Source organism: Arvicola amphibius, chromosome 4 (genome assembly GCF_903992535.2).
Source record: "Arvicola amphibius chromosome 4, mArvAmp1.2, whole genome shotgun sequence".
Classification (NCBI taxonomy): domain Eukaryota; kingdom Metazoa; phylum Chordata; class Mammalia; order Rodentia; family Cricetidae; genus Arvicola; species Arvicola amphibius.
The window spans coordinates 109,962,113-111,115,545 of NC_052050.1; the positions used below are offsets into that span (position 1 = coordinate 109,962,113).

The following is a 1,153,433-nucleotide window of genomic DNA, read 5'->3' on the forward strand; positions in this document are numbered from 1 at the left end:
GCATTTCATCACACAGAGCATCTTTGTGTGCTCTGGGATCCAATTCCTGCACAGGAGACGCCGGAACAACTGAGCCATGTCTTTCCACCACACTTCTTCAACAAACTACAATTTATGGATGTGCAAATCCAAACAGTAAGGTATTTCCCACCAACTGTGCCCGGGATTTAGATATTTCACCACAAGAAAGCAGTTTTTGACCTTAGGACATTAGGACAGTTTGACATAATGTGTCCAGGCCTCTGACTCACCAATGATTTTTAACTGGATGCGTAACAGCACTGCCAGGGTTATTATTAGAGTATCTCAAACTGTTCACATTCTATAATTTCATGGTTACTATCACAGGGAGGGGAATTCAACTGAACCCTCTTGTCGGGGATTACAAAAGTTCCAGGGAGGATCTGATACGTTCTGGCCTTCTGGACACCTACGTGTACATAGTGTACCTGTATACACGGACACACATACACACTCTAAATAAATAGTTAAGAAAAAAAAGATTCCCCAGAGACAGGCAGATCTACGTGAGTTCAAAGTTAGCTTAGTCTGTAGAATGAGTTTCAAGTCCAACCCGAGCTGGTGAATAGTAAGCCTGTGTCTCAAATAACAAACAGATATGAAATTTAAAGGATTATTCAAAATCTCATCCAGTTTCCTCATGCAGCATTAAGTCATAATTTCATTGTGATTGCCTGTATTTTCTTTCAGGCATGGCTTCCTTCACCTGGCAGAACACCTCTCCCCCCACATATCAATTTATTAAGAGTGCTATGGAGAAGCAGACTTACAGATACAGGACGAGATACAACCAGTTGCGGAGTCCTTCTGTTCCACCCAAGAAAGCTGGGGACCGACCATTGGCTGCTTTATGCCATCTGACTCGGCCTTCACCACCCAAGGATTGTGTGACCTCTTAATCTGTCCTCTTAAGTGGTCACATCCGAAGACAAATAGCCACATGCTAAGACTGGTACCCCAAAGCTATAGTCAGAGTGAATTCCCACAAAACACACACACACACACACACACACACACGCACACGCACGCACGCACGCACAGCACACGCACGCACGCACCACTTGGCAAAACTGCATAAATGGGAGAACCTTCTAACTGCCTCCATGGGTCTAGATAGCTCACCTCTAGCTACTACACAACGAAGAATACACCTCTTTTTAAGATTTGGTTTTTAAATTTCTGTGTCTCTTTCTTTGTGTGTATGTGTCTGATTATGTGCAAATGCGTGTGGCTGCCATCCTGTGCCAGAAGAGCTGCCTGATGTGGGCACTGGGAAGCCGGCTCCGGTCCTGTGAAGGGAAAGCAAGCGTCCTTGACCACTGAGCCTCCTTTCCAGATCCCCAGGCTTCTATTTCTAAAAACCCACTTTGGAGATCTGCTGCAAGTGAGGGAATCTCGGGTTTGTTAGTCTCTTCCCACAGGAACACAGCATACCCCACACGCTCAGCTGAATGTTCTATATTTATTTTAGTTTTCTACATAAATGCAACTAAAAGAACAAAACAAGATTAGACCACTTAGCAGTTTTAGATGCAAAGCTATGGAGTCCAGTTTGCTTGTTTTCTCGTCTGTCATGTCCGTGATCTCAACACACGCTTCGATACAAAGCACAAAGCGAAGAGCGGACGGCACCACTGTTACAGCCGTCGTCACTGCTTTCGCTTTTAATGGAAAATGGTCATTAGGGGATATTTGAGCAGATTTCCCTACCACCTTAGTAAAAGCCAGGGATGTTCTGAGAGGAGAATTGAAAGGTGGCCTTCACTCACATGCCCACACTCTGTTCCAGCCAAAAGTGAGGTCCCTTGTATGGTGCGTGTGGAATAAATCATCAATGAACTTCCACGACTTTCCCTTCATCTCCGACTATGAGGATAATTTGGACACTGGTCTTATGTGGCAAATTTAAGATTAGTTTTTCTAGCTTTAAAAGTGGTCCTTGACTTTAAAGTCCTTTTTTATTTCAAAATTTTGAGATCCAAATAATAATAATAGAGTTACTCTCTATTATTCAATTGCTTGAATAAAAGATATTGTTAGCAGCGATTTGACAGAATAAAACAATTTCATTGAGAAAGTTACCGCTTGGAAATGTTTAGAGATTTTAGTGGTCCTTACTCTGAACTCACTGTGTGGAGTGGATTCATCAAGATCCTGTTTCCCAGATGAAAGCAGATGCAGAGATCTACAACTGACCACTGGGCAGAGCTCCCACAGTACAATAGAATACAGGGAGGAGCGATGATATGAACAAAAGGGACAAGACCATGATGGGGAAAAGCACAGCTTCAGATGACCTGAGCTAGTGGGAGCTCATTGATTCTGGACTGACAAGGAGGGAACCTGCATAGGACTGAACTAGGTCCCCTGAACGCAGGTGACAATGGTGTGGCTTGGGCCATTTGTGCGGCCAATGGCAGTGGAACCAAGATCTAACCCTAATGCATGAACTGACTTTGTGGAGCCCATTCTCCTGGAGAGACACCTTTCTTAACTGAGACAAGGAGGGAGGGCCTTGGTCCTACCTCAATGAAGTAATGGGACAGACTTAGTTGACTTCCAACAGAGGTCTTTCCTCTCAGAGGACCCAAAGGGAATTGAGGTGGGGGGAAAGATTGGGGAAGCAGGAGAAGGGAGGAGGAACTGGAATTGATATGTAAGAGAAAAAAAGTCATAATAAAATTATTATAAAAAGGAACCTGTTCCCATAAGCAATATGTTCCAAGATGGAAAAGCGCCAAGAACCACAGACCCAAATCCAGGTGTTTCTTCCAGCAACTCTCCGATTGTCCTCCATCCTCATACGAACTCTCTACTGAGTCCATCACAAGAACTGTAGTCCCTCTCACCTCCTTTGGGTGTTTCTGTTGTCAAATCAATTTCTCCTAGGCCCCCGGACCTCTTCCAGCTCTGCAAAGCTACCCTTCTCCCACAGTTCCATGGGGTTTTGCTTTCTCTGCATGCAAAACCAGCTCTGCTATTCATTCCCCTGCTCTTGTCTCTGGATACTTGCTAATTCTGAAAAGTGCAAAGGGTCACTGTTATTCCAGTAGAGAAGAAAGAGAGAGGTCTGAACGCAGCCAAGTATGGGACTAGATCTCAAACAATGGGCAATCAACCAGCAACACAGAAATGAACACATACCCACTGGCCACTGGAGTGGCTGTCTGGACATCAGTAGGACAGCCTATAGATATTTTAGCCTCTCTATTTAAAAGGATTCTGATCTTCTCTTCATAGAAATTAAAAGACAACAACTCTAACCTATTCAATAAGCATGAGAAAGTTTAAGTCGAGGTTTTAATTTTGTCATACGTACTGTATCAGTACCTTTAAAAAGATAATATCAATCAAACGCTAGAAAAGTTTCTTAGGCTATTTTTGTTGGTGTTTGTCTTAGTTAGGGTTCCTATTTCTGTTAAGAGACACCATGATCATGACAACTCCTATAAATGAGAACATTAATTGGGCTTGCTTACAGTTTCAGTCAGAGTATAAGTCCATTATCTTTATGGCAGTGTGAAGGCAGACATGGAACTGGAGAAAGAGCTGAGAGTTCTACATCTTGATCTGTAGACAGGAGAAGCAACTGTGCCACACTGGGCAGAGTTTGAGCATATGAAACCTCAAAACCTGATTCCACAGTGACATACTTACTTCCTCCAACTAGGCCACATCTCCTCCAACAAGGTCATACCTTCCAACAGTGCTATTCCCTATGGGTCAAGTATTCAAACGCATGAGTCTGTGGGAAGTATTGCTATTCAAACCACCACATTCTACTCCCTAGTCCCATAGGCTTGTAGCCATAACATAATTCAGATATGCACTCAGTCCAACTTTAAATGTCCCCATAGTCTCTAACTTGTTTAAAAGTCTAAAGTCCAAAGTCTCTTCTGAAGTTCATGCGATTTCTTAACTGTACCACCTGTAAAATCAAAATAAAAAGGTAGATCACATACTTCCAACATATAATGGCACAGGATATTCATTATTGTTTCATAATGTAGGAAAGGGAGCATAGTGAGAAAATGCTGGACCAAAGCAAGACCGAAAACCTGCTGGGCAAACTCCAAACTAACTCTGCATCTCCATGTCTACTGTCAAAATGCTCTTCAGATCTCCAACTCAGTTTAGCTTTGTTGACTGGAACAAACTTCTTTCTCTTGGGCTGTTCCACCCCCTGTTAGCAGCTTTCTTCAGCAGGTATCACACTGCTCTGGCATCTCTAACATCTTGGGATCTCCAAGGCAACCCACGCTTAAACTTCTCAGCTTCACACAATGACCTCTCTAGGCCTCCATTTAGGGACACCCCCGACACACACTTGACCTAAAATCACGGAGGGTGATTCCATAACCCCCTTTTTTCTATCCTTGATTCTAAAGCCAGAACTACCTGGCCAAAGCTGTCAAGTTGTGCTGCATGCTAGGGTTGGAACATAGCCCCCCCCACCCCGTTCAATTACATCTTCACATGCTTTCTGTTTGTGTGTCTTAAGTGTGAGTCTATTCTGCCTGCTAGGCATTCCACCTTGTTTTAGAAGCAGTTCCTATGCACAGGAGAAGGATGAGAGTTAATACTCTCTGTACATCTTATTCAAAGTTAAAAGGCCAGAACCACTGGAGAATATCAACAGCCACAACAGCCACAATGCTCATGTGGCAGGAAGTGTGCCATGTACCCCAGGTTATCATGACTATTAGCTCATCCAGCAGACATGTTGTGCTAGTTTCTAATTCAATTTGACACAAGTTAGGGTCATCTGGGAAAAAAGATTCTTATTTGAGAAAAGGCCTCCACAGGATTGGCTTGTAGGCAAGTCTGTAGGATATTTTTAAATTTGATGAGAATGTGGGAGGGCCCGGCATATTGTGGGTGGTACCAACCTTTGGCAGATGGTCCCGGATGGTATGGGAAACCAGGTTGAGTAAGCCATGATGAGCAATTCAGTAGGCAGCACTCCTCCATGGCTTCTGCATCAGTTCCAGCCTCCAGTTTCTTGCTTTGAGTTCCTGTCTTGACTTCCCTCAGTGACGGAGTGTGTCCTGAGAGTTGTAAGCTGAATAAAAAGCCTTTCCTCCCCAAGTTGTGTATGGTCATGGTGCTTTATCACAACAGTACAAACCCTAGCTGAGATGTGTGAGAACCTGCCTAAGGCCTCCCAGTGCAAAGTGCCATACCACCATGAGAGTTATTTTCTATTTAATTTTTTATAATCTTTCTACTACTCTTATTATTAAGACCAGTAGTCAACAGTATTTCTGTTTATTGTTAATCATAATTTTTAATATTAATTTGTGTATGCACATGCACACACACACTGATGCAATTGCAGAAAAACTAATGCAAATCAATTCTCTGCTATCACGTGGGTCTTCAGACATGGTAATAATTGCCTTCACATGATTAACCATCCATTAACCACAATGTTCTGGTGTGCATTAACATCTTAGTTTGGTTTAACAAGCAGCTGTAAACTATATTGTGTCAGAAATAACTGGGACGCAGGGACAGTATAGTCTCTGTCTTCCAAATCCTCAGAGCGAGAACCTGTGAAGTCAAAGCCTCAGGGAAATCTTCGGGGCTAGCACCCAAGCCTTTAACACATGGATGAGCCTTTAGAGGACATTTTAGATTTAGACTGTAAGAATATTTTAACAGAAGTGATCAGGAAGCCAAACCTAGAGAAAACAACTGAGAATGAATTCTTTCATGATCATAATTAATGACTATATCTAATGACCATATTGTCTTTTCTAAAGCACTTTTAGATATTTGGGTGTTTTGTTATTTTTTAATTGTATATGTGAATTTATGTATGTTTGTATGTGAGTGTGTGTGCGCGTGTTAGTGAAAGTGCATGCATGCAGAGGCCAGAGACGTCACACCGCTCTGGAGCTGCTGTTAGTGGAGGTTGCAAGTCACTCAGTATGAATGTGGGAACTGAACTCTGGTCCTCTGGAAGAGCAGTAAGTGTTCTAAACTGTTGCACTATCTCTTCAACTCCTAATTCCCATATTTTCTTAAAAAAGACATTTTCTGATAGTTAACACATCTTGCTGAAAGGCATTATGGGATTGAGATTAAGGGTGTGTCTCCGTCATACATAGAAGACACAATCTCACAGCAAACATCCTAGCCCCCTGGCTCTTGCAATCTTTCTGCCCTCTCTTCCTGGATGTCCCCTGAGCCTTAAGCATACGGGTTACATTGTGGATGTCTCCACTGGTGGAAATCTCACAAGACCTCACCCCAAGATGAGGAGCTACAGCAACTAATGGCTGCTGTCTTCTCTGGGGGACAAGCTTCCTGGTAAACTACTCAGTCCCAAGTGGTCAGCTTTAAATACATGTACACATGAAGAACACTAAATGAACTCGTGTGTGTGTGTGTGTGTGTGTGTGTGTGTGTGTGTGTAAAACAATAATAACTAAAGAAGTGATTTTGAGAGAGAGTGAAGAAGGCATTAGTAAAAGGAGTTTGGGGGGGAAGGAGGAAGGGTGGTGTAGAAATGATGTAAATATAGTACTCATGTAATTCTCAAAAAATACAAAAGGGTGTGTTTCTGAAAATGGAGCTGAATATTTTATTCTAAGTTCTACCGTAATTCAGTTAAGTTTTTTGTACTCTATGATATCTTCTGTAAAATGACGATAATTATTTGAGCATAAAATCTATAAAGTATTTTTGGTAAGATTAAATATGATCTAACTACTTAAAAGTAGTTAAGTAGCTTGGCATGTGTTCAATAAGTATCCCCTTAAAAGAACACTATTTAGTAGTATTATTTTATGAAGTCTTTGACAGTTTCACACAATGTGTTTTGATCATATTCACCTTCCACTCTTCCTGCTACCTCCTCTCAGAACCACCTCCATCTTTTACTCCCTCCAGCTTTGTGTTCTTTCTCTGTTCTTAAATAATCCACAGAGTCTAACTTAACGTTGTCATAGAAATCATGGACGTAGCTCCATCCACTAGAGTGCAGTTGATCTTTCAGGGTCCTTAAAGGAAACTGACTCTCCCTCTTCCAGGAACCATCAGCTATCAATAGCTGCTCACCTAGAGGCAGGGTCCACGACTCCCTCCATGTCCAGTGTTGACTGATCTGGGGAAGTCTTGTACAGGCAGCTGTAGCTACGGTCAGCGCATCAGTGAAGCTCTCCTGTCCTATCTAGAAGAAGACACTGTTTTGCTCCAGTCCTCCCTGTTCTCTGGATCTTACTTTCCTGCCTCCTCTTCCGTGAATGTTCCTGAGGTTTTGGTGAGCATGAGTGGAGGGGAAGAGGATATATATGTTTCATGTATGGCCAAGCACTCTGACACTTACTCTCCGCCCAGTTGTGAATCTCTATGTTAGCTATTATCTACTACACAAAGAAACATGTCTGATGAAGTGTGATAGTAGCAAAAATCTATGTGAATATCGACAGGGTTTGGGGTTTTTAATGTGTCTATGTATGAAATATGCATGGGGTTTACACACATAGAGGCTGGAGTCAGATGTGTCTCCTACATCCCTTTCTGCCTATTGCCGTGAGATAGGGTCTCTCACTGAAGAGAAGCGCAAAGTATTGACTAGGCTGGTTGTGACCCCACAATACTGGAGTCACAGGCATTTGCTCCCTTGCCTGGATTTTTACCTGAGTACTGGGGTTTCAAACTAAAGTCCTCTTGCTTGTGAAGCAAGTTCTCTTACCCACTGAGCCATCTCCCCAGCCCCATTGTTATTACTTTGTAATCTTATTCTGACCTGAGTTCCCTAGAAGAGCTGGAGAAATAGTCTCCGGTTTCTTTGTATATCCATGGTAAATGTACCCAAAGTTGGTGCATGACCTAAGTAGAAATTGTGTTTATTTCAAAAGGGGTTTGAAGTGCAGGGATATGTACATTTATCTCTTAGAGAAATAGAAGCCTTTTCAGTAAAGAGGCAAATAATATTTCAGTATTTCCAAAAGAAGTTAACTGCCCAATATTCTGATAAAGAATTAGCTATGGTTTGGGTTTTCCTTGGCAACACTGATGCCATCCTGAGCTCACTAATGTGGCTGGGTGCAGAACAAAGGGGAAAGAGCACATACATTTGAAACCCACACAACCCTGGCTCAAATGCAACTAATAAGCCTCAACTTCAAGCAACTGAGGGGGTATTAGTTTCAGAGTGGGTGTTTGAGTTTCGTATGCATTCATAATCAGGAGAAAATAGCTTCAGAATCGTTTAATCAAGTATGGTAGAGCCTGTGATCCAGACACCTCCAGAGCGATAGGAAAGAGGGGGAAATTGAGAACATGGGAGGACTAGACACCCAAAGATGTCAGATCAGAAGTTTCAAGTAAGGAGTACAGAAATAATACCCTGATCCTTGCCTCTCTGCCTTCTGAAAAATAAATTATCTTTTTAGCTTGAGTTAAAGGAAAGAAAAACCTGTGACATCACAGAGAGAGGCTCACCTTCTGAGCTCATAGCCGATAAAAACAGTTCCAGCATTTCTCTCGGCTGTGGAAATATTTATAAACTTCCTTCTGAATTGTCAACCATTTTCCTCTTACAGCTTTATGTCTTAGATCTCCATATCCCTGATATGAGCACTGTGAAAATTCTGTGTTTTAAAATGCACCAAGGCAGCCACTCTGACTTTTCTTTGTATCTATACATTATGCACCTTGATAGATTCATCCCTAATGGCTACTTCACTCACACTCCACACACACACACACACACAGAGAGAGAGAGAGAGAGAGAGAGAGAGAGAGAGAGAGAGAGACGTGACACGGTGCTCAGTGTGGAGGACATGAACGAGCACACATCCAAGCGAACATTGGAACCTACCCAATGTGCTTCAGCGTATAGAGCTATTTAGTATCACATGCTATGCAATGCAGAACGGAGCTTCATGGTGTGGAGAAAACAGCGTGAGAGCAGTAACAACAGAGAAACTGGCCACGCCGTGCGTTTCGCTCCAGGGAAGCCGCCCACACTTCTCAATTTGGAAATATATCTTCAGGGCATTTTCAGCAGATGTAATTTATGCTTTTCCATGTTCATATGCTCAAAGAACTGCTTCCTTTGCCCCTACCTCCATTTTACAGGTTATTTTCTAGCCCATGTTTGAATCCATTTTTTTCATTGGCAAAATCACTAAGTATTGATTATTTTCAGCATTAGAAAATGGATCTGACTGGGAGGGGGTTTTGATTACTGATTATTTCACAGTGATAGGATTGGAGCCCAGAAAAGATATGCCCTCAGCTTGGATGATGTGCTAGCTCAGATTCCAAGTTCCCAAGGCAATAGAATAGAAAGAATTTCAGTGACATTTTACCTGGGACCAATTTACTTACAACTGTTAACTGGAGCTCCAAGGAAAAATAAGCCAACACACACACACACACACACACACACACACACACACACACCCCACACAGCTATTTTAAAGACTCTGGAAGGCTGATCGGGTAGAACTTCATGGTTGGGCAGAGGTGGAATGTTATAAATCCAGAGGCAAAATGATATTCTGCTATTTAGTCTGCCCAACTCTGTGGCTAACCTGGTATCTTAGTTAAAACTTTGGGGGATGTATTACCTACCAATCCATCAGCTACTATCAACCCAAAGGCTTGGAATGACAACAGATCGCATCTGAGATACAAAGAGTTTCCCATAATTCACCTCCCTAATGTTCTCAACAATGTATTTAGGAAATACTTTGATTTAAGATTGTTTTTCTGTTCTGCAACTGTAAAAATGTTCATGAAAGCATTTCCATGTTGGGACAACTTTTCCGGGAATGCCTGAATCCATGCAACTGGGCCACACTTACTCGTATTTGGCTCAAGAACAGTGACCTCGGGCTGGAGAGATGGCTCAGCGGTTAAGAGCATTGCCTGCTCTTCCAAAGGTCCTGAGTTCAATTCCCAGCAACCACATGGTGGCTCACAACCATCTGTGATGAGGTCCGGTGCCCTCTTCTGACCTGCAGGCAGACACACAGACAAAACATTGTATACACAATAAACAAACAAACAAATAAAAAATAGTGATGTCTCATTTCTTTGGGGCGAGAGCTCTGTTTTGTGTTGACAACGATCATGACTGGAGTTTGGAGCAGGAAACAGAGGAGCAAAGAATCGCATACTGAACTACGGCAGTTTCCAGGACCTGGCAGTTGTGAACTGGGAGAGAACTTTTGGTATTGTCTGCTATGATCTTTCACGAGCAGATATTCATCTTCAAAATAAAAAGGATTCAAAGAAATAAATTGTTTGGGATAATAATCTTGGGATATGACTGAAAATGAATCAAAAAAGAAAAATTGTTGAATTGCTCTCCACTTTTAGGAACAAAATACTATGGCAATTAGAAACAAGACAGCACTGAGGGGATGATGGGTCAGCTGGCAAAGAGCTTCCTTTGCAACCATTCGGATTTAAATTCAATCTCCAGAACCTAAGAGGGAAAAGGCAAACAAAAAAGTTAGGTATGGTTTCCCTATGATTATAGTCCCAGCTCAGAGGAGGTGCAGCCAGGTGGAGACCTAGCTCCTTAGCCAGCTGACAAGCCCACTGGTGTGCTCCAGCACAAAAGCAAAGAGAGACCTTGCCTCAAAAACAAAGCAAAGTACCTAAGGAATACCATCTAAGGTTATGACCTCCACGTGCACACACATGCTCATGTGTATACACACACACACACACACACACACACAGACCCCCACACACAGCCCCCACACACAGACCCACACACAATCTCCTAAGCTATCTTCTCTTGTTTAGAGGTTTGATAGGTTATTTTAGGTCAGGGAAAATTAGGCTAACTTTGACGGCACTAGACTTCTCATGAGGGGCCTGTAATCTCAGAGAAAACAAAATGACAGTGTTAAATAGCTACACTCTGCCAAGTTGTGACATGTGTACACTTGTCCTTTCTCTGTCCAAACTTTCTCACGCAGCACGAGGTATGAGATGATGCCTAAAGTCTCCTTGCTCTGTAGAAACACACGTTTGTTTGGAATTAAGATGTTCTGTAGACTTTCAGTTGTGGGCTGGCAAGATGATGTTTAACTCTAGCTAGGGAGGAAATGACTATCATGAGACAGCACTACAAATGCATCAGGAAGGCAACAATTAAATTACACACCTGACGCAGGCAGCAATCGGCGAAGATGATCCAGACCCATGACACTGCTGAGCCTGTAAGATGGGGAAAGCAATCTGGACCACAGTTACATTATCTTATAAAACTGTTCATGCTCTCACAGTACAACTGATTACGCTGTTGACATTTGTTCCATTAAAACAGATAGCCTTATAAATAGTAAAATAACAGAATAACTCTGGTATCTTTTTGTTTGTTTATTTGTTTTTCGAGACAGAGTTTCTCTATGAAGCCCTGGCTGTCCTGGAAGTCACTCCATTAACCAGGCTAGCCTTGAATTCAGAGATCCGCCAGCCTCTGCCTCCCAAGTGCTAGGATTAAGTGTGTGTGCCTCTACTGCTTGGCATAACTTCAGTATCTTAAAAGAGTTAAGTGGTTAAAAAGGTAACATTCAGCCTATGAGATGGCATATGGGGCAAAACTGCTTACTTACTGTGAGTCAGATGCTCTGAGATTGATTTCCAGAGCAAAGATTTAAGGAGAGAAGTGACTCCTAAACGTTTTCCTCTGACCCCCACACATATGCCATGACACCCCCAGACCTACACATACCTCCCACAGGTATGTAATAAATGATAAAATGATAGCAAATAAAATTTCAAAGCCTGATGGCACATCCATACCAAAGAATACTAATCAATAGTGAAAGCAGAGTGCTGGCAAAGTGACTTTTGGGGTGAATATCCCAGAAATTAGTCGAACTATTAAAGGACCCCAATTGAGCTTGTAAGCAACGTTCTTGGAAGAATGTCATTTTAGGGTTTTTACTAGATCTTTATTCACAATCACTAAAATGTATGTAACAAATTGCAGCAATATTTTGTTATGAATCTACTTTTTTGAACATATGAATATATTATGAAATAAATATCCACATCTCTTTATGGGGTTAAAAAAATAAAGGTTTATTGAACAAATAAGAACAAGATCCCAATTGCTATATACTTTATCATTCTACGTATGTGTTATTCTTTAAGATAGAATTAGAGAATAGAGTTCTGGCAATCTGGAGTGAAAATTAAACTGAGATGGGGGAGACATTAGGTTATAAAAAGCCTGCAAACGTTACCATCATTGTGTAAACATAAGATGATTCATAAATGATTAAGTAAAAACACACATACAAATGTGTATAAAATTGCAGATTTTTAAACAATGTCAGTAGATTGCATTAATGCCAAACTCCTGATTGTGACATTGTACTAGAGCTACGGTCCATGATATATCAAAGGGAAACAGAATAAAGATTGGGAGTGGCGAGTAATTTCTTCTAGATACATGTGAGTCTCAGTTATTTTAAGCATGTTTAAAAGTTAAACTTAGGGGCGAATCCATAGCAATGGTCTTTCTTGGGGAGACTCTCTAGCAATGTTACACAGTGGAGTACTACTCGGGGGGGGGGGGGTGTGATATCTTGAAATTTGCAGGCAAAGGGAACTAGAAAAAAACCATCCTGAGTGAGGTAACCCAGACCCAGCAAGACAAACACAGTGTATACTCACTCATAAGTGAATATTAGACATAAAGCAAAGAATAAGCAGTACAGAACCCCAGACAAGCTAAGAAACAAGGAGGACCCTAAGGGAAACATTCATGGATTCATCTGGAAGGGGAAAATAGACAAGATCTCCTGAGTAAATTTGGAGCATGTGGAAAGGGGAAAGGGGCAGAGGGGGGAGAACATGAGGCAAAAGGATGGTCAAGTTGAGGGAAGGACAGAGAGGGAGAGCAAGGAAAGAGATATCTTGATAGAGGGATCCTTTATGGGGTTAGTAAGAAACCCGATGATAGGAGGATTTCCTAACCGAGCCACGCTGACGAAGCAAAAATAATCCCAATCAAGCCAAATCAGACCAGATGAAAAGATAATCCAGGTTTAATTAGATACCTGCATTCTCAGGTGGCCCTGAGGCTAAACAGGAAGCCGCCAACATGACCACAGGAGAGAAAGAAGGAAAAATCATGTTTTTATTTTTTGGGGAGTGGTTTAAATAGCTTGTGGGTGTGGTCTTGAACTTTTCTGGGGAGGGGTCAAGGTTCCAGGGGCACAGGGGAGGGGCCTCCAAAGATGAAGGCCGGAGGTTGGGATTACATTCCAGATTGTGTGTATAATGGGTGACAGGAAGCTGAGGTGATATTTATGACTAACATTTTAAGCACTCTTTGGAGAAAGGGGCATTGACTCAAGTCTGGCTACTTCCTGCAGGCATGGGGCAATGTGGGGGAAGGGACAGCTGGGTGTTGGTGGGTTTATGCTCAGCGAGAGGTGTGGCTGGAGAATGTACTTTATCCATGACATTTAATGAAGTTTCCTGCTAAAAACAGGCAGGTATGCCTCTTTAACAGGCGTCATAGTCCAAGATTAACAGGTTTTAGGTGTGTCTTCAGAGGTTCAGCATTTCCAATTTACTTTAATTGTCTTCTAAAATCTGTTCCAGTTCTCTTAAAGTTCTGCTACACTAACCCCAGTCAGTTTCAAGCATATTTTACAGGTCACTCCTGTTGCCTGGGACAAGAGCAACTCACAAAGCACTCTCCGGATAACGCCAAACACCTGCAATAACTCCTGGGACTTCACCATTGGTACCAACTCTTCTGGATCAAGGACACCTGCCAACTAAACTTTGGTTTTATCTGCTACTGTGTCCCATCCCGTGGGTAGCCCCATTTCATAGGACCAATAATAACAATATTTTTCTCCTAGCCGCCTGCCTTCTCATCTCCCTCAAAAAAGCAGCTGCCTAAGGACTCCAGGAAGACAGCAAGCCAGATGCCGCTTCAGCCACTCCTCTCACTGTGACTGCACCAACTCTCAGCTCTCCCCTCTCCCACATCACCCCATGCCCGAAGGAAGTAGCCAAACTTGAGCCAATGCCCCTTTATGCACAGAAAGCCTAAAATGTTGGTCATAACTATCACTTCAGCTCCTCCCTATATGCAAAGAGTCTAGAATGTAATATTAAGTTGGGGACATCATCTCAGCCCTCTTAGACCCCTATAATCCAAGAAGTCCTGGATGATTGGAAGCCCCTGGCCTTGGGGTTGCCCTGTCCAGACTCCAACTCCCAGCCTGCCAAGCGCTGACCCCTCCCCAAGGGAGGGTCAGGACCATGCCCACAGGCTATTGCCAGAAAAAGGAACACTTGGTTTCAGGTTTGCATGCATTTTCACCTCGCCATGCTGTCTCAGTCCACCCGAGAGTGCTGCATTTATTAAACACAGACATTTGTGTTTAATCTGGTTTGATTGTATCAATGGAGCGCTTTTCTTAAGATTAATTTATGATTATCAGATAAAGGGTTAATAATAGAAATATCGGAAAATTGGTGGGCTTGCTTCTTCACATTTCCAGGTAACTACCTCATGATGGACACTTGTTCTTTGAAGCCCAGAAATATTTGTGAAAAGACTCTGGAATCTATGTAGCTCTCAAAGCTTCATCACAATTATTTGGGAGTTTTTTTTTTTTTTTTTTTTTTTTTTTTTTTTTGGCTGAGAACTGGGAACTTCTGCCTCAAATTCTTCTCCCAATTTCTTGGTTCAAAAATGGAGCATGAAAATGAGAGAAGAATTTAAAAATACAGTGCTGAGATGATTTATTAAATCATTCTCCATTAGAAACTAAGGAAACCATGGGGACCAAAGTCACAGAGCTAATGCACTGTGTTGAGCCTGTGCTCAGAAGTAATGACAGGGCGGGAATTCTGATGGGCACTGGGCACTACAAGAGGGTTTTCATGAAAGCTTGGCATTCCTAGAGATGTAACTTTAAATATTTATTTTTGCTTTATGTGCATGAATGTTCTACTTCCATGTATGTGTGGGGGCCAGCCATGATAAGAACAGGTCACCCAAAGGAAGTTCTTTATTTCCTACCTGTAATGATCCGTTCTGTCTCTTTAAGAGACAAGCCATGCCCACTCCCTTCCCTGTCCACTGAAGCAGGTAGATCTTCCTTCCTGCTTGAAGCCTGAGTCTCTTCCTTTTTCCATCTCCCTATCTCCCTTCCCTCTCCTCTCTCTCTCTCTCTCTCTCTCTCTCTCTCTCTCTCTCTCTCTCTCTCTTTCTCTCTTTCTCTCCCTCTCTGCTCTTCTTCTCCCCTTCTCCCTTCCCCCTCCATAACCACTAAATAAATATCCAACCTCACTCTGCATGATGTGCTTATCTGTCTGTCTCTCACCCACTGCTACCATGTGACTGGCCGCCTGGGACCAGCTGCCTTCAGAGACCTGTGGCATGGAAACTGCACCATCCCTGCTTGGGAATAGCTGTTCTCCGGACCCCTTGCCCCCTGCCACTTGGGGACCTGCCGCATTTCTGCCATTACAACTACTTGGGGATCCACAGCATTTTTTAATTTTTCCATTACATAACCATTACCACCTGCCAGAGTAGAACTCAGCCCTCAATAAATTTAATAAAAGGTCTGAGTCTCAGTAGTTCACTCTAAGACAATGCCTGGCTGGAAGAGGAACCACAAGCTGAATTACCCAACTCCCACACAAGAACAGACCATTCAAAGGAAATGCCTAACATTCCAACCACTGTAGATAGGATCACCAGGCAGAGCACCTCACCAGGACACCCCTAGAGAAATGTCAGCCAATCAGAGGTCCTAAACCTCAGAGACCCCCCTCACCCCCATCTTTACTACTATAAAACTCTAATTGAGCTCAGGGCTCTCCAGCTATTCCAATATGTTGGACTTGCGGAGAGACTGAGTTTGCAAACTTCATTAAAATAAAAGCTCTTTGCTTTTACATACAGGATTCAGTTTCCTTGTTGGCTTTTGTGGGAACTTAGTGAATTTGGGCATGACATATGTACCATGTGCATCTAGTGGCCGAGAAAGCCAGAAAGGTGTTACAGAACTGAAGTTACAGATGACTATGAGGTGTCATGTGGGTGCTGGGAACTCATACCAGGTTATCTGCAAGAGCATGAAGTGCTCTTAGCCACCAGCTCTCCAGCCTCATTAAATATGTATTTTCAAAAAAACCCCACTCGGCCTGAATTTTAGGTAATAAATGGAAAAAAGAAGAAAAAGCCCACAGCAAGTATGGAGACTTCTGAATAATTCTGAAATTGAGTTGATTTAAGAATAGGAACCAAGAGGTGAGTGATTAGCCAGACAGCTGGGCACCCCACTCTCTAGGCCCTAGGTACTGGCAAACCTCCCAGCCCCTCCTCACCTGCTTCAGCTTCACTAGCCAGCCAGCAGGCAAACTTCCTGCAGGTAGGCTGCTCTAACACCCCACCTCCCTGCCATCAATGGACCCTGTAAGCTACGACGACCACCGTGCTCCCAAACCCACCCATCCCCTGCAACCTCAGAGGAACTCTGAAGCACAGGCTGCAACTGCACAGAGCAAACCAAGAGTGTGGGCTAAGAGAAACCTCAGGGGCAACCTGACACACAGACACTGCACCAGCAACTGCAAGGATTGGACCAAGAGGCAATCAATTGGATGAAGAGATGGAAAGGCGCCAATGCAAAATTTATGCAATAACCATAAAAACAACATGGTAATGCCAGAACCCAGTGGTCATACAACAGGAAGACCTGATCTTCATAACCTAGAAGAAGCAGAAAATGATCTTAAATATAACTTTATGAAGATAATAGAGATCCTTAAAGAAGAAATGAAAAATTCCTTTAAAAAAGGGAGGAAAAGACAAATAAAAATTGGAAGAAATCTATAAATCTCTTAAAGTAACCCAAGAAAACCAAGAAAAAGCAATCATACAGGTGAAGGAAACAGTTCGAGACTTGAAAACTGAAATAGAGGCAATAAAAAAAACACAAAAGAAGGGAATTTGGGAAATGGAAAATCTGGGTAAATGAACAGGAACTACCAATGCAAGCATAAACATCAGAATAGAGAGATGGAAGAGATAATCTCAAATGTTGGAGATATTTTAGAGGAAATAGATTCATTTATAAAAGAAATGGTCAATTCAACAAATTCTTAAAACAAAATATCCAGGAAATCTGGGACACCTTGAAAAGACCAAACCTAAGAATAATAGGGATAGAAAAAGGAAAAGAACTTCTGTAGTGATGAGACAAGCAGGCCTGCTTCTCATCCCACCCAGATCCCACACGGCTAGCTTTACACCCGAAATAGCAACACACAAATTGTATTCATTTAAATACTTCCTGGTCCATTAGCTCTAGCCTCTTACTGGCTAACTCTCATATCTTGCTTAACCCATTTCTAATAATCTGTGTAGCACCACAAAGTGGTGGCTTACTGGGAAAGATTCAGCATGTCTGACCTGGTGGCTGGCTTCATGGCAACTGTCTCACTGCCTTCTTCCTCCCAGCATTCTGTTCTGTCTTCCCCGCCTACCTAAGTTCTGACCTATCAGGCCAAGCAGTTTTCTTTATTAATTAACCAATGAAAGCAACAGATAGATAGAATACCCACCTATATCAAACTTCAGCTCAAAGGCACAGATAATATATTCAACAAAATCATAGAAGAAAACTTTCCCAACCTAAAGAAAGATATCCCTATGAAGGGTACAAGAAACTCAGAGAACACCAAATAAATTGGACTAAAGAAAAAGCCCCCTCACCATATCATAATCAAAACACAAATATACAGATTTAAAAAAGAATATTAAGAGCTGCAAAGGAAAAGGGTCAAATAACATAAAGGCAGACCTATCAGAATTACACCTGACTTCTCAGTGGAAATCATAAAAGCCAGAAGGTCCTGGACAGATGTGCTGCAGACACCAAGAGATCATGGATGCAAGCCCAGACTACTATACCCAGCAAAGCTTTCAATCACCATCGATGAAGAAAACAAAATATTCCATAACAAAACCAAGTTTCAATTGATTTAGGAATAGGAGTTAAGATTTTTGTACTTAGAGAAATTTAGGAATAATTCAACTTGGCTCACAAATCCACATTTTTTATTACTAGTCAAATGAAAACAAATCTTTTAAGATCTTTGCAAACTAATGCAGTGATCCTTATTTGTAAGTCCCTGCTTTCCAAACCACTGTTCTTATACATTACTTTTGGTTTATATTTAAGAACATTATAAACAGGCAATCTTTAGAATAACATGCTACAAGATAGTATCAATTGAATGTTTTTGAACAATTCATATTTTATTTAGAATTCCAGGCAATTTATTTTTGCATACCAGCCCAGCAAAATGATGTCTTTGGATCACAAGATAAAAGCATTTGCAAACGTAACCTTGCTTATTGTTATTTTGGTTATTTTGCATTATGTCGATGCTGCACTGTAAGAAACACTTTAATAAACAATCTTACATGTTTTATTGATAGGACAGGGAATTAGCTCAGTGTTGTGTAGTTGCATACACTGTATAATACACACAGAAATACACACAGTTCTATTCCCAGCACTGTAAATAAGAAAAGCTCATTGATAAGCTACTCTAGGGATGTTTCTCAATTGTTGCATTTTAATAAGTTATAAAATTTCCTTTCAAACATTTGTGAACTTCATAGAATAGAGTAGAATAGTGGTTGTCAGATTTTGGAAAGAGTGTGCGGGGAGAAGAAAATATGGAGAGAAACATTGAATAGGAGGACTGGAGAGAAAGTGTCTTTTCTGGTTTTCCATAGTGTGATAGGATAACTAATCATGAGCAATTGATGATATATTTCAAAACAGCTCAAAGCCTCCAAAATCTCCCAATATGGAAATGACTACTCTTTGAGGAGATGGAAGTAACTGTCACCTTGACTTTATTCTTACACATTATGTACACATGCCAAATGGTCATAGTTTACCCCATACATAAGAGCACATCATGCCTCAATACTACAATGAGTTTTTTTTTAAACTGGTCTCAGTATAATAAATAAGTGAGTTTCTCTTAATAAAATAAATGACTTTATTTTATGGACACAGAATATTTTTACTCTTAGTGACATTTACACCCCTTCTGTCAAATGTGCAGATTTTGTAGAGGAATTTGGATAATTACATTACTGTATCCCAAGCAAAGAAGATTGAGTCTTTTAGGGAAGGATGTCACAGTCCTAATTGTTCAGACATGGTACTATGTGATCATGTCCTTGGGCCTCTAGACTCATCACACTAGTAGTATAATGTGGTGAGTTTCTGATCTGTCAAATCAAGATTGGGAGCAGTTAGAGACCAGCAGCCAAAAGTAATGAGTGCTTCAGCCCCTCAGGAGATATTCTGCATGGTGTCTCAGATCAGGCACTATAAAAGCAAGCCAATAGCTACTTTTCTCAGTGTCTTCAGCCACTGAGAAAACATGTTCCTGGTTTTTTTTTTTTTTTTTTGAAAAACCATGGCAATACCCTTACTGATTCCAGATCTTCTGTTGGAACATAAACAGTTATTGACAGATGGCATGAAGTAAATAAGTTGTTTTGATGTTGTTGTGTTGTCTGGTTGAGATTGGGGATGGAACACAGGACCTTGAACGGGCCTGGCAAGCACTCTATCCCCAGCATGATGGACTTCTGCAAACACAGGTGAGTTGCATCCCCAGCACAATGGAATTCTGCAAACACAGATGATTTGTATCCCCAGCATGATGGACTTCTGCAAACACAGATGACTTGCATCCCCAGCATGATGGACTTCTGCAAACACAGACGTCTTGCATCCCCAGCATGATGGACTTCTGCAAACACAACTGAAGCATTTCTCTTCTTGCTTACAAATCTATGTTTTTGACTCATTGATTTGAGTAGCAGGAAAATAATGTAGGTTTAATAACCAATAAGAGGTTATTTGTGTTAGATGTCTGGGACAAAAAAATTATGATGAGGTCAAGTGGATGTTAGTTTAAAGGGGTTACAGGGCATAGTCAATTCATCAACTAGAAGTGCTTAGTGTTGGTTCATTAGCTAAAAACCATGAGACTATTTTTCATCCCTTCTTAATGGAAATTTATGAATTCAAGAGGAGTAGATTAGAATAGTCTTTATTAGATGTTATGAAGATAAACTGATTTGGGTGTAATGTCTGTTCTTCCATATGATTCAAACATGCAAAAAAGCAGACTGGTGGCTGAAGAGATGGCTCATTGTATAACATACTGTCACACAAGAAGGAAGACTGTAGTTCGGGTCCCCAGCAATTACATAAATGCTGGGTAGGCACTGTGACCTTCCTATAATGACAGTACATAGGGTTCTGAGACAAAGGATCTCTTGAGCAAATTGGCTGGCTAGAATAACTAAATCAGTTCAAGTGAGAAACCCAACTCAATGAATAGGCCAGAAACCATACAAAACAAAAAAAAAACCACCACTTGATGTTAATTTGGAGCCATTGCACACACACACACACACACACGTGTGTGTGTCCACACATATGCAAACAAAATACACAAATGCACACACATACACATGGAAATACTATTAAAACAAAATTAACAATAATGGTGAAAAAATATTTCCTGCAAAAGATAATCCAACATGAAATATCTTAATAGTTTTGGAAAGAGAGATTCCTTTGAAATTTCAGATACAATTTTTGGCTCCTTTCTCTTAAAAAAATGTGTACCAGAAATAGAAAATGCAATATTAAGAATCACACAGACACACAAAAAAAGCACTCCAGATAGCTAGAGCAATCCTGAGGGAAAAGAACAATGTTAGATGTAAGTACAGGGCCTGACTTGAAGCAATCCTACATTCATAGCAAAGAAACCCAGCATGTACCTGATACTGAAACAAACACAGGAATCAGTGGAGTGGAGTAAAGGACACACAGACAAACACATGCAGCAAGGGACACCTTGGTTTTTGTACAGATGTCAAAAAGACATACGAGAAAGAAAACTATTCAACAAATGACAATGGGGAAGCTGGCTTTTCAGGAAGAATGAAATAGGATACTTATCTCTCTTTCTGTGCAAAACTCAGACCAGATGGATGAAAGGCCTTAGTGTAAGACCTGAAACCCTAAAATTATTAGAGGGAAAATAGAACAACACTTCACAGCCTCTGCATAGACAAGAAATCTCTGAAAAGACTTCAAGGGCACACAAAAATTGCCAAGAACTGATAAATTAGATTTCATGAAATTAAAATCTCCTCATTGCCAAAGTAACAATCACATTAAGAGGGAGCCTGGTGAATGAGAGAACCTTTGCTAATGACATATCACATAGGATTAATATCTAGAATACACAGAGAAATGAAAAAAACTGAAAATGAGAAAGCAAACAACCCCATCAATAAATAAACTAATAAAACAGAGTTCTCAAAAGATAAAGTACAGACGACTAATGAACAAATGTTCATTCTTACTGGCACTAGAGAAATGCAAATTAAAACTACATTGAGATTCCATCTCAGCCCAGTCAGACCTGTAATCATTTAACAAACAAAAACAAAGAAACAAATTACAAGGGCTAATGAGAATGCAGAGAAAAAGGGAATCTTTAATATGTCAAGTGGGAGTGTTAACCAATCCAGTCACTATGGAGACAGACATACTTGAGGACCCAGGTAGAACCCTCCTGGGTATTTACCTAAAGGACTTCAGATCAGTATATGACAAAGATAATTGCACATTGGTGCTTACTGCAGCACTGTTCACCAAAGATAAGTTAGAAAATTGACCCAATATATGTCAACAGATGACTGGGTGAAAAAATGTGATTTACAGAAACTGTGGAGTTCTTCTTGGCCATAAAAGAAAATTATGGACACAGAGGTAAGATAGGCTGCCCTCTAGGCAGGTCTGAGGATTCCGGCAAGGGAGTGCTGGCTCCTTCAGATTGTGCTGCAAGGAATAGCTCCTGCTCTGGCTCTGAGGAGAGCCACCCAGATTCAGTCACAGCAAAGATTGGATCAAGACACCAAGTCTATCCCAGCTCTATTTGAAGAAAGAGATGGGCAGGTGCCAATGCAAGAACTACCCCAACAACCCGAAAGGCAACATGACATCACCAGAATCCAGGCTTCCCGAAACAATAAGAATTGTACACCCTACTCCAGAGGAAATAGAAGAAATCGACCTTAAACAGTACTTTATGAAAATAATAGGGGACCTTAAACAGGAGGTAAAAAACTGCCATAAAGAAATGGAGATGACAAACAAAAAGGTAGATGAAATAAATAAATCTCTCAAAGATACCCAAGAAAAAACAAGAAAAAGCAATCAAACAGGTAAGGGAAACAGTACAAGACCTGAAAAATGGAATGGAGGTAATGAAGAAAACACATTCCGAGGGAAGACTGGAAATGGAAATTCTGAGTAAACAAACAGAAACTACAGAGACAAGTATTACCAACAGAATACAAGAGATGGAAGAAAGAATCTCAGACTCTGAAGATACTATAGAGGAAATAAACTCACAGATTAAAGAACAAATCAAATCCAACAAATTCTTAACACAAAATATCCAGGAAATCTGGGACACCATGAAAAGACCAAACCTAAGAATAATTGGGGTAAAAGAAGGAGAAAAATTGCAACTTAAAGGCCCAGAAAATATATTCAACAAAATTATAGAAGAAAATTTCTCCAACCTAAAGAAGGATATTCCTATGAAGGTACACGAAGCCTACAGAACACCAAATAGACTGGATCAAAAGAAAGCATCCCCATGCCATATAATAATCAAAACACAAAACATACAGAATAAAGAGCAGATATTAAGAGCTGCAAAGGAAAAAGGTCAAGTAACATATAAAGGGAAACCGATCAGAATTACACTTGACTTCTCATTGAAAACCATGAAAGCCAGAAGGTCTTGGAGAGATGTGCTACAGACACTAAGGAAACATGGATGCAAGCCCAGACTACTATACCCAGCAAAGCTTTCATTCACCATCGATGGAGAAAACAAGATATTCCAGGACAAAAACAGATTTAAACAATACGTAGCCACAAATCCAGCCTTGCAGAAAGTAATAGAAGGAAAATCACAAACCAAGGAGTCCAACAATGCCCACAATAACTCAGGCATCTAGCGACCCTTCACCAGCACAACTAGAAGAAGGGAAACACATAAAGTCTACTACAAAAAAAATGACCAGAGTTAACAACCACTGGTCATTAATCATTAATATCACTTAATATCAATGGACTCAATTCACCTATAAAAAAGGCACAGGCTAAGAGATTGGATACAAAAACAGGATCCAACATTCTGCTGTTTACAAGAAACACACCTCAACCACAAAGACAGACATCTACTCAGAGTAAAGGGTTGGGAAAAGGATTATCAAGCAAACAGACCTAAGAAACAAGCTGGTGTAGCCATACTAATTTCTAACAAAGTTGACTTCAAACTAAAATCATTCAGAAGAGATGGAAAGGGACACTTTATACTCATAAGCAGAAAAATCCTTCAGAATGAAGTCTCAATCCTGAATATCTATGCCCCTAATATAAAAGCACCCACTTATGTAAAAGAAAAACTTCTAGAACTCAAGGCAGCCATCAAACCACACACACTAATAGTAGGAGACTTCAACATTCCTCTCTCACCAATGGACAGGTCAATCAGACAGAAACCTAACAGAGAATTGAAAGACTTAATGGAGGTAATGAACCAAATGGACTTAACAGACATCTATAGAGCATTCCACCCAAATAGGAAAGAATATACCTTCTTCTCTGTGGCTCATGGAACCTTTTCCAAAATTGACCACATACTTGGTAACAAAGCAAACTTCCACAGTACAAAAAAATATTAGTAACCACCTGTGTCTTATAGGATCACCATGGATTAAAATTAGAATTCAACAACAATGCTACCCCCAGGAAGCCCACAAACTCATGGAAACTGAACAGTCAACTACTGAACCACACCTGGGTCAAGGAAGAAATAAATAAAGAAATTAAAGTCTTTCTTGAATTTAATGAAAACAAAGACACAGCATACTCAAACCTATGGGATACAATGAAAGCAGTGCTAAGAGGAAAGTTCATAGCACTAAGTGCCCTCTTAAAGAAAACGGAGAAAGCACTCATTGGTGACTTAACAGCACACCTGAAAGCTCTGGAAAAAAAAGAAGCAGACTCACCTAGGAGAAGTAGAAGATTGGAAATAATCAAACTGAGGGCAGAAATCAACAAAATAGAAGCACAGAAAACAATCCAAAGAATCAATGAAACAAGAAGCTGGTTCTTGGAGAAAATCAACAAGATTGACAAACCCTTAGCCAAACTAATCAAACGGCAGAGGGAGAACACACAAATTAATAAGATCAGAAATGAAAAGGGGGACATAACCACAGACACAGAGGAAATTCAGAGAATCATTAGATCTTACTACAAAAGCCTGTATGCCACAAAATTGGAAAATGTAAAAGAAATGGACAGTTTTTTAGATAAATACCATATACCAAAGTTAAACCAGGACCAGGTAAATGCTCTAAATTGTCCTGTTACTCGCGAAGAATTAGAAACTGTTATCAGAAACCTCCCTACCACGCTGAGCTATCCTCCTGGATACTGGAAGTACACAAGATAGCCGGACAAAAAAAGGGGAACATAGGGGTGGGGTGGGATGGGGGGAGGGGGATGGGGCGAGAAAAGTGTGAAGTGGAGGATGGGAAGAGCTTGGGGGAATAGTATGGTTGGGATATAGGAAGGGTGGATATGGGAACAAGGAATTATATATCTTACTTAAGGGAGCCATTCTAGGGTTGGCAGAGACTTGACTCTAGAGGGGTTCCCAGGTGTCCAGGAAGACGCCCCCAGCTAGGTCCTTGGGCAGCTGAGGAGAGGGTGCCAGAAATGTCCAGATCCTATTGCCATACTCATGAATATCTTGCATATCACCATAGAACCTTCACCTGGCATTGGATGGAGAAAATGACAGAGCCCCACATAGGAGCACTGGACTGAGCTCCCAAGGTCCCGATGAGGAGCAAAAGGAGGGAGATCATGAGCAAGGAAGTCAGGACCGTGAGGAGTGCGTTTACCCATCGAGACAGTGGGACAGATCTAACGGGAGACCACCAAGTCCAGTTGGAATGGAACTGATGGAACAGGGGACAAAACCGGGCTCTCTGAATGTGGCTGACAGTAGAGGAGGACTGAGAAACCAAGGACAACGGCAATGAATGTGAACTCTACAGCATGGACGGGCTCACTGTGAGCCTTAACCTTCACCTGGCGATGGATGGAGATAGAGACAGAGAACCACATTGGAGCACCGGACTGAGCTCCCAAAGTTCTGATGAGGAGCAGAAGGAGAGAGATCATGAGAAAGAAAGTCAGAACCATGAGGGATGCGTTCACCCACTGAGACGGCAGGACAGAACTAATGGGAGACCACCAAGTCCACTTGGAATGGGACTGATGGAACATGCGACCAAATCGGACTCTCTGAAAGTGGCTGATGGTGGAGGCTGACCGAGAAGCCAAGGACAATGGCGATGGGCTTGGTCTCTATGACATGGACGGGCTCTGTGTGAGCCTTGTCAGTTTGGTTGCTCACCTTCCTGGTCCTGGAGGGAGTTGGGAGGACCTTGGACTCAACATAGTGTAGAGAACCCTGATGGCTCTTTGGCCTGGAGAGGGAGGGAGTGGGGGAATGGGTGGAGGGCAGGGGAGGGAAGGGGGAGGAGGAGGGGAGGAGATGGCAATTTTTAATAAAAAATAAATAAACTAGAAACAAAAAAAAAAGAAACCTCCCTACCAAAAAGAGCCCAGGACCAGATGGTTTCCATGCGGAATTCTACCACAACTTCCAAGAAGACCTAATACTTATACTCCTTAAGGTATTTCATAATATAGAAACACAAGAGTTACTGCCAAATTCCTTCTATGAAGCTACAGTTACCCTGATACCTAAACCACACAAAGACTCAACCAAGAAAGAGAATTACAGGCCAATCTCACTCATGAACATTGACGCAAAAATTCTCAATAAAATGCTGGCAAACAGAATCCAAGAACACATTAGAAAAATTATCCACTATGATCAAGTAGGCTTAATCCCAGAGATGCAGGGCTGGTTCAACATACAAAAATCTGTCAATGTAATCCATCATATAAATAAACTGAAGGAAAAAACCATATGATCATCTCATTAGATGCTGAAAAAGCATTTGGCAAAATTCAACACCCCTTTATGATAAATGTCTTGGAGAGATTAGGGATACAAGGGTCATTCCTAAGTATAATAAAGGCTATTTACAGCAAGCTGACAGCTAACATCAAATTATATGGAGAGAAACTCAAAGCCATCCCACTAAATTCAGGAACACGACAAGGCTGTCCACTCTCTCCTTATCTCTTCAATATAGTGCTTGAAGTTCTAGCAATAGCAATAAGACAACATAAGGTGATCAAGGGAATTCGAATTGGAAAGGAAGAAGTTAAACTTTTGTTATTTGCAGATGATATGATAGTGTACATAAGTGACCCGAAAAACTCCACCAAAGAACTCTTACAGCTGATAAACACCTTCAGTAACGTGGCAGGATACAAGATCAACTCCAAAAAATCAGTTGCCCTCCTATACACAAAGGATAAGGAAGCAGAGAGGGAAATCAGAGAAGTATCACCTTTCACAACAGCCACAAATAGCATAAAATATCTTGGGGTAATTCTAACCAAGGAAGTGAAGGATTTATTTGACAAGAATTTTAAGTCTTTGAAGAAAGAAATTGAAGAAGATACCAGAAAATGGAAGGATCTCCCTTGCTCTTGGATTGGGAGGATCAACATAGTAAACATGGCAATTCTACCAAAAGCAATCTATAGATTCAATGCAATCCCCATCAAGGTCCCATCAAAATTTTTCACAGATCTTGAGAGGACAATAATCAACTTTATATGGAAAAACAAGAAACCCAGGATAGCCACAACAATCTTATATAATACAGGAACTTCTGGAAGCATTACCATCCCTGACTTCAAACTCTATTACAGAGCTACAGTATTGAAAACAGCTTGGTATTGGCATAAAAACAGAGAAGTTGACTAATGGAATCAAATAGAAGACCCGGATCTTAACCCACAAATCTATGAACACCTGATTTTTGATTAAGGAGCCAAAAGTGCACAATGGAAGAAAGAGGGCATCTTCAACAAATGGTGCTGGTATAACTGGATGTCAACCTGTAGAAGAATGAGTGTAAATCCGTATCTATCACCATGCACAAAATTTAAGTCCAAATGGATTAAAGACCTCAATATTAATCGGAACACACTGAGCTTGATAGAGGAGAAAGTGGGAAGTACTCTACAACATATGGATACAGGAGACTGTTTCCTACGTATAACCCCAGCAGCACAGACATTAAGGGCAACATTGAATAAATGGGACCTCCTGAAGCTGAACAGCTTCTGTAAAGCAAAGGACATTGTCACAAAGACACAAAGGCAGCCTACTGACTGGGAAAAGATCTTCACCAACCCTGCAACTGACAAAGGTCTAATCTCTAAAATATATAAGGAACTCAAGAGACTAGATTTTAAAATGCTAATTAACCCATTTAAAAAATGGGGCTCTGAACTGAACAGAGAATTCTCAACAGAAGTTCAAATGGCCAAAAGACACTTAAGGTCATGCTCAACGCCCTTAGCAATCAGGGAAATGCAAATCAAAACAACTTTGAGATACCATCTTACATCTGTCAGATTGGCTAAAATCAAAAACACCAATGATAGCCTTGGCTGGAGAGGTTGTGTTGTAAGGGGTACACTCATCCATTGCTGGTGGGAATGCACACTTGTGCAACCACTTTGGAAAACAGTGTGGCGGTTTCTCAGGAAATTCCGGATCAACCTACCCCAGGACCCAGCAATTCCACTCTTGGGAATTTACCCAAGAGATGCCCAATCCTAATACAAAAACATTTGTTCAGCTATGTTCATAGCAGCATTATTTGTACTAGCCAGAACATGGGAACAACCTAGATGCCCTTCAGTGGAAGAATGGATGAAGAAACTGTGGAATATATACATATTAGAATACTACTCAGCAGTAAAAAACAATGACATCTTGAATTTTGCAGGCAAATGGACAGAAATAGAAAACACTATTCTAAGTGAGGTAACCCAGACCTAAAAAGATGAACATTGATGTACTCACTCATAATCGGTTTCTAGCCATAATTAAAGGACATCAAGCCTATAATTCATGATCCTTGAGAAAACAATAAGAAGATGAACCCAAATAAAAACATACAGTTATCCTCCTGGATGTTGGAAGTAGATAAGATTGCCGGGCATAAATTGGGAACTTGAAGGTGGGGTGGGATGGGGGCAAGGGAGATGGGGAGAGAAAAGCATGAAGGGGAGGATGGGGAGAGCTTGGGGGAAGGGGATGCTTGGGATATAGGAAGGGTGGATACGGGAGCAGGGAAGCATGTATCTTAATTAAGTGATCCATCTGAGGGTTGTCAAGAGACTTGACTCTAGAGGGGTTCCCAGGTGTCCAGGGAGATGCTCCCAGCTAGTTCCTTGGGCAGCTGCAGAGAGGGAGCCGAAAAAGGTCAGATCCTATAACCATACTCATGAATATCTTGCATATCACCATAGAACCTTCTCCTGGTGATGGATGGAGATAGAGACAGAGCCCCACATTGGAGCACCGGACTGAGCTCCCAAGGTCCTGATGAGGAGCAGAAGGAGAGAGATCATGAGAAAGAAAATCAGAACCATAAGGGATGCATTCACCCACTGAGACGGCAGGACAGAACTAAAAGGAGATCACCAAGTCCAGTTGGAATGGGACTGATGGAACATGTGACCAAATCGGACTCTCTGAAAATGGCTGATGGTAGAGGCTGACCGAGAAGCCAAGTTCAATGGCGATGGGCTTGTTCTCTACGACAAGGATGGGCTCTGTGTGAGCCTTGTCAGTTTGGTTGTTCACCTTCCTGGTCCTGGAGGGAGTTGGGAGGACCTTGGACTCAACATAGTGTAGGGAACCCTGATGGCTCTTTGGCCTGGAGAGGGTGGGGGTGTGGGTATGGGTGGAGGGGAGGGGAGGGGAGGGAAGGGGGAGGTGGAGGGGAGGATATGGCAATTTTTAATAAATAATAATAATAAAAAGAAATCTAAGAAAAGAAAATTATGTCACTTTCAGGAAAATGGATGTAAGTGGAGATAATGAGATTAAGCAAACTGAATCAGCCTCAGAAATATAATTTTTTTGCATTTCATTTGTGGATTCTAGATTTTACATAAACATATAAAATTATATGCATATATATGAGATGAAGGTTGATGTAAAACCACCTTGTGAAGAGGAGTGTGATGAGAAATGAGAGGAGGGAAAGATTTGTAAGTAAATTATATACATGTATGAAAATCCATATGAAACCCAGTATCATGTATGATAAATATATACCAGCTAAACATTGCAGTGGGAAAGGTACTATGTGCAAGACTCATGACTGGACTGTTGTTCCCAGGTTTAACAAGATGGCAGGAGAGAACCAACTCTAGAGATTTGTCCTCTGATCCACACAGCACACACAAACACACACACACACACACACACACACACACACACAAACAATACAACTTTTAAAGTTGCCAGAAAATTCTAGAAAGATTATGGCTTGAAGATGACTCTTCCAATTGTGTGGGATTCCCCTTTGTGTGCTGTGGTTACCATTAATGAATAAAGAAATTGCTTTGAACTAATAGCAGGGCAGAACTTAGGTGGGGGCAAACTAAGCTGAATGCTAGGAGAAAGGAGCTTGAGTCAGCAAAAAGCCATGTATCCCCACTGGAGACAGATGCCAGAACATTACTAGGTAACCCACTGCCACGTGGCAATAGACAGATTAATGAGAATGGTTAAATAAATATGCAAGAGTTAGCCAATAAGAAGCTAGAGCTAATGGGCCAAGCAGTATTTTAATTGATACAGTTTCTGTGTGAACAGATGGGAACCAACAAGCAGCCTTCCTCCAACAAATTGGCTTCCAATGTGGCCAACAAAAATTCTGAGAGGGCTTGGAAAGAAATTCTAGACACTAAAAAACAAAGTGTAGCCACTTTTTTTCCCGAATGGGCTTTGCCTGCTGGCAGCATGCTGCAGCTCCTTTAAGAGAGGTGCTCCTGATTCAGTGATAGCAGAAAAAAGCCATGCAATTTTGAAATGCCGGTTTTCTGGGCCGTTCTGCCAGCATTACCTCTGTCTCTTTCAGGAGACCTAGCATTTGAATGGGGTTTGTGAGCAATGTGCTGTGGCTTGCTTGGTGGCAAAATGAACCAGCTGTGTGCCTAGAGATGAGGCAGTATGCATGGCTCTTGGAGATGGCGAGAAGCTCTGCTATGCTGGACTATGCAGAACAAACAGGAAGTACCATTTATACTCTAATAATGCCGCAGCTTAAATTTTTAAGAAGCACATAGCATTTTAAGAAGTGCTCCTGGACAGTAAAAAGTTACAGATACACAATAGGACTGATTCAGACAAAAAAGACCTCTAAATGAGTCACAGTGTTGGATGTACATAGGCTTGGGAGAGAGAAGAATAGAGTAAGAACAAGCTATGTAAAGAAAGAGAATACACAGAAAGTCTGAATTATGTATTCTATTGTGTCATCTTTAAAATTTTTGACTGCAGAGAGACATTTGACTTCTAGGCTAAGCCCACATATATATTTTTAAAGTGTCTTGAATTCAAAATATGGGTCTAAGGATATGTTGCTTTGGAAAAAAGGTTCTTCTTTTGTTTCCATAGAGGATGAGAACCTGTGGAATACTCCCAGACTAATGTGCGTTGATGGACTAAGACCCCATTAAAGGTCATCTTGAACACCCCTCAAAAAATTACTTCATGCAATAAATAGCAGGAGGCAGTATGGAGAAAACTATGCCCATATTTCCAAATATTGTTTATAAATGTTTGTTTATATTTAAAGGGGGATATGCTATAGAGATTTGCATTGGTATGGATCTTGGTTTACTGGTACACATTTAAGATCATTTTTATATGTATATTTCTGTTCTTGTTTAAGGCATTGTGTTTGTGCAGCTCATTTATATTAGTCAAGCTTGTAGTCATGTTAGTTAGATTTTCTAGATGTACATAGATATATTTCAGTTATATAGGTATTCATCAAATCTTTCAGAGACCTTCAGAATATAGCATTTAAAATGTTTAAGAAGTTAGGACTTTTCATGACAGTGAGACACATATTCTCCTGGCAGCACCAGTCTACCTCAAGAGGATGATGGGCATCGAAGAGGCTCCTTATGGAGTAGGTTAGCCATTTGGGCAAGAAACTGCTCTTGCCTGGACTGCTTGATGAGCTGGACATGCAGGACCTGCAGAGAAAGGACTGCTGAACTTGCCTAAATATGAGAAAATACTTAAGGGTTTTTGCTTTATGAAGGAGTCTGCTACATATTCTGTAGGACACAGAAGAAAGTGAATGAGAATATAGGCAGAACTGTCTTTGAAATTTCTTGCTTCATGGAAAAGTCTGTTGGATATTGTGGGCATGTAGGCATGATGGATGCCCCAACAGTACAGAAGAACTTTGGGTGGCTTTCCAGGCAGTGAGATGTCTCTGTCAATTCTAGAATTTTGGAAGTTGCTTACAATGAACTTATTGTTTATTTAGGTAATATTATATCCTTTTGGAGTCTTTGATGGAGTTGAAGAATAGATAGTTATTATTATAATTTTCCTTAGTTATATAAAGGATAAAGTAGATATAAATATTGTAACTAATTCTTGCTTGATATGTAATTTTACTATGTTAAGGTTAAAACCTTTCTTTTTTTATTTAAACAGAAAAGGGGAGGTGATATGGGATTTCCCTCTGTATGCTGTGATTTCCATTAGTGAATAAAGAAACTGTTTTGAACCTATAGCATGGCAGAACTAAGGGAACTAGGGGAAAACTAAGCTTAATGCTGGAAGAAAGGATGTGGAGTCAGAGAAGACCCACGTAGCTCTTTTGGAGACAGACGCTGGAATTTTACCGGGTAAGCCATTGCCATGTGGCAATACACAGATTAATAGAAATGGGTTAAATTGAGATGTAAGAGTTAGCTAATAAGAAGCTAAAGCTAATGGGTCAAGCAGTGTTTCAACTGATATAGTTTCTGTGTGATTATTTTGGGTCTGAGCTACCGGGAACCAACAAGCGGCTTCCCTCCAACATTCCAATGTCCTCCAAACACTAATTCACAGCCTGAAAAACTCATTACCATGTCTTGACAGAAGTGGAGAGTGGCAGCCAGGCCTGGCTCTGCTAGGCTCCTGGGTGTGAGAGCAGCCTGTGTTATTTTCCCAGCTGGGTTGATAGGAAACTCAAGAAGAGAGGAAAAAGCTGGAACCATCCTGACCAGCCCTCAAAGTAAGAGGAAGATAGCTTTTCAGAGGACTTGAAAGCCTAACTTACCTCTTAGGGGTGAGATAGGCAGAGTCCTCACAACCTAAGAGCCTGGGAGATTTACAGAAATCAGGGTTGGCTCTATCAATGAATCTTGAAACACACCAATTACATTTTGGTTTGATAATATCATATAATAATAATTGTCAGAAGACATACCAGAGAGACTAACAAATCAAAACTAGCCAGGATGGTAAGTACAGTCACTTAGCCAAAACCCGGAATATCTAGAATTAAGAGTTTCAAAAGGTGTAATAAGGATGTCAGCCAGACTTCACCAAGGACCCCACTAAACCCACCTCATTGTAGATGCAAAACCCAAGGTACAGAGAGCAAAGAAGCCACCCAAGTCACACGGTTTCTACTCAGCGAGATGATGTGTGAACCCTCGGGGCAAACAAGACAGCTGAACAGCATAGCATTTACAGAGCTCAGGTTGCTCTGCGGTACCTGGGCAGCAGAGGCAAGTCTTTGGCTCTCCAGGTCTGAGATGTGTCATCCAGGAAGCACAGTGTGCAGGGTGCTTCATCCTCTAGTTTCTTCTACCTCCAGCATTCCATGAGAAGCTAACATCCTCAAAGAAATGAACATTACCTTTTGATTAAGTACTTTATTTTACATAGAGCAACCCAATTTGCATATTAAAAATAACACTACTATAAAAAGCTTTAATATACTTTTAAGCAAAATTAAAAAGAAAATCACCTTTTCTAAGTAGGTCAATGCAGTATTTGAAGTCATGTGACTACTCATGTCTAACTCCTATTTTGCTGTTCGTTGATGGGTACAATCACTGCCTTGAAAGAATAATACATATTGGGTTCTTTTGCGAAACAGTTCTTTATATCAAGAAATCTGAATTCACAGATCCACCACAGGGAAAACAAGCAAACCACGAAAGAGTTGAAACTAGAAATGACTTTCTTAGTCTCTTTCAGGACCCATGTCCTTTTGCCTAGGTCTGATGTGAATGTCTTGATCATGTTTGACAGATGGAATAAAATTAAAATGTTCTCAAACTGGCTGTTTGCTTTCTCCTGAAGAACAATATTAGCAGCAACAATACATATCATTGAAAAATATTCTGTCAACTCAAAAATTATTTATTTATTTGCTTTATCGAGATAAGGTTTCTCTGTGTAGCTCTGGCTGTCCTGCAACTTGCTTTGTAGACCAGTCTGACCTTGAACTCACCAAGATCCCTCTGGCTCTGCTGCCTGAATGCTGGGATTAAAGGTGTGTGCCACCACTGTCTGGCTTAAATTCTTTTATAGCTGGACACATGTACTTTTAAAAAAAATGAACAATATTAATGTTATCAAACAATGTAAAACACTGTGTCAAGGGTTTTTAAAAATGTTTTATTTGTTCTTTGGGAATGTGATTATATTCTTTTCATCCCTCACCTCCTCCAACTCTATCCACCTCCCTACAGTGTGAAGAAGGTTTTAGGTATCAAAATGTAATAGATGTTGTCCTAATTCAATAGAAAAAAATCTCTAGTAATTAATGACTCTCTTGTCACACTAATCACATGCTAAGAGTACCACAGGTTAGTAACCACGATGCTGGACAAGTCCTCTACCGCTGAAGTGCAATCCAAGTCCTCTATGGTCTCACTAAGTTGCCCAGGCTGTCCTCGAACTCATGATGTAGCCTAGTCAGGCCTTAAACTTAAGGTCTTCTTTCAGCATCTTGCCTCAGTGTTAACTGACCTCAGTGTCAACTTCTTTGTGTTGGAGAAGTAGCTCAGTGCTAGAAGACTTGCCTGGCATGTACAATGGTGCTGTGTGTAGCATCTCTTCCCACAGGAAAATGAACTTTTAACTTGGAAATGAGAGTAAATGGATGGAACTGGAAGACATAGTTTGAAGCAAGATAACTCAGACAGGCAAGTACCACATGGTCTTTTTCATATGTGGATCCAACTTGGTCTACTTTGCTCCTTTGCTGCTGTGATAGACACTGATCCAAAGCAACTTGGAGAACAAAGGGCTTATTTGGCTTACTGGTTAGAGTCAAGGAAAGCCAAGGCACTTGAGGCAGCGGTGTGGAGGTGGGAACTGAAGTAGAGACCCTGGAGGAATACTGCTTACTGACTTGCTTCACTTGGCTTGCTCATCTTGGTTTCTTAAGCAGCCCAGCCTCATCTGCCTAGGGATGGCACCACCCACAGTGGACTGAGCTATTTAGCTAACTGTCATTTGTATCTATGTAGAGTAAACGTGGGTCAAGTCTAGGAAACTAGAGAGAGGATCATGGGACTACACAAACAGAGACACAGAAAGGGAATAGAGGAAGGTAATAGAGCAATGTGAGAGAAGGAATACTGGCCATGGAAGGGTGCACTGGGCAAAGGAAGGCAAGGAAATGAGTTTCAAGTTTCAGGAGAGAATCAGTCAAAATGAAATATGTATGAAACCCCCATGTGAAAATCTTTTACTTTGTAAGCTAATTACAAAATAACTTTTAAAATTCCCAAAGTTGCCTTCCAACAACTTCTCCCCTGTCTCTGTCTTATATAGTTACTTGATCAACACTGGGAATTTGACAGTGTGTGTTTATAGTTCCGCCTTAAACCCAAGAAAACATGCTGCCAGTTCCTCATAATTAAACTCCCTTCCCACCTGTGCTTTTGACAGAAATTTGCTCTTAGGATTGAAATTTTAACAAGCTGAATCTGTTCTGGAATAATGGGCTTACTTCATGCTCCTGTTGCCGTATTTAGCTTTGCTTAAGATATTTTCAGCATTAGCTGCATTTTATCCTCATTTGTCCAACAGCCAGAAATCTATACTCTTTTTATAGGTAAAGTTGCTGTGGAATAAAAAAAAATACTTCAGAAAGCCATAAAACAAATCTTAAAAAACCTTTGAAATTAGTACTTAAAGATGTGTGCACTAAGATCAGAACAGGTATTCCCCATCTATTCTGTCTAAATCTGCATGGTTTTTCTGCTTAGCTGGTCTTTGCTCTCGTTTGCCTTGCCCGCTTTCTCTGCAAACCCTGGTGAGACGACAGGTCAGTTGAGCTTACTGTATTATAGTTTTTGGTGTTGAGCCGAATCGAAAAGGCAATGCTTGAGTTCCTCTGCCATGCTCAAGTTATTGACGTTGATCCAAGGCTCCCTCTGCAGTGTGGTGGGAAGGATTATGTTGCAGAATGAGCTCAGGCTAGACCTGTAACTTCTGCATCGATGCTGGTTTACATTGTGTCAGCTTGACTTTGCTGAGCTTGTCTGATTTTTAGCCCCCCAAAATGTAAGTTATAAATTCAAGGACTCTGAAGATTTGTTCTTATAACTTAGTATATCTCTGATTCTCCAATTCAGTCAGGGAATGCAAACTCACGTCCCAAAGCTAGAACTCCTCAGTGTAGGTTCTTATCAGCAGCAACACAGCTTCATTTCCTTGAGAAAATGTGACTGGTGTGCTTGAGGCATTATCAGTTGGTCTGGCTGAACGACAGGAGAATCCTTTCAGTTGTTACAGTGTGGTCCAGCCGGCCCTCTAACCTATGCACTCCCAGTCCTCTCTATGGCCTGAGCGATGCCAGGACGCAGGTAGCAGCAAACGGCAATTTCACTGCACATTTGCCCGAAGCCTAGCATAGCCGATTCTGTGTGGTGCGACAGGAACATGTGCTTGGAGTTAGACCACCTTTTATGGATACTTAAGTAGATCAGAACCGCAAGAGGCTGGAGGTGGGGTGGGTGGGGTGGGGGACTGGGACAAGAGTCTAAGAAGCACAGGTTTTCCCTCTCTGCTCCATTTTAGAATTCCTTGTGAATAAACGTGCTGCTCTTCACACTAGTGTGATGTCCAGAGGCAGGAATCAGAGCCTGGCAGTAAACCCTTCTTGTACGAAAGAGAAGGTAGGAGAGGGTGCGCAACTTCTTATCAGGTTAAGAAAAGCAAGCAGAGAAAATGAGCATCAGAATCACAGACCCTTGGATTTTACATTAGACTGTCACTGTGACCTAGTCGTTAATAAGCTGTGACATGCTGGTGGATAGTTGTCTACTTATCGCAACACGATTCACGGCAGTTCTTTAACATTCTCCAGTGTGTGATGGCTAACATTGATGGGCAACGTGACAGGCTATAGGGTCACGTAGGAGACACGCCTCTGGGTGTTCCTTTAAAGAGATCTTCTAAATTAGGCTGATTGCGGTGGGAAGACCTACCGTGAATATGGGCAGCATGGTTCCAGGAACTGGGATCTCCAGATGGCATAAGAAGAGATAAGGGAGAAGATGGGCAAGGAAGTCAGGATCAAGACGGATTGGTCCGCCCACTGAGACAGTGTGCCTGAGCTAATGGGAGCTCACCAAATCCAGTTGGACAGGGAATGAACGAGCATGGGATCAAACTGGACTCTCTGAATGTGGCTGACAATTGGGGCAGACTGAGGGGCCAATGATAATGGCACCGGGATTTGTCTCTACTGCATGTCCTGGCTTTTGGGGATCCTATTCTCTTTAGATGTGTATCTTCCTAAGCCTGGATGTAGCTGGGAGGGCCTTGGGCTTCCCACAGGGCAGGGTACCTTGCCCTCTCTTAGGACTGGAGGTGGGGAAAGGGAGAGAATGGGGGAAAGCTGGTGGGAAGTGGGAGGGGGGGGGGAAGTAGAAAGTTTGATTGGTATTATTTATAAAATAATAAAAAAATTAATTAAAAAAGAGAGCGATAAGGACCTGAGCAGCGAACTGGGATCTCTGGATCTCAGATCGCGTAAGAAGGAATAAGGACCTGCACAGCATCTGCCATCTTTCCAGCCTGACTGCAGACATTACACAGTCTCGAGTTCTCGCCCACTTACCACCCTTTCCCACCATGAATGCTGTGCCCTCAGACTGAGCCAAAATAAACCTTCTTCTCTAGATTGCTCTTGTCAAGTATTTTTGGCAGCAATAAGATAAGTAACTAATGCACCGTACAAATGCTTAATTTTTTCCTTTCCTAGCTGCATTGTTATCTGTGAACTATTCTTATTTTTTATGCTGCTGTTTGAGGAGAAAATCAAGGGAAAAACAGGCAGGAACTCAAGAGCAGCTCCTACTAACTAGTGGCTTATTAACTGAACACTATCATTGGCTAATTCTCCGTTTTTTTTTGTTTTGTTTTTGTTTTTGTTTTTTGTTTTTTTTTTTGCAGCACTAATTTAGCCCCCAGAAACTATGAATTGCTTTCCTTACACGGTTCTTATTGACTGTGCGTAGCAAACCTTTTCCTTTGGTCTTATTTTGATTTTTATTATTGTAGAGAAAACTAATTTGTAGTTCTCAAAATTTCACATTATTGTAACAAAGTTTTGAGGGGAAATGGTTCCCAAAGTAGAAATCAGTGGTATCTTTGAAAAAAAAAATGCTATTTCAAATACATTGTTTGATGTTTTTCTCAGCTCTTGCTTAAAGTGTGAAATTGTTCCCATGGATCTGGTAATGCTTCTTAAAGTTTTTTATTAAAACAAAAATATAGAAATCTGCAGAATGGGGAAAAGCTAACTTTAGTAAAGAATAGCTGATCTTTGATAGGACTGGTCAAACAGCTTTTAGATAACATGTCTAGGTTTTCCAAATGGTTCATAGAAATCCATAATACCCCAAACAGGAAGATTATTTTACATCGTTCTCTGTTTTCTCCAATACACGGGGCTTGAGGATGGCCAACCTAGCTAAACATTTACTGACTCTGTTTCAAAAAATTGATATCTATAGCCTGGGTCTTACTGCCATTATATTTTAATATCTGATAACAGGGACTTGCTTTTACTGTTCCATCATTTCACTTTTATATCAAAAAGAGAATAAACATTATTAATTTGGGTAAGTTCACATACATGATATAAAAAGTGGTTATAATGAGGTTGATGTGTCTAACTCTGAAAACAATTGCCTGTCTAGGAAATTTAAAAAATTAATGCTTCAACCCTACTTTGTAGAGCTTATCATAAAGTCATATGAAAGGATAGCTTGAAAATTCAATATAAGCAGTTTCATCTAATAAGTGCTATTAGTTTTAAGGAACAATCCCAGGTCCTTCCTATGGAAGGTAGACCCTGAAGTCAGGAAAGCTCAAATGTGACATGACTTTACTGTTTGTACCCATGTGACCATCAGCAAGCTATTTACACTTAAACCTGAGTTTGTTGTGATCGTCCTGAAGACCAGACAGATACGTTTTTAGCTTTATTATATGCTTGAAGAGAACAAATGAGACCATTCGTACTAAGATGCCATGCAACAGCTAACACACAGCAGATACAGACAGTGTTAAGTCCTATGGCATTTCTGTCCAATCCTACATTCTAGAACTGTTTGCTATGCTTGCCACATTTCTAACCTCATTCTAGAGATATGAGAGTCTGGATTTCTTTTATTGGTTTTATGGTAGAGAGAAGAGACAGACAAATGGCAGTTTATGGTAATACCCTTTATCTGAAGGTAGCCTTCCAAGATACCCTTCTTGTGCATCTATGTACTCTAAGTTGAAACATGCATTCCTGGGAAGAAGTCTTTTTGCCATTCTTTGACATTTGAAATTTACAAGGCTCAGGAAGTAAAAAAAAAAATGTACAGGTTTCAGGAAACTTCTAAAACTTACAGGAGTCACGATGTTCCTCAAGTCACCAAGGGATGCAGTTGGATGGGATCATGAGATGTCACCCATGCTGGGCTGACTTTCAGTGAGGCAGCTGCCTTTGGGTCACTCCTGCTCCTGTTGGTAACTCTTTACCCACCCTTCTGTCACTAATGCCACTAAACTCGTTGGTTCATATGTGATTGGAATGAAAATGGTCTCTATAGGCTTACAGTATTTGGCACTTTTAGAAGGTGTGGCCTTGTTGGAGGGAGTGTGTCATTGGGGGATGGCTTTGAGATTTCAGATGCTTAGGTCAGGCCCAGTGTCTCTTTCTGTTGCCTGCCTTTGGATCCAGACATAGAATTCTCAGCGCCTTCTCTAGTACCTTGTTCCCTGTATGCTATCATATTTCCTGCCATGATGAAATGGACTAAATCTCTGAGCCTGTGAGCCAGCCTCAGCAAAATGTTTTCCTCCGTAAGAGTTGCTGTTGTTGTGGTCATGCAGTCTCTTCACAACAGAAACGCTAACTAAGACAATTCACCAAATTAGATTTATCCATTATTGACACCGTATCTGAGGTGAATGAACATTGTACCTGTCTCTCCAGGAGGCAGGGAGAACAGACATTATAGTAATAGAAAAGGTTAGGGAGAAGGTAGCAAGATCTGGAACACTAAGGTTGGGGAACAAAAGGGTTTGCAGATAGGTATGACCTACCCAAGATGGCCAACTAAAAAGAAAGGCAGGGGCTCTGATTCGTGGTATGGGCCACCTGGATCCCCTGAAAGACCCTTTTCCTTGAGGGATATATGTAAAACGTTGTTCTTTAAAATATTCTTGTATCTATTGCAGCTAGTGACAGCGGACTCAATTTTTGAATGGATAGCTTCTAAGAAAAATCTATATACTACATAAAGGAGACAACTACCCCAACTCACCCCACTAGGAGCTATATATATGAAGAACCAAGGAAGACTGCATCTGCATCTTGGTAATTATGATAGAGTTGTCTCTCTGCCGTGGTGAAACTACAAGCTAGATATATAAATGTGAGAGCAAAGAGAACATAGCTTAATTGACAATTAACAAGATTCCTACAAGGTTGATGACTAGTGGGTCAACGGCTAGCACACAGTTAAGGTCAACAGCCAACAAAGCATAATTCAGACATGGGTGAAAGGTGATATCAACCACCCCTAACTGGATAAGGAATGTTTGACTAGTGTATGATCATCTCCCTAGTTAGGCATGGGTGGTATTCATTGAGTGAGCCTTCTTAATCGACTGAACCCCTAATATTTCAGAGAATCAATCAATCACATAGAAATTACCTTAGTAATTTCTATCAGGCAGGTAGCATTTCTGGTTTCTCCCATAAATCCTTTAACAAAAGCCTCTAGATACCTGTGTTGCTTTGAGTGAAAACGGTCCATGGACCCAATAAGGAGTGGCACTATTAGGAGATGTGGCCATGTTGAGTAGGTGTAGACTTGTTGGAGGAAGTGTGTCACTGGGGGTGGTCTTGAGGATTCATATGCTCAAGCCAGGCCCAATGCCACTCTCTCTGGCTGCTGCCTGCGGATCCAGATGTAGAACTCTCAGGCATCTCCCCAGCACCATGTCTGCCTGCATGCCCCTGTGCAGTCCACCATGATGAACTGCAAGCTATTCCCAGTTAAATGCTTTCTTTTATAGGAGTTGCTATGGTCATGGTGTCTCTTCACAGCAATAAAGCCCTAACTAAGACATCAACCATCTCATTGGGTGTTTTTCTTCCCTTGGAGTCCTCTCCAGAGCATGTCTTGCTTCCCAGGGTTCTGATGTCTGAAACTGACCTTTACTTTTTTCTTCTTTCTATAATAATAGCACTTCTCTTTAAAAATGATCTTCTGTCTGTGAATTTAATTCTTTAAATTCCTGAGACAAAGTCCTAGTGCTAACTCCCAAGTTTTGCACACTAAGATGAAAATGTCTCTTCCATCCTCAAGGACTCTCCCTTTCCTGTGTTTCACTAGGAGACATCACAAATGCCCTGTAGATGCTAAAAACTTCACATCTCAAATAGCACTGAGCTATATGTCCACAATATGTATTTCTTAAATGAGGTCTTTCTGTGTAGTTTTGGCTGTGTTGGAACTCAATATATAGACCAGGCTGGCCTTTAACTCATAGAGATCCTTTTGCCTCTGACAAAAGTGCAGGGGTGAAAGGCATGTGCCACCATGCCTGGTATAATGTGTACTTTATGCATGCATACAGAAAATTTATACTTCTTCCTTTTTAACTAAGCACTTAATGCCCCTTGCACATATTTTTGTACTTTGAGGTATATGGCAGCCAAATAACATGAATTTATTTTCCTTCTAAAGTTTCCTAAATAGAAAAGTTGTTCTTAGCGACCTCTGCCTACATTTGTTTCCTTTGTGTGCACGGCTTTTACCTTTTCACTTATAAGAAGCACTTGATTGTGTCAATTGGTGCCCTATGATTCTCTGCATTGCTGCTCTTGAACCCTGGGGCCATTATCAAGTAATACTTGATATAAGTTGTAGGCAAGCACTATGAGACAGTGGTAGTCGGTCTGGTAACCTCAGTGGCTAGATATTAAGTGACTATCAGGCAGGTAGCATATACAATTTTTAACACAAGAACAAATAGATGCTTCACATTCCAGTGGTACAGAATGGGGATAACCTGAGATTTCATCATGCTATTCAAAATGCTATGCAACAAAAAGCTTATGAATTTTTATTGCACTTTCCACTCCACTATTTCATAATGTAGAGTTACAGTTATCTGAAATGTGTTGGATAGAGGAGGATGCTGGGATAGGAAAGCATCACAGTGAAAGGTTATGGGTGCTCAACCTGGAAAGCGAGGTAGTGTTGATGTCTTAGGTAGCTGTGTAGCTGAACCTTCTTCCACTGGTACAGTATTTCAGAAATATTTCCCCATCTTTTTTTAACCTATACCAGACTTCCTATGCTAAGATATCTAAGAATAGATTTTGTGCTTCTAAAATCTGTGATTTCTTTGGGCTTTGAGGGTGCTATCTAAGAATTATTCTAGCTCTTATAATCAAATTGGGGGAAGTTAACTCATTTCCAGAACTACCAGCACATTTTAAGGGATCTTAGGTAGTCATACTACCCCATAAGTTGGAACAGTTTTTGGTGTGCCCTGTGGATTTGGGCTCTTGAGTTTGAATGGTGCCTGAGCCTTCCAGAGGCACCAGGGTACTGTGTGCAAAATTGTTGTTTTTATGACAAGGTCACACACACTATGTAGTTCTGGTTGTCTGGGTACTCACTATGTGGCCCAAGCTAGCCTTGAACTCACAGAGATCTGCGTGCCTCTGCCTGTCAAGTGCTGAGATTTATGGCATTCATCCCTATGCCTAGCCCAAGCAGTGGGCATTTCAAACTATCAATTTCTTCCCTGATGGGAAGAAAACCACTGTTTATTCTACAAAAAAAAATTGTGAGGAGTAAAGTGTTAAGTGTAAGGCATTTGCCAGGTGTCAATGGATAAATGAATGTGAGTTATTGTTGCAAATAGTTTAAGGGACCCCAGGCTTCTTTTCTTCCTGCAAAGTTAGCCTTCTAGTGTGTGTGGTGACCCATGACATGAGGCTCAAAATACCACACTTACATCTCCTGGTAGAAAGGAGGCAAGGGAGGTTTGGGGAAGAACACCTGCTTGTTATTTAGTTGATTTCTACTTCCTGGATGATGAAGGCTGAAGGATTCTTTGTCAGATGAAATGAGAGGCTGGTTTCCATTTACATTGTTATGACAGCTCTATTTTCCGTGTGCTCATTCATAATGTTCTCATTTGTTGTGTAAATATGTTCTAGTTCTGACATGATACATCCCAGATTTTATGACCAAATCTGTTGCCATGCTGCCCATAACTTTTTTAAAAATTATTTTAATACATCCATTGGTTTATCCTTTTATCGGCTTCTTCTTGTGAAAAGACCAGTGAGAAGCAGGCTGAGATAAATGGTAGGCCTTCTCTGGATATGAAAAGCAGCAAAGGAAGGAGCAGGATCCTGGAAAGGAGGACATGCCCTCCACAGAAATCAAAACAGGCCCCAAGCACAGGAGGTGGCAGGAGGTAATTCATACTAAAATAAACATGCTGATTAATTAAAATCCTGATTACCATGACTTGTCTGCTTGGCCTCCATTGTTAGTCCAACAGCTGTCCCACCACCCTCCCATTCCTAGATGTTATTGTATGAAATGTTTCATTTTGCTAACCACTCTCTACCATATGACAACATAAAAAATAGGTCCCAACACACACACACTCACATACACATGCACACGTATATATGTATATACACATGCACACGTCTGTATGTATGTACACACGCACATGCACATACACTTACTTACACATATGCATGGATGGACACACATGCACAGACACAAACACACATACACACACATATATATGTATACACACACACACAGATACACTCATCACAAAACCAGACATATGTGATCCTTTTCAATTATGAACCTCAAATTTGTTATGCTCTAATTTAGTAGTAATACAAATTTCATGGGCGATGTTCTGCTTGACTAAGATCTTTAATATGATGAACTATAAAATGCACGCAAAAAGTGTATAATAGTCAGTGAAAATAATAACTAGTAATTACAAAAGAATACACAATGACATTGCCATCCCACTCACAGATTCTTCCCCACTGCCCTCCATTCCAGATCTCCATGCCTTTCTTGCTGGCTTCAGGCAAAGACTTCACAATAATACTTTTCTACATAGTCTCCCAAATGAGTCCACATCTCTAGTTAGCTTTGTCACATTTCTGTGTGTGGAAGTCATGAGTTCCTACAGAATATCACTATGTGTGTTGACTTCCTTTGCTTAACAGTATCTGCGGAAGATTTGGGAGTAGAGCCAGGGTTTGTTTCGTTATATGGCTAGTGAATGTTTCTGTGTATGAATATATCAGAAATTATTTATCTTTTTCATGATCTCTGGACATTCGCATTATTTCTAGTTTGGGATAGTTAGGAGTAACAAGGAATCAGACATTCCTTTATGCATAATGTATTCTAGTCCATACCAGCCGTCAATGAGTTCTATTCCTGGGGTTTAAATTGTGGGTGACAATATGTGCATGTCTCGTTTCACCGGCTCATTCCGAGCTGCTTTCTAAGATGGCTTAGACAATTTACACTCCTCGCTGTGTGTTCAGTTTACCGTATTCTCAATTTGCCAAGACCTTACACATCTACAAAGTTTTTTATTATGGTTGTGGTTTGTCTCACATGTATCGAAACAATTTGAGTTTTTGAGTTCCTTTTATTTTTTTACGGAGTTCCAACTTAAATATTTCATCTTTGCCTCTAGAGTCCCTTCCTTTCTTTAGTCTTTTTTTCAAAAACGTATTTCCTAGTGCATTATAATTTAGTTTTCACACTCTCTCCTCAGTCCTGTGACTTGCATGTTTGTTGCAGACTGATGTAGTTGGATAAATGAGTCACTATTCCAGCTATTTCAATGCATACGAATTTATCCATTTTGTGTCTTAAATGTGTGGCGTTTGTCACTTCTCGTTACTGTGACAAAATAGCTTTCAAGGCAGCACAAGAAAAGGAGAATTTATTTTAGTTCATAGTTCAAGGGTGGGAAGTCACGGCAACAGAACCTGAGGCCTTCCATCTCAGCACCTTCTGTCAGGTGGTAGGGAACAATCCATGCCACTCAGCTCCCTTGCTCCTTCCCACTCAGCCCCAAACTCTGCCCATGGAATGCTTCTATCTGTCGGGTGTGCTTCTCCACCTGGTTGCCCATGGAATGCTGCTATCTGTCGGGTGTGCTTCTCCACCTGGTTGACCTAATCTAGAAGCCCTTTTACAGACATTCCCAGAGGCTTGTTTCCATAGTGACAAACCATCAGAATATGGAAGTATTTTTTAACTATGAAATATTACTTAACACATAATAAATCCCTGCCAAACCCCAAGTTTCTGAATACAGTTTCCAACAGTGTTGCAAAATTTATTTTATTTTACCTTTTATATTTAAATTTATAGCCCATTTTCAGGCTATATAAAGGCTTTGGCCTTTATAACTTAAAGATACAGTTTGTATCTTTTGAGCTTTCTTTCTCTCTCCTAAATCTAGGCACCATGTTTTTATACAGGTATGTACATTTAGAAGATCATCTCTTAATTCATTTGCCATAGTATGTCTGTAACAACAATGGCAACAATAATAGTAATAATGGCAGAAATATAATATTTTAAATCTTAATTTCATATACTCAGATATATGCACTGGAAACATCTGTTGGATTCTACCTCTGTGTTGTTTGTATTGTGTGTTTTTTTTCTTGGCTTTCCTGTTTCTCAACCAATATTATCTTAGATCTTGGTGGTCTAGGTTGTATAAGCTGTTTTAAATGAGTATAGTAGAAAGCATACTGAAAGTATTACAGAACAGGGAAAGCTAGATCTGTTTTCCTCGAGTTTCATAACTATTAATGATCAAGTGTGTGGTTAGATTGTACGTAGACAATTAAAATGTGGAGAAGCCATGATGGTCTGCTGTTAAAACCTGATAAACACATCTTGATAACCATCTAGTTTGAGAAGATAATTTATAATAAAGAATCAAATGGTGAGGTGTGGGGGTCCAACTCAGTTGGTAGCATACTCGCCTAGCAAATCATTTGCTTCCTCCATGTTGCAGCCAAATATCTGACAAGAAGAAGGAGGTACTTTGAATTAGAGTCTAAGCAGGGATATAACCCATTGTAACAGGGAAGGCATGCCATTGATTCGGGAATTAGTCATCAGAGAGTGGAGAGAAATGAAATTTACGATATAATGCCTCCATGGTCCACCCCAGTGATCCACTTCCTCCAACAAGGTTTCTCAGCCTTCTACACTAACTCCACCAGCTGGGTACAACATTTTCAAGTGCATGAATTTCTGGAAGATTATTTCAAATTCACAACCACAATACCTAGCATGCACAAGGCCTGGTTTTGATCCCCAGCACTACATAAACAGAATGTGGCTAAACATGCCTACAGTCCTAGTACTGGGGAGGAAAAGGCAGGAGAATCTTAGTTCAAGGTCATTTGTAGCCTGGTGTCTTAGCCAATAGTCTATTGTTGTGAACCATAACCAAGGCCACCTTTATAAGAGAAAGGATTTAACTGTGACTTGTCTATGGCTTCAGAGGTTTCATTCATTGTGATTATGGTAGGCAGCATGGCGGCACACAGGCAGTCATGGTGCTGGAGAAGAAGGTGAGAATTCTACATACTGATTCACAGGCAGCAGGAAGAGAGAGACACTGGGCCTGGCTTAGACTTTGAAACCTCAAAGCCCACCCCAAGTAGCGCACTTCCACAAAGTCACACTTCCTCTAAGAAGGCCATAGCTCCTAGTCCTTCTCAAGTAGTGCCATTCCTTGATGACTAGAATTCACACACATGAGCCTAGGGGGTCCATTGTTACTCGAAGTCCCAACCACACCTTGCCTAGAGACCTTGCCCCTTCCTCCCAAAGAATCAAACTGGGAAATAGTGGAGCAGTGGGTCTTAAACAAGGGTGCACATCAGACTGCGTTTTGAAATCTTTTGAAATTCACATAGAATTGTTTATTCCAGAATTAGTTTAGAATATGAGTCAGACATGGAAATTTCTATGTGGTTCTAGTCATCATTCATGGATGGCCCAGAACCAAGAAGTTAGTTTTAATTTCCATCGATTCACTTATAACTTTACATATACTACTTAAATTTTCAATATGTTCACCTACAATGGATAACATCTACTTTAATGGGTTTTAAAGATTCGTTAATTAATAAATCTCATTTCTCTTCCATCTGCAATCTAGGTTTACTAACTCTAAATTGGAAGCTAATACATTTTAGTGGGAAAATTTATAGGAAGTATCTAAATAAAGCTAGTTATAACAAAGAGTTTATGAGCTAAAAAAATTTTTTTAAATGCAAGGCACTTCAATGTAAAATTAAAGATAATGCTCTTTTTATTTTAATTATTATTTGTCTTGTTTTGTGTGTGTGTGTGTGTGTGTGTGTGTGTGTGTGATGTATATGTGAGTGCAGGTGCCCCAGGAGGCAGGAAACAATGGATCTGCCTGGAGATGTAATTACAGGTGGCTGACAAGGGTTCTGGGAACCAAGCTCAGGTCTTCTGAAAGAGCAGTACAGCCTCTTAACCACTAGTCTATATCTCCAGACCCAGATTTTTAAGTTGGTTATCATGTTAAGAAGATGCCAGGGAACAAAGATTGATGAATTTAATGAATATAAGACCCAAGAACAAACTCAAAGGGATTGAATCACACAAGCAAGACGACTGGAAATGACTTTTCTTTCTCTCACCAGGCAACTTATTTTCTTTGTGGCTATTGGCCAAATGACATAGATGACAGAGGATGTGTGGGAGGGCAGGACTCTCTAGTGCTGGGAGTGCATCATAGATCTCCCCATGGGACACTGACTGTCGCGGCCCACTTGTTGGCTTCCTGGTTTACTTTGGTGTTGTTTGGCATGCAGTAGCATTGCCAGAAAGCTCAAATGAAAGAGATAGATGTGAATAGTTTATTTTGCCACAAGCAGTGACTACAATGTCACTTGCAGTCTCAACACCATCCTGAGAAAGACTCTTCCTCCCAATAAACTAGCTCTATCCCCGAGCCAACTGTCAGTGTAGAAAGGAATTTGTTTCCCGGGAAACCAGAGTGTTGGGATATTTCCTACAAAGTCACTTCAGCGTTTCTGATGAGCATAGATAAGCTCCCCAATGGACACCTTCTCCAAGTCAGTATAAGTGTGGATAACAAGCTTGCCCCTCCAGCTCGGTCCAAAGTGATGTTTATGAACCAACAGCCATTTTCAAGAAGAACCATTCCGCATTGAACTGTGAAGAAGTAGGATTTTGGATGTGCTAATAATTTTTCTGAAAGTATGAACGTCATCCAAAGTTCTGTTTACAGTCATATTTGATTAATGGTAGTCCTTTTATCAGTTAAAATATTTCTCATTCTTATTGAGTGTTTAAAAATAACTTTTGAGCTTGAGGGTTGAGCTCAGTGATGCAGTCCTTGTCTAACATCGACAAAAGCCCTGGGCTTTATCGCCAGCTTAGTGAATGAATAGATAAATGACTTTATTTTGAGTGCATTCATTCTTCATAATAAAGACAAAGGAACAGAAAACAACAGAATCTCGACTAGTTTTGAAGTACATCATATACGTGACTAAATCAGAATTCTCTTAAATTCCTCCTAAGAACTTTAATTTACTGTCAAGTCTTCATTCAGATGATCCAATGACAGTCTTCAAGAATATTCTGCATTCCTATGTATCCCCCTAGAACACTATGAACATACACTGAGGGAAACACGCAACCAGCCTGCCTGCGAAGTGATGTATTTCTGTATGTTCGATTCCCCCCCCCCCCAGGGGCAGCCATCTCTAGCAGCCTGCATCACGGATGGGGTATAGCAGCAGCTGAGCTGTTCATTAAATGTCAGTTTGAGCAGACTCAACCTAGACTACATTTTGCTGAAACAGTCTTCTACTATTCTGACAAATGGATGGTGGGGTAAGCATGCGTGCGCTTCATAAAAATTGGACACCAGATGTCTATTTCTCCCCACATGAGCTCCAGCCAAGAATGCTGTTAAAGGGCTGGAAAGCCAAGTAGAGCCCTCTGGAAAGGGACTGTCTGTCTAAACTTCGGCTGGTGAAAGAACTAGGATGTCTTCAGAGGTTACATTGTATATAACCTCAGAAGTTTTATATATATATATATATATATATATATATATATATATATATATAACCTCAGAACTAGGATGTCTTCAGAGGTTACATTGTATATAACCTCAGAACTAGGATGTCTACAAACGGTACAAATGGGAACTCGTTAACGCTAGATTTTGCTTATTGGTTTGTCTTTTGTCTATGCTTGGCTCAAAAGAAAAACTATTTTAGTAAGACTGAGTTGTATGGCAGCTTGAAATGTAATTCAAATTTCATTATTGCCCTGAGGTTTTTGTTATTTGTTGATGTTTTGTTTTTGTTTTTTGTTGTCTTATTTTGTTTTTCTCTCCCCTGACTGATATTTGAAGATGAGTAAAAGGTAGAATATTTAGAATACTGTCATGGCTATTTACTTTAGATTATGTTTTCTTTTAGGAAAAGAGTTTTTAAGTTTTGACACATTTGTTGTATCCATATACATTTTTCTAAAAAGAAATAGGGGTGGATATGATTATAATACATTGTATACATACATGAAATTCTCAAGGAGCAAGTTAAAGAATTATTAAAAAGAGGTACATCTCAATGAGAAACAAAATATTCTAGAAGGCTTGTGAATTTCTACTTACAGAATTATGTTATGTTTATACCTAGCATAACACACGGGCCAATAACAATACCTTTAGATCAATTTTCAGTTCTTCAAATGCCTGCTGGGATGTGATCAAGCTGGTAGCCACGTGCACACTTTTATCTGTGGCTGGTGGGCATTGTGGTATTTCAGGATGAAGGAGATGTACTTGGGAGTTACCCAACTGCGAGGTGAAGTTCCCCTTCCACCTCACAAACTGCTAAAGGAACACTGGCTGTGTTATATAATTCCTTTGAGCTGCAACTTCTCATCAGCCAAACAGTACCACTGTGCTTCCATCTTGTGTTGTGCTAACTGCTCTCCTGGTGGCTACTAACACCGTGGAGGAGCTTGATTGCTGTTTCCTTGACAAACTGAGGGTTTCTTTTTCCACAGCCTCTTTTCTCCAATCTGAATGAGGGTGTTGGTAAAAACACTGCTGTTATTTTAAATTGTTTTCATATGTATTAATAGTATCTAATTTAGTATTTTTTAATTTCAAAATTTTTTAAAGGAAAGACAGGTTATACTCTTACTAATTTCTTTCTTTTCTTTTCCTTGTCTTTTCTTTTTCCTTCCTTCTTTCCTTCCTTCCTTCCTTCCTTCCTTCCTTCCTTCCTTCCTTCCTTCCTTCCTTCCTTTCTTGTTTTGTGACTCGTTTATGTCTTTCTTTCCTTCACCTTCATTGCAGCCTTCTGGCCTCCACTAGCCTATTTTTATAGTCCTTGTTAAGTCTAAATTTTACCTCGCATTTCGAGTCTATTACTTCGGTCAATCATTGTCCCCTCTTCAACAGTGTCTATATACATTTCTGAGTGTCTCATTCCGTTTTCTAATTGCAAGATGATATATGTCTTAAATGTATTGTGCACTTTGAAAACTGAGTACGTCTTCCAGAGCAGCTGCTCCACAGGGCCTCCCCTCCCTGCCTCGCTAGCCTAAGCTCCTCCACCAAACCTGCATCCTTTCCTCACGGTTCACTTCAGACCCCACCCCCACCCTTGCAGATAGCACAGGTTTCTGTCTTAATTTTCTCTACTAGATCTTTCCTCATTTTTAGGACTTCTAAGTAGAACATTCACCAGCAAACAAGTCTTGGCCAGGTATCCCCATTTTGATAGCTCATTTCCCCATTCCCGGAACTATGAAGCCAATATCGATCTTAGAAATCACTTGGGATAATTTCCTCATTATGCAAATGAAGGTGGGGGTGGGGGAGGGCGCTAGCCAAGCTGACAAAGTAAACATCTCATCTCCCGTCCTTTCTATTCTGCCACAACTGCTCCTGGTGAGCGAAGATTCCATTGTTTCATACAGCCTCATGCATCTACAACCTAAATATGTTTTAGTGCTGAGAACATAATAACTCTGTTAAACATACCTAACTTTGGAGGTTAACTATCAAAACATTGTGTTTTTAACAGACAATGCTAGGGGCCTAATGGGATGGCTCAGTTGGTTGAGGGCACTTGCCACCACGACTGACGACCTGAAATGGGTTTCCGGAACCCACATTGTGGAGTGAACAAACCACTTCCTGAAATTTGTGCTCTGAGCTCTACGTGTACACTGTGGTACACATGTATGCATAGGTGTACATGCACACACACATACAGACCCACACAAGAAATGTGCATATTTTTTTTTTCAATAAATGATGGTGGTAGAGTTTACATTCAGTGGGAGGTGACTTTGAACTCCTGCTTGTGCTGTATTTGTGGATTCTCCTACCAACACTTAGTTCAGTCTATTATTTGATAAAACTTAATTCCCACATTGAGTAGTGTGTGCTCCATTCAGAAAAGCGGCCATGGACTTTGAGACTGGTAAATCTGGACTGGAATCTATGCATTTACATACTCTCTTCCTTGGTTAACTAACTCCTAAGATTAGAGGCAGAAATAAATTACAAATAGCCACCAGCTACATGAGCCACTATTATAATCTGTAACAAAATTTTATTAGATATAACTGAGGGAGGTATGCATATAGATTAGATACAGCAGGCCTTAAAAGTTAACTTCTAAAGTGGAATAAGATTCTAAACAAAAGAAAATGAAACTGAAAGAGACTCCTTTCTTTTAGTGTTCATTCATTTACCTTGTTTTGAGGGTGAGTTGGGGGGGCAGGTACGTACGTGTGGTCCACCTTGCTTGTCTCCACCTTTGTTTTTGAGGCAGGATCTTTCTGTGTCCTTGAGATTATTGATCAGGGAGCCCCAGGGATCATCTGTCCCTGTCTCCCTGACTCTGGAATTAAAAGCACACAATGACATGTTCAGAGTTTTGACACAGGTTGCTGGATTGATTACCTGGCAAAGCACTTCCTGACTGGGTCTCCCAGCTCCAGTTTTGTTAATATTTTTTTTAAAGTCTTGAAATAGTAAGAGTCGAGATGAAAGAATAGCACGAAAGGAGTGGCAGCAAGAAGGCCAAAGATGATATTACAAAAGACAGTAATGTTCAGGTTTTTAAAAGACATACCTTCTTTTCCATTCTTTCTCTCTCTCTCTCTCTCCTTGCTCCCTTCCTTTTTTGTCATTTAGGAAAAAAATATTTTGCTTGATCACCTTTCCTCATTTTCCACTAGTAGTTTTGCTTGTATGAAAAACAGACAAAAATTATTAAACTGTAGGATGTTACTTGATTTCTTGCTTGCATTCAGGTGCAGTAGGAAATCCTTGGACTTAATAGTTGCACAGACCTAAATTTGACTTTTCTCTCATCTTTGACTATCCAGAGACAGCACAGCAGTGCCAGCATCTGCATCGGCAAGAGTTCTGGATCCAGATACTTGTTTATCACAATGTTCCCAAGAGACAATTTCCCTCAGCAAATGCTTCTCTTTTGCATCTCGTAGGAATGTAAGATGCAGATGAAAAGTCTACTAGGAACACAAGTGTGTGACTGTGGCACGCAGTCTCTAGGGGATACAGAATGCCAACCTAGCAAATACATATGAATCATGACACAGTGGCTCTTCCGGAGGAAGACGAAGCAAAGCACAGAATTTGCCCATTAAAGACAGCTAGCCATCATTGGAGTAATTTTATTCTGAGCGAGTTTAGGAATGCTTAGAAAATGAGGGAGGAAATTTGATAGGTTAGAGCTGGTAAGCCTCATAGCCAGACAGAAGCACCTGCTCTTGGCTTTGCACTTCTTGAGCTCAGTGACTTTGAGTGCTGCTGAATTTGTCCTCGCCTTCTCTTACAGGTCTGCAATAAAGAGTTTTTAAAAAAGTGATTTTGCAGATAACGATTAAATAAATTTTTTTTTTTAAAAGTGACTTTGCAGATTTTAAGGACCAGGGAAAGTAATATTATGTAAAGCTTGAGGAACATTGGACTTGCTCAAATATTCCTTCTGCTGCCTTCCTAAACTTTTTCTCCTTTTTAGGAATCATTATAAAAGTGAAGTTAAATTTGCATAATTCAAATTCCTCTCATGTCCTTTCCTCCTAGAAGCATATTTCTGAAATAAATTACAAAGGACCACCCACAGAATAAGAGGGATATTTGTGAAGAATATGTTTAATAAGAAACTAGTATCTGGACTATATAGGGAATTTCTTCATCTAAAATTTAAAAAGAGAAATCACCTGGTTTAAAAGTGGGCACAGGATTTGAATAAAACTTCTCCAAAAAGATAAAACATTCACTTGATGTCTGGAAAGCTATACAATGACATAGTAAACAGGAAACTGTCCATCAAGGTAACAGTGAGGTAGCCCTTCATATCTGCCTGAATGAGTATCATCGGGAACAAACACATGAGAAGCTGGAGCCTCCATTCTCTGCTGGTAGGCGTGTGAGATACAGAGCTGCTTTGGGAAACCAACTGGCAGGTTTTTATAAATTTAAACATGGACTATCTGACGACCTGCAATTCTACTCTTTGAAACACACACAAGAGTGTGAAGAACATACATTCACATATAAAAATACATGGATATTCAAATTGCCCACCCCCAGTTGTCCAGCAATATAAAAATGGATGAATGAAATCCTTAGATACTAAGTTCTTACTGTTTTTCTTTCTGCTTTTCTGTTCTAGATGTCTCTCTCATTTGACAGATCATCAAGCTTAGAGACTGTTCACTCATTCACATCTCTCTAGAGATCCCAGGGAAGTTGCTGTGCACTGATTTTTACAGTGATTTTACTCTCTATAGTCTGTTGCTGTTGTCATACTATTCTGTTTGCATCCTCAACCGCACAGCATTCTGCTTATTCCATCAGGCAGAGCTTTTAGGATGCTCCACTCTGGCATGATAATTCCAACATCCACACCTTACCTGAGCCTCCTTCTGATAACTGTGCAGTTACATTTGGTGTGACTTGCCATTTGTCCTGGATAGCTGCATGTGAGGCACTTTGTAAAGAAAAGGGCTATCAATGAATGTTGAATGATACTGTGGTGAAGTGTGAGGTGTGTGTAAATATTCTTTAGTTAGTTCCAAAATTTGATTGGACAATGAAATCCACAAATACTTCTTACCTGTTCTTCTCTCAGGTGGGCCAGGGTGGTAAGGAGTAGCTGACACTGGGCCACATGGTTTGTCTAATGGATTTGCACTCTGGTGAAACAGTTTCCTTTTGACAGTTAAATGCATTGAAATTATACCTACCCCATTACCCTCTGCTTGTCCTCTTTCTTTTCCTCTGAATCACTTCATCCCACCTAGTCTTCCAGTGTTAGAGAAAACAACACACCCTCCTCCAGGAACAATCGTTAGTTCCCCAGGAAGGATGAGGTCTCATCAACAGCTCCTGTTCCCAGTCTTGTTCTCAATCTTATGCAAGCGTTGTGCTTACCATAAATGAGGCTCTAGGGCCAGTCTCCATGACTACACAGGGGAAACTGAGGACAAAGGAGAGGGACAGGGAAAAGATTGGAAGAGGGAATAGGAGCTGATGCTGTGGCTGCTGTGTTCATGGTTATAATGGCAATGCCATGTGTTTTCCATGACACTGTCATCTCCCAGCTCTGAAATTCTTCCTGTCCTTTCTTCTGTGATGTGCCTTAGGATGGTGGTGGATATAATGCTCCATTTAAGGCTGAATGCCCGTCAGCCTTTTATTCTTGGACTTTGGTCTGACATGACTTTCTGTATTAACCATTTCATTTAAGAATGGGATGTTCTGGTATTCTGTTTATAGCTACCTCCCTTTCCTGGCCCTTGTCACAAATGGATTTCCCTGTTAGTTACTGTGAGACTACTCCAGTTTCTGCAGACAAAACTCATAGCAGTGGGGTCCCACACTGTGCCTTGCAAGTTTGTTTTTAGACCCTAGCCAAGGTTTCCTACAAGGCACTGGCTCACTGGAATTTTCCATCTAGTTTGCCTTGCGTTGTTGAGTCTCTGTGTTGGTTATCTCTCCTACAGCATGTGGAAAGTTCTCTGAAATTAAGAAGAGTTCTTGATTTCTCATTTGTCCAGTTTCTTTGCTTTTTTGAACAAAGTTGGAACATCTTTCAGAGCAGGCTAAGAAATTCAGGTTTCTTTTTAGAATGGTGAAAACATGCTGGAACTTGACAAATATGGCTGTAAGATAATATGAATGAACTAAAAGTCTCTGAATTACACCATTTCGAAATGAAAATTTTGTGGTATATTAATTATTCCCAATAATGAAATAGTAAAAACATTCGTAAGTCTGAATTCTTCACAATTTTTATAACTAATTACAAAGCAAATGGGAATTAAGGCCATAATATTCTTGACAGAACAGATATGTAACAACATATACTTTTAAAATGTTTTTATGTTGGAAAACATGGACAATAGAACTGGAATCACAACTTACTAGCTACTCTTCCAGAATACTTGAATTTGATTCCCAGTGTCCACACGAAGGCTCACAGCTCTCTGTAACGCTCATTCTTGGGGATTAGTCAGTCTCTTCTTGTGGGGTAAAGAGGACCAAGGAAAAAAAAAAAACAACCTGCCTCTCCCTAAACCCAAGATTAGGACCAAGGAAAAAACATCCTGTCCCTGACTTCACCCAGGACCAGGCCTTGAAACCCTACAAGGCCCTGAGCTTGCCCCAGAGTCAGGATGCAAAATTCTACCAATCCTGAGCTTGCTCCAGAATCAGGCAACAAAAATTCACCAATTCCAAGCCACCCTGGAAAGTTCTGTACTCACCCCCCCAAGAACCCCTATATTAGCTCTGTACTCTGTTCAGTTTGCTGCTGCCTTTCACTACAGGCAGGCACCTTCCTGGATTCTTTCTTCCTAATAAATCTCTAGGGTGAAGTTTGTTGTGCAGTGTGATGTTTTTTTTTCTGGAACAGAGCAGAGCTGTAACACTTTTGCTGGAGAAACTTCCCCTAGTGGAGTGGAGCTGTACCTCTTCTCCAGAGCAGACTAGAGGAGAGCTATAACAAGTTTGCTGGGGAAACTCTCCCCTGTATGAACAGAGTTGTTACACTTGCATTGGGGAAAATTTTTCTCTGTAGCAGAGCTATAAAGTGCTATGTGTCTTTGTGGTACTCCTTGGCTCCCAATGGCCAGAATACCTTTTCATCTAAGCTGCGATGCTTATATTTCTGGTACTTCACACATATGGTCCATAAACATACATGCAAGCAAAACACTCAAACACATACAATATTTTTTTAAAAAAGGAAATACAGACAATGGCTGTAAGAGTGCTTAGTGCAAAGTTTACAGTTTTATCAGATACAGTGCTTCGGGGTTCTACTACTGTTATTTTAGTTTTGTTGTTGTTGTTTGCTTTGAGTTAAATATTATTTATCCTTAGTCACCAGTTTTAACTGATAACCTTTCCCTCTCTCTCCTAGATAAGAGTCAGGATTCTAGAATCTGTTGGGCATCCATTCCTGTCCTGCTCTCAAAGATGCTGATTCCCAAGCCTTTGGACCAGAATATGGGTCTTTGTAGGATAATACTCTACTCCCATCCCCACTACCTACACACACAGAGAAGAAGCTTGAACTAATTAAGTTTCAAAGATTCAGAGACACACTGGGAAAATGCTCCCAGAAGATTATTAAAGCATTGGCTAGGAAGCTAGGAAGATTAGGTATTTTATCAGCCTTAAGAGCTGAGGAAATGAGAAAAGAAATGGGAGAACAGATTTATAATAACATCTTTGTGTGAATTAGATTCATGTCTCAATTCTGTAGCTGTACCTAAATGATCATGGCTAGGAGTTGGTCTCAGATATCAAAGGTTAGCTGTGAAAATGTTTACTTTTAAAAATGTGTCTGAGATCATTCAAGATTGTTGAAGAGCTGAGCCTAGTGGCCCAGGTCTATAATCCTAGCTATCTGGGAGGTCAAGGCTAACCTACACGGCTGAATAAGTTTAAAACCAGACTAAGTAACTCAATGAGATCTTGTCTCCAAATAAACTTTCCCCAAAGGGCTAGTGGTATAACTTAGGAGGTAGAAGCCTTTGCATAGCATGCATGAGGCTCTAGGTTCAATTATCACTGCCACAAAAGTGAAAAGGAGGAAGAAGAAAGAAAGGAGAAAGAGGATGATTGAGAAGATGAAGAAGAGAAGAATTCCAAGTGAGATTATGACAATAATGATAGCGGAGACATTGTTTGGTGGTAGAATCTGTGTGGATTCAAAACTGGACAGTGAAGAGGCAGAAGCGGTGGAATTCAGTTAGAGGGGGCCTGCTGTGCAAGTTTTCAGGGAACACTGTTTGAAAAGTCTGTCATAAGGCTCAGAAACTAACCTGCTCCAATACGAATCCTCACTCTGGAATTTACTAAGTTACACTGGCCAAGTAACTTAACCTCTTGTGTCTCAGTTCCCTTTTCTGTAAAAGAAGGAAAATAATACTTTATATAATGCTTTATGTGATAGGTGTTAATGTGAGATTTCTTTATAAGTAATAAAAAATGAACAAGGAAGCAAACCCACTTAAGAACTTCAAATGTTTGTCTGTTTATCATCTACTATCTATCTATCTATCTATCTATCTATCTATCTATCTATCTATCTATCTATCATCTATCTATCTATCTATCTATCACCTGACTACACATATGCACAAATACAGAGAAAAAGTGAATTGATATAGAACCAACTTACAGAAAAATACCTTTTCCATAACTTGTGTTTATTGTAGTCATTTATTCCTTCTTCAGCTTCAGCACAATATAAACACACATTCCAAACAATGTGTGGCATATGCTCAACTACTAACATATGCATACCAAACAAAAAATTATTATATTAACAGTTTCTGGAAAATTTTATTAGTTCACCCTAATAGAACAAGTTCTCATTTTACTAGTTATGGAACTGTAGCATTGCTTGGTGGGTTATAGAAACCTAGTTTAAAAAACACAGAATCTATAGAAGAATTTAGGCCACATTGGAAATCTGCGTTAACTGTAGATAATCCTTGCTTGCTGAACAAAAGCTACCCTGGACTGAAGAAAAGCCTGCAAGATGCCCATGACCACACTGAATTGCAGCAATGTTACAAGGGGGCAGACATGTCTTCAGAACCTCAGCCTAGCCACCTGTCGGCCACATTTATCATATGAGGAATTGTATTTACTTCTTTCTTTTTTAATTGAAAATAGATTCTTTTCTCATATAATATATCTTGATTACAGTTTCTTCTCCTTTTATTCCTCCCCACCTCCCATCCCATCCAGATTCACATCCCTTCCATCTGTCATTAGAAAAGAACAGTCTTCTAAGTTATAATAAGCAAACATGACAAAATAAAATGTAATAGGATAAAATAAAAGTTACCACAATGGAGATGGACAAGACAAACAAGAAAAGAGCTCAAGAGAAGGCACAAGAATCAGAGATACACTAGGTATCACTTGCAGGAATCCCATAGAAAATATTAAACTGAAAATACACACACACACACACACACACACACACACACACACACACGCACACACACACAGGACCTGATGCAGGCCCTGTGCATGCTGCCTCAGTCTCTATGAGTTCATATGACCTTTGATCATGTTGATTTAAAGGTCTTTGTTTTCTTGGTGTTCTCCATCACCTCCAGCTCTAATATTCTTTCTGCCTCTTCTGTAGAGTTTTCTGAGCCCTGGAGGGAGGGATTTGATGGAGACATCCCTTTTAGGGCTGAGTGTTTCAGGGTCTCTGATTCTCTGCAAATTGTTTGGCTGTGGATCCCTGTATTTGTTCCCATCTGCTGCAGAAGGAAGCTTCTCTGATGATGGCTGACCAACGCATGGATCTATGAGTACAGCAGAATGTCATTAGGAGTCATTTTGTGACTAGGCTGTTTCTTTCTTTGATTTTTTTTTTCAGATTAGTCTTTGGTTTGGGTTTTATCTTAGGTCCTTGAATTATCTAGTCTCTGGTTCTGGGTCACTAAGAAGTGTCAGATGTGGGTTCTATGGTGTTTGAATGTAATTGACCCACATAAGTTCATTGAGAATTGCACTATTGAGAAGAATGATTTTATTTGAGTAGGTGTGGCCTTTTTGGAGGACGTATGTCACTATGGAGACAGACTTTGAGTTCTCATATATGCTCAAACCACACCTAGGGTCTCAGACCACTTTTTGTTGTCTGTGGATCAAACATGTAGAATTCTCAGCTCCTTCTCCAGCACCATATCAGCCTGCACACCACTATGTTCCACTATCATTATAATAGATCAAACCTCTGAAACTGTAAGTTGCCCAATTAAATGTTTTCCCTTGTAAGAGTTGCCATGGTCATGGTGTCTCTTCACAGCAATAGAAACCCTAACTGAGACAGGTTCCATCTCATGGAGGGGGCTTTAAGTCAAATCAGATATTGACTGATTACTCCTCTAAGCTTTGTGCTACCATTGTCCTAGTGTATCTGGCAGGCAGGACAACATTGTAGACCAAAGGGCTGTGGTTGAGTTGCTGCTTATGTTTCTCTTTTGGTGCCATGCAGAAAACGTTTCTGCACCTGAGAGAACATAAGGATGAAGGTTCTTTGTAGACATCAACTCAACTTCTGTATGCTCAATGAGTTGTGTAGGTTTTATCTTCAGCAGTGGGCCTTTGATGTCAGTGTGTGGAGAGCATCTTATTTGTCTAGGCAATAGACTGGGCTATTGATTGTCCCCATGGGACACCTTTAGCCAACAACTCAATTAGATAGAGCCCTATCCCAATACTGGAAGCTTCCTTTCCTGATAAGAGATGGACAGTTTGGACTCTGCTCCCTCCTTATTTGGCAATTTCATTTTGATCCCCTTCATGTATGTGTATATTTTTGGAAGCTTCTACTATATTAGGTTTCCATTTTACCTCTCAAATGCCCTTTCCTTTTAGCTGTGTCTCCCTGTATTCCCTCCCTCAACCAACTCTACCCTCCACTTCACATGATACATTCTAGCCTCTCTCCATCCAATGCTATTCTATTTCCCTATCTGCTCCCCATAGTCCCTTACTCTATTCCTATTCTCTGTGGTTCTATGGATTATAGCTTGGTTATCATTGGCTTCATAGTTAATATCCGCATTTAAGCAAATAAATACCTTATAGTCTCTGGTTCTGGGTTACCTCACTCTGGATGATTTTTCTAGTTTCATCTATTTACTTGTATACATTTCACAATGCCACTTTTCAAAAATGATTTAGTGATAGTCCATTGTGTGAAAGTATGTTTTATGTGTAAAGGTATATTTTCATCCATTCATCTGTTGTTTCCAGTTTCTGGTTTTTATGACTAGAACAACAGTGAACATGGTTGAGCAGGTGCCTCTGTGATAGGATGCAGCATTCATCGAGTATATGCCCAAGAGTGTTATAGCTGATCTTGAAGTAGATTGATTCCTGTCATCATAAGGAACTGACACACTGATTTCCATAGTGGCTGCATGAGTTGGTACTCGCACTAGCAATAGATGAGTGCTTCGCCTATGTCACAGAGCATACATATTTTTATTGTAACTGTGTGTACATTATGCAGTCATATTTCACTAAGAATGCGTGAGCTCAAATAGGGGATGAGAATATCTAATCGACAGTAAGGAAATGAAATAAAGATGTATAATTTAATGATATTCTAAAATAGATTTCTCAAACTCTGAAGGTGATAACAGACACACACAGCTGCCGTGGGCCCCTCTCCACTCTTCTGTTTTATTCCATTCTTCTCTGAAAGTTTCGGCATCTCCTGTGTTGTTATTACCAGGGAATGTAAACTTCAAGAAAATGAGAGAAATATATTTTTTCAAGAAAAGGTCTCACAAAGGTAAGACTCCCCTCAAACTCACTATGAAGCCCAGAACGGCCTTCAACTTCTGATCCTCCTTCCCTCCACCTCCTGAGTGCTGGGATTCCACTCCTGTGCCACCACACTAAGAGTTCCATGCATGCCAGGCAAGCACCTTACCACCAGAGCTATACTACAGGCCTTCCAGATTACTTTATTGGAACCACAATTACAGGTCTGTAATTAGCTTAGTAGTGTGAGTTGCGTGTAGATTGCATTCCTGTGTCACATGTACTTCCCTGTGCGCTTTGTTTTCCTCTTGTGTAGAATGGCAATGACGTTACTCAGGACTTCCAGATCTGACATAGTGCTTGCTGGATTAGAGGTGTAAAACTCTAGTAATCATCAGTTCATCCAAGTTCATATAAGCTGTATTAATTGCACTGTGATTCTAATAGTCTCTTGGGAATTTAAGAGTCCAATGTTTCTATAGTTTGTCTTTAATGTAGTCTTTTATTTTTACTTCAAATCTAACACATTGGTGCTGGCTTTGACTCAATTGTTAACTCATTTACATATTTGGATGAGACAGAATAATTTGATATTCAGTTGCTTATGTATATGCATTTAAGGAATCTATAGTCTTGTAAGTATCCTAGAAATGGCCATCTCAGAAAATGTCCTAATGGAGAAACACCTGTGCGTTAAGAATGCTCCCCATAACACTTGGTTTCTAGGCACCTAAGTAGAGAAAGAGAGCTTCCCATTGGTTTCTTGGAGCATAAAAATGCCAAATAGTAAGAATCCCCAGGTTTCAGTTATTTTAAAGGTGATATTTTTCAATGAATTTTAAAACTGGTTCTAAACCAGATGGTGGTTGCACATACCTTTAATCCCAGCACTTAGGAGGCAGAAACAGGCAGATCTCTGAGTCTGAGGACAGCCTGGTCTACAGATCTACTTCCAGGACAGTCAAAGCTATACAAAGAAACCCTGTCTCAAAAAGCAAAAGGGAAAAGAAGCAGGAGAAGAAGGAGAGGAGAGGAGGAAGAAAAGAAAGAGGCTCTTGAATTTTCTCTCTTACCTGGGCAGATCTTAACATCTAAAAGGTCATTGCTGTTTCATTTGGGGGTAAAACTAATACATCAGAAGAGAAAGTGTCCCGTGGTAAAGAGGGACCTAAGGAGGAGAATCCAAGAAAATACCAAGATGCGAATCCGTGCGACAGAATGGATATTGAGATATTTTCCCTGCATTCATTAGCTTGTTTTAGAAATTATATATACATATGTATATGCATGCAGATATTTGCATATGTGTGGTATGAATGTGTGTGTTCATGAGTGTGTGGATGTGATTTTGTGCTGGGTGTGGCCTATATACATGTAGGCCAGAAACTGATGCTGCGTGTGCCTCTCAGCTGCTTTCCACTTTGCTGACTCCAGAGCTGGCTGGGTCTGTGCAGCTTGGCTCAAGGATCCTTGATCTTCTCCTTCCTGAAGCACTGGGACTCCACCCACCCAGCATTCACATACATGGGACACAGGATTGGACTCCAGACAACACGCTTGTACAGCTGGTTCTTCGCCTACTGAGCTATCTCGTCAGCCACTGAAATATATTTAAAATAACACTCTAATTACTTGTCACTGTGCTAAATGTACTGTGGGCCATCATTATTATGTAGTCTTTGCCTTTAGGAATCTTTCAAATCCAGAAAAGTAAAACAAATCAGCCCCCAGTGATTACAGAATAGACAGTCCCACCAGCAAATGGATACTGGGTACCGTGGAGATCATGTATCATGGAAGGGAAGCCATGAATAGGAAAATATGGTGTCTCAAGAGAAACACAAGACAGACTCCTCTGAAAAAGCCCAAATGATTTTAATATAGAAAGTGTTTGCCCTTCTAACATCAAACACACTTAACATTTTCTATGATACATGGAAACGGTTCTTCAAAATCTCTTTTCTGAGGCTAAGTCATGATTACAAGACATGTGAAAGTAAATGTGTTAGTATGACTCAGTACTCTACAGTATATTAGTACATGATTATAAAACTTCACATGTCACACAGTTTATACAAGCTAGGACAGGCTGGTTGTGGGAAAGTTAGGTATGGATACCTGCCAGCTGAGGTGAACATTCTTTTAACATCGTCCGCGCGTCCTCTGCCGTGAAGGATCAACGGTGCAGGTGAAATACTGGTTACTACGTAGGCACTGCTGCATGGAAAATGCATCTTATGTTTCTATGCAGTGTGAGCTGGAAACGCACTCAGAGTCCACATGTTTGTGCCAGAGATCTTGACAGTGCTGCCCGCTCTTAAACGAGGCAAAACCTCTCCACTATCAAGTCCTGTGGATACAGTTTAATTCTCTGCCGCAAGACTAATTTGCTTATTAAACTAATTACCCTGAAATGCTTTGGTTGTCAGAAATCAGGCAACTGCTTTGCCACTTCATTCATACGGGTTGCCTAATTCCCGGTGATAGTCACAGGTGAGCATGTGTTCTTTACATATCTTTATCTTACGTGATGCTCAATTAGGAGTGACAGATCCAGTCCTCTCGAGAAAGAGAGAGTGAGAGATGCTGCCAGATGGCATCGGACTCTCTTTTGGCTCTGGCACATTCTGAAAGGTGACTGTTGTATACTGTCACCCTCGTAACAGGCTGAAATGATGCCAGCATGGAACAAAGGTAGCCTGGTGTCCCAGAAATCTCATCTAATCTTGAAAGCCCCAAATCTTGAGCACATCAGGTGGCTACAACTTTTGAAGTGTGCTCATGATAATATTTATGTTATATGCATAATTTCACACACATGCTTAGAGAGACAGACAGACGCAAATACAACACACAGCACACACCAAAGAAGTCTAGTCAAAACTGTTGCCAGAAGATTACAAAGTCCACTTATGTTGGTCCCAAGTAATCATGGCAACCATAATAAAAAGCAGTCAAATGCAACACAGAGTGTCCCAGACTTTCCAAAGCCATTTCGCTCCATTCCCCGGGAGCACAGGTAATGAAAGCATGCAGCAGGAAAGCATGTGCTTGCTTTTCCACCGATATAGTCTGAGACCATATGTTCCGAGCAGCTTCAGATTTTTTCATTGTCATCCATATTGATTTTTTTAAATGCAACCGGGCTTGCCTGCTTCAAAGAAGTCTTAGACACATCTGTATGCATGGTAGACATGGCTATGGTCTCGTAGTCATCGTCTCGAGACCGGAAATCGCAGAAGTTGAAGAAGAACTGCAGGTCCCTCTGGAAATTTTTGTTCAGGAATCCATAAAAGATAGGGTTGACACAGGTGGAGATCATGGCTGTGAGGTGGCAGAGCAGGAAGAGCAGGTTGTGGTTGCAGGTAGCAATGATCTGGTGGTTCCAGTCGAACACAGTGTTGAAGATGGTCAGGGGCAGCCAGCAGACCGCGAAGGCAACCACAATGGAAAGCAGCATGACGTTGATGCGTTTGGTCTCGCTGGACCTGTACTTGCTGTCCCTCATCTTGTCCATCATGTTGTTCCTCCTTTTCAAGCGAATATAAATCTATGGAGGAAGACAGGGTGAGTCAGGCAGAGAGAGCATCCACCTCAAGGGAAAGTCTACACAGAGAAGGGAAGAAGGGAAGCAATGGGGGGAAGGGAGAATGGCTTTCTTACCTTGAAGTAGCATATAAATATGAAGCAGAGGGGCCCAAAATACTGCAGCACCAGAAGGAGGGTCGTGTAAGACAGCCTGTGAGAGTCTGATGGGAACTTGTCAAAGCACACATACTTGTCCTTGAAGGCAGCGAGTGTTACATTTTGGAAGGGCTCATCAGTCAGAACTTGATAGATCAGAAAGGGCAGAGAAGAAGCCACGGCGAGGACCCAAATGACAGCAATGCCTATGTAAGCGTGTCTGTTGCTTGGTCTCCACCCTCTCGGGTTGATGATCAACTGATGCCGCTCCACAGCGATGAGAACCAGGGAGAAAATGGACACCGTGATGGAGACGCACTGGATGAAAGGATTCAGTTTGCACATGGCCTCCCCGAAGACCCAGTGGTCCATTAGCGTGTACACAAAAGTGAAGGGGAGACACATGACGGCCACCAGCAAGTCTGAGAAGGAAAGGTTCACAATCAGGATGTTGGTGACATTTCTCATCTCCTTCTGTTTCAGGATGATTATGATCAACGCCAGGTTCCCAGAGACCCCAAGGATAATCACAGCTCCATAAGCAAGGGCCAAAGTGAATATCACAGCCAAGGGCAGGTGGCAATCATCATCTTCAAAAGCCAAAAGTGGAGAATTCTCTGAGCTGTTGTAGTGAAAAGAGCCATTTTCTACTCGGGAGAACATTGTTGAATTCATTGTTCAGGGTTTGCTGCTGTTGATTAGACAAATGGATTGTATGTCAAATCTTTGTAGGTCAAATCTTCAGGTTATTCTTATTCCATACATTGGAATCTATTCACCAAAATGCTTCTCAATTCTTCACTCCCTTGAACTGAATACTCCGTTAACCAAATCAAGGCCAGTTGTTATTAAGGACAGTCAAAATGAATTCTGTCTCACAGAATTCTAAAATTAAGGCACAAAAGCAAATAAACAATTATAATCTTTTATAAAATTATAATCTTTAAAAAATTCTCAAAAGCAGTGCCAACATTTTTTGTAAGACAGGGTTTCTTAGTGTAACAGTACTGGCTGTTCTGGAACTCACTCTGTAGACCAGGCTGGCTTTGAACTCATAGAGATCTGCTTGCCTCTGCCTACAGGGTGCTGGGATGAAAGGTATGTGCCACCACCACCTAGCTGTACTGCATACGTTTAAAATATTTAAAGTTCAACCATAATGTTTTTGAGACAGGGTCTCTCTCATATGGCCCAGGCTCCTCCTGAACTCACTTTTTAGGCAAGGATGATCTTAGGCTTCTGATCTTTCTGTCCCCACCTTCTGAGTGATGAGATTACAGGCACATTTGATATTTTAGCAGAGTTGAAGACTGAACCCAGGGATTCAAGCATAATAGGCAAGCACTCTACTAACTTAGCTACATCCCCCATCTCCCCAAAAATGCTATTCACCGGACTTGCTTATATGATGACTTTGTGGGGTCTACACATCAGTAAAGTGTTTGTAAACATCCTGCCTCCTAAGTGTTAGACAAATGGTGCCAACAGCAGATTCTCAGGCATCGCAGAAATGGGAATGTACAGGAAACAACATGATGCCCAGACAGAAACCTCTAACAACGCCACACCGTGCCGAAGAAGGTGTAATGGGAGCGTGAGTGCAGATATCAGGCTGCGGTAGCAGCTAACCATACACGGCACTGCTTTGAAAGACAGGTTAACAAAATCTTCACAAGGAGATGATCTGCACAGTGGAGCGCCAAGAAACATGGTCGTATGAAGGATGGCATTTGCAAAACCATATAATGTTTAATGCAGAGAATTCTTCAGACAATTGAGTTGTCTTCTCATATTTTAATGTATAGTCTATAGAGTATGTGCAAGCAAGTTTAGTTGTATGTCTAATGAAATTATAAGTAGGACCAAAAGGTATACATTATTTAAGAAAAAAAAAAGATTTCTCCATGAGGAATAAAATCTGAATCAAATGGAAGAAACTGCTTGCCAATGAAGCAAGAGTTTTGTCCATGAAAGGTCTGACTGCCTCATGAGGGTCTACCTGGAGGTTTTCCATTGTGTGGGAGATTCTAACTTTAAGACGCTATGATTTTGATTATCACGTCAGATTTTAAAGAATTTCTAACACCATATCTAAAGAAATATCCCCTCTCCTCAACCAGTTATGTGAGTGTCCAGAGCAGGTGTGTGATTTTCATTGTAATCTTAAATTTTCACCCCACTATGTAGTATAAACATACTTGTCTTACTGACAAGATAAATTATACCAACCTCACAAAGATCAGAAGCTACTATATAGAAAGAAAAGAGAAAGCTCTGATCACCTCTCCCCTTGCTAAGGAAATCCATGGAAAGGATCTCTTGTGCTAATTAACTAGCTATTGTGCCCCTGTTAAGAGGCTCCATTCTCTGTCTGTCTTTCTTAGAACAATGTCTCAGACTGTGTGGATTTACTTCTATTGAAAGGAAAATGAGGAATTTAATGTGCAGAAATGCACTTATTTTTTAAGTGACACCTCTCATAAACCTTTCTTTAAGCAATGCTGCTTTCTAGAACATGAGGTCTTTTCTATTGTGAAATCACAATTTAACTGGATGAGACTGGAGGATAAAGCTAAGGGTTGCCATCATAAAATCAGACTACAGCTTTAAAATGTGGGGATGGAATGACTTGTGCTGGCTAGTTTTATATCAACTTGACACGAGCTAGAGTCATATTAATGGGAAGAACTGCCCTGGAGAAAATGCCTCCATAAGATTGGGCTGTAGGCAACCCTGTAGAGCATTTTCTTATTTGGTGATTGATGGGGGAGGGCCCAGTCCATTGTGAATGACGCCATTCATAAGCTAGTGGTCCTGGGTTCTATAAAAGGGCAGGCTGAGCAAGCTAGTAAGCTGTACACCTCTATGGCCTCTGCATCAGCTCCTGCCTCCAGGTCCCTGCCCTGCTTGAGTTCCCATCTTGATGTCCTTCAATAATGAAGAATGATTTGGAAGCTTAAGCCATAGAAATCCTTTCCTCCACAACTTGCCTTGGTCATGATGTTTCATCAGAGCAATAAAAATCCTAACTAGAACAGACTTCGGGTGTGGACATTATTAGACTCTGATTCTCTCTTCTACGCTCCCATCTGAAATGACTTCTGGGATAATGCATTGTTTTCCCCTCAGGAATTCCAAAGCCCAGAGAGTGTTATTAATTTATGCCATGTAGGGTGGGAAAGAAAGCCTTGAAGGAGTGGGTAATGACTTTACAGTTTGGAAAGCTGCAACTTTCTTCAATAAGTCAGGCAAATGATGCCATACATCCTCTTGAGGCTACTAGTTGAAGACAGCTTGTCATTATTTAAAATAGCATTAGCAGAGCAACGAAGTGTATTCTTGCTGCCTGTGGCTTCTCTTGGGGTCCTACCCCTGAGCTCCACCGAGTGGATGTGTGAGGTACAGGAAACGTGGATCATTGTCACGCCTCACCCTGGAACTTCAAGCTGCTCTACGCTCTGTCTTCCACTCTTACATAGCTCCGGTGTGACTGTTCTGTCCTAAGAAAACTGATCTATCCCAGCCTACATCTATACTTCTGAATCTTCACACCTGCCAATCTTTCGGTGGGTGTTATATCTCAACAGCAATTCACATTTCCCCCCTTCATCCAAACCAATTTTATTCGCTGGTCTTATCAGCCTCCTTTGATTCCAGTGTGTCTTAAGGTTGGTGCTGTCAAAACTTCATCCAACAAGTATTTGCTTGACACCTGTTTCGTATCAGGAATACTTTTGGTGGAGGCAGCAGTGACCTTTTTCTTTGAGTTTCTAGCCTTATGGGCAGAGAAGGACAGGACAAAAATAAATTAGTCAAAAGGCCTAGTGCGATAGCTGAAAGGCGTCTGGGATTGATAGGGATTGCAACTTAATCCTGGCTGATGAGCAAAGACCCAGGAGTGCTGAATTAGGAAGTTGTGTGGGCGTCTCAGGGCTGGCATCCTTGGTGGGAAAAACAAATATAAAATTTCTAAGGCTGAAACACACCTGCTGTGTCATGAAGAGGAATGAGAAATGAAGGTGGACCAGAAGGAGCTCACTGGGAAGGTTAAATGAGATGGGGCTGCCAGTGGTGTTTATGGGGTTGGTAGTCCTTACCTTTTACTGTCAGACAAGAGGAGCCTTTAGTAAAACACATCAAGGCATGTGACTTTAGGAGCCAGTATGAGGATTCAACGGTTCATTCACTGCCAAGCCTAATGACTTGCGTTTGATCCCACTCCCCACGTGCTGCAAGGAGAGAACTACCCCCTGCAAGTGGTCATCTAATGGCACACATATCCCAGCATGCAGGCCCACCCCATCACTAAATAAACAAATGTGAAAATAAAAAACATCATGAGTCTGCCTGCTGCTTGCACCACATTTAAGAAAAGGCAAAGAAGCAAGGTTAACTTTTGCAATGATCCAGGGAGAGGGACGTGGGGCATAGGGCAACATGTTCACACGGGGAAGGAAGAACAGAAAAATTTTATATGAGACCTATTTTGACAACTATAGGAATTCACAAAACTGATACGTCATTTCTACTCATAGGCTGTAAAGATGGATCTCTTACGAATGAGTTGAAGTAAACATACTGCAACTCTATTCTGATACCTGTGAGATTCCATCTGATAGACTGGTCCTATGGGAATAGTTTCCCACCAGGTAGAAGCTAAGTTCTCTACACAGACAATGAATAGTTTACTTCTTTTGTTAAGTATGGGAGCGGTACTCATTCCAGTTGTGGGAAACAGTTTTGTGGTAGATGCAAGTTATATTTTGTGCACCTTAGTATAATTCTGAGAAAGAATAATGGTCAGGGAAGTGCCATTGCTGAGATTGTTTTCATTTGCTCTCCCAGGGTGTGTCTTACAACTCTATGCACTGCAGGAATTAGAGGCTGTGTCTCAGTACAGATGTCATGTACATTCAGAGACATTGCATGCAGTTGGCAAATTAATCCCCTCTCCCACGCTTCCAGGACAGTTCTTTTTCCTTCTTTCTTGTAGGAATGCTGGCCTTTCCTTCTCTGCTGTTTACAGAGCTGTTTCTACCACAAAAGACATCTCTTGGGCTAATCTACTGTGCTTTTTTCTTCAAATTCCCTCACTTGTTGGGGGGGGGGAGATCAGCCTTGCTATACACAGTTGAAGTTACTGCTAGCTTATCTAAATGACTTACATAATTCCCTGCTCCTTCCGGGGAATGGGGGAAGGGCTTGTTCACCAGACAGCCGCCTTAAAACAATTACATGGAATCACTAGTAAATGGGAGCCAGAAACAGCAGCCAGTCTTTGGGAGGGGTAAGGAATTGAACTTTCTGCAGAAAAAGCCTCTCCCCCCCCCCCCCCCCCGCTCCCCTCTCTGCCCCGTGTGTGTGTGTGTGTGTGTGTGTGTGTGTGTGTGTGTGTGTTGTTTCACTCCGGAGCCCACCCATCGCTGAGAGCTAAAGCTACTACTGTCAGCACTGACAGAGGAGCCCCAACCTCCTCCTGCTGTGTCACCTGTAGATAAGCTTCTTGGAAGACCCAGCTGGGCCTGGCAAATCACAGAGCACCAATAAAAAAGGAAAAAAGGAAGGGAGGAGGGAGGGAGGGAGGGAGTTAGGGAGGGAGGGAGGGAGTTAGGGAGGGTGGAAAGAAAGAAAGAAAAACAGTGGAAGTTGGAAACACACCTTGTCTCCACTCCCTCTCCCCACCCTCTAGGTTTTCTTGCTCTAAAAGTTAGCAGAGGGAATTCAGGTAGATTCAGTCAAAACTCCTGTTTCACCTCTCTTTTCTGTATTGTACAACTGTATGAGTCTTCTTGATTACCTTCCTTCCTGATCCACACACACACACACACACACACACACACAGCACAGAGGGGGGAAGGTGAGAGGGAGAGAAGGGGGAGAGAGAGAGAAGGGGGAGAGAGAGGGGGGGAGAGAGAGAAAGAGAGAGAGAGAGAGAGAGAGAGAGAGAGAGAGAGAGAGAGAGAGAGAGAGAGAGAGAGAGAGAGGAGATCTATCAGGGTACCTCTACCAAAATAAGTGACTATCAGAACAGAAATGAAGGAGCCCAAATGAAGCATGGCTCGAATAAGAGGTCAGTCTGTCTCTCTCATTTGCCCAACGTGGGTCTTTCAAAGGTTAGCTTCTCTTCAGTCTACCTGGGGAGCAGCAGGATATCCTGCTAAACCGTCTTGTTTCTAGTCCACCCTAACCTGTACCCAGCATGATTACCTTCCTAAAAGGAGTTGGGTGGTTAAAACTCCGAAATAGGAAGACAAGGTTCAAGTCTTGCAAGGGGAACGACAGCCGGAAATAGCTGGGCACAGGAGACTGGGGCAGGGGCATTACCACTCCGGGGTCTAGTGCCCGGGGCAGCCCACCTTTTCCCACGTCGTGGGAAGGACAAATGCTCCGGGATTCGGAAGGCTGGCGCCCCCACCCCTGCCCAGTGCATCCCATCAGGTTACCTAGGAAAACTCCTGGATCTCCATCAGGGCAGAGGCTCCGGGCTGCTACAGAAAAATGAGGAAGACTACCCGGGTGCAGGGAAGACAACCCGGGCAATTCCCCGGCCTTCTAAGGGAATGGGCGGGGGAAGGGGGCAGCCCCCAACCGCAGGACACCGGGATGCGCAAACTCTAGAAGTGGTACCCCTCTCCCTTTGAGGTCTCACATCCGTAATGTCCCAGACCTGTCCCACAATCTAGAACATTTTCTGCCACCTGCTCCCACTGGAAGCCAAAGCGAAAGACGGACTCCACAACCCGCTCAGTTCTCAGAACCCGGGCAGACACCCGTATTCTTCCTCTTATACCTCACCCCATAAATAAGAGATTTCTCAAAAGTCCCTTAAACCACCGACTTGAAACTTACCTTGTGGAGAATCCGTCTGTTCGCCCGTGTAGAAGCGGGAAGTGTCACCGGAGAGAGGAAAGCTCCTTTGGTATTTCTCCTGCTCAAACCCTAAAGACTGAGGAAGCTAGGAAGAGACGCCCCCTTCAAGCCGAACTCCACCTCATCCTGGATCATGTGATGGCACCCCACGAGGATCACCCAAGGTTTTCCCCACTGCCTCCTCCCAACACCGCACCTCGGATGCACACCTCGGAGGTGCGTTGCCTAGGAGTTCTGGAAAGAAAAGCAGTTAAACATAAGCCACGCTGCCAGACCCGTATGCACCGAGCTCTCACCCCTCTAGTCCATGACTCGAGGAAGGCTCTTTCACAAGCCTGTTTAAAAAGTCAGTGCCACTGCGATTTCCTTTGTCTGCAGGTCAGTGCCATCTTGTGGCGAAGTCCTTCTCTGAGAGTCCAAGCTTATGCCCGAGTGAGGATGGAGGGAGAGGTCATTTACGGGAAGGGAGAAAGATGCACTTCACCACAAAGCCTGGGCTAATGGGTTTGCTGGGCTTTGTGACACTCAAATTCTGTACACCAGTACCTAGAAGTTATTTTCTCCAGTCTGAGAGAACAAAAAGAAGACCTTGAAAAAGCAAAAGTAGCGGATCTCCGTTTGATAGTCTTTTTTCTCCCTCACTAAGAAAATGCATTTGAGTCAGTTTTGTTCCTGATGACTAGCTGCCTTTTTAGGGAAAGGGGGAACGGAGCCCGGAACTGGATGAAGCCAGCATTTTCCTGGTGGTCAGAAGAGTCAATGCAATTTCCCTGGTGATTTATCTGATAAGGAACGTTGTGGGTGTGCTTGGAGGACGTGGCGTTTGGTGGTTCAGGCTAATTGCTTGGACACACCGATCTCATATTTAGTTCACTTTGAAAAATCAAGGCTGAGTAATGCACACACAAACGCATAAACACGAATGCATGATTTACCTAGGTAAATTTCAATTCAAACTATTAAAAAGTAAAATCTTCCCAGTAAATGGGGGTTGCCTATAATGTAGCTATTTCATTCCGAAATAATCATGATTATTTGGCATTAAAATAAAACAACAACAGAATAAAATCCCATGACATGAAATAACATGAAACTTACCCCGTTAAAAATGATTTCCTTTTCTGAGGGCTATCTTGAATAAATTAACTAAAATATTTTTCACTGGATGTATTTTTATGTGGCTGGAAGAGGATTATGGTCAGATTATTTTAAATGTACAATGTTTATAGAACAGTAGGCATGCATGTACATTAAACTACTCCAATGATTTAACAGTAAAATTTCACACAAGTGGTCACAACAAGGATGGAAGTAGGAACAACTGAGGAATTACAATTCCTTAGGACTATCCCACTGATGCTGTGTTTTTACCCATCCTCCTGCCTGCTCTGCTCCTCTGTCACACTGTTCTTGGGAGTTTTCCTACAGTTTTCATCATCACTCCAGCTAGCTTTAGACTGCTACGAGAGAAACATGTGAGATGACTCTGTTCTTTACCAAGAATGTGTTTTCATGGGATATCATTTATGCTAGGAACTGTTTCGGATTTGAGACTATAATTTGGACTTGGGTACTTATGTGTTTTCCAAGAATATTAATGAAGTGTCCCTAAAAGGTCTGTACTGATATGGCCATTGCAGTTTATTGTTTTCTTACCTCAGCTTCTATGAAGAGTCCCCATAAAGGACATATATAAAACTGAGTTCCTGAGACAGTTGTAGTGATGAGGTGAGCAGGTCTGCTTTTCATCCTGCCCGGCTCCCACATGGCTAGCTTTATACCCAAAATAACAACACACAAATTTTATTCATTTAGACACTGCCTGGCCCATTAGCTCTAGCCTCTTATTGGCTAGCTCTCACATCTTGCTTAACCCATTTCTAATAATCTGTGTAGCACCACAAGGTGGTGGCTTACCAGGAAAGATTCAGCATGTCTTCACGGTGACTTTAAGGCTGGCTTCATGGTGACAATCTCACTGTCCTCTTCCTCCCAGAATTCTGTTCTGTCTTCCCTGCCTACCTATGTTCTGACATATCAGCCCAAGCAGATTTCTTTATTAATTAACCAATGAAAGCAACAGATAGATAGAGAGAAAACCCTCCCACATCAGACAGTAACCTCACAAAGAAACCTTTGAAAGATTACTGGGCTCAAGAGATTTTTTTAATGACAAATTTTGTGGTTCACAGTTTGGAAATGCCCCTCAGTCTGTTTACATAACTTTAGAAACACCCTTCATTGAAGACCATCTCCAGTTCATAATCCAGAGAGATTGCCATCCTCCTTTAATGTAATTTTATGAGAGAATTACAATAAGCGAAACAATTTAAATTTCTCTGAAGAGATGCGCTAAATTTTAAGATGATTTCTTCTTCTTTTCTATTTTGAGACAGGGTCTGGGTAGCCCAAAGTGACTTCAGACTCAATATGTAGCCAAGGACATTCTTGAATTTCTGACCCCCCCCCCCCGCCTCTGCATCTTGAGCACTGTTATTACAAGTCTATGCTATCTCATACCTGGTTCGTGTGGCCCTGGACTTGAAGCCAAGGCTCTGTACACGCTAGAGAAGCACTACCAACCGAGTGACTTCTCTAGCCCTCTTTTCCAATTCCCAAACCAACAATCAGTTGTCTCCTTTCCTAACTGGGATTGATAGATAAAAACACCGTCTTTGCCAGGGAGAGATAATTCTGTTTATTTCCTTCTGAAATTTTTGTAATAGACTGATATAATACTCTTGGCTAAGATAATGACCTATTCTAACATTCTCTTGGCTAACAGTTTCTCTCTGTCATATAAACTGGAAGATAAATTTTACTCATCAAATCTAAGCAAATATTAGTTTTATCACTTAGAAAACACAACATTTTAATAGGCTAGCCCAGTTTTAAAATTTCGTGACACAGGACTGGGCTGTGGCTCACTGGTAAGCCTACCTAGTATATGCGATCCTTAGCCCTGCAAATATATAATAATAGTCGCACCGCTGGATGCAGGGTACCACTGTCATCCAAACGTTTAGGAGAAGTCCGGAAGTGGTGCAAGGTGACTTTTCCACATTGGTCATTCAGAGGAATCTTAACAGGAATTAATACTCCATATGAACAATAAGGCACAGATGGATGATATTGATGAGAAATTCTGTGCATTAGGATAGAACTTCCAATGAAATGAGCAGGTGAATCAGTTCATACTGTATGAAGTGACTGTATCTGAAGCTTTCCTTCCTGGTATCTACTGAGTGCATAGATCTGAACAATGGGGCCCAAGAATGCAAGGTGCAGTATTATGCTGTTGAATAGTATTGCAGCTAGGAAAATATAGGGGAAAGCACCTACAACAGAGTTTTAAATGAAATTTAAGAGTATTAAGATTGAGCTAGGCATTGTGACTCATGCTTTCAATCCCAGCACTAAGCAGTCAGAGTCAGTTAGTTCTTTGTGTTCGAGGTCATCCTGGTCTACAGAGAGAGTTCAAGAACAGCTGGGGATACACAGAGAAACCCTGTCTTGAAGGGGGAAGATTAGGATTTTGGGGAGTTGAAAAATTCTGAAAAGTGTTAGAATTTTTTAGTTCACACATTAGATGCAATTAAATACAATAGATAGGCAGTTTGACTAAACTCATTAGTATAGTCAAATAGCTCATACCATCATTTTATTTATTTCTCTTTTTGAGAAAACTGACTAGCAGAAGCAGCAATTAACGTTAGCTTAGATAAAGAAAACATGAGTATGCATGTGCTAAGGCAGTCAGCTGAGACTCTCTCCTGTGAGGATGGTCTCTGTTCTAGTTTCATTTCTGTCGCTGTGATAAACAGGCAACTTAGGGGAAAAAAGTTAAACTTCTCAGCACAGCATTGGGGGAAGAAAGGGGAGGCACTTGAGCTGGAACTTGAAGCAGAAACCATGGAGGGTGCTGCTTCTTAGTGAGTCAACAACTTTATGCTGGTTTTTTCTATAAAGTTCAGGACCAGGTCCCCAGGGAATGGTGTTGCCCACACGAGGCTGGGCTCTCCTGCATCAGTTGGCAAGACAATGCCCCGCAGGTATGACGACAGGTCAACTTGACCTGATTTTTCCCTCCTCTGAAACTCCCTTCTCTGGTGATTCTAGTCTGTGTCAAGCTAAACATTAAAGCTAACATGTCTATATTAGTTGTATTTCTCATAGCTCACAAAAGTCACTTACAGGAGAAAAGGTTCATTGTGGATCATAGTTCAGAGAATTACAGTCCTTCAGAGCAGAGAAAGCATAGCAGAAAAAGTGGCTTGGTTAGTAGTCCCCACCAGAGAGCAGAGAAAGGGGAATGGCAGTGCTCTGAAGGCTGGGTCTTATTCCCTTTTCCAGTCTGGAATCCCAGCCAGTGTAATGACACCACCCATCAGAATGGGCTCTTCTTTCTCAGTGAATTCTCTCTGGAAATACCCTCACAGGCACACTCAAGAATGTGTCTCTCTAGCGGTGCTTCTTGATTCTATTAAGTTAACAATGGGAATTAACCATCACAATGTTAAAAATCAATTTGGTAATTTGTTCTTGATCTGAAAAAGGATGCTCTTTATTAAAGTTCTCAAAAACTTACTCAGAGAGCTACTTAGAGAATAATTTTCCATTTTGTCAGAAGCTTTTAGTAGACTCAAGATAACATCAACTCAAATAAATATATAATTGCTTTAAACATAGTCTAAGATAATTTTAGCTATTTGTAGTCTACCTACTTTCCATGTCCCTAGATTAAATATCCTTACTAATAAAGTGCACTAAACAATGATGGTCTTCTAACCTCTCTGAGGACCAGGCCACCCGGCTGTGAGACAAGGCCACCTAGTTATGCAGCAATTCTCTATCTTTCCTTCTCCAACAGTCCTTTTGTCCTCTCTTCCTTCTGAGTGGAAGTTCAGATGTCTCTGGAAAATCACTTGCTGAGACCTGCATCCCTCCCAAGAACTACCTAGATAATGTTTGTACCTTCCTTAGTCCTGTTTCCTCCTTGATTGACCCTGAAATCGCACTACATGTACCCAGCTTCCATTTCACTGTCAATACATGGTCATACTCTTTGCCATCAGTTATGCCCTTGTGTTTTCAAACCTCCAACTCTCTATCAGTTTCCTGGATCATTACCAGAACCCAAGCACTATCCGCGAAATCTCTCCCTTAGTTTTTTTTTTTTTTCTGGCCACCATGGCTGTGAATCACTCTGCTAGGGCTGTGTATCACTCTGCTAGACAGTTCTGGCTCCATTCTCCCCCCACCCCCAAGGTGTTCAGTAGCATCTCTCCAACTTAAATTTCCAATTACTCTCAATCTAGATATTTCAAGAAAAGTACAAATAGCCTTTTCAATCATATTCATTTTCATGATATGCACCCACACACAGAGACTGGAGTCATCTTGAGCCATTCATACTTTTCTGGATGGGACACTCTCCCCCTCAAAGTATTGGCCCACATCTTACTTGCCCACCGTCTCTGTCTTTATAATCCCTGAACTTCAGTTGAAGCCCCAACTCATCCCTGCTTAACCTCTTCTCAAAGCTGACTTTGCATTTATAGTTATATTCTTAGAGCGCAGTAGGGTTTCTTCCAGTGCAGGACTTACATTGTTTGCCAGTAATTGTCTGCATGGATCTACAACGACACTGTAATGTCTCTGAGATACTCATTTTTGTCGCTGCCTCTTTGAGCTTAGTGTGTAGATTAATACCTGACAGGTACCCCAATATAGAAAGTGTGTTGATTCTGTTTTTCCCAATATGTATAAGCTTGAATAACGGATGCTACTGCCTTTGAAAATGCTTACAATGTCTTCTGGGTGAAATGTCTCACAGTTTTTTTTCTGCTCACTGTATGACCTACTTTAAAAATCTGAACACTAGCAAGAACTGTGAGTAAGAACGCAGTGTGGTAGCATACGTTTTGGATGAGTACGTGACTCAACCATGTTAACTTTTACTTCCAGGCTAACACTTTGAGCGTGTCTCCAAACATTCTTTTTAAAGAGAATTCAAAACAAACCAACACACAAAACAAAACAAAAAACCCACATAAATAAATAGTTCCCCTTTCATTCCACTTAAATATAGTAAAGCCATATTTAGACTTCAAACTAGATTTAAAATAGTAACCATTGAAAATTTAGGTAGCAAATGGAAAAACTTATGTAGGAAGACTCAGTTTTAGAGGATTGTAATTGAGAGTAGGAGGTTTGCAAAAGGAAGAATGGTAGTTGGTATGTGGAGTCACAAGATACAATATTATGTCTCATAAGGAATCTCTGCACCATATGTAGATTACATTACCACAAAATTTTTTAAATAATATAATAATATAAGAGATGATTTGTTGACATGTAAGACACCCATACTTCCTTGAGAAAAAAATAAAATATACCTGTAAATTCTCAGCAACAGAAAGGATAGAAAATTTTATAAATGTAGTATCTTGTACCCTTTTGTCTTTATTTTTTTTCTAAAACATAGGGGAAACAGTATTCATGTAGTATGAAGCTACAAAAGGAAAGCATGTATTTCTAAACATGTCTATAATGTTTGCTTGTTAATGGGGTAAAGTCTTTAACTATTTGGTGCTCCAGAACTGCAAGTTGAAACACTTTTCCTTGCCAGACAAGAAAATAAACACTAAAAGTTCAAGTTGCTCGTCTGAAGGCACACAGTTAACTTGCTATAAAACAAGGCTACACATCAGGTATTCTACATGTCTATCTGCAAACACATATGGTGTATGATTATGTAGCTATATATATATGTATGTGTATCACATATGTATATGTATTTTTAAATGTGGAAAATTAACTTGTAAAGATCAATTGCAAAATCTCTCTGGAAGTCGTCAAAGGTATATATTGGCTTTAATGTGTTGCTTAAGAACATTACTTAGTAGGTGTTAATTAAATATTGTGGTAGCCTTTTTAGGCACTCAAGACTGTCACTGAATTGTTTGACAAAATGACTATGCAGAAACTAGTGTAGGTTAATATTTTCAAAACATTTTCCATAGATATAACTGCATTGTTTCACAACAGTATACTACTGTTTCGTTTTAAAGCCTAGATGTTAAGTTATATGTTATGACTGTTCCACAGATGCCAATGCAGAGAGAAGCATTGTCAAAAGTTTCCCAAAATGCAGACATTACCCTTCCAACATGTTTTAAGTATTCAGGACTTAAATGTACCACAGTTTACCATAGAAATGCTTAATCAATATAGTGACATTTTAGAGGAAACACTACTCACCAAGTAAAATGGTATTTCCCTAGCTTACTCACTCCACAACTCCTGAAGCTCATGTGTCAGAACTACGCCTCAGCTGAGAGCATGTCAAAGCATTTTAGGAGCCATCCTCCACAAATGGAAGCTATTATTAAACTGGATTGACAACCCTAACCTCCGAGAAGCCACAGACCCACAGACATGTTCCTCAGCACAATGGTACCCTGGGCACAGCTGTTCCCTAATTTGTTTTAGGACTCCCCAGTGATCCACGCCTCTCGCCCTTTCAGATCCGCTTTCCTTTAGAGCTGATAGTGAATCATGGGGTACAGGGAATTAGCCAGCTTCATCTTGTAACATGCATAAAATCCAACTTAATTTCCCAGGTGAGCATTTTATAATAATGCCTACAGTAGAGGTGGTCATTACTGTTTCTGTCCCCAGAAGCAGTGCTTCCTCTGCTGGAAAAAGAATCCATGCAATGGAAACAAATTTGCTCTATTATGTATTACAAATGTAATTATGATTAGTCTCCAGTTCTTTTGGGGACTGGAGGTAAGAGCCCTCCTACATTTATGCTGGCTTTTCTATACAGCACATGTCTGAAATTTTCAATTCTATACAGTCTTCCAAATGAAGAATTCTTAATAATTTGCTCCTTTCACATATTCTTAATATTTTATACCAAAAGGTGTTTTATATAAAGTGTTATTGACTTTGTGTGTGTGTGTGTGTTGTGAAAGGTGTTTGCATGTGCCTGCTTGCTTGTACACGTATGTGTACAGGCCAGAGATTGACTTCAGGTGTCTTCCTCTGTCGCTGTACACCTTAGTCTTTGAGAGAGTCTGTCATTGAACCTGGAGTCCACCGTTTCAGCTATGCTGACTCGCCAGTGAGCCCTCAGGATCCTTGTCTTATTATGTGTGCATATGGCATGCTCAGCTTTAATATGCCTGCTGAGGATCCAACCTTGGACTGTCATGTTTGTGCCTCAAGCATGTTACCACTGACCATTTTTTCTTATTAGGCTTACACATTTATGGACATCCTGGGAAGGAAAACAGGTAAGTTCAGAGTCATCTCAATGCCACATAAGTCTTAATTTTTTTTTTTTTTTTTGGTTTTTCGAGACAGGGTTTCCCTGTAGTTTCTAGAGCCTGTCCTGGAACTAGCTCTTGTAGACCAGGCTGGCCTTGAACTCGCAGAGATCCGCCTGCCTCTGCCTCCCGAGTGCTGGGACTACAGGCGTGCGCCACCACCGCCCGGCAAGTCTTAATTTTTGATATGCTAATATTATCAAAAAGAAAAACAAATGTATGAAAAAGGAAAAAAATTTGTAGTTATTATATTATCATGGGATGGTCATTATCCCATGCTAATATAAATATTATTGAATGGGATAATAAGTAATGTAGTGTGAACTTATTCACACTAATAATAGTAATGGCTAATAGAGTGAATACTTATGAGCTACTATTTATGGATAATTTACATTGGTATAGTTTTTTGTATATTGATACAAGTTCAAATTATATTTGTTATTTCTGTTTACAATGTTTGTACACCTATGCAAAGTTATTTGTCAGATTGTATACATGCATGTTTCTACCTCTGTTTAGGACATTTTGTATATAGATACAACCTTAAGGATATATTTTCATATTGCATTATATTTTATTCTTACCTCTGAACAAGATACTTATACACTGTTTACATTTTGAGGTCATTGTCCTCATTTGCTACACATTTGTTTACAGATTATTTAATATTCTGATATGAAGTCTTAGTCCTTAAGTTATATAGGTATTAAATATTACAGGTCAATAGTTGTTCATGTTTGTTTAACATATAGTCAGATTATTTAGGTTCTTCAGAGATTGTATTCTGCCTAGATAGGTAATCTTCAACCACTTCAAGAATCTGTAGAACATGGCACTTAAATAACTTAGAGTTCTGTTGACATGAGACATGATTGCTCCTGACAGCAGCAATCTATTTCCAAGAGAGTACTGAACACCAAAGACACTCCACTCAGAGTTTGTTTTCTTCTTGGGACAATTGGCCTCTGGGCAAGGAACTGCCCATTCCTCAACCACTGACAAAGTACACAGTATCGGGACTAGATAAGCAGGACACAAGGAAAAGGACTGCCAAACCTTGCCAAGACAGGGTAAGATGGGTCTGAAAATTTTTCTGCCTCTGAAAATGGTCTGTCAGTTATACTAGGCCTTAGCCAAAGTTGGTTGCTTCAACACTGCAAATGAGACTTTGGGTGATTGCTCAGGTAGCCAAATTGTCTCTGTCATAGACTGCTTGCTTTGGAAGCTGCTTGATTACACTTCCTGCCTACTCGAGTAATATTATTTTCTTTCTCAGGTCTTCGATGGGGTTGAAGATTAGATAGTCTTAGTTAGCTTCCTCTTATGATTTAGCCAAGTCAATTTCCAATACAAGACTTAGGCTCTTTAGAATACAATGTTTATTAAAACATTTATCATGTGTTCCTTGCTTAATATTGTTTGTGTTGGTTTTAATTTTATACTTGATATCTGTTCCTATTGTATATAGGTTTGTATTGGGTTTGGATAGCTCTTATTTAGACAAAAGGGGGAGGTGATGGGGAATCTTTGTCAACCAATTATCTTTTAGGTGGGACCAAGTTAGAGTGTAGTTTTCTGGGACCAGGGGAAAAACATGCAGCCCAGGTGCGCTTTCTCTGTGTGTTTCCCTTGCAGCATAGCTGAGCTTGGACTTCTCATTTCTGTTTTGTGAGTTTGCTCCTAATAATAAATAAAATATAATGGTTTTATCTTTTAGCTAGCCTACTTATTTCTCGAACCGAGATAATTCAGCACAGGAGCATGTAACATAACCTGCCTTTTTAGAAGACATCCATCAAGGATGCCACTAAGAAGCTGTTTGAAAACCACTGCTGGAGGGTGTGTGTGTGGCTTGCAAGGGACAGGGGAATAGATTTATCTGCCAACACATAGTACGTAACTACATACTAGCTGGCGTTAAGACAGCCTAGGACCAAGTCCTTGTTTGCTAAGCCCTTGTTTCCAAAAAGACATTCTTCTTAATATCTTCCCTCACTGCAGGACCACAGGACTCTGCTCAGGTACCTGCTGTGTTCAGCTACTGGGATGAATATAGTGTTTTTGAACTGGAGCTCAGAAGAATCAGATCATATGGTTTTGAAGTTCTTGGATCACTTGGGCTTATGGGATGGCATGTGCCACAGTTCCCTGAAGTACTGAATGTTAAATCAGCAGAAACAGGCAAAAGTCTCCTGACCTTTGCGGGAACAGCTAGCACCTGCAGCCCCATGGGTTAGATAACATGGTGCATTGTTCCCAAGGGATAAAAGTCAGCTTCAGTTGACACAATGCCTTCAGTCCTACAGTCCTGCCTGTAGCAGGCAATGCCACAGATAGTCATCACAATAGGGAGGGAAATACACTGTTAGGACAGGCTACATCCTACCACCATGCTGAGGAAGAAGCATACAGCGTTTGCTAACTGATTATTGGCCAAATACTAAGGCAATCTTGCTAAAATGATGCAGATCTTGACAGCATTAAAAGTGGAAATCAAGCTGTGATACAAAGGGTCTGACATGGTTTTATTTGTCTGTTTCTGTTTATTTTTATGTTATCTTTACGTTTTTTAAGACAACAATAAAACACACACACACACACACACACACACACACACACACACACCTTTCCTTTCCATTTCACCCCCATTCCCCAGGTTCCCCAGGTCCATGTCCTTTGCTCTCACCCACACTACCCTTGGAGTTGAAGTTGGTCCCATTGTCTGTCTTGCTTGGTGCATCACAGCGTGCTTCCCCCAGGTTTAAGTCAACGTCCCACTTCTCCTTGTGAGAGAGGCCAGAAAGAGATGTTCTGTTTGGAATTCGCGTTGCTTCCCCCTTTCCCTCCTCCCCCACCCCCCACACAAGCAATAGGTCTTAGAAAAAAAAAAGAATCCCATTCTCACACAGCTGAGAACAGGACTGGTAAACATCTGTGGGACCCCTAAGTTAACTCCTGGAACCAGAACACAGGGTGGCAGGACACATTCCGAACCCAAGAACTGATCCCTGGGGCCTCCGATTGGGATGTCCCTAAACCGGGCTATGGTGGCCCGGGAGCTAGCGATCTTGAACAGGGTCTCCGAGGTCTGGGGACAGTCACGTGTTTTCGAGGCGCTTCTAAAACCCTGACGGCTCGGGGCCCCTCCTTCTCACGGCCGCCTCCAGGTCCTGCTCCTGCCGCCGCCGCCTCCGCCGCGAGCAGAAGCCACAGCGCTCAGCCGCGTACCCCGGAGTCCAGGCACCCACGGCGGCTGGGGCATCCCGAGGTACCCACTCCAGGCCTCGCCTGCCTCTATCCGAAGCCCGCGTCCTTGTCCTGGGTCCTGGAGCATCTTGCCGTTTCCAAGAGGGTGGGGTGCGGACCCGGAGGTAGCGCGATTGGGAAACGGGATGGAGGTGGAGAAACCGCAGTTGTCAGGCGGGAAGGGAGAGCGAGGGAACGGTCGGTAGCAGCTGAACCCTTCCTTGTTTGGCAGGTTCCTCCTGAGCCAAACTCGCGGTGGAGCAGGCTCCGAGCCAGACCCTATCCGATCCTCTCGGGAGGGTCCCGAGGATGGGGAGGAGGGATAGACTAAGCGCTGTCCCCGGCTGGGTGCGTGCCAGGGGTGCATCCTGGTGGGCGTCTGAGGTGGGGGAACCACAGCCCACGGGGTGCCCAGGCTGGTTGTCAGACCTAGCCGAGCTCTGGTGGTGCTCAAGACGCAGCCTTCCAGCTCCTTGGGTGATCCGATGCCTCCTTGTCCCACAGCTGGCCACACACTGGGAGACTGCTGCGCACTTAGGTTTGCAAGGTGGACAGCAGGAAATAGCCATCCACACACCTGAATTCCAGAAAAGGGGATGCTTACTCCTGCGTTTACAGACCTGTACTTTAGAGATTCAAAGAACATCTTGTTAGATGGAACATCTTGTTAGAATTGGGGTGGGGGTATGCCATAATCTGTGACAACAGCTTGAGACTGAATGCATTTCCAATTTCAGATGGCTCAAGGAGAAAGAGACTGTGTTCTTAAGAGTCTAGAATGGGTAGAAGAGTCGTGGGTACCTGCATGTTTGTTAATTGAACAGGTTTATTTGTCTAGGGCCAATTTTTGCAGGATTTTGTCTTGCAGAACAACACACTATGAGTGTATGTTTAGACATGGAATTGTGTCATCTCTGCAAGACCACAGCAAACAGGCAGTTGATAGTTTATCACTAGATGGGATCTACATATATTTAATATTTCTGCATGGTTAATACCTTTTGCAAGAAGAATGATACGCATTGTATTAAGCAGGGAATTATTGTAGCAGAGAAACCTTGCTTACATGTATGAATCCGTCTCTCTCTATCCTTTGAGTCACTGTGGTTTCTCCTCTTGCTACTTTTAAGAACTTACTTATCTACTTTCTCAGCACCGTTAACGTTCATTCTGACTTCAGTGTGTCACATACAGATCAGTTTATGAGAAAATTGCAATAAATACTCACAGATATGACTTCTGTAAAGTTGCCAGAGTTTAATGAACACCCCCATCCCTCCTCCATTGTGTTACTCAGGAAACTGAACTTGAGCATTTGGGGGGGAAATTGGAATGGTGAGAAAGAGAACAGGGTAGAAATGAAGAACTCACGTGGTCTGAATTGCAATAATTCTTTCTGCAATAATATTTCTTTATGCAGTTGTTAAAGCATCCTGTTTTCACGACTTCCAGCATCATCTAAGATGAATTAAGACTCTCTTATGATGTTGCTTTCATCATCTATAAAATATTTATCTGCCTAAAGCCATGCTGTAAGGAGTTGATTATTGCACTGATGAAAAGCAGAGGATTGTTACGTAGACTGAGATTTCTGTGACTCATTTGCTTTTTTTTAAAAAAAATAAACAAAACAACAAAAAAAACAGGAGAAAGTACAGGGGTACGTGAAAGTAAGATCTTTGATTTGTTATTTATTATTTATTTTTGTTTCAAAGTAGCTTCCCGACTTCACATTTTCAGCTGTAAAACAGATGACTTCTAGCCAATGCCTAATGGTTAAACTGTCCTCTAAGTATAAGGAGGCAGTTTTAAAGAAACCAATTAATGTGTCCTCCCACACATGTTGTGGCCTCTATAATTTAGCTGTGAGAAGTCATTCAAGGAAGTGAAGATTTGCAGAAAGTTCTCCTGTTCAGAGTACCTGCTGTCATGTGTGTGGATGTGTCATTGTGTGATGGTGGATGGTGTGGCCACCTTCTCAGAACAGTGTACTCGGAATAGTGTGCTGACTGTATCCCATGTTCAGCCAAGGCTTGCTTAATGGCAAGGAGTAACGTCTTACTCAGACATCCGCTAAAGTGGCCTCTATCTTAAAATTATCTTTGGTGTGTACTTAAAAGAATAATTTAGGAAAGAAATGTTACTGTCCATTTCCCCCAGTGTCCAGTAAGTCCTTCATCTGGTATTTTTTTGATCTGTCATGAAATGAGTAGTTTTTCTGCTATTTGGTAAATGCACAGAGTTTTCACATATTCAAAAGCAAGCATGTTTTAGTAAAACTGTGTAATCTGGTGCATATCTTCACTTAGCTAAAAAGAATTGTAACATTTTGAGCAGTTTTAGTTTCTTATTGGTCATGTGTCTTTATCAGTGGAGATACTGGATTTGAGTAGGTGAAGTGCCAAACTATGATTATTGTCTATATAGGTGTCTCATGTCAGACTATTTAAAACTCCCAACTTCAGTGAGTGTATATATACATACAAATGTAGACATACAAACACATGGGCATAGTATATCCTGAGAATCCACAGAGCCATTCATTTCTATTATTGTAAATCTGGGAACATTAAGCTACCTGTCTAAAATGATTAGTAACAATATTTACTTAGATGTACTTTATTATACTTCTCACTATTGGTAAAATAATGAATAATTTCCCCATCTCTAATTTAGTCTAATCAAAAGATGGAATGTCATGTTTTAGCAATAATATGACTTTTGACCCCAGACTCTATACATGTATAGGCATATGTGAGTATGTACTTGTGCTGGATTCTGAACCTTGTGCCTCACACATGCTAGACAGACAAGCCTTCTACAAAAGGACTGGAGCCTCAGGCCTTCAAAATCATATTTTTTTGTTGCAGAAAAAAAACAGCTACATTTCTTTATTCTCAAAAAAATTGAAAGCAATTTTATTCTGAATGTTATATAGCAAGAAAGCAGAAAGCTATTGTAGATGTCTGTGTCCCATTTGTCCCTTATCCTTGCTTCTTCATTCATAGAAGAAAAATCCAATTAGTGACTACTGACCTACCACAAGTTTAAGAGAAAAGGGTTGATTCAAAAAAGTGAGTCAAAAGTACAGGCAGGCAGAGGAGTATTGTTACAAACAGCCCATGCACATCCTAAGTATAACTAGGATCATGAACAAGCCACAAAGGACCCAGCGGTCGGTCACCAGAACTCGGGAAATGGGGTTGAAGCAGCAGTCAAGGCCGCTTTCATTAGAAGCACACCGACTTCCCGACAGCGGTGGCTGGAAGGCTATTGTGTGGTGATTCAGGGGACCGTGTGAGTCACTGTTTGCCAGCTATCCTCTTTCCCTTGAGTTCACCCATGGGAACGGATGGTTAGGGTCTAAGACAAATGCACACAGTCTGGAGCTTTGGGTTTAAGTTTTCTTTGCAGGGGTGTGGTTAGTTTCGGAAAGTTGTTCCAGCAGCGTGGAGTCAGCTTTTGTTCACAGAGCATCCAACTTTCCTTAAACAGTAATAGCTACGTGAATATGGCTGTGAGTGAAAGCAAGTTAGTCTTGGTTTCAAATGTTATCTGTGAATACAAACATCCTAGTTCGTAAATGTATTGAATCAGGACCCGTAGGTCCATCAAAAATTGAAGAGAACATTGCCTACTACGACTATTTTAGTAAATTTCATTTACTACTGCAGAAATAAGTAGGGAAACATATGTTGGTACATAATAAAAGTCTTTCTTTACTATATGTATGAGTGTATATCTAACATCTATTTATCTATCAATCACCTATCTATTATCTACCAATCATCTATCAATGTATCTATCATGTATCTATGCATCTGTGTATCTACCTACCTATGTATCTATCTACCCATGTATGTATGTATGTAGTATGTATTCTATCTATCTATCTATCTATCTATCTATCTATCTATCTATCTATCTATCATCTATCTATCATCTATCTATCAATCTATCTATCTATCTATCTATCTATCTATCTATCTTTCATTCTATAGCACTATATATTTACCAGAGTTAATTAGCGATTGTATGAGTTTTCACTAGAAAATTGCTGTTTGAAAACAGAAAGTACCCCTGAGTATGTTACCATGTCTATACTCCCAGGACTTCAGAAGCTGAAACAGGAAAATGGGATTCTCAAGACTAGCCTGGGCAACATAGTGAAAATCTGTCTCAAAAAAGTTCTCAGTTATTTAAGAGACAGAGAGAGGGACAGAGAGAGAGAGAGAGAGAGAGAGAGAGAGAGAGAGAGAGAGAGAGAGAGAGACAGAGACAGAGACAGAGAGAGGGACAGAGAGAGAGATTTTTCCTTTTGCTAATGTATTAGAGGCTACTTATCCCTACACTGGGCAGTATCCAAATCTCTACTCTACAGAGATGAAGGGGTATGTAACACAGTATGACTGTCACTGCTTCATTTGATACAAAAATCATAAGAGGTCTCATTGGTTTCGCTTCTCTATTTAAAATTAAAATATTGTTCTTCCTGGAAACAAGATGAACTCATGGGATCTTTCTTGAGATGACATTTATGAGTAATTTTAAAAAGCAAATGGGCAATCTGTTTCCCAACAGCACTGCTGGTCAACCCACGGTTCAAATCCATGAGACTGAGAACTAATTCTGAGTTATTCGGTCAGCTTTTGGAGCCTTTGGTGAATGAATGTTGCATACACTTAGGATTTTTGGAATGATGCTGCATATGTGGGAACTTTAAATTTGAACACTGCACATACTAGCCCACATTTTGATCATTAGATTTTTTTCTCTGAGATTTTTTTATTCACACATAAGTATTTGAAAGCCAGTGATAAAACCACTGTGTCGTGTGATGTGGTAGGTGCCACAAAGAGTAAGGAGCAGCTGGTATTTACCATGGCTTGGAAGCAAATGCAGTAAACTGGAGGCATTATCATGACGGCGTGAAGCAGACTGCAACACCAGTGTCTGAGAGATGTAATCTCACTGTCGTGGGAATTCTAAGGAGATCACATCCAACTTAACAGAAAGGGGACACTTTAGGAAAGGTGACCTAAAAATATTCTTATTAGCGTATAGCAATTAATCATAACAAGGACATTCATCATCACATTTTCACACAGCTACATAATACATTTTGATCATGTTACTCCCAGCACCTTCTCTCTCCCCGCTTCCTTTTTCTCAGCTACCTCCACTCCAGTTTTCCATGATGCGCACGTGTGTGTGTACGTGTTTGTGTGTGTGTGTGCACGTGCATATGTATATATCCCAGTGAGTTTTCTAAGGCATGAGAGATTTCCTTACAGGGGAAGGGACATTTTCCAAGGGCTACCTCTCTCCCGTCAATCATTAACTGCCTAGAAATCCCGAGGTAGGGCTGGGGTTCCAGAAACCTCTCTTCCATCTTCAGCGGGGTATGGTCAGGCCCGTTTTTGGACAGAAAGTCATTGCTTGTACAGGTAATCATAGCTGCTAAAAGCTCAAGAGAGCAAAAACCATGACATGCTCTGACATCAATCAGCACTCCATACGACTCCCTCACTTACTCTTTCTGCCTCTTCTTCTACAATATTTCCTGACACTTAGAGACAGTAACATAAACTTTTGGTTTGATTTCGATAGATAGAAAATAATTTTGAAAGGTAGGATTATAGGCTAATATCACACTTTTGACATCTTGACCAGAGAATAATAGTATTAGGCTACTATACAATACGTATCTTAAAATTTTTCTCTGTATTTTTCTTTTTTGTTTCTTCTTATGTTATTTCTGAAATAAATTTGAACAACAAACTCTATGACTTGAGCAGAAGATAACAGTGTGTAAAACTGGTGATAGATTGAAGTTTTCTGTAATTAATCTTGCTGACTTTGTACCAAATTTAGAACCAAATCAAGGGTCCTTTATGCTCTTAGAGTTCTGTGAGGGAATGGGGGCAAGCTATAGAATTTTGTTTTCTTCTGAGGACTTGAAGTTAGAGTAGTGTTTGATTTTACTTCAAGCTGCTAATGGACATGGTCTTATTTTAAGCAGAACTGCAGTATGGAGTTTGAACCCGAAGAGCATCTTAACAAGACGACTGTCACGGAGAACAATACTGCAGCTACTCGGAAAGCTGCCTCCCCGGTCTGGGATGACTACCGAGGTACAGAGAACAATACTGCGGCTGCTCGGAATGCTGCCTTTCCTGTCTGGGATGACTACAGGGGCAGCGTAGACGATTTACAATACTTTCTGATTGGTCTCTATACATTTGTAAGTCTTCTTGGCTTTATGGGAAACCTACTTATTTTAATGGCCGTTATGAAAAAGCGCAATCAGAAGACTACCGTGAACTTTCTCATAGGCAACCTGGCCTTCTCCGATATTCTGGTAGTGCTGTTCTGCTCCCCTTTCACACTGACCTCTGTCTTGTTGGATCAGTGGATGTTCGGCAAAGCCATGTGCCACATTATGCCTTTCCTTCAGTGTGTGTCTGTCCTCGTTTCAACTCTGATTTTAATATCAATTGCCATTGTTAGGTATCATATGATAAAACATCCCATATCTAACAATTTAACAGCAAACCATGGCTACTTCCTGATAGCTACTGTCTGGACCCTGGGCTTTGCTATCTGTTCTCCCCTCCCCGTGTTTCACAGTCTTGTGGAGCTTAAGGAAACCTTTGGCTCAGCGTTGCTGAGCAGCAAGTATTTGTGTGTTGAGTCATGGCCTTCTGATTCGTACAGAATTGCTTTCACAATCTCTTTATTGTTAGTTCAGTATATTCTGCCTTTAGTTTGTTTAACGGTAAGTCATACTAGTGTCTGCAGGAGTATAAGCTGTGGATTGTCTCACAAAGAAAACAGACTGGAAGAAAATGAGATGATCAACTTAACCCTTCATCCTTCCAAAAAAAGTGGGAACCAGACAAAAGCCCCCAGCAGTCAAAAGTGGAATTACTCATTCATCAGAAAGCACCGAAGAAGGTACAGCAAGAAGACAGCATGTGTCTTACCCGCTCCAGCAGGACCCTCCCTGGAGCGCCATCCAACAATTCCGCAAAACCTGGGCTCAGTCAGAAGTCAGCTCTCTTCATCCACTAAGGTCATCCCAGGGGTCCCAACCTGCTTTGAGGTGAAACCTGAGGAAAACTCAGATGCTCGCGAGATGAGAGTCAAGCGCTCCATTGCGAGAATAAAAAAGAGATCTCGAAGTGTTTTCTACAGACTGACCGTACTGATACTAGTGTTTGCTGTTAGCTGGATGCCACTCCACCTTTTCCACGTGGTGACTGATTTCAATGATAACCTCATCTCCAACAGACATTTCAAATTGGTATACTGCATTTGTCACTTGTTAGGCATGATGTCCTGCTGTCTTAATCCAATCCTATACGGATTTCTTAATAACGGGATCAAAGCAGACTTGAGAGCCCTTATACACTGCCTACACATGTCCTGATTCTGTGTTTACTAAGGGAAGGAGAAATATTAAGATTGTCTAAAATACATCTGTACTAATGATGTATGTATTCATTTAAGCTACATGAAAGTGTTCTGGATCTTAATGCTAGTCCATAACGTTTGTAAGATAATTTTAATGTTATAATATGGTCAATTCAGTTAGTTGTACAGAGTCAATGTCAATGTAATCTGTAACATCATGTTCTAAAGTAGTTACATTACCTTCATGTCATTGGCGATAAATGGGTAGTACTTTTTGTTTAATGTAAAAGCTATAGCTAACTAAATTGATATTTTGTACAAAAATGTAAGGAGCCAAATGATTCTTACAAGAAAGAATATTTAATATAGATTTAAGGACTTTCTATTATCTAGATATCCTCATTTCTATTTCACAGGCTTCTTAATAATTTTTGTAAAAGTTAATACAAAATACAAAAATATTTAATATGCCCCCAAATTCTAAACTCTACTATAAATATATGCTTAAATCATGATTATAAATTTACAGGACAATGATTCTCTCCTGTTATTGAAGATTGGTGTAATTATCAATCTAAACTGGATGTACTACTATTAATAATTAATTATCAAATACAAATAGGTTTTAAATCTTGTTTAGATTTATATCACATTAAAAACTATCAAATAAAGGTTGCTTTCATCTACACTTTTTATGTTCCAAAATGTGAAGTCTCAAAAATGTCTGTATTTACAATTCTTAAATAACTTCTAAGACTATTCTAAAAGTTCACAGAGGATGTGATTAGTTAACTGTTTGTTAATATAAAATAAAAGTAAATAACAGATTTCATGTTATTTCTACATTGTGTGTGTGTTACGTATGATGCTGTCTCTCTAAAATGAAGGTAATCGCATTTGTTGATTTTTTTTTTCATTTGAGCTCATTTGATGATGCTACAGTTATATTTTTGGTTGGTTTTCTTTGCAAACCTGGGTATGGAATGGAAGGCCTTCTGCATGCTAGCAAGTTCTTTGCCTCTGATCCCTAGCCAGGGCTAAATCCCTATAAAAATAATGGATTATTTGCACCTGTAAGTCAGATGCATAAATAGTATTGATGTCTTCAGCACTTCTCATTGATTTAAGAATTCCCCTTTACTGATTCCTGTTAGCCACAAAGGAAAACAATAAAAACAAACAACCACCTACAAAAAGGCTCTTTAGGTTTGCAAGTAACAGGTAATTCTTGTGTTTATTCAATTAAAAATTCCCTAATTTTTCTGTCTGCACTGTTCTTCAATCCTCGAAGAGGTCCATGCACAGAAGAAACTTCTCTGCTTTGCTATGGTACGGAAAATGGTGCCAGGTCCCAAGGTGGTCTCTGATGGCTCCTGTTGGGCTGCAGCAGAAGTTTCTAGACTTTTTCTGTTATGTAATGCATGGTCCCTTAGTGAGGTTGGAGCCTAATCCTCAGCCCCATAAGCCACCTCTGCAACCAGAGGATAACGTTAGTCTTGAGTCTCAGCCACACTTAACCATACCACTCCAAGCTTAGGCTGCCAATCTTCTTTTAGAATCTTGCTCTGCAGTCGGGGTCCACACCCTTTGTCAAGTCTGGGAACTGTTAGGACACTTGACATTCATCCTTGAGATTCATGAGAACTAATGACGTTCTCACATGGGTCTCAAAGAACTGATATCGGCGGCATGGCTTCCTCGGGTCTAATGTCTACCCTACTGCCCTTCAGTATCTAGCTCATGTCTGCACGTCAGCATGCTGCACTCCTTGCTTCTCCTTCTGAAGACGACCACAGCCACACGCCATCTTAGTTTTCCTGTAAGCTATCTGGAGTTACCTTAAATGTCTTTCCCTGTGTGTTTGCACTACTACTGAAAAGGGGAGAAACCTAAGTTGGTTTGACTTCCTCCCCTTCCTCTTTTTTAACACTAAGGCTTCTGCTTATTTTTTTTTTTCCTGATCAGATCTCTCTCACTATATCTTTCTCCTTCTTTGTGCTGTATGTGGCTTATACTAAAGCTGTGTTTAGAACCACCAGGTTTGTCTTCAGAAGCCAGGCTTTTATCTTGCAGTGTTTGGATCAATTAAGGTCTCACTGTGGACAAAGAAGGGTCTTAGCAAGAGAATGAGCTCTCATTTAACGCACTAAATGTTCTCACTTTTTCCACGGTAACCAAGTTCAAGGTTTGCTGTTAGGTGAAATGGAAAACAATACCAGTAAGGCCAAAGATAAATCCTTGGGGACACATTCCATTCCCTTAGAGAACCCATAAGCAGAAGATGTACAGTAACTGCTACGCTTCTCCGAATTTATAGTTGTTGATTGATGAACTTGTTAAACTAAGTAAACTAATTTGAGGCTGGTAAACTATTGAACCCAAAGGAAGCGATTTATCTTCCCTGGCTAGGACTAAATGTTCTTAATAATTGAAAGTTAAGGAGTTTCAGTGGATTTCTGGCTAGAAGCCACTGAAGCTGGGACTCAGGGTTTCAGAACATTATCATGAGTGATAATTTCTCCCGTGAAGCCCTGCTTAGTGAGCTCAGCAATCTTCCTTCAGTCATCTCTCCATCGCTCAAGGGCTGATTACATTACTGTGTTTCGATTCTCCGCAGGATCTGGCATCTTTGCTGGTTCGATAGCATCCTCCTAAAACCATGACTGGGGAAGTAGATGGAGCTGAAATTATAAAACAGTCAACCTCATTACTTCTTAACAATTACTCAAAAATATTTAATCCAGGAAGCAGGTTCAATTGAGTTTTGTGGTTATTTCGATTACCCCTGCTGTCTGCTGCCCATTACAGCATGTAACAAAATGCTGCGTGGCAGAGGATAAAAGCTGAAGGGAGGGCAAAGAGCAACAGGAATGAATGAGGCGTGAGGAGCTCCAGATTAAGATTGTTCTAGCTAAGTGCATGACTACTAAAGACCTGCAGCCCTAGCCTCAGCTTAGCCTCTTTAACTCATGGGGGAATTTAATGGCCACTGTTTTAAGCTGTGGTTTATTAAGAGATTGTAGAGACCCTTCAGTATTTCTGGCAGCAGGTCAGTTACTCACACAAGGGAGTTATGGCTTCCTTGGTTTGACTCTCTGACTTTCGTGTGATCCCTCACCACATGACACCTTCCATCATATGGAGTGGCAGTGTGAACACTTTTGCCAGATGCCAGCACTTGGCAGTGCACTTCTAACCTGCACAACTGAGAGCAGTGTGTTTCTTTACAGTTATCCCTGTTTGGAATGACAGCAGCCAGACTGAAACATAAAGGGTTGACAGGCCTCTCCTGAGTGCTTGGGATGTGTAACTGTGTAATCAAATTATCGTTATTTAGTGGACCCTTGAACAATGGAGATATGACTGAGCAAAAGCAGTTTAACTCACAAAGTGGGTCTCCACAGAAGTCCTTAGAGCTCATAATATTTTTCTTAAACCATTAATCTCCATCTTATTGACTGCTCCCAAGAAGAACAAGAAGAGACCTAGAGAACTCCTGCTTATTTGGTATTTTCCTTCTGAGAAAGAGAAAATCAATGACAAGAAGTATTAAAAAAGAGAGGTCTTAATGGAAAGAGCCATTATGGGGCTAGCAAGAAACCTGGCACTAGGGAAATTCCAAGGAATCCACAAGAATGACCTCAGCTAGGACCCTAAGCAATTGTGGAGAGGGTGCCCGATCTGGCTTTGCCCTGTAGTTAGACTGACAACTACCTTAAATATCATCATAGAACCTTCACCCATCAACTGATGGAAAAGGGCAAAGACCCACAGCAGAACATTGGGCTGAGCTCCCAAAGTCCAGTCAAAAAATGGGAGGAATGAGAATACAAGCAAAGAGGTCAAGACCATGATGGGGATACTCACTCAAACAGCTTACCTGAGCTAATTGGAGCTCACCAACTCTGGCCTGACAGTGAGGGAGCCAGCAGAGGACCAAACTAGGTCCTCAGTGACGGTAGTATGTCTGAGGCAAAAAACAATGACCTCATTTGCATATACATATTCAAGAACAGTGCTGTTATGAAATTATGCACTACCTTAGGCCAGTGTTTTCTTAGGTGGTTATGGAAGTTTTAAGAGACACAAATAGGTTCTATTTAAGTGTTTATTAAAATGGTATTTATTATTTTTATCTCTTCTTTAAACAGAGCAGTTTTGTGAGTGCATTTGGGCACATTTTGCCAAAGATCATTTATAGTTAACACAATCCCAAAAATGTGTCAGCAAGCCAGCAGGGCCGCTAATAAAGCCTTTAGCAAGACATCTCAACCCACAGCGATACTTTGGACCACTGTGCATGGCAACAATGTAAGCCACTTTACATCTCTAAGGCTGCAGAGATTAGTTAAGAAATCATGCTGCTCTTTCAGGGGTTCTGATTTCGGTTCCTAGCACCCAGGTCAGGCAGCTTAACTGTAACTCTAGTGCCAGGAAGACAATGCATATGCATCACTCTCTTTTGGTACCCAGAAACTCACACACACACACACACACACACACACACACAAAAACCTAAATAAAATATATCTTTAAAAAGGCATTGACTAAATCACAAATTAATGAAGAAAGTATGGAAGTTGATAACTATAAAACTGGCTTATCCAAAAACTTTAATGAGATGAATTATTTAATTAAATCTTTGTAAATACAATACTGTGTTTAAGGTTTATTTTTGTATTTACTTCTTTCTGTGTGTGTGGGCACGGATATGCACAAGCACGCAGTGGAGGTCTGAGGGCAGCTTCTTGATGTCAGGCTCTCTGCCCACCATGTGGATCCCAGAGAGTGAGCGCAAGCCACAGGCTTGAGGGCAAGCACCTCTACCTGCTGGGCTATCTTACCGCTTCCTAAGAAAATATTGTTAAATATAGTAAGTAACTGGGCCATTTTGCTATTTGGTAATTGATTATTTAAATTCAAATAAAGCTTTCAGAGAGACGTTCTGTGAATGAAAGCCTGCAGTTCCAAGGTGTTTAGCTATTTAGAACTAAAATACAAAAGCATATCTTAAGATCTGTAATTATGTATGGGACTTAAAAGCTTCAAAAATTAGCTTGTGAGGCAGGTTTGTAGAAATATTTTAGCATATTATTTACTTCATAAATTCTTTTTAGCCTCTAAATATTCAGGTTAAAGCACATCTACTATCAAAGAGTATTTTTATTTGTAAACTTGTAACATTATTTCAACTTATATGAAGAAAATTCAATATCATGTGTAAATCTAAAAGCCATCAAAGTCCATTCAGAGTGGCAGTGCGTGTTGGTACAATGTACCACTTGAATTACATTTCCGTTGCCGTGACCAAACACCATGATCGAGGGACTTACTAGGATTCGTGGCCCCAGAGGAGAGTCTGTCATGGTGGGGGAGGCATGGCGGCAGGCAGCCCAGGCAGGAAGCCGCGAGAGCACTCTATAACTGCAGCTGTGATGTGAGAGTCATCTGGGAGAGGGTGGGACTACAGACTCTCACAGTCCACCTCCATCGACATCGTCCTCCAGCAAGGCTGCACCTCTTCACAGTCTCCCTGAACGGTGCCCTCAGCGGGGCACCCAGTGCACAATGCCTCTGGGGGCAATTCTCATTCAGATGGGGCCAAAATTCCCCCTGAGATGTAGGGAATATTGTTCAAAGTCAGTTCAAATATAATATCCATCCTTCTCAAACGAATACTTTAGCGTAGTAAGCTTCACCCTGGATAGTTTCTATAGACACCGCCGTTGTGCACATCTACCATAGCCCTGGATGAAGAGTTCGTGCGGCAATCCAGGGGAAAGAAGCAAAGCCGACAAAAGCCCTCACCATTCTGCCTGGGTTTCTACCCACTTGCTCTCAGCGTCTGCTCAGGACTGCTGGACTGGCCTTTCCACATTCGATATTAAGCATCTGGAATCCTCTTTCTCAATTCTCTGCCTTTGTCTCTTATACTACATTTTCCCCATTTTCCATGTCACTCTTTAAAAATTCCCTTTTACACCCAGAGTAAAACTGGGGCAAATGACTCATATTTTCATTTTGATGATTCTTAAGAAGAAGAATGGATTCTGATCAAAAGAGACTTGATTTTTTTCCATTGACCATAATGGAAAGATGGAATTCTGTTTAAGCCTGTTCTTTAGTTGAAGCACTGGCTTCTTCAGATCACGGCATTGTCCTGGAAAGAAAGAAGCAGCAAAGCTCTGAATTCACATTCATCTTCCAATTCCTGTTCCATATTGTCTACTTTTTCTGTCTTTATTACACACACACACACATACACACACGCACACACACACACACACACACACACACACTCACACATGCTCACTCACACACACACACCAAACATTTCATTTTGCTTTTTATATTCAATAGGATAGATCATTTTGGATATTAATATGGAGTCATTTTTCCATTCTATTTCTAGATATTTTACTGGCTGTAGCAATTTATTACTTAGTTTAGAGAAGTAGCGGAGCATTGGAGGTATAATAGAGTCATGAGATATAACACAGGGTTGTGGCTAAGTGATTTTGCTTCTTGGAGAAAGTTTACAACTTGCCGTTCTGTATTTGGGTTTTGTTTTGGTTTGACTTGGTTTGGTTTTTGATAGTTGTGTGGCCTTGGCTGTTTTGGAACTTGCTTTATAGACAGGCTACCCTTAAAATCATAGAGGTCCACCTGCCTCTGTTGGCATTAAAGGCTTGTGCCACCATTGCCTGGCCCCTGTAGGTTCTTAATTACATGGGTATTACTAAGCTGAGAAATCAGACAAAACAACAATGGAATGAGAAAACATGGCATGACCATTCCACCCACCCCGCCCCCTCTCAACTCACAGAAATGCAAAATATAGGGTGGTCAGTGTAAGAAGCTGGGATTTTCACTTTGTAATGTTCAGGTTACTACAGAAAGCTGCAGAATGCCTCCGAAGAAGAATTCCTATCATTTTCAGAAAGTTCATCTTACTCTTAACTCAGCCAGCTGCAGTCATTTTGATAACAGCTCTTTTGAGACATAAGTAACGTAGCACAAGATTGGTCCTTTTAAGGGTATAATGTAGTGTGTTTAGTGTGGTTATGAAACTTTAAACCTAGCATCTTTCCAATGCTAGAACATTTAGTCAACTCCAAAGCTCTGGAATTCATTCTGTCTCAGTGGGTCTTTCACGTAATTGGGGTTCTTTGTAACTGGCTCCCGGGGGTGCGGCCTGCTCAAGGCTCGTCAGTGCAGCAGCCTTTGTTCTTTGTCAGTCTTATCATCAGCACCCATTGGCACTTAGCTAGGTTGCAGCGTGATGTGGCTTCACTTGCAATTTTGATTTAGCACTCTCTGCTGCCAAGGGGGTTGAGCATTTTGCACATGGTCATTGAGCCTGTGTATCTTTGTCAACACTATTCTAATTGTCAGTCAGGTTTTAGCTGTGCTGTATTTCCTTCTATCATCGGGTTGGGAGGGTTCTTTATATTCATGGGGTCTTTGGAGATGACTCAGTAGGAAAATAATGTTTTGCACAGCGGAACGAGGATCCGAGCCTGGATCCCCAGCACACACACATAAAAAGCATGGTCGCACATACTTGTCATCCCAGTGCTGGGAGGCTGAGACAGGTAGATCCCTGGAGCTTGCTTTGCAGAATTGATGAGCTCCAAGTACAGGAAGAGACCCTGTCTCAAAATTTAAGGTGGGCATATCCACATAAGTTACTGAGAATCAGTGTTGACTGAAACAAGGCATTTACACCACCCCCCTCAGGCTTAGGAACCATTGCAGAAGCAGAAGCAGAAAGAACACAGAGCCAGGTGACAGGGGGAAGGGCAAGATACATCTACATGAGAACAGGCTCATTGACAACAGGCATGAATAGAGGAGGAGCTCAGGGGACTCCTCTCCTTTCCTGCTAAACTGATAGATTCTAGAAGAGAGGGTGTTCTTGTCTTCAGTGTGGACCACTAGTACCACCTCAGGCCCCAACTCTCTATTCCCAGTCACTACAAAATCAAAAGTTGTGAATGTGATAGAGATAACTGGAATTGTACTGTACAAAAGGAATAGACAGGAAATAAGAGAAGGCAAGTAGGATATAAATGGAGATAGAGAAACTAGAACACCTTATGTATATGTATGCATATGTATATGTATATATGACATATTAAAAAATTAAACACAAAACAAGGTGAGAGATAAAGGACAATCTCTGGACTTCATAAACATATATACAAGGAAATGCATCTACAGCACACACACACAAGAGAAAGAGACAGACAGAGAGAAAGACAGCAAGATACACACAGCAAGAGAGACCAGAGAGAGACATAGAGAGAAAAGAGAGAGACAGAGATACACACACATAAAGAGAGAGAGAAAGACACACACACAAAGAGAAAGGGATAGAGAAAGAAACAGAGTGCAAGAGACACAGAGAGAAACATAGAGAAAGAGACAGAGAAACAGAGAGCAAGAGACAGAAAGAAAAGAGAGAGAGACAGAAAATAGAAAGGAGAGGGAAAGAGACAGACACACACATACAAAGAGAGGGAGAGGGAGAGAAAGAAAAAGACAGAGAAAAGTAAGCTGTCGTTTCTTTCCTGCTCTGATCTTCAAAGCACAACAGTTTGTCATTTTGATGAAGTTCATTTTCTCCAACTTGCCACTGTCTCTTGAGCATGGCAGAAATCCAAAATCTTTCTTTTATTTTTTATTTTTATTTTTTCAGTTGTTTCAGCAATAATTATTAAGAAGATTATGATTTTTCTCATTGAATTGTCTTGGCCATATTGTCAAAAACAGAGTATAAGTCTGAAGGTGAAGAATTGCTTCCATCAGATTGACTTGTGGGAACATCTGCAGGCCTTTTTCTTTATTGCTAATTAGGAGAGTTCAGGCCTCTGCATCTGGTAATGTCCCTAGGCAGGGCCTGAGCTATGCAAGAAAGAGAGTTGAATATGAGACTGAGAAAGCCCATAAATAACATTCTTTCATTGGTTTTATTTCAAGTTCCTGCCTTAAGTTTCTGCCTGAAATGCCTTCAAGATAGACTAGAACCTGTAAAGCGAAATAAACTGTTTTTTACCCAAATTACTTCATCACGGTGTTTATCAGAGCAGAAGAAAACAAATTAAAACAAATACAGTATTAAGTACTGGTTGAAACTAGCTTGGGCTGAATAGTCACATAGATGTGCATTTAAATCTTAGCTGCACCAGTTGGAAAGTATGTCCCTATACAGGATGCATCCATCCCCACCAGAAACTCACTTAAAACTCAAGAAACGAAGTTCTTAGTTTCCTAAAGTGAAAAAAGAAATCATACCAACCTTATAAAGTTATATACTGTGTATATAAGAACTATTGCAGTTCTTGCAGAAGAAGCTGGCAGCCCCTGATGGTAACTACTGGATTATCACTGCTGTTGAGCACTGTGGGGATTAATCAAGAGCACAAGCCTTTTTAGGGCACCTAACTAGGAAGTAATACAGAGTTATTCCTGTCATCACATGCCAGTCATCACCATAATCCCTCCTAGAGGCCAACTCAGTGGCTCCAAACTTTCCAAAATCAGAATTGGACAGATGATAACAGAGACAGTGGGGACGTGTTCAACAACAACAACAAAAATTCTTGGAAATTTCATCGGGCTCATTCTCCACTGATAATGTCTCAATTTTCTTTTTCTGCTTTAAAGTTCAGAAATATAGGGCTTGTGTTTGCTATCTAAAGACAATAGTGTTTTGGCTTTTTTTTAAAAAAACAAACAAACAAAACAACAAGCACACACACAAAAAAGCCCTGCTAGAACCAGGCTAGGAGATATCCCTGAACCCAACAATGTGGAATATTGTCATTCAGTCATGCTAGTTCCCACACTTGTTTCTCTTCAGCATCTTCAACATCCTGGTGACTGTATCATGATGAGTCTAGTCAGCCTCAGTGCCTCTCCTTTCCCTGGTGTGAGACCTCCTCCATTTCTTTAGCAGAAGTACATACACATCAGTGACTTTTACCTACTAGGGTCCTTGAGTTATTCTCCTTAGAAACAGCTAGCTTCAGTATCTGAGTGAAGCACAAAGACTTCCTCTTCTTTCACGCTGTGAAGCTAAATGTAGTCCTCATTACCAGGAAGTTAGAAAAGGACTTATCCTTAACAATGACTAAAAGTGAGCTGGCCCTTCGGAGAAATAACACGTCCTAAAGAACATGGATAGGAACTGGAAAGTAGAAGATGTATCTTGTTTTTCTGGAATTACCTAACTATCCAAATAGCCTGATTTAAATCTGCTATGTAGTGACAAATTGGGTCATTTTGTCACTAGTGGGTAAGAGCAATCAGAAATACGAAGAATCCGAAAAAGACTAAGATAAATGAGGTATTGTAATTGGCTGCTGCAGTTAATTGTTGCAAACATATAATGGAGTCTTGTTCTGAGTTCAGAGGTGGGGAAGCTAAGGCTATTAAGACTGAATTATTTACAGAGGTAACATCTGGATAATGGTAGAGTTAGCATTTGTGAGTCAATATGGAATTTCAAAGTCACAGCTGTCTTAGTTCCACTGTATGTATTTTAAATTTTGCTTCATCCTTTTAAAAAACCCATTATTCTTTATTCTAAGTAGAATATGTAACTTTAATAAGCCCCTGCCCCTAACTCAGATTTAATGAAATTCTCTAAGTACAACAGGCACTTAGCAAATACCATAAAACCTCCTCACTTAACTCAACAGCAACTCTAATGCCCAGGCCGTACTTCTTTGAGAAGAACAACTTGAAACACTCCAGATCAAAGGGATCCCCACTCAATGCTCTGTTTCTTATATAAGAAGGTGTTCTTTCAGCAAAAGAACCTAAAATGGCTGAAAGACACTTAAGAAAATGCCCAGCATCCTTAGCCATCAGAAAAAATGCAAACTATAACTCTGAAATTCCATTTTACATCTGCAAGAATGGCCAACATCAAAAACACTGATGACAACTTATGCTGGAGAGGATGTGGGGTAAAGGGAACACTCCTCCATTTCTGGTGGGAGTGCAAACTGGTACAGCTGCTTTGGATATCAGTATAGTGATTTCTCAGAAAATTAGGAAACAACCTACTTCAAGACCCAGCAATACCACTTTTGGGTATGTACCACAAGGACATGTGATGATGTAAGTCACAAAACAATCCCACATCAGTTCAGAATTAGGAATAATAAAAGGGTTATTTATTTAAGGGTAAAACTTACAGATCACTGTCTTAGATAACAGTCCTCTGCATGAACAGGAAGACAGTCTTGCAGTCAGAAGCAGGGGCTGGAAGCGAGAGAGTGGGCGCACATTTACCACTGCTTTTACAGTATATTAGACCACACCCAAGTGGGCTGGTATCTTAAAGGCTATTGGCTGAAGGAGCAGAATGTGCTCCCACAGTACTTCCCCTTTTGTTTAAATAAGAGAGTTCCAAACCCAATACAAAATTATATACACTGGGAACAGATATCAAGTATATAATTAGAATTATAAGCAACAAAAACAATATTAAGGAAGGAACGTATGGTAAATGCTTTAATAAACATTCTACCCTATGGAGTCTAAGTCTTGTATAGGAAATTGCTTGGCTAGATCATACAAGAGCAGTAACTGCAACTACCTAATCTTCAACCCTATCGAAGGCTTGAGAAGTGAGATATTACTTGAGCAGGCAGGAAGTACAATCAAGTAGCTTCCAAATTGAACAATATATGATGGAAACAATTAGCTACCTGAGATTCTTCTTTTGTTTTCACAGAAGATGAGAACCTGTGGATTGCTTCCAGACCAACGTGGTTTCGTAGAATAAGAACTCCTGAAAGGTTGCTGTAAACACCCCCACCAAAAAAAATACTTCACTCAATAAACAGCAAAAAGAAGTTTGGACAAAACTATGCCTATATCCCCAAATATTGTTTGTAAATGTTTCTTTACATTTAAAGGGAGATACGCCATAGAGATGGATACTTTTGAATAATTGGTAAAAGTTTAAGGTCAATTTTGTTATATGTATATGTATTTCTAATCTTGATTATGGTATTGTGTTTGTGTAGCTCATTTAAAAATGTAATGTATAATTAAGAAATATAGGTTAGTGGATAATCATCTATTATGGTCAAGCTTGTAGTTATGTTAGTTGGATTTTTCTGGATGTATGGAGATATATTTCAGTTATATAGGTATTCTTCCAATATTTCAGAGACCTTCAGAATATGACATTTAAAATGTTTAAAAACTTAAGACTTTTCATGGCAGTAAGATACATCTGCTTCTGGCAGTACCAAGCTACTTGAAGAGGAAGATGGGCATTGAAGAGGCTCCTTATGAAGTTGGTTAGCATTTGGGCAAAAAACTGCTCTTGCCTGAACTGCTTAACTGGACATGTAGGACCTGCAGAGAAATGGCTGCTGAACTTGCCTAAAGATGAGATGATCCTTTGAGGTTCCTGTTTCATGAAAGAGTCTGTGAGACATTCTGCAGGATATAAAAGAAAGTGACTGAACTGTCTTTGAAATTCCTGCTTCATAAAAAAAGTCTGCATGATACTATGGGCCTGTAAACTGAAGATGGATGTCCCAATGGTATATAAGAACCTTGGGTAACTGTGCAGGCAGTGAGATGTCACTGTCATTTCTAGAGTTTTGGAAGTTGCTTACCATGTACTTCCTGTTTACTTAGGCAATAGACCTTTTGAGGTCTTTGATGGAGTTGAGGATTTATAGTGATAGTTATAGTTTTTCTTGGTTATGATAAAAGATAAAATAGATATAAATATTGTAACTATAATTCTTGCTAGAATTTTACTATGTTAAAGCCTTCCTTTTCATTTAAACAGAAAAGGGGAAATGGTGTGGGAGGTCCTTCTATCTGTGTGTTGCTTTTCTTGGTTAATGAATAAAGAAACTGCCTTGGCCTGTTGATAGGGTAGAATTTAGGTAGGTGGGGAAGAAGGAACTGAATGCTGAGAGAAGGAAGGTGGAGAGGGAGATGCCATGGATCTGCCACCAGAGATAGACATGTTAGAACTTTGCTGGTAGGCCATGACCATGTGGTAATACACAGATTAATAGAAATGTGCTAAGTTAAGATGTAAAAGTTAGCGGATAAGAATTTAGAGCTAATGGGCCAAGCAGTGATTTAATTAATACAATTTCTGTGTGGTTATTTTGGTTCTGGGTGGCCCTGACAAACAAGCAGGCCCTTGTCCCACAGACATGTGCTATGTTCATAGCAGCATTGTTTGTCATAGCCAGAAACTAGAAACAATCTAAGTGCCCCTTGACTGAAGAATGGATAAGGAAAATGTAGTATATTTACACAATGGAGTACTATACAGCAGAAAAATGACATCTTGAAATTTGCAGGTATCACATAGAAAACATCACATAGAGTGAGATCACCCAGACTCAAGAAAGACAAATATGATATGTACTTATTCATAAGAGACTTAGGCATAAAGAAAAGAAAAACCAGCCTACAATTAACAATCCCAGAGAACCTAGACAACAAAGAGGACCCTAAGAGAGACATACATGGATCTAATCTTCATGGAAAGTAGAAAAAGACAAGATCTCCTGACTAAATTGGAAGTATGGGGATCATGGAAGAGGGTAGAGGGGGAGGTGAGTGGAGAAAAATATATCGTTCAATAAAAACAAGAAAAAATTAAAAAGAAGGTGTTCTTAAAAATTCTTTTTATTTTGCGTTGTTACACCATATTTTTTGCCTTTTAGAAGCTTCTCAGTTTCAGGAGGCCCCATTTATTGATTATTGCTCTCAGTATCTGTGCTAATGGTATTCTATTTAGAAAGTGGTCTCCTGTGCCAATGCATTCAAGGATACTTTCCACTATCTCTTCTATGAGGTTCAATGTAAGTGGTTTTATGTTGAAGTCCTTGATCCACTTGGACTTGAGTTTCATGCAAGGCAATAGATATGGATCTATTTGCAATCTTCTACATGTTGACATCCAGTTATGTCAGCACCATTTGTTAAAGATGTTTTCCTTTTCCCATTGTACCTTTTTGACTTCTTTGTCAATCTTGTACAGCCATTCTGGAAATTAGTATGGAAGTTTCTCAGAAAATTGGGAATCAATCTATCTCAAGACTCAGCGATATTACTTTTGAGCATATACCCAAAGGATTCTCAATCATACCACAAGGACACTTGCTCAACAATATTCATAGCAGTATTATTCATAACAGACAAAACATGGAAATAATTTAGATGCCCCTCAACTAAACAATGGATAAAAAATGTAGTATATTTAAACAATAGAGTATAACTCAGCTGTAAACAACAAAGACATCACGAAATTTGCAAATGGAAGGAGCTAGAAAAAGAAAAAGCAAATCCTGAGTGAGGTAACCCAGAGTCAGAAAGACAAACACAGTGTGTACTTATTCATAAGTGAATAGAAGATATAAAGCAAAGCAAAAAATAATCAGAATGCAATCCACAGCTCCAAGAATTGGGAGTGTGGGGGTCAGGGGAGATGGTGAAAGGGGAGAAGGAAAAAAAGGGGAGTTGAAAAAATATATAGTTCAATAAAAACAATAAAATATCTTTTCATTACTAGTGAAATATGGTTCTGAGTTCTACATAGAGAGAGTAGCATTCAACTACTGTGCTTTATATGAAACGGTGCCTAGGTATTTAGTGTATTTTAGGGAATGATTTGTGGGGATTCTCAGTGATAGAGAGATGGTGCAGAGGTTAAGAGCACTGACTGCTCTTCCTGACATCCTGAGTTTAATTCCCAGCAACCACACAGTGACTCACAACCATCTATAATGAGATATGGTGCCCTCTTCTGGTATATAGACAACATACAGGCAGAACACTGTATACATAATAAATAAATAAATAAATAAATAAATAAATAAATAAATAAATAGTAGAAAAAGATTCAAAAATGAAAGACTTGTGGGGATTCTAAACATTATTATTTTGCATTTCCATAGTGTTGGATTCTTTATACGGATATGCCATTTTATATAGCTTATATAAGATAAATGTCATAATAATATGTGAGGTCTATGAAATTTAATTTAGTCAACAATGTTATTAAAAGTATAATTATGGGTTGGGGATATAGCTCAACAGAAGAATATTTTTATGCATTTTATATGCAAAACTATGGCATTTAACATGGGCACTTGAGCATCTATAGATTTTTACTATCTTTAAGGTCTCCTACAACATCCATGTAACTTCTGTGTGTGTGTGTGTGTGTGTGTGTGTGTGTGTGTGTGTGTGTAAAATATTTATATGATCTCAGAGTAAAGATAAAAAGGAATTTTGAAAAGTATTTCTTGTTTTGAATTGGTTTGTTTTTCTGAGAGTGGAACGTTTGGGATTCATGGTTTTGTTCAAGTTTGTGTCCATCTCCCAAGTCAAATCCTCAGCTGTTATGAGTCAAATGGTCAAGCTGTTAATGTCGCTTAAAGACCTCACACAAATGTCAAGTTTTCTTTAGCATCGCTGGCTTTCTTGACTATGCCTCTGTAAATACCACTCTCTATAAGCCTGAGTCATACGGATTCCCAACTCATGCCTAACTTAAAATCCATTTAGATAAAATAATTTCTAGGTTTGTCCATAACTGTTAACTTGTAGGGAAATGGTTGGGCTGGTGGTGGATCTCAAGGGTTAGAGGGCTTGACAAACTTTCTCAGGACCTGGATTCAGTCCCAAGTACTGGAAAAGGCAAGAAAGGGCAAGAAAAGCAGCGCTGTTGATGGTAGTGTGTCACTAAGAAACACCCTCTCTGACTCCTTCCATGTCCTCTTATCTAACTGTCTGTTTTATAATATTCCACAATGATCTTGTCAGGATAGACCCTTTCTTTTCCGTCTCTTGTTTTAGATTTTTGGATCCTGGGTCTGAAAATGATGTTGTCCCAATACAGCATTCCATCTGGCTTTACTTCTCAAGTCTCACAGTAGAAAACAGTCATCGTCTGTCTTTTAGGAGGTCTTGTTGTTAATGGGTGGTGCAGTGACCAGCTCAGGACCGAGAAGGACAGGTCAGAGCCCTTGAGCTGACTGACAGGGATGGTGACCATCGAGAGGGGCAAGGCCAGCACTGTCTTATCCGAGCACGACAGCCAGTTCGTGTGTGAAGACAGGGGTGGCAGGGGCAGGCTTCCCAAAGAGCGCTTATTGAGAACAGAAATAAATTATTTACTGGAATTTCTTTAAAATACTCCTAATGCTGTCTTTTGTTGAAATTACATTTTTTTTCCTCTTCATAGCAAAATTCAAATGCGTGTAAGGAAATCATGAACTGAAAATCTGTCTTTGAATCTGCATTTTTCTTTCCCTTGCTACTTAGTCAAATGTAATCATTTTAAGAAGAATTGTTTTTTAATATATACAGACCTATGCATACAATATTGCCGCTATCTCGTACACACATGCACATGCACGACAGTCATGTTTTCTGTTGCTCTTTACTTGACTTGGATGACTATATACTTTTAAAATTAAAGTCACATTTATTCGTTCACTCACTGTTGCCCTTCAAGTGATTTTGTTCCTACAAAAAAAATGCTAAAATTTCACAAATAAGTGTGGGCTCACATTTTACTGCTTTATTTTGTTTTATTTTTCTTCTAAGGGAAATGAATTGCCAACAGACTCTGGAAATGCACACCAGAATAAAACTAACACAGGTAACATTTAAATTAGATAAAAATTCATGGTTAAAAATCAACTTTCTATCTCAAAAGTTCAGCAAAACAGACGTCAATCAATTGTTTCCACCCAGGACTTCATGTTCATCGTGGTGCTTCTGTCTGTTTGGAAAAAAGTGATCAGAAATTACATCACAGTGCTCCATTTCTTGTGCTTTTACTCTTCTCAAAAAGAAAAAAGAAAAAAAGGAAAGAGATCAGTCTTTCTGACTTTCTTTCTCTTCTTCAGCGCCATAGCTTGAGGAAGTTTTAAAGAGCTCATCCATCACCCTAGCAACCTGGCTTGCAGGAAGTGAAGCATCCTAAGACACACTGAAGGACGGCAATCAGCTGGCAGACTCGCCACAGCTTGCCACTCTTCCCCAGTAGTCAAGTTGACCTGCTGAATGGTAATGCCAAGTCATCATGATGTTAGCAGTACTTCCCCAGAATACTGTGAGCACTTGCAAAGTCAGCTAATTTTTCTCAGAGGAACAGTACACTAGAGAGTTACAAATAAGTTAGCAAGAGCCACTATCTTTACTGCATAAGTACTATCCATCAAAAACAAAGTAGCTGTCAAAGTATTCAGGCTGCATATAAATAAGTATTATTTGAGAACCTGAAAGTCAATGCATGGAGCCCAAAAAGAAGTTAGGCATTGAGTGATTGCATTACAGTGTCGGTACAGATCTGTTATCCTCTTTGACTCATCGTTGAAAAGACGAAGCCTAACATAAGATGGCTACATGTATGCAAAAACTTGAAAGATGTCTTATTTCTTTATTACTTTTGTGTCTCATCTGTGGTACAGTATCCTGGGCAAATATGCATCTTCCTACCAGTGAGGCCTGGAAATCATGGAAGGTACCTTTTCCCTTTGTCATTATCAATTTCCTGCAAAAGATTGAAGAAAAAAGTGTTTAAGCAGGGGCTAGAGACACAGCTTAGTGATTAAGAGCACTTACTGTTCTCTCAGAGGACCAGAACGTGGTTTCTGGCACCCTGCTCAGAGCTGCCTTTGACTTTAGCAGCACAAGATCCAATGCCCACCTCCGGCTTTCATAGTTACCTGATCACACACACACATAAATAATAAATAGAGATAATGAAATTGTAAAAATGTTTGCATGCTTCTCACAAAATGTACAAAAGTTAGAAAGACTAACCAGAGCTCTTAAATAAAGTTAGAAACATTATTTGTTATTCCGCTATTATTTCTTCTTTTATTTCTCATAGGATTTCAGCCTGAACCAACAGAAAGAAGGAAATAAGCAAAGAAAATTTCAGGAGGAAGAAACAGGCATTTTGTATTTGCGACAGCCATCATGTTGCAAAGCTAGCAGGCAGCATCTCCTTTGTAGCTCTCTCTAAATCATCTCTGAGTGATAATTGCCCACTTTATCCCTAACCAAGGGGAAGATTATGTTATAGCACAGTCTACAATGAATTCCAACAGTAAGTCAGGTTTGGCCAAAAGTTAAATGGAATCTTAACCACTGTCTTACCTAAATGGCTTCATTACTGGCAGAACACTTCAGAAAAGGGATGATGGGAGACTCAGATTTGGCTTTTCAAAAAGCATAGTTCAAGAATGAGCCTTTCCTCATTTCCATAAAATTGCATTCTGATTATTATGCTACAGGATGAAACAGGAGAAAAATTTTCATAAAAATTCAAGAACATGATGAATTTGTAACAAGCATGTAGAACCTGTGCTCTGTACAATTGAAGAACCAATTACGTATCAATTAGTGCAAGACTTGGGCACTCCCTTTTGTCTCTGCACACCACATAAAATGCAATTCTGTATCCATCACCAACAATCCAAGCCTTCCCTACCATTTGTAATAAAGTCCTCTAACTACCACCTACAACACAGTCCTCCACCCACAACACAGTCCTCCACCCACAACATAGTCCTCCACACACAACACAGTCCTCCACCCACAACACAGTTCTCCACCCACAACACAGTCCTCCACTCACAACACAGTCTTCCACCCACCCACAGCACAGTCCTCCACCCACAACACAGCCCTCCACCCACAACACAGTCCTCCACTCACCATTTACAATACAGTCTCTAGAACTCTACAATATTCTTTAATAACCTTGAATATGTTTATTTTATTTGTTCATAAAATTTATTCTAAGTTATTTTCAGGCTGGCAAATTGCTCAGCAGGTAAAGGTACCTGCCTCCCCCTTTGATAGCCCTAGAGCAGTACCTCAAATCCATATAGGGGAAAAAGAAAATGGATCCTGCAAGTTGTACCGCAGTCTCTACTTGAACCATGATCTGCATGCACACACACATACAAACATCTGGACAAGCAAGTGAAATGTAATTAAAATATTTTTAAAATAGTCTAGTAGAAAAATATAAAAAAATGAACAAAATTGGTGATAGGATATTTATGAGATATTTTATTATTGAAAAGATGAAAATGATCCAAATGTCCATGAAATTATAATTAACTTCAGTGTTATCAGGAATGTGGTGGTAAAAAATATACAGTAGGTAAGAGGATATTATATTGGTAAGAAATCACTTTCATATTCTCACATGAATAAAATGAATATAAACACAGTGATTATATTTTGAAATACTAAAATCTAGGCAAATATATGTGTAGGAAGAGGCTGCTTGTTCATTCCTGGCCGCTTAGACCCAGAATAATTACACAGAAACTATATTATTTAAATCACTGCTTGGCCTATTAGCTCTATCTTCTTATTGACTAGTTCTTACATCTTAAAGTAATCAATTTCTATTAATCTGTGTATTGCCACATGGCTGTGGCTTACTGGCAAGGTTCCATCAGGTGTCTGTCTCTGGCTACATGGCTTCTCCTTGACTCTGCCTACTCTCTCTCTCTCTCCCTCTCTCTCTCTCATATATATATATATATATATATATATATATATATATATATATATCTTTTTCAGCTGGCTATATTCTGTTAAGCCATTGGCTGAAAGCAGCTTCTTTATTCATTAACCAATAAAAGCAACACATATACAGAAGGACTTTCCAAACTGTATATGCATGTATTTATACATATATATGCATATACATGTACACACATACACATATAGATATAAAAGCAAAAAACTAAATTCATAAACAAAAACTATAAAGTTATCTTAATAGATAACTTTATAGTTTTTGTTTATGAATTTAGATTAATCTTTAGTTTTATCTTTATTTAAATAGATAACTTTATAGTTTTTGTTTATGAATTTAGTTTAATCTTTAGTTTTATCTTTATTTAAATAGATAACTTTATAGTTTTTGTTTATGAATTTAGTTTTTTGCTTTTATATCTATATGTGTATGTGTGTACATGTATATGCATATATTTGTATAAATACATGCATATACAGTTTGGAAAGTTCCTTGAGCAGCTGAGGAGAGGGTGCCAGAAATGTCCAGATCCTATTGTCATACTCATGAATATCTTGCATATCACCATAGAACCTTCACCTGGCATTGGATGGAGAAAATGACAGAGCCCCACATAGGAGCACCAGACTGAGCTCTCAAGGTCCTGATGAGGAGCAAAAGGAGGGAGATCATGAGCAAGGAAGCCAGGACCGCGAGGAGTGCTTTTACCCATTGAGACGGTGGGACAGATCTAACGGGAGACCACCAAGTCCAGTCGGAATGGGACTGATGGAACAGGGGACCAAACCGGACTCTCTGAATGTGGCTGACGGTGGAGGAGGACTGAGAAACCAAGGACAATGGCAATGAACATGAACTCTACAACATGGATAGGCTCACTGTGAGCCTTGTCAGTTTGGTTGCTCACCTTCCTGGACTTAGGGGGAGCTGGGAGGACCTTGGACTAAACATAGTGAAGGGAACCCTGATGGCTCTTTGTCTTTGGAGAGGGGTGGAGTGGGGGTATGGGTGGAAGGGAGGGGAGGGAAGGGGGAGGAGAAGGGGAGGAGATGGAAATCTTGAATAAAATAATGAGAAAAAAAATACCAATGAGATCTAATATTTCATGAGATTAGGGATGAGATACACACAAAACTAAACCATATATTACTCTTCAGTATAGATACTGAGTTGCTTTTGAGTCAACTAATAAAAGTTGGTTCTACATCATAGATGTTATATATAAGAAGGCTCTGAAAACCAATAACTTGTTCCTGTCTCCTTAAAAAAGAAAGCAATCATTTAGAGAGAACAGAGTTTATGTTCTTCACCATTTCCCCCAGGAAATAAAATAGAGAAATTTTACATAGCTTACTACCTGTGAAAAATTGCTGCAACTCACTAAGTGACAAGTAGGATACAGTGCGTGGTTAGCAGAAAGAGTATCAGTTGCTTCATTTTCAGTGCACTTGTTCTAGAATGCATTTTTACTTATTATTTTGTTGACAGTGGTATGTGTGTGTGTGTGTTTGAGAGAGAGAGAGAGAGAGAGAGAGAGAGAGAGAGAGGTTTACGTGAAGAGCAAAGAAGACACCTACACAAGAAGGGGGAAAGGGACAGAGAGGTGTGGGGAAGATGGAGAGAGAGAAGAGAAGTAGGAAGGAGACAGTTTTGTCCAAGAGGTAAATATAGAACATGAGGGGATACAATGGCAAAGCAATAAGGAACAACACTGCCGAACACCGGCTCACAGGGATCTCTTCAGCTACTGACAACACCAAATGCTATCAAGGATACGGAGCAACAGGACTTTGTATTTACTACTGGTGGGGTTGCCAAACTGCACAGCCATTTGAGAAGAACAATTTACCAAATGACTTGAATAGTAACGCCTATACAACAAGGTGAACATACATAAATCCATAGTCTTTCGGGGTTCTAATTGGGCAGTCTTCTTCAAAAGCCTTCAGTATTTCCATTTTATTTATCCATAAATTGTATCCTAAGGTATTTTCAGTCTGGTAAATGGCCCAGCATGTAAAGACACCTGCCTCCAAAACTGATGGCCCTACTTTGTCCCCTGAAACCCATATTGTAGAAGAAAAAAATGGACTTCCATGAGTTTCACTGCGATCTCTACTTGAGCCATAATATGCATGTATGCGCGCAAACACACACACACGTGTAAACAAGCAAACAATATATAATGAAAATATTTCTAAAATATTTTCTAGTAGGAAAATATCAAAAAATGTACAAAACTAGCAATAATTTTAAGTACATGAATAAACATTTTATTTGTTTAGCCCATAAAATATCATTGAGCTGTCAAACCAAGACCTCATACGTATTCATGTATATTGCTAAGTCAGACGCTGATCTGAAATAATGTATTTAAATACCGTCTAACTTTATAGTGCTGGAGAAGATGTACAGAGAAAGTGGGGACAAAGTAACGAGTGGTTTTTAGGAGTTAGAGGCTGGCTGGAACAGGTGGAGCTCAGTGACTTTAGCGCCTTGTGAAACTATTCAGCACCGCCCTGGGATGATGAGTATAGGCTATGATACGCTTGCCAGCAGCCATTGTGTGTCACGTGCTCCAGGGGAACTCTCACGCAGCGGACTTCCGGTGATTTGTCAGGATTAGCTCATGACTGCATCAGTGCGGGCTGAGGAACGGGGTCCTGGTGGACGTGGGAAGCAGCAGATTTTAGAAATGTTTGTACATTCCACACAATTTCGCTGTAAATCAAAACTTTTTTGTATAAATAAAGGCTATTTAAAAGGAAACCATATCTAAGGAATGTTATGATGTTGAGAACATGATTTTAAAATTTTGAATTTAAAGGACGTAGCGTGAGCAGAGAGAAAGAAACGTTTCAGATGTGGAGATGGGACTGAGTGGAGGGAATTTTCCGTGTGAAGAAGAGGCTTTGGCGGCTGATTGCTATCAAATATTTATTTGTCTCAGGAGGCCCCACAGTTGCCCTCAGCGAATTTGATGCTGTTGGGCTGTATTTCCACGCCCTCTTTCCTGCCCTGTGGTTTTCCATGTACGGGTCCTGCTCTACACTGGGCCTCTCTGGTTTCTATGCGCTTTCATTACCTCTGCTCTCCAGGGAGACCTGAAGATGTGGGCATGTGACTTCCTGGAATTAATATGTCATTGTGGAACACTCCCCAAAAGTTTTTAGAAAAATTATGGCTATAGGTTCCAAAGCACATAAAAAGACAACCAAAACAAGAACATAAACACTCTTCTGGCAGGAAGGTATATGCTGCTGTTGGCTGTTTTGTTTCACATGAAAAGACCAGTTCGTTTAATAGGTAATTCCTATCAGAAAGTGCTAAAACCACAGCAGGATGCTATTCATTACATACAAAGGAATAGTTGGTCTATTTCCTCTTACTCAGAGAAAACAAGGAGAATGGAAATCACTTGAAAAGTTATCAGCTCTTATTTTAAGACAGGGTGTGATACTGATAGTAATACTGTATGATCCATGCTTTCTTATGGATGATGTCTGACTTCTGTCTTCTAATGCACAGTATGATGGATAGTATAAAATATTCAGAATAATAGAGCAACCCTTGGTTTTTCTCTGACCGTCTTAGCTTAGGGTGTGCAGTCATGTGAATGCGAACAGATGACCATCTGCATGGGTCAAGGCGTCACCCAGTATAGGATTCCTTTAGAGGCCATGGGGACAACTAAATAAGGCTTCTGCCAGTTGTTGCCTTCGAGAGTATGAAGAATTGAAGATGGTTAGTACCAACTACTCTATTGGGCTTTAATCTAAGGGATGATGGAGAAATAAGTTGTACAAAAGATCAGAAGAATTTTTTTCCAAAAAGAAATTACAGCAAATTGTCTTGATGGTAGGAATCACTCATCAGGAGGAGAAAAAAACACACGGGGAAGAGTGGAAAGAATTTCTGAAGCAATGTTCTTGAGCAAGCTAGAGAAAATTGGATTCATAAGTGGAGGGAGCAATCTCAAATGGAAGGCCATTATTAGGAACAACAGCAAGGCAGAGCATAGACAGATCAGGGATGCCAGGGTATATCATGGCTTAAGGGCAAACTGAAAATATACAGTCTGAGTCCAGGGCAAGACAAGGAAAACAATCTGCCCTTCTCTGGAAGTACCTGCCCCAACAGTGGGCCATAAGTATATTGGGTGGGATTCTAAATTTACAACATGGAGTTGGCCCATGTGATTACAGAGGCTGGCAAGTTCAGAATCTGCAGAGTGGCAGGCTGTCTGGCCTCCCAGAAGGAGCAGGTGCTGCAGTTTTATTCCAAAGGCAGCACGCTGACAGGAGTTTCTTTGCTAGACGTTGATTCATGCTTTGTTCTATCCATCCTGTCAACTGATTGAAAGAGGCCAAAATGCACAATTAAACGTTACATTAAGAAATTCCTCAGAAATCCAGAATATGTACACATATTCAGACATTTTGATAAAGCTAAATTGACACATATCACTATGGGTGAACCCCCAACCACAGAATTCTTCTAAGTTCTACAAACCTACTCCTTCATATGTGCTCTGTCTTGGGATGAGTGTGGGCTGGATGCCCTTGCCTAACTAGTTGCCTGTAAAATGAATAAGCAGGAAAACTGTCGGGCCAGCTACTGCTATGATTCTATTCAAGATGCTAAGGGACAGATGAGTAACCTAGACTGACTCTATCCTAGTGTCCAGGTCTTCCTGAAATATAGGGTGAAAACTATTAACCTTAGAGAGCCTATAGCACAGGCTGGAGAATGACAGTAACAACAGAAAACACTCAGGGTCTGTGCTGAGACACATAGGTTAGGGTCTGAGCGACAAGAGCACCATTTGGGTGAGGCCGTGACCTGGAAAAGGAAGATTTGTGAAGGTTTTCAAGATCCAAAAGTGTGTGGCATTGTCCTATCAAAGTTTGCTTACAAAACACAACTCAAATTTGTTTTTTATTTTATTTTAAGGCAGGCTCACAAAACATTAGCTCTGAAATGTGGGGTTTTAGATATGGATTCTTGGGAGACTGTTCTGGTCCCACATCGTGAAAGGCAATCCAGACCAGGTGGAGAGCAGGGTCCCTGATCACTTCTTTCCCTTCTATTGAAAGCAGATTCTTTTTCCCAATGATAAATCCTGATTACAGTTTCCCCTCCCTCTACTTCTCCCAGTTCCACCGCACCTCTCTTCCCACTCTGATCCACCCCCTTTCTGTCCCTCATTAGAGAAGAACAGTCTTCTAAGAAGTAACAACAAAACACGGCAAAATAAAATATAATCAGATAAAAACAAAAACCTTCACCTCAAAGTCAGACAAGGCAGCCCAACAGAAGTTAGAGAACCCCAAGAGAAGGCACAATCAGAGACCACTTGTTCATACTCAAGAATCCCATAAAAACGCTAAACTGATTTTTTTGGAGTTGATCTTGTAACCTGCCACGTTACTGAAGGAGTTTATCAGCTGTAGGAGTTCTTTGGTGGAGTTTTTGGGGTCGCTTATGTATACTATCATATTATCTGCAAATAATGAAAGTTTAACTTCTTCCTTTCCAAATTGAATCCCCTTGATTCCCTTATGTTGTCTTATTGCTATTGCTAGAACTTCAAGCACTATATTGAAGAGATAAGGAGAGAGTGGACAGCCTTGTCGTGTTCCTGAATTTAGTGGGATAGCCTTGAGTTTCTCTCCGTTTAATTTGATGTTAGCTGTCGGCTTGCTGTAAATAGCTTTTATTATATTTAGGAATGACCCTTGTATCCCTAATCTCTCCAAAACTTTTATCATAAAAGGGTGCTGAATTTTGTCAAATGCTTTTTCAGCATCTAATGAGATGACCATATGGTTTTTTTCCTTCAGTTTATTTATATGATGGATTACATTGATAGATTTTCGTATGTTGAACCAGCCCTGCATCTCTGGGATGAAGCCTACTTGATCGTAATGGATAATTTTTCTAATGTGTTCTTGGATTCGGTTTGCCAGTATTTTATTGAGAATTTTTGCGTCAATGTTCATGAGTGAGATTGGCCTGTAATTCTCTTTCTTGGTTGAGTCTTTGTGGTTTAGGTATCAGGGTAACTGTAGCTTCATAGAAGGAATTTGGCAGTGACTCTTGTGTTTCTATATTATGAAATACCTTAAGGAGTATAGGTATTAGGTCTTCTTGGAAGTTCTGGTAGAATTCCGCATTGAAACCATCTGGTCCTGGGCTCTTTTTGGTAGGGAGGTTTCTGATAACAGTTTCTAATTCTTCGCGACTGACAGGACGATTTAGAGCATTTACCTGGTCCTGGTTTAACTTTGGTATATGGTATTTATCTAAAAAACTGTCCATTTCTTTTACATTTTCCAATTTTGTGGCATACAGGCTTTTGTAGTAAGATCTAATGATTCTCTGAATTTCCTCTGTGTCTGTGGTTATGTCCCCCTTTTCATTTCTGATCTTATTAATTTGCGTGTTCTCCCTCTGCCGTTTGATTAGTTTGGCTAAGGGTTTGTCAATCTTGTTGATTTTCTCCAAGAACCAGCTTCTTGTTTCATTGATTCTTTGGATTGTTTTCTGTGTTTCTATTTTGTTGATTTCTGCCCTCAGTTTGATTATTTCCAGTCTTCTACTTCTCCTAGGTGAGTCTGCTTCTTTTTTTTCCAGAGCTTTCAGGTGTGTTGTTAAGTCACCAATGAGTGCTTTCTCTGTTTTCTTTAAGTGGGCACTTAGTGCTATGAACTTTCCTCTTAGCACTGCTTTCATTGTGTCCCATAGGTTTGAGTATGTTGTGTCTTTGTTTTCATTAAATTCAAGAAAGACTTTAATTTCTTTCTTTATTTCTTCCTTGACCCAGGTGTGGTTCAGTAGTTGACTGTTCAGTTTCCATGAGTTTGTGGGCTTTCTGGGGGTAGCATTGTTGTTGAATTCTAATTTTAATCCATGGTGATCCGATAAGACACAGGTGATTACTAATATTTTTTTGTAACTGTGGAAGTTTGCTTTGTTACCAAGTATATGGTCAATTTTCGAAAAGGTTCCATGAGCCGCAGAGAAGAAGGTATATTCTTTCCTATTTGGGTGGAATGTTCTATAGATGTCTGTTAAGTCCATTTGGTTCATTACCTCCATTAAGTCTTTCAATTCTCTGTTAGGTTTCTGTCTGATTGACCTGTCCATTGGTGAGAGAGGAGTGTTGAAGTCTCCAACTATTAGTGTGTGGTTTGATGGCTGCCTTGAGTTCTAGAAGTGTTTCTTTTACATAAGTGGGAACTTTTATATTAGGGGCATAGATATTCAGGATTGAGACTTCATTCTGATGGATTTTTCCTGTTATGAGTATAAAGTGTCCCTTTCCATCTCTTCTGATTGATTTTAGTTTGAAGTCAACTTTGTTGGAAATTAGTATGGCCACACCCGCTTGTTTCTTAGGGCCATTTGCTTGATAAACCTTTTCCCAACCCTTTACTCTGAGTAGGTGTCTGTCTTTGTGGTTGAGGTGTGTTTCTTGTAAACAGCAAAATGTTGGATTCTGTTTTCGTATCCAGTCTCTTAGCCTGTGCCTTTTTATAGGTGAATTGAGTCCATTGATATTAAGTGATATTAATGACCAGTGGTTGTTAACTTCAGTCATTTTTAGTAGTAGAGTTTGTGTGTTTCCCTTCTTCTAGTTGTGCTGGTGAAGGGTCGCTAGATGCCTGAGTTATTGTGGGCGTTGTTGGACTCCTTGGTTTGTGATTTTCCTTCTATTACTTTCTGCAAGGCTGGATTTGTGGCTGTGTATTGTTTAAATCTGTTTTTGTCCTGGAATATACTCCAAAAAATCAGTCGCCCTCCTATACACAAAGGATAAGGAAGCAGAGAGGGAAATCAGAGAAGTATCACCTTTCACAATAGCCACAAATAGCATAAGATATCTGGGAGTATCTCTAACCAAGGAAGTGAAGGATTTATTTGACAAGAACTTTAAGTCTTTGAAGAAAGAAATTGAAGAGGATACCAGAAAATGGAAGGATCTCCCCTGCTTGTGGATTGGGAGGATCAACATAGTAAAAATGGCAATACTACCAAAAGCAATCTATAGATTCAATGCAATCCCAATCAAGGTCCCATTAAAATTCTTCACAGAGATTGAGAGGACAATAATCAACTTTATATGGAAAAACAAGAAACCCAGGATAGCCAAAAAAATCTTATACAATAAAGGTACTTCTGGAGGCATTACCATCCCTGACTTCAAACTCTATTACAAAGCTACAGTATTGAAAACAGCTTGGTATTGGCATAAAAACAGAGAAATTGACCAATGGAATCGTATAGAAGACCCGGATCTTAAACCACAAACCTACGAACACCTGATTTTTGATAAAGGAGCTAAAAGCACACAATGGAAGAAAGAAAGCATCTTCAACAAATGGTGCTGGCATAACTGGATGTCAACCTGTAGAAGAATGAAAGTAGATCCGTGTCTATCACCATGCACAAAACTCAAGTCCAAATGGATTAAAGACCTCAATATTAATCTGAACACATTGAGCTTGATAGAGGAGAAAGTGGGAAGTACTCTACAACAAATGGGCACAGGGAACCGTTTCCTGCGCATAACCCCAGCTGCACAGACATTAAGGGCAACATTGAATAAATGGGACCTCCTGAAGTTGAGCAGCTTCTGTAAAGCAAAGGACATTGTCACAAAGACACAAAGGCAGCCTACTGACTGGGAAAAGATCTTCACCAACCCTGCAACTGACAAAGGTCTGATCTCTAAAATATATAAGGAACTCAAGAGACTAGACGGTAAAATGCCAATTAACCCAATTAAAAATTGGGGCGCTGAACTGAACAGAGAATTCTCAACAGAAGAAGTTCGAATGGCCAAAAGACACTTAAGGTCATGCTCAACCTCCCTAGCTATCAGGGAAATGCAAATCAAAACAACTTTGAGATATCATCTTACACCTGTCAGATTGGCTAAAATCCAAAACACCAATAATAACCTTTGCTGGAGAGGTTGTGGGGTAAGGGGTACACTCATCCATTGCTGGTGGGAATGCACACTTGTGCAACCACTTTGGAAAGCAGTGTGGCGGTTTCTCAGGAAATTCGGGATCAACCTACCCCAGGACCCAGCAATTCCACTATTGGGAATCTACCCAAGAGATGCCCAATCATACAACAAAAGCATATGCTCATCTATGTTCATAGCAGCATTATTTGTAATAGCCAGATCCTGGAAACAACCTAGATGCCCTTCAGTGGAAGAATGGATGAAGAAACTGTGGAATATATACATGCTAGAATACTACTCAGCGGTAAAAAACAATGACATCTTGAATTTTGCAGGCAAATGGATGGAAATAGAAAACACTATTCTGAGTGAGGTAACCCAGACCCAAAAAGATGAACATGGGATGTACTCACTCATAATCGGTTTCTAGCCATAATTAAAGGACATGGAGCCTATAAATTTGGGATCCTTGAGAAGATAATAAGAAGGTGAACTCCCAAAAAAAGATATAGTAATCCTCCTGGATATTGGAAGTAGACACAATCGCCAGGCAAAATTGGGAACTTGAGGGTTGGGCGAGACTGGGCCAAGGGAAGATGGGGAGAGAAAAATGTGAAGGGGAGAATGGGGGGAGCTCGGAGGAATGGGATGCTTGGGATATAGGAAGGGTGGATATGGGAGCAGGGAAGCATATATCTTAATTTAAGGAGCTACCTGAGGTTTGTCAAGAGACTTGACCCTAGAGGGGTTCCCAGGTTTCCAGGGAGACGCCCCCAGTTAGTTCCTTGGGCAGCTGAGGAGAGGGAGCCTGAAAAGGCCAGTTCCTATAGCCATACTGATGAATTTCTTGCATATCACCATAGAACCTCCACCTGACGATAGATGAAGAAAATGACAGAGCCCCACATTGGAGCACCGAACTGAGCTCCCAAGGTCCTGATGAGGAGCAGAAGGAGGGAGAACATGAGAAAGAAAGTCAGGACCGTGAGGGAACCTCCAGCTGGTGACAGATGGGGAAGGTGACTGAGCCCCACATTGGAGCACTGGACTGAGCTCCCAAGGTCCTGATGAGGAGCAGAAGGAGCGAGAACATGAGGGAGAAAGTCAGGAACGTGAGGGGTGCGTTCACTCATGGAGACGGTGGGACAGAACTAATGGGAGATCACCAACTCCAGTTGGAATGGGACTGATGGATCATGTGACCAAACCCGTCTCTCTGAATGTGGCCAACAGCAGGGGCTGACTGAGAAGCAAAGGACATTGGTGCTGGGCTCTGATTCTTCTGCATGGACGGGCTCTGTGGGAGCCTTCTCAGCTTGGTCGATCACCTTCCTGGACCTGGGGGGAGTTGGGAGGACCTTGGTCTTAGCATAGAGTGGGGAACCCTGATGGCTCCTTGGCCTTGAGAGGGAGGGAGGGGAGGTGGGGTGGAGGAGAGGGAAGGGAAGGGGGAGAAGGAGGGGCGGGAAGGGGGAGGAGGAGTGGAGGGCGGGGGAGGAGGAGGGAAGGAGATGGAAATTTTTAAATATAAAAAAAAATAAACCATGAGAAAGAAAAAAAAAAAAAAACGCTAAACTGCCGTAAAAATGTAAACTGTCGTAATACATGCATAGATGACCTGGTGCAGCCCCAGGCAGGCCCTGTGTATGTTGCTTTAGTCTCTGTGAGGTCATATGAGCCTTGCTCATGTTGTTTTACCAAGCCTTGTTCTCCAGATGTCCTCCATCCCTCTGGCTCTTACAAATTTTCTGCCTCTATTTCCGTGGGGATTCCTGAACTCTGAGGGGAGAGACTTGATGGATCCCACTTAGAGCTGTGTGTTCCATGGTCTCTCACTCTCTGAGTAGAGTCAGGCCATGATTCTCTATATTTGTTCTTGTCTGCTGCAGGAGGAAGCTTCTCTGATGATGGCTGAGCAAGGCACTGATCTGTTAGTCCAGCAGAATACCATCAGGAGCCATTTTATCACTACTCTCCTTTTATTGTTTTAAGACCAGTAGTCTTTAGTTTTATCCTTGGTCTCTGGACTATCTAGCCATCTAGTCTCTGGCTCTTTCTCACCCAAGCAGTGCTGGTTATGGGTTTCATCTTGCAAAGTGGCTCTTAAGTCAAGTCAGATATTGGTTGATTACTCCCACAAGCTTTGTGCTACCGTTGCCCTAAAATATTTTTCAGGCAGGACAGATCAAAGGTTTTGTGGCTTGGCTGTTTACATTTCTCTTTTGGCAGCCTACAGAATACCTTTGCATACCAAAGACACTAGAATTTAAGGGTAAAAGCTCTAGTAGGCTCCAGCTCTTCTCCTCTGTGTTTCATGAGTTGTGTGGGTGTTGTCTTCAGCAATGGGGCCCTGCTATCAGTTTATGGAGAGCAAGATATTGTCTTGGTAACAGCCTAGATTGTTTGGGGATTTCCATCAGACCACTTTGGTTAGCAACTCAGTTGGATGTAACCCTGTCTGGGAGTAGATTCTCAGAGAAGTGTATAAAGTGTTTTGGTTGCTTTGTTTGCTTAACAGAGAGATGATCAACAGAGGGAGAAAGGACAAGTGGTAGACTTGGTGCACAAATGAAATTAAATATTTTACAAAGAGTAGAAGAGGAAAGAAACATATTTGAAATTCTGGGAAGTTAAAGGGTTCCACTTATGTATGTTGCAAATTTAAGAAAAGACCAAGATGAAAGATAGTTGATTGTTCTGATGTGTAGGTGTCATGGGATAGTGTGAAGAGTCAGATTTAGCTAGGGTTGATATTTTGCAAACAAATACAATGAAGAAAGAGGTGATAAAGGAACATGGCAAAAATTATCAGACTTCCTAGTATATTCTGTTTTGAGTCAGATAGATTATTTCACTGTTTCATTTAACCACCCAAGGGCTATTTATTATGATTATTCATTTTTAGCCAACAGATATTTGTGGAGTTCCTTTTCAGTACCAGACACTTCTCTGTGCTATGGCTCCCTCACAAAGCAAGCCTGTTCTTCTGAGGAGTCAAGTAAATATTATAAATATAACTATATGCGTGAAAAACATGCAGGTGGTCAGAAGTTCTTTGAAGACAACATAATTGGGCCAGAAAGTGTAGACAGAGATTAGATGGAATATTGGCTAAGAGGTGAGGCCCTGGTAGAAAAACTGATCCTCCTAAAGGTGAAGTTGCAGTGCACACTCCACAGAACATAGGAGGAGAATAAGAGCAGCGGTAACGGAGCAGCAGGGGTGTCCACCAGAGCTTGACATTGGCATCCCCTAGAGGCAAGCTTGGCAAAACCTTCAGGTGCAATGCTAAAGGGGTTTCCTTCATGCTCAGAGCCTTGTCTGTAGAATTCTCTCTCCAGCTGCAAAGAAACAGTAAAGATGTAGAAACGATGGCGTGTGTGTTACATATCTGTAATTACCAGCTTTGCTTCGAGAAATTTCCTGTTCCCTGCCTGACACTTCTTCTCCTCTTCTGCTGCTGTGCTCTGATTCTTCTGCATGCTCTCTGTCATCCTTCCTCTCTCTAGTACCATTCTCTGTGAGCAGACAGATCATCTCGCTCTCTGAAGAAACCGCCTGGTTTCCATATCCACAGCTGCACGGGTTTCATCCAGAGAAGGCTCATCACCTACTTTACTGCAAGGCTTGGCTTCTCTTCACGGAGCTCTGCGACACCAACCTATTGCCAAGTTGGTTTCAGTGTTCTGATTGATTCCTGTTCTTTGGCAAGACACCCAGCGTTCTCCATTCTTTCTGTCCTGCTGCCACAGGGAGAGATTTAATTCTCTCCTCCATTATGCTGCAGTTTAGCACAAAGGAACATTTTCTGATTACATATGAATTGAAAAGAAATCTAAAGGGGGTAAAACATGAAACTTTAATAGTTTCCATATAATCATCTATATCCTAAATTATGACATGTTTTAAAATGTAATGGCCACTGTGTTACAAAGTAGAGAAATTCATACATTGAGGACATGGCTGTTGCTTGCAACAGTTCACAGCAGATGCAGCTATCTGAACAAGCTGTAACTGGTCAGAATTCCGGCTTGGATGGAGTAGAGGTACCTAGGCCCTACCTCTATTGGAGATGATACTGACATCTGCTTGGAGTTGAGGGAGGGTCATCCTTCTTTAGAGAAGTGGCCACTGGTAGGTTGGTCACACTACAGTGGATAGACGCCAATCATGAGCATATGGGGAGCCGATGAGGTATAGGAGGTTGTTAATAAGACTGTGAAAGAGGAGATGAAGCTAGGGGAGATATGAAGTGGGAGGCACTGGGGGAGGTGGAGGGATGTGTGCAATATACACTGTCTAGATGTATGAGCTTTCAAAGAATAAACACATTATGCTTTGTAAGAATGAGGAGGTACAGGCTCTGGTTCTGTTGCTGATATTTTATCAGCAGCCAGGAAACATCGTTGATCCTAATGTTTTCTTCCTAAGCCAGTGTGCTAATCTGGATTTAGCTACGGTGCTCTGAAGAACAAAGAGAGAACATAGTCATGAAATGTTTGCACACTGAAAGCAGTTCTAGACTTGAAGCATTACACAGTGAAGCTTTATGCTACCCATTTAGTTTGAGATTTCAGTTAAGAAACATCAACAATGATACAAACAAAATGATATTTGGATAAAGATGCATCTGGGACCACTCACACATAGCGCTCTCTCACAGAAGGAAAATAAGAGCTTGTTCTGGAAAACTCAGGAACTATCTAGGAGCTGGGGGAGGGGGGGTTAAAGATATTCATTGTAATTGATCTTTCTGTGAGTGTGAGTCATGAGAAATTGAACTGCGCTAATGTACTAATGACTTAAAAGCCTATGGACAGGCCGAAATATGTACCACACATGAAAGAGAACATCACGGCCCTGTGCAGGGCTGAGGTCACATTGCAATTTTGAAAAACACCCAAATGGAAGTCCCACTGCTGACTTTGGGTAACCCTGCTGGAGGAAGTTTTGTTTACACATTGTTACTAAAACAAGTGGATGGATATAAGGAAAGAGTTTTTTAAAAGACCCTGGAATGACAAACACTCAAGAAAAATATGAAAATCATTGTTTTTAAAAGCAAAATAGCTCTTTTAAGCGAAATGAATCTCAGGACTTCTAAGTAGTCGGCACTGATAAAGAAACAGATGGGGGTAGAAAGATGACCCAAGGGAGTGCTCTTTCTCTGTGCTGCTTCTTTCTGGGCTTTCCTGTTATTCCTACTGCATTGGCATGCTTCCATAGAATCCAACAGCCTTGCGATTCCTTAGCTTGCATCCAAGTCTCTGAAGCCTTAGCCTGGACTAACAGCTGAGTTGTTGGGATTTCAGTAGCTCTTTCCTTCATTGTTTGCATTCTTGACATTACTGACCACAGTACAAGGACAGTTGCTACTCCTTCCCTGACCTATCAGTTCTGCCCTGCCTAAGAGAGCACTTGTTCACACCCTAAGCATCTCTGCAGACTACTTCCTTTACTGTCTAAGCCTGTGAGAAGATAATCCCTCTAGGGTAGGGTTGTCACCTGTTGTCATCTAGAGTGAAAGCCGTTTTCATGTTCAGATATGATACCATATATGCTAAAATGCCTAAAACTAGAGTTCTTTCTTCCTTCCTTCCTTCCTTCCTTCCTTCCTTCCTTCCTTCCTTCCTTCCTTCCTTAAGTTCTTATTTAAAATTTTGATATATTTTGATCATTTCCCCCTCCTCTTCTAGATTCCACCCATCTGCTTGCTTACCCAACTTCAGGGTCTCTCTCTCTCTCTCTCTCTCTCTCTCTCTCTCTCTCTCTCTCTCTCTCTCTGCCTCTGTCTCTCTGTTTCTCAGAAAAAATCTACCAAATAGACAAAAAACCAAAGGAAATTAAAACAAGCAGAAACCCAATAAGACAAAGTAAAAGGAAACAAAAAGCCTACAAAATAAAAGCAACAACAAGCAAACAAAGAACAAACAGAAAGACCCATGGGGTTCCTTTTGTGGTGACCAACTAACTATTCCTAGATGTAGATTGGAGCGGCAGGGCTGTGTCCCGCCACCTGGCTAGCTTTACCCAAAATAATTACACGGAAACTGTATTCTTGTAAATACTTCCTGCCCCATTAGTTTCAGCCTCTTATTGGCTAATTAACCCATATTTAGTAATCCATGTAGCACCACGAGGTGGTCGCTTACCAGGAGAGATCTTAACCTGCGTCCATCTCGGAGAGGAGAGGCATGGCGACTGCATATGGTGACTGCCTGAAGCGTCTCCCCAACTCTGTTTCCTTTCTCCCACAATGCTGTTCTGTCTACTCCGCCTACCTAATTTTCTGTTCTCTTAAAGGGCCAAGGCAGTTTTTTTATTAATCAATGAAAGTAACACATAGACACTCCTCCATCACCTAGAGATGGAGCCCAGACTGGTGTCACTGGACATGCCTAGTGACATCCCATTCCCCATTAGAGAAACAAACAATTTCCTTTTTGCCAGCAAGTATCACTTACAAATAGAATATGTGCTAGGGTTGGGAGTGTCTGCGAAAAAAAATGCTGTTCTGGGATAGCTATGCCCTGATTCCCAAAACAAAGGCATGAGTTACCTTGCAAGGAAAACAGGTTTGTAGATGGGATTGTTTCTATGAAGGTGAAGAGATTACTGTGTATGAACAAGGTGGTCTAGAAATAATAAAACATCTCTTCAGAAGAGGAAGCAGTGCAGACAGAGCAGAGCACACATGACGACAGATGTGAATTCTGAAGGGCATGGAGCCACCGGGCACAGAGTGAAGATGGCTCTCAGGTGGAGATGTCCTGCCAGCTCTCTTGACTCATGACCTCCCAAACACATGATCAGAAATGGATATTGTGTCAAACCGCTCTGTGGGCAGTGATGTATTACATTAACAAAACCAAGTAATGGTAGGGTTCTGCTTATCTCTAAGGAACTCATTTGTCATGCAGGCTGAGCCCGAGTTTGCCTGCCTGGTGGAAAGAGAGAACCACCTCCTGAAAGTTGCCCATTGACCTTCACACAGATGCTATGGTACACGTGTTTGTACTTAAAATATTCAATATGCACACACATACAATAATAAATAACATTAAAATTTAAAAAGAAACAATTTGTGAGACTGAACCAGTAAAGTAGGAAATCCCTTGTCATTCATACAGTTACACGAATTGGTTGGTGTATATGGAAATAAATTGATATGCCTGGAATATTCCCCAGAAGGACTTAACTACTGTAGAGTCAGACTTGGAACCATCTCGGGAAAAGTTTTAATTCATCGTTCACCCTATGTGCTACTGGATTCATCCATTCACTCACTTAAGATGGTCAGCCCAAGCTGCTGTGTAGCAAGGATGACCCTGAGCCTCTTATGCTCTGGAGTGATGGTGTTCTAGGCATGTACCACCATGCCTAGTTTCCCACCATACTGGTAACGGCAAGCAGTCTACCAACTGGGCAACACTGCCAGACCTGAATTCCTTTTTTAAGTTAGTTATCGGTGTATATCATTTTACATATTTTGAGCATGTTCCAAAAAGGATGAAACTTGAACCAATTCATATCTAGTCACTTCTCAGAATATCTTCTCCCTCCACTAGTGGGTCATATGGTTCTGCCTTGGGAAAGTCTGGGTTTGAGACAGAAATGTATGGACGATTTGTTTATACCAATGCTCTATAAAAAGACAGCCATGTTTTCCACTCTGACACAGAAACATGAAGCATAAAACCACATAGAAGACCTAGCTATGGTTTTCACAATTTTTCAGATAACTTTTAGTCCAAATAATAAAAAAATCATAAAATAACAGTGTTCTGTTACACTTAGAAAAGCTAATAGCATTGAGACAATTTTTGTACTTCTGCCTGGTAGTGTTCATTTCTTCTTAGAAAAGGGTTTAAATCAGGAAAGAGAAGCAACACGAAGATTCATGAGTAATAGCCCAAAGACACAGACAGAGTTAAGATTTTGATGGAGAAGCTTGGTAATTGAGCACCTTGTGTTTTGTTTCGGTGGTGAGGGAGTGGCACGTGAAGGGGCAAGGATGTGGTTGTTTAGCAAGCAGCATATTTTCCTGATGCAGATCACTGAGCCCGCAAAGTGTCAGCACATCCATTCCATTACCAAATGATGCCACTGACGACACTCGCTGCAGTCACTGCTGAGAGGATCAGGGTGTTTGGCGAAATAAAATAATTTACAAGCGCCTTGTTTGCTTCCTGTGATGGGTGGACAGTTCTTTCTTGCTTTTTCAAACAGACTATTCTGATCATGGAATTGTCTTTTATCAGAAGCCACATTGCTACATTCTTACCTTTGTTTGGATTCCATACTTGGCTCTACACAGCACATTATATATGATAGTGCACGACTCCAGTCTCATTCGGAACAATCATGCTCATACAAATCTATCAACTGACTCCCTGTGGTCCCTAAATACCATTTTTTTTAAAAAAAAATCCCAAAGCCTAATTGATATTGCTGAAGAACAAAGAGTTTATGCCTTGTATACATTTAAACACTTCCTTTTTTGCTAGACAAAAACCTCATATCTTATAAAATGCTGGCTTATTTCTAAAACATAGGGAACACATTTAAATAAAAGGCATTTGTGCTTCAGTGCTCATTCACAGAATTTAAAAGCAAAAGGGATCTCTTGGAAACTTACAGAAGGCAGCCCAAAGAAGGAATATCTTGACTTCCCCATCAATATTAACTTTTCCACATTCCCCTCGGTTTTCATTTGAAACTGCTTGTACAGAAAGCTCTAATACAGCTCTTCCTTGCTGTTGGGCAGTAACTGGATCTGAAAATGTTAACAAGGGTTTTATAAAGAGTGTTTGATTCAAAAACAATACACCATCGTCGCCCGATTACAGTTGAATTCAAGGAAAAGCAAATAAAGACCCTAGGGCAGGACTCACTTGGGTGGGGGGCGGGGCTTTGAAGCAACTGGCTTCCTGGACTGGGGTTTGCAGAGCAGTCACCTGTGATTTTGCCCAGGTTGAGGGATGTTGTCCTCAATCACACCAGAGCTGGTTCTTCATTTCAAACACAGCGCAGCATTTAGAATAGTACCTTCAGACTGAAGGACCGCAGCGGATACCAGCGGGACACACTCTGGGCTTCTGTCAAGTGAGTAGATTGTGGCTGGTTTGGGGCATGCGTACAAGGGACACCCTGTGAGATGACAGGGATGTGACCTTGCTTCACTGCGGCAGCCATCCCACCAATGAGTGTGTCTACAATACGATGGGATGCTCTAAACACACAGAACAGACTTCCTTTTTAAAACTGTAACGGTTCTCTTTAACAATATCAATAAAATCACAGAATATTTAACAACAGACAAATATAAGAGTAGCCATGAAGTAATCCTGAAATAGTAGAAGTTTTTTAAACAAACAAACAAACAAACAAAACCATTGTTTTGGATTTAATTGCTAACTTATGTCATTTATATTGACAGAAATACATCTTAAAGCAACACTCTGTACTACTGTTTTCCTGCTCTGCCATCTTTAAACAAGATGATATTGGTGGCAATAGCTATTTGGGAAAAGGTAACTCTAGTCTATCTGTGGTGTACTCCCTACGTGTAATTAAGAATCAAATATCATCAAATGGGGTTACAGAGATTTCCATACAAAGAAATTAATGAGCATTCTATGTTGGATCCAGTGGTGTCCTTCTGCCCTTGTCTCACCCTTCATCTTCCTTCCCGTAGGACTGCAGTGTTGAAGATTCATATGAGGTATCATGTGCTCTTTCTGACGGCTCTCACAAATCGCTAGACAAACCACAGCTTAAGGAAAGAGCAGGTATCACTATGTCCTAGCCATAGTCAGCCAGTTTTCTCAGAATGAGAGTTCCACTAGCCTACGTGAGAAGACGGGAAAAAAATTCCAGGTGACAGAGCTCCAAATGGGCAATCTTTAATGAAAGACATCTGGCTTTGCAATCTGAGAAAGGCTTTGAAATTATGTATCGTTTGTTTTAATCTTAGACCTTAGTCTTTGAAACATTTAGAAACTGATGCTCCTAATGTAGGATATATAATTCAGCATATTAAATAAAAAATTTAGTTATATTTCAATCTTCTAATAAAAACTTTAGCTATGTATTCATTCTTGCGTGTTATGAATGCAGCTTTTCTCATGTCTTTTACATAGAAAATATATGAAGCATCAGAGATACCAAGTTTATGCCTGACCAGTGCCTGCTGCCATGATCTTCATTTTCCAATCAATGCAGACACGAGACAACCCTGCTTTGTTGTCATGATGGTTCTCTCCAGTAGAGGCTACATTAGTCCTTTGGATGCTGAAGCTATATGACTAAGAGTAGTGAAAAATTCTCCTGTTTACCTATCTGTTTCTCAGAACAGTTCCAAGGCGAGTTTTTTGATCCTGGCTTATTACACACACAGTCTGACAAACATGAATTTCCGTTATCACAACTTACTAAGCGCGATGAGCTCCCTACCAATCAACTCAGATTTCAGTTGACATAATATGTTAACAATAAGTGATTGTGTAAACTGTAAATGTCACTGCTGGCTCTTTACCTCAGATCTATCAAGAAGCAGATGTACATCATAGATAGTCATCAATGCCTGCCACTCAAAGTCTGCAGGTTATTGGTCTGTTATTCAGTTCTTGCTTGGACAGCAAACAGCAACTGTATTGCCTCTTTGTCTCTCATTGAAAAACATGTGATAGAGAAAGAAGGGAGAGGACAGATGGAAGGAAAGAAGAAAGAATGGAAGAAAGGAAGAGAGGAGGAGAGGAAAGAGAAGAGGAGAGGAAAGAGAAGAGGAGAGGAGAGGAGAGGAGAGAAGAGGAGAGGAGAGGAGAGGAGAGGAGAAGAGAAGAGAGGAAAGAAAGAGGAAAATATAGACAAGAAAAGACTTGGGCAACAAAGACCCATGTGCAGGAAGAAACATAAGATAGAATATGAAGTCAAGTTCAAATTAAATATGAATAGAGATATAGAAGAAACAGTCTGTTAAGGGTGTTGCAGTTTGAATGACTCCAAATCCAAGGCAGGAGAATCAGCATGATGAACTTACTAATGTAAATGAGGAAAATGGTTGTGACAAACACAGAGGAAGTGATGTTTGCAAAATTGTCACCTTAAACAAACCCTCAGATCCGAGTTGATGTCACATCCCAGTTACTGCAGCAACCATAACTCTGAGGCAGCAGGATCATGAGCTTGAGATCAGCATATGCAACAAAATAAGAGCATCCCTCAGAAAGAGAAGATGAGGAAGGAGAAGAAGCAGGCACAGCCAGAAGTTGTGGAGTACACCTGTAATCCCAGCTCTCCTTGGGCAATACAGGGCACAGAGACAAAAAGATTGTTACGGTTTTTCATTTCCCTACACATATATAACTAAAAGAAAAATACCTTAACTTTTTGACAGAAAGATTAAAGATCACAGGACGATTGTATTTTTTTTCTCATTGATTATTATTTTCACTTCTGTACTGCTCAAGGTCAGACCCAGAAAAATGCACAAACAGGAACTCTACCCCAGAGTTCTACCTTCGGTCCATCTATCAAAAGCCCTTGTGTGGGTATTCCTTCATGCTGTGATCCCTTTATGCTGCTGTAGTCCTGCACCATCATCGAAGCAGAAACCCTGGATTTTTATGTTTAATTTTCTTCCTGCATGGGAGAGTTGGTCCAGGTATTGTTTTAAGCATTGATAATCAGACTCAAAAATCATATTCCACCTTGGTACTTCAGATTATCCAGAGGTATTACACTGGATAATCTTGTTATTTTAATTGGCATGATAAAATGAATGAACCATAGAAGAAGCATAACTAATACCATTTTCAAGTAATTTCTCTCCTCCTAAGGACATATGATTCTGATAGGACCCAATTCGGTAGGCCTCACGTTATTCTTAGATGTTATCAGATTCACAACTAAGTCCAACTGCCTCAGCTGAGAGCCATGCTCTCTAAAAGAAACTGAAACCAAAGAAGTTCACACATCATTGCAGAATGTGTTAGAATCTTTCCTGAGCTTCCTAGTGATGTGATATTCTGAGAAAATCAGAATAATACATATCTAGGTATTGGGACAGGATGATTTTGACTTTACTGAGAGTAAGTGTGTGTGTGTGTGTGTGTGTGTGTGTGTGTGTGTGTCGTGTTCGTGTAGAAGCCAAAGGCTGACTTCAGCTGTCAATCCTCAAGTGCACATTGGTTTTTGAGACCAGGTATCTTCTAGGCTTGGGCATTGCCAAGCAGAATAGGCTTTTACCAGTGCATTCCAGGAATCACCTGACTCCCTGTCTGCTGCACTGGGATTACAAGAAAGTACTGCCACCCCCACCATTTTAAAAAATGCACATATTCTTATGCAGGCTTTGAGGGACTTAATTCAGATCCTCATACTTGCAAGGCAAACACTTTGCCAACTGAGTTATCACCCCAGGCTGGGGTCAGGAATTGGATTCCAGGGTCTTGAGTACTGTAGGCAAGAATTCTATCACTCAGCCATATACCAACCCTGATTTTGATTTTTTTACAATGTAGTACTATTAAAAACAATTTCATTTAAAAAGGATAATCTTTTTTTATAACATAGCATGGCTGGAATATACATTTTTATCACATAATTCATTTTTTTCTTTCTGTTCATCAATTAACCATGTTCCTGTCTCACTTCCCCAGTGCCAGAACAGAATATGTTATCCAGTAAAACAGAAATAAAATAATCTCTAGTTTCTTCTCATTTCCATTTCCTTTCTTTTAATCTTTATAAGACAAAGCAAAGGGTATTTTTTTCCTCTTGCAATCCAGCTTCTGGCATTTCCAGAGATAGACCACTGATCACTATTTTATTGAAGCCGTAACATTTATTTGGTTGACTCTGAATGCATGTTTAGATGAGAACCTTGGAAAAGATTACATACAAACCAATTTGCAGTAGCAATTTGGCAGTGGAGGTCACATGCTTTAACTTACGTGCCTGTGGCTCCTAGCTGTTGTTGTCTGAGCGGCCAGGAATGAGTTGTGCCAGATAGCGGTCACATACACAAGTAAACAAGGTCAGTCCAGCACAACAAAGCACAGAACTGCCTATGAAAGAATATTCAGAATGAATCCAACCATGCAGCTTCTGTGTTTTCAAAAATAGTCTCTGGGAAGAGTACAAGGTCTCATTTAATGTGAATTAAAGAAGTTGTTTTGCATCCCCCCACTCCCACCCCTCAGCATGGTACATATTCTTACACAATCTTACCTAATCAAACATAAATAAAAAATAAAGAATGGTATTTTAAATGTTTAGTTTTTACTATTTTTAGTCTTACTGCGTATGTATGTTTATGTGAGTGAATGCCATGTGTGTGCAGGTCATGGAGATCAGAACTGCCTGTCAGGGCTGAGAGTTACAGGCAGCTGTGATTGCCCAATATGCATGCTAGGACCTGAACACATGTCCTCTGGAAGAACAATAATGCTCTTAACCAATGACCTCTCCCCCACCTCTGAATTGTTCTTTAGTGAATTCCTTTAGTGCTAAATATCTCCAGAACTGGAGAATAAAGGATACTTTAGATTAAGCTATTAAACAACAGCAGATGAAAATTACAATGTAAAAATTAAAAATGTGCAAGGTGATATATATGCCTTAAATATAGTCTCTAGTTTTATAAATCAAAATTAAGTCAGCTGAGGTGTAGCTCAGTAGGACAGTGGGTGTTTAGGATGTGTCAGACCTTGGGGGGGTCAATTCCTAACACACACACACACACACACACACACACACACACACACACACGGCACATGAGAGTAACTGGAAGTCCTTGCTTGTGAACCTCCTTTTACTACCAATAGCTTACAGCTTAAATTAGGGCTCTTAGACACCGGACACTGAGCAGGGATTAGATTGTAACTTTCATCCTAACTTGGCCACTTGTTAGAGTTTCTACAAGAAAAGGAAATGGATAATTCTTTACCCAGGACCTACTCTGTGCCTTGCACTGTCTGACCCTGGCAACTCATTTAGTCTTTACCGTAAGAGGAGTGTTCTTGTCTTCATATTGCAACCAGCACTCAGACAGCCCTTCCCAAGGCACAAGCGCAGTTAGGGAGGGGTAAACACAGAAATGAAACTCTGATGTATTGTGAGCAGATGTTCAAGAAAAAAGGATAACATGGTAAAAACAGGATTTGATTCAAAACGACTGCAGCAAAGAAAGACACGCTTTAATTTAAAACTGTGTTCAATTCTGGATACAACGTGCATAGCCAAGGAACAGGACAGGGATGCCTTAACTGGAGAATCACTAAGTGAATCATGGGAAAGCAGGCGTGGCTATGAGCGCGGGCGGGATTCCTGCTGCAAGCAGTCAGGGTGTTAGACACACCCCCACCCCCCCATCCCCCACCCCCCACCCCGTAAGGCAGAGGAGATGAAACAGCAGACATCAAGGTCCACTGGGTTTCGGGATAAGCAGATGGCAAGGTTCTTGCTACAACAGTAAAATTTCCTAGTTTACTAGGAAGTACACTGAAGGCACACCAAGGAGCTTAGAGGCTTCAGGAGAAGCCGAGTTGAGCCAACAACTTTGTCAGCGATGTCTTTACCCTGCGTTTAACCTAAGCCTTGCTAGTCTACAAATAGTCTACCGTGCAGTGGGTTCTTTCCTACCAGTTTCAAGTGCAAATATAGAGATTCCTTCCTTTCATTTCCCACTCATGCTGCTTTTACCAGTTACCAATATTTTATGACCAGTATAACATCACTGAGTCTAATGCTTTTATTTTATTCTAAGCAAAACAAATACCTAATAACTTTTCTTAAATATTAATGAGAGGGTTGACTGAGATAATCAACAGAAATCTGTTTTTCAGGTTTAAGGGAGATATACAGCCTAAGGGCCACATTCATGTATGTATTACAAAACCTTTTGAAATATGCTTGGCAAATTTAGAGATGAAGCCAGTGGAGTGTGCAGTTGTATCCTTCACTCTGTATCAGGAAAATCCAGCAAACTGACCTTACATATGGTAAGAAGGATGCTACCTGTTCACAGTGTAAGACAGTTCTCTGCTGACAATGAAGCAAGAGATGCCGTAGAAGAGGGTGGGAGAATAAACGTTTACTTTAGACAACTTGAAAGCAGGGCTTCTTCCTCTGCCCATTTGGGGCTTATGCAACTCTTCAGAAAGCTAAATACGTCCCTTTGTAGGCTACAACTCAGAACTGTCTTTTCCAAGGACAGCAAGCAGGAAATGCTTACTGGGAATGAATCACCTCTGATGAGAGGAACTGGAATCACTGTCTGGGAAGGTGGGAACACACTTTCTGTCCTCCCTGACTTACAGCCATCACCTCTAACCAGAAAGATGGGAGACTATTCTTCCCTTGGATAAAGGTGGTCACTCCAGTTCGAACCACAGGTCACAAATGGTTTTGTCCATTCATTTCCTTTGCCTGGTGAGTGATTGTTTCTTCTTTTTCTCTTTATTCACGTGTGTGTGCATGTGTGTATGTGTGCAGGTGTGTACATGCGGAGAGCAGAGGATGACTTGCAGGGATGCGTTCTCTGATTCCATCGTGTGGGCTCCAGGGACTAGCTCAGGCTGTCAGACTTGCCTCCAAACTCAGCCATATCACTGACCCCTGATTCTTATAAACAAACAAACAAACAAACAAACAAACAAACAAATAAATAAATGCTTTGCGTGTGGGGGCAGGGGCAAAAGTGCATGCTATCACTGTCTCCTTCTTACCAGCCGTTACTTTCCTTTTTTGAAAAAACAAAACTTTCATATTCCCATGCTCAACACATCCCATTCATAGGCATCGGACCTCCATAGAAAATTTGGATTTTTTTTCTTAAAAGTCAAACCCTACATGTCTTTAATGATGAAAGAGATTTGAACTATCCTGTTCCAAGTGTGTTTCCTTGGCTCACTTTAGAGTTGGTGATTCAGGGTTACAATAGACTTCTGCAAACACAGGGACTTTGAAAAGTTGTCCCTTCATGAAAAGAAATTTACAGCTATACCCTAGTTAGTTTTTGTATTTTTTTTAAAACCAAGACAAGTGCAAACAGACCTTTTCTTGTCCGGTGACCCCCCCCCCTTTGGGTTTAGGAGAGATCTGTCCAGAAGTCTTGGGGTTTCACACCTCTCTCACAGACTGATACAGGTGATGGTTAGATGAATATCTACAAAAATGACAACCAGAAGTCTCCTTTTCTTTACAGAGGCCCTCAACAATGCTTGAGTTCCCCATCGTTTACCTCCCCATAGATAAAAAGTGCAGCTCTGTGGGCTTGTGAATTATATGAATTAAACTCTTGTGATGTTTCTCCAGTGCTCTGGTCCCCTTCCCACCTTTGCACATTAATAACACATTTGCCTTTTTTTCCTGTTTGATTTTTGTCAGTTTATTGTGAGATAACTTCAGGAGACCACAGGGAAATTACTTTTTGCCACAAGAGAGTAATGCAGTATGAATTTCTCCTAGGAGTGAGTCTTTCCAAATGTCCACTGCTGAAATGGGCATTGTTTCTTAGCTTTGTACTTGTGTCTTCTCTTGGTGTTCACAGCTCAGGTCTTATGAGGACTTCTGAACCTCTGAAGACTATTTTCTTGCATTTGTGGAACATAATTAGAAGAGCAATAATAATAATATTAAAAATAAGCCCGAAATCTCCTAGTTCTGGAAACCACCACATAAAGGTCAACGATAGAAACTAACCTTATTATTAAAGAAATATCACACGAGAATGTAATATATATCACAGGCAGGGAGCAAAGAGATTGCCCCCATTGGCAGAAAGCTCTTCTTTACAGTCAAGCAGGTACAAGCCATTACACACTTGCTCTCAAAAGAAACAGTAATCTGGCTTGAGGAGGTGAACGGTATTACCGAATGAGCCTGGCATCATGAATTTGACCTCCCAGAACCCACACAGAGGTGGAGGGAAAGAACTGGAACCCACAGAGAGGTGGAGGCACAGAATTGGAACCCACAGAGAGGTGTGGGGAGAGAATCATCAGAGCCACACAGAGGTGGAGAGAGAGAAGCAGAGTCACACAGAGGTGGAGGGAGAGAATCAGAGCAACACAGAGGTGAAGAGAGAGAATCAGAGCCACACAGAGATGGAGAGAATCAGATCTACAGAGTTGTTCTCTCACCTATGCTTGTGTCCCAGTCAGTTTACCACCCTCTGTGGAATGGTGGGTGACCCTGAGCTTCTGATCTCCCTACTCTACCTTCTGACTGCTGGGGCTGCAGGAATGATCCATCAGAGCTGGGGCTGATCAAACCCGGGCTTCACCATGCTAGGTAACTGACCTACATCATAACCTCTTCCCTTTTCTTTGGGAATTTCCAATTTATTATTGATTTCATAGAAACAACTAGACTATGAGAAGTCATTGAGTATAATGCTTAATAAAATATTAAAGCTCAGGGCCTAGAGAGATGCCTCAGTGGATAACAGAGCTGGCTGCTCTTCTAGAGGGCCAGAATATGGCTGCCAGAGGCCCTGTCTGGTGACTCACCACCAGCTGTCACTCCAGCTCCAAGAGACTCAGCACCCTCTTCTGGTCTCCAGAGGCTCACACCAACACACAGCACAAGCTCACAAAGACACTAGCAAATACATAAATAAGAATAGAATATATAACCATCAGAGAAATGCAAATCAAAACGATTCTGAGATTCCATTTTATACCTGTAAGAACAGCCAACATCAAAAACACTGATGACAACTTATGCTGGAGAGGTTGTGGGATAAAGGGAACATTCCTCTGTTGCTGGTGGGAGTACAAACTGGTACAGCTGCTTTGGGTGTCAGTTTGGCGATTTCTCTGAAAATTAGGAAACAACCTACCTCAAGACCCAGTAATACCACTTTTGGGTACATATCCAAAGGATGCTTAACCATGCCACAAGGACATGTGCTCAGCTGTGTTCATAGCAGCATTGTTTGTCATAGCCAGAACCTGGAAACAACCTAAATGCTCCTCGACTGAAGAATAGATAAGGAAAATGTGGTGCATTTACACAATGGAGTACTACACAGTGAATAAAAAGAATGGCATCTTGAAATTTGCGGACAAATGTATGAATCTGGAAAACATCATATTGAGTGAGGTTACCCAGACCCAGAAAGACAAATATCATATGTACTCACTCATAAGGACTTTTAGACATAAAGCAAAGAAAAACCAGCCTACAATTTACAATCCCAGAAAACCTAGACAACAAAGAGGACCCTGAGAGAGACATACATGGATATAATCTACACAGAAGTAGAAAAAGACAAGATCTCTTGAGTAAATTGAGAGTGTAGGGATCATGGGAAAGGGTAGAAGGGAAGAGGGAAGAAAGGGAGGGGAGTAGAGAAAAATATATAGCTCAATAAAAACATTTTTTAAAAAAACAATAAAATAAAACTTTTTTAAAAAAATTAAAACTCACTATATAACTAGGGCACATTTTGCGGTGTTACTGAGTTAAGGCCAGCACTGAAAATTCAGATTGTTTTCCCCAGTCCCATTTGATAGTTTAGAGAAGAGGAGACATTTGATCAATGGTAAGATGAAGCTGTTTCGCAGTTTGGTTCTGAGTTAGCATATGGCAACAGCACAATTCAAGGCTTCTGGTTAATGGGGATTAACAAAGCCAGCTGGAACCTCTGTCAGTCATTCAGAAAGAGACATCTGCAGGGGGAGCTTTAAAAGCTTTTTTTTGCTGTTGATTCCTGGATTTTTGCATTTCACCTGTTTTAAGGGAAATGGATTTCCCATTAATCCTTGAGGAATAAAATTGACATATGCCTTTCCTGGAATTACATGAATTAGTTTTCATCGAATCTAGAGCTTATGCAAGCATTTTCCAAGGTAAACAATAAATAAATAAACATGTTCTTTTCCACGGAGGTCAATTGTTTTCCTGCAAGTTTAGTCTTAAAAGTAAGAGACCAAACCATCTACCCCTGTAATCAGTGTGGCCTGTCAGACCTGAAACTCCCACCCCTCAATGCCTACCATAGCGTAGCTTTGCTAGTCTCCTGACTTCATTAGCATCGTCTTCTCAGGAGTTTCCTGTCTCAACACGATTTGACTTGGTGGTAGACACTGTGCAAAAGGCCAGTGCACTGTTCAACGGACACTGTCAGCATTTAGGTGAGCCTCATCTAAAAATCTGTGCCGTCTTCTCTTTCCTCCAGTCTAGGACCCTTCTGCCGTGTTCCAACCCCATCCCAATCTCATCCACTTCTTTCAAAGCCTTGCTGTAAAAACAACTTCTCAGTTTTTAATTCAGTTATTGTTGTGACTGACCTGATCATGCTCTGTTGGGAGGATCATGGAAGGACTTTGAAACTCTGGGCTAGAAAAGTCATTGAATGTTCAAAGTTTGGTAGGTTTTTCTGTGGGATCTTGGAAGACAATGTTGAGAACAATACAGATGATGGGCAGCCTGGCTTGTGAAGTTCAGGGGAGGTTTGAAAGTCACTCAAAGATTCTATCAGGGCTGTTTGCTCTTTTGAATTGAGACTATCTGCTTCTGGTTAGCAGGGGCTGAAGAATCAGCTGTACTTAAAAAGATACCAGAACCATTGAAAGAAAATGTTTGCTCTACAGCAACAATTGATGGTGGTCAGCTGGAGTTAAGATATTAGTGATGATTTGCGGGATGGTAGGAACAGTGGTTGCACACACCTTTAATTCCAGCACTCAGGAGGAGGCAGAGGCAGGCAGATCTATGTGAGTTCAAGGCCAGCCTGGTCTACAATAGCTGGTTCTAGGACAGGGTTCAAAGTTACAGAGAAACCCCTTCTCGAAAAACCAAAAAGAAAAAAAAGAAAAGAAGAAAGGAAGGAAGAAAGGAAAGAAGGAGGGAGGGAGGGAGGGAGGAAAGGAGGGAGGGAGGAAGGGAAAGAAAGAAAGAAAGAAAGAAAGAGAGAAAGAAAGAAAGAAAGAAAGAAAGAAAGAAAGAAAGAAAGAAAGAAAGATTAGCGATGATTAAGAAGAGACCAGAATCACTGAGGATAAACCTTCTGGAAAGTATTTCCTCAGAGACAGCACACAGAAGCTGTGTTTCAGAAGCAGACAGAGGAGCAAACAACTCCCCTTCATGGCTTCTACATTAGCACCTGCCTCCAGGTTCCTGCCCCATTTGAGATAAACCTTCCCTTTCTCAAGTTGCATTTTGCCATGGTATTCCATCACAGCACTCTTAGCTCTACTAAGACACCACTGAAAGGAAAAACAGGCCTTTCTTTTCCGTTATTGCGTTTCAAAAATGTCTGGAGTGTGCCCTACTGTACTCTCCTACTTTAATAGTAAGGAAATGGCCTGATAAGTAGCAAACGGCCTGATAAGTTAAATCTACCCTTGGTCACCTTAAAACCAGCTTGTCAAGTAAAGAACATGCACAAAAGACATCTACTCACCAGGAGGAGCCCTCTGAAATCTCAAGTTCAAAATCCTCCAGAATGAATAAAACAACCTCTTCACCAAAAGTCACACAAGAGGCATGAACAAACGAACTCCCAAACCTTCCCTTTTTCCACATCTATTCAGCTTCCCCTCTTTCCCACACTTTTAACCCCCCAATAACCACCTCCCCAATCAGGAAGGCAGAGTTAAAACATTATTTTTCCCTTGATCGTTTCCATCAAAAAGTTTTTTTATTGTTGTTGTTAAAATTAGATGCCATATTGTTGACTTGTCTGTTCCTTTGGGCTGGCAGACCTTGTGTGCTATAATTTTTTTTGAGTCCCAAGTATATTTTTACAGAGTTTGGGAGTGTTATTAGCAGTTAACAATTGTCAGAGAAGGAAGTGGCATTTTATTCAGTGATGTTGCCAGTGGTAGGTTGCCCATGCTCTGGTAAATACCCTCCTTAACTTGTGCAAGCAATTCTAATTAGTAGAAGAGGAACTAACTTGAAAGACAGGACTCAGCAAGAGGGAACAGGAGAATAGAAAACAATGGTGTGGGTACAATTAAAATGCACTATATAGATATATGCAATTGTTAAAAATGTAAAAAGAAAATAGGTTTAGTAAAAGTGGTACATTAGGAAGACAAATAGTAAGTCTTTTCATTAAAAGAAGCTCACATTACTAAAATGCCAGTAAGAAGCATATTGTCCAGAAAAAGAAGCACTGGAAACCAAGTAAGTAATAACTATCACTCAAATATTATAAACATATTTTTGAATTTTTGAATAAAATTAGACTTCAAAATTGTGGTTAAGTGCGACTTCCCTGTCCAAGACTACAGGAAGGCTTGAGTCTCCTTCACTCATTAGAAGATTGGAAAAGGTTGATGAGGAATGCATACAGGCATGTATCATCTTGACATCTCAGAACTGGATCCACAAAACTCAGACACTGCCGGGGACTCTCTTACTCCCCCACTTTATAACTAAAGGACTGACTGTTTCATTTCCAGGTTAAAAAATTTATGATGTACAAAATATTTTATTCACAAACTTTCCTTAAAGTGTAGGCATCGTGTCTCAATTGGAGATTTAAGAACTTTCATGTTCTATGCCTAGGCCCTCACAGTGTTATTTATAAACTTTATATTTCATCAGACAGCTTTCTTACCTAATCTGTTTGGTTTTCTCAGTATTTCAGTGCATGAAGTGCTATTACACTTACACTCCAGGAAGCTTTCAAAAGTACCTCAAAAATATGCTTAACACTTTTTAATGTGACCAAATGTCATTTCCTGATGATATAAAAGTTCCTGATGACTTTATCATGTAAAATTACATAATTAGGCTTAAAATGACCCCAGTAAAATTGATACTTCTAAAGCAGATGACAGTAAGGCCCTAGTAAGAGAGAAAATTAAGGGCTAAAACTTTGTAGATGAGATTGAACTTTACTCTATCAATTTGCTTAGTTATTTTTATTTTATATGCACCAAGTACATCCCTAGTACCTGTGGAGGCCAGAACAGAATACGAGATCCTCTAGGTCTGGAGTTGTAGATATGTATAAGTGTCCAAGTGGGTACCAGACACTGAAGTCTGGTCCTCTGCAGGAACATTAAGTGCTCTTAATTACCCTACTTCAAGTTTTCAAAACATGTACTTTCTATATTTCTCTAAAATCTCAAAGATGATTCCTTCACTTTTAAATAATGAAAGATTAAAATAAAGAAGAAAGGTATTGTATTATTTAGGGTTCTTTGAAGAACAGAATTAATGGGATTAATAGGATGAATCTCTCTAACATGAATCTCTTCTCTCTTTCTCTCTCTCCTCTCTCTCTCTCCTCTCTCTCTCTCTCTCTCTCTCTCTCTCTCTCTCTCTCTCTCTCTCTCTCTCTCTCTCTCTCTCTCTCTCTCTCTGAAGGGCTCATAGTCTGTGGTCCAGCTAGGCCAACAATGGTTGTCTACCAGTGGAAGGTCCCAGTATCTAGTAGTTGTTCAGTCCATGAGGCTGGATGTCTCAGCTGGGCTTCATTACATGCCAGAATCCCAAAGAAATAGTGTCTGATGTAAGTGGAAGAATAGACGTGCCAGGAAGAGTAAGGGCATGAAGTCAAAAAGAGCAAGCTTCCTTCTTCCACGTCCTTTATATAGGCTGCCAGCAGAAGGTGTGGTCCAGATTCAAGGTGTATCTTCCCACATCAAAAGATCCACATTCAAAGTAAGACTTCTCACTTCAGATTATCTAATCAAGACAAACCCCTCACAGGTACACCCATACACCTGAGCTATAGTTAGTTCCAGACACAGTCAAGCTGAAAAGCAAGCACAGCCATCACAGGGAAAATGTAGATTAGCATAACTAAAAGGTGAAAATCCACTCATGCACTAAGACTAGAAATTACCATTACACGATAAATATTTTCAGACACGAAATCCACCTTAGCAAAAGCATATTTAGGTATATATAATTTATTCTAGTTCAGCACTGAAGAAAGAGTTGGACTCCAAAGTCCACTTTGAGACTCAGGATAACTCTTAGCTCTGGAACCTTATGGGATAAAACTACAAGCTTCCAATATTCAAGAGCACCAAGTAAACACTTTCATTCCAAAAGAAAGGGATGAGGGCACAGAGAGAAGAGGAGCGACCAAAGGAAGACCAAAACTCAGTAGGACAGAAATTAAATCCCGGGGCCGCATGTCTAACATCTGGAGCCTTTGATACGGTATGAACGCCAGAATGGCCACCTGTCACCTCTGCTTACAGCCCTGTAGGACTTCTTTAGCCCTCACACCTTAATTTTTCCAACTTCTTCCTACAAACTAATTCCGAAGTGTTCTAGTTTGGATTTTTATTGCTGTGAAGAGACACCATGACCACGGTGACTCTTACAAATAAAAACTTTTAATTGTAGGGGCTTGCTTACAATGTCATAGATTCAATCTCTTATCATCATGGGTGTGGGACATGGCGGAATGCAGACAGATGTACTGGAGATGCGAGTCCTTACATCTTGACTCAGGAGCAACAGGAAGTTGATTGACAGTCACACTGAGGGAAGCTTGAGCAAAAGAGACTTCAAAGTCCACTCCCACAGTGACATACTTCCTCCAACAAGGTCACACCTAATAGTGTCCTAATAGTGCCACTTCCTTTGGGGGCTGTTTTCTTTCACATGGGGGCTGAGGACCACATGATGAGACTGAATCTGAAGCCATCACCCTATTTCTCTAGTACCGTTTTTTTTTCTGGGTAGCGCTCATCCATCACCTTGATGAAACATTGACGGGAGAAAGGTGCTGTTTTAGCTCAGTGTTTCAGATGTTTCGGTCCAGCATGGCAGGTAGTCTGTGGCAGAGAAGAGAAGCTGAAGGTGCCATACCAGGAAAGCAAATTTCTCCAGAGAAAATCTGGTCTATGAAACAAAAGGAAGAACCATGGTGAAATCTATACTGTGTTCAAATAGTTATTTAGTTAGTAATGTATCGTGTGTGTGTGCATGTGCTTGTGCTTGTGCTTGTGTGTGTGTGTGTGTGTGTGTGTGTGTGTGTGTGTACGTGTGTGTGCTTTTCAGAGGAGAATTTGTGGGAGTTAGTTCTCTCCTTCCATGGTGTGCATCCTGGGGATCTGAACTTAGATGGCTAGGCTTGGCAGTATGTGTCTTTTACTTGCTTATCCATCTTGTTGTCCTTGTGATCACATTTTTAACAAGGCTGCTTGGCAACAGTGCTTATACACAATCCCAACTCCTGCCAACAAATGTGACCTTGGTCATCTGGATATGGGCATCTATAACTGGTGAATACAGTGTGCATAGAGACTCGAGATGTACAATGTAGGGTTATTGTACTCAATTTTATGGGCATTTTATTGATTGTAAATAATTTTCTTTACCTTTTAGAATCATGTCACAGCTTCTGACAAACGTTTGCCCACAAAATAATTTCTACTTCCTGGAAATACATCAACTCTATTTGCTCACTACTGAGCTGTGCCCATCTCTGTCTTCCTTGGAACTCTGATTCACAGCTATCAGAACCTATGTCTACTGGATTGTGATTCCCAAAACCCCAAATAAAGCCCCTTGTTCTTTTATGATTTAACAGTTTGAATTGTGAAATAACATTCTAACGACGGCCAACACTTGTGCAGATAGTCCTTCTAAATTTACCATAGTTAAAACATCAAATCATTACTAACAGAATTTTTGTTTTGTTTCCTTTCTAATATGATAGTAATTTGACACAGAAAAAAAATTGTTTATGCTTAGTTTTTTTTTTAAAAAAAGTAAGAGATATTCAACTTTGGATTTTCAATTAAGCTTATCAAAAACGTTAATAGAAATACAGAGTTTATAAAAGCAAAGGCTTCACCATAGAACCTCCACCTGGCGATAAATGAAGAAAATGACTGAGCCCCACATTGGAGCACCGGACTGAGCTCCCAAGGTCCTGATGAGGAGCAGAAGGAGAGAGAACATGAGAAAGAAAGTCAGGACCGTGAGGGGTGCGTTCACCCATGGAGACGGTGGGACAGAACTAATGGGAGATCACCAACTCCAGTTGGATTGGGACTGATGGAACATGAGACCAAACCAGACTCTCTGAATGTGGCCGACGGTGGAGGCTGACTGAGAAGCCAAGGACAAAGGCGCTGATCTTTGACTCTTCTGCATGGACAGGCTCTGTGGGAGCCATCTCAGCTTGGTTGATCACCTTCCTGGACCTGGGGGGAGTTGGGAGGACCTTGGTCTTAACATAGAGTAGGGAACCCCGATGGCTCCTTGGCCTGAAAAGGGAGGGAGGGGGGCTTGGGGGGAGGAGAGGGGAGGGAAGGGGGAGGAAGAGGGGAGGAGATGGAAATTTTTAAATATAAAAAAATAAACCAAAAAAAGAGAAAAAATAAAATAAAAAAAAAGCAAAGGCTTGAGTCCCCAGTCTTCAAATAGCTTGTTTCATCTCTTCAACTCAGTGGGAGAAAGAAAGCTGGCACAGAAAATATAAAAGTCATTGCAGAGTCTGAAAATTATTCTATACTGTGTGTGAGGAAAGTGCAGCAAGGCTTCTAGTGTCTTCACTGCTCAGCCTTACTGACAGATGTAGCTTTCTTCGGGGATCTACTGAACCAGTGTGACTGCTCAGATCCTTAAAGAGACCAAACTCAATAGCTTAGTCAGTAAGCCTACTAGGAAGGTTAACAAGACAATGATTAATAATGCTGAGAATCAGTTACTGTTAAGTTGGGAGCATAGGCCCCAGCCCCTCACATCTATCCCAGCCCCCCAGGCCTGAGAGTTGTATTGGTCTGGACTCCAAATCCCAGCAGGCCAGGTCCTGAGACCACTTCCACAGAGTATTTAAATGAACTCCCAAAAGAGAAACATGTGGTCTCTTTTCCTTCCTCCCGGTGGTCGGTGGTTGCTTTTGCGGCCCCTTTGGGGCCACCAGAGAGCGCAGAACTCCCATTAAACCTGGATATTTCTTAGTTTGGCTTGTTTTGATTTGGCTTGATTGGGATTTTGTGTCAGCAGAGAGCTTGAGTTAGGAAAATATTCCTAACAGTTACATTGTGAGCATTGGTTGCAAGGAAGTAGAATAAAATCCCTTATAGGGGAGTCATCAAGTGGGGAGAAAAGTTTGCTACACGATAACATGCATCGAGGGGATATTGTAGTCCTAAGGAAAATATAGTTAAGATAACAAGAAAGAGCGTAGTTCAGAACTTAGCACCAGAAGCAAACAAGATTGACAACTGGTATCTTGCATCTTTACTTATATTCTCCATTAATAATAGTCAACTAATTTGAAATTATCCATGGACCTACCAGGATATGGAAGTAATCACTTCTGGGCCTTTATAAGTCATCTCTCATCTGACACAAAACTCTTTTAGTGTTTTAAATGGGCCTGAGCAGATAAAATCCATCATTACTTTTCCACTTCCTGATTTTGAATAATTGTACATTGTAAATTTTGACAAATTTAATTTGACACTAGCATATTAAAATATTCTTTTTATGCTTCCTGGATCCTGTGTCTACTATTAATAAATGAGTCTCACAAACTAGAACATCTATTTATATCTCTAAGAACATACGTAGTATGGCTTCAGTTAATGCACTCAAAGAATGAAGCCTGAACAATGAGGAAAGGGTAACTAATTTAACACTAATATTTGGTGTGTAGTGATTATGACATTTATTTGTTTGGTAGTTGTCTTAGTTAGGGTCTGGCTTAGCATATTAGTTGCTGGTACCAACTTCTGACTTAGTTAAAATTTCTATTGCTGTGAAGAGAGTTAGTTCTGGACCCAAATAAATCAGTTTACGATGGTGGCAGAAGCATGAGGCAAAGTCACTCACCATGCAGTGGATAAAGCAGGAGAAAGAAGAAACTATGTAGGCGGGTCTCCAGAAAGCTACTTCTGCTGGGTAAGGCCCAGTTCCTAAAGTTTTTAGCCCTCACAAAATCTATATGTGAACCTTTGAGGAGCATCTCATGCAGACTGTTACAACACATAATAAGCATCACGTCTCTACAGTTTAATAGTAGAAAGTTCTAGTTATATTTGAAATAATTAAACCCCAAAACTCTCATAAATTCACCCAACATGGGGGCTATGCTCTATATCTTTTATGAGAAAATTATTTGGAATTATTTGGATTAACATTTTTGGTGTTAATTGACTTTTGTGAAATATTAGCAGGAAGGCATTTTTTTCTGAAAAAATTCCCCATTTTTAAAGTGATACTTATTGACATTGTATGAAACCCAGAAGAAACAGTTTAGAAGCTGACAAGATGGTTCAGTGAGTAAGGATACTTGCTGGCAAAACTGAGAACCTGAGCTTAGCCCCTACAACCCACATGGTAGGAAATAAGAACCAAATACTGCAGATTTTAGTCTGACCTCGATATGAATTCTATACTGTCTTGCCCTGCACAGATTTTAAATAAGTAGATGTAGAATATTTTTAACCAAAGAAAGAGAAACAGTTTAGCAACGTATTTTAGAACATTTGGAATTTTTGATGCTAAGTTTAGTAGAGATTTTTAATTTCAATTTACTACTAACTATGACATTATTGTCTCAGACTCCAATATGGGAAAAGAAGATGGATTAAAACAAGGTACGTGAGAATGTTTGAAACTATCAAAGTCCGGATTTAACACATCTATTATCTAACACGGCCAAAGAATGGACTTCTTACAAAGAGATGAGCATAATATAAAGAATTCAGCTAGGGATGGCCCAGCACTTCATACCTACTAAGAGCAAAGAGCTGTTTCCCCACGCAGGCTTTGAGTACAAGAAAAGAGAGTGAAATGAAGAAGACTAAGGCACTGTGAACAGAGTGAGCTGCAGGGAGGCTGTGATGGAGGAATCCTACCAACTTGCAGCACTTAAGGAAAGAGGAAAGAGTGCTAAACATTTAATAGCTTCAAAACTTCTGTTACCTGCCAGTCTATGCCATTAACTGACTCTGATTGGAAGCCTTTGGGGCAAGTCTTAACAGCCATTGGTTTTTAGCACTAAGCAGACAACAAACCAAAGGTAAATATGTACCTAGAAGGTCAGGACCAATATTCACTGTGTTTGTAATATTCCTACTTTAACATTTCCTTTGATGGCAGTGCAGACTAGGGGACTCTTGGCTAGATAAGAGGCAGTCTTTTCTTGCTACTTCAGATAAGAGAAGATTACTTAACAGAGCCCTTGTGGGAGGTTGTGCCTGAGGCAGGATAATGGGAACTGGTACTGCAGGATGCATTTTTTTTTTTTTTTTTTTTTTTTTTTTTTTTTTTTTTTTTTTTTTGCAAGGCAGATGGGATAGGGTTATCTAAGCTTCTGGCAAATTGGCCAATTTGAGTAACTATATGCACTCCTGAGCACTGAACCTGTCCCTATCAATTTGGTATTTTATGTATGGTATTACATAATAATAGATTAAGAGGAGTAAATGCAATGTATCAGACTATAAACTAACCACATTTTTGAGTGTTTACTATTGACATCATTCATTTATTTACTAATCTATTTATTTTATTGTACTAGGAAGCAAAACTAGCACCTAGACCGTTACAGGCAGTGCTCTACAAATGACTGTATTCTTATATTTATACTTGAGTTGTGAAGCATCTTCCTTAGAGCTGGGACTATAAACATGCACTCTAACACCTGAGTCCCAGCTTCACTTTTGAAAGCCTTGGTGACTGGGTGGTGGAATTCCATCTGATAGGGTTGCTATTTTCAGGTAATTGAGCAGGCGGTCCAATGTTTTCTTGCTGGCATTGTTTCTCTAACAAGATTTGAATTGAAATCCCTGCCTTTGGTTCCCTGTGCTCTCTGTGGGGAGCATCTAGTTTTTCTCTGTCTCTGTCTCCCTGTGCTCTCTGTGGATAGCATGTAGTTTTTCTCTGCCTCTGTCTCCCTGTGTTCTCGGTGGGTAGCATGTAGTTTTTCCTCTGTCTTTGTTTCCCTGTGCTCTCTGGTTAGCATGTAGTTTTCCTACACATGTTTGTAAGATGGTCACTCTATTACTAATTTTGAACCTTGTGTTTTGTGTCCCGTTGAGGTATTTTTCCATGATTCCTGTGCTTGGGAAGTCATTACTCTTCTTGGATTTAATAGCTTGAGTCATACATCAGAACTGCTTCATAAAAATATTTTCACTAATGAGTTATGTGGTACTTTTCTTTCTTGAGAAAGCATTTTCCTATGTCCTGGCTGGCCTCAAACATGCCTGTGGCCATTACTGTTTCCACTTCCTATCTGCTGCTGCTCTGCCCCCTCACCTACAGGCTCTCTACAGACATGTATATTAGGTTATCCAAGACATTTCCTCAGATAAGGATTTTTTTAAACTTTCTTTTTCTATATATTTTGCATGGTTTCTATTTTTATATATTCACGTTTACTAATCTTAACTTTTTTAGTTATAATTGGCTTTTAACCCACTCAGTTTGCTTTTCCTTTAGCACATTATAATCTCCAGTTTGGAAAATCAGGTTTATTCTTTTCCATCACCCCATGTTCTGAGTGTTGTAAATATCTCAACTATAGCTTTAATAACTATTTTAATGTCCCTAGATCCTAATTATAGTGTCTGCTGGCTTTGATTGTTTTTCTCTTCAGCAAGGAACATATATTCCTCTCTCCCTTGAACGTGGTCTTGGATACGAGAAATTTCATGCTGTGGATATTTTCTACAAATATTCTTCATTGTTACTTTGGAATGTAGCAAATTTTTTTAGAGATTTATTTTTAGAGATTTTTTTAAAAATCTTTTTCTGATTTCTTGTTAGAACAAATCTACTCCATTATGGAGTCAAGACCTTTTCTGAACTGTGTCCTCCCTGCTCAGGGTCCACATGATATCTGTCTTGAGGTGTCTGAGAGCATCAAACCTCACTGCTTCCAGTTCTCTGGTGGCTCTTTTGCTCATTCACAGTCAGCTTTGTCATACACATGCACGGATCCTAACTGTGCAGTCATCAATAAAGAGTGTGAGCTCTGTAGATTGTCTTTGATATGCCTGGCTGTACAGCTGTCTCCTCAACTCAGGAGTCGGGCAAAGTCCACCTGGTCCCCCACACTGGACTTACCCAGGGTGTTCTTCTGTCGAGTCAGACTGGCCCAGTTGCTGGGATTTTGCCTCTGCTTCTTCTCTTTTCGGGTCATTGTCTTTCTTTGATTTCCACGGTCACGAAAACCATTGTTTCCTCTGTTTTGTAATTTTTAGCTGGTTCAGCTTTGAGAACAAAGCACATCACCATCATTTCATCGTGCTGTCCCTCACTCCTTCTCTTCCCATTCACCTGATGAGAAGATACAAGAGATTCAACCCACTGCTCTCTTGTAGTTTATAGTAGTTTATAGTAGCCAATCGTAAGCACTAAATTATGAAATTGAGCATAGGTGTTAATATTTCTAAGCTAAGTTCCATAAAAGTTAGCAAAGCTCATATGACACAGTGCTAGATCAAACAGTAGGTGCACAGGCGTGATGTTGTGCCATGTGTCAGCAATCTTAAAAATGAATTCAAACTGATGTGGCTTTTATTTCATTGAACACAGTCTTCCCGTTTTCTATAATATTTTTCTCCTTTCTCTCCTTTTGTCCCTTTTTACTTCTTTTTCCCCTTTCAGTTACCTTTTTTAAGGTATATGGGATCAAACTCACAGTCTTATTCATGCCAAACGCACACATTGCCTCTGATTAGCTGAATCCATATCCCTTATGTATTATGGTTATTGTAGACAATTTGTGATAATGCTTCAATGAACATAGCCACTGTAGTAGGCATTGGGCCTGTCCTTGACCCCAACCACTCCTTTCTGAGTTCCACAGTTACCCTGAATGTCTTCAACTGTGCCTTAAAAAATCAAATTAGACAGCATCTTTACCATCAAGCACATCTTGGAAAATTTATTGGAGCACTTATTTTATTACTGATAAATATCTTTCCTGTTTTAGATAAATGAGACATGTATTCTTTATTTCCCACTAAATGAAACCTGATAAACTTTAAAAGTAACTCTTTCAAACTTAATTAACTAGCTTGAGGGCTTTGACCTCTGAGAGGAAAGGAAAAGATATATTTCTTCTTCATCATGAAGCAGCTCCTCCCATCAAATATGCAGACCATGAATGATTCAGTTTCCAGTTGCTTCTGGTATGTGGCATTCTTCTAGTTCAGCTGCCAGTGCAGCTCTGCAGGGCTCACAGGTAGGCAGATTCTCTCAATGACAGCAATGCCATGAGCTGGGAACATGGGGAGTTTTAGAGACTCAGCCCATGTTTCATCATAGACGTTCAGATTTGATTCTGCCGATGGAATGCATTCCTGGTGCTAAGCTACCTGCCTTACTCATCTAGCCAGTTAGCTGGAGCTGAGCGGATCTCAGCCTTACAGCAGCAAAGAGCTGAAGGCTCACTGTTGCCAAGGGAAGCAAGAGATCCCTGCTTTAATGCTTTGAAAGTAAGCCCTTGGCTGGTAACTCTCCTCCACCTTCAGACAGTCTTCAGGTAGTGACCATGAAGAAGCAGTGTACCTATGGAGGGAGGAGATGATCAGAGGATATATGGAAAAACAAGAATATACAGAATTATAAGAAAAAAATTTTAATTAGACATTGATTCTATTTTGTAACTATGAAGCACTGGGCTCGGTGAGTGCTGTGGTTGACATTTGAGATAATCTAAAGCATACTTTGAAGATTTGAAGCCAAGAGCTTTATTTATCTAAGCTTCAAGCTTTACTGATTTCCAAAAACTGATGTTTTTTTTGTGCAGGGAGTGACTGGCTTGTAAACAAAATTCTTTCATGTAGAATTGCCTACCTCAGAATCACAAGTAAATAATTATTTTAAAAATCTGTGTTCCTGGAGCCCTACCCACACCATGAAGGAATGGGGAAGAAATATTAGAGGACTAAGGAATTCATACTTTTCCATTTTTCCTTTTACTGAAAACCATTTTTTTTTCACATAATGTATCTTGATTAGCACTTCCTCTATGTTTACGTCTGTCAGTTCCTTTCCACCTCTCCCCATCTGGATCCACTCTCTTTCTTTAATTAGAGGATGAACAGACTTCTAAAGGGTAGTAATACAATGCAATATAATATAATAATATAATACAGTATAATAATAATATAACAAAAACAAACCCATTGGAGTTGGCCAGTAGAAGTGAACAGCAATAAAGGAGCACAGGAGAACCAAGAGAAAGGGAGCCTCACTCCTTCACAACTCAGCAATCTATAAAAACACTAAACTGGAAGCTACAATACATACACAGAGGACTTGGCATAGCCCCCTGCAGGCCCTGGGCCTGTTCTCTCAGTCTCTGAGTTCATATGAGCTTTGCTCATATTGATTTAGAGGGCTTTGTTTTCTTCACATCCTCCAGCATCTGTTTTGGCTCTCACTCTTTCTGTTCCTTCTTCCACAGGGTTCTCTGAGCCCTGAGAGGTGGGATTTGATGGAGATATCCCATTTAGGCTTAAGTGTTCCAGGGTCTCTCACTATCTACATAATGTCTGTTTGTGGGCCTCTGTGTATGTTCCCATTTGCTGCAGGAGGAAGCTTCTCTGATGATGACTGAGCTAGTTACTCATATAAGACTATATCAAAATGTCATTAGAAGTCATTATATTACTGTTTTTGTTGATGTTGTTGTTGTTTTTGCTTGCCTTCCTTCCTTTCTTTTTTATGGCCAGTAGTATTTGATGTTACCCTAGGTCCCTCACCTGTCTAGTTTCTGGTTCTTCACCACCCAACCAATGTCAGGGGTATGAGTTCCATCTAGTGGAGTGGACCTTAAGTCAAATTTGATATTGATTGGTTACTCACACAAGTTGTATACCACCATTGTCCTAGCATATCTTGAAATTAGGGCAACATTGAATAAAAAAGCATTTGTGGCTGGCTTGGTATTGCAATTTCCTTTTTGATAACATGCAGAATACCTTCCTGTATCATAGTACTTGAACATAGAATAAAGGCTCTATGTAGGCACCAGCTTGACTTCTCCATGTTGAATGAGTTCTGTAGGTGTTATCTTCAACAGTGAAGACTTGTCAGTTTGTAAAGAGCATCCTACAATTTTGATAACCATCTGGATTGGTGAGGATTCCAGTGTGTTCTCTTTGTCCAACAACTCAATTAGATATAACTCAATCCCAGTACTAGAAGTGATGGGGAAGCTTGGTTAACCAATTATCTTTAAGAGGTAGGACCAAATTAGGGTGTAGCTTGCTGAGACCCAGAGAAAAAACAGATGCATCGCCCAGGTGTGCTCTGTCTGTGTCCCCTTGCCTCACAGTTGAGCTTGGACTTCTCGTTCCTGTTTTGTGAATTTTTCCCCTTATATACATAAAGTCTTAGTCTTTAAGTTATACAGGTATTAAACATTATAGGTCAATAATTGTTCATGTTTATTATACATATAGTCAGATTAATTAAGTTCTTTAGATACATAGAGATTGTATTCTGCCTAGCTACGTAATCTTCAACCACTTCAATGATCTGTACAAAAGGACATTTAAATAACTTAGGGTACTGTTTATATGAGACGTGATTGCTCCTGTCAGCACCAGTCTATTCCCGAGAGAGTGTTGGGCACCAAAGACACTCCACTCAAAGTTGTTTTCTTATTGGCACAATTGGCCTTTGGGCAAGGAACTGCCCATGCCTCAACCACTGACAAAGTACATGGTATCCGAACTGGATAAGCAAGACACAAGGAGAAGGACTGCCAAACCTTGCCAAGACAGGGTAAGACAGTTCTAAAAATTTTTCTGCCTCTGAAAATGGTCTGTCAGTTATGCTAGGCCTTAGCCAAAGTTGGTTGCTTCAACATTGCAAATGAGACTTTGGGTGATTGCTCAGGTAACCAATTGTCTCCATTATATACTGCTCACTTTGGAAGCTGCTTGATTGCACTTCTTGCTCCATTCAAGTAATATTATTTCTCTTCTCAGGCTTTCTATGGGGTTGAAGATTAGATAATCATATGATTTAGCCAAGCTCATTTCCAATACAAGGCTTAGACTCTTTGGAATAGAATGTTTATTAAAGCATTTATCATGTGTTCCTTGCTTAATATTGTTTAATTGTTTATCTTTAAGATAGCCTGGTTATTTGGGTTAACTTTTACACTAGAAGTTTCACTGATGACAAAAGATGATAATTTTTTGGTGATTACATTTATTTCATCTCCACATATGTATATACTTTAGGAAGCTTCTACTGTGTTAGGTTTCAGTACTACCTCTCAAATGGCCCTTAATTTTAGCTATCCATCCCATATTCCCTCACTTGTTCACTTCTCCACTTGATCCTCCCTTTACATCCACCCATAATATATATGTCCTATGTCTTTTTTTCTCATGAGATATATATGTATTCCCTAGTCCCTCACTTTCTCCACCTAATCTCTGGAGTTCTACAGAGTGCCACTTAGTTATCATTGATTTAACAGCTGATATTCACATATAAGCAATACATACCATATTTGTCTTTCTAGGTCTGGGTTACTTTCCTCAGGAAGAAATTAATATTTTTAAACAATATGACAGATTATCATTACTTTAAATTCCAAGAATTCTTATCCTATCCTATGAGTTTGTACATATGGTGGTTTTATACTGAAATACATTAAAATAGTTTTAGACCAAAAGTTAAGGACTAGATTTATAAAGATTGAAAACTATATATATATTTATATATATCTGTATGTGTATCTGTATGTTTGTATCTGTGGGTATATCTGTATCTCTCTCTCTCTCTCTCTCTCTCTCTCTCTCTCTCTCTCTCTCTCTCTCTCTCTCTCTCTCTTCTCTCTCTCTCTCTCTTCCTCCCCCCACCATGTGTGTATATCTATGGATGTAAGGTCAGAGTTCATCTTGGATATCAGTTCTCAGACACCTTCAACCATTTTGTTTGAGACAGAGTTTCTTACTACAATGGAACTTTGCCACATGGTCCAGGTTAGCTGGTTAATGAACTTTTGTTGATCCTCCTGTTCTGGCCTCCATCTTGAAATTCTGGGAGTACAGGCATGCACCTCCAAATTAAACATTTTTCTTGTGTAGTTCTGAGGATCCAATATCCTCATGGTTTCAAGCACTTTATGGTTTGAGCCACAGACGCAGCTCCCTTAAGTGGTAAAAATGGCAGTAATGTTTATGCAATTTAGATAATGGCACAACTTTTCAGGCCTTAAATCTTTTGTCAGAAATTAGTTTATCAAGTCTCTGAAAGTCAACAATCAACACTGGGTATATTCATTAGTAAGGATTTGTTTCCTCTGTCTGCTCCTAATCAGTTAGACTAAATGGAGTGTTCTCTGACTTGGTCTGTCTCACCTGCTTCTCCCTTCTAGAAGCCTACAGCTCTTTATAATCTTCATCAAACTCATCTACTTGTGCTAATAACATAGGTTTAAATTATGACTATCTAGAAAGGCTATGAATACACATTTTCTTATTATAATATTATCTTAATAATTTTTAGCAGGACAGATTTTTATTTAAAATATAAAATGAATTGATTCTGTCAGCATGAATCATTTTCTGAGGAGATAAAAGAACAACTTAGAAGTTAGAAGCTAGCTTGATGGGTTTTCATTATACTATTTTGAAAGCCTCTCTTAATTTAAAACAAGTTCTTTGCTTGCCAAACCTTCCAAAGGGAAGTTCATCTCCCATCTCCATTACAAGCAAGATTTATGTCTCTAGGCAACCTATGCAAGAAGTGTGGCTCACTTTGCTCATTGTCACCTTGGGGGAAAAAGAATTTGACATAATAGCGAACTATTATCTTCCCCTCTTCAGGTACCTAACACTCAGTCCCCAGTCACTGGAAATGCTGACTGCAGAGGCCGCATAGCAAGTTTCTCTTTAGAGATTGTTCCTACTTCACCTAAGGTGACATTATTTCCCCAAGGATGAACTTCATCAAATGACTGAGTGATTTGTGATGCAAAACCCCTTCCCTGTCACTCAGTTGGTAACAAATGTGAAAGAGTAGCTCTGTTTATGAGATTTATTCATGTACTTGGGACAAGCTTTCCTTCTTCCAGCCTCCCTCCCTCCCTTCCTTTCTTTCCCCTTTTATCCTCTCTTTCATCTTCCCTTCCCTTCCCTTTCCTTCCCTTCCATTCCTTCCTTCTTTCCTCCCTTATTACTTTTTGAGATGAGCTCTTACTATGCAGCCAATTCCTGGCCTTAGGTGCCTTGGCCTCCTGCTTCATCATCCTGAGTGCTGTAAAATCAGTTGTGCCAGTACCCCCAGGAGGACACTGAAGTTATTCCTTGTTTGACCTCTGTGTCTTCATTCACAGAAGAGCATTTCCCAAAAGACTCACGGCACAGAAAAATCCAGTTGTTTCCTAGGAAACCTGAACTGAAATAAAATATCTGAAACAGACAGCTTGTAATATTTGAAAAAAATCCCCCCAAATAATCATGTCCCTTGATATTTGATAACTTTAAATACTAAAGATTATCTTTATTAATTAAAATGAATCATCAATCTATATCTTAATCTGAAAACTTTAAACTTTCAGAAGAAAATCATGTGACCACGGACATAACACACATTATAAATACAATGCAAAAAAAGAGAGAGAAAATAAATGATTAAATTCAGCTACATGAAATTTGAGAATTTCTGACCTTCAAAAGGTACCATTAGGAAGATAATAAGAAACTCTAGGTTAGAAAATGTCTATTGTGAAGTATATCTCTTGCAAAACACCTTATACAAAATCCATAAAGAACTCTGAAAACCCATTAACAAAAATATAAAGAATCTGATAAAAAGGGACAGGAGATTTGAACACGTATTTCATCAAAGACAGTCATATGACAAACGAGCACAAAGAAACACAGTCACCAAGGTCTTGAAAATTCAGCTCCAGTGAGTTTTAATTCCCACCTGCTGCACCGAGAGTTCTGGCTCCTCGGAATTCTCATCAACCTCTCCAAACTTAGCAACGTCGGCGAAAGTACAGTGAAAGCTCACTGGAGTTGGATGGGCCAAGCATGAGTCAGCCAGAATCTTTTAGGTCAGTTACCTCAAATATTAAAATTATGAAATTAATAAAGTGTGCTGAAGGTTTATTTTTGAATATGTACCTGGATGAAAAATAAAATCTACTTCAAAATAGACCTTAAAATATATATTGATATAATTCTGTTGAAATACTTTACTTTATAAAATCAATATATGATATAATTTTTGAGATTATAATTACAGCATTTCTTTCCTCTCTTTCCTCCCTACAAACCCTCCCACAAATCCTTCCTTCTTTTCTTTCAAATTTATGACCTTTTTTCATTTTTTATTACATGCACACACGCACAAATACACACATGTATAGTCTATCCAGCCTGTATAATGTTACTCAAATGTATATTTTTAGTGCTGACCATTTGGCACTGGACAGGCAATTCATGTTTTCTTCCCTGGGTAAGACTATTTCTCTTGCTTTCACCATTTCTTAGTTGCCTGTTGTACAGGGTTGAAGACCTTTTGGGCTTTTCCTTGTCCACTTAGGCATGTCTATGTATTGTTCTTGTTCGGTTCATGTTTAGGAGGTCATGTTGGTAAGACTTTGTGGGTGTAACTTTTATACAGTGTTTTCTGTAAATATGTATTGGGAAGTATAATTAATGCTTGACCCAATTTGCAATAGCCATAAACAATTACTTTCAATATGTTAGTTTCAATAATTAGCTCAAAATAACTAATATTTAGTTGTTCAAGTCTAAAACAAAGGACCCAGGTGCCTGGCATCTGTAGATAATGGGTGTGTTGTGGAGTCTTCACTGGGAGGAAAGAAGAAAAGTGAAGACCAGCAGAAAGATGCAGTTAATGTGTGTGTGTCCATCTCAAAAGTAGCCATGTCATAGGCCACTGTCAACCACATGCCTTGGTGGACTTCAAAAATGGAAACTGGCTTCCCTCCATTAACATTAATGAAATGAAAGTAAAACACCAAAAATTATCATCCAGGGAGATCAGCAAGGGCAGAACCAGATGCCATTTTATTACTCCAAATGTCATTTTCATTATGTAGGGCCACGTTGCTTGGAATGAACCAAACTTGTCTTAACCTACATCCTCTAGTACTCAATGAATCATTGGGCAATTAAGACAAATAAGACAAATTGTGTCGTGTTTAAAGTATAACTTTGAAATAACTTGTGCCTGGAAGAATTTGCTTTTCTTCAATACCATCAGTGAGTTTCAGGTTAAGTTTCAGGCACGGATCTACTTAATTGTCTCAGTTGCTATCAGTCAAGCTCATTGTGTGTTCATTGTGTCTTAGTAAAATTTGTCTAGAGTGACATGAGTGGGAATCCCACTCTTCTACACTGAAGCCCACCATAAATGGCAGCCGTGATAGCTTTAAGAAAAAACAGTATCTTTTCATAGCACCTTTGCCCTCCAAACCCCAGCACTTCATTTTCGATTCTAGTTCATAAGCCTTCCTCAGTCCTATAGTGTCTGGTGTATGTCATGAGGTATATCTGCCCATTTCTTCCCACCTCTCTGTCTTACTTGTATGTGTATGCATATGAGCACATGAATGCTATGCACTTACAACACACATGTCCTTCAGTGTTGGCCACACACACCTCAAGGTAAAAAACAACAACAACAAACTACAAAATCCACTCAGGCCAGGGAAGAAGGTAGGCTAACTGCAGGCCTTCCCCTCAGCTTATGCTCCTCCAGATCCAATTCCTCACTCATCCCCAACTCTACAGAAGAACACCTGCTGCAACCTCCCCTCCCCAACCCTGCCCCTCTCTCCAGCTGATCCCACAGATTTCCCCCTCCCAAATCCCCCCTACTCTTTGCTTTATTCCAACCCCCAACACCAGCCAGCATTTCCTGGGAACCCACAGGTCACTCCTGTCAGGGAAGCATGTAGGTTGATTGCAGCTCCTCCCCTCCCTCTCCATTCCTCCAAGTCTAACTCCCCGGTCTCCTCTCCAGCTCTCTAGAAGACCTTCTGCTCTCCCTTCTCCCCATTCCTTATTCACTGGGGACTAAGCAGATCCTGGTGGAACACACAGCTTCCTCCCAACCCACCCCCATTCGTAAGTCTCAAGTCCCAATACCCAGAAATCCATTTTACCTGGAGCCCTCCTGTGGACACACCTACGACGACCCCAGATGATTATCCTACAGGCAGCAAACAGCTACCACACTCTCCTAAGAACCAGAGAGGAAACAGAAACCAAGGCCAAAACACCCACCCAACAAAGATTAAGAGCCGATAACAGCACCTAGAATTAAAATCTTTCCAATCCCAGATGAAAAAAAATTAGCTAAATGTTTGTATTTATGAGTCATAGGATGTTACTTTGATTGGGTGGCTATCTCTGAGTAGATCTATATTCTATTTATTAAAAATGTATATTCATCTTTTAAAAATAAAATTAACAAAATAAGTGATTTAATTATCTAGATAGTTTTTTTTTTTTTTTTTGCCTTGGAACTTTTGTTCATATCAAAGATTTAACTCAGAGGAAAGGTTTATGTATGGCCAACTAATTCAGCAAGCTTACTTGCCTTACAAGGAAAGGCCATGGAATCTTCATGTTGCTAATTACATATATGAACAGAAATGTAGTGTAGGGCTACATTGACAAGTTCTATGTCTTCCTGAAACCTCTACAGATACAACATCTCTACAATATCAATGGCTCATTATATACTGTCTTAGAATATTATTTGGTTGGGAATTTCAAAAGTTTCTAAAAGTTTGTATTTGTGTGATGCTTCTGGATAATTTCAAAAGTTTCTAAAAGTTTGTATTTGTGTAATGCTTCTGGATAATATATTTATTTCTTCTGTTTTATCTATAATAATTGGAAGCATGCCTTCACTGGAACATTTACTTAAGCATGGTTAGAAGGGGCTCTTTGAGAGCTTTAGTTTGATATATTGGAAGTCCTTTCTAATATATTACAGAATTTCAAAATGAAATTTACCTTGGCAAACTCAGAGTTTTGTTAGAAAACAGAACATTAAACATAAAGTGGACTTTAAAGAAATTAAATATCACCTTTAGTAATGGAACAAGAATACATTTGTAACCTTAGGAAATTCACTTCTTTTGGCAAGCTTCCTTTACTACTCAAATTCTGTAAATTTTGTTGTCATAAACTACAATTTTAATGCCCAAATACATATATGAATTAAGCACAGTAATGAGTTCACTGGGGCATTTTCACCATGTCTATGAATTTTGATCACAACAACTCTCATACCCTCAGACAGAGAATTTTTAATTTGTAACATTTGAGCGTCTTTGGCGCAAACGCCTAGTTCTTTGTCTCACTTGGCCATAAGCTCAGAGGTCATTATGGCTGTGTGGTTTATGGCTGTAGAGTGCTTATACAAATACTATGGTGGGTAATCAGACTAAATGCCTGCATAATGAATAACATGGCCACATTCGCATGTACATATCATAGACACAGACTAGAAATAACAAAAAAATTAATTACTTAAATCTATCTCTTTTACAAGAGTATGCTGACAAACTAACATGACTTTTGTTTAGAACATCACTAAAATATTGAGAACTGGATTAATTTACTACATCCAATGTCCAAACCTATTGGATATTTAACTAGCTAAAAAATGTAGATCTAAATTAATGCAGAGTTTTCCTCATGTGTCAATACATTTTGTTTGTGTCTCTAGATTTAATAAGAACAAAGAGAGAAGGTTTCTCCTCTTGTGCGACTATTTAGTAGACATGAGATTAAGTGGAAAAATACCTTGACCTTCTGTCTCTGCATAGATATTCATTATTGTTTATTGGGGCTAAAACTTCAGGAAAGGGGATAAAATCAGAAGAACATTCATTTCACAAAAATGAACACGAAAATTATTCTGTTATGAATCACATTTGTGAAGTACAGGTTTTGTCCTGTGATAACCTGGTTCATTTCTATTGCCATGGTGACCTAGCAAGAACATGAAATGACTGGATTAACTGTTTCACTCCTGGGTCAATTTTCAAACTAATAGACATGTGTTCTGTTTGTTCCTACTCTGGTTAACATTTACCAATGAGTGTGCATCAAATTTTAGTTATGTCTCTGATTTGTTTTTTCCCCCAGTAGATGACATGTGTAGGAAACCAGGATGGATCAAATTGCCTCTGACATTTGAGGAGACACTCCCTAAAGATAGTGAATACAGAAATTACTTCAGCTAAGTGATTGTACCCTGACGTTGAAAGATCTGTGAGACTGCTCGAGAGCCAAAGCAACTGTAGCATTCACTGTGGTTATTTATCTATGTGAGCTGTTGTCTGTCTGACAGATTGTCATCAGAGAATACATGTGCCACCCCCGATTATGGCTCAGAAAGTCTCCTACTCGCCTCCCCCATGCTCTTCCCTCCTTGTTGCTGATAGGAAGATAATGCCCTGGGTGACTTTAGATGTAACACATCAAAAATGCACAGAAGTTGTTAGTCTTATCAATAAAAAAAAATTATACAGGAAAAAGTCACTCTGCTGTCTTCCTGTCTGCCTGGAATCTTCGTGTTCTCCAGATTTCTGTATTAGGGAGTTTTTGCTATTGAAGCAAGCTTAGCCTGATTACTACTGACTTGAGACTTTACAGCAGAGATAAGCTTGCATGTGCTTCTCCTGCCAGTCAAAGTTTGAGCTGAAAAGAAATGTAATTAAGAACCTGGGTTGCCAAATAAAAAATGATGTATCTTTAAAAATCGAACTCGCCTTCTTAAGGGATCACGAGTGAATACAAAAATTATGTCTTTGGATTTTATCTTTTGCTTAGCACAAACTAATAATCCACTGAATGTAAGGGACTTAGGGTTTTGTCCTTTGATTCTCTATAAACTGGACCCCTCCTCTTGTGGAAATTTAGGGAGTTTATCATTATTTTGAGTTCTCTATTTTTTCATTAAAGTAAATCAATAAACCTATAAAAATTTGACTGATATTGGATTATTGTACCTCACATGAATTAAATAACACCATCAAGATATATTCGCAATTCCAAAGAGGACATTCATCATTGGGCATCTACAGCCATGTCAAAGCCATTGGCAACACACCTGCTGTAGGCGTTACAAACAGTTTGTTCTTCATTCTACATTATTCTTCATTCTCATATTTTATTAATAGCATTAATAGCATTCACATTTCACAATTGACCAACTGAGACTTGGAGAGAATTGACTTGTCGAAAGCCATATAAGAGTTATATGGTGGAATCAGGATTTGAACCAAGACTTGACTTGATGCTTACATTTTAATTTTCTAACTTAGAGAACAAAATAGCAAAGTCAGATTTCCAGGCATCCTTTGTAAAATTGCTTGAGCAAGATTTTCATTTTGCTAAGCCATCCTTGAACTCTTTAAGTCTTTAGATTTTGAAAACATTTCTTTTGAATCAACATGATTTTAAAATTATACAAATTTATCTCTGAAGCTATAACTTAACCTTTAAAAATATTAAAATTGTAAAGTAGTATTTTTGATTCTTCTGTATCTGCCATGAAAACCACATGTATCACAAGTTTTGTTTATACAACAGTACAATCCATTATTTAACTCCTCCTTTTAATTTCAGTTTCACACATCCAAGTGTAACCTGGATTCCATCCTTAACATTTCAATTCAACTGCTCTTAGAAATGTGCATACTCTCTCTCTCTCTCTCTCTCTCTCTCTCTCTCTCTCTCTCTCTCTCTCTCTCTCTCTCTCTCTCCTCTCTCTCTCACACACACACACTTTCTGCCAGAAAAGTTTTGCTCATCTCAATATTACCATCTGTGCTTTTAAAAAGAATTGATTGCAAATTAAGCCTACATTTTAAATTGTTTTGTATATATACCAATTACCTACAATTCCTGCATTGTGACTACTGTGATCTATGATCCCTTCACTAACAGCCTGTACATTATTACATGCAGGTAACTTCTATGTGATGGAATTGATTTTTTTGTTTGTTTTTGTTGTTTTGTCTTACAAGACAAGGTTTCTCTGTGTTTTGTTGTTGTTCTTTTGATAGACGAGAGCATTCAAATTATTTTTAGCAGCACGTTCTGTGAAGAGGAGGAAAGCAATTCTCCGGACTTAAGGGAAGATCATTCATAGCCATTCCTTTACTTTCTGAAATCAGTATTTGGGGGGGGGGGTAGACTTAGTAATGAGACCACTGAAGACACTGTGTTTATCACTTTCTATGACAATGCATGTCTTAGTGTGTAAAGAGATAGCTTGGTGTGGCAAGTACTATGAACCAAACATTTGTAAAATCCTAATCTAGCTGCACAGTGATGGCACGACCTTGAATCCAGCACTTGGGAGGCACAGAAAGGCTTATCTTTTTTAGTTCAAGGCCAGCCTCATCTACAGAGCAAATTCTAGGGTAGTCAGGACTACACAAAGAAGCCTTGTCTCAAAACAAAACACAACAAACACAAACAAAGGTTCCCAAAAGCCAACCAAGACATTAGAGACAGCCCCCGTTAGGAGTCCTACAAGTAGATGAAGCCATGCAACTGTCACATATATTTAGAGAGCTTATGTCAGTCCCAGGCAATCTCATTTGTTAGTTCAAACTCTGTGAGCTCTTGTGAGCCCAGGTTAGTTATTTCTGTGGGTTAGTTGTTTCTGTGGGCTTTCTTGTGATGTCTCTGACACCCTCTGGGGTGGTCTTACTCTCTTGGCATGGGTGTCAGATTGCATCAGTCATTGGTTGGTCACTCCTACAATCTCTGTGCCCCCCTTACTCCAGCACATCCCATAGGTAGGACAGACTGTAGGTCAAAGGTTTTGTGGCTGGTTAGTGTGCTAAACCCTCCATTGGAAGTCCTGTCTAGTTATAGGAGACGGCTAGTCCAGGCTATACATACTCCATTGCTAGGAGGCTTAGCTGGTGTTGGGGCAGCTGGCCCAATCCCTGCGTTCAGGGGCGTGGCTGCTCCAGCGGGGTAGCATTCCCCTTAAATAGGATCGGGGCGCCGGAAGGACTCCCGTTCTTTGCTCTCCGCCGTGTACCTTCTGCTCCGCTGGACCCTTGGTTCTGTAAGTTCCCTTTTCTCCCCTTGTATTAAAACTGAGTAATTATAAAAGGACTATCGTGGTTATTTCCTAACCCCTCCGACCGCTGGCAGCCGGCACATCTATGATGGAGGAGAGTTATCTGTCTATGTTTCTTTCATTGGTTAATTAATAAAGAAAACTGCCTTGGCCCTTTAAGAGACAGAAAATTAGGTAGGTGGAGTAGACAGAACAGAATTGTGGGAACAAGGAAGTAGAGTGGGGGAGACGCTTCAGGCAGTCGCCATAGGAGTCTCCATGCTGCTCCTCTCCGAGATGGACGCAGGTTAAGATCTCTCCTGGTAAGCCACACCTCGTGGTGCTACCCAGATTACTAAATATGGGTTAAAGGAAGATGTGAGAATTAGCCAATAAGAGGCTGAAACTATGGGCCAGGCAGTATTTAAAAGAATACAGTTTCCGTGTAATTATTTTGGATAAAGCTAGCCAGTGGCTGGGAGCTAGGCGGTGGGAAGCCGGCCCACAGCTCATCACTACAAGCTGGGGCCATTCTTGTAGATTATTTGGAGTTTCCCTTGCACCAGGTTCCTCTCTGACCCCCAAATGCCCACCTCTCCAGGCATCTCTCTTCCATCTGCCCCCAGCTCAATCACTCATGGCCCCATCTTCACCCGCTCCCAGTTCAGCCACAAGATCTCTTCTCTTTCCTCTTCCCAGGAAGATCCATGCATCCCCCTTGGGCCCTCCTTGTTACCTACTTCTTTTGTCTTTGGATTGTAGCATGGTTATCCTTTATAGCTAATATCCACTTGTAAGTGAGTACATACCCTGTGTGTCCTTCTGATTCTGGGTTACCTCACTCAGAATATTTTCTAGTTCCATTCACTTGCCTTCAAAGTTCATGATGCCATTGTTTTTAATAGCTTAGTAATAATCCATTATATAAATGTGCCACATTTTCTTTATCTATTCAGCTAATACCACCAATCAAGAATAAGACCACTACCACAGTTTAAAGCCAAATTTGAAGGAAGCGTTGATTAAATACTGGACAGGTTGATGATCTCTGGCCAGATCCATACCAAGGTTCCTAAGAAATGGCCCCATGTCACTGTTTGCAGATGCTTAAAAAGGGAAACCCACAATTCATTGCATTTCCCATCGGGTCCAATCAGGGGCAACTGCACATCCTGATGTGTACCTCCAGCCTACATCCAATCAGGTACAATATATTCTCATGTATTTCCTGTCTGGAAACCTCCTGCCCACATGTGAACAAGTACATCTGGTACAGATGAGTCAAACAAACTTCTTTAGTAGAGTAAAAAACACATGACTTGTTATCTCCCATAAACAGTAGTCTTGAGCATTTCAGGAACTATCTGACCTTGAACAAAAGGCTTGTAGATCAGAAACAGTCTTGTTTCATGAAACTTATGCAAAATAATTGAAATTTAAAACGGAACTTTGGCTCTTTTACTTCAGTTGAGGAACACCTAGGCTCTTTCTAGTTTCTGGCTATTATAAATAAAACTGCTAAGAACGGGCTGGAGAGATGGCTTAGAGGTTAAGAGCAATGGCTGCTCTTTCAGAGGTCCTGAGTTCAATTCCCAGCAACCACATGGTGGCTCACAACCATCTATGAGATCTGGTGCCCTCTTCTAGCAGGCAGGCATACATGCAGGCAGAACATTGTATACATAATAATTATATTAATTAAAAAAACTGCTAAGTACATAGTTGAGCAAGTGTCCTACCTTGTGGTATGATTGAACATTCTTTGGGTACATGCCCAAGAGTGATATAGCAGCATCTTGGGGTAGATTGATTCCTAATTTTCTGAGGAACTGCCATATTGATTTCCAAAGTGACTGTACAAGTTTGCACTCCCAGCAATGGAAGAGTGTTCCCCTTGATCTAAATCCTCTCTAGCATAAACTGTAACTGTGTTTTTGATCTTAGCCATTCCAACAGGTGTAAGACATTTTGATTTGCATTTTCCTCATGGCTTTGATGTTGAACATTTCTTTAGATGTATCTTTACCATTTGAGATTCTTCTGCTGAGAATTCTCTGTTTAAAGCTGTATCTCATTTTTAAATTAGATTATTTGGTTTGTTGACATATAGTTCCTTGAGCTCTTTATGTATTTTTGAGATCAATTCTCTGTTAGATGTGGGGTTGTGAAGATCTTTTTTTCATCCTGTAGGCTGTCATTTGTTTTGTTGACAGTGTCCTTTGCCTTTCAGAAGTTTTTCAGATTTGTAAGGTCCCATTTATTATCAATCTCGTTGTCTGTGCTACTGATATTCTATTCAGGAGTTGTCTCCTGTGCCAATGCATTCAAGGCTATTTCCCACTTACTCTTTTTTCAGGTTCATTGTAACTAGATTTATGTTGAGGTCCTTGATCCACTTGGACTTGAGTTTTATGCAGGATGATAGATAAAGATCTATTTGCATTTTTCTACATGCTAAGATCCTGTTATGCCAGCGCCATTTGTTGAAGATGCTTTCTTATCCATTTTATAATTTTGTATTCTTTGACAAAAATAAGGTGTCCATAGGTGTGTGGATTTATATCTGGGTCTTTGATTTGATTTCACTGATTAATCTGTCTACTTTTATGCCAGTACCATGCTGTTTTATTACCATAGCTCTATAGTAGAGCTTGAAATCAAAGACAGTGCATAAACTGTTCTCCTTTTATTTTCTTATTGCTCTAGCCTAGAACTTCAAGTCCTATAATGACTAGATAGGCAGAAAGTGAACAGCCTTGTCTTGTTCCTGATTTTAGTGGAATAAGCAAGCCACTTTCCTCTCATGATTCTACTTTCTTCAACAGAATATGTAAAAATGAGACTTTATGGCCTAGAAAATAAACCATGTGGTTAGGAAAGACCTCGAGATAAAACAGGGCTATTAGTCAAGTACTTTCAGGAAGATAAATATCTTTTTTTAATAATTTAATTTTTTAATTAAGATATAATGACCTCATTTCTGCCTCCCTTTTGTCCTCCAAACCTCTTGTGTCCCCTACCAATGCCCCCCTAACCTCATCTTAAAGTCATGGCCTCTTATGATTATTATTACATATATATGCATAGGCATATACATATAATCTGCTGCTTCTGTTTAGCATTTCTTGTATGTATATGATTTTAGGGCTGACTACTTGGTGTTGTATAACCAGTTGGTAGGCTAATCCCTGGGGAAAGCCGTTTCCCCTTTGCAGGAGTTCTAAGTTGCCTGTAGTTCTTTGTCTAGGGGTAGAGTGCCCTGAGAAAACCCCTTCTATGTTAGCTTGAGTTGTTTAGACAGCCATACTGTTGTAGCTTCCCTCTTATTTCTAGTTGACACAATTTCATAGAACACTTTATTTCCCGCTGGGTTTTTCAACATGACCCCCTCACTTCTATAATGTTTCCTGAACGTTAGGTAAAAGAGTTATGTTGTGGAAGTTGTCTGTTGAAGTTGAGCACCCCATGGCCAGTGTTTTTGACCGGTTTTGGCTTTTTTGATGGTCTCTGTCTGCTGCAGAGAGAGGCTTCCTTGATGAGAGGTGAAAACTACACTTATCAGGAAAAAAATTAAAAGATCAATATTAGAAATTTCTCTCAGTAAAGTTTTTATGTTTTCAGTTTCTGTGATACTTCAAGTATCTACCTTTATTATTAAGAAAGTTAAAAAACAAATTAGGTCTCAAAAAATTATTGCTAAAGCCAAGGATGTCTACTTGTTTGTAATTTTATTTGTGTCATCATATACCATGTGGTGCAGAGTTGTCTTTCAGATAAAGTATAGATGGATCAGGGAGAGACAAGAACAGAGGGAAAAGGAAATACAAAGAACTAAAGCATCTAGGCTCCAACACCAGTGGCTGATACTACTTACCACTCATTGCCTATTGTTTCAGTGATGCACACATCCATTCTACACATACTACACAGCAGACCAAAACACAAACAAACGAACGAACAAAACCTCTCACTTCTTGGTTGTAGAGTAAGAAGGAAAATCATGAGGTGTGGGTCTTCTGCATTCTGGGCTGAATCAAGGATACACATGAGTAAAGGAGTCTTTGGGAGACGAGTAAGGATGCTGACGAGTGTCGAGTGTTCCTTCTCTGCACAAGAGGTAGGCTTCCTGGTACTCTGCAAAAGCATTTAGGCCACACCTACCCAGATTTGTTTGTTTGTTTGTTTGTTTGTTTTTTTTTTTTTTTTTTTTGGTAGCATACCAATACTTAACTTTATTTTTTTTTTCTTTTTTTTTTTTTTTCCTCATGGTTTATTTTTTTTTATATTTAAAAATTACCATCTCCTTCCCTCCTCCTCCCCCCTCCCTCCCCTCCTTCTCCCCTCTCTCTCAACTCCTTCTCCCCCTTCCCTCCCCATCCCTCCACCCATACCTCCCCTCCCTCCCTCTCAAGGCCAAGGAGCCATCAGGGTTCCCCACTCTATGCTAAGACCAAGGTCCTCCCAACTCCCCCCAGGTCCAGGAAGGTGATCGACCAAGCTGAGAAGGCTCCCACAGAGCCCGTCCATGAAGAAGAATCAGAGCCCAGAGCCATTGTCCTTTGCTTCTCAGTCAGCCCCCGCTGTTGGCCACACTCAGAGAGACGGGTTTGGTCGCATGATCCATCAGTCCCATTCCAACTGGAGTTGGTGATCTCCCATTAGTTCTGTCCCACCGTCTCCATGAGTGAACGCACCCCTCTCGTTCCTGACTTTCTCCCTCATGTTCTCGCTCCTTCTGCTCCTCATCGGGACCTTGGGAGCTCAGTCCAGTGCTCCAATGTGGGGCTCTGTTTGTTTGTTTTTTGAGAGAGGGTTTCGCTGTAGTTTTAGAGCCTGTCCTGGAACTCGCTTTTGTAGACAAGGCTGGCTTCAAACTCACAGAGATCCTCCTGCCTCTGCCTCTCGAGTGCTGAAATTAAAGGCATCTACCCAGATTTTTAACTGAGCCTTTTGTTTTTGTTGTTGTTTGAGGACTGATTCTCTTGGTATGTAACCAAAGATGACTTTGAACTCTTGATCATCTACTTCCAGCTTGAGAGCTGTGATTACAAGCATTCATGACATCACAGTTTATGGAGTGTTAGGTATGGAAACCCCGCATCTGTACTGCTAGGCAATCAGGTAACAACAGAACTCCACCCCCAGGCTGATATCTCTCCATATTTCATTCGTTTCAATAGCTCCTTCATTGGCCACATGCCATCCTGACAAAAACTGACTTTAAAATGCTTCTATTTCAAGATCTGTTGCATATCACACATATTTAAGGATTGATAGTGTTGTTAACTGGAAGTCTATATTCTAGCAGGGCTGGAATTTTTAATGTGGGTTTAAGAATTATATGCGAGTCGGCACTGCTCTGTTACTCTGCTTTCAGGAAAAGATTCCATGGAATTCAGCAATTATTGTTAAATTATTTGAGGGGTTTCAATGTGAGGAATATACTTATATATCTTCTCAAATGTAAATTGGTTATTGGTTGAAATCTAAACTATAGGAAAATATCTATCATAATTTACTGTATCCTCATAAATAATGTAAGAGTTTTTGATATCTTTTAAAACATATTTAAATTTTCTAAGGTTTGGAAGTTAGCACTCTCAGTGTTTATGAGAGTCTATGCTGGCTGTCATTTAGCAACATTATTAATGTATCAGGCTAGAACGATAGCTCAATCAGTAAAGTGCTTGCTTTGTTGGAATGAGGATTTGAGCATCGTTTCCAAGAACCACTTTAAATCACTCAAACAAGCAAACAAATACCAAAATTGGGGCTTTCAGAGTCTCATCAGTAAATGTACCTGCTGCCAAGTCTGATAGCTGAAACTGAGATTCCAGGTGCTGAGTTTCAGCTATGGATCTCATAGGATGCATGGAGAGAACTGTACCCTGCGAGATGATCTCTGTCTTCCAGGAACATGCTTTGATTTGTACTCCCCCACCAAATAAATATTAGAAAAAAGTTAAAAGCCATGTCTGGTAATAAACGTTTGTAATCCCAGCCCTGGGAAGGCAGAGATAAGTGGATCCCTGGTACTTCCTGGCCAGTCAGCCTAGCCTACTTTCTGAGTAACAGGCCAGTGGCAAATCTTGTCTCAAAAACTCATGGTGACTGGCAAAATAGTAGCAGCAAAAAGGTCCTGTGACTTCCACAGGTTGGCATGCACACACAAGTACATCTGTGCACACCCATGAACACAATTCTTTCTCAATTTATTTTACATACTGACCGCAGTTTCGCCTCCCTCCTCTACTACCATTCCCTCCACATATCCACTCCCCCTCCATCTCTATTCAGAAGGGGTAAGGCCTCCCATGGGAGTCAACAAAGCATGGCATATCAAGTTGAGACAGGACCAAGCTCCTCCCCTTGCATCAAATCAGGGCAAGACATCCCTCCACAGGGAATAGGTTTCAAAGAGCTAGCTCATGCATCAGGGAAAGGTCCTGTTCCCAATAATAGGGACCCGACAAAAGACCACACTACACAACTGCCACCCAGATGCAGAGAGCTTAGGTTGGCTCCATGTCGACTCCCTAGCTTGCATCAGCTGTCTCTGTGGGTTTACCCATCATGATCTTAACTCCTCCCTTGCTCATATATCCCTCCTCCCTCTCTTCAACTGAACTCCCAGAGCTCAGACCAGTGTTCAGCATCTGCTTCCATAAGTTATTGGATGAAGACTCATGTTTGTCTTTTGGGGTCTGAGTTATCTCACTCAGAATATTTTTTTTCTAGTTCTATCCATTTGCCTGTAAATGTTATGGTGTCATTGTTTATTTCTATTGGGTAATACTCCATTGTATAAATATACCACATTTTCTTTTCCCATTCTTTGGTTGAGGAACATCTAGGTTGTTTCCAGGTTCTGGCTATTATGAATAAAGCTGCTATGAACATAGTTGAGCAAGTGTCCTTGTGGTATGATTAAGCATCCTTTGGGTATATACACAAAAGTGGTATAGCTGGATCTTGAGGTAGATTGATTCCTGATTTTCTGAGAAACTGCCATAATGATTTCCAAAGTGTCTATATAAGTTTGCACTCCCACCATCAGTGGAGGAGTGTTCCCCTTACTCCACATCCTCTCCAAAATAGGCTGTCATTAGCATTTTTAATCTTAGTCATTCTGACAGGTGTCACATAGTATCTCAGAGTTGTTTTGATTTGCATTTCCCTAGTAGCTAAGGATGTTAACAATTCTTTAAGTGCATCTCAGCCATTCGAGATTCTTCTGCTGAGAATTATCTTGTTTAGATCTGTGCTCCATCTCTAAAATGGGATTACTTGGTATGTTGATGCTTAGTTTCTTGAATTTTTTATGTATTTTGGATATCAATCCTCTCTCCAATGCAGGGTTGATGAAGATCTTTTCCCATTCTGTAAGCTGCTGTTTTGTCTTATTGACTGTGTCATTTGCCTTACACAAGCTTCTCAGTTTCAGGAGGTCCCATTTATTAATTTTTGATCTCAGTTCTGTCCTATAGATGTTATATTCAGGAAGTGTCTTCTGTGTCTGATGGAGGAGGGTCATCTGTATATCTGTTGTTTCATTGGTTAATTAATAAAGAACATAAATTGGTGGGGTAGACAAAACAGAATTGTGGGAGAAAGCAGAGTCAGGCAGATGCTTCAGGCAGTCACCATAGGCAGTCGCCATGCCTCTCCTCTCTGAGTCAAATGCAGGTTAAGATCTCTCCTGGTAAGCGACCACCTCATGGTGCTACACAGATTACTAAATATGGGTTAGTCAAGATGTGAGAGTTAGCCAATAAGAGGCTGAAACTAATGGGCCAAGCAGTGTTTAAAAGAATACAGTTTCCATGTAATTATTTTGTGTGTAAAGTAGCCTGGTGGTGGAACACAGCCCCGCCACTCCATCTACATGTGCCAATGCATTGAAGGCTAATTCCCACTTTCTCTTCTACCAGGTTCATCATAACTGGGTTATGTTGAGGTCTTTGATACACTTAAAAAGAAAACATGTTCAGGAATGTAGGTTACTCCTGGAAACAAGAGAAGACAAGGAACAGAATTACTCCCTTGAACTTCCAGATGGGAACGAAGCCCTATGTACTCTTTCCTTATTCTCCCATATTCTTGATGGAATTGGGATTTTCTTTAAGTATGGATATTATACACATTTGTATAATAACTTGGCTTTCCAGTTTCCTCACATATGGAAGGGCTATAAACATGCAAAAGACTTTTCCTTTAGGGTTAGATCATTTTTCAAGTCCTAGACATGATGAGTACATTTAAAACCCATGATTTGACTCTCAGGTCTTTAACTTGAGCTTCAGTCCTTGTTGTAATGTTAAACTCTTGTGTATGTATGTGAGATTTGCTTCAAGTAGGAACACCAGGGTCACACCAGGTCCCCACATTACTATTTTACCAAACTCAATTTTCCGTGTTCACTCTCAGGCTCTGAATCACCTTTGTGAACAGGTCTCTGATACAGCATGATGACTCAGTTTCATCATTGTAAAAGAAAGACATTACTGTCAACCCATTTAAATCATCAGGGCCAATTGTCCGAACAGGAAGGCAATGAACAAGGTAACCGGTATAGGAAAACCTTATTTGAACCACAAAATATGCCTAGTAACTATTCATAGTATTGAGAAAAAAATCAGGCTTTGAAATGGGAACTCATTGACTTCTGATAAAGACTTCTGTGTAATTGGGGAAGGTTTACACAAATCACTGTGTCTCACTGATCTTCCATGTTTGTTTCTGGTAAGATACTTCATTTCACCACTTGTTCAGGGGCTAGAGATAACATAAAATTATCCAACAATTCTCAACTAATATGAATTTTGTGGAGTTTTATTATGATAATGTCTAACAACTTACAAGTATTTAATAGGCAAAGAATCTTCATGTTGTGTGAATTTCCTTGGTAGGATGCAAACAAATGTCTATTCATCCCACATAGTCTACCAAGGTCAGAACTAAGTAAGAATTCTTCCAGAGTTCAATGGCAATGTGTCAATTGGGTTTGTGCAGAGAGCATAAATGAGGGATTATGCAGAGGCATGGAAGACTCAAAGGCAACTGTTTACAAAAAGTTTACACCAGCACAGGTGCTGAGTCACAACTGCTGTAGCCTAGAGCTCCCTACATTATCTGCAGGCAGCTCAGAGAGGAGGATACTCTCTACTCTCCAGAGATTGTTACTATTTGCATAACCTTGGGGTGAGGGTCATATCAATTTGTAACTTCTGATACTTTTAAGGTTTTTGGGTCTCTCTCTCTCTCTCTCTCTCTCTCTCTCTCTCTCTCTCTCTCCTCTCTCCTCTCTCTGTGTGTCTTTCTCCTTCTTTCTTTCTTTCTTTCTTTCTTTCTTTCTTTCTTTCTTTCTTTCTTCCTTTCTCAGTCTTATGAGCTCACCTTCTTTCTTCAGGAGTGAATGTTTAGAGGAAATGGCTGCTCAACACCCGAAGAGACTTTGAACACATAGACAAGCTTTTAGGCCTATAGTATTACAGTACAAATAATTATTGTGTATTAGGGATATCTAATTGAACTATAAAAACAAATAACCACAATAAAATTCCTTTGTATAAGAAAGATATAGACTGGAAATCAGAAATGTTATGTTTGCATCATGTTTGCACCTCTTCAGTAGTTTTTGCATCAATTTTTCAAAGGAATTTGGTTGGTGGAAATTAAGCTTTTATGCCACATTCAGCATCAAAATAATAGATTGAGAGAGCAAAAAGACATCGATGGTGTAATTCTTGCCAGTAAGCTATTTGTAGATGCATTAGGAGATAATGGAGACATTTCTAATAAACTCTAAAAGGAAAAATTTCACAAATCACTAAAGTGGTGATATAGGTGGAAGTTGGGGAAGAAAGTCAGAGAAGGAAAGGGTGGAGGGTGGTAGGCATGCTACAGTGTATGGATACAGAGAGCGGAGATGAGCAAAAGGGAAACTGAGTGGAACAGAGTAGCTGGGATTAAGCCTGTGGAGGAGGCAAGCCGGAAAGCAGCAGGGATAAGATGCATGGAGAACGTAGGGGACAGATTTACCAGTGCTAGTGGAGTGTTCCAGTACTAAAATGACATGTCTCTTTTCACCCTGTAAAGCAGTTAGAACAGTAGTTCTCAAGATGTGGGGCGCAACCCTGTTGGGGGTTGCACATGAGACATCCTGTATATCTGATATTTACATTACAATTCACAACAGTAACCAAATTACAGTTATGAAGTACCAATGAAAATAATTTTGTGGTTGGGGGTCACTACAACATGAATGTACAAATAGGTTGGAGCTTTAGGAAGGTTGAGAACCATTGGGTTGCAAACAATTATTTGAAACCAGACCATAGTTCAGAACCCTGTGCTAACAATGTTTTTGCAATGGAAACTTACCAATCTGTCTGTCTAGTTTCACATCTAAAATGTGTGGGAACGAATGGCAGTGTCAGAGAAGCCCTGCAAGCAGCATTAGCTAGTTCCCAAAATCGGTTCTTATAGGGAAGTATCAAAAAGCTTCAATCTGAGGGCAAAAGGAGGATGCTTGTGTTCAATATGAGATAAATGCATGTGGGGCATTACAGGTAGTTCCATATATATACATATGATATATATATATTTCACATATGATAGTAAATACAGATTTTTATGTTTCAGTGGTATGATTTTAAAATGTACTTGAAAATCAAGAAAGCAAATTTGACTTAGAAGAGAACTTTTAAAATCGAGTGGTAGCCACCGATCCTCTTAATTCTTAGCTCTGTGCCTCTTCCATTAAACTACTTTTAATTTGTCAAATATATGAGATCATAAATGTATTTACAACAATTTGGAAGTCAGTGATATAACAGAAAATCTTAGGAAAATGATTAAAATCTTGTGCCATATATTATTTAATTTTTTAGTTATTATTGTGTGTACATGCCATGGTGCAGGTGTGGAAGTAAGAGGACAATTTTGTACATTTGGTTTACTCTTTCTATTTCTATGTGGGTTCCAGGGATTGAACTCAGGCTCAACAAACCTTTTTACATGCAGAGCTACCTTGTTAGCCTCATTATTATATATACTATGCTTATATTACAGATTATTAACAACACACAAAAAGAATCACAAGCAAAATAAAGATTTGAGAAAGAGGAAATACACAAGAATTCTGCTCCATAACTTTAGCCAAATGTTATAATGACATATAACAATATTTAGAAAAGACAAGGCAGTCTATACAAGGCAATTAAATGTTGAGAGAGATTTCAAGGCACTGGAGCCATAATACTGTTTCAGGAACAGGAGCTATATTTATCACATTAAAGGTCTTGGAAAGGCTAAGGGAACTGCTGAACTCCTTTGATTCATAATGAGAAATTCCAGAGCCTTGGAATTTCTGCTTAGAGAAAAGAAACGTGTTTCAGGAGTAGAAAGCCATGTGTCCTTGTGGTTCTTTCACTTGAGAGACTGAAATATAGAGGTATCATGAAGAAGGTTGTCAGTGATAGAGTAGGCAGGGAGTTCTTGGGGGTCATGGCAAGGGCCACTGAACAGCCTTCTACCCAGAAACTTGCTTAGAGCAGCCTAAGCAAAAGGAAAAAACCAATCATGCAACACCCACGCAAGGGCACTGCCCCTGAACATCAAAAGGCTGACAAAACAAAAACCAGTGTTAGCTGGTTCTGGCAGCAGATGAATTTTGAAGCACTTAATATCTTATTCTAATATCATTGCATTGTATTTTTGACTCTTCTCCGTGCGTTTTCAGAGGATGGGACAGGGGAGAATACCCTAGAAAGAAAGACTGTATCTGCTCTGATTTGGGAGAGCATAATGGGTCATTTTACCTTCATGAATAAGATGTCCAATTCATGAATTATTCATGAAGCATAAATCCACAGCACAGAACCATTGTTTTGCCACCGTAACACTTCAGACAATCCTCTTGCAATATTTTTTTTGCTCACATTCTCTGCTTTGTCAAATAAACCTCACGTAAACTGAATTCACATCTTCATTGAAGTCTTTCTTTGAGAATGCAAGAACTAAGAAAAACCCTCACCAAGTACCATATGAGTAGGCATGGACCTTTGAACTAGACTGTAATTGGTTTATACTATTTGGAGGAACATAGCAAGAAACCCTTCAACAGCAGAGGCATCACAATAATGACAAAGTTGACATAAGCATCATGTACTCCCCAAGCTGAGCAAAGAGTTAGCAAAGTTCCAAGAGTCAAGAATATGACTTGCAGAAAGAAGGGAGCAGAATCATGTCAGGTATCACTAATGGGCTGAGAATACAGTGATTGATTCACACACCAGAAAGATGGAAGTAAACCTAAATAATGTGACATACATAGTCTCCTTCACTGACCTGGATCATATCCCACTCTGCAATGAAGAAATGCATCTCAAGCAGAAGTTTTCTATGTCACCTATGTTGAACCCCACCCAACACTTTACCACAGTCACACATGAGCTCTGTGAAATTTCTTATTTCCATCACATTAGTCTGTCCCAGAAATTAGGATTTGGATCACATCTTTGAATCATCTTTCAATTTGATCCTGATTGTTTTTCATGAGAAGATTGCAGTTTTCCCCAATTTCAGCAGAACACATTTCTCATCTACTTTTCTTTGAGTTTATTTTCTTTTACTTCTTTAGTTTTTGGAGTTTGTTTGTGTTTATACTCTAAATTCATGTGGAGTTGATGAACAAGCATGCATTTCTTCTCTCTCCTACCTGGAAATCATGTATCTTCTTCTATGATTAATGTCTGAGAAACTCTCAGTAAGCCAGAGATGGAATTTAATTTAATCAGTTTCAAAGCATAAAAATTTTTTTTCACAGTGTGTCAGTGACTGGGGAGGAACTTATTCTCAGAGTTTTAAAATTAATTCAAATCAAATTTTCTTTTTAATACCTCAGGTTAAGAATTTTTAATTACTCTGAAAGAAATTATTATAGAGAGATTAGTACAATAACCCACAACTACTTAGTTCTTATCACACTGTATATTAAAATATTTTAATATCCATAGCACACATGTGATATAAAAGGATGTACTCTTTTGGAGTTGCCTTTCCTCTTCTAAAGGTAAAGAGATGCTATGTATTTGACCTGTAAGGAAGCATTACTCAGGGGTCTTCTAATTTCCGCAATGTGCCAACTTCTTGGTAGCAGGTTTAGTAACTCGGTAAAAGAAAATACCACAAATAAGCTGAGTCCTTAAATGTATATTTCTCATCACAGAAATCTCCTAGTTTCATCATGACTAATGAATGTGTTAGGAATGCTAAAAGGACAGAACTGAGAGCAATCTATAGAGCTCCGTCCCAAAAAAACTACTTTCATTTTAATTGTGTCCCTTGGATAAAAGAAGTGGAAAACCTGGGTGTTGTCAACCAGAACAAATTATTAAAGAGATTAAGAAGATTAAAAACTAGGCTCTTGGTCCCTTTTGTTTCATTAGAATAAAATAATAAACTAAAAATTTAAACATCTTCTTTCTTGGTGGATTTTCCCCAAAAAATATTAATTTAAAAAAAATATTTTATTTTTCATAATCTATTATCCATGAGGAAGACCTATTTTCCCTCTTAGAAGACACTAATTGTCTGTAGGTCTACATCCAGGGATGAAGACTTGTGAGATTTCCATATCCATGCTGACATGTCAATTTGATGTGGTATGTTTTTCTGTATGTGTTGGTTTTATTGGCTAATGAATAAAGCTATTTTGGCCTATGGCAGGGCATAATACATCCAGGCTGTAAGAGATATGGGTGGAGTCAAAGAAACACAAGGTAGCTGCTGAAGGAGAAGTACAAGCCAGAACCTTAGGAAACTTACCAGTGTGCACAGCCTCATGGCAATACACAGATTGATAGAAATGAATTAATTTAAGATGTAAGAGCTAGCTAGCTAGGAATATGCTAGAGTCATTGGCCAACCAGTGTTGGAATGAATATATTTTCTGTGTGATCATTCATATGTGAGCTGCTGGAAATGAATGAGCAGTCTCTGACTGCAAAATAGCACCCAGCGAGGAGATAAAAAATGTTTAAGAAAAAAAGGGTTTCTAGACCCATAAAAGTGGGAGTCAGCTGCAGCTTCTTTGTATTGCATTGTTTTTTTTCAGATGGATTCTGTTTGCTGGCTGCAAGCAGAGGCAATGGCTTCTTTAAGAAATGGTTTGCACTGGCAGCACAAACTCTGCCTCTTTTGGAGGGGGCCCTAAACTTAAATGGGGTTTGTGAGCAAAGTGCTACTAGTTGCTTAATGGTGACAAAGACATCTTGTGTCCCTGGAGCTGGGGCAATGAGCATGGCTTGCAGAGGCAGTGAACATTCCTCTGCCATATTGGACTAGGCCAAGTAAACAGGGAAGATGGCAAAGTGATGGAGGAGTGTCTATGTGTTTCTTTCATTGATTAATAAAGAAACTGCCTTGGCCCTTTAAGAGGACAGAAAAATAGGTAGGCAGAGTAGACAGAACAGAATTGTGGGAGAAAGGAAGCAGAGTTGGAGAGGTGCTTCAGGCAGTCATCATAGGCAGTCGCCATGATTCTCCTCTCTAAGATGGACGCAGGTTAAGATCTCTCCTGGTAAGCGACCACCTCGTGGTGCTACACAGATTACTAAATATGGGTTATTTAGTCAATAAGAGGCTGAAACTAATGGGCCAGGCAGTGTTTAAAAGAATACAGTTTCTGTGTAATTATTTCAGTTATAAAGCTACCCGGGTGGTGGGACACAGCCCCGCTGCTCCATCTACAGCAAAGTTGGTCATAGTCATGATCACTTAGCATTTAAAAGTAAAGGTGTTCCTGTTCAGAACATGATTACAAGATATGCAATAAAGAGAGACTCAGACAGAAATAAACCTCTGAACAGAGCATGGCGTGTTTAAAAAATGTACATAGGCTTGGGAGAGAGAGAAAAAAATGAGTATAGACAGTTATAAAAGAAATAAACAGTTTTAAAAATAAAAAAGTCTTTAAAGAGACAGTAAAAGTAATTTAAAAGAGTACAGGCAATCATATATTAAAGGAGAAAAGAAAAATAAATCACATAAAGATGGAATATACACAGAGTCTGGATTATATATATCATATTTTTTCTTTGAAATTTTTTGACTGTGGATGAGCTAAGTACAGAAACATATTTCATTGTATGGATACTAAGTTAAACCAAGTTAAAGGTATCTTGACTTCAAAATTTGAGTCTAAGGATATGTTACTTTGGAAAAGAGGCTCTACTTTTGCTTCCACTGAAGATGGGAACCTGTGGATTCATTCCATGCTAGTGTGGTTTAATGGAACAAGGCCCCATGAAATGTCTCCATGAACCTTAAAGTATTTTGCCCAACAAATAACAGGAAGCAGTTTGGAAAAAACTGCACCCAAATTCCCAGAATGATTGTTTATAAGTGTTTGTTTTCATTAACAGGGGGTTATGATATAGAGATGAATACTTTACATTGGTATAGATCTTAGTCTATTGATACAAATTTATGGTTAATCTTGTTACACTATATATATATATATATACGTATATATGTATATACGTATATATATATATATACACACACACACATATATATGTGTGTTTGTGTGTGTATGTGTGTGTGTTTCTACTCTTATTTAAGGTATTATGTTTAGACAGCACATTTTGAAATGTAAGACATAATTAAAAATTAGAGATTAATAGACAGTCATCTATAATAGTCAAACTTGTAGTCACATTAGTTAGGTTGTCTAGAGGTACAGAAATATATTTCAAATGGATAAATAGTCTTCAAACCTTTCAAAGACCAATAGAACATGGCATTTAAAATGTTTTAAGGACTTGGACTTTTCTTGACAGTGAGACATGTCTGCTTCTGGCAGCACCAATTACTTAAGAGAAATTGATGGGCATCAAAAAGGCTCCTTATGGAGTTTTCCAGCCCTTTGGGCAAAAAAACTGTTTGATGAACTGGACATGCAGGACATACAGAATAGTTACTGCTGAACTTGCCTAAAGAAGGTAAGATGGGATCCTGCTTCACAGAAGAAACTTCCAGACTTTTTGCAGGACACAGAAGAAAGAAGCTGATGAACTTTGTTAGTACAAGACAGAACAGATCTTCAAATTTTCAGCTTCACTGAAAAGTCTGCCAGATATTATAGGCTGAAGACAGATGTCCCAATGTTACAGAAGAACTTTGGGTGACTGTCTAGTCAGTGAGATATCTCTGTCAATTCCAGAGTTTTGGAAGTTGCTTACAATGTACTTCCTGTTTCTGGAGTCTTTGATGGAGTTGAAGACAAATAGTTAACATTTTCCTTAGCTATGATAAAGGATAAATTAGATATAAAACTATACTCTCACAAAAAGTATTGTAACTGTAATTCTTACTTGATACCTGTTTTGTTATATATAATCTTACTATGTTAGAGTTAAAACCTTCCTTTTTAATTAAACAGAAAAGGGGAGATTGTTGTTGAAGGCTGCTCATTTGTTTTCCAGCTGCCCAGACTCCCGAAATAATCACACAGAAATATTTATTAATTAAAACACTGCTTGACCCATCACTTAGGCATATTGCTAGTTAGCTCTTAAATCTTAAATTAACCCATTTATATTAATCTGTGTATCATCATATGGCTATGGTCTACCAATAAAGTTCCATTTGACATCCAGCATCTGTCTCCTACAGTGGCTCCATGGCTTCTCTCTGATTCTCCCTTCTTTCTCCTAGCATTCAGTTTAATTTTCCCACCTAGCTCTATTCTGCCCTGTCATAGCCCCCAAGAAGCTTCTTTACTGATTAACCAACAAAAACAACAAATATACAGAAGGACTTCCCACGTCAGTAGATCAGTAGATGATGTGGGAAGTCCTTCTGTATATGTGTTGCTTTTATTGGCTAAAGAATAAAGCTGCTTTGGCCTATATAAAGTCAGAATATAGCCAGGCTAGAAGAGATATAGAAAGAGAGTAGGCAGAGTGAAGGAGATGCCATGTAGCTACCAAAAGAGAAGGATACACTGGAACTTTAGGAACCTTACCAATAGGCCACAGACTCATAGCAATACACAGATTGATAGAAATGGGTTATTTAAGATGTAAGAGCTAGTTAGGAATATACTAGAGTCATTGACCAAGCAGTGTTGGAATTAATATACTTTCTATGTGATTATTCAGAGCTGGGAGGCCAGAAAATGAACAAGCAGTCTCCAACCACATCAACTGGTGTTAATACTTCTGCCTCTGACTGAGGGACCAAGACCTCTTAGGGCCACTCAAGACACAAGCCACAGTGCTAGTAAATAGATCTTTTATGAAGCTAGAAATTCATAAAAATTTCTAAAGAGGCCGAACTGCTAAATATGCATTGAAAAAAGAAAGAAAAAAGAAGGAAGAAAGGAAGAGAGAGAGAGAGCAAGAGAGAGAAAGAAGAGAAAGAGAAGATTGGCAGTGCAAAAAGGAAAGAGAAGATACCTGAAGTCTATATCAAAAAATAAGTAGTGAAGATGAGCTATCTAAATCCTCAAAAGATGTTGTTTTATGTCATAGAATACTAAATATACTGCTTAAGGACATATGACTTGTGAGGTCCAAGTATTAAGACAGATCCTTTGTTATCATGAATACTATAGTTTGTGGAAAGTCTATCTGAGAGGCGGTAGTGGAGAAGCAGCTATGGGCTTAGCCTGGGAGTTAGAACAGGAATTTACTATCTGCTTTGTTCTTTGCTGTGAACTGTGTCATTCTGACTAACATCTCTGAAAAACCATGTAATGTCCTCTCACACTCGAACCTCTATCAGTCTATCTTGCTAAACTATTGTGCTTCCCTTCCACTAGAAAGAAAGTGTTTAGGACTGAATTAATGATGTGGACATGAGGATTCATCCTGGATTTAATAATCCAAATGTGTTCCCTATCCTCAGAAGACCCTTATAAAACTAAACAAGAGAATGTGTTGACAGAGCAGAGGCAGGGTGGTGGAAAGAAGGGGTCATCAGTCAAAGTATTCTGAGAGCATTTAGGATGTAGGCAAGAAAAGAAAATGAATGTTCCATATACATTTGAGTATAGAATTTTTATTTTGGTTGACTGAGATCTGTTTTGGACATTTAACCTCAGGCAACACAGCATAAGAAATGCATGTTGTCCTAAGAGAGTAAGTGTATAGAACTTTGTTTTAAAACAAGGCTGCTGCCTTGTAATCCCACCAATTATATTAAATCCCCCATGATGTACATGAGGCAGCATAGAGGTTTCATACAGGAACATAGTCTGGATTAAATGGACTGGTACTAAGAACAAATGCTTGGTTTTCCTGGAAACATTTCAGTACAAAACATTTTTAAGGTTTTAGCACGTTTGTTTTGACCTCACACCAAAATTAAAAGAGTGAATGTGTGTGTTCTGTTATTTGGAGAACTAACTGCTTTTCAGATCTCAGTCTCAATGTATCTAATGGCTGCCATTTGTACAAATGCCATTCTTACTCAAGGGTGTTTCTGTAAGAAGTAATTGATGATTGCTTGAGCATTATAATGCTAGCTTTTTTCAGGTAGGAAAATTCCAGGGTTCTGGTGCTCTGTGTTCAAACAGATTTAATAACTTAATAAAGGCAAAGATTTTTACCAAAATACATTGACCAATACATATAAAACCATGTGAACCACTGTGTAAATTAAGAGAACTGTGCAAATGACACTTCAAATGCCATATCTCTTCCTCTTACCATGTTGATATATCACAAATCTATAGCAATTCATAAAGCTTACATATTGGTAGGACATGATTTGCATTTCATGTCATGTTGCATAGAAATATACTTTTGTTTTAACCATCTAAAGATACAAAATGAAATTATGGGTCTCTTTTCTGCAAGCAGCTGGAAGAAATAGCACAATTCTGATAATGGAAATGTTTTGTTTGCTAAAGTAGCACTTTATTCAAACAGTTCAGAAGGAATTTAATCATTTGTAGACATCGTCTTCAAAATGCATGAGCTATTGTTGCTACTAATTCACTTGAAATCAAACTGTTCTGATAGTTGCTTCCCGTAAGCCAATGGTTTCCTTTTTAAATACAAACTGTGGGATAGAAATTACTCTCTAATGCACAGGTTAACTGTGTGTGCATAAGCTTTAAAACCATTACAGTAGATTTTGCATCTTAACTGACCTCGTCATAGAAACCTTTTTATATTCAAGATAATTCAAAGGTCACTTCATTGGTTAGAAAATAAAAGATTGGGAAATTATACTGCTGCTTGTTTTTATCTGAATGAGAGATTGGTTGACCATGGGAAAAATTCAAGAGCCTACAGAGTTAACCCATAGTCCTTGAGAGAAAATACTATCAAAGATAACTCACTCTTTGATACCTAGGAATATATTACTGTTTTGAATAAAAAACTATAAAAATCCAGTTAGCCAAAGCAAACAAAATAGAGTGTTCTGAGTCATGGAATAATTATGTTAACTGTGGAGATTAAGTAGTGCCATCACACCCACAGATTAAGAGATTAGAATGCACAGAAATTGTGGTATCCCTACAAATAAAAGTAACAAAGGCTAAATGTCTTTGGATGATGTATTCAAGCCATTCCACATGCTACCTTATCTTAATAAGTTTAGTCATTCATTTGATTCAGTGCCATCAGGTGTCCCTATGTGTCAAGTTTTGTCCTGAGTGATGGAAACATTCTTTAGTCCACTAATCCATCTCTTACTTCTTGAATAAACTTCCAGGGGGAAGTATATATCAAACTAAGCGGGTGAGTGCTTGTACCAAAGAGGAAGAAGGAACGGGGACAAACAAGAGCGAACACTTTAGCTGTATTTATTTTCTGAGCTCCCCACTTTCAGCAGGAGCTTCCATACACAATGTAAGTGCTCCCTTCCCTCTTGTCTCTTTGACAGAATAAATAGGAATTACTTGGGACCACAGAGTCTTCTGTTGAGAGGGAGACCAAAGATGTGGTTGAATAGAACTGTAGATAGAAGTTTCTGTCCCACCTGGTCCCTCAGCCTGGTTCAGTCACAAAGAAACACACAGAGGCTTAAATGAATTATATTTGGCCTAGTAGCTCAGGCATATCATTAACTACTCTTACAACTTAAAGTAACCCATAATTCTTATCTATGCTTAGCCACGTGACTTCATACCTTTTCTCAGTGCAGCATTTTCTTCTTGTTTCCTCTGCATCTGGGTGATAACTACTGACTGAGCCTATACTCTTCCCAGAATTCTTCTCGTTTGTTCTCCCCACCTATAGTTCCTGCCTGGCTACTGATCAATCAGCATTTTATTAAACTAACACGAGTGACAAATCTTTACAGGGTACAAAAGCATTATCCTATAGTAGGGAACACTGCCCCTTGCATAGCCTCTCCCCACCTGCTGGAGAAAGGAAAAAGGAAACCCATACTGGAAGTGCTCCTAGCAACATGAAACCCAACCTTAATCTCACAACTCCAGTTCCATGACATGCTCGAGACAGGTGGTGCCCACCATGTTACCTGAGCATCAGTCACAGTTGCCTTAATCTCTGCTTGAAGCCCAGGATCGTCCCTCTTCATCTACTAGCTTCTTATCCTCATTGAGTTATATACACAGCCCTGTGGGACACATAGTGAGTTTGCAGCAAATTAATCTCTGTCCACAAGAGTGCAGAAGTTTAGCTGTAATGTACACAGTGTGATTTCTAAGAGATACTTTGTCTTCCTTCATGAAAGGTAGAAATCTAGGCCTGAAGGTTGGTCCACAGGGTCTAGGCTGGAATCAGCCTTCCTGTGTCCTCTGTCAGGCACCCATTGGTAGAATATAAAACTTTCTCTGAGTTTTCTCTTTTCCTTTAAAAGAAACTTAGCTCTGTCCTGGTAACACACATCTTATTTAAGAGTCTGTTTTTCTCTGACTTGTTTTTAAGAGTTATCTTTACTATTTGAAAACCAACATAGTAAGGATGGCCACAAATTAAACACACACACACACACACACACACACAGAGAGAGAGAGAGAGAGAGAAAGAGAGAGAGAGAGAGAGGAGAGAGAATCGAGAGAGAGGAGAGGAGAGAGAGAGAGAGAGGAGAGAGAGAGAGAGAGAATTTGAGGACCAGCAGGCAGGAATTCTCAGTGGGTTTAGAGCTTGCCACAGAAGTTGGTGATCTAGCTCCATCCCAAGGACCTATATGACCTCAGGAGAGAACAGACACCCATAGGCTGCCCTCTGGCCTCCACAGGCGCACTGTGGTACACATGACACATACAACTATATATACACATACACAATCCATCAAAGTAGATTAAAAAAACATAGAAAGTTCATTTTGAAGTTGAGTGACAATTGCTTTCTTGTTACAAGAGATCTGTAACTTGGAGAAAACAACGAGGTATTTCCTTAATGAGAATTGTGAGGCAATTATTACTAATGATTTCTAGTAGACCATTCTAAAGATAGAACTAGTGTGGTGTGCCATGGCTTAACTATTGCCAAACAGTAGGTTGGTTCAATAACCATGTGTCTTAACATTTGCCTAGAAGGTAGAAGGAAACAGGTGGTAGTAGAGCCATAACTGCACAGAAGAGCAGCAAACACACATGCTCACAGGTCCTGCAGAATGTGGTGCTGGGCATTGTTGGGGGGCTGTACAATGTTCTTATGTTTATCTCTATGTTTGAACATGATTAAGGAATAGTCTTTTACTACTGATTGGCACAAAAGCTTCATTTTCTGGTCCTTATCCCCCACCTTATTGACCGAAGAAATGTCCTAAGATACCCACTTGAAGCTTGGAACCATAAACACTCATACCCTATAAACAATATTTTTGTTTTATATATACACACAAAGTTTACAGCTCTATATTTAAAAGAAGTACTCTGGCCTACCCAACCTCTTCCAGAGCCAACAGGCAAGAAAGGCCTGTCCACCTGCCCAACCTCCTCCAGAGCCAGCATGGGCAGGCCTGACATCTGGGAGCTCCGAGCGACTTCCAGTGTGACTGGAACCATGGCCCTGACCCTGCTGTGAGGAGCTACCATCTGAGCCTCTTGGAGGAGCTATCACCAGAATCACAGCCCCAAATACACCAATTTGAGGAGTACCACCAAAACAAGTGGCTCTACAACAGCAAGACTTGAACATCACAACACAGATGAAGCAAAAGAAAATGACCTAAAAAATACTTTAGGAAAATGTTTGAGGCCCTTAAAGAGGAAATGAAAAAAATCCCTCAAAGTAGTGGAGGAAACAGAAACAAAAAAAAATGGAAGAAATCAACAAATTTCTTAAAGAAAATCAAGAAAAAAGCAATCAAACAGGTGAAAGAAACAATTCAAGACTTGAAAATGGAAATAGATACAATAAAGAACACCTGAACCAAGAGAGTTCTGGAAACAGAAAATATGGGTAAGCGAACAGGAACCACAAGTGCAAGCATAAGCAGCAGAATACAAAAGATGGAAGAGAGAATCTCAGGCATTGAAGATACGCTTGAGGAAACAGATTCATCCATCAAACAAAATATTAAATATAACAAAAGCTTACATAAAATATTTAGGAGATATGGAACACCATGAAAAGACCAAACCTAAGAATAATAGGGCTAGAAGAAGGAGAAAAAGTCCAACTCAAATGCACAGATAATATATTCAACAAAATCATAGAAGAAAACTCCCAACCAAAAGTGGAATATGCCTATGAAGGTACGAGAAGCTTACTAAACACCAAATATACTGGACCAAAAAAATAAGTCCCCTTGCCACATAATAATCAAAACACTAAACATAAAGAATAAAGAAAGAATACTAAGAACTGAAAAGGCAAAAGGCCAAGTGATATATAAAGGCAGACCTATCAGAATTACACCTGACTTCTCAATGGAAACAATGAAAGTCAGAAGGTTCTGGTCAAGCATTAAAGAGACATTAAGGGAACAGGAATGCTAGCCGAGACTACTACACTAATGGAAACTTTCAATTACCATAGATGGAGAAAACAAGGTATTCCAATATAGACCCAGATTTAACCAATACCTAGCCACAAACCCAACTCTACACAAAGTACTAGAAGGAAAACCCCAACCCAATGGAAGTTAGTTACACACAAAACAACAACAACAACAACAAGAAAACAAACCAAAAAACAGGCAATAGATGATCTCACATCAGAATTCCAAGGAAGGGAAAAAGCATACACAATAACATCACCATCAACAAAAACAGGAACTAGCAATTACTGATCATTAATATCCCTTGATATAAATGAACTTAACTCACCTATAAAAAGACACAGGTTAACATATTGAATACCAAAACAGAATCTATCTGCATACAAGAAACACACCTCACCCCAAAGACAGATATCACCTCAGAGTATAGAGGTGGAAAATTTTTTCCAATCAAATGGACCTAAGGAAACAAGTTGGGGTAGCTATCCTAGTATCTAACAAAATATACTTCAAACTAAAATCAATCAATTAATCAAAAGAGACAAAGAAGAACATTTTGCATTTGTCACGGGAAAAATCCATAAAGAGGAAATCTCAATACTAAACACCTATGCCCCAAATACAAGGGCACCGTCATATGTAAAATAAACACTAATAAAGCTTAAATCACACATTAAGCCACAAACACCAATAGTGGAAGAATCAACAGCCCACTCTTACCACTAGACAGGAATGTCAGAAAGAAACTTAACAGAGAAATAAGGGAACTATCAGATGTTATGACTCAAATGGATTTATCAGACATCTACAGAATATTCCATCCAAACATAAAAGAATATCCCTTTGTCTCATCACTCCATGGAACCTTCTCAAAAATTGACCACATACTCAGAGACAAAGCAATCATCAACAGAAACAAACAAAAAATAGAATAACCCCCATAGATCACTATGGCTTAAAGTAAGAATTCAACAGTATCACTAATTTCATAAAGCCCACCAAACTCAAAAACACTAATGACAACTTATGATGGAGAAGATGTAGGGTAAGGGGAATGCTTCTCAATTACTTATGAGAATGCAAACTTGTACAGCATCTGTGGAAATCAGTATAACAATTTCTCAGAAAATTAGGAAGCAATCTACTTCAAGATCCAGCAATACTGCTGTTAGGTATATACCCAAAGGGTGTTCAATCATACCACCAAGGACATGTGCACAACTATGTTCATAGCAGCATTATTCATATAGAACTTGGAAACAATCTAGATGTCCCTCAACCAAAGAATGGATAAATAAAATGTGGTACATTTACACAATGGATTACTACACAGTGCTAAAAAAAATAATGACATTTGAAATTTGCAGACAAATGGATGGATCTAGAAAAAAAAACATATTGAGTGAGGTAACCCAGACCCATAAAGACAAATATAACATGTATTCATTCATAAGTGGCTTTTAGACACAAAGAAACAGAAAAAAACAGCTTGCAGTACGCAACCCCATAGAACCTAGACAGCAAAGAGGCCCCTAAGAGAGACATACATGGCTCTACATAGGAAGAAGAAAAAGACAAGCTCTGCCAAGTAAACTGGGAGTGTGCAGGTCACAGAAGAGGGTAGAAGGGAAGAGGGGAAGAGGGGAAGAGAGCAGAGAAAAATGTATAGCTCAATCAATAAAAGCAATAGAAAAAGACACTCTTTACACTCAAAACTGTCCTTCATTATAACATTATGATTACCATATTGTACTAAACATATGTTTAGTAATTCCAAATTTCTTATATAGCAAATTCTTAAATCATCTACATAAAAATTTCTTCAAGCTGCATCATCCCCAATTTGTGTCTTAACTATATCCCTTGCTATTTCCCCACATACCTCCTTTCAGGTTATTTATATTCAAATACTCCATAAAAGTCAACAAGTATTTGATAGGTCATCATAAAGTGCCAGGAAAGCTTGTCATTACTGTGATTCCTGCAGTGGATAAGGCCTTTGCCTTCGCAGACCTCAAAATCCAGAGACATAGTATGAAACACTACTATTACCTTGCCCTTTGTCCCCTGTGAGAAAATCCCTGATGATTCTTGAAGAAAGATAGTTGTTATAACAAGCATGATCACTCATTCCAATTTCCCCTTCTCCTAGTGTGCTTTCTTTACGGGGACATGTCTTCATAGCCCATCTCACTTAGTGTGTAGCTATTGATTTTACAAATAATGTTTTTCTTATAGCCAAGAAGCGAAGAACACCAGAAATGATTCTTGGAGGACAAGAGAACACTTTAGCTTTTAATCTCAGGTCAGTGTCAACTTGACTCTTTGTTATCATGTAACCAATAAGAACCTACTTCTTATCACCCCACAGAATATTTTATATATGGATGATATGTTAAGTGGACATGGAAAGAAGGAAATATAAATATTCTAGATGTTTTGGTATAATCATAGATGACAAAGGATGAAAAATAAATCTTAGAAAATTACAGACTCTATCATTTCTCTGAAGTTTCTGGAGACAGGGATGATATGAAGGTTCAAAATAATACAAATTTTAAGTCACTATAACCAAGGCTCAGGGAACATGGCCATGGAGCTGTTGCACTCACTATTAGCAGTGGTTACCAGTATAAGACCTGCAGGAGATCACATTAGCTGAAATTTCAGCACTCATGGAGCAAAAACACACAAAACACCACCCCTACGTGAAAAACTATTGAGAGTTTGCACGCTATCACTGTTCCTGTGTGTGGCTCCACACCTACACAGGTAGGATGGTTCTAAATGAACTTCACAATTATTTTAAAACAAAAGGAGGAGAAAGTAGAAAGGAAGAAGAGGCAGGATGAAGAGGAAGAAGAAGAAACTCGAAGGACATTGGAGAAGAGAATTAGTCGTAAAGGGAATTATGAACATATTTTACTGTGCATATGTATAAAATTCTCAAAATTTAAAAACAGACAAATAACATTACCTAACTAAGGACACATGGTTTTTGAGGAAGACCAGAAGTCTTAGTGTATAGAAACAAACATACATCCCACTTGTTGGATGAGCTAAAGACTTCTCAGTTTTAGTGGAGACTAGAAGAGGAAAGTGTCCAGGAGCTACACACTCAGGTGGGCAGGCTCTGCCACTTTTGCCTCTGTCAGATGATGTCAGAAGTGTGTATGCTGTCCTTGATGAAAGTCATCCAACTCTCAGAAGTCTTAGAAGAATCCACGCCCCTCCTGCTACAAAGTTCTGGGCTTGGATAGCTGGCTAGGAGGGCTAAGAACTGAGGTTTTAATTATGAGTGGAACATTAAGAGAATAATTCAAAATATAGATTACAGTTGCAGTTATTTATACAATTGAGTGTTTGTTTGTGTTTCATGAAGAAGGCTGTAGTTTAAATACAGCAGTGTTCTAGGTGAACTGGAATATATTTGTTGGAATAGATTCCAAAGGCCTGATGAAGTCAGGTACACAAGATTCTCACCCTTCTGCCAACCATGTTTGTAACCTACATCACACCTAAGTGTTCAAGAAAACTTGCCTTGACCAACTTTTGTTGAGGAGAAATAATTTGACCTGGTTTACAAAATTTTGTACATGATGTGTTGGGGTTCAGTAGAAGTCGCTCTTGCATCAGTCCTGACTGTAGATGGCCCTGCTCTTGAGTCAACCTAGGCCTGTTACCACTTCTGGTCAGCATTGTGAAAGAATTTCAAGTCTGTTCAAAAACAAAAAAACAGGTACAGGAAATAAATATTATAATAGAGAAAACTATTTTCTCAGATATGATTTTATGCATACAAAGTATTTGGAATTGACTTAAAAGTCTGTCAGAATTTCATAGTAAATTTAGCAAGATTTCAGAATACAAGGTTAACATAATAGCAACACATAACCATAAGTTGTAAACAGGCTTTTCTTTCCTGCCTGCCAGTTCCAAATAACAAACACCAAGATTCAATATTAATTACAAATGCTCAACTGATAGGTCAGGCTTGTTACCAACTAAATATTGCAACTTAAATTAACCCATTTCTATTAATCTACATTCTGCCACATTACCTTTCTTTCATCTTGAACTTCTTGTTTCCTGTTTGTATCTCTCTGGAGACTCTTCTGACTCTGTCCTTCCCAGTGTCCTTTGTCTGTATCTCCCATCTAACCTTATCCTGTCCAGTTTTGACCAGTCAAACACAGTGATGTATACTCATACAGTGTAAAGGAATATTCTACCTTCCCTTTTTGTCTAATTAAAGATGAAGGTTTTAACTTTAAAATGGTAAATTATGTACAACAAGAAACAGTTATTAAGAATTACAGTTACACTATTCAGTCCATTTTCATTTGGTAAATTTAGAGAAAATACTCTATTATTCATCTTATCTTTGTGAGTCCAAAGTTTTATAACAATTTACCTTTTATCATAACTAACAAAAACTCTATCTAGTCTTCAACTCTGTCAAAGACCCCAGAAAGGTGAAATGTTGATTAATGGCAGGGACATCTGGCTGTCTGGACAATCACCCTAGGTGTGTTTTGTAATGATAGGGGCATTTAACTTTGGCCTACATCTCTGGTATTTGACAGGACATTTGTGAGAAAGCAGGTGTTGAAGGGACTGTCCAACCTTGTCTTGGCAAAGTGTAGCAGTTATTTTCTGCTAGTCCAGTTTGGACAGTTTCTTTGCCCAAATGGTTAGCTTTTCCCTTAAGAAAAGCAAACCCATATGAGTTTTGTCAATGCCAATTTTCTTCTCTGAATGTAATTGGTGCTGCCAGGAGTAGCGTGTCTCACTATTAAAAAAGTTTTATGTCACTAAACATTTTAAATGCCACAATCTGCAAGTCTATAAAATGTTAGGAAACCATCTATCTATATAAATTAACCTTGAAACATACATAACCTTGACTATATATTTGACTATCATAGAAGACTATTTATCTGTATTTTTATTATATATTATATTTTATTTTTAAATTTTTTGTTTTCATTTGTTTATTAATTTTTAAATGAGTTGCATAAGCACAGCAATACCCCAAATATGAGTAGAAACATATAGTATAGTAAAAAAATAACTTTAAATTTGTATCAATAAACCAAAATCCATACCACTGTAAACTATTTTGAGATTAATAGTTTCTTCTATTAAAGTAGGTTTAATAACTCTACCCTTTTGTCCTATGATTCTATAATCCTCCTTTTCTTTTCAGAACAAGATCATTGAATCTAATCTCCTTTGTTCAGCTTGTTTTCCCTGAACATTACCAATAACAACTTGAAACACATAAATGATAATGACAACATCCATGATCCAATATTTGAGAACATGGGCAATCATTATCTAGACTCTACTTCCTGTTGTCTGTGGGTCACTGGTATCTTTGAGAACTGGGATAATAATTAAGTCATCACTGGAGTAGTTTGTGAGGTTGGGCCCATCTCTATCAACAGCCTTGAAATGATTTTGGATACAGAATTTTGAAGCAAACTGTAAGAGAAGCAATTGAAATGTTGGATCACCTGGGCCATCTGTTTTCATTGATGTTTGGTCCCCTTGTCCTGAAAATATGTAAACTTTTAAAGGTAACATACATTTCAAGTATGGGATATGCGTGTAATCAGTTAAGCATGACTTTTTGTTGTATGTTTGAAGAGACAAAATATACATTATATGTTTTGTAATTCTTCTGGGTTTATTTTTTTATGTTTGTAATCAGCATGGGGTACCATTTGTAGGTAAACTTTTCTTTCCTGCATACCAGTTAGCTAGGATTTCAGGGGGTCTTCCCTGATCAAACTTGGTTTTCTTTAACCTGGAATGAATCTACAGCTTCTCATTTCCTGTGGAAATAAAAGCATAACCTCTCTCCCAGAGCAACACACATTTTGACTTAAATTTTGAAGTCAAGTTACTTTTTTAAGGACTTTATTATTTTAAAACTATATATTTCTTTTCCATGACTGTCTATATCTTTTTTTTCTTTTCTCTCTCAAGCCTTTTTACATTTTTAAAACACACTGTAACTGGCTTTGAATTCTTTCCTATCCTTTTTAAAGCTTTGTCAGGTCTTTATGCAAAAATGCCTGCCCCACATTGGAATGCCATTTTGTCTTCTGGACTTTGTCTTTCCCACCTGCTGGTGCTGTGGGATTCCCCTCTGTATGCTGTGAAATATGTTTGTATTACATTGGTTAATAAAGAAGCTGCTTTGGGCCTGTAGCAGGGCAGAATAAAGCCAGGCTAGAAGAGATATATAGAGAGAGTAGGCAGAGTCAGAGAACACCATGTAGGTGCTGAAGGAGACTGAAAGCCCCAGAACTTTACCAGTAAAACACTAGCATCATGGTAAAATATAAAATATAAGAAATGGGTTAATTTAGGATATAAGAACTAGCTAGCAATATGCCTAAATGATTGCCAAGCAGTGTTTGTAATTACTACAGTTTCTGTGTGATTATTTCGGGTCTGGGTGGCTGGGAAACAATGAGCAGTCTCCCCCTACATGCCAGTTCCCAGATAACTGCCACAGAGACTCAAAATTAATTACAAATGCTTGGCCAATAGCTTAGGTTTTTTACTAACTAGCTCTTACTACTTAAACTAACCCATTTCTATTAATCTACATTCTGCCTTTTAATGTTACTTCTCTTTCATCTTGCATCTCCTGTTTCCTCTCTGTGTCTCTCTGACAACTCCTCTAACTCTGTCCTTCTTCTTCCCAGAGTCCTTAGTCTGGCTCCTCTTACCTACCTACCTGTCCAGCTATTGACCAGTCAGCTTCCTGATTAACCCAGTCACAGGGACATATATCTACAGTGTAAAGGAATATTCCAAAATGAGTAAATTTTTAAAATGAAGTTATTTACAGCAGTCAAAGCATCAAATTCCTAGGACAAAATCTAGCTCCAGCATGTGTTTCTCAAGCAGAAATTATTTTTCCCATAGGACTCTTTGGTGATGGCTGTAAATCTTTGGTTGTCATGGCTAATGGGAACATCTGGCAACTAGGAGATAGGGGTCAGGAAGCTGTTAAAAATTGTGATTCCTAGCCTTCTACAGCATGAGATGATCCATTCCATGCCAGTCATGCTGAGACTGAGAACCTACTAAATAACATAAAAATGGAAGACCACTAAACAGAAAGGTTATGTAGACAACCAACTAAAGAAACCTAAAATATCTAAATATGTGGAAAGTTCTAATAGCTCATTGATCACTATAATGTATAGTTTCTCTAAATTGATTCAGTATAACTCTTATTTAGGCTCTATCAGATCTATTATATTTTGGCAAAATAAACTCATTCCCAAAATTTCATAGGATCTAACAATAGCAGAAACAATCTTGATAAAGAGAAAATGCAGCACTTTTACACCATACACTTTGACCACAACCAATAACATTGGAGTGCGAGCAGAAAGGAAGAAAACAATACCCAATAAATAAGTTTACCACATACACTGATAGTTGGTTACAGTAGATATTAAGGTCATTCCCTCAAACAAATAAAATGCTTTTATTTTATTTTATTTTTTTTTTTGTCAAATGTTGCTTCACTGTAGCTGGGTATCTGGTGTCACTTAATAGTATTAAAGATAACCCCACAGATACCAAAATGAGCGAGTCTCACATTAAAAAGAGGAAACAAAGCCCGCACCTTGAATTCATATGGCCAAGAGTAACCATGTTTGAATTATTATCCACTTCTCACCCTGTGTCTTTAGTCCATGAATAGTTTTGTGGTTTCTGGCTACTCTGTGGGTCTGTCTGTTGGGCATCTATCCCGATCTCTGACTGTCCTATGGTCTGTATGTTTGTCTCTGTCATAGGGAAATTTGCTCTGTATTTTCTGAACAGCACAGAAAAACATGATATGAGGGAAGGAAGGGGGGACGCTTTACATTACTATTTAATAAGCTATTAATAGAGTTTTACAAGGATTGTTACTGACTCAGGTGACTCCAACTGACATTGAGAGCACAACAGTATTGCAAATTTTACCACTAACAAGCTGTCTCCACATTGTGTTCAGCATTATGGCAGTTATTCATGGTGTAAGATTGCTTCCAATCTGATGGCTACTTTCAGCAAAGGATTACCATAACACACACATACCCATATACATTACTCTGAGCCAGAGGCATGGAAGATTTCAGAATTAAGATAGAAGCTACGCATTAGCTTACATTGTAAATGTGGAATACTAGAAAATGTAAGCTAAGTAAGGTTAGTTATTACATTTTCTGTTAAAGGCAAGTTAACACAACAGCCCAGTGCACAGCAGGTATCAGGCTAAATCCTAAGTGGACTTCAGGGTATTTTACTTAACTTGGCTTGAGAGGCCCAACAAAAGTTTCCAGTCCCTTGAATATAAGAGATATTTTCAATAAAGCAGTAAAACAGCATCACTACAGATGCCTAATGGGGAAAATAAACCAACAGAAACTATCTTTTGGCGAGTCTCACATCAAGCCCCAAATTTATTTTGATATATATACATCATAAACATAATCATTAATCCAAGGACTATAAATATTCCAGAAGAAACTAAGAGAATGCTTTTGAGGCCTTGAAAATAAGAGAAGTCGTTAGACAAGACATAAATAGCACTAACAACTTAAATCCTGAGAATGAAACTAAGAACATAAATTAGGAGTTCTGCCTTTCAAATATACCATTACTGAAATAAACCTACGTCACAGACCAGCTTATGTTAAGGACTTGAATCTATAATGTATAAAGAACATGTACATTATATTAAAAGCATGATTATTCCTTTTGTGAAAACGAGTCAGATTTGAAAAAATATACTATGAGTATTCTATAAAACACACACAAGATAAATATTTAATGAGTCAAAGCTATCATATTTGGGCATAGCATCCTCTGACCTTGGTCAGGTAGTCAACTACCTTAGGTCAGGATTCTATCTCTAATTAGTTAAACCTTTCCTGGGATGACATTCCATACCGCACTAGAGGAATAAACTTGGAGTTGATTAATTCTACTGTCTGCTAATTAATACACGGAGAGTTGTTAGCGACCTGTAGAGCTTGTGCCTGCATTCTCGGGTCATAGTACCCACTGACACGTGATCTTCATTTCATAGATGCGAGTGACAAGAGTTGGAAAGGCAAAGAAGTTTAAAGTTTTAGAAACTTACATCAAAAGGTTTAATAATGTTTTCATTTTCTGGATTTGAACCCACATTTGCTAAGGCAACTGCACGGCCAGTGAGCTGGATCACCTGCATTTTCTTAGGCTTTCATTAGCCTAGTTTGGTTTTGAACTCAGAACTACAGAGCAAGTTCATAGTAAAATTTATGGTCTCATAGTTAATAAGTGATAGTCCTGAACCCACCCAGATAGCTGCTTGAATTTTCGTGGTAGCGTGCTTCTTACGTTCCCTAAATCTTCCTTTATATGCAATATACTCTATCAAAACAACCATTCACTTTTCCAGTATTTCACACTGGCTTTCCCGCCTCTGCTCTTCCTATAATGTCTTAACATTTCAAAGACATTGCACTGACATGTCAGAGTATTAGATTAAGATACACGAAACAGCTACAATTTACCAACTGTGAGCAATAAAAATAACAATTTAGTAAGTTCCAATGTGTAGTCTCATTTTGTACCTTGATTTGTAGTCTCATTTTGTAATCTTAATCCTCAAAATTTAGCAGGGTGTTCTTATACACACACTGTACATTTGGTAAGTGAATTTGGAACATGGAATTGAATGCAGTTACCGAGGCTTATGAAGTGGAGAGGCAGGTGTGTTGATCAAAGGATAATAAAGCAAGGCACTTTGAGAAGCTGAAATTGAAGGAAAGGCAATCACTGTACTATTTTCCTAAATTCTGAAGAACAAGCATCAAGACCTTTGGAAAATGTATGTTCAATTGCTGTCTTAGGGCTAAGTGCTCACTCAAGTTTGGGGAGTAAATGGCTAGCGGAGTAGTTCCTTTTCAGACGTCACAATATATAGCCATGCTGAAGGGTCAGAGTCCAAAGGAAGCAGCAGTTCTAAACGGCGAGAGATATGTTATACAATCTGAGTCAAGCCTCTCTTTATGAATGGTAAATGATGTCAGTCTTGGTCTTGCAAGGGCTTGGAAAGTGCACTTGAGATCAAACAGAAACAATGGTGAGGGGCAGAGTTTCCAGGAGAAAGCTTTCAGGGACTGCGTGGTGTTCCGCCTTTCTCTGTACACAGATGGCCTGGATGTGGCTAGTCTAAGTGGGAGTTTCAAAGACAGATGGAACCAGCAGCAGAAACTATTATCCATTAGTTTTGTGGGGGAAGAAAAGAATTCTTAAGATATGAGACTGGGTTGGAAGGATATATCCAAAGTACACTAATAGCTTGCATAAGAATGGTCTTATGCAACCCACTATGATATAATAAGTATTAAAAGATACAAACAGAAACCTGAAGGGATCAAAATGTAGATGTTGGATGCCATGGGCATAGGGGAAATTCTAATTTCTTATTTTCATAGTTTGTAGACTCTATGTTATGGGTATGAAGGGTCTTACAAGCCCTTGATGAGAAATGAAGACATAAAACGCGAATGTTACAAGCAATAAAAAATATACCTGCTTTGCGGACTACAAAACAAAGATATGTTTATGTTCCCCAAACAAAAACAAATAAAATATTCTTAAATTAAATGAATAAGTTTATTCTCAAAAAGCAAAATTAAAGTCATATCTATTTTATGCAATTCCTGAACACAATTTTATTAAGAAGAAATGCCAAATAAATGAAAAAGTAACTATGAGATAAAGATTTAGATCAACAACACAAAACAAATCTGAGGGCAGTCCAGAACAGGGGTCTAGATTTCTGTATTTTTATTAATACATTTAAAAATACAATTTCAAAGGTGACCTGATGCATCTCTCTACTTGAGAACTACTGGAGCAGCACTCTATTATGCCAGTGGATGCCTTTAAATTAGATGGCTGGGTATGCAGCCCACCAGCAGAGTGCTTGCCTAGCAAACTCTAAGCTCTACCTTTGAACCTCTAACTCTGCACAAACAGGGCCTGGAGGTGCACACCTGGAATGCCAGTTCTTGGACCTGGAGGCAGGAGGATCAGGAGCCTTCAGTTCTTTTTCTGGCAACAAAATGAGTAGGAGGGCAGCTTGGGATACATACAACGCTGATGGGTGGCGACAACAGAGATCATGAAATCACCATTAACAACAATATGTCATTGTTGCCTAATGTATTAGACAGAGACTGATCGATATGCTACAAAATATGTGAAGATAGGTAAAATACTTTTTCATGTTTCTCCTTTGGTTAAAACAGATAATGAGGGAACGTCTTAACACAGTTCCACAAAGTGTGAGATATTTCAAATATTGAGCTTAATATCATTTCATTTTTATAAATCTAGAACAAAGGTGGATATATCTTTCACAGGAAAATAAATTTTAAATATTACTTTAAATTACAAAATTACAAGCTTAGTATTTCCTGAAACATTAGCAATATTTGATTTATAAACCCTTATTTGTTTTTACTAGTCTACCAAAATGAAATTTCTTTCATTTTAATGATGTACAATGCAATTTATGAGCATCCTCTTAGATACACCTATTACTTATGCAATAAAAGCTATGGCTTCTCTAAATAATAGGCACGTGAACATGCACATATGCATTGGTAGTTTACTACTGTGTCATTTCAACCACAGGCCAAGAACCCCAGAGACAGAGAAACAGTCACCACATGGAAAGACATATTCTTTGCCCAAGTGGCCTTCAATGTCTTTTCTTTCTTCCTTCCTTCCTTCCTTCCTTCCTTCCTTCCTTCCTTCCTTCCTTCCTTCCTTCCTGTAACACCCGATTCTGTGTTACCCCCCTCCGTACAGTTCGCGCGCCACTGTACCTTATGCGAGTCGGACAAGGGCCTGGAGATTGAAAGAACACACAAAGAGACATGGGTCATTCGAAAGGAGATCAGCCGAATGCCGTTTATTTAGCCTTGGGGAAAATCTTATATACCCCACTCCTGCCCAAGGAATTCCACCCAGGCAGGTGGAGAAATTACCTTATCTAACTGCTGCACAAGGACTTCCACCTAGGCAGGTGGGAAATTACCATACCAACAATAGAGTCAACAATGCCCTACAACAATCACCAGGCGGGGCAGAGGGAGCACAGGAACAAACAGGATGCTTAGTCATCTGACCAGAAACTGTCCTCAAGATGAGCCCCAGGGACAAGGGCAGACCCGGGCCCTACACCTTCCTTCCTTCCTTCCTTCCTTCCTTCCTTCCTTCCCTCCCTCCCTCCTTCCCTCCCCCCCCCCCCCCCTCTCTCTCTCTCTCTCTCTATCTCTCTCTGCTCTCTCTCTCTCTCTCTGTTTTGTTTTTTCCTTCTCTTTAGTTTTTGAGACAGGATTTCTCTGTGTGACAGCTCTGACTGTCCTGGAACTCGCTTTGTAGACCAGGGTGCCCTTGAACTCACAGAGATTCACCTGTCTCTGCCTCCAGAATGCTGGGATTAAAGACATGTGCCACCACCACCTGGCCATCTTCAATTTCTTAATTAATCTGAGATTGAACTATATGGATAGAAATCATATCAATGACTAACATTTCACACAGATCATAGTCTCTGGCTCAAGGGAGACTACACCTTTATGTTCATTAGCTCCATTTTAAAATCACTATCCACACACGGTGCAGAAGGCCAGGACAGAACACTTGGCTTAATCTTTACAAGCGGTCATAGCTTTTACAATCAACATCTCAAGGAATTAGGTCAGTTTTTACTAGCTTTCCTTGTTGTAATGCCATGGCAAGCCAAGTTTGATAGTCGTCTTTAGTTCCAGCTGTTCATGGGACGAATGCTGGAATTCTCAAGTTAGGAACAGTCTAAGCAATCTAGGAAAACCCAGTAAAAAAGAGAGGAAAGGGGAAGGGAGGGGAGGGGAGAAAAAAAAAGGGGGGGGAAGGGAAGGGGAGGAGAGGAAAGAAGGAAAGGAGAGCAGAGCAGAGCAGAGCAGAGAAAGGAGAGGCCAGGAGCCTGTTAATGCTGAGGTATATATCCTATTGGATCTTTTAAGATCCTGCTCTTTTATCTGAACCCTAACTACACAACCTCATGTGACTCTCCATAGACCTCTTTGGTAGAATTCTTTTATTGATAATAACAAACACTGCTTTTTTTAAAAAGCCTTTTCTTCATTAAGCATGACATGGTGTTGTGACATGCCTCAGTAAAATATGATGTTCTCCCAAGCTGATATTGATATAATGAGTCTTGATGGAGGAGAGTTATCTGTCTATGTTTCTTTCATTGGTTAATTAATAAAGAAAACTGCCTTGGCCCTTTAAGAGACAGAAAATTAGGTAGGTGGAGTAAACAGAACAGAATTGTGGGAACAAGGAAGCAGAGTTGGGGAGACGCTTCAGGCAGTCTCCATAGGGGTCTCCATGCTTCTCCTCTCCGAGATGGATGCAGGTTAAGATCTCTCCTGGTAAGCCACACCTCGTGGTGCTACCCAGATTACTAAATATGGGTTAAAGGAAGATGTGAGAATTAACCAATAAGAGGCTACAGATAATGGGCCAGGCAGTGTTTTAAAAGAATACAGTTTCCGTGTAATTATTTCGGGTTAAAGCTAGCCGGCGGCTGGGTGGCGGGACGCAGCCCCGCCGATTCACACTACAGAGTCTTTTTTCCGTCTTACCGGCCAGCTCCCAAATAAAGGCACAGAACCTTCCTGTTAATTATGAGAGCTCAGCCTATAGCTTGGGCTTGTTCCTAAAGAGCTCTTATAACTTCAGTTAACCAATTTATATTAATCTACATTCTACCTCATGGAATTACCACTCTTCCATCTTGTTTTTTTTAATCTATTTTTTTTTACATTTTTATTTATTTATTTTTATCTTATGTGCACATTTGTCTTTGTGAGGATGTCAGATCTCCTGGAACTGGGATTATAGACAGTTGTGAGCTGCCATGTGGGTGCTGGGAATTGAACCTGAGACCTCTGGAAGTACAGCCAGTGCTCTTACACCCAATCTATCTCTCCAGCCCCCTCTCTTCCATCTTGTACCTCCTGTTTCTTCTGCATGTCTCCTGGCTTCTCCTGTATTCGATCCTCCTTGATTTCCTTTCTCTTCCCGGAAATACCCACTTTTACCTCCTGCTTAGCTATTGGCTGGTCAGCTTTTTATTGCCACCAATTACAGGAATGCACCTTCACACAGTGTACAAATATCTCATAACATACTGAAGTTAAAATGTCTCCAGGAGTCTGGAACAAAATATTTATGAATCAGAGTTAAGACAGTGAGGAAGATGCCAAAGAGAAGATATGGTTTCAAATTCAAGTTCAATGTTGGGGGTGGGGGAGGAGAAACTTGGGCTAAAAGTGATGATCTTGAGAGCTGTAATCTTCCCACTAGTTAGTAATTTACTGATACAAAGGGTTCAATTAACTAAATCAGTGGTCTTTAAAATATTCCCCCCACATCCTCACATTTCATTTACTGCTTAATTATTATTTTAAGTGTATACTTCTATCATATTAATTTACCTTTAAAATGAAATGATATATCGCATTATATTGCCCTTAATGAAGTTAGGCATATAACATATGAGGAGGATAGAATTAATTATGAGTGAAAGGAAGAGTTTTCTCAGAAGCCCAGGGCACTGTGCCCTGGACTATAATGAGAGTACATTTTGACCTGCACATGCTCTTAAGACTTTTGCTATGAGAGGGAGGTTTTTATCCAGTTTGTGGAAATTACGAAAAGCAAGACAGCAAACCAAAAGTAAATTCAGCACTTACAACAGATATTTTAGTGGCTGTCTTTTACATTTTTAAAAGTGTATATCATGTGTATGAATGTTTTGGCCACATGTATGTATGTATATATACCATGCGTGTGCCTGGTGCCTGTGGGGGGAGGAGGATGGAATCAGAGCCCCTGGGACTGGAGTTATTGCTGGTTGGAATCCATTATGTGGGTGCTGGGAACTGAATCCTGGTCCTCTGCCCAATCAACAAGCAAGTACTCAACTACAGAGTAACCTCCCCAACCGTAGGAGGCTGTTTTAAGTGCTTTAGACATAAGTAACGTTCACAACATATTGAAGTGAGGTTTGTTTTATTTTATTAAATAAAACAGTGTTTCTTTTTTATTGCATTTTTGTGATATACATTTTTCTCCATTTCACTCTCTTTCCTCTTCTTCCCCTCTAACCTCTCCTGTGACACCCCACACTCCCAATTTTCTCAGGAGAGCTTGTCTTTTTCTCTTTCCTATTTAGATCCATGTATGTCTCTCTTAAGCTAGGTTCTCTTTGTTGTCTAGGTTCTTTGGGGTTGTGAATTGTAGGCTGGTTTTTCTTTATTTTATATCTGAAAACCACCCATGAGTGAGAACATATTATATTTGCCTTTCTGGGTCTGGGTTACCTCATTCAATATATTTTTTTCTAGTTTTCTTTTTATACCCAGTAACTGCTTAGAAGAAGTGTATACCATAGAGATGACCTGGAATATTAATATCAGTCTATTGGTGGCACATGGGAAGCTGCCACCTAAATGAAACTACGTGACTGTAATTGTGACTGAATCAACGTAACAATAGGACAGACATGAGGATATGCTAAAGGGAGACACATGTGCATTTCTCTTACTGTCAAACCATGGAGAAAAGGACTAGGGATAGTGACTTATCTCTGTACCTCTAGCCTTGAAAACAGATGGATTAGTTAGGTAGTATCAAGAAGGAATCTGAGCTGAAGAAGATGAAATGAAGCTAAAGAGACAAAATAAAGAACCTGCCAGGCTTTCATACTTTGATAAGTTACCTTGTGGGCCCAAGTAAGGAGTCATTTTGTATGAAGCATAGCTTTTTAAATTTCTGCTACATTACTGTCAATTCATCTTTAAGATACAGGCTTTGGGGAGGTTTTAATATGTACAGCAGCCTCTGTATACATTACCTAACCACTCTTGAAAAGCCCAAGTTCTCAACACTGTTGTGTTGAGGATTAAAGATCACTCAACCCAATGAACTGATTGTGTGTATGTGTGCATTCTTGTTTGTGTGATCCATGTGGTTTCTTTCACTTAATTTCATCTGTTCCTGTTCTCTCTGAGTCTGGTCACTTCGGTCAAGTTAGAGGCCACACTGGTAATGTATTGCTATAGTTTATCTTTACTAAGTTTTACACTAAATTTAAAAAATATTATATGGAGTGAGATGAGTTAAATTTATACTATTTAAATAGGGAAACATGGGAATTGGCAAATATAAATGAGCAAAGAAAATCTTGAAGTAAGTTTTGAAACAAACAGACAAGTTACATGCTCTAATGCTAAATCTCACCATGTTGTGTAAAGGTGAGGGCAATAAAATACATATTTCAAAAATACTGCTGGAATAATATGATGCTTGGCTTTAAAAACAGTCTCTATAATCTGACAGATATATGACCTTGGGGAAATGATAAAAACTTATGGCCTGCTAAGTTTACTTTGGGCATACTGTGATCTGTAATCCACATTACTATAGTCAACTTTTTTTTTTTTTTTGAAATGCCTACAATCCTAGTACTTGAAGGAAGAGGAAGGGGGAGATTTTGAGATGAACTTGGATTACACGATGAATTCAAAACCACATGAAACTACAGAGTAAGAACTTTCCACAAAGGCTTGGGTTGAAGCAGAGTGATCAGAACCATTGGACTGCAGATTCAAAGTCCAGGGTTCAATGCCAGCATAACCACTACTGCCATTACTACTGTGACTGTGACTATCACTGCTACTACTCACTGTTATTATGGGGGGAAGAAATTGCTTAATTGGTAAAGTTCCTGTGGCCTAAGCATGGCGACCTAAAGTCAGAACCCCAGCAACTGTATAAACAGGAAGGCGTGGCAGTAACCCCAGTGCTAGAGAGGACAAAGCAGGAGACTCCCTGGGATTTCTTCACCAGCTTTTGTAGCTTAGCAGTGATCTCCAGGTTTAGACACTACCTCTAGAATCAAAAAGTGGAGAAGCATTTGAAAAAGACACTTGATGTCGACCTCTGGTCTCCACATGTATACTCATCCAAAACCATACACACACACACACACACACACACACGCACACGTGCACACATGCACATCCACACATCACAGTCATGTACAGTTACATTCACATATACACAGACTCACACAACAGTAATTTTTATTTGGGGAAGCACGTTCTTGATATAGGCTTGACGGGAAATTTTATGCAGGTTGCCCTCCCTTGAGCATAAGGAAGAATCTGGAAAACCCAAAGTCTATCAGAGAAGAATAGCAATTCAGATTCAGAGTTCTGTGGTCTTGTCCCTTCACAGAGTCATGCAGACACAACTGTGGCAAGTTGTTAATGCTTCAAACCTGTTATGGCATAGTCCTCTCTTCTTTAGACGCAGAATGACGACTAATGACATCAGAACCTGTTTGGAGGGGCTGTGCCAAACTGGCTAGTAAATATTTTGAATGTCATAAGTCTACCCTTTGCTTCTAGGAGTAAATGTGCACCTAACACCATTCGCCAAAGAGGCTATGGTATAAAGCAGGGGTTCAGTGGACTTACCCAAACACACTGCATGGCTGCCATTTGCCTTCTTAAAATGTTTGTGCATTTGTCATACTTGTGTCTAACAGATTGTCTTGATTCTGGTGATAAGATTTACCAAATTTCAGAAATATTTGCACATGTAGAATCAAGAAGTACTGTATTAGTCAGGGTTCTCTAGGCTAGCAGAACTCACTTAAAAAATACACGTACACAGGATTTATTTGAATCACTTACAGGCTAAGGTCCAACTAATCCAACAATGGCAGGCCACAAATGGAAAGTCCAAGAACCCAGCAGTTCCTCAAACCATGAGTCTGGATATCTCAGCTGGTCTTTAGTAGATGCTGGAATTCCAAAGAAGTAGACCCCAACACCAGTGAAGGAACAGACTTGCTAACGAGTTAAGAGCAAGCAGCCAGAGAGCAGAAGCTTCCTTCTTCCATGCCTTTATGTAGGCTCCCAGCAGGTGTGGCCCAGATTAAAGGTGTGTCTTCCCTCCTCAAGATCTGAATTAAAGACATGTACCTTCCTGCCTCAAAAGTCTGGACTAGAGTGGATTCAACCCCTTCAAACCAAGCAAACAATCTCTCACAGATGTGCCCTCCATTTCTAAATAGTGTTTCATTCCAGATGTAGTCAAGTTAACAGCTAAGAATAGCCACCACAAGTACCAAGATGCATCAACGCTTTTAGCCACCTCGCCAACTCTGGGAACATACTGTCTCCTAGTCAAGGAAGAGGACTGTCTCTGCTCTGCCTCATCCCCACCCTTTTCTGGTCTAAAGATATGAGAACGGACTTGGAGCAAAGAAAGGCAGAAGAAGAAAAACTTTCATTGTGAACACTGGAATTTAAGTTCCATATAAGTTTTATATACCATAATACTTTTCATTTTTTCCAGTTTTTTTAACTGTAGAACCAGTCTTAGCTTACAATCGTACAAAAGGAAGTGGTGATAGATTTTGCCAGCTCCTAAGGTATTTCCCAAACTGTTTTAATCCAACCATATAACACCAGGGTCAGGGAAGTAGGCCTATAGCCAGATAGGCCACAAACCTGGCAAGGAAATACTGTCTACCCTATTGTAGATAATCTGTGCATCCCCAAACAAAGGAATCAGTTCAATGCCCCTCCCTGCTACTATTCAGAAGAGGAAGGATGATGCCTCTGCAACAATACATTCATTTCCTAGTATGGCAATGCCCCTACCTACACATCACAGCAAAGACAATACTCTCTTCAAACCAGACTCTATAAGTAAACTCTGGAGAATTATTTCCTGGATATTCTGTGAACTTTGGGGGATTAGATTTCCTAAAGTCACACCATTATTATTTGTTAGATTTATCCAGGCCCCAAGATTAAACCTAGGTCTTAGGACATGGGAGGCAGATGCCATATTGTTGTTATAAACCCACAGTTCCTTTTAGTTTCTTAGTTCAAGACATAGTTATATTGAGTTTGCTGAGCTACCTGGGATTACAGGCCTCAGCCAAGAGACCCAGCATTGTTTGATGATCTTGACATCAGAAATGGCAAGTCTTTTGCCTTTTCTTTAAAAGGCTATCTTCCCCAAACAGATTCCTTGTTTTTAAATTACCTTTTAAATTCACTTAAAGTAAAATAAAAATTTCATTCTTGTTCTTTTATGAGTCACACAACTCAAAGCACGCATTGACTAGAAGCCACTTACCCTCTTAATTAGTATCTGGACATTCTTCCCCAACCACAAACAAGGCAGTTTTGATGTGATAGCTGTAGCTGGTCTATCACTAAGCTCTCTCAATAATCTAAACGACCTTCATCTAGGCAAGAATATGAAAGCTGAATCACTGTCCCCTTGCTTTGTTTAATGAAATTGTCCAGGGCACAGTGGCATACTCCTTAAGGCCATTTTGAGCTGTATTCTGAGCTACATACCCCAAGAATAATTAATTACTCCATTAAAAATTTAAAGTAAATTTTATAAAGAACAAAGAGCTTATTTTGAAAATTTTTTGAAAAGGAAATCAAGAATAATAAAAACTATTATCTTCAATTTTAGCAGTGAGTGTTTAGCATTAATAAAGTTGAGTCTCTAAGACTCCAAGGCTCTTGAGGATAGATTGAGTGCTACGCAACCATCATTGTGTAGCAAAATGGGACATAATTCTATATCATGGACTGCTGAGCATAAGATAAATGTCACCCCCAATCTTGTTATAAAATTGACCCCTTTGTCAATGTTTTCTGGGAACATAGCCTTTGCAGTATGGATTGAAGAGGCTCCCCACACTCCCACATGACCTGATGATTACTACCTCAATCTTACATTACCTGAAACTTTATGATCCCATTAGACATTTAAAAGTTTCAGATCTATGGTCACTATTAAATGCATGTTTTTGTATGTTTGGTCGGAAACAGCCCTCAATGATGGAGGAGAGTTATCTGTCTATGTTACTTTCATTGGTTAATTAATAAAGAAAACTGCCTTGGCCCTTTAAGAGACAGAAAATTAGGTAGGCGGAGTAGACAGAACAGAATTGTGGGAACAAGGAAGCAGAGTTGGGGAGACGCTTCAGGCAGTCGCCATATGCAGTCTCCATGCTTCTCCTCTCCGAGATGGACGCAGGTTAAGATCTCTCCTGGTAAGCCACACCTCGTGGTGCTATACAGATTACTAAATAAAGGTTAAAGGAATAAAGGGTTAAAGGAAGATGTGAGAATTAACCAATAAGAGGCTACAGATAATGGGCCAGGCAGTGTTTAAAAGAATATAGTTTCCGTGTAATTATTTCGGGTGTAAAGCTAGCTGGCAGCCGGGTGGCAGGACGCAGCCCCGCCGCTTCCTTCTACAGATTCCTCCCACATTTAAAAATAATGAAAGCTGGAAGAAACAAGTATATATCCCTAAACCAGCAACCTTATCTTGGTATTTTGTCTAGTTCACAGTTTCTGAACCAATCCTGTATCTCCACAAGGTAAGAAAGCTAAGAAAGAGATGCGGGTTAGCACTTACTCTTGGGTAAATGTGATATTTGAAGTCCAGATGGTTCTAATAGAGGGCCCACAGTTACAGATCACGTGTAAACAAATTTCTGAGGGGATGAAATGTGAATCAAATCTTCCCCATCTTTACATTCTCTGGAATTTATAGTGTTCTTATGATGGAGGAGGATCATCTTTCTATGTGTTGCTTTCATTGGTTAATTAATAAAGAAACTGTTTGGCATGATAGGTCAGAACATAGGTGGGTGGAGTAGACAACAGAATGTTGGGAAGAAGGAAGTCAGTCGCCATGATTCTTCTACTCTAGATGGATGCAGGCTAGAATCTTTCCCAATAAGCCACCACCTCGTGGTGCTACACAGATTATTAGAAATGGGTTAATCAAGATGTGAGAGTTAGCTAATAAGAGGCTGGAACTAAGGGGCCAAGCAGTGTTTAAATGAATACAATTTGTCTGTTGTTATTTCGGGGCATAAGCTAGCAGGCATCCTGGAGCCAGGCGGCAGGAAGGCAGCCCGCCACTCCTTCTACATTCTTATATTAACTATTTTTTTCAAAATGAGCTTAAAAATCTTATGTAAAGAAACATGATTGTCACAAGAGAAGAGACAAGGGGGTGGCAGTCTCAGAAGCACCAGCACTCTACTTCCCAGTTCCCAGCTTAGTGCTTTCTTTATCCCGTCAATACCTCCACCCAGTGCCAATTGGTCAGATCTCCCCGAGGACTGTTAGTCAGGGCAACAATGAATCCTGTGCCGCTGGAGAGCCTTTCAAATGCTGCTAGAGCTGAGATCTGAACTCAGCGTCCATGAGTCTTAATTTTTTAAAGTTTTTAAATTTTCTGGACTGGGATTTTTTTTTATTTTGCACCTCAAAGATATTATGAAGATAAAATTACAAATGCTTTTCAATTCATCATTTCCTACTAACTTATTTATCTCCAGTCCCAAACTCTTTGTCTTTCTTTCTTGTCTATGAGTTGGAGACAAGTTTCTTCATACCCACAGCCAAATCAGGGGAAGGCAGTCACATACACACAACAGACTTTAAACGGCTCATTTTAAAATTCTTTATCACATCTATTATTTCCAGCAGATGAATAATCAAGTTAACAACATAGTTTGGTTACAAAAAACTAAAAAGACAAAAAACACAACACTTTCACAAAACAATATTATTAATATATAATGCACAAACTAGAACTGGCCGTTTCTTTATAGAAAAGTGGAATTTGAGCGAGCGAGCTGTCCCTGACAAAGAGACATGAAGTGGACGAACTGCAAAGGAAGGTCCGTGGTCAAATGTCACCTGGAAAAGAGACAGATGGCATGGCAATGCCATTGTGCAAGTGCTCAAATTTGCTTCAGAATCTGGGCTAATGAAGTCTACAACTTAATTCAAGTCCCTTCACTATACACATCGATAACCCGTTATAGCTGCATTATCCTCATCCTAGTTAATTAATTATAGTCTTAACAAAAAACCTTGTAATTAGATGGTTTTGTTGTCTGTTTTGCAACTGAAAAATGTATAAGACACAATAACAACTAAAAAACAAGAGTGACATTTGTCAGTTTAACGGAAAGTTCAAGGCTTTTTGTTGATCTTATTATTAGAAATGAAGGTATTTGCCAGCAATTCTTTTAAAACAGCAGAGTGCAAGAGATGTTTTTTTTATAACAACAAACATCAATATAACACCAAGATACCAGTGTTTAAGACCAAAGCCAACAGCCTTGAAGAAATGGGCTAGTTCATTTCGTTAAGGTATCTCTCACGGCTGCCACAATGTGCCTGGCACTGACTCCATACATATCCAGCAGTTCACTCGGTTTCCCGCTTCGCGGCACTTCTGCTACTGCAAGCTGATGGACAACTATGTCAGGCTCTCTGGAGATGGCCGCACACACAGCTTCCCCAATGCCACCTTCTCGATAGTGATCTTCCACTGTGATGATGTGGCCTCCGGTGGCTTTGGCACTGCAGATAATGGTGGCAGCATCCAGAGGTTTGATAGTGAATGGGTCAATGACGCGAATAAAAATACCTTGTTGAGAGAGCTTGTCGGCAGCCAGTAGGGCTTCCTGTAGAGTAACTCCCGCACCAACAACTGTCACCTTGTCCTCTGCACTCTGGCGGATCACCTTGGCTTGTCCAACCACAAAGCTGTCTTGTGAAGTATAAATAACTGCGGTTTGGGGCCGGCTGGTCCGAATGAAGCACATCCCCTTCGTTCTGGCTGCCAGATAAACAGCGTGTTCTGTGGAGATCGCATCACTTGGGTAGAAAACCGTGCAGCTGGGGACGCTTCTGAACATGGCTAGGTCCTCCAGAGCCATCTGGGAAGGCCCATCTTCTCCAATGGAAACTCCGCAGTGGGAACCAATGAAGTTGATGTTGGCTCGAGAGATGGCTCCCATCCGGATCTGATCAAACGCTCGGGTCAGGAAGGCCGCGAAGGTACTAACAAAAGCCACGGTCCTTCCTCGCGCTGCACACCCTAGCGCTACACTTACCATGTTTTGTTCCGCAATAAAGCACTCTATGAAACGCTCGGGGTGTTCTTTCCTGAAGATCTCAGAAAAAGTCGAGTTTTTTGTGTCACCGTCTAGAACAATAACTCTCTTTTGAGTGTGACCCAATTTAGCCAGAGCCAAGCCACAGGCTTCCCGGGTAGCCACCTTGTCACCCAGTTTGTAAGCAGGTGCAGAGGTCATTTCTATATTGGAGATGCTGATCTGGGGTGAGTCTTCAACGGGGGGCTTTGGTGTGAGATGTTTGCTGGTTCGTATCTGACTCTCAATTAATTTGACAATCCCATCAGCACTCTCTTTCGGCATGGGCTTCCCATGCCAGTTTTCTGCGTCCTCAATACTTGGAATACCCCGCCCTTTGAAGGTCTTGGCAATCAGGGCAGTAGGTTTGTTCTTGACTTGAGTTGCTTTCCAAAAGGCCTGGCAGAGAGCTTCGACATCGTGACCATCCACCAAGTAAGTATTCCACCCAAATGCTTGGCAGCGCTTCTCATAGATGTCCGTGCAGTGCCCTAGGGGTGCAGTGCCGCTTTGTCCCAAGCGGTTCACATCAAAGACTGCCACGAGGTTGTCCAAGTTGTAGTGGGAAGCAAAGGCCAAGGCCTCCCAGACGGAGCCTTCTGAGGCCTCACCGTCCCCCATGAGACAGAACACACGGTAGCTGGCCTTGTCGAAGTACTTGCCGGTGTAAGCCATTCCGCAGGCAGCTCCCAGTCCTTGCCCAAGGGAGCCTGTTGCCACATCAACAAACGAAAGCCGAGGGGTGGGATGACCCTCCAGGTCGCAGTGGATTTTCCGCAAGTTCAGCAAGTCAGATTCACAGATCCCGCCCGCCTCCACCCAGACGGCGTAAAGGATGGGTGCAGCGTGGCCCTTGGAGAGGACGAAGCGGTCGTTGTCAGGGTGCTCTGGGTCTTTCTGTTTGTACCTCATGGTGTGGAAGAAGAGCACAGCCATGATCTCTGCCGCGCTACAGCATGACGTGGGGTGGCCCGAGTTGCTGGCGCACGTGGCCCGGATGGAGTGGATTCGCAGACGATTGGCCGTGTCCTGAAGCACTTGCAGGGTGTCTGGGTCCACCTTGGCACCGTTGGCCGTGGCCATGGCTGCAGGCTGCTCGGTTGCCAATGGGCAAGAAAAGTAGGGCAATGTCCTGACTGTCTCCTTTAACAACCCGTTCAGCAACCGTTGGGGAAAGTTTGCGCATGCGCCACTGGTCTGCATCAGTGCATGTGCAGTTGCTTTGTTTTGAGCTGTATCACAATGCCCCGGCCCCCAGCCCTAGATTTTTAACGTTTACCTTTTCACTTTCAGGTTCAACGTTATTAAAAAATAATTAAATATCACGTTGCCTCTCTCTAAGTTCAAAGTGGGATAAATGTTCTTATACCCATATATTATGCCTGGGGGGAAATATTTTAGATACTATTGCGCCCTTACACCTAATTCTAACATTTTAATTTTAAAACTAATTTGATTTTTACGTGCATGGGTATTTTGTCTGGTTGTATTTCTGTACACCACTTGCGTGGGAGGCCTTCAGTTCCTGGCACGGAAATTACAGGTGGTTGTGCGCTGCAGTCTGAGTGTTAGGACTCGAATCTAGGTCCTCTGGAAGACTGGCCGGTGCTCTCAGTTGTCAAACCATCCCTTCAGCTCCGACTGTCTCGGTTTTAAAGAGCACGGGTTAATATAAATAAAAGCAGTGACAGAAAATATTCTAAGACTTGACAAAAGAATGCTGAAGTTGGGCAAGTCCCGCAAAAGATCAGCTGTATTCAACCTTAGCTTATATTTTTAGGTAAATAAGAGAAAATCCAAGTACCATAGGCTAGGGCTGCAGAAAAGAAGATGGGCATTAGGAGGAAAAATGCAGCTTCTAGTAGCAACGCAAGCAGTGGTGGTGGGAGGGCGCAGGCAGGAGAGTAGAGAATGCGACGCTGGAAACTCGCGGTTAATTTTGCTGAAGAACGCCAATCCACACGCTGGTAAGCACTTTAGTACACACCGAACGACGCGGCGTTCCAGTAGTGGTGGTGATGGTGGGGGGAGGTGGTAAGAGAAATCAGAACTACTTAGCATTTCTTTCAAATTTCCAAATTCTTCCATTCGTTTCAATTGTGGCACAACATTTTCTAAGGTATTAAGTTTTTTGACATTTGCAAAGGTCAGCTTTCTTAAGCAAAGAATTTGGGCTTGGAAATTTAGTACCCTAGATAATGAATGTGGATTTCTCTTGTCGTTCTATGAAAATATATGGATTTTTCTAGTAGTACATAGAAAATAGCATTTCCTATATTATTTATAACGTTTTTATAAATTGGTCTGATATTTTTAAGACATCTGGAAAGTTTATATATAATATGAGCTATCCGTTATTTTCATTAGGCATTTTAATATTTTAAAATATATTTCAAAGTACATAATTACTGATCATTAAAGTATGAAGCATGTATATCACTATCTAATAATGGATTACCCAATATGGACATAAATATCACTTAGTTTAAAAGTCAAATAGATACAGGATAAATCCTTTTATTTTTCCCACTTTAGAAGAATCTGTCAGTGAAATGAGATAAACCAGGAACTCTAAGGGCAGCATTACAATAATTCGATTGTGTTGGTAAAAAGTGAGTGACTCATTTTAGAGATTGTTCGGGAGCCAGTCAAAGGTTTTCTACAAGTAGGAAACAGTTCTTTATTTACTTATGTTGATTTATGTGCACAGAGTAGTGATCAACAAACTTGAGTGGCTTTGGGTGGTCACTAGGAGTGCATAGGTGTCCAGACAAAATTGTAAACAAGGGTTGGTAAACAGTTCAGTACACCTCCAGTGTGGTGCGTTGGGAACTGGAAACCTCTGAACATCTGTTAAACAGTTCAGCCTAACCTTGGAGGTGAGCAGCTGTAGAGATGGTCAGTGAGTAAATCTGCATCCAGCTCTTCTGGAGGATCAGCGTTCAGTTTCCAGCATAAGATGCCTTTAAATCCAGCTCCTGGGGATCAACCGCCCTCTTCTGGCTTCTTTTGGCACTGCACCCGTGTGCATAAACCCACTTTTGGGCACAAACATGTACACATATCTCAACACAAAAAATGGTGTGGAAAGATGACTCAGCAGTTATGAGTGTTTTCTGTCTTCCTAAAGGACCCAAATTCAGTTCCCAGCACCCACATCAGGTGATTCACAACTGGCTGTAACTTAAGCCCCAGGAGATCTGATATTTTCTTCTGGGAGGCACACACAAACATCGTGTGTGTGAGTGTACACACAAACACACCAAACAAAATGCTTAAAAATAAACAAAAATAATAAAATCTTTTTAAAAGCCCAATCATCCATTTAACTTCTGTCTTAAAATCTGATAAAATGGAACAACACATTTCTTGCTTTTTCTTTGAAGTTATTATTATACTTTTTCCTCACAGTGCAGAAGTGCTTGCTGTGATGCCTACACTCCAGGAATATAAACCCTAGCAGGATCAATAGTACAAACAGCTATGGAGGGGAAGATAAGGAACAGAAATTGATCTTTGTAGGTTCTGCTGAGCAGCAGCATAAAAAACAGCACCTAGTTTCTAACACTCAGGGGGCTGAGTTTAGAAGGTGTAGAGGTTGAAACCCCTGAAGTCTTGTCCCAGCTGCTGAGTGTTCTTAAAGAGAATCTCATAAAAGACACAGAGGGCAGCTGCATCTGCTTCTTCCATTTGAATTCCATTAGCACAGAAGGCAGAATATGTGAGCTGGATAGATTCATTATAAAGCATTAAGATTCCTTTTGTGGGGCACGGGAAAGGTAGTGACATGCTTTACCTATCTTTCTGCATTCTCACTTTGATAGTTATTGTAGATATTACTGTTTTTTGCCTCTCCTAATTTTGTTATAGTTTGTAAATTATATTTTGAGGTATGGGTTGGAGAAGTCAGAAGAAGAATTACAACATATATAGAAAACTATGCCAAACTCCAAGCAGCAAAGGATAATCATAAGTGACCAGCCCACAAGTCCCTTCTCCTTTGCTAGTCACGGGGATCATCTTGTGTTCTTGTTCTGTGAAAGAAGAGAAATACAAGTCTGCTTTGCATGAGAATAATTTCCATAAAAAATCTAATTGACCTATTGGCCAAAGGGTTCCCATGGCAACTGTCCAAACAACCCAGGATAAAGGTTGCTCTCCACATACTGATGGCAAGGCCCTATCACTGAAGGCAACACTTACATGACTCACTGAACATGGAGAGGTTGTTCTGATGCCTACATAGAGCCTTCACCCTATATTCCAGCATCTTTGGTACAGGAAGGTGCTCTTCAAGCTACCAAAAGAGAAATGTAAACACCAAGCCAACCCCAAACTCTTTCATCTACAATGATGACCTGCTTTCAAGATATGCTAGGGCAATGATGGCACAAGCCTATGGGAATAACCATCTGATTTGACTTATGGTCCACTCCACAAGACGGACCCCATACCTGGCACTGCTTTGGTGACCAAGAACCTGAGGCTAGACAACATAGGGACCTAGGGTAAAACCAATTACTACTGGTCTAAAGTGGAAAAAGAAGCTGCAACAATAATTATGACTTATAATGGCATTCTATTTTATTTGGACATGATCAAAGACCCTTCCTCCAACAGCAGACAGGACTAAATACAGAGACCCGTAATCAGATATTATTCAGGGGGTTAGAGACCTTGGAACATTCAACCCTAAATGAGTTTTATACATCAAATCCCTCCCCTCAGGGCTCGGGAGGGAACCCTGTGGAAGAAGAGGCAGAAAGAGTATAAGAACCAGAGGGGATGGAGGATATCAAAAAAGCAAGGCCCTCTATGGTGATCTGAAACAAAATGGCCCCCAAAAGGGCATGACCCTATTAGAATGTGGCTTGTTGAAGTAGGTGTGGCCTTGTCCTAAGAAACGTGTCACTGTGGGGGCAGGTTTTGAGGTCTCTTTTGCTCAAGCTTCCCTCAGTGAGACTGTTAGCCAAGTTCCTGCTGTCTGAGAGATGTAGCAGTCTCAGCTCCAGTACCACGTCTGCATGCCACCGTGTTCTCCATCATGATAACGGACTGGACCTCTGAAACTGTAAGCGAGCCCATTAGATGTTTTCTTTATAAGAGTTGCCATGGTCATGGTTTCTTCACAGCAATTAAAACCCAAACTAAGACATCCACTAAATCAATATGACCAGAGCTCATATGAGCTCACCGAGATAGAAGCAGCAGTATACACAGGACTTGCAGGGGTCTGCAACAGGTCCCCTGTGTATATATTATAACTTCCAAATTAGTGTTTTTATGGGATTCCTGAGTGTGCAAACTAGTGAGTCTCTGATTCTTGTGCTGTCTCTTGGGCTTTTTTTCTTCTGTTTATTGTGTCCAAATTTGATGTGTTAGCTTTTGTTTTACCTTATTATATTTTATTTATTATTTAAAACAGTCTTAGTATTTATGAGATCTCCGGGTAATAACCTGGGCTTAGGTCAGTTAAAGAACTCAAACGTGACCACATGGAGTAGGTTTAGCAAGGTGACAATGGGTCTCTAGGATAATTTGGATTAGAATGGATTTTCATAAAAATTCCTGTCCTGCCCTAAAAACAAGGTTTATAAAAGATCGGATTTAAAACAAGGTTGGTTTAATGAGGTATTAAAGATGCACCTCCACGCATTCATGCACAGGGATACATCTTACAAGCAGTCAGATTTTGTCACCTAAGTGTAATACCCTTGGTATTGATTTTAGAGACACTGAATTCTTTACACTGCTGATCTGGAAAGCCATTTCTTTATCCACATCCTGCCCTCTCAGGAAATCTCTAACAAAGAAAAGGCACCCAAAACCAGATCCACATTCTTGGCAGTTGCCATGGCTCCTCTCCTAAAGTTGCCATGGACCCAAGACCCTGCCTAAAAATGTAACATACTTGGGCACAGATCCCGCTTATGGAGGATATATCAACACCCCTGTAGGGGTTGCCTACAGGGTATTTAAGCTCCCTGCTTTAGTTCAGGCACGTGACTCTCTCTCCAGCCCGAATCTATGGTACTAAATGATTCGCCTGACAGTTTCTTTGCTCAAAATAAACCTGTTCTTTTATTATTTTTATTTTAGGTCAGCTTGATCTGGCTTGCTGTATCATTGGAGAAACCTACTATCTGGGTACAGAAAGCCTATTAAGTGGGATCCCTCATCTGATCCACTTTCCACCTCTGAGGCTCTTCTCCTTAGTGCCCTGCATGTCTGCTGTCTCCTTGAGCTTCCCTTAGGGTGGTTTCTTCGCTGTCCACCAGTCCTCATTCTGTTCTGTTGCTGTGTCCCGCTGCTGAAAATCCCATCCACAGCATTTCCCATTTAAAATATTGTGCTTTACTCCCTAGGCTTTACAGTGGGCTCTTCTTCATATTCTTTAATCCACCGCATTTCCTTTCGTCCTCTGAGCAGAGTTCTAAAAGCCTTTTATGAAAAGTCTCTGTCTTCATTTCTGTCTCTCTAAATGTATTTGTATTAACTATTTTATGTAGGTGTTTGTATTTTATTGTATTGTAGTGTTTGTATATTTGTGCTGTTTGTATTATGTATTATATTATGTAGGTGTTTGTATTGACTGTTTTATTCTCTGGTAATGAATGGTGCTGCCTTGTCTTTAATGTTGGACTTTATCTTGGGATTTTCTGCTTTGCTCTTCTAAGAACAGTTGACCTTTTTCTTGGAGGTAACCATGTGGTGTTAGCGATGCTGGAGTCTGATTTCCTTCAGTGTTAGGCTAGCTTCCATAGAGACCATGCCCTCTCCAGTGTCTCTGTGGAAAGCAAGTGATTATCAAGAATCCTGTCCTTTGGCTGCGTTTTGCCCCCTGTGAATTCTGGGAACTACTTAGGTTTTACTGCTCTCAACTTAACATTTGTGTGGCCTTGAGACATTGCCTTCACACAGGGTAGCTTCTTAACATTGTGTGGCAAGCTCTGTCTAGACAGTTTCCTTCTGCTAAACGCTCTCCTTCAGTTTTGTACCCAGGGTCATCCCTGAGTGTAGGCCTATGCTCCTGTCTCATTGAAGCTGTGCATGACTCTGCCACACTTCTTGAGACACCTCCTTCTGTAGAAAAACACAGGAGGCAAATTTTCCCACTCGTGTGTCTGCTTTTATAGATGACTGGCCTGTGTTGTCTCTTGCCCAATGTATTGCAACTGTTGCTTTCTGTCTAGTTTGTAGTTGATATGCCTGGAGAATCTTTCTCATTGCAGCTTCTCCATCAAAACCTCAGAATGGTGACTCCAAATGTTTTGAGCATGAATACCTTACATATGGTCTTTAGATGTCTGCAGCCCCGCTTGCTGCACTGTCGAGCACCCCTCTGAGAAGCACGTGAGCTCTTGGAAGATTTTGGAAACTAACCACACTTATTATTACTAGCATTTTTGATACCATTTAATGATGTTCCTGTAAAAAATAAAGAATGTTAAAAAGCATTTTTTCCCGAGAAAAAGGAAGTTGAGGAGAAGCTCCATCAAGAGGACATACCATTCTGCCAAAGGACCTGAGTTTGGTTCCCAGCACCAGGTTGGAGAGCTCACAGCAGTCTTGAACTCTGGCTCCAGAGGATCCAAGACCCTCTTCTGGGCTCTGTGGGCACATGCACCCACACAGGCACAGACTTCTCCCCGCTGGTCTGCACATACACATACACGTCATTTTAAAAATAAAAAATAAATCTTTAAAATAAGCATCCAGAGAAAATTTCATCATTATGAGTAGCTAAGTTTTCCAGAGAGATTTTATTACTTCTCTGTTAAAGACAATGTCCTTTCAAATTTGAATGGTTTTTCAAATCCGTACTCTAAAGCATATCAAAGAGCTGCCTTTCTTCTCGCAAAGGTTACTTGAGGTATTAACCTTTTCTTGGATGACTAAGAGCTATCATTATAAACACTGGCTATTATGCTCTATTGGAATTCAATCAAATAAATCAAAATAACTATTCAGAATAGTTCCCAAGGAAGGTTATCTTCAACATCTTTGTTCAGAGTAAATGCTTTAATTTTATTATTGTACTTGGTACATTGTTCAAGGTATATGGCTGTGGTAAGAAAAAGACTAGGAGGAAAAAAGTGGGTTTGGCTCAGGAGGAATCCAGGTGCTTTTCTCTGTCCCATAAACATCCAGGGCATGGTGGGAGGTCCTGGCTTGTGGGTGGCTCTGTTTCCAGGCTCTGGGGTCCCATGTTCTTCCTGTCTCCTTCCCCAGTCTTTTGTGCAAGTCTTGCTCTCAGCTGTGAAACTGAAACCATCTCGTCCATCTGGTCCACCACTGGGAGGGACAAGAATACAAGAGAGGAACCTACTTCTTTTTCAGGAGTAACCCAGGAAGGTGCACACTTTACTTTTCGTACTCTGCTAGAGAAAACTCGCTGGCGAGCTGCACCCGGGATTGGTGGATTGGGAAGTGTGGCTACCTGGCTTCTCTGTGTTAACAGTTGGGGTAGTAAGTTGTGAAGAAAAGAAAATATTGATAGAAAATCCATGGTTGCTACTGAAAATGATTTTAGAAGTCAACTTCTCTACATTGTGTAGACACGGAGCTGTTTACTCATCGTCTTTTCAAGTTCACAACAGTTTGTCTCCAAAGCGATGCTTTCGTGTTATGGAAACGAATCCAGAGCTTTCGTTACCCGAGGAGAACTCACGTCTCCATTGCGTACTCGCGGATGACAAACTTGTGTGACGCTCCACAGAAATGCCGGGCATTCCCCTCGTCCTCCAGAGGAAGGGGCATGATTACAGACAGACCCTGCTCTTGGAGGCCAAATGTGGACAGGGAAGAGGAGCTTCTTCTCAGCTTCTGACCAGGAAAGTGTCCCTCAAGGGAGGAGGAAGTCTGCCTTAGCCTTGTAGAAGAGGCAGAATTTTGCTTGAGTCAGTGAGCACAGTTACAGAGGGGAAAGAGCGCTCCTAACCTGACAGGAAGGGAGGACTCATCCTGAGAGCCACTGAGCCCGAGAGCTGGAAGACAGACCTTCAAGAGGCCTTGAAAGAGAGCCAAGTGGCTTGTTTTGATGTTTTGTTTTGTTCTCTTGAGTTTGGCTTGAGGGCAGCGTACAATGGAAAGGTTTTTTTCTCCACAGAGCGTCTCAATCGTAGTCGTGTTTGGGAAAATTGTTCTCCTCATGTCAGGAGAGATGATTGGGGATGATGGATGCAGGGAAAATGGGGCTATCAGAATTGTGCATAATGTCGGATGATCAAGGGGAGTCTTTGTCTTGTTTTACAAATTTTTGAAGGTTGTTATTAGAGATTCCTGTGTGTCAAAGCTTTCTTTTTACCATTTTTGTGTGTGTCCTCACACACACACACACAGATTGAGATTTAGAGAGATAAATTGGGGGATATATTTGTATAACACGTGAATGTGGATGTGACCACAGGTGCCACACTCCATGGACGGAGGTTAAGAGGCAACCTCAAGTTAGTCGTGTCTTGCTACCTTGTTTGAGTCAGGAAACCTTTGTTTATCACGGCTGCGTATGCCAGACTCTTTGGCCTGTGAGTTTCTGGGAATGTTCCTGCCTCAGACTCCCATCTCCTTGTAGGAGCTGTGGTTGTAGGTGCACTTTATTGTGCCTGTTGTTTGCCGTTTTGTTCTTTTAAACTTACTGTTTATTTATGTGTATGGGTGAATCCCCCCACATATATCCATGTGTTTGGGTTCCCGTGGAGGCCAGAAGAGGGAATGGGGTTCCCAGAAACTGAAGGGTTAGCATGTATTTACATGCTTACACCCCAGCTGATTAGATATTTGGAAAAGATGAGGAAGGGTTGGGATTGGAGGAGTAGAGGTACTGGTAGTGGAATTTGAGGTCACAGAAGCCCATACCGAGCCTGTGCTCATTCCTTTATTCCTGCCTGCCTATGGATCAGGGTGTAAAGCTCTCGACTACTTCTCCAATACCATGCCTGCCTGCTTGCCGCCACATTAGCCACCATGATGAAAATGGGCCCAACCCCAAATTAAAGACTTTTTAAATAAGAGTCGTCTTGGTCATGGTGTCCCTTCGCAGTCATAGGACAGTGACTAAGATCCCCTCCCCCACCTGCTCACGCATCGTCATTTGCCTCAGCCTATCTTTAACCTGCCATGTTTGTTCACCTTGATGAGCAAACTCAACTGTTCTCCATCTCTTTTTCCATGGGAAAGAACTTTGAAAATAAGTTGTTTCCAAGCTCACACATTGCAGAAAAATATAAAGATCATTTCTAAGTACTCCTTCCTCAGCCCAAATCCTTTGGACTGATTTTTGCACAAAAAATAGTTTTGTTGCAATTGCCTCCAGATAGTTTGGGGGGCATGTATGAGTATCCACATACCTTTATCCCCTAATTTATTGTAAGTGGAATTTAGTCAGCAGAGTTTTATGCTTAACAAATCTATGAAATTTTCCACATAGAAGCACATAGATCTGATTAATAAGAACAGCAGCAAAATTTTGGTTCTGTTAAAACTGTTTGTGTAGTTAGTTCTGGAAATTTACTTTATGACCACAAGGTGGCGCGATGACACGGCTTATTGGGAGAAACTCTGGCCGATTGGCTTGTGTTAGGTAGGGAAAAGCCACTCAGAACAAGCATGACGCCTCCCTCCCTAACCCAAGTGGACTAGTGTGGAGATGGGAACATCAGAGAAGCTGTTCGGAGCTATGAGTCTACGGGATGACTCCCAGCAGCACAGTGAGAAGCACGAGGAAAGCTCTGAAGAGCTCAGTAGCTGTAGCCGTTTATAGCACAGCATTTTCTTCCCTATGGTATCCGTTGTTACCAACTGTTGGGTTCCTTCCTTGGGATATGTAAATAAGTCAGTTCTAAATGGCTAACAAATTACTTCCTTGTGCTATATTTAAATTATTTGGATTTGTAAATTTGGGGTTTGGATATTGGCATGCCTTTGAGCTAAATTTCTCATTTTGAACAAAAGTAGGCACAAGACCAATACACAGTATAAAATGTAGCAGCTAATTCCATATTAAATGACACCTTATCATTTCTCTCCAGAAAGCACAGGTCATAAACAAGTCAAAAGAAAAATTACTATTTTATATCACATGTAGGGTCAGGTTTATAAAAAATATCCAAACTTCTAAAACTAAATTAAATGACAGAGTAGACCAGACATTGCCAAAATCAATCCTGAAAAAAATTACTGAAGGGCTAAGCTGTTGAGAGTACGGTTGTCATTTCAAAATGCTTCCAGGAAGACTGAGCCGTGAGGACTAAGGGAGTGAGGCAGGTGGCCGCTCTGTTGGGTGGGAGGATCTGGAGAAGCTAGAACCCCACCTTGAGAGGCAGTACCCGTGGATCTCCGGGCCCGGCTAATGCCCAGGGCATGGAAACAGGACCAAGAGGAAGTGTTCTCAAGCAAGCGACAGCCTGCAACTCTTTACCAGCAGAGGGCGCGCTTTCTCGGGCGCTCTCTCCTGTTTTCAGACTCCTAGGAAGAATGCAGCTGTGGTAAAGGGGATCTTTTCGTAATACAAAGGCGGGGACTGGTAGTTGACTCCATCAACAAGATAAGTTTCATGTAACAGGGCCAAAGATAATAAGGCACAGAGCAGTGCCCCTGTGGCACCAGAAAGTCTTCAAAGAGGAAAAGTGTGTGTCCCACGCCTAACTGGAATAGACTCATCTGTTGATCCACCAATCTGTATACCAGTAACTATTTATCTAGTCATGGGTATCCGGAAGAGGAAAAGTACATATTGCCAACTTAGTGTCTTAGAGCCCCTGTTGCTATGACGAGACGCCATTGTTATCAGCAGCTCTTATAAAGGGAAGCGTGTTATTGGGGCTGACTTACACGTTCAAAGGTTTAGTCCGTTATTGTCACAGCAGGATGCATGGCGACACACAGACACACATGGTGCTGGAGAGGGAGCTGAAAGTTCTGCTTCTTCTGGACCGGCAGGCAGCAGGAAGAAAGAGACAGGGTGGCCTGGCTTGAGCATCTGATACCTCAGAGCCCACCCTCAGAGACACAGCTCCTCCAACCAGGCGACACCTCCACCATCGGGGCACACCTCCTACCAGCGCTACTCCCTTTGAGTTTAGGGGGCCATTTCATTCATTCACTACATCCGGCAAGGGAGAATAAAGTTACTTGTAAAATACAAATGGAAAAGATTACGTTTCGGGAAAGAAAGAAATGAGGGCTAGGGTGTTCTGCTCTAGAGGCGGTGGGACCTGGGAGAATGGAGCCAGCAAATGATGCAGAGTAAAGTCTCGAGCAATAGCCAGCGTTATTCAGAGCATCAGACAACCTAGATTATGGTGGTTAAGAGGAGTCACATGAGTAAGGTGGACAATACAAGGGAACACCACACGTGATAGGCAAGCTGCACATGCGGCTTGCTTTTCCATAGAGGCATATAAAGGTGGAGGCTTCTCTCCAGCCCCGGGCATCCATATATCCAAAGAGTCTCGAATGTTCGTGTGGAAACTCCACCCCAAGTCCCCCATTGGTGGTTCTGCCCCTGAGAAAGCCTGCCATCTGTGCCTCCACCCCTGAGAGCATTAAATATCCCCACGTCATGGCTTCCCCTCATGGTCTTCTCAACTTCCCCTGGGCCACCCAGGAATGCTCAGAGCAACCATGGATTTATTAATTCAGTTTGACTGGGTATTACATCAGCAGCAGCGGATTCCCAGTAAACTGAATTGATTCAGTTTAACAGTGACGGATGATCTGAAGTAAGCTCGCTCCTATCGCCTGTCTGCTGTCCCTGGCATTCCAAGAAGAAGTCCGTGTTTTGACGAAACTGAAATGACAAGACCTTTGTCTTGTTTTAGTGGACTTTTCTCCCACGCATTTAGAAATCTCACATGGCTCCACTCTTGGCCCATGTCCCAACACTAGATGAACACTTTGGTTGATACAGTGATTGCCATGCAAGCCTGGGAACCTGAATTTGATTAGCAGAACTGACAGAAATATAGACATCTGTAGGAGTCAGCCATGATAAGCTAAATGTGAACAGATCACCCAAAGGAAGTTCTTTACTTCCAACCATTATCACCTGTCAGTGTAGGACTCAGTCATCCATAAGTTTAATAGAAGCCTGAGTCTCAGTAGTTTACCCTGAAGCAATAGCTGTTAGAAGGAAGGACGGTAAACTAAGATTACCTGAGCACCACCCAAGAACAGACTATCCAAACGAAATGCCTAACATTACAACCACTATAGATAGGATCACAACGAGCACACACTCACCAGGAAACCCCTAGACAAATATCAGCCAATCAGGGGTCCTGAACCTCAGAAACCTCTTACCCCCACCTTTACTACTATAAAAACCATACTCTAACTTAGCTCGGGGCTCTCTGATTATTCCAATACATTGGATGTGTGGAGAGACCGAGTTTGCAAACTTGCATAAACTAAAGGCTCTTTGCTTTTACATATGGGACTCAGTCTCCTTGTTGGCTTTTGGGGGACTTTGCGGATTTGGGCATAACAACATCTATGTAATGCCAGCACAGGGAAAGTAGAAGTGGGCAGATTTCTGAGGCTCACTGGAAAGCCAACCCAAACTACTTAGCAACTTCTAGGTCAAAAAGAACCCTCTTTTCAAGGAAAGTTACTGGCTGTAGGAAGCATTGGAGAAACCAGAACTGCTAAGCTCACGAGTCTATTTCTTCAATGGAAGGAATAATGGCATCTGGTCACCTGAAAACTGAACTCGAAGTGGTCAACAACCTGCTGATCCTTGGCTATTCTAACAGGAGCCAGCATCCACCTGAATTTTCCCCAGATCCTGAGAATTCTTTAGGCCCAAGCCTGGCCTTTGTCTTTCAGTGAATAGAACTCACACCATGTAGTTTGCCTTCTCCACCAATAGAATCCATCATTCTTAGTGCATATTACAAATTCTTCAGTTACTCCCTATCCTTGAGCACTGTTTGCCAATCAATAGAGCTCATCCTTAGGATAAAGGTCTTGGGTACTTTGGTAGAGTGGCTATTTTGCAAGGGATTAAGTGTGTATGAAAATTAAACCATGGAATCAAACTCTTTAGAAGTTTTGATCTAGTCTGACTGATCAAGTCCAGTTGTATCAAGTTTTCCTTTTTACCTCTCTACAGTTGGCTTCCCTGATGGCTGTGGGTGCTTCAGGGGATCCGGCACATGAGAAACCACATCAGAGATTTTCCCTCAACTCCACATGCTCCTCCCCCTCCATGCACACACACACGAAGATAAAGGAAAGGCTAGAAGACAGAGAAGGCAAGATGTTCCATAGCCAGCTAATACAAATCCTACCTGGAAATTTAAAGGGGCCACAGAATATCAAAGATGAATAAGGGAATGCCAAAAGCCAGGAAACAACAGAAATTAAGAAATGATTCTACAATGAAATTGGTCTATCCACAAAGGAAAATAAACTAAAGAAAGATGATTGAAGAACCATTTCCACAATGGCTGAGAGTATTGAAAACTTTTTAAAAAATACTTATTTCTCTTTGAAGGCAGTCTGTTGACATATTTGCTAATTGGCAGTTTGGAGGCTTTTTGCAATTTATTTTTTGCTGTTCTTTATAAATTCTAGAGATTAGTCTCCCGGTTTGAAGCATAGATGGCAGATTTTTCTCCCATCCTGTCGGCCGTTTGTTCAGTTTGGCTTCCTTTACAATGTAGAAACCCAAATGTCATGTAGCCCAATTTACTAAATTAGTGGCACCTGTGCTCTTGAAGTCAAGATCAGAAATGTCTTGCCTAACCTACATCATGAAGTTTATCTGTTATATTTTCCTTTACTGGTTTCAGCGTTTCAGATTTTAAATTAAAGTCATTGGTCTACTTTGAATTGATTTTCATATCGTATCACTAGGTGACAATACGGGCCTGCTGTCATCTTCCAGAAGATGTAAGTACATTGGCATCACTGCCACTGTCGAATAGCTAGCTTTCTTTCTGTCCACTTTACTTCATGCTAACAGCTGTGTGGGATAAATTCTGGTCCTCTGTTCTGTTTCCCTGGTCTACATGTCTGTTTTGTGCCCGTACCATGTTCTCTTTGTCACAATAGCATTACAGTGTAATCTGAGGTTATGTATTGTGTTCTTTTTCTGTAGTGTTGCTTTGGCTATTGGTGATCTGTTATGTTTCTGTCCATGTAGGAATATGGAAACTCTTTCTATGTCTGTATCTTTTATAGTTTCTTTTGTCAGTATCCAGAAATTTTTACTGTAGAGTTCTTTCATTTCCTTGGTTAATGCTATTCCTGTTTTGCCCATATTTGCAAGGTCCTCTAAAATCAACAAGGAACCGGGCGGTGGTGGCGCACGCCTTTAATCCCAGCACTCGGGAGGCAGAGACAGACAGATCTCTGTGAGTTCGAGGCCAGCCTGGTCTACAAGAGCTAGTTCCAGGACAGGCTCCAAAGCCACAGAGAAACTCTGTCTTGAAAAACCAAAAATAAATAAATAAATAAATAAAATCAACAAGGAGACCGAGTCCCATATGTAAAAGCAAATAGCCTTTATTCTACACAAGTTTGCAATCTCAGACTTTCCGTGTCCAATGTACTGGAGTGATTGGAGAGCCCCGAGCTCAGCTAGAATTGGGTTTTTATAGTAGTAAAGGTAGGGGGTGAGAGATTTCCAATGTTCAGGACCCCTGGTTGGCTGATATTTGTCTAGAGGTGTCCTTGTGAATGTGTTCTGGCAGGTGATCCTATTTACAAAGGTTAGAACTTTAGGAATTTTCTTTTGATGGTCTGTTCCTGGGCAGTACGTGGGTAATCTCAGTTTATGGTCCTTCCTGCAATCAGGTGTTGCCTCAGGGAAAACTACTGAGATTCAGGCCTCTATTAAGCTTATCATGTCTGGGCCCTACAATTCCTATATAAGTGTTTTACATTTTGGGGGAGTTATTATGAAAGGGATATTTTCCTAATTCCTTGCCAGTGAGTTCATTATTGGTAGATATAAAAGCCCCTGATTGTTTTGGATGTCAGCTTTGTATCCTGCAAGTTTACTGAAATTGCTTCCACTAGATCAAAGAGATTTCTGGTAGAGATTATATGGTCTTTTAGATATGGATAATATAGTTTATCAATAGGAATAATTTGACTTCGTTTTTTACTTTTTTATACTTTCATATCTTCCTCTTTTCTTATTGCTCTAGTTAAGACTCCAAGTGCTGTACCGAGAAAGAGTGCCAACAATGGCATCCTTGGTACAGATTTTAAAGGAAATGCTTAAACTCCCCCATAGCAAAATGTTGTTTATATGTTTGTTGTACATATACTTTATGATTTTGAGATATGTTGTACCTGTTCCTAATTTCTCCAGGACGTCTACCATAAAGGCATGTTGGTCTTTGATAACTACATTTTTTTGTGGTCACGTGATTTCTTTAGGTTTATTTTTATAGTGTAATTGTGTTTTATTCACTGATAAGTGTACACTGAACCAACCTCGCATCACAAGAATAAAGCTCATCACTTAGTCGTGATGTACAATAATCTCAATGCATTTTAATTATATTGTGTATTTTGAACACATTTGAATTAAGTAATATATTTCGAGTTAGTTTAGTTTGCAATTATTTTGTTCACAAGTTTTGTAGCTCTGCTCATCAGGGAAATGAGTCTATAATTGTTGTGCCTTATTCCAGTTTTATTCAGGATAATACTGGCTTCATAAAATGAATTTGGTATTCCTTCATTTTCTATTTTGAGGAACAATTTCAGAAGTGGTTTTATTAGGACTTTTTTTAAAAGTTTGGTAGAATTCAGTCATGAGTCCCTCTGATCCTGGGTTTTTCTTTTGGGGAGACTTAATTTCCGCTTCAATGTCATTGCTTGTAACAAACATGTTTAATATATTTATATATTCAGAGTTTCACTTTGGTGTGTCAGACACGTTATTATCTCTTCAGAATATAAATTTCAAAGTATTCCTTAATGACCCTATAGATTTCATTGGAGTCTGCTGTTACATGTCTCCTTTTATCTTTCTTCTACTATTGGAAAAACTCTGGGACACGGCGCATTGCATCGTTAAGACCTCTAGGGGGCATCCAGGTCCCGTGATGTTTTCTCCGGACAAGGCTCTCGCCCCTGGAGAGCTGCCTCCTGGCAGATGCTCAGCACGGCCTTCCAGACAAAAACACGAGAAGAGAGAAATATGAGCATCCTCGGGCACGACTGCCATCTCTGGGCCAGTGTAACGACTGTAAATCCACGGCGGACGGAAAAAACCAAGTCTGCATTTCCGGGGACGTTTTAGAGAACGCACTGGCCCCGCCCCTTCCGGTCCGTAACGGGCTGCTGCTCCCGGACCCACGTGTTTGCACAGGGCTGAAGTTGGAGTTGCTGCCGCAGCAGTCCGTGAGGTGGTTGTGTCTGGACGCCACGGGGCCTCGGTGGCCAGGACATCGCCATGGTGAGCGGCGCGGTCGCTGGGTTGTCGCGGGAGGCTCTGGGCGGGTGGACAGGAATGGTAAACTCGGACCCGGGAGAGGCCGGGACGCGGAACGGCTGCCTGGGCGGTGCTGGCCGTGGGTGTCTTCCCTGAGATCCGAGCGCTTCCGCACCTCCCCGTGGGTGTCTGTCCTGGGATCCTAGCGCTCCCGCGCTTCCGCACCTCCCCGTGGGTGTCTGTCCTGGGATCCTAGCGCTCCCGCGCTTCTGCACCTCCCCTTGGTTGTCTGTCCCGGGATCGGTGTGCTCCCGAGCTTTCCCACCTCGCCTTGTGGCGTGGTCCACTTTCCCGTGTCTCCTTCCCTAAGAGGAAGCCCTCCACTTCTGCATCTTCACTAATACCACATTTCTGGGTCCACCCACCTCTGCTCTTGGGCAGATACATACACTCCCTGTCCTCACAGCCCCCCACGGGGTGGATCGGTCCACAGCCCTTCGGTGGCCCGTTCTGACCGCAGTCCTGCTTCTGCTCTTGCCTCATTCCTCCCTGGCAACAATGTTGTTTTGTCTGTATTTTGTCTGTAGTTAATTACGAGTTTTCATAAAGCATTTATGTGTATACTTATGAGTATAAAGGGCACATTCACAGAATCCGAATGTTAATCTTACAATTGATACTGTGTCGATTCAATTGAATCAGAATATAAGCTCAGGAGATTTTGTTCTTTGCATTAAATCTTGGTGGTTTTGTTTCTTTAACTTAAAATCTTTGAAAGCTGTAAAGCTGTTACATAATTTCATGCTCCTCTTACACTGGAAATTCTAAGGCTTTAAAAGAAAACTTGTGTGTAATTATCCCAGTGCGAACAAGGAGTGACAAAAATGGAAGTGAGTCCTTTGATAACTTGAAAACTGTTAAAAACATTATACACACCTTGATGTTCTTTGCTATATTTTTTCTTTTAGTATTTGTGGCAGATTTCTCACCAAACCCTGCCCTACTCTTGGTGTTGATATGTACAAAATCCTTATCATTAAAAGTGAGTCGTTGTGGGGCTGGAGAAATGGCTCAGTGGTTAGAAGTTTGGTTGCTGTGCAACTATGAGAACCTGCATTCAGATCCTAGAACCCATGAAACATACAGGTGCACAGCCGTAGCCAAACTGTTCTGCGGTCAGAAGCAGGAGGCTCGCTGGGTCTCTGTGGCTGCCAGGCTAGCCCAAAAGCAGAACGTCCTGCTGGGGGAGAGAACCACCTCAAAGAAATAGAGGAGAGCAATACAAGGGGATTCCTGATGCCCTCCCTCCTCTGGCCTCTGTGCATGCACCGCACAACACAACACAACACACACACACACACACACACACACCAAACATACTTAAAAATAAAGCAAGTCACTAGAAACATCTTACTCTCGGAGGGGATTGCATGGCTCGTTAAAATAGCCTACCACGTGCTGCAAAAGTTTTTACTTGATTTATGTTTCCTTGAAAAATTCTTAATCCCTTTTCTCATTTGCCCCTCCATCCTCAAGATATATAGAGCTACACAAAAGGATATGTGTGCTGTGTTTCTATGTTTTTAAAGTTATTTTTTATACATAGCCAACTTCCAGTTATACCTTGGATTTCGGCCTTGTACATGTTGATCTGTTCAGATTTATGGAAACGTGTTCAGAGAATTGTCGGAAGAATGAATGCATGTGTGAATGAAGACTTGATGGACATTTTAATCACTTGGAGAGTTGTTTTGGTGATTTTTTTTTTTTTTTTTGAGCTGTGTTTTCTCAAAGGAGAAGGAAGGGGAGGGCTATAGACAGATGACCAGAAGGTACAGGTTCTGGGTTGGCATGAGCTTCAGTAGGATGGGGAGGGAGAGCTGTGTGAAGGGTGAGGGGTGTGATGCTGGAGAAGAGAGTCGGGAAGAGATGAGCATCTGGGCTGCAGATTGGGGCTGGTCTTGTTACATAGGGAAGGAATCCTATACTAGATTAGCACTGTAGATGAGAGCCTGTGTGCCTTCTTTGTAAAAAGGTCTAACAGATGTGCCCTCAAAGTATCCTGTGCCTGATCATGAGGGTTGCATGAAGGTAACTGACCGTGTTGGAAAGATTCAAGAGCTACCTTGCTTTTAGAGGGTGAATATTGAAGAAACTAACACCTGTCCTTAATAGAGGTTTTTTTTTTCCTGTAGTGAACCACCCACCCCACCCCAAGATTAAAATTATATGTATTTTCTTTTCTGCAGCACTAAGTTTTGGTCTGTAGACAATGGGGATGGGGGTGGCTTCCCTGAGTTTTTCTTTTCTATGTATGGCTGGAGAGGAGAGCAGGCTTTTAACCCTCAAAGACTCTCTGGGAGTTTGTGGTCTAACAGGATCAGGGAGCCTGACTCCTTACTGAACCAGGAGAGCGAACTATTTAGTTCTTATTTTGGGTTCTTGTTATACAAGTCAAACCCAACTCAAGTAATAGGTGGGGCCAAAGTACAGGACTGCACAATTAAAAAGCTAACCTTTAATGTATAATGTCTTTGAGGACTGGATTCTGACTGCCTTACCTGGTAAGGCCTGAGTGGGAGAAATACTTTTCCCTTCTGTGTGTGTGCAGACTTTGAAGTGGTTTCTGTTGTTCCTAACTTCTTGGTTTGAACCAGCCACATTTGGTCAGTTTTGATTTTTGCTTGTGCCATTGTCCATTCTCTTCCATGTGACACAGTGAAATGCCTGTTAAAATTCTATGTTCTTCAACATTAGAAATGTCCTCAACCGTAGCCCGCATTTCCAGCCACGCTCCCTGTGTGGACTGATTGCGTTGGGGAATTTCTGAATAGCTCACTTCTGTGATGACCATGGGGGAACGAACACTGTCTGAATCTCTGAGATGTTTGGTTTAGCTCCTGAGTCCTAGTGTGATGTCTCTGGCTCGTTGTATTTCCTGAAGATCATTTTGTGACTGGACTCAATGTATCTGACTACTTGTGTTCTATCTTTTAGCCGAAAGGACTGAAAGGAAAAATTGTAGGTCGAGAAAAAAAAGTCATCCATCCGTACAGTAGGAAAGCAGCCCAGATTACAAGAGAGTCTCACAAGCAAGACAGGAAGGAAAGGTAAATGTCCAGTCCTGTTCGTGTTGTGCACTAGGGAAAGCTCCTCCATGCATCTACATGTCAGGCATGTTCCTCGGTTTCCACCCCTGTTTTTCCTCTGCTCTTGTACTGAGGTAACGGTAATGAAGCCTCTGGTCTTACAGAGCAGACCTAAAACATCAGTTTCAGTAGCAGTTCGTGGTGAGGATAGTGAAGAAGAATTAACACGGGTTTAAGGATAAAGAGGGAGAGGTTGTATTTTCTATTTTATAGGAGTCATGGAAGAGTCCCCAAGAGCTTGGTTAACATTTGAGCAGAGTTGAGAGGCAGAGGGAGGACGCTGCTGCTGAAGGCATTTCTGTCGTGCTGTGGGTTCCACATAACACAGGAAACAGTGGCGGTGTGGGTAGATGCCTTGGGTCTGGTGTTCAGAGACTGGCTAGAGGTCACAGGTTAGGGAGCAGTCAGTGTTGTGGGTCGGGTGGATTGGGACCAGGAGACTACATCACTGAATGTGTGCTGTAGATGGGAGAGAGAACGTAGCAGAGGCCCTAGTCAGCCTGGTAGCTGGCGTGTCATCTCAGAGTTGGGCAGAGTTTGGAGAGAAATCTGCCGTGGATACTAAAAGGAAAAATGTACTAAAGAGCATCAAGGTGTTTTTAATCTTTTTAACAGATTAAAGGCCCTTGTTTTGGATTTTTTTTTTAATTTGCATACACAGTTACAGGAGAGCGTCTGAGACTGAGGGGAAAGATACTGTAAAAATTCCATAAGTTAGATCAAATAGAAGCCGTGTCTGTTACCTAGCGTTGCTGATCCAGTGAGTATAAGCAGTGTCCAGATGGTGGCTGGAGGAACTTGTCCACTTTTATTGCATTTTAATACCTTACCTAAGGCTTAAAGCCTCTTGTAGTAAAGCTGGGCTGTTTTACAATGATTGGTTAGACGTTTCCTAGGAAAGACTCGGATAACATAGTCTAATTTTCTTTTTTGCGGGGCATGTGTCTTTTTTTATGTAAAGATGTATGGTGGTGTATATTTACTGTCTTAAAATAATAGTTTTTCAAATTTCAGGTGTTTATCACTTAGCAGTTTTGTTATTCTTTTTAATATGATTTGCTACATCTACACAGTGTAATTTTTACCATTGTCCACATGTGTATTTCTCAAACTTAATTGACCTGAGATGCTCATATTAGAGCAGTGTTTTCTGCTCCAGGGTTTCCCGCTCTGAAGATCGTCTGCGGGAGTGGGTTTGGTATTTCCAGGTACTCTCCAGGTGCTGCTGCTGCCGGCATAGTCATAGCCCAGTCAGACCTTTGTTGGCCTGAGCAGTACGGTCTTCTAGGCTTTCTCCAGTCCCTAGCATGCTGAAGCAACATTCTAGTGACATCTTATTCCAGTGATTTAAAAGATAATCATTCCATTCCATGTTTCTTGTTTTTAAAATTGACTTTTTTTTACTTACATATAAAAAATATCAAAGTTCTTTGGGAAGTTTTTCTTTCCGATATTTTGGCAGATTTCTAAGCCCCTGCTTTGGAAATGTCTAATTATATGCACCTTTTGGTTCAAGATTGAAGAATGAGAGGGCCTTGCGTCTCAACCTTATTGGTAAGTGGGTTTGGATGTTTGAAATTCTGACTACATACAGTAGAGTAAAATTTTGCTCTAAACCAATTTCGCTATTAATTTTATCCGATTTTTTAAAAAAGCTGGCTTTACTAAAAGAACACAAATGAACTGGAGCGAAGCACTTGACTTTCAGAATAAATTGCTAGTACTCCATGCAGTTCAGCTTGGCAGAAACTTCAGTCCTAGTTCACGTCCACATCCTAGCTCATGTTTAACCCCCTCTTCCAACAACCGAGGTTATGATGGGCATGGCTGTGTTAGCTCGCTGCCACCTCATCCCTAAGAAAGTTGGTTTCTAAAGAGGAAAAGGTTTGCTTTGGCATATAGTGGTGGGGGTTTCCACTATGTTGTTAGGACTGATAGCAGTGCAGAAGGCAGTGGCAGAGGGGCTGGTGCTAGTAGAGCAAGCTGCTTACCTCGTCCTGGCATCTCAGTGATGTGAGAGTGCCCACTGGGCTTCCCCTCTCAGAGGTCTCCTCATCGCCTGGTAGCACCAGGTGCTAGAGCACGTGTGTTTAAGACACGGGCCTCTGGGAACAGTGTAGACCCAAGCTACAGCAATAGCTTACATATTGTGGAGCAGCGGGTTCATGGTTAGTAGGCTGCATACGTGTTCATCCTTTTGGACCTCTGGGAAACAGTGTAGACCCAAGCTACAGCAATAACTTTAGGCAAATACTATTTTTATCATTGATCAAATTTTAAAATACTTTAAATAAGTTAGATAGTTTTTCTTTATAAGAACTTGGAATTTTATATTCTATGAATCCATCTTTCCTCTGTTCCCTGATGTTGGACAGGAAATGTCTGGGCCCTGGAGAGGTGACTTGCTGGTTAGGAGGGTAGGCACACTGCTCTTGCAGAGTTCAGGCCCCAGAGTCCACACAGGGAAGCTGGCAACTACCTACAGGTCCTGCTCCATGGCACCCAGTACCGTCTTCTGGCATCTGGACGCTGCACTCACGTACATAAACACATAACAACACACGGCATGCACCTAACTGAATAGAAACACATTGTTTAAAAGGAAAGAAGAGTACAGAGAAAAATATCACTTCCATCCTTGTCTCTTTCTTAAATTGCTGCAGTTTTATTTCAGACAAATTGGTTTCATTGACTCAGCTACACAGACACAGATCTTTCTATTTAGAAATGAGATAGTTTTGCTTTGGTTTTTAATGCTTTAATGTGGATGATTGTGGGGAAAGCCGTGTCTACATGAAGTTTTTGGTGCTAAATTTGTTTGGTACTTATTTATAGGTGACAAACTTCGGTGGTTCACGGTCATCTGGATACAAAAAAAACAAGATATTCAAAGAAGGATGCCTGTGAATTAATTGAAGGTAAACATTGGGCATATTGTGAACAAAGGGTCAGAAAAGAGAATCCCAGCCTGGTTCTCAAGAGATTGCTGTGCTCTGGATTGGATGTAACTGGATGGGCTTTTTAACAGAAAGACTTGAGTTTGTGACCCAGCTTGATCCCCTCTTAGCTTCCTTGGAGTAGGGAGGCTTCCTGGAAAAGCATTGTCTGCACTGCCCTGGGTGTTAGGTTGAGGTGAGGGTAGCATGAAAGCGTCTGCAGACTGAGAGATTGGTGTCCAGAAGGCCTCAGAGGTGGGGCCAGACGCTGAACGGTGAAAGGGCCCACCAGCGTTTCCTGTGACTGGCACAGCAAGCTCAAGGCTAGTGTTAACCCGTGCTGCAGAGACAGCTGGCTTTTAACAGCGTTAGTGACCCTCTGAGTTCGGACCTTATCTGAGGACATAGGGAGCTCTGGGAGGACTTTGCAGGAAACTTGTGCAGTCCTCACGCATATACTTGAGGTCACAGCCGTAGAATGAGGACGGCTGAGAAGGGCAGTGGTGGTGCTGAGGACTCTACTGCCGTCCTCTGCGTGGTTAGCCGCAGCCCGGTGGAGAGCTAGAGAGCAGCGAGGTAGTAGTAGTGGGGCTTAGGTTAGAGCAGGGAGAGATGCACAGAGAGGGTTCGTACCTCTGAGTCTCACGTGGAATGTCACACTGTGTCCTGAGGTGGGGAGCTCAAACGGTGGAGCAGGCATGATGCTAATGTCTATGATGGGGGGAGATGCAGAGGTCTGAGGAAGAAATCCAGTCGGTAATTCAGTGTGAGGGTCCTCAGTTCAGCAGACAGCTGCTGTGATTTGTTCACTGAAGTTAAGAAATGGTTGGATTATTCATGAATGTGGTCAGAAAGGCTGAGGAACTGAGGAATTTGATTATGCTAATATTCAAAGGACAGGGACACTTGGGCACCTACACTAAAATGAATTAATATAGACCTTGTAGCTCATCATTTTCATATTTTTCAGGTATTTGAGTCGATTCAGCAGTGAGCTGGAGCAGATTGAGCTACATAACAGCATCAAGGACAGACAGGCCGGCGGCACCACTCCCGGGAGACGGTCATCAAGCAGACGATGGAGCGGGAGCGGCAGCAGTATGACGGCTATGGCTTTGGTGGGTACTCTCTGACTCATTTTGCCTTTTGAAAATAGAATCTGATTTATGATGGACTTCAGAGGTTCACTCTATTGATTTATCTTGAGTCTCTTCTGGCTTTATTTCCTTGTGACAGTGACAGCTATGACAGTTGATATGTCATCTCCTGTGAGAGCTGCTTCTTCCTAGCACACATCCTGCTTGTCTTCTCCCGTCTCCAGACACTTGTCCCTCCTTCCCACCGTGACAACTCTTGCTCTCCAAGCCGCAATAAGACATTGTCCCTTGTTAGCCTCTGGCCACGTAACTCATTCCTAAGCATAAGTACAGTGCACTACCAGTTGGCAACACTGACGCTGACTGGCCAGCTCAGTAGGCTGAGCTGATGACCTTAAACTGGTGCCCATTCCGAGGTCAATACAGATAATGCAATCACTGTTTTTTAAAAATAATGATTTTGTGACAACTTATGCTGGAGAGGTTGTGGGGAAAAGGGAACACTTCTGCATTGCTGGTGGGAATGCAAGCTGGTACAACCCCTTTGGATGTCAGTGTGGCAATTTCTCAGAAAATTAGGAAACAAACCTTCCTCAAAACCTAGTAATACCACTTTTGGGTATATATCCAAAGGATGCTCAATCGTGCCACAAGGACATGTGCTCAATCATGTTCATAGCAGTTTTCTTTGTCATAGTCAGAACCTGGAAACAGCCTAAATGTCCCTCGATCGAAGAATGATTAGAAAAATGTGGTACATTACACGATGGAGTACTACACAGCAGAAAAAATAACGACAGTTTGAATTTTGCAGGAAAATGGATGGAGCTAGAAAACATTATTTTGAGTGAGGTACCCAGACCCAGAAAGACAGTTATCACATGTACTCACTCATAGGTGGTTTTTTAAACATAAAGCAAAGAAAGCCAGCCTACAAAACACAATCCTAAAGGACTTAGACAACAATGAGGACACTAAGAGAGACTTACATAGATCTAATCCACATGGAAAGTAGAAAGTAGAAAAAGACAAGATCTCCTGAGTAAATTGGGAGCATGAGGACCTTGGGGGAGGATTGAAGTGGGGAGGGGAGAGGCAGGGAGGAGAGCAGAGAAAATGTAGAGCTCAATAAATAATCATGTAAAAAAAGAAAATCCAAATAAAATGATAATGATTTTGGCTAAAGCCTACATCTGTGTGACTTAGGAAACCAGATGAGGGCAGCAGAGTCTCCGCGGGGAAGTAGTCTGTCCCTTGCAGAGGTTTGACAGTTGTCATGCCACCGTCTAAGTTCGTGTTTCTTGCCTGACCCTGGGGGCTTTGGTGTTTATGTTAAAATATCAAGTTTTAATATGAAGAGCATAAACATACAAGATCCCAAAGAACTCTGGAAAGTACTAGAAACTGCAGTGTGTAGACTTCCCCTTCACTGCGAAAACGTGTTTGTTAACCTACAATAAATAAAAAAGGGAAAGCGTATTTTTCAGAAGTAGACATATTCACACTTGATCCCTGGAATCCCACTGGAAAAGTGAACATCCTCATTTTCCCTCAAAATAAAAATAAAACAGATGAAAGGGGGGAGTGATAAGGAGGGAAGGAGGGCAGGGAAACTACAGCCTGGTTATAAAATTAATTAATGAATTAATTAATTAAAAAATAAATAAAGCAGGCCTGGTGACACACACCCTTAATCCCAGCCCTTGGAGGCAGAGGCAGCTGGATCTCTTTTGAGTTCCTGGCCATCCTGGTCTACATAGTTCCAGGACAGCTTGAGCTACATAGAGAGCCACTGTCTCAAAAAATATAAACAAAAAAGAGGACATATTCTCTGGTTCAGAAAGGTGAGGATTAGCTCAAAAGTCCCTGACATTATACAAGAGTGGCATCGTGCTTCGCTACTCCTGTGATGTTCATACACTTACTTCCTGTGAATATAAGATGTCGTGTGTGTGTTTGTGTCTTTTTCCTGTCGCTAAGACAAAATACTCTGGCAAAAGCAACAGAAGGGGGAGGCTTATTTTGGCTCACAGCTTAAGCCTGTTGTAGTGGTGAAGATACAGCTATAGATGCTGTTTGACTCTGGATCCACCATGGATGTTGGTGCTATGTGCTCCCTTTTCATTCAGTCTGCGATCCAGCCCAGGAAGTGGTGCTGCTCGGCACTCTTCAGTGAACCTGCTCAAGGTGCTGCCCTGCCCATGGGCATCCCTAAGCCCTTCTCCCAGGAGATTCTGGATCTCTGTAATTAACAATTGGGACTAAGGACCACAGTTCCACCCTTTGCCAACTTGACACCCAAACATATGCTTTAACATGCCTTCTTTCTCAAAGCCATCTTATGTTGCAGGTTTTTTTTTTTTTTTTTTTTTTTTTTTTTTTTTTTAATTTTTTTTTTTTATTTTTTTTTATTTTTTTTTTTTTAGCAATTTCAGTTCTGCTTAACAGTCCCTGTCTGAGACTCAAAGTCAATCTATTAACTGAGCTCCCATGTGAGTTACAGGGTAACTTGAATTGTATTGAACTTGTTCGAGGTCCTAATGATTGTAATTCTTTTTAATTTTTCATAGTTTTGAATGATGCGATTTTATTAATGTTAAATAATCTTTGAAATACAGTAAATTCTACCGATGTGACATGAGCTGTGTGTTTAATAACTTGTCTTCCATAGCAGTACATTATAGACACCCACGTCTGCTGTGCCGACAGATGCACCCTGTGTAACAGAGCTCTGCTGTCTTCCCGACACTGAACTCTGTTCCTTCCCAGCGTTGGTGTTTGTCTTGACCTGTATCAGTGCTTTGAAGGTGATTTTTGGGGGGGGGGGGGGGGCGACAGCTCAGCAGCCTACTAACCACCAGTTCAGGTGGTTCACAAGTGCCCTGCCCTCCAGCTTTAGGACCTTCCTACGCCTTCTGGACTCTGCAGGAACCTGCACATCCATGATGTACACCAGTCACTTTACACATATATTACAAAGGTTTTCTTCTTGTTAACATCAGTTACTGTGTTGTATGTGCAATAACAAGTGAAACTACAGCAAGCAATTTAGAAAGAAAATGCCTACTGGCTGTTACTTATGTTCTTTTTCAGAGATCCCAGACATTTTAGACACTAATAATCTGCAGACTTTTCGGTGAGTTTTTGAGATCCTTTGAAGTTGCATGTGAAATACACAAGCATGAACTCCCCTGGGTGTAGTGTAGATGTTAATAAAACATTCTGTAGGCGTTTCTTCCCCTTAGCTGTGCTCGAGTGTGCGCAGCTGCCGCTGTAGATGCTCCTTCTCTTTCCCAGAAACAGTAGGGACAGTAGAGCTGTCTCTCCTCCCCAATGCAAATTTTTATTTCTGAAGCTAAATAGCAAGACACAGAAGACTAAAACTGACGCCAGGGCAAGAGTCTTGTCACTGAGAACCTCTGGATTCTGCCCTGGTAACCGTGGAGACTGCTGAGGCTGGAGGAACAGATTTCTGCTTCTCAAGCACAGATTGTGCTTATTAGAAAAATCTTTTTTATTAGTAATTGTGGTCTTTTCTAAAGCATGTTAGGGAGCATTTTTCCTTCTGTTCCTCTGAAGAGGCAGGCAAGAATTTTCCTGTCTCCTCACTCAAAAAAAGAACATGTTAGGGAATGAATTTTTTTAGAATTGAAATTAGATAAATTTAAATCCAGGCCATACTCGAAAACAAACTGTGCTCCATGTTTCTGAGGCAGTTGTATTTCTGCCTCTTCCAAAGCCAGGGAGAGGAGATGAGCTCAGTGTGTTAACATTCCTGCGCTTGCTCTGCAGGCGAGCCAGCTTGCAGTGTGAGAGAAGCCACCTTCACTGACGTGATTCTAACTGCTGAGGGTATGAAACCTTGTAAGCCTGATGAAGACTTCCTAGGGTAGGGAGAAGAAGGGAAGCTCAGAGCCTACGATTTGTGTGGTGCATATGTGACGTTTAGAGTGTAGGGCTCTGCACAGGCAGCACCAGTGTAGCAGTATTTAAGCGAGTCTGGGGCTTGGGCTGTTGCGTGCCCCACCCCGCCAGCTTAGTGCTATTCCACACGCGTGTGAAAATCTATGGATGTGAGGTCTTCCTTCTGCAGGCAGAGTTCTAAACCTGGCTGCCCTGCTGTGCTGTCACTGCCCTCAGGTGCTTACACTTTTATTGTTTCCTTTTCCTAGAGAGTGGGATTTTGATCTGAGAAATTGCCAAACATCAAAATGAGGAAACTTGTGCTAATGATGCAATTCCTAGAAGCGCAAACAGAAACCCATTTTAAATATAGACAAAGATTTAGACAAAGATTTAGAGGAATTAGATCTAACTGGGGACCCTGGAGACTCTGAAGATGGGAAATTGGAACCAACAAGTGAAGCAAGTGATTCGGATGAAGAAATGACCCCGGTGCCTGCCTGCTCTTAGTGAAATCTCTTGAGACCCTCCTGTCCTGCTCATTGGTTATGCTGCATAATCATGGGGGTGGGGCTGCTGAGGTGGCTCAGCAGGGGCCTTGCTGCCAAGCCTGACTGCCAGAGTTTGAGTCCCAGAATCCATGGGTTGAAAGAACAGATGCTGTAAGTTTTCATCTAACTCCACATGCACACCATGGCATGTGTGTGTGCACACACAAATAAATTTTTAGTGATTATTTATATGTATTTGCTGCTTTACTCATTCTCAAATAAGTCACTTGCAGTTTCAAAATAGGTTTATGGTTTTTAAGAATAAAAGTTCTTTTTCTTTAAATTGCTTTTAAAATACAGATATTGTGTTAGTCTACTTTTCATTATAGCTAAATACTGGGGAACTCAGATGAGACTAAACAGTAACCAAGTGTGGTTTGTGGGGAGGCTTCTCTGTCTGCATCACGTCATGGCCACAGGTCATTGATGGAAAGCGAGACAGGGTTGTGCGTGCAGGGAGATGAGCAGCCCTGCCTCCTGAAGTCCTTCCTGCCAGCTCTGAACATTGCCATCAGGGGACAAATTTTTCTGGCACATGAATGGGATACATTAATCTAACATCCAACACAGCATTGACCTTCAAAGGCCATTTAACCTGAATTTTGCTGAAGGAAAAATTGGAAAAAAAAAATAGAGTTAGGAAGATAGCTTGTCAGTGAAGTGCTATAGAGGGGCCTGAGTCTCTTTTCTTAGCAGCAGTGTGTGGCAGGTTTCTAGTGTCCCAGTCCTGGGAGAATGGGAGGATGTGGTAAACAGTAGACAGGAACAGAGTGATCAGTCTGGCTCAGTAGTCCAGTGTGAGTCTGAAGGGTCAGTGTTCCCAACTCCCACTGCCACCAGTTGCCCTTGAGGCCGGACACAGCAAGGATGCGCTGATGGGCTTTGGTCTGGGTGGGCATTTTTTACTGTGTTGCCATTGTGTATTGGAATGGTTCTCAGAAGGAAATTTGGACTTTTGAAAAATGTTGGGACTATTCAAGGGCCATGGAGACTTTAGATGACTATGGTGTTTAACTAAGGCATTTGGGATACCCCATAGACTTGAGGCCAAAGTCCAGAATGTTGTGGTTTGATTTTGTATGTCCCCCACAAGCTCACGCTTGGGACATGCAGACTGCCACCTTCTGGGGCTGTTCTGACGGTTGTGGAGTATTTATGAGGTGGGGGTTTGGCTGCCCATAGGGGCAGGTCTTTGAGGCTAAAACCTGTCCTGGGTTTAGCGTGGGAGATCCTTCTATGTGCTTTATTGGTTAATGAATAAAGAACTGCTTTGAGCTTATGGCAGGGAAAGAACAGAACTTGGCGGGGAAAGCTAGGCTGTATGCTGGGAGAAAAGGAGGAACAAGTCAGACGCCATGGAGCACTAGAGACAGACGCTGGGAACTTTAGCCAGTAAGCCACAGCCACGTGGCGATACTTAGATTAATAGAAATTGGTTGAATTAATATGTAAGGGTTAACCAATAAGCTAGAGCTAATGGCCAAGCAATGATTTAATTAATACAGTTTCTGTGTGATATTTCGGAATAAACAAGTGGCCCTCTCTTACTACATGGGTCCAGTTCAGTTTCCCACCATGGGACAAGTTGTGTCCTTAAACTGTGGCAAACCGAAGTCCTGGAACTGAGCCACAATCACTTTTCCTTAATTGTTTTCCTGCTAGGAATTTAGATCATAGAACACAAAAGTAACTATTCCATCTTTCAGAGAAGAGCTGACACCAGATGGCTCTTTCATGGCCTGTTCCCAGGCAGCAGGTCACTGTCAGGAGAATACAGCACAAAAGGTAGCCCTGTTGCACATTGTAAGTTGTGGTACTAGCAGTTCTGCTTGGTGGTCTTACAGTTCCACTAAGTCCTTTTCTTACCTTTCAGATTATGATTTCATTACTTTTTCAGCGTTTCTAAATGATAAACACTAGTTTGCTGAATGTTCAACTGTTGGATCTATGTGTTACAGAGCCCTGCTGTCTTTGCTGTAATGTAATGGCTTGTGGTATCATTTTCATTCTTACAGGCAAGGAGACTGTACTCCGTATTGTTTTCTCTGAGACCTAAATCATGTGGTGTAAATCTCTCGTGTAATTCCACAAGACAGAACTCTTCCTATTAATCTACTCTTAAGCATCATATATAGTAAGTGACTCTGTAGACAGTGTCACTGGGGAAGCTGCAGGAATACAAGTGTGCATATGTAGACATGCTCATTGTAACACACTTAGGTGACCCCAGGAAAGCAGACATTGTACTCTTGGGTGGATGTGCCCTGCTCTGTCTGAAGCACCCTTTCTTTGCTTTTTAATGAGGCCAACTGTGTTGACTTGTCCTGAAGCCCTTTCTTTGATGGAGCTAGAAACTTGGGCTTTAGCAGCCTGAAGTCTGTGCAAACAGCCCCAGGCTGCTCGGTGAGGAGCTGTGCCTGTCCAATCTGACAGTAGAAGCACCGTGGGAAACTGAGCAGCTGGCAGGCTGGGAACTGCAGCCTTGTTCATACTGTGGGGACTCCTCAACCGTTTCAAATGGGTTTTGGAAGTTTATGTATTATTTCCTTTGGCTAATGTATATTTATTCTTATCTGTTTTGAAGGCTGGCATTTCTTCTTGGTCAAAAGAATGCGTCTACTCCAGGCCTGTTTGGAGACCTAATAGTCCAAGCTATCCAAAATATCAGTTAGTCTGATTGTTCTGGTCCGTCACCTTGTTAAGGGACTACCTCTTAGGAAGGCCAGTTCACTTTATTTCATGCGAAAGAGAGGAGGAATAATTATCTGTTTAGTGAGATAATGTACTTTTCTTCTTCTTAGAAAGCCATGCCCAGGTACAGTCAATATGAGCAGCCATGAAGCTCTGTTAGGTTTACACACCGCTCAGAAAAAGCTGTGATTTCTGTCTTCCCCGGTACGGCCCTGACCTTAGGCATGCTTTCCCTTACCCTTTGGACTCTCACTTTTACTCTGGAGCCTGCCCTACATGTCTGCGTGACTGCTTGTTCAAAATGTGCTAATGGCTGTTGTTAAACATGCTATCGTTACTCAGATTGCATCTGCAAAGTCTCGTCCTCTCTTCCGGTAGCTGCTGCGGATTTCCATTTTGTCCACCCTGTTGTGATTAAAGTCGAATAAAATTGTTTGCAGCTTCTTTCTGTGTCTGTTCTCAGTTATTTATTGACAAGACTAAGTACCTCTAAAGGGCTCCCCAGTTTTCTCAGTAACATGATATCCTAACGTGGGACCCCAAGTTGCCTGTAATAACACGAGATTGGTAACTATAGATTTGACCAAAGTTATGTTCAAATTCTATTTCAGACTCAGACCATTATGAAATCTAAGAATTCAAGGGTTCGGGATGCTCTCAATGCAACTCTAGGATCTCGTTACACAGGCAGGAAGTAGAGGAGCTACAGCCAAAGATTTGGAGTCATTTGTTTAATATACAAAGTCGTTCACAGACAGTTCCCTTAGTTTGTCGTAAGCACAATTACTCACAAATAGTAAATTGTTAGTGAAAGACAATTAGATAGAACTAAAGTACAAATGCCCAGTCTCAAAAATTGCACACAGTTAAAATACTTCCTCCTTGAGTGTTATCTCGGTTTCAACGTGGGTTTCTTCAGGTGTGGGAGATCGTGCGGCTGCAGCCCCAATGACAACAACTTGCTTTCATTGTGTCATGCATGAAATAGGACACCATTGAGCTGATGGAAGGACAGGACTTTATAACAGTTACAGTGTAGCTTTAGGTTCCCCAAAGTGTTAACGTTGGCAAGGCAGGGAAGTTATATCTGACAGGTGCCTTGCTGCTTCCTACCTGACACTGTGATTTCATGATGTCAGCTGTGCCAGTGACCTCATTTCGGCAGAAGAGTAAGTGTCTGAAGGGTTACCAAAGGTCCTTTCCCCAGAGGAAAAACTTAAGTACAAGGGTTCTTGTGGAATATCATTACCTATAGTGGCAGCTCTGGGTGGGGTTTTGATCTAGGATATTCTGAGAAAGACTGCCATGCAGTAGTCTGGGTTATTGGGACTCAAAGTTAAATTTTTTTATTTTTGTAGGGGTTTTGTTATTTTATATTTAAAGTTAAACCTGCTTGGGGGGGGGTCGATCACTTTTTAGGTTTGTTCTTTGTAATTATGTGTGTATCTGTCTGTTGTTGGGGCAAGGGGAGGGTACCCTAGAGCAGGTATGGTTTTTGTGAACTGTGTGTGGGTACTGGGAACTCACCAGGACCAGCTATGAGAGCAGAGAGTGCCCTAAACAACTGATCCATCGCTACCAAACTCTGAGCTCCACTTTTAAGTGTTTTAATTCTTTCTCAATTGAATATTTAATTATAACAAATGGAAAAGCAGGTTGCTTCATGAGCTCTAAGTCAGGTCACCAAGCCAAACGTTTTTGTTGTTATTAAGTGAAACCTCATTAACACTCCAGATGTGCAAAGATGTCTCAATACTGACTTTATTTGTGTAATTTTAAAGCTTGTTGTTTGTTATCATTTTGTTTTTTGGGAAAAAGTCTCATAGCCTAGGCTGGCCTCTATTTGGTACTCGCTGCTTGTAGCAAAGGTTACAAACCTCCCGAATGCTGGGATTAGTTGTGTACCTACCAAAATGAATTAGAGGAGAAATAGGAAAACTAAATATTTCTTGTCCAAAGTAATGATCAACCCATCCATTCTTTATTGTTCATATTCATCTTAATCTTTAAAATGGAAACTATTCAGTTACTTAATACAAGTTTTTATGTCCTTATGTCTTACAAATCCTTATTTGCCCCAGAGGTCTGGTCCAGTTTAGTCATGTTCATCATATTCTCCCTGCATTCTTAATGCTTGTCCCTCCCACAAGTTTTAAGAAAGATGAGTTTTTAAGTTTCTGATTCCTGACTGGATATTAACATTTCTCTTGTATATGTACATGAATATACACGTCAAATACCACACACACAACTGACATTGTTTACTATGTCTTTATTTCTAAGAATGGAACTAATTGGACCCAGTGTCAATCACTACAAATACCATACTCTCTTCTTCATTGAAAGATTCTTTTTCCCTTTCCTTTGATAATCCGAGAAAAGCAAACACTGATAATTACAAAGTGCATGGATGTGGTACCCAGCTTTGTGCAACATGATGCCCATGCTTTGGTTTTAATGGCCATCTCTGCCTTTTAAGGACAATAAAAATGACAGCTAACTAAAAAGTCACTTTTTAAAAAATTGTGATCTTTGACAGATAACTTTCTGTGATTATTTACCTAGCATCCACCTCGGTGTCCAGTCAGTTTATGTGAAACATGGTGCTCAGCTGTTGAACTGAAAACCAGCTCATCACTCAACCATAGAGTCATGAATATTCTACGGAGTACAAGAATGCGTCAGGTGTGAACATGGTTGAGATCCTTAGTTAAGTTTCTCACCTAGTACACTGATACTCCATATGGGATTTAAAACCTTAACACATCTGGTTTAGTAACAAGATCCTTAATTTTTTATTTCCCTCTCATGATTACTTTATGGGTAGCACACAGAAGTTAACTTCATAACATCGCTATAGATTGCACTGACTCCCCATATTTTTGTTCTTTCACCTCTTTGAGGAGTTGGACCTTCACTGAATTCAAGATGGAATACTTAATTTGATGAGTTTAATGCTTTGTAAATCAACATTTAAATGAAACTGCAGAACAAATAATGGATTAAAGTGTTGTTTTGAATGTTCAGCGGTTAAGCGAGACAGGTGTGGTTTTTAATGAGAAGGCTTTGCTGTCCAATATCCCTTATCCTAGATCCTGTCCAACATACTTATCTTCGTTCAGTATTGCAGTGTGTCATAAATACATGCTGGATTTTGAAGAGTGGTTCAAGAAAAAGATGAAAGCTATTTTAATATTCTTTTCCACTGATGACATAAAATAACCTGTATATATAATGTTGAATAAATTATAAAAATTAATTGACCTATTTTACTTTTACTAATGGGGCACACTAGAAGATTTCAATTTACATCTGCATCTGCAACTCATGTTATGTGTCTGTTGTTGAGCACTGTGGTGAGAAGGACCAGATAAACACGGCATGATAGTTGCTTTCAGAAACCGGCACTAGCTAAGCTCCACAATGCTCTGAAACTTTTTCTTCATGATTTAAATTGAAACAAAACTCCAAACATTTCTATCTTCAAATGTGTGTCGCATCCATTTCAAAACATGCATCTGTCAAAATAACAAGACTTCACAATAGCCAGAAAAAATCAGCTGTCAAAGTGTAAAAAACCTCAAGTCCTCCAAGCTCGCTTCCGAGTTGACAACGACTCAGGGTCGACGCACACAGTTTCAGGCTTAGGACCAGATGTGTGTCACTTCCAGTGGCGAAGGCTCACACGACAGAACTCTAAAGAAGCATATACTGCATCTGAGGTCTGTTCTGGGATTCCCTCTGCACTGATTGAAAGAGGATCACATGTCCGTCCAATCTTTCATCGCTGGAAGCCTTGTACCAAGCGTTCCTTACGAACTCACTCCTCTCAGACCCTTCACCTTTTCAGGTCCCACTGCAGGCTTTGCTTCTTGGGATCTTGCTCACTTGCTCATTGCTATTTTCTCCTCATTTCCTTTTTGCTCCAAGTCAGGATAAACAAGTCAGTAGGGGAACTGAGAAGACAAGGAAGCCACCAAAGCAGAAGCATTTCTGAGTGTTGTGGCAAGGGCTGCAAAGATCCTTCTGTGATTAAGTTCTCCAGTTCCATCAAACCGGTATGACTTCAGGCGGGGCGCCCTCTGCAGGTGGCAGTGAATTTGAACCTGTCTGTGGCACAGGCACAACCACGGCATCTTTGATTTCCGTGTTCACATTACATGAGAAGTTCTTCTCCAGTTTGTTGGCAGTGTCTGGGCAATTCTGCACAAAGATCACACGGTTGTAGGCCTTCAGCCTACGCCACAGTTGAACGTAGACTTTACACTGTACGTACATGAAGACGAGACCTCCCGTGAAGCCAATGGCCACCACAACCAGTTTTGTCCAAAATGGCCATTCCAGCACACCTGTGAGACAGAAAGAGCGGGAAATGTTATCAAGCTGGCGTGTCTCCGTTTGGTCTCCCCCACTATGATCCCTACTACACGTACTTTCCTGAATCATGCACGTTGTAGTGCAAGGTCAGCCAAAGGAAATAGGGTCAATTTGTGGTTCTCCAGATTCTGAAACAGTGGGCATCTTCAGTATGTCCAGACTGCTCAGGAAGCAATACTACTGATTCACTCACAGAGCGAGGCTACAAGAATGTCAATGAGCCCTGGGTATAATGATTTCTTTCTCTTGTGAACAATGCAAACTTTGAAACCCTGGCAAAAGCTTTCATATTTTCTATCCTATTGGTCATTTACAAAGCTAGTGTTTTTCTAACATGACTTCCCTGGATCTTTATAAGAAAAAGTATTCCTTAAGTGTGTAACTGCTTTTGGTTTGAAAATGAAACTTTTCCTTTGAAAACTTGTGGGGGGCAACTCTCTAACCTTAAATGGACTTATGTTATGGGAAGGAAACATCTCCCCACTGCTGCTGATGCCACCTTAATCTCTTTCTGACTTTGCTCACCTACATGTATTTCTATGCTTCTTTTGGTAATCAAATAGGAAGCTTATCTTTACAGTGGATTAGGAGTGTCCAGTAGAATTTACAAGAAGGTTTCTGCATAGCCAAGAAGCTCCCTTCAGCCACTTTCCTCCTATACTTTATCTAAAGTTCTATTAGTGTAATGTTGGAAACCCACTGTCCCCTGTCCTAATACAGGTTCAGGCTGCAGCATGGGCTGTCCCCATTCTCTTTATAAACTACCGATTCATTAGCGCCCACTCCAGTGTGAAGAGGATGCAGTTTGTGCCATGAGGTTGACAAACACTGCTTCAATTAGTGACATTACTTCCTGCTACTCTCTGTGAAGCTGCACGATCTCCATCACCGTAGCATTCTAGGTCACCCTTTAGTTTTGGCATCTAAAGAAAAACAATGTTTTTGCTGTCTGAAAAGGCAAATGCCGTTTTTCAAAATACTTCACATTATCTACGTAGAATTCCACTAGAAATGCTACTAATGTCGATTAATTCGCTTTGGAGCAAACAGAAGGAGTAAGAATATTAAATTGGAAGAGGTGCTGGAGACCGTTAGGACTTCCCGAGTCATGACTTTGGAGAAGTCCCGCGGGCATTATGGTCCCACGGGTCAAACTTAGGTCCCCCAGGCTTCACCACAAGCGCCTTTACTTGCTGAGCCATCTTGCTCCTTTCTGAATTCCCTGCAACTGTCATGTTAGGACCAACATGCTAGATCATGCTAGATGATTAGAACAATAACAAAAGCCAAGCTGGAGAGATAAGTAGCTCAGCTGTTAATATTTAAAGGGGCATGATCTCAGTTTGTGTTGTCAGAGCGCTTACATCTACTTTCCATTTTCTGTCCTTCAGTGTACTGGCATGCACACACACACACACACACGCACACACGCACACGCGCACACGCGCGCACACACACACACACACACACACCACAAATACTTAGAAAAATAGCCAAACTCCTACACAGTTTAACTGCACCTGCCATTCTAGCTAATCTCCTTCCATTGCCAGACAGGTAAAGGAACCTATGCTTGACTATGCAGCTGCTGGTTGGAGTGCCAGCTCTCTCCAGGTGCAACAACTGACTGTAGAGATCAGCTCACATGGCTCAGGCAGAACACATGCCTAACCAAAACACAGAATGAGGTGAAATAAATGGTCGCTGTTCTAAGTCACCATGTGTGGATGGATTAATAGAGCCAAACTGACACATTGCTTAAAAATGGGGATAAAGTCACGCCTCCCCATGGGGTTCTTGGTGTTAGCTCAGTGAATTAACAGTGTGGCTTGTCAACAGTCACTGTGGTGGCCAGAGTGACTTGTGGGTTTCATGTCTCTGGCTGGCTAAGCTGATCATTAAGAGCAGTGATTTCTGTGGTGCCCACACTCAGATATTTCTCACTTTTTGTAGGCTCCAACTTCTGGATGCTTCCAGAATCCAGGGGTCTGAAATCCAGTTAACTGCCAACCATGGCATTGGCACAGAGGCAGCTACATACAGCTTCACCATATGCACCCAACATCCCTAGCTAGTTTAATTCTTTTCACCAGAGGGACACCTCAAAAAGACCGCCAAAAATCAATGAAGAGGTCCTTACACAGAAGGAAGCAGCAGCCATGTGCACTGAATTTGTTAGGGAGTTCTTATATCAAGCTTCCAAACAAATGGCAGTGGCTTATGAATTGGGCCACAGTCCCTGGGCCTTGCAGATATGCTTCTTCCCTAGGAATTCTGTCTCTCAGAAAATGCATTTTCCTTGATGGCAGAGCCAGCTCTTTGTCCTCTCTGGCACACAGACTAGGATATCTTAAATATATCTATTCTCCCTTTAAGTCAAGTCAGAGAAATCAGAAGGCCCCAGATGGGCTTGTAATGTGGCTGTAGATCAAGCAAGTTAACATTTTTTTCTCATCTGTAAACCAATAGTCTATATCTTTCTTTTAAGTATGGTATTTCTTGGGGCTCTGTATATCGTGTCACATGACTGGAAACACCTAGGATATTTAAAGCCTTTAAATCTCTCAGCAGTGAAGGAGAGGGCCCAGAAGCTGCAGGGACACCGCATGTCTTGACAAAATATCATACCACTAAGCTGGCGCTTTGATCACACCCACAGGAAGTGTGCATGGCTTGATGCTCTCTGCTTTCCCCTTTACAGCTTCATAAATTAAACAACACAGTGTATATTTTTTCTTAATTTCTTTTAATATTCCAACTAAGTTCTTAAATAATATTAAAATTTAAAATTCAGTGTAAATAAACTATGAATGGTATGGCACGACACTTATCTAAACACAATTCAGTTAACCCAAAGCAAAAACCTGCTCCATGGTGTCTGAAAGCAAGTCATATCGAAAAACCTCTAGAAGTCACAGAGCCTAGCTTTCTTGGTTTCCCAAATGAGGAAGCTGTGCTTTGAAGAGATGATTTTCTTCAGCACAACTGCCAGAAAAGTGGCCAGGAACTGCTGGCCAGTTGTCTGTCATATTAGGGCTGTGCTGATCTCTAGAAGTCAGCTACAGTTATGGCCATGGCTGTGGCTATGACTATGGCTACAGCTATAGCTACCATTATCACCTTGGCCATGGCTACGGCTGTGGCTACCATTATCACCTTGGCCATGGCTACAGCTATAGCTACCATTATCACCTTGGCCATGGCTACGGCTGTGGCTACCATTATCACCTTGGCCATGGCTATGGCTGTGGCTACCATTATCACCTTGGCTATGGCCATGGCTATGGCTGTGGCTACCATTATCACCTTGGCTATGGCTACTGCTACAGCTATGGGCAGTGAACTGTTTTGAACTTCCACCAATGCCAAGTGCTCTCTGAATAATAAGACGTGGTCCTGACCTAGAGGAGCGACTGCCAGTATTTGAAGAAAGAAATTGAAGAGGATACCAGAAAATGGAAGGATCTCCCCTGCTCATGGATTGGGAGGATCAACATAGTAAAAATGGCAATTCTACCAAAAGCAATCTATAGATTCAATGCAATCCCCATCAAGGTCCCATCAAAATTCTTCACAGACATTGAGAGGACAATAATCAACTTTATATGGAAGAACAAGAAACCCAGGATAGCCAAAACAATCTTATACAATAAAGGGACTTCTGGAGGCATTACCATCCCTGACTTCAAACTCTATTACAGAGCTACAGTATTGAAAACAGCTTGGTATTGGCATAAAAATAGAGAAGTCGACCAATGGAATCTAATAGAAGACCCAGATCTTAACCCACAAACCTATGAACACCTGATTCTTGATAAAGGAGCTAAAAGCACACAATGGAAGAAAGAAAGCATCTTCAACAAATGGTGCTGGCATAACTGGATGTCAACCTGTAGAAGAATGAAAGTAGATCCATATCTATCACCATGCACAAAACTCAAGTCCAAATGGATTAAAGACCTCAATATTAATCTGAACACACTGAGCTTGATAGAGGAGAAAGTGGGAAGTACTCTACAACAAATGGGCACAGGGAACCGTTTCCTATGCATAACCCCAGCTGCACAGACCTTAAGGGCAACATTGAATAAATGGGACCTCCTGAAGTTGAGCAGCTTCTGTAAAGCAAAGGACATTGTCACTAAGACACAAAGGCAGCCTACTGACTGGGAAAAGATCTTCACCAACCCTGCAACTGACAAAGGTCTGATCTCTAAAATATATAAGGAACTCAAGAGACTAGACTTTAAAATGCTAATTAACCCAATTAAAAAATGGGGCACTGAACTGAACAGAGAATTCTCAACAGAAGAAGTTCAAATGGCCAAAAGACACTTAAGGTCATGCTCAACCTCCCTAGCTATCAGGGAAATGCAAATCAAAACAACTTTGAGATATCATCTTACACCTGTCAGATTGGCTAAAATCCAAAACACCAATAATAACCTTTGCTGGAGAGGTTGTGGGGTAAGGGGTACACTCATCCATTGCTGGTGGGAATGCACACTTGTGCAACCACTTTGGAAAGCAGTGTGGCGGTTTCTCAGGAAATTCGGGATCAACCTACCCCAGGACCCAGCAATTCCACTATTGGGAATCTACCCAAGAGATGCCTAATCATACTACAAAAGCATATGCTCATCTATGTTCATAGCAGCATTATTTGTAATAGCCAGATCCTGGAAACAACCTAGATGCCCTTCAGTGGAAGAATGGATGAAGAAAACTGTGGAATATATACATGCTAGAATACTACTCAGCGGTAAAAAACAATGACATCTTGAATTTTGCAGGCAAATGGATGGAAATAGAAAACACTATTCTGAGTGAGGTAACCCAGACCCAAAAAGATGAACATGGGATGTACTCACTCATAATCGGTTTCCTGCCATAATTAAAGGACATCGAGCCTATAAATTTGGGATCCTTGAGAAGATAATAAGAAGGTGAACTCCCAAAAAAAGATATAGTAATCTTCCTGGATATTGGAAGTAGACACGATCGCCAGGCAAAATTGGGAACTTGAGGGCTGGGCGAGACTGGGCCAAGGGAAGATGGGGAGAGAAAAGTGTGAAGGGGAGAATGGGGGGAGCTCGGAGGAATGGGATGCTTGGGATACAGGAAGGGTGGATATGGGAGCAGGGAAGCATATATCTTAATTTAAGGAGCCACCTGAGGGTTGTCAAGAGACTTGACCCTAGAGGGGTTCCCAGGTTTCCAGGGAGACGCCCCCAGTTAGTTCCTTGGGCAGCTGAGGAGAGGGAGCCTGAAAAGGCCAGTTCCTATAGCCATACTGATGAATTTCTTGCATATCACCATAGAACCTCCACCTGACGATAGATGAAGAAAATGACAGAGCCCCACATTGGAGCACCGGACTGAGCTCCCAAGGTCCTGATGAGGAGCAGAAGGAGGGAGAACATGAGAAAGAAAGTCAGGACCATGAGGGAACCTCCAGCTGGCGACAGATGGGGAAGGTGACTGAGCCCCACATTGGAGCACTGGACTGAGCTCCCAAGGTCCTGATGAGGAGCAGAAGGAGCGAGAACATGAGGGAGAAAGTCAGGAACGTGAGGGGTGCGTTCACTCATGGAGACGGTGGGACAGAACTAATGGGAGATCACCAACTCCAGTTGGAATGGGACTGATGGATCATGCGACCAAGCCCGTCTCTCTGAATGTGGCCAACAGCGGGGGCTGACTGAGAAGCAAAGGACATTGGCGCTGGGCTCTGATTCTTCTGCATGGACGGGCTCTGTGGGAGCCTTCTCAGCTTGGTCGATCACCTTCCTGGACCTGGGGGGAGTTGGGAGGACCTTGGACTTGGCATAGAGTGGGGAACCCTGATGGCTCCTTGGCCTTGAGAGGGAGGGAGGTGAGGTATGGGTGGAAGGAAGGGGAGGGAAGGGGGAGAAGGAGGGGCGGGAAGGGGGAGGAGGAGCGGAGGGAGGGGGAGGAGGAGGGGGGATGGAAATTTTTAAATATAAATAAACTGAGAAAAAAAAAAAATAAAACTTAGAAGGCAAAAAAAAAGTAAAAAAAAAATTTTGTTTGAAAAAAAAAATAAAATATCCTAGCTTTTTAAATTATACGGTCCTTCTCCAGTAACTTCAAAGGTAAATTCAGGATCAGCATTCACAATGCCTGAGGAAGATTAAGATGCTAAGAGCTCAGCCTGATGGTATCATCTCACAGTGTGTGTGTGTGTGGGGGGGGAAGGGCGGCTTCAGATGACTCTGCCAGATGTGCATGCTGCCCTGCCATATGTGGGGAAAGGCTGTCCCACAAGTGCACAGCTCTGTGGAGAACCACAGACTCTTCTGCTCCACAAAGACCTGTTTCCTAAGTGACCAAAGATACCAAATATAAAATAATACCAAAGAGAAAGAGTATCTCATTGTGGTTTCTGATAGGCAGCAGAAATAATACAAACACTATCTAATCTCTGCATGAAAGTCAAATCTGGATTACCACTAAACTTTTTTTTTAAAGAGTCTCATATAGCCTACACTAGCCTTCAATTCGCTCTGTAGCCAAAAATGACTGAACTTCTGATCCCTCTGCCACTTTGCTGTTCGCCAAGATGACGGGTGCTGCCATCACACCCTGTTTATGTGGTAATGGTGACCAACATCACGACCCTATGGTGACCAACATCACGACCCTATGGTGACCAACATCACGACCCTATGGTGACCAACATCACGACCCTATGGTGACCAACATCACCGCCGCTACCAGGCAGGCAGTCTCCTAACTGAGATACATCACTAGCACCAAGGTTTTGATTGGGAAATCAGACTTCTGTAGGGGTGTTTGCCGTCTAAAGTATTGTAGCTGGAGAAGTGACTCATGGCCCTTAGAGGTCCCCTGGAAGACTGTGAGTGTCCCAGATCATCGGGCACTGAGCTATTTACACTGGAGGAGTTGGCTTTTGGAGATCATGACTGTGCCTTCTTCCCTCTCGAAGAAAGCATTTGAGTTAGTTTGATTTTTACAGGAGCCCACAGCTGAAAGACTTCGAACTTTTTAAAGAGAGTTTGGATTTTTACATAGATTGGATATTTTTAAGAGACTGAATTTTGGCTGTGTTTGAATTTGTAAGAACTGTGCCTTTTAAAGTTATGTATGTTTTATATCATGTTATTACTATTAAGGTGCCATCTTGTGGATACATGAGGAAAGGAAATTTCTAACTGAAAAATGATGTTTAAGTGTCAAGTTGACAAAGGGTCAGTTGTACTGGCCAGTTTTATCTCAACTTAACACAAGCTAGAGTCATCTGAGAGGAAGGAGCCTCAATTGAGAAAATGCCTCCATAAGATTCAGCTGAAAGGCATTTTCTTTTTTCTTTTCTTTTTTAATTTAAATTTATTTTTTAAAACAATCTTTTCTCATTTTACATATCAATTCTAGTTTCCTCTCCCTCCCTTCCCCCTGCTCCCCCATCTTCTCTCCCCATCCACTCCTCAGAGAGGGTGAGGCCTCCCATAGGTAGTCAACAAAGTCTACCACATCACTTGAGGCAGGACCACGGCCCCTCCCCCCTGTATCTAAGTTGAATAAGGTGTTCCTCCATAGAGAATGGGCTCCAAAGAGCCAGTTCATGCACTAGGGATAAATACTGGTTCCACTACCAGTGACCCCACAAACTACCCAAGCCACACAATGGTTGTTACCTGGAAGTATAAGCTGAAATAAACCCTCTCCTCCACAACTTGCTTTAGGTCATGGTGTCCATCACAGCAATAGAAACCCCAGTTAAGACAGTGACCCATATAGAAATGAGAAAGAAGCACTTAAAAGAAAATTCTACAAGCTAAAGAGTGGGAAAACTTGGGTACACACTTCTGCACACTGTCCTAGACAGTGATGTGGTGAGCAGAGATAACACCTCCCTACACTGCTCCAAGCCTGCTTTGGGCAAGTCCAGGGGACAAATAAATGATGAGTTGAGTTAGTTGGGAGTCTCTTGGTGGGGCTGAGAGTCTCAGCAAGGCTGCATGACACAGTCACATAAGGAGTAAGTCTGGGTGTCCAGGGAGAAGCAGCAGGCTTTGCGATGTTAGGGAAACTCCATAGACAATCAACATTCTAGGAAAGTGGAGGCTCACCCAAAGGTAAGTGTCAGGGCCTGGGGTAACGCGCAGCAGGGTGGTGCCTTTTGGAGCTACATACCCTACATCAGTTCCTCATGCAGAGGTTAGGGGAATAGAGGGCTGGGACGTACATTTCCAGTGAATTCCCAGGAAACAAAGTGTTGCTGGGCCTGGGCTCTTTGAGTTGAGTTTCCTAGGAGTTAGATTGGGGATCTGTATGGGAGCAGTCTCTCACTTTTTCTCTGACTCTCTCTCTCTCTCTCTCTCTCTCTCTCTCTCTCTCTCTCTCTCTCTCTCTCTCTCTCTCTCTCTCTCTCTCTGTGTGTGTGTGTGTGTGTGTATGTGCGTGCGCGCGCGCACATACACACACACACACTCACACGCATGCACATGCTGGGCAAGAGAACCTGGAAAGAATTATTTTGCCACAGAGGGAAAAAGCTGAGCAGGAATTTAGAAAAGATTCTCAGGGAAAGAAAGATGTTTGATCCTATTGCTGACACATAGGTCCTCAGGGCAACAGAGTCCCCCAGAAGGAATTGGGGTTACATACTCACAATACTAAGTGGGCATAATGTTTGAATTATTAATTTTGTAGTAGTTAATGAACACGAGTGAAGGTGGGAAGAATGGAGACGGTCTAGGAAGAGGCTTTCTCTGTCTTTGTATAAAGACAGTTTTTCACACGAATATTGTTGGTGGGGGAAGGAGAGAAATGGAAGAGTCTAGGGATAGAGGCAGAATGCAGAGGATTGGGTGACTGATTTCAGGGAGAAGAGAGACTGGCCAGAGAAAGGAGGAGGATCCGGTTATTAGAGATGCCTTTCTTCTGGTGCTGCGGCTGGATGTGGGAGATTGTGTGGATACTGATCTGAGTCCCTGGAAGACTTCCAGAGATGTTCTCAGGAGGGAGGGAGAATGCAAGCTTTGGAGTATATTATGAGCAGAGTATAAAACTAGAGGGGGTGGTTATCAGCATGCAAGCAGCAGCTAAAGGAATAAGAACAGAAGGATGGCCACGGGAGCCGCAATTAGCAGGGGGACAGAAGAAAGGAGGGGTGTGGTTTCTTCTCCATGTGAGGACTATTCAACCTCCTGGTACTGTAAACAGTCACAACTCATGTGTCTCAAGCATCAGACAAGTGCAGTTGACTAAATAAGAAGGTTTCCCATGGAAACCCTTGTCTGCAATGACATAGTAAAATGAAGTCCTTGCTTCTTGTACATCACAATGTGGCCAAGTCAGGAGAATGTCTAGTCATGCACATGCGTGGTTCTCCAATGGGGGCTTTACTTGGCATCTGAGAGTAGGAAGTCTCCAACCAGGCATCATAAGATCTGCCTGAGTAGCTAGCATCACCCTTACTCCTCAAGGGGGAGAGTTGGGGTGATGTGAAATGGGGATGGTTAGCTTCTATTTAGGCACGGCCAGGTGTCTGGTACTTATCACATGCAATCATGTTTAAGATCCCTACCTGCAGGGATGAGAATGAGAACTATTAAATCCGACTTAATATGAAACCTTATGTGCAAAACTCTGGGGAGAGTCATAGTAGGGCCCAAAACGCAGACATTTGCTGTAGCGATACAATTATAAATGAGTTGATGTTACATAAATGAATTCTAAAAAATCCCATCCTACTCATTTCTCTTGTATTTAGATTGATATAGATTTTTCTTGTGATTTTGTTTCTTAGGAAAGGAGACTGGGATCTTCAAGACTGGCTCCATCGCATCTTCCCTTACACTACTGTGCACACCAAGAGTCCTGCAGGCCAGCAAACCTTCAAAATCCCTCCACTCTGGGAGTACAGGCAGGGTGGTGTGCACTGCTGCCCCCTAAGTGGACAAGCCTGGGAAGGTTTTAACCTTAAGAATAGGACCTGGACACAATCCTTCACAAACTGGGTTTGGCTAATTTTTCAGCTATAGTGCTAATCCCCTGCATCAATTACCCGTACATACCTGCACTACAGTGTTACTGTGAGTCTTCAAAAGAAGCAACAGGTAGGATGAATTAAATAAAACCTTAAAACCCTCTACCCCCCCATTTCTTTTCTTTGTTTCTCTGTGTAGTCTTGGCTCTCCTGAAACTCACTCTGTAGACTAGGCTGGCCTCAGACGCAGAGATCCACTTTGTTCTGCCTCTCTAGTGCTGGGATTAAAGCTATGTGCCGCCACGCTCGGAAACTCTCCACTTCTCTAATAGTTTGTGTTCTCATACTGACAAAGCTTGATGCTCCCCAAGCCTCTGGGAATTCCCAGGAGGTGAATGATAGCCATGCATCTCCGACTCAAAGGTTCCCTGGGACCTAACACTTCTCAAGTCCTACATGGGATCCCAAGTGGCCCATGCTTTTTAGACAGAGTTGAACCAAGGAGATAATTGGAGAAGACGCGGCTGCAGTGCTGGCCCTTGCTCAGGTGTCCTACCTGGAAACCTAACGGAAACCTAAACTTCAGCAGCAGCTCCCTGTCTGCCCTTGGGTGCCATCACAGGAAGCCAGGGGTAGAGGAGGGAGAGAGGCATGTCCTTACCATTACTATAGCAGCAGCTCCCTGTCTGCCCTTGGGTGCCATCATGGGAATCCATTGGAGGAGGAGGGAGGGTGGCATGTCCTTACCATTGTCGTTACCTTGCTTGATCTCCTCTGCCGTCCGATCGATTCAGACACATTACAGAGACCCCACACCAACAGGTGACGGCGATTGACGTGGAACGTAACGGAGCAGAATATTTTCCTTCTCTCACTTGTGGTCATCTGGAGCTTTTCCCACTGCAAGCAGAATGAGTCACTCACCAACCGTTGTTTATAACCAGAATATTTGGCTTTCAGTTTATTTTCCAGGCAGGATGTGCAGTGCCAAAGTCAACATCGTTATTTTCAGTTTTACACCATGTTGCCTGTATTTACATAAGTTTCTTGCATTTGGAGAGCTATGAAATCATACTGACAAAGGAAAGACAATTTAATTGTAAGAAAACAATGTCAGAGTCCCCTCGTATGCTGTGATTACCATTAAAGGAATAAAGAAACTGCTTTGGACTATAGTAAGGTGAGAACCGGGAAGGTTAGAACAGTTAGGTAGGCAGGGAAAACTAAATGGAATGCTGGGAGGAAGAAGGCGGAGTCAGAGGACACCATGGAGATGCCAGAGTCAGATGTGCCGAATCTTTGCAGGTAATCCACTGCCACATGGCGCTCTACATATTAATAGAAATGGGAAAAATTAATATAAGAGTTGGCCAATAAGAAGCTAGAGCTAATGGGCCAAACAGTGTTTTAATTAATACAATTTCTGTGTGATTATTTCCGTTCTAGGTAGCCAGGATGAAGAAGCAGCTCCCCCTCCTACATTTGGCACACCAACATAGTGGTGTTTTTTTTAAACCATTTCAGAGGATGTCCTAGTCTCCAAACAGATGACTTCAGCTCAAGGTGATGTTGTGCTCTCTGGCTTCCCTGGTAGGAAGGCACAGAGATACCTGGAAATACAAATGAACAATCTCTTTTCAAAAATTGGGACTTAAATCTAAAAGCAATTTTATGAAATAAAATACATTGTCTAACATCAGGGGTCTAAAAAAATGCCCAGGAGTAAATAGGGTAGGAACAAATCATTGGCAAAGATCCCTGTGCCGGGCAATAGGAGCTCAGAGGCTGTCACGTGTTAGTGAAATTAGAAGTGACATTTTAAGGAGAAGTGTAGGAAGGTCACCAACTTTTTCCACAGTGTAGATGCAGGACCACAGCACCCTCTGCCCTATGAAGACATTATTGCATGTGGGCCTTTCCACAGGGCCCTCCCAGAAATCAAGGCATTAATCAATTGTTCATGTCTGCTCAGGTCCGTGTACAACTTTTCGACAAAGCATGGTTGTAATGGCAAAATAGATGGAGGAAGTAGTAAGGGTACAAGATTTATTTAACAAGTTATGAAAGTACTGTAGTTAATGTTTTGCGATGTTGAAAACTGAGTCAGTAGCAAGCTGGCGGTAGTAAAGACTGAGGAATCTCATTGCCTTTGTCTCTCTCTCCCAATGCCATGAAGCAGTGTGTGACTTGTGCTCACATTCCCAGATTGCCTGGTGACACTTGGACATCTCCTGCAGAGGCTCCTCCGGTTCTCAGAGCTTTTCCCACTATCAGCACCAGGTGACCTGGTGGACCTGCACATCACCAGCCCCACTGGTAGGTTATTTTAGGCGGGGGTGTCGCCATGTAGCCCAGGCTAACCTTCGATTCACAATCCTCCTGCCTCAGTCTTTGGAGTGTTGATCTCACAAAGAAGCTGACCTCATCACGCCTGGATCCTTTCCCACATCTCTTTAATTCTACCACCATCTCTCTTCCTGTTGTACGAGTCAAGTTTTCCTCTCTACCTGAAACCACATCAACTACGGTTGGCCCAACAAACTGCCCTCTGTAGCTGGCATGGACTTTGCTTTCAGACTTTGCATGTCCCTGGTCTTAGGTCCTTGTTGTTTTTATCACCCTTGGCCTTGTTTCTCTCGTTGAGAAGACCAAACATCAAGCATTGAGCACAATTGTTTTATTCCTTCCCTCCTCCTCCTTCTCTCCCTCCCTTATCCCTCCTTTCTCTCTTCCTTTCTCCCTCCCCACCTTCCTTCTTTCCTAATTCTCCTATTTATCTCTCTGATTTCTAACATAACCCATAATTTCTAGAGACTCTATACTCTGATAGCTCGAATGGTGCTCCTTGGTGGCCACCAGTCTCTATGAGTTCTTAGCAGTATTGTGTTTTATACAGTCAGGGCTAGGAGTTTCCAGCCATCTGTTTTAACTATTGCCATAATTTCATTTGCATAAATTCAAAGCTGCATTTTAACTGTTTGGAATTTTCCGAGTCTTCTTGTATTATTACTGTGGAGTTTGTCATATACATCAGGTATGAAATGCATTGCCTTCTGTAGACACCCATAACACAATCCATCATGTGAACGAGAGTGGTTACACACACCTCTCAAAGGTTCTGTGGCATGACACACTAGAGAAGCTTCTCGAGGTTCCAATCTAGAGTGGCAGTTCTGAAGAGTGTTCCCCAGAACCAGTCAGGGTGCTGGGGAGCTTGTTAGTAATCCAGTGTTTGGGGTTCCACCTCACAGTTACCAAACTGGAAATTGTGGCAACAGGGGTCCTGTAATCTGAATTTTTTTCAATTATTTAGTGAGTGAGTAAGTGAGTGTGCACACCTGCCACAGGATGGTTGTGGAGGGTCACAAGACAGCTCTATCCTTAGACTGTGTGGGTTCTTAAGTTAAATGCTGGTGCCCAGGTTTGGCAGCAGGGCCCTCGAACCCACTGAGGCGTCCCGAAGGTCTGCGATCGTGGTGTGGGCTAGCACTCTGGTTACTGTGACACAGTTGAAAACCTGATTTTCCAATGAGGGTCTTTTGTAGAGTGGCCTTGGCGGAGTGCAGAAACAGTGCTTGTCACTCCCAAGCACAGACTAGGAAGGTGACAGAATCAGCAGGACTTGCCTGCTATAAAGCGAATAGATCATGCTGAGTGAAGGAAATCATATGACCGGTTGAATTTGTTTAGAATAAAGTGGTTGGCAGGCAGTTCACTGCTCACTAAAACAAGCAGTTCCATTGCATTTTTAGTTTTACTTTCTAAATTAGTGTTGAAGTGACAGGAAACCTATTAAAATAGAATCATGTTACAGTTTCAAGTACTTTTGGGAGGGAAGCCAAATCACAGAGTCTGAACATTTGCGAGGCATAACTTTTGAGATAAAAAGTCGCAGCTACACCTGTAGCCAATCATTTAAGAACACCAGAAGGAAAGTTTACCTCTTCAGATCTTTAGTGGAATTCCTAAAAATTTGAGGAATGCTAGGAAACAGGAAAGCCACCCTGAGGCATAGTAGCTGGCTGAGGTTACTGAGTGACAGAGGCAGTTAGTGTCAAGACAAGTCAGAAAGTGTCCCTGATGTGAGCCTGTCCTTACAGAATGACACCCAACGTCCAAATGAATGACCAGGCTTTGTTGCTGATAACTAAACCCTTACCTGTTTTATCTGTGAATATTGATGTTGCTTGGCACCTCTGTACATGGGCCATAGTGAAAGGACAGTGTGACTGGTGTGTGTGTGTGTGTCTGTGTGTGTGTGTCTGTGTGTGTGTGTGTGTCTGTGTGGTGTGTCTGTGTGTCTGTGTGTGTGTGTCTCTGGTGTGTGTGTCTGTGTGTGTGTGTGTGTGCGCGTGGGCGCACCGCGTGTGTTTCTAGTCCTCTGTTTATCTTGACAATAGAGACAAGAGGAAAGGTTTTGTATCATGGCATTGCAGGGAAACACATCCAAAGGAATTTGAATGGAAACAGGAAGAGATAGGCCACATATCCAGAGGCGCCTGTGAAATACCCAATCAAAATAGAAATATTGTTGCCATTTGAGGAGTTTGTACATGGGTTAGTTTAGGATTGGAGGAAGTCACAGGTATCTGGTTGAAGTAAAGATAATATTGCAGGCAGTTAGACCATCTTACTAAAAATGACAACTTACGTTACTCTAAAAAGAACAGTTGAGAATCTCAAATCAATAGCCTTGTGAGGCTAATGCTCAAATTGAGTCTCCTTTTGCCTTTTGAACTCACGAGTAACAGGAATTCTGCAAACAAGGCAGTGAATGTGCTCTGTTCTGGGAGGCTGCTATAATTCCAAGTAATTTTCAGCGTTAGTTGTGAGTAATCTGGATTGTCAATTGATAGGATTTGATGTCACCATGGAAACACATTTCCAGGTGGGATTATTTAGGTTCTGTTAATTAATTGACATGGGAAAATCTACTCTGAATATGGGCAGTACTATGCCAGTCTGGGGTTCCAGGAGGGAGGGAGGGACGGAGGGACGGAGGGAGGGAGGGAGGGAGGGAGGGAGGGAGGGAGGGAGGGAGGGAGGGAGGGAGGGAGGGAGGGAGGAAGGGAGACAGGGAGAGACAGACAGAGACAGAGACAGAGACAGAGAGCAAGGCACACATTGCTCTGCTCTCTGCTTTCCACCTCCCTTGCCACAATGAGCTGGATCCCCTGAGACTGTGAGCCCAAATCAACCCTAGCATTAGTTGTCACAGTAGTGAGGCAAGTAACTAATGCATCCAGAAGACAGAGCCCTGTGGACGGAGCCAGTTCTCTGCGCACATGTACAGGTCTCTAATCCAAGGAATAGTTAAGCAAAGATGGAAATTTCTGGGGTCAAATTCTAGCTCTGCCAATAAGGACTATATAACTCACCTGAGGTTATTTTGTTTATTTGTTTGTTTTTGGTTTTGCTTTTTTGCTATTTGATAGCCAGTAATTTGTTAACATTACATATGGTTCAAGAGCATTCAAATAAGGACTCAAATAAAATCAGATGTTCAAATCTTCAAACATCATAGCCAATGATGCCTTGCTTGCCTCTGTTCTCCCTGATATGAAATCACATCCATACCTCAGTGGCCACCAAACCATTCCGCACAGCTTCCTGAACTGTAAATTGTTTGAAGCTGTTTCAGCCCTTTGAATTCTCTGTCCTTTCATTTCCTCACATCTAAAGTGCTGACAAGAATGGCTGGCGCTGGTAAGTGCCAGCAAATGCAAATACTGAAGGTTACCCATAGGTTTAAAAGGATCTGGTGAAGCCGGGCAGTGGTGGCACACGCCTTAGATTCCAGACCTTCGAAGGCAGAGGCAGGCAGATTTCTGAGTTCAAGGTCAGCTTGGTCTACAAAGCAATTTCCAGGACAGTTAGAGCTGTTACACAGAGAAACCTTGTCTCAAAATACCAGCCAATCAACCAACCAATCAGTCAACCACCCAACCAACCAACCAACCAATCGGTGAGCATTTCTCAGTTATTATAATGTGGACTCTGTCGTCTCACATCCAAGTAGACTTTGATTGTCCTCACCCTCTGGATTAAGGCAGAATGTTGGTGCCATCCCTGAGGGATAGGGATCATATCTGATCCTGCAGAATTAAATCATCCACCCAATCAGCTTTGTAACAAGGGCTAAATTTTTCTGAGTATCAAACCTCATCATAATTAGTAGGATTTATTTTGTTAACTATAGAGACAGAGAGGTAAAGGTAGCTGCTTTGCGTATCGTAGGTGATATCGTCTAAAAGCTTATATGCTTTTGTTTTCTTCATCTGTTAGGAGTGAATACAATATATTACAGATTATCTCAAATGCCCTATTGTATGTTTTCTTTTAATAAAATGTTAACGGACTCAAACACCCCAAGATTGAAGGTACAGCTCAATGAGTCCTTCTCTGTCAAACATTCCTTCCCTAGCACTGATGAGACCTGTAGTTCAGGTCCATATACAAACATAAGTATCCCAAGGCATCAATGTGATGTGTTTGTGCAAGGTTATGTCTGCCATGGGAAATGTAGCACTTGGGCAGCAGTCTGGCGGACACCTCCCAGGGAAGCTATCCTGACTACCTCAGCAACAGCAGCGCTCTCGGTTCACGTAGATTTTTTAGAGACCTCAGACTGTTAAATTTCGTAATGTGTTTGACGCCCCAAGAGAGTATTTTCCTGTGAAGTGTTCCGGTTAGAGCTCACTCACGTGATGCTCCTGCACTCGGAACAGAGAAGTGGAGAAGCCAAAGTTGCCAAATGCGGCTTGTCAAAACCCCCAGGGGTCGCTAGAACACCATTTAAAGATGTAACATGAGACGTGGTTAGTTTAAAGTGAGAGCAGCAAGGGGATGCTGAGCAGATAGGGTGGTTAAGTTTGTACCAGGAACTGTGAAGTGTAGCTCAAGCTGTTACGTACATGGTGTACTCTGATGATGCGGAGAGGAGTGTCAGTTTGCAGAAGAGAAACCATCTGAAAGCAAAGATAATGGCAGAGTCTGGGACCAAAGAACATGGAAGACATAGAGTGAGAAAGGGGAGCAGAGAGGAGGAGCATAGGTCGGATGCATTCACCTTAACACCTCGGAGAGCCACTGGAGCCAATTTGATGGACACTCCTGAATCTGGAGCGAAGCATACACTGACAAAGAGCTTTACTTTACTTGGGGCAAGTAACCCACCCTCCTTATATCTCACTTTCCTCTTTGGTAAAATTGGGGAGCAATACCATCTGCTTTAGTTTGTGCTGTTGATGCTCAACCCAGCACTGCACAGATGCCAGGCACACACCAGACCACTGAGCTACAGCCACAGCTCTGCAATGCTGTCCCTTTTGTGGATGGGGCTGTGTCGTATATTACATACATATAAGCGGCACACTGTAAGCGAGTTAGCAAACTGGGCATCACAGCCGGCTTTTGAAATAAAGTTCCGTTAGGTGCGCGGTAGGCTTCAGACAATGGTAATAATTCTTTTATTTCATTGTAGCAAACTTGATCTGCCTGGGTCCCCATCATCTCTTTTATTATCCTGCTTCTATTTTCATAGACAGCACCATGTCTGTGGACAGCCAAATTTGTGAAGCTTCAAGTGGCTGAAAAGCCGACCGCGTGAAGCAAACTTGTCAGGAGTTCGGAAGTGAGCACGCCTCCAGTCTCTTAGGTGAAATGACAGAGTGACTGCCTGTCACCTGAGCATATTCTTTTGTGTACTCGAAGCCATCCTCATATGAACGGTTGTACCAAGAACGGATACAAGACCGTAGTATCCAGGGAATGAGGGCAACAAAGAGGGTGGAACGTGATCAAAGTACAGCTGCCCTTTTCCTGCGGATAATTTAGAGCCACAATTGGCGGGATGTACAAGTGACAGAAACGGAGCACAAAAGAGACTAAAGTTCTGTGTTGTCAACTTTTCCTAAAATTCCCTCCCTAAAATATGTGTACATTATATAACCTACACTATAGATTCATTCATATTTAATTGTGCATAAGCTTGATACTAGATTATCGAGATGTTTTCTTTTATACCGTTCCCCTCATCTCTCCATTGTTTTCCACCAAGCCTTTTGTGATGGGTTTTTCCAGCAACATCTTTGTAATTCAGGTGTAGGGGATAGCACAGCAAAATTTTCCACTAGAGGGTGCAGTGCTACCACGAAGGCGATTTGGGAGCTCAGAAGAGAAAGAGAAACATGCGTTTTTGATTAATCTATCTTGAGGGCATGAAAGTATATGCTACCCTGACACATCTGTGTGGGCCTGTTGGGTAGGCAATTAAAATGGCAAATTCCTAGGCTGCGTCATGGACTCATGGCTTCGGGTAGGAACTACGAGTCTGTATTATTAGTGTGAATTCCAATGATTTCGTGTAGGGAAAGGACTAAGAGTTACTTCTCAAAGAAAAGAAGTATTTAGAAGAATATTTTAGAGAGATAATGGAATATATAATAACAGTTTTGTACTAGTGATTCTATTTTTCCCTCCTTTTTATGTTTCCCCCAAATCTACCTATATTGGAGTTGCCATTTATCATGTTAAAAACATAAATTAGTTAAAGATCAATTAACAGATTAAACAAAGTTTTTTTTTTTAATATTGGTTATTCTATTTTCTCCTGGAGGTTCTTGGGAGAAATAGCAAATTATTTGCTTTGGAGAAGTCAACAGGGCTGTTTCACCGTGTTGATGCCTCAGCAAATCTATGGTGCTATGTTCATGGGGATGTTTAATTATGCACAGCAACTGTGTAGGGTGCACACAAAAGGAACCGTGTTGTGTTTCTGAAATGGCACAGTTCCTCTTCGCAGTAGATTTAGGGGCTCCTGTAATCAACACAGCCTTGTGTCTATCGACCAAGCTGCTCTCTGGGAAGCCATCTCATGCTGATCTGCCTGGGGTGTCTCGTTTGTTCCTCTTTAATGATTCTCCACAGCACATGTGGGTGCTACTCAAGCCAGATCGCTCTCCCATCGCTCAGTGATCATAACCTTGGACGGAGAAGTGTTTCTATTTGCCAAGCAGACTCACAGAGATTGGGAATATTAGAAGACAGGCTGTTTGTCTCTTGGAACAGAGTCAGTCAATATTGTCTTGACTGCCCTGAACCTGTGAATGTGACCAAGCTGGTCTCAAGCCTAATACGATCCCCCTGCATTCCAAGAACTGGGGTTGCAGGTGTGTACCTCCAGGCCTGGTGAGAAAGACATTATTTATTTGTCTATCTATTATTTATTTATTTGTCATTTATTAATTTATTTATTATTACTACTGGTCTTTTGAGACAGTCTCTCTACATAGGTCTGGCTTTCCTGGAACGTACTGTATAGACCAGGCTGACCTCAGATTCAGAGAGATTCACCTGCCTCTTGGCCTGACTGAAAAGATACTTTAATTGCTCCGTTTCAATCCCTCATTTTCTGGAAGAAGAAACAAAGGCCCAGAACATGAAACTGGGGTGACAGTAGATTTTTTAAAAAATTAATCTAATAAAGCAAGTACCATATTGTACAGGAGGCTGTTCTAGGTGTTGGAAAAGATTGCTGATTAGGGTGGCAGCTGTGGAATTTAAAGTGTTTATTAGATTAAGAGACTGTGTAATTGCACATCAATAAGTGATAATAGGCTTTGATTTTATAAGCACTTATGTTGCTTTTTCAATTGCATTTCATTGTGTCAGAAAATATCACTCTAGAATATTCCTTTAGGTGGCAGCAAAGAGAGAGAAAGTTTCTCCTTGGAACCCACAGTAAACTCCCTTCTATGGACAATCAATCCTTTGTCTGGACTTATTTCCTTGGATCAAAAACAGTCTTATCTTCTCAATCTGTCCCAACTCAATGCTATTCTCAGATCTCAATATTGCACAGAAAATTCAATTAGAGCTGAAGTTTTTAAAAACTGAGTCTTTTTTTTTTTTTTTTCAAGACGAGGTTTCTCTGCAGCTTTAGAGCCTGTCCTGGAGCTAGCTCTTGTAGACCAGGCTGGTCTCGAACTCACAGAGATCCGCCTGCCTCTGCCTCCCAAGTGCTGGGATTAAAGGCGTGCGCCACCACCGCCCGGCAAAAACTGAGTCTTTTAACCACTTTATTTTGAAACAAATCTGAAACATTTATATTGCATTGCATTGCAAAGGGAAGCAAGTTCAGTTTTAATGTATAACTCATGTGTTGTTTTAGAACTAGCAATACATTTAAATGAATAGTATCCTTGTTAAAATATCTGAAATCAGTTTTAAAAGTATTTTGATATGATGCATGACTTTTTAAACTTGACATTTTAATCTCTATTCTTTATTTTTTTTATTTTTCAAGAAAGGATTTCTTGTGTAAAAGCTGTGGCTGTCCTGAATCTCATTTTGTAGACCAGGTTGGCCTTAGACTCTCAGAGATTCACCTGCCTCTGTTTCCTGAGTGCTTCTACTCTTTATTGATGTGTACATACATAGAAGAGAGAGTGGTGGACATTTCGGGAAGTCAGAGGAATCTATGGGAGTCTGATGATTCCCTTTAATGTATAGGCTTCAGGGATCAGACTCAGGTTCTTAGGTTTGGTGGCAAATGTTTTTATGAGCTGAGCCATCAGACCTGGACCATGATGCCTGAACATTTATCCCAGCTTATCATACCAGAACCTGTTAGTGCCATTATGAGACATAGCCATAGAACTTCCTCCTGAATCTAAAGATAGTCATTTCTTTGTTTCTTTCTTTGTTTCTTTCTGTTTCTTTTTTTGTTTCTTTGTTTCTTTCTTTCTTCCTTTCTCTCCATTTTTATTTTTTCCTCTCTCCTTTCTTCTTCCTTTTCTCCTTCCTCCCATCCATTCTCTCTCTCTCTCTCTCTCTCTCTCTCTCTCTCTCTCTCTCTCTCTCTCTCTCTCCCTCTCCCTCCCCCCTCTCTCTCTCCTTTTCTCTCTCTCTTCCATCCTCTGTCTTTTTTCTAATTTCTTTCTTTATTTCCTTTCTTCCTTCTTTATCCTTCTTCTCCTTCTTCCTTCTCCTCCCCCTTTTTTTTCTCTCTCTTTCACTCAGAAAACACTGAGGTTTCTAAGCATGCACAATTTCCTCTTAAAAATTTTGTGCAGAATATTGTGTTTATATTTCCTGGGGATCAACCATAGTTTTTATGAGTTCTCTCAAAGAGAACTAATACATATCCCATATTAGAAACCTTTGCTTTAAACTGTACTACCATGACTTAATATAAATATGAGCTTGCAAAAAATAGGGAGGCATTGGACTGGGTTTGAGGTTCAGAGACTTGATGTGTTTGGAAAATAGAGTGTTTTTGTGACCACAACTGTCCAGATGTCCGCATTTTCCATGAGTACAATGGGTTCTACATCCCAGGGCTGATTCTCAGCTCACTTGGTAGTGGGAGTGATGGTTAATAATATTGTTACGTTACAGTATAGAATCATTGAAGAGGTAGACTACTGTGTATGTCTATGAGAGAGTTTCTCAATTAAGTGCAGTAGAAATACCCACACTGAATGCAATTGGCATCATGTCATAGGCTGAGGTCTTAGACTGAATAGAAGGAGAAAGTGGGGTTGGCGAGGTGGCTCGGTGTAGAGAATTTGCTGAGCAAAACTCATAACCTGAGTTCAGTCCTTGGAGCCTAGGTAGTAGGTTGAAGGAGAGAAGCAATTCAATAACATTGTCTTGCACACAATAATAATGCAATTGAAAAATTGATTGTTATGTGAATTCAGACTGTAAAAGCAATATGGCTGACTGCCCCCATGCTCCTGTCACCCTGCTTTCCCTGTCGGTCATCATGGTATTCTGTCACTTGCTCTGTCACCCTGCCTTCTCTGCCACTTTCCTTGTCTTCCAGGCTTTCTGTCACTTTCCCTATACTTTCAATTTGTAAACCAAAGCAAACCCTTCCCTTCTTAAGTTGCTTAATTTGTTGGAAATGATTGTCACAGCTACAGGAAGAGTAACAAAATAAGTCGTAGAAAATGAGACATGCTCATTCACATATGGGAACAGTCACATGTGTGGCAATATTGGCATCACTGAAGAGGGATTCTTTCCACCCTACCATACCCTGAAGGCTAATGTCTTCATGGAGAAATGGGCTTGGAATATGGACACCCCCAGGGGCCTCAGGCTCTAATTCAGGTGTGAGGATGCCAGAGTGATTTCTTGTTCATTAGGAAACTATGCCAGAGACTCATTTTCCTGCAATGGCCCCTTGGGTTAGCATGCTCTGTGAGGAATTGCTGAGACCTGGCAATACACACATTCTATACAGATGCCATTTTTCTGCTGAGTGTTTAAGAATATGAAGATATCATGGGGGACATTGCTCAGTAGAAGAGCACTGGTCTGGCACACACAAGGCCCTGGACTTAATCCTCAGCATGGAGGACGAAAAGGAAAACTCTTATTTTGAAGACCTATTTTGTAGTCTGCTACATTCTGTCCTTCCTATTAGAAATCTTATAAAAATAGGGTGGCCTTGCTTCTTTTTCTATACCCTTCATTACCAGTTATCTATGATTGAGGCTTACTCTTGATTGCTGAATTTACTAGATAATGAACTATTTTCTCTATTGTAGAATCAACTGCTAATTTCCTTGGAATCACTAGATCCCATTTGGCCAGAAGAAATTACTAAGTAGTCTGACATTAATCTCATTATCTCTTCTAATGAAAAGAAAACAACAACAACAACAACAACAACAACAGCCAAACCCAAAGAAATTGCATGAGGTGGTTCATGAACTTCATCCCAGCACTCAGGAAACTGGGGCAGCAAGATATTTCACATTTGTGGCCAGCTTGTACTGTATGTGAGCTCTAGATCAGCTTGGATAACAGAATGAGATGCTGCCTCACAAAAACAACCAATCATGGCCTGTGAGATGACTCAGTGGATAAGGGCACCTGCTACTGAATTGGATGACTGAAGTCCAATACCCTGGTCTCACATGTAATGTGGGATTCCCCTCTGTATGCCATGAATATGTTTTATTGCCATTGGTTAATAAAGAAACTGCTTTCTGCCAATGGCTTAACAGAATATAGTCAGGCTAGAAAAGATATATAGAGAGAGTAGGAGGAGTCAAGAGGAGATGCCATGTAGTCGCCAAAGGAGAAAGATGCCTGCAGGAACCTGCTGGAATCTTGCCAGTAGGCCATGACCTCATGGTGATGCACAGATTAATAGAGATGGGTTAATTTAAGATATAAGAGCTAGCTATCAATATACCTGAGTGATTGACCAAGCAGTGTTTTAATTAATACAGTTTCTGTGTAATTATTTTGGGTCTGGGCAGCAGGGAACAAATGAGCAGCCTTGGCTTACACACATGATAGAAGGAGAGAATCAATTTTCATGGGTTACCTTCTGACCTCCCTATGTGTGCTATGGCACATGTGTGAAAGTACATGAACACACACAAAATAAAAGAATTTTAAAAAAACAATCAAACTAATAACACCAACAAAGAGGCAAAGTTGTCATGAAACTGAAAATGAGGCCAGACTCTAATATTTCCATCTAAGTATCTCTTTTCTATTGAAGATCGTAAGTATCTTCTGATTGACTGTGCTATAAGGGGAAGGGGCAGGGAATTTTAGATTATCTTAAAATATGTAGTATTGTCTGGGACAGAGGTTTAGCTGAGGATGTGCACAAGGAAAAAAAGTCATAAGAAGAGAAAAAAGTGGCCAGGTAGTCAAGACTCTTGCTACTTAGTCTGAGTCAAGCAGTACAGAGTTTAGGATTGACACAGACTGGTTAGTGGGCAGAGAGAAATCGATGGCATTCCCAGAAGTCCTTCATGCAGTTGCTTGCAAAGTTTTACAATTACTCGACATAGAATTCAGTGCCATAAGGGACAAGGATGTAAGCTAGCCTCTTCTGGAGGAGAGAATGCAAATAGTAGGTCTGTCCTTCTGAGGAGACAGGGATGGGGGAGCAGAGAGAGGAGGAGCAGGATGAAGGTAATTTTCTGGTGCTGAACTCACCAGTTGTGAGGTGAAATCTACAATGCAGCCAGTCCCTGGGCTCAGATTCATAGGAACAGATGAGGGCCATCCTGAGCTATGCAGAAAGTGTAAATGAACGTCTGGCACTTGAAAGAGGCAGATGACAGACGTGGAAGTCCCAGGTCATGGTAGTCAGATGGATCACATTCACCAAATCTCCAGTTACTACATGCATGGAGTTTTTAGGGTTAACAAAAGGCCATTTGTGCAGCTATGAGGATGAAGTGGAGAAAAGGGAGCAGCTTCTAGCCCTACAGTACTCCAGAGGAGAGGGCCCTCATTCTGCTGTGACAGTAGGTCTCACCAAAGATGACTTCTGCTTTGGAGAACACTGTTACTCTTATGGGTAAATTCCCCTAACTTCCTGTCTTCAGACTAAGTACGTATTTATAACTGTTTCAGGCCTCTCACTTCCTTTCTTCTTATTTATGAGGACAAAAGGGCCCTGTAAAGTCCAAATCAATCATGTCCTGCAACTATTGACCCAACAATAATTTTCCATTTATTTTTACTTGTCTTTCTTGGTAGTGCCTTTCCTCCAACATGGGAATTTACTGCTACGTCTTTATATTTCATTTCACAATGTTGTCATTTTTAACAACTGCCTTTTCATTGGAGATAACTTATAAAATATAGAAATTTAAAACAGATAAAAATTATTCATAATTTTGCTGGCAGTTTTTCTTTTTTATATGTACATTCAGATCTGCTGGAATGTAAGCATTCAAACTTTTAAAAATGTAATTATAATTCTGTGTCTGTTTTGTTTTCTTAGCACTTGAAGGATAGAGTGGGGATGCAGGCAGTTGCTGATGATTTAGAAAGTGAAAACCCGCCTGCCCCCTTGAGGGCGTTCATTGTTCTAAGAGGGCAGAGAAAGGCAGGAGAGAGCTAGCACATCACAACAGGGGCGGGAAGTGGGGTGGTGATAAGGAGGCTGTCCCCTTATAGAGAAAGAACAATTGCTCAGGAAGCAGCTGGAGAATAGTCCAGCAAAGAGCCTCTGTGTGTCACAGGGTTGAAAGATGGCTGAGGGAGGACAAACAGGGAACAAGAGACAGCAATGGAAAGGGAAAAGGTCAGACGAATATGTCTTTTCTTTCATACACAGAGTCTACATTTAAAGTACACACATATATATGACATAAGAGATCAGGATGGGTGCAGCTGGGAGGAATGGGAGCAGCAAGGCAAGGAGCATGAGGGGTGAGGAGAGCACATGCAAGGTGCAGTTACAAGTCTGTGGAAATATCATAGGGAAACTCAGTATTTTGTACACCAATTAGAAAGAACTCAATAAAAATTAAAAATAAGACAAGGATAGGAGCCAAAAAGGGCCTGAACCCCCTCTAAAAGACCCCTGTCCTTTCCTTAAGACTGATCTGTGTTGTGTCTCATACATACCATTCCTCAGGAATGGAGGCTACCCATTGGTTGCCTAGCAGGGGTGTTTCCTTCCATGTTGTATACTGCTGCAAGTAGCTGTCTGCATTGTCAGAATGAGAATCCCTTTAGGATGCTCCAGAGCCTTTGCACGTACAGGGGCCAACATACAGGGCTATGCTGAGGAAGGTTGTGGAGATACCTTCTCTATTCTCAGGAAGGAGAAGCAAGAAATGAACACTGGGAGCCACCCACCCCTGCTTCCTGCTAGGTTAAAGACAACAACAGCTTTATTAAGATAAATTCCCACATGCAATGGACATATTTGAACTGTAAAAGTTTACAGTTCTTACCTGATAAGCATGTTTGGTTTGTGAAGCCAACAACACAATCTGGGAGACTAGACTACAGTCACTCTCTTTAGGCTGCCAGGAGACTAAACTACAGTTAACCTCTGCAAGCTGTGGGAGACGAGACTACAGTCACTCTCTGCAGGCTTTTGGAGGCTAGATTACAGTCACTCTCTGTAGGACTGTGGAGACTAGACTACAGTCACTGTCTGTAAGTTGTGGGAGACTAGACGACAGTCACTCTCTGTAGGCTGTGGGAGACTAGACGACAGTCACTATCTGCAGGCTGTGGGAGACCTTGTTTTTTTATACTTTCTACTTCTCATGTAGATTAGATCTATTTAAGTCTCTCTTAGTGTCCTCATTGTTGTCTAAATTGAGACAAGGTTTCTACGTGTAGTTTTGGAGCCTTTCCTGGAATTTGTTTAGTAGTCCAGGTTGGCCTCAAACTCACAGAGATCCTCCTGCCTCTGCCTCCCAAATGCTGGGATTAAAGGCATGTACCACCACTGCCTGGCATGCAGTAACTTTGGAAAAGATATTTTGGCCAAGTTTGATATATCAAATGGACGTTTTAAGCACTGTTTTTATTTTGAGACAGAATCTTGCATGTGGGTGCGCACACATTAATGTATGGCCATGAGTGCCCATGCATGTGGATGAAGAGGCCGGATGCCAATCATTTTCTCCTTTTGTCTTCCTTGCTGTTTTGAGACAAGGTCTCTTAGTAAACCAGAAATTCACCAAATTCACCATTTTGCTGAGACTGGATGGCCAGCAAAGTCTCAGGATCATCCTGTTTTGCCTCCTAATGCTGGAATTACAACTGGAATTACAAGCACACAGAGCTTATGCCTGTTTTTTTTTTTTTTGGGGGGGGGTGCTTAGCATTTGAACCCAGGTCCTCATGCCTGCAGAATAAATAATCTTACTCACTGATCCATCACTCAAGCTTCTCTTTTGTGGATCTTGTTTGTTAAAAATATTTGCCTAATACAAAGTCATAAAAGTTTTTTTCTTATGCTTTTTTTGTGGAAGTGGCACAGTGTAGGTTCTACATTTATTGAACAAAAATTATTGCTAATTTTTGTATGTGGAGTGAGATGTGCATCATAATTTGTTTTTTTCTCATTTGTTCGAGTTGCTTTTATATGAATATTTGTCAAGTCTCAGTTGATTGCACATGCGATAGTCTCTGTCTTGATTCTTGAGTTTGGCTCACTGATTTACTTGCCTGTCTTGATGACCATTCTATGCGGCTTGGGTCTTGCAGTCTTATATGCTTCAAGTGTTATTCTATGTGGTTTGGTCCTGCAGTCTTATATGCCTCAATCAGTTGATTGCATATGCGAAAGTCTATGTCTTGAATCTTGAGTTGGCTCACTGATTTACTTGTCTGTCTTGACAATCATTGTATGTGGCTTGGGTCCTGTAGCATTACATGCCTCAAGTGTTATTCGCAAAGTTGTCTGGGTATTCTAATTTTTTGACCTTTATACCAATTTCATAATTAATTTGGCAATGTATTTAGGAATCTTTATAGAAATTTTATTAGTATTGAATTCGGTTTTTGGATCATCTTAACAGATAGATTTGTCTTAACACATGTATTCTTCCAACTCCAGAATAAAGTTTGTCTCTCTACTTATTTACATCTTTAAATTAGTGATACTTTGTACTTTTCAGGGCATGTACCTTGGGCTTTTGTCATGTCTGTCTCTAAATACTTAGTTATTGGAAGGTTATTATTAATAATGTTTTACCTTCAATTGTTTATGTTTATTTAGGGTTTTGAGACAGAATCTTATTATATAGCCTAGGCTAGTCTCCAACTTTTGGGGGTTCTCTGCCTTACTCTCCTGAGGACTAGCATTACAGAGATGCACTGCTACATCTGGCTTTATTTAACTTTTAAATCACACTTTACAGTATTTTGTGTGTTTGTGTATAGAGACACATTTGATTTTTATATACTGAGCTTATATCTAGAAATCTTACTAAATTCACTTATTGGTTCTAGAAGTTTTTTGGTAGATGTCCCCATGTTTTTTAAGGATAAGGAAATTAACTGTGAGAAATGCTATTTAAGTTAATGCTTTCCAATCTGATTTTTTTGCTTGCCAATTGTCTTGGCTTTAGTCTTAGATAAATAATTTGCTTTTTCATAGTGATGAAGGATTTTATTTGCTTTCTTCTACAGAACATATTAATAAATTTCAGATATTGGTACTCACTGTTATGAAAAAAGTGTCAAAATATCATTATATACACCTACATATTTCATTAGTGTTTGTTTTATGTATTTATTAATATGTTATTACATACAAAATTAGAGACAAATTACTTGACATATTTAGACCTTTCTCTTTCTCTGTAGCTCTCTCTCTCTCTTTCTCTCTCTCTCTCTCTTTCTCACACACACACAGAGACACACACACAGACACAAACAAACATACACCAAGCTGTAAGAAAATATTACATATTTTCCATATTAGTCTGCATAAATTTTAGGATTTACGCAATGATAAACCAGTAAAAGACTATTTAAATGTTTTACTTTTTAGATTGCTAATGAAGTGGAATTGTGTTTATGTTTATTGTTTATGTGTTTTTTGAATTTTCTCCAATTTTCTATAGTATTTTTTCTGTTGCGGTCATCTTTTTCTCCAGGACAGACAACTATTTTCAGTTTCTAAGTTGTTCATTTTCTGTGCATTTAAAGCTGCAATTGTCTAGAATGTCCTCACCTTGGTATCTCAGTGGCAGCTGTGTTCCCACTATGCACATCCAATTTCAACTGCTGTCCTGGGGAAAAGAGTTCCTAACCCACCTTGACAATATGACTTCTCCTTACTCTTTTTTTTTTAGGTCATATAATATATTCTGATCATGATTTCCCCTCCATCAGCTTCTCCAAGCTCCTGCCCACCTCTCACTTCTCTACCCACCCAACTTCACATTCTCTCTCAAAAATTAAAGACGGAAACAAATGCACCCCAGCCCTCTCCAAAATGAAAATCAAAACAAACAAACCCCAAACCAGGAAGATTAAAACAGTGCCCAAATGAATACAGAAAACAAACAAAATCACAGACTTCTTTTTGTGTTGACTGCCCACCCCTGGGCATGAGGCCTTCCCTCAAGTGTGGCTGATGTACTCGATGAAACTCCATTGGTGAAAACTTATTTTTCCTTTGCAAGTGGTTAGTAACTGCAAATAACTTCTTGGTTAGGGGTGGCATCCATGTCTGGCTTGACTCTGTGCTGCTACAGTCTCATACTTGCATCCGGTCCTGCTGTGTTTGGAACACATTGCTTCCTAGGTGTCCTCCACCCCGTCTGGCTCTCATAGGCTTTCAGCCTCCTCTTTTGCATATATTCCTATGCCTTAAGGAAAAGGGTGTGATAAAGGCACCTCCTTTAGAACCCAGTGCTCCACAGTCCCTCATTGTTTGAGCATTGTACAGTTTTAGGACTCTGTTAATTCTCAGCCTCTCCCTCTTCTGGACCACAGAGGTGCTGTCAAGAAATTTACAACCCATGCCATTGGATATAGCAATCACTTAGGCTTGAATCCAGTTATTTCTGGGATGACAGTCTTCCTCTCTGCAACACTATGACCAGACCCTCTGGGCTGGAAAGAAGGCTCAGCAGTAAGCAATTTGTGCTGTTCTTCCAAAGGACCTGAGTTGGGTTCGCTTCATTCTCATTAGGATGCTCACAACTGTCTATAACTCCAACTCTGAGGTCCAGTGCCTTCGGCTGGCCTCTGTGGGCATCTGTACACATGTGCACACACACACACACACACACACACACACACACACACGTCTGCATTATTACAAACTGTATCTTAAAAAAACCCACACACATCAATTTGTCGTTCTGGGGAGGATTAAACAGGACTATGTACATAGCAAAGCAGAATGCAGGCATTAGTTAGCAATTGGGAGCTTCTGGCTAATGATTGTGACCATTAACATAATCTCCTTAGTTTACAGTTGTAAATGGTCTGTCCCTCTGCTGGGTTTATTTAATGATATCCTAGGAGGAGATTTCCCTTAGGATCTCAGGGACATGACAGTCTATGTATTTAGTGGTTCATTTATAGAAATGTCTCCAAACATAATTGTAACAAGAAAGAAGGCTTACTAATCATTTAATTGGTCATGCATTCATCTTTACTTTGGTTGTTCTTCCCCACCCAACTCCATAGAGGGCCCAGGTACACATCTTCCTCGTGGTTGATTTATGGTTTTACTTCCTGTTACCACAGCCTCCTTAATCAGTCACTTAAGTTTCTATATGGATTTCCATACCCACTGTGATGGTTGTTAGCCCTGATTGCTAACTTCTCAGAACCTGGAAATACCTAGAAGGCAAGCCCTGGGCATACCTGTGAGGGAGTTTCTTGATAGGTTATTATTTGAGGTGGGAAGGCCCACCACTATTGCCTAGGCTTGGATTCTGGACTTCATAGAAACTAGATTAACTAACCGAGAACCAATGCCAATCATTGTTAGGAACCGCACACATTCCAGAACCAGCCCTTCCCCCTTCTCCAGGGACTCAGTAGAAACAGTCACATGGTCACCAGCCTCCAAATACAGCAGTCATACTCTCTGAAATCCCTGCTCCCCACACACACCAAGACCTGATCAGTCTCCCATTCACCAAGGCACGCTTCCCGCTAACCTTAATATTGGTGCCTAGGACATCCGGTGTGTTTGCACTCGTCCCTCAGGGGTCTAAGCTGCACTAGGATCCTATCCCATATCTTCAATCCGCCCGCAATCGACTCACTTGGGCTAATCGCTGGGCAGCCAACCTCCTCAGCTTTAGTTTTAGTTTCCCCTTTGGTCAACGGAAATGTGTCCCTGGACCCGGGGTAGTGACCATTGATCGTCTAGTCCCCCCTCTGGTATTCTTAGAGGTGGAGGTGCCCCTAGCCTTGGTCTATAAATCTATGGTTGACCCTCTTCTCAACTCCTCCTTTGCCCCTTACCCTTGGGTGAGGCTTTGTTTCTTAGCTCTGCTTTTGCTTTTTGGTTTTATTTGAAAGTTCTTGTACCAGGTGACAGTCTCCTAGGGCTTTTAACCCTGGGCCCTGCCCAGTGTAAGGTCAATCTATTGAACAGTTTGTGTCTTCCTTGCTTAGTCCTCCTGACTCCTGGGGATGCCTTGGACTTCGGGCCTTGAACCTTTCCCTCTTCCTCACCCACAGAGTAGTCTCTCCACCTGGCACCAGATCTGAAAAGCTTCAAACTTATTTGTCTTTATACTGCAAGCAGTTGAGGGTAACGGAAAAGGATTCTACATCCCCTATTTCTTTTTCTATGCTCCAAGCTCTGACTGGTTTTGTCCGGTCTCCTCTGCCTCCCACACTGTGTAAATGTCTTGTTTGAAGTTGTGATTGATGGAATTGTAAGTTTATTGCAGAGTGGGAGCAAGAGTTGGACGTAGGAGGAGGGGAGTGGGAAGCAAAGGAGAGGCCGGCTGCAGCGTGGACGCGCCCAGCACACACCTTTGCTCCCCTGCCTCGCTGGCTCTTAACTAAGCTGCTGCCCTGACTCTCCTTAGGTATGTACGATCTTTATTTGTGACTTTGATTCCAGATTCTAGAGTCTGGTTTTCAACGGCTGCCTCCCCCTAGTCCGCTGTTCCCTGCATGTGGGCACCTATAAACTTGTCTGCGGCTGCGGCCTCCTTTTCGTTTCCTCTGCCAGAAGTATCTCTCTGGTTCGTGGAGGAGCCTGCTTCTACATTCTTGGTGTTAGCATCCAGGCACACCTAGCCCTGCCACTTGGGGACCTGACAGAGTGCATCACTCCTAGAAGCATGGCAAGCAGTACCCTGGCCTGTTGTGTGGTCTCTGTGCATATGCATTGCACCCCATACCCCATAATTTAAAAAAGCTGAACTCTGCTTACTCCTTTTTCTTCCTCTCCTCTCTTTGCATGTCTCTTCATCTCTCTCTCTCCTTCTCACACTCTCTCTTCCCCCCTGCACTCTTTCTCTCTTCCCTCTTCCCCCTCCCCCACTACCTTCTTTTCCTCCAATAAAACTCCCCAGGTAAGCTGGCCTGTGTCTCTCTCCCACCCTGGGGCTCCTTGGACCCAACTCACCCACCAAGGCCCAATCTCTCACCATATCATAACACTTGGGGCTCCCACGTGTTGGGGCAACTGTCTCTCCTGGCTCTAGCCTGCTACACCCACCCATATGGGTCTCTTTACTAAAAAAGCTTTCTGGTTCCCCTTTCCTCTGCGCTCTCCTGGCTGTCTCTGGCTCCAGCCTGTGTTCCCATAGCTTCAGCTCTCAGTTCCCTCTTGGAATTTACGATGTTCTGTGTTGGAACCCTCCCTCTCTCTCTTCCTCCACACACCCAGATTCCAGCACAACAGCTTTGCCTCAGTACAAATCAATGGCCGAAACTTGGCAAGCCTTGATTCCAAATTCCTTCAAACCCCAACAACTGCTGCTGCACAGACAAAGGATCCCCGAATATCTCGTATCTAAACTTGCTCCACTCGGCACTTGTGGGGGCCAGCCATAATAAGCTAAATATGGGCAGGTCACCCAAAGAAAGGTTTTTTTTTTTTTGTTTCCAGTTTATTTATTTTTTTATTAAAAATTGCCATCTCCTCCCCTCCTCCTCCCCCTTCCCTCCCCTCCCCTCCACCCATACCCCCACTCCCTCCCTCTCCAGGCCAAAGAGCCATCAGGGTTCTCTACACTATGTTGAGTCCAAAGAAAGGTTTTTATTCCCAACCCTTATCACCTGCCAGAGTAGAACTGAAGCAATGCCTGGTAGCAGGAAAACATGACCACCGCCCCAGAGCAGACCATTCAAGGGAAATGCCTAACATTTTAACCACTATAGGTAGGATCACCTGCCAGTGGACCTCACCAGGACACCCCTAGACAAATGTCAGCCAGTCAGGGGCCCTGAACCTTTACTACTATAAAACCCCAATTCTAATTGAGCCCGGGCCTCTCTGGTTATTCCAATACATTGGACATGCAGAGAGACCAAGTTCGCAAACTTGATCAAAATAAAGGCTCTTTGCTTTTACATACGGGACTCGGTCTCCTTGTTGGCTTTTGCCGGGACTTCACGGATTTGGGCATTACACACTTTCCCTACTTTCCACTCTTAAGACTCTCTTTATCTCTACAATTTCTTTGTGCTCTGCTCTCAAAACAAAACAAAAACAAAAACAGAAATAACAACAACAACAAAAATCTCTTAAGTTTATGTTGTAAACTCTATCTCAGGATTTGTATATTCCTTGAGCATGGTTTAAAATCTTTCAAATTTGTAACAAAATTTGGCTTTAAACTTACAACAAAAGACATAATTAAAATCTATATACAGATAATCTTAATTTGCTCCAACATATTATATGTGATTCAATTCTTGTTTAGGATATATTTATGCTTGTATATGTGCATAACTTGGATTCAATTTTCACTATAAATTAGATCTACTAGGAAAACAGATGTTTTTAAATAGCAACCATGTGGCTCTCCTCCATCTTGGCCAATAACCTCATCAAGATGTAAGTAGCCACATGGCTGGTAGCCATTTTTACTAAGATTAAAGAGTATATGCTATGTGACTTAACCACCATCTTTAGATGGCCATATGGCATAGAGCAACAATTATAGACCTTCTCAGTCCTAAGGAGCTCTCTGTTTATTACTGTGTCTCTTTTTAGGCTAAGGAAGCAACAACAAGTCTCTAAAGTATTTTGGATTAGTATGGATTTTTTCATGATGATAAAAATTTAAGGTTATATTTGCTATAACATACTATATACATGCTTCAACTCTGGTTTTGTATTTACTGTATATGATGATAAAAACTTAAGGATATAAAAGTCTACTCAGATTATCAAAAGTTGATTTAAGATAGCTACTTATGTCTTTGCTAACTATTCAACACCAAGCTGCTGGAAACTTTAGATACATAACAACATATGTTTGGTCAATAAGGTATATTTGATCATCAAGACTTAAAATTTCCTAAGGTTTACTCAGGTTCACAGTAATATTTGTCTAGCTTTTTTGTCTTTGCTTACCCTAAACTTTAGACATTTGGATAGACTAAGCCATACCAAAACAAAACAAAACAAAAAATAAAAATAAAAAAGATCTGCAAGATTTTATAATGGTGTACTATGAAAAAAATCAGTAAACTTGCTAGTCTCCTCATGGACTGTATCTAGAATAACAGTTTTATTTTGATATGAAAATAGCTTCAATTCAAAAATTGTTATTTTTAAGGTTTGAACTTAACAGGGATAAGGCTACAAAAATCCTTATCTTTCTTAAACTGCTAATATTTAAATTGTTAAGGACAATTAATATATGCAAGTTAATGGCCAGTTAACATATAAATGATCAAATTCTTTTTTTTTTTTTTTTTTTTTTTTTTTTTTGGTTTTTCGAGACAGGGTTTCTCTGCAGCTTTAGAGCCTGTCCTGGAGCTAGCTCTTGTAGACCAGGCTGGTCTCGAACTCACAGAGATCCGCCTGCCTCTGCCTCCTGAGTGCTGGGATTAAAGGCGTGCACCACCACCACCCAGCTAAATGATCAAATTCTTAATGTCTTCAGACATATACTTGTAGCCATGCTAAGTGCCAATGTAACAATTACAGGGAAGGAGATTTATTTAGCCTCCTGTATGTAACTAGAAACAAAGTTTGTTAAGTTTAGGTAAACTTAATAGAGACATGGTTCTCAAACTCTTCAGAGATCTGCTGAATATGGCATTTAAAATGTTTAATTTTAAAAGACGGAGGGACTCTTTCCACAGTAGACATGCCAGCTCTTTGCAACACTCATAATCTCCTCCAAAGAAGATGATGGGACAAGAAAGAAATCCAACCAGGAGCTTGCTTTAAATGTGGCAAGGCCAGCCACTGGGTGAAAAAAATGCCCTTTACTTCAACCACTGTCAGGACCTTGTCCAAATTGTGGACAAGCAGGATACTGGGGAGTCGATAGGTCCACTTTGCCTAGACAAGGTAGGACAGTCGCTCAAGTTCCTACTCCACAGGAAAAGTCTGAGTCTGGCAGCTGCAGACTGATGCTACCCTGGGAACTCTGCCCGCAAGGACCATGGAGGACCTCAGTGTGATTGCCCAGGCAGCCAGTGAGCCTCTGCCAGTTTTAATGGATTCAGAAGCTGCTTGGTCTGTACTTTCTGCTTACTCAGCTGAAATTTATCCTTCTTAGACCTCTTCACATGTAAACTGTGAGCCTTAGGCCCCAATTACCTTGAGCTATTACTAGATCTAGACACAGTTTACCTTGCTACCAGACTCTAAAAAGACAGGAAGTCATAAAACAGTTTTTCAATGTAACTTTTTACTCTTCTGTTATTCAAAGAAACTCACATTATAATGGCTTCTGTCAGTAGTCAATCACCCGGGTCATGTGGCAAATTATTGGATAGAAAAAAGTGTAAATTTCATGTAAGGTCTGAGGATACAAAAGCTTAAGTTGTAAGGATTGAGAAAAATGTTTAAGATATATAAATAAAAGTTATAAAGGTCTAAGAAGGCGTCTTAAGGTGTGTAAGTGCAATTTGTAAAGATATAAGAAAGAGATTTAAGATATATGTAAAAATGAAAAATACTTCAAATCCTTTTCTCTCTCTACATCATTGTTATGTTAAAACTTCAATAGTATTTTAACATTAATCAATGGGTTTTAATAAGTTATTAGTCTAGTTCTGGCCAATACTGACTATTATTATCATAGTTACAAGCTCAAGATTTTAAATTTGGTTGTTTTCTAAGTATAGATTTAAAAGTGCTTCTCGTTCTTCTAAAAACATCTACCTCATTTTATGCACCTAGAGTTATGATCTGCTGTTGGCTTCCCTGCCACTTGGGTACGTTGTTCCATTAAGCGATAAGCCCCACTCCACTCCCTTCCTTCCTTTTAACTTTTGGGTTCCCAACCTTCTCCTGTGACTCGGCAGCATGAATCTACTGCCTTTTCTACTATGTAGATTTCAGTACGGATTACAAACAATGGTAATGCTAACATATTTAAAATGTCTCTTTCTGTAAACAAAAAATTCTTGTAAACTTCAGGGAATCTACCTCTCAAAGGTCAAATGGACACCAGATAAGTATAGTCAATTAACAACCTGTTCCCCATCTGCCAATTCTGCCTATTTCTCTGTCTCTCTCTCTCTCTCTCTCTCTCTCTCTCTCTCTCTCTCTCTCTCTCTCTCTCTCTCTCTCTCTCTCTCTTTCGCTCTCTCTCTTTCTCTCTCTTCCTTAGATAAATTTTCTCTTAAGCTTTTTAACTTTACCTGGTATATCAGTACCAACAGATTTCATATCAACTGCAGACTGCCCCAGCACCAGCTCCAGGTTTTCCCCTCAAAATCTGTATCCTGGACAGCTTCAAAGTGGCCAGTTCCAGGTAATACAGTCTCAGAGCTGCCGCCTGCACACTCGTGAAAAAGCCTGCTCTCGGAGGACAGAAAGCTGGGAAGCTTTCTTGGGTCCCCAAAGATGTCAACACCCCTCAGAGAGCAGTAAACAGTTTAGAGAGCATGGTATCCCTAATTTCTGCCTCCACAGCTCTCTCTTCTTATTTTCTCACCTTTTATAATTAGCAAAAGGGAGGAATACCCAGCAACCCAGTAGCAGCAACTACATAATCACCAGTTACCAAATTCAACATGCATACCCTTGAAAGTCCCCCCATCATGGCCCACTCTCTCCTTCTGTCTCTCTCCTTCTGTCTTTCCCCACCTGCCTTGTTCCTGCTTAGAAACAGCCTTTCACCCCCCCAATAAATCTCTTGTGTGAGATCTGTTGTGTAGTGTGATTTCTACAGCATTTCTTGTCCCTGATCCACCAAGATTCTCTTGCAGCAAAACCCTGATGACTACTTTCTGCTTTCTAACTGTATATACAATATGACTAATGTGACTAGTTGTCTCTACTTTCTGACTGTATATACAACATGACTAGCTGTCTCTTCTTTCCGACTGTATATACAACGAGACTAATGTGACTAGTTGTCTCTACTTTCTGTAATTAATGTGACTAGCTTTCTCAGTCTCCTGCCACCATGAATTCTCTATTGCAATGGTCTGAACCACCCACCAAAACAAACCCCTTTTTTTAAAATTTCTGTCAAGTTATCTTAGCATCAGGAGAAAACAATTCGTCTAACAGTATTAAATTCTTTTTTGCACAGTATTTTAGCATTAATGCTTGGAAGGCTACAACAGGAGAGGCTGAATAGGCAACTCTAAAACGTGTTAAGTCTGATTGGCTTAAGTCAGTCAGCATTCTAACACAGAGGGAGAAGAGATTTACAAGCCACCATCCCTAACTGAGGAGCTATGCAAAGTTGATAGCTCCTGGGGAAGAGAGTTAGTTTTCTTTAAGGGTGTGGTCCCTGGAACATTGACCATACTCCATAGATGGTCATGCACCCAGGAGAAGATGGACAGCGTGAACTGGACTCAAGGGAATATTTTTTTAAAAATTAAAAAGAGCTCAAAGAGTTGGAAGGGATAAGGGTGGGTCTTTGATGGTAGAAGTGAAAGTGAATACCACCAAAATACACTGTGTATAATTTTAAAATAAGTAATAAAATATTTGCAAAGTATCAACATCCTGCCTGACCTTTAGAGACTCATCTGTCTAATACTAAGAAGTTAAAGAAAGTAAAGCCAGTTCCCCACAAGCAGAGATGTCACTTGGTACTAGCTTTTAATGAATACAATTGTTTGGTTTCTTGTAAGATAACTGCAGCTGAAGGAGCTGACAGGTGCGATGTGAAAGTGTTGTGACCCACCAAGTGTCATACAGAAACTTCATTTAGAGCCACATACTTTTCTTCGAAAACCTTTTTGGGAATTATAAAATTAAGCATTCCTGCCAATTTGGTAATTGACTTCCAAGCAAAACTGTAAGGGCATGGGAGCCTTATAAATATTTGAAAACATAACTGGAAATTTAGGTCAGTGGTCCTGGTTGACTAAGAATGGAGAATTACTTGGGATTACTGTTAAACAAAGTGTGGCCTATGTAGTTCATTGTGGAGATCCAGGTCTGAAAATAATCATTACCTCTTCAGAACTAAGTGAGCACCTCTTATTAGGGACCAAACAACAAGCACCAGACCCCTCTTCCTCTCCTTCCTTTGGGATTTCCCTTTAAAACAAGGAGGGTGCTGCTGAGATCTCTGGAGAAATGATTGCTTGTCCCTTGTACTGAAGAGATTCTCAGGTAATTGAAAAGTGACTCCATTATATGGAATAGGACTCTCACAAGGTCTTGACTCTTAAAACGGGCAAATATGTAACAAATGGAGGGTACTAACCTCTGAACTTACTTTCTTTCCAGCCATTTAATTTCACAAACCATGAGAAAGTTGTTGATGACAAATAATTTACATAGAAATTTAGTCAAAATATGTCGACATAGATATAGCAGTTTCAAAAAATTGGAACTGCAAGTAGCAAAGAATCTTGTGTATCCTGGGAATGAAGCAACAAGATGAAAATGCTATGGGATTATTTTAACTCTGGTGCTTTAATACACATTTTATCCCTCAAGTCAAATTCTTTCACTGTAACGACACAGAATATCATAAAAAAGTAACAGCTTTACACATAGAGGGGACATATCTGACCCTGAGTTTTATAAGGGATGATTGTGATTTAGGGTTTGCAATGTTGGAAATTGTTTTCTAGAGGAAAAAAAAAAGCAGGGAAGTTGGTTGCCTTGACAACACGGAAAGGTTTTTTCAAGAAATCCATGGCAGTGCAGGACATCTGATATGTCAACATGGCAAACGATTTACCAAATTAGGTTAAAAGAAAACTAATTCCATGGCAAGGCAATGTTACCTGACCTATGAAATACTAGTTCTCAGTTTTTATCCTGAGCCTTTTTAGACAAGATGGAAACTCTGCACAGCCAAGGTAGAAAGGAGAAGGGGAGTGAAATGTGTTTTCCCCAAGCCTGTCTCTTCTCTGTACACTGTACATCTACAGGACACCCAGGGCCTTCTGCACTTTCTCTGAATGTTGATTGTGCTGAGAAAAAGATGTCTTGCCCTGATTCTGTTGGTTTTTCCCTCAGTCTCCCTTTCAAAGCTTCTCCCCAAGGAATATCACTTAAGCCTATTGCATATTCGTAAATAAGGAGCATAAATAAGGATTACTGCTCCAAAGCTGGTTTTGAGTCACATAGGGAAAAGCTTGTTAAGATCCAGTCCAATTACTGTGGCATGGCCAAGGACAGATTTATCTGGGAAGCACCAAGCCTCAGACAGAAAGCCTGTTATCAAAAAGACAGGTTGTTGAAACAGCTTGCTTCCTTCCTCAGCAAGTGCCTCTTTGTAACACTGTTCAAAGTCCACAGCTCTGATTCTCTGCTCTAATAAATCACTATAAAGCAATTTTGAATGAGATTTTCCTGTCATAAAATGCTATTTCTTTTAAAAAATAAGAGTTATGCTCTTCTTTGGCTTAACATGATGTATGGGTTTTGTTTCCAACATAGCTTCATCATGTGATATAATCAGAGATGGTCCTCAGGGAAGGAGGTGTCCTGTGTAACTGTGTCTCACTCATTCCTATAATCTCAGGGGAAGCTGTGTGGACCTGCCCACATTTCAGAACCAGATGTGCCCCCGTCCCACCGGTACTCATTTCTTTATCAATTTTCCCTGGGAACTGAGCTTAGGGCCCGATTTCACATGTGCTAGGTGAGCTGTCTACTTCTGAGCTACATGCCCATGTTTTACTGCTAAATTTGACACGGCGTCTCATTAAGCTGCCGAAGCAGGCCTTGCACTTTTGATATTCCTGCTTCAGCCATTTGAGTAGCTGCTATGGCAGGTTCTGCCATCAGGCCTGGCTTTAGCTGCTGTCTGAACTATTCTTTCTTAACTAGTGATATTCCTTAGTGATTTAAGGATATTTATCATTCTTCAGGTATTATAAGATGGAAGAGAAAATCCCCCTTCTCTTTTGAGGAAGGTCATTATAACAAAGCTCTTGGTGCTGCAGATAATCTTGTTTTACCTGTGTTACATTATTAGCCGGGCAGTGGTGGCGCACACCTTTAATTCCAGCACTCAGGAGGCAGAGGCAGGTGGATCTCTGTGAGTTTGAGGCTAGCCTAGTCTACAAAGTGAGTTCCAGGACAGCCAGACGACACAGAGAAACCCTGTTTCAAAAAAAATTAATTAATTAATTTAAAAAAAGAATTAAGGAAGTGAGGTGTTCCTGTTTTATTCTCCTGGAGCTTGCTATTGATGAAAAATGAAACAAATATTTGTCTGGTTGTAGATTTCAGTAGCAAAGTTAATACAGAGCTAAGTGACTATTCCCATGACTAGAATAAAAATAGACAGTAACAGTTTCCCTGAAAAGTGACATTAGTTTTCAGTGAAAGAAACAGCTAAATTAATATATAGATACGCTTAGTAATAAAAAAGAACTGAACATTTGTTTAGTAGTCATTTATTTAGTCAGTGGTTACTTATTCAAAAATAGTTTGTGACAACCTCTATCAAATCCATCTCAGCTTCCTGATTCTGGTCCCAAGAGTCTGGGATGCCCAGTTATTAAGTGATACATCTATATTTGTATGAAGATCAAAGGAGGAAGAGATAGCCAGTTTGCTCCATGGTTATAGTTGTTCTTTTATGTTCCTTTGACTAGGATAGTTTACTAGATTATGCTTTTGGCTGCCAGCTTGTTTTGGGCTCCCTTTTTCCCAATTCCTTCTGGAGCAGATTATAGTCTCATATCCTTTCCCATTCTTCTCCACCTACATAGAGACTGTGGGGTTGCTTTGTCTTTCCTGTTGCTAAACCTTCCTGGCACAAGGTAGATTCTTAGCATATAGTATGCTGAGCAAATGCATGAGTTGGGCATCACTGGGTTTCTCCTGGAATGACTATACAGGCATGATTTACTGGTAGTGTGATTTCAAACCTGCCTAGAAGGACCATATGTATGTATGGACATTTCAGACATAAAAAAGAATTTACTGGCCAGAAAATATTTCTATTGTAGACAAACTGTTCTACAATAGTGATTCTAGATGACTATATAGTTATTTGACTGACTAGTGTTTTATTTGAAGACTTGAAGACACAAACCCATGAGACTAGACCCAACTGTTGACTAGAATGAGCTGCAAGGCTCCTGTGTTTTCCATCTCGTACTTTTCAGAAGACCAGTAGGCAATGTCATGGATTCACACTGCAATATTATCTTAAGTGAAATATTAATTGCAGTTATGGAGGTATCTGTGTGTTAAGGCAATATAACTAATAAAAAACTTCAATTTAATGGAAAAGTTAATGCTTCTATCAAGTTGAAGTATTAAAGAAGTAATCTTTGTGTTGTTTAGTAGGTTGCTTATTGTTTCCTGATTGTGACAACAGACACCAGCCAACCAACTAGACAACCCATTTTTGTGAATGGCATAGTGGAGGGTGCTCTTTGTATCCTGTCTGTGAGAGCCAGCCCACCAGACATGCCATTTCTGTGAATGGCACAGTGGGGAAGAAAGAGTAGCGTCTGACGTCATCATCAATAGACAGTGAAGAAGTTGTGAAAAACGTATCTGGCATTGGGACAACAGAAGTTGGAAAAGAGTGTTCTGAGCCCCTTAGGCTTCCGTCAGGGGTGTTAGAGTGATATCTGAAACTAAGTGCAAATCAGCAGGAGAACATGTGTGCATTGTGAATTAAGGTCATTGCAAGAAAAACAGAGAAAGTTCTGTCTGCACTGTATACTAGGACAGAGATAGATGTTCATGGCCTGTAGCTTTTTATGTGATGAAATAGAATAACAAATTTCCAAACCTGAGCTCAGTTGACAAGAGAACAGCTTCATCTGCTGAGTGCTTTCTTATCCTGTGATTTCAAGATTTTTGAGTAAAACTGAGAACTAAAAAGGGCGAGAAAAGGAACTTTGTAAACTCCAGAATGAGGCTCTAATGTCCCCAACACAAAAACTCTTGCTGGCCATCAAGGGAGAACCCTGCAGAAGGTCACCAGAGCTAGGTCCAGCCTTTGGTAAACCCGTCAGAGTAGCTCCCTTGCTTGTTATTATAGAACTCAGTAAAGAAGTGTGTCTAAGGCTGTCTCAGGAACAGAGAAATGGCGTTAGTTGCTGAGAGCAAGGAAGAAAGAACACATGGCAGATTGACAAGCTCAGAAAACACATTTTAAAAGACTGAGAAAAACACAGTGAAGAAAAAAATTTTTGAATTATTGCACCCAGGGTTTGGGTGTATATATAATGATGTAACTGAGCTCTGCTGGGACAAGGAGTCTGGGTAAAGTGTTTCTTCTAGACTGAAGGAGAAATATTCTAGAAAAAATGTTTTTTAGAAAGATTTCTTTTAAAACATTTCAATCAGAAATAGTTTAAGAAAAATGGAAGACATTCTGTCACTCAGCCTTTTAAGGAGAACATCTCCCTATGTTGCTAGGGTAGCATTCATCCCTTGATCCTTTGGCCTCAGCTTCTTGTGCCTCCATACCCAGAAAAACAAATGTTATGGTTCTTTTTTTATAATTAATTGTTATTATTACAAATTTTCACCTCCTCCCCTCCTCCCATTTCCCTCCTCCTTTCCCTGTTCCCTCTTCCCCTCCTTCTCCAGTCCAAAAAGAATCAGTGTTCCCTGCCCTGTGGGAAGTCCAAGGTCCTCCCCACTTCATCCAGGTCTAGGAAGGTGAGCATCCAAACAGACTAGGCTCCCACAAAGCCAGTACATGGAATAGAATCAAAACCCAGTGCCATTGTCCCTGGCTTCTCAGTCAGCCCTCCATGTAAGCCATGTTCAGAGAGTCTGGTTTGATCACATGCTCCATCAGACCCAGTCGAGCTGGCCTTGGTGAGTTCCCATTAGATCAGCCCCACCATCACTGTGGGTGGGCGCACCCCTTGCCTCCCTGACTTCCTTGCTCATGTTCTCCCTCCTTCTGCTCCTCATTTGGACCTTGGGAGCTCAGTCCAGTGCTCCAAATGTTATGGTTCTTAAAGAGAACTCAAGAGCTAGGGGACCATCATGTACCATGCAGTGAGTATAAAGATATTTGCATTGTGTGGCACTAAGTTTGATATGATGACTCTTTTCTTCCTATTTAAAATGGGATCCACATATTTACTCAGACCAGGCTTAATGTGGGTTGAATTAGTTAAATGAGATAAAAAAGTAGATACATTCTATATTTGTCGTGTGGTTCATATGCACATATATTTCAGGGCAGAACAGAAGTCATCAGTGGTACTTGCTGTCTCTGAGAACCTGCTTTATGTCAGAACCTGGCTTCTCATTCAGGGAGATTCAGTTTGGAATCCCAGACTTTAGCTTCAGAGTGGAAATTTAGTTTATGCTTCTTAATCAGCAGTGTGTACGTTTCCGGATTTCACTAGCTCAACACTGTGCTTTATTTGTGACTTTTTTTTTCTTTCCTGGGCTCTGAGAGCTTCTCCCGGCCCTAAGTAAGCTAGTTAATGGGACTCTTATTGATTGTCATAAAAGTAGCTGAGCTACTGACTTAATAATGATGGGGATTTGCGTTCCCTGGAATGAACCCTTCATTTTATTTTGACTTTAAAGATTTTCTTCTACAAACATTAGACTCCCTTGATGACTTTGCTAACTGTAGTTTTTGGTGTAGTAACGACAATCAATGAGGTAAGGATTTACTGGTATCTCTAGAGACAGTCAAGCCCCACGCTCCATCAGCCTATGAAGACTAACATTTTCTTTGGAGAAATTATTTCATCTAACCACAGACCTCACTTCCATTCACTGATGGTAGAGATCCAGAATCATTAGCTAAATTAATTGTTTCATGTACTTGGTATTTAGAATGCTGGAAAGTGTAATGTAATTACCGAGCTGGATGTACCTTAAATATATTCACACCAAACATTATGCATGGCATTCTTTACGAATACTCAAAAATGACCAAGAGAATATGCTGTTGAACTGCCATCCCATCAAAACACACCATCTAGAACAGCTTAAAATTCTTTTATCATGTTGTTTTGAACCACCTCACAATCTAAAACAATGCTGAAGGCACTGCCTCCTGTAGTCCTTGGCCGTGTTTCATATTTTTAGAGAGAGGAGAATGAGAATTTAGAATACTTCTTCCCATAGGTTTTGAATGTCCTGGAAGGATGGACAGGATGTACTCATGTCTCATGTCTAGGAATCCTGCCTTGCACAGGAATTGAGTATTCGCCTCCTCCTTCCAGTCCACAAGCTGTGCAAACAGAGGTGGTGCATGTGTGGGGGGACTTCAAGATCACATGGGAGGAATACCAAGAAGTCAAAAGCAGATTACAGTAGTAACATTCCATTGCCATCTAATCCTACCTCTGTAGTCATAAGGAATGTGGTTCCAGTCAAGCCAGGTGTTGTGATATACAAAATTTAATATGTGAAATATTACCCAAAATAATCACATAGTTAAGCTGATAACTAGTATTCAAGTTTAATGACTTATAAAAACACATTTGTAGGCTATCAAGGAGCCACATCTCTTGTTAGAAGTGAACTCTCTACACATTATGCTATCAAATATGAAGGATATTTAAATAATGTCTTTTGTCATTACTTATGATCAAAAGAAATGCTCCTTTTTTGTAAAGAAGTTATGCTGTTTTACTAATAAGCAGTTAGGTTACTGTTGAGTTGATCAACACATTCATTGTATGGATATACACAGATGTATTTTCTTATTCTGGTTACTGTTAATCCTGAGATTCGCCAGAGAAAAACCAGTTCTGCCTATTGGGCCAAATTAAAGCAAGCTTTATTAAAATACTAAATACTGAACAAGATGGAATTTGGTCAGAGCCACTCCCTGGAAATATCCCAGCTCAGTGACTCCAAGACATGTATTGTAAGGGCTTTTATGGACAAAACTCACAGGCTACTGTACTTTCCCATGAGGCTTTGTTGTTATTTTCCAACTACAAACAGGTTAGTTGTAGATTCCTGATCAAGGCATATTAAGAAAGATTCTAAGTCATATTTAAAGAGTTCCTTTGTTCAGATAGGTTTTGAGTTTTTTCCCATTACCATGTTTAATATGTTATGTTCCCTCTATAAATGTGTATGTGTGTGTTGGGAGGCTTAATATAAAAGAGACAACTTGAGTGTGTTATTTTTCTCGATTCTTGCTTTCAAATTCAGATATTATGCTTGACTAAGTTGAAATGAAAATGTTGTGTGGGTAGAGGATGGGCAAGGGGCAAGGAAGGCTATAGGCCTTCCTTGAAACAACTTATCATTCTCGGAGGGACAAGAAGAGAAAGTCAAAGATTCACAAGCGCGTCATCCAGCTCCTTTAGTACAGTTTCCGCTTAGCATATAGAGCAAGAGTGTAGAGTACCCATCATGTCCTACTTCTGCAATGATTGCTCTGGGGCCCAGGGAATCAGAGAGTCACTTTTTGGCATTTGGGTCATCCCAAGTTAAAAAAAAAATACATCTCCCTAAAGGTGATTTGTACATAGTTTTGAGATGTATACACCATTTACAAATTAAAAAAAATCAAGTCTACTGCAAAATTAGGGCATATTACTCTCCCTCCTTCTGATTTAAGGAATAAATGAAGAATTACAGTGGCTACATGGCTAGCCCCTCACCCCCATTAGACGCCTAGTGGAAAATCCTTGTTTGCGCACATCTCTTCTCATTCCGGAACTCCTTGCATTTATTTCCATGCATTGCTCTTTCTGTGTTAGCTCTGCATTTAATTTAAATAGAAAATCAGTCCTTGGCCAATTCATTACTTAGAATGCAGTCCCCAAAGTCCCTTTGGATATAGAGGCATCTATATACATAGACATGTTTTATATATGTGTATGTGTGTGCATGTGTGTTTGTGTGTGCGTGTGTGTATGCAAGGCTGCAGTTAGGCAAAAGATGAAATTAAATGGCAAATTCCAGGGCTTGAGGATGAACGAATGCAGCACATCACCTTACACAAGCCCTTGACAAGTGTTCTATTGGAGACTGTTAACTTTATTCTTGGCTCACAGTCTTACTACCATGTTCTATAAAAGAATTACCACAGATGAAGGCTTTGAAGATAAATCTTACAGTTTAAAAATATACTTCTAGTTCTGTTTCAACTTGATGAACCATATAGAAAATAGTGGCTTTCCTTGTACCCCCTCTAGTGATTCATCTAACATCTGACCAAGTGTTAAAAGAAATTATACATAATCTAGGCCATGTTCTATAGAATAAATCATTTTCTTATTATCTAATAGTCAGCCTTTAAAAAGTCAAGTGAGTTCATGTCATTTTGTGGATTTTATCATCTAACTTTGGATACTGACCTCAAAAGATCAAAATTCTCAAGCTTCGCATCAGTTACATTGAATTCTAATTGTATTTTTCATTTATACACAGTTAAATATTTCGCTGTGAATATATGTATTTGTACACCATTATAAAATTTAGAAGTCACACAATATAAAGCAGAATAAACTGATTTACCTGCAGACATGGCTGCATTTTGCCCATTGAGTCCACTGTAGGACAAACATCCCCCATAAACATTAGCATGTTGGCAGAGGAAGCCAGGTTTGAAAGCAAGCCTGCCCTGCATGCTCCTTCTCCCCTCCCTGTTCTGCCCACAGCCCACACTGTACCTTGCGAAGAGGCTTGAGCTTGGTCTCCATTATGAAGTCATACTTGCAGAGCTCACAGCATCGGGTGTCTGAGCTCTTGATCCACTGGTGGAGACATGACTGGTGGACAAAGCGCAAGGTTCCCGTGCAGCGGCAGGGTGTGATGAGTGGGCTCTCCTCATCTCCTTCGCAGTGACAGATCCTGAGGAGGGACGCAGCACAAAATATGAGTTCTCCCAGAGGACACTGCTCCTCCAGGAGCACTGCCTTGCCTATTTCGGGTTGTATTAGAAACTGTAACTTACAATCTAGAACACAAAACACAAACCATGAGTTCTCCCAGAGAACACTGCTCCCCGACGGAGCACTGCCTTGCCTATCTCGGGTTGCATTAGAAACTGTAACCTACAATCTAGAACTCATGGGCTTTTTACTTCAGCCTTGGTGGTAGAACCAAACCTGTGATCAATACCCATTTACTTTCACATGATAACTGTTGGACTCCAGCCATGTAAGAGGGCATATGAGACATTTGCACACCAGAAACACATTTCATTTGGACAGTGGAGCCATTTCAAGAACAAATTTTTGGGGCATTAGTCTGTTTAAAAGGTCACTGTCTATGGTGTTTTATATATAAAGGTCATGGCTTAGAAGGATCCCAATGAAGCTGGCTGTGGTGGCGCACACTTTAATCCTAGCACTAGGAAGGCAGAGGCAGGGGACCTCTTCAAGTTTGAGACTGACTTGGTTTATAAAGCAAGTTCAGGACAGCCAAGAAATTGGAGAGAGGAGAGAGAGGGAGGGAGAAGAGAGGAGAGAGGAGAGGAGAGGAGAGGAGAGAGAGGAGAGAGAGAGAGAGGAGAGAGAGAGAGAGAGAAACTGAAGAAGACACAATGCAAAGAATGTTATAGTTTGATGATGTCACTATGTTATTTTGATGCCACAATTAAAGGGTCACATTGTATAATTTACAAGTTTGAGATATTACTACTATGGAAAATTTTGAAAACTTCTAAAGTGAAATAAAATTATAAGGTTGATATTGTAAGTTGGGTCTGAATGTATCACCAAAAAACTTTTTGGTTAGGTCACAATGAACTGTCAATAATTATCATCATATAAAATTCTCAAAACTTCCTGCTCCCATAAAGTTCTAGTTTGGTAAATCCTATTGTTTGAAAATGTTAACATTTCTATCTATATATTTAGAGTTCTTTTAATTTCTGGGTTAAAATGAATTCTAGTTACATAGTTATAGTCTTTTAATTCTACATTACTTTCTTTTATTTTAATAAGTTTTCTTCTTGAATGAGACAGACCTTTTATTATGCTGAGAAGTGAATTAAAAACTTGGCCCTTGGCAGGAGAGATGGCTCATCAAAGAAAGTCCTTGCCCTCTAGGACTTCAGTTGGAAACCCCAGGACCCATGTAGAGCTGGGGGTGATAGTGAGCCTGTAACCCCAGCTAGGGCAAGATGGGAAAGCAGAGAAAGGGATATCCTAGGAAGTATGTGGGACAGCTGTGGCTAACAGCTAAGATACCCTGTGTCAAACCAGGTAAAGGTGAGGACTAAGGTCTTCTGACATCCACATGTGTACTGCACACATGTCCTGAACTCACACACATGAATATGCATGCATACACATGTACCTGAATCATATACATAGAACAAAAAAAATCTTAGACCTTCAATAATTTTATAATTTACCCCACTGTTGACAGCAGTTAATAAACTTCAATAAAAATGTTGGTATGTATTATTCAAAATACAAGCAGTGACTATAATATTTAAAGACCTTTTAAATCTGCATAATGACCCAGTGGCAGGCTGGAAGAACACATAAATCAGTGTGTTCTACTTCCTCAGAGGAGTGCACACTCGTCTCCAGGAGCAGGAGCTGTGAGGAGAGGATTAAGAATCTACTCTTAAATTACACTGTTTCCCTGGAGAGCTAGAGGAAGTGAGGCAGTTGCTCACACAGCAAGTACAGGAAGTTAGAGGAACTGAAACCCTATGATCTACCAACCTTAAGAAGAAAGACAGATGACAGAGCACATGCGTCTTTTGTATTTATTTCTTAGGCAAAAACAAAACCCAGGAGCACTGACTCCTGTACCTTGGGGTAGGCACTGATGGATGAGAACAAGTTCACAGTCACTACCCCCTTTTTCCTAGCTGAGTTAGAAAGTTAAATGTCAGCTGGGATGTCTTATATAAAAAGTCCGCAAGGTGGAGGAAAATGAAATTTTTTCTGAGTGCCCATTTTTAATGTCTAGTCTAATAATCTCTCCTTTATCCAGACCTAGAGCACAGAAACTGAGCCTGCCATTCTTTGTCCCACACTGACGTCAATTCAGTATCACAGGAGTATTAGGGATCCCTGGGTGTTGAATAGTTAACATGCCATCCTATAAAAACAGCCAGTGTTATTGTATGTGTGTTCTCAGTGCTGACCATTTGATATTGGACAACCGATTGGTGTGCTTTTCTCTGTGGAGGAGCACCTCTCCTGCTCCCAACTTCCATCACTTGCCTATAGTTGTGTGTTTGTGTGTGTGTGTTTGTAGGATTGAGGCCTAATGGGCTTCTCTCTATCCAGTTTGTTATGCCTATTGTTGTCATCCTTGAACTCACCAGGTTATATTTATATTTATGAATATGCATGTTTTTACAAATACACATATACATGAAATAACAAAAGAGGCCACGTATTTGAAGGAGAGTTGGGAGGGATCTATGGGAAGCTTTGGAGAGAGGAAAGAGAAAGGGAAAAATAATTATAATTTAAGTTACAATCTCAAAAATAATCAAAACCAAACAAACGAGCATCTAGTGAAAGAAAATGATTTCCATTGTGCAGAATTTGATTATAATTTTATTTTTGTAGTCACTAAAATTACAGAGAATAAGAAAGCACAGAGCACAGGAAGTGGTATTGTCCTGTCCTCCAGATTAGTCATTTAAAATTAGTATACAAAGGAAGAGTTTGACTATGCGTTCTTTCATTGTTCTTGATGATCTCTTGTGAATCCCCCTCCCCATCTCCGGTTTCCCATCTCTTCTCCCACTGGTCCCATTTGGGAGATACCTCCTTCTGCTTTCACGTCACACATGTCCTCTAGTCCTCTTTCCCCCTTTATCCTAAGATCTCTCTCCACTCTCATGTTCCCTGTCTAGTTTTATGTTGTATACTCTCTTCTGTGTATAGAACATTCACATGTTTTCCATAAAGATTAAGGTCTACGATCCATGTATCAGAGAAAGACTGTGATAGTTGCCTTTCTGTTTTGCATTTTTTCTCAACAATATGTATCAGTTCCATGCATTTTCCTTGCAAATGATATGATTGATTTTCTTTATGGATGGAAAATTAGCTGTGCATATGTACCATAATTTCTTTATCATTTCATCTGTTGATGGGCATTTGGACTGGTTTATTTCCTACCTAATAAACCAGTTGTATCTCTGTGGTATGATGTGGAGGAGGGGTAAAGCTGGGTCATGCGGTAGTCCCAAGTTTAGTTTTCTGAGCACTCTTTGTACTGATGTCCACAGTGAAGATATTAGTTTCACTTCCACCAGCAGTGAATAGATTCTCCATCCCTACCAGTGTTGTTTATACCCTTCATGCTGTTATTCTGACTGGGGTAAGAATTCATCAGTGTTGAGTATTGAAACCAGGTCCTTTGCAACAGCAATGAGTACTCTTACCAGGGATCCACTTCCTCAGCCCTCTAGAGCAGTTCAATGTAGACGTTTTGAGACAAAGGCTGAAGTCCCCTACCTTAACATGTTTGTGGATTGTTTTGGTGTTAAGAACAGTGTACAGCAGCAATAACAAAGTATGCCCTATAGATGAGTCATCCTAATCCCTTTCTTCAAATAACCAAGGAATTTAGGGAAAGAGTAAAAATAGAAGTAAAAAAAATCACAATGCAGATGAAATCTCATGGTGTGGTATTAAATTTCACCCTTTCTGTGGACCAAAGTTCTTACTTGAAAAAGAAAACGTAGGAGTTAATGCCATTTGATAATTCCTCATGGGAAAGGAAAGATTGTGTCAAATGCTCTACAGCTGCCCAAAGACTCAGGCTCCAACTTTTCCTGACACGGAAAAAGAAATTTATTCATAAGTATCTTTAAACAAAGACCTCACTGATTACTAAGTCAACATGACCTTGCCAGCTTGCTGATTTTGGTCCAACTTCCTATCTTAAAATGTCTCTCTTTTTAGAAAAATCACTTAAAATCTTTCCCTGAAGTAAACCAGCAATAGCCTTTTCTCATAAAATTAAAGTTATTTCCCACAGGGAAAATCAAAAGCTTGATTCATTTTCCTTTCCATTTTACACAATGTACATTTGCATGGTTTTAGTATTTTGAACTTTTTCTAAATTATCTAGTTCCAGTTGAACCCCAAGAGTCTTCTCAAGCCATGCTTAGATTGTTCTGAAAAAAATTTAAGAGCAAAATATCAACTTCAAACCTCTAATAAAAATAAAAAATAATGTAATAGTGCCATTAAAGAAATAAACAGTTTTAAAATTGATGTACTTCTCACAAATCATCATCGCTGCATTATAGATGAATACACGGCAATGAAGACTTTTGCCTAGAGAGTAATTGTGTAAAGAAAATTATGTCAATATGATAATAAAATTCCATTGTAAAATGTATGTACTGTGAGATATTTTATCTGGTGCGAGCTTAGAAGCCTGGGGAATCAGTGATTCTATGAGCTGTTCTTGACTCACATTATCTGACATTCAGAGAGAACAAGCATAATTCAGAGGCTTGCTTGACACTTTCGTGTTTTTTTACAATCCAGTCAGTGCATATTGAGACTCTTTTTATACACAAGACTTGAATTATTGAATACATCCTTATAACCTTATGTATAAAAAAGACACCAACGCTATGGGCCAAACTGCATTTTAGGTTTTTCTGTGTACAACGTCCGCTTTCCTTCATTGCTTTAGTGTTTGAGTTGAAAGGAAAGCAGCCAATATTTTTGATTTTATGTATTTTTAAAATTTTAAAAATCACCCATATGAATAGTATTATAATTACTATTATTATTAGCATGTGTGTGCGGGAGGTTGTGTGTATGTGTATGTGGAAGGGTTAACCTGTACCATGCCTTCCTGCGGAGGTTATGGTCAAGTTTGTGGGAGTTAGAATCTTCCTTCTACCATGTGGGACTGTGGGATTGAATTCAGGCTGCCGGTCTTGGCAGCAAGTACCTCTATCTGTTGAGCCATTTGAATGTGTCAGTCCTTAAATATCTTAAAATGATTTCTACCTTGCATCTACCCCCTTGCCAAGCCCTCTTGTCTCAGTCAGAACTTTTTTTTTGATAAATTGCAAAAACATTTAAAGTTATCTGTAAGGATATTAATGGTTGTGTAACAAAGTTTAAGTTCATTAACTTTGTAGTCAACCTAGGTGTTAACCTGCCAATTTTACACCGTGTTTTGTCAAATCTTTCTAAGTCTACCTCTGTGACTACTGTCTATTCCTTTCTCCAAATTTTCTCTAAAGGATTTTTAAACATAATAATAGAGATGCTTCTAGACTTGGAGAAGTTCAAACACAATCATTAAAAGTTTAGTATTCGTTTATGAACTCATTTTTCTAATTTTTAAGAGTATGCTTTGTGTATTGATTGATTAATTAATTAATTAATTAATTTGTGTGTGTACACACATGTGTGTGTCCCAGGCATTCAACTCAGGCTGTCAGGCTTGACAGCAGGCACACTGCCTGCTGAGCTGTCTCATCAACATCTGTACACTGGTTTTCCGAAGCCAAAGGGGTATTGGAAATATTTTTGGCTAGAAGCATAACGCAAAGCAGTGAAGCAGAGTTGAGGTGGCAGTGCTGAAGCAAATGACTGAAGGATAAACTTCTCTCTGAAGGGATAAGACACCTCAGTCCCTGTCTCCACTCCTGGGTGATGCAGCAGGGAGAGAAGAGGCTTGAGAAAGGTCTATTTTATTTTTGTTTTATTTCATCTTACTTTTAGCAGGAAAACTTTGTGCAGGATGGAGGTGCCACAAAGAATTAGACATTAAACTACAGATAAGGAAAGGCTCGGTTATTAAACAGCAGCCATCAAAAAACCAAAGTATTGAGAAAGAAGGGATAGAAACATCTTCGGACGAGTGCAAGAATCCATGGATGGGCACAGACACCTGAGAGCAAGAACTAGAGGAGAAAATGGCAGGTAGAAAGGAGAAGGTGGGGGAGGTAGCTGTGAGGGGTTCAGTTAGCTCTTGCTACAGAGGATACACCATGACTGCACACTCAACACAAGGGAGGAAGACCTAGGGTGAAGGCCTTCCACAGGCTGTAAAGAGTTAGAGAAAGCTGCCTGGAGAAAGTGATGGGAAGCTAGCCAAGCGTGGATGTAAGACTATGGCTCAGCCTTGAGGCCCCTGGGGAGATGAGAGGGCAGGGGTTTATAGTAAATGCTTCTAACACCATGGTGTGACTTGGCAGCATTTAGTATGGAGTGGAATCCTGAGGTGGGTAGCACAGGTCACTGTCTCCGCCTTACAGAGTGCCATAAGGAGGGCACAGAAAGCAGGGCTTTTGCACTTCAGGTGATACACAGTGAGGACTCTAGCCCAGATTGACTCTGCGCAGGTCCGCAAATGAAACTGACTCATAGTTACTACAATATGGGAAAATGTGAGCATGGTAGCCTGGAGGTCACAAGGCACAAGGAGTGTTGGTGGTAGAAGTAGCGACATTTGACAGTATCTATGTATATGTAGGATATTTTCATGGATAGTTTTATTCTTTCTGTTGTACTTGTTTATTACTATTATAGGAAAAAAACAGTATGCAGAGTTATTTGGTCCTTAGTTTCAGAAGTAAATTGGATCTGGATGACTTTAGTCTTTGTTCAATTAAGTTATGGAAATTCTCAGTTTCCTCATTTGAAAAGATAAGTTAAAAATAATGCTTAATGAGCTATTAAAATTAAATAAGAGCCTCACAAATCTTGACCCAAGGCTGGTACACAAATCTCTGCCTACTTTCCTTATTTATTTAAAGCATATATGATTTTTGCATGATTTTGAACTCTTAATTCTATTATGCCTAGCTATGGCATCCTAGTATCATTACTATTACTTCTATGCACTTGGCTTATATATGGAACCACTTTCAAGACTTCAGTTCTGAATGCTTTTAGCAGATAGATAGCTACAAACGCACACTCACGGAGACAAGGTTGTGAATTCTGACTCCAGACAGGTTGATTAGAAGACAATGTATTTGAATCCTTGAGCCAACCATGACAAAATCCTGGTTCAAAGAAAGCAAGGTGAACGTGAAGATTTGGGCTCTTGCAGGGACATTTGTAACTGAGCTTAGTTCTACAGTTTGCTCTAATGGACAGCTTAAGACCAGTTTTCAGAATTGGTTTTTCTCATTTGTAAAATCTTATAGGACTATTGGGAGGCCCGAGAGAGCTGAGAAAATACTATAAAGTATAAACATCTCCACAAAGCAAGGCACTACTGCTAACATATAATCAGTAAAATCAACAGAAATTGCTTCTAGGTACTGTAATGAAAGGCTTTACATGCCTTTTGCTTTTAAATCTTTTTAAAACTAAAAGCAATGTAATTTTCCAAGTCTCTACTGAGTATAGGAGCTTGTCACGTGTTACCTCAAAGAGCTGTCATGTCAGACAGGCCGACATTCCCTCAGTTGTCTTCGTATTGTGACTGTATTTCTAAGATGCCCACCGTCTTGCTTTATCTAAACCTAAGGACACACAGCCATATTCTCTCCCTCCCCATCCTCTCGCCTCTCTACGAGCTCCTACACTCTTTGCCAATTTTCCTCCTCGGAATGTTCTTCCTTTTTGCTTATGTCATTCCGCACCTATATCCCTATTCTTAAATCTGGGAAACCTAGAATCAGAAGGTACGTACAATGATTATAGCAATTGAAATAGTGACACTTACAAAGAGACCTGAAAATGTTGGGATTTTGGAGTCTAGAGGACACAAAATGATAGAGAATTTAGAATTCAATCTATCTAAATTCATATCTAAGACTATTGTATCTCAAAATTATAGGTCTAATGGAGGACCTTTTACAATGTGGTTATAGTAATTGTGAGCCAAACAAGATAAATCACCATGCATAACATCTCAGAGGAGGAAAGGCAGGAAAATCAGAGATGGCCTCATGGTTGTCTTCAAATATGCAAATGTCTTCTGTGCAAAAGAACAACTGTCTTGATTTTCTCTCACTGGCCAAAGTGAGTAGAACTTGGTAGACATAAATTTTCATTATGAATGCAAAAATGCAAATCAGTGAGTTTTTTTTGAGACAGAGAAGGAGGTGGCCTTCCCACAGAAAACCCATATAGTGGTTATTTGGCAAGTAATAGGAAATGAACCGGAATAAACAGGACCTCACACTTCTTTGCCAAGGCTGCTGCTCCCCTGCCAACTTTCAATGTAAGGCCACGGTTTCTCCTCCACTTTCCCTGTGAGCTTTCCGCATGAACCTCTCAGTTGTTCTTGACTTTAACTACCTTAATGTTGATCCTCGACTTGTGACCTTGAAACATTTGTGTCACAGCCCCGCCTCTCCAGTAACACACTAACTCCTGACTGTGCGCATTGGGATGCTTGCCTATCCCTACATCTCATCTCCAAGATGCCTTTCCCCTTTTCAAAAGAAATTATTTATTTTATATCCCAACCACAGTTTCCCCTCCCTCTTCTCCTCCAAGGCCCTCCCCTACTCCCCTCTGCCTCACTCCCTGCCCACAATCCCCTCCTCCTCTGTTTCTGTTAAGAAAGGGGCAGACCTCCCATGAGTATTAAACTATGCATGGCATATCAAGTTGCAGTAAGACTAAGCTCCTTCCTTGTATTAAGACTGGACAAGGTCATCCAGTATGAGGAATAGGATCCCAAGAGCTGGCCAAAGCAACCCTGCTCCCATTGCTAGGAGTCCCACACACAGACCAAGCTGTACAACTGTCAATCATCTGTAGAGGGCTTAGGCCAGTTCCACGTAAGCTTCCTGGTTATTGGTTCAGACTTTGTCAGTTCCTATGAGTCATATTAGTAGTTTTTGTGGGGTTTCTTGTATGTCCTTGACCCCTCTAGCTCCTAGGATCCTTTCTCCCTCTCTTCTGCAGGATTCCCGGAACTCAGACTGTGGATCTCTGTAGCTGTTTCTCTTAGTTACTGGATCAAAGCTCTCTGATGACATTTAGGGTATTCACCAATCTGATCTTAGGAGTTGGTCAGTTCAGACACCCTCTCCACTATTGCTAGAAGTCTTAGTTGGGGTCATTCATGTAGATTCCTGGTAATTTCCCCTTGTATCAGGTTTCTATCTGATTCCCCCAAAGCCCCTCACCCTTTCTTTCATCTCTTTCAGTGGAAGCCAGAATGGGGTTTCCTTTTTAAAGATCTCATTTCATAAGATCCCCACAGTCTCTGGGTAAATACCTCACTTTTATCTTTGAACCTTTCATGTACTGAAGATTGTGTTCAAACTGCCATCATCATGCTAAGATTTTTCTTCAGTATTTTTGAGTATGTCCTTTCTATCCCCACTGGCTTCTCTCTGGGTAGGTCTTTCTCTTTCCCTACCTTCCTGTCTTTTTCTCTCCTGCTCCTCCATGACTCTTCTCTCCTCCTCTTTTCTTTCCTCTCTTCCTTACTCTCCTCCTGTCCTGACACATACTAAGCACGTATTCTCTCCCTGAACCCCAAAGAACCCACACTCACTCTCTCTGTGGTAGTGTTGAATTGTTAACAGATGCAAAAGTTATCTTTAGGCAGTCACCTAGAAATTTCAGAAGCCACAACCAAGAAGTCTAAGTAACATGGCTGTTTAACATGATCTGAACAAGGACCATGCCAGTAGATATGCTAACACAGAAAGGGACAGAGCCCAAAAGGCTCAACCTCAAGACTTAATTATAATACTGAGAGCAGGGGAAATAGTCTTCACCAGGGAATTGCACACTGATTAATTTTCCAATACCAATGCTGAGCACTGAAAACATATATACAAGTAACATATTTGCATGAGCAAGTTGTGTTTAGGAGTACACACACGCACACACACACACACGCACACACACACATGCACTCACATGCACACACACACACACACACACACACATACTCACGAACCAACAATTAAGGAATTTGAAAGGGAACAGAAGGATGCATGCTGCACATGGAAGGGCTTAGGTGGAGGAAAGGGAAGTGTGAAATGATTAATTATATTATAATGTCAATAAATAAAAAGACTTCTTCCACTGGAAGACATTCTTAAAATATAGCTAATTGGAATCTCTAAAACACTAACTGGGAACTCAGCTCAGTTGGTGGATTACTTGTTGGCAAGAATGAAATCCTGGTTGCTTAGCAACACAACTCAAGCATGATGGTGCCTACCTGTAGTCCCAGCACTTACAAGGTGAGGCGAGAGGGTCACTGACATCTCTGCACAACAGCGCTGTATGGAGTTAACTCCTCTGAGTTTACCTGCGAGAAAGTGCTCTTGTGCAAATATCTCGGTTTCCTTAAGCTAGCAGCAGTGTACCAGTCCTCGCTGAGCTGTCTGTTCAGGGCAGGTGGTTCACAAATGTGCTACCATGTGACTGAGGTGAGAGCAGCATCGATGCTGAATTCATAGCCTTCTCTGTGTGTCCCATATGTGTTGAATTGCCTTATCTCATGTGTTTCAAGTTTTGCAGCTGTAAAGTAGGAAGTTCAAGTGTCTGTTTTATAGATCTTCAGTAAGAATTAGATTTCACCAACAAAACTTCTGGAATACTGTTTTCAACTAGCCTTCACCTTTTCTTTTGAGATGTGGTCTCACGTAGCCCAGGCTGGCTTAGAACTTGTTATGTAGACAAGGATGGCCTCCTACCTCTACCTCCTAAGTGCTGAGATGAGAGACTTGTGCTAGCATGCCCAGGCCATTCAGGGCTCCGAATAGAACTCAGAGTTTCACGCCTGCTAAGTGTGCCCTTTGCCAGCTCATCAGAGGTCAGACAGCTATTTTCTCAGTCTTCTGCACTGGGGATGTTCTCAAATCTGATTTCATATGACATCTTTCCTTTCTTGGTAACACCTCATCTTACTTTAAAACCATTTAAATTGAAGATTCATTAAAAAAACCCTAATTCTCAGATCTTTCATGGAACTTTCTCTATTTTCTCCTTCTCTGTGATGAAAGGACTCCATTTTTTGAGCTGATGTTGCTCTGAAAGCTTCTAATACCCAGACTCCAGCATGTCCCCATGTTGATTGTCTTATCTATGTAGGTAATAACCTATAATAATAGAATTCTTATAAAAATAAGTAGATTTATAATTATCAGTTGTGGGGTACTATGTTTTCATGTATTTGTATTTATATTAAGTGGAATGAGTGTCAACAAGTCAGGGTGAAAATAAGTAACCACTAGGCCATGAAGGAATTGATGCTGCCTGACCTTCATACTGAAATGTGAACAGAGCTGACACCAAAGGGGGCCTAGTCAAATGAGCCAGCAGTTCCCAGAAGTGGACTCCAGTGATCAAGCGGATCATTTACGGTTTGGGAAAGTTCATGCAGAGTTAAAGTGAGGAATGTGTAATAGTTACATATACCGTGCACTCTTCAATTTGCATTTGAGGAACTGAGCTGAGGTGTGTCCTATTTGAGCAGCAGAGGAAGTCCAGCAGGGTGATTTCAGCAGAAAGGAGAAGTAGCTCGGCTAAGAAGCAGAGGAAAAGAGGGACAGCACTCACCAACAGCTTTTACCAACAGCTGCTTCCAGCTCTGCTTATTGGAATGGAGCCAGCGTGCATTTGTATAATTTAAAAAAAGAGTTTAGAAACAAGATTTCTAAAATTTCCTTATCAGAGATGATGTTAAATCTAAACTACTATCAAGACTAAGATTTAAAACATTTTGAAAATTCAAATAAAAACTATTAATATTGCCTTACTTGTTACACAAATAAAAATGTTCTAGAAACAATAACAATGAGCATAGTTTTATGATCATAATTCTGGTCACTTTGCATGGTTTTTTCTTAAAAATCTACAACAGATGAGTGTCAGCTCCTTATACATAGTGATGTTTATAAAGTGTCTCATTTTCTCGATGCAGTATTTTCAACACACATGAGCTGCTATGTAACATGACCTCCTGAGTGTTATTTTATGCCCTAATTTGTCACCAGTGACTTGGTCAAAATCTCAGTCCATCTGCAGGGGACTGTGGGGCATGATAAACAACCAAGTCAGTGATCTAGCAATGCTCCTGGCTCCTCGTGATGTTCCTGGAACCAATTCAGAGCATCCGCAATCAGCTAAATTTTCTTCCTACCAGTTATCACAGAGAGGGACAGCCGTGGAGAAGATAATGATTGTCCTGCTGTTCCAGTGATGGAGGCAGAGAAGGCCAAGTCTCACGTGCATTCCCAGACCTTGGGTTCTGTAACAGATAGGGGAGGTTCTATTGGCACTGTTCCCTCTAGGCCCTCGCTCTGCTGGACATGTTATCTGCCGTCGATACTAGGAATTTAAATCCTAATTGTGTTGGAGGATTCAGAGAGTCCTGCATTCTTGTCTAAACTTAGTGATTGGTCTCACAGTGGAGATATTAGTTATGCTTGTATAGCTGTGACCACCTGCTTGGCAGAACCAGCTGGAGGGAGGGCAGGTTTAGTTTGGCGTTGGAGGGCTTCAGTCCACCATGATGAACAATGCATAGACTGTGCTGGAATTCATCTAATGCCCTCATGGACCAGGAAATGCAGTGGGCTCGAATCAGGATTGAGTGTAATCATCCAAGGCCAGACTTCTACCTGGGAGTATCTCCTTTTTATATAAAGGTTTATTATTTTTATGTGCGTGGGTATGCATGCCATAAGTGCAGGTACCAACAGAGACCAGGGAAGGCACCAGATTTCCTGAAGCTGGAATTGCAAAAGATTTTTAGCTGCTTGACTTGAGTGCTGGGCACTGAACGCAGGTCTGGAAAAGCAGCGAGTGCTCTTTTTTAAAAAAATTTTATTTTATTAAAAATTTCCATCTCTTCCCCTCCTCCCACTTCCCTCCCCTCCCCTCCATCCATACTCCCACTCTCTCCCTCTCCAGGCCAAAGAGCAGTCAGTGTTCCCTACACTATGGGAAGTCCAAGGTCCTCCCAACTCCCCCCAGGTCCAGAAAGGTGAGCATCCAAACTGACAAGGCTCACACAGAGCCCGTCCATGCCGTAGAATCAAAGCCCCAAAATGTGAAAGTAATGGACACTTTTTTAGATAAGTACAATATACCAAAATTAAATCAAGATCAGGTGAACAGTTCAAATAGACCTGTTAGCCGCGAGGAATTAGAAGCTGTCATCAGAAACCTCCCTACCAAAAAAAGCCCTGGACCAGATGGTTTCAATGCAGAACTCTACCCGAACTTCCAAGGGGAGCTAATACCTATACTCCTTAATGTGTTTCACAAAATAGAAACCGATGAGTCATTGCCAAACTCCTTTTATAAAGCTACAGTCACCTTGATACCAAAACCACACAAAGACTTAACTAGGAAAGAGAATTACTGACCAATCTCACTCATGAACATCGATGCAAAAAATTCTCAATAAAATACTGGCAAACTGAATCCAAGAACACATCCAAAAAATCATACATTATGATCAAGTAGGCTTCATTCCAGAGAGGCAGGGCTGGTTCAACATACGAAAATCTATCAATGTAATCCATCATATAAATAAACTGAAGCGAGTGCTCTTAATTTCTTCCAGCCCCATGTTCTGCCTCTTTACAGCTCAGCAGTCTTTAAAATCATATCCCAGTCTGAGACTCAAGGGCTCAGTGAATAAGCCTGTGGGACGACCGCAGACTTGAACTGTAGTGGAGGATGAGGCTCTCATAGGAGATTTCCTTTAATTCCTTTAATTTTTTTTGAGATAGGCTCTTGCTGTGTGGCTTAGACTGACAGAGAACTTACTATCCTCCTGCTCCACTCTACTTCTGGAATTATAGGTATGTACCACCTTGACCAGCTTTGAGAATTTTCTTAGGAATCTCATTGGGCTTGTATAATACATTGTATTATTTCCAGCTCCTTGTGTTGGAATATATAGCCCCATGGATAATGATACAAGGTATATGTAGCGTGGGAGTAGACCTCCATCAGCTTTAGAATTAACTACATTTGCCGAAATGTTCCACATGAAGGAGAGACAGAAGGCTGGGATGTAGTTTTTAGGATAATTCTTCCTCTGTGAAGCATCTATTTGCCCTACCTGTTATTTCTTAAGTTTGGAGAGTAACTTCCTTCCTGTGTGAGGAAAAGACACAGTTTTCCTCAAAGGTGTTTCTCTTTTCTGATCTTTATGATTTTGGCTGCTTCTCAATAACTAAATTGATGACATAAAATGTATATTCCCACAGTTAGGATTTGCTCTCTATTTTCTGAGACTTCATGAGTTGTCTTATATATACTTGGAGAACACTTAGGGATAGTTTATAAGACTGAAAAATTTAAGCTAGACACAGACATAATTCTAAACACATATTTTTAGTGTTATTCAGTCCAATTTTTATCATACTCATGACTCAATAAAAAGATAAGCAAAAAGACAAGACAAACTCATTTGACTTCCCAGCTGGATACAGTCAGAGGGTACATGCTGTAAGATGCAGCAGGTGTCTCCCACACATACAGGAGCAATGACTGCTTAGATACAGTCAGTGAGGTATAAGTGTTATTTACAAAAGACTGGTTCTAGAAACTCCAGAGTATTGCACACTACCATTGCTCTTTAGGTAACCCCCAGAAGTTGATGGTAAGACCCTATTGCAAACATTGGCCGCCCCTTCATTTGGTTTTGTGTTTTGCTGTCTCTTCTGTACACACTCATATAGCTCCTTTCTCCTTACACTCTAAAACATCCATCCTATAATCATCTCATTGCAGGATTGTGTGTCTTACTTGTAGCCCTATGATTCTCAGACTTTAGTGTACAGCAGACAGACACACATAGAGGACAAGTTAAAAGCTAGACAGCTGGATCCAGTTCCCAGACTTTCTGATCCAGTAACCTCAGGTTGGTACCTCTGTTTATTTAATGAATTTCCAGATGCAGACTTCATGTTTTCCTTGAAGCGTTTTTTTAACAATTGAATGGTATTTTATTTTTTAAATTTTAATTAACATATGATTACATCACTTTTCCCCTTTCATTTCCTCTCTCTAACCCCTCTCATGTACCCACTTCCTCTCAAATTGATGGTCACTTTTCTCAGTATTATGTATTTATATACACACATATGAAATTTATATACTTATAAACAAATGACTATGCATATATGTGCATATACACACATATATATGCTAATGGGTTTATTTGGTATTGCTTATGTGTATATGATATTATGACTGACTACTTTATATTGGATAATAAGTGAGGGAGCTCTTCCCTGGAATATACTAATTCTTCATCTCTCAGTATTCCTTAGTTGCCTATAGTTTTTAATCTATCAGTGGGTCCCTGTGAGATTTCCCTCTTCCCTGTTACCATACCTATTGTTATTGTCATTGTCCAGGTCTTGTTTAAATGACCATACTATTGAGGTATCATGGATGTAGCTTCCTTATTATTTCTAGGAGACACAGTCTCACAGCAGCCTTGAAGCGTTTTTTAAAAGTAAGTTGCATTATTCTATACCAACTTGTTGAAAAATTTGAAGTTTAATCCAAAAGCTAAAGTTAATTATGCTTTCTAATCTAACAATAAAGCTGCTCACATTGTAACTACTATCCTAAATTTTAGATGTCCCCAGGAGACGGAAGGAAGTAATTTTCACTTATTGATCACCATCAGGCTCCATTATTAGGTGTTTAGATTACATCACAAAGCCGAGGAGAACACCTCATAAATTTTTTTCCTAATTGCTTTTTAAAATTATTTCCTCTTCTTCTTTCTCTCCCCCTCATTTCTCTCCCATTCCTCTTTCTTTCCATACACACACACACACACACACACACACATGCATTTGGCCCAGGTTACGGTAACTTCTGTTTGAGAATCAGTCTTCATATTCTTGAAAATACTCTCATACTGAGACCTCCAGAGGGATCTGGAAACAGAAGTTTTTCCTTTAAAGGTCCCAGGTGAGTCTAAGAGCATCTTCGGTTGGGAATCTGTGAAATGCTGTTTCAGGTCTTTTCTAATGCTACCATGGAGATTATGAGGTTTTAAAATCCTACTGGAAGTAAGATGCATGGGGCAATTTCATGGTGTATAGCATGTATGTTATTGTTTTTTTTTCATTCTTTATTCCAGCTTTCTCCATTGTCACTCTCTTGGAGTATGGTATTTGGTTACATCTGAAAGAATTCTTGGCCTAGATTATATGAAAGAATTTCTAAAATAAACATGGCAGAATTTACAAGGTAAGGTTCAGAAGGGCAGCTAGAAAATGAAGAGATAGAAGTTAGCGACTTTGGTAATCACTTGTTGGGAAAGCCCATGGAGAGAAGAAATATCCCAGTATACTATCTCAAATAAAATCTAATTTTAAGGAGGCAGGAATGTACCTCAGTGGTAGATCATTTTTCTCCCTGGGCAAAGCCTTGAATTTTGTCTACAGGATCAGAACAAAAATTAATCATCTCTGTAAAGAAGAAAAGTCTCAGTAGACAGTCTTTAGGAAGATCTGTTCAGAACTCAGAGACACCTGTGTTCTGGCATCTTCAGCTCTACACATACTTGGAAGAGAGTCAAGGTAATGAAGAGTTTTCTCTTTGGATGCTTCTTGCATCTTGGATGGAGAGCACAGGTTGCTACAGAGCATCTGAGCGAGGTGGATGAAAGAAACTCACTGAGCTGCTGAAGCAGCATTTGAACCTGTGACTACACTAGACACTAGTATTTATATTCATCTAAACCTGAGGATTATTGCAGAAGACTGGGTGGGAATCCAATTGTTCTGCAATGGCTATAAGGAAGAGAAAACCTGAATATGGTCATTTAAATTGAGGAAATGTTCAAGCTTGTGATAAAAATCACAGACATGAATGATTTGGTAGCAACAAGTGCTGTCTCAGTGGCCGGATCACAACAGTGTTCATTTTCTCTTTGCCTGAGTATGTAGTGTGTCTAAATGTAGTGCACATGACTGTGTTAAAAATGCATTTGTGGGAGAGGCTTTTTATTTTGTTTTGATATTTAGGGAGGAGAAATTTTATGTTATCCAACAGACATAAATTCATCAAAGGAAACATAGATCTGAAAATAGCTATAATCCTGAATATATATTTTTTTAATTAAAGAAGTAGAAAACTTCATGTAATTGATTTTTCTTATTAAACATTTTTTATTTTGCTATGAGTATTTACCAAACTTAGTAACTAAAAAGCAAAGAAATAAAATAAATGTTACCCATTATAAAGTTGACTATTGCATGAAAACAAGTTGATCTATCTCCAAAAGCATCTTATATTTACCTTTGCCTGGGGTTTTCTGAGATTACAAATTACCCACTGATATTCAAATATACTTCAGTATGGTTTGGAAGCAAATAAATATCTACTTTTGTTTGCCCTTTTCTGAAAGCACAGCTTAAACAGCTGGCATATAGAACACATGCAATTTACAAAATTTGTGGGACCAGTTTAGCCAGATTACAAAGCAATTAATCAATGCAGGATGATCTGATTATATGAAATAATTCGCCAGTCAGATATAATAAGCATTATTGATGACACCACTATCTCATTACTGTGAAGATTATTACTAAAATTTTGAGTAGTTATAAAAACAACAGAACTCCAGCGAAGAACAATCTATAGCTCTGCCCCAAAGGATGGCCTCACACCCAGAGACTGCTGACCGGCCTTCCACAGAGGGATGGAGTGAAACTGTGAGGGGATTGTGGGGAGACAGGGCAGGATTGCAGGGTGAGATGATCATATTTCATTGTATATATGAATGAAATTCTCAAAGAATTAAAAGTTAAATGGCAAAGACATATCTCTTATTAAAGGCATATAAAATCCCATTTTACTAATCCTTTTGATTTATCTTTTTTGTCTTAATTATCTCAGTATCCTCATTGTTTCTTTTCATTCAAAATAAAAAATATTTTTGATAAATGCTGCAAGAATGTGATAAATAACACTAAACATTTGTGACATTACAAGTGTTGCATTACACATGTTCTCTGTTGGTGGAGAAATCTATGCTTCATGAAATAAAAAAAGCAGAGTGTCCATCTGAGTTTTTACCCAGGGATGGCAATGGATGCCATCATTCACTCCAATGAAGAGATCAGTTCTAATGCATCGGAGCACAGGAAAGGTGCTCTTGTGCTATGTGCACAGCTTGTCTTCTCCTGAAGTGACGTAAGCAAAGAGAGAGCCACTTCAGTTTCTCTAAGTTTATCCATCCTACGTGGAAGAGAGTCTAAGACATGACTTCTGGCTCTCTTGGGCACTTTTCCATGGATTGTAGCTCTGGAAGATCAGTAATGCTTATTTACAGCTGTAGTTTCTACCAACTCAACCGCTGTTTTATTTTGTTTGTTTGTTCAAAGCTGTATATTATGTAGTTCCTGCTGGCCCCAGCACTCTAAGTAGCTGACGTTAGCCTTGAACTGCTGTATCTTCCTACCTCCACCTCCCAAGTGCTAGGATAACAGGCATACACCCTTCTCTTCGTTTAGCTGCTATTAAGATGAACTGGATAAAAAGCGCTCTTAATGCCCCAAAGACTCAGTGACCCAGAGGCCACAACATAAGAAAGAGAACAAACCTTTGTACTTTCTTAAGCATGGTCTCTTAGGAATGGATGTTTCCCACTGTATCACACAGGATAACCTTTCTAACCTCAACACTACAGAGGGATCAGCTTCTCTTTTACCCATTATGGTGGATTGGATGAGAGCAACCACCATAGACTTGAATGTGTAAATACTTTGTGCCCAGCTACCGCAACTGTTTGGGAAGGGTTAGAAGTGGTGTAATTATTGGAGAAGGTGTGCCACTGGGGTGGGCTTTGAGGTTTTAATGGTCCGTGCCAATTCCAGTCTCTTGTCTCTTTCTCTGTCTCTGTTGCTTTCCTTCCTCCCTCCCTCCTTCCTGGTTTTGGCGTAGGATATGAGTTCTCAGCTACTGCTGCAGCACCTTGCCCGCCTGCCTACTGACATCATGATGGTCATAGACTCACCCTCTGAAACTCTGATCCCCAAGTAAACTCTTTTGTCTGTAAGATGCCTTAGTCATGTGTCTGTCATAACATGGAAAGAATTTTGACAAGAACAGACAGGCTCACTTGTATAGGAAGAAAGGATCCTAGTGTAAGAACAGATAGGCTCACTTGTGTAGGAAGAAAGGATCCCAGTCTACCACTAACTGAATCCGAACATAGGATCAACGTGTGAGAAAATACAAAGAGCTCTCTTAGAGTTAAGGAACCTTCTCAGAGCTAGAGACTAGGAAAGAGAGCAAGATCACCACTGAATAACATGCTTTGGAAGTACAGATGGCAATACATGCTGGTGTTCCCAGGGTCTTCACTGAGCAGGTAGGTGGAGAATCACCTAGGTGATGGGTGAACCCATGAAAAAAATCTTCTCAGTGACAGATAATTATTTAAAAATTTAAGGCGAAAGAATTTCTGTAGAGTCAGTGAGATGTCTCAGCCAGTAACAGTACTTATTACCAAGCCTGACAACCTGAATTTGAATTCCAGAAGCCACGCAGTAGAAAGATAGAAAGGACTCAAGCAAATTGTCCTCTGGATGCCACATGTGCACCCTGGCACACATGACACATGACACACACACACACACATACATACACACACGATATATAAAAAGCTTATATTTTATCTAACTGACTAGTGCAAAAATATTCACTGAAGTGTTATTTTACTTGAAAAAAATCTTACCTGCATCCCATTTGTCCCAGCCTTTATATCTCTACTTTACCTCATCATGCATATGTAAAGCTGGTAAATACCAAATGCTTTGTGATCTCATTCCCTTAGGCTCATGCTCAGTCGCCTTCCTTGGCTATGTCTGTACTTGAATGAGCTACTGCAGAGGCAAATCAAACTTCACACATGCTGTAGTGTCCGTACTTACAGTCATGAACTCAGACAGGATTTCAACAACAGTCTATGCTGTCCTAATTTGTCCTCACTCCCCTTTATAAAAGTCCAGAGGATGTCTATCTAGTTTGAAGTTCAGAGAAATAGTGAGAACTCTCTTAGCATTGCTATGTCCCAAGGACTACTTTATTTCTTAACTTGAATTCAAATTTTATTGGACGTTTGATTCTGTAACCAATACCGCTAATTTAAGAAGATCTACAAAGTCGCCAAATCAAACTTCCAGGCTCTGTAGATCTATATGTAGCCATACCTTTCATCTTGTCTTTTACTTGGAGAGGAAAGAAAGATATACCTATTTTAACTGCCTTAGCCAATGCTTCCAATTTGGTCATGGTTTAATTTTTAAATTGTATATTTATTTATTACATGTCTGTATGGGATTTGGTTCTCTCTTTCTACCATGTGGGTCCCAGGAACTGAACTCAAGAAGTCAGGCTTGGCTACAAGTGCCCTTACCCACTGAGCAATGTCATCTGCCCGTGCTTTACAAATTCCTCCTGATGTCTGTCTGAAAAACTAATGGCTGGGTATGAAGATCAATTTCAAATACAATTCTTTCAGACTCAGGTTCAACATTCAGATGCTATTTAGATTAAGTTTGCAAAAAGTTTTTTTTTTTCAAAAAACTTTTTCTTGTTGCTCTAAAAGTTTTCATTTGCTCCTCTTTGGCTTCCTATTTGAGACAGTCTCACTATGGAACCTTGGCTGACCTGGAACTTGTTATGTAGGCTAGTCTGGCCTTAAGCTTATAGATATCTGTCCTCTTGTCTCTGCCTCCCAAGCACTGGCATTAAAGATTTGAGTCACCATGCTTGGCCCTCAGACAGCTTAATAAAAAGAGAACATGCAGAACACATATGAAAGTTACAGCACAGTATGTTCTGATGCAAACCAACTCAAGTGAACCAGGACATTTCCAGATTTTCACCTTCAAAGAATCTGTGGAAAGAATTCAGTATTCCTGACTCATGTACAGTGTACATCCAGTTCTTGTTTGGCATCCCTATGGCTTGTGCAAGTCTTTCCTCTTAGCAATCCCTGATTATGAAAGCCATTTCAAAAGCGCTGCTTGAGCAATGCAACAATTGTGGTACGTGTTTGAGGGCATAAATAAAATGGATGCATGACACAGTACTATCTTCAAAGATCGCAGGGAGAGCAGGAATAAATGCCAAAGAGATTAGGGGAGTTGAGTGCTAGGCATGTGATATTCACCACAGGAATCTCAAAAGAGGGACAGATCATTGTGGGCCATGCTAGTTTGGAAAGGCTGCAGAGAAGAGGGTTAAAATCAGGTGAAAATTCAAGCATGTCTGAATCCGCATGTCTGGAGAGGACAATGAAGAGAAGGAAGACCACATTTAAAGATGGGGTAATTGAGTACTCTTGTAGTCTTCTAGTTTGTTTTTCTTTTTTCCTTTCTCCTAACTTTTTTCCACTTCTGATACTGATGCCGCTCGTTTTCTTTATAAATATCTTTCCCCAATCCATAAGACTTCAGAAAAGTTGATAGTTCCATTTTAAATACAGCTTTTCTACCCAAGGATTTCACCTCTTCTATCCCTGGTGTGACAGAGTCTAGGATGCCTGTGACCTAGGCCAGGCTTTTTATATTCCTTCCATGGGATTTATTTTCACGGAGTTGGGACCATCTCTTTCTTGTTCAGATCACTGTTAATGGAATGTAAACCAGAAGTTGCTTCTGTCTACACAAATTCCCCTTTGCAATGTACAGAAAATCAATCTTTAGTTAGAGAAAATGAAAACATACAGGCAGAAAGGCAGTCACATTCTCTGAGCCTCTCATGTTCCTGGAGTTTAATTATTTATTTTTGATTCTTGAGACAGGACATTTTTACGTATCTCAAGATGTCACTGAACTCAGGATCATCCTGCCTCAGCTTCCGAAGTATGATAAGCATTTGCTACCACATCCGGCTTAATGCATTCTTTTCTGCTTCCACTTACTCTAAATGAGTATTCATCACTTGGCGGTAGAGAAACCCAGATAGGAGTGAAATGAGCAATGCAGGTTTCTCTCTCTTTTTAAAAGCATGTATAGGTCCTGAGTTTAACTCCTAAAAAGAAAAGGAGATAAAGAGAACCTGATTGGAAGAGTAGAATTGAGAAGTATGTGACAACAGAAACCAGTCTGTGGCATGAAATGATGTGACTTGCTGAAGAACAGACACATGCTACATAGATGAAAAGAGAGTCTAAAGCAGGATTCAGGAAGCTTGTGGGCTGGCAGAATGCAATGGGGTTATTTGGGTGGAGGAAGTTTGCTTTGAGTGGAAGAGTTGCCTGACCAGGGTGGTTGGGTTTCTGGTAAAGAGTCAACTATCTCAGCCTATGACTGGGAAGAAGAAAGAAACGGAGTTAAGCTTTGTGTCGGAATTCAGGGGAATGTGACACAGATGTCCATTTTAGCCCCCGAAACTCATCTTTTGCTTCCCTTTCCTCCATTTTCTTCCAATGTAACCCACAAGGAGACTTACAACATAGAGCAACAATTCTTAGGACATAGTATTTAATCTCAAGCATCAATACCATCTGGGACTACCCCAGCAATATAAATTCATGGTCCCAACACCAGAGTACAGGAGACTCTAGGAATGGCCCCTGGCCTATGCTTTAGCAAGCCTTCTAGTAGATGTAGATTCTTATTAAGGTCTTAGAGCCACAGGAGTCAATAATCCTTTATAGGCAGAGTTTTAGAGTGGGCAAGGTCACCCAGAACTGGATTCTATGACTTTGCATAGTCAGCATCAATATCTTAAAATCCCATTTTTCTTAAATTTATTCCAAAACTGTTGAGCAGCTTGTACTATCTGCAAGGTGTTATTATAGATACTTTGGAAATGTCAAGGAGAAAAAGATGACAGCTAGCAAAAAATAGTTGCATTTTAGCAGTGAAAAATATGCTGTGTTTTCTCTCACATGTGGTATCTAAATTTAGCAGTGTGTGTGTGTGTGTGTGTGTGTGTGTGTGTAAGGCATAAGGCAAGCAACAAAAGGGATAAGTAATGGAGGAAAATGGGAAAGATTATCATGCATGAAGGGGAACAAAAAAGCAGAATAAAGTTACCTCTAAAAATGAATAAAAATAATAAAAAAGTCTGCTGTGGACCTGGCTGTGGAGGATCCTGAGTTAAGAGGTCAGTGGAATGTCATCGGAGAAATGACATTTTAACTGAGAAAGAGTGACTAGCAGTCAGTCTGGTGAGCATCAGAGGAGGAAGGTGTTAATTTAGGCCATGTGTAGAAAAGATCTATTTTCTTTTAGGGAATTAGGAAGAGCTCAGTGCAGGCATGTCACAGTTAATGGTGCATACCAATCCTGGAGAGGCAGATCTTATGCAGAGACAATGTGGACCCTCACACATCATTTTAAAGATTGTGTATGTCCCACTGAGAGCAATGTGCAAACCACTAAAACTTCAACAGGAGGCTAACATGTTCTCTTCTGTTCACTTTTAAATGTAATATTTCCATGAAGAGACTTTCCAGCAGCCCAGACAATGAAACTAACACGATGATTTGATTTCCGATTTACAGTTGGTTAATAGCAGTATTTTTCAAGTGTGTGAAAGAGGATATGGTGTCCACATGGGGACCAAATGCCAGGAACAGAAAAGGAGGAAGGGCTCAAGGGTCGCTTCTTCTTCGTGGTTGTGACTAAGGCTGGTCCTGCCTTTGCATGTCTGAAACAACAGAACTGCAAGTTCACAGGCATTTTCTGCCTCTCTCGTCCTTAGCTTCCTTCCTGTGCAGGGGAACCTGGTGTCTAAGGTCCCCCTGGAAGCATCTCTCCTACACAGACTGTGAGTAGAGATTTAATTTTCTTTTTCAAGTATCACTGACACCCCTCTCGGAATGATTCTCAAATCTTTGTATCTTCCCTGGCCTTGAGAAGAGCTTCCATGTTTAATAACTTTCTCTTGTTAGTATATCCTATTATTATACCAACCTGCATGAATTACACATATGCAGCTGTTTGGTATTGTAGTGTGTAGCTTACTAATTATTGGAAAATAATAATCAGTTCCAACTGTCCTGTGTTTCAATGACATACATATAATTAGTCTATGTTTCTAGAGTTTTAGACATGAGACCCACATCTAGATCTCTTCTGCTTATCCTCCCTTCCCCTCTGGTATCACCTTTTACAAAATTGTGACCTCTTCTTTAATTATTATTGTTACACATCTATACACACACACATGCACACATGTATATATAACTTACGGAGTCTGTTTAGTGATGCTTTATGTGCATGACTCCAGAGTCGATCAAAACATGCCTATGATTGCTTAATGGACAACTTGCTCTGGAATGCCACTGGGCTCTGAAACGTTCTACTTCTAATAGGATTCGCCACACCTTTCTCCAGTCAGTTGGCCTCTGATGTCAATATCAGTATCTCCCGTTTCTCAGGCTCCCATAGTTGCCATGGTATTCAGCAACTTTGTCTTAGACTCTCACTAAATCTAACAAATAAGGTGGTTCCTGTTCACGTTCTGGACTACCAGCATATCATTCATTCTCCCTTGCACTAATGGTTTCACTGTATCCAACTTAACTCATGGGCATATACTCTGCCCCTAGATAATCTAGGTCTCTGACAGTACATCACCAGGGGAATGGCGGCTTCTATGCAGCTCTTTTAGTCTACTTTATTTATCAAAATCCTTTCTGTATTTATTTTTGCGCTGGAACATTTTTATTCTTTAAAGAAATATGAAGACTCCTACGGGATACAAGAAAGTCAGTGATAAGCATTCTGTGTCTCAAGATGGGCTAAAGTTAGCACAGTACTTCTGACCAATCTCAGCTTTTTTTTTTCTTTTTTCTTTTTTTAGTTTTTCAAGACAGGGTTTCTCTGAAGCTTTTTTAGAGCCTGTCCTGGAACTAGCTCTTGTAGACCAGGCTGGCCTCGAACTCACAGAGATCTGCCTGCCTCTGCCTCCCGAGTGCTGGGATTAAAGGCGTGCGCCACCACCGCCCAGCTCCAATCTCAGCTTTTAAGGTAAAAAAAAGCCTCATGAGAAGGGAATGGTGGAGGAGAACTTGAGGGACAGAATGGTTGAGATGGGGGAAGGACAAGGAGGGAGAACAAGGAAAGAGATATCTTGATGGATGGAGCCATTATGGCATTGCCAAGAATCCTGGCACTAGAGAAATTCCCAGGAATCCACAAGGATGACCCCAGCTAAGACCCTAAGCAATATGGAGAGGATGTCTGAACTGGCTTTAACCTGTAGTCAGATTGATGACTATCCTAAATGTCATCATAGAACCTTCATCTAACAACTGATGGAAGCAGAGGCAGAGATCCACAGTGAAGCACTGGACTGAGCTCGCAAAGTCCAGTCCAAGAGAGAGACAAGCGATAATATGAGCAAAGGGGCTAAGACCATGATGGGCAAACCCACAGAAACAGCTGACCTGAGCTAATGGAGCTCACTGACTCTGGCCTGACAGTGGGAGGAACCAGCATAGGACCAAAGTAGGCCCTCAGAATGCGACAGTGGTGTGGTGGGGGCAGACTCTGGGGCCACTAGCAATGAGGCCAGAATTTATCCTTACTGCTACTGGGTTTTTGGAATCCATTACCTTTGGAGGGATACCCTACTCAGCCTAGATATAGTAGGGAAGGTGTTGGTTCTGCCTCAAGGCAATGTGCTAGACTTGAATAACTTCCCATGGGAAGGAAACCTTACCCTCTCTGATGAGTGGATGGAGGGGGGGGACAGGGAGATGGAGGGAGCGGGAGGAGGGGAAGGAGTGGGTACTAAGACTGGTACGTGAAATGTTAAAAGATAGGTTTTCTTAAAATAATTAATTAAAAAAAGCCCGTGGAGGCCATTGGGAAGTAGAGATTAATAGAACAGAGCTAAATCAAGGAATGATTCTGTATTTTTCCACAATTCTTTGAAAATTTTATTAGCCTGTATCATTCTTCCAATTTACCCACAAAAATTCCCAGGAACATCAGTGCAGACTGTTGTCTGACCTAGTGGCGTTTGCACCAGATTGAAGGTCTGCAGCTCCATTCATGCTTCTCTACCAAGCTAAAGTTCACTTTGCCTCGCTCCAGTTCCACCTCATCTGAAGGGATTTCAGCGTCATCTCAGAATAGGACAATATTTTTTCCCTCAGAAATTGAAGGATTTCTCTATTTACACTTAACCTTCACTCTCTGAAGTCTTTGTCTTTTCAGGTGTACATTCAATGTCTCCCACTTAGACAACAGACCAGCTAAAGGAAATGTCACGTCTCTTGATACTTTTGGTCCTCAGCGTCCAGTACAATACGCTGCCCATAGCAGTTGCTTTGCTGGTTATTTTGATAGCAGCATGCAGCAGCAAATAATACCTATAGAGTCTTTGATCTTCTTCTCACTTGTAGAAGCCTAAGCTAAATACATTTCTTATCTTTGGAAGTACCTCGCACCCAACACACAGACACACAAAGCAGGGCTTGTGAGGTTTGGGAACCTGTCACTCTGGCTCTAGCTGCAACTATTACTTTTCTCCTCCAATTACCAGGAAAACAGCATCTATGAGTACCACTTATTAAATAATATTAGAAATAGATTTGGGAAATGACAAGAGTTTAAGTGGGACCTTCTCAGTATAGATCACAAATAGTATAAGATTTCAGTAAAGACACATAATTATCAAATTCAAAAATTATAATAAACATACATTCATATGTAAATCACATGATGCCACTTTACTTGCAGTGTGTGTTTTATGTGTATCATATATGTATATGTGGGTGCCTATATATGCATGTATATGTGAAGTCAGGGATCTAATTTCTTCACCTATTGCTCTCCACCTTACTATTATTATTAGAAAACATGATTATTGCATTTGCTGATTTGTGTATTTATTTATTTGTGCATGCACGTGTGTGTGCGTGTGTGTGTGTGTGTGTGTGTGTGTAAAGGCACATGCATATATGTAGGAGTCAGAAGACAACATAGGAGGGTTGGTTCTGTCCTTCCATAATGTGGGTCCCAGTGACTGAACTCAGGTCATTAGATTTGTTGGTAAGTACTCTTCTACAATAAGCCATCCTGATGGCTCTTCACCTTGTATTTTGAGACAGAATCTCTAAGTATTAGCAGGAACTTACTGACTTGGCTAGCTAACCAGGAAGCTCTAAGAATCTTCCTACCTCTGCCTACCCAACATTGAGATTCTAGGTACAAGCTGCTGCTGCAGACATTTTGAAAACTTGTGCTCTGGATCTGAATTCAGAGCTTCATGCATTTACCATGGGAACCCTAACCACGGAACCACTTCCCTCGTCTTTCTCACTTCACTTCCAAACCTCTACAGTTCCCTAGAACGCTTTAAGGCCTTGGAAATTCTGACCCATTCTGCTTCTTCATCTGAATCTCTACCACCCGCTACTGGCACTCACCACATCCTGGCCACTGCAGCAGGCTATTGGTCTGGACTACCACACTCCTACCACGTCCCTCACTCCTCTTGGCTTCCTGTGGACAACATCCTCTGCAGGATGGGCTTTGTGCTTCTTTCTTTTATCAGGTCCCTTTGTCATTTGAATTGCCCTCTGATTTTTAGAGAAACGAGCTCCTGAATTATATATTTCTACATCCTCCATTGTGTGCAAATATGCACAACTGTGGAATAATTTTTGTGCTTATGGTCTTCACCCAACTAGAAGTGCTACCATAACAGAATCTATGCCAATACCATGCACTATAAACGTTCAACGCTTAGAATAAAGCCCAGTGCATAATACACTTAAACAATGGAACAAATGACAATTTCATGAATAATTGTCTGATACAACTTTCAGAGACCAAGTTGTCCTGTTATTCACAATCAGACCTTAATGCTTCTTGTTTTGGCTGAGTGGATATGGACTACATTGTCTAGTTTGTGTTTCCCATGCATGCACACAGTAGGTTGTATAAAAACAGTAACAGCATTTATAAAAACCAAGACCAAATAAACAATATGCAATGGAAATCTTTACTTGGATTCAGAATTCAGTATAATGCAAAAATTAGTTTGTTTTATGCCGTCAATAATAGAAATCTCATTAATTCTTTTCAACATTAAGTTATCTTTTTAAAATATCTACGTTTTGAGGTAAAAACCAAAACCAAACAAGCAAAAAACAGAACAAAACGGTCTTATTGATGTGAAACAGCCCCAGGGTTCAGAATCACCAGTGCATGATTGTCAGTGAATGAGGCTCCCTTTCCCCAGAGACTCTGGCACCCAGACAAAAGCCCAGGACCTATGTCCCTGTCCTTCGCCTCCTGAGTTACCCTGCTGAGTCAGACAACTGAAGAACAAATTACAGCTAACAGCAGAGAAGACTTTTCTGATGCAAAAACCTGACCTTTAAAGACCTCTGGCTTGAATATCTTTCTGTCAGGCTGCAGAAAATTGACCATATTTGAACTGAACATTTGCACACAGTCTCTCTCCTATAGCTTCCATCACCATGGTTTGAGGCAGAATGCAAAACTCAGTTGCTTTTTCCATCTCTAGTACAGAATAAGCCATTAACTAAAAGGTAGAGAATAAAGCTTATGCTTTTGTGCCTAGGTTCACAGCCTTATGCTTTCCATTTTATGGCCACTTCATAACGGTACAAGTGATTGTCATGCTTTGAGGGATGTACAAACACACACATCGAGCTCCCAGGCAGAACTGTATTTGGGTGCCATCAAGTCTTTCCTTTTAGCTACTGACCTGCACACTGCGAAATTATCAGAGCCATCATCACAGACATCAGTAGGCTTCTGAGCGGAGCTACTCACTCGGATCTCTGAGTCTGCCACACGCTCGCCCCCTTCTGTAGCTGCCAGCATTTCAGAATCGGAATCAGTTTCTGCAAATCGTTTTGTAATTGTTTCTTTTTCCCTAAGTGTATGCAAGAGCTGAGATTCTCTGGGGCAGCGTCTGCCTTTATTCCCTGAAGGGCTCCCTGAGGGTCTCTTCTCCACGGACCCCCTTGGCAGTGGTGAGATGCATCCTTGGTACTTTGTGAATTTTCCTCTACAGATGTTTAAAGAATGACTTTCACATTCCATCAGCTCTTGGTGCTGTTCACCTTTGGATCCCAGCTCAACAAGTTCGGTTCTGTCAGGCGTGGAGGACCCAGCCAAGCTTCCACATGACTTATTGTTACTTCTCCTTCTTCGAGACAGTCTGAATTTAACCTGAGCTCGTCTTTTTGCCTGAACCCAGTGACTCTCATCTGTGGAGGATGAATCTGAAGTGTTCGTATTAATTTCTCTCCACCTGGGACTTGAGATCTGGAGGTGAAAGTCCTTTCTTCTCCCCATTGCTTGCTCTTCTGAGTGCTCATATCTCTGAGAGACCCTCCTCCTCCTCCTAGGCTTCTGTTTTACTGGTTTCTGACCAGACTCCTTTCTAGCCTGGCTCAGAACCATGACAGGGCTGCCGTGCTCAAATGCATCTTCTGACATATCATGCAAGATGGAAGATCTAGACAAGGAAGACACCAGGCAAAGGGTGGGAAGTGGGAATGGAAAGGAAAGTCATGGGAAGACAAAGAGAGAGAGAGAGAATGATGAACATGACAGCATGTGCAGAAGGTGTTAAATAAAGATAGACCGAGGAAAAGCTAAGTGGGCGATGGGGCATGAAATCCACGAACAACACAAAGTAGAAGCAAGAGCCACTGATTCTCAGCTCACGAAACAAAACTACTACACACTGGTCTAAGAAATATCAAATAGGATCATTTACCCGGGACTTACCTGCAGATGTCCTGAGTAGACGGGCAGACAGACAACCTTGATTGGCTCCTGGGAGCTGTCCCTGTGGTTGGGCTGCTTGCCTGGAGAAACAAGTTAGATAATTTGGCATCTTGATTAAGATAATACATGGTTGATATTTTGCTTTTTTTCCACATATTTAAAAAATTACAACAAATGTGGCTGCTGGTCATGTTGCTCATAATGCAGCTCATCGAATGTGGGAAGTCAGAGGGCTTGTTTTGCAAAACTAAAACTCATTTGAGGAACTTGAAACAGCTGATGTGCTGTGCTGCTTTGCTGTTGCTTCATTTGTGAGAGAGGAAGATGATTCCACAAGTTTCTATTCTTTTTACTATGAGCACTGGAGTGGAATAGCTCAATTTGCCTGGGAAACAAATGAGTATTTAAAGGTCCCAATGAAGTCAAGGGCTACAGTGTCAAGATGTAAGAAAGGTCATGATAGGCTGGTAAGAGTGAATAATCAAATTGCCATCAGGTTGTTACATATTATATTGAGTTAGCAAGGTGGCCCCATGAGATCATATATTTGAAAACACCTTGTAATATTTAAAAGCCTGCAGCACTATTGTTGTGAATTCATTATTGAAGTAAATGAACCCATCTTTCAAGACATTGTTAACCTTTCTTACATTTTTGCTTTTCCCTTCAAACACTAAGTTTGAAGCTAAGAGCCTGAAATAATTCAGATGGGTAACACACAGTTAAGTACATGTCACCAAATTCTTTCTTTTGAAAGCCAACAGTTCTAGACTCCACTTGACTTCTTCACACTCATGTGCGTACTGCGGAAAATGCTGATGAACTAGAAGCAGGGATATACTGATGATTCACTGTTGGACTTACACTGTGGCTTTATCTAATCTTTACGATAATTTCACACATGGGAAATAATTGGCAGATTTGAGTTATTTAAAACCACTTCTGCATATTCAATTAGCACAATAAGTGTTTGTAGTAAACACTATAATTATTTCTAAGTACAGTTGAGGAAGCTGAGAAATTGAAGTAGCTCTTCATTAAGACATAGGAGAATGAATATTTAGATCAAAAACCTGACTTTGTTCTTCTATATTCTAATCACCAGAGATGCAGCCTCTCCCAAGAGAAACAAAGCCAATGACGGGTCCACATTCTGGTGTGACTGTAAAACACATGATTTCATCACTAAGAAAATAACACTGAAGAGTAGAATAATTGCAAATTTCAAAGTAAGTCGCAAAACTATTGTGTTAGAAATATGGAAATTGTCTCTCACTAGTGATTGTGTGATTCAGAATGTTCTAAGCCAAGAGGCAAGAGAAAAATTGTGCAGATCTTCATAGTTAGCTGAAAACTGGCAGTCTTAGAAGGTCTACAATCTGATTTCTGAATATTTTCTCTTCCCCCTCTCTCTTTAATAGGGACTCATGTGGTCTACACTAACCTTGAGTTTTTTGTAGAGCTGAGAATTACCTTTATGTTCTCTCTGTCTTCACCCTTCCAGTTCTTGGAGTATGCCACCACACTGAACTTCTAATCTCTGGATATTGTGTACGTGGTTCCTTCCATGATAAAGAGTCTTTATAAACATGACTAAGTTAGGGGTTTTGACAAAGAGAGATTTTGCTGAAAATTCCCAGCAGGTTTAATGTAATCCTAGAACCCTATAAGAAGAGGAAAGCAGTGGGGTTAAGGGAGAGAAAATGAAGGATGGAGATGGCCGAGGAGCCCCGCGTTTGGAAAGGTAAAGGCTCTGAGCTAAGGACTGTGAGTAGCTTGGAGACACTGGAAAGGGATAGAAAATGCATCCCTCCTTCGTGTCTACAGAAGGAATGTGAGCTTGTCGACACCATGATTTTATCCCAGTGGAATCTGTGTTTGGCTTTTGATGACTAGAATCATAAGACAATAAATTGTGTACGATGTCAACTAGTTTTTGTTGGTCTTATACAAGTTAGAGACAAATTACATTATTTCTTCCATAGTTTGGCTAAAATTAAATTGGGAGTAGTTTGGCTAACATTAAAAGACAAGTCGAAGTCATTAAAGAAGAGATTGAGACATTTCAGGGAGATCAAATAGTGTGCAGAAAGAATAACATTATGAATGTGTTCTCAGTCTGATACACATCTGTAGACTTCTGATTTATACATTTATATCATCTCATGAATGTTGTCTCTCTTAATCTTTGAATATTTTTCAATATCAACCCATGTTATATGGTATTCATTATCTACATAAAGATTCCTTTCAAGTTATTGATTTTTTTTTGCAAAATAACACCGTTTTGAGCTGCCAAGATGGCTCAGTTGATAAAGGTGCTTGCTGTTAAGCCTGAGGACCTGAAGTTAATCCTCTGGAACCATATGCTAGACAGAGCACTAGGTCCTATAAACTGTCTTCTCACCCCCTCACATGCTCTCTGGTGTAGACATTCCCAATAAAGATAAATAAAAAGAAAAGAAAGAAAGGCAATAAATAATTCAAATCCACAAGATAACATCTCTGTATTCTTTGAGCAGGTACACAGTCAACATTTATAAACTGTATTTCTGTTCATTAAATAACAAGTTTCCTTACATTTCTGTCTTATAATTCTCATCTATCCATAGAGATTAGTAGGGAGCTCTGAGCAGACTAGACACTGAGTGAAGATCATTTTTGAAGATTAATGCTTATTCACGTTAACAAAATGAATGAGGCCCCAAGTGTGCTCAAATTGCTGTTGATATTACTATGGATATGAGCGGCAGTAGGACGAGCACATATGTCTCTGAAGCTGTGCATAGATGTTGAAAGAGGTGTAATAATAACAAACTCATTTTGTAACCTCATGTGTCTGCACAAATACATGTTGTATTACAGGAAGCATTTATCAGTGAATAAATACACAAAACAGGAAAAACATGTAGCTGTTGTAAGAAGGCAACAGCTAGTTAGTTAGTTCCCGACTGCTCAGTTCCAAAATAATCACACAGAAACTATGTTATTTAAATCACTGTTTGGACCATTAGCTCAAGCTTCTTATTGGCTAACTCTTACATCTTAATTTAACCCATTTCTAGTAATCTGTGTATCGCCATGTGGCTGTGGCTTACTGGGTAAAATTATAGTGTCTGTCTCCAGTGGGGCTACATGGCTTATTTCTCACTCCACCTCCTTCCCCTCAGCATTCAATTTAGGTTTCCCTGCCTACATCTACTCTACCCTATCACGGGATCAAGACAGTTTCTTTATTCACCAATGGTATTCACAGAATACAGAGGAGGAATTCCACATCTCCTCCCCTTTTCTGTTTAAATAAAAAAGAAGGCTTTATCTTTATTATAGTAAAATTATTATAACAAAATAATTATAAAGCAAGAATTATAGTTACAATATTTATATCTATTTTATCTTTTATTATGACTAAGAAATGCTATATCTATTCTTCAACTCCATTAAAGACTCCAGAAAGATACAATATTACTTAAGTTAACAGGAAGTGCATTGAAGCAACTTCCAAAACTCTAGAATTGACAGAGACATCTTGTTGTCTGGACAGTCACCCAAAGTTTTTTTGTATCGGAGCATCCATTTTTAGACTACTGGCCCATAGTGTTTGGCAGACTTTTTACAAGCAGGAAATTTCATCTGTGTCCTATAGAATGTCTAGCAGATTCTTTAAGGAAGCAGGAACCCTAAAGGATAATTTTTTCTTTAGGCAAGTTTAGCAGTCATTTTTTTGTAGGTCCTGCACATCCAGTTCATCAAGCAGTCCAGGCAAGAGCAGGATTTTTGCCCAAATGACTAATCAATGCCATAAGGAGCCTCTTTGATGCCCATCTTCTTCTTGAAGTAGATTGGGGCTGCCAAGAGCAGATGTTTCTCACTATCATGAAAAGTCCTAAGTTCTTAAAAATTTTAAATGCCATGTTCTGTAAGTCTCTGAAAAATTTGAAGAATACTTATCTAACTGAAATATATCTTGATATAGCTAGAAAACCTAACTAACATGACTACAAGCTTGACTATTATAGATAATTATCTATGAACCTATGTTTCTTAGTTAAATATTATATTTGTTAAATGAACTTTACAATTACAATATCTTAATCAAGAGAAGATATATATATATACATACACACACACACACACACACACACACACACACATATATATATATATATATATATATATATACAGTATAACAAAATTGATCTTAAATTTGTATCAGTGTAAAGAAATATTTATAAACAATATTTGGGAATTTGGGCATTATTCTCTAGACTACTTTCTGCTTTTTTGGGGATGCTGTTAATCAGGTCTTTTATGGTGTATCCTGTGTACTAGGTTCATCTCAGTCAGCAGTTGGGTGAAGTAATTTTTTGAGGGGTATTCAAGGCAACCTTTCAGGGGGTCTTGATTTATCCAACAATATTAGTCTGGAAGCAATCCACAGGTTCCCATCCTCTGTGGAAACAAAAGAAGAACCTCTTTCCAAGGCAACATATCCTTAGACCCAAATTCTGAAGTCAAGATACCGTTATAAATATACATGCTGGTTTAGCTTAGCAGCCCATACAATGAAATGTCTCTCTGTACTTAGCTCTTTTACAGTCCAAAAAATTCAAAGACAGCACAATAATATACATATTCCAGACTCTCTATGTATATTTCATGTTTAAATGGCTTGTTTTTACTTTATTACTTTTTAATATTTGTTTTATTATCTTTACTCCTTTAATCTATGATTGTCTATACTCTGTCTCTATACTCTTTTTCTTCTCTCTTACTCCACCTCCTTCCTCCCAGCATTCAGTTTAGTTTTCCCACATTATGTAGGTACCTTTTATAGTTTGGGTCCACAGTGACACTGAATCAAGTAGTTTTTATATCTATAGCTTGTTTACTATTTTGTTACTAGAAAAATAGTCAATTTTCTATAAAGTACATTCAAATATCTCAAACCAACGATTATCCATGATCAGCTGGTTATCTTACTTAACAGATGATAACACCTGTGTTCTTGAGCATCCCCTGAGCTCACCTACATGCTGACTACTTCCCACCCTGTGATCTGTTCTTGTTTCTTTATCTGCTCTTGGTCTTCTCTGGTTAACTTCTTTCTTGACAGGAACCAAAAAATAAACGATAAGTTAATACTTCAGCGAGTAACTTCTAAGTGAGAGCCAATGGCTGAAAGTGTCTCCACTCTGCAGAAGGCTCAGTTCTAGGTCTTATCTTTTCCGTGTCTTGTTACTGTTGTCTTTTGATTGTTTGGTTTAGTTTATAAAAAGCTGCCTAAAGCCCACTAAGAACAATTAAGTGAGACTGTGTCTGCAACCCAGTAAGAGCACCTGTGTGAGACTGTGTCTATGATGACCTGTCGACTCTTCTCACAGAAACTGAGAGAAAAATGACCTCTAGCTTATTTCAGTTTTGATTTATTTGTTCAGGAAACATGAATTAATGGCCCATATAATACAACAGGAACTGTGATGCATTAGGAAACAGAATCTGAAGGATTTTTGGTTTCATATTTTATATGTGATTTATAGAGACTGCTGACAGGCAGTCTGAAGGAGGATGGCTGCTGTAGAGTGGAGCATGGGTTTTCAACTTCCTAGTAGAGTCAATATTTAACCTAGAAAGGAATAACAAGAGTAAAATTGGAGGACCTGTTCAGAGAAGGGTAAGAGTGTATAAGTGTGTAAAGTGCAAAAGTACGAATGGTCAAGAAAAAATAGAATATGCATGATGCATAGGAAGATGTATATAGCTAATTGGAACTAAGAATATATGTATTCATGCATGTATATATGAATGCATGCATGTATATCTATTTATCTATATCTATCTCTCTATCTTCTATTATTTAACTATTATTTATCTATCATCTTTTATCTATTTATCTACCAATGAATTATTTGGTATTCATTTCTATCTCTGTTTGTTTTCTGACTATCAAGTTATATATCCCTTAGTTTGTACAAAGCTGCATTTTGAGTAAGTTGGACATGGTAGGTTATTAACAGTGGTGTTGGAACACGATAAGGCACTTGGAAACTATAAACCCAGTCTACCTTATAAATTGCACTAGCTTAGGTGGATAAAAGATTTAAATATAAAAAACCACAACTGTATGGGAATGAAATATAGTTATGTATATTTTTAATATTGTGGAATAAGTTACAAGAATATGAAAGGAGAAATAGGAAACCATATAAACATGAGATTTAAAAAACAAAAGTTTCTAATTCACAACAAAGAAACATACAGTCAAATAGCAATATGGCCATAGGTGAAGCTTGCAGGGGATTTGTCACATTTTATAACACATATGTAGCCAAACGGCTAATTTGTCTAAGTCAGAGATCTCTCACAAATCATGGCATTAATTTCTACTGAGAACAATGAATAAGACACACAGACAGGTAGTTCACACTAAAAGAACTACAGATAACCAAGAACCTTGCTTATAATAATTTCAATTTCTACAGGCAAACCAGCGCAAAGGGAGTTAACAGTTAACTGCCTGTCACTGATCAGTATGTTCAAGAAGACTGATTGTCTCTACCAGGTGCAGATATGGACCAGTTGTGGTGGCACATGTCTTTAATCCCAGCACTTGGGAGGTAGAGGCAGGCAGATCTCAGGGAGTTCAAGGCCAGCCTGGTCTACAGTGTGAGTTCCAGGAGAGCCAGAGTTGCCACACAGAGAAACCCATAGACCTTTGTCTGGCATTTTAAAAGATTTTATTTTTATTTGTGTGTGTAGGTGCTGCTGGAGACTAGAGGAAAGCATCATGCCCGCTGGATCTGGAGTTACAGGTGGTTGTGTGTTCCCTGATGTGGGTGATGGGAATCTAACTCAGAGAAACAAACACTGTTAATTGCTAAGCCATTTCTCCATTCCAACCCCATGTTTTGACAACTTATTTGCAGGACAATTGTTAAACCTTATTGAAATAGGAAATATCATTATAATATAGAATAAGAATTCTATTCATCAAAATTAATTTTGCTAAAACACTCACCAAATTGTTCAAAGACAAATTTCTACAAGGGTGTTCACTTTAACTATTTATAAAAGTAAGAAATTAGAAGTAACCCAGATGTTTAATTATTGACTATGAATTATACAAGCTTCTAAACAAAATCAGGTATGACGTTCATATGCACACATACTCTTATGCCAAATTTTCATACTAATCTTAATTTGTTTTCACTTTAGGCTTTTCTTTTTGATAATCATTGTATATAGCACTGTGTTATATAAGGATGTTTAATTCACTTACATGGTATCCATTGAGCATGTTCTAGCCCATATCACCCTACTATATACACGCACTTTTGAATCTATTTTCAAGAGGAAGATTGCCTTTCAAAATTGTGTGCAGTGCACTCTTGCTTGAGCTAACTGTGTTTTGTTGGTGTGTATTTGTATACTCACATGAAAAGTCTGGAGGTTGAGAACTGGCCATTGGGAGTGCTCATCTCTGGGGTGGAATGTTATGGAAATCTTATTTTTCAATTGTATGTTTCTATAATTTAAAATTGCTGGTTTTAATAACAATAATTTTGTATCATATTGACAATTATTTATGAATTTCTCTGTCTTTTAATATATAAGTGATTATTATTATTATTATTTTATTTTAAAAAGAAGTTTATTTAGCTAGCAATTTAGGAAGTTTAATATTTAATATTAATAGCATGCCATCATTGTTTGCTCTGGTCTTGTGAGGGTCTTATGGAAGATGGCATTGCAATGGTGTGCGTGTGTGTGTGTGTGTGTGTGTGTGTGTGTGATGCAAAGGCAGAAAGGGAGTCAGAGAGGGGATGAAATTGCCCTTAAAATAGCTTATCCTCCCAGGAACCAGGAACTAATCCAGGTCTGGATTGGTAAGACCCACGTTATCCCCTTTCACCCTAGTGCCCTATACTGGAACTATACCTAAAGCATACGAACCTCTGTGGGACAAGGATTCAAACCCTGGCTCTATATTATAACTCTGGAGGTATGTCATCCTGGCTTCAATCCTCAGCATGCAGAAAATAAGGGAGAAAAAAAGATGTGGCTGGTTCATGGAAACAGCATAGCTTCTAAAGTGAAAACTTGCTGTCACCCATTTCCAATCATTTATAATTGATCACATTATGTAATCTTCCATAGCCCCAGTTTCTTCATGAAAATAGAGAAGTAATATAACAACTTTGCAAAATATTCTTGAAGAATGCATGTAGTAGGAGCCTCTTGTCTGTTCCCAGCTTCTCCGCCCTAAAATAACCACACAAGAACTGTATTAATTAAACCACTGCTTGGCCCGTTAGCTCTAGCTTCTTATTGGCTAGCTCTTACATATAAATTTAACCCATTTCTATTATCTGTGTATTGCCATGAGGCTGTGGTTTACCTGGAAAAGTTCTGGTGTCTGTCTCTGGCGGGGCTACATGGCTTTGCCTTGACTCCGTCTTCTTTCTCCCAGCATTCAGTTTAGTTTTCCCTGCCTAGCTCTACTCTACCCGATCACAGGCCTAAGATAGGTTCTTTTTTTTCCTCATTTTTTTTTTATTAAAGATTTCCATCTCCTTCCCTCCTCCTCCCCCTTCCCTTCCCTCCCTTCCACCAATACCCCCTCTCCACCCCTCTCCAAGACAAAGAGCCATCAGGGTTCCCTTCACTATGTTAAGTCCAAGGTCCTCCCAGCTCCCCCTAAGTCCAGGAAGGTGAGCAACCAAACTGACAAGGCTCACAGTGAGCCCATCCATGCTGTAGAGTTCATGTTCATTGCCGTTGTCCTTGGTTTCTCAGTCCTCCTCCACCGTCAGCCACATTCAGAGTCCGGTTTGGTCCCCTGTTCCATCAGTCCCATTCCAACTGGACTTGGTGGTCTCCCGTTAGATCTGTCCCACCGTCTCAAAGGGTAAACGCACTCCTCACGGTCCTGACTTCCTTGATCATGATCTCCCTCCTTTTGTTCCTCATCGGGACCTTGGGAGCTCAGTCCGGTGCTCCTATGTGGGGCTCTGTCATTTTCTCCATCCAATGCCAGGTGAAGGTTGGTTAGCTTTTCACTTAAATATAGTCATGACACCAAGTAGAATTAGAGCTAACATGATGAGGTGAATTCGTTGACCTTACAGCTGTTTTATAGAGATCCCGGAGCTGTAATGAGAAGCTAAGATATCAGGGCATTTTAATATTTATTTTCAGGAAGTCATGCTTGCCTTGATTAATGGAATCTGTCCTGTTTCCTTGAAGAATGTATGCAGCAGCCACAGGCCTATGGGTCTCAACCCCGGCTAAATTTGGAATTCTGGGGCAAGTCTGAATATAATCTTAAGTCTTTGAGGGATGAGATCCCAGCACAGGTGCAGAGATCAGTATTCTAAGGGCTCCACAGCGGCTCTGAAGCCCTTCCGGAGAGTGGGAAGCAGGCGTGTGACTGGGGCAGTGCCTATGAGAGACTCCCCAGGGTGTGTCAGGAAGGCACCAGGACCTGATCCTGAAGCCTGACCCTCCTTTCCATGTTCCTGTCAGTCCAGCATTTCAAACAGCACGGGCGCTGGCAGGTATAAGCAGCTGGAATACATGGGTTTAGCTTTGTGTTCTCTTAGGCCAACAGGAGCAAAGCAATCCACTTAGTCTGTATTTAGGCGGGAGTGCTCACCTACATAAATAAGCAGAGATCACCATAGCTAACGTATAATTTTATTACAGGACTATTGGAAAGGTTATCTAACAAAGAGGCCTGGCATTGCTGGTGAAAGACAAAACCTGAAATAGGTTGGAAATTGAACCTGGCTTAACCGTAATTGAAAAACTGGCCACCAGCTCTCCAGCTAAGAATACTTAAGCATCCAGTCTGTTAAAAATCTAGAGGACAAAACTCTATCCAGAAGTTCCCACAAGATATTAAGGTTGAAAAGAAGAAATCTTGAGGGATTGTTCAAGACTAAGTTGTGAGCTGGCAAGGACTGAAGTTTTTCTTTTGTTGTTGTTGTTTTGTTTTGTTTACCTTTTAAAATCAAGCATTTTCCACATCTGCAGCATTGGGAACTCAGGGTTTGAAATGAAGACCGAGATCATGTTTAGAAGTTCACATTTTCCTACCCAATTACAGAAAAATTACCTCGCAACATCCTGAAGGTTTTGTTTGATTCCTGAGAACCACTACGTAGCACTCAACTGTGTGTTTTGTTTGTTTGTTTGTTTTTTGGTTTTTGTATTTTTTTTTCAAGACAGGGTTTCTCTGTAGTTTTGGAACCTTTCCTGGAACTTGCTCTTGTAGACTTAAACTCACAGAGATCCACCTGCCTCTGCCACCTGAGTGCTGGGATTAAAGACATGTGCCACCACTGCCCGGCTAAAGTTGCTTTTTAAAATTATTTGGTTTTTGGTAGCAGGAAACAGAATGTCTCAAGGTCTGGGGACAACTTAAGGGAGTCAGGTTCCTTGCATCACGTGGGTCTCGGGATCACACTCAGGTTAGCAGGCTTGTCTACAGTGGCCTTTATCCGCTGAGTCGTCTTATACCACCTTTTCCGAGACTGGGTCTCACTGTGTAGTCCTGGCTGCCCTGTAATTCACTATGCACACCCCGTTTATGTTAAACTCACAGAGATCTGTCTTCCTGCTTCTGCCTCTTGAATGGTATAACTCCACACTTGACTTGAAGTTTTTTTTTATTATTATTTTTTATTTTATTTTTTATCCTATGAGCATTAATGAAATATAAAGGGAGAAAATTATGGAGCATAAGGAGTAGGAAAGAGTGGCAGATTGGGTGGTATTAACAAACCTTTGGTACATGTTATTTGCAAGGAATGGAGAGTCTTTTAAGGGAAAACCAGATTTGCCTTGACAAGTGGCATTACTAGGAGAGGCCCTCTTAGAACAAGACTGAACTCTTCTAGTAGATCATAAATAGAATACACAGTGAGCAATAGGGAATCCTAGCACACATTTCCTATTGAAACATAGAGTCAAATAACCAAAGGAATCAACTCTTGCTGTTTTGCTAAATGGCAAGCTGATCATGAAATGGTCATGCATGTCAAGCCACCTTTTAAATACTAACATGCTACAGATATGTGCTAGCTAAACTTGCGATGTCACTCCTGCACCTCAAGTGGATGCCAGTTATTTATTTTCTGGTTCCACTTTCACCCACCTGCCCTTTCATAAACCGGAGCAGGAGGGAGTTAATCCCAGCAGGGACAATGCTTAACAAAAATGGACAGTGGGAGGCTGTGCATTAGTGATTGAGCTCAGCCCAGGGGGAAACCTGAGAGACAATAGCTATTTCTTAGGAGAATTATTTGGATAATCAGAACCAGGTCTCCCTGAATTAACTCAAAATGTCCCTTTGAATTGACCACCATGGCATTGTATCATAGCCTTCGTATTTCCTTACTTAGAGTTCCTGAAACATTTCTCAAATGCTGTACCTGCAAACAAATTCTTGTCAAGTATATTTTTGCAAGTGAATCTTAAAATGAGACAATCGATGGGAATGAAGATGTAAATGATAGACTCTTGGGGACAGGCTACCTATAGTAAGATTTACAAGGAATCTTTGCTGAGTGCTAGTAGCACTTAGAGAGCTGTCACTCAACAGGTCCCAGGGTGGGTGAGATTTGGGTGGAAAGGGAAGTGCAGAGTGGTTCTGTGTTTGCAGAGGAAAGGTCAATGAGAATTAGCTGTTCCCAGGCTTTGTTAACTGCCCTGGAAATGTCTCTTAAAGAGAAGGGCAAATTCAGCTAAGCCAGCTATCAAAACTGCCAAAGCCTGCATACAATCATGCCTCTAAGTGTCGATAAGTAGTTGCTAGGCGACCTTAATAGACAGAAGCTAAGATGGAAGATAAATGTATCAGCTCCAGTCTTTCAATCCTGAAGCCATCCTTAGGTGGTTTCCCTGAACCAAACTCTGCTGCCACACGTGTGTCTTTACATGAGGTATTCTTTTAATTTCTGCTGTTATTACTTCTCTTAAAGATACAGTCTCATAGCTCAGGCTTTCCTTACTTTAATAATATCTAGAATTCCGGACTCCACTGCTCTGAAGAGCTGGGTTTAACAGTTGTGTGCCTGGTTTTATCCAATGCAAAAGTTTGAACTCAGGACTTCATGTACGCTAGGCAAGCACTCTTAGCTGAGCTATAGTCCCAGCCCATTGGCTTATGATTTGTTTCTGCCTATCCACCTTTCCCCCATCTCTCATTCCTGTTGCCTATGACCGTTTCCCAAACACATTACTTGCAAAGGCACTTGTATTAGACTCTGCTTTTGTGAGAACATAAATGCCATGTCAGAGGACTAGGGCAGCTGTGTTGGCCGGCAGTGGGCTGATGGATCTCCAGGACCATACATGAGTTGCACAGTAGGAGAATAAGTTGGCTGATGGCTGACATTTTCATATTTCCTTTTATGAACTGTTCTCATTCACCATGTGCCCAGTGTGTTCAGTCTGGTGTTCAATCTCTGTCCTACTGTACTGATATCAAGTCCTGCATCTGGACTTTCCTTAAACTTGTTATAGTTAGTTACTAAGAAAAAAATAGAGTTTTTACTGCCTTTTATTTTTTCTTTTATGCTCTGCATTCCAAGGATCTCTGAGATTTTCTTTCCCAAGTTACCATCCTGACCAATATACCTTTCCTTCTCAGAAGGATCTCAGTTACTCCTTATTACTTAGCAAATTCAGTACAACGACCAGTTTGGTATTTAGGTTCTTTTTGTTCTGGGTCTATCTAATTTTCTGGTATCGATTCACTCATTTCTCTTAGTTCCTGTGTTGCAGCAAAAGCTAGCACATTTGCAGTTTCTAAACACGCCTGTACTTTTGTTTCCACACCTTTATGGGGAGGAAACCACGAAAGCATGGGTGTGGAGTGTCTGTCAAGCCTGGACAGTCTTCCACGGTTTGTCCACACGTGTCTCTGAACTTCAAGGGCCTTCTTTAACCTCTCATAGACTCTGCAGCCTGCTTTCTTCCAGAATTTATTTTTATCAGCCGTACCCTCGTCTAGTCACTGAAAAGCCACCACAGGCTTCCCCAGCTCATCTTTCCCCTCTTCTCACTGCAAACAAAACTGAAGAGGCCGTGCCTACTCATCACCCAAATGGTGTCTCCATGGCTGAGCAGGCAGCCGATAGAGAGTTCCAGAGTACATTTGATCTTGGTAATTGTTGAATTCTGTTGGACTGAGCTTGGTGATAGTTGAACTGAGTTGAAATGTTCTAAGTAAATCCTGTCCTGATTGCAGGAGAGATCAAAATGACAATCATTTCACAATGAACACTGAAGAAATTCAGCCCTGCGTTGCAGAGAGAGAAATCCCATCACTTAACTGAGTAAATGAGCTGGGGTGAAAACGTTATTTAGATCCTGAGACCCTATCCTTGGAAACTGGAATCAAGAAGTGCATGAAATGAATGCCCATCGTCTGTTTTCTTTGTCATACATACATATTCCGATTTAGAAAATGACATAATTATAGCATGCCGATAAGAGCATGTGTTTTAGCGATTTTGAAACTGGCAGGGTCTGTTTAAAAGGAAAATGCAGTAATTGAGGATAAAAATGAATCAAAATATTTTAAATGCATGGTCTCATTCAGCAGCAATGTATTGTTTTAATTTGCTAGTTGGTACATTACAAGAGCTTGGGTAATTTGTGCATCCATTTAATAGGTGCAAGATTGAAATGGAGATAGGGAGGGGAAAACAACAATTGGCTGGATGAACAGAATAATATGTTCTTTGAAATGAAGCATTCTTTATAATGGATGTTTACTTCAGAAGATTACACTGTACAGCGCATTGAAATGGGAAAATCAAACAGCAAGCCAGCTGCATTAATTTTATCAAAGTTATTTATATCATCAGTATAATTAAAGGCAGTAATTTCAAATTAGGTTTTCGGAGAATCCATTTATAGGCAACACAAGGCAACTTGTCTCCACGGCATCTCATCCGTGATTGTGTTGGGGGGGCATTGTTAACTACTACTACCAACTGGCCTTGGCATTCTGAAAATTAATTATTGCTTCAAAAGATGCTGAAGTTGTTGCCTCCTGCTGCCCTGACCAGTTTTGATCCACTGCACAAGGAGAGCCCAATAAATAATTTAGGAAAATGACAAAAAATAATCATGCATAATCATTTACAAATAGCTTCTTTTATTTAGAGATACATTAATAATATACAAGAAGCAGCATTCCATAACTCCAGCTGGGAAAACTTCTTTTTTAAATATAAAAAAAGCCCTCATCAATTTCAGAAGGAGTACCTGAGCAGCATACTAAAGATTTAAATGTGAAATGAAATATTATACTGGGTCTTGAGAATAGAAATTTAGCCTAAAATTACCCAGAAAACTCTTCTGGTGATGAAAAAGATACTCCAATCATGTTAAAATGCGTGAATTTTGAGAGTGTCCTTACACAGTCTCAGGGATTGAGGGAATGAGGCCTAATTCCTGTTTAACACATGACGGCACTTGCAACAGGCGGTCCTCTGGCTCTTGCCTATCCAGCAAAGGGAGTTCATTCATTAGAATGTGCTCCGCAGCTCTGGGGTTGTGTAACTGTATGGATCTAGCGTTATAGTGGAAGCCCTCTGGTTGCCTGCATCAGCCTTGCTTTCACCTCCATTGCAGCCTCACAGAATTTGCTTAACAGTTGTTTCTGTCCAGTACAGAAACCTTTAGTGTTTATTCACCGTCACAATGATCCATACCCCCACCCCCGCAGTTGCTCCTTAGGTCCTCATTTTGCTTTATATAAATTGGAAATCCGCTTGAGTTTCATTTACTTATTTTTCATTTTAAAGTGTGTTGTATCTTTCTCTGTATGTGTGGATATTGATGTAGTGCACGTTCACATGTGTGTGTCTGTATCTCTGTGTTGGCATGTATATGAGTGATTTTACCTACAGGGGCCAGAAAGTGTCAGCTTTCCTGGAGCTTGAGTTAGGGTGGCTGTGAGCTGTCTGATAGGGGACTGGAAACAAAACTAGGGTTCTCTGCAAGAATAATATTCATTCTTAATCACTGAGCCATCTCTTTTGCCATTTATAAGGCGTTTTCATTTGAAATGTACAGGTGTAGAATATGTATTAAGAGATCTGAGTAGTAAAATTTATTAGAAAGACAGGAAATAGGAGACAAATCTTTACAGGAAGATTTCAGGCAATGTGGACCTTCAACGTACAACCATACAGTGTTGCACCTTGTTTGATACGTAATTAGTGAATGGTTTTGAGGAAGAGCTGAGAATGATAAGAAATTTACATGCAGTTGTATGATATTGTGGCTTAAAATTTGAAGATTGATGTTCTATAATATATTTTATATGCTTATTAGAATTTGAATATTCTTAATGGATTCAAAAATACTTAGGACACTTTTATCAAGTTATTTGTCTCCCTATTTCTGAGTTATATTAGTGTCAGCATTTTTGTACAATTTTTTTTACTTTATGTTCTTTACCCAAAGAACACTTAAAAGTGCAAAAGTTTTAAACCATATTCCACATAACTTATCAGCATCTTATTTTGTAGCTTGTGCTAACTGGTTTCATCTGGAGGTGACCTCTTCTTGCTGAAAGTCAGATTTCCACGTGTGCTTTACTCTAGTTTTACTCCTTAATCTTTGTGCTAAGATCTTTGTGCTAAGTTCTGAGAGCCAATCCAGGTCAGTTCAGTATGTAATAAAGGTTGGGATTCTATTTCTTCCTCAGCACTATGACTTTGTTACAATTGTCTTTGATAGATGAGTTGTATCTGGAAGCTAACAGTCCATTGGAAACTGGATTAAGACTACTATTATTTTGGGAAAGCATAGAATCTTGATGCATTGTGTCCTTACCCTAAGACTTTTTCAAAAGATGAATTTAAGAGTAATACACTGATTTATGTGTAATAAGATACTTTGAAATGTCAGATAATTCACAATATGACATCAATATTTGTTGACTGAGGTTTCTGTCCTGCCCAGTTCCTGCAGTCGTTAAGTCCCAAAGAAATCACACAGAGGTCTATATCAATTATAAACTGATTGGCTCATTAGCTCAGGCTTCTTATTAACTCTTATAGCTTACATTAGCCCATTATTCTTATCTGTGTTAGCCACATGGCTCAGTACCTTTTTTGCAGGGTAATCACATTTTCCTTCTTCTGTGTCTGGGCAGGACTGGGGAGGAATGGGCTTCCTCCTTCCCAGAATTCTCGTGTTCTGATTGACCCGTCTCTACTTCCTGTCTGGTTGTCCCACCTATACTTCCTGCCTGCTACTGGCCAATCAGCGTTTATTTAAAACATAATTGACAGAATATAGACAATTGTCCCGCAACAAATATTACTGGTTCCTTTTGCTTGTTTTTTTCCTTTGAGATTTAAGAGCAAAAGTAAGTTGAAAGATTTATCTAATTCATGGCCTAGTCAGGGAAGATGTGAGAAGAAATTCTGGGAAAGCATAGAAAAAGGGAATGTGGGTGAGCAGCAATTTGCTTATTTGCCAGAGAGATGAATGTGGATAAAAGGGAAGATGTGTTACTTACTTGCAGGTAAAGTATTTCAAAATTTCTGAAACTATGTTTTACATGGGTTTAGATGCACTGTTTTGCTAATGTGGAGAAGGCAGGGCTGTGGAGTCTTGGCATTTCACTGATTTGTAAGGTAGACCAGAAATGTCAAGGAAAATGATGCTGCAGCTTCTGAACCACTGCCAAGTCATGGTGGATCTGGTATACTTGTTGGATGGACATATACTAGAGAACCCAGAAATGTGGAGTAACAAGGAGTAGGTCACTTATCAGCAGAAAGCTTGACAAGCTGATGACATTATGTGCTGCCTCGGGGAGACTATCTGCACAGATGTGACTCCTCAGTCCCCAGCAGAGGACACCCAGAATGCTGCACTTGGACCTTTAGGTCTTGCTCTGATAGTCCTATTACTCCTTCCTGTTTCTCTATTCTTGGTTTTGGAATAGGAATAGTTATTGTGTACCTGTCACACTACTGTATTTTAGAAATGTATATATTGTTATTAGAAATGAATTACTTTATTTACATATTCACACCTAAAATAATTAGCCTTCAGCCTGATGAAACTTTGAACGTTTGAGCAATGCTAGAATTGTTGTCTATACAACTCTTAGGAATCGATGAATGTTGCTTGCAAGTTGAGATGGATCTGAAATTCTTCAAAGATGAAGATAAAATGCTGTGGTTTTGATAGAGGTTGGGTCTTAGTCATTGGTCCATATGATCCCTATGACTGAAGGCCTCATTCCTCAGTATGGCTGTATGGGGAAAAGGTGAAATCTTAAGAGGCAAGGCTATGTGTTTCTATATAGACCAGGTGTTCTTGAACTTATAGCCACTCTGCCTCACTCTTGCAAGTTCTTGGATTGCAAACATACTTTACAGCAGCCACACTCAATGTGATCATTATAATAAACCCTGAAGTGTCTGACACATGCCCATTGTTATATTCCAATGGCCTAATGTCAAAACAAAAGGCAGTGAGCAGGAAATATTTTGCTTTGACATTATGCCTTCATAAAATGAATATGGCTTGACATTTGTTCCTATGTTTGATATAAAATATTCTTAGCTACCCCTTCCATCTGGTTTTGTAAAAAGAAAAGTCTGTCAAGTATTTGTCAAGCTATTTGATTTGGCAGAGAGTATTGCTTAGTGAAGAAAATATAGTGGGATGGATTTTTTCTCCAAAGGAAACATCTGTAAAGGACATAGGATCAAATAAGAAAGTAGATTAGAGATCGAGCCATAGCCAGGCTGTTGAAAAGAGGTTTACTAGTTTTTGTGGGTGAGACAAAGGTGATCAGATCTTTAGTTAGTAAAGATGTAGGAGATAGAGACAAGAAATTACACCTTTAGAAACCCTTGTTATGTGTTAATTGTCCTGATTCATACCTCTTCCCTCTTCCTCACCCTGCCTCAATCCACAGACCACCGCAAAAAAAAAAAAAAAAAAAAAAAAAAATCAAGGCAGAGAGCACTGTGTTTTCAGAAGTTGAATTTGTACATTTTTGAATAATGGGCTAATCTTGTGGGAACTTGGAGAGTTGTGATGTTGAGACAGATGCAGGGAGAAAAAGCTTGCATCATGGTATTGCAGAGGATATCAAGGACTCCATAAAACAAAAACAGGCCACTCATGTGATATTTTGGTCAAGAATTTGGCTTTATTCTGTTTATGTCCTAGCATATGACTGAGGTTGGACTTGATAAGGAACTGCTTTTTCTTGGCAGAGGAAATTTCAAGATGGGAGCATTCAAACTAGTGCTGAGAAAGCAGTTCTAATGGTGAAAGAAGTCAGTGTCGATTTAGACAAAGGTCCAGCGTGTAAGGGGATCCATATTCACTGCAAGGAAGGTACCTTACTTAAATTGAAGAGGTTCTCTGCTCCTCACATACAACTGCCTTGGGAAGTGCAGAGCTAGGAGACAGCTGATTATACAGCAGTAGAGCTGGCATCCATTTGGTACTGGCTTTACAGGCATAAAAGATGCAAGACTGACGGGGTCACAGAGTTCTATTTATAGAGAGTGTTGATGCCAGGTAATATGTGTCAGACCAAAATTCTTGAAAGAATCCCCCGAGAGGCCATTATTTGTATCTTGGAAGATGAAGCCAAATTGCCATAGAAATTTCAGGATGCTGGGGATTCCAGGACTTTGGCTGTCCATCTTTAAAGCTGCAGACTTGAAGTGAGATGGAGAGAGTTGGGGGAGGGAAAGATGAAGAAAGAATGGGCACATTGGCAGCAGAGCTGGAAGAATAGGGATACCCAAACCACTTGGAGCCCAAATGATTACAGGAAGAGTCGCAGGTCCCGCATGGGTTTGCAGGAGTTGGTCTTTGTCCTTTTGTGATTTTCCTATTATACCTTGCTGTGCCTTTTCTTCCACATTGTAATGGAAATGTTCAGTCTCTTCCATTGCACCTTGAGATTATATAACTTATTTTTATTTTACAGGAGCTTACAGTTTAGAGATTGCCTTGAGACTTAGAAGAGACCTTGGCTTCTTAAACTGTCAAAATCGTTAAAGTCTTATAGGAAGTTTTGAACATGGGTTGTATTTTGTATTATAAAATAAATACAAGACTTTGAAGTTAAAGGATAGGTTTAAAGTTATACATTCGGGTGTTAAGTTGACAAGGAATAGAGTCGTGATGGTTAAACTCAGCTGCTAACTTGACGCATCTAGAATTACTTTGGAGATGGGTTTCTGGATATGCCTTTAGAGAAGTACCTTGATTAGGCTAATTGAGAGGATCTCCCCATTGTGGGCAGTATCATTCCCTGGGCTTGTATCCTAAACTATATAAAAAGGATAAAAATGACCTGAGCAGAGAATTCATCATTATCTGCTCCTTGACTGCAGATGGAATGCAGCTAGGTAGCTCAAGCTCCTGCCAGTGTGACTTCCCAGACACGATGAACTATAACCTCAAAACCTCTGCCAAAATAAGCCATTTCTTTCTTAAGTTGCACTTGCTATAGTATTTTATCACAGAAAATAGAAAAGTAACCATGACAATATCTAATTATATTTGTTCTGTTTTATGCAAAATATTTTTTCCCAAAGTCATCTATTTTTAGATAAAAGCCATCTGTTACATACAACTTAAGTAAATTGTCAGCTTCATACCTAGGTGACATAAGTTTGATTCTAAAATGGGAATATTGTCATTTTAGATCATAGTAAAAATTTGTAGATATTTGGTTGGAAAAAACAAAGCTGACATACTTAGTATCAAAGAATCCACAGAGCAGCTTTCAAATCTTGTCATTTTCTCTTTGATATTCATTTTTGATCTTCACATATCTTCTCTGTTTTCTACATGCTAGCTTCATCATCTTTTAATTTTAGAAAATAGATTATTTTCCAATAAAATACATCTTGATTATAGTTTTCCCTCCCTTATTCCTCCAGGTTACACCCCATGTCCCTCCCCTCTGGATTCACTCCTTCTGCGTGTCTAATTAAAAAAGAATAGGCACTAGGCAGTGATTAAAGGTGGTGATGTACACCTTCCATCCCAGCACCTGGGAGGTTGAGGCAAGCAGATCTCTGCGAGTGGCCAACCTGGTCTGTAGAGATAGTTCCAGGAAAGCTAGGGCTCTTCACAGAGAAACCTTGTCTTAAAGAAAGGAAGGAAGAAAGAAAGGAAGGAATGAAGGAAGGAAGGAAGAAAATAATAGTCTTCTAATAGACAACAGCTAAACATGACAAAATAAAATAGAGTAAGATGAAGCAAAACTTTCATATCAAAGTTGGACACCTAACAGGAGGAAAAGAGTCCCAAGAGCTGGCAAACATGTAAGAGACCCACTTTTTCTCAGAGTCAGAAGTGGCATTTATACTAAGCTAATAGCTGTAATATAGAAGCTGTAGAAGATTTGGTGCAGACTCACACAGGCCCTGTGCCTGCTGCTTCAGTCTCTGTGAGCTCATATGCACCTTGCTTAGCTGATTCAGAGGGCCGTTGTTTTCCTGGCATCTTTTGCCTCTTAGAATTTTTCTGCCTCCTCTTCCACAGGATTCATTGAGATTTGGTGGAGACTTCCAATTCTGACTCTCTCTACTAATGTCCAGTTAAGGGTCTCTGCAACTGTTCCCTTCTACTTCCAGAGGAAGCCTGATGATGGCTGGATAAGGCACTGATCAATGAGCATAGCAGAATGATATTAGAAATCACTTAATTGATTATTTTTTGTCTATTTGTATTTGGTTTTACCTTCGGTTTCTGGGCTATCTAGTTCCTGATTCTTGGTTACCCAAGCAGTGCTGGTCTGGGTTCTTTCTCATGGAGTGAACCTTAAGTCAAATCAGATACTGTTTCGTTGCTCCAACAAGTTCTGGCATTGCCCTAGCATATTTTGCAGGCAGAACAGGTAATGTGTCAAATGTTTTGAGGCTAGGATGGTGTCCATGTTTCTTTCAATAGCCCGAAGATCACCTGCCCACTCCAGAGAGATTAGAATGTAGGGAGTGAATGCTCCATCAGCTCAACCTGTTCGTGTTCAGTGAGATGCGTGAATCTTGTCCTCATCAGTGCAGCCCTACTGTCAGTTTTTGGAGACCAAACCTTTATCTTAGCATCAGCCTGGATTATTTGGCACTTCTATGGGGCTCCTTGTCCAACAACCAAATTGAATGTAATCTAGTCTCTTCAATGGAAGCCTTGCCTGACTACAAAAGATGGCCAGTTGAGACTTTGTATCTCCTATTACTTGGAGTCATTTTCATAGATCCTAAGAAGTTTTCACTGCACTAGGTTTCCATACCAGCCTCCAAATGTCCCCAAATTCCAGCCATACATCTCCATACTCTCCCCCTTTATCCCATCTCCTCTCTGTCACCTGATCCCTCCTGCCACCCATAAAGTCTACTCTATTTCCCCTCCCAGGAAATCCAGCATTCCCCAGATCCCCCCTCTTTATTTAATTTCTCTGTTCATAAAGATTGTACCTTGGTTACACTTTACTTAATAGCCAGTGTCCACTTATAAATTTGTCTTTCTAGTTCTAAGTTACCTCACCCAGGATCTTCTCCTAGTTCTATTCATTTGCTTGCAAATTTCATGATGTCTTTTAGCTGAGTGTGATTCTGTTGTGTAAATATACCACATTTTATTTATCTATTCTTCAGCTGAGGGGCATCTAGGTTGTTTCTAGCTTCTGGATATTATGAACAAAACAAAAATGAACATAGCTGAACAAGTGTTCTTGTGGTAGGATGGAGTGTCCTTTGGGTATATGCCCAAGAGTGGTATAGCCAGATCCTGAGGTAGATAAATTTCCAGTTTTCTGAGGAACTACCAAACTTATTTCCATAATGACTGAACAAATCTGTACTCCCACTAGCAATGGAGGGGTGCTCTCCTTGTCCCACATCCTTGCCAGCATGAGCTGTCACTCGTGTTACTGATTTTACACATTCTGACTTGTGTAAGATGCAATCTTAAAGTAGTTTTGGTTAGCCTTTCCATGATAGCTAAGGATGTTGAACATTTTTTGAATGGTTTCTCAGCCACTTGAGATTCCTTTATTAAAAATTCTCTGTTTAAATCTTTACTCTACTTTTAAATTACATTGTTTGTCTTTTTTCCGGCACCTAGTTCTTCAGTTTTTTATATATGTAGGATATTAGCACCTTGTCGGATGTGGGGTTGGTGAAGAACTTTTCAAGTTCTGTAGGTTGCCGATTTGTCCTATTGGTGTGTCTTTTGCTTTATAGAAGCTTTTCAGTTTCATGAGGTCCCATTTGTTAATTGTTGATCTTAGTGCCTAAGTTGTCAGTCTTCTGTTCAGAAGTCTTCTCCTATGCCAGTGAGTTCAAGGCTATCCCCCACTTTCTCTTCTCTCAGGTTTAGTGTCACCGGATTTAAGTGGAGGTCTTTGATACACATGGATTTGAGTTTTGTACATGGGGATAGATATGGATCTATTTGCATTCATCTGCAAACATTCAGTCTGACCAGTACCATTTGTTGAAGAAGCTGTCTTTTTTCACAATGTGTAATTTTAGCTTCTTTTTAAAAAATCAGGACCCTATATGTGTTTGGATTTATGTCTGGGTCTTCAGCTTGATTCCATTGATCAACATGTTTGCTTTTATGCCAATGCAATGCAGTTTTTATTACTATAGCTGTATAATACCGCTTGAAGTTAGGGATGTTGATACCTCTAGAAGTTATTTATTGTTTTTATTATTGTTTTCACTTTTCCATATGAAGCTGAAATTTGTCCTTTCAAGGTGTATAAATAATTGAGTTGGAATTTTGATGGAGATATCATTGAATATGTAGATTGCTTTTGGTAAGATGGCAATTTTTAGTATGTTAACTCTACTGATCCATGAACATGGATGATATATTTCTTTTTTCTGATGCCTTCTTTAATTTCTTCTTCAAATACTTGAAGCTTCTGTAATATAAAATTTCCCCCTTTTTTCCTCAAGATTTTTATCAAGATATTTTATATTACTTAGGCTATTAGGAAAGGTGTTGGTCCCTTATTTCTTTCTCCGTATGTTTGCCATTTGGGTTAGGAGGAATATAAATGTTTGTGATTTTTGAAAAAAATTTATCTAGCTACTTTGCTGAAACTGTTAGTCAGCTGTAGCAGCTTCCCATTAAAATTTTGGGGTCACTTATGATACTATAATATCTACTGCAAATAAATATATGATATATAAAATTTCAAGAAGTTAAAGGCTTCATGGACTGTGCTAATAAGAATGTAGAATGCTATGCCTTGTCTGAAGGTATGCTTGTGTTAGGGATTAGCTCATTTGAATATCCTTACTGCTGAGACAGTGGCTGTTGCCAGAGTGAGCTGAATCAGCCAGATTTAGGTTTTGAAGGCCTATTTTTAGAGGTTTGGCAAGAGAGGCTCCACCTCTCTGCTCGGAAATGATCAGCCTGCAACCATTCTTATCTCTGCATTGAACTGATCAAATACATCTGTAGTAAGCCAGATAATTAGCAAAGCAGACAGCCTTGCCAATGCTTGAAGTTCTGGGGTCTGTTCTTCCCCATTAAGTGACTTAAACTTTTCTTTTTTGTTCAAGACTCATGTCACTGATTAAATGCCTTACAACTTTCATCAGCATCCAATGAGCTAGGTAGATTTTTCCACTCTTTATTTTTGGAGAAAACTTCCAGACTCATTGAAGCTAAATGGCTTAGACAAGGCTACAGCTGGATGGTAAACTTGATTTCAAATCTAGTTCAGTTTTTTTAAAATCCTCGATAACTGACTGCTTCTCATGACACATGACTTTCGTATCCGATCATAGTTTTAATATCCTACTTGCCCGTCTGCATATATGGAGTTGTGCTGTCCTTTCCCCGAGCACCCCATCACCCTGTCTTCACAGAATCAAGAATAAGAGAACCTGTGAATATTCAGATCCAATTGTGCTAATTAAACATTTTATTTGAGACTTTGTCTCAGATAGTCCTTGCTGTTCTGTAATTAGCTGTATGGTTGAGCATGACTGTGAATTCTGATCTTCCTACCTTTGACTCCCAAGCTCTGCGATTGTTAGTGTGTACTGTTACATGTTTGTTACATAGCACTAGAAACTGAATTCAGGGCTTTATGAGTGCTAGGCAAGAACTGTCCCAACTGAGCCAAATCCCATCTCCTTCATGTAGATTTTCATGTTCCAATGCACTTCATTTCCTTTCTAAGTAACCCCGGAATCAGAAAGAGCCTCCCTCTCCTAGCTACCTCTGACCCATCTTTGCTGCCTATGTCCATTAATCTCCTAGAGAGAATAGCAAAGACGTGCAAGGGTCATGAGTGGAATTTAAACTGTGACCTCTTGCTTAGGATTGGAAGGTTTAATCTAGGAAGAAAAGCAAGCTGGAAGCTTCATATAGTTTCTCTATGCATTATGTACAGAATGAATACATAAAACACTCATTTGATAATTCATGTGAGAGAAGTGTTCCTTTCCAAACACATAAGAAATTCTATGCAAAAGGAGAAAAACTCAAGGGATAGTGTGTGCATGTGCCTACGTGCATGTTTTATATTATTATTAATGATTTAAATTATATCCAACTTTGTTTACAATATTTGCTGTTTTGATGATCTGGATTACAAGCTACAAATTAAAATCGTAAGACACCATGGAACATCTCTTCCTGTCCTTTCTCGTTATGTCCTTGAGGTATTGCAATGAACATTATCTCTAGAGAAGACAAATGTGAAGGCACAAGGCACAGGGCAGTTGCTGCAGTCAGCCTATTTTCCCAAGGGAACTGTACTCTTGGCTTTTTTCATATCATCATGCTTATAGAAGGCAAACAGTATATCTAAGTTGAAGGTGCAGCGCAACATCCATGGCTCACATGATTTATTTTTTCTGGAATATGCTGAACTTGACTTCATTTCTGGTAACTCATGCACCTGGTTCAGCACACTCCTGAAAATGAGTTTTTCTTTGAGTACAATATGCTCCATTAGCCTGGTGTTCCATTAAAACAAATGGATCCTATGCTCCGAAATGGGCTACTAGTGCTCTCATATTAACTCACATCATATAAACAATAAGCATTTTCCTGGAGTATTTTTAGAATTTAACTGTACCCAGTTTAATTTCTTCAAACCCCACAGGGATGCTTGATGCTATGATGGGAGAAATAACTATAGGCGGAGGGCGATAAATCAAAAGGCACTGCACAGAAGAAAAGGCAACTGGAAAAAAATAATTGGTGATAACTCATGTTTTTGTTTCCAGATCTATCCATCATGGAGATTGATCTGGTGAGATGTTAAATTGATTATTTAGTATGTAAATAGAACCCGAGATATAGATCCTGAGACTTTCTAGGCTCAAGTAATTGAGGGTGTTGAGTCTATCCGCACCAGAACACTTTGTTTCTTAATATAATACAATAGTTTCAAGACTTATGAAAAATCACTAAACCAAGCCTCACAAAGATGCCATCCAGTGCTGTCCCCACAATCACCACAAGCTGTCACTCTTCTGATCCTCTTATGATGGACTGCGGATTCTCTACTGGTATAGATGGTTCATCCCTCCTCCCCTTGCTTATTTTTATGATTCTATGGCTTCAGTTATCTGCTGCTAACTGTGGTCCAGAACTGGGAAATATAAAAGCTGAGAACTAAGAAACTTGTCAGAGTTACACTATGCATTGTCCTAAGAAGCATGATGAACTGTAAAGTGGACTTTACCCGGGATGTGAGTCATCCAGAGAATGTGTGTGCGGTGTGTAACAACCACTTTTAGATACAGTAACATTGCTGTTGTATTATATACAGTTGTGACCCATGGCTCAAGTAATATAGAAGTCATTCTTCTGCATTATTAGTTATTGTTATACTGTGACCAATTTAATCAATGAACTCAACTTTCCCACAGGAATTCCCATGGAGGTATAACACAGTCTGTGTAGAGTTGGTACTAACCATGGTTTCAAGCATGCCTTGTGGGTGTTGAAATACATAGAAAAAGGAGGATCACCACACCTAGTTCTTTTACTGTGTTCTGTGCGTAGTTATTTAGTTGCTCTACTCCTCAAAGGAGCAGAGAGCAGACCAATTGGAGAATAAAGGCAAAACGAGTAGCTGATTGAGTGCAGGTTCCTCTCTGATGTGTAGAGACAAACGGTCCCTCCCATTTACCTCCTCAAGGTCGTCTGAACAAGGAGTCTGGATGTGGGGAGGTCTTTCCTAAAGAGTGTACTAGTCATCTTTCCATCACCGTAGTAAATACCAAGATAACCACCTTAAACAGAAAAAAGGTTCATTTTTGTCTCATCATTTTAAGGCTCTAGTCTAAGATTAGAGGGGAATCATGTTTAGGCTGGTGACGCCCCTTGCTGGTTAACAAGGGCAGGAGACTGTCACGGAGTTAAACTGCTCATCTCGTGGTCAGGGAACATCAGTGGCTGGAGAGGGCCTGAGATTCTATTCTCCCTTAGAAGGACACAGCTCAAGAGTATGAAGATCTCCTATAAAGCCCCATCTCTTGAAGCCTTTACTATCTTCTGATAGCACTGGACCAAGTATATGGAGCTTTGTGGGACACCCAGGACCCAATCAGATTCTTGATAGGATTCAGGATGTAAAGAATGACCAAGGATTGGGGTGGTGGAGAGGAAACTGGGGTTCTTTCACATGATGGCTACTGTACCACTGATATCACCTAGTACTGTATAAATTCTTTACAATTTTTCATTTTTTTTAGTTTGGCAAACAAAGTAATGGGTTTCAATGTAACACTTCATATATACTTCATTCTTTCCTTAAAATGTATTTTATTAATCCTTTGAGAATTTTGATGACAGTCACCCTTCCACTCCTCTCCCTAACTCCTCCCAGATTCACCCTCACCTTGCCACCCCCTCCAAACTTTTTTTCAAAAGTTTTCAGCAATTCACAGAGTCCAGTTTGTGCTGCTCATCTACTCCTTGGTATGGGGTAAAGCACATGTTCACCCTACCAGGGACTGTACCCCTAAAGAAAACCGACTCTTCCTTTCCCATCAGACTTCAACTATCAATAGCTCCTGATGTGGGGTTGGCTGCTTCAGCTTCTCTGTCACTCCCATGCTTGAATGTTGACTGAACTGATCTTGTTCCAGTCTGGTGCAGGCAGCCACAGCTGCTGTGATTCACGAGTGTGGCGGTCCTCTTGTGTCCAAAGGACAAGTTCCACTCTGGCCCTTACAATCTTTCCATCCTCTCTTCTGTGTCGGGCACTGAGCCTTGTGTGTGTGGGGGGGGGGGGAATGACATGGATGTCTTATTTAGGACTCAGAATTCTAATGACACTTATCTTTGTATTTGGGTCAGTTTCAGGGCTCCTTATTAACCACTGCTTAACAAAAATGAAGCTTCTCTGATGAGGTCTGAGTGCTATACTAATCTGCAGTCAAGAGATGGATTTAGAGGGCAACTTGATAATATGCCTACTTTAGTAGAATAAGAATAGTAACTTCATTCCCCGGGCCTGTGAGCCTCCCCACCACGAGAGCTCTTTAAATTATCAGATTTAAAATAATAGGCATGAATTTCCTTTTGTGGAGAGGTTGGTTGGTTATGATCATAATATTTATTCCACTAATGCACCCATGAATGCATTTTACTGTGGCTGTCATTATTGAAGTTCACAGTGTTACAGATGGGTAAGATTATGAATGGACCTACATGCCTCTAAAACCTACATTGCTCCTTCTGGTACTGTTTAAGCCTTTAAAAAATATTTGTTTATTAGTTCATTCATTTATATATGTATTTATTTGTTTGTTTCAAGAAGGGTTTCTCTGTATAGCCATGGTTATCCTGGGCTTGATCTGTAGACCAGGGTAACTTCAAACTCGGAGATCTGTCTGCCTCTGCTTCTTGAGTGCTGAGACTAAAACCAAAACTGACTGTTTAAGTTTTTATATATGATACGGCACATGATTCAAACAAACTTATGAGGGATCATTCTTTAAGATGCTAAGAAATATGACAGCAAACCAAACAAATTATTAAAATTTCTTCACCCAGGCTTAATCAAATAGTAAAAGGTGTTAACCACTATTTATATCCTGTGAACTCTAATATCAGGCAAGACGTGCCTTCTGGTGCAATAGTAACGTGACTGTTTTGTGACTGACTACTTTTTGATTGAATGTGAGGTATGTCCCACAGGAGGGAAGCAATGCCTGGTATTGAAAGTGCAGTCAGGAGCCTGTGACTGAGAAAGTCAAAGGCTCTAGAGAACTAGTTACCGCTGCTGTGGTAAACAGACATGCTGGTACACTAACTGCTAAGTGTATGTGCTTTTGATCACAGATTAATGCTCTCTTTACCCTTTGCCTAAGCAGGTTTGGATAACTATGGAAACAATCAATACAGAGACTTATAACTGGTCAGGACACCAAGAACAAATGAGGATGGCGTGCTTGACTCAATTGGGACATTGATATCCTTTCTTATTAGTCTCTGGGACCACTGAGGAAGAGAGGGTGGACAGAATGTAAGGGCCAGAGGAGAAGGAGGTGTGGTGCAAAGAAACATCAGGACATGATGTGGTGGTTGTACCCATGAAGTCGCTACATAAGATCAACGTGAAATTAGGCATGTCAATCTCTTATCAGGGATAGGAGCATGGGTCATCAACCATTCCCAACAACACTGGCATTGTGGCTATCCTTGTTCAACTCACATTATGCTAATGTTGGTGAGGCTTTATGGGAAAGGCCATGAATTTGAAAGAAAGTAAGGACAGGTAAATGAGAGGATTTGGAGAGAAGAAAGGAAAGGGGGAAACAATGTCATAATCTCAATAAATAAAAAGTATAAAAATGGGTATTAACTCCCAGACTAGGTTATATAGAGTCAAATTTCAAATTTGCTAAAGATTTTTTTTTACATTATCCCAATTATCACTTTATTTGTTAGAGCTTTCATCCATAAAATAGCAATAAATCTTATATCTAATGAATTCAGTAGAGAAGAAGGGTAACTTCTTGGGAAGAAGAATTTAGCTGAAGAGAGGGAGGAATGAAAGAGAACAGTAGAGGTGACACATGACTGAAATTCGCTATGTATGTTTTAAACTCTTAAAGAATCATTTAAAAAGTAACTGTTAGATAAATAAAGGACAAAAAGCAATTTGATCTGTTTTATACACTTATTGTTAAAAATATAGATATTAGTACAACAGAAAATACGTCCGGAGATAGGAGACCATGTTGGATGGGCTTTGAAGACAGACAAACCCAAGTCTGCTTCCTGTTCTGCCACTCTCTGTTTACATAGTTCCTGGTACTTCCTGAGTCACCGAGTCTTAGTGGTTGTGACTGTGCCGTGTGTGTCTGGTTTCTTGTATCATGTTAATTTCCTCTCTGGGAATCTGCTGATGGAAATTCAATTACACAGAACATATGATGGCATCAAGTAAAAGCTTTCATTTATCCAACCTTTCCTTAATCTCAAAACAGTACTAAAAGACAAACTCTCAATGGATCTCTATGGGTTCCCAGCATTTACCGGTCTCTGATGACTTCATGCAATCATGAGTTGTCCAGCTGACCCCATCTAGTTTGTCCTTATACTTTAGCCTGACTTTGATTTCAGGACTTGGGGTCATAGTAACAAAAGTAGAAACAAACATTTACAATGTACTTACTATAGAACAGAAGTTTAAGATGCGAATTTGGTCTTACTAACAGTCAGCTGTGCTGAACATTTGTGTAGATCTGTCTTAAAGGGACATAGATGTGGGGGAAGAGCATGGGTCCTACCCAGAGTCACATAGACAATGCAGATTGTTGATGCCTATTGATCCTCTACAAAATATCTTAGTTTAAGAATCTTTTTATGATGCATTTAGACTTTTTAAAGATCTTCAAGTTGCACCAAAAATGTACTTTTTTCATTGAGCTGCTATTGACAGGAATGATGATTTATTTCCTAATGAAACAGTTCTCTGACTATATTCTGTGTTTCAGATAATAGTCAGCCCTTGACCATGACATCCAGGGACATGAAGCATGTCTTTGCGTTATAGCATCTCACTCAGGGCAACTCCCAGCCACTTCTCTCCTGCTCCTTCAATTTTCGGATCTTTCCTCTCAGCAACCTTGCATTTATTCCTTATTTTGACTTTTTCAATTTCTTTTTTTCAAATCTGCTTCCTAATCTGCAGCCCTAAACAATTTGATCTGGAAATTTACTTCTCTGTTAACATTGTGTATCAGCACCTTGGCTAGTATTTACCACTAATTTCACCAGAAGGGCAGAAATGTTTCAACATTTTAAAAGTTCCAGAAAGTTCTAGACATATTATGATTTTTAATTAAAAGAGAAAGAAATTGCTAACTTCAAATATGTATATGCATTTCTGAGTCTTATTTTATTTTTCTTACTCAAAATTTAATGCTTATGCAAGTTCAAATATACTGGTTCAGTAAACAATGAACAAATCTTTACTGCGGTCTAGTTTTGTTGCAAGTCCTGGTAAAGGTGGCTGAACTCATCTATGAGAGTGGGAGAGGATGGAAATGCGATGTTGAAATATTAAAAGAAAAAACCATATCATATAGTTTTCAGGACACAGAGAATACTATTTAGACAAACTGATCAGGACAAGAGGATAAAGAATCTTTAGTAATGGACATTAACATTAAAAATGTTTGTTTTTCTATCACCAATTGCTTTTGAAATTAATTTATCTCTTAAAAATGTATTCATATATGTAGATATGTTGGGTGTTCAAGGGTCACAGCACAGGTGTGTAGGTCAGAGGACAAACATAGGAGATGATTCTCTCCATCATGGGAGTCCTGAGGACTGAGGTCAGGTTGTCAGCTTTCAAGGCATATACCTTTACTTCTGACCTATCTCGCAAGGCCTTGAGTATTTGTCTTTGCTTTGTAATAAAACTTCTCAATTTCTTACTTTACCTGTTTCTGATTCTTCCTTTGATGGATACAAGAACTTGAGAGCACTGGTAGAGATCTCTATACCTATTTTTCCTCACAATCCACTTCTGAATTTGCAAAAGTTCTGTCTCTCTTAATATTCAACACCTTACACCATTATTCTCATTTTTTTTCATGGTGATGTCTTTTAAGATGCTTGCTTATCTTTGGCAGTGACGTGGTGACTTTGACTGTAACTAAGAGGGGCCCTAACTGTTGGTGTCCCTAATGAAATTTTGCCGTGATTCCAGTGTCTCTCTTTATATTCATATGAATCTCTTTATATCTCTCCTATTTTAGAAATAAAATGCAAGGCATGCATTTTCTAAACTTTAGTTTCTCAGAAAACACTTTTAAAATTTATTATTACCATGTGTATAATGTGTGTGTGTGTGTGTGTGTGTGTGGTTTTGTTTGCATGCATGAGTGCATATGGCAAGTCAAACATATTTGGCTACTCTTCATATTCTCATGCATTTTTAAATGAATTATTATGCATGCATGTTGGTGATGGGAGAGGCGCCAAGACAGAAAAGAATATTGGCTCTCCTGAAGCTGGAGTTAGAAGAATTGATGAGCTGCCTAATGTGGATGCTGGCAACCAAACTCAGGTCCTCTGGAAGAGTCCTCGACACCTCCAACCTGACCCATCTCCATGTTCTTAGGTCTGTACCATGTAGCTTTGCACTTTTCTATTTACAAAGTCTACCCTTGCCATGGGACATTGCATTCATAAGTTTTTGTGCCTGTCATGGTCTCTACTTTCTTTAAGTCTACTTCCTACCAGTCTTTCTTTCTCTTCTCCCTTCATTAAGCATTCCTCAGATAGCTATTCATCTCTGGACGTTGTATCTTACTATGAATGAGTTTCTGAAAAGCTAATTAGAAATTCCATGTGGATGTTTAAGAACGACTTCACAGTTTGTTCTCGCTCATACCTGACTCTGTGGAGGAATTCCCTGAAGTCGAAGTATTTAGAGGTTCTATATTTTCTCTGTGTGACAGTTTAAAAATATCCTCCACATGTGACCTCAGGGCACATGCTTGATGCAGTACCCTGGTTACAAGAGGGGAAAGAAAGCCCGAACTCAGCATGGGAACTGTCTGCCCTGTTGTGACCCCACATTTCAGGGAGATAGTATTTGCTTGCCGGGGCATCGTCCTTGGCTTAGGACAATTGATTCCCTAGACCACTCCAGCCCTGCAGTGTTGACTCTCTCAATGAGATGTGGAGTGCAGCAGACTCTACTTCATCTTCCTCGCTCTGTGGGTGTTGTCTCCCTACACTAATAGAGCCTTGCAATAGGATTGTGGAATCTTAAAAGTCTCTCACTTTGTTCAGTGCTGCTCGGCACAGACATGCAGCCTTGTGCTGTGGGGATCTTGACCCCTGTGCACTTGGTGGCCACAGCTTACAGAACCCAACACTCCTGCCACTCTCTCCAGTGGGTGTTCCCTTCTCCCATTCCAATCTTTGTAGCTTTTCCTTCTTGCTAGTACAGCTTGGCATGGAGAGAGTTTCCCCGATAGAAATTACGTGGTGTGGCCGGAGGGGATGGCTGAGCCAGACTAGGGCTTGCTGCACAAGCATGACCCCCTGAACATGGATGCTCCCAGGTCAAAAGCCAGACATGGTGATGTGATGCCAACCTGTATCCTGAGTGGTGGTGGTGGGAAGAAGTGGGGAAGAACAGAGATGGGGAATTCCTGGGGCTTGCTGATCAGTAAGCTCCAGACTCAGTGAGAGGCCTTGCCTCAAAAAATAAAGACTAGGTGGAGAGTACAGGAGAAGTCCTGACATTGGCCTCTGACCTCTACACATGGGCAGGCATGTGTACACATATACACACTGCATTGGCCTCTGGGCTCTACATACACGGGGAGGTATGTATACACATATACGTACAACATTGACCTTTGGCCTCCACAAATGGGGAGGCATGTGTACATATACACACAGCATTGACCTTTGGCCTCCACAAATGGGCAGGCATGTATACACATATATACACAACATTGACCTTTGGCCTCCACACATGGGTAGGCATGTGTACACATATACATAAAATATTGGCCTCTGGCCTCCACACACATGGTCAGGAATGTGTACATATATACACATAACATTGGCCTACATATACTCAGGAAGGCATGTATACACACATATGCACAAGTCATGAGCATTTCTATGTTTGTGTTTTAGAAGCAACTCTGGATCATTCCGATCATCCTCTCCAATGCGGTTACTCTGGTATTGTTGTCTCGGACTCATCGGCACACAAGGGACCTGAGGTTCTTAGAGCAGGGACAGCTGACCCAAGCAATAAAGAAGTGTAGAGCCCAGGACACCCCTATCCTGGCCCAGTTCCTTCACCAGCACACCATAGCCCTGAATTTCTTCAACTTCTAAAATGATTTTTTGACATACTAGGTGCATGGACTCCTGGTAGCACCTCTGGTCTGACATGCAGAAATGAGAACCCGGCACTTACACATTGGTAGAAGGGCAGTTTTCTCACTCTGAACTCGTAAACTGTTGCTAAGTTAATTGCTCCTAGGACTCTGAGCTGTAGCTACAGCTGGATGGAGGCAAGAATATACTTGCTAAAAATAGGGGCACTGAAAAGAAAAAAAACAGACAAGAACACTGCTTGCAGTCAGCTGTGATACATGAATTTGCATCATCCAACTGGGTTTGGACACTGAAGAATAACCAGCCCAGCAGCCTCAGTGTCTACTTCTCAAAGACAGTGAAGTCCACCAGTGCCTGCAGCGAGGTAAAAGCCCGAGAATAGTCCTACTCAGTTATGCTAAGGAACAAGATAAATCTGGGCTTCTCTCGCATCTGTTCCTTGGGAAATGATAAAGTGCTTCCCAGCATTTCTACTGGTGGCAGTGCTGAGTGTGCACCCAGGTGTGCAGACAGGGCGTGTTAGTTGAAAGGTATTTTTAAATACAGAGACTAGTTTCTATTTTACAAGTAGGTAGAGATTTCATAAATCCATGCTTAACTATTAAGGCTCCTCCCCCAGATCAAGTACCATAGAGTACTTTTAAAAGCAAATGGATAGATTAAAATAGAAATGCCGTCTTTGAAGGAGTGAAGAGGATTTCTTTGTCGTTCCTGTTGCCTGTGTCACTTGAGGGAGCTCAGTGTCCTGCAGTCACTGTAAAAAATGCCACCTTCTGCACAGAGGTCATCTCAACCAAGTCGTTTTTTTTGTTATCTTTCATGTATATGTATGGTTTATGTTCCTGTCCGTGTATATTTTTGTGTTAATTTGTGTGAGTGTGGACACACATGTACTTTGACATGCATGTGTTTGTGTTCATCTGTGTGAGTGTGAACATACATGTACTTCGACATGCATGTGTATGTGTTCATGGTCATCTGTGTGAGTGAGTGTGGACACACATGTACTTTGACATGCATTTATTTCTGTATATGTGTTCATGTTCACCTGTATGGGTGTAGACACACATGTACTCTGACATGTATGTGTTTGTTTCTGTATATGTGTTCATGTTCATCATGTTTGACACAGGGTCTGTCTTACCATTGGCCACTGTATATGCTGCCTGTGAGCTTCTAGAAATTTCCAGCTCTCTACCTCTGACCTCCCTGAGGAGATGGGGACACACAGGTGTGCTACTGCGTTCAGCCTTTATGTGGGTTCTGGGAACCCACACTCAGATTGTCACGTTTCTTTGGTAAATGCTCTATCCAGTCAGCATTTCTCTCACTTCATATTTGACATTTCAAGAGAAAATAGTAATTTATCACTTATTTATTTAATTATTTTTATTTATAATAGAATTTAGATTTATAGCCCAGACTAAAGTCTTTCTCCCACCTCCCAAGTAATGAGACTAAAAGTTTATATGAAAATGCCTCATTTAAGTTGTTTAAGTCTGAGGGGCCAATTTTAGGTAGATATATTTTAAAGTCCCATATTTTAATTATAATTTCTCTTAAAATCAGAAAAAAGTAACATAGTAAAAGCAATGTACAAAGCATGAATCCAGACAAGAAGATAACATCTGCACTAAATATGATCATAAATCAGAACTTTAGCTGGTGTTCAAGGAGAGCTTCCACCCAGGCAACAGTACCTTATGTTTGAGAAGCTCAAGACACCTGTTCTAATGTGGCTACTTACTGAACGTGATTTGTAGGCTTGATCCTCACAACTCCAGGACCTTGCATACAATTAAGAACTTACTCAAGCCTTACTATACAGAAACAGACCAAGTTGTTCTTGTGGACAGAGTAATTAGCAATATAGGCTAGCATACCCACAGAGATGCAAATTACAGTTTGAAAAATTGCTTGAGGTTTGGGCAGTGGTGGCACACACCTTTAATCCCAGCACCTGAAGCAGAGACAGGCAGATCTCTGTGAGTTCGAGGGCAGCCTGCTCTACAGAGCAAGATCCAGGACAGGCTCCAAAGCCACACAGAGAAAAAAAATCTAGAAAGGATATTCAAAGATGTTAACTGAACAAGAAGATGCTGAAGACACTGGCAGGAGTGGAATGTGGCTTTGGGCAAGAACATCACTAACAGATGCTTCTTCCTATAGACGGTAGATGCCATTAGATGCTGACGTGACAAGGTGTCTGGAAGGCTCACTCCTAGCCTTTCTATTTCCAGGGAGCTCTATTTTGAAGGTACATTGTTGGACAAAAATTGACTTGTGAATTTGCACTAGCATTACAGTTAACTATAGTCACCTTTCATTCCTATACTTTTCACATACATATCAAAATAGTCAAAAAAAGTATTCACCTCCTCTTGATGTTACCACCAGAAGGCTTACAACAATAGGGGCTCTCGTTTTAATTTTTATTTCTTATACAAATAGCTGATGTAATAAAATCAATGTATATGTTGATGAATCCAGATCAGATATTTACTTCTAAACCAACAAGACCACAAAGTGAAATTTAGTGTATATTTTAGAAACCAACTAACAAGTGTGGGCTCACTTCTTCCTACCCCAATTCCCTGCATTCTGACTTCTTTTTCTCTACAAAACAGCACAACCCTAGAAAACTGTTTGAAATAACGCAATTCACATTGTAGGCAATAATCAGGTGATTCTATTCTAATACAAACTCTATATAAGTGTGTCTGTCTGTCTGTCTGCCTGTCTAAGATCACAATGTCTTCAGCTGTCCCCTACCTTTCCTTTCATGACACAGTCCCTCAATGGCCTGGTACCTGTCACAAAACTTCCTCCTTCAATGTCTAGGGACCCACCTGGCTCTGCTTCCTCAGGAGGAAAACAAACAGACACCACAATGTGGCTTTTTAACCTGGGCTTTGGGGATTGAATTTCCATCCTCCTGTTTGCAAAGCAAGTACTCTGGCAATATCGGCAACCTCAGGGCTCCTGCACAGGGAACAATCAGATAGTTCTATTCTAATACAGACTTCTGATAACTAAAAGCTACCAGATGTGACTGGAGTAATAGTTTAGTGGGAAAAGTGATTGCCATGAAGTGTGAATGTGTGAATGAGTTCAAATTCCCAGAAGTCACATAAAAGTCAGAGTCAGTAGTGAGCACCTGTCACCCAGAGCTTCTACAGTCAGAGGGGAGGTGGACACAGGAGACTCCCAGAAGCTTGCTGAGCAATTCTCCTAAGTTACAGAGCTGAGCATCTGCTGCAACCAGGATGCAAAGTGGGAACTAACATCAGAGTAAGTCTTCTGACCTCTACACATGCTGTGGTGGGCGTGTGCAACCCACAGATTCAAAACATAATTACTAGTTTTCCTACTTCATCAAGAATAACAAGTTAATCTCCCAGAGGTTACAATGTTTCCATGACTGCTGAGGCTGTGCCCCAGGGGTTCAGCAGGGCATTCCTTTTAGAGCCCTTCAGATGGACTGTGATGCCTGTTCTGCATGCAAACACACTTAATAAACCTCACTGGGTAGAGTCTTTGAGCTCTCAAAATTACCTGCTGAGCATGTTTGTAGTCAACAATACTTTCAGAACAGATGTTAGTGAAAAGCCCAAGTCGTCAATGGCCTTCCTTCAGTTTAGCTTTTGAAAGCAGAAAGCTAGTTTAGCCAGGACATCTCAGCCATCATATCGTGTGTCTTTGGTAAAATGTGACATATGTCATCTGATAAAGTCACCTGGTTTGATAAAATTTTGGCCGTCATCATGCAGCTGTATATTTTCTGTCTCAGGAGCTTCAGTTGACCTGTGATTGCTTGAGCTGGCCATTTAGAACCTGTTCCCCATGCTGAGATGCCTTGCACAGCCTTGAAGCGGGGAAGGGGGGCTTAATCCTACCTCAATTTGATATACTTTGCTTTGTTGACTGCCATGGGAGTCATCCTGCCCCTCTCTGAATGGAGGAGGAGTGGATAGGACAGGGTAGATGGGAGGTGAGGGGGGCAGGGAATGCTTGGTATGTAAAATAAATGAGAAATTTTCATAAGAAAGGAGAAATATTTAATCAGTAATAGAAAATATATCTTATTCGATTGCCTCTTACCAAGTATTCTTTCTGTTATTTGAAAAACAGTAATTTTACAGAGCCGCTGGAACAAAGGTCATGTGGTATAGGCTTTAGTGCAAGTATTCTGCTTCTTGTATGTGTGGTCAGAACATCTTCAGGGAAGCCTCTTGGTGTTCCAGCTCTTAACTTGTTCAATCTCAAAATCATCTATCATGGTTTTCACTATCAGGTTTATTTGCAAGGAAAGAGTAGGTCAGATCACAAGACTTGGTGCTCAGAAATCTGCTTTTGGCCTGTTTTCATGGGCTAAAGGTTCTGCTTTATTCTTCCTGTTTCTAACCACCGGTATATGTTCCCATTTTAAAGTGCAGCTTAGAAAACAATTTAAAATTTGACTTTGCAAAGGTAAGTAGGAAGGACACAAACTTCTCTTGTTTTTGTCTCGTACTTTGGCTCAGGCTTTTTGAGAAGTGGGCAGCTTTTCCTCCTCCTGCAGCTAGATGCTGCCTTGTGGTTGTTTTCTTAAAATCTAGTGACTGAAATAGCAGAGGGGAATTTTCTAGACAAAATTTGTTCAGGAGATTCTTTTTAAAGCCATCTTTTGAAAAACATCGCAGGGGGTAAAAATGCTTGCTAAGAAGCCTCACTGCTTGAGTTTGATTTCCAGGATCCATACAATGGAGTGCTGTGTGTGGGGGAGGACTAACTCCTGAAAGGTGTCCTCTGTCGTTATACACACACACACACACACACACACACACACGTGCACACACACACACACAATCTAAAAATAATAATAAAGTATGCTTTCTTAGAAAGGAAAACGCAGCACTGCTGATTTTTGAGGCTATTCCGACAAGGAAGCAGGAAATGCTCCTGGACTCCAGGACAGGTTGAAGCTGACTTGAATGTGTGGTGAGCTCTGTTACCATAAATCTTTCCATGCTCTGGGTGTGGTTGAAGGTGAGTGAACTGGCCAGCCAAAGAAAAATATTTCATTTTCTACTGTTAATTATATTTAGTTTCCTTCTTATACCCAAGGTTTTAGTAACAATAACAAAAATGCCCATAAATAAAAAAATCATTGAAAATGGTGGAGTATTCATGTCATAAATCTTTTTCTTGATATCAAAATGCACGTATTTACTTTTCATAAATTTAAACTGAAATGGAAATTATATTAAAAATCCATGAATTTGTATGATATTCCAGAGGACAGCGGTAGCCATCTCAGAATGCTTGTATATGAAACATGTAGCTTTATCCATTACTGTAAAAACCTTTAGAGTGGATGGAAAATTATACTTTACTTTTTTTCTCTTTTTTTTCTCACCGCCATTTTGCTTTTTTGTAGTAAATTTTCTACATATAATATGTTTTGATCACATTCTTTCCCCTTTCTCAATGCTTCCCAGAACCTTCCCAGCCTGCACCCATTCCACCAACTTCATGCTCTTTCTCTTTCAAGAAAACATAAAAGAAAAACCAAAGCACTAATGTAAAAGAGACTGTTCGTTTCCCAGCGGCTCAGACCTGAATAATCACACAGAAACTATAAGAATTACAACACTGTTTGGCTAATGATTCTAGTGTATTCCTAGCTAGCTCTTACATCTTAAATTAACCCATTTCTATCAATCTGTGTATCGCTACGAGGCTGTGACTTACTGATAAGGTTTCCAAGGTTCTAGCAGAGCTACATGGCATCTGTCTCTGACTCTGTCCACTCTCTCTCTTTATCTCTGTTCAGATTTCTTGCCTGGCTTCACTATGCTAAGTCATTGGCCAAAACAGCTTTACTCATCAACCATAAAGCAACACATATACAGAAGGATATCCACAAATGGACTGTGATTTTCATTCTACTCTATGTGGTATGAACAGCCAGAACCTGAGGAGAACTTCACTACAGCTTTATGGGTATACTCAGAATGCTCAGACGCCCACAACGCCTCGTCTAGGTTGGAAATGAATTGGTGAATTTTGTTCAATAAAACGATTACAGTCCTAACCATATGCAGTGAGACTTGCCACAGGAAATGAACATTAAAGGATCGATCGTGATTAACTCAAGAAAGGTCAGAGGAGCTAGAGTGTGGGTTCAGAGGTTAAGAGCACTTACTGCTCTCCCTCAGACCCAGGTTTGATTCACAGTACCTTTGTGGTGGCTCGCAATCTCTTTAACTCCAGTTCCAGGGGATCCAAGATGCAACAGGCAAGCATGTAGTATTCAGACATACCCAGTGGTAAAGCACCCACACATACAAAATAAAATCTTAAACAATGAAGAGGAATTGTTAGAATTACTGGTGAAATGTGCATGGAATGAGTTTTCCCAGTGAGGGAAACCACTGTAGGGTCTTTACATGCTAGAGAACGGCACAGAGGCATGCTGATTCTAGGCAGGATGAGGACAAGCCAGTCTTGTGGAAGGTGAAGAGCTGAGCTCGATTTGGTAAGGATGATATTCTGGAGGCAGATGGGCAGCCAAGCAGCTTACTGTTGAGGTACAGCAGCAACAAAGACCTGGGTGGCAGGGTTAGGTAGAAATTGGAAGGAGCTATATCGTAGGATGCCATTGCAATTCTCCTTCCCCCAAGAGCTTTTAGTGAGAAAGGCTTTGGAGTGGTTTAGAAAGCTGACTGCAAACTGCATCCGGTATAGGTGTTTGCAGTTGAATGTGTGGCCTCACCTGAGAACTACCACAGTGGTTTTTTGGTGAGCCCTGTAGGTCTGTCTATTTCCCTCTGTACAATGAGGTAGTTTGTGGGAACCTCAGATAATTTCTGGAACACTGCAGAAGCAGCGCTTGTGAAGACTCCGAGAAGCCCTTGTTGGTGTCTTGTTCATGAGGCGCTTGTTTGTCTACGAGATTCCCAGTCTACCAGTCTCTCAGACCTTCCAGGGTTGGTAAAACTTACAGCCGTTCTGGCAAAGTCTCAACATCTGGACTATACAAAGCAGTTTCCTCTTTTCTGATTGGACCACACCTTGTCTCAGTTTGTTGCATTTGTCTATTTAGCTTTTCTTGGCCACTGTAATCAAAAGAATGAAGCTTGCTCAAATCCAGGAGCACGATGCCATTAACACTACAGAAACGCACAAGTCTTGCTCCAGAGACTGTTTCATGCCTCTTCTACTTGATCTTCATATTCAGCTTTTGGGTTCAGTCTTGAATAGTTGTTGAAAGCGAGATCCATTTTCTTGGGCAGTGGAAAGGTAAATCCATGACTCTGACCCTAGTTTATCTAGCCTTCAAGTGCCTATCCCTTACAAAAGCTGGCGAAACTCCTGGGGAAATATAGCCACAATATGGAACACCCCAGCCCAGCTACTTCATCATGCCCTGTTAATTCTTCAGGCTCCAAGGAGCTGAGTTTTGTAACTTTTCAGCTAACTCTCTCTGCTAGAATTAAGATCCATGATACTTTTGGAGTACGTGGAGAGGTCAAGGTAGGTGACATATTTACAATTGGATTGTGAAAAATGTGATTTCTTAACTGTAACTATCATGCATAATAACATCTAGGTTGTGTGACAGAGATCAGTATAAAAATATAACTGTAAGGTTTAAATAATTGGCATGTGATAAGGGCTTTCTAAATAGGACATCAAAAACTAGGAAGAAAAAATTAGAGACAAAAATTAATTCTTAAATATAAACATTGAAACAAGGTAAAATTATGAATTGGAAAAAGATATTTGGTGTATACTTAAATAAATAGATAAGCAAGTATATCTATAATGCTATGTCTTCGTCTGTACTTTTATTTTATTTTGCATTTTTCTGACTTTACACATTTTTGTTTTGCCTTCTTTTTCTTCTCTTGTTTCAGCTTATAAGTCTATGATTTTTATAGTTTGTAGATTCAAGAACTTCTTTTCATTTATAAAGGAGAAGAATAATTTCCTATAATGTTTATTCACTAATGTATTCAATATTGATTGGGTTACATAAATGCATCTCAAATCTTCATAGATTTGAGAATCTGGTGGTAAACAAACACAAGTGTTCTATCTGTTTCTGAGTCTCTTTCTGTTTATTAATCACTGGATAAGGAGAGGGCCAGGGTGACCAACACACCAGCCAGAAGACAGGAGCATTCTTAGACTCCTGGGGTCATTATTTGCTGGCTCAGTCTTCTCACCTGTTCTGACCTAGACCATCTCCTTCCCCAGGTCCATTTTGTAACATAAGGGATCTTTCTCCTTGAGAAACTGATGTCAGTGTAAACCCAAATGATCGCTACTTACTATTGCAAAGTGTGCCTTATTGCTTTCTATGGTTATAACCATTTCTCCATAAATCTACTGGCTTGGAAGGAAATACAGTCAACAAGAAGATGTTCCAGTGCTGGGAATAACCGAGAGTGTGTTGGCTTCTGACAGCTTCAAACCTATAAACCTTCACCACTGCTATGGCGGTGTTTCAGTGCTGACATCAGCTGGATACAGGACATTTAATATTCTGATAGCTTTTATTTATTTTTATATGTCTATATTTACCTTAGCTAGTACTCAGGTCAGTCATAGATGATGTTCTGACACCCCCACTCCCCAAGGTTAGGCTTTAGGTCAATTTCTTATTCTGTGTTTTCTAACACAGTTCTTCGTAATTTATTAGGAATTGTACTGATATCTTAATAGGCAACTCTTAGGTTTGGAAGTTCTGAATGAAATGCAATCAAACAGGTCAGGCTATGATTTTCTTTTCACACAATTACAGATTTGTGTAAAATCCTCAGCAATTTAGTCTGAAGGAAGAAAGGTACTTTTCTTTCTAAAATTAAATGACACTAGCCAGTACTTTTCTAAAGGCCATCTCAAAAAAAAAACTTTATCTCACGTTCTTTTTAAAATTCACCTGCTGTTTGTAGAGCTCAATAAAAAAATCATCTGCTGTGTGCTTCAAATGTACTCAAGTTTGTTGTTCAGGTAGAGAAAAGAAGAAAATAAATGTTTCCACAGCACAGCATCATGGTGGCTGCAATGTTGATTTGGTTATTCAAGGATTGGTTTTACACCCAGGATGAAGTGCAGGCTCCGGTGTCCAATTACTCAGCTTTAAATCTCTTATTAAATGAGTGGTCCTGGATTAGTTAACTTCCTAGGGTCTTAATCTTCATCTGTAAAGTAACAATAATATTATCTTCCTCAAGGAAGCTAGAGCTGGGATGACCCATGGATGTTTGTTTAAAAGTTTCTGGAGCACAAGAAGTGGTAAATCAATGCGAAGTATAGAACTTTGTAGTTTCCTTACTAAAATGAGCTGGCACCACTTTGTTTACTAATATAAAGAGCATGGCACAGGCACCTTATGTCATCAAACGTTCCGTAATATAACATTGAAAACTGTAAGGGCCATATTTTTCAAGTCACAGTGTTTTAACTTCTGTAATTTATTTGTTTTGTAAACTTTTACTATTAAACATTGGATAAGTTTTCTGTTATTATTTTATAAAACTATCACAATTAAGGGATTAAAAACAATTCAGATTCGTTTTCTTAAAATTCTGGAGCTCAAATCCCAAGTGGAGATGTTGACAAATTGTCTTCTTTCTCCAGGCTCTTGAGACTAGCTTTTCTAACTCCTGGTAGTCCCTTCAATCCCTTGGTTCACACCCTTTCTCTAAAATACAAAAGAATGTCTGGTTCTTTGTGACATGTCCTCCCCCCCCCCCCTTTTTGGTATATTTGCTGTCTTCCTTGGCTAATAACTCTTTGAACACATTGGGCCTACCCAGATAATTCACGAGAGTCCTTCCAGCTCAAAATCTTATTAGTCTTCCAAATACCCTGCCAAAGAAAGCAACATATTCACAGATTGCTATTATTAGGAAGTCAGTTTCCTTGGGGGCCTGTTACTCCATCAGCCACAAACAATATGCCAGATGGAAACCAGCAAGGCAAAGTAGGTTACATGTTCATTAAAAACACCTAGACAAAAAGTACCTGTCAAAAATTTTGCTTGATATTGGTCTACTCAACACTTAGCAAAAACCTACTGAATACTATCTAACTTACCCCAAGAATTTGTTAACCCGTACTTGGATCAGAATTTCATGACAATTTCATGCTATTTTAATGTTGAATATTTTGGATTCTATAAACCTTTTAATAATCTTTCAACATATGTTTTCATTTACTGAAAATAGGTATTTTTCATACCATATATTTCAATTATGGTTTCCCCTTTCCCAATGCCACCCAGATTTTTCCCATCTTCCTTCCCATTTAAATCCACACCTTTCCTTTTTCTCTCTTGTTAGAAAATAGACGAGTATCTAAAAAATAATAAAACAAACTGAAATAGGACAAAACAGGTAGAAGAAAATACGTCAAATAAAAAGCTTATGAAGAAAGTCTAGACACAGAGATTACACAGTCTTAAAACCAGGTTTTTACCTTGTTGTCTTCTACATCTCTTCTGTGTTTGTTTAGTTAGTTTTTGCTAATAAAATCTGGACCTTAGTATTTCCTATCCAAACAATATTGAATAGAACAAATATTAAGTAAGATTTACTATTTCTAAGTTCCTAAAACAGATATTCCTTGAATTCATAGAAAAGAATAGATGAGGTATTACCATATCTAAAACCTAAAATGGAATATACAGAGTTGTGATTTAATGAACAAATCCATAGGCAGTATTTAATGGGAGCCAAATGTGCTTTTACAGAGGCTATTTCAGCCATGGGTGGGCTTGATGCATTAAATATTCTGTTTGGAATCTGTTGTGAATATAATCATGAATTAGAGGTGGAGAGTGTGGACAATATTGATTTAAATAGGAGAAACGTGAGAAAAGCAGAGTGAGAAAACAAAAACCTACTCTTTCCCTGAAGGAAAAGCAAGTGTCAGTTTCTAGCCACGCCCACTCACTCAAATCATCAGTACAAGCAAAGGGCAGGAAGGAAATGAACCACCGACGTCATTTGACCCACTGTGGGCAAAGGCCATGGTGGACCCTGCCAGGGTGGGAGCTGATGAAGAAGGGCCTTTGAGCGGTTTGAATGCTTCTCATTGTCCTTTCCCTTTCCACGCCAAAGTCAGGTTGACACCCAGAAAACGAGTGCTTTAGGGAGACATAGGTTATAAAGAGATGCATAGAAAGAAAACAAAGGCCACAGGTCAAGGAGTGACAAAGGCCCACAGGCATGTAAAAACCTTTCCCTTCTCCCATCCTGAGTACCCCGGCTGTGAGGCTTTATTCTACCAGTCTGCTTTTCTGGTAGCTTCCTTGCCATGGGTCAGGTTGGAATCTGACTGCATAAGTTACAGATTTAGTGACGTCAAATGGAGGCTATCAACTGTAGTTCGGGTGTGTGGAACTTTTTGCACAATTTTCATTCCCACTCCTGCCTTAGCTTGCCCCTAGCGCCACCAACTGGAGGAAACTGATGCCTGCAGACAAATAGGAACTCCAGAAGGAACATGATTAATATACTGTTATAGAAGAATAGTAGAAACTGAACAATATATATCACCATAGGACAATAGCTGGAGATTTACTGTCAAATAAGTGTAATATGCACATTTATACTCAGGGGAAAGGTAAGATACCACTAGCAAGAATCTATAATAAATCACTTAACTGAAAACATTAAGTTTGAAAACACAAAAGCTGACAAAGAGTACACAACTGAAGGAGTAAACTTTCTCCCATAGGGCTTCTCCAAAGAAGGAGAGAATAGAAGGAAGCACATTCAATACAGATGCGCTTCAAGGAAGACCAACATTTGAGAGAACTGGTAGAGCGCTAAACACAAGGCAGAAGGAAACATTACCTAGACTCTGTAGCCAGGGTTAGCAAAGCCAAAGACAGCCACAGCATTCCAAAGGCATCCAGAGTTTACAGCCATTCTCCGTGAGCTTACAAATCAGTTTGTCACACAGGCGATGAGTGGCATGTGGTGGGGTAACAATTTTAGTGTGTGGAGGAATACCCGAATGAGTGATTGTTTAACTAAGGAAACATTCAAGTATTGTTAGGCATTTAAGATGTCAGGAATTTTGATGTTACATAATAATACACTTGGAATAGATGTTCCAATGAATGCAAACAAAGGGGAAAGGGACAGAGGTGCTCCAAGTGTCATGGAGAAAAGTTGATCAATTTCTCAGTAAATGTTATTGTGTTCAAGGAAAGAAAAGGAAAGAGGAGAAAAGAAGAACCAGGGCAGAGAGAGACAAAAGGGAAGAGAAAGGACAGAGTGAAGAGCAAGAGAATCCGAGACCTAAAGTTAGAATAGAGCAAGGGAGAGAGATACAGAGACATACACAGACAGAAAAGCAGGTACAGAGAGAAAGAGAACGAGAGGGAGAGGGAGAAGGAGAGGGAGAGGGAGAGGGAGAGAGAGAGAGAGAGAGAGAGAGAGAGAGAGAGAGAGAGAGAGAGAGAGAGAGAGAGAGAGAATGAGAGAGAGACAGAGACAGAGAGACAGGGAGAGAGACAGAGAAAGAGACAGAGAGACAGAGACAGAGACAGAGAGAGAGATACACACAGAAAGAAAGACAGGGCCAGAGAGAAAGAGAATGAGAGAGAGAGAGAATGAGAGAGAGACAGAGACAGAGAGACAGGGAGAGAGACAGAGAAAGAGACAGAGAGAGAGACAGACAGACAGAGAGATACACACAGAAAGAAAGACAGGGGCAGAGAGAAAGAGAATGAGAGAGAGAGAGAGAGAGAGAGAGAGACATACACACAGACAGAAAAACAGAGGCATAGAGAAAAAGAACAAATTGTTAAGATCCAGTTAAAATTAGACAATTAAAACAGCAAATTTAGTGTTTAATTTAAATTTTTTAAATTCTTAAAAAAATCAAGAATAAGATGGGAAAAGAATAACAAATGATATACGCATCCATAGGTTTTTATCATGGCAAATAGGAGGTTATCAGTAAATTGAGAAAATCTGATACCAAAATAAACATCTCAGTTCTTTGGTTGAGATTAATTGCCATAAGAACAAGGTAATAATATAGATTTAAATGAAAAGAGATAAATCAGATCTACCAAATAAAAGCAATAAAATTAAGTAAAAATTAAATGGCTATAAGAGAAGCAATTATATCTATGTATAATTAAAAATAAAAAATTACAGAGTTTCAGATGGGACTTAACTTTTAATAATATTTTATAGTGTTTTTAAAGCAATATTCCTACAAGATATAATTAAAAAATAACTCAGCATCATCATAAAATGAATTTTATGAGAAAAATAATTGGAATCAGATATTGTAATAATTTAATATATTTATGAACATTTTTACATATTTTGATGTACCATAGTCATAAATGTCAATATCCATTAACTTATTTATGAAATTAAAATAAAAGCAACTAGATATTCTAACAAAATATAATTCAAGGCAAAAATATTACATGAGGAGATGTAGATATAAATATGGGAAAAAGAAAGTTTAAAGAGGGCATGGCAGGCTCAGACCACACTAACCAGGATGGGTGAGTGACCCTTCTCTAGACCATGGTGTCCCAGCCTGCCCCTGTTCCCCTCTGCTAGGCCCTCTCCACAACCCCAGAAGACTTCTTCCGAGCAGACCCAGCTCAGAACACACCAGCCAGAATGAGTGAGTAACCCTCCTGCCAGCAGAACTGTACAGGGGTCTCCCTGGATTCTGTCCCCCTCAACCCTTCTCCAGGCCCACATCATTCTAGCTTGTCACTCACCCTGCAGCTGGGCACTGGCCCCAGCCCCAGGGAAGACCACACCAGCCAGAACTGGTGGCTGACCCTTCCGTCCTATGGCTGGCCCCCTCCTACCTTAGCACCACCATCACTGCTGGGTCCTGCCCCGACTCCAGAAGAATCACACTGCTCTGGTACAGCCCTCACCAGCCAACCAGCAGGTGAGTAACCCATCCGGCAGCTGAACTACTGGATTCTGCTTCTCTCAAACCCACACTGCCACCCAGCCCCTGCCACCTCATCATCTTCTCCAAGGCCAGCCTTTCCCCACAACTCTGGCAGACTCCATCGACTCAGGTACAGTCCACATCAGTGGAAAACACATTCCCAGCAGCTTTATCAGAGGCCAGGCTGGACCCAGGTAACCCAGAAGAACATGCAGTCTTTTCTGGGGGCTAGGCCAGATCTAGCGACCCAAAAGGACTTTGCTTTACCAGAGGCCAGCACAGATCAAGGGACTCAAGTCCCCCTCAAACTTCTGCAGAGAGACCATACTGGATCTGAAGACTCTCAGTCTCCAGAACCCTTCAACATTTAGGCCAGAAGACCAGAGAGGAAACAGAAACTAAGGAACAAAACAGCCATCCAATAAAGAGAAACACAGAAATCAACATCCAGACTTATAGTCATCCCAAATCCAAATGTCTAAATGTTTAAATGCCAGTACAAAAACATAATCAATAACAGAAGGGGCAACATGGCACCACCTGAAACCAGCTATCCTACCACAGCAAGACATAAATATTCCAATGAAACTGAAACACAAGAAAAAGGCGTTAAAAATAACTTTGTGAAGATAATAGAGATGTTTAAAGAGGTAGTGAAAAAAAATTCCTTGAAGAAATTGAGGAAAAGACAAACAAAAAATTGGAGGAAATTAATAAATTTCTTAAAGAATGCCAAGAAAGCCAAGAAAAAAACGAAGGGGCAAAGGAAACCATTCAAGACCTGGAAAGGGAAATAGAAGCGGTAAAGAAAACACAAACTGAGGGAATTCTGGAAATGGAAAACGGGCTAAGCAAATAGGAACTACAGAAGCAAGCATCACCAACAGAATACAAAAGGTGGAAGAGGGAATCTCAGATGTTGAAGATATAATAGAGGTAATAGGTTCTTCTGTCAAAGAAAATGTAAAATCTAAAAAAAAAAAACCCATAACACAAAACAGCTAGGAAACTTGGGACACCATGAACAGACCAAACCTAAAAGCAATAAGAATAGTAGAAGGAGAACAATCCTTGTTTAAAGGCCCAGAAAATATGTTCAATAAAGTCAAAGAAGAAAATTTTCCCAACCTAAAGAAGAATATGTGATAAAGGTACAAGAAGTTCTCAGAACACCACATAGAATGCTCCCTTATCATGTAATAAAACACTAAACATACAGAATAAAAAAGGATATTAAAAGCTGCAAAGGAAAAAGGCCAAGTAACATATAAAGGCAGACCTATCAGAATTACACCAGACTTCTCAATGGAGACTCTCAAAGCCAGAAGGGCCTAAACAGACATCTTTCAGACTCTATATGACTATGGATGTCAGCCTAGGCTGCTATAGACAACAAAACATTCAATTACCATAGGTGGAGAAAACAAGATATTTTGTGACAAAATAAAATTTAAATGTAGTGACATTTCATTTGTATTTTAGTAAATAAAACTAACCTGAAGGTCAGAAAATCAAAGTAGCTTGCCACTGGCTCTTACATTGATTCGGTTTGAAAATGACTATTCTGCCTCCAGGAATCTCAGAATAAGCCTGAGCCTGAGAGCTATCTCCTCCCATTTTATAATCCTCCCTTCTTTTGGGATCAAGAGCATGCTACCACCTGGTTTCTATGGCAAGTTAATGTGGCTACTGGGATTAAAGGTGTGTGTTATTGTAAGTCTGGCCTGTGTGGCTGTTTCACTTTTTTGATTTCAGTTTAGTTTTATTTATTAAAATACAAGTGAAATGTTACTACATTTAAACAATATCTATCCACACATCTAGCCCTACAGAAGCTACTAGAAGGAAAACAATCAATCCAAGAAAATTAGTTATACCCACAAAAGCAGGCAATAATCTCACACCAGCAAAACCCAAAGAAGGGAAACACACACATACACACACACACACACACACACACACACACACACACACCCCCACCCCCACCACCACCACCACCACCATCATCATCATCCCCAACAATAAATTAACAGGAATTATCATTCACTGGACATTAATATCTCTCATTATCAATGGACTCAATTTGCCAATACAATGACAAAAAAACACAGGCTAACAGAATGGATATGAAAACAGGATCCACCCTTCTGCTGCATACAAGAAAGACGTCAACATCAAAAACAAACATTACTCCAGAGTAAAGGGTTGGAAATTTTTTTTTTTTTTTAGGCAAATGGACCTAAGAAACAAGCTGGTATAGTCATTCTAATAATATGTAACAAAATAGACTTCAAACCAAGATTAATCAAAAGAAATGAAGAAGGACATTTCAAATTCATCAAAGGACAAACCCACCAAGGTGATGTCTCAGTCATGAACATCTATGCTACAAGTACAAGGGCAGCTACATCTGTAAAAGAAAATTGCTAAAGCATAAATCCCATATCAAACTCCACACATTACATTAATAGTGGGAGACTTCAACTCCTCACTCTTGCCAATGGGCAAGTCTGCCAGACAGAAGCTAAGCAGAGAAATAATGGAATTAACAGATGTTATGCCTCAAATGGACCTAATATATACTTATAGAATATTTCACCCAAACACCAAAGAATATACCTTCTCATCAGCACCTCATGGAACCTTCTCCAAAACTGGCCATATACTTAGTAATAAAATAAGTCACAAAGAATACAAAAATTAAAATAACTGCCTATATCTTATCAGATCACTATGGATTAAAGTGGGAGTTCAACAGTAACAACACAAACTACAGAAAGCCTACAAACTCATAGAAACTGAACAACTCTCAACTGAATTACCATTATCACTAGATCAAGAAATAAAGGAAGAAAGAAATTTAAAGACTTCCTGGAATTCAATGAAAATGAATTCACAACGTACCCAAACTTATGGGACACTATAAAAGCAGTGCTAAGAGGAAAGTTCACACTACTAAGAACCTGCATAAAGAATTTGGAGAAATCTCATACTAGCAGCTTAATAGCACACCTGAAAGCTATAAAACAGAAAGAAGCAAACACACACAAGAGGAGTATACTGCAGGAAATAAATTGAGGGCTGAAATCAACAAAATAGAAACAAAGAACAATATAAAGAATCAATGAAACAAAGAGTTGGAGAAAATCAACAAGATAGACAAAGCCTCATCCAAATTAATTAAAAAGCAGAGGCAGAATATCATAATTAACAAAATCAGAAACAAAAGGCGGGCATAATAGCAGACACTGAGGAAAAACCTGATCATTATTAGATCATACTTCAAAAAACTGCACTCCACAAAATTGGAAAATCTAAAAGAAATGGACAAATTCCTCGATAGACATCACATACCAAAATTAAGTCAAGATCAGATAAACAGTTTAAATAGGTCTATAGCCCCTAAGAAAATAGAGGCAGTGATTAAAAATCTCCAAACCAAAAAACAAAACAAAACAAAACAAAAACAAAAACAAAAACAAAACAACCCAGGGCAGATAATTTCAAGCAGAATGCTACCAAACTTTCAAGGAAGAGCTAATACCAATACTCTCAAATTATTCTGCATGATAGAAACAGAAGGAGCATTGCCAAATGTTTTTTATGAGGCTACATTCACCCTGATACCCAAATTACACAATGGATCAATAACAAAGGAGAATTACAGACCAGCTGAGTTGGGGAATTCTGCTGAAGAGAGAAAGAAATGATTGTGGGAGCTAGAGGGCTCAAAGACATCACAAAAAGACCCAGAGAAACTAACCTGGGTCAATAGGAGTTTACAGACCCTGAAACAACAATCAGGTAGCTTGTATGTGCCTAACCTAGGCCCTCTACATATATGTTGCAGTTGTATAGCTTGGCCTATTTGTGGTCTCCTCTAATAATGGGAGTAGGCACCTATCCTTAAGGCTTTGACTGGCTCTTGGGAACCTACTCCCATACTGAATTGCCTTGCCCAGTCTTAATACAAGGAAGGTACTTAGTATTAGGGCACTTGATATGCCACGATTTTGATGATAAACATGGGAATCTGAAAAAGCACAATTAATAAAAATTCAGAGAGAGAAATTGGGGTTCAACTTGAAAATCTGAAAAGCAAAGCAACCAGCCACTGGCTCTTACCTCAACCTCAGTCCAAAATGGTGATCTTGCCTCCAAGAATCTCAGAACGAGACTGTGACTGAAATCTGTCTCCTCCCATTTTATAATATTCTCTAGTTCTGGGATTAAAGGCATGTACTGCCTGGTTTCTACAGCAACTAGTGTGGCTACTGGGACTAAAGGTGTGTGTTACCACTGCCTGAGAGTAAGGTTGACCATTGCGCTGTTTTACTCTCCGATCTTTAGGCAAGCTATACTTATTAAAATAAACATAAAATACTACTACATTTCTCCTTTTTGTCTAAAATAAAAAAGGCTATAACTAATATAAGAAAAACTATATACAGTAAGTACAATAACTATATACAGGCCATAAATAAATCAACAATGTCTAATCTGTTTGCATTTAACCAATTCAGAGAAAATACTCCATATCTCCTATCTTTGTGAGTCCAAAGTCTTGTACGTAATTTACCTTTTATCATAACTTGCTTTCTGTGTCAGGTAAACAAGGAAAACTATAACTATCTAGTCTTCCTCCCCCTCAGAGACCCAAGAAGGAAATAATATTAACTGAGTAAGCAGGAAGTGCAAACAAGCGACTTCCAAAAAATGTGGATAATGACAGAAACAGCTGGCTGCCTGGACAGTCACTCAAAGTTCCTCTGTAATGTTGAGGCATCCATAATCAGCTTACAGGCCTACCATATCAGACAGACTTTTCTGTGAAGCAGGATATTTTGTGCCTTGCTTATCTAATTACAACAGTATACTGTCAACAGTTGAGGCAGGGGCATTTTCTTGCCCAATGGCTTAACTTTTGCCACAAAGAAAGTAAACCCCATGTGGAGTTTCTTCAGTGCTCATTATCTTCTCTGAAGTAGATTGGTGCTGCCAGAAACAGACATGTCTCATTGTCATAAAAAAGATGAACCTAGGTTATTAAAAACCTTAAATGCCATATTCTGTAGATCTCTTAAATGTTTGAAGATGACCTGTTGATCTAAAATATAACTTTGTTTGACCTTGAAAACATACTTAATATTTTCTAAGTCATTAATTATTAACCTGCATTTCCTTATTATCCTACACAGTTGGTAATAATAATTTTCAAGGACTAAAAATTTGCTTTACATTATTAAATGAGCTGTATAGGTACAATACCTTAAACTGGTATAGGAAGTCCTTCTGTATTTGCATTGCTTTCATTGGTTGAATAAAGAAACTGCCTTGGCCTTTTGATAGGGAAGAGCTTAGATAGGCAGGGAAAAGAGAAGTGAATTCTGGGAGGAAGAAGGGCAGTGTGGCAGATGCCATGGTTTTCCTGACCAAGGCGGACGCTGGTTAGAAACTTTCCTGGTAAGCCACAACATCGTGCTGTTACACAGATTGGTAGAAATGGGTTAGATCAGGATGTGAAAGTTGGCCAAGAAGAGGCTAGATATAATGGGCCAGGCAGTAATTTAATTAATACAATTTCTGTGTGGTTATTTTGGGACTAAACTAGCCAGGCAGGAAGAATGAAAGGACTCGCTCGCTACAACAGAATGGTACCTCAACATGGTCGACTAACTCCACATAAAACCTGAGAGAGCTTGAAAAGGAATTCTAGACACACAGGAAAAAAAAAAAAAAACAGTTTATCACAGCTTTTTGCTGTTTGCTGGCGGTGTGCCACAGAGAAATTTTCCTGACTCAGCAGGAAAAAAAAAAGCTGCACAGTTTTAAAACGCCGGCTTTCTGTGCGATGCTTCTAATGTAACCTCTGTCTCTTGCATGAGACAGAGAATTTGGATGGGGTTTTGTGAGTAAAGTGTTATGTCTTGCTTGATGGCAATAGGGACTGCTGTGTGCCTGGAACTACGTGTGGCTCAGGGGCATCGAATGACTCTGAGGCAGGAGCAGCTCTGCTCTGTCATGCTGAACTGTGCTGATCTCAGGCAGGAACTATTGTAATTATCATAATAACAGCACAGTTAAGGTTTAGACTGGGCAGGAAAAAGGTGGCACCATATTACCCCTACATGACACAACTTAATTTTTTAAGAAGTGCTTAGCAATTTAAGAAGTGCTCCTGGTGTAGGAGGTCCTTCTGTATTTGTGTTGCTTTCATTGATTGAATAAAGAAACTGCCTTGGCCTTTTGAGAGGAAAGAGCTTATGTAGGCAGGGAAAAGAGAACTGAGTTCTGGGAGGAGGAAGGGCAGTGTGGCAGATGCCATGAATTTCCTGCCTGAGACAGATGCTGGTTAGAATCTTTACAGGTAAGCCACGACCTCGTGGTGTTGCAGATTTGTAGAAATGGGTTAGATCAGGATGTGAGAGTTGGCCAAGAAGAGGCAAGATATAATGGGCCAGGCAGTAATTTAATTAATACAATTTCTGTGTGGTTATTTCGGGGGTTAAGCCAGTCAGGCGGCAGGATGTGGCCCACTCCTCCTACAACATTGAACAAGATTAGAAAGGGATATACAGTATGTTTCAACAGAATTAATCTCAAATTTGTATTTATAAACAAAATTTGTATACAATATACAAAAGTCCAATCCAATGTAAAACATTTAAAACTAATAATTGCTTTTAAAAAGTAGATTCAATAATCTACCTTTTCATCTTCTCATATCTTTATCCTCCATTTTTTTCAAAACAAGATTATATCTATATTCTCTTTTTTTATTTTCAGAGTAGATTCAGTAATCTACCCTTTTATCCTATCATACCTATATCCCCCCATTTTTTCTTTTCAAAACAAGAACCTTGAATCTAATTTCCTTTATTTAGCTTTTTTCCTAACTATTACCCATAACAACTTGTAACCAACACTCTAAACAAAGACAAACATCCATAATCAATTTTTTTGAGAATCTGGACATAGTTTTTAAAGATACTTCCTGCTGATTGGGAGTGCTGATAATCTTATGGGGACCCAAAGAAAATTTAGGAATATAGTAAAGTCCTGACTGGAGTATTCTCTGAGGCTGGATCATCTCAACCAGCAGGCTGGGTATTCCCACCCCTGGTGATCCTTCACTCCTTTAATTAGAAGATATTATAGCTGTAGAAGTATGCATGGCACAAAGTATTATCTGCTTGCTTACCATTAGCTAAGTGTTGATGAACTTTCTTGACAGAAACTTGGCTCAGAAACACAGAGTTCAGTACTTTTCCCCTTAACCCTTTGCTTATAGAAGTCAGCAGTCAGTGATGGGTTTGATCTCCCCCCCAGGCACCTAAGACATGGATTTGCATAGTTGGAATGGATGTACCCAAGAAGGATAAGTCTAGTAAATAGAAAAATATTCACCTAAGACAGATGCAATAATCTGTCCTGTTGCAGAAGGCTTTAATAAAATTAATAAAAAGGGAGGTATTATGGAGGCCCAAAAATGTGAGCCAGTTTTAATGTGGACCAAAGGTCAGAGAGTTCAAACTTACCTATATTTCTTCAAGGTTATTGTGTTTCTACCTCAAACAATGGTCCCACATAGATTTAGATCAGAGAGTTCTGCTCTCTCAAGATTATTGTCAATAGGTGTGGCTAATAGCCAGACCATGTATTTCAGGAATAGAGAAGTAGACAAAAGTCTAAGAATACAACTAAGGGTCCAGTTCCTTTATGGAAATAACATTGGATTCCACTCAGAGAGTGGTTTACCTACAGAATAATTTGGTTTATAGTGTGAGCATGATTTGTTTTGTTCTAGTAATAGAATGTTTAACTATGAATGTAGCCTGCTGCCGTCAATTGGTCTGTTCATATCCTTGTATCATGTTAATGCAGTTTTTTTTTATTACTCCTACCTATTGTGGTCAGGGGCATTTTAAGCAATTGGAAATTAAACATGGGTGATTTTCAGTATTCATGGAACTCCCTCCTGGTATTATTCTATGTTTTTTCTTTTTTTGTGTGTCTTTGTATTCTTTACTATATTTCTAAATACCAATGCCCCTAGCCTGGCAAGAGGTATTTTTGTCAATGCTAGTCCCTGACAAGTCTTGTTCTGGATGTACAACTCAGAGAAAACTGCAACAGATGGGCTCTAAAACATTGGATCATCTGGGTGATTCACTCCTATTAGAGATTTTTTCAGGGGAGCTTCCTTGATCAAACCTTTTTTTTTTCTTAACCAAGAATGAATCCACAGTTGATTGAACCTTACTTTTATTAACCAAGAATAAATCCACAGACTCATTTCCTGTAGAAACAAAAGCAAAACCTCTTCTCCAAGGTAACATATCTTTTGACTTAAATTTTGAAGTCAAGGAATTTTCAAAATATATAGATTAGATTAATCCAGCAGCATTTATAATCAAATGTCTTTTTAGCAGCTGTTACTCCTTCCTCAGCAGCCAAACAATTCAAAGACAACACAATAATATGTAGTATCCATACTCTCTGTGTATTTTTCTTCTTTATGTGACTTTTTAAAAACTCCATTTCTTTTATTTTTAATTTTTTTCTTTTTTCTTTTCCTTTCTTTTCCTTTTTCTCAGACAGGGTTTCTCTGTGTTCTTTGGCTGTCCTGGATCTAAGATCTCTGTAGACCAGGTTGGCCTGAAACTTACAGAGATCAACTTGCCTCTTCCTCCCAGTACTGGGATTAAAGGTGTGTGACACCATACACACCCAACTACTCTCCTTTTTTTTGAGATAGGGTTTCTCTGTAGCTTTGAAGCCAGTCACAGAACTAGCTCTTGAAGACCTGGCTGGCCTCAGACTCACAGAAATCCACCTGCCTCTGCCTCCTGAGTGCTGGGATTAAATATGTCTGCCACCGCTGCCCAGCCCTCTCCTATTTTTTTTAAAAGGACTTTCTCTATTCCAAGGCTACACATATTTTTAAACACACTGTAAACTGTTTAGAGTTTTTTTCCCATATGAATCTGCCTTTACTCTATGTATCTTTCTTTTTGACCACATGAGTCTTTAGTCTGCTAAGTGATAGGACTAGGAATAAAGTAGAGTCTTTGACTACTGGATCTGCCCAACTCCTTGGCGTTCTGAGAGTCTAGCTTCATGAAGGAGGTACAGGCAGATGCCACATTTTTTTTTACCACAACTCTGTGGAGCTTCTAGCTCCATTCCACCGCTAAGAACCCTGGACAGGAGCGGAAGCTAAGTCAGGGTGGATGGGAGCTGGGAGTGCCAGTTTTCTCTGAACCCAACATACAAGGTTTGGGTCCAGCTCTGGCCTGAGCTGGTGACTAAAAAGCCTCAGGCAATGATTTTTCTATAAAGTTGGGTGCCAAATGAAATGAAACACAATTAATAAAAATTCAGATAGAGAAATTGGGGTTCAACCTGAATATCTGAAAAGTAAAACAATGAGCCACTGACTTTTACCCCAACTTCAGTCCAAAATGGCAATCCTGCCTCCAGGAATCTCAGAATGAGACTGTGTCTGAGATTTGTCTCCTCCCATTTTAAAATTTCCTCTTGGGCTTTGATTAAAGGTATGCACTGCCTGGTTTCTAAGGCAACTAGTGTGGCTATTAAAGGTGTGTGTTACCACTGCCTGCTCTGTAAAGCTGACCATTGGGGCTGTTTTACTCTCTAATCTCCAGGCAGGCAAGCTTTATTAAAATAAAAATGAAATGCCACTACAGAAATTCTGCTTTTTTCTAGACAGAAACAGGGGAGGAGTGGGTTGGGTGGTACGGAGGGTAGGCAAAGGGAAGGGAGGAGAGGAGAAGAGAGAGGGGAAATTGTGGTTGGGATGTAAAATAAACAAATTAAGTTTAAAAAAAGAGGGCATGGATCCTAAAAATGCACCTATAACAGGACCTAAACACATATGTCAAGTCTTTTCTGAGAGAAGCCCATGAGTTGACAGCTGTCAGAAATGATGGTCTTACACAGAGCCCAGAGCAAAGTCTAGAGACCCGGCGGCCCCATTTTCCTGTGGAATTGCTTCTGTACCTTCCCACTGTTGCTGCATAAAATATAAGAGTTCTACAGTCTCTGCATAATTTATGCTTCATTCTTCTCTCTTCCTTATACACCGTTACCTCTAACAAAGGCCCCTCTGCAGGTTCCTGGGCTGAAGAGCTGCAGCTGCCTGCCTGTACATTCCGAGTTTGCTGTAGACCCACAAACTTATCATGTCTGTGATTGTTCAGGATTCTACTCAAAACAACTCTGCATCAGGAGCTTCACCACTGTGTGCTCTGTTTAAAATAAGCAAATAAGCAAACGATTCCTATTCCTCCCATCTCTCAGTGACACAACTTCTTATTTCTTCACCAGCGTTTAATGAAAAGTGATGTTGTATTGTTTTTAATCTTGTCTGCTGTCTGCTCCTTTAGTGAAAAAAGCCTTATCTTCAATTGTAGCTAAAAAATTACATCACATATTTATTTATTTACTACGTATCTGTTTACAGTGTGTTTGTGGAGATTAGAGAGCAGACAGCTTGCAGTCAACTCTCACCTTCCACTGTGAGGTCTGGGGATTGAACTCACGTTGGCAGCACTGACAGCGTTGGCATCTTTACCCACCGTGCTATCTTTCTGGCCCAGATCTCAGCTCTATCCTCAGCTCCAAGGCAGTGAGACACATTTAATGTTTCAGTGTATTTCTGGATGCAGCTGCATAGTGGAGCTGATTAAACATATTTTGGGGATGCCGTATATGTGGCTGACTGGCTGTGCTGAAACTCTTTGGGCCTCGGTCTCCTCTTCTATAAGAAACATAGTTCTGAACAGCTTCGCGGGGTAGAAACTCACTGCTGAGTTAATTCGGGTGAGCAATGTTTTGAATCTGTGCGTATCATCTAGCAGATGAATGGGTGATGGTAATAAGCAAGATTGGGTTCCGGACTTCTCAATTGCCCTTGATACAGAATTATCGGTGTAACTACAGGCTCAAGCGACCACAGATGGAATTCTTTGGTTCCCTGCCCTTCCTTATTTCTTATTGTAAAACATGAGTGTTATATTCAGGTCAGAGAAGCACTTGAACTTCATTTTGATTATTATGACAATGTTATCAGGCCTGCCAGATTAAAGCAATCTCTATCTCAGCATTGTTTCCATGCTCAGGCAAAGTGGATGGTATACATTATGATTAAATAACACAGAGACTGTGCTGCCACTTGCATAGAATTAATTTTGGTATAGCTTCCATTTCATTAGAGGCGCACTTTAAAACAGGTCAAGTGTAACCCGGACTAAATTGAAAATGCATTATTCTATTTTGGTAGACTCTCCAAGCTGATACATATTTAATGCAATTTTATAAGGAAGTTCAAATGTCAGGCAGATGCCTTTAAAAAAACAAATGTCTTAAGTTTTACACTAGGTAATTTCTGAATAAACACCCAGTATATCTCCTCCACTATCCCAGAGCTTTTTCTTGGCGGAAAATAAGCTATTTGTGTGAGTTATGTGGGTAAATCTGACAGCGGCATGGTGAGCGCTGCTCTCTTTATTGGCTCTGTCTCTTTGGGATGTAGCTTTGGCTTACAGAAATATACCTTGCATTTTTCTGTGTCTTGGGGGGTGAGATACGGTTCTTTGAAGTATAAAAGTTTAATGCAATTTAAGTGTTTGCCTTACTATTTATCCATATATTCAGTTTTATTGATAGGTAGCTCACTCAGTCAGACAACCATTGTGAGTTTTAACTTTACACTTGGTGGCAAGGTGGGCTCTTACTGTCAACAAAGACCCCTTCTTTGGGAGAAACATGACTGCAAAACTGAAGACCAATTTACATAGCTGTCCCCATTTCTCACAAATAAAGGTGTGGACTAAAAATTACTGGTCACGTAGGTATTTGCGACTGTCATCACTGTGTGTGATTTGTGAAAGGAAGTGTACGCCATGGTCCTCAGCGGTATCTCAAATCATTAAGCTTCGTTGTTGCCTCTGGCTATGCCTAAATCATTTGAAAGGCCAGTGGAACTGCTTCCTGTCCTGTCATAGTGCTTTGGGAGAATCTGAAAAAGAACGCTTGGGATTTATGTTTAATGTCATGTCCTGAATTTCAGAGAACCTTTTGGATTTTTTAGAATTATTTTGCTAAGTATCAAGATTTTTCATTTTTTTCTCCAGATGAAAAACTCTGAACATTTAGAATACTATGATCAGTCATTTTCTGAATCTCAGGAGAGCCTGTGAAGAACCTGCTGCAAGCTGAGAAAACATCGGAACATAGGAAGCCTCATGGCCCTCTGTTTCTCTACCTTTTTAGCGCAAGCAGCAGCACAGGGACCCACACATCATTCTGATAATGATGGGAGAGTCCTGAACACCTACCTTGTATAATTCTCTCTTATTGAGCCCCCAAAGTTTCAAGCTGCACGTCTTTTACCTGTAAAAATATAGCTCATGTTTATCTCCAGTACTTCAATGCCTATCATTCTCATGGGGCAGCTGGCAAGCTGGCATTACCTTGTAACTCCTTGGCTTCTCTGTCTTTTCTTGGATCAAGTTGGCTTTAGTTTTCCTAAGAAAACTCAGACCTTTATACATTGCTTTTTTGTTTGAGTCTTTAAATGCTTTCTGTAGCTGATATGGCAAAGTTATAGGTATTAGTTTGATTCAAGACTTACGTGAATTTTACCCTACTAACAGCTAGTCCTCATTTCCATCTTTGTCAGTTTTACGGACATATCCTTTGTTCCTAGCTAAGAGCTGCTCCCAAATACATCTCTTCTTGGTTGCTCTAGTTCTCTAAAATTGCTATGCCCTTCCTCCCATCTTCTCTGTCACCATCCATTTCTCCTTCTTTTTTATTCCTCTCCCTTCTCCTTCACTCCTTCCTTCTTCTCTTCCTTCCTCTGTCTTCCTCTATCTTCCTCTCTGTCTCTCGGTCTCTCCGTCTCTCTGTCTCTCTGTCTCTCTTTTTCTCTGTCTCTCTCTGTCTCTCTCTCTGTCTCTCTCTCTCTCTCTCTCTCTCTCTCTCTCTCTCTCTCTCTCTCTCTCTCTCTCTCCCTTTGTCTTTCACCATCAGCTTGAGTTTAACTTATACAAAAAGCCATTTTGGATTTCACTATTCAATCCCCTTTCTTTGTAATGTTCTAATATATTTTTATGTCTTATTGTACAGCTAAGAACCCCTTTTCTGAAGTTGACAAGTGCATAAAATAAAAAATTCTCAATACCAACACTCCCTTAACTCTCCAGAACCGTAGATCTTTCTAAAGCACTTGCTTTGGTATTTGGTGACTGCGAAAGCTCCTGATTTTTTTCCTAACCTTCCTTGTCAAGTTCTTCTAGAGTCCCTTGTCAGCCTTTCTCTGTGAGACTGGGGATGTTACTCAGAGCAGTCTTTAAACTTATTAACTTTTATTGACATACTTTCTCCCTGGTATATTATCTCTTTGGAAATTCCACATCTCCATGATTTTATGATTCTACTAATGATTGTTTTATAAAAGTTTAACATAATTTCTTTTTTGAATTTTTGGGAATTTCACATTATGGACCCCAAATCTGCTCACCTTCCAGTACCTCCATATCCTTCCCTCCTATCTGCAATGCCCCCTGAAGTGAAAATTAAAAAAAAAATCTCAAACCAAACCAAAACAAAACAAGCAAACAAACACAAAGAGAAATACAAAAGAACACAAAACAAAACAGCAGCTAAATCTTTTCTCTCCTCCATTTTTCCCATCTCTCCAAGATCTCTTAATTCATCCTGGTGGCACTGGGAGCTGCAGTATGTCACACAGTGCAACTTTTTGTCCAATCAACTTTATTTGCTAATGTTCATTGCAATGAGTGACTGGTTCGGACACTTTATTCTATAAATTTTCATTGCATTCCTCGGTGTGTTGGCACTATGTGTGACAAGTACATGTGACACATACATGCATATACATACTAAGTGCTCAATAAATATGTAACAATTAGATAAATGATAACCAGATGTTCAGTGGGGCTACCATGTTTCTGATTTGCATGCAGGAAAAGGGCACACAATACACTAATGCTTTAGAGGGCTGTTTCTGCATCTATACAGAATTTACTAAGAGATTCCTCCCTAACCTCCATGAATTCAGTATCTGCAGCCTAAACAAGAGCACATAGACTCTGAGAGAGAAGCAGTGTAGCATGAGTTCGGAAGAATGCTGCTCTCTGTCTCTAAATGAAGATTTAGAAAGCCTCAAGAGGAGTTTGCAGAACAGGCATGGAGAGTTGTGCAGATTCCACACTTACTTGAGGAGTGCCATTCATGCCAGCGCATCACAGACATGACAACTTAGTATAGTACAATAACCGTCCATCCAGTGGCAGCTACATGCTTTGCTGTAATGATGGGTGTAGTGCGGCCATTCGATGATAGGTAGAAGTTTAGTGTCCTGAATGAGTGACATTTTTTCTACCTTATTCAATGTAAATTTTGGATTTTATCCAGATTACTGTCCGTCTGTTCTGTAGGAATAGTTAACAAGGCCTTCACACAGAGTGAGGAGAGAAAATTAGTTGAAAAAAGATTTATTTTCACTGATGATGAAGCACTCATGCTTTCTGCTTAAGTTAAAAAAAAAATCAGGTTTTTTTTGTTCCTTTTGTTTTTGTTTTCCCCCCCTAATAGGGCAAGATAGTTTCATTTGAAAATTTCCATGTATGTATTCTGGAAGAGAGGCGGAGGGAGGAAGAGAAAAACCTACACATATAGGTCAGTTTTAGCCACTAATGGTGTTTTTGGAGCCGTGGTCGCCCACTAGGCTTAGAACACACCATTCAACTAGACTGCCAGCCAGTGAGCTTCATAAAATTGCTTGTCTGTTTCCCTGGTGCTAGGATTAGTGGTGCAAACCACCATGCTCGGCTTTATCCATTGCTTCAGGGAGTTAGATTCACATTCTCATACTTAGGTGGCTTCCCACCAGGCCCCGTGTGACTTTTTTTTGTTGGCCAAGTGTCATACGATCTTTTTTAAAAACATTTTTTATTGATTTTATTGAGCTATACATTTTTCTCTGCTCCCCTCTTTGCCTCTCCCCTCCCCTTCAACCCTCTCCCATGATCCCACACTCCCAATTTACTCAGGAGATCTTGTCTTTTTCTACTTCCCATGTAGATTAGCTCCACATATGTCTCTCTTAGGGTCCTCTTTGTTGTCAAGGTTCTCTGGGATTGGGACTTGTAGGCTGGTTTTCCTTGCTTTGTGTCTAAAATTACTTATAAGTGAGTACATATGGTAATTGTCTTTCTGGGTCTGGGTTATCTCACTCAATATGGTGTTTTCTAGCTCCATCATTTGCCTGCAAATTTCAAGATGTCATTATTTTTTTCTGCTGTGTAGTGCTCCAGTGCCATATGACCATATGATCTTTAGACTCAGTGGTTTAACATGATGGCATCCATTCTAATCTTTTGTTTGTTTGTTTGTTTTGGAGACAGTGGTTCTTTGGAACCATTCTATTCTTAAACTTACAATCTGGACAGAGATTAACAGGGACAAGTCCTTTGGTTTCATTTGATGCCAGCTAACCAGACTCAAGGGCTAGGGCAAGACCCCCATGGATGTGCGCTGGGTCAAGTGCCTGATGCGGAGCTGAGAAGACTCACAGAGATCAGGATGGGTGGAGCTCAAGCAGCTCTCCCCTCTCTGTTGAAATCATGTGATAACTCCATCAGGGTGCTTGGAAGCAGCCAGTATCCTGAAAAAGCATCTCAGTTGAGGATCTCAAGGAATACATTTCACAGGAGAGAAAGAAGCAGGCAAAAATTTGCAAAAAACCTGCTGTTTTCTGTGACCTAGGCTGAGAAGTTACAGATAACACTTTTGTTATTTTAAATGGGCCAGGGAAGTACAGAGGGAGCCTGGAGGAAACAAAGGGTCCCTTTACAGGTAGAAGAATGCAATGTCGCATTGCAAGCAAAACACTGGGTACAGAATAATTACTGATATTAGGAGAACATTCCAGAAGGGATATGACTATCAGAACGAATGTTGTTTTTCCATGGGCAGAGTCTTCAAAACTATAAATAGATAAACCCTATGACAGAAGTCCCTACACAATAGCCACATCTGGAATCTCAAGGTCACACTATTAGAGCACCACCCTTAGACTTGGCTAGAAAGCTATCCGTGCATTTATTTACTCTTTACCCCTCCTAACTTTAACCAGTACCTTCTTTTCTTCATGCTGAGTCAATCACAATAAGTGTTCCTTCTTTCTCTTTCTCATTAGCATCACTCTGGGTCTTCAGAGCTCATGTTAGATTCATTGGGCTGCCTCAGGGAATATTGTATTTTAACTCCTCTATTCTGTGTTGTATATTCCTACCAATGAATATATTTTCTGAGTTATATATAGATATAACATAGAAATTAAATATATATAATGCATATGAAATACATATGTATATACATATTACGTGCATGAGTGTTTTGCCAGCATGTGGTTTATGCATCATATGTGTGCCTGGTGCCCATGGAGGCCAGAAAAAGATCAGAATCCCTGGAATTGGCATTACAGATGGTTGTGAGCCACCAGCTGGATGCTGGGAACTTAGCCCAGGCCGTCTGCAAAGCAACAAGTGCTTTTATCATTGAATTATCTCTCAAGCTCTTATTTTACCCAACATTTTATACAAATTTCTAATAAACATGAAAGCTGAAACTACTATGCAGTGAGCATCATTGTATCTGATATGCAAGTATTTTTCTCAATTTTACCGAATCACATATTATTCATCTACCCATTGCCTTATCCACTTGCAAATATTCTTCTATTCATGATGCATGCAAAATTAGGTTGCCGACAAAAGGATAATTTATTTCTAAGTAATTCAGAGTAGATACCATTAATTGCAATTCAATATTTAAATACAGTAGTAGTATTTAGGAAGTACATGCAGTAGAATATACAAATCTTAAATAACAGTGTGACTAAACCACAATAATGTTCTATTTATTTATTTGTTTATTTTTCAAGACAGGGTTTCTATGGAGCTTTGGAGCCTGTTCTGGAACTCGCTCTGTAGACCAGGCTTGCCTCGAATGGAGAGAAATCCACCTGCCTCTGCCTCCTGAGTGCTGGGATTAAAGGCATGCACCACCACCACCTGGCTACAATCATGTTTCTAAAGTTTTATTTGAATAAGTGTGGTGGTGGTGGCTGTGGCGGCCGCAGTGGCGGCCGCAGTGGCGGCCGCAGCGGCGGCACGTTGTTGTTGTTGTTGTTGTTGTTGTTGTTGGTGGTGGTGGTGGTGGTGTGTGTGTGTGTGTGTGTGTGTGTGTGTGTGTGTGGCTGTGTGTGGCTGTGTGTCTGTGTGTATTTGTTTAGGGAACAGCAGAGGTCATAAGGGTTGGATCCTCCCAGAGCTACAGTCAAAGTTGGTTGTGAACCTTCTAATAGGACTATGGTCACCAAATTCAGATTCTTTGTAAAAATTATCTCTCTGGCCCCTGTAGGCATTTTCAAGCTTCATTTTGCTTTATTTTATTCGATTTTTCTTCTCAAGAAATTCAATTGGCTTTTTATTGCCCACAAAAATAAGCTTTCCAAATATTTCTTACTACAACCACATTCGTTCTCCAGTTATTTTTTAAACTCTTTCAAATCATATTTTAAATGACATTGCCATAGAAAATTTTATTTAATGGCATTATATTTTAAAATTTTTAATTGAAATTTATTTTTAACATGAAACCATAATTATATATACATATATATATACATATATACATATATATATATATATATGGTATCAAGTGATGCTTGAATGTGTACAAACATTTTATAACCATTTAATCATGTTAAATATGTTTATCTCTTTTTAGTTTTTCATTTTTTGTGCTAAAAGCATTCTAAACTGCTTTTCTAGTTCTTCAATTAGACAATATATTCTCATTATTCATTGTCATCTGTGGTGGTTTTGATAGGCATGGCCCCATAGACATGTATTTGAATGTTTGACCCATAGGAAGGGCCCTGTGGGGTAGATTGATATTTCAGTCCTCAGACATGTAGCTATTGAAGCACATGCAAGTTCTACCCTAGTCTGTTTTAGCATGTAGTCAATAATGGGTGTAGCATTGATGGAGGAGGTGTGTCACTGTGGGGGTGAGCTTTGAGGTCTCATGTGCTCAAGCTATGAGCTAGTGTGGCACACAGTCTCCTTTTGCTGCCTGTGGATCAAGATGTAGGACTCTCAGTGCCTCCTCCAGTACCATGTCTGCCTGGATGCTGCCAGGCTTCTCATTAATACAATAATGGACTAAACCTCTGAACCTATAAGCTAGATTCCAATTGTTTTCCTTTATAAGAGTTGCTGTGGTCATGGTGTCTCTTCACAGCAATAGACACCCTCACTACAACATCATCTTACTGGGCACACCTTATCTTTTTGCCCTGCACTGCAATTCAGTTGCCCCTGAACAGGCCTTACTCACCCCTCTTTTCCCCATTCTCCTCTGCTTCTTCCTGCTAATATCTCCTCTTCTGGAAAGTTCTATGAGAGCAACATTGAAGAGTCCACACATAAGTGGTACTTGCCTCTCTGTGGTTGGCTTATTTCAATTTACATAGCCACTTTCATGGGTATTTATACTTTGGAGTGTCACACTGGAAAAAAGCCTAAGAGAAGCCCGTGGGGTACTTGATATTTCAACCCTCAGACAAATCACTATTGAATCAAATACATAGTTAAATAGCCAGGTTCTGTCACTAGTTTGCTTTGGAATTTAGGGCCAACTCCCCAATCGCTGTTTAGTTTTCTAATCTCTAATCTCTAAATCATGAGTCTATCTGAAAAGGTTACTGTCAGGGGCTGAGGAGATGGCTCAGCAGTTCAAAATGCTTTCTCTGCAAGCAAGGAGGCTGAGCTGGCATCCCCAGGATCCAGGTAAATGCCAAATGAATTCAGCTGCCTTCTGTAATTTCAGTTTTGGAAGGTAGAGATAAGATTCCCAGAGCAAGCTGGCTAGTGAGACCAGTCATGTAGCAGGTCCTGGGTTTTATCTAGATACACTGATTCAAGAAATACAGTTAAAAAAGGGAAAAGTCACAACAATAGCCCTCAGTGTCTACACATGTGAACACACATGCTCACTCTCCCACATGGGAATGTGTATACATACATGCATGAAAACCACACACATACAAGTATTTGAAGAGAAAAGGACATATTCCTGTCAGGGTTAGAGATGACAAATGTACAAGGCTTCCTAAGATTTCTGGAATTAAGTATATTTTTTCAGTGTGGCATCACTGCCTTTAAGAAACTTTAAAGTTTAAGGCTGGAGAGATGGCTCTGCATTTAAGAGAACTTGCTACGTGTGGCTCAAAACCACTTGCAACTCCGGTTCCAGGTGTTCCTACATCCTTTGTCTTTTGAGGGCAACAGGCACACACACGGTACAAATAAACTATTGTAGGCCACACAAATACGCACACATGCTTAAAAATACATAAATAAATACTAAAAAACTTTAAAGTCCCATCCTGCAATATGTCAATAACACAGGGATTTTCGCATAAAACATTTTCATGTGTTAAAAATTTAAATGTAAGGGGCTGGAGAGATGGCTCAGAGGTTAAGAGCATTGCCTGCTCTTCCAAAAGTTCTGAGTTCAATTCCCAGCAAACACATGGTGGCCCACAACCATCCATAATGGGATCGGGTGCCCTCTTCTGGCCCGCAGGCATACACACAGACAGAATATTGTAGACATAATAAATAAATAAATGCTTAAAAACTTTAAATGTAATTTTTCTATGTCATAGCCATCAATATATTATTTTCTACCTGGGAAAAGGGCTTATCTACAAATTATATGTTACTCCTTTTCTTCGTTTGGGTTCATAGAAGAATTAATGGATGTGGAAGGCAGAAGATATGGGAAAAGTAGATAGACACCTAAATTCTGTTAGTTCTTCCTTCACCTATCCTTCAAGTACTGAATGAACATGTACTCATCAAACTATCTCCATCCTTGTGCTGAAGAGTTTTATACCAACTTGACACAAATTATAATCATTTCAGAAGATAGAACCCCAATTGAGCAAATGTTTCCTCTAGATGGAAACATTGTGGGTAAGCCTGTCATACATTTTTCTTGATTGAAGATTGATGTGGGAAAGCCCAGATCACTGTTGGTGGTACCACCCTGGACTGGTGGTCCTGGCCATTATAAAAAAGTAGGTTGAGCAAGTCATGTGGAGCAAGCAAGCAGCGTTTCCTCCATGGCCTCTGCATCAGCTCCAGCCTCCAAGTTTCTGCCTGTTTGAGTTTCTGCCCTGACTTCCTTTGATGGTGGACTGTGATGCATAAGCTGAAACAAACCCCATATTGCTCTTGTTCATGGTGTTTGATCACAGCAACAGAAAACAAGAGACAATCATTAAATCTGACATTCTGAATACTATAGAAAGACCGATATCTTGGGTAAAATGTTAAACTTGGCACTTGACAGATGCACTCAATAACGGCTAATATTATTGTTATTGCATTTTTCTATTAAGAAAAATATTAAAGAAAAGACTCAATTCACATAAGAAAAATGCTTTTTCACAATGTATATATTATGTACAAAATAAGTATGTTATAATATCATAGTTAACAGTACAAAATATATAAATACAATAATTAGAAGAACTATTTGTCATTATTCAGTAATTGTACTGAATAATAAAAATTTCTATTTGGTTATATTGCTCTATCTGTTCTCAGAACAAATAATTTTAAAAAAAACAAACTCTTTTACTGAAGCACAATTCAAGCTGTAGAGTTCTCTTTGCAGGAAATGAGTTGGTGATCTTCAATTTAGTATTAAAGTTTCAGCAAATGTATTTCTGTCTGGAGTAGCTATTATACAAAATATATGCAAGAATGTAAGTTTTATTGGTTGTTTTTTTACCTTAAATACATTGCCCTAAAATTGTGGAAATATCAAGGTTTGGGAACCAAAGAAACCCTGAAGGTCTTCTTGTACTAGCTGATTATTTCTTGAGGCCTACAAAATCAGTGTGAATTCTCAAAGATGAAGACTCCATATTCTCGCCCAGCATATATCACGTACACCAAGATCTTTACAGGAGAAATTTATTTTTCATTTAGGAAAACTTTTCCTTCTGATAGACTGGAGCATGTGAGCTATCATCAATCACTTTATTTTCACATTTGAGCAGCACATCAGTAAGCCTAGGAGTCTTGCTGTGTTGTGAGGCAAGCATTGCTATCAGGGGTTTTGGAGAGAGTCAACATAGAATCCCCCAAGTTCATCTTTGTCCCTTTGTAAGCAAGAAACAACACATTAATAAAAGTTTCCTTACTTCAGTGGAAAGATGAGAAGGGAAACAAAGCACTTAACTATTGAATTTTATTTTGATCTGGTCTATTTGTGCGTCACCCTTCATTCACATAGTCTTAGTGGTAAATTTTAATGAAATGAGATTTGAATGAGGGAATACATAATGTGCCTCTGCAGTAATTAGTGAGATAGAGATTTGACAAATATCCAGCTAATCTGATCAACAAAGACAGCCAAATTGGGTAGTTTATCTCAAAGTGGATTTATTTGGCCTAATCAGTCAGAATCAAGTCTACACGTTAATTACATTAACAACACAGCTGCCATCATCCACCATAGGAGTCACGGAAAGGACTCAAACATAGAGAAGATGAAGGACATAAACAGGAAATGTTATTAGATAATAGCAAGTTACCAAGTATATGTACGTAGGAGAAGCCAAACAGAAGGACTCAGCTGTAACTAACATAAAAAAGAAAAGAAAAAGTCAAACCCAGAACAAGCCTGAAAACTAAGAGTAATCAACTGCTATCTGAGAATCTAAGAAACAGAAGGGAGAGAGGCACAAAGATGGGAGGCTGATGAGCTATGAAACACGGTGCTACATCATCGCTGTTTCTTTTGTTAAGAAAGTAAAGGATTGGGGAGGATTAAAACTTCTCTGGATAAGTATTTGAACATAATGGTTTCATCATCTTGACTGTCTCTACAGGTTAGGGCTCATTATGAAACCGAGAGTCATTAGATTGGAAATGTTATTTCTTTTTTTTTTTTTTTTTTTTTTTTGGTTTTTTGAGACAGGGTTTCTCTGCAGCTTTTTTTTTTTTTTTTTTTTAGAGCCTGTCCTGGAACTAGCTCTTGTAGACCAGGCTGGCCTCGAACTCACAGAGATCCGCCTGCCTCTGCCTCCCAAGTGCTGGGATTAAAGGCGTGCGCCACCACCGCCCGGCTGAAATGTTATTTCTTAATATAAAATTAAAATCATAGGCCCAAAATGCCAAGGATGTAACCATAAAAGTGCGATGTTAGAAAACTTGAATTAAAGGAATGTTTCTATAGTTTATTGAGTTTTGATGGAGGAGAGTCATCTGTCTATGTGTTACTTTCATTGGTTAATAAAGAAACTGTCTTGGCCCTTTAATAGGACAGAAAATTAGGTAGGCGGAGTAGGCAGAACAGAATTGTGGGAGAAAGAAAGCAGAGTCAGGCAGACACTTCAGGCAGTCGCCATGCCTCTTCTCTCTGAGACAGATGCAGGTTAAGATCTCTCCTGGTAAGCCACACCTCGTGGTGCTACACAGATTACTAAATATGGGTTAAAGCAAGATGTGAGAATTAGCCAATAAGAGGCTAAAACTAATGGGCTAGGCAGTGTTTAAATGAATACAATTTGTGTGTTGTTATTTCGGGTGTAAAGCTAGCCATGCAGGAGCTGGGTGGGAACACAGCCTGTGGCTCTTACTACAGAGTTTGAGGATGAAGAAAAGACTATCTTCAGATCCATTTCTCTTGTATTGTGTTTTTAGTCAGTGAAATTCAGAGGGAGACAGAATAACCAAGAATATCAAGAAACAGCACCCAATACTCTTCATGAGAGTATAGTCTTCACTTGCAATCTCCCCAGATCTCAGAAAACCATCAATTTATATATAATTTGGCATTGAATATGGTTTTCATGCCACCTCAGAAATTCATTACACTGAAATGCATGAACACAACATTTAAAAATGAATCCAAGGACATAAATCTCATTTAAAATAAATTGCTTTTGACGGAAAGGAAAGCACACGTTCATGTTGACTTATTGCTTTTTCTTTACATAACCTGACAGATGGTAAATAACAAGGAATGATTTCCAATCCTGGCATCAAAAACTTATACGTTACTTATTTGCTTTCCAGGGTTACAAAGGAAATCAAACACTACACTAGCTTGGTTTAACTTTATGATTAAGTCTGGGAAACAACTTCCCACATCAGACATGCCACGCCCACTACTACAGCAATCAGAGCTGTCATAAATTCCATAGGCCTCATTCATAAACAATTAGTTCAGTACAACTGAACCCAGGTTTAAACCTTATATAATTGCAATTAATTTAAATTTAACTAGTCACCTGTGCTAATGACTGCCACACCAGACAGCAATGGTCTAGTATCAATAACTAGAAATTTTTACTGGAAATCAACTGTACAGAATATTTTTCCCATCTATTTTTTAAAGTAAATCTTTTGTGCCAGGACCAAATGAGGCCAAGATTCTCAGAAATAGTTTCTGTATGACCTATAAAACGGTAAGAACTACTGACATCATTGGAAAGGAAAGACAGTTTAAAAGTATATTATTGAGCTGGATGGTATAGCTTACTGGTATAACATTTGCCTAACATGGGCAAAGTCTTGAATTCTACCAATAGCACACAAAACAAACAAAAACAATAATATTTTCAACTCATCTTCAAGTACACCAACATACATTTTAGTGTAAATGAGGACATGTAAGGCCGGAATTCTGCAGCTGAGAAGAGTCAAAGCACAGCAATGAAGTGCCAGTACTCATTTCCTTTCTGTTTTGATAGAAAAGGAAGATGATGTGAAATTCCCCTCTGTATTCTGTAAATAATTTTTATTACCATTAGTTAACAAAAAGCTGCTTTGGCCTATGGCAGGGTAGAATAAAGCCAGGCAGGAACTATCTATCTCTATCTCTGTCTCTCTCTCTCTCTCTATCTCTCTCTCTATCATCTCTATCTCAGCTATATCTCTATCTCTATCATCTCTATCTCAGCTCTATCTCTCTCTATCTCTATCATCTCTCTCTCTCTATCTATCTCTATCTCTATCTGTCTATCTATCTAGATTATATATTCCAGTTATTTAATTTAAATAGTTATTTAATAATTCCAGTTATTAGAGAGCTAGAGAGTTTTTAAAATCAAATCTCTTTGTAATGCTTGAAAAAAGATAAATACATAGCTCAAGAACAATGCTACTGAAGGAAAGAACATAAATCATACTTGGATATTTCTATCATTTGTCAGAATATCACAAGGAACCTTGGCCACAGCTCGGCAGGCTGACAAAAGCTAACTTGGATAATAACAAATACCTCTGCTTCCTGATGTTCTGATAAACAGCCCTCAAAATGACCAAACTATAGTCTCAACTTCCAACATTAGAACTCTCTACTGTGTGTCATGTTTGGACCAGAATGTGCAAACCTGCAGAATCCTAAGTGATACCTTTCGTAAACACACATTATCCAAGTTGATTACTGGCAATGATCATGACTGGGATAAAGCCTATTGTTACTCACTAATTTTTGGTGAAGACTAGAGATTCACAATATTCATGTATGTTTGTATGAAATAGGCTGTATTCTATAAGACTTAGTCTCTCTTTCCTGGGCTGTCTTCTAAGGTGATAGCTGTGATGCTGCCCTTTCTAAGGCTTTAACAATAGCACTGTCGAGCAGGTAACACCTGCAGGGATGTAGAATAAAGTCCCAGCATTGTACATTAGAGTCACAGCTTCGGAGTCCCTGAATGTGAGATGATGATAAGCAGGACCTATCCTGCATTAGGAGATCAGAGGACTTCTGGGTTCTCAGGAGGTGGTACTTGCTGACAGTGTGAGCAAGTTCTGTGACATAATATGAACAGGGAGAAATACACTGCTCCTTACAGGGTAGACTAGGGAAACTTTTCCTTGTACTTTTGTGGTTATAAATGATCAAATGCAGTAATGGTGACCTGCTGAGTGTTCTAGCCAGATCCTCAAAGAAGCCAACTAAAACATCAGAGGTCCTAGAAAAAGCTAAAAAAATATAGAATGCATATGGACAAACAAGGTGGCATCAGTTATGACTTCTGAATCAAAAGCACCAACAAAGGCTGGATTTTACCAGTGTATCTTTCTTTTGTAAGTTTCCCAGAAATATAACCTGGCAAAGTTCTGTTAAAGTGAAATAAAATAAAATATGATACACAAGTAAATTGTAATGGTCCAAAGACAACCTACCCAAAGTCCTCACTAGTGATCAGTGTCCCATCCATCAGGAGCTGAGATGCTAAGTCATGATCTTGACTGTTTCCTCTTGCCTCTGGCTCAATAGCAATGGTTTTACCAAGAGACCCATGTACCTCTATGTCAGCAGGTCAGTATCTGCTTGACAACTCATTTAAAGGGGTATATTATATAGAAATGAATATTTTACATTGGTATGGACTATGGTTTATTGATACAAATTTAAGGTCAAATTGATAGACACACACACACACACACATATATATATATATTTATATATATATATATATATACTCTTGTTTAAGATATTATGTTTATAGCATTCATTTAAAATGTAATGCATAATTTAAAATTGCAGATTAATAGATATCATTTATAGTAGTCCAATTTGTATGTCATGTTAGTTAGGTTTTCTAGATATGCAGAGATATATTTCAATTAGGTAGATAATCTTTAACACTTTGAAGACCTATAGAATATGTCATTTAAAAGGTTTTAAGAAGTTAGACTATTCTCAGCAGTGAGACATGTCTGCTTCTGGCAGCACCAATTACTTCTAGAGGATTATGGACATCTAAAAGTCTCCTTATGAAGTTTGTCAGCCATTTGGGCAAGAAACTTCTTTGCCTGTACTGCTTGGTGGTATGCTGTATGAATTGGATATGCAGGACCCACAGAAAAATGACTCTTGAACTTGCCAAAAGAAGGTGAGACAGCCCTTCAAGGTACCTGCTTCATGAAAGAGTTTGTCAGACATTCTGTAGGACACAGAAGAAAGTGAATGACAAACTGTCAATATATGCAAAACATTCTTTCAAATTTCTTGCTTTGTAGAAAAGTCTGCCAGATACTATAGGCCTGTCGATTGAAGATGGGTGCTCCAACATTACAGAAGAATTTTGGGTGACTGTCCAGGCAGCAAAATGTGTCTGTCAATTCTAAAACTTTGGGAGTTGCTTGCAATACACTTCCTTTTTACATAGGCAATGTTTGAAGGAGGAGGGTCATCTTTCTATGTGTTGCTTTCCTTGGTTAACTAATAAAGAAACGTCATGGTGCTACATAGATTATTAGAAATGGGTTAATCAAGATGTGAGAGTTAGCCAATAAGAGGCTGGACCTAATGAGCCAAGCAGTGTTTAAAAGAATACAATTTGTGTGTTGTTATTTCAGGTGTAAAGCTAGCCATGTGGGAACACAGCCTGCAGCTCCTTCTACAGATTGGTGTGCAACATGGTGACTAAATCCACTTAAAAACCCGAGAGGGCTTTAAAAAAAGGGAGAGAGAGTTTAACACAGCTTTTTGCTGTTTGCTAGGATGTGCTGTAGAGAGATTTCCTGTTTCAGCAATAACAGCAAAAAAACAAAAAAGCTGGAAAGCTGGTCATTTTGAAATGCAGCTTACTGGGGCTGTGCCACCAGTGCAAACTCTAGCTTTAAAGTATTTCAATGGCTTTTGTGGGACTGGATGTCTGTGTTCCTGGTTGGGATCAGAAAGAAAGTATGTTGAGACCATGCCAATGGCTCAGTGCTCCCCACCTGCACCTGGGCAGATGGCAGAATCAGGCTCAGGTGAGCAGGAGAGCATGGCAGATTTCTGCCACCATACACAGAGATGTTTTCAGGCTGTGCAGTGCTTGGCGTGGCAGATTTGGATGTAACTCAAATTAAAAGCTCATTCTCAGACTTGCTTGATGGCAATGCGGACTTGCTGTGTGTCTGGAACTGCGCATGGCTCAGGGGCACCAAATGGCTCTGAGGCAGGATCAGCTAGCTCTGCCATGCTGAACTGTGCTGATCACAGGCAGGAACTATCATAATTACCATAATAACAGCACAGTTAGAGTTTAGACTGGGCAGGACACAGGCGGTACCATATTACCTCTACATGGTACAACTGAAGTTTTTATGAATTGCTTAACATTTTAAGAAGTGTTCCTGGATAGTAAAAAAAAAATTACAGATTCATAATGGGACAGATTCAGACATAAAAGACCTTTAAATGGGTCAAAGTGTTGGATGAGTATGCCTAGGCTTGAGTGAGAGAAGAAAAAAAATATAGAGAATAAAGTTAATGCCTTAAAAAAGGGTAAAGTCTTTAAAGAGAAAAGTAAAGATAGTTATAGACTGAAAAAAAAAGAAAGAAAAATAAGCCACATAAAAATGGAAAATTCAGAGAGTCTGGATTCTTTGTATTATTGTGTTTTCTTTGAATTTTTTGACTGTAAAGGAGATAAGTACAGAGAGATATTTCATTATATGGGCTGCCAAGCTAGATCAGAATGGATATCATAAGGGTATGACTTCAGAATTTGGATCTAAGAACATTATGCTTTGGAAAAAAAAAGGTCTTCTTTTGTTTTCACAGAGGATAAGACCCTGTGGATTGCTTCTATCCCAATATGGTATGATAGGCCCTCCTGAAAGGTTGCTGTGAACACCCTCAAAAAATTACTCCACTCAATTGCTGACTGAGATAAACCTGGCACACAGGTTACACCATAAAAGACCTCATTAACAGTGCCCCCATTCAGCATGAAGCAGTTTGGAGAGAAATAACTGTGTCCATATCCCCAAATATTGAATATAAATATTCTTTTTCATTTAAAGGGGGATATTATATAGATGTGAATAATTTGCATTGGTAAGGATTTTAAGGTCAATTTTGTTATATGTATATGTATTTCTGATCTTGATTAAGATATTGCGATTGTGTAGTTCATTTAAAAATGTAATGTTTAATTAGGAAATATAGGTTGTTAAGGGCTAATCATTGATAATAGTCAAGCTTGTAGTCATGTTAGTTAGATTTTCTAGATATATAGAGATATATTTCAGTTAAATAGGCATTCTTCATATCTTTCAAAGACTACAGAATATGGCATTTAATGTTTTAATAACTTAGAGCTTTTCAGGACAACGAGACACATCTGCTCCTGGCAGCACTAATCTACTTCGAGAGGAAGATGGGCATTGAAGAGGCTCCTTATGGAGTTTGATAGCCATTTGAGCAAGAAGCTGCTCTTGCCTGGACTGTTGCATACTGGACACAAAGAACCCATAGAGAGAGGACTGCTAAACTTGCCTAGAGGTGAGATGATCTCTCGGGGTTCCTGATTTATGAAAGAGTCTACGAGACATTCTACAGGACACAGCAAAAAGTGCCTGAACTGTCTTTGATTTTTCCTGCTTCATGGAAATGTCTGCTGGATACTATGGTCCTGTAGGATGAAGATGGATGCCCCAACGGTACAAAAGAACTTTGGGTGACTGTCTAGGCAGTGAGATGTCTCGGTCATTTCTAGAGTTTGGAAGTTGCTTATTTCTTGTTTACATAGGTAATATTTTATCCTTCTGGAGTCTTTGATGGAGTTGAAGAATGGTTAGTTATAGTTTTCCTTAGTTATGATAAAAGATAAAGTAGATATAAATATTGTAACTGTAATTCTTGCTTGATAACTGATTTGCTATATGTAATTTTACTATGTTAAAGTTAAAGCATTTTTTTTTGTTTAAAAAGAAAAAGGGGAAATGATGGAGGAGGGTCATCTTTCTATGTGTTGCTTTCATTGGTTAATTAATAAAGAAACTGCTTGGCCTCATAGGTCAGAACATAGGTGGGTGGAGTAGACAGAACAGAATGCTGGGATGAAGGAAAGTGAGTCAGTCGCCATGATTCTTCGACCCAAGACAAATGTAGGCTAGAATCTTTCCTGGTGCTGTACAGATTATTAGAAATGGGTTAATCAAGATGTGAGAGTTAGCCAATAAGAGGCTGGGCCTACCGGGCCAAGCAGTGTTTAAAAGAATACAATTTGTGTGTTGTTATTTCAGGTGTAAAGCTAGCCATGTGGGAACGCAGCCTGCAGCTCCTTCTACAAATGTTATATACTTCTGGGGTCTTTGATGGAGTTAAAGACAGATAGTTATAGATTTCCTTTGTAATAATAAAAGATAAATTACATATAGTTATTGTAACTATAATTCTTGCTGGGTACCTGTTGTGTTATATATAATTTTAATACTTAAAATTAAAACTTTTCTTTTTATTTAGACAGAAAAAGAAGTTGATGTGGGATTTCCCTCTGTATATTGTAAATACGTTTTATTACCAGTGGCTAATAATGAAACTGCTTTGGCCTATGGCAGGGCAGAATATACCTAGATGGGAAAACTAAACAGAATGTGGGGAGAAAGAAGGCAGAGTCAGGGATATGCTATGTAGTTGCCAAAAAGAAAGATACCAGATCCTTACTGGTAAGCCACAACCTTGTGGCAATACACAGATTGATATAAATGGGTTAATTTAAGATATAAGAGCTAGCTAAGAATATTCCTGAGCCATTGGCCAAGCAGTGTTATAATTAATATAGTTTCTGTCTGATTATTTGGGTCTGGGTGGTCAGAAAACAAAAGCAATCTCTGTTTACAGATGGGATTGATATTTGGTATGGTTTATATGCCAGAAGTTCTTTACAGCTTTATGTGAAAATTGGTGTATTAGGTCATAGCTGCCAAGGACAGGCATGGACAGGTCACTTGCTTGGCATCCATAAATTCCATAACAAGGACTCATGCATGGTAATTCAACAGTCTTTCTCTATTTATTTAACAAATATTTATCAAATCTACCCTACTCAAAAAATTTCTACACACTGAAGAATCAACAGTGAATGAATAAACAAATTTTTCTCTAAGAGCCAATAAAATATAATGGTATTAATCATGGTAAAATATTTAATATAAAATATATGGCTTTGTGTATACTTTCATGATAGCAGCACTTGGGAGGTAAAAGTAGGGTGGTTGTGAGTTTGAGGGCCTACACCAGGCAACCCTTCTTTAAAATAGCAATGGAAGTGTGTGACAGCCTTGGGAAGCCCAGAAGCTTGAACTCCAGATGCTCCTTTCCATCATTGCTCACTTACGTCACTTCTTCCCTCACTTCTGTGATATTCTGTGGAGTTGGGAGGGATCCTTATCATGGGGTACATGGAGGAAGCTGGGAAGAAGAAATAGGTGTTTCATCTTAAACATGTATGAAATTTTCAAGAATAAAGGAAAGAAGTAAGACAACAATTAAACAGGAAGAGAAAGTAAAGGAGATAGATTTTCACTGAGGAGATGGGATTTTGAAGAGAAATGGAAAAAACACGAGGAAGCCTATATCATACTGACACCGGGTCTGTTCCTCCCTTAAGCACAGAACAGTACTAAGAATGTAAGAATAGCACTGTCTCCCTGGGAATGCTAAGCAAGTACTCTCCCTGTTGTTCTACATCCCTAGAACAATGATGGTCTTTAAGGGAGGCAGCAACACAGAGGGTAAATGCCCTGAAGTAAATCCTGTTTGCACAGCAGCAAACATAACAGCAAGAAAAGAAGATACACAGTTAGAGAGTGAGTTCCTTGCCTGATTATGAGTTTCTGGTCAATGTAAGGGTTTATTTATTTATTTAGCAGGGTTTTCTTTTTCCTCCAAGGCAGGTCTTAGTATGTAGCTCTGGCTGTCCTGGAACTCACTATGTAGAGCAGACTGGCCTTGAATTCATAAAGATCCACCTATCTTTGCATACTGAGTACTGGAATTCAAGGCATATGCCACTACACCTGATTTAAGAGTTTATTTTTGTTCTGAGTTATATTTAAAATGCTGTGGTTCTAATTAGTAGCAATTCTCTACCTAATTTATATTTGAAAATGATCATTTTGACTGTGTTGTTAGATATAAAACCAGAGAGAACCTGCAGGATAGATCAGCAGGTAAAGGTGTTTGCTGAAGAAACCTGAAAAGATGAGTTCAATTCTTAAAATCCTTTGAATTCCACATGTGTGCTATGACATACATATATGAACAAAACCATAGTAATACATTTTTTAAAGACACAATGTCAATGATTTTATCACATCACTCTTTAACATGTTTTTGCTACATACAGAATCATGGTACACCAGACAAATGACAGTAGGTCCCAGTGGAAGGCTGTTCTGCATGTGCTAAGTGTCTTAGAGAAGATGAACACCCAATTGTGCATGCCAGGAGGTCAAAGATTTGTGATGTGTTATTTACAATATTCATCATAAATGAGGATCAAAAGCATTTGCATTCATGTGGCATAGGCATCAATATACACTCATGGCCTCAGCTTATAAACATGTCAAAATACAAACTGAAGATGACCTCAATGTTGATAATAAGAATAGTCCATTACATTGATGGTATCATGTGCTAACTGGTCTGGTGATCAGGAATAGCTAATACTCTGAAGTTTATTACATGTGTGCACTCCAGAGGGTGGGAAGGAAAAGTCTACCATGTTTCAAAGCAGTCCAAATGCACGTTTTTAGGAACCTTATGCTCTTTTGCATGCACATGCATTCCTTCATGAGTGAAGAACATATTCCATTCCACTGTTCGAAATGACCCCGAATGCATGGCAGACATTTGAGTTCTGAAGGCATGACAAGCCCCACTTACAGTAATTCACAGATTTCTTCTATTAGGTGATACAGAAGACCGCAGTTTAGAGGGAGTTTGAATGAGAAGCAGTACTTCAGTGCTTTCAGCCAAAATACAAACTGCATTGGTTTGTATTATTAATAATAAATGGTGAATTTCATGTTCCCAGAGTACAATAATAAATAAAAATGAAGTGTAGGTTTGATGTTTACCTTCAAAAAATGTACAGTTGTTACCTATATTTTAATTTCTCTTCCACAATATTCAATTGAATCTCTATCATGACTGTGCTATCCAAGTAAAGTATTCTATTTAAAAAATGGAAAAACAAACTAAATATTCAAATAGATAATTGAATGGAAAAAATTAATGTTATCGGTAAAGGTAACAGATTTCATCAGAACACATGAGAATTCTCTTTCCCATTTGTAGTGTACTGTTCAATTGCGATATACAATTTAAACTTGCTGAGATGCTATCTTTGGAAGCGGGGTAGAGCCTCCCAGTTTATACTCAAGTATGTTTGTCACAAGGTAACCTACAAAGCCTTTTATATGGTGATGGACTACCCCCTGACCCAATAACAACTAAGGGTTGTCCTTTGAACAACTAAGGGTTCTAAAGCGTTCTGCCTTTATACAATAAGAAGGCAAAATATCTCCAGGAGAAACATGCAAATGTCTGCAGGGGGATGGTGAGCCAGAAGCCCATGCACAGCAAGGCTGCAAAGAACCCTGCACCAGGGACCACCTGAGTCATGAACTCCAGCATGACTGGCTTCTTCGTAGTCATTTCTGCTGGATGTTTGTAAACTCCAACTTGACGTTATTAATTCTGTTTTTTTTTTCTCTCAATAAGACCACTCCAGTCACTTCTAGCACATGTTGTGAGCTCCTGAACTGATGCTGTTTCCTGTCTTTCAGCTGTTCTTTGCTATCTGCTCCCTGCTATTTACTCCTTTAAACTCTTCCTTCCATAATGCGATAAACCCACTCATTGGAAACTGCCAGTGTGGCTATTGCAGTTCACTCTCCCTTCTGCAGAGAACATGACTTAAGAAGAAGCCATGCCCTGCTCCTGGGCTCTAGGAAGATCAAAGAGCAGAGTGCGGACACCAGAGGACCATGTGACTGGGTCTTTTCCTCAAACCAGGTTACATGGTCTCGTATGAAGTGCAGTAATTCTCTGAAGAATGGAACTTGCCTATCAGGAGGAGGGATGTTTGCAGCTACCAAATATTTTTCATACTCAAATTCAATGCCTGCAGGATGATTTTAGCTGCTGTCAAGGTCAGAGTCACAAGGGGAGGAAGTAGAAACATTTTGCCAAGAGAGAGACTTTGGAAGGAGGCTTTAGAGAAGACGAATTGGTTTTGGCTTGACAGCTGCAACAGCAAAAGCTCACTCTACCACCTCGCCTTTCTCGGATTTTCTTTAGAAATTGTAACCTATTATCATCTTATCATCTACAAATGTACAGGAAAGGGTGGATGGTTAAATATGGATCACGTACACACAGACTGTAGCAGATACTGTCAGTGTTGTGAAGAAATCCTTTTTAGCCCCTTTTAAACGTATGTGAGTATATACTTCCATTTCTAACATTTTACAACTGTGAGTCTCTCCAGCTTGTCACTGTGGCTTTTGGATCACTTCCCTGCCTTAGAAGAGTGCCAGCACGCACAGAAATCTTCCTGTCTCTGAAATCCAATAAGTGGCCAGTAAAAGACAAAAGTCTTGCTCCCTGGCCTGCAGAAGAACAAATCTACATGCATTTAATATTAGAGTCCACACATAGGAGCAAAGGCACATTCTCTTGACATCTTTTCTCCTGAGATGCTTCTATCATTCCAGCAATAGTTTCTCCCACTACTACTTGCTCAGAAAGTCACTGCAAAAATCCTTATCTCAGGATGTTATTATAGCAACCAGCCTGAAGACGTCTTCCTATTATACATCTATATGATACTTTTTTAAAAAAGTATGATATGTACTAAATTTTATGGATGAAATTTTGGCATAAGAAGTCTGGGAGTTACTGACCTATAAAATCATGAGATTAGATGAGCACTCACAAGGAATGGACATACATAAAGAAGACGTCTTGGGCCATAATAAGCTTCAAGTTTCTTAATAGTCCTCATTACCTTTACTAATTCAACTGAATTTATATCCATTCATTCAGCTTTTGTCTCAAGAGGAACCTAGACTGAGAATCTGTGAAAATCCTCCAGTTAGTTCAATTTATTTCTTAATAGTATGCCCTCCTGTACGTCATCAAAGCATCCAGGTTATCCTCTAAAGATATGCTGTCTAAGGGTATAGCTGATTTATAGATCCCTTGTATTAGCAAACCAAGAAGGATTTCCTAGTAGGTTAGAACATTAAACACCTGCTCAAGAATGTAAATGCTGGCTTGGGTTCAGCTGAAGACATTTCCAAAATATTTTACACATCAGAAACATTTTCAGCTGGACCTTGCTAGGAAATACTTTGGAATCTTAAAGGTAAGTCTGGCAAAATATAGAGTGATAAAGTTATCCCGAAGTCAAATGTAGCATGAATTTGATCAAAAGACAGCACTCATTTAAAATGCTGCGATCCACCTTAACACACTGTGCACTGCTCACCCTCAAAGGTATTCGTTGAAGGAATTGTTTTGACTGCTTTATTCATCTTCTTTTATTGTGAAATGAGCTGGGGTATTCATACAAGAGAGATCTTAGAAAATAGTATTTTATAGCTATATAACATTTTCATGATAACCTTATAGAAGATATTTCCAGGCAGAAACCAAATGAAAAATTTAGATGAGACCTGTCAAGTCAATATAGTCTGGGGAATATATTAAGAAATTATGAAAGCTCACTGAAGTATCATTTTGTTAAGGTAGTCACTTTTGAATTTTTTTTCATAAATGAATTTCATCTTATGAGCTGCTTTGTGCTCAGAGCCAAACCAAAGGCTTTATTCAGTAGAACAATTTTGTGAGCTTGAATAGAACTAAGTTTCTTTCTCTGTGACAGTTGCTTTTCAGAAGATTTTCTTGTAATGCACATATTGTTGCTAGTTGAATATAATGATCCCCTATCATGAAAAAAGTGAAAGAAACATGGAGTTTGGCCAGGTTTTAATCTGTAGACACTTGTGTGTCATGTGTATGCTAAAAGCGGCAATAAAAACTGATAATGAATTAAAAGTTTCAAAATAAGTGTGTGTTATGAAAGCAAAGGTTTCTTTACATAAGATTTTCTGACAATATCTCCTGTATTGTTTTAAACCCATGTGAATAACCTATAGGTCTTGAATCAACTTTAACATATCCAAAGCATACTGTCCTTCCTAAGATAAGAAATATTAAGAAAAAAAATCACAAAAATATTGGGGTAGCATATGCCTATAATCCCAGCACTTACAAGACTGAATCAAGAGATGCAGAGGTCAAGGGCAGCCATGGAGACATAGAAAGACTTTATAATAAATTATATAAAACTAGTAAAAGGTACAGTCTAAGTGTCTAATATTGTTAAGACAAACAAAAACATGAGCTTACAAGAATGTTGGAATAACCTCAATAATATAATTGTTATTGAACATTTCAGAGGTTTATTCAGAGGTTAATTGTCAGAGCAATTTATTCAGAGGCTAAAAACTAAAAATGCAATTTTTATGTTCACTAACAACTCGGCGTTTATCATGTACCTCACTGAGAATTTTCATATTTACATCAGGAAATATGTTTTTTATTGTACAATTCTAAAATGGTAAACATAATGTTCACAATCATCCACATTCCCTAAGACAGAATAGAGGTTTGAGAACCTTGCTGAACTCTGATTCCATTTCCCATTTTCCAAGCCAGACGACATCTGTCCAACCAAACTAAAGAGAACGCACCTATTATTGAAATTGTTTTCATAGTAGCTCCTTGGCTATTTCGTCACCTTCTTTATAACCTGTTTCCTCCCTTCTAAAGTTTTGTACTTACATTTCCTTACACCTGTTCCCCAACAGCTGACCAGGTCACATGCTGAAGTCCTTGTTTAGGTACCACTCCCCTAAGAAACTCCCTCTGATCTATCCTACTGCAATTAAACAGAGATAATCATTGCTACCTCCCATTCCCTCTGCACTTCTTTGCAGAGCAATGTGTTTGAGGTCCTTTTGGCAGTGCTCACTGAGATCTAAGGGTCCTCAGGCTTGAGAATTGTAATCATATCCCAGCTTTGATTTATTACAGTGAAAGATTTAAAATAAAATAAGCAGAGAAAAATATACATGGGCTCAAGTTCACAGGAATCAGTGGCAAGCTCCCAACAAAAGCAGAACACAGTTCCCCAAGAAATATTTTATCCCTGAAACAGAGGTGATACTGGCACCTGTGCAGCTTTGTCTTTCAGGGAAAGTCACTAGAGACTCTGGTCTAGAGTTTTGCCAGGGTTGGTCCTCTGGTCATTCATTTGCCTCACTCATGCATAGTTCAGCCTCCCTGAAAGGAAGCATGTGCTTACGATAAGCCACATGGTTTGCAGTTCCAGCCCAATGAACTGGTGAAATCATAAGTAGGACGGCACAATAACTCTGAAGTCCATGTGTTCAGATGCCAACAGCAACCAAACCTGCCAGCGGCCTTGTGAATTTTCACATCTGTTAACTATTTTGGGCACATGCTGTTGTAGAGTGTATATCTTATATATGTATCGTGTATACATACATATCTATACAGAGTGTGCACATTGCATACATTCTATGAGTGTGCACATATATTGTACACATATTTTATGCTCAGGTGCACAGTGATATCATATATTTTCTCTCAATTCTGTCCTTTGAGCTTACTAAAGATTCAATATACATTTTAATTGTTTCATTGTTCCATCAGAGAACAAGAAAAACACGCAGTAAGAACTGTTAATTGGAAGGTCTGCTCATTCAGTAAGGAATACGAAGACTCAGGTAGGAGAGCAGACCTAAGGACACAGGGGAAGTTGTACTATTATACTACCACATCCTGAAAGAGTCCTATATCAATGGTTAGAGTTTAGCACAAACTAGAAAAAGGTAAAGAAGACAGCCAGTGTGAGGCACACTAATGCTAGTCTAACAGCATTTATTATACTTTGGTAGAAAACATTTAAGATAACAGGACTATGCAGTATTTTCTAATGTCTCTCTTAACCTTATGACTGTCTAATTAATTCTGGTTTAACCAAGAAAAAAGAGTGCATACCTTATAGTCTCGAATTCATTTATGCAAAGAGAGATGCCTCAGTGATATGATGCTACCATTGAGGCCTAAATCTTTGGAGCTCCACAGCTAGAGTAGCTGATACTTACACATGGCTTAGCTGTTTTCAAGAAACTTACACACACACACAAACACATATGCACATGCGAACATTTTATATATATATTAGTCTTTCTCCCTTTATAAATAAGGCAATAAAGGAAATTCAATAACACTTCTTAGCAGGTGCTCTGCTATCCATGTTCTTTTTGACTCCATTATATTGAGTCTCGTTCCCTTGAAAACTACAGCAGTTTTACACAAAATTATCTTGTCAATCTTAAAGGATAAAAGTTTTATTCCACTTTTGACATTTCCTTCTCTAACACCTGAAATGAAAGGATTCAAATATTTATAGGTTCCGTCCAGTAGTCCACATGCTCACCAAAAAATTTATCATTTAGAAATTCACAAGAGTAGTGAGGACCCGGTAACATATTTATCATTTTCGATTATCATTCTGACACAAATACAGGGAGAGTTGCATTGGGTTCAGAGATTTAGGTTCATGGAAATCTACCAGGGTTTGATAGTTGAAACTTTTCTGTGTCACAACTAAGGAAACAGAGAAAAGATTTTCATTCATCTCCAAACAGAATGTCAGAGAATCTTTAAGAAGAAGTCAGAGATGGAAAGGTACACACTTGGGATTTTCTATGCTTCCTAAAGGAGTTAGCTAAAGGGCTGAAAACTGAACACACTGCACTTCTCAAACAGCAGTTTGGAAAGGATAGACTCGAGCTCCACGATGGTGACAGCTAGGTGTGGTACCAGAGCTCCCAGTCTCGTGACTAACAGGAACCCGTTCAGAAAGACACCACTGTTTCAGAGCTCGGGGTGGGCTTCCTTCTATGAGACTTGGATGACAGGCATGTAGAAGATCATATGAAACTAAATGAAGGAATCCTTCATGTTCTAGTTTTGTTGTGGGGGAGTAAATGTCTTAGGGAGTTTAGGTGATTGCCTCAGGAAACAACAGAATTTAACAGACTTTAATTTAAGATCCCACCCTCTGAAGTATTCTTAACCAGAAGGGCTCATCCCTTCTCAAATATCTCTGGAGGAACTGTGATTTGAATGTAATTCAAAACATTTAGTGATGCTCCATCACATTTTCATTACTGTAACAAATCCCAGTGGCAATACTGTTTTCAAGAGGCAAGATTGTTCTGGATCACAATTTTGGAGTCTGAAGTCATTGACTGGGAACATCCATTGCTTTTAGATTTCTGTTGGGGCAGGAAGAGGGGGATAACACCACAGTGAGAGAGCTGTCTCCTCCAGAAATACCCCTCATGGTCATTCCCCAAACTGTCTACCTATCACTCAACTGCACTGTGGTTTTACTAACTCTCAGAGCATTGACCCACCAATACAGGCCTCTGCTTAGTTCTCTCCAGCTACCTCAGCTTTGAGTCCTGCCTGTACTGCAGGCAAACATATCAGTGCTTGTGTTCTGGATCAGCTTTCCAAGGATGCTATCCAGGCATCCTAGACAGGTTGTTGCGTTGCAACACAGAGGTCCTCCATACAGAGAAACGAGCAAAAATGTGTGTGTTCAAGGTATGGAAGCATCCAGTATGTGTGCACAGTCATCTACCTCTACGTTTGTGTTTAGGAAACCAACTGAAGAGAATGGCCACACTCTGGAGCTCCTACTTCTCAGTGAGTAACAGTCATTCACTTCTGGAAACTAAGAAGAAAGCAGAGCTTCTCTAAATGAGAAGCTGGGATTGGCATAAAGCCACTAATTTCTAAATCCCCTATGAGACCTCATTGAAAATTACTAATGTAGAGCGAACACTGGAAATGTTCAAGGGCCCTGACCATCTTGCTCCTGCCAGTTTCTTGGAAAATCTGAGTTTCTAGTTTAGAAACTGGCTACCTCCTAAAGCGTCAGTGATCTGTGGACTGGCAATGTAGAAGAGTAAGCTCATCTTTCCTGAGAGTTTGAAAGAGACACTCCTGAATTCTGAAGTTCACATGCTTCTGGAGCATCGAAAGCAACAGAATGAGAGTGAAGAAGCGCAGGAACTTTCAGAGGTTTCCGTGAAAAACCTAAACTATACAGTTTGTTTCAGTCATTTCAAAAACAGACAGACCACAGCCAGTGTTCGTAGCTTGGTTCCCAGAAAAGGCTATGTAAGTTTGGATTGGACTGTTTAGCAAGTCTTTGCCCAGAGACTGCAGAGGCATCCAAAGCTCTGATTCCAAGCCTAGAAGGGCATTTCTGAAGATGAGGAACTGCAGCAGATTCTCGATGATATCCAGACAAAGCACAGCTTCCGGTATTAATGTCCAGACACTGCTCCAGAGACGGCTCAGAACGGCACCGATTTCCAGCCTAGTCAGCCTCACACAGGAGTGCCGTAGCAGAAGACACTTAGGCCACTATTGTACTGTTTGCTTTATTGAGATAAAATGTCACTCTGTGGTCCTCAAACTCATGACAGGTCTCCTGCCTTAGCCTCCCCTGTGCTGGAGGTACAGGTGGGAGCCAACACTCGTGGCTTGGCTTTTGCAGAGGTGCAGCCTTGGAAGGGCTGTTACGGTCAAGCTTGCTGCAATCAGAACCGGTGAGGTGGAAAGATGTGTTGACTATCTCTTACCTTGGTATTTGGACCCCATGTTATTCTTTGTTCTTGACATTTCAATTTTTAATATAAATATAGTTTGTAGTTTTTAAAACTAAATTGTTTTATCAAAAAAGAAAAATGGCAGTATATTTCCCAAGCACCATATAGGCCCATCACATGATGCTACATATTTGCTCATCACATGGTACCTCATACCTTCCAGTCACGTGGTACCTCATATCTGCCCATTACATGGTACCCCCATATCTGCCCATCACATGGTACCCCATGTCTGCCCATTACATGGTACCCTATGTCTGCCCATAACATGGTACCCCATATCTGCCCATTACATAGTACTTCATATCTACCCATCACATTGTACCCCATATTTGCCCATCAAGTGGTACCCCATATCTGTCCATCACATGGCACCCCATATTAAAGAACAGTTCATGAATTCTTTTCATATTAGTAAAAATTCTAGAATATTTGTACAGATTCATAATAATTGAATTATTGAATTCTGTTGTCAGGGACCATTTTCCTAAGGATAGATTTGTCAGGGACCATCGTCCTTACAGGGATAGCAGAGGTCATTGCCCTAAGGATGTTTACAGAGAACCCACCCCTCATCCCACTATCTTGAGAGCTATCCGTTAACGGAACCCACCCCTTACTCCAATGCTAATGGATCACATCTGTTAATGGAACCCACCCCTTACTCCAATGTTAATGAATCACATGCTTCGGCTTACACCAGGTGCTGGCTGATGACCTTCAGTTACCCCGGCAGAGTTCCTGCCTACCCCTACCTCCACCCCATTCAAGGGTATATAAGCTGTAACTTTCACCCCAATAAACAGAGACCTTGACAATAGAATCTTGCTTGGTCTCCTTCCTCTTCTTCAGCCCATGTCTTGCAGGTTAGCACCCCTTCAGAGGACCCTGAATAGCTGACCCTGCCGGCGGGGTTACATTCTGTCTTGGACTTAAAGTTGGCCTATGGAGTATTTTGATTTGTATACATTGATTCTGTAACCATAATATGGTCAAACTAAAGATTTTATGAAATTGATTTCTAAAAGTTATCTAGATAAAAATGTATATGTCTCAGTGAGGTTGACACTAAATCCTGACATTTTAAATGCACGGGAACACTGCCATGATTGCTAATAGCTGTGATTTGAGTGTGTGTTGTCCCTACAGTGTTTGAAGTGGAGGGACAAAGAGCCATGGTTCCCAGTACAACTCTGAAAGTAGAAAATTACCTTCTGTATTGACAGCAAAGCAGAAAACAACAGAGCTGATGGCATGAAAGTATGATGTTTCCAGCAGTAAAAGTACGAAATAATTGAAATCATTAGCAAATCGTAGTTGAGTCTTTCTCATACATAACAATTATAGGCTAAACGTTATCAATAATCATTGAACTCGTGAAACATAGAAATCAGTAAACAAGAACATGGAGAGCTTTCACCTACTTTTGATATGTTACTTGATCGACTTGCAGATCGCCCTGGGGACTTTTCATTCTGAAAAATAAAATCAGAAACACTGATTAAAGGAAAGGTGATTAAAGGAAAGGGTAGGCCAACTTTTCATCACCACAAGGAAACAAAAGAGCATCACGCAAGTTTACTGGGTGCCTCAGTGTCCCAACAGACGGACACACAAAGAGTTCATGCAACATGACTTTTACCAAATAGCATTTCTCTAGTATATAACACTACACTGTTAATATATCTCAATTAACTTCAAAGTAACAATTAAACTAGCAATATTTGTTTACATGAAATTATTCTTTCTACAAAAATCCCCACTATGTATTCTCTTTGCAAATTAAACGATGGAAGTACAGCCCATTGTTTTACTTTTGTTTTAGCAACCAGATATGAGTAAATTCAAGTTTCCCAAGCAAATAAACACCCTGTGCTAGAAGTGTAGTAGGAACCTTCACCTTGTGCTCTTGAGAAACATGTTTTATTGGTCTTTTCTGTCATTTCGCATGCTTAGAAACACTTGCTCTTTAAAATTTAAAATGCTCTAAGTTATGTCTTAAGATTTAAAACTTAGAAATGTCTTTAAAATCTATACCCTGCTCTTGCCTCTTAAACAATTTGTAGTTTAGAAGAGATGGTACACCAAAAGTGCTTTTGAAGGGCATTTTTTATACCATGAAATTTTAAAGTAAAACGTGACCCTAAGGAGTTTAGCTTCCTAGTATGAAGGCAGGAGATTCTTTCCCAGGGAACTAAAGACATAGGATCTAAGTCAGGGCTGATGCTGAACTTCTGACTGCTGTCTGTTTGCTATTTCTCTTTTTCTAATTACCTGCTGAAGGATAACTGAGCAGAAAACCAGAGTTTACAGACATGCATGCAGTGTGCACACAGTACTCAACTTAATGCTGTCTCAGGACCTCGCAGCATCTGTGTTACCCACCAACCAAACCAATCAACCAAAAGTGCTGCATAGATGGGGGAGGTGCTCTCCAGGACCCAACACATATGAATTTGGCAGCTGATTGTTATGGGAGGAGGGAGAATTGTTCTGTTTGAGGTTACGGCCACTGGTCAGCTTTCCGGCACCAGTGGATGGGCCCAGGCAAATGCTGTATCTCTGAAATTTCCTATAAAGACTTGTGGTGGCAGATGTGCTTTGGTGGAGAAATAAGCTACAGGCATTGCAAACTGGTGCTGTGTTCTACACAGATCATGTGACATCCATCTCCTGTAAGCACTGAAGTCACTGGGGGGCATGTTATTACAGACTGAGACGAGTCACGAAGACATGATTAGTCACACCTAATACCAGCCTGGGATCCAGCCTGAGATGAATGTGCTTGCTGACCACATTAGCTGCCTGTGTTTCCCTGATTAGCTCTTCTGGTGATGGAGAATGGCACTTTGCACCTGACAGCTCAAGTCTTCTTTCAGACACTAGTTAACAAAATCAATCCATCTTCCTCTCTCAATGAAATTCAGAGTTTTGACACATTATTGTGTGAGACAGAGGAAAATAAACCATACAAAATAATAGGTTTCTGGGGAATGCTCGTAGTAGTGATAGTGGTTATTTTGCTTGTCCATTTTTCATTCATGTGGCATTTGAGAGTGTGGTTAAGGCGTGGAAAATGTACTGATGCACCATGAACCAAGAAGAATTGAAAATGTAACATAACATGTGTCCTTAACTACTCAAACTAAATAAGCCTTCGTACTAGTTTGAAATAAAACAGAGAGGGTCAATTCAGTTTCCAATGGAGAGCAGTTCACCATAGGGATATGTATTTACTCTGTGTCACTAGCCTCCACTCAAGGAAAGGAGGCATCCAGCTGATAGTTTTGCACCTCAGAGAACTGTATAATATGAAATCTATTGTCCCTATTTTCTCTGACTATAAGTTCAGGCACTTATAGTGAGCTTAGGGAAAGGTTAACATTTTTCATGGTTAAGTTCTCTACTGTTCTATGCCAGCTCATGGAAAAGGCAAGCTCATCAGGGAAGTGGATGGGCAAGGAACCATGGATATTATTCCTGTGTTGGCAGTGATCTAAAGTGAGAGAATGCCTTGCCATCAGATGTATGCTGGTGTAGAAGGAAGCGGCAGGGCTGCGTCCCGCCACCCTGCTAGCTTTATCCAAAATAATTACACGGAAACTGTATTCTTTTAAAACACTGCCTGGCCCATAGTTTCAGCCTCTTATTGGCTAATTCTCACATCTTCCTTTAACCCATATTTAGTAATCTGGGTAGCACCACGAGGTGTGGCTTACCAGGAGAGATATTAACCTGCGTCCATCTTGGAGAGGAGAAGCATGGAGACTCACTATAGTGACTGCCTGAAGCTCTCCCCAACTCTGCTTCCTTTTTCCCACAATTCTGTTCTCTCTACTCCGCCTACCTAATTTTCTGTCTCTTAAAGGGTCAAGGCAGATTTCTTTATTAATTAACCAATGAAAGTAACATAGACAGATAACTCTCCTCCATCATTTCCCCTTTTTCTGTTTAAACAAAAAAGAAAGGATCTTAACCTGCGTCCATCTCAGAGAGAAGAAGCATGGAGACTCACTATGGCGACTACCTGAAGCGTCTCCCCAACTCTCCCAGAATTCTGTTCTGTCTATTCCGCCTACCTAATTTTCTGTTCTCTTAAAGGGCCAAGGCAGTATCTTTATTAATAATGAAAGTAACACATAGACACATAACTCTCCTCCATCATGCTGGTATACTAGCATTAGTTAGAGTGGATGTTTGACACTGGTGGACGTGAATTTCATTGTTGTAAAATGGGAAAGATGGTATCTTCAGGATTGTTATAAGAATAGAATAATATATAAAGACAAACATTTTTCATATTACAAGGTTATGCACATGTGGAAGAAACACCCAGAAAGGTTCCCACCAATTTATGGTGGCCATAAAGAATATAGGAGTCACAATTTTCCCCCACCAACATCTTGGTTTCTCTATCTTTTAATGTTTGGATGGATTATATTCTGGTATGTAAAATTTAAGAAGTACAAACAACTGGATAGTCAGTAAGTGGGCTCTTCTCTGGGAAAGACTATTTCTCCCATGCTTAGCATTCCCAGTTGTCTGTAATTCTTTGATAGAATTGATACTTCCCAGTCTTCCCCCATCCACTTTACCATGTCTGTCATTCTTGTTCAGCTCATGTTTATGTGGTCATGTTGATGAGAGGTTGGGGGGTAGCTTCTGGCATTACTAGGGGGAACAATGTCACAGCAAAGTCTCCGGTTCTCTGACTCTTCCAATTTTTCCAACTCCTCTTCTGCAATGTTGCCTGACCAAATGAACACCTCTAAAATGTACATATGGTAGCATTATACAGACTGATAAGTCTATATTTATGAATATATGTATAAATATATCCATGGAACAATAGTTAATGAAAAAAAGCATGAATTTCAAAGAGAACAGGGAGAGGTGTATGGCAGCATTTGGAGGCCGAAAAAATGAAGGGAGAAATGATGTATTTATAATCTCAAAAATAAAAGCAAATGTAAAATTTTATTTACCTTAAGTGGTAAGGGATTTTGGTTTCTTGCTTTGGAAGGAAAGCACCAGAGAAACTTTCTCTCCTGAAAAATTTCCAAAGCAATCTCTACAGTTTGTTGCTAATTAACTGGGTGGCTTGTTCCATTACTGTTGAATGACATAATTTTTTTTTGTAGATTAGCCAATACGGTTGTCATTCCTCACTCTGATCAGGTTATGTACGTTGTGTTAGATCAAACATAAGCTGTCTCCCTCCTAACGCATCTCACTGCCACTCAACTTCCAGTGACTTTAAGGCTGGGAGAACTTGGAGCCAACAGCAGTTTATGTCTAGTTTATATGAAAAGTGTAGGATCATTGAAGAGTAATGTTGGATCTTAATATCATTTCCAGCACACAGAGAAAAACTCGGAGTTTCAAAGTCTTATTTTTAAGATTTTCAAAAAGTATCTAATTTTAGTTGGTCATGAATACATCTGATATTAGTTTTGTCATTACTATACTAAATTTTCTTTTGAACTCAATCTTGCTAAACATGGTAGGATTTGTATATGATGCATATGTATGTGTGTGTGTCCAAGTATGTGCTCATCTAAGTGTATACATGACAAAATCAGAGGTGGAGTTTCGGTGTCTTCTCTGAAGCTCTTCACCTTCTTTGAAACAGTTCCCATCATGGAATCTGGGGGTTGCTGTTTCAGCTACAGTGATCATTTAGGAAGCAGCTGGGATCTGCCTGTCTCTGTCTCTATCCCCAGTGATGGAATTACAGTTTGGTAGCAACAGGCCCACATTTTTAAATACAAAATTTATTTATTCTATGTGTTTTTCACATCACGTATTTTGATCCCATTCATTCCCTGTTCCATTGCTTCTGCCCTTCACCCTTGCCCTCCCCACTGAATAGAAAAAATTCAAGATTAAAAAAATGAAGAAAAATGAGTAAAAATGGGGAAGGAATTAAAAATTGTGTCATGAAAGCTGCAATGTGACTCAACAAGTCACACCGTATAACCTTTAGTTATACATCTCTATTTTCAAGTATTCATTGTAAGGGGTCAGTGGTCTGGTTCAATGCCTCTGGTCTCCACTATACTTTAGATGCTGGGCCTCCACTAGGACTCTTCCTGGGTATTCTGCTGGTGCCCTGTGTTACGGAGCTTTGGGTCTGCAGGTCAGGTCCCTTCACATGCTCCAAGAGACCATAAATGGAGTGGATGTTGGGGCAGGCAAAGCCATAACCCTGGGTCTGGGCCTGGGCAGATATAAGGCCAGTCTGCCAGATGGGAGACTGGAACATCTCTCCCATGGTCACAGTTTCAGGGCTAGCTCACCTCCATCTGAGCTAACCAGGTTGACTCTATTGTGCTGCCCTGGCTAGGTACAGGGCCTGTTATCCTAAGTGCTGGAACTGGTGGGGGTCAGGGATGATTGTCCCACGCTTGTGACCACAGAGCCATCTCTCCCACCTGCTTCTGACATTGATGGGTGGAGGACACTTCTCCCCTGCCCCTGTTGCTGTAAGACAGATGGGTAATAAGGACAGCTGCCTTAGGTCCAGTTCTTTAAGTGAGTGCTGGGGATCCAAACTTAGGCCTTCACGTTTGTACAATTGCTCTACCCACCATCCTGTATATGGAAAAAGGTCAGAGAGGAGACTAGAAATTTTGTTTAAAATGTATGTTAGTGCTTATGTGATAGTTCAAAGGGTAAAGGTGTTTCCCACCAAGGCTAAAAATCTGAGTTTGCTCCCTGGAAACCCACATGGTAGAAGAGAAGTCAAACCCACAAGTTGTTTTCTGACCTCCATATACCTATGCCATGACAACATAAGCATGCACCCCAACATATACACAAACACAAATGCACACACACACAGACACACACACAGACACAGACACACACAGACACACACACACACACACACACACACACACACACACACACACACACACACACACTGTGGTAGTTTGAAAGAAAATGGTCCCAAAGGGAATGGCATATTTAGGAAGTGTGCTCTTATTCTAGTTGGTGTGGCTTTGTTAGAGGAAGTGTGTCACTGTGGGGCCAGGCTTTGAGGTTTTCTATGCTTAAGCTATGTCCAGTGTGGGACAATTCACTTCCTGTTGCTCACAGATTAAGATGAAAAACTCTCAGCTCCTTGTCCAGCACCATGTCTGCCTTCATGCTGCCAAGCATCTCACCATGACAACACTGGAATGCAGCTTTGAAACTGTAAGCCAGCCTCAATTAAATGCTTTCCCTTTAACAGTTGCCATGGCTGTGCTGTCTCATCACAGTGGTAGAAACCCTAGCTAAGACACAGACATAAGTAAATAAACAGATGTGTTTCACAGGGAGATTTAACACTGAAGCACAAAGAAGGCAACCTGAGTTGCTCTCGCGGAGTCAGTGATGTGCTGCTTTTCCTCCCAGCCTCCCCCAAGAGTAAGGATCAACAGTGAGTGAGAAGCATGGATGGGCTCTGTGGGAGACTTGTCAGTTTGGATTCTCACCTTCCTGGACCTGGGGGGAGTTGAGAGGACCTTGGACTCAACATAGTGTAGGGAACCCTGACTGTTCTCTGGCCTGGAGAGGGAGGGAGTAGGGGTATGGGTGGAGGGGAGGGGAGTGAAGTGGGAGGAAGGGAGGAGATGGAAATTTTTAATAAAAAAAAAGTTAAAAAAAAACAGTGAGTGAGAAGAGAAAGAAACGAAGCAAGCTGGAAGGGTATCGAGGAATTTAGTACTCTATTTTTACAAAGGGAGCTAAAACTTGTAATAAAAGAAATATTTAAAATTGCGACTTGTAGACAAAAATAAGGAAAATTAGTCAGAGCTCTGAGATACTCAATAGTGTGACGAAACTTTTACTGATAGATTCATAAAATGTCTTCCAGCAAAGGAAAAACAGTAAATGTCATCGGGACATTACATTTGACCTTAAGCACTGTAGAGGCCTACAGAACTCTTCATTTGACTTTTATCTAATAAAATCAGAAACACAAATTTAGGAGACTATTAATCCTGAGATTTGCAAGAGAAAGAATGTTTTCACAATTTAAAACAAATTTGAATCAAACTTTAATTAGATACTGAATGGGGTGGACTCCAGTCAGGCCCATTCCGGGATTCTTAGGAAATATCACAAATCATGCTTTGCGGGGATTAAAAAGGCAAAACCCATAGTTCATTGCACTTCCCATCATGTTCAATCAAGGGCAGGCATACATCCTGATGTGTTTACTATCTGTGTTCCTCTCACCTATATGTGATCAAACACATCTGGTGTAGTTGGTTCAAGCAAACTTCGTTTAACAGAGTCAAAACATGTGGCCTGTTCCCCAAGAACCACATCTCCCAGCATTCCAGGAGTTATCTTGTCCGTGGGCAAGTGGGGCTCACAGGTTAACTTTCGCTTTTACAAGATGACCACTCTATTTTTTTTTGCTTGTTTTGTTTTTGAGGCAGGGTTTCTCTGTAGCTTTGAAACCTGTCCTGTAGACCATGCTGGCCTCGAACTCACGGAGATCTGCCTACCTCTGCCTCCAAGTGCTAGGATTAAAGGTATGCACTACTATCGCCTGGCACAAGATGACAACTCTTAACTACCTGAAAATTAATTACATTCATTCAAAAAATATTAGGCCCAAAGGAAAAATAACGCTCTAGAATGTAGCTTTATAAATCATCACTGTTTGGGTGGAAATTTCATCCTAAGCCTCCTCCCCTGGGAGCTGCCTCAGTCCAGACTCCCTCTCTGAGAAAGCCCACCAAATGATGACCCCCTCCCCAGAGATGCTCAAGACAACTCCCACAGGGTATTTAAACTGCCCTGGCTCCCAAAGAACAAACATGTGGTTTTCCAGTCTTTCTTTCCTAGTCTCATCTTTGAGGCCTGGAAGGCTACCCAAGAGCATTGGTATCCATTAAACCTGGGTTTTTTCTAACTAAGTTTGATTTGGTCTGATTTGGATTATTGGGTCGGTGGAGATGCTTATTGAGGTGCAGAAACTTTTCAATCACATATTTGAAAAACATTAAAAATTGCATTCAGATAAAAATTTGTTATTATAGGGACTGTTGAGATGACTCAGCAGTTAAGAGTGCATGCTGGTCGTCCAAGACCTGAATTAGGTTTCCTGCATCCATATCCCTCAACTCACAAGTCCCTGTAGCTCCAGCTCTGGGTAGATTCAAGAACTTCCTCTGGCCTCCACAGACCTCCCTAGACACATGGTAAACACGTACATAGACACACACACATATATGGATAAAAATGAACTTTACAATTATTGTAAACATTGTCAGTATTCAATGATATAACAGAAAGGATATAAAAATACAGTAAAAAAATTTATGCTGATAAATTTTAGACAGATAGAAGAGATTTTTTTTTCCTTGAGACAAGCACTTTGTAAATAATCAGAGAACAGAAAGTTTCTCATTCAACATATTAAGGGAGAGAGCAAAGTGTAATAAAGACAAAAAGGAAGCATAACCATAGATGAGAAAAGATGAGAAAAACTACAAGATGACTAAGGAAACATCATTCCAACAAATCTGCAAATGGAATCAAGTAAATGATGCTGCTGAAAAATAAAATTCATAGGAATTGATGAAGAAGAAGAAGAGAGTATGAAAAGCCGTTAACTCAGAAAAGCTGAGAAGTTAAGTAAAAGGTTATCCATCCCCAGATAAGGACATGATGATTGTACGGCTGAGATGTTTTGTTTTGGAAGAAAACCAATTTAAATTTCACTTATAATAATAATGTCAGAGAAGCCTACATTTGCCTGATTGATGTGATTCATCTTTTATGAATGAATTGTCAAACACTTTGAGACAACACCCACAAAGACATAAAGAAGAGACAAGACAATTGTTCTCTGTTTTCATTTATGAGAAAAAACACAAAAATGTTTTAAAAATATTAACATATATTTAAGTGTTATTGTAAATCTTTGATGTATTATCATAATTTCCACAGAATAGGATGAATGGATTCACTCCAAGTATTTTTTTAATCATAGAATGTCAACATGTGTTACCCCAACACATTGAAAGAGACAGTTATATAACTAAATCTTGAAAAGATATTTGATACATCGTATCAGAAAGCGAATGTAAATTTTAAGTAAAATATAAAAAGTCTTAAAATTCAATATGAATATAAAATTCAAAATAATAATATAAAAAGTCTTAAAAGACAATGTTTTAAAAACCAACATTAAGCAAAATCCTAAAGAGTGAAATGTTGGAATGCCATGTATGAAACAACTCCTTTCTGTGAAGGAGACTACTTTCCTTATTATCCAATTTTCTCAGAGTTTCTAGAAAACAAAACCAAGAAAAGAGAACATTTGGTAGAGAAATTCTGAAAGAGAAGCACAACCCCAATTTTCTCTTATTGATGGTGTGGTGCTACAGCTCAAGTGTCTATAGCTAAAGCAAATTACTGTGGTAAATGAGATCCCAGTGTGGGGTCCAGACACCAGACAATTACACCAGGGCAGCATCGAAGTCTCCTAAAATGGACTCCACCCATACTGGAAGGACAGAATAGTCACAGGGCACGTTCCTTCCCAAAGATGTCATCTCTCTAGTCTTCTGCTTCAGGCTGACTAAAACAGATTCCTCTAAATTAGATGTAGACAAATCTAGCAATTGTTGCTTCCTTCCTATCACATATACATGCCATGTAAATTCTTGCTCTTTTCTCTTACCCTGATCTTGGTAGTGCTGTCACAATCAACAGGAAGTCAAGTGTCAGAGAAGCCGGAGCCAAATTCCAGATCCTGAAGACGCTTGGATAAGTAAGTGGAGAAGTATCTTCTGTCAAGTTGAACCACACCCTGTCCCATCATCACAGAGGAAAATTATAATTTTACTCACTGCAATGACCTTTCGTGTCTTCTTCATGGAGATACTACAAAGTCAATAGGAATGGCTTCCCAGTAAATATCCAAAAATGTGATTGATGTTTAGGAACCTATTTAATAACAAAAGAGTAAAAGCTTAAAGTACATGAACTGTAAAAAAAAAAAAGCTTACCGAGGCTCATACAGCATGTTCTGAGCAGATGAGAGCACAGAGCCAGTCTCTGATGGAAAGATAGTTTTATAAGATATAAATCTTATAAAGTTGACATAGGAGTAGAATGTATTAGAAAAAGTCAGGCTCCTGATGGAATGACGTATAAAGTATTGGAAACAAAGAAAAATGAAATAGGTCTAAACTGTAAGGAGATTTATGATGAGAAAAAAAATGACACAGCTAAAACAGGACCCAAAAGCTATTAAACATTGAATTGTTTTGTCTGCGAAATGTATAGGTTCCCAGAGAAGCCAGAAGATGGCGCTGGATCCCCGGGTGTTGATGGTACAGGTCTGGGTGGTGGAAACCAAACCTGGGTCCTCTGCAAGAGAGAGTGCTGTTCTCCATTGGGCTGTCTCTTGCCTCCCCCCAAAATACATGGATATTCACATGCAAAGAAAAAGGCAAGAGGAAGACACTCAACAGGAAAACAATCACATGTTAGAATGGAAATTCACAGAAATAAGGAATTCTGATCATTGCACACTTGAGAACACGATTAGAACCGCAGCAATCAGGAAGATGTCGCTTGAAGAAACATTGTCCAACTGAAGGGAGACTTTAAAGGAATCATGGCTTGCTGGTGAGCACAGAGGGAAAGAATGTTTAGCACCGTGGTTTTCCTTTTGCAGTCTTTCCTTTTGCAGGAAATGCCCCACAGGCTTTGCCCACAGGCCATTCTGGTGGGGGCATTTTCTCACAAATGACTCTAACTTAATCAAGTTGACAAAACAAAACACAATACCCAATCAGGCCAAATGCTCAACAAGAGAGAGAGATAATTAAATAATTTAGAGTCAGTCACTCCATGGAATATGGTGTAGTTTTAGGGAAAGGAAGTGGATAGTTAAGATTACCTAGAGAAAAATCTACTGACAAGTTCTATTGTTAAAATGCTTTCTTTTTCCAAGAATATCATGTAGATATCCATTCCTTTTATGGCCTTTTCCCGTGAGTCTTTAACATTTCACCATTTGTCTTCACTTTTCTACCTGAGCATCCAGGTGCCAGTAATAACTAAAGGTGTTGTGTGCCCATTTCAATCTCATACATTCAGAGGTATGGCAGGTGTCTTCCATACACCTCTTCAGAGCCCTGCCACACTCTGTCACATCGTGAAGAATCTCCTCAGAGGCTACGTGCCTCCAGGATTCCCATCTCATTCTACCCAGGCAAAGTCTCCATAGAAGGCTAAAAATGGTGGATACTAGTTAACAATAATTAATCACCCTCCTTGGTGCGGCATTACTATTAGTTACCAATATCTGTAACATGGGGTCCCAGCATTGTCATGATGCTTTGATCATATAAGGACCCCACATCTGTGTCTTAGGAAATATTCCTTTTCTAGTTCAAGATGGTGGGTGTTAGTCAGTACTGTTTCAGCCAACAGGATTGTGGTAATTTGAATGTAGTTGAACCTCTGTAAACTCATAGAGAGTGGCACTATTAGAACTATGGTTCTGTTGTAGCAGGCATGTCCTTGTTGGTAGAAGCCTGTCACTGTGGGGGTGGGCTTTGAGGTCTCATATAAGGTCAAGCCACACCCAGACTCAGGCCACTTCCTGTTGCCTGCAGGATCAAGATGAAGAACTCTTAGCTCCTTCTTCATCTCTATGGCTGCCCACATGCCAACAGGTCCTGCCATAATGATAATGGACTAAACCTCTGAAATTGTGAGCCATTCAATGAAATGGTTTCCTTTATAAGAGTTGTTGTGGTCATAGTGTCTCTTCACAGCAACAGATACCCTAAGACAAACATACTGTACTGTCATTAATATTTGCCACATGTATTGATATATCCATTTAAACTGACTAGGCTTCTCAAGTTATTTAATTGGGAAAAGCCTTCTGTTTCTTTCTAGTTGCAGATGGAGAAAATCCCACAAATCTTTAGTATTTTTGCTTTCTATATTATTATTATCAGTAATGATTATTATTATTCATGCATATTGTTTTTTAATCAAGTTAATAACTTAGAAAGTGATTTTGAAGATGTGTTCTCCTTTTATTAACTACAGTCTAAAATTACTTAAGATACTCTGGTAATTTTCAAACTTTCAGACCTGTTTTGATGTAGGAATTGCATTGTTTTCTTCTAAAGCCTTAGGAGTGGGGGATATATTTGCAAAATAGGTTGAATATTAGACATTAATAATTTAAAGTCTGCCACTTGGTGGGATGTCATCATTAATATTTTTCATATTTTGTGCTTAAAAGCACCTTAATGACCACATATTTCTTAAAGATATCAGGAAAAATTGAGTCTAGCTTGTTTATTAAGTTGTGGAAAAGATTTAAAACATTCTAAAAACCTAATGGCATATTCATAATATATATATATATATATATATATATATATATATATATATATATATATATTATCTCTCCAATTTGGTATCAGAAAATTTATTTGGGTTGAAAATTAGACACTATGTCCTTTACATTAAAGAGTTTGTTAATTAAAAATACCCTCATATTTAGAAAAAAGTTGATCCATATAGATTTTAGTAATTTTTTTCTTTCTGCACTTGTGGAAGATCGACATTGAAATAGGAACAGGGAGCAACTACTTTGATTCTAATACTGTAACTTCTACTGTTTTTCTGCTTCATTATGCAACCCTTTTCTTAGTCTTCCCTCTATCAATAATGCATCAAGAAATAAGATGCAATTTTATACCTGAGAACACTCATTCTAGTTTTATTTAAGGTTTTTCTAGTTGAACAAATCAACACACCAGCTTAACTGTGGATGAGAACGTAATTCCAGGATTTTCTGGTAGTACCACATTACTGTTACATAGCAATTTCTGCTGATATGAAACATTCTCTCCTGAAAAAAGGAAGGAGGCTCCCTAAGCTTTAAGAGGCAAAGAGAACTTACAAGTCTCAGGAAGTAAACAGAACTTACAAGTCTCTGCAGGAAAACAAAACTAACAAGACATAAGAAGTCAACAACTCACAAGGCTCAGGAAATTCCTGAAATATATAAGATTTACAAGGTCCCTCCCCAAAGTTATATAAGCAGTATGGCTTACTGTGGAGAGGAATCTCTCCCATGTGTTAGACTATTGACATGCCTGGAAGCCATGCATATATAGAAGAGGTAAAAAAAATGTAAAGTATAGAATTTTTCACTACAGTACACAAGAAAATGGATATGCGCTGTCATCCAGATATTGATGTTTTGGAACAAGGCAGTATTAGGAAATTATGGTTTATCACCAGAAGATTTGTGTATTATATGACTAGTTCGAGGAAGTTGTCATTAAGAACAAAAATCTTTTTTTATGATGACTTTTTACTTGACAATAGATTGTACAGGACCTTGCAAATTTGATCAGTGTGACTCCATTTAACTAAAACAAAAATGAGAAAACAAAACTAAGTACCTGATGTGTACTTATTTGACTTTAGTTTTCATTGTTTATTTGTTTCTGGTCATCCTGCTCAATTTATGACATTAATCTGGTCAGAGTAACTTCAAAAATTTTATTTTTCTTATAATTGGTACAGTCTTTCTATGAGTCTAGGAATCCCTCAAACTTAGAGTGATGCTCCAGTCTCAGCTCCCTGGGTGCTGAGATTATAGGTAAGCACCAACAACCTGGACAAATTATCTATTTCATAGAGATAAGCATCATTTGTTTTTATGTGTTTCTATATGATAATTAAGATGATAATGATATATTAAAGTCAAATTAGAACTACAAAATATGCAATATGTACAAGTCTACTATTCCTGTGTAAAATGGATAGATAATTCACTTTGAAACATGTATGAAAACATCCATTTAGAATAACTGATATGCTTTCTTTACATAAAAGGTAACAGGGCATGCAAATCCATTCACTTCTACAATGATGATGACGTTTTGGTTAATGAGCGCATTCAGGATCGGTACACAGAAGACCACCGGGAAATAACCTGCTAGCGGCTGACAGAGTTGTGGAGCAATGCTACTCAAAAGCCCATCAACTAAGAATCAAAAGTGCAAATGACGCTTAAGTTTAAGTTGGTTATTGAGCAACAATAAATCTAATTAGTCCAGATTCAGAAAGACTTATCTACGGTCATTGTTCCAAGCAGACAAACTAACACTTGTCACAGAGGTAGTATGCTAAGAATAAACCTTTTAATATTAATAACATATTTACTTATAATGTCACTAAAAATCTTAAATGCCTCAAAGTGATATAACATTTATTTTACTAAAAGTTTTATGCCCTCCCAAGCAGTGCCGTCACTGGAGACCAAATATTCAAATACATGAGCCTACAGGGCCATTTTTTATTCAAACAGCCACATATATTGCACATTTTAATTACTTCAAAATTCAGTATGCAAATTATTCCTCATTAGGGTTATATAAATAAAATGGATCATGGCACTCTTCTGCTGCAAGACATCTATTGCATTATGGCATGTTTGGAATAAGATTTAAAGTTCCTGTTGTGGCTTCTACGGTTCTATGTGATCTTGCAACTGTTTCATTCTCTGTTTATAGTTATTATTTTCACTATTATCTAGTTTCCTTTCTGACACCAAACACATCAAACGAAGTCGTCATGACCACTTCCCATTTCCTCAACTGGGTGAACCTTCCCGGTAAATAGTCACAGTCTTGCTCTCTCATTTTTTTTTAATTCTCTGATCAAATGCCACAGTTCAGGTAAAAGAAAAAAAAGCCTTAGGTTATACTGCTTGTGAGAGATCCCACGTTCTGATCATATGTTAATCTTGACCCAATTGTGGCAATCCTCTTATCCCCTGGTCTCATAACCAACTAGTGTTTTTTTTTTTTCCAACAGTTACTCATTTGCTGTTGTTCACGCTTTCCACTAGGATACAAGAGCTGTGTCAATGGCAAAAGTTTGTCTTGTTCTGTAGCTACACCTGCATTACCTGGGATAGAGTTAATGTAGGTTACACTAAGTCAGCGTAACTCCCTACAATTAATTGTCCAGAAAGCACCAGCTAATTTCTCTGTAAGCTGCAATGCTAGAAAAGCTCTATGTACTCTTTGAGACCCCATCCATCCTTCACTTCCTTCTTGTGACTCACTGCCGTGACGCATGTGCTTAATAATACTAAACACAGCCAGAGCTGCTGTTCCCAAGCTAACTCTTCCCAGAGTGCTAAGATTAACGGTGAAATGGGCCGTGATGCTTACAACATCTAAAAAAAAAAAAAAAAAAAAAAAAAAAAAAACACAGTGCCCGAGGGATATGTGGTGAAAAGAAGGTATTTTTTTTTAAAAAATTCAGAGCTATGAAAAAGAAATAATCAGTACACAACACTAAATTATATTACATCCCATAAACAATAAAAATTCCATAGCACTCATCAAACAAGCTTTTATTCTGTTATTGCCATCATGCAGGTATTTAGTGAGACAGAAATTGTTTTACACTAAAAATAAAGTCTTCCATAAAATACAATTTACTTTATTGTTAGTTTATTTTTTTAACTGTAGATCCTATCTTAGCTTTCTTCCTTAGTACACAAAATGAACGATTTATGATGGTTCTGATAGAACGGTAGTGTTTGACATATAAACAAAGGCAACTAACGAACAGGGAGCAAATATTGATCTGTGTTTAACTCTTCCCCATGACTTCCTGTTGCTCGGGCACTGAGACAGAGCTGTCTACGTGCCTGAACAATGAGAACTGAGACTGGGTTTGCTAGATGGTACCTGTGACTGCTTGTTCACAGCCCAGAGCAATCCTAGGGTCCCCAGTTATGTCTTCTGACATCTGCAGAAATCGGAGCATAGCTTTCTGCAAGCATCTACTGAGAATCTAGTTCCAAGGTCTTGGACACTCAGAGGGTAAGGATAGGTAGTACTGGAAGGCTTCTCACGCCCATAGATTTCTACTCAGGTAGGACAAAGGAACCCAGGACAGGCGACTGGTGACACACACATACTCTGCTTTGATTCTTCTTTCAGAAGGCATTGGAAGTGACTTGAGTCTGTCTTCATCTTGGCCTGAATTGTTACCATCAACAGAAAGTTTGCCGAACATGTATTTCCATCTGTCCTTATTTCCTTAAAGCAAACATTGTACTCTTCTGTTGTTAGATGCTTCTGCCAGATGGCCAAATCTTTTGGGGGAACATTTATACTATTTAATGAAGCAAAGCTGGGTTCATATGGGCCCACAAGGTGTTTCATTCCTGTCTTATCAGGTTAACAGAACTTATTTAGTATTGTGGGCTGTTGCATATTTTTATATAGCTATTTCATACTATTTTCTCCCAGGCCATATAATGCAAGTATGTTGACATTTGTGCCCAACGTAAATCATATTTGAATTGAGGAGAAATATGTTATTAACCACCAGGTATAATCCTGTTACATACAGAAAAATGAATCAAATGACTTTCTATGCCTAGGAAATGGCTGTTTTATTAAAAATGTTTTAAGGGACTGGCAGACCAGGATTGAGCCAGTGACCTGGTCCTTGGGGAATTCAAGGATGACCCGTTTCTCTGTCTCTCTGTCTGTATGTGTTTGTGTATTTTAACCTCCTGCCCCTTGCCTGAATCTCATGAACTGGGTAAAAGCACACCGAACGCAGACACGGGGGCGCGGTGCGCAGCGATTGGAGGTCTCCACCTAGATTTCGGCAATTGCAGGTCCCCACCGAGATATCGGGAACTAGGGAACGCTGAGAGGTTGCCCTCAGAAGGTGAGGGTGGACTGGGGTCTCATTGCTCCCAACACTGGTCCAGAGTAGACTGGAAACAGTGAACTCTACCAGAACAGGTACAGCGGAGTAACCGCTGAGCGAGTGAGCCAGAGCCAGAAGACTACTGAGGGTCCAAACATGAATCTGGGACCTTCAAGGAAGTAGACCTAAGCCAGGACCCCTGTGGGTCTGGGGGTCAGTCTAAGACCCTGGAGGAACTAGGCCTGAGCCATGACCTCTGCCAGCCTGGGCATGAATCTGGGACCTCAGAGGAAGTAGGTGGGAATAAGAGATCACTATGGGGCCAGGCATGAGTCTGGGACCTCAGAGGGAGGAGGCCTGAGCCAGGACCTCTGTGGGTGCGAGCTTTGGTCTGGGACATCAAAAGAAATAGGCAGGAACCTGAAACCTCTGCAGATCTGAGCTTGAGTCTGGGACCTCTGAGGGAGTAAACCTGAGTCAGGTCCTCTGCAGTTTTGGGCACACCTGAGCCTGGGAACTCCAAGGGAGTAGACTGGAATCAGAGACCTTTGAAGGACCAACTCCAAGCCAGGGATTTCTGCAGGAGGGGATCCAGACCACAATTTACAGAAACAGGTCAAAGCCGGTAACCTAAGCCTGAGACAGAAAACTCCAAGGGAGCAAAGCAAAGCCTAGGAGTGCTGAGCTATTTCCAGGAACATGGAGTAACCAATGAGGTAACTAGAACTGTGGCACTGACTGTACCACGAGGAACCATCTGAGCTTTGGGTTCACTGGCAACCTAGAAGATTAATCAACAGAATATCAAATAGCCCCAACCACATCTTTTAGAGGAAAAGATGAGCAGAAAAGGTAAGAACACACACAAAGCCACAAAGAGCAACACATCACCAGTAAAACCTAAAGACCCTACAACAGCAAGACTTGAACAACCCAATATAGATGAAGCAGAATAAATTGACCTAAAAAATAACTTCAGAAGAATATTTGAAACTCTTAAAAAGGAAATGAGAAATTCCCTCAAAGAAAAGGAGGAAAAGACAAAAAATTGGAAGACATCAGCAAAGCCCTTAAAGAAAACCCAGGAAAAGCAATCAAACATATGAAAGAAACTATTCAAGACTTGAAAACTGAAATAGAGACAATAAAGAGAACACAAGCTGAGGGAATTATAGAAACGGAAATCATGAGAAAATGATCAGGAACAACAAATGCAAGCATGAACAGCAGAATATAAGAGATGGAAGAGAGAATCTCAAGTGCTGAAGATACAATAGAGGAAATAGACTCATCAAAGAAAACATTAAATCTAACAAAAGCTTAACTCAAAATATCCAGGAAATATGGGACACCATGAAAAGGCAAAACTTAAGAATAATAGGTATAAAAGAAGGAGAAGAATTCAACTGAAAAGCACAGAAAATATATTTAACAGGATCATAGAAGAAAACTTTCCCAACCTAAAGAAAATATGCCTATGAAGACACAAGAAGCTTACATAGCACCCCACATATGCCCCCGATACAAGGGCACCATATGTAAAAGAAACACTTCTAAAGCCTAAGTCATACATAAACCCCACATAATAATAGTGGGAAACTTCAATACTCCACTCTCACCAGTGGACAGGTCAGTCAGACAACAAATGAACAGAGAAATAAGGGAAGTAATAGAGGTTATGACTCAAATGGACTTAATAGACATCTATAGAATATTCCATCCAAACAGAAAAGAATATGCCTTCTTCTAAGCACCTCATGGAACCTTATCATACTCAGTAACAAAGCAAACTTCAACAAATACAAAAAATTGGAATAACCCAATGTACCTTATTAGATCACCGTGCTTTAAAAGTACAAGTCAATAGCAATACTAATTCCAGAAAACCCACAAACACATAGAAATTAAACAATGCTCACCTGAATCATCAATGGGTAAAGGAAGAAATAAAGGGAGAAATTAAAGACCTCCTAAAATTCAATGAAAATGACTACACAACATACCCATATTTATGGGACACAATGAAAGCAGTGTTAAGAGGAAAGTTAATAGCACTAAATGCATACATAAAGAAGCAGGAAAAATCCCAAACTAGTGAAATAACAGACATTTGAAAACTTTAGAACAAAAAGAAGCAAACTCACCTAAGAGAATTAGATGGCAGGAAATAATCAAAGTGAGAACTGAAATCAACAAAAGCGAAACAAAGAAAACAGTACAAAGAATCAATGAGACAAAAAGTTGGTTCTTTGAGAAAATCAACAAAATAGAAAAACCTTTATCTAAACTAACCAAAAGGCAGAGGGAGAATATCCAAATTAACAAAATCAGAAATGAAAAGGGGGATATAATAACAGACATGGAGGAAATACAGAAATTCATCAGGTCATATTTTGAAAACCTGTACTCTACAAAATTGGAAAATTTAAAGGAAATGGACAACTTCCTTGATAAATATCACTTACCAAAATTAAATCAGGACCAGGTAAGCAAGTGAAACAGACCTATAACTGCTGAAGAAATAGAAACAGTCATCAAAAGTCTCCCATCCAAAAAAAGCCCAGGACCAGACGGTTTCAGCTCAGAATTCTACAAGACTTTTAATGAAGAACTAACACCAATACTCCTTAAATTATTCCACACAATAGAAACAGAAGGAACATTGTCAAACTCTTTTTATGAAGCTACAATTACCCAAATTACAGAAAGATATTACTAAGAAAGAGAATTACACAACAATCTCACTTATGAACGTTGATGCAAAAATACTAAGTAAAATACTGGCAAGTCGAATCCAAGAACACATCAGAACAATCATCCAACATGATCAAGTTGGCTTTATCCCACATATGCAGGGATATTTCAACATACAAAAATCTGTCAATGTAATCCGCCATATAAACAAACTAAAAAATAAAAACCGCATCATCTCTTTAGATGCTGAAAAAGCTTTTGACAAAATACAACATCCCTTCATGATAAAGCAAGCAGGGATAAAAGGAACATACCTAAACATAATTAAGGCAATATATAGCAAGCCAATAGCCAACATCAAACAAAATGGAGAGAAATTCCCAGCGATACCAAGACAAGGTTGTCCACTCTCTCCATATCTATTCAACATAGTTTTGAGGTCCTAGCTAGAGCAATAAAGCACCAAAAGGAGATCAAGGGGATACAAATTGGAAAAGAAGAAGTCAAACTCTCACTGTTTTCTGATGAATGATAGTTTACATAGTGATTCCAAAAATTCTACCAAAGAACTTCTACAACTCATCGACACTTTCAGTAATGTAGCAAGATACAAGATTAACTCAAAAAATCAGTAGTCCTCCTGCACACAGATGTTAAAAAGGGCTGGAAAAGAAATCAGATAAACAACACCCTTCACAATAGCTACAAAAAGCATAAAATAACTTGGAATAAATCTAACCAAACAACTGGAAGACTTGTATGACAACACTTTTAAATCCTTAGAAAAAGAAATTGAAGAAGACACCAGAAAGTGGAAAGATCTCCCATGCTCTTGGGTAGACAGAATTAACATAGGAAAAATGGCAATCTTACTAAAAGTAATCTACAGATTAAATGCACTGCCCAGCAAAATCCCAGAAAAATATTTCACAGACCTCGAAAGAACGGTACTCAACTTCATATGGAAAAGCAAAAAAACGCAGGATAGCCAAAAACAATCCTGTACAATAAAAGAACTTCTGGAGGCATCACAATCCCTGACTTCAAACTCTACTACAGAGCTACAGTACTGAAAACAGCCTGGTATTTGCATAAGAACAGACAGGATGACCAACAGAACTGAGTAGAAGACTTGGATATTAATTCACATACCTTCAAATACCTGATTTTTATCAAATGGAAAAAGGAAAGCATATTTAACAAGTAGTGCTGGCGTAACTGAATATCACCCTGTAGAAGAATGAAAATCGACCCATATCTATCACCATGCACAAAACTCAAGTTCAAATAGATCAAAGACCTCAACATAAAGCCAGCCACACTGAACCTTATAGAAGAGAAAGTGGGAAGTATGCTTGAATGCATTGGCACAGGAGACCACTTCCTAAATACAACCCCAGCAGCACAGACACACACACACACACACACACACACACACACACACACACAGAAACCAATTAATAAATGGGACCTCCTGAAACTGAAAAGCTTCTGTAAAGCAAAGGACATAGTCAACAAGACAAAACAACAGCCTACAGAATGGGAAAAGATCTTTACTTAACCCCACATTAGACAGAGGTCTGATCTCCAAAATATACAAAGAACTCAAGAAATTGGTCATCAGAAGAATAAATAATCCAATAAAAATGGAGTACAGACTTAAACAGAGAACTCTCAACAGAGGAATCTAAAATGACTGAAAGAAACTTAAGGAAATGTTCAACATCCTTAGTCATCAGAGAAATACAAATCAAAACAACTCTGGGATTCCATCATACACCTGTAAGAACAACCAAGATCAAAAACATTGATGACAACTTATTCTGGAGGGGTTGTGAGGGAAAGGGAGTACTTCTGCATTGCTGGTGGGAATGCAAGCTGGTACAACCCCTTTGGATGTCAGTGTTATGATTTCTCAGAAAATTATATCCAGAAATACCACTTTTGGTTATATATCCAAAGGATGCTCAATCATGCCACAAGGACATGTGCTCAACCATGTTCATAGCAGCTTTGTTTGTCATTGACAGAACCTGGAAACAACCTAAATGCCCCTCGACCGAGGAATGCATAAGAAAAATATTGTACATTTACACAATGGAGTACTACACAGCAGAAAAAATAATGAATTTTGCAGGAAAGTGGATGGAGCTAGAAAAACATTATTTTGAGTGAGGTAACCCAGACACAGAAAGATAGTTATCACATGCACTCACTCGTAAGTGGTTTTTAAACATAAAGCAAAAGAAAACTAGCCTAAAAATCACAGTCTCAAAAAATGTATACAGCAATGAGGACACTAAGAGAGATTTACATAGATCTAATCTACATGGGAAATAGAAAAAGACAAGATCTCCTGTGTAAATTGTGAGCATGGGGACCATGGAGGAGGGTTGAATGGGGGAGTGGAGAGGCAGGGAGGGGAGCATATAAAATGTAGAGCTCAATAAAAATCAATTTAAAATGTTTTAAGGAATGTTCTCTACATTGTGTGAGCGCTCAGAGACAACAGTCCTCAGAAATGCTAATCAAAACAACATTTGTGTGTTCTGTCCAGGACTTCTGATGCATAAAATTATTTCTCTGTAATAAACACAAAAATCATCTGGAGTAAATGGTAAGAAAATAGCAGCTAAGCTGAGAAACTTGGAGGGTGCTTTAAAGTATAACTTATTCCAAACACGAATCTCTCAAGTTCTCCAGCTTAGTTACTAACCTCTGCATCCTTTCTACATTGTTTCTGATCGAGGCAGTAATTGCTTGTGAAAAACCGTGAGTGTAAAAGGAGAAAAGGAATTCTCAACTCCACAGCTCACAGATCTGGCTGTTCCTTTTATCAGGCTGACATCTGCTGAGTACCTGGGCAATGGAAGAAGATGTTGGTCACAGAACTGCTGTAGAAATTGAACACCCATAAAGAAATGCTACACCAAATGTACTTTTTACAATATTTGAGTTTTCATTATTTTTTCTTTTTGTATTCTATTTTTTTAGATAGAACTCGAGGCCTCCCATATACCAGGTGAGGGCTCTATCCACAAAGATATTCAAGTCTGGTTTTCATCTTTATAATCTATCAGGTTCATATTTATAAAAATATATCTCCAAATCTCTGAGTAACTAAGTCCACATGCTATGTACTGGAAGGTGAAAGGACACTCGGCTCTTACTCCATGGAATGTATCAGTGTCCTCACATAGCTTCACCACTCACGTAGTTTCTAGTCCACTGCTGTGCAAGGACAGCTGGACACATCTGGAGCTGTACACGACTTCAATGTCATCATTAAAGAAGCTATTCACAAACTACGCAGGACGATCGTTACATATGAGAAAACCCAATCTGGTGGAAAGGACACGGCCATGCGTGACATTTACGTCAGGGAGACTGGAGCAATCACATCCTGTGGTTAAGGGTGGTAGAACCATGATTTCAAATTTCAAAGGTGCCCTGTGTCTTTAATGAAAGAAAGAGACACTGAAATGTCACGAACTCAAAATTTCCTTCCTTTAAAAAGTTTTAAAGAACCCTATTCAGAATTTAACAGCTAAAATAGCATAAAAGATAATCATCCGAAATTCGTTAGCGTGACATTCAGAATAAAATCTCGGGAGGGAACACTTTTCTCCCAGGAAATATTTCAATTGTATTTAATCACTTAAACTTCTTTTATGTGCCAGTTTCTAGAGATAATCTTATTTTATAATTTCTTCTTAAAATTAAGGCACGTTTCCTTTAAGGAATGGCGCCAACCAGTGACCTAGAGCCTCACAAGATACTTTATGGTAAATTTCTTGTTTAGCATGAACCTTACAATGGCGTGTAATTCCCTCTGACATGGCATTCCACATGGAAGTCTGGACACTGAGTAATAGTTAAAAAATATATAACAACAACGAAAATAAAAACCTTGTAGCCTACTTTTCCTTGTCACACCCACTTTCCTGTCATGTACTAATATGCAAGTACACAATGTAAATATGTAATGTACTAATATCTCAGTTATGCCTCTCTACAGAGAGACTGCAGACTGGACTCACTCATTTAAAATGAGACTTATTGAAGACTATATCCAGCTGAGAGAATGCAAACCATGCAAATTCTTGATAAGGACAGAAGGCCTTGTAAAATCCGTCAGTCTCTGCCTTTTCCTCTCAGCCCTCATGAACTTCCCAGGCTCTCAGCTAACTGCCCTCAGTGCAGAGAATACATATTATCCATCAGCGGATGGTATGATCTCAGTACAGGTCCTGATTCATATCATCCTTTCAAGCCATACAATCGTCAAAGACTGAAGGCAGTCAGAGTTTAGTTACTAGGCAAAAACAGCTTCTCCAAGCCAAGTAGAAGATGAATGATTTATGGGTCAGAGAGAAGAGGTTTTACCTTTAGTGAATCTGTAGCCAGCATATCAGTACCGTGATGTTTCATGCTCCACTTTTACCTGGGTGAAATCCAGGTAGATTTATTATAATTATATTATAAAGATGGAGAGAAAACGCAAGTTTGGAGATTACAGACCAAACATAATGGTCAATAAGGATGCCTGCCCTTGGTGACAGGGAGATAATATTCCTGTCTTTCAAGCATCCTTAAAAAGAGACTGTGTTAGAGCGGTCTGTTCTCCCAGTCCCTAACCACATTTAGGGTGACCTCCGAGACAGGAAAGCAGGGGACTAGGGTTTGAGGAGATTCCCTGGTAGGCAAGCAGATAGAAAGAGAACAGGACTAGGTAATGACAATGGTAAATGGTGGTAGATCCCAAATGCTGGCTTCTTTCTCTCCTTGCTGAACTAAGTCCAAGGCTGCTATCTTAAAGCAAAGGCACTAGGACTCCCTGCTTGACAACTGGTTCAGCAAGTTTCTGAACCTTATGGACCTATGAACCTCCCTGACTTTTAAAAACTGTCCAAACTCTAAAAAGAGCTCCTCAAAGTTCATTAAAAATCTCCAGTCTTCAACGAGGGACCAGGATTCCACTTCCTCAAGCCACTTCTGCTTCACATAGTCTTTTTCTCTGTGCACCTTGTCTGCATTTCCTCATCCTTGAAAAAAATAAACCCCTTCTTTACTAGTTGAGAAAGGACAAAAGAATATGAAAGTGTGGGCTGCAAACAGTGGCTCTGTTACCAAGATGCTCAGAAATCTAAGATTCATGGAGACCCACAGTCCAGCAAAACTCTACTCTAAAATCCCATATTTCAGGTGGGGTAAGAGTGGAATAACAAACTGGTTAATAGAGGACTTAAAAACTCCAGTGCGGGCACTTCACAAAAAGTCATCCACCTTTCTACTCACAAGCTATGGCAAATACACGGTGAAAACCAGAGATATTATTTTTGTGTTATCTACCACAATGAAGAGCCCTTCCCATTGAGACAAAACAGCATCTGTCAGTGTGGACCTCTCCTCTCTTCCACTCATTTTGCGGACTGATCCAAAGCTGTCTTCCGCTGTCACTTTCTTTGCTATGTGGCTGTGCTGTCTACTCAATCTTCATAAGGCAGAGTATGAGATAATTAAGTACTTCATTAAGGAGAATTATGTAGAAGGCTGAATGTTGAACCTTATCCCAGTACCCATAGTATTGTTTGACTTACAATTTTATAGTTTACTTGCTTAAGAGTGCTAATTGTGTTTGTGTCTATGTGTGTGTGTCTATGTGTGTGTGTGTCTTTGTGTGTCTTTGTGTGAGTACAGAGTAGGGAAGAATGTGGGAGCATAATGTTTCCCATCAATACTGCTCTTTCCGTGTCCCTCGAGAGAAAGCCCAAATCCTCATTAATTTATTGATTATTCAGTGAGCCTCAAAGGAACTTAAAGATCTATTTTAGTTAGTCACTGAAAGGGAATTATGCTGGCTACTTGGCTGAATTTATGAACCCTTGCAGATTGGTTTGCTTCCTATGGCTGGAGGAGGTGATAGATTTCCTCAGGAGACAGAGGCATATTTAAACCCGAAGTGTGATATAGTGTATGGTGTGATATGGATAAGGTAAAATTTTGACTTAGTTATGCTAAGGATTTAGAAAGTTTTGACGTAAAATTTCTACATGTCTCTTTGTACTAAAGTAAATTTGTATTAATTTGGTAAACTTTTTCTCATGAATAAAATTAGCAAACTTAACATCACAGTATGCAAGCAACCTGCTCAGTGTAACACAGTTGGCAATGTGGTTGTTTTTACTTTGAGTGTTACAGATGCTTTTCAGATGCAATTATTCCTCATGAAAGGTGTGTCCTTCAGCAGTGTGGGCGAGGAGAGCATCCCTTCTTATGACCATATGTACTCATCCTTTGGCCTCTGATCTCTCCAACCAAATTGAAAGGCATGCTAGCCATTCTAGATGGATCAAATAATATTTTTACTTAAAAATATTTTATTTTGTAGTAAAATATATGTTACAAAGCTATCGTTTCAACCATTTTAAGCCATTCCCTGGCATTCTTTTTTTCAACTGTACAATATTGTACAAACCGTATCCACCTATTTAATTTACTTCGTTCATGTTTTTATTTTTTATATATCTTACAACACGCATAGTAGATGGGCGTGCGGTTTTAAGTTTTTTTAAGGAGAGGCCCAATTCACAAGCTTTTATGAATACAGGACCACTGGTTTAGAAAGACTGTTTTGAGCACGGAGCGAATCCTCCTTCTGAACTGCGTTCCCAGCTTGTACTCACTTTCTCCTCAGGCCTCTTGCTCAGGCTTGCTATGCTCACTGAAGTCAAACAGGCATGACAGTCAATTGACCAGTACCAAAAGGAATTATTTTCTGCGGCAGAGAGATTAGGAACTGTCACCTTACACATGCAGTCTCAGGTATCACTTGAATGTACCCATGCCCGCATCCCACATAAACTGCCGCACTTGCTTCTGAAGGCCACAGGACAACGGCGAGCAGAGCACCATGGGAAGGGGATTTTGGCACTGGCTCCAGACTTCTTATGTGGAAGGCTCCACTCAGCTCATTCCACACAAGGTTCTGTTATATTCCACTCTAACCTCCAAACTCCCATCCTAAAATAAGTGTATTCCCAGCAAGGGACAAGTAATTTACTGACACTGATGCGTTGTCACCGGCCAGGGAAGAAACGCAGTCACAGGCTCACGGCCATCTCTCACGTAAGCTTTCCTTCTTCTTCTGTATCTAAGAGGAGGTACTGGAAGAAGTTGTGGGAGGTGAGGTGCGAGTTGGAGCCTGGAATGTTCTGTGACAGACAGGCAGGTAATCCACAACACTCAGACATCATTCAAAATCACCGCTCTTAGAAGATACACAAAAGGATCAGTTCTGAATTTCTGATCTAAGGTGGCATCTAAAATGAGTTAATTTAAGACATTTTCTAGTTGACTTTTTCAGAAACTAGATGTGAGTTGGTTTTTCTGCATGTGGCACAAAATATCATTTTAATACTGAAAAACTATATTGGTTTGAATTTTCATGACTAAAATTATAAAATGGATATATTATAAATAAACTTTCTGGTTGTAACAAGAACTTGACATTATGAAGCGAAGTTAAAATAAAATAATGAGTGCATTTGGGGATGGAGAGAGGGCTTTGGGGGTAAGAATCTTGCTTTGTAAACATAAAGACCTGAGTTTGGGCCTCAATACCAATGTGAAAAGCTGGACTGGACACACACACACACACACACACACACACACAAACACAAGTAATCCTAGTGCTGTGGAGAGAGACAGGAGAATTGCTAGGGGTCACTAATTCCTTGCCTACCTTGAGATTCAGTGAGAAAAATCTGTCAAAAGAATGAGGTAGAGAATTATAGACATTGACATCCAACATTCCAACATGACATTCACATGTATGCACAATTACACTTATCTGTACATATGTGTGTATATCACACATACATACAAATGTATTTACAAAGGAAGAGTTTTATATTTTAAGGTAATTAAATATTAATATAAATTAAACATTTTTGACCCACAAAATGAACCCTCAATTAATTATAATTGTGTTTAGTATGAATGAGCACATTTACTTCTTATGTCCCCCTTCTTAGCACTCCATAACTCTGACATTAATTCACACATTGCTGACTTCAGTAGCTGTCTTTCTGTGTTTTATGGAAAATTTGAGCAGTGGTAGATGTGGAGCCCAGAACTGGAGTGAGAGTAGGATTTTGCCTTAAGAGAAAGGGATTGACTCCATCTATTATCCTGAAGCAGAAACTATTGGGACTTATTTAGAATTTAACATGCTCTTCCCAGACATGCTAAAGAAGAAGCTGGGTTTAGAGTAGTAGAGGACTCCATAGAGTGGGCAGGATCCACCAGAGCAGACTTGGGGCCTCATATCTAGGAACATTTTGCCCAGGTGAATCTAGAAAAGTCTCAGATCCTCACAGAAAGTTATGCTGTCTTTTCTGTCTGTTCATAATTTTTATAACCCAGATCTTGGTAATCAGGACCATTGCTGATGTTTTCACTCCTTTGCGGCAAGAGGCGGGGGGCCCATTTCCTGCTTTGTGGTGAAGCTGAGTGGAGGGATTTGAGCCCCTTCCTTGAGGCACATGTCTTCTCCCCATGTCTTTCTAGTCACCATGCTCCACTACCTCATTATCCAACTGTCATTTTAGTGACGTCCTTGGGGTCATTAATATAGATATTAGTTCCATCGGGAACCTTAAGGAGGCATTCTCATTTATTCCATTATTTCTGGTGAGCAACTGCACTACACTAAGAGAAACAGATGGAAAAAACAAATTTGGATTGGGTAGCTCAGCTAGTAAAAATTCAGGACTAATAAAGTCAAGGTCAGGACATTGTTCTCTATGGAAATCAGGGAGCAATTACAATGGAGAAGAAAATTTTCTGAGACAACAATTAAAGCCGCACCTTGGTCAATGACCTCTGTCATCATAAGACCCAGGTGAGAAGGAGGGTAATGATAAACCTGCCCATCAACTAACTCATTAGTCTAAATGATTAGTTAATACCTGTGGGTGCCCCTGACATTCCTGGGAAGAGAGGAAACTGTCAAAGACAGGGGAAATACAAGGAGAAATAGGGTTGGAGGGTCTCTCATCTTTTTTAGTAAGAGTGCAAAACTGCAAGGCATGTGGGGTGGTACCCACTGAAGGAGAAGCTCTGGAATTCCTCCATGCTATTATTGCTGCCAGTCTTCAGGATTCCTCAGAACAAAAGGAAAACATCCATATAAGACAGTGGTGTGATCGCAGCAACATCCCACTCATGAGCAGGGCTGCTGACAGCGTCAGCTCCAGTTCAAGTAGAATTTGGAGAAGAGGAAATCTCAGCTGTGTTCAAAAGAAAGCTGCTAATGATGTGAGCAAAGGTAGCATCTTTCTGTGCAGAAACAGGTAGATTATGTATAGGTTTATATTATTTTGGGACAGGGTTTTACCATGCATCCCTGGCTTATCTGGAACCTTCTCTGTAGACCAGGATAGCTTTCAGTCACAGAGATCTACTTGACTCTGCCTCTTGAGTGTTGCCACTAAATGCATGTGTCACCATTTCCTTCCAAAGTACAGGGTTTTAAATGAAAAGGAAATGTCAAAGAATGTAGCAGTTTGGATCAATGTTAGATCCTTAGTTTGCAAAATCAGATGGGTTGAGTCAACTGCCTGATATATGACAGAACCATCTATTCTGGGAAGCTTCATCAGAAGGGTGGGTGGGACCATTCCCTTACTAGAGCTTTCCTAGTTAGGCATCTATTTTGTTTATATTTAGTAGTACTTCCCTTGATACAGTTTTAATGTGAAGACTAGCTTCATTAACTGGGTGCCATGGTGATAAATAATATATTCATGTGATTTTAAAGTACAATACTTTTCATAACTATTTGCATTCATATCACAAATATATCTAGGCAATTAAGCATTCTTGATGCAAAGAGGCACTGCAGACAGTCTAACACTTTAACTCAAAGAAGAAAGACATAGTGTAAGAAACACTTGCTTCTTGTGTTCATTTGTTGCTATTTTATATGGGGTTTTAAAAAGTTTATTTGCTCAGATATTACCTTCTTAAAGTTGAGGAATGAGAGATGGGTTTTAAACAATATCCTTCACTCATTTGAAAAGACATTAGCAAAAGATGACAGAGGTGGTCCAGAACCTGTAATCTGGAGGCAGCAACACTGAAGTAAACTCCGCGCTCATGTGCAGCATGAAACATCCACTAGTGGCTCCAAACCGGAAGTATGGAACTATCTCATGCAGCTCCATTGCTTCATTATTGCCTGCGTTATTATCCGTTACCCGAGTCTCACATACTGGCCACAGAGAATCAGGTGACAATCTCGACTGACTTGGAAAAAGAATCTCAGTGAGGCATTGTCTATATGTACAGAACTCAGTGCTTCTGTGAACTTATGTGAAACCATGCAACTCACCATGGGCAGCACCATTCTCTGGCTTCAGGTCCTGATTTGTTTAAGAATGGAGAAAGTGAACTGAGTCCTGGCATGCATGTATTAATTCATTTTCCTCTGTCCTGGAGTGCGCATGTGATATAACTAGCTGATTCAAATTCTTTCTGCCTTGACTTTGTCACATTCTCTAATCTAAGTCACTTTGTTGTCTAAGTAGACCTACTATGTCAACAAAGATAGGAAGGCTAATGTCATATTTTACAGGACAGCACTAAACAAGTTGAAGAAACTAGCAAACTAAGATGGGATTTTAGTAGCGAAAGCTTCAGCGATGGCTCCACGGCTAAAGGGGCCTGCAGTGCAAGGGTGAGGGATGCAGCAGCCACATAAAATCCCAAAGGGCCTGCTCCCCTACATTTCACCCTAACCCTTAGAAGGCAGAGACAGAGGCTCCCTTATGATAGCCAGCTAGCTTGACTAGCTGAATTGGTGAGATTCAGTAAGGGACCCTGGCTCAGCAAATAAAGTGGAAAACAATTAATCAAAACACTGAACATCAGCCTCTGGCTTGCACTTCCATACCCACACATATAAACACACACGTATGCACACAGAACCCACACAGATGTATATAAGAAAAGTATAGTAGATTATCAAAAAATGTGTATCGGCATGCGCATTTTATACCACAACTTTGTCTTCCAGCTGTGTGATAACAAATCATGGCTTTAGCTGCAGTTTTGAGTAAGTGTACGTAATCAATCATCTTTAGTAAGGAGCACTTCAGAGATAATTGTTCCATAAAACATCAATCTAAACTTGGAAACTGACCCTTAGTTTCAAATCAATTTCCACTTTGTGAGCAGGAGCAGGTGCTGGAGAAGTTTTCAAAGTGACTGTACGAAAGCTCACTCCTGGTGAACGGTGATTGATTTATTAGTGTGTGCATTTTTTTATCAAGAGAAGAGGACTCCGAGGACCTATAGGATGGCCTTTCTCAGCATTTCATTTGTATGACCAAGCCAAAGTATTTTTTTTCCTGGAGGAAAACCATGGGATGCGATTTTTTTTTATATTTTATCTTCATATTTAAAGTAGAAAGAGTTACAAGTCCATATATCCCATAAATTACTCGGAGACATAAAATCCTATTTATCCAACTGTGATTGCTTTGATTGTGACATCTGCTTTCTCAGGTTTCTCTGCCTCATGAAATGAGAAGCATGAGTTGAACTAGACCTGCATTATAGGATCAAGTGAAAATTTGTTTTTATTGAAATTCTCTAATGCTCAGCTGGCTTGTCTTTCAAATGGGGAGGAGCTGGATTTGCTGACAACTATTTATATGAAAATGAAATAAAAAATTGATTAAATTAATACCTTTGTGAATCAGAAAGAAATATTATAGAATTTTCCTTGATCATATTTGTTGGTACCACAGACAAAAGAAAAGACAAATTGTCCTATACCCTTTATCAATTCTAAATGGAATAATTATTCTTGTGTGTATGGGCTTACCCTTTTATGCATACAGATAACTTCAAAGGGTTGAGAAAAGCCATAAAAGTTCAGGAAATTGAAGATAAAATTGAACTAGAAAATATAGCATTAAATTGAATTTCATAACTGGAGTAGAATAATGTATTATGAAAAATGTCCCTTAATTTTCTATACTTTCTGTTTCATAAGGAGATAAAAATTTAGCTCTGAGCTCTCACAGGATCAAAGCAGAAAAAAGAGTCACCTATGAATTACAGCTTATGTACCATAAAAATTGTAGCAATCTGTTATCAGGAATGAAGAATAGTATTTAGTTCCAGTGTTGCCCACTTTACATTTCAGGAAATGCATTGTGGGCAATACTTAACCAACAAAGACACAAAAACGGACAGAAAATTTCTTCATGAAAAAGATTCTGGCACAACATCATATATCCACCCGGCTGTCAGGGCTATCAGGTTCATGTTGTTGCTCCCTGGTGGGAAGCTCTTCCCTAGCTCAATAATGTTGTTACATCCTTTCTTGCCCTTTCCTCCAGACAGAACGTCATGTAATCACCATTTATATTCCCAAAGTACTCTCCCATCTCAGTGGCCGTGAGAAAACTCCCAGGGGTGAGTCACTTCAAAGTAAAGGAGTCTCCAAATGGAAGACGCTGTCTTTTTTCCTCAAGTAATTCAGAAGCAATTTCACCTTAGAAAATACGTGCTGACAGGAAGCAGGGCAGGTTCAGTAATATCATCCTCATTTGATAAACAGATTATTTTTAAAAGCTGTTTTCACTTTGCAAGAAAGTTGAAAGGAAGAATCAGATTTCTCATCTACTGCTTGGCCACATGCTCGTCTTCTTCATTATCACCCGCCCCCATCAAAGTAGAGCATTTGTTAGAGTAAATGACCCTACATTGACATACTGATGTTACCTGAAAAGCAACCATAACTCATTTTGTTATAGTCCTTATATCTTTGAACTAATGTCTCATAATCCATGTCTTCCACTGCACATCCATCCAGGATTGCTTTCTCTCTTAAAATCCCTCTGTGCTTTAATTAATCTTCCTTTGTCCCCAGCCCTTGGAAAGCAGAGATTTTGTACTGTCTTATGAAGACAATGTTACTTTTCCTGGATGCCATGAAGTCGACACAAGAGTATATAGCTTGTTGGTCAAGTTTCTTTCATTTAATAATGTGTATCGTATGTATTTTGATTTCTGTCATATGTTTTCTTGCATCCATTGCTTAGTTCTAGTACAGGGCAGCATTCACTTATCCAGGTGTACAATAGTTTATTTGTCCATTCATGTGTTGAAGGATGTCAAGTTTTAGAAATTAAGAATGAAGCCACTACAATTGTCAGTCTGTAGGTTTTTATGTAGACATAGGTGCTCAGCTCATGTGGGTAAGTAATTAGAAGCCCAGTTTCTGGATGCTGTTAGCTGTTAGGCTTAGTTTGCAGCCAATTGCTGACCTGTCTTTTATAATTATCTGTCAAGTTTTTACACTCATCCACATGAATCATTATTCTTTCTGCTCATATCCTTGGGTTTTGTTTTCCTATTTTCCTTCGTTTTCTCTTCTTTACTTTTTTTAAAAACACATTAATAATATATTAGATATAATGATTTTCCTGAAGCTCTGTTTCCTCATAAACATGGGCTAAGGCATTTCACACATATATTACATTACTTAGAATATGGCCTAAACACTTAGAAGTCTTCACCAGCACCCTCATCCTTGTGCATCAGGAGAGTGAGAACTTGGAAAATGGAGATTCCTTCTGCAGAGGTTGAAAAGCAAGTTAAAAAGTGTCAGTGCAGATGTAAATGGACCATGGAAAGTGGCTTTTGATCCTGGGAACTTTTTCAAAGTTGAGTGAACTAGACCACTCCTTTCTAACACTGCATCTCACTGGGGTAAAAGGAACAAAGTTCATCGCCGGTCATTAGTGCTTTCTAATTGAGACAAAAGTATAATCGGTGGCAGTAAAGGATCGTGCTGCCAGTGTTATGAGAAAAAGGACATATTTCATATCCTTTAGGGGACTATAAAGAAAATTGTCTTTCACAAAGGCTGACACTTAGGAGAGGGAAAGTACTCTCCTCTAAGAATCTATACCGGTAGTCAGCCTGAATCCACATTAGCTAGCTGGATCAAAATGCTCCAAGTTGAGAATTTATTTTAAAGTGATCCCCAGCTGGTAGTGCCCTCAAGATACTGGCAGAAACAAATAAGAATTCTCTCCGATGGAATCTCCTTTTAGGCTTCAAAACAATCCCCACAGGTAAAGTTCCAAGATATAAAAACTCAGAAGCAAACAAAGCACTATAGGAGAGCCAGCAAATAAACTCCAGCTAGAAATTGGCATGCGAAGGCTCTGAATTCTGACACTGTAAAACAAGCCAGATGTTCAATGTGTTTAATAAGATGAGTGAAGGCATTGAATATAGCAGCCAAGAAGATGAAAGACCTAGAATTATCAAGAAATTTCTAAGAACAAAAGGATACAATTGAACATCTTAGTACTAAAACAACACAATGCAATGATATTTGAAATTTCCAGTTGAGGATACAAATTTAATGATATTATTTGATGTTTTGTTGAGGTAATTAATGGGTTGGAAGATGTAAAGTTAAAGATTCTACATAGACTACTGGGAACAGCAGACAACGAAAACCAGATATTTAGAGAAATGAGTTAATGGGCCGGAAGATTTACTGGGTTTTCCATCATAGGAGAGAAGGAGATAAAGACCATGTTTGACTCTTCCCATTGTTTCAGCTGTCCAAAGATACTTCAGAATCAGATTTTTTAATTTGTACAAAGAAAATGCTGGTGTTATTCATGAAGAATTGGTATGAATTTACTGTCTCTTCAGCGGTCAGGCTGGGAACTACTGGGAAAGAGAACAGTGCATGACTGGAAGTCAATGAAAGCCAGAAATATGTCTATTAGACTTGCATTTCATTACACCAAGAAGGCAGAGAGTGCGGTCACTCCAGCCCTGGCAATATCAGTTCTAAAGTGATGGGTGTTCCTGGCCATTGAGTTTCCTCCAGAGCCCATAAGAGCAGTGTTCTGTGGTTGGACCATCTGCCCCCTGTGCAACTAGGAACAGATAGAAAAGAGGGCTCACCTGGTGTACATAATGTGCACACTTAAGCGGAAGGCAGTGCAGAGTAAATCAGGAACTGGAAAAGATGTTCTCAAATAAAAAAAAAAAACCACGCACTGACACAGGCTGCTAGAGCTCCCTAACTCTCTGGAAGGAGTATTGCAGGTCAAGGGCCACTCTTCAGAGCCTATGTAACTAAGGGCAAGGAGTTAGGTGGTAATTGTTTGGTTTCTTGAGCTGGATCAATATAGTATATCTTTTTTCATTGACTTAATTTTTTTTCCCTGTATTTTGTCTTTAAAATATTCATCGGTATTTTTAAAATTTAAAGTATTTTGAAAACTTATTCCTAAATACTTTACATTTTAATGATGATATAAATAGTATTCCTTTTCATATTTCATTTCAAAATTAATCTTTCTGAGTATTTTTGTAAGCAAAATGAAGTTGACCTTGTTATTGACCTGAAGTCACATCTTTGTTACTATATTCAATTTCTTAGAATTTGCAGGGTTTTCTAAGCCAATAACCAGTTGATTTGGAAACAAAAATGTTTGCTTCTTATCTTCCAGTCCTTTTATTTGTTAATCTCATCTTCCTATCCTAGACTTCTGATAAAATAATGAGCAGAAAAGACGTGAATTTTCATCATTGAAGGGAGTCCTGTCTCAATCTATGTGTAACATTAGATTAGGTATTTGTAGACAGTCTTAATTAAATTGGGGAAGTCTGCCTCCTAGTATGAGAGTTTGTTTTTTAAATTATTAATAATTATTTAATATTTTAAAGAATACATTCTGAATTCATTGAGTTAATTACATGAACTTATTTTTTTTAAATTTATTTTTGTTTTAATGCGAGTGTGTATGCTTGTGTGAGTATATGGTACAAGTGTTTATATGCCCTAAGGGGTCAAAAGAGACCTTTGCAGACCCTGGAATTGGAGTTATAGGCAGTTGTAAGTCACTTGATATAAATGCTGAGAACTAACCTTGGGTTCATCATTGAGCAATCTCTTCCAAGGTATGATTTCACAGCTACTTGCAGATTATTGTGTGGAAACAGCCAAACAGAAAGCACTTAATAGTAACTCAAAAATACACCCAAATATTGGCATTTTTCCTTCTCTCTTTTTCCCACTTGTTTTACTCATGGTTCTTGTAAAATGAATTATCTCAGACAGTTGTGCCTCCCACAGATTCCAGGCTAGTTTATTTTGTAACTACTCAAATCCTGAATCAATAGTTGAACACATTTGTTAAAAAGAACTCAGGGACAGATAACTCTGTTATTGAGTATTCCCGAATTTTCAAAGAACAAATAGTCCCGAGCACACACTGACTCTCTGAGAGTCAGCAAGCATTGCTCTGCCTCATCTAATGAGAGCACCATCACCTTGCTCATACCGGGGTAATTAAGAGAAATTCATGAATATGAAGGTGAAATTATAAACGTACTCGCAAACTAAACCCATTTAATTTAGAAGCAATTCAATTACCCAGTTTTTATTGCTTTCTAGTATGTAACATTAGATTTAGTTTTGAATCATATATATATTATCACATTAACAAATTCAAGAAAAAATGATGTGTTCATGAAAGATGTAGAGAAATAATAGCAAACCTTATTGCCTACTCAAGGTTTTAAAAAAGTGTTTGCAAAAGAGGAAGACAGACAGTTTGGGTGATACAGACATGGAATCCCAGCTACTTTAAAGCTAATGAGGCAGGAAGATTTCATGTTCAAACCCTTCTTTGGCTGTAGAGTGAGATCAAAGCTCACAAAACCCAGAGAGAACCTCTATCAAAACAGATATTTAAAAAATCTATTTAGATGTTGCTTAGTGGTAGATTCACAATCCTCAGCAATGTAAAACAAACAGATAACCAAAATAATGAAGAATAACCAAATTTGTTTAATCAATGGAAGAACAGATACAGAAGTTCTAGGATGCTTTTAATACTATAACAATAACTGCAAAATGAAGAAGAGACAAGGGTGTGGATTCTCACCATGCCTGTGTACCATTGCTTTAGGGCACAAATGGTTCAATAAGACAAGAAAAGCATAGGACAAGAGGAGCAGGATAAAAATCATTCCATTCTCCCCAGAGGATGATTTTGGTTGTTTTCTTTTGTTTGTGTTTTTGGAACAAGGTCTCTTTGGGTAGCCCTGGCTGGACTCCAACTGGTGATCCTTCTGCTTCAGCTTACTGGAGGTTGGTATTTTAAGTGTCTACCAATGTATTCAGGTGATGAAATGATTTAATACAGAAATATTCAAAAGGTTTTAGTTAACATAATTAATAAAGATTTGAAAATTTACTAAATTTAAATATCAGGATAAATAACTTTACCTTTAGCCAAAAATGTATGCTACCTTAGAACACATCTAACAGCAAATGAATGAGAGATTTCTGAGAAACTTATAAAATATGAGTTTTACAAAAGAATAAACAAGATTTAAGCAGAAGCATCTTCTTAATATTCATGGCTTCAGGAAAACTGTTAAAAGATGTCAGTCTTTCTTGTTGATATACGGTATCTTTAATGCTATTCTATAAAACAGCCCAGTGTATAGGACGGGGTGGGAGGGGGCTCAGCTTGCTACATGGCACAGATAGAAAAGATCAGGACAAAGGCCATCTGTGAGAAGGAAAACCTGATGGCAGGGCTTGTCTTTTTAGAAAGAATTGTCAGCAGACACCAGCAGCTATTAACGTTAGACAGAGTCATCCTACTGACTGATAAATGGTTTCTCCTGAGAGCAAATGCATAGCTGGAAATTGTCCACAAGAAGACTGATACACAATGTGTGATAGAGAAGATATGTTAGACCATGAGATTTAGAAATAGACTTTCTTATAAGTGGAATTGTAACAGTCTTTGTCTCCTGCAGACAACTGTCCATCTATTCAGAAGACAATAATTCTGGTCCCCTATTTTGTAACTGTACTCAAGAAAAATCAACCCAAAGTAGTTGATGAAATACCCCAATTCAAACTCAAGACACTAAAACATTTTAGAAGACAGCACAATAAATTAATTTTATGAATCTTTATTCAGGTTCCTTAAACAACTATTAAGCATAAAGTAGAGAAAGAGTCAACACAAGAGTTATGTTAACAAATATTATGAAGACATTGAAATAGAAATATGATGTTGAATCCATTCTGAGAACAGAGTTCTTTGAGTTGATTTTTTTTAATGAATATGTAAGCCTAAACCTCAATCTCTTAATTTTGAAGTTGATTTTGGAGGATGATTGATGGAGGAGTGTCTATGTGTTACTTTCATTATTAATAAAGAAACTGCCTTGGCCCTTTAAGAGAACAGAAAATTAGGTAGGCGGAGTAAACGGAACAGAATGCTGGGTAGAAGGCAGTAGGCAGACGCTTCAGGCAGTCGCCATATGCAGTTGCCATGCTTCTCCTCTGTGAGATGGATGCAGGTTAAGATCTCTCCTGGTAAGCCACACCTCATGGTGCTACACAGATTACTAAATATGGGTTAAAGGAAGATGAGAGAATTAGATAATAAGAGGCTGAAATTAATGGGCCAGGCAGTGTTTAAAAAGAATACAGTTTCCGTGTAATTATTTTGGGCAAAGCTAGTCGGGTGGCAGGACACAGCCCACCGCTCCTTCTACAGATTGGCGCTCCAATGTGAAGGACTAAATCCACTTAAAAACCTGAGAGGGCTTTAAATAAAGGAGAGACAGACTTTAACACAGCTTTTTGCTGTTTGCTGGCGTGCCACAGAGAAATTTCCTTGACTCAGCCACCGTAACAGGAAAAAACTTGTGCGGTTTGAAAACACAGCTCCTGTGCTGTGCTGCCAGCGTGGAACTCTGGCTTTAAAGCATTTCAATGGCTTTTATGGGACTGGATGTTTGTGTGCCCACTCGGGATCGGAAAGAAAGTACTCTGAGACCACGCCAGTGGCTCACTGCTCCCTGCCTGCACCTTGGCAGATGGAAGAATCAGGCTTTGGCGAGCGGGAGAACATGGTGGATTTCTGCCGCCATACAGAGAGATGTTTTCAGACTGCGCAGTGCTCTGCGCGTCAGATTTGGCTGTTACTTGGATGAAAAGAGTTTCTGTGCTACACGCTCAGTCTCAGAATTAAACTGCTGAGTGCAGCTCCAATGTGGACTGCTGTGTGCCTGGAACTGTGTGCAGCTCAGCGGCACCAAATGACTGAGGCAAGAGCGGCTTTGGCTATGCTCCGCCATGCTGAATTGTACTGATCTCAGGCAGGATCTATCGTAATTACCATGATAACAGCGCAGTTAAGGTTTAGACTTGGCTGGAAACAGGCGGTACCATATTACCTCTACATGGAGCAACTTAAGTTTTTAAGAAGTGGTTAACCTTTTAAAAAGTGCTCCTGGATAGTAAAGAATTACAGATTCACAATAGGACAGATTCAGACATATGAATGTTCGTAGGCTTGAGAGAGAGAAGAAAAAAAAATATAAAAAATAAAGTTGATGCCTTAAAAAAAGGGTAAAGTCTTTAAAGAGACAGAGTACAGATAGTTATAGATTAAAAGAAGTAAAGTGATAGAGTAAAAATAAGGCACGTAAAAATGGAAAATTCACAGAGAGTCTGGATTATGTATTTTGTTGTGTTTTCTTTGATTTTTTTGACTGTAAAGGAGCTAAGTACAGAGAGATATTTCATTATATGGGCCGCCAGGCTAGACCAGAATAGACATCTTAACAGTATGACTTCAGAATTTGGATCTAAGAACATAATGCTTTGGAAAAGAGAGTCTTCTTTTGTTTTCACAGAGGATGACACCCTGTGGATCGCTTTTATTCCAATATGGTATGATAGACCACGGCCTCCTGAAAGGTTGCTGTGAACACCCTCAAAAAATTACTTCGCTCAACTGCCGACTGAGATGAACCTAGCAGACAGGTTATACCATGAAAGACCTAAATAACAGCGCCCCCATTCATCAGGAAGCAGTTTGGAGAGAAATAACTGCGCCCACATTCCCAAATATTGTTTATAAATGTTCTTTTACATTTAAAAGGGGATATAATATAGATATGAATGGTTTGCATTGGTATGGATTTTAAGGTCAATTTTGTTATATGTATATGTATTTATGATCTTCATTAAGCTATTGTGATTGTGTAGTTCAATTTAAAATGTAATGTATAATTAGGAAATATAGGTTGTTAATGGATAATCATCGATAATAGTCAAGCTTGTAGTCATGTTAGTTAGATTTTCTAGATGTACATAGATATATTTTAGATAGGCATTCTTCATATCTTTCAAAGACTGCAGAATATGGCATTTAATGTTTTAATAACTTAGGGCTTTTCATGACAATGAGACACATCTGCTCCTGGCAGCACCAATGTACTTCAAGAGGAAGATGGGCATCGAAGAGTCTCCTTATGGAGTTTGATAGCCATTTGGGCAAGAAACTGCTCTTGCCTGGACTGTTGCATAAACTGGACACAAAGAACCCGCAGAGAGAGGACTGCTGAACTTGCCTAAAGGTGAGATGGTCTTTCTGGGTTCCTGATTCGTGAAAGAGTCTGCGAGACGTTCTGCAGGACACAGCAGAAAGTGACTGAACTGTCTTTTGAATTTCCTGCTTCATGGAAATGTCTGCTGGACACTATGGGCCTGAAGCCCGAAGATGGATGCCCCAACGGTACAGAGGAACTTTGGGTGACTGTCCAGGCAGCTAGTTGTCTCTGTCATTTCTAGAGTTTGAAAGTTGCATATGACTTGTTTACTTAGGTAATATTATATCCTTCTAGAGTCTTTGATGGAGTTGAAGAATAAATAGATAGTTATAGCTTTCTTCAGTTATGATAAAAGATAAAATAGATCTAAATATTGTAACTGTAATTCTTGCTTGATAACTGTTTTGTTACATGTAATTTTACTATGTTAAAGTTAAAGCCTTTTTTGTTTAAATAGAAAAAGGGGAAATGATGGAGAAGTGTCTATGTGTTACTTTCATTATTAATAAAGAAACTGCCTTGGCCCTTTAAGAGAACAGAAAATTAGGTAGGCGGAGTAAACAGAACAGAATGCTGGGTAGAAGGCAGTGAGCAGACGCTTCAGGTAGTCGCCATATACAGTTGCCATGCTTCTCCTCTGTGAGATGGATGCAGGTTAAGATCTCTCCTGGTAAGCCACACCTCATGGTGCTACACAGATTACTAAATATGGGTTAAAGGAAGATGAGAGAATTAGATAATAAGAGGCTAAAATTAATGGGCCAGGCAGTGTTTAAAAGAATACAGTTTCCGTGTAATTATTTTGGGCAAAGCTAGCCGGGTGGCAGGACACAGCCCGCTGCTCCTTCTACAGATGATGGTTCTATGTAAGTCTCATAATAAGAGGATAAAACAAGTGACAAATGAATACAAAATTTACAGAACCTTAGCTGTCATAGAAATCTTCTCTAGGCTCTGTACACTGTACTCCAGAAGGTTAATGAAAAATAAGAGTACTGAGCGGAAAGAACTGGCAAAAAAGGTTTAGCTAAATGCCTCAAAGGACAATTACAAATTTTCGCTAAACGCATTCAAAGCTACTCATCCTCACTGGCAACTTTAGACTATAAGCCAAATCCATATAAAATTGGTGAAAACTAAATAGCTTAACAAAAATCAAATCCTGGCAAGAATACTTCCCTACACTAATATCCTGCTGGTTTAATTTAAGTTGGTGCAGCTACTTTGTAAAATAATTGTTTCCTATCAAGAAAGTTGAAAGCACACATCACATAATGGCAATGTTCAACAGAATGGTATGTGACATTCTTCCTGTATATTCTTTGAAACACATACTCATCTACCTATTTAATAGGTGTTTTAATTGTTATTACAATATTTAATTGAGATTTACAATAACAGATTTCATTTCCAAACTAAATTTGCTTTTGATTTTTCTGACCTCTCTTCTCCCCTGTTTCCCTGAACTGTATTTGTACCTGTCCATTTCTACCTCCTCTTTTTTCATGGAATACACATTATTTTTTAACACAAACAAAATGAGATAAAAATAACTTCTTTAAACTAGAAGATTGCTCAGATTTTTTCCTAGGTTGGAACTACTATGTTTGTTTGAATTTAGCTTAGCCTTTTAGCTATCTAATATCTAAAGAAATGCCTTTTCCTTGACTGCTGTTTGCTTCTCTGCTCTGTGGGTACCCTGGTTCCATGTCTGTGGATGTTTGTCTGCAGGAGACAGAGGGTGTACCAAGTGCCCAGATTTACAATGGGAGAGGCAGATGGTCCAGCCCTTGTACTCTGAGCTTCTCCAGAGCACATCTGAAGACTCTGGCTAGGAGAAAGGAAGACAGGAGTGCAGGGGTGCCTCTGTGAGCTTCAAGCAAGACTGCGTTCACACTCAAAGGCCTACTACCACAAAGAGCAAGATAGTTCTTCCTCTCACTCTCTACTTCTACCAAGATCTGGACAAAATGGTGAGATTGATGTTTTCTTGGTTGAAATCACTGAGCAACCTTGCTGTCTGCACCGAGTTTGACTTTCCTGCATTAATAAACATGAGCAAAGATGGCATCAGACCCACCATGTTATTTATGAGCCTATGAGAGATATTGTTCTTGTTTGCTTTCTGTTGCCATTATAAGACACTGACATGGAGAAATTTGGGGTAGAGGGTTTTCTTCGGTTGCAGGTAGGTGTCTTTGTGGGAGACCAAGTTAGGAACACAAAGCAGGAACTTGAAGCTGAAACCATGGAGGAATGTCATTTTCTGCTCATTTCCTCTCCTGCATCCTGCACCACTTGGGCATAGATACATGACTGAGGTGGCAAACGGATGAATAACAGACAGGCACACAGACCCATGTATAGAATAGCTAGGAGTGGGTGGGTCCTGAGTGCTCTAATACAGTGATACCAACTGAAACACAAGGGGAACCTCAGCACGCAAGTACAACATGGAGCGGGGAGTTAGTCTTCCTAGGAAGTGTCTATAGGTGTAGTGTGAAGCGGCGGGGCTGCGTCCCGCCACCCGCCACCTGGCTAGCTTTACCCAAAATAATTACACGGAAACTGTATTCTTTTAAATCACTGCCTGGCCCATAGTTTCAGCCTCTTATTGGCTAATTCTCATATCTTGCTTTAACCCATATTTAGTAATATGGGTAGCACAACGAGGTGTGGCTTACCAGGAGAGATCTTAACCTGCGTCCATCTCGGAGAGGAGCAGCATGGAGAGTCCTATGGCGAATGCCTGAAGCGTCTCCCCAACTCAACTTCCTTGTTCCCACAATTCTGTTCTGTCTACTCCACCTACCTAATTTTCTGTGTCTTAAAGGGCCAAGGCAGTTTTCTTTATTAATTAACCAATGAGAGAAACATAGACAGATAACTCTCCTCCATCATTTCCCCTTTTTCTGTTTAAACAAAAAAGAAAGGCTTCAACTTTAACATAGCAAAATTACATATAACAAAACAGTTATCAAGCAAGTATTACAGTTACAATATTTAAATCTATTTTATCTTTTATCATAACTAAGGAAATCTATAACTATCTATTTATTCTTCAACTCCATCAAAGACTCCAGAAGGATATAATATTACCTAAGTAAACAAGAAATAAGTAACTTATAAAACTCTAGAAATGACAGAGACAACTCGCTGCCTGGACAGTCACCCAAAGTTCCTCTGTACCGTTGGGGCATCCATCTTCGGGCTTCAGGCCCACAGTATCCAGCAGACATTTCCATGAAGCAGAAAAATTCCAAAGACAGTTCAGTCACTTTCTGCTGTGTCCTGCAGAACGTCTCGCAGACTCTTTCATGAATCAGGAATCCCGAAAGACCATCTCACCTTTAGGCAAGTTCAGCAGTCCTCTCTCTGCGGGTTCTTTGTGTCCAGTTTATGGAACAGTCCAGGCAAGAGCAGTTTCTTGCCCAAATGGCTAACAAACTCCATAAGTAGCCTCTTCGATGCCCATCTTCCTCTTGAAGTAGATTGGTGCTGCCAGGAGCAGATGTGTCTCATTGTCATGAAAAACCCTAAGTTATTAAAACATTAAATGCCATATTCTGCAGTCTTTGAAAGATATGAAGAATGTCTATCTAACTGAAATATATCTCTACATATCTAGAAAATCTAATAACATGACTACAAGCTTAACTATTATCAATGATTATCCATTAACAACCTATATTTCCTAATTATACATTACAGTTTTTAAAATGAACTACACAATCAAAATAGCTTAATCAAGATCAGAAATACATATACATATAACAAATTGTCCTTAAAATCTATACCAATGCAAATTATTCATATCTATATCATATCCCCCTTTAAATGTAAAAGAACATTTATAAACAATATTTGGGAAAATGGGCGCAGTTTTTCTCTCCAAACTGCTTCCTGCTGAATGGGAGCGTTGTTATTTAGATCTTTCATGGTGTAACCTGTATGCTAGGTTCCTCTCAGTTGGCAGTTGAGTGAAGTAATTTTTTGAAGATGTTCACAGCAACCTTTCAGGAGGGCGTGGTCTATCATACCATATTGGGATAGAAGCAATCCAGGGAGCCTCATCCTCTGTGAAAAAAGAAGAAACTCTTTTCCAAAGCATCATGTTCTTAGATCCAAATCCTGAAGTCATACCGTTAAGATGTCCATTCTGGTCTAGCCTGGCAGCCCATATAATGAAATGTCTCTCTGTACTTAGCTCCTTTACAGTCAAAAAAATCAAAGAAAACACAACAAAATACATAATCCAGACTCTCTGTGAATTTTCCATTTTTACGTGGCTTATTTTCACTCTATCACTTTACTTTATTCTGTCTCTTTAAAGACTTTACCCCTTTTTTAAGGCATTAACTTTATTCTCTATATATTTATTTTTTTCTCTCTCTCAAGCCTACGTACAGTCATCCAACATTGTGACCCATATGGGGGTCTTATATGTCTGAATCTGTCCTATTGTGAATCTGTAATTTTTTACTATCCAGGAGCATTTCTTAAAATGTTAAGCACTTCTTAAAAACTTAAGTTGCGCCACTTATAGGTAATACGGTACTGCCTGTTTCCAGCCAAGTCTAAACCTTAACTGCGCTGTTATCATGGTAATTACGATAGATCCTGCCTGAGCTCAGTACAGTTCAGCATGGCGGAGCAGAGCCAAAGCTGCTACTGCCTCAGTCATTTGGTGCCCCTGAGCTGCACAAAGTTCCAGGTGCACAGCAGTCCACATTGGAGCTGCACTCAGCAGTTTAATTTTGATACTGAGCGTGCAGCACAGAAACTCTTTTAATCCAAGTCACAGCCGAATCTGAAGCGCAGAGCACCGTGCAGTCTGAAAACATCTCTCTCTCTATGGCGGCAGGAATCCGCAAATGCTGTCCCGCTCGCCTAAGCCTGATTCCGCCATCTGCCCAGGTGCAGGCAGGGAGCAGTGAGCCATTGGCATGGTCTCAGAGTACTTTCTTTCCGATCCCAAGCGGGCAAGGTTTTTAAGTGGATTTAGTCACCACGTTGGGTGCCAATCTGTAGTGTGAAGCGGCGGGGCTGCGTCCCGCCACCTGGCTAGCTTTACCCAAAATAATTACACGGAAACTGTATTCTTTTAAATCACTGCCTGGCCCATAGTTTCAGCCTCTTATTGGCTAATTCTCATATCTTGCTTTAACCCATATTTAGTAATATGGGTAGCACAACGAGGTGTGGCTTACCAGGAGAGATCTTAACCTGCGTCCATCTCGGAGAGGAGCAGCATGGAGAGTCCTATGGCGAATGCCTGAAGCGTCTCCCCAACTCAACTTCCTTGTTCCCACAATTCTGTTCTGTCTACTCCACCTACCTAATTTTCTGTGTCTTAAAGGGCCAAGGCAGTTTTCTTTATTAATTAACCAATGAGAGAAACATAGACAGATAACTCTCCTCCATCATATAGGGAGCTGACATCTGCACATGGACTAAGGGAAGACTTTGACAATTTTCCAAACCTGACCTGAGGAAGGCCTTGCCAATTCTCACAAGTCTTCATCTGCTCCCCACACATTCACGCAGTGCTTCCTCAGCTCCCCACAAACCCCTGATTTGCTCAATTAGCTTTTGTATACAGCTCAGGCCCTCCTACATTTGGATGAACCCGCTCCCAGTGGGCTAGGCCCTCATATCAATTATCTATTAAGAAAATGTTTCACGAACACAGGCCAATCTGATGGAGGCAATTCCTCAGAGGAGACTGCCTCTTCTCACACAACCCTTTGTGTCAGATTAATGGCAGACACCAACTATGACAGACACTTCCAAAGACTTCCAGAAGTAACTGGATATTCCAGTGGAGGACACTCCTTTAAATGTAAGAACAGAAAATTCTGCTTAAATTCTTCAGTGTGAAGCTAGAAGTTTCAGCATTGAGATTTTAGAGGTCAATGCTTCCATCAGCAGGGGACTGTCTCAGGATCAACCTCAGCAGGGGAATGTCCCAGGATCATCCTTAGCAGGGGACTGTCCCATGATCATCCATGTACACTTTGATTCCTACATTACAGGTAACTAGGAAGACTCAGATTCAGTCTTAAATCCTTCCTTATTTAGTTCTACAGAAAAGGAAGCTGTTTCCCCTCCTCACAATCTCATCGCAGCCCTGCCTCTCCACAGATTAAATCTGTGCTGTGGCCCTCACTCCCCCAGTTAGGACATTTCTTCCCTTCCAGTGCAATGGAGCCAACAGAGAAGATATATCCAAAATGGAGGTCAGCAATTACTATTGAAAGAACAAGAAACAAACCGATCAGGGCAAACCAGCAAATATCTGTTATAGATGAAATCCGAAGGGCTAGATGCCCTGGAATTTAAGAGGAGACCACTATGCCAATGAATGAACTGATAATAGCGATGAGATAATGAAGAGATGATGAGGCTGGGAAACCCAGATCCCAGCTAGGAATCTGGAGATAGTTCAGGAAAACTGCCTTCCCCCTCCGTAGTCATTCCTTCTCCCCTCAAAACGTCAACAACTAAACTCCCATAAAAAGACTCTCATCACTCTGCTTTAAACCTTTTAGAGGCTCCCCTTCCAAACAACAGCATGTAAAAATATCATTTTACAATTAGAGAGTATCTTAGTTAGTGCATGGTTGCTGTGAAGAGACTCTATGGCCATGGCAAGTCTTTGAAAGGAAAACATTTAATTGTGGTTGGCTTGTAGTTGTAGAGATTTAGTCCATTGTCGACATGATGGGCTCCATGGCAGTGTACAAGCAGACAGGGTACTAAAGAAGAAGCTGAAAGCTCTCCATCTTGATCAGCAGGCAGCAGGAAGAGACTATGTCACACTGGCCAGGTTTGAGCATCTGAGATCTCAAAGTCCTTCCCAAGTAACACACCTCCTCCAACAAAGCCACACCTGCTTCAGCAAGGCCACACCTCCTAATCGTGACTCTTCCAGTGAGCCTATGGGGTCATTTTCATTCAAATTACCAAGGGTAGGAACAAGAATAACTTTTCAGAGTCATTGAGAGTAGACACAGATGTAATAAAGGAAAGATGTAAAAGAGTCAGACGTGGCCGGAGGTGAAGGAGGGAAGAGGCAAAGAAAGAAGAGAAGAGGAAGCTCCTTAAATTAAGATATATGCTTCCCTGCTCTCATTTCCACCCTTCCTATATCCCAAGCACCCCATTCCTCCGAGCTCCCCCCGCTCTCCCCTTCACACTTTTCTCTCCCCATCTTCCCTTGGCCCAGTCTTGCCCAACCCTCAAGTTCCCAATTTTGCCTGGCGATCGTGTCTACTTCCAATATCCAGGAGGATTACTATATCTTTTTTGGGAGTTCACCTTCTTATTATCTTCTCAAGGATCCCAAACTTATAGGCTCGATGTCCTTTAATCATGGCTAGAAACCGAATATGAGTGAGTACATCCCATGTTCATCTTTATGGGTCTGGGTTACCTCACTCAGAATAGTGTTTTCTATTTCCATCCATTTGCCTGCAAAATTCAAGATGTCATTGTTTTTTACCGCTGAGTAGTATTCTAGCATGTATATATTCCACAGTTTCTTCATCCATTCTTCCACTGAAGGGCATCTAGGCGGTCTCCAGGATCTGGCTATTACAAATAATGCTGCTATGAACATAGATGAGCATATGCTTTTGTTGTATGATTGGGCATCTCTTGGGTAGATTCCCAATAGTGGAATTGCTGGGTCCTGGGGTAGGTTGATCCCGAATTTCCTGAGAAACTGCCACACTGCTTTCCAAAGTGGTTGCACAAGTTTGCATTCCCACCAGCAATGGATGAGTGTGCCCCTTACCCCACAACCTCTCCAGCAAAGGTTATTATTGGTGTTTTGGATTTTAGCCAATCTGACAGGTGTAAGATGATATCTCAAAGTTGTTTTGATTTGCATTTCCCTGATAGCTAGGGAGGTTGAGCATGACCTTAAGTGTCTTTTGGCCATTCGAACTTCTTCTGTTGAGAATTCTCTGTTCAGTTCATCGCCCCATTTTTTAATTGGGTTAATTGGCATTTTACCGTCTAGTCTCTAGAGTTCCTTATATATTTTAGAGATCAGACCTTTGTCAGTTGCAGGGTTGGTGAAGATCTTTTCCCAGTCAGTAGGCTGCCTTTGTGTCTTAGTGACAATGTCCTTTGCTTTACAGAAGCTGCTCAACTTCAGGAGGTCCCATTTATTCAATGTTGCCCTTAAAGTCTGTGCAGCTGGGGTTATGCATAGGAAACGGTTCCCTGTGCCCATTTGTTGTAGAGTACTTCCCACTTTCTCCTCTATCAATCTCAATGTGTTCAAATTAATATTGAGGTCTTTAATCCATTTGGACTTGAGTTTTGTGCATGGTGATAGATATGGATCTACTTTCATTCTTCTACAGGTTGACATCCAGTTATGCCAGCACCATTTGTTGAAGATGCCCTCTTTTTTCCATTGTGTACTTTTGGCTCCTTTATCAAAAATCAGGTGTTCATAGGTTTGTGGTTTAAGATCCGGGTCTTCTATACGATTCCATTGGTCAACTTCTCTGTTCTTATGCCAATACCAAGCCGTTTTCAATACTGTCGCTCTGTAATAGAGTTTGAAGTCAGGGATGGTAATGCCTCCAGAAGTACCTTTATTGTATAAGATTTTTTTGGCTATCCTGGGTTTCTTGTTTTTCCATATAAAGTTGATTATTGTCCTCTCAATCTCTGTGAAGAATTTTAATGGGACCTTGATTGGGATTGCATTGAATCTATAGATTGCTTTTGGTAGAATTGCCATTTTTACTATGTTGATTCTCCCAATCCACGAGCAGGGGAGATCCTTCCATTTTCTGGTATCCTCTTCAATTTCTTTCTTCAAAGACTTAAAGTTCTTGTCAAATAAATCCTTCACTTCCTTGGTTAGCGATACTCCCAGATATCTTATGCTATTTGTGGCTATTGTGAAAGGTGATACTTCTCTGATTTCCCTCTCTGCTTCCTTATCCTTTGTGTATAGGAGGGCGACTGATTTTTTGGAGTTGATCTTGTATCCTGCCACGTTACTGAAGGAGTTTATCAGCTGTAAGAGTACTACTCAGCGGTAAAAAACAATGACATCTTGAATTTTGCAGGCAAATGGATGGAAATAGAAAACACTATTCTGAGTGAGGTAACCCAGACCCATAAAGATGAACATGGGATGTACTCACTCATATTCGGTTTCTAGCCATAATTAAAGGACATCGAGCCTATAAATTTGGGATCCGTGAGAAGATAATAAGAAGGTGAACTCCCAAAAAAAGATACAGTAATCCTCCTGGATATTGGAAGTAGACACGATCGCCAGGCAAAATTGGGAACTTGAGGGTTGGGCAAGACTGGGCCAAGGGAAGATGGGGAGAGAAAAGTGTGAAGGGGAGAGCGGGGGGAGCTCGGAGGAATGGGGTGCTTGGGATATAGGAAGGGTGGATATGAGAGCAGGGAAGCATATACCTTAATTTAAGGAGCTACCTGAGGGTTGTCAAGAGACTTGACCCTAGAGGGGTTCCCAGGTTTCCAGGGAGACGCCCCCAGTTAGTTCCTTGGGCAGCTGAGGAGAGGGAGCCTGAAAAGGCCAGTTCCTATAGCCATACTGATGAATTTCTTGCATATCACCATAGAACCTCCACCTGACGATAGATGAAGAAAATGACAGAGCCCCACCTTGGAGCACCGGACTGAGCTCCCAAGGTCCTGATGAGGAGCAGAAGGAGAGAGAACATGAGAAAGAAAGTCAGGACCGTGAGGGAACCTCCAGCTGGCGACAGATGGGGAAGGTGACTGAGCCCCACATTGGAGCACTGGACTGAGCTCCCAAGGTCCCGATGAGGAGCAGAAGGAGCGAGAACATGAGGGAGAAAGTCAGGAACGAGAGGGGTGCGTTCACTCATGGAGACGGTGGGACAGAACTAATGGGAGATCACCAACTCCAGTTGGAATGGGACTGATGGATCATGCGACCAAACCCGTCTCTCTGAGTGTGGCCAACAGCGGGGGCTGACTGAGAAGCAAAGGACAATGGCTCTGGGCTCTGATTGTTCTTCATGGACGGGCTCTGTGGGAGCCTTCTCAGCTTGGTCGATCACCTTCCTGGACCTGGGGGGAGTTGGGAGGACCTTGGTCTTAGCATAGAGTGGGGAACCCTGATGGCTCCTTGGCCTTGAGAGGGAGGGAGGGGAGGTATGGGTGGAGGGGAGGGGAGGGAAGGGGGAGAAGGAGGGGAGAGAAGGGGGAGAAGGAGGGGAGGGAGGGGGGAGGAGGAGGGAAGGAGATGGAAATTTTTAAATAAAAAAAAAAAAAAAACAAAAAAAAAAAAAAAAAAAAAAAAGAAGAGAAGAGGAGCCAAGGGTCAGCGGATAAATTTTAAATCTCATCACTCGTCTCATTGCCCATTTCATGGTAGTGAATTCTAACCATGATGTTTATATGCTGGAGTCGTTTGACCATACCTGCAGTTACCGGGAATTCTCAAGCTGAATGGGTCAGTGTTGTCGCTATCTCGTGGAGTAGTGGCTAGGGACGCTGCTAAGTGTCTTACACTGCCTTGGAAGCCCCTCACAACAAAGTTCAAAATGTCCAAAGAACTCCTATTGAGAAGCATACTTTTTAGCCTTACAACCCAATTTACTGGTCAACAAAATACGCTGGCATGTTAACTCCCTACCAGCCCTGCTGGCAGCTTCCAGGAAGCTAAAACAGGGCAGGTGATTAAGTTTTGATTTTGCTGTTGTTTATGCTTATGTTCTAACGTTATTTCGGTTTTTAAGATCACATAAAGGCCGCTTTATGCTTGACAGATAGCAACTGAAACAGACGTGTGTCCTTGGGCTCCTGTTTTTCTTTATCAATTTAATTCCAAACGAAATGCTACCAATGAACACCAGTGTTTTGCTGTGTGTTCCACCTTCACTGTGGAAAAATCTCACTGGGGGGAAAAAAAAGAAAAGGAGAACCATGGTGCATAAATCTAATTTTCCTCTTGTAAGAGAAAGACTCAGAGGTGAAACAATTTGTTCTGTTGATGCTTGTACCTCAGATACTGGGTATCTCGCAAAGAAGAGAAAATCACCTAGATAAATATAAAATGTTGCCACACAATAGAAAAGTGCCACATGATGAGAAAATGTCAATAGAAGGGCGATAGCATAGAATTTAAACACTTGATGGTAAAGTAGGCAAGGTCAATAATACTGGTGCTGCCTGAGAGACTGCCGAGAAAATAGAGAGAGTTCCGTAACAGTACACACGGCCTTCATCGTCTCAGTAAGGGAAGAATACAGCCTGTGATGGATTAGCAGGTGAAGCCAAAGCTTGACCTTACTTACTAGCAATGTATTGATGCTAACCTTATTCTCTTTGATGGGAATTGAAATAAATTTTATTCTGTTCTATAACCAGACACTGTCTGTCATCCAATTGCTCTGCACTTTGAGGCCACTTGTGCCCTTTCCATATCAACTCAAATACTGCAACTTCATAAAAGTATTGATGGTGCATGTACAAAACCTTCTCGCATGCAATTTATGTTAAGACTATCACAGTGCACCTTGTTCCAAGGACAAACTCAGAGAGAGTGGGGGAAATGCACTGCCCAAGGTCATCCTGGTAGAAAAGGAGGTGAGGAGGCTTAAGTCCCATGTTTCAGTTCTGTTGTATAGTTTACGAATCCTCCAGAATGGTAACTGGTTTAAAATGAATCTATTGAAACAATTAAAAGGGAAAAACCCCTGTGGAATCCCAATTCTATACTTTATCTCAGAATAACATGAATCACACTCAAGGGTCTCATTAACTTTTTCTTCATAATTAGGTAACTAAGATAAATTTGTTTGGGATTCTGACATTTTGTGATTTGCCTGAAGGAAAAGCCAAAATACTTAAAATGCAACCACAAACTGTGGCCACCTTTTGGTGTGATACTTGATGGTCATTGTGACCTTCACAGGATCTGGAACAACCTGAGGAGACAAGCCTCTAGACATCCCTGCGAGGGATTGGTTTGTCTCTGAGCACACCTGTGAGGGAATTGTTTGTCTCTGAGCACACCTGTGAGGGATTGGTTTGTCTCTGAGCACACCTGTGAGGGAATTGTTTGTCTCTGAGCACACCTGTGAGGGATTGGTTTGTCTCTGAGCACACCTGTGAGGGAATTGTTTGTCTCTGAGCACACCTGTGAGGGATTGGTTTGTCTCTGAGCACACCTGTGAGGGATTGGTTTGTCTATGGGCACACCTGTGAGGGAATTGTTTGTCTCTGAGCACACCTGTGAGGGAATTGTTTGTCTATGGGCACACCTGTGAGGGAATTGTTTGTCTCTGAGCTCACCTGTGAGGGACTGGTTTTCTCTGAACACACCTGTGAGGGATTGTCTTGATTAGTTTACTTAGTGTGGGAGGTCAAACCTGTGAGCAGGACCATGCCATTGAGGAGAGAGTGAGCTGAGTGCCAGCATTCACTGCTCTGGTCTTCCTGTCTGTGAGTACCATAGAGTCAGATTTTAAGAGCTGCTGTCTTTACCTCCCTATTGTGATGAACTGCACTGCCTGTGGGAGCCACAATAAACCTTTCCTTAAGGTCCTTTTGTTGTGGGATTTTATCACAGCAGCAGGACACATAAATGATCAAACAACCAAAGTATGGAGGGGGAATGGAGTGCCAATCCTCTCTTCTTTACGTTGAAGCCTTGCATGGATTTAAGGATCATACTTCAGCTAAAATGGGATCTGAGAGTTAATGGTTTTCATTTTATTAAGTTGTATTCTTTTAGTAACAAAAGTAATTGTAAAAATCAGTGAAGTTATACGTGTTGGTCTCCAGAGAAAAAAGGATTATGTAAAGCAGGAAGTATGTGACCTCAATACTCATGTATTTTCTGGGCCTGGAAGGGGGACCTGTATGACTTTAGCACGCTCCATTGCTTCTCCTCTGTCCTGGGGTATTGTCTTGCACTCTTACATTGTTTTGGTGTCTAGTCCACAAAATGGACCCAAGGTCTTCATGTAAAGATGTATGAAATGTCATGAAGCTGAGAGAAAAACATGGGTATTACCAGAGCATTCTTCTTGTCTATGCATAGAAAATGAACTTTACAGAAAACAGGAAACTGCATTCATGGAGGTTAGCAATGTGGACTAGGCTAAACACAACTTGTCATATCAAACTTCTGCCTCTGCTCCTTTGGACCCTATTATAATGATGTACTTTTCATAACCTATGAGTGCCTAATTACAGAAAACTAATGGAAGTGCAGTTTCCCGTTTTTATAAACTCAGCCATAGCAAACATTCAAAGGAAAAAGGGAAAGGTCTTTGAGAATAAGAGGAATAGAGCTGCCTCAAAAACAAAATTCTATCTGAGAAACAAGTATCCCATGTGAGTTGTGGATTCTGTCGGCCAGCATCATAGACATTTTCTAACGTATTCTTCATTTACATTACTAAAGGGCTTTGGAGGGAGTTGGTCTTTTGACCTCCTGAAAAAGGAATGGCAAGTGGTCATTTCTGAAGGAACTGAGACATTAGTGTGTCTCACTTTGCTCACCAAATGCCATTTGTTTATAACCAGAGAGTTGAAAGGGTCAATGTAACATTTCATAGCACTAACTCATGCGCTGAGATTAATTTGTTTGCTCATCACTAATTGTTCTGTTCAGTCATCTTGAAAAATGAATTAGAAGAGTCTATAGAAAGTGATAATAAGCAATGAATGACCAAGGCTAGAAGTCATTTTATTCATTTTATTATTTCAATTTCAGATTTTATTCATGTATATTCATTGAGTTCTGATGGCATTCATGACATTTTCATTCAAATATCGTGTACCATGATCCCATTCATCCTTGCGGTTACCTCCTCCTGTCCCCTTTCACAATCTACTTCCTCTCCCCAAATAATAGCCTCCTTCCCATTTTATTTTCATATCGCCCCCCCCCACAAGTCCAAACCAATGCTTTCTTTGCTTCCTTATTTGATTTACTTTCTTTTTCTTTTCAATTTCTAAAACAGTTTCAATCAAACCCACGTATGTTTAATGCCACGCTTTCTGGACAAGCTAAGCACCTGAAGGTTGAGGGACCCTGAAAGCTAGAGGCCAGCTGAGGGGGTGCTCCTGTCCTACAATTCTAAAATGTTTTACCCAAGCAGGGCAGTCTGAGTGAGGCTCGGCTGAGGCCTGCTGTAGTGTCCAGTCTGGACTTCATGCTGTCATGGGGTCTACTTACCCTACTTCAACCCCAGCTAAAGCAAGCATATTCCGTGCTCGAAGAAATGGACTCTGTAGGACATACTTTGCACTACAACAAAAAGGATCTCAGGGACTAATTGTATTTGAGTAAATCCAGAGTATTTAGCTCTCATTTCCACAGTTAATCAGAAAGCTGGGGAAAAGAAATCCTATTTTTTTTTTCTGGTACATACTTTATTACACTGGAATGACAGAACGCTAAATTCCATTTTTAACCAATTCAGTGAACATTATATCTAGGTTAATTGACATGCTGCAACTTTTATGAGTACAGATGAAAGGGTGATTGATGGAGGAGAGTTATCTGTCTATGTTTCTTTCACTGGTTAATTAATAAAGAAAACTGCCTTGGCCCTTTAAGAGACAGAAAATTAGGTAGGTGGAGTAGACAGAACAGAATTATGGGAACAAGGAAGTAGAGTAGGGGAGACGCTTCAGGCAGTCTCCATAGGGAGTCTCCATGCTGCTCCTCTCCGAGATGGACGCAGGTTAAGATCTCTCCTGGTAAGCCACACCTTGTGGTGCTACCCAGATTACTAAATATGGGTTAAAGGAAGATGTGAGAGTTAACCAATAAGAGGCTGAATCTAATGGGCCAGGCAGTGTTTAAAAGAATACAGTTTCCGTGTAATTATTTTGGGTAAAGCTAGCCGGGTGGCGGGACACAGCCCGCCACTTCATTCTACAGGTGATAAATGCTTTTACCTTGGCACTTTAGAGTAAACACCAAATAGTGTGGGTTTGACTCTGACCTTCTAAAGTTCCTGCTTTGGACCGTTTCTCAGCCTAACACTTTTCAGAGACAGAGGCCTCATTTTTGTAAGGTTGGTAGCATGCATATAAAGTCACTCAGTAACTGAGAGCAACAGCAAGAATCTGTGCACTGCCTTTCTGCTTATGACACACAAATGGAGGGTCTTTACATTCTGGAAAAGGCCTCCTCCTTTTAACAGATCTTTTTGGCTAGAGTATACATTGGCAAAATCTCTAGAATCTGGAATTCCTGAGCAGAGTTGGAAAGTCACTAAATTAAAACATGTAATTAATTATTTAACTGCCTTTATCCACTTATGTAACCAATGTAATTTTTAGGAGATAATCTTAAACTGTCTTTTATGATCATTTATATATACTTAACTATTTCTATTTAAGGATAATTTATTAATTTAAGTCATGCTGGCTGTTTTTCAAAATTTAAAGGTATGGGAGGTATGTACTGCCCTCATTTATTGTTCTTAAATCATCAATTTTGAATTGGAACTATTTTATGGTAATAAAAAATACGGTAGCTAAGTAAGTCCCCTCCCCTCAATGCATAAGTCCTTTGTTAATGCATAAAAACTTACATTCAGAAGCTGCAGGATTATTTTGGAAATTATACTGTACACAAAGAGATCATTATCCTATGCCAATATTTAATAGAAAAATCCTAACAGGCGTTGATGGTTCACCTAAGAAATATTCAATACTATTCTGTATGCTTTTTCTTGATTTGGTCAACAAATGGTTAAAAGCATCTTAAGGTTAATGATCTCACGATGTGATCAATCATTGTAGCCGGCAATCTGCTGGTATGGCTTTTCATTTTGCTGAAAGCCAATGATTCCTAGATAATGATAACAAGAAACACATCTGTATGCTGGTGGGAAAGTTAATTAAAGTCTGATTCCATCTGGTGGTCCAGTTGGGAACGTTACTATTTGATTTAATTGGCAACGAGATGTAATGAACTTCACATAATCAAAGGGTGTAATGCAGGGGGACACAGAGATTCTCGCTGGGTCAGATTGCAAATGTTAATTTAAGTCTTCTTTTAAAGACTTTTATTCCTCTCTGCTGTAAATGTGAGAAAGCTGGGGATGCAGAACTTCCTTATGATTCTCTCAATCTGGGAGAGATGTCCTCATTCCTACCTGTGCTTCTACTCACTTTTCCCTCTGCATTTCCAGCCGAGCTGCTGATGCTCAGGCACCTCTTCAGGAAGTTGCTGACAACAGCGTTTGCTGACAACAGCGGCTCATTTTGTTCTGATATCATGTATACTTAGGGTCCTATTGTTATTTTCAACTAAAGTAAAAACTACCACTAACTTGCTGCCATTTAAGAATGAAGTTTATTATCCAACCATTCTGAAGGTTAGAAGAACAAAAAGGGTCTCAGTGGCTAAAATCAAGTTACTGAGATTTCTTTAAGACTGCTAGGGAGAACCTGTTTCCCTAAATAGTAAAGCATAGGCTTCTTCCCTATCCTTCCTGCTTCTACAGGAGCAATGGATGGTACTGGTCTTTTTCTTGACACCATTTCTGTTTTCTGACATTCTACTGCTTTTTTGACCATTTAGGGACCTCATGACTGCACTGAGTTCACACAGATTATCCATGAGAAACTCCATGTTTTAAAGTCAGCTTGTGAATAATCTGAATTCCCCTGGACATTTTCATACCATCTTTCACGTAACCAAACAGTCTCTGCTTGGAGGACTTGGAGGCAGACATCTTTAAGGGACTTATTATTTATTTTATCTGTGCCCAAGTAGAGAGTGACAGCCTTCCCTCCACTTCAGCGTGACTGAAGCATGTTTACCTTCTCTGTTTAGCTGGGATTTACTGGTTGTCCTCTGCTAACAACTGTTTCTTTCTGTAGCTTGATAAACATGATTGGCACTTTCCCCAAGAGATAAAGGAGTAGAGATAAAGTTTTCAATAAACGGCATTTCTCCTGACTATTATTGCAGCGCTGAATTGAGTGCACGCAAAATTCAATTTCCTGGTTGAAGAATAAGAATTCATGTTTAAAACTAACTCGGGAACTCACTGTGGCCTTATTTTATGGCGTGCCCTTTTCTTTAGAGTTTCCAAGTGAGTCATTGTACATTGGCCAATTATAAGTCTACCTTATAATTTACTTTCCTCTTGTTTTTCTTTTAAAAAGTGCAGGCTTTTTACAAATCAGGTAAACATATTACCACTAAAAATGCACAAATAGGAGTTACATTTTACTTTTTAAGATTGTAGCTTCTCAATTATTAGTCCAACTCCCAATTCCAGATTCTCTGGAGAATGTCTCACAGTAAATCTCTGAGTCTTCAGTAATTACAAATACGCCAAATGGGAATTATTACTGTGAGAGTACTGAGTAATGGGAAAATTCTTTGATTGTATAAGGCAATTATTTAAAATCATAAAAATGCATGATTTTGCTGATGCTGATTGGCTTTTTAGCCTATACATCAAGTTTGAATCATACATGCAGAGTCTTCAAGATATATGCTAGCATATGAAGGCCTGTTAGATAGATTGCCCTGATATGATTATGGTTAAGCAGATTCTGGCGTTTTTGTGCTTGATGCTTAAAGTCTGCAAAACCGGAAGTGGGCACGAGAAGAGGAATGCAGGACGTGTGGTTATAAGAGGACACGGGGGCAAGCTCACAAACATAAGTTTACACCCAGGAGGACGTAACGGAACCCGTGCCACTCTTCCCGATTCTGGCTTTGAAAATGCTGCGGCCTTGCAGAAAATGAAGTGTGCTGGGATTGGGCCTAGGAACCAGAGAGGCTGAAGGAGCACCCCAGGGAAGAAGGGGTTGCCAGATGCACCAACAGGTTTGGTAACATGCTCAAGAGAAAGAATGGGAGCTACTCACTTCTGCCATCAGTGAGTCTCTCAGGGGTCTGTGCGATCAGACACATACTGGGGAAAAAGTTCTGGGAAATATACAGTTTAGTCACAGTGGCCTATTCTAAAGTCTCCACACAGTGCGAGGACATTAATGATCTAACACAATGCTATCATCAGTAATTCTCCATCTGCAGCCCTGCTCCTCCCTTTTCCCTTTAGCACACTCACGTGGGGATTTGGGTCAGTGTGTTGGTATATTCAAATTCATATCACAGAAACATTTTTTTTCTTCACGACTGTGAAATGTTAACTAACGAAGGTTTTGGAAATCTGCCTTTTCTCTCTCAACATAATGTGTTGGCCTTTTAAAACAGAGCTATTGGCTTATTCTGTTTCTACAATGGAAAATGAAGCAATACAGAGGAAATTACGGCAAACCTCTTATAAAAATACTAACTAGGTAAACAAATTAGTCAATTAAAATTACTCTCTGTATGTTCACAGGCTCTCTCTCTCCCTCCCCCTCTAACCCCATCTTCTCCCTTTCTCTGTCTTTCTCTCCCTCTCTTTCCACCTTTCCCCTCCCTTTTTCTCTCCCTCTCTTTCACCCCCTTCTTCCCCCGTCCTTCTTGTAATATATTTGCATGTGCATGCTTGTCTATTATACACTTTATTCTAAAAATAATACTTTCTAATAATTTCTTTAGGAATTTTACACACTATTTTATTTCACATTAGTATATCAGAGACAGGTTTCATAAAATTTGTTTTAACAATTAGTGAAAAACACTAGCTATGCCTTTTTTAAAAAGTTGATAAAAGTGTAAGCATTTGTTGGTGTGTGTGCATGTGTGTGTCACAGTATGAAACTTTCTAGAACGTTAGTGTGTTTGTGTATCATACTGACATCATGTCGCTACTATTTGGGAGTGAAGTTTCTTGCTGTACACTTTCAGGGTGTGCATTATGAATACAGTAGTAGTGAGAAGTTATATGAGGAGCTTCAGTGGCTGTTTTTAAGCTAACTGTGGTTTTCTACTAACTATGAATGAATCATGTATTTTGCCCAATACATGTAATAAGGCTCTCCTTATATGGAAATATTCAGGGGATAATAGAAAACACAGACATAAAGTTCTAGTTGTACTGGGATCCTAACTCTGCACATTTTTAACTTCTAAAAATATGTGCAGTAGTAAAATGGAAACCTTAAATTAGAAGACTTTATAGATCCTATTACACTATAAATCAGAAAGAACACAGCTCTTTCCTGGGATCTGCACTGCACAAATTTATAATTCATTTTGCTCTTAAATAAATCTGAGAACAGAAATCAGATCTGGCTCCAAGAAGTTTCTGGTAAGGTCAGTGAGATTATGATCTGTGCTGTGTCCTTCCGTACCGTTGCAGATGCTGCTCTTATTTCTGGGTAATAGCATATCCTTTTCTATGTCAAAGGCATATTTTAATATTCAGTTTAATTTAACCTCTCTCAGGTTAATATTGATTCACTTATTTATTAAGTTTTATCCATGATGAGGTTTTTCTGGGGCACTGATTTTTAATTTGCAGAGAGTAAAGCTTCCCGAAACAACATGCAAAGCCAGGTGCTGTATGTAGATACGTTTATTTATCTATTTTTGTTTCTGGAAGAATCCAGGACTTTATAAGGGTCTTGCTAGGGGCTTATGAGTAACAAAACACACAGAACAATTCCTTTCAAAAGCTCCTGAATATCTTTTCAAACTGTAGCTCTGTAGTTCTCTAAATTAGAAAAAAAAAGCTAGCACACATTGCCTGGTGCTGTACATACATTAAGGAGTTGTCAGAGGACATTACATACTGTGTGGTGAAGGAGGTTGTGACTTGAAGCATATTTATTGCTCAGCTTTTGAATCAATGGCCCATACTGGCATGCAGGAAATGGATTATTTAGTTTTAACCACTGCTCAAGAGGTCTTGTCTGTTTCCCCTTCCCAGGAACATCCATGTATTTCGCTCTTGTTACATTAGATTCTCTGAGGACATGGAATATAGGTTTGTTGTCCTTTGCTTTACATCTAATATCCACTTATGAGGGAGTCATGTTGTGTTTGTATATCTATGTATGGTTTATCTCACTCAGGATGTTTTTTTTTCTAGTTCCATTCATTTGCATGCAAATTTCAAGATGTCATTGAGTTTTGTATTGCTGAGTGGTACTCCATTATGTAAATATACCACATTTCCTTTATCCATTCTTCAGTTAAGGGGCATCTAGATTGTTTCCAGGTTCTGGCTTTTATGAATAATGCTGCTATGAACACAGATGAGCAAATATCCTTGTGGTATGAGTGTACATCCTTTGGGTACATGCCCAAGAATGGTATTGCTAAATCCTAAGGTATATTGATGCACAATTTTCTGAGAAACCACCACACTGATTTCCAAAGTGGTTGTACAAGTTTGCACTCCCACCAACAATGGAGGAGTGTTCTCCTTACTCCACATCCTTATCGGTATTTTTGAACTTAGCCATTCTGACAGGTCTAACAAAATTAGGTGTTGGAGGGGGGGGAGTGGAAGAAAAAGGAGGAAATGAGGTAATGGGATGACAGTGAGGGAGAGAAAAGAGAGACATACCTTGATTGAGGGAGCCATTAAAGGGCTATCAAAAAACGTGGCACTAGGGAAATTTCCAGGAACTCCCAAGGATATCCCCAGCTAAAACTCTAAGCAACAGTGGAGAGGCCACCTAAACTGGCCTTCCCTATAATCAGATTGATGACTACCTTAATTGTCATCAAAGAACCTTCAGCCAGCAACTGATGGAAGCAGATACAGAGATGAACAGTGAAGCACTGGGCTGAGCTACCAGAGACCAGTCCAAGAGAGGGAGGAGCTAGATATATGAGCAAAGAGGTCAAGACCATGATTGTGATATCCACAAAAACAGCTGACCCAAGCTAGTGCAAGTTCACTGACTCTGGACCCATATGGGGGAACCTACATAGATCAAAGTAAGCCCATTGAATGTGGGGGACAGTTGTGAGGTTTGGGAAGTCTGTGGGGCCACTGTCAATAGGACCAAGATTTATCCCTAATTGCTTGAATTGGCGTCTAGGAGCACATTCTCTTTGGAGGGATATTTTGCTCAGCCTAGATATAGTGGGGATGGCCTTTGTCTTGCCTCGATATGAAGTGTGAGATTTTGTTGACTCCCCATGGATAGCCTTACCCTTTCTGAGTAGTGGATGGGGAGGTAGAGTGGAGGGAAGGGTAGAGAGGGAGGAAGGGAGGGAGTGGAAATGGGCATAGCTATGTAAAATGAGAAAAGTTTGTATTTAAAAAGTTCTCAATTTAAAAAAATAGAAAAATAAACACTGCTCAACTTCTTCCAGTGTGTATTAAGCAAGTAAAGAAGTTAAATCACACATAAACATTTAAATCAACTGTTTTCTGATTTTATAATTGAAAAGACCCCCAAAGGTATCAAACAATATCTCCTCTGTTAAATTTTTCAAATTTCCTACTTGAAATTTTTATCAAATAAATAAAAGTCATTTTAGTTCTGTATTGTTCAGGAATGAACAGCAAAATGATAAGCCTGTACCTTATGGAGGGAAATAAATGCACCTGTTTTTATTCAGTTACTTGTTGCTACTTCTTTTTACTTGTAATTAAGTCAGTTCACTGAGGGGCTTAGTAGGTTTTATACTGTTCCAGAATTTTGATTATAATAAAGTATATGAAGAAGAAACTTCAGGTCTTCAGGTTTTGGTGAGAGAGAGACAGAGACAGAGACAGACAGACAGAGACAGAGAGACAGAGAGAGCAAGCAAAATTGAAGGAATAATAATAATCTATTACAACATTCTAGTTTCTTGTTTTTCTAGCTTGTGTATTTAAATTTTATATTTCTTTAATAAGAAAAAAATAATAGTAAGAAAACTGTAGAGTTTGTGGGAAGCTTATTCCAAAATTTTTTAGATACTTTTGGTGCCACAATTATTTCTTGTGCCAGTTGAGGTTATTTGCACAGAAGAACTATCTTCAAGGCCTGTATCCTGGTTTGTTTTTTCTTGCTGTGATAATATACTGACCAGAAACACCTCGGGGGAAGGAAACTTTATTTGGCTTACACTTCCACATTACAGTCCATCATGAAGGAAAGCCAGGGCAGGAGCTCAGGCAAGAACTGAGGCAGAGAGCATGGAGGAGAGCTTCTTACTGGCTTGCTTTCTGCTTCTGCTCAGTGGGCTCCTAGATCCACCTGCCCAGGGATTGCCCTGCCCACAGAAGAATAGTCATTCATCCATCGATTAACAGTCAAGAAAATGCCCCAGTCTAAGGGTGGTGGCAGTTCTTCAATTGAGGCCCCCTCTTCCCAGATGTGTCAAGTCATCAGCCAAGAATAGCCATGAAAGTGGCTGTGTTTCCAACCCATTTGAAGAAACAGTTGTATTTATACACACAAAAGGACATTATAAGATTTTCCAGTCAGTCTAGTTTTATTTCAGAAAATTTGGCTTTGTATGAAAATTACACTGGCATGAGTAAATTCCTGAGAAATGCCTTTCTCAGGATACGATGTAGCTTCGGGATTTCAGATTTATTGGTCACAGCTCTTTTAAGCATGTAAATTTGTTAACAGTAAACCCAAATGGAGTTGATATGTTGATTCTATCAGACACACAGAGATATGTTAAAGTGAGTGTTGTTAACTTTTTCCACTTGTATCATTTATTGTAATTTGTTGCATGATATCCTAAGCTGGGCTCAGTGGCTTAGGTGAGCTCATCATGGTGGTCTCTTCAGTCTTCTATAGTTTCCGATCTGTTCGTTGCAACCACTATTACATTTACTACTTTTTATTGTGACTGTTGTCTATGAGCTTGATGTGTATCACTGTCCCATGTAGAGAGAAACACAATGAATAAAATGGTAATAGCAATTGATACTGCAAAGAGCAGTCAGCAGTGCATTGCAAGGAAGGACACTGTTAGTAAACAGTGTCCTTTGTCTGAGTCCTGAGTGGCTGGCTTGTGCTTGCTTTCCATTTTATACTATGCTGTGAATTCCTTTGTAGGATTAACAAAACGTTCTCACGTGAATAGGCAGGCATCATAGTAGCTGAACTCTAGTAATTTCTTTACAAATTATAAAACAATAAAATTCTCCTCAATGGTATATCACAGAAGATGGCACTCCCGTCCTAGATAGAGGTGTGGTGACTCTTGCAAATCCTCATCTGGAGGAACAGGAGTCAACATGCACTGGAGGAAAGTAGCAAAGAAAGTCTAATTGCAGAGGTTGTACAATGCTTACGTAAATAAGAGAGTAGACGACCCATCTCTTAATTGTTCTTCCTTTTACATCCCTTAAAGGATGAGAACTTAGCTTATATTATGGAAAATAATATAAAAATGTGTTCCCAAAATATCTTTGTTCAAAAAGTAATATATATATATATATATATTATGTGTATATATATGTATATATTTTATGTCTTATTGCAGGCTTAGCATGAAAGTATTATTGTTAGAACATTCTAAAATGAGTTCTGGGAGAAGTTTCTGCATTTCAAGTTTAGAAAATTAATTTGATTAAACAGTTCTAAGTCCAAACAAGGGGAGGAGGTAGAGTGGAACCCATTTCTTACTCATTGGAGCCACTGGGCCTCTGATAATTTGGACTGGGAGTGTTGTGGGTACTTTCTCATTAAGAATGGCATTTTAGAAAATATGTAGGAAAACGCTCTCTTTTGTTAACATCTACCCCACAAATTTACAAGAATAAAAATACAAAATACAATTGTGCCCAAATATCTTTGGCTTGATTCTTCTTAGCAGGGATGGTGGCACAAAAAAATGTTCAAAATTATGCTTCTTGAACTTGGGAGATGAAGGGGAAATCAGCAACAGGTATAGTGACTTCTGGGACATTTTGGATCTCCAGTTACTAATGATATTTGCGGGTTCACATGCAGAAAGAGGAATTTATTTATGCTCATGTCACATGTTCTTGAAGAAGCTACCTGGCCTCTTCAGCTACATGCAGACACACTGCAAGCACAGAGACCATGCGATGCCTGTTAACCTGCCTACAGATGAGAATGCCATTTCTATCAACAAAGGAGGAGCAGCTTCTTTGCCAGTGAACACAACAAAATGGATGTTTTACATCCAGTAATAGGAGCTGGTGCGAAGAGATGGGGAATTCCTTCATTTTTTCAGGACTAGTGGATTATTTATTGATCTTCCTGAGACAAAAGTAAAGCATTTGCTATTACAGTGTTTCCTAGTCGTGATTTTGGGAAACATAGGAGTTGTATTTTTTGTAGCTATTTTCAAAAATTTATTATTTTCAATTCACACAAGTATCAGGATTGAAAGTTTCCTCGGTGATTTCTTTTCAAATTCTGCAAAGATAGCAGACGTACATACTGTTATAACTGCCAGTAAAATAATAATTATTGTATGATAAGCATTATGATACATATTTTTTATAACTTCATTTAATCCCTATGAAGCTCTTCAGGGCATATACTGTTCTGTTTCATGAAGATAAGGATACCGAGATGTAGAAGAGATAAGTGTCTCACACAGCGGCTTAGAGCCAGCACAAGCCACAGATCTGCCTTATTCTCCAGACTCCTTCAACATTTTATTCGTCCCTTTTGGGAAGACTAAGTCTTTTGGTGATCTGCTCAGAGAAAGCTTCTTTTTTTCTAACTTATGAAAACCTGATTTTTTTTTTTGTTCTGCCTAGTTTTCAACAGAGGGCATATACTTCTGAATTTTTCCGTGATATCGTCATTTTTCAACCCTGAAGAACAACTAAATTTAATGCTTTTTGTCCCCCTGCTGATAGTGTAATCCACCCCATCAGTATGTTTACTTTTATCTAAGTTTTATCTAAGTAAGTTGCTATTATAAAAATTGTTTTTATAAAACAAACAAACAAAGAAACAAAAACTTGTTTTTACTTCTTTTACATCAGTTACTGTTTCTTAAAGCCTTTAGAAACACAATCTGGGGCCAGAGACAGTTCAGTGTATGAAGTGCATGCTGTGTAACATGAAGACCCTAGAAAACTGTAGCAGAGGAGTTTGACCCTAAAAACCAAAGCCACATGGAAAGCCAAGCTTAGTGGTGTATGATTTTAATCTTAGTGCTGGAAGGCCAGGATGTGACTGGCTCTGACTGGATTGTCTAGTTTAGCTGGTAAGCATTCTCGTCCCATGAGAGATAATGTCTCAAAAAGAGGTAGACAGCGTTACTGAAAATACTTGAGGTTATCCTTTGGCCTCTACATGTGCATACTCATGTGCACATGCAGCAGCCCCTGCAAATACATGTACTTGCATGTATATAGGCACATATATACCTATAAATATAAAATAAAATAGTAATTTTTTTTCAGAAATTTAAAAAGACCTGTTATATATTTTTCAAACCCTGAGGGGAAAGTTTAAAAATCTAATGATAAGGTTTTATTTTTCATTTTTAAATGTGTTTGTGCACGTGCATAGTCTTTATCCCCGAGGCCCGAAGAGAAAGCCAGGTCCTTCAGTATTGGACTCACAGGGGTTCTAGGGAAGCCGGGCTTGTTGCCTATGTCCTGGAGTTTTGGATTTTAAGCAGTTAGAGCCCTTAACTGCTGAACCACTTTTCTAGCCCGTTTGACTGCTTTTTGAAATTCAAGTTGAACTGATCACATGTTCAAGAGTCTAGGGAATTTCTTCTGCAATTTACCATGAGGCATTTGGGGTGTTTGTTTTTCTTAATTTCAATATTTTTATTAATTTACATTTTGATTTCACACTGAGATGAGATTTCCTTCCCAGCTTAGCTATTTCTGCGCTGACCCTCAGGCCACTGTCAGCCCTTGGAGACTCAGAACAGTACCCCTGTCTTTTAAAATACCATCTTTATTATTTTGTAAGGACAGGTTATTTTTCCTCTATTAATTTTCCTCTACTAATTTCCTATATTAATACAGTGTAAATGTCACCAAGAAAAACATGATTTAAGTTTGCTTCGGCAGCAGGTCTGCAGAATCCCCATTTTTTTTTCGATATTAAGCAAGAGAAACCTCCCGGGACTGTCCTGGTGCTGAGACAGGGAGCCTTCTGCAACTGTCTTACTTTCGGTGTCCAGCGGATGCTGTGCAGGGAATTCCTGTAAACATTCACAGGCAGGAGGTAGTACACTATTTAACTTGACTAATTCTAGAAGCCATCTTAAATTGTTTCTACAGTCACGTTCTTGTTAAGTAACTCGGAATTACCGTTAGAAAGTGCTTGTATGTAATCTTGCTTAAGGCTTCAACACAATTTACACACATGGGCACTTCATTTGTTTCCTATTTGTCTCTCCCTCATCCTTTGTGCGTGTATTTGTGTGCCTGTAACAGTGTGTGCCTGTAACAGTGTGTGCCTGTCACAGTGTGTGCCTGTCACAGTGTGTGCCTGTAACAGTGAGTGCCTGTAACAGTGTGTGCCTGTAACAGTGGTGCCTGTCACAGTGTGTGCCTGTCACAGTGAGTGCCTGTGAAGGCTGAGGTTGATGCCTGGAGACGTTCTGGATCACTTTGTTCTTTTCTTCTGTCTTGCAGCTGAGTCTCTCAATTGAAGATGGACTTTACAGGAAGGGCTACTCCCAGCGCCATCTCCCCAGCCCCTCACACAGACACTCGGGGTTAGCTTTAGTATTGGTTTCCGAGAACACTGTCAATATGATTTAAATTAGAATTAAGCACAGGCCGTTTTATTCTAATGGTAGGAGTGCTGTCAAATGGGGAAGGTTGTTCAGTTACCCTAAATGAAAAAGTCATGAAGAAAAGGTTTGAATGCTTTATTAACAGAATGTTCTGGCAAAGTTCTGACTTTTTTCTTAGGAAATGTAGGTAATTATTAAGTTGCAGGAGCTTGAATGGATTTCAAAAGCTCCGTGAGTCATCTAGAATGCCAGGCCTATTAGAGCTTTGTTGAGCGTAACCTTTTGCACTTGGGAGTGTGTTTCTGCAAAATTCATCTCCCTTTAAAACCAAATCGAATTTAATTTTTTTGGATTGAATTCTGACAGCTAAGCAGCAAACTCAGAATTATAAGCCAATAATCTTCCTATGTACAGGACTGGTATTACATTTCCTGTGCTTTTTCTTAATGCCATTAGCTATTTGGTTACTATTATATCATTGTGCATTAAATTTTGGGACTTCTTAGCCAGTACAATAATGCTGAGAAAATATACCTTAACCTGCACAGTATGTCTTGAAGTTTCCTTATAAAAGACTCTGTTAGTAGTTAGCAAAGGCAATTGTAGAGACTGTTCCAGCTGTGATTTTTCTAAAGCACGGGAAATATTTTTAACAGGTGATTTAGGACTCTACACAAACTCATGTCATGTAAATTCATATGAATAAAAAAGCAACAACAACATCAACAACAAAAAACATCCTCTTCTGTCTACCCAAGCCACATTGCCTAACAGACTGGTGTCCCTTGAATTAAATTAAATTAAACAGTAACATGGGGCAAAAGTACAGTATGGTCAATTGACCACATATATAAAAGTAGCCACATAAAGTTACACTGGAACTGAACTCTTACTCACTAATGATGCTATAAGCATCATTAATATGGTAGTGTGTTGAGTCATTCATTGTTGGTGGCACTGGTGTGGCTGACACACCAACTAAATTTGCAATTATAAAGTGTAGGATGTGAACTTATGGACAGAATCTATAGTTGATTATTATGATAGACTAATGTCCCTGGTTTATGTGCTCTTTATGCTCTGCTTTTCTTATTTTTTTAAATGCCCTTACCTAAATGTTGACAGTGGAACAGTGCACTGTGTCATGCTGGCTGTGTTTCCCACAGGTTATGACTTCTGAGTCTGACTGCATCACAAGGCAATGTTATGGGAATGAGCTCTTTGGGTAAAGCAGCCTTTGGGGAAGTGCAAGTTTCAAAGAGACATCTCTCAGATTGTCCTCCACTGTTAAGCAATGTGTGACTGTAATGGCATAGTTGATATTACAAACTATTTTCTACCGGTCTAGAGTCCTCTGCCAAGCACTAAACATTCATTATCTCATGTGATCTTTACCAGAAACCGTGAGGGTGTCACATGTCACTATAAAAATGGAGACTCTAAGAGCCGCTGAATGTTTTTGTCTGAATAAGTGATGGATAGTTTGGTTCAAACTCTCATCTGTTCTATCCTAAGTACCAGCTTCCGCCACTCTGTGACGTCACTTTTTTGGAAAAAAAAAAAAAAAGCTAAGTGATAACAACTGTCAAGAGACCTGACTCTGACCAGTGAGTGTCAGGAGAATGTTAGTCTTGTGTAGACGGCTAGTACTTCCAGAATGATCTCTGGATTTAAGTGTGTACCATCATGCCCAGTTTCTACTTAGATATGTTTAATTAAGCACATTGAATTATTATATCACTTTGCTGATTTTATGCATGTAAAATGTGTGGTAAAAACCAAGACACTATTCACAAATAAGTGTCCATTTTTAGACTCTCGTGATGAGTAAACCTGAACACAAAACCCAAGTTTAGAGGAAAGTTGGATGTTATCTCAAAACAAAGAACCAGTAAATTGGTTTGAACACTGGGAAAAATTAGAAGAAAAAGACAATCCAATGTTCATGAGAAATATTAGGAGATAAATAATACAACTATTTTTCTTTGGAGCTTCTATCAGACAGGGATAATATTTAAAACAACTCTGTCTTAGGGAAGTGGGGGTGTTCACTAGGGCATTAAGAAAATAAATAGGACACTATTGCAAAGTTAAATAAGCAGTAATCTTAGAAAGTTGTACTGAAAAGTAAATCGATTAGTCTTATAGTTTAGACTTGCTTTTCAATATAGTGTTTGCTGTAGCCAAGTCTTGTCTCACATATTCTAAGGAATTAAGGATAACGATTAACCTTTAACCTCTGTCACCACCTCCTAAGTTCTGGGATGATAGGAGTGCACCATCACCCTTAGATCTGTTTAGTTAAGTACATCAAATTATGCTGCCACGTTGTTGATTTCACACAGATAGAATGTTATCACAGTGTGCTTGTGCAGGGAACTTGGCTGAATGCTGTCTTAACATTTACACTTTGCACATTTTTTTAAAATTAAGCCCAATTTAGTAGTGAACTTTAGAGACACAGTTCTCAACCAGCCATGATTTTATTTCCAGGGAGCACTTGGCAGTACTTGGAGATATTTTTTTGGTTGTCACAAACAGGGAGGAGGGTACCACTGGCATCTATAAGTAAAGCTATCATTAAACACTGTGCAACGCACACAGAAGCCTCCCACTGCAGACCTATCTCTTCCAAATTGACAGGAGTGCCAAAGGAGAGGAAGAAGCTTTCAAGTCACATAAAAGTCGCCCAAAGTGCTGTCTTAGTTCATGCAGGCTACTACAGCAACATACATTCCTCTGGCACACTGGAAAAGCACACTTGTGGTTGAGTGTCTGACTGTTTCCAGAGAGAAGTGACACGTGGTCAGGAAAGTGAGGAGGAAGCCCTGCTGGGAATGCAGGCTGCGCCCTCCATAGGGCTGGAACCTGCTTGCCAGGAGAAGTAGAAGGGAGGAGCTAGCACAGTGGATGTGCTTCTTGTTGTGTTTCCAGCTTTGATGATGGACTTGCATGGACAGCTCTCCAAGACCTCAGATAGGACAACAGTATTGGCCTCTTTTTCATTCTTGCTTAGTCTTTTAAATACTTAAACTTAACTGCTACCCATTTCTCTCATTCTCCAATCTGTAGTTGGACATTTAGAGACCATTTGGCTTTTGACTTCTCTAAACCAATCTAATAGATTGCTTCATCATTGTATTGTATATACAAAAATTGTATGTACTTCTTTATTCTGTTTCATTACAGAACCCTGGCTGTTACAACTACACTGGGTTATAAGAAAGATAAATTGTCCTCATTATTGTGGAGTCCAGATACTCAGGATGGGGACAATGGCGGTTCTGGTGTGTTATGGGTGCCTTTTCCTTAGCTTATGGATAGTACTCTCTTCCCACCACTTCTTGAGATACCAGAATAAAAAAGGAGTTTCCTCAGCCCCTTTACAAGCATGCTCATCCTACTCATAACTGCTCTGCTTATGTCCTAACTGCCTCCCTTGAGCCCCACTCTCAAACACTAACATCTTTAGGGAGGATCTTCTGCCATATGGACTTTGGGGCAATAGCCTTTAGATCATGCAATTGTTTAACAGAAATACAAATTCTTGAGCATTAACTCTAGCGACTCTGACTTCAGAGTGTAAATGGCATTTCAGAGTCACTACCCAGACTATTTTCATCAGGCTCCATTTTTCTCCCTCTCAGATACCATTTTGAGAAACAAATACTCAAAATCGTCAATCAAATTCAAAACCTATATTAAACAGTTTCTAACCCAAGAGTGGTGTTTGAACATACTATTGCAAAGGGCTAGACATGCATCTACAAATTCCAGATAAAATATATGAATTCTATATACATATATAGCCCGAGGTCAAAGAAGAACAAAGACATCACCTACAGCTTTGTTATAATCTTGGGTTTTGATCCAGATCCACAGATCCATAATCCATGTTTTTACATGTTCCTTGATGTTAATAATTATGTAGGTTTAAATGAAATGATCAATCCAAGCATTGGGAATAAGTTATCTGCCATATAAAAGACTTGTTTAGAAATCATTGCCATGGTGCCAACTATGTCAACAAGATCAACTGGGCAGTGAGGAGAGGTTGAGGACAGAAAAATAACACAATGCAAGAAATCCCCCAAGTGATGTAAGCATTGGCCTAAAGTATATTCATTGTCAGTTTCTAGGTAAATATTTCTACATTTAATGTAGGAGATTGAAACACCATTTCTTATGGCACTGTGGTGGGCGTGGTGGACACAGGTATTATTAGGATAGACTAGCTGGTTCATCTGAAGGCGCTAGAAAAAACTTCAGTCCCAGCCTCATTCCTCATGGGACAAGCACAAGTTCCTTGTGACAGTAGGCATAAGGGTCCTGTTACCTGGAGGCTGTCAATAGGGGGCTGCAGGTCGGTCCACAGACCAATCGCATTCTTTTCCATGCATCTCTCTTTTGTCTTCATAGCAGCATCATTCACTGAAACCTTAGAGTTTTTAAGTCAGATATTCAGTCACTAGCTAAAGGAAAGTGCTTCGTTTGTTGGGATCATATAGTAAGCTCCACTTTCTAAGGTCATTTGTCACATATTGTAACCTCAGGATTAAAGTAAAATCCATTATGTCCACAGATGTAGGGATCTTATCATGGGCAGGATGTCTTTCAGGGCATCTTAGAATTCTGACCTCAATGCAGATCTGCTGAACTGAATCTTTGTGCCATAAAACAAGGGAAGGAGATAGGATGATGTGCTGGTGTGTATCTCAGCCTGGCTCTGGAGGGCTTCTACAGATCTCTAGTGTGTTTACCAAGTGTGCATTTAATATGCTGGAAATGAATGGGAAGATTTTAATCTCAAATGTTTAAGCAAATCAGACGGTTTAAAACAGCTGCTGTGGATAGGGCGTCAGAGATGAGCGTGAAAGAAGCCTCGAAGGCCAGTGCTGGGGCCCTCAGTGGTGGTACTGCTTCAGGAAGCAGGGCTGCTCCCTGCAGGGGGAGCAGACTGAAAGGGGGCTGACAGAAAAGCAGGCAGGCAGAAGGACCACTGTTCCTCAGCACAGTTAGGAACTGGTCATCTTTCAAGGACACCACTTTACCGGCAAGTTCAAACATTTATCTGGGGAACGTTTGTGCTATTGATTTCCTTTTAGGTTAGAAACGAGTATGTATAGCATAAAGAACCATTTGCACACAGTTTTTATGCAAGTGGATGATATCATTTGCCAAATTACTTTTGTGACTTTTATAAACCACAGGAAAGCATTCTTTTTCATATTCCGTGAGACTGTAAAACAAAGACCACTGTTAACTTCCAAACAGTGTCGGTTTCCCAAGCGAGCTTAATAAAGATGTTCAAACAACAGAGAACACTGGGTCAATTACATTATCTCAATTCTCTCTTTACTGCAGATAAGAGATTGTGAAGTATGAGACTGACAGAAACAATGGATGTCACCTCATCTGTCACAAGTCTCACGGGCACAGGTGTAGCCTTGGGAAGACTGGCTTTGTCCTTCACGCTTCTCACCCTGGTGAGCACAGTCCAGGGAAATGATGGGCAGGCTTTCTGTCTTTTGGGTGCAACACTCCTTAATCACAGAGCCTGGACTGACAGCCTGATGCCTCAGTTTGGGTGTAGGCTGGTGTTCCTCTTAGGTTCACAGCAATAATTTTAGAAAAATGTGAAAGACGTTGCTGTTATAAAAATGCATTCTTCCCATGCATGCTACTCCTTATCTTTGACCGTCATTTTAAAAATAGTTTGCATAAACAGACTTTATGTACAACAACATCCTTGTTCTTTTGATCTGAATTTCTTGTTTAAAAGTATGTATTTATTTACTATGCGCATGCATCTGATGCATGTACATATGTTTCTGCATGTGTGCAAGTCAGCCTCACGTGTGGAAATGTGAATGCCAGACACCAACACTGGATATCTTCCTCTTTTGCTTGTTACCTTATTATTATTTGCTTTGAGACAGAATCTCTCACCAAATTTGACACTAAACAGTTTGGCTAGCTTGAAAGCGCAGGGATCATCTGGTGCCTACGTCCCCAACACCAGGATTATTCGTGCATACCGTTGCTTTAGAGTCTTACATGGGGGCTGCTGATGTGAACTGGGGTCAGCTGACCTGTGTGACAACTGCTTTACTAACTGAGCTATCACTCTAGCTCCCTGGAGTTCATACATGACACTCTTAAAGATAGCTTAAAGGAATTGGTCTAGGAAAAGCTATCACTTAATTTATCAGAAAGATAGTCAAAAGTTCTGTGCATCTGCTTCCCTTAAGACGTTCCGTGAGTGGGCTTTTACAATGAAAAAAGAATACTGGATGTGATTGTGAATGGTGCCTCTCATGCCCTTAGAGAGAGACCCATTCTCTAACAGCAGGAAATGGGGACCATATTTATATTTCTGGCTTTAAAATGTGTGTTAACTACATTTATTATTTCTGAGTTTTGCTTCAGTTGGTGGGATGGGCATCATTGGACTCTGTCCCTTTCCTTAGTTCTTTAGGTGTGATCCTTAGGAAACGACTACAGAGGTAGACAAAGCTAAAACCCGTGAGAAGCAAATGAAGTGATGCTGGGTGCCCATTATTAAGCATTATTCATATTGGTATATCAGTACATCTTCATCTCATTTTCCCAATATGGCCAGGCAGCTATTATTATTATTCCTGTTTTTAAAGGAGCAAGTGAGACTAAAATCATGTTGGTCTATTTTGATAGAGTTCAGTGCAAATTTGGGCTTTCTAATCAAGGTTATTTACAATACCTTCCTTAAAGAAGTTATGGTATACCCCTTCTCCATCCCAGACATTCTAATGGGTCCTATTTTTGTCCAATCACAAGCAAATGGTCACTGTTTTCTGCAAGACCAGCCTCCACTCAGAACTGGGGGCAGACCATGCATAAGTCAATAAGCTGCCTTATTGGCAGCTATTGCGTTCCTGCTCCGTCTTCATGAATTCTCTTCCCACCACTAGCAGCATGGCTGGTTTTCCTAGTTAGAAACAAGTGTGAAAGAAAGGGTTCACATTCTAATTGCTTGTCATCTTATCACATGGGCCTTTAATTATCATTCCTGCACCTAGTTTTAATTTTGCCACATCATTTATGTATGGTTTGTTTTGGTCGTTTCCCCGTTCTCTATGCATGAGGACAGGATTTTGTTTTGCTCAGCGTGATGTTCCCTGTGCTTAGACCAGAACCTGTCATACAACAATCACCTCAATCCTATTGAATGAGTATATAAATTATTAACATTGTGTACATCAAAAGAATTTACTGTTTGCAGCTTGTTATGGCTTCATATCCAGTAATGAAAAATTAAAGAGGAATTTGTTGCCAAACATCTTTGAGGTGAGCTACAAAAGAGACATTATTTTCAAGTATAAAAGGACTTAATTTTCTAGATAATAAAGACTAAGGCATTCAAAGTTTTCTATTTTGGCAGAAGTAATATAGTTTTAAGGACAAAACTGAATAAAAATCTATGTGTGTTAATAGAGGGAAAAGGGGAAAGAAAATGTCCAAAAATTGTAGTCATTGTAGTACCGGTAATAGGCAGACAGGAAGACAAGGAACTTTTCCTGCTCTGAAGTTTTACACTGCATATTTTTAACTTGAAAACATATTTTTTTTAAGATTTCAAACATATATACTACAAAAGGCAATTCTATCTACCCAATTCCCTCTGATCCCTACCCTTCAGTACAGTTCTCACTGGTGATATTTTAGGGAAGAATTTCCTCCCACAGGTAGAATTAAAAACTCCAGTTTATGACAATAGACAAACAGAAACAATTACATAAATATTTAGAAGACTCGAGACTCCCACTTTAAGGGGAAAAGGATAAAAATATTGAAGATGATTTATGCTGGCTTGAGGGATGAATCAAGATTTTTCCAGCCAACCATTATAATGCCATATCCAACAAAAGGAAAATATGTCAAATTCAAAAACAGTGAAATATTTTTGTTTTCTATCATCTTAAAGAATTCACTCAAAGTAACTCAGAACTTGATTTATTAACTTGGTCTCTACTAAGATTATGAAGATCAAGGTTGTGATATGGATATTAATAATTTCAAGTATTAGTCTATAGTCTAAGCACTTTCTAGGTTGGCCATGCACCTGATGCATTTCTTATATCTCTCTCAACATTCCAATTGACCAGTGATTACCATAGTCTAATTTCTCAAAGAGAAACTGGTATTGTCTGAGGCTGTTTCCTGGCCATTTGGACCTGAAATATTAACACAGAAATTATATTATTACAACACTGCTTGGCCTATCAGTTCACATTTCTTATTGGCTAGCTCTCATATCTTAAATCAATCCGATTGTATTCATCTGTGTATTGCCACATGGTTGTGGCCTACCAGTAAGGTTCTGTCCAGTGCCCAATGTCTGTCTCTTGTAGAGGCTACATGGTTTCTCTTTGACTCTGCCTACTTTCTCCTCCTCTTTCTGCTTGGAATTCCCACCTTGCCCTAATCTACACTGCAATACGCCCAAAGCAGATTCTTTATTAACCAATGGTATTCATAGCATACATAGGGGAAACCCACATCAAACTGGGTTTCTTACAATTCCATATATGACTTTTCTTATTATTTTAGAGATGAACAAATGATCTGCCTTCACCACTCACCGACTCCACACACAAAGCCTGGTCAGGTTCTTTCTATCTTTGTGTGTCCATACTCTATAATGACTACACTTGCAATATGCTCTGCAACAGCTAGAAAACCCTAAAAATTAGGAGTAGCATCTACAGTTTTGTTACCGACTATGTGACTGTAATTTGCTAAAGTCACATGGTAAAGACAAGAGTAATTTAAGAATTGCACTTAAGAAAAGGAACCAAAGACACAGCAATGTTTGGTTTTTACTCTTCCTCAAATTCGTGCCTCTCACCTTTCCTCAAATAGATACTGCTTCTTCATTTACTATGAAGTAATGTTCATCAAACTTATTGTAAACTTAAAAGATACTTAGTTCACTAAAGCTGCTGCAGAGCTTAAATATCCTTCCTTTTCCAAGACTGTTTTGCCTGGATATTGTCAATGATATCTAAAATAAATTCTATATTTATGATAAAGAGTTGAACATGTCATCCACAGGCATGTATAAGGGTATTTCATGGAAACATAGGGCAAATCCACAAAACCCAATGTCCTCGAAATGTTGGCAACATGGTACTTCATAGAGTATCCATACTTCATTGTCAACATTGCCTGTCTCCTGGGAACTGTGGCCTGCTTCAGTTGTCTAGCAATGTGAGAAATTATCACATGGTTTATGCTATCCTGGGTGAAGATCAAAATTTAAAACCAGAAGTTTGGTTAAATGCATGTTACTTGGGAACCAGCATGAAGCTGGAGAATCTTGAGACAGTCTTTCTCTGTGTAGCCCTGGTTGTCCTGGAACTTGCTCTGTATACCAGGCTGGCCTTGAGCTTAGAAATCTGCCTGCCTCTGCCTCCCAAGTGCTGGGACTAAAGGCTTGTGCCTCCACCACCAGGCAATCTGGAGAATCTTAAATTAAGCCATTGTAACTGAGGACTGTATGAACTTAACTCTTCTCATGCTGTTGTGAGACAAGAACTTGTCAGACATGAGCAGTCAGATGCTATCCCTCTCCATCCATAGGGGTGTCACCTGTATCTCCACATCTACAGCACAGTGTCCTATACACAGAAGGTACTCTATTTTCAATGGTAGTTCAAATGAACCCAAGACAATATGGAGAGATACCTAGAAACGCGGCTGTAGGGTTCTGCATTGGGCATTGTTTTGGAATAGATAAAAGGAATGTTTGAATTAAAAGTATCTGTTCTTCATTTACATTGAAGTAAAGTGGGTAATCTGACACTATAGAGAGCTTGTGTTGTTTATTCTACCTTCAAGATGTGATAATGCCTTTGTCCTTGATCTTTTCAACTTCTTAGTTGGAAGAACTTCTGCTTTTGAAGTCAACTCATTTGCAAAAGAAATAATTTGCAATTCATATTTAAAGAGGGAAAGATATAGACTTTCAATGCACATGATTCAAGCCAGAAAGAATTTTATGATTCTCTGGCTCTGGGTCAAGACACTGCTTTCTCAGAAGCTTTGGTCAATGAATCATGTCCAACTTACATGCTAATTTCCATCATGATAAGGTTGTGCCTTCTATGAAGATGAATGGACCTTTCAAATGGTAGTTGTGCTCTCAGAATTTACCATGAATATAAACTCCTCCAAAAGATATTTTTCTTTTGCAAATGATGGACTAATTCATTCACTTTTTTAAAAAATAAAATGATGAATAGTTTAATATAAAAATTGAAAATACAGGATGAAGTTACATATCTATTTTTCTTTCAGTTGTCTGTGGAACATTTAAGTCCCTAGGTGCTTTTGTAGATGTGCTGGATTATGAATAAGAACTTTTAAAAAGATGTTATTTTGTATTTGTATATAATGCACTTATTCAAATCCCTCCTTCACTCCCCTGCAATACCACACCTTTCCTCCACCAAGTTCATGTTCTCCTTTTAATTTTCTGTTCACTTAGTGTTGTCTCTATGCATATGGGTTTGAGACCATCATATCCTTAAAAAATTAACTTTCTTCTTCCACAAAATTTTATGTAAAGCATGTACTTTATTTAAAATGTAAAAGCTGTGCTAATGTTGTTTTTTGATTAGTTTGTAGATGTATACAGTGCATGGTGTTTGCTGTACACCTCTGCTCTCTTTTATGTCCCTTGCACCATTATTACTATTACTTCTCATAACAAGTGTCTTTCCTACATTCGTGTCTTTTTTTGTCTTGTGACCCACTGAGTTTAGGCCACATCTGTCTGTATGACATTGATGTGGAGCTTCTGTTGGAAGCTGCTGAAGAGAGAAGTGGGGGAACCCTCAGAGTTGAAGATTATCAATTCTGATTTTTCTCAGGCTCAGAGACATAAAATGCTACCTCCTCTTAAATTTCCATCACCAATAAAAACCAAATAATAGGTAAATAGAACAGCTATCGGAACGGGTAGACTTTTGTTTGTTTGTCTGTTTGCTTTTCTTCCGGAAGTAAACACAGCTTGTTTTTATTGTGAAGATGCTGAACTCATCTTCTCTTTTTAAATACAGGAGTTCACAGCCTGAACTTATCTAATCAAAGATCTTCTCTCAGTTGTTGGTTTGAGGATGGTCTCATATCCTATGTTAGAACAAACTGAAATATACATAGAGTTCAAAAATTTATTGACAACCTAAGGTGAGATAGGCAGACCTGGTTATATTCAGTGTCATTAAACAGAACAAACATATGTAAATGAAAGATATTTGTAGGCAGAATGCAGAGCTGAAAAGAGTGAGAGGAGATGGCAAATGAGAGCAACCAGGATGCTTCATAGAGATGTAGGAGATTGTCAAAGAATGAATTTAGTGGAGTTTAATAAATTAATTGCAGTTTATTGATTGAACACATACATTTTATCTACCAGCATATAAAATAAAACATGCAGAGAGACATGAAATGATTTTTGAGCTGATGCTACTTTTATAAAAAGAGTTAAAGAAGGACTGTGGTTGTTTAATACCTAAACTGCATAATTATGAACCATGTCTTTATAGAAAAGATGGTCCTGAAATTCAGTATAGAAAGATGTCAACTAGTTTATGAAATCACTTTTAGCCAGGAAATGGATAATCAATGGCTCTTTACACCTGTTGGATGTGAAGACTCATGACTAAAAAGTCCTAGACTTAAAGGGACAGTAACTGAGATGAAAAGAATTTCCTTTTAAAAGTGGAGAATTGTGGTTTTCATTTTTGTAAGGAATAACTGATTAGTAGAAGAATGTATTTAAGAAAATAACCTTTGAAAACAATGCATGGATAGATTCAGTGAGTGGATTTTTTGTTCGATTTCCAAACAAGCTCTTCTTTTGATAACAGAATTGTTGTTTCTTTAAGTAAGCTATTCTCTACAAAATGATAGAGCTTTCTTTTGCAGTGGAGTTCTCATGAATTTGGCATGGCCAGTAGGAGCATGACATCTCATTTCTTATGTGTCGTTGTGCTTGTTTGAGCAATGTGTTTGCAACTGAACAGATAAGTCTCTCTGTTGTATATTTTCTGATACAGTCTAGAGAGAGATGGATCAACACTCTTGAATATAAGTCTTGGGTATTTTAAATCATAAGGAAAGGGTACTTTTAAAAGAATGTAGAAAATAGTCTGTACCCAGATTCTGTCAGTCATACAGTCAAAGTTTATCTCGTCTTTTCTGTAGCTGAATTTCTTTTAATAGAAAACAGACCTGTGCCCTTGTTTATGTGCAATAATCTGGATATCTGCCATTCAAAATCAGTAATGTCATCATAACCCTGCTCATTGCTGTAAACAGGCAAAAGTTGTCCTAAAACCTGAGGGTTCAGAGTTAAGTTGAAATGTAATACTCGAAGATGACAAGTGACCTATATTTACTAAAATAGCAGAGGAAGGATGTATTCAGTAGACCCTTGGTAAATTCTGTGAATTCTAGAGGTCACCTTGGAAAGATTCAGCTTTTTCTGCTATGGGATTAAAGGAGAAGAAAAATGGAAAGGAGAAGGGAAAATGAAAAAAGGGCCAGAGGCAAAATAAATCCAACTTGAAGAAGTCATGTGTCAATCATACCCACCCATGGTTGAACCCAAGCCACAGATGATCTGTGAAGGCAGCTATCAGTGGAGAAAAACTGCCTGAGGCATTCTAGAGGATTTTTCTTTGCAGTTTTAAGGGGTAAAATCAGATAAGTTTGGAGCTTTGTTCAGCTTCACAGAAGATGCTTCTTTCCCTCTGGACTATTTCCTGTGACATTCACCTTAAGATCAAACAGCTACCTATAACTGGTTTTCTCATATCAAACCACAGGTTCTTGAGACACATGTTCAATGGACTTGAAAAATAAAGATAAAAAATTCATAGGAAGTTGTTTTCCCTTATTACCTATAGAAAATTACTGCTATTGACTCCGTTAAAGGAATAAAATAACTCTGTCAGAGAGGAAGAGTTTCAGCTTCGTAGTCAGGATGTAGGAAATGGGCAGGAGGAAAAACAAATTCAAAGATCCGACAAACATCCTGCAAGGAAGAGGCTGCTCGGGGCACATCCACAGTAAGTGACAGGAAAAGGCCTTAAGTAGCATGACATTATTTAAAGATGAGCTGACAGGCAGTATATAGTGACTAGCAGACATTTATTAAAGTCATAGTCAAGCAGAAATATATTTATAAGGATTGAGAACATAAAGCAAAGTGTATACTCAATGACTGGGAAGGGTTTAGTGAAATCAGGAAGAAAGACCAGGAAATAATGATCCAGAGGTTTAAGGCTGTAGAGTTCAATGGGAAGTCAAGGGAAGTGAAGACTTATCTCATTAGAATTGAAAGACAAAGAAGATTATCAATGCAAAAAAAGTAAAAAATAACTTGAACTAGTAATTATAATAAGGCAGACACCCAGATTATTAAAAATAACAGTGCTAAACAAAATTAGATGTAAGGAAACAAGGGAAGGAAAGTTCAGAATGTTGGATGATTTCAGCTCTGCATTTGATAGATAATAACACAGCAATTAATGATTGTTTATCTGACCCATGACTTTTCAGTGTCGTTATATTAATGCCATTTAATTTTAAACATGATATCACAAAGTACAAATCACTATTGGCCTTTGGCATATTATAGTTCAAAAAACATCAACTTTGAAGGCCACGGAGCTCGTAAACATGTCAAAACTTGTTATTACCTGAGTTCTAAAGAGTAGACAGAAGTATGAATTTCAGTAACTTTAAACAGGAGGACTTTAAAGATATTTAGTAGCTCCCTGGGTTCTTGGAAGGGATGACATTTTCAGATATAGTCCAAGTTTAGATGACAGGTACCAGAAGACACCTTAGAGCTGGCCTGAAAATTGACTTCCCTGAATGTGAGTCAAGTTTCCTTGGATATGACTGAGATTCTCTACACTGCTCTTCCCAGAAATCACTGTCTCTGCCACCAGATCCACCTGCCTTATCTTCCAATTGACTTGGAAATAGACTCAGGAGCACCTCTTCCATAGACCCAAGAGAAGGACTGGGGTGAGGATAGGATGCAACCTAGTATGACAATTAAAACAGGCCTCCCTCTTAAGGACCTCTACAACCTGGGCTAGCACCAGGTGGAGAGCCTTCGAATGTCTTCCACGCAGGATACCCTTTTCCTCACTTCATTTCTATCACTCTTTGATACTAATATCAGGAAAAAGAAATGACTTGGTAGATGGGAAGATTAATGGTGTTTTAATCTGCTGAACCATTTGAAGATCACTAAATACATTGGAGACATTAGAACTCTTTGTCATGGACCATCAGGTCATTTCAACTGCTTATTAAAAACTATCATGACATCTATTCATACCTATGACACTGACATAGAGGTTTTGATAATTCTCATACTGCTCTGTTCTTCATTTCTAGAAAAAATAAAAATGGATGACAGTGACATTTCATGGGAGTCACTGTACTCAGTAATCAGGAAGTACTTGTAAATGCTTACAAGGCACAAATGTAAAATGCAGGCAATAAATGTGTTCTCCAAATCATTTTCAAATGAAAGGAATTCTTTTTTAAATTTTTACTTTTTGCATAGAATCTGATTTTTAACAAAATCATCCCACTTTAAATATTCTTGATTTCTGTGTTTCTCAAGCATTCTCTGAGAAAGGCCATCACATACTCTCAAGTTTCGGTCTGATTTGTAGGCCTCCCAATCTTCATGTAAAAACACTCCTTGCTTTCAATCAGTATCTTTTGTACCAGACCTGATATTGGCTTCACGATTGAGAAACATATTCATAGACACACTGTGATGAAAGACTTGCCTGAGGCTTAATTAATGTTACATAAAACACTGAAGTAGTTACACTTAATTATTACATGGAATGAATATGTAGGTCTAATGCTGCAGGAAATTGGAATCACAGATTCGAGAGCTTAAGGTTGCTAGGACTTAAACTCTACACAGTAACACAAAAAAGATGGCATAGGTTTCATTAGTCCCTGACTATATAACTTATATATAATTTGAAAATTTCCCCACAATTTCTAATCCCTGCATCCAAAGTTCAATTATTCACTCTATCGCTTGCCTGGATTCAAAGCCTGTCATAGGCATTTTAGTTTAAAGAGTTAGTACTTAACACCCTAACATTCACCACAGTTAGGGAGTGTCTAAAATACTACAAAAGCCATGTGAGGGAGAAAGGGTTTGTTGTGGCTCAGAGTTCTAGAGGGATACAGACTGTCAAGGTGGGGAGGAAAAGTCAACATGCAGAGAAGGCATGGCCACAGGAACAGGAGGCTTACTGATCACATTGTATATAAACTCAGTAAGTAGGAAATGAGGTCCCTTTACAGAGACGTAGGGCCTGTCACCAGTTAGTCACTTCCTCCAGTAAGGCTCCATGCCCTAAAAGTTTCACAACCTTCCTAAACAGCTACACCAGCTTGTGACCAAGTGTTGAAACAAGAGAACCTTGGGCATTATACATTCAAACCATAACAGGGAGCCTTTCCTTAGGTAAGTGTTGCCAAATCTTGACTATTTCTCCATTATTCTCATTGTGTAAGATATACAACAAAGTTAGGATCAAATTTTGAACCCATTTACTTATGAAGCAGTGTAAGAATGGAGGGAAATCAATATCTAGCAGCTTCTAAAAGAAAAGTTAATGGGTTAATTTTTTGACATGATAGAGAAAAACAGAAAACTTAATTTATTCTTATAATACATTTTAAGTGGTAAAAGGGACAAGTAACACACTAAAGTCACAGAATATAAAGGCAACATGACAGAATAATAGTGGCCTAGTAATATCCACATAAGCATGTCAACACCTGTGGGCATTTTACCACCATGACAAAACAACTTTATATGTGATTAAGAATGCTAAGGTAGATAGAATATTCCTGATTAGCAAAAATAGTCACTGTGGGTTCAATATAAGAGAAATGACTGCCTTTGTGTCAAGAACGTAGGAGGGTCAAAATTCATCAGGTATTTATGAGAAGAAGAGAGGGAGAGGCAGAGAAAAGAACAAAGGGAAGAAGAAAGAAAGATAAATGGACAGATAGATAGATAGACATATAGATGAATAGACTGATGATGGAAGATTGATGTATCAACATTCAGATGCTATAAAGCTGTCTAGATATATAGATGATGGATGGAATAACAACTAGATGGATAAATAGATGATGAATGGATGGACTGATGGATGGGCCGATGATAAAGAGATTGATGATAGATAGTTATTTAGATAGATAGATGATAGGTAACTGGATAGATAGATGATAGATAGATAGATAGATAGATAGATAGATGATAGATAATTTTCTTATTACTCATTGTTCATTATTTTGCAATATTGAGAATTATGTTTGTTTGTTCTTGACAAAATTTGAAATAACCCTTTCAAAATATTTGGTATCTATATAAATCAAATCTATGCCAAATGTAATCTCAATTATAATATGCTTAGTTTAATTTCCAATAGTACTTTTAATATGTCAAAATTAAAAAAAGTTATCATAAATATCCATTCATTTCCTTGTTGTGATGCAAAAAATACCTCAAATACAATGGCTTAAAAGCAACATACATCTATTATCTTGTTTTCTTGTTTTCATTAATTTATATTATATACACATATGTATATGTGTATATATAAATATTCCTAAATATAAAACTGCTCAGTATGTTACTTATATGTATGTTTCAGGCCTGATCATTTGGTAGTAGATGACCAATTAGTGTATTCTTCTACCAAATTATGATTTTCGATAGTGGTTCTGAGGTGGTTTGAAAGAAAATGGCCCCAGTAGGTTCATAGGGAGTGGCACTATTAGGAAGAATGACCTTGCTGGAGTAGGTGTGGCATTGCTGGAAGAACTAAGATATTGGGTGGGCTTTGTGGTCTTAGCAGCTCAAACCAGGCCTGGTGGCACACAATCTCTTCTTGCTGTCTATGGATCCGGATGTAGAACTTCCCGCTACCTCTACAGCACCATGTCTGCCTGAATCTGCCATGCTTTCTGCTATGTTGATAATAGATTAAACCTCTGAAGTGCAAGCTTGCCCTGATTAAAAATTTTCCTTTATACGAGCTTCCATGTTCATAGTGTCTCTTCACAGCCACAAAACCCTAACTAAGACAGGTTCCAAGGTAACACACAAGAAATGTGTTTTTGTCAAATAATGCTAGGAAATTAATAACTATGTGCAAAAGAATTAAGTTCACTTTAAACAACATGCAAATATTAAGTCAAATTGGCTAGATATAACCTTAGATACAGACTATATAACCTAAAAGAAAACAGAAAATATCTTTAGGATATTTCAATAGGCATGGATTCCTTGGATATGTCAACAAAATAACATCATCAGATTAAAAGTAGACAAATTATATTATCTAAAACTTACAACTTCTGACCACCCAAGGAGATAATCAAAAGCAGAAAAAAAAAACATATGTGAAAGGAGAGATATCTGCAAATTTTATATGAAAATCATAATATGCTGAATATATATATTTTCTCTAGCTCAACAGAACAAGTACCAACCTGAGTTTGAACACTGGTGAAGGACATTTTCCTTGTCAGCTTTCATTGTGAACTGACACAGTGTAAGGTCACAAGAGAATGGAATCTCGCTTGCAGCACTGCCCAGATAGATTGGCCTGTTGGGATGCCAGAGAGAAGCTAGACTGATGGCAGATAGAGGCAGGGGTGTCCAGCCCACTCTGCGCAGCAGCATTCTCTGGTCAGGTGGTTCTGCACTGTATGAGAATGCTAGATAATTATGAACTTTTGAGAGATTGAGCCAGCAAGCAGCATCTCTCCATCATTTATCATTTAAGTTTCTACTCTGACTTCCTTTAATGATGGATTATGACCTGGAAGTATAGGTCAGATAAATCTTTTCTTTCCCTGAGCTGCTTTAGGCCATGGTATTTGCCACCAGCACAGAATGAATCTAGAACTGGGATATAGGCTGAGATTTCCTAGAGGAAGATGTACTAATAGCAATAGCCATCAGCCTTTGTACAGATGGTCAAATTAAATCACTTTTCATTTGGTGAATACAATTCAAAACTGCAGTGAGACATGCCTGATACACATACAACAGTGATTTTTGTTTTGGGGTCTTGAGACATGCCTTACACATGTAGCAGTGATTTCTCTTTGGTATTTCTTTTTTCCTAGTGTGTTCTGAAAGTAAGTCACTTTGGGGTCAGCTAGAGATTACAGTTCCTTGTGCAGGGGAGTTCCAGAAGCAAGAGTTTCCCTAGCACAGGTTTCTCCCTAGCCTCTAAATGCCCCCCCATCAAGATTACTCTTTCCTTACTTTCCCCTCCTGACCCTAACCCACCTTTTGTGTGCAGTCCCCTAACTCACTCCCTCAAGTTCCCATCCTCCCCTTTCCCCACTCCACCACCAGTTTAGCTAGGAGATTTCTTACAATTACTATATTTTAAAAAGGAGTTCAGTATGGTACATACCGTTGTCATCTTAGCTCCTTGGAGTCTGAGGCAGAAGGGCCATGCCAAGCTATATAATGAGATCCCATATAATAAATAAGCAAAATTCAGCAAAACCAATAAGCAAGAAAATAACAAGCAAGGATGTAGGCTAGTGGGTATACTTGTTCGGTATTGATAAGATGTAAAGTGCCAGAGTCACTGAGGGAAACAGTAGAGAGTTTCCTCAAAATACAAACAAAATGATAATGCAACAATCTCACTTCTAGATACACATCCAAAGAATTCAAAATGAGATCTCAAGGACTTCTCTTCATTCTCGTGTTCCTTGAAGGATTATTAACAATGCATGACCCAGAGATCCTTGGCTTCAAAACCCACAGGCAGATGAATGGACAAGGATTATTTAAGAATATCATTCATCTTTTAATTGGATTATTTTGTTTATTGATGTCTAGTTTCTTGATTCCTTTGTATATTTTGGCACTCAGCCCTCTGTCTGATGAGGGGTAGGTAAAGATTTTTTCCATACTATGGGCTGCCAGTTTATCCTCCTGACAGTGTTCTTTGCCTTCCAGGAAATTTTCAGTTTCATGAGGTCCCATTTATTAAGTTTCAGTCTTAGTTTGTGCACTATTGGTGTCTTGTTCAGGAAGTTGTCTCCTGTGCCAGTGCATCCAAGCCTATTTTCCACTTTCTCTTCTATCAGGTTCTCTGTATCTGGATTTATGTTGAGGTCTTTTAACCACTAGAACTTGAGTTTTGTTCAGGTTAATAGATATAAATTTACTTGTAATTTTCTACATGCTGACATCCAGTTACACCAGCACTATTTGTTGAAGATGCTTTCTTTTTTCCATTGTATAATGTTGGCTTCTTTGTTGAAAATCAGGTGTCTGTTTGTGTTTGGATTTACATCTAGCTTTTCAATTTGATTCCATTGATACACCTGTCTGTTTTTATGCCAATACTATACAGTTTTTATTCAATATCTCTCTAGTAGAGCTTGAAATCAGGGATGGTGATACTTTCATGAGACCTGCCCTTTCCTAAACAGAAATGAAGAAGTGGATTGGGAGTGGAAACAGAGAGGGATGACTGGGAGGGATCCCTGAAACAGGGATGTAAAATAGATAAATAAATTAATTAAAATGAAAATAAAATATGAAATAGTATTCTTAAAAAAGAATACTATTCATTCCTAAAATGGAAGGGCATTCTGATACAGACTGCGCTATAGATGAACTTTGAGGATATTATGCTAGGTGTCATAAGCTAATCAAAAATATTCTGTGATTCTACTCATCTAAAGCATATAAAATAGTAAAAAATATCATAGAAACAAAAAATATAGAATGATGGTTGCTAAGGATTAGACTCTGGGGAGGAAAAATTAGAATTAATGGATAGAGATTTAGATTTGCATAATGCACACCTGTTTCACGACAATGTGGCTATACTTAGAACCACTCAAATTCACACTTAAAATGTTTAAGGTGACAAATTGAATGTTATAAAATTTTTATAGCAATTAAAAACTCCTATTTGACTTTGAAATTGTTATAAACTTTCACAGAAGTTATAGGGCTACAACAAAAACATAGCCCTGGTATTGGCATTTTAACTAAGGATGTTTATCAAAGTGAATAACTTAACATTTATACAAAATGATAATCAAGTTATAAACATCCAAATTGTCTTTTTTCTGTATATGATAGCTTTGGTCCCATATCTGATTATAACTTGTACCCATTGATCAACATTTTCACCCCCTCTGAACTCTGCTACGGCTATGCATAAACTGATGGTGCACAAGCCAAACAGACTTACACACTTCTCCATATACACACCCATACTTATCCCACATCACACATGTCACACCCCCATACACAGACACACAGACAACACCCCACACACATCACACACACATCACACACACACCACACTACACACATCATACACACAGATCACTCACACACCATGCACATACCACATTACATACAAACACTCCATACATCTATATACATCATATACACTGCATACACACATCACACACACAGATCACTTACACACCATGCACACGCCACACTACATACAAACACCCCAAAAGCCTACAGACATCACACACACACACACACACTTAACACTGCACACACATAAACACACACACTAATCGTCATACTATTCAGCTATGAGAAGGATGCAGTTCTGCATCTGTAACTGCATGGAAGAAACTGAAGATCACTGTGGAAAGTGAGTCAAGTAACTGAATTTAAAAAGTTGATTTTCTAGGAGTCAGAAAAAAGTAGTTAATTTCACATTTTTTGGAACAAGAAAACAATGTGGGGCAGAAGTATAAATAACCTCAAAACACTTTTGCAAAGTAATTTTGAAACTTATTAGAAAGTTTTCTATTAAAAATTGCAAAGCAGTCAACAGAAGGGATGAATTAGGTTCTTGGCCTATTCTCCTTATGAGTTACATTGTCTGTGAGAATTAAGTAGTCTGTGAGGCTGCGTGCCTCTGTGGTCCCATCTGTACTACATGCCTGAAGAGTTGTTGGGGCCTCCATCATCTTCCATACCTGTTGGAAGCCTGAAGAAGTAGGTTCTATAGTCAATGAAGGAAGCAGCAGCAACTCCACAGGTAGACAGAACCGTAGTGAGAGTGGAGGCCAAACAAGCAAAGCACAGGGATGACGCGCGTGTTTTGTTGCTGCTGCTTGGATGCTGCATGTGCAGAGAGTGCTTGGCTCCCTTTGGAAGGTTGGGTGAGGGAAGATTTGAAAGGTCCTCAAGGTTGATAACAGCCTGCCTTCTTCCATGTTTTATCTGCATGGCGGCCATGTTTAGTATGGGTCTCCCCATTTCAATTAAGATGAGATGTGACCCACAAATGTACCCACTGGTTTGCCCCATGTAGATAGTCCCTCACTTAGACTCTTTCTGAGTGGTTTTAGACTATCAACTTGACAGTGATAAGAGGTAGTGAAAGCGCTTGCCACTCTGCTACATCAATAATGTGAGTTTTGTCTCTGGATCCCATGGTGGATGGAGAGAGCCAATCCTGAAAGCTTTTCCCTGACAGCCATGCACACTTATTCTGTGGCATGCGAACTCTTTTTACTCACACATGTCCCACAACAGTAATAAAAACAAATATAAAAATAAAAATGTATAATAAATACTACTCGGTTTGTTGAATAACAAACTATAAATAAAAAATAAGAAGACTAGACTATAGCTTAATAGTAGGGTTTTTTTGGTTGTTGTTGTTTAAATTTTTCCAAAAAAAGCTAGATAAACATTTATTACTAAAATTTGAAAAATCAAATATCTTTTGCTTTAAAAAGTCAGACAGCAATTGTTCTTCTAAATTATATAATGCTGTAGAAAGAAAAGAACCACGTGACTGACGGGAGCTGCTGAAGGGATCCACTGAAGCTGTAAATACTGGGAATTTTCATGAGGTTTCACAAGGCAGAGGATTTTGTCTGTATATGCACATTTCACCTAGATACTAATAATATCTTGTCAGCTATAAAAGACCTGAAACAAAAGGTCCACTTTTCAGAGCAAATCAATTTTATCTTATCCAAGACTCTAATAAGTTGAAAGATTAATTCTTGGAATTAGACCTAGAGTAATGTTGGACCATGGCTGCAATATGATCCAGATACTAAACCAAAGGATCTGGGATGAAGGCAGAGGCTGCTTTTAAATATGGAACACAGTGCTACCTTCTCCGCTTTGGCATGATGGGTGAAAATTGTTAGGTGACCTGGGGTGAAAGGGTGGGCACACTGGGGATCTAAAGAGAGGCAGTGTTTCTTATCGGGAAAAGCTGCTCATTAAACACCTCCCAGCAATGCACAGTGTAATTTCTGCTTCCTTGTATTTCATTTTGAAAAATGTGGGAAGAAAATTATTCATGTTTTTTCTCTTCTTTGGTTTCACTTAGTGTGGCACTGGCTCTGTTCCAAAGATGAGTTTGGAATAAAATGTAAAGAAGACAACAGCTTGAGTTCTGAAAACACAACGATGCATGACTGTGGACTACTGCATGCCACATGCTTCCGTTGTGCCCGTGGGTCCCACCATGATATGCCCCAGATAAAAGCCACACATACATTGCCGAAAACCAAAGACTTACAGGGCACACATGCCAAGGCTTATAGGGTTATTTAAAGATGATTACATATGACTCATCGTATCTAAATACCTTCATACTCCGGATATTATAAATATTCATATTAACATTTTTGAAGTAATTTGTCAATCAAACATGTTTTTGTGGTAGATACGCTATTCTACCAATCCAGAACCACTGCTGATTGACAGGAGTGGTTATTACAGGATTGTAGAATGAGACTGAGTTGTGGGCTCCCATAAAAAGCAGCTTTTCTTGCAAGTAGCACATCTCTTTGCAGAGGCACGCCCCATCCTCACCTTGTCCTGTTTCATAGTGCATCATCAGTTAGTTTCCTGTCTTTAATTTCTTTCTGATCACTTCTGAACAAACTAGATCTCCAGCTCCTAATATAGTTTTTTATTCTATACCATTGTATTTATCTCTCATTTCCAAATTTATAATAAAATCCATAAATTTTATATAGTCACACTACATTTCTCTAGTCTATAAAAGTTTCATATTTCTCTTATGTGTTTGCAGGTACCAGAAAATTCTTTGCTTCCCCATGGCAATGTTCCTCAACCTCTCTAAATAATGACTATTTCTTAGGCCCTATTTTGCTGGGAATCAGCATGAAAATAAATGGATGTGGTAATGACACCTAGTTGTCAATATTACAATCCACTGTGTAGCTCGGGGTCACTGAAAAGGTTTTCCACGGATTTTCCTGCAGTTGATGCCAGTGCCTTTATTTAAAGACATTATCATTATAAAATTGTTTAATTAGCTCAGAATATCTATCACAAGGCCTTTTCTTTATATACTAAATCATCATGATCTTTAATGAGAGAAAATTTCTTACTAAAATATAAAATAAAAGAAAATAATATCTAAGTTTTTATTTGACATAATATTTAGAGTCTAAATTGAGATTTTTTGTCTTTTGGTTTTATTTTTTAAATTTTGACAATTTTGTCATATTGTTACTCGTTTTGTTTTTTAATTTTGTTTTATAAATGTTTTTTTTTTAATGAGAGATGAACTTGGTTAGGTGTGGAGGTGGAGGGACCCTGTGAGGAGTTGCGGAGGATAAAATATGATCCAGGAATATTGTCTGAAAAATTGTAGTATATAAAAGAGTGTGATGGCTAATTAAATTTTATTGAATGGCTTGGAAATGTAGTTCTGACTTGTTCTTTCGATTGGTGGTACATCTAGAAACATAAGGTAGCGATAGAAATATCTCTTTAATAAATACATGCTGATCTTTATAAGCCTAGTATTTGCAATGCATATTTCAGCCTCTATCTGTAAACTGGTATTAAAATATCGATGTAATTCTTTTATAGCAACATAACTGAATCCCCATCAGACATATAGCTAAATCCTAACTACTTAATTGGCATCATCTTCTAAAGTACTCTGGATGCAATTAAAGTATTTGAATAACTATTTTAGCTGAGGAGTAAAACATAATCAGTCGCTCCTGATTCAGACACAATTTTCTATAGGTGGTAATTACAATTAAACATTAAGAACCACAACACTTAAAAAATGCACGTCCTTGTATACGCGCTGCTATACACGTAGTGCTTTTCAGATTTAAGGGAGCCTTAGACTAGAAACCCAGGGAGGGGATCAAGCCTGCATGACAACGCATGGGGCCTTGAACAAAAGATTGTTCTGAGATTTAAATTCTCCAAGCTCTCACAGGCCTTGATTTGTAAATTATTTTATCATAAGCGGTACAAAAGTATTTTCCATAAGAAAGAGACTTCCTTCCTCACAGTGCTCAGAGGGGTGACTGAAGCAGCGGGGCATGGAAGCTCTCAGTTTTGTGGTACCTTTCCTCATTTCCTATGTGCACCCAGCATATTTTGTGCAATTAAACCGCAATACAACATTATCCATAAATGCAAAGAAGAAATAAATTGGCAGTGATGTCACTTCAATCTGGAGAGGTGAGTTGCCATGGCAACCGGAATATCACCATACTTTTCTCTTCAGTTAGGCAGTGACAGAAACATACTTCACCTACTGAAAACAGCGTTAGAAAAGTCTCTGGAGGTGCTGACGCTGGTGGATTTTTAAAACTACTTGCTGGGGTCTAGAGCTACTTCAAAGCTTAAATTCTCTCCTGCTAACTGACAGAAAAGATGTGGACCCAAGGGGAGACTCTCAATGTGCAAGATTTGTCCCTTGAAGGCTTCTTCAGGAGCTCGACTGGCTTGGAAGATCGTTCAGATTGTGGTGACAGGCTACTGCTGAGCTGGCTGGTGCTCCCATTTCCAGCACTTGTTAAAATAAATGCAGAGTTTATGAAAAGTGGCCCAAGTAGTGATAAGTGCATAAGGAAAATCCTTTGAACTGTATTTTATTTTTAGAGATTCATTATCATTATTTTTAAATATGCATATATATATATATATATATATATATATATATATACACACTTAGCAGAGAATGCAGTCCGCCAAGTACACACAAGGACAAGTGACACAGAGGTGATAAGTATCAGGTATCCCTCGAGATGGAGTTACATGTGGTTGTGAGCTTGAATCATGTGTTCGGTAAGAGCAGTGTGTGCTCTTTATGCCCTAGCTGTCTCTCCAGTCCTGTATTGCATGTGGGCTGAAAAATCCTGTGTTTCAGGCTGATACCAGTTATGAGACTTGTTTTTCCTTAGGTCTGCAGAGTTGATTCTGTGGTTAACAGCACTTGATGCTCTTACAGACAGCTTGTATTCCCTTCCCACCTTACAAGGCGGCCCACAGCCATCCTTAACTATAGTTCCAGGAGATTCTATGCCTTTTTCCGACACCACAGGCACCAAATACACATGTGGTGCACACATACACGAGCAGGCAAAACACATCTGTACATAAAATAATAACATATCTCTTTATAAAAAGATATTACTCTTATTCTTCTCTGTTCTAGTGGATTTACTAAAAATACATAGTACATATTATATGCTTTCTCTTTAACATAATCCCTCTTTGATGAATTTCTAAGTTTTATTTCTGAAAGTACTCATTTTTTTTCTGAAGTAATTACTAGAGTAACTATAATCTATTCCCACTGTATCTCTTCATAAGAAAATCCTAGTGGTTTTGCAGGGGTTCCAATGTATTTTATAATAATTAGTAACAACAAATAGAAGGTAGAAGAACATCAATTGAATGCATAACAGGACAATGATTCTATAAGACTTTACAAGCAAATGCGTGAGATAGACCCACAGTGCACCTGTAAAAGGTGCAGAGATACCAAAATATTCACAGAGTGAAGCCAGGTTGCTAAGGTCAGGGGGAATTTTGTTCTTTCCCTCAAGTTTTCCAAATACACAAATGTGTATTATATCTCTGTTTAAATGTAGTTTTTGAGACAGGGTCTCACTGTATAGTTCTGACTGACCTGGAATTTACTGACTAGGCTAACCAGGAACCCTCAGATATCCACCTACCCCTGCTTCCAGAGTGTGAGGACAAAAGATGTGTGTTACCTCACTCAGGAAAATGTATTTTATCTTTTTTAAGGTACATAAATATCAGTTAGAAATTTGTACATGAACTACCTAAGCTCTTAGAACTTGATGGTTCAAGAGATGAGTCCTGTAATATAGCATAAAAATTTCAAAGATAATTCATTGTAATAAAGAGCACATTTACACAAAATATGCTAAATAAATTTGGAAATTAAAAATTATAAAAAGGTAGTGTTAACATTAAAATATGAATTAGAATAGTCTATTATTTTATTTTAAGTACTCTCTCCTTCATTTCCCCTCAACCTGTCTCAACTATTCTTTTCCCCTATAAATTTCAGACTCATTTTAATCAACTCTCAGGATAATCTGTTGAGAGGGACTGAATTATATCTATAAATAAAATCCATGAAAATATCTGTTTATAAAATTGTTTTTATATTTTACACATTTGGGCTTATCACTGTTTCCAATAGAATTTCATAATTTGCTGAATAAATCCATTTTTTTGGATGAGTGCAAGACATTTTATGATATTTTCTACATTTTACTTGTGCAAAAATGCTGTCTTATTGAATTGCTCACATCAAGTTGCCTTGGGCATTGGCATTCGTAATCCAGCTATCTCTGTCCTGTCATTTCCTGATAGAAAAGTGTTAAACATTTTCCTCTGTGGCTGGAGATATCAATTATTTTGAGTTAGCCTGTCAAGTTTGAGTTATTTAAGATATGTATGCCTGTTGTGATCATGCTCTTTTAGGAAATGGGAACTTTTATCAGCGTGTAGTCCATTTTATCTTAAACAGAAATTTTTGTCACTAAGTTCAATTGCTATGTCATTGCTGAATCCATGTGAATTTGTTCTGGGCTTGACTAGGGACCAGCACTGGGGTAGCACTTGCCATGCGCACTGCATCTTTTTGTTGTCTAATATTATCTTTTAATTTATAATTTTATGTAGTATATTTTGACTATGTTTTCCCCTTCCTCCAACTTCTCCCAGACCCTCCTCCCCACCTTCCCACCTCACCTATTCTGTCTCTCTCCTCTCTATCTCTCTCTCAAAAAAAACCTCAAGAAAACATAAAAAAATAAAAATAAGACAAGCAATAAACTTCAAAGTGAACCAAAAATCCTTTAGAAACATACAACACCAAAATAAGAAGAAGAATAAGTAACAAAATAAGAATATTGGTCTCCCCAAATAAAACCTCATGGAGTTATTTTTATGTTTTCCAGCCTCTTTTGGCCACGGGGCCTACCCAGTGACACTCCACTGGAGAAAATTGGTTTTCCCTTTGCCAGTGAGAATCAGTTGCTGATGAGTTTTTAGCTAGCAGTGGCTGTGTGTCCACCCCTCGCTCTCACTGTTGTGGCCCTATCTGTCTTTGACCTCTGTAGGTCTTGTGTACTTACACTTGAGAGCACAATGAATTGCATCTCTCTGATAATTTGTATGCTGAAATCCTAATCCTTGGTCACAATGGATTTGGAGAAAGGACACAGGGAGATAATAAAGCTTATGTGAAGTCATAAGGGTAGATCCCTAAGGAGAAGAAAAGGGAAAGTTTTCCCTCCCTCTTTGCACAAAGGAAAGCCCATCTGAAGAAAGATATTGCAAGAAGCCAAAATGATTACAAACTAGCTGGAGAGTTCCCACCAGAAGCCACTCACAATGTGTGTGCGTCTTGAACTATTTAGCTTCAGACCAAATGTAAATAAGTGGATTTCTGTGGTTTGAGCTGCCCAGGCTATAACTTTACTAGAGCAGTCATAGCCAACTGAGACTGGATCATTACTGACACAATACCACTTTAAATTTGATTCATATTTTGAAGTAGTTTTGCTACGCCTGTCATGCATAAGATGTGGTTTATAGTTACAAGTTCTTAGGAGATGTTCCTCTCTCTCCATTCAATGCTCATGTGCAACCAAACAAGCTCATCCCCAGATGTTTGGGATAGAGCACTTTGGAAAATGGGGTAACGGTTGAGTGTCTTCTCCCATTGTAAAAATAAGAAAGAAAATTGGAAAATTAAAAGTGAACATAAGACAATACAATAAGAAGTGAGAAAAAGAGAAGAAAGGGAGAAACATGGTAGAAAAATGAGAAGGAAAGAATCTTTTCAAAAAGATACACAAAGAGTCAGCAACCCCCCTAGGAGCATCAGCCAAGGGTGTATATTGAGACACCTGGAGAATGCAGTAAAAGTTGCTGACAGATGCTGTATCCTTCCAGTACACAGGCAGTATCATATAAATGTTGGTCCATTTAACATTTTTTGAAAAATGGTACTCTCAGGGAGATATTATTGCCTTTTCTAAAACCTTACCAGAAAACATGGAAATTATTAGTTGTATATGGCTACTTAAATTTCAATTAATAATAAATACAATGAAAACAACTTTATGATTGGATTTAAGTCCCACTCTTCAAGATGAAACCCATACCAAGCATCATTTGAGGGGCTTGTAGATAGGGTGAGTACAGATCCAATGTAAGAACCCATTACAATAACTCTGTTACATGGACATAGTATTAAACTGACTCGTAATATCTTATTTTATATCCATGGGTTAGGGCATCTCACAACCACCACCAAGATCAGAGAAACACTTCTTTGTAGTAAATTTTTTTTTGGTTTTTTTTTTTTTTTCGAGACAGGGTTTCTCTGCAGCTTTTAGAGCCTGTCCTGAAGCTAGCTCTTGTAGACCAGGCTGGTCTTGATCTCACAGAGATCCGCCTGCCTCTGCCTCCTGAGTGCTGGGATTAAAGGCGTGCGCCACCACCGCCCGGCCTCTTTGTAGTAAATTTTGATGGAAAGAGACCCACAACCACAATAAGGTCAAGGTGTAGAGAATTAGAGACTGTGGAATGCTTAGACATAGATGGGTACAGAGTCACCAAAGCACAGGAACCAATATGGAAGTAGGTGTGGAATAATGACATTTCTGCAAAATCTTTTCAGACCTTTAAAATAACATACCAACCATTAGCTGTTTTTAATGAGGAATTAAACTAGAAAACACAACTATCACAACTGAGTTTACCTTATTTTTATTCTAATTTTAATTATGTATTATTATTCATTGGAAAGCAGTATTTTTCTCATTTAGTTGCCACATGTGTTATCTTTAAACTTTTTCCTTTGCCATGCTATTTTATAAATACTCACAACTTATAATCCTTAGGGGTCTCTTCTCCCATAATATCAGAAATAAAAATTAACAGTCATTCAAGATCATATAATATAAGGTCCTGTAATATATGCTCTATATTCTCATGCCCATGGAATTCCCCTGAATATAAAGATATATAAACACAAGTCAACCTATTTTCAATGAAGAAATATGTTTGACTTCATTTAAGCAAGAGGCAAGGAAATGTGCAGTATACAGATTTCAGAAAATAGAATTACCTTGTGAGTTACATTTTGTACTTACTTTTTTCAAAGAGAAATCTCAGACTCTACCACATGTCAAGAATCATCACTAGATGAAGTTGCAGCTCTTTTAAATGAAAATACTATCCTAGATATTTCATCAGGGAAAGAGGTTGGGAGAAAAAGCTGTTAGTCTCTGTAAACTCCAGGGAGTGAGGCCAGCTCTCACATCAGGCAAAAAAAACAAATAATAACTCAGAAGTTCAAGGTGTCTTTAAAATCAATTATTTTCCTCTTAAATCTTATAGATGATTCTGTGCTCTGAACTGGAATTCTCATGGGGAATACTGTAGACATTAAAATTGCTCATGTCTGTGACAGGCACTCATGAAAGTCTATGTATAGCTTCTGTGTTTTTCTCTCTTTCACATGCAAGGGGCCCTTTAATCCCCTCACCATGTCACTTGGTAACTGGATAGAGAACACAACTCAACTGTTTCATTGCTTTAAAAAAATAGCTTGTTTCATTCCATAAAAATGTCCCCACAGCACTCTAATTTTCCCCTTTACTTTTCCACTAGAATCCTAAATTTTCTGCTTTTTAGACAAAGAAAATCTATGAATGTATTGTCTTGGGAATATTGAAAGTGTACCATTAGGAAACACCCTAGAGCTAGTAATCAAAGACTAAAGGCTCTATGTGCCAGCTCCCAAAAATGTTTTCCCTGGGCATCTAAAAGATTTCCAAGTAAATTCTGGCTTTTGTTTTATTAAGAAAATATAATATATCTGATGTGGGAGGTCATTCTGTCTATGTGTTGCTTTTATCCGTTAATGAATTTTATCAGTTAAAGAACTGCTTTGAGCCTATGGCAGGGAATAACAGAACTACGCAGGGAAAACTAAACTGAATACTGGGATAAAGAAGGGCAGAGTCAGAGAGAGACGCCATGGAGCCACCCCTGAAGATAGATGTGCTGAAACTTTGCTGCTAGGCCATGACCTTATGGTGATGCACAGATTAATGGAGATGGTTTGAGTTAATATGTAAGAGTTAGCCAATAAGGAGCTAGAGCTAATGGGCCAAGCAGTGATTTAACTAATACAGTTTCTGTGTGATTATTTCATTTCTGGGCGGCCAGGATGAACAAACAGACTGGTGCCAACCTGACAAAGTAAATCCACATACAACCTGAGAAAACTTGCAAAGAAATTCTAGACACAAAAGAACAGAGTTAAGTGTGGTTTGCTAGTGGCATTTTCTTGGATGGGCTCTGTTTGCTAGAAGCAAGCAGAGGCATGGCTCCTTTAAGAGAGGTTTTCCTGATTTAGCCATAGCAGAAAAAAAGCCACGCTGTTTTGAAATGCAGGCTTTCTGGGTGATCCTGCTAGTGTAAACTCTGATTCTTTCAGACAGGAGGTCCGGCTACAGAGCATTTGGATGGGGTTTGTGAGCAGACTGCTGCAGCTTGCTTAATGGTGACATGGACTGGCTGTGTGCCTGAAATTGGGGTGGTGTGCATGATTCTCAGAGGAGCGAGTGGCTCTGCCATGCTGGACTGGGTGGGACAAGCAGGAAGTGCCATATTTAATCTAGTAATGCCACAGGTTAAGTTTTAAGAAGCACTTAGCATTTTAAAAAGCACTCCTGGACAGTAAAGAATTACAGATATGCAATAAAAACAAATCCAGTTGAATCATAGTGTTGGATTAATATATGTAGGCTTAGAAGAGAGAAGAGAAAGAGTATAAAGAGTCATAAAATAAAGTAAATGCTTTTAAAAATGGGGTAAAGTCTTTAAAGAGACAGAGTACAAATGGTCATAGATTAAAAGGAGCAAAGAAAAATAAGCCATGTAAAAATGGAGAATACACAGAGAGTCTGAATTGTGTATATTATTGTGTTATCTTTGAATTTTTTGACTGTGAATGAGCTAAGTACAAAGAAACATTTCATCGTATGGGCTACTAAGCTAAACCAGCATGCATATTATAAAGGTAATATGACTTCCAAATTTGAGTCTAAGGATATGTTGCTTTGGAAAAGCGGTTCTGTCCTTATTTCCACAGAGGATGAAAACCTGTGGATTGCTTCCAGACTGGTGTGATTTGATGGAATAAGACACACTGAAAGGTAACCTTGAACGCTCCTCAAAATATTACTTTGCCCAACTGCTGACTGAGATGAACCTAGCATAGAGGATATACCATGAAAGACCTGATTAACAGTGCTGCCAAACAGCAGGAAGCAGGATGGACAAATCTATGCCCATATTCCCAAATATTGTCCATAAATATTTGTTTACATTTTAAAGAAGAAATAATATAGATATGAATAATTTGCATTGGTTTGGCTCTTGGTTTATTGATAAAACTTTTAGGTTAATTTGTTATATATATCTTTCTTCTCTGGATTAAGGTATAGTGTTTGTGTAGCTCATTTAAAATGTAATGTATAATTAAGAAATATAAGTTAATAGATAATCATCTATAATAGTCAAGTTTGTAGTCAGTTAGATTTTCTAGATGTACAGAGATGAATTTCAGATAGATGGGTATTCTTCAAATCTTTCAGAGACCTTCAGAATATGGTATTTAAAATGTTTTAATAACTTAGGACTTTTCATGACAATGGGACACATCTGCTTCTGGCAGCACAAGCTACTTCAAGAGGAAGATAGGCATTGAAGAGGCTCCTAATGGACTTTGCTAGCCATTTGGGCAAAAAACTATTCCTGCCTGGACTGCTGAATTGTATATACAGGGCCCACAGATAAATGACTGCTAAACTTGCCTAGAGTGATACAACCCTTCGGAATTCCTGCTACATGAAAGTCTGCAAGACATTCTGCAGGATACAGAAGAAAGTGACTGGCAAACTGTCAATATAGGCAGACCTGTCTTTGAAATTTTCTGCTTCAAGGAAAAGTCTGCTGGATGGGCCTGTAAGCTGAAAATGGATGCCCAACAGTACAGAAAAACTTGGGTGACTCTCCAGGCAGTGAGATGTATCTGTTAATTCTAGAGTTTTGGAAGTTGCTTACAATGTACTTCCTGTTTACTTAGGTAATATTATATCCTTCTGGAGTCTTTGATGTGTTGAAGAATGTATAGTTATAGTTATAGTGTTCTTTACTTATAATAAAAGAAAACACAAAGAATTAACAATAACAGACTGGCAAATAAAAAAGATGGAGGGGGCACACAACAACAAAATATCAGGAAATAACAAACACTATTCTTTGATAATTCTCAACATCAATGCTCTTAGTCACCCAATAAAAAGACACAGGCTAAGTCAGCCAGTGGTGGTACACATCTTTAATCCTAGCACTCGGGAGGCAGAGGCAGGCAGACCTCTGTGAGTTTGAGTTCAAGGCCAGCCTGATCTACAGAGCAAGTTCCAGGACAGGCCCTAAACCTACACAGAGAAACCCTGTCTCAAAAACCAAACCAAAATAGAAAAAAAAGGAACAGCCTAATGGAATAGACTCAAAAATACAACCCTTCCTTATCCAAGGAGTATTCCTTAACATCAAGGGTAATCATCACTACACTGTAAAAGGACAAAAAAAAAGCTATTCCAAGCAAGTTTTCCTTAGAAGTAATCTGGTATAGCTATTATAATAGCTGACAAAATTGACTTCAAACCAAAACTAAATAGAAGCAATAAGGAACGATGCAAGAGACTCATCAAAGATAAAGTCTACCAAGAAGACTAAGAGAGACATAGCAATTCTTAAAAATCAATGCACCAAACAGAAGGGCATCCAAGTTTATAAAATACTACTACAGTTTACGTATTGATCCTCACACTGTGATAGTAGGTGACTTCAGTACACCACTCTCACAAAGAAGCTTCTCAGTTTTAGGAAGTTCTATGTATTAATTGTTGCTCTCAGTGTCTATGCTACTGGGCTTATATTTAGGAAGCAGTCTCCTGTGCCCATGCATTGAAGGCTACTTCCCACTTTTTCTTCTGCTAGGTTCAGTATGGTTGGCTTTATGTTGAGGTCTTTAATCCATCTGGACTTGAATGTTTGTGCATGGTGATAGATATGGTACTATTTTCATTTTTCTACATGTTGGTATTCAGTTATGCCAGCACCATTTGTTAATTATGCTTTCTAGATTTAATTCCAAAACCAATTTATTGGTGTTCTTCCACTATGGGTAAATTTGATTAGACTTTTTTTAAATAGTTGAATTTTTAAAAAATAATTGAATTTCCTAATAGTACATGGTTCCATGGTTCATTAGGATATCTTCATACAAGTAGATGCTAGACATTTTGCATATTCTTCACTTCCTCCAGTCTCTCTTTCATTGCCATTGTCCCTGTCACCAATTAAATTTGTTTCCTGAAACAGTTGACTTTTAATTTCTGGTTATATTAAATGAATAAATTTTGTGTATCTATATTAAATCTAGGAACCACAAATAAAAAATGAGTCAAGACAGAAATTAAGAAAGAAAATTTTTAAAATCTTATAATTGCTTCACAATGAAAACAGAACACATCCAAACTAATGGAATCAAACAAAGGTTTTTCTAAGAGGCAAGTTTATAGCACTAAGTACCTACATTAAAAAAATGAAGAGATTTCATATTAGTATCTTAAGCACATCTGAAAGCTCTAAAATAAAAAGAAAAAAATAACAACCAAAACAGAGCAGTAGGCAGCAAATAAATTCAGAATTGAAATTTATATAAAAGAAACAAATAAAATATAAAGAATCGCATCCTGAGTGAGGTAACCCAGGCCCAAAAAGATGAACATGGGATATACTCACTCATAATTGGTTTCTAGCCATAAATAAAGGACATCGAGCCTATAATTCGTAAAAAATCCTAGAGAAGCTATATAAGAAGGTAAACCCAAAGAAAAACATATAGTTATCCTCCTGGATACTGGAAGTAGACAAGATTGCCGGACAAAAAATGGGAACATGGGGGGTGGGGTGGGATGGGGGGATGGGGGGATGGGGAGAGAAAAGTGTGAAGTGGAGGATGGGAAGAGTTTGGGGGAATAGGATGGTTGGGATATAGGAAGGGTGGATATGGGAACAAGGAATTATATATCTTAGTTAAGGAAGCCATTCTAGGGTTGGCAGAGACTTGACTCTAGAGGGGTTCCCAGGTGTCCAGGAAGACGCCCCCAGCTAGGTCCTTGGGCAGCTGAGGAGAGGGTGCCAGAAATGTCCAGATCCTATGGCCATACTCATGAATATCTTGCATATCACCATAGAACCTTCACCTGGCATTGGATGGAGAAAATGACAGAGCCCCACATAGGAGCACCGGACTGAGCTCCCAAGGTCCTGATGAGGAGCAAAAGGAGGGAGATCATGAGCAATGAAGTCAGGACCGTGATTAGTGCGTTTACCCATTGAGACGTTGGGACAGAGCTAACGGGAGACAACCAAGTCCAGTTGGAATGGGACTGATGGAACAGGGGACCAAACCGGACTCTCTGAATGTGGCTGACAGTGGAGGAGGACTGAGAAACCAAGGACAACGGCAATGAACATGAACTCTACAGCATGGACGGGCTCACTGTGAGCCTTGTCAGTTTGGTTGCTCACCTTCCTGGACTTACGGGGAGCTGGGAGGACCTTGGACTTAACATAGTGAAGGAAACCCTGATGGCTCTTTGTCTTGAAGAAGGGTGGAGAGGGGGTATGGGTGGAAGGGAGGGGAGGGAAGGGGGAGGAGGAGGAGAGGAGATGGAAATCTTTAATAAAAAAATGAGAAAAAAAGCAACAATAAACATAGTTGAGCAAGAGAAAAAAAAAGAATCCATATAACAAAAAGTGGTTCTTTGAGAAAACAAGTAAGACTGACAAACCTTTAGCCAGATTAAGTAAAGAGCACAGGGGAGGGATCTGGTTTAAGTAAATTCTGAGCAGGGAATGTAACAACAGGCATTGGGGAAATCTAGAGAATCATAATGACATACTTTAAAAACCCTTACTCTACCAATTGGAAAATAAAGAAGAAACAGACAATTATCTCTTTATATACCACCCACTAAAAGTTAAAACAGGATCAGCAATTTATACATACTTAGAATTACTAGTGAAATATAAGCAGTTATTAAACATCTTCCAACCTTGTCTCCAAAATTTCTCAAGCCAGATGGTTTTATCACATAATTGCACTGGAGTTTAAGTGAGAATTAATACCAATACTTTTCAAATTATTTTACAAAACAGAAAAACATGGAACATTAACCAAACTGCTTTACAAGGCCACAGATCCCATTATACCTAAACTATATGAAGATCCAACAAAAAAAGTATTACAGGTCAATTTCTCTTATTGGTATAGGGAAAAATAATTTAACAACAAATCCAAGAACACACGAAAAAGATCAAAACATATTAGTAACCACCTGTGTCTTATCGGATCACCATGGATTAAAATTAGAAATCAACAACAATGCTACCCCCAGAAAGCTCACAAACTCATGGAAACTGAACAGTCAACTACTGAACCACAGCTGGGTCAAGGAAGAAATAAAGAAAGAAATTAAAGTCTTTCTTGAATTTAATGAAGACAAAGACACAACATACTCAAACCTATGGGACACAATGAAAGCAGTGCTAAGAGGAAAGTTCATAGCACTAAGTGCCCACTTAAAGAAAATGAGAAAGCACTCATTGGTGACTTAACAGCACACCTGAAAGCTCTGGAAAAAAAGAAGCAGACTCACCTAGGAGAAGTAGAAGACTGGAAATAATCAAACTGAGGGCAGAAATCAACAAAATAGAAACACAAAAAACAATCCAAAGAATCAATGAAACAAAAAGCTGGTTCTTGGAAAAAGTCAACAAGATTGACAAACCCTTAGCCAAACTAATCAAACGGCAGAGAGAGAACATGCAAATTAATAAGATTAGAAATGAAAAGGGGGATATAATCACAGACACAGAGGAAATTCAGAGGATCATTAGATCTTACTACAAAAGCCTGTATGCCACAAAATTGGAAAATGTAAAAGAAATGGACAGTTTTGTAGATAAATACCATATACCAAAGTTAAACCAGGACCAGGTAAATGCTCTAAATAATCCTGTCAGTCGCGAAGAATTAGAAACTGTTATCAGAAACCTCCCTACCAAAAAGAGCCCAGGACCAGATGGTTTCAATGCAGAATTCTACCAGAACTTCCAAGAAGACCTAATACCTATACTCCTTAAAGTATTTCATAATATAGAAACACAAGAGTCACTGCCAAATTCCTTCTATGAAGCTACAGTTACCCTGATACCTAAACCACACAAAGACTCAACCAAGAAAGAGAATTACAGCCAATCTCACTCATGAACATTGACGCAAAAATTCTCAATAAAATACTGGCAAACCGAATCAAAGAACACATTAGAAAAATTATCCACTACGATCAAGTAGGCTTCATGCCAGAGATGCAGGGCTGGTTCAACATACGAAAATCTATCAATGTAATCCATCAGATAAATAAACTGAAGGAAAAAAGCCATATGGTCATCTCATTAGGTGCTGAAAAAGCATTTGACAAAATTCAGCATCCTTTTATGATAAAGGTATTGGAGAGATTTGGGAAACAAGGGTCATTCCTAAATATAATAAGAGCTATTTACAGCAAGCTGACAGCTAACATCAAATTAAACGGAGAGAAACTCAAGGCTATCCCACTAAATTCAGGAACACGACAAGGCTGTCCACTCTCTCCCTATCTCTTCAATATAGTACTTGAAGTTCTAGCAATAGCAATAAGACAACATAAGGGAATCAAGGGGATTCAATTTGGAAAGGAAGAAGTTAAACTTTCGTTATTTGCAGGTGATATGATAGTGTACATAAGCGACCCCAAAAACTCCAACAAAGAACTCCTACAGCTGATAAACTCCTTCAGTAACGTGGTAGGCTACAAGATCAACTCCAAAAAATCAGTCGCCCTCCTTTACACAAAGGATAAGGAAGCAGAGAGGGAAATCAGAGGGAAATCACCTTTCACAATAGCCACAAATAGCATAAGATATCTGGGAGTAACTCTAACCAAGGAAGTGAAGGATTTATTTGACAAGAACTTTAAGTCTTTGAAGAAAGAAATTGAAGAGGATACCAGAAAATGGAAGGATCTCCCCTGCTCGTGGATTGGGAGGATCAACATAGTAAAAATGGCAATTCTACCAAAAGCAATCTATAGATTCAATGCAATCCCAATCAAGGTCCCATTAAAATTCTTCACAGAGATTGAGAGGACAATAATCAACTTTATATGGAAAAACAAGAAACCCAGGATAGCCAAAACATCTTATACAATAAAGGTACTTCTGGAGGCATGACCATCCCTGACTTCAAACTCTATTACAGAGCTACAGTATTGAAAACAGCTTGGTATTGGCATAAAAATAGAGAAGTCGACCAATGGAATCAAATAGAAGACCCAGATCTTAACCCACAAACCTATGAACACCTGATTTTTGATAAAGGAGCTAAAAGCACACAATGGAAGAAAGAAAGCATCTTCAACAAATGGTGCTGGCATAACTGGATGTCAACCTGTAGAAGAATGAAAGTAGATCCGTGTCTATCACCATGCACAAAACTCAAGTCCAAATGGATTAAAGACCTCAATATCAATCTGAACACACTGAACCTGTTAGAGGAGAAAGTGGGAAGTACTCTACAACATTTGGGCACAGGAGACCGCTTCCTACGTATAGCCCCAGCAGCACAGACATTAAGGGCAACATTGAATAAATGGGACCTCCTGAAGCTGCGCAGCTTCTGTAAAGCAAAGGACACTGTCAGTAAGACACAAAGGCAGCCTACTGACTGGAAAATGATCTTCACCAACCCTGCAACTGACAAAGGTCTGATCTCTAAAATATATAAGGAACTCAAGAGACTAGACTGTAAAATGCCAATTAACCCAATTGAAAAATGGGGCACTGAACTGAACACAGAATTCTTAACAGAAGAAGTTCAAATGGCCAAAAGACACTTAAGGTCATGCTCAACCTCCCTAGCTATCAGGGAAATGCAAATCAAAACAACTTTGAGATATCATCTTACACCTGTCAGATTGGCTAAAATCGAAAACACCAATAATAACCTTTGCTGGAGAGGTTGTGGGGTAAGGGGTAAACTCATCCATTGCTGGTGGGAATGCACACTTGTGCAACCACTTTGGAAAGCAGTATGGTGGTTTCTCAGGAAATTCGGGATCAACCTACCCCAGGACCCAGCAATCCCACTATTGGGAATCTACCCAAGAGATGCCCAATCATACTACAAAAGCATTTGCTCATCTATGTTCATAGCAGCATTATTTGTAATAGCCAGATCCTGGAAACAATTTAGATGCCCTTCAGTGGAAGAATGGATGAAGAAACTGTGGAATATATACATGCTAGAATACTACTCAGCGGTAAAAAACAATGACATCTTGAATTTTGCATGCAAATGGATGGAAATAGAAAACACTATTCTGAGTGAGGTAACCCAGACCCAAAAAGATGAACATGGGATGTACTCACTCATAATCGGTTTGTAGCCATAATTAAAGGACATCGAGCCTATAATTTGGGATCCTTGAGAAGATAATAAGAAGGTGAACCCCCCCAAAAAAGATATAGTAATCCTCCTGGATATTGAAAGTCGACATGATCGCCAGGCAAAAATTGGGAACTTGAGGGCTGGGCGAGACGCAGCCAAGGGAAGATGGGGAGAGAAAAGTGTGAAGGGGAGAATGGGGGGAGCTCAGAGGAATGGGATGCTTGGGATACAGGAAGGGTGGATATGGGAGCAGGGAAGCATATATCTTAATTTAGGGAGCCACATGTGGGTTGTCAAGAGACTTGACCCTAGAGGGGTTTCCAGGTTTCCAGGGAGACGCCCCCAGTTAGTTCCTTGGGCAGCTGAGGGAAGGGAGCCTGAAAAGGCCAGTTCCTATAGCCATACTGATGAATTTCTTGCATATCACCATAGAACCTCCACCTGGCGATAGATGAAGAAAATGACTGAGCCCCACATTGGATCACTGGACTGAGCTCCCAAGGTCCTGATGAGGAGCAGAAGGAGAGAGAACATGAGAAAGAAAGTCAGGAACATGAGGGGTACGTTCACTCATGGAGACGGTGGAAAGGATGTTGTATTTTGTCGACAGCTTTTTCAGCATCTGAGGGGATGATCATGTGGTTTTATTTTTATGTTTGTTAATATGGTGGATTATGTTGAAAGATTTTCATATGTTGAACTGTCTCTGCATCTCTGGAATGAAGGCGACTTGATCATGGTGGATGATGGTTCTTATGTGTTCTTGGATTCAATTTGCCAGTATTTTATTTAGTATTTTTGCATCACTGTTCATGAGTGAGATTGGTCTGCAATTCTTTCTTAGTAATGTCTTTCTGTGGTTTGGGTATCAGGGTAATTGTAGCCTCATAAAAAGAGTTTGTCAATGTTCCTTCTGTTTCTATTGTATGGAATAATTTGAGGAGAATTGGTATTAGTTCTTCTTTGAAAGTCTTGAAAAATTCCGAACTAAAACCATCTGGGCCTGGGCTTTTTTGTTTGGGAGATTTTTGATGACTGTTTCTATTTCTTCAGCAGTTATAGGTCTGTTTAATTTGCTTATCTGTTCTTGATTTAATTTTTGTAAGTGATATTTATCCAGAAAGTTGTTCATTTCCTTTGAGTTTTCCAATGTGGCCTACAGGTTTTCAAAATATGACCTGATGATTCTCTGGATTTCCTCGATGTTTGTTGCTATGTGCCCTTGTGGATTTCTTTGTCTCAGGTTTGCTCTGGCCCAGGTTTCAGGCTCAGTCCTGTCTCAACAAATGTCCCGTGTCTGGATCCACTCCTCTCCCATGGAGCTTGCTGTCTCAGGCCCTCTCTGGCCTAGTTATCTGATTCAATCCCACCCCTGTGGAGCTTGCTGCCTCAGGCCTGTTTCTGCCTAGGTTGCTGCTTCCACAAGTGTCCCTGGTCTGCTTCTGCTCCTGTGGGGTTCACCATCCCAGGCTCCCTCTGGCCCAGGTTTCTGGCTCAATGCTGCTCCTGTGGAGTTCACTGATTCAGGCCTGCTCTAGCCTAGGTATCTGGCTTAGTTCTACTCCTGTGGAATTTGTTTCCTCAGGCCACTTCTGCCCACGGTTGCTGGCTCAGTCCTGATCCTGTGGAGTTTGTTGCTTCAGGCCTGCTCTGGTCCAGGTCACTGGCTCAGTCCTGCCTCCACAAATGTCTATTATAAATACTTTAAGATATTAAGGAAATTGAAAATGATGTCACAGGATGGAAAGATCTCTGGTGTTCAAGGATCAGTAGGATTAATATATAGTTAAAGTGGCCATTCTATCAAAAGCAATCTCCATAAAATTTTCAGCACAATTCTTCCCAGATTTTGAAAGGACAAAATTTTTCAGCTTCATATTAAAATAAAATAAAACCAAGGATAGGTAAAACACCCATGAATAATAAAAGAACTCCTAGAGACATAACCATTTCCAATCTAATTGTACTACAATAGACATAAAAAGAGCATCAATTGGTACAAAAACAGATAAAATTAATAGAACAGAATTGAAGATGCAGATAATTCTATATGCCTATGGAAACCTAATTTTTAATAAAGAAGCTATTATTACATACTGGAAAAAGACAACATGATGGAGGAGAGTTATCTGTCTATGTTTCTTTCATTGGTTAATTAATAAAGAAAACTGCCTTGGCCCTTTAAGAACAGAAAATTAGGTAGGTGGAGTAGACAGAACAGAATTGTGGGAACAAGGAAGTAGAGTGGGGGAGACGCTTCAGGCAGTCGCCAGAGGAGTCTCCATGCTGCTCCTCTCCGAGATGGACGCAGGTTAAGATCTCTCCTGGTAAGCCACACCTCATGGTGCTACACAGATTACTAAATATGGGTTAAAGGAAGATGTGAGAATTAGCCAATAAGAGGCTACAGATAATGGGCCAGGCAGTGTTTTAAAAGAATACAGTTTCCGTGTAATTATTTTGGGTAAAGCTAGCCGAGTGGCGGGACACAGCCTGGGCCGGGTGGCGGAACACAGCCCCGCCGCTTCTCACTACAGATTGGCGAGGACTGCTGAACTTGCCTAAAGGTGAGAATGTCTTTCAGGGTTCCTGATTCGTGAAAGAGTCTGCGAGACGTTCTGCAGGACACAGCAGAAAGTGACTGAACTGTCTTTGGAATTTTTCTGCTTCATGGAAATGTCTGCTGGATACTGTGGGCCTGAAGCCCGAAGATGGATGCCCCAACAGTACAGAGGAACTTTGGGTGACTGTCCAGGCAGCGAGTTGTCTCTGTCATTTCTAGAGTTTTATAAGTTACTTATTTCTTGTTTACTTAGGTAGCATTATATCCTTCTGGAGTCTTTGATGGAGTTGAAGAATAAATAGATAGTTATAGATTTCCTTAGTTATGATAAAAGATAAAATAGATTTAAATATTGTAACTGTAATACTTGCTTGATAACTGTTTTGTTATATGTAATTTTGCTATGTTAAAGTTGAAGCCTTTCTTTTTTGTTTAAACAGAAAAAGGGGAAATGATGGAGGAGAGTTATCTGTCTATGTTTCTTTCATTGGTTAATTAATAAAGAAAACTGCCTTGGCCCTTTAAGAACAGAAAATTAGGTAGGTGGAGTAGACAGAACAGAATTGTGGGAACAAGGAAGTAGAGTGGGGGAGACGCTTCAGGCAGTCGCCAGAGGAGTCTCCATGGTGCTCCTCTCCGAGATGGACGCAGGTTAAGATCTCTCCTGGTAAGCCACACCTCATGGTGCTACACAGATTACTAAATATGGGTTAAAGGAAGATGTGAGAATTAGCCAATAAGAGGCTACAGATAATGGGCCAGGCAGTGTTTTAAAAGAATACAGTTTCCGTGTAATTATTTTGGGTAAAGCTAGCCGAGTGGCGGGACACAGCCTGGGCCGGGTGGCGGAACACAGCCCCGCCGCTTCTCACTACAACAACATCTTCAACAAATGGTACTGGTCAAACTGAATGGCTACAGGTAAGTCAACATCAAATATATCAAGGTTTTCAACATAAGGCTGAATCCATAGAATATGATATTGAGCAGAAAGGGGAAGAGTTTTTAACTTCCTAAGCAGACCATAAACCCAAAAATTGAAGATCAACAATTTCCGAATGATGTTTCATGAAATTAAAAAGCTTATGTATGTCATAGAACACCACACCCAGATAAAATAACAGGGTACAGAATGGGAGACTTTTACTAACTATGTATCTTACATGAGCTCAAATCCAAAATATATAAAGAACTCAAGAAACTGGACATAAAGAAAACAAGTCAATTAAAAATTGTACTGATTTAAACAGAATTCTCAGTAGATGAAACTCAAATGGCTGCGAAACACTTAAAGAAATGTTCACCATCCTCAGTCATCAGGAAAATGCAAATTAAAACTACTTTGAAATTTCATCTCACATCTGTAAGAATGACCAGGATCAACAAAATGAGTGACAGTGGTCCTGGGGTACTGGTCTTAAGGCATGGCTTCTTGCCTTTCAGACATGATCTCTTTAATTGAGATGTTGGAAAAAGGAATTCCTTCAGAACTCTCACACAAGCCAGAATATTGTCTCTAAAAGCTGCCACTAAAGCCTCATTGCTGATAATCATACCTACACATCTCATTGAACACATAGAAATCCAGCTGGTGCCTACACAGAGCCTACACCCCTATAGAATAATAATGTTCATGGTCCAGAAATGTACTCTGCATTTTACCAAGGGAGGAAGACAAGAATCAATTCTGCTACAAACTGTTTCATCTGCAGGTGTTTCTTGACTGGAAGAAACACTGGTGCAATGCAAAGCTTGTGGGAGTAACAAATGAAGGTATGATTTGATTTAAGGCCCATTATATTAGATGGAACCCATACATGACAATGTTTAGGTAGCCAAGAGCCTGAGACTAGATAGACCTTGGGGAGAAAACAAATGCTACTGTCACGCTAAGAAGACATAGCAATAAAATGACTTCTTAGGACCTTCATATTCATAGATCAGTGCCTTGCTCAGTCATTGTTGGGAACAACTACTGAGACCTGCACAACTGGATAATATGCAGCCGTAAATGGGATGACTTTATCAAATCCCTCCCTTCAGGGCTCAAGAAGTCCTCTGGAAGAGGAGGCAGAAAGAGTGTAAGAGCCGTGGGGATGGAGGACAGCCAGAACACATGGTCTTATAAACATCAGACAAACACATATGAATTCACAGCAACAGGGCCTGCAAGGGTCTGTACCAAAGGGGTTCTTCTGAACTCAGAACACACAGCTCCATCCCTAGCCTAGCAACAGTTGATAACTATTTTTAAAGGGAAAGTTAATTTTCTCCAATGGAGTCTCACTGGAAAACAAACCACACTAAACTCTCGCGGGTGGGCTGCATGCCAGCGGTAGACGGCTAACAGAGCATGGTCAGAGCGCAATCTTGGAGTTTCTGCGTCTCATAATGCTATGCCAGAGGATTTGCTTTTTCTTTCAATGTCTTCTTTTCTTTTCCTTTTTCTTTTACCTTACAGGTCTATTAAGTGTTTTCTCTGGATTCCTCTGTGCAGATGAGCAGGCCTCTGCATTTGCATGTGTTTCTCACGCCTTTGCCTTTGCTTTGGTTCTTTGGTTGTCTGTTTCATCTTACTCTGACTTGTTTGTTTTTGTTTTACTAAAGTTTTGAATTTTTATGTTATTTTATTTTTATTTCTTAGATGCCTGGTGTTTTCTAAGTAGATAGAAAAGGGAGTGCATCCAGATGGGAGGAGAAATTGAGAAAGGGGAAACAATAATAAGAATTATTGTATTAAAACGTCTGTTTTCAACTAAAGGACAAAAAAGGAAAACATAATCTTAGTGGAAAGGGCAATGACCCAGCTCTGAGCTGGAACTGGAGGAATTATTCCTTCTTAGGACTCTTTCAGAATCCCTCTATCTTTCCTAAGACAATGCTCCGAGTCCACAATGAATACATGCCGTTCTGCAAATATCATGTGAATATACTCACACTTATAAATATTCAATAAATTTATAACTAATAAGTAATAAACCAGTTTCTAAAGTATTTAAATGAAAAGAATATTATACTCAAGAATAATGATACTGAAAACCAGTATTAGCAATAATATTCTTGATGCCAGATCTTAGATTTGCTTTTTCTTACTGTGTAACTGTGGTGCCAGAGTGAACAGAATACTTGTTGCCTATTCCGTTTCAATCAGATTTTCCTAAATGACAGCAAATGTGTAACACTGGTGGGCTCTGTAATAAGGTGGGCTTGGTTATGGGGTGACTAGATTTTTCTCCTCCGACTTCCTGTGGAACTTGAGACCACGTCTTCAGTGCAGCAGTGAGAACAGGTGGGGCCCAGTGTGAAGCTGTTTGGGCCCGTGAGGGCAAACCTGCAGGAAAGGCGTCCTATCACAGCTACTGTGCAGTGGGCTGCTGTCTTGCAGCAGAGCTGGCCTTTGTGTTTCCGTTTTCTCTGTCCTTGACATCTCTCTCATGTCACCAAGAAGCATAAGGTCGACCCCAGAAGTGGACGCATTTCTGCTTCAGCACTGTGGCCTAAGTTAGCCGTGTGTGTGTGTGTGTGTGTGTGTGTGAGCGTGCGTGTGTGTGTGCGCGCATGCGTGTGTGTGTGTCTGTGCGCGCGTGCGTGTGCATGTTTTTTCTTTTCATTTTTTTTAAAAAAAACAAACTATCTTTTTTCATTTTACATACCAATTCAAGTTCTCATTCTGCCCCCTCCTCTCATCCCCTCCGACTTTCCTCCCATCACACCCCCATCCATTCCTCAGAGAGGGTAAGGCACATTGCTTTGGAGAAGGTCCAAGGCCCTCCTTACATCTATGATGAACAAGATATCCCTCCAAAAAGCTAGTACAAGCAATAGGCATAAATTCTTGAGCCACTGCTAGTGGCCTTGCAGTCTGCCCCAGCCATACAACTGCCACCCACATTCAGAGGGTCTAGTTTGGACCTATGCTGGTTCCTGCCCTGTCTGGCTGCAGTTGGTGAGCCCTCATTAGCTTAGGTAAGCTGTTTCAGTGGGTGTCCCCATTATGGTCTTGACCTCTTTGCTCATATTCTCACTCCCCCTACCCTTTAGCTGGACTTTGGGAGCTCAGTCCAGTGCTCCACTGTGGGTTTCTGCCTCTGTTTCCATCAGTAGCTGGATGAAGGTTCTATGGTGACATTTAAGAGAGTCATCAATCTGACTATAATCCCAGCACCTATTTTTCACAAATGAGGTTACTCAGTCTCATGTACTCTGTTGTGCCAAAAGGAGGGAGATAAACACATGTGTGAAATTTTCTTTATGCTGTATACAGCACAGGCTTGAAGATAATAGAATGCATTGTCCCATTGAGAACTCAACCATCAGCTACCTTGTCTCAGCACACAATGACTGACACTGTGTGGTAAAGCAAGGCTTATCAGTGGTGTGGATAAATGGACAGAATGTCCACACAGACACGTAGATTTTCAAGGGTAGAGGTCTCTGTCTTGTTCTTGAGGGTGACAAAGATATTCAACATGGGCCAAGAAGGCTAACAGCAGACACCTGGGATGATGGAGCTGAGTCAGCACAAAGTAGCTGACACTGAATGTCTGGAGAACTCCAAAGTAAACAGTGATGTATGATGTTAACTTTTCTTGGCAGAATGTCGATTTTGTGTGAATTTTGTATAAATATGACCTTGAGGTGAGAGGCCTTCCTTAGCCTTTGCCATCACCAGCTTGCCTGTCTGTAGGCTTACTTGGCTATTTCTACATGACCTGTGTGCCAGTCCAAATATGTGTCCATTTCTGCCTGTGTGTGGTCTCTTTGCTGGCTGACTGCTGGTGTCTAGCAGCCCCTAGTGAGCAATCTGTGTGGCAGACTTTGCTCAGAGTGAAGAAAGGAATTCTTATCTATATCCCTCATGTTCCTTAACCTTCCATAGCCTGACCACTTTCTAGGCTTTGGAGCAAGGACCTCACACCCTTTTCATCCCTTTCATCATCCCTTCTATAAAATTATACTAACTAGGTGATTCAAGATTAACAGATATCTTATGCCCAACAAACTAGATGTGATCTGGGTGTTTCACTATAGTGCTTGTCTTAAATAAAGTTGGACAAATCTATTTAATAAATAAGACTTACCTATTTCAATAATATTAGTAAAGGATTTGTAATGAATTCATGGCAACACTTCTGTTTCAATTTAAAGAAGAAATGTAGAGCATATAAACTTTTTTCAACTAAACAGAAAGTTACAGAACAAGTAGTGGAAATTTATTAACTAAAAATCAACTTCTCAGCAGAGACCAGTTTTCACGGCTGTTTGGGTCTTAACTCTAAGACTTCGCTGCATTTTTGAATTTCAAACTTATTCAGTTTCCTTTTTAAAATTGTTTGATGTTTAATGTTTTTCTACCAGTATCTTTGAAACCTTTTTGCTGCAGAATGACAGAGGATTGGCTTTAGTCACTCTTGGAAATCACAGTAAATGTTGGACCCTTTCCTTGTCCTCTCTTCCTTCTCTCTGCACACATACTCGATGCTGCTAGCTGCAAGTTTTACTGTTCTGTGGCACATGACCTTTTTCTCTTTTGAGAGGAAGAAAATGATGTGCGCTGATACTAAGTGACATTTCTTTCTTTCCAACTGGCTAATGTGCAGTTGCAGCAGAACCCAAAGCTCACCCAAACTCAGTCTTGCCCTGTCCACATAAATCAAGCATCCATCTAACTAATCCCACACTGTCTGAAGCATCCCTTCTCCATGGTAAATCCCTGTTTTCCCTAGATAAGTATTTCCAATTCAAGTCCACAGTTGGCGGTGCAGCCCCAGCTCGACTGACCCAGTTGGATGCATGCATGTTCTGCAGCCAGAACTGAAATGCTTGTGCTGAGATAAAATTTTCAACTGAGTATCCAGGTAAACACTTTGTCAATATATATCTTTGAAACAAGAAAAGTGTATCGTTAGTGTTAAAAATAGCACTGATAAAAAAGCAAGTGACAAATAAGACCTGATATTCATAAACTGAGTGATGAGAGGAGGAATGCATGAAAATGTGTGTGACATCCATTCTCACAGCTGAAAGAAATAAGCTGTGTTGCTTAGCGGGGGATCGGAGTAGACTCTCCCATCCATGTGCTAGAGCTGCGGTTTCCAAACTGGTACCCTCCTGTGATCTCATCCTACACACACCAAAGCCTCTCCTTTCCCCTTCCTCTTTCCTTCATTGCTACCTCTCTGCAGTAACATTCCTGTTCCTCAGTCCAAGCTCCCTCTAGCCTTTGTCTTATCCAGTCTTGCAATTCGCAATAGCATGCACCTTAAGAATTTTAACTGCTTTGAGATAGTTAATCTAATAGTTAAACTGCTAATGAACATTCTTTGGGTAAATTATGTGATGATTTGTATAGCTCTAAAGCAGTGATTCTTAGCCTTCCCAATGTGTGACCCTTTAATACAGTTCCTTATATTGTGGTGACCCCCACAATCATAAAATTAGGCTTTTCACTGTTACTTCATAATTGCATTTTTGCTACTGCTATGAATTGTAATGCAAATATCTGTGTTTTCTGATGGTCTTAAAGGACCCGTGTGAAAGGGTCATTTGACCCCAAAGGGGTCGTGACCCACAGGTTGAGAAGCACTGCTATAGCATATGCAAAGTAGTCTGTCTCTGACAGTAAGAAAAGCTTTGACCAGTGCTCACATTTATAAAGTAATAGGTTCAAGAAAGATGGCGATGAGATCACACCATCCAAGTCACTCTGCTGTGACATTTGCATTTAATAATAACATCTATAAAACTCACATTTTCTATTTATTTCCAAATAGTATTCTAATCTGAATTTTCATTTCTGCCTATCTCTTTGGTAAGACAACTTTTTCACATGCATTGAAATGTTAAATTGGAGTTCAGCTCAGCTTTTATGAACTCCTCTATGACTTCAGAAAAAACCAGGGGAAAGGGTCACAATTTGTATTAAAAAGTCCATATAGAAAGTGCATGATGTCTTCTGAGAATATTATGTATGTACTATGTATATGTAGTACATGCATGTATTATGTAAATACTATATATGTAGTATGCACCATGTTATTGCATATGTATATCTGATTATACACAAACACATATACAAGTATATACATCTATTTGACATATATCTAATCAACTTTTAGTTCAATTTAAAAATATTTCAAATCTTTTTAAATGTTAAGGATAATTTTGATGTGTTGATATAAACAAAACAGAAACAATGTTATAGTTTTCAGAAACTCACAGAAATTTTGTTAATGTAAGACTCAGCTCTGGTCTGAGAATCTGACCACCAAGCTGTAACTATAGAAACACTGATATCCAGGGCACTCAGTCAGCCGTCAGCCTTTCAAAGGCAGCTTTAGGACTGATGGCTTTTGTATGTTTAGACTCTCTTATCTGTAAGACAATCTGAGGTGAATAAAATTTTGCAAAATAGTAAAGACCAAAAGGAGGAAGATGGTGAGAATTTGTTGTATAATTATTCAAATTTCTCCACTTTGTGATCCTTTCAGAGCTTTAAAAACATTAATCTATAACCCACCAGTGATGTCAAAAATTCTTAATAATAAATAAATTTCACAGTACTTAATAGTATTTTGAAGTTTCACTTAGTGTCATTGTTTGTTTGTTTGCTTTACAGTGTCTTTTATAATGTACCAAAATGAATTTTATCCTCAAGCAAACACATGTGCTGCTTCTCCGGGACCCAAGCAAAAGGGTCACTGGGTGAGTTTATTTCTCCCATTCTGGCCCTCAGATTACTAGATTTTCTATGGCTAACTGATGCCTGAAAGTCTTCAGCATTTTACTCAAATGACGAATAGTTCCACAGTGGCATAAAAGAATATGAGAAGTAAAAATGAAATAAAGTTTTCTCCCTAGAACATTAAAATTTATTGTATTTAAACACACTTAAGTGAAATACTGATTTTTAATTATATATATATATATATATATATATATATATATATATATATTCATGTTTTAAGTAAATTTCCTAAAATTTTACCATTTTAGGAGAATGTCAACATGACAGAGGAATCAGTTATATAGTACTTTCACTCAGTTCAGAAGTCATTTTGAATTTGTCTTCCTCCATTGCAGAGAGCCTAAGTGAAGCTTTGAAACAACACTCTTGGTCCAGTTCTCAGTGTGGTGGAGTGCTGGCAAGAATCACTCTTCAGACAAACACTATAGACTACATATTTTGGGTCAGCTCAGGAAGAGAAGGGCATTGTGATTTGTGCAAGTTACCAGAGGTTGTGGATTTGGGGATTGCAGACTTGCCAATAAGTAAAGTTATATCGCTTAGTCATGGGTAGATGTTTCCCATGGTGTTAAGGTGATTTCTAGGACTATGCACTTGACACTACTTTCAAATGAAAAGCATTTAAAGACCATAACTTCTTAGTAACCTGCTTGTTGTTTTTCTAAATCTATGTTAAATCAAATAACTTTCCCTGCAGTGACATGTGATCTTATTTGATGCGAGGGATTTGAAATAACCAAAAATAGTCCTTTTGGAATAAATCAGTTTTAATAAAAGGAGAATAAGGGACACTTACAAAGCCAAGGCTCCAGCGAAGCAGAGAGTGACGCAAGGAAAAAACAGGGCGGCTATCCCCAACCCGGTTCTTTTTAAAAGTACCTCTCTCCCCTGGGGCAGCCACACCCCTGAACGCAGGGATTGGGCCAGCTGCCCCAACATCTCCCCCTTTTGTCTAAATAAGGCAGATTCAGAAACCAAATACAACTATATACAATGGGAATAGATCATATAAAATTACAAGAAGCAAACAATATTAGGCGAGGAACATATAACAAAAAATTTTACTAAACATTCTACTTCAGGAAGTCTAAATAATGTAGAAGGTAGCTACAATTATCTAATCTTCAACCCCATCAAAGATCTGAGAAGGGAAGTAATATTACTAAAGCAACCAGGAAGCACAAACGAGAAACTTCCAAAATGTGCAACAGAAGACAGAGACAATTGACTACCTGGGCAACCACACGAAATCTTGTTAGCAATGTTGAGGCAACCAACTTTGGCTGAGGCCTGATATAACCTGACATACCATTATACAACGGCAAGGAACCTTTAGTAGAACTATCCTATCCTGTCTTGGCAAGATAAGACAATTCTGTTTTATCCACTTATGGATATTTTGTAGCTTAGTCAGTAGTGGAGGCATGGGCTTTTCTTTGCCCAAAGGCCAGTTCTGCCAAGAAGAAGACAAACTCCCAGTGGAGTGTCTTTGGTGCTCAACGTTCTCTCGGGAGTAGAGCATTGTTGCCAGGAGTGATTGTGTCTCATAAGTACAAACCTCTAGGTTAGATTAAAGACTATGTTCTACAGCTCTTCAAAGAGGTCGAAGATTATGCTATCTATACTAAATACAACCTCTGTGTGTCTAAAAAACCTGATTATCCTAAATATAAATATGACAAACATATAATTCTCAACACTTATCTAACTGTATGACTAATAGAATAGACAACTGTGCAATAAATGAAGACAATGATTTCCAAATGTAAACAGGGTCATTACATGAATAATATCATAGGTAGAGATGTACATTGCAATATGGTATACAATGTCAATATAACAATTGTTTCAAACAGAGATAGGATCATACTTTCATACAATGTTCAATATATCAATATATAAGAATCAATACCCATATAGTTTTCAGAAAACAATAAAGCTCAGTCGGTAGAGCATGAGACTCTTAATCTCAGGGTCGTGGGTTCGAGCCCCACGTTGGGCGCCAAAATGATGCGAGGGATTTGAAATAACCAAAAATAGTCCTTTTGGAATAAATCAGTTTTAATAAAAGGAGAATATGGGACACTTACAAAGCCAAGGCTCCAGCGAAGCAGAGGGTGATGTGGGGGAAAAAAACAGGGTGGCTATCCCCAACCCGGTTCTTTTTAAAGGTACCTCTCTCCCCTGGGGCAGCCACGCCCCTGAACACAGGGATTGGGCCAGCTGCCCCAACACTTATTGAAAACCTTTGAGTACTGTTTGACAATATAAAAGACCCAGGGCATGATTGTCTCATCTTGTCAGCTCTAGAACTGTTTTTGATATTCTCAATCTCTTAGAATATATTGTTGTTTAATTTCATCAACCTCATTATCTTGTAAAAATTACATTGTCATTCATTCTTCAGATAGGTTCCAGTTCTAAGGTTTTTGCTTCTACTAAACCTGCCATTCTAGAGATGTCCTCGAAGTTAAAATTGCTAATGTTCCTAAGTATGCCCAAATTTAAGTAAATCAGATAGAGAATTTTCAGGAGGGAGGTAGCTGTATAAAATTCATGTCACTTGGCTGAAAATATTCATTTGGAGGAAAGGTAAAAATAACCCACTTCTAGGCAATAATGAAGCCTTAGGAAAAGACCCCATAAGCAAGAATCAGCTAGGATAATATTGGAAGTTCATAATGATTTCCACCTGCCATATCCGGAGAGACATTTCTGTTTTATCTCTGCGACATTGTGATCATGGATTTTATGCCTCAGCGTGACTGGGTCATGGGATACCTAGGCATCTCATTAAACACCGTATCCAGGTGTGACACTGAGGAAGTTTCCAGAAGGGAGCAGCTTGTGGACTGGAAGATTGAGCGAAAAGCAGACGGTGCTCCCCAGTGCACATGGCATCTAGTCTGCTGCAGATAGGAATAGAATGAAAGGTGGGGAAAGGTTGAAGAGCTGGGACACATATCAGAGAGACTGGCAATAAGTAAAGAAGATAGCACACTGTTCAATCTATACTCTGACTTTTCTTTGTATGTTGATGTCTTCATTTCTGCCCTGCTACTTTATTATTCTTGTTGGACACATGCAGTTAAGAATTGTCTGTAAATTCTTAGTCATCAAGTTCCTGAAGAAGGTATTTTACTAACAACAAAACTAAGTGGATGAGTTCTTCAAAGTTTCCTGTGGTTGTTTATAAATACACGAAGACAGAGAAACTAAAATTAAATTGTACCCACTTATAAATAAAGATGATATTACCTTTATTTAATTTCTATATGGAAGATTCTGAATATTAAGCACTTCCATAAAAAATAATGCTAACTAAATTTATTGAGAAAATTGTTTCCTTGAGGCCAATAAGTAACATAGTTGACCAAACATTTAACTATCACTACACACACACACACACACACACACACACACACACACACACACGTGTGTGTGTATATGTATATGTATATTTGCATCTTCTGTAGGATAAAGAAGTTTTATTATGAGATGGAAATTGCTACAGATGCACAGGGTTTGTTTATGTGAAAATATGTGTGACTTGCTGCAAATGTTTATTTTCTGTGCTGTCTTCTTATGTCTAAAATCCTATTGTGATTGGTTCTCCTTACTATACAAAATTAAATTGTCTTAAAATTCATAATGGCATAAACCAACAGAATATCTTTTTAGAAATGCATTATTCAGTAATTCACTATTAGTAATGTAGAAATTTTGCACAAACTGAAGATCTTTTCTTATTGATGTTTGAAGTAAGAATAAGTGTATTTATGTTAAAATAGCATCATTTTCAAAATTAGGGCAGAAAGAATTGCTAACTTGACTCACACATATTTATAAAAACAGGAAATGTCTTTGGCTTACTTGTCAAAGTAAAGTAGCAATGACAAATTAGTAAGAATACAATAAATTACATTTTACCTAAAATAAATGTAATAATTTATTTTTTACATAACATGTCCATACAATGCAGTATCCATTCAAAGACTAAAGATGCATGCATTATTTATAAATAAAACATGACTTTATTTATAACTGAAATGATTCAGTTTTGAGAGAATCTTTTTGTCGATGAAGAAGGTCACCACATAAAATAAAAAAGAAAGAAATGATGGCTGAGTGTCTGTTATGGTTTAAGCCCTGCCATGGGTACTCTACCCACATAATTCCTTTAAATACACAAAAAAGAGCCTTCATATGCATTGTGAGCCCTGCTCTAGAGATCTCGTGAACAAGGATGCTTGGTATTCCACACAGCCATCGCACAGCGGGTCTGGGATTTCATTTACCCCGCTGTCCCACAGGGAGTCTGTGATCCCATCCACACAGACATCCCATGGAGGTCCTGGGATCTCAACCTTGATGTTTTAGACCCTGATCAGACACACACTCTGCTAAGGTGGTGGCTTCCGCAATTTTTTTTTTTCAGTCTTTACAGTATGAATCTTCTTCAAATGTCTCCACATCTTTAGGCAAATCTACATTTCCAAGGATTTCCATATGTTCAATGCCTAATTTATGCAGTGTCTACAAAGAATTGAGGTATTTTAAGAAATGGACTCAAAAGTCATCATGCTTTTGTCCTAGAACAATTATGGCAGCTATTCATTTAATAATAAATTCAGAAAATGTAGGGGGAGGGAGTGAACCACATGGGAGTAAAGCATCCTACCCCCTTTGCAAAGATTCTGACGTCCTGCATTTCCCATCCTGCGGCTGGCACACAGTCACTGTAACTGCAAGAAACATGCTCAAGAGGCGTTCACACGGATTCACCAAGAACAAACCAGTGAACATTATCTCTCTTGGTGGCCAGAAATGAACATATCACAGCTACCATAACGCACTCAGAGCACCTCATTTAAACTAAACGAACAATAAAACAGTACTTCTAAAAAGTGTCTGGAGCTTGGGCAATAACTGTAAAATTAAGAAGTCAGTGGGACCAGATGTTTGTAATTACATTGAAACTGTGCAGAAGGCACCGAAAAACTGGTTGAAAAAGGTGAATAAGATTGAAGGTTGATCGATAAGCAAGAGATTATTTTCTCGACAGTCTTATGTGAATTTTTAGGAAACTGTTAACATGAATTACACCGATCTTCAAAAAAAAAAAAAAACGCTTAGACCATATCAGCTGAGTAAAATGATAGCATAATGTGGTTTTTAAAATTGCATATAATTCAACAAAACTCTGTATTTCCACTCTTTTCCTTTTCTTCACTGGATATTGTCAGAGTAACCTTAATGGTTCTCTTAGTAATAAATTTTATTACTAACTTATCTGAGGGTTAATTTTTTTTAAGTATTTCACAGGCATTCCTTCTGCATCAGGCTGAATTTTAAGAGGCATGTATTTATTCAGTTCTAGCAATGGTCCTGTGAGTACGCTTGCTGTTACATCTCCATGTGAGGGAAGGTTGCCTCTTAGGAGAAGTAGAAAACTGCACAGATTACCAGAGTTCCTATATAGGTGAGCTAGGATCTGAACCTGGAATCTGCTTTCCATGTCCTCTCAACCTCACCAACACACACATGCACATACACACACACACACACACACACACACAAACACACACGCGCACGCATGCACATGCACACACACAGAGACTGTCTAACCTCTACAGGGGCCTAAAATATCTTTGGTGTTGAGAAATGGCTACACACTATCCATATACATCCTATTAACCTTCCTGGTAGCCATGGCGACCTTTATTTTATGAATGTAAAGACTGAGCACAGGAAACCCTCACTAATTCAGTCAAGGCCACAGCTATTTGGTGCTAAACACAGACAGGTTTTCATCCTGTTTTCATCAGCCACTTTCTTCCATATCTTTTTCACTCTTCTTTTCTTTTTGTTTCTAACAGGATCTCACTTTAAACCTTGGGCTGACCTAGAACTCATTAGGTAGCCCAGGCTGACCTCAAATGCAAAGCAATCCTCCCTGCCTCATCTTCCTCAGAACTAGAATTACAAGTGCCTTTTTCCTGCTGCTTCAGCTCTCTCTGTTAGTTCACTTTAGATATGTAATATCAAATGCCAGAATCACTTGGCAATAGGGAAATGATAGATAAAACTTCAGTAATTAATACTCACTCACAATTACCACAATGCCCTATTACTAATAACTTGTATACTTTGCTATGCTTCGGCACAGAATATGTTCCTGACCTCACAGTTTTATATGCCCACCAACTGTTGAATTGTTCCTAAATGGTGTTACATTAATAAGAGCTTGCATCACACAATTTTAAACCTGCCTTCACAATCTACTGCATGAAGAGCATTTTTAGTAGAACAATACCTGTATGTACAGTCCAATTAAAAATAAAATCTAACCAAACTCCTTTTATGAAGCTACAGTTAGACTGATACCAAAATCACACAAAGACTCAACCAAGAAAAAGAATTACAGACCAATCTCACTCATGAACATCGATACAAAAATTCTCAATAAAATACTAGCAAACCGAATTTAAGAACACATCCAAAAAATTGTCCATTATGATCCAGTAGGCTTCATCCCAGAGATGTAGGGCTGGTTCAAAATACAAAAATCTATCAATGTAATCCATCATATAAATAAACTGAAAGAAAAAAAACATATGATCATTTCATTAGATGCTGAAAAAGCATTTGACAAAAATTCAACACCCCTTTATGATAAAGGTCTTGGAAAGATTAGGGATCCAGGGTTCATATCTAAATATAATAAAAGCAATATACAGCAAGCCCACAGCTAATATCTAATTAAATGGAGAGAAACTTAAAGCCACTCCACTAAAATCAGGAACAAGAAAAGGCTGTCTACTCTCTCCATACCTCTTCAATATAGTGCTTGAAGTTCCAGAAATATCAATAAGGAAACATAGAGAGATCAAGGGGATTTGAATTGGAGAAGAAAATGTCAAACTTTTGTTATTTGCTGATGATATATTAGTGTACATAAGTGACCCCAAAAACTCTACCAAAGAACTTCTACACCTGATAAACACCTTTAGTAATGTGGCAGGATACAAGATCAAATCAAAAATATCAGTAGCCCTCCTTTACACAAAGAATAAAGAAGTAGAGAGGGAAATCAGAGAAGTATCACCTTTCACGATAGCCACAAACAGCATAAAGTATCTTGGGGTAACTCTAACTAAGGAAGTGAAAGATCTATTTGACAAGAACTTTAAGTCTTTGAAGAAAGAAATTGAAGAGGACACCAGAAAATAGAAGGATCTCCCATGATTTTGGATGGGTAGGATTAACATAGTAAAAATGGCAGTTCTACCAAAAGCACTTGATAGATTCAATGCAATCCCCATCAAAATCCCAAGAAAATTCTTCACAGACCTTGAGAGAACAATAATCAACTTTATGTGGAAAAACAAAAACCCAGGATAGCCAAAACAATCTTATACAATAAAAGTACTTCTGGAGGCATTACCATCCCTGACTTCAAACTCTATTACAGAGCTACAGTAATGAAAACAGCTTGGTATTGGCATAAAAACAGAAATGTTGACCAATGGAATATAATTGAAGATCTGGATATTAACCCACAAACCTATGAATACCTGATTTTCGACAAAGAAGCTAAAATTATACAGTGAAAAAAAGAAAGCATCTTAACAAATGGAGCTGGCATAACTGGATATTCTGTAGAAGAATGAAAATAGATAAATATCTATCACCATGTATAAAACTCAAGTCCAAATGGATTAAAGACCTCAATATCAATCTGAACACACTGAACCTGATAGAAGAGAAAGTGGGAAGTAGTCTGCAACACATGGGCACAGGAGATCACTTCCTATGCATAACCCCAGTAGCACAGACAATAAGAGCAATAATGAATAAATGGGACCTCCTGAAACTGAGAAGCTTTTGTAATGCAAAGGACACTGTCATTAAGACAAAAAGGCAACCTACTAAATGGGAGAAGATCTTCACCAATCCCACATCTGACAAAGGCCTGATCTCCAGAATATATAAAGACTCAAGAAACTGAACATGAAAATTCTAATTAACACAATTAAGAAACGGGGTACTGAACTGAACAGAGAATTCTCAGCAGAAGATGTTCAAATGGACAAAAAATACTTAAGGTCATGTTCAACTTCCTTAGCGATCAGGGAAATGCAAATCAAAACAACTTTGAGATACCATCTTACACATTTCAAAATGGCTAAAATCAAAAACACCAATGATAATCTATGCTGGAGAGGATGTGGAGTAAGGGGAACACTCATCCATTGCTGGTGGGAATGCAAACTTGTGCAACCACTTTGGAAATCAGTGTGACAGTTTCTCAGGAAACTGGGAGTCAACCTACCCCAGGATCCTGCAATTCCACTCTTGGGAATATACCCAAGAGATGCCCAATATACTACAAAAGCATTTGTTCAACTATGTTCATAGCAACACTATCTATAATAGCCAGAACCTGGAAACAACCTAGGTGCCCCTCAATAGAAGAATGGATAAAGAAGGTGTGGCACAAATACACATTAGAGTTCTACTCAGCGGTAAAAAACAAAGACATCTTGAATTTTGCATGCAAATGGGTGAAAATAGAAAACACTTTACTGAGTGATATAACCCAGACCCAAAAAATGAATATGGTATGTACTCATTCATTAGTGGACTTTAGCCATAAACAAAGGACATTAATCCTATAGTTCACAAGCCTAGAGAAGCCAAATAACAAGGTGAACCCAAAGAAAAACATATAGATCCTCCTGGAAATTGGAAGCAAACAAGATTGCCAGGCAAAAGCTTGGAGTATGGGGGTGGGGGTGAAGTTGGGGGAAGGGAAGAGGGGGAGAGGGAAGGGAGAAGGGAAAGACTGGCGAGAGCTTGGGGGAGTGGGAGGGGAGAGGAATGGCTGATATAGGAGCAGGAAAGAAGATATCTACATTAAGGGAGACATTTTAGGGTTGGCAAGAGACTTGGCTCTAGGGGGGATCCCAGGTGTCCACAGGGATGTCCCCAGCTAGGTCCTTTTTCAGCAGAGGAGAGGGTGCCTGAACTGTCCTTGCCCCACTATAACACTGATGATTATCTCGACTATCACCATAGAATCTTCATTCAGTGACAGATGGAGATAGAGACAGAGACCCTCATCAGAGCAATGGACTGACCTCCCAAGGTCCAGTTGAAGAGCAGAAGGAGGGAGAAGACGAGCAAGGAAGTCAGGACCACAAGGGGTTGGTCCACCAATTGAGTCAGTGTTCCTGTTCTAATGGGAGCTCACCAAATCCAGCTGGACTGGGACTGAACCAGCATGTGATCAAACCGGACTCTCTGACTGTGGCAGACAATGGGGGCTGACTGAGAAGCCATTGATAACGGCACTGGGACTTGTTTTTATGGCATGTTTTGGCTTTTAGGGACCCTAGTCTATATGGATGAACAGCTTCTTAGGCCTGGAAGTAGGGGGGAGGGCCTTGGACTTCCCACAGGGCAGGGTTCCCTGCCCTCTCTCAAGCAAGGACAGGGAGGGAGGTGAGGGAGTGGGGGAGCGGGAGGGAATTGGGAGGAGGGGAGGAAGTGTAAATTTTTGAGTGGAAAAATAAATAAGTAAATAAATAAATAGCACTGAAAAATGTGAAGATAAATGGATGAAATGTTAAAAAAAACAAACATCCTAAGTGAGGTACGCCAGACCCAGAGAGACAAACATAGTATGTATTCACTCAAATATCAAAAGTGGATATCAGCTGTAAGGATAACCATTCTAATCCCCAGACCCAGAAAGGCTAGGCAACAAGGAGGGTTCAAAGGGGTGGTGCATGGATCTCCATGGGAAGGGGAAATAGAAGAGAGTTCCTGGGTAGACTGGGGGATGGTGGGGATGGAAACTTGAGGACTTATGTTGAGGGGTGGATGGAGGAGGAAGGTACTGAAAGAGATACCTGGAAGGGGGGCATTTTGTGGTCAGGTAGGAGGTAGGCATTTTGGGGTAGAAACTACACACGAATCTACAAAGATCCCAGGTAAAACTCCTAACTGTAGAGGATATGTAGCCTAAACTGGCTGTGATCAGATTGGTGACTACCCCAATTGTCATCAGAATGCCTCACTCTAGTTACTGGTTGAAACAGATGTAGAGACCCCCAGACTAACATCAGGCTGAGCTCAGGGAATCTGATGGAAGAGAGAGAGGAAGGAATAAAGGAGTCAGAAGGGTCAAGGACATATAAGAAGACCCACAGATTTAACAAACATGATCTCATATGGGCTCACAGAGACAGAACCAGCAGCCAGGGAACCTGCATGAGACCCAACAAAGCCCTCCACATAAATGTGACAGTTATGTAGCTTGGTCTACTTGTGGGACTCCTAATGATAGAAGCAGACCTGTCCCTAATGCTTTGACTGGCTCTTGGGAACCTACTCCTCATACTAGATTGCCTTGCTCAAAGTTAATACAAGGGGAGGAGCTTAGTCTTACTATATCTTGATATGCCATACTTTATTGATACCCATGGGAAGGCTGCCCCCTTTTGAACAGAAACAAAGGAGGAGTGGATAAAGTGTGGGCTCAAGACTTCCTAACAGTCCTGCCTCCATAACACACAACCATCTGTGTTCCCGCTGCCACAACACAAGTTTCTTAGTAAAATAGAACACAGAGTGGATTTCCTGCAATTCCCTGCATCTCTTCATTGGCCACTTGTTTCAGACAGGCAAGAAGGTTTGTGAAGCAATCAGAAAGTGTTGATAGATAAAATTAATAAAATGGTGACTTTTCAGGGACATGTGGCATTTATTCCCTTTTTAAACCACGTCCTTAACCTGGAAGTTCTTAGAAACAAACGATGATCTTCTTTATTTTTAAAGGAGCTATAGAGACATGGTTTACACTGCCTTTTGTAAACAGCTCTCTGTGTGTTGGATTCCATGATGCATTTATTTAAAGAAGACCCAGTCCTCCTTGGCTTTCCTTTTCAACATATCTGTCCCTACAATTCCTTCTCCTCTACAGCATGCATACGTCAGTGCAGAAATGTACAAGGCACAATAAACTCCGCTATATCGCATTCTAGGTATTTGCCAATAGTCAGGAACTGACTCGGAAATATTCTGCACACCCTGGTGTGTTGGAAGAGTTAGTCTTCAAGTGGTGCTGCTTTTGGAGTCTGTTGACCCCTTGCAACACAGGGTTAGATTAGCAGAAATGAGTCACAGGACACAGGCCTTGAAGGCCATACCTGCTCCAAGTGCCAGCGAGCTGGTCGGTCACCATGTGAACAGGCTGAGTCATGTGCCCCTGCTCCCATGCCCTCTTTGCCTTTGATGGGCTGTAATTTGAAATCTGAGAGCCAGGAAGCTTTCCTTCCCAACTCTACTGTCAGGAATCTTGTCACCCTGACAAGAAGTGTATTCAGTGTAGGAATCTAACCAGGTTTGGGTGTGGAGCTGTAGATGCTATTGAACATGGGGCAGAATCTGTGACTACTTCACGAACAATTCTTCGTGAATTGACAAGAGAGATCTAGCACAACAATCTCTCATTGTGGGATCTGCCAAAGCCCTGTTGCCATCGGTATACTATAGGACCGCAGCAACTTCACACTGTTCCCCTCCCTTTCAGACACATGGGAAAGCCCACAGTGCTCACAGCACAAATAGTTCCCTTCGTTCTGTTTAGTTTCAGGCCTCTTGTACTCACACCTATTAAAAAGCTGTTATAAGTTAGTCAGCAAAAGTAGGAGAAGTAACAGGAATGTTCTTCATATTTCACACATCTTTATATTTCCAGAATAACTTACAACTCCAATGTCCATATTAACTTACATTTACACTTTGGGCTAGAAAAACAACCATAACTTCAATTATTTTGCTGGGAATTTTATATGCGACATTTCACAGCTAACCCAACATGATGATACAGTGGCTAAACGGTTGGTAGTTAAACAGTAGCGCAGGCAGGTAGCATGTAGCTAAATGCTAATCTTCACTCACTATAACTGCACTAAATGCCTCCCTCTCCCTCTGAATTCAGCTTAATGACAGGCAAAAGGGTTGATATGGATCTTGGCTGTTCCCTAAAATTTCCTGCATTCAAGGCTTGGTCTGCAGCATATCAGTGTTCAAAGGCGGGTGCTTTAGAGGGTGACTGAATCACAAATGCTCTGACCTCATCAATGGGTTAAATCTACTTACAGAGCAGTCATTTAATGGGTTTGAGAGATTACATTTGTTATAAACATGTGCAGGATTCTCGCTGCTAGCCTGCTGCTGTGAAGGGCACAGCCTCTGCCCCGTGCTTCTGCCAGCTTCAAGTCCTGCTTTAATGGGGCCTGGAAAATGCTTTCCAGTGGCTGGGACAACCCTAGACTGAAAGTTTGGAGACAAGGTGTTAAAATAAGTCAATCCTCATCTTAAACTGTTAATCTCAGATACTTTGTCTCAACAAATGACAAAAGATGATTTTAGTGCCTACAGATGCTCTCTGATGTTTGGAACTTAAGAAAGTAGTTGTCTTTCTAGTGTTACAGCAACCAAATCCAGGCCATAGCTACATAGAAACCATTACTATTGCTTTAAAAAACTAGTAATTAATGGTCGTGAAATCAGTTTTAGATGATTAACAAAGTTGACTGTTTTCCACCCTGGTTCTCCATTCCATAATTAACACTGTCAGAATGTAACTGTTGGTTGGCGAAGGGGAATGAACAAAGAAACAGTTGAAGCGGGCGCCACAAGAAAGTAACGTGGAGAAGGTTCCTGATAAGAATAATAATTCCTGTCAAGCCTTGGAGAAAATTACATTTTGTTTTTCAAAATTTAATAAAGCCACAATCAACATACTAGGAGATAAAATATTTTAAATTATTTCCACAAATTAGCAGTAGAAAGTGAGAAAAGAAATGAAACCAGCTGAGAGTCAATAGGAGAAACAGCACCTCAGAATTTCTTGTAAGGACAGAATCCCTTTAGGTAAACCTCTTTTTCCAATTTCAGAATAATATGAAGAAGAAAAATAAAACCAAACAACAGCTTGAAAAATATGGAAAAACGAAGCATGCAAACAAATTATCAAGTGAAACTAAATTAGTACATATAGCCCAATTTTGATAATTCTAATAAGCATCATAATGTCCAATTAAGTTAAGACTTTTGACATGTAGGACTAGGGATATGGCTCAGTGGGTAACAAGTTCCTGCTTGCTCAAGCATGAAGACTGAGTTGGCTTCCCAGGCCCAAATATAACATCTGTTGTGGCAGAGTAACTTTATAATCTCAGTTGGGGAGGTAAAACAGAAACATCCCTGATGCCCAATGCCCTAATTGGAGACCTCTAGTTTCAGCAAGAGGCACTGTATCAAGCAACAAGGAAGAATTCTTCCGAGTAATGATGCCCAAATCCGAACTCTGGTGTACAAACAGAGTTTACATAGGTACATCTCCCACACAAACAGAATATATTGATATATCAATAATGGTTATTTCTTAGCAGCCCCAATTTCTTTTTCCCCCATTCCAGCAGTAATCACAAATCTGTCTTTGCTCCCATGAGAATAACTATTATAGATACCCTATATAAATACAATAGGACAACATTTGCCATTCTGTGACTGGTTTACTACTCTTAACATAGTGTCCTCTCTCATATTATTTCCTTCTTGAAGTCTCAATAATTTTCTATTGCACTAAAACAAGCTAGAATATATTATGATTGTTTTATTTGTGTGTGTATCACGTGCATGTGAGAGCACAGGCATAGGTGTGCCACAGCCACAGCAGGTGTGTGAAGGTCAGAGAACAGCTTTCGGGAGCCAGTTTCAGTTCTCTTCTTCCGTCATGGTTCTGGGATTGACCTCAGGTTATAATGCCAGGGTGGCATGCACTTTTTCTCGCTGAGCCACAGTGCCAGCCCCTATGTGCTGCATTTTTAATCCACTCACCCTGTCGTACAGCATTGTGCCCAGTTTAGTTTTAATCACCCTTTCAAATAATTGTTCTTAACTTTACAGATGGAATCTGAATGCTAGAGGAAGAAGGAAATGAAACTTGACAACTAACGAAGTCTTGACATTCAATTGGTTTTTATGCCTAGTGATCCCTTTGACATGGTCTTCCTTCCTTCGTCAGGGAAACCAAGGGTATCAGTCATTATGGAATCAGATATATACATACATACATATATATGTATACATGACTATAATGCAGCTAAGTAGAGAAAAAATATTTATAGAGAAAAGGCATTTCATTTAGTTCCCTCTTCCGAACTGATTTTAGGTCCTGATAAGGTGACAATAAAAACTAACTAATATGCTTATGTTTTATGTACACATATGCTTAAGCCCCAGAAATAATTTAGGAGGAATAAAAGCTTTTGGTTGGTAAAGTGATTATTTGTTGATAATAAAACATGATTTTAATTTCTCCCCCGACCTCAAACACTGGATTTTTTTCCATTTTAATAAGTATATAAATTTAGCAGAGGAAATGATTTTGAAAAGTGCTGGAGGTTCAAGCTATTTTTGGGGATAACTTAATCTGAAATTTTTATGACTCCTACATAGTCTCTGCTTTTTAAGTATAAGTGAAAGATAACCTGAAAGTTGTAGCCAAAGAGTGGAGAGCCTCTTGTACCATGCACCAAAGCACCAGCCCCCTTGACTGTTAGGGCCATTCTCTTGGAATGAGCAAATAGTTCCAAGACGGTTGTGTGAGCAGTAAAGAGATGGGCTGAACAGTTAAGCCAGCCCCTAGATCAAGAAGACAATGGCTATGAAAGCCAGACCGCCTCCATGCTTGGGAGAAGAGGAATTAACTCTCAAAGCTACAAACAGACACTTAGCTCCCAAGCACTTTTCTAAGAAAGATTCAAAACAATCTCTGAAGCATCATCTCATCTTCAAAATGACTTGATGAAGGGACAGGATTTACAGAAATGGTTTAAGTTAAGTGATGTAATTCCCCCATTTTGTTCTGTAGCAGAGGCACAGAAAAGCAGAAGGACCCATGGTAGTTATTAATAATATAAAACCCAATTGAAAGTAATTGACTGTCATCTCACAGAACCAATTACAGACACCATGCTGTGGTAGCAGCATATTGGTCACTGTACACTTTTTGTGACATGCACTTTCATATGTCAATTTTAATCACCCACAGAGCAAGAATCTTTGCATATGTCTGGACACTGCCGGATCTCCTCATTTCTTCTTCATCATCACTGTGGGGGTCTTTCCTGAATCTCTCGGCAGCTGCATGAAGACCCAGCGTAAAGAGACAAAGGTGATGGAGTGCATCACATGTTTAGTGACATCAAAGAAGGCAAAGCAAACTTCTCATGCCTAGACATTAGTTCTCCCAGCACTGCTTTGGCAATTCAATTGTACAATGTAAATTCCCATTTCTACTCACACATCCTCACTGAAGAGAATGTAAACAACCATGTGCATGTGTAAATTAATTAGAAAAACAATTGCATCGGAGGTACCAGTGTACACAAGCGATATATCTTTCCCTTTTTCAACAGACAGGTTAATAGCTTGGCCCTGCCTGGCTTCACATATTGCTTAAACTAATTTCCAAGGAGCAAATAGATTGTATCCGGGCAGGCCAGCTTTGGCCTTGGTTTCTACAAATCATTGTGTATAGCCCAGAGCAATATAGAAATGTCAAGATTTGAGGGGTAAATTCTACTTCTGAACAGTTTAATTGAAGCCACTAAGTCTGAATTCAACAGGTGTGAGCAGTTATGGAATGGGATTTGTATAGCACTTTGCTTTCTTCCTTACTATTTAAAGGAAACACAAAAATAATCAGACAAATGTCTCTCAAATGTTAAGGTTTTCATAGTCATCTAAGAATATAAACATAATTAATAAATATAAATTAAAATATAAAACAAACATAATATAAATAAGATTATACATAATCTTATTTATATTTTATTGTATGAACTATAACACAAATTAAATATACAATTCAAAATTTGAATGTAATCATGATATGCTGATTGCAATGATGAACTCTACTTGAAAAACAGAGAGTCACTGGGAGCAGAAATGGGATTTGAAGCTCTTGCGAGGGAAACACAGTATCTGGTGTTGGAAAACCTACTAAGACAGTTCTAAAGAGGTTGGACTTTAGAGGGGTTCCTAGGTGTCCAAGGAGATGTCCCCAGCTTGCTCCTTGAGCAGCTGAGTAGATGGGGCCTGAATTGGCCCTTTACTATAGCCACACTGATGATTATCTTGCATATCACCATAGAACCTTCATCTGACGTTGGATGGAGATAGAGACAGAGACCCACATTGAAGCACTGGACTGAGCTCCCAAGGTCCAAATGAGGAGCAGAAGGAGGGAGAACATGAGCAAGGAAGTCAGGACCACAAGGGGTGCTTCCATTCACCGAGACAATGGGACTGATCTAATGGGAGCTCACCAAGGCCAGCTGGACTGGGATGATGGAGCATGTGACCAAACTGGACTCTGAACGTGGCTGACGAGGAGGGCTGACTGAGAAGCCAAAGTGACTGAGTGCTAAAACAATGGCACTGGGTTTTGATTCTACTCCATGTACTGGCTTTGTGGGAACCTAGTCTGCTTAGATCCTCACCTTCCTAGACCTGGATGGATGGGGGAGGAACTTGGACTTCCCACAAGGCAGGGAACCCTGACTGCTCCTTGGACTGGAGAGAGAGGAGGAGGGGGTTGGGGGGGAAGGGAAATGGGATGAGGTGAAAATTTGTAAAATTATATAATTTAATAAAAAAGGAAAAAAAAATAATTCCAGCCCTCCCTCCTTCCACATTCAGAGAGCTGAAAAAATTTTCTCTACCAAGCTTCGTAGCTATTTCGTAGCTATGGATCCAGATGCAAATTATACCCTATCAATTGCATTTTTTTCTTACAGTTCATAACTCTTGTGGTAGTTGATGCTGGCAGTCACGGTTTCAAAGCTGTCAGGATGCCCACAGTCATACTGGAGAACCTGCTGTCTTGTCTGGTAACATCCAGAGCAACTGTGATAGGTGTAGGGGAGGTGTCTTGTTCTGAGCTGGATCTCTGGAGTGGTCTGATTTTATATAGCCCAAGCTGGCCGCTCACTCGTGGTCCCTCGCCTCAGTGTCTGAGATTGCAGCATTTGCTACCGTACCACGGTGCGTTCCAACAGCTGCTGGTTCATCTGCATCTGTTCTGTCCATCTCACTGTGCCCTGCTGTGCCCTCTCTGTGGCCTTCTGGGAATTTTAACATGAAAAAATTTCTTTTTCTTTTTCTTTTTTTTTTTTTTTTGGTTTTTCGAGACAGGGTTTCCCTGTGGTTTCTAGAGCCTGTCCTGGATCTAGCTCTTGTAGACCAGGCTGGCCTTGAACTCAGAGATCCGCCTGCCTCTGACTCCTGAGTGCTGGGATTAAAGGTGTGTGCCACCACCGCCCGGCTTCTGAGTGTTTCTTTTTCTGGGTAAGTTGGTATAATTTTGGGACTCTATCAAAACCTTCTAGTGGTTGAATTCTTGCTCACCTGACTTACTAGCGTCATTTGTTGTCTACATTGGACTCTGGGTGATAAAGAGAATAAATCTGATATCTCCTAGTTAAATTTATTTTCCTTAGAGCCAACAGGGTTTTCTAGGTACAATGTTCAAAGAAATTGCCAAATCTAAAGTGCAAGGTAGGTCTATTTGTCAATTACTAATCTAGAGTCAGGCTGCCAAATCACAGTTGCTAGAGGAAAGGAAATGTTCCAGAACCACATTGAAAAGCACAGAAATGGTACAGAGGAACTAACAGCACTGTGGGTTGAGTGGAAAGACGGCACATAGGTTCATGAGTTTAAGCACTTGGTCCCAAGCAGTTGGAAGCGTCTTGGAAGATTGTGAAACCTTGCTAGAAGAAGTGGAATACTGGGGATGGATTCTGAGGCTTCTTAGCTGGGTCATTCTTATCTTTCTAACTGTGGATAGAATGTGACCAGCTGTCTGATACTCCTTCAGCCATATATTCACTGACGAGAGTGAATTGTATCCCTTGAACTGTGAGCAAAATGCAGGCTCCAAAGCTACAGAGAAACCCTGTCTCGAAAAACCAAAAAAAAAAAAAATAAATAAATAAAATTAAAAATCCTCCCTTCTGTAAATTGCTTTTGTCTGGTATTTCTGTCAGAACTGTGAGAAAGGTAACAAATATACCTGGAATTCCATTTTTTCCTGTGTTAAATTCGCTGATGTTGCAGGCTTGAATCACTTAAGACAATTCATGGTAAGTGACTACTGTACTTTACTGTGAAGGCCTTCACTCACACACATCAGTCCTGAGTCATTTCTGGTTGAGGGCACTGGGTTCCATTAAAGGTTTGTTAACAAAGCTACCAAGTGATGTTCAGGAAAGAAATGGTAGCTGAGACATAAAATAAGTTACTGTGATGAAAGAACAAAGTGAAGACATTGGAGCCAAATTTAATAAAACTCTAAGAGAGGCAATGCTGTCTCATATAGGGGAATGGCTGCGAAAATGGTAATAACTTCATTTGAGGTATAAAATAGCTATAGCCTTGTAGGACTGCAAAGGAAATTTATACTTAGCAATGTACAAAGTTAGGGCTATGATTTCAAAGGTAAGTTTTGCTTAGAGTTGTACAATCATGAATAATATCCCTCAATTTTCTAGCATCTCTTATTTATCTAGTATAAATAATAATAGCTCTCTTCCATGATTCATATAATTGAGATGAGAATAAAATTAGCAAATATGAGGGGGTTATGAAAAATTAAGTTGTTTTCCAGCAACCTACAGAATGGGAAAAGATCTTCACCAAACCCACATGTGACAGAGGACTGATCTTCAAAGTATGTCAAGAACTCAATAAACTAGACATTAGAACATCAAATAATCCAATTAAACAATGGGGTACTGATCTAATCAAAGAATTCTCAACAGAAGAATCTCATATGGTTGCAAGACATTTAAGGAATTGCTCAGGAAGGTGATCGACCAAGCTGAGAAGGCTCCCACAGTGCCCGTCCATGAAGAACAATCAGAGCCCAGAGCCATTGTCCTTTGCTTCTCAGTCAGCCCCCGCTGTTGGCCACACTCAGAGAGACGGGTTTGGTCGCATGATCCATCAGTCCCATTCCAACTGGAGTTGGTGATCTCCCATTAGTTCTGTCCCACCGTCTCCATGAGTGAACGCACCCCTCTCGTTCCTGTCTTTCTCCCTCATGTTCTCGCTCCTTCTGCTCCTCATCGGGACCTTGGGAGCTCAGTCCAGTGCTCCAATGTGGGGCTCAGTCACCTTCCCCATCTGTCGCCAGCTGGAGGTTCCCTCACGGTCCTGACTTTCTTTCTCATGTTCTCTCTCCTTCTGCTCCTCACCTTCCTGGACCTGGGGGGAGCTGGGAGGACCTTGGTCTTAGCATAGAGTGGGGAACCCTGATGGCTCCTTGGCCTTGAGAGGGAGGGAGGGGAGGTATGGGTGGAGGGGAGGGGAGGGAAGGGGGAGAAGGAGGGGAGAGAAAGGGGAGAAGGAGGGGAGGGAGGGGGGAGGAGGAGGGAAGGAGATGGAAATTTTTAAATATAAAAAAAAATAAACCATGAGGAAGAAAAAAAAAAAAAAAAGGAATTGCTCAACATCCTTAGCCATCAGGGAAATGCAAATCAAAACAACTCTGAGATACCATCTTACACTGGTCAGAATGGCTAAGATCAAAATAACAATGATGACAACTTATGCAGGAAAAGATGTGGGATAAAGGGAACAATCCTGCATTGCTGGTGGGAGTATAAACTGGTACAGTCATTTTGGAAATCAATATGGTGATTTCTCTAAAAATTGGAAATAAATCTACCTCAAGAGCCATCATCACCACTAGTGTGCATATACCCAAAGGACGCTAAGATGCTCAATCATACCACAAAGACACTTGCTCCACTATGTCCGTAGCAGCATTATTTGTAATTGCCAGTATCTGGAAACAACGTAGATATCCCTTAATTGAAGCATGGATAAAGAAAATGTGGTACATTTACACAATGAAGTATTACTCAGCTGTAAAAATCAATGACAGCATGAAATTTCCAGTTAAATAAATGGGACTAGAAAAAAAAAAATAATCCTGAGTGAGGTAACCCAGACTAGAAAGACAAACACTGTATGTACTCACTCATAACTGGATAATAGATGTAAACCAAAGCATAACCAGACTACAGTCCACAGCTCCAGATAAGCTAGATAACAAGGAGGACTCAAAGAAGGAGGCATGTATTGCCCTGGAAGAGGAAATGGATAAGACCCCCGGGTAAAGGGGGGGGGGGTAAGAGGCGTGGTAGGGGGAGGGTGGAAGATGAGTAGGGAATGCGAGGGACAAGTTGGGAGCAGGACATAGTGGGAGAGCAGTGAAAGTGATACCTTAGGAGAGGAAGCCATTATGGGGTTAGGGAGAAACCTGGAGCTGTAGAAATTCTCAGGAACCCACAAAGATGACCCCAGCTAAGACACCTAGCAATAGTGGAGGGGGTCCCTGAGTTGGCCTTGTCTTGTAATCGGATTGGTGAATAGCCCTAACTGTTATCAAAGAACCTTGATTCAGTGACTGACGGAAACAGATGCGGAGAACCACAAGCAAGAACCAGGCTGAGCTCTAACAGACCAGTTGAAGACCAAGATCTATCCCTGGTGCATGAGCTGGATTTTTGGAGCTTATTTCCCATGGAGGGATGCCTTGATTGCCTTGATATGGAGAGGGGGAGGGAGGGGAAGTGGCTTGTTCTGTGTTGCATGAGGAGGGTGGCTCTTTGTTTGTCCCGGCCGCCTGGCTAGTTTACACCCGAAATAACCACACAGAAATTGTACTAATTAAATCACTGCCTGGCCCATTATCTCTAGCCTCTTATTGGCTAACTCTCAAATCTTGATTTAGCCCATTTCTATTAATCTGTGTATTACCACGAGGTCGTGGCTTACCGGGAAAGATTCAGCATGTCTGATTCTGGAGGCTCCATGGCAGCTCTCTCATTCTGTTTTCTTTCTCCCTGAATTCAGTTCTGTCTTCTCTGCCTACCTAAGTTCCACCCTATCAAGTAGGCCGAGGCAGTTTCTTTATTCATTACCCAATGAAAGCAACACAAATACAGAAGGAACTCCTACACCAGTCCTGCCTCAACTTAATATGCCAGTCTTTGTTGACTCCCCGTGGGGGCCTTATCCTTACAGAGGAGTGGATGGGGTTGGGTTGGGGGCAGAGTGTCGGGGAACAGGAAGAGGGGAGAAAGGGAGAACTATGGTTGGTAAGTAAAATGAATAAAAAATTTAAAATTAAAAAAGAACAATTATGTCATTTTCTATGTTACTAAAACTCACGTGGCAAAACCAGAATGTTGAGTTAAAATCTCTCCAGAACTTAAAAAAAAATGTTCTCCATCATCTAGCTCAATTTATAGTTAGACTCAAAATATCATTTATTGCTTCCACCCTGCATACACATGCTCTGGGTGACTTTTGCGTCAGCAATAATAACAAAAGAGGAATAATAAGGTGTGAGTTATGCTGTTTTCCCGGAAAAAGCGACTGAATAAAGTTAAAACGGTTGAGGTATTTCCATGGAACAGAACAATTATGGAGGAACGACGTGTTTCAGCTGACTGCACACACCCCGGGCAGCATTAGTCCAAGCTTTTCTGAAACGATTACGGGAAAGGGAACACAGTGATCTACAATTCTTCAATTTCATCATCCAGTCTAGGTCCACAAATGAGCAGGTGTAACAACTGAAAAATCTTGTCTTCATTTTCAATCATTCCGATAAACAAAACAAAACAAACCAAGGCAACAAATATTTGCAGTCCCTATTACATTAAAAAATAAATTGGGTTGCAACATTGTTTATATTTCACTCCTTTGTTTCTGGGAAAAAAGAGACACTATATAGTCTATTAAGAAGAAAGGGGGACAAAAGCTTGTACGTTTAAGTCAGTATCTGAATTAATTCTGCCTCTGACACTGAAACAGAGCATGTGGAAAACAAGCTTCTTTTAGGCCCCTAGGTGTGGTAAAGAGAAAGGGCATAGGAAGACATGCCTGCCAAAAGCCTGCCAATATCTTTAATAACCATGAAATTCTGCAGATTGTTCTCTTCCTTCCCTAATAATTTGATAGTGCATCAGAAGCAGAAGATACGTAATATAATCTATTTACTAAGTGTTTTGAGAAAATAAAACTGTTTTTTCACTTTTTAGACCTTACATCAATACCTTTATAGCTACCTTTTCCTCATGGTCACACACTCAGATCACTATAGCTTTCTGGAGAAGTCTGTGTATGTTACTACCATTGATATTAACCAGTAGCTCAGAGATGTGTTAATATGGTTAATGTTTATGATAATTACTTTTCTAGACATAAATGTTATTGTAATACTTAATGTCATTTTTATCGTGTCTCATGAATACATAGAAACAGGTCTAGATTCAGAGTTTTAGAAGCATTAAAGTCAAAAAATCTTCCTAGACAGTCACTGAAGTGAGCAATGCAAATCATATAGTTTGGTACAGGTGAAGCAGGGGGATTTCACTTGCAATTTACAAAGATTCAATGACTGGTTTAAAAAGGCTTGCCACTATGATTAGAAGTAGTTTACGATCTGACTTAGTAATTGGGAAATATGCTTGAAAAGATTTGTTCTGAGCTTCTCCATCTACAGGTGGGAAAACAATGTCACAATTGTGTCCTGTGGAGAAACCTAGAGGTCCACTCAGCTCAGCACAGCTCTTTCCAGCTCTGTCTGCTGATTAGCAACAGATGATGCAATGAGACTGAGGAAAATAGTTCTTCCCTTTCGGGTACCAGGAAATGCTACCAACTCCTCAGCAGTGTTGCCAGTAAAATGTTCCAGCTAAGGCTGCTAGCAGAAATGGAGAGGGTCCTGAACTGGCCTCCTCCTATGATCAGATTCGAGACTAACCTTATTGTCATTACAGAACCTACACCCACAAACTGATGGAAGCAGAAGCAGTGATCCATAGCCAAGCACTGGGCTGTGCTCCTGGAGCTTAGTGGAAGAGAGGGAGGAGGGATTATATGAGAAGGGGGAGTCAAGATCTTGATTGGGAAAATTGCAGAGAAAGTTGACTCTAGCTAGCAGGAGCTCATGACTCTGGACTGACAGCTGGGGATCCTGCATGGGACCGAACTAAGCCTTCTGAGTGCGGAAGACTGTAATGTGACTTGATGTATTGTGTAGAGGCAGCAGTTGGGGGCTGGCAATAGGATCAGGACTTATCAGGGTGCATGAACTGGCTTTTGGAGCCTGTTCTTTATAGTGAGATGCCCTGCTTAGCCTTGGTGTGGTGGGGTGGAGCAACTTGGTCCTACCTCAACTTGGTGTGCCAGACTTTGTTGACTTCTCAAGGGCGGCCTTACCTCCTCTGAGGACTGGATGGAGACTGGGATGGGGGCAGATAGTGGGGATACAAAGGAAGGGGAGGGAAGGCGAACTTTAGTTAATATGTAGAATTAAAAAACATTAAATAATTTTTTTTAAAAATCTATTTAATGGGAAGCAGGCTTTATAAAGACTGGATCTTCATGTCAGAAACAATATGACTGTTATAATTTGTTATCTGATATGCATTTTCTCTTATTCATCTATTTTAGTGATGGTTAAAAGATGAGCTCTATTTGTGAGTCATAAGGTTCCAAATAAACAAAGAAAGAAATGATAAACAAGGAAAGAGAAGAGTTCCTGTTACTGAAGCTAACAATCTTGGAGTAGTGGTCTTCAGCTGAAAAAATTGTATTCCCATCCAAACAGCCATAATAAGTGGACCACTGTCAACATAACCCTTCACAGAGTAACTGGAAAACAATTTGAAGAAGTCTAATCTCAGATGAACAGAATCAAATATATCCGTTGGAATGTGAGTTTTAATTATTGTTCCGCATACGCCCCAGAACTATATTGGCGAGGTGAGAATGCATTGTGGAGAAAATTAATGCACCATAAACTTAAATACAAGGCAATTATAATGTGCTTGGAGTCACAGGTGCATAAAGTGCTTCACTTAGTGATGCTATTAGTTAGTGGTAGATTCGGAATTCTAAATATATTTTTATGGATCATAAGAGCAGCACTAGGAACCAAAATGACTGAATTCTAGATGCATGGACTTTGTAAAGTTGTTCAAACATTGTAATTCTTGTTTGCCCATAGTTGTACAAGTACAAAGTGGAAGGGGCTGTTTCAGCTTGAGATAATTAGGAGCAAAGAAGCAGAATATAGAAAAGATGCAAAGGTGATAAACTGATATGGGATTGAATGTTATCATACTAAACACAACTGATGTATCAAAGTTTTAGACAAGCAAAAGTCTTAATAAAGAACATTTAATAATGATAAACCATCCAAAGTGCAAGAAAACAGAAATAAAGCTTTATGCAACTAATAACAATATTTCAAAGTATTAAGAACATAATTAAAATGCACTTATAACCATAGTTGAAAGTAATGATACATCTCTCTGTAACTTGTTAAAGAAGTAAACACTAGAGACACATGATTGAAAGAATATGTATTACATTCCTAAAATTTAAAATATTTATAGTTTTTAAATTATACGTGTAACATTCACCAGAATTATTATTTGGTGATGAATAAAGCAATTCTAATAAATTTCAAATGATATAAATCAATATTAAAATGATAGTTACCAATTTTCCCAAAATTGAAAGCTTAGAACAGAATTTTTAACTTATTTTTTTCTTAAAAAATCTCAATGTGGGACATCACATCCACTGTTCAGATGCAGGCCAGGCCAGTCAGAATAGGTTAGAGCCCCACGTGTACTTGAAACCCTCCCACTCCCTTGGTTCAGAACCTAGCTGCTGATACCTCAACACCACCTGCCCCCACAGGTGTGACCCCCATCCCTACATGGGCAGATACCCACTATTCAAGAGCATTTCACACCAGTCAGAAGAACAGAGATCCCCTGTTTGACCAAAGCCCACTCTAACTGTCTCAAGTTCAGCCCTCAACTCTGACAGAGACTTTCCCTCAACCAGTGATCATACCCACTGCCAGAAATACAAAGGCCAGAAGATCAAAGAGGAAATAGAAACCAATGACCAACATATTGACCCAACAACACCAAGAAAAACTCAGAAATTGGCTCCTAGACCCAGATGCCAGTGTAAGAACACAACCAATAACATCTAAGGCAATTTGACACCATTGAATAAAACACAAGAAACTGACCTTAAAACCAACTTTATGAGACAATAGAGGACCTAACAGAGGAAATGAATAAGTCCCTTAAACAAATCTGGAAAACCACAAGTCAACAATGGGAGGAAATAAATAACCACCTTAAAGAAAGCCAAGAACAAAACAAAAAACAAGTGAAAGAAATGAATAAAACTATTCAAGACCTGAAAACATAAATAATAGCAATAAAGAAAACAAAAACTGAGGGAATCCCGAAGATAGAAAATGTAGGTAAGTGGACAGGAACTACAGATGCAGGTATCACCAACAGAATGCAAGAGATAGAAGTGAGAATCCCAGGCACAGAAGAAGTTGATAACATCAGTCAAAGAAAATGTTAAAAAAATTTTGACACAAAACATACAAGCAATCTGAGACACTATTAAAAGATCAAACCTAAGAATACTAGGAAAAGAAGAAAATTCCCAGCTCAAAGGCCCAGCAAACATTTCAACAGAATCATAAAAGAAAATTTTCTTAACCTTAAGAATGACATATCTTTAGAAGTACAAGAAGCTTATTGAACACAAAATAGTTTGGAGAAGAAAAGAAAGTCCCTCCACCACATAATAATCAAAACACTAAACACACAGCTGCAAGGTACAAAAGGCCAAGTAATGTATAAAGGCAGGCCTGAAGAAATTAAACCCAACTTTTCAACAGAGACACTAAAAGCCAAGAGGGACTGGACAAATGTCACACAAACTTTAAGAGACCACAGATGCCAGACCAGACTAGTACACCCAGAAAAATTTTCAATCACCATAGATGGAGAAAATAAGATATTCCATGATAAAGCCAAATTTAAACAATACTTATCCAAAAATCCAGCCCTACAGAAGGTACTAGAAGGAAAACTCTAAACCAAGGAGGTAAACTATACCCATCAAAATAAAATAAATTGCCTCACACCAAAAGAAAGGAAACACACACACACACACACACACACACACTACCACCACCATCAATAACAACAATAAAACAACATGAATTAACAAACATTGATCGTTAATGTCCATAAGTATTAACAGACTAAATTCCCCAATAAAAGCAACAGACTAACAGAATGGATGTAAAAACAGGATCCATCCTTCTGTTGCATCCCAGAAACATACCTCAATATAAAAGATAGGTATTACCCCAGAGTAAAGGCTGTAAAAAGAGCAAATGGACTCAAGAAACAGTGTAGCTATTCTAATATCTAAAAAAAATAGGCTTCCAACCAAAATTAATCAAAATAGATGGGAAAGAAAATTTCACTCTCATCAAAGGAAAAATTAACCAAGATGACATCTCAATTCTGAATATCTATGCCACAAATGCAAGGGCACACACACACACACACACACACACACACACACACACATATTTGTAAATGAAACATTACTAAAACTTAAACATTGAACCCCATATATTGATAGCGAGAGACTTCAATATGCCACTCTCACCAATGGACATCTAGGCAAAAACTAAACAGAAATAATGGAGCTAAAAGGCAACAGGGCTCTAGTAAACCTAACAGATATCTACAGAACATTTCACCCAAACACAAAAGAACTTACCTTCTTCTTAGCACTTCATGGAACTTTTTCCAAAATTGACCACATACTCGGTAATAAAGCAAGTCTCAACAGACACAAGAAAATTGAAATAACTCTCTGTATCCTATCAGATAACCATGAATGATTAAAGTTGTATTTCAACAACAACAGAAACAACGAAAAGCCTACAAAATCATGGAAACTGAACAATTCTCTACTGGGTTAAGTCAGAAATAAAAATTGAAAAGACTTCCTGGAATTCAATGAAAATGAATGCACAACACATTCAAACTGATGGGACACAATGAAAGCAGTGTTCTGAGGACAGTTTATAGCATTAAGTGCCTTCATAAAGAAATTAGAGAGATCTCATACTAGCAAGTTCACAGTGGACCTGAAAACTCTAGAACAAAAATAAACAAACAATCCAAGAGGAGTAGATGGTAGGAAATAAACTGGGGGCTGAAATTAATAAAACAGAAATAAAGCAAACAAAAATGAATTAATGAAACAAAGAGATGGTTCTTGGAGAAAATTGACAAGACAGACAAATCCTTATACAAAATGACTGCAAGGCAGAGAGAGAATATCCAAATTAACAAAATTAGAAACTAAAAATGGAAAAAATAACAATAGATACTGAGGAAATCCAAAGAACATTAGGCCATGCTTCAGAAACTTGTACTCCACATAATTGGAAAATATAGAAGAAATGGACAATTTTTTGATAGATACCACTTACCAAAGTTAAATCAAGATTAAAAAAAACAATTTTAATATACCTACAACCCCTTGAAAAACAGAAACGGTAATTAAAAGTCTCACAACCAAATAAGGTCCAGGGCTAGTTGGGTTTAGCACAGGATTCTACCAGACTTTCAGAGAAGAGCTAATACCAATAATCCTCAAATTATGTCACAAAATAGAAACAGAAACAACATTGTCAAATTCATTTAATAAGGCCACAGTCACCCTGATATCCAATCTACACAAAGACTCAAAAAAGAAAGAGAATTACAAACCAGTTTCCTCCATGAACATTGATGTCAAAATATTCAGTAAAATATTTAAAAACTGAATTCAAGAACACATAAATAAGATCATCCACCATAAATAAGTAGGCTTCATTCCAGAGATGCAAAGATGGTCCAACATATGAAAATCTGTCATTATAATCCACTATATAAATACACACACAAAAAACCCACATAATTATCTCATTAGATGCTGAAAACATCTTTGACTCAATTCAACCTCCCCATCATGATTAAATTCTTGGAGAGATCAGGGATACATGTGACAAAACTAAACATAATAAAGGTGATATACAGCAAGCTGTTAGACAACTTTAAATTAAATGGAGGAAACCCAAAACAAAATCCCACTAAAAAACAAAAAAAACACTAAAAATCACAAAAAAGACAAGACTGTCCACTCTCTCCATGTCTACTCAACATAGTACTTGAGTTTACAGCTAAAACAATAAGACAAATAAAAAAGGTCAAAGAGATAAAAATTCAAAAGGAGGAAATGAAAAAAACATTATTTGTAAATAATATGATAGTGTATATAAAAAAATCCCCAAAATTTTACCATTGAACTCCTTCCTACAGATGAAAAACACCTTTAACATAATTGACTAGATACAAGATTAATTAAGACAAAACCAAAATATAGTCAGGATTTTATATAAAAATGGCTTAAGAAAGGAATCATGGAAACAACACTCTGCACAGTAGCCATAAATAAGATAAAATGGCCTTGAGATAAATCTAACCAATAAGTAAAAGACATATAAGATAATTTCTTTCAAGAAAGAAATTCAAGATAATATCAAAGATGGAAAATTTTCTCATGTTCATGGATTGGTAATATTAACATAGTAAAAATGGCCATTTTACCAAAAGCAATCTACAAATTCAATGCTATCCCCATCAAAATTCCAACACAATTCTTTACAGACCTTGAAAGAACAATGATCAACTTTATATGGAAAAACAAAAAACCCAGGATAGTTTGAACAATCCTATACAATAAAAGAACTCCCAGAGGAAAACCTTTCCTGGTTTCAACCTCTACTACTCAGCTAAAATAATAAAAACCACATGGTTTTGGTGTTAAAAAGAAACAGGTTAATTAATGGAATTGAATCAAAGACCCGAATGTAAATCTACACACCTGTGGACACCTGATTTTTAATAAAGAAGTCAGAATTATACAATAAGAAAGCATCTTCAACAAACTATGCTGATCTAACTGGATGTCAGCATGTAGGACATGAATAGGTATATATCTATCACTCTGCACAAAACTCAAGTCCAAGTTTATCAAATACATCAACACAAAGTCAGATATACTAAACCTGATAGAGAAGGAAGTGGGGAGTAGTCTTGAAAGTCTTGGTGCAAAAGATAGACAGTTAATAAATAAAACCTCATAAAACTGAAAAACTTCTATACAGCAAACAGAATCTTGCAGAAAAGGGGGAGGAAGGCTTATAGGAGCCAAATGGGGCATTGACACCACAAGAAAACCCAGAGAATCAACTAACATGGGCCCATAGAGGCTCACCAAGACTGAACAGACGATCATGGAGCCTGCAAGAGGTGACCTTGACCCTTTGCATATTTGTTACTGTTGTGTACCTTGGTCTTATTGTGAGACTCCTAACACTAGGAGTGGGGCTGTCTCTGACTATGTTGACTGCTTTGGGGCTCTTTTCATTCCAACTTAGTTTCTTCATACAGCCTTTATTAAGGTGCCTAGTCTTATTGCAACTTCAAGTGCAATGTTTGGTTGAAATCCATGAGAGGCTTGCTCTTTTCTGAAGAAAAATGGAGGAGGAGAAGATGAGGTGAGAGCTTGGGGGAGCACTGGGAAGAGAGGAGGAAGGGAATACTGTGGTCAGAATATAATATATGAGAGAGAAAAAAAGAATCTTACTGGGAATAAGTGAATGGCTAAGAGCACATGCTAATTTTTCAGAGAACTTGAGCTTGTTTTTCAGAACCCACATCGGTTGACTCACCTTGTAACATTGGTGTCAGTCAGATTCAGTGCCCTCTTCTGGTCTCTGTAGGCACCCGCATGCACAAGATGCATATACATATACTTAAGTGCACACACAGATAAGTAAATAAATATAAAATAGGTATTAAAAACCATCAAAGAAAGTACAAAGCTATTTGAATCAAATGATGAAAATATAATCTTATCTATAAAACACATATTATGATAAATTGATATTCAATGACCCATGAGTCTTCTTTAAGAAATTAGAAAATAAATAACAAATTTAACTCAAAGTAAATAGGAGAAAAAAATAGTAAGTCAAGGGAAGAAAACAATTCAAAAATAGCAGATGTATAAATAAAGTTATTGTATTAATTGGCATTCTAATTAATGGGGTATGGCACCAGGGCACTTGGGCTGCATATCTACATGCAGAAGAGTGAATTTGGATTTCTTTATGACATGCAGAAAGAATGATTCAAAGTACATCGGTGATCTAAATGCGAGTTAAGACTCTTGAATTCAGGATAAAACGTAGGAATGATCCTTGTGAGCCTCATTCAACAGTGATTTCTTAGACACAGTGCAAACAGCATAAGTAGTAAAACAGAAGGTTGATCATCTGTAAAGCACTTTCTTCTTTAAAGAACTTGATCAATACAGTGAACAGACAACCCGTAGCCTGAGAGGAATGGTTTACAATTCTTAGATGCAATGGGGGATTTCCTTCTAGAATGTAAAAGAACTCTTACAAGTCACTGGTGGAAGACATTTGAAGAGATGTTTCTGAACAAAAGGTTTATGGATGGCTTATAAACACACGGAACATGCCTGCTGCAATTATTGAGTAGAAAAATGCATATTCAAATCATAAGATTTCACTACATGACCATTCATGCAGCTATAAACAAAGATCTAGATGACACTTTGAAGAACACATAAGTTATCAAAATGTGCATGCTCTTAGTGGAAACTTAGAATGGTTCATTCACTGTGAAAACATTTGGAAGTAGCTTAACTTATGATAAACTATCAATGCGATTCGTCATATCAACTCCTAAGTAATAATATGGAGGCATAGTCATACAAAAATTAGATTCAGGTTTCCAAAGCTATGCTAGTAATAATAATACCAGAAGTGTAAGCAACACATAACAGAGGATTGATGGAAAAATGAAATGTATGCAGTCATTCATGTAATATTGACAATAAATTGGGGTAAGTTACTAATACATCCTACAATATGGATTCCCCCAATTATGCTCAGGGACATTAACCATGAGAACCCATTGGTTTATTGCTCTATTTATTTGAAAGGTCTGGAAATGGAAAATTTAGAGTCACTAATTAGATAGAAACTGTCTACAAAAAAACGAGCAACTACTGATCTCAAGAGCTGGGTAGAACCTGCTAATGGATATGTTTCTTTGGGGGATGCTAGATTTTTTAAAAAATTACCATGGGCTGATTATTGTAACATTATATATACACAATAAGACATAGAACTGTACATTCTAGCAGCTCAAATTAATGCATTTCAGACTTATCTCAAATGAGCTGTTAAAAATAACAAATGTACAATAAAAACCTGATTAAGTGTACAGTTTGTGCTGTGGAAAACACCCACTATATCTGAAAAGAAATGTTGACAGTATTATAAGTTCTACAAGCATTAAGAGAGCATGATCATCAATTTTCTGTTGGTAAGATTGTTATCTAATTATCACATGTACAAATTAGACATAGATCTAAAAATATCTTAAATCTGATGACACAGATAAACAAATTTGTATTTTTACATTTCTGATGTTTCTGGAGCTGTTTATTTACATTTACTGTTTTATTTCTATCCTGTATCTTTGCAAAATTACTTTGGCATCTCTGAATCTAAAGTGTGTAGATACAAATCTTCAATCAACCACTTAGAAAATAGCTTGAGGGATACACTAATCTTCAATACAATTAGAGAATAAGTCACTTTGTCCTTTTCAAAGCACAAGTTAAAATGTAAGCATGATCTTATGTCTATGAAGAATCTCACAGACCTAGCCTGACGAAATGGGGGACAGAAAGGTGGCTGTTGGGAATGGGGAGGGGGAGAAACTGGAGGCGATGATAAAGTGTAGATTTGATTAGGAGGTATGTTTATTGAGAACTTAATGGATTCATGGAGGCCACAGTTGGTAATTTTATTAAATATGAGGAGTTTGCTATGATGATGTTTGAGCCTCAGTGTTGTTACCTCACACACAAAGTTAAAACTATGAGATAATGGATATGTTAATTAGCTTGACTGTGGCAATCATTTTACTGTGCATATATTATTGAATATATATCATGTATCTTAAATACATACATGTTTTTTTTTGGTTTTTCGAGACAGGGTTTCCCTGTAGTTTCTAGAAATATTATACTATATATTAAGCTAAATAATACAGTGTAACAATTCTCTAAACATTACTAACCTCAACATATGAAGACTATATATAAGAATGGGTTTTATAAAGTGTCATTTACAAAGTTTAAGCATGACTCTTTGAGAGAATTAGTATATTAGGGCTGAGGGCAGGAGGACTATTTCCAGGGCACAGAATGATGCCAGAAGTTTGGAATACTCTTAAGGTAGAAATAGATCATTGTAACGTTGTTCAGATCCAAAGAATACTCAACATTTTGTAAGCTCTAATATGAACTGGGAGCCATAGATATGACAATATATGCTCCTCTATTATACCAAGTGCATCACTCTGTAAGATGTTGATTGTTGGGGAAGTAATACCTGTGTGGGCTCCAGGAGCATACAGGAACCCTGATATTTCTGCTTAGTTCTTATATAGACCCCCAAATTCTCTAAAAAAATAAAGCTTATTTATTAAATTTATTTATTTATTTTTAAAAAACTATCTTTTTTCATTTTACATATCAATCCAAGTTCCCACTCTCTCCCCTCCTACCACTTCCTTTACATTCCCCTTCCCGTTCTACCCCCACCCACTCCTCGGAGAGGGGAAGACTTTCCATAGGGAGTCAAAACATTCTAGCACATTGCTTTGAGGACCAAGGCTCTCCTCAATATATCTAGGCTGAACAAGATATCCCCCCAAAGAGAAAGTGTTCCAAAAAGTCAGTAAAAGCAGTAGGGGTAAACCCTGGTCTCACTGAGACAATTGGGGATGTTGGGAGAAGGGAAGTCAGAAGGGGAGGAGGAGTGGAAAAGGAGAGCGGGATGGAAAATTGAGGAAACTGGATAGTGGAAATGGGGGAAGGATAGAACAGACAAAAAGGAAAGAGATATCTTGATTGAGGGAGCCATTATGGGACTAGCAAGAAATCTGGGGCATTCGTACCACAAGGATATTTGCTCAACTCTGTTCATAGCAACATTATTCATAAATATTCTCAGGAGACTTTGTCTATTGCCCCTTCCCAAGGGGATATCTTAGGGTTTACCTTATTACTTAGCTTCTCTGGGGTCATAGACTATAGGCTCATTATCCTTTGCTTTTACAGCTAGTATCCACTTATGAGTGAGTACATGCCATGTTCATCTTTCTGGGTCTGGGCTACCTCACTCAGGATGTTTTTTTTTTTTCTAGCTTCATCCATTTGCATGTAAATTTCAAAATGTCCCTGTCTTTTACCACTGAGTAGTACTCCATTGTGTAAATATGTCACATTTTCTTTATCCATTCTTCAGTCGAGAGACATTTAGGTTGTTTTCAGGTTCATAAAACACATGAAAGTAACACGAATGAGAGATATGCTTATACAGAAAACAGTTGCAGACATAGACCCATGCATTGGTTATACAGGCATGGGTATGGTTGTACAGACATGGACCCATGCATTGGTTTTACAGGCATGGGTATGGTTGCACAGACACAGACCCATGCATTGGTTTTACAGGCATGGGTATGGCTGTATAGACATGGACCCATGCATTGGTTATACAGGCATATGTATGGTTGCACAGACATGGACCCATGCATTGATTATACAGGCATGGGCATGGCTGCACAGACACCAACTCATGCATTGGTTATACAGGCATATGTATGGTTGCATAGACACAGACCCATGCATTGCTTGTATAGGCATGTGTATGGCTGCACAGACACAGACCCATGCATTGGTTGTACATGCATGGGTATGGATGCACAAACACGGACACATGTCCTGGTCACACAGGCATTTGTATGGCTGCACTCATCTCGAGGCTTATGCACATTGAGAGGCACTAGCAACATCTTCGGTGCTGTGCCCACTGAACAGTACTGGGATGTCTAATTTCACAGGTGAAATTACACAACCTGTGAAAATGAGAGGAACAGTTTTTGTTTGTAGTCTCACTGCAATTTGTAGAAGAAAATTTGGTTGGCCTGACAATGTGTCTATGTAAGTTGACAGGTTGGTAACCGTGGTGTGAAAACTATTTCTTTTTTATCTTTAAAGAATTACTGGTATGTTAAATTAAATTTTCTTCCTGTAGGCTGGATCAGACACACAGAAACCAGGCGTCTAAACTCTTGTCTCTGTGTTTGAATTGCTAGTTTTCTAAATGCGGAATCGCAAGGCTGAACGCATGTATTATTTCACCTAATAATTACAGTTGGCAATTACTATGGGGCTACGAAAATAGTTTAATCGGTCATCTATTCACAGGTCAGTTTTGTCTTTTAAGCCCAAAGAATTTGCTTCATATGTCAATCATATCATGCTATAGGCCACTGCATTAACAGCTGCAGCAAATTAATCCTGCAATGTGATCTATTAAATTATTTGCCACTTCCTCGAGAAATATAATAGGTGATTATTATTATTATTATTATTATTATTATTATTATGGGGTAATTAACCATCTAAATCGGACTTATATTTCAACTATCTATGTATCTACCTATCAATTGTTTGACCTGCAAATAAATTTATTTTATTTTCATTAAAAATAGTTTCTTTCGTGGCCGGGTGGCAGTAGCGCATGCCTTTAATTCCAGTACTCAGGAGTCAAAGGCAGGAGGATCTTTGTGAATTTAAGGCCAGGATGGTCTACAGTGTTAATTCCAAGGCAATTAGAAATGTTGCATGGAGAAACTCCATCTCAAAACTCTCCCACCCCTTAAAAAAAAGAAAGAAAAAGAAGATTCTTCTCTCATACAGTGCATCCTGACCACAGTTTCTTCTCCCTCCACTTCTCCAAGCTCCCCCACAACTCCCCTCTCCCTCAGATACATGTATCCTTTGTTTCCCTTAAGAAAGATCAGGTCTCAAAGAGACAACAACCAAACATGAACAGGAAGCCAGGTACCCCAGAGTTATTCTACTAGGGTAGAACCACACTGACAAAACAAAACAATGAAATGACTCTTAATGATACTCTGCTGTACTTATAGATTGGTGCCTTGTCCAGTGAACATTAGAGAGGCTTCCTCTGGCAGCAAGTGGGAGTGGGTACAGAGCAAACAGATACTATACAGAGAGTGAGTCTAAATTGGACGGCTCCATTGGGTCCCTCCCTTGGAGCTTGGGGAACCCTTTGGAAGAGGGGAAGGAAAGATTGCAGGAGTCACCAGGATGGAGGACATCAGGAGAACATGACCCACTAAATGAACTAAACAGGGAATATATGCGCTCACCAAAACTGAAGCAACATTCACATGGCCTGAAAGTGTCTGAATCGAGTTCTATGTCTACTATGGCTGTTGACTCGGTCTTTCTGTGGTACTCCTAACAGTAGGATTGGGCTACCTATCAGGTTCCAGCTCATTTTTATATAACTACCCTAGCTATTATATATTCAACTGCCCAGAATGTAGTTTCCTACCTGTGAAATGGACAGCATGACCTCCACATTTGAGAGTTACATGTATCTGATTATCTATATCTATCTCTATATCTCTATCTCTCTCTATCTCTCTCTCTCTATCTCTATCTCTATATATCTTAGGCAGCATTATTGAGTTATACATTATAACTAGAATTAGCTAAAAAGTAAAATTAAACTTACTAGTAAAAGATCAACATTTTTGTCCCTTTTTGGTTATATGTTCTCTCTGTCTCTTTCATAGATGTGTGTCTCGGAACATATCTCTAGAATCAAGATTTATTTGCTGAGTAGTCATACATTCCTTCAATCTACAGAACATGGCTCATTCAGCTCTCATATTGATGCAATGAAGACTACGTGAATTATTAACTGTTTGGTGTTCATGGTTACACTATGCACTCAGCATGCTTAGGCATTGGTGGCATTATTTCTCCCACTCTGCTATGCTAGTTAATCAGCTATAAATAGTCTTGAATATTTTTTCTTTCCAAATAATGTGCTTTAAAAACTGTTATCATATGCATTCATGTACCAACGTGTACATGCTTGTGTGTTAAGATTTATTTGTATATGTCCCTGAGGAGGCCAGAACACAACAATGTCATTGTGTAGGTGACAAATACCTTGTCTTCTAGCTTAGAAGAGTGTTTCACCAGTTAGACATTTGACAAGTACCCTAGGCTGGTCAACAAGCTTGAGAGAGGCCACCTGCTTCCACCGCCCCTAGCATTGGGGTTACAAGTGCATGCCACAACACCTGGCCTTTTAAAAAACGTTGTTTCTTGGGATTCAATTTAGGTCATCATGCTCAGGAGGCAAAAACTTTATCCAGCGAACTATCTATCACACAGGCTTGCAAACAATGTATTTTACACGTTGTATTTCACAATGTATCTTAGTTGTCCCTGTTCAACTGGGTAGTTTTATCATGCTCTTTCTGTATAGAGTTTTCAAAGTATTGGTTGAGATTTCCTATTATAATACTATACATCCAATGCTGACTGAATAAATTCAAACTCCATTATCTGTTGAGAGTATTAGAATATTTTTACTATTTAGTTCCTGAGGATGGTTCTTTTTACATTATAACAGAAAATGGGTAAGGAGTTTTTCTCTGTGAACATAATTCAGCACAGATGAATTTTGGACCTACAAATGGTTGCTGTAGAAGCACGGGATACTGCCTACCACCAGCTAGTGTCATCACACACCTTTGGTGTCAGGGAGCACTTAACCCACACAGCTGGGCTAGTTGATTTCTGGGTGTTCTAGACTCTCAAAAACTCATTGTTTAATCTTTGTCTTATTCTCGAATTTTCATTTGTATGTTTTCTTTTTTTTCTACGAGTCATTGATGACAAGAGTTAGGTTTGATAACTATAGTTGATATTGAGCAATAGAATTGTATTTGACTATAAGAAGAACAAAAATATTTTGCTGGTAAGAAAGTAAATACAAGGGGAGATTATTTCTAGAAAATTATTATCACACTCATAAAAGATAAGCAATATGTTTCCTCTCATTTGTGGACCTTAGTTTTTATAATAACATATAAATATGTATATTTGCAATGAAAGTAGCTGCAAAACTGTCTAAGAGAATGAAGGGAACTAACAGGAGAAGAGAGGAGAGGAAAGGGAAGTGGAAGGGAAGAAGGCAGGTATATTGCCTTGTTTATATATTATGTATGAATACAAAAATGTATGAGACATGGTTTTATTTACAATAAAATGCAGTGTGGGAGTTATACATACAGGTGGACATACACATATGTATGTGTTCACATGAAGACAAGAAGTTTATTCTGTGGATACTCTCCATATTCTCTTTTGAGATGGACTCCTTTACCCCAAAGTTTGTTGATTCAGCTGGGCTGAAAGAGTTGCTATGAAACAGCTAGGATAGGAAAGATGTAGAACTGGGATTCTTCTAAGAATCTGAGATTTCTCTATTCTTTCTCTGAGTTCTCATGATTGAAGAATTAAAACAGCAATAGCTGGTTCAGAGTTACCACAATGTTTTGTTAGACAGTTCTCAACTCTAGTATACCATATATATTTATATTTTATTAATGTGGTATTATTATTTTTAGAGGTGTCAATTTGAATGAGAACCAAATTTTATTTATTCCACTCAACTTTTGAAGATGATTGTTGCATTTAAAATATAGCCCTAGATTCTTAAGTCCTTTTTCAAAACTTGGCTCCATTTATTTCCATCTATGTGTTTTTATTTTATTGTGAGACAAAATTAAGCTCAATGAACCCATAGCAAGTCAGTAATCCCTGCATTTTTATTGCCCACAACACTAAGCACATACAGGTCAGGGCTAAGGAGGACTCTCTGCCACTAATGCCATCTGTCAGGAGAACAGCAAATGCACTCAGTTCTACATTTACACACGAACATCTTCCTTTCAGGTTCGTTGCACTCTGCCCATTGGTCCTTAAATAATGAAACACTTTTAAACCAAATGTTCTAAATGCTACATAGATAAAAGCGTTAGCTACCAAGAATCAGATGTTTTTCTGGGTTGCTAACAATTTAATTTGCATCTAAATTAAGCAGACAGATGTGACACATTTTGATAAAGAAGAGCTGTGAATCAGATCCTGTGACTTCATTTCTTAGAGAAAAAGATCTCTCATGTGACAAACATTTTAGATCAATTATTACTATTGTGAATAATCATGTTTTGACATTGTTCAGTAACTATACAATTAAAGTTAATATACTACCATAAGCTGCACAGAAAATGCAATTTTCCTCTTTGTGTAATATTTGAAACATCAGTCTCCCCTTTATGGTCTCCAATTCAACCTGTTCCCATAACAACCACTGAAATATATTTTTAGTGATTTTTCTTTCTTAACAAAAATCAAAGCTCTTGAAAAAAATCATGTCTTTAATTTTTTCTCATTCATTTGCTTTGGGTAACTGCTCTGAAAATATTATATCACTTATCTCTGCCTTTAGCAGTATTCAGTAAAGGGTTTCTGATAGTGATTAAAAAATAACTGATGTATGATTAAATAACAATTAAAAATGGAAAGAAAATAAAACAGTCAACAGAAAATCTGGAAAAGCTATCTGCCCCAACTTAATTTATTTTGAGAATGTGAAAGGCCATACTCTAAAAATGAATTAAGGGTGAGACTATTGAAAGTAGGCCAACAGGGCTAATGAGAAATTTTGCATGCTCAAACCCCTTGATGCTTCCCTTTATTTCTTTTTCAGGGGAGGATCAGATTTGGGGAAAGTGCTGTTCCTTTTCCTATAGGCAGCTGTGTGACTAAAAGACGTGAATGGTTGTGACGACAGTGAGGAAGATATCATTGGGAAAACCATAGCTTGTGGATATGATTTCTTTGAAAGGACGATTTTTTCTTTCATTATGTTGTGTGTTGGGAAAATAATCCACAGATTTACCTGTGTAGTTTGAGGCCATGAGCCTCAAGTTTAGGTTTTCCGTATCTTAAGGCAGATGGTATTTCCAATAATGAGAATGACTTTAATACATGAGCTACTGCATTTAGTGGAGCTTTATAAACAGATAATAATCATAGTTTTGCTCAGTTCATGCTTTCTGCTGAAGTTGTTTATCCACAAATTTTATTAAATTCTTAGTATCCTCCAAACGTTGAGAATCCATAGGTAAACAGAACAGAGCTTCTTTCCCCCTTTTAAATTTTATCCTGGTAGAGAAAAGGAAAAATAAACAAATACATATTCATACATCAAGAAATATCTTTTTATAAAGATGAATCTACGAACACAATAGAAAATCAGAATTGGCAAGGAGGACAAGCAGGTGAGGCACAGCTGGGTACAGCTTTAGACATGAAACTAGTGAAAGCTATCAAGGTACATACACTGAGTTTTGGTGAAGGAGCTGACCCTTGAACGATAAGGGGGGAAATGTTTGAAACCTGTTGTAGCTGTGCTTCTTAATGTTGTGACCAAGAATCTGAGAAGTAACTTCCAGGAGAAAGAGTTTATTCTGATCAATGATTGCATGTGACAAATGCGATCGCGGTGTGAGAGACAGGGCAGTGGGCATAATTCACAGTTGTGGAAACAGAAGAATAAAGCTGGTTTTATGTCTTAAAAAGTGAGGAGAGAGAGAGAGAGAGAGAGAGAGAGAGAGAGAGAGAGGGAGAGAGAGAGAGAAAGGCAAGGAGCTTGCTTTCTTTTTTTTTACCATCCCTTGCTCAGATTGGGTGCCCAGCCATATGGGATGCTGGGCCTTCCTTCCTCAGCTATGCCTCTCCAGAAAACCCCCATTACATGTGCCCAGAATTGTATCTCCCAGAAGACCCATAAATTCTGTCAGATTGACCATATTGTACAATTGTTACAATATTTGATGTACATCTACTATTAATGCACAAATGGTCTTTCTGGCTAGTTCTATCATTTATAGAGCTAATTTCATTTTTATATCATTAACTGATCTTGCTTTTCCTCATTTGTTAACTCCTCTGCATACATATTGTATTATCATTTACTTAGTGTTGTTAATCAAAAGGATAAAATTAGGTATCAATAACAGATTTTCTTGACTATATTCAACTGGACCAGTTCATACTGCGAGTGTTATGATTAAAAGGAAAACATTTAGACAGATTTGTCAGCTGTTACTGCCAACCACTTTAATCTAGATTTGCAGGTGACTGTCTCTAATAGAATACAATATCTACTCCATCTCATTTTACAAAATTCATTAAAATGAATGTTTTTTCCATCTTTGTATAGTAAATTAACTATCTTGGCGATCTTAAGATTTTCATCAAATATGATTTTTCTGCTTTCATTGTTCTATCAAGGGATGAAGTATGTATAACCAATTAGATTGTTGTGAATATATAAATTGGAGTAAATGTAGAAGCTGCGAAATAAAAATTAGTTTTTAGGGCAGAGGGTAGGCAAACAATAGAGAAAGGAATAGGGGGGGTGCAGAATTCTGAATGAGCAAATGGGAAAGGGAAGGTTCTAATTAGGAAGGTGAAAGGAGAAATGCAGAAGAAGGAGGAGGAAGCTAAAATAACAATAAGAATGTCTAAAAGTCATAAGGAATTATAAAGCTAATTTTTACCTTAAAAGTCCCTAGAATACACAAAAGTCTCTCTCTCTTTCTCTCTCTCTCTCTCTCTCTCTCTCTCTATATATATATATATATATATATATATATATATTATATATATATATATACAAATTTACATCTATAGTTTAAATGAATTTTCTTACTTGATCTGATAAAACTCCCTCCAAGAGTCACCCTAAACCCCACTTAACAAAACCCCCAGCACCAGGCATGAAGTCTTCTGATTTAAGCACTTGGTCAGGATTTTCCAACAGACTCTCAAAACATACAGGCTATTGCTTATGACCTTGATTGCTCCCTAAAGGTGGAAGGTGAGCGCCTATTGCTGAAGACATTGTGCCATTCAAGAACGGGACACAGAGGTCCCTTAGGTGAAAGATGCCCCTCTGAGGACAAGCTTTACATGGTACCAGAAGTTGCCATCTAATGGAGTGAAGCAAGCAACAGTCTTCCAAGCCGTAAGACCTAGAAATCACAGCCATCAGCATGTGAGATACCCCTAAGGATGCAGCCGTTGTCGTGCATGCCAACAGCTCTCTACATGGACTTAAAAACCTCTTAACAATAGGAAAGTCATGCATGGGGCTGGAACATAACCAACCACCAGGGTAGAGCAGTCATGGACTTTGGAGAATACAGAACTAACTCCTTTACTAAAAGAGCACTTAGCCTTCTGTCCCCAGGGAAGTGTAGCAGTCCTCAGCCCCCATATAGAAAATGTCTGTGACCAACAGAACCCACAGCCAATCAAAATGCAGAGTTATGGAACCCAGTCATAAGTGTTATATCTACAGTACAACTTTTGTACTTAGGCTAAGGGTCATTACACAAGAGGAGGTGTCATTGTTTGCTGTGAGACTGTGTCAGAAACTACACCCATAAAATCTCGCCAGGATGACTGGCTAATCTTGAGGTGAACAAGGATAACAACCGACAGAATCCTACACAAGGAACTACAGATGACTATGGAATGCTAAGAGTGGAGAAATAGTCTTCCTCAAGGAAAACCACGCTGATTGGTTATTTAATTTGAAATGCTAATCTCTGAAAACATTCACAAAAGTATCATTACACAGACTAAACAGGTTGCATTTAGAACTAAACACATGCACATTGTGTGTGTGTGTGAATAAATGCCATTTGAGTGTTTAGAGGGAGAAAAAATGGGAGAAATGTAATATTATTTTAATTTTTAAATGGGGAAAATGAATTTGTACAAATTCTTCACATTTTTTCACATTCTCTGTGATATTAAGGGCTTGGCAGTATCAATTAAATCATAAAGTGTCAGATTATAGAAGGCAAAGTCTCAAATTTACAAACTTTTATATTCCAAATACCCAGGTAGGCTAGACTGGCTTGACAGAAAGTAGATTGTAGAATAGCTTATCAGTTAAACACTTTCACCAAAGTAGCTAGATACAAAATCAACTCACAAGAATCAGTAGCTCCTCTATATACAAATGCCAAAAAAATGACAAACAGATTAAGACAGAAGTCAGATGAGCAACACATTTCACCATAGCCTCAAACAATATAAAATATCTTGCGTCACTCTAAGCAAGTAAGTGCCAACAGAGAGGAAGAAACCAAAAAAGCAAGAACTTCTGGATCAACATGAGCAAAGCTCATATAAACTCATGGAGACTAAAGCAGCAGGCTTAGGGCCTACAAGTTCTTCACCAGGTCTTCTGCATAGATATTTTTGCTTCCTGTTTAGTGTTTTTATAGGATTCCTGGGTTCAAATGAATGGGTCTCTGGTTCTTATGCCTTCTTTTGTGATTTCCTTTTTTTTTTTGTTGTTTCGTCTTGTCCAACTTTGATGTGATAGTTTATATTATATTGTATTATATTATTATCTCTTAGAAACCTGATCTTCTTTAATGAGAGAGACAAAAGTTGTGGTTCTGAGTGGGAGAGAAGGTGAGAGAGAAGGGGGAGAAGTAGAAGGAGGGGAAACTATAATCAGGATATATGTTATGAGAAAAGAATCTATTTTGAACAAAAGAAAAATAATAACTGGTGGCCAACAAGGAAAATAACAGCATCAGACAGTGGGACTGTTTCTTAATTCAAAATATCAGGAATTAAGATCTGAGGCTGGAGAGATGTCTCAATAGGTAAAAGCACCTGGCACTCTTACAGTGGTGCTATTCCCTAGCACCCCTTTGGGGCAGTTCACAATCAGCATCAATGCCACCTACAAGACATCTTTTATTTCCTCTGGCCTCTGGTCATCTCCACTCATGCACATTCTCAAATATACATTCAATCAAAGGAGAATAAATCATTTAAAAAGCTTAAAATATGTGTATACATTTCAATAATAAGTTAATTTAAAAGCATTTAACTTTTATTCCTAATTGATCATCAGTTTTTTTTTTACATATAAGACCTTAACTTCTAAATGCCTTTTTAATTTTAAAAATAAAAGGCTATGACAAAATTAAACTTGGATCTTTTTGACTGCTTATTTTATTAGGAAATACTTATTATGCTGTAAAAGAGCATATTAGGTTTAGTAAGTGAGAATTTTAAAGCATGCATTATCAGTATGCTAAGCTTTATTTGAAGAAAATAGAAAAATTTGTATTTTAAATAACTATTTTATTTTAATTGTGTCTGTGTGTGAATGCAGGTGCATGCATGCACACGTGTTACTATGTACAACTGCAACAGCCACAGAGTCCAGAAGGGAGTATTATATTCCACGGAGATTAAATTATAGGCAGTTGTCCTGATGTGGTGCTAGGAATAGAACTCCGATTCTCTGGAAAAGAAGGGACTCTGAACCACCGAGTATCTCTCTAGCCCATTCTCGCATTATAAACGTAGACAAACCCAACATTTATCAATATTCCTTTCACACTGAATACTGAGGCTAGTTTGTGGATTTTTATTAGGTATTTTTTTCTTTTTTATTTGCAAACATAGATACCAAACTTCTTGTAATGGACATAGGTATATTTCTCAAAACTCTACACATCATAAAGTCTGGTCTTATCTAAATATGTAACGATATCTCTATTTCATTACTTGTTTAGATAGTCAAATTTGCCTGTAGAAGTATGAAAACCACTTTGAAAATTATAAACTTAAGAAACAATACATAATATTGTTTTAATTGAATTGCCTTTAAAGTCATGATTGAATATTTCTCTTGTTTTTGAGACTGAATTTCAATATGTGCTCTAAACTTTCAATCCTCCTACCTCAGACACCTGAGGACTGCCATGACGCATAGATGTCACTACTCCTGGCTCTTCTTGAGAGCACCCTTGTAGTCTTTCCTGTTTATTCTTTTCTAGAACAGTGTGTATCTCACCCTGAACTTCTTTTGATGGACGGATTGGATTGATTGAAAATTATTCAAGTCTATGATGGTGTGGCAATAATAAGTACTAACAGAAACCATCCCAATAACTTTACATTTCAGTATTTTCCAAGTTCATTTCATACAAGACAGCAATTCCTATTGTTGGTCAACAGTAGTAGGGAAGCTCAGCATCCAGTCAGCTAGGCAGAGGCTACCCAACAGTACGCCATACTGCTAAACTATGGTGGTCACCTACTAAAGTTTTTAAATTTATGACTGGTTTATAGAGCAACAGCACCCCTGTAAGCCAGGAGCCATCTCTCTACAGTAGACTAGAAAATGTGATCTGAAATGATGAAAACAAGTTTAGAAGCAGCCAGGCACCTCTATCATGGACTGACACTTTCTTCTTCTTCTAATGGCAGTCTACTTATAACCTCAAAGAATAATCATTGATTACAGTAGGGTCAGTCATTTTCTCTGGAGCCATTGCTGTCCATCTGAAGTGACAGTTTTTAATCTTCCTGCATTGACTTCTGTAGATTTTTCCAACTTCAGTCCTCATAAAAGTAGTCGCCTTCATATTCCTGATTCTTTTGATCTTCACTCTCATTTTTAAATTTGATATTAGAATTCTGACTCGATTCACTAAATTGCTTAAGGGTGCAGTTGGTATAAGGCATCTTTGACTTTAGCAAGTGAAACTGTGTCACAATAAATTTAAAAGCATTTCCTTGCTGTTTGGGGTACAAAATGATCCTCTTCCTTTGCATTATGGTGAATTTGAGAGAGTATTTTTTACAAGCACAATCTCCCAAGTCCCACAAGGTTCTTATTCATTTTGAAAAATTTTAAGCTTAATTAATACTCTGAATTTGAAAAGCAGGTTATGCGAATGTTTTGTAGATCAAAAGAGAACAACCTGTCCTTTTAAGTCACATCAATTGCTAAAAATTTAGTGGTGAAAGTGGCTACAAAAATCTCCATATTCATATGTCTGTCAAAGCAGAGCATGGACTCCTCTAATAGATACACATAGCAATAAAAGAAATACCCTGCTTATTTTTATGCCACACTATAATTACTTATTTTCTCATTTGCAGTCTTCTTTTTAATATTTGACAGTTCCATAAAATTATATATTGAATTTTAGGATTTTTCAATCCTTATTTCCCTCCCTCCCTCCTTCCTTCCTTCTTTTCAACATGTTTTCCTTTCATTTTCATGTCTTCTTTCTCTTTGGGTATGGTCTTTGAGTATAATTGGAATATTATGCTTCAGCATTATTTTTGAAAGAAGGGTTATTTGCCATTTGCTACACAACTGAGGGAAATGACAGCCCTCTCCCAACAAGCTCTAACTGCCAATAGTCTCTCAAGGAGACACTGTAGTCTTCTTCTGAAGCCAAATATTTATAATTTAAACAATGACTATGTCCTTCCGACAAGTTCAAAGAAACGTAATGGAATGGCTTTCTATATTTAGAATACAAGCATAGTTGGGAATTCAACTCTGCTTGTTATTACAAAGATCAACTTGGATAGGTTCATAAATTTCTATGTGTTTCAGTTTCTCAGTTCATAAATTTCTATGTCTTTCAGTTTCTCTATCCATAAAATAACAATATTGATTATTCCTACTTCATCAACATTTTGTGAATATTAAGTACAAATATATGTATAAAATATTTATAAAATTTCCTGCAGTATAACAAGCAACCATTACCACCATCATTCTACATAATGGATAATTTTTACCAAAAAGCTCAAAATACTCTGTTTGATAGCAGAAAACTAATAGTAAAACTTTAGTTACACAAAATAGAAAGATCAAAAGTCCACCACCAAAGGAAGAAATGTATCTATGATATACACTGATATACTTGGCCTTCCCTAGTTGAATGCTATGTCTGCAAATAGTTCCTCAAATGTATTTGTGTATGCCAATGATTTCGAACCAAAGGAGTCAGGGTAGACTCAATCTGTATCATCTTTATACCTACTCATGCATCTTCACCACCAACCACACATACTGTGTCCCTTCTCTGAGAAATGCAAAGCTCTACTTTCAAAAGAGTGACAGCATAGCATGGAAGGAATATGAAAGACTGGTGTGTTTGTTGTTGTTGCTGTTGGTAGTGAGTCAAATGATCTACAACAGACTGAGTCATGAGTAAAAGCAATCATTTTTAAAAATAAGGCTTTGGAATGCCAAAGTTTAATAATACTCCTATCCTTAGCTCTCCATGTGGATTCCTAAACTAATATCTCTCAGTTCTAAATCTATTCTACAATTCACCTCAAGATTCTAGGACAGGAAGACTTCAAATTGCTGTTTTCTTTGTCACTAGTATTACTGGAAGGTTCTCTCTTGCTGGTGTTAATGGGGTCTAGATATCAAGGGGAGAAACTACTCATCTGTGTCTATCCTATGTCTTTTGGTGTCACGGATGACTGCTGAAATCAGCAAGTGAAATGGGGTCCAGTTGCTAAGTTTTCACACATTGCCTGAACTGTCATTATTGATAGATAATAGATAAGGACAGAGAAGTGCATCTTTTTTCAATACCTTGGTACCAGATCCTTAAGACCATTCTCTGAACTTGAAGGAGCCCTATCTCCCATGCTACAGGGGTTTGGAAAGGCAGATCTGAGGTTGTGTCCTCTGGACTTGTTGGTCCCACTTAGTCTCTTTCTTTTTTCATCTTCTATTTAAGTGGATTCTACTTCTTGTAGTTGCCAAGTCTATATATGCCTGAAATTTTCAGTATTGTAACTTCAGACTCAATAATTGTTTATATTATTTGTTTAGGTATAATTGCTGTTGGGGTTTTTTTTTTTCTAACTAGACTTAATATGCAGCTTCATACTACCTAAATAACTGTATTGGTAACCAAATTATGATATATAACACACACCAAGGGTTAAATGATTTCCTTAATGACTGGGCAATAGATGATAGAGACAATGATCTCAAAGGTAAAGACTCTTAGTCAATTGTACGGTGTTTTCACAAGATTTCTATTTGAGCTTGTATTTTATTCATTGTTCTGTTGCTGTGATGACCAGACAGCAAGTTAAATAAAAAAGGGTTTGTTTGACTTACACTTTCATGTTACTGGTCATCAACAAAGGAAATCAGGACAGGAACTCAAACAGGGCAGGATTCTGAAGCTGGAATTGATGCAGAGGCAATGGAGGAATGCTGTTTACTGCCTTGCTCCTCCTCCTGGATTATTCAGCCTGTCTTTTTTCTTTTGATTTTTAATTTATTCTCTTTGTCTCCTATATCATGTATTTTGATCTCATTCATTTCCTGTGCCTTCACGACTATATTCTGCCCCTGCCCCTGCCACCCAAATAATAGGAAATTTATGAGAAAAAAAAATGGAAAAAAATTAAAAAGAGGAAAAAATTCAAAGTCTCATCCTGGAAGTTGCAGTGTGACATGATCAGTCACACTGTAGATTCTTGTCTACAATCATTACTTGTGAGTGTTCCCAGCATTGGTCATTGGTCTGGTTTGAGGCCTATAGTTTCTAAACACTCTCAATGCTGGGTCCTCACTGGGACTTTACTTGAGTGTCCTGTTGTTGCCCTGTGTTGTGGAGATCCTGCAGCTTTTGGTCTGCATCCACCTGTTTTCTTATACAGCAAGGTACCACCATCCCAGGGCTGGCATCATCTGCACTGGTCTGGGACCTCTTCTATCAGTCACTAAGAAAATGCCCTCTAGGCTTGCCTGCAGCCATATCTTCTAGAGGCACTTGCTTCATTAAGGATCCCTCTTCTCTCAGATGACATCAACTTGTGTTGAGTTGACAAGAACTATCCAACACAGCTAGGAATGTATCTCTGATGCCTAATATGTATTGATTGGAAAGTAAACCTTATGCTATATGGTAATTATTACTGACTCTACAAAAGTTGTTACAAAAGCCCTATCAGCTCAGAAATTAACTGGGCAGTATGGTGTAGATGTGCATAGGAATGGAAAGAATTCAGAAAACTCTAGAGTTTAATAAAGAAAGTAAGAGTCGTCTTCCAAATCTCATGTTGTAGGCCATCACATTAAATTCAACAGCACAGCACTGAGTAATGCAAACAATAAAGGCATAGGAAAGATCTCAAATACAGCAAGTCAAAGCAATAGGGAATGATTGACAGCCTAGCACCCAGTAAAACTTCCTAGCAAAATAAAGCATTTGTGGACAACGATTGTGTTAAGGGTTAATCCTTTCATCTACTTTCCAATAAAAAGAAAAGTGGAAGAAGAGGAGGAAGCGCATTTAAGAAGGAACATTTCTAGGCATTGAGACTATTGGGAAGCAAACAGATCAAAACTCTAATAAGAATTCAGGGAACAGTAATAGGAAAAAATGGCCTGATTCCAGAAATATGAGCATTAAACTATTTGAAATGACTCTTGACCCCATGATCTATTTGAAATGGGAAGTGCATTCTAGTCTTACATAATTTGGACATAAATTGGAGTGAGCTGGAAAATGTGAATAACTTGGTCATGGTCCACATTGTCCTCATTCAGCAATGACTAATCAAAGGTCCTGAACTTGATGTGAATACTAAGATGGGAAGAGTTCTGAGCTATTAGCCTAGAGGGTAGCCGTCCCCTTCTGTGACAGAGTGGAACACACCGTGGATACTTCTTAACCAGAGAGGGCTTCTGCAGAGATGGACTGAGTGCTCACTAACTCCATTTCCTTTAGCTAGTCACACACAGACACATATTTACCACCTTTTGTCACAGTTTAATTGAGGCTTGACATTAAGGTTTGGCCAATGGAAAAATGTCCATTCCTTCAAAGCTACTCTCTAGTGGCTGACATACACAATACTTTAACTTCCTCTCTCTTCTGATGTCTAAGGAGACTGCGTGCATCATAAAGCAGCATCCAAAGACAGGTGTGATCAGCAACCCAAGATATGTCATGCTCTGACAGAAAGAAAATGGTTTAATTTTTATATGTCTGAAATGGATTTGATTATAATGTTATGACATTTAGAGGCTATTGCCTGATATAGTATATATTTAATTCCTGGGTTTGATTATATTGGTAGTTGGGCATCTTTTTCTTCTTACTAAAATTAATTGACTGGGAAGAAAATGACATCTCAAAAGTGAAATGGTAGTTCAGTAGAAAAAGCTTTGCCTGGGAGAGCTGGGCTTCTGCAATCCTTTACCAGCTGCGGAAGTCCATTAATAAGTCTGAGCCACCATGCCTATCTAGGAAATGAAGCCAATGTTAGACTACTGCTTACGCAAAGAAAAAGCTATGTGAAGGGTTTGCTCAAGATTCTCTATGGATTTGACTTATTAGTCTGCGAAAGAGAGGTTAAATACTCAAAGCCACTTTAACAAAACACAGAAGATATATTTTATTATTTAGACTTTTATCCATTCGACACATGACTAAATCCAGCTTTGTATAGAAATAGTGTATGCATTGTCATGTAAATTTGTCTCAAATACATCATGTGAAATTCTACAAGAATAAAAATAATTAAGAAAGAAAAAGGATAAAATATGAGAGTGAGATGGGAGATGCTGCTATAATTCCCAAGACCCACTTCCCAGAGTTCTAACTGTCCGTCGCAGACATATACGAATATGACTGTATTTTTGTCGTCAGACCTCTGAGAACTTGGAGTTTCTGCTCTGATACGTCACAAGTCCTAGACATTCTGTTACAGCACCTTAAACAGACAACACTGGTAAAATAATGTGAAAACTCAAATGATTCCAAAACAAAAAGAAGACATCTAAAAATTTTTAGTTGTATCTAATTCTATGTTCATCAACTAACAGGTAGGTCAATAAAGATACTTCCAGTTTTACAAAATTATAAGACATCAATAAGGTCTATGCAACTCATGATTTAAAAGATATCAAATTGAATTTTCCTTCTTTAAATTAAATGTAGAGTGCTATAGCCAAAGTCCAAAAAAGAGGATATTTTTAACTCCTTTTGTTAATGGATTATCTTTTCAAATTACTAGGAAATGTCAGTTAGCTAAGAGCAAATATTTAGACTTACAGTGAAAAACAGAGCCAAAAGGCAGGCTTACTGATTCAGTCTTTAAATTGTTTTTACAGAAAATGATTATTCTTAGTCAGATATTTAAATATATGCAAACAACAACTCTGGTTTGATTCTTTGCTCACATTTGCTTAACATATTTACTGCACATGTTTTTCCTCCAGTGACTCCATCTCGCAGTGTTAAACCCAGCAACTATTTCTCTTGGGTCACTCCAATAACTACAGTGATTCCACAAGACCATACATACAAAAAATAGATAGCTGCTTAATTTTATTGAATTTAACATACTAGATTTTTTATTTATAGCTATATGGTGACGTTTTTATCAATTAGAGTGAATCTCTTAGAAGAACATACTGGAAAAGCAAACGCTGTTGCAAACAAGAATGCTCAGGTACAGGCCCACATCTCAGCCACATCTTAGCATCCTATCTATGTACGAGCTACTTTGAGGTAAAATAACTTTCCACTCACCAGCGCGGAGGTTTGAGAGACATCTGCCGCATCCCCTGCGGTCTCTGGTGTCCGCGTGGAGTTGGGGATTCTGTGAGGGTTCCGGGCTATCGCTTCACACCAGCCCAGCATTTTCTCCTTCCGCCTTTCCCTTCTCACTTCCTGAAATTCTGAAAATAATTTACATTCCCTGAAACACATCGCTTCTCATAGTGATGCTCTGGAAAATACACACAACTGAAATGTTATAATCCCAAAATTTACTAAAATGCAGATGGTGACGTATTATTTTTACTAGAAACCATGAAGGGAATAAGGGTTACTAATTATTAGTAATATTACCCCAGAGCTAAAGCAATGTAACTGTGCATCTTTTAAAGGTGCACATCCACTTCTAAACAAAAGTTTCCTACACCAGGTCCTAGGAGTTCGTATCTGGTGTTGGTTGAAAATGTTCTTAACCTGGAAGCTGAAAACAGGACTAGATCCTGAAGAAAATTACATCCAGCTATATGAGATTTAACAACAGGGGTACTTTCTGAGAAATGAGTCAGGAGACAACTTTATTATTGTAATGCAGTTGATAGTTACTGGATATGAGCTCTTGACAGAATCAAAACACACATGAACAAGAGACATATCAGATTATAACATGGCATACTATTTCTTAGGAAATGTCAACATTTATTAACTCTCTCTCCATATGTACTGTTTCTAGCAAATTACATATATATATATAACGTATTTATATATATCTAAGATAAAGATACATATAGACTTGTAAATATAATAGCCACTAGCAGTCACTTATTCTGTGTTACAAACCTTGCATAATTACATGTGTTGTTTGTTTATATGAGTGGCAGCATAGTGGATTTGTTGCTGGTAGCATTACCGTGTGTGTGTGAATGTAATGTGCAGCATATGTTATTATGACATTTATGTTCTCACTGGGCAACATGGATCATTTTGTCTCCTTTGTCATCTTATAGAATCACCTTTGTATATACATTTCACCATTAACTAAAACACCATTGTGATCTGTATGGTGTATGCCAATGACAAATAAAATTTGCACAGGTTTTAGTTGAACATCTTAAAGAAGCAAAATACTTAAAACTAAAGACCAGTGATAGACTAATCATCGTAGTGTCCCCGTTATCTTTCTTTTAAAGGTTTGATAACAGAAGGCAAACTTAGTAAAAATATGGTAAACTTAGAGCTGATATCCATCAAAGCTCAACCTATTAAAAACAGCAATTCAAAACAAAGCTTTATTTCATTATGAATAGAAATGCCCCAAAGCTCCTCCAAGCTTCCCAGAGCTTTCCATTTAATGGAATTTTGTGTCTTTGAATGTCATATCAACAAGGACTTTGAAGATAATGGAGAAACATTGTTTCCCTTGTAAAGTTTTACAGCCTACTTTTCCACTCCACCACCCTCAGTAATTAGAAATAGTTTATTGCAGGTCTTTAGTTAAACGCATTACACTGTCAATTAAATATCAAAAATAATGTAGAGTAATTATTTTTCACAGCATCCAAAGCAATTAGCAATCTGTTGGTTTATAACATTTCAGGATTCAAAACAGCACAGTTCAGAGCTCTAAGAAAGTAGCGCAAAGAAAGGTTACTTGTGGATGGATGAGATATTACTCTTGTGACAAAATGCTCAAGTCAAATGGATACAAACAATGCAAACAAGAAAGTGATAAAAAAACTTTCATAAAATTGAATTGAAGGTAACAATGAAATACATGTTTTTTCTAAAAATGGTTTATTTATTGATATTATATGTACATTGGTGTTTTGCCTGCATGTATGTTTCTATGGGGGTGTTGGATACTTCGGAATAGGGATTACAGACATTGTGAGCTACCATGTGTGTGCTGGGAACTGGACCAGGGTCTTCTGGAAGAGCAGTCAGTGCTCCTAATTACTGAGTCATCTCTCAAGCCTGGAAATAGATTTCTATTTTTGCATAACTAGATTATTATTATTATTACTACTACTACTACTACTACTACTACTACTACTACAAATTTTCACCTCCTCCCCTCCTCCCATTTCCCTCCCCCTCCCCCATTTTCCCTTTCCCTCCCTTTCCAGTCCAAAGAGCAGTCAGGGTTCCCTGCCCTGTAGGAAGTCCAAGGTCCTCCCCCCTCCATCCAGGTCTAGGAAGGTGAGGATCCAAACAGACTAGGTTCCCACAAAGCCGGAAATAGATTTCTTAACAGATCTTTTGGTCTAATATGAGTGAGTCATTTGTGTTACAAGAAGGGAAAGCTGAAGGAAAGGAGAAGATGGTTTGTCAAGCAACAGATTATTGATTCTTCCTCTTTCAACACATTGCCTGAGATATTTAAAGAAACCCTGATCTATTTAATAAGACATATGCACATCCAACTAATTTGCACTCTGAAGAAAGTAAGCATTTCCACATTTTCAGTAAACTCTGCTCTAGTTACTCATCAGTTTTATTGCAGGTCTTGAAGTGTGTTAAATGTAATGAAATGAGTATCTTTATTAAAAAATAGAGTGAAATAATATCTACGAACTATTTAACCAACAAAAACAAACATTCCACTGTTATTCTCTAGTTGCTCTTTAAAAACATCAATTTCCTAACTTTTAAATATTTTTATGCTTTTTATTTTTAAATTAGAACTAAGACATGATTTAATATAACTTTAGTACTTATGAGAAAGTGTGGAATTCATACCTAATAAAAAGTATAATAAAGTGACCCACAAAGTTATGATACCACTTGTCTCTATTCAGGAGTGTGTTTGTAAAGACATCTGATTTTTTTTTATTTCCTCCTAAGATTCTGAGATGAAATAAAGTTGTGTTTTCAATTGTAGTTGTGGCTATATCCTTTTATTCAGTCCACACTTATTGTCAACTATTCATTGAACCTCTAGTCTACTGAAGATAGAGAAAAAAGAAGACAAATAATAGTTCACAAGAAGACTACATCCATCTTTTATTTGAGTTGGATTTTGCCCAAAATCTATTTTAGAGAATTTTAGTCAGATCCTTCCAGTCTCTGATTTGGGAGACTTATAAGCTTCCTTTTTTAAAGTAGTCACCCATTTCTGCTGAATTTATAAGTCTTATCTGAAATTGGTTTATAGAAATTATATTTTCTGACCGACTATCAACAGGCATGACAAAGGCTATTTACATGTTGGCTATACTTGTCAAAACACATAATACAGTAAAAGATAAACTATATTCTCATTTTCTGCTTTAGGTATTGGTGATCATCTAGTTTTAGAATTATTAGAATAAATAATTCAGGAAACAGAAGTACATATTTTATATGCATGTTCATTAACACATGAAAATTAAATGTTTTAACAACCATTTACTTTTCTCTGGTCCTGCATGGACATGAGCAAGCAGAGGAGGCAATGTGACACATGACAGCTGACCAAAGGCTTATAAGTTAACTTTGATAGTGTCTCAGGGATACATGAAATGAATAGTGATTCTGTGGAGTGACAGAGGACCTGCATGCTGCAGCTTTGGAAAGGTTTTATTATATTAAGGAAGATGGCACACGGTGAGAGAGAAGCCTACGATGACTGAGAACACTGGCTGCACTTAGACATTCACATGAGATGCAGCTTCACAGTTCAAACAATTTTCTTCACCATTTGATGTTAAAGTTGAAATTCTGGAAATACCAGAGGTGAACAGAGCACACTGGCAGGCACGAGAGATTGATTGGTGAGCCTCTGCTGGCTCTCCTTCCTTCTGTGCAGTTATGGAGCACTTATGGATAAGAATGTACTGCCAGTCAGAAGGGGAGGCAATGTCTCAACATTTATAATTAACCTCCAAGCACTTTAAATTGTAAGCATCATTACTGATGTATCATGATGGGAAAGTGATCATTAAGTATTCGTGTTAATTACAATTTAGCCATTGAACCAAGTTAATATGAGATGCAGCAAGGAGCAACTTATATAACGATCACAGGAAACTGGGATTTAACTAAGCTTAATTTTTAATATGCCTCTTCAAGCAGATATTTAATTTAATAAATAGGAGAATAGTGCATTCTCAGTGGATTAAATTTACAACAAATTAAAATTAAGAAAAAAGACAAGGCAATTGGGTGTATCTTATGGAGAATAATTTACTTTTAATTCACAAAACATTTACTGAGTACTTTTTCTAAACCGGAGACTATTCTAGGAACCATGATACAGAAATAGCAGATGTCCAGGCTAAGAATAAAGAGGGGCAATAAGCAAGGATAGCCACTCTCATGACAGTATGAAGAAAGGATGCCCCAAGAGAATGCTGAATACGGTGTAGAACTTTTACAAAGGACATCTAATGCAGGGGAAGGTAGGCCTTAGGAGACCCTTCAAAGAAGGAAGATGACCACTAATGAACTAAACTAAACTAAAGCCTTCATGATGGAGGAGGGTCATCTGTATATCTGTTGTTTCATTGGTTAATTAATAAAGAAAACTGCTTGGCCTGATAGGACAGAACATAGGTAGGCGGAGTAGACAGATCAGAATTGTGGGAGAAGACAGAGTCAGGCAGAAGCTTCAGGCAGTCGCCATAGGCAGTCGTCATGCCTCTCCTCTCTGAGTGGGATGCAGGTTAAAATCTCTCCTGGTAAGCCACTACCTCGTGGTGCTACACAGATTACTAAATATGGGTTAGTTGAGATGTGAGAATTAGCCAATAAGAGGCTGAAACTAATGGGCCAAGCAGTGTTTAAATGAATACAGTTTCAGTGTAATTATTTTCGGTGTAAAGCTAGCCAGGTAGCGGGACACAGTCCCACCGCTCCATCTACACCTTCATAACTCTAAAGTCATCTGCCCTTATGCGTGGCACTGCTCAACTCCAGGGGCACCGTTTAGGCTGCAGTCCATTCAAATGGCACCATGTGACAGAGGTGCTGTTTGTATTAAACACTGTGTTTGTAATACACCTGTCCAAACCAGCCTGACAGCCTTGCCTCCCCTCACTTGGTTCCAGTCTAATGTAACTTACACATAAAAGCAGAGCTCTGATTCTCTCAGAAAAACGCACCTGCTTGTAGCTCCTTACACCACACTTTATCAATTATTTCCCTCCTTAAATCTGATTATTTTGAGTACTTTTCAATAAAGTAGAATTCTGGCTTATGTAAATGTTACATTTTCACTACCTATGTGCAGTGGAGTGTGTCCCTTGTCCTTAAATTTGAGAATTGGACATGGCCCTTGACGAAGAATTTGAAGAGATTTTTCAATTTAAGTTTTATGAGTTTTGATTATTTTGTTTACCCAATGTGTTATCAAGAACTATTTATTTAGTTGCTGGGTAGGCTCAGTGGCTTAATGAATAAGCCTGACGTCTGAGTTCAACCATGGGTATCCACAGTAAAGCAGAAAATTGACTCTCCAGAGTTTCCTTTTTTGTCAACCCCCACATGCCAGGGAACTCTCTCTCACACAGACATATATACAAAATAATAAAATAAGAATTACAAAAATCAATCAAGCATTGCTTCCCTTTGATATTGAATGTGATCTCTCCTGGGTTTACACAATTATGCACTTACACAAATATGTAACAATAGCAAAACAGAGACTCCATGCTTTGAAAGGATGTGAGGGGAAACACTTGGAAGGGGTAAGGAGAAGGAAAGGAAATGGGGAAATGATGTAATTATGTTTTAATTTGAAAACATGAAAAATATATGCAATAAAAAGGAACAAGTGGAGAATAAAGAACAAAGCAGCAAAGAACTAAAGGAGAATTCTAACATATTTAGCATGTAGATGATTGAAATGAAGAAAGGGATGACAGAGCTGAAGGAATACAAAGCGCATGACTACAGTACACAAGTCAGTTGCCTTCCGATATACCTGTATATGCCACCGATGAACAAATGGAATAAATAAATATCTAATTCATCAGCAGCAAAATGCATAGGATCAATCTAACAAAATATTTTGTTAGATTTGGAAACTGAAAAAATCATAAAACCAAAACAAACAAGCAAAATAAAGGCAACACCCCCAAAAAGAGCAACAATAATGCACTTGCATGACTAGGAAGACTTGGTGCTGTTAATATGTCATATTTCTCTCAGTTTGAACTACAGAGTCAATGCAATTCCAATATAAATACAGGTTAGGAATTAATTGTGTAGATACTGATAAAATTATTCATAAAATTTATGCAGAAAAACAAAATTCCTAGCCAATTTTCAAACAATAACAAAGTCACAAGATGTACAGTTTCTAATTATAAAGGACTATAAATTAAATACAAATCCAGTGTTTTAGAAAAAATAGACATATTAAACAGTGTGGAACATAATACAGGGTTCCTAAAAGACAAGTCATCTTTCCTTGACCAATGAGCAAAAGAAATTCAATAGAGAAATAACATTCTTTTCCCAAAATTGTCTGGGCCTACTGAATTACCACACATAGAAAATAAAACAAGACTCTAGAGATAAAGCTTAAAGCTTACATTTTTTAAAATAAAATTTAATTCAAAATTGATCATAGAAGTAAATGTCCAACAAAACTATTAAATTTCTATAAGATAACAGGGGGAAACGAGGACAAACCTGGGTGGCTCTGAGATATGGCTGGTAACAGTGAAGTCATGCTCTCTGAGAGAAAACATGTTACTAAGTTTAAATTTATTAAAACTATCAACTTTGGCTCTATGAAGGACTCATTGAATAGAAAAAAGGCAAGCTAAAGACTGGGAAATTTTTTTTTTCAAAATGCATATGAAATCTAGGCTATCACTATAAATGTACAAACCATTATTAAACCTTAACTGTTGGGGCAGCTGGCCCAATCCCTGCGTTCAGGGGCGTGGCTGCTCCAGCGGGGTAGCATTGTCCTTTAAATAGGATTGGGGGCCGGAAGGCAGCCCGTTCTTGGCGCTCGCCCGCGCTCTCCTTCTGCTCCGTTGGACCCTCGGTTCTGTGAGTTCCCTTATCTCCCTTTGTATTAAAATTGAGTAATTATAAAAGGACTATTTTTGGTTATTTCCAATCTTCGCCGCATCACTTAACAGTGAAAAAATTTTAAAGAAACAAAAGATATAAACAGACATATATAGCAATTTGTTGTAGATTCATATAAAATATAGTATTCCTAAATAAATAGAAATGAATTAGCCATTAGAAGGCATGTGTGTGCATCAAATGCATATTGACATGTTAAAGAGTCCAGCTCCTCTATTTGTATCAAATATAATACTGTTGTGAAGGATGGTACTATAGTTACATCAACATAGTCAGTGGTCCTGCAGTAAAACTGTTAAGCATGATGCTGTGTTGTTGGATGCTATACTCTACATGATGAAAATTTCCAGAATCTCATAGCTCAAAATTATAACTTATATGCATTTAAATTAACACATTTATAAAGTTGGTGATCCTGGGATTAAAAAGCCGGTTGAAAATATGAGTTAATAATATTATAAATGTGTAGTGATACTTTGTTTGTTCTTTAACAAATAAAGCTTGCCTGAAGATCATAGTGTTAAAGAATAAACTTTGACCTATGAGATTCTAGAGGTCTTCATCAAGTAGAGTATAACATTCAACAAATTGCTGACTTATTCACCTATTAATAGACATCTTTGATACTTCTAATTTTAGTGATTGCATTTGAATGATCATCTATGATATTTTTGTCTAGATTTTTGGGCAGCATAAATTTCAAAATCAGTTCTATACACAGCTATGAACACAAGGACAGGGTTGTACAGTATAACTATGTCTATCTTGAATGTCTATCAAGAATACTATGAAATAATATTCTTGTGGGCAAAAATTAAGAACACCTGCTTCTAGGGCCTGGGGAGTGGCTCAAGAAGTCCAGGCACTTGCCACAAAACCTGATCACCTGAGTTCCATCCCAGACCCCGCATGGTAGAAGGAGAGTACAATCTCCTCCAAGTTGCTTCTGACCGCCTCACACATGGTCTGCACCCCTCCCAACCACACATACTAAATACGTGAATGACAACAAAGACTTTAGCAATGAAAAGGACTCTCTGCTTCTTTATATTTCATGTTAGCTCTGTTGTCACCAACTCTAGGGGCTGACAGTCTTACTGGCATCTGGTTGCTACTTAGTGTACAGGTGTAAAATGGCACAAAACATTGGTATCTTTTTTTCTTGCCACTGTGTGAATTTTAGACACGTTGACATGTCTACTTATATAACTTGCTTCTTTAAAATTTTCCAATATTATTTCACAATAAAAGAAAACAAGGTTCCTTAGATACATATATGGTTCATTTGTATTGGTAGACAGGCAAGAACAACATAAGATGACCTTGAAATAACTTACTGAGAGGTAAGGATGTATTGAGAAGCATAAGAAAGACACAAATAAAACATCATTTTTAATTTCAGAGGATAGAGAATAAAAAAGCAAAAGAAAACTGCTGCTGCTGGCTAAAGCTGATGAAAATTTTAGCAGATTGTGGATTAGATTTAGATCATAACTCATAGTCAGAGATGGATATCCAGAAGCCTATACAGATAGGATTAGACAATTAAGGAGAAAATGAACAAATACTTAATGCAGAATTAAAACAACGTTTGTAGGAAATCTTTCTTTAACAACCAATGGGAACATGACTTCTCACATCACTGTATGCTGTTCCTGGCAGCGTCCTTCCAAAGGATACACTATACGAAGATGCACAGGAGAAAAAGACTAAGTGGATAGCATATACCCTCCCCTCCCCCAGGGAAGTAAGGACAGCAAATGGAGTAAAATTTGCTGACAATGTCACCCCTCCCTGAACCCTATGACTTTAATCTAATAATTAGAAAAATAAATCAGAGAACTCTCTAGCCAAGGGAACTTTATGAAGTGATCCTCAAATGGTTAAGGTCACTGACAAAAGGTCTTAACATATCTGTGAAAGCAAACTGAAGTTTTAAGAGACATAGTCAAATGCAATGAACCCTGGTAGGGAATTATACAAAGACACTAGGTAAAAATGAAAACTGCCTGCATCAAGTATGGATTTATTCAATAATAACATGTCAGCATTGACTCAATCAGTATAAGAAATATACAATATTAACATATAAAAATAAGGGGGAAAAAGTAAAAGATGGGTGAGAATGTTTTATATTATATTTGCAGTTATTTTCTATAATTCTAAACCGCTCTAGAATAAAAGCATTATTTTGATAATAAAATGCAGAGTCCAGGGATACATTTGCCTTAGCAAACAGTTAAGCATAAGAAGAGCCATTAGAGGCAATTTCATCTGGACTGGTGAGTGAGTGTGAACCCTGGGGCAACCTGCCCTGGGAGAGAGCACAGACCCCCTCCCCCCAGCTCCCTCTGCAGGCTTGTCTTTGTTTCTCATGACCCTGCTTCTCCCAAGCCTTCCCTAGTGTTTTCAGGTGTCCTGTTTCTGTACTAAGGCCATCTACCCAAAGGGGTCAGACTCTGGCCTCCAGGCAGGTCTGAGGATTCCTGCGGAGGGGTGCTGGCTCCTTCAGATTGTGCTGGCAGGTTAGCTGTGTGATATTCCATACCGCCCTGCCCCCACCTTGGCCCTTTTGTCCAGGCAGCATCCCTGGGCTGCCTGGAATCCCTGATCCTGTGCCCTGCAATTTCATCTGGACTGGTGAGTGAGCCCGAACCCTGGGGCAACCTGCCCTGGGAGAGAGCACAGACCCCCTCCCCCAGCTCCCTCTGCAGGCTTGTCTTTGTTTCTCATGACCCTGCCTCTCCCAAGCCTTCCCTAGTGTTTTCAGGTGTCCTGTTCCTGTACTAAGGCCATCCACTCAAAGGGGTCAGACTCTGGCCTCCAGGCAGGTCTGAGGATTCCTGCAAGGGAGTGCGGGCTTCTTCAGACTGTGACGCAAGGAACAGGTCCTCTTCTGGCACTGGGAAGATCCAACCAGATTCAGTCACAGCAAAGATTGGTCTAGTACACCAAGCGCCTCCCGGCTCCTTTTGAAGGAAGAGATGGGCAGGCGCCAATGCAGGAGCTCCTCCAACAACATGAAAGGCAACATGACATCACCAGAATACAGACATCCCGAAACAACAAGAATTGAACACCCTACCCCAAAAGATATAGAAGAAACCGACCTTAAACAGTACTTTATGAAAATAATAGAGGACCTTAAACAGGAGGTAAAAAACTGCCATAAAGAAATGGAGATGACAAACTAAAAGGTAGACGAAATAAATAAATCTCTCAAAGATACCCAAGAAAAACAAGAAAAACAAGAAAAAGCAATCAAACAGGTAAGGGAAACAGTACAAGACCTGATAAATGAAATGGAGGTAATGAAGAAAACACAATCTGAGGGACGACTGGAAATGGAAACTCTGAGTAAATGAACAGAAACTTCAGAGACAAGTATTTCCAACCGAATACAAGAGATGGAAGAAAGAATCTCAGACTCTGAAGATACTATAGAGGAAATAAATTTACAGATTAAAGAACTAAACAAATCTAACAAATTCTTAACACAAAACATCCAGGAAATCTGGGACACCATGAAAAGACCAAACCTAAGAATAATTGGGGTAGAAGAAGGAGAAGAATTACAACTCAAAGGCCCAGAAAACATATTCAACAAAATTATAGAAGAAAACTTCCCCAACCTAAAGAAGGATGTTCCTATGAAGGTACAAGAAGCCTACAGAACACCAAATAGACTGGATCAAAAGAAAGCATCCCCACACCATATAATAATCAAAACACAAAACATACAGAATAAAGAACAGATATTAAGAGCTGCAAAGGAAAAAGGTCAAGTAACATATAAAGGGAAACCTATCAGAATTACACCTGATTTTTCAATGGAAACCATGAAAGCCAGAAGAGCTTGCATAGATGTGCTACAGACACTAAGGGAACATGGATGCAAGCCTAGACTACAATACCCAGCAAAGCTTGCATTAACCATTGGATGGAGAAAACAAGACATTCCAGGACAAAAACAGATTTAAACAATACGTAGCCACAAATCCAGCCTTGCAGAAAGGAATAGAAGGAAAATCACAAACCAAGGAGTCCAACAACGCCCACAATAACTCAGGCATCTAGCGACCCTTCACCAGCACAACTAGAAGAAGGGAAACACACAAACTCTACTACAAAAAAATGACAGGAGTTAACAACCACTGGTCATTAATATCACTTAATATCAATGGACTCAATTCACCTATAAAAAGGCACAGGCTAAGAGATTGGATATGAAAACAGGATCCAACATTCTGCTGTTTACAAGAAACACACCTCAACCACAAAGACAGACACCTACTCAGAGTAAAGGGTTGGGAAAAGGTTTATCAAGCAAATGGACCTAAGAAACAAGCCGGTGTGGCCATACTAATTTCTAACAAAGTTGACTTCAAACTAAAATCAATCAGAAGAGATGGAAAGGGATACTTTATACTCATAACAGGAAAAATCCTTCAGAATGAAGTTTCGATCCTGAATATCTATGCCCCTAATATAAAAGCTCCCACTTACGTAAAAGAAACACCTCTAGAACTCAAGGCAGCCATCAAACCACACACACTAATAGTTGGAGACTTCAACACTCCTCTCTCACCAATGGACAGGTCAATCAGACAGAAACCTAACAGAGAATTGAAAGACTTAATGGAGGTAATGAACCAAATGGACTTAACAGACATTTATAGAACATTCCACCCAAACAGGAAAGAATATACCTTCTTCTCTGCGGCTCAGGGAACCTTTTCGAAAATTGACCATATACTTGGTAACAAAGCAAACTTCCACAGTTACAAAAAAAATATTAGTAACCACCTGTGTCTTATCGGATCACCATGGATTAAAATTAGAAATCAATAACAATGCCACCCCCAGAAAGCCCACAAACTCATGGAAACTGAACAGTCAACTACTGAACCACACCTGGGTCAAGGAAGAAATAAAGAAAGAAATTGAAATCTTTCTTGAATTTAATGAAAACCAAGACACAACATACTCAAACCTATGGGACACAATGAAAGCAGTGCTAAGAGGAAAGTTCATAGCACTAAGTGCCCACTTAAAGAAAACGGAGAAAGCACTCATTGGTGACTTAACAGCACACCTGAAAGCTCTGGAAAAAAAAGAAGCAGACTCACCTAGGAGAAGTAGAAGACTGGAAATAATCAAAATGAGGGCAGAAATCAACAAAATAGAAACATAGAAAACAATCCAAAGAATCAATGAAACAAAAAGCTGGTTCTTGGAGAAAATCAACAAGATTGACTAACCCTTAGCCAAACTAATCAAACGGCAGAGGGAGAACACACAAATTAATAAGATTAGAAATGAAAAGGAGGACATAACCACAGACACAGAGGAAATTCAGAGAATCATTAGATCTTACTACAAAAGCCTCTATGCCACAAAATTGGAAAATGTAAAAGAAATGGACAGTTTTTTAGATAAATACCATATACCAAAGTTAAACCAGGACCAGATAAATGCTCTAAATAGCCCTGTAAGTCGCGAAGAATTAGAAACTGTTATCAGAAACCTCCCTACCAAAAAGAGCCCAGGACCAGATGGTTTCAATGCGGAATTCTACCAGAACTTCCAAGAAGACCTAATACCTATACTCCTTAAAGTATTTCATAATATAGAAACACAAGAATCACTGCCAAATTCCTTCTATGAAGCTACAGTTACCCTGATACCTAAACCACACAAAGACTCAACCAAGAAAGAGAATTACAGCCAATATCACTCATGAACATTGACGCAAAAATTCTCAATAAAATACTGGCAAACCGAATCCAAGAACACATTAGAAAAATTATCCACTACGATCAAGTAGGCTTCATGCCAGAGATGCAAGGCTGGTTCAACATACGAAAATCTATCAATGTAATCCATCAGATAAATAAACTGAAGGAAAAAAGCCGTATGGTCATCTCATTAGATGCTGAAAAAGCATTTGACAAAATTCAGCATCCTTTTATGATAAAGGTCTTGGAGAGATTTGGGATACAAGGGTCATTCCTAAATATAATAAGAGCTATTTACAGCAAGCCGACAGCTAACATCAAATTAAACGGAGAGAAACTCAAGGCTATCCCACTAAATTCAGGAACACGACAAGGCTGTCCACTCTCTCCCTATCTCTTCAATATAGTACTTGAAGTTCTATAATATAATATAATATAATAGCAATAAGACAACATAAGGGAATCAAGGGGATTCAATTTGGAAAGGAAGAAGTTAAACATTTGTTATTTGCAGATGATATGATAGTGTACATAAGCGACCCCAAAAACTCCACCAAAGAACTCCTACAGCTGATAAACTCCTTCAGTAACGTGGCAGGCTACAAGATCAACTCCAAAAAATCAGTTGCCCTCCTTTACACAAAGGATAAGGAAGCAGAGAGGGAAATCAGAGAAGTATCACCTTTTACAATAGCCACAAATAGCATAAGATATCTGGGAGTAACTCTAACCAAGGAAGAGAAGGATTTATTTGACAAGAACTTTAAGTCTTTGAAGAAAGAAATTGAAGAGGATACCAGAAAATGGAAGGATCTCCCCTGCTCATGGATTGGGAGGATCAACATAGTAAAAATGGCAATTCTACCAAAAGCAATCTATTCAATGCAATCCCCATCAAGATCCCATTAAAATTCTTCACAGATATTGAGAGGACAATAATCAACTTTATATGTAAAAACAAGAAACCCAGGATAGCCAAAAAAAGTCTTATACAATAAAGGTACTTCTGGAGGCATTACCATCCCTGAAAACAGCTTGGTATTGGCATAAAAACAGAGAAGTTGACCAATCGAATCAAGACCCGGATCTTAAACCACAAGCTTACGAACATCTGATTTTTGATAAAGGAGCAGAAAGTACACAATGGAAGAAAGAGGGCATCTTCAACAAATGGTGCTGGCATAACTGGATGTCAACGTGTAGAAGAATGAAAGTAGACCCATATCTATCACCATGCACAAAACTCAAGTCCAAATGGATTAAAGACCTCAATATTAATCTGAACACACTGAGCTTGATAGAGGAGAAATTGGGAAGTACTCTACAACAAATGGGCACAGGAGACCGTTTCCTAGGCATAACCCCAGCTGCACAGACATTAAGGGCAACATTGAATAAATGGGACCTCCTGAAGCTGAGCAGCTTCTGTAAAGCAAAGGACATTTTCACTAAGACACAAAGGCAGCCTACTGACTGGGAAAAGATCTTCATCAACCCTGCAACTGACAAAGGTCTGATCTCTAAAATATATAAGGAACTCAAGAGACTAGACTTTAAAATGCTAATTAACCCAATTAAAAAATGGGGTGCTGAACTGAACAGAGAATTTTCAACAGAAGAAGTTCAAATGGCCAAAAGACACTTAAGGTCATGCTCAACCTCCTTAGCTATTAGGGAAATGCAAATCAAAACAACTTTGAGATATCACCTTACACCTGTCAGATTGGCTAAAATCCAAAACACCAACGATAACCTTTGCTGGAGAGGTTGTGGGGTAAGGGGTACACTCATCCATTGCTGGTAGGAATGCACACTTGTGCAACCACTTTGGAAAGAAGTGTGGCAGTTTCTCAGGAAATTCGGGATCAACCTACCCCAGGACCCAGCAATTCCACTATTGGGAATCTACCCAAGAGATGCCCAGTCATACTACAAAAGCATTTGCTCAACTATGTTCATAGCAGCATTATTTGTAATAGCCAGATCCTGGAAACAATTTAGATGCCCTTCAGTGGAAGAATGGATGAAGAAACTGTGGAATATATACATGCTAGAATACTACTCAGCGGTAAAAAACAATGACATCTTGAATTTTGCATGCAAATGGATGGAAATAGAAAACACTATTCTGAGTGAGGTAACCCAGACCAAAAAAGATGAACATGGGATGTACTCACTCATAATCGGTTTCTAGCCATAATTAAAGGACATCGAGCCTATTATTTGGGATCCTTGAGAAGATAATAAGAAGGTGAACCCCCCCCCCAAAAAAAGATATAGTAATCTTCCTGGATATTGGAAGTAGACACGATCGCCAAGCAAGAATTGGGAACTTGAGGCGAGATGCGGCCAAGGTAAGATGGGGAGAGAAAAGCGTGAAGGGGAGAATGGGGGGAGCTCGGAGGAATGGGATGCTTGGGATACAGGAAGGGTGGATATGGGAGCAGGGAAGCATATATTTTAATTTAGGGAACCATCTGAGGGTTGTCAAGAGACTTGACCCTAGAGGGGTTCCCAGGTTTCTAGAGAGACGCCCCCAGTTAGTTCCTTGGGCAACTGAGGAGAGGGAGCCTGAAAAGGCCAGTTCCTATAGCCATACTGATGAATTTCTTGCATATCACCATAGAACCTCCACCTGACGATAGATGAAGAAAATGACAGAGCCCCACATTGGAGCACCGGACTGAGCTCCCAAGGTCCTGATGAGGAGCAGAAGGAGAGAGAACATGAGAAAGAAAGTCAGGACCGTGAGGGGTGCGTTCACCCATGGAGACGGTGCGACAGAACTAACGGGAGATCACCAACTCCAGTTGGAATGGGACTGATGGAACATGCGACCAAACCGGACTCTCTGAATATGGCCGACAGTGGGAGCTGACTGAGGAGCAAAGGACATTGGCACTGGGCTCTGAATCTTCTGCATGGACGGGCTCTGTGGGAGCCTTCTCAGCTTGGTCGATCACCTTCCTGGACCTGGGGGGAGTTGGAAGGACCTTGGTCTTAACATAGAGTAGGGAACCCTGATGGCTCCTTGGCCTGGAGAGGGAGGGAGGGCGGGTATGGGTGGAGGGGAGGGGAGTGAAGGGGGAGGAGGAGGGGAGGAGATGGAAATTTTAAATATAAAAAAAAATAAACCATGAAAAAAAAAAAAGAAGAGCCATTAGAGAAACGGATGTTTTCATCAACAGGCAAACAATGATTTAATAATTTTAATAAATTGTCTAATATCATGATGGAGACATTTATTGGAGAGTAAAGTTATGGATGAAGTTAGAAATTTTTGAATAAAGGTACCATTGATCATAAGCAAAATAATCCCAGAAGGCCGGTAGAAAAGTTTGTATACATCGAGATTCAAGTCATGTCAAACTGCTGTTTTATTCAAACTTTGCAGCATATCTTCTATTCTCCATGAAAAGGACCTACTTTTCCCTCTTGCTTTTCTCAGAAATAAGGCACTTGGTGAGGTAGAGAAGATAGAATTGAACACAGTGTCTTTAAAGGATACCTTTGCTACATGCATGAGATATATCCCCTTTCTTGATACTCTGTTTAACAAGGGCATAAGGCTGTGAATGTGTAAGAAGCAGTAAAAAATAAAAGACAGATATTTTGTTTTCCCTACAAATGTACTTAAAAATTCTGGAATAAAATATGGATATCTACTTTCCCCGTTGTGAACATCTTTTTTATGTTAAAATTGTTTAGAAGGCCTTAATGTTAAGTCTATTTTCATATATATTTGTTAAGGCATGCAATACTGCATAGAAGTCAGATGATAGTAAATTAGAGCATTGGGATTTACGTTTTGCATTTTGAAAATCAGTGGAGCGTCGAGAGACTTTGCATAAACATTTACAATACATAATTTCCAGTTACAAGGAGCTTAGAAAATATGGGTTCCAGGATGTTCTGGTCCCTTTTACTTGCTGTGGTAAAACATTGTGAACAAAAGTAATTTGAGGGTTGGAAGGGCTTATATGGCTTCCACTTCCACATCACAGTTCACCACTGAGGAGCTCAAAAGAAGAACAAAATATGGAGAAATGCTCTGTGCTGGCTCACTTTCAGGTCCATATGTAGCTAGCTTTGCCGTGGAGACTAAGACCAAACAACTGCCTGTCCATGCTATGGAGTTGACCACAGCGAACTCTGTCCTTGTACATTAATTAACAATCATGACAACCCCCACAGGCATTTCCATAAGTCACACTATCTGTACAATCCCTCAGTCGAGACTCCCTTCTCAGATGACTCTAAATTCAGTTGACCACTAAATAGGACACAGATGAGGTAGCTCCTCCTTGGCTTTTGTGACGTTTAGTTGGTTTAACGGCATTGTATCCCTTCACTGATCATGGGACATTTATGAACAGTTATAAATGCTACTGAACAATTTACCACCAAGCACTTCACATATCTTTTATGATCCTACTTGAAACATGAGCTCAATAGGAAGTCTGTGTAGGGATCACTTTTAATGTAGCAAAGGCAAACACACAGCTGCTTCTTAATTAGCTGGGTTTCTTTTGAGGTCTTTTATCAGTAGCACTAGTGACCTTTTTTTCTGACAAATTTTGCAAAAATTCAAAACATTATGTATTATTTTCTCTGCTTTACTCAAGTTATGGTAATAAGTACCTTAATCTAGTCCCCTTTAAATATTGTTAGTTGAGATTTTTACTGAATTTTTTTCTTTTGAAAACAATTTAATTGACTTTTTAAATTATCCTAAAGAAAAGGCAGTCAGTGCAGTGTTTCATACGCTGTTGCATTGCACTGTGGTCTAATGTGATCCCCTCTAGACTTTCCATACCTGTGCCTCCTGCTCCAAACTTTGTTTGTCCCCCTTCCCTCTCCAAACAATCCCTGTTGGTACACTCACGCCTATGTCACACCTATTCCATCGCCCTCCTCTTCTGTCACCTTTCTGTAAGATGCTTCCTGTTTTTCTCATAAAGCCCCCCCCCCCCCACACACAAACACCAAGTTTTCTTCTTTAACTTATATGTTGTTGAACATCTAGGCTGTTTTCATTACCTGGACCTTGTGAACAATGCAAACATAAATCTGAATGTGCAAATATCTCTATGACATGTTGATTGAGAGTCCTTCAAATGCACCCCTGGTCGTGGCAGCCATATCGGGGTCCTACCACTATGAGCATTGTAACTGAATAATGGCTAGGATATTTACTTCCAAGATGGTTCAAGGTTTTTGCCCCTTAGAGCTCTTTTCCACTTTCAGAAATACTAATCTTTATGTACTTTATGTACTAATCTTTTTTGATGTGGACAAGGGCATCCTATATGACTACATTAAAATGTAATAACTACAATCAAAATATCAAACTTTGGCCAAAGGGATGGACACTTTATTAACCTCCAGTGACTTCCTGTATTCCTCAGATAGAAGGTAATCCTTAGGAAAGTTACTTCCTCTCCTCCTCCCCTGAATTCACGTCCCTGTGATTTTCCTTCCCCAGTCTCCAGCCTTGTCATGTTCATTGAACTATTTCCTCAACAGTGGTGCAATTTCACGCCTGGCTACATACTCCCCCATGTTTCTGAATGGGCTACTTTGCTTAGTCCCTCTCACGTATCTCTTAGGAACTGCACTAACCTTGTCTCACCCTTCTTCCACCTTCTCTGAGTACTTTAAGAAAAAGCAGGGACTGTTTTCAAATTCATTTCTCAATCCCAAGAACCAAAAGACAATAATACTCAATACTGTCGAACATTAAAATGTCAACTGTCCCCAAGCTCTCCAGTTTTGCCTGGTAATCTTGTCTACTTTCCATATCCAGGAGGATAACTACATGCTTTTTTTGGTGGGGGTTCACCTTCCTATTTAGCTTCTCTAGGATCATGAATTATAGACTCAATGTTCTTCATTTATGGCTAGAATCCACTAATGAGTGAGTACATACCATATTCATCTTTTTGGGTCTGGGTTGGATGGGGCAAGGGGTGATGGAGAGTGAGAGAAGTGAGAAGGGGAGGATGAGGAGAACTTGGGGGAATGGGACAGTTGGGATGGAGGAGGAGTGGATATGGGAGCAGGGAAGTATATATTTTAATTAAGGGATCCATTTGAGGGTTGGCAAAAGACGGGACTCTAGAGGGGTTCCCAGGTGTCCAAGGAGATGTCCCCAGCTTGTTCCTTGAGCAGCTGAGGAGAGGGCACCTGAACTGGCCCTATACTATAGCCACTCTGATGAATATCTTATATACCACCATAGAACCTTCATCTGGCAATGGATGGAGATAGAGACAGAGACCCACATTGGAGCATTGGACTGAGCTCCCAAGGTCCAAATGAGGAGCAGAAGGAGAGAGAACATGAGCAAGGAAGTCAGGGCCGCGAAGGGTGTGCCCACTCACTGTGACGGAACTCACCAAGGGCAGTTGGACTGGGTCTGATGGAGCATGTGATCAAACCAGACTCTCTGAACGTGGCTTACATTGAGGGCTGACTGAGAAGCCAAGGATAATGGCACTGGGTTTTGATTCTACTCCATGTACTGGCTTTGTGGGAACCTAGTTTGTTTCGATGCTCACCTTCCTAGACCTGGATGGAGGAGGGGAGGACCTTGGACTTCCCACAGGATAGGGAACCCTGACTGTTCTTTGGACTGGAGAGGGAAGGGGAGGAGGAGGAGAGGAGGGGGAGGAAAATGGGAGGAGGGGAGGAGGTGAAAATTTGTAATAATAATAATAATAAAGAAAAATGTCAACTGTCAAAATATGATAAAAACTAAGACTGTCAAAATATAGAAAATATTTTCCATATAGGAATGAAAACTCATGATCTATCCTTAAACCAGTACATGAAATACATTCACATATGCAACAATTGAAAAGGATGATATGGGAAAAGGATCGTTTAGGGCATGTATGACAAAGTGAAATAACCTTAGATACGATGTGAAGGCTGTCACCAAACCAGCGCATGTGAGATGTGTTTAAGAAAGCTATTTAACAGTTGATGCTAAGAGAGGAAAACAAAACCTACAAAACCTAATTAAAAATATCAAACTTGTAAAATTCTACTGTCTTCCAATTTATATATGTGGATAAGTATGCATCCATGCACAAATGTGCACACTGGCAATGATCCCATGAAGCTAAATGTAGATGTGTAAATAGTAACTTCTAAATCATCATCTGTGAAGAGCCACTTGAAGATAAATTTGACATTTAAAAATGCAATCTGTCACTGTAGAGGGGTGCAGAGCCAAATGAATTAAAAGAAAAACTTTGTTTTTTTAAGACAATAAAATAAGAAAATCTTTGCTGAAATCTGCGTCTTTCTAAAGTGTGACAACCAAGTAGTGTTACATCTCAGAAGATGTTGTCAAATTTTTCCAGAAGAGCTTGGTAGACAAGAAATAGACATCCAAACGCCTGAGCACATGAATTTAAAGAACGTTTGATGAGAACAGTCATGTTTTCAAAAAGACCACTAAAATCTCTACATTCAAAAACAGGTCATGATACTCAGGAACCTTCCATACTAAAATAACAACTATCAAAATAGGTAAAAATAAAGATTGTCAAAATAAAGAACAATATTTTCCATGTACCAATAAAACTAAAGCCTTCTGGTCTGACACTTCTTTATCTACATGGAATATGTGTAAAGATACAATAGAAATAAAGAAACCTTTAAGAGGTAATTCGTTATACAGAAAAGAAATGTCCGAATTTTAGAGGTAAAAAAATGACCTATATCCATAGGAAAATATTTTTCAATGGCCGTGAAGGAAAAACAAGAGTGGACAGTATAGTCCAAAGTTTACATAGGGGACATTTGTGACACTTATGTGTTATGTTTTATTTCCCTAGGTACAGTCTAAGTCTATGAACACTTTGAGATTTATGAAAGACAAAATTTAGCATTTGAGTCACTAGGAGCAAACATCGGGCTATTATTTTTAATTAATCTGTTAAAGAAATGCTCTGTGACACTGATGGTGTTAAACCCCAACAAGAACGCACTCCACTGGCTTTTGTCAGGGGGTGAGCAATTTCAGTGTTACATATCCAGGAGATTACAGAACTCCATCTCTGACCCAGGGGGACACAATTCCATAATGGGTGTAATATCTACCTCTAGTTTATTATATTTTGCTTTCTTTGACCTCAAATTTCACCATCAAATAAAAACACAAATTCTACAGTGTGGCTACTGTTGAAAAATATCCTTCCTGCACAGTTTCTGCTAGATAAACCAAGAGATATAGGAAGCTTCTGGAATCAGAGATCCTTTTAAAAGTTGTCCATCTACTAAAACCATTATACCTTTTCTCAGGTAGTAAAACTTGAGAGCCAGTGAGATGCTAAAGGCACTTGCTTCTCAAGTTCAGTGACACAAGATCAATCCCTGTAGTTGCTGCATTTTGTGCTGTAGGTCAGAGAAAGATTAAGATGAAACTAAATAAAGCAATCAATGGAACATAAATCATGATATTCTTTTTTTCCAGTTTATTTATTTTTTATTAAAAATTGCCATCTCCTCCCCTCCTCCTCCTCCTTCCCTCCCCTCCCCTCCACCCACACCCCCACTCCCTCCCTCTTGAGGCCAAACAGCCATCAGGGTTCTCTACACTATGTTAAGACCAAGGTCCTCCCAACTCCCCCCAGGTCCAGGAAGGTGATCAACCAAGCTGAGAAGGCTCCCACAGAGCCCGTCCATGCAGAAGAATCATAGCCCAGCGCCATTGTCCTTGGCTCCTCCGTCAGCCTCCACCATCAGCCACCCTCAGAGAGTCCGATTTGGTCTTTATGAGACACCAGGTGATTTTTCTTTTGCATTATGGTATGATTGTTATTCTTGGTTATATTTGAAGTGTTATAAAGAAGCAATGTTTCCTGTGTGGCTGGGTACAGCTAGAGCACTGGGAAATGTCTGACTGAGGGAAATGAAAATGGTCTCACTAGGATAAAAACATAGATTGCATTATATCCATCCAAGGTTGAACCTGTGCTTTCTAAGAATCCTCTTGCTTGTGGTTGTGTGGGGCTTACTCAGGAAACTGTAGTCTGCACCCCTCTAAATGACTTCATAAGTTAAAGAACAGAAGGTGAAAAAATTAGAGTTAAAGGGTAATTGACTTTTTGAAAGCCACAAACACTTTAAAGTAAATATATTTGGTGTGTGTGCTAAATATTTATATATGACTGCCAAATAAAACAGAAATGCTAGTCACAGGAAGGAAATATATTTGGTATTTTCAATTTCATATAAAAAATTACACATTTATTTTTATTAAGTATTTCTGTATAAGGTATCATTATTAATATATGAGTATAGGAGTCCTAGTTCATGGATTATTCAAAGTCAAGAGCCAAGAAATGTTTCAGAATTTGTTGGAATTACTAATTTCTAATGACTAATGACTTGTAGTATTTAAAACAATACAACTATGTTAACAAATGAACCATTATTAATATTAGAATTATTAATTAGGCAAGGAAGTACTTTAAGACATTAGAGAAAACTGAAAAATTAAAGGACTATTAATAAAATCAGCTACTGGAATTAGGTATTTTACTAGGCACGGTAGAGTACATTCAAAATATGTGATTATAAGTGGTGCTACATTCTAGTAAAAAGAAGCTATAGGAATTGTGCAATACAAGGGATGAGCCTTCTTCTGTGAGAAGTGTGTGCTTCCTAGGCTTGTCTGGGCACGCCCATTACCTGGAAATAAAACTAGAGCATCTTCTTAAGGGAAAGAGAAAGAATTAATTTGGCTGAAATACCAGAGAATACTTGATTTTTCATTTAAATTGACATAAGTGGATCCTTGAGAGACAGTAAGTGCCTACCCAACTAGAAGATGAAAGTCACTGCTTAAGAGGCTTGATCAGAAGCTAAAAACTCTCTGCAAAGAATAGCCTCCTATCTGCTCTGAGCTGTTTGAAAGCCATGTCTTTTTTGTCTCTTCCATAGCACATAGGTAGTAAATGAGTTAACTCAGTTTTTACTTCAAAGTAATTGTGATATAGTAATGCTTTAATTTTAATTTTATAGTAATGCTTTTAAAAAGATTTATATGGCAAATTATGAGTTACCTGTATTCAGAGAGAATGGTCTTTGCCAAACAAATTTTCCATTTTCCATTTTTTTCAATAAATTCTCCTTTAGAATGTCAGTTAAAATATATGTCTACATGCTGTATAATTGTTTAATATTTTTTCTTGTACTTATTTATTTAATCTTGATATTAATCTTGATATTAGGAAAATTACATTTCCCCCTGCTTTTTCCTCTCTCCAAACCCTCACATATACCCCTCTTTGCTCTCCTTCAAGTTTATGTTCTCTTTTATCAATAAATGTATATTCTTGAATATAACTTACTCAGTCCTTATAAAGTTACCTGTATGGATGCTTTGAGGGCAAGCCATTTGGTACTGGAAAACTAATCAATGTGCTCTTCCCTGGGAGAACCTGCACTCTCACTGCTCCCTGCTTTCTTCTGCTGTGAGTCCTCATGGGACCTTGATGGACCCATTGGTGTCGTGTTTGTTGAGCTCACATTTGAGCAGCCATGCTAGTGAGGCTTTATGCATCTAGCTTCAGACATTGTCATGTGATGCCATCTTCCAGCAACCTCTCCCATCCTTTAGCTTTAAAGACTTATTTGAAAACAACTAAGTCATACAGGGAAGACAAGATACTTAAAATTGGAAAGATGAGTTTGTTAAGGTTCTTCTTCAGCTAGAAGTCCTTATTTTCATAGCAGATGGAAAGTGTTGAACTGCTCAATCATACCACAAGGACATGTGCTCAACTGTGTTCACAGCAGCATTGTTTGTCATAGCCAGAATCTGGAAACAACCTAAATGTCCCTCAAATGAAGAATGGATAAGGAAAATGTGTAGATTTACACAATGGAGTACTACACAGCAGAAAAAAATAATGACATCTTGAAATTTGAAGGCAAATAGATGGAGCTAGAAAATATCATATTAAGAGAGGAAGGGAGGGGAGCAGAGAAAAAAAGCATAGCTCAATAAAATCAATCATTAAAAATAATATAAAAACAAATAGACATTTATTTTTAATAAAGCTTGAGAAAACAGAAAGAAAGAAGTGCTTGAGCCCCTCCACCATGTTCCCAGAATAGGTAGTTCTTAATGTGTCGGATGGTAGTTATGGTTAAGAGAGATCCTAGGTTAAGTGTTCTCTATAAAATGACTCTCAGAAATTGCTTTGTTCTTCAAAGTCCATTAAAAGATGCATCTATAAGCCCAGCTGGACTGGGACTGAAAAAGCATGGGATAAAACCGGACTCCCTGAACATGGCAGACAATGAGGGCTGCTGAGAAGCCAAAGACAATGACACTGGATTTGGATCCTACTACGCACACTGGACTTTGTGTGTGTGGTGGGGGGCTGGCCTGTTTGGATACTCACCTTCCTGGACCTGGATGGAGCGGGGAGGAACTTGGACTTCCCACAGGGCAGGGAACCCTTACTGCTCTTTGGACAGGAGAGGGAGGGGGAGTGGAGGGGGGAGGGGGTAAAAGGGAGGGGGAAGGAGGTGGAAACTTTTAATAAAAATAAAAATAAAAAAGAATTAAATAATACAAAACACCTGAAAGGATTCTGAACTAAAGACCAGGATGGCAAAATATGTTAGAAACTGGGGTCCACCTTCTTCTTATACTTGTTGGGTCTTTAGAGGGGTCAGGGGAGCTGGGAGGCAGAAGTTTACTCTGAAGGTTAAGGTCCTCACTGTTGGTCTTAGATGGTCCTCACAAGCACAGGCAAGGCCCTGGCAATGGAAGCTCATTATGCATTGTGAGGTAATTGATGAAACACTGAAAACTGATAGCTTATTGTTATTTAAGACATTCAAACTAACATTCATTGTCTGATTTTAAGTAACACAAATAGAATTGAGTGAATTATACAAAAATCATTTCAAATATCTGTGACTGAAGCTAAATCTGTTGCAACTTCCAGGGTTCAGCTCTGGGTCAGACCTTTAATGTCTCATTTGCTGAGCAACCTGAGTAGCATCTTCTGGCATCATGCACGCTAGTCATGTAAGAAGTTTCAGATGACCAGTGTCTTCAGCAACAAGGTCATACTGACTAGTTACAGTGGGCAACCAGAACAATGATAGTAGCATGCATGCATTGTTTTGACAGTCTTTGATGTCTCTCTGAGAATATAATGTCCCTGAAAAAAAAAACTAGCTAGACTTTGCACGTTCTAATGAAAAAAGAATACTGCTAGCTGAGGTTAGGCGAAAAGAAAGAAGAAAATACTAAGCTAATAATAGTAATTAATCAGTCATGACAAAAGAGAGTGCTTTATGAATACAATATGTTTTTGTGTCAAATCACTCTTTAATTAGCACCAAATTAACTTCCAGGGAGGTAATCTGTGTTAATAACTCATGTATTATATGAGCAACACTGTTCAAACATGTCGGATACTCCTATTCAAATTTCCCTTATGTAGTATCTTAAAAATTAGATTACAAACTACTGAATCTGCATTTTGTTTCTTCCTGTATCTTTGACATCTGTACTTTGGTAACATTATGTTTCTGCTCAATCACTGGATCACAAAAACCAGGTGCAGTGTGTATTAACCTAGTGTCCCCCTTTTGTCTCCTTCTATAGGAATCTCATTTGAACTACTAAATCAACTATCCAACTGCTTTTCTGTTCAGCACGTGGAACATGAGATGTCAGTAAATGTTTGATGCAGACATACTCAGCTTTGAATTATTCTAGTGAACCATAATTGAGTTTAAAGCTAAAGTTGTAAATTTTGTGGCTATTAGCATGGAAGTAATGTTAGATACCTGGGAAGAGGATTGGAGGAAAAAGGCCAAAGAAAAATCAAAGAATGGATAGAAATAAGGTAATATCCTGTTTATCTGCAACTGACTGACAATTTTCTATAATCTCTTTTGTAGATATGAACATAGTCCCATCAATTCACTACTTAAGTTTAAAATTAACTAGTTAGATTTTTCAACTTCCAATAAAAAGAATACTGCTAGCTGATGCTACACAAAACTACTAAGCAAATAATATTAGTATTTAATCAGCTATGACAAAACAAATTGCCTTATGAATAAAATATTTGTTTGTATCAAATAATTAATCAACACCAAATTTTGGAAATATTAGGAAGCATAGAGACAGTTAAAATTAAAGATCATTTGAGGGATAATATAGAAACCTAATACAGTTGAAGTTTCCAAAACCATATGAACATATGAAAAGACTATCTAAATTAAATTAAATAATAGGGGAAACATAGACCTAGCAGGCCCTCTCTCGTTCACCATATAATACTTTCAGTATTGGGATTGGAATACACCTGAGTTGTTGGTCAACGAGATTCCATGGTAATCCCCAAGCTACCCAGTCTGTCATCAAGGCTATAGGATACTCTTCACAAAAATGATGTCAAGGCACCATTGCCATAATATCCACAACACATTGGATATAGAGAAGTGGATCAGGTGCCTATACAGAGCCTTAATTCCAATGTTCTAGCACATTTTGTACAGGAAAATACTCTGAACACTAACAAAAGAAAAATGTGAACATCAACCAAGCCACAAAACTTTTGATCTATGATGCTGCTCTGCCTGAAGTCATGCTAGGACAGTGGTGGCACACAGCTTGTGGGTGTAGTCAACCAATAAGTGATTTAACTCAAGACCCATTCTACAAGATGGAACCTATAGCCAACATTGCTTGGATAACCAAAAACCTGAGGCCAGGGACCTAGGGTAAAGCCAAATACTACTGTTCAAATAAAACATATTGATAAAATGACTCCTAATGACATTTTTCTATACTCATAGGTAAGTGTCTTGCTCAGCCATCATCAGAAGCTTCTTCTTGTATCATATGGGAACAAAGACAGAGACCCACAGCCAGACATTGTGTAGAGAGTGAGAGACCTTGGAACTCTCAGCCCTAAATGGCATGTCTCCATCAAATGCCTCATCTCAGAGCTCAGCGAACCCTTCAGAAGAGGAGACATAAAGAGTGTGAGAGTCAGAGGAAAGGAAGGACACGAAGAAAACACGGGCCTCTATGTCAACCTGACCAAAGTACAGGTGAGCTCAGAGAGACCGAGGCAGTGTACACAGGGCCTATACAGGTCTGCACTAGCTCCTCTGTAGATATATTATGGCTTCCAGTTCAGTGTTTTTAATGGAATTCCAGAGTGAGAAAATGAGTGGGTCTCTGATTCTTAATCTTTCCCTTGAACTCTTGCCCTTCTGGATTTTTGTTTGATTGTTTTGGTCTTGGTTTGGTTTGGTTTTTGTCCAGTTCTAATGTGTTAGGTTTTTTTGCTGTCTTATTTCATTATTGCCCCCCCCCCTTTTAAAAAGGAATATTTGAGTCCACTGAAGCGGACTGAAAACAGTCAGACAATTGGAGGAACGACTCTAAAACCAGCTGCATTAGGCTCACACACAGTTGTAAGCATGCCCTATGAATGGCAGACCTCTGTGCAGGCAGTGACAAAGCTGGGAGTCAGATGGGAACTGCAACAGCTCTACCCCTTGGAGGATGCATTTGCTAACACTGTCTTTGCTGAGGAAAATTTGTGGGTGGTGAACTTATAGTAATAAGTTTTCTTACGTGGTCGTTTCTTAGGCTATAAAACTTGTAATATATTATATATATATGTTATATATAACATAATATATACTATGTTTTATATATATAATATATCCTTTGTCATTAAGATATTTGATTATGCTTTCTTATAGAAGCATTATTGTTTTAGCTTCAAGTTTAGGTCTATAATTCAGTATAAATTAATTTGTATGTGATATGAAATACCTATTAAAGTTCATTATCTCTCAATGAATAGCCACTGATTCATGAAGCTTCCTCATTGACACTTTTATTAAGAATCAATTGATAATGTAAAACAAGTTTCTCAAAATGTATTTAAGAATCCATGGGTCTCCGAATAATGACTGTTAGCCACGCTTTGCCCTACAGCGTCTCTGCTGAGAACTGCACTGTGTAAATGACAATGACAGCCTTACATTATGAGTTCCTCGGGATGTGTCATCACTTGTGATCTCAAGACAGTTATTTTCATTGCTGCAGAACTGTTCCTGATTAAACAGCCGAATGATGCAGGCATCCGTGATTTAATCTCAATGTGTTCATCATTAATCTCCTTCTTTATACATGCCGGAGGTTAATTCTCTCTTCAACAATGTCTCTAAGCACTCATTGACCACCTGAGTCAATTCCCAAGAAGTTCCCATTGCTTCCATACATCCCCTGATGTTTTGATTCCGTGAGTTTGCATGTATGTATGAACATTGCTAATCTATGTTTCTAATGAATAGGTTAAGTTTGAGAATGTACTTTATCTTATTGACTTGAAAATCATGTGTGTACACTCCAATTTTATTTTCTACTTAAGGTTTCCTTTTTCTTATCTATACATTAACATACTTAAATCTCTAGTTGATATTCCAATCAAATGCAGCCATAATAAACTGAAAATTCCTCCCATAATCTTGCTACCAACATCTATCATACTTACATTTTGTCTTCCTAAAATATTCCTAAAATATATTCTTTTTTTATTTTTCCATTCAATTATTTACACTTACTTCCCTCCTCCCATTCCCTCCCACTCCCCGACTCACCTTTCTCCCTCCTCCTCCCTTCTTAAGAGAGAACAAGGAACTCTGCCCTGTGGGAAGTCCAAGGCCCTCTTCCCTACATCCAGGCCTAGGGAGCTGTGCATTCATATAGACTAGGGTCCCAAAAAGCCAAAACAAGTCCTAAAAACAAGTCCCAGTGCCATTATCAATGGCTTCTCAGTCAGCCCCCATTATCTGCCACAATCAGAGAGACAGGTTTGATCACATGCTCATTCAGACCCGGTCCAGCTGGATTTAGTGAGCTCCCGTTAGAACAGGTACACTGCCTCAGTTGGTGGACCAACCCCTTGTGGTCCTGACTTCTAAAATATATTCTTCACAGAAAAGCCAGACGGCCCCTTTAAAAAAGTAAATTAGGTATTGCTTTAAAGTCTCTCCAATAATACAGTTATCTCTACAACGAAGTCAAATTTCTTCCCATGACCCTTACACACACACACACACACACACACACACACACATGCACACACGTGCACGCATGTGTGCCCCATGAGCACATGTGTATATATGTAAGTATACCTGATGGATTATGTGTGTTTGTGTGTGCTAGTATGAAAGTAGAGGGGAGAGAGCAGAAGATAGTGTGTAGAATCATGGGGAAGGTTTAATAAGTTATTTAAATATTTCTTGCTTTCTCATTGTTCTTTTGGGCCCCTTTGCTCCCTTTCTCTTGATCCCATTTAATAAGTATTTGCAGGAGCATCACAAACTTTTGGCAGACGCTTTCCAAATACTGATTTCCCTCTCGATAATCGGCCTCCTTATTCTAGTCAGGGGCAGTAAGCAACAGTGCAAATATGTAGCAGAAACACAGGATATTAGTCTAGTGAAATGTAAACCACAGTTACTCTATTGGCAAGTATATTGAATGTGCAGCTTGACACATTCAATAGGTTAACGTTGATTAGGGGTAGATTGATTAGGGGATTTGAAAGACTCTAAGGAATTTAGCACAATCTCTTGTACTGCCTCAAAGTCTTTCCTAACCCATTGGTACCTTGACCACCAATTCAACCCTATGCATCTCTTTGTCCTTTGAAGTTTAGGGTTGGGATTCTGTGAATGACCTTGAGCCTAGCAGCTCTAGTATGTGTGACAGTGTATAATATAGAGACAGTTCACACATTTGTCCTCTAAAACATTGACAAACTAGGAGAAGAAGGCTTCTACCATAAGTCAACATTAAGCATTAAATCAGTTTCAATTAAGAGTTTAGATTTATACTAAACAAGTATTCTAGAAGCTAATATTGTATTTCAGATAATATTGTTAATACCATAATAATAAGCAAGTTTTGTTAAGAGTTCATGTCATTTGCATTTATAGGAATAGACTTCCAGAAAAGTCCTATTACAAGAAGTGTACAGTATGCTAGACCACAAATGAGGCACCCAAGACATTAAGAAGAGGAACTTGGCAATAGTGGTTCTCAGAATATTGGCATCACTGTGAACTAGTAAAGTCACTGTAGATAGCAACTAACTATATGGCTTATGTAAATATAAAGGCAACTTTCATATACCAGCATCCTTTTTAACTGTGATAATTAAAACCAGCCTAACCACTTTGCATGGGGTAAAATTAAATCAGTTTTATTAAACGGACCAGAAAGGAAGCCTTTCCCTACTAACATTTGAGGATGCTCACAGTGTATTCTTCCACATGAAAAGAAGTTGCAAAAGATATCATCTACAAAAAATACCATGTACATTCAAATGATCGAGGTCAGTGGTGTGAAGATGTGTGTACATATGTTTCACACAGACAAATGCAAATACCTGGTAAGATTAAAACAAAACTTTTAGTAATTATGAGAGGAGACTGTCAGAGACTTCAGTATCAGTGTCAGGATTATCAGTCTGCTCCATCAAACACACTATTTGAGTTTATACAATGTGCATGTGTTATTCTGTGGTTTAAATTCATCAATTAATGGATTTGGAGGTGTGTAGGTGTGTGTCTGATTAGATTTAGAAATAAAGATATTCAGAGAAAAAGATAATGTCTATCACATGCCACCTAATCGCAAATTTTACTTTTTTCAGGTTTAATTCATAGTACTTGATGAAAAGACTAGGTAGCAGAAAAGTCGCAATAATTGTCCATGACAGCTAAGAAAATATTTACTGATCAATTTAGAAATTGTACAAATACATGGTCTTTAAAAATTATGTAAAATTTTATGTATAAACAGACTTGGATGCTCAATTGTACCACAAGGACATGTGCTCAACTAGGTTCATAGCAGCATTGTTTCTCATAGCTAGAACCTGGAAATAACCCGAATGCTCCTTGACTGAAGAATGGATTAAAAAAGTGGTAATTTATACAATGGAATATTACATAGCAGAAAAATAATGACATTTTGAGATTTGCAGGCAAGTGGATGAATCTAGAAAACATCATAATGAGTGAGGTAACTCAGACCCAGAACGACAAATATCCTATGCACTCACTCACAAGTAGCTTTTAGACATAAAGCAAAGAAAACCAGCTTACAAACCACAATCCCAGAGAACCAAGACAACAAAGAAGACCCTAAGAGAGACATACATGGATCTAATCTATATGGGAAGTAGAAAAAGACAAGATCTCCTGAGTAAATTGGAAGCATGGAGATGACAGGGGAGGGTAGAAGGGGAGAGGAGAGGATGGGAGGGGAGCTGAGAAAACAAAACAAAAAAAAATCAGAAAAAATATCAAGTAAAATTTAAAATTTAAGAATTTATTATGTCTTAAATTTATAGATAGAAATTAAGATGTATCAAATAAAATCCAAAAATAGTTTTAACATTGATAATTAGATAAATGACTGAAATCACTTTGATGTTATAAAGTGATTAAATATGATTTAAATGACTTTTTAGAAAATAATTTTTAAAATATTGCCTCTAACTTGGTTTGTTTCTTCATTATAATGAAGATCCTTGAACAGTTAGAAAAGTAAGTTGAATGAATAACAAAATGACTATTTCACATTGCTTTATCTAGTGAATGTTATTATAATATACTTGAGTGTTCTATAATTTTTATAATTATATTTTAGTCTTTTTAATTATTACTATTGTAGTTTTTTAATTGTGTAAAAACTATTAACTATAAAATTGTTAACTTGTTGAATACATAAGAAAGTAATATTTACTGAATAAATATAGTATGTGAACAAGTTTTTGCATCATTCAGCCAAAAACTCATCCATTATCAAGAAATCCAAATGAGCAACAGTAATTAACTTATTCACAAAATTGGTATCAAATTGCACCTATAGAAAAACACGGCTTTATACTTTCTATAGAACGTAAAATTCTGTGATATTGTTTGTCTGCTATAAATAGAGGCTCTTTATTTAAAATGTGCTGTTTTGATTTAAATTTTGATATGTGACACCCGCCCTATGAGTTGGGAACCCTTGCTGCACATACACATGCCATGCACTTGTCAGTGAGCAGTTATCATTCTTGACTTCCGAAATCACCTGAGGAAGAGCGGTCTGTGAAGCTGTATGAATTAGGAAGAATGATGACGAAAGGAGAGAAGAGACTGTCACACTAACATCCTGACAGGTGGCAGAGCAGAGCAGACAGGGGAGCTGCCATCATCACCACAGCTCCGCACTGACACTCATCACTTACAAATGCACACTCTAGCATGCTTCTGGTTTGCACTGGGAAATACAGTGTAAAAACATCCACAGAAATGTATATTTGGCACACTTTCTATGCTGGTCCTTCTGCTAAGCAGCAGGAAGAACCAAATGTGTCTCACGTAATAAATAATTGAATGTATATTAAGGAAAAGAAGAAGAGAAATGATAAACCAAACAGAATCAAAGTTTGGTATGGATGTAGAGAAAAATCATACAAAGAACACTGTCTAAGAATATGTGGACAGATTTAATAGCAGAAAGATGTCTGTGACCTTCACGTGAGTGTAACCTCAACGAGAACAGTCAAAGACATGCGAATGGCACTGCTAATTTTAACAGACAGCAACCCAGATATGACCTCTTATACATAGAACAGCAATAATCTTACATTTCTTGACTGCAGTTTTCTTCCAGGGAGCATTATGGAAACTAGAGGTTATTAAATATGTATAACTCACAACTAGGAGCCAGCAATGTTCAAAACAGTTCCATGCCAATGCTGTCTCACGTGTTTCTGTTCTGTCTGCCTGTTCTCAGAAAGGGTTTCCTTCCTTGCCAACAATACACATTTCTGTCCACACCACTCACCATTGCCATAAAGCAACAGATTTAACGATTAGAAAGTAGCTAGAGTAAAAGGAGACACCATCAACCTTGGATCATTCATACAAACCAAGCTGCCCAGAGGTGAAAGCCAGGATGAGCATGCAGCACTGAGTCTGGCTGTATTTAATGCTGTATCCATTGAATTCCAGCATGAAGTAACTTGAGTGGCATGGAGAGCTGAGCTCCTGTCTCCCTTCTCTTTGCCTGTGACTCCAACATGATAGGTGGATGCCTGGTGATAGTTGGCGAGTCATAGCCACTGCTCTCCTCTAAATGACTTTCTCTCTCTCTCTCTCTCTCTCTCTCTCTCTCTCTCTCTCTCTCTCTCTCTCTCTCTCTCTCTCTATCTCTCTCTCTCTCTCTCTCTCGCTCTCTATCTCTCTCTCGTACCATCATGGCCTTGCTCTATCTAAACCTCTGGAATGCCTTTGGTGGCTCCTCCTGAAACACAGATATCCAGGCCATATAAGAATTTAGAATAGTGTCAAATTTAACAAATGTCACACTGAAGTCTATCAGGATGTTTTGGCAAGATATCTAGCTGAAAATATGTAATGGTTGGTCATATCACAGGCAATATGTCCAGGGGTAGAAAAGAGAATTTCATTCTATATCATAAAATGTCATTTTTATGATCTGAGGTCAAAAAAAGGAATTGAGATACTAATGTCGTATTCTCTTACATTTTGCATGGACTATAACATTTATTATTCTACTTACAGACATAAATTCTCTTTAACTAAATACATTATTGGTCCTAACTAAACATCAAAGAGCTGCATAGGAAGATGCAGAATAAAGAAACAGAGGCACAATATCACATACTCATTAAAGAATCTTCATGGCATTTTCTGTTGTTCCAGGAGGAGGCTTGACATTTATATAAGGAATCTTAAGATTTGTTATGAAAAAATTATGAGATAATGTACTACATGGTTAAAGAATACTGAATGACAGTGTTTTAGATTTTAGTGGAATAGTAGGATTGGAGTATCTTCTTCCTTAAGCTTCAAAATCTAGTTACCAGGTTAAATACAGGAATTTCAAATTATCATTGAATATTTTTAATATTAATATGTCTTAAATGTTTAATGGAATTTATATTCAAATTTATTTATTATTTATCTTATGTTTATATTCAGTAAAATGCCTTACATGGATGTTGTACTAAACCTAACGGCCTTATCACATTTTACTAATGGTAAATAGCCAGCATGTATATTGACATTAATATTTTGTTCTATCTACTCTTAAGCCAATCTAGTATCACTTTAATGTGTCTAGCATAAAATAGAAAATTGCTGTTCCCAGTGATCTGTTTGGTAGCTAGGCGTACAGATCAATCTTCATTTCACTATGGTTCTTGCTACAGCTGGGAGTGTGCTCAGGGGAGCTCTGCTTCTCTCAGTTACTCACTCCGAGTTTACAAATCAACATCCCTTTGCTTGGATGGGTCCTTCAAAATGGATTCAACTCCTAAGCAATTACCAATTCCTTGTGTGCCTCTTAAACAACATTCTTCACTAACAAGGCTGAGGGGTAGCCAGACAGCTGATAATTCACAAAGACAAAAGTCCTCTAAGGTTTCTTGGGGAGGCAGCCTGAGGTCCTCTTCTTAGACAATGTGACATCACTCTTGAACCTCCATTGTTTTGTATGTAGCAAGCAGTATTTGATTGCTTGTGTTCTGGCAAAAATTAATTTTTGTTCTAGATTCTAGGTGCTGTATAGATACTGATAATACAAAATTATCCAGCATGGTCTTTGGGAGCTGGAAGCATGTATCTAGGTAAATCAAGTAGTGTCAATTAATTATTATGATGTGGTAAAGTTGTTATTTGAGACATGGGTAACCACATGAGATGATTTTGAGCCAATAGCTAGAGTTAAATGAAGAAGCAGGGAAATGCAAATGAAAAGAAGTCAAAGGAAAAAAAAAAACAGAGTAAAGCGTTCTTGGGAGCACAGTAGTTAATTACATGTATTACAGGTAGGTAAATGATATGACACACACACATACACACAGACACTATTATAGAGCCTATTGTTAGGCATTGTTTTAAGTACAGAATAAATGACAAACTATTTAATATATTTTTTAAAATTTTCTTTATTAAAAATTTCTGCCTCCTCCCCGCCTCCCATTTACCTCCCCCTTCCTCTCCACTCCCCCTCCCTCTCCTGTCTGAAAAGCAATAAGAGTTCCCTGCGCTATGGGAAGTCCAAGTTCCTACCCCCTCCATTCAGGTCTAGGAAGGTGAGCATCCAATCAGGCTAGGCCCCTCCCAAAGCCAGAATATGTAGTAGGAGCCAAATCCAGTTAACAATCTATAAGGCACATATTCTTTGTATTATATTAGTTATGTACTTATATTATTATTTTGAATTTCTCTGGGTTCAATGTAAAGCCTATTATGTAAGACAATTCAACAACTCATCACGAATATATCTGTAACTCTATTATCTATCATCTACAATAATGTCCATCATTTATATTACACTGATGGTAGAGGTAGTATGTGACTCAATGATGTATTATTTTGTAGTTTTTAATTTTTGAAGGTATATTATTTTTTAAAAAATCTTTAAGCCATCATCATAGAAACAAGTTTTGCTAGTCTCAAATTAAATACGACAAATGACTACAGAATTGTGTCAGGCGAGTTAGAAACATATTACAAGCATTTCTATTGATTTCCCCTGAATTCTAACTAATTAATATAATTACCCTATATTTCAAATACCAGAAACAAAAGCAAGCTCTGAACTCAAGAGAAAGCATGTGAACAGAAAGAAGGTCACCGAAATCATGACAGGTCACTTTGAGAACAGGATGTTTTATGTTTTAGCAATTTTTTTTTCTGGGTAGAATACAAACAGCAATCTAATTTTCACCCTGAGCAGGTCAGTCCTTCCCTTCCTGATGTCTCACTTCAGCCCCACAGGGATAACTGACCTTACTAGCACATAGAATGAATAATTTTCACATGTGAATTTGTAACTGGAAACTCCAGAATAAAAGGTGTTCACTACAGAATACGGGATTCAGATCTCAAACTACTCACACCTTGCTTCTGTGCTTTCTCTGCTTAAGTTAAAAGCAGATTTCTAGTGGCCATAGATACCAGCACTTTTTCCACGATATGTTTCATAAAGGTTCACCTTTCCCTACAGAATGTATGAACCCTAGACTCACAATAAATGAAAGAAAACAAAAGGGTCAAAAAATAATCACCGCCGGGCGGTGGTGGTACACGCCTTTAATCCCAGCACTTGGGAGGCAGAGGCAGGCGGATCTCTGTGAGTTCGAGACCAGCCTGGTCTACAAGAGCTAGCTCCAGGACAGGCTCTAAAGCTACAGAGAAGCCCTGTCTCGAAAAACAAAACAAAACAAACAAACAAACAAAAACAAAAACAAAAACAAAAAAAAAAAACAATCACCACTGCATGCAGTAAGTAGTGGCTTTCCAAAACAATCCCATAATTCACGACTGTCCTCCATAACCAGGATCTGGATATCTCCGTCCCTGACTTGTCCAGCACTGTAAAGCAGCGGGGCAGGGGTGGTTTCTCTCATCCAAACACCAATACAAACAGAAGCAAAGCAGACGACTGTACTGTTCCATTTCCAGTGTTGCTTCTTTGATACCCATCTTGTTGGAGGTGATGGATGACATAAAATGTGTGTGTGTGTGTGTGTGTGTGTGTGTGTGTGTTTACCAGCAATTGTGGTACAAGAATGCATCCCATTTGTATTCTACATCAAATTATTCTGCAGAGCATTTACCTCTTCCTTTTTAATGAGGTAATGTTACAGAATTTCTGCCACTGGTCTGCTCACCAATAATGAGGAGTATTTTGTTTCAAGAGGTGGAGTTTTCACTGGGAAACATCAGGGCGGGGGATGTGTGCCCCTTTCCGAACTGGTAATTAGCAATTGACATGGCAACTGGTGGCTCAGTTGAGATTCCAATTTGTCTTGTGATATTTGTGCACAGATTTTGCTTAATAATAAACAGTAAAACAATCTTTCAAACCCTCATTTTTCAAGGTACTCCAGCATTTCAAGAGATGTTAAATGCAAAACTAAGAGAAAAGAAAACTCAGGTCTCTGATATTTGTTTAGTAATATTTTCTATTACTAAACGTTACAGAATGGGTAGTTTACAAAACAAAATGGTTTATGCTTTCATAATTTTCCAAGTCCAAGAACATGGTACAGGTGTCAGCTTAGCATCAAGATAGCTGTTTTATTCTGGGTCTTGATATGACAGAGTCATGCAAGAAATAAGAGGAAGCAGACAATGTGTGTACTTTCATAACAGAACCACTCCCCCATAACCCATGAATTATACCATGGTCCGGTGACTCCATCTGTAGGAGAAAGAGCCCTCATGACCCAACCATTCCTAGAGGTCTCACCTAGTTCTACTTAATACTTCAAAATAGAGGTTTAACTATGAAAACATTTTTTTAAAGAAAAGTATGTGTGTGCGTGTATGTGTGTTTGTGCGTGTGTATGTGCACATATGTATGTGTGCCATGCTGTTTGGAAGTCAAAGGACAACCTCTGATGTCATTTCTTTCCTTCCAATTTGTTTGAGATAGAGACCCTTGTTCACTGCTGCATATGACAAGCTAGTTCGTCCATGACTTCCAGGAATTCTGCTATGCCCCGCCTTTTCCTCATATTTCGACTACTGGGCCAGCAGGTGTATTCCACTGCACTGGGATTCACCCCCATTCTGGATGTCTGAAATGAGGTCTCTACACTTGTGCAACAAGTACTTCTACCCATGAGCTGTCTTCCCTGACCTGGGCATGAACTTTGATGGGGATCTTTAAACTATAGCAAGAGTATGTTAAGTATTAAATATGCAGAATTTTTTAAAGTGAGACATCAGAATGGCTGAAACTACTCAGCTATATTTTAAGTTATCAAAAGGGAAAGAAGTCAAACCATGAATGCCATTCCTCCTCAGTTCTCCAGTGGCCGAGGATCACTTTAATGACAAATGTAGCAGGGACTTTCAGCATGCATTGTTGTAGCCATTCATTCTTGTCTTTGTTTAATTAGTTCCCCAAACTTTAGCTAGGTCTGTAATGTTTAGAACATATATAAATATACCTGGTATGTACAAAGTGGAAGAATTAACCTTGCCCGTGCTTGTCATAATCACACCAGATGGCCTGCTAGGGCTCTGATATTTTGATTAAAAAGAAATCTCTAGGAAATTGCTTCTTGAGTCAAAGCTACTATACTTGATAGAGTCAAAACTCTATCACAAGTACCACAGATACAAAGAAAAATAAATATAATTCTAATAAGTATGATTATCTTTAGAGTTAATAATTTGTGTGCTAATGTTTACTACAAGAAAGAGATCACAAAAGAAAAGGAAAGGTATTTAAAAGGATACTATGTTAAAATCAGGAAAGATCTGAGAGTTTCTATGATTCTGCTGATGCCGTGAACCCTTGGAGTGTCACGGGTGCTAACAGAGCAAATGAGACTTGCAGTTAGAGCGAATGACCTTACTATTTCATAAAATTGCCAGTAACCAAGAGGTTTGCATTTGCTTCTTAAATCTGCATTTACACAAAGTAGAGCAAGGAGGCCTGAGTAATGTTTTCATGTATGGTAGTCAAAGAAACTCAGAGCTCAGGGAAATCACATCTTTTAATAAGAGGGAGTAAGAATGCTTGACTATTGCACTGGAGGAAAACATGTTCTTTCTTATCTGGATGGAAAAGCATATTGCCTTGGTCCCCCATTCTCTACTGCTCTTTTAGTCCAGTATATTGACAAAGAAAGCTAATAGTGGCTAGAGAGATGCCCAACAATTAGGATCTCCTACTGCTCTTGTAGAAGACCCATGTCCAAACCTAGCACCTCAGGATCTACCTGAAGCTCCAAATCCAGATGATCCATCACTCTCTTCTGGCATCTGAGTGTACTAGCAATCATGTGAAAAATGCCTACACACACACACACACACACACACACACACAGACATATACACACACAGTAACAGTCATATACACAAAACACACAAACATACGCATACACAGGCACACATATACACACAAAATACACAGTTATATGAGCATGGAATTAAAAATAAAACCATTTCTTTATTTTTCTTGTGTTTGTCGAGACATTTCCCTGTGTAGTGCTGGTCATCCTGGGCCAGGCTTGCCTCTAACTCAGATCTACCTTCCTCTGACTCCAAGTGCTGGGGTTAAATATGTGTGCCACCACTGCCCTGCATAAAACGAATCTCAAAAACAATTTTGAAAGAAAGTTATGAACAATGACAGTCAGTAGTTCTCATTATAGCATGTGCAGTAACACAAGACATCCACAAACAAAACTGACCTGAGAACATATTAAGGAACTTTGAGTTCTTGACACACAAAATAGGCTTAATGAATATCTTCTGAAGTAAATAATTTCTCTTTTACATCAAGACGAATTTTTCAGTCTGACTAAAAGTCAGCTAATGATCACTTTAATGACAAAGCATGAAAACGCATGTGTCAAGCTGCTGGGACCCAATGACATCAAAGCGTGCCCAGCCGCAGACACGAAACTCAACCTACTCAAGGCTTTATTTCTCACCAAGTAGCATAGAATGAGGATCATCTTCCTCAATACACTGGATTAATTCTAATTTTTTTCCATTTCCTCATTTCCCTTCTGTGATCACAGAAAATGAAACAATAGGAGGTAGTGATTAAAAATTATAAAGGATGCTGGAGTCCAGATTCAAAGTAATGTTCTTTCCTATGAGAAACAGCGGTATAACTTTGTCGTCCTTCAAGATTTAGGTACCCGTGAGAAGAAACATTTCTAGAAGGCTAGAGGCCTGGTGTTCTCCCTCTGTATGACTGCAAAGTAACATCCATCTTTGGGTGTTGGTCACCATGTGGTGTGTTTAGTTGTCTAAACATATGCTTTACTTTATAAGGGGTAAAGCTGAGTCACAATCACGTTTATCTACCCAATAATTGAAATAAAACCATATAAATTCATAATAAGCATACATACAACCAATAGCACAATGATCATTAAAGCAAAGACATAAACATCCTTGCCTGTCTCGAGGACGCTAAAAATGATAGTACATGTGCACATACACATGCCCCTACACACAAGAATGCAAATGTGTATATGAATATGCATGCATATTTATTATGCAGTGCCTGGATAGTTTTCATCACTAAGCGTTTAAGCAGTTTCAACAACTAAACCTATGCAATTAGGACAACTTGGAATCTATTAGTTGCATTAATGCCAGCTGACACCCCCTACGCCTGCCCCCCACTCAGAACAGCAACGGATCATTTTTACCACCTTCTTGGGACAGCTATACCTTCCAGCTCCTTGATGAACTAGTTCAGCAGAGGTGCTAAGCAGATGGCAAGTGCTGTATGTTGCTCTTAGCAGCAACTACCCAGGGCTCCACCTAATACTGCCGAACCAGAAGTAAGGCTGAATGCGTTTTACCACAATTAACTGTTGTGGTGGTTGGTCTGCAGTCTTCCAAAGTCTTGAGTGTAGAGTGTATCCGGCCAGAAAAGGTAGGCAATATGTTTAGGAGCTTTTATCATATAAACACAAATCTTTGTCTCAGAGACGTAACAATGTCTCATGGACACAATAAAACAGTGTTCCCTTCTGAGCAGGCATCCACTGGAAGACTGAGGCTGCTCAAACATTTCTGTATCTCTGAGCTTAAGCTTCTATTGCTTGCATTGCCAGCGGGCATGCTTAGCCAGTGTCCGACCCATCGCTTCCACAGAATTAACGCACAATGTCCTTGCTGCCCTCGGGACTCATCCATGATTCTTCACTTCGCCATCACTGTTCAGCCATGCAGTAAACATGACCACTCACAAGTGAAAATGGGAAAATCAAGTTAGCTCTGGAGGTGACTCCCTCGTATTCTCTGCGCAACATTGATGAGAACTTCAATTTTACTGTCTTGCTACATACTAATGATGTTCTAAACCAATCCTAAAACATGTCAGTGCGGGTACACTGGGCCTGGGTGGAAGCAGGATCAGGAGATATCAGGCAAGGGAGAGAGTGAAGGGAGAGACAGCATGAATTAGGGGGAACAGAGGCAGAGGAGTAGTGTGGAAAGAGTGCAGTGGAAACTTTCTGGAATCTATGAGAGGGCTGTAGTGAGGTCCCCTAGTAATGGAGGATTCATACTGAGTCTTAACTGGCCATTTTTTTTATAGCCAGGCAAGGCTTCCACTGGTGGCACTAGGTTGCATTTGGTTGAGCTGTTGATCTGGGGGTTCCGTGGAGATTCTAAACAATGGCGGCTGATGGAAGGACAGAAGGCAGTTCTCTGTAAACTGACTTGTGGGGCCCAATTGCACAGGACAACACCCATACAGCCCACTGAGTGTGGAGAAGATGAGCTGGTGCCTGCATGCAGCCTTTACCCATATGTTCTAATACCTTTGCTGCCAGAAGGCACTCTGAAAGCTACGGGATACACCCTCAACACCCATCCAGCCATAAAACCCTTGACCTACAATCTGTACTGTCTTCAAGATATGCTGGAGCAGAATTTGTCGGAATAGCCCATCAATGTGTGGTTTAACTTGAGGCCCGCACAAGAGAAAGCCCATGCACTACACATGGCCAGGAATCAGAGACTGGATAGAACACAGACCTAAGGTACAACCAACATGACTGACAAAAATAATGATATTCTGCTATACTCCTAGGACCATGACTTGTCCAGTCATTATCAGAGAAGCTTCCTCCTGCAGTAGATGGGAACAAATACTGATCCATAGACAGACATTATGCAGAGAGATAGAGTCTAAATTAGAGGTCTCCATTGGTTCCCTCCATTAGGGGAACTCCACAGAATAAGGAGAGAAAAGATTGTAGGAGTGCACAGGGAGAAAGGAAGTCAGTAGAACATGGCTCACTAATCATCTAAGCAGGGCTCACATGGGTTCACAGAAACTGAAAAGACAAGCATGGGGCCTGCATGGGTCCCAACCACATTCTTTGCATATATGATATTGTTGTTAGCTTGGTGTTTTTGTGTGTGGGACTCCTAACAGTGGGAGTGGAGTGTCTCTTGACTCTTTCCTGCTCTTGGGAGTCTTTCCCTTCTATTGGGAAAAATTAACATTTCCTTTTCCATCATCAACTGAAAGGCTTCTGCTTCATTTTTATTGCATCTTTCTTTGTCCTATTTGACAGGGCTCTCTTGGCGGCCCGATCTTTTCTGAAGAGGAAAAGAAGGTGAGTTGATCTGGGATAAAGGGGAGGTGGGTAAGACTGGGAGAAGGGAAGGAGAGAAGTTGTGGTTGGAATTGCATTGTATGAGAGAAGAATCTAATTCCAATAAAATTCTTGTCTAAACATTTTTCTCTGAAAATACTTTCTTATTGTTCTTTGTTCATGCCATCTGACTTTAAATTTATATTTAACACATGTTGTGTGGAGAAGAGCAACAGTTAATTCCCTGCCCTAAACAAGCCAGAGATTATTAGTATCAAATTGTCTTTAACAATAACAATTGAGGTAATGAGATCAATGACAGCCTTCAGTGTATCTGTTGCTTAGTCTGAACTCTACAGAACAGTCTGGATATCAGATTGCAACATTTGGTTTCCAACTCCATCAAGATAAACTCTTGTGATTCACCTTATTACTTAGCTTCTCTGGGGTCATAGACTGTAGGCTCATTATCCTTTGCTTTACAGCTAGTATCTACTTATGAGTGGGTACATACCATGTTCATCTTTCTGGGTCTGGGTTACCACACTCAGGATGGTTTTTCTAGTTTTTTCCATCCATTTGCATGAAAATTTCAAGATGTCATTTTTTTTTACCACCAAGTAGTACTCCTTTCTGTAAATGTAGCACATTTTCTTTATCTGTTCTTCAGTCGAGGGGCATCTAGGTTGTTTTCACATTCTGGTCATTACAAATGATGCTTCTATGAACATAGTTGAACAAATGTCCTTGTAGTATCATTGAGAATCCTTTGGGCATATGCCTAAGAGTGATATATTGTTAGGTCCTGAGGTAGGTTGATTTCCAATTTTTTGAGAAACACCATACTGATTTCCAGAGTAGTTGTCCAAGTTTGCATTTCTACCATCAATGGAGAAGTGTTCCTCTTACTCTACATCCTGTACAGCTTAAGCTATCTTAGCCATTCTGACTGGTGTAAGAAGGTATCTCAGAATCATTTTGATTTGCATTTCCCTGATGGCTAAGGAAATTGAACAATTCCTTAAGTGTCTTTCAATTATTTGAGGTTCTTCTGTTGAGAATTCTGTGTTTATATTGGTGTCCCATTTTTAGGCAGATTATTTGAAATTTTGATGTCTAATTTCTTGAGTTCTTTATGTATTTTGGAGATCAGTCCTCTCTCTGATGTGGGGTTGGTGAAGATCTTTTCCCATTCAGTAGGCTACCTTTATGTCTTATTGACTGTGTCCTTTGCTTTACGGAAGCTTCTCAGTTTCAGGGGGTCCCATTTATTAATTGTTTCTTTTAGAGTCTGTGCTACTGGGGTTATATTTATGAAATGGTCCCTTATGCCCATGCATTGAAATGCATTGAAGGCTAATTCTCCCACCTAAGAAAATATATAGAAAGCCTTCTTCAAAGGAGAAATAGACAAGATCTCCTGAGAAAATTGGGAGCATGGAGGTGGGAAGAGAAAGGAAGGCAGAAGGGGAATGGGAGGGGAGAAGGGTGGAGAAGAACTTGAGGGAATAGGATAGTTGAGATGGAAGAAGAACAGATGAGAGCAAGGAAAGACATATTTTGATTGACGAAGCCATTATGGGGCTAGCAAGAAATCTATCACTAGAGAAATTCCCAGGAATCTACAAGGATGACCCCAGCTAAGACCTCAAGAATAGAAGAAAGGGTGCCAGAACTGGCCTTGCCCTATAATCAGATTGATGAATACCTTAAATGTCACCATAAAACCTTCATGCAGCAACTTATGGAAACAGAGAAAGCAACCCACAGTTCCCAATGTCCAGTTGAAGAGAGGGAGGACTGAAAATATGAGCAAAGAGGTCAGGACCATGATGGGCACACCCACTGAAACAGTCTACCTGAGCTAATGGGCATTCACCAACTCCAGTCAGACAGGGAAGGAACCAGCATAGGACCAAACTAGACCTTCTGAATGTGGGTAACAGTTGTATGGTTGGGTGAGACTGACAGGCCACTGGTAGTGGCACCAGCCTTTATCCCTACTGCTTGTACTGACATTTTGGGAACCTATTATCTTTGGATGGATTCCTTGCTCAACCTAGATATAGTAGGGAGGGTGTTGGACCATCCCCAAAGCAATGTGCCTTACCCAATCTGAGGAGGTGATGTGGGATTGGGGAAGGAGGGGGAAATTGGAGGAGGAGAGGGAGTAGGAGCTGGGATAGGTATGTAAAATAAAAAAAGAGTTAGTTTACTTTAAAAATAAAAAATATACTCTTATGAAGCTTTAGCACATTATTTCATTCCTTGTGCTTCAATTATCTTGTCTATAAGTGGTCAAAATAAGACATTTGATCATTGCTGTGGTTAAGGACTCTTGAGAATCTCTCCTCTTGGAATCCATTCATTAAATGGTTTTTCGTCAATAGTCCATTCATGTCATCTTTTTCTAGATTTTGTAACTTCTCCTCTGGATTTGAAATCTGGGTCCCTTCTTTATTCTCAGGCTTTAATGTTTGAAGTAAAATTGGCTTGTCTACTGTCCTGATATCTATCTCTGATTCTATGAAAAACAGTTAATTTTCTGAAGTGCTTGAAGCCATGAATTGAACAAAATTGTCAATCCCTACTTCTGTGTATAATACTGATGTCTTCTGTAGCCCTTGTATTATAGGACTGGGTTTTAGGAGTGACTTAGACTCCTTATAGATGTTTCTAGATAATATTATGTCTATCATGTTTTAAAACACTTCATTTTGAAAATTTGTGTGAAATAAAACATTTCATCCATGTTTGTGTAAGTATAGCCAATTCACCTTTGTGCCTCTTTCTTCTATTTTGGGAATATTTACACCCTTAACTTACCATTCACTCTCTCCAGTACTCCTGAATAATCCTTGATGACTTAAGTGTAAACAGAAATCATTTTCCAGGATATTACTGGAGGTATTCTAACACAATGGCTTGTAAATCACTTGATCAATCTTCATTGTTCGTTCATGGCCAATCTCCTTAGAGTTTCATTATATCTTAGTCATTACCAGTGACTACATTAAACATTTGATCATAAGATCAAACATTTTACTCATTTACTAATTCACCCTACCTTTCCAGCTCATTACTTCAAATATATTATTTCAAAATTCTCCAACTTAAATGGTATGTATAATTCACCATCATATTCTATTCCCTGTTTGACTTCCCTTAGCTCTTTGGTAAGGGAAGTCAAAGTTAAATTTCTAATCTGTATAACTTAAATTCCATGCCCACAATTATCACCCTTTAGTCATTCTGCTGTTCTTTACATTCCCATAACCTTTTCTGACTAGAACAATCCTAAACTTAGTTCATAAATAGTGATGCTACTCAGAAACATCCTCCTGAAACAAGTTGGAAAAACAAGAGACAACCATACTAACAGGTCTCCATTTAAATGAGGACCACTTGCTGAGAGTGGAGCCCATAATTCCACTGCACAGGTTACATTCCCTAGTCCTCTGATGTTTCCTCTCCATCCTTGTCTCAGACAATAACTTAGCTCTTCCTAAGGACCGGAAGATCAGTTTCTATATCCTCATCATTCTCTGTACCCATTGAACTTTAACTGTGATACCAGCATGTCTTTCCTCAATTAAAGACTGATAAATCCTCTCATTTTCAGTGTGAGTTCAACTCTTACAGTTCTCTCCATATCAACTAAGAATCTTTACCCCTCATACCTGTATCCTCCAGCAGACTTTTTGTTTCCTTTACTTCACCACCATGTTCCTGTCTACTTCATTCTTCCCATCTGAACACAAATATGGTTTGTTTCTAAGGTAAACCATCCCCCAGTAGCCACTCTCCATTGATTTTCTACTCCTCCAAATCTGTTTATAGACTACTTTCTCAAATTATTCCCCTTCGCCTCACTTGATCACTCAGCTCTAAATACTTCTTTGATTCACTAAGACTCCTTTTGTCCTGCTCAATAATGACTCCACACTGTTAAATTTAAAGCTAGATTGTCAGTTTTTTACTGTGACACATTGTATAAATCAATTTCTCCTTTCAAAATACATTCTTCACTTGGCCTCTATGCCACAATGATCTTTTCAGTTACCCCAGGTTCCTTCTTATTAGTTTTTATTAATTAAATTTATTTATTTATTTTATATCCCTATGGAAGTTTCCCCTCCCTCCTCTACTCCCATTCTTTCTCCCAATCTCTGCTCTGCCTGCCTCCAATCCACTCTTCTATTTCTTCTTATTTTTATCACCTTCACTTGCTCTATTTTATTTTCAGGTTTGAACACAAGAGTAGTTCAAGGTTGTAACCTTAGACTTATTTATTTAGGTTTAGTTCTAAGCTGTTATCCATTTTGTTGCTTTAAAGAGCATCAAAAAGTTGTTTATCCCCAAAATGTTCATGACCAGGGCCACCGTCCTGATTTCTAGATTTATGTTCAACATTGAATTTTGAGATTTTCATTTGAAGCTTATAGTGCTTAATCTCAGTTGTTAACTTGAGATCTGGAAAAACCTGGAAAATGGCCTCTAAGGTATGCCAGTATAGGACTATCAGGCTTATTAAAGTCTGAAGATTAGCCCACCATGAGTAGTGTCATCCTTTGGACTTGGAACCTGGATGGTTTAAAAGGGAATAAGTGAGTGAAGCATATATACATCACTATTTGCTTCCTGAGAGTGGATGAACTGGGACTGGCTGCCTATTACCATGCCTTCCCTGACTGAGGCCATGTCTTCCTTGCCATGGACGATATCCCTCTGAAACTGTGAGCCCAAATAAGCCATTTCTCCGTTAGCTGCTTTGATGCTTTATCACTGCAGGGAAGACTAACAAAGGCCAGTAGAAGCAGCTCAAACAGACAAAAAAATTCAGAGTACAAGCTTACATACCCACTTGTTACTCCATATCTTTTCCCTTAGTAAATAGCATCAAAGTAGGTTTTATAGTAATTCAAGCTAGGGTTCCTTCCTTCCTTCCTTCCTTCCTTCCTTCCTTCCTTCCTTCCTTCCTTCCTTTCCTCCTTCCTTTCATCCTTTCTTTTTTCCTTTCATCCTTTCTTTCTTTTTATTTTTAGCAAATCATGGATGCTTATAGGTCAAGCCTTTAAAATGATCTATCTGCACCCTTAAAGTATGCTTTCTGATATCAGTATGACTTGCTAATCAGACTCCTTGTCTTCTCTTAATAACCTTCATTGGTAGCCTTTCCAGGAAGGCTTCTTGCCTTCCCACATTATTTTGCGAGCAGTCACTTGATTGAGTTTTTACTTAGAGATTTTTAATGATAGTTTTTATTTCTGTCTACTCCCATGAACGTATGAGCTCCAGGATGCTGTGTTCCCTGTGAAGCTCATGCTTAGAGACTGACCATAAGCATTCCTCAACACAGGACTGAGTGCAAAGTTGTATTTGGAAGACCTGACAAGCAATGAATATTTTACTTCAATGCTCAGAGCAGTTTTTGTTTAGAAAAGACTTTATACCCGTGCTTTCAAACAGTGGCCATCTGATTACTCAATCAATCCAGCTACTATTCCAAGAAATGTAATGGCCACATGATTTCTGGCCTAACAGCATTTACAAATTAGTCCTTTGTTTAGCCAATATACCTAAGAAAGAAAATGAAAAAAAATTAAGTTTTTTTTTAATCTAGATTTAATTACCATTGATCTAAATCTATTCAGCAAACACAGTTTTGGTATGATTGCCATCCATTGCTTGCAAAAAGTCAATCAAGAATTGCTGATATCATAGTTAACTTTACTGTTGATGCTATGCATTAAAGAGACTCAGTTAAGACTGTCTTATGCTTATTTTAACAGCATACATCACTAAGATTTCCAGTGTTTGATATTGTAGTATTATTACAGGAATGTAAGAATCATAGTTCTTATGGAAAATTCATTAGAAAGGCTAGATATATCATGAATGTGTATATCATGGGATATGTAATGTAGTAAATATTAACATTGTGATCTAACAAATACTACAGTTAACATTAACAATCTTCCAAGATGACAGTGACAGGGCCAGGTTAAGAAATTTCAAGTCTTTATTGTCCATCCTGGGGTGGCTCCCATAAAACCAGCATCACAACTTTGCAGTCCTTTAGTTATTCCATAATTTTATGCATATTTGTCAAGGAATTTCATACTGCTTACTTCTAACTTATTGATTGTAAGTGATGTACACTGTCAAAATATTATAGAAAGGCAAAGGGACAGCATAGGTTCAATAAAGTAGTCAAGTGACCTTCATAAAGCAAAAATGTTCCTCAAATATTGTTAGGAATTTTTCCTAATGCGAGCTCTCTGGCAATGCAAGAATCCCAATCAAGCCAAATCCCAACAAGCCAAATTAAGAAATATTTAGGTTTAGTGGGATTCCTGCGCTCTCCCGTGGCCCCGAAGGGGAACTGGGAGGTCTCTAACGTGACCACCATGAGGTGTTGGGGGGACCATGTGTTTCTTCTCTGGGAGCTCACTTAAATACCCTGTGGGAGTGGTCCTGATCCCTCCCTGGCCTGCTAAGATTTGGAGTCCAGACCAATACAACTCCCAGGCCTGGGGGCTGGGATGGATGTGAGGGACTGGGGGTTATGCTCCCAACTCAACATATATTACTTTCTTTTTTCCACATGATAATTAGGCTATCTCAAGGGAGAATATCAAGGATCTAAGGAAATAACATGAATGAATCATCAACTAAGCAGAGACTGCAGTAATAGTTCTTAGTAGGGGTAGGGTCACCATATGTCCTATTCTTATGAAGGTAGAAGCTATTTAACCTGATGAAAAATTTTTCACTCCATCTACTCTATGAATGAAAGTGTTTTTATTAGTATCTGCGTACCTGTCTTAAATACATAATCCTTTTCATTTGCCTCTGGCTATCATTAGATTTAAGGATGCAGGGGTAGGGCCAGCCTTCTCTTTCTGCACAGCTCCTTAGAGAGTCCAGAGCAGCACACTACTGCACATAGAGAGTTTTAATAAGTTTTCAGCCCTGCGGATATTTCTTCAGGGCTAAAATTGTTATTGAATGGCACAGAGTGAAAAATCGGCTGTGAAGGCTCGGGCAGTAAGGATTTACAGAGACAATGGCATTTCTCTTCCCAGTGGAACAGTTGCTCTGTCCTATTTCAGATATTCAGACTTTCTGGCAAATTTATGAGAGCATCCATAGCATCCGTAGCTCCCCCTTTATCCCAGTTACCAAAATCTGTACTTCAGGAACTGCCAAGTAAACGATACCAACACACAACTACCTCTAGTGCCAGCTCATCTAAAATCTGCTCTTTGGAATCAGTATTAAACTCCAAGTCATGTGAAAAGAAGAATTGCAGTATATCATGTCAGGGAGCAATTCTGCTACAAAACTGCCAGGTGAATAGGAAAGTGTTGCTAGGCGGGGACAGACTCTGTTTATTAATACTTTCCACATTATGCACTATCTCCTCCAAAAACATACTGAAAGAAATGGGGAACGGAAGTAGCACAGGTAGAAACCATTGTTCAGTATCGCAGGCAAGATTCTGAAGACTATCAAAACAGATCACCATGCTAGTGTGAAACATCCCTTTAGGTCTCACTATGGTGTCTGATGTAGTCTAGCAGCTGTACTATGCCAACATTACCATTACAGAACCCAGCTCTTAAAGTCTAATTAAATATTAAACAAACATTCTTCCTAGTGGCTTTAAACCTGAATGACAAACAGCTGATCACATAGACTACCGTGTTATCAGTGGCTCACAGAACACCTGAAGAGGCAGTAGAAAATCATACATCAACTCAAAGACATGAAGTGTTTTGCATTTGCTGATTGTTGGCCCTTCTCATAATGAGAAAAATCTCTGAGACACAATTTCTATCATCATGTAATTTGCATACATTTGTTGAAATCACCTACTGAATCTTTAATGCCTTGTTCTTCCCCTAAACAAAGACAATAGGTTAGAACATTCTAACTGTACTGTCTCCAAACAGCTCCATTTTCAGGACATAGGTTTTCTGACAAGATATAAGCAAAGATTATATTGATATATACCAGTCTCCTAACATTGTAGGTGTTAATTCTAAGTCATGCTTATAGCTAAATTCTCTACATCACTACAATATGGCCTCAGGATTGACTGCCCCGTCTCCAACACATACCCACTTTCTTTTACTGAAGTATATATGCTGTTTCCCCTCCTTCTCCTCCCTCTGAATCTTCCAAATGACATTATCCCTGCATTCTAGATAGTCTATTCCCAATGATCTCCATTTCTAAAATGTTTCCTAACAGCTGCCCATTCTTCAAACTTGACTTCAGAGCCACATATATAATATTATCGATATGTCTGAGAAATCATCTAATCTTTTACATTTACATGGTAACCTTTAAAAAATGGCCCAAATATTTTGTGTAAGCACAGCAAATTTGGTTTTTAATGTATTCCTTATACAATTCCCAATTTTTTTGTGTGTGTATGTTTGTGTGTGTGTTCACAAGTGCACACTGTGAACTAGCTTTACTTCTTAGTGTAGTTGTCTTGATAACTACAGTTCTGTTAATTATGTGATATTCCTGTGTAACATGAGTTACAGATGTTTAGTTAGTTATGATTCCTAAATGCCTATTTGACTCATTTTAGCAAAAGCAGATCAACATTAAATTTTGCTATAGTAGTGAATAATCAATCAATATTTAAACTACACTGTTGATTTTTAAAAGGTATAGAATTTAAAATGTGCTGAATATATTAAAAAACCAACACTCCAAATAATCAGAAATACAAGTTTAATGGAGACAATTTTTATTTTACAAAACACTTTGTGTTCTACACATTATTATTTTTGTTCTCTATAATGAAATAAAAGCTGCCTAGTGATTCAAATTATTTATAATTTTTAAGAAGAGAATAATTTCATTTATAAAGCATAAATATTGATAATTTGAAGGACAAAGTCTCAGATGTGTATGTATCTCATTTAGTACTTAATCATGATTTTTAAAATTTTTGTGGATTTAATTATGTGCCTGTGTATGCCTATGTGTGGGTTTGTGCTAATAAGTACAGGTGCCACCAATGGCCAGAAAAGTACATTGAATCCCTTGGATCTGGAATTACAGATGGCAGTGAGCTGCCCAAAATGGGTCCTCCACAAAAGAAACACATGGCCTTAACTGCTGAGGTATCTTTCTTAGCCCCACAAAAGAAACACATGGCCTTAACTGCTGAGGTATCTTTCTTAGCCCAGTATTTGAAATGCTTATAAAAACTATTTTTTCCTACTTTTGGTTTAAAATTTATATTGAAAAATACAACTTGGAGATAAATAGCTTCGCATACAATCCCTTCAGAATATAACTTTCAGATCTGAGGAAACACATGTATTTAGATCTCTGAACCTCCCAGAACACATGGTAGTCAGATTCAAGTGGATATACAATTAATGATTGCTAGACGATTCTGTTGAATTAGAACATTCCTTGTTGCTTAGTATCTGTAAGTCATATTTTATGTTGGCTATATCAAACCATGATGGGGCTTTAAAAAAATCTCTGAAATGGGAGTAGAAAAAGAAATCTTAAATTTGGGAAACTCTACCCTAAAGGAGATGGTATAAATTTAGCAAAAAAGAGAAATATGATACAGCAATGGTGTCAAATAGAAACCCACAAACATCAGAAGAGTCTAAAAAAAAAGACAGAAAAGGGAACACACTTAGTACATATCTGTATTTAAGACTCAATCCTCAGGAGGAAATCAGTCACTCTGTAGCAAGTTCCTATTCCAAAGCTGCAGAGATTTATTTGTCTTCGAACTAGGGCCCATTCTTTAGGCTATTTCCTTGGAGGAATTTATGTTTTCTATTTTCAGTACAGTTTACAGTAGCATGCGTGTGTTATGTGCAAGCACTTTTAAGAAAAATTTAAACTTCTTCATTCTGATCTTTGCCTTAATCTTAATAGATGATGCAGTCATTCAGCAATGCAGTCATGCACTACACCACTACATACGATCTTAAATTTTATTTCATATTGATTAGAGAAATGGCCATAACTGGATTAATCAAAAAATTATTTGTTTTGTGTCTTGCAACAATCTTTTCCCATATTTTACTTAATAGTTATAATTTATAAAATTATATTTTATGTTCTAGAACAACTACTTCAAACCTATTGGGATGAGATTTCTAAAGAATCAATAAAGTGATTATTTCTAAAGTATTATTTCCTGGCATTGACACTTTAACAACTGCAATTGTCCACTGATGAATTTGGATGTTATTAATGCTACAAATAAAGAAACTGGGACACAGTGGACAGTCCTTTACTTTAATTATGGAAAAAAACAATAGTATAAGATGATTGCACTTGGCATGGATACTATCATTTTAAATTCTTTTCAACATGTGTTTATTGAGCACCCAACATGAATATTTATCAACAGAGCAAATGTCCTGTTGAGCTACCTAATGAATCTAGAGCAGACTGAATCTACTCTTTCAATGGGTCTTCAAATACATATCTTGCAAATGAAGACTGACACTTTAGACCCACCTGTTCACGTGTAAGCTCAATGGAACCCTGGCACACAGCTTCTCCAATACTGAGGGGACTTAAGAGCCTGTGAGCTCCGTGGAATCCTGAAACACAGTTGATCCAATACTGAGGGGACCTAAGAGACAGCCACAGCAAGGACTGGACCAAGACGCCAAGACACTGTTGGCCTCATGTGAAGGAAGAGATTGGTAGGCATCAATGCAAGAATTCCTCCAACATCCCAAAAACCAACATGGTAACACCAGAACCCAGAGGACATATAAAAAGAAGACTTGGTCATTTAAGGCAGAAGAAGTAGAAGATAATGACTTCAGATGTAACTTCATGAAAATGATGGAGACCTTTAAAGAGGAAGTGAAAACTCCCTTAAAGAAATAGAAGATAAGACAAACAAAAAGTTGGGAGAAATTAATAAATCCCTTAAAGAAACCTAAGAAAACAAAGAAAAAACAAACAGGTGAGGGAAACAGTTCAATACTTGAAGACCAAAATAGAGGTAATAAAAAAAAACACAAACCGAGGGAATTCTGGGTATGGAAAATCTGGATAAACAAACAGGAACTGTAGAGACAAGAATAACTAACAGAATACAAGAGATAGAAGAAAGAATCTCAGACACTGAAGATACTATAGAGGAAATAGACTCATTGGTCAAAAAAACTTATTAAGCCCAACAAATTCTCAACACAAAACATACAGGAAAGCAGGGATACCATGAAAAGACCAAACCTAAGTATAATAGAGGCAGAAGAAAAAGAATTCCAGCTCTAAGGCACAGAAAATATATTCAATAAAATTATAGAAGAAAAAGTTCCCAACCTAAAGAAGGATATCCTTATAAAGGTACAAGAAGCTTATAGAACACCAAATAGACTGGATCAAAAAAAATCCCATCACCATATAATAATCAAAACACAAAACATAAAGAACAAAAAAAGAATATTAAGAGCTGCAAAGGAAAAAGGTCAAGTAACATATAAAGGGAGACCTATCAGAATTACACCTGACTTCTCAATGGAAACCGTGAAAGCTAGAAGGTCCTGGATAGATGTGCTGCAGACACTAAAAACAATGGATGCAAGCCTAGACTACTATACCCAGCAATGATTTCATTCACCATCAGTGGAGAAAACAAGATATTCCACAACAAAAACAGATTTGAACAATATGTATCCACAAACCCAGCCTTACAGAAAGTACTAGAAGGAAAGCCTCAACCCGAGGAAGCTAGCTACACCCACAATAACACAGACATATGATAACCCCACCACCAGCATAACCCAAAAAAAGAAAAACACACAAATACTACTACCGAAAAATACTCGCGGTTAACAATCAATGGTCATTAATATTGCTTAATATCAATGGATTCATTTCTCCCATAAAAAGACACAGGCTAAGAGAATGGATCTGAAAACAGGATCCAGCCTTCTGCTGTTTTCAAGAAACACATCTCAACCTCAAAGACAGACACTACCTCAGAGTAAAGGGTTGGGAAAAGGTTTTCCAATCAAATGGACCTAAGAAACAAGTGGGTGTGGCTATCCTAATATCTAACAAAATTGGTTTCAAACGAAAATAAAGGACACTTTATGATAGGAACTATTCATCAAGATAAAGTTTCAATCCGGAATATCTATGACCCTAATATAAGATCACCCATATATGTAAAAGAAACATTACTAAAACTTAAATCACCCCCACACACTAACAGTAGGCGATTTCAACACTCCTCTCTTGCCAATGGACAGGTCAATCAGACAGACACTTAACAGAGAAATAAGAGAACTAACAGATGTAATGAATCAGATGGGCTTAACAGACATCTATAGAACATTCCACCCAAACAGGAAAGAATATACTTTCTTCTCAGCACCTCATGGAACCTTCTCTAAAATTGATCACATACTCGGTAACAAAGCAAACATCCACAGATACAAAAAAAATTGGAGTAACCCCCATGTCTTACCACATCACCATGGAGTAAAGTTAGAATTTAACAACAATACTACTCCCAGAAAGCCTACAAACTTATGAAAACTGAACAGTCCACTACTGAACCATCCTTGGGTCAAAGAACAAATTAAGAAAGAAATTGAAATCTTCTTTGAATTCAGTGAAAATGAAGGCATAACATACCCAAACCTATGGGACACTAGAAAGCCATGCTAAGAGGAAAGTTCATAGCAATAAGTACCCACATAAAGAAAATGGAGAAAGTTCACATTAGTGACATAGCAGCACACCTGAAACCTCTAGAAAAACAAAGGAAGCAGACTCATGCAGGTGGAGTAGAAGACAGGAAATAATCAAATTGAGGTCTGAAATCAACAAAATAAAAACACAGAAAGCAATACAAAGAATCAATGAAACAAAGAGCTGTTTCTTTGAGAAAATCAACAAGATTGACAAACTCTTATCCAACCTAATCAAAAGGCAGAGAGAGAACACTCAGATTTACAAGATCAGAAATGAAAGGGGAGATGTAACAACAGACACAGAGGAAATTCAGAGACTTAGTAGGTCTTACTACAAAAACCTGTACTCCACAAAATTGGAAAAGGTAAAAGAAATGGGCATTTTTTAAGATAGATACCACATACAAAAATTAAATCAAGATCAGGTGAGCAATTTAAATAGACCTATAAGCCGCGAGGAAATCGAGGCTGTCATCAAAAATATCCCAACAAATAGAAAGCCCAGGATTGAATGGTTTTAGTGCAGAATTATACCAGAACTTTCAAGAAGAGCTAATACCTATACTCCTCAGTGTACCACATAGAATAGAAACAGAAGGGTCATTGCCAAACTCTTTTTATGAGGCTACGGTTACACTGATACCAAAACTGTACAAAGACTCAACCAAGAAAGAGAATTACAGACCAATCTCACTCATGAACATGGATGCAAAAATTCTCAATAAAGGGCCGGGCGGTGGTGCCGCACGCCTTTAATCCCAGCACTCGGGAGGCAGAGGCAGGCGGATCTCTGTGAGTTCGAGGCCAGCCTGGTCTACAAGAGCTAGTTCCAGGACAGGCTCTAAAAAAGCTGCAGAGAAACCCTGTCTCGAAAAACCAAAAAAAAAAAAAAAAAAAAAAAAAAAAAAAAAGAAAAAAAATTCTCAATAAAATACTGGCAAACATAATTAAAGAATAAAAAAGAATCATCCATCATGATCGAGTAAGCCTCATCCCAGAGATGCAGAGCTGGTTCAACACACGAAAATCTATTAATGTAATCCATCATATAAATAAACTGAAAGAAAAAACATATAATCATTAAATTAGATGCTGAAAAAGCATTTGACAAAATCCAACACCCCTTCATAATAAAGGTCTTGGAGAAATTAAAGATACAATGATCATATCTAAATACAATAAAGCAATATATAGCAAGCTGACAGCTAACATCAAGTTAAAGCCATTCCACTAAAACCAGGAACAAGACAAGGTAGTCCACTTTCTCCATATCTCTTCAACATAGTTCTTGAAGTTTTAGCAATAGCAATAAGACAACATAAGGAGATCAAGGGGATTCAAATTGGAAAGGAAGAAGTCAAACTTTTGTTATTTGCGGATGATATGATAGTGTACAAAAGTGACCCCAAAAACTCTACCAGAGAACTCCTACAGATGATAAATACCATCATTGATGCGGCAGGATACAAGATCAACTAAAATAGATCAGTATCCCTCCTATACACAAAGGATAAAGAAGCTGAGAGGGAAACAAGAGAAACATCACCTTTCACAATAGCCACAAATAGCATAAAATATCTTGGGGTAACACTAACCAAAGAAGTAAAAGACCTATTTGAAAAGAACTTTAAGTCTTTGAAGAAAGAAATGGAAGAAGACACCAGAAAATGGGAAGATCTTCTGGTTTTGGATAGGAAAGATCAACACAGTAAAAATGGCAATCCTACCAAAAGCATCTATAGATTCAATGCAATCCCCATCAAAATCCCAACACAATTCTTCACAGACCTTGAAAGAACAATAATCAACTTCATATGGAAAAACAAAAAACTCAGGATCCCTGACATTAAGCTCTATTACAGAGCTACAGTAATCAAAACAGCTTGGTATTGGAATAAAAACAGAGACGTTGGCTAATGGAATCAAATTGAACACCTGGATATTAATCCACACACCTGTGAACACCTGATTTTTTACAAAAAGCTAAAATTATACAATGCGAAAAAGAAAGCATCTTCAACAAATGGTGCTGGCATAACTGGATGTCAACCTGTAGAAGAATGAAAATAGATCCCTATCTATCACCATGAACAAAACTCAAGTCCTAATGGGTTAAATACCTCAATATAAATCCAACCACACTAAACCTGATGGAAGAAAAAGTGGGGGGTAGCCTGCAATGCATGGGAACAGGAGACTACTTCCTAAATATAACCCCAGTGGCACAGACAATAAGAGCAATAATAAATATATGGGACCTCCTGAAACTGAGAAGCTTCTGTAAAGCAAAGGACACAGTCAATAAGACAAAAAGGCAGCTTACTGAATAGAAAAAGATCTTCACTGACCCCACATCAGACAAAGGACTGATCTCCAAAATATATAAAGAATTGAAGAAATTAGACATTAAAATTCTAAATAACCTAATTTTAAAAATGATGTACTGAACTAAACATGAATTCTTAACAGAAGAATTTCAAATGGCCAAAAGATACTTAAGGACATGTTCCACTTCCTTAGCTACCAGGGAAATGCAAATCAAAACAACTCTGAGATATCATCTTACACCTGTCACAATGGCTAAAATAAAAAACCACCAATGACAGCTTATGCTGGAGAGGATGTCGAGTAAGGGGAACACTCATCCATTGCTGGTGGGAATGCAAACTTGTGCAACCATTTTGGAAATCTGTATGGCGGTCCCTCAGAAAATTGGGAATCAACCTACCTCAGGATCCAGCAATAGCACTCTTGGGAATATAACCAAAAGATGCTCAATCATACTACAAACACATTTGTTCATCTATGTTCATAGTACCATTGTTTGTAATAGCCAGAATCTAGAAACAACCTAGATGTCCCTCAACCGAACAATGGATTTTAAAAAAAATGCGGTACATTTACGCATTAGAGTACTACTCAGTGGAAAAAAAAAAAAAAAAAAAAAAAAAAAAAAAAAAAAAAAAAAAACCAATTACATCTTGAATTTTGCGTGCAAATGGATGAAATTAGAAAACACTATTCTCAGTGAGGTAACCCAGACCCTAAAAAATGAATATGGTATGTACTCACTCATAAGTGGATACTAGCCATAAACAAAGGACATTGAACCTATAGTTCATGATCCTAGAGAAGCTAAGTAATAAGATGAGCCCAAAGGAAAAACATATAGACCCACCTGAAAATAGGAAACAGACAAGTTTGACTGACAAAATTGGGAGCATGGGGGTGGGGAGTAGAAGGAAGGGGAGAAGGGGAGGGTTGAGGAGAACCTGAGGAAATGAGATAGTTGAGATGGAGAAAGAACAGATATGAGAGCAAGGAAAGAGATATCTTGGTTGAGGCCATTATGGTGTTAGCAAGAAACCTGGCACTAGAGAAATACCCAGGAATCCACAAGGACGACCCCAGGTAAGACCCTAAGCAATAGAGGAGAGGGTGTCTGAACTGGCCTTGCCTTGTAGTCAGACTGATGATTATCTTAAACATCACCATAGAATTTTCATCCAACAACACATGGGAACAGAGGCAATGACCCACATTGGAGCACAGGACTGAGCTCCGAAGATCCAGTTGAAGAGTAGAAGGAGAGAGAATATGAGCAAGGGGGTCAAGACCATGAGGGGTTCACCCACTGAGACAATTTGACTGAGATAATGGGAGCTTACCAACTCCAACTGGACTGGGAGTGAATGAGCATGGGATCAAACTAGTTCCTCTGAATGTGGCTGACAGTTGGGGCAGACTGAGGGGCCACTGACTGTGGCACTGGGAATTTTCTTTACTGCATGTACTGGCTTTTGGGGATCCTATTCTCTTTGGATGTAAACCTTGCTCAACCTAGATGTAGTAGGGAGGACCTTGGACTTTCCATAGGGCAGGGTGCCTTGCCCTCTCTTAGGATTGGAGGGGGAGAAGTAGGAGGGTGTGTGAAGGGTGTGGGAGGAGGGGAGGTTTGGAATTCTGGATTGGTATTTTTTTAAGTAATAAAACAATAATAATCAAAAAACAAGTTTGACACTTTCAAAATAGAGCACGACTTACCTAATTGTGAACTAGCTTCAAACTCATCTTCTCAAATCTTTATCAGTGATATAACATGGCAAGGGAGGAAAAAGTCATTTAAACAATGCCTGCTAGACATAGAGGCAGCAATAGCATCTGCTCAACTCAAAACACTATTACATCAGTGGCTGGGGATGCGCAAACTGAATTTAAACAACCTGCATTGCTGCTAATCTCTGCACATCTGACACGATCTGTGAGTTATAAGAAAGTTTAACTAATTACCAAAGTTTATTACTTTTTTTTTTGGAAATTCGTGCAGTCATTTTTTTTCATATTTCTTCTCACCCACCAACTTTTCCCTTCATGTTCCTTCTTTCTCTTAAAAATTAAAACAAGGAAGAAAACCACTAGAACCTGTGGGACCTGATTTGTGTTGGCCAATTATTACCTAGCAAGGAGCTCGCCCTATCTTGTTGCTGATATAGCCGGGATCAAGCAATGGAAGGCAATGATTTCCCAAGCAGCTGGTTTGTGAATCACTTCTTGTCCGGAGTTGGAGTACTGTGTCCACTTCCCCTCGAGTGTTCTGAAATTTTGTCAGTTTGAACCTGTGCAGGTCTTGTGCATGATGTTATAGATAGTGGGTGTTTACATGTGCATCTGCCGTGTTGTGTTTGGAAACTGCTGTTTCCTTAACATTGTGTGTACCACTGGGTTCTTCTTCATCTGTTTCCACCATGAAAAAAGAGGTGATAACTTGTCTAACTTCTTGTACCAACAGTACTAACCTGGTTTATTTAGGCAGTTACAACATAAACATCCATTATTGTTTCTTCTAATTATGCAGAAAATTTGCATGTTAGCAGACATCCATTAATACATGTAGCATAATGATTCAGAATTACTGCATGTCTCTTAGGAAGAAAGTTAAAAATGTTAGATTCCTGGTATTCCCAGCAGATAAATTTATATAATAAATAAATGGAGCAAAATGTTTTTATTTTACCCCAGAAATAATATAATATCAAAACAATAAAAAGCACCTGTGAATGAATTCTTAATACTTTCTCTTCAACAGGAGAAGATGTTCTAGAAACTCTTTGTGAAGGTCTTCTCTTCAATTTCTCCGCAGAGAAAACAAAGCCTCCTCGGTCTTTAGTGACTAATGGGGGAAATAAATGGGATTTTGAAGGAGAATCTGAGAAGTGTCCAGGCTCATTACTGTGGAGTGGCTATAAGCTGCTCAACTTGAAGAAGAAAAAGTCTATCATGGAGTTAAGAGGGAAAGAAGAGAAAAATAGGTGTCTGACTAGAATTCAAATCATATGCTCCTTCATCAGTTCAAACCCAACATCTTTCATCGTACTTATACCAACTGTGTATTTTTAAATGTATTTGTGCCTCTCTGTGTATGTTGATGTCTGTAGGTATCCACAGAGGCCAGAAGAGACTGTTGGATCCTCTAGAACTGAATTTACAGACAGTTGTGAGGTATCCAATGTGGGTGCTTATCTCCCAAGCTCTAATTAGCTTATTTCTTTCTTTAATTTATTTTTGATATAAAAAGATTTATATATTGGAGACAATTATATACATGTGAAACAATACCTACAGTCTGTACCATTAACTGGCTCCTCTCTCCCCTTTACCTGTACTGTAGCAGGCTTGGGTATTATCTAAAACTCAGTCTATGTCCATATTTCAGAGTAACAATGGGAAGTTTATCTTCAAACTGAAAATCACCTAGATATTATGTCAAGGTCCTAGGCAAAAATTCAGTATTTAATAAGGACAAGTTAAGGGCTATGCTATATATTGACATTTTATACTGAGCATCTAAGACCTGATGTTGGTATCAGATAAAATACAGAAATGCATACTGCCTTTCTCTCTCTCTCTCTCTCTCTCTCTCTCTCTCTCTCTCTCTCTCCCTCTCTCTCTCCCTCTCTCTCTCCCTCCCCCTCCCCCTCCCCCTCTCCCTCCCCCTCTCCCTCTCCCTCTCTCTCTCCCTCTCCCTCTCCCTTTCCCTCTCCCTCTCCCTTTCCCTCTCTCCCTCTCCCCCCTATCTCTGAATCTTCTCTCTCTTCCCTCTCCCATAACCTGTATACTTTTCTTCAGTGTTAATGCTTTTTATGATTGTTGAAAATCAATAAATATGCTTATGAAGAATAATTTTACATCTTTCACAAATCCCAGTTAACTTCTGCATAGGATGTATGTGATATTTTCTATTTGTAAGCACTGTGGTAGTTTGAATGTAATTGGGCTCTATAATCTGATTGGTGGTGGCACTATTAGGAGTTGTGGCTAATAACTTTGTTACAGTGGATATGGCCTTTTTGGAGGAAGTGTGTCACCATGGGGTAGAGTTTGAGGTTTCCTAATTTTAGGATATCACCCAGTTTGTCAGTTGACTTCCTATTGTCTGTAAGATGCAGGACTCTCAGCTTCAGCACCATGTCTGTCTGTATGCAGCATGCTCCCTACTGGAATGGTAAAGGAACAAACCTCTGAAACTGTAAGCAAACCATCCTCAATTAAATGCTTTTCTTTATAATAGTTGTAATGGTCATGCCATCTCTTCATAGCAATAAAAATCCTAACTAAGACAGAACTAAGCTGAAAATATTAACATTTTTTCAATAACAAATATTTTATATGCCCCAAGAGGAATCACACAAAGTCCTTAAATGATTGCTTTACTTTCATATGATGTGAACTGACTTTTAGGCTGAGTTGTATTCTTAAATATTGGTGTTTGCTGTTTTATGCGATTTGTATCATATGCTTATATTCCAAGATCTTTATTTTCTAATTTTTATAAAACAAAATAATCTTTAGTAATATAGTCATAATTTTTGTGGTAGTAGGTTTGTGTATGTGTTCATATTACTATCATATATTATGCATTTTTATTACTCTGTGGTATTATAATAATTGTATGTTTGTTTCAAAGCTTTTGTTTTAAGAGAAAGTAAGATGTACATAGGTGAGAAATGAGTTGAAAAAGAAATAATTGTTTGAAATATAAACAATAGTAATGTATTAAAGGAAAGTAAATAAGGCGAATTTGACTGTCTAATTATATCTATTGTCTGCTGATTTTCAATATAAATATAATAAAAAATCATGTCAGAAAAATATTTATATTAATAAAACACACATTTACATGGCTTTAAAAATTCTGAAATAACCTTAACTTTTATATTTTGCTCCCAATTAAATAAAATGGTATGTGGCAGAAAGAGTGTGCAGGTATGTCAACTCAGTGAAATAAGTGAAAGTGATAGTTTCTTATTTAATTGATCAGTCTTATTTAATTGATCAGTCTTATTTAATTGATCAGTCTGCCATGCCAACTTTAATTCATTATTTTTCTGTTTGTCAGCAAATAAAACAGAAGTATGTCAGTTCCTATGAGACTTGGCTCTACTTAAGGCCACCAAAGTTGATCCATTCAGAATAATACCTGGAACCTGATGCAAGAGCCCCTTGCACATAGCTCACTAGGTATATCTTGACGTCTATAGAAGCATTAGATAATGTGAGCAAGGCAAATGACTTAAATGTTGTTTGGGTACAGTTGTCACAGTCTCAGCACCCATAACATCACATGCTTCTCTCCAGGCATTTGTGCACATGATATTACTCTACATAGAAGGGACACAGTGTGGTGTCTTAATCTCACAATTTTATTTAGCTGTGTATTTGAAGAATAGCAGGATTAAAAAGTTTAATCCCCATTTTACCTCCAGCTCACATTAAAAAAAATTAATCAGTACCCAATATGAAACTCTATAACCATTTTTGGAAAATATTAAAATGGAAATTCATCTTGTTATAGTTACCAGGCTCCAGTCAATGGAATTAATCATGTACCTGTGACATGCCAAATGTTTACTGCATCCATTCACAATGTTTGAGAAAGAAAGCTGAGAGATGACAGAGACGAAGAGATTTGTTTTATTAGTTCATATTTTCAGAGTCAGAGATCTGGAATCTGATTAACAATAACATCTTAGACATTATATTTTCATGGAGAATTATCAATAAAATTCTGAGTTCATTGCATTGTTATTGCAATAAAGTAAGTTTTGGGCCATATCCAATAGATGAAAACTTTTGTGCTATATTTTGAGAAGATAAAAATATAAAGTGGTTTATAGCAATTTGAGGAAGATAGAGTTTTGTCTTTGCATTGAGTGACAACTTTATTAATATTTACCTTATAAAATTTATACTTCTCCAAGAAAATAATACAGTTTAGTGAGTTTGGTATATTCACAGTGTGAAACCGAGAAGAGTCTTACATTCCAAACTGCAGTGGACAAAGCTAAGACGGCATGTGAAGACACCAAGATTTCTGTCTTCCCACAGGCACGCACAGGCAGATCTGGGAGAACAGAGGAGCTCTGAGGTGTAGGCTGAGGATCATGAGGCAGCTTTCTGTGAATCACCACACTAGATCATGCGAGTTGAGAGTTCACCATTCTCAAAGGCTTGCAACTTGACCGAATGGTTTTAATGCAATGAGTTTCTAGATTCAATTGACAAAGTTAATTACATGGGTCATGGTGAGCCGACTACCATAATAGTGTCATACTGAGGACCAGTGAGGTTATCAGAGCATGAGACGTTCATGAATAAAATTATGAGTCCTGAATTATTATCATAAATAATCTCTAATGCTTATACTTTTATATACTTTTTGTGCTTAAGTTCCTGGGTTCAGTGAACAAATTATACATATGACATAGTTGTTGCTTAGATTTTGACACATGCTGAGTAAAAATACAGCAGTTTGTAGGGAAGTGAAAATCAGTGGGTCAACAATGTTTATGTGAGTCTGCCATAATGAAGTACCAGAGAAAGAAAGAGCAATGGCATACTTCATTATTTTATCCTTTCTACGTTATAGCTTTCTTCCAAATGTAATTTCTTATGGGTAGTCTAGATGTAAAATTATTTTTCTTACTTAGCAATTGATAAACTTCAGTATAATAAATTTCTCGCCGGGCGGTGGTGGCGCACGCCTTTAATCCCAGCACTCGGGAGGCAGAGGCAGGCGGATCTCTGTGAGTTCGAGACCAGCCTGGTCTACAAGAGCTAGTTCCAGGACAGGCTCCAAAGCCACAGAGAAACCCTGTCTCGCAAAACCCAAATAAATAAATAAATAAATAAATAAATAAATAAATAAATAAATTTCTCTAACTAGCTTATTTTGGTTAATTAAATCTAAGTGTCTGAATAATGTGATTAAGTTGTGTTCTGGTAATGGTTACTGTGGAAACCTACCCAAAATACCAGAAACAGTAAATGTCTGCATGTGAGATGATAGTAAACTCCTACAGCACCACGGGTTTCTGATTTCAGAGACTAACTCTACCCTCCACGTGCATAAACAGAAGCATTTCTGTCAATGCGAGCCCATTAATTACATCCCACTGTGGTAAATACAAATGATAGTTAAAGGCATGCTTCATCCACACTCATACAATAATTACTCTGAAATACTACAGAATAATTTCAAAAAGAGAATGACTTCTGGACCCTGGAATTGAAAAGATTCTCTGTCTTCAAGGAATTCAACAGTATAGTGAGGACAGGGGATGTGCTCTGCAGCAGAATGCTGGCTAAATCTTCTCTTTCCTTCATTGAGCAATTAGAAGTGTTCTTCATATTTGAGTTAAAAATCAAAGAATACAAGCAAATACATTACACTATGTATTGACCTCTGACCTCTCATTCTTGAAGAACTTTACGTTCATATGAAATAAAATTGATTGCTCGAGATTGAATTCCTTCAGACCTCTAAAGTCAGGTACTAGGAAACAAACTATCTGCATAAATATATGTAAACAATACCCAGAGTTTCCTTGTGTTTATTGTGAATAAAACCAAGACACAGAGGTATAAAACTGCCTCAAACAATACACTAAGAAAACATTTACCAGCTACTTTGTTCAGTCATAGCTTTTAGATAAATTTGTTTTGAGAATTTTATATATGAAATGAATCTCATTCCCCTTCCCTATTTTCCTTCAATGTCTTCTGTAACCCCCAAAACTCATGAAATATATATATATATATATATATATATATATATATATATATATATACTCTTATGTAAGTATAGATTTATAAATTAGATTATTGTATAAATTTATGAAGAGAAGCTACTGAATTCATTCTCATATTTGTAGTTGTTTTAGGACTGAAAATTTGGGGATTGGCAAGTCAGTTTGCAAGGATAAACCTCTGGATCATTCAATCCAATTTTATAACCTCAACAGATACTTTTCTCATTATACCATGCTGAAAATAAAACTTTCTAATTGAATCTCAACTAGTAAACTCATTCTTAGTCTAGTCAAAGACAAATCGCATGATTTTTTAATCACAACAGTCACAGATAGAATTTATTTATCCATACCTGAATTAATACTTCAATTTTTCCTGTGAGTCAATGTATTATGTGTTAACAATTATACATGATAATTTCATATTTTTAGTGCTGTAGATCTAACCCAGGGTCTCATCTATTCTAGACAAATACTCTCACAATGATTAGAAGTTCCCAGCTTGGTAACTCAGCATTTAAAAAGGAGATATATCTCACTGGTAGAATGCTTGCTCAGCATGCACAGTACCTGAGCTCAATCCCTAACACCACAGAATATGAGTGGATGGGGATCTATGATCCAGTTTAAAACCATTTTATTGAGTTCTCTTCCATAGTCAGGAAAACATATTTCTAGACGTGAACATTTGGGGTAGCAAATATTTTCAGTGAAGTATCTTTTTTGTTGTTTTTTCAAGACAGGGTTTCCCTGTAGTTTCTAGAGCCTGTCCTGGAACTAGCTCTTGTAGACCAGGATAGCCTCGAATTCAGAGATCCACCTGCCTCTGCCTCCTGAGTGCTGGGATTAAAGGCGTGCACCACCAACACCCGGCTCTGTCAATCATGTATTAAATAAACGCTGATTGGCCAGGCAGGAAGTATAGATGAGTCAACCAGACAGGAAGTAGAGGCAGGGCATGAGAACAGGAGAATTCTAGGAAGGAAGTAGCCCATTCATCCCAGTCCTGCCCAGATCACAGAAGAAGCAAGATGTGATCTGCTCTGCTGAAAAAGGTACCAAGCCATGTATGTGGCTATCATACATAAGAATAATGGGTTAATATAAGTTATAAGAGCTAATACGAAGCCTGAACTAATGGGACAATCAGTTTATAAGTTATGGAGACCTCTGTGTGATTTTCTTTGGAGCTTACTGGCTGTGGGAACTAGGCATAACAGAAACCCCAACAAGCAGGCCCCAATGCTACAAGGGATGGATATGGGAGGGATTTTGAGGGAGTTGGCTGAACATGATCAAACATATTGTATGAAAATTTCTAAAAATCAATAAAAGTTAAAAATGTTATCATAAGGAATTTTTCCATAGCCATCTATCCATATTATTTTCCTAATAAATTATGACTTAGTGAAAAAATTGCAAATTACCTGTCATGACCTGTTATGAAAGGCTTTAGGTAGTAGCCATATTGACATGCTGTGAGACAGGCAGATGATGAAACACTGAGAACTGATGTGTGCAAGCAAAAACTTCAATTTCTCCCATTTAGGAAGGAGGGGAGACCATAAAATATTGATAGGAAATGAACTATTTCTCATGTAGGTCTAAAGGTAGACGAGAAAGAAACAAATGCTAAGTAACTTCCTTCCAAGGAGTTACAGGCTTTTGCTGTCGTTTGTTTTAGTTCTTCAAGACAGGGGTTCCCTTGAAACTCATTCTGTAGAACAGGCTGGTCTTGAACTCAGAACAGGTGGCTGCCTCTGCCTCCTTTGTGCAGGAATTAAAAGTGTGCCCCCCACCCTGGAGCTAAGTTAAAGATTTTTAAGAAAGGTTCATCCAGACAGTAGTAGGCAGGCAGTTCATTACATGTTGAAGAAACTGACGTTTTGGGCTGTTTACAAAAGGCACACGTGAGTGAAAAATAAGCAGGAAGGGGCAAATCGTTGACTTCTACAAAGCTGTGGTTTGAACAGGGGCTAAGTGCAGCTCATCTGATTAGCTTTCCTGGTTATTACCTTTTTCTGTCTTCTATGTAATCATATTGGACTCATATTGATAATCAAGCCATTTTCCTCTCATTCTTCTTGTTTGGTAATCAAATAAGCAAAGTACAACATGACCAAACAAACCACCACATTACTGGACACCATAAGAAGCATTTTCAAGATTATCTAGTTGCTTTCATGTGTGTCTGGACTCACTGGAAAAAATATAATGTTGAAAGGATAAAAGGAAATTATTTAGAAGTCAGTGTAAGGTTTCTTTGACACCTTAATAATGAACTATGTAAATAGAAAGAACCATTCTGATATTGCAAGAAACTCATCCTTCTGAGACAAAATATATACAATCTTCTCTTAGACAAATGATGAGTGGTACAAGTTAAAAAAAACTATATAATGATTTGTGGTACTCAATATCTTGATATAGAGTATATGAAGACAGTTACAGAGTAAGCCTTTTATTTTAAAATTTAATTTAATTATGAAATTAAAGAATATTGTTGGAGGTTATTTCATTCTACTCAACTAGCCAAAGCATCTCACAAGGCTTACAGACCTTAATGTTTTCCCTTTATTTTTTGCAAGTGTATGTTATGATGGTTAGTTCTTTCTACTTTACACAATGTAGAATCACCTGAAAGAGGGGGCCTTTGGGAATACCTAAAGGGGATTGCTTGATTGCATGGGTGGAGGTGGGAAACCCTGCCTGCAGTGGGTAACAGCATTCGCAGGTCAGGAAAATCATCACGGAGAGTATAAGAGTGCAGAATTGAACTGAGTACAGCATGAAGGCTTCTCTTCATGTCTTCCTGCTCTTGTTTGTGGATGCACTGTGACGAGCTGTTTCGAGTATTATTTTGACTCATCTGCAACAGCGGACTGTAACCTTGAAGAGTAAGCCAAAGAAGTCCTTCTCCCTCAACTCACATTTTTCACACTAACATAAAGTGAAACCCAGACACAGCATAATGAAGTCAGCATGAGGGTTTAATAAATCTCTGTATTTTCATTGATTTTAGTACTTATTGATTACTGTATTTCTTCAAAAATGAATTTTTTTGTTTAAGTTTTAATTTGTAAAATGAGGGCATTGTCCTTCAATTTTAGCTGCTACACAGAATAGTACTTTTTGGGATCCCATAGTTTTATTCTAGTACCTAAAACTGACTTTCCTGGATCGCAAAATTCCTGTATTGTATTTTCTTTGCACACATTTCTCACAATCCCTCTATCACTGTAGGAGAAGATTCACTTGAATCTTATTCACAAACTGTATTTCAAACTAGGGCACTTGGGCTGGGGATGTAGTTTAGGGGGCAGAGTGCCTAACTAGTATATACAAGGCCCCGAGGTCCATTCCCAAGACAGGCATTGGGAGAAATCTAGGCCACTGAAGTCCTTACAATGCGCTATTCAGTATTGGAGATTGTTTTGTAAAGAGACAGAATGAAATAGTTTTAGCCAGAAGAACCACTTATCACCAGACACAAAGCTGTCCTAACACCACCTCCGCAGCTGGTGGACATAGCCTCTCTGAGGTCCTTCCTTCTGACATTTCCTATTGTCACCTACTGTTACTGTCGCCAGAGAAAGTGCACAAACCTAGCACATCTTGGGCTTAATGAATGTTAATTGACTAGACTCCGGGTTTTCATCTCAGCAGGAGCTGGATGTTTATTTAACATTTGCGCTGCAGGGGACAGCAGGCTAAAAAAGCTGCCCCGAGGTTGTGCACTGTGAGGAACTCCCAGCAAGTGGTTTGTCTCTTCTGATTTGTTCTTTGTTATTCGTACAAACTGTCTTTAGACAGCTGTTTATCAAGGTTTACAAAACAGTGCATGGAATGATTCTGAATCTTTTTTTCTTTCATGAAGAAAGGGCATCCAACTTTATGAACTTGTCAGTTTAAAAGTAATTTTTATTATTATCGAAACATCATCTAATTGTTCTTAATTGTGGGCTAATTTTATTTCTACAAACATTTTGATAACATTATCAAATAATAAAATTTTATGAAAGCAACAATCACTTTTCTATAATCAATGTGATTATGGCAACCTTTAAAATTCTGTCTTCATCTAGCAATGCCTCAGTCAAAGGCAAGGTTACTAAGACTCTTTAATGAAAATTGTGATGGCTAAGCTGTTTTCAGAAAACAATGCATGTGAGAGGAGATGCCAATAAATCATCATAACATTTTAATTCTCCATTCACTGACAAGTGTATGCATGGAATAAAATGCCAGGGAAAAAGGAGTTGCTAGGAGATAGAATTATCTTTCCAACATTGTAAGAAGAAACATTAAAAACCAACATCAGGTGAAAATAATAGTATATGGATATTATAATGACAAAAAATTATCTGAAAATCTCTTATATCTAAACTTCCTCTCTTGTTTATTTCCTCCTATCTACATATATCTTGGGTAATTCTTACATGTGAATGTTTAATATCAAAGAGACCCCACCTTTAACCAATAGCCCATCCTAACAGGGTCAAGAAGTTGCTCTGTAGCAGGCGGCCAAAGGCAGATCGAGTTCCCTTTGACTCACTTATTGTCCTTTCTTTACTGGATTTTATCCCCTATGCCTGTATTCTTGATGACCAGATAGATTACTGTAAAAAGTAGTCAGAAACTTACAGAGGCTTCCCATATTAGTTCTGCTACCACCATAAGACAAATCTTGGCTGTCCTAATGCTCCCTCTCGTTTTACATACAAAAGGAATCCTTCCATCTCTAGACTCAAGACTTATGGTACCCCAAATCATAGGAGGGAGTCAGTAGTGCCCTGTCTGGGATGATCAATATGGAAAGAGTATACACACCACTATTCCACATCTAGGTATAGAACAAAGTAGAAAAAGCAACCTAACATTTATCAAAGGTTCTTATCTCCCTAATGTCGCCCCTCTCAGGCGACACTGATCCTACCTCTCTGTCCTCATGGTCACTCCATCTCTTGTTTCAGACCTTAACTTCTGCATGTCAGCTACTAAATAACACCCTGCTTGGCCACTTTGGAGCATTCTGGTTGTGTGGCCCTCTTGGGTCAAACTTATATCTAACATTTGTGGCTCCACCCATCAGTCTATTAGACTCTTTTATCTTGCTGCTAATTAACTGCTCTGAACCAAATATCACTACTACCCTTTAGCTCTCCCACTTTTTAGTATTGCTGACTTCTTTAGATCTCCAGAGACTCATTAATGGGCATACTGGATTATTCAGAATAATATCCTAACCCTCAGCATTATCAGCCAGTCCCTATGCCTGAATGTTCGTAATGCCTCTCTCCTCAGTGGTCTGGAACTTGTGCCCTGATGTTCCTAGTTGTAAACTAGGACGATACCTGGTGAAGATCCCTTGCCAGTTCCCATCTTCACCCAAGACCTCCAATGGGTATCCCAGATCATCCTTACCATCTTGGGTCAAGTAGACTCACTGGTTGCCATAGTGCTACAAAATCAGTGAGGACCTGCTAACATCAAAGGTGACCTTTCCCTCTTTCTTAGGTAGGAATGTTGTTTCTATGTCAACAAATCTGGTATAATAAGAGACAAGATTTGACAGCACCAGACAGCCCTTCAAAGTCTTAAAGAACAGCTTGATGCCTCTGGCCAGTGGATTGTTGACAGGATATTGCCTTTCTTCACTCCCCTTCTCCCCCGTTTCCAAAAACTACTAATTGCTCCTTGTCTTATGCACTTCTTGTCTAGATTTCTTGAACAACAAATTCAAAAGATTTCTAACTAGACTAATCAGTTGTTATTACAGGATTATCAGTTTGTGCCCATGGAATCAGAGGCCTATGACCCCTGATTATAAATGATAGTGAAGGTCAAGCTTGCCCCAAGTACTTCTTCACCCCATACAACCCAAAGTATTCTAAGGATAATGTTGCCCCCTTTTCTGATCCTGACTGGTTACCAACACTAAACAAATAAGGGAGGAATTTAGGGTAGCAGGCTGGTTGAAAATCACACTGCCTCTGACCTGTTTCTGAGCCCAGGACTTGGAAACCCCTACACCCATGACTCAGGGTTAATGGCCAAGTAATACTTTCAACTGCCCTGTTACTTTATTTCTGCTACCTTTACTGAGTCTGTTTCAAAGACCCTAGAGCAGCCAGACCCGTTCAATAGCCCACTACCATCTCTGTTCCCACACAGAGAGAGACACTCTGTGTTTCTCTCCAATAAATCTCTTGAGGTTTTTTTTGTGGTGTGGCTTTGCCATATTCCTTAGCTCTGGATTGCCAAGATACCCTTGTGCTGGAAATCACGTCCTCTTTTTGGTTTTGGTTTAATTCTAAAACTCTTGTTAAAGTATGATTCTTATCTCAAAATGCATAATATTTATTTAACGTTTATTTGATATTTTGTAAACTTTCTGTACTTCAAGATTTGTAAATTTATTGGGCTACATATATGTGAAATTTGTAACAAAACGTTAACTTAAAACAGAGCAAGAGGGTTGGTGGTTGACAATACATAGGAAACCTTAACTTACTGCATGTGCAACTTGGATTCAACTCTTATTTGGAAAGAAATGGATGCTTTAGAATTATAGCTCATCTCCAAGATAGTTTGGATTGGCATGAATTTTTATGTTGTTGTTCTTGTCCTGAGAATAAATATAACAGATGAGGAAAAAAATCATAAAATCAAGGTTTATAAAAAATTGGAAGCAATACTAAAAAAGCTGTGATGATTAAAAATGTAATAATTTTTATTCCTCAATCAAGGCAACATAAATAAGGCTTTGTTTACTTTGTTCTTTGCTGTTGTTAAAAGCACAGCTAAATAACAGGTCTTCTGGGTGTTATCTTACCTCAGAATGATGTCATGGGTTAAACAAAAATGTTTGTCCTTGAATGTTCTCAAAGTTCATTGATTCTGCCAACATCAGTGGTTTATTATATGTAAAGATTCCTTTTATACAGAGGGCTATGGTCAAATACATACTTGAACTAACAGAATATACCAGTTCATGACCCCAAGACCCAAGCCTGAGATATATATTTAAAAAGTCTAATGTAGAAAATGCAACCAGAAGCAGAATCAAGTAGGAAAGGTCCAGAAGGGAAGCTGTCTCAAAAATAATCAGCCAAGGTCACCTCCTGACTTAGGACTGCTGAGGTTTGGATGTCAATATGACAGTCACTATCTAGGACTCTCATCTGTATTTTGATCTTCTGATTAAAAACATGACTTATGACCAACAAAGGTTTGATGTCATAATATCTGACCAAGACTTAGGACAGACCAAGATGGCAGAGACGTATTATTCTAGATAAAGAATGATAGAAGCTGGAGAAACAGGGTGAAGTAGGATTTTAAAAAAGGACAAAAAATAAATATGGCATAGGAGTTGAGAAGTTAAGGTATTAGGATCAAAGCTATGTGTACCAAACACTGAGATATTTCTGTCTTATTATGTAGCAAGACAGCGGCCTAAGCAGTTTGGCAAGAGCCTACGGAATATCATTCCTTACCTAAGGACTCTTTGTCTTTCCTAACTTTGCTAAGCTTTGGGTAAACTGAGCCTTGTAAGAAACTGTTATATTATATAATGAAATATAAAAGGATTTAAAAAATAAGATTCTCAGTCTCTCTATGAACTAATTCATGATTTGACATTTTTTTGGTAATGAAAGAACTTCAAGAATTGTAATTTTTAAGGCTCCAATTAGGACATTCAGGTTAATAGTCAGTCACCTTATAAATGATCAGATTCTTGGACATGCTCAGAGCTGTGCTTGCAGTCATGCTATGAACAAATGTAATTCATTGAAAAGGATAAACTTTATCTAGCTTTCTGTATATGTTTTCAAGATTAAGTGGAAAGCAGGTAACTAAAAGCAAGTAAGGTTTATTTAGATAAATTAAGATAATTCATTTAGATAAATAATTAGATAATAAATTTAGATAAATTTAGATAATTAAGGTTTATTTAATAGCCTTCAAAAATTCTTAAAAGACATGCTGAAAATACCACTCACAGTGTTTAGTGGAAAAAACTGCCTGTGTTAGACAAAATTGCCAACTCCCAGAGGCAGCCCTAAGGTCTCCTCCAAAGAAGATGACTTCACTTGGGTTGTGGCAATGCTAACCACTGGAAGAAACTGCCCCACACCTCACCCATCTCCAAGACCCATCCTTGACTCTGGACAAGCAGGACACTGAAGAAGTGACTGCCCCTCTTTGCCTCACCATGGTAGTTCAGTCTCCCAAGATACACACACACACACACACACACACACACACACACACACACAGGCTACAGACACAAGGGTCTGGAGGTTGAAGGCTGATACTGCCCTGTGTGGCATTTGGAAAGCTAATGCTATCCTGTGTGACTGGAGAAGGCTGAAGTCACTCTGCCCGATGCTGACTACTGAGAATGTCCAGGAGGACCCTGTGGTAACAGTGCAGGTAGCAGTTGAATCTCTGTCACTAACACAGAGGGCATTTGGTTTCTACTCCCTGCTTAGATTTAGCCTTCTCAGATCTCTCGCCGTGTTGATGGCTAACTGTAGCTTTATGAGTTCACCAGCAGCCACCTGGTCAATGCATTTCATCTATGAAAATCCAGCCTTGCTTATTCTGGAGCCAGAATTCCTGGCGAGGAAGACAAACACACAAACAGGTTTCTACCATTCCTCTCTTCAGAAGTACTTGTTTGCCGTGACTGCTGCCAGTCACCAGTTAATTATGGCACGTAACTGAATGAAACAATGTTTGAAGTTTATGGAAGTTGTAAGGGTCTGAGAAAATAATTTAAAAATAATAAAACTTAAAGACCATATATAATGCTAAGACTTCAAGGGTTCATAGTTCGAACATATTGATCATGGAGTTCTGAGAACAGTTATCTGGCTGTGGTAGAGTACAAGCCCAAATTTTCCTTTGGTTGCTTGATTTTCTTTTCTCTAATTTTTTAATCAGTTTTGTGACATTCATATCATGCATTCCAGTCCAGCTCATTTCCTAGTCCTTTCATATCTACCTTCTACCCTTGAACCTACCTCGAAGAGAAAATTAAAATTAAAATTAAAACAATGATGTCTGGCTCTGGAGGCAGCAGGGTGTCACAGTGTCACAAAGCACTCTTTTGTAGGCTTCATTTGAAAATGCTCATTTCCCCTCTTGGTTGAAACTGTTCCATTTGCGTGTGATGATGGAGTTCATCCCTGCTTACCTATTTGGTATATGCAATAGCCCTGACACTTTGTATCCTAGTATTTCTTTCTCCCTAGATGTATGTTTATGAAAGTTCAGCAGAGAGAGGGAGCGCCTGTATTCACAAAGCTTTCCAGTCTCTTGGCCAGAGAGGAATGTGGAGCTCTTTTCCTCATACCACTCATAGAAATCTTAGGATTAGGAAGAGCTGGAACCACTCTTGGGACAACAAGCACAGTAATGGCTGATGTCAACTACAAAAACTGAGACACCAAATAACCTAGGATTTATTTGCATTAGGAATGTTGATTGCAACATTAGAAGAGCAGGTTGACTCAAGCTGAGGTGTTCTTAGAGCATGGGAGGACACTTGATCTTATTCACACAAAGCAAGGTTACTTGTTCTTAGGGGAAACTTGCTACTTCTATGCAAACTACTCAGAATTTTCAGGGATTATGTAGCTGAAATTGGGAAAAGGCCCTATGAGAAGGATGTAAATGGTTCACAGTTCCCTTTTCAGAGTCATCCTGGTTAGTAACTGTGCTGTCAGCCATCAAAGGGCCCTTAGCTCTCTTGTTTCTGCTGATTATTGTTGTTCCCTGCATCATTAATGCCCTAACATCATGAATAAGTTCCCCATTATGAATTCTTAAGATGATGATAATTACATCCCAAGGAGGAGAGGTACCCACCACAGATCCTACAGAGAGTATGCAGTAATGGCGATGATGAGCTCATATCTATAAGATTTTGTATTTAAATGGGCACACACCTTTAATCCCAGCACTCAGATGGCAGAGGCTGGTGGATCTCTTTGAGTACAAGGTGAGTTTCAGGACAGGCTTCCAAGCTACACTGAGTTACACTGTCTCAAAAAAATCAAAAAATAAAAATTAAAACGGAATTTGGCCTGTTTTTCTCCAGGAACATGAACTTGTGAGAAATTAAGTTGTTTCAGACATTAAGCTGTTTTTGTTTTTCTCCTGTAGAGAGATATAATCTAGCAAGGTCACAACCATTTCTAAAACAAAAGGCTGTTTCCTTCTTAGTGGGGAACTATATTGACATACAATCCATAAGATGATATTGATTTTGTCTTAAGCTTGTGAGCAGGGATGCAGAGGCGCCTTTGACGAGAAAAAGATATGATGAGTCGGATTTCATCTGAGAGCAAATGTTCAAACATTTGTTTGATTAAAATTTATTCTAAAACTATTGGAGAAAAGTCTGCAGCTGACAAAAGCTGCTGAGAGGAAAAGCAAGTTCTTAGAGAAAGTAAGAGTAACTCCTTCAACAAGAAAAAGGCTAATAACATAGCAAGAAACTAAATACAAATAAACAATTCACCAACAAGGAAACAAAATGAAAACTTTAAATATTATACTGAAATTTTAATTAACTAAACATTTTTATATATAAAATGATATAGGTACAAATTGCAATGACTTGATTTGTAAAGTTTGTGTGTATCCTTCCTTCCTTTTCCTTTCTAAATTATTTTGTTCATATTAGAAATGGGGTAAATTAAGTTTGTGAAAATTTGAAAAGCTATATTTTATGTAACCTTCAATTACATAGATGATATTGATGAAGTGTATGCCCAAGAGCATAAATTCTGGTTGCCCGATAAATTAATTTAGGAACAAAGATTATTACAATGTTTCAGTAGTTCAGAATGTCCAGAAATATTTGAGCAGTCACTTGTATATACCTAAAATTTTAGTACTATATCTTCTTTAGTATGTTGGGTGTGGCAATCTACAGAAAATCCAACCCACAAGAACAAACAGGACACCTTGCCATTTGAATGCAACTCCTCCCCCTGAGTAGTATGCAAACTAGTTTAGCAATTAATCTTCGTGATTGCACTACTTTGAGTTAAAATGAGGATAATGAATTATATATCATAGGCTCCTTAGATGTTTTGAAGAATTAAAATAAAATGAGATAATCACATGTAAAAGTAACACCGTGTTGGATCTTACACAGAAAGCTTTCAAAAAGAGAGAAGCACTCCGTGGCTCTTTGATTATCTAGAAATTAGTAGATGCTCTAGGCTGAGATCTACTTCCCGTCCCACTGTGAATAGCAGCTGGAAATAAGGACTGAACTTTAATAATGTATAAATCAAACACACTGTGAACAGATTCACCTCCTAGAAATTTTAATTGTGCAAAACTTTTTTCATTAGTTAGAGATGCAGGACAATATGTATGGGTGTCATTTTATTCTTGAGGTCCCTGTTCTCATTGGTTAGTGAAACAGGATGATGTATGTGTGCCATTTTTTCTTGAGATGTGTGTGTGTGTGTGTGTGTGTGTGTGTGTGTTCCTTTTTTCTGTAAGTTTCTCCATTTGCTTCCATCTCCCATGGCAGTGTTCCTTTAGTCTTCTGAATCCTGCCTTTACTTTGCTGAACTGTAGCCTGCAGATTCCTAAGAATGGAGACTGTATTTTATAAGACTTGCGAGTTGTTTCAAGCAAGTCTTCATACCGTTGCTCCTCATTTGCTTCTTACTGTGTGATCTTCAGAAGGCTGCTGACATATACTCTCCATAGTCTGAGCTACTGCCTATATTCCTATGGTCCTGATGTCCATGGGAAATGAGATCAACTGTGGATCATTTTACTAAAATAAGTCTGGTGTGTGTGTGTGTGTGTGTGTGTGTGTGTGTGTGTGTTAGTGTGTGTGTGTGTGTGTGTGTGTGTGTGATTATATGTGATATTGGGAAAGAATGTGAGGCCTCATTCATATTAGGCAAAATAAGTTTTGGGGATAATCTTTTCTCTATACCGCAACGTTCAATGTCCATTGCTTGATAGATACTTGGGTAGTGTAATTTGGACTGTATAAATGCCTCCTGGAAATTCCAAATTCGAATTCTTAATTAATTTCAATGAAGAGTTTATAGTTGCTTGCCAAGATTTAGACTGGCGCATTCCTGTATATTGCCATTATTATGTTGAGATATATCCACTGTAGGTGTAAATTCTCTAGGTGGCATCTGAAAAGTTTCTATCTGCAGTAGATGGTGATTAGCACAGGGGCTCATAACTAATCCGTGTTCAGAGAATGAGCCACTGCAGAATGTTCAGCCCTAGATGGAGCATACCCACTGCACCATTTTTTCCCGCAGTTTTGGGGTATCACTAAAGAAGAGTGGCAGGAAAAGAGTAAGAGCCAGAGACTGTTCGCGAATACAAGAAAAGCTGGGAATTCCAGACACAGAGGAGCAGTTGTGCACATGAATTCACAGAACTTTGAGACAACATGGGAAAGACTTGTGCAAGTTCGAGCCAGAAAAAATACCAGGAAGGAAAGGGGAGGTGCTCACTAAGCCTGCCCTTAGTCAAGGAGCTGCTGGTAATAAATCATGTTGAGAGAGTCAATTTTCCTGAGAGAATAGCTTGTGTTATGTAAGTCAACCATCCTGAAGCGGAAGCCCACACATCCTAAAGTATATCAGCATCACAAACTGGATTTCACAGGTGGGAGAGAAAGAGAGAGAGAGAGGGGGGGGGGGAGGGAGGGAGGGAGGGAGGGAGGGAGGGAGGGAGGGAGGGGAAGAGGGAGAGAGGGAGAGAGAGAGGGAAAAAGAGAAAGAGGGAGAGAGAGAGGGAGGGAGGGAGGGAGAGGGAGAGAGGGAGAGAGGAAGGGAGGGAGGGGGAGAGAGACAGAGAGAGAAAGAGAGGGAGAGAGAGACAGAGAGAGAGAGAGAGAGAGAGAGAGAGAGAGAGAGAGAGAGAGAAAATACAAAGTTGGCATGGTAAGGAAGGGAACTAGAAGAGGGAGTGTACATGATCAAAACACATTATATAAAATTATCAAAGTTATAATTTCCACAATAGTTTACAAGATTTTATCAAGATGGCTAAAATTTAAAAGTAAAGCCTGCGAATTTTGGATATTATGAAATTTTAAAGATGTATAACTTGAAAACCTCTGCATATAAAATTAAATTATATCAAAGGGCTCTTTTTTCCATAGACACAGTTCCCAAATGTCTTGTTCTACATGGTGCAAACTAAGACTGGAACAACTTAAAATACCAGCTAAGAGGCTTAAATAAGAAGCAAGCAATGTGTGGGGCTGTGAATAGCACGTTTGGAAATAGCCGGCACCCCTATACATTTGGAAGTGCTTAATTTTACTCTTCCTTATCTAGAATCCTTAACGTCCTCTCAGGTGCCATAATAAGACACACATCTGTGGGAGGAAAGATTTAAATAATCAGCTTAAAAGAAATCAGGCAAATCTAGAAGACGGTGTTCATCCCGTGTTTTCATACTCTTTTCAGGAGCAGTGTGGGTGAGTTTAGGGAGAGAGACAATCAGTACGGATGTGGTATGCACACACATGCAGACCGTTACCAGAACCTCTCATGACGACTCTGTAGTGCAAGGGGGCAAAATAAGAATCATTAACAGTTTTTAGTAATAAAATACATAGGGAAACCCTGTCTCGAAAAAACCAAAAAAAAAAAAAATACATAGTACAAACAAATTTCAGCGTTCTCAATAGCAATGGATATATTTTGCAGACTGTTACTTGTATCAAACAATGATAGCAGGGTAAATAAAATACAAATTTATAATTCATAAGAATGATTAAATTCTCAGGAGAGCCAAGAATAAGCTCTCTAAGAGAAATATGCTATCTTTTTTTATTCTTCTAAGTTAGAATAATTTAAGGTTGAAGAAATTCTTGGAAATCTTTAAGAAAAAGTTCGGAAGACATTCTGTAAGTCTATATCATCACTGTATTGTTTTCATTTTGCATCAGTGTTATGTAATAAATTGAAAGAAAGCATCTTTTGTGTGTTGTACAGTTGATTCCCCTGACCACTTGCTCCTCAGAACTGTAGAACACACTTTAATCTGCTCTGTCAATCACACATAGCTATTGTAATTTGCAATTCTTGATGACATAATGATAAATTATCACTCTTTGGTTTTAAAAGATTGGCATTTTGAATCTCACTATTTCCAACATTATGTTAAGATAATTCAGCTAAATAAAGTAACTTTACATAAGCAATTAATTTGTCCTTAAATGAGAAATGACAAAATTGGCTGACAATTCCCACGGAGCAAACAGCTCCTGTTTCCATCTCATTGCTATAGAACTGTTTCGTTCAACATGTCTCAGATATATTTTCCTTGATCAGACATCTCTTAGGAATATCACAGAGAACTGATAAAGTCAAATTTAGACCAACTACGTAAATTGCACAAATTTTATCCTAGAAATGTATATAGAAAAAGATTTTTTTTTTCAAGAATTAAAACATTCTGCAGAGAAACAAATGCCTGGTGCATGTAAGTCTCGAGGATGGAGAAAAGATGCTGTGCTAGAAACCTGCAGGTGAGTCCCTCTGCAAGGATGGGTTCTGTTGAGTCCTTGGATGCAACTACACACCCACAGAAAAGGAGAAAAAGCACTGATAATCTCTAAATCCTCTGCCCAAAATTTATTTTCTCTTCTTTTATCTTCTTCTTAGAGGTTGCAAATTATGTAAGAATATACATTGGCTGTTAAAACCATCTCGTGGTCTGGTCTCGGTAATCTCATGGTGTAATGCTTAACGTAACACCCCAGAAATCAATTTGGGAAGATCAATTAACTCACTTCTAATTGCTAAAATGACAAAAATTGTCCCATCAAAACATTAAAATGTTCCTTCAGTATTCCTTCATGTGTGCACTACTATGAAATCCTTTCCCCAAATGCATTTAATAAATTTTTTAAGGTATGTATCACTCCCTCCATTTTTAGCTTCCTGTAAGAGTCTTTACACTTCCTGTAAATTATTTCTACATTGCTTTTTAATTTTCATATGCTCAGATCAAACAAGAATAGATTGAAAATTTCTACATAGAAATACCCAGGAATTCACTTAAGACTTCTTATTATCTGCTATTCGTTCTGCTAAGAATTCCCATTTTTGACAGCTAATTACAGTGCTCACAATAGACGAGAAGGAAACAATTCCTATGCTCTCAACACAGTGAACCTAAAATCACTGAACAGAGCAAATCTCTCAGGTCTAGTCAATATAACGAAATCTATTTAATCTCCATTTGAATTCTCTGATAATGGAAATGCATTTGTCAAGTTTCTGAGTTAATTTAAATATAAATGTTTGTGCTGTAATGTTGAGTTTTTGTAATTATAAAGTTGTTCTCAACCTTTCTAATGCTGAGACCCTTTAAAACAGTTCCTCATGTTGTGATGACCTCAAACCATATAATTATTACTTTTTTGTTTTTTATGTTTTCTCAAGATAGGGTTTCTCTGTGTAACAGTCCTAGCTGTCCTGATACTAGCTTTTGTAAACTAGGGTATCCTCGAATTCAGAGATCCGCTGGCTTCTGCCTCCGGCATGCTGGGATTAAAGGCATGTGCCACCACCGCCCGGCTCCATAAAGTTATTCTAGTTGTTATTCCATAACTGTAATTTTATTGTTTTTATGAATTGTAATGAAAATATTTTTGGAGACAGATGTTGGACAATGGGGTTGTGACCCCCAGGTTGAGAACCACTATATTGGAAACATAGATGCTATTAAAGAGTTAAAGAATCTGAAAAGAGACACGGTAGGCTAAGTATCTGCTCTACAAGCATGAGGGCCTCCGTGTAGGAGGGCGGAGCATACGTAAAGCTAGGTATGGGGACGTGTTCCTATAACCTGGCTCTGGCAAACAAGCATGGGGAAACCCCAGGGGCTGACTGTGTAGTGAGTCTAGGACAAACAGAAAGATGATTGTCTCAAAACAAACAAACAAAAATAAAATAAAAATACGATAAAGAAGAGACAGCTTGATGTTAATCTCAGGCTGTCACATGAATCTGCTTGCAAAGGTGAGCACACACACACACACACACACACACACACACACGCATATACACACACACACACATTTGCACACACACAAATTTTTAAAAAATAAAATTTAAATTTTCTACATCATAGTACACAAACATAAATGCTATTGACATCTAGGTTGTCTCTTGAAATAGATAGCAAGCATAATATAAATTATAGATGGAAGAGCAATATTATAGATATAAATGAAATATAAATAAGACAGTTTAATTTTATAAAATTTGGTTCCTAATGCTAATTAAGTTTTCTATTACTTATTTTCTATGAGTCCTTTGCTTTGACAGTAAAAATTCTTAGAGATAAATATGTAAGCATTATATTTTAAAACTTATTTTAAAAATTATTTGTAAATATTTATTCATCCATATTCTATGCAATAAAATTGTGCTTGACATATGGAATAGAGAAGGCTTACACATCTCCACACTGGCAGTCTGGAGATGAAGTATCATATTTAAGAAACTATAACACAGAATGGGAAGCACTGAGATGCTATAAAAGAACATCATGCTTTGTAATTGCAGAAGTGGAAGAAAATTAACATCCAGTTTTCGAGAGCAGTTCTAGGAACCGGTGCCTTTAGCTAAGCTTTCAAGGCTAGTTGGGGTTTGGACATATGAATATAGGTGAAAAGAAAACATGGGCTGAGGGCAGAGGCAGATGTATCTACAGTGTGGGCAAAGCAGCACAGAGGGTACAGCACAGTACATTCAGGGTTGCAAGAGTCTCACATCGGCAGGAGAAAAGAATACTGTGACATGGTTAAAGTCAATGCCAGGCATGGACGGTTAGCAATTTCCATCTTTTATTTACTTAATTTCCTCTCAAATTTTACTTACTGTGTTTAAGAAAGTAAATGCGTACCAAGAATTTTCTGTAGAAATTAATAAACACAGAGTCTGGAGGAGACATGTCTCAGAGTCAAGAGCACAGGCTCTTCTTCCAGAGGACCCAGGTTAAATTCCTAGCACCTATATGGTAGCTCACATATCTGTGACTACAGTTCCAAAGGATCTGACACCATCTTCTAGATTCTGTGGACACCAGACAGATGTGTGGGGCAGAAAACATAAACCCACGTGAAGCACTCATACACATTAAATTAAATCATAAATATCAAATGGGTTAATTTAGTTCCTATGGCTGATGCGCTCAAGGCTTTGTTGCTAGACTGTGGTGCTACTGAGACATGGTAGTACTCTAGGATGAGGCAATAGTTAAAGGAACTTAAGTCACCAATGCACACCCTTGAAGGAGATATCGAGGGAATGCCTGTCCTTCCTTTCTCTTTCCAGGGCTGCTATGCCCTATAGCTCTTGTGTATTGCCTTATCTCAATTCCAAATGCAAAGGAACACAGGATCAGAAGCATGACCAAAGACGTAGAACCAGTAGGTGCCAAAGGTCTATCTCAGTCCTGAGAAGTTTGTGTCCAAAGGTCCTCGGCCATTTTCTCTCTTTTCCTATGTTTATGATTAATCAATAACTGTTACAAACTCAAGGAACAGGAAGTTAATTTTAATATTATAATATGTACATGCTCATTAAGCTTGATTAGCATAGCAGCCACGCTTGCTCAATTCAGAGGTTATTTTGGCCCACAGCCTTGAGTAGACATATAAAATACTGTGACATTGATTAGTCTGACTTAGATGGGAGTCTGTAGAATTCTAGACCTAATGTCATTTCCAAGGTCCTAAGTTCCATTTGGCTCCTCTAGCCTTGACCTTTAGAGGTCTTTCACAGTTAAGCTATTTTTTCCAAGTAGGGCTACTGCTACTGATCAACTTAAAGACATTGTTAGGAAGGGTTGAGAATAGCCAAAGACTGACATAGTTTTTACAGTAATTTTCCTATTGATCTGATAATAATTTATACTAGACAAAAACTGTTTGAGAGAGAGAGAGAGAGAGAAAGAGAGAGAGAGAGAGAAAATAGCAATAAGGAAAAATAATGAGCATGAGTTTTTGTTCCTAGATGAAGTCATTTGGAACAAACCCTAAATAGTGTTTGTTAGAGGTTTAGGAAAGAACAAGCTGATCTCAATGATTGAGGGACCCACTCTTCACACATCCTGAATTACCAAGTAATCGCGTGCTCTGTGGACTCTCACATGGAATGCTCTCAATTAATCTCTCTGTCATTAGCAGTGTTACAAAAAGTTTTAAAGCAATGAAAACAGTTCTGTTAGATAACCTATGGAGACATTATAAATTGAACTTAACACATACATATGCAGATATCTAAGTCAAAGGAGACAGAGTCAGAATATTTTTCATAACAGGAGTGTCTATGCAAATCTGCTTCTGTTTCATTTTAAAGAATCTCAGAATAAATATCAAGAAGCATTTATCAATTCTCCTATGAAAGTGGAGACTAAACAGCGGAGCAGAGTGTAACCATGAGATGGATAACTTTGATACTTAAGTAGGACAGATTGCATTCTACTAAATCTCTTTAGAGTCACTGCTGCCTTTGGTAAAACAGCTAAATTATTCATGAATGATATACCATTTATTTGTCAATTAAAACATATAGATAGAAAATTTGACATTTATAATGCATTGTAACAATTAATATTGAATTTATAATGAAAGAAAGTTAGTGTTTAAAAATTTATCAACATTTTCCCAACATTTCTTTTCCTTCAAGAAGTATTCTCAAGGTGTGTTTAGTCATCTTCATGTTTACTAGACAAATATAAAACAAGCTGTATGTAAGTACATTTCACATACTTTTATACTAAGATATCATGTACATGAAGCGGAAAATTTTTCATTGTATATAACTTATTACAAGCAATAAATTAGCATCAGTATGTATAATGATGGTCATGTAGGTCAAGATGCAGAAAAAACAATTAATACTTCTTTCAAGAATGATCATTAATCTTTCAAATATTAATTTTGTCTGTGTTTGAACTTCACAAAAAGGATCATAAAATTGATGCACATTAATACCTGGATTCTTTCATTTCACAACATATGAAATTGATCCATATTTTTGATGGAAACTGTACTGATTTTACACTTAACACTATATAAATTTAATATGTAACATTTGTCCTTTAAGCTGTTACTGTGTTATCTCAAGGTACAGTAAAGATGTACCTTAATCAAGATATCTTCTTCCCTCCTCCTATATCAGCCCTTCCTTCATCTCAACCCTTCCACTACCCCAAGCTCTCCCCAACCCTTGCCTTCTCTCTTCTCTCTCCCTCTCTCCCCTTCCCCTCACCCTACCCCCACCCCAGGGAGCCATTTTAGGGTTGACAAGAGACTTGACTCTAGAGGGGATCCCAGTGTCCACGGGGATTTCCCCAGCTAGGTCCTTGGGCAGCAGAGGAGAGGGTGCCTAAACTGGCCTTGTCCCATCGTCACACAAATGAATATCTCAAATATCACTGTAGAACCTTTGTCCAGCGATGGATGGAGATAGAGACAGAGACCCACATCAGAGCACTGGACTGTGCTCCCAAGGTCCAGTTGAAGCACAGAAGGAGGGACAAGATGAGCAAGGAAGTCAGGACTGACCGTGAGGGGTGCATCCACCAACTGAGACAGCTTGCCTGATCTAATGAGAGCTCACCAAGGCCAGCTGTACTGGGACTGAATGAGCATTTGATCATACCGGACTCTCTGAATGTGGCTGACAATGGGAGCTGACTGAGAAGCCATTGATAATGGCACTGTGACCTGTTTCTATTGCATGTACTGGCTTTTTAGGACCATAGTCTGTTTGGATGCACAGCTTCCTAGGCCTGGATGGAGCAGGGAGGGCCTTGGACTTCCCACAGGGCAGGGTACCCTGCCCTCTCTTAAGACTGGAGGGGGAGGGAGGAGGTTGAGTGGGGGAGCAGGAGGGGAATGGGAGGAGGAGAAGAAGGGATGGAAGTGGAAATTTTTGGATGAAAAAAGAAAGAAAGAAAGAAGGAAAGAAAGAAAGAAAGAAAGAAAGAAAGAAAGAAAGAAAGAAAGAAAGAAAGAATTGAAGGAAGGAAGGAAGGAAGGAAGACAGACAGACACAGACAGACAGACAGACAGACAGAAAGAAAGAAAGAAAGAAAGAGATGAAGGAAGGAAGGAAGGAAGGAAGGATGGAAGGAAGGAAGGAAGGAAGAAAGAAAGTAAGAAAAAAGAGAAAAAGTTGTACATGGAAGTATATGTAATAAGGCTGCTAAGAGCATTTTTATGCATACCATATTTCAAATGAATGTATAACATATATTATGCATACACAGTTTTAAATGCCTGTATATATATTTACACATACACGTATTTAGACATACATGCCATAACTATATATCTCAAGCATGCCTTTCACTGACTATATATACTCGTATATATATATATATATAATCATATATATATAGTCACATATATAGAGTACACATGTGTCTTGCAATGACTATCAATATACATACATATATACATTGTATGTAATTTTGTAGTAGAAACATGCAAATGTATGGAATTTATAAGAAGGAGTGTGCATGTATGCTGCTTTTAGTAATTACATCCAGATATTTTCCAGAAAGAATGGTTTATCAGTTGTACTGCCACTGTACTTTAAGAAGATTTCAATTATTCTACACTCTACAAATACTTAGAATTAACAGTCTCTTAAAGGTTTTATATGCTGATCTACATGACAATTAGACTCCATTTGCTATTTAATGTGCATTTTTCTCAAACCAAGGCATTTTCATCTTAAGAGGATGTATAAGAAGGAGGAAAAAGTCATTACTTATAACTCAGAACTTGGACAAGTATCAGGAGTAACAGGAAGTCACAGAAACACCCCCCAAAGGAGATGGGTAGCTTTGTAGTTATCAGAGTGTAGAAATTCTAGAGCAGACAAATTCTAGAGTAGATTAGTTTAACAGAGATAAGCCACAGTAACAGAGTACAGCCTGGTGAGTGCATGATCAGTGTTGAATGAAAACTATCAAGGCTCTACTTTGTTATTCTCATATCCAGTTTAAAATCTTGGGTTGCTGAAGAACTATCACTATGCCTGTAGCACATCCCCCCCCACACATCTCCCTCTCTTCTTTCCTTCTCTCTCACAGACACTTTATAGTTTCAACAAGTGTATCATGATAAGGTTAGCATTCTCTCCATTCACCATCTACGTTCCAACTGCTAGATCGCATTTTTCGGGTAACCCTAAATAAAAAAGGCCCAAGCAGATTCACAATCCAGGTTGTTAAGCTAAAAATTTAAAAAAAAAATCTCAATTTTAAATAAGCCACTTGGACTATCCTAGAAAACAAATAACAAACATGGCCATAGCAACTGAAACTAAAATTGTTATAATAGACTTTTACATGTCTGCATTTAGCCAACAGGCATAAAGACAGAATAAGGGGGTTTGCTTATATCAATGAAGTTATGTAAAAGGTAAATGATAGATGTACTTTCTGTATTTTCAAAGTGAATAAATTTTAAAGAATTTTGCCAGCACATATTAATTATCTATAATATATGATACATTTACATAACAATGATATGTTGACTCCATTCATTCCTCCCTTTTCTTCTCCTGTCTCATTCCCACTCCTGAAAATTGAATGGAATATTTTTATGCATCATTTCTCTGGACCTTCATTTTAAAGATCCAGAGAAGACTAAGAAATAAATATCACAGTACTAAGAAGATCAGACTGGCCTGCCTAGCATGAAGAGTCATTTTGGAGTAGACCACATGACAAAAATGAGATAAATCCTATCCAAATTGCTTTCAAGAAAAAGAATATCTTTGGTCTCTCGGTATAACATAAAACACACAATAGAGTTAATCTGTATGACTCATAAAGATTCTAACATGAAAGATAAGTGCAAGCACATGGTGTAGATTGGCATTTTGTGCAAACACTGAGCATGCAAACTCAAGCAAGCAGAGGCTCATATGAGGAGATACTCGTGAGAAAGGGGGTCAAATGATAGAGATATTATTTTTTTTTTCTTCCATTCAGGATACAATATAAATGAGTACTGGAGGGTGTACTTTCCTGATTCGTTGTCAAAGTTTTCTTCACTGTGTCTGACTGTACACTTTTGGATTACCCGTTTGACATTTGAATGGGGTATGCACAAATTGTTCAGTTTTGGAAAAATCTCAATTAAGTGTTCTTATCCTCATTCAGAAAATTAAGATATCCATGGTGCCTAAGGGGGTCTTTTATATAATGTCCACAGTAGAGAAAATTAAAGAAAACTGACTTTGCAAAATAACCACTTCCCATTGATTTGTTCCTTTCTTCCATGAATATTTACTTCACATTATCTATATTTCAGTAACTAACTGAGGGCGGACTCTTTAAAGATATAATCAAAGTAAAGTGGGATCCTTTGAATGGCTCATTATCCAGTGTGAATGGTATTCACAATCTATGTGGAAATAAGGAGAAGGCGGTCACCTGTCACCTAGCAGAAACAACTCAGAAGAAACTACTATTCTTGGTCCCATGATCATACAATTTCATTTTCTATAATTGTGAGGAAATACATCTGGCTTTTAAGTCACCTAGACCATGGTGCTTGTTACACCGTCTTCGCAAGTGTGTTCATTGGGTTTAGTGTTCCATGGTTTTCCAAATGTTTTCCCAATTATAAACTAGTAGCTTGCAAAGCCTAGGCTAAAATACAATCTGAGGGATGTATTTTAAGTGCATGTTTATGAGACTGAGATTTATGTGAGGAGTCTGAACCCCTGGTAACTTATTTTAGATTGATGTGGACAAAGCTGTCTAAGAAACTGATCCATAAGAGCAAAGGGTTTGTTTTGTTAGAGTTTCTCTCCCCAAACCTTGCAATTTCTTTTCTCCTATACCAAGTTATGGTGACCTTAAAACCTAAGATTATGTTGTAAGCTATAAAATACATGATACAATTACCGGGGCCACTCACTTTCCGTCTCTAGTAAAATGAGTTCCTAAACTCTTCCAGGAATCCCAAATAGTGGCAGAAGTAATTACCCCACAGAAATACTAGAGATTAAATGATCTATTACATGTCAAGAGGGAAAGAAACATTGAGAGTAAATCTCTAACTTTTACCTGCAGTTGTGTATATTAAAATCGTATGCCTCTTACTTTTCAAAACATTAATTTTGTTCTAGTAGCTCAACTCTGGCCAGAATGGTTCAGTATTTTTTTTATATAACCTCCCAGTTCATCTTCATCAAACAAGGTTGTATCCCATTCTAATAAGTCATACAAGGAATTCTAATATGGAGAATTTGACATGAGAAATTTGTTAAAGAGGTTTGTGTAACTAAGAAAGCAAAGGAACACTGAAGTAGGCAATTACTATAGGAGTGAATGGACAGCTCCTGAGCTGGGAAAATAAAAAGGTTTGTATTAAGGTTTTAAACCTTTAGAAGTTTAGAAGAAGGCACCTCAGACCTGTAATTTAAATCTTTTTGGAAGAAAGTATCAGGTGTTTACATATTCCAAACGTTATAGGGAAGTTCCAATCTATTTGGGACTCAATGAAAGGGTGGTTATCAATGAGACAACAGGGTTTCACATGAATCTTGCTAAAACGTGGAGAAATCAGTTTGGCATTTTGTTATGGTGACCCATGTAGACTAGAAAAGTAGCATGGTCCACTCTCTACCATGAACAAGCCCCATCTAATCAGCTGACCTCACAAAATCAACAACCTGCTTTTTCCAAGGAGAAATTCTGCCAAGGCTCTACCTTCTTCTCATTTTTCATAGCTAAACTTTCTATTTTCATCATCCACTCTGAAACGTACCAAACCTTTTAAACCATATAGGCAGATTCCAAATGAACTAAAGCAGCCCTCTCTACAGGAATATAGATCCTCTCGCACCATTTACTCTGGAGAACCCTGAATGATGCATACCTGAGCAATACTGACCTTAGGATTTCACAAAGGAGAGCTGTGGGTGAGGAGCTCAGGTCTTGGGAAAAGAGGTAGTGGCTGGCTACCCCAGTACTTTGTGGGCTTGGAGAATGGGCACTTTGGAGGTGGGGCTGAAAGCTCTGGGATGAGATGCTGCACTCATGCTCCTGACAGCTCTGTCTAGGCACATTCATGCTGACTCAGGAAATGTGTGAAAAAAGATTGAATATAAATAAACTTCTGTTGTTTGACTAATCAGGATGACTGACAGGAAAATTCTTCTAGCTTGGTGACCCAGTGAGCAATAAGACAAGTTACTGGAGCATGGAGTGTTCACAGGTGTGCTTGCTACTGGCCATCCCCTTGACAACTAGTCAATAGCTATCCCCTTTATAAATTCCACCTCTGTCTCATGTAAATTCAAAGATGGGTAGGGTCACATGAGGATCTTGTGATGGTCTCTTAATAGTCACATGAGTATCCTGGTCCTCTTGATTTCTTCCATGAGGGAACATTAGTAGGCCAGATCTTGCAAGATTCTCCAATGGATCATTGTAGCATTTCTGCTTTAGAATAGCATTACCATTGTCCTACGCACAGGAAACACCTACACTACAGACTAGATATGATACATCATCCATCATAATGGAACAATGTGTGTGCACTTGAACTGCCAATCAAACACGAACAGCTTTGTTCTGAATAACAAGTCATAAATAACATTTATATATGTGGAAGAACTCTGTCTCCCTACAAAAAGGGTATAAAATTTAGACTGCCTCCTGTCTGTCTCTAGTGACAGAAGCTCATATGTCACTACTGATGTTTATTATGTCTTTGTTATAGTTACAATCACAATGAAATACTTTGTAATCTAAAGACACATCTCACAATTAAATAGCAATATCAAGACTTAAGTAATAAGGAAGTAATGAAGTAGAAACCTACAAACATACACATATACATATATCTACACACCTAAATGCACATTGGACATGTGCCTAGCTGGTAAAGCTGCCATAGTGTCCTGCCTTCTACAATAAAATACAGATGACATTTGTTATCAGTTGCTTGTGGATAATCTATATTTTCATTCTTAATCTGAATCCTTAGTTGATACTACATATTTGGATTAGAGTCAGAAAAACCAGTTCATTAAATTTTGTCATTACATTCATCTCAGATTCTAGATTCTTTGACTCATTACCCTAGTTTTGTGACCATGGTCTTCATATATGTCACTTATGAAAGTAGGACCAGGCATTCCACCAAGTGCAATAACATGTTTGTGTTTTCAGTTTCTGGAAAAGCAAAAAATGACAAGATGACTTTCTGGATAACTGTTGTGTCCCTTGGTGAAATTATTTGCTCCTCAGGAAGTAAGAAATTCCAATTAGTAGAATCGAAATTGTTGGAAATTGATGTGAAAATTCTACAAGAAGCCTATTCAGTAAACAATGTGATTCCTTCTCTCTATCTTCATCCCCAGGGTCGTATTCTGGCTATGGGACAAAATGACATGGTATCCTTGGTATCCTGATCACTGCTCATCACTAGAAATATTCTACCCATTGATCAAAATAAGTACCACCTTTAAAGAAGATAGTCTCTAAACTGCATTGCAATTAGATTTCTTTCTTTCTTTCTTTCTTTCTTTCTTTCTTTCTTTCTTTCTTTCTTTCTTTTCTTTTGTTTTCTTTTTCTTTTTTTTGGTTTTTTGAGACAGGGTTTCTCTGTAGTTTCGGAGCCTGTCCTGGAACTAGTTCTTGTTGACCAGGCTGGCCTCAATCTTACAGAGATTTGCCTGCCTCTGCCTCCCGAGTGCTGGGATTAAAAATGTATGCCACCACTGCCTGGCAAGGCAAGTAAATTTCAATAACAAGCCCTATCATCATACCAGGGCCTCTACTTTGGTATTATTGAGTGAATGGCTAAATCTATTAATTCTGTGAGTAAGAGTCTATTGGCACACTTCATTGGAATGAAATGAATACTTGACTTTGGAAAATGTGGTGTGACCAAAAATGATGGTTTAACATCACCATAGACGGTAGTAGAAGTATTTGAAGAATGCAGTACAAATGTATATCCAGAATATAGTCTGTAGACTCCAGTGAGAACAAACCGTTTCTATTTAGTGATACAAGGTATCCAGCAAAGTGACTGGATAGTACTAATTGATAAAGGTGCCATTCATGAACTTTGTGTCCATTTCAGTAATGGAGGGATTGGGCATCCATGGTTTTGGTAACCAGATTAGCCTTGTTGAGGGAAACTGCACAGTATGAAGTCTAAATCCTAGCTCCTTTTTTATGACACTGTAGTCTCTTTGTCCCTTTGAGGGCTAATAAAGATGCCTAGATGAATTGTCAAAAAGAAGGTTCAATTCATTTCTTTAACCTAGAAGATAGATCTAAAGTGATAACAGAAAGTAGATGACTTTCTAATTCCTTGTCTGACTATACACTGGTGAACCAAGCTAGCGGTATGTGCAAGTAGGTGGAGACTTCATTTTTGCATGGACACTTAGTGTGTTTATGACTAAGGATGATGCAGAGTACAACTATCTCTGAGGCATGGCTCACCTAAGGACCACACACAACTACTACAAACAGAGATGCTGATGGTATAAACATTCCTCCTATCTGCAATGCTGCTGTAAGCCTCACTTATCTGAGTCCAATTCTGAGGATAGTTGCAGGTGCAATATAGGAGGGCAGACTGAGTGCTTTCTCCTTGATATTTCTGCTTTATTTATCCTAGGTTTTTTAGTTACCATTGAAGAATTTCATGTTTATAGTAAAATAATTTATAATTTGAATGTCTCTAATTGTACCATGCATTCTTATGTGTTATGTTACTGGGGAAAAAGCCAGACAGACATCTACCAAGTAAGTTTTTATGTTCATTTCTTTATTGGAAGACGTGGAAGATAGTTTTTAGTATCCATTCCTCATGTTTCCTCATATTACATGCTCATTTTAAAAGGTCCATCTGTTTTGCTCACTTCCATTCTTCCTTGTCTACTTATCTTTTCCCATTTACTTTACCATCAAGCCATCACTGACAATTTGATGTTGAAATTATATGTCACACATATACAATATACACAAAATATACGCTAACATATTTATGGTCTCATTTCATTTCATACTATATTGCCTAGGACTGACATAAATAGATATAAATATATATGTGTATAAACACATTCATATATGTGTGTTTATGATTTTAAGTATTCTGGACACGATAAAAGAGCCAACAAAATGAATTTTCTCCAAGCATTACTCAATTGAATAATGGCTTCTATCCCCGGTTTCCTGGGAGATTTCTCATTGGCACTGTACTGCAGGAATGCAGCCGTCTACTTCTGGTTGATGTCAGTATAACACTCTGAACCATCATTGCTGAGAAACTTCCTATGGAGTCACACATTCGAGGAGAGAATTCAATACAGAAAAAAAGAGGCTTTAAGGAATCCTACAAAAACTGAGATTTGTGTTCCCCTGAACTTCTCGGCTGATCTCCTACTCCTTAATGTAATAACATTAGAGAAGAATTAGGTCAGAGCAGTAGTCATAATGAATGAGATTACTGCTAAATCAGGGAGCATGGCATGGCTGTCTCACCTCTCTGCCCTTCAGCATATGGCCACACAGTTAGAAGATACCCATCTGCCCATCTGCAAGTGAGGATAAGTTTCTAGACATCAGATCTGTTGGTTCCTTGGTACTAGGTACCCTGCCTTTGAAACTGTGAGAAATTAATGTTTGTTGTTTAATCCACCTACTCTATGGGATTCTGTTAGAAAAAAAAAACTGGAGGTAAGACAAAGAACCACCTGTTTTCACAAATTGTGATTTCTATTTTATGTTTTTATAAAAATCTCTACATGTGCTCAGAGAAAAAGGGAGAAATACTTCCTCACACATAAACATTGCTGTCTCTGCATGTTAGATGGGAATTTATTTTAGTGGTCTGTACATACATTTATGCTCCATGACTGTTCCCTCTATCAGATCTGTAGGGCTTTGTCATAAACACATCAAGTACAATAACAAAGGTTCAAAGATGAGCTTTGTTCACAGAGGATAGGCAACATATACTTGTTTGCTGGAATCCATCCCAGTTTTATGAAATATTTGCGTGTAATATTTAATAAAACCTGAAATAAATCTTGTGCTTTATATTAAAAAGCAAATCTGTATTGCAAAAGTAACAAGATTAAAATTAAGTATGGGAATGTAAGGAAATAACCTTGTATCAATAACTGGGGTGAGAATAGAAACTTTTCATTCTTTTAGGGGGAATAAAATGTTTGTGACATAAGCAATTAACCTCTTCTTTTATATTTGATTCTACTTATCTTGTCAAATATTACATTAGGAACATTGAGGGGACATTGTGGTGCAACATCTGACACTTTCTTCTTTGTAATTTCTATTCCAAATCAAGACAAAAGATATTCAGCAATTTAAAACATACCTTATTTAAGTTTAGATGGTTTAGAGTTCAGTATTACTCTCTAGATTAGCTGTGTAACCCTGAGAAGAAAATTTGACATGTCTAGTTGTTTAGTTAATCTAAAATAGAAATAGTATCTGGTGGTGCAAATTTATACTCTTACCTTTCTGAAGTGGGAAGTTCTGCTTGGGTCAAGAGTAAATGCAGGACAGACTGAGCAACTTGATGAAAACAGTCTCAAGAATAAAAGAAAAGAGAAAAATAAAAGAATGGGGGATAATTCTGAGTGGTAATGAGTTTACCTAGCAGGAGTGAGACCCTGCACTCAATCACACAGGAATAAATCTCTAGAAACAAGCAAAAGTAAAGTGGGGGCAGTATGAACAGTTTCAAAGGATTCTTCAGTGAACTGTGTGATACTCAGCCACAAACCCCTACACACAGGTAAACATACAGAGACATAGACACAGACATGCTAAAACACACACACACACACACACACACACACACACTGAGACATTTAAGAGATTTTAAAAGAAACGAAAACTTGGTCATAAATTTACCTGATGAGAAGCTTTATGAAGCTCTAGAACTGAACTAGGTGTTCACTTTCAATTAGTAAAGAGATGAGAAGGGTAATCCATGAGAAGGGCAATCTATGAGAAGGGTAACTCATGAGAAGGATAACCCTTGAGAAGGACAACCCATGAGAAGGGTAACCCATGAGAAGGATAACCCATGAGAAGAGTAACCCATGAGAAGGATAACCCATGAGGAGGGTAACCCATGAAAAGGGTAACCCATGAGAAGGATAACCCATGAGAAGGGTAACCCATGAGAAGGGTAACCCATGAGAAGGATAACTCATGAGAAATATAACCATGAGAAAGACAACCCTGAGAAGGATAGCCTATGTGAAGGGTTACTCATGACAAGGATAACTCATGAGAAGTATAAACCTTGTGCAAGATAACCCAGGAAAAGAAAGTGCTGAAGCAGCGATAAATATGAAGATGCAGCACTAGTTGGAAAACACAGTTATTCTAACTATAAAGAGTGATATGTTTTAAACACCACCCATGTGATGCAACTCATCCTCCTTCTAAATTCTGGTCCTCTCATTTACTGTATTTGGCATATCCCTCGGTGCATACATATTTACTATACCATCCTAAATTCTACCCCAACAGATTGATCTCCATTCCCTGCTGGTTCTTCAGAGACACTCACTGGTTTTTCTGGTTTATCTCTCAAGGACAAAAATGCAAATATGTCTATGTCCTCATTTGTGAAAGCAAAGATTGTACTATCCATGATATGGAGCTGCAACTGTGATTAAGGGATTTATGACTTATTAAAGTTTTTAAAATGTTTTTTTTTTTTGGATTTTTTGAGACAGGGTTTCTCTGCAGCTTTAGAGCCTGTCCTGGAACTAGCTCTTGTTGACCAGGCTGGTCTCGAACTCACAGAGATCCGCCTGCCTCTGCCTCCTGAGTGCTGGGATTAAAGGTGTGCGCCACCACCTGGCTTTTTAAAATATTTATTTATTTATTTATTTATTTATTTATTTATTTATTTATTTATTTATATGTATACATTATTCTGTTTGCTTGTATGCCTGCAGGCCAGAAGAGGGCACCAGACCCCATTACAGATGGTTGTGAGCCACCATGTGGTTGCTGGGAATTGAACTTAGGACCTTTGGAAGAGCAGGCAATGCTTTCAACCACTGAGCCATCTCTCCAGTCAAATGGACAATTTATGGTGAGGCGGCATGGTTAAACGTGACATACCTCATTAAAAATAGCTACATTTGGGATTATAAGTGATACAATAGTAACATTTCTATTGCTTTATAGTTCCCTTTCAAATATTTCAGTTTTATTTTCTAAAGTATTTTAAATTATAGGTTGTACATACTTATTTCCCTGGACAAACATACCAACACTCCAACTCCGCAGGGATTATTTTGAATTCCTTTGACAATCACACTCATGTTAAACAGTGAAGCAAAGAAATGAGTCCTAGGCTTCACCACTCTACGTCACATTCAGTTTTCTTGATACAGAAGCAGACCTGTTCTGACTCAACTGCTGCTGCTGTTAATACTTCCTTCAGCACAACTAAGGGAATTATCCTGTAAGCCTCTTTGGCAGCTGATTGACTTTATGTGACAAGCCGAGCCCTGAGAACTAAACCTGATGAAATAGGTGAATTAGTCTAAGGAGACAGAGAACTAAACATTACTGTCTGAAGGCACTGTGATGTTTCTTTCCCAGTTTGAATATGTTTCTGTTTAATTTTCTTTGATAATACCACTCTTCTGGATAATGTGCAGTGATGCTGGAATATATTGTGATGGGAAAACATAATCCTCCAAATAGTGTTACAAGTAAGATTCTTGTTTGTTCATTTTTCCCGTTGCATAAACATTTATTAGAAGTAATCAATTTTCTTTCAGATAGTGTGCTGTCTTTTATCAAAAATTCTGCCTTATATCATATATATACAAACAACACAAACATATTCAGCAGCTTGTGTTTATATGTTTGTGTATGCATGCATATGTAAATGTATGCGTCATTAATAATTAAAATTGAAGTTAGAAATTTGAAAGATAAGGAAGGCACGAGAGAGGCTAGACAGTACCTGGGAGAGACTGGAGGGAGAGCAGAGAAAGTGGTGTAATTCTATTTTAGAAAAAAATTATATGTGATGAGTTGAAAGAATTTTCTTAAAATTTAGCTTTTCTCCTCTCTTTCTCATTAATTACATTTTATTCAATTAGAATTTTTTATTTCTTTAAATGTAAAACTATGTTATCAGAAAAAGTCTTTCTTCAAGAGATGAAACAAAATGCATACTCCCATCTTTTTAGCATTTTCATCTCAGAATCAGCTTATGGCACATTTTATTAGTATTATTACCGATATTAATTTAAATAGCATCACATAAGAGTATCTTTGTAAGCAATTTAAAACATTAGGTAATTAAAATAATAATAAGGAATGTATTGAAATAGTACTGCATGGCTCACAGAGTCAAAGCAAAAGTCTAATAGCGTAACGTCAACCAGATCAGAGACCAGGAAACCTCTATGGATATTGTACCCACAAATAAAATCCACCAGATCAGCGATCAGGAAACCTCTTTGAACATTGTCCCCACAAATAAAATCAGCCCCATTCATTTGATTCCTACTCTTGTCATTTCTCTCCAAAGTTTGTATTCTAGGGAAAGTGAAATCCTTTGGCTGCACTAGCTTTAGCTACCTACACCTCAGCAAGAACACAGAATGGCACCTGTCTTTATAATAGTTTCCCAACAGAAAATTAAGATTCTGTTATTAGAAGAAAGGGATTGGAATTTAGATACACAAAATCCATATAGAATCATTCAAGGATACAATTGCCCTTGTGTCTCTTGAGTATGCATCGTGTTCATGATGTCTCTTCCTTGGACTTGCTATAGACACTTCCTTACAATGTAAATGTATGATTAAGTTTGAGGCCAGCCTAGTCTACAAGACCTAGTTCCAGGACAGACCCCAAAGCTACAGAGAAAACTTGTCTTGGAAAAAAAAAGAATATTATAGTCATGGCTTATAGATTGTACATATCATCTTATAATTCACACATTCCCATCAGCACAGAAATCCTACCTAATATTTTGGAATTATGCACCACTTCCTGGCTCAGGGCAGTAGACAAAGAGGAGTTCTTCCCTTTACGAAAAGGACATATCTAGTTACAATGAGGTCAGTGGAGAGTTTTGCTGTCTTCTTTGAAAAAAAAAAAACAACCTACTTCCGCTGATCAAACAAACTTTCTGGAGATACTCCATGTCCAGTGATTGAGTGAGCAAGTTAACAGGACAAAGGTCCAGCCATTCAAGTCAGTTGTAGCACGGCTCTGCCACACTTGTCCTAGATCGTCTACCATGGCTCATGGAAGCTGGCTGGACCTACAGTGAGTTTCAAGTGTCCCTCTGCTAAGCCCCACCGTTGCCTTTCTTTGCCTACTGATTTCCGAAAACCACCTTGAATTTCTTAATCTTATCTCCTGCTCCAGGAAATACAACATGCAATTTTTGGAAACTGAGGCAAGCATAGTATGTGATTTGATCAAGATCACACGCATGCCAACCAATATTCAATTAGAAACATGTTGTTTGACAAGACATTTAGAGCAGTTTTCATTTTTCTCACATGTATTTACAGAGATCATGACAGGTTAGGCGATTCAAGTCTTGTAAGACTTACATGATTTTAGTGTGGTAAAAATATCCATCTTTTTGAATTTTCTACTAACATCTGTGGACCTAGCCATTCCAAACACAAGTTTCTAATTCATCTTTTTATTTCCATAGGCAACTTATTTTTGTACAGTCCTATAGGTACTGCTGTAATGCAGAATGACATTTTTACACACATGAGTAGCGTCAACAAAAAGTGTCAAGTGCGTAAGATCTTCATAAAATCCCTACCCTAGCTTCAGTTCTTTTCCATGTGGAGTTCTTTGTCATGAAGCCTCGTAGCTTATTTAGGTTTCTAATTGTAGTTCAGTGAAATAGATAGATTTAGGAAAAAACTAAGTACTAGAAGCTCCTGCAGGCCTATGAAATGAGATTTGTTTTATAATAAGCCTAGTATGTATGTAATACGGGTTTCAACCTGGTTGAAGTTTATTACGATGAATATGTGAAAGTGAGACAATTTTCAAATGGGTTTGAAAACCCTCCCAGCCATAATATTTATAAATCAGTTGTTAATAAAGTAGAAAAAAAGAACCCTAAACATTTTGAATTGGTGACCTCAGTTCCAGCAATAGCGCAATTACAGATTTACAACAGTCGCATACTTTATTAGTTCCATAAACTGGTGCAGTAATAACAGCTCAATATTTTGCATATAAATACAACTGCAAATTACCTTCTCTTTGACTATTCCTAACTCATTTATTGGGTAATATTGACACTTTAAAAATAAAAAATATTGTAAAGAAATAGAGATACCACCATAGACATATAACAGAAAGATATTGGCTATCCTTCGCTTTTAAGTCATTTAAATAAACAAATTTTAATCTAGAAAATATGGCATTGTCATGGAATCTGGGAATGCCCAGCCTTGGAGAGCAGCCTGGTTTGAGTCACTTTGGCATTGCTATAGAGTCTAGAAATGCCTAGCTTTAAAGAGAAGCATTGGGTTGTGTCAACTTTCTAGAGTTAAATTAAAAATCTAGAGTCCAATCTCTTGCCTACCTTCAAGTGGCTCCCTTAATTAAGATATATACTTCCCTGATTCCATATCCACTCTTCCTCTATCCCAATTGTCCCATTCCCCCAATCTCTCCCCATCTTCCTCTTCTCATTTCTCTCTCCCCATCTCCCATTACCCCTATTCTGCCCCAACCCCCAAGCTCTCAATATTTGCCTGGTAATCTTGTCTACTTCCAATATCCAGGATGATAACTACATGTTTTTCTTTGGGTTCACCTTCAGGCATCCAAGGAGATGTCTCCAGCTTGCTCCTTGAGCAGCTGAGGAGAGGGGGTCTGAAAGGGCCCTTTACTATAGCCAAACTGATGATTATCTTGCATATCACCATAGAACCCTCATCTGATGTTGGATGGAGATAGAGACAGAGCCCCACATTGGAGCACTGGACTGAGCTCCCAAGGTCCAAATGAGGAGCAGAAGGAGGGAGAACATGAGCAAGGAAGTCAGGACCGTGAAGGGTGCGTCCATTCACCGAGACAATGGGACTGATCTAATGGGAGCTCACCAAGGCCAACTGGACTGGGATGATGGAGCATGTGATCAAACCAGACTCTCCAAGTGTGGCTGATGAGGAGGGCTGACTGAGAAGCCAAGGACAATGGCATTAAGTTTTGATTCTACTGTATGCACTGGCTTTGTGGGAACCTAGTCTGTTTGGATCCTCACCTTCCTATACCTGGATGGATGTGGGAGGAACTTGGACTTCCCACAGGGCAGGGAACCCTGACTGCTCCTTAAACTGGAGAGGGAGGGGGAGGGGGATGGGAGGAGGTGAAGGGAAAAGGGATGAGGGGAGGAGGTGAAAATTTGTAAAATTATATAATTTAATAAAAAAAGCATTTATAAAAAAAGAAAACTGAGAAAAAATTAAAAATCTATGTTCTATAGCTGATCTACCTCTTAGTCTTTGAAATTTTGGAACTATTAAACTCAGCTTATTCTTAATTTCTAATACATCTAGAAAAAAGGAAAAGAAAAACTATATTCTAGGTCTGTTGAAATAATGCATCATTCATACTAAGGCTTGCATTTTAAAGTTGCTAGCTGCAAAAATTTTACATGAAAAATAAATGTGACTATTTATTCAGCCATTAAAATTCAATATATATATATATTCAATTCAATATATATATTTGGTATCATTGTCGACATATGGAATATCATTTAGGAAGAGAAAAATATGAGAACAATAGTATGTATTTTTTCTCAATACTTTGGAGAACATTTATGTATGTATTGTGTTGAGTGAGTGACATTACCTTAAAAGGTTTGGTTGACTGAGTTTTTAATGTCTTATATATTATCAAGAACTCTGTTATTTGTCCTTATTTACTTTCGTTTTATTTTTATTGAGGCAGGGTTTAGTTATATGGTCCAGGCTAGCCACAGAGTCTTTATCTTCTTCCCTCAGTCTTTCTGCATGCTGACATGGATGCACATCAACCATATCACAGCTTTTTACCAGACCTTTGACTTGCACCTCCATGTATCTGTCTAAATTTGCCTCTTAAGTTCATATCCCTAACCCTGGTGTACTTTCCATACTGTTCTTGTTTCTATAACCTGTTTTTTTTTTTTAATCTTGGCTCATATTTTTTACTTTTTGGTTTGCTTGTTGGTTTTTTTTTGCCTCATTTAGTGCTCAACCTATATGTCTTGATTTAATGATAATATCAATTAAATATAAAAAAGAGCCATAGTTCTCAAAAACTGTAAAATAGTGGCTATTATGGATGTGGCTAAGAATATCAGTCAAATGCAAATAAGGAAATATGGAGAATGAATGAATTTGGATGTCTAATTTCCAACATAAGAGCGACGGGTAATAAAACTATAGTAAGGATTTTCGCTAAATAAGTAGACCCTTAGCAGCCCTCAGGAAAACAGCTACGTATGGTTTTAGATATGATCATCTGCTTCAGCACAACCACCATCTCACTCTCAATATGCATTCCATAATATCGTGTTACATGCTTCAAATATACACAGTAAAATTGATTTATTTAAATGGTACAGCAATCTCTAGGAGAGTTTCTGGACTCCTCTAATCCAAGACATTCATGTTCATTTCCTAATTTTTAATGAAATTTTGATTGTATGAATTCCTACTGAATATCCTCCCAGTGGTTTCTGGAAAAGATCATAATTTCACTTATTTTCTCTTTAATGAAGTTTACAGACTAAGCTAAGCACAGCTGAAGTACTGCTGGTGACTAACCTAGTTTTCAGTAATCCTGCATGGCCCTCATGAAACTATGATTTTAAAAGTACAGATACATCTCAACTATCCTTAGCAATCAGGAAATGATACAGTTTTCTTAGCTGTATCTTCCATGGGATGGATTTGTGGTGCTTGTAAAATGCCCCTCACCAGTGCCACACTGTCTTGTTGACATGTTGCCTGGAGGCTCACAAAAAAATCCTCATCTGTTTCTAAATGCATGTTACATAATTACAGCATTTGTTAAATATAGGTAGACTTTACCTTCCACACAAGCTTTTGGGATATGAATGAAAAAGCACATTTAATGTGTAGTAACTGTAGAGAGCTAAAGAAGCTTTGGGAGACAGGTGTTCCAAATTGTTGACAAAGACCAAGGCCTTGGGCCCATGGAAAACGAGCAAAACCATTCCTGATCTGAGCCGGACTGAGGGCTGGCAAAGCTCTCCCTGAGGGTCTAAGTGAGCATGAGCAAAGGCTAGCACCTGCAGCTTTGGCTACTCCGGAGACTACTCTCACAGATTCCTCCAACAGAAATGCTTGAGGTTTGGGTAGGTGCCCTTCACCAGCTTGAGCACACCCCTAACTGATCTCGGCTTTTCTGAACATGTGTCTGAGTGTCCATCCTTTCTTCATTCCCTCACCATCCCTATCCAGGATTCCAGGATCCAAGACACATGGGGCATGGCAAGTAACTACTGCATTTTATTTATTGAACAGTAAGCCAGGGTTCAATCTTAGAGTTCTTTGGAAATTTAAATTAACCACTGTGTGGCAGTTTAGTCACTGAATTTGTAGTATTTTCTAATATCAGGTGTTGTTCATGATGTACACTGTCCGGAAGGCACCTGCCTTTCACCGAGCTTACTTACACCTTATATCATCTGAGTTACCTTTAGTTTATAACTATAGTTTTCAATTTCATAGCTGAGACTAAAGCTGTTGTGGGGTTACTGTTTCTTAAGAGGGCCATACAGTCTAACATTTCTATTTTATTATGTGCCTGCAAGATTCTGTAGGTCTGGTATAAAATTCTACAGTATGAATCTCTCTGCCTCCAGCTCACCTCTGCCCCTCACTCCTGTCAGCTTTGCCTTCTTGCCATATTGTGTCTTCCCATAAAGTACATTACAAACCACTGAGCAGTGGTGATGCATGCCTTTAATCCCAGCACTTGGAAGGCAGAGGCAAGCAGATTTCTGTGAGTTCAAGGCCAGCCTGGTCTACAGAGCTAATTCTGGGACAGCTACATGAAGAAACCCTGCCTCAAAAAAACAAAACTAACTAAAACATTACAAACCTAGGTCATTGATTCCATTGTCCCACATGGTACAAGGAATGAAATGACTCCCCTTCTACATCCACCCATACACACAAATACACAGGGACACAACAAATAACTAAAATATAATGATTAAAAACTAAGACCCAGATGGCAATAAAAGCATAAGTAATATCTTTACATACATATATTAGACAAAAATAAATACAGTGCCATTTTAAACTAAGTAATCAGTGTCCTAGCCTGGTGCTACATAATGCATGTAAGATTTTAATGGTCCATAACTACACAATTATCAGATGAGATAGTATCATGAACTACTTTTCTATCATCAGAAGATATAAATTCCTATAAGTTAAACTACTTTTAGAAGTGTAAGATATGGCAAAAGCCATGTATTTTAACCAAAAGTTCAGTCTTTTGAGAATTTACTGTCTACTACTTTGTAACGCAAAATTTGATTCTTCACAAATGCAAAGTTTATGATTAGGGAAACAACACAGGTTAGAGACAAGGACTGTGTAACTAGCTGGCAAGCATTTCAGTGGTGATGATTTGTGCAAGGCAATTTGCAGCTTGTTTGAGTAAAGCCTTCTCTGGAAAAGAGCTATGGGAATGGGGAGGTCGTGGTCTTTGTGGTGTTTACAAAAGAGAAAGACCTGGAACAAACACAAACGAGAACTGTTAGGAACGTTTAAATACAATACTGCAGAGATCTCTTAACACAGAGTAGCAGCACTAAACGGGAATAAGTGAGCTAAAATATCTCCTTTGTAGCTACTAGAAATATCGCTATGACCCTCACAAGCACATGGGGTGATGAACACTTTTAAGCTCGATTTCTGCGGTGTGTTGAAGGATAAAAAGGAAGAAAGTTAGGGACAATAAACCTTGGGGATGAGAAATGGCAGGACAGACTTTCATCTACTCTTGACCTAACACATTCAAGTGCATCTTAAGATTCATTTTCCTGATGGTTCTACAGTGTCCATACATATAGAATGTAGCAAGACAAATAAACACCCAAATAAAAGCAGACAGCAGTATCATGCCACACTCTTTGATGGTGTTCTGAAACAGGACTTAGATTCCAACTGGGTTATCATTAGATGGAATGATGAGAAATTTAAAAAGAAGAGGAGGAAAAGGGATTATTAGGTCTGCAAGTAGTCAATTCTATTACACTTGCCTTAATTATAACTATAATTTTTCTTTGATGGTATTTATTAATGACTGTGGCTCTTAATCTGTCCCCTTTAAGATAACCCTATTCCTGCCAGAACACTTAATAAATAGATGTGTCATTTAGATACAAACAACTACGAACAGGGGTGGAAGCCTGAAGTAAATTAGGGAGCAGAAATATGCCCATGTGAGTAAACAGGAATCTTCCTGATGGAGGGTTACAAAGGCCAATGTCAAAATTAAGAAGAAAAGCAAATGTCAGCCAATTACTAGAGAAACCAGCATGTGGGCAGACTGCTTCTTTGAGTAATTGGTAGCCCTGGAGATGTCCCAGAAATGACAGCTCCAAAAGAGGAAAAGACTGTTACTATAGAACCAAAGAACAGACAGTAAGAGAAAAACTAGAAACCGAAAGAGAAAAGAGGACCGAAGTAACTGGAAAGTGAAAACAAGCGATCACAGCCTGCTTCCTATGGTTTTATGGGAAGGTTGTGGAGATAAATCAGTAGAGCTTAAAGACCTAGGGCCAGCATAGGAGGCACACGGGACATTTGAGTATTCCTGACTCTAGCTCCGTAGACATTTCCACTTTCAACATGCTTAGCTTAAGATCTGCTAGAATGATGTTTTCCTAAGCAGGCAGTCTCCAGGTAACCATTTCAAATGTGCTACACACTGGGATGTATGCAAGTCACACTTCTGTGAAGCGACTTCCTGCCTGTGTCTCTGAATTTCCAACTCTGTGATATAATTCAGCCTTCTAAAGCACAGAACATTCCCAGCGCCCAGGAAATCATTATTACCGGGAACAGAGATCCTACTGCTCTTCAGCCTCCTGAAGATTCTATGAAGAAGGCTTGCTGTCCCATGCCAAAGCAAGAGGCCATGACAGACAGCTTTGAACTGGACATTCCAGGAGCACTGTTTACCACCTAATGACTCAAGGGTGCATACTGCTGAATGTTACAAATTTCAGCCATGGGATATTATTTATACATACTTTTCTTTTATATTCATTGGGTGAGTGGCTGTGTCTGGGGTGTAAGTGTTTATGCATTCCAGGCAAGTCTAGTGTACAGCTACCCGATGGGAACATTAGGTACCCTGCTCTCTTATTCTCCAATGTGTTCTCTTAAGAAAGGATCTCTCACTGCTTTAGCATAACTTTTGCTAGACTGGATAAGAACCACACCCAAGCTGTGCTCCTGTCTCTACTAGTCTATAACCTGGGGACAGGCCACACAGCCACAGTTGACTTTTTTATTAATTGAATAATTAATTCATTAATTATTCTCAACCCGATCACATTTTTCCTCTCCCTCCACTCTGCTAAGCCCCATCCCCCAACCTCCTTTCCTCCCCCACCCCGTCCATTTCTCATCCTTCTAATTCAGAGAAGGGCTGGTCTTCCCTGTACATCAGGCAGCCATGGCAGATCAAGCTGCAATAAGACCAAGCCCCTCCTCTGCGATTAAAGCTGGACAAGACAACACAGGAGGAAATGGTCCCCCAAACAAGCAACTGAGTCAGCGAGAGCCCCTTCTCCACTGTTGGGAGACGCACAAAAAGACAAAGCTTCAAAACTGTAACATACGTGCAGTGGGCCTATTTCAGTCCCATGCAAGATCTCTGGTTATAGCCGGGTGGTGGTGGTGCACACCTTTAATCCCCCACTTGGGAGGCAGAGGCAGGCGGATCTCTGTGAGTTCGAGACCAGCCTGGTCTACAAGAGCCTGTCCTCCAGGACAGGCTCTAAAGCTGCAGAGAAACCCTGTCTCGAAAAACAAAACAAAAAACAAAAACAAAAACAAAACAAAACAAAAAAAAAAGATCTCTGGTTAGCAGTTCAGTCTCTGTGAGCCCCAACGAGCACAATTTAGTTTATTCTGTGGATTTTCTTGTGATCTCCTTGGCCCCTCTGGCTCCCATAATCCTTCTTCCCCTTTTTCACAGGATTTCCCAAGCTCCACCTAATGTTTGATTGTGGGTCTCAGCATCTGTCTCTGTCGGGAAAGGGGTGGAACCACTCTGATGAGAAGTGGGCTAGGAAAAGATCTATGAGAACAACATTAGGAGTCGTTTCATCTCTTTTTCTTTTGCCAGTTATGTTTGGTTCTGTCCTAGGTCTCTGGGCTGTCCAGCCACGGGGTCCTGGCCTTGCAGGTAGTGTCAGGATGCACCTACTCTCTTGTTATTAACTTTAAGCTGAACCAGTCATTGGTTGGCCACTCCCATAATACCTGTACCAACTTTACCCCAGAGTATCTTGTAGGAAAAAAATTGTAGGTCAAAGGTTAGGTGTCTGGGTGGGGGTGCCAAGGCTTGCCTAGTTACAGGAGACGGCTGATTGGGGCTTCATATCTCCCATTGCTAGAAGTCTCAGCTAAGGTTTATTCTCATAGATCCTGGTTCATCTGGCGTTTATGTGGGTGCTTGGGATCCAGCCTCTGGTCTCAGTCTTGTATGTCCAGCCTTTTACCCACTGAACCACCTTGCTGGCATTTACTTCTTTTTTTATCCTCTGTAATGATGTGTACCATAGGAAACACGGTGTAAACCTTCTCAAATCATCATTTCAGTATTTACTCTCGACTAAGGACAGGAACTTTATTGTCTGTCCTCATTGTCCTGCAGTACAGTTTTGTGTAGAAGGGATTTGAAATTAACAATTAAACTGACTAAAAGTTAAGCATTTGATAAAAGAGGAAGCAGCCACTAAGAGAAGAATGTAGGTTATGAATATCAACAGGCTTACTGCACAACACAAAGAGTTTGCATAAAAAGTTGGCATACTTGTACTAATAAAGAATTTGCCACTAATTGCCTGTGTAGAAATTAGTTTCAAGCTCAAGTACCATGACTAGATATAAAATTTGCATAGCATCTGAATAGTTATGTGACTGTAATCTGCTTTGAAAAAGCACAAACAGCAATGGTGTTGCGAGACGCAAACCCCTGTCAGCTTCTTGCTTTGTCTTCTGTGACTGCACGCTACTGAGTACAATTGGTCCATAGGCTTAAATGAAAATCATTAAATGGAAGGAAAGCTCTGTTGAAATGTTTCGTGGTGATTTAGACAAGGCAGGTGAGACACACCGCGATTAGTTTTTGAAAGCCTGGACTGAAGGAGAAACAAATGAGTAAAACAAATTAAACAAAACAATTCATTTTTACCAGATTCAAAGGACATTGAAATTTTTCGGGAAAGGAGAAGGCATGTGTACAGGGTGAAAGAAAACATGGCAGCCACGGAAAACTTAAAGCCAGCCAGCCATCTGCTCACGGTCTCTCCTCCAGCGCAGATCTCTTCGCTTTGTACCTATCTTTGTGCATTTGGAGGATTATATTTTAATCATGACATTTCCCTTCCCTTTTGCCCTCCAGACCCCCAAATATATAAACTCTAAGTCTCCTTTCAAAACATGGCCTCCTTCATCGATCCAATTGTTATTTCATGCATATCTATAAATATCATCTGTTGAGTTAATAAAGTGCAGCCACACGTCTGAGATCCTTCATCCTGTCTCCAGTTACTTGCTGATTTCCCACTTCAAGGTTGCCAACAAATATTGCAGTGTCTGTGACATCACTGCCTATCTCCCTCTGAAGGAAATCTTTTCCATAATACGTGTGTGTTTCTGCTCTCTGAGCCTTCAGGGTGGAGCAATACAATACAATTGTCTGGGGATTCAATGTCTGATTAGAATTAGTTACACCATTTATATACCACATGACTTTGGAAAGTTGTTAAATATCGATTTTCTCACATGTCCATAGCACCCATATTGTGCAGGTGGGGCAAAGATTTGAATAGGTGAAACAGAGGCCGGGCTGTGTAGCGTCTTCAATTGCTACCAGTATGCTACTGGATCTGAGCTAGGCACGAGGGAAGCCACACTGCACATTTATGTGATAATGTCTTGATGGCATTGATTCCTGTGTAATACACTGCAGGACTTTTAAATAGACGCAGGTCCTTTGTAAGTTAAATCCCATCTTTTATTTACTATAATTCCACTTGTGATCTAATAGACACTGAATACAACAATTAGCCCACCCCCATGAAATGTATATTCTTAGAGAACAGATCATGTTGTGGCTTGACATATGCCCAAATACTTCAGTGAGGTTAAGGACCTGACATTTAAAATTCCATACCCAAAACTTTCTCAGAAGGCTGATGTAACAAGCTGCATCTAGTCATTAAAAAAATACATAATCAGAAAGAGTGAAGTTTAATGAGGTGACATTTAACGATACTTAAAATTAATTTTCCCATTTGTTCCTTGCATGTACTCAGGTAAAAATAAAATGCAAATTTAAAAGACAGATAATTAGACAATGTTATTTCCTTCTTGGAATTTTAGTGGAGACATATTGAATGGGTCTCTACCTTTCAAAAAACAAAGATAGTTGTGATTTCAGGACCACCAGGTACTTCTCCATAAAATAAAAAAAAATTCTGTACTAGATCCAATTTGAACTAATTATTCTGACACTTGAGCATGTGTGTGAGTGATGTGGTGATATTGTTACAAATAGGTTCTCTGGTTCAGTCCTTCCCAGGTGATGGAGATCACACACTGAGCAATGAGGCCTGAAGTGGTGCGGACTTCTCAGAGACAAAAACCACTAAGACCATGCTTTAAAATTAATAATTTTGTGCCTGGCGCCTTGAATAAATCAATCATAAAAGCACTTAATTTGATGCTTGGATTGGAGATTTCAAGTGACTATTACAATGTTTGCAATTTTAAATAACAATCTTTTTATAAGTAAATTCTTCAGTCTGCATTCATAAAAGAGATTCCAAAGTTTTTTGTTGTTGTTGGTGGTGGTTTTTCAAGACAGGGTTTCTCTGTAGCTTTAGAGCCTGTCCTGGAGCTAGCTCTTGTAGGCCAGGCTGGTCTCGAACTCACAGAGATCCGCCTGCCTCTGCCTCCCGAGTGCTGGGATTAAAGGCGTGCGCCACCACCGCCCGGCGAGATTCCAAAAATTTATGTCCTCTGTAGTTCCAAAAGATATCAAGGGAATATAGTATCTAAGAGAAACACAGAACTTTGAAGCAAAGGTAAATGGATCTCCAGAATGATGTGACGATTGTCTAGCAGGCTCTGCCACCTAACTGAGGACCACAAAGCAGCTGGCTCTCCACTGAAGTCATATCATTCAACGACTTTCATGGTGTGTGAAGTGAATGTGTCCTTTTAGGAGAACATATGAGGCTTGCGCAATATGACAGCCCTTGTTCCCTGTGTTTTTTCATAATACATTGAAAATCCACACATTGCTTCTGCCAGTAACTATTTTTTGCATCCAGTCCCAGCCCCTGTGCCATATTGCTTCCTGAGTTTACTCAACCCCAATTATCTGTAGAAGTCTGTCCCATGTGACTTGAATCTCGTTTCATCTTTTCAGCCATAATGGGTTACTTCCCACAACATAGTCTTTATATCTTTGTTATCATATTTATGTCATAGTTAGACTGCTCTTTTTTTTACAATAGAGACTCTCTAGTAAAGGAATGTTCTGGTTATTCCTATATTGCAATGCCAACAACAGTATATTATGGTACAGATTTTGTAACAACCTTTACTCATATAAAACACATTCAGACTTATAAGCAATAAAGCATTCTGAACATTAATGTCAAAATTCTGAAAACTGTCATAAACAGAAGGTGACAGTATTTCATACAAAAATTTATTGGGGGATCCTGGGTTGGATCTTGGGGAAGAAAAATTACTATGGTTGAAATTTTATTTGAATCCAAACAATGAATAAATGAATAAATAAGCAGTCTATAATTAATATTAAACTAAACCTTATAATTTAGTTTTGCTAAAATTAATATACAAAACTAGAATTATGCAAAATATTAATTTTAGAAGAAGGTGAGTGGTGGGTCCATCATCCAAACATTCTATTCTCAAGATAATGTTTCTGCAAATCCAAAAAAATTCCAAAATGTTAAAAGAAAGTCTGAACAAATCAAGGTCTCAAGCTAGGTTCCTTTTACATTTGGTCATTCAGTAAATATTTACAGAACATACCAAACATGCAAAAGGAGTTTAAAAATCTCTACATAACACAATGCACAATGTTTTTGTATTTCAGGAATTCTGTCATAAAAGTTAACACTGAACTGGCCAACAAAGGGAAGCAGCGCGGACACTGGACTAGCACAGTCTAAGATAGGTCAGACTGGAAGTTTTCCTCTTATGATAAATTAGTAATAGATTTGCCTCTCTGTTACCTTTAGCAATAGATGTAATATTAGGGAGAATATTTATATAAACAAGAAAATAGCAGTAGATCTAGTAGATATAAAATTTTACACTAAACATTAAATATTAAATAAATAATATAAAAACTTTTAGTGACTGATGTAACTAATATGTTGAGACTGCATACAGTTGGTTTGGGAGGAAGCAGAACAGATGGTTGTGGAGCACTGACAACTCTCTGCCGTGAGCATCTGCAGAAGCAAATCTAAGGTTGGGTTTCCACCATCAAGTATGGAACGACAACACTTACAAAGTTGTATTTTTCTCAAAGGACAACAAAACTTGTAAGTACAATGATGGCTATGTATTTAGCCAAGAGAGTCTGAATATTCACCTAATGAGAATTCCCACTGCTAGCACATTCTCACTTAACCAGGGGATTTATTCACATTAGCTTCAGTATCCATCCCACAAGAAGCCCTGCTGCTAACGTATTCTCACTCAACCCAGGAGATTTATTCATATTACAGCTTTAATATTGCAAACTTCAGAAAATTATTTTCTTCTAAGTGGAAAAACTCAACGTGATTTTTACTACTTTAAGAACAACTTTTAATTGTAAAAGAATGATTTAGGGGTAAACAACAGAACCCATACATGCTTCGAAGACATTTTTATTTTCGAAGATACTTGCAGACATTTCATAGAGCTTGCAGCTTTCTCTTTGGAAAATGTATGGTGATTTGTCAGAAAATTAGGAAACAACCGCCCTCAAGACCCAGCAATACCATTTTTGGGTATACATCCAAAGGATGCTCAATCGTACCACAAGGACATGTGCTCAACTATGTTCATGGTAGCATTGTTTGTCACAGCCAGAACCTGAAAAGAACCTAAATGTCCCTCAACTGAAGAACAGATAAGGAAAATGTGGTACATTTACACAATGGAGTACTACACAGGAGAGAAAAAAAATGAAAATTTGAAATTCGCAGGCAAATGGATGGAGCTAGAAAACATCATATTGAGTGAGTTAACGTAGAACCAAGAACAATTATTACATGTACTCACTCATAAGTGCTTTTAAAAAATAAAGCAAATAAAACCAGCCTACAAGGCACAATCCCAGAGAACATACACAGTAATGAGGATCATTATACTTTTCTTAAAGATGCCTCTAAACCTATAGATCATTTAATTAAGTATATGCTAGTTCAAGTGAAGGATACATCTTTCCTTGGTTTTGCAAGGAAAGCTTTCTTTTTTTTTTTTTTTTTTTTTTTTTTTTTTTTTTTTTTTTTCCTCATGGTTTATTTTTTTTTTATATTTAAAAATTTCCATCTCCTTCCCTCCTCCTCCCCCCTCCCTCCCCTCCTTCTCCCCTTTCTCTCCCCTCCTTCTGCCCCTTCCCTCCCCTCCCCTCCACCCATACCTCCCCTCCCTCCCTCTCAAGGCCAAGGACCAAACCCGTCTCTCTGAGTGTGGCCAACAGCGGGGGCTGACTGAGAAGCAAAGGACAATGGCTCTGGGCTCGGATTCTTCTTCATGGACGGGCTCTGTGGGAGCCTTCTCAGCTTGGTCGATCACCTTCCTGGACCTGGGGGGAGTTGGGAGGACCTTGGTCTTAGCATAGAGTGGGGAACCCTGAAGGAAAGCTTTCTTACAGTGATTCCTATTAAGGAAAAAACTCTCTGTGATGCTCATTGAGTTGTTGCAGCCATAAATATACAAGTCATTCCCTACTAACTAATTTTCACTCAACCTTGAGTCTTTTAGTTGTCCTGATGCCCCCTTTACTCAGCATGCATGGTGAATCTGGCCATTTCTAGGAACATGCACAGCTATTACCCAGCTCCTGATCCACACTGTCATTTTCCCCAGCAATACTTGTTTCACTCATGACAATTGCTACGTATGACTTTTAAAAGCTCAGCAATTTCCAGTCTCTCTTGGAAACAAACACTAAGCCTGCAATCGTTGAGATGGGTACATTTCTAATATAGCTTTAGCTACTGAGCTTCAGAATACTGAAGACCATTTTTATGTTAAAACGAACTTGATTTGTCTAAAGACTTTTTATCACTTTTTGGAGAACAATCATTTTAAAAATAACTTTAAATTATTTAGAGCTTAGAATTTTCCTTTGCTCCTTTGGTGAAATTTTAATGAATTTCATACAAAGACATGACATCTGGTTTAATCCATAAGAAATGAACACTCTGAATAATAGAGTTCAGATAGTTAAGACATTCTTTTATAAAATAAATAAATAAATAAATACATTTAAAAAAAAAAGAAAAGAAAACGTAAAAATCTACATACCACCCAACTGATTATCCCAGAGGGTACTGCATATCTCCATGGAACTTTGCACTTCAAAACTCTGGGTCATAATAAAAATCATTATGTCCTTAAGTAATACTGATCTAAATGGGATACAAAGTCCTGCTCTCATAAAATGCCATTCATAGGCAGCTATAAGACATTATTGACCTTATAAACCTTACACAGCCATGCAGGCAATAGCCAGCATTCTGAGGCTGTGCTGTAGAGGAGCACGCTGTGCTGTTGAGGAGGGCCCTGTGCACATCAATTGTATAGATGAAATGACTGCAAAGTACCTGCTCAATGTAGATATACCTTTCTGTTTCTTACAGGGACTGGTAGCTTTATAACTTGAAGGGAAATCTCTATGATTGCTCTTTTTCAGTGGCCCATACTTATCATTAATTAAATAAGATGACACGAGAAAAGAAAACTAATGCTATTCAATATATATGCAATTTATCATATATACACGATTTACACATATATGATAATTATATTATGGTAAATTACAAATTGTGGACATTTACTGGGCCATGAGGGAAAAAGTCACATTACAGAATACTCTAGAGATCATCTAGACCAAACCTCCTATCCCCCAGAAATCTCCAGAGATTTGTAGATGTTGGTCTCTAAAGATGGTGTTAAAGCACATCATAATTCCTGTACTCCTACTCAGTAAACACCCCCACCCCCTCAACTGAAATTGAACTTGTAATTTTGGTGACCTGGAGAGTATGGTAGGGTTAGAGTTGGGCTAACTTCAGCTCTGTCAGAAGACTGATTATTTCCTTTCTTTAGAAGCTAATTTCATGGTACCAAGATTCAATGATGTCTTGAAACTATTACACAAAGAAGATTAAGTCATATAGAGAGGATCTAGGGATGGGACATTGATCATAGAGAGAAAGAGCTGAAGGTGAGTGGATCATGAAATACTTGGAAATACAGTCAGGTCAAATTTTGGCAGAATTCCAAATCTATCTATAACCAGACAGAAAATGCTGGCGATTCTAAATATGAACTTCTCATCTGAGTCCACAAACTTTACAAAGTATGAGAGCCAGTTGTAAATTGTCATTATAAGCTATCAGGTTTTGGACCGTTTGCTATCCTGGATCAGTGAAGAGAAGGCTGATTTAGATACACATGGGTTACTGTCACTGCACTGGAAACTTTTCAAACAATGCAGAGCATGTCAGAAACCCCCCTCACCAATGCTTCTCTTGACATTGATAAATGTTATTTAAATGATTGATCTTGAGTCTATAGTGGGTTGTCATTATGCTGATGCCATTCTGATATCAGCAGTGTTATGATTATTTGTCTCTTTAAGAGACAAACTACACCCACTCCCTGCAGGCCCTTCCCTCTCTCGCCATCTTGGCTTCTCTCTCTGTTCCCTTTCCTGCTCCCCCCCCCTCTCTCTGTCCTCTTCTCTCTCTCTTCTCTTTCTTTCTCCCCCTCTTTCTTTCTTTCTCTCTATCTCTCGTCCCCTTCTCCCCTTTTCCCTTCTCCTCCATACTTCAACTAATAAATATCCAATTCTATTCTGTCTGCCCATACTGTTGCCACTGGGAACTTGCACTTTCCAAGGACTCACTGTCTGCGGGACACACCTGCCACCACATGGCTGGAGTCAGCCACCTTGGTTTATGGACCCGCCACAAGCTGCCAGGACCCACAGCAAAAAATTCATAACAAGCAGTGCCCAGAACTGGGCTTGCCACATGGAGTCCACAGCTCACACAGTGAAGTATTTGTTGTGCGAGTGTGTGAAACTGAGTAGGTAAGCCAGAATCTACATTAAAAGCCAGGTACTATGACCTATACTTGTAGCCTCAAACCTGGGAATGTGGGGACAGGTTGTTCCCCAAAGATGTCTACCAATGTCTAGAGCAGTTAGGGTCTTTGTCTCTAAAAACAATGTAGACACTACCTAAGGAACAACTCTCAAAATTGACCTTTGGCCTTCACCGCATATATGCACATATTCACAGGAGCCATACCCATGTATCCATGTATACATGAATACATAAGCACACACAAAAAGAAAAAAAAATTGAGTAATTTGGAAATCTTATATATCTCAGGTCTATTAGGCACCTTTGTTACAAAACTGGGAATGGTGGTACGGGGGTAGCAGTCAGCAGCATGCAGATGCACAAACTGAAAGATATCAGCTAGATGTTGACAATTATTAACCACTCCAAATGCGGCAACGGCTTTTCATTAGGAAGGATGTCAACTAGGTACAGATATACTCTGTTCGGGGAATTTAACATGGCTTCGCTTTGAGTTCTTGAAAGTGCTCTGTGCGAGAGGGATTATTATCTTTGGTATACTCATATATGATGAGGACACTCCTTGCAGAGAAGTGTCCACTAGACTTGAACTTGAGCGATCTAGAATGAGGCCTTCTTAGAACTGGAATGTTTTTCTTCATTTTAAGTCAAGCATATAAGAAGATGTTAAAAGAACTCCAAATGGAACATTCAGCAGTTAATGGTCTCTAGATAAATACACTAACCAAGAGGCCTGACAGAATGAGTGCCATCTCCAGGACCCAAACAGTGGAGGGATAAAATCAACTTCTGTGGTTTGTCTTCTAATTCCATATATACCCGAAATTGTTCACATCTCTACAAATTAAACAAGTTAATATAATTAAAACTTATTTAAAAATAAAAGTCTCAAACCTACCCCATTCCTGACTCCAGTATTTTGATCAGAAATGTTGGCATATGTTGGCATGACACTTACATCTGCACTGTTGTTTCTAAAGTCCCTGACAATACACAGTAAAACCTACTTGATCTATGTCAGCTACAATCAGGTGCACATATTCTTGAATCTGAAACACACATCATCAGAACCTTGAGAAAATGATTTTCTCTAATTCTGTAAGTCACATTGATAGTGGTAGACTACTGCCATGTTTGATGTCGAAGGACGTGGCCAAGGCTTTCAGACTTTTATTAAAAAGGGAACACACGTTGAGTTGTTCTCATGATGTTTTTGAATGAAATCCATGATATGTCAGAAACTGAAAGAAAATAGACATAATTACATGTAATTATACATTTTAAGTTTATTATTTACTTTTCTGTTGCTAGACTAAAACACCATGACCTAAGCAATTTAAAGAAGAGAGAGAACGTTGGGGCTGACTGTCCCAGGGGATTAGTGTCTGTGATGAAAAATGAAAGCAATTTCCCAAAGAATGTCATCAGTTGGAGATTAAGTATTCAAATGTCTGAGATTTTGTGGGGGGCATCTTATTCAAACCACTATATTCAGTATTAGAGTTTATGGATTATCAAACCTGTGATATATATATTGCAAAATTATTTATGTGTATGTATATATGCATGTACTTATACAAACACATCATATATATTCATGCATATATACATACACACATGGATATAATTATATGTGGATAAAATATATGTAGATATATTTATATAATTGCACAAGTATATAAAATTCATATATATATCCTAAAAATAATATTAATTTCTATTTCAAAGAATTGAACTTATTAGTATTTCAAGGGAAATTTCCTCTCATTCTAAAATTTGCTATAAGACATGGACTAAAATACATAATCTGAACATTTATTAGTTGGCATCCAATGCAATTTCATAATGTATTGTCTTTATAAACATAGTTCTTTTACATACAAGTGAGACAGTATTTTATTTTAATTAGGTTATTTAAATTTTCTAACTTTAAGAGAAATAGCTTCAGGGTATGAACATAGCTCTGAACTGTAAAATTTTACCTAAATAGGATTAAAAACCAAGAACCCAATTTCAATTACATGTATTTAAGCCTAAGAACCAAGTAGTTCTTCTATCAACACATATCCTATGACTATGTATGTGACACTTATTGAACTAGCAACTCAGAATTTAGAAATGACTGAGAATCCAATAGCAGGAAGAGTGACAGGTGGACAATAAAGTTGTGTCACTCAACAGGTATTCAATATTTTATAAAGAGTCAATATATACATGAATTAAAGCTATTATTTTAAAGCTCTTTCTGCATACATACCAGGATTAATCTAAGCATTTTCACAGACTGAAATATTTGCTCATCTTTCTGTTATTTTTGCTGTTTTATAGGTAAGGAAATTAAGACATTGGGAATAATTTCCCCAATGTACCATTACAGCTAGATTTTATCTATTTTGAAGCTCCAGCAGGAGGCTTAGAAGTGTGAAGAAAAGCCATCTAAATACTGATATGACGGCATGGTGCCAATCATATAAATCAAGGTCTCTGACCCCATAAGCAAGTATCATTTTTTTTCCCTAGGCAATAGCAAATATTTTAGATGTGGGTTCTCTTTTTAGTAAGGCCTACAAAACCATGTGCTAGAGAACAGGAAATGAATATTGCAGGCAAAGGTGTAAGACGGCAGCACAGTTATATATTGCCTCTGCAGCAATGCAAATGCAAGAAGCTCAGCAGGACTGGGGAGAAAACCATCATTGGGAGTCAGATCCTGAAGGACTTTCCAGACCATGACAAGGGAGTGAGATTTGGCCCTGAGAAGTAATCAATGTCACTTAGGCAAAAGAGTGATATTGCCCAATTATCTGCTAATAAGTTAGCTTGTCAATGGAGTGTGGAATTGGCCCTTGATAGAGATCAATGGAAAGAGTAAGTGCATGAACAAAGAAGAGAAACAAATGGTCTGGGATGGATGCTGCATCTCACTGGCAGAAAATTCCCTTGGGATATTTTTTTTTTCTATTTGAAGGTGATTTGAGAAAATCATATTGCACCACCAATTGGCATACATAGCCAATGAAAACATTAGACGAGCAGTGCTTTAATCTACAGTAACCAATGGCTTGCCTGCTCTTACTCCTTGTCGTATCCCTATCCCAGAATTCTTTCTCAAGTCCCCATAACTTCTACTCATGAAAAAAAAAAAAAACACAAAGCAAAAACCAGGCTAATAATTAAGTGAACTTTATGGTTGTACTACTCACACTTATCAGAGGAACTAAGTAGAATGGAGAACTATTTGCTTAACTAATGACCTTCCTATAAACCTGTATATCTGTATGTATACCTAGCTCTGTATCTCTATCTGCTTCTATCATTATGAGAAAAATCTACAAGAAGAAAATAGTTCACATCATTTTGGATCTTGAGATGTCTAAACTATGCTGGAAGCTCAAGACCCAAAAGTGGCTTAAAAGAATTTCAAAGGCAGCGTCTTAATAAATCTCTTCCATCTCGGTATGCCAGTCTTTATGGTGTGTGTAGGCTGTCCACTTATCGGAGACTCAGTCACATCATAAACATTCCATCTCTTTACTCAAAACTTACTCAATTAAATCTTAATCTAATCTAAAAATCTCTTCTCAGATGGCATATCAATTTAGTCCTTTTTTGATTTTTACTAAGCAGATATCAGGAGAAAAATTACTAACCAAGTTAGTTACCTTTCTGTTTATTTTAGCCAAAGGGATATCAGTAATGAAGCCTTCATAAGAAACCTTCATGAATGTTTTCCAATGCCTTTCAGCTCAATATCCAGAAAACTCTCAGTGACTACAGAACTTTCCTAGTGAGAGAGTCAAATTCAGAACTCCTTGGATCCTTCTGGATGAAAACACTTCCTTATAGCAGTCTCATACAATATCTGAATACCAAATTCTTGCTACATACCAAGGCAAAAGGAAGTCTTATTTTTGTGGAAGGCATTTTAACATTCCTGTTACTTAGGCGGAGCATAGTAATTTAATAAATTAAAAGAAAAATTTGAACTCAAATTTCTATATTGGTCATTTGCTAAGTCAGGATTTGGAGACTCATTTTACCACTTGTTGCAAAACAAGTAAGTGCTATTATGTATTTTCATGATTCCGAGAAACAGGAATGACTTCCATGCATTACTGTCATGTCAATATTTGTAGAATTTAATTCATGCAAAGAGCATATATGAATAGCATTATCTCCCGGAGGCACATTTGCTGAATCTTTGCTATGTGGAATGCTGAAGAAATGAGCTTCACTTCTCTACAATTTGAGAGTTTCCTTTGCAGGTATGCACACAATGATATCTTCACGTGAGACAAGGATGGACTATAAGCACAGAGAGCATATCCTGATACTTGGCAACCATTCCATCCCTCAGTACCAGTCCTTTTCCATCTGCCTCACATCCAACTTTGAGCTCTAAGGCACAGTCAGCCTAGGAAAAGAATATGCAACAAAGAGCAGCCTTCCTGGCTTAGAAATTGTTTAATTCAAATTAGCTGTGTCTAGCCAGTGTGCATTAATGGGAGGGCCAGTTTAATTGCTCGCCTAGCCTAAATAAGGCAAGAAGGGATGTCAGTGTTGTTTCACCAGACCCAGAGGTCCTAGAAAGATCCTGGATTTCACTGTTAGCAAAGGACAAGTGGTGAGCTATGCCAGAACAGTTCCTGGAAGTTTCTTTATTTTTTGTTTACTTATTTTTCAGTAGACTCAAGGCAGATCTTTCCATGGACCCCTCCAGAGCTTATCTCCTTCTCTTTAGAAGAACGTGATGGAAGGCATTTCCAAGAAAAGAGTGTGGTTCCCATGCTGCCAGGAAGAGAGGAACACATTTCTCCTCTTTACATGCACAGTGGGTATACTCTATTTGCATATTCATATTTATTCTAAGCTCAAGTAAAAAAACCATAAGAGTGGCATCGTGAAGCTCTGTGTGTTCCCTCTGGCTGTTTTCTTCTTTCTTTCTTTTCTCTTTCTTTCTTTCTTTCTTTCTTTCTTTCTTTCTTTCTTTCTTTCTTCCTCTCTCCCTTCCTTCCTTCCTTCCTTCCTTCCTTTCTTCCGTTCTTTCTTTCTTTCTTTCTTTCTTTCTTTCTTTCTTTCTTTCTTTCCTTTTTTCTTCCTTTCTTTCTATTTTTCTTTCTTTTTACTAGTTAAGGCAAATTTCTGCTAGAATGGCGATGTAGTCAAATGTGTTCAAAAAGAGTTCTGTCAGTGCGGTGATATATTTCAGGGAGAAAATGTGTTCTTGGAGATATCGATTCTTGCCAATAAAGTTGGTACATGACAGGACCACGGTAATATTTATTTTAACGCGGCTTCTGCTGTTACAGAAAATTAAATTAGATTTAGTGCAAAGGTAAAAATGTTCTTTCTTAGACTGTAAGTTCATCCTTCCGTTATTCATCTCTAGTGATAGCTGTGGCACGTGCTGCAATCCATCTGGATGGAGAACAGATCAAAATAAATGACACAAACAGAAACATGTGCCCTGCACAATATGTTCATTTGATTCATTTTTTTTTCTTAAACTTGATGGAATACAGCTTATTAATCCATACATTTACCATTCAGCAAAAATATGTAGATTAGAAATATCAATGTCAGATGAAATTATCTCTTCCAATTAGTAAACATCTTTAATCTGTAACACATGCTTTAGGATATATATGTGTGTGTGTGTGTGTGTGTGTGTGTGTGTGTATGTGTGTGTGTGTGTGTGTGTGTGTTTGGAGGAAACCAGTATGGTTGGAGAAGCTGTTCCTAGAGGTGGTAGTTAAATCAAAAACTCTAGAGCCACAAGTGAAATATGTTCTATGGGCTGTTGTTCAGAGATGTGTAACAGGATCCCAAAGCAATATAGTATCCTGTCATCATTTCATTTCCTCACCAGGACTAGACAATAAGAATATTTTGCTGAACAGACTACACATACTGACTTTATGATGTAGAGAAATTAAGCTGGAATTGAGCAGGTAACTATCCCAATAGAAAGCTTTAACATCCCCTGAAGATACTATATAGGTTATTGAGGTTTTACTCAGCTTTAAGTCCTATGAAGGAAGAGATCAACCTATCAAGTCAGATGTGCCCTCCTGTGCAGTAGTGGCATTATTGTGAGGAGGTCTGCCAACTGCTCTCTGATTGGGTTTGAGGCCTTCTCTGCAGGAAGGAATCATGTCTTGTACTGCAAACATGATTAAAACAAAACAAAACACAAAACAAAAGCCTGGGAGTGAAATGCTCAAGAAGGAAGAAGGACAGTGAGGGAGAGAATGGAAAGAAATATCTTGATTGAAGGAGTCACTAAAGGGCTATGGAGAAACATAGAACTAGGGAATTTCCCAGAAATCATCAATGATGACCCCAGCTAAGACTCTAAGCAACAGCAGAAAGGACACATAAACTGCCTTCCCCTGTAATCAGAGTGATGACTACATTAACGTTATCATAGAGCCTTCAACCAGCAACTGATGGGAGCAGATACAGAGATCCACAGTGAAGTACTGGACTGAGCTACCTGAGACCAGCCCAAAAGAGAGAGGAGCAATAATATAAGTAAAGGGATCAAGATCATGATGGTGATACTCACAGAAACAGCTGACCAGAACTAGTGAGAGCTCACTGACTCTGGACTGATAATGGGAGAACCTGCATAGGATCAAACAAGGTCCACTGAAGGTCAGGGGCAGTTGTGAGGCTTGGACAGTCTGCGGGGCCACTAGCAGTGGGAACAGGATTTATCCCTAGTGCTTGCATCTAGGATCACATTCTTTTTGGAGGGATACTTTGCTCAGCCTAGATATAGTGGGGAGAACCTTGGTCTTGCCTTGAAGTGAAGTGTCAGACTTTATTGACTCCCCATAGGAAGCCTTACCCATTCTGAAGAGTGGATGTGGGGGTGGTGTGGGGGGAAGTGCGAGGAGGGGAGGGAGTGGGAAAGGAGATAGCTATGGAAAATGGGAAAAGACAGTATTGAAAAAATCTTAACAAACCCATCTCTCTGAATGTGGCCAACAGTGGGGGCTGACTGAGAAGCAAAGGACAATGGCGCTGGGCTCTGATTCTTCTGCATGGACGGGCTCTGTAGGAGCCTTCTCAGCTTGGTCGATCACCTTCCTGGACCTGGGGGGAGTTGGGAGGACCTTGGTCTTAGCATAGAGTGGGGAACCCTGATGGCTCCCTGGCCTTGAGAGGGAGGGAGGGGAGGTATGGGTGGAGGGAAGGGGAGGGAAGGGGGAGAAGGAGGGGAGGGAAGGGGGAGGTGGAGGGAAGGGAAGGGGGAGGAGGAGGGAAGGAGATGGAAATTTTTAAATATAAAAAACAATAAACCATGAGGAAAAAAAAATAAAATAAAATATAAACTGAAAAAAAAAGAAAAAAAAAGAAAATTGAAAAAAGACCTGGTGGAGGAGACCATATATTATTATAAGCAGAAGGGGTGAAATGAATGATGTTCAACTAAATTAGATATAGAACTACCTTCTAAATATTTGTGTCTGTAGCCATAGAAACATTCTATTCTCATCCATAATCAAAGACGTCTTTCTTTTGAATAGTGGTAAATGATCAAGCCACTGTGAATAAAAGACAGATGGCATTTCTATAATCCTCTCTAATTTTCTAATATTACAGATGAAGCGTGGCAGGATTAATGTGTGAGAGAGAATATGGAGATAAAAGGTCTACAATGGCATCCCTTGGAAAGATGCAGTCACAAAGTCACAGCTGCTGTAGATGCTGGGGTTAGATCTGTCCAAGGATAGACCATCAACAATAAAGTGTTGGAAAGAAGGGGCTCACTGTGGAACTATTGGTTACTGATAGATTCAGAGAGAGGGGAGACACTGCATTTAATGGAGACCCTCCTCAGGTTCCCAAAGGATAGTTCCAATAAAATAGTCACACAATAGATGACCTGATTAAACTAAATGACTCGCAAAACAAAACCCCAAGTTGTGAATCTTGGAAAGGACTATTATAGGATGGAGAGATGGGGCAGTAGGAGGGTGAGAGAGGGCAATGGGAAAGACTAATACCATATTATATACATGTGTGAAATTGTCAAAGGAGCAACAGTTCATAAAAACGTACTTTTTCAGGAGTATTCTGTTGTTTGGAAAACTATAATATGTTCTGAACCATCATTTTTATATTATTTGAAAACAGACTAACTGAACTGCATTTGCACCGAGCAACATGACCAATGAATTTTTGATGTCATTTTCTTCCTGATCCTATAGGGTCTTAGGGCCAGTCAGGCCACCTGCAGAAATAATTGACTAGTCTACTCTTTCATAAGAGAATATTCAAATATAAAGATAAGCAGCTAACAATTAATGTTGGATACAACAATGGAAGCATGGAGTAACAAAGAGATGGATGGGTAGATGGATGAGCTTTATAAGTATTTGACAAAACCATGATGTCAACTAACAGAAGAAAATTGCCTTGTCTAGAAGGAAACAGTGGAGTTTAGCAATAGGGCTTAGCCATGAGGCTGTGGAGAATAACCCATAGCCTAAACAATAGCCTGTGACATTGGAAGGGGACTCTATGGGAACTCTTTGGCCATTAAATCAATATGATGTAACCCATTCCCAACACCGGAAGTTTACTTGGTGATATAAGGTATCTAGTTAAGTCATTGTCTCTCCCATTATTTGATGACCCTACTTAAATTCCTTTTATATATGTATTTATTTTAGGATGCTTCTATAGTAGGTTTACATGTGCCTTTTCAGAAGGCCTTAGGGTTAGTTGTTCTCCATGTTCCCTCCTTTACCTTGCTTTCCTTAACCCCTTACCATTGAATCTTCATATCATAATTCCCTTCAAGTTTTCCCATAGCACTATATTCTGTTTCCCCTTCCTTGGGAGATTTCCTCCTCCTAGTTCTTTCAATAGCTACCAAAGCTCTACAATTATTCAGATTTGAAACTCACATATAAAGTTTAAAAGCTAACATCCACACACATGCCATACTTGTCATCCTGGGTCTAGACTACTTCACTCTGGGTAGTTGTTTCTAGCTCCATACATTTACCAGGACAATGTAATCAGAACATCTGGATTGTAGCTTTACTGCTGTATCTGAAGACCCGCAATCTCATGAGGTCATATTTTGATATTAGACTCAGCTATACTTTTATTATCTGTCAGCATTTAATGTGTGTGTGTTTGTGTGTGTGTTATCATTAGACAGTGCCCCTCAATTTTTTTGATTCTAGGTTATATACTCAGTGTGCCATAAAATTCTCTCTCTCTCTCTCTCTCTCTCTCTCTCTCTCTCTCTCTCAATCTCTCTCTCTCTCTCCTCCCAACATATCACCATATGTAGCCTATGCTCAAGAAACCACTTTTGTTCTCCTCCCATACATTACGTCTCTACTGCAGTTTCCCTTTCCTCCACTCCTCTCAGTCCCCTTCCCACCTCCCTTCTCTCCCAGATCCACTTCTCCTCCATTTCCTTTCAAAAGGAAAAAAAAATAAAGCAGGACTCACAGGGATTTTAACCGAAGATGGCATAACAAATTACGATAAAACTAGGTGCAAATCTTCATATCAAGGCTAGATGAGGCAACATAGTAGAAGAAAAAGAGTTTCAAGATCAGGCAAAAGATTCAGAGACTCCCCCACAACTCCCACTGTAAGGAGCTTCACAAGAACACTAAGATGTACAATATATGCACAGAAGACCTAGCAGAGACTCAACCAGGGATTGTGACTGCCACTTCAGTCTCTGTGAGTTTCTATGAGATCTGATTAATTGATTCTTTGGGCTGCATTCTCATGGTGTCTTTGACTCTTTGACTCCTACAATCCTTACTCCCTTTCTTCTGAAGGGTTTCCCTGGGCTCTGCCTCACCTTTGGCTCCGTGCCTCTGTGTCTGCTCCCATCAGTTGCTGGATGATGCCTCTGATAAAAATTGGGTTATGGACACCTCTTCATGTACTCGGTTATTATTTCATGAAACACTTCAGTTTGACATCACATTCCAAAATGCAGATATTAAAACTGAACCCAAGACTTATGACAAAACAATAAGGAGGAAAGTGTAGTAATTTCTTTGGTTCTATAGGTGACCTCACTTTCCTGAATACTCACCGTGGAGTTTCCATGAAGGCAGACTGCTCTGGACATCGTGGGTTTAACTTTGGAGAGACAAGAGTTGTTCCTTGTGAGACAGCTCATTTTAGGTAAAGTTGGACAAACTAGGTGGCCTTTGCTGCCATGCTACAGGATTTAGACTCACCCGAGAGGGACTTCTGGGCATTATACATAGGGAAATTGTACAGAACTGTGGAGTGGGGAAGATGACTCACCCTAAGAAATGTGTGGTACCTCCCCAGACATACAGAAGTCCAAAGAAAAGCAGTCGAGTACAAGAGCATCTGCTGCTGTTGATGCCACCTTCCCCACCTTCCACTGACATTACAGTCCAAATGCTTCATTTGCAGTGTGGCTTGCAGGCCAGCAGCTCTCCAGGAACCTGACAGGGCTTCAGGAAAGGACTGTAATTGATGAAGAATCCACCTTCATAGAGTGAGCAGCTATAGAGCTGGACTACACACATCTACTGAGTAAGCCAACTGAATAAGTCCCCTTTTATAACACATGGGCACTCTGTCTCTTGTATTCCCCCAAATAACAGCGCTTAGTACTTAATAATAGGCTACTTCTAGTTGCAAATCCTGAATATAAGAAAAGGAAACTAAGTAGTGGGAAAGAGGAAGAGGCAGAGAGCTGCGATACTGTTTCAGGTAAACTGACATGTGGGGAGAATCACCTGCATGAAAAACATGAAAGCAAGCATGCGCGTAAGAGAAAACTGTTATTAATCTTCTGGTCAGAAATAACTTATGCCATGAACTACAAAAAACCTTGTGGTTATTGTCCATAGCAAGCTTAGCGAGGAGCACAGGGGTAGCTGTGCTGCCTATAATTAATATGTAGTGCTTCACAGCACGCTGTAACTTAAGTCCAAGCTCACTGGATTAGATTTGTCAGTCAATTTAGCTCTGTTAGTGAAAGCTTTCCAGTATGAGGGACTGTAAATGGTGATGAAGCAAGCAAGTGGCCAGAGATGAGAATGCAGCAAGGGTCTGAGGTTCGTCTATCAGAGAAGTGAGGCCAGGTGGAAGGTCTAGCACCCAGGGGGGAAAGAAGAGACAAAAGCCTCTGAAAAGTAACCAAAAACCCAGGGAATGTGAGATAAGGGCAAATAAAGGTGCACCCAAATTCTTAGTCTTTGCTTTTTAATTATATGTATGTGTGCATGTCTATGTGGAGATAGATGCATGAATAGAGTTGCCTGCAGAGGCTGTAGGATTGGGAAGCCTCTGGAGTTAGGGTTACTCGTGTTTGTAAGTCACTCAATGTGAATCCTGGCAACTAAACCTTGGTCCTCTGCAAGAGTGATACATGCTCTTACCAACTGAACCATGGCTTTATAATCCATATTCTTGACCCAAATATTTATGGTCTCCATGGTAAGATACATGTATTACTAAATTTAAAGACCTAGGGGCTAAATAGAAAGCCATAATGTCTTTATGATGTCCTCTAACACTATGGAGTCTTTCAAACACAATATTACTGTTTTCAGAAGTTTAATTGGTCAATTTAATTTGATTGAGAAAAACACTCAAAAGTTTTAGTAATGTGTTCTTCAGAGTATGTCTGCGGTGGTTTTCCAGACACAAATAGGTGGGGAGGACCTAGTAATATAAAATGTAAACTGGACCTAGGAATATAAACTCTGACTCCAATAAGCAAGAGGCAGAGATAGAACTAAAGGGAAAGAGGAATTTTCCTAAGGGAGGGCAGCCATGATATAAACAGCTCTCCTTCGTGATACTGTCCCGCTACAGGGTTTGAACTTACCAGAACAGAGGCAACTCATTATGAAGTAAAACCTCGGAAACCATGAGCCAAAAACATTGCCTGATTTTGACATGATTCTCTCAGGTATTTGCTGTAACAACAGAAATGAAAACAAGAAGCAATGCCTTTTATGTAACTCTTAAAATCATGGCTGAAAATAGTGAACTGTAAGTAAAGCCAAAGCGATGATCATTGCCAAAAAGAGTTTTGAAAATCTAGAGTGCATTGCACACTGATGCCCTGGATTTCTTTATACGTTGAGGTCTTTACGCTGAGGTGTCTTCAGTGTTTAAGAGTTCTGTGAGGTATAAAAACATCAAAGGCTCAATTTAGAAGAATCAAATTGTCACGATCAATGACAACTATTAGAGTTGTAAAGTGAAATTAGCAGCTGAAATTAGCTAATCAAGAAATGGAAAAAAACGATTTCTATATGTAAATATGGTGTTAAAATAGACTGTCAGATCCTTTCAAATATAGTGTGGTAGCAAGCGTAAAATCTCTACTGAACTTCAGAGACTACTGAGGCTAGATACACATATTTATCAAGTATCAAGTCAGCTCTAGAACACAAATTATCAAATACATTTTAGGGAAGATAAAGGTTATTTCTTATTGTGGCATAATCGTCTACTCTCAAACTAGGGGGTTTTTTAGTGTAGGTCATGTTCAAATCATCTCAGTGGGTCTCACTCATACAAATACCAGTGGGGGCATCCGACTTTGGCTTCACTTATGTGTTTAATGAGTGCCTCTGTGTGTCCTATACAAAGGCCCAGCTTCTGCAATTCTTAGTTTCTGACTTTGAGGAATACACAAGGAACAGTCTTAATGGATAAGCGCTTTTTGAGGGCTGGTTTGCATGGTCTTCTATAGTCTCTCACTGTCTACAGTAGGTTTCATGACAAAGCTCAGAAACACTCCTGAAGAGAAGAGCACAAATCACCCAAGATCTTTAGTCTTGAGGGATAACAAAAATCAGTGATGGCTGAAATGAATGTACCATAACGCATAGAATAAATGATGTTAAAGATAAGTTTTCATATTAGAAATGCGAAGGACATTGTGGTAAAAATAGCAAATAAGGATTCTGATAAACATAATTAAAGCCTAGATTTTATGGGGAACAAGAGATGCCTATCTTGTTCAAAGCTATCCTCACTACAAAGTTTGGTTCTTATTGTCAAAAATAAACGTATGCTGAATACATACATTACTCAAAATAGAAGCAAATTCTCTTCCATAAACTCTAGGATGCTGAACCATATATTCTGATTAGCACATCTGAGAAAAAGTGGGGTAATGCTGGGACTTTGAACATGCCCTCTGGCTTACACTGTGGCTTTTCCTGCTACTAAGAATCTTTACAGACAGAATTACAGCTCATTAGAACTGAAACTTCTGACCTATAAAATGGAAGTACCTACATCTGGTAACCTTAAACATGACCCTAAACTGTTTATTATTACATTTATCAAGAGAAAGTATCCATAGCCTTTCTTTTGATAGGCTAGCCTTGTGACTATTTTCACCAGTGGGTCTAGTGGGAACACTGTTCCTTATTTCTACAAGCAGATCATAAGAGATGATTCAACTTAACTTGGATTAAATCTGAAATGTTCTCTTAGGGTCAGGACACTGGGTCCACAGCTGGTGGTCCTTCTGGGAAGGTTTATGGTACATTTAGGGAGTATTATCTCCCTTGAGGAAAAGGGTTACTGGGGAGTAGATGCTGATATTTTATAGTTTAGCCCACTTATTGGCTTATCTTTATTACTGTGGACACAGTGTGACCATCTGACTGACCTTTACACTGATGAACTGTATACCCTAAAACTGTAACTGAAAATAAACCCTTCTGGAGTTGATTTTTGCTATTCATTTGGTCATATCAGTACAAAAGTAACTAATACAGCCTTGGTTGTTAGAATAATTATCCTTGAAGGCCCATATCTCTGTCAAGAAGTTATTTTTTACCATGAGATTATCATCTTATAGGGAAATCAAGTGACACAAGACAGCTATGTATAGATATCCCTGTCATTATTAGTCCTGTTCTTAGCCATTTTCCTAACTCATGTCCTATTTGAATGAATGAATAAACTATCAAATGATTGAGAGTTTCCTATCAAGACACCATCCACATGGAACAGGGAACCCATCTTGTTCTGCCATCCATATATTGTCATTACACTGAGATCATAAGAGTAGGAGTCTTTGTTTAAAGGCACAAAGATTTGAAGTTAGTTTTTGCAAAGCGACAATATTAAAAAATGATGGTGTCATACACACCCAACACAGATATCTTGATTTTGGAGAAGGTGATATGAAGGCACTGAAAGAACTTGTGTGTATATAGATGCTATTTTCAATATGACTGGGTCACTGCATGCGGGGGTATTTGGCCAGACTCTACCCTAAGAGTATTTGCATTTCTAGATGAGATGAATAATTGTAGTAATAAATTGAATACTGCATATTATCTCTCTCCACTCCTAATACAGGCCCTAAGCCACTGAGCTGAGGACCAGAATAAAACAGAGCATCTGAGTGAGAGGGAACGATTCCCGTCCTAGTGTCTGACATGACACATTTGGTTCTTTTGTACAAAGATATAATACATTAAAATAACAACTAGGCTTTCCTTGGATTACAAGCATACCAGTTCTTGGACTGAACTTCTGTTTGCTTTTGGCTATTTCAGATGTCTGTGCTGCCAACTGCACATATTGGGGCCTCTCAGCTTCACAATCAATCATACAAACTTATTTTTATGATGAATTACACAGGTGCATCTCCAATTGTTCTGAGATGCACCTGTGAGAACCCTGACTATCATAGATCTGAAAGACTATAGGCCAGGGCTGAACAAAAGTCTAACCATTGCTAATTGTAAAAACTTTTGCAGGGATCAATTGCAAAAGTTAAAACAGCAAGAGGATTACTAAACTAAAGGGATGCATATGATACGATACAAATGGAGAGAGAAACTGAAAGGAAACTTAAACTTTGTTTAAACAAACTTAAAGTTTGTTTTCAAACAAAATGTATGTGGAGCCAACACTTGCTAAACATAAAAATAAAACTACTAACCATTTTCAATTTATCATAGCAGAAGAATTTCAAGTGAGGTAAACATCTCAAGAGTTAAGATGAGGTCATTGGAATAACTATTGCAAACTTTCAGACAGAACTTGGAAAGAGGCTAGGGAGACAGCTTATATGATAGAATACTTGGTAAATAAGAACAAGGAACCTGAGTGAAATTCCTAGAACCCAGATAAAATCTGTGTGGGTGTGCGTGTGGTGGGGTGTTTTTATACTCCCATCACAGGAATGGTGGAGATAGATAGACCCTGTCTTAGTTACTGTTTCATTGTTGGGAAGAAACACCATGCCATGATAAGTTATAGTAGAAACCATTTAATTGGGGGATTACTTGCAGTTTTTGAGGGATAGTCCATGATCATCATGGCAAGAAGCAGAAAGGCATGATACAAGAGCTGTGGGTGAGAACTTTATATCTTTGTCCCACAGGGATAGATAGATGAAAGAGAGAGGGGGGGGGGGGCTGGCATGGACCTTTGAAACCTCAAAGCTCTCCCAAAGTGACACACTTCCTTCATAAGGCCTCACCTACTTCAACAAGGCCAAATCTACTAAGACTTCTAAAGGGGTCAGTTGCTTGTCCCTGTAAATACATTTTCAAATATGTGAGTTTAGGGGACCATTCTCATTCAAAACAAGATAATCCCTGAGGCTCATTTGACCTATTTAGTAAGGAACTCTGCCTCAAAATTTAAGGCAGATGATATGATATAAAACCTGATATTAACCTCTAGTTCAAATACACATATGTACACACATACACACATATATACACACATTTATACTCATACATACACACATACACATATCAACACCCATGTACTTATGCGCGCGCACGCGCGCGCGCACACACACACACACAGAGACTTGAAAGTATTAGATATGATCGTGATGGTAACTCATAAATCCTTTCAAAGATAAGACTGTGTTACATGAATCCTAAGAAATTTTTACTCAAATCTCACCTCTATTAACAATTGTAGTCTAAGAACTTTTAATGACCTGGGGTCTAGTAGACTCCAAGAAAGTCAAAGTGGAAAAAATGTTTATCTTACATGGTTTATAGGCCTGGAGTATATTTTATTTTATTTTTTATTGTCTTAATTGAGCTACATGTTTTTCTCCACTACCCTCCCTTCCTCTCTCTTCCCCTTCCACCCTCTGCCATTGTCCCCATGCTCCCAATTTACTCAGGAGATATTGTCTTTTTCTACATGTAGATTAGATCCATGTATGTCTCTCTTAGAGTCCTCATTGTTGTCTAGGTTCTCTGTGCTTATGACTCATAAGTTGATTTTTCTTTGCTGTATGTTTAAAATTCATTTATGAGTGTGAGTACATATGACATTTGTCTTTCTCGATCTGGATTACCTCATTCAATATGATGTTTTCTGGATCCATTTGCCTGCAATTTTAAGATGTTATTTTTTCTGCTGTGTAGTACTCCATTGCGTAAATGTACCACATTTTCCTTATTCATTCTTCAGTCGGGGGGCATTTAGGTTGTTTCCAGGTTCTGGCTATGACAGACAATGCTGCTATGAACATAGTTGAGCACATGTCCTTGTGGTATAATTGAGCATCCTTTGGGTATATACCCAAATGTGGTATTGTTGGGTCTTGAGGTAGGTTGTTTCCTAATTTTCTGAGAAATCTCCATTCTGATATCTAAAAGGGCTATACCAGTTTACACTAGTACCAGCAATGGAGGAGTGTTCCCTTTACCCCACATCTTATCCAGAATAAATCATCACCAATGTTTTTGACCTTGGCCCTTCTGACAGGTTTAAGATAGAATCTCAGAGTTGTTTTGATTTGCATTTCTCTGATGGCTAAGGATGTTGATCATTTCCTGAAGTGTCTTTCTGCCACTTTAGATTTCTCTGTTGAGAGTTCTCTGTTTAGGTCTGTACCCTCTAATGTGGGAGTCCCCCCTGTATGCTGTGATTACCATTAATTAATAAATAAAACTGCTCTTGGACCATAGCAGAGCTATAGGGGAACAGAGGTAGGCTGGGAAAACTAAGTGAATGCTGGGAGAAAGAAGGGTGGAATCAGAGAGAAGCCATGTAGCCCTGATGGAGCTGAATAGAACTTTTTCTGGTAAGGCACAGCCTTGTGGTGATACCCAGATTAATGGAGACGTGTTAACTTAATGTGTAACAGCTAGCCAATAAGAAGCTAGTGCTAATAGGCCAAGCAGTGATTTAAATAATAGGGTTTCTGTGTGACTACTTCGGTTTCTGGGCAGCTGGGAAACAAACAAGGGACCTCCTTACTACAACCCTCCACTATTTTTTATTGGATTATTTGTTCTTTTGATGACCAATTTCTTGAGTTCTTTGTATATTTTGGAGATCAGCCCTCTGTCTGGTGTGTGATTGGTGAAGATCTTTTCCCATTTTCTAGGCTGCCTACAGAATGTCTTGTTGACCGTGTCCATTACAAAGCTTCTCAGTTTCAGAAGATCCCATTTATTCATTGTTTCTCCCAGTGTCTATGCTGCTGGGATTGTTTTTAGGAAGTGGTCTCCTGTGCCAATGTGTTCAGGTATATTTCCCACTTTCTCTTCTATGAGGTTCAGTACGGTTGGCTTTATGTTGAGGTCTTTGATTCATTTGGACTTGAGTTTTGTGGATAGCAATAGATATTTTCATTCTTCTACATACTGATATCTAGCTATGCCAGCACCATTTGTTAAATATGCTTTCTTTTTTGCATTTTATAATTTTGCTTCTTTGTATGAATTAGGTGTTCATAGGTGTGTAGATTGATATCTGGGTCTTTGATTCAGTTCCATATACAGCAAGCCAACAGCCAACATCAAACTAAATGGAGAGAAGCTCAAAATGATCCCACTGAAATCAGGAACAAGACAAGGTTGTCCACTCTCTCTATAGCTATTCAATATAGTGCTTGAGGTTCTAGTTAGAACAATTAGACAACAAAAGGAGATCAAGGGGATACAAATAGGAAAAGAAGTCAAATTCTCACTATTTGCTGATGTGTTCATAGTTTACATAAATGACCCCAAAAATTCTGCCAAGGAACTTCTACAACTCATAAACACTTTTAGTAATGTAGCTGGATACAAGATTAACTAAAAAATAAATCAGTAGCTCTCCTTTACACAGATGATAAATGGACTGGGAAAGAAATCAGAGAGATATCACCCTTCACAATAGCCATAAATAACATAAAATATCTCAGAGTAACTCTAACCAAACAAGCAGAAGACTTGTAAGTCAAGAACTTTAAATCTTTGAAGAAAAAAATTGAAGAAGACACCAAAAAGTGGAAAGATCTCCCATGCTCTTGGTTCGGCAGAATTAACATAGTAAAAATGGCAATCTTACCAAAAGCAGCCTACAGATTCAACGAAATGCTCATCAAAGTCCCAGCAAAATTCTTCACAGACCTCGAAAGGATGGTACTCAACTTCATATGGAAAAGCAAAGAACCCAGGATAGCCAAAACAATCCTGTACAATAAAGGTACTTCTGGAGGCATCATAATCCCTGACGTCAAATTCTAGTACAGAGCTACAGTACTAAAAACAGCTATGTATTGGCATAAAAACAGACTGGAGTATATTTTACGTTAAAAACTTTTGAGGTTCATTAAATATCTAACATTGGACAGCCTGGATTGGAAAGGATAGTGTCAGTTCAAAATGAAAACCCATCAATGGACTTGCCACAAATTTTATCAGGAGGAAAGTATTTAGTTGGAACCTCTGACTCACTCTTACAAGGTCCAAGAAGCCCCATTTCTGTCTTTCTTTCTCTCCAATCCCCATAATCTTAGGGTCTCCAAAAAAAGGGAGGGCATCAAAAAGCCCAGTTCTGCGGCCTTGGCTGCTACTGCAGCTTCCTCCCCCGAAGGTGCCAGCTGCCCAAGTCCTTATCTAAAGAACTCAGCTTTTGATCATAGCTGGGCATAAACCTAGCTTCTGGCAGAGATATCAACCCTCACCTACAAGCTATATAATCTCCCTGCTTTAGGTGGCTAACTGCTGTGACCTCGATCTCGAGGATTGAAGAATTTGCCTTGGGGTTGTTTTGTTCGAATAAACCTGTTTTATACTTTTTGGATTGGCTTTTTCTGGCTTACTTCATTGTCAGAGAAATTTATTTGGGGGCTGCAAACCCATTACAAAGCTTGGGTAGGATTTTTATTTGCTGCACTTGTCGTGGTTTATACAATAGAAATAACAAGTCACAGGAGTACCGTGAGGTAGAAGGCAGAACTGAGAGCAGTTGTTGATGCTTTTGAGGGGAAGTGTCAACTGCCTTTGTAAAAACCTTGAGATCATACCTGGAAGGTACGCTTAGTATCTCTCGGGAGTCCCTTATGCCCCTCATTTTTAAATACGAGCTTATTTTGTTCATATGGCATTTAATTGTGCAACTGATGAAAATTCTATCTCTTTAAGAAGTCTTCATATGGAAAGGAACTGAGCTGGAGTGAATTGTGAATGCCTCTCCAGCAATAGCAATGGTAAATTCAGGGAACAAGTCCCTGGATTTCCGTTGATGGGAATGTGGACCATGAGGGAAGGAAGAAACACACTTTGATCTTAGAATTTAAGGAAGAGGGGTAACTGTCACCACAGCCTGTACTGAGGTGACTTAAAACATCTTATTTTAACAATATCCATGCAAAGATGTGTTTTCGCTCCACACCTGTTACATCCAAGAAAGAATTAGACAGAATTCTTTGACAAGTGTTTGAGTACATGACACTGGCTGGTTTCAGAAGCTGGATGGTATAAAAATAAATTGGGTGGGTGTGTTTTGTTTTTGTTTTTATAGAATCACAACTAAAATCTTGAATCATTTGTTAAAGTCTGAATATGTTGAAGCCTCTCACTATGAGGATGAGAAGACACACAAGGATTACACACAGGTCTCTAGGTTGCAATCCCAATCTCTCTCTTCCTGCTGCCCTCACATTGAGATGTAGAACTCTCAGCTCTTTTACTTGCAACAAGTCTGCCTGTACACCGTCATGCTTTCTGCCATGATGAAAGCGGACTAAGCCTCTGGAGCTATAAGCCAGTCCCAATTAAATGTTTTCCTTTATAAGAGCTGCCAAAGTCATGGTGTCTCTTTACAGCAATAAAAACCCTAACAAAGACACATGCAATTTCATAGAATAATTATGACACCACAAAAATAATCTACACACACACATAAAACGGTGTATCCAGCCTTTACTCAGTAATTATTAACTATAGTCATGCAAGAAGAATGATGGATAAATAACAATGACATTGACAGCTGAGACTTCCACTGAACACTTGACCAATAACAAGAGATGGCATCTTACAAATTATGACGGGACTCTAATTTGACATGTACCATTAAAGATCATATATGCCTGAGGGTGAAAACAAAACTTATTGCTGAAGTTCAAATAGTTAAAAGTTTTGCAATATCATGACAGCAAATCTATCATCAGACGTTTTTATGCTTATGATAATTAATCGAGTAAAGTTGGATAGTAAAACATTGTGACATATCTAAGTCTGTAAGACCTTCTTCAGCCCACGAGCATTCACAGCCGCTACCACCACAGGGATGTTTTGCAGGCATAGACCCACTTAGATTTACCGATAGGAATCATTTATATCTGTAGAGACTCGGACATGTGCAAGCACACAGCTGGTGCCGCAGTTTGTAAACGTTGGTTTTCTGAGTCTTACAGTAACCTCATTTTCAGAGTGCTGCAGCATTGCCGGCCCAAAGGCTTCCTCATGCCAGTTTCCCCCCTAACCCTGCCCCTCCTTTGTTCATGTTGGCATCAACAGTAGAAACTCTGAAGACTGTAGCTCTGTATCAGATAGAAGGCATTCATTGGTATTGTCTGAATAAAGAACCCCCACTGCAGTTGTCATTCTTGCTTTTGTTACCCGGGTTTGCAGAATTTGATGAATGAGGCAATCAAGGTAAAAAATGAGAGGCTTGTCACCCAGCTTCCAAGAGCACTCTGTCCTTTTCTCTGGTCTCCTTTAACTCCTTTAAGAGCAAAAGCTTATCAGTAGCTCTACCTTCCTGTCACCCCTCCTTCCATTATTTACCAGATTGCAGAGACAGGGAAGAAAATGGGTATTGGGTAGATGCAATTCTTCATCCTCACTTGGATGTTATGTAGGCTGGCAAGCAGCTCAGTGTGATAGCCCAAGGAGGGAGCTGTGGGAAGGCAATTCCCAGACTACGGCCCCTCCCCTTCATTGGGCCCTCAATGATGGATTCTGAATCCAGATTGCCATTGTCAGTGTTTTCTTTGTGTTACACGGAATTGAGGTAAATGTTATCTGATCAGCAGTTCTTAAAAGTCTTATTAATAAAACATTCACAGCAGCAGCTGCACCTGTTCTTTCCAGGCGCCAAGAATCTTCAAGATCTTTGTTCAAAAGTCTTCACATGGTGACCAATTGGTGTCTCAATAAGCCTGCTGTGAATTTGTCATAGGACTTCTTAAAATTTATACCTGTCAAGGGTCCAAACTGCCTACCTGCCATTTGAGGCCACAATTTCAAAACTACTGACTGGGCTATGTCAATAATTACTAATTGCTCTCATTTGATAGTCAATAAAATGTGTTATTCATTCTTACTTATTAACACAATTGCCCAAAACATCTGTTTTAAACAAGAAAAAAATAATGTGGATTATGCTAATTTCATTGCTGAAAGCAAATAATAATATGGAAATTGGCTGGTTTTCATTATGTAAAAAAGCACCTTAACAAAATTAGCATATGCAGTAGAATTCATTCAAAGCACATAGGACCCTAATACTCAATTTAGAGTACGCTAGTAGTTGGAAAGTGTTCATCTAGTGAAATGTGAAAGAGAATTAGCTTCTCTTCCTCCTGGCAGACTCCCTACAGTGTCAGGCTCCCACCAGGCTCCATTTGGTTAAAACAGAACATTAACCTGAACGCTCTGGTTAAATGTGCTCTCTGTGTATGAAATTCATAAATTAATGTTTGTGAAACTTTCACCTAGATAGCAGCTAAACATGGAAGTCAGTCGCCCTGTGTGTTATAAAGCAGGGAATGACTGCGTTTGTATTCTGATCCTTTGTTTTTAAGCAAGTGGCACAAACCTTAAGAAATGATGATGATAAAGAACATAACTGAATCATTCCCTGGAGAGCTGGAGTTTTAAACAAGGGTTGCTTTCAAGGAACCCCTGGCTCAAGTGTTGTCAACCAGACCAACCCTTGCACCTTTGCTTCTCTCCCTTCCTTCCCTCTTCTTCTCCTTCATAGTATCCTTAGTATCTGGACGTCTTCCTCTAGACTCCCTTCCAATGCTGAGACACCAAAGTTTATTTCTCCACACAGGTCATCCATTAGGAGAGAGAAAGTCTATGCTAGTAAAGAGGTGGTTTTTAACACAAGAACTCCTTTACACTAAAGACATTCAAAGTTCAACATCATTGTTTTAATGGATTATGTATCCATTCCTAAATCAGTTATCACTGAAAGTGCTAGAATATAATGACTATTTTAAATTAATCTAGGCTCATCCCAAACCCAAGGGCTGAAAAAGCAGAGGGCTGGCTCTCTGACATCTGCTGTTGTTATGAAGAAGAAAGGATGAAGCATAACAAAACTACCAGATGTCCAAAAAGGTGAGTCTTCACTGCTCCCTAGAGTCCCACTGAGCCAGACTGGCCTTTTACTAGTAACGAGACCTGGGAATCCAGAGGAAAGCACAATAACACAATCTTGTTAGAGCAGCATCCCTGCTGTTCAACAGCATCTGACTTGGTCTTCATTGTCATCAATGAGAGAATTTTTTTTATTACCTTGAGTTAGGTGTTCAGTAAGGGAACTTCAAGGTCCCTGTCCTTCCTATCCTGACCATTGTGCAACCTGTTAAGAATTGCAGCTGGGAAAAATAATCAGAAATAAGAAAAAAATAACAGCCTTTATTCTTGACACTCTCAGAACTAAAGAGCACCTCTTAACAAGCAAGCCAGATGTGCACCATTTGGCCACAACCAGCACCTGTGAGCGGGCACCCACCAGTCTTTGTCCACTCAATTCCTTTATAAATCAGCTCTAAGGCAGCTTTCTAGCATGAGGGACGATGGACTGCCAGCAGCTATCCAGCCATTTCCTGATAATGAGGTCTTTTTCTTTCCTACACCACCTAACGTCTCAAATAATTGCCCTTAGTCATGTGATCAGTAAAGCAAACCTGTGAATGGGAATAGGAGCAATAGCAGGGAAAAAAATAAAACTTGTTTTTTAATGGAATCCAGTAGAACTGTAGACTGAGAGGCAAAGCACATTGTTGTCATTGTTGCTTTGATTTTGCTTTCAAAGAAGGCTAAACTTAAGAGTGTGAGAGCCAAAATTCTGTTTTAAGTTTTAATTACTGAGCATAAGAGATCCATAAAAAAATGCCTCTAACCTGTAAGCCCCTTCTCCCAAGGACAGGTACTTCCTGAAATGCTGGAGGATTGTTTATGGAAGATAACACATCACATGTCTTCCTTTCCCCAAACAAGCTTGACTCAACATCACTGGACATGCTTGTTCACACGTACGCAGGAGGTTTATAAACAGGAAGTACGTCAGGATATATGCCTGTCCCTGACTGGACCTGATGAGAAATACAGTAGCCATACGGGTTTGCCATTAGAAGCCCCTTTATCTGAAATGTGTTCTCACTTCCTGGGAACCCCATAGCAAACCTGGTCAGACTCCATCATCCTAGCCAGTATTTAACTAATGTTTGCTTCAAATTTGAATCAAAAATTGTGTTAGTGTTCCTTTTCTTGAGCAGTGGTTTTTACATTAGAATAATTTTTAAGGTTCTGTTTGATAAAGCCAGCTCTGTAGCTTTTATATTGCTTTCTTCCCAGTGTCCTCACTGCTAAAGTTTACTGTACATTATTACTTATCTTTACAATATTTCCTAAATTGAATGAAACAAATACTAGCTATAGCTTGTGAATAACTTTGTATTTTCTTTGATAACATGACACACGTATTAGCACGAACAAGGCATCGGTTAACAGTTTACTACTGACATTTATGCTAATGGCAATATTAGCATGAAGAGCCAGCGATGCAGGTGACAATAGTCTCAGTGTGACCATGGTGAGCATCCGTGTCTGAAACACGGAGTCCTAGAGATGTAAGTCTACAAGTCCCAGAGAGTTATGTCCTGTAAAGAAAACATCCTAGACCTTGACTTCATACACATGCACACTGTTTATACAATCTTTGTAATTTCTAGGTGTAGAGAAGTAAATTTCAGCTAAAACTTGATTAATGAAATTCACTGTACTTTCAAGAGACAGCTACACTAGAGGCCAGAGTTTATAATATTAGTTAATTAATATTTAAGAGGGTATTGAAAGTTGTTAAGAGAGGACCAGGAACATTGATGAAAAATAGTATATCTGGACATGATATAGATGCTGTGCCTATAAACTCTTACCAGTATGGTTGCCTGAACAGATCTATAGCAGTAAACTTTCTAGCATGGATGAGAGAAGGGTTCATAAGGCCTGACCCTAATGGGAAGAGCTATGGGCAGTTGACTTCTGAGAAAGAGAGTCAGTTTTTCAGGGTTTAGGCCCCTGATAGGTTAAGCATGCCCAAGTAGGCAGGCCTACATCAATGCATGCATATGGTTAACACTAACTGGCATATATATAAAATATTATATATGTGTATGAGTATATATATTATATATGTGCGTATATGTAACATGTGTATTACATATAAATTATATGTATGCATTAATATGTATCAATATTATTTATAGAAAAAGATGACATTAATGTAGCGGAAATGTTGGGAGGACTTAGGAGGAGTTAGAGAAAGAGGGCATGGTGAAAATTTATTGTGCTCATGTATTAAATTAATTCTAAAGCAAATATTGGTAGTAAGAATAAACCTTAATAAATAAAACTAGTATTGGGAGGAAAGAATAGATTAGCATAAACAAAGTTGTTTACTGACAATGGAATCAAAAGAAACTTAAAGCATCCATCTTTAATATCAATCAAAGTAAACTCAGTGTGCATTTGTGCATCAGCAAGACATCTTCTCCCCCGTGTTCCTCAAGGTCTTGGTTTCCCCAGGGCATAAACAAATTATCTCCCAAACAAGCAACTTGGTATTAATTATATGGTCCTAAAGGGAGTCATACTACTGGCTCCCCCTCTAGAACTCTCTGGAGTTTACACATTTGTCTTTTGCTACTAGTTTTTACATATCCATCTGTATTTACAGATATAAATTAGTGAAATTCATGAACTATATCATATTAAATATATGAATTTATAATCCATGTGTATCTACTTCAGAAGGAAGGACCTGTGGTGGTCATGTTAAGGACTTAATATAACCTTGGCTGTGCTAAGAAAACTTGGGCAATATGAGACACTGTCCAATATTTGAACTATCATATGCTTTATTTGCTTTTTTAAAATTTTGTATATTCATACAATGAGTTTTGGTCAAATTCACCCTCACTCCCCTTCTGCAACTCCTCTTCCACACCTTCCCAATTTCAAGTCTTCTTTTACTCTCTATTTTGAAAACAACCTACTGGGTTCATTTGTAGATCTCTCTTTTAAATGTCCCAGCAACCTAGAGCTGCTGCCTTTGGAAGATGTCATGATCCACCTACACACTTGACACTAACCTTCCTTAAACTGGACAGATTATCATTTTGCTTCTGTAGTGCCAATATTGAGCAAATAGATAAACTTGCAACTTTGTATCATGTAAGATACATCAAAATACAGATTCATTATAGAAGTTGAGGTTAAAAGTCTTTAATATCTTACTTAATCTGTTAATTCCTTTTTATAACATAGGTCTTCTCAATTGTAACAGTTAATAAAACATTTCAACATTCATTTTATCTTTTCTTGCCACAAAACAAAGCAAAACCAAGCATCAGTAACAACAACAAAGAACAAAACAAATGAAAATGTTGATATCAAGTTAAATATTAGTTGATTCTAGGATCTCTGTGCATTTTGCTAAAGGAAGATCAAGGCATGTTACAGTTGAGCAAATCCCTAATTCTGAAGTGATATCAGTTGTTAAGTATGCAGACTGATTCTTTGAGTAACTGTAAGGTGAATATGAAGCATTCAGGGAACCCCAAAGGATACCCCTCAATAATCAACAGTCAGGATATGTTCATAGGAGGTCTGTCACCGACTGTGAACAGCTCTCACCACTTGAACATACAGAGGTCATTGTGTAGTACTAAATAATCCTACGTTTTAATTGCAGGATGGGGGTAGCTTAAATTATCCATCCTAAATAGTATTTGTGACTCTTTGAGACTACTTGGTTCACCAAATGAAACAATTCGTGGCCTCTCTATTAAAAAGAGAATTGCAACATGTTTTTCCACAGACACTTCGAATCCGTTCTGTAGAAAGCAAAGATGCATTCGAAATCATAAAGGTGCCTCCCCTTCCAACACTCAGGAATATCTCCCTTTAAATTTTTATTTCTTCTATCATCCATTTCCTTTCAAAATGCCTACTGAGTATCATTATAAAATACTATTAGCACATCCAGGGACAGGCGCTTATACTTTCTGGGGTAAGGGGTGTTCCTTTCAAGAATATGAAATACAAAGTTCTTTCTGTGCTTTAATTAAGGCTGTCTATAAAAACTTAGAATGAACCAGCAAAACCCAATTATTTTAACCAACTTTTTAGATGACTTAGTGTGAATTTTTCTAATTATGATAATAAGTTATCTGTCCACAGGCATTGCCAGACACCAATTGAGGCATGATTATGGTCTCAATCTGAGATGCTTGGGGTATGCCTGCTGCTACATTTGATGGATCTTCCTTATATGAAGACACATACTTTCTTCAGTAAAATCTTTTATTTCTTTGTTAGCCAATCCTGCTTTGTTTCCAATAAAATTTTCCTTATTGACGGCACATTGCAAATCTCTTTCCACTCTTTGATCCTGACTGTGCTTATTGACTTGGCATCCAGCCAGTATTCAGGAGGACCCCTTACATTTACACAATAGGAAGGTGATTTGCTCTGGAAAGAGAAAGATGATCACTAATCGAGGTTGGGAAGATGTAAGATGCGGCTATGGATATGAACACTGAAACCATTTTACATGCTGTAGAATAAGTACATTTACATTTATTATATGGAAAAGGAAAACATTTTGTTTTTCAAAAGTTATAAAAGCCACGCCAGTCTCTGCAACTCACATCAAGGAGAAATCACCAGTAGATTCCTAGTGAAAACTAGGAAGTGATATATTACTGTTTCTGAGACTCTGTCACCAGGCTGACATGGAACTCACCAGATAGCCCAGATGTCCTTAAACCCACAGTGGTCCTCCTGCTATATGTTTTTCATTTCTGATCATCCCGAATTCCAAACAAAATTGCGATCCAACATCATTGCAAAAGTTTTCTTTAGTTAACCTCAAACTTATCCACTCATCTTGATTTAGATAGCTCATATCTTTGGAATTGATCACTATTATCTCTTTCCTCTTCCCCATCCCCCAAGTCTTAAGAAGCAGTCCTGGAGGACCACAATCACATCACCAAGTCATAGGAAGAACCGATTATGAAAACTATTTCCATGTTATATTGGGCTGATTGATTACTTTCACAAAGATATCTGAATTTCAGGACCTGGTTTGCAATTGGCAAGACAACTGCTAAACCAAAAGTATCCTCTGCAATGAGTTAGGCAGAGAACTCCTGAAGTTTTCTGTAAGTTCTGATGACAGCATTGCTTTTGCATGACACATTTAAAACCAGGACAAGTTAAATGGGCAGAGGCTACAAATGCCTTTTGTATTGGAAGATATAGTTACTTGTTTTATTTCTCTTAAGAAATTCCTGACACTTAACTCCTATTTAATTTACATTTCTGTTTTATGTGTGTTTGTTGTTTCCTTTGTCCTTAGCACCTGTCCTTGAGGATAATAAAAATGAAAATACTACTACTACTACTACTAATAATAATAATTAATAATATTCTGCTACAGATCTGGAGGTAGGAAATGTGAATGATCTCTGGGAATTAGAAAAGATGGATTTAAGAATTCAGACTTTGTATGCTTTTTTTCCTTTCATTTGTCATTTAGACAGTATCACCCCTACAGCCCAGGCTAACCTTGACCTCAGGAACGTCCAGCCTCAGCCTCCCAAGTGCTGACAGGTTTGGAGCATGCTCTGACTCCTTGATCTCTACTGTGTCTCACTTATGACCATACCCATAATAATTTCATGCAGCACCACAGACTCTGCTCAGTCTCTTTTTAAAACCCTTTGAACTAACTCCTTAGAATCTGAGTTTTCAAGCAGTTTAACGTTATAGGAATGGCTGTGAATTCCACCCCAAAATAAAACCTGAATTCCATACGGTAATTATTATAGGCTGTGCTACGTTTTAAACAACACTTTCTTAAATAAAATACAAACAGACAGGCATCCAAGTCAAAATCCCATACAGAAGGCATAAGAAACAAAGAACAGTAGATCCCCAAGCACTAACTCAGTGTGCATTAGATGTGCGAGCTTTCTTAGCCCAGGACGACGCGCTGTTTTGTGAAGAAAGTTATTTCCCTGCCCTCCTCTGGACTCAATTAACATCAACAGTTCCCAAATCGGACAGGAATGGCACAAGTAAGTAACCCAGGAGCTCCTGGTTGTCCCTCAAGAATCACAAAGGAGATTCTGTAGAATTCAGCAAATGAGGCAGAAGTTTTACATATATTAAGCAGCAAGCATGTCTATAGATTTTCAGTTCGTTGTTTTTCAGAAAATAGAAGCTAAGATTTATCAGCTCCTTAGTCACACACGAAATGATTCAGCCTGCTCATACACACAGAGCTGGGAGCGAGCTGCTCTTGCGTTCATGCTCTCTCCTGTTGTACAAACAGAACGGAGCTGGCTGTGTGGGTTCTCTTATTGTGTCAAACCAAACTCATCTTACCTCGACTTCCTTGCTCTTCTCTTTGTTTCTGCCCACTGAGCTTCTCCCATTGCTGGCTGTCTCCCGGGCAGGGATTACAGAAATCTGGTGGAGGGGCATAGTGGCAGGGCTGCAGGTGGCCAAACCCTGATTGGACGCCTTATGGCTTCACACGCCCTGAGAAGCTCACCTGCAGAACTGTTCATATCCTTGCTTTGCCAAACTTGGATCTAAATAAAAAGGAGGAAAATAGTGTTGGAGACACTGTACAGCGGTGGCCAAGCACACTGAAAGGAAATTGTTAGAAATATGTAGGGGATAAGCCAAGGAGTGTCACATTTCTCAGAAGGACGATTCACTGCAAGTCATAACTGCACTGCTTTGTCACTCATGCGCCCCCTCCCCTAAGAGCATCACGGGAGACAATTCAATTTCTACGGTACCTAATAACTGTCGTGGAAACCAAGGAAACCCAGGTCTCATGGGCCCTTATTAACAACTGCTCCTTTTAATGGCACGGACTCCCACATGTGCAGCAACTGACACAGGCTTTTGTTTCTGCCCAGATCCCCAGGAGTCTGCGGAACACCCAGAGACATGCATCCTGCTGACAAGCTAAGTAAGCAGAAGGCTGAGAAGCTTAGTGTCCTATTTGGATACAAATCTCTTCCTCGAAAGGCTGGGCTGACTGCCTGTGTCATGACTGTCCTTCCTGCAGCTACAATAATCTGCTTAGGTCAAAGGAGCTGCCTGTCCTGGAGAGCATTACATGAGCTGCAAAGAGAAAAAAGGGGGGCGGGGAAGAGAAGGAGGGAAATGAGAAGAAAGAAGGGGAAAAGAGAAGAAAGAAGAAGGGAGTAGAAAGAGAGGGAAAGGAGAGAAGAAGAGAGAAATGGAGAAGAAGGAGAAGAGAGAGGGGAAGGAGGAAGGAAGAGAGTAGGGTTAGGAAAATGAAGAAGGGGACTAAGGAAAGAGAGGGAGAAGGGAAGAAGGGGAAAGAAGAGAATGGAACTAGGGAGAGAGAGGGCAGAAGAAGGGAAAAAAGAAAAGGAGATAAAGAGAGGCCTGGAGGAGAGAGAGATAGAGAAAGTAATGGAAGAAGGTAAAAAAGGTGATGGGTAGAGAAGGTAGAGAAGACGGGAGAGGAGTAAGAAATTGGAAGAAAGGAAGGGAAGGGTAAAGACTAAAGAGACAGATGGAAAATATGAGGGGGAGAGGTGAAGAGAGGGATAGGCAGAAGAGATAGGAAAAGGGAGAAGAGAAAGGAAATGGGGCTGAGGGAGCATGGCTGGGCAGGGGCAAAACCTAGGAAGAGAGGGACCAAAGCAGGAGCAGAGAGGGTAGAAGGAGGAATGAGGAAAGGGAGAAGCATGACATCTCCCTAGCCAACACCAGGAATGGGAGAGCTGAACCCTGCTTGTTTAAGCGCAGATCCACCCCAGGGCACTCAGTTCTGCTTGAGGTAACTTCTGTGCTCTCTGGAGAGCATTGGTTTGATTTGTATTTAAACCTTCTCATTTCTGCTAAGGATTCCAGTGTTTTCTTAGGAGGATAAAATGATTTGGGGAAAGTAAAGCAGAATTTCTGCATTTCTGCTCTTCAAATTACCAAAAAAGAAAAAAAGAAAAAAAACCACCAACATTTTGAAAACAATCCATGTGAGATTTTCACAGGTGTCACTGCGACCCATCTCCAGCTATCTTTGCATTTTATATCAACAATGGCATTTCCAATAAGATGCTAAAGTTTTTTTAGACTCAGGACAGAGATAAAGTATAGCAGAGATAGCTAATGTCGATGACAGTAATATAAAAGTTACTCATGAAAAGACTGTCAAAATAAAAACTCGTTTTAATCTAAACATTTACTCTAAGCATTGAAATAAATGCTTCTATGTATTTTCAGTTTTGGACCATGTATGCATTCCTCTTATCCAAGCTAGCCACCTTCATGTGGTTCATTCCCCTGCTCTCCATCTGGTCCATCTGAAGAGACTTTAAAAAGCACAGTTAACCTGAGGCGAGTTGGTGTGGTTTTGGGTTCATCGCGAGCATCTGAAATGAATCTTTAGCTAAACAGTCATGACTCCTATAAGGCAAATCTTCAGAACCATCTCGCCTAGCACTCAAGCCGCCTTAGTACAGTAGAAGCACACATGGAGACTGACCTGTTGCTGTAGAATCCTTTCTGAAAGTAGAAACGGGCTGCACTGCACTGAGTGTTCATCAGTCTCGGTTTGCAAAGAATGCAGAAACTTGCATGAAGGGACCGTGTAAGGCTTGTCTCTTCTAAAACTTCAGGCCTCATTCTCATTATTTAGAGGGCAAAGAAGGACAGATCAAGGCCTGCTTGCTATGGAGCACAAAACTGTCTTTAAAATAATCCATATGAAGCTAAATTGATGTTGGTTAAGCACGCTGCGGTTTAAGAGTCCCATCTGTGGCCCGTAACTGTGAAGGAGACCCATCCTTACTTAAAAGTAATTGTTAATCCCTTCATCCAGGACTGTCTTCATTAAGAGGAGGCTGGCAATGGAAGACTGTAAATCTAGTAGTCTGTGGAAAATACAAAATGTAAATTATAAACTTCTTTGGGAAAGTCTTATTGCTGGTGTTTACTCCACAGAAGCCTCTGGAAACAGCCAAGGCAATTTTCCAGATAAAGTTAGAATTCAGTAGTTTTCTCTAAAATATTCATTAAAGTTACAGGAAAGGAGATTTCTAGCTTGAATTAACAGAGTGCCTATCTTAATCCTGCACCTCATTATGCATGTAGATTGATCCTTTGTTTACTGTGAGATTTTTTTTGAAACTAAGATTTAAAATTTAAGTTAATTTGACTTATATGGTTGAGTTACTTCAATTTACAATCTTTTACCCAGAAATTAGGATTACAATTCAAATTTCAGGGAAAACATTTATTTCTTAGACTATTTTGCACATTAGACAAGAGAATGTCTGCTGATTCTTTTTAATCAACTGTTGAGAGTTAAGAAAATTAATAAACAATCTAAATTTTTATTAAGAATTGTGATAAACTGAGATAAAATTGGGTGATAGCTATTGGGGCAGAAAAAGATGTGTTTCCACACTTCATTTGAATATTTGTCTGTCTTGGAACACTGGTACAGCCATCAGTTGTGTCGGCAGTGTGTGTTCATCCAGGCTGTTCCTCAGGCAGCTCCTGAAATCCTTTCCAACCATAGTATGAAGTCTCCAGGGCAAACATCACACATAAGAATTGAAAGCTCAGAAACTGCTGGGGATTGCAGCTCTCCTATGGGAGTCCAGGCAGATTACACAGTCATTCACCCCGTGGAGTAAAGGAGGAGCCCTACATTTAATAGCTGTGCACTAACAATCTGCAGACAATGGCCACACTATCAAAGAAGAGCCTTTCAGCAGACTGGTATCCTCACAATTACACCCAATCAGATTTATAAACGGAACTCTGGAAACTTTGGACTATAATTATTGATGAAGCTGTCATGAAACTTCACGGTTGCCTGGACCCGGTTCCGTGAGAACATGGGAAAGTCTGTGTTGCCTCTGTGTTCTGACACTAGCCATGGGGTTTTGTACCACCACTGCATTGCTTACCTCTGCCTTCTGATTCCAGCGCTGTAGATACTAACTCTAACACTCATGACCGCAGCTTCCCCCAAAACTTTTGCTTTGCTACTGTTCTCAGCAAAGGCTTTTAAAAGACAAACAAAGCAAGCAGTACATCTGATCCTCTACCCTGAAACACATTTCAGTCTTCACAGGATCAATACATGAGTGTGGAAAGCTAACAGGCTGATTTGATGGTAATTACACAAGAAAGGAGCTATCAGGCAAAGACAGGAAAGCAAGAAAACACGCTGACTGATAGACTGATAGCTCAATCCAATAAACATTGACAGAGCATCACCTAGGGTTTTCACCATACTGGGAAGAAGCATCATACAGAAATCTTAAACACAATTTCCATGTCCCAGGAATTTAGTGTGCCCGTAGGAAGATGAGTAAATGATTTTAAAAAAAATTGACAGCCTACAACTACTAATGTTTAAAATTTGTGAAATACTGAGTGTAAATACCAGAGAAAACTTCAGTAACAGGAAGTCACAAGACTCAAAGAACCAGGCTTGGGTAAGACAAGACATTATTTGAAATACCACAGATTAGGCATTTGTCCGTGTTTGTTTCCCTGCTGACCAGAAGAAACTGGGAGACAACAGGGTTTATTTCAGCTTGCAGGTCACAGTCCATGATCAGGGCAAACCAGGGAACAAACTCACACAGGAATCCAAGCCTAGATGCAGAACTGGCCTAGAGGCCACGGAGGGAATCTGCTTGCTGTCTTGCTTTCCATGACTTCTTCAGACTACCTTCTTATACAGCCAATACCTCCTGACAATGATGAGCACCAAGGGCTGCCCACATCAATTAAAGCTAAAAGTGCACTAAGAGAGAAGCTGGACCACAGAGCACAAGAACTTCTTTGTTGGTTTCGGTTTTGTTTTGTTTTCCTAGTTCAGAACAACCTCTAACCCTTCAACTGTTCTACCAGGTACTTCACGAGCTTCTGCAGCTATGATAAACGCAGGTACGATACATCTCAAGCTGGCAGTAGAACTTAGGTGCCAATGTGGTGTTGGTTTTATAGGATTCAAAACTCTAAGAGTTCCTGAGCTATCAAGTTTCAAACCATGCTTCCATAGGTGCTGAGGAAGCCAAGAACTATGTAAAATGGCCAAGGATGTGGCAATTGCTCAGCCAACTAAACTGGAAATCTCAACAGTCCCAACATGGTTCTTAAGGCCTGAGGGATTCCTGGAGAGATATTGGTGTTAAGTTTGTATTTGAATCCCAGTGAAGCAGGTCTTAATATCAGTGAAGGAGTGCAGCAACCACAGAAGAAATAAATTAACTTGTTAGCAAGAATGGAGTTAACACAACTCCTGTACCTAAGTCTCAGCAAACATCATGGGAGAGATTTTAAGAGCCTGAGGAGTCTGCTGTATGATTGTGTCTTCTAGAAATGAAAATAAAACTATACCTATGATATCTATAATATGGCTACCAAAGCAAGACCTGAACAAGCAGAGCAGTTGCCTAAAAACAAAAGGCTGCAGAGAGAAGGAGAATTAGTCTCTACCAGTGATGAGCATCTGGCAGAGAATGGTTATACAATCCAAAGTGGTCAGCCCGGAAATCACATCAAAGCACACTACCCAGACTCAGGTTGTATTTAGAAAGTTATACGTGTGTGTGTTTGTGTTTGTGTTTGTGTGTGTGTGTGTGTGCGCCTGCATGTGTACAACAATACTAACCAAAGAAAAAGAAGAAGTCATCAGTTTGAGGGGTGGCATGAGAGAGATTGGAGTGGGAAAAGAGAATGGAAGGAGTTATGTAATTATATTGTAATTGAAAGGAATTTTTAAAAGCCCTTTATGATAGAGTTACAAAAAAAGGAAGGAGGAGGAGGAGGCAGGTGAAGAAAGGCAGTAAGCTTTCCTTCTTCTGTGTTCTTTATTTCTGGGTTGCTAGCCATATTTAGGATGGGTCTTCCCACTTCAAATAATCTGATTAAGAAAGTCTGTCATAGAAAAGCCAGCAGTTTGCAAACTATAGGCATAATGAGAAGCCAAATAACAAGGTGAACCCAAAGAAAAACATACATAGATCCACCTGGAAACTGAAAGCAAACAAGATCGCCGGACAAAAGTTGGGAGCATGGGGGTGGGGGTAGGGACGGAGGTGGGGATAAGAGAAGGGAAGGGGGGAGAGAGAAGGGAGAATGGAAAGACTGAAGAGAGCTTGAGGGAGTGGGAGCATGGAGATGGAGGAAGGGCAGATATAGGAGCAGGGAAGAAGATATCTACATTAAGAGATCCATTTTAGAGTTAACAAGAGACTTGACTCTAGAGGGAATCCCAGTGTCCACAAGAACGTCCCCAGCTTAGGTCCTTGGGCAGCAGAGGAGAGGGTTCCTGAACTGGCCTTGCCCCACTATCACACTGATGACTATCTCGAATATCACCATAAAATCTTCGTCTGGCAACAGATGGATATAGAGACAGAGACCCTCATCAGAGCAACGGACTAAGCTCCAAGGTCCAGTTGAAGAGCAGAAGGAGGAAGAAAATAAGCAAGGAATTAAGAACCGTGAGGGTGTAAGATGATATCTCAAAGTTGTTTTGATTTGCATTTCCCTGATAGCTAGGAAGGTTGAGCATGACCTTAAGTGTCTTTTGGCCATTTGAACTTCTTCTGTTGAGAATTCTCTGTTCAGTTCAGCGCCCCATTTTTTAATTGGGTTAATTGGCATTTTACAGTCTAGTCTCTTGAGTTCCTTATATATTTTAGAGATCAGACCTTTGTCAGTTGCAGGGTTGGTGAAGATCTTTTCCCAGTCAGTAGGCTGCCTTTGTGTCTTAGTGACAATGTCCTTTGCTTTACAAAAGCTGCTCAGCTTCAGGAGGTCCCATTTATTCAATGTTGCCCTTAATGTCTGTGCAGATGGGGTTATGCGTAGGAAACGGTTCCCTGTGCCCATTTGTTGTAGAGTACTTCCCACTTTCTCCTCTATCAAGCTCAATGTGTTCAGATTAATATTGAGGTCTTTAATCCATTTGGACTTGAGTTTTGTGCATGGTGATAGATATGGATCTACTTTCATTCTTCTACAGGTTGACATCCAGTTATGCCAGCACCATTTGTTGAAGATGCCCTCTTTCTTCCATTGTGTACTTTTGGCTCCTTTATCAAAAATTAGGTGTTCATAGGTTTGTGGTTTAAGATCCGGGTCTTCTATACGATTCCATTGGTCAACTTCTCTGTTTTTATGCCAATACCAAGCTGTTTTCAATACTGTAGCTCTCTAATAGAGTTTGAAGTCAGGTATGGTAATACCTTCAGAAGTACCTTTATTTTATAAGATTTTTTTGGCTATCCTGTGTTTGTTTTTCCATATAAAGTTGATTATTGTCCTCTCAATCTCTGTGAAGAATTTTAATGGGACCTTGATTGGGATTTCATTGAATCTATAGATTGCTTTTGGTAGAATTGCCATTTTTACTATGTTGATCCTCCCAACCCACGAGCAGGGGAGATCCTTCCGTTTTCTGGTATCCTCTTCAATTTCTTTCTTCAAAGACTTAAAGTTCTAAAATCCCAAACACCAATAATAACCTTTGCTGGAGAGGTTGTGGGGTAAGGGGTACACTCATCCATTGCTGGTGGGAATGCACACTTGTGCAACCACTTTGGAAAGCAGTGTGGCGGTTTCTCAGGAAATTCGGGATCAACCTACCCCAGGACCCAGCAAATCCACTATTGGGAATCTACCCAAGAGATGCCTAATCATACTACAAAAGCATTTGCTCATCTATGTTCATAGCAGCATTATTTGTAATAGCCAGATCCTGGAAACAACCTAGATGCCTTTCAGTGGAAGAATGGATGAAGAAACTGTGGAATATATACATGCTAGAATACTACTCAGCGGTAAAAAAACAATGACATCTTGAATTTTGCATGCAAATGGATGGAAATAGAAAACACTATTCTGAGTGAGGTAACCCAGACCCAAAAAGATGAACATGGGATGTACTCACTCATAATCAGTTTCTAGCCATAATTAAAGGACATCGAGCCTATAATTTGGGATCCTTGAGAAGATAATAAGAAGGTGAACCCCCCAAAAAAGATATAGTAATCCTCCTGGATATTGGAAGTAGACACGATCGCCAGGCAAAAATTGGAAACTTGAGGGTTGGGCGAGACGCGGCCAAGGGAAGATGGGGAGAGAAAAGTGTGAAGGGGAGAATGGGGGGAGCTCGGAGGAATGGGATGCTTGGGATACAGGAAGAGTGGATATGGGAGCAGGGAAGCATATATCTTAATTTAGGGAGCCACCTGAGGGTTGTCAAGAGTCTTGACCCTAGAGGGGTTCCCAGGTTTCCAGGAAGACGCCCCCAGTTAGTTCCTTGGGCAGCTGAGGAGAGGGAGCCTGAAAAGGTCAGTTCCTATAGCCATACTGATGAATTTCTTGCATATCACCATAGAACCTCCACCTGGAGATAGATGAAGAAAATGACAGAGCCCCACATTGGAGCACCGGACTGAGCGCCCAAGGTCCTGATGAGGAGCAGAAGGAGAGAGAACATGAGAAAGAAAGTCAGGAACGTGAGGGGTGCGTTCACTCATGGAGACAGTGGGACAGAACTAATGGGAGATCACCAACTCCAGTTGGAATGGGACTGACGGAACATGCGACCAAACCGGACTCTCTGAATGTGGCCAACAGTGGGGGTTGACTGAGAAGCCAAGGACAATGGTGCTGGGCTTTGATTCTTCTGCATGGACGGGCTCTGTGGGAGCTTTCTCAGCTTGGTAGATCACCTTCCTGGACCTGGGGGGAGTTGGGAGGACCTTGGTCTTAACATAGAGTAGGGAACCCTGATGGCTCCTTGGCCTGGAGAGGGAGGGAGGGGAGGTATGGGTGGAGGGGAGGGGAGGGAAGGGGGAGGAGGAGGGGAGGGAAGGGGGAGGAGGAGGGGAGGAGATGGAAATTTTTAAATATAAAAAAATAAACCATGAAAAAAAAAAGAAGAACCGTGAGGGGTTGGTCCACCCACTGAGGCAGTGTGCCTGATCTAATGGGAGTTCACCAAATCCAACTGGACTGGGACTGAATGAGCATGCAATCAAATTGGACTCTCTAAATGTGGCTGACAATGGGGGCTGACTGAGAAGCCATTGATAAAGGCACTGGGACTTGTTTCTTCTGCATGTACTGGCTTTTTGGGATCCTAGTCTATTTGGATGCAAAGCTTCCTAGTCCTGGATGTAGCAGGGAGGGCCTTGGACTTCCCACAGGGCAGGGTTTCCTGCCCTCTCTTAAGGAGAGAGGGGGAGGAAGGAGGGAGAGTGGGAGGGGAATATGAGGAGGGAAGTGTAAATTTTTTAATAAAAAAATTAAAAAAGAATTGAATCTATGAAAAGCCGCTTTATATAAAATTATTAAATGATCATAATTTAGATGAAGTTAAGAAAAATGTTTTTAAAAGTATAATAATTTCTACTGGAGTTCAATTAGCTGAATTACTCTTTAATGAATATCATATTATTAATCTGGACAGAGAAGACACTAGGTCATAGAATAAAATGCTATCATGCTGTATTTGTGTTTAAATTAAAATAACAAAATTAAGAAAAATAAACAAAAGCAAAACTGAAAAAAAACAATAAAAGAAAAGCCAGCAGTTTGCATTCAATTGCTTCTAGACTCAGTCAAGTTGCCATCACACAGGACACTGTGAATTTCCCCTTGAGTCTTCTGAAGAGGGTTTTCTGGCCACTTAGTGGGGTGTGGGAGCCCTGGTGAACAAGAAAATCAGTTGCCTTCCATTAGATCTGTCCCACCGTCTCAATGGGTAAACGCACTCCTCACGGCCCTGACTTCCTTGCTCATGATCTCCCTCCTTTTGCTCCTCATCAGGACCTTGGGATCTCAGTCCGGTGCTCCTATGTGGGGCTCTGTCATTTTCTCCATCCAATGCCAGGTGAAGGTTCTATGGTGATATGCAAGATATTCATGAGTATGGCAATAGGATCTGTACATTTCTGGCACCCTCTCCTCAGCTGCCCAAGGACCTAGCTGGGGGCGTCTTCCTGGACACCTGGGAACCCCTCTAGAGTCAATTCTCTGCCAACCCTAGAATGGCTCCCTTAATTAAGATATATAATTCCTTGTTTCCATATCCACTTTTCCTATATCCCAACCATCCTATTCCCCCAAGCTCTTCCCATCCTCCACTTCACACTTTTCTCTCCCCATACCCCCCTCCCCCCATCCCACCCCACCCGCAAGTTTCCATTTTTTGTCCGGCAATCTTGTCTACTTCCAGTATCCAGGAGGATAACTATATGTTTTTCTTTGGGTTCACCTTCTTATATAGCTTCTCTAGGATTTTTTTTACGAATTATAGGCTCGATGTCCTTTATTTATGGCTAGAAACCAATTATGAGTGAGTACATCCAAGTCCAGTTGGAATGGGACTGATGGAACAGGGGACCAAACCGGACTCTCTGAATGTGGCTGACGGTGGAGGAGAACTGAGAAACCAAGGACAATGGCAATGAACATGAACTCTACAGCATGGACGGGCTCACTGTGAACCTTGTCAGTTTGGTTGCTCATCTTCCTGGACTTGGGGGAGCTGGGAGGACCTTGGACTTAACATAGTGAAGGGAACCCTGATGGCTCTTTGTCTTGGAGAGGGGTGGAGTGGGGATATGGGTGGAAGGGAGGGGAAGGAAGGGTGAGGAGATGGAAATCTTTAATAAAAAAAAATGAGGAAAAAAAAAGAAAAAAAAAGAAAATCAGTTGCCACCTGCACAGTCTATGATTCAGCGGGGCTGTAATTGAGTTGACATTTCCTTGCAAATTGGTAAGTAGCAACTAACATGGTGACTGTATATTTCTTCTGTATTGAAAATGTTTCTGTATTTTAAGAAAAGAACAGTAAAAGCCAAGTGAGAAAGAGTAGCATCTGAGAATTATTTCCTCCAATTTGGCTACTAACATTCAATTTCATGACTCTCCCACTTAGTTCTCTGAGATGCTAGCTTCTCTGAAATGTGCAGCCCAAGCACTTTGCCTGCTCCCTATTCCAAATGGTAGCACAGGTATCTAGATGGGGGAGGCTGGCCATTTAAGACAAATACTTTTCTGAGAAGGACTTTTCTCCCTGTGGTTTTGCTGGTGGAGACTTTCCTTGGAGACAAAGCAGATCTTGGACCCCCTTCCTCTACAGCTTTAGCTCCTTCTGGCTGGAGGGGCATCGCTGGATTGCCTTGTTGCATTAACCCTGGGCAGAACATGTCCTGCTGTCACCAGTCTTGAAGGGTTCCATCATTTAATACATTTCCTAGACACTGTCAATCATTCCTTTCCTAGACTCCATGAGCTTTTGTACGTGGATCTTTCCTTGACTCTTCCAACTTAAAACTTATGAATCACAAAAGTTCAATATTAATCATGTGACTTTCTCTTTTCTTGATGATGCTTTATACATCATATAAAAAAACTCTTCCCAATACAAAATGAAACAATCAAGATCCATGATTGTTTATAGCATTTTACTTTTACAGATTATGTTTACAAATCTAATTTCTTTTGAGTTAGGTTTCTGTAAGGTATGATGTGATATAAAGGTTAATTTAATGAGCTATGTATATGCAATTCTAGCATCATTTGTTTTAATTAAAAACATATTACAAGACAATTATTTTTTTCACAGTGAAAAAGCCTTAGAGTTATCCCAATTATTCTCTCCAATCCTTGATATTATTTGGTTATGTATTTTGCTTTCCATATGTCATTTAAAAAGCAGCATATTGTCTCCCCCCCCCCCCATGCTCCCAATTTTCTCAGATCTTGTAAATTTCACCTTCACAGGGGAATCCATGTATGTCTCTCTTAGGGTTGTCTTTGCTACCTAGCTTCGCTGGGGTCATGGACTATAGATTGGTTATCCTTTGCCTTACATCTAATATCTAGTTATGAGTGAGTATATACCATGTTTGTCTTTCTGGGTCTGAGTTACCCCACTCAAGATGTTTTTTTTTTTTTTCTGGTTCCATCCATTTGTCTATAAATTTCAAGATGTTATTGGTTTTTGACGACTGAGTGCTACTCCACTGTCCAAATATGTCACTTTTTTTATTTATTCTTTGGAAGAGGGGCATGTAGTTTGTTTCTAGGTTCTGGTTATTATGAATAATGCTGCTATGAACAGAAGTCCTTGTAGTATGAGTGTGCATACTTTGTGTATATGCCCAAGAGTAGTACTGCTGGGTCTTGAGGTAGGTTAATTCCCATTTTCTGAGAAACCTCCTTACTGATTTCCAAAGTGGCTGTACAAAGTTTCACTCCCACAAACAAAAGTGGAGTGTTCCTCTTACTCTACATCCTCTCTCCAACATAAACTATCATTGTTGTTTTTATCTTAGCTATTCTAAGAGGTGTAATATGATATCTCAGAGTTGTTTTGATCTGTATTTCCCTAATGGCTAAGAATGTTGAGTAATTTTTTATGGTTTATTTATTTATATTTAAAAATTTCCATTTCCTTCCCTCCTCCTCCTCTTCCCTCCCCTCCCCTCCACCCTTACCACCCCTCCCTCCTTCTCCAGTCCAAGGAGCCATCAGGGTTCCCTACTCTATGTTAAGACCAAGGTCCTCCCAACTCCCCCCAGGTCCAGGAAGGTGATCTACCAAGCTGAGAAGGCTCCCACAGAGCCCGTCCATGCAGAAGAATCAAAGCCCAGCACCATTGTCCTTGGCTTCTCAGTCAGCCCCCACTGTTGGCCACATTCAGAGAGTCCGGTTTGGTCGCATGTTCCGTCAGTCCCATTCCAACTGGAGTTGGTGATCTCCCTTTAGTTCTGTCCCACTGTCTCCATGGGTGAACGCACCCCTCACTGTCCTGACTTTCTTTCTCATGTTCTCTCTCCTTCTGCTCCTCATCAGGACCTTGGGCGCTCAGTCCAGTGCTCCAGTGTGGGGCTCAGTCATTTTCTTCATCTATCGCCGGGTGGAGGTTCAGTGTCTTTTGAGCATTTGAGATTCTTATGTTGAGAATCTGTACTCCATTTTTAATTGGATATTATTTTGATGTCTAGTTTCTTGAGTTCTTTACACATTTTGGAAACCAGTTCTCTGTCTAATGTGGGGTTTGTGAAGATCTTTTCCCATTCAGTAGTCTGACGTTTTGTCTTATTGACTCTTTCCTCTGCCTTTCAGAAGCTCCTAAGTTTCAGGAGGTCCTATGTAGTTATTATTGCTCTCAGTGTTGGTACAACTGGTGTTATATTGCTTCCATACTTTCTCTTCTATGAGGTTCAGTGTGGTTGGTTTATGTACAGGGTTTTCCTGCCAGAAACATAGCAGTATTATGTCCCAAGGCCACCGTTTCCCTTAGAAATCCAGTGGCCACACAGGACTGATTTAATGTGATTGAAGTGGACTTTCCTAGTGCAGTCACCCACACGTGCAGGGTTAGGCTCATCTTGCACTGTGGGACAGAATCTACTCTTTGCCCCAGAGTGTTATTGTGCTGCCCTGGTATAATGGGTCTGTTGTGAGTTACTGAACACAACAAGCTTTAAACAATTTATTTTTCCATTGAACATGATAAGTGATAATAGTTGTTTAGATATAATACTCATGGCAATTCTCAGATCATTCCAAAATCTGTAGGCATGAGCCATCAATCTCCTATAAAATACATCAGAAGTTTCTAATGATATTTTAAAAATCTAAATTTCTTTTAAAATATTTACTTGTGGTAGATGCGACTTCTTATAAATTATGTTTTAAACATAGTATTTCTTGAATAACACAATTTGTGAAAGCATCTTCTTTTCCTTTAAAGGTTTCTGTATTTCATAATGTTTTACAAGTGAAAAATATAGTAACCGGTAACACAAATACACATAAAAGAGAAACGCGATTAAATGATAGCCTTCTAAATGCATTGCAGAACAAATATGTGTGCTTGTGCTTCCTCCGATGATGTCCTCAATATTTTAATCACTGTACAAGATTGCTCCATTTCAAAAAATAAGTTAGGATAATATGAGAATGTAACGAATATTGGAAGCCATAACGAAGTATGTTATTTTCTGGAGAAAAAAACAAGAATTCTACCTGCTTTCAAAATTTAAAACAAAAGTTTATGTATTTTCTATCTTTTTTAAAACCCAAAGTGAAGCAAGTCCAACTGGAGAGCTGTTTTTTCCACCCGCATGTGTATGTGCAGGCCAGTACTATAGCCTGAAGCTTAGCACGCCATGCTGGTCCTTGTGCCTCATTGGTGACAGGGCTGAGTAGAACTTCTGGTTGCCCCCTCCCTTTGGAAGCTTGCATGGTGCCTCCTGGTACCAAATTAAAAAAAAAAAAAAACAGTAAACAAGAAAACCTCACGAAAGTGAAGCAAAAGCATTTTTAGTTTTTCAGTTGGGAAGAAACTTAAAGCTACTTGCTAAGGAAGAAGCAATGCTTCTATTTCCCCTCAGAGATCACGGTCATTTGCCCTTCCCTTGCGTCTTCCTTTAAGATCAAACTTGCTGTCCATTGAAACATTTCTTGCGAGGGATTCTCCCCAATGCAAAGGAAGTAATGTAACCCCCGGTGACATATGTGAGTGTCACCCTTTTTAATTACATCGAAGCAATTCCATCTCATGTTTACCGCGTTTCAGAATGCTATTAGGGCCTGCGTGATATGCAGGGAAGCATGAGAAGCTGCATTGCAGGGGAGTTAAGATTGATAGACCGGGCTCTACGTGGTGATTAGGGAAATAAACTACGGCTCGTAACCTGTGCGGTAAAGATAACAACTGCGACGTAATTTCCAGCATGAGTGAATCAGTATGGTCGAGTGACAGAAATTTCCCTGTGAATGTGCGATTACAATGGAGGGCTGAAAGGGTGAGAGAAAATGGAAGTCCTTAGAAGAAAAAGAGTTGATAAGAAAAAAAAAATGTGAAGACCTGCATTTTATAGACTATTCTTTGGTTTATCAGAAAAACAACAATAACAAAAACCACCAGAACTAGAGGCAATAAAATTAACCCCCTACCATGGTGGATTTGTGGTTTTATATCATATATAAACACAGGAAATTGTAACTTTGTATACATCAGTTTCAAAAATGAACTTTGCAATGTGTTTGGGGTTGGGAGATGGTTCACTGCACAAAACGCTTGCCATGCAGGTGTGAGGACAGAAGATCAGAGCCCACTGTGCATGTGTAAAATCCAGGCAGGTCTGGGGGCCCATCTGCAGTCCCAGAACTTGGGATGTGAGATTCCCAGGATAAGCTGGCTCCCTAGAGGAGCCTGCCACAGTGTATCTGCTCCAGTGAGAGATGACGTCTCAATAAATAAGGTGGAAAACAAGAAGACATTCTATGTCAACCTGAGGCCTCCACATGCATGTTTACACAGCGGTGCCTGCACACATGTACACATGCATGTTCATATAGGTGTGCCCGCACATATGCATACATGCATGTTCACACAGCTGTGCCTGCGCATATGCATACATGTATATGCCCACATCAATATCACGCACATATACACCTGTAAAAATATTTAAAATACCAAATACTGTAGAAAACATTTTGAATTTAAAATACCCATGGTTTAAACAGAATGATGAAATAGTTCTTCAGGACCAAAATTCTAAACTTTTGAGTTTTTTGTTTGTTTGTTTGTTTGTTGGGGTGTTTAAGATATATCAGTTATCATATAGAAAGTTATCAAAATAAAACTATAAAAAAGAATATCAAAAGCTCTTACTGATCTCTGTGGATGCTATGATTCTACTATTTTAGTTAACTGCACAAAATTCTGGGAAATAGGCAATAAAATAACAATCTCCATAAAGAAACTGTGATGAATAAATTTCATAGTAATTTTATGACTTCAGTAGATTACTATATATAATATACAAAATATATGTATTAATAATTATGGTTAATTTATTTTTTGTTTTTCTTTTTTAAATTATTATACAATTAAAACATTTCACCATTTCCTTCCTTCCTCCAAACCTTCCCATATACCCCTCACAATTCTCCTTAAAAATTTTTCATTAATTACTATCACATGACTATATGGATATAGAAATACATATATGTTCCTGTATATAACCTGCTCAGTCCATTTAATGTTGCTAGTATATATGGGAAGCATACAAGGACTCTGATGGAGGAGTGTTTATGTGTTACTTTCATTATTAATAAAGAAAACTGCCTTGGCCCTTTAAGAGAAAATTAGGTAGGTGGAGTAGACAGAACAGAATTGTGGGAACAAGGAAGTAGAGAGGGAGACGCTTCAGGCAGTCGCCATAGTGAGTCTCCATGCTGCTCCTCTCCGAGATGGACGCAGGTTAAGATCTCTCCTGGTAAGCCACAACTCGTGGTGCTACCCAGATTAATAAATATGGGTTAAAGGAAGATGTAAGAATTAACTAATAAGAGGCTACAGATAATGGGCCAGGCAGTATTTAAAAGAATACAGTTTCCGTGTAATTATTTCGGGTGTAAAGCTAGCCGGCGGCCGGGTGGCGGAAAGCTAGCCGGTTGCTGGGAACTGGGCGGCGGGAACGCAGCCCCGCCGTTTCACACTACAGATTGGCGCCCAACGTCACTGCTCCCTTCCTGCACCTGGGCAGATGGCGGAATCAGGCTTAGGCGAGTGAGACAGCATTTGCGGATTCCTGCCGCCATAGAGAGAGAGGTGTTTTCAGACTGCTCTGCGCGTCAGATTCGGCTGTAACTTGGATAAAAAGAGTTTCTGTGCTGCACGCTCAGTCTCAGAATTAAACTGCTGAGTGCGGCTCCAATGTCGACTGCTGTGTGCCTGGAACTGTGTGCGGCTCAGGGGCACCAAATGACTGAGGCAGGAGCGGCTTTGGCTCTGCTCCGCCATGCTGAACTGTACTGAGCTCAGACAGGTCTATCGCAATTACCATAATAACAGCGCAGTTAAGGTTTAGACTTGGCTGTAAACAGGCAGTACCGTATTATTTTAAGAAGTGGTTAACCTTTTAAGAAATGCTCCTGGATAGTAAAAAATTACAGATTCACAATAGAAAAGATTCAGACATAGAAGGCCTTTAAATGGCTCACGTAGGCTTAAAAGAGAGAAAAAGAAAATATAGAGAATAAAGTTAATGCCTTAAAAAAAAAAGGTTAAAGTCTTTAAAGAGACAGAGTACAGATAGTTATAGATTAAAAGAAGTAAAGTGATAGAGTAAAAATAAGCCACGTAAAAATGGAAAATTCACAGAGAGTCTGGATTATGTATTTTGTTGTGTTTTCTTTGATTTTTTTGACTGTAAAGGAGCTAAGTACAGAGAGACATTTCATTATATGGGCTGCCAGTCTAGACCAGAATGGACATCTTAACGGTATGACTTCAGGATTTGGATCTAAGAACATGATGCTTTGGAAAAGAGTTTCTTCTTTTGTTTTCACAGAGGACGAGACTCTGTGGATTGCTTCTATCCCAATATGGTATGATAGACCACGCCCTCCTGAAAGGTTGCTGTGAACATCTTCAAAAAATTACTTCACTCAACTGCCAACTGAGAGGAACCTAGCACACAGGTTACACCATGAAAGACCTAAATAACAGCGCCCCCATTCAGCAGGAAGCAGTTTGGAGAGAAAAAACTGCGCCCATTTTCCCAAATATTGTTTATAAATGTTCTTTTACATTTAAAGGGGGATATGATATAGATATGAATAATTTGCATTGGTATGGATTTTAAGGTCAATTTGTTATATGTATATGTATTTCTGATTTTGATTAAGCTATTGTGATTGTAGTTCATTTTAAAGAATGTAATGTGTAATTAGGAAATATAGGTTGTTAATGGATAATCATCGATTAATAGTCAAGCTTGTAGTCATGTTAGTCATTTTCTAGATTTGCATAGATATATTTCAGATAGGCATTCTTCATATCTTTCAAAGACTGCAGAATATGGCATTTAATGTTTTAATAACTTAGGGTTTTTCATGACAATGAGACACGTCTGCTCCTGGCAGCACCAATCTACTTCAAGAGGAAGATGGGCATCGAAGAGGCTACCTATGGAGTTTGTTAGCCATTTGGGCAAGGAACTGCTCTTGCCTGGACTGTTGCATAAACTGGACACAGGAACCCACAGAAAGAGGACTGCTGAACTTGCCTAAAGGTGAGATGGCCTTTTGGGGTTCCTGATTCATGAAAGAGCCTGCGAGACGTTCTGCAGGACACAGCAGAAAGTGACTGAACTGTCTTTGGAATTTCCTGCTTCATGAAAAAGTCTGCTGGACACTATGGGCCTGAAGGCTGAAGATGGATGCCTCAACGGTACAGAGGAACTTTGGGTGACTGTCCAGGCAGCGAGTTGTCTCTGTCATTTCTAGAGTTTTATAAGTTACTTATTTCTTATTTACTTAGGTAGCATTATATCCTTCTGGAGTCTTTGATGGAGTTGAAGAATAAATAGATAGTTATAGCTTTCCTTAGTTATGATAAAAGATAAAATAGATTTAAATATTGTAACTGTAATACTTGCTTGATAACTGTTTTGTTACATGTAATTTTACTATGTTAAAGTTAAAGCCTTTCTTTTTTGTTTAAACAGAAAAAGGGGAAATGATGGAGGAGTGTTTATGTGTTACTTTCATTATTAATAAAGAAAACTGCCTTGGCCCTTTAAGAGAAAATTAGGTAGGTGGAGTAGACAGAACAGAATTGTGGGAACAAGGAAGTAGAGAGGGAGACGCTTCAGGCAGTCGCCATAATGAGTCTCCATGCTGCTCCTCTCCGAGATGGACGCAGGTTAAGATCTCTCCTGGTAAGCCACAACTCGTGGTGCTACCCAGATTAATAAATATGGGTTAAAGGAAGATGTAAGAATTAACTAATAAGAGGCTACAGATAATGGGCCAGGCAGTATTTAAAAGAATACAGTTTCCGTGTAATTATTTCGGGTGTAAAGCTAGCCGGCGGCCGGGTGGCGGAAAGCTAGCCGGTTGCTGGGAACTGGGCGGCGGGAACGCAGCCCGCCGTTTCCCACTACAGGACTCAACCCTACACAAAGAACTACATGCAACTAAGGAATTCTGAGAGTGGGAGAATTAATTTTCTCCAGGTGAGAGCACATCAATTAGTTACCCAATACCAAAATGGTCATACCGGTAACATGATGCAGATTTTGAAGGTTGTATTTAGAAACACAAGTATGTGTATATATATACACACATACATACATTCATGTAATCACAATGAAAAAAGAGGGCATGTACTTGAAAGAAAATAAAGAAGGAACTGTGGAAGAGTTTTGAGGGAAGAAAAAGAAGAAATTTTGTAATTATAACTGTAAACTAAAAGATAAAAGAAAAAGCAATATTTGTTAGAATGAGTTAGGAAAGAGTAAAAATTTTCGTTTCAATTATGAGAGTGGAGTACTGAGAGTTTAGAGTCTGAACCTCACCCAAGGATGATCCCTCCTAGGCTGGTTTAAACAAACAGACAGATACTATTAGATGTTGACACTTTCTATATTGCAGTTGGAAAGGAGAGTTGAGGCTGATGCAAGGATCGAGTTGGAAAGCACCTGTGCTCTATAACAGACAGAAATGACTATCATAGCTGAATTGGGAAGATTAAGATAGAATCATACAGTGATGGAAATACTGCATGTGGATGTCGAATGGGGGTTTCATTCATCACCCAAATCCAAAGTCTGCAAGAATGAAAATGTAAACATTTCAGTTTATTACATTTTTAACTACTCTTTGAAAAGGAAAGGGACACGAGTATGTGTACATTTTTATTTCGTCAGTCTCAACAAGTGATGTGATTCCAGACAAGCCATGAAAAATGTTCAGTGAATGGCTGATAAATGGATGAAGAAAATGCTCAGCTTCTGTGATTAGAAAATATGAATTAAAACCACAGTGTGCTGTCCCTGCACAATTAGCAGGAAAATTACAGTTTAAATGACTATTTTTGAAACTATTGAAGAAGGGAGGCATTTTTTTCATTACTAGGAAATTGTAGTTTGGGAAATATCTCAACACTGTCTAGTAGTGAATATATGCATTCCAAAAGACCAATAACTTCACTTAACAGTGGAAGGTGACATCTCTGACCACAGGGTTAGCACTGGAGTTCAAGGCATATAATTAGATCACTGATCTACAATTTCCTGATTTATTTAATACAATACAAAATTACAAAGCATAACATTTAAGATTTGAGTAAAGGATGTGTGATGTATTTGGCTGGGAGGGTGAGAATCACAGGTCAACCAGGGAACACTTTCTGAATTTGCGGTGCTGATTTGGCATTCAGGCAGAGATGCACAGTGAGCTATTCTTGTGCAGCGGGCTGAGCTCTGGTTGGTAATTTCAAGTTGCTACATAGATGATTTTTGCAGTTATGCTACTAGCTTGGTCTATTGAGGAAGCAAATGTAATTAAAAACAATGGAAGAGAAACCAATGCCTGATTATAATTACAGTAAACCCTAGACTGTGACTGCACTAGGAAAATGAAGAGACAAATTGATAGGAGAACATCCCAAGCACTTTCCATTTGCCTTTGCTCAAGCCTCCTTATGCTGGTCTCCCCTCTTCCACCCTCTATCCTAATAAATGTTTCCCTCAACCCCCCTCATTCATCAGTCTTCCACCTGCTTTCCAGAAAACACCAGAGTTTTTTGAGCTGATTATTTGCAAGTTCTTGCCAGTTTCTACTTCAAAAGAGATAGTGCTTTGTGGTACTCACATGAGTTTCCACCACAGAAAAAAAAAATCTATACAAGTGGTGAGCTTTCCCACATATGTATATAATGATACAATAAAAAATAAATGAGCAAATACAATAGACAGCAAGGTTTTGATCAGAAAACCAGTTGTAAGACCCATTGATTTCTTGAGATTAAAATGCTTAATCCTTATGGTGTGTGTTATTTTGTCTGAATGAAGTCATGTAAAACTGTAACTAAAAATTAATAAATGGAACCCCTTGTTTTTCATGTGTATGTTTGTGATGTGTGTGTGTATGTGTGTGTTCACATGTGTGTAAGTGCACTTGTGGGTGAATGTAGCCATGCATATAAGAATGCACATGTGAGGGGTCTGAGGCTAATGGGAGATTCCACTCCTTGCTCTTGGCCTGTTCATAAATGTGTGCTCTCTCAGTTGAACCCAAAATTTATTGATATTGCTGGTGTATCTATATAGACTACTCAGGGGAAACTCTGTCTTTTGTTTTCTAGCTCTGGAATTATAGATCATCTTCAGGCTCACTGGCATTTACATGGGTTCTGAAGATCCAGTTTCTCTGGTCTTCAAGCTGCTCACATAGCAAGGCTTTAAGTGCAAATCCATCTCCCCACTTTCTTAATGTGCAATTATATTAGCAAAATAGTCTGCAGTTCAAACACATGGTGTGAGAAGCACTGACCCGTCCATTCCTTGCTTTGATTTTCTAATTTTTCAATTTTGATTTCATTTTTATTCTTCCATTATAATAAGCATAATAGGTTCATTCTTTTGTCTGGAAGGGAAAACACAGGATAAAGAAGCTACATGGAGGGCAGTAAGTAATCTGTGCTTACTAACCTAAGCCTACATCCTGAGTAGGGCTAGATGGACAAAGAATTTTTTTATGGTTTTACACAAAGACACCAATCTGGGATGGGTAGGATTTGGGATATGTAGGCAGAGTTTATAGCAATTAAGGTCTCATTGGGAAGGGAGAGATATATTCAGAATTCAGTTGAAGATGACTCATTGACCGGGCTATCAGTAGAAAAATGGGCAATATGCAGAAAGCCTTTAAAGGATGGTGAAACACCCATAGGACTAGAAACAAAAGGAATTCATTACTTCTTAGCATAAAGGAGCAAAGTGAAGGTCATGGATTGCAAAGCTGCTCTGAAAGGGTTGCCTTAGAAGCAGAGCAGTGCAGCACTAGAGTAGTATAAACACCAAGTCCTCTCACGCCTTCAGCTCTGGAAGCAATGGTTCATTGCTGGATTCTTTCATGAGACACAGGGGCGAGGGAGATGGAAAAAGGCAGCGTGGCAATTCGCAGTTCTGAATAAGCATCTCAGCTCTGTTCTAGGCCTGTGTAATTAATTGTGAAATTTACAGGTGACAATTCATCAGTCAATCATGCTTATAATAATTGCTATGAGCAGAGATTATGAAACAGTTACTTATACTGCCAAGTTATGATACCATCAATAATTTACATAATCGATGATAAATAAAATGAAGGGATAATAAAGAGGATAACAGGAAAATATAAATGTAGCATGAAGTAAATACTGATGAGAACATTCAATTTAATGCATATTTTAACTAAGCAATGAATATCAATTTCTAAAAAGTGGCATTGGAGACATGGATTAAAAATACAAAGACACATGCATATTAGACTAGTAGTTTAAAAACCTATTTGATATTTTGTGTTAATGGAAATAAGTCCAGCATGAGGCAATGTTTGATAAACTGGTGTTTGGTCATGTTTCACAAAACAGTAAAAAGAGTCATACATAGACACGGTGCAGAACTTTACTCGCAGTGTGTTTCTTCAAGGGTCAGCATGTATTGATCTTGGCATGACAATAAGGTCAAGCTGAAAGAAATTGGGCTAAAATTGCATTTGGCATGTAGCAGTCAAAACTATGAACAAAATTAGGTGAAGAGTGTGGGGGTTCTTAATAAGCGCACAAAACCTTTGTGTTCACTGCTACTAACTGAAGACACAAGGCTAACATCATTTCAGATGTGGGAATGTCTCTCACTCTCCAGTTCACACACCAATGACACCTACTCGTGGAAGTTGGCTTATCAGAGAGGATTAGGAAGAGGAGACACTCTGAAGTATGAGCTTTCATCTATTATTCACAACAACTTGAGTTAATCTTTAGCTCAAGACATTCTTGTTCTCCAACATTTACACTCCACATAAAGATAAAAGATAGAGACATGTATATGTCACATCCCTATTGTGGTAAGACACTGCTTGACTACAGATTTTAAGATCTATTAAATGAGTATTTCAAGAATTATTGGCATCAGATTTAAGAAAAGCCAAGTCATTTTTTTTTCTGGGAAGGACTTAGCAGGTGAATTTTTACCTAGCTGAGTGCTTGGGTATTTCCATTCTCTCTTAGGACAGTATTTTCAGAAACAGTCATTGGGACAAGCAAGGAATACACATGTTTACTTGGGATGAAATATGGCTCACCTATGAAGTAACAATACCATTTAAATATACTAAGAAATTATGGAATTGGAAAAATTCCATAATGTTTTGCATTTTGATCTTGGATTCTGTTTTCTGGAACAAACGTGTATTGGTAGGTGATACAGAATTTCAGAGAAAATACATATATCTTAAACATCGGTGTAGCTTTGTGTTTACATGAAGTATACAGATGATAGTGTTTTTATGTTTTCTCTTTAATACTCTAGATATGATTTTGTTCAATACGAGCAAATAGGTTTGATGTTACGAGCTTTTCCTATATCTTTAAAGGAAGGAATAGATTCATTTTGTACTTTGCTTGCTGTGTAGAAAAACATTGAGAAAGAAACAGTAACCACTTTCTGAACTAAATGTTAAAACATGTAGTCTGTGATTAGTGATTTTATCTAACACAAATTCAAAAGTTAAAACTATGGTGTATTTTAGCAAAAAAAAATGTAAATTACTGGCAGTGTGCCATTTTATCAGATCTCTGACAATACATTTTGTTTGAGATCTCATGTGACAAATTTAATAGGAACATAAATTGGTAAAAACATGATATTCTAAAAGTAGCCAGGCCAAGTGGCTCTAGGGTTCACTTTGCAACAAATCCAACTGCGTATTTGTCTCTTAAGTTAAAACCTAGGTCTTATGGCAGCATCGGTATGTGCAAATGAAATATTTTCATTTGATTGCAAGAATACTTAGTCCTGGATGCCTCAGTCACCAGAACCACCACATTCTGCGGCTTTCTAGAAACATCTTTTTCCTTTTGCTGCTGTAGCATAGTAGTTACAATTGTTTTTAGGGCATAGGTTTTTCCTCAGAAATCATTGTTTCATATGTTTCTCTCCTCTTATAACCTAGAAGTTCTCTGTTGATAGAAGTCATGCCTACTTCCTTGATATCTCTGCTGCAGCTACTACAGTCAGAATTCTCTGGACACCCTGTGCATGGGAAATTCTTAGTAGAGGACGATGAATCACAGAGCCAAACTTCTGTATGTCTTAAAGTAAAAACCATGTGGTCAGACCTTTTATATGCATTTTTCTTTTTCAAAATTTTCTAATAATTCAGAGCTATAGTCTTCAAAATATGGCTCTAGTACATGAAACATAAATATCACCTAGAAATTCATTGTGATAATTTCATGATGCAGAACAGCATGGTGTAGATAGAAGTATTGTCAATCAGTAAAACATAGGCAAGGTATATTTTACGAAAGAAATAAAAAGGATAGTTATGTAATATGTGCCCTCTGTGTTTCTTTACTGTCATATTGTTTCAAACAAAAACATCTCAGTATGTATAAGTGACCACGTGAGTAAGGAATGCAATTTACTTTATACATGCAAGAAGGTGTTTAGGTACATCCCCAGAATCTGAGAACATCCTGTCATTTTTCTCTATTTAGCAAACAAGTCAAGCTGCCACAGTTTCATGAACATAGCCAGAAGACTAGTCTTCTTTAGTGCAGAGCAAAGGAGCTTTGTCATTCACTGAAATAAGAGTATTTTCTGGGGCTGGTTCTCTGAATTGCAATATACACAGTTTGATTCCCAAGGCCCAAGAGCTATATCTATGACAAGAGAACACCCACATTAATCCCAATATCTGAATATGGCCTTAGCTCAATTTTTGGACGAACAGCAAATCTGCCTTCTGCCCCAGATGGAAATGCTATTTGCATTTTTCTAATGCTGGTCACTCTAGAAATATTGCTTAATAAATAGTCAAGAGAACAAGCCATGAATATTTCTTTCTATAAAATATGCAAAATACCAAAAGTTCATGGGAATGTGTGCCTGTATGTGTTTCCATAACATAGCAGGTGTTTGCTTTGATATTTAGATTAATTTAGGGAAGGCATCTGATCCATTTATAAATATCATTTTTAGAATTACTTGATACTAAATATAGTATATTTTAATGTCAAATGTGAATATAACTATTATACTCTTTTCTTCTAAAATCAATAAAGTGGATTTCGTCTTTATTAAGAGTTAGTACTTATTTGTCCTGAAATAAGTTTATAATTCAATATAAAATTCTTAATAAATTCACAATGCACTGAACCTAAAGTGTTACTGGACGCAGCGTAACTCTCAGCACACTTTTATATGATGAGTGAGAGAAAGCTGGATTGTAGTTTAGGGAACCAACTGTGTAGAACAGGGTGGGGAAATGGTCACTTACCTAATGAGAATACATAGAAAAATTTTGTTGGGAGAAAACTTGACTCTTTTTTTTTCTTTTCTGTTCTTTTCTGGGTTTTGTTTTTTTTCAAGATGGGGTTTAAATTTGCAAATTTTTTCATACCTTTCCACACATATGTCATGATACAAAACTGTAATCTCTTTCCTTATGTTTGCTATTATTTTCTAAATGTATGTGTATAAAAGTATATTATATGTGATATTATATATTAGTATAATACATCAGTATTAATTTTGCTATTGATTCTTCTGGACAGAATTTGCAGCCCACTTCTTCTTAATGAAGTCAGAACTATCTTTCAAGGCTCAACCTACATCCCAACCAAAGAGAGGTCTTTTTCAGACATCTAAGGGTAAGGAAATTTCTAATTTGGAAAACTACATTATTTTTATTCGTGAAAATTATTTGCAAGGTTAAAATATTTGTACTTTATATTTTTTTAATCCTCCCCACCTCCTATTTCTCTCCGACTCCCCTCAATGCCCTTCCCCTCCCTCTCCAGTCCAAAGAGCAGTCAGGCTTCACTGCCCTGTGGGAAATCCAAGGTCTTCTCCCCTCCATCCAGGTCCAGGACGGTGCACATCTAAACAGACTAGGCTCCCTCAAAGCCAGTACATGCAGTAGGATCAAAACCCAGTACCATTGTCCTTGGCTTCTCAGTCAGCCCTCATTGTCTGCCACGTTCAGAGAGTCTGGTTTGATCCCATGGTTTTTCAGTCTGCTGGCCTTGCTCAGCTCCCATTAGATCAGCCCCACCGTCTCAGTGGGTGGGCGCACCCCTCAGAGTCCTACTTCCTTGCTCGTTTTCTTTCTCCTTCAGCTCCTCATTTGGGCCTTGGGAGCTCAGTCCAGTGCTCCAATGTGGGTCTCTGTCTCTATCTCCATCCATCGCCAAAAAAACACTTAAGGTCATGCTCAACCTCCTTAGCAATCAGTGAAATGCAAATCAAAACAACTTTGAGATACCATCTTACACCTGTCAGAATGGCTAAAATCAAAAACACCAATGATAGCCTTTGCTGGAGAGGATGTGGAGTAAGAGGTACACTCATCCATTGCTGGTGGGAATGCAAACTTGTGCAACCACTTTGGAAATCAGTGTGGCGGTTTCTCAGGAAATTCGGGATCAACCTACCCCAGGATCCAGCAATACTATTCTTGGGAATATACCCAAGAGATGCCCTATCATACTACAAAAGCATTTGTTCAACTATGTTCATAGCAGCTTTATTTGTAATAGCCAGAACCTGGAAACAACCTAGATGCCCTTCAATGAAAGAATGGATAACGAAAGTGTGGAAAATATACACATTAGAGTACTACTCAGTGCTAAAAAAACAATGACATCTTGAACTTTGCATGCAAATGGATGGAAATAGAAAACACTATCCTGAGTGAGGTAACCCAGACCCAAAAAGATGAATTTGGTATGTACTCACTCATAAGTGGATTCTAGACATAAAGGTCAGTGAGTCTATAATTTGTGATCCTAGAGAAGCTAAATAAAAAGGTGTACACAAAGAAAAACATATAGTTATTCTCTTGGATATTGGAAGTAGACTAGATTACCAGGCAAAAATTGGGATCTTGGGGGTAGAGGTGGGGTGGGGGTAAGGGGAGATGGGGAGAGAAAAGTGAGGAGGGGAGGATGGGGAGACCCTGGGGGAATGGGATGGTTGGGATGAAGGAAGGGTGGATAGGGGAGTAGGGAAGCATATATCTTAATTAATTTTAGGGTTAGCAAGAGACTTCACTCTAGAGGGGTTCCCAGGTATCCATGGAGATGTCCCTAGCTAGTTCCTTGGGCAACTGAGGAGAGGGAGCCTGAAATGGCCCTTTCCTATAGCCACACTGATGAATATCTTGCATATCACCACAGAAGCTTCATCTGTACTTTATATTTTAATTGCAATTTTTTCAAAATTAAAAATTGAGAATTTTTTTATTTTCCAAATTCGATCTGTAGTTCCCCTGACACATGTTATGTTTGCTTCTAAGTAATCATTTTTTACTCCAAGACAGTAGTTAGAATATCCAAAATTCTCACAAAATTTCATTGCGGTTATTATTAAAATAATCCAAATCAAATTCCCATAACAAACCAAAATCTAGAAAGACAAAGATATCATGTTCATAAAATTACATTGTGAGTAAAATTGCTCTTTGATCTTCCATTGGATGTCACCTTAAATAATTTAAGCTTTAATTTTATAATAGAGAAACTTTAAGTATTAGGTATATTCATATATTTCTTTCATAACTTTAAAAATATTTATGGTATTTTTAAATGTGTGGGCAGAGGAAAGTATGCACACATGACTGCAGGTGCCTGGAGAGGTCAGAAGATGGCACTATATCTTTTGGAACTGATGTTAAAGGCAGTTGTGACCTGCCAAACATGGGTGCTGGGAACTCAGCTGGGGTCCTCTGGAAAAGCAGCAAGTGCCCTTACCCCTGAGCCATCTTGCCAACGCTCATACTCTCCCACCCCATTTCGAGTTGAAATTCAGCCTTACGTCTCATAAATTTTGACATTGAGCACTACTATCATCCTAAAATGAAGGGCACCACAATGCCAGTGCAGATTTAAAATCCAAGAACCTAATAAATAGGACAGTCACTGAAGAGATGAAGTGACAATTAAGGGAGAGATTTAAACAATAAATGACAAATTTAGGGAGAATTGAAATTGAAAAACAAAACTGTAATCCACCTGCCTAAACCACGTGGTTTCCTAGTTGTTGCTTTCTGAACATTTTCTGTAAAGGTGAATGAGTTGAAAGGAAGTCAGGTTGCCAATGACCATGACCCTGTTTCGGAACTATATCTGCTCTGCCCAAAACAGACAGTCCTCACTGTGCGCTTTCCTTGAACATGCTTCCCGAGGAAGACAGTGTGCAGTTAATATGTTCCTTTCCTAGTTCACACTAACTCGGTTGTCTCCTGATTTATAGATCTTGTTTATAGTCCACTACAGATCCATTTTGTTTCAAACATCAGTTTAGTCAATCAGAAAACGGAGAATCAAACCTTACTGGTTTGTCATTTACTTTTTAGAACTTTGCAGTTGCCAATGCGTCTAGCACAGCATCTTGTTAACATTATGCAATGGAATTATCTTTTTTTTTTTTGCACAGGAATTCTTTGCAAAGTGTCTTACATCTTTTGAATTTTTTTCTTAGTTACTATTTCCACTGAATTATTTCATTCACCATCACAGAGCTAGTGAGAATTTCTTTCCAGTAATAATTTTTCTTCTTTTTTTCTTTAAATATATCTAATCATATTTTAGCTGCCCTTATAAAATATGCATTCCAACTTTTCTAATATGTCCTCACCTACAAACAAAAAAAGCAAAAGGACCCAAATATTACCACAATTTAAAAAATTCTAGCCCAGAGAATAATTACATTCACTATCAAAATTTATTTAAATTTATTAAATGGCAAGAACCATTGTGTAAACATTAGCCTTTAGCTTAAAATCACCTTCTGTTTTAATCTTTCCATCCATCATAGTGGCCAGACGTTACAATATTATTGGAAAGTTATGTAACTAGTGCGTAGAAAGCTTAACTAATGACAATGTAAGCACATGTTAAGGACGGCAGCAGAGAAAGCCTGTAGTGAAAATCATTGTAACACGCAGTGACTGAATTCACCTCCTTCTGACAGACTGTGAACAAACTGCTGCACTCTATGCTCTCTTCTCCCTAAATTAAACTGGGTGTACATATCCTAAACTGAAGAATTACAAAATTTGATGAAAGGAAACATTATCACGCAATTCTTGCAGCACATCTGTTATGCACCAATATACTCACAAAGACACATATTGAGAAGCCTAGTGAATTTTGTTTGTTTCCATAGTTTTTCTGCATGTTTTCAAGAATTCACAAAGTCTTAACTGTACAAGTCATATCTGCACAACTTTTCTAAGTCTGGTTCTGCATCTTCAAGCGCTTTTTATCATTTTCAGTCGGATGTCTAATATTCAACATTTCAAATTTTATGTTCAAGAAAAATGAGATCCCAGTCAATATGTTCCAATGTTTCATCTTGTTGTATTCTCTGATTCTACTAACAGCCCTATCTTCCTCTTGTACACCTTATCAAAGTCATCAGAGTTAACATTCACCTTTTCCTCAGCCCTTAACCAACTCCTAGGAACTTTATCTTCACAATACATCAGACAGCACAACGACTATTGCTAGACACTGATGTAAGCCACCACGACTCCTCCTATCCTCTACTTGATTGGTTCGTTCATCTCCTGCTACTCAAAATGGGGTCATTACAAACAACCAGTATGAAACATCACCAATACCAAAGGGATTTTTGGATGTGCAGCGCTTAGGGCCCAAGCCAAAGCAAACTAGATGTGCATCTGCATTTGAACAATATTCATGAGATCTTCAGCACATCAAATTTGAGTGATATTTTGACTCATTCCCATTCATCCATTGCTTGACTACATAACAACTTGAATCATTCTTTGGAGAGATGACCCCTCTCCTGCTCATCACTGAAGGAAAATCTGGCACCACACTTCAAATGCTTTTAAGATCCTCACTCCTTTAACCTTTCATTTCAGCTCCTTAAATTTTTGTTTTATACATGATGTTCATCTCAATGGTAGGTATAAAATTATGGAAATTTATGTATGGCAACAGATCCAATGTCTGTTAGCTGAAATTTGATGCCTCTACATGATGTAATAATGTTTACTCAGTGATATTAATATTCTTTATAGAATGTTGACAAACCAGAAAAACACACTTGACACACTTTTAAGAAGAATAGTTTGGAATGCAGTATGGGACATAAGTGTGTCCCATAAATTCATTCAGTGGATGGACCCAGACACCAGCAGTGTTTTTACTTGGTGAAAGTCTTCTGCAATCTATTCAAGACTTTTTGTATGTCTTTAATTTGTATTCTTTTTTCAAAATATTTATTTTTATTCTGTATATTTGAATCTTTTGTCTTATTGTATGTAAATGCCTTTATTGTCTGCAAAAGCCAGAATATGTAGGATCCCTTGAAACTGAAATTATAGGCAGTTTGGTGTTTCTATGTGGTTGCTGGGATCTGAACCCGCAAGGGCCTTCTGCATGAGCAGGATGCACTCTGAATCACTGAGCCATCTCTGAGTCCCCCTAACTTTGTAGTTTGTAAAATATCAGCTAATGTTTTTTATGTTTAAGACATGCCAAATTGTAAAAGATCAAAAATTTACTAAGAAACTTCTAAAATTTACTAAGAAAAGTATCAATATTTTCCATTAGAGTAAGTCTCTACAACTTACAAAGGGACCATTAAGAAGACACAAGACTAAAAAGCAAGAGACCCCGGATCTGTCTTAGGTTAAATTCTATAGTCCATATGTTCAATTGTCATGTGGCTCTGAAATGTTCCCAGAAAGAGAGAAGACACTCTATTAGTTCTGCAGAAATCCTTATAATGCACGAGAGAATTGGTCAAGGTCAAGAAAATGAAGAATTAACCATAATAAAATATCTTTTATTTTTCCCACATATCCTTCTATAATGCAAAATAATTTCATTTGTATACATGTGAAATCAATATTGTTACAACACTACAATAAAACTGCATACTTTGAAACTGTACATCTAGCCTATTTATTAGTCCTATCTATCACCTATGATGTATATCACTTGCTTTCTTTCTATCTATTTATGTCTACCAGTCATCCATATATGTACCATCCACATGACTATATTCTGTCTTTTTGTCATCTATATAAATATAAATATAAATATAAATATAAATGTTAAATTACAGTATTTCCTATCATATTTATAATTTAAAATCTAATACCAATATTCCAAGACAAAAATTCCCATTCTTATGAATATATTTTGTTTTATATTATTTTTTCAGACACTGTGCTTCTATAATCAACAGGATAATTCTGCCTTTTTCCAGGTTGATTGTCCTGGATAATTTCTATCATGTTGTCCTCCAGGGTGTCTGTCTGCAGACGAAGACTGGCTGTCATTTCCCAGCCGCCCAGACCCAAAATAATCACACAGAAACTATATTAATTAAAATACTGCTTGGCCAATTAGCTCATGATTCTTTCTAGCTAGCACTTACATTGAATTAACCCATTTCGATTAACCTATGACTCACAAGGCTCATGATCTCTGATGTCTGTCTCCTCCAGCAGCTACATGGCATCTCTCTGACTCCTTATTTTTTTCTCCTCTATCTCTGCTTGGAATTTCTACCTTTTCCTATTCTGCCCTGCCAGAGGCCCAAAGCAGCTTCTTTATTAACCAATGGTAACAAAACACATTCACAGCTTACAGAGGGGAATCCCACATCACTTGTCCTGGGTAACTCCAGTCAAGATATCTTTCAGGGTGTGTGTCCTAGAAGACTCCATCCATGCTATGAGTCTTTTAACAGTAAGGGTTTGCTAAGCATCAGATTCTTTGACTGTGGCACAGATCTACTGAGCACACAACAGCCACTTGGTCTTTTTGCTGCATCATTATCTGATAAATGGGCAGGAAGGGAGACTAATGTCCCAGAATTCCATTCACTTGTTATACTATGAATGACAGGTTGCTTGGTTTTTTATTTTATTTTTTATATTTTTGCCTCGGACTCAGAATCCGGTATTTTAGCCCAGCATCCGTAACTGGCAATCTATCCTCTTATTCTACAAGCAAGATAAACACTCAGATTCATACCAGTTCTTGTCTCTAGGATTTCAAATCATAGTTGTCATAAATGGGAGCTAAAATGCTTAAAAGAATTAGAATAAAGGTATAAGAATTATATTAGAATAATATGATGAGAAAAGTCAACTAATTCTTAAACTTTCTTTAGAATCAATGTTTGTATATATTGAAAGATTAAATTCTATCTCATTTGAAATGTAGTGGGTGTCAAGTATCATTTCTTCACTTTCCTCTTCAAGCTCATATATATATATATATATATATATATGTTATAAATATATTTTATAAATTCATATATTTCTTTTATAAATATTATTTATAGGATATTTGCGTAGCATGTGCAATACCAGTTTCAATCACCATATGAGAAATGGATGGGGGTGGAGACAGAGGAGAAACATATAAGCATTGGATGAATAGGTATCCTGACAGCTAGTAGTCAAGGAATACCACAATGTCACATGCACAACACACTTCACAGAAGAGATTTATTAGGAGGGAAAAAACCAGGAGGGTGGCTGCCTTTGCTTGGGTGAGAAACAGCAACAAACTGAACAAGATACAGAGTCTCTTGGGAAGGGGGTGGAACTTTCAGAGTAAATGTTTCCAGAGTGGAGGTTGGTAGGATTTACTGTCCAGAAATTGGACTTTTTACTTTGTACGATGGGGCAGGGTCCAGCAGTTAGAGCAATTAGAATATTCTGTGGATAGAACCTCAAAGTTAGAGGTCATTGGGGAAAGGACCTGGTCACTTGTGTGGCTCAAGGGGCTTACAGAACACAAATTATATAGTCTTTAGGGAGACTATATAATTTATTATTATAACCAAAAAAGTTATAATGGGATATGATACATTTATCAAGTTCTTCTAAATACCCAGTGAATTAAGTGGAAATTAAGCTGGTTTTGAACAAACAAAGCATGAGGTATACGGCATTCAATGTCCAGTTTTCAGTCTATTACAGAAAATTAAGAGTACTTGATGAACATATAACATTTCCAAGTTCAGTACCTAGCCCTCATATGTTAGCTCACAAATACCTTTAACTCTAGTTATACGAGATTTGAAATAATATTCTAGCCTCTGTGGGCCACATCATACACACAGTGCATTCAAACATGCAAATGCACATACACACGCATACAGATAAAAATAAATAAGTTAAACTTGTTTTTATGAAAAGAGAAATGTCTATTTAAATGCTCCAGAAAGATGAGGGATTCCTTGATGTTTCTTTAGAATGTATGAAGGGCCCTCTCATGTGGTTTCAGGTTAAAATGCATGATATTGCTCATGGTTGAGCATTGTTTAGTCTATAGTGTTGTGCCATACAGGATTTGAAAGAGAATACCATGAGTCTAATGTTTCTCCTTCGGTGTTGCCATGTCTGAACCCAGTAATGGCCCTTGCAGTGTGTGGCAGTGCCTCAGAGGATGCTGGTGGTGGTGATGGGAAGGGTGGAACCGACAGGCAACAGTTGTCAGGGATGGAAACTTTGCCAGTATCACTAGTCTCACAACTTTCTCGTTTGTGTACAGAAAATTGTTTTGCTTTGTGCTTAACTAGAAGTACTTGGATTTCAGGTTTGTTTTTAGTCCCAGGCCACTTTAACTTTGAATGAAAAGAAGCATTTTCTGGCTCTGATTAGTCCATGAGAAGCTTTTAAATCAGTGCTTCACTGTGATTTCCAAGTGCTACCACCATTAAGTTGAAATAGATTTATTTCATTCCATAAAGAAACAGTTCAAGCCCCTCATGGGCCTTTTTTCTTTTATACATTCTCCTTCTTGTATCATGCCCTTTTTTCCATTTTGGTTTACACTCTGAAAGATGAAAAATATAATTAAGTAGGCTTCATTCACCATCCTTTTGTAACCTTGGATTCATTCCCTCAACATTTTAAAAAAGCTGTCATCCAGGCTTTGTTGGGAAAAGGACACTTAAGCCTCATTAGGTCATAAGGAGGTCATCTTGACTTGAAAGAGCTTTAGTTAGTAGAATGCTACTTCTTTTAGTATCGTGGGATATGAGCATTGTAAATGACTTGAGTGCTCTACAATTTATTCCTCTGTTCAATGTGTTAGGTGCTACATAAGTGAGAGGAATAAAAAATAAATAATCAAGAGGATACAAAATGTTATAGTAAGCTTGAAATCTGCAGTCTTATGAATAGACTTACAAGTTTTAATAAGACATAGAGTAGGTTGCTTCTGGTGGATCCCTTGATTACCAGTCAAGGCTACACTTACTAAGCTTTCTATCCTCAACCTTAGGTGCCAGATACATACTTATAATAGGGATGAATAACATAATAACATAGAGAGCAGTCATTAGAAAATGCACAAATATACTAAAGTTTTTGCTAATTAAAACATGTCTGTTATAAGACATGCAAAATTTTCATTATTCCCAAGAGACTCCTGCTTTATTGAAGACATTGGAAGGTTGGATCATTGCTTGCATTCAAATTAGTCCACCCTTCTCTGTAATCAATAACACACCTCATTTTTATATCAACTACCCCCAAATGAATAACATTTTATTTTGTGATATTTCCAAGTACCTATAAATATTTGTAGCAGGAAAAATGTGCAAATGCAGCACACAGAAATGCTTCATTTTACATAGTTTTTGTGCATGTGTTACCAGTGCGCTTTAGTTTAATATAGTTTCTAGGCATATGGTACCAGGGTTCCAGCTACAGGCTCTCAGATCCCTCTACCGGTATCTCACACAGGGCTCTTCTGACCCTGTGTGCTTTTCCTCTTACGACAAGCACCTGCCTCTCTTTGTGGGAAGGCTCTTCTCTAAAGCCTACTTCATCCATGTACAGATGAAATAAAAGAAGGTTTCTGAGAATTTACTTCCGGAGAGTATCCCATAATCAATACGGACAGTGTGAAGTTTACAGACAGCTTGGAGACACAGTAGCTCTGTGACCTGAGTAGGTCTGCCTTGAGATGTGACTCACTCTAGCTCAAGAGAGCTCCTGAAGTGAGTGCAGATGAGAACTTTTAGACTCTGCATTCCTTCTTCATGTCCCTCCTAACCATTATTGTAAAGACTTCCAGGGAATTGCTTTCACAGGGGCATTTATGTAAGGTCTCCACAAAATTCAAACTAAAAAGGCACTGTTGAGTACTTCTAACCTGGTCATTTAGAGCAGCAGTTTGGGTGGAAGAGCTTACACCCAGGGCAGCTTCAGAGATTGGGATCCACTCTGGGATCCTTGCTCAGAAGCTAATTTCATGCATACCATCACCTTGTTATTTCTATCTGATTTCCCTAATAATTTATCCTTTAATTTGTGTTTTGGTAGTGAAGTTTTATGTATTATAGGATCAATACCCAAGGACTCATAACCTCAGAGGATGTATGATATTGGATTCTGCCATCTCCTAATTCCATTGGACTGGCTGGTTCTCAGCCTCTCATTCCCACACTGACACAGCAAACACTGTCAGGCTTCTACCAAGGAGAAGCTTGAGTGTGAACCTTAAGTTAGCTACAAGGTATTGCACAACTAAGATCCAAGTATCTGTGAGTTTCTGTACCCATGCCAACAATATAATATTAAATTGTAAAGAAAAAAAACTTACCGCAGTATATCAAGGGAGTTTACAGAAAACAATAAAACGGTTTCAGAGGTAGACACCGTCCCCCAAATATAGTATGACCCTATCATTTTCTTTTCTTTTTGGTGATAACGAAGACTTCAACTGACTAAATGAAAAGTGTTACCCATGTTCCTACCTCAAGGAGAAGTACCACTTGGAGAAAACAATGAAATACACTCAAGTAGTTGGTTCTCAGCCTTTTAGAAGAAATTGCTAATCTTGACCCAATTTCCATTTCCTCCTGTCACTTTTATCCAAGGAACCTAATTATTCTCCAAGTCATACTATTTGATGTGAATCAGAGTTTTTCCAGTCTCCTTCATGTTTGGCTATTGTAATAGAACTAGACTCGATTCAATTACATGTCCATGAATGTTGCTTAAGGTAATTCATGTGATGTTTTTCTTATATATTGTTCATTAACCAGAAGGTCTAGTCTCTTACATGAAGCAACCATCTTGGTCATAAGGTAACAAAGTAGAGACAGAGGCTAGATCCCAAATACGCAAACCTTATCTGACCTGGATTGCCTATAACCCAAACTTCCTTTATCCAAGATAAAAATACAAACTTCTATATCATTAAATTTCTTTTCCTGTTATGTGTAAGCAAATTTAACTTTAGCTAGCAAAAAAATACAGTAATTTTGATGAAAGTTCTTAAGCACAATCCATCTCTGAGGTCTATTCTTCTGAAAAAAATCAGAGTGGTTAAAAAAAAGGTTTTAGAATTTTGTTCCATTCTTTGATTGGAAAACAAAGCTATTGAAAAGTTAATTATTCATGCCTCTGGCTTTAGTGAGACTGACAACTTTCAAGGCTGTAGAAATAATGTAGAGCATGGTCGGCTCATCTCCGATGCAGGCATCCACAGATGAGTCACAATGATGCTTGTGACCTTTTTTGTTCCCATAAACTGCAAATGCAGACACATTGCCAAAAGCTGCAGGTGTCATCTATGCAGAGCAACAAGATTTTCTTTCCAGTGAAAGTCTCTGTATTGGCACAGGAAAGTTTCCACCATCTGAAGATACCAAAGACCTTAACAGCTTGCAAAAATGGGCTCACAGAATAGAAATTTTTCACTCGTGTTTGGTGCATATCCATAAGAGCTGGTTCAGCTGAAGGACAAGAGCAGATTCATCTACTAATCGGCAGGACAATAACAGCTGCCAGGTCCTCTGTGATTGCTTCGAAATAATAAAAGAAATGTTAGGGATTATAAGCTGTGACATATTATATACTACAGAGAAGCAAATACAATTTACATTCTCATACACAACCATGACATTTCCAGGACATATGGCTTCACTAAGGGCTTTCCAATGTGTTTGGATTCTTTCTCTTATTGATGTGATAAGCAGTTCTGCAGAGTGCTTCAATACTAGGCCTTTTTATTGACATCAGTCCAATTTTTTTTTATGAAATTCTACCCTTTTCAGGTTGAGAATGCTCATTAAAAATTCCACAGGATGGAGGCATTTTCTGAATGGGTAAATAAAACATGTTTCTCCAACTCTTTGGCATTGTGTAATATTTTGGCAAAACATTATAGGCCTCACAGCTTTTATACACCATCAAGCTTAGCAATCAAATTAAAATTGAAAAACATATAAGCTTCGTTTATGTTTCCAAATCAAAATTGAACTGATATGAATAAACACAGATGTTCATAGTTATGAGAGTGGTTAATTTTTGTCAATTACTATCAATGGGATCTTATTATAATTGTCATATGATATGAAAATCATAAATTTGAACTATTCAATAATTTACAATATTCTATCACATAGACACTTATTTTAAAATAATGAAAATTTGGTGATTAAACTTAAACCTCAGTAGTTTTTGATAAAGATGGAAAAATGGAAGGAGCAAAACGTTTTCAAATATGTATACAGATTGGAGGTAAATACACAGTTGTTCAGTGTTTAGACCTCTTATTTAGTGTTGCCATGAGCATACTTATTCTTTTTCTATTCTTTCTGTCCTCATTTTCTCTCATGAAATATGAACATTTTATATGCATTACATTAGATAATTTAGTACACTATAAAATTCCATTTACAAATCCAAATTTTCTTATCTTTGTTTTGTGGTAATATTCTGTTAATATTGTTAAATTTTGTACAAAGAAAATGGGCACTTAACAATTCTAACACCATTTCTTTCCTATGCCCCCCAAAGTTATATTTTCTAAAATATTATGATACTTTGGAAAGTCCAACCTACAGTTGTGACATGAGAGTTACACTTTTACAGATAAATTTAATTCCATCATAGGTTTCAGAAACATACCTAAAAGATCTTTGGAAATTTTAGTAGATAGTAATGTCACCTAAGAGCAAATTTTGATATATCTTTTAGCTAAACAAACAGAAATAGTACCACAAGTAAAGAAAATTATAACAAAATACTCATTTTATAGATCTCATTTCTTATTATATTCAAAGTCCTGAAATTATTTATAATGAAGAAAGGTAGAAAAAATGTATTATTAATAATCAGTACTACATAAAGTACAAGTCCATAGAATTTGATTTATAGTTATAAATACATTTTCTGGTATAAAATATAAACAGTTACAAGTTTTCCAATACTTGAATGACTTTTATTTAAAAAAGTTACAAAGTTACAAAATCTCTGCATCCCTCAAGAATTAGAACTAATAAAAGTTTTAAGATGATACATTTCTGTTCTAGCCACAGCCAATCAAAGTTGAAATGGGTTCTAAGCATGTCTAGAGAGATTCCACCCTGTTTCTTCTAGACCATTAACATGATCCTTTCATGAATGTGCTACACCATGTCTTGCTACGTGTGTGAAGAATTTCCTTCACTACCCTAATGAAAGTGCTGATGACCCCAATTATGTGCTGCTCATGTGTGATCCTCAGAGCAACTCCTCAGTTCTTTTCTAAAAATGATGCTGGATCGTAACCAGTGTGGTGGATTGAATAAGAATAGTTCTCACAGACTCGCTGATTTCAAGGCTTAGTAACTAGGGAGTAGCACTCTTAGGAGAGCTGGCCCTGTTGGAGTAGGTATGACCTTGTTGAAAAAAAGTGTGTCATTGAGGGTGGGCTTTGGGATTTCAAAAGTGCAAGCCAAGCCCAGGGGCTTTCTCTGTTCCTGTTGTCTGTACATCCTGGAATTTAGCTCCTTTGCCAGTACCATGTCTGTCTGCAAGCTTCCATACTTCCCACCATGCTGATAATGGGATAAACTTCTGAAATGGTAAAAAGGCCCCAGTTAAATGATTTCCTTTATCAGAGTTGCTGTGGTCATGGTGTTTATTCTCAGCAAAAAGAGAATCGACTAAGACATCAAGATTTCACAATCTATTGCTTTATTCTTTGAACTATTTAGTTTGCAAAAAATATCCTAAGAGATTACTGTAGACTTCCTAAACAACTGAAACTGTTAAGGACTGGGAACACACTTCAGTGTTAGAATGCTTGCCCACCATATATTACAGTTCAATTCAAAGCTCCACAAAATTAAATTAAACTGTGAGTTCAATCTATTAACGAAAGACAACATGCAGTTAATTAACCTTAAGTCTTCTGCAGTAGAACTTTTGGTTGTTTCTGTTCATAGTGTTGTATTTCCCATTTTCTCACACACTTTCTTTTGAAATAATTTGGTCTGAAGGTTGTTATATTTCTTGTTTGATTTCCTTGTGAATTTTAGCTTTCAACATACAGTCATGCTACTGAATTTTCCATGGTGATATTATGTTTTGCATCTGTGTTTAATCCATGCCTTACTCTTGATAGGGTGTTGGGCAGAGTCACAATGAAAAGCCTTGAATTTTGTCAGTTCTTTGATGCATCGTATTTTTCTAAATATGAATAATGGGCTTATCTTTGCAATTTGATTCAATGCTTTAGAATAAAGCTATTGTTCCTGGAACTGGAATTTATTTTGACATATTTCCACTGAAATATTTGAAATGTGAAAAATACATAAATAGATTAAGATTTTCAGAACTTAGTTGGTCCTCTCCAAGCATTGCATCATCTAACTATAGAGTCATCAGCCTACATACTCCTTTTAGTTCCCTTCAACATTACAAAAGTAAAATCATTTTCATTATGTTTAAAATTTTTGATTATTTTGAGCTCTTCTTAAATTTCAACCTGTACTCCTTCATACTTCATAAGCACTGGAATAAGTAAAGCTATGTGGTATTATACATTTCAGAATACAGAGAATAGCAGCATTCACAAGAACTTTTTCTCCATGTTAATATTAATTATAATGCATTAGTGATAAGTACAAACATAAATAAAATCAGTATCAGTGTAAACTGTGAGAGATATGATGGGAATTTCTTGCAGAGAGCTAAGAAAAAACTTAATGAATTTAAAGCAGACATTATGTAGAATTTTTCAAGAATAAATGAAACCACAACTGTTCAGTTGAAAACATAGGAAGGGCCGGGCGGTGGTGGCGCACGCCTTTAATCCCAGCACTCGGGAGGCAGAGGCAGGCGGATCTCTGTGAGTTCGAGACCAGCCTGGTCTATAAGAGCTAGCTCCAGGACAGGCTCTAAAGCTGCAGAGAAACCCTGTCTCGAAAAACCAAAAAAAAAAAAAAAAAGAAAACATAGGAAGGGTTTCAGTGTGACAAAGCTCTCCTATTGAGAATAGTCCTTCTTTAGATGACAAATTATGTATTCATCTCAATAGCAAAGAATTATTTACTTGATAAGATTTGGAAGGGGTGCAAACTGAAATGGTAGTATTGCTTTATGGATTAAATACCCCAGAGATAGGCAATGCTTAATTTATTTACAGTACTCCAGACTTCTTAACCAATTCTATTAAAATATCCAAACATGAGAATCTAGCTTGATATTGATCTTTAGACTATGCAATACATGTTTTTGTTTTGTTTTGTTTTGTAGTTTATGAAACGATGAAAGCCTACATATTTCTTTGCTCTTGAAGCCTTTTAGTGAGGAACTTCTTGGGTTTTTCTTATGAGGTAATATCATGTGCAAGTAATAAAAATATGTAGTATGAATAACAAAAACCCAGAGATAGATACTGGGGTTCAAGCTGAAGGTCATAAAAGTAAAGGAGCCAACCACTAGAGATCTTTTAGCTCTACCAAACCTTCAGACTGTGCAAGATTCTGTTTCCATGAATCCTAAGACTCCATACTCCAGTGAGTTTCTATCTCTTCCCCTTTTTATGCTTCTCTCTCCCTAGCCATATTGCTCCTGTCTTCACTCCCTAGTTCTGGGATTAAAGGTGTGTGACTCCAAAACACTGAGATTAAAGGTGTAAGCTACTACCACCTGGATCTTTTTCTGGGTGGATCTTGTGTAGCCCAGGGTAGCTTTATATTTACAGAGATCTGTCTGCCTCTTTCTCCAGAGTCCTGGGATTAAAGGTATGTACTACCACTCCCTGGCCTCTAGTGACTTAGATTTGCACTCTGATCCTCAGGCAAGCTTTAATTATTAAAATACAATTAAAATATGACTATATCAATAAGCACTCTTGAAAGCATTAGTAATACTTTTTAATATTTAAAAGGAAAATGCAGAAAACAATTTCTATCAAATAATTAATATTAATATTCTATCAAATAATTAATATTTATTAAAGATAAACAGTCTAAGGCTTGGGGAAATGGTTCAGTAAGGAAAGTGCCTGCTGTTGGAACATGGAGGCCTGAGTTCAGTCTCTGCTTTCATTTTTAGAAGCCAAGCACAGTGGGCTGTGTCTGCAATCCCAATGTCTCTGGCATGTGTACCAGTCAGTCTTGCCAAATCAGTGTGTTCAAGGCTCAGTGAGAGACCACGCCTAAAAACATAAAATGGAAAGTGACTGAGAAATGCACTCAGGGCAGACTTCTGGATTTCATGTGGGTACTCACACATACATAAATGTAGGCAAAGTTTTGTCAGGACCACCTATAACCATGCAGAGACTTATTATTGATTATATATAGTCAACCAATAGCTACAGCTTACAACTAACTAGGTCTTACAATTTAAATTAACTCATAGTTTTTATGTGTGCTATACCCTGTGGTGGTACCTTTTTCAATGTGACCAGTTCATCTTTTTCTTCCTCTGCATTTTCTAGTGACGCTGCACTTTCTTTTCCCAGCATTCTTTTAGTCTTGATTTCCCACCTGACATCTTCCTGCCTAGCTATTGGCCAGTTAATCCTTTATTAAACCAATAAGAAAAACACACATTCACAGTATACAAAAGGATTATTCTACAACATCTCCTCCTTTTTATCTAATTAAAAAGCAAGGTTTTAACTTTAACATAGAAAAAATATGGTAAAAACAGTTATCAAGTAAGAATTATAGTTAAAATATCCAGTCCATTTTTATTTGGAAAATTTAGAGAAAATATTTTATTATTTATATTATCTTTGTGAGTCTAAAGTTTTAATTTACTTTTTGTTATAACTATAGAAAACATAAATTTAATTATTTAGTATTTAACTCCATCAAAGACCCCAGAAGAAACTTTCTGTTGTGATATTAATGGTCACTTAAAATATTAACTAATTCTAACTGTAAGGTTTATGGAGCTTCAATACATGATTTCAGGTTTGAGTCTGAAGCAGGTATTTAGGAATTAAGCCTGTGCATCCCAAATGTGTTTAATAGATTATGGTACTTTAACCTCTTTGAGATCTGCTGTACATGGCATTTAAAATGCTTAAGTTTTCTACAGTGAACAATAAACATTGCTAAAAGTGACCTTTGGAGTCTACAAAAGACGATGGGGCCCCACAATGTCAACTCTACCTAGACTGTGGTAAAGTCACTAAGATGACAAAGACCACCACCACAAGCTCAGTGTTAGACTACAAACAGCTCACCACAGTTTCACGACAGTTGGTTAAGATGGTTCAGCCCCATAGATTTGTCCAACCAGGACTTTTGATAGCCTTGCATGGTCCCATCACACCAAGACTGGACAACAGCTAGATTTCCCCAGGGATTAACAATCACCTCATTTTTCTCAGGTCCCCTAATGATGCCCAAACCCCGTGTCAGCATAAAGAGTCTAGAAAACACTGTGCTTACATTCCCAAGAGCCAAGGTGGATGGTTATTGGTCATTTAGTGGATTATGGATGTTTATCTTTGTTTTGGGAGACTTGGTTGTAAGATGTTACTGATCATGGTCTATAAAATACTATTCAAAGGAGGTTAGATTCAGAGATCTCTTTCTGAAAAGAAAAAGGAGGTATAGGAATGATAGGAAAGGGTGCATTATTGAATCAACTTTGATCTCAAAAGCAGCTATTAATTTTAAAAAGTTACTTTGGAAAAGATTTTTCTCTACTGACCCAAATTTAAAGTTATTTTTCATATTGTATATATGTTTTACTTTTAAGTAGTTTGTATATTTATACAAATTTAATCTTATTTTTGTTATACTGTACATATATTTCTTTTTTGTTTAAGGTATTGTACCTATGAAGCTCATTTAATTATAAAATGTAAAGTTATCATCCTTGAAAGTTAGTTAGGATAATAAAGAAATACAGCTTAATAGTCACCTATAACTATCAAACTTATAATCATGTTAGGTATGTTTTCAAGGTCATACAGGAATACATTTTTAGATAAATCTTCACACACTTCAAAGACCTACAGAATATGACGTTTAAAATGTTTTAATAAGATAAGGCTTTTCTTGACAATGAGACATGTCAGTCATGGAAGCACCAATCTACTTTAAGAAAGGATGATGGGCATCAAAGAAACTACATATTGGAGTTTACTTTCTTTATGGCAACATCTAGCTATTTGAGCAAGAAATTTTCTTGCTTCAACAGCTGACAGTATGTCATCCAAATTGGACAAGCCAGACACAGAGAAAAGTGACTGAATTTTTTGCTTTTCATAAATGTTTGTCAAATATTCTAGAATTGTAGAATGAAGCTGAAAACTCCAACACTGCCGGGAAACATAAGATGACTGTCCAGGCAGCCAACTGTTTCTATCATTTCTTATAATTTTGGAAGTTTGTTAGTTCTGTACTACTTTTTACTCAGGTAATATTAATCCCTTCTCAGGTCTTTGATGGAGCTGAAGAATAAAGTTACAGTTCTCTAACATGGTAGGGAGTAAATTAGGTACAAAACTATGGACTAATCAGGAAGGACAGCTGGTGAAATATTTTCTGTCATTTGTCAAATACAAATTGACTGGACATTGTGAATGCATTTCTTACCATATAGTTGTTTTTGCTGTATATTCTTTCATTTTGTTAAGGTTAATACCTTTCCTTTCTATTTAGACAATACCTGATAAATATTCTTATTGTACATATTTTTTATGATGATAGAGTTAGAACTTTTCTGTTTTAATTAGACAAAAGTGGGAAATGTTATGGGAATTCTGTCTGTGTTGTGGTCTGATGTCCAATGGAGTCAGGCGTTGGTTTGAGAGGCAGGGTTCACATTCTGGCCAGAATGAATCATGCAGTTCACTGGCAGACTTAAGATAAGGGAAAGAAAAGCCCTTGGAAAAGGAGGAGTAGTGCCAGGATTTGGAGCAGATTTTTCCACTCAGAAAGACGATGATAAGAGTCTTGGTCACTTGTGGTTGCCTTACGTTTTATCGCTAGTATTTATCCCCAAGTTTTATTTTTAATAAATGACAAAAGAAATGACAATACATGAGCATACACACACACAGATACACACACAAATAAATTACAATAGTTAGTCTCAAATATGAAGGAAGTGTTTCTAGTGTTGGCCATCAGGAAGTAAAACTATATGTAGCTTGTATACAAGTTAGTTTTAAAGTCATCAGGAAAAGACACAAAATCCTCTGACTTGTAATGAATATTTAAGGTCTGTTCGATTCCTTTGTGTGAGAGCCTTCACTGTTTTTTTTTTTTCTTTCCACACGACATCTCTTTGTACTGTTACAGAAACACAGAACTTCCTAGTGGCAAACTTTGCTTTTAAGATTCTTCACCTCACTATGTGTTTTGGTGCCTGCTGAAGCACACACTCTGTGAAATAGAAATTGACACTTTCTTCTTCCCAGCTTCCCTACTCTGTTCTGAGATAGAACTGTTTTATTGTGTTTTTTATGAATATTTTAGTGTGGCAAGACTGCAGAATTAATATCAAACAGATAATTTCAATGCTGACAATATGACTCAGGAATCTGTAGATATTTTAAAATCATGTAATGAAGCCATGAGGAGAAGCCATAAAAACATATATGCCCTGAACTTTGAGTTAATAAAAAGCTCATAAAATAAGTCAGTTCTGACAGACAAAGCCGTGGCTTCCCTTTGATGTGTCACAGAAAATGCTGGCAGGGTGATGTGCCTTTACAAACAGATCGGTTCTACCACCACTTCCTGATGTTTCTTGAGGTTTCCTGACAGCGTCATTATTCACATAATGGAAAAAATAAAAACAGATAAACATTAAGCATCCTCATTACTCGGCTCTCCTGAAAGGAAACCAGAAGCATCATCCCCTTTTCAGTAACAAGGACATTGTGGGGAAAAAAATTGTATTAGTGCCTTTAATCCTTGATTTCACAGGAACACACTGACTGAGGCTGTTTGTTGGAAACCTGATAATAAAGGCTTATATATTTGACAATTAAAAACATACTAAAATAGAGGGCAGGGGATATGGCTGACAGCATAAATGTAACTGCTATGCAAGCATGAAGACCTGAGTTCAAATCCTCCAAAGTCATGTTTAAACCATACAGGGATACAGTGCATATACAAAATAAACACTTTAAATACATTTGAATGAACTAGTCAATTAAAATTAAAATAAGCAATAAATAATCAATATATCATATCAAATTTAAACACAAACGACAAAAGGGACAAGTTGCTGTTGTTGTTTTCCAAAGCACAGTCACTAGTGCAGACATTTTGAGCAAGACTTGTGTTAGTGACTAGGCAGAAGATTTCTCTAAAATCCGTAACAAACACAGAGCAGAGCAGATTCTAAGTGTCAGATTCTAAGATGAGAACAAATATAGAGGCCAACAACTGAACAACGGTACAAATACTGATACACCTTGGAACACCCAGTCCCACATGGAATTTCTTCATCCGTTCCATTCCCTCCCCGCCAGCCTCAGGAAACGCTGCAGAAAAGGAGGCAGAAAGATTGTAAGAGTCAGCGGAAATGGGGGACATGAAGGAAATGAGGCCTTCTGGACAGAACAGAACTGATGGACATATGAACTCACAGAGATTGGGGCAGCATGCAGGGCCTGCACAGGTCTAAAGTAAATGGGGTGTCCATGCTGAGGGGGGAGTAGACACATCCCTCCATTCCAAATCCAGAAGCTATCTCCACTTGAAAACTACTCACAAAGGAAAAATTCATTTTGTCAAATAGAGCCTCACTCAGTGTACAACCACACTAAAGGGCAAGGTCCATGCTCAGCAGTAATGGCCAACACAAAAGGAATAAAAAGATTTCAATGTTTTTTGTTTGCTTGTTTGTTTTTGTTTTGTTTTTATCACACAATACTTAGTCTGAGCGTTTAATATTTTTTAATTTTTTAACTTATGGATCTTTTGTTTATATAGTATGGTTTCTGGATTTGTTTATATGTTGTTTACTGTGTGTGTGAATATGTGTGTCTCAGCCTCTGTATATGTCTCTTGTGGGTTTCCTTTGGCACTTTTTTCTATTTGTTTGTTTTGTTCTATTCCAGCATGTTTATTTTATCTTATTTTATTTTCTAATTATTTTTAGAGGAATGTTTGTATCCTAATGAAAAACAGAAAGGAAAGGTATAGATTTGGATGAATAGAAAAGTGGGAATAATCTTAAAGGAGTTGTGGGTGGGAAAAACACATTCAGAATATATTGTATGAAAAATATCTATCTTTAATTTAATAAGAGAGATGTCCAGACTATATATAACAACAGAAATCTGATCCAAATACAAGTCCAACAAGCAAAACGATGTCTGCAGCAATCAGCCCAGAAAAATAGGGTTTTGCATCAACTGACCCAACAGGATCAGAACTTATTTAACTTCTGCTAAGGTGGTTTGAAATATGAATTTTTATTTTTGTAGCTTTTTATATGTAACTTCTCTAAAATTGTCTTAGGTATAATTCACATTGTATTTATTTTATAAACTGATACGTTATTGTTTGATTAGAAAAGAGTCTGCTATAAGCTTATAACAACACAACAAATGTTGTCCCAGACCACATTATCATTAGTCCAGCCAGTTCCCCATTTCTAATTGTGATATTGTGTCTCTTTGCATTTGCTGACTCCTGGAACTGTTAGCATAAAACAGCAATGACTGAAACCTTAGAAAGAAGTGCCATCAGTGACCGTGGGCTTTACTTTGTAACGCTAGTCTAGCTGAATCATTTCTACAAAAGAGATCGCTAACGCCATGTGGGTGGAAAACAACCTCCACTAACACTCAGTCCTTAGTCCCATTCCTTTAATTTGAGTCTGTCATCACCCCACTATAATTAATGACAGTCAGTAATTTTTAAGTTTTTTCCTCAGAAAGCAATTTGATTATTTCCTATATATACATAGTAATAAATTGGCTGAGGAGTCAAAAATAAAAGGTAAATATTTCAAAAACATGAAAATCACAGAAGCCCTGAATGACACAAGATTAATTTATAATATAAATATGTATATGTATAAATATATATAATGTGATATATATAATATATGCATGTATATATAGAAAATAATCAAATTGCTTTATCAGGAAAAAAACCTAAAAATTATTGAATAAAGTCAGTCTTTTTAGTAATTACCAATTTTTCTTTTTTTCTTTTTTTTTGGTTTTTCGAGACAGGGTTTCTCTGCAGCTTTTTTTTTTTTTAGAGCCTGTCCTGGAACTAGCTCTTGTAGACCAGGCTGGCCTCGAACTCACAGAGATCCGCCTGCCTCTGCCTCCCGAGTGCTGGGACCAATTTTTCATAGAATGATTTTAAAATGAAAAACTAAAGAAATATCTTGAAAATGAGAAATAGTACATGCTCAATTATAAAAGTCAGAAATACTTCATATTCAAAAGAACTTATAAATGTAATTGATCTAGGTGATCTTTTTCACTGATTTTTATTTAGCTTTGTGATGGAAGCTAATTCTACTTCTAGTGGGTAAGCACTTTTAAAAAGTGATCTAGCAAGGCAAGATGTTTGTGAAATAATAGCAACAAAGCCATGAACAAAGTGGTTGTACTTGTTTTGACATGAAATATCCTTCCATGGGCTTCTGTGCCTAAAATTTTGCTCTCTAGCTCTTTGGGAAGACCTTGGAACCTCGTGGACAAAAGAAATATATAGCAGATGGGGAACCATGTGGATGGGATTTGAGGCTGGTAGTATGTTCACTGCACTTCTAGCCTGAACACTCTGTATCCTGGTCAGATATGATGGGAAACCTCCTCCAGAGCAAACTCCATCATGATGGGCTATGTTGTCTCAGGTCTTAGCAAAATGCATCTTCCTCTAGGCTTTCTGTCAAGTATAAGGTCAGATCAATTAGGAAAGGCGATAACACACCTACAACCCTCCCTGATGAAAGAGATGACAAAACCCACCCAGAAAAACAACCTGATGAAAATCCCAGAACTCAGGTGTTGGAGAATCTAAACACACTGTGAAAACTCCTGTGTGATAGTATAAAGCTGACTACATACCTCCCCTTAGTATTATGACAAAAGAGAACAGTGCTTCTCATGAAGCTAAAGTCTCAGCTTGGAACATACACACCACAGCACCTCCTTACACAGAGAGACAGACAGACAGACAGAGACATAGAGAGACAGCACATATAATAGATCACTCTTCATATATTGCTAGGAATTTGATTCAAATGGCTCCCTCAGGGTCACTGTATTCTAGGAGTCATCCCTACAAAGACTAATAGAGACATCATGTAAGAACACTGAACTAAAAAAAAACTGTCTTTTACCGTCTAGCTGGCAAACGCAACCAGGCCAGCTTACTGTGCTCTGAGCTTGTAATCTTATCTACCTTGCCAACAGAGACAGGCAACTTGTTCATGCATTATTGTTCTCCAAACAATGAGGAGAATCCCCCAGGCTGCCTTCCCTAGAGCCTTCTTCTGTCCGTAAACACATCTGTGTATTCCCTACAAATGTCAGGTCCTTGCCAAAGAACAAGGAAGTTGTGATTCTCTGAGGATTCTTCTCATTTTACCTTTGGCAGTCAACAGTCTCTCTAGTAGAGGGGATAGAATTATGCTTCTGTGAAGAAAATGATCCTCAAGGATGAGAGGGACAGATGCTCCAGCTTTTCTCCATCAGCAAAGCATCCAGAGACAATATATCTTTTATTTATGCCAAACATTTTTAATATTTTTGTAATTATTTTATAATTGCATGCACTGTGAACATGTCCACCCAACATGTCCACCCTCTATTACCCCCTCCTTGCTCCTACAGATCCTTTTCTTTTTCCAAAGTAAGCCTCTTTCAAAAGTGATATCTTATTTAAAAATATATCTTATGCATTTCTTTTGAGAATTTTATACAAATATACATGTATTCTGATATAATCCACCTCCTCTTCCCTCAACCCATTTCTTCCCAGTTTATTCTTCCTATTCTTGGAGTCCCACTAAGTATAATTAGTGCTGCCTGACTATACATGGTAGTAGGACCATCTACTGGAGTGTGGGAAACTCCCTAATACCATATCTGTGAATAAAACTGTCTCTCTTTTGAGCAGTTTGACCAATTGCCAATGGCTTTCAACTAGGCATGGGAATTCGTGAGCCCCTGCTCAACACATGCTGGAAATTTCACTGGCCTGATTTTGAACAGGTCTTATGCAGACAACAAAAGCCACTGTGAGTTCATGTGTAGCATGGCCTTGTCATGTCCAGAAAGCATGATTTTTTAAAATACCAGCACAATAGAAAATTAAGTAATGCAAAAAAAGATTTTTAATCAGGACCTTGGGAGCTCAGTCCGGTGCTCCAATGTGGGGCTCTGTCTCTATCTCCATCCAATGCCAGGTGAAGGTTCTATGGTGATATGCAAGATATTCATGAGTATGGCAATAGGATCTGGACATTTCTGGTACCCTCTCCTCAGCTGCCCAAGGACCTAGCTGGGGGCGTCCTCTGGACACCTGGGAACCCCTCTAGAGTCAAGTCTCAAAAGGAGGGAGATCATGAGCAAGGAAGTCAGGACCGTGAGGAGTGCGTTTACCCACTGAGACGGTGGGACAGATCTAATGGGAGACCACCAAGTCCAGTTGGAATGGAACTGATGGAACAGGGGACCAAACCGGGCTCTCTGAAAGTGGCTGATGGTGGAGGCTGACCGAGGAGCCAAGGACAATGGCGATGGGCTTGGTCTCTACGACATGTACGGGCTCTGTGTGAGCCTTGTCAGTTTGGTTGCTCACCTTCCTGGACCTGGAGGGAGTTGGGGGGACCTTGGACTCAACATAGTGTAGAGAACCCTGATGGCTCTTTGGCCTGGAGAGGGAGGGAGTGGGGGTATGGGTGGAGTGGAGGGTAGGGAAGGGGAAGTAGGAGGGGAGAAGATGGCAATTTTTAATAAAAAATAAATAAACTGGAAAAAAAAGATTTTTAAGTAATTCTTATTCATCTCTACCCACTTAAGGTGTTCAACATTGTTCTAAGACAGTTTTTCTCTTAAACAAAAACAGAAAAAAAACAGGAAAAAAAACAGAAAAGAGCAGAAAAACACACCAACATCTTGACATAAGACTCACATACTTGTTGGAGGACGCCGCTTGTTTCGTTCCTGGCTGGTCAGCCATGAAATAACCACACAGATACTGCATTAATTAAATCACTTCTTGACCCATTAGCTCTAGTTTCTTATTTGCTAACTCTTACATCTTAATTAAATCCATCTCCATTAATCTGTGCATCACCACGAGGTCATGGCTACCAACAAAGTTTCAGCACATCTATTTCCCGTGGCGGCCCCATGGCTTCTCTCTGACTCCACCTCCTTCCTCCTTTCTCTCAGCATTCAGTTTAGTTTTCTTCACCCAGCTCTGTTTCCTATAGCTCTGCTATAGGCCCAAAGCAGCTCCTTTATTAACCAATGATATTCACAGCATACAGAGAATCCCACACCACATACTTGCCGAAAGAAGACATATAATCATAATCTACAACTTAACCTACTTAATTATTTTAGGGTCACTCTGCAAAGGTATCAAAGAACCAAATATCATATTTATCTTACAACAGTAGGAAAGATATGTATGTGCTAAAAGTAGGCTGATTTCCAAATTGTTCCTCATTTTCGAACTCATGAAGTGAGTTATGTAATTATTCTTGAAATTAATCATATCTGGCACCCTCATCCTTCTTTGCGATCCATTTATTCAGAGGAGAGACAGGATTTTAACGAGGCACATCTTCACAAACCACTGTTACACATCAGCGCCAGTCATGCAGAATGTTCAAATTAGAATTAACATTAAAAGTTCCTGTTTCCATTATGCTGCTCTGAATCTCAAATCTCAAGCCCTTCTCCCACATAGAGATACCTTTTCCAGATATTTTTTACAAAGTTTTTAGCACTTAATTTTGCAGAAAACGATAATATATGGTGACTCTCATGAGGAAGACCCAGCCAATCACCAATCTCTCCTTTCTTTCCTTCACTTGGAACATACAGTATTCAGTCTACATCAGAATAGGAGAACAGAAGTTTGTTTTGAAGAAGCTTCTACTGCCTCTTTTGAATAGATGGAGAAGTTCCAGGGTATCTTAGTTAGGGTTTTATTGTTATGAAGAGACACCATGACCACGGCAACTCTTATAAAGGGAAACATTTCATTGGGGGTAGGGGCTAACAGGAAACATGGAAGCATGCTGACAGGCATGGTGTTGGAGAAGATGCTGGGAGTTCTACATTTACATCAGCAGGCAGAGAACAAGGTTTGAGTTTTCAGACCTCAATCCTGAAACACAGTGACACAGTTCCTCCAACAAATCCAAACTTCCTCCAAAACCATACTTCCCAATACAGCCACTCCCTATGGACCAAGTATTCAAACACATGAGTTTATGGGGGCCATTCCAATACAAACCACTACAGGTGAGTAAGACATGATAAAGCTTTCTTATGTCCATGGGATGGTAAAAAAAATAGTAAGATGTAGGACACGAATGTTATTTGTAAGTTTTAGTGTCTGTGTTTGTGTGAATGTATATGCTTGTGTGGAAGCCAGTGTGCAGCAGTGGGTATTGTTCCCTCATTTTAAGATGAGGTCTCTTACTGATCCTAGAGCTCACCAATGCTATTGGCTGGACAGTGAGTTCTGGTGGTGCATTGATCTCTTCCCAGCCCCTGGTGGTAAGATTGTAAGTATGTACTTCCACAGCTGGCTTTGTATGTCAATGATGGGTCTGTGAACCAAGCTTGTGGAAAAGCCACTTTATCCCACTGACTCACTCCTCCTGCCATTGTCACACACACTCTGAAGGTACCTTTTTATGTGAGTGCAAAAGACAACATTTAGGGTTTGGCAAAGAGCAACTAGACCAGTACCTAAAGCATCGTGAAAGGGACCATATACAATAAAAACAAGTATTGTGATTGGTTCAAAAAACAATATAGATATGGTAGACGGAGAGATTACTACAAAGATGTACATTTTAAATGCAACTGAATGGTATACTTCTGACCATTGCTTTCCCATCTAAGCTGTATTCTGACCCATTCTGCAGAAGCTCAACCCCTGAAAACTAAATACCTGTTTTGGCTTGAATACTGCATGCACCACCTTACATGGTTTCATAAATTTGAAAAAATATGATCCAACACTTTACAGTAGACCCCAAATAACCCTTCATAGTAACTTTTCACTGTGTTACATTAAACGTTAAGGCCCCAAACTAGAGGGGCATAAAGAAATCACCTGCAGTACAGACACACGCCATCACATTCACCATCTGCTTCAGTAATCTTAACCTAGATATGAGATCCCTGCTTTCTTAGCAACTTTAATTTCTATGCTATACTCTCCATTGTTCAGCCATAATGAATGTCCTTTTCTTTTTACATTGTTATTGTAGTGGTGTGTGTGTGTGTGTGTGTGTGTGTGTGTGTGTGTGTGTGTTTGTGTGTGATGAAATGTTTGTCTCACTAGTGGAGGATCCTTGACTTAGAGGAGGCGCTTATGAAAAGCACTGAACAAGTAACCCTGCATGCGCACCTCCTTGTGTGACTGTTGTTTCGTTAGGAGGCATGGTCCATGTCACAGCTGGTGAAATGAGAACAATAAAGGTTGTGATTGCAGATTTTTCCTTCTATTAAATCCTGTAATTAAGTGTTCCATTACAAGAAAGTCTTCTTTTAAAATATTAACTTGAAGTAACAACTTATTTTGTTGGAATTTAAGCCATGAGATCATAGATTATTTAATATTATTTTATGTATGGTATTTTCATTTAATAAAGATTTTGAGTAAATATTTAACAAAATTATTTTTAATGCAATATTTTAGAAATTGTTTTATATTTTTATGAATTCAATACAGTTATCTCATTTCTTCTTCTTTTTCCTCCCTCTAAGTCCTTCTAAGCGTCCTCACTTGCTCTTTTTCAAATATGTTTTAGATAGCAAATTTTAGAGAAGGTTTAGTTGAAGTTTTTTATAGAAAATTGTTAACTTTCATAATCTGGATATTTTTGACAAAAGTTATTTTTATTTTGAGACTATCTTAATTGTAAATATAATTAGAGTTGCTTAAGTTTAGAAAACAAGCAATTATACTGTTATTCCAAACTAGTAGTTTATAGAAATTCCAAATTCAACAACTTCAAAAATGAAGTCGACGCTCCTAAGTTGCCATTTTAATGTCGCATTTCAACGATCATTTTTACATCTCCCAGAAATCAAGGAAGACTTATTGTAAACTAAGTAAAATTTGCCAGTTTGTCTCAGGAGGCAGACATTCCTATTTCGTGATCTTTTCTTGAAGATTCAAATTCTGTGACTTTAAGTGCTGCAGCTCGGATGGATGGAACAGTATCCTGGCGGCTAGAAGTCAAAGAACACCACAAAGTCGCACGGCCCAACAAAACTCACACAAGAGATTTATTGGGAAGAAAAAAAAAAAAAAAAACAGGAAAGTGGCTGCCTCTGCTCAAGCAAGAAACGGCAGCGAACTGAACAGATAGAGAGGCTATATAGAGTTTCTTAAGAAGGGAGTGGAGCTTTTTAAGATGGAGCTTCATGTCTGGAGATTTGGGCAGGGTAGGATGTGGGCAGGGTCCAGCAGTTTGGGCACACAGAATTTTGTATGAATGGAACCTGGCAGCTGGAGGTCCTGGGGCGGAGGGGGCTGACCATCCATGTGGCTCGAGGGGCTTACAGAAATTACCTTGTCCAAATCACTTTTAGTATCATAGCAACAGACCACATTGCCAGTCTTCCTACAGCTCATCACATGTAGCAGGGTTGCTGACGTTCAGGACTTTTAAACACAGAGTGTTCTTGGGAAAGACAACAGTCAGTAACTGGTGTTCTACTTAAGGACTTCACTATGAAGCTCATGCAACCCAGAAATCAATTTATTTAGAAAATTATTATATGCTCCTATTTTATTTCTTAATCTAACTTGACCAGTTAATAAGTTTTTTTTTCCACTTCCACTTTTAATGTCCTTCTTTTTCCATTCCTGTTTCCTGTTTCCCTGCGGAGCTGGAGATGAAATCCAGGGGTTTTGTCTGCGGGAAAAACACTTTATCACTGAGTGACACCCCCACATCTTAATTCTGTTGGTGATACCATCTAAGTTGACATAGTCAAAGAATTCAACTATAGAACTGAAATTCTACCAATTATATATATGTAGGGGTCTATAATTTGAAATAAAATATGTATTTAACAATTACATTTGAAGTATTTTTATCACTTAAACATAGCTTTGCTTTCTTTCAGTTACCTCATGAGCTAAAAAAATATTATGAGGTTTACTTTTAGCCATTAGTTGCAAGGACTTAGGCTTTTAACTTTTCTATTACCTAAAAAGATTTTTCAGCACTTTAAAAAAATATATGTACTCTGGGAAAATGTCTTATTTTTCTCACTATGCAGCACTGAAGATAAAAATTAAGGCTCCACACACTCATGTTGAGAAAGATTTTATGCTCCCCAATGCAATGGCACAAAACAGTCATAAGAGCTCCTCATATTAAGCTCCTAACAACAGCACATTTCCTTATGGCAGTTCCATTTGCCAAATTCTCATTGACATTACAGCGCAGACAGAAGAAAGAATGCTGCAACTTAAGAGTTTTGTGCATCAAAAAGTAATACATAATTATCAAAAAATAAACCCTTGGGTAATGGAAGGGAAGTCAGGTTATTATGGGCTTCTCAAAGGCAAATGCCAGTTGGGATTTCTTTATGTACTTTCACAATGCGCCATTGCCATCGTGCACCCTGCCCTGGTGCATGAATACCATTTCCAACAAGGCTGCACCGTCCTTGTTACCTTTCTGAATAGGATGAGATAGAAGAAAGTTAGCACTGGAGAAAAGTAAAATTTCAAATATGAGAAAAATAAATCTTGCCAAATATGTAGGGGTCTATAATTTGGTCCTATTCCTATGAGTCACAGCAAGTTTTATTTGGAAACGAGGTGTGGAAAGAGACTAGAAAGTGATTTCTTAGGTGTATGAAAATAGCTTTTGGTCTATCCATCTTTGTTTTAAGTTCCTAAACTTTTTTTCTAGCAATCACCTAGCAAAAACACCTGTAGTTGATACTTAAACTCAGAAAGAAATTGATTTGTGTTTTGAAGCAGTGAACCACAGCACACTGATTTCTAATAAATTAATTGGTGTTAAGTAAAAAAATACTAAGTAGTGACATTATCACCATGAACTCGAACTGTCTCTGCTGGTTGTTTTCTTACTATGGAGGTGAATAGTTGTCTATCATCCAAAGATGATAAGTGGCATGCCTGAAGGATAAAAGGGCTTCTGTAAACAAAAGAAAACATAACAGAAAAGAAAATATTAAAGTGAAATCACAACCAATAAATTCATGTGTATTGCCTTATTATAATGTCTCGGGCTGGAGAGGTGGTTCACTGGTTAAGCACTTATTGCTCTTGCAGAGGACCTGAGTTGGTTTCCTGGCACCACACAGTAGCTCACAACCATCCACAACACCAGATCTAGGGGATACAGCCCTCTCTTCAGACCTCCATGGGTACTACGCCCACATGAAATTCACATACATGCATGCAGGAAAAATAATCGTATTCATAAAAATATAAAATCGAATATATATTATTTATGTGTTAGAAAATATACATATTAGATTATAAGCATGACCCATCACACCCAGGAGAGCAAATCCAGGGATGTGTGCACTTTATGCAAGTACTCTACCCAGCCCTAAGATCCTGCTGTAATTTTTAAGAGTAAGAGCCATGAAGACAACGATGGACAGAGTGTACTATGAAAAATAGAAAGACAGGTACGCTGACTTTCAGATTCTTTTGGGTTGATGAAGGTATTTTTGATTCCATGTATACCAGGCTGACATCAAACTCACAGAGATCGACCTGCCCCTGTCTCCCAATGGCCAGGACTAAAAGCATACACCAACACACATGACCATCAGCTTTTCTGTGGATTAGAGTTAGAAAACAAGTGGAATCAAATGAATTCTCCCTGATGACTATGTTCTGCTCAATCTACTTCTCTGCCATTCCAGTCTCTATCTTAGCATCCCTGCTAGATGTGCACCAGCATAGAGTAATTTAATCATCAAATTGAGCACAAATCCAAGGGGTTGTTAACCAAATAGCCCCAGAGTCTTTTCAGGGAACTAAACAAATCCTTGGCACATTTCATATATTGATAGATTTTAATCATGTTCTTCAAGCTTTGTGTGTGTTTGTGTGTGTGCATTTATGTATGCCTGTGTGTATGATATCTATCTATCTATCTATCTATCTATCTATCTATCTATCTATCTATCTATCTATCTATCTATCTATCCATCCATCTATCTATCTATCTATCTGAAATTTAATTAGGCTCTGCAAGAAAATGTATGGGTGATACTTTTCCTCACCAGTTGAGTAATTCCAGACTTGCTATCTCTTTCCTAGGGAAAGATGACTGATGTTGAAAAGCAGCAGAAAATTAAATGAGGACAAAATAAGCAAAATCTGGATGTGCTCTTCAACACATGAAGGAGTACAGAGACAAAAGCTAGTTCTGCTCCAGAAGAACAAGTCTGGAATAGGAACCAGGACTGCATATAAATCCTGGTTCTAGGAAGGCTGAGCCCAGGCCAAATAACAAAGTAAATTCCATGGCAGCCTGAGCCATTGGCTGACTGAGATTCTGCCTCATGTAAAAACATATTTTTAATGCAACACTAATTTATTTATCAGAAAATATACATAACTAAATTCATTTAAAATGTGATTTTTATTTATCTTTATGATTTTAGTCCCTGAGAGTATAAAATAGATATCAGAGGTGTGATAAAAAAATATAAAAGCCTTTCTCTACTTCAAAGAAAGTTCATATTTTAACTGCTTTTCAACGGTTCCAAGAAGTAAACTAGATAAGTTAGCTAGAGAAACTGATCTAGGCTGGAGTTCAATGACTTAACGCTTTCTTTACTTGATTTTAAGTTAAAATCAAGAGTCATCTATAGTCTTAATATTTGAAAGCTCAAAAATATCTCTGTTCAAAATTCTATAATTTAACTGATGTCTTGGTAATGTAATTTTAAAGTACAACAATAGGCTTTTCTAACAAAGCATGTATCACACATTAAAAATCCATGGCCTCAATAGTTGAATATATCTTTCTGATTTAGGGAAAATGGCTCTTTTAAAGAGCTAAGCTTCAGAGTTATTTACAATGATTAAGTGAGTTATTATTGATCCCTGACAGGAATTTACCTTTGAAGCTGATTTTAAGAGTACTGATGCATTAAAACACACACACACACACACACACACACACACACACACACACACACACCTCACCACCACCACCACCACCACCAACAACAACAACAGCAACAACCAAACCCTCAACACTTTCTGTATTTTTCACATTTTTTGATGAGAATAAGCTATTCAGCTTCCTGAATAAGTTTTAGTAAATTACAATCTGTTAAGGAAAAAATCAAAGTGTATGTATTTTTTGCACAAATTAATAATATAATACTTTCTAACCTCAAAATGAAATATTTATTGATAGTAAGTACCCACAAATGACAATTATTACTAAGTACATTCATATATACCTCACATTGTGGAAATCTAAAAATTCAACAAAATATATAAAAGTACAAAATCATTAGCAAACTAAAAAGAAATAAAAGCAACATAATACCAGTTATCACATATTTGAGATAGAAATAAGTTCAATAAAAATTGTAATTCTGGGAACTGTTGAAACATGGGCTGTAAAATGATGTTGGTGTAGGCATAAAGCAATCTAAACTAATTGGAAAGAAATTTGTCATTATATTTGAACAGCCTAAAATTTTTTATGCCCAGGTCCTCATTCTATTCCAATGACATTGAGATTGTTGTGTTGTACTATTTTTGTGGTGGCTTAAATTGAAATCATAATGAGTCAAACAGGAAGTAAATGGTCAGTGTGTATGAGCCTACAGCATTTAGCTACTAAATTTAGTGCCCCAGTATCATTTGTTGGGTGATACCATCTGTTACCACTTTCTTAGTCAGTTTAGCTGGTTTAATAACAAAACACTTGTAAAGATATTAATTTATAATAGAGTAGGTGCATTATAACAATCAATGAAGTAGCCAAAATCTTGAGGATCGTAATATAACCTTAAGTTGGTAAAATGAAACTGAGGGCTTTATCAGTGGCTCAGGTATAATACGCATCAGAAAGTAGAGCAGGCACCAAGGTACAAAATAAAGAAGAAAATTTTAAGGGCCATATCTGGGTCCTTGGTTCTACTTCATCCTGAGTCTGTGCAATCTTTGGCTTTTATTGACATTAAAGGCCACACTGGTGTCCAGGATCTAGGTCTCTACCTGTAGCCATCTTGGTTCCAGACGGCTGTGCTGCTAGCAGGCCCATACGGGCCTGAGTAGCATACGCTGCCACCCAGTGCCAGGGCATCATATGGGCCTGAGCTGTGATTAGGGCATATCACAGGATCTATGATGATGTCCAAGACAGCTTTTTCCATCAATGGCAATGTAGCTATCCATACCATACCAGGGGCCATGTGGAGGTTTGGGAGTTCAAGGCTACACTGCCATTGTTCCTATGCCAATATAAGTGACCTGTACTGGAAAGTATGACCACGGTGACACTAGAGACTAGGCTGATGCCAAGGACCATGTTTGATTACAAGGTCAAATCACAGCTGGGATCTGTATAGATGTTTATGGCCTGGGTAACCACTAAGGGCCATGTGGATGTCAGGGGACTGGGCTACCACCTAAGTTAGTATCTAAGGGTTGAGCCTTTGCTGGGGTGAAGAAGATCTGGTTAGCCTTCGCTGCCACCCAGGGCCATGGTTTTGTCCTGGTCTAGGCTGCTGCCAGGAGCCATTTCTGAGTCTGTTGCCCTGCCACAGATGTGGTCTGTGTTGATGTCCAAGATTCCTGTTACTTCTGAAAGTGGAGAGGATAGGGCTAGCCAGTAAGGCTATCCCTTACTGGCTGCAGCACTAGGGAGACCTGGTCCTCCCCTCTACCAGTTTCAGCACTCTAGAGATTGGAGCCTACAGGACAGCACAACAGAGCTATCCCTGCTGGCTGGGGTGCTGGAGAGCCAGTCCTGATCATGAGAGAGTAGGAGAGCTAGTCCCACAGTCTGTCACATGGTAGTGTGGGTAAGGCAGAGATAAAGCCCTTGCTCCTTGCCCCAAGACACTTGCCACCTACTTCAGGCAGGAAACACTGGTCCTGGAGTCACAAGAGTAAGAGAGCTGATCCTGACCCTCACTGGCTGCTGCCATGAGGAGAGTGGGCTCTACACCTAGCACAGGCAAGATAGTAGAGATGACCCCATGAGCAAAGGCTCAGATGGTCATACCCTCTAATGCATGTAGATCACCTCAACTGACAGTACGGCTCCATTGCCAAGGACAACAGGCACACAACTGTGAGAACATGTTGAGCTGGCGCCTATGTGGAGCCTTCATTCCTACATTCTAGTCTGTTTGGTATGGAAAGGTACTCTGCAGACTACAAAAAGAGAAACATGGAAGCTAACCCAGCCACAAAACCTTTGACCTACAATCTGTCCTGCCTGCAAAATATCTTAGGGTAATCCTGGCACAGAACTTGTGGGAGCAGCCAACCAATATCTGGTTTGACTTATGGTCCACTCCAGAAGAAAAAACTCATACCTGGCACTTCTTGGGTAACCAAGAAGAGAGGAGATAACCCATAACATAGGATAAAATCAAACACTGCTGGCTTATTTTTAAAAAATATTCCTAATAATTCTGCTATACTAATAGGTCCTTGCCTTATACATTCATTATCAGAGAGACTTTATCTGGCAATAGATAGAAACAGATACAGAGGCTCACAGTCAGACATTACCTTGAGAGAGAATCTAAGTGAGAGGTCTCCATCAAATCCCTTCCCTCTGAACTCAGGGAATCCTTAAAAAGTGGTCACAGAAAGATTATACGAGCCAGAGAGGATGAAGGACACCAGGAGAAAAAGACCCTCGAAAACCTTTAAAACACCTAAGCAAAGTGCATATGAGCTCAAAGAGACTGAAACAACAAACGCAGGACCTACATGGGTTACACCAAGTCTTCTGTGTATATACTATAGCTATTAGCTTAGTATTTTTATGGGTCTATTGACTATGAGAACAAATGGGTCTCTGACCCTTGTGATTGCTCTTGAGAACTGTTTCTTACCTGTTGAGTTGCAAGTCCAACCTTGACATAATCATTTGTGCTACATCTTATTATATTTTATTGTGTCATGTTTAGTTATGTCTTAGAAACCTGATCATTTCTGATGAGAGACAGAAAAAGAATGGATCCAGAGGGAGGGGGATGGGGAGGAATTCATAGGAATGGATGGAGGGGAATGTATAATCAGGATATATTATATGAGAAAAGAATTTATTTCAACAAATGGAAAAAATTGAAATAAAATTTTAATGGAGAAATTAAAAAATACATAAACATAAAATATGGAGAAAATAATATCATCAGACCGATGATCATCACTCAGTTTTTATGATTTGATAACTGTATTGAATATTGATTAGAATTAGATGGATTGTGACATGCGCAAACACCTGGGAAATTTGTATTATGACTTTCCAGAGAGATGGATGAATGAATAGTTGATTGATGGATAGAAGAATGAATGAACAAATGGATAAAGCATTTTAGGAATTAATCCCTGCAGTTTTAAAGGCCATGATATTCCACGAATGGCCATCTCAAACCTGAAGAAGCAGAAGAACCACTTTTCCTGTCAATCTAAAGAACAGAAGAGTTTTTGTTTGAACAATCATTTGGACCGTTCTTAAGTCTGCTGTGTAGGATAAGCCTCTACCTAAAGTAAGGCTTGTCTTGTGTGTTTAACCACACCAGCAGAGTAGCGCTTCTAAGCCTTTCATTGATTGAGGATGGAGACAGGTTTTGGAGCCAGCAGCTTGCTGTGAAGATGAATTAGAGAAAGGAGATTGCTGTATGCTATAGATATTGTTCAACTGAATGAAGATTTCTGTGGAGCAACAAGTAAAAGATAATACCATTCCACAATTCACTGTCCAGACAAGTTTTCAATGTGTAAAGTAATAGAGCTCTAATAAAGTCCCAAGTCACCCAGTACAAGTAATGGGTGCAAAGTATCACACTTTACTACTAGTAAGTGTAAGATATGCTCTGCTTGAAGAATCATGGGATATGCAAACTCTGCTTTCTTACAAGTGATGATTAGCTAAGTCCATAAAATGTGGAACTAAGAGAATATGTACACATAGCCTCCAAGACTGAGAATTATTTAATGGTATCTTCATAAAAAGACTTGAAGAAACTGCATAAAGCAACATTGGGAATATGGATGCAAACTTCAAGAAAATTGAATTCTGACAAATGAATAAATTCTATTTTCTACTATATTAGAATAACAATGATCTTGCTCTTAGAATCTTAACAATAAAATATGTCCCTGTGTGCTGGATAGTTTTATGTCAGCTTGACACAAACTAAAGTCATCTGAGAGAAGAGAACCTCAACTGAGAAAATGCCTCCATAATATCAGACTTTAGACAAGACTGTAGGGTATTTTCTTAACTAGTGATCGATAGGAGAGGGCCAGATGGTGCAATCCCTGGGGCTGGTGGTACTGAGTTCTGTAAGAAAACCAATTGAGCAAGTCATGATAACAAGTCAGTAAACAGTAGTCATTCATGGCCTCTGCATCAGCTCCTGCCTCCAGTTCCTAACCTGTTTGGGACCCTATCCTGACCTCCTTCCATGTTCTACAGTGATATGGAAGTATAAGCCAAGTAAACCCTTTCCTCCCCAACTTGCTTTTGCTCATGGTGTTACATTACAGCACTAGAACCCTAATTAAGACACCCTAATTTAAAAATACTAGCATCAATAGTTATATATCTGTTAGTAGCCACTTAATAATATTCAAGCACATGTGTGAGAAGCCTCTGGAACAAGTAGAAGTATCTTTTCTTTCTGAAACATGATGTTATTACCTCTGAAACATGATGTTATTATCCCAATAACATCACCAAAATATAATAAACAAAAAATTAAGCTTTGACTTAAAGTTGCCCATTATCATCAGTACCATAGAACCACAGATATCAGACTTGTGTTAATATGAAAATATGCTCATCAGCAATAATACTTTGACATAAGTGAGAAAATGAAGCTAGGAGACTTCTCACTGAGTAGAAAGTAAAACATCAGATCCCGATATCAGAAAGCCTGGATAATATCCAAGAGTCTCCTTCTTTCTCATCTGTTACTCACTAATTGAAGAACTTGATATAATTACCTAACATCAGTATCTCAATTTCTACATCTCTAAAATGAATATAGCGATAGGAATATCTGTTCTAGAGCAATGTGTAAACAAATAAGCTCACACGGGTGAAGCATTGAGCAGGTATCTGGGAAAGGATACTGAGGTTCCTTGCAAAAAATAAACAGAACAAGTTGTGGTGGCACACATGAGTAGAATGTTTTGAAGATACAGAGGCAGAGAGTTCAGGGATATGAGGTCATCCACCTATTGCCTGGTATAGTAATGCATGTCTTAAATATCTGCACTCCAGCTTGAGGCAAAAGCAGGTGGATTTCTGTGGGTTGAAGGACTGCCTTGTCTATGTTGTGAGACTTTATATCAACAAAACAAAAGTAGTTATAATCTGGACACTACTTGATAAACAGCCAAAGGAAAGATAGTAACTGTGTTAAAAAGAGATCTGTACCCCAAGGGAAACAAGAGTCATGTAATGAAAACAGTTAAAGTGTGTATCAACTTATGAAAAGACAAGGAAATTATGGTACATATATACAACAGAATATTATTCAGCCTCTGAAATGAAGGTAAGTTAGTCAAATGTTGCTCTCTCAGAAGCTATAAGCTCTTAAAAAATCCTGGTCAGGGCTGGGAGTTGGTAAACCCCTCCCTCCTCCATACTAAAACATTCATGGACTTGATCTTGTGCAGGAAACCCCATACAATGTCTGATCGTGAGTCCTATCATGCCCATACGTCCCCAACCTTTGGCACAATCCTTCTGCTCCCTCTTCCATGATGGCTCCTGGATCTATGGAAGAAGTAAGGGAGTTTCATATAGAGGCCTCATTTGTGGCTGAGAATTCCATAAATACTTATTATTTGATCAGTTGTGAGTTTCTAGGTTTCCCACCATCTACTACACAAAGAAACTTCAGGGTATAGAGATACAAATTTAGAAAAGAGTTTGATACTATATCTGGTACAGAGTATTAAAATTCATTACTAGTTCCTGTTGGGAGCATAGTGCGCAGGTCCTTGAGCCCACAGATCTCCAGAGAAACCAGAAAAGTTTAATGCACAGGGCTCTCTTTCCAGTGGGAAAGATGAAAAACCTGTTCTTCTATCCAGAAAGCTGAGAATTAGAAATAATTACCTTGCTGCTTATCTGAATTGTCTGTTGGGCCAGGACATATCACGTTCTTAGAACCAAGACTCAAGGTGACTAATAATCTAAATGATCCGGATAGCCAGAACATGCCTCAGGTTCACACAACTAGGACCAGAGGTGGCGAATAGCTCAAATGACCTCTCCAGCTACCTACATGACTAGGGTCATAGGCTTAGACCCTTAAGCTAGTACACGTAGCTTGAACCCATCTTCTTGGAGGAAACAGCATGTACCTTGAGTTGAGTTTTAGCCTAATTGTGTTTCTTTGTACAATGGAAATTCTATTACACTAGGAAACTTTTTTCCCCAAATTGTACCGAGTTTAAATCATTGGAAATAAAGCATGTGTTGTTAGGTTGCTGAAGTCTAATCCAGGTTGACGAAGTCAATCTACATCAGGTTTCCATTCTCATCTCTTTGTGTGGGTAGTTTTCCCGTATAACAGCTGCAGGCAATCCCTTCAGGTTCTCCCCTGGGCCCTGGGAGTTCTTCAACCATCAGTTCTTTATCAGATCTATAGTTCCAGGCACTTATGTCTTCCATTTGGAAGTCTTAAATCCCAAAGGAAAGTGGTTGGTTACCTCCATAGTATTCACACCGTGATTTCATCCATAGTCACATCTTGGTCACACTGTTCCATAGCTGTAGCTTCACAGCTTAATAACGTTGATGACCTCTAACCCCTCATGAGAAACTCATCTAGCATCTTTCAGTAGCATAAAAAGTAGCTATCAGCAACAAATCTTCCTTCTTAGAACCAACTTGATTTCTGTATGTCCTGTGACCAAATGTGTTGTCTTTAGTCAAAGGGCCTTCCTATGAAGTTCAGATGGGAGACCAAGAACAATAATTATAACATGTATTATTTAGGGATCTCAAGGCCGTCCCTAATCAACAATTTAAGGGACATTTGATTTGACAACCTATGGTTTTGGGGGAAAAGTTTTAACCCTTTTCCATGATACTCTATTTGAATTCAGAAACACACACATACATTCACATACACCCATATATGTTTATGTTTATATATATGTATCATATATATTAAATATATATTTATAAAATGATACAATTCTATATGGCATTTCAAACATCTTTAATGTTATTCTTCCCGTCCTTCCTTTTCTTTACTTTATATCTGTTCCTGCATGAACTTTTGCTCCTCATTTTATGCCGTTCCCCTTCCCATCACCTTTGTTACTCTGACCCTACTTTCTTAAGACCTTTCTTTACCTGCCATGCCAATGACCCCTTTCTAGTTTCCTGAATTCTACCGATAATCTAGGTTTAATCCACAAATTTAAATATTCGATGCTAATATTCACATTAGTGAGACCATGCAACCATTTTCTTTCTGGGTCAGGGTTATCTCACTCAGTATTTCCATCCATAACCTAGAAATGTTCATCATTTTACAATTCAATATAACATAATTGTGAATCAGTATCATGTTTCTATTATCCACTCATTAGTTGAAGGACATCTAGGCTGTTTTCCATATCCTGGCTACTTTGAAAAGAGGATTATGAACATGAATTGACATCTCTCTCTCTCTAGAAGGAAATACATTCCTTTGGGTACATGCCCAGTATTTCTTATCTAGTCAAATGGTAGACTATTAATTTAGAAATTTGTACAGTGGTTTCCATAGTGATGGGATCAATTAGCATTGCACCAATAATGCATGACTTTTCTATTACCCTACATTATTATCAGTGTTTATTGTCTTATTTTCTTAACCTTAGCCATTCTGAATTGATTAGGATGAAATCTCTGAGTAGTTTTAATTTGCACTTACCTCTTAACAAAGGATGGTGAACACAAAAAATAATATTTCTTAGCCATTTGTCTTCTGAAAACTCTCTGTATAGTTCTATAGTCCATTTTTCAATTTGTTTTCCTATTTTCTCAGTATGTAATATTTTTTAATTTTTTCATTCCCTAGATACTTATCTTCTGTCAGACATATAGTTGACAAAGACTTTCCCCATTCTTCAGACTCTCTGTCAGCAAATTAAGCTTTCCTTTGTAATGACTGTCATTGTGTTTAAATAAATGCGATAATGATTGTACATGCTATGGAATAAAACAATTAAAAGAGATTAATGCATTAATTATTAATTATGAATGGTTTCTATTACTATAAGTCAATTACCAAGCATTCATTTCTATTTCTGAACTTATTCTGAAAAAGAATAGGATAAAAGCATTAAGACTAATACTTAAACATAGCCTTTATTTCAAACTTGTGTCTCTACAGCCTTGCTTTTTTTTGAAGATTGTACAAGAAGTAATAATGTCACACAAAGCATAAATGAGCCACAGCTACAGAAAGCAAAATTTAAAAACAGAATGCAAGGAATTTAGCATTCTATCCTAATATTTAATACGGTTTCATTTTATGCCCATATGGCAATATCCTTTTAATAGCTTGTTCATTATTCTGAATTTTATTTCAAGAAAAAGATTATTTTGCTCTATAATCATGACACACATAGAAAGAAATGCCACTCTTGGGATCCTAAATGGTGCTTATTTTGCTTTGTCTCCTAACTGTGAAGGAACCCATGAAGGCTTCACAGCAAGTAGGGTGACCCCAGGGAACCTGGAACAATTTTGCACTGCCAACTCTTGTGGTAGCATGAATTTTAATCTCTGCAGAAAACTCATGAAATTGTGCTCATTGTGAGTTAGACCTTAAAGGTATGCGCACATAAAGACAACAGGGGAGATGGTCAGGATCTCTTGCCATGTAGCACTAAAATACCAAGACATGTTTCCTGGAACTTGATATCCTAACAGATGCAGGTTAAAAAACTCTGAAGGAGAGTTGCTATTCTTGAATTTGCAGATCCCATTCATAGCTTTCATTGAATGAAATTCAGAGGACTGGTTCATGCTAATAAGAAAAATATGTTTTTTATTTTACATTTATGAATAAAAGTTAACATTTCTTGAATTATGAAATTTCTCAATAAACCACAGTAGCACTATCAGTAACAATTATATTATTTTCATTAAAACCCATTTAATATCATTGGTCAATTATGTTCATTATTTACATTATTTTAAATTGATGACTATACATTTTATCAACCAGAAATTACACTTATCACAACTCAAAATTACTCTTATTAAATTTAAGCCTAAGTATTATTAATTGATAAACATAAAGGTCTATTATCTAACAATTCCACTTTTAAGTATGTAACAAAAGTAATAAAATCACCATTCACAGGTGTCTGCCCTCCCACTTTCATTGAGGGACTATCCATAAGAACAAAGAAATAGATGCAATCTAAGAGTTTATTGGATGATGAATGGCTAAAAAAGTAAGGAAGAAGGGTGTGCCAGAGAAATAAGTCATTACTCAATGGGTACCAAGTTACAATAGGATGAGCAGATGTGGAAAATATATTCTACATCACAAGACCAAAAAAGGAAACATTTTTAAACCTTTCACCACAAGATGAAGAAAATCTTTAACCTGATTCTAAATGATGTATGTATTAGAACAGAATAAAACCTGCTAACTATACTTCTGTTGGAAGGGTAACATACAAAAGTACAGAAAAAAAACTGATCTCTGTATAGTTCTGGCTTCTTTAGGGGCCAAGCACTTAAATGGGGTCTGTAAGCAGTGTGTTGCAAAATGCTTAACAGTGACACAGACCCACTGTGGCCCTGGATCTGGGATGGAGAGAATGGCTCTCAGAGGCAGTGATCATGTCTCTGTCATGTTGGACCAGGTGGAGCAACTAGCATAAACCAGGAAGCTGCCATTTCTTAAAGAAGCCATACTTTTCTTTTTGCTAATGCTGAATCAGGAAGACCTCTCTTAAAGGGGCCATGGCACTCCTGTTTACCACCAGCAAACAGAGCCCATCCAGAAAAAGATGCTGACTACCAAGAAGCCATGCTTAACTTTGTTTTGTGTGTGTGTGTGTGTGTGTGTCTAGAATTCCTTTCTAAACTTTCTCTCATTTTATGTGGATTTAGTCACCCCACATTGGGTGCCAGATGAAGAGAAATGTGTCAGATTGGGGGCATGAATAAAGGAATCCCATGTTATTTCTAAAAAAAAAAACTGATTTCTTCCAGTCCATAAAAAAATCCATTGCACTTTACAGACAGTTCTCCAAAGAAATACAAATGACCAATGAATGTTTTAAAGGTTCTCAGAAAATCCAGCCATCGGAAATGCGAAAATTAAAAGTACCTTACAATTATACCGCACCTTTTAAAAGAATGATCAGTCCCAAGAAAATAATTGGCAGAAAATGCTACAGTAGACCTGGGGAAAGATGAACACTTCCTCCTTATTGGCTTGGCCACTATGGGTATCAGTGTGGAGGCTTCTAAAACACAACAGATACCTAAAACTAGAATGACCATAGGACTCAGCTATGCACCACTAGGCATATCTCAAGGGACCCAATCTCTTCCTCTAGGAACACCTTCATATCCACATTTGGTGCTGCTCTGTTCGCAAGTCCAAAGAACAGATGTAGTCTAGATGTTCATCAACATATGAATGAATAATGTAAATACGGTACATATGTATACACAGTGGAATTTTATTCAGCCTTAAAGTAATACATAAAATGGAAGGAACTGGGAAGCATTACATTAAATGGGTAACCCAAGCTAAGAGAGATAAAAACACAAGCTCTTGCATGTAGATTCTAAACTCTGTTAACTATGTGGATCCTGATAGAGTAGATATTGGCAAAGAACAGGAAAGTAGAAAGGACTTCAGGAGAGTGAGCCGAATAAGGCTTTAGGGAAAGCAGTGGAGTGGGGATATAAGAAAAAAAAGTAGAAAGAATACTAGTAATGAAAGTTTAAGAAGAAAGATTGATGAGGTAGGAGGGGAAACAACAAAGTTAATTGTGTGTAAGACAAGGCAAGTAAGAAGGAAGAGTTATAGTAACCTAGTTATCAATTAATTGTGGAAAACAATGAATAAGAGGCAATAGTTCCAGGTCAAATGATGACCTAAAATGGGATCCAGAAATTACAGTTACTGAAAGTGTTCATTTCAAAAGCTGAGAAGAAAGTGTGGAAGGTCATTGTTTGCCTCTGCTTCTATTTGAGTTCACACTACATCAAATACTATACTGCCGTATATTTTAGTTCAAAAGATTTATATTTGAGGCCTACACAACTGGCTCAATCAGTAAAGTATCTGCCATGCAAGCACAATGATTTGAATTCAGATCTGTAGGACCTATATCAGACAGCTCACAACTGCTCACAACCCCAGTAACAGAGTATCTATGCCTTTGTCTAGACACACTTGGTCTCACATGCACACACTCCACCCCACTCACATATGTTCATAATTTAATATAAAATTATTCTTAAAAATAATGAAGTGCAGAAGTGATCAAGAAGACACCTGGCATACCTAAAGGCATACATATGCCTACACAGACAGACAGACAGACAGACAGACACACACACACACACACACACACACACACACAAAGAGAGAGAGAGATGCTTGTGTGCACATGCACACATGTCCTTTTTCCTATATCTGTTTCATACACAGTTAGCATCATAGACAATGTCCCCAGCCACTTGATAGAAGAGTGGGGTATTTACAAGATCAGTTCAGGTACAGTAAAGTGCTGTGTCTGGAGTTCTGTCTCTGAGCTCCAACCATTTCTGACTAAAACCATGGTAAGAACTGTAGCAAGACATATAACCACTTTGATTTGAAATGCTAACTGCTAGCTGCTAAAGCTAACACTTTAAACGCCATGTAAATAGCCCACGAAATAAGTAGTCCTCTCTGTGCCTCTATAGAACTAAGAGTTGTGTGCAACATTGCAAAGCAGAAGAGATTGTCTTTGACATAGCCAGTGACTGAAATATGGCCACAGTTCTGTTTGTGTGTGCAATCATCAGAGCACAGTCAAACCCTTGAACTTGGCATCAGTTGTGCTTTGATTCACAGATGCCACAAAATAGATCAGAGAGATGGAAAGAGGTATTCTGAGCTGCATGAATAGAAAGGTCTGGCTTGTGCAAGGAACTCAATATTCAAGAAACAGAATAGCAAAGGGGGAATTCCAAACTGGAACAAGCCAGCAGCTAGAACATAATTAGGCAACTAATATATGTGTGTATGTATGTATATGTAACCTCACATTTTGTTACAGCCTAAAAATTGCCAGGATCTCTTTTTTATTGAATAAGACCAGGTCATACTGTTAAAACACTTGATATCATGGATACTTGAGAATACATGCAAAAGTATTTCCTGCTTATCTATATGATATCCTATACATTTTTTAAATGTCATGGATTCCCTTTTCAAAATATCTTTCATCTTGATGATGATCTTAGAAAAACAAAGTCATTTTGAGATATGCTATTTCCTTTAGTGGTCTCAGATATTGCCCTATATAATCAACTATAACAGAGTTAATTTTCTGGTATGTATTAAAAAGCAATGGTGCATAAAACATTACAATACCAACTCAGAGCAGAACAAAAGAAAGATTTGTTTATGTGATCATTAAGGCAATTGACACAGAGAGTGACTGTTATTAATTATAAAAAGGAATCAAATTAGAGACAGTCACATACAAAGACAATCCCTTCAAAAAAGGGATTATTGAAAAGAAAACATCATTCATATTTCCCTGAAGTTGTAATATCAAGAATATTTAAGACTTTTGTTAAGTTTTGAAATGGAAAATTGAATGGTTTTGATTTTGTTAAATTTTTCTCTCTCAATGCCCAAGGGTTTAAATAGGGGCAATTGTGAACCATTCTGAGTGTTCAGGTATACAGACAATCAACACTCATTTTTGCAAGTGCCTTTAAATTTCTTCAGGGTCTCTACCTGTGGCAGATAAGCAAGACCACAGGTGGCATATCTTCCTAGTAATTTTCAAAGCTGCTGTTGAGAATAGAATATAAATCCATATTTCAAATGAACCAGCATCTTCCTCATAACACAGAGAGAAAGAGAGAGAGAGAGAGAGAGAGAGAGAGAGAGAGAGAGAGAGAGAGAGAGAGAGAGAGAGAGATCTTGTAAACAAGGGGATTCCAAGCTTATGGAATATTTCCCAGCCCAGCACATCTATTTGTGAGTTTGATTTTGATGTAACTTAGCATCTGTCCAATGATATACTCTGTGGCTATGGTGCATCACTTACCAATGGGTTTTGGTGTGGGATGTGTTGTTTTTTTATAGTAAACAGTTTTGTCACCTGTCCCCAGATAACTTGACAGTTATATAAAGAAAAGAATACATGGCAAAAGGCAGTAACAAATTGATCTAAAAATGGGACATGCACGAAATGTTAATTTCTATTGTTAAACATCATTATTTTAGCTGGGGATAAATTTTTAAGACTGGGTCTCCCTCTGTAGCTCAGGTTTGCATAGAACTTGTTTTAGCCTGTAGTTTGTTTATCTCCCAAAGGGCTGGACAATTGATACCAACGCCCCTTTTGCCCAGTGGAGCACAGAGCGCGTATGTGCATGGCTAGAGGATTTTGGCCTGGCTCAGTATGTGATTTTTGCCAGACAGTGGTTGACATCTGGCCATATACTACTGACAGCTACTCCTCAGGACATGGAAAAAGAGCTAGGGATTAAACACTCCCTCCATAGGAAGAAGCTGGTTTTATCAGTGAAAGCTATCAACGCCAAGCAAGAAGAGAAGTCCACGCTGCTTGACCACATTTTGACACGGTGGCTTGACGATATTGGCTTACCCCAGTACAAAGATCACTTTCATGAATCAAGAGTTGATGGGCGAATGCTGCAATACCTAACTGTGAATGATCTACTCTTCTTAAAAGTCACCAGCCAACTCCATCATCTCAGCATCAAATGTGCTATTCACGTGCTACATGTCAATAAGTTCAACCCCCACTGCCTGCACAGGAGGCCTGTTGATGAGAGTAACCTTTCTCCTTCAGAGGTTGTCCAGTGGTCCAACCACAGGGTAATGGAGTGGCTGCGGTCCATGGACCTGGCAGAGTATGCGCCCAACCTTCGAGGGAGTGGTGTCGATGGCGGCCTCATCATCCTAGAGCCACGCTTCACTGGAGACACCCTGGATATGCTTCTTAATATCCCCCCACAGAAGACACTCCTTAGGCGCCATCCGACCACCAAGTTCAATGCCCTGATTGGTCCTGAGGCCAAACAGGAAAACCGAGATAAAATGGCCTCACCAGCTTACACACCTCTGACTACCACAGCCAAAGTCTGGCCCAGGAAACTCGGGTTTTCCCATTTTGGGAACATGAAATAAAAAAGAAGTTTGATGAGTCTACAGATTATATTTGCCCCATGGAGCCCAGTGACGCAGCCAATGACAGCCACAGGGTCTACAGTGTTTACGGGGGCCTTAGTTCCCTTGACAACCATGAACTAGATGGACTGGACCAGGTGGGACAGATAAGCTGATGCCCCTGTCATCTGCCTTCTTTGTGCACCGAGAGCTTGCAATAACACCGTGTGCCATCATATAACTGCACTTCCTCCATCCTTGTGCATGACGTGCAGAAAGCAGCAATTGTGTGCCTTTGGGATGGTCCTCCTACACTCTGTAAGGATGGTCAGGATATGCAGTTACACAGCTACAAAGGGGACAGACTTTGGGGACTAGAGGACTATAGCCAAATGTGGACTGGGGAGAAATCACCTGAAGATATCTGTACACATTTAGTAAGTCTTAATATCCATATTTCAGCTGGAAACATATGAACAGGGGCAGGTACAGAGATCCTGGGCAATCCCAAGAGGTCCAGCTCTCAGGCATTGTACCCTATGCTCCAGTTGAGGGAAGAATTCAAGTGCCTTAGGCCTGTGGAGCACAGAGTCTTGGCCAAGATAAAGGGACAACAGAGGGTCTTTGTAGGCCATGGTGATAATATAATTTGATTGTACCTTACTATGGGTGGCCATTTCTTGTAATAAAAACAGTATTTATGTAGAAAAAAGAAAGAGAAAAATACAAGATATCCTGAGTAAATTGGGAGTGTGGGGTCATGGGAAAAGGTAGAAGGGGTGAAGGGAGGAAGGGGGTAACATAGAAAAATTTATAGCCCAATATAAATAATAGAAAAGGAAAAAAGATTTAGAAGCAGCACTGAAATTCTGCATCATTATTTGTTCTTTGAAATTCTTAGCATAAATTGTAATGTAATTTAATTTATCAAATTAAAATAACTGGGGAAATGTTGATTTACTACCTACTTAATTTTGAGCAAAGAATGCTATATAACAATTAGCATTATAAGCTAGAAAATAGATATTTCTAAGCCCAAATCATCCATTGCCTAAACACTAGAATAATAATCCATTTTTTAAGTATTTTTTTTGGAGGCATTGACTCCTTTTGAGGGAAGAGCAACAAGAAGAGAGCTGGTTTTGCTTTTTTTAGTGATAATAACACACTTGAGTGGATTGATTCTAACCAGATCAAATTGTTGTAGTTCCCAAAGACACCCCCTTCCAGAAGCCAAGGGTCTCCTTTGATCATTCTTAAACAGTCAGAGTCAGCCACACTGAGTATTCATTAGGGACAGATGTCTAATTGATGGAGACCATGGCAAAGATGTTTCGTCACACTTCTCATTCCCCACCTCCTCTGGATCCATCTAAGACTTGTTGGTATTTCATGCCCGTAATTTGATCACACCCATCATGAAAATATCTGTAGCAGTAGCAGTTCACTCATTCACCTTGTTTTTCTCTTCCACAGGTTTGAATATGAATGATACTTGTAAAGAACAGGCTAAGATTTTGTGGACAGTTACAGAGATATACTGCAATCCTGATTTGACTTGAAAAAAAATCAAGGCCAATATTGTTTAACATGATGAGCAAATAACACCTTATAGAATTCAAATAATACACTCTTAAGCTTAGAAGATCTCAGGTTGAATTAATTGGTATTTTTCTTCAAATGATTCTTCAGGATAAGATGTATTTTATTTTAAAGTCAAGGGGAATTTAGCCAGCAAACTGAACATAATGCACACATATAAACACATAAATATATTTGTGCATACACACACACACACACACAGAGAGAGAGAGAGAGAGAGAGAGAGAGAGAGAGAGAGAGAGACAGAGACAGACATAGGTGGTGAAAGAATAAATATTTTTTAAAGAAATTCTTTATAAATTGTTATCTTGAATTATTTGAGTGCTTAAAAATTCAACAACCTAGGTGGGATGGTGATAGTTCATGACTTTAATCCCAGCACTCAGGAGGCAGAGGCAGGTGGATCTCTGTGAGTTTGAGGCTAGCCTGGTCTACAAGAGCTAGTTCCAGGACAGGCTCAAAGACAGAGAAATCCTGTCTTGAAAAACCAAAGAAACAAACCAGAAGAAGAGGAAGAAAGAGAAGGAGAAGGAGGAGGAAGAGAAAGAGAAAGAGGAGGAGGAGGAGGAGGAGGAGGAGGAGGAGGAGAAGAAGAAGAAGAAGAAGAAGAAGAAGAAGAAGAAGAAGAAGAAGAAGAAGAAGAAGAAGAAGAGTTAAACAACCTAGAAATCTATTGCCTAATATGTCAATATTTTGATATTTTAAAAGATTTACCTATTTCTAATTATGTGGATTTGCACATGTGAGAGGGGATGCTTTGATTAGAGTCAAAGGATACCCTTAGAGTTGACTACAGGTATATTTGAGCCACTTGGCATGAATGCTGGCACCAAACTCTGGTCCTCTACAAAGCAGTGTGTGTTCTCACCTACGTGAGATATCTGTTCACACCCAATGTTTGTATTTTTAAGTCACTACAAAGTAAGAGGTGTTTTTTCTATAATACTATCATAAACATGAAAAATTGTGGTTAGTCATATCATGTTTACTTTACAAGTGGAATTATTCTGTTTTTTCTTTAAAAGTGGAAAAATCTCAGAAACAATATTGCTGAATTTCATTACACTCTCATTTTTTCTTCTTCATGGATTTCAGATTTCTCTGTGGCTTCCCAGACCACAGGACCTCAAAGCAATCAGGAATACTATGGTCATAGCTAAGGATGCCATTCTTCTTTTTTGTTAGGACCACAGGACCTCAAAGTAATCAAGAATACTATGGTCATAGCTAAGGATGCCATTCTTCTTTCTTGTTAGGGTCTTTTTAACCTAAGTCTCAACAGTTCTACAGGCTTCCATGAGAGTGAATTAGATATGAAGCAGGTGAATTCAGTGAAGGAGGAAATGAATTTTTGTGAAATTCTAATAGAAATGTGTATATTTGTCCTGATAATCTTGTAAGAGTCAAATTAAACACCATTTCTATAAGATTTTTAAACACAGGGCTTGACATTAAAAACATCCAGTGAGTATTTTTATTAAAATAAAATAATATAAAATAATTGATGTTATTTAGGATTCAAGAAATAGATAACATGCACATGAGATAAATCATCAAAATAAACAGTTATAGTTAAGCATGGTTTATGAGAAATCTTTGTGGTTCCATTAAAAGAAAAAAAACACTGAAATTTTAGGGTTTACAAAACAGCAGAACTCCCGGGCGGTGGTGGCGCACGCCTTTAATCCCAGCACTCGGGAGGCAGAGGCAGGCGGATCTCTGTGAGTTCGAGACCAGCCTGGTCTACAAGAGCTAGTTCCAGGACAGGCTCCAAAGCCACAGAGAAACCCTGTCTCGAAAAACAAAAAACAAAAAACAAAACAAACAACAAAAAAAAAAAACAGCAGAACTATTGGGCTCTAACTTAAACCAAAGATGAAAAAAAATTTAAACTTCTGACTAGGGCTGGAGAAATGGCTCAGTCATTAAGAGCACTGACTCTTCCAGAGGACCTGAGTTCAATCCTCAGCACCCACAGAGCAGCTCACAACCATCTGAAACTCCAGTTCCAGGGGATCTGACACCTTCACACAAACATACATGCAGACAAAACACCAATGTACATAAAATATAAATAAATAAGTTACTTTTAAAAATTCTCTAACTTAAGAAATTTTCTTCCTGTGTTATATGTCTAGTATGTTTATGAATTATTTTTTCCCTCTGAATTATGACATAGGTTTGCATATCATGTTTTAACTTGTGAGCCTACTTTCCAAGTAGATAGACTCATCATTAATGATTGAAAATACTGGGGTGCAATACCTTCCCAGCAAATGACATTTGGAAAAACTAATCCCATGGGATTTAGAATGTAACAGGCATTTATTTTCATCTAGGTGACCCTCTATCTATTTATTGTGAGGCAACAAAGAATAAATTTTGTCTTGCTTAGCAGACATAGTCTATAAGAATGAAAAGCTAAAAAATATTGCAAATGTCAAAATAAATAACATGCATTGCATGTCTCTATCTACTGGGTCTGTCATAATAAAAACAATTAAGGACACAGGAAGTTTATCACAGAGCCAGGAAGCAGCTTATAAAGTGGATGATGTTAATTTACCCTTACTATGTTCCGGAAATGGTGAAGTAGCCAAATTTTAACTTTGAGATAACCAGAAGTGTTATAAACCTGAATGTTTCAGAAGCATTTGCTTCGGTGTCATTCATGACTCTCCACACAACAGCCTTGCTTGTTTGCTCTTTGTTGGGTGCCATAAATATGTGATCAAGTCCAAGACATCAAAGCTATGTATACATTATCACAAAGTGATGGCAAATATTTAAATGCATGAACATAAAATCTAAACACTAGGAACAAGATAAAGTCACTTTTTGGGAAAAAAAAGTGTTTAGCTACCTTAATACAGCCTCAAAGGGCATTTCTGCAAAGATCTATTCACTCACTGTAACAAAGGATGTGATAATTATGAACATGTCTGTCCAGGACAAATCAGCATTCCTGACAGCACCATCTCTTTGAACTACCTCACCAGTGATACGGGTCTTATCATGAGTCACTACAATATTGGCTAATAGATACAAAGAAACAGAGTTAATCTAGCAGGTAAAAGCACTTTTGCCATTCCTTAAATAAGAGAAAATTAAGGGAAACAAGGCTTGCAAGAAACAAATCCAATTAAGAGCCTAATTAAAACAAAACTCAACTCTACTTGCAAATGAGAAAAGTAGTTATCTGTGTCAGCAAGATTTAAGACAAAAACTGATGAACTTACCAAATATGGCAGTGTTGTGTTTAGTCACAGCAGGACAGCAAAGAGGAAGCTCTCAGAACTCTTTCTGGGTACATTTCCTGAAAAATGAAAAATAAAATAACTAAATAAGAAAATATAAGCTAACAGGAACAGAAAAAGCATTGCAAATTAAAGCATGGTTTGTACAGCGGAAGGCCACATTTTACAAATTAAATTGTAAATATTCATAGAGTTTGATCTTGTATATGATCACTGCTGCTTCTGAACTAGCAGTTGATCTAGGTAGATCATAAATCACCTGACTGCCATACCTATGTATGCACACATGTATGTATAGATTCATAACTGAAAATTTCTCCTGGTCGTTATTGAAGTTTCCATTATCTACTCATCTAGATTAGTATAAGTATATTGGTGAGTTGTTATTTGAGTGAATGATACTTTCCATATAATACACCCATGACATAATTATTAGCTATTAATAATCAAAACATAAATATTAATATGCTCCTAATTTAAATTCATAAATATTCACTTCTTGTATCACAGGGACTAGTCAGTTTCAGTGTAAAATTTGATTTATACCAAAATTAAATGTTAATAAATAATTCTTGTTCTGTTATTTAATACAAAGTATTTTATATTTCATCTGCCTTTTTATACTGATTTAAAAAATCAACCACTTCACACTTTTCTCGCCCCATCCCCCCTCCCCCCATCCCTCCCCACCCTTATGTTCCCATTTTTTGTCCGGCAATCTTGTCTACTTCCAGTATCCAGGAGGATAACTATATGTTTTTCTTTGGGTTCACCTTCTTATATAGCTTCTCTAGGATTTTTACGAATTATAGGCTCGATGTCCTTTATTTATGGCTAATGCGTTCACCCACTGAGACGGCAGGACAGAACTAATGGGAGACCACCAAGTCCACTTGGAATGGGACTGATGGAACATGCGACCAAATCGGACTCTCTGAGGGTGGCTGATGGTGGAGTCTGACCGAGGAGCCAAGGACAATGGCGAAGGGCTTGGTCTCTACGACATGGACGGGCTCTGTGTGAGCCTTGTCAGTTTGGTTGCTCATCTTCCTGGACCTGGGGGGAGTTGGGAGGACCTTGGACTCAACATAGGGTAGAGAACCCTGATGGCTGTTTGGCCTCAAGAGGGAGGGAGTGGGGGTGTGGGTGGAGGGGAGGGGAGGGAAGGGGGAAGAGGAGGGGAGGAGATGGCAATTTTTAATAAAAAATAAATAAACTGGAAAAAAAATTAACCAATATTTGAGACTAGAAAAGAAGTAATTGCAAGCAGTGATAAACAAGAAAGAGAGGAAACTGTGCAATGATCACAGTGTCAGCTATTCTAAATTAGAGCCTAATTTGGTGCCAGGTATGGTGGGAAATACTTGTGACTGACACAGTTGAGATGCTGAGAAGAGGCTCACTGTGACTTCCAGGCTAGCCTGGGCTACAGAGTTAGATACTGTCTCAAATCTGAATGTGGTTGACAATGAGGGCAGACTGAGAAGCCAATGATAATGACACCGGGTTTTGATTATTTTTTATTCTACTGCATGTACTGGCTTTTTGGGAGCCTAGTCTGTTTGGATACACAGCTTCCTAGACCTGGATGGAGGGGGGAGGACCTTGGATTTCCCACAGGGCAGGGCACCCTGACTTCTCTTAGGACTTGAGAGGGAAAGGGAGGGGCAGTGGGGGGAGTGGAAGGGAAATGGGAGGTTGGGAGGAGGTGGAAATTTTTAATAAATAAAAAAAAAACAGGAAAAAACAAACAAACAGAAAAAGAAGAAAAGAAAATAAACTTTGAAAAAGAAAATGATTATGTATGTTTAGGAACTAACTAAGGTAGGCAGCGGTGACCTATGTCTTTAATCCCAGCACTCAGGAGGCAGAGGTAAGTGGTTTTCTGTGAGTTCGAGGTCAGCCTGATCGACAGAGCAAGTCCCAGGACAGCCAGAGTGGTTACAGACAGAAACTCTGTCTCAAATAGCCTAAATAAATATGATAGATGATAGATGATAGATAGATAGATAGATGATAGATAGATAATAGACAGATAAATAAGCAAAATAAAAGAATCAACTAAAAGAAGTAGCACGCTGTTGAGTATAACATATGCATCATTTGTGTTTGGCAAAGCAGAAATGGTGAGATGATTGGGGATGTCTATAAGGGTGATAATAGAAGTTTTCAACTTGACCTTGGCAGAGGTCAAGTCAAAATTGAAAATGTTAAAAATGATTACTCAAAGTACAAACAGGTAATTTAGAAATTATATACAAAATAAATAAATCTATTACAGAAATGACAACTACATCATTTGAAAGAAAAAATGTTAAAGGTATTAACTATTTTATATTTAATTTATGAGGTTAGCTTGCTATAGCTATTTATAAGCAATGCAAAGTTGATTATTAAATTTTCAATATTTTAATAACTAATGAAAACAATTTAGACAGCTTTCTACATGCATATACTGAATTCTGACTGAAGTAAGACCTCCCAGTTCTCTCTGGCTCCCACTCATGCTCACTTCTTTTCTTCTCCCAAGGCTCATTCCCACATTCATGTACTTTGGTTGCATTTTGAGACCCACTGACTTTAACTACAGTCATCTGTGTGAACATGGGTTTTATCTGAACACTTTAGAGACTAATTTTCCAGGAGATAAATTAAGACATAATTGTTTTACAATGTTAAATTTTAAATTCAGGAAAAAATTGAGAGCATAGGATATTTGAAAACTTTCACAAGTGGAAATAGAAACAGAATAGTTTCCATAGAAGGCAGCAAAAAAAAAAAAAAAGAGGTTCCAAATTAAATTTTGCTCTTTGATATCTAACCATGAATATCTTGTTTATTTTTGAGATTGAAATTTAAATATAACATTCCAACCTTCCCTTTTCCCCTATAAGCTCTCTCACATACACCTCTGCTTCTCGTTCCAATTCATGGCCTCTTGTTTTTCATTAATTGATATTTCATTCATGTATATATTTTTACATAAATATATATCAACAAATATAACCTGTTGATTCCGGATAATATTACTTGTATGATGAATGCTTTTATATACAAAATCAGTCTTTAATCATTGATGAAAATGATCAAAGTTTGAAAACCTAAAGAGCTTTGACCTCTTAAATGTTAGATTATGTTGATTATTTGTTAAACATAAACATAGAAGCTTGTACTCAAAGAAAAATTAAATGGATACCTCCATATCAAACTGCAAAAAAGAGTGCAATGATTTTTAAGATATTTACTGATATTAATATCATAATCATATAAGCCCTAGAAGACTGTTCAAATGACATCCTTCCCAAACTATCAATTTTAATTTTATTTTCTGATTTCATATGCTGTATTGTTTACACGCATATATTATATATATATATGTATGTGTGTGTGTATGTGTGAATATATGTATAGACTACATTTATGTGTGTGCATATATATATGCTATGTGTTTATATGTGTACTATATACTGTGTGTGTATACACACACACATGCACGCACACACACACACACACACACACACATATATGTTAAATTTTTACTACTTGCACTAATAATGCTTTCCCAAGAATCAAAACTTATGTAAAAATACCCAGTGCTCAGCATAGGAATTTCTCTGGGAGCTGTTGATCAAGGGAGATACTAGGTACAATGCACGCTATTGTTGCTTCCCTTGGTTCCCTCCTAGAACATACCCTGTTGCTGAAGATACCACATACTTGGACTCAGGACTGGAAGGAATTGAGTTGAAACTGATCTGGATGATTCTCCCCTGAGGACTAGCTCTTATAGTATCAGAAGTTAGATGAGGTTGCCATGAAGAAAATCAACCAATAGTCCTAGCCATATGTAAAACCTATAAACAACAACAATTACCAGTCTGGCAAGATGTCCCCAGGTGTCATAGACCCAGGAGAAGAACCTTCTACTGCCATTTTCCTGAACCAATATAAATGCCTAGCTGCTTCTAAATACTTATTTTTATACTCACAGTTAAGAATAGCTTTCATTTCTCATCAAAGAAGTTTCGTTTTGCAGTGATTTCATTACGGAAACTCATAACTGCTTAAAATACAGAAAAAAAAAGATTGTGGGTTCCTAACCTCAATTAATGCATCTACAATAAAATTTCTATACCAAAGGCCATGTAGTGGGGCCAAAAATACTGCAAGAGCTAGAAGATGAGGATGTTTGGTCCAAGACGATGATTTCCATATGTGACAGGAAAGCTGCATCCATGAAATTACACTACGGCCACCTAAACAAGACCAAAACTATGATGACACTCTGGGTGGCAGAAAGTTCACAAGACCTTGCTGAGAGGGACAAAATCAATCTCTATGGATGAGTTCCTGATGTTATTCAGTCCTAACTGATTAGCTCTAAGACATCCATGCATGAGTAACACTAAATAAACTCATCAGACTGTGTTCTTATGTCTACATGTGCTTATGTAGATACATGACAATAGCAAGTTTAAAGAGAAGAGTTCATAAATTTGGGAGATAGTTATGGCAAGGTAAGAATTGGAAGTAGCGGGATAAGGTACTCGAGCTGAGATTCTTCAGACTGTGTTCTTATGTCTACATGTGCTTATGTAGATACATGACAATAGCAAGTTTAAAGAGAAGAGTTCATAAATTTGGGAGATAGTTATGGCAAGGTAAGAATTGGAAGTAGTGGGATAAGGTACTCGAGCTGAGATTCTTAAATAATTTTTTAAAAAATGGTGAGAAATTACTCATTGGGGAATCTGCAGGGGAGCAAGGTTTGCATATTTATGTTTTACTAAGAATTTACATAATTACTTATGGATTTTTCCCAGTAACTGAACAATCCCACTCAACACTGAGGATCCTATTCTGCCAACATGAAAAACTCAGAGTTTTCTCTAGTCTTTATCCATTCCAGTCTTCCTACTTTACTGACCTTCTTAGATTACCTGCCACATGAAGCCATCCTGACATGACAACCTCACTCACATCCCAAGAGCTGATGCTGGGACAGTCCTCCACACCACCAGCTTTTTTTTTTTACCCTGCTGAAATTGCAGCACTGCCCTATGTACCCATAAACAAATGGTTTTCTTGCCTGGTCCCACCATTACAATTTCAACAGTGCTTTTTTTAAAGTTGAGGAAAATGTAGTCAAAGGAGCTAGAACACAGACTTGGTTTGTTCAGTACCTGGAAGAATAGTACCTAAAAAATGAAAGAATTATTTTAAGTATCTCAGCCTCTAGAATGATGGATTTTAGGTGTTTTTTTTTTCTCTTTTGTTTATATGATATTTGTTAAGATGAGAGGAAAAAGCTTTTGTCACCATAGTATATTTGGAAATATAATCCTATAAATGGATAACATAATTATTTTAAAACCTGATGTTCAAACTTTACAGTGGTTAGATAGTATTCTTTCAAAAATCTAATGATAATTCTAAAGAGTTTCTGAAGATGTTTGGATTAATATATAATATTAGTACGAGTTTGTAAGTAAAGAAATATATAATATGTAGACATACTATATTAATGCAATTAAATGGTTCAGTAAAACAATGAAATTGGGAATTAATGAATGAATCAACCAAAGGGAAGAAATAGTTTTGCTGATGTTTTTAAAATGTAGAAATGAATAGTTATAACACTTAACATTAAATTTCCTTGACTTCATTGATTATATAATGTTATGCTGCACATGAAGTCAACAGGAAGAACTGATTACGGGTTAGTTTTTCCATGTAGCTCCATATGAGTGCGTGCTAAATGGCATTTGATTTTTATTCTAAAGAATATTATACTCAGCTAATATCTCTAAAACAATTAAAATTAGTTTTAGTACGTTAGCCTGATATTACTTGAAATGTGAGAAAGCACCTTTGTTATTTATGGTTCAGATAGTGCACAGACATATGTAATACATTAAAACAGTATTTAAATGAGACCTGTTAGGAGGCAAAAACAGATTACTTCCACACTTGTTATTCTAAAGTTGAGGAATAATAATTACATCTAGAAGGAAAATAGAATAAAATATTTAAAAAATAAACATACATAAGCTCATATGGATTTTAGTTTTTTCAAATAAGTTTAACATGATAGAATATTAATGCATTTTTCTCAAAATAATTATGTTTGGAACTGGTTACCAGACTATGACTGCATCTTTGAAGGTACAAAAGCAATTTCAATTCAGTTGCTGCATGGTGGAACGCTTTGGTCTCTAAAGACAGAATAAACTATGCATAAAGCAGTTCACTGTATCAATTAAGATCTAAATACTGGTAGTGATTTCATTTAGAATTTTATTGTTTTGGAAAAATGCAACTGGGGATGCAAAACCATTGTTTTTATTGTGTACAGATGACACTTTTAATAATCAAATGACCAGTATGTGAGTATAATAATCAGCTTATCATAAACAGAGTTTTGTCATTAGCAAAGGGGTTTTGTTTATGCATTCCATTTTGTTTTATTTATATTTAATTTGTTTTGATTTGTGTTCACATGCTGGAAATCAAACTCAGGGTATCAAACTCATTTGTTATGCAAGCACTCTACCACATATTATATATTCAACAAAGAGTTTTTATAAAACAACACATTAATAGTATATTCAAAATATCCTAGGAAGTTTCACCCATTTTCTGAACTATAAAATTTAGGATTATGGAAATGAAAAGATTCTTTTAAATGCCATTGCTGTCAGTGTTCCCCATGGGAACTGATCCCCGTGTGCTGACTTGGCTTACTAGTCTCCTCAATGCAAGAATTTCCCAGCAAGAATTTTAAGTTAATTGATGCCATGGAGTTATAAAGATGAAATGAATGGGCTTGAAATTTTTCTCTTCTCACTAAAAGTCTAAATCATATAAGCCTTCATTTAAAGTAACTCTCTAGAGAGCAGTCTTCCTTCAGTGGATAGATATTAGTGGACATTGATTGGTCTGCAGACAGAAGAGTACTAATATTTGTGAAATACCCCGTTTCATTGCCCTCATTCAAATTTCAGTGTGTGACTGATAATCTGTAGAAAAGCCGAGTACGAAAGTAGAAAGGAAAGCATCCCTAGTGCCCATACCTGATTGTGGAAATTATGAGACAAAACTCTACTAAACTGGGACCCTTCCAAATGAATGGGAATTGTTTTTCCTTGAAATGCTATGGCAGTGTCCCTGGAAACTACCTGAGGAGATAAACTCCTTGGGAACACAGAAAGATTCAAATTCCATTGAGGGTTGCCAGGGGATATCATTTTACAAGAGCATTTGTAGAGCAGATGGAAGAGAGCTAAATAAAATACAAACAGGTACAAAACGAGAAATTTTCTGCTTAATTTGCCATAAACAGTAGAAGTCATACATGGGTCTACACAAAAACATCCTTCTTGTCATAACAAATTGTATTTGCCATTTGGAAACACTTCCCATAATTGTAAACCTCATTTGTTTTAAAACTTGAGAGGTTCATTTTTCATAATGGCATCATAAGGTTGCTCAAAGAAATAATTTCTAAGAGCTGTTTGCAAAAAAAGCAAGTTAATAAAATATTTCACCACTATGGAGGTATACTTTCTCCTTTGTTGTAATTATAGGTAAATAGAAATAGGAAACTGTTATTGAATGCCTCAAAACCTCGATAGGAAATACCATTAATGAGTCAAAAGATAGCGAACCATTTAAAATTCTAATGTTAATAGCCCTGTTAGTAAAATAGTTAGCTGGGATGGCTACTCGGTGTAAGTTTATGGATATACTATAAAGTAACCAATATTTTAATTAGGGTAATTAGTAAGAGTCCCTGGACTCTTGCTACTTCTTGCATAAAACTGGTGTACTGCATGCCTGTTATATCTACCATGGAAATTTCTGTCTAAAGAATCAAATGTAGCCGGGCAATGGTGGCGCACGCCTTTAATCCCAGCACTCGGGAGGCAGAGGCAGGCGGATCTCTGAGTTCGAGGCCAGCCTGGTCTACAAGAGTTAGTTCCAGGACAGGCTCCAAAGCCACAGAGAAACCCTGTCTCGAAAAACCAAAAAAAAAAAAAAAAAAAAGAAGAATCAGAAGAATCAAATGTATTTTATAGCAGTGCATTAGCTCCTTAGCATCCACTAGAAAAATTCCATGAGACTAATGAGCCCTGTGTACAAATAGAAATCTTTGAATTACTACAAGAAAAGTATTAATTTTGAGCTGTTTGAAATCCACCACAGAGTAACCAATAGAAGGGGATAAACAAAAACTACAACAGCCTGTGGACTAATAACACAGATACTCATTGTGATTCTTAGAGGAAATGAATGTGGCTCCATCCATCCCATTCGCAGTGTCTAATCCTGTGTGGATCCCATAGATGACTTAATCCTGGGGTCTCTCATTTGCATAGTAAAAAGGTCTGCCTTGGTGGTGAAAGCTGAAACTGACCCAAATGCTCCAGTGACTAAGTGTGAAAATCTGTGTGACTCCAGTATAGAGAAAAAACATAACAACTATGGATTTAACTTATTCTCCAACTCAGCTTTTATCAAGAATAAAGCTTGTATTTGCTAATCAGACATCATAATTCCTCTGTTTTTCGAGTACTTATAAACTTTGTATGTATAATAAATATCATATTAAGTGAGGTAACCCAGACCCAGAAAAACAATGATCATATTTACTTGCTCATAAGTGGTTGTTAAACATAAAGCCAAGAAAACCAGTCTATAAATCAGTCCCAAAGAAACTAAACAACAATGGGGACCCTAAGAGAGACATACAAGGATCTAATCTACATGGGAAGTAGAAAAAGACAAGATCTCCTGAGTAAATTGGGAGCATTGGGACCATGGAAGAGGGTTGAAGGGGAGGGATGAGACAGGGAAGGAAGCAGAGAAAAATGTATAGATCAATAAAATAAATAAAAAGAAAAAAACATAAATATCATTTCAATGGATTCAAACCATTATAGAATGTGTTTTAAAGGTTCATTACATTGAAATATCAGAACATGTGTAAATACTAACAAATAGACATAAGAACAGAGAATAAACCTTTAACAAAAGAGAAATGATATAAGTATAACATGAGTGAATTCTAAAGATCAAAGGCTAATCATATAATCATAACATTACCAAAAATAAACTACGAGTCTTTTGCAAGAACTGATAGAAGCACAGCCCAAAAGATTACTGAAATGTGCCAGTGGAACATCTAGCTCCATCCAGCCATGGGCATCTTCCGTCTACTTCCATCTATTATCTCCCAGTGGTATCTTGTTGACCCGGAGGATTTATAGTTTTTTGAAAAGAGACTGAGAGTGGAGTTAGTCTAAAGAGGATCTGACTCACAATACCCACTTATTATTGCCTCACCTTCTATAGGAATACTGTATGAAGATGTAATATATGTGTATATATATATATATATATGTATATACATATATATTTATTTCTTAACATACTTCACATATATATTCCCCATGCATATGCCATTTCTTAACCATATTGGACATTTCTCAAAGGTGTGTTCTAACTCTAGCAAAGTGTCTCATAAGTAGTATATCTCCAAGTCAAATTTTATTTGCAAACTCTTTCCTTTTCAATGACTAGTTATGGCATGAATGCTTTGGGGAGTATTTATGGATATTTTCACCTTTCTAAAATCTTTGCTATGTTCTAATGATGGAATTTCATGAAAAGATCCAGATGTGAAATTCCCACATTGTTTTCCAATTGCTTTCTAAGCACATTACTACCACAGGGTACTCATTGATTTTTAAACTGCCAGAAGCAATTGATTGCTTGCCTGTGCTTCTGCCATCTCAAGGGTTATCTTAAAATGCAGGTAATTTTCATTATGCAAAAATACATTCTCATTCAAAATATTCCTAATGTTTGGTGAAAGCAGCACTTGCTGATCAAGTCTTGTTTATTCCCCTAAGAAAATGCATGCTTCTTTGAATCCTTTTCTCTAGTCTCTGGTGGTTGGCATGTGACTTAATGGCTTTCACTTAACATATTTAGGCCACTGTTATTATTTGATGTTTAACTTCTCACCATTTTAGATCAAACAAATTTTCTGGCTTATATTTCTCTATGTTCTTTTTCAAGTTACTGTCTCACAAATACCACAAGATTCAGTGTAGTCCAGAAACAGAGATAAGAAATAAAAATGTCTAATAGTATTGACCTTTTAGGAAGAGAAGCAGAGTGTTGTATATAGGAGAAAAACAATTATTTTTGCCTCATTTTGAAAAAAAAAACCCATTTTGGTTTCTGTTAGTATCTGGGTATGTTACCAATTGAAACAAGAACACAGGATTCAAAGAATGTCCCTACACAATCCTTACACTCATGAAATTATGATAACTGTAATTATCCACACAAATTTGCCTAAGTTTGGGCCAATCAACATAGCATTGTGAATGTGTCACTCATGAGGCCCCACCTGTCACAGAGTGATTAATAGTTGTTGGGAGAAGGGTAACAGTTTTCTCAGTGGTATGGCCACAGATAAGCTACTCTTCCCAGTCAATAACTTCTCACCCATGCTTAGGCAAGCGACTTGTATTAAACTTGGTGGACCATACATAAAGAAATAGCAAAGATACATATTGAGCAGCAGGACTCAAAGGTGGGGAGTGAAAAGTCTCAAAAAAAAACCCCATTATGTAAATGTGTAAAACTGTTAAAGAATGAAATTTACTTTTAAAGCCCATGGGCTGGTAGCTTGGTCTTCACTATGGTCATCTTCGGAGATATGGAGCTTGAGAAGTGGAGCCTATGGAAAGCCTGGAAGTCCATTGTCCCCGAATTATAGTGATTTCCACAGGCCTCCCGTTAGATCCTGAAAGAAGGGGTAGCTATAAAAAGAGCAAGGCTGGCTCCCAGCTTGCTGTTGTCCTGTCTTCTATGTGATGTCTTCTTCGTTTTCTTCTATCATTATTGTTCTGGATTCTGGTGCAGTTCTCAGGACTACACTAGACGCTGAACAGAGGGGCATCACCCAATCTTGGCTCTCAGCTTCAAGATCTAAGAGGCAAATGAATCTGTGCTTCATGTTCTTCCCTGTATTTTTTTTCACAGCAATGTAAAAATGGACTCTATAGTTTGTCACAGAATTGTTCTTTAAAAAGCACAGATTTCCCAGTTGTTATTTCTCCAGCCATCTAAGGTATGAGCAAATTGACTTTTGTCTAAATAGCAACTGTCAGGATTAGGCAGGATAATGGGTATCTTTGATATTTACTCCGTATTTTCTTGTGTCCTTTGAAAGATTTTCATGTAAAATCGGCTTTGTTCATTATCTTTAGACTTTTCTTATTCAAATAAAAGGGCAGCTTTCCTTGTTGTTTCTTCTTTCCTTTGTTCAGAAAATAGTAGTTAATTTTCATTGTCAACATGTTGGGATCCAAATCACCATGGAAACACATGTCTCTATTTATGAGGGTGTTTGCCGGGAGGTCTTACTGAACAGGGAAGGCGCACCCTAAGTATGGGAAGTACCATCCCAATAGGCTGGAGTCTTAGACTAATAAAAAGTACAAGATTATATGAAATGCTAGAAAGTATCACTTACTTACCATCCCAAATCTTTTCAATCAGACTGTTGAGTCAATCACAATTACATAAAGTCTGCATCTCTCTATATGAAAGGAGGCTCACAGAATCTCCTGAGTACTCACTAGGAGTGAGCATCCTTCACAATGGATATTTAAAATCTTTATAACAACAGTAATCTCTTCTCAGCTTTAATGATTTCTTCAATTTCTAACAGAAGCAGGAGTAGAAAGCCTATATGAGATTCATGTGACACATAGGAGGAAAAGCTATAATTCCACATTTTGATTTGGTGATTTTAAACAGCTGGTTCCTTCAAAAGGGAGTACCATTGATCTTGTATCTTTGCTCCTAGTTTAATGCTTGGGCATAGTTAAGGTAAAGGTACTTATACAAGTCACAAGAATTTGAGGATTTCCCCAAAAAGTATGAATACAGGCATTTCTATGGGAAGATATTTTGAGAAATTTAAAACACAATTGCACTTCAGTTCTCTTAAGTTACGAGTTCCTTCGAACTTGGCTGCAATTTTTAGCTCTCTTTATCTTTTGCTCTTAGTTTATAAGTGAGTCTGCCACTGCTGAGCATGAGGCTGCCAGTATCCTAAAGATTCAGTAGGAATTCTTAAGAAAGGAGAGGAAGGAGTAGAGTTCAATGTAGGGCGGTGGTACCACAGTAATGGCAGAAGGTAGGACAAAGAGATCCATAGGACCAAGAAATAAGCTTCAAATAAAAGACAACCAATGTACCAACATAACTCCACTTTCAGAAGACAGAGCCAATTACTTTTGTGTTGTATGTAGTGTCTCCTGCTTGCTGACTCTACATACATTTCCCCCAACAACAGTTTTTTCAGCCTGTTGAAGCAACCTGCTTCCTGGGGGGAATCAGTTGGTAAGAAAAACAGAATGGTGTTGGGAATTAAACTTTTGGCACGGACCTTAATTACTTCTAAACATAAACATTCCAGTCCATAACCTGGTCATGCAAGTGTGGGCTTTTGACCACCGCTTTGCTAATGACAATCTTTGAGAAACAGAAATAATTTCAACATTTACATTAAAAACCATACTGAGTTCAAAGAATGAAACAGACTATTTTAGCAATTTGGTCAGCTAAAGGAAAAAGCAACAACATTGCGAATTCAAGCCGTTTGACAAATTACGTGTAAAGGATTTGCTGGTTGAAGATCATCCATGTCTGCTCAATTGTCACAGCCACCATCATTGACATAAGCATATTGAGTGTATTTGTCATTAGCGTTGATTTCCTTTATATTGATTCTGATATATCTTGCTGCTTTTCTTGCTTGGTGGTACTAGACACAAAACCCAGAGCTGTGTAAATAGTAGATAAAAGCTCTTTCAATGAACGTAACATCAACAACAATACATTTCCAAGTTTAAAATCGTCTGTAGTTTACATAAGACTTTCCTTCTTCCTGAAGACCTTTCTTCTCGCTAATAGACAACCCTGCCATCTATTAGACTGAAATGCTAGGATATGTCAAAACGAGAACTATTCTGGGTAAAATTATTATGTTTAATATGTTTCTATGTTATTGTGATAATAGAACATGATCGGCAAAGCTTGATGCTAACATTTTATGACAAGCTTTCTCTCAGCATTTTAACTGTGCTGTGTGTAGTGTTATTCACTACACTTTGGAGGACACAATCTTTGTTAGGACTCTAGTTTAGCAAATCAAATAAACTGCATTAAGTTTAAGCAAAACAACAAACTAGTTCTAGCTAAAAATCTTGACAAATATATTGTTTTATCTTTCGTGCATCATCAGCACATGAGTTATTTTAAGAGCAGCAAGGAAAATTCAGCCCTCAGCATGGCATGATATCACAGTGTGAATTAAATTCACTGGGTCAATGTCTAATAATAACTCATCTTGTAGATTATTCAGAATACATCAAAATCTGTGCTTCTAGAGAAATATGTCACATACAGTAAGAAACTCATTCTAGATCATAATCTTGACAATTACATTTAGCATATCTTTAACATTGCAAGGATAAACTCTAGCCTTGTGTTTAATCATTTGTACTGTTTTCAATCTGGAGTGAAGACATTTCCCTTTTACACTCAAACTAAAAACATTAAGTTACACACACACACACACACACACACACACACACAGCAAACAAACTGTTGTTACACTTGATTAAGTTTTGAGTTCTTTTGAGAAATTATTGTGACAGGAATACGAGGTATGAGACCCAAAGCCATGCTTGTTTCTGGAGGCTAGGTGTGAACCTTAGCCTGTGTTTATGTTCTCCAGTATGTCCTCCTCCAGTGGTGCAATGTCAATATTGAGTGCTTATCCTGGTTACCACAGCAAACACAACTGGGCACTGTGGGGCCAAAGAAAGGACTGATTCATTTGGGGTTTATTAGATGTCAAACTGGACCAAATAATGGAAAAAATCATAGATATTTTTACATCTAGACTTTTATTTTTATATTGACCCCTGGCATGATCAAGCTTCTTTAATTTATTTGCAATTGATACTTTCTTTTTCTTTAATTTTGGAACAAAACAAATGTCTGTCTATATGAACAGAGCCAGCAACCATGTACATTGTAGGGTACTGATGCCTGAAAATACACAAATCACAAAATAGTAAATTGTACCTAACATTGGTTAGGCTTGATCTATTTTTACCATGTTAGCTCTTGACATTGGTTTGACTTAGAGACATTGACCTTTCTTATTGTCAACATAATGTTAATAATAGCCAACCATTTCTGAACATTAACCATATGTCTTTAATGTTAGAAAAGCTTTACAGTGTTACGTAATCTTTACCAGACAGCACTAAAAAGGTCCCTATTAGTACCCTCACCTCATCAATAGGGAAATGGGTGCAGAAAGTCAGTTGGTCATCATCCAACCATAACTTATGGTTAACTCATCATCTAACCATACATGACAGCACCAACTCAATATGTCTAGATCATTAATCAGGAATATTAAAGGGAATATCGCTAGATCTGACAGGGTATTATAGCTTTTCTATGTCTTGCTTATAGTCTAAAGCAGACCACATATTGCAAAATTGTTATTTTTAAACAACAACTATAGTAAAGGATAATTGTTTATCAAAAACTGTGATATATTTCACCAATGACGAATACAGTGTTCTGGAGCAGGTCACAGATGTAATGAGCTTATCCCCTGTCTTCACAGATATTATAGAGTCAAAGTGGTATTTAATAAATAAATAACTAGTCAGCCACATGAGAGGCAAAAATGCCATTCAGAATGTGCAGAGAAAAGAGTCACTTTGGGATAAAGAGATAGGAAGTGTGCATGCTTATACAACATCAACCAATGACTAATTAATAATTGAATGTAAAAGGATACAATTTGTTTATTATTTTGTTGGTTGGTTGGCTAAGGAGCAGAACCTGTTGAGTTGCAATCACCTGAAGTGATAACAAGCTTGGATGTACTTGCAACAGGCTGCATGAAGTGAGTCTCTACTTCTTAACAAAATAATAGAGAAATCTCTTTCTCATCTACATCTACAGAGTCGTTTCTTGCTGTTCTAGAGAAGCCTTCAGGCATTTGTCTTTCAGTATTAATTTAGCATTTACCTATTGTTTGGTCCAGGAGTAAGTTTATGCTTTCAGGACAACCTGAGTTAAAGACCCTGAGACTCAAGACCAGATCTTGAGAGATTTATTCAACAAACAGCATTTTAAAGGAATTAACCTGAGCTTGGGTAGTATCAGTCTGCTCTGTAGATCAAAGGTTCTTTATATATTATTCAGAGTGGCCAACTGCATCCATGAAAATGAGCAGATGCTATTGTACTACATGAGACAAGGTTCAAGAAATTGTTCTTTAGGAGAAATAGAGGGTTTCAGGTGTCTGTACATTAAAGGAGTTTTGGCTTCTGTGTTCAGAAATTGGAGGGCTAACACTGGAAACTGGTCACTCCCAAGAAGGAAGTAATGTGACCAAGGTGTTTTTGTAAGACTGAAGGCAACAGTGTGCTTGGGGATGTATGGAGATGGCTCTACGCAGGGCACTGAATATAGACACACACGAAACAGACTCTGTATATGGAAGTGTTTCCTAGGGCGCCAGGCCCGCTATACCTGAATGATACTACTGTTTTATACTTCTTCTTATACACTTCATCATTATAATTTAAGAAAAGGCTAAGAAAAGTATTCAGTAGCATCCTCCTAGTATTTGGGAAATGTTGGGTTGAGACTTGCACAGATGAAAGAAGTGTGGATATCAGCAGAAAGGAGCAGGAAGGCTGGGTCCTTCCTCCTGCTTAGTTCACATTAGTGGTCTGCTGAGAGCTAGAACTGGAGAGGCACTGATGGCAGACCCACATGTGGAGGCCCCCTGAGAACAGGAATAATCTCTCTCTTCAAGATGTTCTCTAGAGCCCATGTGAGACAAGGAGATAAACAAAGGCTATCATTGCTGAATAACTTTTAGCGCATACATTCTTAAATACTGGATTTACATGTCACGGGCTTAACCACTACACAAATAATAATGAAACCAGAATGGAATGCTTATGTTATGTTGTAATACCTAGTTTGACTTTTCTGAAATAAAAATTTAAACATGCAAGATAGCTATTAAAGCAATACTTTTTCTTATTTGAGGAAATGAAAACATCTAGGAGTTCTATGAAACCCAGAATTTCTAAGGGAAAACAATAACAATGTTTTACAAAATTGATAATACAGTGAAAGCATCAGAGGGCCATGTAATATAGAGACGATATACTTGAACACAGTTTTCCAAGGGAAATGCTTTGTTATCTTGCCTTTACTTTAAAAGAATCAAATATTGCCTTGGAAAACTACATTATTACCTTTTTAGACGTCCAAACTTAGGGGCAAAACATTGATGCAGACGTTTAAATTGTTTTTCAAAGACTCCTATCCACTAATCCAATCTTTTTTATATAAATATTGACATTTTAATATCTAGTAACTCCATACACACAAAATATACAGAACAAAGTCTTAAATATTGATTTATAGCAGTAGCAGAAGACCCAAAGAGAGATGAGGAAGAAGGAAAAAGGATGGGGAAAAGAGGGGAAGTGTGAGGGGAAGGGGGGCAGAGGGAGAGGGAGAGAGAGCACCTGTAACATGGTATGTGTTTTCTGTCATTCAGGGTTAGAAAAGTCAAGCCAAAGTGTTGAGGTGCTGGACACTAAAACTTATCTGTGCTATTTATAAGGTAAATATAGATCTAAGAGGATAGACAACTCATTCTTATCCTTGACTGGGCACATCTACATAAAGTGCTTTGTATCAATTTATTTGACTTTTTAATTTGTGTGTGTGCGAGTGTCCACCCACAATGGTCAAAAGCGGTATCATATCTCTTGGGCGGGAGCTATAGGTACTTGTACGCTGCCTAGGATGGGTTCCGGAAACCAAATGTAGGTCCCGTGCAAGAGCAGTTCATGCTCTTCATTACTGAGCCATCTCTCTAGCCACAAGAATGGTGTGTATTGAGAAATTCAGAGACCATACAGTTATGAGAATCAATACCAAAAATCTTACAAGTAAAGAACTATACATATAAGAATGGTCACTTAATGACTACTATAAGTGCTCTAAAATGTATTATATGAATCATATCAACCATTAGAAAAACAGAAATATTAATATATTTAGAATATATAGAATTACTTTAGTTTCAGTACAATTGATGATGGCTTTTACTTTATTCTTCTCTCCCAGGAACTCATAATAAAGGATTGTTATTTATTCCATTTTTATAAGTATATCCTATGCCATAAATCTAAAGGACAATTAATAAATTTAAATCTCCATTTCTGGAGTGAACCTATTGGTAGGTTTTGAACTTCAATAGCCTTTCTCTGTCCATATTTACATAAAATGCATACACCCATATGAAATACAGATGTGCAAGCAGACGTAAACTGAGCTCCAACTGATAATGGGGTCTCTCAGGACTGCTCTCACGGTGCTAACTTACACCCTGCCCTCAGCCACAAAGAAAATCTCTGTTCGTAACAGTCTTCCTCAATGAACTGAGCCTGACCCCGAGTGTGCAGAAGACTTTCAATCCATGAAGATTGGAATATGAGTTGAAAGGCATTTGTCTAACACTGAATATATATTACATATTATATAAATTTATCATATATATTTATTATATATATTATTTATATTATATAAATTTGTTATATATAATTAACAACAGATTTTAACATTGATTCTAGTAAGGGCAATTTGTTTTACAGTGAAAAAGGATTTGTGGCAAACTTTGCACCCAACTCTTCTTCTTGGTGCAACAGAAGGCAACAGTGACTTCCTAGTCCTGCTATTGCCAAATATACCCCACAACTAGAATTCTGAAATAGAAGCTTTTAGAAACTTACCCTCTTTTTTCTTCTTAAAGTCACCATTACATCTCTGAATCAACTACTAGCTCATTTATTTGTTTGTTTGTTTTTGTTTATGTAATGTCATTGTTGACTTCTATTTGCTTCACCTAGGAAATAACCACAGCAATTTTCTTTTTGGCTGTCTGGACCATGATTTGTAGAATACTAAGAAACACAGTTATAGTTCCCTTTCCCCACTAGCCATCTCTAGGAATATTTACAAGTCAGTATCATAAAGAACTATATCAGTAACACAACAAAAATAGAAATATAGAACTTCTGATTATCAGTACATCTAGAAGATAATAAATTTTACACAAGATACTAACTTGATACGTTTTTCACTCCCAAAGTATAATGCAGAAATAACTGCTAAAATTCATCATTAGGAATAACAGTCTTTATCCTATGTTACTGAAATAATATGTTACATTGAAAAATAATCAATGCATATATCCACATGTATTGTTTACTTGCCTGATTGTGCCTTCCTACAATATACACATACTTCAAAGAAATATGCTGTGCATCACACAAAATATTTCAATTAAATATAGAAAAAGAACAACCCATAGGATGACAAACATTAGTAAATTGTATGTTGACTTCATTTTAAATTAACCACATTTATTAGAAAGATTAGAAATTATCCATGGCTAAGGAATGGTGTTCAAATCTATGCGCTGAACATGATCAAGAGTACTTTAAGGTAATATCAACCAAATTTGATGCCAATGAATCTTGTGCTGTGTAAGAGAAAACACACATATGACTTAACTAGGAAACTGATTGGACAGATGTTAACAAGATCTCAATTTGTAATATAACCGTCAGCAGTGGATGTTGACACATAGTCAGTTCACTTGATTTTTATTAGTTCTTGAGTGTAATTCCCAATTGAGCTGGTGTTGATATTGCTTAGCTAATAAGAAATGATAACCGGCCTCTTCTGGGAAAACCCCTTACCTCCCCTTTTCCAGAGAGTTCATCTGCTGTTACTCACAACAAACCGAGCTTTGCTCCATTCTCCTATGCTTCAATCATCTTCCTAATCTATCATCCATAATTTGCTTTCTTCTCCATTTCAGTCTGTATAAAAATCAGGTAAGTGGGGCTGCTTCTTTGATTGTTTTTTACTGAAGGTATTGACTGAAGGAGGGAAAAACATATCACAAATGTACTCATATCTAAATAATATTTGTCACTATAAAAGAATGATTTTTTTTCAAGCTGAAAATTGTTAAGCACTTTTCAAGATACTTGGAAAATTCCATATCACCAATACACCACAGCGAACAATTATTTTCCAAAAGAAAAATAAACTAATATTGTATAATTTTAGGAGATTCTAGCAAATCTCACTTTTCTTTCTTTAGACCATCTACAGTAATAAAGATGTCTGTGTGGCTTCTCAAATTAGTGGATGTGCTGTCTCCTGACATCATATATAATTTCCTCTCATCACTGGCTTGAATATGTGTAGCGTGGCCTGTGAACTCTATTCCCTTGTTAAGATCTTTGCATTTGAAAACGTATCTTTTTAATTAAATCTAACAGACAACATTTCATGAAGGTATGAAAGCAACGTATAGGGTTCATGGAATAACATAAAGTATTCTTACAGTATAGCAACCAAGGGAGGAACTGCTCCTGGAAACACTCATTCCTCTATGTGAGCTTTTCTGAGTAATGGCTGCTTGTCAGAGCTTTTTGCCTCTTTAAGCAAGAGATTTTCATCATGTTTTGCCCTTGTTTTTCAGAGCTTGTTTCTTAGCAACAGCTTTAGGGCTCCTTCAGTAAAAACAGCCATTTTTAGATTTGGGTTGGTAGTAAAAATTTATATTTTTGGTTAGAAATACCATGAGCATGTACAGTTTTGGATATATTTAAAAATGAATAAAACAAATATCCAGGTGTAGTGGGTACTAGAAGCCTGATTTTAAAAAAAGAAGTTCAAACCATTTGTCTAAGGCACAAGTTATTTTATGAGTTTCTAGGTATTTAATAATTTTATGTCAAATATTCACGCCTTTGACATTCAAATGTCATTAATCATGGCTTTTATTGTGGTTATAAGTGTCACACTTGGTCCTGGCTCACAAGAAAAGTAATTTGGTTTCCTGATTTATTCATGGAAATCTCCTTGTTATTCAATAGGATAAATTATTTGTTTCCCAAGTTTTTCTGTTTAGACACTATATTATTGCCTCATAAAACAGTGTGATGGAACAGTTACTGCCAAAAAATCGTAAAAAAAACCAAACAGTTGGTTTTATTTCCACACAATTAGAAAGTAAAATTCCATTATAAGTTAATCACAGAGATTAATTCTTATTTAGAGTCTGTCACAGAGGTCAAACAAATAAATTTTGTTATTAAATTTCACCTGGATAGATCCTAATAAATTTCAAAGAATTCATTATTAGCTTTATTTCCCTGCAAACTTGGAAACGCCGAAAGCATCTCCATGCTTTGCCAATATAAAACACTGTTTTCTGATCTTCCTAGGTTCAGAGGTCTCAATGATGCAAGGACATATGCCAAGAGATACTGCACATAGAGTTCTGTTTGAGATCCGCAGGCCTGCACATATGTATCTGTGTGATGTAAGGAATGTCAGTGGTTTCTCTACGAGGAACAGGCATTTCTTTTCTTTTTTTGTTGGGAGAGTATATATTTTTATTTCAAATAAAATTTTATGTAACATTTTAAATATTTGGAAGTTAATAATAAAAAATAACATAAAGAAAACCCCCCAAAAACAAATTCATATTTATTCAAAATCAGAATTTAGACTATTTATAATAGGAATATCTATTTTTATAACCTATGTCATGTGTAAGCTATGAGGAGACATGTAATTTTAATCAGTACTTCAAAAGCTAATTACACCAGGGGATATAATCCAATATCTAACACATTAGGAAATGGTAGTAGCAGGGATTATATGGTCATGTGGGTAATCTTCCTGGGTATTCTATTGTGGTTAAATGGATATTTGCTGACTTTTCTGTTGAAGTTAAACACATAGCTACATAACATTTGCACATGAAACAAAGGATAATCAGGAAAGGTGATGCACAGCTGTGGCTTCTCTGCCCCAGCATTGCACACGGCCCGCAGGCAGCTTGCATTTGCTCAAATACATACACCTTAGCTGGAAAGGTGCTTCTGACCAGAAGTAAGCTAGTGAACAAATACTTTTGAATACTGGGAGAAAAGACCTGCATGTGGATTATTTCTTTCCAGGATCGTGTTCATGTTTGCACAAACCCAAGTCCTCATAAATAGAATATATGGCCTGGTAAGCAAGTAATTGCCTCCTCAAATTGCTTTGTTTTCTAATCTTTCCTGAGTCTAGAGATATTATAGATCACATAGCAAAATTAAAGCAACACATACACTAATGGATATCCATCATTATCCTGGATGAAGTAAATTCAGAGTCATAGGAGTTTTGATTTGGGGCAGGAGGACAAATGTCAATGTCATATATTATGTAAGAAAGAATTGACAATAAGGACACTAAGAGACACATACATTGATCTAATCTACATGGGAGGTAGAAAAAGACAAGATCTCCTGAGTAAATTGGGAACATGGGGACCTTGCAGGAGGGTTGAAGGGGAGGGGAGAGGCAGAGAGGGGAGAAGAGAAAAATGTAGAGCTCAAAAAAAATCAAAAAAAGAAAGACTTGAATGTGCTTGACTGCCTTTGAAGATTGGAGTTTACGGGCTTCAGAAACCAGAGAGGTTGGAAAAATACCATGTTCCCTAGAGAAAGGGCATGACACTAGCATTTGATTTCACTCCCAGGAAACCTTGAGATTATAGGAAAAGAATTCTCGTAAGCCAATAATCTTGCTGGTACACTTGTTACAGTGACCAGTAGAAAATAAGATCATGATGAAGCCCTCCTATTTCATGGTGAGGAATCTTACAGAAACTGTGCCATTTGGACTTTTGAAAGACTGATCATAAGATATTTTGCTCTCAAGCTCAAGGTGACAATATAAAAACCACCACTACTGTCAGTCAGGTGGCACCAGAGGCAACCTGCTCTCTTTGTGGGCAGAACTCTGTTTTTACTAATGAAGCTTTGTAGAATGAGGACAATGTCCTTTTCTGTGTTGTGAAGTCCTGTCTTTTGCAACAGGCATTTGTCTCCTTCTGAAGACATTGTGATCTGAAGTTTGGAGGGCAAGTGACCCTTGGTTTCCCAATCTTGTGGCACCTACAGAAGGTCATTCTGAGCATTGAGCTTCACTGTTTTCCCTAAGGCTTCATCCAAGTATCCAGAACCGCCCACAGCAACTGCAAAATCCTTCTGAGCAATAGCCTAAACCATTCTTATTTGTTATGATTTTGTTTTATGCTTTTCTTGAAAATAAGAAAACAAAACTGGAAATAGCCTTTTTACTTCATTCAAAGATATAATGCTAGTACCGTTTATTTCCCAGTTATTAACATAATAGATTTGTTTGCTTGCTTTAATTTTGTACCTTTTCTCAGTCAAAATATATCTTTCCGTGTTCTCATCTCTGTCCTTCTTCCATCTCTACTATCTCCTTCCTTCAAGTTCTCCTTTCTCCTCCCCTTTTTCTTTCCTCTTCCCCTTCTGTCCTCCCTTCTTCCTTCACCTCCATGCTCCCAATTTTTTTCAAGTAATCTTGTCTATTTCCTTTTCCCAGGTGGATCTATGTATGTTTGTCTCATGGTTCACTTCATGACTTAGCTTCTCTAGGTAATGGACTATAGGCTCATTATCCTTTGGTTTACAGCTAGTATTCACTTATGAGTGAGTACATACAATGTTTATCTTCCTGGGTCTGGGCTACTTCACTAAGGATTTTTTTTCTAGTTCCATCCATTTGCATGAAAATTTTAAGATGTCATTGCTTTTTACAACTGAGCCATTTGGGGCTACCAAGAAAAACCCATCACTGGAGAAATTCCCAGGAATTTACAAGGATGACCCATCTAAGACCCCAACAAGCAATCGAGGAGATGGTGCCCGAACTGGTCTTGCCCTGTAGTCAGATTGATGACCATCTTAAATGTCATCATAGAACTTTCATCTTGCAACTGATAGAAACAGAGGCAGAGACCTGCAGTGGAGCACTGGGTTGAGCTTCCAAAGTCCATTTGAAGAGTGGGAAGAGTGAGAACATGAGCACAGAGGTCAAGACCATGATGGGGACACCCTCTGAAACAGTCTACCTGAGCTAATGGGAGTTTACCAACTACAGTCAGACAGGAAAGAAACACGTATAGGTCCAAACTAGACCCTTCTGAATGTGGGTGACAGTTGTATGGCTGGGGCAAATTGCAGGGCCACTGGCAGTGGCACCAGGATTTATCCCTACTGCTTGTGCTGGCTTTTTAGAACCCATTCTCTTTGGATGGATACCTTGCTCAACCTAGATATAGTAGGGAGGGCCTTGGACCTTTCCCAAAACAATGTGCCTTACCCTCTCTGAGGAGTGGATGGGGCTGGAGGGAAAGGTGGAGGGAATAATAGGAGGGGAGGGAGTGGGAACTAGGATTGGTATGTAAAATGAAAATGAGAGTTTTCTTTTAAAAAATGTACCTTTTCTGACCTTTTTAATTGCTTTACCTTTTCTCGCTCCTGCCCTTCACAAACAATTCTCAGCATTTACAATTCTAACCCCATCCACTCATTTGTTCTGTATCTTTAGTGATTATTTTTTTTTGCTTCCTCCAAATACTTGAATTACAATAATGAATGAAAACAAAAAGTTCTTTAACTAATGGGAGCTATAGATTCTTGAACATAAAAAGAAAGGACACCCAAATAAGCACATTCTCAGGCACCTTCTTAAAGATCTGAGATCCCAAGAGATGGTTCAGATATAAATGAAACCAAACAACAGAAACCAGAATAACATAAAAGAGCTTTTTAAATTGATTTTATTGAGCTATATTTTTTTCTCTGCTCCCCTCGCTTCCTCTTACCTGCCCTTCAACCCTCTCCCATGGTCCCCATGCTCCCAATTTATTCAGGAGATCTTGTCTTTTTCTACTTCCCATGTAGATTAGATCTATGTATGTCTCTCTTAGCATCCTCATTGTTGTCTAGAAACTCTGGAATTGTGATTTGTAGGCTGGTTTTCTTTGCTTTATGTTTAAAAACCACTTATGAGTGAGTACATGTGATAATTTTCTTTCTGTGTCTGGGTTACCTACTCAATATGATGATTTCTAGCTCCATTCATTTGCCTTCAAGTTTCAAGATGTCATTATTTTTTCTGCTGTGTAGTAATCCATTGTGTAAATGTACCACATTTTCCTCATCCATTCTTTGGTCAGGGGACATTTAGGTTGTTTCCAAGTTCTAGCTATAACAAACAATGCTGCTATGAACATAGTTGAGCACATGCCCTTGTGGTACAATTGAGCATCTTTTGGATATACACCCAAAAGTGGGTATTACTGGGTCTTGAGGAAGGTTGTTTCCTAATTTTCTGAGAATTGGCCATACTGATATCCAAATGGGTTTATCAGCTTGCACATCCACCAGCAATGCAGCAGTGATCCCTTTACCCCACATCCTCTCCAGCATCAGCTGTCATCAGGTTTTTGATCTTGGCCTGGTATTGGCATAAAAACAGACAGGAGGACCAATAGAGCCAAATTAAAGACCCAGATATTAATCCACACACCTACGAACATCTGATTTTTAACAAAGAAGCAAAAAATATAAAATGGAAAAAAAGAAAGTATACTTAAAAATGGTGCTGGAATAATTGCATATCAAGATGTAGAAGAATGAAATAGATCCATATCTATCACCATGCACAAAACTCAAGTCCAAATGCATCAAAGACCTCAACATAAAACCAGCCTCACTGAACCTCCTAGAAGAGAAAGTGGGAAGTACACTTGAACACATTGGCACAGGGGACCACTTACAAAATATAACCCAGACACTGAGAGAAAAAATTAATCAGTGGGACCTCCTGAAACTGAAAAGCTTCTGTAAAGCAAAGCACATAGTCAACAAGACAAAAGGGCAGTCATTCTGTAGAATGGAAAAAGATCTTGACCAACCCCACATCAAGCAGAGGGATGATCTCCAAAATATGCAAAGAACTCAAGAAATCGGTGATCAAAAGAACAAATAATCCAATAAAAAATGGAGTACAGACCTAAAAGAGAACTCTCAACAGAGGAATCTAAAATGGCTGAAAGATACTTAAGGAAATGCTCAATATCCTTAGTCATCAGAGAAATGAAAATCAGAAACTCTGAGATTACATCTTACACCTGTAAGAATGGCCAAAAGAGTTTTCTTTAGTCACAATGGTATAAAAATTATTCACAAATAATTAGAAATCATTTTGTTTTGCATTTATATACTATATTCCTCACTATGAGTCCATAGGATTTGTCAGAATATACCTTTTGGAATTTTAGGTGGAATCTACACCCTTTAGTTAAACCATTAACGGCACACACTTCTGTGTACTAGCCCTCAACTATCAAGGCAGTAGCTCAGACAATCCTAGACTCACAACTTCGTGTATTTACAACATTTCCATTTTCTTCTTTCAAAAACTGTTTATTTTTTATTTTATTTATTTATTTATTTTGGTTTTTCAAGACAGGGTTTCTCTGTGGCTTTGGAGCCTGTCCTGGAACTAGCTCTTGTAGACCAGGCTGGTCTCGAACTCACAGAGATCCGCCTGCCTCTGCCTCCCGAGTGCTGGGATTAAAGGCGTGCGCCACCACCGCCCGGCAAAAACTGTTTATTTTTTGAAGAAATAGAAACTGTACTGTGCCATTTTAGAGAGAAGTAGTTTTACCTCAGGTACCCCTTCCTAGGAAAAAATAAATACCCTTGAGGAAAATCAAAATGTATAGGCATGCAATGTTAATATAATGTTTTAATGTTGGAAAATAGCCAAGTGCTGTCACTTACACACAATAGCATTTATTTAGGTATAAAAATACTAAAGCTCACCCACATGAAAAAGAAAACCCTGCCATCTTTGATGTTTTTTATAGATCAGCATGTATGGACCATATGACCATTTTATGTAAAAGGTCCTTTTATGGACAAAGCACATAGACATCAAGACTATGCATTATATAAATAATAAAAGAATAAGAATCATCATAGATTTATCACTTTGGGGGCATTTCAAGTAGAATTTTGTTTAAAACAAAACTTGACTTATACTTTTGGAAGAAATATGCTATTACAAACTCAACACAGCATGTATAACATTTATATGGGTATACATAAAACAATCTTTATGATACAATGACATATTCACAACTTTTCTTTGACATTCTAAATTTATTGTTAATAAGAGCACTTTTAAAAATATCTCAGTAAACTGCGAAATGCCAGAGAAGTGTGATTGCTGCATTTGCTTGTTCCATCTTGTGTTTTTCCACAGTGTTAACCTAAACAATAGGCAGGCACATTTCATGTATTGTTATGTTAGTGAGGGCTTTGCAAATGCATAGAATTCAGAGAAAATCATAACACTTTACATGTGTTTTTGCATGTTTTGTGGAATAAATATTAGCCATAACATGTTTTTAAAATAGCTACTTGAAAACAAAAAAATACCTTGCCACTTACCGTTCAACCATTTTGAAGAAAAACAAAAACTTCTCAGACATGCTATAAAATTGGATGGCATGCCTTGAAACAAATCACAGCAGCAGAACTGCATCATTTAGAAAAAGAATAGAGCCTGAGACTCATTTAGCCTCTGATCTTTATTTTATAAATTATTGTATAAAATATAGAAACTGTCACAATTTTTATTTCACTCAATGTGTTACATAGTGTCTTACTTCCTGGCCCTGAACTTCAAGCCTAGGCTCTTTCCATAATATTTCCCTAGAAATCGTATATTAGTCATTATAATCAATCAGTGCAACTTTCTTTGAAACCAAAGTAAATTCCCTTTAAAAATTCCATTAAATGGGTATAACTCAGACTTTCACGAACATCAGTGATTTACTAAAATTCCATCAATCTTACTACATACTGAATACTGCTGTGTAATATTTTGAATTTCAAAGAAAAATTTTCATACAAGAAAAACAGTGTTCTCTGGATGAAGTTCTCTACATACAACAGGCAAGGAATGTCTGTGGAAAGAGTCTCTGTGTGAAAACAACCTATTTTTACTATGTTACTGTGTTCTGGTACTTAGAGAGTTCTGCGCATGCGAACAATGTATTTTGAGTCTACTCATTCCCACAACCCACAATCTCACCTCTGGTCCTCAACTTAATGCTCTATATTTTTGTAGAGTGAACCAATTTTCCTAAGAATTATGGCCAACCTCGTTCTGATGGCTGACCCTACACCCAAACTGAACTTGGTGGAGTATGAAAACTTTCTTCCTGTGATGGAGGTGTGTCTATGTGTTACTTTCATTATTAATAAAGATACTGCCTTGGCCCTTTAAGAGAACAGAAAATTAGGTAGGCGGAATAGACAGAACAGAATTCTGGGAGAGTTGGAGAGACAATTCAGGCAGTCGCCATAGTGAGTCACCATGATTCTCCTCTCTGAGATGGACGCAGGTTAAGATCTCTCCTGGTAAGCCACACCTCGTGGTGCTACACGGATTACTAAATATGGGTTAAAGGAAGATGTGAGAATTAACCAATAAGAGGCTAAAACTATGGGCCAGGCAGTGTTTTAAAAGAATACAGTTTCCATGTAATTACTTCGGGTGTAAAGCTAGCCGGCGGCCAGGTGGCGGGATGCAGCCCCGCCGCTTCATTCAACATTCCTGTTTATAATTATCTTGGGTTCTAATTTTACTTTTGTTCTTGAAAGGAATATCATCTTTCGGCTGGGATTAGAAGTATAATAGAGTGGTACAGGTCATAACTTTTTGTCTAGACAGGAGTGGAGAATTACCACAAGACCTATTGGGCTATCCCAAACAGCTATTGCTCCCTCAGACAACAGATTTTCATCAAGGAAGGATTGTGTCCCAGCAGCTCAGAATTGCCAAAGACCTGGTCTAAATGCAGAATCTGGTCCTACTGCGAGCCTACTGAATTCATTTCAGCAAATGAGTAATTCAAATCACTTTTGTTCACATCAGACTTCAAGTTCTTGAAGTGAGTGACAACCCCATGTTCTTGTTTTCCAGAATTTCAGTGCCTATGTTTTAAACTATGGTTTATTGTTCCAAACTGTGCTGTTGAATGAAAGAAAAAATGAAACTCTGACACAATAAGGAAATGATGGGGGAGTTTTGACAGTGGAGAAACAGGGAAGAAGCTAAACCACTAAAATCCTCCTTTCTTATAGGAAATTTGAGATGCTGCCATATCTCACTAATCCAGGCATGCTTTGGCTACATGACCACATACCTGTCAATAGATAAGCACCTTCTGAGTGCCCACAAAATGGAAAATACTAAGAATATTGTGAGCAGAAAAGATGCATGCTTTCATTAGTTCTCCAAGCACTTTTAGCATTATTATAACTGTTTCAAAGAGCAAATAATGGGTTTGTGCAGAGATAAAATGACTCAAGGAAGTTTTGCAGGTAAATAATGATGCCAAAATTAGAAAGAAGAAAGAAGTCAATTATTTTAGCCTTCAGGTATTTCCTCAAATTTGCTGCCATTCTCTCTCTCTCTCTCTCTCTCTCTCTCTCTCTCTCTCTCTCTCTCTCTTTCTTTCTCTCTTTCTCTCTCTCAACTGCTTTTTATTTATCTAATGTGTGCATATATAAAAGTTCCCCTTTTTTCAAAAGATAGAAAAACGTTCAAAAGTAGAATAAAATGTGCAATATTAATATGATACTATGGTATTTATTTAGAGATGAGTATATGTTTATATCTTATTGGAAAATATAGTTAATTTAGTGCTTTCCAGCAATTATATTAATATTCATAATTACCTTGTTTAAGTTAAAGCATAACTCAGGTTAAGTATGTTCTTAAAACTTAGAAGAGGCTTTATAGTTTTATAAAAATAATGCCACATGCTCCATTCATTCAATTTATGATCTTGCACTGTAAACCCAATATTAAGGTGACAACAACAAAATACCACACCCTGCTGGGGTAAAACACCAGAAGCATTGTTTGCCAAACCTAAATGCCTTAAGTCATGCATTCAACAGAGCCATATTCCCTCAGAAGCCAGTGTGGGTCCTTCCTTGACATCTAGCTTCTGCTCGATCAGCCATCTTGAGCATTTCTTGACCTGTATGAAGCTTGCATTGTTCCAATCTGCCTTCAAACTGACCCACTCTCTCTGTATACAGTATGCCATCCCTTGGCCTTCTAATTATAAGTCATTAGTCACACTAGATTAGGGACTTATCCTTCTTCAATATGACATGAACTTAACTAATTATATCAGTGATGATTCTATTATCAGCGAGGCCTCATTCCTAGGTACTGGGGTGGGGAGTTTTGGTGAGTGTGATGACTACTTTAGATTGTCAACTTGACACAATCTAGGAGAACCTGAGGAGAGAGTCTTGGCAAAGGATTGCCTAGGTCACGTTGGCCTATGTGCATGCTATGAGGGAATGTCTCATTTACGTTAATTAATGTAGGGAGACCTGTGCACCGAGGACTATACTATAGTCCAGGACTGAATGATAAAGAAGAAAGTGAGCTATGCACAAGCATAATTTTATTTTACAATTATATTTTAATAGATATATGATATTCAATTTTTAAAATATCTTTATAAAATGCCATTTATCATTCAAAGCATATTTCTTTCAAAGTTAGTACTTATTCTTAGCATATTTCTTAATACTGTAATATGAAAACATCTATCACTATTTCTACTCTTGTTAGATAGTACAAAGCATGAATTTCATAAGTCTTCTAAAATATAGGTGGAGTCTAAAGACTATTTTTAATGATACAAAGTAGTCAACCCTGAAACCATACATGTACAAACAAAAATGTTCGCGACAGGTTGTATTTGTGTATACTTATGCAACAATAATAGTCATGGCAAAGAGATTGTCAGTTTAACAGTGGGGGCCATGGCAGGGATTAGAGAGAATTTGCCTTAGAGGGGCTGAAGCAGAGAAAGGGAAGAGAAAAAGCGGTGTAATTCTACCTTTTAAAAAGTATAATTAAAAAAAATACGTATCACAGTTTTCCAATTATAATCTGACTAGGAATATCTGCTATGAATATTGAAGCTCTAAAGTATTCCACTTTAAATATACATAAAATATCCATTATTAGAGTAGCCAAAAAATCTTATTGTACACTTTTATGTGCTACTGTTCAATTAAAAGAAGCAGCATGACCCAAAACGAACACAGGATTTCCACCACTGCTAGCAGGTACTCTCTCCTGTTCTCATTACATGCTTCCAACTGACAGCTATGCTTTCATCATGATCCAGCTTAGGGCACAGCTTCTCCATGAAACTTTTAAAGACGAGCTCAAGCAAAGACTTTTAAAGATCACAAGCATGTAGTAAGATAACAGAAGGCAGACCACAAAATTAAATGACATGAACTCTCAGACTCAATATAAATACGATTGGTTTTATGCTTTTTGTAGAAGACATACATGATGCAAAAAAGACAAAAAGTTGAGATAAAGTATGTTCTGTATTCCATCATTGGGTCTTGCAAGAACAAGTCCTCACCAAACTCAAGTCAGTTGCTGGTGTTGGTAGGGTGAGGGGAAACATTACTAAATCTCTCGGTGTATGGTAATGATAATGTTCAGTATAAAACCCAAGTGAAAGTGGAAGCAAAAATAAATCATGGATGAAAACTTGGTTCTTAGGAGCTTACCCAGCACCATTAGGACCTACTAGGAAAAGAAGACCCACACATCCAGCGCAGACTGCTTGGTTCTTAGGAGCTTACCCAGCACCATTAGGACCTAGTAGGAAAAGAAGACCCACACATCCAGCGCAGACTGCTTGCCCTGGGCTGGGAGGATAGAATAGTGGTAAGACTCCATTATGGTAGGGTAGGTTAGGAGAGAATGGGGTCATGGTTCATCTCCTGTCTAGAGAAGCAGATCTGAGGAGGTGAAGGTGGTGAGGAGGTGGCGTGCTTTTCACCCAGGGTCATTGTGATGTCTGTGCCTGAACTCTCGTCAAATGCTATGTCAAGGGTCCATGGCTCTACTATAGTCACAGTCTATGTTAATGTCCATGACTCTTGTTATGGCTGAAGGTCAGCAGATAGGTCTGCACAGAGATGGCTCTGCATCTCACTGAAGCACTAGGGAAACCTGGCTCTGCCCCTCACTGACTGAAGCATTCAGGAGAGTGGTCCCTGCACCTCACCTGGGCAACATCATAGAGCAAACCCTGTTGACCAGAGTATAGGCGAGCAACCCAAGAACATGAGTGTGGGAGAGCTAGCCCCACTACTCAACTGTCGTGCAGTGACATGGGCAAGGGAAAGGTATCCTACCCCTTTCTCCTTGCCACCTGCATCAGGAAGAAGAGCTGATCCTGACCCTTCCCAACTGATGCAAAGAGGAGAGCTTTCCCTGTACCTCATCTGGGCAGCACAGTAGAGCTGACCCTGTGTGCAGGGCTGTGAGTGAACCAGTCCAAGGTGTGAGCATGGGTGAGTTGGCCCCACTACTTCTCTGTCATGCAGCAGCATGGCTAAGGAAGAGGTGTTCCCCTTGTCTTTTACTGCTTATGGCAGGTGGAAGAGCTGGCTACTGGGTCCTGAGAGTGGAAGAGATCAGCTCCAGCTTGTCATCAGCTCCAGCTTTTCACCAGCTCCAGCATTCAGAAGAGTGGCCCAGGACCTCTCCTGGGCAACAAACTAGAACTGACCCTGATGGTGAGCTGGCCCTAGAGTGAGGACAGGAGAAACAGCCCCACTCCTTGCTGCAGAGGGTGAGCTAGCGGGGCCAGTGCTGGGGACCTCACCCTGGTGATAAGGATGAGGGAGAGCTGGAGCCCAGCCCAGCTGCCACCCAGGCTCAGAAGCAGAGCTGTGAGTTAGCCCATCCCCAAATCCACTCCATTTATGATCTGATGGAGAATGTGAAGGGCCCTTCCTGCAGATCGAAAGCTGCAGGATCTCCATGATACAAAACAACAACAGGATATCCAAGAGGAGTGCAAGGAGAGCCCAGCAGAATCTAGAGGCCTGGAACCAGACCAATGATTCATTGCCGTGAATACTTGCAAGTAAAACTGCATGTACTAAAGGGTACACTGTGTGACTCACTGTGTCACACTACAGCTTCCAAGACAAGATATATTTTTTTTTAATTTTATTTGCAGAGAAGGGGGATTCTGTAGCATAGTGTTTGGACCTTAAAAAGTTGAGTTTATATTGGCCCAATCTTGTGTGTAACATAGAGAAAATGTAAGGCCTGAAATAATTTCTGATTCTATAAAAGGGTAATTCTATTCTACGTATGAAGGTGAACTTATAGCTCTAAACACAGCATTAAGCTGAATTTGTACAGCAGCCTGCAGCTAAGGAGGAGTGAGGGCCACAAGCCATCCTTTACATGATGTGATTCTCATGGGTTTTATTTGTATTGATCCTGACACAGTGCATGTAGAGATCCAGAAAAGGAGAAACCAATATTCATGGCAGGACTTGGTAAATTTCCATATATGGAAGTACCACTTATGACTTCCTCTTTACAAAGAAACTGCAGGACAATGGAAGAAATGTGCAAAATGAAACCAATAAAACAAAACTCCAGCATTATCAGACCCTTGAGGACTTCAGACTCAGGCGGTAACACACAGGCGAAAGATATGTGTTTAGGAGACTTAAAACATAAAACGAGAAAAAAATAAAAATGAAAACCACAGAGTGTAATTAAGCGTACAAGTTGGATAAAGGAATGTCTAGTACTTAAAATGCAAAACTCATCATTCGAACAACCACAGGAGTTTTGAACTGAATCTGTGACAAATCAAGATAGAGATGATGAATTAAAAGCAAGATTAAATTTCATGTTTCATGCTACTGGTAGGAGTTGTGTCTGATTGGGAATCAGCCCGTGCATTTCAACTGTACAGTTTAGGAAAGGTTAATAATGAACATTATTGTTTTATTTACTATGATGTGAAGAAATTACATGATATATCTTATGATAACGGGGCTAATAACTTTGGAAAGTCTCTCTACCATTTACAAGATTAAGGATGGAACTCAGAGGTCAAAGGAAAGGGAGTGCTAACTGCAGGGATGTGGACCTTTTCATAAAAGTCAGACAGTTTGGCAATGAGGCCCCAAAGTCAATAACTGTCCTTCTATCCCCTTTCCTCTTCCTGTCTGATGTGCTGTTCATATTGCTTGAGCCACTATGGAAGCAGAGAGCTGGAATACCATTACAGTCCACAGAGATCAGCCTTTTATGGGAAGGGTAGGTGAGACTGACCAAAGATGAAGAATAACGTATCAGTGATTTCAAGAGAAATAGAAATTCAGTGAAGTGGCAACAAAATGATAAAAAAACAAAAACAAAAAAACAATACTTGAGACTATCCAAAGAAAACTAGAGATGCAATTACCTTGCCCAAAAGTTTAAGTTACACTAGAAAATAATAGTTAGAAAACTGCAAGGGAAAAGAAGAACATGTAAGGCTAGTGTTTCATTTAAATTTTACACATAAAATATACCTTCAAAAACCAACCATTTGGGGTTGTAGAGATGGCACTCTTGTTCAGAACACAGACTGCTCTAGTGGAGACCCAAGTTCACTTCCTAGAAGTATCCAAATTAGGCAGTTCACAGAAATGGGGAGTAGAGACAATATTACGTATCTGTTATTTTATGTATTGTTTCTGCATACCAGTTACCCTCCTCTGTGTGAGTGTATGTGTGTCAACACATCTCTTGGAAAGTAAATTTCTGACACCAGAATTGCTAAGAAGATAAATTTTCTGACATTTTACCAGAACAGCCTTTGACATTTGTTATCACTCATCCAGCTGTTAAGCATATGTCCTGTGGAAATGGGTTACATTTTTAAAGAAATTTTATAAAAGAAAAACATATATTTGAGTTGTACAGCTGAGTGTGCAACATCTGGGCATGAAGGAAGTGGAAGGGAGACTTGGCTTCTTTTTTACAGTATGATACTCAACTCTAGTTCTTCCTGCATCCTTACAGATGAGTGCTTCTGCTGAAGTGACCCTCCCTCTGGGTATCTATGTTTCCTTGTCTCCTCTACACCAATCCATTATCATGGACAGAAAGTTAATCAGCAGAAAAGAGGAATGCCCTTCTACTTGGTTTTGTTCCTCCAAGTTACTTGAATTCCATAAAAGTATAAAGGCTGGCTGGGCGGCGGTGGCGCTCGCCTTTAATCCCAGCACTCGGGAGGCAGAGGCAGGTGGATCTCTGTGAGTTTGAGGCCGGCCTGGTCTACAAGAGCGAGTTCCAGCACAGTTTCCAAAGCTACATAGAAACCTTTCTCAAAAAAAATGACACCAAAAAGTATAAAGGCTGAATATGTTCAACAAATAATGCACCAACTAATTTTCAAAGAATTTTAAACTTAATTCATGCAAGAAACAGAGACCAACAGACTCTGCTCTCAATAAGACATGCTCTTGCTGGACTTTAGGGTAAGAAATTCAAAGAATTGTATGCCTATCAAAAATAAACCTGGTGATAGAATCCCACCAGCCTAATAAGGATTCTTTACTTTGCCATGCTGTTATCTCTTCATGCCTTTTCCTCTGGCACCCTTATTTCATGTACAGATGATATGTGGACATATGGGCATGTTGGATGTGTCAGTCCAGTGTAATAAAATCCAATCACAGTACAAAGGAAGTATAAAGCTAGTTAAATGTTTTTTTTAAACATTCATATGATCAAGTTAATCAAAGTAGTATATAAAAATGCTGGGCTTTGTGATAGCTATTCTTAGATATTCTTGACTATATCTAGAATGAATTATGATCTTGAATTGGAGGTCACACTTGTGACCTGACTTGTGACTTGTGACAAGACGACACATGACTTTGATCCATATCTTGAGGCTGGATGATACAAACCTTTAATCCAGACCTTGAGACTAAAACCACACCTTTAATCTGAGCTATGACTTCTCCTAGAAGGATAATCAAGGAAGAGGGTGTGTTCATTCTTTGCCATCTTGCCCTAACCTTGTAAGCACATCTATTTTTCACTGGAATTGGAGTCTCCTTGTTTGGGATTCAAGCATATAGAGAAGACCAGCTAAGACACCCAGCCTCATTCGGACTGAACACCTAGTGAATTCTTGACCTTTTTGTTCACAGCTAGCCATTGTTGAACTTCAGTTTGTAAGTCATTATAATAAATTTCCACATATATACACAGGAATATATATATAGATATATGGGAATATATTATATATACGAAAGAGACAGAGAAACAGAAATTCATACTCTAAGTTCCGTGACTCTAGGGAACCCTAATACACACTTAATACCAAAGGTGGGGCTTGAACCATGCAGACATATTACCATGAAAAAGTAGTCTCTAAACTTAATGTTATTTTAAAATACATTCTATAGCTTGTAAGATAGATCAGTGTCTGAAAGTTCTTGCGGTACAAGTCTGAATTCAGATCTCTAGATCCCAAGTAGAAAAGTCAGATAAGGTTCCATGACTCTAGTATTCCAGGAATCTTATAGCAAGGTGACAAACAGAAAGAGGAAAACGAATTTTTCTCAAATTCAGAAGTTAGCAATCCGGGACTATGGGTTAAATAGCAGAAACAAGAGAGACCTAGCCTCTGCAGTTAAAAGGAGATAACCCATGCCTGAAAATTGTCCTTTGATGTCTACATATGTTGCATTTCTCATGTGTGCCTGTATTAACACACACACGCATCATATCCACTTACACAAAATAAGTAATTTTTGAAAATATTCTACTGGCATAAAGCTCATTTATAAATTTCACAGAGAGAGATATGTGTTATGCTTGTCAAACTATATAACATAAATTGCTTAAAAAAACAAAGATCGTTGACATATTTATAGGAGAACTCAGGCCAGTCAGACTGCTGGGCACACATGGTGTGTTTCTGCTCAACTTGGTTCAAGACCCAAGCTTCCCCACTTCAGTTTGCCTGGGAAAATGATTCACCCACTTAATAGCCCATATGTCATCTTCAGCTAGAGAACGGACCCAAGCGATTTGAAACCACTAGGTGCATTACACCTCAATCACCTCCACAAAATGTGCAATTACTCTTCACTTAATGATAGCAGCTCAGATGTCATTTTCTGGCCAGTTTTTCTTACTCCCATTGCTTTCTATACTTCCACCCTGCTTAATTGGACTCAGGTGTATTTTGGAAGCCAGAAATTCCAAGTTGTCTTTCCAAGGCAGATGTCCAGGAAAGATGGAGAAAAAGAGAGGTGGGGGAGACTTATGAGTCTGCTCTATGATTGAGAGCCAAGTCTCATCAGGAAAGTTGATCATTTTTATTTTGGTGGAAAAGTGAACATAGTTTTGAGACAATAGAATATGACACTCTAACATCACAATAATGTAAACTGCTGTAAGAGGGCATAAAATGCCTCAGCACCTTTGCAAAGGCAATGTCTCCTGAAACAGAGGAACCAGCTGCCCCAGATGAAATCCCCTTAGAGTTTAAGTTAAGGTGGCAGAGGTTTTGCTGTTTCTTACCTTCGTATATTCAGTCTCATCTGAGTAGCTATGACTACCATCAAAGCTATTATCAACAAATGTTTATTTAGCCTGGAGCAGGAACAGAGATATCCTTCACAATCACTGCTACTATAAAGATTAAAGGAGACAATGTGTGCGACCATGCAAGGCACATAACAAATATCTAACTGTAGCATGTTTATAGTCCACTCTATGGAGGCTGCCCAATCACTTCACGTTTTGATCATGGTGTGAGATGCTTTCCAAGTCATTCTATAGAGTCAGATCAGTGAACTTGAGTCTGACACACGCATGCACACACACAAGCACACAGTTTTTAATACTGATCAGTACTGATGAGATGCATCCCCCTCTGGAGGTGAGAGAAAGTTCCATCCTTAACACTGGAGTAAGGACTGACTGGCATTAAGTATGCACTGATAGACATAAACAGTCCCTCATGGTTACAGGCCTTCAGTGTTCATGAGTGTTTATGATGGCTTCTTAATAGTTTAAAAAAGGTGCCACAGAAAATCTGAAGAAAGCAATTTAAAATACACAGCACTAATTATTGGTTGTTACTACTGGAGGCTCCCAAATTGGAAAAGAAAAAAAATACTTGGGCTTTTATTATAACCAGTGACTATAAATTCTTATTCTTTTATTCAATAAACATTACTGTTAATTGAATAATAAGTGTAATTAAGTCACCAGGATAAAAAGTTTTATGCATTTGTCATCTTCAGCATGTTTGCTCTTTTTGTAACCACTTGCAGCTTTATCAGTTACTAGAGCATTTCCAGTGCGAATGATCAAGTGGCTGCACGTCCCATCACTATAAATAGCACAAAGAGCACATGACTGTTTATGAGTTGAATGTGTTTAGTGCTTAATTTGCTCTTGACTTAGAAAAATGATTCTAATTGAAGCCCCCGTAATGATAAGACTAAAGAGTAAAACAGCAAATATTCATAGATCTCTGTCCATACACTTGCTGTAAAGTAGATTGTCCACAAATTATCATAATGCCCAGTACACTGAATAGCTTTAAGTGAATGAATGAATCAAAGGCTTCTAGGAATGATTATTTCTCAAGTAATAACTAAAATGAAAATAATTATCAAATTACAACACTACTAAAAGAAAAAAATATACTATGCTTTTCTAACCAATTAGGAAGAAAATTTAGACTCCCAGGCAAAGCACCAGCAAACATTAAAAGGAATTTAAATATTCTTTAATGAATAGTACATTTCAAAATAGACTCAAAATTATGTTCCTTTGTGTACCAATTAAACTTGTCATACAAAATATGCCATCATACTGGAAGTAAAGTCTGAAGGGAAAAAAGTAGATAATACCATTTGTTCAAAATTTCTCAATAAATATTTTTCAATGTGAAGAAAATAATTGCAGTGAGCAAGCTGATGTTTCTGTGCTCTCCCAGTGCTCTATTGATGATGGCATTTGGGCAGTCAGGGGATAACCCAGTCTCAGTAGAACTCAGAGTTGGTCCTGTCTACACAGCTTTCTCCAGTGTCTTGACCACACCAAGTCTCTCCAAAGGCCATAGGTTTCCACTTGGGATAGATTATTAAGCCTAAATTAATTTTCTGTCATGAATAATTTATATAAAACTTAAGGTCACACCTGTGATATTCACAATATTAAGCTGATAAAGCTTTCTCAATTTCTAGTATTCTTTATTATATCATTTTATTTAAAAAAGAAATGGATAAAAATCAATAAATCCCCAATAAAACATGTAAAATATTTGAACTAAAAGACAGTCTATTTAGGAAAAAGCTGGATCATAAGATAAAGGACCCACAAGGCTACTAGTTGTGCATGAAGTGGCTGCATTTTCCTTTCTCCATCTCATAAACAAGAGAACAGAGCTTCATTGTTTCCATCCTCACACAGTAGCATCCTTTAGGAAAGTGTATAAAGAATTAACATGAAATACATGTGTATCAGCATCTTCCACTGATTGCAGGAGATTTTTAGTGCATTTATTTTTTTTGCTTTGGATAAACTACAATATAAAGGACATTTTAAGGACCGTATAATCATTATTTCATAACAGATCTGGAAATTGAAACCTAATGGAGCAAAAACTCAACAATATTTCCCTTATTGTAAACAAGAAACCAAGTACATTTTTCCAAATATTTTTCTTTGTATTTTAATCTTCATTTAGACTTCTCTTGGCAATTTCAAAACACATCCAAAAACATATGCATAATATCTTAACACAACTCCATTGAAAACTGTTTGCAAATATAACTGATTGGAAAGGTCACCAGTACAAATTAAAAATCAGTTGTAATCTCATGTGCCCAATTTTTCTTTCTCATCCAAACAGATCTCATGTGGTTGCTTCAGTTGCTACTTCCATACCATTCAAGGTTGACTAGCCGGGCTAAATGTCATCACGACAGATTACTTTTCCAATAGCAGATCAGACCAGTTGTTAGGCAACTGTAATCTCTACCATTTCTCCTTCTTAGCACTCATTTCCCAAGTATATAACAAGTGTCCTTCTATAGCTAGGCGTTTAGAAGGCAATTACTCCACAGAAATTGGCTGACACTGTAATGTCAACTGGGCTACTGAAAAGGTTCATTAGAAAAAGCTAGTCAGTAGTTCACTGGGTACTAAAATAGGAAAGTTCAAAGATGTAAAGTGTCTTTTCTGTGGGCTTCGGCCTATGCTGAGCTTCAGATGGGCAGTCTTGGGGTTTATTGGCAACAAACCTCTAGTGATGAACACAGCAATGAAGGAAGGGACCTCAAATGAAGGAGCGCATGCATGTACGATGCTCATCAGTATATCACAGCTTCTAAATCTCCAACAAACCATGCTGCATGCGTAATGAAATTAAGTAAACACAAAAGTGAAAATGGAGCGCTCTAAAGAAGTATTTTCCCCCGCTAATCAGTTTCCATCCTCCCGTTTTCTGGCTTTTAGTCTTTCCTGCCTTTCCAGATGTATTCACTATGTGTTGTGCATTAATCTGTTTTGAGGCTTTAGAAACATGACTGTGTTTTAGCCCCTAATGAAAGCAAGCACCCATAGGTGGAAACTTCTATGTTAATAGAAGTTTACTTTGTCCTTTCATGACATGTCTCTGAATCTTTAGTAGGAGCTGACTATCCTGAGTTATTCTTGCTCATCATTTTAACTTTGCATAAATGTGCTCATTGACCTTGAGTGACCTTGGAGTGTGTATTTACACAATCCCAAAATGCATTGATTCTTTTCTTCTTAAGCAATAAATAACCTTGAACTCAGCTTGATTGGACGTGCACAGCTTAAACGAGCATGATCAATAATGCATCCATCGGTATGTGAAAATGTATGGGTTTGTAGAGTACTACACTCATGCGTTTTTTATCCAAGGAGGGCATTGCTTTGAAAACAATCCCTGCGTTCGTTCCCTTGCCTGATGCTGGTAACCAATGATGCTCCACTCCCCTGTTATTTTGACTTGCTTGTGTGGTTTTTGCACTCACCAAGATGGAACACAATGTGTTCATTCAAACAGATGTTCAGAAGACAGAGAGACAGGAGACTGGTCACAGGAATGGGCTGGGGCTGGGTAAATGCTGTGGTAGAAATGAACAACTGGTAGGATCCATTCAGCCTTCCTGGGTCTATTGAGATGGTTCCTCACAGCATTCTCACAGCATGGAGGTGGTTGGAAATGTGGCTAGTCAAACATTTCTTATGTTTAGTTTAGAGGGCTAAAAGTATTCTTATATTTAAAACATTTCTTTTTTAAAAGTTACACTATTTACCAGTATTCTATGATCATATAGTTATGCCTAATACCCATATCATCTTATAAAATATAAAACTAGAAAACCACTTCTGTCAAATTAATTATTAAGGATCATAAATGAGAAATACTTCTTTGAAAATATACTTGTTAGTCACTTACTAGTATATAATTTGGAGGATAATATTTTTATTGCATAAATTATGATTTAAGACACTCTGGGTCCATCTTGCCTGTATATGTGAGAACAGAATTCTTATCCAGCTTTCCAGGTGTGTTTCTCACTGAGACTGGAGTGAATCCCTGATCTTGTGCTATGGTTGTCGTTACTGTACTTACTGTACTCTTTCTTGCCAAGCTTGCATAAGGCTCAACCTTGATGTTCACTACTGCAGTCACAATATGGCAGCATCTACTTTAGATGTCTGTAAATGAAATGATAAGTGTGGTTGTGTTGATAAAGTTACTAACAAGTAATACCGTCACAAATATGCCTGATCATAAAATTCTCCCTAATTTTGTTCATCAGAACTAAGAAACTATAAACCTTCAAAATATGGACCCCTTTTTTTCATGTACTTGCCCATAGTAGTATATCTAACAGTAAAATGTATCTTCTTAATATTATTTACTACACTTGTTTCCCTCTAAGTGATATTAAGCTTGTGGCAAAGCCCACTTTTGTAAGGTTCTACTATGTGAGCTTAAGGAATAAGAAGTACACTTAGACTGGGGTTCTTAGGAAATGAAAGAATGCTGTTTCCACGCTGTCCCTGGACTTACCACCGAAGCATGAGTGAAGGAGTTGAGGGAAATTACTAGTTTAGGAGAGGAATTTAAAGAGAATGGAAGGGGGTCAGAACACCCCATCTGTGACTGCGCCCTGCCTTTTACATTGTACATATGCTATCTGCACAACTGTTCACTGAAATATGCTAATTCTTCAGTCATTCCCTCTCATCACTACCTTCTCTGTAAAAGAACACACACACACCTGATAGCTTCTCTGAAAATCCCAACTGATGCATTTATGTAACTATTAGCAGATTGTTTACACTTAGGATGTAATACCTAGCCATAATTCCAAAATAATTTATATGTCTTCATTATGCCAACTGCCATAAAAAGAAAGTGCAAAGTTTTGGTAACGAGGAGTTGAAAATGATATTTAATACCCTATCTGTCCATAAGAAATGAATCCAAGATTAAGCTTTAAAGACTTTAGGACAAAGAGGTATCACCTCTCACCTCAAGCAAACTCTTCAGTCACTAAAGCAGACCCAGCGAACAACAGCCACGGTGACAGTCATGATAAGGACTTAAGAAAGAAATAATCATCTGAAGCTGCTCTTCACTGACCTCAGAGAAGCTATGCAGCAGGACTGCTGTTTCCACATGCAAGGACCGATGCAAGGAGCCTCAGATCTTTAGAATCCAGCACTATCCGAGACACCCTGCACATTCATTATGGAATTGCTTTCTGTTCCTAGAGAAAAATACATATTCAAGGGGGATAAAAGAAACTCATCCCATTTTTACATGACTTCGGGTAACATCGATCCTCTTAGCAATCTTAATACTTAGCTAATATAAAATAATTAACTCCCTAAGGACAAAAAAAAAAGATATTCAGGAGGAGCAAAGGATTATGAAATCAGAGAATCAAATCATGACCGGAATTAATACATACTTGCTAAAAAAAATTCAATAACCTGAGTGCTAGAATTAGTAGTGCATAGCAGAAATGGGTACAGTACAATGACACGCATGGGTCCTTCACAGGGATGAGATGTGAATTAATGATGCATTGCATATTTAAAAACATATATGTATATGAGCATGTATGTGCTTGGATGTGTGCATATGTTCATGATGACGTAGAAAGATGGTCCACCACGAGAAGTGGGGAGAAGAAATTTGGCAGGGAGTGAGGAGGTAATGAAGCGCAATGACATTATGCAGAAAGAAAGATCGTTTGGGAACAGAATGAAACTGACAAATGCGGGCAAGAGCAGGGGAGCGGGTAGTGCAGTGGGATAATAAAAAAATGACATATATTGTTAAAATGCCACAGTGAACTAATTTACTATCAGAAAAAATATAAAATGCAAAATAAGTAAAAATGTATTCTCTAAATAGAAAACAAAAGGGGAGATGCATGAATCTCCCAGGGAAGGGGAGCTAGAGTAGTAATTGCAGGTGGACTGGGGCATGTTGGACAAGAACAGGAGAGACCAGGTGTGGGGAGGATGGAGGCAAAGAGTACTGGGAGATAAAACTGGAATTGGGTGGCATCTAAGGGGCAAGATAGAATCCCAGTACAACAGAAACTCCCAGGAACCTATTAGAGTGACCCTAGCTAAGACCCCTAATCATGGCGGGTATGAAAACTGGACTGCCATCTCTTGTAATCAGACAAGACTTCCAAGGAGCTATTGGAACACCAATGCAAACACAAAACCTTAGACTTAAATTTTGTCCTGACAGCAAGATGTGTTGGGGTAAAAGTGGCATCAAAATTGTGGAAGTGGCCAACCGATGACTGGTCCAGCTTGAGAGAGAAATCCCGTGCCTGATGCCGCCTGGAGGACCACAAACAAGAAGTTGGATGACTGAAAACTTAGGATAGCACCAAACATGCCTGACAAAAAATAATCCTACGACACTCTGCTTTACTCATAGACAGAAGCCTGGCAAATCGCCATCAGAGAGCTCCAACCAGCAACTGACAGTAGCAGATGCAGAGACCCATGGCCAAAACATCAGGCCGGGACCAGGGAATCCTGTAAAAGAGTGGGTGGAAGGATTGAAGGAGCCAGGAGGGTCAAGGACACCACAAGAAAACCCACAGAATGAGCAAACCTGCACTAACGGGGACTCACTGAGACTGGACCAACAACGACGGGGACTCACTGAGACTGGACCAACAATCAGAGAGCCTGCTTGATATTTAGACTGTCTAAATTTTTATAGTTTTGTAGCTTGGTGGTTTTGTGGGACTCCTAACACACGAAGTGGCGGCTATTTCTAATGGTTGTGCTTTTTTTGAGGACTGACCCTTTATCTCCCACTGGGTTATCTTATGAAGGTTGGTCATATTGCAATTTAGCCCCTATGTTTGCTTGATGTCCCTGGGAGGCCTGCCCTTTTCTGAAAAGAAATGGAGTGGGTGGGAGGAGACTGAGAAGAGAGGAGAGAAGGGAGACTATGGTCAAATATATGAGATATACTAGAGAATAAATTAATTATAAAAAGTAAGAAAAACTTGTAAACACAAAATAAAGATCTTCTGAGGAGTATAGAAAATCACATGGTCCATTGTTAATTTTTTTAAAACACAACTGTGTCTTGGAAATATCTTCATTAAATCCAGTGGTAAGGAATTTAGTTTGTGTGGCTGTTCTATAATTTTAAATAACCAGGAAACAATCCCTCCAGGATTATTTTGTGATGAGTCAAAAGACCAAATAACTGCTAAAGTTCATTTCTTGTTTATTACATTGTTTTCTTCAATTAAATTTTATCTATACCTCAGAGGTCCTCTCTGACTCTGCTCTCTGTCTCTCTCTCTCTCTCTCTCTCTCTCTCTCTCTCTGCACTTCTCTTTAATAAAAAGAGCATGGATTGATTTTAAGTCCCAGACATAAGTCCACACACCCATGAAAACTTGATTTTTTAATATATATACATATATATATATATATGTATATATATATATATATATATATTTACTAGAAAAAAGATAGCATCTTCAAAAATGGAGCAGGTTAAACTGAATAGCTACATGCAGAAAAAGGGAAATTGATTCATATTTACCACCTGCACAAAACTCAACATCAAATGAACAAAGGACCTCAACCTAAGACCAGATGCCCTGAGTCTGACAGGCATAAAGATAAAGTGAGGAATTCCCTTGAACGCATTGGCATAGGAAATGACAGACTGAACAGCATCTAAAGCACAGGCCTTAAAACAAACAGAGCTCATGAGAGTGGCCAACCAGTGCCTGGTTTAACTTGAGGCCCAAGCCATGAGAGGAAACCCATACCAAACATTGCCTGAAGGGCCAGAATCCAGAAGCTGTGTCACTCAGAGACCTATGGAAGAACCAAACATGACTGATTGATTAATTAATTAACAGGTCAAAGAAACTATTCCTGATGACATTCTGTTATACTCAGAGATTGGTGCCCATCCCAATCATTGTTAGAAAGACTCCTTTCAGCAGCTGATGAGACCAGATACAGAGACCACCCCCCTTCCAGCCATACATTTGGCTGAAATGGAGGAACTCCATAGAAGGGGTTGGGAAAGGGAATTATAGGAGACAGACAGGGCGAGGACACCAGGAGAAAATGGCCCATCAAATCAACTAAGCAGGGCTTGTAGGGCCTCACAAAGACTGAAGCAACAATCAGGGAGCCTCTGTAGGTCTGGAGTATGTACTGTGCAAACACACTCTGCTTGTTCAGCTTGGGTTTTTTGTTGGACACCTAACAGACAAAGTGGGGGTGTTTCTAACTCTCTCATCTTTTCTTGGGACCCTTTTCCTTCTACTGGGTTGCCTCATTCAGTCTTGATATGAAGGATTGTACCTAGTCTCATTGCATCTTGTTGTGCCCTGTTTGGTTGATACCACTGGGAAGACTGCTCTTTTCTGAAAAGAAGAGGAGAGGGAGTAGGTCTGGGGAAAAGGGAAGGTGTAGTACCTTGGAGAAGGGCAGGGAGGGGAGCCTGTGGTTGGAATGTATTGTATTGTATGGTCAGGACAATAGTTCTTATAAGATTTGCATTGCATGTCTTACTATTTTAAATATTCAAAGACTGGCCTTTATTATTTGTATTTATTTGTGTGTATTTTTCTGTTTGCTGTGTGTAGGCAGGTACACAGAAATAAATACAAATAATAAAGGCCAGTCTTTGAATATTTAAAATCTTAAGACATGCAAATAATAATAGTAATAAATTCTAAAATTTAAAGAGAAGGTATAGTGTTAATATATGTAAAATAAACAGGTGTCAAAAAGAGACTAACAATAAAATGGTACATCATGAAGCTATAAACATTCTGAACCTCAAAAGACATATTATTTGAAGGGGAAAAGCCTACAAAATGAGATTTTTTTTTAATCAGTTATACAACTGACTTAGGGTTGATGTCTAAAATATACAAAGTATTTTTAAAAACTGAACATAAAAAACAAATAACCTAACTTTAATATGTGAAATAGGACAAAATAGAAAAGTCTTAGAAGATGAATACAAATGTTTTAGAAACACACATACACAAAACCCAATGTTTAGCATCCTTCACCATTGAGAGATGCAAATGAAAATAATTTTGAGATTTCTCCTTTTATCTCTTTAAAAGATGGATCTCTTAATGGAGAAATCAGAATCAATGGATACAGTGCAAACAACATTTAATATAGGCAGTCAGTTGCAACATATTTTTTCTCTTTCTCTCTCTGCTCTCTCTCGCTCTCTCTCTCTCTCTCTCTCTGCCTCTCTCTGTGTGTACATTTTCATTTATATATGTGTATATCTGTATGCTTTCTAAAATGTGTGCTGGTGTATATGTGTGTCTGTATGTAGTGTGCATACTTGTGAGTGCAGAGGTCAGAAGAGGATGTGGAATGTTTTCATCTATCACCCTCACCTTAGTTCTTGAGGCAGGATCTCTCACTCAACCTGCAGTTCACCATTTTAGCTAACTTAGCTGTCCAGGGAGCTCCAGGATCCATTTGTCTTGACCCACTTTCCCCAACACTAGAACTACAGGTCCTACAATATACATAGCTTTAATTTGAATTCCGGAGATTAAATTCAAGTCCTCAGGCTCGGTAGCAAGCACTTTTATCCACTGAGCCATGTAGTCAACCCAAGTTTCATTTAAGAAAGAAACATTAACCTATCCAAATGTGGCATAGTAGTTAATATCTTAAGGGTATCTAAAATTCTGTCTGTAACATAATACTGTCACTTCTTAGTGGTTTACTCAGGAAACCACGTGCCCACATTACTTATTATCACTCAAGTGCCACCTTTTATGAGAAGTTCATAGCTAATCACATCCACTCCTGCCACCTCCTTAGCTCAGGTTATTAAGTGAGAGAAAGTGAAGAGGCCTCCGTCTCCTGCTAAATCCTTCCTATGCCCAGCAGGATCTCTGAGCATTCTTCTGGAGAACCCCAGCTCTACTGGAACTGACTGTCTTGGCCTGTGCTTTTTTCATTCCTTCTGTAACCCTCAGTCAGGATTCTACCCACTACTCGTTCACTGCTTCAAAGGAGGGAACCCTGGGTATCTCCAAACTGAAGTTAACTTATCAGAATGTAGTGACTTGCGCTCTGTCAACAGGGCTGTCCACAACACTTGAAGCTTTATACTCAAGTAGGTAGTTGATACCCTAGGTTCTCTGATCTCCACTAAACTCAAATACACACACACACACACACACACACACACACACACACACACACATAAAATAAATAAATAAAAATAAAATTATTTTGAGGAAAATATAAAGTCTTTTTAAAAAGAACATTTAAAGTTTTTCCCCAAGAATTTTTAATGATCTTAATACAGGCCCTTTTGGTGCTTTTTTTCATTAGAATGATGTTAACCTGATTAAAGCTAAAGTGATTAATAAGCTTCTCTAGTTAGTAGCTCTAAATATCAATATTTGGGGTTCCTATTTCCCACAGACATTATTTTCATAGCAAATTGTATAATGTTTAAAACGTACATGGAAGAAGAAACAAATTCACAGGTGAGTTTTAGTAAATCACTAATAACACTGAGTAGTATCAAAGACAAAGTAATCCAAAAACCACTGAAATGTATAATTTTCCTAATTAATGTTAGGTGCTGATGTGAAAGTCAACTCAAAATTCAAATACGCAGACAGAGGCAGTGATGGGCACTTAAGGAGGGAGGTTTGGACACCCATTCTTTGTTACAGGCCAGCACAACAAATGTCTTTTTAATAAGATACTATTGATGCTGCTTCTCATTTGTGGTCAATTACTCTCCATCTGTTGAAACACCCACGAGATTTTCTTGTCTCAAAAGAAAACTTTGATTTGCATAAGAGCAATTAGATGGTTCTTATCACCTGTAATAAAACTAAGCAAAGTAGGAAAACCCCTGAGAAGAAAGTGCCTCTTCATCCAATATAATTCAACAATTAAGAAAGTGCCACCTTATCCAGTGTGTTTCAATAATTTCCAAAGACAGGCCAATTTAAATATTGGCTGGCTGTTTTTACAAGGAAAGACTAGCAAAAGGAATTTGTTTCCTATTTCAGGCTGAACTTGAATTCTAGCTAAGGATGACCCTGACCTTGAAGCTCTATTTTCCCACCTCCACCTCCCAAATGATTTAGAGACAAGATACTATGTTTATGCAGTATGGGGTAGACTTGGGCTTTCTGCCTGCTAAGCAAGAACTCTGCCCACTGAGCAACTCTCCAGCCTAGGTGATAAAAGTCTTAGTGTCAGGCATTCGGCGTCCCTGCAGCAGTGAATTTTATCACAGCTCCTGAATCAGGTTCTTGATTGACATCTAAGAGAACACTGAAAAAGCTCATATTTTTTCATAGTGGCAGCCCTGAATTGAAAAGAGACAAAAATTACCGAGATTTAAAAAAATTATATTTTCAAATTTTTATGATTAAACACATATTTATGCATGTTTTATGAAAAATTTATATTGAGATCTGGTCTTTTCTCTGGTAGAAATTGTATTACATCTAAGCAAGACTTATTATATTAATTTAAAAGTATTAAATTTGGAAAAAAGTATTTCTGTAACTTGAATTTTTATGTATATATAGGATGTTCTTGAATAGGATGGAAGGTTATTTGTGCACCCAACCTTTCAAGAATGTCTGTCTGTTATGTGAAATTGCATTCCAGCCTTCCATTTGCTCTCATCTTACCATTTGTAAATTACCTCTCAGAGTCCCATTCACTATGACTGCTTTGTAGAGTTTGACACCAAAACAATGAAAGGTTTGGTCATAATGAGAATAATAACTAGCTTGGTGTGTCTTCCTTTTATATGGGAGCGAAGCTATGCAACAAAGAGACAGTCACAAGTCTTTAATCTTTAACCAAACTCAAATTGTCATATTTACATTTAAGAATGAATCCAGTTATCCTAATTTATCTTTTATCCTTAGAGACAGCACACATTAAGATATGTCTTATTAGTTACTCTAAATTTGATACTTTGTAAGATTTAGCATTAAGTAATCAAATTTCACCAGCACGAAGAACTCAAGAAATTGATCATCAAAAGAACAAATAATTCAATAAAAAATAGGGTACAGACTTATACTGAGAATTCTCAATAGATGAACCTAAAATGGCTGAAAGACACTTAAGGAAATGTTCAACATCCTTTGTCATCAGAGAAATGCAAGTCAAAACAAGTCTGAGATTCTATCTTACACCTGGAAGAATGGCCAAGATCATAAACACGGATGACAACTTATGCTGGAGAGACTGTGGGGTAAAGGGAACACTCCTCTATTGTAGTGGGAGTGCAAACTGGTACAGTCGCTTTGGATATCATTATGAAGATTTCTCAGAAAATTAGGAATCAGCCTTCCTCAAGACCCAGCAATACCATTTTTGGGTATGTACCCAAAGGATGCTCAATCATAGTACAAGGACATATGCTCAACTATGTTCATAGCAGCATTATTTGTCACACCCCAGAACCTGGAAACAACCTAAATGGCCCTTGACCAAAGAATGGATAAGGAAAATATAGTACATTTACACAATAGAGTACTACACAACAGAAAATAATGACATCTTGATACATGTGGGCAAATGGATGGTCTAGAAAACATCATATTGAGTGAGGTAACCGAGACCCAGAAAGACAAATATCATATGTACTCACTCATACAGATGAAGAGAAGAAGGAAGGAGAAGATGATCAAGGAAGTCAGGATCACGAGGGGTGTGTCCACCCACTGAGACGGTGTGACTGATGTAATGGGAGCTCACCAAGGCCAGCTGGAATGCGACTGAATGAGTATGTGATCAAACCGGACTTTCTGAATGTGTCTGACAATGGGGGCTGACTGAGAAGCCAATGATAATGGCACTGGGATTTGATTCTATTGCATGTCCTGGCTTTTTGGGATTCTAGTCTGTTTGGATGCTCATCTTCCTAGACCTGGATGGAGCGGGGAGGGCCTTGGACTTTCCACAGGGCAGGGTACCATGCCTTCTCTTAGGACTGGAGAGGGAGGGGGAGGAGGAGTGGGGAGAGTGGGAGGAAAATGGGAGGAGGAGAAGAGGTGGAAAATTTTAATAAAGAAATAAATTTTAAAAATAAGTGGCTTTTAGACATAGAACAAAGAAAATCAGCCTACAGTTTATAACCCCAGAGAACCTAGGCAACAAAGAGGACCCTAAGAAAGGCGTACATGGATCTAATCTACATGGGAGGTAGACAAGACAAGATCTCCTGAGTAAATTGGGAGTGTGGGGTTTATGAAAGAGAGTAGAAGGGGAGAGGGGAGAGAAAGGAAAAGAGCAGAAAAAATAAAAACAATAAAAACAATTTAAAAAAGAAAAAGAGAGAGAGACACACAGATGGATTTACACAGGAAGATGAAAAATGTATGATCTCCTGAGAAAATTGGGAGCATGGGGTCATGGGAGAGGGTATATGAGGAAAGAGGAGGAAGAGAGGGAAGTGCAGAAAAATGTAAAGCTCAATTAAAAACAATAAAAAAGGAACAGATGTCTTTAGAATTACCACACTCCCTGTGTCTTTGCCTTTTATATCCAACCTCTCTCCTCTTTCCTGACCTTCCAGCACCTTTCTTGACAAAACTTACCTAAAACCTTATTTTTCAAATTTGAAGACAGAAAACTCTTCCCTTCCTACATTCAAATTCTCAGCATTTAACTCACTTATGTAAAATCCTCCATTGCAGTTTCATTGTGCTTCGGGTAAAATAACACTCTTGAAAATGGCTCCCACGCTCCCACAGGCTGGCCTTACTTCACCTCCCTCATAACATCCACTAAAACCCCCTTATAACCTCACACTTATCAAGTTTCTCTCCATGATAATAACACTTGTTCAGACATTCCCTGTCCCTAGAACACAGTTACCTCTCTCTTTGCTAATTAACTCCTATGCACCCTTTAATTTTCAATCTCAAATGAGGTAAAATCTATCTTTTTGGCAATATTTTATTTTTGTGTGTGTATATATATATATATATATACATATATACACACATGCAGATATATATATATGTATAAAATAATAATATCATAAAATGCATCTGAATATAGATGTTATAAATATATAGAATTTATATGTCTGTATATTTATCTGTTATCAATCAAACGACATATCAGTTTATCATCTATCTTCTATCATCTGCCTGTTTATTTATTAGCCTAATTCTGGAACACAATAAACTCCAATAATATGTTATACCAACTATCCATGAGAACTGCAGCTAATCCCATGAAGGGGATGGAAAGCCATGTCAAAGAACTTTCAAGAACATGGAATCAGCACCCTGGTTCTAAAATCTTACAAAATAAAACATCGAATAAAAAAACCATAATTCCATGCACACTAAATTTCTCATGACTCTTTGTTACCGTGAACATAACTGAACTGCAATGCTTTGGAGAAAGGTGGTTACCAGTTTTCATATTAAACAAGTGAGCTACGTACTGCTTAACATTACCATCCTTGGATATTTTGTTCAATTAGAGTACTCATTCCCTACCTTTGTGAATCTCTTTTTCTCCAATTTACAGTGCAATTTATGAGCTATTGTTAATTTTACAGCTCATGTTGCCAGTTTCTTTTAACTAAAGACTAATGTCCCAGTTTCTTGGAACTTAATTTTTAGTATCACAGTACAAATCCCACTAATGCAAACAAACTGTTTGTAGTATCACCTTTTTTCCCTAGGGCCTATTCATGCATAGAGTTACCTACAAAACAGTGCTTGCTGGGTCTCAATTAAGACCTCAGTATATGGAGGTTTTTTTTCTTGTTTTTCTTTGAACCTCATTAAAACTAACTAAAAGAATTCCACAGACTCCACATTGACAATGAAATGATTAATAGCTATAAACAAAAATAAGTTTCTCACAAAAAATTGTGGTTAATTGGGTTCCTTCTAGAACTCTGTTTGCATCTCCAGAATTTACATGCTGTGGAGACTGACACTGATCTTTAGAGCAAATGAAGGCCAAATCATTTACTAAGACTTAGAAAACAAGCAACAAATTTGTCTAGGAAATCAATAGTTTATATTATGAATATAATATAAATCAATAGTTAATATTATGAATACTCCAGTAAACTAGCATTAAAATTAACTATACTTACAAAGAATATACTTATAAAGAATATAACTATACTTATAAAGAATATAAAGAATATATTTTCTGAAATAGAAATCCAGTTACTAAGGAAATTAGACAACCTATGCTTATAAGTATAAATCTGTAAAAATTTTGAATGTCTCCCAGAGACCTATTATTGAAGGCGTGATCCCCAGCACATGATAGCACTGGGAGATAATATAGTCTATAAGAATGAGAGCCAGGAGAGGGAGTCAGACTGCTGCAGTCAAGTCCTTGAAAGGAATAGTGAGGTGCCAGGCCTGCCTGTCCCTCTTGTGGCTTCTGTCTTAATGTGAATGCCTACCTCTACTATTTGCTCCTGATATAACAGCACAATTCAAATGCAGAAATTCAGGTGACCATGACTTCTAAAGCTATAGATTAAAGTAAACTTTCCTACTTACAAGTGCATGATGGCAAGTGTTTTGGCATGGTGACAGCAGATGTCATAGTATGCAACAATTTAGTTATTTTTCATTTTATGTGTGGATTCATGCAACCCTCCTGTCTCAGCTCTCCAAAGAGCAGAGGCTAAAAGAGTGCATCATAACACCAAGGTGCAAGTTCATTTCTCTTGCAAAATAACTACATTACTTTTATATTCTATATACTCCTCTATAATTTAAATATATACATTTTAGTATTTGTATGCAAAATTACTAATTGTCTTTTGTATGTATAAGATAAAAAGTTTAAGTGGTAATTCTCTTTTATTATTGGAACTAAAGAAGTTGGAGCCACTTTTCTTACCTTCACATGATAGTAAATAACTAGAAAATTTTAATAATCATATATTTCATTTAAAACAAAGTATGCTAATTTTAATTTAAACAGAGAAACTCTTAAGTCTTAAGGTTAATTATACAGTAATATATAGCATGTGTGTTAGAGTGTGTTATTGAGAGTGAATAACGATATCAAACAAAAAGAAGTCCATTATTTTTACTTTGAAAATGGATAAACTTTAATAATCAACAAAACATCCCATCACAATATATGAAGAAAATAAGACATTCCATGACAAAGCCAAATTTAAGCAATATCTACCAACCTATCCTTACAGAAAGTACTAGAAGAAAATTCCAACCTAAAGGAGTTAATCACACCCAATAAAACCCAAATAAAATTAGAAATGAAAAGGAGAATATAACAGACACTGAGGAAATCCAAAGAATCAGGAAATACTTTAACTTGTACATCACCAAGTTGGGAAAATAAAAAAAACTGATAATATTCTGGCTACATACCACTTACCAAAGTTAAATCAAGATCAGACTAGCTATTTAAACAGACCAATATGCACTAGTGAGGAAGAAGCAGTAATTAAAAGTCCTCCCAACTATGGTGATTGAAAGCTTTGCTGGATATAGTAGTCTGGGCTGGCATCCTTGATATCTTAGTGTCTGCAGAATCTCTATCCAGGACCTTCTGGCTTTCAGAGTTTCACTTGAGAAGATGGGTATAATTTTGATAGGTCTACCTTCATATGTTACTTGGTCTTTTCCCTTTGCAGCTCTTAATATTCTTTTTTTATTCTGCATGTTTAGTGTTTGACAGGGGAACTTTATTTTGGTCCAGTCTGTTTGGTGTTCTTTAAGCTTCTTGAACTTTCATAGACACTTATATCAACAATTAATAAATGGGAGCTCCTGAAACTCAGAAGCTTCTGTAAGGCAAAGGAGAGTCAACAAGACAAAACGTCAACGTACAGAATGGGAAAAGACTGTTACCAACCTGACATATGACAGGGGGTTGATCTCCAAAATATACAAACACCTTAAGAAACTAGATGTCAAAATACCAAATAATCCAATTAAAAAATGGGGTATAGATCCAAACAGAGAATTCTCAACAGAGGAAACTCAAATGGCTAAAATGCATTTAAGAAATTGTTCAACATTTTTAGTCATTAGGGAAATGAAAACTAAAGTAACTCTTTGATATCATTTTAGATCAATCAGAATGACTAAAATCAAAAATACCAATGATGGCTTTTGCTGGAGAGGATGTGGAACAATGGGAATATTCCTCCATTGCTGATGGGAGTGCAAACTTGCAACCTCGTTGGAAATCAGTATGGTGGTGTTTTGGAATATTGGGAAGCAATCTAGCTCAACTCCCAGCAATACCAGTCTTGGGCATATATACAAAGGAAGCACACTTTTATCACAAGGACATTTGCTCAACTATGTTCATAGCAGCATTGTTCATAATAGCCAGAACCTGGAAATAATCTAGAAGCCTCTCAACTGAAGAATGGATAAAGAAAACATGGTACAGCTACACAATGGAGAACTACTCAGTGGTAAAAAGCAAAAAAAATTCTACTAGACTTTCAAAGAAGAATTAATGCTTCTACTCTTCAAATTATTACACAAAATAGAAACAGAAAGAACATTGACCAATTTATTTTGTGATAACTGTAGCCTGTGTCACATTGGCATAAAATTAGCTAGTATACCACCACAAACAAACTAAAATACAAAACAACAGGAACACAAAAAACCCAGACACATAATCATTTTTTATGAAAAAAAGAAAGTCCTTAACAAAATCCATGAACAGTTCTTGATAAATTCCTGGAAAGAATAGGGATGCAAGGACATACCTCAACATAATACAGACAAAACAATACAGCAGTCCATAGCCAACATAAATCTCAGTGAAGAGAAACTCAAAGCATTCTACTATAATCAGGAAGAATACAAAGTTGTCAATTTTCTCCATAGCTACTCATTATAGTACTTGAGGTTTCTTGTGAAGAAATAAGGTAACTTAAGGAGATTAAAAGGAAACAGATTTGAAAAAAACAGTGTCTTTATTTGAAAGTGATACAACAAAGTAGTGTAGCTGGATACAAAATTAACTAAGAAAAGAAACAGTAGTCCTCCTATATAAAAAATGACAAACTAAGAAATAAATCAGAAAAACACCTTTCTCAAAATCCTCAAAAATAAAGTATTTTGAGGTACTTCTAACCAATCAAATTAAAAACTTGTATGATAACAACTTTAAGAAACTGAATAAAGAAATTGAAGAAAATATTAGAAGATAGACAGATTCCCCCATGCTCATGAATCCATAAGATTAACCATAAAAATGGCCATGCTAACAAAGCAATCTACAGATTCATTGTAATCCTTATTAGTACCACAATATCTTTCTTCACAGAACTTGAAAGGAAAATGTTCAGCTTCATATTGAACACAATAGCTAAAATGATCCTGAAGAATAAAATAACTGATGGAAGTATAATTGTCCCTAACTTCAAATTATATTTCAGAGCTCTAGTAATAAAAACAAGATGGTATCAGCACAAAGGTAGATATGTTGATCAATGGAACTGAAATTAAAACCCAAATGTATATTTACATATCTATGGACACCAGATTTATTTATAAAGTAGCCATAAATAGACAAGGGAAAAAAGACAGCATCTTCAACAAATGGTGCTGGTCAAACTGAACAGCTGCATATAGAAGAATTCAAATAGATCCATAGATACCACCTTGCACAAAACTCAAAAATGCCTGGATCAAAGACCTCTGCATAAAATAAGACACACTAAACTTGATAGAATAGAAAATAGGCAATAACCCTGAACTCACAACACAGGAACAGACCTTCTGAATACAACACCTTTCGTACAGGCACTATTATCAACCATTAATAAATGAGACCTCATGAAACTGAGAAGATTCTACACAGCAAAGGACACTGTCATTTGGTCTAAGTCATAGACTAGAGAATGGGGAAAGATTTTTGGAAACCATATTGGTAGAGAGCTAAAAACCAAAATATATGAAGAATGCAAAACTAGATATCAAGAAAACAAATAATCCAATTAAAAAGTGGGGTACAAATCTTAACAGAATTCTTAAAAGAATAAACTCAAATGACTGAGAAACACTGAAAGAACCTTTGAATATCCTTAGTCATCAGAGACATATAAATCAAAACTGCTTTGAAATTTCATCTAAAATCAATAAAATAATTGAGAGCTCATGCTGGTGAAAAAATAAAGGGAAGACTCTTCCATTTCACCAGAGTGAAAACCTGTACAGTCACATGAAAATCAGTTTGGGGTTTCTCGGGAAGTTGGAAATCAATCTACCTTGAGATTCAGTTATACCACTCCTGGGTATATACCCAAAAATGACTTCATTCTATCATAGAGACACAGATTCAACCATTGCTGCTTGAATCTTAATAGCCAGAAATTGTACAACTTAGGTGTCCCAAGCAGAATAATGGATAAAGAAAATGTGGTATATTTTCACAATGGAATATGTCAGTCACTTAAAAAATAAAATCATAAAATTCATCAGTAAATGGATGAATTTAGAAAAATTACCTGAGTGAGGCAACCTAAACTTAGAAAGACAAATATGGAATATATTCACTTATGTGTATTATTAGATGTTAAGTCAATAATCAAGCTATAATCCATAGAAACACAAAAGTTAGGTATAGAGGTCAGGGTGGAGGCAGATAGATCTCATTTGAAAATGGTAATAAAATAGGTAGATATGGATGGAGAGGGGACAGGGGTGTGAGGATAAAGTGGATGTGGGGTAAGAGATAGACAAGGGATGGAATATGGGAGAGACAATTAAGGATCATTTGAGGAATAGTATGAAAACCTAATATGGTAGAAGCTTTCTGAGTTAGGTCATTATTATATTACTATGAAAAGACACCATGACCAAGGCAATTCTAATAAAAGAAATAAATCAATTGGGTGTTTGCTTATCATTTCAACAGTTACCATCATGGTGGTAGCATTGTGGCAGAGAGGCATGAGGGTGGCGAAGTCGCTGAGAGTTACATCCTGATGCTAAAGCAGACACACACACACACACAAACAGAGAGAGAGAGAGAGAGAGACAGAGACAGAGAGAGACAGAGAGAGAGAGAGAGAGAGAGAGAGAGAGAGAGAGAGAGAGAGAGAGAGAGAGACTCTGAGCTCTCAAAACCCATCTGATGGAACATGCGACCAAATCGGACTCTCTGAAAGTGGCTGATGGTGGAGGCTGACCGAGGAGCCAAGGACAATGGCTATGGGCTTGGTCTCTACGACATGGACGGGCTCTGTGTGAGCCTTGTCAGTTTGGTTGCTCACCTTCCTGGACCTGGAGGGAGTTGGGAGGACCTTGGACTCAACATAGTGTAGAGAACCCTGATGGCTCTTTGGCCTGGAGAGGGAGGGAGTGGGGGTATGGGTGGAGGGGAGGGGAGGGAAGGGGGAGGAGGAGGGGAGGAGATGGCAATTTTTAATAAAAAATAAATAAACTGAAAAAAAAAGAAAAATCTAAAAAAAAAAAAAAACCCATCTGAGTCTCAAAGTATATTTTCTCCATCAAGGCCACACCTTTTAATCCTTCTAATCCTTTCAACTTCTGCCATTCCTTGGTAACTAAGAATTCAAATGTATGAGTATATGGGCTTTTTCTTATTCAAATAAACACAATTCCTAAAATATATATACATATATGAATACTGTCTAAATGAAATTACCAAGTAATGGAGGAAACAGTGTCCCAACTGGCCATCACTTTTCATCAAATGAATCTTCTAATTGAAATTGGATTAAATTTAGTTGAATTGTTTGCTGAAGAGAACTCATTCTCAAACAACCCAGGCTGTTGCTAAAACTATAGGTTGCTCTCCACAAACTAGTGGAAAGTCTCCATTGCTAAATGTGATACACCAACCCAACTCATTGAATATGGAAACATTGAGCTTGTTCTTACATATGACCTTAAGACCTAAGTGCTACGTAGGTCTTTTTAAAAGAAAGTACTCTGCATGCTACCAAAGAGAAACCTTAACACAACCCAGCCATAAACTCTTTAATCTATAATGGTATCCTGCTGCAAGATATGTTAATCAAATGGTTTAAAATAACTTGTGGGACTAACCAACCAATATCTGATTTGACTTAAGAGATGGAACCTATATCTAATACTGTTTGGGTGACTACAAAGATGTTATTTGACATCCCAGAGAACTTGAAGAAAACCAAATACTACTGTTCTAAAACTAAACTCAACTAAACTAAAAGCAAAATCAAGCAAACAAAAAAATTAACAATAGCATGACTCCTAATGACATTCTACTATACTAACAGATGAATGCCTTGCTCAGCCATCATCAGAGAAGCTTCCTCCTGCAACATATGGAAAAAATGCAAAGACCCACAGCCAGACATTATATAGAAGGCAAGATACACTGGATTATGCAGACCTAAACATAATGTCATTATCAAATACCTCCCATAAAGACTCAGGAAACCCTAGCTGTGGTAGAGAGGAGGCAGAAAGAATGTAAAAGCAAGAGGGGACAGAGGACACCAAAGAAACAAGATGCTCTGAATGAACATGATCAATGCACATATGCAAGCTGAGACAGCATGCACAGAGCCAGAACAAAATGGGTGCTAGAGCTGAAAGCAGAAGTGGATACATGTTCCCACCCTTAACTCAGAAGCAATCTCCAACTGATAACCACTTGCAAAGTAATATTCAGTTTCCTCAAAGGGAGTCTCGTTGGTAAAACAAATGACTCTTAAAAATGAGGTGCATGACCTTAACAACATCTCTGGAGCTTTCTTGTCTCACATGTCAAGGCTTTTCCTTTTTTAAAATTTTACCCTAATTTTTATTTTAATTTAATTTTATTCAAATATATTTTTCTCTCTCTTTACAGGTTTTTTTGTTATATATTATAACTTCTAGTTTAGTGTTTCTATGGGATTCCTGAATGTGCACATGAGTGAGTCTGTTTCTCAGGACTTCCCTTGAGCTCATTTCTTTCTGTTTATTTTGTCCAATTCCAAAGTGTTAGTTTTTGTCTTTTTTATATTATGTTCTATAGCAACATAAAAGAAAATATATAGCCTACTTTTTTTGCAGAATCCTTAATGGTGAAAGAAAATATCTGGACATAGAACTTATTATGAAGCCCTTCATGTTAAGTGATGGAATGTCAGACTTTGAAGTGACCAATAGATGAAGGTCAAAAACTCTCAGTTTTGGGTACAAGCATTTAATCTCAAAGAGAATTACCCACTCAGCTTCAATATCCTTCTACCTGGCATAAACAACTCCAAGCTTCATCAGTTTTTCCTCTTTTTATTTTAAAAAAATAACTAATATTTGTCTTTCTCTGTTTTATTTTAACAAAATTGTCTTAATAGATCATAGAAAATCGGGACCCAAAATAAAAGTTATTATGCATGAAAAACTCGCTTGGCATACTTGGTCTCACACTAAGGTCCCTTTGCTTACCCTAGGATATTATATTTTTTATAATATCCTAGGGAATGGGGAAAACAGCTAAATGTAAATGAATACTTTTACATGTTGTTATACATATGACTTTGAATGACAGATAGTGAAACCTAGAAATCTCTCCTTTGAAGAGGGCTTCTTGCATCCATATACATAGGAATATACTGTATGGAAACACCATAATTGAATAGAGCCCTACTGATGAACAATTATTTGCTTGGTTCTAAGTTTTTTGCTCCTAATGGCAGTAGGAAGATTGGAACTTTGTACATACATCATTTATCAACTGCAATTTTTCCTTTGCTTAATTCCTATCCGTTGGAATGCTTTATCCAATTCATAGTCTTAAAATTTATTGACAAGATTGTGTAATTTGGGGAAGTTCAAATATATACTCATTTTATAGAGTGTACAGAAAGACATTTCCATATAACTTTGCTGTTTTAGGCTTTTATAGCTGTGAAGAAACAGTATGACCATGGCAACTCTTATAAGGAAAATATTTAATTAGGGTGGCTCATAGGTTCAGTCTATTATCATCATGGTAGGAATTATTGAGGCATTTAGGCAGACATGGTACTTGAGCTGAGAGTCCTACATCTTGCTGACAGGAAGTCAAATTGATTGTCATACTGAGTGAAGCTTGAGCAAAGGAGACCTCAAAGCCCACCCACACAGTGACACATTTCCTCCAACAAAGCCACACCTTAATCTAGTGCCACTCTCTTTGGGGGCTATTTTCTTTCAAACCACCACACTTGCCAAGAGCATATGTTGTTTATCTTAGAAATTTGCTAATACAGTTTTTAAATTGGGAGATTGAAAAATTATTTAATCTTTGATACACTGAATTATTCTATACATTACAGCCTTTTGCAAATAGAATAAAAAATCTTTCCCCTTGGCTTCCCAAATACATTTTCACTTTGATTATTGTATTAAAATATCTAATTTTTATTTGGTAAAATCATCAAAATTTTATTTCAAGATTCTCATTTTTGAATTGATTAGAAAGCTTCTGTAATTTATTCACAAGTTATTGCTTCATGTTTTTCCAGCATTTTTATTAATAAATTTTTACCAGTACATTTTTCTGCTTTTGGAGGCACAGTGATGAATGACACATCATTGACTAGATGCAAAGATAATTCCTATAAGGAAACATAAATATAGCAGAGAAGGCAGCCAATCACAACCTTGATTTAAATAAATTACAATGAAATTTTTGATAAATAAGGTTCAGAAAACAAACTACCGAATTTAAAAAGTAAGAGGGTGGATTGGCAGAATGAAGTTTACTCTCAACAAACAGACAGCAAAGACCCATTGCTGAAGACAACACCCACACAACGCATTGAACATAGATAAGGCAAAAAAGTGTCACTCTGATTTTCTATTGATTTTGGTACAGCAAGGTATTCTGCAGGTTTTCAAAGAGCAATATAAACACCAACCCAGCCATAAAACCTTTGATCTAAACTGCTATTCTACCTGCAAAATATGCGACGGCAATGGTTGCAATAAGGTTGTAGAATAACCAACTGATGATCAATTTGACTTTAGGACCACACCAAAAAATGGAACCCATAACCAACCCTCCTTGGGTGATCAGAAACTAGAGACTAGACTGCCTAAAGATTTATGGTAAAACCTAATACTGTTGGTCAATAAACAAAAGACTCCTTATGATATTCTGCTATATTCATAGATCAATGCCTTACATAATATATATATATATATATATATATATATATATATATATGCTGCCCTGCTATAGGCTGAAGCACTTTCTTTATCAACCAATGATGATAAAACATATTCATAGCATACAGAGGGAAATCTCACATCATCTCTCCTTTTCTGTCTAAACAAATAGGAGGGTTTTAACTTTAACCTAGTAAAACTTACATATAACAAAACAAGTTCAAGCAAGAATTACAGTTACAATATATAGTCTATTTGTATCTGGCAAAATTAAAGAAAATATAGTATCATCTATTTTATCTTTGTGAGTCTGAAGTTTCATATTTAATTTATCTTTTATCATAACTAAGGAAAACTTTAACTATCTGTCTTCTACTCTTCAAAGACCTGAGAAGAATATAATATTACCGAGGTAAACAGGAAGGAAGTTCATTGGAAACAATTTCTAAAGTTCTAGGATTGACAGAGACATCTTGCTGCCTGGACAATCATCAAAGTTCTTCTGTAATGTTGTGGCATCCATCTTCAGCCTACAGGTCCATAGTATCCAGCAGACTTTTCCATGAAGCAGGAAATTTGAAAGACTGTTTCACCTATCTTGGCAGTTTGTCAGTCACTTTCTTCTATGTCCTTTAGAATGTCTGGCAGACTCTTTAATGAAACAGGAACACTGAAGGACCATCCCATCTTTTAGAAAGTGTAGCAGTCACTTTTATATGGGTTCTGAATATCCATTTTATACAGCATACCATTAATCAGCCCAAGCAAGAACAGTTTCTTGCCAAAATGGCTAGCAAACTTCATAAGGAGCCTCTTCAATGCCCATTATCCTCTTGAAGTAGATTGGGGCTGCCAGAAGCAGATGTGTCTCATTGTCATAAGTAGTCCTAAGTTCTTAAACATTTAAATGCTATATTCTATAAGTCTTTGAAAGGTTTGCAGAGTACGTATCCATCTGAAATATATCTCTGTACATCTAAAAAACTTAACTAACATGACTATAAGCCTGACTATTATAAATGACTATCTATTAACCTGTATATCTTAATTATACATTACATTTTAAAATGAGCTTCACAAACCAATACCTTAATTAAGAGCAGAAATAGACATATAACAAAATTGACCTTAAATTTGTATCAATAAATCAACATACATACCAAGGCAAAGTATTCATATCTATGCATAACCCCCTTTAAATATAAACAAACATTTTAAACAATCATTTATAGGATTTGAGAATTGTTCTCTAGACTACTTCCAGCTGACTGGGCCACTTTACTCAGGTCTTTCATGGGGTATCCTGTGTTGTAGGTCCATCTCAGCCAGTAGTCCTAAAGCTGTAATGGACATTGGACCATCTGGGCCTTTGCTTCAGAGGGTCTTGTTTGAACAAACCATATTAGTCAGTAAGGAAACCACAGTTTCCTGTCCTCTGTGAAAACAAAAGCAGAACCTCTTTCCCAAAGCCAACATATTCTTAGACTCAAATTTTGAAGCCAAGATAACTTTAAAGTAAATATGCTGCTTTAGCCCATACAATGAAATGTCTCTCTGTATTTAGCTCATTCACAGTCAAAAAATCAAAGAAAACACAATAATATACAAAATCTAGACTGTATTTTCCCATCTTTATGTGGCTTGTTTTTCTTTATTCCTTTAATCCATGACTGTCTGTACTCTGTCTCTTTAAAGACTTTGTTTTTTAAAAACTACTTATATCTTTTTATAGCTGTCTATATTCTTTTTCTTCTCTCTCCTAAGCCTATGTATATTTATCCAACAGTGCGATCCATTTACAGGTCTTTTTTATCTGCATCTGTCTTTATTGTGTATCTGTAACCATTTTTGACCAGGAGAACTTTTTTTTAAATGTTAAGTGGGTCTGGCTAAGACCAACTCTGAGGCACTGCCTGTTGGCTCCATCCTATCCAACGTGGTGGAGGCATGTTTACCACCCCTACAAGCCAAGCACACCGCCCCAGCCCCTGGGACTCATTGCGTCTATGTCGCACCATTGAGCAATTTGTAGCACGCTACTCACAGACCTCATTTAAGTGCAGGACTTCCAGAAAGAGCCAGAGTTTGTTCTGCCAGCATGAACCAGGAAACCCTCCCCTAAAGAACCTGCACAACGTCCATTGCCAATACTGAGACAGGAAGACCTCTCTTAAAGGAGCCATTAAACTGCTAGGAAACAGAGCCCAACAGAAAACAAAATGTGACCAACAAAAATCTGTGCTCAATTTCTGTTCTTTATTGTCTAGAATTCCTTTCCAAGCTCTCTCAGGTTTTATGTGGATGTAGTCAACCCATGTAGACATGAAATTTGTGAATGGAAACCAGAGACTGCTTTTTTGTTTCCCAACTGCTCAGACTCAAATAGTCACACAGAAACTATATTAATTACAACATTGTTCAGCCAATAGCTTAGGCATATTTCTAGCTAACTGTTACATAGTACATTAACCCATTCATTTCTATTAATCTGTGTATCACCTATTGTGATTGTGGCCTATTGGCAAGGTTTTGGCTGAAGCTGGCATCTTTCTCCTTTGGCAGCTACATGACATCTCTTAGATTCTTCCTACTCTCTCTATATATCTTCTAGCCTGGCTATATTCTGCCATGCTATAGGCTGAAGCAGCTTCTTTATTAACCAATGGTAACAAAACATATTCAAAGCATACAGAGGGGAAACCCACATCATTCCTCCATGCACATTTTGCAATATTCACAGTACCCAGGGAATGGAACCAGCCTAGATGTCCATCAACTGTTGGATGAATAATGAAGGTGTGCTAATATACAAAGCAGAATTTTCTTCACTCTAAAGAAATATGGAATTTACAGTTAAGAGGATGGATCAGGATACAATCACTTTGAGAGAAGATACACAGACCCAGAAAGGCACATGCCTATTTTATCACTCGTGTGTGGATCTTGATATACGTTTGTTTCAAGTAAAATATGCAGAGAAGAAAGAATCAGTAAAGGTCTTGGAATGTATTTAAAGGGAGGATGACTCAATAATTGGTATGAAATGGAAAGGCAATAATGTAGCTGGAAGGGTTAAGTAGGATTGGGGAATAGAAGGTCAGGATGGAGATGAGGGTAGGGAAATGGGTAACTAACACTAAAGAACTTTGAGAAGACTACATAGAAACCCTCTACTGTAGGTTTCCTATAAAAATAATGAAATAAATTAAAGAGTATTACCTGATAATTGGTGAAAATGCTATTTCCCAATGCCACAGTATATCAAACAGAAAAATTCCAGTGCTATGGATAGGCTGCCTCCTTTTGATTTGCTTGCCAGTGGGAACCCACAGACCTCAGTTAATGTGGTCCTTCCCAACAGCCCACTTTATAAGAAGAACCTATTTATACTTTCCATATTATAGATATAATAAATCTTCCTAGCAGAAGAGTTACATATCATTTGTTACATGCAAAATTGCATATATTTTAAACTAAAGAGGGCAGATTCTAATATGAATAAGAAGACTTTTACCAATGTCAAACAGTTAGCAGAATATCATTTCAATTACTCATAGAAAGTGACTCCTTCTAAAGAAATTGGTGGGTAATAATGCAATATAGAATTGTCCTTAAACAAGTCAACCACTAACTTTCTGAGCAGAGGTGAATCGAACATTTGAGTCATTCAGGATAGATCTGACAGTTCTCAGACTGTACCCTTGATTTTATCTAGCTACCACACTTATCCCAAAGTTCTTAGTGATTATGAATAAGATACTAACATAAAAGCTTACATAGAGTAAATAAAACAGATTGTGAACTGGTTCATTTAGATGTAACTTCCAGTCAGTCATGGAATCACAGGGGCAAGCATCAGATTCTCTACCATGCACTGCCTTACTAAATATGATATTCAGTAGGAGGTTATGACTATAACACCTTTTAATTTATGAAATTCTCTACTTATGATGACTAGGGGTGTAATATACTCTATTTATATTCTATATTGGTGAAACAAGAAAAAGAAGTGATTGTGAAGATAGAGTGCAGTAATAGTGACACCATGAAATGAGTGTTCTTAAGCCACTAAACTGCACTTACAATGCTCAGGATGAAAAATTTCTTCTTAAGGATACTTGTCATAACTTTAAGAAAAGGATAATAAAGTTCAGCAGTGCAGTAGTACATACTTATAATCCCAGAACTTGGGAATCTGAGTCAGGAGGATCATGGTTTGAAGCTAGTATATATTGCATGGCAAGATCCTATCCACAAACTGAAAAAAAAAAACATGACAAAATGTTGGTATTCATCTGAGGAGACAACTCACTAATAAAGTTCTCTGGAGTATTCATGATACAAGCATGACAACATGCGTTCAATTGCCAGCACTCAAGTAAAAGTCAGGCATGAAGACATGTACTCGTATGTTGTGGGAAGGCAGAGAAAGGAGGATCCTTGGAATCAGCCAAATTGTGAGGGGCTCTATTTAAAAATAAGACAGAGAGCAACTAAAGATACCTAACATGGATTTCAGGCATCTACATGATAGTAACACAAATAAATAGAGATGTGCACACACATGTACAACACATTGGTATTAAACAGTATAAAGTTGTACGTTCAATTCAAATCATTTTTTTGTTTTCGTAGATAATTCAGAAATGCCATTTAGAAATCCAGAATGAGGGTTAAGAATCGGCAATCATCTAGAATTCAGTTGTATGCCTCTTCTTTAAGGAAGAGTGCTGGAAAGAATCATACAGTCTTCCAAGGTGTGAAGCCATCAACGGTCCACCCATCTGTATTGCCTAGAAACAACCATCAGAAGAGCAAAACATCTCAAAAGGTGCAGTGGTAGTGTTCATATTCTGGGGTAACAAACACCAATCTAGTTGGACCTGAGCCTTTCTATCTAAATAAGACAGAACTCACATCTAGTGTTATAACCTTGCCCACACTACTCATGGTGTGGAAAGGCCATAGACCTTGGAAGATAAACTACTACACTGCTTTCTTAAACCAGTATAATTTCTAACTGCATTCTACGCACTTATTCTTCTCCTCCAAGATAAGTGTAGCTATCACCTTCATCAAAAAGCCTTCTGCTTTTGCAGAAGAGACTATTACAGAAAGCCACGATGGGCCCAAATGCAGAGAACAACTAACTGTAGTGTGCTCAGCCCCACTTGATGCTTTTTCCAATAAACCCCTACACATAAGGCTCAGCGAAGGTAACAGAAAAGGAACAAAAACTTTGTAAGAGTCAGAGTGCCTCAAAATTCATAAAACTCAGAGAGAGAAATTGGGGTTCAGCCTGAAGGTCAGAAAAGCAAAGCAGCCAACCACTGGTGCTTACCTTAACCTCAGTCTGAAATGGTGATCCTACCTCCAAGAATCTCAGAATGAGATTGTTTCTGAGAGCTGTCTCCTCCCATTTTATAATCCTCTCTAGTTCTTGGATTAAAGGCATTTACCACTAGCGTCTGATTTGTTTGGCAAACTAGTGTGTCATTGCTGCCTGGTCTATAAGGCTGGCCAGTGTAACTGTTTTGCTTTTCTGACCCTCAGGCAAGCTTTATTTCTTAAAATACAAATAAAATGCCACTACACCAGAGTACAGGGACATGGCATCTCTTGAGAGAAAGTCTTCTTATATGACAGAGAATCTCTACCCAAGAAATCTCAACAATGTGGTTAGCGAAAAAAACCTTAAAAATGACACTAATTGATATGCCATCATGGATGGGTAATTCTCACAGGGCTTCATCTCTAGGACCGTTATAGGCAATTGATCATTGATAGAAGAGAGAAAATCAGACTCAGTTCAAGCCCTGTGATACGTTAGCCAATACATATAAGCAGCATTAAATAGTTTCAGTAGATTCTATTTATAAAATTATATACATATATGTTAACAAGTATAATTAAAAATAAGAAACTGTGAATTTGAAGAATGGAAGGTATACAGGAGGAGAAACAGGAAGCAATGCTATTATCTTACTAGAGGACCTGAACTTTAAATTGTTTTTAATTGTCTGAATATTCCTGTAGGTGATGATTCCTCATAAATATTATTGAATTTATTGTATTTTAGCCTTTATATATGAATTTTAGCTATACAAATAATGGAGATTGAAAATTGTTAGAATTGTGTCTAAAATGATCCTAATTTTCAAATTTCTGAGAATCCCCAGAGATACTGATTTGTTGACCATAAATCTCAAAGAATAACATGCGAGAAATTTAAAAGCAATGAGACACTCAGCTTCTTCATTGCATGTTGCAAATTCTAAAATGTATCATTATTGATTAATTAATGTACTTTTTATTTTTAAATAAAAATGATAAAAAGAATGGTAAAGATACCAGATCAACCACTATAATTTTTTGCTTGCTTGGACTTACTTTATGCTGCAGAAGCTATAAGACTTTTGGTTGAGATCCTTAAGCCACTGTTTAACACTAAATGCAACAGCCCACTCAATGTGTCTGATTGAAATTTTAATTGAACTTAGCTTTTATTTAAATGACCAAAATATTACAGTTATATCCAATACCACTCCAAAACTAACCAGTCTAAAATTCCGCATACAGCAGAGACATCCTCCCTAACAGTCTAACAGTCACTGGCACAGCAGATTTCATTCAGCATCTGAACTTCAAAACAGCCTTCAGGACTTAGAACTGTGAGGGCTGTTGAAAAGGAACATATTTCAGCAATTAAACTGTGTGATTTGTTTTACACGCAGAGACTCAGTCCATATGAGAAACTAATGGCACAAATCTTGCTAAAAACTCTTGGGAGATTAAAGCAAATCTTTTCCCTTGCCGAGACACAAGCATATCCAGATGACGTGTTTCACTTATTGTGAGGAGACAAATCATTCAGTCCTTTGGATGATGTACAGATTATTGTCAGCTGACCACAAAACCTGTTTCATGGCAATAGCTAAATTTCTATGCAACAGTCTGATTTTAGGAAGCCTCCCTTTATGAATCTGTTACTTCTAATTTTCTTTTTTCATAATATTTTTATTGATTATTTGGGAATTTCACACCATGAAAGAAGAACACACTCACTTCTCAGTCCTCCCAGGCCCACCCCTTTCACCCTTGGGTCCTCCTTGCACACAAAAAAAGTCCAAAAGTGAAATTTTTCTTGCCCATATACTCACTGTTACTCACTGTAGAATGGTCAAACTCCCAGTGGCCAGCACCTTAAAGAAAACTGAGTCCTTCCCTACCTGCACTCCACCCAGAAGCCACCAGTTGTGAAAAGCTACACTTGAGCATCCATATCACACTTTCTAAGAGAAGAGTTTTCCTTGATGACTTTTTTTCTCATTTTTTTATTCAAGATTTCCATCTCCTCCCCTTCTCCTCCCGCTTCCCTCCACTCCCTCCCACCCATATCCCCACTCCACCCCTCTCCAAAGACAAAGAGCCATCAGGGTTCCCTTCACTATGTTAAGTCCAAGGTCCTCCCAGCTCCCCCTAAGTCCAGGAAGGTGAGCAACCAAACTGACAAGGCTCACAGTGAGCCCGTCCATGCTGTAGAGTTCATGTTCATTGCTGTTGTCCTTGGTTTCTCAGTCCTCCTCCACCGTCAGCCACATTCAGAGAGTCCGGTTTGGTTCCCTGTTCCATCAGTCCCATTGTCATACTCATGAATATCTTGCATATCACCATAGAACCTTCACCTGGCATTGGATGGAGAAAATGACAGAGCCCCACATAGGAGCACGGGACTGAGCTCTCAAGGTCCTGATGAGGAGCAAAAGGAGGGAGATCAAGAGCAAGGAAGCCAGGACCGCGAGGAGTGCTTTTACCCATTGAGACGGTGGGACAGCTCTAACGGGAGACCACCAAGTCCTTGATGACTTTTAAGTGTGGAGGTAGGCATTGTCACAGAAGTTTTCTATGTCCCCTGGCCTCAGCTGTGAGTCTGCAGTCATCAATACCATCGCAAAAGTAGCCGCCTTGCCCTGTACAGTTCCTGGGAGCACATTACACAGGTTTCTGGCAACAGCCACTTACAGACATCCACATGGTCTCCAGTGTCAGTATGTGCCCTGACCTGAGTAGGGTCTCCAGTGTCAGTACGTGCCTCTGACCTCAGTATGGTCTCCAGTGTCAGTACGTGCTCATGACCTCAGTATGGTCTCCAGTGGCCATACAGATGATGGACGTCAATACAATCCTCTGCCACTACATTGGCCATGGACACCATCACAGCCCTCAGAAGCCACACAAACCAGAGACGTCCACATGACCTATGGTAATAACACTGGCCACAGACATCGACGTAGACCACAACTTCAGTAGGAAGCAGAATGAACCCAGACATCACCATGGACTCACGTGGCAGTAAGTGCCGCTCACATCAGCAAGGCCCCCCTGGAGGAAGCATAGCCTGTGGATATCTGCATGTCTTCAGCTGGTGGCCCAGACCAAGGACATCAATGTGTGTGACCTTCAGTGTTAATTCAGGTCAGGAACATCAACTCAGATGCTGTAGGATCACTGGCATTCACATGAACCTCTGGCTTCAGCATGGCCTGGAGCAGCGAACCATACATACCAACAAGGACTCCCAAAGTCAGTATGGACCAGAGGCTTTTGAGAAGGTCCCATTCAGGCTGACTTGGAGTGCAAGCTCCCGGCTACTGTACACGGCTTCAGAGACATGTTATTATGCAGTTATTGTGATTAAGGTGTTGAGTCTGTGTTCAGAATCTTCTCAATGAAAAGCTATTGCTATTCATTGTTCTTTTGGCATTTGTCTTTGCCCTTAAAATATCAGCTAATTTTAAATAACTGTGTCGTTTTGACCACTCCCTATGTAATATAGAAATATGATAACTATAGAAAGCAGATAACTTCTCTCAGTCCATCCTTCTACCAGATTTTATCCAAGTAGCAACACGCTCTTGTGTCCTAGGGGTATCACATCCTATTGTCGTCTTCTTCCTTTCAATTATTTAAAACTTTAACAGATGTATACATTACATATTAATCATACATACCAATCCTACCATCCTCCACCCTGTACCTCTCTCTAATGTATCCTCCTTTCTGCTTCAAAATTTCTATTCTTTTTAAAAATAATCCAGTGAGTCATCCTAGTGCCACTCATATGTGCAAGGTTGTGGGTTTAACCACTGGTGCATGAGGAACTTGCCAGTGGCCACACCTCAAAGACAAGTGAGTCTTTTTCCTAAATAGCACCAACAGCCAGTACTGCCTCAGCTAGGTGTGGAACTTTAAGATTCCTTCACCCATTCATGCTGAAAGTTTTAGCTCTCTTGCTCTTGGGCAAGTGAACACAGTTGATGCGAGTCCATGACAACAACCATGCCACTTCTAGAGGACAGCACTTCATAGTATTCCTCTCACCCTCCAGTTCCTCCATCCTGCTTCCCCTTCCATGATGGTCTCTGAGCCTTGGGAAGGAATGACTACATCCTGTCTGTGACTGACCATTCAGTTACTAATTCACAGCACTTTAAACAGTTAGGAGTCTGTGCATTACCCACTTTACATTGTCAACCTTAAAAGGAAATAGGCAGTGTGAGGTCAAAAATATCTACTTCCAATAAAGAGCTAATATTTGCTTAGCTCTGGTTTTTACATGTTCTAAGTTTGGGAGTTCACATGACTAAAATCCTAAGGACAATGCTTAGCTATTTAAGAATTCTTAGTTTAAGTTAAATCTCAAAAGCATTCGTTTAAAAATATCTCCTATAATTAAGTGTTATTGTTTTCATTTTTTAAAAAAATTATTTATAATTTTTATTTATGTGTATGTATCTGTATGTCTGTGAAAGCATATGTTACATATGTGGAGGTACCCATGGAAGTCAGAAAAAAATTCCCCTAGAGGTGGGGTGGGAAGCTGCCTGACCTGGGTGCTGGGATGTAAATGTGGGTCTTCTGGAAAAACAGCAAGAACACTTAACCATTAAGATATTTCTCCAGAACTTTGATACTTTCTTTATAACAAAAGGTGTGATACACAGATTTTCTCAGAATTAAAACATTTCCTTTTAAAGAAAGGAAGAGAATTCATAAAACTCAGAGGGTTGAAGAAATTTACAAACAGAAAGCTCAGAAACTTACTCATGAGGCCTAATCTCTGAAATATATTAGCAATTGATAATAGGTAAATGAGGGAAGACTCTTCTGTCATTCTGCCTTCAAATTAGTCAGGAAGTTCCATGACACAGCTTTGCAGAGTCATCACTCATGTTAGGATGGGCTTTTGTTGATGCAAGGCAGGAGAAAGAATAGGTTGAAAGATAGAAGAAGAAATCTGGGAGGAAAAGAAATAGCAAGACAAAGATGAAGAAACAAGAGAACCACAAGAGGAGGACGCTTGAGACCAGTCACCTAGCCACACAGCTGGTCACAGAGGAAGAGGAAAAGCAAGATTATACAGAAGTAAGAAAAGGTAGATTGAATAATTTAAGGAAGGATGACTAAAAACAAGCCAAAGTAAGACTGGACATTTATAATTAAGAAAAGTCTTTGTGTGTGTGTTAAATTTGGGAGCTGGGTAGTGGGTCCTCAAAAGAACAAAGAGTAAAAGAATAATAAACAAACAACAAGAAGACTGAACTGCATTTCAGGAATCCTGAAGAATTTTTTGTATATTTTGAGTTCTCTTCCTATTTCCAGGATACTTTCAGATATAAAAGTAAGGGAGTGGAAGCATATAAAAGTCACACATGGAGACTTTACTTCAGCAGAAAGAGCATGCAAAGCCAGCTCTCATGTTTTCTCACTTCATGCTAGATTGCTTCTCCTGACCTTCAATATATCTGGTTGCATATTTTACACTCTGTCCAAATAGGATATAAAATCTTTCCTCCAAAAGGAATGATTTTTAGGACAGTTCAAAGAGACACACCTGTAACTCTTGAGTTTCATTTTCATCTGAAATCATGGGTTCCTATCTCTATGGTAAGAAAGAGCTCCTCCATCTGATGCATCGGGGTCAGGTTTTTTAAAGGCAAAAGACATATAACTGAAACAGCCACTGACTCTCATCCCTTGAGATCATAGGATTCAGTATTTTTACACTGTTTATTTGTGTGTGTGTCCAGTTGAATACATGCAGAGGTCAGTAGATAATTTGCAGGATTTGATTCTTTCTTTCTAAAATGTTAGTCCCAGAGATTGAATTTAGGTCATCAAGCTTAGCAGCAAGCACCTTCACCCAAATGGCCTCCTCATCGGCCCAGAACTTCTATAATTTTATAAAATTAGTAACATGTATTTTTTTTGGTTTTTCGAGACAGAGTTTCTCTGTGGCTTTTGGAGCCTGTCCTGGAACTAGCTCTTGTAGACCAGGCTGGCCATGAACTCACAGAGATCTGCCTCTGCCTCCCAAGTGCTGGGATTAAAGGCATGCGCCACCACTGCCCAGCAGTAACATGTATTTTTATTCAGTCTGGCGGATCAATACATTTCTAACAATTTTTGAGTTGCTCAGTGGACTTAACACAGATCAGCAGGGGTGTATGAGCCCTTGGCCTCGAGAACAAGTGTTCATTCCACTATTTCTTTCAAATCAACTGTATAATCTGGGCCCAAGTAGAGATGGAAATTCAATGTGAGCTTTAATTTGTGTGAGCATGTCTCTTTTAAAGCTGCCTTGCCCATGTGTGCTTTACTTCACACTGTGTCTGCACATTTGCCAAGAGCTGATTCATATCCTGCTCAGTAATTGACTAATCGAAGTATAAAATTAAATATCTGTTTGAGTTATCTTAGAAAGCAATTGCTTTCTCATAACGTATGCCATTACTGTAGTGTGGCATTAAGCATTGCCATTTAACAGAGGGATGATGCCAACAATAACTATCTCTGAGTTTGTTTTTACAAGGTCTTTGAAAATGTGTTATTTACTCTTCCTTTTTGGAAAAATATATTTTTGATTGAGTCTAAAGTTTTTGGTTCTTTCATTTCAATTAGAACTAATCAAATTAGTATTGATGAATACGAATCTGTGCTTGTTCTGGAAATCTCTTCTTGGCTAAGCTTGTAATAGGCATTATGCTAGTCTTCTGAGGAAAATAAATTGTCAAAACTCAATGTGATCCAGTTTTCTGACAGCCATGACTGTATGTCCTACTCACAACTTTTTTGTTTGTCTGTTTACGTTTGCTTTAGGTTAGGGTTTTGCTAAGTTGCCCAAAATGGTGCCAAATTTGTAACTCTCCTGATTTGACCCAAATCTGAGTTTTCATGTTTATGTTAACATCTTTGCTATTTGCCCCAGTTCTAAGTGAATTTTTTTGAAACCACTGTGATCACACTTGCTGGTAGATCTATATTCACATTCAATTTTTCTACTCAAGTCCTGTTTGCTCATTTAAATTTTTACATTGTATTGTTGTTCTTTTAATTAATATAGAAATTATTTTTAAAGCCTTAATTTATATGGAGGAATTGTTAACAGAACAAAATATAATGTTAAATATAAAATGTAAAATTTTAATAAATGCAAATTAAAACAAAACAACAGCAAGAAAACTGTCAAGAACAGCCTTACATTATTAAAAATATTCTATGGATAGAACTGACTTTTAAGTATATTCCTCATAATTAAAAACATAATTATTAATAGTAACAATTTCTCTGAGGGTATCTTAAGGTGTAAATTAATAACTATACAAATATGCTTCTGTCTTTATTTTCTAAAGTTAAAAAACTTCTAACAGTGATTCATGAACCATATATTAAAACATTTTCATTTAGTTGTAGTATTTACTAGTCATTTAAAATACTCTCCTTTCTTCCTCCTTTTTTGTTTTTAATCATAGAATTTACTACTCATTTACATATATTTAGAGGAATTTAAAGCCACAAACTGAATGACTAAGTTTTGCAACAAAATAAATATGATGCAAAAAACATCGGAATAAACTCTTCCAGTAGAGCCCATCACTGATATAACCAATTTCAGCAGTAAGAGTTAGTTATGTCTAGGCTAATTGTTTCTCTTACTAAACAGTTTTAATTGAATTCTAAGGGCAACTATTCACAGGTCTGTTATTGTAATAACCCTGAGATTTGACAAAGAGGCTGAAAACACTTTAGTTGCTTTGGGGGAAGCTATGGATACATCTGTTGGAATAATGGATTTTCTCCTGAGAAGGGTTAGAGACAATAATATAACAAAGTCCAGATATTTAGTGAAATCTTTTGAGGAAGATTGAAGCATAGCCCTGTTAAGAAATCCTCTTCTCTCCAAGGCATGACTTCACACACTAACCCCCACCAAGGACATGTAGCTACCCTGCCAAAGACCTTTGTCTCCTGCTAGATACATTTTGTAAAAACAAAACAAAACATATTTTATGAAAAGCTCCAAACAGATTTTAAATTTCTGAAAGTAATAGAAGGAGGTCACCTTTCTGCCTGTTCAGCGTGGTGAAACTACTTTTATCCAAGTATCTCCTAGCCATCTAAGCATTGGGCCTATTGCATAGGTTTTAAGGACCACTACTGTGCTGGCTACTATCTTACTTCAAGTGATAGAATAACACTTGTCACAGTATATCATATCATAAAGTTTTCTCATAAATGTTTCAGCTCCTGTTCACTAGAATACCATGGAGGAAGTCTATAAAATTTAGAACAGTAGTTCAATATTTGTCAGATAATCTCAAGAGAACCTGATAAAAAATAAAATCACTATCTCCTAGAAACAATATGCTTGTATGAATCCATATAAATGAATTCACCCAACTTAATGAAGAGTTTCTTTCAGCTTACAGTTTTGGAGGCTGAAGGTCCAAAGACCGTCAGGTGCTGATGAAAGATCTCCTTGATTAATTCAACTCATGGTGGAGAACAATCATGAGAGCCTATGTATGAAGAAATCATGTCTCATGCAAAAGGCCAGAGAATGACCAGGAACCCATTGTTCCTTGCAAGAGTATGAACATGATTAATCTAAGGATATTCTACTGTATTATACTAAAATGTTCCGTGACACTTATATATAATCAAACTGAAGACCATACTTCTAACACATGAAGTGATGTAAAATACATTGAGAGACATCTAAACCATAGCCATGCTCTTATTCAAGAGTCCCCCCCCCCCCATTTAATGATATCCTTAGGTAGTGATGTTGGGGATTTGAAGCTCTCCCTTAGTATCAGGACAATATATGAGTGAGAGGCTGAGAGGTGTCTCAGCTGAAGAAGTGCTTGACATGTAAGCATGAGAACCACAGCTAATATCTCCAGCATCAACATAAAAGCCAGGCAGGCATGGTAGTGCCCTGTAACCAGACCCTTGGAGAAAGGTGACTAGCTGTACTAGAGGGAATTGGTAAGCCTCCATGGTCAGCCATAGACATTACCTCATAAATATAAATAGAGAATAATTAAGGATGATTATCAATATCAGCTTGGTATCTCACACACATAGAAGCATGATACATACTCATACCAACATAAGACCACACCCGTGTGAGCATACACATTCACATGAGTACACACAATAACAATGTGATTATTTCTAGGATTTGCTTTCTTTCTGAAAAATAGATGAAACAAGTAAGAATTTTCAACAAAGGAAAAACTGGAGGCACAATGAGTAGAAAACTTCTTATACGTTGAGTCATTAATTAAATTGTCCACTAATAAAATATGCATAAGCTCCTGCTCTCTAAGAAGAAAAAGCCAAAATAAATTTCAGTTTCCATTGTGTGGATATTATAAAGAAATTTCTTCCTGTAGTGCCCATGAAGTATTAAATTTTAATACCACAGCAGTATCCTAATTCCTAAAAATCACTTCCAGAAACAGATTAAGAGCCCTGCAGGTGGGAAGCACATTATGGATTCCCGGGGAACACAGCATGAGAACAAAATGGTGGACAAGCACATCTAGCCAATGGGAAACATCCTCTCTTTCACATCTCTTAGCATCCAAGTATGGAAGAAAATATAATTTAAAATTTTCAAAACTAATTTCATTTTAATTTTTAATTATCTGTTGTCTATCACATCTCACAGTTAATTAACTTTTCACACTGGTCTACATCTCTTAATTATATGCTGTCACTCTACAGTAAAATTTAGCAGCACAGTACTGACTAATATAAAAATGTTAAGGCCAAAATTCTATGACACATTTAATAGACATTATAATAAGGTGAAAAGCCTGATTATAACCATTTGATATCAAATAAAAAGATTCAAAAAATTGGTATTTCAGAAATTCTAAGACAAATTTCTATACTAATCCCTAACATGTACACAAGCCTGGGAATATTGCTGCTTATGAAAAGGAATTACTGCTATATAGTCATTCAATTTTGAATTTCTTTGAAGACATGATTCACTCTGCTAGCTTTTGATTTTTCTCACAACAACTATTTAAGTATTTTTCCATGATTATTTAACAAATGAGAATATTATGGGAGTAACCAACCATTTTCTGGTTGGATATAAAGCTTATGCATAAGATAGAACTCATGGCTGAATGGTTAACTGTTACAAACATGTAGCTGACCCCAGAAGATAACTTAATATTATTCTGCTAAAGAGACATAGCAACAAAATGCCCCCTAAATTTATGTCTTCAAACCCATAGATTATTGCATGTACCAATCCTCATCAGTGAAGCTTCTTTTTACAATAGATGGGGTCAGTAAAGAGTAACATCCAGTCAAGTCTTATTGCACAGAATGCTCAGGTCTACATGAGACATCTGTATGACATTCTCCATCAATCCCCAAAGCTTAGAGGTCATCAAGGAAGAGAAGGGGAAATATGCAAGAGCCAGATGGCAGGTATATCTGTGGTAAAACAGCATCTTTTCAGACATAACATCATAGTTGCACATGAAGTTGCAGTAACTTAGAATGGTTGTGCAACACTTGAGCCAGTCAAAACCCCATCATGGATGGTGGGGTCTTATCAAGTCCTCAGTCCCACCTCTGTCTAAGCAGTGATTAGCAGGAAATGGCTATTGGAAGAAGCATCACTTATCTTCAGGAACGTTGACCGCAGAGGCTACCCATTCTCAAGTGGATGGTCCCACATCTATGAACCTTCAGGCCACACTAAATGAGCTCAGTAGGTATTTTTTTAAAGAGAAAATACTTGAAGATGGGTAGGAAAAGTAGTGGGTATAGGGTAGGTATTGGATGGGGATGACTATGTACTAGACTGTTTTCAAACACATTGTGTGTGTGTGTGTGTGTACTGAACAAAATACTTAAAAATAATGATTTCTTCTGACAATAATTTCTGGTTTTAAATTTAAATCTCAGGATTCTTATGTGACTACAAATCAATCAAACAAACAAAAAACTAATGATGTAAACAAATTATGAAGTCCTTTTATATATTAAAGGCTTGATCATGTGATACATATAGGATTTTAGAATTATTTAATTAAGTTTAAATAAATAGTTAAATTAAGTACCCTATGAAGCTCAATATTCCCAACAATTTTCCCCCAGAACTTTCTATGATAAATGAAGGAAGGTACTACCCAGCTATAAGCAGAAATTGCTATGATAAATGAAGGGAGGTGTTATCCAGTTATACAGCAGAAAGGATCGGGATTGCTCCCACACTTGCCTTTGTATTCTATAACTCCCTGTAAGTCAGTGCCTAGATCTAGAATTCAATCCCTAGTGGTCACATTTTCATAGCCTATAAAATGAAAGTTTTCTAGAACTAAAATAGGCATGAAGGACTATCTGGGTCTGCAAAAACTGTCCAACAAATGCAGGCCAAAGGTGCCTCGGGTGTCATTCTATCTCATTAGTTATCATTGAATTTGCTCTTACTCTATTTCAAATTAACCAAAATAACAAAACATCATCAACTTTTATTTCTACATGTGATATACATTTACTGAGGTTTATGGACATATAGAATGATAGTAATGGCTAAAATTACTTTATAAATACAATTTATTGAGATATCCAAGTATACAGTAGATATAAAATGATCAAATGATGCTGAAAATTAACCATGAATGTAATTTAAAATGTTCTTTAATTTATATATTTTATTTTTAAGTTATTTAAAAATTGTTATAAAAAGGTTAAAGATTAAAAAATCTACAAACAGAACTCACCTAGATCCAAAGACTACCCAACATGATGACCTTCTATATTATCAAGTGGGCATCTGAAGAAGAAACTGTCAAACACATTGGATCTCAAATTTCCACAATCAAAAGTATTTTTATTCGCTCACCCCCTCATCATGAAAAAGGCAGAACAGAAATGTCCTCCTTCAGATCTCCACAGTGAGTCCATTACCTACACTTAGCCATTCTTCCTCCAATATTCAGCCTTCTTTGTTCTCTTCACCATGTTACACTGTACCCACATGTACATTTGTGCACACACACACACACACACACACACATAGCTCAGTCTTAAAGAGTGCTTCTTGCTCCTCCAGAAGACCTGTGTTTAGTTCAGATTCAAGGTTAGACAGTTTATAATGACCTGTAATTACAGCTCCAGGGGATCTGACATTCTCATCTGACCTCCACAATGACTTGCACACATGTGCACATGTACCCACACATAAGTGAATAATAAAATTTATTATGTGCATGTGCAAGTATGTGTGTGCATGTTTTACTTGCTAGATTTTTGAATATAAGGAAGAGCATGTGTTTATATTCTAAGTCCATCCATTTTTTTTCTGGAAGTTTTGTGATTACATGTCTCTTTAAAGATGATATGTATGTATGTGTGTGTGTGTGTGTGTGTATATATATATATATATATGTATATATATATATATATATATCAACAGGCTTTAGACCATAGCATGACTGACACCATGTTAGAGGCACCATTCTGACCTTAAAACCCCACTACATTGGCCCCCAAAACCTGCCAAAATGGGAACAAAGAACTACAGGAAAGAGTTACAGGAAAGACTCCAAGTAAAAAGTCCCTAAAGGCATCAACCTTGTTTTTGGCTTCTACAGTTCCACTTCTTGTTAACTGAAGTACGCCAACCAGGATATGGCTTTTGTGTATAAAAGAAAGAGAGATGGAGGGCTTGGTTCTGCATGATTTAAGTAAGTTCCCATGCAGCGCCAGCAGGCAATATTGACTTTTCCTTTGGCTGTAAGAGTGTCAGCATGGTGGTCTCTGTTGGGCTTATCTTGCAAATAAACACACACATACACATACCCACCACGTATGTACCTAACTTTTATTATATTCATCAGTCGATAGCTAGATTTAATTCAATTCTTTTTGGAATAGTGAATAAATTGTCAGGGGTCAATATATTAATATATTGATAATTTCCTTGACTGATAGAAATATCTGTATGATGCTTTGAATTATATTAGTGTGCAGTTGCCACTATTTGTTACTCCTCAATAATAGTTATTAAAACTTCAGTGCTGTTAGTTAATTGAAGCTGGTTATATCTTCCACTGATAATGGTGATTATTAATACAAATGCATTTCCCTGAACAAAAAAATCTCTGTAACCATACAGTTTCAAGTTTCAGATACTTATTTTCCATATTTTGGCAAGAATGGGTATTTTCATAATGTCATGTTATATCTTATTAGTTCTATGCTAAGACTTTATATAATTTAATAATCAGCAATGTATTGTTAAAACAAAAACTTAAATCTTACATTTACTGTATCACAATAAAAAATAAGTGTAAAACACAATCTTTTCAAAACATTATATAAAATTTGCTTTATCTATATATTAATGCACTTCAATGCCTCAGCAATATTTAACTATTACTCAGTACTTTAAAACAATTGTATGTCTTATTTCTTCTCCAATGTTAAGCCAGTATTATTAACAGGATTATAACATCTTTTCTTTAGCATAGAGGGCTATTATTAAAATAAGAAGATATGTGAAGACAGGTGGACAATGAGAGATAACCATTTAGGAAACTACTCTCCTAGTTAATATTCACAAACATTATGAAGAAAGGATTGGCTGGTAAGTAGATAAATCACAATGTACACATCTTCCCTGTAAGTAGCTGTGCACAACTGAAGAGGAAACAGAATCTTTGCTGCTTTGCTTTGTTTTGAAGACTAGATCTAGCTGTGTGTCCCTGGCTGTTGCTGTGTAGATCAGGTTAACATTGAACTCACAGAGAACTGCCAGCCTCTGCCTCCAACGTGTGGGATTAAAGGTGTGTACCACCAACACCAGCAAAGAATCTTTTCTCCTGTCCACTTCATTTTGTTTTGTAGTTTTAAAATATTCTGATTCCACCTTTAAATATGAACACCAGAGTTCAGATTTGAACTCACACCCCAGACAGTGACACAATGAAATCCAAAAGGAAATGACAGTTACTAAATGGCCAACATCACCCATTAAACCTCAATCCTTACTTTAATGCTGTCATAAAATATCACACATTTCCATTTGGATTCATAATGTTGCCTTAGGTGTTTATAACCACACTAAAGCCATAAAATCAGCTCTCAAATATAGCAAATGACAAAGTAATAAAATTGAAGCGCCATATATTAATGTAGAGGGGTAATTTTCACCTTCCTCTTTCTCCTTCAGTGAGCAAAAAAATAGAAACAGTGATGTCACTAATTCCTGCACAAGGATCGTGAGGCCCCTTTCAGCATACCATGTGTCTGATATGCACTGAATATGCTATATTAATAATACTTTCCTAAAACACTCTTATAAAAGATGAATGCAGTGGCCTTCTGAGGAGCCATAAGAACATGGGCACTTAGAATTTTGTTAGAGCCGCAGTTCCAATAGTAAGCATATTGGGATGCTGAGTAAATATTTTCCTCTAACTTTTCCCATCAGTGAATTGAGGACAGAAATATGATGTCATCTGAACTCACAATATGTACCATAACTGAAAGAGAAAGGCACAATATTTAAAGGCTAAAGCTCTAAGCAAATAGAAATCTATTTCCTGGAAGACTATCCTGCGGATATGAGCAGCAGATTCAAATAAAATGAGAAATAACTGCCAGGAAACACCTCACATCCCAGTAGTACAGGTTTTTATGGATTTTTAACAATCCCATTCAGGGAACTGACTTGTGTGTGCTTAACTTTATCATATGTTCTAAATCCTATAGCTCATACCTAGCAAGAGGACATTGAAAGTCTTTACCAGGCTTACACTGTCTCAAAAGTAAACACCTGTGAAATTTGCCTCACTTTCTTCTCAAATATTTCCATTCCGTACACCCTCACTACCATTGCTAGGTTTTAGACAGCTGTTTTTGCACAACTTCTACAATAAATTTTTAGCTTCTGCTGAATTCCAAGTTCCTGTTTTGTTTCACTGAATGCGTCTAGTATATTAACACTAGAACATGTCTGAAGTGGACATAAGAACAGCTTTTTTCTCTGTTAAAAGTTTTACTTTTCCCTTAATATGTTGATAATAAACTCTTGGTGTGTTTGGGGGGCGTGTTCTGGCACTGGTGAAATGTCTTCATTCTTCTGCTCATTAGGCAATACCCCAAACTCTATGCTCAAGCAGAAACAAAATGCTAGCATATTCATGAAGACTTTTCACCTCTGTGCCTTCACTTTTGCATCTTCTGCCTGGACTTGCCCTCCATCCTTCAGTAGCATTTACTCTAAGACCTTCCTAGGTGATTGTATCCCAAGAACCATGCCTCTGGTATGTTCTTGGGCATAGTATATGTTCTTTATTGTTGTGTTTACTATGCTGTTATTTCTTGTATGTCTATGTCTTCCTGCATAAAAATTTATTCAGCTTACTATTTCTGGTTTTGAGTATTTATATTATTTCCTGCCCAGATTTTTAAAAAACATTTATTGTGAACATTATTTATTTTGAACATTTTGAGATGTCTCAAAAAAGAACTATCAAGGATGACACCATCTTAATATGATCCAAGAAACTCAGAAAGTAACAAGATATTACTTCTGCATGATTAAATTTATGTTCTGGGTTCTTCTATATGGCAAATGTCTTGCATTTGTTCCATTCATATATCTTTTGCATAACAAATTCATCCCTATTTTCTGCCATGGTACAGTTCAATAACGCATTTTTTGTTCTTAGTTTCATTGCTACCGTGGCCTATTGTTAGCCCAAGAAATATTTAATTGTTTATTAACTGAATTTCTTTTACAGTAACTTTTGAGAAAATAATAGCATATGTTTTATTGTTTACTAATTTCTTGAAAAATTGAATGTATTCCACAACCCAAATACTGAGAATATACTAATAAAAAAATCCAGAAAAATTCTAAGTTTAAAAGCTTTAGTGTCTCTTAAGGGTTAAGAAAAAGGCAAAAATTTCTGAGAGGACTCAGAGTAAAGATGTTCACCACCAAGTGTGACTAACTGAAAATGTTGCCTAGAACACACATGGTGAAGAAAAATTGACTGTGCAAATAACCCTCTTAGTAGCTCTCACCCTTACCTTGATACACACACACACACACACACACACACACTCATACACATACACACATTCTTACACACATATACATATACACTAATGCACACACATACATGTGTGCTTATACACACACTCATACAAATGTATCCATTCTTATATACATATATACACATACACACACATGCTAATGTGATAAAAAGTATTTAAATTTTATTCAAAGGAAAAAAAACCAAAATAGACAGTTTCAAAAGATTTGTTCTAAGGACTAGCTGGAAGGTGGTTTAGGTGGGTGATCCTGTGAAGGAAACAGATGGTTACCTGCAGTGGAAGAATTTCAAAAAGAACAAACAGCTGGGGAAAGAGCATAAGGAAGGAGATTGAGCAGAAGGAGGAGCAACACAGCAGGGCAGGGAGAGCTGGCCACAGGAAGGCGAGGAGAATGAAAGAACTCCACTGAGACTGATCCATGTTGTCTTTACATTTGGATATCTGTAGACTCTGAATGCTTGCAGGTATAAAAATCTAACTTGAGTTCTTAAATTCGAAGCCAAAAAATAGATTTTAGTGGACTAAAGACTGGGAGCTAATAGTCGTGGTGCAGCTAGAATACACTGGATGTCTGGAACGGAAGAATAGTGGTAAACTGGGAGGTAGAATTGGAAAGATAAATTTAAGAATTGCTTGCGATAGCCGGCCAGTGGTGGTGCACAATAATCTCAGCACACAGGAAGCAGAGGCAGGCAGATCTCTGTGAGTTCAAGGACAGTCTGCTCTACAAGAATTAGCTCCATGATAGGCTCCAAAGCAACAGTGAAACCCTTTCTCAAACACAAAATAAAAACAAACAAACAAAAAAAAACAAAGAAAACAAATTGCATGTGAGGAAAAGGAGTAAGATTACCCCAAGATCAGCCTCACAGTATTTGGTTTACATTATCCGTATTGTAGAAAATAATAGGAAGGAACAAATCATGGCACAAATTTCAGAATTTTACTTTTGAAAAGGTTGGTTTGAATTTAGTGTCCAATTTTACAGTACAGTGTAGAAGAACTTAATGTATTTGATATTAGTACCACATGTAGAGCTATGGAGATTAATTCTAAGAAATTGCCTTGAGCAGTTCTGGTGGACTAGTGCATCCACAATCTGATGGGATATCTGGAGTATCAGGGATGTCCTACTAAAAATTTCAACTGACTACTCAAAGTTCAATTTCAATATTAATTGCGTGAAAAAGTCTTCATAGAACTATTTGGAAAAATATTGTTCAAATTTCTATGTACTGGGAACCAACCAGATTGACATATAAAATAAAACATCACTGGAGACTTTTGAGAATAGCAAGAGATTAGTTTTATTTTCAATCTGGAATTCATGATCAAATAAAGACCTTTAGATATATTTATTCTGATTATAAGGAGTTAATATGTGTGAATATGTGTGTATAGACCTGATCATTGTATTTACAATTTTAAAGTTACTATTTTCTTATAATATTTTAATCATAATTCTACCCCACATATTCCTGCTATTATAATTATTTTGATATGGTGTCTTTTTCTCCAAAATACATATAAACAACAGATTTTTATTCTCTTTGTGTACAGGTATGATTGGTGAATACTAAAGAAAAGAATGCAGTGGTATGAAGTTATCATTAAAGTATAAATTTACAAGATACAATATCACTTCCTAAACAATAGATGATGAATTTGATAATTCCCCATCCTACGAGTGTTAAAAAAAAAAGTCTAATTCAAGAGTCAAGATGGAAGAGGTGGTAAATCAAGAAAAGTTTCTCACTCACAAAAGGACATTTTCCAGAAGATGAATGGAAAATGAATCCATTATGTTGAGCTAAATAAGCCAGACTCAAGGAGACAACACTGTATGTTTTATCTCATAGGAAGACCCTGAATATTAATGTATGTATATGTATGTGTTCATGTGTTAAACATGTACATGTGAATCAGTAAGCTAGAAAATGTGACCATTAAAGGTGGAAAAGAAATCTACAGGAAGAGTGGGGAGAAAGAAGAAAAGGATAATGGGTTATATGAGAAACAAAGGCAGAAAGCAGGTCATTTCAGGGGGACAACCAAAAGAAGAGGAGCAGGGTAGAAGTCAGTAGAACAAAACACAACACACGCCATGACAAAACTCACTATTTTGTGCTTTTTTTGCTAATGTTTAAAGCTACTAAAATAGTTTTCCAAAAACTAGCTTATATAGTCTTGAACTATTATGCACAAAGAGAAACACTAAATGAAAAGAACAACTTGTAACTGTGCATTTAGGCAGATGGTAGATAGATAGATAGATAGATAGATAGATAGATAGATAGATAGATAGATGATAGATAGATAGATAGATAGATAGATAGATAGATGATAGATAGATAGATAGATAGATAGATAGATAGATAGATAGATAGATAGATGACTGATATACACTTAAATATAATGTTATTAAACACCATATTATTTAATATTCCTTTATACTAAAAGAAATTAAGTTCCTTAATTGTTTGGAGACATCTGGATCCTAAAGTGCAGAAGAAAATCCCATTCTGCAAATGTGAGATTAAATTGTTATTGCTCCTGGTTAAGTTTACAAGTCCCAGAGGAAATTACCTTGTGGTGGAACTAGGTGAGGCTGTTGGGGCTGTCAGTGCAGAGACAATGCTCCTCAGGATGCCCAGAGTCATCTTTTGATGCCTCCAGAATTACCCCTGACTTCCTTTTCACAGTCTCAAACATTAACTGCTTTCTAACCCCAGTTTTAGCCCACATTTTAGGGATTCCAGGGCTTCTGAATCACATGAGCTTCTTGTATATTTTCTTATGCACCAAGTTTTCTGGCACAGAATGGTTAGGTGTAACTGGGTCATTGCTAAGACACATCACATGTCTATTTTCACTGGAAAAGCTGGCTCTGCACTCACAGTGAAATGGCCCTAACTACAGGCACAGCTCACAGCACTTCCCCTCTGCCAGTCTAGAAGAGAAAATGGTGATGTCATGGTTATTAAGAATGGGTCCCTAGGTTTGAAGTTGACAGAGCAACACTGCTCCTTTTTCCTTTTTTAAATTAAAATATAATCGCATCCCTCCCCTTCTCCTTCCTTACTCTAGGCCCTTCGCATACCTGTCCCAGCTCCACCCCTCAGCATCCTCAGCTACCTCTCTTACTGCCATTGCTGCATGTGTGCGTTCTTTCTGCAGTGAGACTCACAGTGTTGCCCAGCTTCATCAGAAGATAATTTCCTCGAGGACTTGTAAACTTAAACAGGAGCATTAAAAATTTAATCTCACATTTGCTCCTGCCATTTTAGAGACTATGTCTCTCTACACAATTAAGAAATCTAATTTCATTTAGTGTAAGGAAGGTTAAATAAAATAGTATTCAATTATTTTTAAACTAAAATGATCCAAATAGCATGATCATTTTCTTTGATTGTATAAGTTTACTTTCATTTAGTGCTTTAGTGTATTTTACTTTCTTGACTTAAAACTCTGTCTCTGTTTGAATGCAGGCTCTCTCTCTCTCTCTCTCTCTCTCTCTCTCTCTTTCTTTGTGTGTGTGTGTGTGTGTGTGTGTGTGTGTGTGTGTGTTTTTTGTGGTGTCCAGCAGAGGATATTGTATCTCCTAGATCTGGAGGTGGCAGTGGCTTTAAGCTTCCATATGGCTGCTGGGAACTGAACTATGGTCCTCTGCTAGAACAGAAGATGTTTAACTGCTGAGCCATCTTTAGCCACTAATGATTAGAAAAATGTTACATTGCTGTTTTTATCTTGTATAAACATGTTATTTTTAATCTTGTGAAATTGGTATGTAAGAATTAATTTTGTTGTGAGTTGTTGAAGAAACAAATAAAAATTTGTAAATGCTTGCTGATGTGGGAGGGTCTTCTGTTTTAATAAAGAAACTGCCTTGGCCAGCCCTTAGGTGGGTGGAGTAGACAGAACAGGAAGAAGGAAGTGAGGTAGATGGCTCAGGCAGATGCCACACCTCTCCTAAGTGAGACAGACTGCCATGCCTCTCCTCAGAGAGATGACAGACGCGATGAAGCTCCAGCCCAAGATGGACTTAAGCTAGAAACTTCCCGGTAAGGCACCACTTCGTGGTGCTACACAGATTATTAGATATGGGTTAATCAAGATGTGAGTAAGAGGCAGAAAATAATGGGCCAGGCAGTATTTAAAAGAATACAGTTTCCATGTAATTATTTCGGGTAAAGCTAGCCGGTGGCCGGGAGCTGGGGCGGCGGGAAGGCGGCCCGCAGCTCCTCACAACAGCTTGCTCCATTTTACTGCTTAACACTGATAACCACTTTAGTATTCATCAAATTGAACAAGTAACTTTAGTTTCTTACATTATGATTTTGAGAATTCAAAGAATTTAATAATATGGTCCTTTTTGTTGTGTTCACTTGAAAATTAAAACAATATTTGAACACAGATTGTTGCAGAGCACAACATGGTAAAACCTGGACTTGATTCCTGCAGTTTCCAGTGGAAAAGCCTCTACTCTACATATTTTTCTGTGGGAAAGTGAATGGACATGGAAAAGATTCCATACCTGTCTCTTGTTGATTATGAAATAAAACCAAGATGTTAGTTTTCAGAATGCCACCTAGCTGTAGTCTCCTACTCAGGAATCTGATGAAAGATGATCAAGTACACCGGGATGAAGGATGAGGCTCTATCTTAAAAAGAATCCAGGGAGACACCCCAAGCTAGTTCCTTGGGCAGCTGAGGAGAGGGAGCCGGAAAAGGCCAGATCCTATAGCCATACTGATGAATATCTTGCATATCACCATAGAACCTTCACCTGGCGATGGATGGAGATAGAGACAGAGCCACACATTGGAGCACTGGACTGAGCTCCCAAGGTCCAAATGAGGAGCAGAAGGAGGGAGAACATGAGGAAGGAAGTCAGGACTGCGAAGGGCGTACCCACCCACTAAGATGGTGGAGCTAAACTAATTGGAGCTCACCAAGGCCAGCTGGACTGGGACAGAAAAAGCATGGGATAAAACCGGACTCCCTGAACATGGCGGACAATGAGGGCTGCTGAGAAGACAAGGACAATGGCACTGGGTTTTGATCCTACTGCATGTACTGGCTTTGGGGGGGGGTAGCCTGTTTGGATGCTCACCTTCCTAGACCTGGATGGAGGGGGGAGGAACTTGGACTTCCCACAGGGCAGGGAACCCTTACTGCTCTTTGGGCAGGAGAGGGAGGGGGAGTGGTGGGGGAAGGGGAAGGTAAATAGGAGGAGGGGAGGAGGCAGAAATTTTTAATAAAAAAAGAATCTCACATGTGCAAGTTCTAGATTTTATATAGGTCAATAAAATTGTGGGGGTGTGAAAGTGTATGTGTGAATTGGATGCTTACAACAGGAAAAGAGAAGTAAAATTGTCTAAAGAAATGAAGGGGAGACAGGAGGTGGGAAGGAGAGAGAAAATGGAGGGTGGGGGAGACATGAGGAGGAATGTGTTCAGCATATTAAAATAAGTGAAAGCGAAGATGACAGGAAAGGATAATTTCTTATTTTCCTGGAAGTATTTCCTAGGATTTGTAAACATTTCCCTGACCTCATTGCTTCAGATAGCTAATGGTGAGTCAGGATTACACTCAAGGATTTTTACTTTACTTGAGGCAAGGTCTCCTATAATCCAGACTAGCCTCCAATTTACTATGTACCTAAGGCTAGCATTGAATTTCTGATCCTCTTGTCTTTTCTTCCATTTGGGTTAATTTTTTGTTATCTTGACACAGTCTGGAATCATCTAGGAAGAGGAAACTTCAGTTATAAAATGATTTGTCTGTTGCAATATCTGTAGGGCATTTTCTTGATTAATGATTAATATGGAAGGACCCATTGTGGACAGTCTCAATCTGAGCATGTGGTCCTAGGTTTGGTTTAAAAAGCAAGCTGAGCTAGCTCTGGAGAGCAAGCCAATAGACAGCACTCCTCCACACTCTGCTTCAATCAGATCTTGCCTTCAGGTTCCTGCCTTGAGTGCTCATGCTCATCCCCTCAATGATGAATCGTGATTTGGATGTGTAAACCAAATAAACCCTTCCTTTCTCTAAGTTTCTATTGATCGGAATGTTTTGCCAAAATAATAGAAACAAAACTAACTTAAGACTAACTATAAACAACTAAAAAATGCTAGAAGGAGGAGAAATAATCTTTCCCAGGAAAAAAGGCTTACAATTGGTATCCATTACCAAACAGTTAGTCCTGAAATTATATAGATAATAACAATTAAATGAAATGAGGTCAAAGGTCACGAATTGAAAGAGAAGACAGGGATACATAAAAGGTTTGAAGGAAAGAAAGGGAAAGAGTAAAATGATAAAGTAATTTTAATTAAAAAATTTAAAATGTGTCTTTCAGAATCCTCAGGTTCATCTGTGTGTAATCTCAGAAGGAACATAAGCCCCAAGTAAAGCCTCATAACTCAAGAGTCTAAGTCATCTCTCAGCCAGGAACATGTCTGGAACGTGGTCATACACAAGTGTGCACTCTGGGACAAAAGCAATCTGTGTTCCCCAGGAAAACAGGTACATTAAGAAGCCAGATGACATCTGATCTTACAGGATGCCATAGAACAAAAACTTCCAAGTAACCTGCCATGCAGAAGAACAAAAATCAAGAAAAAATATCTATAGAGAATGTGCAATGGCCAAACCACAATACAAATCAAGAAACCTTTAATCACATCAATGCCCTTCATTCATCCAATTGTATAAATATATACAATTGTGTTACAAATTGATTTTTTTCTTCCTTAAGTCGCTGCCTTTTCTTCTAAAGCCAATAGATTTCAATTAACACATATGAGTATAATTGGAATATTTTACTAATTTTAAGGTTATCTCTTAATTACTAAGTGACCTCTAGAAGAAAATTCAGTCTCGTGGAATTTTGAATAACTTAAAATTACTAGTGAAGAGAAGCCTAATTAAAATGAAAAAAATGTATTAAAAACCACAGTGGAAAAAGATAATAATTATGTCTTTTGGATTTGAAAGGGGATATTTGGGGATATAATTTTGTTAGAAAAGTCACAGAGAATTAAATGTTTCTTACTTTTTTCTTGGTAGTTATTCTTCTTGAATAATGCAAACGAATCTGTGTCTCATTTCACCATGTAGAGAAAAGTCACTACCACAACCCACTGGTTACCGTCTGGAGCAGTGACTGGAAAGAGGCAAGAACATAAGCTGAATGGTTGACGAAAAACACTGTGCCTTTTGCCTACATGTGAGGGAGGCACCATTTGCAGCACCTGTGAAGAGGAGGGGGCAGCAAGGGCTTAAAGCTATAGAACATTTCAGAGTAGAGTCCCAGCACTGTGTACTAATGAGATTGCTTCAACACTGCTTGATATTATGTGGATAATAAAGATAAATCCAAATAAAGCACATTTAATATTTTCCAAATAGTTGAAAATAAAATTGAATTAAAGCAAAACATACCTAAGGGAATATAGAAAGTAAAAAAAAAAAAAACTGAAGTTTTCAAATATCATGCTTAATAAATGATAGGATTTTTTATGTTTTGTTATTTATATTATGGTGTCATAACAGAAATACCTTTGCGGGGATGAACCTTGACTCATCATTTTTTATACATGCAGAAGTATTTTGCAGGTTATCATAAATGTAAATGAAAAGACTAACGTTATGTGATTTTTAGAGAAAATGAGCAGGATGTCCCTGTAATTAACCCTTCTTATATTCCAATATGGAATAAGTGGTATTGATTTAAAACAAACTAGACCTGGGGATTGTGACTCCTCACATTCAAATCAAGCACCCTGAGATCTATGACTGTGTGGAGAGAGAACAGGTGCAGAGAGGGGACTAGAGACAGTAATTGGGGGTAACCATAAATCAGAAGATTTAATTTGGTACAAGTTCAACACAGTCAGAATATAGGACTCTGGGCAATAAGTGGGCACATCCATGAAGTAAAACCTGCAATGTGAAGACCAGGGCACAGAGTAGGCTGAGGAGTGGTGCTTGGATGTTGGGGAAGAAAGCAAAGAGCCTCAGCTAAACTACAGGTGTCAGGAACCACATGTAATTTAGAGCATTTGTGACCATGACGATCTGCGGTCACTTGTCCACTTGCCATTAGCTAGAGTTCATTCCTTTCTGGTCAATTTTCTTATCTTAAAAGCCTGAAATTCATATTAGCTATACTCCCTGGACCATCTCCTTTATATCTCCTTTATTGGTTTTCTACTAATGGGAAGTTTTAGAAGGAAGTAATAGGAAGAGGAAGAGTAGGGTCTTGTCTCCTATTGCTTGTAGAATATTTCTAGCATCAAGGCTGCCAACTGTATGTGTTGCCAGAGACTCCAGGTGTCTTTGTGGTTTCTATAAGCACCTGTGGATAAGGGCATCACAAAGCCAAAAGGACAGCTGTGAATATTGGTCCTTGATTTCATCACACTTTTCTTTTCATTCCATCAGGATTAAAAGAGTGTCCAGGATTGGAGAGACAGCTCCCTAGTTAAGAGCACTTGTTGCTCTTTCAGGGGACTAAAGTTTTGTTGCCAACATCCATTCAGGCATCCACAAAGCACTTGTAACACCAGTTCCAGGAGAGATAACTCCCCCTTTTGGTCTCCTTGGAGAGCCCCACACATGTGGCATATACAGAGATAGACATACACATACAAAGCACAAATAAACTCTAACACTTAATTTTAAAAGTTTTTTTTTCAACAGTCTTTAGTATTAGCTTCCTTCTGTCGTCAGTCTGTGAAAACCTCCAAAGAAGTTCTATATTTGTTTGACATTTTTTAAAATGATTGTCGTCTTTCTGGATGGCAGATGATTGACACAAGCAGAGTATTATTCAAAGAAGTTTTCTCCATACCATAAGGGAGAAGAAAAGACATGAGTAGCACACCCATGTAAAAGTAACAGCATCAGTACAACAGAGACTGAGCACACCAGCCTCCATGCCACGGATTAAACCTCTACTTGCTTTCTAACTGAGATTGAGATTGGAGACTTCTGTTGCAGATGGAGTCTTTGTCCATGACCCTCACTGTTAAGCTTCATCATGTATGTGCTAATAGGGAGACACTAGAAGACAATGTGGGGAAAGAACGTGACTAAGGTATATTAAATATATGTATGAAGAGTCAGGATGAAATTTATTATTTTATACAATTAGTTCATGCTGTAAACTATAGATCTAGTAAAAATCAAAAAGAAATGGAGAAAAATAAGATTTCTGTGAGCTGTCATTTCCATACAGGGCTCTTATCATCTATGAGAACACTGAGGATTCAATTTGGTTATGGTCATTGCATAGTAACTGTCTCCAAGGAGACAGTTAACCTAAACTGGCATCCTGTCTCTCTGAAGAAAAAAATGTGTCGGCAAGGCCATGGGCATTTGATCTCAGAAAAGCGGTTCCTTCCCTTGCCCCCCTTCTCACAGCACCTTCTCTGTGATAACACCTTCCGAAGCAAGGCTGGCAGCTGGTTCATTTCTTCAAAATTTCTTTAAAAATGTATCTTTTAGAAGAACTGTCAGATAGCCAAAGGAAGAAAAACACACATGCAGTTACAGCTCTTTATCCTAAATGTCTCAGAAAACACCATTGTTAAACATCCCTTTGAATCTGAAAGTCTCATTAATACTCATTAAATCTCCTGATTTAAGGTGAAAGGGTTTGCGGTTCTAATAAGGAGCAAGGAGGGGGTTTAAAAAGCTTGCTTTACAGGACTGGCAGCAGATTGAAAAAATAATTATCTGAACATTTAATTACTTGGAACTCAATTGCTAAGAAAGGAATGATCAAGTTTAGTTAATTTTTCTATTAATAAAGCAGTCATTTCTTGGATTAGATTAATTACTGATCAAGAAAAATATTTCAATTTTCATTATCCTGAGTTTAAGGTGGAGCTTATCCTCTCCTGTTACACGTTTGGAAATATAAAAGGTGTCCCTATTGCCTATAGGTATCTCATTGCGGGGAGAACTACAGTCCAGTCAGCTCTGGGAGGGTCTTTGTGGCTGGGTAGACAGATAATCCCTGACATCTAACAGGTTAAGCGTGTGTGCCTTTCTTGTGATCTGCCAATGTCAATAACTGTTCTATCACAAAAATACATTAGTTCTTAAACACATGATTGTAAATTACTAACAATGTTCACGTAAATAGCTCACAGAAGTCCTATAGGATATGCTTTTTAACTTGCCTAGCAGTATGGAAATAAATAGAGCAGGAAAACCACAGGCCCAGGGTGATTAGTGATCAACTGGAACCTATAGAGCAAGCACAATATTTCCCCTGAATTACCTATGATCAAATATCCCAGCTGCCTTGGTTACTAATAATTTTATTATGTTGAGTGAAATTCAGCTTGAAAAAAACAATGCTATTTATACTATATATGGTAGATACATACATTATAATATAAATAATATGTTGTATGCTATGATGCATATATTATTCTTTATATACTATGATAAAATTGTAACTCATTTTTATTAGTTCTTTTAATTTTGATATTCTCAATCAATCATACTGAATGAGACTTTGGGACAATTATCATAATTATATAATTAATTAGCTGAGATTTTTGTATGAACTTTAGAATGAACTAAAATACAGCTTCATTTAAAAGCAAACGTTTTAAGACATTTGTTAAGACAACAATCAAAACATATTCTACACATCCATGCTTTTACCTACCCACCAAAAGCTAAAAATTGAAATCTTTGTCTAAGTTTTGTGTATAAGTCATGGTATTCCTATTAGAAGCTAAGGAATGATAATATGCTCATTATAAAACAAAGGCACATTAACAAATAAGATGACACCTGTCTCTTCAGCTACTAGTTACTTTGAATCTCATTTTCAAAATTAATTTTCAAAATCCAAAACATTTTCCACCTTTAGCTTAAAGTCAAAAACATTTACATAGGATTATTCTTCAAAGCAATGTGGCAATGTGTCATATAAAATATATCTATTATTTGAATCACAACCATAAAGAGTCAATTTAATATGAAACTTGAAATCCAAGTGTATTTTTACAGTGGTGTTAGGCCTTTCATTTTATGAGTTTCAGAAGTATTGATCACCTAATATGCTGACCTGATACCACTGTTCTACTATTAGCACATTCAGCAATACCTGCATAGCTCAGGGATGAATTAGGAAGAGCTGCCAATCCTTGAAGGATGCTGTTTTAAAATTCAGTACCTCTACTTTTTTTTTAAATGTCAGCAACTGTATCAACTGTATTCTCAATAAATTTAGTTAAAATTCAGAAAATGTTACTAACAATATATCTCTATGTGTATACATATATGTGCACATTTTTATATAATTAATATAATAATTAATATACTATAATGAACACAATTCATTTTTTTTTTTTGGTTTTGCGAGACAGTGTTTCTCTGTGGCTTTGGAGCCTGTCCTAGAACTAGCTCTTGTAGACCAGGCTGGCCTCGAACTCACAGAGATCCGTCTGCCTCTGCCTCCCGAGTGCTGGGATTAAAGGCATACACCACCATCGCCCGGCCACAATTCATTATTATGCAATTATATTTTTAACTTTAAGGAACTTCTCTTTTATTAAAGGCACTAAAAACTGAATAATATATATTAATAGTCCACAATCCAATAATAGAAATAAAATGTAAATTTATTTAACAAAATACAATGTCACCAAACACTGAATAATGCATTTGAAGGACATTATATGCTTTTCAAATATATTCTTTCAGTGTGTTTCTTGGTGGTGCAGGAGACTGCAGGCCAAAGCACTGGCCCTGCCACTGCTGATATTGACTCTGTCCCTTTCTTATTGTTCAAATGAGTCAACCTGAACGTTAAGAAGCCACCCTGGGTGTACATGGCACCAGCCATGATGATGTATGACCTGGTGGTAGTGTCTTAATTTATCATTATCTAGGAATAATCTCTTATGTTATTGTTGATACTCCATGTGTTGGCTTAATGACTAATGAGCATGCGCACAAGAGACCAGTAGCTTTCTTAACTTACAGAGTCAATGGGCAGAATATTATGGAAGGACTTGCATCTACCATCCTGTTAATAAAGGGATGTATAGGTTTCATAATCCTGAACCAATCCAATGCACCAAACATTCAAAAACTCAATAGGTTGTTACTTCTTATCTTCATTGGCTTTGCTCCTGCTGAGTTTCTTCATGGCTGAAGTATTCCTGGGAATGAAATTGTCTGGTTACCTGACAGGCTAGTGCCTTTTAAGAAGAAATTAGTGGATCCCAGATTGGGTCCTGGTAATGGAATTTTAAAGGCTGACCTACTCCCTTGTGCAATGTGGAAAAGAATGAAGAACAAGTCAGAGCAGCGGTGAGTCACACCCAAGCAAGGAATGAAAGCTCAGACTAGAATTCACGGTGTCGGTGACAAGTTCATTACAGGATGTTTTTCTGGTGACCTATTCTGATGAACCATTCTTGTTATGTGGCATTTTCTTCTTAGGTTTTTTAATTTCTTAAAGAAAACATACTCCATTTTGAAAATTTTAGTATTGAATAAAGTGATTATTTTTTATAAAACAATTCTCTCTGATTAGAGTAAGGGAAAATAGACTAAACAGTCAAAGTTGATTTTGTTCTTTAAAATAAGTATTTTTTTTAAAAGAAAATGTACTGCTGTTTGAGAGGACCCAAGTTCAATGCCAAGGAACCAATCAGATGACTCACAACCAATTTTAACTGCAGCTATAGTGAATCCAATGGCCCTATCTTTCATGGGTATCCACATTTATTTTTAAATACCCCAACACACACACACACTCACTCACACACACACGCATACACACAAACTTAAAAATAAAATAAATATTAAAGAAATAGAATACATGTTTCATAATTTAAGATATAAGTACATGTTACTGGATTTCTTGCACTGGATTTAGATAAGCAAGAGTCACTACAGACTTTGTGAATACTCGTTGACAACTATATAGTTCTTGATAGTAAGGGTCTCACATCCACTGCAACAGCTCTGTAGAACACATGAGAATAAGCTGATGCTTTACACTGCTAAATTTACAGGAGTAGGTGGCTAGAGCACTGCCTGGTCTTCCAGAGGACCACAGGCTGGATTCTCAATACCTACCTAATGGCTCACAACCATTTGTCACTTCAGTTTCAGAGAATCAGACATTGCCTTCTAGCCTCTATGAACACTGCATACATTTGCTGTACAGACATACATTTAGACAATGAACCTATACATATTAGATATTAAAAAACATCAAAAAGTGGCTTCATTTTTCATATGGAAATACAAGGATAGTACTAATGTGTTGATAGATAGATAGATAGATAGATAGATAGATAGATAGATAGATAGATAAGCCAACCAGATGATTCAGGCTAAATGCCATTGGTCAGAATATAGCACATGTTGACTTCTAAACAAATCACTGGCCATTTTGGTTTGACTACTCCAAGACACACTTTTTAAATTCCATGGGTATCTGTCAGTGCCTAGAGAAGTTCAGGTTTAAAAAAATCAGGTTATAGCTGATGGTGAAAGATGATAGGAATAGGAAGGTTATGGTAGGTATTTTCTACAAAGTTCACATCTGACTATTGCTTAAAAAGCTAGAATATTTGGAACTTTATGTAGGTATGTTTTGTATGTTAATGTAATGCATGATGTAAGTGTGGTTTGTTAATATATTCTCCCTGGAGGGATAAAGAAAGAGTATTTGCTGTCACTGTGTTTTTTAAGTGTATGTTTGAATATCATCTGTCAACACCTTTATTTTCTTTAGAACAACAGTTGGTATTTTTAGCACTTTAGATTTTAAGTTAATATGTATCTTTTTATCTCCTTCTGCCTTTCTGTTCATTTTATTCTGTTTTTGTACTTTGTATGATATTAATTTATGAGGAATAACTCAAAAGTTATCACTAAGGAAACTAGAGAATGGTTTGGCAGTTAAGAGCACTTAATGCTCTTTGAGAGGACCTGGGTTCAGTTCCAAGCATCTATATGAGAGAGTTAACAACCACTTGTAATTCAGAGAATTCAGTGCCCTGTCAATAACACAGTCCAGCCACATGCACATACATGATACACATAAACACACACACACACACACACACACACACATATATATATATATATATATATATATATATGCATCAATAAAATAAATCTTTTTAAGGTATCATCAAATAAGGTGGTTCATGCATGTGAAGTGTGTTTTATGTATACTAGGAAGGAAATCATAGAGGGCCAAAATGAAACTAACTCTGTAAAAGGAAAAAGAGCCTCCTATGCATACACAAAAGGATAACAGTGCATATGCATATAAGATATAGTCCCTAAGACTTTGGTAGGCTTTGTAGCATTTTTCACAGGCTATTCTACAGTGTTCCAAATACTAAAAATGGAGAGGGGGAAATAATAAGAGAGAGGGGAAAGGAGGAGCAGAGAACTCATATATGACAAATGTCTAAGACAATATACTTGAGAAGGTTGTGGATTTTGCTGATAGTTTTACTAATGAGGAATTATGATGGTTATTGTTACACTCAGGGCAATATCTGAACTATGTGATAGCTAACATATAAAAAACAAATAAGATGTGAGTGGAGATCTCTCATAATGAGTGTTGCTGAGCTGAACTAATCACAAAGTTTGAAAATACAAAATAATGAGAGTAAATATTTAAAGGTATACTGTTTTGTTCTGGACCAGACAACGTAGGGAAGGAAAAGAACTAGAAGCTATCATGGAAACAGATAGAGGTGATGGATGGCACTAGGTGATAGAGTACTAGATTCAAATTATCCAGACAGACCAATAGACAGACAGCTAGAGATTGGTAGATGGATAGGTAAGTATGTAGTAGGTAAATGATGGATAGACAGACAGACAGATAGATAGACACATGACAGAAAATAGACAGACAAAAAGACAGATTATGATATATGGTAAAAAAGAATGACTGTTACTGGCAAAATTTTAGGACTTACACATTTAAAATGCACCAGAAAGTCAGATAATTAAATAACAAGTACATTGACATAAACACATCCACAAAACAACTGAGAAATATTAACCACATAAAGTTTTATGTGTTCCATGTTCTGAATGTCAGGGAAACAAAACAATTAAAAATGCGGACATACATTCTGTCATTATGTTTACACAGCTCATTTGAAAATGTAATGTATAATTTAAAAATGTGCACTAATAGTCATCTATAATAACCAAACTTATAGCCATGTTAGGTTTCCTAGATATACAAAGATATATTTCAGACAATTATTCTTCAAACATTTCCAAAACCTACAGCATATGGCACTTATAAGATTTTAGTAACTTAGACTCTTCATGATAGTGAGACAAGTCTGCTCCTGGCAGCACCAAAGTACTCTAAGATAAATGATAGGCAGACCTGTAAAAGGCACAGCCATGTGGCGATACATAGAATAATAGAAATGGGTGAATTTACATGTAACTGCTAAATAGTCTGAACTATAGGAGAAACAGCTTTTAATTAATGTAAATTTCTGTGTGATTATTTGGGACCTTGCTGTCGGAACACAAAAGTGCAGCCTCCATTTGCAGGTTTCATTTCCATCACACCAAGTTTAAGTTCCTTACCAATTAAAATTCTGTTACCCCTCTGTAAAGGGGAAATTTATAAGCTTTTCTCACAAACATGTTATCCTTATCTCCAATTCATTCTACCTTGTCAATATGTTCTGAACGACAAATTTATAAAATGGAACAATGTTAAATTTACTCAAATAAATTTGTCAAATGCCTATTCGTTTTGCCTGTGATATTCAAATTACCTCAAATCCCGTGACAAAACTGACATCACTGCAGTGAGTTCTTGTACTGTGGGGAAGGTTTTTTTTTATTGTTGGTAATTTTGTTTTGAGTTTTATTTGTTTGTTTTTTAGCTCTGGGTAGTTTGGGCTCTCATCTTTTTCTTTTGATAACTAAAATTAAATTGGATAGACAAGACAAATATAAAAAGTATACTTTGTCTTTGATTTACAGGTACCCCTGCAGCACTTTATATATCAACTTAAAAAGAGAATTTTTTAACTTGAAAGTATTCTTCATGCCTTATAGGATTTACTCAACCTCTTACACATTTCTTTAACTCCATGTTACAATGGTTTCAATATTTGACAATAAGAGCAAACGTAGGAGAGACTGTGAAGAAACCAGAATGCTCACACAGGAAGTACAGGAAATGAAATAGCACAACCAGTATAAAGCCAGCTCTTGCCAGTCTACTCCACTTTCAATAGATTTCTGCTTCTTTACTGGCTTTGCTGAGAATAACTGGATTTCTTACCACTGGCTTCATAAATGACATTTAAGTGTAAATACCCTTTTTTAGCTTTAGTTTCCTTATCCTAAGTCAAATTTAGAGTTATTCCATCTTGCAGAGAAGTAACTGATGGCAATATTCTTAGTACATAATGATGGCGAATTCCAACAGGAGGCGGAGTGTATAGTATCAGTAGCTATACAGTCAACAGTATATAATGGATTTTGTACAGGCAGCTCATCTCCACCCTTTCATGAACTTAAATTCTATAACTATCCTTTGCCAAGAGTTTGAGCAGACACTTCCTTATGGTGTGATAGAAAGGCAAGATAGTGTGGCTATCACATAATATGTCATATATCACATGTCATCTATTAGTGTTGCACATAAGGAGACACATGACAGAAAGGATGATGTATTGTGGTGATTGAAGATGAGGACTCCTGGGTGTGTCTCTTTATTACCCTGTAGAAATCTAATCTTGTATAAGTCACTTAATCTTCCTGTAGAGCAGTGATCTTATTTGGAAAATAGAAACCTTGAGGGCACTTGAATTATGAATGGGTTTTATGGTTAAATTAAAGAGTAGAAAATATTACTTGTTTTCTTTCTAGAAAACGTGTTTTACTTTGTTCTTGTATGTGTTATTAGTCTTTGTGTGTATGTGTGCACATATGTACTGTGTCCAGAGGGGCCTGAAGAGGGTGTCATAGCCTCTGGGGATGCACTTAGAAGAGGTTGTGATCCACTCAGTGCTGTGCTAAGAGGCAAACTTATGTGTTGTAGAAGAGCAGCAAGTACTGTTAACTTACCTGGCCATCACTTCATCCCTGTCACAATATACGCTTTTCACATATATTAATCATAAGTCCATTGAGTTTATAACCCCCAAATCTTAACAACTCAAGTAATCTAGATCTCTCCATGATTATGGTATGGGTACAGGTTCACCCATCCTTGATGGAGTGCTGAGCTTCCATTGTTGTTGCTGCTTTCTATTTATCTGGCCCTATTAACCTAGAAAATTCTAAATCTACCAGATTAAAGCTGTAGATAGAAATAAGCGTGCTATTTTCCCTAACTGGGCTATGTGGTATGTGATAATAAATAGTTTCATCCTTGACTAATTGTGCTTAACAGCTTTTACTTTGCAAAGTTTGTTTAGCAATTAATGTGCATATAGAATCACTCGGTACACTGTGGAGGTTAGTGAAAAATAAAAGATTGAATTAAAGTCAAAGTTATTGGGTTTAGGACCAAAAAAAAGTCTTTTTTTTTCCTTAATACATCTGTTAGGAGTGAGTTCAAAATGCATATTTCATTTTTTACATTTTTAAGAATCAAAATATAAACATTGGAGATAATTATGGCATTTAACAATATTAAGTTGACTGGATATAATTTTATTTTCTAGTCCTATTGATGGGGATTTCTTGAAAAATTTTAGTGTGAGCAGAGGATAAAAACTTATTTTTTTTGTCAAGGGAAAACATTGTTTCTAGGGTTAGTGGACTAAATGACAATTTTAACAATGGGAAGAGAGTGGAAAGATAAAATAAAGACGGGAGAATACAGCATCATAGCCCCACGACGATCAGTATGCAAAGAAATGTGGTGATTATGTCAGGGAGATAAGCAGGTTCAGGAAAGAGAAAACCTCAGATTTAAGGGATTTGTTAAGATGAGGGCATCTTGTTCCCTGGGGAAATATGAAGTTTAAAAAGATGATGAAGAATTAGCTTTATAATTAAGAAGAAGGTCTAATATACCCCTGAAAAGTAGTGTGATAATCAGCTCATTCTTCTGCAACACAGTCTCTCACATGAATGAAGAGGCATAAGGAATGCACTCAACTTCCAAAATCTTATGGGTTTTTTCACATGAACTAACTTCTCAGTCTCATTCATGAGGAAGGTAGTGTCCTCTAGCAAACACAATGCCTCCTAACACCTTTTCACTGAGGACTTTCAAGAAGAGTTTTGGAAGGGAGAACCCTCCTTCAAACCAATGCAGCAGCCCTTACTCAGAGACAGAAGTGTTGATAAGCCTCCCTTCAAGATATAAGGCTGATTACTTTCCCCTTGAATGGGACTATATATAATGTTTCAAGATAAGGTGGAGATGTTGGTTGCAATTTCTGCAACTAGTTACAGAAGACAACATTTTTGTAGCTTCCTTGTATGCTCCTGCTCTAGACTGCCCATGCTGGGGAAAGTTAATGCCAAGTCATAACCATCATTAAAGTAAGATACAGAAGCTACAGGTTAATGGCCAGAGGAAAAATGATCCTTCAGAAAAGGGGAACCTAACCTCAGCTTACTGCATAAATATACATCATGTCTGAGGGCATTTGCACTTAAAATGCTTAGCCAGAACCACCCCCTAAGGTACTCCTGAGTTCTTTACATTGCTAAATTGCTATAAAGCAGTAAATGGTATATGTCACTACTGCATATTTTGGTAAAATATGTTAAAAATTTAAATCTGTTTTTCATGTCCATTATAATGAATTGTGAGTAAATGGTGAATATTTCATTAAAATACTTTTAGTGTTAAAATTTCAAGAGTCCTGGAACATTAGCATAATCCTATACCCGAAAGCATTTCTTTGTAAAAATCTACTAACACCACACATATAAAAATAGGTATAATTCTAAGCTCTGGTACTTCGAAAGTTAATGTGTGTGCACATGTGTGTGTTTACACACACAAAAACTCATCTTTTTAATTAGGCAGATATGTGGTGGGGGAAAGGAGCACTTTAAAGTGTTTGGCACACACATATTCATAACGGGGAGAATATAACTAAATGGTAAATGGGTATAGACGAACTGATATGAAATGGAACATGAAGAGCAAAGAATAGAAGTTAATTTAGAACAGGATGCACTTTCTAAACCCAAATCATACATAAATAATCATCATTAAACTATAAAGAATGTGTTCCTTCTATAATATTAGAATTTTCTCTGAAACTCTAATATTATAGGTCAGAGTCAATGCCAAATGGTACTAATGTATTTTTACAGGAGAGTAAGTTCTTAAATCTATTACCAACTCTGTTTTCAGGACCTTATTACTGATTATTGACAACTTACATGCTTATCCCTTGTCATATCATCAATAAATGTCACAAATCAATTCCACTTGATCTTAGCCAAAAGGCCGAGAAGCACTATGAATCAATTCCAATAAAGAGAATATTAAATGCTTAGTGGTATGACTGACCAGCAAGAAATTTTTAAAATAATCTACAATATTATTGCATTTGCATAACATCTTGTCTTAACCAAAGAGGGCAACCACTCACATAGTGAGTTTGATTAGCTCACAAAGAACAAAGTCAGCACTAATTTAAGGAAAACCTAATTTTAATCAAGCAACATCATTTTGATTCATCAGATTTTGGTCTTAATCACAGTCTTCACTTGAATGTTGAGTAAGAATGATTGCTAATTTTGAAGGTTAGTATTAAAAAGCTATCATTCTACATTTATGTCCATTGCTATAAAAACACACTTTGTCATAATGATTAAATATTGCTCTGAGTACTTCATCTGATGTCTGTGTGATTATTAAGGTCATATAATACCCATAATCACAATAGAATTGATGAAGTCAAGGATCCACTATAAAATAACTATAAAATTAAAAAAAGTATAAAACAGATCAGAATCAGAAATATTAAGATAATGAATGACACCAATAATCAGCAATATAAATACCTGCCTAAGACCCTGAAGGTTAGAAGTACTATTTCTGATCCACAAACTCATCTTGGCCTATGGATATAGCTACCAATTTATATACAGAACGTGACAACTCTGAGTTCACCATGTGGTTATTCCACTGAGCCATGAAAGCTAAGCTTAGCTTATTTACTTACAATCCTTAGATTGAATGGCATATCAGAACTACGATCTATTATATAATATAGTCAAATAGTATAAGTTATCATTGTATGATTGATAAAAGACTATTAGCACAATCTTATATGGATATAAGTGTTAACTGTGTATTCAATTTTAGTAATGAAAGCAACAACCCAGGTAACCTCATTTTAGTCCATAATCTTGGGCTTTGATGCAAACATTACTTTGGTCTGTTGTAGGCTCACTATCTGGGGTGAGTGGATTTGTGTATCTCATATTTTCCCAGGAAATTTTACACAGCACAATTACCTGATTAAATGTGTGCAATTTATTTATTCAGAGTATTTAATTTATAAAAGCTTTATTGCAGAAGCAAAGGTAGAACTGAGAAATATAAAAATACTATCAACATTCTATTTTAATAATCTATTTACATTTGGACAATTTTTTTATCTCAGTCAGCTCTCGCTATCCATAGTAGTTAATTTTAAATACCACACTTTCAAACACTGAGTTAACAAATACTGAAGTGCTGGTTAGGTTCCCAGGAACATAGTGCCACAGTTCTGCCATCAACCAATCAATACAGAACCTGATTCTTTTGTATCTTTCTGTTGAAAGAAATGTTAATATAAGATATATTAATATAAATTGATGACTCATTAACATTGACTTTAGAGTCAACAGCCCTATGTACAGATCAAATGTAGACCATCATTTTATTTAGGTCACTGTTTGGTTAGGGTTTCTATTGCTGTGATAAGCACTATCACCATAAACAGCTTGGGGAAGAAAGGCTTTATTTCAGCTTAGAGCTCTCAGGTCACACTCTCTTGCTGAGCAAATTAGGGCAGGAGCTCAAACCTTGGGAAAGTGCTGCTTACAGACCTGTTCTTCAGAATTGCTCAGTGGGCCACCTTATAGCACCCAGGAGCACCAGCCCAGGGATGCTACTTCCCACAGTGAGCTGGATCTTACCATCAGACACCCATCAAAAAAAAAAATTAACACACACTTACCCCAAAAGATTACAGTTGGGTGAAGTTGACATAAAACTAGACAGCATACACCACAACTTTTCTGTGATTGGAAACATTTGATAATACTATAAAGCTATACTTAGTCATCTTAAACCATGGAGTCACCAACCCAAAGCACAAAACTGTCTAGGATGGCACTAAATAAGCCGCAGAATATATCTTTGGTCACCAGATGCAAGTGTGTTGGCTTGACCTCAACGAGAAATGTGTCCAGGAGCAAATCAAGTATTTTGCAACTTTGTGAATATCCACAGATGAGCACTGAAGTGCCAACCAAGTATGGATTTTTGAGGTTACAAATAAATTTTAGCAAGTACTTGAAATTACAAACACAGGATCTAAGAATAATGAGGATTGATTATATGCAGTCCAGGTGATTGATACACCTTATTTAAAACACATTTCAAACCATGGCTCTAAAATTTAAATGCCATAATTCTTCTATGATGTTCTAACAACTGAATATCTGATCTATTCCTGACAATGCCTCCTCAGTTGGTGCCTTCTTCTATATCATGCCACCCCTTCTATCTCTGCACATCAGTAAATCTACCTCCACACTCCTACCTTCCAGCCTCTCCTGTGTCTCTTCAGATTTCAAAATTCAAGCACCTCCCTTCTGATACAGACAACTCCCACATGTCCTGAGCGGCATTCTTATATATCTGCCATGTTCCACCATTTATTTTCATTTTATTTTGTTCTCAATTCATTTAATAAATCACACGGTCTGGCAGCATGACTTCATTCCCCTATCAGTCTCCATTCTTTTTTCTAAAGCTGGCTATTTCATCCAAAGTCCAGTTAAAAGAAGATTCTTTACTGAAAAAAGAAACCTGTTTCTCTCCCCATCTTCCCTTGGCCCAGTCTCGCCCAACCCTCAAGTTCCCAATTTTGCCTGTCGATCGTGTCTACTTCCAATATCCAGGAGGATTACTATATCTTTTTTTGGGAGTTCACCTTCTTATTATCTTCTCAAGGATCCCAAATTTATAGGCTCGATGTCCTTTAATTATGGCTAGAAACCGATTATGAGTGAGTACATCCCATGTTCATCTTTTTGGGTCTGGGTTACCTCACTCAGAATAGTGTTTTCTATTTCCATCCATTTGCCTGCAAAATTCAAGATGTCATTGTTTTTTACCGCTGAGTAGTATTCTAGCATGTATATATTCCACAGTTTCTTCATCCATTCTTCCACTGAAGGGCATCTAGGTTGTTTCCAGGATCTGGCTATTACAAATAATGCTGCTATGAACATAGATGAGCATATGCTTTTGTTGTATGATTGGGCATCTCTTGGGTAGATTCCCAATAGTGGAATTGCTGGGTCCTGGGGTAGGTTGATCCCGAATTTCCTGAGAAACCGCCACACTGCTTTCCAAAGTGGTTGCACAAGTGTGCATTCCCACCAGCAATGGATGAGTGTACCCCTTACCCCACAACCTCTCCAGCAAAGGTTATTATTGGTGTTTTGGATTTTAGCCACATTGGAGCACTGGACTGAGCTCCCAAGGTCCTGATGTGGAGCAGAAGGAGCGAGAACATGAGGGAGAAAGTCAGGAATGTGAGGGGTGCGTTCACTCATGGAGACCGTGGGACAGAACTAAAGGAAGATCACCAACTCCAGTTGGAATGGGACTGATGGATCATGCGACCAAACCCGTCTCTCTGAATGTGGCCAACAGCGGGGGCTGACTGAGAAGCAAAGGACAATGGCGCTGGGCTCTGATTCTTCTGCATGGACGGGCTCTGTGGGAGCCTTCTCAGCTTGGTTGATCACCTTCCTGGACCTGGGGGGAGTTGGGAGGACCTTGGACTTAGCATAGAGTGGGGAACCCTGATGGCTCCTTGGCCTTGAGAGGGAGGGAGGGGAGGTATGGGTGGAGGGAAGGGGAGGGAAGGGGGAGGAGAAGGGGAGGGAAGGGGGAGGAGGAGGGGAGGAGATGGAAATTTTTAAAAATATAAAAAAAAATAAACCATGAGAAAAAAAATAAATAAATAAATAAAAAAAAGAAACCTGTTCTCTTGGGAAACAAATGGGTTAGTATTAGATCATGAAGTGCTATAGCTACAGTTTCTCTCCTTCGGTCTTTTGCTGTCTTGTGTTGCACCTCATCGCTCTCTTTTAATTCTTATTTCTTGAACTTTATATTTATTTTATATGCATTTCCAAAACCAGGAAGGGTCAATTTGACTAGACCCCATAATTAGAAATATATTTTTATTTCATGATTTACTCTGGGAGAGAAAGAACATGGTAATATCTCAAACAAAAGAATTTAAATAATTCTTCATTTTATTTATCAAAAAGAATAATATTAATTTCTATTCTACTAAATCATTTCTTTATAAAAATGCTCCTCAAAAAGTGTTTCTTGAAACTGAGGATATGCCTCAATATTAGGGCATTTATCAAACAATGCATGGACCTTAAGTTTGACTCCAACACCACAAAAATGTGATTTGGGGGCTAGTAAGTTGACTCTGAGTGGGAAGAATTTTCTGTGCATAAGAGCTAGAATCTGGACCCCTTTCTTCAGGTAGAGTTGACCCAGAGACCAGTGTCTGTAAACCCAGAGCTCCTATGACCATAAGGGCAAAGAGGCATGTGGCAGAGACTGGATGATCCCAAGGGGCTTGCAAGCCAGGCACCTTGGTGTACATAGTAGCATCGTGACCCTTCTCAAAGAAGGTTAAAGGCAAGGACATCATCCTTCTACCCACCAATATCTGCCAAGGCACATGAGCATCCACATGCATTTGCTTCTTTCTGTTCTGAGCCATCTTTACTCAATGCAGAGCATCATCTTTGCTTGACCTGGAAGGAAGCCTAAAATCTGCCAAAACAGAACATGAACAATTGTGGGTTTCAGGCAAATCATTTTTCATGGTATTCAAAAGAGAAATTATAGCATGTGTGTGGTGCGGGAGAATTGTCTGTATTCTGTCAATCATGTTTTAAATAAACGCTGATTGACCAGGAAGGAGGTAAAGGTAAAACAAACCAGACAGGAAGTAGAAATGATGTAATGGGAACAGGAGAACTCTGGGAAGGAGGAAGTTGATTCCTCCCACTCCTGCCCAGACCACCAAAGCAGCAGGATGTGATCTGTTCCACTGAAAAAAGGTACTGAGTCACATGGCTAACATAGATCAGAAAAATGGGTTAATCAAGATGTGAGAGTTAGCCAGTGAGAGGCTAGAGCTAATGGGCCAATCAGCTTTATAACTTTAGAGACCTATGTGTGATTTTCTTTGGGGTTAGATAGTTGTGGGGTACCGGGTGGGACAGAAACCCAAACAAGCAGGCCTGGCCCCTTCATGTTACAGTGTGTGTGTGTGTGTGTGTGTGTGTGTGTGTGTGTGTGTGTGTGTGTTTGCCTATCATCTCTATAAAAAAAGGTTGAAAACTATATTGGAAAAAATGAACTACTGACTCATGTGATATATTTTAAGGCACAGTCAAAAAATTTTGAAACTGTTGATTTATCTACACGTGTAACACAATAATTTCTACTTCAAATTTAAAGACAAGAATTTCCAGGAATCCACAAGGATGACCCCAGCTAAGAACCTAATCAATAGTGAAAGGTGCCTGAACTTCCCTTCCCCTGTAATCAGATTGATGACTACCTTATTTGTCATCATAGAACTTCGATCCAGAAACTGATGGAAGTGAATGCAGAGATCCACAGCGGAACACTCGTCTGAGCTCCCAAAGTCCAGTCAAAGAGAGGGAGGAGCGATGGTATGATCAAAGTGTTAAGACCATGTTGGGAATATACACTGAAACAGATTACCTGAGCTAATGGGAGGTCTCTGACTCTGGTCTGACAGCAGAGGACCAAACTAGGCCCCTCTGAATGTAGGCGACAGTTGTATGGCTAGGGCAGACTGAGGGCCACTGGCAGTGAGACCAGGATTTATTGCTAGTGCTTGAAATGGCTTTTTGGAACCCATTATTTTTGGAGAGATACCTTGCTCAGCCTAGATATAGTTAGGAGGTACTTGATCCTGCCTCAAAGCAGTGTATTAGACTTGGTTGACTTCCCATGGGAAACCCTACCCTCTCTGAGGAGTAGAGAGGGGGTAGGTGGGAGGTAGAGAGAGAGGGAGGAGGGGAGGTAGATGGAACTGGGGTTTGTATATAAAATGAGAAAAGATAGTTTTTTTAAAAAAATAAATTAATTAATTTTAGAAAGACAAGTAAACAATAGTTCAATAGCCCTGAAATACTATTGAAATCCTTATTATAAAGTCAGAAAGGGATTTTGGGGGAACAATTTAGCACAAAACGACACACACATTTGTCACTTTAAATGAGTTTTCTAATTTTTATAATAGAATTCTTGGCCTTTCTTTAAAGTGACTGATTTTCCTTAGGAATTCTTGACTTTAACTCAAAGCAAATTCAGAAAACACTAAAACCACGGAAACTACTTATCTTTATATATTTAACTAGGTTATAGTGTGATACTACATATTTTTATGTGGGAATGTGCACAAGAGTGCAGGTGCCTGCAGAGACAGGAAGAAGGTATCAGACCTTCTGGGGAATGGAGTTAGACGTGAACTGCCTAGTGTGAATACCGGAACCACACTGGGTCCTCTGCAAGAGTAGTACATTCTCTTAACTGCTGAACCATCTTAATATTTCAAGCACATCCCAGAGAACCTCTTAATCATGTGGTTTTCAAGACAGTAGTTTGTTCTTGACACCTTTGATTTTCCTTCTTGTTTACAGAGTGTTCAGATTGCTTTGTCAGGAAGTGGTATATTATGAGTGATTCAGCCCATCTTGAACTTGAATAACTGCCTGGGAAAAATGTGAAAATGACTTGTCCTAAGAGACTTTGTTCCTCCAAGCCTCCATATTCCTGACAACGAAACGATGACCTCTCAAGCAAGTACTGAGGTTAACACACACTCTTGAGTACGTGGCTTTTTAAAAGAATATGTGAGTATATATAAATTCTTCTTCCTCTTTAGCAATTTCACAGATTTAATGCTGATTTCCTCAAGATACACCTCAGAAATGCAGATTTGAGCCAGGCAGTGGTGGTGCAGGCCTTTAATCCTAGGACTTGGAGGTAATGGTGGGTGGATCTCTGTGAGTTGAAGGCCAGCCTGGTCTACAAGAACTAGATCAAGGGCAGGCTCCAAAGCTACAGAGAAACTCTGTCATGAAAAACCAGAAGAAAGAAAAAAAAGAAATGTAGAGTTGTTCCAGATTACCACAATAAAGTAAAAAGTGGGTCAGTCACATGAACTCTTTTGTTTTTTCCAGAGCACATAAGAGCTGTGTTTGTGACATTACAATCCAGCTAATGTAGAATAACAGTATTTACAAAATAGCAATGCATATATCTTAATTATGAAATAATGCAGCCATAAAAAGTGTATTTTATGCTTTGAGTCTTCATGGAGTCCCGGGGTCTCCAAAGGACGCCCTCATTTGATGTGGGACGTGATTGAAGACAGTTGAATGGCTAAGATTATTTCTTAAAACACATTAGGAATAACCTTTGCTATATTAATTTATGTTCCCTTTTACAAAATGCTTCTCTGTAGCATTTGCCAAAGTTGCACACTATTTTACCCATTAAATGGCATCTTTTCAAAATTTAGTCAGTCAGTTCTCTCAAACTCTGCCATTACTTTATCAGCTAAGTTAAGGCGTTTTCTAAATTCTCTGTCGTCACTTCAACAACCATCTTCACCTGCGTCAGCTCCATCTCACTAAACCCGTCTTTGCCCATTCTCAAGAAGCAACCCTTCATCAGTCTAAATTTTATCATGAGTCTGGTACAATCCAGTCACATGTTGAGGCTCCATTGCTCATTTTAGTTCCCTTGCTACCTCCACCACTGTCGCTTACCCGATTTCTTCCACCAGTGTTTCAAAGTCTCAGTTCCTCCCGAAGGGTCGCAATCAAGATTTTACAGTGGAATTTAGTCTCTTTTGATGCACATGCATTGTGCAAGCCTTCCATTCTTGTAGACGTAGCAATTTGGGAGGCTTGGGTAGGATTGGTGCCTGTAGGTTTCAGGCTATGTGATTTTGGTCATTGTAGGCAGAATCAACTTTTTAGAAACTCCCATTTATGTTGAGATTTTTGACTTTTCTCTAATCATAAATGTCCTTAAGGGTATCTAAAGCAGCAGGTAATTTTCAGAAAGATTTTTAATCTACTTTTTTGCATATCTGTGAATAGAATCAGTATCTATGTCAGCTTATAGCTCAAGACATATTTTTTAACTAATGAGACTTGAAAATAAATTGTGCCTTTATTGTACATTGATATGATATCAGTCATGAAAGTACTCTTTACATTGTTGTTTATCTCTGCCAGGCCTGCTGAGTGAATATGTGCATTGTCTGTGAGTAGTAAGATTTTGAAAAGAATATTTTTTTCTCCTAAGAACTGGGTCTTAGAGGTTGGCAATAACAATGAAAAAAAGAGGCCATAAATTTGAAGGAGAGCTTGAAGGAGTATATGGGATGGTTCAGAGAGGAGAAAGAGAAGGGAGAAACAGAATTACAATGTGAAAAATAAAATTGGCTGAAAATATTCAGTAAATCATACTGTAAATAGGTATTTACCCATCTAGGCTTTGATAGTGTTATAAGACAAATAAAACATATTTTGTATAAGCTTTAAGGATTTGGGGATTTTGTGAATAGTAAATTAATGCTGGATTCAACCTAAAGTAATTAACTAATGTGACTCTCAGCAAGGAGTCTGCTGTCCTTTGAAATTTTGAAATTAGTCACCAACTTCTCTATGAAAGTAGTAGAAGGCATCGTCCAATATGAGAGAGCTTCTCCAATTGGAAATTGGTTTTTCAATGCAAGGATGTGGATCTTCCTCAATGAAGTGAGTAGGCCCTTCTGGGTACCTTTGGAAGCTTCAGCATCAGTACTTACTGTTCTCACACTTTCCATCCTTCTGTGCGAGATCGTCTATACAATCTTCATGTTGCCAGCAAAGCCATTTTGCTTTCTTAGCATTGGTGAGCTTTCTGAGAAAGCATCTTCAGCTGCTTCAGGAATGTGTCCTCTGCACTCACAACCTGGACAGCTGACAACAGCACTTGGTTAGGGCCTGTCTCGGCTTTCAGCATGTTTTCCTCGCAAAGACTGATCCCATCTATATTAAGATTTCAAGTGAGAAAAATCTTACCCTTGCTTCCACTTGAGCACTGAGAGAGAGTTGTAAATATCCTAATTTCAATATTGAATATAATGTAATATTTAAGAATGAAGAGGATCAGTAGGTCGTGTTATTGTAATATTATGTCATTGATGAACATAGAGTCCATCAAACTCTATGGACCCAGCTTACAGAGTCCTTAAACAACAGCAGCTACAGAGAACCATTCTTTTCTCCCTACAAAAGGGCATCATGGAAGTGGCAGAGAATGAATTTATGAACCAGAGAATGGGAAGGGTAGGATGAAAAGCTGTCCTCTGGGCATGACATGACCACTTCACTCATGAACTCACTACTGTTCTGGCTACCTACTCGAGTTTAAAACAGTAGGTCAGCTAACATTCCTGAATTCAACTCTTAGACCCGGTGTTATTAAATAGTGGGGTATATGAACATAGAAAAGGTAGGTGGTGTTTTGACAGGCATTAGGGAAGGTTAGAAAAGGGAATTCGAAATGGATTTGTTCAAAGTGTATTGTATCCATGTATGGAATTGTCCAAGAATATATAAAGATTATCTTTTTAAAAAGTAATCCTAAAAGATCATTCCAAAAGGTATCATGATGAAAAGACTTGAAATGATTACCAAAATATCATACAGATACACAAAATGAGGACAAAATGGAAATCATGCTTCAATAAGGTTCCAGGTTGTGTGGTAGTTTCAAACCTTCATTTTTTTAACATACAATTGTGAAGCTCAATAAAGCAAATAATATTTAAAATGTATTCTTACACTTAAGAGAATCAGTCTTTTAGAAGAAAAGCTCAGAGATCATTGAAGAAGAAGAGCAGAGAGACTATCACATCCAGAGGTCGTGGATGACTATAAAAAATGTTCTTTGGGCACATGACAGCTGCATATGACAGTCACATACAAGCACTGTGTACATACACAAGGCCGCTCCAATCCCAGCATGGAGCGGGGTAGTGACATGAAGTCCCACCAGTAGCTGAGGAACTATTGTCAATTGATAGTTTCTTGGAGAGAGAAAGTCATTTTTTTAAAGTGTTGTCTCTTATAGATGAACTGTTCTCTACTGGGAGGCTACACCTTTGTGAACATATGGACAGCACAAATTGGACTTGGCATGTGAATTTAAGAAAATAAGCAGGCATGAAGTTCATGGGAAATTAGGGTGGATCTGCGAAAATTGGTGGGGGGTGAATGTGGTCAAAACTCATTGCATAAAATTCTCAGATAACTGAATGCTCAAAGGAGGAATTTTTATTTAAAGAAAATTATCTCACCAAAAGCATTCACGCCCCCTTTCTTGCATGGATAAGCACAGGTTTAAGAACAGGAAGGGAGCATCTTTGTTTTATGTATTCACCACATGGTTACAGCTACTCATTAGTTCCATAAATGTTCATCGTTGAGCACTGTCTGGGTGTCTACATAGAGAAGGGCATCAGTTCTAGGGGATGAAAATGACAGCCTTTCTCATCTCAAGTATGGTATGATGTGATGACTTAGACTTACAACTTAGAATCAGAGAATCTGAATTCTTTCCCCAGCCAGCTATGAGACTGCATGTTGCTTTATCTGTCTCCCCCAAATCATTCTCAGCTCACATGTTCTAGAATGTTTTTATTATCATATATGAAGAATAAAGAACTCATTAAGTGCCAGTATATGGGGATAAATTTTGCATTTTTGACTTTGCTTTGGAAGAATTTCTTTTGTCTCAAAGAGATGACATTCCATAAAAGATATTAGTGTAAAAGATAACAGTGTCTAAGGATATTTTCATGACAAGTTCTAATGTGAAGTTGTGTTTCTCCATTCTGTTCTCCACGCCGGTGTCACATGATGTTTTTAGATTCTCACGCCTAGGTTACTCCTACACAGTTTATCATTTTCAGCAACAGTTATCTCATCTTACTCCTGCTGCGTCCAAATTCCGTAGGAACCTCGCTATGGTGACATGAAGTGAGAATGGCCCAAATGAGCTTCTATATTTGAATGCTTAGAACAGGGAGTGAAAGTATTTTGTTGAAAGATTAGGAAGTGTGTTTTTTTTGGAATGGGCCAATCTCAGTCTCTCTGTCTCTCTGTCTCTCTGTCTCTCTGTGTGTGTGTATGTGTGTGTGTCTGCTTCCTATGACAGTATATAAAGTTTTCAGCTACTGTTTGTTCTACCTACCATCATTCCTTCCTGCCTCCCACCATGATGATCATGAACTAACCATTTGAAACTGTAAACAGTCTCCAATTAAATGCTTTATTTTATGAGTTGCCCTGGTTATGGTGTCTCTTCACAGCAATCAATCAATAACTAATAAATTAATAATGTTTAGGCTCCACCAATTACTTTCTCAAGAAATGGAAAAGATATAATAAAAGTCTTTTTTTCTTTCTGTGTTAATGTGTTTGCAAAAAAAATTTCAGTTTCTATTTTAGCCCAGTGATCACTCATATCTTTATTTGATTATATTAGGGTTGATTCAATTTTTCTTCAAAATAGTTTCACTTCTTTTTCGAGTGTAAGTTGATACGTGTTTGAGATTTTGTCTGGAGACATAAAATTGCGAATTTTTCCTTTCTCTTCATCTTACACTGGGTTTATAGGAAAGCAGAGCCTAAGGCATAGATTCATATGCTGCTTTATGAAGAAATGTAATTCTAGGCACCAGAAATGAATGCTGAGGGAAATGATATAGGTGTAGGAAGAGATGCTTTATCCAATGGCCCATGGCTAAGTGTGACAGTGATCTCATCAGAATCTCTTCTGAGTATCCACAAAATATCATGTTAGGACATTCTTTCTAAAAGGGGAAAGATGAAAGATTTCATAGGTCATCTCTGTGCTCAGATTTCAAGGAAATAGAATTAGAATCTTCCTTTCTTTGGGAGAAGAGAAAAGTCACATTGCCCCCAGATTGTGTTCCCCTTAAGGTATTACTGCAACCACACTGAAAAATATAAACTAGCATATCATCTCATAACACTCTTCCATTAGACAACACAGAAAATCTTCAATAAACAACATCACACTTAAAAATGAAGAAATCGCAGTAATACATTCTTTTTGGTGGGATGAAGAACTGTCTGAGCTTTACCACAGGATGTGTAAATTTATAGAAACAGTTGACCAAAAATGGGAACCACTGGAAACATCTCATTTTTAAACACCAGCCATTTCTCATTCCTTTACTTCCTTTATTTTTTTCTATAATCAGAAAGGTTAAAACAGTCACCAGACCTCAGTCATTCTGACAGGTGTAAGACGGTATCTCAGAGTTGTTTTGATTTGCATTTCCCTGATGGCTAATAATGTTGAACATTTCTTAAGTATCTTTCGGTCATTTGAGATTCTTCTGTTGAGAATTTTCTGTTTAGATCTGTACCCCATTTTAATTGGGTTATTTAGAATTTTGATGTCTAATTTCTTGAGTTCTTTATTTATTTTGGAGATCAGTCCTTTGTTTAATGTGGGGTTGGTGAAGATCTTTTCCCATTCAGTAGACTGCCTTTTTGTCTTATTAACTGTATCCTTTGCTTTACAGAACCTTCTCAGTTTTATGAGGTTCCATTTATTTATTGTTGCTCTTAGTGTCTGTGCTACTGGGGTTATATTTAGGAATTGGTCTCCAGTGCCCATGCAATGAGGCTACTTTCCGCTTTCTCTTCTATCATGTTCACTGTGGTCAGATTTATATTAAGGTTTTTAATCCATTTGCATATAGGGATGGATATGGATCTATTTGCATTCATCTACATGTTAACATCCAGTTATGCCAGCACCATTTGTTGAAAATGTTTTATTTTTTCCATTGTATAATTTTAGCTTTTTTGTCAAAAGCAGGTGTTCAAAGGTATGTGAATTGATATCTGGGTCTTCGATCCGATTTCATTGGTCAAACTCTATGTTTTTATGCCAATATCAGGCTGTTTTCATTACTGTAGCTCTATAATAGAGCTTGATGTCAGAGATGGTGATGCCTCCAGAAGTTCCTTTATTGTACAGGATTGTTTTGGCTATTCTGGGTTTTTTGTTTTTCCATATGAAGTTGATTATTGTTCGCTCAAGGTCTGTGAAGAACTGTGTTGGGATTTTGATGGGGATTGCATTGAATCTACAGATTGCTTTTGGTAGGATTGCCACATTGGAACCCTGGACTGAGCTCCCAAAGTCCAGTTGAAGAGTAGGAAGAATGAGATTAAGATCAAAGAGGTCAAAACCATGATGGGTAAACGCACTGAAACAGTTTGTCTGACCTAACAGTCAGCTGCCCAACACCAGTCAGACTGGGCAGGAACAAGCATAGGGCCAAATTAGACCCTCTGAATGTAGTTGACAGTTACATGGCTGGGACAGACTGAGGGGTCACTGGTAGTGACACCAGGATTTATTCCTACTGCATGTTCTGGATTTTGGGGAATCTTTCCTCTTTGGATAGTTACCTTGCTCAACCTAGATATAATAGGGAGGGCCCTGGACCTTCCCCAAAGCAATGTACCACCCTCTCTGAGGAGTGGATGGGGGTGGGGTGGAGGGTATGTGGAGGAAATCAGTGGAAGGGTGGGAGTGGGAACTTGAATTGGCATGTATAGTAAAAAAAGATAGTTTGTTTATGGCTCTTTGGCTTGGAGAGGGGCGGAGTGGGGGTATGGGTGGAAGGGAGGGAAGGGAAGGGGGAGGAGGAGGGGAAGAGATGGAAATTTTTAATAAAAAAATGAGAAAAAAAATAAAAATAAATAAAAATAAATAAATAAAAAAGAAAAGAAAAAGTTAAAAAGGTCAACATACTGTTTTCCAAGTGAAAACTAGTGAATTTTAAAATCCATAATCATTTCACCGGGTTGAATCACTCACTGGCATGAATGTGTCAATTGACTTTCAAAGGGAGAATGTTCCACATGTTTCAAAGGCAAATTACTCATCAAGTATTGCTGGTATTTGGCTCAGATATAACATTGTGAGATTAGTGTCAGAACCTTAGTAGGTATGAGTACAATATTTACCTTTTCAAATGAGGAGAAGAAAATTCTATTCCCCCATTTGCTCCCTTTGTTAATGAGATTATTAGTACACATCTGCAGAAGAAACAATAAAAAAAAATGCTCCTAAAACTTTTATGTGAAGGCTAAGGAAGCTTATGGTTAGAGATTTCGGGGCATGTATGATGCCCTGTGTTCCACCTTTGTGGCTGAAAAATAGTAAGAAGAAGTGGTGGAGGAGGAAAAGAAGAAGAGAAGAAGGAAGAAGAGGAATAGGAGGAGGAAGAGAAAGAGGAGGAGGAAGAAGAAAGTTTAAAACCACAAGAAAATCACGAACTCTTTCAAAAATCTATAGCTTTTTAAAACAGAGAGTGGCTCATACTTTCCAATTTTCCACAAAATATGTGACAGCAAAACTCTGTGCTTTTGTAGCTGTGTTCCTTAGTTCATGGATCCTCTTGGCACCACATGGAGCAGAAGCAATGGGATGCACAGGTGAAGTGGGCATTTAGGAGAAGAGAATGTTCTGTGTTTTAAAGCTTGGCCTTGAGGATGAAGAGGTGACAAAGAGGAAGTGAAAACACCAACTTCCTGAGGCTCCAAGGAAAGGAGTGGTGGAAGCAAAGGTCCTGGGAGGAGAAAATATACTGCAATTAAAGCAGTCCAAAGTGGGGTGGAGGTTAGAAAGAGAAGCAAATGGGAGAGTAGCAGAGACAGAATTCCTCACCTGGGCAACTTATGCTTAGAACTCTGGATCTAAAACTGGGAAGTATTCCATTATTTTATATGTATTGGGAAATAACCTAGATCATAGTAATAAAGATAGGGCATGGCAGTACTATATTTCAACAATTGTTTTCTCCCAACAACACTTAAGAATTAAGGAACCAAAATTCAGGGGTCAGGAAGAATGATAAACACCAGCTATCAAGTGACCCACAAATTAGACAGAATCAAAGAAGCTGGACAACACATATAATGCAAAAAGCAAAGAGAGAGACAAACTGAAAAATGATTTGGTGAATAAATATGTTTTCAAAGATATGAAGAGAATTTAGGGAGAGAAATTTGCCTACATACTGTTCTTAAGTTATTATTTGTTATTTTTGCTATTTAATTTTGCCTCATAGTATTTAGTAAAATTACAGCAACTGAAGGAATATATCCAACTTTGCTTCATTGATAGCAAATTCAAAAAAGACAAAGATGTCAGCTCATGTCATGCTAAGCTAGAAGAAAGGTGGTAGAATTTAAATCATAGTACTAAGTTTTAAACCTGTAGCTCAAGAAGAAAAACAAAGATATATTTTAGGTTAGTATATCTATAGGTGTGGTCATTAAATTTTAAAATATCAGAGGAGAAAACAAAGCATTATAACCAAAGAGGAGATTTATGATCAAACAATTGCATGTGTGTATGCATGTGTGTGTGCCAGTGTGTTCAGGTGTGTGCAGGTATGCCCATGAATGGAGGGGGATCTCAGTTTCAGTCCTTGCCTTCTACCTTGTTTGCTTAATATGAACTTCTTGCTTTGTTGCTGGTCCACAGGCTTCCAAGGAGTCACCTGCCTCCATCTCTTGTCTTCCCATGGAACTAACATTATAGAAGCTCAAAATATGAATCTGGCCTTTACATGGCTTCTGGGATTCAAACTCAAATCCTCAGATTTAAGGACAATTGCTTTCATCCACTGAGCCATCAATACAGCCCATGGCAACATCTAAAAAGAACATATTTAGCCGGGCAGTGGTGGCGCACGCCTTTAATCCCAGCACTCGGGAGGCAGAGGCAGGCGGATCTCTGTGAGTTCGAGGCCAGCCTGGTCTACAAGAGCTAGTTCCAGGGCAGGCTCTAAAAAAGCTGCAGAGAAACCCTGTCTCGAAAAAACCAAAAAAAAAAAAAAGAACATATTTAAACATTTGAAAGAACTATGGCATCTTATTTCACCATTAGTTATCATTTATTATGAGATTTAAAAAGGGGTTAATTTATTTTTTATTAAAAATTTCCATCTCCTCCCCTCCTCACACTTCCCTCCCCTCCCCTCCACCCACACCCCCACTCCCTCCCTCTCCAGGCCAAAGAGCAGTCAGGGTTCCCTACACTATGGGAAGTCCAAGGTCCTCCCAATTCCCCCCAGGTCCAGGAAGGTGAGCAACCAAACTGACAAGGATCCCACAGAGCCTGTCCATGCAGTAGAATCAAAGCCCAGCACCATTGTCCTTGGCTTCTCAGTCAGCCTCCACTGTCAGCCACATTCAGAGAGTCCGGTTCGATCACATGCTCTATCAGTCCCATTCCAACTGGCCTTGGTGATTTCCCATTAGATCTGTCCCGCTGTCTCAGTGGGTGAACGCACCCCTCGTGGTCCTGACTTCCTTGCTCATGTTCTCCCTCCTTCTGCTCCTCATTAGGACCTTCGGAGCTCAGTCCAGTGCTCCAATGTGGGTCTCTGTCTCTATCTCCATCCATCGCCAGGTGGAGGTTCTATGGTGATATGCAAGATAATCATAAGTATGGCTATAGGACAAGACCAGTTCAGACACCCTCTCCTCTGCTGCCCAAGGAACAAGCTGGGGACATCTCCTTGGACACCTGGGAACCCCTCTAGAGTCAAGTCTTTTGCAGGGAATTAAGGGGTTAATTTATAAAGAAATGTGTAAAACATAAAGAGATAAACCCTAAACTGCATGATATAAAGTAAACATACTGGGAGATGCATCGACTTCACTGCATAAACTAAGAAATCTAGAGGGAAAATTACAGCTCCTTTAATTTCCCACCTCACATACTCTTAATTAATAAAGCAAACATCACATACATTATACTAACAAATGATGTGGCACTTTTAATTATAGTTTGAGAACTAATTTCTCACCCCAGGGTCAGCTGAGGTTAATTTAAAAAGTAATTGAATAATTGATCATAAATGCCATGAAACTGATAAATTGTTAATGTTTTATTACTTAATAAATTGAAATATCTGCTTAAACATTTCAATCAAACTTTTTATAAAATTACTGAACTCCAGAAAACAAAAGATGATCTATAGTCATAAGGTTGACTGGAGTAAGAAAAGGAGAAAAACACATCAAAGAAAATTTAGAGAATGATTCAAGCCAAGACCATCAACTAGGAACATATGAATATATGCTTCCTTTCCTAGAATTGAATGATTTTTGTCTTTACTTTCTTTTGAGTAATATTTGAAATGTGAATAATGCCCTTGAATACTGAAATTAACAGAGCCACAACAGTGGTTGAAAGACATATTGTCAAGAGCAACATTACTGCCTGACTGCTGTAATGTACACATTGATTGATAAATATGTATTGTACACCTCACGTTCTTTTCTCTGAGTTGGTTCTGAATATGTTTTTCAAGCAGAACTCATTTGAACTTTCTCTTTGCTATTTCAATAGAGTATTATCCTTTCTATACTTCAATAGCATAAGTCCTGTCAGAACTCTTAATTTTATTTACCAAATCCAAACACAATATTTTACTTCTGTTTCATGAAACAATGGAAAAAATACAGAGTAAGACATGAGATGTGAGCCTTCAAGGATTTACCTTGAATAAAATCAACTGTCTGCCCTGGAAGTTTTGTCCCTTGGCCTCTCTCCTAGTCCAACCCTCTACTTCCCCACAGATACCAAACTCAAGCCCAAAGAAATTCACACAGAAACAATGAACAATTTTACTACCCTAAACAGTTGTTTTAAAGAGGCATCAATGATTGTCAGCTTTACTCTCTAGAGACTACAAAGAAGGCAAAAATAGATTACTTTTTCATATTGATCAAATAAAACTTTCTTTTGCAAAATTTGTTCTCAAATTTGAGAATTTCAAATTCTAGCTTAAATGGAAGTCATTTATTGCTTTAATAGCTCCTTCAGTGTAATTCTCCATGATAGGAAGTTTTCAGTGGAGTAATGGTTAACCTAGAAACAAAAGAGATGTATTTCAAGACTCACAAAATAATCCATTTGGACTTGAGTTTTGTGCATGGTGATAGACACAGATCTACTTTCATTCTTCTACAGGTTGACATCCAATTATGCCAATAAGCAGAAAACTAATTTTTAAAGTCAACCAAGGAAAATAATGTAAAAAATAATGAAATAAATTTATGCAAAATACCTTCAAATTTTAAAATTTATCTTATTTGTTTAAGAAATACTTTCCTAACCACTGAGAATTGGGTAAATTTAAGATGTAATGATGGAGGAGGGTCATCTGTCTATGTGTTACTCTTATTGGTTAAGTAATAAAGAAAACTGCTTGGCCTAATAGGTCAGAACATAGGTGGGTGGAGTAGACAGAACAGAATTGTGGGAGAAAGAAAGCAGAGTGAGGCAGACACTTCAGGCAGTCGCCATGCCTCTCCTCTCTGAGACAGATGCAGGTTAAGATCTCTCTTGGTGCTACACACATTAATAGAAATGGGTTAAGCAAGATATGAGCATTAGCCAATAAGAGGCTGAAACTAATGGGCCAGGCAGTGTTAAATGAATACAGTTTCCATGTAATTATTTCAGATAAAGCTAGCCAGGTAGCGGGATGCAGCCTACTGTTCGATCTACAATATAAGAACTGGCTAGAAATATGCCAGAGACATTGGAAAACAGTGTTGTAATTAAAATATTTTCTGTGTGATTATTTGGGTCAGGATGACCATGAAATGAACAAGCCATCTCCATTTACAGAACTTCAGTGGAATATAGCGTGATTCCAGTTGCTACTTTACCAACACTCTGGATCCACCTCTCTCTGTGCCCGTTGCCACCGTGGATATGGGAACTTGAGGTGTATGTGATCCAACAAAAGTCAAGACTTGAGATGGAGCATGGGTCCTAACCACCTGTCATGCCAGGCAGTCTGTGATGCAATATACCACAGCTTCTTCTTAAGAGTTAGCTCACTGACATTCACTCAGCAGCATCTAAGTGGCTCCCCAGAGGCAGATTCTGTATCACCTTCTGATAAGAGACTTGGGGAAAAACAGTCCTCACAGAATATCCCAGGATACTCAAGTAAATGCTACAACAAAAGTGCCTTCCAGAGGCCCAGAACCTCTACCTCTGCCTGTTGGAACTGGGAAGAATACATGGGAAAATGTGTGTTTCAGGGGCATATTAGAAAGGTAAGCAGGCATATAACTAACAGAGAGGTTTAGAGGTGTAAAGTGTGTAAGAGAAACCTTAAGAAAGTAGGTCACTAAAGATGAAAAGACAGGAAAAAAAGACTGGTTCTCAGAGGAAAGGGTTCAGAGAATGGTGCTCATGTTAACAGATAGCCAAGACAGGATCACCTATCAGAATTCATACCTTTGCTACTGGAGGGCTCCACATGTCCTTGAACTGCAATAGATGGACTAGACCCATTTTATAACTAGGTAGAACACACAACAAAACCCTAGCCAGCAGCTTGGTATAAGGGTAGATGTTGGGGGAGGGCTTATTGAGAAGAGAAATGGGTACCTTTCTTACTAGGAATTCCTGAAGGGAGAGGGAAGAGCTGAAGACATCTAACAGCAAGGCTTAAACATCATGGTTTAAGGTTCCCTTGTAGGGTTGGCAGGCTGACTCTCCTCAGAGTGAAAAGCCACACTCCCTGATACACACCACATCTCTGACTGTCTTTCTGGGCATTGACATGGATAGCTGGAGCTGTCCTGTCATTTTAAATGGAGTGGAATCAATTTATTTCACCTAATTCAAGTTTTACACAGAGTCATGCTGCTACTGATGATCTACTCCAACATGGTGCACATGAGCAGGTGGTGACAGAGGTATACCAAAGGGTAGCACCTGTGGTGCCACACAGCCATCTGCGTGTGTTCTGCCTTCTATTGCTGTCAAATACATCACTACATACACTGGAAATTAGAGGGAGACACCCTCAAGCTCACATAATAAAGCCCAAGGCACACACAAAAAGAAATACTTTCTTTTGTAAGTAAACCATCACAAGATAAAATTCTAAAGGAGATAAATGTTGAAAATATGTGAAGAAATAGCATGCTTCCTAAACCTGAAATGTATTAGAACTTGGAGAGGGTACCAGAAATGTCCAGATCCTATTGCCATACTCATGAATATCTTGCATATCACCATAGAACCTTCACCTGGCATTGGATTGAGAAAATGACAGAGGCCCACATAGAAGCACCGGATTGAGCTCCCAAGGTCCTGATGAGGAGCAAAAGGAGGGAGATCGTGAGCAAGGAAGTCAGGACCGTGAGGAGTGCGTTTACCCATTGAGACGGTGGGACAGATCTAACGGGAGACCACCAAGTCCAGTTGGAATGGAACTGATGGAACAGGGGACCAAACCGGACTCTCTGAATGTGGCTGACGGTGGAGGAGGACTGAGAAACCAAGGACAACGGCGATGAGCTTGAACTCTACAGCATGGACGGGCTCACTGTGAGCCTTGTCAGTTTGGTTGCTCACCTTCCTGGACTTAGGGGGAGCTGGGAGGACCTTGGATTAACATAGTGAAGGGAACCCTGATGGCTCTTTGGCTTGGAGAGGGGCGGAGTAGGGGTATGGGTGGAAGGGAGGGGAGGAAAGGGGGAGGAGGAGGGGAGGAGAGGGAAATTTTTAATAAAAAAAATGAGAAAAAAATATGCCTATGTATAATTAAAATAAACATCTTAAAATAAAAGTCTAGCTTCTAAAACATCATGACATAAGTTTACTATATAACTAAACATGGGCTATACTTCTGGTATTTTGACAATCTCTAAATATTGGACTTCTCTGGGGGGGGGGGAAGAATGCTGATGAATGCTTGCTTATTTGAACCAAATCTATGGAAGAAAAAAAAACAGAACAGACATAATTATATAATATTTGAGCCTGTATATATACATATACATATTTTCAAAAAAGAAAAGAAAATCACCAGGGATCATCAAGGGAAGGAGGAAGGCAAGTGTTCCCAGCAGTAACCATCACACCCATGAAGTCTTGGAAGTTGGTTCCCAGTGCAGCCTCATCCTGATCCCCTGCTCTCCACAGCTGAGACTAGGACTCTGCCCTCTCTCCATCCAGTACTGGGGTATCTTCAGTTTGAATTATGCCTGCAAACCACAGATATTGGGAGCCCAACAACTGGGAAAAATCAGCAGCATTAAAGGAGATAAATTAATTTTTTATAAGGTTTACAGCCTAGAGGGCAGGGAGATAAGCCTATCATCTCAACACTTTTATGGAGAGGGAGAAAGATTAAGAATTTAATGTCTGCCGGGCAGTGGTGGTGCACGCCTTTAATCCCAGCACTCGGGAGGCAGAGGCAGGTGGATTTCTGTGAGTTCGAGGCCAGCCTGGTCTACAAGAGCTAGCTAGCTAGCTAGCTAGCTAGCTAGTTCTAGGACAGGCTCCAAAGCTATAGAGAAACCCTGTCTTGAAAAACCAAAATAAATAAATAAATAAATAAACAAATAAATAAATAAATCTAATGCCATAGAGATACATAGCTAAACATATATGCATATGTACATATGTGTGTATGTACATTATGTGTGTGAATTTGTGACACTGAGAGACCAAATCCTTCCCCTCTCTCTCTCTAGATCTTGGACGTGCAGAATTAGCTACTCTGATCCACCACACACCTCATGCTTTGACGCTCTACTTCATCTCAAGGCCAAATCAATGGTGCTTAACTATCTATGGAATCAAACCCCTGAAACCATCAGCCAAAATAAATCTTTTGCCCTTTGAAGTTTTCTCTCAGGCTCGTTCATCAAAGGCAGAAAACTACTAACCCCTTGTCCTAGTAGGGTAGTTTATCTTACTTTCTCATCTTCAAGGTCTTTTTTCCTCTAAAAGAAATTGTAAAAGAAATTGTAAATTTGTGTTAACAAATTTAAATATCAAAGAAACAGACTTTATGCAGACAACCTATAATACATTTGCATTTTGAGTATCAAGATCAAAGCATATTCCAGCTCTAAAAAAAAGCTGCAGAGAAACCCTGTCTCGAAAAACCAATAAAAAAAAAAAAAAAAAAAAAAAAAAAAAAAGATCAAAGCATATTCCTTTGAGTATAATACACATTAAAGTATACTTGAACTTATTTTTATCATTTGTATGAATTTTAATAACTCCAGTTTGACTATTTGGGAAACTATCTGTAGGGTCTAAGAATTTTACTAATCAAGAAAAAGACAATCCATAATTATGAAGGCAAATATTTTCAGGACTCAGAGTTCAGCATTTACCAGCCAACACAAATTAGATAGCAAAACTAAGTATGCAATTAGTGAATGGCTATACATTATTTATGTCAATTAGCTAATTCAATTTTTTAAGAAATCAGAAAAGTACTGTTAAGCATCCTTTATAAAATGTCAACCCTAGCTGTAATAGCTAAAGGCAAAATAGGTATTTTTCAAAAAAAATAGCAATGAGCAGTAAATCTGAATTAAGTTCATTACAAAAATGGCATAGGCTTAAGATGTTCAACTCTGAAATTAAACTACAATCTGCAGTGAATATCAGGCAGTTTCTGTACCATATAGATGTCCCTGCCACAACTAATGGTTGCAAAGAATAGCTGTGGTTCTCAAATTTGGCTTCTGAAAGGATACCCTCTGTGAACTCTTAATCTGTACTAGGATTCTAGGGTTGAACACTGAACTGTCTTGAGATATCTAAGTATCTCTCTTTCCTCTCTCTTTCTGTCTCTCTGACTCTCTCTTTATGTGTCTTTGTGTGTGTGTGTGCATGTGTGTGATTTTTTTATATTTTGACAATTTCAAATATATATATATATATATATATATGAGAGAGAGAGGGATAGAGAGAGAGGAGAGAGAGAGAGAGAGGGAGAGAGAGAGACTCAGTTATTTTCGATTTCTTCTATTGCTTCAACCCCCTCTCACTGAAACTGTTCTTCCCAATGAGCCTTCCTCCTGCTTTCAGCACATTTGTGTGTGTGATCAGTGAACTAGGGTTAATGGCATAAGCACAGGGGGCAGGTTACTAATACCACTTTTCCCAGCCACCATTAAACTGCCATCCCCTTCTAAGATAAAGACTTGATGGCCTTCTCCTGTGCTGGATTTGTGTGAGTGGCCACAATATCTAAAGTTTGTTTTAATATGTAGATATTAATTAGAACCATTCCATGAAATGTGGAAGTGAATTTACTTCTTCTTGATACTAAAACCAAAAAACAATATGAAATTTTATCTTCTAAATCATGATTATCATCCCTTAAGCTATAAACAAGAACATATCACTATTAATTCAATATCCCTCTCCAGTGACATTATTGCTCAAAAAATTCCAGGTATTTTTAACTACATAAGCCTACAGAAAAATGAGACTACTGAGCTCAATAAATTGCTTTGTTTTGAAGCTGTGCTGAAGAAAATAAGAGACTACAAGATAAATCTGTCATTGTCAGTTCCTTTAAGAATAATTAACTCCCGTGAAATTTGTAGATCATCCTTTTCTTTGAACAAATTGATGAATTAACTCACTAACCCCTTTCTCTTTCTTAAGTTGGCACATTTGTCTAGGAAAGTTTCGACTTTGTGCATTTAATTACCATCTGTGGACCAGAGATTCACATTAGATGTTTCCCATGACCAACCAAACATAAGAGGCAGCTGAAGTCAGCAAAAGTACGTTGATAATTTGACTCAGTTTTCCCTCAGTTGAGTAATTTACTAGAGTGTTTGATTGTGTCTGTTTGGCTATAGAAACACCAGTTTAATTAGACCTACAGAATCTAAGTAGATAACTGTCCTTATAGGACTAAAAAGCAAGCATCATGTATGTCAGTACTTCAAATAGTTCTGGGTATTAGTGGCAAAGGGTATAAAGATGGAGAACTATGACCATGAAGAGACTATAGAAACGCTAATAATACAAAGTTGTGACTAAGCACAATGACATAAAATACATGATTCTATTATATTTAGGAGCTATTTTGTTAAACTCATTGCATGTAAAATTTGGTACAACATTCAGCTTATGAGTTTATTTTTCTGTCCCTAGAAATTTGCATACTGAAACATGTAAGACCATCTATCTGAATTGTGGACTGACTTGGAAATAGCCGCTCTACATACGGACAGGCTGTTATAATCCCTATGACTGCATCTTTATAAAGGTTACATTAAATGGGATACAGAAACAAATGCATACAGATTATACAAGCCAAATGTAATGCATGATTGTGTGCATGTGAAGTAGAAAAATATGTCCAAGTCCTTCCAAGTTATGTCCTCAATAAGCAAAGATCTTAATATATAATTTTTCTTCCAACATAAAGCTGAGCTACTGCATTTATTCGGAATAGTTAACCAAATTGATTTTTCCTAGTTGTTTACTTGATATGGATCACTTTCTTGAGCTACTCTCATCCTAAAAACATAGCTAGTATGCTTAAAGAAATCAGTAACTGTAGTGGCATTTTGACTGTATTTTAATAAATAAAGACTGCCTGAAGATTTGAGACTAAAACTGTCCACTAGTCAGCCTTATAGACCAGATTATGGTAATACACACCTTTAATCGCAGTTGCCATAATGATATGCACCTTTAATCTCAGTAGCCATAATGACACATACCTTTAATCTCAGAAGCTGCACAAGTTGCCATAAAACTGGGTGGTGCATGCCTTTAATGATGGTAATACATGCCTTTAATCCCAGCCCTAGAGAGGATTATGAAATGAAAGGAAACAGATCTTGGACACACAGTTTCCTTCTGAGATTCTAGGAGGCAAGATCACCATTTCAGACTGAGGTCGAGGTAAGAACCAGTGGCTGGCTGTTTTGCTTTTCAGATCTACAGGTTGAACCCCAATTTCTGACCCTGAAATTTTTTCTTTTCTTTTCAAGACAGGATCCATAACTGCTGAAAAACCCTGTCTTGAAAAAGAAAAGAAAGAAAGAAAGAAAGAAAGAAAGAAAGAGAGAGAGAGAAAGGGAGAGAGAAATAGAAGAAAGGGGAAAAAAAAGAAAAAAGGGGATATATATATGATAAGATAAAAAGATAGATTTTTGAATCTACTATTTCAAAGGAACTATTAGTTTTAAATGTTTTACATTGGATTTACTTTTGCATATAATATACAACTTTTGTATATTGATACAAATTTTAGATTAATTTTGTATGTAATACTGTATATACATTTCTAATCTTGTTCAAGTTATTGTGCCTATACAGCTAATTTAAAAATGTAATACAAATTTCTAGTCTTGAAAATTATTATTATCAACTGTTTAGGATAATAAAAAAAATACAGATTTGTAGTTAATCACCTAGTATAATCAAACTTGTTAGGTATGTTTTCAAGGTCAAACAAAGATTTAATTTAGATAGATAGATCATTTAAACTCTTCAGAGATCTACAGAATGTGACATTTAAGATGTTTTAAAACCTAGGTTCTCCTTTTTTATGACAGTGAGACATGTCTGCTTCTGGCAGCACCAATCTACCTCAGGGAGGATAATGGGCATCGAAGAAACTCCACATGGTGTTTACATTCTTTGTGGGAAAAGTAATCCACTGAACAAGAAAATATCCATGCCTTGACTGCTGACATTATGTTGTCCTATTTAGACAAACAGGACAAAAATGTCCTGCTTCACAAAAATGTCTGTTCAATATGCTAGGCCTGTAGGCCAAAGATGGATGTCCCAATGTTGCAGGGGAACTTTGGGTGATTGTCCAGGCATCCAGCTATCTCTAATATTCCTCATATTTTTTGGAAGTTGCTCACTTGCACTTTCTGCTTACACAGTTATATTATTTTCTTCTTGGGTCTCTGAGGGAGTTGAAGATTAGATAGCTATAGTTAAAGTTTACGAGACATAGATAGCAAGTTATGAGAGAAAGTAAATTAGGTATAATATTTTGGATTCACCAAGATAAGATAGATATGAAATATTGTCTCTGAATTTGTCAAATGTAAATGGACTAGACATTGTTGATGTATTTATTGCCTGTATATATTGTATATAGTCATTGTACTTACTGTATATAGTTTTCTTATATTAGTTATAGTCTTCTTTTTGTTTTAGACAAAATTTATATTTTATTCTATCTAAAAGGGGGGAAATGTTTTCTTATGTTAGTTATAGCCTTCTATGAAAAGAAGGGTTTTGACCAGCTTTGAGCATTGGACATACCAGCACTCTTCTGAAGTGTGAGGCAGGAACATGCAGAAAGAAGCATATTCATAAATCTTGAATCCTCAGGTATATTGCCTGTCTTTTCTCAATGGAAAGAAGCTAACAAAAGAAGGAGTAGCTCACTCTACATAGAAACTGCAAGGAGTGAGTTCAGTTGGTTTTAGACTCTAGTAGTGGGCAGCAGCACAATGAAGACTGTGACTTCTCATCTCTCCACACACATTAGGTGCTGATATGAAACTCTGTCACAATGACAGATATAAACAACACAAGAAAGAATAAAAAGTATTTATTGTAACTACATAAGATGATTCTCTCATGTTGGAGACAGAAACTTAATGAAACAATCTTCTAATTATCTTAAAATTATTAACAAGGTCAGAGACCAGGTAACTATGCAATTCTTTCTAATTTCTAGTTGGGAGAGATGGATATAAAAAAATAGTCATTCCTGTTTCAGTCTGTTTAATATGAAATGTGGCAGATGATTAGTAATTTGCCAAGAGAAAAAACAGTCAGGCATAGAGAACAGAGTGAAGAGTGAATCTGGGGAGTTATCAGCTGTCCTTTAATCCAGTGTCAGTGCTGCGTTCATAGTTACCACACATTGTACACCTTTGTCTTCATTAAATTGCTGCCTATACTCATTATTTTGTATAGAACCATACTGGAATAAATTGTCATATGTTTTTTTGAAACTCCAATTCAAACCATAGAGTTTTGTAATAATTTAAAATATTATTCTAAGAAATTTTTGAAGAAAGTTTTGAAGAATTTTATTGGAATTTAAGAAAACTGTTGAAGACATATATATCATCTAGGTTAATCTACTATGACTGTAAATTTATAATTTATTACATAAATGAATATTATCTATTTCATGCAAAGTAAAGTAACACAGATAAAGTCATTTCAAGGAACCTATAAAATATATGATGACATCATTCATAAACACTGTTTATACTCTTTGTTGAGCTAGACTTGATATTTACTGAAAATTAATATTCTACAGTAATGTCTGAGCTGTATTGGAGAATAATTGTATAAAAGTATACACTGGATATTAGCATTCTTTTGCCTGGTACACATAACTTTTTAAGTTTCTATACTGACATCTCCTTTTCAAACCTTTATTTCACTCAGAATCTTATGTAAATGCAGAATCTCCTGCTTCATTTGTTCTCTTCCTCATTCTAGTCTAGATACCCTGATAAGGATTTTGTTATTATCAGTCTGTCTTGTGGTGTGTGTGTGTGTGTGTGAGAGAGAGAGAGAGAGAGAGAGAGAGAGAGAGAGAGAGGGAGAGAGAGAGCTCTGAATGTATGAGGACCCAGAGGTGCACATATGTTAGGCAAATCTGGTACCAGCGACATGTATCCTCAGCCACAGGTGCTCTGAAACGTTTAGTTCCCAGACTGATACTACCTTCCGAAAAAACACACCTTTATACTATTCTTCTTTATGCCTGGGTTGTTTTTATCTTGAAAAATTACTAGTCATTTATCATGATTCAGTTTAAATGGAATGTATTCAGGGAAGCATTTTATAAGCGCTGCTTCTGCCATCTAACTAAATTAGAAGGAATTATATGGTTACATGGTATCAAAACATGTTCATAATTTAAAAATAATTGGAAAATTTCATTGTTAATCTTCTGTTGTCAACATGAAGCAATATTTTCATATAGTCTCTTGTCTCCTTCAGGGAGCAAGAGAAGAACTTCACCTCTATAGTCTGTACTATTACATGCTGCATGAATGAACCAGTAAAGGAGTCAGTGAACCAGTGAATGAGCCAATGAATGAACCAATGAATGAACCAGTAACTGAACCGGTGAACAAAAGAATGCTGTCTTGCTAGAACACAGCTTTAAATGGACCATGACAGTGACATGGTTCATCAGTCAGATCATCTCTCCAGCTTTATTTCAATATATAACCTTGAAATATCACCTAACCCCATTTGGCATCATACTATCTATTATAAAACTCAGAAAATACCAGCCATTATTTTGTAAAACTTAAACTGCAACTAAGGATCAAAAGACATCATGTGAAATAGAAAAGAGAAACATAAAATATTGTAAAGGTAATTAAAGCAGATGTGGTTTATATCATTATTGCACATGGATTATATTTCCAAATTAAATGGAATAAGGAGCTGTTATAGCTTTACATTTGTTTCTTGTTTATAGTCACTATAAATAAATGTTTGCATATGGCTGTTCAGATTCTAATCCACAGGATTCTTTGAATCCACATCAACCGCTGCCATGTTTGGTGATAACAAATAGTTTGACAAGTCATCGAACTCTGCAAGTTTTCAAGTCCATCTCTGTAAATTCGCAAGTGAAATATTTACTTCTGTAGCTCAGAAGTGGATCAATATTTGTGGACACCTTCAGATTAGCCCCTTTCAAGAACACCATTATAGACAAAAGCAGGCTAGGTGTGTAAGCAAAGTATTGAGCATTTGTTTGAGCCAAGATCATTTAGCAGAATATCAAGCAGAAGCATTTTTTACTAAAATGAGTTAAGATAAAAGGCAGATTATTCTGCCTGATAAATGAGCAATAGTGGGGTAAGGAAATAAGGCCCTGCACTGCAACCCAAATAAATGCTCAACACTGACAGAGCTGGTAGAGCTTGGCGGTTGTTGAGAGTGGGATGAGGTGATGTGTGATCCAGTTCCATAATTCTGGAGTTTCAAATCCTATGATGAATCAAGACATAAATAAAGCATCTATTGAAGAATATTTCTGCCTATAACAGTAGAATTAGATTTCAAAAATGAACTACAGAAGCATATAAAAAGGATGACTATTTTTGTTATCAAAATCATAGATAATATATTTAAATTTCTGTGTAAGATACACTCTGCATAAGGTATTTGGGCTTAAATGATGTCTTTCTCTAATTCTCTCTCTCTCTCTGTATGTGTGTGTGTATGTGGGTGTATGTGTGTGTGTATATGTGTGTGTGTGTATGTGTGTGTGTTCATTATCTTATTTAATTCACTGGCTATGATTGTGGACTGGTCTCCAAAAGATTTTATTCTACTTAATAAAATGTATAAAAGTAATACAGTCCCCATGTTTGCATGTTCTTTTCCTCCCTTGCTATTTTTCTTCTGTTCACTTGAGGTAAAATACATGTTATGAGAAACTCATGAGAAGACTCGAAAATAAGGATTGTCTCATGCCAGCATCACAGTAGGCACTAAGGGCTTTAATTCAACAATGTGGCAAGAAGTGAGAAAAAGATTATGTCAGGTACCTTGGAAGAGATCACTCTCAATCAAACTTTAAGATGCCGCAGCCTCAGACAGCAACAAAATGAGTCTTAGGAGGAGAAAAGATAATTTTTTTAAATATAGCCTATGTGCCACATATTCAGTTTGAGATACCATCTTACACCTGTCAGATTGCTGGAGAGGTTGTGGAGTAAGGGGTACACTCATCCATTGCTGGTGGGAATGCACACTTGTGCAACCACTTTGGAAAGCAGTGTGGCGGTTTCTCAGAAAATTTGGGATCAACTACCCCAGGACCCAGCAATCCCACTCTTGGGAATTTACCCAAGAGATGCCCAATCATATTACAAAAGCATTTGTTCAACTATGTTTATAGCAGCATTATTTGTAATAGCAAGAACCTGGAAACAACCTAGATGCCCTTCAGTGGAAGAATGGATGAAGAAAGTATGGAATATATACATATTAGAGTACTACTCAGTGGTAAAAAACAATGACATCTTGAATTTTGCATGCAAATGGATGGAAATAGAAAACCCCATCCTGAGTGAGGTAACCCAGGCCCAAAAAGATGAACATGGGATGTTCATCTCACTCATAATTGGTTTCTAGCCATAAATAAAGGACATCAAACCTATAATTCGTGATCCTAGAGAAACTAAATAAGAAGGTAAATCCAGGGTAATTGTAGCTTCATAAAAGGAATTTGGCAATGACTGTTCTGTTTCTATATTATGAAATACATTAAGGAGTATAGGTATTAGGTCTTCTTGGAAGTTCTGGTAGAATTCTGCATTGAAACCATCTGGTCCTGGGCTTTTTTTGATAGGGAGGTTTCTGATAACAGTTTCTAATTCTTCACAACTAACAGAACTATTTAGATTGTTCACCTCGTCCTGGTTTAACTTTGGTATATGGTACTTATCTAAAAAAGTATCCATTTCTTTTACATTTTCCAATTTTGTGGCATACAGGATTTTGTAGTAAGATCTAATGATTCTCTGAATTTCCTCTGTGTCTGTGGTTATGTCCCCCTTTTCATTTCTAATCTTATTAATTTGTTTGTTCTCTCTCTGCCGTTTGATTAGTTTGGCTAGGGGTTTGTCAATCTTGTTGATTTTCTCCAAGAACCAGCTTTTTGTTTCATTGATTCTTTGGATTGATTTTTGTGTTTCTATTTTGTTGATTTTCACGCTCAGTTTGATAATTTCCAGTCTTCTACTCCTCCTAGGTGAGTCTGTTTCTTTCTTTTCTAGAGCTTTCAGGTGTGCTGTTAAGTCTCCAATGTGTGCTTTCTCTGTTTTTCTTTTTTTTTAAGTGGGAACTTAGTGCTATGAATTTTCCTCTTAGCACTGCTTTCATAGTGTCCCATGAAAGTCAGGACCGTGAGGGGTGCATTTACCCATTGAGACGGTGCGACAGATCTAACGGGAGACCACCAAGTCCAGTTTGAATGGGACTGATGGAACAGGGGACCAAACCGGACTCTCTGAATGTGGCTGACGGTGGAGGAGGACTGAGAAACCAAGGACAACGGCGATGAGCTTGGACTCTACGGCATGGACGGGCTCACTGTGAGCCTTGTCAGTTTGGTTGCTCATCTTCCTGGTCTTAGGGGGAGTTGGGAGGACCATAGACTTAACATAGTGAAGGGAACCCTGATGGCTCTTTGGCCTGGAGAGGAAGGGAGTGGGGGTATGGGTGGAAGGGAGGGGAGGGGATGGGGAGGAGGAGGGGAGAAGATGGAAACTTTTAATAAAAAAAAAATGAGGAAAAAAAAAGAAACAGGAAAAAACTAAGAAAAATAAATAATAAATAAATAAATAAATAAATAAAAATATGATTGCCAAAGACAACTAGTAAGTTGATTGTTCTAAGGCATCATTTTTGAGTGTGTATGTGTGTGTGTGTGGGTGTGTGTGCTCTATGAGGAGTTTGTAACCAGAATACAGCACCCCAACATGTTTTAATTGATCTCACACTATGCACATGATTCCCAAATATTCACACTGAGAATTTAATTTAAAGTGATCTGGTCTTGTCACAGTCCAAAGTTCTAGGTTGTAGTAAAAATAAATTCTGTTTGGAAAAAAATGCCACCAACAGACCCCTGTTTCTTTTTAGGTTTATTTATCTAAATTTGCAAATTAAACTTCATTTCCATAGTGTAGAAATAGAAACAGGATTGAGGAATACCTTTAAATTAGCCACTTGCAAGAACAAGTGCACCTGAAAGCAGGCAGTAGATACACAAACCAGGAGCTGGACTGTAAGCAAAGCATTGAACATTATTTTAGCCTTGATTATTTATATTCAAGTCTAACAAAATAACATGAACAAAAACAACTTTAATGTAGTCATTAAGGTGAAGAAACGGTGAATTGTTCTGCGTCTTAGCAACAGTGAGGTTACGATGCTAACTCAGTCCGCTAAGACCCAAATATGCCTAACACTGCATAAGCTGTTAGGATGACATAATGTGTGAGCTCTATCACCATTGCTCCTAGGGTCTAGAAGCCTATAAAGCTGCCAAGAAATCCCATGAGCCTCTCAGACAAAAATACATCCTAAGAAATTCTGGAAGAAATAGTAGTAATATGATCAGGAGACAGACTTGAAGATTCAAGTCTATATTATTAGACGTTGATCACAAAATGCATACTCTATTAAAATAAAAGAAGGAAACAAAGCACAGGAAAGGAATAAAAACATCGTACTAGGTAGTCAAATAAACCATCAGTACATCAGAATATTGTTACCCACAGACATCTTCCATGTACATTGTGCCACAGTTTTATTGCTACTAAGAGAAATTTAGATCAGAGTTTGAAGGGAAAAGTGAAGAAGGGTCTTTACATTTAGTGTGTTTGGGGACTACCCACAGGAGGTTGGGGTAGTATGCTTTATATGCTCTTGCTGTTAGACAGAGGGAATTTTAACTTCCAAATCCCTATAAACTCTGGATTTGTGCCTACAGTCTGGTCGGCTCTCTGGGTATGAAAGAACTCTGATCTCGAGTTGCTTTCCTGATACTGTTTCTCCTAATGTTGCCAAGAATTCTATAAACCCTTCGTTACTATGGTACCTGAGTTGCTGAGATATGGAGATTATCTTCTCTTTTCCTGATCACATCCAGACTGATATTAAAGCATAAAATTACCCAGAAAGATATGAAGAGGAACCACTTGTGAACCTTTACAAAGGGAAGACGTAAGAATTGTTAGTAGCATTGTTCACAGCTGTCCAATTATGTATATAAGATGAGGTTACAGGTGGGACCTTTGAGACTTTATAGAAGTGTCACTTTCTATGTAAGAAGACTGGAATTGACAGTGAAATTCAGAACCTTTGTCAGGTTTACATGTTTGTTGTAGTTATTATATCATTTCCACTCAGTGATATTTTTAATGATTTGAGAATTAACTTTCATAAAGGAAGATTTTCTTGCTCTATTCTTATCAAACTTTGATGTGACTATTATGGTATTATTCTTACATAAGTTTTGCAGTGACCCATTATATTTTTTCTTTTGTATCTGTTTGTGTGTGCGCGCGCACACACACACACACACACACACACACACACACACACACGTGCCATTAGTTACTTTTCTATTACTATAACAAAGAATGTGACCAAGGCATTTAATTTAAGGTTTCAAATTTCAGAGGATTATTAGAATCTTTCAGCATACATGACAGAAGCAGGCATATCACTTGATTAGATGTTGAAAAAAAGAGACAGACAGACAGATAGACAGACAGACAGACAGACAGACAGAACTGGGAATAGCATGCGTGGGCTTTTGAAACCCCAAGGCTCACCCATGGTACCCACCACCTCCAACAAGGCCACACCTCCTAATCCTTCTCACAGAATTTCATCAACTGAGGCCAAGTATTTAAATATATGAACCTGTGCAGGCTGAGCCATTCTCGTTCAAACCACCACAGTATGTCTTTTTGAAACTATATGGTGGGGGGGGTGCCTGGAGAGGCCAAGAGAAGTCAAAGTCATGAAAATTCCTGGGAATACAGTTAAAGAAGGTTGTGAGCTGCCAGGTGGGTACCAGAAATTTAAATACAGTACTCTGTAAGAGTAGGGGGCATTCTTAAACATTGAGTCATTTCTCTCTCCAGCCCCCTGTTTTTGTAAGAGTGACCCTATACAATTGTGTGAGCTAAGTGAGTGTTCTTTGGGTTTTAGCATTTCTTCTTTAATTGGGAAAAGCGAAGTAAGCAAACAAAGATAAGGAGGCAGGGCGATTCTGTCTCTTCCCGGCTTCTGTTTGACCTGTCACATTTTAAAATTCTTTTGTCCTTCTCATAAAACTTTTCTACAGCATCTTCCCATACAGTCCCTCTGCATCTGATCTTGACTTTGGCAGTTCAGTCTTAACATAGAGGTTGGATTGTTAATCAAAACATGGAGGAGTCTGTCCTGTTCCCAGGCCATTGCACAGACTTTTCTTTCTGATACAAATGCTTTAAGAAGCTCTAGGAGACTTTCTGTTGTGTATGCGTGTACTGCCTGATCATCTAAACTCCCTATTGGCTGATTCTGCTGCAATCATGCTTGCTATCTGACTGTTGTACTAAAATAATAGAACACCAAGATTTTTAAGATATTTGCTATTTATATTGTCTTTGCCTTTTAGATAAGTGCAAATAATATTAGTGATCTTTAACTTGGGACATAATCAGGCAACACAGGTATTAAAAAGGGGAAATATACATACTACTTGATTAAAATATCAAGTATCAAGCTCTATTTTGAAGATGTTGCTAAGCAAAAATACAAATCACAAACTAAACTTGTTTTTTAAATAATAAATGAAATGTTGAATATCCAAAATATATAATCAAAGTACAAAACAAATAATCTACTAATTCCTCTAAAAATCAACAGGAAAATAAAGTATGAGGTGAACAGATGGGCAAAGACTATAAACAAATGAGAAAGATATGAAGCTAACAAATATGAGATTTAAAACTCTCTGAGATAAATTTCTTAAATATTCCCAGTATGCTTAAAAAAAGGTCAAAATTATTGCCAAGAATATAAAGTATCAGAAGGATGGTGGCAATACAAATTGATATAGGCACTAAACAAAATATGATGTGATAATATAAAGTTATAAATCCAGATGTGTGATAAATTCAGCAGTTCTACTGTCAATATTTACTCAAGAAAAACTTACACATGTATGCCAGGAGACAAGTACAAAATGCTGACAACATTGTTTATAGCAATATAAAAATAAAACTATGTAATTCTTAAGCAAAAAGTCACTTCTTCAACAAATAAGTACAAATAATTTGTGCCTACTTTAACAATGAAATAATATATAACCATTAAAATAGATCAACCATAACTACACAAAAAATCCTTAAAATATATTGTAAAATATAATCTGCAGAAGAAAATATACACAATAACATTTCATTTATATAAAATCCCAAAATGCATACAAAACAAAGCAATGTATTATTTAGGAAAAGATTTGTATATGACAAAAGTATAAGAGAATCTTCTAAAAAGAAGATCAATAATAATAAGGGGTTCAACCATAAAACAATGGGCATTTTTGGCTTTTAAGCCACAAAGTAGGTATACTACCATTTGCTCTAGTCCTTTGCTTGAGACACACGTATGCCATATATTTTGTATGCATTAAATATAATAGTATTAAAATGAGAGAAAGAAATCTTGACTAGCATATAACAATGAAATGAAGAAATCTATAATCCCTGAAGTGATAATGTATTAACCACCATTTTCCTCATTGTAGACATGTGATGAAAAGCACAGTTATGTTCTCAATTCTATGTGTGCATAAGATATTTTGAGACAAAAAATACTAAACAAAATATTATGTACTTCCTAGCAGAAGAATATATTATGACTAGTTTATACCTTGGGTTTTATAGGAGGTGTGTGTTGGATTATAAGCTTAGAGAAAAATATAGCTTAGTGTCATTATAGGAATCTTACCAAAGAACCACCAAAAATTATAAACCAATCTGTACTAAAGCGAAAATGTTTGTCCCATTGCCAAATAAATGTGCCCTTTTGTGTTTTGTTTAGACAGCATCTCACTACCTGGAAATTTAAGAGTAGACCAGGCTGACTTCAAACTCACAATGAACCCCTCCTCTGCCTCCTGAGTGCTGGCATTAAAAGGCATGTACCACAATACCCAGCCAAAATGCAGCCTTTTAAGATGAAAAGGTTCAAGGGACTGATGCTAAACAGGATGATTATTGCAGCTCTTAACCACAAGAGAACATCCACAGGAGGACAGTAGATGTGTGTGTTACACTAGCCACAGCAGTGAGAGTTCAGAGAAACCGTTGGTGGTCCTCATCCCATAGCTTCCTAAGGTGTGCCAGCTTACCCAGAAAACCGAGTGGCACCTGAATGGTGCTGTAGTCAGAAGCAACAACACCAGCAAAAGGAAACTAACTCAGTTCAGTTTTAAAGAACTGTTTTTAAAAACATAATTGGCTAAAATCAAAAACACCAATGATAGCTTTTGCTGGAGAGGTTGTGGAGTAAGGGGTACACTCATCCATTGCTGGTGGGAATGCAAATTTGTGCAACCACTTTGGAAAGCAGTGTGGCGGTTTCTCAGGAAATTCGGGATCAACCTACCCCAGGACCCAGCAATTCCACTCTTGGGAATTTACCCAAGAGATGCCCAATCATACTACAAAAGCATTTGTTCAACTATGTTCATAGCAGCATTATTTGTAATAGCCAGAACCTGGAAACAACCTAGATGCCCTTCCGTGGAAGAATTGATGAAGAAACTGTGAAATATATACATATTAGGGTACTACTCAGCAGTAAAAAAACAATGACATCTTGAATTTTGCATGCAAATGGATGGAAATAGAAAACACTATTCTGAGTGAGGTAACCCAGACCCAAAAAGATGAACATGGGATGTCCTCACTCATAATCGATTTCTAGCCATAAATAAAGGACATCAAGCCTATAATTCATGATCCTAGAGAAGATAATAAGAAGATGAACCCAAAGAAAAACATATAGTTATCTTCCTGGATATTGGAAGTAGACAAGATTGCCAGGCAAAAATTGGGAACTTGGCGGCAGGGTGGGATGGGGGCAAGGGGAGATGGGGAGAGAAAAGTGTGAAGAGGAGGATGGGGAGAGCTTGGGGGAATGGGATGGTTGGGATACGGGAAGGGTGGATATGGGAGCAGGGAAGCATATATCTTAATTAAGGGAGCCATCTGAGGGTTGTCAAGAGACTTGACTCTAGATGGGTTCCCAGGTATCCAGGGAGATGCCCCCAGCTACTTCCTTGGGCAGCTGAGGAGAGGGAGCCGGAAAAGGCCAGATCATATAGCCATACTGATGAATATCTTGCATATAATCTTAGAACCTTCACCTGGCAATGGATGGAGACAGAGACAGAGCCCCACATTGGAGCACCGGACTGAGTTCGCAAGGTCCTGATGAGGAGCAGAAGGAGGGAGAACATGAGCAAGAAAGTCAGGACCGTGAGGGGTGCGTTCACCCACTGAGATGGTGGGACAGAACTAACGGTAGATCACCAAGTCCAGTTGGAATGGGACTGATGGAACATGCGATCAAATTGGACTCTTTGAATGTGGATGACGGTGGAGGCTGACTGAGAAACCAAGGACAATGGCGATGGGCTTTGATTCTGCGGCATGGACGGGCTCTGTGTGAGCCTTTTCAGTTTGGATGCTCACCTTCCTGGACCTGAGGGGAGTTGGGAGCACCTTGGACTTAATATAGTGTAGGGAACCCTGATGGCTCTTTGGCCTAGAGAGGGAGGGAGTGGGGGTATGGGTAGAGGGGAGGGGAGGGAAGGGGGAGGAGAGGAGGAGATGAAAATTTTTAATAAAAAAATGAAAAAAAATCATAATTAAAAGAAATAGAGAAGTCGGGTTTCCACCCACACTGCTAAAACAGCAGCCTTCCACCCAAATACACTAACCTTTCAAAATCTCTCTTTAAAAACACAATACCAAAGAAAATGTCTTAGGCAATAAATTCCCAAATCATATTTACTAACTCTACAATAAGCTAGATAGCCATGTCATCTACCAAAATAAGCAGGAATTGTGCTTACATTCTACTGTAGAAAAACTTCTCAGAGCATACACATGTGTGAAGCTTGGCAAGCACGCCAGTTCAAAAAGCAATCCAGGAGGACCTGATTCGTACTTTTGCATTTTTTTCAAGTTATATGTGTTATGTTTAGAAACTGAATTGTTTATGCCTTCTGTGTTTCCCGAATGACAAGTTAGTTCTTCGGTCAATGTAAACCAGTAGTTCTCAACCTTTGACTTACTGTGACCCTTCAATACAGCTCCTCATGTGGTGCTGACCCCCAGCCATGAAATCATTTTCATTTCCATTGCATAACTGTAATTTTGCTGCTGCTAAAATTTGTAATATAAAGTGTGCTTTCTGGTGGTGTTAGGCGAACCCTTTGAAAGGGTCATTTGAACTGAGGGGTCACAACTCACAGGTTGAAACTCACTGTATAGCTGGTATGATTTTCTTAATAAGGTAGTAGTAAATGGCCAGAAATCAGTATTATAAGATGTAAAATCGCCTTGGAAATTGACGAGATATGAAAAGATCACTACTAAGTCTCCTGATATTCACACATGTTTATCCAAACCAATAATCCTCTGTTTGACTGGGATTGAACTATCTCTCAAGATCAGAATCTGTTAACTTGCTGAATTGCACCCAGGTCAGAATAGTATCAATGCCTTAAGTAGACCCTAAACCAACTGACGTCTGTTTAAAGTGGAGGCATTCTCTGAGAGCTGTAAAACATGATAGGAAGAACGGTGACTTTGTCAATACTAATAAATATAGTGAGTGAACATGTACAATTTTTTTATTGATTTTTATTGAGCTCTACATTTTTCTCTGCTGTCCTCCCTGCCTCTCCCCTCCCCTTCAACCCCAAGGTCCCCATGTTCCCAATTTACTCAGGAGATCTTGTCTTTTTCTACTTTCCATGTAGACATGTGCTCAACTATGTTGATAGCAGCTTTGTTTGTCATAGCCAGAACCTGGAAAAAACCTAAATGCCCCTCAACCAAAGAATAAATAAGGAAAATGTGGTACATTTACACAATGGAGTACTACACAGCAGAAAAAAATAATGACATCTTGAATTTTGCAGGCAAATGGATGGAGCTAGAAAATATTATTTTGAGTGAGGTAACCCAGATAAAGAAAGACAATTATCACATGTACTCACTCATAGGCAGTATTTAAACACTAACAATTCTAAGATGATAGATGGAGAAGAACCTATGTTTAATATGCAAAAAGTTTAAAATAACAGCAAAGGGATTGGGAACAATTTTCCTAGAACATATTTTATTTGCTGGATACTGATGAAGCTGTTTCTCCTATGTGGACTCAAACAGCTGCCTCTCCCCACCTTGATTTCAACAAAGGTGGCTGAGTATTAGGTCGTCAGCCTGAGAAGGACTTATTACACATGGTTTAAAAAATTCCTAACTTACAATAATCTTTGAGGTGGTAATTTCAAAACCCCTCTGGGTATGTGGTGATAATAATAATAATTGTTTCACATACTGTTTGAGTAATTTCCCCAGTCTCTTGATATAAACTTGACAAATCACTGTGAAGGGAGAAAGAGATGAATGGCTGATTAAATTCCACTCAGATACTTAAAGTTAGCTTTTGGTTATTTTTAAATCATCATGCCTAGTAAAAATGTGTTATATATAGATTTCATTTATCTGTGGAAAGCAGCATTGGAAGAGTGAGTCACTAAACTCAAACACTGAAGTGAGAGAAAAGAAAACACATCTTCAGTTTCCCTTAGGAAGCAACATCTTTAGGTAAGAAGATCGCTTGGTCCTGGAGAGGCACGTTTAAATTGTTTGCTAGACACATAGATAGCTCTGGTGATGGTTGAAGAGACATGACCTTCATATTCAGCAATGTCTTCAGAAAAAGTCACATTTGTGATTGTCAAGTTATTCATTGAACTACTACTAATTTTCCCTCCTGCATACATATGTGTGTATGCACATGTATGAATATCTCCAACTCAGATGGAGTTATTAAATCCATTTCTAAGCATAGCACAGAGGTCTGGGGACATGGCTCAGTGGGAAAGAGAATTTTCTCAGATGAGGATCTCATTCAGTTCCCAGTCGCCCACAAGAAACCAAGCATGACCTTTGTGCCTGTAAACTCAGTACTGCTGAGGAGGGGTCAGAGTGGTCCTCAGTACTGATTGGTAAGCTAGCTCAGCTGGAACAGTGAGCTTCTGGTTCAGTGAGAGACCATCCCCTCCGCACACACACACAATGCAGCAAACAGAAATAATAAAATTAACACAGCATGATCTCTACAACTGAAACAAAATTGTGTCTCTCTGTGTGGGTATGTGTCCCACACCTCATTTCTAGTTTGCTACATTCTAATGGACTTAGATTTTATCACTCCTTCAAAAACAATTTAATTATTCTCAAGTCACAAATTTTAAAATAAAATGCTGAAATTCCTATCTTTGATATTCAATATGCATGCAAGTAACATACAAACTCAACAAGATATATAAAGGAACATAACACACAAATATGCTGTAACAATTAATGAAAGGAGACTATCAGTTTGAAAAAAAGAACATGGAACCATAAATGGGAATATTTGATGGGAGAAAAGGGAAGGAGGAAATGAAGTTATATAACTTCCAACAATAAATGAGCAAAGGCAAGCCTTTTCCATCAGCCATGTCTGTGACTCCCCTGTAATACCAGCATGCATGAGGGTGGTGCAAAGGGATCAAGAGTCTACAGCTGATCTCAGCTACATGGTGATTCCAAGCCAAGTCTGAAGTATGTGAGATAATCTCTAAACAACTCACAGAGAAACAAAAATCCCACTGTCTTCTCTTGAATTCTTTTTTGCATGAAATTATTACATTGGAATTCCTCAAGCACACAAACAGAATATGCACGTGTCCATACATGTATGTTGTTTTCTCTTTTCTCTGGGCTCACTCCATTATGTCCCATTTAACATATGATTGCCTCTCTTCAAAGCTTAACATGCTTCTCTTAGTGAATAAATTACTGCATATTACTTGCATACATGTACATATGCATGAGTACACACATGAGAGAGAGAGAGAGAGAGAGAGAGAGAGAGGGAAAGAGAGCTTGTCAGTCTCCCTAGAGGTATAGCATGTAGAATCAGAACACACATAATTGCTGTTCCTGTTCTTTGTATTCATGAGCCTACTAAATCCTACATACCTTCGCTCAGTCTTCATATTGTCTTAAATTTCTCAGTTTAAGTTTTTTGACATTTTCATATATAACTATACTATATTTACACATTTTTACCCTTCCTGTTTCGTCAACCAACTCATCATTCCTTATGAGTCTTCTTCTGACACCCTATGATCTCTCCTTTCTACTTCTTTGTTATTGATTTACACACACATACACACAACACACATGCACACCCTTCTGAGTTTATTTGGAGTATGTATATATGTTTATACACACATATAGGCTAATCAGCTGGGATTGAGTAACCTACCAGGAGGCTTGCCCCTGGAGAAGATTGATAATTCACTTCTCAGCAGTCCTTATCTATAATTTTCCATCTACGATAGGGCCTTGGGAGATTTCCCCTGCCACTTTTGAATATCAAAACAGACACACTGTTGAGACTCACGGGTACAGCTTTCCTGCCACATACAGAAAACCCTGTCCTGCAAAAGATACCCTGCTCCTTTCCAGCTCTTACAATCTCTCTGCCTCCTTTTCAGTTATGTTCCCTGCACCTTGGGTGTGTGAGGTGAGTTATAGATTTATCAGTGTGGTTTGGGCTCCCATGTTTACTGTTTACTGCATTTGACCAGCTTCTCCCCGTGGTGACTCCTTATTTTCCTGGTTTCCATAGCAATTGTGAGTTATATGCTCACACCGAAAGATTTGGAGCTAGCATCCATAAATGAGAGAAGACACAGCATTTGCCCTTTCTCGGTTACCTCGTTCTCTGTATTCTGTCCATTTACTTGCAAATTTCTTGATTTCATTTTTCTCTACAGCTGGATGGGATTCTGTTTTGTATATGCACCACATTTACAGATTAAGCACAAACCCCAAAACCTAAAGCAATTTTAGTTCTTTCTTAAAACTCATTTCTGTGAAACCTTCCGTAACCCATTAAAAATCATAGCCAATTGTTAAATGGTATGGGGTTGAACATTTTAACCTACTGTTGCCCGTGTTGTGTTTCTCGAAGCTGGAAAAACCCCAGCAGAGAGTTGGCACTCCACAATTGCTTGCTAAGTAAGACAGTGTGTCATCGATTAAAAGCGCTTTATTAGCCGCACATTGCATGTGGCACAGAGAACAACCCCTGTCATACAGGCCCTGCTGAAGACAGACACCTTGCTGCCTGTTTGCAGGCTCTGTCCCACTGGCTTCTATATCAGAACCACATTACCTTTCCTGGATTCTTTATATATGTGCTTCTCAGGGTCTTAGGGTGTCTGTATGTCCCTCCACAGCTCACACTACACGAGAGGTGGTTCTTCTGCTTTTCCCAGCTGAAGGTTGCTCAACTTTCAACTCATAGGTAAGATCCTTTCTTTCTAGGAACATCCACTGGCCTTGGTTCCATTGACTCTACACTAATTGTCCACACGTACTTCACACAGCACGTGGCAAAATTCTGCTCTTACATTTTCACAATCGCCATTGTCACACTAACTGCAGATCTGCTGAATGTAGAGATTCTTCTTTTCACCCTTGCCTTTCCAGTGTTTAGTGGAACGGCTATCGCTGAGATATGGCCAGAAAAACTCTGTCTATGAACAGACTGAATTGAAGAATCTCAAATTCGGGATGGCAAAGATTGGATACAGGAAACAGGTCGATTTATTGTTTTCCACTCACATTTATTTCCAATTAAGAAGAACAGAAGAAAAGACATCCTTCAAATTAATAAGCAAATGATTTCAAAAAGAAACAACACTAAGTACAATAATCAATGTAGTAAGGAATGTGTCTCAAAGGTGGGGAAAATGCTACTGAAAGCCTCCACTCAAGCTGCTCAATCAACTTGACTAATGAAATGAAAATTGAATTTAGTACTAATTAAATCATATTCATATCAAGCATAACCATTAATCAAACACTAAAATGATTCTTCAGTTAAGTAATACAATGTTAGCCAACACTAGATTAGATCTCGGCAAAAATGTAGCTCAATGTGATTTGAAACTATATTTGGTTACATTTTCCTAGGCATCCGATGACAGTGACAAGTGTGTGACCTTATGTATATGTGTATTTAATAAAAATCAGTGTTAGTAGCAGCAGAAGAGACTTTGAACACCTTCTTTCATGAAGGAATTTTAAAATTCTAGCACACAATAAAATTCCAAAGTTAATTAACTCATTTGGGGAATTAAACTGCTATGTAATGAAAACATGAGTACAGTTAAAACAAAATAACTGCTTGGATTAAAAGCTTTGAGTACATTTCATATGATTATGGTTTCTTTGCTTTTCCTTAAGATTGGATGATTCATTAAGAAAGAAGGATAAAATTAAGCCGACTACTGTATCATATATGTATTTACAAAAATTGTGTGTATAGGCCTATGCACACCATTAAACTTATCAAGAAAAATACTAATAAAACTTTTTATATGTTTATATGTCACAAAATGAAAAAAAATGATTTGTGCCAAAAGCAGTATACCCAGAAATCTAATCAATTCAACTGATGACTTCTTAGAATTTGAATATATCAATAACTGGCACATTACAAAATGCATATTCAAAATGTAATGCTGGTCAATATGGAAGCAATAATCAATGAAAAGGGGAAACTGTGACACAGAACTTGTGGGAAGGCCAATCAATGTCTGGTTTAACTTAAGGCCTACACAAGAGGGAGCCCGATACTACACTGGCTGGATAGCCAGGAACCAGAGACTGGGTAGCCCAGAGAACTAGAGTAGAATCAAAGAGAAGTAATCTAGAAGAAAAATAATTAATAAAATTAAACCTAATAATATCCTGCTCTACTCATAGGTAGGTGCTTTTTTTCAGTCAACATCAAGGATACTTCCTCTGGCAGCAGATGGGGCTGAGTGCAGAGACCCACAGCCAGACCACCCGCGGAAAAGACTAAATTAGAGCTCTTTAATGGGTTCATCCCCTCAGAGCTCAGGGTACTCCGAGGAAGAGCAGTAAGGAAGATTTTACAGGTCAGGGGGGGAAATGAAGGACAACAGCAGAACATGGCCCACTGAATCACTAAGCAGGGCCTGTATGGCTCACAGAGACTGAAAAGGCAAGTGTGGGACCTGCAAGGGTCTGCACCAGTTCCTCGGTGTGTGTTATGGCTGCTAGCTTGGTGTTTTTGTGGGGTTTCTAATCATTAACAAGTGTTTTTTCTGATTCTTTTGCCTACTCTTTGGACTCTTTTCCTCCTATCGAGTTGCCTTTTCCAGCCTTGATATGAGGGCTTTTGACTTGTCCTATTTTATCCTCTTTTGTTGTATTTGGTCATTTCTTGGAGGCCTGCTTGAAGAAATGGAGGGAAATTGAGGGAGAGTGGATCTGGAGAAAAGAAGAGGTTGGGGTGGGGGTCAGAAGGAGTGGAGAGAGGAAAAACTGTGGTCAAGGTGCATTATATGAAAGAAGAATCTATTTTTAATTTTTGTATAAAAGGAAGAAACATTACCATTGAAATCACAAATAAACCATGTTTTGCCTAAAGATTAATTGATAAATATAAAAGCTCCTCTAAGTTTATTGACAAGGTACATAAAAATAAGAAATACATCTTGTTTAGAGGAAACAAATTTTTATAAGATTTATCTACAGTTTTAGCAGACACTGATCCAAGTACCTTTGAAGTGCCTTTGAAAATCTTATGCCAGGATTCTTAAACATCAGTGCAGTAGTGAACCTGTAGGAAACACTATACTTCAAGCCAAAGTAACTGAAAGATCATTACTCACTCCCAATAAAATAAATTGCAATATTCACTGTGTGTTTTCCATGATACTTTCTTCATAGATGACCTTATTTGTTACTTAATAATCCTGTGAAAGGGATGTTATTGCTTTTCTGATTTTATTACTATGTCTATTTGTTAATGAGTAAATTGGGGTTCAGAAACAAGTTCCTGAAATTCACCACTAGAGCATAAACCTGAGATGTAACGCTCTTGATCATCTGTTTTCAAACAGGGAATCCAACAAAAACAAGATATCAGGAGATTATGCACATGATATATGTGTAGACACATATATACACATATGTGTGTAGATATATGAAAAAGAAAAATCCCAAAATAGAAAGATCAGTGACATTAGCTAGAAATACTAGCACTTAATTAAGTGAACATTTAGTATATAACAGAAGCAGCACTGCGGAAAGAAATGAAATATTCAAGAAAAGGTGTTGATACAACTGGCTAACCATTTGGGAAAAAGAATAACATTGATTTTCACCTCTGACATAAAACAAAATAAACTCCAGATGGATTATAGATTTATTTTCAAAATTTAACTCAACTTTAAATCCAATTTGCATATGTCAACATAGCCTAGGAAGTAAATATGATGAATGTTTTTTACATTTGAGAAACATTTCAAGAATACATATGAGGCACTTTAAGATATAGACTCAGACTTCTGCTTTTCCACTTCAGATTTCATGTTTGGTATTGGTAGGCTTGCAATACCATGGCAATATAGCTACAATATCAATTGGTAAAACAGACCATTTATGTTAATTTTTTTTACATCTGAGCTCACTCTACCCATATATGTGGAAACTGACTAAATTGTTGTAGGTATAAAATTAATATGACAAGTTTTGGATATTTGACCCCAAATTTTTTTTTTTTTTTTTTTTTTTTTTTTTTTTTTTTTTTTTTTTTTTTTTTTGGTTTTTCGAGACAGGGTTTCTCTGTAGCTTTTGAGCCTGTCCTGGAACTAGCTCTTGTAGACCAGGCTGGTCTCGAACTCACAGAGATCCACCTGCCTCTGCCTCCCGAGTGCTGGGATTAAAGGCGTGCGCCACCACTGCCCGGCTTGACCCCAAATTTTTAATCAACTGAATACATTGTAAATAACTTGTTTGGGTTATTATTTCAACCATATTCTTACATACCTACCTGATGAATAGGCATCCTTTTTTTTTTTTTTTTTTTTTTTTGGTTTTTCGAGACAGGGTTTCTCTGCAGCTTTTTTTTTAGAGCCTGTCCTGGAACTAGCTTTTGTAGACCAGGCTGAGGCATCCTTTATTGTGTAGCTAATATGCGAGTGATAGACTAATGATACCATATGAGGGACTCTAGAAAAAACTTACCATGTTATGACTGATTTTAATTTGTGCATTTTATTCTTGTCAGAAATAAATATTAAATAATACCATGTTTTATGCTTAGAGGCTGGGAAACTTGTCATACTGTCTTCTATTAGAGGCCCTACATTCAAAGTCAAGGGTGCTGTTCCCATATTGTGTGTAGTAAGAATGCAAGTGGAAGTCTTCCTTGAGGAAGTAATGCTAAAGTTAAACCATGATGAAGACCATGGGCATCACGGACACCAGAGGAAGCTGGAATAAGGGCACAGAGTGTTTTATGGAAAGAAGAAAAATCAAGGCTGTGTGTGAATGAGGAAGACTTGGGGGAACTAAGTGGTTCGCTGGAGCTGGAAAATAATGCACAATGCTGAAAAAGAGCAGGACACAAGGCTAAAGAGCCTTGGCAATAAAAATCCATGAATCATACTAATTTCATAATTGGGAAGGAAACATGGAGAACTTGACAATACTTCATTCCCATGTCTATCAGAAGGCACCAGGGATCCTATCCACAACTCTGCAAGCAGCAGAAGTGAAGTGGGAAGTTTGTCTTATAATAGATTATTTAAAATAATTATAAAATATCTCATATGTATGAAGATCAAATGTCTAGGAGTCTCGAGGTTTCAACTACTATCAAGATTAAAATCACACATAACCTCTTCTAGCCCACTGTCTCACTTTTCCTTCCTAACACCCTCACTTGATCCTGCAGACATTTGTTTAGCTTATTTTCTGTTCCTGTAATAGAAGCAACTTATGGGAGAAAGTTGACTTAAAGTTCCAGAGGACTGTAATTGCGTTTCATTTGTATTTTAATAAATAAAGTTTGCCTGAAGTTCAGAGAGTAAAACAGCCCCAATGGTCAGCCTTTAGGATAAGGCAGTGGTGACACATACCTTTAATCTCAGTAGCCACACTAGTTGCCATAGAAACTAGTTGTGTATGCCTTTAATGCCAGCCTTAATGATGATTATAAAACAGGAGACAGCTCTCAGACTCAGTCTTATTCTGAGATTCTTGGAGGCAGGTTTGCCATTTTGGACTGAGGTAGAAGTAAGAGCCAGTGGCTGGCTGGCTGTTTTGCTTTTTGGATCTTCAGGTTGAACTCCAATTTTACTCTCTGAGATTTTATTACTTGTGCTTCAAGGGATATTGTCCATCAGAGCAGGCAGAGAAAGCAAGAGCAGGAATCTGGTCATGTTGTACCCATAAATGCATGTGTGCTCAGCCTACTTTTTCCATTTTATATATTCCAGGATCCCCTGCCCAAAGAATGGTTTCACCCACAATTAACATGGATCCTCCCATATCAATTACTGTATAATTCTCCACAGGTTTCACAGAGACCCATCTAAGGTGTTTCTAGATCCTCTCAAGCTTACAATATTAACTGTTTACTGCACTACGTAAGGGCGTGGAACCTAAGACTGACTAACATCTTGTGCTATAGCCAGCATTATTTAGAGTGTTACACCATCTACACTCTGAGGGTTAAAAAGAATCACAAGAAGGTGTTCAATCATGAGGACAAGCTTCATATGACAAAAAACTTGTTTTTTATAGAGACATAAAAATAAATAAAATAACCAAATGCAATGAATAATCAACTCATAGAAGCATAATCCAGAACAATTCTGGTTTTGAAGAAACTGAGATCTCTAAGCTTCTGTGTTGTTATGGTTTGGGAATGTTTGTTCGTTCATTTGTTTGGTCTCTCTCTCTCTCTCTCTCTCTCTCTCTCTCTCTCTCTCTCTCTGTGTGTGTGTGTGTGTGTGTGTGTGTGTGTCTGGGTTTTTTCTCACAAACATTTAAACTTCTCCTCACACTGCTCCATTCTTGGACCATGTTCAGACAACTGACCACCACAACCTTTCACTGTAGGACTTATAAACTCCTCCTTAAATCTATCCACCCATGATATCACCTTCGGTTTCTTACATTAGCTCAATTATATGCCACTTGACACTTCCTCATATGACATGCATCAAGGAAGGACTTTTCTTGTTCTCGATTACTGCCTCCAAATTATTTGGACTGCTTTCCTACAAAGCTATCAACATCGAGCCATCTGGTTTGACCACTCTCTTGCATCCTGTTCTCTCTTCTCTAACTCACCAAGAGCTGCCAGTCTACCCTAAGTCTGTTTTAACTGCGCTGCCCTGGAACTGACCTTCGTGTCTTGAGCTCTGCTCCTTTCTCCACCTCAGTCATGTAGTGCCAGATCATTGTCTCCAATCAGTACATTCCGACAGGACTTCTCTCACACTATTAAGTTTATCTAGGAGCAACGTTACCACATTCTCAACTTTGATGATACACTGACCCCCACAGTTTCTCAGCACCCATCATTGCTGCTTCGCTTCACTCCCCACCGCTAGAGCTTCATCACAAACAACACTGCATGACAAACCCTCAACTCCCTTGCCCTTTCCCCTCAAAATCAATTTACTGCCCTTTTCATCAACACATATATTTTCTTCAAGTGACTGAAATACTACAACACATTTGAATATAAAACCTTTTTTGTTTGTGTTTGAGAATAATAAGTACCTCAGTTTCTATACTTCCTTTGTTTTCCTATTCGATCATTATTCATGACAATATGACATCTTAGATCACAAAAATCTTCAAAATCAATAAACTGAGAAGAAAGGAAGACAGTATCTCTGATAATTACTATGACTCTACTTAAGATGTATGCCTACCTATCTCTGTAGATGGGAAAATAGGGCAATCTTATTGGATTTTACAAATGTTAAGAATTCTCATGTGGCAAAAATTGGAAAACAGTATTGACACCTCCATCAGAGACACTTGATGCAGTACTGTTCCAATAAGCACAAAGTTTATTTTGAATGGATATATTTTGTTTGTACATGACCTTCAAATATTAAATAGGGTTATCAGTTCTAACTTAAATTCAGAAACACAATTCTCAAATGGATATTCAATCAAACTTTATTACCCACAGTTCCAGTCACCTGTCTTGTTTTCCCCTCCTACTCAATATTGAATATACCTTCCTCCCCTCCTACACAGATATAGGTCACTTTATAGGAAATACACCCTTCTCCATAAAGCCTGTTTTCACATGTGAGCCAAAAAGATTCCTGGAAAACAGAAATGATGATGTCACTCCCTACAAGATATGAGGGCATAGGTAAGGAACAAAGGAAAGTGTGAGAAACAAGATCCCTTCTGAGGCACTGTGAGTATTCAAGTGAGGGTTTTCACTAGTGTTGGAAGTTCAGAAAGTCTTAAGAAATGATCAGGTACTGTGTGCACCTATGGCATTGTGTCTGTTGCTAATGAAGACCACACAAAAGGCAAATGTGGTGAAATTCAAAAGTTCTAACAAATACATTAAATATGATGCCACAAAATCCAAGATAACAAAAAATGGGGGTATTTAAATCAATTACACAGAGTGGGAAATAAAGTCAGAAAACACCAAAAGAATGGGTTATTTTGAAAAGCAAATTTGAGTGCTGTATGGATCTATTAAACTCTATATCTGATTACATGGACATGGTGTTACAACCATGTATAAATAATGTTTCCAGTTAGGAAACATTAAAATTTAAATGGTACTTGTTAAATAAGAAAGTAAAATAAATCAAGAGAACTGGGCTGCACAGTTAAGACTGACATATATGTTGATCAGTTCTAGTAGAGGATCTTAAGCAGCAGCTATTAAAAATCAACACTAACTGGGAGAAGCTTAGACCCTGAGATAATCCTTGAATTTGGGAATTCTGCCTGTTCAAGTCACCTAGAGGACAGAAAAGAAAACCTCACATTCTTAGTTTAGAAATGAGATGGGTTTTTAATAATTCACTAGCTTGAGTCATATTCTAAAATCGGTCAAAAATATAGCATTTAAGGAAGGGATCATGCTTCATTCTCTAAGCTGGAGAAGGCAGGGAGGGTAGAATACTGTGTGGGCTCACTTAAGGAGAGGAAGAAAAGCACTCAAGGAGAGTGCCCTGCAGGATTTCTGAACATACCCATGTTTATATCATTATGGTATGTACATAATTCTGGGTTTGAATATTCAGGTTTGATTATGTACTGTAGGCTTTGTAATCACCTTGAAGTTTCTGGAAATGACTTCAGATACAGTCTTTTAAATAGTAGTCAATGTTCTCTGAAATCTTGGGACCCCATACTGAAGCAGATTGACCAATTCTCCTTGACTTCAAGGTTAATCTTTATAACTAGACTTCTCTCATCACAGTAGCTATTTGACTATCAGAATTCACATAATATGTTAAAGAGAGCCAAATAATAAAGAAAATGACAGAGCTACTCATTTACTGCAACTCTTTTTATTCCTAGACAAGTACTCTCATATATAAAGTACACCAGTGTTACATCCGTCTAGCACACCTATCTCCCTTGCCTTTAATCTCAGCACTCAAGAGGCAGAGGCAGGAAGATTTCTGTGAATTTGTGGCCAGCCTGATCTACAAAGAGAATTCCAGAATACCCAGGGCTGTTACACAGAGAAATGATGTCTCAAAAAAGAAAAAATAAGAAGGGGAAAGGGGAGGGAGGAAGGGAAGGGAAGGGAAGGAACAAAGGAATGAAGGAAGGAAGGAAAAGAAAAGATATCCCCAAAGCAATCCTAGGAATGATCAACAATTGGTTGGTGTTAGGGCCCATGCAATAGGAGGGGATTCATATCTGCTACTGTAAACCAAAGGGACTGCCATGGCCAGTGAAAGAGAAGAACCTACTGTTCTTTCCTAAGCCAGTATAATTCCTAACTGTGTTTTATATACTCATAATCTATAAGCCCACAGATGAGTGTGGTTCTCACTATTCAACAAAGAAGCTTATTTCTGGAGCAGATGGGGGCCCTCAAAATAAAACACCAAAATTGGTCAAAATGCAGAGAATAACTGAATATGGAGTGTCCAGCTTCTACTAATATATCTACAGCCAAAGCCAACATTTAAGGTTGAGGGCACATCATGGAAGCAGGGGATGAAAGGACTGTAAGAGTCAGAGACCAGATTTTATGCTGCCAGACTGTGCCTTCTATGAAAGACAAGAAAGATGCATCCATGAAATCCCAACAATATGCTTGCCTAACGAGCCCTAAACAATAACAATAGCTGACATGCCAACATGGGTGAGAAATAATTTACAAAACTATATCTTGATGAAGATTTACGGTCAACTAGTGGTGGCCAAGAGAAGGAGAATCTTTTGTCCCCAGAAATGAGCCCCCAATTGCTATTCTAGTACAAATCAGCCAGTCCTAAAACATATGAACATGAGCAATACTAAATGGACTCAGTAAATTGTATTTGTGTGTGAATGTTAATAACTTAAAAGGTCATGAATTAGATATTAAGAGAGACTGGAAGCACAGAAGTTAAGAGAAGAAATGGGGGAGAAATTATGCAAATACAGTTTTTATTTAATAAAATAAATAATAAATGTTTATCCATTTATAGTGGTTAATTTTGCTATTTACATACTGATATTAGGATAATAGATAAGTGTTCATATTTATTTTATAAAAGTGATTTAACAACTGGGTGATAGTATAACATATTTTATAAGGATTTACTAGCTGTGATTGTCAATAAAGTATCTGTGATCACAAATTTTAAGAAGTCTGAGAGCGAGCATCCAAATAAAAATAAGTAGAAGGCATGTCACTAGGATGATGATTTTCCTTGTTGCCAAAAATAAACCTAGACTTAAAGTGGATGTTAGCTAAGCATAAAGTCGGAAGCAGAGGGCCTTTCAAGCCCTCAGTGAAGTCCTGGGTTTAATTCTCAGCATTTCAAGGAAAAATGATGCCATATTTTAAGCTGGGTGCAATTGTTGATTATCATATAAATTATATAAATTTTCATCTATACTGTCTATTTCACAAGACAGTTGTTAATTAAAGGAAGCAAATAGACAAGTCCAATCATTAACTTAGTCCTTCCATCAATATTTGGAAAAAGTAAGCATGCAAGCAAAACTAAACAAAACAAAAAACACTACTAAGGAGAAAAAAGACATACATTATAGAATAATAAAGAATTCTTATTATTTATTACCGTAAGTACATAATACATAATTCTGTAATACAAAGCTAATTGAAAAAATGGTTATACAATATTCTTTGTTCAGAATTTAGTAGGGTAAATGTACTCGTGTTCAACTTTTAAAAGGGTAAAGGGAATTTTAGTTGTGAGTTTTGGTTGCATGGTTTTTATGTTGTTGTAAGTATTTTGTATTTTTTATATTATCTCCATTTATTCAATAAATATGATGCCCACATTATTTATCATCTGAGTTCTTACCTTATGGCATCTATTCACCCTAAGAAATGTAAACATGTAATGTCATTTGTTGTGTAGATGCTGTTCTTATTGTGGGAAAATGTAAGCAAACAGCACATTTGGAGTCTAGTTTTAAGACTCCCTCTTCTTACATATCCTGCAATTCCATAGGCGGCATAACAAGTTGACAAGATTAACAAGTAACTAGCACATCGGTAAATTAGTTTGACAAAGTAACAGCCTGAAAAAACTTGTTATTTAATTCTTCTTACCCTCTGTTTTCCAGTGGAGAAGAGCAGTGTTAAAAGGAAAAGTCAGCACAGATGACACCGCCTCAAAGTCTTTGTCAGGGTGTCTGCTTGATGACAAGTAAATTTTGCCTTAAACACAAATGAGTCTCATTTGCTCTCTCTCTTGTTCTCTCCGTAACTGACATAATTTAAGACTTTTGTCGCCTTTCTTTGAAAAATTCATCAATTTTCTTTTTTGTTTCTCCCACAGAAATAATTAGACTCTCAAATTGCATTCACTTTAAAATTAACTTTCATTTTCTTGATTGGCACATAAAGTTTATACACATTTACAAGACACAATGTGTTGTTTTGATTCATGTATAAATTGGATAGTGATTAATTCAGGGTATTTAGCATTTGCATCCTTTAAAAATTTTGTAAAGCCTTTACAATGCAATGTATATCCAAATAAAGAAAAGAGTAACTCAAATGCCTTCATTCTGAGATATATTACACCATGCTAACACTGTGTTCTTAATGCTGCAATGACATACCAGAACTCAGTCCTTCTACCAAACATTTTCTTCCCCAACCTGTTATTCATTCTCCTCTCAGTATTTATGAAATCATCTTTTACAGATTCCACTTAGAAGTGAAATCATATCTTTGTCTTTGTGGATTTGATTTAAACACTTAACAGAAAATCATTTTGGTTCTTTTACATCATCACAGATGACAAGGTTTCATGTATTTCATTACCAAAACACATTCATATATATTATGGATCCATTGTTTAATGATGGGTATTTAGGCATTGAAACAAACATGGGATTCAAGAGTATGCAGTGGGGGAAAGCTAAGTCTCCTCAATCAATAAATAGTTCTAGAAAGCAGACTATGCAAAAAACATAAAACTAGTTTCTCCACATTTCTTTGCAGATACTAAACTAATTCAAAAGAAAGTAAAGGCTTAGTGTAAAACCTAACTATGAAAACACTGAAAGTAAACATGGGAAATGCTCCTGAACATTGGTCAAGGTGGTGATGTTCTGGATACAATCTTAAATGAATAGGAAACAGAACACATTTTGGATGGGGGAGGGGGTGAGCTTTTTATCAAACCTTAAAGTTTTTACACAGTAAATAACAAAAACAGCAGAGCAAAGATATAACCTACAGGAAAGGAGAGAAGTAGGTGAAAAATACACATTTATCAATGAATTCATATGCAGAATACATAAGGAGCTCTCACAACGCAATAGCAAAAGTGGCACAATTAAAACATGGGCTAAAAATTTAAATAGCCATTTTTCAAGATACAAAGAAAGGTGTACTCTTGCACACTGTAGGTGAGAAAGTAAAGTAGCCAATTTATTTTTAAAGAAGTTGAGAAGGAGGAGAAAGAAGAGAAGGAAAAGTGGGGAGAAGGAACTGACTGGCTGGCTGTTGGGAGAAATTTTCTCTAAATTTACTAAAAGTAATCAAAGACAAGGAGGCGTGATCAACAATTTGTTCCTTCTTTAGGAACGCATGCATTTTCATAGACCTCATTCTTGGAGACAACACCTAACAGGGTTCTCTCTGGACCCCAGATCCTGAGCTCCTGGGTGATGGGAAAGGTAACTGTACTATGTTAACCAAACAAGTGGCCTGGGAAGAGCCATGTTGGATACATGAGCAATGTCAAGCACCCCAGCAGGTTTCTTTTTTTTATTTTTATTTTTTTGTTGTTGTTGTTGTTTTTTCGAGACAGGGTTTCTCTGCAGCTTTAGAGCCTGTCCTGGAGCTAGCTCTTGCAGACCAGGCTGGTCTCGAACTCACAGAGGTCTGCCTGCCTCTGCCTCCCGAGTGCTGGGATTAAAGGCTGCGCCACCACCGCCCGGCCCCAGCAGGTTTCTTAATGCTTGATTGTGAACACTGATTGAGGGGAAGTCTTAAACATGAGAATTCTTAGACCTCTCCCTAACTTTCTGAATCATAAAATCAGGACAGAATCCTGGAAATGTTAAGTCTCACATGTGAGATTCTTTCACGGTTGTTCGTTTTTTGTCTTCTGTTGTTGTTTTCTGAGACAAGGTCTCATGTAACCAAAGCTGGGCTCAGAATCTCCCAGTAGCTGAGGCTGACACTGAGCTCCTTATGCTCCAGCCTCCACCACCCAAGCATCAGAATTAGAGGTCTGCACCACCGTACTTTATCCACAGGTGAAACTCTTGCTAACGTGTTTGGAAACACATCTCTTTTACAAGAAGCTTTAGAACAGTGACCAGAGGGTGATTCTGAACTATGAAAAAAAAAAATAGGTACAGTACTGGGGCTCCAGATTCAGCAAAGAAAAAGTACAAGATACCCAAGTTAAGTCTGAAGAAAAGTAAACAACTTCAGTATGTATGTTTCAAATATTGCGTATTCATACTTTAAAATGTTATTAGTTGCTTTTCTTAAATTTGAATTTAAGCAGACACCCTAGATTTTACCCAGCAGCCCTTACAAGAGATGACTACATGACTTTATTTTTTTTAAAAAATCAAATGGTACCTTTTATGAGTTTCACTCTTAAAACATTAAGTTCAATATTAAATTAATGTCATCATTTTTTAATCAATACTCAACTTTTTGGAAACTAGCTACCATAAAAGATCTAACATTTTGACAATGTTTAAAATCATGGATATCACATCACAATTATTTTCCAAGAACAACACATTTCTTTAGAAGCATGGTAAATTCTAGGGGTGTGGAAAATGGGTGCACGTGCATTGGTGGCTTGAAAGATAATCACACCAGAAGATTGTGTATGGTAAATTGGACTGGAGGATGTCTTCTACCACCACCTCCTCATGCTGTTTCTCTTCCTCCTTCTCTTTCTTCTCTCCCTCCTCTCTCTCCTCTCTTGCCCTCTCCATCCCTCCCTCTCCCTTTGCTTTCTGCTACATGAATCATCATTCACCTCTCAGTTGAGTGGATCCACACCTATTTTCATTAGTAGTTAGGAACATGGCAATGAAATGAAAACCACAACAGCCATAAATTAACCTTAAGGCCGAATAGTTAAGGGTCTACCTGCCCTTGTTTTTACTGCTGGTTTCCTCTTGCCTGTTGTTCTGAACTACAGCAACCAGGATAAGGTAAACGATAGCACAGTTCCCAGAGCTGTCAGGAACCAAGGCCACTTTTAACTCCAAAACTGTGAAGCTATCACTGGACATCTGAGGAGAGCACACTCCAAGGCAGCCCCCAGGAACATGGAGCCACATGTTTAAAATCGCTTGCAGATAACATCTCTCTTCCTGTTAACCAGGTGTGCACTTAGTATTTAAAGGAAAAAAAAAAACTTCATGCTAATGTCAGATTGTAACATCTTCCTACAGGATGCCCAAAGAGAAATGGCCGTTTTTCTTTTGTGATAGAAGTGATGGTAATATCACATGAGAATCAAAGTTTTCATGAGAGATTCCAAAACGTCGTTGCCAACGGTTTATCCGAAAGACACAATTGCACAAAGTCTTTCATGAGGAAATATTTTTTTTAGATATTTGTTTAATAAACAGTTGGCAGAAAAATATTTCTCAGAGATAAAGCTCAGAGAATACTGAAAGTAATTCTTTAAATCATAATCTAAATTGTTTTAGAAACAAAGTAACAAAGTAAATAAAGTTTAGGAGTAGGTAGAAATGAAACCTATGAGTGTGGGAATGAGATGAAATTTCATGGGTAAAGATTAATCCCAACCTGCATATATCAGAGAATCTGGGTTTCATGGTATGAAATAAGTAAGATGCTACATTGAGTATCCCTGGCTTAGAAGTGCCAGTGTTACTGTTCAAAGGACTCAAGAAACAGTAAAAGGTTTTACCACTGGAGCTCCAGCTGCTGCAAATGCTTCAAGCTATGCTAACATGCAAATCTGATATTTTACCATGACTGTTGTTGGAATTGTCTTTAAGGTATGGGAACTATGAATATTAGTGACAGCTTTTTAGATCATGATGCTTTTACCAACCCATGAAGATTAAGATCATATTGTGATGTATTAGGAAATAAGTATTTATGTAAACAAAAACTGAAAAATGAGACTTTAAGTACAAAAGAATTTAGTGAATTTAATCATAAGAAGAAATGAAAAATTAAAAGCTATCAAGCTAAATGAAATCTCATAGTAACAGGGTACAAAATTATATAAAAGATTTTTCTCATATGCATCGGGTGAAATGAGTCTCTCCATGCTTAAGCTATTATATAAATATTAACTAAACTATCAAAGTATATATACATCCATCCTCCTTCTGGTCTTGTCTGTGGCTGTGATGGAACTAACTATCTCATGCTCTGTCTGCTGTGAGTTCCCTTGGAGTGATGCAACTGTGAACTGAAAGCTTTTCTCCAATAAGTGACTTATTTTATCAGGGCATTTTGTCACCGTCACGGAAGCAAATTTAGAACTGTTCCCACGAAAATGTTTCCTGGATTTTATTCTTGTTCTTTTTATACATGCAGAACTCTTCTTCCCCCTTTCCCAAACATAGCCAGATGAAAATTACCCTAATTGTCTCTGTGGATTTCCCCTTCACTTCACAATCTTGACCCCCCCTCTTGCTCTATAGTTCATTCTTCTCTCTCTCTTCGGATGGACTCCAGGAGCTTCTGCATGAGCTGTCTTTTTGGAGCCCAATCCCCATGGTTGGATGCCTTGCTCAACCTTAATGCAGGGGAAAGGGGCTTGGTTCTGCCTCAACTTAATGTGTCAGTTTAATTTGACTCTCCATGGGAGTCCTTACCATTTTTGAGAAGTGGATAGGGGGTGGGTTGGGGGAAGGTGGGAGGAACGGGAGAAGGAGAAGAAAAGGAAGGGGGAACAATGGTTAATATGTAAAATGAATAAAACATTTTTAAAAATTATGCTAATTAAGCTAATATCCTTATTTGTTTAGCAGACATATTTTAAACTTGGAAGTAAATGTTTACTAAAAGCAAACAGCAGTCAGGCCAGCTCCTTAGACAGGCCACTACTGATGAGTGAACCAGGAACAGCACCCATAATTACATCTGAGATGAATATTGTGGACTCTGTGTCAGCTCAGTCCTCAGAACATATATCTTAAGTAATAATTTCTAATGTAGCATAACAGTCTACAGTTTTATACATGGCTTTAACTCTTTTGTACATTTGGATTATAAATAATTTTTCCTAATAGACACAATATACACTGGTAATTATATGACTTTTGGTAATCACAAAATAAATATTTTAAAACAAGATTTAATTTGTCAGCATGATTGAATGGATGGAGCTGCTTTTGTGTGAACTGTGGACAAGGTGCACAGAATGTGGGAGGTTTTTCAACTCCTGACTGTAGTGAGAGAAAAAAAGTCATTCTTGAACAATCCATCTTTCAGATGTAAAAGAATTCCTTCTCTAGCAATGTCCCTTACCTCACATCTGATAAAGCTTACAGAGGGAAGCTACAGGTCGCTAGTATAATGCCATTATCCCATAGTCGTTCTTGCTCTTAAAGTCATTTCTGATCATATTGATATCCTACAGTGCTTTATCACCATGATAAATAGTCTATCCTTTGTATACAAATATAGGACTTTATTTCTAGCAGCGTTTTCCAGATTCAACCATACCTCAGCATTTATCAGCTTTCTCTCTCTCTCTCTCTCTCTCTCTCTCTCTCTCTCTCTCTCTCTCTCTCTCTGGGGAATGAAAGATAGTTCTAGAGCCATTTTGAGTGAGAATGGCCCGGGAACACAGATTTAAGTGAGGCCAAATTCCATGTTTTGACATGGAAGCTGTTAATGAAGATATAGTTTTACAGAACAAAAAAGTCATAAATCTAGGCGAGTTTGTATTACATTGGTGGGTGTATCATAGAGCTGAGTACAGTGGGGTCTAAGATCTATCTGATGACGTTCTTAGCTTTTGTGTTGTCCAAAGCTAGTGTTCTGCTAAGTTAATAGATTACACAAGGTTTTTATAAATGATTTATTTCTTATAATTTTATGCATTCAAAGATTTATCTTTTACTTTACCTCCCTGAAGTTTTCTTAATGCACCAAATACATATATGTATTTCTTTCTCTGAACCTTGAAATACCTAATATAGAATCTTTAATAGAATCCCTACATTGGCTACAAATGTTTCTTTTTACGGCCATTTTCCGTGCTTACAATAAATTGGAGTCAGCAAGCCTGCATTTTATTTACGTTGCATTTGCAATACCTTGGCCAGCTCCAAGGACTGCTTGGTCTGTTGCAATATTCCTTTGCACTGTCTGAAGATGTGTCACTGTGACTGCTTTAATAAGGAACTGAATGGCCAAGGGGAAGACAGGAAGTGGTTAGGCGGGACTTCTGGAGACAGAGGGTTCTCGGGAGAAGAAAGGCAGAGCTGCCAGCCAGGTGTGGAATAAGTAGGATGAGTACAAGGGAGATGAGGTAATGAGTGCATGGACGAATGTAGATTTTAAAGGAATGGGTAATTTAAGTTACAAGAGCTAGTTAGAAGCAAGCCTAAGCTATGACTGAGCTTTCATGATTAGTAATAAGTCTCTGTATCATGATTTGGGGACTGGTGGTCCAAAAAGGCCTGTTGCATTGGTCTTTGGGCACAAGTTTGATAACAGATACATGACAGTTTCCACAATTACATTAGAACAGCAGGGACAAATGACCATTATTTCTTATGTGATTTCTTTAGCTGAATCAAATGCAAGGCATTGCATCACAAGAAGGTTTCATTGCATTCTTGAAAGGTTAAATAACTGCTTTACAAAGAAACATTTGTAATCATAATATTTCTTAAAATTCAAACCTGAACCCCTACATTTTACAATTCTTATGAGTTCATTGGATTTGAAAATTATTGGGAAAAAGATCTTCAATAGAAATTAAGAAAACAAGAGTATTCCTCCTAAATATTATTAATTGCTTACCTAATTTAGTTTTGCTAATAATATATTGAAAACTTGGACTTTTATACTCGTACTTCATTGGTAAATAAACCTCTAATTATATAATAATTAGGCAGAGATGATTTCAACAATCAAAATCCTTTCAGAAGTACTTACCTTTGTTTTTAAGAAAGAAAATAATTTATTATTTATTTTATGTTAAATATATTAAACTACAAACTAAAGAGTTCATGAAAAAATCACAGAGAAAAAAACCTTAAATTTTGTTTAATATTTAGAAATAGGCACCTTAAAAGTATTAAATTTTATTTTCTGTATATTGGTTTTTTTCCTCCTTGCATTGGTATGGGCTACATGCATAGAAATAGAAACTTTTTCACTTAAGGACAAAGAAGATCCAAAGAACTGTAGTCACAAATATACTATTTAAAATATTTGTATGTGTTAATCATCCCTGGTATTTAAGCAGAGTTTTGCGAACTATAATGATCTGTAATTGCTTATTATCTTTGTTTTGAAATTGAAATTTAAATAACACCCAGTAGCCTAGAGGATGTGATTAAGGATTAGAGAACTCAGATTGTACTAATATCAAAACAGAACATCAAATTACCATTTTTAAATACCTGACAGTCATAAATGCCTACTTAGTGTTCCCATTCCAGTTGTGTAAACCAACACTTGTGAGATTGCATTCTTGATAATATTCTTGATCGTTCACATAAATTTGGATTGAATAACAGAAGAGGGAAGCCTTTCTGGAAAGGAGCAAATGTAGCAGATTTCCAGTTATAAGTAATTAAAGCTGTTTATGGCATGCCATTTCTATCTAACGCTATGAATTGAAATGTAATAAGCTCCCCTTAAGCTGCCCATTTGTAAAGTGGCTGCTTCCACAGCAAAATTATCTGACTGCTGGGAAAAGATCTATGAAAGCCATTTTTACGGCAGTAAATTAAATAATCATTTATTTTAACTTAATTCAGAATTTCCTTAATGACTCAGAACTGGTTTAAACGTATTATTCTCTCAGAAATTTTAATTTTGTTTATATTAGTATAACTTATTCAATCATTCAATTGACAAATATTATTGATGCTGTCTTATAGATTTTGCTGAAGTGCCAGTTTGTGGTTATATGCTGTCAACTAATAGAGATTTCCCATATTTTAGGCTGAATTTACCATTCCTTAGATTGTAAACTCTCCATCATTTTATATCCCTCTGAGGAATTAAAGAACACGTCTCTTTAAACTTTTAACACTATGATGTATCACCTAGAACATTTATTTTCTATTTACTGAAAGGGATTTTTTAATGTCCTTATCTGTAGGGGTCTTACCAATACTTGTTAAAAATGTGTACAAAAGATATTGCTTAAAGGCAATTCTAAAACATTTTAATTCAAGTTCAATTTAAGGAGAGCAATGTTTATAGTTTTTTGCATCTTTTTAAAAAGCTTTTACATTTTTTATTTAAATTTGCATGATTGTACACATGTATTGAACAAAATGGGGTACTTAGTAATGCATCCATTATAATCCAGTCAAATCTGGTTATTATGATATTTATCATATATTATTTCTTCTTGGTGGGAACATTAAATGCCTCTCTTCTAATTATGCTGAAATATTCAATATTATATTAAGCATGGTCACTATGCTATTGGGTGGGAGACAACAACAGAATTTCCTTTTCTACGAGTAACTTAGTAGCCACTAGCCAGTCTCTCCTCATGGTCTCTCTTCACCTACTAGTTCACTCCCCTGACCTATGGTGTATTAGTGTGTATTAGTATGTGTAGTGTACTAGTGTAAACAGAAATGGCACATTCATTTCTAGGCTGCCTAGACCCAAATAATCGTATAGAAGCTTATATTAATTATAAACTGTTTGGCCTATTAGCTCAAGCTTATTATTAACTAGCTCTTACAATTTAAGTTAACCCATAATTCTCATCTATGTTTAGTCATGTGACTTTGTACTTTTTCTCAATGCAACATTTTCATCTTGCTTCCTCTGCATCAGGGTGGTGACTGCGAACTAAGCCTTTCTTCTTCTCAGAATTCTCCCAGTCTGGTCACCCCACCTATACTTCCTGCCTGGCTACTGGCTAATCAGCATTTTGTTAAACCAATATGAGGAACATTATCCCATAGCAGTACCTGTGTGTTACTCTTCTAGTATATTAGTATAAAGTCAGCTTCTATAGAGTCCACGTGAATGAACCTTTGCAGCATTTATTTGCCTATCAGTGCTTGAACTACATCAGTTGATAAAATGTTCTCCAAGTTCATCAAGTATCTACAACAGACAAGAACTTCTTAATAGGTGCATAGCAGCCCATCGTGTATATAGACCACATTCTTATCATCCACTCATCACTGCTGTGATTTGTAGGATTGATATGCTCTGAACATGCCTTTTAAGTGTGATTCTTGGTTACTATGAACTGTGCTATCTACAAGTAAATATATTTCTTAAATACCTTCTTTACCCATGTACATGTTTCTAGTTTTAGACTTGATGGGTCATTTTAAATACATTGACAAACCTGAATACATATCTCAAATAGAGAAAATGTTCTTTCACATTGGTCTAAGCCATGTGCCTCCAAAACAAAGACAACAAAAGCAATAAATAAATGAATAAATAAATAGGATTTTCTGGTGGCAATAAACAATCAACAAAGAGAAAATGAAGAGATGAAGATAAACAAATAATTGTAAATTACACAACAAAGGACTACTATTCATAATGTTAAGGCAACCATATTTGCCCTATATTTGGGGATATCCATAATGTTAAGGCAACCAAATATCCTTATATTATTGTATAAAACACAATAATAATAAAAACAAAATTAATGTGAATGGTTAAAAAACTTGAGTAATATCCCTCAAATGAAAGCATGCAAAAGAATGGTGTAATTGTACATGCCTATAATTCTAGCACTTGGAAGGTAGAGGCAAGAAAACTAAAATCATACTGAACCACATAGCAAAATCAAGGCCTTTCTGGGCTCCATATAATTGTATCTAAGAATAAGGGTGAAGGGAAGTGAAGGAGGAATAAAAGGAAGATATGGAGTAGGAGAAAGAAAAACAAACAGTGAATATGTACATATGTGACAATATTGCTCATTGTTTATCACTGTTCATCAGGGAATTACACATCAAATGACAGTTGAATATCTCCTCATGCCAATTAGAATAACTCGTGAAAAAAAGAGAAAGGAGTAACAAATGCTGGAATGTATATAGAGAAAGGAAACTTCTGGTAGGAGTACACATTCATTCAGTCAATATAAAAGTAACCGTTGTGCACATAAGTTTATGACAGATCCAAACTCGGATAAAGAAATGAAGATTTAGAGAACTAGCCAATTTTAAGTGCTGACACATGAAGGAAAAGAACCAGATCTGAAAAAGTAAGTAAAGAATGTGTAAGGCTAAAGGGAGAAAAGAATGATTGTACCACCATCTGCTTGTACAAAATTCTTTCCTCACACTCTGCCAAAGAATGTTTTATTGGTACAGGGAGTACATCTTTCAAAGGGGAGGTTTTCATTCCCTACTTTTAGGAAGAAATGAAGAATTCAATGCCTTCCTTGCATCTGTTGTTTTTAACGGTCTTTAGCTCAAAGTAATCCTCATGCCAAAGTAGAATAATGGTTTGTTGCATTTTAAAACTATGTGTGTGTGAGAGCGTGTGCATGTGTGTATGCACGTGTGTGTGTGTGTGTGTGTGTGTGTGTGTGTGTGTGTGATTACTAAATAACTCTAACAGTGAGGTCTGGTGGTTCATGAGTATCCTAGCACTTGAAATCAGGAGAAATGCCATGTGGTCATGACCAGCCATGGATACTTAGTGAGATCTACATCAACTTGTGCTACAGTAATACTGTCACGTAAATAAACAAATAAAAACACAAATAAACAAAGTCCATTGTCAGTAAACCATTACAACCCAATGTATAAACCGAATAGTAGAAAATTTATTTTGTATTTTTAAAATCATTTTTTCACATAAAATTTGGAAAAACTATGCACTGATTTTTACTTTTCTTTAATTATTAATATCAATATTACTAATCAATATCAATATTAAGACTTGACCTATCTTAAAGACCTTTCAAGTTCATTTTGTGCAGTTATATTAACTCTTGCCAGATTCTAAAATAGGTTTCTGTTTTGTTTTGTCTTTGCATTTGTTTGTTTTTTTGTTTGGTTTGGTTTGGTTTGGCTTGGCTTTGTATACACACAAAAGTAAAATCTCTAAGGGTATGGGCAAGAAAATATCATTTCCATGGACAGACAATACTGTGCTATTGAGAGCAGCTGCTCTTGAGGGTATTCTCCCAGTTTAGTTGGCACAGATGAATAAAGTGAAAGAAAGTTGCCTGATACAGTTAGAGAATATAAAAAGAATATAATTCATACCTCTTGTAGGTGCATTCTTTATTATTAGTAGATTTTTACAGGATATAATAAAAAGGTTCTAAATAGAATAGATATTTCACAGGTATTTTTAAGAAAAATACAATTTAAAGTATGCAAACATACTGTCCTATCTCACAACATATTTATCTTGATACACACCTTCTATAGATTAAGACTTAAAAGGCATGTTCAGAGCATATCAATCCTACAAATCTTTACAAGATAATCTACATTCCTAGCTCCACGCAAAATAGTCATATTGTGCCCATTCCATTAGAGTTATGCTCTCTCCATGGAGACAACCTCCTAGAACTAATCCCTTAATGTCCACAATAATTTACAGTCCTAAAAAAAAATCAATGTTTTAATGGAGGGGGGGAAAAGAGCATAAAAATACTGGCATTTTTGACATGCTAAATGGAAATTTTAAAAATATTCTAATGGAAGAAATTCATTGCATCAGAAATCAGCAGGCCTTCAATAATACGACAAAAATTTAGAAATTGCCTTTATTATTGAAATAGGGTATTAGCTTCAAGAAAATGAATCGAGTAATTACAGGGACAGAAAGTGCAGTTGGGGAGGTTAAGAAGTTGGATTCTTTTCCCCCATGAAATTAAGCCTGACAAGCTTTGTCAAAGCAGTCCCGCTGAGACAACGGAAGTTTTCCTGTTTGGTGGAACTGAAATGGTCTAGACCTGACATACCCTCCCAGACTAGGGGCAGTGGATAGGGTTGAATGACCTTATCATAGTGGTCACCTGAGACCATGGGAAAACAAGTGTTTATGATTTGTATCAGTAGCAAAATTACAACTACAAAGTAGCAATAAAAATAATTTTGAAGTTGGAGTCACCACATGAGGAACTATATTACAGGTAACAGTGTTAGCGAGGTTGAGACACCACCTAGAATTTAGGGTCTCTGACTTTACAATGTCATATTACACTCTTTTCTTTATATATGATACCTTCTATTGATTTTTGAGTCTTTTCATACATGCATACAATGTACTTAGACCATATTCATCCCCTCTATCCTCCCCCACCTCTTCCAAATCATGCTCTTTTTATTTATTTCTTTTACATTTCAATATGAGTATTTAATATTTTTTTTAGTAAATAGGAAGGACAGGAAGGCCTTGAAGAAGACAGGATTAAAGCAGCTCAGTGACTAACAAGCAGAGAAAACATAAGAAAACACAAAATGTTTTATGAGTACTAAATCCTGGGGCTGGAATTAGAGCCATCATTCTACACAGTGTGGTCATGGAAATACACAGTCCCTCCATACTGTGAAGCAACATTTTAAATTAACACTGTCAAAGGCTAATAATGACTTAGGATTTTCCTTCTTGCTTTTTGCTTTTTAAGAAATTGTGTCTGTAATTTTTCTATATGTTAGTTGTCTTTTTTCAGTTTTGTTTTTATCTTCACATTTTTATTTTATTTTTCTAAAAAAGAAAACAAACTATCTTTTCTCATTTTACATACCAATCCCAGTTCCCACTCCTTCCCCTCCTCCCATTCCTCCACCTTCCCCCCAATCCCACCCCACATCCACTCCCCAAAGAGGGCAAGGCACATTGTTCCAAGAAGGAATAAGGCCCTCCCCACTATATACAGGCTTTGCAAGGTATCCATCCAAAGAGAATGGGTTCAAAATGACAGTACAAGCAGCAAGGACAAATCCTGGTGCCACTGTCAGTGGCCCTGCAGTCTTCCCCAGACATAAAATCATCACCCACATTCTGAGGCAAACCAAATCCAAAGACACATAAAAAATAACCATTCACCATGATCAATTCAGCTTCATCCCAGAGATACAGGGATGATTCAACATACAAAAATCTATCAAAGTAATCCACCAAATAAATAAATTAAATAAACAATATGATCATCTCATTAGATGGTGAAAAGGCATTCAACAAAATCCAACACCCCTTTGTGATAGAGGTCTTGGAGAGATCATGGATACAAGGATCATACCTAAACATAATAAAAGGAATATACAGCAATCTGACAGTCAACATCCAATTAAATGAAGAGAAACTGAAAGTATTCCAGTAAAATCAGGAACAAGACAAGGCTGTCCACTCTCTCCATATCTCTTCAACATAGTTCTTGAAATTCTGGCCATAGCAATAAGACAACAAAAGGAGATTAAGGGGATTCTAATTGGAAAGGAAGAAGTCAAACTTTCAGTATTTGAAGATGATATGATAATATACATAACTGACCCCAAATACTCTACCAGGGAACTCCTACAACTGATAAATACCTTCAGTAATGTGGCAGGATACAAGATCAACTCACAAAAATCATTAGCCCTCCTATACACAAACAATAAAGAAATTGAGAAAGAAGTCAGAGAACTGTCATCCTTCACAATAGTCACAATTAACATAAAATATCTAACCAAAGAAGCGAAAGACCTGTTCAACATGAATTTTAAGTTTATGAAGAAAGAAGTTGAAGAAGACACCAGAAAATGGAAAGATCTCCCATGTTCTTAGATCGGTAGGATCAACATATATAAGGATGGCAATCCTACCAAAAGCAAAAACAATCTACAGATTCAATGCAATCCCCATCAAAATCCCAACACAATTCTTTACAGACCTTGAAAGAACAACACTCAACTTCATATGGAAAAACAAAAAACCCAGGAGGCAAAACAACCCTGTACAATAAAGAAACCTCCAGAGGTATCACCATTTTTAACATCAAGCTCTATTATAGATCTACAGTAATGAAAACAGCTTGGTTTTGGCATAAAAACAGTGAATTTTACCAATGAAATTGAGTCAAAGATGAATAAAGTAAGACTATGTATATAAAACTCAAATATACTTATTCAAAATATGGCATTTCAATATTCATCAAACCCACTATACTTCTAAACAAGTACTACTAAGAAATAGAAACTCCATACATAATTCCAGAAAATGTAAATACTAGAAGCCAAAACACCAAGCTTTCTTAATGAACTGGAATACTTCTCTGAGTACAGATACTAAGTTTCATGTTATAAGGCTTTTTTTTTACTTCCTCCTTCTTTCCACTCTGTAGCATAGAATTATCATTCTAATAATTACTATGCTTGCTAAAAATTTGCTTTAATAACCTCCCCGTTCACTCTTCAAAATAAATAAATACTTTGCTTGCAGCCAGCATCTCAGTGAACGAAACCCCAGTCTGTCTGTATCACAATTACAGGAGGAGATCATTGTAGGCCATCACCACATTTTATATGAAACATATTCATCCTCAACCCTACATCAACTCTCCTGACCAATCCATGGCCATTCCAATATCACATGAAATACTAAAAGATTATATGTTTCTCACAAGTTTTCATAGCTTGCCATGTAGGAATTTCCCAATGTCTTGAACAATTCTGAGTTCTTAAAGTAATATTCTTACAATTGGTAGAAGAAAGCAGGCATGAAATTAACAATATTTTTGCTCAGACTGAAATAAGTGATTTGGTTCATCAGGTACAAGAAACACAATAAAAATCAAGGACTTGTTTATTTGTCTGTCTGATTCAGGAGGGCCGGTCGAGGAAAGTAGAATCCACCTTGACCACTGCTGGAAAATGGAGATCTGAGAAGGTGGTTAGAAGTAGAAAAACACCAAAAAGAAGGAGCAACACAGAAACAAACAAATAGCATGTTTAAGTTGTCTGGTGTGTGGTCTTTGGAGCGCTTCCAAGCAAAACACACGTGTGCGCGCAAACACACACACACACACACACACACACACTATATATATATATATATATATATATATATATATATATATATATATATATTACAATGAGACCATACTGTTAAATCTCAATCTCAGACTAACTGAAGTACCTATTTAACATATTAAAGCAGACTCTGGCAGAAATGTTCTCCCAGCATCTCTTAGTACCAGCTACAGGGTCATTCTGGCTGGTATACCCCACCCAAACCTTAAACTTTCCCTCCCAGAGATGGGGTTGAACCTCTTTCCCCAACACTTTTCTTCCCTATATAACACAGCCATTTTAGTTGATCTGCTCTCTTGGTCTCCTGGTTCACTCTTGGCTTCTTAGCTCATGGTTCCTCTCTCTGTTACTACACACACACACACACACACACTTTTCTCCTCTCCTGGCTTGGTTCCGTCTGTACCACTTCAGATGTTTCTCCCTTTGCCTGTGCTCTCCTTTACATCCATAAAAAAACCTCAACCCTGCAGGAGCAGTCAAGTCCTCCTCCTGTTTCTTTTTGTCATTCACACACCTTACACCAAAGAACATAATTTAGCAAGTTGAAGATGGGAGATAGTAGTAACTTTGTGATATTATGGAAAGAACTAAGAGAGAAGATGCTGTGAAGATGCAGATGGCAAGGTCCTAACAGTGGCAGTACAGACTGAGGGGTGGTGGCATAGGTTTCCTACCGTTGTGAAGAGACACCATGACCATGGTAACTCTTACATAAGCAAACATCTAACTCGGACTGGCTTACACTTCAGAGGTTTAGTCCATTATCATAGTGGGAAGTTTGGCAGCATGCAGGCAGTCACAGTGCTGCAGAAGGAGCCAAGATTTCTACATCTTTATCAGTGGGCAGGCGGAATGTGAATTGCAACACACTTGTCAGGCTTGAGCTCCTGAGACCTCAAAGCCCACCCCTTTGTTGACACATCCCCTCCAACAAGACCATATCTTCTAGTAGTGCCACTCCCTGTGGGCCTTTAGGTGCCATTTTTATTCAAACCATGATTGGTGGAATCATAAAAGGTAAATAAACTGAGAAAATAACTGCAAAGAATTGACAAATGCTGGGAAGAACGTGGAGCCCCACCTCCTTTGCAGCCTGCTTGAAAGAAGGCCCCTAGTGTACATGAGAAATACAGAGTACATGGGAGGCTGTCTGAGCAAGGGTATTTCAGACTAAATTGTAGGGCCCATGGGTCTACCCCTGCTCCCAGGGTTTCAACTTGGGGACAGTTTCTGGTCAGCCAACTAAAACATCCTGTTTGTTCCTACAGTCCTTCTGCCCCCCTGATGATTTGCTATAGGGCATTGTTGACTCCACCTTGGGCATGGTAATTTCCCACCTCCTAGGGGGCATTCCATGTACAGCAGCTAGGTTCTTAAGGTTTTCCCTAAATTTGAATAAATAGCCTTTGGCTGATCTCCTTTCTAATTACCCTGGTCTCTTGTGTGTTCTTTCAATCTCCAGGCCCTTGCCCAGCTTATGGATGGTACAGTGGCACACACGAACTGTACCTAGAGAGTAATGTAGGTGTTACAGTTGGGAGCCCCAGCGAGATCTGAAAGTAGGGGACCCCTAAGAGATGGTCCTCCGAAGGCTGGCCAGCAGGTAAGAAACTGAGTGGTGAGGGTGAATTGATAATGGGTGCAAGTAATTCTGTTCCAGTTTTGACAGCCAATTAACGGGGCCGATTGTTACTTCTTTTTAAAAAGCAAAGGCAAGCAAGGCACCGGTATTAAAACTAGACAGTACAAGAGTTCTTTAAGACAATTTTCTTTTGTGTAAGGTAGTTTATTGCCTAATTTTTTGAGAGAGTTTAGTCCCTGGTTTCTGCAAGCAGGGGGCTTTAATATTATTGACTGGGAGCAGGAAAAGGCTGACCTTCAAAAAACAAACATTTAAAGAGTGAGGGCAAAAAAAAATTTCCCATAGCAATATTTTCACTATGGCGCTTAGTCAGAGATGCTCTTCTCAGTGATGATGTAAAAGGAAAACAGCAATTAAAAAATTTGGCCAAATCCTTTGAGGAGCTTCATTTAAAGAATCTGTAAAGTCTAAGAATTTTGAGGAGGTGGAAGTTAAAAGTCATAAAAGGGATATAAAAGAAAAAAACTTTAAGAAAAGATTACACTAGTAAAAAAAGAAAGGCAGCTTTGTAGAGCATGTCTTTTGGGAGGAGATTGTTGTGGAGAGGAAAAATACAAAAAGATTGGGCCTACGTGGCGGCTTGACCTTGACACGCTGGCTGGCGCGAGAAGGTGTCTGGGCTTTGCAGCACAGATTACTTATGACCCTATTGTTTATGGTCAGCTGCCATAAAGTGAAGCTTTACCTAATAAAGGAGCAGGGGAACAACTGTCTAAGGTCCTTCAAGGACCTTCAGAACCTTATTCTGAGTTTGCTGACCACCTGTTATAGCTGGGAAGTCCTGGGAAGCCACATTTTTGGGGATATGGACTCAGCTATGCCTGTCATAAAGCAATTGGCCTATAAAACTGCTAACAATTACTGTCAACAGGCTATATGTCCCCATAGAAATAGGAGTTTAAATGACTTTATCCAGTTATGCAGGGACATTGATGGCACTCATGTGATGGGCCAGGTAATTGTTTCTGCCCTTAGGGAGAGTCAAGGTGGAGCTAGATCATGGAATTGTTTTTAATATAGACTACTGGGACTCATCTGAGAACTGTACCGAGAGAGTAGTGCAGGTGTTACACTAAATCACAGTGGGTTTTGCAGAACAAAGGGCTTCACAAGTCCACCCAGCAGAAACCACCTTTGGAAACAACAGAGAGAATGCAGGCCCAAAAATGTGTTTTGGAGTCATGAGCAGAAAACAGGTAGCCCTATGGAGAGATGGGGTAAAATTATCCAGAGGAATAAAACAAAGTCAAAATAGCACTGCATAATATCAGAAATTTAGTGTACTTATATACTTAATGAATGTGTAAATTATCCAAAAAGACAGGTGGTAGAAAAAAAATCAAAAGAAGGAAGGAAGGAAGGAAGGAAGGAAGGAAGGAAGGAAGGAAGGAAGGAAGGAAGGAAGGAAGGAAGGGTGGGAGGGAGGGAGGGAGGGAGGGAGGGAGGGAGGGCGGAAGGAAGGAAGGAGGGAGGAAGGAAGGGAGGGAGGAAGGAAGGGAGATAGCAATTGTCTTAGCTAGGGTTTCTATTCCTGTGAAGAAACACCACTATTAAAAAGCAGGTTGGGAAGGGAAGGGTTTATTTGATTTACACCTCCATATCACTGTTTGTCATCAAAGGAAGTCAGGGCAGAAATTCAAACAAGGCAGGAACTTGGAGACAGGAGCTGGTGTAGTAGCCATGGAGGGGTGCTGTTTACTGGCTTGCTCCCTATGTCTTGCTAAACCTGGTCTCTTATAAAACCCAGGACCACCAGCCCAAGGATACCACCACCCACAATGGTCTGAAATCTCTCCATTAATCACTAATTAAGAGAACACCTTACAGACTTGCCTACAGACAAATTTTATTGGGGCATTTCTTAATTTAGGTTCCCTCCTCTCTGATGATTTTAGCTTGTGTCAAGTTGATGTAAAACTACCCAGTCCAGTGATTCAATGCCATATAGGGCAAAGCGAGAACATTCCAAAGTGGATGAAAGAAACATACTAGAAACACTGAATGCTGAGAATCAGTATGCATTTGACTGACTTTTGAAGAAAAATCAGAGTCCGAGAGAGAAGACTTCATTGCAAAAAGAGTAACAGAAAGGAAGGTTAAAAATCAGGAGATGCTGGAAGAAAGAAACAAATGAATCTAGGTGAGGAGACAAGAGATAAAAAAATGGAGAGTAGATTAGTCCGAAGAGCACAGTGGGTTTTCCCCTGGAGACAGATACCACTGACATTTAGAGCACTGCAGCATGTTGACTGGTGGACACTGACAATTGCATGACCCTTTTGGAATACATGACAGTAAATGCAGTCTTAGGTCACAAATATAGCTGTGAATGAGAAGGTTCCCTTTCTCACTTGGTGAGTATGAGAGATCCACTGGAGACCCTACCAAATTGGAAGTCTTATGGTATCCAGTTTTCTGGAGTGATTAGAAACTTCCATAGAAGTCCAAAGTCCCATTGCAAAGACACCCTGCAAAGAAATGTTGTAAAAGGCACGTATGAACCTTAACATGTCTTCAGATTTACTTCACAAATTTGGTAGATGAGCAGCTTACAACTATGTTGAAACTTCCAAATTCCACTTTTGGAGAAAGAAATATTTACTAACCTTGGTATCATGGACTCTAAAAGCTTAAAAATTTTGATATAGATAAAATGGTTTGAAGAAATCCCTAAGAGCAATTTAAAATTTTTTATGAATCATTTTCTCCTCCAATAGCAGGCATAGCTCCTTCCAATAAGAAGAATGCTAGCCAGTACATATGCAGCTTCCAAGTGAATACCAATTGATTTCCCCATGGTCTATGCTTTGGTGTGTGATGTCCTCCACAACAGGATCATACTGGGAAGTCTAGAGGGTAACCAAAGCACTGCCAATAATTTGCAATGTTTGGGTCCGTGGGGCCTCACTGACCAACAGCTCCAAAAAAAGCAGCACATTACCAACACCATAGATAAACCATTAGTATTTATGGTGATTTTTGTTTGTGATTTAACTAATAAAGCTTGCCTGAAGATCACACAGGCCAAAGAGTGGTGGCACACACACCGTTAATCCCAGCACTCGGGAGGCAGAGGCAAACAGAGTTCTATGAATTCAAGGCCACCCCAGGCAACACAAGATTGAATCAGTCTAAAAGAGAAGCAGAGCCAAGCGGTGGTGGCCGGACACCTTTAATCCCAGCACTAGGGAGGTGGAGATTGGACGTGATATGGCTGGGCAGAGAGAGGAACATAAGGCTAGAGGAGACAGGAATTCAGGATTTAGTATGAGGTTTCATAGAGACAGGATTATCTCTTTGGTCTAAGGATTTCCCAGAGGTAAGAACTAGAGGCTGACTGCTCTGCCTCTCTGATCTTTCAGCTTTCACCCCTATATATGACTCCAGGTTTTCATTGTTAAGACCAATTAGAATTCATGCTACAATATTCAGTTGAAGACTGTCTATTTATCAGAATAATGGTAGGTTCTTTGCTAGGGCTTATGATATGTCTACCCACATGACCTTGACCTTAACAGTGGTGTCAGTATGTTTCATCTTGTACAGTGGGACTAAATCCAACCAGAAAGTGGTTGGTCACTACCATGATATTCCTGCCACTGTTGCCTAACAATGATCATGTTTAGCTTTGTTGGTCATTACTGTTATGTGTAGGGTGCACAGCTAGTTAAGACTGATGATTACAGGGTAAGGTAGTGACTGAAAGGAGGGCTAACTCACCTTAAAGTCTTTTTGAAAAATCACATGGAAATATACTACTGGAGAAACTTACATATAATAAAATTTATCTATCTGTATACATGTACATATATGAGCTTATATTATATATATAATACATATGGAATTTAATTAAGTAATATTGTAATTGGGTAGCAATGTTCCTAATAGACACCACAGGCTAACATGTCACTTAAGACACCTCTTCCCCTTCAAGGCTTAGGGATTATCAAGAAGACGGGGACAAAATGATTCCAAGATTTTCTGAACACAACAGGGCAGTTGTATACGTCAATTCATACTTGTGTGAGCGAAGTCATAAGCTCAAGCTAGAAAATGTCTCAGCACAGAGAGGCAAAGTGTTCATGAAGTGCCACCCCTCTATAAGAAACTTACAGCTGCTGGAAGATGGAAAGCAAGTCCCTTTAAGGGTGTGGCCCCTGGAAGGTCAAGCACCATACATCCTAAAGTATATAGACAGCACAAATAGGATTTTTCTTTAAAAAGTACAAACTTGGGTATGTGGGGCAAGAGAGATGAATTTAAAATGAGTTGGGGTGTTGGGGCAGCTGGCCCAATCCCTGCGTTCAGGGGCGTGGCCGCCCCAGCGGAGTAGGATATCCCTTAAATAGGATCGGGGCGCCGGAAGGACCCCCGTTTTGCTCTTCCCTGCGTACCTTCTGCTCCGCTGGACCCTAGGTTCTGTAAGTTCCCTTATTTCCCCTTTTATTAAAACTGATTTATTATAAAAGGACTATCTTGGTTATTTCCTAACCCCTCCGACCGCCGGCAGCCGGTACATTGGGGGGTTGAGGAAATGTATGAAATTCTCAAAGAACTGGTGAAACATTCCTAAGTTCTACTTTCTAGTTAGCACTCTATTACAGCTGGGAGGAGGAACAACTTGTATCTGTAGAATGAGGGAGCTGTGAGACCCAATTGTATTTTCATGTTTCATGGACTCTCTAAAATCTCTAACAGATGAGCATCTTCCCAGAGTGATTGGAGGGATGCTTCCGCTTCTCCACTCCCTCGCTGGGCCTGGGGCTGTGTCTCTTCCACTCACACTGCTGCAGGGCCTCCCTCTCTTTTGAACAAATCATGCCCTTGTGTAAGCAATCGCATCTTTTGTTAATCAGATCTCCTTTGATTTCCTTCTCGAAATTGGAGGGTCTGTGGATCTCTGAAAGTCCACACACACAACACTTTATGATTTCTAATCAGACATTGTGAGTGGTTTCTGGATCTGGAACCTAGGGAATGTGGTTGGTCTCTTAAGTAAGAGTGACATTTTCTTCCAAAGCACTGAAGAGTGAATATGTCGTGGCAGAAGAATACTCCTTAGATGCAGTAAGTGGGCCAGCAGGTAAAACTGGGGGCTCTTTAAGTGAACAACTTGTCTAAGTTTGTTCACTCATCATCAACTTTTATACCTCCACTGTATTAAAAAGGAATAATTTAAATTGTGTGATATAGGCACCATTTATCAATGTGTTTGTAAGGAGAGGATGCTGCTTCTCCCTTGCATGGATGGAATCATGGCTACACACTTATAAGTGCTGTAGCACCTTAGGAGTCACATAAGCTAAACATTCGACCATTGAACAGACTGGGGTTGCCACACCTAATTACTTCAACAACTCTACCTCTTACCTTAATCTCTACTGCCAATACAGGTACACATACTTCTTTCAGTCCAGGGGTCTTAGTTGACAAAATGCAAGAAAACTTTCATTTTCTTAGTTGTAACAAGAGAGAGGTAAGATATCGCATATAGCTCTTCTGGCATTATTGGGATAATAACCACCTTATGTGAGTGATGATTCTGCATAAAAGGTCCCCTCTCTCCACCCCACTGCTAGCAATTAAGGTATCAAGCTGATACAATATTCAATCCTCCTAGATAGACTACTACAGACTATTTTGTTCTTGAAAACAATCAAATTATGATTGATCCCCCAAGATCAGAAGATTGGGAACCATGAAATAGAACAGATGCTTACAATTAGGATCCTAAGTAGGAGACTGTAGAAAGAGATACTAGGAAGGGTATTATGTGATTAGCTACAACTCAAGGGGACGCAAACAACTATAGATGTCCCTGGGGGTGATCTGTGAACACAGAGCAAATTGCAGCAATGAGGAATGCAAATGGTGAGGCCTCTGGCAACGGTCTATTACATTCTGAAGATGAAATCAACTCAATATTAGAAAGTGGGTGTTACTAAGTGGTAAGCTAAGAGCTTTGACATTCTGGGATAAATGAGAAGTCACACATAGCCTCCAGTTGTAACTGCCTCCCATTCCTTTATGTTTTTACTCATTTTGAAACTGTTTAGAACAAGAATCTAAAACTATAACAGTGGCCAGATGAGGCTCAGAAATACTGGAAGGTAATTTACATGAATTTATACAAGGTCTCAGAGTTGTCTCATATGAATTTCAACTTCCAAGGTCCATCGATGGACATTAGGTGCATTGAAATGGGTACACTGGGGTCCAAATTAGAAAATGCTGTTTCCTTCTATTGAATACACCTTTGATCTTACAGCTTCCATGTAAATTTTTGCACCAAAATTTTGGATTCCAGATATTTCTGCTGTATTTATATACTATATATTTACAAAAGTCTGTGTATGCAACTATAGAATTCATAGTGGATTTGCTTACCTATATTATATTACTTGTAGGAAGAAGGAAGTCAAATATAATGAAAAGCCATTGGTTTTGTATTTACTATTTTAACAGATGTTTTGTTTTGTATATTTAGACAGTTGATAAATCAAAATGTTCTCATCCAACAGATTTGTATAATCAGACATACAAATAAGTAAGGCAAGTTCAAAACTATTTTAAAACCATAAAATTCCGTTTGGTTATAGTAGACCAACTTATTCATCTTTTTATATCTTAATTTATTCATAACGAATTTAGTGTGTGTTATTTACTACATACTCTTCTATGCATCAAGAATAATAGGCACCAAAGTGGGAAACATCCCTGACTTCAGGTGGATTGCACTCTAGTTAGTAAGACAGCTACTGTAACATGTTGGGGCCTGCTTGTTCGGGTTTCTGTCCCGCCTGGTACCCCACAGCCAGCAAGCCCCAAAGAAAATCACCCATAGGTATCCATAAGTAATAAGCTGATTGGCCCATTAGCTTTAGCCTCTCACTGGCTAACTCTCACGTCTTGATTAACCCATTTTTTTCTGATCTATGTTACCCATGTGGCTCAGTATCTTTTTCAGTGAGGCAGATCACATCCTGCTGCTTTTACAGACAATTCTCCTGCAAGCTACTAACCAAATAACCCAACAGAAACACAGATATCAAATTGTGACTAAGTGTCAAAAAGAAAGGGTGTGGACTAGTTTGAGAAATACCAACTACTAAGTGGCATGACCAAGAACAGAACATTTCATCTGAAATATGGTATTTGCAAAGCACGGATGGAGAACAAAAATAATGCTAGGTCATTTTAGTCAGGAAATATCATATTCATGGAGGAAAATGAAAGGAATGAGCCCTATGATCCAAGGATATACAGTATAAGACACAACAAAAGGGACCCAGTTCCAACAGTACCACAAATTAGCAGTGTGACCACAGAAGAAGGCTGACATCCTTCCACTTTGAAGTCTCCATGCTTTTGCCAGTAAAACTTCCCCCAAACATGGTTAAACCGGGTTACAGAAAGCACAGTGAAGTTCATCTGGAAATATCACCTGCCTTGAATGCATGCACTATTTTGTTACCCAAGTCTAATAAATAAAACTTCTGTTTTACCTACGTAGCTAGGATTTTAAGGTAACCACACAAATGAAAAACAGAGTTGTGACACGTTCACATGTTTAGTTATAGCCTCAGCTTCCAGGAGGTTATCAGGGAGTGCTGCCAGGGAGTGCTGCTAATGCACATGCCCCATGCATAAACATCTGTGTTGGTCTACAATTATGCTATTTTCATACAAAGTAAAGCTAGCAGTAAAATGAAAATTAAACATAATTAGGAATCTTAATTCATTAGACTCTATCATTATCAACAAGTTCATTGCTAAAGAATATAGTCCCATAATTCATCTCTCATAGACATGATGGAAAGGGTCTTTGAAGAGAAAAAAAGTAACCCCATCAGTATCTATAGCATTTCTCTTCATGTGACTCTATCTTTTAATATAAGAATTTTAGACTTGCCTGCCCAGAGAAGTAAGGCAGTCTGACCTGGGAGTTAAGAAAATACTGGCCTACCTGGCACCATGTAGTATGGTAATGGAGAGAGAGAGAGAGAAATGAAGAGAGAGAGAGAGAGAGAGAGAGAGAGAGAGAGAGAGAGAGAGAGAGAGAACAGACAGACAGACAGAAAGTTCATGTTCTGTGGAGAGAGCAGATATGAGTAGGTGAAGGATTGAGGAATAGGCTGAGGTGGGTGGCCTGCTTGTCACTCAGGGCCATGATGATGTCCAGCCTGAACTGCTGCCAAGGCCCACGTCTGGGTCTATGGTCCTGCTGCAGCCACAGTCTGTACTGATGCCTATGGCTGCTGTTACCACAAAAGGATGAAAGGATAGGGCTGTACAGAGTTATTCCTGCCCCTCATTGGCTGCAGCACTCAGGAGAGCAGGCCCTGCACCTCTCCTCTGCAGCACAATTGAGCTGATAGTAGTCAAAGGAGCACAGGTGAGCTGGTCCTGGGGGCATGAGAGCTGGAAGACTGGCCCTGTCCCTCATCTGCCATAGACAGAGATGTCCTTCCCCAGCCTCCAACCCCTTGCCACCTGTATCAGGTGGGAGAGCTCCTGCGAGGTCATGAGAATGTGAGAGCTGGCCCTGTCCCTCACATGCTGCAGCACTCGGAAGTCTGCTCTGCGCCCAAACTCTCAGCACATAGAGTTGACCAGTAGAGCTGACCCTGTTGGTGGGGGCACAGCTGAGCCAGCCTGAGGGCATGAAAGCAGAAGATCCAGCCTCACTTCTTGTTCCTTGCTGTGTTTGGTGAACTAGCCAGGATAGTGCTGGAGAGTGCACCCTGGTGGTGAGAATGGGGGAGAATTTGCAGGCTGACCAACCCTTCAACCACCCTGACCCAGAACCAGGGCTAAGTTAGGCCACCCCAACAGCCACTCTAACATCCACTCAAGTGTCCACTCCATTTATGATCTGGTGGAGCACATGGAGGGGCCAGTACTGTGGATGCAAACCTGTAGGGTCTCTGTGACACGGGGCACCAACAGGATATCCAAGAGTAGTTCCAGTAAGGGTCCAGCATCAATGGTGTAGCAGAAACAGGAGACCTCAAACCAGACCAATGTCTCTCGGACCAATGACTCTTGGCAATGAACACTTGCAAGGAAAAATATAAGGACTAAAAAGTGTATTATGTCACACTATAGCTTTTACATTGATACTTTTATTTTTCTTTTCTTTTGTCTTTTTTCTCTTAATTTTTTTGAAGGAGTTGCAAGGGCAGATTCAAAGGGATAGGGAGATGAATGGGTTTGAGATGCATAATGTGAAAGTCACAAAAAATAAATATTTGTAAAAATTCTTATTTTATATATTACAGAATATATATCACAGAATTTTATAAAATCTTGAAAATTTTTCTACTGAAATAAATTCATTCTTTTAAAGAATAAGCTGGTGGCTGGAAAGAAAACATTGCTGTCTAGTCCGTGGTCACATTCTTTAACACCCACATGTGTTGCTGTTAATTTATCTTCCTTTCTCTGCCATTTTGTAGTATTTGCCTTCTTATGCAACACTCAACTTCAAATACCTGTGTTCTCGACACAATAGTGCTGTTGGTTTCAGAGCACTGGTCTCCCTACTTTCTTTGGCCATTCTCTGATACTCCTTGGTCTTGGATAACAACTTCTCTCTCTTATCTAAATCAAAGGCATCTATTCAAGTAAGATGGACAATGGAAGCGGTACGAGGATAAACAAGTGCCCTGATGTTATTCAGTGTACACATAGAAAGCTGATCAATTTAAATTTTAGTCTTTTGTGCCCACTTATCACCCATCTGGAAATGTGATCCTATATATAATCAAAACAAAATGAGAAATATTAATTTAGCCTTGATGCAAAAGCTTTTAAGCTAGGTATTCAACACGCCATAATTTAACCACTACCAATGATGATATCCATTCATTGAGTATTAAAAGCTGAGGGAATGCAATATTTGGAGATGTTACCCAATACATTATTTTACATGGATGTTTCATTTGCAATGGTTTCTTTTTCAAAATTTTTACATCATTAAACCCGTAAAAATAGAAAGAACACCAGCCTCAACATAAAGGCTTAAACATTTGGTAAATACTTAGTAATTAGGCTTCCTTCCTACCCACACCTCATTTCTTGCCCAATTAGATATAGATTTTGTACACTAAAGGAAAGAACTTCAAATGAGCTAATAAATCTAGGAAAAAGGTGAAAATGGACTCATGTTTCACTGGGATTTGGAAATCATGCGTAGTGAGGTGGCCACGGTTCTACACAGCTTCTTACCATCCTTCTCAGTAAGTAGGTGAATGAGTTCTGTCCCTTTGAATCTGCCCTTGCAAACCCCTCAAAAAAATAAAATTTAAGAGAAATTTATAAAATTTAAGAGAAAAGAAGACAAAAAAAGAAAAATAAAAGATTTGGACCAGATGAACTTCAAGCATAGAAATAAAGGACCAACAGCAGCAATGGCTCTTCTTATCTGGATAAGATGCTAGGTGCACCAATAGTTGACAGGTCAGGATGTGGCCAGTAGAAACTAAAGTCATCTCTTTGCAACTCAAAACCATCTTTGTCCTGTTCTCATGCTTTAGCTCTCATACCCTCATCTGTGAGACAGACAGACAGCAAACTGAATGCAATGTCACTCTAGATTTGCCATTCCAAAAAGTTAGGATGCCAATGACTTTAAAATTACATTTCAATTTAATAGCAAAGCTTCTCTGCCTGTATATAAAGTGTATCACTCTTTCTGAAAGTCTATGATATGCACAAAAAGTATAAATGAATTTATGAAGTTATGCCTTTCTTCAAATTTGTGTAACAAAATAAAGCCAGGAGAAAGAAGCATCAATAAAAATATAAGGAAAGTATGCATTGCCAGGCATGAAGAGTCAGAAAGTATAAAATGGTTTCACTTTCTTCTGTTTTTTTTTTCCAGGAAGAATATATGAACTTAGTGCTAAAGTCTTCCAAATTTTCGTGCTGAAACTGCTTTCAAATCAAGTGTCTTCACACACATCATTGGCCCCTTGCATCTATTAAACATGCCAAATCTTTAAGTTTGTTTTAGAGCTACACTGACTCTTTTATATCTGCCAAATGGGGAAACTGCAGAATAATGAATAGAGACTAGTATACAAAAACAGCTGACTGGGCAGAACAAGCCAGTGTGCCTCTCTACCAACAACAAGAGCAAGCATCATTTCATAAACAAATGGATTTAATTTTGATAGGTTTAATCATAAGTAGTAGTGTGAGAAATTTGCACATAATTCACAGCAAATTAAAATTTTATTAAATTCTATCATTAAGATTGGGAAGATAGCATAGTCAGTGAACCACATGCCATATAAGCATAGGAACTTGAGTGCATCCCTAGTATCCATGTACAAAGCTGAACATATTAGGGAGTACCTGTAAGGTCAGAACTGGGGATACAAAGAGGAGAGGATCCTGGGGGCATATCTGTGCCTGTAAGTTATGAGCAGGGGTGGGAGCGTAGACTAAAGGATCACTAGGGACTTGATGGGAAAGCCAGTAGAGCTGAATCAGTGAGCATTTGGTTCATTAAACAATACTGTCTCAACACATACAGTACTGAGAACTGAGGAAGACATTTGGCATTAATTTCTGCCTTTGATATATATGAAAACACATTGATAAGCACCTGCACACACATTTATATGCACACACACATATGCATGTGTATGCATATGTGCATAGGTGAACACACACATACACACCTAGCTTTCAAAGAGAGACATATAAACACATATTAACTTAAAAAATATACTTACATTGAACCACATGCAAGCATATTATTTTTTCATAGATTTCAGGACAAAGAAAATGCTAAGCAAAGTTAAATCATCATTAGGGGAATTTCCTTAATTCAAATAACACAGGAGACAATAATCTGTGAGTATAACTATGTCTTTAGGCACAACTCACTTGGTATTTCTTACAGCTTTCGCCTTAACCAAGCCCCAGAAATCTGCACGTTGATTTCAGTAGTTATGTAAGATGGCTACAGGTGTTGTTACTTAATAAAAATAGGATATCATTTTAAAAACAAAATCATCAGAGAGGATTAGAGATACTATTACAGAAAAAGAACCACTTAAAACTTTATATCATTCACAGCTTATTGATAGATGATTATGATAGATACCTAGACACATAAACAATAGATAAGTGGATATAGATATATAGATGATACATGGATAGATAATAGATAGTAGGAATACAGACAGTGAAAGAGACAGATACATATATACATACCAACATACATACATGATACATAGATGATAGATTAGATTGATGATAGATAGATAGATAGATAGATAGATAGATAGATAGATAGATATTAGATGGACAGATGATAGACAAGAGATATATAGCTGATAGATACTGTGAGAGAGATGATATATTATAGAAAATGTTATATTATGCAAATATACAGAGTCAAATAGAAATAAAGAAAGTTTAAGATGAAAATAAGTTAAAAAAAAAACATGACCAATAATGATGATGAAGCCTATAATCATGGTTCAGGCACTAATGTCATTGACTTCAGAGGCTGAGGAAGAAGGATCACAGTTTAAACGCTGGCATGGGTAACAGAATCCAGTCAATGTTACACTGAAGACTTGGTGAAATCTCACTGTCAACAAGACAATACGGCAGCCTACAGAATGGAAAAAGATCCTCACCAACCCTACATCAGAGAGAGGACTGATCTCCAATATATACAAAGAACTCAAGAAATTGGCCATCAAAAGAACAAACAATTCAATTTTAAAAATGGGGTACAAACCTAAACAGAGAACACTCAACAGAGGAATCTAAAATGGCTGAAAGACACTTAAGGAAATGTTCAACATTCTTAGTTGTCAGAGAAATTCAAATCAAATCAACTCTGAGATTTCATCTTACACTTGTAATAATGGCCAAGATCAAAAACACTGATGACAACTTATGCTGGAGAGGATGTGGGGTAAAGGGAACACTCCTCCATTGCTGGTAGGTGTGCAAACTGGTACAGCTCCTTTGGATAGCAGTATGGAAATTTCTCAGAAAATTAGTAAACAACCTTCCTCAAGGTCCAGCAATACCACTTTGGGATATATACCCAATGGATGCTCAATCATACCACAAGAACATGTGCTCTACTATGTTCATAGTAGCATTGTTTGTTATATCCAGAACCTGGAAACAACCTATATGCCCCTTGACCAAAGAATGAATAAGAAAAACTTATGAAGTACTACATAACAGGAAAAAATAATATCTTGAAATTTGCAGGAAAATAGATGGATCTAGGAAATATCATATTGAGTGAGGTAACCAAGACCCAGAAAGATAAATATCATATGTACTGACTCATAAGTGGCCTTTAGACATAAGGCAAAGAAAACAAGACTACAATTTATAATCCCAGAGAACCTAGACAACAATGAGGACTTAAGAAAGACATACGTGGATCTAATCTACATGGCAAGAAGAAAAAGACAAAATCTCCTGAGTAAACTGGGAGCATTGAGACCATGGGATAGGGTTGAAGGAGAGGGGAGAGAAGTGGGGGGAGCAGAGAAAAATATATAACTAAATAAAATCAAGAAAAATAATGACTAGGACCCATAAAAAAGTATTACAAAGGTCATAAAAACACACACTGGAGAAGAGATAATGTCATTACACAAGCATCTTTAATTTCATTAATGTAAATAAGTAAGGCTAAACATTGTGTTCAGAACCAAAATGATACATATACAATTAATTAATGCCTCAGCTGTCTGTATTTCACAGAAAAATACATTTCTTAAAGATTGCTAATTATTAAACAATGTTTTAAAAAGCCTCTCAACTGGCCATCTGCCCAAATTGTATGTTTAGTTTTGAGAAGCGGTTAGACATTTAAGAAGAGATCTCTGTAATTAATTCCTGGTTGCTAAGAAACTGGGGAAGAAAAAAATCTGGTTCTAAATATCATCCTGAGTCACATTAATCCTGGTGATTATCTTTCCGGGGTACTGATTTCATAATCAGATAACATAGAATCTGTATAAAAGTGAATTTGCAAACCCATTTGGATTACATCTACACCCAAAGAATTGCTGTGGTTCAATATTTTATGTAAGAGGTGTGTTTATTTGTACATGTACAGATGAATGGCAAGAGGGATGTGTTGTGCTATACACATATCAAATAGTAGGGGCTCTGAACAGTCTGATGCCCAGGATCACAAAGTGTCCCTTGGCATGGAGAAGCATATGTGGCTTTTCTATAAATGCTCTCAACAATAATTCCTCTCTATCTTTGATTTCAGAGTTTCCTTTTCCCCTTAATCTTTATTTTCAAAGAAAATTCATAATGTCACATACTCAGCTCCCTCTCTACACAGTAATTACATCCATTATTGTCTCTGGTGATGCCTTTACCAGAAGAAATAACATTATTTTTTTGTGAGTCCCAAAATTTATGTCAAGCTTTCAGTTGAATGAATGTCTAGAAATGTTTGACGTACAGGATACAGAAATTTCCTGAAGTTTCGTGACAGTGAGTAAATCATACTGAGAATATCCTAATGAGGATATTCTTAGAGTTCAACATGGCACAATCAATAAAATTTGTCTGTACTGGAGCATTGTTTTCTTTGTAATTTACTTGAGTATCTTATTTTTACTCCGAGGCTAGTGTAAGTCAGAGTACAAATTCAATACATGAATGCAGTATGCCCTAATCAAATCCAGACCCCCTCTATACACTCTTATCTTACGTTACATTTTTCTAGTAACTGCAAATATCTAAATTAAGTTTTAAAAGCTAGTTATTATAGAAAACCAAAGTTCATAATAACATCTTATCTTTCCCAGTGCTTCCTCATGAGGAAGGAGAAAAATCATCAATGAGCTTTAGTGTCTTGAAGAGAATATTTTACAATAGAGGAATAGAAGTATTGGGTTTCAGAGTCTGTAACAACTCTATGAGTTTTAGTTAGTACAAAAAGCAGTTCTGAGGTTCACTCACTAAGACTTCTTTGAAAACATGTCCTTACGCCTTCAAGATCAATGACACTAAGAACACCTTTTCTCCATTTGGTAGACTCTCACTAGTAAAATGTAGCTGTGTCAAAGCCAGTATGCATTTGTAGTGTCTGTCAGCCTCACCTGACTCCCTGACAGGTCATAATGTAGACAGGAAAGCTTCTTAATATCAAAGTTCACAACAGGCTGAAACAAAGACTTCAGTTCTCTTCAGGGATGAATGTATAACTGTCTTCATAGTTCCCATTTCAAAGTATTCAAGGGAAAAAGGTTGAGACACACAAGACCATGCAGTGAAGTAAGTTTGTTCTCTGTCCCAGCTCTTCTCCTTCCTCTTGCCCTACGTAACAATATAGCAAACTTTAAGTAGCTATTAAATATTAAATTTCTTCTGGAAAATCATGTGCATTTTAAAATAAAACAAAACCTTTGGATAACTGAATGCATCATCTTCCCTAAATATCCCTGCCCCTAGATTTTGTAATTAGTGTGTGAAAAATCTACACACTGCCTAACCCAGCCATTTTCTGGTCAATACAAAGTTTTTGTCCTTTTCCACAATCAGTAACCCATTAACATCTGACAGATTTTTCTCATAAGCAATTCCAAAACCCATGACTTCTTTTGTATCCTTACTAATCTGTGCTAACTTCAATTTTCATTTTCTTCTGCCTACAAGAAAACAGCCTTCTAGCTTCAGCTGCGTCTCTGTAATTCATCTTCTACACAAATGCCAGAGGGAGTGCTCCAATAAATAGATCAGATCCCAACACTTTGCTTCAAATCCTTCATTGCGCCAACAATAAAGTGAAAATCCTCCCACTTTGCAGGAGGAGCTTCATCTATGCTCATTCAGCGGGCTCTGTTGAGTTTTCTCTATCACAAGCTGCCTGGTGCATTTTCTAGTCTTTTTTCAAATGGATGATTTCTTTCATCAGAGATTTCATTAAGACTAGAGAAACTATGCACTTTTCTCTATAGAGTCATCTTTCTGCTTACCCACAAGGGAGACAGTCCAAGGACATCATTAAATGCCTGGAAGTGCATAGCAAATTTGGGTGTGTAGTTTGTGTGTGTGTGTGTGTGTGAGAGAGAGAGAGAGAGAGAGAGAGAGAGAGAGAGAGAGAGTATGTGCACATGCAAGTGGTTTTTCTTTTTTCTTCTTACCATAGATCTGAGAAACATAGCATACTATTTACCTTTCCTTAAATGGAGACTTTCAGCTTTTCACTCTGCAGCTTCTCTTTGCAGCACTGCTACTCTTGTGCTCTGAGGCTGTTATTAAATAACATAAAGCTTGGTGGAGCACAATTGCCTGCAACACTCCATCTGGCAGCCAGAAAAGCTATTAAGTGAGTACTGGGTTGGTAGCTATACAACACAGATACATGGAACAGAGCAATCACTCACACCTCCAAGAGGAAGCAGAGCGATTGATGGAGGAGGGTCATCTGTCTATGTGTTACTTTCATTGGTTAATAAAGAAACTGCCTTGGCTCTTTAATAGGGCAGAAAATTAGGTAGGTGGAGTAGACAGAACAGAATTGTGGGAGAAAGAAAGCAGAGCGAGGCAGATGCCTCAGGCAGTCGCCATGCCTCTCCTCTCTGAGTTGGACACAGGTTAAGGTCTCTCCTGGTAAACTACCACCTCGTGGTGCTACACAGATTACTAAATATGGGTTAGTCAATGTGTGAGAGTTAGCCAATAAGAGGCTGAAACTAATGGGCCAGGCAGTGTTTAAAAGAATACAGTTTCCGTGTAATTATTTTGGATATAAATGGCCAGGAAGCTGGGTGGCAGGAAATGCCCCCCCTTCTTCTACAAGCGATGATACAAGACTTCCTCGTGAAGTTTAAAGCTTATTAATTTCTTATTTCTGGAATTTTTCATTTACTATTCTTGGATTGCATTTGAACATAGGCTTCTGAAACTTTGGATTATAGGGGAATATTATTCTATTTAACTATTCAACTTTAGATTTTAAGAGTTTATCAAATGTACTATACATCTTTAATTGTAAATACTAGTTAGGTCCAAGTGATGCTGGAAGCAATTAAATTAACCTTAAGAGAATTCTATAAAATCCATGGTTTGCAAAACGTGTGGAAAACAGTTTAAATAAAATAAAACAGTAAAATTCTTAACCCAAAAACCTGGTTGGTGTTCATTTCATGTAATTCTCTGTTTTCCAGTCAGAAAAAAATCATTTTTAGGGAGATGATCAAAACTTAACAAATCAACAAACACATAATTGAATGGACACAGATTTGACCCCACATAAATCAAATCAAGCTAAGATTAATAATATGGATTTGAATACTGCATTCAAAAACAATATATAGTTATAAGGACATTATCACTAAACTGTGTGCATTAGTCCTTTGCCAGTAACTTGTTGATTTAGCTCTTTTATTTCTTTTCCATCTTTTCACCTTTCTCTCTTTCTTTCTCTTTCTCTTTCTCTCTCTCATATTATTTGATGTGTATCAAATCTCAACTTACGCCAGATGTCATAGTTATTATATATACAATGTGATTGGTTTTATTCTTTTGTATTAAGTACAATGAAAATTACTCTCTTTGTATATCCTTTAACCAAGAAAAGAAAAATAAAACATTTATATTTTAAATATTCTCACTTTTACTTAAAATAGTGAGAATTCAAGATCCAGGAATGATTTAAAAAGTTATTCACCAAAATAATATTAAACAAAGCACATGAATAAAATAGAGAAGAGCATGCTTCAGTTTGATTGTTGCAGAATATGAGGGATGATGGCCAAGCTACATTTCATGCAAGAAACACCAAACATACTTATGCTCCACGAAACATTCTGATTCCATTTAAAACCAAGTGAATGGTGCCAATAAAACATCAAAGGCAACTTTAGTTTTCTTCTGCTTCAGGTTAATTTAACCTTTAAAAAAATTACACAGACCTTTAACTTTCAATTACAATGCCATGTTGTGAAAAATGCAGAGGCAGAGAAAATACTCATTATTGCCTGAGTACAATGGCAAGCAAAGCACCATAAAAACATAGCCCACTTTGGCACCTAAATGCACCAGTGGGCAATTTTCATATGAAAGTTTTCTAATTCTACAAGGCAAAAGTCACTCCTAAGTGTAAAACTGTCTTCCATATCATTAGGATTCAGCCAACTACCTTATCCTAAGAAAGGATGGTAAATGTTCCAACTTGTCAAAGTCACACTAAAAAGATAGAAAAGAAATATGGAAACAAATGATTTTATATTTTATATTTTAGATTTTATATTTGATTTGAACTGTAACTGGCCCCAAGCCAAATACTGATCTCTTCAGAAAGCTGAAGATCTCAAGCTATTTTACAGTTTACCAGATGTAAACAATAAGATAAATATACTGAGAAATCCTGAGATAAGTATAGATAATCTTTACAAACTGCAACTATGTTATACCTAATAATAATCCATTTAATCTTTTTAATCGGTCTATCTGAAATATGAACCAAAAGATTGTCTTAAGTTTTACCCTGTTTTAAAGATAAATAATAATAATGTTTATGTGGCCTGAGATTAAAGTTTGAAAATAGCGTCTATAAATAGGATATTTTCAAATCAAGACATGTGCCTGGAATATAAGAATGCTCAAAACTTATAGTAGTTAACTCAAAATTGCTCACCAGATTAGACAGAATAAATACTAGAAGCCAAGTATAATGATTTGGGGATAACTATTCTATCTACCGTAAAGAATGTCATACAAAAGCAGTCAGGTCAGTGTTTAGAGCACTGTCAAAGGTAGTGGGTAGATAGCGGTAATAGGTAGGAATGAGTAGGTAGCCCCAGCACCTACTTGGAGCAGTGCAAGATCTTTTCTCACCAACAAGCTAGTATTTGGATCCAGTTAATCATGTTGAGAAACAAAAATGAATGAGGTTAAAAGGAATATTAGAGTATGCTAATTTTAAAAGTGAAGTTAGAAAAACAGTAACAACACTTGCCTAAAATGTGTCTTTGAATATCCCAATTCTATACTTATCCATTAAAACAACAATGACAAGAAATGCTAATTTCCAAAGTTAGGGGGTGGGGATGTAGTTCAGTGGTTAATTTTCCTGGCATGCAGGCATAAGCTTTGGGTCAGTCTCCAGTAATGCATAAAACTCTATGTGGTAGCCTAGTCCTGGAGAAATGGAACAGAAAGATCAAAAGTTCAAGGTCATCTTCACCTACAAGTTCATGTCCAGTCTAGGATACAGGAGATACTGGCTCTATCTTAATTTGTTTTCCAATTAATTTAATTAAAAAGTAAAAGATGTTAATATCTAGAGTAATCAAAAAACTGTCTTTTCTTTAAAAAAAAACCTCTATACTAAGAATCACTGTATCATGCCTCATTTGCTTTCATTTTAGTAGATAAATGCCCAGAAGACTATTTTCTAATATCATCTTCTGGCAAAGTAATAAAGCTAAAATGAACAGATTTTTACTACAAGCTAAGCAAGTGACTTTATTCTAAATGGTATCATGTGCAAATTATCACTAACAGGTTCACATGACTCTGTATCATCTTCTCGTTCAATTATGCAAAACCCTTCACTTTAGCTTACAGAACGTGCCAGTCATATTCTGTTCTGTCGTACAACAAAATCCAAATCAGTTGCTGCTTGAAAAGGCAGAAGTATATTTTCCTTGCCATTGAAAGATTCTAGGAAACTAGCTGGAAGATAGTTCCTTATGGTTTCCTCTCACAGCCATTCTTGGAGGCACTTTTATCATATCATTTCCAGGAACAAGGTAAGAAGGTAATTCTTCAAAAAAAAACAACCAAAATTTTAACAGGGGATACCTTAAATGTCATGCAGAAATTCCTTTGTTTCATGGATAAGAACCTAGGGACTTGGTCACTCGAGAACAGGGAAAAAGCTACAACAAGCTGTATGCACTTTTCTTCAAGAAGGAACTGTGAAAACTAGGTGACAAGCAGCTATCTCTTTTGGAAGACACAGCCAGCTACTAAAATAAGAGAGCCTGTTGAGGGTAGGTGGGCTTTGGGTTGTATTGACTATGATCAAGGAAGAACACTGGAGTGAGGGTGTAAGATTTCACACAGACTATGACGGAGGGAGATTCCAGTTTGCATATTTGCCATACTGCGTCAATTAATGGACAGTGTAAAATATAGAATTTAATATTGTAGCACTCAATAACACATCCAGACCCAGACCTGCTCAATTCCAGATTGTTTTCACTTATATAATAGATCCAAGCATTCATTATACCATGTTGTTATAGACAAAATCACAACACTGTGTTTGGAATCTCAAAAGGCAAAATGGTATAATGGTTAGAAAGGCAAATTTGGAAGCCTGAATTCTATTCTTGCTTTGTTGTTTTATCAAGAATATTAATTGGGCAGGTTGCTTAATATCTATTTATCCCAGGTCATCATCTACAGACGTAGAGATGATAACAAACACATATTGCAGAACTGGGGTTAAAGTTCAATGAGTAACAAATGTAAAACATTTAAGCAAGTCCTTGATCAGGGTGAGAACTTTTTCAGCATCTATCAGCTACAGATTTTGGTTGTAGAAAGGGCACACCATAACTATGGTCATGCAAGGAATGCCTACAAGTACCAAACAGAGTCTCAGGGAGTGCTTTTGCTATCACTAGTCTAGAATTGATTCTCCTCTCTGATGAGAGAAGCACTGTAAAATCTTTATGACTTTATAATTCAGAACAATTGAGAAACAAGGACAGATGGTGGGTAGAAGGACACAAAAACAGATGTGAATGTACAATAGAATTGTAGAAAGAGAGAGAGAAATGTCACAAAAAAGGTGTCAGGCATTTTTAAAATTTGATAAAGACAGAAGAGATCCCTTGATTTCTGATAGTAAAGAAACAGGGCTAGTAATCTATAGACACACTTCTGCATGGCGACTAAAGTACTTCATGGGTACTTTCATTGGCTGCATTCAGAGAGGCTGTTATTGAGGTCCTGGAAGCAACTTGACATGCGTGTCATGTGGTACTTATGTTGGAAGCCTCCAAAGACCTTGGTATCAAAAGGACTGGCCCTATATTTTACTTTTGCACAAAAGTACTTTCTGTAAAAGAAATGAAATTCAATACATGGCCTTCATTTATATAATTTGTATTTATATATTAAAATACATGTTCTTTATAAATTCATAGATAATTGTCAGTTTATCATGAGGCTTATTAAAGCTCAATTTATATTAGCTGCTTATCATTACAGAATATAAGGTTGAAGGCTGGAAAGATGACTCAGTGTTTAAGAACTTGCTGCTCTTACATAGGATGCACGTTCAGTCCCCAGCTCTCAACAGAGGCTCACAAACATCTTTAACTTCAGTTCCTGGAATCCGTAACCCCCTTCTGACTACTATATATACCAGACACATGGAGATAAACATACACAAAAAATAAATATTTCAAAATGAGTAAGTTAACCAAACTAAATCATATCTATTCACAGAATTCTAAATATTGACAGATTCCAATTTCTTTAATTTTTTGTTTTATTATTTATTTATTTTTAATTAAATTTTCCATCTCCTCCCATTTCCCTTCCCCTCCCCCATCCTCCTCCTCCTCTCTCTCCAGTCCAAAGAGCAGTCAGGGTTCCCTTCCCTGTGGGAAGTCCAAGGTCCTCCCTCCTCCATCCAGGTCTAAGAAGGTGAGCATCCAAACAGACTAGGCTCCCACAAAGCCAGTACATGCTGTAGGACCAAAACCCAGTGTCAAGGACAATTTCTTTATTTTTGAGAACTAGAATGATGCAAATCCAAAGCCAAAATTATTTTTGAACAATTTTTATTTCTCTTAATGCCTAATTATTGTTCTCCTCTGAATCCAGCATCTTTTTTTATCTATTAGGTTAAACCAATGGAAATTATTCTTAGGAGACCTCTCGTTTCTACTAACTTAAAAGCTAAGAATGCCAAAAAACCCTCTGCTCAGATCTTTACTTTTCAATAGCTTGTATACCTGATGTTGCCACCAATATATTTGGCAAATGCCTTAACTTATGACTTTCATTTTATAACTATAAAAAGCTCATTTAACTACTTCCACAGTGGCATATGTTTTTCATGGTAACTTGTGTCCATGTTTCTGAGTCTATGGTGTGTGTGTCAAAATAAGCTTTTATTCTCTTAAAGGTGGGAGATATGTTTTGCATTATCAATTTTAATAGTAAATTTTAATAAATTCATGTGTGGTTAAAAATAGATGTTTTAAAACATTACTGGTAAATATCTGATATAAGGAAATAACATGACAAAATGTCACATTCCTAAAAGTCTACCTCATGTTTATTCCTTTACTACTTGTCTTATTTTTGGGGTGGCAGAGGCTATGTCCAGAGCCCCCAGCATATTACACAACTGTTCTGCACTGAGCTACATTCCTAGTCCTATGCCTTAAAGAATTGTATTTTCCTTTTAGTTCAGGTTGTTTATTTAGCTAATTCAGATTGCTTGTGTTTCTCTAACAATGAAATCCCTTGCTATGAAAAAGAAGACAAAGATATATATGAGGTAATGAGTTTTGTGAATATGCTTGATGCCCTGCCTGGGTCACATTCATATCCTAGAATGAAAATAGCAAATAAATATGCAAAATTTATGTAAATTTATAAAACAGTCATTGAGAATGAAAAGGTCAAATGTCAGATAAGTAATGTACTAACCTCTTATGTCCAATTACTTTTTGTTCCAATTCTCTAGGCATTTTCATTCTAAAATGAATGTATAAGGCAACTTCGTATACAAGGAGCAATATAAAGACAGCTTGTTCTTTATGCAGTGACAGAAAATCCCTATCAGAGTTTCCACATATCCCTGTGCCTAATTGAGAATTTCTAAATCCAGTTTACTATTCAACAAATATTTGCTGGCATCTATTGTAAGCAAGGTGATAGTTTAGATGGAGGCAAAACAATGAAGAGCCAAACAATGCTACTATTTTCATCAAGCTAAGTATTTGACTCAGTTTCTCTGGGAATTAAAAAAAATATAATAACCTAGAATTTACTAATGGAGAAACTAAATTTAGCACCCTCTGCCATATGACATGCCTCAAGCAACACCACTATATGAAACTTCCAAGAAGATAGGCATTGCAGAACATGAAGTCAGAGGACTTAGGAACAAATACTATTTGAATGAGAAGAATCTGAAGGAGATTAAGTCATAGAAGTGATACAGCACTTAAAGGAAAAGGACAAGGCTGCCCACAACATGAAAAGAGCAACCTAACAAGAAATATAGGTTTCCTAACATGCATTCCTTTCATCAAGCCAAGATTCTTCTGACCATCATAGAAAATAGGACTTCTTAGTCAGAATCAAACAGAAACTGAAGGGTGAAAATTTGTACATCACTAGAACATCAAAAATGCCAAGAAAATATATCTATAGAAAAAATAGGCATTAATATTTTATTAATATTAATATCTTAATAATCATAGTGTCTAAAAGACAAACATAGAGGCATTAGTGGAGATGTTGTTTGTCTGTATATGCTAAGGAATACATACCTATTCAATTCTTCATAATATTGGGAAGAAAGTTCTGTAGAGAGAGAGCTCCTAAATATAATTTATTTCTTTTCTATTCTCTAACTTTCCTGAACCAAATTCTAGAAAGTGTGAAATGTTGGCTGGAGTTCTCAGGAAAAGATTTCTCAATAACAGATTGGGAATTTGTGCTGCAGTTGGGATCTTGAAGTTAACCATCAGGTCCATGTCTTAAAGGTTAGGTCCCAAGATTAGAACTGGGAGATAGTGGAACCCTGAGGAGGGGGAGCTGAATGGACCTTAAGTAGGCCCCTTTCGGGCAATTCTGGGGCCTATCTTCTCTTTTCTTCATTTCTCTTTGACATCCCAGCCATTAGGTGACTGTCTTTGGCTCTCCATTGTGATATCCTGTTCTCTATATGCCCAAAGGCAGTAAAATGAGTTAACCATGGATTGGAACCTATAAACAAGTGTCCAAGATACAACCCACACCGTGGGCCACAAGCATCCCAAGAAGGGTAAGAATGTGACCAGCACATTTGAACATGAATTACAAAAAGTTTAGATACTTCTGTGAGTGAGACAAAATAATTCATTTCCTTTTATATGGGGAAATCTCCTGTATTTATCACAATAACAGAAAACCGACACACCAGGAGACTAGCCTTTGCATATTAAGGGATAGGATTTTACAAATAACAAGGTTCTATTGCAGGTAAAGTCTTGTCCTTTAGACTACAGCAACAGAGATCATTCTTTAATATATAACATTATACCTAAATGAATTTAGTAACAGAATAAAATATAAGACACAGAAAACACTAATGGCTAAGAACCAGTAGAGAGGAGAACATATAGCCTTTGAGTGTGTGTGTGTGTGTGTGTGTGTGTGTGTGTATTTCTGCATGCATGTGTGTGCATGTGTGTGTGTGTAAATCCAACGCAAAAAGTCTTCCTGAACAAAATAAATAATAGTAAAAAAAAATTCCTTAAATCAAGATTTATACAGTGATTTAGTGGGTAAATTTAAAGAGAGTATGGGAGCCTGTTGAGACCTACTTTAGTGTTGAAATAAAAATATTCTCAAATAGAAGAAGTATTTTTATAAGAGAGAAGGATACAAGGGATAAAATCATGAGACACTTAGATAAAATGCTTAAACTCCCAGGACAGAAAGAAATATGACACTATTTCATACACAAAACTGAATTGTATGCAAGAAAAAATTCAATTCACAAATGATTTCTTCCCTGCATTGATGAAGGTAGAAAAATACCTAGAGACAGTAAAAATACAAAAATTCTTGCCAGATAGCCTGATAAACTGTCAATCATCTCCAGGAGTTAAAGAAGACCTTTGAGGATACAGAGAACCTGAAAAGAATATTTAGCCTGTACCCCCAAATGAATTACAACTGAGCAGCCTAAAAACCAGAAAGACAAAGTAGAGAGTAAATGATGATCAACGATTTGTGCAGTATTTACTAAGCCTAAGCCCAAGCAGAAGCCAGCATACATAATGAGAACATGTACAGATGGCTGCAAGCGATGCTTCCATGAGGAAGTCGATGCTTTAAATATAATGCTTTTTTGTGCCATCTTCACAACAAACAACTTTCAACATGCTAACCTCAAAACCAAAAATCATGGGTGGAGGGCATAAGTAGCAAAATGTCTCAGTTTAAAAGTAAGAAGAGTAAAAGTCGTGTAGAATTATTCCTGGTGTGTGGAATAGTGTGCATGTGCATGTATGTGCACGTGTGTGTGTGTGTGGTTTAGTGAAGACATGAATATGCATCTTTCAGAGGATGAGAAGATGCTGGATGCCCTGTTCTCTCACACTTAACCTTATTCTCTTCAGACAAGGTCTGTTAATGAACGTGGACCTAGGCTGGCAGTCAGCAGGCCTATCTCTCTCCCTAACCTTGGTCCCTATAGTCCTGGTGTTATATGTACAAGTGTGGCCGCAACTGGCTTTTACCACAGGTACTGGGGTAGGAGCTCAGTTGGTGTGTGCGCAGCAAACACTCTAACCTACTGGTCATCATCGTAGAACATTCTTTTATGACATCTTTTCTGCCAATTTCTCTGATCATATTCCATATAATATTAGATAACATTAAGTAATCTTAAACTACTTCAAATTAAAATACTGTGCTATATAACTTCTGTATGAAAAATAAAACAAGGAACTATTTCTCATAACATACCTCATTTACCAAATTCCTTTGGTATTTATATATAATATTTTATATAATCTATGTACATATTTCTATATTCATTACAAAGTCTTTAAGATATTGATAATGCCTAATATTATATAAACGTGTCCCTTAGGGGATAAGAACTGTCAGGCAGTGGTGGCACATACCTTTAATCCCAGCACTCAGAAGGCAGAGGCAGGCAGCTCTGAGTTCAAGGCCAGCCTGGTCTACAAAGCAAGTTTCTGGACAGCCAGGGCTACACAGAGAAACATGTCTTGATTTAAAAAAAAAAAGGAAAGGAAAGAAGGAAGGGAGAAAGGAAGGAAGAAAAGGGAGGGAGGAAGTAAGGAAAAAAGAAAAACAGCAATATCTAGACTACTCCAGCAAAATTATTTTTAAAAATAACAATATGTATCAATGAATTCAGTAACTGAGAATGGGAGATAAGTCAAATAAGCAAACACCAATAACCAGGAACCACGAGAGATGAGAATTCTGCACATGTACGGAACAAACCCATTCTTCAAGTATTTTTAATTCAAGGTTGGTTGAACCTGCCTCTATGAGATGTGCAGACAGAGGACCAACTGCAAAGAAAAGGACGTCACCCTAAAGCCCATGAACCAAGAGCCGGACGTAGGTAAGCATAAACGTGTCCTTCTTTCATTACAAAACACAGCAGTATGTAAATACCAAACTCAGAAGTAAATCATTGACATAAAAAGAAGTTACTGAGACTGCTAGAAGATGAAATTAACATAAATCAAAGCAGAAACTTTTTTGACAAAGAGAGATTTTATGGTTTATTTTTTTATATTTAAAAATTTCCATCTCTTCCCCTCCTTCTCCCCCTTCCCTCCCCTCCCCTCCACCCATACCTCCCCTTCCTTCCTCTCCAGGCCAAGGAGCCATCAGGGTTCCCTACTCTATGTTAAGACCAAGGTCCTCCTAACTCCCCCCAGGTCCAGGAAGGTGATCGACCAAGCTGAGAAGGCGGAGCAGAAGGAGGGAGAACATGAGAAAGAAAGTCAGGACCGTGAGGGGTGCGTTCACCCATGGAGACGGTGGGACAGAACTAACGGGAGATCACCAACTCCAGTTTGAATGGGACTGAAGGAACATGAGACCAAACTGAACTCTCTGAATGTGGCCGACGGTGGAGGCTGACTGAAAAGCAGAAACTTTTTAAAACTAGAGAGAATAAACAAGTTTAAAGGTTGAAACTTCTGTGAAGGTTTCAATAAAGCAAATAAATCTTTGAGTTGCGAAGAAGAGGGAATAGAAGTATACATGGTAACTACTGAAAGACAACAAGTTACAAAAGAAAAGTTTATCATTGAAACTGTGTCAAATGTGTAAAACATGAAAGATAGGAGACAGTCTGCAGTGAAATATTAAATTCCAGCAAAAAAGCTTTAGATACTAAAAATTAGGAAACTAGAAATATATCAGTTATTAATGAATATTTTGGAAAGATGATCAAATTCTCTTTTCCAGGGGTGGGGGGAGAACATAAACTAAAATGATTTGAGAAAAATTATTCTGAACCTTAGTTTAAATAGTAGATACTTACACAGAAATGTAAAATATTCAAGAACATAAAAGAACATTGACAATTAACCAAATTTTAAGAAAAGAGGAAGAACTTTCATTCCAAACCTAATAAATTTCAAACAAGATGGTTGGATGGAGAAAATGACAGAGCCCCACATAGGAGCACCGGACTGAGCTCCCAAGGTCCCGATGAGGAGCAAAAGGAGGGAGATCATGAGCAAGGAAGTCAGGACCGTGAGGAGTGCGTTTACCCATTGAGACGGTGGGACAGATCTAACGGGAGACCACCAAGTCCAGTTGGAATGGGACTGATGGAACAGGGGACCAAACCGGACTCTCTGAATGTGGCTGACGGTGGAGGAGGACTGAGAAACCAAGGACAACAGCAATGAACGTAAACTCTACAGCATGGACGGGCTCACTGTGAGCCTTGTCAGTTTGGTTGCTCACCTTCCTGGACTTAGGGGGAGCTGGGAGGACCTTGGACTTAACATAGTGAAGGGAACCCTGATGGCTCTTTGTCTTGGAGAGGGGTGGAGTGGGGGTATGGGTGGAAGGGAGGGAAGGGAAGGGGGAGGAGGAGGGAAGGAGATGGAAATCTTTAATAAAAAAATGAGGAAAAAAAAGAAAAGAAAAAAAGAGAATCATATCAGAAAAAAATTTCAAACAAGAATAGATTAATTTTAATTATTTGATGAAAATCTAAAAAACTAATAAATAGAATGTATTGCTGTGTTTAAAAAGTTTAATATCCAATGGCCCAAGAAAGATCCTTGCAAGTAATATAAATTATTGAGGAAACATACATATGAGTGATCTTATTTCTAGAAATTTGATAACAATCCTTTTCACCATAAACAGACGGAGAAATAATATAATCATAACATTATGATAAGAGATTTAACACATTTCATTGCTTTTTAAAAAGATTGCGAGTCAAGGACAAAATAGGATATTATTGACTTATAATGAATGTTTAAAACCCAAGGACTAATGTCATTCCATGTACTGAAACACTGAAGCAATCCCAATTATAATTTGGAACCTCGTGGTTCATCCATTTGCCAGGATTGAAATGAAATATCTAGTTAAATCCAATTACAGAAAAAATAAAATTATTGTGAAACTAACAGAAAATATATGAAATTTTATGTGTTATAATAAAATTAAAATGAAAACTTCATGTGATGAAATGATAATATTACTGAGACAACTCCAAAATTAAGAAGTTTTGATGAAATAGAGTAATTTAATAAGTTCAGCATACAGGAATTTAAAGAAATTTCAAAAATATTTTATATTCAAAGTAATTTGGAAAGGAAGTGAGAAAGTACTTTCCAGGACGCCAAAAATGTAATCTTTAGAAACAGGCTTAAGACTAGAGTTAAAACATGTCGACGAGAAAACCATCAAAATGAACTAGAATGGACTCGAAAGACGCGGCAATGGAAAGGAGATGTGGTGCCTTCTTAAATGATATGTATAACCAAATATCTATTTTCCAATAAGAGCTATGCATTTTACTAATCTTAATTAAAATGTTAATAAATTTTAATTGAAAGGCATTATTAAATGTTGGTGAAAAATCAAATTCCCTCAAGTACATCAGAGCAGTACAAAAAAAGAGTAGGGATTTTGTGGGCATTGCCCTGAATCTGTAGATCGCTGTTGGTAAAATTGTCATTTTCCCTATGTTGATCTGTTGATCCTACCTATCTAAGAGCATAGGAGATTTTTCCATTTTCTGATAATATCGTCTTCAATTTCTTTTTTTTTTTTTTTTTTTTTTTTTTTTTTTTTTTTTTTTTTTTTGGTTTTCCGGGACAGGGTTTCTCTGAAGCTTTTTTAGAGCCTGTCCTGGAACTAGCTCTTGTAGACCAGGCTGGCCTCGAACTCACAGAGATCCGCCTGCCTCTGCCTCCCGAGTGCTGGGATTAAAGGCGTGCGCCACCACCGCCCGGCTTCGTCTTTAATTTCTTGCTTTAAAAACTTAAAGTTCTTGGCATAAAGGTCTTCTGCTTGTTTGGTTGGAGTTACCCCTGGATATTTGATGCTATTTGTGGCTATTGTAAAGGGAGATGTTTCTCTGATTTCTCTTCAGTCCATTTATCATCTGTATAAAAAGGGGTTATTGATTTTCTTTTCTTTTCTTTTCTTTTTTTGAGCTAATCTTGTATCCTGCCACATTACTGAAGGTATTTACCAGCTGGAGTAGATAACTGGTGAATTTTTTTGATCACGTATCTAAACTATCATATCATCTGCAAATAGTGAAAGTTTGACTTCTTCCTTGACAATTCGTATTTACTTCCTTCCTCTCCTTTTGTTGTCTTATTCCTCTAGCTAGAACTTTGAGTGCTATATTAAATAGATATGGGGAGAGTGGGCAGTTTTATCTTGCTCCTGATTTTAGTGGAGTACTTGAGTTTCTCCCATTTAGTTTGACGTTCGCTGTTGGCTTGTTGTATATTGCCTTTATTACAGTATAATCCCATGTATTTGTGATCTCTCCAAGACACTTATCATGAAGATGTGTTGGTTTTTGTCAAAAGCTTATTCTGCATGTAATGAGTTGATTATGTGTTTTATTTCTTTCATTTTATTTAATGATGAATTATATTGATGGATTTTCATGTGTTGAACCATCTCTGGAATGAAACCTACTTAATAATGGTGGATGATTTTTTTGGATGTGTTCTTGGATTCTGTTTGCCAATATTTTATTGAGTATTTTTTGCATCAACATTCATGAGGGAGATTGGTCTATAATTCTTAATTTCATCTTTGTGTGGTTTGGGTATCAGGGTAACTGTCATCTTGCAAAAAAAAAGTTTTCAAATGTCCTTTTTGTTTCTATTGTGTGGAATAATTTCAGGAGTATTGGTATTAGTTCTTCTTTGAAATTCTGGTAGAATTCTGTCCCCAAACTATCTGGCCCTGGTCTGGTTTTTTTTTTTTTTTTTTTTTTTTTTTTTTTTTTTTTTTTTTTTTTTTTTTTTTTTTTTTTTTTTTTTTGGCTAGAAGACTTTAAATGACTGCTTCTTCTATTTCCTTAGGGGTTGTAAGTTTATTTATGGTGTGGGAGAATTGTCTGTATTCTGTCAATCATGTTTTAAATAAATGCTGATTGACCAGGCAGGAAGTAAAAATGATGCAATGAGAACAGGAGAATTCTGGGAAGGAAGAAATTGATTTCTCCCTGTCCCACGGACCACCAAGGAAGCAGGATGTGACCTGCCAGTTGAAAAAGGTACCGAGCCTTGTGGCAAAAATAGGTCAGAATAATGGGTTAATATAAGCTACTCTGTGGGAGCCTTCTCAGCTTGGTCGATCACCTTCCTGGACCTGGGGGGAGTTGGGAGGACCTTGGTCTTAGCATAGAGTGGGGAACCCTGATGGCTCCTTGGCCTTGAGAGGGAGGGAGGGGAGGTATGGGTGGAGGGGAGGGGAGGGAAGGGGGAGAAGGAGGGGAGAGAAGGGGGAGAAGGAGGGGAGGGAGGGGGGAGGAGGAGGGAAGGAGATGGAAATTTTTAAATATAAAAAAAAATAAACCATGAGGAAAAAAAAATATATAAGCTACAAGAGCTAATTAATATTAATAGCCTGAGCTAATGGACAAATCAGCTTTATAACTTATAGAGATCTTCGTGTGATTTTCTTTGGGGCTTGCTGGCTGTGGGTTACCGGGCAGGACAGAAACCCCAACAGGAAGGCCTCCTCATGTTACATATTTAAATTATTTATCTGGTCTTGATTTAATTTTGGTATGTAGTACCTAACCAGAGAATTATTCATGTCCCTTAAATTTTCCAATTTTGTGTAGTACAGATTTTTGAAGTATGAGCTGATGATTCTCTGGATTTCCTCAGAGTCTGTTGTTATTGTCATCCTTTTCATTTCTGATGTTGTTAGTTTGCATATTCTCTCTGCCTTTTGGTTAGTTTGGATAAAGGTTTGTCTATCTTGTTGATTTTCTCAAAGAACCAGTTTTTTGTTTCATTGATTCTTGTATTTCTTTCTTTTTCTATTTTATTGATTTCAGCCCTTATTTTGATTACTTCCTAGTTTGTACTCCTCTTGGGTAAGTTTGCTTCTTTTTGTTTTTGAGCTTTCAGGTGTGCTGTTGGATATTAGACATAAGGCAAAGGATAACCAGCCGACAGTCCACAATTCCAGAGAAGACAGGAAACAAGAACTCTAAGAGGGGCATATATAGATACCCCTGGGAAGGGGAAGTAGACAAGACCTCCTTAGTAAACTGTCAGCAAGGAAGGAAGGGTAAGGGTGGTAGGGAAGGGGGGAGGGGACAACATGAAAGATCCAGAAAGTTGAATTGAGTGAAGGACAAAGAGGGAGAGCAAGGAAAGAGATACCTTGAAAGACGGAGTCATTACAGGGTTAGCAAAAAAAAAAAAAAAAAAAAAAAAAAAACATGCACTAGAAAAATTCCATAGAATCTATAAGAATGACCCCAGTTAAGAATCTAAGAAGTAATGGAGAGGGAACCTGAACTGGCCTTCCCCTGTAAACATATTGATGACTACTTAAATTGTTATCATATAACTTTCATCTAGTAACTGACAGAAGCAGATGCAAAGATCCACAGCTAAGCACTGGGACTGAACTCCTGCGGTACAGTTGTAGAAAGGGAGGAGCAATACTGGGAGCAAAGGGGTCAAGACCATGATGGGAAAACCTGCAAAAACAGCTCACCCAAGCAAGTGGGAGCTCACTGACTCCAGACTGACAGTTGGGGAACCTGCATAAGCCCAAACCAGGCCCTCTGAACATAGGTGACAGTTGTGTGCTTGGGCAGTTTGTGGGACCACTAGTAATGCAACCAGTATTTATCCCTAGCGCATGAACTGACTCTTTGGAGCCCATTGCCTAGAGGGGTACCTTGCTCAGCCTAGTAAGAGGGGCATGGGTCTTGGTCCTGTCTGAAGCGTTATGACAGACTTTGTTGACTCTCCTTGGGAGGCCTCACCTTCTCTTTGTAGTGGATGAAAGGTGGGCTGGAGAGAAGGTTTGGAGAACCAAAGAACAAGAAAGAGAAAATTGAGATTGGTATGTACAATAAGATTGTTTTAAAAACAAATATAAATATAAAAGTACTTAAAAATAAAATGAATAGAATATTTAAAATAAAAATAAATTTTAAAATCTACCAAAAAGAAAAGGGATTAAGGTAGAGGGAGATGTTTGCTTTATATAATTAAGTGTATCTTTAGCAGAGGAGTAAACAAATCAGTGAAAAAAGACACATTCATATTATTTATATATATGAACATTTATGTATACATATATATGGGTACTTATGTGTACACATACATATATTAATGTAACAACATTTGTAAAGTAATGGCGTTCTTCAAGGATAGGTTCTGTATGAAGTATATAACAGACCAGTTACATATTTAAAAAGTATTCACTGAACCTCTATCTCATTCCATGTGCAAACCTTAACTTGATATTACTTTAAAAACATTTAAAACATTGCAAAACAAGATAACACTTGACCTAGGAAACATGTGTCATTGTGTGTTCACCAAAGACCTTACTACAAAAATAGGAAATGGAAAAAGTATGACAGAGATATAGTCTATTATGTTTTTAAGTTATCTAATAATGTGTCAAAATATGACATACATTTTGATTGACTGTAGTAAGGGGAAAGTTTAAAGCAGATTTAAAGTGTCATTTTTCACTAATAATTAAAGACATCTTAATAGGAAATGAGACGGCTCAGTGGGTGAAGATGCATGCCATCTTATCTAGCAACCTGAGTGTGAGCCCCACATGATGGGAAGAAAACTGATTCCCATAGATTGTTTCTGACCACATGCTGTGCCATGTGAATGCATACACACTTAAAAAATATGAGTTAAAAAATCACTTTATGTATGTGGGGTAAAGATTGTGGCAATAATGTGTCCTGACCAATTTTTTTTATTTATCATAATAGAAAACTATCCTAAGTAGTTAGTATTAGTTAATAATTTTCATTTCAAACTCCCGAAATGATATATTGTCTCAATGAGTAGACTGTTACATTTGCTATTTCAAAAATAATTTCATTTTTAAGGTTCCTGCCTTCCTTAGAATGTCCACTCTCTAAACAAGATTAAAAGCGAAGCAGACACAGTAGGAATGTGGCTACAAGTACAGGACAATGGGCACAAAATTACATGATTCTGCTGGTTTGTTTATATCGCTTGGTACAAACCTAGGCATGTCTGGGAGGAAGAACTCTTCATTTTCTCTCTGCGAGTCTATGGGGTATTGCCTTGACTGATGAATGTTGGGGGAGGACCTAGCTCACTGTGGAGGGTGCCACCCCTGGACAGGTGATCCTGGGAGGTATAAGAAAGGAGACTGAGCCAGCTACAGAGAGCAACTCTCTAGGCAGCACTCCTCCTCCATGGTCTCTATATCAGTTCCTTCTTCCGGGTTCTTACCTTCAGCTTCCACCCTGAATTCGTAAAGTGTGACCTGAGAGTTGAAAGCTGAAATAAATTACCATCCTCAAATTATTTATGGTTATGGTGTGTTTTTTTTCCATAGTAATAGAAAACCTAGCTAAGACAATCACCAACTAAGTCAAGTAGATACCACTTTCAAAGGAAAATTAAATTTTAGTAAAAGAAAACTAGGCAGAACAAATGCATTGCTTTAAAAATAAATATTGCTAGATAAGTTAAAATATTGACCAAAATAATAGAGGGAAATATGGTGTAAGCAGCTGCTACATGAATGAAAACATATAACCCCCGAGAAACACTCAAGAGCTTATAATGGGCAGGTATAGATGATGGACAGGTATAGAGAGGTAGGTAAGAACAAGATGGCTATGTAACAAGTTTGCCTTTGGTGTTAGACTAGAATAAAATATGACAAATTCAACATACTAAGCATATGGCTTTGTTTCCTCAGACTGATTTGGCAATGAGTAGAGTTTTATGAGGTAATAAAACTTTCAATGAAAGCCCAAAGTTGATTTACTCATAGATATTGAAGGTGAAATATTCGAGAAACAAATTAAAAAGTGCTGGGAGCCTAATTTCATACTGTTTGGATATTAGTTGTTATACTTAATATTCTCTTTTAAATATTTTTATTTCCTTTTTCTTTCTATGTACATGTGTGTCATCACTCATCTGAATGTGATTGAAAAAAATCACATGAACCTTTTTAAAGCCAATTAAAACTGAAAGTACATTTTCTGGTGTAAAACTCAACTGAAGACATAACAAATTACAAAGCAGTACTCACTTTAGGCATTCATCTTTGTCTTTTTTGGTTTTTTTTCTGTTATTCCTCCAGTATCTCCTTACTATAGATAGATAGAGAATGAGCCAGAACATATCTAAGTAATGTTCTTTGTGACCATCATGATATCCAGGGCTTACTCAACTCTTGTTCCTGTTTCTGGTATCCATGTCTTACATGATAAAGATGCTTACACAACAAGCAAAATTTAACTGATTCCCTTTCCAAAACTGAGTACTTCTAATTCACAATATTGGCAAAGTTAGTATAGCTCTCTATTGAAACGAAGCTCAGAAAATGACACTCTAAGAAGACTGTATTAGAATGGGAGTGAAGATTGAAACTCCAGGGTATGGTTGAAGGAATCATACTGGCATACCGGAAGAGGCTGGGTATTTGGTGTGACATCTGTTCCTACAAGAAGTGGACTCATGGGACCAAGATAAAGAAAGGAAAGGCATCTTTACTGTATTTAGAAATTTACTCTAGACCTTATTTTGAACATGAGAAGAGAGAGGTGTGATTTTAACTCCTAGAACTTGGTGTGATGAGGGCATGCATTACACACACTCTGGCTAACTGGGCATTTGTGAAACAGTCTGCATGAATGTCAGCCCCTTAACACTGCAGCCATGGCTGAGAGGTTCTGCAAGCTGACTTAGAAAGGAAACATTTTCAGTTTGTTGTTTTATCAGTAGCTCTGTCTTACCATTGTTGATTCTTCCCTGATGTGTGATACTGAAGAGAAAGATTTTAAATACATACATTGCAATGTCTATAAGTAATATAAAATACCTGTGCTTTCTGCCAGTATAATATAAGAAAATGGGAGCTAAAAGGGAAAAAAGAAAGCTTGTCATTAGTTACAATTACTGATGTAAAAAACATTTTATTAAATTTCCACAATTGTGTTTATATTATATTCTATCTAACAGGCTTAATTAATATGAAATATAAACATTAAATTTTGTATTTAATATTTAAAACTACACACATTCATATATATTGAATATCCCTCTTCTAATTATTAGTCAAGACAATAATAGAAGGATATGTAGAGCTTTCAAAAGAAATCTCAATTTTCCACCTAAAACAAGTTCCCGAAAACAGCTGCTCATTAAGTGAGCATTAGTGAATTCCCTCACTGTACTTAGAGACTCAGGATGTAAATTGCTGAGAGACCATCTTCTAACAAGACCACCAAAGGGGAAGTGGTTTCTCCCTCACAGATGAGACACTAAGCATGTAAATCAGTTCTCTGAGAATTACCAGCCTGCACGAGAGGGTCCCATGCAAGTTAGGTCTGAGCATGCAGCAGAGGGGTGTTAACAATGGCCACCTAATATCTGTATTTGGCTAGGGTGACAAATAAGAAAGAAAAGATGGAAATATTAATCAAATAGGATTTAACTTTGAGGGTTATTTACATAATATGAAATATTCGCTGTAAATTAATGCATGATCATCTGTAAAAGCCCCAGAAGGCCAATCACCCTTTCAGATCAGTTTCTCTGTTGATTTTTATAGCACACATCTAGGGTTAGATGACAAATTTCTTTCCTATTAAAGCAAATATTAACACTCAAACTATTGAATATTTTTACTGTTGAATAACTTCTGCATCTTAAAGGCAATACTTGAAAGAACATTCCCTTTTAAGGTAGGAGTTGCTCACAGTTGTATCGATGATATGCTTCCCTTAATATTAAAATCTGTGAATAATGTCATTGTAAAGACTTAGCTCTTCTTATTATCGACATGGCACAGTAGGCAACCTTGCAAAAGTTATACCAAAGCTACTACCAGCCCCTAAGCCTTTATCTACTGTTCTTTGGGGGATTAAAGGTAAATGATGTGTCTCATCACATGAAGGAGTAACAATAGGTCATACCAGTCAAAAATCTTTCTCTCCTACAAATTGGCAATGTATCTATTAACTGTAGTTTTAATGATGAACAGAATTCTGTTCACCCATTTTAGACAGCATTGTACAATTAGAACAATATCCTAACTCCCAAAAACATTTAGAAGAAGAAAGGAAGCAAAGAAAAAACAAAAAGAAGGGAAAAAGGAGAAACAATTTGTAAACAAGTGAATTTAAAATTTTGCTGAAATTACATTTCCTGTATGCTCACACATGCATACTTGCCAGAGCACACATGCAGAGGTCAGAGCTCAACTTGCACGAGAGTCAGTTCTCTTCATTTTGCTGTGTGTGCACTGAACTCAGGTTGGCAGTCCGACCGCAAATGTCTTTTCCTTTTAAGTCATCTCACTAATTCCTTGGCACTGAGCACAACAGTGGTTAGCTATTGACAGCCATCATCAAGATGGGAAATAGGAAGTTTATGCCAGGACATCACAAAAATCACTTGTTTTGACAACTGACCACACATGAATGCAGCCTTGTGGAAATCCGTAAGTCCAGTGAAGGTGTATCTTACTGTCTGAAGACCATCAGCAGCAAATGTGAGAACAGGATTTGTCAACAAGGATGGTCAGACAGCTTTTATTTTACCTGTATCATCCTTCTGCCAAGATGTGAAGGGTTCCTGAGAACCACTGCCTCTGAGGAGGCAGAGGGAAGGCAGTAATGGAGTTTCTGATCTCCCAGCCATGCAGGACATTGCCGAGAGACTACTCACTCTTACCACCCATAACAGTGATGTAGATGACCAGTAAGTGTGAACAGTTAGTGATGTAGATGACCAGTAAGTGTGAACAGTTAGGCAAGAGTGAGGATGAAGAACAAAGACTGGAGACCTGGAGACCCTCTGTCTCCTCTTCAGTGGAACCACAGCCAGTGAGGATCCACATAATGCAGATTCTGATCCCACCTAACCTGCAGACAATGTCAGTTCTTCATACACTTCCTCTCTTTCTCCTCCTGAGCTATCCCCAGACAGCAAGCAAAAGCCTTTCCAGAAAGCTTGCAAGTACTCAGTCAGTCCACTTGACTCTGTGAGAGAAGGCTCACAGACTTGAGCAGTTGAGGTGGTCTCTAGTTCAGGGGAAAAAAATTGAGACTCTTGGCAACTGTCCAATACTTTTAGAATCAAGATGTCAAGAACTCAGAAATGCCTTCCCCAGGAAGAACAAAGGAGAGAAACTGGTGCAAGCAAAAAGGTCTTAGTGAGTCAGAACCCCTAGCATAACTTTCAAGGGAAGGTGCTTCCCCCAAAGCTTGTGAGTGAATATCTTAGAAGATGATACTCTGAATACAGAAGCAGCAACACAAGGTTAAAAGGAATGAAAAATTAACAAAATATTGGCTTTTAAAAGAACGCAGAAAGTTTCCATTAATCAGCTTCAGATAAATGAAGACCTGCGAACTGTCTGACACAGAGTTCAAAATAATTGCTTTAACTTTAGCATGTTACAAGAGTTAGACACAGAACTATCAATGAAATTAGAAAATAATAAATAATGTAGGTGGTACAATAAAAGACAGAAATCATAAAAGATGAAGAACGGATAAAGAATGAATAAAGAAGAATGGATAAAACAAAATATGTTTAAGAATGTCAAAAACAGAATTGAACAATTAAAAAGGGAATCTGTGAATTTAATAACTGGTATTTAAAAGTGGTTAAAAAAGGAGAAAAGAAAATAAGAAATACTGGAAAAATAAAAAAGAACACCTAAAGGGTTTACTTGACAACATCAAAAATGGTAACAATATCATATTAGTTTAAGAAGATTAACAATTTGGGTCATTTATTTAAATAAATAAAGGTTCAAATTCCTGAGAGAATTGCAACCATCTAAATATATAAAGCACAAAACTCCCTAAAAAGAATCAACTTAAAGAATAATTTGTAGAGACATTATAGTAAAATTTTCAAAAATCAAAGACAAAGAAATTTTGGCAGGACCAAAATTTAAAAAAATTAAAAATCACTCACCATGTACAGTGGATTCTCTAGAGGCCATCAATATACTTTATGGCAGAAAGAGAAAGACCGTGATATATTCAAACCACTGAAGGGGGAAAATTGCTAACCAAAAGGATGTTTTCTGGTACAATTTTCCTTCAAGTCTGGAGGAAAAAATACAAGGCCTGAAACACAGTAGAAGGCAGCCTTTGACTCTCCCCTAACCTTCGCTTTAGTAAATACTTGTGGGTCCATTTTGTATCGAAGACACAAGTAGAGGGATTTATGAGCTATGGCCAATTTTAAAAAACAAACATGCAAAGAAGGGGTGCTGTGCTAATCAAGTTTAATCTCCAATAACATTCCAGAGATTCCTATTACCCCAGTCATTTCTGTAAAGAGAGATAAATTTGGACCTAACAAGTATATGACCAGAGCTCTAACCTTTCCCATGAAACCCTAATTTACTTTCTCTAAATGATGATATTAAATATAAGTGAATCATTTTAGGGCAAAGTTTATAAAATAGCAGCTTATCTAAGTGTGGAAGCAACATTTGGCTTTATCATCTGGACAACAACAAGAAGAGTTGCTTTTTGTTTATGTTTAATGCAGCCTCATCTCTTGGAAGAAGTTGCCATTCTTCCAGTGGTGGAAGGTGTCCTGGTCTCTCAGTAACATCCACTGGGGAGATAGACTAATTTTAGCCTGTGGACAACTGAATAAACACATCAGCACCTCCTGTGCCTCCTCCCCAGGTTTAGCCACAGTAACAGTTCCAAGTCTTTTAGTCCTTCCCAAAATCATTGTCCATACATTAAGAATCAAACTTTGACAACTTCCACACAAAGCACTGCATTGCACACCTCCTGACTATATAACTGAGGGAACCAAGTGATGCAAATCCCAGGAGATGACATAAAAGCAGTAATGGAGTGCCAAGAATATGGTGTGGGCCACTATGATTGGTCTCTTAAAATGTGGCCACGAACAGGCACACGGTACTTCCAGAGCGCTCCCTTGAAGAAGTGTAGAAAAGAATTGAGAAGTCCTCTTCTCATTTTCTCACAGACATATGTAGCACAGAATCCCACAGAGAAGGCTGGCATCTAATAGACATACAAAAGGAAACTGAACAGCCAACGAGACCTTCAGCTTTTTCATAGTCTCTCCATCTCAACACAGCAATGAATACAGTTTTGCTCATTCTTTGAAGCCTCATACTTCCAAGTGCCATAGAATCTAGATTCCATTCCAAGAATTATCTCTTAATACTTTAGCTCTTGGGTTTGATGAAGGCTTTTATTACTGTGTGACCTTGTACTGTAGACAATAAGCAGCTGAGTATAAAATGGACCCACTTCAGTCAAGTACCCTTTCAGTCTAAGTGTGGGCACTCCCACACCTCCTCTAACCAGCTTAGCGACGGTGATTGAGAGATGAACACTTGCACTCAGCTTCAGTGTAAAACCAGAGAAACCACATCAGCAAACCCCTTGCCCTTTGCAGCTACGTCTAAAAAGTCCGGCGTCTTCCTTGCCAACATCATTGTTCTGGCTTCATATGGTACACCGAAACATAAAGAAACAGAAATGTGTTTCCTAAATAAAATATCAACCTGATTCTTCAAAAAACATGCCTGTCTGAAATGAAGACATATGCTGTACTCAGCAGTGAATGCAAACAGTACTCAAAGATTCTTACAGAGATCAAGATAGCAATGTAAGAACAAAGAATGTCAGGAAAGATAAAAACTGAGTTATTATCAAACATAAAACACAGAACCTAAGAGTACTATACTTACAAAAAGTTCAGTAGGTCAAACACTAGCAGTGTGAAGCAGGTCTCTGCAACCTACTCTGAAAAGCAAACTTTCATGGAAAAAAGTGAAAATAGCTTAAGAGACAGAAGGGACACCTTCCTCCATAGCAATATAAACCTCACTGGCACACTCAGAGAAGAAGAGAGACAAAAGAGAACTGACAGTATAGTCAAAAGAAATAATACCAGCAAATACAATTGAGGAGAATACAATACAATTTGCAGCCGGACCAGGAAGCATGCAATGATAAGTTAAATCTAAAGAAATCTGAAATGAGACATGTCTCAATCAAATTGTCTGAAACTGAAGAAAAGGGGTTTTGAAAGCGGCATGAGAATAGTGAATCACCACCAACAAAGGTACCAAAAAGATTATCAGCGAGTTTTCAGCCAAAGCATTGTAGACCAGGAGGTTGCTAAATGGTACACTCAACCCTTCAAAAAAATTAAAAACTGCCACCCAGGCACACTATATACAATGACCACATCTTTCTAAATTGGAGATAGAATAAGGACTTTTCAGAGATTATTAACACTAGACCCAGCATACAAGAAATGCTAAAAAAAAAAAAAAAAAAAAAGAAGGGTCCCTCTAAGACAAAAAAAAAGATTATGCTAATCCTTTTTGATAAATAGAAAGCTCATTGGCAAAAATAAATATTGTCTAATCCAAACCATTCTAGTACTGTGCTAATGGAAAATAAATCAAAGATTCCTCTAACCAAAAAAAAAAAAAAATGTGGAAAGGCAAGGCTACTAAAACAACTGAATTTGCAGCAGTTTGCTAGGGGATAAAAATAATAAAAGGATATAATTCATGTTCTCAAAATATAAAACACAAGAGGACAGGGACTACAAATGTGGTATTTATATATTCAGTCACGGTGCAATTGTGGTCAAGTATACGATGCTACTTAAGCTTCAGAGAAGCCTCCAATGAAACCCTGTGGTAGATTCACAGAAGATAGGACTTAAAACACAAAGCCTTTGCAAAACACTCTCTGATATCATCCTCAATATCTTTCTTTGATGTCTTAAATATTTTTATCATAAAAGTCTTTTACTTGCTTAGAGTTTTCCCATGATATCTTACATTATTTGAGACTATTGTGAAAGATATTGTTTCCATAATTTCTTTCTCATACCATTAGTCCTTTGTGTATAGGAGGACTACTGATTTTTGTGAGGTCATTTTGTACACAGCTACTATATTGACAATATTTATAAGCTGTAGGAGTTTCCCAGGTAGAATTTTTAGGATCATTTATGCATGTTATCATATCATGTACAAGTAAAGATACTTTGACTTCTTTCTTTCCAATTCGTATCCCCTTGATCTCCTTCAGTTGCCTTATTGTTCTAGCTAAGATTTCATGTACTGTATTAAATAGGCTGTCCTCAAAGAGTGGACAGCCTTGTTTTCTCCTTATTGCAGTGGAATTGCTGTCAGTTCCTCTCCATTTAAGCTGATATTGGCTATAGACTTGCTGTAAACTGCCTTTATTATTATGATTATTATCCCCTATATCCCTAATTTCTCCAAGACTTTTATCATGAAGGGGTGTTTTCTCTGCATCCCATGAGATGATATGGTTCTGGTTTTTATTTCATTTGGGGAATCCTCATATTTTCTCCTGTAACAAGCAATTTATGTTTCAACCACCACCAAGTGCTTTCCTTTACCCACATGTTTGCCAATATTTTATTTCTCATCCTTCCTATTTCTTTTTATTTGGTATTGTTTAAAATATTTCATACATACATATGTATATATTATTTGTTTTTATTTTTGTTTTAATTTTACCTTTTTGTTTTTATTTTTATTTACGACTGATCACTTGCACATGTATTACACCTTCCAGTTTAGCATTTTAATCAGATGCCTGAGTGTCCAGATGAGTGAGTCTCGTGTCTAAGTTTGTTCCTTGTGCCTTTTCTTAGGCTCTTTTCCTATGGCTCTTTTCTGTTTGTTTGTTTGTTTGTTTGGCCTAATACAATTACGGCTTTTTGTTTATTTGGGGGTTTTTGCTTATTTTATTTTATTATCCCTTAGATATAGAAGATGGAGAAACCATAGTCATATATATATATAACTATATATATACATATATATATATATATATAGAGAGAGAGAGAGAGAGAGAAAATAAAAGAAAACAGAAGTATCACATGACCCACCATTCCCAGTACTTAGAACACATGTGAAGGAAATAGGGACAGTCTCAAGTCCCTTATTTTTCAACACTGTAATAATAGCCAAGGTAGAGAGCCACTCAAACGTCCATTAATGGACAAGCAGCTTTTAAAACTATGTCAAATATTCATATACTGAAACTGTACTCAGTCTTAGAAAAAGGACGAACCCTGCAAACTGTGACAACATAGATGATACCTGACCTTGTGTTTAGTGAATCAGCAAAGCACAGATAAAAGTCTGCCATGTGTCACTTATGTGTAGATTTCTTATAATCTAATTCTGTTCTCAGTGAAGTGTAGTGACCAAGGATAGGAAATTTAGGGAGAGGTAGTTAATCAACTATTTCAAAGTTTGCCTTTTAAGATAAATAGTTCTAGAGACTCAGTGCACAGCATGGCGTCTATGGTTAATGATGATGGACTGAAATTGGCTGACACTGGATGCCCATTACATGGAACAAGAACACGGTAACCATGTGAGATAATGGGTGTGTCCATCAGCTGAACTGTGACACTCACTCAGTGTTTATACATATCTAGAACAACATTTTTTCTTTTAAATATGTGCATCTTTTATGAGTCAATTTTACCTCAGTGAAGATGGCGATTTTTAAGTTCTAGTATTTTAAGGTCTAGTCCTTCAAATGCTCTGCACTTGGGAGTAGTGATCAGTTGCTCATCCCCTTTGAAAATTAAAGGGCAGTGCCTAGCTCCACTGCCTAATTCTGTTATCTGTACATTTCTTTCCATCACTAACTCTGCTTTATCACTTGGGCGTGAGAGTAAAACAAGGTGCAATAAAGGAGGGCTCCTGAATGTCTAGAATGGTAGTCTTTTGCTTTCTGTACTTAAAAATTTCCTTTTTAATAACCAAAATAAAATCATCTTTGCACTCATTAATTAAGTTTCCCCTTTGGCAAAGAAGAACTAATTGGTTTCCATAGGCTAAGAATTGGGATGGTTGCTAAGTCTATAACCAATGGCTACAGCTTCAACTTCTTGTACAGGTATCATGCAGGTATGGCCTTGTTTCTACTTAGCTGTGATATTTTCAAATGTTAACACTCAAGCTTTAGATTCCCAATTTCAAGTGGTTTGTTATTTTCTTTTCTGATATTTTTTTTAAGTTTTTCCTTCCATTTCTTGCCAGCATTAGAGTTCCAGAATTTGATAAAGTATTGCAGGTGCTAGGAACTCTCTGATAAAGATTAATATGTAATATGGAATGTATGAAAACTTTTGTTCATGCTTCTTGTTATAATAAAATTATTCACCTGCTTCATTTACTAGCATTGAATAAGTGAATAAGATTAGATACTTATATAAAAGAAATGTTTAACAGCATGAATTTTATCAGGCTAATACCTTAGGTCTGCTGAAGCCATTATGACTAAGAGCTGAGGTAGCAGGTATTCAGCCCATGGCCTGATCCTCCCTTGAGTATTTGAGCTGAGATTTTTGTTCTCATTAGCTCTCAGTAAATGAGTTTAGGGAATCTAAACAGATAATGCCCCAGATATATCAGGATTCAGAAAATTAGTCTCTTAGGAGTTGAGTTCAAGTAATAAAATGACAAAAGAAATATTAGAATAACTAAGAATATATTTTGTACCAATGTAGAGAAGGCAAATGTTATTGAATAGATGAACCATTTGCTACAGTAAAAAACTAATTACTATGTTACAGCTCTCTACAAATCAATATTTCTTCAATGGGAGATTGACGTAATATTGGATTGATCATATATATACAGTCTTGGAATAACATAATGGAAAGACCCACAGGCCCTGATGATCAAGACCCCAGTTTCTAATTCTTGGTATCTGAAATACTGTTGGTAGCACGGAATGGTCTCAACAAATGCTGAAAGCATACATACAAATGCTTAAATGTAAACAGAAAAGCATACAAAAATACTCAGTCTTCTCCCTTCTGAGATGGAGTCAGCAGTCATTTTTGAAAGACACCCTGAGCACTAACACCCTGACAGTTACATGAACAAATGCAGACTTAGAAAGAGCTGTAGATGCCAGGTCATCATCATTCCTAGAGACACCAGGACCATCCCTTTTTAAATGTCTTTGTAAAAATCAAATGTAAATAAAAATAAGTTCATTCTTTAAGTTAAGACCATCTTTTCTGCTGAGATCATGGAGCAGCGTTTAGATTTCCATGCTAGAAAGAATTTTTTTATCCTGTTCTTCATAACTGAGCTCAAAATAGATGTTTAATCTCTTGGTTTCCCCAAAAAATTTGGGCTGAATTGGATGTGTGATGGGTTTCAACATCAGTCAATGAGTAAATAAGAAAACAAAATAAATTGTGAGAAAAACCTTGATCCACTGAAGAAATGACAAGCAAGTCTAGAATCTTTTTTTCAGATATCCTTTTATAATTTCACCATCAGTTTCTGCTGTCAGAGATAACAGATTTTGTTTCTCTCTGTCCCTCCAAGTACTGCATAACCCAACTGCCTCTGGTGACACTCACAGCTGAGAAATTGCCTGCAGTGCAAGACACTGAAAAATCAAATTCATTCTTTTTTTCTGAGAAATAAGGATGTCTGTTAGGCAAAGGGACCAGTGTAGTCCGAGAGGCCAGGGGTACTTCCTCTGTCACACCGGATTTGATGTTTATTTCCTGTACTTGTTCTCGAATGTTATTTTCTCCTAACTGACCAAGGTAATGCAGAGGAACTTGCTCTGTTTCCCAAAGTGACCCATTTATGCAGTCCTTATATGTTCACCATGGTACCCGTTCTTTTTCCTTAAAGCAACTAAAACACATTCCTATTCCCTGCCTCGCCATCCACAAGCTCATGATTAGCTCCCTGATATATTGCAGATAATCCCCAAATTCTAATGACTTTTAGTGACGCCTAATGGAACATGGCATGAGAGATAATGTCTAATTATGAGGTCTGTGGTCACCGAGGACTTCTGTACCTCACTAGATCTGTCGACGCAATTCTGCATACCAAGGAATTGTGTAGGTATCGGTTCAGTGGTAGTTACAGGGGAAACAAGAACCAAGCTGTTCAGGGAACAAAATAAATAATACCTATTTAGAATAATTAAAATGTGTTCAAAGTAACTGTTTCCATGACATTTAATACAACTGATGTCTTCATTTTGTCTGCATGAAGCATTTAAAAGTTAGACTTTCTTCAAGCCAATTAGACTTTAAAATTTTATTTTGAGAAGAGAAGAAAAATGGAATATAATAATCATTAATTCTTAAAGATGAACATTTTTATGTGGAAGAGAGGGAGACAATGTGATTCCTTCTGTACTTTTCTAGGAACAAGTAGATGTGGGAGAGATAAGATTCTAACATTCTGACTGAAAGAGAATTTGTTCTATGTTCATTGTGGAAGATCAGCCTACCTCATAGTTGAAAGTTTGTTCAGTAGCTTATATTCAGTCTTGATTTATAAACTGCCTTTATGTTTGTGGTAAGAAGAAAAGGGGGGTAGTCACTTTCAAAATAGGAAGTGGAAGAATAATCTCTATCCAACCTAATATCTGCCTAGAAAGATAAAATTTTCTTCAACAATATTGAGCTTTGTCTAAACCTAACTTTGTTTGCACTTCATGAATATTTTTTAATTTTGGCCCAGAAAAACTGTAAAATCATGGATATGCCTCAGCTTTATAGAGATATAGGATGGAGCCATAAGTGTGTTAGCCTTTTTCTTTGTTAATACATTTTTATATTCCTTACATGTTTGACCTTCTGTGTACTAGAAATATAATAATAATAATAATAATAATAATATAATTTCTGTATTTAGAATGTTATCATAGTTTACTGAAGACAGTCCATGACCAACCCAAAATACTTTGAAGTTCGGAAACTAAACTGGCTTCTGTATACAGCCAACTGTCTTTTACTTGAAGAAATCTCTTTCTTCCCAGGTTAGTGATATTGAACCACCATCCACGCAGCATCTCCCAACTTTGGAATATGCTTTTACCATTAAAAGTTACAATCACAACTACAGGTATTATATGGCATGTTGTTGACTTTTTAGAATACAGTATTTATTTTCTGGTATTGGTCTAATATTATAACGTCCATATCCTCTTATGAGAATTCTTCTTGGATTAATGCAATTTTGGAGAACAGAAGTCTTCACAAGATTCCACGTAAGTTTTATAAGATGTCAATATCAGAATCACTTATGGCAGGTGTCACCAGAACATAGCAACTACTCACAAAGTGTGCTATAAGAAGGAAGAAAAAGAAGGAAAAATCTTTCATATGTAAAATAATAAAATGTAAAATGGTATGTAATGATGATATTGAAAACTATCATATTGCTGAAAGGGCTTGGAGACATTTTAAGTACACAAAGAATGGTGTGATATTATGGCTTAAAAATTGTCTATTTTCCACTCAAACTGGAATTTCAATTCTATCATGTACCAATTGGAGATTTGGAACAAATAAACTTCACTTCGCTCATTATCAAATTGAGATAACACATACCTCAACCTGTTTGAGTTAAATTATAGATTTGCAATACATTTAATATGTATCCATGTGTGTGACAAACAAATATTTAAACAAATGTGCATACATATCTTTTGACAGACTTGATGTAAATAAATTATCATTACTTTTGTGATCATGGTGTAAGGGATATCTTACTACTATCTCTGGGTGTGCGATGGTAGAGATATGAAGTGTTTTAGTACAAAGGCTTATGTGTTGAAGGCTTGGTCCCAACCTGGTGGCACTTTGGCGAGCTGTGTCATGATGGCATTGTAGAATAGAAAGTGGAAAGCAAAGCTGAGCTGGAAGAACACGGTCAATGTGACCATGCCTGGCAGAGATTATGCTGTTCCTGGTCCTTTCTCTCTCTTGTTCTTTGCCTCCTTATAGTATGACGAGACAGCATACTCTATCACATCTTCTCTGCTGTGATGTTCTATCTTATTACACACAGGAACACAATGAAGCCATGTGAACACCAACTCAAATTTCTCAGCTCAAAGTCAAAATAGCTCCTTATTTCCTTATACCAAAAGTTATTTTGTCTCATAAGCAAGAAGAGATTAACACACTTTACAAAAAGCCCATGTCTAAAAGTCGTGTGTGACAGCCAAGTTTCATGTACTAAGCATAAAATATCATCTACCCTCCTTTCACACAGTCCAGCCTTATGCTCTTGATAATATTTGATATAATCACATCAGCAATGTTGCTGATACAATGATAGTTATGACTTTAAAAAGGCAGATTTATTATTTGGATTTGGAGGTTGGAAGTCCAAAGCACTGCCTCCTAGCTAGTTAATTTAAGGTTCCAACAAGGCTTGTTCATTCGGCAAGCACCAAAATAAGAATCTCCATTCTGAAATATTTCAGTACTCAGTATCCATTTTTATTCCTTGGACTTTTCTACTCTTCATCTCTAAAGCCAGACCATGGCCTTCTGCAATCATCACACCTCTGTCCCCATTCAACTCCTCCCAATTCCTATCTATAAGCCATTTGTGCTTATAGTTGAGCAAACCAGATCATCTAGAAAAACCTTCCCAAAATCCTTAATCACGGTGGCAGAATTTCTCTGGTATATCACAGGTTATAAGGATGAATGTGTAAAGATTTGGAGATGAAAAGCTTTACTTAGGCTCCCTCTGTGTAAGGTATAAATACTGATATAAATACTGATTTTAATAACTATAATGCAAAAAAACACAGTTAAGGGAAGACTTCAGGACACGGTTCCATCTGTTTCCAATGCAGAAATGAGTGAAAATGCTGTCGCTGGTGACTGACGTGAAGGAGACTTGCAGTCAGTGACGTAGACATGAATCGGAGCCATGTTGCAGTGAGTTACTGAGTGTGAATTGATGAAACTTATGATTGATAAGAAGTGAAATTTTTAAATGCCACCCATAACGTTGACAAAACAAAAACCTAAACCTAAATGTTTAGTTTATGCAGAACATATTTCTGATAAATACTTTCCCCAGAAGTTCCAGAAGAAAAGGAAACACCCATTTTCTGGGAGAGTGTAGCAATGGGGTGACAATATGAGAAACAGAGGAAATAGAGAAAGATTGCAGAACATACACACTGTGAGTCTGCTTCCTAACACATAAAATATGAACCATTCTCAACAGGAAAACGTCCCCCACCTAAGTTCAGAGCACACAATAACCAGCCCACAATGTAATAGATCTCAGGATGTGAACCAGAGCAGAGCCCTCCATGGGGAAAAACTGCTCTTGGGCTTGAGCTTAGGAACTGGTAAGAGCTTTGTCTCTGGACCTGCAGAACCCTCTTAGAACACTGAGAAACATAGGTAAGACTGGGATATCTTAACACAGACAATGTGCATGATTGCACGGGCATAAATGCAGGCGAATTTAAACATGAGACACCCAAGACTTCCTTTATAACAGAGCAAGGGTGGGAAGATGGAAGAAGCCTTGCCCCCATTTTAGAAAATAGCCCTGGGATCAGATACAAAACAGTGCAGACCTTAAAATATCTGAAATTAGTTTTTGCAAAAACAAATTACATTTTCAACAGAATTGTTGCCTGGGGGAACTTAAAAACATGGTAAGTAACAGAAGATGCTGATCTTGGTAAATAGCAGTTGGTGGATGTGGCTTGTCGTTTGTGTAGATACCATCGAAGAATAAAGTTGATAAGATTATTATATCTTAAAACTGGTTGCAATGTATTGACAAAATTAATACTACCCCATAAAGATAAAATATCATCTCTAGCTATTAGACCAAATTCAGAACAGTCCATCACATAGGAACTTCTGAAGAATAAAACTTTTAAGAATCTGTTTTGAAGAGTGGAACCACCTCTCCTAAGTACAGGGTTCAGCTCTCTCATGAGGGCAGGACCAGCTATCCCAGGGACAGTGAATGGTGGGGTCAGCTTAGCACAGTCCTTGGAGTTCAACACGCAGGCTTCCTATGAGCCACTGTGCTAACACGGGCCATGGACATCATCAAACACCCAAGTTGCAGCAGGAACATGGACCCAGACATTCTCAGAGGTCACCATGGCCCCAGGGGATAGCACAGGCCACCTATATCAGTATCACCCTGGCAACAGCATGAGCCTCAAACACCAACATGTTCTCAGGTGACTGGCCAGACCCCAGACCAGGACCTTGCTGATAACGGGAGCCATGAACATCCACTCAGACTCTAGCTGCAGTAGAACCCAGTGGCCCAGCTAAGCTACCACCCAGACCCAAATCCTAGGCCTTTGGTTGGTTCACCCTATCATCTATTCCATCCATGAACCGCTAGAATGTGTGAAGGGACTGGTACTGCCAATGACAGCTGCAAGATCTCCATGACTCTCAGCAACAGCAGGATGTCCAAGAGGAGTTCACTGAGGGTCCAGTGATGACGGTGTGCCAGAGGCCTGGAACCAGACCAGTGACTCATTGCAATGGGCATTTCTGAGTGGGGTTCTATGGAACAAAGGGTGAAACCTGTGACTCGCTATAGCTTCAAATGTCACTATGACGAATGAAGAGGTATTAGACAGACAGAAAAAATAGAGAAGCCAGGTGAGGGTTTTGCTTGTTTCCTTGCTTTGCTTTGTTTTGTTTTTAGTCAATTTTTGCAGGGCTTCACTTTAGGAAAGGGACCATGAAGTGGTGAAGGGCAGACATGGAGGGATGGGAAGGTAAGTGGAGTTGGGGTGCGTGATGTGAAATCCCCAAAGAATCAATAAAGAATTGCATTATTTTAAAAAAATCTGTTTCATATTAGTTACTTCTTTCAATGCTAGGGCAAAATGAAACCATGGAAGGAAAGAGCATTGGTTTTGGTTCAAAGTTTGACCAGATAACCCCCACAATGACAGAGAAAACATCATGGTGGTAGCAAGGGTGACAGGGTGCACTGGTACCTCACATCTACAGTCAGTGAGCAGGGAGAAATGAATGCTAGTGTTCAACTCTCTTTGGGGGTTATTTTTACTTAATTTTTATTTGTTCTTTGAAATTTTCATACATGGACATACATCATGTGCATCATCTTATCATGTCTCTCATTTAAAGGATGCCAACATTTTGTATGAATTATAGTAGAGCTGATAAAAATCACAGACTTGAGCTGGATGGAGGGCTCAGAGGGATCACTGGCTGTTCTTCCAGGGGACTCAGATTTACTTCCAGGAACTGTAATGCCACCATCTCTGCAGCTGTCAACTGTCTGTAACTCTAGTTCCAAGGGATCCAGTGCCTGTTTCTGGTCACCACAGGAACTACATGCACATGAAACAAACATGCAAGCAAAATGCTCATAAAATAATTTCTTTTAAAAGATCAGAGACTTTTGAGTCTTCCTTTCAAATGTGATAGCCATTCATAAGAAAATGGTAGTGTATTGTTTTCTGGTGGCCAATGTCTAACAGCCACAAGGAGGGACTTACCATGTGGTAGTTAAATATAAGCAGATGTGCTCGAGTGCCTAGAAATAATTTTAAAATGACTTTATATTAGAATATACTAGATATACATAATATTGGGTCTTGTTATTACATATCTGTGTTTATACTGTATTACCATCACATTTACTTAGAAATATTGAAAAACTAGACACTGCTATTATGGAGAAATTGCTAGAATAGTAAAAATAATCAACTCTGATGACGCTCAATTACTTTCTGCCTTGGCCAAAATTTCCAGCTTGCAGTGCCACAGAAATGCTGAGCTTCTGTTATAAGTAATGATGCCATCTATTCGCTTAGCTATAAATAAGGTGGGTACTCCCACCGTCTGCATGGGACGTGTGATAAGTAAGGACTTCAAATGGCGTCACAGACCTTGGGAAATCCTAGTCTCCTCTCAGAAGGAGCAGGGAAAGCCTCAGTCTTGGTGCGTGGTGGAAGTAGTCTTTTGAAAAGACTCCCTTCAGTCAGATCTGCTGACACCCGTTGAAAGCCTTTAAAGGGAAAAACAGCAGAGCTGAAGATGGTGCAAGAAAAAGGAAGAAGAAAATCCTTCCCAGAGGGTCAGCTCAGGAACAGAGTAGCTTCGCTCGGAAGCAGCACGCATCCGCAATGGCACCCGCTGGCTGACTTACTAGAGAACTGAAGATGTGGCGGGAATGTCTACACCTTCCGAACAGTAGCCGCTAGCAGCTGGATGGAAAGGAACTGGATGGCTTTTCTATAAAACACACGCATTGCGTAAGAAATATTTACTCTGAATTCCTAAAAGAAAATAAAAGTTTTTACTTCTTTGCTTCGTTTTTATCATTTAAGGTGAGGATTTCTGGGTTAGTAAAATCAACTCCTTCTTGGATTTGGTGTGATAACAGCTTGTTTTTATCTTTCTTTAAACATTTTTTTAAATAAACTGCCATCGATACAAAGCAATAAATGGAACAAACTGCCTACTACAGTTCTCTCTTTTTTTTTTATTTTCAAACGCTCAGTGGTTCCATGTCTAATATGTACTGTCTGGGATGGTAAGAAGGATCATCTTCACTCTCTGCTTGACTGGATTTGCCATCTTCTGCATGGTATTCCTCTGGATGTGTCAGAGAGGGGCTCTGCTATGGAGGAAAAGCCCACCTGGAATGTGGGGAGCACTACTCCACAGTCATGGACTAAATGAGAGGCATAGTTATAATGAAGATTCTGAAGATGAAGTAAAAATACAAAGTTCAAAAATAAGGAGAGCGCACGCTGAGCACTGATTCTCACTCCCCTCAGTTTCCTGACAGTGGACGTAAGATGTCCCACCTCCTCACGCGCCTGTCACAACTTCCTTGCCATGATAGACTGTGTTACTCCAAACCGTGAGCTAAAATAAAGGCGCCTTCCTTCCATAGTTTGTTTTTGTCAGGGATTTTGTTAGTGGTTCTAGAATTGGCATTATTTATATAGCAAGTGGCCAGAGTTTCAGGAAAGAGTGATTTTTTTCTCTATATGCCCCCTTCAACACTGTGTCCCTTTCACACCCAGCACAAAATCCAATGGGGTATGTATAACAGCCATAGGAGATAATGCAATCACTTAGCAATGCCCATAGTTAGGAGATCCCAGCCCATGCATACACACATATAATAGAGCCATATAAACTGTATTAGTGTGTTAAGAAATGTGGTAACAACTGGAGAAATGGACGATGGTGCTTGCTAAAAGATTTCATTTGAGCTTGAAATAACTCGATAAACCCATTATGGTCCACTCGGGAACAAAGAGGTTTCAGTTTCCTAAGAGCTTTCCTCAGGAGAGATGTTCCTGCTACTCAAAGAGTCTTACATTTCTGTTATTTTTTTTTTCTTTTAGACTAAAAGGGAACATAGGCAACAAGGTTCTGGAATGGTGAAACTCAGTTTTCGTTTTCTTCACCCAGGAAAGCTGGGTACCCGTAGATTTCTTAGCCAAAACTTGGTCTGGGACAGGGCTTTGAAATTTCCTAAGGTGTCTAGAAGTTCCTGCAGTGGTGTGACTGGGGAAGATCTTCAGTTAATGGTACTGAATTCTTTCTCTCTTCCAAGGGCATGGACACCAAGTTTCTATTGCAGGGGCTACTTTTCATCTACTCATATTTTAACTGAGAGAATTTTCTCTCCAAATTGTAGGCAACAGAAATAACTAGTGAAGAATAATACCTGAATCATAATTATCAGTAACCATATACACTATAAACTAATTTATTAACACAAGCATAAACTTGTGAAATGAGCCCAATGTTATACATTAGTTCCAGAACTTATGATAGTTTTCCCCCCAGAATAAGCTGGGGAAACACTGGGTATGATGCCTAGGAGAAAAAAGATCTCATTTTAGTTCTCTTTAATGTTGGATCACCCAGTTTTCATCTCTGTTCTGAACATTCTCAATCCTAATAAGTAATAAGGACCACATATGCATTTAAAAATGACTGTTTTCTTGTATCAATACTTTCATATTCATGACAAGATTTTTTAAAGGTTTTGTCTTCTTATTCCAAGCTCAAATTAAATTAGATCTTTGAGCAGGCGATATCCTCCTCGAACTCCAACTGTTCCCATGTTTCTCAATGTGCTAATATTATTAATGTGCTAATGTATTTCATGTGGCTCAGAATGATGTGTCCACACGGGTTGGTATTTTCTAATTATGGGCTTTGTTAAGCAGCTGCCCTGTCTCCTATGGCTGCTACTTACACCTCATTGATTCTCGTCCTGGGTGTGAAATGGACAAAACTTCTAGGGTCCAGTGATGCTCCACACAGGACCAAACTTCTAGGGTGCAGTGATGCTCCACACAGGACACAAACTTCTAGGGTACAGTGATGCTCCACACAGGACCAAACTTCTAGGGTACAGTGATGCTCCACACAGGACCAAACTTCTAGGGTACAGTGATGCTCCACACAGGACACAAACTTCTAGGGTACAGTGATGCTCCACACAGGACCAAACTTCTAGGGTACAGTGATGCTCCACACAGGACACAAACAGAACACAGCTCCTGTTTCCAGCTCAGCGTGGAAGTGAATAAAAATAACGGGCCCTTTTTGTTCTGGTAGCATCCATTTTTCTGGAGCCCTTTGATTGAATGTCATCATCCTTATGTCACAGAAGCCAGATGTGGCAGGCTTTCTTACAGAAGAAAGCTCTGCACTTGAAATCAGGAAAGATAAACTGAATTTTAAACAACCCTTTAATGGACTGGTCAGTTAGGTAAATGTTATAGTCTTCTTTGCACATAGATCTGTGTCTGTCGTCTGTCTGTCTGTCTGTCTGTCTGTCTGTCTGTTTGTATAAGTGTGGAAACCAGAGGAGGACATCAGGTGTCTTTTTCAAACGTTTTCCACCTTCTTTTTTAAATTTTTAAAATGGTTTATTTAATTTTTAATTATACATGTCTGTGGAGTATGGGGTGTGTACACAAGTGCAGGTTCTTAAGGAGCCAGAGGCGTCAGATCTCAAGGAGCTGAAGCTACAAGTAGTTGTTGGCCTCCAGACATGGGAGCTAGGAACTGAACTCCGGGCCTTTGAAAGAGAAGTATGATCTCTTAACCATTGAATGGACTCTCCAGCCACCTCCACCTAATTCTTTTGAGCTATATTCTCTTGCTGGATCTCCAGCTCCTCTGACTCAGCTATCTTGGCTGGCCAGCAAGTTTCAAGGCTCTCCCTGTCCCCACTTTAACTGCACTAGATTAAAGGCACAGCAAGTGGAATAGCAAGCATTACTGCCTAGTTCATCTCCCCAGTTTAGCTCTGGTATTTCTTAAAAACAATGCAAGTCTGTGCGTAGTCCATTTCTTTGGGCTAGAGAAGCACTACCTACCACTTCAGACAGCCAAGGAGCATGAGTGGAATGTTCTGACAGCTCATAGGAGCTCAATATCCAGTTGCTTTATCAAGTTCAGGATTGTATCTGAATTTGACAACTCTCCAAAAATGTGTTCATTTTGTGAGTTCTATTGGTAGTAAATTAAATGTTAGAAACCAAACGTTACTATGTTAAGAACTATTATTACAAGGGATAAGTTTTACGTTCTACTCATGTATGTTTGCTTTTAAATTTGTTTCACACAACTGCCAAGACTGCCCATGCTTACTCTGCGACCCATTGGTTTAGTGCTCTTCATAGACACATTCCATTCAAGAGCTCTCTTTTGCTTTAAGCTTTTAAAAATCTTTTGACATCTTTTGTAACCCTTCCTTTAAAAACGAAAATTTTCCTTTGAATAATCATGTTTATCGTTTTATGTAAGAGGTAATTTCAACCTATTTCTTTTTTTCTTGTATAATTTCTCAACATCCTTTATTATCCTTAGATAATATATTTTATTATGGGATAAAAATATTTTAATTCCTCAAGCTCTAATATCCTTCACCTAGTCACAGTTTTTTTTTTTCCTGATTAGTATGGGCTATGGGGGAAATAGTCAAGCAAATAACACGGCAGCTAATAAAACACAGTAAAACTGAAGATTCCACAACGTTAAGAAAAGTGTGAATGTGGCTTTTTTCTGCAAAGTAACTGTGAACTTAAAGAGGAAGTAGAGTTGGCATCTGGTATCCTGAATATCTAACTGTACCTAGGTCACCCAGGCAAGTAGCAGAGTAGTGTCTTGGGAGCAATCAGTGAGTTTTCTTAACCCATGACATAGATGTGCCTTATTAAACAGGGATGCCCTGGTTAAACTCTTGTAGGAAATACTCAAAATAACACCTAAAGTGTGAGCTACCGAAACTGCAAATATTTAGAGTGAAAAAAGACTTGATTCAATGTGTGTGCGTGTATGTGTGTATGTGTGTGTGTGTGCATGTGTGTGTGCATGTGTGTGTTTGTGTGTGTGCGCGTGTGTTTGTGTGTTTGTGTAAGCCAGCTTTAACATCAGAATGCCTTCCTTAGTCACTTCTCTACCTTATTTTTTGAGGCAAGGTCTCTCACTGAACCTGGAGCCTAGGTGCTGTTTAGGCTAGGCTGCCAACAAGTCCCTAGGATCTATCTGTGTCTGCCAGCAAGGCTGGGATTGTAGAAACATGTAGCATGTTCATTTTTTTTAATTTGGATCCTTGTGATACAAGCCAAAGTGCCTGCGCTTGCATGAGAAGTTCCTTACCCTCTGAGGTGACCCCCTAGTCTCCAATTTGGCTTTGAAAACACATCATTTCTATTCTACTCCTTTCTTTCCATATTCTAATTTCCAAAGACACAATACCTGCTTAAAATTTTACTTGGTATTAGTGAGACTTTTCTGCTTTATTAACTCCAAATTCGTTAAGTAGATATTTCCCTTTCTGCTTAAACATGGGAAAGTCAAAGGATTAAAGAAAATAAACTGAATCAAAGCTATGTTAAGAAAAGTCGGCCACGATGAATGAGCGGGAGAAGGAAGCACACACACCTGTGCAGGGGAGCCTGCCCTGGGTGGCGAGAAGAAATCACAGCCTGACCAGTGCTTTATGGTGCCAGTAAGTTACCGTACTATTATGGTGAACAATATACTGTAGTGTACGTGAGGGAGACAGAATAGCTCGTGTCCTGTGGAGAGAGGCAAATCTGAAGAGGGGGAGGTGGTGAGGAGCTGGCTGAAGTGATGTCTGGGCCTGCGCTCCTGCCATGGTCTGTGCTGATGTCTGTGGCTCCTATTACCACCAAAGGCTAAGAGGATAGGACTGCACAGAGTTGACCCCCTCCCCTCATTGGCTACAACACTAGGAAGAACTGGTTCTTCCCCTCCCCTGCTGCAGCTCACTGGAGAGCAGAGCCTGCAATTCTCCTGGCAGCACAGTAGAACTGACCCTGTTGACCTGGGCAGAGGTGAGCTGGCCCTGAGGGCGTGAGAGTGGAGAGCTTATCCTGCTCCCTCAACTGCCATGTGATGGCATGGGCAAGGGAAAGATGCCTTCACCCCTCACCCTTCACCACCTGTGACAGGTGCCAAAGCTGGCCCTTCCCCTCACCAGCTGTAGCCCTCAGGAAGGTGGCCCCTGAATCTTCCCTGGGCAGCACCACCAGTAGAGAGGGCCCTGGTGGTGTAAGTGGAAGTGAGCCAGCCCCAAGGATGTGAAAGCAGGAGAACTAGCCCAACCCCTTGCTCCTTGCTGCATAGAGCAAACTAGCCAAGGCAGTGCTGGAAAGCTTACCCTGGTGGTAAGGATTGGGGAGAACTGGCAGGCTGATCAACCCTAACATCCACCCTATCTATGATCTGCAAGAGCAAATGAAGGGGCTGGTCCAGCAGACCCAAAACTGCAAGATCTCCATGAAACAGAACAACAGGATATCCAAGAGGAATTCCAAATAAGGGTCCAGTATCAATAGCACAGCAGAAACTAGAGGCCTCGAACCAGACCAATGACTCATTGCAATGAACATTTGCAAGTAAAGATGCGCGGACTAAGGGGTTTACCTTATGACTCACTTTGTCACACTGCAGCTTCCACAATGAGATATTTTGTGGTTTGTCTTCTTCTTTTTTCTTAAATTTTACTATATTGGGAGGGGCTGGTGTTGCAAGGGCAGAGGGCAGATATGAAGGGAAAGGGAGATAAGTGGGATTGAGATGCATGATGTGAAAGTCACATAGAATCAATAAAAAGTTAAAAATAAAAGTCAAGATTCTACTATATCTCCATAAACAAAACCCCATATAGGCATTAAGTGAAATAAATTATATTTTTATAATAACAGCAATTAACAATGACTGAGCACTTTCATGTGTATGATTTTGTAAAAACTGGCTTATCTACTAATGTCAGTCTTATTACAGAGATATCATCATTTACATTTTAATGATGAGAAAATTGAGGATTATATAGCGGTATTAGATATTTACCTAGGGACAGCTATTTAATAAAACAGCTGAGTTCTAACTGAACTCTTGCTAATTGGTTTGAGAGCATCTACATCAAACCATCACTTTTCACTGGTGCTATATGGAAAAAACTCTCTCTTGCATGGATAATGTTATATTGCATGCACATTACAAAAATTGAGAAGGAAAATATATGTATACAGTCTTGGTCTCCCCTTCCTCCAATTCTTTTTTTCCTTGCATGTTTCTCAAATTCTAATGCTCTCTACCCTCGGAAAAGAACACACTGTATGCAGTTCTTTAAGACAAGTAGCTCCAGTGGTCCTGTATATATTTTATTGCTATAATAGTCATAATTTCTCATAGGAAAACAATGTTGCAATAAATAGAACTGTGACTACAAAATTATATTCACTTCTTTCAGCGTTTTATTAAGGCAAGATCATTAAAATTTCTACATCAGCTTTTCATGCATGAAATGGTTAAAGACACTGCTTCTGCACACTTCATAGGGGTTATCTATGTGAGTGACCAACTCAACGGACATATTCATTATGGAGAATAATGACTAGGCTGGTGTGGTAGTATCTATAGCTACAAACATAGTCTTGGAGCTCACAAAGTTTAAGCCGTAGTAAATACACTGGTCAGCACCTATAATGCCATGGTAATAACTAAATTGAATAATACATGTGCATATATTTTAGAAATTTTCATAATAATGTAAATGTAAGTTACTAATGTATTGTTATTTTGTTGTTTTGTGCCTTTCATGTTTTAGACCCTAAAAAGTAGAACGGGGGTGGTAAAGGGGAGAGGATGGGGATGAGAACATGAAAGAATGGGATTTTGATGGGGAGTGATGGGGTGGGAGAGCAATGAAAGATATCTTGATAAAGAAAGCCACTGTGGGATTAGGGAGAAACATGGTGTTGGGGAAATTCCCAAGAATCAACAAAGATGACCCCAGCTAAGAATCCTAGCAATAGTGGAGGGGGTGACCAAACAGGCCTTCCACTATAATCAGATTGGTGAATACCCCAACTGTCATCATAGAGCCTTCATCCAAAAACTGCTGGAATGTAATATGAGTGGGACCTGCTTCTTGGGGTTTCTGTCCTGCCCGGTAACCCACAGCTGACAAGCCCCAAAGAAATAACACAGAGATCTCTATATGTTACAAATCTGATTGGCCCATTAGCTCTAGCCTCTTACGTGCTAACTCTCACATCTTGATTAACCCATTTTTCTGATCTATTTTAGCCATGTGGCTCAGTACCTTTTTCAGTGGGGCAGATCACATCCTGCTGCTTTGGTGATCTGGACAGGAGTGGGAGGAATCAGCTTCCTCCTTCCCAGAATTCTCCTGTTCTCCTTGCATCATTTCTATCAGATGAAGACATCCACAATCAAGCACCCAATTGAGCTCCAAGAATCCATTTGAAGAGAGGGAGGAGGGAACATATGAACAAAGGAGGTCAAGATCATGATAGAGAAATACACAGAGACAGATGAACCAAGCTTGTGGAAAATCAAGAACTCTAGACAAGCAGCTGTGGAGCCTCCATGGGACCAAACTAGGCCCTCCATACGTGGGAGACACTAGTGAAGCTTGGACTATCTGAGGGGCTCCTTGCAGTAGGACTAAGATCTAACCCTGGTGCATGAGCTAGCTTGTTGGAGTCCATTACCCATGGTGGGATGCCATGCTCAGCCTTAGTGCAATGGGGAGGGACTTGGTTTTGCCCCAGCTTAATGTGCCAGACTTTGTTGGTTCCCCATTGGAGCCCTTATCTATTGGGAGGAGTGGTTTAGGGATGAGCTGTGGAGGAGGTAAAGGGGTGAGAGGAGAAGTAGGAGGGAGAAATGTGGTTGGAATATAAAATGGAATTAAGAATAAATAAATAAATTTCAAAAAAGCAGAACAGTGTCTTAAATTAATGAGATTTGATCGTTCCTCGTAGCAATACTAAGACTTCTTAACCATTTTATTGAAAAGACAACAATTTCGAACATGCTTTTAAGAAAAAAAAGTCAACATTTATCACTTAAGAAAAGGAATTTTACATACCTGGAGAGATTTCTCAGTGGTTTAGAGTACTTGCTACTCTTGCAGAGGACCCATGTTTGGTTCCTGGCATCCACATAGTGGCTCTCAACCACCTACAAGTGCAGTTTCAAAATATCTGATGCCCTCTTCTGACTTCCTTTTTACTTTGGTCATGTAGTGCACATATATACATGCAGGCAAAACACTCACACACATGAAATAAAATCAATATATTCATTAAAAAGAATTCCATATTGGGGTTTTAATTTCCAGGTTTCTGTATAATTTCATTTATATTGTGCAGACTTTAGTAATCTTATTGTACTAAATTGTATGTTATGACTACTTTATGCTTGAAAGGATTTGCATTTGTGTTTGCAATAAAAAATTAAGGTGCTTTTCTAATTTCTCTGTGTTATTAAAATATGATTCAGAAATAATTTACTGTCGTTCATGTCATTATGAACTAATAACCATTGCCATGTAGCTTCACTTAATTCATAACGCAGGACTTCTGTTTCCTCCAAACTTCACAAATACACCAAAGGCAAAACACCTTGCTTCAAAAGGACACTTGTTCAGAGAGCCTCATAACCACAGAAACAGATTATCAAAGATGTCCAAATTCCAAATAATGATAACTTTATGTACACGCATTCAAATTGAACATTACTGGTACCGTTATAATGAGACTATTTTATGAGGCCTAATCCTCATGGGAGAAATTCTGAAACCACAGAACTAAGTATCAAGGTAGATATAAGTTGACGCCACCCTCTCTGTGAGTTAAATGGTCGGGCCATGAAAACACGAACTGGGTCCTTGTGGTCTTTGCCAGCTACATAAAAACCTAACAAAGGTTCCCAGATGGAAGCTGACTAAAGTCACATTCCCCTCTAGAGATATCAAATCCTCCTTGAAGAAAGACTTGAATGAATGACTGCATCTACATCAAGCCCTTTGCCACAGCATAGTGCAGGAGTACTTGCTGATCTACTACAGCAAGAAAATAAATTAAGAATAAACATAGAGAAAGAAAAGAAGGGGCTGGAGAGGTGACTTGGTGACTAGAAGCTTACGTTTGTCTCAACAGAGGACCAAGGTTAAGTTTTCAGGTCAAGTCAGGCAACTGATGATTTCCTGTGACTACGGTTTCTGGCGAGATCTCGTGTCTCTGGTCATTATGGACTTTTGTGCTAATGTGCACACACCTACACACATACACATAATTACAAATAATTCTTTTTAAAAAAATCTTCAGAGAGAAAAACAGTCATAAGATTTCAGGACTGAATATAGTTATTGCAAGGATATCAAAGTACATCCATGAGCTTGAATACTGGCCCTGACACTTACTAATTTTAGTGAGCTTAATTAATCAATGTTTGTATAAATAATTCTTGTTCTAAAAATTTATATAGAGAAAAGTAAGACAACATTAGCAGCCAGCTTCAGGCTCACTGCTTTAGTAAAGTAATTGTAGGCACTATATCTCTTTTTAAAGAAATATTTTTCTTTTTAAAGAAAGAGGGCATAGGTCTGACAACACTACCTACATTAAAGGACTGATCAGAAGATTACATGGGTGTTTGTGTTTAAAATTTGCCTTTCCAAAGAAAAGTGAGTTCTCCATAAATTTTAGTAATCATTATGATATATGGGCAATGTAAGTATCTAGCCTACGTCATGAACGTTTAAAAAGCCTTTATGAAATGATTGTTGAGGTTGCAAGATGGAAAATCAACTTGTAAAAATCGATGTACATCTCCAATAAACATTTAGAGCATGTATCTTTTTAGATTTTTCATTTTACAACTGTAGCAAAAACAATAATCTTGAGGATAAATCTCAAAGTAGCTAAGCAAGATCTTTAGAGGAAAAAGGAATCTGTAACATCATTGAAACACATAAAAGAAAAACTAGATAAATAGGGCTTATGATTAGTAAGGCTGTGTCGTAAAAATGACTGTGCCCTTCCTCAACTTAAGCCATAAAGTCAGCACATTTCCAATTCCAGCAGGATGTGTATCAAAGTCATCGCAGGAACAAATGCAGAGATATATTGAGGTTAAAAGATGCTGTGACTTGTTATCAACTCTCCCTTCACCACCCCTACCTTCCATCCCATTGGGGAAAAGGGAGGGAAGGAGGTTACAGAAAGCTAAAGACTGGAAACTAGAATCATGAATCAGGCATCCATCAGTGCACCTGCTGAGAGGCAGAGGGGCCAAAGAATGTACCTATCTAACTTGCTGTGTTGCTGTCTCTTAAGACAATACCCGGGGCTTCCAACCACAGCATTGGATTTCACCCAGAACAACCAGAGGATTGACTTCCTCACGTTTGAGAAGTTCCTTCCCAGCTGGTGGCACTGTTCTGAAAAGTTAGGGAACCTTTAAGAGGTTGCCTGAGGTTTTACATCCTGCGGCCATTTCCTTGTTTTTTGTTTTGTTTTGTTTTCTTTGTTTGTTTGTTTTTTGCTTTAAGACCACTGTGGATTGGTTGGCCACATCCTCCCTGCTGTCTTGCCTTCCCCTTCATGATGGTTAAATCCGCCTAGATCTGAAAGCCAGATTCAACTCTTCTTCCCTTGAGCTGTTCTTCTCAGGGTATGTAGCACAGTATCAAAAAAATACTAACACATCCAACCATAGTTAAGAAGCCAAAGGTGACAGAAGATGTAGCTCAATGGGACATGCCTAAAAAACTACCAAATAGGTGTTCTCACTAGAACAGTTCATGGATTAAATGAGCAGGATCTTAAGTAACATATGAGGTTTACAAGAACAACCAGGATAGCTTTTAATATGAAGAAAATGAGAGACGCTTGAACCTGACATATTTAAGACTGCTTGAAAATGTTAAAAATAAAAGAAATAAAGGTCAAACCAGCTTAGGACAAGCAAACAAACAGAACTCTAAAGCAGTAAACACCTAGACAACACATAAATTACACCTTTGCCTATAAAGTGTGCAAAGTGTCATTATTTGTATGTTTTGATTTTTTTCTTTGCAACTTCCATCACTCAGATATGTTTTAACGACTGATCCTGACACATGAAAATGTAAGTTCACTTATTTCATCTTCTACTAAGTATTCAGTTGCATTAAAAACATAATGATTGTAACACTGAAATTAACAGAAATGATAACCTCATGTCCATCATTGCGGGAGCTCCTTCCGCTCCTTCAGCCAATAGCTGCTGAGATACCAGCCCACTGAGGTGTGGTCTCTCCTTCTTTAAAAAAAAAAAAACAGCAGCTGCCTTCCGCTTGCTCTCTGGCTTTGTCGGCTCCACTTCTGGTGACTAGGCTCCCTTCCTGATTGTGCAGAGGGCTGTTGTCTGGGAAGGTGATCTGTAAGTTTTTCCCCTTTAAATAAATAACCATTCTATTAATCATAATTCCAAACTGGTGTGGGATTGTTTGTGATTTACGCCTTCAGTCCATAACCTCATATTTCTTTATGCCAATAGATGAAAAGGTCTTATAGAAGTGAAACCACTTTCAGAAACATTTTACCATGTGGTTAGTAAGCTCTGGTAGCATGCTTTCTGGAATGCTGTATTATATGCTTAGTATACTACTCTAGCATGGAAAGGTATCAAAAATATGCCAAAATAATAAGGGACAGCACAAAACACACTCATTAAAATGCAACATTTCCACTCATCATAAAATAAATGCTTAGAAAATATCTCTTTAATGTCTATACTTTAAAGTGTATCTCGGGAAGCAGTTTTTGGATTGGGAGATAGTTAAAGAAAACATGACTTTTCACTCTTCCTATTTCTCTGGCTTTTCACTGAATATATTTCATATCATGTGTTTACAGTCTCAAAGTTTTGACTGTATTTTATTTATTTATACTGTATGCATGGGTGTATGTGGACTCACAAGCATGTGGTGATCAGACAAATATGGGAATCAGTTCTCTTCTTCTAGGATGCAGATTCCCAGGGACTAAACTTGGTTCTGGTATGCGCTTTTATTTGTTAGAACATCTCACCAGCCCCCCGATTTAAAACACTGAAAAACTAGGCTGTAACTCAGATGGAAGAGTGCCTTTGTGGCTTGTGGGAATCTTTGAGTTTGATTCCTAGCATGACATGAACTCTATGTGGTGGCACACACCTGAAATCCTGGGACTTGGGAAAATGGATATAGGAAAGCCAGAAATTCAACGTTTTCTCAAGTTGCATTGAAATACGTGATACACTGTCTTTAGAAAAGGAAGGAAGGAAAAGAAGGAAGGAAGGAAGGAAGGAAGGAAGGAAGGAAGGAAGGAAGGAAGGAAAATATTGAAAACCCATCTTTATTTTTACATTTTGCATGTTTACTATATTCCTATCATATTGCTAAAAAAAAATCCTTGGATTACAAATTGTTTTATGATCTTTTAAAAATGCTGGCAGGTCCTGACGGGCTTGCAGAGCAGCTTTGAGCCAGGCAGAGACAACTGCTGGAGTGGTGCAGATTCCCAGCAGCGAGCAGTGGGTCCTGGGAGAGCCACCAGGCAGCGGGTAAAAGGCACATGGACACATCCTACAGAATAGAACTGGATATTTAGAACTAAATATTTATTACTTAGAGGAGAGAGAGAGAGAGTAGGGAAAGAAGGAGAAGAGAAAGGAGAGAGACAGAAAAAGGGAGCAGAGGGGGAAAGGCGCTCACCAAGAGAGAGGACAGTAAGAGATCTAAGATGGCGGGGGGCAGGGCAGGGGTCACGGGGAGTGGGCGTGGCTTGCCTCTTAAAGAGACGGAAACCACAACAGATTGAATATTGATGTTGTACATGATTCACAGGCTGAAGATCACACAATTAATTTTCCAATGATGTATCAGCATTATTAAAGTGCTAAGTTGTCACCACTGCAGATCTAAAACTGATGATGTAGCTCAGTGCTAGAGAACTTGCACAATAGGAGACAAGCTCTATGTTCAATGTGGCAGAAAGAAAACTTAGAAAATCTGGAAGGAGGAACATTTGCTTAAAGTTCTTTAAAGAAACGATGTCAATCACAGAACATTCAGTCAGTATCATGCTTTGGGTGGTCGTAATCAATACCAACTTTATTTTTTATGCAACTAAATGTTCAAATTTCATCAGTAACTAAAAGGAATCAATACCACTTCAAGCTCACAGGATATTTTCTAAAGATGAAACCACACGTGGTAATTCGAAGCTATAATGTAGCTTTCTTGATGGTATGAACTAAAGACAATTAAAGAATGTTTTGCCATCCTCAATCCTCCTAACAACCACCCTAGTGGTGTAGGAGTTCCTTCTGTTTGTGTGTTGCTTTCATTGGATAATGAATAAAGAAACTGCCTTGGCCTAGTAGATAGGACAGAACTTAGGTAGGCAGAATAGACAGAGCTGAATGCTGGCAAGAAGGGCAGAGTGGCAGACACCATGGATCTCCTACCTGAGACTGACACTACTTAGAATCTTGCCGGTAAACCAGTGTCACGTGGTGATACACAGATTAATAGAAATGGATTAAATTAAGATGTAAGAATTAGCCAATAAGAAGTTAGAGCTAATGAGCCAGATAGTATTTAAATGAATACAGTTTCTGTGTGATTATTTCAGGTATAAGCTAGCCAGGCAGCCAGGACCTGCTCCTCCTGTTACACCCTAGTAAGAATGCACTATCCAGCACATCTTGTAGCTAAGGAAACTAACATTTAAATAGGTTATTTAAATTAAAATTATTTAACTAATATCACTTGCAACAGGACTTTCAACATGTCTCAAGATAACTTGAGTCTGAGCCTGTTGCAATTAGCACTCATCTCAAGTGAAATTGAATCCTCTTGTTTAAAAAATAAGTATGAAAACAGCTTTAATGAACAAAACCTTTCTTCTACAAAATATGATAATATTCCAAAAATGAGGAGCAAGCCAAAATAGCAATATTCTGTATACAAAGTCATGCTTCTTCTAGACATACATGTTGTAGAGAACACACCATCAAATGCCACTAACAGATGCTAGGAGCGGTATGCAGAAGAAGTCTGGAAATGCACCATCTACAGTATAGGTCTGTTGCCATGACAAAATCCCAAGGAAAATGATGTGTATTGAAACGCACAGCCATAAACCTTGGCAATAAGTCATCCTGTTATTCTTGAGGCGATTTAATTAAGGTGATCAACTGTTTCTTTGAAAATGGTTTATGTTCTGTCGAACACTCTGCAGAGGCAAAGACACTTTCCTATCAGGTATGTGACCACAGAATCAAATTCAGAAATTCAAATTTCTATCATATACTTGCTCTCTTTGTGCATGTGTGTGTATGTATATATATATATATATACATGCATATTCCCATGCACAATTTCATATGTAATTTTTATTGAAAGCACAGTCTGCAAGTTCCTATTAAGCCTCAGTAGTAGGACAGTAGTGCTGTCATCCTAGGCTGCAAAACTTTGTCATCTTAATTTTAACTTTTGTTTCCTTACAGTACTGAACCATCAGAATGAGTAACTTAGAAAATGCCTCATTTTTGCTCATTACACTACTTACCTGGTATATCTAATAGAAGTGACCACAGTTATTCTTGTCAACAAAAACAGTTGCAAACACTGATTTTCTGTTACCTCTTTGTTTTCATTTATAAATAAGGTGCTTCAAAAAAGATCATTTGGAGGCATGTTTTCTGGGGAGCTTTTATTCGTGCTTCCTCGGTAACCATCTTCATGTTCAGTTGAATATGCCCACTGTTGTTAGACTTGGTGTGCCTCTGCTTGTTTTTAACATTGGCACATCATAAGTATCGTATCCATATACATATTACATGCAAATTATGAAAGAAAACAAACACATTCAGATTTCACAGGTTAACACTTTGAACACTTTGAAGTTTGGGTTATGTATTTTTTTAACTCAGATACTATTTGTCTGTCTTTTATTATGGAACTAACTTGTTAAGTATTTGAAACATAAAGAGCAGAGAGCCATGGAAAACATATTGATAAGTTTCAGATTTTACTTTTTATATGTGCATTCAGTAAAGTACTACTGCAGTATGTCCAATTAATCCCTGGACTCATTCTGATATCCTGGCCAGGTTCAGAGTGCCTAAGTGCCCCGTTTGTGTTGGTTATTGAATACTCCTCTAGTCATTTATTCACTATAGTGGGAGGTTGCTTTTAAAATAAGGACAACGTATTTCATCAAATATTAACTTTTCTCTATGGTGAGGGTCCAGTATTGATAATGTACCAGAAGTCAGAGGTCTTGAACCTAACCACCAACACATTACACAATAAACATTTGCAAGAGAAGCTGTTTCGAAACAAGGGTCTCCTGCATGACACCCAACAGCTCCCAGTACCACTGGGACAAAGGCGATGGAGAGGTGGAAAAAGAAAGAGTGAAGTGAGTTTTTGTTGTTGCTGTTGTTTGCTCTTTTGTTTGTCTTTGGTTTTATTTTTTATATTTTATTAATCAATATTCTTTATATGCTTTCCTCGGGGAGGATGCTACAGCAGTGAAGGGTGGATATGGAGGGACTGGGAAATGAGTGGAATGTGGGGGGATGATACGAAATTCCCAAAGAATCAATAAAAAAAATTGTGTTTAAAAAAGATTAACTCCTAAAGTAATTTATAAGTATACCATGTTGTGCAAAAGGGACAGTGGCCTACAGGACTTACTGTAGGCACTTGTCAGATGGTAAAGAATTATTTCATACTGTGTCTGAGATAAAACTTTGGATTTTATTAAAGCAAAATTGCTGAGAACGATCAAAGTAGAAAATAGTTTTTCTCTAACTGATTGAACTCTAAATTTGGCAGAAATTAACAAAACCAGAATTCAAACTTTTCTAATATACCAGCAATTTACCTTTATTAGACCCTCCATAAAAGAATGGGTTTGACACTCAGTGATGAACTGTAACCATGCACCACGCAGCAGAAGTAGACCTTTCTGCTTCATGATTAAAATCAATTTCAAGTATAATTTTAGTTGAAATATTAAATTATTTCCTTTCACCTAGTAAAAGTTTAAATACTAACGGTAATTTCCTTTTAAAATATAAGAAGGAAATATATTTATAATTTCATAACTCTAAAAATTAATAGAGGCAACTAAGGACTACATCGACAGTGTAGATTGTTTTGCGAGTCATGGGAATTACTCCGACCAACCACTCAGAGATTCTTTCTTCATGCCTGGTACTCAGGCTTTTGTTAGTCTATGGTTTTTCTGAGGAGCATTGTAATCCCAAGTTGCTTAACTTCATTTAGGATGTGTGTATGACTACATGCATGCCTGAATGTGTGTGTGTGTGTGTGTGTGTGTGTGTGTGTGTGTTTGGGTGTGTGGTATAAATTTAGATAAAGATAAACTAACACAGTTCCTTGAGTTTTTGCCAAACTGCCTTGCTATTGTTTGTACCTCCTTCTCTATCTCTATTACCTTTCTCACATGTCCCTAGTTGGAGCCTCTTTCCCCTTTTTCTGTTTCCCACTTAACATCACCTGTATCCAGCTATTCCCCTCTCAAGCCCAACTCCACTCTGCCTACAACTCCCTTTTACTCTTCCTGTTTCTGTGGTTACTTCATGTATTTCCCACATCTGAGGATTTGAAGCTAGGATCCAGAGAAGAGAGAGGTCATAAAGCATTTGTCTTTATGTATCTGGGTTTCCTCACCCAACAAAATCTTTTCTAGGGCCATCAATTTACCTGAAAATTATTTCATTTTTTTCTTACAACTGAATAGTATTCTGTTGTATGTATGTAGCATGTTTCTACTATTCATTCATCTCTTGAAAGACATTAAGTTATTTTCACTTCCTGGGTATGTGAATAAGGCAGTTAAGAACATGACTGAGCAGGCGTCTATAGAGTAGGATGTAAATTCTTTTGAGACTGTGCCAGGGAGTGGTTTTGACTGGTTCATGTGCTAGATCTACTTTTAGTCTGTTGAGAGTTCTCTATACTGATTTCCAGGAAGGCTTCAGAAATCTGCATTCCTGCCAGAAGTAAATGAGGGCTCTTCTTTCTCAGAACTTCTCTAGCATTTGTGGTCTGTTTTTTGGTTAATCTTAGTTACATTATGCCTGGGATGAGGTCAAATCTCAAAGTTCCTTTAATTTGTATTTCCTTAATTGCTAAAGACAGTGAGCACTTCTTAGGGTATTTATTAGCCATTTTTATTTGTCCTTTTGAGAATTCTTTGTTTAGAGATTGCTGAAAGAGAAATCTTTCATCAGTTTCTAAATCAGGTTATTTGTTCCCTGGACACTTTCTAGCCCTTGGTTGCTCTCAGGGTTGAGGGTAGGTTCCTACTGCTAAAGATTCCTCATATTCACAATTAGGGCACAAGTGTGATTTGAACTGGATCTGACCTGAAAACCTCTTTCCCAGCCTAGTTGCCATGGTTTCAGAAAAAAACTGCACTGTGAGAAGGAAGCAGACGGTCCTACCCAGATGTCACACCTGTAAACCATAGCAAGGACCACGACAGCAATATCTCCATAAGTGCAAAAAGTGACCCTTGCATGTGGGTGGCAACCAACAGCTGTCTAACTGGACTGCAGACCCACTCCACAGGAGAGAAACCATACCTGGTACTAAAAACTAGCCAGTTTCCCGTGTTTAGAGAGGCCATGGGCATTAGAAAAATCTACTACAATCACACAGCTAGTCCAACATAATTTTCTACTAGATTCCAAATCTTATCCTTTATCCCCACAGAAGCCTCTCTCTACAACAAATGGAGACTACCACAGAAAACCACAATTTGACCCAACTCAGACCAACAGATCGTACAGAGCCCAGGTCGATAGGTATGTCTGTATCCGAAGTTCTGACTGCGTGGCTCAGAGAACATCACTGAAGAGTGGGAAGAAAGATTGCAAGAGCCAGAATACCAGAAAGTCTGTGGTGAAAGAATTTTGCCAAAAATCACTAAATAAACAATGGCAGTCAATGGGCATATTAGCATAAAAGGGGAAGTTTTCATGGGGTCCTACACCTAGAAGAAGGAGAATTAGCCTCTCCCAGGAATGGAACCCCTAATTGGGTTCAGTTCAGAGTGGTCTGCCCTCAAAAATATAAACACAACAGCAAAATGGACTCAGAAGATTGCGCTTACGCATTGGTGCATACACGTACAGACATATGTGTATGGTACATAAGAATAACATCAAAAGAAAAGAAGCTGACAGCTTGAGAGTGGGAGAATGAGAGGGGCTGTTGGGAGAGTAGCTGAGAAGGTTGTAAGGGAAGAGAGGGGCAAATCGTTGTGATTCTATTTCAATTGAAAACATATTTAAAACTAAAAATTAATAGATAATTATATGAAAACATGAGCTAAAACAGTGCTAAGCTACTTAAAATTGTAGAAATAAAAATGCCATGCATATCACTCTTAAATATCCTTATAAACAAAGAGAAAGTGAGCAGAACACGAGTGAACACCGCTGCTCTCAACTACCTTTCCTTATAATTTCACAAACAAATCCATCAATCCTACACACCCCATGCTTTTCCGGAGTCCATATCCTCCTTTTTACTTTTTTTCAGATTTATTTTTTTGGAGATTATAATTATATTTCTTCCTTCCCTTTCCGTCCCTCCAAGCCTCCCATGTACTGTTTTCCTTCAAATCCATGGCCTCATTTTCATTCTTATTGGATGCATGTATGCATATGCATATACACCTATATTCCTAAATGTAACCTACTCAGTATGCATATTTACTTATAAGTGCATTTTCAGGGCCGACCGTTTGGCACTGGACAACCAATTGGTGTGCTCTTCCCTGGGAGCACCAGCTTTCCTGCTCCCAGCTTCGTCAGTTGCCTCCAGTGCTGGTTTGGGCTATTTTATACAACATTCTTCCTGGGCTCTTCATGCATTTTCTTTTCCCTATTAGATAGTTTTCCTAGTTTGTTGGCCACTTCCCTCCCAATCTTGCATATACACCTGTATACACATCGTTCCTTACATGTCAAACATCTTGTAACTCCTTCTTATGAGTGCCACATTTCCACTTAAATCTATACCAAACTGTCAAAGTGCCTATGAGTTCATCAAATTCACCACTCTTCCTTCAACAATGCAGCCTTCAGAATACTCCATCCACCCCTCTGTTGAAGTTCTGCCTTCTCTTGTCATCGATTAACTTGTGTGTTTTGTTGATCTTCTTCAGGTAGCCACTCAAAATGTCACTTCTTCAAGGATGCTTGCACAATTAGCATGCACTGTCCTTCATTGTATTCACACCTGCACAGTTGTCCTGGTGCATGTGGCTATATTTAATTAGTTCACATGAATAAAAAGTTTCAAAATAGCAGGAATCTGGATATATTTTTTTGGTTTTTACTTATCATTGTATCTCCAAGGCAAAGTTGAGTGCCTGGAAGTAGGGGGAAAGCAGTAATTATTTCCCATTAGGACAACAGATCATTCCATAGTTAATAAAAGATGATTAATTTAGAAACAAATTACACTCGAGAAACGCGTTGATTTAGCTCTCTCCTCATTTTTTCTCTCTTCTAAGTGAATGTGCCTTACAGCTCTGTCTCTGTCCCTTGTTTCATCTCCTCCTCATTCCTTCTTTCCCTCTTCTTGTCTCCCTTCTTGTCTCATTTTCCTTCAGAAAAGGAAATTTAATTCACCATATATCCTGGGTTATAGTTCCTTCCAAAACTAAAGTCAGAACTGAAAAACAATGTGCTACCCGTGTCTGTCTGTGAGTGAGCCACGAGGTGAAAGGAAGCAGGAAAAAAACAATGAAGTACCTGTGATTCCTCCACAACCATGAAGAGTTGAGGCTCCACACACCCCACACTGAGACTTTCTAAGAGTCTATACACCACATTGAACTGTCAATCCATGCCATTCCTGAGTGCCCCCTTTGGTTTGTTAATTATTCACCGTTTAAGGATGCTTAGACCTTAGTTTAAAACAGTAGATACGTCATAGGACAGAACAAAATATATTCAACACAAATATGAGGTGGGAAAGAGTCAGCCAAATTGAGTCAATGCCTGCCTGCCCTGTTTGCCACAATCACAGTCATAACCAGAGTGAAAGGAAAATATGTGAATCAGGGTCCAAGAGACCTTTGCTATGCTTTGAGGGAAGTGAAGTGTTGCTCACTAATGAATGAGTCTGAAACAATGATCCTTCAATGATGTCAGATAATTTGATATGCCCTTCCAAGCATAAGACTCTCCTATTATATTTTGATGCTGAATCAAAGGCAGGAAAAGACTTGTCTTTGTTTGCTTCTACTGCTATGATGAAACACCATGACCAAAAGAACTTGTGGAGGAAAGGGTTTGTTTGGCTTACCCATCCTGATTATAGTCCTGAAGAGAAGTTCGAACACAAGCAGAGGCCATGAGGAATACTGCTTACTGGCTTGCTCCTCCTGACTTGCTCAGTTTGCCTTCTTCTACCCCCCAGGAACACCCAGGGATAGTACTACCCGCAGTGGTCTGTACCCTAACAATCATTAATAAAAAAAATGCCCCCCACAGGTTTGCCAATCTGATGGAAGCATTATCATCTTCACAGTGAACTCCAGCCTGTGTCAAGTTAACCAAAGCCCAACCAGAATAAGAATCTGTTCCAGATATCTGTCAACTGACTATATACCTTTACCCAAAGTCAACGGTTTTTGATGTTATGTGGAATGCATAATTACACAAAACAAGCATAATATTGGGCTAGAGAGATGGCTCAAAGGCTAAGGGCACTGGCTGCTCTTTCAAAGGACCTGGGTTCAATTTCCAGCACCCACATGGCAACTCACAACTGTCTATAACTCTAGTTCTCGGAAATCTGACACAGATATATATAAATCTGGCATAGATATACATGCAGCAAACACAAATGTAAAGAAAATAAGAAAATAATAAATAAAAGCATTAAAAGATATTTAAAAAATAAAACAAGCATAATATATTCATTCAAAGAATATTCCATCACTAACAGACTTAACAAAAGCAAGCCAATTTATAGAATTACAGATAATTCATCTAATGTGTATCTAACATTTTACTTCAAATATGATCTGAATTATTTATAAGTCAATGAATTAGCCTCACATTCTATTGAGTTTTATTCATATACAAGTAAGTCAATCTATTACCAGTTTGGCAACTCTCTTGAACGGATATGACTAGATAGTAACCTACAGCAATTGCTTTTCTGAATAATAATTTGAAAATGAAAAAAAGTTGTTGCTAAGAAGGGACAGAGTCCAGATCTCCACATTTTTCTTCTATATATGTGGCATTTACTTTAAGTTTAGCTGTACTTGTATTCAGAAAAGAGCCTTGTTTTAATGTCCACATTTGCGTGTGTCTGGTTTGGGTTGCACCATTCCTAAGAGGAAAGCTTCACCAGTTTATCTAGTAGTTACCAAGAACTTAAGTCAACTGGTTATTTGAATTATTAACTTTCATAATTACTAAGATCCACCTCAGAAAAATTTGTTGAACTACTTCTATAACAAATGACACATAATACAACTGTCTAGCAGAAAGCAATTTCTTTTATAACACATTTAAAATCTGCAGTGGACTTAAGTCTTGTAAGCTGAAGTTACTAACTCTAATTTTACCACGGAGTGAACTTGATTCTTTAATATTTTTGTTTATAATCAGTAAGAAACCATCTGTTTCAACTGGTTATTCAAATGAATAACCCAAAATAGGTCAAAAATACCTCCAAAGCCACTATACAAGCCTTATGTTAAAAACAAAACTTTGACTTAAATAAAATATGTGTGTTGTTTCCTTTCCATTAAGACAGCAAATACCTGAGATACCTTTAGGGGATGACACGTTTATTTTGCTCGCAGTTTTGAAGGATTCAGTCCATGATCCGTTGGCCCCATTTCTTTGGAGCTTGAGTTGAAACAGTACATCAGAAAGGCTGTATGTAGCAGAGAAAAATCATTCACCTACTCCTCATGTTTTGAAAGGGTGTAAGAGATAGACACTGTGATAGATATCATAGTCCCCATCAGTGGCACATGACCAAGGACATGAACTCCTAACATTATGGCCTAACTGATAAAGTTCCACAGCTCTTCAATAGCATCAGCCTGGAGACCAAGATGACCAGGGACTTTAGGGAATACTCAAGACCTGATCCCAGAATCCCAGAGCACCTGGGAAAGTTCAAGAACAGAGGCGCCCAGATCTCAGGGCAGGGTTTATCAATGAGGCAAGACGCTTTGTTTGTTTGTTGTTGTTTTGTTTATTGAGGCAGCATTTCTCAGTTTAACAGTCCTAGTTGTCCTAGCTTGGAACTAGCCCTTGTAGACCAGTCTGGCCTTGAATTTACAGAGATCCCTCTGCCTCTGCTTCAGGAATGCTGGGATTAAAGGCGTGGGCCACCACTGCCTGGCCTTTTTATCTTTTGTTTTGTTTTTTGGTTTTGGGTTTTGTTGGTGGTGGTGGTGGTTTGGGTTTTGCAAGATGCTTTCTTAGTTTATTTTTTTAAAAAATTATCTTTTCTCACTTTACATGCCAAATCTATTTCCCACTCCCTCCCCTCCTCCTGCTCCCTGCACCTCCCCTCTATCCCATCCCCATCTGCTCCTCAGAAAGGGTAAGGCTACCCATGGGGAGTCAACAAAGTCTAACACATTGCTTTGAGGCAGGACCAGGGTCCTCTTCATTATATCTAGGCTGAGCAAAGTATCTCTCCAGAGAGAATGGATTGCAAAACGCCAGAACAAGCAGTAGGGATAAATCTTCGCTGCCAGTGGCCCCACAATCTGCCCCAGACATACAACTGTCACCCACATTCAGAGGGCCTAGCTTGGTCCTGTGCTGATTCTTTTCTGTCAGGCCAGAGTTGGAAGGCTTTCATTAGCTCAGGTAAGCTGTTTCAAAGGGTATCAGTATCACGGTCTTGACCTCTTTGCTAGTACGTTCACTCCTCCCTCTCTTTGACTGGACATTGGGAGCTCAGCCCAATACTCTGCTGTGGTTCTCTGTATCTGCTTCCATCAGTTGCTGGATGAAGATTCTATGATGATATTTAATATAGTCATCAATCTGACTACAGGGCAAGGTCAGTTCAGGCACCCTCTCCACTATTGCTTAGGGTCTTAGCTGGGGTCATTTTTGTAGATTTCTGGGAATTTCTCTAGTGCCAGGTTTCTTGCTAGCCTCATAATGGTTCCCTCAATCAAGATATGCAAGATGCTTTTTAATGCTGCTTCCCAGAAGGAGAATAGAAGCAGGAGACTACTCTTGTGAGATAAAGAATCTAACACATATTTTTAGAGTTTTTGGATAATACTGAGACACAGTTGAGATATGAGGAGCCCCAATTCTCTCAGAGAACAACTTACATAAAACCCAGCTAACACATCTGCCACAGTAAGAGTTTCCACAGCTATGAACAAGGAAAGCCTGGCGAGGGAAAGACTTATTGCAGCTTGCATGTCCACTTCACAGTCTGTCAGGAAGGGAAATCCGGACAGGAACCTGGAGGCAGGAACTAAAGGAAGCACAGAGGAGTGCTGTTTACTGGTTTTCTTGAAATAGCTTACTCAGCCTTCTTTCTTAGTAGCTCTAGGACTCCCTACCAATTTATGGAACCACCCACTGTGAGCTGGGCCCTTCCACATCAATCATTAATCAAGAAAATGCCCTACAGATTTGCCTACAGGCAATCTTCACAAGTGAAGTTCTTCCCATGTAATTCTAGCTTGTGTCAAATTAACAAAAAACAACAGAATAAGGCCTGATTTCCCCTTTCTTTTTTTCCCTTTTTTAAATTGATTTTATTGAGCTATACATTTTTCTCTACTCTCCTCCCTTCCTCTTTCTTCTTCTTCAACTCATGAGCATTGATGCAAAAATACTAAACAAAATACTGGCAAATTGAATCCCCATTCTGAAAACGGAGGTTGAAATACTAAAAATGGTGTTTATCTGAAACTCAGGTGCTCGCAGGTCTTGCAGTGGTGTGCCTTTGGAACCTATGAATCCCGTAGAAGCAGCTATAGACACTGACTCTTTGCCAGTCTAAGGATGTAAGCAATACTCGGTTGTAACTGATCAGATTACAACAGTTGGCCAACTCTTCATTTTATATCCCCTGCAAAGAAAATAATGACACTTCTTTGGAAATGAATAAACCAAGTGCGCATTTTTTACAGATGATTAAAATAAAGAATTTGAAAAGACACTAAAAGGAGGTACGCAACATTGACATTACTACACAAAAGTTATCATTTTGAGTAATATGTTTAAGGTAATGAAGGAAAAGATACAAAAAATAAGTAAATTGAGATATATTGAATAGAATTAAATGTACCTTTGAAAATATGACAGAACATCCATAGACAATCTTGATAGTCCAAGGGACATATGTAGAAGATGACTAGTAAGCGGAACAAAAGGTCAAAAGAAATATTCAAATTGTTGAGAAGAGAATAAAGAATAGGAAATAGTGAAACAAGTAAAAAATGTGCTGGGAGTAATGGATCAATTCATCACACATGAGCTGATAGAAAACACAATAGCAAGCTGTCTGTGAAGAAATTACTGAATTTCTCTTGGCACGTATGAAGATATGAGCTCACATGTTCAAGAAGATCTGAATTCAAGGAGAAGAAGTACAAAGAAAACTACATCTGGAAACATCTTACTAAGGCTGAGGAAAAGTGAAGACAAATAAAATTATCTCAAAATTAGTCAGATGTCAAGACAAACAACTTTCAAAGCAACAGTAAGACCTGATAGGTTTGCAGAAAGACAGCAGGAAATAAGCTAGTTTCCTGGAAAAGAAATGTCACTAAGTCAAAGTTGTGCCCATATTAAATATTCTTTAGAATTACCTTTATGGAAAAAATACTTTAAGTCATACAAATGAAAAAAATAATCAGTTAATTTTCAGTAAAAAGGGTATTAACAACTTTATAATTTTTCAGAAAAAAACCCTGTGACAAGTGAAAGGTTAGAACCGTGCCAGTGATTTGAAATGCTAGATGACTGAAATGGGTAGCAGAGACTAAACTCACAAGTATAAAATCACTTTTTAACTGAAGGATTAAGAATATAAAAGTTATTGAACTCATTGCGCACGTTCGTCAGATTTCTCTTCCTCTGGGTTTCCTATCACTGCCATAAAAGAGTGCTGTCCTCTGTGAGAAAGGCAAGGCAGAGAGGCTCGTCTGACCTTTGTGCTCAAAGAAATTGCTTCACAGAAGAGCGTTATTTGTCATGCTTGATCACATGATAAAGTCAAAACTGCAATGCTTTTTTTCCTATTGAGTTTATCATTTGGGCATGATAAAGCAGGCGATCTATTAGCAATATGCTAAAGCACATTAAGATATAAAATGTTTCCAATGTATACTCAGTCATTATCAATATATACTAAATCCTTAATGGTCACTTCTAATGAATTTTTCTCAAAATATCTATGAGGGCTACTCTTGGTTGTCTATAAGTTAACTAAACACAAGCAAATGGGCATCCCCGTAAGAGACCTTTTTGTTCAAATTATTTGAAGTGGGAAAAGCCACCCTAAATGTGGGTGGTACCATCTTGTGGCAGTCCAGATAAAAGGACATCAAAGGAGAAAAGAAAGAAATTTGCTATTGGCATGTTTGCCTTCACTCTTGGCCAGTTCATTTATCCTGTGACTTCTGAAATCTTAAACTGATATGAGAGCCAACTTCTACTTTCCTATGGAGATTGGAGATCAGAAGCATTCCAGATACCCCACAGCTTTTAGTCCCAGGTTTGAACTGCTGAGACATCCAGCAGCATGGACTGAACAATTCTGAGGATTTCTGCCCCTCAAAGAATCTGCCATTATTGGACTACCCAGATTATATCATGAAAGTCAATCAAATAAACCTCTTTAAATATATTTTCATTCTATCAGTTCTGTTCTTACATAGACTCCTGAGTGATACAGCATCTTTAATTCTATGTGTATAAACTTCATTAAAATTTTCTTTACTCTTTCACTAAAATATATACCTGGGCTAGTGAGATGGATCAGTGGGTAAAGGCATTTACTGCTAAGCCAAACAACCTGGGGTCTATCCCGAGGATCCATATGGTGAAAGGAGAGAACCATCTCTGGCAAGGTGTCTTCTAACCTCCCTACTCAAACTGTGACACATATGTGCATATACAAACACACACACACATGCACACATATTAAATAAAAGTAATTAAAATAAAAATATACTTGCCAATATTTAAACAATCCTGTGACTACTGATTTTTGCTCTTGTTTCGTAATTGCAAAAGTAATTACGGTACTAAAACTTTTCAGCCATATTTTACTAGCCAATATCCATATCAAACAATATCCAAAACAACACACATGTATTGTGATCCATAAGCATCCTTCAACCAGAAAAGTCATAAGATGTATTCAAGGAAAGGTCACAAGATAACCTTCTAATTGGGTCCAAACTACAAATTTGCCTGAAGAATTGAAAGAAGTTTCAGATTCTAGAGATGCTAAAGTGTTTGTTAAATCAACAAGCTAGAAACATGAAAACAAGAGACCATTAAACTGCTGTGAACTCAGCACTGTGTATCAGCTCTTCTCAGAACCATCCAGTATCCTGGCATAATGAAGAAGACCTTCCTTTAACACAGGTAGCACCATCCCATCATCTCAGGGCCCAAACTGAATAAGAGGAAAAAGAGTAGAAGTCCCAATGAGCAGAAACATTCCCCTTTCTCCACTTTCTCTTGACTTGACTTAGCCAGCCATTTGAACAGTGGCCCAGCTCTGAGTCATTCTGGCCACCATACCTCCTCACCATGATGGACTCTAGTCCTCTATACTGTGATCCAGAATGAACCTCTGCTCACTTACATCACTTTTTATCAAGTATTTGATCAAGGAAAAAAAGAATAATTGATGCAGTGCTCTTCCCCATGGTGTCTACACATGAAAAGCATCTGCTCTGGACAGCATGCTCTGGCTTTGTTTTTGTCTGTAATAACTTCTGCCTCTTCTCCTTTTCTAGTTCAGAGTCCCTGAGTAGTAAGGTAGCCCACGGACTTGTGAGTACATTAAAGAACTCTATGGAAATAATCTCAAGTTCAAAGTCACTGTTTAATCCTCTGTACTTTTAAAATTAATACTGTACTGTCTATCAAATATATAATATTCAACTAGGGGACACTTGTAAAGATTTTCCTAAGATATTCCATTACAAGCAGAGTAAAATGCTGAAACATTTTCAGCTTTTTTTTTGGGGGGGGGGGGGACGGGGTGTAAATCAGTTTTGAAGTAAAGCATTTTAGATGTGAAATGCAATCTATTCTTGCTTTTATATTTTTGTTAACCTGTAAATGGAAAATCTTATTTTTAAAGGCAGTATCAGTTGTGAAATATGAGTCAAATGTGACAAAATGTTCTGCTTGTTGTTGGAGGGTTGTCTGTCTGTTCAGAATTGTGTGTGTGTGTGTGTGTGTGTGTGTGTGTGTGTGTGCCTGCTTTAGGTCTATGTATGTATTTGTGTGTAGTCTTGATTTCTCTGGGCTAGTTTAAAGAGTGTCTGCTATCATACTACCAGAGGGAAGCAGTCAACATAAGCAACAGGTATTCAGAAATCTTTTCGTAGAGCCCAATATGCTCAACAGTACAGACATTTAAAAAAAGGTTATAAAGAAAGCCTTTGAAGACAAGAATTCAAAACACAAACAACGCAATAAACATTCACTTTTGAATTACAGGAAAAAATGCTGTTGCCAATTTTGGGAGTCCTAGATCAAAGAAAACTCTCTTTGGTCAAATTATCTGTCTCTACATACAGCTTCACATAATCACACACTTGGTTCTCCTCTCAGACGAGATGAGCATGTAAAGCCCAGAATGCTCGTTTCTCCATCAAAATACCAGTCTGTGGTAGCCTTCCTGGCTCTATGACTCATATTTATAAATATGAGTCCTAGCAGCTCGGAGCTTTCTTCATTCCCAGTGCACGCATTGCCTGTCATCTTTCCCTTGAAAGGAGCACAAACTATCAGAAGGGGAAATCATCGATGGAGAAAATATTTTTTGATCCTCTGTCTTAGAAGACCTTCACTAAGACCAGGTATTTTTAAAGAAAAAAATAATGTAAAGGAAAACATTAAGCCTTTTACAGACAAAATAAAATCTTTGAATTATAACTGGCATTGCCTTATTCTGGTATCCTGTCACTAGTTTAGGGACCCCCACAACCAATGATCAGTGCTTATTCCACTAATCCAGGAATGTAAATTAGCTACTAAGTTTTTTAAACCTCTCCGGTCTCAGGGCTTGGAAACCCATTCTTTTATAAGTGAACCCACAGTCTCAAGATGTTATTGCTTTCTATCTTTATCACAAGGTGGTTGGTGGGAGGCTGGCATAAACACGATTGCTCCTATGGATATCACCATTTCCTTGTGTTATGAAAATTGGACTCTTCTCAAGCAGCGGGAATTCATAGATAAACCATGTGTCCCCTGGGCAAGAAGCCAGCAAGCTTGGGTAGTGGTGTTCTGACGCACAGGGTGCTACTCTCAAGGAAGGCACTTGAGCAGCTTCTGAATTGCTTCAAGAACACAAGCAGCACCACAGTAGAGATAGTGATGTTTAACCTGTTTATCAAACAAATCCTTTTCCATAGTAACAAAAGAAATTGCCAAGCAAACCTGGCGCTGTCTAACTGCCCACTGGATATGGCTCTGCTTCCATCCACTGGCCACAAACAATACCCCTAAGAAGCGCGTCAGAAAGCACAAAAACATCAAGAGCCGTTCTCGGTAAGTTTGCTGTTTCCCTTGTACTACTTGATATAAAACTTAGGCATCTCTCTGCCTTCAATATCCACTTCTCTTCCTTGGGCTCCAAAAGCCAGCTCCACACCTGGATAACTGCGACACTCACCCCTGAGCGCAGGACCCTTCCGGTGTCCAAAGTCCCAGCTCTCCACTTCCCCTGCCGCAACACAGTGACATCTCTCACCCAGCCAGGCTGGGGCAAACAAGGACTGAACCCAACAGTTGTAGAGTGTGCTTCAGGTTTGAGCGCATCCGCGTTAAACCCAAGACAAAGGCTACACTCAGTCTTTCCTGGTTAGCGCCCTTCCCTGGGTAACCCGTATTAGCTTTCTCTCTCAAGCCCACCCGATAAGCCTGGAAAGTCACCGACAGGAATTGCTTTCAGAGGGGTGCGGCCGCGGGTGTAAACAGTGCTTACTTGTAATCTACCAAGGGTCTACCAATGGAACTACCCTGGCAGCACCGGGCTGGGGAAGCCTAGCCAGAGATCCTGCCTCCAGCAGCTTGGGTATCCCTCTCAGCAGAGGAGCAGGACCTCCCGCGCGGAACCCACCTGGGCAAAGGCACCTGCTGCCAGCGCTCCAAGACAGTAGTGTGCCAGCTCTTGCGCTCTGGAGCAGCGACAAACCTCCCAGGAACACAAGCCAAAGAGAGTGTGGACTCTGCCTGAGGTTGATCGAATGGTCTTTGCAATCACTCACCGGGGAGGGTGAAGTAGCTCAGGCGGCCGGAAGGCTGCGTGCAGCCGGCATCCCAGGGCAACGGCGTCCTCCCATCCTTTGTCAGCGACTGGTGGTGCACTCCTCAGCTCACAAACGTGCAGTCGGGTGGCAGGCAGCCCGACTCTGGCTAAGCTCCCCAACCCTCTTCCCTCCTCTGAGCCTCCTCCCCTTCTCTGTCCCCCTCCACCAGCGGCACTCACTGGGCTCCCATGATGTCATCCAGTGGAAATCTGCCATGCTCAAAAACTGGAATAATCCAGCGCTCACGCGGGGAAAGCAGAGCAGGCAGAAGATGCAGCAGAGGATTTAGGAGTTCCCAGAACGTAATGTGGACCCTACAGTTAACTGGAGTCAAGGACAGGACACAGCAGGGACCTCGGAAACAGGGTGGGGGCGCACAGTGGTGACAGAACCTAGGAAAGACAGTGTTTTCTTCTCTGAGGAGTCTTAAATCAATATGTAAATTAGAGGCGAAAGACACGCGTATGGAGAAAGTTTTGTCTATTTTGCTGTTGGTGTTCTTTTCACTTCTGGGGAGCCACGTTTTTGTGGTGATCCTTATCCTGCAGACAAGAGAATGAAGAGAACCTCAAGGTCTCAGCAGAAAGTTCAGGGTGCCTCGTCAGTACCTGCCTCGGAGGTGTGCAGCTAAAGTTAAGAGGTGATAAAGGGTGGATGATCTATGACTTGTACTCTGTTAAGGCTGCTGCTCTGGGATTGGAATTGACCAGAATCCCTAGCTGTCTAGGTAACGCTCCCCTCTCATGCTAGCAGACAACCTAGGGCTGCCACCAAGGAGGGAAAGAAGTCACAGAACTTTCAATCAAAGGTGCGATGCCGGCTCCTATGCTTTAATGCTCTTTGTAATACTCATAGAGGTCCTATTCGAGGAAATGGACCAAATAGCCTTAAATAGACGCGAAGTTTCACCAGTATTAATACATATGCAAAGCCTACAATCTGAGGTCGGGGTTTATATGAATCTAGAACAGCTGCAGGTCAGAAATTCTTGCTGTTCAATACCAAAGTCGCTGGTCCTGAAGAGGTACTGCGTGCAGTGGTGAAGAGTGTTCACTGCTCTTGTGTGGGACCTGAATTCACTTCCCTAGCCCCTTCAGCCCCCATCAGAAGATTTACCGTCCTTCACAACTCCAGTTCCCAGAGATGAGACCAGTGTCCTCCTTTGATCTCTGCAAGCACCTGAACACACATGATTCACAAACACATACTCAGGCCCACACATATACACATAAAATAAAATAATAACTTCCAACAAAACAAACAAACACCAGGCCCTAGCATCTGAGGGTTTGTACCCTCAGCTGTCTATGCCTCAAGGAGCCTCTTGACTTTCCCAGGATGGCCTACCACTTCTTATCCCCAGAAGAGGTTGGGCTACAGAAATCATCAGTGTTGAGTGTGGAAATGTACTTTCAATACCTGAGAACAGCAGCTAGACTCTATTCTATAGACCTACACCTGCTGGGGTAGCATTTATTACCAATGTGGGTTCAGTTTAGAACTCGGTGCCTTTTGTAAAGAGAATGAGGACCCCCACATAGCAATAACTGTAGCAACAACACTGAAGCCTAGTCACCGTGTTAGATAGGTTTGTCTGTGCATTATAAAATTGTGAAATTCAGTAGGACTTCTCCCAGGAAAAGATAATAAATTACCTGTGAAAAGGCCAGAACAGCGTTGGAGCAATAGCCCAGTTGTTATAAGCATTTGCTGCTCTTGCAAAGGACCTGATGCAGTTCCCAGTACTCACAACGACCTGTAACTCCAGCTACTCAGGTAACTCAGCTAGAGACAGAGGCTCATGCGCATGTCTCTTAATCATGCTGGAATGCTGACTGTCTTGGTCTTGTCTATGTTTTTTGCAGGCAACCACAGCTGCTGCCAGTTCACAATAATCCAGACGTGTCCATTAAACATTGTTTTCCCAGGTCTTCCTTGATTTCTGGCTCTTAAAATAGTCTCACCCACTGTTCCATGATATACTCTGCACACTCAACGGAGGGCATGTGTTCTGTTTATGACTGAGCTCTCCACAGACATTAGCTCTTTGTGCTTTGGCCAGTTGTGGGTCTCTGTATAATCACTGTCCACAAAGAAACATGTTTCTCTAATAAGGACTGAAAGCTTCACTAATCTATGGCACAGAGATGTTTATTTAGAAAGTAGTTAGATACTGTATCTACTTAGCAAAATACTAGTAGCAGGCTCACTCCTGTGGTTTATGATCGCCCCAGTTATAGGTTCTGGACCAGGCTTATAGTACCAATAATTAGTTTACGCCTAAGGAGCAGATTCTAAATCCAATCAAAAAGCAGTTAGTTATCCCCTACTATTTGTGTTACTATTATACCCACGGACATGCTTTACCAGTGGATCATTATCTAGCTCATAGAGTTCACAGCTGGATAAAACTGCTTTTGAATCTCACTCTGCAGCCAGCACGGCACCTTCTGGTTCTGTGACAGTTAATTAGTGAGAAATGAGTGTCAAGTCAGTGTCAGCTTGATCTCCTCAAGTTCTGTGACCAAAAGGGTAAGAGTTCTTTGTTATATGATCTCATCATCAAATTCTGGTGGGCAACCAAAAATAATGTTGATGGCCTATATTGTTTTGGGGATCTCTTGGGTCCTTCTGACCTACAGATCTCAGGGGAAGTATTTGAAGTACTTTGTATGAGGTTTTCAGTCTGCCATATTTGTTAATGTATAAAATTTTAAGATATTAATCTATTAGTTCTTCCTGAGAACAAAAGACCACATAAATGTCATGAACTACTTCTAGAAATGATTATTTTTTTAAATATCAAAATAGTGAAGATTGTTTTTAAAAACCATAGCAAATGTGAGATAAACTAGTGAAAACACTGAAAATGGAGGATTTGGGGATGAAAGTAAAGGCAGATTTTGATGTGGAAAAGCACTCCAGCTGCTTTACAAAATGAATTAGAACCATTAATGTAAGTACATCTTAGAAGGTCAAGCTGCAAAAACCTGCCTCTTGGATTGGTTTTTCATAACCCATCTGTCTTCACTGTATCTCTTTATCTCCTGTTCCTGATTATTATTGGAAACTAGTGCACAAGCACAGAAACAAAGCTAGATCTGGAGATGTTAATAAACATAGAGACAAAAAATTCATTACTAGGCCTGCTATAAATGAATAAGTAAATAAATAAATAAATAAATAAATAATAACATTTCTCTAGTGACTGGAGAAATACCTCAGCTGTTAAGAGTACTGGGTGCTCTTCCAGAGGACCCAGGTCCAATCCCCAGCACTGACATGGCAGCTCATAACCATCTGTAGCTCCAGTCCCAGGGAATCCAGCACCCTCTTCTGCTTCTGTGGCACTGTATCTGCATGATGCACAAATATATAAGCAGGCAAAAGATCGATGCACATAAAGTGAAATAAAATAATGACAAATAAATTACTGCCTTTAACGAAATTAAAGAAAAACTGTCACCAGTGCTGGTGGTTGATATCTGCACGGGTTGCTTTCAGGTTCTTGGCCTCTTCTTCAAGCAACTGAAATAAAAACACAGATTTGCAAAAGTAGAAAATTTATGCAAAGCCAAATAATTGTACAAGCCAGAAAGAAGTGTATTAGTTAACGGATCTGTTGAGAAATATTTTGGCAATCACCATGACCTTTCATCTTTAAAAGTTAAGTTTATCCTACACCTGGGTTTAAAAAAAAGTCCTGTCTTAATAAAAGCTAGACACACAGTAAGGGTGCCTGTAATCCCACAGTGAGGGTGCCTGTAATCCCACAGTGACGGTGCCTGTAATCCCACAGTGAGGGTGCCTGTAATCCCACAGTGAGGGTGCCTGTAATCCTACAGTGAGGGTGCCTGTAATCCCACAGTGAGGGAGCCTGTAATCCTACAGTGAGGGTGTCTGTAACCTATAGTGAGGGTAACTGTAATCCCATAGTTAGGGTGTCTGTAATCCCTTGGTGAGGGTGCCTGTAATCCTACAGTGAGGGTGCCTTTAATTCCATAGTGAATGTCTGTAATCCCATAAAGAGGGTGACCTTAATCCTACAGTGAGTGCCTGTAATCCCATAATGAGGGTGCCTGGAATCCCAGTAACCCTACAGGGGGATGAAAGGTGGAGAGTGGGGAGTCCTCAGAAGCCCAATTCTCCCAGTGTGTGCAGCAGGAAATCCACAAAAGAGAACCTGTCTCAAAGGTGAAAGGTGAGAATTGACCCCTGAGATTGTCATTTGACCTCCACATATGCATCATGATACAAATTCACATACACTACTGCTCGTGCACAGACGTATACACACATTTACACATACACTGTAAATATGCACACAAGTCTTTTCCTAGTGGCTGTTGGCCTACAACATCCTTGCCTGGGAAAGGACAACTTTCATTTCTAATCCATGTTTTTCAATTTCCTTATAATTCTAAAAGTAATATTTGAGAGTTTGATAACTGTTTGAGAATTTAATAATTGTTTGAAGCTGGTTATGATGGTACATATCTATAGCCCCAGCAGTGATAATGCAGAGGCAGAAAAATGTCAAGGCTAGTTGGAGCTATATTGCAAGTTTGGAACTAATTTGCATAGGGAGACTCTGGTTCAAAAAGCCAAAAAGATAAAAGAGTCCACTGTTTTCGTATTTTAAGATATTTTTATCCAAATGAATGGCTAATGACTACCAAAATAAAATACTGTCCTGTTAGATCAAAAAAAAATCAGGAGTATTAAAATTCTTTTAAAATTTTGTATCTTAAATCATATTTTATAAGCATAACTTATATTCTAAACTTATTTAAATGATGAACATATTAAACCTTGACCCTGAAGATTTAGAGGGGCTGTCTTAACTCAGCCCCCATTATTACACTCTGCTGTACTGCTTCCATGATGCTACATGATTTTCTTCACAAAAGCAGACAGGGATATGGTGGTTTAAAAAGACAGACAGATAGACGAGAGAGAGAGAGAGAGAGAGAGAGAGAGAGAGAGAGAGAGAGAGAGAGAGAAGGAGAGGGAGAAAGAGAAAGGGAGAGGGAGAAAAATACTTCCACTTGTGTCTTTATGTCTTCTAACAAATACAAACTTTTTATGCTGAGGCTTAATTTAACATAATATACTAAAGCATAGCTAGTAAATTTTAAAGCAAGTTTTCCAGGGAGATACTGATCAGTGGGCAAAATACTGGCTGTATTTGACCCGAGTTCAAGTCTCCACAGCTCACTAACACCAGGTGTAAGAGCGCATGTGTATAATCTCAGCATTCTTAGTGCAAGATGGAGGTGGAGACATGAGCTCCCTGGAAGTCCTCAGGACAGCTAGCCTGGTGCACATAGGAAGAAACAAGGAGACCCTGTCTCAAACAAGATAAAGATGAAATGGACACCATATGTTACCTTGGACTGACATGGGCTTCATGATACACAGATTCCCACATCCATGTGTGTGTGTGTGTGTGTGTGTGTGTGTGTGTGTGTGTGTGTGTGTGTGCGCGCGCGCGCACACACACACACATTTACCATGGTAAACTTTACCAACTGTTGATATATAATATATAAAATTAGAAGTTATATTACAAAACTCATGTAACGTGTCAAGTGTGTGCAGTGATTATATGCTTTAGTCTGTTTTATCTTCAACTCACCCCATGCTGTGTCGATTGTGTTAACTCTCCTTACACGTGTGAAAAAGGAGACTTAAGAGAGTTGCAAACACTGTCCAGTGAACTAAACTAGCAATGAGTCGGATATAAACAATTTTGGAAATATTTCATTAAAAGGGTGGTAGAAATAAAATTAGTGACAAATTTAGTTACTGATAGAAAAGTTTGCAAAATCAAACTACTCACCAAATAGAATACAAACATAACATATAAATATACAGATGTGGATATTGTATTACTATTTGTATCATTGTTGTGACAAAATACTTGCATGAAACAAACATGACAAAGGGTTTATTTGGACTTACAGTTTGAGGGTGCAGTTCATTATGGAGGAGTTGATATGTTAACAGGAGATTGGTGCAATTGTTCACCTTGTATCCTGTTAGCAAACAGAAAGGTGAGGGGAGTGAGACTGTGAGAGGAAGAGAGGGGGAAGGAGAAAGCAAGAGGGAAGAGAGGAAGAGGGAGGGAGAGGGAAGAGAGAGAGGAGAGGGGAGGGAGGAGAGAAGATGGAGGAGAGGGAGGAGAGGAGAGAGAGGGAGAAGAGGAGATGGAGGAGAGGGAGAAGAGAGAAAAGAGGAGAAGAGAGGGAGGAGGAGGAGAAGAAGGAGGAGAGGAGAGAGGAGAGAGGAGAGGGAGGAGAGAAAGGAGAGGAGAGGGAGGACAGGAGAGAAAGGAGAAGGAGGGGACGGATAAGGAGGTTAGAGAGACTGAGTTTCTGGGTTTTAGGAGACCCACAGCAGGCAAGTCTTCCCATCATAACTACCCTGATCTAGACAGCACCTCACACAGGTATGCAGTAAGTGGAGGCCCAGTCAGGTTGACATGGATCATGACAGCAGTATGCCACTCTGCTCTCATTGCTATTTTTCAGAGAAAATGTATCTAAGAGTTGCTGTTTTGAACAGAAGTTGCTGTTATGAAGAGAAGATACTAAATTAATTTTACTTTTTAGTTCATCCTTAGTCTTAGAAATTGTAGTGGCTTTTCAGTTGTATTTTAATAAATAAAGTCAACCTGAAGATTTGAAAAGCAAAGCAGCCAGCCACTGGTTCTTACCTCTACGTCAGTACAAAATGGCGATCCTGCCTCCAGGAATCTCAGAACGAGACTGTGTCTGATAGCTGTTTCCTCCCATTTTATAATCCTCTCTAGGGCTGGGATTAAAGCCTTGCACCACTGTGATTAAAGACATGCATTGCCCGGTTTCTATGGCAAACTAATGTGACTACAGGGATTAAAGGTGTGTGTTACCATTACCTGGTCTGTAAGGGGCCGTTTTGCTCTCAGATCTTCAGGCAAGCTTTATTTATTAAAATACAATTGAAATACCACTACGGGAAATAAAGTAGGATACAGTGACTTTGTACCTAGAAAGAAATTAGTATAAAATAAATATTTTTAAAAAGCCTATAAACAATGAATTTAAAGAAAGGCAAATAGTACTTCAGAAAATATCTTCTCTATCCTTGATCATTCAGCGGTATTATGAAAGCAAACTGTATCCAAATAAAGATTGCCATCACTACTGTGAGCACTGAGTTGACCATTTTTCCGCATGACAACCCAGGAACCCATGTGTCTATCATGAAAATGCATATCCTGTGGGCTCAGATGTATGGCCAGCATTCATTAAACAAAAAGATTCGGTGCAGATACTTTTTCAAAACCTTTTTTATCTGACCTCTTTTGATAATTGGCTGTTTAGCAACTCTGTTAACAAGGATTAATTTGAATAGATTGGCAAAAAAAGGTTAAAAGGCACACATGATTAGTCCTTCAAGATACACTGTTAATTGGGAGTTTTACACTAATTTCTCATTTATAAACAAACAGTTTTTAAATAAATGAAAATCTTCACATTTGTATGATACGTTGATAGATGCAAGCGTACTTATTGCGTTCTTCTGATCTAAAACTGTTATAAATACTGATCTAAATAGTGTTTTGACATAGGCTCCAGAATATGTATCTGCAACTAAACATTATTATTAACAGGACAGGGATCTATCTAATGGCTGCAAGCATGGCTTCCTGATACCCTATCAGCTGTGCTGGCCACCAGCACTTCCATGACATAGAAATTACCTTTTATAAATTGTTTTGTTTGGAGGTAGAAAAAAAGGGATGATAAATTTTTCTCCTTATAAAGAAGAATTCATATTTTAAAAGAGACACATTGCTTGTGGAAAAAAAAAGATTTCTGTCTAGTTGCAGCCAGCAATGAAAGAAGCTATTTGAAGTTTTTACTAAAATAAAAGTTGAACAATAGAAATGCTGAGTGCTTGTAGCCTATATCGGTTGCTAAGTCTGTAGGTTAAGATTTTTCTTAATCTGATGTTCTGTCTACTTGCCTATAAAAATATCATTCATGATTTATCCTCAGTATTTCTACCTGTATCTTACCATGTATGTTTTCACAAATTGCTTTAATTGCCTTGGTTGATCTTACTCATATGTGCAGAATGAAAGCTAACATGGAATCAAAGATAACACGATCAGTTACTTGTGTGTATAGCAGACTTCTTTTTGAGAACTGTATCTTCTTAGCTATCACAGGAAAATCCCTGGAAATGTACTTGCTGAGAAAAGGTTCTAAGAGATATCACTTATTTTTCAAGTGGACTCTGATTCTTGAACTACACAGAGTCATGTGGAAAAGCCAGAATGCTGCAGCCTTGCTTCTGTCCTGAGGGTCTTAATGACATCCTCATGTCTTAATTCATTTAAGTATGCCATCTCATCTCTCAGACTCACTTTCATGAAGTTATGAGGAAAAGATGGAGTGGAAATGGGACATAAAGTTAATGTGAAAATGCTAACAGCTCTGCACAGGGCTCCCTGACCTGAGTCTTGTATAGCATACATACATATACATGGACCCCATGTGTGTATCTGTTTCTAGAAATCTGGGACAAGAAAGAAAAGAAGAAAGAGGGGGGAAAGGGTGGAATTGATTCTGTTAAGGATTTTTTCTACTCCTAGAGACATAAAAATAGAGTCCTGAAAGCATGCACTTCTAACAGTTTCTATTTACGAAAGGACATGGGTACGAGGTAAAAGGTGAAAATAGAAGGTGCTTTAATTGAGTATGACAAAGAGGAATACAAAGAGGTAAGAGATAAGAGGAAAACTTAAATAGCAACAGATATGTTTTTAAAATCCATAGAGAAAAAAATATTTTTCAAGCTTATTTAAAAGTACGTTTTGTGTGAGTGTGTGTGTGCACATGTGCATGAGTGCATGTGTGTGCGTGTGCGTGTGTGTGTGTGCACGCATGTGCATGAGTGCGTGTGTGCATACATGCGTGCGTGCGTGTGTGTGTGCGTGTGCGTGTGCGTGTGTGTGTGTGTGTGTGTGTGTGTGTGTGTGTGAAGCAGAGCTGATGCCAAGATTGCCATTGCTCTTCACTACCTCCCGGAACTTGAGCAGGCCCTATTGAGAAGATAGCACCCACTTTGGACATGGGACTCGAAAGAACTGAGTTGAAACTGACCTAGAAGGCTCCTCCTTGGGGTTCACTGGCATAGCACTGGAAGACACTAGACAAGCTGCTAAGGAAGAAAAATAACCAATAATCACATCCAGTCATAAATATTACAAACCACAACAATGACTGGCACCAGTAAACTATTTCCAATAGTGCAATAGTGGCGTGTTTCTCTTTGGAGTAGTCAACAGCTGTGTAGTTGGATGTGAACACCATTCCGTGGAGGCTGTTCATGACGTACACTGTAAATGTGGCCAATGATCAGTAGCTGGAGAGGTCACAGAGCCTAGGGGAGAATATATTACTGCCATTTTCCTAAACGAATATAATTTCTAACTGTAGTCTATAACCTTAATCTTACATTCAAAGATCTGAATAACTTTCACCCCAATCAAAGAAACTTGTTTTAGCAACTAATAGAGACTATTAAAGCAATCCACAACTGGCCAAGATGCAGAGAAAAGTGAGTGTTAAGTGCCCTGCATCTACAGTACAACGTCTACACCTAAGACTCAGGAAAAGTTGATCAAGAGTGGGAGAAGAAGATGACCAGCATGCCTCCTGGGAAACTGCGTTTTCTAGAAATGGCAAGAATGCTGCACCCATGAAATCTCAATGATTTATGATCTGCATCCTACTGAACATAAATTCAGTAGACTTGCATCCTACTGAAATAACCAATCTCTCCCTTTAAAATGTGCAAATATTTTAAATGATTTATTACAATTATTTGAATCACAGAAGCAGTGTTATGATTTCCAATCAGTGTTTCATGTGCACTAACGGAGTCCTGTAGTGTGTGAGGAGGAGCATCACCATGGCCTTTGCATTCTGCTCTGTGAGAATTTCTAGAATAATTCACCCTTTTTCTTGCCCATGGGCATTGCTCTCATTTTGAACCTTTGCAGCTTCTGCTTGCTGTTCTGTTTGCCATCCATCAGACTTATTTTCTTTTCTTTGGGTTTCTCAGTGATCCAGAAGAATGACTGGGGTGGGTGTCTTCTTATTCAGTGGCTCCAAGTATGATTTGGTTTTTATTAAAACAAAACGATGAGGAGGATGAGAATAATAAAACCAGCATCGGTTTTCTCCAGTTCACACTCACAATTGTAGTTTATTCCTGATTTGAGTCCTCAGTGAGGCTTTCATAATACCTGAGGTTCTCTCAGGCTGAGGTGCTTCATGACTTTAAATATTTCTAGAGCTAACAAGTTCCATACTTAACTCTATGTCCATCTCAGCAAGGATTTTATTTGCTAACATACCCTTTGCTAAGCTTTAGAAAATTGTGCTTTCTCCTAGCAAAGCACAGAACAATACATTACCTTATTCTGACCATTGGGATTGTCTATAGAGACTACATGTCTATAGAGACTACATGTCTGTCTGTAGAGGCTACATGTCTATAGAGACTACATGTCTGTAGAGACTACACATCTGTAAAGACTACATGTCTGTAGAGACTACATGTCTGTAGAGACTACATGTCTGTAGAGACTACATGTCTATAGCTTGTCCTTTGTCTTCATTACAAAACCTCCCCGACCAGAAAAAGAATGTCCTCTGAAATGCACACATGACAAGGTCGCGTTCCTGAGCAAAATCCTCTACATATATGTGGGTTGTGTAGTTTAGTCTTATTGTGGGATTCCTAACAGTGGGAATGGGTCTGACTCTGACTCTTTTGATGACTTTGGGACCCTACTCCTCACACTGGGTTGCCTTATCCAACCTTAACACAAGGGGAGGCTCTTAGTCTTAGGACAACTTGATATGCCAGGTTCTGATGATATTCATGGGAAGCCTCCCCTTTTCTGAATAGCAATGGTAGAGGAGTGAATGGGAGGGCAGAGGGGAGGGGGTGGTGAGAGGGGGAAGGGAAACTGCATGGCAGTCAGGATGGGGATGTAAAAATATTACTAAGAATTTTGTTTTTAATTTCATGGCACCTTATCACCACAACAGCAGTTTCTGATCTGAGTCATTTCAAATGGTCTGCAGATCTACACACACACACACACACACACACACACAAACACACACACACAAGAGAAAGAGAAAAGTGTCAAATGTCAAAGTCTTGTATATGCATGCACAAATATTTTTAAAATTTGCCCCTGTGATTAATTTAACTTAACTCCTAGAGACATGGAGAGATTTACCACTGGAAAAATGGCTCAGTGGTTAAGAGCATGGGCTGCTCATCCAGAGGACTCAGGCTTCATTCATAGAACCCACATGGCAGTTCAGAGCCATCTGTAACTCCTATTCTAGGGGGACCTGATACCCTCTTCTGGCCTCAATGGGCACCAGACAAGTGTAGCACAGGCACATGAAATAAAAATAAATAAATCTTTAAAATAAAACTCCTGGGCATTGACAATACCCTTGACTTCATACTGGCTTCATCACATTGTGCTTTTCTTCAGTCAAATAGTAAAATACCATTCATATTAAAAGATAAAATCTAGACTATTTACTGGTGTCCCAGTTTATTCTTCTATTGCTTAATTGTGTGCACTTAAATTTAATCTAAGAATTGCACTCAGAATGATAATTTCAGATGCTTCTCCTAGTTCTGAAATATATTCATCCATACTTAATGACACTTTAATAATGAATTCACTTTTGTTGTATAATACAAATATTCTTCTAAAGCCAATAAGCTAGGGTATTACTACTTTATGTGAGTTATTTTAGCTAATACCTATTATAGTCATAGAAGTGAATGTGAAGAGGTTGTACATAGTCAAAACTTAAGACTTCAAAACTGCACCTTTAAGACTCAAACAAGATTATAGTTCAGGAATGACTTTCTCTTTTTAAGCTTCCTCGTGGGCCTGGATATAGTAGTCCAAGTTGTTAGGGGTACTTTCTGCACAACACGAAGAGCTGAGTTCCTATGCCAACCTCACAGAACAAGGCAGGTGTGATCTCACAGGTGCCAGTAACCCCAGCACTGTGAGAGGTTGTGATGGAAAAAGCACTGTGGTTTGCTGGCTACCAGCCTCGCCGAAAATAATGTGAGCTCCAGATACAGGGAGAAAGGCCTCCTCAGAGGAATAAGGGTAAGGAGTGGAAGAAGAGGACACCCAGTGTCCTCTTCAGATCTCTTCATGCACACAGCCACATATGCACTTGTAACACATGCATGCACATGTTTGCACTCATGTGCACATGCGCGCGTGCGCACACACACACACACACACACACACACACAACTTTCTCACATGGCCTCAACTTTCCAGTGCCCTGCCACATTTACTGAGCTACTCCTACTATTATTATGATATACTTACCCTTCCTTTCTTTCTTCCAGTGCAGTCTTCTCCAAATATTCCTGGGCTCAAATGGTTCTACTATTCAAGCCTTGCAAGAAACTGGGACCACAGCACACACCATTACACCTGCTTACCTTTTATTATTTACAATCAGAACATAGAGTTTCTGAATATTAAATGTAGAATCACTATTAGTACATTCTTTAAGGAATGATACTGTTTTGATAGTAAATTGAAACAATGTAAATTAGAAATTGTGACAATGCAATATTTCTATTAAGTGTCCATTTTCTCTCATTTATAAAATATGTCATCAGGCTTTATCGGGACACTGTTTTCTGGTTTCTTCATTGTCTTAATTACAAAATATAATTAGCTAACCACATGTGCAAAAAAACTCAATTCTCCCTTTAAGTCAAATAGGATTACTACATATGTAAGTGTTAAAATACTTAAATTTTTGCACACTTATAGGAACAAGTTTGCATATACTTAGGTTCTGTTCACAGATTTTTATAGTTGTATTTCTCAATTTTCCTCATCTATAAAATGAGAGTAACAGAGTGGTTTTATGGGTTTATTGTAATGACTGCATTACTTAATGTATATGAAGCATTCTGACAGTCCCTATCATCGACTAGGTAGCACAAACTCGTATTTTATAACGACAAGGATAGGACTCTTTTTCCAAGATAGGATCTCATTGTGTGGTCCTGGCTTTCTGGAACTCACTGTGTAGACCGGGAAGGCCTCAAACTCACCAGATCCACCTGCCTCTACCTCCTGAGGGCAAGGACTAAAGACATGAACCACCATGCCCAGCTAGCTGGTGATTGCTCCAATGATTGTGGTAAATTTTATAAACCCATTTTGATGCAAATTTTGTAAACCCATCCTTTATGTCATTTATTAGTATGAGTTTTATTATATTTTATGTATATTTATTTCATGACTTCTTGGAGTTCACATAATGCTGAAACATAGCGTGAGAATTAAGTGAACTAACATGTTTTGTCTTCCAGACCATCTATAAGAAACTGATAGCACTCTGTAAACAAGTAGTTGAAAGTCTGTGGCTACAAGTATGCAGTAAAGAGTGTGTTGTTGGAATCACAGCCAACCCTGAACCTTATTCCAGAAACGTGTGTTCAGCACCTTGGACAGCATCTTTCTCCCTGTGCTGTGCTCCAGCAAACATTGAGACTGTGTTCAGAAGGCTAAGCAAGTACGTGGAGGGACATAATGTCTTACATATATAAAAGCACTTATTATTCTGCTCGCAAGAAATCAAAATCACAATAGGGTCTAACTATGCCAAACAACAGAGAAGAAAACAATAACCTAGACTTCAGCAATAGTATCTTGATCCTATTTCTAGCTGTGTCCTCAGGGATGCATTCTGATGTATTTCTAAGTTGTTTTTTAAACATTAATTAGAACGTGGTGTGTAACTCAGCTGGTCGAGGGTTTGTCTAGGGTGCACAAAGCACTGGATCTGATTTCCAGCACCACGGATTTTGTGTAGTGGTGCTTGTCTATAATCCCAGCGCTGGGGCTATGGGGGCAGAAGGTTAGACAGTCCATGTATCATTAGATACACAGTAAGTTTAAAGCTAGCATGAGATACTTCAGACACTGCCTTAGCAAAAGAAAACTGAGTTATTTTGTTTCACTGGAGCATGCCGTATTTAAAGCTACAAAATTAATGAGGTTGGTAACTGTTATAAATGATGTTTATAAATATTATTTTATTTAGTGGCAATTTGTGAGCTGCATGAAATTTATATTTAGAAGATATTTTAAACACCAATATACAATCCTGTTCTCTGGCAGAAACTCTCACTGTCATTTTTACTTTCTACCCCAAAGATGTTTGTGCTTATATTTTCAATAATTTTGCCATAAAATCATAAATTTTCACTGTGTGGTTTTTATTACTGTAGGATAGATTTTTAGTTTGTGTGTTTGGGTTCCATTAATTTTAAAATACAGCGATTTTACTTAGCTGAATTTAACACTTGGTAAATCCTCTGCAAAGCAGAAGGCATTATGCAAGGCTCCAGAACAGCCTTTCTTCAACAAGATATGATCTTCACCTGTCCCCAGTCTGTGCTCACAAGGCCTTCCTTCATCTGTCCCAGCCTGCGGGTCACAAGGCCTTCATCTGTCCCAGTCTGCAGTTCATAATGCCTATTGGGCTTGTTTTCACTTTCTTACTTTGGTTGTTGTCATCAGACAAGAATATAGTTTTCTGGTGTGGAACAATTCTGTATTCTGTCAATTAAGTTTTAAATAAACGCTGATTGGTAATTAGCCAGGCAGGAAGTATAGGCAGGACAACCAGACAGAAAGTAGAGGTGGGTCAATGAGAACAGGAGAATTCTGGGAAGCAGGAAGCAGAAAGCCCTCTCTGCAGTCCTGTCTAGACATTGAAGAAGCAGGATGTGATCTGTCCTGCCTAAAAAGGTACTGAGCCATGTGACTAACATATACTAGAATAGTAGACTAATATAAGTTATAAGTGTTAATAAGAAGTATGAGCTAATGGGCCAATCAGTTTATCATTAATGTAGACTCTCTGTGTGATTTCTTTGGGTTTTACTGGTTGTGGGAACTGGGTAGCACAGAAATCCCAACAAGCCAGCCCCTCATGCTACAGTTTTCAGATTCTTTGAGGAAAGCATTTTTCAAAATATAGAGTTCCAAAATAAGTAGTTGAAGAAAACTAAAGTATTTTGTGTGGTAGGAAGTGAAAGAAAGTCCTTTCTGGAAGTGTACAGGAAAACATCACCACAACCGAAGAGTGCAGACTCCTTGAGGAACCATCGCTCTGTGAGCTTAACCACACACATGTTTATCAGGCTTACTGATTTTATAAAAGTCTTTCCAAAAAATCATTTATACTTTCTTTCATTATGGTATACATCACTTCAGAAGAAATATAGAATTTTTCCCATGTATTTTCCATTAAAATAGAAATCCTGAGGCCTTTGAATGGTGTTTATCGGCCCCTTTCAACCCAAGTTCCTGGTAACAAGATCTTTGCACTTTCTCCTACCAAGAGTTCAAGGGATGTAGATTCTACTTAAAAATAAGAACTGGAGATGTTTTTTGTTTGTCTGGCTCTTTTCACTTAATGTAATGCCTTCCTCCACATAATTACAAATGCTAAAATTATCCCCAACCTTTAAGGATGAATAGTATTTCCTTGCTCACATATACTTTTTTCTACTCAGCCATGAATTGGACACTTAGGGCCCATTCTAAAACTTAGCTTTTTATATAATGCTGTCATAAAATGAAAAAACAAATAATTCTGCAATAAACAGTGTGCAAGTCCATCGGCTGTGTATTCAGAAGTGGTGTTATTGGCTCACATGGTAGTTCTACTTTTAGCTCTCCATCATTATGTACTAATTGACATTGCCATCGACAGGCACAAGGACCTAGCATCTCCACATCCTGCTTCCTTTCATGTGGTGATGATGGCATTTTGACTGCTGCATCACTTTCATTTTCACAATGGCCAACGATGGTGAGCACTTTCTATACCTACTGGTCATTTGTATGCTTTGTTTTGGCAATATCTACTCGAGTGTTTCACCTACTATAATAGGACTACTTGCTTTCTTGCCATTGAGTTATTTATGCTCACTCCTTATTTAGGATCTTAAGCTAATACATGCCATCAGGTTTTCCTATGCAGTCATCTTCTATACCATATTAGTTTTTTTTTTCAAATTATTCATAACAAGGAATTTTTGTAACAATATTAAATGTGTCATAAATAGGTCCAAAGTGTGCATTTACTACATCAAAAGGGAAACAAACAAGCAGAAAGCTTATATCATATTTGTAGTAGATTTTGTATGTATAGAAGTAAACATACATAGGTTCAAGGCAGCCATGTTACTAGAAAATGCAATTTTAACTGAACGAAATTAGAGTGAGTTGCAATTTTAGAGACATGAATTCAAAGTATAGACTTTAACAAACCAAAGGACATAGGGTGTGTTTTAATGGCAGTGATGGGCTAGGTTAGGGTGAACTGAGAGTCCATTCTTCTGTCGCTGATAGGGTCAGCACTGGGTGAAGACTGGCCATCTTCACACTGTCACCATTACAGTACAAGGCATTGTTTTGGTTTGACATTTCAGAAGACAAGGAAACTGTGCCACATTTTAAGAGCTTCTGCTTAGAAGCACTTCATTCATTCACTGTCCCCAGCAAGTCATTTTGTCACCGTGGCATCAGAAATGCCTGTAGTGTGAAAGGAAGGAGAACTGGGAGTACGGCAAAGCCGTGATAAATTATTTGCTATTAACACATCAGGAATCAGAAGGAGCACACTGAGAGAATGGGAAAGAGCAAATTTTTCATATGTATGTATGCATATATGTGGTAATTTATATGAATACATATATAAATTTGATAGCTGGTATAAACTGTCAACTGGATAGGTTCTCTAGACTGTGGGTCCATTGGCATACCTGTGGGGGATAGGCTGGATTGCACTAACTGAAGAGGGAAGATCCAGTCACTGAGGGTGCTACTGTTCCCTGGCTTGGCTTCTGGACTGCATAGGTCAGAGGTTCTCAACATGTGGGCCGCAACCCCTTTGGGGTCACATATCAGAGTGTTGTTTTGCATCTGCACCAAGACTCCAAGGTGCACAGGCAGCCTTAGGACCCGGGGCAGTACAGAGGCTAAGGAATCAAGCAGCTGTTAGTATGAGTTAGGATCCATTAGGAAAACTGTGGGTACGGGGCAGCTTGTTTGGTGGGGTAGCAAGCTAGTTTATATATAACTTAAAGACAAAGGAATAAGCAAAATACACCTAATTTGCATACACAGTAGGATTGAGGGGAGGCAGCATTGAGGGCAGGCAGGTTAACGTTTCTAGTACCAAGCCACCCTTCAGCAGAGGGAAGTCTGGGGAAGGAGGAGCCCATTGTCGCGGCAACAAAGGAAGTGGTACATCCCTTAGTTTATCACCTGACATGCTGTCCACAAAATGATATTTGTTGGCGCCAGCTTTCTAGTGGGGAGGATAAGACTTGCTAGCTTTTAAAATAACATGACCTTTTGTCCCCAGGAAGCAGATGTCAGCTTTTTAAGCTGAGTTGGAAAGGAACGTCCTACACCTACAGGTAAAATCTTTGAAAGATTTCGGGGAACAACCACACTCCACAGACTTCAGTCCGGAATCACACATCAGACATCTTGCATAACAGATATTTACATTATGACTCATAATAGCAGCAAAAATACAGTTATGAAGTAGTATCAAAATAATTTTATGTTTGGGCTCAGCAGCACGGGGAACAGCATTAAAGGTCACAGCATTAAGGAGGTTGAAAACCACTGGTATACATAGAGAAGGTGAACTGAGCAGCAGTGAGAATTCATTGCTGTCTACTTCTTGAGTGTGGATGGCATGTGACCAGCTCATCCAATCCTCTGCCACATTAAGTTTCCTGCCATGAAATACATGAAAGTAGTTTTGAATTAGCTGCTTCCATAATGGTATTTTAATAATAGTAACAAAAAGTATATATATATATATATATATATATATATACATATATATGTATATATATGTATGTATATATGTATTGTGTGTGTATAGAAATATTCGATTCACCTAATAAGGGTTTACTCAGAAAATAGATCATTAGGCAATTTCTCCATTTTGTAACGCTCACAGAGCATACTTGTGCAAATCTGCATAGTACAGCCTATTGCTCCCAGACTATAAACCTGTACATCAGGTTACTGTACTGAAGCCTCAGGTAGCTGTTACACAGCAGGAAATGTTTGCATACCTAAACATATCTCTACATAGAAAAGGCAAATCGAAATGTGGCTGTGGGGATTTTTCTGCTCCGTTAAAACCTTATGGAGCTGCCATCACTACTGCTGTCCCTCACTGACTAATATACTCCATTATGTTACACTTGGCAGCTTGCATATAGAGCTACATGTTCATACATAGGCTACAACCTCATCCTCCATTAGCAGAAGGACAGACTCACAAGATCCTTCATGGGGTAGTTTATCCCCTATGGGATGAATTAGAACATTCATAGTTAATGAGTAGGCACTTGCGATAAACCAAGCTTTGGGACGTGTCAGTCAAATTATCCATAAAACAAAGAGCTCAGGGGTAATTATTCCAAGATAGCATGGAAAAAATTCCATGGTCACACATTCACAGCAGGTATAAGCTTTTCTTGTAGGGCATTACATCTTTCAACAGTGTCAACATTTCTCTGTGCTTGCTGTGGCAGTTTGGGGGGAGAATTCAGCAGCATCCTTTGCTTGGGGATTCAGGGAGATGGGATCAGAATGAGACACTCTAGACTCTGGAGAAAACAGCCTGGCAGGCATCCTTCAGAACAAGGAAGGCCTGAGCACAAAAGCAGCATCTACAGGGAAGCTGAATTGCTGGCCTTTAACAAGACCATAAAAGAGTGCCTCTCCTCCAGGGAGAGAGAGAAAAGAGGGAGGGACAACTAGGATGGGTAACTGAGAGGACTCTCTTGGGAGGAGTCAGAGAAAATGGAAATAAGAAATAAAGCAGCTGGGGTGAGAGGAAGGGTCCTAGCTTTCAATATGACGGCTCCTCTAACCTGAAAATATTAGCAATGTCAACATACTTGGCTTATGTTTCATGCAGTAATATAAATCTGACTGCTCAAGAAAAGAATTTAGAATTTTATTATAAGGATAGCAGATGGTGCCTATTGTTTGACTTTCTTACATGCTGTTCTGATTTCATTTCTGTTGCTGTGATCCACTATCTTGAAACAAAGCAAGGAGGGGTGTGGAAGGGTTATTTTAACTAGCAATTCCAGACTCTGGTCCATCACTGTGGGGACATCAAGGAAACAGGAACTTGAAGCAGCTGGCCATGCCACATCAGCTTTTACACAACTAGCTTTTTCCCCCACTCTAATGCTGTTTGAGCTTTCCCCACTGTGGCACCTAAATTCAGAGTGGGTCTGCCCACCTCATTTAACCAATTGACCTTTACCCGTGGTTCACATGGCTCCAGGCAAGATGAAGCTGACACCTCAAAACCTTTCCAGCTCATCTTTGAAGATAAGAAAATGTAGCTTAAAAATTGAGTAGTAGAGTAAATACAGAGCCAGCTGCAGAGCTACAGGACACTCCTGGGGTTAGGAACCCCCAGGACCAAATCTCCTGTGCTTAAAAGTCTTCCCTTCTATCTACATCCCTTGTAGATTCTTTAAGGATGTTGCTCACTTCTCTCTATTATCATCTATATCTATAAAACTATTTCTCTCCCTGTTGCATGTTCATAAATAAATAGCCTCTGAAACTGACAAGAGATAGCTTTGCCATCAATAACCTACTTGTGACTATTTCAGTAAGACACTCTTAAATGTACATTGTTCTTTGCATTAAGCAGGCCATTTTAGAAGCAATGATATCCTCTCTGATATCTGGATTATATCCTTGATCCTTAAAGCAAATGTAATATGTAGCATAAAAACCCTTCTTTCTAATCTTCTTCTATAGCAAGCAATTCTACCCTTGGTTCTGAGAGATGAAGATTTTCGTTTTAACAATTAAATACTTATATGGGGAAATATAGTCCTCACATTTTAATTAAATACTTCTGTGGGGAAATATAGTCCTAACATTTTAGTTTCCACAGCACCCGTAGTTAAACACAACCTGGGACTGGAGGTGACGTAGGAGGTGAGCTCATGCTGTGCTCTCACGAGGACCTGAAATCAAATACCCCGTACCTCCATAAGGAGCCGGATGTGGGGACACAGCAATGGCTCACTAGTTAAAGTGTCATTACTCTTATAGAGGACCCGAGTGTGATTCCCCATCTCAGATGGTGTGGCTCGCAACTGCCTATACCTCCAACTACTATGTTTTACTGAAATTCTTTGATTCATTGTTTAAAAGTTAAACATTAATATATTTCAAGTTTGCACATATTTATTGTGTACACCATGAGACTTGAGGAAGACCCAGTATGAAACACGAATCTAGCTAATTAAAATATGCATTGCTCCCAGTGATTCTCAACTTTCTTAATACTGCAACCCTTTGATACAGTTCTTCATGTTATGGTGACCTCAACTTTCAAGGCTACCTTATAGTTGAAATTTTGATACTGTTATGAATCATAATATAAATATCTGATATGTAGGATAACTAATATTTGACTTCCAAAGGCATTGCTACCCACAGGTTGAGAGCCTCTGCCAAACAGTTATCCTATGTGATGAGAACATCTGTCAGCAGTTGTTTCTTGCCTCTGCTGTAACCTGTCATATTATGCTGCTAGAAATAAAAATACCTGCAGTGATGTAACTCGGTGACAGAATAGATAGCCACCATGCACAAAACCATGGGTTGGATTCCCAGTGGCACAAAAGCAACCAAACATAGAAGAAACAAATTCATAACATAGCATTTAATAACCATCTAAATGCCAGTAATATTTAAATGCAGTGCTACTAAATTAGGAAACAAGCAGTCTTCATAGTAAGTCATAAAGGGGAAAACCCGTAGAAGATATTTGGTGGGGAGAATTATTTACATTCAGTTTTTATTGCTTTTCATAGAGTATGTAAGAAAACCTCCTTAACATTAGAAGGGAACCCAAGAAACAGCAATATTAGGTCACAAGGAACAAAATGCAGGCAGTAGGTCACATGAGGCATGACAGAGGACATCAAGTTAGTTGTTTTTCTTGTTTCAGCTGTCATTTCTTTTTCTTTATTGTGATGCCTAAGTGAATAAAAACGTAATTGACAGTGAGAGATGGTTAGGTGATGCTCTGTGGCTTCTTTCATTACTCTCCCTCTCTGTCCTGCCCCGAATTCAACCGTCCCGACCTTCATGATCCCATCTCCCCAGTCCTCCCCCATCACCAATTTATCCAGAACATCTCATCTATTTTCTCTTCCCAGGGAGATCCATGTATCCCTCACAGTGTCCTCAATGTTACCTAACTTCTCTGGGGCTGAGGATGGTAGCCTGGTTATTCTTTGCTTTACATCTAATATCAACTTATAAGTGAGTATATTCTGTGTTTGTCTTTCTGCGTCTGGGTTACCCCACTCAGAATTATTTTTTCTAGTTCCTTCCTTTGCCTGCAAATTTCATGATGCCGTTGATTTCCTCTGCTGACTAATACTATAGGAAAAAGGGGTTAGCCAAAGAAACCCGCCCCAGCCCTGAAACCAGAGCTAGTAAAAGAAACACACCCTGGAGCTCAGCCCTGAACTCACGAAAGAAGAAACACTTTAGCCCTGAACACAGAACCAAGGAAAACACCCTGACTCTGAAATCAGAGCTAAAGACAAAGACCTTGGCCTGAGAATCAGAGCCAGTGAAAAAACTACATCCTGGCCCTAAAATTAAAGCCAAAGGCTTAAAAGAACAGTGAAATAAACACAGTTTAGCACTGAAATCAGATCCATCTTTGCCCCCACCACTAAAGCTAATCAACCCCTGAGCAGAAAATCTTTTCCGTGGGAAAAGTCTGCCCCTAAGAAATCCTATGCCAGTTCAGTTGCTGGCTGTACTTTCCCATTCCTGCAGAGGCAGCCTCTCTCCTGAACTACTCCCTCGCAAACAAATCTTTCTCAAAAGTCTTGGGTGCAGATCTTCTCCATTCGCCAGCAGGGAACAGAAGAACCTTGCTGAGATGTCCTTCAGAGGGGCAAGGCTGAGCAGAACAAAAGAACCTTGCTGAGACATCCCTTAGGGGACTGAACAGAAAAAAATTAACAACCCTTCACTGAAGCCTGAGGAGAATGCGACATTTCCGACATTTCCGCAGAGGATTCCTTCCCTTTAGCAGAGTGAAGCAGAAGAAGCAACAGAAATAAGAGCAGCTCTGCTGGGAAGCCCCCTTATGGCGTGGGAGGGGCACGGAGTAAAGCTTGGCTGTAACAGCTATCTCTGGGAGAGGATCAGGATTGCTGTATCCTGGGGGGGTGGGGAGGGGAGACTATCCCCCCACCACACCCCAGCTCCAAGTGTCAGGTGACTTCCCAACAAGTCAGGATTCTTCTCCCTCCAGGCTGCCCTATTGTGACTCCAGTCTCCAGAGCTGACTAATTGCAGTTCTAGGTATAGCCTGACTTCCCAACAAGTCAGGATACCTTCCCCTCTAGAATTGAACCATCAGATGGCATCTCTAGCCTCCAGAGCTGTCCTACTGGGGCTCTGCCCTCCAGAACTGTCCTATCACGACTCTAGGTGTAGCCTGGCTTCCCTAAGTCAGGATACCTTTCCCTCCAGAACTTTAACATTCGCTTACAAATACTCCATTGTGTAAACGTACAACATTATTTTTTTCCATTCTTTGGTCAAGGAGCATCTAGGCTGTTTCCAATTTCTGGCTATTATGAATAATACTTTTATGAACATAGCTGAGCAAATGTCCCTGTGATAAGATTGTGCATCATTTAGGTAATGTTCAAGAGTGCTATCACTGTCTGGAGGTAGATTGATTCCCAGTTTTCTGAGAAACTGCCACTGATTTCAAAAGTGGCTGTATGAGTTTGAACTCTCACCAGCAGTGGAGAAGTGGCCTTATTCCACATTCTCTCCAACATAGGCTCTCATTAGCATTTTTGATCTTAGACATTGTGACAGGTATAAGATTGTATCTCAAAGTCATTTTGTTGTGTGTTACCCTGATAACTAAGAATATTGAACATGTTTTAATTTGTTATGCATTTTACATACCAACCACACTTCCCTATCCCTCCCTTCATCTTGTTCCTCCCAAATCCCCCCAACCTAATCCCCCATTCTTTGAGTGTTCTCAGCCATTTGAGGTTCTTCTGTTGAGAATTCTCTGTTTAATTTTTTTTTTTTTAGTGGAAGTATTTAGTATTTTGATGTCTACCTAGTTTCTTGAATTTTTATATTTTGGATATCAGATATCTGTCAGATAAGGGGTTGGTAAAGATCTTCTCCCATTTTAGGCTGCTCTTTTGTCCTCTTGGCAGTGTCTTGCCTTACAGAAGCGTCTCAGTTTCAGGAGGTCCCATGTATTTCTTAACTGTCAATCTCAGTGTATACACTACTATTCTTCTCTTCAGGAAGTTGTATGCTGTACCAATGCGCTCAAGGCTACTCTCCACTCTCTCTTCTATCAGCTGCAGTGTAGTTGCATTTGTATTGAGGTCCTTGATCCACTTGGACTCGCGTTTTGTGGAATCATAGATATGGATCTACTTTCATTCTTCTACCTGCCACCATGCAGTTATGCAAGCACCATTTGTTGACGATGATTTTTTTTCCAATTGCATATTTTTGACTACTTTGTCAAAAACCAGATCTTCATAGGTGTGTAGATTTATGTCAGGGTCTTCAATTCAATTCCATTGATCCACATTTCTGTTTTTATGCCAATACCAAACTTTTCTTTATTATTATAGCTTAATAGTAAAGTTTGAAGTCAGGAGGGGTGATACCTGCAGAAGTACTTTTATTGTACAGGATTGTTTTAGCTATTCTGGTTTTTTGTTTGTTTGTTTGTTTGCTTGTTTGTTTGTTTGTTTGTTTGTTTTTCCATCTGAAGTTGAGTGTTATTCTTTCTAAATCTATGGAGGACTGTGTTCAGATTTTCATGGGGATTGGGTTGAATCTGGAGATTGCTTTTGGTAAGATTGCCGTTTTTACTATGTTAATACTACCAATCCATGAGCATGGAAAAATTTTCCACTTTCTGATCTCTTCCCCAATTTCTTTCGTCAAAGACTTAAACATTCTTGTCATATAGGTCTTTGGCTTGTTTGGTTAGAGTTACCCCCAAGATATTTTATATTATTTGTGGCTATTATAAAGGGTGTTGTTTCTCTGACTTTTTTCTCGGTCCATTTATCTTTGGTATATAGGAGGGCTACCCTTCTTTTTTTTTTAGTTAATCTTGAATTCAGCCACATTATTAAAGATGTTTATCAGCTACAGGAGTTCCCTGATAGAATTTTTGGGGTCACGTATATAAACTATTATATCATGTGCAAATAGTGATTGTTTGACTTCTTCCCTTCCAATTTGTATCCCGTTGATCTCCTTTTATTTCCTTATTGCTCTTGCTAGAACATCGAGTACAATATTGAATAGATATGGAGATAGTGGACAGCTTCGTCTTGTCCCTGATTTTAGTGGAATCACTTTGAGTTTCTCTCCATTTAATTTAATATTGGTTATTGGCTTGCTGTATAACGCCTTTATTATGTTTAGGTATATTCCTTCTCTGTTCTCTCCAGAACCTTTATCACGAAGGGGTGTTACATTTTGTCAAAGGTTTTGTGAGCATCTAATGAGATGATCATTGTGTATTTTTTTTCATTCAGTTTGTTTATATGGTCATTTACATTAAAATATTTCATATATCGAACAGTCCCTGCATCTCTGTGATGAAGCCTGCTTGATCATGGTGGATGATTTTTCTGATGTGTTCTTGGATGCAGTTTGCCAGTGTTTTAATTGAATATTTTTGCATCAATGTTCATGAAGAAGTTTGCTCTATAATTTTCTTTCTTTGTTGAGTCTCTGTGTGATTTGCATGTCAGGGTAACTGTGGCCTCATAAAAAGAATTTGTCAATGTCCCTTCTGTTTCTATTGTGTGGAACAATTTGAAGAATATTGTTATTATCTTTTCTTTGAAATTCATGCAGAATTCTGCACTGAAACCATCTGGCCTTGGGCATTTTTTGGTTGGGAGACTTTTAATGACTGTTTCCATTTCCTTAGGGGTTATGGGCTTATTTAAATTCTTTATATGGTCTCGATTTAATTTTGGAGTATGGTACCTATCCAGAAAATTGCCCATTTGTTTCAGATTTTACAATTTTGTTGAGTATGGGTTTTTAAGTATTACCCAATAGTGCTCTGATTTTCTCAGAGTCTGTTGTTATGTACTCCTTATTGTTTCTGATTTTGTTAATTTGGATATTCTCTCTCTGCCTTTTTACTAGTTTGAAGAAGGGTTTGTCTGTCTTGTTGACTTTCTCAAAGAACCAAGTCTTTGTTTCATTGATTTTTTTTTTGTATTTTTCACTTTGTTTTATTGATTTCAGTCCTGAGTTTGAAAATTTCCTGGCATCTAGTCTTCTTGGATGACTTTGTAAATTTTGTTCTATAGTTTTCAGGTGTGCTGTTAAGTCACTTATGTGAGATTTTTCCAAATTCCTTACGTAGATACTTAGTGCTATCAACTTTCCACTCACCACTGCTTTCATTGTGTCCCATAAGTTTGGCTATGTTGTGGATTCATTTTCATTTAATTCTAGAATGTCTTTAATTTCTTTCCTTATTTCTTCCTTAACCTAGTGGTGGTCCAGTTGAGGATTGTTCAGTTCCCATAAATTTGTAGGTTTTCCGTAGTTTACATTGTTGTTGAATTCTAACTTTAGCTCATGTTGGTCCAATAAGACACAAAGAATTACTCCAAATTTTGTATCTGTTGAGTTTTCCTTTATGTGTATGTGGTATGGTATGTGATGTATGAGTATGTGGTCAGTTTTAGTAATGGTCCCATTGAGGTGCTGAGAAGAAATATTCTTTTGTGTTTAGGTGAAATGTTCTGTAGATGTCCATTAAGTGTGTTTGAGTCGTAACATGTGTTAATTCCCTTGTTTCTCTGTTAAAATTCTGTCAGGCACACCTGTCCATTGGTAAGAGTAGTGTGTTGTCTCACACTATTAATCTGTAGGGTTTGGTGTATGATTTAAGCTTTAGTAATTTATTTTGCAAAAGTGGGCATAAATGGGTGCTCTTGTATTTGGGACATAGATGTTGAGAATTGAGCTTCATCTTGATGGATTTTTCCTGTGATAAATATGATATGTCCTTCTTCATCTCCTTTGAGTAATTATAGTTTGAAGTCTATATTTTTAGATATTAAGATAGCTACACCAGCTTCCTTCTCATGCCCATTTGATTAGAAAATCTATTCCCAATCTTTTACTTTGAGATAATGTCTGTCTTTGAAGTTTAGGTGTGTTTCTTGTGTGTAGCAGAAGGATGGATCTTGTTTTTGTATCCATTTTGTTAGCCTGTGTCTTTTTATTAGCAAATTAAGTTTATTGATATTAGATGTTATTGACCAATGATCCTTAGTTCCTGTTAATTTCTTCTTTTTTTGTTTTGGTGGTGGTGGTAGTGTCCATGTTTTCTTTCTTTGGGTTTCTCTGCTGTGAAATTATCTATTGCCTGTGTTTTTATGGATTTAACTGATTTTCTTCAGTTGGAGTTTTTCTTCTAAAACTTTCTATTCTATAGTGTTGGATTTGTAGATAGGTATTGATTATATCTGGTTTTATCATGAAATATCTTGTTTTCTCTATGTTGATTGAACATTTTGCTAGGTATTGTAGTCTGGGCTGGCATCCATGATCTCTTAGTGTCTATAATATGTCTATCTAGGACCTTCTAGCTTTTAGACTCTACATTGAAAAGTTGGGTATAGTTCTGATCAGTCTGCCTTTACACGTTACTTGGCTTTTTTTTTCGTTCCAGTTCTTGAAATCCTGTCTTTATTCTTCTGTATATTTAGTGTTTGGACTATTACATTGTGAGAGAAGTTTTTTGTTTGTTTGTTTGTTTGTTTTATTTTGTTTGGTTGGTTTTTTGTTTTTGTTTGTTTGTTTGTTTGTTTGTTTTTGTCCAGGCTATCTGGTGTTCTATAAACTTCTTGTACTTTTATATGCATGTCCTTCTTTAGGTTGGGAAAGTTTGCTTCTATGATTTTTTTGAATATATTTTCTGTGTCTTTGAGCTGGAATTCTCCTTCTAACACTATTATTCTTAGGTTAAGTCTTTCCATAGTGTCCTAGATTTCATGGATGTTTGTGTTGGAAACTTATTAAATTTAACATTTTCTTTGACTGATGAATCTATTTCTGCTATTCAATACCTGAGATTCTCTCTTCCATTTCTTGTATTCTGTTGGTGATACTTGCATTTGTAGCTCCTGTTTGCTTCCCCAGATTTTCTATTTCCAGAATTCCCTAGGATTGTGCTTTCTTTATTGTTTATATTTCAGTTTTCAAGTCTTTAACCATTGCCATCTCCTGTTTCTTTGTTTCATAACTTTTTTTTTTACTTTCTTTACGGGATTTATTAATTCCTTTCAATTTTTTTGTTTGGCTTTTCCTCGACTTCTTTAAGGGATATTTTTCATTTTTTCTTTAAGAATATCTATCGTCTTCATAAAGTAATTTTAAAGTTTGTTTTCTTGTGTTTCAACTGCATTGGAATGTTCAGGTTTTGCTGTTGCAGGATCACTGGGTTCTGGTGGTGCCATATTGCTCTTTCAGTTGTTGGATATATTCTTTTTTTCTACTTTTATCTTATTTAAAAATAAAAACTATCTTTTTTATTTTACATACCAATCCCAGTTCCCATCCTTCCATCCCCTCCATCTTTCCCCACCCCACCTCCATCTACTCCTCAGAGAGGGTAAGGCACATTGCTTTGAGAAAGGACCAAGGCCCTCCTTATTATATCAAGGCTGAGCAAGGTATCCCTCCAAAGAGAATGGGTTCCAAAAAAGATAGTAAAAGCAATAGGAATAAATCTTGGTGCCACTGCTGGTGGCCCCACTGTTTGCCCCAGCGATACAACTGTTGCCCACATTCCAAATGCTTAGTTTGGTCCTATGTTAATTCCCTTCTTGTAGGGCCCAAGTTGGTGAGCTCTCATTAGCTCAGGTAAACTGTTTAGTGGGTATCCCCATCATGGTCTTGACCACTTTCCTCGTATTCTCACTCCTCCTACTCTTTGACTGGACTTTGGGAGCTCAGTCAGTGCTCTGCTGTGGATTTCTGCCTCTACTTTCATCAGTTGCTGGATGAAGGTTCTTTGGTGACATTTAGGGTAGTCATCAATCTATCTACAAGGCAAGGCCAGTTCGGGCACCCTCTCCATTATTGATTAGGGTCTTTGCTGGGGTCATCCTTGTGGATTCTAGAGAATCTCTCTAGTGTCAGGTTTCTTGATAGCCCCATAATGGCTCCCTCAATCGAGATTTCTCTTTCCTTGCTCTCTCTCTCTGTCCTTCCCTCATCTTGACTATTTTATTCCTGAAGTTCTCCTCCTCTTCTCCCTACTCCGCATCTGCCCTCTTTACTACCCCAACCCCCATGCTCCCAATTTTCTCAGGAGATCTTATCTATTTCCCCTTCCTAGGGGGATCTATATATGTTTCTCTCAGGGCTCTCCTTGCTAGCTTCTCTGGTCTCTCTGCTCATCTTTTCCTCCAGCTGGTATGGCTTGTGCCTGTGCCTGTTCTTCCAACTTGTATGGTTTGCATCTGTGCCTAATGCAGTCTGCTGGGTTTGCAGGGGAGAACTGACCAGAGGCACGATTTTCAGGTGCATGGGCTTGGGCAGCAGAGTGGGTCTTGGAGGGAGAGAGTTCAGTGGGTGCTAGGTGTGGGGGTGAGCCTGGAGGCAGGTTTCTCACCTGCTTGCAGGCTGGTAGGGACTACACCAGAGCCGTGGATTTCCACCAGAGGTAGAGGCAGAACCCAACTGTGTCTCTTTTGCTGGGATGGGAGGAGGAGAGGCATTGGTTATGTCCCAGGGTTTAGTTAGAGTCTGGACTTTGGGGCAGTCCAGCTGAAAGGCCAGTCACTCGCTCGTTTTTTCAACTGCTGTGATTTATGCCAGTGGGTATGTACTCTTGTGGGGTTGCAGGGGGATAGCTCATGAGGATGGCTGTTCAGGTGTGTGGGGTTGTGTTGGCAGAGCTGGTCTTGGAGGGACAGAGTCCAGTGGGTGTGGCAGGGATGGGGATGGCAATATAGTCTAGAGGCTGATCTCTCACCTTCGTGCAGACTGGGGGTACTGCACCAGAGCAGTGGAGTTCCAATCTATGAAGTCTTATTTTCTCCACATCTACTGACAACGCATAGTAATTTTCATGAGCACAGCTTTCTCAAGAGAGAGCTGTGGTGGCTGGTAGTCTTGTGAGCTCCACCTGGAGACTCAATGGAGATGCGCTCTAAGGCTGTGGCAGAGCTCAACCCTTCTGTGCCAGGGCAGCAGGGCACTGTGTCTTCCCTTCTGTATGACAATACATGAACCCAGCTTTGCTAAAATTAGGGTTGTAAAATACCTGTACTCTAAGTAGCTCCCATGGGATTGGAGCTCAAATTGAATAAGCTCCAACATCTGTACAAAACTCATTTAAGGCACTTGATATTTGAGAGCTGTTTCATAATGATGTGTTAATTGCCCAGTTAATAAAGAATACCTTGTTATGACATTGCTTTGGGCTTGACCACTGGGAGCAGAGTTTATGGACAATTTTATCTCGACTCCTCACAGACTTTCCTTTGCTTAGTTATCATTCAACAACCAACTCTCTATTCTTGATGGAGGATTGATTGATTCTTTTGAAAAAATGGAAACTTTACAGGTTTTCCTTACTGACCATAAAAGAATGCTTTAAAGATACTGACTGCACTCTCTGTTACTTGCTGGCCTTTGTCAAAGTACCCAATTTATACCATCTTAATAGATATACAAGTTTTCACTTGTTGGGAAAAGAAACCCAGGTTTTTTTTTTTTAAAAAAAAAAAAAAACTAGCTTAACTGAATAAAAAAATCAAACTTATTGACGTCACATTGTCATTTTAATTTTATCTTGAAAGCATTTGACTTTCTCTGTTATATTTATAGTGACCATTCAGCTTTATCCTTCAAATAGTCTTAAACTCTTAAATCTACACACGGACCCAAACCCTCTTTACAATCCTGGCTTCTTCTGATCCATTTACATATATGTACCTTCATTTGCAGACCCAATCCAATAGTAACCCTTGCGTCAAAGAATTTAGCACTTCAAGTAGCTGTGGTTGGCTCTATGTTTTTGTGTGGGAAGGAGGGTCCACTCACAATCTTTTACTCTAACCCAAAGGGCTTAGGTCACTTCTCTGACCCTGCCCTCTGTAGCACACACAGTTTGTCTTCTAGGCTCCAGCTAGCTCTCTCCCTGCTGCTGTTGTTCTTGGTGGTCGTCGTATTATACTGGAATCTCCAAAACACTAGGATCTTCTGCTGTACCTGGGCTGCACCTTAACCAATAGCCTTTCCTGGCCTCTCACAGTGCCAAGCTGCAGCTGCTTTCTGTGACCCTTTCATGTCTCCAAAGCCAGTAACACCTGGGTGACTCTTATGTATTATCAGATTTGACTGCCAGTATGAGGTGCACCTTAACCACCTCTGGAACATAGCTTCTCTCTGCTCTCAGGAAACAGTTTCGAGATGATGTCACTTCAATGATGCTGATCTCTTCTTATTCATCGCGAATGTCTTAGATTCAACTGTCCAGCATCAAGTATCGCAACAAAGTGAAATTTTGCTTGAGTAGTTCTAGTATCTTGTAATCATAATTAATGTTTCAGTCACAGTTAACCAGAATCACAGAATTCTAATTCCAAATAACAAATGGTCCTGATAGAGTTTTTAAAGTTTCCTTTGGAACTTCACAAGCCAGGGCTTCATCCCCTGCACTGCTCTCAACTTTCTTCCAAGCTCCTACAGAGCATCCCCACAAGCTCCAAACACTCAGCGGCTCTTCTAGCCAAAGGTTTCAATGTCCTTTCATAATTCTCCCCAGAACATGGTCAGATCTGTCACAGCAACGTCCCCTACACTGGTAGCAATTTCTGTCTTAGTTCAGGTTTCTGTTGCTGTGAAGAAACACCATGTCCATGGCAGCTCTTATAAAGAAAATCATTTAATTTTGACTTACAGTTTCAGAGGTTTAGTCCATTATCATCCTGGTGAAAATCATAGTGGCAGGCAGGCACACCTGGTGCTGGAGAGGGAGCTGCGAGTTCTACATCTTGATCTGCAGGCAAGACAACAGAAGGAAACTGTGAGTCACACTGGGAATAGCTTGAGCACAAGTGACCTCAAAGCCCACCTCCACAGTGACACACTTCCTCCAACAAGGCCACACCTAATAGTGCTACTCCATATGGGCCAAGCATTCAAACGCATGAGTCTATACGGGTCATTCCTATGTAAACAACCACATTCCTCTCTCTGGCTCCCAGAAAATTGTAGCCATAACATAACATAGAATGCAGTTAGTCTTACTTCAAAAGTTCCCATAGTCCATCACTGTCTCAACAATGTTTAAAAGTCCAAAGTTCAAAGTCACTTCTGAAACTCATGCAATCTCTTAACTGTAGTCTCCTATAAAGAGACCACATACTTTCAACATATAATGTCACAGGATACACATTACATTCTAAAACAGAAGAAAAGGAGATGGTGAGGAAGTACTGGATCAAAGGGAAACCAAAAACCAGCTGGGCAAACTCCAAACTCTGCATGTCAAAACGTTCTTCAGATCTCCAACTCTGTTCAGGTTTGTTGACTACAACACACTCTTTTTTTTGTTGTTGTTTTTTTTTTTGATTGTTCCACTCCCTCTTAGCAGCTTTCCGTGGTTAGTACCCCATGGCTTTGTCATGAATAACATTTTTGGGGTCTCCAAGGCAACCTAGGTTTTATCTTCTCAGTTTCACACAATGACCTCTCTTGGCCTCCACGGCTGGACACCCCTGCCACACACCTGGCCTCAGCAATGTTCATTAATCAAGCAGAGAGATTTCATAACCCCTTTTTCTATCCTTGGCCCTAAAACTAGAACCACATGGCCAAAATTGCCAAGTTCTACTGCTAACTAGGGCTGGAACATGCCCCCCTTTGTTCAATTACATCCTCACCGGCTTTCTGTTTTCTATGGTTTCTCTCACTGCCTAAACTTGACTGTCCTGGAGCTTGTTTTATAGACCAAACTGACCTTGAACTCAGAGATCTGCATGCCCTTGTCTTCTGAGTACTGAGATTAAAGGTGTGTACCACCCAGCCTGAATTTACGGTGCTCTTTAATTCCTTTTTTAATTATGGAAATTTAGCTGGTCAAAACCTTGCCCTGAGGTCACCACTCCTTTTATTCCTTTTGACATTGAGCTTTCCATTAACCTGCTTCTCTCCTAGAGCACAGGACTTAGCTCTATTCTACTTCCTCCTTCTCCTCAATTGTACATTACAGGTTTTTTCATGTTAGCTTGCTCTTTCCCATTGTGAATCTTCATAAGAATGGACACTAATGCTGTCCCTCAGGACCCTTCCTACAGTCCATGCCATCCCAGCTCATGCTGGTGCCCAACCCCAGAGGACATCCAACCACTCAAGCACAGACACACCTGTCAGATTCAGTGAGTGACCCACCTGCCCATGACACTGTTCCCCTCACTGGATTCTGTTTCCAAAGATCCTTCCCACAACCCAAGCCATCCCAGCTCAAAGCCAGTCCTGCTCCTGGGTGCTGCCACCAACTCCAATGGACTTGAGCCACTCAAGCACCAAGTCTAACTTTTAAGCCATGGTGAACTGATAAAATACGTTGGACCCTAGAGTCCAAACCCCAAGGAGGAGTCACCCCAAGAGACCATCCCTCACACCACAGCTGATGTAAAAGCATGAGGATTTTATTAATTCTGTCATGACAAGGTCTTTCAGCATTCTAGAGGCCAGAAAGACCCCGAATGGCTGGTACAAGCTATTTTTAAAGAAAAAAAAGAACAGAAGCAAGATGGGGTGTCTGGGGGTTGTTCTTTAACTATTATGGTTGGCTTATTCAAAGGGGCTATTACGAATAATTGGCTGGAGAGCAGCTGCCAGATAAGATGAGGTAAGAGGGAACATCTGAGGGTCACTTTGCCCCTTTCCCAGGGACTGAGTCAAAACCTCAGTAACTGAGTCAACACCTAAGGGTTGTCTTGCACCTATTCAGGGAGATGGAAAGTTCCCAACATTTCAGTAGGTACCTGTATAGCTGTTATATCCTTGATTCCTGGAGGAGGAGCACTACTGCTGAGAGGCCTCAAAATTGGCCTCAGAGTTGCCAGAAATGGCTTTAGAGTTATTTTAGAGTTCTACATATACAGGTGGTTATTCCAATTTTTTTGTATCTGTTGAAGTTTGTTTTGTTACCAAGTATGTGGTCAGTTTTAGAAAAGGTTCCATGAGGTGATGAGAAGAAGGTATAGTCTTTTCTGTTTGGGTGAAATGGTCTATAGATGTCTGTTAAGTCCATTTGAGTCATGAAATCCGCTAGTTCTCTTATTTGATTGTTAAGTTTCTGTATAGTTTACTTGTCCATTGGGGAGAATGAAGTTTTAAATTTTCCCACTATTAATGTGTGGGATTTGATGTGCAATTTAAGCTTTAGTAATGTTTCTTTTACATATGTGGGTACTTTTGTATTTGGAGCATAGATGTTCAGGATTGAAAATTCATCTTGATGGAATTTTTTCTGTGATTAATATTAACTGTCTTTTTCCATGTTTTTGATAGATTTTAATTTGAAGTCTATTTTGTTAGGCTTTAGAATAGCTGTATCAGATTGCTTCTTAGGTCCACTTGATTGGAAAAATCTACTCCAACACTTTACTCTCAGGTAATTTCTGTCTTTGAAGTTGAGGTGTGCTTCTTGTATGCAGCAGAAGGATGGATCTTGATTTCACATCCATTCTGTTAGCCTGTGTCTTTTTATAGGTGAATTGAGTCCACTAATATTAAGAGATATTAATGACCAGTAATTGTTACTTCCTGTTACCATTCAGTGGTAGTGTTTGTATGCTTCCCTTTAAGGGGTTTGCCGGTGTGAGGTTATCTGTTGCCTGAGTTTTTTTTGGTACTGCTAGATTCCTTGCATTGGGGTTTTCCTTCTAGTCCTTTATGTAAGGCTGGGTTTGTGGATAGGTACTGTTTAAATCTTGTTTTGTCACAAAATATCTTGTTTTCCCCATCAGTGGTGATTGAAAGCTTTGCTGGGTATAATAATCTGGGCTTGCACCCATTGTCTCTTGGTGTCTGCAACACATCTGTCCAGGACCTTCTTGCTTTCAGGGTTTCAATTGAAAATTCAGGTGTAATTGTGATAGGTCTGCCTTTACATGTTACAAGGTCTTTTTCTTTTGAATCTCTTAATATTCTATCTTTATTCTGTGTGTTTAGTGTTTTAATTATTATATGGTGAGGGAACATTTTTGTAGTCCAGTCTTTTTGGTGTTCTGTAAGCTGCTTGTACCTTCATAGGGATATCCTTCTTTAGGTTGGGAAAGTTTTCTTCTATGATTTTGTTTAATATATTTTCAGTGCCTTTGAACTAGAGTTCTTCTTCTTTTATCCTTATTATTCTTATGTCTGGTCTTTTCAGGGTCCCAGATTTCCTGGTTGTTTGGTGTTAAGAATTTGTTGGATTTAAATTTTTCTGTGGCTGATTTCCTCTACTATATCTTCAACACCTGAGATTCTCACTTCCATCTCTTGTATTCTGTTGGTGATACTTGTATCTATAGTTCCTGTTCATTTATCTGTATTTTCCATTTCCAAAATTCCCTCCGTTTGTGTTTTCTTTATTGACTTTATTTCGGTTTTCAAGTCTTGAACTGTTTGCTTCACCAGCTTGATTTTTTTTCTTGATTTCTTGGGGTTCTTTAAGAGATTTATTGATTTCCTCCAATTTTTTGTCCTTTCCTTCATTTCTTTATAGGAACTTTTTATTTCCTCTTTAAGGGTCTCTATCTTCTTCATAAAATTATATTTATGATCATTTTCTTCTGCCTCTTCTGAGTTAAAATGTTGAGGTCTTCCTGATGTATGACCACTGGTTTGGGGTGTAGCTATGTTGTTTTTTTAAGTTGTTGATTGTTTTCCTGCATTGGTGCCTACCCATCTCTTCATCCAGTGGGTGTAGTCAGTATTTTTGCCTCTTGGTTCAATGCTTGCAGTTGGTGTCTGTGTCACAGGGATCCTCTCTTGGGCTGGTTGTTGCAGTTGCTCTCTGTGTCTCAGGGAGCCATTCTCGGTCTGCTCTGTGCAGTAGTTACGTGCATCTCCAAGATTTGATGAGGTAGCAGGGGATTAGTGGGATGGGGGCAGATTGGGACTTGTAGGCTACAGGATCTGAAGGGGGGAGGGGTTGGAGCAGCCTACCTGCAGGAGGCTTGCCTGCTGGCTGCCTAGTAAAGCTAAAGCATGCGGGGGAGGGGCCAGGGCTTTGGCCCTGTAGCTCAGGGCCTGGACTCTGGGCTGTCCAGCTGGGAAGCTGGTCACTCACCGCTTGGTCTGCCCCATGCAGTCACAGTTTGTTATGTTGCATTTTTAACAATGTAAAGATGTATCACGTTTGTTTATGTTGCATTTGTTTAACAATATAAAAATGTGTTGTTTTATCTGCCTAAGGCACTTGACTGATCTAATTAAAGGCTGAGTGTCCAATAGCTAGGCAGAAGAGGGATAGGTGGGGCTGGCAAGCAGAGAGAATAAATAGAGAATAAATAGTAGGGAGAATCTAGAGAGTAGAGGAGAAAACAGGGAGAAACAGAGGAAGATATCTGGAGCAAGCCAGTTAGGCAATCACCAGCCAGTCAGACACAGACTAGGATATACAGAAGGAAAAAAAAGAGATAAAAAACCCTGAAACAAAACGCAGATGAAGAGAAACAGGCTAATTTAAGTTATAAGAGCTAGTAGGTGAACATAAAATAAGGCTGAGAATTCATAACTAACAATAATTCTGTGTTATGATTTGGGAGCTGGTTGATGGCCATTAAGTAGGCTTCATCTCAGACAGAGATGGTTTGATGGTTCAACATAAGAAAATCTCTAATCCACCAGATGAACAAAATAAAGAAAAATAAACATGATCATCTCATTAGACCCTTGCCAATATACAGTACCCCTTCATGATAAAATTCTTGGAGAGATCAGGGATACAAGGAATATACCTAAATATAAAGTCAGCTGATAGCCATCATCAAATTAAATAGAAAGAAACTTAAAACAATTCCAATAAAATCAGGAACAAGACAAGGCTGTCTACTCTTCCCATATATATTAAATATAATACTTGACATTTTACTTAGAGCATTAAGGTAATTAAAGCAGATCAAGGGAAAACAAATTGAATAGGAAGAAATCAAAGTATTGCTGTTTGCAGATGTTTAATAGTATATGTAAACAATCCCAAAAATTCTATAGGGAGCTCCTACAGCTCATAGATACCTTTAGCAAAGTGACTAGATATAAAATTAGCTCAAGAAAATCAGCAGTCCTCCAATATACAAACAACAAACAGGTTGAGAAAGAAATGAGGGAAATAACACCCATCACAATAGACATTATATAAAATATCTTGGTGTAACTCTAAGCAAATGAAAGACCTGTATGACAAGAACTTCAAGTCTTTGAAGAAAGAAATTTGAGAAGGTATCAGAAGATAGAAAGATCTTCATGCTAATGGATCAATAGGCTTAACATTGTGAAAAAGGCAATGTTACCTAAAATAATCTTCAAATTCAATGCAATCCACATCAGAATTTCATTATAATCTTTGCAAACTTTGAAGGGACAATACTCAACTTCATAAGGCAATCAAACAAACAAAAGCACAGGAAAGCTGAAAGAATCATGTACAATAAAAGCTCTTCTGAAGGTGTCACCATTGCTGAACTCAAGCTGTACTACAGAGCAATAGTAATAAAAACTGCAGGTTATTGGTATATTAACAGACAGATTGATCAATGGAACTGAATCAAAGTCTCAAAAGTAAATCCACACACCTATGAATAGCTGATTTTTGACAAAGAAGCCAAAATTATACAGTGGGGAAAAAAAAGAATCTTCAACAAATGGTGCTTGTCTAACTGAATGTCCTCATGGAGAAGAATGCAAATACATCCATATATATCAACCTGCACAAAACTCAAGTCCAGGTGGATCAAAGTCCTCAACATAAAACCATATACATTGAACCTGATAGAAGAGAAAGTGGGGAATAGACTTCAGCACATTGGCCTAGGAGACAACTTTCGGAACAGAACACAAATCATAAAGGCGCTAAGATCTCCAATTAACAAATGGGACATCATGAAACTGAAAAGCTTCTGTAAGGCAAAAGAAATTGTCAATAGGATAAAATGGCAACCCACGGGAAAAAGGTTTTTACCACACCCACAATAGAGAGCTGATTTCCAAATTACATATAATATATATAAAAAACTTGAGAAACTAGACATCAAAAATCCAAATAATCGATTTTAAAAAAGGGATACAGATCTAAACAAAGACTTCTTAACAGAGGAATCTCAAATGGCAGAAAATTGATAAAAGAGATGTACAACATTCTTAGCCATGAGGGAAATATAACTCAAAATGATACTGTTATTCCATCTTATACCTATCAGAATGACAAAAAACCCACAAACAAGCTTGTAACAGCTCATGCTGAAGAGAATGTAGAACAAGGGAAACACTCCACTACTGGTGAGGGCAAACTTGTTCACTTTGGAAGTCAATATGGCAATTTCTCAGAAATTTGGAAATGGACCTACCTCAAGACCCAGCAATACCACTCCTAGGCATATACCCAAAGAATGATCCATCCTACATCAAGGACCCTTGCCCAACTATGTTCATAGCAGTTTTATTTATAACATCCAGAAACTAGAAACTGCTTAGATGTCCCTCAACAAAATAACGGAAAAGGAAAATGTGGTACATTTACACAATGGAGTAGTATGCAACTGTTAAAAAACAAATTTGTTGGCAAATAGATGGAACTAGAAAAGATCACCCAGAGTGAGGTAACCTAGAAAGACAAACATGACATGTACTTACTCATAAGTGGACATTATCCATAAAGTAAAGGATAACCATGCTATAACCCACAGACCCAAAGAAGCTAACTAACAAGAAAGGCTGGGGGTGTGTGTGCATGACTCACTGTGAAGGGGAAATAGAGTGGAAAATGTCAGTAGAAGGGGGCAGTGGGGATTAGAACAACAGGGACCAGGTTGGGGGAGGATGGAGGGAGAACTTAGAGAGACAACTGGAATCCAAAGACATCTCTGGGATGAGCTAGAATCCTAGAGCAGTGAAGCTCCCAGAAATCAATGAGGGTGGCCTAGCTAAGACTCTAGCAATAGAGGGAATGGAACTCTGAACTGGCCATCTTCTGCAAACAGGCAAGATTTCCCGTGAAGGGCATGGGATACCAACCCAGGCACAAACCTTTCAACCTACAATTTGTCCTGCTTACATAGTGTGCTAGAGCAAAGATAGCATGGAAACTGTGGTAGCAGCCAACCCATGACTGGTACCACTGGAGATCCAGACCATGAGAAGGATAGAACAAACAGGACTGGCAAAAAAGGTCAATGAAATGATTCTTAATGATAACTGGCTATATTCATTTATTAGTGCCTAGCCCAATTGTCATCAGAGGGGCTTCACTCTGCATCTGATGGGAAAAGATGCAGAGACCCACAGCCAAACATTTGGCCTATGGAAGAGAGGGAGGAAATATTGAAAGAGCCAGAGGGGTCAAAGACACAAGAAAATCCACAGAACTGGGTAACCTGGGCTCATAGTGGCTCACAGATACTGAAAGGACAATCATGGAGCCTGCATAGGACTGACCTAGGCACTCTGCATACACATTACAATTGTATGGCTTAGTCTTCTTGTGGGACTGCCAACAGTGAGAGCAAGGCATGTCTCTGACTCTGTGTCTGCTTCTGAGAACTATTCCTCTAACCAGATTGCCTCATTCAGCCTTAATAGAAGAGAAGGTGCCTAGTATCACTGCAATTTGATATACCATGGCTGGCTGATAGCCATGAGAGGCCCACCTGTACCTGAAGAGAAACAGTGGAGGAGGAGTTGAGGGAGAGAGCGGAGGCAGGAAATGAACTGGGATGGGAAGAGGGACTTTAGTTGAGATACAAAATCAAAATAGATAAATAAACAGATACAAAAGGAATGAACACTAATAACCACAGGACAGGGTCTATACTAGGCTATTTTGAGATCGCTTTTGCAAATGCAATTAACACAAAGTTCTTCACTTAGGCCTCAGGTAGACTTTTCAGACAAGAGAAAAGAGCAGCCACATTCTTAGCCAAAATGTCACAAGAGCTGTCTTTAGGCCACATACTAATTCTTCTCTGAGACCCCTTGAACTGGGTCCCTACAGTCCAATCACTCTTAGCACCATTGACTTCCATGATCCTAGTATATGGCCCATTATGCTAGCACAAAGTCCAGCGTTCCTAGAAACAAAAGCATGACCGTGTCTGTCACAGCAATACTCCAGTCCCTAGGCCCAACTCTTTGTTCTTAGTCTTATGTAAAGAACAATTCAATGGACTCCTTTTAATTACTTATATTTATTCATTTTATCTTATGTATATGAGTGTCTTGCCCACATATATGTATGTGTATCACATGCATGCTGTGTTCTCACAGGTCAGCATGGGGCATTGGTTTCTGTAGCTGGTGTTATGGATGGCTGTGAACCACAAACCATCCATGTAGGTACTGCAATCAAACAAGTACTCTCAACCCCTGAGTCACCTCTCAAGACCCTGAACTAATTTTGAGTTGATGTTGGTATTTAGAAGAAGCGGACCGCGTTAACTCAAAACTCTCTCTCGTAAAAGACACTATTGAAAATGTTCTAAAGAATTTCTCATGAAATTCAATCACACTACCGGTAAGCTCTGGAAAGTGATTGGAAAGGAAACGGCATCCCCTCACAAATTTTGTCACACAACTGACTATCCTCAGCTGCTAAAGATGCTCACAAGAAATGTTGAAATTCGTATTTCCTACATGTTCATCTTACTGACATTATCCAGAGACAAATAGTTGAAATTCTTGCATCTTTGTGCAGTATCATAAAGAACTTAGACAGATATTTCCATGTTCCTGTCCTTTTATTCTTGAGATGAGGGTTTTTCAGAAACATGTGAATTCAAATGGCAGGCCTGTGTCCTGGTTTTATGATTCATTTAGTATGTCTCTGATCTTCAGTGAGTTATTTAATTTTGTATTCTCATTGACTTCATAATTTTAGAAGGAATACTATTGTCTGAAACCTGGGAATTAATTAGTAATCTAAACTGAGCTCTGAAATTTTTCTGTCACTTGTTTGTTGGTATGCATAATGGAATACAGCTAGTTGGCCAAAAATATTGAAGTAACACTTCAATATTAAACAGTGGAATGCTGGAGATTTTAAGACAGTGGAATTCTTTAATGTATTCAAGTAAAAGGTACTTTAAAAATAAGGAATTTGTTTAATAGCCTAAGAATATAAGTTGCTAAAATAAAATTAAAGCTATATGACTTTTTTCATAAGATTTCCATTAGCATAGCTTTGAAATCCTAATAGTCATGGAAACTAGTTAGAGTTATTCTTTTTTATAAGCTTCACTATCTTTTGCTGAATTAAATATCTGCCAACTTGTATAGGCATATAATAAAATAAAAGAACACAACAGTAGCTCAGTTATGTTTTAAGACAAAAATTTAGTTTCTTAATCGCCATTATCCATATAATTTCAACACTATTTCCTTCAATAAAAGATAAGGAAAGCCTGAATGAATGAATGAATGAATGAATGAATGAATGAATGAATGAATGAATGCAATTAAGTTTCAATGTGTAATTTTAGCACTTGGGACTTGGTGAAGAAGTTTTGGGTATGTAAGACCATCTCTCAGCTATATAGTGAATAAGAGAGCAGTCTAGGAGATGTAGGGGTAGGGCCTTATGTAAAAAGAGAAACAAAGAAAGAGAGAGAAAACCTGAATAAAGAAGAGAAGGTACAAAGAATTTAAGGACCAGAGAAAGGGGTACACTAACATCTGGACATGACACAGTTACTGTACTCTTGAACTCCAAATAGCTGTGGTTCCCCGAGAAGAACCTGCACTTCAACAATCTATTCCAGAGTTAAGGACTCAAAAGGCCCTGCCCCTTTGGGAGTATAATAGCCAGGTAATGGCTCCTGAGGAAAGGACAGAGGTTTCTTCAGCAGCATAGCCACAGGCTCCCACGATCCTATAAGCAAGTCTAACTGAGTCCATTGTTTTCACCAACTGATTCAATAGGTCGGAGAAACTGTGATAAAATCTCTCTTCTGATTTTAAGTTTTTAAAGATTTCCCAGAGAAGTAACAAAATAATCTCATCCCTGAAGGACAGTCAAGGCCATTAAACATATCCATAGATTCTTGGTGCATATCCTCAAACTACCGTGGGTTTGGTGCGCAGAAGAAATTATCACCTTGTGGAACACACCTTTCCAGTGTTAGAGGCATAAATGATACATCACATCATCTTTGGATTAATTCTTGTCTGTTCTTCTCCAACCTTTGTAGCATCTAACCAACCTTTGTAACGGTCAACCTACCCTGGCCCTCTAAAACTGTTAAGTAGAGATAATGCACGCTTTATTTGAGTGCATGAAACTATTTCTTGTGTGCTTACATATTATCTTGTGACACTCAGGTATGCAAAGTGACAGCAACCATAATTGGTATGTACGCTCACATTCATAGCAAGCATCCCCTTTAGAGCTGTGTTGGACATTCTGTCTCAAAGGCTTAGCATAATACAATTGACTAGCCTCTTCGTCTTTTATCTACATCCTTGCTGGAAGTCTGAGAACATTAACATTTACCTAAGGGGAATAATTTTTTTTTCTGTTTAGCTCAACAATTCTAGCATGAACAACATTAAATTTGAAGTAATTGAAATTCAACTTGTCATTTACCTGCTATATTGGTGTTTTCCCCTGGTATTTAATACTCTGATTTTTTTCATTTTCATTTCCTGTATTGGAAGAAAATGAGCTGATGTTGATCACACTAATTCAGGCATTTTCTCACATGAAAGCTACCCAGTTCATACTTTTCTTGGTCCTACAGATTTTTCTAATTCTACAACCTACAGAAACTATCTCCCACTATATATTTACTTCAGTTGGTTTTTAGGAAAACCGTGAAAGAGGCAAAGATGATGTTACATCAATATATTCCATCTATCTGATATGGAATGTGGCTTCATGTGTGAAACCTTTTCTTCCAGAAGTCTATAAACGTTTCTGCTTTTTTTTTTTTCTGATGACCACTCTTCCCATCACTAAGAATTATGGAAATCAAGGCAAGCAAGATTTCAAATACTTTACCTTTCCTTCTCATCATTAGAAATTATGCTGACTAGATTCATGTCTACTTAACACAAACATAATCATATGAGAAGAGGGAACATTGATTGAGAAAATGCCTCCATAAGATCAGGCTGTGGGCCAGCCAGTAGATCATTTACTTAGTAATTGATAGGGCAGAGCCAATCCCATTGTGGTTGGAATCATCCCTGAACTGACTGTCCAGTGTTGGTAAGAAATCAGGTTGAGCTAGCCATACTGAGCAAGTTAGTAATCAGCACCTCTCCATGACCTCTGTACCAGCTCTTGCATCCAGGTTCCTGCCTTGATTGAGTTTCCGTCCTGACTTACTTCAGTGATGAACAGCTTTATGGAAGTGTAAGTTCAAAAAACACTTTACTCCAAACTTGCTTTTTGGTCATGGTATATCATTACAGCAATAGAAACCATAACTGAGACAGAAATGATATTGTTCTGTGTTCTAATTCCTCCAGATCCTTCTGCCAAAACTTTGAGAGACAGACATCATGTGATCTGAGAAACTTTATATGTTGGAGAATGCCTCGTTACCAAGGAGGAAATGTCATAGATGAAGATTTCACTGTCTGAAGCAGTTAGAGAAAAAACATGTGCATAAAACATGTAAAAGAATGAAGATGTCTCTTTTCCAACAGTGTTCAGATAATAAAAAACAAATATGGCTGATTAACCATTATGAACATAACTGGCCAGAGACATATGAGTTAATAAGTGGAACTTCAAAGAAGCTATTTCACCAAGAAAAGAGAGGCAGTATATCTTACAAAATACTGAAAAAAAATTATGATGTATTGACAAAATTTTCTGATATGAGAAAGGTGTAGAGAACATAAGGATGTAAAGGTGAAGGCCTGAACCAGCAAACTTCTCAGAGCAGGCCAAAGCCAAAGCAAATCCAAGGCAACAACCTCTGAAGGAGGAGATACAAGGGAGCTTAGAAGCAAGCAATCTCCAAGGGAGCGTGTCCAAGCCAGTGAACTCCTCAGGAGCAGACCCAAACAAGTGACATCCATGAGAGCAAGCCCAAAAACCTCGGGAACTGCAGAGCAACCTCTGGGAGTGCCAACCAACCTCCCGGAATACTTAGCAATCACTGGGGAGACTGGAACCATGACCCCAACTCCACCACGAGTAGCAACCATCTGAGCCTTGGATCCACTGGCACCTGGAAGAGTGGTCACAAGAAACACAGACCCAACTATACCAATGAGAGAAAAAAATGGATAGACAAGGTGAGAACACACTCAACACCACAAAGAGCAACACAACACCCACAAAAACTAGTGCCTCTCCAAGAGCAAGAATTGAATACCCCAATACAGATGAACCAGAAGAAACTCTGGAATTATTGGGGAGTCCTGAGCAGGAAATGAAATTTTAGGACTTCAGAAAACAGATGTTATGTTAACCACAATGCCTGATGTGAGACCTTAGACAAAAAAGAGAATTCTAAATACCAGACTCTGGTGTGGACCCCAGAGACCTAAGTGATAAGAAGAAGAAAATAGAAGGAACCACTGGTTGATAGAAGAAACCTGGGAAAATGGTGTCCTGGAAACCAAGAAAGGAAATGTTTCCTGGGAGAGGAAAGGAGAGATGTTGAATATTGTGATAGCTGAGTAAAAGGAGGGTGGATAGCTGCATACTTCGTGAGCTTTCAAAAGTTTCTGCTAGTTTCTGCTAGTTTGCACTAATTATACAAGTTTCCTTGCAACAATTTAACATGTGTACAAAATACACTTTGAGTATGCTTTCTTTTTCTGTAGTCCTTCCTCTTCTTAACTATTGGATTTGGGTATATGGAAATTAGTGACTTTCCTTATCTTATTGTTTCATTGGTTTTTTTTTTTTTTTTTTTTTTTTTTTTTTGAGACAGGGTTTCTCTGTAGCTTTTTTTTTGATCTCATTCTGTAGACCAGGCTGGACTCCAGCTCACAGAGATCCATCTGTCTCCGCCTCCCAAGTGCTGGGATTAAAGATGTGTCATGTGACAAGAACAGTATGGCTAGATTCGAGAACTAAAGGGCAAAAATGTCGACAAAATTTCTTCCATTTTTCTTTTAGACTCACTGAATATAATTTCTTCAAAGGAAACAAGCAAGAATAGGATGGTAGGATGTACCTACAGCCTTTGCATTTGAGAAGTTGAAGCAGGAGGATCAGGTCAAAGTCATCCCTAGCTACATAATGATTTCAAGAATAGTGTGGGCCACATGAGACTGTGTCTCAGAGAAAAATAATCATAGAAATACAACAACCACAAAGCAATCAGAACTAGGAAATGTTTCGCTATGCCAGATATTAAAACAAATGATTTGGATTATACAGTTTCAACAGGACAGCACTAGACCATGCTTAAGCTGGAAGGTGAATGGAATAGAGTTGGAAAGTATAGAAATAGAACTAATCTGACATGAAAATTTAATACTGATAAAAGCCAAGATCTATGACACTGGGGAAATATAGACATTTTACTATGTGGTACTGAAATACCTGGGTAGGAAAATATGAGACAAAATTGAATCTGTTCTTTGCACTGTATACTACAAGAGATTCTGAAAAAAAATCAAAATCAAAATTCCAAAATCATTCAAGTATTAGAGGAAATCATGAACTATATTACCCTGAGCAGAGAAAAAAGTTCTAGTTATACCACAAAACAAAATAAAATAAGAGAATAATTAATAGCAGATTAAATATGAATTCAAAACCTTTAGAAAACTTTAAAAGAACTTTCTGGTCAGAAGAAAGACTAAGTAAAGTGTGTCTAGTTGCACATTTCAATCTAGTCTTAATGTTCTTAGTATCTAAAAAGCTTTCAAAACAAAAAAAGAGCAACAGTCAGGGGGAAAACAGTGCACAGGATCTTAGAGGTGCCCAGACAGTTTAGGAAGACAGATCCAATTGTCCTTGAACTTCAAGAATATCCTCAGATGATCCTGAGAATGGAAAAGGAGCATATTTCATAAGTTCTCTGAAATATTAGTTGTCTTCTACCACTCTAAAAGAAAAATCTAAAATCTAGACTAGACAACATTTTATGCTGGTGAGGCTAACATCCTATTTCAAAGTCAGAATGATAGGAAAATTCAAGATATTATAAAACACCCCCCACACATACACTAGAAATTACATTCTTAACCAACACCCAAATACAAAAGAAGCATTCTACTACCAAACCTTTTTTGTTTGTTTGTTTATTTGTTTGTTTTTCTCCTGCCATGGAGCTCACTATATAGACCAGGCTGGCCTCGCCAGGATTAAAGGTGTGAGCCAATGTGCCTGTCCACCAAACCAATTTTAAAGGTGAAATCCACCAACAGTTTCATAATTTGCGAGCTTGGTGAAAGCACACACACACACACACACACACCAAGGTAGTCAGGCAATTATAAAGAAATATACTTGTATTACTATGTGGTACTGAAATATCTGCATAGGAAAATATGTTTCCACAACACCTTGTTAAGAACATATGAAGACGAATATATACAGAGTGCTACTTGCCATATTATATCAATAGAGCAATTTTTTGATTTTTGTTTTGTTTCATTCGTTTTGATTTTTCTTTTTTTTCATGGTTTATTTTTTTATATTTAAAAATTTCCGTCTCCTGCCCTCCTCCTCCCCCTTCCCTCCCCTCCTCCTCCCTCTTCCCTCCCCTCCCTTCCACCCGTACCTCCCCTCCCTCCCTCTCAAGGCCAAGGAGCCATCAGGGTTCCCTACTCTATGCTAAGACCAAGGTCCTCCCAACTCCCCCCAGGTCCAGGAAGGTGATCGACCAAGCTGAGAAGGCTCCCACAGAGCCCGTCCATGCAGAAGAATCAGAGCCCAGCGCCATTGTCCTTTGCTTCTCAGTCAGCCCCCACTGTTGGCCACATTCAGAGAGACAGGTTTGGTCGCATGATCTATCAGTCCCATTCCAACTGGAGTTGGTGATCTCCCATTAGTTCTGTCCCACCGTCTCCATGAGTGAATGCAACCCTCATGTTCCTGACTTTCTATCTCATGTTCTCTCTCCTTTTGCTCCTCATCAGGACCTTGGGAGCTCAGTCCAGTGCTCCAATGTGGGGTTCAGTCATTTTCTTCATCTATCGCCAGGTGGAGTTTCCCTCACGGTCCTGACTTTCTTTCTCATGTTCTCTCTCCTTCTGCTCCTCATCAGGACCTTGGGAGCTCAGTCCGGTGCTCCAATGTGGGGCTCTGTCATTTTGTTCATCTATAGCCAGGTGGAGGTTCTATGGTGATATGCAAGAAATTCATCAGTATGGCTATAGGAACTGGCCTTTTCAGGCTCCCTCTCCTCAGTTGCCCAAGGAACTAACTGGGGGTGTCTCCCTGGAAACCTGGGAACCCCTCTAGGGTCAAGTCTCTTGACAACCCTCAGGTGGCTCCCTAAATTAAGATATATGCTTCCCTGCTCCCATATCCACCCTTCCTGTATCCCAAGCATCCCATTCCTCTGAGCTCCCCCCATTCTCCCCTTCACACTTTTCTCTCCCCATCTTCCCTTGGCCGCGTCTCGCCCAACCCTCAAGTTCCCAATTTTTGCCTGTCGATCGTGTCTACTTCCAATATCCAGGAGGATTACTATATCTTTTTTTGGGAGTTCACCTTCTTATTATCTTCTCAAGGATCCCAAATTATAGGCTCGATGTCCTTTAATTATGCCTAGAAACCGATTATGAGTGAGTACATCCCATGTTCATCTTTTTGGGTCTGGGTTACCTCACTCAGAATAGTGTTTTCTATTTCCATACATTTGCATGCAAAATTCAAGATGTCATTGTTTTTTACCGCTGAGTAGTATTCTAGCATGTATATATTCCACAGTTTCTTCATCCATTCTTCCACTGAAGGGCATCTAGGTTGTTTCCAGGATCTGGCTATTACAAATAATGCTGCTATGAACATAGATGAGCAAATGCTTTTGTAGTATGATTGGGCATCTCTTGGGTAGATTCCCAATAGTGGAATTGCTGGGTCCTGGGGTAGGTTGATCCCGAATTTCCTGAGAAACCGCCACACTGCTTTCCAAAGTGGTTGCACAAGTGTGCAGTCCCACCAGCAATGGATGAGTGTACTCCTTACCCCACAACCTCTCCAGCAAAGGTTATTATTGGTGTTTTGGATTTTAGCCCATATGACAGGTGTAAGATGATATCTCAACGTTGTTTTGATTTGCATTTCCCTGATAGCTAGGGAGGTTGAGCATGACCTTAAGTGTCTTTTGGCCATTTGAACTTCTTCTGTTGAGAATTCTCTGTTCAGTTCAGCACCCCATTTTTTAATTGGGTTAATTGGCATTTTACCATCTAGTCTCTTGAGTTCCTTATATATTTTAGAGATCAGACCTTTGTCAGTTGCAGGGTTGGTGAAGATCTTTTCCCAGTCAGTAGGCTGCCTTTGTGTCTTAGTGACATGTCCTTTGCTTTACAGAAGCTGCTCAGCTTCAGGAGGTCCCATTTATTCAATGCTGCCCTTAATGTCTGTGCAGCTGGGGTTATGCTTAGGAAACGGTTCCCTGTGCCCATTTGTTGTAGAGTACTTCCCACTTTCTCCTCTATCAAGCTCAATGTGTTCAGATTAATATTGAGGTCTTTAATCCATTTGGACTTGAGTTTTGTGCATGGTGATAGATATGGATCTACTTTCATTCTTCTACAGGTTGACATCCAGTTATGCCAGCACCATTTGTTGAAGATGCCCTCTTTCTTCCATTGTGTACTTTTGGCTCCTTTATCAAAAATCAGGTGTTCGTAGGTTTGTGGTTTAAGATCCGGGTCTTCTATACTATTCCATTGGTCAACTTCTCTGTTTTTATGCCAATACCAAGCTGTTTTCAATACTGTCGCTCTGTAATAGAGTTTGAAGTCAGGGATGGTAATGCCTCCAGAAGTACCTTTATTGTATAAGATTTTTTTGACTATCTTGGGTTTCTTGTTTTTCCATATAAAGTTGATTATTGTCCTCTCAATCTCTGTGAAGAATTTTAATGGGACCTTGATTGGGATTACATTGAATCTATAGATTGCTTTTGGTAGAATTACCATTTTTACTATGTTGATCCTCCCAATCCACGAGCAGGGGAGATCCTTCCATTTTCTGGTATCCTCTTCAATTTCTTTCTTCAAAGACTTAAAGTTCTTGTCAAATAAATCCTTCACTTCCTTGGTGAGAGATACTCCCCGATATCTTATGCTATTTGTGGCTATTGTGAAAGGTGATACTTCTCTGATTTCCCTCTTTGCTTCCTTATCCTTTGTGTATTACAAGGGCGACTGATTTTTTGGAGTTGATCTTGTAACCTGCCATGTTACTGAAGGAGTTTATCAGCTGTAGAAGTTCTTTGGTGGAGTTTTTCCGGTCGCTTATGTACACTATCATATCATCTGCAAATAATAAAAGTTTAACTTCTTCCTTTCCAAATCGAATCCCCTTGATTCCCTTATGTTGTCTCATTGCTATTGCTAGAACTTCAAGCACTATATTGAAGAGATAAGGAGAGAGTGGACAGCCTTGTCGTGTTCCTGAATTTAGTGGGATAGCCTTGAGTTTCTCTCCGTTTAATTTGATGTTAGCTGTCGGCTTGCTGTAAATAGCTTTTATTATATTTAGAAATGACCCTTGTATCCCTAATCTCTCCAAGACCTTTATCATAAAAGGGTGCTGAATTTTGTCAAATGCTTTTTCAGCATCTAATGAGATGACCATATGGTTTTTTCCTTCAGTTTATTTATATGATGGATTACATTGATAGATTTTTGTAGAATGAAGCAGCGGGCTGTGTCCCGCCACCCGGCTAGCTTTACCCAAAATAATTACATGGAAACTGTATTCTTTTAAACACTGCCTGGCCCATTATCTGTAGCCTCTTATTGGCTAATTCTCACATCTTCCTTTAATCCATATTTAGTAATCTGTGTAGCACCACGAGGTGTGGCTTACCAGGAGAGATCTTAACCTGCATCCATCTCGGAGAGGAGAAGCATGGAGACTCACTATGGTGACTGCCTGAAGTGTCTCCCCAATGCCTGCTACCCCTTTTCCCACAATTCTGTTCTGTCTACTCCGCCTACCTAATTTTCTGTCTCTTAAAGGGCCAAGGCAGTTTTCTTTATTAATGAAAGTAACACATAGACACTCCTCCATCAGATTTTCGTATGTTGAACCAGCCCTGCATCTCTGGGATGAAGCCTACTTGATCGTAATGGATAATTTTTCTAATGTGTTCTTGGATTCGGTTTGCCAGTATTTTGTTGAGAATTTTTGCGTCAATGTTCATGAGTGAGATTGGCCTGTAATTCTCTTTCTTGGTTGAGTCTTTGTGTGGTTTAGGTATCAGGGTAACTGTAGCTTCATAGAAGGAATTTGGCAGTGACTCTTGTGTTTCTATATTATGAAATACCTTAAGGAGTATAGGTATTAGGTCTTCTTGGAAGTTCTGGTAGAATTCCGCATTGAAACCATCTGGTCCTGGGCTCTTTTTGGTAGGGAACTTTCTGATAACAGTTTCTAATTCTTAGTGACTAACAGGACGATTTATAGCATTTACCTGGTCCTGGTTTAACTTTGGTATATGGTATTTATCTAAAAAACTGTCCATTTCTTTTACATTTTCCAATTTTGTGGCATACAGGCTTTTGTAGTAAGATCTAATGATTCTCTGAATTTCCTCTGTGTCTGTGGTTATGTCCCCCTTTTCATTTCTGATCTTATTAATTTGCGTGTTCTCCCTCTGCCGTTTGATTAGTTTGGCTAAGGGTTTGTCAATCTTGTTGATTTTCTCCAAGAACCAGCTTCTTGTTTCATTGATTCTTTGGATTGTTTTCTGTGTTTCTATTTTTTTGATTTCTGCCCTCAGTTTGATTATTTCCAGTCTTCTACTTCTCCTAGGTGAGTCTGCTTCTTTTTTTTCCAGAGCTTTCAGGTGTGCTGTTAAGTCACCAATGAGTGCTTTCTCCGTTTTCTTTAAGTGGGCACTTAGTGCTATGAACTTTCCTCTTAGCACTGCTTTCATTGTGTCCCATAGGTTTGAGTATGTTATATCTTTGTTTTCATTAAATTCAAGGAAGACTTTAATTTCTTTCTTTATTTCTTCCTTGACCCAGGTGTGGTTCAGTAGTTGACTGTTCAGTTTCCATGAGTTTGTGGGCTTTCTGGGGGTAGCATTGTTGTTGAATTCTAATTTTAATCCATGGTGATCCGATAAGACACAGATGGTTACTAATATTTTTTGTAACTGTGGAAGTTTGCTTTGTTACCAAGTATATGATCAATTTTCGAAAAGGTCCCATGAGCCACAGAGAAGAAGGTATATTCTTTCCTATTTGGGTGGAATGTTCTATAGATGTCTCTTAAGTCCATTTGGTTCATTACTTCCATTAAGTCTTTCAATTCTCTGTTAGGTTTCTGTCTGATTGACCTGTCCATTGGTGAGAGAGGAGTGTTGAAGTCTCCAACTATTAGTGTGTGTTGTTTGATGGCTGCCTTGAGTTCTAGAAGTGTGTTTTTTTTTACATAAGTGGGAGCTTTTATATTAGGGGCATAGATATTCAGGATTGAGACTTCATTCTGATGGATTTTTCCTGTTATGAGTATAAAGTGTCCCTTTCCATCTCTTCTGATTGATTTTAGTTTGAAGTCAACTTTGTTGGAAATTAGTATGGCCACACCCGCTTGTTTCTTAGGGCCATTTGCTTGATAAACCTTTTCCCAACCCTTTACTCTGAGTAGGTGTCTGTCTTTGTGGTTGAGGTGTGTTTCTTGTAAACAGCAAAATGTTGGATCCTGTTTTCGTATCCAGTCTCTTAGCCTGTGCCTTTTTATAGGTGAATTGAGTCCATTGATATTAAGTGATATTAATGACCAGTGGTTGTTAACTTCGGTCATTTTTTGTAGTAGAGTTTGTGTGTTTCCCTTCTTCTAGTTGTGCTGGTGAAGGGTCGCTAGATGCCTGAGTTATTGTGGGCATTGTTGGACTCCTTGGTTTGTGATTTTCCTTCTATTACTTTCTGCAAGGCTGGATTTGTGGCTATGTATTGTTTAAATCTGTTTTTGTCCTGGAATATCTTGTTTTCTCCATCAATGGTGAATGCAAGCTTTGCTGGGTATAGTAGTCTAGGCTTGCATCCATGTTCCCTTAGTGTCTGTAGCACATCTATCCAAGCTCTTCTGGCTTTCATGGTTTCCATTGAGAAATCAGGTGTAATTCTGATAGGTTTCCCTTTATATGTTACTTGACCGTTTTCCTTTGCAGCTCTTAATATCTGTTCTTTATTCTGTATGTTTTGTGTTTTGATTATTATATGGCGTGGGGATGCTTTCTTTTAATCCAGTCTATTTGATGTTCTGTAGGCTTCTTGTACCTTCATAGGAACATCCTTCTTTAGGTTGGGGAAGTTTTCTTCTATAATTTTGTTGAATATGTTCTCTGGGCCTTTGAGTTGTAATTCTTCTCCTTCTTCTACCCCAATTATTCTTAGGTTTGGTCTTTTCATGGTGTCCCAGATTTCCTGAATGTTTTGTGTTAAGAATTTGTTAGATTTGTTTAGTTCTTTAATCTGTGAATTTATTTCCTCTATAGTATCTTCAGAGTCCGAGATTCTTTCTTCCATCTCTTGTATTCGGTTGGAAATACTTGTCTCTGAAGTTTCTGTTCGTTTACTCAGAGTTTCCATTTCCAGTCTTCCCTCAGATTGTGTTTTCTTCAATACCTCCATTTCATTTATCAGGTCTTGTACTGTTTCCCTTACCTGTTTGATTGCTTTTTCTTGTTTTTCTTGTTTTTCTTGGGTATCTTTGAGAGATTTATTTATTTTGTCTACCTTTTTTGTTTGTCATCTCCATTTCTTTATGGCAGTTTTTTACCTCCTGTTTAAGGTCCTCTATTATTTTCATAAAGTACTGTTTAAGGTTGATTTCTTCTATATCTTCTGGGGTAGGGTGTTCAATTCTTGTTGTTTCGGGATGTCTGGTTTGTGGTGATGTCATGTTGCCTTTCATATTGTTGGAGGAGCTCCTGCATTGGCGCCTGCCCATCTCTTCCTTCAAAAGGAGCCAGGAGGCACTTGGTGTCCTAGACCAATCTTTGCTGTGACTGAAACTGGTTGGATCTCCCTAGTGCCAGAGGAGGACCTATTCCTTGTGTCACAATCTGAAGAAGCCCGCACTCCCTTGCAGGAATCCTCAGACCTGCCTGGAGGCCAGAGTCTGACCCCTTTGGGTGGATGGCCTTAGAAGAGGAGCAGGACACCTGAGAACACTAGGGAAGGCTTGGGAGAGGCAGGGAAGCAAAAAAACAGAGACAAGCCTGCAGAGGGAGCTGGGGGGAGGGGATCTGTGCTCTCTTCCAGGGCAGGTTGCCCCAGGGTCCGCATTCACTCACCAGTTCAGATGGAATGTCAGGGCACAGGATCAGGGATTCCAGGCAGCCCAGGGATGCTGCCCAGACAAAAGGGACTCGGTGGGGTAGGGCGGGATGGAATATCACACAGCGAACCTGGCAGCACAATCTGAAGGAGCCCGCACCCCTCTTCAGGAATCCTCAGGCCTTCCTGGAGGCCAGAGTCTGACCCCTTTGTGTGGATGGCCTTAAAACAGGAGCAGGACACCTGAGAACACTAGGGAAGGCTTGGGAGAGGCAGGGAAGTGAGAAACAGAGACAAGCCTGCAGATGGAGCTGGGGGGAAGGGGGTCTGTGCTCTCTTCCAGGACAGGTTGCCCCAGCGTCCGCATTCACTCACCAGTTCAGATGGAACGTCAGGGCACAGTTTCAGGGATCTCGTTTTGATTTTTCAAGGCAGGATAGAGCCTGTCCCGGAACTAACTCTTGTAGACCAGGTTGGCCTCAAACTCACAGAGATCCGCCTGCCTCTGCCTCTGAGTGCTGGGATTAAATGTGTGTGCCACCACTGCCTAGCTAAATAGGGTAATATTTAAAGACAAATGAGAATGAATATAATGAGAGTAGAAGCTAGGTGTCTCTATTTGTTTATCTATTTGATATGGGCTTTGGTAAGTGTTTTTGCCTTTAAAACAAGGATGAGTCTATTTGGCATACATGTGGCAGAACCACAAAGACAAAACTTCACCCCAGTGCCTTTAAAAAAGAAGTGCTTGTGTGTACCTTAAAGTAATAACTGTGCATGGGGCAGAGGTTAAATCAGCTGTCTTAATTAGGGTTTCTATTGCTCCAGTGAAGCACCGTGACCACAAAGCATGTTGTCAAGGAAAGGGTTTATTTGACTTACAAGCTAGCACCGCTGTTCATCACTGAGGAATCAGGACAACAACTCAAGCAGGGCTGGAACCTGGAGGCAGGAACTGATGCAGAAGCCATGGAAGATGCAGCTTACAGACTTGCTTACTGTGGCTTGCTCAGTCTAGAACTCAGGGCCAATAGCTCAGTGCTGGCACCACCCACCATGGACTGGGTCCTCCCCTGTTGATCACTAAATGACAAAATACTTTACAGCTAGATCTTGTCATGGCATTCCCTTAACCGAGGCATCTTTCTGTGATGACTGTAGCCTGTGTCAAGTTGATACACAAAAACCAGCCAGTACAGTAGCTGACCCAATTCCCTTCATAATGGTGAATGAGCCAGGGAACTGATCTTGAATCAAATGACCTTTCTAATCTCAATAGCAAGTGAACCTTGCATATAAGTTGTTTCTTCTTTCTAAGAGGGACATATTTTATGAAATACTCTTAGCAGATGATACCTATTCAAGGATTATAGAAGCCATGAGATAAAGTTTTCTATAGAAAAACAGAGACAATATTGTTTAAGAGAATATTGAATATGTGAAACACAGGTATTTCAAAACTTAAATGTTCTATAGTCAGTGATAAATACAGCCAACATTAGAAGGAAAATCTCAGGAGCTGCCTACAATAATGCAAACTGCTCTGTATTCAGTCAGGCTCTCTTGATTACCCACATTCTTCAAATTTTTTTGTGATGTTTTGTGATGTTGATAAGATCTTTCACCCACATAACTATGATGTGACAATTTGATCAATCATATTAGATCAGCTACAAAGGAAATTATACTTCAGTCATTAAGTGTGCTAATAAATGGCTGATACTGTTATTATGAAACACGCTTAAGTGAAGTAAAGATGTAATTTTACAATATTGTTAGGAGCTGAGATTTTCAGTATGACAAAAAGTAAGATAAATATGATTAACTTAAAAACATAAATAATCCTGATATTTAATTGACAGGATACACTCATAACATAGTGTATGATTGTAAAGAAAATTATTTGCAGGGTGTATCCACCAAAAAAGTCCTAAACATGATTATTAAGAGTAACAACCATTGTCATTAGTAACGGTATTCTACATTTAAATTTCATGTTCCTTAAGAAAATAATGCTTTCTGATACAACAATAACTTAAAGAATTCTCAGTTCCAATCTACACACAGCTAGCAAGTTGCCTTGCCCTTTTCCAACTCAGAGTAGCCCCTGCTGCCCCCTCCACCCCACAGCAGCCCCTGCTGCCCTCCATCCTCAGCCCCACAGCAGCCCCTGCTGCCCTCCCTCCTCAGCCCCACAGCAGCCCCTGCTGCCCTCCCTCCTCAGCCCCACAGCAGCCCCTGCTGCCCTCCCTCCTCAGCCCCACAGCAGCCCCTGCTGCCTTCCCCTCCTTCACCCCACAGCAGGGCTCCTGCCGCCCTGCCCCCTCCACCCCACAGCAGCCCCTGCTGCCTTCCCCTCCTCCACCCCACAGCAGCCCCTGCTGCCCCCTCCACCCCACAGCAGCCCCTGCTGCCCTCTATCCTCAGCCCCACAGCAGCCCCTGCTGCCCTCCATCCTCAGCCCCACAGCAGCCCCTGCTGCCCTCCCTCCTCAGCCCCACAGCAGCCCCTGCTGCCCTCCCTCCTCAGCCCCACAGCAGCCCCTGCTGCCCCCTCCACCCCACAGCAGCCCCTGCTGCCTTCCCCTCCTTCATCCCACAGCAGGGCTCCTGCCGCCCTGCCCTCCTCCACCCCACAGCAGCCCCTGCTGCCCTCCCCTCTTCCATCCTGCAGCAGTCACTTGTTCTGTGTCTACCCTGAGTTTCACTACACTAGGTTCAAGATCTCCAATTCAGCCTTGACACTTCCCTTGGAAACACTGTTCCCAAGCATAAATGCTTTGCTTTCCTGTCTCCTTTGTTAACCGCCACTGGTTTCTAAACTCCTTAAATCCATTTCGATCTCTCTAGCACAGCCCACAGCACTTCTTGCTTTTCTTTCTTGGACCCTCCCCATCATCTATGTGCTAATATCTTCCCCACTAGACATAGGCCACAGGAAAGCTGGAAAGGCTGTTGTCATGGTCAACACAATGTTTAGATCATGCAGCACCACACAGTACTTCCTGTTTTTAAGAAATGAGTGAACAAATGAATGAAAATGAATGAATGAATCCCATCCCATGAAAGTGTTTCCATTTCAAGTACAGTCTCCTCACACTCTGTCACTTACTTTCTGACACATTCTGATTTAATTTTCATTTATAAAAATTAATTCTTTGCTTCAGGGCCCTGATGGTAACATACAATATATTCAATATTGGCATTTACATTTTGTTTCCTGTTTAGGCAATATTTCAGTGCTTTTTTAGCAATGAATTTCTCAGTCTCCTTTTCAGATACTTAACAAAAAGATCAAAGAGAATGGACATTTTTGAATAAAAATGATTAAAGGACATTTTAAATAGTGTTGGATTATCCAAAAGCAAATTAAAAATATGCTTTAGGCAAAAGATTTTGAATATTGATATTTCCTGAGAAGCATAAAAATATAACACTGGTAGGAAAATGGAGAAATCTGTTAAACTTCCTAAAAATCATCTGGATGTTAACTATTGATTTCACATTTTGATTGTAGGAGAGGCGTAATATCACCAAACGCCTTAACAACACCTACTTTGAGATTAATGATACATGATTTTCTATGTTTTACAAGCCCATACTCTCTTATTATAATAACAGCCACATATTACTATATGTCAGATTGTATGCTGGGTATTTAACATGTATTATCTGTAATTCATATTATCTGAGAAGTTACATGTTGCCCACCCTGTCTTCAGATAAAGAGAGCTAACATAGCAAGCCAACACTGGCTCCCTAACTCACACTCTCTGGCAGCTCACACTGACTCTGTATAGCTGGGGTTATGACTTCTTCTCTATCAGGTTTCGCGCCCCCCCCCCCCCCAGCCCATGATATTAGTCTTGGTCAGACGTCAATGCTGACAATGCTGCAGGATTGCATATATTGCTCCAATCTCCTTAAATTGGCTGCTGTGCAGAACTAAAGCAACCCCCTAGCACCTCAATAGAAAATCTATATGTTCCAGCAAGATGCCCATGGGGAAGCAGCAGATCTCTAATTTGGAACAATCAGTACAGCAGGGAGTGTTGCAGGCTAGCTTTGAAAAATATACCAGCGTTTCCATCATCATCACTGGCAGAAGTACTGGGATTTAGTGTGGAACCTAAGCATTTTCTTAGGAATCAATCATTACCTGAATCTGGATTCAGCAGCTAATTTTTTTTTTAATTCATGCCCTGGCTATGTCACTAACGAAATAAATGAGACTATTTAAACAGAGGCCAGGATTCAATAGTCATAGAAGTTTGAGGAAATTCAAGTAAATAAAATGGTGTTCATGGTAAGAACCAGTTTGATCCAATGAGCCATACTGGGCAGCGGAGACTTACTTGAGAGGATGTAAAGGCAGTTGAAGCCAACTGGGGGCATGTTTTCATTGTGGTCTGGGTGGGCGTTTCATGAAGCACTCTACCTTAACTTTAGGAGACGCTGGAGGGAACTTCCCTTTCTGCAGTCATGCATTGAGGCCCAGGGATCAATCCCAGATGTTCTTCCTTGATGGGCCTACAATGTCTTGGATGCCAGAATGTCAGTGCTGGTGCCAGCTAAGCATGGTGACCTTCTCAAATACATGCAAGTGTGTGTTTGTGTGCATGCATGAATTGGTGAAGTATTGTTACATGGCGAAGGTAGCATGATAAGTTAACAATTCATGTGGTTATTTAGTTAATGCAAACAGAGTATATAAAACCAAGCATGCTGCCTTTGCCCCAGAGATAGACTAATCATGTACCATAGGCCAGGCATCAGGGAGCATGACAATTTCAGCACTTGGTAGGCAAAGGCGGCAAGTTCTCTATGAGTTCTAGGCTGGTCTACATAGTGGGTTCCTAGACAGACAGACAGGATTCTTAGAGAGACCCTGTCTCAAATGCATACATACATACATACATACAATAGTGTTTCTTAGTTTTAGTATGCTAGAAACTTCCATCACTTCATTTCTTTTCAAAACACTGTATTTTCTTTATGATGAGTTAATTCAAGGTAGTCCTCTCCTGTCTGGAAATACTTTCTGCTGATTAATCTCCACCCACATTTTGTCTTCCCTAACACTTTGTCTTCTCTTGAGATGCTACTGCCTGATTTTCCACCTGATGTTATTGTGCCATTTTGTGTGAATTTTAGTGACTTGCTGTGGGTGTCCTATTACAACTGTTCAGCATGGAGCTGCTTCCAAGTTTTTAAATCCAGTGTATTGGCCTGTATCGCGGTGTGTAAAGATTATAATATGGCTTCATTGGGGCCCAATATGCTTGTGCTCTTGTGGCCAATAAGCACCATTCAGAGAAACTGTCCATTCTTAATTTCATTAAACCCCCTCGGCATCCCCAGGGATTGAGACTGCCTTTGCATATGAAGCAAGCAATGTTAGCCACTTGTGCCTTGGAATCTGTTCTTTGAGGTTTTTAAAATACACTTATGAAGTAATTTTTGACCCAAAAGACATCCCACTGGGGAAAAAAAAAACAACACATGATCTTGTTACATTCTTCTCAAAGAATGTTGTCTAAGCATGCTGTTTTATTTTAGAGTATCCACTTTTTCCTGCTAGAGTAAACAGCCAGGCAAGTGCCCCCCCCCATGAACTTTGCCTCCTGCTGACCACACCATTGGGGCTGTAGCCCCTCTCTCATGAGCTGAGGAATACAGAAAACAGGGGGCAAGCTCAAGCTGGAGATCGGCTCACACGTGAGAATTTTGGAAAGCCACATGCAGAAGGAGCTTGGATTAGCCCCCAGAAAGACCAACAGCTGCATGCAAAGTGAAGCTGTCTTAACAGTGTCAGCCCAACCCTGTCCTGCATGTACGCTCCAGCTGAAGGAAAGCAGAACCATATTCAATCCCAAATAAGATTGGCAGAAGGACAATCAGTCATGAGAAAGATGCCATTGTTCTTTTACACCAATCAGTTAGAGGTGCTTTGTTACGTAGCCACAAATAACAGATAAACTCAAACACAGAAGATTTATTTTATTTGTATATATTTCTTCACACAAAGAAATAGAATAAAAAGATAATTGCGGTAACACCATTCCCCTTTAACTTAGCTAAAATTTTAGCAAAAATGACATCATTTACCCTATGTTTTTTATCAGCTACACATTAAAGAAATCATCAATTATTAAATATATGCCCTGAGCAAGGTCTATTGCTGACATTTGGCTGCATTGGGGGGGGGGTCTTTAATCACTTTTAGGTTTTTATGCTAGAAAGATTCTGTGGTAATTTGAAAGTAATTGGTCTTCAAAAACTCATAGGGAGGTGGGGCTTTGATAAAATGGGTAGTTCCTTGGAGGAACTGTGTCACTGTGAGGTAGGCTTTGAGTTTGTTTTTTTTTTTTTTTAATGCTGGGAATACTGACTAGTGTGTCAGTATATTTCTTGTTGCCTGCAAGGTGTAGGACTCTGATCTACCTCTCCAGCACCATGTCTACATGCATACAACGATGCTCTCCAGCATGAGGATAATGGCCCGAGTCTCTAAACTGGGAGAGAACAACCCTAATTAAATGTTTGCCTTAGAAGAGATGCCATGGTTATGGTTTACTCTTCACAGCAATAACTAAGACACAATAGAAGAGAGGAAGGGTAAGGGTAACACAAGGGCCATATTTTTAAGAGGCAAAGCTCATCCACCAGCCATGCACCTCTGCAGGCTATATGCTGGTTCCTGAGAGTTCCTTGTGTTTGTTTCATTAATGAAAGACAGAGGTTAGCAGTTTCAAGTTGTTTTAAACAGATTGGGTCAGTGTATAGATCAGGAAGAATTGGGTTCCCCATTCACACTTAACAATCCATTTACTAGACTTGTGATGTGGGATGTCCTTCTGTATATGTGTTGCTTTTTATAGGATAATGAATAAAGCTTCTTTGGCCAATGGCTTGGCAGAGTAAAGCCAGGTGGTAAACACACACACACACACACACACACACAAAGAGAGAGAGAGAGAGAGAGAGAGAGAGAGAGAGAGAGAGAGAGAGAGAGAGAGAGAGGACAAAGTCAAGGAGATGCCATGTAACTGCTAAAAGAGAAAGACCCCTTCCAGAATCTTACTGGTAGGTCACAGCCTCATGGTGATACATAAATTAATAGAAATGAGCTAACTTAAGATGTAAGGGCTAGCTAGAAATGCATCCAAGATATTGGCCAAACAGTGTTATAATTAATATAGTTTCTGTGTGATTATTCAGGTCTGGGTGGCTGGGAAATGAACAAGCAGTCTATGAGGCAACTACATTCACATCAAACCTGAGAGAATTTGGGAAAGAATTCTAGACATGAAAGAACAGAGTTAATTATGTTTTTTTGGTAGCAGCATTTTCCAGGTGGGCTCTGTTAGAGACAAGCAGAGGCACGATTCCATTAAGAGAAGGCTTCCTGACTCAGCATTAGCAGCCAAAACTGAATGGCTTCATTAAGAAATACTTCCTGGTTTGTGCTGACACTGGTGATATGAATAGCTCTGGCTTTTGGAGGAGATCCTGCACATACATTGGGTTTGTGAACAGTGTACTGCAAGTTGCTTAATGGTGACATGGGCGTGCTGTGTCTCTGGAGCTAGGGCAGTGAACATGGCTCTCAGAAGCAGTGAACATGCCCCTACCATGTTAAACTGGATAGAGCAAACAGGCAGGACCACAGAGTTGGTCGTAGTCATGCCTGTATAGCAAGAAAAAAAAGAAGAAAAGAAAAGAAAAAAAGAAAAAAGGCACTCCTGGTCAGAAAATAATTACAGAAACACAATAAAGACAGATTCAGACAAAAATAAACCTCTGAACATGTCACAGTGTGTTTTAAAAATATATGAAGGCTTGAAAGAGAAAGGAAAAAGAGTATAGATAGCTATTAAAAAAACAGACTGTCATAGATTAAAGAAGTAAAAATAACAAAATAAATATTAAAAAGTAATAGAATAAAGAAAATGAGCCACATAAAGATGGAATATACAAAGAGAGTCTGGATTATATATATTATTGTGTTTTCTTTGAGTTTTTTACTATGAATGAGGTAACTTCAGAGACATTTGAATCTGGAGGTTCCTAAGCTAAACCAACAAATATATATTTTAAAAGTATCTTGACTTCAAAATTTGGGTATAAGGATATGTAGCTTTGGAAAAGAAGTTTTTTTTTTCTTTCACAGAAGATGAGAACCTGTGGACACCTTCCAAAATAATGTGATTGGATAGAACAAGACCCGCCCCCCAAAAAGTCTCTGTGAACCCTAAAAATACTTGGCCCAACAAACAGTAGGAAACAGTTTGGAGAAAACTATCTCCAAGTCCCCAAAATGATTGATTATAAATGTTTGTTTTTATTTAAAGGGGAATATGATATAGAGATGAATACTTTTTGAACTAGTATAGATCTTGGTCTATTGATACAAATTTAATGTTGGTTTGTTGCACTGTGTATATGTATATTTGAATATTGTTTAAGATAAGTTTATAGAGTTCATTTAAAATGTAATATATATTTAAAAATACAGATCAATAGTCATTTATAATAGTTAAAATAGTCATGTTAGGTTTTCTAGATATGCAGAGATATATTTCAGTTAGATAGATAATCTTCAACACTTCAAACACTATGGAATATGGCATTTAAAATGTTTTAAGTGAATGGGTGGGGAAAGGGTCTTTGGAAGGAGAGGGAGGAAACTGGGAGGAAGGGAGGGAGTGAGAATTTGGATTGGTATTTTTTAATTAATAATAAAAAGAAAGAAAAAATGTTTTAGGAACTTAGACTTTTCATGACAATGAGACACATCTCCTGGCAGCACCGTTCTACTTCAAGGGGATGATAGTTGTAGACAGATAGTTGTAGTTATAGTTTTCCTTAGTTATAATAAAGGATAAATTAGATATAAAACTTTAGTCTCACAAATATAGCATAGATGATAGAGTATTTTCCAGATGTAAAAGGACTAAATATTGTAATTATAATTCTTGTTTAATAACTGTTTTGTTATATGTAATTTTACAACATTAAAGTTAAAACTTTTCTTTTTATTTATACAGAAAAGGGGAGATGATGTATGATTCCTTCTGTATATGTGTTGCTCTTATTGGCTGAAGAACACTGTTTCAGCCAATGGCTTAGCAGAGCAAAGCCAAGCAGGAAATCTAAACAGAGATATAAGAGAAAGTAAGCAGTGTCAGGGAGATGCCGTGTTGTTGCTAAAGGAGGCAGACATACCATGTAGCTTCCCAACAAACAAGAGGTAACAAACCATGAGCCTAATGGTAAAATAGATAGTAATAGAAATGGGCCAACTAAAGATGTAAAAGCTAGTTAGAAATACACGTGAGACACTGGCCAAATAGTATTCTAATTAATATCTTTTCTGTGTGATTATTTTGGTCTGGGCATTTAGGAAAGGAACGAGCAAGTCTCTGATTACAGACTTTGGCATTGAAATATTCTACTTTGAAATTTATTTTTTCATCTAGACGTAAAATGCAAGTACATCTTGTATGGGATTGCTATTTATCCCATCATTTCAAAAAATGCATTATAGTTTAAATAAAAATGGCTTCCATAGGCTCATATATTTGAATCTTGGTCCCCAGTTGGTAGAACTGTTTGAGAAGAATTATAAGGAATGGCTTTTTTTGAGGAAGTTTGTCACTAGAGGAAAGTTTGGAAGTTTCAAGTGACTCACCACTCCTACATCCCCTCCTTTCTTTCTCCTCCATGCTGGTGGATCAGACGTAAGCTCTCAGCCACAGCTCCAAGGACTTACCTGCATTCCTGCCTGCTGTCATGCTCCCTACCATGATGGTCATGGCTCTAATCCTATGGAACCATGACCCTGAGTCTCCAAATTAAATTCTGCCTTTTAAAAAGTTGCTTTGATTGGGGTGTTTTGTTATAACAATTGAAAAGTAATTAAGATACCCATCATCGCTTCTTAAAACAGTTAGCTTACCCTAAATGAATGCTGTTTCTTTTGATTCGGTCCACTGATATTTCCAAAATTTTATAAAGGAAGATTTTATTGCAGTTTTTTACTTGATTATTTGTTTCTTCTATAGGTATTTTTTTACATAAATTGAATATAGTGGGCAAATATTCAGCCTAAAATCCCAGTTATATCTGAATTTTAAACACAAATACAACATTGTTTAAACCCATAATTTGTAAAGTTCAGATCATTTTTCATAGACTTTATTTTAACTTAGGGATAATTAATCATACCTTCTCTATTTTTTACTATTTTTTTAACAAGAATTTTGAGAGCCTGTACGTCTTTATTGTATGTGGAGAAATCAGTTGATTTTCTTAACACATTATTTAGAACAAACAATAAGATACACAGTTATAATTTAAAGATTCAACTTTGGACTCCTCAATAGTTTTTCTGAATTCGTATATAATTATAAATTTGAACACTACTTTGTAGATGGACACTGCATTTTCATTTCCCAGCTACTCAGACCTGAATAATCACAGAGTAATTATATTAATTACAACAATGTTTGGCCAATGACTCAAGCTTATTCCTAGCTAGCAGTTATATCTTAAATTAACCCATTTCTATTAATCTGTGTATCACCATGAGGCTGTGGCCTAATGGTAAGGTTCTGGCATCCTTCTCCTTCAGCAGCTACCTGGCATTTCTTTGACTCCACCAATTCTATATACCTCTGTTCACATTTTTCTGCCTGGCTTTATTCTGCCCTGACATAGGTCAAATCAGCTTCTTTATTTCCCAATGATAATAAAACATATTCACAACATACAGAGGGGAATCCCACATCACCCCCTTAAAAGCAGTACTGTGGTTAGAAACTGTGAACTATCTACTTTCTCATGTATCTGGTATAATACTATTAAGAAACAAATATAGAAAACTTTACTTCTATAAATGAAATGTGATGCAATGACATTTTATTCTAGAGTATTCTATTTCTAGTTTGGAGCATTTCAAGGCCATGGTCATTTTTTTCTCTCACGAATGCTTAAACATAGTGTGAGCCTATTCTTAGGTGACAGGTAGCCTTTGTTTTATCACACTTATACCTAATTTTCTTCAAAACATACCTCAACATTTGTTAGCCAAAACATTTTCACCCCTTCTGAATACTTGCTTTATAGAGTAAGCACTTTAAGAAAAATCTTAAGCTATAAAGAAAAGTGTATTCTAGTCAAAGTCATTTGCATAGCATCAATCTTACACTTGACTTCAAAAACATTACTTGAATCATTTGCATGAAAACAAGATGTTTGTCATTTAAGAGCTGCCCCCCTACTGCTCTGTGTCTGCTCCTAGACTATGACTCTGAATGAGGGGTGAACAGTTGGGACAGATGAACTATTAAAAAATAAGGATCCTATTTTCATGCAAATCCATCTAATAAATAAACCTGTGAAATAGGGGGATTGGGCACAGATTCTTTGACCAAGCCCAAGAGCAGTTTAAACAAATAAAGATGCCTTTCAGGTTTAGATTTAAGGCCAGGAGTCTGGAGAGTGTATGCTTTATGTTGTTCTTTCCAATACTGCATTGCCTTGGTTCTAAACTGAACTTCTAAGGTTTCCTGCATCCTTCTGTCTCCAAAGAGATGAGAGAAACTGCTGTGGGGCAATGGTCTGTACCCTGTCTCATAATATTTTAAATAAAATGCTGACTGGCCAGTAGCCAGGCAGGAAGTATAGGCATGAAGTAGAGGTAGGGCAATGAGAACAGGAAAATTCTGGGAAGAAGATTCTGCAGTCTGTAGTCATGACCCAGCCAAAGAAGAAGTAAGATGTGACTGTCTTGCCAAATAAAGTACTGAGCCACATGACTAACTCAGACAAGTTATTTTATAACTTATAATGTAAGTTACAAAAATTAGTAAATAAGAAGCCTGAGCTAATGGGTCAATCAGTTTATAACTAATGTAGACCTCTGTGTGACTCTTTGGGACTTAACGGCTGTTGGACCAGGCGGGATAGAAAACCTTAGTCAACAAGGAATCTTTAGGGTGCAAACATTTCTTGAATGAGAGAATGATTGTATTAGTTAGTAATAGATGTGATAGAATGAATTTCCATAACAAGAGGATTTATTAGAATGACTTACATGATTCTGGCTGAGCAATATACACAATAGAGAGACTGAAAACACCATATCTGATCATTAGCCCCATGAGGCTTGATGCCTCACCAGTTCCAATCTGGTACTAAAGGCATGAAAAATCTTAGGAGAGACCTATGTAAGGTTGAAGAATCTAGGTTCCATGCCAGTCATGAATGGCAGTCGAGACAGTAGCAGAATATATTCACTTATTAGCAAGAAGTGAAAACAGACAGGGAAAAGTAGCTTTGTTTTCTTCTCAGATTTCTTTATATCCTGGCCACCATTGCCAAAAGGTCCTGTGCACTCTGGGACCTGCCCCACCTCCACCCCAAACCCCAGTTAACCCAACCTGTATATACCCTCATAGACCTACCTAAGAGTATTTCTCTTAGTTGATTCCAGAGCTAATGAAGTTAAGAGCCAAGATAATTATCACAATGATGATACTAAGAATGGGTGCATAAATCTACATGGGTACCTAAATATTATATGAGTCTGTGTGTATGCACATGGGTATCGCCTATCATACTTCATTTGAATGATTGGTAAATTGAAATAGCAAACAGTTGTTTTGAGCCTTTATAATGATGAGAATGATTTCTGTTATTAAATAATTTTGTCACCTGTTTACATGATAAATATTCTATTCTTGTATTTTCCAACATCTGATAATGCTTATGTGTACACCAATTTTTGAACTCTTTTTTTGGTAGCTTTGCTTTCTTCTAGCTCCCTTTTTAAGGAAGCTGGCTTGATACATCTCTGAGTTATTTAATCCTCCATTTCTGCTTGGGGCATATTGGTTAGGACTTGCTGAAGGGATCTACTCACGTGGTTGCTGACCTGGGAGTGGGATGGGAGATACTCTGGATTGCTGGGTGTGGCTTAATATTCATTTCTTGAGCACTTTGTTGTAGAAATTTTAGGTTTCATAGATACTTACTTCCATGATACAGGAATAGAAGCAGCTGGTGTCTTAATTCTTGGGTTTGATATTGGCAAAGACACAGCTGCCACTTAATAATGTAAACACCAATAGAATTTTCAGTCACCTTTACTGTGCTATGGTTTAATTTTGGAGATAAACCTAAGTTCAGATGTTATTACCCAGGCTTTCCTCGTCCTTCCAATCCCAGCATCTTCTGCCCACCACAGCGGTGGCCCAGCACACATCTGCAAGCCTGATCTCCTGTTTGCTTTTCCCTGTTAGGACCCTTTTCAGGGTTGCAGAAGAGAATTGTATGCCAGCGACAACAGACCTCAGGCCTCGGAAGCCTTCTGCAGACAGCATCAGTTTCCCGAGTCACTCAGCTCAGAAATGAGTTCCTTCTAGTTGAGATCCCTGTTGTGAACACTCTCAGACTTCCAGACCTCCTATGCCAAGAACAGAGAATGAACAGAAAAAGCCTGTGATAAAGAATGGAATTGGCGAAGGATGGTTGGTTGCTTCCTCTCCTTCCTTGATCAATCTTAGTCCTGATGGGATCTTCATTCCTAAGGCAAAGGGTTGAAGATTTTCTCCTGCCCTGCCCTGCCATGACCAGTCCTGCCCTTCCTTCTCCTCTTTCCTCCCCCTTCCCCCTCTCCCTCTCCTCTCTCTTGCTCTTTGCTGGGTGTGAATTAAGAGCCCTGTGCATGCTAGGCAGGTACACTATCAATGAGTCACACTCTTAACACCTTAGTAAGATTTTGGGCACCTCTTTGCCAAGTTGTTTACAGCAGCGCTTGTACTTACTGAGGAGTTTAAATACAAGCCTAAAGCAGGACCCTTGGGTCTTGTATTCTATGCAACTTATAAGCATAAAGACTTATGACTAATTTCTGAACTGGTGACCATGGTTTAGTTAAGTTTCAGTTTAAATGTGCAGTGATTGTTATTTCAGGAGACAGAATCACCTAGCTAGAAGGACATTTGAGAGAAAGGCTGACTTTTACAAACAGCCTTCACTTCCTCCCCAGATCTACAGCTACTTGAGGTGTCTCCCCATGAACACACAGTATCTTTCCTCTGCACAACACAGGCTTAGTATAAAGCTGGTTCTAAAATGCAAACCCCAGTTATTTGTTCGTTTTTACTTTATTCAGTGCTAGCCATTGAACTGGGGTGGGGAGGGAGCCTCATGAATGCTAGTCAAGGTTCTTACCACTTAGGCTTCAGGCAAAGCGCTCTCCTTTTTCCTTTAGCCTTAGCTCTCTCTTTTTATCTATACAGACACACACATGCAAGTGTGCATATGTTCACACAACTGTTTTCCTTAATGTGAATCAGGCTTATTCATGTTCAGATGCACGGTGTGTGTGCAGGAGGAGGGGCGAGCTCAATATCTATCAACAGACAACCACATGCAGAACGCTAAGGTGAGAACGCTAGGTTGATTATACTTTCACCTCTCACCAGAACAACCCCCAAACACTCTTTACCAATTATGTAAGACTGAAAGTAAATTTCTGAGAATGGCTTGTTCTCCATCCATGTTTGCTGCTGTTGCTGACTTACTTTTATAATAAATAGTGAAACATGTAAAGAGGTATTAATTCTCACTTGCTTCTTTATTTGTAAATTCCACAGTGATGTGGGATTCCCATCTGTATGTTGTGAATACCATTGGTTAATTAAGAAGCCGATTTAGACTTGTGATAGGGTAGAGCAGATCTAGGCAGGGAAAACTAAACTGAATGCTGGGAGAAAGGAGGCAGGGTCAAAGAGAAGCCATGGAGCTGCCACCAGAGACTGACATGCTGAAACTTTGTCCATAAGCCACTGCCACATGGCAATACACAGATTAATGGAGATGGGTTAAATTAATATGTAAGAGTCAGCCAATAAGAAGCTAGAGCTAATAGGCCAAGCAGTGATTTACTTAATACAGTTTCTGTATGATTATTTCAGGTCTGAGTAGCCAAGACGGACAAGTAGCCTCTCACAATACCACAGAATAGTCACTTTTAAGTTCTTAACTTTGTGACCTATCCACGGAGTATGGAAAGACACACACCTTTCCATGACACCTTAGTGGGTCTACATAGCTACATAGCTACGGCATTCTGGGAACTTCCCTGAAGCTTGAGGCAGCTTCCCACTACCAGCAAAGAGTCACAGAGACCAAACTTCAGTCTAGCCCCATCAGTCTGCTCCTAGGAAGACTTGGTAATTCTCTCTTTTAATATTTTAATTTTCTTCTTTTATTTCTCTTATTGAATAGATTTTTGTTCTTTTCTTTTTATTGAAAATAGATGTATTTATACAGTGTATTCTGATTATGATTTCTCCTTTCCCAGCTCCTCTGAGATATAATCTACCTTCTCTCCCATCAGAGTCTACACCAATTCTGTCTCTTCTTAGAAACCAACAGGCATCTAAGGAATAATAATAAAACAAAACAAAACAAACAAACAGAAAGAAAAGAGTAAAAGAAAAATGATGAGATACACCTGTAAACCTAGAGACATACATATTCATAGACAATGGAACCCCTCCCCCCAAAAAACTACAAGCCACAGTATATATGAAAAGGACCTGTATAAAAAAGCATGTATATAATTCTGACGAGACAAGGAACCTCCAACGATGCCACTGACGTTAATCTGAGTTGTTAACCCATGCTGTCCTGGGGCCTTGGTGGAAGCGTGATCTGTATCCACCAGTGAGACCATTGGAGAGAACTGATTTGTCATTTGCAAGTGGCTATCAACTGGACACAGCTTCCTGGTTTGGGATGGGGATATATGTCCACTTCTCCTTTCATCTCTGGGATCCCATCTGGCACAGCCCCATGTAGATCCTGCACGTGCTGCCACAGTCTCTGCACTCATACGGTTGTTAGCCTTGCTATGTTTAGAAGGCCTTCTTTCCTTGGTGTCACCCATCCCCTCTGGCTCTTACAGCCTTTTCACCTCCTCTCCCACTGGATTGCCTGAGCCCCGAGGAGAGGGATTTGATGGAGATATCCTAGTTAGGACTGAGGGTCCCAAGGTCTCTCACTTTCTGCACAATGTCTAACTGTGGGTATTTGTTCCCATCTGCTGCAGAAGGAAGCTGTTCTGATGATGGCTGAGCAAAACCTTATCTGTGAATATAGCAAAATGCCATTAGATGTCATTTTATGTGATGTTCCTTTAGCAGAATAATCGTTTTTGGGTTCCCCTTGGGTCCCCGGCCTATCTAGTATCAGGTTCTTAGAACCCAGAGCATATTGGTTATGGGTTCCTTCTCGTGGAGTGGGCCTTAAATCCAGTCAGATATTGGTTAGTTACTCTCACAGGCTTTGAGCCACTATTGCATCAGAGTATCTTGCAGGAAGGTCATTATTATAGAAAGAAGACTTTGTAGCTGGGTTGGTGTTTCCCTGTCTTCTTGGATAGCATGATGAGAATCTTCAAGTACCACAAAGACTAGTACATAGGGATGACGGCTCTAAGTACACACCAGCTCAACTTCTCCATGTTTATAGGGATGACGGTTCTAAGTACACACCAGCTCAACTTCTCCATGTTTATAGGGATGACAGCTCTAAGTACACACCAGCTTAACTTCTCCATGTCCCTAGGGTTGAAGGCTCTAAGTACACACCAGCTCAACTTCTCCATAATCAGTGAGCTGTGTAGATGTTGTGTTCAACAATAGGGCCTTACTGTCAGTTTGTGGAGAGTCACCAACAGTGTTGGCAATAACCCGAGTAGTTTGTAATATCCATTGCGCCCCTTTGGCCAACATTATTAGATGTAACCCATTCCTGGCAATCAATTTTTATTTGGTGACATCCCCCATTATTTGGTAATTTCATTTAGATTGTCTTTATGCATGTACATGTTATAGGAAGGTTCTACTGTATTATGGGCCTTCAATAGCCTTTAGTTTTAAGTGCCCTTCCTCTATTGCCTCCCTAGATGCTCTGCTTTCCCCAAGCCCATTTGATCATCCCATTCCTGGGACCCAGAATTTTTATTTTAATAATCTGAGCATTGTGTCAATGTCACCAGTTTTGCTTAGTGCAAGAAACACACTTTTAACTTAAATCCATTTTTTGCCCGAACCACATATGTGTGTAACATAATTAATGAAAAAAGAGATCATAAATTATAAAGAGAATGAGGAAGGGTATATAGGTGGGGTTTGGAGGAGGAAAAGGAATAAAGAATGTTGTGATTATAGTCTAATCTGAAAGCATAAAAGAAACATTTAATAAAATAAAAAAAGAAAGTCTTCAGAAGACGCTATATTAATGATTGATTGGGGTCAACTTGATGAAGTTTGGGGGACTGACTTCGTTTTCTGTTGTAATTTGATTTTCTATTGCTTCGTAAAACATTCTGACCCAAAGCAACTTGGGGGAGGCAAAGATTTAGCTTACCTTATACTTCCAGGTCACAGTAAATCATTGACAGAGATCAAGGCAAGAACCCGAAGCAGGGACCTGAAACAGGAGAAAATGCCACTTGCTTTCTCACTGGTTGGCAGGGTCATGGTTAGCTAACTTTATTCTACAGCCCAGAATACCTAATGGGGGTTAGCACTGCCTACAGTGAGCTGGATCCTCCCAAATCAATCATCGTTCACCAGCCCAATGAGATAGAAGCAATTCAACTGAGGTTCCCTGCACCTGGTGCCCCTAGGTTATGTCCTTAACAGTAGGGCTGAGCAGGGCGTCGGCCAGGGCTGAGCAGGGCGTCGTCGGCCGCCCTTCTCTCCTGAGCGCATACTCCTTTCTTCATCCCACACGCATCGGTGTCCTTACTTTCTCATGCTACTCATAGTTAAGGCCTTCTATTTTGGCATAAACTTTTTTATTATTAATTGAGCAACTTTAGATGATCAGAATTTAACTAACCAACACCTTTTCTGAGCCTGCTCCTGAAATATGGGGATTTTAATTAGCGTGCCTTTTGGTGCCACAGCAGTGAATAGAGCAAGCTGAAAAATCACTTCATTCTTTTGGAACCTTTCCCAAATGAGCTCCCCGATTGAGCACCGGGTATTAATGAAGTCCTGCTTTGTGGAAGAACCGATTTAGGAGAAGTGATGGGAGGGTGGAGAAAGAGGACGCTGCCTGCTTTGACCTCAAAAGGAGATAAAAATGTATTTTCTGAGCTTTTATTATTTTTTGACATTATCATTTCCTAATTCAAAACTTCTGTTGGGTTTGAAGACTAGGAAGGACTGAAGGGAATGGATAATTAAAATTTTCTTCTCAATTAAATATCTGCAAAAGGTCCATAAAGAAGCAGCTGCTCAGATCACATTTTCACTGTGAGCCAGCCCCAAATCTGGCCACTCATCCCCTTTTCCTTTCTGGTCCCTGACAGGTCATGTCCAAACAAACTTGGCCTAAGAGGAATGAGAGATACTTTCTGCTTCTCTGCTCTCACTTTTGGGTAACTGTCTATTGACAGTAACTCTAACGCCGTACCTTCATCTGTCAAAACTACTATTCTATTAAGGCTTAGAAAGGTTCAGTCCCAGTACAGGACAAAAAAAAATCCTAGGGTAGTTTTTCCTACAGCTAAGAAAGTATGTTAAAGAAGAAACTGGAAAGATATGGCTTTGAGGGGAGAGGGAATGGGACTGTCTATCGTGTGGTCCCAGTCCTAGCTAAAAGGATAATTCTGTTCTTCATCAAAAGCATGTAAGACTCTCCAGGCAGCTCTGGACCAAGAATGAATGGGGCTGAACATGAAGCCTGCAGGAACATTGCTGAGAGTTGGCACTGCTGACGTAACTGAGATGAGAGATTTAAAACAGACACTGTAGCTAGTTGGGGCAGCGAATGGCTGTTGTTACAACACACGAGAGGCTGACGCAGGATCCCCTCCAGTTCACAGGCAGCCTAGGCTGTAGAATAAGACCCTGTCTGAAAAGCTGAAAAGGAGAGAAGGGCGGTGGTGGTGCACGCTTTCATCCCAGCACTCGGGAAGCAGAGGCAGGCGGATCTCTGTGAGCTCAAAGCCAGCCTGGTCAACAGAGTGAATTCCAGGATAGCTAGGACTGTTTCACTGAGAAACCCTGTTTCAAACAAACAAACAAACAAACAAAAATCAAGAAAGAAAAAAGTGTTCTTTAGTTTATTTAGTTCTTATTAGAAACATTGATCTTTGTCATTTCTGTCACATGGAGATTTTTCACAGCCAACTCTCCGCTCTGAATTCTTCAAATTATTATTTAACAAAGGATTATTGCCTCTAATAAGGACTAATACCTCCTGTACGATTTGGAAATATTTCCTGACCTCATCAAAGAAGCTTCTAAAAATTGGATGTAAATAGCAAGTGAGTAAACAAACAAACAAAAACTGTGAAACATTCACTGTGTGGTAGATTCGGTGAAGGATGAACACCAGGTAACATGGCTGGGTTTGAATATAGAATTCACTTTAAGTGAGATATTATATAATTCAATAAGCTTACATTTGGGGGTGTAAAAAACTATTTTAACTTTTCTCTATTTTTATATTATACGTCTGATAATCACTTATAAAGAAAACCTTTTTGATGCTGCTCCAGAGGCATAAAGCTTAGAGAAATCGTATAGTTTGGTTTTTTTCTCCAGGTGATAAAAATGCTCTCAGACTGACTGGCACTGGGAACACCCTTCAGTGAAGATGCTACAAATATCATATCCTCTAAATGAATAACACATCTCAAGGCTGTTATAAAAATAGTTTGGTTTAATTTTGCCACAATAAAGTTTTGCCTCGGGCAGCATTCTATGAGGAGCAATGTTGATTTACTCTCTGCAGACAGCCCCTCCTTGTCTCCCACCATCAGGACGATGCACAGCATTGAGACAGCAGCTGCTGGACACCAGGCCTGCACTGATCAAGGATTCCAATCCATGCAGTGCTGGCATCTCCATTTTACAGGTGGGAAACCTTGGGATAAAAATGATGTTATTGTCTCTCCAATGAACATTTACGTCTCTCTGAAATGCCTATCTTGAAGCCTAACCTCCATGTGACAGGGGCTGGAGACGCAGACCTTGAAGGGTCATTAGTTCCTATGCCCTCCTGAAAGGAATTAGCCCCCTGTAGTATGGGTCTTACAAAACTCCATTTCTCCTGTCACAGAGAGTGTGAGGAAACTGGGAGAGCCCTTAACAGATGTTGCCTGTGCCTGTCCTTCAAGGAAACCGCTTTCAAAATGGAAAAACAAAATTCCTTTGTTCATACCACTCTGTCTATGATGTTACTGACCTGTCAAAGCTGAGCAATTTCACATCATTAAGACAGTTGGTCAAGCAGTGGAACCAGGACACTGACCTAGTGTCAATGACAATACTGTAAATACAGCCCTCTAATGGGACCTCTCTAATGTGCTTTGAGATTGAAAACAGACTTCAGTCATTGGAAAGTTCCTTTTAATCGTGTTTTCCCGGGCTGGAGAGATGATGGCTCAGCAGTGCTCTCCTGGGCTGGAGCGATGACTTAGCAGTGCTCCCCTGGGCTGCAGAGATGGCTCAGCAGTGCTCCCCTGGGCTGCAGAGATGGCTCAGCAGTGATTATTTGCTCTCCTATGAGACCAAAAATCAGTTCCAGTGCCCACACCAGTGGGAGACTCAGCACAGCTGGTAAATCCAGCTCCAAGGGATGTGATGCCTTCCTCTGGCTTCTGTGGGCACCTGCACATGTAAATACACACACACACACACACACACACACACACTCACAAACACACACATGCACCACTAAAAATCAAGTAAATCTTGAGTAGAAAAGTACCCTCTCCTGTGGCAATGTCCCACCCCCCGCTGCTCCTCAGTCTGGTCTCTTTCTTCCTCTTTCTCCTTTTCCACCTCCTTGTCCCTCTTTGTTCTTATGTGAAAATAGAAAAGACAGAACTTTGGAAACAAGTAGAAAACAGAATACGTAATTCATGAGTAATGGCAGATTAATTAAATTCTGCCTTCTTCCTGCAAGCTTTATAGGGGGAAGAAGATATGGGCTTGGGCTTTATTGTACTATAAAATCTTGATTCTAATTCCTCAGGACAGGCTTCCTTTCTAAGCTGCCCATCTGTCTGCTGCTAGCAGAAAGTGGCCGTAGATCACTACATTGGTAAAGTGGGACATTGTGGAATGGACACTGGAGCTGAGAAAGTAAGATGTAACATGTTTGTTAGGTAGGACAGATAGCCCTCTGAGCTCCCTGTCACTCACACACACACACACACACACACACACACACACACACACAGAGAGAGAGAGAGAGAGAGAGAGAGAGAGAGAGAGAGAGAGAGACTTTCCTTATAATCTATGAAATCACCGCAGCGTGTCCTACACTTGAGGCTTATAAATATGAAAAAAATAGAAGTGCACGAGACAGCTTTAAGCATCCCCTTTGGACACAGGGCTATTGTACTGTTAGAAGGCCTGTGATTCCTGTCATTGAAGTTCTCACCATTGCAGATTTGGGCAGCATCACTACAAATGCAAGCACATAAACTGCAAGTAAACATATCTTCTAAATACAGCAGTTGCACTGAACATGAAGCTTTGGGATGAATCTCCTAGGTCATCTTGGCCCTCCTCCTCAACAGTCACTGCCCATTCCCTAGACGGACACGTTTTAAAACTCTTCTCCTGCGGGGGACACGTGGAAGAGCACAAACTTTATATAGTAAGGCCTTTCCACTCTCGTTGGCGTGTAAACTCCTAAGATGCGAATAAGTAACTCACAATGAAATACCTACTGAGGTCTGACACTCAGTTTCAAAAGCATTCACAAGAGCAGCCGTGGCCAGGAGCGACCGCTGGAGCTCAAGGCTTTGTTCCCCACTTGTATGTATGTTCAGGGTGTTGTTTTCTATCCATCTCATAAGTACTGAGTAAACGAATATGACAAAAGTGTACAAAGCACTTCCTGATATCATGTCATGTCAGCTACCTTCACTGCTTCTGGAAAAGGGGGCCTCCTTACATCCCAGTGTGTCAGTGGTTGTCGGGCCGAAGGGCATCACTCAGTCTGAACTGACACCAAGGAAGAGGATTTAGATGAGCACAACTTAAGTCTAGAACACTGCGTGTGAGAAGGGATGGGGCATGATTCGGTCTTATTGCCTTGCTGCAGTGTGTGGTGAGTCTTCTTGTCCCGTCTCACCAGAGTTCTGGGTAATAGCTGCACATGAGTCATAATGACAGGGGAGAGATTCACTGCAGCTAAGCTAAGCACTTTGACAGTGGTTGCTAACAATAATGACATTTGAGGAAACTGCTGTAATATTACTGCAGTTGGGCACTTCCGTGTTCTGTTAAAATAGATTATCCCCCTTTGTCTCAACGGCCTAAGGACATTGTTTATGGTCAGTTAGCTAGAAAACCATGAAAATGGGATTTGAATACATGGAGCTGATTCCAGAGCGTTCAATGATTTAACAGGGAAGAGAACGTGTCTACAACTATGTAGCACTGGGAAGTGATTCAGGACACACAGAATATGAGTACCTTCATCACCCTGCCATTTAGCCTATTTTCTTGTCTGCCCACTGTGTAAGCAGGGTCCTGGTGCTGATAACCTAGGAAACAGAATGTACTAGCCAATCAGATGATTCCAAAGACCTGAGTCAATGTATCTATTCATAAAGTTAGGGCAGTCAGAAGGAATTTCTCCATAATAATAAAAATGTTTCTTTAGTGTATTGCACTTAGTTTAAAAGCATGGGAATTTAGGGTACAGTTGTCTTCCTCGCACATTCACACTGCTCACACACGCCCACTTACCCTGCGTATTGTCTCAGGACTGATATTGAACAGTATATATTCCCATATAGCCGCATGCAAGCTCTCCTGTGTAGACAGTGGAGTTCATACCTGACCACTGCCTTTCCAGGGCCCGATTCCTAGATTGCAGAGCACAAGCAGAAGTGGCTCAGAATTTCTTCCAATAACATCATGTTCCATTGGTCATTTTGTCCTCTTGACCCAGAAAGGGGAGAAGCTGTTTGGCTGCCCTGGCTGGAGCATTCACCAAAGTCAACGGACAGAATTAATGAAGTGCAGTGTGTGTCTCCGCATGTGTCTCTGTTCCAGCGTCACACGGCAGGGGTGATAAGGACAGCCCAAGCGAAGGGAGCCCAGAGAAAAGCGCCTTGCGGTGCAGCAGTGTAGACTCGTAGTGAGTGATGTGATACAGAATTAATGGTATCTTGTGAGTTGGGAAAAGACATCTAAGACACATGATCTTTACCAAGAACAGCATTTGCTTAGTCTTTTTAAAGACTTACTTATTTTCCTGTGCATGGATGTTTTGCTGCATGTGTGTCTGGGCACCACCACATGTGTGCAGGGCTCGTGGAGGACAGAAAAGGGCACCAGATTCTCTGGAACTGGATCGACAGTCTTATTCATGGTTCTTTTCTCACATATTTGAGCTGTTTATATATATAAATGGATATCCAGATAAATTTCAGAATATTTTATTTTTATTATTATCACTATTATTATTGAGTGGGTTATTTGTGGGTACAGCACATCATGTGTGGGTCACATGTCCAGGGTGCATAAGCAGATCAAAGGACAAGTGTGTGGAGTGGATTCTTTCCTTCCACTTTGAAGGGGACTTGAAATGAGGTCAAGGCCTGTCGAGCATGTGCTTTTATCCACTGAGCCATCTCAACACATGGATCTGTTAAGATTCATTAATAAATAACTTTTTGTAAATTCCATTGTTTCTGTAAGAAAATTACAGGCTAATTTTGGAAGAATTTATATCTTTATGCCATCAAATATTCTCAACTAAAAAACTAGCACGATTTTCTGCTAATTCAAGTGTTGCTTTATGTCTATCATTAAATAAAGTTTGCTTTCATAGATGCTTTATATTTTCTGTTCATTTCATTCCTGGATGTGTTATCTAGGACTAGAATTGGGTAAAAGTCCAAGAATTTCAAAATAGCACCATTTTAACTCCTCTGCAAGGCATCTTTTTCTTTTGTGAGACAGCATTTAATGAAGGTCATAGAGCCCCCAGGATTCCAGGTTCCTTCACGTTCTCCTACCACCAACCTTTGATAATTATCAGGGATGATGTTCCTTGGGCTGGTATCTTCTCTCTTAACATTTAAACACATGTTGTGAATTCTGGTCCTTATAGCATCATGTAACTGCAGGTGTGGTCACTATTATTCCCACAGTCTGGGATACAAAACTGGGGAATATCTTTCTAGGAAGCCTTTTAGGAACTGATCCGGAACAATTCTGCTGCTATCCGTCTGAATTTTTACTGCAAGAACAGGCTGTCACAGGAAGAATGAAGCACTGCCTACGTTCTTGGAAGCCAGGAATGGGTCGAAGCAGGACAGCTTTCTACCTCTGTGGATGAGGAGGAAAGAGAGGCCAGAGCACAACCAACAGCTTCTCCTGCAGCAGGTGCAGCACAGTTATGGTGACCAACACAAATACATGCCATTTCACATGCCTTTTCAAATGATTGTGTGAACACAGGGAAAACCTTCCATAGTTTGAGAAAGTCTTCAAAGTGACCAAGATCCAAACCCAACTCAGTGCCGTTTAGGGACAGTCCTGCATTCTCTACCCATTTTTGCTTTTCATGTCTGAGGATATTTGTCGAATTCTGGGTTAAATGATTCATTCACCTTTCTGTGGAAGGGTCTTCTGTTTTAATAAAGAAACTGCTTTGGCCAGGCCTTAGGTGAGTGGAGTAGACAGAACAGGAAGAAGGAAGTGAGGTAGATGGCTCAGTCAGATGCCACGCCTCTCCTAAGTGAGATAGACCGCCATACCTCTCCTCAGAGAGAGAGGCGATGAAGCTCCAGCCCAAGATGGACGTATGCTAGAAACTTCCCGGTAAGACACCGCTCATGGTGTTACATATATTATTAGATACGGGTTAGTAAAGATGTGAATAAGAGGCTGAAAATAATGGGCCAGGAAGTATTTAAAAGAATACAATTTGTGTGTTGTTATTTCGGGGCATAAGCTAGCCGGTGGCCGGGAGCCGGGCGGCGGGAAGCCGGCCCGCAGCTCCTCACTACACCTTTCCTTGGTCCAGCAATAAAAGATGCATTGTCAGAATCCTGGAGCACTGGAACCCACCTCACCCCCTCCTGTTCCTGAGAGTTGTCACTGCTCATATTCCCCTGTCCAGAAGTCGTCTTTTCAGAGGCACTTCCCCCCTATCAAGCTGGGTTTGTGAGGTGTTGGTTGTGCTATGTCTAAATCTTCATCAATATGAGGGATATATATCACAGCAGAGGTTTTCTGTTTGCACATGCTTGTTGTTTAAGAGGAAACAAAAAGATAAATACAAAAGGCAAGCAAAGAAATCACCTACAGCTCTCTGTAATGAAATAAACATTGCTTTTTCTCTCCCTTCCCACTTATTCCCCTTTTCTCCTTTTCCCTCATGGTGGCTGCGAGATGTAAGGTGGATTGATTTGCACAGTGTTGCTGTTAAATTACCCATTCTGCCACCTAGAGTGTTCAAACCCTTCCCACATCATTAATCTCAACTGCTGAGCTGATGGGAATTGGACCCTACAAACAGGTTGTCTACCAAAGGAGATGTCCCCAGGCAAATAACTTAGAATAGTTTTACCTAGCAAGCCATTCTGTTGTTGGGTTGTTTTTGTTTTTTTTTTAAATAAACCAAATCAAAACAAAAACAACAGTCTGTTTTCTCCATAGACTGAAAAAATGACCCAGAATGAGCTGAAACTGAGACGAAAATAAATCACTTTGGACACTTTTCCTTCCTGCAAAACCTAGAGACTAGTGAAATGCGGGGAACTCTGTGATACATCGGTGTGCGGATATTCCTACTGCAGTCACCCGAGCTCAGCGGGGGCTCAGTGCTGGTCTTTATCTTTGCACTGCAAGATAGCACAGTGGTCAACAGGATGGGCACTCTTGCTGCTCAATTTCACCTTTCCCCATCACAACTTTAGCTACTTCATGTGTTTCTTTAAGGCTAGCTTTTCTCATCTTCTGACCAGGAACAATAGTAACACTTTCCTATGAAGTGTTTATTAGAAAGCACAATTAGAGGTAATAAACTATAACGGAGTCCGTAGGTAGTACCTACAGTAAAATAGTTTTATTATTACTGCTAATATTTCTACCATGTCCCCTGCCCTCTCTGATCTCCAAATAATATAGGATGATATGCTCATTCTTAGCATGCAGATAGTATCATTTAGGAGAGATTTCTGTCTTTTCACAATGTCAGAATTTATTGAATAACTGTAAGTTCGTAAGGCATAACAGTGTTGTGACAGTTAATACCAATAGCACTTAATAGCTGGCGATTTTCAATCATTGATTCTTTTGTTTCAGCCTCGATTATTAATATTCTCCGATCACATATTACATATTATACTGATATATGCATATGTGCTCAGGCACACACACACACACACACACACACACGTTATAGAATGGTTACAAAGGGGCTAAGGAAGCTGCAGAGTTCAGAAAGGCTTTCCTGAAGGCTGAAGCAGAGCGATAACATAGATGCATAGAAGCAGAGTCTCACTGCTAGTGCCTATAGGATCTCAGGAGAAAGGAACAGGTGACCTAGCCACCTAGCTGAGCCACAGCCTAATTGCTCTGAAGCAAGTAAATGGATCTTGTTTAGAACCACTAAATTTTACTGTGGTTTGTTATACAACAATCACTAGCTGATACAGTTTAATACGATTTTCCTACACAATTTTTTTTTCACTTAAACAATTTACAATATACAGGCCTAGAGTCATGCTTGTATGTGTTGCTTTATAGTACATCTGCTGGATGTTGGCACAGACCTTTCTGTCTGGGCTGGCAAGTTGCTATTCAGATGGAGAGACTTTTCTTGGTAAGGAGGGAAGCTGAAGTACAGAGAATAAACCACGTGATCTCATGAAGAACAAGACAAATCTTTAATTCCTGGTGACTTATTGAAACTTGGTGAGGAAGAAAAACCTTGCACTGATATTATCAAAGTAAAGTTGAATGTGAGCTTGGTTTAAATGACTAGGATTTAGGGATGCTGTGCGTCACAGCATGTTATCTGAGGATCAGCAGCATGTGGGAACCTGGGCAAAGAAAGGTCCCGCTGTGTTTACTCTCAGGAAATGATAGTCACCTCTGCTCTGTCAATGACCTGGAAACTGGAACCCTAGGCTGGTGGCAGAAACCAAGGCTACAGCTGGATGAACCCGTATCCTTGCCAGTAGGCATGAAACCAACCGAGGGACGTAAACGTGTAAGAACGTTGAAGGGTTGAGAAATTTGAAAAGTAAAAGATATTTATTTAAAATAATTGTACTTTGGGGCCAATGAGATGGCACCATGGATTTAAGGACTTGCCACCAAGCCCCAGGACCCACACAATGGAAGGAAGTTGTCCTCTGACCTCTGTTATTCTGTGGCATATGCCTGCACACATACGCTAATGAATACGATTTAAAAAAAAAGAAGAAGCAAAAATATTATAATTGCAGTTTCACTTTCAAGTCAGAAAAGGAGAGAGAGGAGGGAGGGATGAAGTGAAAGAGGGAGGGAGGAGAGAAAAGGGAAGGAGGGAGGGACTTACTTTACAAGATCAAACACATCTTTTCAAAAGTACAAACCAGAAGCCACAAAGGCATTGCTGGTTGAAAAAAATGAAACTCCCTTGAATCCTAGCATAGGAAAAGCTATTGAGAGAAGGCTGGACAGGTGTTCTTCCCAGATCTGAGAAGGCCTGTAACTGATCCAGCAGAACACTTCATTGAGAAAAATATGCCACAGTATTTTTACTTTGTTATCGTCCACTTTCTTTCAGCCCACTACAATGAATGTTATCCCCTCAGTCAGTCATTCTTAGTAAAGCCTTCAGCATTTTCCAGTGGAAATATTTTGATCTTTCTTTTTCATCACCAGTAAGCACCACTTGATAACACTGTGCGTATCAGTAAATTCCTCATCTGCCATGACATGTGCAATCTAGATTCTCCTATCTCTCACAAATTACTTCTCGCTTTATAGACTGTATTTAATTATAAAAATGTCTTTTTAACTTTTTATCTGACAACTTAATACATGTATATTATACACAGAACCCTCTTTCCTTTACTAAACTTAATACATGTATATTATACACAGAACCCTCTTTCCTTTACTAAACTTAATACATGTATATTATACACAGAACCCTCTTTCCTTTACTAAACTTAATACATGTATATTATACACAGAACCCTCTTTCCTTTACTAAACTTAATACATGTATATTATACACAGAACCCTCTTTCCTTTACGAAACTTAATACATGTATATTATACACAGAACCCTCTTTCCTTTACTAAACTTAATACATGTATATTATACACAGAACCCTCTTTCCTTTACGAAACTTCTCGCGCCGTCCCCTTTTCACAACAAATCCCCATCCCACTTGCATGGCTCATCTTTGCTTTCTGAGCCACGGACTTTAATAAGAGTAGTGGTCCTGTCCATTGAACCCACCAAAAGCCAGGCGGTGGTGGTGCACGCCTTGAATCCCAGCACTCGATGGCAAAGACAAGCCAATCTCTGTAAGTTCAAGGTCAGCCTGGTCTGCAAGAGCTAGTTCTAGGACAGGCTCCAAAGCTACGGAGAATCCCTGTCTCAAAAATAAATAAATAAATGCTCACCAAAAAGGTAGATCACAAACAACAACAACGATTTCCTCTCTTTCATCTGCCATTGAGATCTCTTAGATTCCCTGAGCCTGGCTGGGCCTCACAAGCAGGAACCTCCCTTATCCATTCGCTCAGCCCTATGCAAGCCTTACCTAGGCAATGCAGCTGTTGTGAGTATGCAAATACCACAACCCTGCCATGCCCAGGACAGCATCTCACTATGCTTCCCCCATCAAACCTGCAATTGTTTGGTTCTCTCAGTTACTCCACTCCACACTCCCCAGATGTTCCCTGAGCCTTCGGGCACGGTGATATGGCAGCCACAGTTAACTGTGAGCACTCAGCAGTCACTTGGTTTTGGCATCTTGACCATCAGTGGGTATCTGCATTAACCACTGTTGCAGAGAGAAGTATCTGAGCACTTCTGACAATAGCACTAGTCTATGATCATTTTAAATACAATATCTATGAGGTAATTTGACAATAGGCCCTTCAACAAAACTAAAGGAGTATTTTCAGAGAAAGCAAGCTCCACAGGAGCAGTAACGGATTCAGTTCAGGGACATTTGTGGATCAGGACTGAGCCAGTGACCTGGGCCAGAACAGACCTGAGACAGCATCTCCATGTCTGATGTCAAAACACTCTTCAGATCTTCAACTCTGCTCAGCTTGTTGACTGAAACATACTTCTTTGTCTTGAGCTGGTTCCTCACTTCCTGTTCTCAGTTTTCCTCAGTAGGTGTTCCATGACTCTGGCATCTCTAACATCTTGGGATCTCCAAGGCAATCCAGGCTTCAACTTCACAACATCACACAATGACCTCTCTACTATGCCTCCATTTAGGGACACCCCTGACTCATGCCTGTCCTCAGTGACTTTCTTTTTGGTATTGAGGCAAATTCCATAACCTGTTTTTACTATCCTTGACTCTAAAGTTAGAATCATGCCACCAAAGCTATCAAGTACTGCTGCTTACTGAGGCTAGAACATGCCCCCCCTCATTCAATTACATCTTCGCCAGCTTTCTGTCTTTCACTGAACAAGCGTAACTGTCCTAACACTGGACCTATGGACCAAGTTGGCCTCAAACTCAAAGATCCGCCAGCCTCTGCCTTTCCAGTGCTGAGGTTAAAAATACGCCCCACCACACCAAGGTCTCAGCTTTTCTCTAGCTCCTTTCCACAAGTCGGAAACTTAGCTCAGTGAGATCTTACCCTGAGGTCACCACTCCCTATATTTCATTTCTTAATTCATGTATCTCCTTGAACATAGGACTTAGTTCCATTCCACTTCATGTTGCTCCTTTTCTCCTCAAAATTTACATTTTGTAATTTACCCTGCTCAGCTTGCTCTTTTTCATTCTAAATATTTATAAGCATGAACACTAGTATCCATATGATATAATCTGTGTTAAATTGTTTTGAGATTTTTCTCTGCTAATGGAATTAATCCAAAACTCCTTACTTTAGCCTCAGGTAGACTATTCAGACAAAGGCTAAAGGCAGTCACTTCTTCACCAAAATATCACAAAAATGATTTCTAGGAAACATCCTAAAATTCTTCTCCATTGAAATCTCTTGAATGATCCCCCCATAGTTCAAATAACTCTTAGCACCATGTCTTCCATGCTTTCCTAACTCAAAGTACCAAGTCCAAATTCCTCCAAACAAAAATATGGTCAAGCCTATCATAGCAATACCTCAGGCCCTGGTACCAACTTCTGTCCTAGTTAAGGTTTTTATTGCTGTGAAGAGACACCATGGCATGGTACTAGAGAGATAGTCAAGAATCCTATATCTCGCAGGCAACAGGAAGTTGGCTAAGGCACTGGGTGGTATCCTGAGCCCAGGAGACCTCAAAGGCCACCTCCACAATAACACAATTCATGCAACAATGCCATGCCTACTCCAATAAAGTCATACTTCCTAATAGTACCATTCCCTATGAGATTATGGATACCAATTACATTCAAACTACCATAGGGTCATAGGCTTTCTGGGAAAAGGAGGGCCCCAGCTTTGATGTGGAGTAGAGAGGCTCTTAGCTTTCCCTGAGCATTTATACCCTGATCATAGTTGCTGAGAGGAAGAGACCTTTTCAACAGTGGTCTAGCCACTGCAAGGTCCAAATCCTTTAGACAAATCTTCACCATGCTTCTGTAAGTAACACCAGTGAAACCCATTAGCATGTTACACCCACATACAGACCCACAGAGGCACACACACATGCACATACATATGCACATATACTAGCAGGCACACGCACATATACAGAAATATGTAGATCCATGCACATACACACATAGGTCTCCCACACACAAGCAGACATGATATTTTAGTTAGGGTTTCTATTACTGTAATGAACCACCATTTACCAAAGCAATGTAGAAAGTAAAGGGTTTATACTTCCACATTACTGGTCATTCTCATATGCTGTCATGATATGTCAGAACAGGAACTCAAACAGGGCAGAAACCTTCAGACAGATGCCATGGAGGAAAGCTGCTTACTGGATTGTTCCCCATTGCTTGCTCAGTATGCTTTCTTCCTTCCTACCTTCCTTCCTTTTGAATTTTTAAGTATAATTTCTTTATTTATTTATTCTTCTCTCATATATTATATCTTGACCACAGTTTTCCCTATCTCCACTCCTCCTAGACATAACATTTATGCAGAAGACCTAGCTCAGAGCTATCCAAGATCTGTCATTGTCCCTTCAGTCTCAGAGAAGCTTTATGATCCCTGGTAGTTGTTCTTATGGTGTGCTTGATCCCTCTGGCTCCAACAATTCTTCCTCCCCCAATTCTTTAGCTCAGCCTAAATTTGAATGGAGGTCTCTGTATCTGCTCCCTTCAGTTGCTAGATGAATCCCATCTAATGACAATTTGGCTAGGTTCCAGTCTATAGCAGAATATCATTAGGAAGAATTTCCTGACTATTGTATTTTAATGTTGAAGTTGTGTTTGGTTATATCCTGGGTCTCTGAGTTATTCTGCCTCTGGTTCCTGGCCATTCAAACAGTGTCATATGTGGGCTCCCTCTTCTGGTTTGAGTGTCAAGTTGAGCTGGTCATTGGTTGAATACACCCACAAGTCCTGTGCCACCATTACCCTAGCACATCTTGCAAACAGGACAAATTGTAGGTCCAAGGTTTTGTGGCTGGGTTGGTGTCCCAATCCTTCCACTGGAATCCTTGCCTGGTTACAGAAGATGGCTGGTTCAGGCTCCATATCCTCCATTACTAGGAGTCCTCTCTAGAGTCACCCTCATAAGTTCCAGGTAGTTTCTACTGCACTAGATTCCACATCAATCCTAAAATGCCTCATTCCAGTCAACTATCTCATTATTCTTTGCCTCCATCTACCCCATGCCTCTTCCCTCGTGTTTCCATCTTCATCTGCCCCCAGTCCACCTATGAAATCTATTCTATTTCACCTTTCCATTGAGATCCATGTGTTCCCCCTTTGAGCATTCCTAATCTCTCTGGGTCTGTGGATTGTAACATGAGTGTCCTTTATTTAACTGCTAATATCTATTTATGAGTTAGTACATACCATATTTGCTTTTCCAGATCTGGGTTACCTCACTCAGGATGACTTTTTCTAGCTCCATCCATTGGCCAGCAAATTCCAGGATATCATAGTTTTTTTTGTTTTTTTAACAACTGAGTAATACTCCATTGTATAAATTGCTAAAATTTTTATTGACTCTTCAGTTGAGGAGCATCTAAACTGTTTCCAGTTGTTGGCTATTATGAATTAAGTTGCTATAAACATAGTTGAGCAAGTGTTTTTACAGTAGTATCGAGTATCCTTTGGCTATATGCTCAAAAGTAATATAGCTTGGTTTTGAGGTAGATCAATTCCAAACTTCCTCAGAAAATGCCATATTTGTTTCCAAAGTGGCTGTACAAGTCTGCATTCACACAAGCAATGGAGGGGTTTTCCATTTTCTCTATGTCCTCTCAAGCATAAGTTGTCACTTGTGTTTCTAATCTTCACCATTCTGACAGATCTAAGATGGAATTTCAGAGTCATTTTGTTCTGTGTTTCCCTGATGGCTAAGGATGTTGAACATTTCTTTTAAGTGTTTCTCAGCCCTTTGAGATACCTCTGTGGAGAATTCTCTGTTTATATCCATACCACATTTTCTTAATTGGATTATTTGGCTTGTTTGTATCTAATTTCTTGAGTTTTTTTTACACATGTTTTGATATTCTCCCTCTGTCTTGTGTGGATTTGCTGAAAATCTTTTTCCATTCTATAAGCTGACTCTTGTGCCAATGTGTTCAAAGATGTTTCCCAAATTGCTTTTCTACCAAATTCAGTGTATCTGGTTTTATGTTGAGGTCTTTAATCGACTTGGACTTGAGTTTTGTGCAGGGTGACAAGTGTGGATTTATTTGCATTCTTCTCCATGAAGACTGCCAGTTTGAACAGCACCATTTGTTGAAGATGCTCTCATTTTCGCACTGTATAATTTTGACATCTTCATCAGAAATCAAGTGGTCAGAGGCATGTGGATTTACTTCTGGGTCTCTGATTCAACTCCATTGATCAACCTGCTTGTTCTTACACCAATGCCATGCAGTGTTTAGTACTATTGTTCTGTAATACAGCTTGAAATTAGGGATGGTGAAGATCCATATCTATTTCCTTGCAAAAAACTCAAGTTCAAGCGGATGAAAGACCTCAACATAAACCCAGATACACTGAACCTGATAGATGAAAAAGTAGGGAATAACCTTGAATGCACTGACAAAAGTCTTAGGGTTTTTATGCTGTGAAAAGACATTGTGACTATCGACAGCTCTTATAAAGAAAATATTTAATTGAAAGGACTCACACTTTCAGAAGTTCGGTCCGTAATCATCATGGCAGCAGACAGGCAGATGTGGTGCTGGGGCTGAGAGCTCTTACATCTTGATGGGCAGGCAACAGGAAGTCAACTGACTGTCACACTGAGGAAAGCTTGAGCAAAAGAGACTTCGAAGCCTAATCCCACAGTGAAACACTTGCTCCAACAAGGCCACATCTCCTAATAGTGCCATTCCCTTTGGTGACTATTTTCTTTCAAACCACCACAGCACAGGAGACAACTTCCTGAACAGAACACCAATTGCCCAGGCATTAAGATAAAAATTCAATAAACAGTCCTGACTTTCTTTCTCATGTTCTCTCTCCTTCTGCTCCTCATCAGGACCTTGGGAGCTCAGTCCGGTGCTCCAATGTGGGGCTCTGTCATTTTCTTCATCTATCATCAGTCAGGACTGTGAGGGAACCTCCAGCTGGCAACAGATGGGGAAGGTGACTGAGCCCCACATTGGAGCACTGGACTGAGCTCCCAAGGTCCTGATGAGGAGCAGAAGGAGCGAGAACATGAGGGAGAAAGTCAGGAACGTGAGGGGTGCGTTCACTCATGGAGACGGTGGGACAGAACTAATGGGAGATCACCAACTCCAGTTGGAATGGGACTGATGGATCATGCGACCAAACCCGTCTCTCTGAATGTGGCCAACAGCGGGGGCTGACTGAGAAGCAAAGGACAATGGCGCTGGGCTCTGATTCTTCTGCATGGACGGGCTCTGTGGGAGCCTTCTCAGCTTGGTCGATCACCTTCCTGGACCTGGGGGGAGTTGGGAGGACCTTGGACTTAGCATAGAGTGGGGAACCCTGATGGCTCCTTGGCCTTGAGAGGGAGGGAGGGGAGGTATGGGTGGAGGGAAGGGGAGGGAAGGGGGAGAAGGAGGGGAGGGAAGGGGAGGAGGAGCGGAGGGAGGGGGGAGGAGGAGGGAAGGAGATGGAAATTTTTAAATATAAAAAAAATAAACCATGAGAGAAAAAAAAATTCAATAAACAGAATTTCATGAAAGTTAAAGGCAAAAAAAAACTCCATCAAAAGAACAAAATGGCAGCCTAAAAAAATGGGGAAAGAGTTTTACCAACCTCACATCTGACAGAGATCTGATTTCCAAAATAAAGAAGTCAAGAAACTAGGCATCATCCAAGTTTTTAAAAAGGCACAAATCTAAACAAATAATTCTCAACAGAGGAATCACAAATGGCTGAGAAACACTTAAAAATGTTCAACACATCTTAGCCATAATGGAAATGCAAATAAAAATGTCTCTGAGATTTTACCTTATACCTGTTAGAATAGCAAAAAGGAAAAACACAAATGACATCTCCTGCTGGCAAGGATGTGAAGCAAGGGAGACACTCTGCACTACTGATGGGAGTGAAAACTTGTATAGCCACTTTGGAAATCAATATGGCAGTTTCTCAGAAAATTGAGAATCAACCTCCTGCAAGACCCAGCTATACCACTCTTGAGCATATACCCAAAGGATGTTCCGTTCTACCACAAGGACGCATGTTCAACTGTGTTCACAGCAGCTGTATTTGCAATAGCTAGAAACTGAAAACAACCCATATATCCCTCAACTGAAGAATGAATAAAGAAAAAGTGACATGTTTACATAATGAAGTATTACTCAGCTGTTTAAAACGATGACACCAGGAAATTTGCAGGCAAGTTGATGCAACTAGAAAAGATCATCCTGAGTGAGGTCACCCAGAACTAGAAGACAAACAAGGTATGTACTCACTAATAAGTAGATATTAACCATATCTAAATAGATAGCCTTTCCACAATCCACAAACCCAGCGAAGCTAAGTAACAAGGAGGGCTCAAGCAAGGAAGCATGATTCTCACTGTGAAGGACAAATAGAGTAGGCATCACCAGTAGGTTGGGGGAGGAGATGGGGGAGATGGGAACAGGAGGCATGTGGGGAGGATAGAAGGAAAGACAATTGGAATGGGGGTGTCTCTGAGACAAACTAGAAACTTAGATCAATGGAAATTCCCAGGAATCTATGAGGGTAATCTTAGCTAAGACTCCTAGCAATGGAGATAAGGAGCCTGAACCGGCCATATCCTGTAACCATGCAAGACTTCTCGTGAAGGGATTGTCACACCCGTTCAGCCACAAGACCTTAACCTACAATTCACTCTGTGTACAAGATGTGCTGGGGTAAATGTGGCACAGAAATTGTGGGAGTGACTAACCAATGACTGGTCTAGCTTGAGAGCCATATCATGAGAGGAAGTCCACCCCTGGCACTACTTTGAGAACTACGACCCAGAGGGTGACTGTCGCAGAGACCTAGGAGAGAACAAAACACGACTAGAAAAAAGTCAATGAAATGATTCCCAATGATATTCTGCTATACTCGTATATTGGTACCTAGCCCGAATGTCATCAGAGAGGCATCATCCAGGAACTGACAGACAGATGCAAAGAGCCACAGCCAAACATTAGGCAGAGCTCAGAGAATCCTGTGGAAGAGGGGAGAAAGGACTGTAGGAACCATAGAGGTCAAAGACACAAAAAAGTCCACAGAATCAACTAACCTGGGCTCACAGAAACTGACTAACAACCAGGGACTCTGCGTGGGACTGACATAGACCCTCTATGTGTGTGCTATAATTGTGTAGCTTGGCTTTCTTGTGGGATTTCTAATAATGGGATCAGGAGTTATCTCTGACTCTGTTGCTTGCTTCTGTGACTTTATCCTTTTAAGGGGTTGCCTAGTACAGCCTTAATAGGAGAGAAGGTGCCTAGTCTCATTGCAACTTAATATGCCATGGCTGGTTGACTCCATAAGAGGTCTGCCCTTTTCTGAAAAGAAACAGAGGAGTGGTGGGGGAGAGGAGGGGGAATGAGAGGACAGAGGGAAGGGAAACTGCAGTTGAGATGTAAAAACAAAAATAAACCAAAAAATATGAAAAAATATAAATATGTTCGGTTTGTATCTTCTACCTGCAGATATCCAGTTAGCCCAGCACCATTTGTTGAAGATACTTTCTTTTTCCTGTTGTGTATTTCTAGATTCTTCATCAAAAATCACATGAATATACATGTGTGGATTTATGACTGGGTCTTCAATTTGATTCCATTGATCAACCTGTCTGATTTTATGCCAATACCATGCACTTTTATTACTGTAGCTCTTTGGTACAGCTTGAAATCAGGGTTGGTGATACCTCTGGAAGTTCTTTTATTACACAGGGTTCTCTTAGATATCCTGAGTATTGTTCCTTTACAGTCTGTAAAATAAATTATGCTGGAATTTTTATTGGAATTGCATTGAATCTGTAGATTGCTTTTGGTAAGATGGCTATTTTTATTATGCTAATCTATCAATCCGTTAACATGGGAGATCTTTCCATCTTCTGATATCTTCTTCAATTTCTTTCTTCAAAAACTTGACGATTTTGTCATACAAGTCTTTCACTTTCCTATTTAGTTACGACAAAATATTTTATGTTGTTTGTGGCTATTATAAAGGGTGTTTTTCCCTGATTTTTTTCAGACAATTTGTGTATAGGAGAGCTACTGTAGTGATATTTCATCTGTATTTTAATAAATAATGACCATCAGAGAGTTAAATAGCTCTGCTGTTCAGTCTTATAGACCAGGTAGTGGTGACACATGCCTTTAATCCCAATAGCCACACTAGTTTGCCATAGAAACTAGGAGGTGCATGCCTTTAATCCCAGTGGTACATGCTTTTAATCCCAGCCCTAGAGAGGAATATGAAACAGGAGGAGACAGCAAACAGACACAGTTTTATTCTGAGATTCCTGGAGGCAGGATCGCCATTTCAGACTGAAGTAGAGAAAAGAGCCAGTTGCTGACTGATTTTGCTTTTCTGACCTTCAGGTTGAGCCCCAATTTCTGTCTCTGGGTTTTTGTTAATCGTGTTAATCATGTTATAGGCCACTAAAATTGTTTTTTTAAGCTAATTTTGTATTCAGTCACTTCACTGAAGGTGTTCATCAGCTGTAAGAACTCCTTAATAGAATTTTGGGGGGTCACTTGTATATACTATTATATCATCTTGTATATACTATTATATCATCTGCAAAAAAATGATATTTTGACTTCTTCCTTTCAAATTTGTATACCTTTGATCTCCTTCAATTGTCTTATTGCTCTAGCTAGAACTTCAAGTACTCTATTGAATAATTATAGAAAGAGTGGACAGCCTTGTCTTATTACTGATTTTAGTGGATTTGCTTTGAGTTTCTCTACATTTTGATGTTGTATATAAGCTTTCTGTAAATTGCCTTTCTTGTGTTTGGGCAATGATCCTTTTATCTCTGATCTCTCCAAGACTTTTATCATGAAGGGGTGTTGGATTTATTGACACACAAATTTAACTTTCATCAAGACCTATTAGCTCAGTGGTTCTCACCATGTGGGTTGCAACCCCTTTGGGGCTAAATGGCCTTGTCGCAGCAGTTGCCTAAGATTATAGGAAAGCATGGAGATTTACATTAAAATTCATAACAGTAGAAAACTTACAGTTATGAAAAAACAATAAAAATTATTTTATGATTGGGGTCACAACAACATGATGAACTGTGTTAAAAGTTCACAACATTAGGAAGGGTGAGAACCACTGTATTAGCTAAAACTGTCCTTTATTTTGAACTTGTATAATCTTGCCTTGTAAAATCCAATCCTAATTATTTTACTTAAATATCTCTAGTGGACTTTCATTTTCCATGGGGTAACTTAAAGTGTTTTGAAATTAGTGGAAGGGGTGTTCTTTCTAACAGGACTTGTCAAGGAGTTGTAAGGAAGCCAGTGACAATCCACAGAATCTTCACAAAACTTGAAAATGTGACCTGAGTGTATAGTCTCTGCACTCCTACAGGGGCAGGAGAGGAGAGATGGGAAAAGCCTGGAAGTTATGGGTCACCTTGTCTGGCATAGACAGCAGAAAAACAACACAGGAGACCTTGCCTCATACAAAGTAGAAGGTGTGAGCAATATCAGAGATTGTCCTCTGACCTCCACAGGTGTACAATGGTTCACACACACCACAACACACATGCACGCGCGCGCACACACACACACACACACACACACAGTGCCTTTTTATGGCATACTGAGAATATAATTAAACAGACAATTCTAGCTAAAATGTCACTAAACGTTAGACATCTGGTGGCTTTGTGCATTTTATTTTGTTCTTCCAAATTAATTACTTCGTGCACAAAGGATATTACATATGTACGATAGGCTTTGGAAAATATATTTCCCAAAGTGAGATTTCTGATCCAAAGATTTATGTTTTAGAAATATTGGTGATAAAAATATTATCTTTTCAATGTATTGTAAGTTTCACTTCCACCAGTGGTGTTACTGTACTAAGAATGGCCAGTTTTCAATACTCGAAATCTATTATTTCTTTTCATGAATATCCTGTCCTTGCCCTTTGATATTCCTTCCATAGCTACTTTTATATACCTTTCAAGAAGTCTTTCTATTAGATGGATTCTTTATTTATAATATATTTCAAATATACTTTAAAATTAATTTCTAACTCTTTATATTTTTGCAATTTTACTTTATTAAAAGATAGTGTTTATAAGATTAAATTTTGTGTAAATTAAATTACTTTTAGTTAGCATAGGCATATCAGATTCAATCTGTAAGCAGAGTGCAAGCCACAGCCTCAGTAGAGGGGGCACAGCCTCAGTAGTGGGGACACAGACTCTGCAATGGGGACAGAGCCTCCACAGTGGGGACACAGCCTCAGCAGTGGGGACACAGCCTCAGCAGTGGGGACACAGCCTCAGCAGTGGGGACACAGCCTCAGCAGTGGGGACACAGCCTCAGCAGTGGGGACACAGCCTCAGCAGTGGGAACACAGTCTCAGCAGTGGAGTTGCTTAGCAGAAGGGAGGAGGGCTCCCTTTCAGTAGGAAGCCTGCCAAAGCTTGGCTTCCTCAACCTTAGGGCAAACTCACAGGTTTCACAAGCCTCAGGTCCTCAGCTTGAATTTTTTCCCATCACAAACGACAGCTGTAATGTATTTGATCTTTCTTTGAAAATATCAAGAATTTCATCAGGTTTGTAAGCGTTCAGTGTTGTGAGAACATCACCTTTAATACACATCATTTATGGCACCTAATGTTCTTTTATTTCGTGTTAATTTAATCTTGGACTATAAAAACTTGCTATGTTTTGTTAATTGTGTGTCTTTTCCAGGGACTACAGTTGCACACACGCAGTGACCAGCCATCTCTGCTTTTTATACTTCCATTTTCCAAGAACACTAACTGCTTTCCATAACTCAGGATGTTTTAATAATTTCTGTCTTTTATGGTCCTTGATATGATTTCTAGCACTTATTGTCTCAATGCTCTTAACTGTGTATTTATTTCTATGATGATTTCTCATTTGATTTGCATTTCTTCATGGAGTTCTGCCAGCTCGCATCTCATTATCATTTCTTTCTAGCAATTACCTGATTTCCAACATTTGCAACTCAAAATTGTCTGTTTGTTTAATTTTTGATAGTGTAGCTCCTATTTTATTCTTTTGTAATAGCTGTCCCTGGGCTTTGTCTTTCTCTAGTAACTTGTTTTGATGCCTGCTTCTACACTTTTCTTGTGGAAAGTTTGAAGACTACGATTCCATTTCCCTTTACACAGTTTCTTGTCTATTTCACCCATCTTTGGATGAACTGGATTTTTCTGAACAAGTAATTTGTCAGAGTGCCAGCAAAATAGAAAGCACCCAGTTATATTTGACCTTTAGGCAGGGCAGCGAGTTTCTTTTAATATTTGTTCTCTGCAACACTTTTGCTAGACTGTTTTCTCAATTGTGCATACTGATTTTTATGTGTTGAATCTGCTGATAATATTTTCAATATTCTGTCATAGACGGAGGGCTAGGAAGGACTCAGGACCTCATACTGTTTGCCTAACACAATCTGATTTCCTCAGTGTGTTTTTTCATGACCTCGTTTTGTATTCCTTTTGGGAATCAACTTGAGTTTAGGATGATTCACACCTGCACCGTTTCCCTGCTGTGGCGAAGGAACTCTGTGCTTTCTCTGCATGAGCAGCTCCTGGCTGATAAGGGTTTTCTTCTTTTTGGTGTCAACTTCCTGAATGCTGCAGAAATGCTGTTTCTAGTTAGAAGGTTCTTAAAAATCTTGCTTCAGAGCTTTACAGATTTTCTTATGCAAATAATGTACGTATTTCATTGAATTTATACTTTAATATTTAGGTCTTTATGTAACCACTGTAAGTGGCAATGCACATTTAATTTTCAAGCTTACCACTTCATTAGTGGTTGATTGGAAATAACTAATTTTCGCATATTACCTTTGTATCCTCAGAGTAATTGTCAGATACTATTTCTAGAAGTCATTTCATGGCCTCTTTCTGATTTAATTTTTTTTCCTCATTTTTTTTATTAAAGATTTCCATCTCCTTCCCTCCTCTTGCTCCTTCCCTCCCCTCCCTTCCACCCATACCCCCTCTCCACCCCTCTCCAAGACAAAGAGCCATCAGGGTTCCCTTCACTATGTTAAGTCCAAGGTCCTCCCAGCTCCCCCTAAGTCCAGGAAGGTGAGCAACCAAACTGACAAGGCTCACACAGAGCCCGTCCATGCTGTAGAGTTCATGTTCATTGCCGTTGTCCTTGGTTTCTCAGTCATCCTCACACGTCAGCCACATTCAGAGAGTCCCGTTTGGTCCCCTGTTCCATCAGTCCCATTCCAACTGGACTTGGTGGTCTCCCGTTAGATCTGTCCCACCTTCTCAATGGGTAAACGCACTCCTCACGGTCCTGACTTTCTTGCTCATGATCTCCCTCCTTTTGCTCCTCATCGGGACCTTGGGAGCTCAGTCCAGTGCTCCTATATGGGGCTCTGTCATTTTTTCCATCCAATGCCAGGTGAAGGTTCTATGGTGATATGCAAGATATTCATGAGTATGGCAAGAGGATCTGGACATTTCTGGCACCCTCTCCTCAGCTGCCCAAGGAACTAGCTGGGGGCGTCTTCCTGGACACCTGGGAACCCCTCTAGAGTCAAGTCTCTGCCAACCCTAGAATGGCTCCCTTAGGTAAGATATATAATTCCTTGTTCCCATATCCACCCTTCCTATATCCCAACCATCCTATTTCCCCAAGCTCTTCCCATCCTCCACTTCACACTTTTCTCTCCCCATCCCCCCCTCACCCCATCCCACCCCACCCCCATGTTCCCATTTTTTGTCCGGCAATCTTGTCTACTTCCAGTATCCAGGAGGATAACTTTATGTTTTTCTTTGGGTTCACCATCTTATATAGCTTCTCTAGGATTTTTTTACGAATTATAGGCTCGATGTCCTTTATTTATGGCTAGAACCCAATTATGAGTGAGTACATCCCATGTTCATCTTTTTGGGCCTGGGTTACCTCACTCAGGATGGTGTTTTCTATTTCCCTCCATTTGCATGCAAAATTCAAGATGTCATTGTTTTTTACTACCGAGTAGTACTCTAATATGTATATATTCCACACTTTCTTCATCCATTCTTCCACTGAAAGGCATCTAGGTTGTTTCCATGTTCTGGCTATTACAAATAATGCTGCTATAAACATAGTTGAACAGATGCTTTTGTAATATGATTGGGCATCTCTTGGGTAAATTCCCAACAGTGGGATTGCTGGGTCCTGGGGTAGGTTGATCCCAAATTTCCTGAGAAACCTCCACACTGCTTTCCAAAGTGGTTGCACAAGTTTGCGTTCCCACCAGCAATGGATGAGTGTACCCCTTACTCCACATCCTCTCCAGGAAAGACTATCATTGGTGTTTTTGATTTTAGCCATTCTGACAGGTGTAAGATGGTATCTCAACGTTGTTTTGATTTGCATTTCCCTGATTGCTAAGGAGGTTGAGCATGCCCTTAAGTGTCTTTTGGCCATTCGAACTTCTTCTGTTGAGAATTCTCTGTTCAGTTCAGTGCCCCCTTTTTTAATTGGGTTCATTAGCATTTTAAAGTCGAGTCTCTTGAGTTCCTTATATAGTTGGAGATCAGACCTTTGTCTGTTGTGGGGTTGGTGAAGATCTTTTCCCAGTCAGTAGGCTGCCTTTTTGTCTTAGTGACATGTCCTTTGCTTTACAGAAGCTGCTCAGCTTCAGGAGGTCCCATTTATTCAATGTTGCCCTTAATGTCTGTGCAGCTGGTGTTATATGTACAAAACGGTCTCCTGTGCCCAAATGTTGTAGAGTACTTCCCACTTTCTCCTCTAACAGGTTCAGTGTGTTCAGATTGATATTGAGGTCTTTAATCCATTTGGACTTGAGTTTTGTGCATGGTGATAGACACGGATCTACCTTCATTCTTCTACAGGATGACATCCAGTTATGCCAGCACCATTTGTTGAAGATACTTTCTTTCTTCCATAGTGTGCTTTTAGCTCCTTTATCAAAAATCAGGTGTTCATAGGTTTGTGGGTTAAGATCTGGGTCTTCTATTCGATTCCATTGGTCGACTTCTCTGTTTTTATGCCAGTACCAAGCTGTTTTCAATACTGTAGCTCTGTAATAGAGTTTGAAGTCAGGGATGGTAATGCCTCCAGAAGTACCTTTATTGTATAAGATTGTTTTGGCTATCCTGGGTTTCTTGTTCTTCCATATAAAGTTGATTATTGTCCTCTCAAGATCTGTGAAGAATTTTGATGGGATCTTTAAGGGGATTGCATTAAATCTATAGATTGCCTTTGGTAGTATTGCCATTTTTACTATGTTGATCCTCCCAATCCAAGAGCAAGGGAGATCCTTCCATTTTCTGGTATCCTCTTCAATTTCTTTCTTCAAAGACTTAAAGTTCTTGTCACATAGGTCTTTCACTTCCTTGGTTAGAGTTACCCCAAGATATTTTATGCTATTTGTGGCTATCGTGAATGGTGACGCTTCTCTGATTTCTATCTCTGCTTCCTTATCCTTTGTATATAGGAGGGCGACTGATTTTTTGGAGTTGATTTTGTAACCTGCCACGATACTAAAGGAGTTTATCAGCTGTAGGAGTTCTTTGGTGGAGTTTTTGGGGTCGCTTATGTACACTATCATATCATCTGCAAATAACGAAAGTTTAACTTCTTCCTTTCCAATTCCTAATCCCCTTGATCCCCTTGTTTTGTCTTATTGCTATTGCTAGAACTTCAAGCACTATATTGAAGAGATAAGGAGAGAGTGGACAGCCTTGTCGTGTTCCTGAATTTAGTGGGATGGCCTTGAGTTTCTCTCCTTTTAATTTGATGTTAGCTGTCGGCTTACTGTAAATAGCCTTTATTATATTTAGGAATGACCCCTGTATCCCTAATCTCTCCAAGACCTTTATCATAAATGGGTGCTGAATTTTGTCAAATGCTTTTTCTGCATCTAATGAGATGATCATATGTTTTTTTTTTCCTTCAGTTTATTTATATGATGGATTACATTGATAGATTTTCGTATGTTGAACCAGTTCTGCATCTCTGGGATGAAGCCTACTTGATCGTAGTGGATAATTTTCCTAATGTGTTCTTGGATTCTGTTTGCCAGTATTTTATTGAGAATTTTTGCATTGATGTTCATGAGTGAGATTGGCCTGTAATTCTCTTTCTTGGTTAAGTCTTTGTGTGGTTTAGATATCAGGGTAATTGTAGCTTCATAAAAGGAATTTGGCAATGACTGTTCTGTTTCTATATTATGAAATAGCTTAAGGAGTATAGGTATTAGGTCTTCTTGGAAGTTCTGGTAGAATTCTGCATTGAACCCATCAGGTCCTGGGCTCTTTTTGGTAGGGAGGTTTCTGATAACAGTTTCCAATTCTTCGCGACTAACAGGACTCTTTAGAGCATTTACCTGGTCCTGGTTTAACTTTGGTATATGGTATTTATCTAAAAAAGCATCCATTTCTTTTACATTTTCCAATTTTGTGGCATACAGGCTTTTGTAGTAAGATCTAATGATTCTCTGAATTTCCTCTGTGTCTGTGGTTATGTCCCCCTTTTCATTTCTGATCTTATTAATTTGTGTGTTCTCTCTCTGCCGTTTGATTAGTTTGGCTAGGGGTTTGTCAATCTTGTTGATTTTCTCCAAGAACCAGCTTTTTGTTTCATTGATTCTTTGGATTGTTTTCTGTGTTTCTATTTTGTTGATTTCTTCCCTCAGTTTGATAATTTCCAGTCTTCTACTCCTCCTAGGTGAGTCTGCTTCTTTCTTTTCTAAAGCTTTCAGGTGTGCTGTTAAGTCACCAATGAGTGCTTTCTCCGTTTTCTTTAAGTGGGCACTTAGTGCTATGAATTTTCCTCTTAGCACTGCTTTCATGGTGTCCCATAAGTTTGAGTATGTTGTGTCTTTATTTTCATTAAATTCAAGAAAGACTTTAATTTCTTTTTTTATTTCTTCCTTGACCCAGCTGTGGTTCAGTAGTTGACTGTTCAGTTTCCATGAGTTTGTAGGCTTTCTGGGGGTAGCATTGTTGTTGAATTCTAATTTTAATCCATGGTGATCCGATAAGATGCAGGTGGTTACTAATATGTTTTTGTAACTGTGGAAGTTTGCTTTGTTACAGAGTATGTGTTCAATTTTTGAAAACGTTCCATGAGCCGCAGAGAAGAAGGTATATTCTTTCCTGTTTGGGTGGAATGTTCTATAGATGTCTGTTAAGTCCATTTGGTTCATTACCTCTATTAAGTCTCTTAATTCTCTGTTAGGATTCTGTCTGATTGACCTGTCCATTGGTGAAAGAGGAGTGTTGAAGTCTCCCACTATCAGTGTGTTTGGTTTGATGGCTGTCTTGAGTTCTAGTAATGTTTCTTTTATATAAGTGGGTGCTTTTGTATTAGGGGCATAGATATTCAGGATTGAGACTTCATTCTGATAGATTTTTCCTGTAATGAGTATAAAGTGTCCCTTTCCATCTCTTCTGATTGATTTTAGTTTGAAGTCAACTTTGTTAGAAATTAGTATGGCCACACCGGATTGTTTCTTAGGTCCATTTGCTTGATAAACCTTTTCCCAATCCTTTACTCTGAGTAGATGTCTGTCTTTGTGGTTGAGGTGTGTTTCTTGTAAACAGCAGAATGTTGGATCCTGTTTTCGTATCCAATCTCTTAGCCTGTGCCTTTTTATAGGTGAATTGAGTCCATTGATATTAAGTGATATTAATGACCAGTGGATGTTAACTCCGGTTGTCATTTTTTATTTGGTAGTAGAGATTGTGTGTTTCCTTTCTTTGAGATGTGCTGTTGAAGGGTCGCTAGATGACTGAGTTATTTTGGGCAATGCTGGACTCCTTTGTTTGTGAATTTCCTTCTATTACTTTCTGTAAGGCTGGATTTGTGGCTATGTATTGTTTAAATTTGTTTTATCCTGGAATATTTTGATTTCTCCATTTATAGTGAATGAAAGCTTGGCTGGGTATAGTAATCTGGGCTTGCATCCATGGTCTCTTAGTTTCTGCAAAACATCTATCCAGGACCTTCTGGCTTTCATGGTTTCCATAGAGAAGTCAGGTGTTAGTCTGATAGGTTTACCTTTATATGTTACTTGACCTTTTTCCTTTGCAGCTCTTAATATTCTTTCTTTATTCTGTATGTTTTGTGTTTTGATTATAATATGGCGAGGGGATTTTTTTTTTTTGATCCAGTCTATTTGGTGTTCTGTAAGCTTCTTGAACCTTAATAGGAATATCTTTTTTTAGGTTTGGGAAGTTTTCTTCTATAATTTTATTAAATATATTTTCTGGACCATTGAGCTGTATTTCTTCTCCTTCTTCTACACCTATTATTCTTAGGTTTGGTCTTTTTATTGTGTCCCAGATTTCCTGAATGTTTTGTGATGAGAATTTGTTGGATTTGCTGTTTTCTTTGATCAGTGCATTTATTTTCTCTATGGTATCTTCAGAATCTGAGATTCTTTCTTCTATCTCTTGTATTCTGTTGGTTATGCTTGTTTCTGTAGTCTCTGTTCGTTTACATAGATTTTTCATATCCAGCTGGCCCTCGAGTTGTGTTTTCTTCCTTGCCTCCATTTCAGTTTTCAGGTCTTGCACTGTTTCCATTATCTGTTTGATTGTTTTCTCTTGGTTTCCTAGGATATCATTTACAGATTTACTCAATTCTTCAAACTTTTTGTTATTCTTCTCATCCATTTCCTTAAAGGAGTTTTTCACCTCCTGTTTAAGGGACTCTATTACTTTCATAAAGTCAGTTTTTTCTACTTCTTCTTGATTAGTGTGTTCAAGTCCTCCTGTTATAAGTTCGCTGGGTTCTGGTGCTTTCATGTTGTTTTTCAAATTGTTGGAGGAATTCTTGCATTGGCGCCTGCCCATTTCTTCCTCTAAATAATCCCCTTTGGGTCTTCTTTTAGAAGTTCAATTCACCCCAATGAATTAAATTCACTCACCCCAATGAATGATGGATCCTCTGGCAGACTGTCAGGTCTCCTTGCAGGCCAAGCAGCTCACTGACTAAGGGCCTACCTTGCTGCAGGCAGACTAATGAAGGAGGGGACCTCCCACCGGCCTGGGTGCACTCAATTCCAGGTCCCCCGGTGCCCAAACAGGCTGAGCTGTGGGATTTTGTGGCCCCAAAGACGGGAGGATGAGGTGGGGGGGAGGGTTCTGGGTGCAAGCTGGGAAGGGACAGGAAGAGAGAGGCAGTATCCGGGGAGAATAACCCCCCAATGAATGATGGATCCTCTGGCAGACTGTCAGGTCCCCTTGCAGGCCAAGCAGCTCTCTCCTGGTTTAGTTTTTGTATCACCTAAAACAAGGATTTCTTTCTATGCTTTCTTTTCTTTTCTTGTCTTACTGAATTAGACAGCAATTCAAGTACAATATTGCAAATCTGTAGCAAAAAAATATTTTCTTCAAGCCTTGAAATTGCTTTTTATTTTTTATTATATTTCTCCATGTGTGTATGTATGAAGGGGAGTCAGGATCAGAATAAAGCAGACCTTATAATTTCACTTGTTTGTTTGTTTGTTTGCTTGTGATCTTAGGGGTCAATCTCAGGCCTGGTACATATTAGGCAACTGCTCCGCCAATGAGCTATGTTCCCGGACATCACATACTGAAACTTTTTCTGTTTTAAGTTTTTCTAAGTTTCTAACTCCCTTACACTTTTGTTTTACCCTTTTTATTTTCTTGCAATTATATATTTGTAAAATAAGCAAGAATGGCTGCTATGTGAACTATTTTATGTCATAGATTTTACTTTTTTCATCCCAAGTGTATAATCTAAAATATTATTCTTTCCTTTGAATGTCCTTAAATTTGTAGTTAGGGCTACAATTTTTATTAAAATAAAACTCTTTTACTCACATCTGCTCTGTTCTTTGTGAGAACATTGTAACACCTTGGTGTTTCTGTCAAAATACAATGTATTAAGCCTGGCTATCTTTTTGTGTATGTATGTGTGGAGCTGTCTTACTTAGAGCTTCTTTTCTCTGAGGAGACACCATGACCATGGCAACTATTTTTTGTTATTATTATCTTATTTATTTATTTTTTTAAAAAGTATCTTTTCTCATTTTATATGCCAATCCCAGATCCCATTCCCTCCCCTCCTTTCACGCCCTTCACCTTCCTCTCATTCCACCAGACATTCATTACTCGGAGAGGTAAGGCTTCTTATGGGAAGTGAAGAAAGTCTAACACATTGCTCTGAGGCAGGACCAAGGCCCTTCCCACTATTTCTAGGCTGAGCAAGGTATTCCTCCAAAGAGAATGGGCTCCAAAAAGCCAGTCAAGCCCTAGGGACAAATCCTGGTTTCACCCCAGCCAAACAACTGCACCCACATTCAGAGGGCCAAGTTTGGTCCTATACTGATTTCCCCACTTTCAGGTCAGAATTGGTAAGCTCCCATTAGCTTAGGTAAGTTGTTTCAGTGGGTATCCCCATTATGGTTGTGACCCCTTTGCTTATATTATTGCTCCTTCCTCTCTTTGACTCAACTTAGGGAGCTCAGCCCAGTGTTCCGCTGTGGATCTCTGCATGTGCTTCCATCAGTTGCTAGATGAAGATTCTAGAATAACATTTAAGATAGCCATCACTCGTCCAGAAGGCAAGGCCAGTTCAGGCACCCTTTTCACAATTGCTTAGGGTCTGAACTGAGGTCACCCTTGTAGATTGCAGGGAATTTCCCTACTGCTAGGTTTCTGGCTAGCACCATAATGGCTCCCTCAATCAACATGACTTTCCTTGTTCTCCCTCCCCATCATTTCCCCATCTCAAACATCCCATTCCCTCATGTTTTCTTCCTCCCTCCTGTTCTCTCCTCCACCCTTTTTGCCATTCCTTCTCCCCCCATGCACACACTCCCAATTTTCTTGGGAGATCTTGTCTATTTCCCTCATTTTTAAGAGGGATCCATGTATGCTTCTCTTAGAGTTCTCCTTGTTGTTACCTAGCTTCACTGGGGTCGTGGACTATAGGATCGTTATCTTTTGTTTTAAGTCTAATATCCTCTTATGAGTGAGTACATATCATGTTTGTCTTTCTGGGTCTGGGTTACCTCATTCAGGATTTGTGTTTTTTTGTTTGTTTTTCAGTTTCATACATTTGCATGCAAATTTAAAGATGTCATTGTTTTTTACTACTGAGCAGTGCTTCATTGTATAAATGTAACACATTTTCTTTATCTATTCTTTGGTTGAGGGGTATCTAGGTTGTTTCCAGGTTCTGGCTATTACAAATAATGCTACTATAAACATAGATGAGCAAATATCCTTATAGTATGATTGGGCATCTGCGGGGTATATGTGCAAGAGTGGTATTGCTGGGTCTTCAGGTAGGATGATTCTAAATTAATTGAGAAACTGCCATACTAATTTCCAAAGTGGCTGTGCATGTTTGTACTCCCATCAGCAATGGAGGAGTGTTCCCTTACTCGATATCCTCTCCCACATAAGCTATCATTGTGTTTTTGATCTTAGTCATTTTGACTGGTGTAAGATAGTATTTCAGAGTCATTTTGATTTGCATTTCCCTGATGGCTAAAGATGTTGAGCAATTTCTTAAGTGTCTTTCAGACACTTGAGATTCTTCTGTTTAGAATCCTTTGTTTAGATCTGTACCCCATTTTTAATTTATTAGGTATTTTTATGTCTAGTTTCTTGAGTTCTTTATATATTTTGGAGATCAGTCTTCTGTCTCAAGTGGGGTTGGTGAAGAACTTTTCCCATTCAGTAGGCTGCCTTTTTGTCTTATTGACTGTGTCCTTTGCTTTATAGAAACTTCTCAGTTTCAGAGGGTCCCATTAATTTATTGTTGCTCTCAGTGTCTGTGCTCATGCATTGAAGGCTACCTCAAACATTCTCTTTTTTAAAGTTTAGTTTGACTGGGATTATATTGAGGCCTTTGATCCATTTGGACTTAGGTTTTGTGCATGGGGACAGATACAAATCTATTTCTATTTTTCTACATGCTGACATTCAGTTATACCACCATCATCTATTGAAGATGCTTTCTTTTTTCCATTGTATATTTAGGTTCTTTGTCAAATATCAGGTGCTCATAGTTGTGTGGATTAATATTTGGGTCTCTGATTCAATTCCATTGGTTTACCTGTCTGCTTTTATGCCAATACCAGGCTGTTTTCATTACTGTATCTCTACAATAAAGTGATGCCTCTGGAAGTTCCTTTCTTGTACAGGATTGTTTTGGCTATCCTGTGTTTTTCATTTTTTTTTTTCATATGAAGTTGAGTATTGTTCTTTCAAGGTCTGGGAAGAATTTTGTTGGGATTTTGATGGGTATTGCACTGAATCTGTAGAAGGCTTTTAGTAGGATTGTCATTTTTAATATATTGATACTATCTGTCCAAGAGAATGGGAGATCTTTCCATTCTGTGATATCTTCTTCGGTTTCTTTCTTCAAAAACTTAAAACTATTTTTGAACAAGTCTTTCACTTCTTTGCTTAGTGTGCCCAAAGATATTTTATGTTATTTGTGTCTATTGTGAATGGTGAAGTTTCTCTGATTTCTTTCTCGGCTCTTTTATGATTTTTTATAGGAGGGCTACTGATATTTCTCAGTTGATCTTGTATCTTGCCACATTACTGAAGGTGTTTATCAGCTGTAGGAGTTTCCTTGTAGAAATTTTGGAGTCAATTATGTATGTATGTATGTATGTATGTATGTATGTATATTATCATATCATCTTCAAATAGTGAAAGTTGAATTCTTCCTTTCCAATTTGTATCTCCTTATTCTCCTTTTGTTGTCTTATTGATCTAGCTAGAACTTCAAGTACTATGTTGAATTGATATGGAGAGAGTGGATAGCCTTGTCTTGTTCCTAATTTAGCAACATCACTTTGAGATTTTTCTCCATTTAATTTGATGTTCATTGTCATATTGCTATATATTGCTTTTATTATGTTTAGATATGTTCCTTATATACCTGATCTCTCCAAAACCTTTATCATGAATGGGTGTTGGATTTTGTCAAGTGCTTTTTTCGGCATCTAATAAGATGGTCATATAGTTTTTTTCTTCAGTTTATTTATATAGTAGATTACATTGATAGATTTTCATATGTTTAACCATCCTGCATCTCTAACATGAATCCAACTTAATCATGGTGGATGATTTTTTGATGTGTTCTTAGAATCAGTTTGCCAGTATTTTATTGAGTATTTTTGCATCTATGTTCATAAGGGAGATTGGTCTGTGATTTTCTTTCTTAATTGAGTCTTTGTGTTGCTTGGGTACCAGGGTAACTGTAGCCTTATAAAAGAGTTTGGCTATGTTCCTTTGGTTTCTATTGTGTAGAACAATTTGAGGAGTATAGGTATTAACTCTTCTTTGATGTTATGGTAGAATTCTGTGCTGAAACCATAGGACCCTGAGCTTCTTCTTTTTTTTTTTTTTTGCTGGGAGACTTTTGATGACTGCTTTTATTCCCATAGGGGTTATAGGTCTGTTTAAATTGTTCATCTGGTCTTGATTTAGTTTTGGTATGTGGTACCTATCCAGAAAATTGTTCTATTCTTTTAGATTTTTCAATTTTGTGGAAAATAGGTTTTCAAAGTATGATTTAATGATTGAGTTTCCGGATTTCCTCAGTGTCTGTTGTTATATACCCCATTTCATTTCTAATTTTGTTAATTTGTTTCATTGTTTCTTTAGATTGTTTTCTTTGTTTTTATTTTATTGATTTCAACCCTTAGTTTGATTATTTCCTGTTGTCTACTCCTCCTGGGTGAGTTGGCTGCTTCTTCTTCTTCCTCTTCTTCTTCCTCTTCCTCTTCTTCTTTTTCTTCTAGCTTTCAGGTGAGATGTTAAGTGGCTAGTATGAGATTTCTCCACTTTCTTTATGTAGGCACTTAGTGCTATGAGGTTTCCTTTTTGCCCTACTTTCATAGTGTCCATAGGTTTGGGTATGTTGTGTATTCATTTTTGTTGAATTCTAGGAAGTATTTAATTGCTTTCTTTCTTTATTCCTTGAACTCAGAGGTGATTCAATTGAGCACTGTTCAATTTCCATGAGTTTGCAGGCTTTCTGCAAAACTATTGTTGTTGTTGAATTCTAACTTTAAGCCATGGTGATCCCATAAGATACAGGAGTTTATTCCAATTTTTTGTATCTGTTGAGGTTTGCTTTGTCACTAAGTATGTGGTAAATTTTAGAGAAGATTCCATGAAGTGCTGAGAAGAAGGTATATTCTTCTGTGTTTGGGTGAATTGTTCTATAGATGTCTGCTATGTCCATTTGAGTCATGACACCTATTCTCTTATTTCTCTGTTAAGTTTCTGTCTAGTTGACCTGTCTTCTGGGGAGAGTGAGGTGTTGAAGTCTTTTACTATTAGTTTATGGGGTTTGGTGTGCAATTTGAGCTTTAGTAATGTTTTATTTTGTTTTGTATACATATGTGGGTGCTGTTGTGTTTGGGGGAATAGATGTTTAGGATTGAGACTTCATCTTGATGGATTTTTCCTATAATAAGTATGAATTGTCTTTCTCCATCTCTTCTGGTTGATTTTAGTTTTCAGTATATTTTGCTAGAGATTAGAATAGCTACACCCACTTGTTTCTTGGGCCCATTTGATTGGAAATTCTTTTCCCATTGCTTTATCCTTAGGTAATGTCTCTCTTGGAGGTTGAGTTGTACCTCTTGTATACAACCGAAGGATGTATCTTGCTTTCATATCCATTCTACTAGCCTGTGTCTTTTATAGGTGTATTGAGTCCATTGATATTAAGAGATATTAGTAACCAGTGATTGTTAATTCCTATAATTTTTCAGTGGTAATGTTTGTTTGTTTCCCTTCTTTGTGGTTTGCTGGTTTGAGGGTATTTGTTGCCTGTGTTTTTGTGAAGCAGTTAGCTTCCTTGGGTTGGAATTTTCCTTCTAGTACTTTCTGTAGGGCTAGGTTTGTGGATAAGTATTCTTTAAATCTGGTTTTGTCATGGAATATCTTGTTTTTTCTATCTATGCTGATTGAAACCTTTGCTGGATATAATAGTCTGGGCTTGCATTCATGGCTTTTTAGTATCTGCAGTATATCTGTACAGGACCTTCTGGCTTTCAGAGTTTCTAATGAGAAGTTGGATGCCATTCTGATAGGTTTTCCTATATATGTTACATGGCCATTTTTCTTTGCAGCTCTTATTATTGTTTCTTTATTCTGTATGTTTAGTGTTTTGAATATTATGTGGCAAGGAGATTTTTGTTGAGCCCATTCTATTTGGTGTTCTTCAAGTTTTTTGTCCCATCATAGGCAAATCCTTCTTAGTTGAGAAAGTTTTCTTCTATTTTGTTGAATATATTTTCTGTGCCTTTGAACTAGAGTTCTTCTTCTATCCCTATTATTCTTAGGTTTGGTCTTTTCATGGTGTCCCAGATTTCCTCAATGTTTTCTGTTAAGATTTAGTTGGATTTAACATTTTCTTTGACTGATGAATCTATTTCCTTTATCGTATCTTCAATGCTTGAGATTCTCTCTTTCATCTTTTGTATTCTGTTGGTGATGCTTACATCTGTAGTTCCTGTTTATCTACCCAGATTTCCATTTCCAGACTTCCCTCAGCTTATGTTTTCTTTATTACCTCCTTTTCAGTTTTCAAGTCTTGTACTGTATGAACTGTTTGTTTC

The 1,153,433-nt window shown here is 38.9% G+C and overlaps 6 protein-coding genes across 7 annotated transcripts; 3 read left to right on the plus strand and 3 right to left on the minus strand.

The window, feature by feature from the left end:
• Window positions 1-62,544: 62,544 nt before the first annotated feature.
• Window positions 62,545-71,315, minus strand: Npy1r (neuropeptide Y receptor Y1). Of its 2 annotated transcripts, none has more exons than XM_038327703.1 (3): window positions 71,227-71,315; window positions 64,357-65,262; window positions 62,545-64,243 (listed from the first exon to the last, which is right to left on the minus strand). In XM_038327703.1, the coding sequence occupies exons 2-3, from the start codon at window positions 65,050-65,052 to the stop codon at window positions 63,791-63,793; spliced, it is 1,149 nt and encodes a 382-aa protein (XP_038183631.1). In that variant the 5' UTR covers window positions 65,053-65,262; window positions 71,227-71,315; the 3' UTR covers window positions 62,545-63,790. The 2 variants fall into 2 exon arrangements, with proteins under 2 accessions (XP_038183631.1, XP_038183632.1); XM_038327704.1 differs by having other exon boundaries at window positions 64,357-65,068; window positions 71,227-71,305.
• Window positions 71,316-88,863: 17,548 nt separating this feature from the next.
• Npy5r (neuropeptide Y receptor Y5) lies at window positions 88,864-90,264 on the plus strand. The gene has a single exon (XM_038324630.1). It carries the CDS (start codon window positions 88,864-88,866, stop codon window positions 90,262-90,264), a length of 1,401 nt encoding a protein of 466 aa, XP_038180558.1.
• Window positions 90,265-208,097: 117,833 nt separating this feature from the next.
• On the minus strand, window positions 208,098-209,981 carry Tktl2 (transketolase like 2). The gene has a single exon (XM_038328802.1). It carries the CDS (start codon window positions 209,979-209,981, stop codon window positions 208,098-208,100), a length of 1,884 nt encoding a protein of 627 aa, XP_038184730.1.
• Window positions 209,982-226,176: 16,195 nt separating this feature from the next.
• On the plus strand, window positions 226,177-238,124 carry Tma16 (translation machinery associated 16 homolog). Its single transcript, XM_038328762.1, is given in 12 exon segments — window positions 226,177-226,317; window positions 229,291-229,403; window positions 230,959-230,996; window positions 232,278-232,292; window positions 232,295-232,359; window positions 233,347-233,410; window positions 233,413-233,496; window positions 236,569-236,611; window positions 237,648-237,664; window positions 237,667-237,693; window positions 237,696-237,716; window positions 237,719-238,124. Coding segments are annotated over 12 exon segments (660 nt in total). The 5' UTR covers window positions 226,177-226,314; the 3' UTR covers window positions 237,889-238,124.
• A 5,599-nt stretch (window positions 238,125-243,723) lies between these two features.
• Window positions 243,724-718,368, minus strand: Marchf1 (membrane associated ring-CH-type finger 1). Its single transcript, XM_042054962.1, is given in 9 exon segments — window positions 243,724-244,969; window positions 255,721-255,772; window positions 255,775-255,873; window positions 291,403-291,583; window positions 320,320-321,078; window positions 321,354-321,433; window positions 409,840-409,890; window positions 575,838-575,986; window positions 718,271-718,368. Coding segments are annotated over 8 exon segments (1,632 nt in total). The 5' UTR covers window positions 575,949-575,986; window positions 718,271-718,368; the 3' UTR covers window positions 243,724-244,670.
• A 4,940-nt stretch (window positions 718,369-723,308) lies between these two features.
• Window positions 723,309-790,231, plus strand: LOC119811586 (liprin-beta-2-like). The gene is given in 4 exon segments (XM_042054915.1): window positions 723,309-723,477; window positions 751,341-751,507; window positions 789,237-790,073; window positions 790,076-790,231. Coding segments are annotated over 4 exon segments (1,329 nt in total).
• The last annotated feature ends 363,202 nt before the right edge of the window (window positions 790,232-1,153,433 follow it).

Bases quoted from the DNA above. Each gene is read 5' to 3' on its own strand.
- Npy5r (XM_038324630.1), top strand. From the start codon at position 88,864: ATGGAGTTTGAACCCGAAGAGCATCTTAACAAGACGACTGTCACGGAG.
- Tktl2 (XM_038328802.1), bottom strand. From the start codon at position 209,981: ATGGCCACGGCCAACGGTGCCAAGGTGGACCCAGACACCCTGCAAGTG.
- Npy1r (XM_038327703.1), bottom strand. From the start codon at position 65,052: ATGAATTCAACAATGTTCTCCCGAGTAGAAAATGGCTCTTTTCACTAC. The intron at 64,244-64,356 runs GTAAGAAAGCCA...CTTCCTCCATAG, and splicing joins TATTTATATGCTACTTCAAG to ATTTATATTCGCTTGAAAAG.